This window comes from Nyctereutes procyonoides, unplaced genomic scaffold (assembly GCF_905146905.1).
Source record: "Nyctereutes procyonoides isolate TBG_1078 unplaced genomic scaffold, NYPRO_anot_genome, whole genome shotgun sequence".
In the NCBI taxonomy this organism is placed as follows: domain Eukaryota; kingdom Metazoa; phylum Chordata; class Mammalia; order Carnivora; family Canidae; genus Nyctereutes; species Nyctereutes procyonoides.
The window spans coordinates 2,798,979-3,859,060 of record NW_026575152.1 but is presented as its reverse complement, the minus strand read 5'-3'; the positions used below and the strand labels follow the sequence as shown (position 1 = coordinate 3,859,060).

Genomic DNA, 1,060,082 nt, shown 5'->3' with positions numbered 1-1,060,082 from the left:
GCTCAGAGCCCAACATGGGACTCAATTTCACAACCCTGAGATCTTGATGTGAGCTGAACTAAGAGTTGAAGGCTTAACTGACTGAGCCACCCAGGCACCTTATAGTATCTCAATTTTTATGTGCTGGTTTCATTATATCTTCTCTTTTGCTTTTTATTTTATTTTTTTCTGTTAATGCTGGTAAAATAAGAATAGCTCACCCAAATAATTTTTCTTTAACACAATTATCTGGATACAGGAGGATAAATGAGCCTTAAGTGCCAGATTAGCTCATCTTCCCTTGCTCAGCAGTCTGGCTGAGGTGAGGCACCGATAGCCTATAAACCATGCTACAATAGTACATTGAGTATCTACTCTGAGCCAGGAAATGGAACAGTCAAGCCAATACTTTATGATCTTTTATTACCATATAAATTCTAGGTTTTGCAGTTGAATATGGACAGACAACATGTTCATTTCATCCAACAGATGGAGGAAATGAAACACAAATAAGTGGCACCTTGCATATTAGCTATATGAGTAAAATATTAAGGCCATGCCTATTATAATGCATTTATTAAGCAGCTACTGAGTGTCCTTTTTTCCCCAGCAGGTGTTACAAGATATGAAGTGCATACAACTTTGTTTGTGAAATGGTTTCCTTGGATACATACAATCCTGACAATGGATTTGAATTTAAATTCCATTAACACAATCTAACCACATTTCCTTAACAAATTCTCTTTCCCAATCTTTATCTAGTTATTAGGTTTTTATATTCCAGTGCTTATGGAAACCTTAGCACAAATTTTTTTATGGCAACCTAATTATAGGAAACAGCATGGCCTTATAGTCAGAATGTGGTCTCAAATTTAGTTTCTCCATTTTCTAGCTCTGTGATGACCCCAAGTAAGTAACCCTCGTCTCAAAAATTTAGCTAATAATAGGTACCCCATCTCATTGTTATTAGCATTCATAAGAATGCACATGTAGTGAGCCCAGGAAGTATCAGTCCCTCCCCTACCTGAATATTTCAACATGGAATTCAAGATGTATTGATGGATATTTTATATATTCTGAAATACATATTTTCTTGGAGCAGCCACCCAAAAAATAAATGATGTGGGAAAAATCCAGAGGAAGATGCGGGACAGTCAGAGAGCAGCTTTTTGTTCTGGGATCAGTGAGAGATGGGCAGTAATAGTCTCTTTCGCATTGTGTTTTTGCTGAAGAAATACTTAGCATAAAAAATTGTCTGGATTAAGGCAGATACAGGGCTTCCCTTAGGTTGCTCTTGGGCAGAACTGTTTGAGTGGACTTGGAAGCCCCAAATTTTAAAGAGATTAAGCTGGTGGAAATAGACCTGATCAGACACTGGTTTATCTCCTAGTATCCAATAGGACAAGCCTTATTCACACTAATGCATTTCTGATGACGTTCATTTTTTCCAGTTTTACTTTAAATTGATTTAAGCAACAAAGTGATAATCATAAGCATGAGCCAAAAGATCTTAGTATACAGGAAAAAAAATGTAAAAGCTTAGCCACAGCTGATATTCAGCATGGGGATTTAGGGAAAATCTGTGACACACAACTTCTGAAGATGACATCCATCCCAAGGTAGCCAGCACCTGTGCATTGGAACACAAATACCTGTAACATTTGGGAGCGTCTTTAACACAGCTTCTCCTAGTATAGAAACTATTGATATCAAGAGAACTCATATTTTCCTTATCTTCCCAATTTAAATCTTCCTTTAAAGAGGGGAAAAAAGGAATTGTTTACTCCTTAGCATCTGTTAGTTATTTTTGCCCTAAGCCCTGACGGCCTCCCTACTCCCTAATAAACAAAGGGGATTTTATTGACCAGCTCATTGTCAAAGAAACTTTAAAAGGCATTCAGCAATCCTCACATAGCATACGCTTTGGATCTCTCATTCCCACTTCATCTGAGAAGAGCTTGAATGCAATATTTACATAAAACATATTCATTCAAGAAATAGTATTTTTTTATTTACTGATATATTTTTAAAGATTGTATTTATTTATGCATGAGAGACAGAGAGAGAGAGAGGCAGAGACATAGGCAGAGGGAGAAGCAGACTCCCTACAGGGAGCCTGATGCGGGACTCCATCCTGGGACCCTGGGATTATAACCTAAACTGAAGGCAAACACTCATCACTGAGCCACTCAGGCCCTCTATTTACTGATATTTACCAACTTAGTAGGATTCATGGATATTGTGTCCCATACTGAATGTTTTTTTCTTACTTTCCCCTTTTCCCTTTTTGTTTTTAATATTTTAATTTTTTTAATAGTTAAACTTTATTTACTTTTATATATGGGTTGTCTTAAATTCTTTGGAGAAAAAGCAATTCAAAAATCTCACAAAGAGGGATCCCTGGGTGGCGCAGCGGTTTAGCGCCTGCCTTTGGCCCAGGGCGTGATCCTGGAGACCCGGGATCGAATCCCATGTCGGGCTCCCGGTGCATGGAGCCTGCTTCTCCCTCTGCCTGTGTCTCTGCCTTGCCTCTCTCTATCTCTGTGTGTGACTATCATAAAATAAATAAAAATTAAAAAAAAAAATCTCACAAAGAAAAATAACGTGCTTACAGAGATCCTAACAGAGGGAAGGGAACAACTTGCTCAAATATTGTTCTTTTGACCGATGCCTTCCTTTCAATGATAATGACATTTTTGACAGTCAAGGTCTTTCATTATAAGCACCTGAAAGTAAAGGTTTATATTCTTAAATTTCATTTCTTTTTGATGTGAAATGCATTATGTGGGGAAAACAATGGCTTTATTTTCCATTACCTTTCTAGTTTAGTATATAAACCATTTACCTCAAGATATCTGTGTAATGAAATACACGTAATCATTTATTAAAGGCAGTTCAAATTCTATTTCCTATGTTTCTTTTTTTTTAAAAAGATTTATTTGACACAGAGAGAGCGCACCCACAAATAGGGGGAGTAGCAGGCAGAGGGAGAAGGAGAAGCTAGGTTCCCCCAGGAGCAGGAAGCCCAATGCAGGACTTGATCCCAGCCCTGAGATCATGACCTGAGCCAAAGGCAGACACTTAACCAACTGAGCCACCCAGGCACCCCTAATTCCTATGTTTCAACAAAAATACATCATAGCCTTGAATTTTCTCACCTGATGACATACTATAAAATCTTAATCAAGGAAGTGTTATACGTACAAGTTGTTTTATTAGCTCATTTTAAAATACAATAACCCAATCACATTATCATATGGTTTTACTCATTTGAGGAATATAGAAAACAGCACAGAGGATCATGGAGGAAGGGAGGGAAAAACTGAATGGGAAGAAATCAGAGAGGGAGACAAACCATAGACTCTTAACTCTGGGAAACAAACAGGGTTTCTTAGAGGGAGGTAGGTGGAGGGATAGGTAACTAGATGATGGGCATTGAGGGAGAAAAAAGTAAACACACACAAAATAAATATTTAAAAATACAATTTTATCTGGGAAGCTACTGATAATTAAAACAGAAAGTAACCTGATGTGCTTAGCTACCTATATCTCAGTTTTCTATACTTGTATATTTATAATCTGTATTTTATTTTACCAAAGTATGTTTTCCTCTAGATCCTCCCAAAAGCCAACAAATTGCATATTACAATCTTATCTGCAAAGAAAGAACTATACCCATAAAAGAATGAATAATTTTGCTATTACAACATACATGAAAAATGACTACTATATTACTGAAAGAACCAATTACATATCACTGGCTTGCTTAAGAGGTTACAATTTACCTCTTTCAAAAGATGATAATGTACCATCTTCTAGAAATAGAAAAGGAAATGCCAAAGACAGTGCTAGAGTAAATCATCTTTATTGACTTCACTTTTAATAATAATTAAATTGGATTCAAAAGTGATTTTCCAACATGGCATTACATGAGAACTTCTGATAATGTTGGAATAAATTAATCTTAAATACAATTAAAAAGATAAAGTAAAAGGAGAGAAATTGTTCCAAGTTAACACACCAAGGTTGAGGTTAGGTGGCCATGTAGGGGGTAAAACATACATTGGGAGAGGAAGAACTCAAGCTGGGATCTATGACACTGGCTCCATTTATAGGCATGTGCACCTTTGCAAAATTATTTAATCCCTCTCAGCCTATAGTGTCCCCATCTGTAAATCTGTATCAGAGTTGTTTTGGGATAAATATTTCTACATTTAAAAAAAAAAGCAAAAGGAAAATTAAAAGTCTTAAAAATTATATCTATAGAAATACAAATTACTAATTTATTTATTCATGATAATGTTCTCTTTTTACCTTTGTACTTTTTTAGAAGTAAAACTGAAGTTTTAGTACTGTAGTGAAGTTATTAGGTGCAATTTCCTTAGAACAATTGGCTAGGTCATATCATTATGTTGTTTTATCTGCTGTCTTTCTATAATTTTCCTTTACAAAGTTTAATTCCATTACTGCTCTCTAATATTACTACTCTATTATCATAGCCCTTATTAATGCATAATTGCCCTTACTCCTTCTCCATATTTCTTTTTTGCTGAAGACTAATGTAAAATTGCAGTTATAATTATACCATTATAAAAATCCTTGTTAATTTGATTACTTCTTGCATTTATCTATGAACCTCCCTTTCCTTGATTTTCTCCCCCTGATTTACTTAAGGTTATTCCTTACTGCCTTCATCTTTTTATCTTATAACTTTAATGCAACTAAAATCAATTAATTTTTAAAAGACCTGGGTATATCTGTACCTAAATATATCATAAGAATCTTGTATGCTGCAGTTATTTATATCAGGAGTAATCATATTAAATAGTATCCATAAAATTCCAAAGGGGATTTACAAGCTGAGGAGAGTAAAAAGGAAGATTTTAGAACACGACGTGTACCTAAAATTCAGATTGAAACTGAAATAATATGGACAATACAACAGAGAGAAAAATCATCAGAGAGGGAAAATACACAATAACCTGTCTATCCAGGGTCATGAAGACCTTCCAGCTGGAGTATTAGCCACGTATTTTACTTTCAACCAGACTTTGTTGTTGTTGTTGCTGTTGTTGTTGCATTGTCTTTCAGAACTTGGCACTACTTCCATGACATGCCAGAAATGATGAGAAAGCCCAATGAGAGAATTGATACATTTTGACCACCTACTCTAATTCTCTCTTGCCCCACACTCTGCCTCTGGTAACCACAAGTCTGATCTATTTTTCTAGAAGTTTGTTTTTTGTTTTTGTTTTTTGTCTTTGGCTTCCACATGTGAGAGTATACTGTATTTGTCTTTTTCTAACTTATTTATTGTAGCACAATGTTCTTGAGGTCCATCCATATTGTCACAAAATGGTAGGATTTCTTTGTATTTATATCTGAATAATATTCCATTGTGTGTGTACATCTATCTATCTATCTATCTATCTATCTATCATCTATCTATCATCTATCCATCTATCTAATGCTTTAGATAGATAGATTACGAACTTCTTTATCCATTCATTCATCCGTGGACACTTGTTTCCATATCTTGGCTATTTTAAATAAGGTTGCCATAAACATGGGAATGTAGGTCTCTTTGCAAGTTAGTTTTTCATTTCCTTTGAGTGTTTTCCTAGAAGTGGAATTTTCAGATCATAGTAGTTCTATTTTTAATTTATTGATGGTTTTCCATACTCTTTTCCATTGTAGTTATACCAATTTACAACCCTACCAAAAGTGCACAAAATTTCCCTTTTCTCCACACCCATACCAGCATTGGTTATCTCTTACCTTTTTGATGATGGCCATTCTAATAGGTTTGAAGTGATATCTCATTGTGATTTTAATTTATGTTTCCCTAACAACTAGTGATGTTGAGCAACCTTTTTGTAGTAAGGTATACCATTTTGTGTATCTCCTTTGGAGAAATGTCTATTCAGACTCTGCTCAGTTTTTTAAATTGAGCTTGTTTTTCACTATTGGGTTGTATGAGTTGTTTATATTTTGTATGATAACCCCTTATCAAATATATGGTTTGCAAATATTTTTTCCCATTCCATAGCTTGTCCTTTCACTTTGTTGATGGTTCCTTTTTCTATGTAGAAGCTTTTTAGTATAATGTATCCCATATATTTATTTTGTATTTTGTTGCTTGTGCTTTAGATGTCATATTCAAAAAATCAAAAACCAAGATCCATGCCAAGGAACTTATTCCTATGTTTCCTTACGAAACATTTGATTGTTTAAGAACATAAAAGATCATTGAGATCTGTCCTTAGGACTGTTTCACCATTCTTAGACCATTTACCTCAACTTTTGGAGATTCCAGGTAGATGGAAGATGATGACATGCATTGACAATTCTTCCTGACACTTCCATGAATTTCTTGACAAACTTCCACTCCAAACCTTCTATCTTTCCTATTACCCTACCAGATAGTTATCTCTAGGCTTGGGGGCAAATTTGAAGGCTTGGGAAATATATTTTCTCAGTTTCCACACTCACTTATTTTTCCCCTTCTTTATTTTGTTTTATGTTTTAAAATTAATTGATTAATTAATTTATTTATTTTAGCAAGAGACAGAACATGAGTGCAAGTGGGGGAGGGGCAGAGGGAGAAGGAGAGAATCTCAAGCAGACTCCACACTGAACTTGGAGTCCAATACTGGGCTCCATTTCATGATCCTGAGATTGTGACCTGAGCTGAAATCAAGAGTACAAGGCTTAACCAACTGAGCACTCAGGTGCCGCTTCCCTTTTAATTTTAGAGATAATATAGGGTTCTTTTATTACCTGAAAACATAATTAAAAATGTGTCTGCACTGTACATTCTGTGAAATAACTTGGTTTAAATGAATTATAGCAACTAGTTTTGAATATAAGCCTGAAGTAAATCTTCTCATTGTTGGAATAGCCATCTTATGATTTGTTTATGCTTCCATCTTTATATGAGTATCTTCCTACATCTAGAAAATCTTTTAAGTGACTATCATCCTTGCATGCCTTCTCTACTTCATTTTTCCAACAAAACTAGGTTTTCAGGAGGCTGTGCTCTGACTAGGCTCTAGTGAGTGAAGTCACAGTTCATGACATTTATGCTTTGTATTAGCTTCAGGAGGGTACAGTAATAGAGAAGAGAGAGTATTGCTGCTATTATTATTATTATAAATAATAACCAACATTTACATAACATTGCATAGTTTTGAATGTGTTGGCACATGAATTACCTCATTAAACGAGACAAATGAGAAAATTCACAGTTAATAATTTCAACTCATGAATGAGATAGTTTAATTTTTTTTCTCATTACCAGACTTGAATAACATGTCTATTAGGTTCATGTTCATTATCTGTGAGGACTCCAAATGCAGTTGGAATGCAGTATTGAAGTGAAAAAGAATGACATATCGTCACGCTGTGTGATTAGAAAATAGAGAATGATTTTGGCAACAACATTAAGTCATGAGAAATTGCAGGACAGCAATAGCTAACTGAAGCAAGAAGCTAGAAAAACAACTAAACTTTATAAAGCAAAAAAGCATTAGAGCATTAGAATAATAAATTAAGGTATTAATACCTTTAGAACTTGCTGAATATAAAAACATGTCTTGAAAACATTTATACAGATAGATATGAAGATTTTATTTGAGCGGCTTAAGGAAAGATATATGATGGATAAAGTCATTTTTTGTCAACCAATGTTAACTAAAATTAATTTGCTGCTTCCTGTAATATAAGCCTATAATTATATATTTTTCCCTTAATTCTCTAATTTGAAATATATACATGTCACCACACAATTATAATTTATTTATATTATTTCAATATCAGTAACTGGGAAATAAATAAACCTTTTTGTAACTGGAAGCAATGATATCCTTTTTGAATCCTTTTATACCATCCCCAGACACCAGACCCCATATCCCCAACCCCAATTATCAAGGAATATAAGGTGGAGAGCTTGGAATTCCTTAGGTAAGTTCTTAGAATATGTAAACAGGGGATCCCTGAGTGGCGCAGCGGTTTGGCGCCTGCCTTTGGCTCAGGGCGCGATCCTGGAGACCCGGGATCGAATCCCATATCGGGCTCCCGGTGCATGGAGCCTGCTTCTCCCTCTGCCTGTGTCTCTGCCTCTCTCTCTCTCTCTCTCTGTGTGACTATCATAAATAAATAAATTAAAAAAAAAAAAGAATATGTAAACAGTGTGCTGAATTGGAGTGTAGGAACCAAAGACCAATGAATTTGTAAGAAAATGGAGGATTTATTGTTAGTGGTTTTTTTTGGTTGTTTTTCTCGTTTCTTTGTGTGGGGGGAGGGGCTCTGGGTGAGGCAGACAAAAAGGGAAGGAATGCTGAAGAAAAGAGGAAGGAAAAATACATATGAATAAGACAAGGAAGAAATATGGAAGGAGAATCAGTATAGGAGCAAAAGAATACAGAAGGGTATCAACAGAATTGTGGAAGGCTAGAAGCATGAGTTTGGGATCCCTGGGTGGCGCAGTGGTTTGGCGCCTGCCTTTGGCCCAGGGCGCGATCCTGGAGACCCAGGATTGAATCCCACATCGGGCTCCCGGTGCATGGAGCCTGCTTCTCCCTCTGCCTGTGTCTCTGCCTCTCTGTGTGTGTGTGTCTCATGAATAAATAAATAAAATCTAAAAAAAAAAAAAAAGTCAAAAATTAAAAAAATAATAAAAATAAATAAAAAACAAACACATAAAATCCCATGGGTTTTCTCTCTACTGGTTGTAACTGTGTTCTATATTGAGAGGAGTTTCATTGCAGAAGCAGCCTCCTTGCTAGCTAGTTTGAGCATAGGGGATTCATTCCTGGCTCGTAAGTGGACCACAGAATTTGAGGAAATACTAAAGAAATGGACTCATGGCTGAACTTTGAGGAAAGAGTGTTAAAGTCATATAGTTTCCAGGATAGGATCCTAAGGCTATAGAGCAGAATTGAACCATTCAGGAGACTCTGACCTTGAAATGATGGGAACCTTTGAAAACAGGAAGTTGATGAGTAAATGAGGGAACTACTGCTACAGTTTCTGTCTCCAGAATACATTGCTATTACTATCTGTATGAATAAAACGGATGCCGACTGCTCAGTTCCCCTTCATAGACTTTCTTCCAATTCCACATCTTGAGGATAAGTCTATTGGTAGAAACTGAACATACCGAGAAACCTCAGGGAGGTGATAAGGGTTCCCTGAACTTTCCAGCCTCTGCACACTTAAAAGAGGATGGAATACTGCATGAGCTAATTCATGGTACCAGCCACATATTCCTGATTGTGGCCTCAGGGAGTTAGTAGGGTAATATATTCTATTAATTAAAATATTTAGAATAACCAGCACTTATGAATAAAACATGAGAATAAAATTTGAAAATCCTTACTAATATTAGGGAAGAATAGCATGTAAACTTGAATAACATGGATTTATAGTTTTCAATTAGTGTTGTACATTCTCTACAGGGACATTCGGAAATGTGTGGGAACACTGTTGGTTATCACAATGACTAGGGAATGCTATGGGCATTTGGTGAACAGGGGCTACAAGTAGTACATGGAACACTTCATAAAATTTGACACAATAAAGAATTACCCGACCTTCAGTGCCAGTAGCCTCCCTCTTCAGAAATGTTGGCATAAGTAGTCCCCAAATAATTTTAATAATGTACATTATCATCAGAAAAGTTTGCTGATTTGAATTCATCGATTTTTGTTTTTTTACTCTTATATAAAAGGACATGTATCCAGATGGATGATTTTTATTGTTTTTTTAAGACTTTTTCCCAGATGAATGTTATTGTGGAAATAGGTTCCCAAAAAAAGGAGCATGAATGAATGGGATTCATATTTTATGAAGGAAAGAATCATTTGATTTTTACCAAATAGTGTTCCTCAAAATATGTTACCCTTACCAGCAGCATAGCATCATGTGGGAACTTGATCAAAATGAAAATCTCTGGCTCCAACCTACTGATTCAGAAATTCTGGGGTTGAGACCAGGAGCAATGTGTGTAATCACAAACCTTCTAGGTCATTTTGATATACTCCAAATTTTGACAACTGCTAGAATAAAAACTACAAGGAGTGAATGTGGTAAAAGTTTGGCATATTTAGGGAATTTGAGTTTTCAACTGCAATGAGTGTGATCGAAGGAGAAAAACATTTTATATGAAATTGATCAGCATTGGGAAAGTCTTTGATCCCTCTAATAATGATTCTTCCTAGGCATGATGTCCAAGAAGATATAGAGGCAAACAGATTTAAGACATGACCCACACTAGGGAATTACACCAAAGAAAACCCAGAAATGGGATGTATTAGTTTTCTCTGGCTGCTATAAAAAATAACTACAAGCTTAAGGGCATGGCTTTACTACCCATAGTTTCTGTAAATCTGAGTTCTGATGAGGTATCTCCCCAGACTAAAATCAAGATGTCAGTAGGGCAGTGTTCCTTATGGAGGGATCTAGACAGGAATCTATTTCCAAGCTTATTTATGTTGTTGACCAAATTCATTTCCTTGAGGTTGTAGGACTGAGATCTTCACTTCCTTGCTAACTGTCAGCAGTAGGCCACCATCACTCCCAGATGCCTCCCTCTAGTCCATGCATACAGCCACTTACATCAAATCCTCCTTACTCTTGGACTCTCAGACTTCTCCTGTTGATGTTTCTATTCTGCCTTCCTCTTCCACTATATCCAACTGACTCTAGCCAGAGGATAGTCTCTGCTTTTAAGGGATCATATGACTAGATTGGTACCACCTGCATAATCTAAGTTAATATCTTTAAGTTCCATAACTTTAAATACATCTGCAAAGTACTTTTGCTACGTAACATAACATAGTCACAGGTTCCAGGAATTAGGGCCTGGATAACTTTGGAGAGCCACAATTCAGCCTATTACATAGAAGAATTAATTCATTCATACCTTCAGCTACACCATTAACAAGAATTTTAGGCAACAGAACTTTAATAGTAGGTATTTTCCATTTAGAAAATCTGGGACGCCTGGGTGGCTCAGTGGTTGAGTGTCTGCCTTTGGCTCAGTGGTTGAGTGTCTGCCTTTGGCTCAGGGTGTGATCCTGGGATACAGGATTGAGTCCCATATGGTGCTCCCTGCGTGGAGACTGCTTCCCCTCCCTCTGCCTCTCTCCCATGAATAAATAAATAAAACCTTTAAAAAAATCTGTCCACTTACAAGGCTCCAGGTAGGAGACTTAGTAGGAGCTAAGTCTCCAGACCTGGTGAAGAACATTTAGCAGTGGTTTCCAATAATTGAATCACAATAGAGTTCTAGTACCTCAGAAGGGACTGAAACATCATGAGTGAGACTTCTGAGAACCTAGAAAAAGAGACCAAGATGGAAAGAGTGGTAGAATTCAACTCTATGGTAGTAAGAAGAAGTACACTGGAATGTAGGGGAATCATGCACATACACAGGGTGGTTCTGGATGTTTGGTTTTACTGGCACCAAGGAGACTTGGGGAAACACCTGAGGAGAACAGTGGTCATCAGCATCACTAGAAACTCTGTGTGTTTAGGAGCAATATAAACTCATACCCAGACACCTGCCACAGGGTTCTAAAGCAAGAAAGGGCTGGAGATTGTGTCAGGAAGTCATGAACTCACAGAACTTGACAGTCCCTGGTTACATCCTCTGCAGATTTGGTAATTCTGTCAAACTGGAAGTTGTTCTCCATATTGTAGATAAAGGGTATAAAGCTTAGTAGAACAATATGTCAGGTGGTAATGGAAGCTGAAAGTTTAAGGTTTGGAACATAGAAGATATTTTTAGAAACAGATTCATGTCACATGGGCCAATAGCAATTAGCTGAACTTAGCGTTCTAAATTTAAGATGCTATGGGTTTAAATATATTAACTTATTTTCCTTCCTTCTTTTCCATTTTAATATGGATTATATTAATATTTTTTTAATAATCCATTGGAGAGAAAGTTATTAGGACAGTTAGGATTTTTAAATGCTTTTAATCTTTACCAAATTTGGGCAGCCTGGGTGGCTCAGTGGTTTAGCGCTGCCTTTAGCCCAGGGCATGATCCTGGAGATCCAGGATCGAGTCCCATGTCCAACTCCCTGCATGGAGCCTGCTTCTCCCTCTGCCTGTGTCTCTGCCTCTCTCTCTCTCTCTCTCGCTCTGTGTGTGTGTCTCATTAATAAATAAAATCTCTTAAAAAATCTTTTCTGAATTCAACAGAGGATGATATATGTCAAGCCCAGACTACTCAGCACATTTTGCTTCCTAAATAGAGGAAATACATTTCTACTTTCCCCCAAGAAATGGAGCATTTTGCATGAAAATAAAGAGAAACTAAGTGATTTTCAAAAGATGACTTTTTCACTGAAGAAATAACAGCTAAATGCCACTGTATAATTTCTTGCCTCTCAGTGTTCCTCTCTCATTAAAGTAAAAACACAGAGGAAAGAGATAAAAGATTTATCATATTTATATAGACAAATTTTTACTACTGCTATAAAGTGAGAGAAAGCAGACAAAGCAGATCTTTGGGGAGATCCTCTGATTCAGGAAACACTGAACATTTTGGCTGCTTCTGAAAAGTAAAAATAAAAGACATGAGTTGATAGAGGAGACCAAAAAGTTCTGAGTGTGGGAATGATTTGTCTTCAAGATTTTTTAAAGTTACATTTATCAGAGTTTTGAGACTTTTTTCTAATGAATGAGATTGACTTTTAAAGAGACATTGATATATATATGACATACATACATGTTGATTATTGCCTCTATTTTAATTTTTTATTAGGAATCCTACCAGAGAAACAGTGTGAAGCTTGTGACAATCTAACCTGATTCAGGTAACTGAAAGTCAGCCCTCAATAGGGTATTATCCAACCCTGAAGCTGAGGCTAAATTTTCCATGGCTTTGAGGATCAGATCTCACTTCCAGTTGTGTTCATGGTCGCCATGCATTATGCAAAACTAGTGGTATATGGCTGTTTCGATGCTGTTTAATTGTATATGTTCTCATTATGGTTTTATTGCCAATTAGCTCTCTGAATCATGATGATATTATTGGGGAGCACAAGACCATGGATAATGGGACAGAGGTTTATGCCTGGATCTTGGGCTCACTCCAGGTATAACCTTGCATAAATTATTCTTCCTTGGATTCAGCAAGAACCACAAAAGGTGTTAGTTTGTGCAAAGCTCACTGCAGGTGGCTTCAACATAAGATATAGGATCCATATAATTTATTGTATTTTTCTGTGAATCTAAGGTAGATTATCTAATAAGAACACAGAGAAGAGAAACGTCTAAAAACTGTTAGAAAGCACTTGTTCTAAAAAGTGTATCTTGCTACGGAAATAGTAACTAATGACAACTATTGGAATAGAGCTTAATTGAGAGGCTAGAGAAGCCTTACTCCAGGCAAAATCCAGCATGTTGTTTTAATTGTGCTAATATTATAGAGAAGAAGTAAGCAAAGATTTTAAGATGATATGTTTTATCAACAGCCTCACTGACATGATTCTCTTGGGTTTTCTCATTTGAGATTGCCTCTGCTAATTGCTTTAACACTTTCCAACAAGTATATTACTGAAAAAAGAATGCCCAATGTCCAACCCACTGATGCTTTGAGGCAGGTGAGCCACAGCTGCGTAAGACATAAAATCACAGCTGGAATATATTGCTTTTCTTTGTCAAACTCTAAATATTTTATCTTAAAATATAGTGCTCAATCATGAAAATATAACCATATTAGCTCTCTAGGAAAACTATCCAACATTTCCTATTTGTCTATGCTTTTATTTTATTTTTTAAAGATTTTATTTATTGGGGATCCCTGGGTGGCGCAGCGGTTTGGCGCCTGCCTTTGGCCCAGGGCGCGATCCTGGAGACCCAGGATCGAGTCCCACATCGGGCTCCTGGTGCATGGAGCCTGCTTCTCCCTCTGCCTGTGTGTCTGCGCCTCTCTCTCTCTCTGTGACTATCATAAATAAATAAAAATTAAAAAAAAATTAAAAAAAAATAAAACTTTAAAAAAAAAAGATTTTATTTATTTATTAATGAGAGACACAGAGAGAGAGAGAGAGAGAGAGAGAGAGAGAGGCGCAGAGACGCAGGCAGAGGGAGAAGCAGGCTCCATTCAGGGAGCCCGATGTGGGACTCAATCCCGGGTCTCCAGGATCACACCCCAGGCTGCAGGCAGCGCTAAACCGCTGCACCACCGGGGCTCCCCTACTTTTTGATTTATAGGAAAATTACACAAACACTAAAGTAAGCCTTTGCGTTAAATAATAATTTTTGCCAAATACACTTGATCAGAGACCTGTCCACAATTATTTTTTCTGAGAAATTATAACAAAGAATCCAGACAGAAAAGTTGATTTTATTTACCTTTCAGAAAAAGAAAAGTATTTAATTCATGGAAAAGTTATTTCTCTCGGTATTTGTCTGTTCCCTTCTTTATTTGCACTTGATCTCTTTACTTCCATGGCTAATCTTTCACCGTCCTTTTTCTACTTCTTAACAGGAAAAGGCTCCTGGAAATAATAACTAACATCTTCAAGTGGATATAAAAGTCTTAGCTTAGACAATAAAGGTATTCTTGTTACAAAATTCTATAAATAAATGTTCTTATGTTAATTTTCACTCAATTCGAAGGTTGGAATAGAAAGGTCTTAAGGAAAAAAAAAAGGCCTTAAGAGCTTGTTAAAAAAAAAAAAAAAAGCTTGTTAAAGACTGTTCTATGAGTAATGCATGGAGTAGATAGGTGATCCATTGAGAAATACTGTTTAGAAAAATTAAAAAGCAAGCTTAGATATCCAAAATATTAATGAGTACCCTTTACATGGTGCAGCTAATACAAATCTGTGAATCTCCTATTTACTAAATCATCTAACTTTTCTGCAAAATATAACATACATACACATGCCATACATGCATATGCCATCACCTGCCATTACACTGGTACTGATAAGTACCAATTATTTATAAATAGAATTATTCTCTATTATAAAATGCAAAGATCCATTTCCCAATCTCTCTCTTTCTCTTAAATTGACATGTGTCTTTAACTCAACCAATTTCCTTGGAATGTATCACTGTTACGGGCTGAATGTGCCTCCCAAAATTTATTTATTGAAACCTTAACCCCCTATGTGATGGTATTTGGAGATGGGGACTTTGGGAGGTAATTAGAGTTAGATTGAGGTCATGAGGGTGGAGCCCTCATGGTAGAATTAATGCCCTTTATGAGAAAAGACACAAGAAAGCTGTGTTCCCCCCCACCTCACTCCCCACCCCGGCCTGTATTGTCTGCCAAGTGAGGAGCAGTTTGTAAGCCAGGAAGAGTTCTCACCAGAAGCTGACCATACTGACACTCTGACTTCTAGATTCCAGAAATGGGAAAAATAAATGTTTTTTGTTCATGAGACACCCAGTCTATGGTATTTTGTTATGATGGTCCAAAAGGACTGAGACATAGCCCAAGCTAGCACAATAATAGTATTTATTTCCTTTGCAAATAGATGGGACAAGAACATATTCAATCCAAGCAGATTTTTTGACTATACTTCTGCAGCTAAGGTCATATTTACAGCCATAATTCAATGACTCAGTGCTTTCATTTTCCCATGTATTTACTCAGCATTAATGTTTTACCATGAGACAATGTGTCTTGCAAATATTGCAGATGTTTTAATACTATAATACTCAACAAGACGCAGATTCTTGCATAGGTATTTTGAAAGGTGGCAAAGAGGAGAATTCCTAAGGAGGCTACCAGCTATAAGAAATACTAGAACTGGAAATTTGTATATTTCTAGATGGCAAAAGATCTCATGCAAAACAATATTTTAAAAAAATTATAGCCATGTTTTTTCACTACTATTATAAGATTATTTATTACCTTGCAAATTGACCACAATATTCATTACTAAGTGGAATAATAAAAAGAAACAATGAAACAAACAAGTTGCCTAATAAGGATAATTTATTTGTATCTAGGCAATTTATTATACTTCCATGCATTGCCATTCTTGAGTTGAGCAGCATTTACCTCCCCAGAGCTGAGACAAGCTTGCAATTTTTTAATCAGAGGAAATAGAAATTTTACTATTTCAACTAGATTATAATATATAGTCCTGGGCTTTTTTTTTTTTTTTTCTTGCTGCAAAGCTCTAGCTCCTAAGCTGTGTTATCTGTCAAGGGCATGATCATGTGGTGGGGCAAAAATAACAATGCTTTCATATATGTGCAACTCTTTCTACATTTTTTAGCATATTGCAATGAATTTCGTGTTATTATCCATGAGAAATTTAACTAGGCTAATTGACTACAAAGAACAAATTAGTATGAACCTCATTTATTTTATACAGTCATGAAAAATTGAAAATGTCTTTTTTAATTATCTGACACAGAAAGGAGTAAAAGTATTACTAGGGAATTTTTAGCATGACATATAACCCATTGATATTTTAATTAATATTAAATATGTATATCATATATACATATATGTTAAAATAGAATGTTGGCTGATAAAAATGTTGTGAAAAATACTAATTTATTCATTATAATTCAATATAAATTATTTGACTCTAAAAGCTAAATATATCTGGTTTATTGAATTTTATGTTTCAAAGAAGTGTTTTCATAGAAAACCCTTTATCAAGCCTTTGTTTAAATGCAACAATTTCTTGATAATCTAATCATAAGAAATAATTTTCCTTTCTTAATATTATTATCTTTAATAATGCCATGATCTAATAAATACAGAAGTCAAATAATCATTATTATTTTTTCCTTAATTAATAGTAAAATTACAGTGAAAGAGGAAGGACAGTAATTTGATGGAATTCTGAATCACAAGACATTTTTTAAAGAATTTTTTTTTTCATGTTCACATAGATATCAAAGGTAGGTTAACAAAGTAATATCAAATAAATGTCCTGAGAAAAAACTCACTTAATAGATAAGAGAGAAAGATCTATACAATATCCAATTTATCACTGCTTAGTAGTTGTTAATACTATCTGAAGATTTTATTCTCTTAAACAAGTTAGATGTGCTTCTTACTAACACTATTATCAAGGTTTTGTTTTGTTTTGTTTTGTTTTGTTTCGTTTTTAAAGCTAGCTGTGTTGCCAGAGGTTAGAAATAAGTTCTAAGGGAAGAAAAATAGACCCTTAAATTCCACTCTCAAAACCAGATCCTTCTGACAGCATAAATGAGAACATATTATTCTTACTTCCCTAGGAATAAAAGAAATTTTCTAGTAACTGAAGTCAGGAGCTTAAAAGGTATATACTTGATATTGGTAAAAGCTATAATTTAGGTAATATGTGCAATTTCTAGTCAAATCCTAGGAAAGTTATTGTGGTTAATTTAAATATTGCCTAGAACATATAAATGACATCTAACTTAATATTTATGAGATCCATTGTTTTTATCTTTCTTTAGAATTTTGAGATTGACACAAGGAGGTTTATATAAGGCTTAATACTGCCTACCACATATTTTCTCCCTTAGAAAGGGAGAAAGATGTATTCATTCAGTTGTTGTTTTTTTTTAAGATTTATTTATTTATTTTACAAAGAGAGAAAGTGCATGAGTAGGAGTAGCAGAGGGAAAGGGAGAGAGAATTTCAAGGAGACTCAACTCTGAGTGTGGAGCCTGATCTCACCACCCTGAGATCATGACCTGAGCCCAAACCAAGAGTCAGTCACTTAACCAGGTTTGCATTCAGGTACCCCTCATTCACTATTTTAATAAAGATTTAATGAAAGCCTGCTTTATGTTAGGCGTGGAGCTAGGGGCTGAGTATATTATTCAAAACAGACACAGTCCTCATCCTCATGATACCTAGAGTTAAATGGAAGACCTGGATACTAAACAATTCATAATGCAAATAAATAACTACAATTGTTATAATGCTATGAAGGAAAAAAATAAAGCATGAGAAAAATGGCAGGGAGATGATTGGTAGTCAGTGGCATGGGTTTCAGGAATACTTTGCAATGGGACGCCTGGGTGGTCGGCAGTTGAGCATCTGCCTCCTGCTCAAGGCATGATCCTGGGATCCAGGATCGAGTCCCATATCAGGTTCCCTCCATGGAGCCTGCTTCTCCCTCTACCTGTGTTTCTGCCTCTCTCTTCGTGTGTCTCTGATGAATAAATGAATAAAGTCTTTAAAAAAAAAAAAACAGGAATCCTCTGCAATGATTTTGTCCCTTCTCTTAAACTTCTGGTCATATTTCATATCACCATTTACTGCTACCTCTTTTCTCTCTGTCCAGATTTCTCTCTCATACCCAAGTTTTACCCTAATTTTAGTTCTAATTTTAATCCTACATCTCTCTTATCTGGCTTACTGCCGTGGCTTTCCAACTGGTCTTCCATGTTCCACCTCTTATCCTTCTACCAGCTTTTCTTCACACAACAGCCAGGTCACCTCAAGTCCATTGATTAAAATCCCTCAGGGGCTTTTGGTTAAATATAGAATAAAATTCTAAATCCTGAGCATATGATTGCTTCTGATGCATTTTCAGTATTTTATTTTGTTTTGTTTACCTGGGGATGGGCTTATATACCATAAAATCAAAGTAGCTCAAATGTGGCTAAGATATGTGCCCTCATCTGAAAGCCATAGTCCTGCATGAAGACAGGTAGACACCTTGCCCTTTCTCCTTTCAGTTTACTGATCATCCAGCCAGACATTTAGCTAAAGATAGAAGAAAATTTATAGGCACTGACTGACTTTATTTGGTTTTCCAAGTAAATTGCTGCTATTTTCTAATTTTTCTTTAGGCCCCAAATTAATTTTGACTCACGAACACCTAGGCAAATATTTATTGTCCTGGGGGCATATATGTGTTCAACACAAGTTTCTATTTATCTATTTATCTACATACATATCTGTCTCTCATTCTGGCTGCCTATCCAGTTAGTATGCCCAGACATAGGTAGATACTTACACATACATATAGTATCTGTAGTTAAAGGAACAATGTGGTGCTTAATTTGGACATTCTAGTATTCTTATTAAAATACATTTTCAAAACTTGACATGAAAGAATCAATAAAAATAAAAAATAGAATTGAGTTTAGTACCACACCTGCCAACAAATTTCTAGATGCCCTCCATCAATTCATGTAAGTTCACTAGCTCAATTTGCTTTTTTATAAAGTAAAGGGATCTAAGTAACATCTCCTTCCATCCCTAAATTTCTATGGCTCCAGGAAGTGGTTTTCAAATTTATGAAATGTAATTACTTTAAGAGGAGGAGTGAATGCTGATGATGTATTTAAATTATTTTATTTTAACATTAACTAAATGTGTATAAATAAAAATATGGATTAAAACTCCTTTTTCATGTAGTTCTTACACATATTAAAAGTGAGAATCGTTAATTAATTAAACATAGATAAAACTAAAACTTTTCAAAATTAGATGTATGAACATTTTTTCGTGGAGCCCAAATGGAGCTTAAATTCATGATCCTGAGATCAAGACCTGAGTTGACATCAAGGGTCAGATGCTTAACTGACTGAGCCACCCAGGGGCCCCAAGAACATAAATGTAATAGGCTATATAACATTATTTTATTATATTTATACTGTTGGGTTTAATCATGGAAAGACATATTTACTTGCTTTATGTCTCACTTTTTATTTTGATTTTTATGATTCTTGATCATGATGCACTGTGATGTTGTAAACCTGGTTTTTATTTTTTAATTGAAATTATATAACTGCATATGGTAAAAATAACTTAATTAAGCACAATTAGGATCAATTGTATTACAATTTTTCTGAAAGAATGAATTAGAATTGAAATGGTTCACCGGGAACCTAGAAAGAAGAATCTACCAAGGTTTGGTCATGTTTTTTTCATCCAGCAATGTTCAGAATAAAGAAATCCTAAATCAAAAGGATAAGCCAGTCACTAGAGAGTACACTTATTCTAGAGTACAAATCATTTTCTAGGCTTTACCTGTGACTTAAATGAAATGAACCCTAATACCATCCATCTGTCTTTTTTTTTTTCTGATCATATTCACAAAACAATATTTTGATTACTCAGAATTCCTGGTACCTTTACACTGAGAAGGAAATGATCTAGAGTGTACACAGAAATATTTTAGTCAAAAAAAATAAAAAAAAAGAAATATTTTAGTCCCTGGAAAAATCTATTCCATGATAAGCTGTAATCTATGAGGGCAGGAAATTGTTCTTTTTTTCTCCAGCTTTATAGAGATATAATTGACATATAACATGTAGGTGTACAATGTGATGACTTGATACATAGACACTGCAGAATGAGTATTACAAGAAGGTTAGCTAATACAGCACTTCACAAGTTAATTGTGTGAGGTGGTGTGTGTGTGTGTGTGTGTGTGTGTGTGTGTGTGGTGATAACATTTAAGATTTATTCTTTTTTTTTAAGGTTTATTCTCTTAGCAACTTTCAAATATGTATTTTGGTGGTATTAACTATAATTGCTATGCTGAGGCATTAGATTCCCAGAATTCACTCATCTTATAACTGGAAGTTGGTGCCCTTTGATTAACATATCTCCACTCACTGGTAATCACCATCCTACTTTCTATTCCTATGAGTTTGGATTTTTAGATTCCACATATAGTGAGAACATATGGTACTTGTCTTTGTCTAAGTTATTTTACTTAGTATAATGCCCTCAGGGCCCATCCATATTGTCATGAAAGGCAGTATTTCTTTCCCCCGTATGGCTGAACAATATATATAAACCCCATGTTTTCTTTATCCGTTCATCTATCGATGGACATTCAAGTTGTTTCCATACCTTGACTATTGTGAAAAATGCTGCAATGAGCATGGAGGTACATATATGTCTTCAAGATAGTGATTTCACTTCCAATAGACAACCAGAAGTAGACCACCAGATCATATCACAGTCCTATTTTTAATTTTTTAAAAGATTTTATTTATTTATTCATGAAAGACACACACAGAGAGAGAAGCAGAGACATAGGCATAGGGAGAAGCAGACTCCATGCTGGAAGCCCAATGTGGGACTTGATCCCAGATCCCAAGATCACACCCTGAACCAAAGGCAGATGTTCAACTGCTGAGCCACCCAGGCATCCCCTATTTTTAATTTTTTTGAGGAAACTCCACACTCTTTTCCACAAAAGTCAGATTGGTACAGGAGTGGGCCAGCACTAGGGTCTGTGGTGAAGTTGGGTACCCATTTCACTCTCCCACCAGAATAATGTCTTTCTCTGCCCTGAGCTGCCTGCGCTTAAAAGAGGGGTGATAGGTGTAATGTGAGTCTCTTTCCTATCCTCATCAATGAATTCCTTTTTACTTTTGTGCTTTACCCAGGTGCTATATTCCCTCACTGGGAATCTTAATTTTTGTGAAAGTATTTTCACGTAGTAGGGAAGTTGCTCAAATTGATGTTTGTTTGTCTGTTTTTAACATTAAAACTAGGTGTGGTGGTGGTTGATGCATTTTCCATGTATCTGTTCTTTTTCCTTCTCTTTGTTCCTTTCATAAGGAAGGAACTACAGTGAGTGACTCTGGTAACCTTTCTCCACCATCACATTAACTCTTTGTCTGAGTAAGTAGTGATTTAATTTAGTTAGGAGTTTGTAATGAGAAATGGGACATGTTGTCCACTCACTTCCACTACTCTTTCTTTCCCAAGGAAGCATCCATTGATTTTACTTCTGCCTGCCTAATTATTCATAAAAAGTGAATAATTTCTATGTTAGTCAATAATTTAAATTTAAATTTTCTCAAGAAAATAAACATGAACTTTGTCATTAGGTGTCTTCTTATATGATGAAGATTATGTTTATATTAGCTTTTAGATTATCCACCAAAAAGCAAACAAAAGTACTTTTTTTTTAAATCTTCAGGTTGGTGTATAGTTCCCAGGGATCTATAAACTTGAGTTTGAGTATTGCAATACTTAACAGTGATAGAAATAAAATAATTAATGTATTATTAAGTTGAGGTTTTTTCTTTTTTTAATTTTTAAAAATTTTTTGAGTATAATTAACATACAGTGTTACATTAGTTTGGGGTGTACAATATAATGATTCAAGAATTCTATACATTACTCAGTGTTTATCAGCATAAGTGTACTCTTAATCACCTGTATCTATTTCACCCATCCTCCTAACCATTTCCCCTCTCACAACCAGCAGTTTGTTCTCTATATGTAAGAATCTGTTTTCTTGTTTGTCCCTTTTTTCTTTGTTCATTGGTTTTGTATCTTAAATTCTACATATGAGTTAAATCATATAGTATTTGTCTTTCTCTGACTTATTTCACTTAGCATTATATCCTCTAGTTCCACTTTTGTTATTGCAAATGGCAAGATTTCATTCTTGGCTGAGTAATATTCTGTTGTGTATTTATACCACACCTTCTTTATCCATTTATCCATCAATGGACACGTGGGTTGCTTCCATATCTTTGCTATTGCAAATAATGCCACAATAAACATAGGGGTGAATATATATTAGAATTAGTGTTTTCATCTTGTTTGGGTAAGTCCATGAGGGTTTTCATTTTTACAATCTTTTTGGTATTATGTTCATTTAGGAAGACAGTGAAGATATTTGGAATTTAAATATAAATAATTGAACACAGATGTATCTTGATTAGAAGGGTGATTTTATTAATTTTAAAGGACTTACTTCTCGGGATCCCTGGGTGGCGCAGCGGTTTAACGCCTGCCTTTGGCCCAGGGCGCGATCCTGGAGACCCAGGATCGAATCCCACGTCGGGCTCCCGGTGCATGGAGCCTGCTTCTCCCTCTGCCTGTGTCTCTGCCTCTCTCTCTCTCTCTGTGACTATCATAAATAAATAAAAATTAAAAAAAAAATTAAAAAAAAATAAATAAAGGACTTACTTCTCTTTTGTTTTTTTAGGTGCAAATATATGTAGTTTGGCCAAACCATTAGGTATGTGTAAAGCTAGACTTCAAAAAAGAGGCTAAAAACAGATACCTGTGGTACTTGTTTATTTTGCTATTCAGTAACAGGGAGGTATCTTTTTTAAATTTTCTATTATCTCTCATGTATTTTCATTCAGCCATAATATTTGTCTCTCACACACAAAATTTAACCATCCACATATCAAATATTGTTATATAATTTGTTAACTACTGTCTTCACTTATAGTAAGATCCTGTGGACCCTTAAATTATTATGTGATAGGCTATGAGAGGGCTTGAGACCACTGTCCTGGGTACTAATCACCCACCTTTGCTTTTATGCAAGTAGGAGACTTTGGTCATATTGTACATTCTTGGAGAGAAAAAAAAAGAGTCAGCCTTCATCTCAAACAACTTTCCACAAATATTTTTGTTTAGGTTGGTTTGTTTTATGTTGGTCTTTGAAAAATCACAGAAGTTTTAAAAGTATGAAAGAGGGTTATTATTATGGAGCAAAATGTTATATGCTTCTTGCCTTTTTGAAAATGACTGTCAAATGAACAATATTTTTAAAGAAAAGAGTGAAAGAAAAAAGAAAGCTTATCTTAAACCAGAAAAAAATACTTTATTGAACCATCTGGTTACATAATAGCTGGAACAGCAGTAGGGAAATAAAAACAATAACTTTGTTCTATTTTACATTCTCATTCTATTATGTTAAATCAGGATTTGAGTTGGTTCCCTGAAATATTAACCTCTGAGCTCTAAGTCTGAGAGATGGTATCCTCACCACTTCCCAAATCCCTGGAGGGGACTGTGCTTACTCTGCTAAATGATGAGGAGAATTAAGTACTTCTAGTCCAATTTTATATTTCATAAAAGAGGCCAAACTATCTGTTTGTTGTGACCTGAACTGTGAAGGGGAGACTCACTTGCTTAAAAATTTCTCTTTCAGGAATAGCAAATAAAATTCCAAAGTTCTGAGAAATAGAGAGCATGGATTCATTGATGGATTTCTGAAAATGTTGTTGTTGCTGTTTAAAAGCCACTGTTGGGATCTCTGGGTGGCGCAGCAGTTTAGCGCCTGCCTTTGGCCCAGGGCATGATCCTGGAGACCCGGGATCGAATCCCACGTCGGGCTCCCGGTACATGGGGCCTGCTTCTCCCTCTGCCTATGTTTCTGTCTCTGCCTCTCTCTCTGTGTGATTATCATAAATAAAAAAAAAAAAAAGCCACTGTTAAAATGGAGATGGAGATGACTTTTAGGAAATAAAGTATCTTAATCTTCTCTAATCCTGTATATGTAATACACATTATTACAATGCTGAATCCTATTAACAAATATTTAAGTTGGATGATATACAAGTTAAATAGCTGAAGGGTAGACTACAAAGAAGAAGGATGTGGGATTAGGTTCTGTAAATTGGGGATCCGAGATCGTCATTAGAAGTAAATATTTCCTGCTCTCCACCATATAGGATCCTTGAAGGATAGCATTTCCTATGGCCTTAATAGTTGAGTGAGTCGAGTGAACTATGTGCCTCATTTTAGTTAAGGAATATGAATGGAAATAATATGTGCCACTTTTATGTCACAGCATAAAAGGCCCTCTGTTGTCCACTTTCCTTTTGACATGGTAATATAATGCTCTAGAAGGTGGCTTCCCTGCTTTGGATCTCCCAGACAATTCTCAAAAGACATGTACTTTGAAAGGAAAATAAGTATTTTGTTTTCAGCCACTGTGATTTTGAGTTTATTACGCAGCATAGCATAGTCCAACTGATTAATGTATCTAACCACTTCAATAATTTCATAATTTTAAGCCCTAACTTTTCTATAAGATGTGAATGTTTAGTCTAACTATATAGTGATTTTGAGTTTATTATGCAGCATAGCATAGTCCAACTGATTAACGTATCTATTTCAATAACTTCATCATTTTAAGCCCTAACTTTTCTATAAGATGCGAATGTTTAGTCTAACTATATATACTTACAGAAATAATAGAATGAAGAAGCTACTTTATATTTATATATCCTTTAACAATTTAAACAATATTTTTACATATATTATCTTATTTATTTTATAAAATAGTCTTCTTAAAAAACATGACAATGTGTTGTTATTGCCACTGTTGTGAATTAAATAATTGAGGTTATGAATGGTTACAATAGTTTGTTATTTAATGGTAGAGCCAAGACTTAAATATTTGGATATGGTGCAATTTGTTCTTTCTTTCCCTCCGTCACTCTCCTACAAAATCATCATAAGCATTGTGAATACTCAAAAGGCCTAAGTCACATGCAGTCAGAAAGTTAATAGACCAGATTCTATAATAGGAAGTTGTGTTAACTGAAAGAAACATCTTCCATTAGGATGAAATCCATGATCACTGAGAACCTTAATTACAGAACTAGGATCCCTACATGTAGTAAAGATACATAGTCATTGATTTTGTGCAGGAAGGAACTAGTAGAAAATAATGCATATTTTGAATAACTTCTTTATTAAACAGTTATGGAAAAACCATTAAAAATGTTGGTGAAATGGTCCCCCCAAAATGAAACAACGTATTTTCTTGAAATTATAGAAATCAGTCTACTGTAGTAAAATTGAGGAAGCTAGTTTAAAAATTTTTATAGGAACAACTAATACTTACATAAACTCTGCATTTCTGTGAATCCTAACAGAATTCTTGAAAACTAGTAAATAATTACTGATTAGAAAGGAACAGTTAGGGGCAGCCCAGGTGGCTCAGGGGTTTAGCGTCGCCTTTGGCCCAGGGCCTGATCCTGGAGACCCGGGATCAAGTCCCATGTTGGGCTCCCTACATGGAGCCTGCTTCTCCCTCTGCCTGTGTCTCTGCCTCTCTTTCTCTCTCTCTCTCTCTCTTTCTGTGTCTCTCATGAATAAATAAATAAAATCTTTTGAAGAAAGAAGAAAGAAAGAAAGAAAGAAAGAAAGAAAGAAAGAAAGAAAGAAGAAAAATGTAATGTACTTATTACAAAAAAGCAAAGCCACAAATATAATGAATCTTGTGTATTCCTTTTTTTTTTCTTTTTTTTTTATCTTGTGTATTCCTTAACATTTATCATGCTCTCAATATCATATAAATTTTGCTGAAATACATGCGTTAAGACCTGATGTTCAAAGGAAATGCTTGTAGCCTTTTGTCTTCAGAGGAAATTTTTTAAATGTTTGTAGAAATATACTGACACTTCTGTAGGCAAATCTCTCATTTCTTCACATCTAGCCAGGTGTGAATCATAAAACCTGCATATGTGACTTTCATCACAATGGAAATGAAGAAGAAATGAGGTTATTAAATGTAAACTCTCTTAAGTGAACCACTTTAACATTCTTCTCTTCAAAGAATCTTAGTTTTTGCTATTGGTCAACCTTGGATTTTTTCTAAGTGGTATTTCTACAGAATATCTCAATTTGAATATAAATTTAAGACTCAAGATAAACTGGTATCTCACTCACCAGATTTTTGTAGTAATGAATTACACACACAGACTATTTAAATATCTATGTTTCCTCATAGAATTTAAAGTATAGCTTTGCACAATTAAAAAGCTACTCAAAAGCCTTCAATTTAATTGCTCTATGCCATCAATTATCTGTATATATATGTAGATAGAGTAAGAAGTTTTTCTATCTGAAGGGACTAAGAAAGTTTTTATTCATAGTAGAGCTGTATACTGTAGGAACTGAAGGAAAACCTGTCCCTATCTATACCTGTTTCTTAGGAATCAGAAAAGGAATAGATGATACTTTCAGATTTTGGGGGATAAAGAATCTGTTTTTTCCTAATTTCATCAGGGCCAAGCTGTAAGAATATGTAACTCTGATATTAGCTATATGTTCCATTTCACAGCTATTAAGATCTCCTCAGTACAGCTGATCGATTAGATTCTTTTTTTAAGTCAGACATTTAACACCTGTGATATCATAGATCCCTTGAGGCTGCTGGGTCCAAAATCCTCAGGATATTAGAGATCTTCTAGGGTATGTTCAGGAAAAAAAGGGAATCCATAATCTGGTGCCATAATAATAATGCTTATAGTTTATGTAAATCCTTTCTAAAATGCTTTTAAAATCCTTTTTAATAATGCTTATAGTTTATGTAAATGTTCCATTAAGGGCTAGAAGCTCATAGAATACAATTATAAAAGAAAAATTTCTGAAACCTTTGCTCTGGAGAAATCTTTAGCCAGCCTGCATAGAACTTATTGTGAAAACAATTGGTGGACACTAGTGAGAATAGAGTGTGCCTGCATACTAGCCTGCAGGCCATACAGATATGTTTAAAGAATTGAGTATAAGGATGAATGGATAAAGAAGATGTGGGATATATATACGATGGACTACTATTTGGCCATCAAAAAAAAAAAAAAGGAAGAAATCTTGCTATTTGCAACGATGTGGATAGAATTAGAGGATATTACGCTAAGCGAAATAAGTCAGAGAAAGGCAATGATACCATCTCACTCATATGTGAAATTTAAGAAACAACACAGAGGATAATAGGGGAAAGGAGGGAAAAATGAAATCAGAGAGGGAGACAAACCAAAAGAAACTCTTAATCATAGGAAACAAACTGAGTGTCACTGGAAGGGAAGGGTGTAAAGGGATGGGGTGTTATATAAGACCAATGAATCACTGACCTCTACTTCTGAAATCAATAAGACACTATATGTTAATTAACTGAATTAAATAAAAATTTAAAAAAAGAATCGTGTGTAAGTATATTAATGTCTCAATAAGAATTCTCATTTATTTCACCTAGTGTCAACCATTGAGGAGGAGATCCAGGAAGTGGTTTTGGCCTGCGACCCAATGGGAATGAGTAAGAACATTGAGGAAAGAGAAAATGTCTTTACAAGTCAAAAAAATAATCTGCTTGATTTAATTATTGCAAATATGCTTACTCATTTCATTGCAATGGCTCCAAGACATTTGTGTTCATTATTTACCAATGAGGTGGGGGAATGTGGAAGATAATGAAGAATTTTGAGCAAGTATTTCAAAAGTAGTTAGGTTTCATAGATACCCTAAGAATAAATTTGAAATGGTAACCAGTTTCTCAAACTTGTAATTTATCTTTCTTCCCAGGAGGTAATAATGCCTTTAGTATAGTAATGAAATCTATGAATTCTTAATTTTTCTTCTTCTCACAATAGATGTGGGTTTTGTCTTCCTTTGCTGACAGAACTATTAGAAGCAATAAAATACCATCAGCATCCAAAACTTCACCACAGTCTACATTGGCAAAGCCACCATAAACTTTCTCTTAATAAAAATCTATTGTTCAATTTTCCATATCAGTGAATAAGAACACTCACCCAGAAAATGAAATTTATGTATAATCTATCCATCTAGACGAGATGGCATCTCAGTCATAAGGAAAGCAAAGAGCTTTGGATAAGGAATATGAAGATTTGGGTTTTGGCTCTTCTGTGACAGTTACATTAAACCTGGGACTTTGGGGGGGTCTCCTTATCCATAACGTTAGAACTAAGGTCTTTTCTGGTCCCATGAACTATGAAGGTTTGTGAACTATGAGTGCTATAGGGTTATTCTCTGTAGAGTTAAGGTCATAAAAGTTCTAAAGCCTTTTATATGATTCATTTGGCATAATATCACTTAGACTGAGGGGGAAATAACTCTATCAGTTGGAAGTTTCAATAATGAGCTCAGAAGCCACATTTCCTGAGAAGGAAGTACTATGCAAGGTGTCAGGAGTACCGTTGATAATGTGTACATTCTCTGCTATTTTCCCCTTGCAATAATCCCAGTTGGTTCAGACAGTCAAGGAAATAATGCTATAATTTCGATCTAACAGTTTGGAGACTGCCAGATAATCGTCATCTTCTGGAACACTTGTTACTTCCAGATAAAACCTTTTTTATTATGAGAAAGGAATGAAATCATTTGGGATCCCAGCCTCTTTATTATATTACCACATCTTTAAAAACATCTTGAGGGCAGCCCTGGTGTCCTAGCGGTTTAGCACCACCTTTGGTCAGGGGTGTGATCCTGGAGACCCGGGATCAAGTCCCACGTCAGGCTCCCTGCATAGAGCCTGCTTCTCCCTCTGCCTGTGTCTCTGCCTCTCTCTCTCTTTCTCTGTGCCTGTCATGAATAAATAAATAAATAAAATATTTAAAAAAAATTAAAAACATCTTGAAATTGAGAAATGGAAATACGGCACTGGAGTTTATGGCTACAGACATAAAAATACATTTTCCTTTAAAAAAGCAAACTTTTGTTGATGCTTAGAGACACTGTTCAGTTAATATTTTGACCAGTGCATTTATAATTGGTAAGAAATACCATCTACCCACTACTTCGTCAGAAAACATTAGCTTTACTTAATCTTGATAACTCTATGGGGCCACTATCATTGCCACTAACCCCAATTTTGGAAATGAAGAGATGGAGAGAGTTTAAATAGCCTGCCTAAGATCACAGAGTTCATAAGTGCTGGTGGATGAATAAGAATTTCTATCAGATGACAAAGCCCACGCTACCACAGTACTAACCTACTTCCTGGAAAGGGAGTATGATTTTTAACACCATAATATATGATTATTTATTCCTATACTTTTATTGACATTTGCAAATTAAAATAACCTCTGCCCATTCATATTGCTGTTAGGATAATGGAGGTTATGGTGAGATGCTCCCCTCATTTATAAGTAAGATTGCCCTCAGGAAAGTTCACTTCATCAAATCTAAAAACAAAAAGAACTGTTATGATTGGCCATTTGCATTAGAAAATCAAGATACTGGCAGTAAATTGTGAGATAAGGTTAAGAACATAGGAGTTCTGAAAATCACTCTGGAGACAACACCTTGCAGACACTCTACCACAGAGAGATGGAACTGGTTGAAGCTATTTGGGGAATGACTATCTTATTTTTCACATTTTAAAAGACTTCTACAATTTTTACATGTTACACAGCTATGTTATGGGTACAAAAACTATTTAGTAGAAGTTGCCTGCTCATGTATCCTGGGTGATTCATCCTGGACTGAGTCATCTATCTCTTCACTCGTTCTCAGGGATTTTCTCTTATCCTCCAGTCTGACCCACCTGGGATGCGTCAACCCGGGATTTAACTGAATTTGTGATTCTCAAATTCACTTTAGAATTCTGTTAATATGAGTGATTACACCCCTTTAACAGGGTAGGTCAAGCAAGTACGTTTAGCCATCGCTCTCTCTGAATGACAGAAGAGCTCCAGGTATTGGGGAGAAGCGGGGCTCTGCTTACACTACTTGTGCTTCTCTGCACAGGCATTCACTCCTCTTCTCTACTAGGCTTCGCTGCGGAGGAAGCCAATCAAAGCTCCGCACACTGACACCTAAGGGACTGAACCGGGGAGCAGAGACTTCCTTTGAGGGCTGCCTGACACCTTGCATCTTTACCCTTTCGGTCGCCTGGTTGCCCCCTCCTCCGGCTCCACCCACCCTTCCCTTTCTCCCTCATTGTGCTTATAAGAACCACAGAGGTTAAAGGCATGGCTCGCTGATGCTCTGCAGTCATTAGTTCACGTAGCCACATTCAAAGGGACCCCCTGTTCTACCCTGCTGACAAGGTGCTTCATTTAAAAACTGCTGTGACTGGCGGTAGCCTACTGCTTCCTTTCCCAATCCCCACAACCTTATCCTTTGTTTGTTGCTCACTGTTCAGTCAAGCAATTCAAAAGAAGTGTCGGTGTGTTCTTACAGGTGCAGAATATGTTACTCTAGTCTGTATGTTAGCCCTCCTATCAACTGGTAGCTATTTACTTTTACTGAAGAGAAAAATGATATGGACCTGTATACACAGGCAAAGATACACCCTTCCTTGTGGAACCTCTGAGGGAAATAAAATAAAAAAGAGGAAGAGAAACGAGAGCAGTTCTAAAAGTGGCACTTGATAAAGATAGTGAAGTGTCAGCTCCACAAAGTAAAATACTAATAGGGAGGAAGATGGCTTATTTCAGAATCGTTGAAGCCATGGATTTCTCAGTTAGCTTGGTGGTTTGCTGATGAGTGAAGAAAATGACTAGAAATGCACTTGAGTTTGGCTAAAACAGATTTCCTGAGAGAATCGGGAAATCAAGAAGTTTCCTGCTGGCTAACACATCTTGATATCCCTTATACTTTCTTTGCCAGGTTTGAATCCATTGCGATCAGTAATCTATATTGAAAACAAACAATAGGCATATACAAAATATTCATTAAATTTTTTTTGTGTTGGGCAGCCCGGGTGGCTCAGTGGTTTGGCGCCGCCTGCACCCCGGGGCGTGATCCTGGAGATCCGGGATCAAGTCCCACGTCGGGCTCCCTACAGGGAGACTGCTTCTCCCTCTGCCTGTGTCTCTGCCTCTCTCTCTGTGTTGCTCATGAATAAATAAATAAAATCTTAAAAAAAAAATTTGTGTGTGTTTTCCTATTTGGTATCAATAACATGCAATCAGTAGAACACATTAAGCAACATTTTTATATCAAAACTTTTCTACCTTTTTTTAAAATATTACTTTGGAATATTTTTTCACATTTATGTCACAGTGTCTGACATCTCTTACATGTTGTCTCTTGCAAAAAGCCAAAAAACAAACAAACAAACAAACAAAAAAGCCAAAAAACAAATTCATAATAAATATGAGGGACTGTATCTATAATCTATATATTGAGTCTCGATGGCTCTGTACTAGCAAAAAACAAACAAAAAAGTCCCACCCTGCATTTGTAACATAGTTTAAAGATGTTCAGATTTATTATTTCATTTTAATTTCATACAGGTGGAAACTTTTATTAACTCATTATGCAAAATTTCACTGTGAAAAAACTAGGCAGGAAAATAAAGTGGCTTGGCCATTGCCATGGGGCTACTCAATGGATGAGTGTTCTCATACTCATAGAAAAAGCAAATTCCTTGCAATACACTAAGTCCTTTTTGTCTCCCCTTCTCTCCCTTGAATGTAGAAAACCTACCATTCTGGTAGCTGATCATAAAAGAGAAGGAGATAAATTAATATAAGATGTTTTCTCAGTAAATAGAACTGTGTGCTCATATCACTAAAAATGAAGCTTTTCATAAAGAATGAAAGGTCTAAGTCTCTTAATTCCATCTAGAGGTTCAGATTAATTACCCTTTCAGTCAAGGTCACCGACAGTGTAAAGAATTTCCAGGCCCCCTAGAGCCAAGTGTTATCTTTCTCATACAGCAACCATGGATGCTTAAATAAATCAATACATGGCAATTAACAGGTAATAGGCATGATTTTTAAGTAGAAATAAGATATGATGATCTGGCTGTAGTACACATCTGCTAGCAATGAGTGAACAACTGCTGCTGTCTTGTTTTTATAACAAAGGACTCATTTCAGTATATAGAGGAGAGGCATATCAAAACACAGAAAAGAATTAGAATATATAACTTTCAAATTATGCTACTTCAAAAAATATTTGGTGGGATTTTATATATTCTTGGAATGACATATTTCTAGATAAGAATGATGCCATAATATTGTACTTTTTCTTTTTTATAATAGATTTTACTTTTTGGAACAGTTTTAAGTTTACAGAAAAATCGAGCAAAAAGTATATAGAGAGTTTCCATATACCCTACCCCTTACACACCCATGTGCACACACATACACACAGTTTCCTCATTATTAACCTTTCCATTAGTGTGGTATATTTATTACAGTTGATAAACCAATATTGATAGAATTATTAACCAAGGTTCATAGTTTACATTAATGCTTTCTCTGTGTTATACAGTTTTATAGATTTTGACAAATGTCATATATCTGCCATTACTGTATCATACAGAATACTTCCACTGACTTAAAAATCCTCTGTGCTCTACCTGTACCTCTAGATAAGATTCTGTAATATTGTATTTATACGTATGAAATCCTAATGTGATTGTATTCCAACCATAAAATTCTATTTTATAGGTATTTCTAGATCAATTTAGTAGCTAAAATAGTGTGATTTTTCTTCTTAGGACATCTTTGACATTTTTTCACTGTATATCAATTCTATAAATTCTTTGTGGGTACTACTATATAAGAAAGTAAGAATTTAAGATCATGCTCTTAACTCAAAGAATTTGTAATTTAATTCAAATTAATAAATGAATAGATGAAAAATTAAATAATACAAGGCAATGGATGGCAGGCTAGACAGCAGTAGGGTTAAGTGCTGAATGAGTGACACAGATAAAACTGGAGTGTTCAATACAGCGATCATAGAAAAGGGCATAAGGTTAAGCTAAAGGTTTAGTGGGTTTTGAGGACTTGAAGAGGAGTAAGATACAGACAGTCAAATAGAGGGAAGAGCATTCAAGGAAGGTAAAAGAGCTTGGTCAAAGTTATGTGAAGGGCAAATTTGTATGTTGTGCCTCTAGGCTGATCTAGGAGTACAGGCAGTTTGTGAGGCTGTATTTGGTCCCATCTGCGAAATGCCTTTGCCCACATTTCTCATTGGGAACTTGACAATTTCCTGGTGGCATTTCAGGGCAGCAAGACCCATCTGCTCTGCTCTCAGAACTTACAGTCTTTGCCTTCTCAGTTCTCCTTATTTCAGCTCTCGAAAATATCTTCCTGGTTTAGACAAAGACTTTTCACTTCATATCACTATGCTCAGGAATTCTAACATGAGCTAAAGCTTTCAGCAGGGAAAAAATGCTAAAAGGAGAAGTAAATGTCTTTTATTTTCCCCCCCTAACCTGGCTCAAATCCACTCTAAGGCAAAGACATGCAGGGATCTCCATATTTGGGATAGGTGAAAGCAAAAGGAAGAAAGAGAGAATATAGGAAGAAAATTAAAATACAACATTGGTTAACGTTTCAAAATCCAAATAAACAACCTAATCTTATACCTGAAGGAGCTAGAAAAAGAGAAACAAACAAAACCTGAATCCTCCAAAATGGAAATAACAAAATATCTAGGAACAATTTTAACCAAATATGTAAAGGGCTGTACTCTGCAAATTATAAAACACTGATGAAAGAAATTCAAATAATGTAAAGAAATGTAAAGATATTCCACGTTCATTGGTTGGAAGAATAAATATTGTTAAAATGTCTATACTTTCAAAAGCAATTTGATACACATTTAATCTACACATTTAATGCAATCTCTATCAAAATCCCAAAAGGAGGGATGCCTGGGTGGCTCATTGGTTTGGTATCTGCCTTCAGCTCAGGGCGTCCAGGGATCAAGTCCCACATTGGGCTCCCTGCATGGAGCTTGCTTCTCCCTCTGCCTGTGTCTCTGCCTCTCTCTGTGTGTCTCTCATGAATAAATAAATATATAAAACCTTAAAAAAAAAATCCCAAAAGCACTTTTCACAAAACTAGAACAATCTTAAAAATTTCCATCAAACCACAAAAGACATTAAATAGCCAAAGCAATTCTGAAAAATAAAAGCATCACAACTCCAGACTTCATTATATTATATTACAGAGCAGAAGTAATTAAAACAGTGTGGTGCTGGCACATAGATCAATGGAATAGACTAAAAAACCCAGAAGCAAACCCATACTATCTAGTCAACTAATCTTTAACAAAGGAGGAATGTATATACAAAGGGGAAAAGACAGTTTCTCCAAAAATAGTGCTGGGAAAACCAGTTGGAACATCCAAACAAAATGAAATTGGACCCATTCTTCCACCATACACAAAAACAAACTCAAAAAGGATTAAAGACCTATGGTTTGTCTCCTTCTCTGATTTCATCTGTTTTATTTTATTCCTTCTCTTCCTCTATGATCTTCTATTTTGTTTCTTAAATTCCACATATGAGTGAGATCATATGATAATTATTTTTTCTGATGGACTTATTTTGTTTAGCATAATACCCTCTGGTTCCAAAAGAAACTTTTAATCATAGGAAACAAATTGAGGGTCGTTGGAAGGGAGGCAGATGGGTGGACAGGGTAACTGGGTGATGGACATTAAGGAGGGCATATATTGTAATGAGCATTGAGAATTATATAAGACTGATGAATCACTGACCTCTACCTCTAACACTAATAATGCATTTTATGTTAATTAATTGAATTTAAATTTAAAAAGGAAAAAATAAAATATTTATCCCATTAAAAAAAAAGAGTTAAAGACCTAAATGTGAGACTGGGAACCATAAAAATCCTAGAAAAGAACACAAGCAGTAACCTCTTTGACATCAGTCATAGCAATACTTTTCTAGACACATCTCTCGAGGCAAAGAAAATAAAAGCAAAATGAACTATTGGAACTACACCAAAATAAAAAGTTTCTGCACAGTGAAGGAAATAATAAAACTAAATGCAAAACTACTGAATGGGAGAAGATATTTGCAAATGACATCTAATAAGGGGTTAGTATACCCAAAATATATAAAAAACTGATAAAAATCCCAAAAGACAAATAATACAATTTAAAAATGGGCAGAACACATGAACAGACATTTCTCTGAAGAAGACATACAGATGGCCAACAGACACATTGAGAGATGCTGAACCTCACTCATCATCAGGAAAATGCAAATCAAAATCACAATAAGGTATCACCTCACACCTGTCAGAATAGTTGATATCAAAAACATAAGAAACAGCAAGTGTTGTGGAGGATGTGGAGAAAAAGGAACTCTCCTGCACTGTTCGTAGAAATACAAACTGGTACAGCCACTATAGAAGATAGTTCCTCAAAAAATTAAAAATGGAACTATCTTATGATCCTATAATCACACTACTGGGTATTTACCCAATATATACAAAAGAAAAAAACCCTAAAGGATTGGTGGGTGTGGGGGAGTGATGCTGAAAATTACAAATTTCTTTTTTTTTTAAATTTTATTTATTTATTCACGAGAGACACACACACACAGAGGTAGAGACACAGGCAGAGGGAGAAGCAGACTCCACGCAGGGAGCCCGACGTGGGACTCGATCCCAAGTCCCAGGTCTCCAGGATCACACCCTGGGCTGAAGGCCGCACTAAACTGCTGAGCCACCTCGGCTGCCCTGAAAATTACAAATTTCTTTTTTTTTTTTTTTTTTTGAAAATTACAAATTTCTAATCATGGTTTGGTCCTTCTAGTGACCAGCCCCCAGGCGGGAGCCCACCACAAGTCACCTCATTAGAACAAAAGATACTTCTTTCTTCCAGGAAATTCCAAGGGATTTAGGAGCTCTGTGTCAGGAAATGAATCAGGGCCAAAGACCAAATATTAGAACAAAAGAGGCTCCTAGCACCCCTATTGATTCGGGAACAGGGCTATCTGAGGACAAAGCAGAAGCCTGGGGCAACACATTGACAAGTGCTTGAAACACGCTTAGGGACATTGATCTAGGGACTCAACTGCCTCAATGTTAATACTTTGCTAAGAGCAAAAGGCAATCTTAGCCAGACCCCCAGGATCCTGTAAGTCTACTTTAACATAGAAGAATTCCTTTAGAAATTTCCTTTATGTCTACCCCCCAAGATACATGTTGGCAATCATTACCTAAGCACATGGCCCACTGATATACATCTGAAACATTTCATGACTAAGGTTTTATTAATAAGCGACTTTTTCTCAACAATAGCTAGCCCCCTCAAGGTCCTGGAAACCTTGCTTCCACAATTCCTTAGAGAGTACGCTATCCTCAAACCCCTCCCAACTGCCAGGTATATAATCAGTCACTCCTCACAAGCCCTGGGCAGCAGCTCTTCCTGCCCATGGGTCCTATCCCGGTACTTTAATAAAACCACTATTTTGCACCAAAGATATCTCAAGAATTCTTTCTTGGTCGTCGGCTCCAGACCTCACCTCACCAAACATCACCTATATTCCAAAACTTCATCACTATTGTACAGGAAATCACAAAACTGGGAGCAGGAATCAAATGTATTCTCTCTTATTATGTCACAATGCTATGCTTATTTCATATTTGTCTGAATCAGAAAGCAAATGCTCATTGTTTTTAATAGGTTCAGTTACACTCAGAAATGTGGTCTTCAATACCTACCATATCGCCTGAAACAGTGGCCACTTAGTAAATACCTGGTAAATCATTAAATCCAGGATTTTAATATGGGTATAACTAATGGAGGAGCCATGGTTCATTGATAGTTTTTTGCTGTTGTTTTGCTGTTTTTGGTTTTGGGAGTTTTTAGTAGATTAAAACAACATACATTTATTTTCTCGCAGTTTCTGTGGGTCAGAGTCCAGGCCTGACTTAGCTGGGTCCTTTCCTATAAGTGTCTTAAGGTGACAGACAAGGTGTGAGTGGACTGCATTCTTTCCGGGAGGTCAGAGTCTTCACCCACGCTCAAGCAGCTGTAGGAAGAATTCAGTTCCTTGCTGCAGTTGTAGGACTGAGATCCTTGTTTTCTTGTTCTTATCATTTGGGGATCCCTCTCACCTCCTGGAGTCTGCCTGCAGGCCCTTCCATAACATAGCAACTTATTTCCTCAAGGCCCTAGGATAATTTTTCTTTAACCCTGTTGTTTGATTAAGTCATGCTTGCCTAGGATAATTGCCCTTTTGATTAACTCAAAAATCAACTTATTTGGGACTTTAATTACATCTACAAAGTCTTTTCACCTTTGTCACATTTTCATTCTCATCATGGCATTTTAGAATTCCTGGACCAAGGAAAAATCAATTCTCCCAAGTTCCTCTCTGATGTCAACTTGTAGAAAATAATACAGTTTTATTATCATTTCTAATCTTTAATCTAAATTGAGATGTTACAAACATAAAACATTTGCAAATTTTAGTCCTGTGGCCAGGTATCAGAGAATCGTTGAAATATTAGAGAAGTAGAAAAATACATTAGCCCAATTCCTCCCATCTACAATTTGTTCTCCATTGTCAAATAATTTTTTCAGAAGCATAAACATTCAATATTAAATGGAAATATTTACAAATGCTAGAAACTAGAAATTGAGTCTTATTGACATTATCACGGAAACTCAAACAAAATCAGGTCAACTAAACAATTTTACTCATATCACAACCTCTTTTTTCAGATCTGAAGGGAACATGATAAATGTAGCATCATTCAGGTCACAGACACTCAGTTTTGTGTTTTGTTGTCGGGTTTTTTTTGTTTATTTGTTTTTTGTTTTTTTGTTTTTTTGCAAATACTACTTGAATGAACATTTTGATCTGTGAAAATTCAAGGTTAGCTCTTTTCTTGATTTTAGTTTTATTTTTTGAAGTGTTTATATATTAGATAGAATATATTTTCTAGAAATACTTCTAAACCATAGGTGGGGGTACTTTATTTTTCTAGGGGGAGGTATGATTTATATTGGTTTTAATACTGTCTTTAAATTTTTATATGCTCAACCTACAAAGAATGAACTTACACCAAATACAAGTATGTCAGTAGAGTAACGCACAGTGATTGTTCTCTGCTGAAAGGATTAAATAAATGTAAAGTTCCAAACAGGCTTAGGCAATGAACTGTAAAATACCAAGAGAATGTGAGAGTAAAATAATCTATCTTCCATCACCAACTGATTGTGTCGCCAGTACCATACTCTGGAAATAGCAATGAGGTTACCTTTTTTTCCCTTTGCTTTTCTAGCAGCTGAGAGTTGGAGCCCTCTATACCAACACCTACTGACAAATCAGGGCACTGCTCACTGTTAGTAACAAGATAAGGCGTGTAACCTAAGAGCCTGGCCACTGCTGGTTAGCTCTTTCAACATAAGGGTACCTTATGACTTGTAATACCTGCCTTACAGGTTTGTTACTGAGAATCTTCACAGAATTGTTTTGTAAACAATCATTTATTTAAATGTTAGTTATGTATAATTTTGTCTTAGGACAGAAACATATATGTGCATATGTGTATATATACTTATGTATATGTAAATATATACATATACTTACATATGCATACATACATAATAAAAATCTAAATCAATTCGTTTTCTTCATAGCAAAATCATTTAAAAGCTATTGCTTGATAATTTTGTGAACTTGTATAATGTCTTTCCTTTTATATACTCTGAAAATTCTTATGGAAAAATTAAATATGTAACACTCCAGAAATTGAACTATGATCTTTAATAGGTTAATGCTTCAATTATTTCTCAAAACAACCATGAGACACAGGTATCATTACCTTAATTAACAAATGAGAAAATTAAATGTCAGAAGCTTTTATTAAATTTTTAATAATCATAGTCTTGATTTAGACATGAGAGGGGAAACACCACATGATAGATATACAGCTTTGGATTTACGATAGTCAAAACCACAAGCTGATGGTTAAGTGTTAAGAATTTAATCAATACTTAGGTGTTATTATCCTCATCAGTAAATGAAAAAATTGAAAGTTAGGAGTTTTAATAATTTGTCCAAGTTGCAGATGAAAACCAAGATTTGAATCCAGATAGGCTTCAAATAAACGTGTAGTGTTTCCAATCATTTATTTACTCAAAATATTTCTAGAGGACCTTCTAAGATAAATTTCTGAGTAAAATTGCCAGTCACTGCTATTTTGTAGTTTACAACTGAGTAAGAGAAACAGAAATTTATCTAGTGGGATGCCTGGGTGGCTCAGTGGTTGAGTGCCTGCCTTCAGCCTGGGGTGTGATCCTGGAGTCCAGGGATCAAGTCCCACATCAGGCTCCCTGCATGGAACCTGCTTCTCTCTCTGCCTATGTCTCTTTGTGTGTCTCTCATGAATAAATTAATAAAATCTTTAAAAAAGAAAGAAATTTATCTAGCAATGGAGCAAAGAAATGTAACTGACATCACTCAAGTCTCTGCAAATATCTCCCTTGAGAAGGTTCCCCATCTCCACTAATGGTGTGGGCTCCTCCCCCTTGACAATCTCTAGCATACTATTTTGTTAGAATTTCCTCATAGCATTTATTTGTTTGTTGACTTGTGTTTTTGTTTATTTATTGCATATATCTCACTAGGATAGAAGCTCCTGGTAGCAGGGATCTTATCTGACTAATTGACTGTTGTTCCCCAGTGCCTGGAATTATGTCTGCCTCTTTTATAATTCGGTTATTCATTAAATGTTTGTTAAAAGAAGAGAAGAAGAAAGAAGGACTCCTGAGGAGAAGTATAGTACAAGGAGAATATATTTTATCTGACAGGAAAAATCAAAGATATTTGAGAAATTATACTTGGATTGTAAATCTGAAGAATGAATGAGGTTCTAGAGAAGTAGTGTGTGTGTGTGTGTGTGTGTGTGTGTGTGTGTGTGTGTGTGTGTGTTGTGGGGCAGGGGGCAGCAGGGAGTTTCAAGTAGAGGGCCTGTCGTAGGACAGCATGTGCCAAATATGAAGACAAGAAAGAAGGTCAAGGGGGTAATTTAAGTGCAGCAAGTGGCAGGAGAAGTAGACTGGGCCAAGAGCCTTGCAGCAGTTTTGACTTTGAAGAGCAATGAAGAGCCATTGAAGTATTTTAACCAAAAAGGAGGTATAATGATGTTTGCATGTGATGAGAAAAAGAGAAAAGGGAGAGTGGATGCAGAAACTCCCACTTTGGAGTCTCTGTAGTTGTCTAAGAAATTAGGTCAAAGGAGAGCTGGATGACCTTTTATCATGGTAATAAGATGAAAAGTTGTTGAAATCATGAGCTCCTTAGGAAAGAAAACTATTCATAGCCTGTGGTAGAGGGGAAATAAAGGCAGAGAAGATGAAGATGGAAGGGTTGAATGCAGTAGAATGGACAATGATGTCATCTCCGGCAGAGGAGCAGGGTGAGGATGTACCTCCAACTCCCCTTTACACCAGGTGTCTTCTCAGTCCTGAAATGTGTAATAGACGATAGATATTATTTATGTTTAAAAGCCAGAGGATTTTCAGAAACGAAGGGCAGGGCCCACAATAGAAACCAGGTGCTTTCATTTTATCCTCTCTGAACATGAACCATCATATTACTTATTTAAAATAACTATTGTGTTTTGATCTAGAAAAAAAGTTACATCTTATGACTACAAACCTTGAACTCATTTCTGAATATTTTTATGTTATTAAGTAAATTCCTACATAGATCTCAAGTTTCAGATTGCATTTTTAACTAAAGTAATCCTAAAGTAAAAAGATATACACTCTCATGAGACTTTTTTTCTTTCATTTTAGAATCAAGAATAATATCCCCCCCCCAATACACTTAGATATTTTCATTTTAGCACACCTATCTAAACATTCCCAAGAATTTCAAAGAATGAAGAAGGAAAACTGGAAATGGGTAAATATTGGAACAAGAACATCCAGTACCTAAAATGTGAAAGTACAATTGGATCTCATTATATAATGCGAAAAGGATTACAAAACCCACAGCACAAAGGAGATCTGTGTTTTTTCTTTTGATGTGGCTGTGTAGTCAGGCCGCAATTAGTGGTAATAGGAGTTGCATGGGTAGCTCAAAGGGATGTGATGCAAGTTTGCAGCAGGGTACAAAATGGTACAAGTAAAACCCAGTTCTCATTACCAACATTTAATTTTATTGTCTCCTTTAGATAGCATATCTTTTCTGTTATCAGAATTCCTGCAACCCATTACATCGCCAATGCAATTATCAATGTATTATACATTCATCCAAGCTGATAAAAAGAAATCAAATGCAGCAAACTGATTTGAAGTAGAAGGAAGGGGTTGGAAAGTAAATCGTGGTCAAGTTGTATATGAAATGTTACCTACACTCCTATTCTTATGGTTTCAAAGAATATATGCTTACCCTTAAAGACAAAATACTCTGTTCTGATACAGAAGCATATTTTTTTTAGGTTCTGATTTTAATATGTTAGATTTTTCTCAGGCAATAAGCAATCCCTTAAATTTTGTAAACTGGCATTCATTCATCCATGCTATAATAGTTTCTGCAGCGTATTCCGAGAATTAACTTGCTTTTTACAGGCTTGCTTAGCTTTGTGTAGAACTTGCATACATGCAAACGTGCATTGCACACATTTGAAGATTTGTAACCACCTAAATTGGTATGCATATCATATGTGTATATAATAGATGTATAAATATGTGACTAAACCAGATGGTTCTCCACACTGAGCATTTATTTATATACACACAATATTAGAGTACACAAATAAAGCTTTTCAGTTATAAGTAGATTTGTTAAGCATATAGCAGTATTTATGCTACTTCTCTCCCTCAAAAAGTATTTGATCATTTAACATTTTAAGTTCAATTTCCTTCATTGATTCCAATTCTATTCTCTTCTGCATCTTAGTGCCTATTTTTATGTCACAGAATAAAATAACAAATTTATTGTCATCATCTGTAAGATTTGTGTGTTCATTATTCAATGTGTAACAAACTTTAATTCATATTAATAATTTTCACCTCATGGTGAAAATGGGCATTAGCTTGAACATTGCATCCCCTCTCTTCCCTCTAGCTTATTAAAAAGTTACTTGCTTAAATATTCAAAGTAATGCCACAGATTTACTCACAGCATATTTTAAAGTCAAAGCAAATATGTAGTCCCTTTATTTTGTGTACTACCAGTCTGAACTTAAAAGCCCTGACTCTCTGGGTGGTAGGGGGAAGATTTGTCTGTTTTTTTTTTTTAATTTTTATTTATTTATGATAGAGAGAGAGAGGCAGAGACACAGGCAGAGGGAGAAGCAGGCTCCATGCACCGGGAGCCCGACGTGGGACTCGATCCCGGGTCTCCAGGATCGCGCCCTGGGCCAAAGGCAGGCGCCAAACCGCTGCGCCACCCAGGGATCCCTGTCTAACTGTTTTTAAATTTAATTTGAGAAAATATTCAATAGTCCCTTTACATAGTGCTTACTCTCTTTAGATAAAAATTCTCAGGTTTTCAGTTGCTCAACTGACCTCCTCCCACCTCTCTAATAACAGCACTTTGTTAAAAGAGAAAATGGTGCTCAGACCTGCTGTGGCTTCTGGGCTCTCCTCTGCTTCTGTGGTCTCTGATATCCGTGTAACCTGCTATTGAATGCTTTTGTCAGTGGTCATGAAGACAGGCTTCCATTCTCTTCTCAGGCTTTATTCCTGTAGCTGGCTAAAATCCTTACCTTTTTGGTAAGTAGGGGTATAGAAAGAGGAGATCCTAAAGGTAGAAGCTGCACGAAAATTGAGAGGATGGAAACTAAACTGTCCTCTATCAAATCTGCAGATCTGTCTTCATCAGCATCTGGTATTTCAATGCAGCATATATTACAATCACCTGGAAGGCTGGTTAAACCCTAGATTTCTGGGTCCTACCACAGAATGTCTAATTCACTTGGTGTTGAACAAGGCCTTATATAATTTTCATGGCTGAAATTCTCAAGCAGGGATCCCTGGGTGGCGGAGTGGTTTGGCGCCTGCTTTTGGCCTAGGGCGCGATCCTGGAGACCCGGGATCGAATCCCACGTCGGGCTCCCGGTGCATGGAGCCTGCTTCTCCCTCTGCCTGTGTCTCTGCCTCTCTCTCTCTCTCTCTCTCTCTCTCTCTCTGACTGTCATAAATAAATTTTAAAAAAAATTAAAAAAAAAAAAGAAATTCTCAAGCGATGCTGATGCTGCTGGTCTAGGGACCTCACTTTGAGAACCACAGCAACAAGGAAGTTTACCTTTGCATCAACTTTGTTTCTCATCCTTTTCTATCTTCTTAGAGCTCTTGCTTCCTCAGTTATTCCTTCTACTTCTTTATTCTTCCATCTCTTCCTCCCTAAGGAATCCTTTTGATCACTATACAGTGTGATCTACTCTTCCTGTCAAAAATAAAACAAAATGCACACATAGCTATAAATAGTTTTAACGGGTCTGAGATACATCTCTGGCTACCATATGATCTACTGAAAGCTAAACATCTTGGAGGGGTTTTCTACTTATGTTGTAGCCACTTCATTACTTTGTTGTTGTAGCTTTCTGCCATCTGGGTTCTGCTTTCACTACTTCTACTACTATACCGTTACTGATGCTCTGGTTAATCTAAGTAAGTGTTACACTTCTATGGCTCTATTTTACAGTTATTCTTAGCTAGGGAAAAACTTTATTTTAAAAGGCAATACAAATTTCAGGGAATTTTATAATTCAGGTTATATTTTCTGATTCAGGTTCCAACTTGTTCTGCCACTTACAGGTTGGGCAAGTGCTTAATCTCTCTGAGGCTCAATATTCACAAATGTTAAGTAGGATTAATAATGTCTATCTTATAAGATTACTTTGAAGTTAGGACTTTTGTACATACAATGCCTAGAATAGTTCTGGGAATTTAACTGGTAGCTAGTAATAACAACAGAAATAAAAATCTAACTTTGACACATAAAAATCAGATTGAATTTGTGCTTTGTCATCAACTATCAGAATGCAGGAGGGTGCTAGTATTGATTTCATAAGTGGAGTGCTTATGATATGTAAATTCTAATGAATCAAAAGAATACTTTCCTATGAACTAAGCAGATCACTTGTTGAAAATGGTACCTTATCAAAAAAAGAAAAGAATCCAGCATCATATAGACAGTCTGTGCTAGCTCTTGAGCTACTAGAACTGAGAAACTGTCTTATTAACCAAAAGTTGTCCAAAGGGATCTCCTGCATTCTCAACATATTCCTCCTTGTAACCTCATTTTAACCACAGTTCTAATGTCTTCTCACGATCAAAGTCAATTACCTTTGTGGAATTGGTGAGCCTGACAGATCCAGCTCATCTTGGACCACAAGTGACAACACAGTTCTAGACACACAATCCCTTAAACACACATGGTTAAGTACTCCATCTTTACCAGGACCCTGAAACACACCTAACTCTGTTTTCCAAAGATCAGCCATTTTCCTCTGAAGATGGTTCTAGAATGGTAGTGGGTTACATTGATTATTCTTTTGGGCTTTCCATAAACCCCACATATCATCTTTTTCCCACCCCAAATACTTCCGATATTGTATTGTTTACTGGATCATGTGTCCTAAGCAGCAAAGATCCTTGCATTCCAGACTGGATATGCTGCTAAACCCCTGTCCTGCTCTGCACTCTAATCATAGCTGGCAGGTTTTCAGCTCATCCACCATAGTGGCTGGTCTCGCAATCCCAAGTGAATCATGTACTGCCTCCAAAACCTCCAAAATCATGTACTGCCTCCAAAAGCAAAGAGACTCACAAGGTGTTGTGCTTCCTTCTTTGTACTGAGACATTGGAGGTGCAATTATTTATCAATTTCTTTGAAGGGCTTGGTCCAGCTTTCCTCAGAGGGCCAGACATCTAAAAATTTGAGGGATGCTGCAGATACCTGAAACTTTATTTGGTTTATCTCCCACCCTCTGGAGCACATCTATCTTACTAAAGCCTCCAACTACTTGTCTTTTCTTGTTTATTTGGTTCTATTAGCTTGCTGTCATCAGTATAGTGTACTAGCATGACGTTCTTCAGGTTTTGTAGCCAATTTAGATCTCTTGACAGAGAAAGAGAAAGCTCTAACATAACTGTGGGGCAAGACTGCAAGTGACTATTGGCACTTCCAAGTGAATGCTAATGGTTTCTGTGCCTCTTTTCTGAAAAGGGTGAAAAAGAACACATTTATTATAGTTGACTGTTATCATATAAGAAACGTCTTGCTTTTGTAGGGGCCAGATTTGTGATTTAAATGAAGTTAGGTTGGGATCATTAAGCCATGCCTCCGTTAGAAGCACTAATCTCTGCCATCTCTCATGCAATATGATGTTTTTTATTTAGTCTTCCCTGGGAAAGTAGTTCTAGAAGCTCCACTTGACTTTCCACACTAGGACAGGACCCCGGCAGGGGGAACAATACAGAAGCTACACTGATTACCAAATATGTTCATTTCAAGGGTACAGTTGGGGAATGGGGACATTATTAGGTGGATTCACGAAATGAATGGACTATGGTAAGCTAGACGTTGGTCAAGACTCCATTTAATACCTGGTTCTATATGCCCCTTCTTCAACAAAGGGCTCATCACAACACTTTAGTTCCCTGGGGTTCAATGTCACTAAGGATCTTATGTCCCATGACCTAGAAATATTTAGGTATTCTCTTTTCCTCAATGAATACTTACTCTGAGTTGGAAATTAGCATGTTAGAAGTTCAGTAGTGGGTGGTAGACTTAACATGTGTGGAAGGGCAGATAATGAAGTAAGATTGAGCAGAGGGAGAAGTTGGTCCTATGTGGGGTTCTTAAGGTAGTCTCTTCAAGTTGTTGCACATGGTGAAGAGACAGGGCTTTATATTCCTCCTTCAACCATTCATTGAATGGTGGCCCTCCTCAGGAAAGGGATTTGACCTGGGACAAGGCAGCTTTTCCACTGAAGGTAATTTCCTGAGACAGCTGAGAATTGAGAATGGTCAGTATCCAACACTTGCAGCAGCTGAAGAAAATTTTTATCTCTGGGGATGGATCTGTGTGCCACATCACAATATGCCCCGAATCTTCCATTATCCAATTGTGGAGAAAGGATGGTGCTAGAAACATACCAGGCACTCAAAATCATAAACAGAGAATATATAAGTATTGTCTCTGAACAGTCTGCTACCCATTGACTTTTGTTCTTCCAATAACTACAACTTTGATTTGTTTTTTACTTTTAAAATTGTGGTAAAATATATATAACTTACCCTTTTAACCATTTCTAAGTGTATAGTTCAGTGGGATTAAGTAACCCTCTACCACTCAGTATTTCCAGACCTTTTAATTGCCCCAAATAGAACTTTTGTGCCCGTTAAATAATAATTCCCCATTCCTTCTTCTCCAACCCCTGGTACCCACCATTCTATTTTCTGTCCCTATTAATTTGCCTACTCTAGTTTCCTCAGATAAGTGGAATCATACAATACTTTTTTTGTGTGTGTCTGGCTTATTTCAATGGGTTCACCCATATTATAGGCATGTGTCAGAATTTTACTCCTTTTTAAGGCTAAAATATTTATATATTGCAAATATATATATTTATATTTTTATATATTTATATATTACAAATATATTTATTTAACATATTTATATGTGACATATAAATATATAATATTTAATATTATAGTATATATATTTACCCATTCATCTGTTGGTAGACATTTGAGTTGTTTACACCTTTTGACTATTGTAATACTGCTATGAACATTAGTGTACAAATACTTGTTTGAATCCCTGTTTTTAATTCTTTTGGTTATATAGCCATAAGTAGAATTGCTAAACTAAGAGCTATATTTTAAATTATAGCAATATATAATAGTTTTATTCAAAATGCCTACTTCTGAGATATGTTTTTTGTACACAAAATCATATTCACTTAATTAATCTGTTTTTAGGACACCTGGGTGGCCCAGTTTGTTAAATGTCTGCCTTCAGCTCAGGTCATGATCTCAGGGTCCTTGGATGGAGCCCCACATCAGGCTCTCCACTGAGCAGGCAGTCTGCTTCTCCTTCTCCCTCTGTGTGTGCTCTCTCTCTCAAATAAATAAATTAAATCTTTAAAAAATTTTTAAAAATAAATTTGCTTTAATTTATTGAATATATGCCAATCTACTAAGTACTTTATATCTACTATATCTTAATTACTGATAGATAGTTATTATGAATTAATATTTGATTGATATTTACCATTATCTCATTGAATCCTTACAGTAACTCCCAAAGAAAAAGTGTATATATTTTTATGCTAAATTTATTAAATGAAAAAACTAGGGCTCAGACAGGTTAATAACTTCCCTAAGGTCACACAGCCCTACAGGAGTGCAACCAGGCTTGGCAAATAGAACTATTTGCCTCAAAGATCATGTTCTGAATAACTACCCTTATTTATATTAGATATACTAGATACTAGATATACTATTAGAACTCTGGCTTTATATTTAGGAACCTCATATTTACCTTTAAAAATGTATTTAATTACTTTAAAGTGCGAAATTCCCTAAGGGGAATTTTGTATTTTTCATCATAGCATATTCACATATCTGATAAAATATCAGTCAGGTAAGTCATTTTGGTATAGAAGCATTTTGGTAGTCCTAACAGCAGCTTTTTCCTATTTGTCTTCCAACTCCATGGGAAAACATGGAACATAGGGCTAGCCTAAGAGATAGATAGATAGATAGATAGATAGATAGATAGATAGATAGATATTTTTTTTTATTTTCATGTGTTTGGAACTGGAAGCAAGGCAATTTTCTACCTCAGATTTATTTACTTAATATATATTCTAATATTATAGAGTGTTTAGACCATTTCCCAGGAATACTATTTTATTTAGAGCAAATATAAAGTTATTTGAAAATACTTTATTATCTTCTTTTTCAGCAATAGAAAGCATATTTATCAAAAAATTAATACTGTTTACACAATGAAATTTTGTTTTAAATCAACATAAATGGAAAAATGGTATAATTTTGCTTTTACCACAATCACTTAAAACTCATGTGCCTGTAATTATTTCAAGAGAAAAAAACACATCATGTAGTAAAATGAATAGTTTTTGTTCTTTTGTTTTGGCATAGTCTGCTAACAGACTTATGGGCAAGTGACCATGCACAAAAGTCAGTTTAAAAAGACAAACTTTAAAAAAAGGATTTTTACATTAAAATCTATATTGAGAAAATTGTACAGAATATTCAAGTGGTGGTTACATGTCTTTCTATTGGTTTTTACATTTTTTGTAAGAGATATTGTATAAAGTGACATAGATATCTGTCTGAATAAATCAAGTTAAATCAAGGGAAAATGCATAGGTCAAACTGTTTTTTTTTAAACTGTTTTCAATATTTTGTTGAATTTCATATACAGTCTTTGGTCAGAATGCTACTTTTGGTTATCAGTTTCTTTAATGAAATTTTCTTATGTTATTTATCTTTTTTTTTTTTTTTTTTTTTTTTTAGCAATTGCATGTCTACCTGACTGTGGTCTGGCTGTTTGAAAACTGCAATAAAGATAGGTTAGATATAACTGAAATTCTCCAAGAATTCATCAAAATATTGAAACTATAAGTAACATATTTCATAATAATTTAATGGTATTATCAAGTGTATATATTTCAAATTGAAATACTTCTAATCACAACTTTACTTGAAATTGATAAACTTGGTTTAACTGACAATACTTGTCACTTTTTTATGGTTTGGAACAATATTTACTAAAAGAAGTTTTTTTAAAAAAACATCGTCTCTTCAGATGTTTGGTCAAAAAAGTTTGGAGACTTCTCCACAATTTCCTAGAGAATGACAACATACATTGGTCTGTAGATCGCTGTGAACAGTCATGCAGTGAATAAATTTGGTTAATGTATTCACTCAAAAATTCTAAAACCCTGATTTAGAAATTACATTTTATATTTGGAAAGCTCTTAAGTCTGTGGAGTCCAATCTGGCAATTGACAGTAAAACAGTGAAAAAATATGTTTGGATTTCATATCTGTATATATAAATATTTGCTTGAATAATTGGTGTATATAAAAATTTCCTTGAATATATTGCCACCTGCACTAAACTTCAATATGAAGAATATTAAGCCCCTCTTAAAATTTCATTCAGTTGACAGTGTCTCTAAATTTACTCCTTTGATTGTTCTATGTCAAGCATATTAAACAAATGAAGGACTTGGTGTTGAAAAATTAGTTGTAGATCATTTAGTTCAAGATTAAATACATTGAGTATTTTAAAAACAATGGAATTTTTGAACTAGGATAAAAATTTGAGAAATATGCTACATTATATAGATTGAAGTATCTGTGTTTTTATATTCTTGTCAGAAAACAGGTAAAATTCATATCAGTAATAGTTTATACTTAGATAATTGATTTAGTGCCTGAAATTTATTTTTATTACTTTATTACAAGTTGGAAAATATATTCAGCATAGGGGCTGAATGAGCTCCCTAACTAAACCCCAAATTTGAATAGACCTAAGCACCTAGTTCTGAATAAGACTTAGGAGCTGGAAGTGCTGAGGAAAATTTGTGCTATCTACAGACACCAAAGGAAAAAAAGGATGAACTGATTTAAGCAGAGGATGTTCAATTTGGTTTTCTCTGATTGACCAATCAGATAAATTTCATTTTTTTCTTTGGGACAGAATGAATTCAGTTTTCTCAACTTGGAAAGAGATGGGAAGCATAGGGATGAAGTATTCTCCCCTAACAAAGCTCTTTGAATGATACTCATGGAGGCTACTGTGATGTCACTGAATATACATCAACTCATGAATCAAGAGACCCTGGTGAGATTTTGATTCTAACCCTTGAGAGGCTGTTTTATCTTCAAGAAACTATCCAACCTCCAGTTTTCTGACTTGTAAATTAATAATAACATATCTAACTTTTAAGGTTATTTTAAAGGTTAAAACAAATAATGCATGTGAAAGTACAGAACTGGGAAAATACAAAATATTATTATTATATTATTAAATGTTGTAAGTTAATCAAGAGTTATTAAGCAGTATGGTAAGCATTGGAGATGTAAAGATTAATAATATACAGTCTCTGCCATTGAATCCATGGAATACAGAGCAGCTAAGTTTATGCCTTTGGCTTTCTTTCTATACTTACTTTGTTCCTCTGACATTTATATGAACATAAATTCTATGAAGCCAAACGCTATACTATCTAGATCATGTCATGTAGTAGTAACATTGGATTTATCAACATCAGTGTGTATATTGTGAAAAACTAGGGAGCATGTCACAAGATCAGCAGGCTTATAGAATAGAATTGTCATCTAAGATAAAAGCCAAAGCCAAGAGATTGTTCTTAGTACAATAAGAGTTTCAAAAATGCAAAATGAAAACTCTATGCAGTGGTCCAGGATCAAGATAACATTAAAAATCACACACATACAAAATGCAGGAACTATAGATTTACACAGAAGGTTAATATCTTGAACTGAGATAGTCCAATCCCTCTCACTTCCTAAACAGAGAGCTGTCTCAGGCAGGAAGTTGAAATACTATACCACCTACTTTTTCCCAAGATTCTTATTTTTAAAAAGTTTGATAAAATATACATAACATGGGATCCCTGGGTGGCGCAGCGGTTTAGTGCCTGCCTTTGGCCCAGGGCGCGATCCTGGAGACCCGGGATTGAATCCCACGTCGGGCTCCCGGTGCATGGAGCCTGCTTCTCCCTCTGCCTGTGTCTCTGCCCCTCTCTCTCTCTCTGTGTGACTATCATAAAATATATATATATATATATATATATATATATATATATATATATATAACATAAAGTTTGCCACTTTAACCATTTTTAAGTAGTACAATTTAGTGACATTAAGTACACTCATGCTGTTTTGCAACAATTGCCACTATCCATTTTTAGAAATTTTTCTTTATACCAAACAGGAAATCTGTACCCATTAAATAATAATTCCCTATTCTTCCCTTCCTTCAGCCCCTGGTTACTTCTATTCTACTTTGTCTTTGTGAATTTATCTATTCTAAATACCTATCACAGTGGAATCATAATTTTTGTGTTTGGCTTATTTCACTTGTATTTTTGATATTCATCCACCTTATAGCAGGGGTCTGGATTTCATTCTTTTTTAAGGTTGAATAATATTCCATTGTGTGTGTATACCACCTCTTTTTGAAACCACATTCATCTGTTGACAGACATTTTGGTTGTTCCCACCAATGACCAACTTTTGATTATTGTGAATAATGCTGCCATGAACATTGGTATATAAATATTTGTTGAGTCATTGACTTCATTCTTTTGGATATGTACTCAGAAGTGGAACAGCTGAATTATATGGCAACTCTATGTTTAATTTTGGGGGAAACCACCATACTGTTTTCCATCATAGCTGCACCACTCTGCATTCCCATCAGAAATGCCTGAGGGTTCCAATTTCTCCACATCTTCACTAACACTTGCTATTTTCTCTTTCTATTTGTTTGTTCGTTTGTTATAGCCAGACTAACGGATGAGAAGTGTTAGCTCATTATGGTTTTGATTTGCATTTCTCTAATGACTAACATTGCTTCAGAGCATTGTTTCTTGTGCTTACTGGCCATTTGTATATGTTCCTTGGAGAATTGTCTATTCAAATTCCTTGCCTATTTTTGAACTGGGTTGTTTGATTTTTTGTTGTTGTTGTTCAACTATAGGAGTCCTTTCTATATTTTGAATATTCGTCCCTTATCAGTCATATGATTTGCAAATATCTTCCCTCATTTTATAGATTGTCTTCTCACTGTCTTCATAGTGTTCTTTGATGCACAAATGTTTTAATTTTGCTGAAGTCCATTTGATCTATTCTTTGTTGTTGCCTATGCTTTTGGTGTCATATGCAAGAAATAAAGGTCAGCCTACTTTTTAAAAGCAAGAAAACAATAAACAGAAACTAGAACAATGCCCAATTAGCTTTTGCAATATCAGTTTCTATTTTTATCTTCTGCTTTACTAAGTAAAATAAGAAAAAATGAGATGGAGAAAAATAACCAAGACTTTGCTAAATATATTTTTGTTATTGAATATGCAGTTGTTATTAAGACTATAAAAATCACTAAAGGAGAATATGCCTAAAAAGTCACTGTACTATCCGAAGTAAAAAAGGCAGACTCTTTCTTCCTATTGAAAACTTACAAAATAATATTTTTATGATATTCGTGAAATGCTGTAGTGCCTGGTTTGTTTGTAGTGATACATGAAAAAGACTGATTTTATTACTGATGGGGAAAATTGGCAAATATCTTCTTTCTTCTCAAATCTCAGTGTAATTTACAGGTTAATTGTGCATCACAAACACAAAGTATTTAGATTGGAGAGTTGCTTTCTTTATATTGCTATTGATCTAAATCCACATGAAGAAAAAGGCATTAATTTGAGGGTAAAGAGGTGTCAGAAATGATTTAAAGATTTCGTGGAGTGTCAGGAAATAGACATCACTAGTAGCTTTTATGAATACTAAGAATAGAATTCTGAAAGAACTAGCTTGAAAAATAATCATTTCACAGAAGCAAATATTGACACAAAACCAATGTATCTTGTTCTTAAATGAATGGTAGAGATTATTCAGTATCACTGCTGAGTACAATGGTCTAGCCAAAGCTGTCTTCCAAGGGTATTAAAGCCTCCTTTTTGTGCTCTAAAAAAGAGCTCTAAATTCCTGAAGGAAGAACCTGCAATAAGCTGGACTCAGCCTCATAAACAGAATGCAAAAGTCACCCATCTGTTATAGATGAATGACCTTCGTATTTACATACCCAAAAGTACCTGCTTAGAAAGCCATCTGGATAGTGTTACGCTGTTCTTGTTTGCCAGAATTTGTATTAAGAGGGCTAGAAACCACCAATAAAAAGATACCTCAGTTCAAATAGAAAATGTAGGGAAAGAATATAGATTCATATATTCTTACCAACAAAATTAGAGCATTAACAAGAATTGATGTTTCAATATGAAAAAAAATTTTGTTTGTACTGTTAATTGTCATAATAGAGGTAAATAACTGATGCAACAATAGACACAGGCAATGATGTTAAATGTGGGATTTGGATAGCAGGAGAAGCAAAGGCATCTTTTATATATTTTTTAAAGACTATCAATTTCAGGGGTACCTGGCTGGTTCAGTTGGAAGAGCATGTGACTCTTGATCTTGGAGTGGTGAGTTCGAGTCTAGAGATTATTAAAAATAGTAATAATAAATAAACTTAAAAAAATCAGCTTCAGTTTATGTACATAGTTGGATTGCATAAAAAATATTTTGTGGGGATCCCTGGGTGGCGCAGCGGTTTAGTGCCTGCCTTTGGCCCAGGGCGCGATCCTGGAGACCCGGGATCGAGTCCCATGTCGGGCTCCCGGTTCATGGAGCCTGCTTCTCCCTCTGCCTGTGTCTCTGGCTCTCTCTCTCTCTGTGTGTGTGTGTGTGTGTGACTATCATAAATAAAAAATTAAAAAAAATATTTTGTGGAGTTCCCTTTCTGATTCTTGAATGTATGTGATCTCAGTAAATAAAATTAGATTAACTCTAAATATATAGGAATCTTTCTTATTTCTTTCTGCAATTTACTGAGAGTTGCTCCTTAGATGAAGAGAGCAAACTATTACCTTCAACAGTTTATTTCTCCAAAAACATCTCCCTTATTCTCTATCAACTCACAGGAGTGCAGGTCAACCCATTCTGGCCTATTGCCACCTTGTTCAGATATATTCAAGAATTTGCCAAGTAATATGTACATTTTTCTTGAAAGAACCAACTACCAGGCATTTACCTCTTATAGAATTTTTAATTGGGAGAACATTTTTCCAGGTACCTCAGCATGATAGTGGATTTTATTTTATCCAAAATGATATCTAGTCCCAGTCGTAATCTGAATTGCAGCAGGGCAGAGCAGGATATGGACGATATATGAGGATGGTGACTATTCATACTGCTGTATTAAGAAATACTTCTTCCACCACTCAAAAAATAACACTGTTAACAAACTGATTTTATATTTTGGAGTTGTTTCCTGTATATAAATATGATTTTCTGGTGGCTCATCAAATTGCAGTTTCTGTAATATTTCTGAAATTCAGGTAGATACCAGAGTACTAGCTTTAGGCTCTCAAAAACAAAACAAAGCAAAAAGTTAACACATAGATATAAAGGAAATAAAATAATACTTAAATAAAAATGATAGTTCTATATTTAAAGAAATCAAAATTCTCCATGAAATATCCTTATATTTGACACAAAAATATAAAAATCACTGTCATATACCACACACAAAAAAGTTCTGTATACTTAAGTAGAATATCTCACATGTTGTTCCATTTTTCTGACCTGTCTTATCCCTAGGCCTGGAAAATAGCACCAATATTAACTTTATCTGTGATCCAAGCAATATTCTGACTATCTAAAGTTAGATAGTTAATGAATCCAAGCAATATTCTGACTATCTAAAGTTAGTTAAATGTTAAAGTAGTTTGTTCCAACACTTTGATATTCAAAAAGAACCCCTTTATTCAAAGTGTTGGAACAAACTACTTTAACATTACCATTATCTAAAGGAGCAGAACAAGTATTAATCTACTGCACTGATGACTTAATACTCAGATGTGTGGGCATCAAATAACTGCACAATAATGTGGAAGGTCTTCCTGACTCAAAGACATATTTGTTCTGGAAGGGTTTGCATTTATTTGGTTGAGGGTAGACGGTTTGGTTGCTGACCATGTTGAGGTCACAGGGTAAGAATAGGTATTTGGAAGGAAGGCACATCTTGTTTCCATAATTGAAAAGGTATAAAAAAATAAGTTTTGAAAAGACATGAAGACCTGCAAACAGCTTGACTTCAACCCTTACTGTCTACATGTTTTCCTTTACTCATTCATTTTCAAAACAAAATTTTTGGACTATGTTAGGAAGTGTCATCATGCTTTATTCAATTACAATCTTTTTATCTTTGCCTTCTGGCCAGAGGGGTGGCTGAACCAGTGTGAGTTAAGAGTTTCTTTCTTGAGACTTTGGAAGTCATCCAAATTGGTTTGTCAGCTGCCAGTTTGTGGCCCTTTATCTAATGATGTGGTGGCCACAGCTGATTCTCATATCACACATTAAATCTATGATTAGCTGGAAAATCATTTAATGTCTTGGGAAACAGATTAAATTTACAAAGGCATTCATCATTGCTTGACATTGACTTACACTTTAGTGTTTAGCATGATATATTGTTTATCAGTTAAAAACAAAAATTGACGATGCTGGTGCTCTTTTGGTAAAGTTCTTTGATGCATATTACACTTTATGAAGTAGTTTTAAAGATAGTTATTAATGGTCTTGATCCTCTGGTGATCTACATTGGAAAAATGTGCTTTATAAGGAAAATGTCCATATGTATTAGACAGAGACACTTTTTAGAATTAGCACTACAAAAAAGAAAATTATATCTTTTAAAAGGCCAATTTGTCTGGGGTCTAAAAAAATGTTTTACTCCTCATTCACTGTTGAATATTTTATTCCTAACTGTCTTGAAAAAATAGCCTCTTGAAAGTTTTAGTTTTAGTATTTAGTGTTTGTATACAAAATAATAATCCTCTATGTACCAAATACAGATGTTATTATTTTGAAGACATGTTTTAATATCATAAAATATAGTATATCAAAACAAAATGTATTGGCTATCAAATGTTCATTTTTTCAACAGTTTAACATTTTTTCTATGCCTACCAATTTCCAGACACTGCTCTAGGTGTTGGGATTTATAAACAGTGAAAAATAAAAAGGAAAAAAAAAGCTCAAGTCCCTTCCCTCCTGATGAGACAATAATAAGAAAGATAAATAAAATAAATAGTATGTTAGATAGTGATAAATTATTGGAAAAAGCAGAGGCAAGAGGGTAGGGAAAGTGCATGTGTGTAGGTAAGGATCTCAGAGACTGATGGTGATTCAAACAAGAGGTATAGAAGTCCTCACTAAAAAGGTGGAATATCAGTAAAGACCTGGAGGAAGTGAGGGCACAAGGCTTGTGATTTCCAGAGGAGAAGCCTTCCAGACAGAGGGCATTCTAAGGACAAATGCCCTGAGGCAAGAATGCACCTGGCATCAGCGATGTGGAACAGAGTGAGCTAGAAAGACAGCCAGGGTGGACGAGGTCAGAGAAGTTAGAGGGGCCAGATAAGGCAAACCTCGTTCATCATCAGGATGTCATTGAAGGGTTTTGAGCAGAGTAGTAATATTACTTGACCTACATTTTTTCAAAACTTTTTAAAAAAGATTTTATATACTTATTTGATAGAGCACTAGCAGGGGGAGCAGCAGGCAGAGGGAGAAGCATACTCCCCATTGAGCAGGGAGCAAGACACTGGGCTTGATCCCAGAACCCTGGGATTGTGACCTGAGCCAAAGGTGGATGGTTAACCAACTGAGCCACTCAGGCATCCCTACTTGAGTTACATTTAACATAATTATTCTATATGCTTTGCTGTGAATAAACTGCCACAGAGCAGAGAAGCCAATTAGATTATTGCAATAATTAATATTTTTAGATAAGATTTATATACATAAATTTAATACAAAATAATGCAAAGAAGGATATAATCATGCTGCTACATAAGCATCCTTTTAGTCATCTTTTTTTTTAAAAGATTTTATTTATTTGTGAGAGACACACAGAGGCAGAGACATAGGCAGAGGGAGAAGCTGACTCCTCATGGGGAGCACAGTGGGATTCGATCCCAGGACCTGGGGATTGTGACCTGAGCCAAAGGCAGACGCTTAACCACTGAGCCACCCTAGGTTTACAACTTCTATTGTACTCCACTCTATAGCAAACAGGGAAAAAAAGCCTCCAACTTCACAAAAAATGTTTATCAATTTATTATTTTAACAAAAATACATAGACCATCAATATGTTCCAGGCATAAAGATAGTCACTCAAGATATGAAGAAGTGTAACAAGCAGCAAGTTTTTTTTTTAATTCTCACAGTCTCATGAGCAAAACAGAAATACAAAAAGATATATGTAATACATTTAGAAGCATACGCCAGAAACATGTCTAGAGCATTATTGAAGTATAGAGTAAGTATATAGAGTTAGAATATATATTTTAGTCTTGGAAATTAGGAAAAAGTTTCTGAGTATTGTTCCATGTAGACTTTACTCTCCTCAAACTCTGATCCTCACACTATTAGATATAAATAAAGCCATCCACCTTGGAAACAGGTTCCAGAGACTTGAGAAAATTGAATTTTCTCTTAGATACCCAATACAATGTTCTAAACATATGAACCACTTCAAAATGTCTAATAATGTACATTCAATTTCATTGTTTTCTTCTTGCTCTCATGTCATTAATACCACTTGTAAAATGGAAAGATTTTTCACTAAAGTCTGTATATCCATCCATCAATTTGTCTCTGGAAATCACCTAAATTTTTCTTTAAAATACCAGTTGGCTGCTTCCTCATGACAGCTGATTCTTATGTCACTTATAAAAATCTACGAGAGATTAAAATATCCTGCAATATATTAGAGGAAAAAATGACATTTGCAACTTCACTTATTAATAGAGGTATACTGGTTCACTAAAAAAGAAGAAACATGGGACTAACATAGTTTTTTTTTTTTTTGTCTCTATCAGTGAAATGCCAGAGACCTAATGAGTTTGATTTCAACATGGTGTTTTATAGATTCCCCAGGTGAATCTGTTTTGACAATTGATTCCAACTGTGTTAAAGAGATAACATCAATTTGGAGGGCAGTAGTCTTTTTTCAAAAAAAAGATTTTTATTTATTTATTCATAAGAGACACAGAGAGAGAGAGGCAGAGACATGGGCAGAAGCAGGCTCCCTGTGAAGAGCCCAATGGGACTTGATCCCAGAACTCGAAGATCATGCCCTGAGCTGAAGGCAGATGCTCAACCGCTGAGCCACCCAGGTGTCCCTGGAGAGTAGTAGTCTTAATTCCATGTCACAAAAATTTGATTTTAACTTTATTATTTTTTTTAGATTTTATTTATTTATTTATTTATTTATTTATTTATTTATTTATTTATTTATTTATTTATGAGAGATACAGAGAGAGAGGCAGAGACACAGGCAGAGGCAGAAGCAGGCTCCATGCAGGGAGCCCGATGGTGGGACTCGATCCCCGGATTCCAGGATCATGCCCTGTGCCAAAGGCAGGCACTAAACCGCTGAGCCACCCAGGCCGCCCTGAATTTAACTTTATCTGGCTTCTCCATTCTTATAAGAAATATTTAAAAGGACCTATTTCAAAATACCTGCCACATAATCAACTGTTCAGTAATGCAAAAAGATATGAGAAATTAAAAGGAACAAAATGTATTAAAAAGATGTTAAACAGGGCAGCCCGGGTGGCTCAGTGGTTTAGCACAGCCTTCAGCCCAGGGTCTGATCCTGGAGACGCAGGATTGAGTCCCATGTCAGGCTCCCTGCATGAAGCCTATGTCTGTGTCTCTGCCTCTCTCTCTCTCTCATGAATAAATAAATAAAATTTAAAAAAAGATACTAAACAGAAATGACAATATTCAAAGAAAATACATTAAAAAGAAAATAATTTTAAATGGTAAAGTATTATTTGTACTCACTGAGAAGGATGGCTGGAACTTGGAAGAAGCTGATGTCAAGTTCATAACATCAGTGAATAAAAGCAGATGACTAGAGGCTAGCTGACAATGTGACAAGGGATACAGGATTGCAAAGGTGGAGAGCAGGAATATCAGTGGCATAGTGGGCTTGGCATAAGGGAGAAGGCAAATTACCTGGAAACCATATTGTGAATGAAGAAGAGGATGGGATGACTTCCATTCCCAACACTGAGGTATGTAGAGCATGTAAGAATGATCATCAGTGAAGAAAATGCCTTCAGGAAAGAGCCAGATTTTAGTCAAGATAGGAGTAAAATAGTCAAGACAGGAGACTTAGCATGTAAAGGAACTTGCTTACTGCAGAAAAACACGCACAAAAATTTGTAGGGAGAAAAAGAAAAACAGTGAAAGGATGGGCTAGGGATAAGAACAGAGATGTGCAAGGGTGCCTGGCTGGCTCAGTTGGTAGAACATGCAATTCTTGATCTTGGTGTTGTGAGTTCAAGCACCATTTTGGGTGTAGAGTTTACTTAAGAAATAAATAAATAAAAATACTCAAAACTTCACTCTGTATATAGAACAGAGCTGTGATGGGTGAAACTAAGAGAAGGTGAGCATCTAGGGGAGCTGACCCAGGAAGAAAGTGGGCCAGCCTCTTAATAGTTACTCGTAGCATTTTCACCCAAGGAAGACAATGACAAAATGGGCAGTCACCTCTCCCTTCTTCAGATTATACTTTCTGAGATTCATAGACATTTTGCACCGTCTTAGGACCCCTCAGGTTGTAAGACTGGGATTGCTTCCCTTGTCCATTCACAGTCACAATCGGGCAAGAAGCTCCAAATGGATCACCTCAGAGTCACAGCTGCTTCTTTTGCAGAGCAATCCATCTTCTCCTGTCGGTCAACATCATTACTCTTGCCAGGATGGTGACCATTCACATTTTGGGCTGGCTAATTCTTTGTTGTGGTGGTGGGCAGTCTAGTGCAATGTATGATGTTTAGCAACTTCCCTTACCTCTACCAGAGCTGCTAGTAGCATGCTTTGGGTCTAATGACCAAAATAGTCTCCAGATATTGCCAAACATCCTCTGGGGAACAATATGGATCCAACTGAAAACCACTAGATCTTGAGCAAATCAGTCCTAGTCAACTGAGCGTTAAAGTCATGGCTTTTTCAATAGGCTTATTCAATCTTCATGTAAATGTCACTCTGGTCACTTGCTCTGGTGAATCAGAAGCTTAGAATCACTAAGAAATGGGGTATGCAGATTAGATGTTATCCTTCACACCCTCTAATATCCTGTTCCACCTGTATCATCACAAGGAAGCCAACTTTATTTAAGACATTGCTTCAATGAAAATTTGTCGGGTTGACTCAATTCAAATACTGCATCTGAATTCACAAGGCCTTTTAGATCTACAAACATTTAGGCTTTTCTTCAATCAATATATTGAGTATAATATCAGAAGCCTGTCTTCCACTGAATCATTTTATAAGATTTAATTCATTTTTACATTCCAGTTACCAGTAGGGGAAGTGAGACAAATTTAAGCATACAAAGGGCTTATAAAACATGCTTCTTTGGTCTCCTGCTTCTGACCTTATGCCAACCATTCCTGGAATAATCGCTGAGAAAGGTAGACTTCCAAAGCCATAAAGCCTCACTTACCTGGCAACAGGGAATTTTTGAGGCTTTCTTCTGTCTCCTGCTGATTTGCTCTACCCCTTATCAATCTGTTGATTGTACCTGATTCCCTGACAACTCTGTGCTAGAGCTCCATTGTGAGGATATAGGGAGAAAAATGCTTATCTCAAATGCTTAGAAATTCAAACCTCTATTATATGGTAAAATCATTTTCATGGAGACAAGTTAGTTTCCTAAAAGTTAACATTTTACCACTGCGCAAATTCTCTTAGTTATGAGTTGAACATTGATTTGTTTGTATGTCATTTAGAATAAATGCTTAGCTGATTCAGTTTTCAAATTTATCTCAAATTTCAAATATTCACATTAATTATAGGTAAACACAAAAAGATGGTCATTTTATTATCAACAGTTTCTCCTTTACATGTGTATCTTCTTAAATCAAATCAATTCTAAAAAATAAATCCTTGAATTTAAAAAGAAACGAAATGTAATGTTTTTCACAAATAAGACATACAGTGCAAGGATTTAAAGAATAAACTTTGAAATCAGATCTGTATTCAGTTTCATTTACTTGCTGTGGGTCTTGACCAAGTTATTTAAATTGTTTCTCAGCCATAAGATAGACATTTATATGTGCTTTCATAACTTTATGTTCTGATTAAATAAAACAAAGCATTTAAATTACTTTCCACAGTGTCAAATAGTAAGCACTCAGTACTAGCTATTTTTATTGTTATGTAAAATTAGTTATATAAGTCTATATATGGAACAGAAATAAAAACTGAGCACTGGATCTTTGAAAAATATGTATGATAAATATATTTTGCTTTTTTACTGACCTCAGTCTCCAAGTTGAGAATTTTTGATGGTGAAACAAAGGCTTGATGGGTCTAAAGGTAGCAGTGAGTTAACTTCATATTGAAGTCTCAGGAATTATTTGTACTTTGGTTGAGAAATAGCTTCTGCCTTATGTAGACCTGACCCTGTTTAAAGTTTGAAATGGGATATATTTTCCTCAGTTTTCTTAAATGTAATCTCTGCCTAAACTATTGAATAAATGAAAAAGTGGGGATGAAATTGTTTTATGTAAAAGCAAGTGTTTCATAGTTTTATGTACTGTACAGATAATTTATAGTTCAGAAATATAGAAACAAAACAATCATATTGACTTATATAATCTATAGTAGAAGGCAAACTTTGCTTAGAAAAGATGTGAGGAAGATATAATTAATGTAATGACCTTCTCATTAAGAACTTCAAATGAACCATAAATCAATGTTACATAGAAAATGGAAGGGTCTGGTATGAGTGATGTTTTTATCCCAAATAACAAATAATTCAATGGAAATAAAAAAATATATATAATATAAAAATTCATATTCCTTAATAGGACATATTCTATGTTTTAACATCTCCAAATTTAGGTTTTCAAATAGAATTCCTAATGTTTACTAAGTATCTTGTTTCATTTAATTATACCTGTTCAGGAGTTCTAAAAGCTAGAGTCAGACTAAAGTTTAAAGGAGGAAAGTATCATTGTTTTAGCTGATAAAAGATCATTAAAATGTAGAAATAAATCTTGTCTTTCATATTTTCATGGATGTTACCCTCTGCAATCCTCAATATTAATTGCTGATCTTGATATGTGTCCCAAACTTTTTACTAATGGAGAGACTTGGGAGTATTTTGGTTTAGGAACAAGGGCTGATTATATCTTCCTCATATTGGAATCCCTACAAAAGGAGTAGGCCCAATGTTTCAATTCCATTATAAAATCTGAAGTGAGGAAGTTAACATTCCTCTTTTTGGTGGAGAGGAGAGAAATACCAGGAATTATATCTTGAATAGAGCCATTGATGCCTAAATTGTGGCAAGAGACTGTTAAGTACTGAAATTTGACAGATAGCATGAGTCAAATGTAAGGGATCACAAGAATTGGAAAGCTCAGAGTATGTGAGTAGAAAGGACTATTGAAGTGGGATGGTTCACCTCCTGAAATGGAGTAAAGTCAAAGTGGCTTTCTATCCATTCACCACAAAGGCCTTAAGTATATCAGATTATAAGAAAGCCAGACTGAAAAGAGGTGAAATATTTCTCACTCAGGGAAAACCCAAACATTTTATGAAATATCATTTATTCAACTAGGTTTTCCCAAAGGTTTTAGAATTCCTTTAGTGCCAGCAAGGGAATTACATTTGCTTAAAATTTCCAGCATGTTCCTAAGGGAGTTTGACTTCTTAGTATGATTTCAGAGGGTATTGCTGTAGATTCTCTGATTTCCAGTATTCAACTAAAAAAGTTCAGGAGTACCTTTAGTATCTGTTAGGAGTACCTTAGTATCTGTTCAAGATAGGATTCTTCACAAATCTAGATCGCATTTTTTTCCAGAGGTGATAACTTGGAGTTCTCATTAGAAGAAAAATTAGGTTAGGGCTTAATGTAGGACCAATAAAGGACCCGAAAGAATGGGATTAATACCAAGACGTGTCCATGGGTTTTGCACCATGAAACACATCAGTGAATAATAGTATGGGAGGGATTATGTGTTCTAGGTTCTTGGTTATAAGACTTCTAGAAAATGACTAGCTTCAAATTCTCCTGTTCCTTTGACCAGGATGCCTAATTTGCAGCCTGTTCAGCTCAGGTGAATTGCTTTTGGTCTTATTTCAGGGTAGCTCTTATTGCTTTCCAAATTTAATTCTTCTTCAATATTTATGTTTATATACCATTTAGGAAAAAGCAAGAGGGAATAAAAAGGAAGTTAAAAGTGGGAAAGTATGAAAACTGATGTATTACAGGGCCTTATAAAATGAAATGTCTTGGTAGTAATGGAGAAAGAGAGGGAGATGGAGAGAGGATAGAGAGAAAGAAAGAGAGGGAAGGAGGCCAGGAGGCAGGAAGGGAGGGAGGGAGGAAGAGAAAGAGAAAGTGAGAGAGAAAGAATGTCAGAAAGACCAAGAAAATAAAGAAAGATCAGATGATAGTGAATGGCCTGTCAGGGAGGAAGGGAAACTGAGATCTGAAAAGCATCTTTATCTGCTCTGAATTCTCAAAATTTTCCATTCAATATGCACAGCCTTACAGTTTTGCAAAATTTGTCGAGTTTGACAAATCTTCCATAGAAGGATGGGCAGATACAGTATTCAAGGTCGCTTTTCCCATGCTCTCTATTCTAACTGCTAGACTGAGCTAGAATGCTGATAACAGAATAGAGCAGTTACCAGGATTGACTGAAGGTCTACAATTACCATTCTCTCTAACAAAGCCCTGGTTCTGATGTTCAGACCAGTGAAAAAGAGGTTATCTTTAAGTTTATCCATTTCTAATTTAAAGGAAGACTGCCATTGAATGGGAAAGCAGGTTTCTTAAAATGTATATTTAGATTACTTCCCCACTTAATATTCATGCGATGCATACATCTTTCATAAATGGAAACACTACAGAATCAAAAAGGCTTCATAAAAAGCATTCATAATACCATGAACACTCATTAAGCTAGGGGGAAAAAACCCATAGAAACACAGTATTTTTGGTCTAGGGTTAATAAATTCTTCATAATAAACTCTTAGCTGCTAACATTCATGTTACATATATAACCGGCCTAATGAATTAGGTAATTGGCCTTTGCATTTTTGTAAAACTTTGATAAATATTATCAACTGGCAATGCTAAGAACCAATCTGTCTCCTCTCGGATGTTTTCCTCCTTCATCTCTGCTTACCTTACATAACTCAACCTTACTTGAGCCCCATCCAGGTTTAGCAGGGGACTGCATCTCCTCAATTTGAATCTTGCTTATATGTAGATTTCTTAATTTATTTGAACTTCATGTTTCCATTTATGAAACACAGGCAAAAATGTCTCTTACACCTGGCTGCTGTGAAGACTTATGGAATAACATATGCCAGCTCCTTTTCCGTTTTAACTAAAACATACTCCATCTACTGCTTCTCAACTTTTACCTCTAGTACCTTCCATGAAGGCTGGGAAAAAAGAGGCAAAGACACTTCCAGGAAAAGTGATTATTTTCCTTTCAAATATTTGTGCCTGATTATAAATTCTGTACAGCTAATTCTAACTGACAGAAAACAGAAAAATACTATAAGTATACAATTTAGAAAGAAATACAAAAAGATATTTATGGAAATTGTTAATATTACTATCATTATTAATAGCTGTAATTATATTCTGCTTAAGGCAAGTAATGACTCAAATGCAAATAATCGGCTCTTCCTCCACACATACCCACATACATACATACCAAGTTGTCTTCACAGGGTGACCTCAACCTCAGCCTTTGCAGGGGTAGAAAACATTTATTTCTTCTACCTTCTTTGGCTGGTCTAATAATTAAAATTATGTAAGACAGATTAATAGAAGAACAAGAGACAAAGACCCAGTGGAACTGAGAAACTCCCAAAATTGCCAAAGCCATCATCTTATATTATCTTCATCTAAAGACAAAAGAAGATGTTAGGGGTGGGGAGTAGGTTATGTGAGGTTACCAGGAAAAGCACAGTAAATAAAGATTATGTTGTCACTCAGATATAAGCCCTTGCCTTCGTCACTGATAAGAGTTTCTAAAGATTTGGTCATTCCCCCTCTTCCTGGCACAGTATTAGGTACATGCTTATAAATGAAGATTTCCCTTATCAAAAGGGTAACTTCTACTCAGTTTTTAGAGCTTCACCAGTGTCTTCTGTTTCTTCAGTTTAAAATAATCAATATGCCAAAGAGGCTTATCTTGAGATGACAAAATCTTCTCCCTTTCAGTTCCTCTTTTGGAATTTCAAAAAAGAAATTTCACAATCCAGAAGCATAGTTGATAGATTGCTCCATACCTCAATGAAGTAGTCTTATTCTGGAGAATGGGTCAGGTCAGTTCAGTTAAACAGTCGTGTCTCATTTCAGGAGGCGGTCCCAAAGTCAGGCTATATTGTGAAAGCAAGCCATCCGGGATTTAACAAGAAGTATTTCTATGGAAACAAAAGAAAAACAGAAGTTAATGTTTAGAGCATATTATAAACCCAGTGTCTGAGTCATGAGAACTGCCAGTTGAGGAAACTTCTAGATGTCTGCTTCAAAGTATCTTCAAATGCAGTGAGAGGAGGCAATGGCAATCTGACAGAACTTCCTGCTTTGCCATTTGAATGGCTCTGATGAAAAAAAAAAATGAATGGCTCTGATGATATCAAGGGGCCTACCAGTCAACTTTCTGAGTGGCTCATACAGCAAAAGATGGTCTAACTATGAGCCCCTGTGGTGAGTTACCAAGTGTTCTAGCCAGTTTGCAGGGCTTCAGGAAAAGGCAGTTTAATTTCTCAGTGATTGCAAGGCAGAAGAGGAGGAGAAAATTGAAGTGCTAGTTTGGAGATTTGTAGGCATATGAGGAAACTAGAAGAATTTAGATTCCTATCCAGTTTATAAAGAACAAAACCAGGCAACCTGGGTGGCTCAGCAGTTTAGCGCCGCCTTCAGGCCCAGGGTGTGATCCTGGGGACCCAGGATCGAGTCCCACATCAGGCTCCCTGCATGGAGCTTGCTTCTCCTTCCACCTGTGTCTCTACCTCTCTCTCTCTCTCTCTGTTTCTCATGAATGAATAAATAAAATCTTAAAAAAAAAACCGAAACAAAACAAAACAAAAAAAACCTCAAAGATAAATTAGCATGAATAGAAAAACAGGACTAGAATCTGTATCCACATAAGCATTGTAGTTTTTTACTGAAGCAGGATTTTTCTATCATCCTCATTTTTACCAAAGGCAATTATAAGTAAAACTAATTTGTTTGCAAAATATATCTAGTCTCTGGACACCTGGTGGCTCAGTAGTTGAGCATCTACCTTTGCTCAGGTCATGATCTCAAGGTCCTGGGATCAAGTTCTGCATCAGGCTCCTGGGAGGGAGGCTGCTTCTCCCTCTGTCTATGTCTCTGCCTCTCTCTTTCTGTGTCTCTCATGAATAAATAAATAAAATGTTTAAAAAATGTCTAGTTTCAATAGATTTGTCCTAAAGGTAGGTAGGTAGGTAGATAGATAGATAGATAGATAGATAGATTTGGCCTGATTATTTACATAAGTGCAGCAAGAATAGTGATTGATCATATAGGCTCCTTTAAATCTGCTTTATTGAAACTTTTCATTAAAAACCTCAATAGGATTTTTAAAAGCCCCTAAGTCTAGGAAACCAAGCCAAAGACTTGCTATCAGACCAGCCTGAAATACTTAATAGATTGCAGTGACTTCCTTTCTTCTCAGGGTCCCCAAAATATCCTATAAGTTTCCTACACCTGCCAGGAAGCGACCTTAGTTACTTACCTGGTAAGGCTGTTGGGAACCCAGTAGGCAAGGTGCCTGGTTGTATGTCCAAGGGGCTTTATTGGCTCCATTAAGTCAATCTTAGTTCCTTAAAGCTGTCTGGGATATCTGATTTTTTATTTATTTATTTATTTATTTATTTATTTATTTATTTATTTATTTGAGAGAGAGAGAGAGAGAGAGAGAAAGACAGAGAGAGAAGCAGGCTCCATGCACCGGGAACCCGACGTGGGACCTGATCCCAGGTCTCCAGGATCGCGCCCTGGGCCAAAGGCAGGCACCAAACCGCTGCGCCACCCAGGGATCCCCCTGGGATATCTGATTTTATGCACATTCTCAAATCTGACACTCTAGTCAAAGCCTTGATAATATAATCAGTTTCTATCCTATTACAAGACCAGATTTTTATTAAATTTATGAAAATAAATATATTACCATGAAAATAAGAATGCTCATTGAGAGTTTCAGAATTCAGGTGGGATTAGGCAGGAAGAAAAAGATAAATATTTCATCTTTGTTCACAAAGCTAGATTTTACCAAATTGCTCTAAGTCATATAGGTAGCTTAAGAGAAAAGAGAAAAGAGAAAATTCCCTTCTAAACCTGGAAAAATAAAACATTAAAAAATTCAGCAGTGTTTCAAAAAAAAAGTCATAACAATTATAATCACCATTAGTTTATTCAGTCCCATGTAGTTAATTCTTGTTGATCTTGATCTCTTGTTAGCAGTTTTATAAATCCAGTTTTTCCATTATAGTCTTACTCAGTTTAATGGTCTAATCTTAAAAGTTATCAGAAACTTGTACTCAGTGTTCTTTCCTTGAGTCACACTAAAGATGAAGCATTTTTCCAATTGGTATAAACCAATAAATTGTTTAATGAACAAAAGACTTAAAACAACCATGGTAAAGATCTCATGAGAGTTCATTATAATGCAATTAACAATGAAAATTGCTTTTTTCTGTGACACTCTACTTCAAGACAATAGCTAGAATTATATGTAAAAATATTTTACCGGGACATATCAGATTTCTAGGAATTTCACAAGTCCTAGAACACATATTAATAACATTTCACCCATACAATATCATCTAAGGCTTATCATCACTTATTAGACAATGCTTCCCAAGTAATTTACCATTAATCTAATTGTGTAATAGCACTCTTTTCATGGGGAGACAGTACAAATATTTTCAGATGTTCCAATGACCCTCTGGGATATCCCAAAGTTAGTTTGAGGTCAAAAAGTCTTCATTTAGAATTTGATCTGTGGGGCAGCCCTGATGGCCCAGTGGTTTAGTGCTGCCTTTGGCTGGGGGTGTGATCCTGGAGACCTGGGATCAAGTCTGGTGTTGGGCTCCCTGCACAGAGCCTGCTTCTCCCTCTGCCTGTGTCTCTGCCTCTTTCTCTCTCTCTCTCTGTGTGTCTCTCATGAATAAATAAATAAAATCTTAAAAAAAAAAAAAGAATTTGATCTGGGGAAGTTTGTCAAAAGCATCAAAAGGTTTGAACATTTAACTAAATAAGATCAAAGATCATTATGAAGCATTACTTATTTATTTAAACAAAGTAACAGGAAAAGATTTCAAAGGCAAATACATAGGTCACATAATGGTGAGCAAAACATAACTTTTTTAATATTAAGAAGATTCAGTTTCCTTAAGTAAACAAAGACCTGATGAGAAAGAGCACAGGATATCATTTTGATAAATCACCAAACCTTTGCTTTCCAGGAAGATTATTTAAAAGATAAAGGAAAATGTTTCATAATCTCTTATCAGTTATAGACCAATAATCCAAGAAAACTGTCCTTTTCAGCAGATGAAAGAAAATCAAGGCTTAGTTTTCTGTAAGTACATGATTGCTTTTAAAGATTTATCTACGTATTTTAGCAAGAGAGAGAGAGAGAGAGCAGGGAAGGGGCAGAGGGAGAGGGAAAGATAATCAGAGAATCTCAAACAGACTCTCCACTGAGTGGAGAGCCAGAGTTGGGACCTCTCTTACAACCCTGAGATCATGACCTGAACCAAAATCAAGATTTGGATGCTTAACCCACTGAGCCACCCAGGCATCCCAGTATGTGATTACTTTTAAGGCTTAATTTTATAACTCATAACAAGCTCCTTCAATTTTAGTCAAATTGACTACACAAGGTAAGGTTCTCTCTCTTTCTTTTCTCAATTTTCTATTTAATTTTGTTCTCTATCTCTTCTTTTCCATTCTGCAACAAACAGTTTTACTTTAAGAAAAATGCAGGTGGGATCCCTGGGTGGCGCAGCGGTTTGGCGCCTGCCTTTGGCCCAGGGCGCGATCCTGGGGACCCGGGATCGGGTCCCACGTCGGGCTCCCGGTGCGTGGAGCCTGCTTCTCCCTCTGTGTCTCTGCCTCTCTCTCTCTCTCTGTGACTATCATAAATGAGGAAAAAAATAAAAATAAAAATAAAAAAATAAAAAAAAAGAAAAATGCAGGTAGCCCGGGTGGCTCAGTGGCCTTCAGCCCAGGGCCTGATCCTGGAGACCTGGGATCGAGTCCCATTTCAGGCTCCCTGCCTAGAGCCTGCTTCTCCCTCTGCCTGTGTCTCTGCCTCTCTTTCTCTCTCTCTCTCTCTCTCTGGGTCTCTCATAATAAATAAATAAAATCTTTAAAAAGAAAAAAAAAAAAAAGACAAATTCACTTTTCTTTTCTCCTTAACAAAAATGCATCTCCATACCTCATACCTTTCCTTAGCCAAAAACATATCCTTTCCCTACATATCTAGTTGTTTCCATTATTACTGCTAGTAGTTTTAAATACGTGTTAATTAGTACCTTAACCCTTAAAAACTTTAAATTTTAGTGAAACTAAGAAGTAAACAATTGTGGGGGCACCTGGATGGCTCAGTCAGTGGAACAGGAGTCTCTGATCTCAGAGTTGTGAGTTCAAGCCCCATGTTGAATATAGAGAACTTAAAAATAAAACCTTAAAAACAGAAAAGAAGAAGAAGTAAGCAATTGTGAATTGTCTGTTACACCAGCATTCTTTAGATTGGCAAATTTATTAATATATATTGTAATTTCTGGAAACATGTACTCTTTTTAATAGCATATTTCAATGTGGCACAAGTCATGTCTACTAACAGGCACAAATTTATCTTTAGTTCCTTTGCAATAGGAAGCCAAAAGTACATAAATCTATGTTCAGTAATTAATGTTTCACTATTTTATCTTATTTGGAAATAATTTTAGATATTCAATAAATTTCCAATATTTAACTTATTAGCAAAACTCCAAAGTTTCAAGTTACCAGAAAGATTTTGGAAGCAATTTGTAAGTACATATACTAATAAATATAATTATTGCTTAAAAATTAGTCTAAAAATTCTTATTCCAGTTACATCTATTGTAAGCATTTGCTCCCAACAATTATATTTAGATTACTCATGAAAATTTTGTGAAACTTTTGAAAGTCAGCCACCATCCCAAGCTATTTTTCTTGCTGACCAATTTTTTAAAGAGATTTAACATGGATTTATGTGATCTTTAGTAAGCCTAGGTAGAATAAAAGTTTATATTTAATTATGAGAGCTCTAAAGACATGTCTATTTTAATTAAACTTAACAAACTTAAACTAGTTTCAATACCAAATAATATCTGAGATCACACGAACCTGAAAAGAGTTTGGGTTAGTGTCTATTATATTTTTGAGAATTTTTATGAATACTAAGTTGATATAAGTGCTTGATTGTTTAAAGCAATTAAAAGGCTCTGTACAAATTAATTTTAGAGGGATCCCTGGGTGGCGCAGCGGTTTAGCGCCTGCCTTTGGCCCAGGGCGCGATCCTGGAGACCCGGGATCGAATCCCACGTCGGGCTCCCAGTGTATGGAGCCTGCTTCTCCCTCTGCCTGTGTCTCTGCCTCTCTCTCTCTGTGACTATCATAAATAAATAAAAAAAAAATTAAAAAAAAAAAACAAATTAATTTTAGAGGTAGAAAAATAACACACATTTGTAACATACATATATCGACACACATAAACATACAGATAAACATAGAGACCATATAGTTACTAATATATGTGGAGAAGATGTTTAAGATTTCTATTTGTACTTGACAAGTAATCTTAAGGAAGCCATGGTCTAGAGTTTTTGAAAGAGAACCTTTCCAGCACTTCTACTTTAAAAAGGCCCCTTTATTAGCCTAACTTTTGTTTTCCTTGTGATGAAAAACTTCTCCCTAAAGTTTGCATTTCAAAAAATGGTTCTTAGGTCCTAGAGCCAGAGGTTAAAAGAATCTATATCACAAAGACACAGACACATTATCCAAGTTTTCTCTAAGGAGTTTTGTGGTACATTTACAATCATACTTTCAATTTCCTGATTTTTCACAGTATCTACAAATGTCTAGAGGCAAATAGGAAACGGTGTGAAGGGACAGAGTTGCTTTCAGAGTTACACTTTTATTTTTCTAAAAAGTTGTAAATCAAGAGTTGTTACTTATTTTGTCAGCATTCCTATAAACTATCTTCAAAGAACTGGGCAGCTTTTTCCATTATAATACTTAGAGACTGATTTGTCAACTTAACCAACCTATTTTAAAGTTGCCTTTTTATATCAGGGAGAAATTTTCCAGCTAAGATAGAAACCAAGAGATTTCTGTATTCTACTGTCCAAGAGACATAAACTCTTTGGATGGGGGTCTAGGATATAACTGCAAAGGATATTGCATAGGAAGGTCTGAAAGTAACAGAGCCTGATACGGTATCCCACAAAATGAGCCTTATTGTTTATCCTGATATGTTTGCTAAATGTACTTCCTGGCTTTTAGCATTTACCTGAGTAATCTGTATATACTGAGCCTAGAGATTAGGCTGGAGTGCTCTCAGTAAATCCTGTAGGGAAAAAAGGAAGCTAAAACAGGCAGATGGAGCTAGATTTTGAGAAGGGGAATTTGTGTTGACTATGGACATTAATTTTTGTTCTAATTTCTATTTTTTCATTTTATTAAATCAGCCCCTAAGGCTAACCATTATAGTTCTTCATATCCACTTTTGAACTTGATCTTTCCATAGGTACTAATAAGACACTTGCTTAGGATCAGAATGGTCTAAACTTTTTTTTTTTCTTTTAAATATAGCCAATTCAAAGGATCTATCATCTGGCCATTGACAAGTAGGATTTTTTTTTTTAAGATTTTATTTATTTATTCATGAGACACACACACACACACACACAGAGAGAGAGAGAGAGAGAGAGAGAGAGAGAGAGAGAGGCACAGATGCCCAGAGGGAGAAGCAGGCTCCATGCAGGGAGCTCAATATGGGACTCCATCTTGGGTCTCCAGGATCATGCCCTGGGCTGAAGGTGGCTCTAAACCGCTGAGCCACTGGGGCTGCCCAACAAGCAGGATATTATATTACTCTCAATAGCAATTCAAACCACGAACATAAGAGTGGTTCCAAGAGAGGGTGCAAAAGATGCATCCCTCACAAGATCAGGAAAGTTCACACCCAGAGTTTGCCTAGTCACCAGCTAGACCCCAATACCAGGCCTTTACTGCTCACCTACTTGTACTCACAGACCTTTGTCCCACATTTTTCCTTAAGCTCTTCTTTCCAGTTTATCTCTCAATTTAGGCAAACGGAAAGTGAAACCACCCCTCAAGCAATAGCAATTGCCCTGACAAAAACTCCAGCTGGCCCAGACCACCCAGACCAGTTTGAATGTAACCAGCACCCTTCCTCCAACACACACCTGTGAAGATGGACCATGGAATGACCTCTAGAATGACCAAGAACTATCTTTACCTCATTATAATACTAAAAATCTCTACCCAAGGAGGAGCACAAGCCTCCTTGTGCATGGAGGTACGATGTATGCATAGGCATGTTTCTTTAAGGTGTAAGTGGGACCTTATGCCTGCTCCTGTGTAAATAGTCATCCTAACCCTAAATAAAAGGAATCTATTCATCCTTGTCAGGGACTCACAACTTTGGAAATTATTCCCTGTGATCTCCTCCTCATTTGCTGCAGATAAAGTTTCTTTTAGGCAAAAACTCACATGGTATAGTTTCTGTGATTCAACAAGGAGTGAAGTTATGTGGTTCAGTTATAGCCAGAGAAACCAAAGGCCTCTGGTAAGAGTGGTGTAATGCAAACGCTGTCTCTGATTTCCTGTAAGGACGTGAGACACCTCCAGTCACTGACCTGCTAATCTGTGATACTGAGCAGGGGCTACTGGGATGGGACTTTTCCAATTCTAACAAGACAACAAAAGTTGAGACAACAAAAGCCCTTTAAGGACCAAGACACCTTAAGACAAACTCCCCTGAGAGCTAGCACAGCAGGACAAAGAGAATGCTGCTCACTTTGTGTCTCAGAATCCCAAGTCTATTCAACTGGCCACTAGATTCATGCCATTATGTGCACCTTCTGGATGTCAGAGGCCAGAGAGAATATGCTTACTATTTTACAAAGCTGAGATCTCAAGGCATAGAACAAGATGAAAGAGACAGAAGAGAACAATGATCGTCTTTGGGAAGAAAGGGATCAATATAGAACAAATTCTTACCAAGGTCCCTATACATAAGAAACTAGTTCACACAAATAAATTTCTGCTAATCTAAATTTAGAAAAGGAAAAAAAAAAGAGGGAAGTCCAGGTGGCTCAGTGGTTTAGCACCGCCTTCAGCCCAGGGTGTGATCCTGGAGACCCAGGATCGAGTTCCACGTCGGGCTCCCTGCGTGGAGCCTGTTTCTTCCTCTGCTTGTGTTTCTGCCTCTCTCTCTCTGTGTCTCTCATGAATAAATAAAGAAAATCTTAAAAAAAAAAAAAAAGAAAAGGAAAAAAAGAGACTCTCACTTTCACTGGACTCTGCAGAGAGAAATCCACGGTAAGAATTCTTACCTTCTGCTAGCTTTTTGTCAGAGTTCCTAGGAGGAAAAGCTTTCCTTATCCCCTTCCAGGTTCTTTGGCTGTTCAAATAATTAAATTGATATTAGATATACAGAAGAAAGACAAAACTTTAATAACATATATACTTTCTACATCCAGAGGAAAGACCCAGGAAAACTGAGAAACTCTCCAAAATGGCCAAAACCATCACCTTCAATACTGATTTCATCTAAAGACAAAAGATGGCGCGGGGGGGGGGGGGGGGGGGAGTCAGATTTAAGTCTTTGCCTTCTCCCTTGATAAGAGTTTTTAGAAATTGAGTCAACCTCCTTTTCTAGTTACAGTTAGTGAGACACCCTTATAAACAGAGATTTTTCCTTATCAATGTAAACATCTCTTATAAAAGAGCTTATAAGATCAAGGGACACGTGGGTGGTTGAGTGTCTGCCTTTGGCTCAGGGGGTCCTGGGACTGAGTCCTGCATTGGGCTCCCTGTGGGGAGTCTGCTTCTCCCTCAGCCTGTGTCTCTGCCTCTCTCCCTCTCTCTCTCTCATGAATAAATAAATAAAATCTTAAAAAAAATGTAACATCAAAAAAAGAGAGGAACTTCTATTCGGTTGTCCGAGTTTCACCGTGTCTCTTGTTTCTTAAAAACAACCCATTTAGAATAAGCAATATGCCAAAGAAAATCTGCTCTCCTTTACCTTCTAGGAAACAAATTAGATGTTGATTGTTAAACAGGTCTAATTCAAGTTCAACCAAAACCATTAGCACTAATGGAAAAAGAGTTTAGGAATCTTTATTATTAAAGGAACTTTCTGCTTTTTTCAGAATGTGCACATATCTTTACCAGACTAGAAAAGGATGAACTGACATCATATATATATTGGGGGAAAAAAAAATGGAAACCACTTAATATTACACTTGTATTTTCAGTGATACATTTATTGTGGCATTTGTCATAGCCACAAATGTGATCTATGTTTTCATCATGAATGTCTTTTCCTTAAGCTTTTATATTTTAAAAATTATTTTAATATTTTAGCTTTAATTTTGATGAAATTTCAACTCAATACCATGATGGTATGTTAATTACAAATTCTTTTTGAAGGCAGCTGCTTACTTCTCTGCAATTTGTAGCCTTTTAAACCTACTCAGATCAGCTTTGAAATATATAGTTATGCAGCTTAAAAGTCATTTGTAATGATCATATTTCTAAGATAATCTTGTATTTTAGACATGAATGCAGTAAAATCAAACTACATCACTAATATTATTTGGGGTGAATTTCAAAAGGCTACATTACTCATTCAATGTTTTACTTTAATATAGTAATCATACAGATCACACAAAGAATTTTTTTCCTGGAGGCCAGTCTTAAGTTCAACAGCTAGGAATATTAAAAAGCTATTGGGGGTTGGAGGGAGGGCCAGATATATGGAGAGAATATTGGACTGAACAGAAGCTCAAGCAGAGAGAAAAACACCTCCTGTGTATAGCAAATAAACAGTGCATGATCTCATTTGTACCTCAAGACAAGCTACTAAGACCTCTATTGAATAGACAATGAAGGACTTTAACTGTAATGCTATGGAATTCACTGTGGCCATTTTACTATTTGGGGCAATTTGGAGTAAATATATATACATATATAAAAAAATAGAAGCATTTCTACATGTATTGTGTTAGTATGGGTGAAACAGCTGTCATTTAAGATAGGGAGCTTTAAGCAAAGTATAGTGATATGTGATAAAAGAATTATCTTTTTCTATTGGCTTCAAATAGAGTCAAAAGCCTTTATCTATGATAAGCAGATTTTTAAATAAAGAGTTATGAAAATGAAGGCATATGTAGGAAGCATTTTCTTTTAGATCCCTTTTCACTGTTTCAAATTGGCTTTTATTTTCCAGTCATTTCTATGATATTTACATTCAGGTAGCTGAATCAGCAAATGGGTTATTAGAACAGACTAGTAATGGAAATGATTTCTTCAGGGTCCCTGGCAGTAAAAGCTTCAGTAAAGTGGTACAATGCTAAATGATTTGCATGCTGGTGGGCTGAAGATACTACAGCCCTGTGTTCTTTTCCCCCACTTCCCACTTTGGTTACTGCAGATGGAAATAGGCTCTCTGAAACTTACAACTGAGATAGAGAATTATTGGTTTTCAAATAAACGCTTTAAGTTTTATGGAATAATATTTTCTTTAAAAAAACGAGAATATTTTCCTCTAACATATACATTATATTTAATTATATTTTTAATTTTGTTAATAATGTCAGAGCACACCATGGACATATCCTGGGATATTGTAAATATCTTGGAGTAAAAAAGAAATGTTTTTGTTCTAACATCAAGAATAAATACGTCAATTAAGTGGAAATTGGTTAATAATCCAGAAAAGGAAAAACAAATGGAAGCATAAGATAATTTGAGCATTATTTTCCTCCTAAACCACTAAGGTCCAAACACATTGGCCTAGTTTTTAATCCTCCTACCTAGGAATACAGCAAACTTGTTCTTACCTTAATATCTTTGAGCTGGCTGTAGCCGGCTCCTCCTAGTTAATTCATCCTAATTTAAATATACTTTCAAAGAGAGTCCTCTCTTGACACACCCAAACCAAAGAAGTCAGCCAATCACTACACAGAGTGTCATTTTGATTTCTTGTTCTCATAGCATTTAATCATTTCATGAAATTTTCTTCTGTATCTATTTACCCATTTGTTATCTTTTTGCTTTCCTGCCTTTTTACCTACTAGAAAATAAACTGCAGGAAAGCAAGAATCCCGCCTTCCTTGTCTACTGTTTTATATCTAGCCTGGTCTTAGGATAGTGATTGACAAATCTTGAGTGTTCCATGAATATTTGTTGACTACTTGGAAACATGTTACTTCTTAGTAAATATTATGCTTAGAAAATAAAGCTAGCAATATTCTGGCCAATTCCAAAAAATGTAATTCATGTTTTCAATGCTTATTTCAATTACAGATGGTAATTTGGAGTTATTTTTATATGCATTTAGTTGCACAGTAAGTTGGAAGAATTTATATATTCACTGATTTAGCAGTATGGCTTTGGTGCAAATTAATAGCAATAGATACCATATACTGAATACTTATGCAGGTTCTGTGATGAACATTTCTTATTAATTCCCTCAAACACCCAAAGATAGTAACTACTATTACTACCATAATTTCATATATGGGGGAATTAAGAACTAGAAAAATTAAGTAACTTACCCAAAGTTTCTCCACTAGTAAAATGTGGAGTAAGGGATGATGTCAGTTCTGTCCAACCTGCAAAGCCAGTGATCTTAATTGCTACATTTTATGTGCTCTTATTGCATAAGTTGTTATATCTATATGTTTTTCTTATTTGCACTATAGGACCATATTTTTCTTTTTTTTATAAGATGTATCTTCTATTTAAGCAACAATCAGTTGTATGATTCCCCCCCTACTTTTTAGTTTTTGTTACTGTTTTGTTGGTTTTTTTTTTTTTTTGAAGTAGAGATGTGCACTATCTCAGCATACTTTTTCTCTTTCAACCAAGCCTAGTCTATGAATATAGAAGATTGTGAAGGAAAAGAATTCAAATGGTGACCCTACTACTATGATGCCATTAGCACACTGCCTAACTACCATTATATATTCCCTGAAAAACTCTGCCAGATGTATTATACCATCCTATGGACACTGGTCTAAAGATTTAGAAGTAGGTTTCCAGATGTTGGAAATAATGTATTCGAATGGTAGCTTAATTCTGAAAAATGAAGTTACATTTTTAACTCAATCAAAGAATTAGTTAAGAGTACAGTCCCTTTCTGCTTGGTTTATTTCAAAGTGTGCACATTTTGATTAAGACATTTGAAGAAATAACACAGTATCTACCATGTTAATAAGGCCTCCCTGGGAGGTAGCCATTGTGATTATGGTAAAGAAGAAAAAGAATAGGATTAGCAAGAAGAAGGGAGAAAAAAGAGAAGAAACTATTGAAGGTATAGAAAACAAAGGAGAGAGATTTTATTTACCTTTAAAAACATTTGCTTTGGACACCTGGGTGGCTCAGCAGTTGAGTGTCTGCCTTTGGCTCAGGGCATGATCCTGGGGTCCTGGATTGGAGTCCTGCATCAGGCTCCCTTTTGGGAGCCTGCTTCTCCTTCTGCTTGTGTCTCTGTCTCTGTCTGTCTCTCATGAATAAATAAATCTTTTTAAAAATGTTTTTTTTTTTTAAAGCAACGAATCCTTTCTTCTGAAAAGCATTGTATAGAGGTATTTGTATAGTGCTATATTTTCTGCAAAAAATTTAAATACTTGCAGCTCCTTGAATTAAATAGCTATAAACACCTTAACAATTTTAGCGGTTAAGAAAAAAATATTAGGTAGCTCTGTCTCTCAAAAATGTAAAGGTACTAATACTAGTCTATGAGTTTTACAGAGTATTGAGTAGAAGAATGTTTAGGGACATATGGGATCCCTGAGTGGCTCAGTGGTTTAGTGCCTGCCTTTGGCCCAGGGCGTGATCCTGGAGTCCAGGGATTGAGTCCTATGTGCAGGGATCGAGTCCCATGTTGGGCTTCCTGCATGGAGCCTGCTTCTCCCTCTGCCTGTGTTTCTGCTCCTCTATCTCTGTGTCTCTCATGAGTAAATAAATAAAATCTTAAAAAAAAGTTTAGGGACATAAATTCATGTAGATTGTTGAGGCATAACTTGCTATTGCCCTGAAGATGTAAAACCACTCTCTTTTTAAATTTGTTTTTGTTAATGAACATATATTTAACATGGTAGCACATTCTATATGCTTCAGCACTTATGTTTCCTTAAATTTTTTTTTCAAGTAGTTAGTGATGCTTTAGGCATACTTTTTCTAGAACGTTGACTATTAACACAATGAATAACAGATGCACCTTTATTAGAAGGAAAATACCAAATCGAATAGATAACATTAAAATCACATTCTCATGCTTTGATTTGGAAAAGCAGGTGAGTCATGTTATTGCAAATAATACAGTATTAATCTGGATATTATAAATACAAGGAAAATATGACTTTTTATAGGTAATCTAATCCTATAGCTATATGATCTGATTTTATCAACATGCAATATTTCTAAAAGATCTAAATTAAGGTGTAATCTGGGCAGCCCAGGTGGCTCAGCGGTTTATCGCCGCCTACAGCCCAGGGCGTGATCCTGGAGACCCCCACGTCAGGCTCCCTGCATGGAGCCTGCTTCTCCCTCTGCCTGTGTCTGCGCCTCTCTCTCTCTCTCTCTCTCTCGATTAAATAAATAAAACCTTTTTAAAAAAATAAATTAAGATGTAATCCTTAAAAATTTAGCTATAAATCATTTTTTGGCAGATCCTTGTTGCTTACAGTTAATGCTTATATGTGTTTACATCTATAAGACGTAGACCTTTAGCTATTTTGTAACTTTGCATCTAAATTTCAAAAAGTCCAATCATTCATCTTTCATTAGCTTGATCTTTAGGAAAAGAAATTTCAAGTGTGTACTTTCTCTAAGCAGTTAGCAACACCTTGACCTATATTTTGAGGCTGTCATTTATGCAGGATATGGATAAAAATAGAAATAACTCAAAAAATTTATGACATAAAAAATATTGAGTAAGATATGCACATTAGCATAATCATTTGAGTTCAGGAAGACCTGTGATTTAATTTAAACTTGTGATTATTCTTCTAGGCTATTTCTAATTGGTGTCTTCCCTAAGTAGTAGCCACAGGGTATGCACCAAACACAGAACTTAAACAACTTTTCCAATTACAATGCTCTTGCAAAACAATACATTATATTCTTTATTAAGGTATTTTAGTTTGAATACAGGACTTCAAAACAAAAAAAAATAATGTTTTTATGTCAACTAAATAAAAATAATAAATAAATTAGAACCTGACTAGAAAATTGACTTTTTCATCTCTTGAATTTTCCATTATGTCCATGTGAATCTAGAAAAACATTTAAGACTTTTTTTTTAAAAGATTTTATTTATTTATTCATGAGAGACACAGAGAGAGAGAGAGAAAGGCAGAGACACAGGCAGAGGGAGAAGCAGGCTCCACACACGGAGCCCGATGTGGGACTCGATCACAGGACTCCAGGATCACGTCCGGGGGCCAAAGGCAGGGGCTTAAACTGCTGAGCCACCCAAGGATCCCCCATTTAAGACTTTTGAATTAGCAATCCCATATTATTTTACTTCTAAGGATAAAAAAATAACATGTGTAGATTAAAAAATTTCATATATAGAATTGTTAATCCCTATATTGAAATTAACATAATACCATGTTAATTATAAGTGAATAAAATAGTTTCATAAATTCAGTGTTTGGTAAGACTGCCAAGCCCAAGATTATTTGAATACTAAAAAATCAACAAATATTTATTAAACCCAGAAAACAGAATAATATTTTCTTGCCACTTGTCTAATGAAATTTATATAATCAAGCAAGATATATATTTTAGAACATAAGCCAGATAGGAATCCTTCCCTGACAACCTATCCCTTAAGTTTGGATTATTTATACCTGTATTACATAATATTTAAAAATGTTTTGCCTTTATTGTAGCCCTTATCACACAGTTTAGTAATTATCTGTTCATTTATTCATCTTTCCTGTTAGATTATCAGATGTCTGGACTGTATCTTTTACTTCTCTTTTGCCATAGTTTAATGTTCGGCCTAGTGTATTGTCAATGCTTGATTAAAATTTGTGAATATTTATTATTCACCTTTGTCTAGCTCCTGGCACATAGTAGACACTCAATAAATATTTGTGGACTGAATGAATAAATGAACGACTGCCATCTGCTTTTAGAATCACTGTGAGGACACATTTCTCAATTACCACATGCTTCATAAATACTGAAATTATAAAAGAATTATATAAAAACTTTTCAAAAAGCTTATGCAAAATGGCAAGAATTTGCTTTTGTTTTTCAGAAAAGTCAGTGAAGAAAGGGTTGAAGCCTTCTTATCCCCTTGTTGCACTTTTTGTATGTGCTTCCGTCATTGAATATATGGTCTTGTGCTATTATTCAGTGATTCATTATTCATTTAGCAGATATTACTGAGGATCACTATGTACAAGGCACTGCTCTAGGCACAGTGAGTACAGAAACATTCCTGGCCTCATTATCTTTTATGTTAGTGGGGAAAATGGACAATAAACAAGAATAAATGCATACAATACAGTATTTTAGAATGAGAGAAATGCTAAGAAAAATAAAAACAGGTAAGGGGGCTCAGAAGTGGATGTTAGCAAGTGGTGGAATTTCTATTTTAGATACAACAGCCAGTGATGGCTTCACTGAAATTATGTTTGAGCAAAGTCTGAAAGAAAGTGAAGTAAGAAGGGGACTCCTGCATGTATCCAGAAATTAAATTCACAGAAGGAAATGCAACAGCATATAGCGGTGGTGATGTGGGAGGGGAATTATGAAATGTAGGGCCTGTAGACTTTTCTCACAATTTTTACTCTCATTGAGGTAAAATGCCATTGGAGAATTTTGAGCAGAAGAGTGGCATGATCTGACTTAAATTTTACCATGATAATGCTGCCTACTGTGTTGAAAATATTACTGTGAGGGACAGAGGTGTATGTAGAGATCAGTTAGAATGCTATCACAATAACCCAGGTGAAAGATGATGGTGGCTTAAACTAGGTCATAGCAGTGGAAGTTTAGAGAAGTGATTGAATACTCTATATAATGTGAAGATAATGCAAACAGGATTTGCTGACACATTAGCTGTGTATTATAAAGGAAAAAGAGAAACTAAGAATGACCCAAAGGTCTTTAACACAAACAACCAGAAGAATAGAGCAGATATTGAGATAGGGAAGACCACCTCAACAGGTGTTGAGAAGAATCCAGAAGGCTTCTATATAGAGGTAGGAATGCTAAGGAGGTAGGTAGAAATGAATTAGTAGTTCAGGGCTGGAGATGGAAACTTGGATGTCATAAGCATTCAGAAGGCACCAAAATTCCTTGAGCACGCATTATTTTGCTTCAGCTGAGCACTGGGGATATAATGAGGAGTAAGTCAGTCATAAGCTGACCATTGGCTTATGTCTACTGGCAGAGTTTTCTCTGGTTGGGGGAGGAAGAGAAACTTGAAGATTGAAGCATGAGAAAGATTCAAAGCTACTGTTACTGGCTTGAAGAAGGAAGCAGCCATGTGTCGAGGAAACAGAGACCTTTGAACTAAACTCTAAGGTCTGAATTTTGCCAAAAACTAGAAAGAGTTTGGAAGCTCATTTGTACCCCAGAACCTTCAGATGAGAACTCAGTCTGGCTCACACCTTGATATCAGGCTTGTGATATCGAACAGAGAACTAGCCACATCTTTTAAGAATCTGATCCACAGAACTGTGATCTAATAAATTGACTTTTATTTTAAGCCACTATGTTTGTGGCAGATTCATTATGCAGCAGTGAAAAAATTATTACAGCTCAGCTTGTCTTTGGTCTACATGGATGGCTGGAGTGGTTAGATTTGGAGCTGGAAGGTCTACTTCCAAGATGGCTCACTTATGTGGCTTGCAAATTGGTACTGGGTACATGTGGAGTATGTGGAGTCTGTCTGATGTTGTTGAGGGGTGAAGGCATCAATTCTTCTCTATGTGGTCCCCTACATAGTTTCTATAGCAAGTGACTAGGTTCCAAGAGCAATTGTCCCAAGAGAACAAGCAAAAAGTGACTGACAAGTGATTGATTTTATGACTTAACCTAGGAAATTACATAACATTATTTTCACCATATTCTATTGGTGGAGGCAGTCACAAAAGTCTGCTCAGGTTTAAGAAGGGACATAATCCTTACCTCTCAGTCAGAATGGTTTCAACATCTCATTGTAAGAAGCACACATGGGATAGGATATTTTGTGACAGCTATACTTGAAACAACTACATGGTGATTTAATAACTCATTCCTACCTCAATACCCAACTTGTTGGTTAAAATGTTAACATTTGGAGGAAAAGTTGGAAGTGAAGAGAGTGCAAAATAAAGCATTTTTACACCCCAGTAGTAGGTTTAGAATGCAAATGGGTTTGGTTATATAATATACATGCACATAGTAAGTTCCATAATGATAAAGGTCAAGAATACTTGCTATCTTTGACATCAACTTAAATTTCTAGATAACATCCAAGAGGTTGAACATGGGAACTGAAAATTAATCTTATTTAGGTTTATTTTTTCCAGAAAGTGAATAAAATTCATTTATTCACATAATATAATGGCAAGTTAAATATTACAATAATAAAATTAGTCCTTAGCAGATCTAGACTGCATTAAAATATACAAATTATTTCTCTTCATATTCTACATTTTGATGATTAAAAATAATTGAATCTCATTACTGAGTGTACCAGACATAAGGGAAAAACACTTTAATTCATGGTAGCATGTGCAGTCATTACTGAAGTAAAAATTTTTAGTCAAACAATGTATAGATTTGGCAAAATAAAAATGACTTTCATTTTTGCATAATTTCATATGTCTAGAATTCCACAATATAAGAGTAGCTTTATACAAATGACAAAAACTAGGAAATGCATTTTTCACATTTTAATTACAATTCACATGTCTGTATCTCCTGCTGTGATGTTTTGTTAAAAAGAGATCTCATTTGTGAAACTGCCAGTGTAGAAACTGACAGATGGTAAGACCAGTTTCCAACCTGCTTAAGTACTGGTTTAATATGGTTTAGATTATTTTATTTGCATTGCCTATTTTTACTACATACCTAAGTAGTACAAAAGTACTATCACAGCTTTGTTTCGGTTCTTCTATTATTACTATTAGATCTATTTATAGAACTTATAGATTTATTGTTATAGATTCAGCTTTTTATCAACACACTATTTTAAGAGATGATTTAACTGATTATTTTTCTAAAAAATGTATCAGGTTCTATTTCTTTTAATGAAATCCCAACAAACACATAGATGCCTGGGGATAATCATAACAAAACAATTCCAAAGTTCAAGAAAAAAATCACTTTGATAGATGTAACCCATAGAGACATCAACAAATGAACCAATTAATTGGGTTAAATATTTTTTTGTAATATTGCAATCAGAAAAAAAAAAAGTATCTGAATGTGAAAATTACCTCATGCGAAGGTGAGAGATCCTGAGGTTGTTTTCCAAAAGGCCTCATTAATCACATCTGGATATAAAAATAAAAAGAAGGAAATTATATGAAAGGAAAAATTTCTACTGGTAAATTTTCTTATAAAAATACCCTTGGTTTTATGTTGATAAACATTATTTTTAATACAGTTTACTTCCCTTAGAAAATAGAGGCATAAATTCAGAGAACATTAATGTTGATATCAGTTCTTTCCTCCTGTGACTGCAATTTTTAAAAAAGATTTTATTTATTTAAGAGAGAGAGAGAGAGAGAGAGAGAGAGAGAGAGAGAGAGGCAGAGACACAGGCAGAGGGAGAAGCAGGCTCCATGCAGGGAGCCTGACTTGGGACTTGATCCCAGGTCTCTAGGAACACACCCTGGGCTGAAGGTGGTGCTGAACCGCTGCGCCACTGGGGCTGCCCCAACTTCAAATTTTTTCAGCTTTCTAAACTGGATAGTTTCCTGGAAACTCAGGATTACCTCAGCTGCTGGGCAAGTGACGCTTCTCTACACCCCCTGCTTACCATCTCTGACCATTAAATGGGTTTAGAATTGTAAACCTGGGACATGGTAGCCCATGTTACAAGGACACTGGCATACATTCACCTGAAGTCTTGCTATGACATTTGTCTGTGGGTTGGATCCTTGGTGCCTGCATAGTTCCTAGATCAAAAAGCTCATTGCAGTGAGTATTAAGACACAATCATTTGGACTTAGCTTTTGCCAAGGATTCTCTTCTGAAATCCTGGTCAGTTGACCTGGCTGGCCTTTAGTGTTCTTCACAGAGCAAGATCATGAACAGAACCCACTCTTCTGCTATCAGGCTGTATTTCCGCCACACACACAAAAAAAGACGATTTGCCAGGTATGTGTCGCACCATTACCAATTTCTGAAAGATAGTTCTATCGACATACTTTTCTACCATGCTCTACCTGGAGGCTGCCCCAATTAATGCCATATTAAAATCGAGTTTTCCCTGTGCTTTGTCAATCCTTCTGTCTTCTCTCTTACACTTTCTCATCAGCGTTTGATCTTGAACCAAATGCAGGTTTCAGCCTCAATCTCCATTAAAGTCTTCTTGCTCTATGGTACTCATAATGCCACTTCCATGTTGCAACAGTGTCACAAAAGGATAATTTACCTTTTAGTAATATGAAAGAAATTCATAATGTTAATAACGAATTTACAATTAATTTTTAAAAAATTTCTTTTATCCAGACGCCTGGGTGGCTCAGCGGTTGAGTGTCTGCCTTTGTCCCGGGATCTGGGATCCAGTCCCACATTGGGCTTCCAGCATGGAGCCTGCTTCTTCCTCTGTCTGTCTGTCTGTCTGTCTCTCTCTCTCTGTGTCTCTCATGAATAAATAAATACAATCTTAAAAAAAAAAGTTTCTTTTACTCTATTAGGCTAAAGCGAGGAAAAGTGGCCTTTACCTTTCTTTCTTTCTTTCTTTCTTTCTTTCTTTCTTTCTTTCTTTCTTTCTTTCTTTCTTTCTTTCTTTCTTTCTTTCTTTCTTTCTTTCTTTCTTTTTTGAAAGAGAACCTTTTATTACTTTTATGTACAGAAAATTCAACAGCGTCCACTCAGCCCAGCTTGGTGGCCAGTTCTTTAGCCTTTGCTTTTTCCAGCTTGGCAATGGGAGCCACTGACTTCGGACCCAGGACTTGCCTCCCCAGTGGCGGCTGATCTCATCATATCTGTCATTGTAATTGGTCCTGATTGCTTCTACCAGCTTAGCCAGAGCTCCTTTGTCTTCTGAGTTAACCTGTGTGAAGGCGACAGTGGTGCAGGTCTTCCTGTTGACCAGACGCCCCAGCCTGGCTTTCCCTTTGATAATGCAGTAGGGAACCCCTGTCTTACAACACAGGGCAGGCAGGAAGACAATCAGCTCAGTGGGATCCACATCATGGGCTATCACTACCAGCTGAGCCTTCTTGTTTTTCACCAAGGTGGTGACAGTGTTAACCCCAGCTCGAAGGACAGGCGGCCTCTTAATGGGGACATCCCCTTTGCCCGCAGCTTTCTTCTCGGCCCAGGCCAACAGCCTCTGCTTCTTCTCTTGCTTTGTCTCTAGTCTGTACGTATGGGCCAGCTTAAGCAGTTGCATGGCTGTTTGGCGGTCAAAGGCCTGGGTGAAGTGGCAGGAGGCACTTTGAGACCTTTATACAGAATGGCCCTCTGCCACTGCAGCTGGAGGTAGCGCAGCCACTTGACAAAGCAGGTGAGGTCCCTCTTGGGCTGGATGTCCTGTCCTGAGGAGAGGAGGGCAACACGGATTAGTGAGGCTCAACCTCCTTGTGGAGCTGCCGTTAGGGCCTCTCAAAGATGCCGGTGCATCAGCGATCTTGGTGTTTTCAAGCGTCATCACTATCTCTCTGATAGCAAATATTCCTTCACATCATCTGCATACCTAATTTATTTTCTTATAGTTCCTCTATATTGTTTGCAAATATATTTTTTAAAGATTTTATTTATTTATTCATAGAGACAGAGAGAGAGAGGCAGAGACACAGGCAGAGGGAGAAGCAGGCATCATATAGAGAGCCCGACGTGGGACTCGATCCAGGGTCTCCAGGATCACGCCCTGGGCTGCAGGCGGCGCTAAACCGCTGCGCCACCGGGGCTGCCCTGTTTGCAAATATTTTAAAGTTAATTCACTCTCTAAAACATCTTATACATTTCATTATATTAATAGCATTGTTAAAAAACGTTATCTCCTGGGGAGCCTACTTCTCTCTCTGTCTTTGCCTTTCTCTTTGTGTTTCTTATGAATAAATAAATAAGATCTTTTTTTTAAAGAAATAAAAATTATCTCCTTACCTTCCCTAGACACACTAATTTTACTTTTTAGGTACCACTACTGAAGAATTTCTAATTTGGCTCATCATTCATTGGGAATTCAGTGCACATAAGGGGCACATATGTAATTGGCAACCTAATTTTTCTGCTTTCATCAAATGGTGCAATGCCAAATCTTCATTGAACTTGCCAGTTAAAATGCACTTGGGAACCAAATAGCAGCAAGCATAAGAGATGAAAATGAACAAATTGGAAAGAGTCATTAACTTTCTGTTTTCCTATCAAAACAAAAATTGTATCATTCAAAGTGTAGCAAAGTGGGAAATTCTACTTGAAACATTAAATCGTCTTAAAAGAGAATAATTCATTTACTTCTGAAATGTTCATTAGATTTTATAAATGCAGTTTCTAGTACGGATTTTTTTCAACAAAAAATACAAAATAGTTAGAATGAATAAACTTTTCAGTAGTGTTTTAGTTTATATATTTTCATATCTTTTTAATGTGGTGTATATGAATTCTAGACTTTATATCGGAAGTAAAATTGTTAGAAAATTAAGTGAGAAATGTTGGCTTATTTAATACCTTAATGAGTAAAAGCAATTGACAGATTGTCATGGTTCTCACTAATTATGAATGCAATTGAGAGTGTGAAAATTACAATCAGTTGTGGTTACCAAAAATGCCCTTGAAATATCTGGTCTAATGTATAATTTTGAAGTATGCACTATAGGGTCATTATTAAATTATCATTATTTATGACAATTAAATAGAGACCTGGGACCAAAAGCACCAAAAACTTGCCTAATATGATTGAGCATTGTTCTTAAAGGGGGACACTACTTCTTCTTCTTTTTTAATGTCTATTTGCAGCTTTTATAAAATCCACATATTTTCTGGCTAAGTGCAAATTTTCAGATCAGGAATATCTCTTCTACAGAATTTTCTTTTGCAGTGATAGTGGGATTCCTTTAGTAAGGACTTTGGAAAAAAAGTGTCCTAGCATTTTTCATCTATAAGTCTAAGTATTTAAGATTTTTAAATCTTTGACTAATTCTAAGAAATAAATATTTTGTAATCCCTTCTTGCGCTGGAAAATGTAGGCAGGAGATAGAAGGAAAATGCTACAGGATTGTTGATCAGCTTATTTCATAATTATCTAAAGAAACCGTAAAGACTTTCAACTAAACCAGGCGTTCTGAATGGAAGTTGGTATGGACAGTAGAGTAGGTTGAGCTCCATTGCATGAATTAACCAGCATGTGACCTACCTACCCTCCCCAAGATGACTTTCCTGGTCTGTAAAATTGAAGACATTTTAATAGCTTTTTTTCACAGGGCATGAATACATTAAATCCCAACATCCTTTGTTAAATACATCTATTTTTCAATGCTTGATCAAAGGATAAAATGTACTGTATTTATATGTTATTGATGTACTGGTCCACTGGTCCCAACCTTGCTGCCTTTTCTTGATTACATGTTTAAGCCACTTTTAATGGACTTTGACAGTCTCTAAACTCTTTGTATGAGGCATGAAGGGACTAGGGGAAAGGAAAATCAGGGTGAAAATGGTAAAACGGAAAATATGTAATGGGCAAACATTTGACAACAAACCTGGGGATATAGTAATGGCCATGAACTACTAATAAGGAGAGACTGAGTTGTCAACCTTTCCACCACCCCTCTAGCCTCTGAAATATTTTTTAACTTTCTTTAGTCGCATTTAAGAAAAAAAAAAGAATTTTCCATAACTGGCACTCCAAATCAGAATTGTATCCATGCCACAATACACATCAACCACTAATCCTCACTAAAAAAATACACCTTGCTTTTACAGTCAATCTATTCATATTTCAGCAGTAAGATTGTGGCCAGTTAGATTCCTAGAAACTGTTTCTCAACATAGTAATCCATCAGATCACAAAGTGGGCAGCAGGCTAGCTAGAGAGATGATGTCAGGTGTACAAACAACACTGGAGATGAATTATCTATATAGAAATGGTCCTAGATGGGACACCTGGGTGGCTCAGCGGTTGAACACCTGCCTTCAGCCCAGAGTCTAATCCTGGAGTCCTGGGATCAAGTCCCACATTGGGCTCCCTGCATGGGGCCTGCTTCTCTGCCTATGTCTCTGCCTCTCTGTGTCTCTCATGAATAAACAAGCAAACAAGCAAACAAACAAACAAACAAAAATGATCCTAGATGGCACCAGAATGGATTAAAAAACGTTTCCTACACACACACACACACACACACACACACACACACACACACAGTTAAATGCACTCCATCTGCTGTATTGCCTGATAGACATAAATATACTAGAGTGGAGATAAAGAAGGGGATGGATGGGAAAGACTTCAGGACCCAGTGCAAACCTGAAAGGAAACGAGGCAATACAATGGCAGAGAGAACCAGGATAAATAAATCAGGGAAGCAACAGCACCATGCATCTGAAGTCTTCCCCATCTCTAAGTTGGAAAATTTTCTCCAGGGGCCATCAGTCAGATGGTATCAAAATGGTAGCTGGTTCTGTTTGTAATCACCACGTGGTCGAGGAATTTAGGTGTAGGAACAGAAGCTCCACTCCGGGTCACAGTTCTAATGCTCCCATTTTCCTACGGAAGAACCCACTGCCGCCAATGGTTCCTGCGAAGCGTGGCTTGCTCAGAAGGCAGGCTTCTTTCCTTGCTGCCATGGAGGGAGGAGACCCGTCCATATATGACTAGGTTGGGTGAGAAGGAGAAAGGGTGACAGAACCTCACAACGAGAGGTGGAAGAGACAGAAGGTCACATTGGTGGTTTGGAGAGAAAAAGACACCGACTGCATTTTCAGCATCCTTGAGGTCCCTTCGCATTGCTTTGGACTCCGCTTCTTGTGTTTTGGACTCTCAAAGCACCTGGACTCCACACACGCACAGGGCTGGGCTAGGGGGCAAGCCGAGTGAGCGCGGTCGGAAACGGCTTCCCTCAAAGCCAAAACTCAGCCACGGGCCAGCCGCGGGTGGGTGTGCGCGCGCCAGCGCCTGAGGCTGCGAGTGCTGGGCGCCGCCCTCGCAGCCCCCCTCCCCCGCCGCGCCCCGCCCCGCCCCGCCCCGCCGCGCCCCGCCCCGCCCCGCCCCGCGCGTAACCCGCCCCCCTCCCTATAAAGGCCGAGCTCGCCGCCGCCCCCTCCGCAGTCGGGGAGCGCTCCCCGCGCAGTCACACTCCGCGCACTCACACACTTGGAAGCGCCTCCCCGCGTCCCTCCCCTGCCCCCTCCTCCTCCTCCTCCTCCTCCTGCTCCGCTCTGCTCTCTCACCGCGCACAGTCGCCGACCGGCTGCCAATCCGTGTCTCTCTCTCTCTCTCTCTCTCTCCCTCAACATGACTGCCTGGGAAGCGGTGGCTCAGGCACGGCGGCGCTGCGGGCGCAGGCTGGAGGAGAAGGAGGATTATTAAAAAACGCAGCTCGACTCTGCAACTGGGAGTGGAGAGAAGGAGCCCAACAGCCGAGAAGGGGAGGGAGGGCAGAGGAGGGGACCAGGAAAGACACCCCCGAGCCCCGAAGACACACATTTCTGAGTGCCCGGGAGAAGCCTTAACAAGCGGCGCGGAGCCCTTCAAGGTAGTGACGCCCCCGGTGCCCCCGGTGCCCCGGGCCCCAGCCGCGCCCCGGGGTTCGCGCGTTGCGTCGCCGGCGCCAGACCCGGGCGGACGCGGGGCGACTGCCCGGCGGCAGGTGACCGCGCCGCGCCCGGGCCGCCCCGGAGCAGCCCCCGCCCAGGCCCGGGGCGCGGGCGGCGGGCCCGGCTGGCGCGGCGCGGGGACCTGGCCTTGCAGGCGGGGGGGGCGCCCGCTCGCCGCCGGCCCGCGACTCCCCGCGCGCTGCGTGGCCTCTTCCTCCGCGCGCCGGGGCGCTCTGCTCCGGGGCGCTCGGCTCCGGGGGGCCGCGGCCGCCGCTCCAGGGCGATGCCGGAGTTGGCGCAGGTTGCGGGCCGCTCCGCTCCGTCGCCGCCCGCGTCCCGCAGGTAGGGACCGCCGGCCGGCGCTGGCGCCCGGGGCTGCGGGCGACGCCACGGAGGGGGGAGGGGGAGGGGGCGGGGAGCCGCAGTGCCCGAGCCGGGACCGCCTCTCGCCTCCGCCTGCTTCTGCTCGGGCGCCCGCTTCCTGGATCGGAGGCGAGACCCTCCCCGGCGGCGGCAGGAGCAGCGGCGACTTAGTGTGAACCAATTGCTTTGTGGTGGCGCGTCAGGGGCTCCAGGGAGGGGTGTGTGTGTGTGTGTGTGTGTGTGTGTGTGTGTGTGTGTGTGTGTGTGTGCACGCTCAGTCGCGTGTGTTGGCGCTCATGACTAATCAGTGCTTTGGCTCACCTGGCAAGGTAATCAGCCTGGAGGTGAAACCCTGGGCCCCTCGGCTTTTGGCTCGCGTCCCAGGGACTCGTACAGGCGGTGCCATCAAGGCGCAGGGTTGCGCGAGGGGCGACGGAGGGATTTGTGAATGGTGCTTCTCTGCGCGTGGAGGCTGAGCTTGCTGATGTAAAGGAGGAGGTATCCAGAGTGAGAAGAAAGGCTATTTATGGCAAAGAGTTGTGAAATTTCTCGGGGTTTCCTTCAGTGTATTACCGAGCTTCTCTCCTTTTCGTCCTCCCTCTTTCGTTTCCCTCTTCCTCTCTTCCATTTCGCCTCATCTTTCTCAGCATTAGAAGCAATTCTGCACATCCCCCCCCCCACTCCGGCCCCCGCCCCCGTGGGACCTGGAATAGGCAACGAAGTCAGGAATCACTTGTCTTTTTACAGGTAGAAAAAAAAATGTTTCTTAGGAGGCACGGATCTTGCCTTTAATGTGTTTATGTATTTGGTCTCCACTTCTCTTACCTCTTAAGGCCATCAATAGGACCCACAAGACACAAATTACCTACTTGGTTTCAACAGCTTTCATTTTTCATATCTTTACAGTTGAATACCTTCCCACTGAAATGGAACACATATCCCTAACCCCAAGGAAGGCTATTAAAAATAATACACACACATTTTACTGTAAAGCTGGTTTTATTAAAAGCCTTGAGGAGGAAAGAGAAGCAGACATCTAGGTGAGTGTACATGATTAGTGCTGATTAGGAACTATGAAGAGAAGAGCTGAAGTACTATTTAATCTAGGCTGCAACACAATTTCTTTCGGTTTCTTTTTCTAGTTGCTTTATAACAGGTACAAATTCCAAAGATGTAACTTGAAGCTTAGGGATGACTTGGGACAGTGTCTACCAATTACGCTTTAGAAAATTTATGTTTGTTCTTAGAAGTAGTAACCTGTGCTTTTATAGAACCTAGGTATTGGGTTACCACTGAGAGAATAGGGCATTGTCTTTATTATTTTAAATTGGAACGTCTCTAAGCGCCTGCCAAGCACAGCATTGTTAAAACATTGAAATTCCAACTGTCCCTTCATTAATTTCACGAAGAAGAAAGAGAAGTGAAGTGGTCAACCTATTGCCGGTATTCATTTGATGTTAATTAAGAAGCTCTGTATTTTGACTGTAACATGCCAACTGTTGGTAGTTGGTGTTTTCAGTGTGAAAGTAGCTTTCCTTAACAGTCTTGTTCGTTTTGAAGACCGGTAGAGTTAAGGATTTGTTATTTTGATTTTAGTTAGGTTCATACTGGATTAAAATGCATTTTCCCCGGTGCCAGCTGTGTCAGTCAGTAGTGTGTGACTTTTGATATCAGGATTGTGAGTTCCAGCCCCATGTTGGGTGTAGAGATTGCTTAAGAAAATAAAATAAATAAGATACACTTTCAACATTGGATCACATGCAGTTTTATATTTTACGTTAGGACTTAGACTGAGAGTTTCCTGAATCATTGGAATGTAGGTATAATGGGCAATTTAAAAATGTACTTGATGAGTTGTATGACTGCAGTCATTAAGAAGTTGCATCTACGAATATTTTGTTTTTTGACACTGTCAGAGAGTCGGTAACTGTTTATTTAAAATGTATCATTTATACTATGGTATATTAATTTACATCAGACTCACAAAGTAGAAAATGAAAAACTTACTATATTCTATAGTTACTAAACTGTTTATTGCATTTTATTACTTGACATAGTAGTCATAAGAAAGGGCCTGTCATGTGCATCTAATCTACTACCTAGGTAGGCATAAGACTTCCTTGCTCCTGCTCTTCAGGAGCTTACCCTCCAGTTGGGATGAATCTGATGCACGGTGGTTGAACAGGGTTAACAACCCGTCACAATAAGAGATTGCATGCCTAACAAGGACTGTAGGAATTCAGAGCATAACAATAACATTTCATTCTGATTTTTGTCTGAAAGGCTTCAGGGGTAGATAAGACTTGCTTGGTCTTGATCTTGAAGAATAAATAGGATTAATCGCTTGTGGATGAAAATATGAGGTGTAAGATGCAAGTCTCCTGGAATTATAGAAAATAATGAAAGATATAAGGGGAAATAAGTTTGTTTGAAATAGATTTAGATATTGCAAAGCAGGTGAACTTGTGTAAAGGGCAGGTTGAGTTTTTTTTTTTTTTTTTTTGAGTTGGTTTTTAATGCACAACATTTTGTACACTCTTATTTTTGAAATTGAGTTTCTGTACCTAAGAAGTCAAATCTTTGATTTCATATTACCTTTTAGTGAACAAAATGCTCAACGTGTATTTGTAGAGAATACTTACTCTAAATATTTAAAATACCACATCACACAAAAGTGTTAAACTTGGTAACAAGATGGCAGATATAACCTGTTTATAGTGAGGGGTTTGAGGTAACATCCTAAAGCAACACTCCTTAGATTTGTTCTAAAGGAAAAAAGAACGAGATATGTAAGAGAATATCTATCTATATTAGTAGCCAGCACTCATTGAATGCTTAATATTTTATTCTGTGTATAAAATGTATAATCCATTAAATAACATTTTCTGTAATATTTTTATTTTAAAGTTATTAGAATGCATCGCATTATTTTTCATGAATATGGAGCTAGGATGCAGGGTTCATGAGAAATAACAGAAATGTAGCAATTTTATTTTTTTCATTTGTTAAAATGTAGCAATTTTAAAGATTTTTTTTACTATCTTCTGGGAAATAGATGGTATTAACAATAGGAGCATGTGCTGTCTCTAAGCATTCTGATCTCAGTTATTTTTTCTTTGTATGTATATATGTTTGTTTTTGTACAAACATAAAACTGTTTAAAATGAACTTCTTCATTTTAAGAACACAAGAGGAAACATCTGAATGTCTTTGAGCCCGTCTTTTCAGTGTGACATCCTAGAAGTATGTTATAGTGACAGTAAAGAAGTAATACAAATATTAGATATGACTTTCAATAGATAACGAATAGAATTACTTTCAGATTAGGTGGATTAAAATATTTTTATATATGTATATATTTGTTGACAGTGAATAGATAAGAATTATTACAAAAGCAAAAAGCCTATTAAATCACCAGTTTCATATTCATGTAGGAATGGGATGATTTCCAACATAATAACAGTACAAACCTGGCTATCTGTTAATTGGTCTCTTTTGAGTTTGGTTTTAGACTGTATGTCACAGGTGTATCACTTTGATAATGTAATCACTCCTGTATGACTGACAGTTTCTGCATTATTTCCCTATTGGATAGTGACAAAATCTGTTTGCTTTATATTGAGGACATATACTTCTTTTTTTTTTTTTTTAAAGAGGTTTCTTTTTTTTTTTTAATTTTATTTTATTTATTTATGATGGGCACACAGTGAGAGAGAGAGAGAGGCAGAGACACAGGCAGAGGGAGAAGCAGGCTCCATGCACGGGGAGCCCGACGTGGGACTCGATCCTGGGTCTCCAGGATCGCGCCCTGGGCCAAAGGCAGGCGCCAAACCGCTGCGCCACCCAGGGATCCCGAGGACATATACTTCTATCAGAAATATTATCTTCACTTTGCAAGAGTGTCAGTTAACAATAAAACATGAAGTCTGAGTGAGGGAAGCCGTTAGAAAAGATGGGGAAATTGATACAAAACACTCTAATGAGCATTCTTTAATATGTAGCTTAAACTAAATATAATATAAAAATATAAAGCTGACTAATCTAAACTGCAGTTGATACACTACTGAGATACTGTTACCAGTTCTTATTTTTAAGGGACTGTATTGCGTTTTAAGCTGTTTTCATGTGGTCTAAATAAAATGGCCAAAAAAAGAGGGAGGGAGGAAAGAAGGAAAGAAAGTTGATTGTGGTTGAGTGTTTACTAGTGTCTGTGGTATGATACTAATTTTTTTAAGAAAGATTTCGGCTTTGATCATTGACAGACACAGTTTGACCAAATGCCTAGCCCTCTACCTAGATTAGCTTAAAATATTATTTTTGGTTTTGCATATTTACAGTGCATTAAACACTTTCTTAAAATTTTACTTAAACTGATAATAATTTTTGAACACTGTAACTATGTTCTGATATCAATATAAAATTTAAAGTCCATTTATAGGGAAGCATTTTGTTAATAACTTATGGCAAATTCTTTTTTTTAAGGTTTTATTTAAATTCCTCTTAGTTAACATACAGTGTAATATTAGTTTCAAGTGTACAATATAGTGATACAGCACTTATTACACCCAGTGCTCATTATAGTAAGTGCACAGTGTATAATGGTTATTTTTAAAAAATTATGTGCATATCTCATTTCCCAAAACTTTTCACTGAATAATTTTGGGATCTATTGATTCTGACCTGAAATAGAACATTCAGAGTTGGAAAGCAGTGATTTTATAATTCTTTTTTACATTTACTAGCTGGCATTCTTCTCTGAAGGAAAGCTTTCCTTCTCAGACCAGTATGGAGTATGAATTTTTTATTTTTTTTAATTCAGCATATTAGTATAAGTTAGATTTAAAAAATTATTTAAATTCAATTTAGTTAACATATTATTAGTTTCGGGGGTAGTAAATTTAGTGATTGATCAGTTGCATATAACAGTGCTCATTACATCAAGTACCCTCCCTAATGCCCATCACCCAATTACTCCATGCCCCCATCCACCTCCCTTCCAGCAACCCTCAATTTGTTTCCTATAGTTAAGAGTCTCTTATGGTTTGCCTCCCTGTTTTTCTTATTTTTTGTTCCTGTTCCTATGGTCGTCTGTTTTCTTAAATTACACGTATAAGTAAAATCATATTTGCATGATTTGTATTTGTCTTTCTCTGACTTATTTTCCTTAGCATAATACCCTCTATTTCCACCCATGTCATTGCAGATGGCAAGATTTCATTCTTAATGGCTGAGTAATATTCTGTTGTGTATATATAAAACATCTTCTTTATCCATTTATCTGTTGATGGACATCTGGCTCTTTCCATATTTTGGCTGTTGTGGACATTGCAGCTATAAACATTGGGGTGCAGGTACCCCATTGGATGACTATTTTTTGTTTCCTATGGATAAGTACCTAGTAGTGCAATTGCTGGGTCATAGGGCAGCTCTATTTTTAACTTCTTGAGGAACTCCACACTGTTTTCCAGAGTGGCCTCACTGGTTTGCATTCCCACCAACAGTGTAAGAGGGTTCCCCTTTCTCCACATCCTTATCTAACGGCATATTCTTAACTCAGACCAGTAGGTCTCAAAATATGGTTCTCTGAACAGCAACATCAGTGAACTACTTAAAATGCTAATCCTACCACAGACTGAATAAGGAACTCCAGGTTGGGGTCCTCTATGTGACCCTTTTGCATTCTCAAGTTTGAGAACTACTGACCTAGAGTGTTTTATAGTGAAACTTGAAGGCTGTATCTTCCACCTGTTTGGAGCTAATACTTTCTTCAGTTGTTAGAGATAACTACAGTTTAACTATTTAGATCTGGAAAGTATTATACTCTCCACCTCAGAAGATTTTCATCTTAACTGTATGTATGTATGTATTTATGAGTGTATTTAAGAAAATAATTAAATGAGTTTCTAACTCCTGTACATATATTTGCTGTTGATTGGGGAAGCAATTTAAAAAGTGTAGAATTTAACTGGATCCTAAAGACCCCAGGCTAGGCCTTATTGGTAGTCATAAAAATATGCACAATGTACAAAGCTTGACCATTTTCTGTTTAGTCTTGTTGACTCTTTTTTTTTTTTAAGATTTTATTTATTCACAAGAGACACAGAGAGAGAGGCAGAGACATAGGCAGAGGGAGAAGCAGGCTCCATGCAGGGAGCCCGATGTGGGACTCGACCCCAGAACTCCAGGATCATGCCCTGAGTCAAAGGCAGACGCTCAACCGCTGAGCCACCCAGGCATCCCATAGTCTTGTTGACTCTTCTGTGATATTTTTGGACTGGGAATGTAATAATCATTTTTTTTCTGTAAGATGACAGCTGCACAACAATAGCATCACATGTATGGAATGTTCTCAAAGTCTTAGTACTAAAATAAATTTTAGACCACATCCCTACATCTTTCAGGATTCAAGATAATGTGTTTACATTCTGTAACTCTTTTAGTATCCCCTTTTCTTCTCTCTCCCTCCCTTCCTGCTTCTCTCTTTCTGTCATCCCATTTCTCTATTTCAGTTATGGGCTGAAATAAGGAAATGTTTCTTGGCCTCCTTTGCTACATCAGTTGGCCCATTATATATTGTTTTAGTTCTGTATTCCCCCCTACCTTCTGGTACTTACTGAAATGTTAATTTAATTTTTTTTTTTTTATTTATGATAGGCACACAGTGAGAGAGAGAGAGGCAGAGACACAGGCAGAGGGAGAAGCAGGCTCCATGCACCCACCGGGAGCCTGACGTGGGACTCAATCCCGGGTCTCCAGGATCGCGCCCTGGGCCAAAGGCAGGCGCCAAACCACTGCGCCACCCAGGGATCCCTGTTAATTTAATTTTATGTGTATTTATGTGATGGGTCCAATATTATATCATCAGGGATTAATGTACGATAGGTGCCCAATAAATATTAGTTGAGTAAACTGTATGTATCATCCTAAAAATGTTTTATGTTTTTCCAAAGAAAGATACTAAAAAAAATTTAAAACACAGGGAGTCCTAGGACATATGTAAATATAGATGCTACTTTCTTTTCTATTTTGCAAATGATGAGATAGATTTCATTAACAACAATGGCTCTAATGTGTCTTACATGATAGGCACTCTATGTATTATGTCATGTATTTCTTCTAACATTATAAAGTTGTTTTTATATGTTTTAGAGATGAGGAAACTGTGGTTATGTTCTTTGGTCTGCCAAACTAAACCAATTTTTTTAAATTACATTGATGCAGAAATGATGAAACCAGTAGACAGAGAATGCGAAGGAGTGTATCTCCTCATTATTCCTGATTTAACTTGGGGCTCAGTACTATCTGTGCGTTGCCTATGCTGTTGCTACCGTCTTCAGTGATGCCGTTGTTGCTTTTTGGGTGATTGAACCAGTGATGGAGCTCTTACAAGGCTGAAACTCCCTTCTTCTTATTGTACTTTTCAATACCATTATTATGCACCCCTATTGTCTTATAGGGACCACCCCTATCTGGTCAGAATCTCCCAATTAATAAAAATTTAAGATATAAACAAGTATAATGTGAAGACTGAGTGCCTTTATACAGAGAATGTCCAAACATTAGATATCCTCTATATTTGGAGATAACAGCTTATCTTTTGAAAAGGTTGACACAGCTTTGGGTAGTTTGCTCAAATGAGGAAATATGATTACATGGATGGTAGTAGCAACTCAATTTCTTTTGCCTTTTAATCTTCGTATTATTTAATTGTGAGTTTAATCAATTATCAAATGTTTGTAGCAAAGGAAATATTTAAAGGCTGATTCTGTAGAAGTCAATGGACAATTAAAGAGTTGAATTTAGTTATTCTGAAAGTTTCTTACTATACTGACTGTACAAACTTACACAAATCAGACAATAGCATGAATAAATATAGATGCCCACCAACCAGATGAAAAAAATCAGTAGTTTAACTGAGTTTTTTACTTACAGCCTATTTTGTAGCTTTTGACAAAACTTGTTTCTGTCACTGGAATAATTTAATCATTAACTGGCACTTCATTCATGCCCTTTATTCAAGACTTATCCTTCTATGTAGGAGGAAGATTGACTAGTTTCTCACTCAATCCTTTGGAATTTAGCATCAACCACCCTTGATGTAGAGCTCTAATATAATATTTAGAGTAATGTTTCTTTCTTGTAACTGAAACTGAGTTCTCACCTAATATTTTTCTGTGCATCTTGATAAATTGCCCACTTGTCACCATTTCACCTAACATTTGAGCAAGGACTTTTTTTTTTTTTTTTTTTTTTTTGCTAGAGCCTGCTTTATTTCTTTATAAATAGGGATCCTATGTCTAAAAACACTTCATTTCCTGAGTCCTTTTATGTACTAACAGACTATCCCCAAAATATGCTTTTCTGGGTCTTTAATTATCACCAGCTCTTAGAAATATGCTTCATTTCCAGTACTCACTCTTGGACCTCCATGATGCCAACTACTTATGGCATATTGCCATGTTCCCAGATACTCAGGCTGGTTGGACTTCTTGGAAGTATATACAGCTGGGTCTCTATAGCACTTCCCAGCATTTCTAGTACAAGTCTATTACCAAGTTCTGATCATCACCAGACTACCTTATTTTGCTACTTGTAATCTTCTTTACCGAGCTGTGTCGCATGATAGAGCTACCTCATTCATCATCATTGACAAAAAAAAAAACATTTTGTAAATGCTTATTATGTGTAAGTCAGTCTATTTCGAAAAGAATACATCTCCTGGGGTTCCTAAAGCTCCCGGATAGCTTGATCCATAAAAAAAGAAATACACATTCTTCCATGTTTTATTTGATATGTGTATACAAAGATGTGATATGTGTATACAAAGTGTAGAATGTGTAGAATGTGCATATGCATTCTTTAGAGTTTCTGTTTTTCCTTTTCTAGTCAGATGTTAATTTCAATATGATCTGACTCTTCTCCATTCTTCATAAACTTATTTGAATATGATATGTTTGGAATATAGAACAGCTGAAGAAGAAGCATACTGCGGATGGTGTGATACGTTCTCTGATTTTCCTTATTTGTTAATAAAACCTAGCAGTATCTCTGTGCTCAAGAAGTGTTAGCCCAGGTGTATTACTTCTATTTAACTCTCCTTGGAGTCTTAGTGATACACTTTCTCCATCAACCAAATTCAGACTAACATGTCATGTTTCGTTTCTTCCTTAAAATATTTTATTTATTTATTCATGAGAGACACAGAGAGAGAGGGAGAGACACAGGCAGAGGGAGAAGCAGGCTCCCAATGGGGAGCCTGATGCAGGACTTGATCTCAGGTCCCTGGGATCACAGCCTGAGCCAAAGGCAGACGTTCAACCTCTGAGCCACCCAGGTGTCCCAACATGTCATGTTGCTTATCATTCGCTGAGATTGACTCTTGCCTGGAAATGGTTAAATACTGTGATTCTATTAATGAATTGTTTTTGTCGTATGTATGGCTTTGTTTGCTTTAGGCAATAGCAGCAAACGATATATCACAAATCTATATTAGGCTTACAAATAACATCAAACAAGTAAACATGAATAAAGATATGGCAGAAGCAAAGCAAATGTAGGCTTTAACATTTTAGGCAATTCTTCCTTTAGAAGCTATTTTTGTGTTTGGTTAGTTGGTTGGTTTTGTTTATTCATAGATCTACAAATTACCAAAGCATTAAGTCTGAGTATATGAAATACGTTTAGTGAGTGATGCTTTCTAACACATAGTGTTTTCCAGGATATTCAAGAACACTTGGTAGGGGAAAAGCACACAAAGTGTACAAAACTGTCAGATGAGAAAATTAGGGAAAGGGAGAAAGTAGTTCAAATTCAATATTAGAAATGTAGATAAGAGTAATTTATTTTAGGTAAAGTTTCAGGATATTTTGTGGGTAACAAAACTGATGGGTCTGTCCTTCAGGATTCCTAAATTTTCAAAGGATGTTAACTACTGGGAAGATAGGTGAAGGATAGTTAATTTGATTTTGATTATCCTATCCATATGCACCAAGACCCAGGAACACTAAAAATACTCATTAATAAATGAGTTACAGTTAGAATGTACCTCCTAAAGGAGCATTATTACAAATATAGATCACTATCTATATCTATATATAGATATATATAACTAAGTTGGACCATTAAAAAATCATTAGAAATTTGTGCCTAACAAGCATATCAACTTATAGCGACATTATTGCTAAAATTAACTTTCAGAGGTATTTTCTACATTGTAACACAAGCGGTAAATGTGGTGTTATTGAGGAGATAGCTTCTTCATCAACGGGCGTGCAGCTTCTGAAAGGATAAAGGGCTCTACAGTGGTATAGTCTAAATTGATTACAGTAACAGTATAATGTGAAGCATCCCTAAGGGAATTGTGAGTGTCCCAGGTCCAAGAGCTGCTTGGAACACTGAAAGGATAAAGGGATAAAGACACTACGTTGCTAATTCTTTAGTAAGAAAAGGAAGGTATTGCTGTGTAGGATATTTCTGAGGAGCAGTGAACCCGAGTTCGTTGGATGATGATACATAAAGCACAAAGCCCCAGAGGTTTATTTAGGACATGAATGAATGAGGTATTTTAAAAGCCAAATAATTTTAATTTGAATATAGGACAGATTGGTAATTCTGAAGTTTTGGAGGTGCTCCAGCCCAGTTCCATCCAGTATGCTCTATGTGTGGTGTGTCTCCAGTCACCTCTTTGGCAGGGGAACTATCCAGGGTACTAGACTTCTGAAACCTTCTTGCAAAATTGTGCAAAACATTTTTTTTTGTTTTTGCTAATCCTACCTAGAGCCTGTCTTTGCAGACACTACATCATTCACTTGGAGTGACCTGTCATCATTTGATTTATTCTAGTTGGCCTTTCAAAGTCCAATTCAAGTGTAAGTTCAAGTGTACCTACTGCAATCATATGCAAGAAGCCTATTCTGGATGTCAAATCTCCATTTAAAATATCATAATTCACCACTTGCTTTACTTTGTGGTTGTTAAATCGTAAGCTCAATGAGGGCGAGGCTTTTGTATTTTACTCTGTTTTCAAGCAGCTGGTCTAAATCAGTGATATGAAGATCCTCAGCAATTGATACATGAATTAATACTGCTTAAGACTGATTTGAATTTTCATCTGTGTGAACTACTCCCTTTTCTAGCCCCTATCCTAAATCACATCCAGGCTTACTTTGACTATGGCCTTTCATGAAAAGCCAAAAGATTGAAATTTGTTCTTAACTTGAAACTGAGTAACTTAAAATGGCTAAAAGTCTTGAAAAAAAAAAAATGAAAGGTCTATGAGGTATGGGTATGCATGCCACAGGTGTTGTTAGGGGATTGGCAAGGTTTAAGTAAGCAAGAAGTAGCAGCATAGGCTGATACAGAGGATAGCATCAAAGGAAACTGGTTTGTCACTTCCTTAAAATAGAACCCAGAACATCCATGCCACACTCAGTTTCTAAGGCCTTTGGAATATGGGATCTCCTCTCAAATTCCACAGCTTAGATCTTCATTTTGCTACGTCTGAAAATCTGAGGCCACATGAGGCTGACAAAAGTCTTTTATATAGTAAACAAATGTTAAGGCCCTGTGTGTATATTAGCTAATGAGACATACATAGTTCTTCTCATCCTGAAGCTTACAATTTATTTTCCAGTAGTGGTACCCATAATATCCTTGGCCCTTGCTGAGAATGGACATCGGTAGACTTCTTTTCTCTTTCTTATAGCCACACTAGTGACCTCCTGGACTGCCATAAAGAATACGTGTGCTTGTTTCCATTACTCTACCTCTACACATAGCATCGCTCTGAATGTCCAGTGTGGTAGTAAGTGAGACTACATTGTCACAGAAAGATTTTTATTTACATTAGGACATTCTGTCACTGGTTTTGTAATGACTTACTGAGCCCTGTTACATGATGTTGGTAAATTATGTGCTTGTATATATCTTCCCTTATAGGAATATTTCAAAAATGGCTTAGCTACTATTTTTTCTTTTGATCAGAAATTCCCTGTATTTCAAGGGCATGAGCTATAGGAAATGGAAATAGTTGTGTGGTCTTTTCATGGACGATATTTTCACTTTATAGTTGTACCTTTTATGTTTTTGGAGTATATATACTATCTATCCTGTACATCATGTGTTTCTCTTTCCTATTTCTTTTCTACCAATTGTCAGCAGCAATGTTTCAATTATGAAGCAGAAAAAGAAAAGCTATAGTTCTTAGTAATTACCGCCTCCTTGGGAATCTAGTTATAGTTCTAGTTATAGAACTCACAGAAATATTGTAGATTCAAAATAACTTAGATTTAAAAGAAAGAATTTAAAAATGTTAAAAAATGAATAAAGCAGAAGCTTTTGTACCTGTCCTAAATAAATTCATAATTTGAAAAACTAGTAATTTTTTTGCTGAATATTTAGAATTATGCTAAATAATAGATTATTATTAATTTAATGAATTAAAAGCCACTACAGTCAATTTTTAAAGTAATACTAGAGATGAAATATTTTTATAAAAAAGTATTTCAATCTGTTGAAAGGAAAACTATTTGAGGAGTATGATGTGTGCTCACAGTTTCAGTGTTTTATAATGAAACTGTTAGGAGACAGGGATAAATTTTAGCAATCATGCAAATCATTTGTGTTGTGTAAGCGCAACTCCAGGAATCCTCAGCACGCAGTCAAGACTAAGCTCATTAGAGACCAAAAGTGATGATTGCTTCTGATTTAGAGTGTGGACAGGGAAAGGTGCTATGATTACACTCTTCTTCAATGAAAGAAGGTAATGCAGTTCACACCCCCATCAAGTGTGAGATTTATACAGACTCTTAAACTCTATTTTAAACTCTAAGAGTCTGTATAAATATTACTGAATTAAAAAATTTTTACTAGAATATTCTTTGACATTAAGTCAAAACACTTGAACCAATCTTTAAATGTGTGTACAAATGTACACATGTATAAAGTAATGCAAGTTCTTATAATGGTATATATCTTATATAAATTTCTTTTAATTATGTAGGTGGTTTTCATCTTCTTTTGTTTTTAGCTTTTTTTTTTAAATGAAGAGATTGATCAGTCAGTGCTTTCCAAAAAAAAAAAAGAAAAAACCAGAACCTATCTATCTATCTATATCTAATCTATCATTTATCTGTAAGAAGATTTATTTTAAGGGATTGGCTCATGTGATTGTGGAGGCTGACAAATCTGAAATCTGTAGGGCAGGCTAGGCAGTCTAGAAACTCAAGCAACATTTCTGTTACAGTCTGAGGTAGAAATTTTTTCTTCTCCAAGAAAGTTCATCTGTTGCTTTTAGGCCCTTCAACTGATTGAGGCCCATGCACATCATTTTTCTTCCTTACTTTTTTTTTAATTGAAGTTCAGTTTGCCAACATATAGTATAACACCCAGTGCTCAGCCTATCAAGTGCCCTCCTCAGTGCCCATCACCTAGTTACTCCATCCCCCCACCTGCATCCCCTTCTACTACCCATTTATTCATTTCCCAGAGTTTGGAATCTCTCATGTTTTGTCAGTCTCTCTAATTTTTTCCCACTCATTTTCCCTCATTTCCCTTATAATCCTTTTTACTATTTCTTATATTCCCCATATGAGTGAAACCATATGATGATTGTCCTTCTCCAGTTGACTTACTTTACTCAGCATGATACCCTCCAGTTCCACCCATATTGAAGCAAATGGTATTTGTCATTTCTAACGGGTGAGTAATATTCCATTGTGTGTGTGTGTGTGTGTGTGTGTATCTTTGTATATATACATCTTCTTTATCCATTCATCTATCAAAGGACATTGAGGCTCCTTCCACAGTTTAGCTATTGTGGACGTTGCTGCTGTAAACATTGGGGTGCAGGTATCCTGGCATTTCACTGCATCTGCATCCTTGGGGTAAATACCTAATAGTACAGTTGTTGGGTTGTAGGGTAGCTCTATTTTTAACTCTTTGAGGAACCTCCACACAGTTTTCCAGAGTGACTGTACCAGTACTCATTCCCACCAACAGTGCAAGAGGGTTCCCCTTTCTCCACATCCTCTCTTGTTAATTTTGTCTTGTTAATTTTCACCATTTTCACTGGTGTGAGGTGGTATCTTGTTGTTTCCTGTCTTGTTAATTTTCACCATTCTCACCAGGGTGAGGTGGTATCTCATTGTGGTTTTGATTTGTATTTCTCTGATGGCAAGTGATGTGGAGCATCTTATCATGTGCTTGTTGGCCATGTGTATGTCGTCTTTGGTGACATTTCTGTTCATGACTTCTCATTTCATGATTGGATTGTTTTTTGAGTGTTGAGTTTAATACGTTCTTTTTCTTTTTAAAAGATTTTATTTATTTATTCATGAGACACACACACACACAGAGGGGGGGGGCAGAGGGAGAAGCAGGCTCCATGCAGGGAGCCCGATGTGGGACTTGATCCCGGGACTCCAGGATCAGGCCCTGGGCTGAAGGCAGGCGTTAAACTGCTGAGCCACCCAGGGATCCCTGAGTTTAATGAGTTCTGTATAAATCTTGAATACTAGCCCTTTATTTGATATGTCATTTGCAAATATCTTCTCCCAGTCTGTAGGTTGTCTTTTAGTTTTGTTGACTGTTTCTTTTGCTGTGCAGAAGATTTTTATCCTGATGAAGTCCCAATAGTTCATTTTTGCTTTTGTTTCCTTTGCCTTCATAGATGTATCTTCCAAGAAGTTACTGGCCAAGCTCAAAAAGAGTGTTGCCTGTGTTCTTCTCTAGGATTTTGATGGATTCTTGTCTCACATTTAGATCTTTTATCCATTTTGAGTTTATCTTTGGGTATGGTGTAAGAGAATGGTCTAGTTTCATTCTTCTGCATGTGGCAGAAGAATGAATTTCCCAATTTTCCCAGCACCATTTATTGAAGAGACAGTCCTTTTTCCAGTGAATAGTCTTTCGTGCTTTGTTGAATATTAGTTGACCATAGAGTTGAGGATGGATTTCTGGGTTCTCTATTCTGTTTCATTGATCTATGTGTCCGTTTTTGTGTCAGTACTGTATAGTCTTGATGATCACAGCTTTGTAGTACAGCTTGAAATCTGGCATTGTGATGCCCCAGGCTTTGGTTTTCTTTTTCAATATTCCCCTGACTATTCAGAGTCTTTTCTGATTCCATACAAATTTTAAGATGATTTGTTCCAACTCTCTGAAGAAAGTCCATGTTATTTTGTTAGGGATTGCATTGAACATGTAAATTGCCCTGGGTGGCATAGACATTTTCACAATATTTATTCTCCCAATCCATGAGCATGGAATAATTTTCCATCTCTTTGTGTCTTCCTCAGTTTCTTTCAGAAGTGTTCTGTAGTTTTTAGGGTATAGATGCTTCACCTCTTTGGTTAGGTTTATTCCTAGGTATCTTATGCTTTTGAGTGCAATTGTAAATGGGATTGACTCCTTAATTTCTCTTTCTTCAGTCTCATTGTTAGTGTATAGAAATGCCACTGATTTCTGTGCATTGATTTTGTATCCTGCCACTTTACTGAATTGCTGTATGAGTTGTAGCAATCTTGGGGTGGAGTCTTTTGGGTTTTCTACATAGAGTATCATGTCATCTGTGAAGAGGGAGAGTTTGACTTCTTTGCCAATTCGAATACCTTTTATTTCTTTATGTTGTCTCATTGCTGAGGCTAGGACTTCCAGTACTATGTTGAATCATATGTTCACTATGTTCCTGATCATAAGGGACAGGCTCTCAGTTTTTCCCCATTGAGAATGATATTTCCTATGCACATTATTGAAAGTAATCTGCTTTACTTTAAATCATTTGACTTAAATTTATTAATCACATCTAAAAATACTTTCACAGCAACATCTAGATTAGTGTTTGATGAAACAACTGGGCGCCACAGCTAAGCCAAAATGACACATACAATTTAACCATTACAGTGGGTAAGGGATATTATGTTAAAAGCCCTTGTTGATTTACATGATAAGTTGATGTACATATGTTTTTCCTTTGGCCAGAGATACCTTATTATTGATCAGTTATTGGCATTTGTAGACAGAGGTCATCATTCATTTGTTCCTTATTAATTTTGTAATTATTTATTAAGGATGTCTTATGTGCAAGACATGATATTAGGCAGTTGAATAATTTAAAGAAAATGAAAGATTGAGGCTATATATTTTCAGTGTTTTAATTCTAGTGGAAGAGCCACGTGTATATTTGATGCTTGTGTGATAAGTTAACTTGAAGTATGAAATTGTTTGCTTTTCAACCTTGTGAATTAAATGCCATTTTCTCTGTGAGCAACCAAAAAAAAAATTGTCAAGGGTAATATGCCAAGTTACTATGCTTATTAATTTAAGGATGACTCATATGTAAAATTGATTATGAAATGTATGCTTGCCCACTAGCAGGCCAATTTCATTTAGACAGTGTTGGCTATATATACAATCATTTTAGCAGATTAAAAGATTTGTATTTGTATTTGTATTCAACCTATGTAAAGGTGATTCAATATATACTGAAACAGGTGTGACAGGTGGACTCATGTGATTTGATTTATTGATAATCTTGCTCTTCATATAGCATAGAGCAACAAACATTTTCTTTACTGGCTCTAAATGAGTGTTTCTCCTCGTACTTTGTCATTTCACAACTGCATTTTGTTGTATTTCCTTATTCAGTGAATATGAACATGTCTGCCTGGCTTTTGAAGCCCTCTGTAAACTCACCACACCTTGTTAATCCAAACATAGATCTTCCACTTTGTTAAGGTCATGTAGCTTAGAGCACCCTCACACACACAGTTTATGCATTTAATCCTTTCTGTTTATGCAAATCTCAGCTGTCATTACTGGCCTAACTCCATGAAACCTTCCATGACGACTTTCACCCGCCTGGGGAGTTTCCTTTGCTGCACTCTGAGGTGTGAGCAGTACCTAGTTGGCACCAGACAATTAAGTACAAACTGTTCTGTGCCAATGCATTTTTCTATAGTATGAATTAGCTCCTACACTGGCAAATCCGGGAATTATGTTAGTAAAATGTTGAAGTTGGTTCATGCGTAATTTTTTTTTCTCCATAACATATTTGTATTTAGCTTTACCAAGTAATTATAGCTTGAATTCAAAGTATACTAGTGCAGGCACATGCAAAATACAATAGAGGGATACCCTTTTCACAAATTTACTTTCATCTTTTTTTAAAAAGGAAAAATTTATGCATTTTCTGTATTTTTTAATTAGGAATTTTACATGTCCTTTGGCATATAAGACTTTTATAAAAAAATATTATGATTTTGTTTAGAACTTCGTGTTGTAAGCTGCATAGATTTTGAGTGTTTCTGCCAAGCCCTATTTTTGGTGGTATAATTTCTGTCCAGTTTTTCAGAATGAAAGAATACCTATATTGCAATAGCAGATTGCAAAATTGCACATATATTGCAAAATTGAACAATTTTGCTTCAAATCCCTTGGTATTTATTGAGCATCCACTGTGTGCCAGACACCAGTACTAATGTTGGATGTATGAACACTGAACAGGGTTACTTTTGAGTACAAAGGAGACTAAGCACAAATCCCGTATGATGCTGTTTCTACAAATTAGCTCAGTGCATGAGGAAGAGACAATAAAAAGTAACTGACCTTTGTGCATGTTCCTCACTCTGCCTGGGATGCTCTTCCATTCCTGCTTTGTTTCTGAATTTCTTCTCGAACTTCATGTCTCAAATCAAACATCAGTTCTTTATACTATTCTAAGCTCTTAGAGAGCCATACACTTTTCTTTCATAGCACTTAAGGTAGCTGTAACTTTACAATTCTTTGTGAGGTTATTTAGATAATATTTTCTTTTTCTTAGATCATAAGTTCCGTGAGAACAGAGATCACATTTGTTTTTTCCCCATCATTGTATTCCCATATTGTGGCAAGCATGTGTACACACACACACACGCACAGAGCAGGCATTAATATATATTATAAATTTAATTTCTGTTATATATATATATATATATTTTGCAGGTAGGTTTTTAGTTTTAGTTGTATAAGTGAATGAAAGTATACATTTTCCTTTATTTTTTAGAAAGAAAGTAAACTTTGACTATTCTCAGAATGAGTCAGGTTTTTTTTCCCTATCCATCTCATGTTTGTTAGCCTCACATTTTCTGGTAGTGTGTGAATTTGTTGAAGTTTGTGGCTTATATATTTGTTTTATAATTTTAAAATAAAAATATTGTAGAAAAAGTGTATTAGGTCCCAGAATTGTGTTTATGTCTTCCAGAAATTGCAAAATTAAAAAAAAATTACGTGAAACCTGGAAGTATAGAAAAGAAAGTACAGAACAGTATTTTTGTTACCTTACCTTTGTGTAGAGAAGGATAGCTTGAATAAGCCCATAAAGGCAAAAACTTAAGTTATTGATAATTTTGGAGGAAATTATTGTTTTTCCTTCCAAAACTTAGCAGTTGGAATTTGTTTCTTGAAATTTTACTTTAGTGTAGCTCACAGCTTCCCTGAACTTGCTCCCATGCTTTGCCTGGTCAAGTGATAGGTGATGTCCACATTCTTGTTAGGGCAGTCTTATTTTGGAAGGCTGCCTTATAGTCTTCATGGGATTAATGATAATTCTAAACCTTGTGGATGACATGTTTGTTGTTTCCCATTTACTGTGATTTGTAGGTGACTAGATTATTTTAAGTGAAACATCATATGTCAGGTACATGTGGATCACAATATACCTCTTAGTACGTTCATCTCACTACTGACTATTAATAATTGCTTCCCTGTGCCTGTCTTGGATGTAAGTTAGAAGTTTTTGTGAATGCATACTCTGATTTAGTCAATGCAGATAGTGAAGCATCTGAGTCAAATCTTAAGTAGTGAGGAGAAAGAAGTGATGAAGTAGTGGAACATGATTACAGTATGCATATCTAGTCCTCATTTTGGGCATGAAATGGCAACTGGATTCTTAGGTGACCTTGGCTGTTTAGAATGCTTAGAAAATACAGTATGGTCACATTGGATTTTTATACTTTCTGTACACCAGAATTATATGGAACCAATTTCAGAAATTCAGACTATTGTAATCACTTTTAGGTAATATGCCTGTGGAAAAAATTCATTTAAAGTATTTTATTCTACGGCTTTGTTTCCCTTTGTAAATTCAAATGTTCCACTTATTCATTTCGGTCAGTTGTATACTTTTTTGTATCTTCCAATAATTAAAGTCTTATTATCTAACATAATAAAAAGTAACCAAAGGGATCAGCTCATCCAAATGAATTACTGCTTGAGTAATATTTCTATGACGTTTTGGGACCATAATTATATTTCTTTTAGTAAGTAAAATCTGTTGTCTGGCTACATACAATTTTTAAAATAAAAGTCTGATGGCCAAGAAACATCCAAATACCAGGTAATGTGATAAAAATATTTAAAAATTAATTTTGTTTTCTAGATGACATTTGAAATGCTAATCCTATTCTTTTGTTATCTTCTACCTTTAAAATATTCTGATCTCGTAGGCCCCAATTAGATTTCAAATCAAAATCTGAGAGTCGAGCACCTTTCCAATTTAACAACAAAATGCATCATTTTTTATGCATAGGGTAACTCCAACTAAGTGAATGTAGAATGCCACATAATCAAAATAGCACTTAAATAATTAAAGACTTACATTATAAAATAAAATTAGAAGGCGAAAAGAAACAATAACTGTGGTTCGGCTTGCCTTTTATGGTATATATTCTTGCCTTTATTTTATTTTTTAAAAAATATTTTATGTATTTATTCATGAGACACCGAGAGAGAGGCACAGACACAGGCAGAGGGAGAGAAGCAGGCTCTGTGCAGGGAGCCTGACCTGGGACTCGATACCGGGTCTCCAGGATCACGCCCTGGGCTGAAAGCAGTGCTAAATCCCTGAGCCACTATTTTTTGGGCTGCCCTGTTTTTGCTTTTAAAATAAAAGTTCATTGCTGTACTGTCTCCTTAGTATAGCATTATAGTATACTATATATATATAATATATATATAGTATACTATAATAGCATTATAGTATAGCATTATATTTAAATTCTCATTGTCCATAGACTTTGGGCTGACTCTCTGTATTTAGCATTTCAATATCTGTTGAACTAAATGTAATTTCATTTTTTAAATTCACAGTCTCTGCATATAGGAACTGACTACAAATGTCAGAACCTTTAGAGAAATAGATCTTTATGGAATCATTGTTCTAAAGATGATATTATAGATGTTTTGTTACTGATCTATGTTAAAATATTTTCAATCTGTGAAGTGTCACATAATCAAAACCCTTTTCCCCCTTTACTATGTCATCATCCATTGGAATTTTTTATGTCTGGAGTTCAGACTTGGTTTTAGCATCCTTGGTTAATATTTGCAATAAAAATAAAAATAAAATAACAGTCTACAGATTACAAAAGTGAAAAATATGGCTGAAGTTTTCATATTAGGATGATACATGCAATCATAAGCATTTTCTTATGATGCGGTTTTTTCTTATAACATTGACAAATGATGAAAGTAGTAAAATATTTTTGAAATAATCTGTGAAACACTATTATATAGCTTTGTATTTGGCATTTGCTGAGAGCTAACTGCTATTAGGCATCTATGAAGTAACATTCTTACCTCCTCAAGACTTAAACAGAAAATAAACTTTGAATGGGAAACATGTTTCAAGTAAAATACCCAACTAAAGTAGTGACCAAAAAGAATAATGTAGTGAACAAGTGAGATAAGTGCTATTCTTTTGATGTGTGATTCTGTAACTTCCTCATTTTTTGTATTCTTATATTTCTAGTTTTTTGAAAAGTGGAACCAAATTTATAAAGCACAGATGTAGAATTTTAACCTACAGTGTAAGAATAGAAGATCAGACAAATATTTTAATATGTAAAGTATCTTTAAATTTTTATAGAGTGTAAAATAATATTTTATAAAATAATACTTTTCCTATTTTACGCTTTTTCTCATGTCCAGATTTAATGTAAAAGATATGTTTATAGATTTTTTTTTCTTAAAATCTTTGTCCTACAGCACTTACTACCTCTAATTTCTCCTGGAATAACAGTTACTATCATTCTGATTCCTGGCAAATTTGGTTTGGCAGCTTTACTTGGTTCAAAGAATAGATCACAAGAAGACATGAATTAAGTAATAAAAGAGGGAGGTAGGGTTGGAAAATTTAGTTTAGCATTGGTGATTTGTTTTAATTGTTCTTGAAATTGGTTAAATCAGTGTGACTTTATATTACCAATTTTGATGTGACTGGATAATGTTCATGAGATATCTTCATAGTTGATGATTATCCAAAGAATAAGACATCTATTAGAACAGCATGCTTTTGAAAATATTTCACTAGAAGATGATCAGTTTTCCTTAACTTGAAGATATGGCATTGCTTTGGACAGGCTCTTATGTATTTGATTTTCATCAAATCGGCATTAATGTTACTTACCTCTAAAAACACACACAAATTACTTTCTTTTAAGACACTAAGATATCCTTATAAAAGGATAAGATTAAATATTCATTTTCATGATCTCAGTAATTTATGAAGTTAAAACAGTGTTTCTCTTGATTATCTTTAGGTTACTACCTCTATTTTGGTCATTTTATATATTTATTAACTTATTTCTATTTATACAGTGATTTATTTATTTGCTACTTCATTTTTCAACACCGTTTAAAAACTTAAAAAACTTAATAGTTACTGAGTACTTTTCACATGCAAGGCACAGGACTGAGTGCTCAATTTTCATGGTCTTATATTATTCTCAGAACAGCCTTGGTTGTTTTTAATTCCCAGATCTGTAAAAATGGAGGCACAGAAAAATTAATCAATGTATCAACTACCGCTTAGCTTGTGAGCACTGGAATAAGTTGTGATTTCATCTTATTTAACTACTTATATCAAATAAAGTGTTGCACTTCACAAGCCAGAGATTATTTCTGGTCTATTAAAATAATAATATCAATGGCATATGATACCCATTGATATAAAAGTAACATTAGTGACCTGAAATTAGTGTAATATTGTGTGTCAATTATACTTCAATTAAAAAAATAAAAGAGGGCAGCCCGGGTGGCTCAGCGGTTTAGCACCGCCTTCAGCCCAGGGCTGATCCTGGGGTCCTGGGGTCCTGGGGTCGAGTCCTGCATCAGGCTCCCTGCATGGAGCCTGCTTCTCCCTCTGCCTGTGTCTCTGCCTCTGTCTCTCTCTCTCTCTCTCTGTGTCTCTCATGAATAAATAAATACAATCTTAAAAAAATAAAAGAAAATTATTTTTTACAATATTCAGGCACGTAAGGGGCTACTATAAATTATTCTGAAAAATGATTTTATTAAATCATACCTCAAACTATTAGTATTTGAAGAATTCAGTGTAGTGGAAGCAAGAGATTTAAAATCCTAGGAAATCTCCTTGACAAAATTATTTCAGGTTTGATAGTGAGAAGAATAGTCAATAAACACAAACTTTTAAAATAATTTTTACATTTATATTGGAAAACAGAAATGCCTTTCCATTGGCTATGCTAATGTTACTTTATTAAAACAAAAAAATGGTACTGTTTAGGGGATCCCTTGATGGCTCAGCGGTTTAGTGCCTGCCTTCGACCCAGGGCATGGTCCTGGAGTCCGGGGATCGAGTCCCACATTGGGCTCCCTGCATGGAGCCTGCTTCTCCCTCTGCCTATGTCTCTGCCTCTCTCTCTCTGTGTCTCTCATGAATAAATAAATCTTTAAAAAATGGTACTGTTTAAGATTGTGGACTTATAATATTTAAGTTAGAATGGGATTCATTTTGAGCAAGATAATTTATTAGAAGATTGTTTCAAAAGGGAGCTTCAGTAATTTAACCTTTTACCTTAACAAGCAACTTTTGGGAATTGAGAAAATTAATGGTCCTTCTTTTTTCCTCAAGTAAGCATGTGTGCATAAATAAAAAACCCATTGTTTATAAGTTCCAGTAGTCTGTAGATCTCCTGGAGTGTCCACGGATTTACTTTGAAAAAGCCCAGTAATATAGTCTCTTGAAAATATTCAGTCAGAATAAAACAAAATTATTGTTACAAATCTTTTGTATGGTTAGTATACCTGGGTTGACCAAATAGTAAGAACAATGCACAAAGGAATGCTTATTCTCTAGAAAAATGTATGTTTTATAGTGCAATGTTGACACAGATGTGCTCATCACCGTAGAGTAAAGGGCTTTTTAATCAGAGAGGTAAGCGATCTATCTACCTGTAGTCAACAACCACAACCACAACCTTCTTCAGAAGATTTAGACTATAAACCACTTTTTCAAACTCTATGTCATTTGAGCCTTACTGGACAGTTATTTTGGTTTTGATTTTGGTTTCACAGTGAATGCACTTGAGGTTGGAAATGAAATGTATTTCCTGTGATCTCATTGTTAATTAGTGCTTCTGACTTTAGCTAACCTGTTCTTTCCTCTCACATTCTTTTGTGCTATTAAGCAGAACCCTTAACACAAATTCCCCTATATGTCTGCTTTCCTCCATTAGAGCATAGTAATAGAAATACTATCTTTTGATTCTTGAGGCACTTTTCTAGATGTTTTGTTTTATGCATAGATCATATCCTTAATAAACTACATAAGTAATGAAATGTATTTTAGAAGGTGAAAGGGATTTTGATTTTGTAAGAACTTAATGCTCCCTAAAGCATCTATTTCAGAAATCAAATGATATTTATAAATGCAGGTAATAACCAGTACTGATACCACTTTTAGCAGTTTGAAGAATTTTACACATCTTGACTGAGTCCTCACAATAATCTGATGTAGCAGGTGATATTTTCTGTATACTACAGATGAAGACATTGAGGGTTAGAGACTTTAATAGCCTAAGTTCATACAGGAAGTAGTAGAGCAGCACCTAATCCATGAGGTAGGATGCAGAATCCATGATCTTAACCACTTCACTATGTAGATGTGGATGCCAACAATAGTTTTTCTTCAATATCGTTTGCATATTTTCTTGTTGTTGTAAAGCCATGCCATTTGGTGCCCCTTTCAAAATATAGTGGGAGTTTGATAGTAGGGAAATTGTATACTTCAATTTCATTGATAAATAAAGAACACATTTGACCTTCGTTTTGGAAGTAGTGCTATTAATCCAGTATCAACTGGGAAATAACTTAGAGCAGGTGGATTAGTAGATAGATGTCTGGTGTTCCTTTTAGTCAAGCCTAACATGTAGTGATTCCTAAAAAATGTGTTCATCTTTGGGAAGGAAAAGTAACTATGAAATTATCAATAAACACACAGATAACTTTGTCCTCTATATGACAATTTTGAAAATACTGTTTGTAATGAACTATGAAGCTTGTTTAAATAATTTTTAAAAATCAGAAATAGTCATGTTCTTAGCTGAAATTTTTATTATAACAAACTTTGTGATCTTGAAATTATTTAAAACTTAGCTAAAATATTTAGTGATACAGGAGAAATAGAAACATCTAATAAAGTGGAAAGCAGACCAACATTTCTTAGTTAAGTTTTATCATATTTAAAATCAATCACCTTATGTTTTACAGTGTAAAAGAGAAACTTTATGAGAGTTATTTATAAATAAAGATAAACTTTATTGATGAGACAGTGCAATAAAAAAGTTTGAAATCACCAGTGTTTATGCTGACTTCCTGAGCTGTATTCAATTTTCCAAAGAAATAAAAATCAATATTAGTCTCTAAAATTTATTTTTTCTGTTCTTTGAATAGGGACCCCACTTTTAAGGTCAGTTGTAGATATGGGAAAAATGTGGGATTTCACACATTTCTGGTAAGTTTTTGCCTAGTCATTAGTGGGGATGAATGTCATCAATCCTGCCTCTTGCCGCTTTAAATAAAAGAGATGCATGATTTGTGACCAGTGTGTATGTGTAGAAAGTCACTTTTTTTTTAAAGGTCATTACTAGCATGTGAAGCATTCTGAACATAAAAACATTTATTCGTACTTGTATCCCATTTATCTTCATCACCCCGTCAATGTCCTGAATGTAATAAGCAGTATGTTGTAAAGCCCAGGCTGACTACCATGATCTTTTCATGTATACGACGCTGTAATTATTAAGAAGAAAAACTAATTATCTTACTAAGTAATCCAGCTGTAGTAGATCTAAATATCTTTATAGAAAATATATTTGATGTAGTGCCTAGGTTTAGTATTTATGTATAGATGACTTTAATAACTGGTCTATTTAAAAATCTTAATAGTTCAATGAACAAATATATTTAGCCATTTTTTTCTTGTCATGTTGGTATCCTTTTATTGTGGTTGGAGTTTATTTAAAATATCATCATTAAAATCTTATTAAATGGATTATTATATATTTTTTCTTCCACACAAAAATAAAGCATTTGAGCCAATAAAAGATGTCACAACCACACTCTGGGTTGACAAAAGACTTGCTTGGCTGATAGCATGAATGAGAATATGAAAGATTTAAAGCAAAGCTGTCAAAGCAAGTAGAACTGAAGTCCTCCTTTTGCTGAGCAATGAAAATTCGTTTCTGAAAGACTTTCGAAAATACCTAAGAAAGTTGTACCTATGTAAAATGAAATAATGAATAAAATAAATGGAATAATAGAAACCAAGAGAGATAAAATTGTTTGGGTAGCTTTTTAATACATTATCATTATTATAGCTTGGATATATCAAGAAACTTGATACAGGGTTTCTGCAAAAAGTACATATAATGTTCAATTTAGGAATTACTTAAATACAATATATTCAATGTGTAATTACTTGAAGGTGTTTAAAGTGATTTTATAGGATTTATAAAATCTACAATCTGGTACTTTTCCTTTATGATTTAAATTTAAACTAGTCATTTAGAATGGAAAATCAATATTGAAACTACAAAAGATAAGATTAACAGGCATTTAATATTTAATATATACTTTTCTTTTAATGTTTTTAAATCTTAAAATGTTAGAATACATTGTTAAAGCTTCACAATATTTTGTGTGATTCAGAATTCTCATGTTGCAAAGAACACAACTGGAGAGAAAACTAAGATATAATTTTACATTTTTTATTAAAAACAGTTGATTCTAGGAGATAACTACATAAATTAATTGTTTATGTATTCAATATTAAAGTTATCTTATTTTTACAATGTACAAAGCACTGTGAAAGATACCAAGATGAGTTAGACTTGAATATGTTATTGATTTGTGTTCTAAGGGAGTAGTAGTTATGACAAATACACCGTATATCCTAATGCACTAAATTGATAGAATGTAAATGTCATTAAAAATTCATATAAAAAGCTGTATGACTTTAAAGGAGAGCTTAACTCCAGCTGTATGTTGTATATATATTTTTAAAGATTTTATTTATTTATTCATGAGAGAGACAGAGAGAGAGAGACAGAGACACACACAGTTCATTCAGTTTCTGCTGTATTTCTCCCTGATGTTATCAGCTCTGCTCTTTTCCTTGATTGGTAGGAAGGTGGCAGGAGTGAATTCTGAGACTCATAACTGTGCATAACAATCTCAGAAGCAGTAAGACTGCCCTAGTATTTTAAGGAAGTGTTTTGAGATCTATCTTGATTGAATTGCCTGGGATATGTGTTCACAGTTAAACTGTGGCCAGGATGGAGGAATGTGCAGTGTCCTAAGTGAACTAAGGCTTATTCCTGGAGTTAGAAGTGGGACTTCTAACTAGTGGGATTTTCCTTGAGTATTCAGATGCATGGGCAGAGTTTTGGGATATTGCACTGAGATGCATGTATTGTTGGAGATGGGAAAGGGAAGATGGATTCTGAGTAGGCAGTCTGCAATGTCTGCTGGAGTGTGACTTAGACATAAGACATCAGGAAGGATTCAGGCACAGTGGGTGTATGAACATAGGAAGGAAAGAAAATGCTATGTATGTATAGTTCAGAACACAGCTGTAGTTCATTTGGCTAGGTAGAGAGTTGTAAGAAATGTCAGCAGAAGGACACATTGGGATCAGATGGTGAAAGTTAGGCTGTGAAATTTGGAATTTTTTAATAGATGATGGGAAGGACTAAATATTTTGTGCAGTAGATTAATAAACTCAGAGTTGCTATTAGGATTTAAATTTGTTAGTACCAGATTTTTGAAAGCAGTAATTCAAGTGAATTATGGTTTTGGTTTTAGCTCCTGGTTTGAGTGGTGATGTCATATTCTGATATGGGGAGGACAGGAGGCATGTCTCTAAGCTAGACAGGTGTCTAAGAAGATGGTTGTTTCTTTACTAAAAAGAGAGAAACACAGTGGGAAAAAAATTAAGGGAGGACTTGTTGAAGAGTTAATATTTGGATATGCTGAGTTAACTTCTCATAGAACCATTGAATGTTAGGGCCCTGGGAATTCAACCTTTCAATAGTTTAATGTACACAGGATGTAGGCAGTTCACATTGCTTTACATTTTAGAGCTATTTTTTTAAAAGACTTTATTTATTTATTCATAGAGACACACACACACAGAGAGACATTGTATGAAGCCATTTTTATTCCTATTAATAAAACTTATTTGATAAGAGTGATAATTAAAATCTTAGTGTCTAATGTTACTGAATACTTAAAACATGACCATTCTCTGTGTCAAGCAATTTGTATGTATTATATACTTTGCTTTTAATAACCATCTTTTGGTAGGTATTCTCATTTTACAGATTGGAAAATTTATACTTGAGCTTATGTAACATGCCTAGATTCACACAATATGAAGGAGCACAACAGGATTTGAATCCATAAAATTGTTGCACTCAAACCCGTATACATTGTCACCTTAATAGTAAATCCTTAACATGATATTGTAGCTTGTTGGAGGAGTGGGGGTAAACTGGAGACAATTACATTTGGAAATTAGAAATGTGAGACTAAAAATTTATCTAGAGGTCAGACATAATGGGGTTGATATCACAGTAATGCACATTAAGATGGCAATTGTACCTATAATTGTGGGTTGTATGTACAAAAGAGAGACTGGAGAAAGAGAAAAGTCCTTGAGTCAGAATCTATAGCCAAGGAATAAGATTGAGTAACTAAAACATTAGGAGGACCATCAGGAGAGTTCAGTGAGGAATAATGCAGTAAAGGTGAGATTTTCAAAACAAAGATGACCAAATTCTCCAGTGCTATAAGAAAAGTCTATTAGGGTAGACTAATGAGTAGGAGGTCATTGGGAGCCCCTTGGGACACCAGTTTTTATCAAGTGGCAGTTACAAAGGCACTGGAAATAGGGTGAATGAGTAGGAGGTCATTGGGAGCCCCTTGGGACACCAGTTTTTATCAAGTGGCAGTTACAAAGGCACTGGAAATAGGGTGAATGAATGAGTGTAATGGCTGCTTATAGCTGGAGAGAGATTCCATTGGAGAGGGAAATTTTGAAAAATCACAAGGAAGGTAAAACAGATAATGAAGCTTGATATTGGAAGCTATGAGAAGAAATAGGATGGAAAGCACTGGTGGGAAAACATCTCTGCAAAGGAAGACCAGAGAGAAAGGAAATTGATGAAGATTTAGATTAAAAAAAATTCTGAAGTAAAGTGAAATTGGGAACAATCTACTGATGATCTTAGGGCTCTTAGTTAACCATGTGACTAAACCATTAGTAAGCTTTGGTGTGATGTTTTAGCCAAATGCCACATATACCACAATTAATAAATTGCCTAGAAAATAAGACTTTTAAAATTCAAATTCAGCTGCCAAAAAGATAAGCCACCAAAGATATAAATCATGCAAAAATAAAACTGCCTGCCCACGAACATGCTTGATAAAAAGGCATAACTTGTGATGTTGTATCTTAAGTGAATGCAAAGGCAAAAGTGAATTTGTTCTACATAAACCTGTGAAGTCTTAAAATTTTCCTTTCATCCATTTGGTCATCCTGTGTGCTTTTTTTTCCTCACTGATCTTTGTTTTACTCTAAGTATGCAGTATCTCCCTGCTCTTTATACCCTTCCTTTGTGTAGAATAAGAGCAGATTGTGTAGTCAATTTTTATTAATAGTTAACATTTTTTAGCACTTACTATGTTCCAAGCACTGTTTTAATAGCTTAGATGTAACAAGTCATTTATTACTCCCATCAACTCTTAGTTAGGTATTACTTTTATTCAGATGTTGTGAGATGGTAACAGAAATACAGAATTTGCATACTTGTTGGGTTTACTGCATTTTACTGTAAATAATTCAAACAAAATAACTATAGTAATCAACTTTTAACTATGTCAAATTAAAGAGCTCCTTTCTGTACAACACAGTTTTTTGAGCAATTAGAGAAATTTTGGACTGGATAAAAAGAATATCAATATGAGCTCTTTTCTTCTGATTTAGAAGGTGAAAACAAACAAACAAACAAACAAAAAAACATGTTATCGTGAAAGGTGGAGTGTGGAGAAGTGGGAATGGTATAAGTTGGTGAAATTTGTGGGTGTAGAAAGTTGTAGGTCCTCTCAGGCTGACCTTTTTGATATCATGCTCAATTTGATTGTTACCCTCTCATTGGAGTATCTGTTGACAAACTGCCTCACTTATTTCTTCCTCAGTGCAAAACAGAAGGCCTTTCCTTCATTAATGTGCATTTCCCTTGTTCTGTTCCCAGTTTGGAAGAGTGGTATTTTATGTATTTATATATTTTATGTGGTTTGGCATAATAAGTTTTCATGTGCCATTAATAATTAATGGTCATAATAGCATAAGTCATATATATTCTTCCTTTATCATTTCTGAATCTGATAATGACATTTTGGACAAATAAGTAATTAAAATTAGTTTTTTTTAAAAAAATTGTTCTTGGGTCACCTGGGTGGCTCAGAGGTTGAGCATTTATCTGCCTTTGGCTCAGGGCATGGTCCTGGAGACTAGGGATCGAGTCCCACATCAGGCTCCCTGCATGGAACCTGCTTCTCCCTCTGCCTATGTCTCTGCCTCCTTCTCTGTCTCTCATGAATAAATAAATAAAATCTTAAAATAGTTCTTAATCCTTGTATTTACCCTTCTGTATGTAAAAGTTAATGCCAGTGGATTGCACAGTGCATTTGGAAAAGAACTTAAAACTTATTCTTCATTTAAATGAGAGTGCCAGTATTGGAAACAATATTCTAGTAATATGAAAAGAAAAAGTTAAGACATAAAACCCTCACAGTGGTAGGAAGTGACTTAAGGAGTGACAAGAAGAGAGTCCAGTGAGTCATAAATATGCTAAAGCTAAATTAATTCAGAAGAGCAGAGTGCTGCAAAGATGTGTTGCTACCTTTTGATTTATGACAAAAAACACTTCCTTTTGTTCTTCTGTAGTTATAAGGATAGCCTTATGAGAATTTTACCCACTGAATTTACAATAAATCAGCATTTGAATATAAAAGTAAGAAGAACCTTGTTCTTAAAAAATGGTGGATTAGAGAGTGTCAGGAACAGTGGTTTAGATAAGTATGTTAATATTTCAGGTCACTAGAGAAACTGCTTAATTGAATAATCTAAAACTGTTCATATCTTTACCCAGGGAGTAGGAAACCAAGGAAATTATTCAGATGTGTCACAATTTGAGTGACAGTTTAGTGATGATTGTTTACTCACAATCAGAATCATCTTTAAATATATTTGTGCTTTCTCATATGTCAATATTGAAGTTTTTGTTATTTTTATGAAGCAAAATTTAATCATTGCATTGGCAAAGATAAGTAAATGTGATAAGTAGTTTTTAATGTAGTAAGTATAGATAATATAAAAATATTTCTTAATAATTATATTTAGCAGTGGATCAAATAGCTATGTAGAAAGAAACGAAAATTCTTAATTGACTTAGAACTTACACATTTTTTTGTTTCCCAGGCCTTGGATTTGGTTTACTTTCTTCATCTATCTGCTATAATTATTCTTTCGATACTGATGAAAATATTGGAGAAGTTATATTTTTACTTTAAGGAATTAGATAATTCCTTCTATTTGTGCAGAGAGGAATAAAGAGAACTTCAATTTTGAGTTTATAAATCCACATTTTTTTCTACATGTTATTTGCCTGTTTTTGCTTTTTGTTTCTTTTTTTAGAGAAAGAGAACATGTGTGCATGTGGGTGGGGTGGGGGAGAGAGAATCTTAGCAGGCTCCACACCTGGTGCAGAGCCCAATACGGGGCTTGATCTCTTGATCCTGAGATCATGATCTGAACCGAAATGAAGAGTCAGATACTCAACTAAGCCATCCAGGCAACCCTACATATTATTAATTCACATTGATTAAATATTTGCTTTTTGCCTAAAGCTTTTCTAGATACTTTACATGTATTATCTAATTCACAGCGTTAAAGAGGTATTTTCTAATATCATTCTTATTTAAAAATGAGAGATCTAAGATAAAGGAAGGTTAAGTAACTTTACAAAGGTCACCTAGATGGCAAAGGAAGTAGGCCTAGAATATTATACATTCTCTAACTGTTTTTCTAGATTTGTCCTCCAGAGAAGGTTAAGACCATTAAGTTAATGGATGTTTGAGAATCTCATCATACCACTTGACTTACTGGATTTGTCAGTAATAAAGTAGGAATGAAATGAAGGTGGGGAGTACGTTCACTAGTAATGCTTTGTTGGCCTTGACATACTGAAAAGAAGAGCATCTTTTGAAATTTTGAAATTTTCTAGCCATTGCCGCTAAACATCTCTTTTGGCAAAGTGTTGAATTTGGATGCACATTTTTTGAGTTATCCTAGCTAGCTGTCTGCTGCTGCCCTGGTTCATATTTGTCAGTGACTGACATGCACCTTTAAGATGTCACATCTTGAGGTCAAACAGCAGGCTTCCTGGCACTTGTGACTGCTTCCTGAATTACTACCTTCTATTAATCTAACAGTTCTGAAGCCTCTATGGATTAGTTATATTTCAGGAGCTATGTAAAGGTATTCCATAGCACAAATTGAAAAAGGACTTTTTCTTTTTCAAATCATGAAGGGAAATAATAACTGCAATTTATTACATTTTTAAGGTTTTAAAACTTTTTCTTCAAATTTTGACTTCTCCTATTGTTTGTCAATACCAGAATCTATTCTAGTGGTTAACATTTTTATTTTAACACAAAAATTTATAGTTATTTAAGATATGGGGATCCCTGGGTGGCTCAGCGGTTTAGCGCTTGCCTTTGGCCAAGGGCATGATCCTGGAGACCCGGGATCGAGTCCCACATTGGGCTCCCTGTATGGAGCCTGCTTCTCCCTCTGCCTGTGTCTCTGCCCCTCTCTGTGTCTCTCATGAATAAATAGATAAAATCTTAAAAAAAAAAGATATAATGACAATCCCAAAAAAGTTGAAGGAATAGTTGTAATTTCTTCTTCAATGGTTTTGGCTAAAGAAGAATTTGTGCTTGTATTGCTGGTTCTTGACCTCTTCTTTTGATAATCAAGATAACAGAAAGGCTGAAGTAGCAATGATGGTAGATTGAGTTGCATAAGGAAGAACATGCAGCTAACTGGATATTTTTAGAAGTGGACTTAAAAGAAAAATAATGTCGATTAATAGGTCTAGAAATAAAAAGAAGAAAATGAGAGGTAGTCTAGAATTCTCATAAAAATGGAGAAAGAGGAGAGGAGAGAAATGGAAGCAACTGCTGTGTGGAATGTGACTTTAAAGTTTTTTTTTTTTTTTGATATTTTACTCTTTGTTGTATAGAAATCCAAATTCTCTCACCCATCACCCCTATATCCCATTCCTCACAGTTACCCTTTGCTGCCTCTTGAAAATTGGGGCATGGTTTTGGATTATCTTTTTTGAGTCTTTTGGGCTTGTATGTATATAATAACATGCAGAAATAGACCATCAGTCAGAGTGATGATGAATGAAGTATTATTTGATGGTGTTTTTGTCAAAGCTACGGATACATATAGCTGTTTCACAATTTGAACATTTTGAAAATCCCCAATTACATCTCTCTCTCTCTCTCTTCTCCTAGTTCTAATCATCAGCTTCAAGGATGAATCCACTGTCTACTTGGCACTGTTTATAAGGATCTAGAATCCAGACCTTGATAACGCTTATGTCTTAAAATTGATAGAATCGTCTCTGATAGCAACTATGCCAGATATTAAGTTTCACTACACACATTTAGCCAGTGCTATATCGACACTTGGAAGTCACTGAAGACTATTTGTTTAAAATGTGCCTAAAACTGTTCTAAGCCCTGTAAGAATTAGGGGGTGGGGGGGGGACTCCTGTTCTTTTTTTTTAATATTTTATTTATTTATGCATGGGAGACACACACACAGAGGCAGAGACAACAGGCAGAGGGGGAAGCATGCTCCCTGCTAGGAGCCGGATGCGGGACTTGATCCTGGATCCTGGGATCATGCCCTGAGTCAAAGGCAGATGCTCAACCACTGAGCCACTCAGGTGTCCCAAGACTCCTGTTCTCAAAAAGAAGTTGATTAATTGTTTTATTTTTAAGATTTTATTTATTCATGAGAAACACAGAGAGGCTGAGACACAGGCAGAGAGAGAAGCAGGCTCCCTGTGGGGAGCCCTATGCGGAACTCGATCCCAGGACCCCGGGATCATGTCCTGAGCCAAAGGCAGACACTGAAGCCACCCAGGCACCCCTTAAAAAGGATTTTAATATGGGCAGCCTGGGTGACTCAGCAGTTTAGCGCTGCCTTTAGCCCAGGGTATGATCCTGGAGACTTGGGATCGAGTCCCACGGTGGGCTCCCTGCATGGGGGGGCTGCTTCTCCCTCTGCCCGTGTCTCTGCCTGTCTCTCTCTCTCTCTGTGTCTCTCATGAATAAATAAATAAAATCTTTAAAAAAAATGGATTTTAATCTAATTGTTGGTTTGGTTATGGTTTTGCCCAAAATGTTTAATTTGGGAAAGGTGCTTGAATTGGAATTCCTGAGATTGTGCTAGTAATACCGTATTCTCGACCCACTCCTTTGAGGGTGGCCTAGAACCAAACTATCTTGGAAAGGGGAGGAAACTGCCTGCTTTCATTTATTCATTCAATTAACAACAACCTGGTTGCCATAGGGGAGGGAATCTGAACAGTGAGTGTTGATTGTGTTGAAAATTTTGTAGTGAATGGTGATGCAAGGTGAGTTCAAGAAGTAAAGATGTAATTGAGATGGTGAACTAGGAATGAGTGAAACCAGAGAGTCATTAGTTCAATATTGAAATCTCTAGGGAAAATCAGAACTAATGCTAGAGATGTTGATTTCCACAATTTAAGAATGGAGTTACAAGATGTGAGTTTACAAGTATATTGCAAAGAACAGGAAAATTAAAATAGCAACATATCAGAAAATATAAATATACAATCCTAGATTACAAAGCAGTAAAACGAAAATTCTAAAAGTATTTAGAATTGTGCCCCAACGATGTTTAGCAATGACACCTTCAAGGAATTATTTTCTTTAGGTCATTAAAAGTTTATGACATTTTTTTAATCTAATTAAAGAGAGAATATTCTCAATTTTTAACTCTTGCTAATATCAGTATAAGTGAAATTTAGATATATGTTTAAAGAATATAATTCAATTAAGCTTTCCTACTGTGATTTTAAAAATAATTTTACAGTAATAATTAATTGCAATAAAAATAGGTCTAAAGAAAAAACACCTAATTGCATTAATATAGTCAAATTATAGGTATTTTTCTTGCACACATTAAAAGAGTTCTAAATATTAGCTTTTAAAATTTATTTTAAAGGTCTCCATATGCCAACCTGATTTAAATAGCTTATAATTAACCTATATTGATAGTGTAATTAATTTACTAGTGTTTAAGCAATTTAGGATGAGGATAGTTTTGGAGAGAGACCATATAATTTTCTTGGTTAAGTTTTTTTCTTTTTGGTTATGTTTTAAATTTCTGAGATAATTGCTTGTCAAAAATATCAATTTAGTAAAGTTCTTAGACTTAAGTAAAACATAACCTTATTTTATGTATATTATTTTAATGAATAGTCATATAAACTTTCATTTTAAAACCAAGCAAGATAAAATTTAGTATAATTTTGGAGTTTATTATTTCTATGTTAAAAATACTTAAAAACTCAAAGAATTGCAAAGCTGCTAAATATTAAAACATAACAGTTAATCATTGAAAGTTTTAAGTATGTAGTTACGTAATAAATATATTTCTCAATTACAACCATTAGAATTATGTGAATTTTGAGGATATTATTACAAAGGTAAGAATACATAGTGAATTTAATGTATTTTTAGGAATATTGTCAATGGGATTGCAAATTGTCATTTTATCAATGGGTATTCATACAATGAGTAGTCATTTATTAAAAAAGATAATAAAGTGTGGGACAAGTATAATTGAATGCAAGAAAATGAGGTTACTCAGAAGGAAATGGTTATCATTTGAAAAACTGTGGAATTGCTCTAAACTATCATGTTGCTAAATGCACTAATTTTAAAGGTCTCTCTACCCTGTAACAAAAGTTTTAACGAGCATGAGAATAGCTTCTTCCATTCTCAGTATATACTCAGCATTTCTTCCTTCCTCATTAGTTACCTTTGTGTTTCTTTACTTGTTTTCTGTGGGTGTGAATCACTGGATTACTGTATATCCTTACCTAGTGCCTCTTTCATAGTTTATTCTTAGTTCTGAGCATAAACCTTTAAAACTTTTCCAGGCTGAGTCTTCTATGACAATCCACTTATCCTGCACCCCATACCATTTTCTTTTTCTCTTCTACCCTTCCTTCCTCCTCTGTCCTTATGATGTTTTTATCTCCCCTAGAAAGGTAACCCTCTACCTCAATTCTGATTTCAGATTATTCAAGATTCTCTTTGATTCATTTGTTTCCTAGTTCTAAAAGCTCCAGATTTCCTTATATTCCCAGCATTTTGGCTCTTACCTGCACATTTCACTCTATTGGAATGTGTCCATTTCTAGTCAGAGGTGGCCAAACCTTCTCCTCTGGAGATAGGCTTCATGCTAGTGTTTCTATTTCAGAAATTAGATTTCTGTAGAAATTGTACTTGGGCATCTAAAAGATTCAATACCTACTGTTATATCATGTATGAGATTTATAATGCTTTACTGTTGTTTTTACCTTACAAACTAACTTAACTGATATGTGACCATGGCTATGTGAAAAGAATCTTGAAATACCTTTCTATTCTCCAACCCCATGCATACCTGACTTACTAAAAGCTAATATTCCTTAATTATCTTTTACCATCAGCCTAGCACAAAACTCAACAATTAAAAAATATCTTTAAAAAACATTTATTTATTTATTTATTTATTTATTTATTTATTTATTTATTTAATATTTAGATTAAGAAATTCCCTAGTTAAAAAAAAAAAGAAAAGAAATTCCCTAGTTTTCTTTGAGCATTTATTAAAATCTCAAAGCATTGTTATTAAAACTTTCCTACTAAAACCTCACCTCTCAATGTGCTAATCTGCCCTTATGAGAACAGAATATTCATAATGTAACTAACCATCTACTAGTATTAAATATTTAAATATTTAACTTTCTCTTGACTAAGATATATTTTTTTCTTAAAAGGTCTTTTAATCATACCTTTATTAATTTGGGGTGTTTTTGTAATCCACCAGTGTAACTTCCAAATAATAAAGATGTTTTAAGTTAAAAGCACTTCAGAAGTTTTTCTTCACTTAGAAGGAACTTCCACTGTGTATGTCCCGTGAAGTCATTATAATTATTATAGTCTGTGGGGATTAGTATATTGTAAGGAGATTACTAGACTTCTTTACTTAGCGCAGTGTGAGAAAGTACACCCTGAGAATACAGACCAGCAAATGTTGTAGTTGTACAATTAGAAGAATTCTGGATAAACATGTTATGTACCAACACCCTCTTTAAAATACAACCTTAAATCCACTAATTTTTATCGAGTACTACATATATAGTATTTTCTATTATGGATAGAAAGTATAGAAAAAAATAAGACATGATTTCCATTATCAAGAATTCTATAAACAATTTGAGGAAAGAATGAGTTCAAATTGGTATAGGTATTTTATAGAATTGTCAATAGCATTATCTTAATAATAAAGATGGAGAAACTGAAAATCAGAGAAGTCAAATAGTTGCCAAAAGTTATACCGGTGGACAGTGACTGAGTTGGAATTCATATTAGTCTGTCTGGGTTAAAAGGTCATTTTCTTCCTTTGTGTTAAATCAACTGGATAAGAAAAGAGATAATAGCATGTGAAATTAACATTGAATTCTTATGTGTTGATGACTTCAGTTGTAAGATTGACAGTTATTCTAGAAGAATTCAGAGATGGTTAAAGTGACTTAGAAAGGTTTCATGGAGGAGATCTCTGAGAATTGAGTTGTATTTTGAAAGAAAGTAGGATAATGATACACATAGAGAAAGTTGAAATATATGAGAATGAATTGGTACAAAGCATGCAATGAAAATAGGCTGACCCAGAAAGAGAGTGTTGTCTCAGATACTGAGGGCCCCCAAACTTATAAGTTCATCAGAGATAAGAACTTCGGGGGATGAAAGGCCTAGGTAAGAAAATGTTAATCCACTTTTATTGGAAGAAACCCTGCCCTGCAATTGCCTTAAATAATACATGCCATACCCCATCCCAGTGCCTGGTAAACTCAGACAATCCTCCTCAAAAAATACTACATATTAGCCTGAGAAGTTTCAGGAAGCATAGCAGTGGTTCAGGTATAATTTAAGAAAATAAGGCAGCCATTTTCATGTTGACATTGAGTCTCCGTCCTGCCAGATTATAATTCCATAGGTTTAATCAATGGTTTTAAAGAATCTAAAACTGACCGTAGCAACCTATAATATATGACCTATGAATGGCTAAAATAACCAACATTGGAAACCACAGATGTTGACGAGGATGTGAGAAAAGGAGAATCCTCTTACACTGTTGGGAAGTAAACTGGTGCAACCACTCTGGAAAACATATGGAGCTTCCTCAAAAAGTTAAAAATAGAACTACCCTATGGACCCACAATTGCACTACTAGGTATTTACCCAAAGGATACAAAAATACAAATTCAAGATGTTAAATTCAAAGGGCTACATGTACCCTGATGTTTATAGCAGCATTCCCAACAATAGCCAAACTATGGAAAGAACTCAAATGTCCATCAACTGCTGAATAGATAAATAAGATGTTACACACACACACACACACACACACACACACACACACAGTAGAATATTAGTCAGCCATCAAAAAGAATGAAGTTTTGCCATTTGCAATGACATGGATGGCACTAAAGTATATTGTGCCAAGCAAAATAAGTCAGTCAGAGAAAGAAATATACCATATGATTTCACTCATGTGGAATTTAAGAAACAAAACAGATGAACATATAGGAAGGAAAAAAAATAGGGAGGCAAACAAGAAGAGACTCTTAACTACATTAGGGAACAAACTGAGGGTTGATGGACAGCTGGTAGGTGGGGGATGGGCTAAATGGGTGATGGGTATTAGGAAGGGCACTTGTTATGATAAGACTGGGGGTGGGGATCCCTGGGTGGCTCAACGGTTTAGCACCTGCCTTGATCCTGGAGATGTGGGATCAAGTCCCGCATCGGGCTCCCTGCATGGAGCCTGCTTCTTCCTCTGCTTCTCTCTCTCTGTGTATCTCCCATGAATGAATAGATTAAATCTTTTAAACAAATGGGGGTTATATGTAAATGATGAGTCACTAAATTAAAAAAAATAAGTGACCTATGAAAATGACCTTGGCTATTTGGTCAAGCAAGAGAAAATGATTGCTTTCTTTCCTATTCTTCACTTTTTTTTTTAATCGTTAACCTTGTGCCTAGCCTTTTTGTACTATTTTTTTTTATTTATTTATGATAGTCACAGAGAGAGAGAGAGAGAGAGAGAGAGAGAGAGAGAGAGAGAGGCAGAAACATAGGCAGAGGGAGAAGCAGGCTCCATGCACCGGGAGCCTGACGTGGGATTCGATCCCAGGTCTCCAGGATCGCGCCCTGGGCCAAAGGCAGGCGTTAAACCACTGTGCCACCCAGGGTTCCCCCTTTTTGTATTGATGATACAGTGAGATGGTTTGGATTGATTCTGGTTCCATTACAGGATTATGCCTTTTGGATTGTTCACTTTAATCACATGTTACTGAAGAGTAGTGCTCTGCCCTGGTACTTGACTGAGACTCCTACGACATTGCACTCCAGGACAAGATTAGTGATCAAGGCTCCTACTTAATCAGGAAGAGGGCATTGGAATAGACAAAAGTAAAGTGAATTCAGTTGAGCTTGATCCTGAAATGTTGGAAATTGCCTCAATCTGTCTGTGTGACCTTGATATTGACCAGTATTACAGTTGAAGAAATATAACCATCCAAAGATATGCTTCTCAAAATATTTGTTGTAAAGAACCAGTTTTTTTAACCCCAGTTACAGATCCATACTTATGTAAAATCAAATAAACGTGAATTACTCTTAATTATGACCAGTAATAGTTTGTAAACAATATGTTGCCAGAGGGGCAGTGGGCACCAAACTGAGCCTTCAGAAGTGTTCAGGTTAAGAATTCAGGAAATAGAGTTATAAGGAGAAAAAGGGATGGATGTAGAGATGCATGCAGTCATCATAATATTAAAGGGAGCAATTGGTAAAAGAACTTCAGAAATAATACAGGTTTTGAAAGTTCAGAAGAGAAGTCCTGGAGAGGAGAAAAAATGAAAAGGCCATGGCTTCATCAGTGAGAAGATGCTACTTTCTTAAATAAATACAGTGTGTGAATCTCTACCAAAACTGTCAAACATACCCCATTTTCCAGAGGTCTTCTATCAGAGCACACGGAGAAAGGAATCCGCTGTTGAGGTTGGTGATTATTGAGAGATATTCCTGAAGGGCTAATTTTGCCTGATATATTTTTCCCATGAATTTGGCTTACTTTAGGACCTTTTATGGGTATCCAGAAATTGAAGACTCCTAGAACCAAAGAACCATCCCAAGTACAATTAATACTATGATAGGCCCAAATTTATTTTGATTGATTGATCTGTCTGTCTAGCTATTTGTTTTTATTTTGATAATCTTTAAACCTCAGAATGAAGAATATTTTGGAGATCTAAAATTAGAAGAGTCCTCCTTGGGAGGGCCACAATTTCTCTTTGGGGGTTGGATGGAAACCAGGCAATTCTAAAGAGTATAATAAATCAAATGTAGCTTAGGTACCTTACTGTACTATTCTCTGGATACAAATTTGTTAGGCTGCTGTAAGTCACATTCCCTTATTTCATAATAGAACAACCTGCTGTTGATAAATGAGTTAGCATTACATTCTGAGCAAAACAGGAGAAGGGTTGCAAAGTTGTGTTGGTACGTGAAGCAAAGATACAGAGCTGAAGTGACAGACTTTACCAACAGCATATAAAAAGTGCCCTCTGGTAAAATTTACCATGATATTCTCAGATAAACTGTGCATCCAGGACACATGGATAATGACATGATTGTAAACATCATCTCTGAATATGAAAGGCATGATAGATGTATGTTCAGCTATCAAAGAGCAGTTCATTTAAAATAAGCCATATTTTCCTGTAGTTGCAGGGTTAAAGAAAATAGTTTATAAAGGGAATGAAGATGTTGATCTCTGACAGTTGATGTTTTCAATCAAAGTGAAAACATAGACCACAGCAGCAGTAGCAACAAACTTACCAATTTCCCTTTTTATTTTAAAGGTTCCTTAGACATTTAAACTGATTCTATCATAGGATAAAAGTACTAGGTTGTTGATTTCATCTTTGAATCCCTTGTTGGGTGGGTAGCCCCTTTTTGAGGAGCCAGTAATCATCATTTCAAATGTAGAGAATAGTGTTGTTTTGGGTAGATTTAGAGACTGCTCTTCTGTGAATATGTTGTCTTACCAAAAGGGTCACTGAGACTCATCCACTCTTTTATTCCTCTATTACTTCCCTTTGAGAAGGTAAAACATCATGATCTAGTGTTGGAGGGTAAATTCATCATTACATTTGTAAGCCTAGAATCAAGTGAGCTATGGCTGTTTCTCTTTACAAGTCTAGGTCTTTTTGAGCATTTTCCGTTATAAACTGCACAGAAACCATAAGGTTTCTCATAGCATGTCATAAAATATGTTTTATTTCGGGGAAGATGCACAGTTCTGGTTATTCTGACCATGTTTTATTTACGTAGCAGGACAAGCATGGCAAGTAGCATTGATTTTCTAAATGTGAGTGTAGAGATATACTACATTTTTTGGAATGCATTATTTTATTTTGCAAGTAAAAATTGTAGTGTTTTTGAATCTAAAATGCAACAATTTACTATAACCAAATGAATTTAGAATGTAAATAGGAAAGTATTTCTAGAATTTTTGCAAAACTGGCATTTCTGAGGTATCTTATTTTAAAATAAAGCTTATTAATATTATAGTAAAAATATAGTAACTGGCAGGAAAACCAGATAGCTTTAATAAATGGAAACAATTTGTCTCTGACCGGAATTTTTTTTTTTTCTATTTCTGCTACCCTCCTCCTGTTTTTAGGGCAGTATTCTAATCAGACATTTTATATTGGCTTTTTTTGAAGATCAAATATTTGATGTTAATTTTTGTTTTAAGTAGTGAAGTCTTTGCTATAGAAAACTATGAGTTCAAAATGTGACATTTGTTAAAGTATTATGTCTCCTTACTGAGGAAAATTGAATATAAATAAGTGTTAATGAGTAACCTGGGTATCCTGTAAAGAATAACTCATTCCCACTCAATAGGTGAGAAAATGTGGGAGCAAAGTGTGATAAAATATACCAGATAAACATGCTGGACTTATGAAATGACAGTAGTATGGGCATAATAATGTATCCTTGAAAGACAATTGTAATATTTTCAAAACGTACAGAATGATTATTATTTTGCTCCTAAAGTGAGAAATTTGGGTGATAAAATTATGCATATAATTTTAAGAGTGCTTGTAGTTTTCAATGAAATTCTGTATGATACATTCCCCAAATGTGAAATTTTTTTTTGATACATAGATAAAAAGTGATCTTTGGAAATGCCTAAATAAGCATTGAATGCTCACGGTGGTTTTTCCTCACCATTTATCCTGACAGACCAACTTTGACACACAAGCACACGCAGGTACACACAAAACACACATATCTTCAGGGAAATTGTTTTTTCATTTCTGTAAATTATCAGACTTCTAGTGATGCTTGTGTAAGCAGTTATGCTTGTTAGATTACGCAGCTATTGCTTTGTGTTATCAAGAAAATAGTACACGGCAGGGACAATCAGAGCAAGTCATTAGTTCTCTCTTTAAGAAAATATCTGAGTGAAAACATGGTATGTTTAAGGAAAAGAAAAAGTTTAAAATAGAATATAGCCCAGAGAAAAGCTGAGAGTAGCATCTGTAGTAAATAGGTAATTTGACAAGAGTGGAAATTTGTCTACTTGCATGTCCCCAACATGTAGAAGATACTTTCTGAGGTGTAAGTTAAAGTATTTTAACAGTTTCATAGATGTCCAGTAACTTCCTTTGAATTGTCCTTACATATTCTTTTTTTTTGTCCTTACATATTCTTAATTGCTGTTTTTATTAGAAATTATTTCCTAATGTTTAATCCCATTTTTCTTTATCTAGTTAAACTCCATTATTTCTAGCTGGTATAATTACAAGCAGGCTAACAAATCTTTCATGGTTTTGTTTATCCACTGACCTAAAACTTTTATTGTTTGGTAAGTCTGGAATTTTTTTTAAAGATTTTTATTTATCCATTCATGAGAAACAAAGAGAGAGAGGCAGAGGGAGAAGCAGGCTCCCTGTGGGGAGCCTGTCGTGGGACTTGATTTGGGGACTCCAGGATCACGTCCTGGGCCAAAGATAGATACTCAACCGCTGAGCCACCCAGGCACCCTATTTTGGAATTTTTTGTTTGGCATTTGTAAAATAAATATACAATAATCCTATCCTATTAGAAGAGTTGAAACATAATGTATGTTATGGGAAAGAAAAGATAAAAAATTTAAAAAGTAGACTACATTTCTTTATGGCTCCTGAAAAAATTTTCATTAACATATTTGATTTTCTTAAATAGGAAAATTATTGGAGATATATTAGTATTATTATATCTTATTTTTGCTTTTGTTACATTTGGTGGATAAATGTAAAGATGGTTCTTTGTCAATATTTTTAATTGTATACATATTTTTTAAAGATGGAGCAAACTTTGCATAAAACAACTCAAAATTAAAGTCAGAGTTAAGGGATCCCTGGGTGAGGTGCAGCGGTTTGGCGCCTGCCTTTGGCCCAGGGCGCGATCCTGGAGATCCGGGATCGAATCCCACGTCGGGCTCCCGGTGCATGGAGCCTGCTTTTCCCTCTGCCTGTGTCTCTGCCTCTCTCTCTCCCTCTCTCTCTCTGTGACTATCATAAATAAATAAAAATTTAAAAAAAAAAGAGTTAAGAGTGAAGAGATAATTGTTTCTAAAACTTGTCCCTCTGTTCCCTTATTATTATGGATCAGCTACCTTCTTTTATTATATTTTATTTATTTTTATTTTTAAAATATTTTATTTATTTATTAGAGAGAGAGAGTGCAAGCACGCACACATGCTAGCAGGAGCAGGGGGAGGGGCAGAGAGAGAAGCAGATTCCCCACTGTTCAATGAGCTTTCCCCCACGGAGCTTGATCCCTGCTCCCAGGAGCGTCATGACCTGACCAAAGTCAGATGCTTAACTGACTGAGCCCCCAAGGCACTTCTCTTATTTTATTTTTAAAAAATTTTATTTTGATGTGGTAGGAACAATTAACATGAGATCTTTAAAGGTACCTTTTTAAAGATACATTTTTAAGAGCATAATACAGTATTATTGTATAGTATTATACAGCAGATCTCTAGAACTTACTTGTCTTGCTTAACTGAAGCTTTGTGCCCTTTGATTAATAACTCCCCATTCACCTTTCCACCCACCAGCCTATGGAAACCATCACTAAGACGATTCTGTGAAGTTGACTGTTTTAGATACCTCATTTAAGTGGAGTCATGTACTATTTGTTTTCCTGTTACTGTGTAATTTCACTAAGTGTACTGTTTTCAGGGTTCATCTATGTGGTCATATATTGCAGAATATTCTTTTTAAAGGCAGAATAATATTTCGTTGTATGTATTTGCCATAATTTCTTGATCCATTCATCCATCCATTGATGGACATAGGATGTTTCCATCTCTTGGCTATTGTGAATAGTACTGCAACGAACATGGGAGTGCTAATGATATGTTCATGATCCTGGTATCAATACTTTTGGATAAATACTCAGTAGTGGGATTGCTAGATGATATGAGAGTTGTGTTTTTAACTTTTTGCAAAACTTGCATACTGTTTTTTCTCCCTTCACACTGTTTTTAGTAGCAGCTGGGTCATTTTGCATTTCCACTAGTAGTGTAGAAAGGTTCTTATTTTCCCATATTCTTACCAACATTTGTTGTCCTTTTTTGATGTTAGCCAATCTGGCAGATGTGAGGTGATAGATTATTGTGCTTCTGATTTGCATTTCCTTATGATTAATGACACTGAGTATTAATCCCCTCTATGGTACTTAGAAAATTTCCTGGCACAGTTACTGGCTCAGTCAGAATATGTGACTCATGATCTTGGGGTTGTAAGTTTGAGCCCCATGTTGGGTGTAGAGATTATTTAAAAATAAAATCTTTAAAAAAAAAGAAAGAAAAGAAAATTCCTGGCACAAAGTAAACAGTTAATAATAATTAACTAGTGGTAGTAGTAATAGTAACTTATGAAAAAGGTGATTAATTTTTTCATCAAGAGAAAAGATATGGACAGTGTGACATACAAAAATGAATAGAATTTGATACATGCTACAGCATGGATGAAACTCAAAAAAATTATCCTAAGGGAAATAAGCCAGACACAAAAGACATCAATATTATCTTCTTCCATCTTTGCTTTCTATTCCCCATCTGCAGTCCATCTCAGGATAAAACAATTGGAAAGAAAAAGGCAGGGAGAATATTTAAGAAAGATGCAAGAGAAAGAAACAAGAATGAAATTGAAAGAGGTACAAGAGAAGGGTTTAATCTTTTTTTTTTCCCATTGCTCCAATGAACTCTGCAGTTTTACTTCTTTGATTGAAACTTCAAAGAGCAACTTTTATTTAATTAAAAAGTTAGATTCCCCAGTTTTTTCTGTACTCATCAATATATGAATTGTCAGACTCTGTGACAGCTTCTAGATTCACTGACTGAAATTCTCAATTGATACAGCAAACAGAGCTGGTGAGTCAGTCAGCTGACTCCTTTATCTGACTCTACCTCTCCCAGTCCTCTGAGAGTAAAAGAAAAGGAACATTCCATAAATTCCAAATTCCATTTGGTGAACATTTAAGGGTTGGATTGAGAAAGAACAAAGGTTTGAATCATGGTATCTGAGATAATACATCAAAGGTCCAATACATTAGATGTTTGTAATTAGAGTCTAGGGTACAGTATGCCTTATATCTGTTAATTTGCGTAGAGGAAAATGAAAGTTGATCATTTGATGCTTACATATTTTGGAGATTAAAAAGTTTTTTTATATTGTTAGAAAATAATTTTAAAGGTAACTTTAATTACGTATTTACCAATGCATTGTTTTCAGCTTCGTATTTTTTTCTTTAAATTTGGAATGGGATGGAATTACTTTTGTCTAATTATTATAAAATATGATTTCATGTACTTTAAAAAATAGGATTATGGTTTTTTTAAATAAATTAATTTTTTATTGGTGTTCAATTTAACAACATACAGAATAACACCCAGTGCTCATCCCATCAAGTGTCCCCCTCAGTGCCCGTCACCCATTCACCCCCACCCCCGCCCTCCCCCCCTTCCACCACCCCCAGTTCGTTTCCCAGAGTTAGGAGTCTCTATGTTCTGTCTCCCTTTCTGATATTTCCCACACACTTCTTCTCCCTTCCCTTATATTCCCTTTCACTATTATTCATATTCCCCAAATGAATGAGAACATACACTGTTTGTCCTTCTCCAATTGACTTACTTCACTCAGCATAATACCCTCCAGTTCCATCCACGTTGAAGCAAATGGTGGGTATTTGTCGTTTCTAATGGCTGAGTAATATTCCATTGTATACATAGACCACATCTTCTTTATCCATTCATCTTTCGATGGGCACCGAGGCTCCTTCCACAGTTTGGCTACTGTGGACATTGCTGCTAGAAACATCGGGGTGCAGGTGTCCCGGCATTTCATTGCATCTGAATCTTTGGGGTAAATCCCTAACAGTGCAATTGCTGGGTCGTAGGGCAGGTCTATTTTTAACTCTTTGAGGAACCTCCACACAGTTTTCCAGAGTGGCTGCACCATTTCACATTCCCACCAACAGTGTAAGAGGGTTCCCTTTCTCCGCATCCTCTCCAACATTTGTGGTTTCCTGCCTTGTTAATTTTCCCCATTCTCACTGGTGTGAGATGGTATCTCATTGTGGTTTTGATTTGATTTCCCTGATGGCAAGTGATGCGGAGCATTTTCTCATGTGCGTGTTGGCCATGTCTATGTCTTCCTCTGTGAGATTTCTCTTCATGTCTTTTGCCCATTTCATGATTGGATTGTTTGTTTCTTTGGTGTTGAGTTTAATAAGTTCTTTATAGATTTTGGAAACTAGCCCTTTATCTGATATGTTATTTGCAAATATCTTCTCCCATTCTGTAGGTTGTCTTTGAGTTTTGTTGACTGTATCCTTTGCTGTGCAAAAGCTTCTTATCTTGATGAAGTCCCAATAGTTCATTTTTGCTTTTGTTTCTTTTGCTTTCGTGGATGTATCTTGCAAGAAGTTACTGTGGCCAAGTTCAAAAAGGGTGTTGCCTGTGTTCTCCTCTAGGATTTGGATGGAATCTTGTCTCACATTTAGATCTTTCATCCATTTTGAGTTTATCTTTGTGTATGGTGCAAGAGAGTGGTCTAGTTTCATTCTTCTGCATGTGGATGTCCAATTTTCCCAGCACCATTTATTGAAGAGACTGTCTTTCTTCCAGTGGATAGTCTTTCCTCCTTTATCGAATATTAGTTGACCATAAAGTTCAGGGTCCACTTCTGGGTTCTCTATTCTGTTCCATTGATCTATGTGTCTGTTTTTGTGCCAGTACCACACTGTCTTGATGACCACAGCTTTGTAGTACAACCTGAAATCTGGCATTGTGATGCCCCCAGCTATGGTTTTCTTTTTTAAAATTCCCCTGGCTGTTCGGGGTCTTTTCTGATTCCACACAAATCTTAAAATAATTTGTTCTAACTCTCTGAGGAAAGTCCATGGTATTTTGATAGGGATTGCATTAAACGTGTAAATTGCCCTGGGTAACATTGACATTTTCACAATATTAATTCTGCCAATCCATGAGCATGGAATATTTTTCCATCTCTTTGTGTCTTCCTCCATTTCTTTCAGAAGTGTTCTATAGTTTTTAGGGTATAGATCCTTTACCTCTTTGGACAGGTTTATTCCTAGGTATCTTATGCTTTTGGGTGCAATTGTAAATGGGATTGACTGCTTAATTTCTCTTTCTTCAGTCTCATTGTTAGTGTATAGAAATGCCATTGATTTCTGGGCATTGATTTTGTATCCTGCCACGCTACCAAATTGCTGTATGAGTTCTAGCAATCTTGGGGTGGAGGCTTTTGGTTTTTCTATGTAGAGTATCATGTCATCGGCGAAGAGGGAGAGTTTGACTTCTTCTTTGCCAATTTGAATGCCTTTAATGTCTTTTTGTTGTCTGATTGCTGAGGCTGGGACTTCCAATACTATGTTGAATAGCAGTGGTGAGAGTGCCATCCCTGTCTTGTTCCTGATCTTAGGGGAAAGGCTCCCAGTGCTTCCCCATTGAGAAGATATTTCTGTGGGCTTTTTGTAGATGGCTTTTAAGATGTCAAGGAAAGTTCCCTCTATCCCTACACTCTGAATAGTTTTGATCAGGAATGGATGCTGTATTTTGTCAAATGCTTTCTCTGCATCTGATGAGAGGATCATATGGTTCTTGGGTTTCTCTTGCTGATATGATGAATCATATTGATTGTTTTACAAGTGTTGAACCAGCCTTGTGTCCGGGGATAAATCCTACTTGGTCATGGTGAATAATTTTCTTAATGTGTTGTTGGATCCTATTGGCTAGTATCTTGTTGAGAATTTTTGCGTCCATGTTCATCAGGGATATTGGTCTGTAATTCTCCTTTTTGGTGGGTCTTTGTCTGGTTTTGGAATTAAGGTGATGCTGGCCTCATAGAATGAATTTGGAAGTACTCCATCTCTTTCTCTCTTTCCAAACAGCTTTAGTAGAATAGGTATGATTTCTTCTTTAAACGTTTGATAGAATTCCCCGGGAAGCCATCTGGCCCTGGAGTCTTGTGTCTTGGGAGGTTTTTGATGACTGCTTCAATTTCCTCCCTGGTTATTGGCCTGTTCAGGTTGTCTGTTTCTTCCTGTTCCAGTTTTGGTAGTTTGTGGCTTTCCAGGAATGCGTCCATTTCTTCTAGATTGCCTAATTTATTGGCATAGAGCTGTTCATAATATGTTTTTAAAATCGTTTGTATTTCCTTGGTGTTGGTAGTGATCTCTCCTTTCTCATTCATGATTTTATTAATTTGAGTCTTCTCTCTCTTCTTTTTTAAATTTTTTTTATTTTTTAATTTTTATTTATTTATGATAGTCACACAGTGAGAGAGAGAGAGAGAGGCAGAGACACAGGCAGAGGGAGAAGCAGGTTCCATGCACCGGGAGCCTGACGTGGGATTCGATCCCGGGTCTCCAGGATCGCGCCCTGGGCCAAAGGCAGGCGCCAAACCGCTGCGCCACCCAGGGATCCCATCTCTCTTCTTTTTAATAAGGTTGGCTAATGGTCTATCTATCTTATTAATTCTTTCAAAGAACCAACTCCTGGTTCTATTGGTCTGTTCCACAGTTCTTCTGGTCTCAATTTCGTTGAGTTCTGCTAGAATTTTAATTAACTCTCTTCTTCTGCTGGATGTCAGGTCCATTTGCTGTTTTTTTCTCTAGCTCCTTTATGTATAAGGTTAGCTTTTGCATTTGAGTTCTTTCCAGTTTTTGAATGGATGCTTGTATTGCGATGTATTTCCCCCTCAGGACTGCTTTTGCTGCATCCCAAAGATTTTGAACAGTTGTATCTTCATTCTCATTAGTTTCCATGAATCTTTTTAATTCTTCCTTAATTTCCTGGTTGACCCTTTCATCTTTTAGCAGGATGGTCCTTAACCTCCACGTGTTTGATGTCCTTTCCAAACTTCTTGTTGTGATTTAGTTCTATTTTCAAGGCGTTATGGTCTGAGAATATGCAGGGGACGATCCCAATCTTTTGGTATCGGTTCAGACCCGATTTGTGACCCAGTATGTGGTCTATTCTGGAGAAAGTTCCATGTGCACTTGAGAAGAATGTGTATTCAGTTTAGTTTGGATGTAAAGTTCTGTAGATATCTGTGAAATCTGTCTGGTCCAGTGTATCATTTAAAGCTCTCGTTTCTTTGGAGATGTTGTGCTTAGAAGACCTATCGAGGGTAGAAAGCACTAGATTGAAGTCACCAAGTATAAGTGTATTATTATCTAAGTATTTCTTCACTTTGGTTAATAATTGGTTTAAGTATTTGGCAGCTCCCACATTCGGGGCATATATATTGAGGATTGCTAAGTCCTCTTGTTGGATAGATTCTTTAAGTATGATATAGTGTCCCTCTTCGTCTCTCACTACAGTCTTCGGGGTAAATTTTAGTTTATCTGATATAAGGATGGCTACCCCTGCTTTCTTTTGAGAACCATTTGAATGGCAAATGGTTCTCCAACCTTTTATTTTCAGGTTGTAGGTGTCCTTCTGTCTAAAATGAGTCTCTTGTAGACAGCAAATAGATGGGTCCTGCTTTTTTATCCAGTCTGAAACCCTGCGCCTTTTGATGGGGTCATTAAGGCCATTCACGTTCAGAGTTACTATTGAAAGATAGGAGTTTAGTGTCATCATGATATCTATTTAGTCCTTGTTTTTGTGGATTGTTCCACTGAACTTCTTCTTAAAGGGGAATTTTAAGAGTTCCCCTTAACATTTCTTGCAGAGCTGGTTTGGAGGTCACATATTCTTTCAGTTCCTGCCTGTCTCGGAAGCTCTTTATCTCTCCTTCCATTTTGAATGAGAGCCTTGCTGGATAAAGTATTCTTGGTTGCATGTTCTTCTCATTTAGGACCCTGAATATATCCTGCCAGCCCTTTCTGGCCTGCCAGGTCTCTGTGGAGAGGTCTGCTGTTACCCTAATACTCCTCCCCATAAAAGTCAGGGACTTCTTGTTTCTTGCTGCTTTAAGGATCTTCTCTTTATCTTTGGAATTTGCAAGCTTCACTATTAAATGTCGAGGTGTTGAACGGTTTTTATTGATTTTAGGGGGATCTCTCTATTTCCTGGATCTGAATGACTGTTTCCCTTCCCAGATTGGGAAAGTTTTCAGCTAGGATTTGTTCAAATACATATTCTGGCCCTCTGTCCCTTTCGGCGCCCTCGGGAATCCCAATTAAACGTAGGTTTTTCTTCCTCAGGCTGTCATTTATTTCCCTTAATCTGTCTTTCATGGTCTTTTAATTGTCTGTCTCTTTTTTCCTCAGTTACCCTCTTTGCCATCAACTTGTCTTCTATGTCACTCACTCGTTCTTACACCCCGTTAACCCTCGTCGTTAGGACTTCTAGTTTGGATTGCATCTCATTCAATTGATTTTTAATTTCTGCCTGATTGGATATAAATTCTGCAGTCATGAAGTCTCTTAAGTCATTTATGCTTTTTTCTAGAGCCACCAGTAGCTGTATAATAGTGCTTCTGAATTGGCTTTCTGACATTGAATTGTAATCCAGATTTTGTAACTCTGTGGGAGAGAGGACTGTTTCTGATTCTTTCTTTTGAGGTGAAGTTTTCCTTCTAGTCATTTTGCTCAGTGCAGAGTGGCCAAAAACAAGTTGTATTGGGAAAAGGAGAAAGAAGGAAAGAAAAGAGAAAAAGAAAAAAGAAAAAGAAGAAAAAAAAGGAAAAAAGAGAAGAAGAAGAGAAAGAAAAAGAAAGAAAGGTGAAAAAAGGGGTGGGGGAAGCAATCAGAAATCAAAAAGAAAAAAAAAGAAAAAACAAAAAACACGGGGGAGTATCTTCTGATTCTGTAGACTTTAAGTTCCTTGACTTCCCCTGGAACTGGTCCGTCTAGCTGGTCTTCTGGGGAGGGGCCTGTTGTGCTGATTTTCAGGTGTTAGCACTTGGGGGAGCTGCTCTGCCCCCTGCCTGGTGCAGGGCTCAGCGGGGGTTGTTTACCCCGTGAGGCCCCAGGAGGAACAACCGCAGTGGCGGGGCCAGCTCTGCAGCCCTGGAGTCAGCTCCCGCAGTAACTCCGGAGCTTCCATCTGCAGGGCCTGGAGGCTCCGGGGCGGGGCCGCTGATCTGCTCAGCTGGCGCAAGAGCGTCCTCGCTGTCCTGGGCCCTCCCGGCCTCTGCCTGTCCCGGGGGAGGCCGGATCCTGGGCTGTGTCCCGGCGCCCTGTGCCCCGGGGCCTGCGCTGTTGGATTCGCGCTCCCGCCCCGCAGCCCCCTCCGCGGAGCCGCCGCCCGAGCCCCTCCGAGCTGCTCCGGTCGGTCCCCGCCGTGCGCGCTGCAGCCCTTAGGGAGCTCGGCGCACTCTCCCGGGCGCAGGTGTCTGTTAGTGTCCCGGGAGCCCGAGGGCATCCCCGCCCTCCTGGGTCCTGCTCCAACTCCCTGCGGGCCCCTTTCCACCCGGGAAGGTTGGTGCAGCTCCTGCTCCTCCGGGACGGGGCTCTCCTGTCCTGGGGACACTCGCCCCGGCCTCAGCCCGGCTCCTCGCGGGGCCCCTCCCCCTCGGAGGCCTTTTGTTCCTTTATTTCTTTTTCCCCGTCTTCCTACCTTGATAGAAGCGCGAACTCTTCTCACTGTAGCATTCCAGCTGGTCTCTCTTTACATCTCAGGCCGAATTCGTAGATTTTCAGGATGATTTGAAGGTTATCTAGGTAATTTGGTGGGGACAGGTGATTTGGGGACCCTGCTCTTCCGCCGTCTTGCCCTTCCTCTCCCGGATTATGGTTTTAAAATACTAAGAACATATTTGCCTGTGATTTGATTCACTTCCCTTGACCTAAAAGAACTGGAAATCAGATTATGATTCTGATGAATGAAATTTTCTAGGTAGCATAATTGGTTCAATCAGAACAATTATTGTTTTTCATTGTTGTTAGCCCAGAAGAAGTAGAACCAGTCTTTCTGCTATTCTTTACTGACATGTCTCAGATATTATAGTCAATTTGCCCTACCGAGAGGTGAAGAAGGTGGTTCAGGATAAATTGGTATACTATCAGAGAATTACATGTGGATAATGATGAGAGTCTCCAGTACAAATTGCAATGTCTGAGGTTAATTTTTCAGGAAAACAATTGACTGAGCTTTTCTTATAAATAAGCTTTTGCATATGTTTGTCATTGAATAATTTTTTGAAGGTTTTATTTATTTATTTATTTATTTATTTATTTATTTATTTATTTATTTGAGACAGAGAGAGAGAGAGAGAGAGAGAGAGGCAGAGACATAGGCAGATTGAGAAGCAGGCTCCATACAAAAGGCCTGATGTGGGACTTGATCCTGGGACCCCAGGATCATGCCCTGAGCAGAAGGCAGGTGCCAAACCGCTGAGCCACCCAGGGATCCCCATGTCATTGAATAATTCTTATACAACTTGTTCATCTCTATTTTGGAGAGAGGGATTTGAGGAAACAATCTTGGAGGAAAGATTGATTCATTAAAATTTTTAAAAAGGCTTTGTTGTTTTTTGTGGGGAGGCAGATTTAGGTTTACAATAAAATTGAGAAGAAGGTATAGATATTTCTTATACACTCTTGGCCCCTACACATGCCTACCCTCCCCTTTTATCAACACAAAACCAGAATGGTACATGTTTTACTAAGATTGAACCTACATTGACACATCATAATCACCTAAGATCCACAGTTTACTTCAATGGTAACTCTTAGTATTGTATATTCAGTGGATTTAGACAAATGTATAATGACACATAACCATTGGCATCATGTCATAAAAATCCTGTGTTCTCCCTGTTTATCCTTCACTCCTTTCCTGAAACTACTGATCTCTTTATTGTCTCTATAATTTTGCCTTTTCCAGAGTGTCATTTAGTTGGAATCCTACAGTATGTAGCCTTCTCAGATTGTCTTCTTTCACTTAGTAGTAGAACGATTGACTTTTGAAAAAGTAAATATACATCCAACACTTTGTTGAAATATATATCTAATGCTTTTACCCTGAAATGAAAATTGCGTTCCTCACTGACATATGAATGGAAGGGCAAGTTCTAAAAAAAAAAAAAAAAGGGTTTAATAACAAAGTATTAGTTTTTTTTAACTGATATTTACTTTAATAATATTATATTTAATTAGGTTATACTTGTTTTTAAATAAGCTCTTGCTGAAATGAAGGAAGCCCACTTACAATTAAACAGAAAAATGATGTTTTCCAGTACTTCTCCCCTTTCTCCAAGTTTTGTATCTTTAATTTTTTTCGATTATTATAATAGTATAAGGAAAACATAAAATTTTATTTCTTTTTCTAATAGGAAGCTTATGAAAAATCATTGATGGAATCTTGAGGAAATGTTTAAATTATGATATCTGTATGATGCTGAATCAAATATTCAGTATTCTTTATAAGAAAAATTGCAAAGCACATAGGTAGTTTGTCTTAATTTTCCTTGTTAGATTTCCTCCCCAGTGGTATGATTCCTGTGTCTTCTATGACCTCCAGACGTGCACACATGCGCACGCGCACACACAATCTGCACTGCTTTAACTATCTAGTAAGGATAATAATCTTTTACTGCAGGTATAAACTGATAATCATTAGGTGCTGTCAATGAAAAACCAGAGCTGGACAGTAATTAAAAAAGTATTCAGAACTGTTGCAGCAGAGAAGAGACCTCAGTCTAGTACAGGGCTCAATTCCACATACAGTGTGGGCAAGTGGGAATTTTTAGCCAAGGAGCAGGGTGAGAGTCAGTGGAGGTAAACAACCAAAAGGAAAAATCAATGATAAAGGAGTTATACCTGGCTACACCAACCCAACAGGATTCTTGTTGAAGGCAGGCCAGAATGATTCAACATCACTGGTTTTGGGGGATGGTGGAGGATGAGGAACCCAATTAGATACTGAGAGTGATCAGATATTCAGGGTGGGCGTGCTGGTTAAACTGATTTAGCAGAGTTGTTGTTAAAACTGGATTTTACAAGGAAATGCACAGATGGGCCTAAGGATAAGGTTCAGGAGCCTAACTAAAATTTTGGTTAATAAAGTATCTTTGTTAGGAAAGTCCATAATAATATATTTGCATGTTATAAAAGGTAAAAGTTGGGGAGGTACAAAGACAAGATTGGTGGAAAGGTAATCTCATAGTGAAGTTAGCTCTGGGTGGAGACCTGTCAAAATTACCTTTTCTACCAAGATTTATCAGTGTTGTTTTCTTTCCTACAACGCACACACAGTCACAGGAGTACGTGATCGTGCACTGGATAATGAATAAAGAACTTATAATACCTCTGAAAAGGTACTAACTTAGCTATACAGCTATTTAGACTTGGGCTTTTCAAGTCACTAAATCTTTAAGCCTCAAAGGCAGTCTGCCAAATGTTAAATGTTTTGATAAGGACAATACCAGAAATTAATGTAAATTAAATTCTCTTCTATTGTCACAGTTGGGCAGTGTCAAGGACAATTTCATTTTACTGAGAATAATGTATTTGAAGGATGTTTTCACAAAGATTTGAATGAAAACTTCCTTTTCAAGGTAATTGTTTTATTCATTTGAGAATCTTCATCGAATTTCATTTATGTGGTATCAAGTTGCCATGTAAGGGTCAGAAAATCAATAAATAATACTGTAAAATTGTAGGCATATGTTGTCTGTGCCTCCCTTTTGAAAAAGAAAACTATTTCAAAGAGGATCATAAAACACATCTGAATAGAAATATCTCTTCAGTGGCTGCTGTGTTCCTGAAATATTCAGCACTAGTCTAGAAATAGCATAGCAGGGAAGAGATTCTGTTAAATTGTGAATATATTTCCTGAAACTAGTGAGACACTTAACCATGGCTATAATGTAACATGTTTGCACATATTTGATTATTACATTTGTTGATTGCCACTTTAGAAAGTAGGCAACGGAACACTGAAGAGAAAAGACATGTGGCATTAGACTGTTCTTTGTAACAAAATACAGTACTGGCCAAGCCAAGGGCATATTGATCTACGTCACGAACCCCTGTTGGGAGTTGACAAAAGGATTTAGCAGAAAGGAACAGATTTCCAAGTGGTACCAAAATGATCTGTGAGGATGGCTCAAGATCTGACTTTGACTTCTTAAAATTTTTCTTTGGTGAGTATTGTATACTCAGATGTCTTTTCTTTCTTTCTTTCTTTTTTTTTTTAAGGTAATATTGAAGTACAGGAAGTAGAGGAACTGGCAGTAGAACCCTGTGGCAAATAATATTCTGAGGATACAGTGTAATAGACTGAAGATATAGGACCATTTTATTGAAGATTTTTAAAAATTAAATAATAAAAAAGTGCAAAAGAGCAAAAGTGAAAGTTCTATGCCTTTAACACCCAGCTCTAATTAACTGCTGGAAAAGTCAAAGCTGTTAAAATTGTTCTGAGCTTAAGCAGGTAAAATTCTTGTTCAGCTTGTCAAGGGGTTGGCACATCTGATGTAGTTTCTGGACTCCTGGGATGAGAAGTGTAAACACTGAAGAGGAATCACAGCATGATGATTTCTCTTTTTAGTGCAGTTGGGTTAGGACAATGTGAGGGGAGGAAGCAGGCACAGGCAGTAGAAATGCAACTTTAGATGCCTAAGAGAATGATGTGTTTACCCTATCGGATGGAAATAATACTTTAGTTACTGTTGTAGTTCTGGATTTTCCACATTGTTTGGGATGTGAGAAAACATCAGTTCCTATATTTGTGCCACAAAATCTCTATTCCCTAGTGTTTAATGAGAATTTGAGATTACTTGACCTAGGGAGTGGGAGTGAGGATAGTCAGCATCAGTCTGTCTTTAAACTACCTGAAGACACTACTCACATGACTGTCATTCACTGTTGGATCTCCAACATCATTCAAGGTGTGGGGCACAGGAGGTTGGCAGCAATAGTGAGTGAAAGACTGATGGGAAGAGAGTGAGAGAACACCTTCACATTTTCAGTTTGTATTAGGAATCTCCAACCTTTTGTGGGGAGAAACTGCTTTTTATTTCTCTGAAACCTTGATATGAACATGTGTTCATTGAACAAGTGTTTTCTGTGGACCTATGCATTTTTTTAATTGAGATATAATTGACTTAGAACATTGTGGAAGTTTAAGATGTACAATGTGTTAGTCTGATATATTAATATATTGCAATATGGTTACCACTGTAGCATTAACTAACTCATGTATTACCTCGCATATTTATCATTTCTTTTTATGCTGAGGAAAATTGAGATCTAGTTTCTGGCAACTTTGAAATTTATAATACAGTATTGTATTAGATATACTATGTATTATACATATAGTATTGTATTTTACTATGCTCATTAGATCTTCAGAACGTATTTATCTACTAGTTGCAAGTTTGTAGCCTTAAACAACATCTCTCTAATTTCCCCATCCCTTAGCTCCTGGTAACCACCTTTCTACTCTCAGTTTTTATGAGTTTAGTTTTTAAGATTACATATACAGATGATATACATTATTTGTCTTTTTCTAATTTATCTCACTTAACTTAATGCCCTCAAGGTTATCCATTTTGTTGCAAATTGCTTCTTTCTCATGGCTGATATTTCACTGCGTATGTATAACACATCTTCTTTATCTGTTCATTGATGGACACTTAAATTGTTTACATATCTTGGCTGCTGTGAATACTGCAATTGAACATGGGTGTGGAGCTATTGGTTTCATATAATGATTTCAGTTCCTTTGGATATATACCCATGAGTGGGATTCTTGGGTTGGGTGAGAAATCAATTTAAATTTTTGTGAGGAACCTCCATACTGTTTTCCATAATGGCTGTATTATTTTATATTCCCACCATCAGTGTTTAAGGGCTGCCTCTTTTCCATATCCCTGACATTATTTTTATCTCTTGGCTTTTTTTTGTTTGTTTGTTTTTTGACAATAGCCATCTAGCAGATATGAAGTGTGGTTTTGATTTTGATTTGCATTTCCCTATTTAGTGGTACTGAGCAGCTTTTCTTACACCTTTTGGCCATTTATATGATGTCTTCTTTGGAAAAATATCTCATGTTCTTTGCCTATTTCTTAATTGGATTATTTGCCTTTTTTTTTTTTTTGCCATTGAGTTGTATGAGTTCTTTATATATTTTAAATATATAGTTTGTGAATGTTTTCTCCTATTCTGTAGGTTGTATTTTCAATTTATTAGTTGTTTCCTTTGCTGTACAGAAGGGTTTAATTTTGAGTTAAATTTTGTGAGTGGTGTAACGTAAGTGTTCAGTTTCATTCTTTTGCATGTGGCTATACAGTTTTCTCAACATCATTTACTGAAGAGACTGTCCTTTCCCCATTGTGTACTCTTGGCACCTTTTTCAACAATTAATTGACCACGTGTGTGTGTGTGTGTGTGTGGGGGGGTGTTCTCCATTCGATTACACTAGTTTATGTGCCTGTTTTTATGTCAGTACCATACTGGTTTTGATCACCACAGCTTTGTGATATAGCTTGAAATCAGTGTGATGCCTCTAGCTTTGTTCTTTCTCAGGACTGCTTTGTCCATTTAGGGTCTTTTGTGGCTCCAAACAAATTTTGGAATAGTTTTTTTCTTTTTCTTTGGAAATGTGAAAAATGCCTTTGGGATTTTGCTTGGGATTGCTTTGTATCTGTAGATCTTAGTGGGTAATATGGACATTTTCACAATATTAATTGTTCCAATATGGGATAGATTTCCATTTATTTGTGTCTTTAACCTCTTTCATCAGTGCCTTTAGTTTTCATAGTCCAGATCTTTTATTTCCTTGGTTAAATTTATTCCTAAATACCATATTGACTTAGAGACTGTTGTATATGAGATTTCTTCTTAATTTCTGTTTGAGGAGTTCATTTTTAGTGTATAAAAATGCAGCTGATTTCTATATGTTGATTTTGTGTCCTGCTACTTTAATGAATTTATTTATTCTTTTTTTTTAGTGGGTTCTTTAGGATTCTTTACATATGTAAGATCATGTTATCTGCAAATAGAGATTTTATTTTTTCTTTTCCAAAATATATGTCTTTTATTTTATTTTTTCTGGCCTAATCTCTCAGGATAGATTTGAAGATTTGAATAGAAATGATGAGAGTGGGATCTCTGTCTTGTTTCTGATCTAAAGGAAAGGATCTTAATGCCTCACCATTAAGTTTAGTGTTAGTTATAGGTTTGTTGTATATGTCCTTCATTATGCTGACAAACATTCTTTCTATACCTAATTTGGTGAGCACTTTCATCATGAAAGGATGTATTTTGTCAATTGCTTTTTCTGTATCTATTAAGATGATCATATGATTTTAAATCTTTCATTCTATTAATGTGGTATATCACATTTATTGATTTGATGTGTTGAATCATCCTTGCATCCCTGGGATAAATCCTAGCTTATCATGGTGAATGACTCTCCTATATAATAACAAAGACTTTTCTTTTTTTTTTTTTTTGGACAACTTGCTGTCATACATAATGTCTGTGATAGCTGCTTAAGATAAAACAGTGAACATGGTCTCATCATATTTCCCCTAGGTGAGCACTGGGAAGGCAGACATAAAAAACATGATTATATAAATCATTTTTTAATGTTGATTTTGATATACACCTGGAAAAATAAGTCAGATATACAGTGTGGGTACACAAACAAAGGAATAAGTTTGCCTTGTGATAAGGGAAAGCATCTCAGAGCGTAGACATTTGAGACCTAAATAAATTGGGAGTGCTGAATATAAGGTGCTAAGGTAGAAGTGCTGACAGAAACAGAGTCCACTCTTGTTTGTACTTCCTTCCGTTCTGATACTCAGTAAAGCTCAAGAGGGAAGATGTTAAATAATGTCTCTCAGTCATCAAGCAGAATTTTAGTTTTGTTCAGTAGACTGTACCTGCATATAATATATGTCTCCCTAAAAAATATCTAAAATAAAGTGTTTTTTTGGCAAATGAATATGTAATTAAATTTAAAATATTTACGATTATATAGTTTCAAGGAAGTGAGACTTTATTGATGGAAGAAATCTGTTTTCACAAAGGATTTCTGGCTCATCTTGTGCCCTATTAAGTTCCCCACTATTAGGCATTTCTACATTGAGCTGCAGAATTATCCATTTTCAGAGAATATATGCATTCAGTACCTCTCAACTTTCTTACCTGAGAGTAGAATAGACTAATGAATCTTGGATCTTGGTCTTCAAGAAATAATCTGCTTAGGACACTATCTTTAGGCCAGTATTATTATCTGTACTTTACAGATGAGGCAACTAAAAGGTTAAGGGCCTTACTCAGAGTCCTATAGCACATTTCATATTTTTATATTGCCTTTCTATCATGAAGTAAAAATGCTAATTGTCTTCCTCAAGGGATATACCTTGGTTAGTTATACTCCTGTGTGGGGAGGTTAAGTTGTTTCTACTTGTCTTGCAGGAAGTCAGTGGCATAGCTGTATATAAAACCTATGATGTTTGACCCTGGGTGACTTTGAACTCTGCTCTTAGTATCAAAAGCAAACACTGTAACTCATTTCAGTATAAATCAGTATCCTTTGGAAGCTTTAGAGAGAGAAAGTGTGTCACTGTCACAGATCATAAAATATGAAATGGAAACTACAAGTGAGTAAACTGCTTCCTAGTTGTGAGAACAGTGGAAGCTTTTATCATTTAATAACACAGAAATCATACATATACATAGGAAATCCATATTTTGAATGTTCTTAGAAGCCTTAATAGAAATATGGTTTCTTTAGAGGTGTCTCCTCTATTCCTAAGCAGCTCAAATTTGTCTTCATATTAGGTTATAGGCAAAACTATGAAGTTTGCTTTTTTTGTTTATTTCCTATTTTTGCTTCTCTTATGACCTCTGCTTTGTATCCCCATACCTCAACTTAGTGGCACAGTATTCCCTTATTTTCCTCCTCATCTGCACAGGAGCTACTTTTGTGTAGCAGGCTAAGTTCCACAAGCTGAGCACCTACTCTTCCTATCTCTTTCTGCATCCTTTTTTCCCTCTCTTCTTTGCTCTGATAATCTGATAAATTAATATTCCTTATGGTTTTAATGACTGCTAATAGATTAATGCATCTTAATGACTGTTAATGGCTTAATCTGCTACACATCCCGGGTAAAATATTTGCATTTTAAAGGGGCTTTTTAGAATTATAACCTTATTTAAAGAGATAGCACAGTGTGAGAATCTAAAACCTGTTGACAAATCACTAGGAACAAATACCATGTTAGATTTATTTCACATTTTAACATCTCTGAGAACAAGGATACATTCTTAAAATTGGTTATAATAGAACACTGTGCCGTAGTTTGACTGAATAGCATCCTTTTCCATTCTTAGTGATGAATAAAATAATACTGTCTTAAAATCAATGACAATCTCAGATTTAGTGAAATACAATATCTATACTTTGCCACCCCTGAAATCGTGCCTTGTGGTAGTTGATAACTATCTCCTTTGTCACATTTTATTCACACACACGAAAACTCACTCCTATACCTATACATAAACTCATATCCCTGCACCATTGAGCCATTGACATTCTCCAATTGGCTGCTGTTGAAACTTCAATTAAAAAATATATATATGTTTTGCATCATGCTAAAGGAGCTCCCAAACTTGGCTTAAGAACATTTGTAAGAAATCTCCACTTGAAATTATATTTTATTTATAGCATCTATTTGCTACTAAAAAAAGTCATGAATAATACTTTGATTCTTTTTATTCTGTCTCACTTTGCTTTGAGAGAGAAGTGATAAATATGAGTAAATACCACAGATGAATATTGTGTCTTGAAGGACTAGTTCTCCTTTTAAAAATGAAAAGGCTTTGTATCTGTAATTACTGATCATGTGATACACGATTTCAAATAAAGGAGTTAGTGTCATTCTTTCTTTTTAGAAGACATTAGAAACAATTGCAGAATAAAAAGCAAGCTCATCAACAACAAAAAAATCACTCAGAAAATTGGCTAAAATTCAGCTCTTTGTGCTCTTGAGACTGAAAGCTGTAGCTGAAAAAAAGCTCTCCAGTTTCCTACCATGCAAATCCATTGCATCCTTTTAGATTGGTTTACTCTTTTGAAGCAGTTAAGTAGTAGAATTTCTTGGCAAGAAGAACATTTATTTAAATAATTCTTTGCAAAATCTGTTTATTTATTCTTCCCCCTTCCCACTCCATTCCATTGCTCATCCTGCACCACCTTCACACACCAGTTTGGGTTGCGAGGATAGTAATGTATGTTCCTCTAGACTATCTTTTTACTTCCTTGTAAATTCAAAATTGGACTTCTTAAAAAAATGCAATTCCAGTCATATTTTACTACTGACAATGAGAGTGTGTGTGTGTGTGTGTGTGTGTATATATATGTATATATATTTCATTATTCCTTTGTAAATAAGCAGGATTTAATTTAACTTCTACCACTATAGTCTTATATTTAGAAGTTTTCCAAATATAAGTAGGTTGGGTTTTACAGGACCACTGTTAGGAGTATACTTGTAGGTTGCAGAGTAAGTGGTGAAATTGGAGAAAATCAAGACCTATTTTTTTTAAATTTTTATTTATTTATGATAGTCACAGAGAGAGAGAGAGAGAGAGAGAGAGAGAGAGAGGCAGAGACACAGGCAGAGGGAGAAGCAGGCTCCATGCACCGGGAGCCCGATGTGGGATTCGATCCCGGGTCTTCAGGATCGCGCCCTGGGCCAAAGACAGGCGCTAAACCGCTGCGCCACCCAGAGATCCCAAGACCTATTTTATTATATGTTTGGCACTTAGTAAAATTATAAACTCTAGTACTTATGAATTGTTAATATTAATCCATTAGGTCCTTTTTATTTTTTATTTATTTTTATTTATATATTCATGAGAGACAGAGAGAGAGAGAGAGAGAGAGAGGCAGAAATAAATACAGGCAGAGGGAGAAGCAGACTCCATGCAGGAAGCCCCATGTGGGACTCCATCCGGATCACATTCTGGGCTGAAGGTAGATGTTCAACTGCTGAGCCACCCAGGCATCCCAATCCATTAGGTCCTTAATACCTCAGCCTGGATTAGTGTTTTTAAGAGTAACGATTTCAAAGAGAAATGACCTGAGTAAGAAATAGGACAGGAGATTGTTACTATGAGTGTAGTCAAAACCTGATGAACCTGATGCAGTATTGAGAACTAATGGTGAGAGGATATTGCTGCAAGCAAATAAAGATTTGAGAGAGTGTGAATGCGGAAATCAGATTTCACTTTTTTAATATTTTTGCCCAGGGTTAGCCCAAGGGCTTTGCGAAATGAATGGCTGGCCCATGGCTGACAACAGTAGTGCAAAAATTAACATCATTTTTGCATATACATCTTACCTTTTGAACTCGGGGACTGCAATTTTCATATGAAACTAAATTCTTTACCTGCCATGCTGTCACAATTATGAAGGAGGTGGGTATTTATAAGGTGCCCATGAAAGCCTGTTGGACCGAGGATCTGTGAAATGTGGTTTTGTCAAGAAAGCACCTGTGAGTCTATTACAAGTAAAATACAATGTGGTCTATAATGAATCTCCATCCCTAGAGAGCTCTAAAAATAGAATAGATAGCTGAGTCTTTGGATGGTTTAAGCACTAAACTGCCTAAAGGAAAGGATATCCTCAAATGACCTCTCAAAGCTCCTTCTAGCTCTGTAATTTCAAGTCTGAGATAGTTGGCTTATGAAGTGCACTCAGCATATAAATGAGTGCAAATATGTTCAGTGTATATATAAGCATGTGTATATATGTTTCTGATAGAGGCATGAGACTGTGGAGAATTAAACATTTATGCATTGTTATTTGGCATTAATGCTTAATAACTATCGTGGGTCAAGAAGCTGAATTACAAAAATGTCATGTGACTTAGCAACCACATCTGGAGCAATGAATAAAACCACCCAGCTCTGGGTCAGACACTATCTATAGGAAGGACTCCTCCCCAAAAGTAAATATGAACATTTCTAACCATATTTGTAGTCATGATGAAAAGCAGGTTGTTCCTTTATAACTCCTGTGACAGTCATTTGGGGAGAAAATTCAAAGCCTTGTTCATTGTTGTGTCATGAACCACTTCAGTAGCTTTTTGTTGATAATTGCATTATCTACAAGGAGCTGGTCATGGTCAGAATACAGAGATTTCATCAGAATGCAGGGAATTACTTACAAGTCTTTGCTATTTTTGCCTAACATTAAAGGAAAAAAGCATTTTGTTTCTTAGATATCAAGTATTCCAACTAATATTTTAACACCACAGGAGCTATTCATAGATTTGTGTACATGTGTGCTTGATATGTATGTAAATGCTTGATAACAAACAAATTCACAAATTGTAAAGAAAGGCAATTCTTGGCCACTTGCTCCCAGACAATCGTAGTAGCATTTCACTTATCCCAAACCCTGTTTGGCCTTCATTGTTACTTTGGCCAAACTGCCATCTAGTTACTCTGTTATCCCTCATCAGCTGTCTTGTGATTAGGAGAGAACACTTTTCTTAGGCAAGATGGCAGGTGCAGCTTTAGTGGAACCAAGGCTTTCTTTGGTGCTTGGGACAAAATGATTATTATCAACAGCAACTTGAAAATAGAAAATTTGAAACTCTGCTAGTATGACATATAAAAATTAACTGGGAATAAAATTTTTATGTTTATATGACTAATACAAATTGAAAAAAAGGACCAAAGCGCTCTGTTCTTAAAAAAATCAGAATAATTAGAATTGAGTATCTTCTTTAAAAATATTTTAAAACCTTTGCCTCTAATATCTGGTTTCTTTTTGAACTATGTTTATTGGTCATTTTTTTATGTTCATAACTTAGTGATTATAGGATTTATAGGAAAAGTGCAGGGCATGGCTAGGCAAGCCCTCCCAACGCAGGGTTTTCTAAGAAAATATCGCCAGATACTGATTACATCGAAAATTAGATGTGGCCTCTTTCTCCCTGTATTTCTGCCTATTTCATAACTACTTTGTTACAGTCTGAGTGTGAGTAAATCTGAAATTGGTGTAAAGCCTACCTCCTGGAATGATATAGGTGATCGGAAAGTTACTTGCCTCTAGTGCCTAATGCCAAGATGGCCTAGTCCTTTATTGGCCTGGATCATTTAATCCATGAACAAGAGAGTTGTCAAGTCCAAGAGATAGTGGGAGGACTAGAAAGGGGCAGTCAGTTTACCACACTAGCAGCATGTGTGAAGGATGGTAGAAAGGATGAGAGGGTTTACCATGAGTGGAAGTGGACCTTTAACCAATGGTGGTGGCTCCAACCACTTATGAAAAGGGTCCCAGCAATGTGTCAGGTTGATTAATTATCTCCTCTCTGGGGAAGGAACTTGTAAGGAGCTAGGGAAAGGGGCTGATAGTGTTTCCTGCAACAGTATTCTCTACTGAGAAGCAGAAATTACATATTTCTTATAAAGTAGAAACTGCCTCTAAGAAAATTATTCCTTTCATGAGCCTAGACAAATCAAAACAAAGCAATAATAAATATGTCTCAATATGGACTAAGGAGCTAAACTATGACTTTTAGAATGTGGTTATATACTACTATATATTAAAGACATTGCATTGAGTTAAGTTCTATGTAATGCATTGCCCCTCAACCCTGTATTTACCAAAATCAACAGAAAGAAAAGATTCTATACTAAAATAATAATAAAAATAATAGAATGGAGAGAATGTACAATAGAAATGAACACCTCTTTATTGAATAAACATCTATTCAGTTTTTATTTTGAGAAGCTGTACTGCAATAGAAGTTTTGTCAGCTTTGGAGCTATGAAATCTTGAGTTTGAATTCTACAATTGCCACACAGTTGTTAAATGACCTTGGAGAAGATACCTAACCTCACTAAGCCTAGTCTCTTATATGACAAATGGGCATAATGATAATGGTTCTTGGCTCATAACAGTTAATAGTGAAGATAATTTATATTGCCAGTATTGTATCAGATGGAACATAATGGATAAAAATAGAATCCCTCTTTTGAATGGGAGGTGGTTTGCAAAAGAAGGAAGTTAGTAAACAAAACAAAACAAAAAAACCACAAAGAAAAAAACCTGTTTTATTTTTATTTCTAGAGTATTAGATCTGAATAGAAAGCAATAGGAAAAATTTAATAAAGTATACCACTCATATTTTCCCTGGTGTCATGCAAGTATATAGATATAGATAATTTATAAAATGAAAACAAAAAAACAATTTTTCTTTCTAGAGAGCAGTTGTGTACCACAAATAACTAAATCTTTAAATGAATTTTATTAGGATGCCTATTATCATTTTGGCATACAAATGATTCCCCATTGAGAATCTCGAGCAATTTCTACGTATTGAGGGCAGTGACCTATCACTGTTTTCTAATGTCCAGGATTAGCTTACTTCTGAAAAAAGTAAAATCTGACATTCTTAACCTGAGTGTGAAGGAACCATGGATGCATAAGTCTGAACAATAAAACTGATTTGAAGAGTTATATAAGGAAACTAATCTGTAGCCACATTGAAGACAGGACCAGGTCTGTCTTGTTTCAGACAAACCTGAAGTGTATACCATGTTTCTGGAACATAGTTGGAGACAGTTTTCTGCTTACAAAGTTGTTTTGTAGATTAAGTAAGATAATAGAGACAATCATTTGGGAAAATGTAAGGTATGTATTCTTGAAAGTTATTACTTCATTTGATCACCTAATTATATAGTTTTACCTCCCACCTAGTTCTTTAATCTCATCTGTACTTATATTCCCATGAATGCAACTGAGAAAGCACTTAATGTTATTTATTTTTGCTCAGTAACACTAATATTCCAGTTAGTTTTAAATATAGGTCATTAAAAGCTTGGAACACTTCTAACTGCAGAAAGACATTTGTGCATTTTTAATATTACACTTACCTACTAAGAAGAATAAAAAACAAGAGAAAAAATAGATGAGGAAGATGTCTATTGATGTATTCAATAAATTCTGTAGAGTTCTAGTGCTTACAATAGAGAAGCTAGGGATGCCTGGGTTGTTCAGTGGTTTAGTATCTGCCTTTGACTCAGGTGGTGATGTTGGGATCCTGGAATCGAGTCCTGCATTGGGCTCCCCGCAGGGAGCCTACTTCTCCCGCTGCCTATGTCTCTGCCTCTCTCTGTGTCCCTCATGTGTAAATAAATACAATCTTTCTTAAAAAAAGGGAAGCTAAAGTTAAAAATATGCACTAGAAAATTTGAAATTAGGGACTTTGATTTTTTTTAATATTTTTTTTATTGGAGTTCGATTTCCCAACATATAGAATAACACCCAGTGTTCATCCTGTCAAGTGCCCCCCTTAGTGCCCATCACCCAGTCACCCTATCCCCCTGCCTGCCTTCCCTTCCACTATCCTTTTTTCTTTCCCAGAGTTAGGAGTCTCTCATGTTTTGTCGCCCTCTCTGATATTTCCCACTCATTTTCTTCTCTGTATAACATATTAAATGGTCATGATAGGCATTTAAAATATTTATACATTTAAACAAATTGTATCAACTGTAGATTTAGTAAACATTCATTCTATTAAAATTAAATTCTTTTGGAATATGTTGGTGTATTTAATGTGTTGTAGGTCCAGTGGATCAATGGTCACAATAGGATGGATGCCTTAGGAAAACAGGAACTCCCTGGCTTTTGTTCTAGGGCAGTGATATTATGGTTAGAAGATTATAGTTTGGGGACACCTGGGTGGTTCAGCGATTGGGTGTCTGCCTCTGGCTCAGGGCATGATCCCAGAGTCCTGGGATCAAGTCCCACATAAGGCTTCCTGCATGGAGCCTGCTTCTCCCTCTGCCTAGGTCTCTGCCTCTCTCTCTGTGTCTCTCATGAATCAATAAATAAAATCTTTAAAAAAATAATAAAAAAAAAGATTATAGTTTGGGAGGCACCTGGCTAGCTCAGTGGGTAGAGCATGTGACTTGATCTTCAGGTTGTAAGTTTAAGCCCCATGTTGGGTGTAGAGGTTACTTAAAGGAAAAGAAAAAAAAAAAAGATTATAGTTCAGAACAAATAGCCTAGATCAGGATTCTAGCCTTCTGACCTATCAGTAATGTGATTTTGTGCAACTTACTTGAACTAAGCCTTATTTTTTCTCATCTATATAGTGGGCATACTATTCTCTATGCCATACTACTAATATGAAAATTAAGGAAAATAAAGATTGATGGTTAGTTGGTACAGTGTCCAGCATATAAGCCATGCTCAATGGCTGGCAGTTCTTGTTATTAATGTACTTGTTAGTCTGAACTTTACTGGTGGTAGTTATCTATGTAAATACATCAGTTATGTATACCACATCTTATTTATCATACTTTAAATAATGAGAGGTTTGGACTTCATGTTGTTTTGAATATTCCTCAGCTTTAAAACCTGTGATCCATTAAAGTCTGCATTCTGATAAGCACCTTGTACTATGCGTATACAGAGTTGACCATGTAAATATGGAATTTATTGAATTGTAGAATATTTGATCTCATTTTCATAGTCTTGATTGAGCTATTACTTTGTGACCTATCAATCCCTGTGGATAACCGGAAGCCAAAGTTTAATAGATTGTTTAAATAAAAGCATACTTTGTTTTTCATAAACTGAGAATAAAATAAAGCTTGGAAGCTCTGATCTTATTAGCTAATCCAATAATAGTTTTAAGAAAAACAAATATAGTATAAGAGGTGATAATTCTTATAGTCTTAGGAGAATCTTAGTAACCTGGTTACTCTTCTGAAAAAAAAATCTAGAAATAGTTTTTGGAAATGTACTAAGTTCTTCTGTGGGTTTTAAGAACATAGGAAATGTTTCCACATAAAATACAGGAAAGAGTAATGCTTATTTGATCAATCTGACAAAGGAGGCAAGAATATAACAATATGGAAAAGACAGCCTCTTCAATAAATGTTGATGGAAAACTGGATAGATACATGCAAAAGAATGAAACCGGATCATTTTCTTACAGCATATACAAATATAAACTTATAATGGATTAAAAACCTAAATGTAAGACCTGAAATCATAAAACTCTTAAAAGAAAAAGTAGACAGTAAACTCTTGGGTGTCATCAGCCTTAGCAGTATTTTTCTGTTTCACTAGGCAAGGAAAAGAAAAACAAAAATAAGTGCTTGGAAATATATCAAAACAAAAAGCTTCCGCACAGCAAAGTAAGCTATCAACAAAATGAAAGGCAACTTACTGAATGGGAGAAGATATTTTCAAATGGTATATCTTGTAAGGGATTAGTATTCAAAATATGTAAAAAACTCAGCATCAAAAACCTCCCCACAAATGGACTGACAAATTGAATAGATATTTTTCCAAAAAAGATATGCAGATGACCAACAGACACATGGAAAGTTAATCAACATTACTAATCATCAGGGAAATGCAGATCAAAACCATAATGAGTTATCACTTCATATCAATTAAAATGTCCAGTATCAAAAACATAAAAAATGACATGCATTGCTGAGGATGTGGAGAAAAGGGAACTCTTGTGCGTTGTTGGTGGGAATGTAATTGTGGTGCAGGTACTCTGAAAAACATTGGAGGTTCCTCAAAAAAATAAAATAGAAATACCATAATATCCAGTAATTCCACTATTTGATATTTGCTCAGAGAAAACAAAAACTAATTAGAAGAGATATATGCAGCCTTTGTTTGTTGCAGTAACAGCCAAGATATGGAAACAACCAAAGTGTCCATCAATAGATGGATGATGAAGAAGATGTGGTATATATACACAATGTAGTATTATTTAGCCATAAAAAATAAGTCTTGTTATTTGTGACAATATGGATTGTTTTAGAGGGTATTACACTTTGTGAAATAAGTCAGATAGAAAGACAAATATCATATGATTTTTGTGGAATCAAAAAAAAATGAACAAACAACAAAAACCCAGAAACACAATCATAAATTGTGTTTGAATGGGCTAGTGGTTGATAGGGTGGAGGAATGGAGGGATGGGAAAAATGGATGAAGGAGATTTAGAGGGACAAACTTAGAGTTATAAAATAGGTAAGTCACCAGGATGAAAAGCACAGCATAGGGAATTATTCAGTGATACTGGAATAACTATATGGTGACAGATAGTAACTACACTTATTGTATGTCAAATATACTTCAATTTAAAAAAACACTGAAAAAAAAGTTGAAATAAAGAACTCTGCATTGTCTATGTAATTTCCTTAAAATGATCAATAAACTCCAAATCAAGTAATTTTTAGTTAGACTTTAGGTATGTCTTTTAAAATAACTTATAGCCCTGTCTGCCACAATTGAATGAGGAAAGCTTTAAATAATTAAGTAATTTTAGCTATTGTATAATACATTCAATTGTTCAAGCAATAGTATATAAAGTATTTGAATATTTGAAGTAAACTTTTTTAAAAAAATATTTTATTTATTTATTCATGAGGGAGACAGAAAGAGGCAGAGACATAGGCAGAGGGAGAAGCAGGCTCCCCGCAGGGAGCCCAATGTGCGACCTGATCCCGGGACCTGATCCCAGACTCCAGGATCACATCCTGGGCTGAAGGCAGAAGCTTAACCACTGAGCCACCCAGGCGTCCCTGAAGTAAACTTTTTTAGATGAAACAGTGAGATATGAGTTATGTAACAGATAAGTTTGATGCTATGTCATAAGTAGAAACAGATTAAAAAAAACAACTCTATACCACGATGAAATGATTTTTGACCCTTGCTATTGCAAATCGAGACGTTGTATTGAGTCTAGCATGAAATTTCAGTGAACTTTATCTTGATGAATTTCAATTCTGGAAGGATTTAGCTTTTGCAGAAAACTTCAATTCACCATCTACAGTCGTGCTAAAAGAGATGCTTACTGACCTTTAAACTTCAAATAACTCTTTCAAATCAATCATGTAAGACACCTTTTGATGGTCATGTATAAACCCATCAGTCCAGAAAGAGCTTCTCTGGAAAACAATGGTGAAGAATCAATAGATTCTTTTCAGAAATATCTGTCCACAATGCTTTGCCTGAACAGGATAGTTTTACTAGCATAAATGCCTTGAATCTTTTAGATTATTCTGATTTTTCCATTTATTGTGACTATCTTTAGGTTATCTTTAGTATGGTTACAACTTTAAACCATTTTTTTCAACAGACTTTTCTTTTACTAGCGAAAGAACAAATTGTTAATCTTTTTACATTATAATCTCTTTATCTAGCTTTAAGTTTTTCTATGAGTGTCTAGTACACAGAAATTCAGATTAGCTTTTGTAAGAAACCCATTACTGTGTCTTCTGAAATCAGTAATCTTTATGTTTACAAATACTGGTTTTGAAATATGTTTGTAATTTTGATTTTCTCTCTTCCAAGATTTCTAAACTTAAAATATTTACAAAAGAGCATTATAACAAAATTTAATCAAAATATCATGACCCAAATCAATATGTTAATATTCTATTAATATTAGATCAGAGGAATTGAGAGACTGTACTAGACTTCTACTTGTTATTTTCCTTTTTTTTTTTTTTTAAGATTTTATCTATTTATTCATGAGGCACACACAGAGAGGCAGTTTCATAGGCAGAAGGAGAAGTAGGCTCCATTCAGGGAGCCCAATATGGGACTCCATCCCCGGGCCCCAGGATCACACCCTGAACTGAAGGCAGGCACTTAACTGCTGAGCCATCCAGGGATCCCTATTTTCCTTTTTTTCAAATAAAGAACACCTAAGGGGGCACCTGGGTGGCTCAATGGTTGAGCGTCTGCCTTCCACTCAGGTCGTGGTCCCAGGGTCCTGGGATTGAGTCCTGCATCGGGCTCCCCACGGGGAGCCTGCTTCTCCCTCTGCCTGTGTCTCTGCCTCTCTCTGTGTGTGTCTCATGAATAAACAAATGTATATATATATATAAAAAACATGTATAAGCTATGGTAATATTTGCTGAAAATCCTGTTTAATCACTCAGTTATTCCTTTTGTTTTCCCCTAAAGTATTATCTAACCTGATCTGGTAAAAGTCACTATAATTGTTACCATGATAATAATTTGCTGAAATGAAACAATTTTTTCTAACTATGTAATAGAATAGATTATTTTTTAAAAGATTTTATTTATTCATGAGAGATAGGAGAGACGTAGGCAGAGGGAGAATCAGGCTCCTCAAGGGGACCCCAATGTGGGGCTTGATCCCAGGACTCCAGGATCATACCCTGAGCCAAAGGCAGATGCTCAGCCACTGAGCCAACCAGGCGTCCCTGTTTTTTTTTTTTTCTCTTTTTGAGGTGGGGAGATGCAGAGTGAGAGAGAATGTTAAGCAGGCTCCATGCCCGCGTGACTTGATCTCATGACTGTGAGATCATGACTTGAGCTGAAATCAAATGTAGGATGATTGAGCCACTCAGGGGGGCCAAATAGAACAGATTATTTTATATTTAAAAATTTACACAAAACCAACTGTATGTAACTACCTTTTCCATCCCTTTCCTTTTCCTCTGTTTGGAAGGAAAGTAAAACTGACTGCACAACAACAAATAGTGTGTGAGGGACAGTTTGGGTAATCAATGCTAAGTTCTTTTGATAACAATACTTTCTCTTAAACACTGAAATAATTTCAAATATACTAATTGATAGTAGGCAAGGCTTTGGTTTCCAAGAATCTTCTACTAGTATTTATTCTTTGTCAGACATAAAAAGATTGAATTGGTATAAGACATATTTTCCTAGTTTGAAATATCCTCTGGCTTTTGTATAAATGAAAGCCCCTTTTATGTTTTTCCATGCCCAAGTAGCTTTGCTTTTACAAACTGTTAGAATTCTTCATTCTTTTTAAAAACAGAGATAGTTTTGGAGTACTGTACCTTTTGAATTAGTATGTTTATCAGTCACAAGTAGATCACTCATAATGTTGCTACAGTTTCCTCTTTCTCATTTAATGGGATATAATTGTTTGGAGTTTTATTTTTAAGAAATTAAGAGCAATAGAAAGGCAGAGTATTTTCAGAACCATAGGGTCATCAAGTCCTATCATTTATAAAATTTGTGAACTTGGGTTGCAGTTGATTTTTGTGTTTTTCACATTTGTTTATAGCAGTCATAATAATTACCATATGTTGAAAAAATTAATGTGATACATATTATTTCTAATGCTTACAAACCTTGATGTAGACATGCTTGTCACAGGAAAACAATCCTAGGTTCACCTAAGTAATTTGCCCAATATCACAGAATAAGTCAGTCTAAGAGTTAGGGTTCAAATTCATGATGTCTGATTCCAACACAGAATTTTTTGCATTATGTTATTAACTCTGGCCCGGCACCCCCACCTCCACACACACTTGCACACACACTTCCTGACTGCTGGTTTTCATTATTCCCAGCACACAAGTCTATGCCCAAGACCATCCCACACCTAAACTATATTCTCAAAGTAAACAGAACCTCCTTACCTCAGATTTAATTCCTTCTGACACTGCCCCCTAAATTTTGTTGAGGATTATAAAATTGATAATGGCTAACAATATTATTTTTTCTAGATATCATATCACTGTTTACAAATGAACTTGTAATACTTTAGCCCAGAATAACTAGGTATACTTGGTACTTATCTGAGGTCTTTTTAAATTTTGGGATTTTTTTCAGCAACTAGAAAATCATATGAACAGCAGGGAAAGCCCACATTACTTACAAACAAGGGTACTCCAGACCTTCAACATTTTTTGCTACAAAGTTATGGTAATTCTTTAGGAAACAAGTATGAGTGCACTTTATTAGTTTAAATATTGCTAAGTGTATTAATAAAAAGTAACTTGACTTGAGAAGTTTTTTTTTTTTAATGTGGTACTATGTTATCAACAGACAATATGAAATGAATTTACTTCTCTAACATCCTTAAATACAGTCAACTTTTCTTCTTTGAGGATTATTATTTCACTATTTATGTAGCTCCTACTGCCCGGCACACATGATTGTGCTTTCTACAAATATAGAGATAAATAAGGAGTACTTTCTGTCCTTAAGAATTTCAGTCTATGGAGAAAAATCAACAATTTTTTATTTAACACTTATAGTGAAATCTATTTACTTCAAATGAGTACTCTGTGAAAAGGTTTAGAAATAAGAGTCTGTAACTCCCTCCATACTCTGGGAGTGTAAAAAGGAGATTTCACAAAAATCCCTCAATTTGTCTCAGCATGTCAGTTCTTAGGGTACATGATATGTATGAGAGTTGCAGGAACAGCTTTGGCTATGCCATTCACTTACTATTCTTAAGTAATATACCAAGTAAATTCCTATTTCAGAACTAGCTTACTAATTAAAATAAATAATTCAATATATACTTGATACAATAAATCAAACATATTTATTTGTATTCATATTAAACTTTTCCAGGTTCTGTATAGATGGTAGGCACCTGCTCCAAAGAAGCATGCTGTAGAGATAAGGAAAATAAACTAGCTGAAGTTATTATATAATTAGCACAGAATATTATATAATTGAAAGACTGGGTGGTATAGATTGAGTTGTTCAATAGAAATATAATGCAAACTACCTATGTGATTTTAAGTTTTCTAGTAGGCATATTTAAAAAGGAAAGGGTTGTGGAAGGGGAGGTGGGCAGGGGGTTGGGGTAGGTAACTGCGTGACAAGCACTGAGGCACTTGATGGGATGAGCACTGGGTCTTATACTATATAGTGGCAAATCGAACTTCAATAAAAACAATGAAAAACAAAACAAAACAAAAGAACAAAAAAACCCAAGAACCTTATTCTAAGACACCAATGGCTCCCCATTACCCTTAAAAATAAAGCCAAGCTCTAGATCATGGAAAAAAAAAAAAAGGAAACAGGTGGAATTAATTTTAATGATAAATTTATTTTAATATATCTAAAGCATTATTTCTACATGTGATCAATATAAAGATTATTAATGAGATATATAGTTTTTTTAAAACCAAATCTTTGAAATCATTGTGTGTTGACACTTACACACATCTCAGTTTCAACTAGCCACATGTAAAGTGCCAGTAGCCATACGTGGCCATTGACTACTGCATTAGACATTGCTGGAAAAGATTAGCATTCCTGTTGTTCAAAGAAAGTTTAGATTAAACAAGAATAGATGTATATAGAATATGTAAAACTTATTTTGAGTCATGAAAGTTTAGCAAAATTTATGTGGATAGAAGGAAAGAATATTGTAAAATATTGTAAGATATTACAATATTGTAATATTGTAAGATATTCTTTACAAGAAGGAATGCTAAACTTTGTAATAAGTTTATTGAAAATTATCACAGTAATTTCAGCTGTTGAGTAGGTTACTGTTTTATAATCTACTTCGTATTTACTATTCAGGGAGATCAGTATATAATTTAAGGAGTACAGTGGTAAATTTATTATTTTTACTGTATTTTCTAAGGAACATTAAGCAAAATACTTCCCCAAACAACATTCAGTTGAATAGTGACTTTTTAAAGATATCATAGAATTTTGGTGATTCACCATGAACTTGTATATGAACCTTTTTAATTTTGCTTAATTCAGTCTTCCCAAACTTGCTGGACTACATGGCACCACTGTTAATATCTATGGATCTGGTGTCCCATGGAACATATGCTTGGGAGTATTTGCTGTAATATATTTTCTATTTTCACAAGTCACTGTAAGAAGTGTATGAAGGGTGTTTTATTACTACTTCTGGAACTTAGAAATATCATAATGATATCTTTCTAATTACATAGTCAATCTGTCACATTTGGTTAGATGATGACATTTATTCATTTATTCATTGAAATTACTATCTATCTTCTCATGTATGGAAATGCATTTTTCGTGAACCATAGTACTTTATGTAATTTCTAATGACTCATGTAAATTGATAAATGATAGGCACAATACTTTCTTTGTACCTTATTAAATATTCTGCAGTTAAAAGGCCCAGGAATATTTGCAATCTGTGTTTGATTATCCACTGATTTTTAACTGATTTTGAAAAAACAGGGACTCTAAATTTTTCATTATTCATTTTCTTAGAGTGCATAATTAAACTGTCCAAGTATTTGCCTGCAATTTGTCTCCCAAAAAGCTATGGTATATATAGATATTCTTTTATAGACACAGGATAAAATTATTTGCTACATGACTCTGCTTTAAATATTTAATCATTTAGGACAAAGTAGTAGATTTTTCTTTCATATATGTTCTTTTTGTTAGGCTTTGTATTGACAATAAATGAAAATATTTGCTTAAGAAATTTCATGTCTTATTTTTTTTTGTCCTTCCAAAAGATGCCCCAATAAGAAATGGGGCCTATTACACTGACCATTTGGAACAAGTTTTCTATTCCTTATTGCCTCCTTTCACTGTATAAAGTTGTAAAAGATGATCCACTGAAACAGGTAGCTGTGTGGATACAGAATGAATACACACTACTAGGTAGCTGAAGTGAGGAACACTCAGAGCCAAACCTAGCACAAGAGAGTGGATTTGCCCTTGGAGCACCCTCTTCTCAAAGTATTGGCACAAATAGGGATCTGGGCAAAAGAAGCCAAATTTCATCAATGAGCAGCAGAGTGGAGCAGGAATCCAATACCATCCAGCTCCGAGGTTAAGGAGGAGAGACAGCAGCCTGATCACATCATCTTCTCTTACATGAAGTGAGAATCTGGCCATGCTTCTCTTTGAACTGCATATGTCCTGAATACCTAAGGGGTGCATGATGCAAAACACCCCAATCTTTAAGCATATAATTAGCATAGTATAGTATAGTATAGTATAGTATAGTATAGTATAGTATAGTGATATAGTATAGTATAGTATAATACTGGCTTTTCCATTCGTCTAAACATTGAGACTCTAGACAGTTCTTATTTTATTTAAGAATAATGGAATGTACAGTAACATGTTTTCAGTGGGTGTGATATTCCACTTCGAAGGTCACTTTTCCTTTACTTTGGGGGCAGATTGAATCCTAGGACTTCCCCTCCAAAGTTTCTCTGAATGATTAACTTCATTGTGTTTGTTTACTGTTGTTAAAAAAAAAAAACAACAAAAAAAGAAACAAAACCCTTATTTTGGTATGGTCATTGAGAATTCATCTTTTTTTCCAAAAAGATTTATTTATTTGAGAGAGAGGAAGAGAGAAAGTATGAGCAGGGGGAGGGAGAAGGGAAGCAGACTCCTCGCTGAGAGTAGAGCCCAATGTGGGGCTTGATTTTAGGACCCTGAGATCATGACCTGAGCTGAAACCAACAGTTGGATGCTTAACTGATTGAGCCACCCAGGCACCCCGAGAATTAATCTTTGTCAGTTACTGTTGGAAGTCTGCAATATATTATTTTTTCCACTCAAAGAGTGAGTAAACCATCTCTTTCTACAGTATTTCTTTTTGTTTTGTTTGTTTGTGTAGCACTTTGCTCAATTTTAATTCCTCCTAATCAGTTTGTCTAATACTAAAATTGCTACAGGCTTTCTCTCCCAGGATCTTGCTAGAGGTTTTTGCCCTTAACATAGTAAAAAAAAAAAATAGACTTCCTTTTATTACTAACATGGGAATTGCTTTTTGCCCTTCTATGCTGTTTGCACTCTGTTTTCAATAGCCTAAGAAACAATTATGTAGGTGAAAGGTCTTTTGTTAAAAATAAGGAAATTAAGCAGCCATTTTCCATTTCCTTCTTGACCTACACCTTGCGAGCAAGTGGTCTATGCTTTAGTCTTTTCTGTACTTTGTTTTAAAAGAATCAATTATTTTTAGGAGAATTTACCTTTTTGAAAAATCTACATAAAATAATGAAAAATTAATGCTTTAAAATTGTGCTTATAGCATGTAGTTTCTTGAATTGTAAAGTTTGAACAGTTGCCTTCATCTGCATTGCTTACAGCTAATTTCCGTATGTAGTTTCAGGTATTCTGCTGTCATTGCTAATAAAATTAAATAGTATATATCATAAAACTCAAAGATTGTTTTTGTAAGGCAGTAGTTTCTTTTTTTTTTTTTTTAAGATTTTATTTATACATTCATAGAGACACAGAGAGAGAGAGGGGGGCAGAGGCACAGGCAGAGGGAGAAGCAGGCTCCACACAGGGTCCCCAGGATCAAACCCCAGGCTGCAGGCGGTGCCAAACCGCTGCGCCACCGGGGCTGTGTAAGGCAGTAGTTTCAATCAATATATAGTATTTTGAATTATTATTTAAAACATTTCATTACTAATCTTTAGTTCATGGTCAGAAGGTAAAGGATGTAAAATTACTAAAGTTGCTTTTGTGGATTTCAGAGGCATACTAAGAATTAAATTTAGCAGAGAAGTAATATTCAAATCCTGGTGACACTGTGAAAGTAAGTCGTTTGATTTCATATAAACAATATTTAAATAAGCCTTCCAGAACTTTCCATGATCTTCATAAATAATGAGAAATATACACATGCAATTGTTAACAATTGTATAGCTTTTTCTTACCAATTTTCTTTTTATAAATTCAGTGGCTAAATATTATTTATTTAAATAGTATGTTCTAGAACTGAAATATTTTATTTTGGTTTTTAATTGTCATTGACTGCTGTTAAAATAATTGTTTTTCACAATCATGCTATTATATGGTTTCATTAGCATAATGATAATTGTGTTGTGAGAGAGGTGTATTTTTTTAATTTAAATAGTTTTGTGTGTATTCTCATACACTCAACACTTTACACTTCCCTTAAATGGTGACTAATTGTTAAAAAAACGGTCAGTTTCATTGACATTTTCTTTTGTATAACAATACAATAATGGGTAGGAATTTAGTAGCTTTTCTATACATCAGTGGAATAAAATAAACTTCTTTAAGAATTCATTTAAACTGCTCCTAGAAAGAATAAGAGCCTTTGAAATCTCTGTATGCTGCAAGACGAACAGATCAATTTTTCTTTCAATCTTAAAAGCCTAGAAATTTGTGAGTTTCTCAAATCCCTCTTACGCTTTTAACCATTTATGAGTCATATTTTTATTGTTGACTCTTTTTGGTTGAGCCACACCAGGTTAATCCTGCACCATTCAAATATCATTGGTTTCACTGCAATTCAAGGGAGAGAGAATGATTGCATAAATGGTACACTTACATTTTAAATGAGTAAGAATGGAGATTCTTGATTGTTGCTGTAAGAGCTAGTGTTTTTACTGTGACATCCCCATATGAATATCTTGTATTCTGTTAGATACAAGAAAATCACTAAGGCCAGGCCAGATTAAAGAGGGCAGGTTGACTATGCCTCCAGATGGAGGGAGTGGCTAAATCACATTAGAAGCAATGATGAGATGGGAGTATTCTTACAACCATCGTTGGAAAATGTAATCCACCACAATATGCTACTATGAGAATCTTGAATTTCATTCTCTAGGTGATTGAGAGTTATTGAATAATATTAGGTGGATGGAAACACAGAGTACTACCTTTTTTTCTTAAGATTATTTATTTATTTATTTATGAGAGCGAGAGAGAAGCAGAGACACAGGCAGAAGGAAAAGCAAGCTCCCCACGGGGAGCCTGTTGTGGGACTCAATCCCAGGACCTTGGGATCACCACCTGAGCCAAAGGCAGACACTCAACCACTGAGCCACCCAGGTGCCTCCACAGAGTACTTCTTTAATGAGATAGACTCTTCCAGTAGTTTACCTAATTTATCTTGATGGAACGCCACATTTAAATTCAGATACCAACCAGATGTCAGTCCTTTGGCTATTTGAATACAATTCTCATCCAATATCTGCTTTTATTAGGTAAACAAATTTCAAGATTTGTTAGCAAATTGGGTATCTTCTTGTGATACTTTGATTTGTTTATAAAACCTTAAACAAAGGATCTTATATATAGTCAAGAGATTTAAAAATTACCACAAGAGGGACACCTGGGTGGCTCAGTGGTTAGCCTCTGCCTTTGGCTCATGTCATGACCCTGGGATTGAGGGGTCCTGGGATTGAATCCTGCATCAGGATCACTGCAAAGAGCCTGCTTCTCCTTCTGCCTATGTCTCTGTCTTTCTCTCAGTGTCTCTCATGAATAAATAAATAATTAATTTAAATAATTCTTCAGAAAAATTACTACAAGATATTGTCATTTTTTTAAAAAGTAGGCTCTATACCCTGTGTGGGGCTTAAGTTCCCAACTCCCTGAGACCAAGAGTTGCATGCTTACCCCACTGAGCCAGCCAGGCACCCTGTCATTTTTGATTGCTAAATATTCACTGCAAAGTGCCCAAGTATTGAAGGTTACTCAAAAAAGCAGCTGTATTTGAGTTGTCAGATATGTCAGTATACAAACTAGTTGTGTTTATTTTCTTTTAAATTAAAGCATAGTTAATACACGGTGTTATATTAGTTTCAGGTGTACAATACAGATATTGAACAAATCTATACATTAGTCAGTGCTTATCAAGATAAATGTATTCTTGATCCTCTTTATCTACACCCCACCCCTTCCCTCTGGCAACCACCAGTTTGTTCTTTCTGTTTAAGAGTCGGTTTTCTGGGCAGCCCCGGTGGCGCAGTGGTTTAGCACCACCTGCAGCCTGGGGTGTGATCCTAGAGACCCAGGATCGAGTCCCACATCGGGCTCCCTGCATGGAGCCTGCTTCTCCCTCTGCCTGTGTCTCTGTCTCTCTCTCTTTGTGTCTATGAATGAATAAATAAAATCTTAAAAAAATAGTTTTCTGTCTGTCTCTTCTTTTTTTGTGCATTTGTTTTGTTTCTTACATTGCACATATGAATAAAATCATATGGTATTTGTGTTTCTCTGATTGACTTATTTCATTTAGCATTAGGCCTATCCACATTGTTGCAAATGGCAAGAGCTCATTCTTTTTTATGACTAATATTCTATCATATATGTGTGCATGTGTGTGCGTGTATGTGTGTATGACATATATTTTTCATCTGTTCATTTATTGAGGGACACTTGGGTTGCTTCCATACTTTGGCTATTGTAAATAGTGCCTTAATAAACATAGGGATGCACGTATCTTTCCAAATTAGTGGGTTTTTTTTTGTTGTTGTTTTGTTTTCTTTGGGTAAATACCACTAGTGCAATTACTGAATCATATGGCAATTCTATTTTTATTTTTTTGAGGAATCTCCATACTGTTTTCCATGGTAGTTACACCAATTTATATTCCCACTAACAATACCTTTTTCTACACATCCTTGCCAAAAATTGTTACTTCTTGTGTTTTTGATACTAGCTATTGTGACTGGTGTGAAGTGATGTCTCATTATGGTTTTGATTTGCATTTCTCTGACAATTAGTGAAATTGAATATCGTTTCATGTGTATGTTGAGCATCTGTATATCTTCTTTGGAAAAATTTCTGTTCAGGTCCTCTGCCCATTTTTTAATTGGAGTGTTTGTTTTTTGGTGTTGTATAAATTTTTTAAAATATATTTTGGATATTAATCCCTTGTTAGATACATCATTTACAAATATCTTCTGTTCAGTAGGTTGCTTTTTTGTTTTGTTGATGTTTTCCTGTGCTGTTAAAGCCATTTTGTAAAGATTTAATTTATTTATTCATGAGAGACACATAAAGAGAGAGGTAGAGACATAGGCAGAGGGAGAAGCAGGCTCCTTGTAGGAAGCCTGATGTGGACTTGATCATGGATCTTGGAATCACACCCTAAACCAAAGACGGATGCCCAACTACTGAGCCACCCAGACATCCCTGCTGTTAAAACTTTCTATTTTGCTTCAGTTTTCCTTGTCTCAGGATATATGGATATATATATATATATATATATATATACACACACACACACACACACACACACACACACACACAAATGTTGCTTTCTAATGCCAAAGAAATTATTGCCTAGGTTTTCTTCTAAGAGTTTAATGGTTTCAGGTCTCACTGTTAGTTTTTAATCCATTTGGAGTTTATTTTTTTGCATAGTGTAAGAAAGTGGTCCAGTTTCATTCTTTTCTATATATCTATTTAGTTTTCCCAGCACCATTGAAAGAGGATGTCTTCTCCATTATACATTCTTGCCTCCTTTGCTGTAGAGTAGTTGTCCATATAAGCATGGATTTATTTCTGGGCTACCTCTTCTGTTCTATTGATCTATGTGTCTGTTTTTGTTCTAGTACCATACTGTTTTGATTATCATAGCTTTGTAGTATATCTTGAAACCTGAGACTATGATATCTACAGCTTTCTTCTTCTTTCTCAGGCTTGCTTTGGCTATCTGGGTTCTTCTCTAATTCAAATTTTAGGATTATTTGTTCTAGTTCTGTGAAAAATCTTGATGTTTTGATATGATTGCATTAAGTCTATAGATTTCTTTGGGTTGTCATGGACATTTTAACGTTATTGATTCTTCCAATCCATGACCCTAAAATATCTTTCCATTGTTTGTGTCAGTCTTCAATTTATTTCATCATTGTTTTATAGTTTTCAAAGTACAGGTCTTTTATATATCATTGGTTAAGTTTTATTCATAGGTATTTCATTCTTTTAGTACAGTTGTAAATGGGATGTTTTCTTAATTTCTCTGCTTATTTCATTAATGTAAAGAAATACAACAGGTTTCTGTATATTAATTTTATATCCTGTGACTTTATGAATTTATTTCATTTAGTTGTGTTTATTTAGCTTTGTGATGGAAATGAATGCATTTTAGTGTCTAATACAGTATTTTTATTTGGAAATATTTTTAATACTACTGAATATTTAAAAAGTTGATAATTCCATCTTAAGGGACTTAAGGGACACTTATGTCATTTATTGTCTTTATGTTGTATCACTAAAAAAAGGTGGAGACCTTTTATAGTTAAATGCATGTGGAGGATTGACTTCTTTTTTTTTAATTTTATTTATTTGTTTGTTTATTTATTTATTTATTTATTTATTTATTTATTTATTTATTTATGATAGTCACAGAGAGAGAGAGAGGCAGAGACACAGGCAGAGGGAGAAGCAGGCTCCATGCACCGGGAGCCCGATGTGGGATTCGATCCCGGATCTCCAGGATCGCGCCCTGGGCCAAAGGCAGGCGCCAAACCGCTGCGCCACCCAGGGATCCCGAGGATTGACTTCTTAATGTTTTATAGGAACAGAAAAACAAAGTGAAAAGTAGCTTTAATCCTGAATAAAGTGTATTAAATATTTAATCTTATTAGAAAGTACAGGTATTTATCACAGAAAGTACAATATTTATCACAAATATTCCACATCTGACCTAATTTCAAATTAATGATATTGGAGTATTTTGAATTCTTAACTCCAAAAGAGTGTGAATATTTAGTATGTCTGTCAGTGACAAATGCTAAGGAGAAAATTAGAGCAGAATGAGGAGAAATGGCAGTGCAGTAGTGGTTGCATTTTTATATGAGATGTTCAGGGAAGGTCTTTCTGAGAAGATGACAGATATTTGAGTGGAGATCTTTGGGCAGCAAATTTGCGGGAAGAATATTTCAGGCAAATAATAAAGTGAAAAATCCTCTTGACAGGCAGAGACTGTCTGTAGCAGAGTGGTCTCATGATAGATGAGGCCCAATATGTGTACAGGGTAAATTATATTATGAAGGCCTTTGTAAGGACTTTGGCTTTTATTCTGTGTGATATAGGAAAGGACTTCAATATTCTTAAAAATGAGTGGGAAGATCTAACTTAGTATTTAGCAGGTGCACCCTCGCTTCAGTGTTGGAAGTAACTTTGTAGCAGGGTGATCAGAAGAATGCAGATGGTGCCTTTGATGAGAAAGGTAGCAGTGGCAGTAGAATACTGAATTGCTGAAGGATTAATGTGAGGTAGGAGAGAAAGGGACTTCAGGGATAGCTGGTTTATAGACTGGGCTGCAAAGATAGAATTGACATTTACTGAGATAGAGAACTTTGTGAGATAATCAGGTATTTGGGAGAAACCAGATGTTTACTTAGGAAAATGTTTAGGTTGAGATGTCTATTAAACGTCCAAGGGAAATATTCAGTAAGATCCATGTGAATCTGGATTTTAGAGGCTAGGTCTAGACTTCAAAAATTGATTTTAGAGTCCATGGTATATAACTGGCATTTAAGGGGTGGAACGAGGTGAGATCACCTGGCAAGGGATATGCATTGAGAGAAGGTATGTGCACATGTGGAGATTGTGGAAGTGATGAGGAAGAACTAGCAAGTACACCAGGAAGGAGAAGCCAAGGAGGGAGCAGGAGAACCAATAGTGTATTGGGCCAGAAGTGAAGTAAAGAAAGAAATTAGGAAAGAGATTAGTCAGCTTGGACAAATATTGCTGATAGAACTGAATTTAACAGTCCTCTTAATAATATAGATATCATCCATTATGTTGACAAAAGCAGTTTTGAAATGGTGGTGATAAAAAAATAAAAAAACAACTGGAATATTTTTAAGAGAAAAATGGGAGAAACAGAATTAGAGACAGTAAGTATGAACAACTCTTTTGAGAAGTTTTGTTATAAAAAGGGGAAGACAATAGGGCAATAGCTAGATAGAGGCAGTGCTTAAGGATTTTTATTAATTTGTTTTTAAGACTGAAGACATTATGCATGCTGGTAATAATTTGATGGGATGATCCAGAAAGGAGGATAAAATTTAACCATGTAGTGGAGAAAGGGCACAGTTATTTCTGGAGTGAGGCCACTGAATAGCTGAGAGGGGAGGGAGCACAGTGCAAATGTGGAAGGACTAGCCTTGAAGAGACACATAAAGTTTATGCTAGTAATGGAAAGGAAGGAAAACTATGTGGGCACAAGGGCAAATGAGTTGCAAATATGGGGCTGGAAATCAGGGAAAGTTCTTTTCAAAATATTTCTGTTTTTACTGAAAGACAAATCTAAGAGTGAGGATGTAGGAGAAAGTGTTAGAGTTTTGAGGGGGGAGGAAAAGATATGAATATATCATCTAGATAAGTTGGAGAAGGTAGACTAATGGAATTATGTGAGAGCACCAGGAACACACTAGATGGTAAAGCTGCTGAGTTTAAGATATAGTCAGCATAGTGGTCAATAAATATTTGTTCACAAAAATGAATGACTTGTGGATTTCCCAGTTCTTCTAATAGCATCTCCCCTTAAAGTTGCTGGATCATTACAATGGAAAGTGGCTGTATTTCCTAAAGAACATTACATTGGAAGATCCAGCCAAGTCAGTGGATTTGATATGTAGCAAAGACACCATCAAAATTCTTGCTAATTCAGTCTTGGATGAAGTAAACTCTTATCTTTGAACTATCATATAGACTTTTGAGATAATGGACTTTAGAGATAACCTTTAGAACATTTTCCTAATTTTATAAATGAAGAAACTGAGGTCCAGAGAGATTAAAAGAATCCCTTATCTTCTGTGAATCTTACATTATCTTTTACAGAGTATTTTGAGTATTATAGTAAGCATGCTCTCCAGGAAAGTTACATTTTATTCTAATTTTACTCTTTCTAATAGGGAATTCCTGCTTGGTTTTTCAATTTGTGTTTGATTGCACAGCTATGTAAATTACTTCTGACAGATTTATTATTATGGGAAGAAAGATGAGTTAAGAATTCCAGTTTAAAAGGTCATTAATTTTAAAGAAATGTGTCATGAATTAATGTTTTGAGTGCTGTATTTTTCCTTTTACATTATTTCTTCTGGATGAATAGGATTCTATCAAAAGAGATAGGTTACTTAAAAATGATTAAATAGGAGTTATATAAAAAGTCTTTGAAGTGGGTATATTGTTCCCCAGAAATAGATCGAATATAATACTCAGCTAGAGAAGCATTATCATTAACAATACCCTATTACATGTAGCCTTTCTTTACAAAGCTAGCTATAAAAAAAATGTTTTCTTTTTAAGAAAACATTTAAGACATTTTCAGTGTCTTCCAAGGGGGTGAGCATTTAGTAAATGAAAGTTCTCTCATTGTATATATATTTCTTAACCATACTGCCTGGGAAAAAGATGTTCTTGGCTTATGCATTTATCCAAAGTAAAACTAGTTACATTCTACTTTTAATATAGTAGCAAGTTTAATGATGGGCAAGTAAAATAACTATACAGACTTCAACTTCAGCTGACTTTCCTGAAATTCAGGAAAAGCAGTTGATATCAGTTGAAAAATATGCAATGATAACTTATGCATGCCTACTTTAAAAAATCAATGTTCTGGACTCTTGGATAGCAAATACACATTTTGGAAGTATGTTTATAGAGTAGAACATGTCAGATTTTTCTAACTACTAAATCTAAACATAGGATGTACGTTAGTATATAGATGGTTAGGGAGGCCTTAAACTCTTCGCTCTTTTCTGCTCTATTTGACAGAGGGAAATAGACACGAGATACTGGTGGTCAAATGGGAATCAAGGTATCTACTTAAATAGTAGGCTAAGCACTTTCCAATTAATTCCTAAATATAGAACTTTCTGGCAAAAGTGCAATGGAAAACATGCCTTTTTAAAAAAGTGTGCTTTTTAAAAAGATGTTATTTATTTATTCATGAGAGAACAGAAAGAGAGGCAGAGACAGGCAGAGGGAGAAGCAAGCTCCCCGGGGGGAGCTTGATGGGGGACCTGATCCCAGGACCCTAGGATCACAACCTGAGCCAAAGGCAGACGTTCAACCACTGAGCCACCCAGGTACCCCCAAAGTGTGTCTTTTTTAATTAAACAAATCCAAAAGATCTACAGTCAGGCTCAAGTTGTGCAGTTCACAAGAATGGGGGTTAAGGTGAAAGTCTATATAACTCTTGCCTCAGATCTAATCTTTGAGATCCCCCCACTATGGGAGCCCTGTTCAAGTGCTTTTACTACACATGAAGAAAGTGAGAGGGTAGGGGCAGAGATGGGAGGGAGTCTGCCCAGGATTGGGTACTGAAGGTTCAGAAGCCAGAGACTTTGCAATGTGCTTGGATATGTGTGTGTTGTATATCTATGGATAATATTTAATTAATTATATCCACTCATTTGTGAAAATTCTGATGGATAAAATTTGTTACCTTAATTCCCTGAAGAGATATGAAGAAATTGGTAGAAAGGAGAATTTTTCCATACACAGACCCTTGGTACTCAAATGTGAGGTGGACATTGGATACATAGCAGCTGTAGTACTTGGAAACTTGTTAGAAATGCAGAATCTCAAGCTCTATTTCTGACCCACTAAATCAGAATGTGCTTTTTTTTTTTTTTAGCATACCCTTCTCCATTACCAGCTGACTTGTTTATCAATTAAATTTCAGAAGCAAAAAATAATAATAAATTTCAGAAGCATTTCTCTAGATACCACATGTGTTGCTATATATTCCTTCTATGAGCTAAGGCATAATAGATGGAAAGAGTAGAAGGATTTCTACTCATGGTTGGAGTTCATACTACTTTATTATCATGTGCTTAGTGTTTTTGAAATAACCCAAGATATACTAGATAAGGAGATGTTTTGAGATTTTCAGCCACAAAACTGCAGCAATCAGATCATCTCATTTTTCAGATGTGCATGTTCGAGTTCCATTTATCATTTATAAAAGAGATTTCTGCTGCTAAATTTAAAAAAATGGGTTTAAAGATAAAGGGAAATCATATTAAACTTCTAGTGAGGATCCTCTGGCATTAATTATCTAGCTAACTAGTTATACAGTAAGGGCAAGTGATAACCTCACAGAGTCTTGATTTCTTCAGGAGTGGTGTACTATGCATATTCAATATTTTTGAATAAATAAAAACTGAGTAGTGTGTTTGGAGTGTAGGGTGTCTATAATTGTGTTTATATACTGTTAGTGATGGGAAAGGGAGTTATATTGGTGAAATGTGAGATTGGTTATCAAGGGTTTTATGTCCAAGGAAAGGTTTGGAATTTACTGAGACCAACAGAGGTTATTGAAGGATTTAGGAAAATGCATGAAGTTGGCAGTTTAGAGGACTGATTCTGGCTTTAGTGCAAAGATTGTGAGTCAACAATACCAAAGACAGAGAGACAAGCTAGAAACTATCTTAATAAATGTAGGTGAGAATGATGGTAACATGAGCTAGAGATGCTGGCATAGAGATGGGGAGAAATGAACAATTTATAAAGGAGGGAAAATCTATAGGATGTACTGACTGATTGTTGGGGGTTGATGAGAAAGAAGATGTTGTGGCTAACTCCTGTATTTTGGGCCTTAAAAACATAGTTGGAAATTAGGAAGAGTAGGTTTGGCAGGACTTGATTGATTCTTTTTTTATGAAGTTACTTTTTATTTTTATTATTATTTTTAAAGATTTATTTATTTGTTAGAGAGAGACAGAGAGACAGTGTGCATGGAGGGGTAATGGAAGAGGGAGACAGAGAGGGAGAGAAGCAGTCTCTGCTAAGTATATAGCCCCATGCAGGGCTGGATCTCCATCCTGAGATCATGACCTGAGCCAGAATCAAGAATTAAACACTTAACTGACTGGGCCACCCAGGTGCTCCTCAAGTTACTTTTCTAGATTGAACATCAGTTGCAGATGTCGAAGTTAACAGTTAAACATTTAACTGCCTTGAGATAGTCACAGTTTCTGTGTCATTTTTCTCATTATTCAAGTTATTATAAATGTGTAGATGCCTTCAAATCTACATCCTTAGTCTAGATCACTCACACAAACTACAGTCACAAATACACTTATGAGTTTAAATTATTTTCAATAAAACTTAATGTCTTGCTATTCATTGGAAATACAAATGGGGATTTTTCAGGTCCTGTTACTTGTATATGACATGTGGAATGTTACTCAAATACTTTGGATACTGAGAAACAAAATTATTTTTGGGCAAGGATTTTGATGAAACCTGTGTTAAGTGTTACTTTTGTATCTAAAACAACACCTTCAAAATACCCCATGCTCAAAAACTTACTGAATTAAACTAAACATAATAAGTAAAATGAAACTTACTAAATCTTCATATTTCTTCTGTATATTAAGAGTGAGAAAATGGATCTATGGAAAATCAGCATAATAATGATGGATAAATAAGACAAATGTTGTTAAATATTTCTTTGATTCTATTATTTCCTAGTCTGGAGATTACTTAAACCAGGTAGCTCAAGACATTTGATTTTATCCCTTTAGCACTTACATATATATATAAAAATTAAAATTTAAGACCAAGCTTCTCAGATGCTTGTTCTCCTATGATCTCTTTTCCCCTTTTTGAATTTATCACCTCTTGTCATTTCCCCCTGCACATGAATATCTGTTTATATTTTTAATTGATTTACTTTTGACTTTGGTAGAAAATATAGATAACTATTAAGGATATTTAATGTACTGTGTCTTTTTCAGGGACTTCAGCTATCATTCTTAGAAGGATTTTAATAAAAAGGATTTCTAACAACATAACAAAACAGAAATCAGGTTTGATAGACTTCAGCATGTGTGAAGTGTATATCCTTGAATGAAAAAAAAATCAAGCATGCAACACAGCTGGCACCTTTTCTGTACTTTGTATCCATCTCCACTAGCTGATCTTGTGTATTTGTGGCAGCAATGACATTGATGAATCACTTTAATTTACCAGACGATGGACAGTTTGCAGAGACTATCTGTAAGAACCAGCTAGGGCTGGTCCTGATTATTATAGATATGTTTATTGTTTTTAAAAAATATAAGTGATTAGAAGCAATTTAGATGTTCCCTTGTACTACAAATATATAACAATATATTATTTTAGTGTCCTCTTGATTTTTATTTTTCTCTCATTTTGTCCTCTCCTTTTATGGAAAAATCAATACCTGTTTATATTAATATATGCGAACTTAGTTATTTGGTAAAATTAGTTGTGATATAATTTGGCTTTTTGAAGTATTGAGGATATTTTTGAAATTAAATTTATATAATATGGAATTGATTTTTAGAAAACAGTATTATCTTTATGCCATCTTATATGCTTTAAAGTAAGAAATCATTCTTACTAGCAAAATCATGCTATTTTGACAATAGTAAGTTATGGTGTCAGTTTTTTACTTAAATAGTTTAGATTCATGTTGAGGAACAGAAAATAGAATGCATGAGCTCTCAAAGAGTTACAGAATTTTAGTGAGGATATACCCAATAGTGATATAAGAAAAGATAATCTTGGGAACATTGTGGAGAGAGAAGTTAACTCCATATAAGATGCAGAAGTGATGTTTTCTTGATGCTTAGCATGGATGGAAGTTATGTACTTTTGAAATGCATTTGAAATGCATTCAGAACTAATTTATATTGAGGTGGACTAGGTATCTTGTCCATGATTATATGATACTCTCATAGAATTTTAAAAATTTAGTGTATTTATATAGTACTTACCTTATACCAATACCGGTACCAGAAAATTTCACATGTAAGCAGTGCAATAGACAGCATATTACAATACACAGAAGTGTCTGATGTCCACCAAATGTTTTCTGTTGTCACTTTTTGATCCTTGAAATTCTGATCAAAACTCAAAACTTTATCACTATTAAGATATATATATATATAAATTTCTGGGAGTTATTCCTTACGTTTTCTTAAATGTCTGTGTTGTGTTATGAACAATTATAACCTCTTCTATAAGTAGGCTTTGATAGAGGAAGCAGAAATTATTTTAAAGGCCTTGATTATTTGAACTGAGCTAATAAAGGACAAGACATAAAAGCCAAACGACGGTTATTTATTTGTTTCTCCTACATTGCATATCAAATAGGACTGATCCTGACTGCTTTTTTACTATGGTTAATTGAATAAAAAATAACTATATCAAATCCATATCAAAAACCCTGTTATTCTTTGTTCTTTTTATTTTCTGTGTAATACTCTAAGAATGATGCCTTGTGTTTACTCTTTAATAGCAATAATGCAAGCACATGAAAACATCAAAGAGTGACTTTCTCAGGCCTAGTGTAATAAACCAAGTAAGTCTATGGGAATGATTTCAGGGCTGGGTATGTTCATGTGAAATAATTCTGAGTTAATTGAAAAAGATGTGAGTGGTTTTGTGAAACCCCCTAGATCATAGAAGTCATTCTTGCCAGTATTTTGGTGTGTTTTCACATTTTCTGCCACATTTCTCTGTGCCATGGTCGAAACTGGTTTCATTTTTGGCCAAGGAAAGGTAGCACACCTGATTTTCCTACCTAGAAAAGGAGATTGTGTGCATTCAATAGGTTTTTGACACTTCTTAAAAAGTATTTACAAAGCACATTGTAAGCATTCTCTATGAAATTTCAATCGAGACTTTTCCTATAAAGTTAAGGAAACCTCTTTCCCTAGTTTTGTGGATAGTCTCTCCAAAGGTTCTCCAAGAAAGCTTGAACATTCATCACCTTCTTTAATTATTTAGGTCTGTAGGCTTGGGAATGGGATAGATGCTAGTGCTAAAAAGTATATAAAATTTTATTTAATAACATTTTAGTTTATTTTAATAAATGAATTGGTTTACCATGTTGTCACCTTAGTCTGACTTCTTTTTACTAAGTACTTTCCCACCAAATAGGTGAATGCCAGACTTAGGTGATAGAAGCAAGCCCGAAAAAGCAGGGCCACAGGCAGAATATAAACTATATCCATAATAGATAAGGTAATTTTACAAAGTTTTGCTCAAACAGGAATACTTTTGAGACTGAAAGGGGGCATTGTTTATATAATAGTGTTGAAACAACATGTATCAACTGGGAGTGTCTCAAGTGAACGGGTACATAGGGTTAACCTACTAACAGAATTAATGTAATTATTGAGACTAATGCTACCAGATGGAGGCCTCATAGTAGAGAGTTGATGGCCAGGTGGTTGAATAGGCAGCCCTGGTTTAAAGGTAAAGGGTTAGGCAGACATGTCCTGTATTTGGACAGGTACATATTTAAGTGAGATTTTCCTAGGACCGTCTTTGTCTTAGTCTTGATTAGCATATTCAAAGAAAGACCTCCATAAAAGATTTGGAATTTAAAATATACTTTGACCCATTCCAATATTTCTGCTCCTGTAATTAATTTTCCTTACTCCTCTCTCACCTCATAATTCATGCCACTACTTTTTAACATTCCTCATTGTTGTTAATAGGAGTTATGTATATAGTTCAGGGGATAAATTGTTTCAACAGCATTGCTTCTGTTCTTAAAGACAAGTTTAGGCTTGGCTGGATTTAGGAGTTGCTTTGAAAATCTGGCTTAGGGATCCCTGGGTGGCGCAGCGGTTTGGCGCCTGCCTTTGGCTCAGGGCGCGATCCTGGAGACCCGGGATCGAATCCCACGTCGGGCTCCCGGTGCATGGAGCCTGCTTCTCCCTCTGCCTGTGTCTCTGCCTCTCTCTCTCTCTCTCTCTGTGACTATCATAAATAAATAAAAGTTAAAAAAAATTAAAAAAAAAAAAAAAAAGAAAATCTGGCTTAGCATATTGTTTCCAAATGAAAATATAGGAATTGGAACAAGAGAACAGCTCAAAAACACTATTTATATTGCTATTTACTTTCAAAATGCTCTTTATTCCTTTGTTACTACAACATTTTAAAAATACTTAATTTGCTTTTCCTTATATATTTTTAATATCTTCCATATTTACATATTTTATATTTGTATGAATACCTTTTATACTTATTTCATGTTGGTACTCTTATGAAAACATACTCTATGGTTTTTTAATTGAAAGTTTTTATTTTTATTTTTTTTATTCATAAGAGACACAGAGAGGCAGAGACATAGGCAGAGGGAGAAGCAGACTCCCTGTGGGGGGCCCAATGTGGGATTCAATCCCAGGACCCCGGGATCACTGCCTGAGCCAAAGGCAGAAGCTCAACTACTGAGCCACCCAGGTGCCCTCAGTTGAAGTTTTTATTGAGCAAATAGTAGATTCATATGCAGCTGATACAGAAATTCCGTGAATCCTTTGCCCAGTTCCCCCTAATGCTAACATCTTGTAACATTTATTGCACACAGACTATTTTCTTTTATATAATCCACCAATCTTATTCAGATTTCACCAGTTTTGTACTTATTTATGTGTTTAGTTATACATAATTTCTTCATATGTGTAGGTTGGTCAAGATACTAAACAGTTCCATTATCACAAGATATGAAAGTTGCCCTTAGAGAGCCATATCTACCTCCCTCTGTCCACCTACTCCCCCTTAATCTGGGGAAGCCACTAATACAGTCTTCATTTTTAAACTCTTGTCATTTCAAAAATGTTATATTAATAGAGTAATAACAGTGGGCAGCCTTTTTGGATCGACTTTCTTTGTGTTTAAAACAATCGGTATTTATTTTTTCACTATTTTCCATCATAAGACTTTAAGAATGTGGTAAAAGACCATGTTTATTTCAAAGTGTTTAAAAGAAATGGATTAAGTAATATTTCTCTAAATTTTAGCGTTATGTGGAAACCACTAACTCTTCATTATTTGTGTTAATGGAGGGAACCAAGAGCCAGTTATGTGGTCAAGAATACTATAGGCTACGAACAAAAAGTATACAAATGTGGGTCACAAGAATACTGATTGCATTGATTTTTAACATGAGAGATTCATATGGACATTGATTGCTGGACTGCAATATGGACCAGGTAGCCTCAGGGATGTCACAAGTAGAGAGAAAAAGGTGGATTTAGAATCAGAACACCTGTTTTATGACCTTGAAGGACTCATAGTACAGGGAGTGTGTGAAATGTGAACACAATTAATCCAATGACTTTAGTGACATCATTTTGGATCTAGAAGAAACCATATAATTAAAAAAATCTCATGGGGATCCCTGGGTGGCTCAGCAGTTTAGCACCTGCCTTTGGCCCAGGGCGCGATCCTGGAGTCCCGGTATCGAGTCCCACGTCTGGCTCCCGGCGTGGAGCCTGCTTCTCCCTCCTCCTGTGTCTCTGCCTCTCTCTATGTCTATCATAAATAAATAAATAAATCTTAAAAAAAAATCTCTATATTGCATTGAATATGACAAGGTAGAAGAAGTTTGTGCGATTGTAGGCCTCAAATTGTAGACACCTTTTATATAGTTTCTCAGCTTATTTGTCTTATGAGAAAGGAGATCATCAAAATGAACATTCCTTGGCTATTATAAAAAAGATAAGAGATAACAAACGTTGGTGAGAATATAAAGAAAAGGGAACTCCTGTGCACTGTTAGAGGGAATGTAAATTGATATAGCCACTATAGAAAGCAGTATGGAGGTTCCTCAAAAAAATTAAAAATAGAATTACGATATGATTTGGTGATCTCACTGCTGAGTTATCTGAAGGAAATGGAATCATTATGTCAAAGGGAAATTGCATCCCTATATTTATTGCAACATTAATCACAATAGCAGAGATAAACAACTGAAGTGTCCATTGATAGATGTATAGATGAAGAAGATGTGGTATATGTACATATGCAATAGAACGTTATTCGGCTATGAAAAAGAAGAAAATCCTATTTTTAATAAGATGATGAACCTTGAGGACATTGTGCCAAGTGAAATAAGTCAGAAAAAGACAAATACTGTATGGTCTCTTACGGAGACATGTGGAGATGGTAGGTCAAAGCGTACAAACTTCCACTTGTAAGATGGATAGCTTCTGGGGATATAATGCACAGCATGGTGATTATAGTTAGCAATACTGTATGAACATTGCTACGAGAGTAAATCTTAAATGTTTTATAAAAAGTGTTAATTATATGAGGTAATGGAGGTCTTAACTAATCATATGGTAATCATATTCCAATGTATATGTCTTGAGTCATCACATAATACACTTTGAACTTATACAATACTGTCAATTTTATCATAAGAAAAGCTGGAAAAGGGAAAATAACAAAATTAACCCAAAATTAACCCAAAATTAGATTTTGATGACTTCATGAAGCTAAATAATGTTTTGCTCATCTTTGTATTCTCAGTGCTTAGTTAGATAAAACATGTTCAGTAAATATGTGTTGAATAATTAGGTTGCAAAGTTGCCCTTTGTGATATTATCCTAGAACTTTTTTTTTGTTTTTAAAGATTTTATTTATTTATTCATGAGATTCACACACACACAGAGAGAGAGGTAGAGACACAGGCAGAGGGAGAAGCAGGCTCCATGCAGGGAGCCCGATGGTGGGACTCGATCCCGGGACTCCAGGATCATGCCCTGGGCCAAAGGCAGGCGCTAAACCACTGAACCACCCAGGGATCCCATCTTGGAACTTTTAAAAATCATTATTCTTATTCTCTCTGTCAAACAAACAAACAAACAAACAAACAAATAAATAATCTATTTATAGATTATTTATAGATAGGTTGAAATTTCTGGGTAGGAGCATCATTAAAATTTTACTGATACTGTATTCAGCTGTGTACCCAACCCAGCTAATCAGATTGAGTTCCTAGTCAGAGCTCTAGCATTCACCAGAAGATAGAGCAAAAAGACTGACTGTTGTGGTTGATATATTACAACAGGATCATCAGGATTTGCATTTTTTTCACTTTTCTTTTTTAATGTTTGTTTTCAGTTTACATTGCTTTGTGGGATGTCAGCATCTCCTAACAGATATCAAGTGAAATGGTGGTTGTAGTGGATTGTTCAGGATGCTACATTGTTCAGTGAGAATAGGCCTCTGGCTCCAGTGAAACTGGTCTTTGTGGGAGGAAGTTTTTAATACAGTTTCATTATCATCTGTGTTTTTTCATTTGCAATTCTAGTCTACATAACATATTTTTTAAATTTTCTAAAAATTTAATTTGTAAAAAGATGATTATAATGTACGACATATACCATGATTAATGAGTAAAATGCGTAATGTGTTTATATTTTCACAAGGAGGGGCTTTTTGTCTTTTTCACAGCTGTGTGTAATGTTTGGCAAGTAATAGCCCCTCAACACAGAAATTTGTAAATAGACAAGTGATAGTATTTGTAATTTGTATGTTTGAAAATGATACAGAGGGTTGTTGCCAGTTTTAGTCGTCAGAAGGCTCAGGGGTACAAAAGCAGGTAAAGAAATCTTAATTAGCCCAGCTCTTATTAGTATACTTACAGATGACTGAATTTTCCAAGAATACCAGGGCTTCTAGTCTCTGATTTGTATATTTAAGAAGCCTTTAATGGTTGAATATGCAGGCCCTCAAATCTCCCCTTCACACATAAATTTCCAGTCATAAGACAAAAGCCCATGGTCTCTGCCAAATTTGGTTCAATTAACCCTACTCCTACCCTTTGAATAGCTAACCTTTCCTGAGTCCAAAGTGACCTTCGACACAAACAAAAGGAAAAGAAAACCCCAACTAGAAGTCCCCACTCATGAGGATGGCAGATTTCTATAGCTCCATTACCTTATTTGATACTCATATAAACCCAAAGAAGTAGATACTGTATTCTCCTTGACAGTTGAAAAAAAAAATGAGGCTCATGAAACTAGGCCAGTGTCATGCATCTAGTAATGCTGGAACTGGTTTTTGGTTTTATTTCAGTAAAACTCTAAAGCTGTACTTACAGGTTATTGCAGGAGTAGGTTGCAACTCTAAAATAAGTTTTTCTTTTGCTCCTGTCTTTGGTATAGAACCTACTTGCTCTATCAGGGCCATCCCCACTGTTTTCTGTTTTTTCCCCTTGATTTCTGTCTCGTCTCAGTCACTGAAGATCAATGCTTCAAATGTACTACTGGCTTAATAACAGCATGGCTCCAGTGGTGGATTAAAGTTGGCTACAAATACTTTGCTGCTCCTCTCATCAAGGGATGGAATCTGTGCCTCCTCCTCTTGAATCCAGGAGATAGCTGTGTGACTTAGAAATGTGTGGTTTAAAAATACTATGCCAATTAATGGCTTGAACTTTAAGATGTCTGGCAGTTACCACTTTTACTTTCTTGGACTCCTTTACCACCATGTAATGTGGTTGACTACACTGCAGTAGCCTGTGAGGAAAGAGGGAGAATGGGAGATACCCTAGCTAGAGGGAGATACACTAGCTAGGGTTAACTAGCTAGCATTTGTTTTGGCCGTCCCACATGGAGCACTAGGCATGGCAGTGAAGCCATTTTGGACTTATCCCCATGTGAGCCTCCATAGGACTACTTCTTCATAAATGACTTAAGTGAGACCAGCCAAACAAACAAAATAGCCACTTTGGTCTATTTCTGATTGTAGAATCATAAGCAAATAAATGCTTATTGTGTTAAGTTACTTAAGTTTTGGGGTGTTTTGTTAAATAAAAATAAGTATATGCAATATTTACTGACTTCCAAATTTGTCTCCATGTACTCAAGACTGAGTATTATTTTCTGTCATCTCTATGCTTATCCCAAGATACTGAGACCTTGGTGAAGGTAAGGTTGTATTCCTCCAGGAAAGGTAGTTTAGAAATATTTATGGAATTTGGAGTGTTAAAACTGGACAAGCAGAAATTCAAGTGGAATAAGAAAATTTTTGACTCTCTGAAGACTGCTTTGCTAAAAGGAATATAGCTGGTTTTGAAAATTCAAGGAATAGAAAGAAAACATGATTGGAAAGCTACATATGAATGAATGCATTTAACTTCAAAGTGATGAAGCTTTCCTCACATTGAAATTAATATGGAACTTTCATAATGCAGTGGCCTATCAGAAATGGCACAGGGCCAATAAAGGTAATATACTCTCCATTGCTGGATAGTCAGGGTACTTTGGCTTACTACCTTGTTGGATATGTATATATCCAGGCAGTCCTGGATGCAAGCAAGCTTCTTGGCCTCCCTTCAAGAAAGTACTATTTATTTATTTATTTATTTATTTATTTATTTATTTATTTATTTATTTATGATAGTCACAGAGAGAGAGAGAGAGAGGCAGAGACACAGGCAGAGGGAGAAGCAGGCTCCATGCACCGGGGGCCTGACATGGGATTCGATCCCGGGTCTCCAGGATCACGCCCTGGGCCAAAGGCAGGCGACAAACCGCTGCGCCACCCAGGGATCCCAGAAAGTACTTGTTCTTAACTGTGAGAAGTATTGTTAGCTAATAGGTTTAGCTGCAGAAACTTTAGAATAGTCTGCAGCATTCAAGTGAAGGCCATGCTCTTGTAGGTCGTCTCCCAGCCAGTGACTGAGCATGATGGGGGGTAGTAACAGCCTGGGCATTTCTGTCAGTGCAAGACTCTTCTGATAGGCTGTCTGTTTGGGATCTCCCCATTAGATTGGTCAAGACTTTATGAGATCTACTTTGCATTCCTAATGATGTTCTCTTTGTCCATTCTTTTCTTTCATAAGTATAGGATCTCTGTGGTCTGAAGGTTTCCCCTTCATACTCCTGTTTCTTCCCTTTTTACCTTTCATGGGTGTTACTCCCCAATGAAGCTCCTAATTCTGTTTCACCATATGCTTCTTTTAGGACCTATGCAAGATGCAGCTGGTGGAATTAAACTGACAGATTGATAAATTTAGAAGAATTTTAAGCTGTCTTCTAACTCTGCCATTCTATAGTGTTATGCCCTGTAGTCTAATTGCTCCTTGGAAGAGGTGGATAATGATTTTACAACAATTCTAAGAACTCAGACATGAGATACCTTTTGTGGGGATAAAGGAGACACCTGTCTAAATTATAAACTTTGTATTTTGGAAAATCTATATTTTCTTAAATATTGGAAAGGCACACTTATTTATATTATGATCCTTAAAATTTAATTCATTTGCTAATATCTGTAATTATCTGGAGTCATTTGAATCTGCTGAAATAACCACAGAAAGGATGGAAATACGTCAGTGTCTAGTATCAGTGTCTAATAAAATATATCTATTTAAATTAAGCTTTTTGCAACACACATATTTTGTGGGCAGATAGCACTGACATTGAAGATGATTTAAATTCTTTTTTTTTTTTAATTTTTATTTATTTATGACAGTCACACAGATAGAGAGAGAGAGGCAGAGACACAGGCAGAGGGAGAAGCAGGCTCCATGCACCGGGAGCCCGATGTGGGATTCGATCCCGGGTCTCCAGGATCGCGCCCTGGGCCAAAGGCAGGCGCTAAACCGCTGCGCCACCCAGGGATCCCTGAAGATGATTTAAGAAGAAGAGTAGAAAAACTACTAGTCCTGGTGCTCTTTATTATAATTTGGAAAATAATCCTCTATGTTGCTCTTCTTAATATGTATCTTATTAGGATACAGTGCACCCATATCTTGCATAATTAGCACATAACAAAGAAATAATAACCTGTTTTGAAATATGGACACTTAAATTCTATATCTCCGAAGATATATGTGTAAATCTAGGAATTCTAGAAGAAAGCGAAATGTACTGAAATTAATTTATTACTCTTGAGTTGGAATAAAGTTCTTTAAAGTTTTTTAATTTTTAATTTTTATTTTTTTAAGTTTTTCTTTTTTTTTAATGTGAATGCAGTGCTAATGTCATGCAACTTGAAAACAAATGACTTTGAAGGTTTGGAATTATAAAAACCAGAAAATATGGTTATTAGGCCAGTCTGTGATTCTGGACCTGGAATAACACAAATTACCAAGGTGGTAAAAAACAAAAAAATAAAAAAAACAAAACTAGGGCAAAAATAACAGCCAAAAAATAACATTTCTCTGGGGGTCATGCATACCACATGAATTCTTCTATGTTCTTTTGGATAATTTTGGGAATTTCTGGGCATATTTTTGCATGAAAACAGCCCTCGTGGCACATGGAGGTTTTGAGTTGTCTTTTATTTTTATTTTTAACTTTTATTTATTTAAGTAATTTTACACCCAACATGGGGCTTGAAATCACAACCCCAAGATCAAGAGTTGCACACTCTGCCAACTGAGCCAGCCAGGCGCCCCATTGTCTTTAATTTTTAAAGTCACCATTATTGAGCTTCTGTTATCTGCCAAATGCTATGCTAAGTTCTCTATGTAAATTATCTCATTAATTACCACAGTAGTCATTTTAGCTGGGACTATCATTATTTCCATTTTACACATAAGAAATCTGAGGATTAGAAAGGTTAAATAATTTGGCCAATGTCACTGAGCTCATAAATGGTAGTGCTTGGGTTTTAGCCCAGCTATGGCTGACTGCAAGGTCCATGCTGTCAGAAGCCCTATGTTATGTAGACTTCTCTGTTCTGGTGTTGCTTACTATCAGGCACTGGAAGCCAGAAGTGTCACTGATCAGCATAGGAAGGCGCTGCTGCTGCCGTCGTTGGCCACTTCTGCTGTCATCTGGACCAGGCTGTGGGGCTCAAGGAGCAGGGAGCTGATGTGCAGGGGGCTAAAGGAACTCTTGCTGCTGCCAAATGTGCTGTTATCACTAACCACACTGCTGCTGTCAGTAGTGCTTCTGCCAACACTGCCAACTCTGCTGTTGCCGGTGCCAGTGCTGTGGATGCTTTGGGCTCTCAGTGTCCCAAGGTGATTCTGAAGACTAGCAGCTGCTTTTTAGATTCACTTGCTCATTACCTGTAGATCCTTTGCCTTAGGACTCCAGCTTAAATCCTTGGAGCCTGGAATAGAGGATGATTGGAGGTGTGTTTTATCTTCTCTAGCATCTGGGAAAACTGGCCTTGAACCAAACACATGCACTGCAATTCTCTTTTTTCTTCTTTCCTAGAAATTTATTTCCCTCAGTCTCTTTCTTCTTTCTTGCAATACCCCACTAGCCCTGGAAACATGAGTATAAACACTTTAATCTTAGAATGAACATAATTTAATCTCAATATGAAAACCTCGTTACATTAGATATTTTAGTTTGAAAAATAAAAAGCACTTACATTTTGTAATCGTGGATACACAGTTATTTGTGCAAGAATTTAATCATGCTAATTTTTAAAGACTTACTAAGTAATTATAAATAATTTTTCTATTTAGCATGGGTAGTTTCAGTGTAATTTACATTATTTTTTTTTAATTACTAGAGCTCAAAAAGTCAAAAAAAAATTTGAAGCCCTATCAATAGTTCACATGCTTCATGTCGAAAGGCTTACAGGGACAAGGTGAGTTTTTTAGTGGGAGAGATTTCTCTCTCTCTCTCTCTCTCTCTCTCTCTCTCTCTCTTTCTTTCTTCTTCTTCTTCTTGTTCTTCTTCTTGTTCTTCTTGTTCTTCTTGTTCCTCTTGTTCCTCTTGTTCTTCCTCTTCCTCTTCTTCCTCTTCTTTTGCTTCCAACACTAACACAGAGGCAATATTGTCTCAAAATGGAAAATAAGGAAATAGCATGAAAATTTACAAACCTCTACTCATTAAGGACATGCAAAATAAGGAAGTTTAGCTAGAAAAAATAATGGCATGTTGCTGAATTCTTTACTAACTTAGCTGAAAGCAAAAGCCTGCTTGATTTTTTTTTTTAATTGAAAAAAGCATATAGGGGGAAAAGACTCTCAGTTCTAAGCCAGAAGCTTAGTTTTGCTGTGCTTTTCTCCTTTTTTCCTTTCTTTTCCTTTTCCTTTCTTTCTTTCCTTTTTTCTTTCTTTTTGTTCTTTTATTGTTTACAAGTACTCTAGCAAGGGAAAAAAAGTAGTTATATTAAGATCATGATCAAGATCTTCTTTGTCAAGGATTACTTTTTTTTTCCTTTAAGGATAAAACAATTTTCTTGAGTACAATGCAAGTTTATATTTCCATCCTACCTATAATAGTAATTGAGAGTTTTGTTTTGTGTTTTATTTCTCATTAAGAAAATGAGGATTGGTAAATAATATTTAAAGACATACATTTCAGGGTAAGCTTCTTGGTTTATCAAATGTATGGATTTATAGAATCAACTTGCATCCAGGACTCATTTTTTTTTTCAGTAAATTGCTTGAGGGATATAATTTTATTTAACAAATGTAAATATGTGAATTTTGGAATGTATTTATATACTTTATATTCTGACACATGCATGTTAGGATGCTGTTTTTATATGTAAGTGTAATGTTTCTTCCTTTTAATTGTTTTTTTCTTAATTTTAAAGTTGGAGTGAAAGCAAAATATGCTGGTATATGATAAAGAACAGCTTAATAATATTACTGTGTTTAAACATCATACATAGATATAGATATGCATATTGTTACTTTCTGAGCTACATGCCAGAGTATATTGTAAAGAACTTTACCTATGGATAGAATAAAGATCATAAAACAGTGCAGAGAAATAAAATATAGTTGGTTTGCATTTCTGATCTTCATTTCTTTAGTTTGTAGTGGGAATTCATACCTCTTGGATGAAGATGCTAATGTTCTCCTAGTATAAAAATTGTAGAGGAAGAGCTTTTAAAAGTTTGTCGGATGACAAATAGCATTTATAAGTATTAGTGTTTATGAAAATTTGATATAATATGAACTTAATGTTTTAATTTCATTTTAACAGAACATATAAGAAATGTTTGTGCAATGCTTGGAGATAATTTCCTAGATAGTAGTTTTATTGTTGTTGTTGTTTTGTTTCTTTTTCTTTTGCTCTGAATCTGTTTAGGCAGATGACATTTGAAAGGAGTTAAATTCAGAGTTTGCATTTGATCAGACTGATGGGAATATTTCTCATTAACTTTATTAAATAGGTTAAAATCTTTTTTTGTCTTTACACAGCCATAGAAAACTTCAGTTCATAAGGCCTTAGAAAATTAAAACAAAGCAAAACAGTGATCTGGAAAATAATCAGTGGAAACCATAAACTATATAGGTAGTCTTCAAAAATGAAAATGCTATGGAATGGTACCACAGAGCAGATTTTTTTATGTGTGAATTTATTAACCTGTGAAAGGAGAACTTTTAGATTGAAAATAATGACAGCACCTTAATTATGGTGATTTTATTGAAAGCCTACTACTGCAATAATAAGATGCATTCTAGGCTTCCAGAGCTGAGGCAGCTGTCAAACACCAACATTTTTCCCTGAGAATAGGTTTAGTGTACTGTTTTTCAAGGACAAGTTGCTCAGCTATTGTCTCAGTGAGCGCTGCTAGTTAATATTCAACAGTTTTCTTAATCAAAATTGTGTGTCCTGCTCCCTAGAGTGTTTGTTAAAGTGATTGTGTGTTTATCAGAGCCTTCAACGGCAGAAACAGAATATTCGTGGACGAGGTGCTGGTAATGGGAACCTATATTATCCTAGGGTGCTGATAAGAAAGTTAAATGCTGTCAAAATAAATTGTTTTAAAAAAATAATTACTATAGCTCAAAAAGTCCAACCTTTCTTTGAAGCCCTTGTACTTTGTATAACTTCAATTGTTTATCTAAGATAATGGGTGGCAGGAGTGTGGTGATATCCTACTATAAACTCCAGGAATCGCATGCCAGTGATCAAATAGTCTGGGGGTTTATTAATCATTTCTTCTGTTGGAGGGCTGATTAAGGTTCTTCACAACATGTTTCCTTTAGATTACAGAAAGTTAATGAAGTAAAGCTTGGGGGGCATTAGAGAGCTCAGTCTGGCATTCTACAAATGGTATTGAAAGGTCATGTGGGGGAACACAAGCTTTGCCAAAAGGAAACTAATGCAACAGCTAACATTTTCCATGAAATACTGTGCCTAAGAGGCAGTATTTGTTATTGCTTTTGTTTTTAACCTCAGATACTTCCTGGATGCAGAGCTATATTACTGGATATAACTTTTTTTTGCGAAGGATATTCTCTCCTACTTACACACACACATTCTCTCTCTGTCTCTCTCACTCTCTCTCTTTCTCTTTCTCTCTCTCTCCACATCTCTAAGAATTAATCAAGGATACATTGTTTGAAAAATGTGGTCCCTGTAATACTAAATATTTGTATCTTATTTGTTTTGTCTTTAATGGTACTCTATGAGGAATTAAGTCTTCTGCAAACAGTTCATTTTAATTATGTTGGTAGATTTTCTTCTAGAATCAGAATATTCAATAATAAAAATATTTTTAGGAATTTTTTCACATAATAAAAGGCACACTTTGGATATTAATTAGGAAACAGTGCAGTTCTATCCCATAGGAGTTAATCTTCCTAAATAGCGATCTTTTCAAAGGCTACAGCCAGGAATATTGATCATTTAAGTAGTATCGGGACTTACTGTACTCTATACATTGATCTTTGATGTAGAAAGATGGGTACAGAAATGTAAAAAATTGATTGCTGCTACATATTTGGAACTTAAGCTGTATTACTCTCTCATATTCAAAATCTCATTTACTTGGTATTATGTGTAGTCAGTTTTAACATTACTTTTTCAACAAATTGATCAGTTTTATATTTTTATTCTTAGATGTAGCTTATAATTGTGTCAAAATGCAAATCACAGGTTGATTTGATACTGGGTTTTGGGGGAATTGTGTATCAATCAGTCTGGTCTGGAGGTAGAAATCATAGTAGGTCAACCAAGTTTAATATAAAAATTTATTAAACTATGACAACAGAGTAACTATAATAGCTAGGGAGAACTGCAAGATATCCTACAGCTGAGGGAGTGTACCAAGAAAACACAAACTTGGAAGTGGTTAAGATCTTTTGAGAGGAGGTGTAATTCATCCCATTGGATAGCAGAGAAATTTATGGGTTTGACCATGCTTCCAGAAGTGGTCCATGGTCCCTGGACAATCTGGTGGCAGGGAGAGCAAGTGGAGCACCAGCAATCAAAGCTATGATTGAATATCACAGGGCTTGAGCCACCCCACTCCCAAGCTCTGTAGTGGGACTGGAGGAGGTTCAGGCAGGCAGTATCCAAGCATATGGAGGCAATTTCTTTTCAGTGCTCTTGTGGATTTCCCTTGGAGTGGGACTCTGAAAGATTATTCTAGGCTAAGGCTGCAAGATTGGTGAGGAATTATATGGTCTGGCCTCCATGCTTGACTGAATGTCTTCACAATGTCTTCACAACTGCACCCAAACTGCTGACCCCCTTGGAGACGGAAACCATGGAATGGGCCCTTTGTTCAGTATCCCTTCAGTGTTCTCTACCAGGAAAACTCAACATCATTCTCATCGGAAAGGAGAAATGCTTAAAGGAATACCACCTATGATCACAAGCACGTATTTATTGAAGGGAGGCATTTATTGCTGGGAGGCAATTAATTCCTAACTGGCATACATTGCCTCACATTTGAATGCTAGTTATAGCTAAAGTTACAGCAAAATTGACAATTCCTATTGCCTTGAGAATAACATGTTGTTTACAGGTGCCCCTGTAACTTTTAGCCCCTTGTACTTGTCTATCTTCATTAGTTGCATTGTCCTTGCTTACAGTAGCTGAGCTTAGGACTGTGCTTATGTTTCACTGTCTTTCATACACACCACCTCTAGCTCTCTGCTGTGGGATGGGAAGCTTTTCTTTGTAAACCACAATATGCATGCCCAGATTCTTTATTTTAAGTGATTGAACAATCTCAGTGCAAGGAATTCATGGAGTGCCAATAAACTCTTTTCTAATTAAAGCCATTTGGATCTCTTTTATAAGGAAGTGAGGAAACTGTTTACCCCTAGAGTCAGCACAAGAAATAGCACACAGTTCATTTGGCAAAGCTAAAGAGCAATATTGATTTTGAGGCACTGAGGAACATGCAAGTGCATAGATCAATTTGTTATTAGTCAGTCATTTTCTTTTTGTTTGCTATTAGTACAACCATTATTGTGGTTTACATGAAAAAAGTTATTCCTAGTGACTGCTTCCTGGTGTTCTATAGATGCTGTAATTTATATTCATATTCATAATATGTAATCATGTATCATGTATCAATGAGTTGTCAACTATTATATACTGTGTATATGCAGGAGATAGATATACAAGTATAAAGGTGTCAAATACAGTGTTTGAAAAGATACATACCAATTAATAATTCCTAGGAAAAACTGGTTTATTATGAACCATTTAAAAGCTATGTGCTAAGTCACTTACAATATTTATGTCTGTTGTTGCTTTAATGTGAGAATTACCATTGGCAAGCACATTTTTCTCTAGCACCTAGGCTATAGAACAGTTTTGTTATAAATGATTTATTCTTTCTTATGTTAAAGGGGAAAAAAATCTTTGATGGAAAGACTATAATTGCTTTGGCAATTTGCTTTGGATTTATAGTCTTTCCTCAGGGTACTCCCTTCCCCTCTTTAGCTAAAAGAAAGGAGGGAAGGGTGGGCATCTTATTATACATGTTAAAAATATTCCAACATGAATAAATCCAACAGATAAGTTGCTTCCCATTACATTTTTGAAAGAGTGTTGCAGGAACATGAGTATTGAGAAACTAATACTTAAGCACAAATAGTTTATTTGTAATATGGAAAATAGGTGATGTTATAAAAACCATTATGATCCACATTTATAAAATGAGTAATGGAATGATTATGGGACAAGAAATATACCTTGGTATGGAATGCTTTTCTAATGTCTTCTAATGTTGAGGTGAAATCCAAACCTGAATTTAATGCATGATAATAAGGTCTATGAATGAATTCATCTTCATCTACCAGGAACATAACAAAGCATTATACGTTGTAGTAAAATGTAGGATTATTTAAGATATTATTCTCAACTTTAATGAACTTCAAATCTGTAGCTTTTTAATTGTAGATATTTTGTTTGCTTTGGCTGCAGTAGCAAGAAATGTACAAAATAATTGAGTCAAAATGTATAACATACCTAGAACAAAAAGATGAAAGGTTGGACAAGACATGGGACTAATAAATGATATGGTAGGTTATCAATTAACAGACATTCACAAAATGCATTATTTCCATGGCTCTATGAAAATTATTTTTTTGAAAGCAGTAAGTTTATTTTTTTTTTCAATTGGTTATAAAGAGTATCAAGTAATTCTAGATAGCATTGATTGGACTAACTACATGACTGATATGTGCAGAATTGTTTGTCTTTATCCTTTTACTTGTCCTTTAAGATACACATTTTTAAGGATTTCTTAGTTTTAAATGGAAGTTCAGACACAACAGGGGGCTTGGACATGATCACACAGCCAAAAGTAATGAACAGAAATACAAATACCAGATTACACATCCAACATAGGTTCTTTCCACTATACAGTATGACTTCTAAAAGTTAAAAATAATAAAGCGTTCGGTTCTTTAGATGTTAACTGAATAATTTTACTAACTTCTATGTTAAATTTATTTTATTTTATTAAAATTTTATTTATTCATGAGAGAGAGAGAGAGAGAGAGAGAGAGAGAGAGAGAGAGGCAGAGACACAGGCAGAGGGAGAAGCAGGCTCCATGCAGGGAGCCCGATTGGGACTCGATCCCGGGTCTCCAGCATCACACCCCAGGCTGAGGGTGGCGCTAAACTGCTGGGCCAGTGGGGCTGCCCTCTATGTTAAATTTAAAGACTGAAGTCTTAGGGCATTTGGGTAGCTCAGTTAAGGATCTGACACTTCATTTCAGCTCATATCATGACCCTGAGATCGAGTCCCACATTGAGCCCCACATCAACCCCACGTGGAGCTCCGTGCTCAGTGGGGTATCTGCTTCTCTTCCTCTCCCTCTGCTCCTCCCTTGATCATGGTCTCTCTCTCTCTCTCAAGTAAATAAATAAATCTTAAAAAAAAAAGACTGAAGACTCAGCTGGTAATTCCTACTGAGATCATTCTAATCATTCAATTTATAATTCTCTTAGATTATAAACATAGATGAAATATGAGTGAGCAATGCAAATAATTTTAAAAATTCATTTATTTCCTACATTGGAGAATCTTCTTTCTGGTATTGAGACTTTCACCAGTATTTTCATGTTTCCCTCTTGGCTCAAAGATACATTAAGTGTTTCTTTCATCTTTGTGGCTTATTTATAGAATTTTATTTCTTTAACATTACTTTTTTTCTAACATTCTTAAATATTACAGTAATGAAAATAATTATCACAATAGTGAATTATTAAGTGTCCTTTTTGTTTTCTATAATACCATTATACTGGTAAAATATTTTCAGGTTTATTCTTCACCTTTCCTATTAGAAAGTAAGCTTCTTAAAAGATTGTATCACCATTTTCTCTTAATGAGTATATTGTGATAGTTTACATATTTTACAAATTTAGAATACGCCATATTACAATCTAATTAGTAAAAGTCCTGATAAATCATCCAGCATTAGAAAAATTAATCAATTTTTTTGCAGTGAGGTGTTGTGATACCATTGGGCAGAGATCAAGCGCTTTGCCGGAAAGATCCAGAAATAAATCTGAGTACTAAAAATTGCTTTCCTAAGCAATCCTGTGAGTAGATGTATCATGACCAAGTGAATAGAGAATGAGCTTTTGAGCCACCCAACCTGGGTTGAGTTTCAGTTCTATCAGAAGCTCTATGAATGTAGCCAAGTTGAGAAATCTCACTATGCCATGTTTCTTCACCTGCAGAATAAAAGCAATAACATCCCTTGTGTAAGATTTTGTGACAATTAACTAGAATAATAAATGAAAAAATATCTGTCACAAAGGAGATGCTCAACAAATGTTGTTACTTTTATTTTTAAATACCAAAGTCTATTTGATGCAGATTATTTGGTATATTGAAGATTTTTAATATTCTCATTATTGTGGGGAGAAAATCAAGGGGAATTTAAATATCCCAAAAGGATTACTTATTCCCTTGTGTGACTCTCTATGGATAGCCGTTTTAAACTTTGCTTTAGGGTAGATACGTATACAATGACTTTATTAATGAATAAATTTAGCCTGATATTGTTTTACCTCTTCTATGATGTAGTTAATCTGCTCATCTGGAAGAGTTAAGCTGGTGGCTGACCCTTTCTCTCAACTAGAGGGTGTGCTGGGATCCTTAGTGTTTCCTTTTAGCTTCCTTCTCAAAAGTCAGAGTTCAGGAAAAAGACATTCTTGGTGGGTTGTGTTTATTATATGCTCTTAGAACAGTCCACTGTTGGTTGAGAAATAACTGTAGAGTTTTATTTCTTTGTATTGTAAAAATCAGAGCAATTGTGCAAAAATCAGCATTTTACATTAAGGTAACGTTTGTGCTACATTTCCAAGTGATTATATCCATCTATATATGAAGAATTTTTAGTTGAAATAGTTGTTTAATTGAAATATTTGTTTAGAGATACTGATTTTGACCCTATTACTGAATTCCTGCAAGCCAGTTTTAAAATATACTCCTCTTCACCTTCTGGTATTTGTTCAATAGTCAATGGCAATGATGATGTTCAGCTTTGAAATGCTGGGTTTATCTACCTAATTAAGATATCCTAGAACACATTATAAGATATTGTAATCACAAGGACTCTAGTAGCCTAGGAGAATTGGACAGAATAAATAGCTTTCCTTTTTTTCTTCTTAGGGAATAAATAGAAATGATAGAGAAGATAATTAATACTGTTTCTTAAATATTTATTCTGAAATAGTTATCCTTCTCACAAGACAGAGCATTATTATTTACTGGGATTACAAACCAATTGATCAGCTGGCATCCTGTGGCTAATTGTAGATTGGTAAGGGAATGAAAAAGAAAAAAAAACAACCTTTATTAAGCATTGACAATTTTACAGTTGCATTTCATACATAACCATTTTGATTTTTAACACTTTTTGTACTTAAAAATAATGTATATGTATCTTCATTTTGTACATGAGGAGATTAAGACTCAGAGAAGTCAAACCTTTTTTCCAAGATCATACAGTTTAAAATTGGCAAGTGGGGGCAGCCCGGGTGGCTCAGCGGGTTAGCGCCACCTTCGGCCCAGGGCCTGATCCTGGAGACCTGGGATCGAGTCCCACGTCAGGCTCCCTTCATGGAGCCTGCTTCTCCCTCTGCCTGTGTCTCTGCCTCTCTCTCTCTCTCTCTCTCTCTCTCTCTCTCTCTGTGTGTGTATCTCATGAATAAATAAAGTCTTAAAAATAAATAAAATTGGCAAATGGATTTTCAGCAGTATAGTCTGATTTCAAGTCCTAATCTTTTTTGCCATGTACTTCATGGCATAGACCTCATTCTAATTTTAAGTGCCTCGCTGACTGATAGGTGAATATGTCTGTCTCTTGTTTTCAGCAAAAATTCATTAATTCCTGGAATATTTATTAAGTTTATGCGGGTGCTTAGTATTCTAGTCACTGGAGATACAGCACAAGATGATCACAATCCTTGCTTTCATGAAGGTTGTTTTCTGTTGAGAAATACATTAATAATCAATTGGAAAAACAATCAATAAAAATATCAGGTAGTGATAAGCATTATGCAGAAAGTTAAAATGAGAAAATATGTTGAGAGGGACAAAGCAGCCTTTTTGGATTGGACATTTGGTTAGTCCATAGTCCCTATGGAGTTTATATTTAATAAGTGTTTTTTTTTTAAGATTTATTTATTCATGAGAGACAGAGAGAGAGAGAGAGAGAGAGAGGCAGGCAGAGACACAGGCAGAGGGAGAAGCAGGCCCCATGCAGGGAGCCTGAGGTGTGACTGGATCCCGGGACTCCAGGATCACAACCTGGGCTGAAGGTGGTGCTAAACTGCTGAGCCACCCGGGCTGCCCTGGAGTTTATATTTTAAACTGCAGTTTTATTGGCCAGAAAGAGTCAGTCACATGACATCTGCAAGTTGGGGAAGAGATTGTTAAACCTAGGCAAAGGACCTTCATGTTTTTAACAGTGATAGCAGAGTGGTAGGTAATTAGGTTACAATGCAAACTGGGGTCAGATTATTTAAGACATATATAATTTATGTGCAACTGGAAGCCATTATATGAGAACAGTTAGAAGGTGAACATGAAGGTAACTCTTGTAGCTCTGTGGAGTATGTACGGTAGAGGCAAGGATGGAAACAGTGATCCCAGAGAGGAGAGGTGTGTTATTGCCAAGCCAGAGGTGAAACCATGTGCCTTTCTCTGCAATGGATAAGATGCGGATGGTGAATGAAAACAGGAATCCTGGATTGCTCCTTGACTTTTGTTGAGTGTGCTAGTGGATGATGGTGCAATTTTTTGAGAAGGAGGAACAGGAGGTAGAACAGATTTGATGGTGGGAGTGAGAAATTCAGGGTCTTGTTAGAGCCAAGTTAAGTTTAAATATTAGTTTGAACTATGTGAAATTGCTTACATTCAATTTTTGACCATTAAAATGGTAATTTCATATAGTACAATGTAGTATCTATTAGACATATTACGGAAATACCAGATAAGCCATTACATGTTTAAGTCTAAAGTACTGGAAACATTCTGGGATGAATACATAGATTTGAGCGTCATCACCATGGACCCTGATGGAATTAATAAAAGGAGTGCATAGATAAGCAAAGAAAAGAATCCAGAGTAATCCAAAGTGGAGGCAAGATGGATTGTATGGTTTGGCAAGATGTGGACAGTTACTAATGAGCTCATTTTCTTAGCCTCTTCGCTATTATCTGACCCTTATTACTGGAGTGTATTTCTGTTTGAATCTGAATTTGAAACCTAACCTCTTATCTGCTTACATATTTTGCAACCTATAGGTTAAGTGAGCCTGGGGCTAGTCTGAAGTTTAAATTTTTTTTTTCAAATTTTAAAATAAGACCCATATGTGGTAGAAAGAGGCTGAGAGATAGATGGTGTAGCTAATAAATAGAACTTTCACTGCCAGTGTGGTTCTCTGTTGCTCTTTTTTTTTTTTTTTTTTGCTAAGAGTATAGCTTTTCAACTTGTTTTCAACATGCATGTACATACACACACACACGTGCACATATCACCAAAAACATGCACTTGGGATTCAATAAAACTTCTGATTTTTCCCTACCAAATAGTGTATTTTGGGGAATTTTTAAAAGTATCTATGTTATTAATCAGGATTAGAACCTAAAAGAACATATTGGATATGTATAAAATGGAAAACACTTTTATGAGCTTATTGATTGGGTTTACAGATAAATGTTTGAACTGTATAATACCAGATTTAATTATCAAAATTAGTACATACCTTAACAAACATTGGGCAAGAAAGTGCTATCAAATCCTGACATTATATAGAGTTGAGGACATATAAAGGGGAATTTGTAGTTGTGGATATGTACTGATTGCTATCTGGTTAATGGGTTCACAATAATCTCAGGAAATTCTGGATGGAAAAATGTAACTTCGGAAAAGTATTGAAGGAAAATGTGCAGTGAGAATGGAGTGTTCTGAGTACTGAAGTGACCAATACTTCTCACAATATCAGATTTTATTTTAAAGATTTTATTTTTAAGTATATCTACATCCAACATGGATCTCAAATTTATAACTTCGAGATCAAGTCACATGCTCTACCAACTGAACAAGCCACGTACCCTCATTAGATTTTACTTTCAAGTGTGTGATTTTGCATATAGTTAAACTAACTCCATTGTAGAAATTGGATTTCAGTCTGAAAACTAACTGAAAAAATATATAGTCAATTTAAAATTGGAATTACTACCACTTCAGATTTGTGGTGAATTTTGAAAACATCTATATTTATACCAAGAAGAGAATAAAAGTGACCTTAACATAGTACAAATCTAGAATAGGTAACCATGTATAAATAGGAATATATATTAAGTGTATTACATGTTTATAGGAAGATATCTGGGATGCTAAATTGACTATTTTCATATATATTTTTAATTTTCATATATATTCCTATCTATATAGAATCTTTGCTCCTTTAATTTTGAAGTCATTTGGTTTTTATTTATGGTTTTTTTTACTTGCTTTAAAGGAAAGCATATTTGATTTGATTTTTAGAATAAAGCAGTTTCTCATCATGTATTGGAGGATGTAATTTACTTTAAAATTTTTAATATTGTCAACTTTTTAGGTTAAAATAACATAGAAAACAAACTTTTAATATTATTTTGGTTGTGTACATTTGCCAAATAAAATACGGACAGGAGTTGTATATTATAACTTAGTTTGGAAAAAAATTGGACAAATGTATTTAGTTGTTTCATTGATGATTTGGTTTATAGCTGTAGGTTTTGAAAGTGAAAAATCTGGTAAATTGATAATTGGACTTTAGAAGCAGACATGTATAAAACTGGCAGAAAGACCTTATCTCTTATATACTATTATGTTCCAAAGTCTGACACATAATAGATCATTAAATGTGTATCAAATTAATTAACATATTAAATTAGAAAGGTTAAAGATGAAAATCTGGGCTTAAACAATTCTTGTAGTAGCTTTACATGCAGATTCTTCATTTCACTTGATTTACTCCTTGCTTCCTGCTTTCTGAGTTTTGCCTAGCTGGTTCTGAACTACAGATTCCACCTTAGAATCATGACACATTTTGTAATTTACTAATCAGTAAGCAGAGACCCTAAAAATCTGAGGCACATAGTGTGAAATATATTTGTATGTGTATATATACATATATATATAATGAAGTACTTATTTATATATATTTATATGTAAATATATATAATTTATATACACATATATATATTTACACTGACACGATTACATATGCTTATATAATGGAGTATTATGCATCCATAAAAAAAAGATGAGATTTTGCCATTTGCAACAACATGGATAGACCTAGAGGGTGTTATGCTCAGTAAAATAAATCTGAGAAAAACAAAAACTATATGATTTCACTCATATGCAGAATCTAAAAAAAGAAATGAATAAACAAACAGCAGAATCAGACCTACAAATATGGAGAACAAACTGATGGTTGCCAAAGGGAGTGATGGGGGGTGGGCAAAATGGATGAAAGGGAGTGAGAAACACAGGCTTCCAATAATGGAATGAACTAGTCACCAGAATAAAAGAACACAAGTGATATAGTGAATGATACTATAACAGTCTTGTATGGTGATAGATGCTGTGAGCAGGGCACAATGCATAAACTTGTTGAATCACTAGTTGTACAACTGAAACTAATGTATCATTGTATATCAACTATGCTTAAATAAAAAAAAAAACTTAGGTACTTAACACTAGTCTTCTACTCAGGTTCTTACTTACTCTTGGGTATGTGTTTCCATTAAATACCCAGTGACTCTCAAGTCCCACTCTTCTCATGCATTTTATAATCTGCATGCATCTGGCTGAGAGTAGATTCATATTAACTTTGTTTACCATTGTCTGACTTGTAGAATTTTCAAAACTCTAGTTACTTTTCCTGAGCATGTGATAGCAAATGTCTAAATAATAACTATAGGAAAATAAAAGCATTATTCTATAGCCAAAGATAGTGTACTTTTAAAATTCCTCATTATAAGATATTCTGTATTTCCTAGCTAGTCACATAACCTATCAGAGTAATTTGAGAAAAGGAGGAAAGCATACAGGGAAAGTTGATCTTTGTAACAATTTACTCTTCTTACTTGTCATGCTCAGTAAGGAAAATACACTGGGAATTGGGAATAGGGGTGTGTGTGTGTGTATTAGGATTTTCTATATGGAAGATCATGTCATCTGCAAATAGAGATAGATTTACTTCCTTTACAGTTTGGATGCTTTTTGTTGTCTTTGTTGCTTAGTTTCTTATTTTTATTTTTGCCTCCTTGTTCTAGCTAGAATCTCCAGTATAATGATAAATAAATATGGTGAAAATGGACATCCCTATTTTTTTCCTAATTTTATAGGGAAAGCATTCAGGCTTTCACCACTAAGTACAATGATAACAGTGTTTTTTTTTTTTTTTTTGTATATGTCATTTATCAGATTGAGGAAATTTCCTTCTATTTTTAGTTTGAGAGTTTTATGAAAGTATGTTGGATTTTGTCACATTTTTGGGGGGCATCTATGAGATAATAGTGTGGTTTTCTAAATTCTGTTGATAAAAGCATATTATATTGATTTTTGGATTTTAAATCTGCCTTGTTTTCATTAAAAATTTTCATTTTGTTATATATGAATTTTTAAAATTATGGCCTGTCTTTTGGCAGGATTTTGTTGAGGATTTTGCATATAAATTCACAAGAGTTATTGGTCTTTAGTTTTCTTTTTCATGCCATTATCTAGTTTTGCTATCAGATATTCTGTTTTGGCATTGGTGTTCTATTCTGTTTATCTGGAATAGGACATTCTATGAAGAAAATATGCAGGCCTTATGAATTGATCTTATAAAATGAATTGAGGAGCGTTCCTTCAATTTTTTGGAATTTTATGAAGAATTAATACCTTTTATAAATATTTGGTAGAATTCAGCAGTAAAACCATCTGGTTATAGTCTTTTCTTTGTGGGAAGTTTTATAATTACTAGGTAATTATTGTACAATTTATTGTAGCTTTATTTGGTTTTCTGTTTATTTTTGAGTCAGTTTTGGTAGTTTGTGTCTTTTAAGAATCCGTACATTTCATCTGACTTATTTAATTTGTTGGCATACAGTTGTTCATGGTATTCTGTAAGATTCTTTTTATTTTAGTAAGGTTGGTAGTGATGTTTTCTCACTTTTTATCTTAATAATTTTTTGTATTTCCTCTTTTTTTTTGGTCAGTCTTGCTGAGGGTTTACCATTATTTTGTCTGTTTTGTTGATTTTCTGTATTGTTTTCCATTTTTTTTAATTTCAGTAATCTATACACTGATCTTCATCATCATTTCCTTCAATCTGCTTCCTTTAGATTTTGTTTTCCTTTCCTTTGCGACTGTCATCAGGTGAAACGTGATGCTATTGATTTGATGTATTGCTGCTTTTTCAACATAAGCATTTATAGATATAATCATTTCTTAATTACTTACACTCTAAGTTTTTTCTCTTCATCTCACAGCATTTTCTAATTTTCCTCTTCTTTCTTTTCTTTTCTTTTCTTTTCTTTTCTTTTCTTTTCTTTTCTTTTCTTTTCTTTCTTTCTTTTCTTTCAGAATTTACTTACATTCTATCTGTGAATTTTCCAAATTTCCTTTTGTTGTTAACTCTTGAATTCATTTCTTTGTAGTTGGAGAACCTGCTCTTTATGACTTCCGTTGGTCAATTGTTCAGTGACTCTCTTTACTTCTAGTAACATTTAAAAAAATTTCAGCAGTGTATTTTGTCTGATATTAATATAAATATTTCTCCTTTCCTGCATTGCTGTTTGTATGGCATACTTTTACTTCCATCCTGTTTGTATCTTTGAATCTAAATTGTGTCTCCCATTGATGGCATATTTTGGATATTATTACTGTTTTTATCCAGTCTAACAATCTCTTTTTTTTAAAAAAAAAAGATTTTATTTATTTATTCGTGAGAGACAGAGAGAGATAGAGATAGAGCGAGAGAGAAAGAGGCAGAGAGAGAGGCAGAGACACAGGCAGAGGGAGAAGCAGAAGCAGGCTGTGTGCAGGGCGCCTGACGTGGGACTGAATCCCGGGTCTCCAGGATCAGGCCCTGGGCTGAAGGTGGCACTAAACTGCTGAGGCACCGGGCTGCCCTAACAATCTCTTTTTGATTGCATTGTTTAATACATGCATATCTAATTTTATTGTTGACATGGTTGACTTTATGGCTGACACTTAACTTTTTGTTTTATAGGACATACACTAATATATATTAGTTATTTATTCTTAGTGGTTCTTCTCAGGCTTACAGTATACATAATTTATTAGAATCTTCCTCAGATTTATGCTAACTTAATTCCAATGAGTTGTAGAAATGTTACTTCTGTGTAGCTCCACTCTCAGTTTATAATTTTGTGTGTTTGAGAGAGAGACAGGGACAGAGACAGAGAGAGGAAGGCAGAGACACATAGCGAGAGAAACATTCTCTGTTACAAACCAAATAAGACATTGTTACGGTTATTAGTTTAGATAAATTTTGTCTTTTAAGGAAGCTGTAAGAAAAAAGGAGAGCAAGTGTATGTTTATAGAGTTTTGTTATAGGTTACGTTTTTATTACCATTCTACTTCTCTTCGTTTCTTCCTGTGGATTCACTTTACCATCTGGTGTCATTTTCTTACTCCAGCAAAGCATTGCTCCCACTCACTTTCTTTGTGCTATTATAAATATGTTACATTTCTGCATGTTACAGACCCAACAATATAATTATGCATACTGCTTTATATAATTACTTTAAAATCAGTTAAGAAAAGAGAAGATACAATTATATTGTCTTTTATAATTTAATAATAATTACCTTTGCTGACACACTTTGTTTTTTGGTATGGGTTCTATGGGTTCAAATTACTATTGGGTGTCATTTGATTTTGGTCTTAAGAACTTCCTTTAGTATTTCTTGGAAGGCAGATATGTTTGCAATGAATTCTTTCAGTTTTTTTCCTTAATTTTATTTGAATTCAATTTGCCAACATATATTATAGCACCCAGTGCTGAATTCTTTCAGTTTTTATGGATCTGAGAATATATTTATTGGTCTTCATTTTTGAAACATTATTTTGCTGAGTATGATCCTTGATTGACATTTTTTTCCTTTCAACACTTTGAATATATCATCACACTGCCTTATGTTTTTTATTGTTTTTAGTGAAAAATGTACCATAACAGGTGTTACCCTTATCAGGGTTCCCTCCCTTGTATACTGACAAATTATTTTCCCCTTGCTGCTTTCAGGTTATTCTTGTGCTCATTGTCTTTGTTTGCTTGTTTGTTTAATGATTTTGCTGGACTATTTTAATAAATTCCATTTCTTCCCCAGTGGGTAGCTTCTGATGTTGTTCCTCAGAAACACAGCCTTGGGCACATGCACTGTCACTCTGATCTGTTATCCCTCAACCTCTCAGGAGATAACAGTGGCTATAGTCATTCTCATTTTCACTGTCTCTTATTCTGATTTTTCTGCTAAATTTGTAGCTGTTCTGTCTGATATCATCCCCAGCCATTGGCTCTATTAATTACCAGCTGATTTGTCTTGTCAGCAACACTCAGGGACATAGATTCTTATATAGTCAGATCAATTAAATTTGACCTCTTTTGCAAAAGAATTTTTTTTTTTTTTTGGACATCAGGCTTTGAGACTTCTACCCTAGGAGTACTCTCATCCTTACTGTTGTGGAGCTATCAGTCTGCTTTTAATTTCTTACCATAAAATCTTTATTCTTTACAACATTATTCTTAGACTTGTAATACCCATGCTCTCCCAAATAAAGTCAGTCCCCTTAAGGAGACTTTTAGAGTCTTCTATTCTTATGGCTTGCCCTTCCCCTCTGGGAAGAGATGCTTGAATCAGTGCTCCAGAATTGGGCATGAAGCTGTGGCTCACTTCTCTAGGAGGGACACTCTTGCTCTAATGAGTAGGGAACTTGATAGGGATGGTAGCCCTTCTTATCTTGATCTTGAATCTGTACCTTAGGACTTGATTATCCAGGAGTGATAAGGGCCCAGTATCGCCATCCAGCTCTGCCTAGGATAATCTTCTACTCTTGTTCTTGCTTGGAATAGAGCTTTTGAAACGCAGAGCTGGGCAGGATGAGCAATGCTGGGGAACAGCTTCTCCTGGGGAAAAACTATAGCTCTAGACTGAGATCTAGGGAAGAGAGAGTCCTGTGTTCTTGACTACATGTGTAGTAAGTAGAGCTTCCCCTGAGAGGTCAGCAAGTGGGTCATGGCTCAATGCCATAGACTCTTACTGTTTTCATGATGAGATTTATTAGGTTTAGTTGAATGTATGTTTCTCATGTTGCATGTTCTTTGGACAATTTCCTGATATTTTAAGTGATTGCTTTAGGTAATTTTTACCTGTTATGATGGTTTCACTGGGAAAGAGTCCACAGAGGTCCTTACACCCCCATTTCAGAGGTATTCTAGTATCTTAAAAATAAGGAATCCCAAAATAGGTCTTTTAAGTGGATTCTCTCTGTACTGTTTTTAATATTTATTTTAATATACAAAAATGTGTATATGTTTATAAAAAAGTGTATATTGATATATATTCCTTTTCACAAACTTGTTTTTCTACCTATATTTATTCTGCCTCGAGAGATCTTCATAGGAAGCAACATCACAATCAGAAGGTTTACTTGGTAACCATGAAATCTGAACAAGAGTTCATCTTTGATAAATGGAATGATTTATAGTATCAGTATTGTGTTTTGCTTATCTTTTTGAATCTTTACCCTCTTTTCTCTCGAGTCAGTAAATATGAATCAATTAATAGGAATATAAACTACAAAAACTTAGAGCATCTCAAACACAAGAATAGTAATTCTAAAAATTTAATGTACAAATCAACAATGGCAAACGCAAAATGTTGACATTTATAGACATATTTTGCAACCTGAGCATTTAGACTTTCTAACAATTTCAGATCTCTATATCTAGGATAAGTTTTATAAACCTACTGATTACAGACTACATATTCGAACTTTAAATGCAATATATTTTGCTGAAATTATAACTGCTGTCAATCATATAAAGAAGAGTAAAAGAGCACAATTTAAGCAAGAGAAATTTTTAGAAAATAGATCACCAATAGCCAGAGTACAAGTATGATAATAATTTAACATTTGCTTTCTGTGTTTCAGATACTGTTCATTTAACTTGTGTAATGTTATCTAGTTGTGATAACAGGTAGGAATTTGTTGTTTATTTGTTGGTTATTAAAGCAGAACCTGAAACTCCAGATGTGTATGTAGCTTATCTAAGTTTGTGCACTTATCTAAGTTGATGAAGAATCTGTGGCATTCATCCTGACAGCCTAACTCCAGAGCTCTCACTCAACTCTGCCACATTGCATCCAAAAGTTTATAAAGATTTTTTTCTTCATCTTTTGTAGTTTTTTTCCTTAAGTTCCATAGGTGTGAAAAATCTGTTTATTGATACTGTTCCAGGTCCAACTGGAGTTCTCTCTGTTCTTTTAACTTAGGGTCTATCTAGAATGCTGGAGGAGACCATTCTTGTAGTTACAGGAATTTCCACCAGGCTTTGTGACCTGGTCCATTCTGTCTATTGCAAAAATACGTAATGTACAAGATAGTTAAGATGAAGAAGGATATAGGAGTCAGAGCCAAAGCCTAGTGTGCAAGACATTATTCTAATGCCTTATGCGTGTTACCACATTTAATACATGATAAAATTCTGTAGAGTGAGCATTGTTGCCTCCAGCTTTACAGATAAAGAATGTTAGAGTCAGAGAGGCTAACCAATGTGCTTTGGGCCACAGAGTATATAAGTATCAGCTCTGAATTGGGCCTATTTGTTCTGAAGGCATTGCTCTTTTCACCAGTCCCTGTCATATCCTAAATGATAGCATAATACTTGGCATTGTAGACTTTTTGAGTAAGCTGTCATCAGAATGTTCTCTGGAGGTAGTTATTATTAACCCTATATTAATGATGAGAAACCAAGAATTAAAAAAAAAAGTAGTCATAAGAAGTAAGTTTATATAGCTCACCTTGAGATTGCTTATTATGGATTAATAAATGGTATAACCAGCCAAAATGTTGATCAGTAATGTTTTATTTTATTCATTGTTATTGAAAATGTGGTAGTGTTAATAGTAGATGCAAAACTCACTTGAAAACTAATGATTTTTGCAAATGAGAAAAATTAACATAAAATATCTGTGTTCTATATCATATAATGTAATTTATCAATAATACAGCATTGCTATTCATTATTAAGTATTAGTTACCAAAATTAGTGCTTATGATTTTAGGACAGAGATCCTGTACATTTTTTTTTAATTGAAAATATGGGCATTCAATATATGGCACATAATGGGCATTCAATATGTATTTTAGTATATTTTAAACTCAAATGAACAAAGTAGAGATTTGTGTTGGTTATGGCGGTGGAAAAGATATAGAATCTGGACTAGGTAAACTATAGCTTCTAGCAGAGAAACAGAACCAAAGGATAAATAGATTGATAGATAAATCTAAAGAGACTGTAGTTGGATTATGGAGGCCCACACCCATAGTATACTTTAAGCAAATTAAATATATAAAAATCTAGGGTAGATACATTTATGAAAATTTTATTAATTTTAAAATATTGAATCCCAAAGAGTTCCTTTAAGTAGATCATACATTATTATATAGAACTGGGTCTTGGCATTATGGAGCTGCAAAATTCCAAGATCTACAGTTGGCAAGCTGGAGACAAAGGAGAGCCAGTGGTATAAGTTCAGTCTGAATCCATGTCTGAAGGCAGGAGAAGATTGATATTCATGCTTGAAGACAGAGCAAATTCTCCCTTACACAGCCTTTTATTCTCTTCAGATCTTTATTGGGTTTGTTGAGGGCCACCAAATATCTGGGCAACCTGTGGTTCAGTCAGGCTGGCACATAAAATTAGCTATTACATTGATCAATTTCTGTTAACATTAGTCATTTGCAAAGAAGTGATCTTGAAGTTAAGGTTCCCGGTTAATGGTAAGATGATACAGAGTTTGTAGCCAGTGAATATATTTTCTTATTTATAAAATAATGACTCCTACACTTTAGTGTGTATTTGACAGCTACTGTTACATCACAGAAAAATAATTAATAAATAATTTTTTCACTTAAAAATTGTATCTAGGTGAATACTTATGAAGAATTCAGAGAATTTTTGAAAAGTATATGATTTTATTTTTAATTTTTTTTGAAAAGTGTATGATTTTAAAGAATATACAAAGTTTCTTATATTCCTCAAAGGAAAACAGTCATAATGGTTTGATACATTTCTTTCTTGTCTTTTTGTGTATGAATAAAATTAATTACATGTACTGTGTTTGTTTGGGTCCCACAAGAAGAAGACAAAGAGATAGGACTTAATGGAGGGGATCCCTGGGTGGCGCAGTGGTTTGGCGCCTGCCTTTGGCCCAGGGCGCGATCCTGGAGACCCGGGATCGAATCCCACATCGGGCTTCCGGTGCATGGAGCCTGCTTCTCCCTCTGCATGTGTCTCTGCCTCTCTCTCTCTCTGTGTGACTATCATAAATAAATAAAAATAAAAAAATTAAAAAAAAAGAGGACTTAATGGAGGATAAAGTGGAGGGTGACAAGAGTAGTCTTGTAGTCTTCAGTCTATACCAGAAAGGAGGGAGAATTGGGTAGGTAAAACTTCAGATAGAATTATGAGTAAGTCTCAACCAGTCCAATGGGTAGTCCTCAAGTGAATGTTGCCCATAATAGGAATCCCAAGTTGGTAAGGATTGGTCAAATTCTTGGAGCTCCCTGGTTGCTCAGTCATTGGTTAAGAATAGACTAGGGGAAGTGTAGCTTCAAGTGAACGCTGTAATGGATCCAAAGGTGAGGCAGCTGAAGGCTAGCAGTCATGTTCCTCACAGCTGGTTCTCTTGAGGAAAAGATTTGAATGGAGTACCTATATGGCTGCCCTACATAGCATACCATGTTTACTCAATATAGCATATATATAATGTGTTTTTGGCATTAGAAAATGTATTATGAAATACTTCCATAATCTTTCTAGATGCCAAATAGTATTCACTTATGTGTTTCCAGTGAGATTTATTAGCCAATCCAATATCTGAATTATTTGAGAAATATTTTATATCCACTGCATAAACTGGTAGGGTATTATAATATCTGGTATTTGATTCACGAAGTGCTTCTTTTTTTTTAAGATTTTATTTATTTATTCATGAGAGACATAGAGAGAGAGAGGCAGAGACACAGGCAGAGAGAGAAACAGGCTACATGCAGGGACCCTGATGTGGGACTCGATCCCAGGACTCCAGGATCACACCCTGGCCTGAAGGCAGGCTCTCAACCTCTGATCCACTGATGTGTCCCACGAGGTGCTTCTTAAGTCATGGGAAAGTAGCTATATATTTTGTCATTAAACATTCTCAGACATACATATGCAGCATATTTCTCAAATTAACAAGATACAGTGAAATCCTGACATGCCCAGGCTAATCTGTAATGCTTTAACAGAATCTTATTCCCTGAAATAGGTATTAGTAGTTGTTTAAAGAAGAATCTACTTTCATATTCTTACTATGTGATTTATATATAGATTTAATTTAACAGGATAGAAATTATTGGAGGTGGTAACTTTTTGAGCTACATGGAGATTTTCATTTTATTCTCTGCACACCTTTAGCATATTAAAGATGTCTGAATAATTTTATCTCTCGATACACATATAAAAATAGAATTATACTTGAGTATTTTCATGGAAACTTCTGGTAATTATTGAGAACTCTGAACAGATATTCAGGTAAGAAGGCTTTGCTTAAAGAAATTTTTGTAAGTTTAGTATAATTTGAGTCCCTGGGTGTTTAGTTACATGGATGGGATAAGATGAACTCTTAGGAATTTCCAAACGACAGATTCATGATTTCTTTGTTTTTGTATAAATTTCTTGCTTGGAATAAGCAAGAGTAAATACAAAGACCTTCAGATGCTAATATCTTGGTATGCCAACAAAAAGAGAAGGGGGCTAATGTAGCTGAAACAGAGCAAGCAAAGGAGATAACCTACTGTTAGATCAAAGAGGTAGGACTTTGTTGAATGTATAAAATTTATTTGGATTTAAATCTAAGTAAAATGGTAAGTCATTCAAAGACTTTAAGTGAAGGGATGGTAAACATAATTAAAAACAACTGAAACCCAAAAAAACCCTGTCCTAAATATTCAGAAGAAATTGTGGAGGGATGGAAGTAGAGTCCAGTTTTAGACTTGAGTGGCTTGGCAAGAGGTGATGGTTAGAAAGAGTTTGGCCGTAAGCTGCAACATTGTTTCATAGGAAGATAAGGTATTCTAATGCTATTAGTGATTCTTGTAAATTCACAAAAATGTATCCCCTTTAAGGAAACATTTAATATTATAACTGGTTCCAGTATAGGTGGTTGATTCAGAAAAGAAAACAAAAACAGTATAAAGACATCCAAGATAGAGACCCAGTAATTCATAGTAATAACTAGGGAGGCAAAACAAAGGTTTACAATTTATTTGAAAAAGAGTAAAATAAAATAAGTTATTTTAGGTGATAATTGCAATGAAGGCTTCCATATTAGGAATGAGTGAAGAATGATCCAGTGTTGATTTGAGGGAGAAATTTTGCAGACATAAAGATATAATAGAATTGTGAAGCAGCTTTCAATTCACACGTGACTTTTAGAGCACCATCATAAAGAGGATTTCTTATAATGATAAATTATTTGAGGGCTTCATCAGTTTCTTCTGTACTACTCAATGTTTTTTTGTTGCATGAAGTCTGTTAACTATTCAATTTGCTCTTCTTCCATAAGTCTATGTCTTATAGTTCTGATTTGTCAATATCCGTGTGTGTTTTGAGCAGTTTTTTACCTCACCTGTATCAGTTTAGTGAAATTTTTGCATGCTCTGCAATCTCATTTTGGAATTTATTCCTTTTTTTGGCATTGCATTTTTGGTTATTTACAATAAAAATCTAACTCCTGAAAATGTTGACATTTCTGGAGAGTCACTAGTATTAACTGGGATGAGAAATTTTATTGACTATTAATATTATAAAAGATTAGTTTTTTCAAAGTATTTTCATGGTAAGTTCATTTTTTTCATGTTATATGCCCCATACAACATCAACTAAAAAGATTAGAACAAGAACATCCTTAATATTGTAATATTTTCCTATTTACTTTAATACTTATATACACATTTTTTATATACACATTTTGTAATATATATAATATGTTTATAAACTTTCTTTTTCTCCATTTGGTGTTAGCTAGCAAATCTGTTGCCCTATTCAATATATTTATGGCTGCCTATCACTCTTTATTATTATTACTTTTTTCTTTGCTTCCAAGTTTTGGTAGTGTTCTGGATGATTGGATTTGCTGGAGTATTTATAAGCAATTGAACATTTCTACCTATCTAAGCATTTAATATTCCTCTGTGGAATTCTAAGGTTATTTTGGTCGTTATTAATTAAAGGTTTTTAAAAAATTTCTTCATTGCCTTTGTTGGTATATGAATTTTGAATTTATTCCTTCACAAAAAGAAGTCCTCTTAACTGATTCCAAATTACATTTTCCCACTAAACATGACTCATTTTCTTTTTCTGATATCTGTTGTTTATCCACCTATTTTAAAGAAAGGATACAAGTTTTCTTGTATTTCCATAAATTACAGTACTTTAAAAATAATATCTAGTAAAGAATATTCTGTATTTCAGATAGTTTCTGTATTATGTTTAACTTTGTGAACAAATAGACTTTTATAGGGTTTATGTTGAGGATAAACATTTGTAATCTCTGATTTGACCATTTTTAAATTCTTTAAGTAATTATGCCAAAATTGATATATAAATTATACCTGCCAATATTGCCAGGGCAATATAATTAATTTTATTTTTCAAACTTTATCCTTTTGAATGGATTTCAAGATGTAAATTGACATAAAAAGACATTGGAGGGTGGTTATTTTAACACTTAGATATTTTTATATATACATGTGAATATACATATTCATGTATATGCATGTCAAAATTAGATGATAATCATGACTAATCAAGTATTTAAAAAAAATGACCTGGTCAATTTGTGGTAAGTGTTTAAATCTCACCTGTATAAAATTAGGGTCAGTTAATAATTTTTTCTTGAATATATAATGATACAGAATTTAAAATTTTTATTAGGTGATTATGTCAATGATTTTAAAGATATTTTGTTCATATTGCTATATTTTAAAGAATATAAGTGAAAGAAAGTATCAGAAATTAAAGTCAGGTATCCCATATTCTACTATGAGGTTGTGTCTAGGGTTAGTTTAAAATCAAATGTATCCTTCTGATTGTAGTGGGAAGAGGATATTTCATTCTTAGTGCTGAATCCAGCTGTTTTACTCTATGAAATATTAATTACATGATTTTAAGGATAAGAATCTCTTTCATAGAGAAATAATTTGGTCATCATTGTATTTCATTTTCTTGATTGAATAGAATAAAATGCACTGTCATATTCTGGCAATCACATCCTGAGGCTCTGATTAAACATTTGTATTGTAATCTTACAATATTTTTAGCTGTTCAAATACAGATCTAGTTCTGCTGTAACCTTTAGATATTTTGCAGCAATGTACTTAACTTCACTGGCTGTTCAGCAGGTCTAGATATGAGTACCTGAAATTTTCACATTCAGCTTTACATTATTTCACTTAAGACCCTATCTAGAAATGTTTAAAACTGTAAGCACCTCATAAAACACAACTCTAATAAATATAGTAATTATTATAATGCAACTGACAAACACCACCATCATTCATTTTGAAGTTCCAATACTTTAGGATATGATTCAGTATAAAAATATTAAAAAAATTCTAAAATCCTTCCTCCCTCCCTTCTTTCATAATTGTTGTTAGAAAGCTTAATATTAATGATTGTCATTATAGGACTGAAATTGACTGTCATATAGCTTAGAGAATCATGAAATCATTTCCTCTGCATTGTTTGTAGATCATTGTTAATTTCAAGTATGTATAGCATCTTCATCTTATGTAATCCTGAAATGGATTTTTTAATTGGGGCTCTTAATCTTTTTTTTTTTTTTAATGCAGCCTCATGTTTATTGCAACATTATTTACAAGAGCCAAGATATGGAAGCAACCCAGTGTCCATCCATGTATAAATGGATAAAGAAGATGAGATGTGTATATACACACACACACACACACACACAATTGTAATATTACTTAGACATAAAAAGAGTGAAATCTTGCCATTTTCAACATCATGAATGGATGTAGAGGGTATAATGCTAAGTGAAATATGTCAGAGAAAGACAAATAATATTTTAATATACTGAAGTGGTGAGCATTTTGTGATGTATATGATCGTTGTGGGGCTCTTAATCTGATCAAGCATTTTCCTCTAGACATTTTATTTTTATTTTTTTATTTTTTTGAGAGAGTGAGAGAAAGAAAGAGAGAATGTGAGTGGGAGGAGGAGGGGCAGAAGGAGACGGAGAGAGAGAATCTTAAGTAAGTCATGCACTGGGCTTTGGGCTTCATCTCAGGACCCGAGTTCATGATTTGAGCCAAAACTTAAGTTGAATGCTTGAGAACTGAGCCACCCATGTGTCCCTAGAAAATTTGTTTTATAGTAATGAGTTTTTATGCCAACTCAAAAAACAAATTTATGTGGTTAATATAACATAGCAACATTATTTATCATATTGTATTATCTCGCCTCTTTATTGAAAAACACATTCTGAAGTCAAGCTCAAACATGAGGAAAATTCTCCCTATTCCACAGTTCAACCTAACAAAAGTGGTGATTTCCTCTTCTGCACTAAGTTAGAGCAGCAAAACTTTTAGGTACAAGAAACATAAAGAAGAAGGAAGGGAAGGAGGCATCTTTGCATCCTGGCATTCTTTCAGATTGTTGAGTCTTATCAACTGTGTTGTGAGGGGAGCAGATAAAATAACCCAGGGGTAAGAAAGCCCTCTCTTCATTTTTAAGTATGTAAATTAAAAACATTCATAGGTTAATACCATTCATACATGTTTTTAAGACATTGAATCCAGTGAATTGAAGGCTTCAACATCATTTTGTGTCCTAATTCTCTATTCTCCTTATTTCTTACCCTATTTGACTTTGAATGAGAAGGTTTGTCTTGAAATGGAGCTTTATCAAAACTTCAAGGAATCATATTGAGGAAGACACATGAAACTTCTGTTTAGTTTGGTAGATTTTTGTCATCAGATATGGAAGTCATGGTGGGGGAAAAAAAAAGAGAAACCACTAAGGATTTGTAAGATACTGAGCTTTAAAACAATAGTTCATTGAAGACATATTGAAAAATCATTTACATACTGTGTATATCTTTTTGTATTACTTTGTCACTGTATTTACTTGAACACTTGCTATCACATTTGTTTTGCTATTGAGGAAACTGAGTAGTGGAAGAAGGGAGGGATGAATAGGCAAAAAGCACAGAGGATTTTTAGGACAGTGAAAATACATTGTGTGACACTATAAGGGTGGGTATGTGGGGGCAGCCCAAGTGGCTCAGTGGTTTAGCACCTGCCTTCGGCCCAGGACGTGATCCTGGAGACCCAGGATCGAAACCGACATCAGGCTTCCTGCATGGAGCTTGCTTCTCCCTCTGCCTGTGTCTCTGCCTCTCTTTCTCTGTCTCTCATGAATAAATAAAATCTTAAAAAAAAATGATGGGTATGTGTCATTATGCATCAGTTTGACCTCATAGAATTATAAAGAACATTAAGAGTTTAGGACAAAAATGCGATTTGAACATCTTAAACCTAAGACCATATCTTTAATAATCCAGTAACATCTAACCTACAATATAGGATAAACTGAAACTTTTATTGCTTGTTATTAATTGATTTTTTTTTCCTGTGTCTCTTCAGTCTTTGATGTGCTAGCAGGAATTACCTTTAGAAATATTTCTAATTAAAATTGCACCAAGGAATTCTCTCATAGGCAGAACTGATAAAAAGGACAAAGAAGAATTAGTAATGGCTGTTAGTGAAAAAGAGAGATGATAGGATGTAAGTCAAGGAAGTGAAAATCTGATGTTTTTGGTGATTGACAAATCATGTATTTAATCACTTTAATGACCTTAGAGTTTTTCCATAAGAGAAAGTTTATACTCAGGAGAGTTCAGATTAAGGTGGAAAATAGCACATAGGCTGCCAATTTTCCTACCATTGTCCACATCACACATTATATTCTACTAGGGCACTTTTTTTTTTTTTTTTCTGAGCTTGGATATACCTCATGACTATTTTCAGTACTTCACTCCAACTCCCAGTGTTTAAGTTGAACTTGAGATGAATCCTGTTTCCCACTGTGAGTGTAGGGTAGTGTGGTCATTATGTATAAAATGTATACATAAATATATATGTATAAAACTTAGTATAAAAATTTAAAGATACTTACATATTGCTGGACGCCTGTATTCTGAAATTTTCTGGAATAAAAAAATAGGCTATATGCAATTAGTTTTATCAGCATGGTGTTAGAATTAGAGAAGGATATAATGAAACGAGGGGGGATCATATACCAACCAATCCATTGTAGAAACTAAAGTGTGGGAACTAAAACTAAGGGTTTATAATACTCATTATATACTGGAAGAATTAGCCTCAAAGGAAAAATACACAGTGAAGAATAGAATATTTTCTAGAAAGATATTAGATTCTCCAAGGTAAGGTAAAGCAACGGAATAGAAATTGAATACAAGAATTAGCATACTATGTTGGCATTTCCATGATGAAGACAGATCTTGCGTTAGATGCCTTTTCTGCTTCTTGCTGTATTGTTAGTCCATTACTTTTTTTCTTCATTTATGGGTAGCTGGGGGAAAAAAAAAGTAAAAGTAGCAGGGACGTATCAAGACAAACCATCTAGGGGAAATGGTTCCTTATTGAACCATCTTACACAGATAGCCACCTATCTACTGTTTCTAATGATTACTGTAATCCATAGACTGTAATAGGATAAAATGTTTTAGGAACCCACCCTCTAGATGTGACTTGGTCTTTGAAGTTATGTGGCTTGTATTAGTGTGAGCTGCGAGAATAGATAATGTTTTAAAATTTGTGTATGTGGCTTGTGAATGCTAGTCAAGTATTAAGTAAGAGCTTATTATTAGTCTTTGACATTTTCTCTGCCAAGACCGTCTGAGTCTAAAAACCTCATTCTATTAAAAAAAAAAATGAGATTTGTCCTGGAGAGGGGGACAGATACTTTCCAAAAGCCCATATTAATAAAATATAAAAAAAGGGATTGGTAAACAACGTGAAGAAAAAATCAAATTCCAAAGATTTGCTAAGAGGAAGATTACAAATGCATCAATCTTACTAAAGTCTTTTCCTATTTGATTTCAAGAATCAGGGGACTGAAGGAGTAAAGCATATCCAAATATGCTAGACAAATTGTGATAATGAATCTTTTGGCCTGCAAAATCTTGCTCTGGACAAATAGATATCATACTCTATCTCCACTACTTTCTTTCTTTCCTCTCTCAACCCCTTACCTCCTTTTCTGTTTTGTTTTTTTAGATCACAGAGGTTGAACTTTTATATAACTGCTGGCCAAATATATGGGCTTCTGTTCTAGGGATTGAAGTCTATGGACTCATGCAATATAACCAAAAAACTAGAAATCTAGCATTTACAAATCAGACCTAACCTAGGCCCTCATTTATATGTGCATATGAATTACCTCTCCTCTCCTTCAGTGAGTTACCAGCCTGTCTCCTTGCCTTGTTAGAAAATTAGAATAAGAAAGCGACTGACATATGAGAATATCTTTAACCCATTAATCTAAATATTTTATCAGATTGGTTAAAGAACCATTGGAACCCTTCCAGTAGAGATAAAGCTCTGGACTCATGTTTCAGCATTGATCATTATCTTAGCGTTTCCATTCCCAGTGCTGTGTGAATCACATGGTCACATTATACTGCCCAGTATTTGCTCATATATAAAGTTATTTGAAATTAAATAGGCTGCAGACTTATGAAATCCTGCTAATATTTACATATATCTATACTATTTTCCAATAAAAAGCATTTTAAACACAATGATCTCATTTTGTTTACTCAACCATTACAGCAATGTTGTAGTATAGATGTTAAGAATATTTTGTTTATTACTGATTTTGATTACATAGCTTCCCTCCCCCCATTCCCCTGCATAGGTTATGCTATTTTTTTGTTGTTGTTTTGTTTTTTATTCACCTCTTAAAGAATAAAAAAAATCATGCCTAGTAAAGCATTTCATAGGAATGAATCACTGACATTCTCAAGACATCTTTATCTTTGTTAGCTTTTTCTCTTCATAGTGTGGTAAAGTCTGAAAACTGTGAATAGTAACCAACTCATTCAAAATACATGTATAGATAGATAAACGCGCACCATTTATAATTACTTCATAATTCTGAAATTTGCTTAAACTTGAACATAAGCCGAATTTTGTAACTGAGACAGCATTAGTTTATTCACTGAAAAAAATCCAACTTGAGTCACTATAGGGATACCCATGATTGACATGCCTGTTTGGCTGCATTTCATTCTCACAATTTTGATGAAATAGAAACACTATATTTTCTAAAATGAATTTTCAAAAGGCACTAAGGATTACTGGGCAAAGCATTCTGTTATCAGTAGTACTGTGCTCAGAAACCAGTGTATGAAATCCACATTTATGTCTGCAATTTTGGAGAACTAAGAACCATATGGTATCTTGGTTTTATACTTCCTGAATCAGCTTAATTGCATATGCATGCTAATTAAGCTTGAATAAATATATTTGAGTGCTTTTTAGTTGTTGATATTTTTTATAAAGCTTTTACTCCAGTTTCACTGAAAGCATTTTTAACTGTACTTGGTTTATAAATGGGTTATCACTTTATATTAATATTATATCATCTGCTATGTTACTTATTTGATGCCAATAAAAACACTATTTTGTGTGTCTGTTTTTCTGAGTGGTTATTAATGTCAAAATGATACTAAAAAGTGGCTCATAATTCTATGAATAAGGTTAAATTATATATAAATACATTTATACATACATTGCAAATACATTTTTATTGTTGCTAATAGTTATAGTCTAGAATATTGGATATTTGACTTGGCATTAGTATTTTTAAAGTATTTGAGTATTTTAAAGTATTTTGGTTTTAGTGTATGTTAATGTAAGCACAAATATAAAGAACTGAAATTTGAGATTTGTACATATTGAAATAATTAATGTTCCAGATGCTCATCTCAACTTATCCAAATTACTTACCAATAAAACTCTGTTACAAATCCCTAAATATTATTGTTCAAAAAACCTGCATGTAACCTATATACTGTGTCCCCTTTAGGTTACTTCAGAGACTGCTCTCTTTATGAGCTTTTGGAGAGGAATATGTAAACAAGTTGTAAAGTTCATGGAAAACATCTCTTGGGACACTGTATCTCACAAGAGTCAGATTAAAGTCTATTACTCTGTTCAGTTCGCTTATAGATCCTATTGATGCTAAGAGTTTTCTATACAGAAAAAAAAAGAGGTAGATGAGTTCTAAGTGATCAAAATTTCATCAAGGCATTTGGTATAAGGAAGTAAAATGATTGCCATACAACATAACTATAGAGTTGCTTTCTCTGGCTTTAAAAATAAACAGCTTTGCTTTACCTGGGTATATATTTCTCATATATTTTTTCCTGGCAGTCTACTATGTAACAGTGGGAGGCCGTTATCTAGTGGTCACTTGTCATTCTATTGACATTATCTTTTAAGTAAACTCCTTAGTGAATCATCTTTGTCATAGAAACCCTAATACTTTTGTGATTGAAATTTTGTGATTGAAAAGCATCCCATTATTGGTGTTACTTGAAGTCAGACTCCATAGCATTGTTTTGAGTGATTATATTGCATTATATACTACACTAAATACTCTCTATTAGAATTTATGATTTCAAGTTAAAATTTTACTTTTGATTTGTACTTTTCTTGTATTTTGCAATTTCATTGGAAAAGGAAATGAGGCAGACTTTATGATTTCAGTTAAGTTGATAATTAAATTTCAATAAAGGAAAAACTGATTAGTTTGGTTCATTAAAAATAATTTGTAAAATTCTTTGATAAATCGTGTCACACAAATTCCTTGATAGGTGCTTTCTTTATAAATATTTTTTCTCCCACTGGCGAAGGTTAACATAGCACAAATAAAGAGAAGTCATTTGCCTACAGTTAAGGTTCTGTACTATTTTTTTAAAGATTTTTTTTTTTTTAAGATTTTATTTACTTATTCATGGGAGACACACAGAAAGAGAGAGAGAGACAGAGACATAGGCAGAGGGAGAGAAACAGGCTCCATTCAGGGAGCCCAATGTGGGAATCAATTCCAGGGACTCCGGGATCACTCCCTGAGCTGAAGGCAGATGCTCAATCGCTGAGCCACCTAGGCACCCTTGTACTATTTTTTTTTAATTAGTTCTATTTTACATGAAATTACAAAATTTTAATAAAAATAATGAAAGAAATTCTCTACATTCTTAGTTTGCTTAATTCATCACCATGTGAAAAGGGAATACATATTTTTCACAAAGTACATACCATTACAAGCATCTTTTAAATTTTCCAAGGTTCATGTTTGGAAAGGGGAAAAACAAGTTGCTGGAACCAAGAGAAAATTTGCATTTATTTTATAGTGGACTTAAATAAAATGCTTTCTTGTGAATTGAAAATCATGTTTCTAGTTCTGCTGTTAACTGGCCTCATGATAGCCTCTAAATTCTTCCTTAGTTAGCTTAGATCAATGGTATTCAATCTCTGGCATGTACCAGAATCATCCAAAGGTTTTAGCAATAGAGAGACCACTTGGTGAGACAGCACAGGTTCTGATTGAGCATTTCTGGGACTGTGGCTCACTAATATAAATTTCTGATGATTTCTTAGGCAATGCTTATATTGCTGGGCTGAGAACTATACCTTGAGAACCTCTGGCTTCAGTAATCATCAGTTAGGTGCTTTGTAGTGCTTTTAATTCCATGGCCAAATGACAGTATATTTGGAGAGAAAAGAGAAGAGCACCCTCAGTCTCCTGCCTGAAACAAAATATACTTTACAATGAGTGTTTATTGAATATAAGTGAGCTCAATTTCTTAAATCTCAAAATATTATGAAAACTGTTTAGTCTCAAATGTTCATATCTTAGTTTGCTCCTTAAGAATTTCCTTTTCTAGTCTGTATCATTTTCTCTTCTCAGAACTATAATTGCATTTGTAGTCAGTACCACAGTATCATTCACATTTAGCCTCAGTTTCCTTTTGTATTAATTTAATTAATTAGAGTACAAACCTCTTGAGGGCAGGAGGAAACAAGTCTATATTTATTTTGCATTTTCTTTTATGCCTAACATGGCTCTCCCGCTTCATAGGAGATTTAATAAAACATTCTGAATCACTTACCTGTAAACAGATTTACATTCTTTGGAAATATCCTATCTCTATGTCAATATTCTTCACTTTATTGGCTGCTTTCTTGACTTGGTTTCTCAAAGTGCTATAGAGAGGTGCTCTTATTCTGTCTACATGGCCTCAAGTGAATTAATCATTGCAGAATGGGAGAGAGACATCTTGAGGACAAATAAACATAGTGTAATTAGACATTTTTGCCTCTGGTGGCTGGAGCCGTAGTGTGTTGCTCTGGTAATTTACTAAATGGTACCCCAGTGGCCTGAAAGAATTTGTAGGCTTCAAAACAGCTTCATTTATTACCACGTGGAGATTTACATGTAGGACTTTGGTCCAGTTACACTGATAGATGCAATACTGCTATTGGGCTGGAATCTAAAACATCACTTAGGGTTCTTTCATTAATAAAAACTCCCAACACTGGTCCACCTAAAAATGGAGACATTTCATGCCATAAAATGACTATTTAGGTGAAATGGATTAGTTGCTTTTAAAATAGTATAGTCTAAGATTGCTATTTTTAACAGAAATGATTGTAACTATCTATACACAGATTTTTTTACCTTAAGTAATTTATTGTAAATTCCTGTAAGAAATATCATGGAACTGTTAAAACTTAGGAAGAGTTGATAATAGGTGAGAAATTTCTTAGAAAGATACATTATATTTTTATTTTATCTCAGTGATATAAAAATTACCAAAAATGCCAAACACAGTCCTCATTGCTTTGCATGATTTACTGTGTTAGCTGGTGCTCTAACATGAGAGTTAAGTACCACAGAATTGTGCAGATCAAGGATGCAGTTCTCTATGCACATGCTTCAGTTAACATTGTGCCACAAAAAGTACACACTCCCTGCATTTAAAAAAATTCACTGAACTCACCATTGATGGGCTTTGATTCATCTTTTATATTTTCCTATATTTTCCATATTTTTCAAGTTTTCTAACTTTGAGGTCAGAAATGAAGTTATATTTAAAAGCTATGTTGAAGGAACACATTGCTTTCGATATGAAAAATATTTATTATTTATGTGAATATTTAACCATAATTTAAGATTTTGGATGTCTGTTTTTCATTCATCTATTCCATATTGACTTTACCATTATGATGGTCATTTTGAATAGCACTTCTTCCCCCAGTTAAAACAAACTACAAAAAAACAATAACCATATTAAACAAACAAAAAATACCTAGGCATTTTTTTTTGATACCTCTCATTCTGTCACCCCTCACATCCTGTCTCTTAGCAGTTCTTGGTGCTCCCCACACCTCAAAATAACCAAGTCTATTCCCTTGTTTGTCTGTACTATATCTATCCTAAGCCAGTCACCATCATCTCTTCCTTTGGACCATTGCAATAGTTTCCTAGCTAGCTGGTTACTCCTACTATCCATCCTTTACAAAGAAGAGATCTCTTTTAACTTAGCTCTGATGGCTAACTGATGGCTTTTTCTAGCAGGTGGAATAAAATCCAAGCATATACTATAGCCTATTGAAGCCCTACAAGATCTGGCCCTCGACCTTCTTGAAGACACACATTCCCTTTACTCATACCGTTTACTTGGATAGATTAAACTGCCCCAGAGAGTTTGTACTTGATGTTTCTTCTGTTAGAAATGCTCTTCCCACTGACACTTCATTCGCCTCAAATATCCCTACCTCCACACTTGCCCCCTTCACTTGTTTATCTTATTACCATGATTATTTTTTACATGACATATACACTGTCCGAGATTATCTGTCAGGTTCATTTGATATCTTGTTTATATTTTATATCCATCACTGGATTAGATTCTCCACCAGAAAAGGAACCGAGTGTCTCTTATTCTCTTTTGCATCCTCTGTGCCTAGAAGAAGGTGTTTCTCTTGCATTTTAATTATTAGAATAAGAGAATCCACTGAGCATTTTGTATGTGCTAGAGTGGTGATATTCAGACCCAGGGTCTCAAGGACTCGCTCTGGCCTACATAGGCATGGATACTGTTAAGAAGAATCAATTTTGGGGATGCCTGCGTGGCTCAGCAGTTAAGTCTTTGCCTTCAGCTTAAGGCATGATCCTGGGGTCCACTCCCACATCGGGTTCCCTGCAAGGAACCTCCTTCTCCCTCTGCCTTTGTCTCTGTCTCTCTCTGTGTCTCTTATGAATATAAATCAAATCTTTAAAAAAAAGAATCAATTTCTGAATCCTCAACTTCATACTTTTCCTTGCTTGAAAAGCTTCTGAGGTTTGTCAGGTCATCTTCCGCGCTTTGCCTTTTACAATCTGTCTCCCACTTTACAAAAAAGAAAAGGCAACCTTCTCACCTCTTTTGAATCTTTCTAAGATGCATTGTCCAGTCTCTAAAGATCTCCAAGGTATTAGTTAAACATTTTATTCCTCAGGAGGTACTTCTTAAAGAAATGTTGGAGGGGATGGTGCCTTAATTCATAGAAGCGATATTCCAAGTTGTTATCCCCTTTCTCCCCTTTCCTCCTCCTTTCCTATTAGATTCCAAACATGACTAAGTGAGAATGTTGACTTGGGGGTATTAACAGGTTTATTTGATGATTGAAATCTTTTCTTCTGAAGAAGAATATTCATTGGCTGGTTGATTTGACAACGGGGATTGCTTTTTACAATTAGATTATAATGACGTATTTACATATATTTTTCTTAAATCAAATAAGCAAAATATACTGCTAGACAATATTAATGAAAATATATTTAAAGCACATACAGAGGGATCCCTGGGTGGCTCAGCGGTTTAACACCTGCCTTCAGCCCAGGGTGTGATCCTGAAGTTCCAGGATTGAGTCCCACATTGGGCTCCTTGCATGGAGCCTGCTTCTCCCTCTGCCTCTGCCTCTATCTCTGCCTCTATCTCTGTCTCTCTCTCTCCCTCTCTCTCTCATGAATAAATAAATAATCTTTAAAAAAATAAAGCACGGGATCCCTGGGTGGCGCAGCGGTTTGGCGCCTGCCTGCCTTTGGCCCAGGGCGCGATCCTGGAGACCCGGGATCGAATCCCACATCAGGCTCCCGGTGCATGGAGCCTGCTTCTCCCTCTGCCTGTGTCTCTGCCTCTCTCTCTCTCTCTGTATGACTATCGTAAATAAATAAAAAAATAAAAATAAAATAAAAAAAAGCACATACGGAAAATAAAACATGCCAGAAAAATACATTCTTTGCCATATTTAAGCTAACAGAAGAATTCTTAGTGATCAATATTTATTTATTTGTTTGTTTGTTTTATTTATTTATAAGATTTTATTTGTTTATTCGTGAGAGACACAGAGAGGGAGAGACACAGACACAGGCAGAGGGAGAAGCAGGCTCCATTCAGGGAGCCCGATGTGGGACTCAATCCCGGGACTCCAGGATTGTGCCCTAGGCTGGAGGCGGGTGCTAAAACTGCTGAGCCACCCAGGTGTCCCAGTGGTCAACTTTTAAAGCATACTAGTATTTTTTTTAAGATTTTATTTATTTATTCATGAGAGACACAGAGAGAGAGAGAGGCAGAGACACAAGGCAGAGGGAGAAGCAGGCTCCATGGCTCCATGCAGGGAGCCTGACGTGGGACTCGTTCCCAGCTAAAACCGCTGAGCCACCCGGGCTGCCCAGCATACTAGGGTTATATAGCTTTTCAGTTATTTTAATAAAACATGTTTGAAAATATGCTAGACAATATGAACAACATAAAATTATCCAAGGAATCAGCATAGAATATACTTGAATCAAAGAAAACTAAAGAGAATCTCTTATCTCTACCTTTCATGATTTCCAGGCTACTGTATAAATCTTTAACTTAAGGGTTTGTGGTGAATATTATCCCACTCTATCCACATTTACACTGTCTTAACTTATAGTTCACATAGAAACAAGTCTTACTAAGAGAAAATTGTCCAAAAAGTGCTGCTTCAAAAGTTTTTCCCATCTGAGGCATCAAATTCTTGAGATAGATTTCTATTTCAAATTCTTAAAATAGAAAAGCTGGATACACTTTACATAATTTGTAATGATAAAAAAATAGCTAACACTTCCTGTCGGGCACAGGTCTAAGCACTTGACATACAGTAGTTCATTTAATCCTCATAATGGTAATGATGAGAGATGCTCTTCCTACATTTCACACATAGTGAAACTGAGGCTAAGAGTGACATTAAGCAGTTTATCCAATATTAATTCGTGCACAGCCAGAATTCAAGCCCAGAAAAATGTAGATCCAGAAGTCTAACCTTTAGGTTATATATAGGAGAAAACCAGAATTGGATATTAAGATGTTCAGAAGAAAGCTAAAAAAATATATTTTGAGATGACTATGACCCTTAATCTTTAATTATTCTGAAGTATTTATATATAGCTTATACTACATACTATAACTACTGTGTAGTTTTATACTACTATAACACACACACACACACACACACACATGTATAGTGTTTTGTCCATTATGTTTTTTTTTCCACAAAGCAAGAAGGATGCCCTGCAGGTTCTTCCAGTTTCTGTTCCAGTTTCCGGTAACCTTCTGTTTGTTGTATGATATATTCTTTCTTCATTCTTTTGACAGTTGGATGCATACTTCTTTCTTTAAAGATTTCATTATGAATCACAAAATGTTCTTCAATCCTACTAATGTCCTTATTTAATATTTAGTCCTGTACATGCAACTGTTAGCTTGGTTAAGTCTGTAGGATGGAACTACTCTCTTTCTTTCTCACTGTTGAACTCAACACTCTGCACATTCTTTGCTAGTGGGTCCATTTTTTCCCCTGCAGAATTAACATTCTCTGTGATTTGTGATTGGAGAGTCATTTAAAAGTCCTCTTGATTACTTTCTAATGGATCTGTCATTGGAATACTAAGTTGAAATACTAAACCATTCCCAATTACACATTCTTAGGGCAGCAACAGCCTTATGAATATTATTATTTATTATCATATATTATTGTCCCTTTATCTATTTTATGCATTTAGGAAGATGATCTAATTTCAAAGTTTATCTTTAGCCTCAGAAATACCTGAATTCAAAGCTTGACTTTACATCCTTGTCTCCATATTTTATATATTTGGTAGGACAAATTATAGTTATCTAATAAAGTTGTTAGGAAGATTAAAATGAGATAACTTATGTATTTATTAAATATGAGGGCACTTTCTCCAGTGAATCTGTGACTAAGTTAAAAAAGAAAAAAGCCACAGAAGGTGAAAAAAAACTAATTATGGTAATGTAGCTTCTTGAAAAGTAAATTATATTTTAAAGTTATACAAAAATGGGAGCAATATTTAATTATATAGATATATCAGATGTGTATAGAACAACTTTTGTTTCAAATAGGATATATTTCTGGCAATGACAGTCTCCTGTTTGATTGGATTAGAGGTGATTACATTATCAGGAACTCTAAGCTCTATAAATGTTAGTTTAGCTACCTATTCTATCTGTATATTTTTGTTTCTTTTTTTCTATCTGTATATCTTTGAATGAGGTATTTAACCAACTGGATTTTTATTTCTTTATTCACAAAAAGAAGTTCACCTTCCAGATGAACACCAAGGTGGAACTCCTTGAATGTTCCAAGATGCAAAATCTCCATCTAGTGGCAACCCAAGTCAGGCATGTTACTCTTGCTACCAAGTACAGCTAGCACAGCCCACTTGGCATAAACATAGGCCCTTCTCTCATGAGTTCATTCTTACTAATTTTTCTATAAATTACCGATATATGACTCCATATAAATTCAAGAGCAGTCAGTCATTCCTTATAGTGGCCTTTGATGCAGGACCATAGTCTCATTAGAAGCTGAGTTATTAGTGAATTTATAATTAATATCTAAGTTATTAGTGAATTTATTTACTAAATTTAAGGTGTGTGTGCATGTTTTAACAAAGAAATGAGCTGAATTTATTATATTCCCTTTATTGTAATATGTATTATGTAGTTCCTCTTAAAAACAAATAAACTTTAAGTAAAAGAACAACACAGGTAATAAAATGTACTTTAATGTATTTGGAAAAATTTACTTTTAATTATATTTTGTGGATCTAGAATAAATCTAATAATTGGCTTATTCTACCAATTTAAAATATATATCTGACAAAATCTGAAATAATTTCAATCTGATACCATATTGGAGAATTTTATCATTAGAATATGTTAAATATTAGCCATGCCTTCCTTCCTAGATTCTAAAAACTCTGTCCACCCCTGTTATAATTCATGTGTTACAAGCTACAATTTTAAATAATAAGAAAAGTAAGAAAATAAGTATATGATTTGGTCAAATTCAATAATTTATGTAAGCAAATACAGTATAAGGGGAAGAAAGAAACTTGTTATCACATTTCTGATTTTATCATGTAACAAATAGACTGCATTTCCAAATGTACTCTTGCTCTCTTTTTGTAAAATGTATTACGTTTGTTTCTGGCAATATTCTTTAGAGCTTTAATTTCACTTAAATATGAAGCAGTACTGAATCTTGTTCATTATTAACTTTGGACTGAAAAAAATATTCAGAATGTCATTATCAGATGCATGTGTGTATGTGTGTGTGCACATGTTAGTGTGTATCCTAAATTTCACAGATGGTATGCATGCATTTTAATAAATTAGAAACTCACAGAATTCATCTATCCAGTTTTCTAATTTCATGAATGGAGAAACAGAGTCCAAGAGAAATTATATCCACAGATAAATTGTGAAACAGTGTCATTGACAAATGTGATCATTACATGTTGAGTTCGAAGACAACACTTAAAAAAACACAATAAATCCAAGATTCTGGTTTTAAAATGATTCTGACAGAATTTGTGCACCATACCAACACATAACTGAATGGAGATGAGTATATTCTATAACATGCTGCCATTCGCATTATGCAGGATACAACTACAACGGTACTAATAAAAAAAAGAAATGCATTAATAATTTGTAGATATACTCATGTCTTTTTTTCCATCTCATCAGACCAATGCTGACTTTAAATTACATTGATCTAAGTTTACATTTATATTGATCCAGTTTATGTTTAAATTGGAGCATGTATTGAAACTGTTGAATTCCATATTACTATTTATGCTGATTTGTATTGTCAGGTATCTGAATTACTGATAATATACAGACGCAGATAAAACATATTTACAAGTGTTGAGTGTAGCCATCTTTGAATTTAATCTTCTAGTGTGTATTCTAATTTGTATTTAAAAAATTCCTTCCCTCTGGTTTTGTGTCATTTTGTAGTACTTTCTGATAGTATTTTCCTTGTTTATATTTGTGACCATGAGCTGTTCAATGAATTATTGTAAATAAAAATTTAAAAGTTAAGGAATATTTACAACATATAATAAGGATAAAATATGCTATTATATTTGTAAGCTTTTTTTTTAAGATTTTATTTTTTTATTCATGAGAGACAGAGAGAGAGAGAGAGAGAGAGAGAGAGAGAGGCAGAGACAGAGGGAGAAGCAGGCTCCATGCAGGAAACCCCATGCGGGACTTGGTCCCGGGTCTCCAAAACCGCTGAGCCACCCAGGGATCCCTATTTGTAAGTTTTTTATACTAATGTTTTTACGAAGCAGTACATATATTCTGTTCTTTAGAAAAAAAGAAAGATGTTAGGAAATAAATAATAAATTTGAATTTATATATTTGAATCTGGATTTTCTTTAAAATACAAATTCTATACATAGTTTTAAGTGGATAAGTAGGCAAAAACCTTTTTACTGTAACTTCCAAGTTGAGAATTAGTCTTCCTCCAATTCCAAAGGCAATTTATAAGCTACTATTTGTTAAAAAAAAAACATGAAGATATAATTTGCAAATGTATTTGGAGATTGTCATTTTTCATTTACATGAAGGACTTGATAATTAACTGCACAATAAATATTAAATTGGTTTTGAAAGTTGTAAGAAAAAAAAGACTATTGTTTAAAAGGAAGATCTCCTGCACCCTCTGCTGATATGTAGGCGCAACTGCAGGTTATTTATTATAAAGTTGCTCCTTTACTTTTTAGTAAAGAAAGTAAAGTGTAAGGCGCAAATCCAGTCATTTTAATATTTAGTAAACAAACCATTATAAGTGTCTAAAAGAAGCATGCCTTTTGAATCTAGCAAATAGAAACCAATCTCTGGTTAGTTTGCTAGCCTTGAAAAGAAATGGTAAAATGCCCTCAATTTATTTTTAATGAGAAAAAGTCATAATGCCATATGCTTGCAAGTCATTGTATAACTCAAGTTTATTAGCCATCTAGATAAAGTAATATGTGGTGGTTTAATGTTTGTGTTATGAAAATACCAAAACATTTAAAAGATTGTGAAAAACCTGGAATGAATCACTTGTGTCTGACCTATCCTTGACAACATTTAGATAAATTATCATATGGTAAAGAAATAATGAAGGCTTTTTTAAGAGGGAAAAATAGCTTTCAGTAACTAAAGTAAAAAGAATTTGACCTGATAGAAAAGTAAATATTTGTAAACAGATGCAGTTTGGACTGACAGTCACATAAAATATTAATTTTAATGTTAAAAGTGTAGGTTCAGGAAAAACACAAAGCCTTTATACCAGTGTAAGGATTCTTAGCACTTTCACAGGTTTTGTTTATTTATTTAAATATTTGGTGTTAAAATACGAAATGTTTGAAGAGGTTATTGGTACTTGTATTTTGTCGTATTGGGCCAAATTACTATTTACTTATTTATTTTCAAATTCTTAGAAAAACATTTTCCCAAGTGTTCATTCTCCTTCTTGCAGAGGCAACTTTTTTTTTTCTTGCAGAGGCAACTTCTATTACTAATTTTGAGATACCTTCCAAGTTACTTTTAACATATTTACATACCTGTATCCTTCAATATTACATAATCTTACATATAATAAAAGGCTGTATACTACTTTAGGCTATATATTGCTATTCTACCTTATATTTATATACAGATATAGATAGATAGATATAGATAGATATGTAGATACATAGATATAGGCTATATATAGGTATATATAGATGTATAGGCTTTATATTGTTATACTACCTTATTTTGAATTTTTAAAAGTTTACTTACAAAAATAATTCACTAATCCATTCTTATTGTTAAAACTTCATCATATTTTAAAAAATATTTTATGTATTTATTCATGAAAGAGACAGAGAGAGGCACAGACACAGGTAAAGGGAGAAGCAGGCTCCATGCAGGGAGCCTGATGTGGGACTCCATCACGGCTTCTCCAGGATCATACCCTGGGCTGGATGCTAAACCACTTAGTATCTTGGGCTCCCCAAAAACTTCATCATATTACTTAGAATACTAACATCTTCATTGATGACAGCCCTCAATACAAAGTCTCTGTCCAAAGATAACCCCTATTCACACTTTGAAGTATATCATTGTGGATTTTTTCTTATGCATACACATCTATGTAAATCTGTAGAATATTTATTATTTTTATATTTTCATAATAGATTTGTAAATTATTATATAACATATCTTTTAGCTATTTGATTTTATTTTTAAAAAAGATTTTATTTACTTTTTGAGAGAGAGGGCACGAATGGTTGGGAGGGGTAGAGGGAGGGGAAGAAGAGGACTTTCTGCCGATCAGGGAGCCCAATGCAGGGCTTAATCCCAGGACCCTGAGATCATGACCTGAGCCGAAGGTAAACACTTAACCGACTGAGCCACCCAGTGCCCCTGATTTTATTAAATACCATGAAAATTGTTTTCTATCTCAGTTTAAAACTTTTAACTTATATGTTTAGCTCTTATGCCTTATGCTGTAGAACAATAACATTTTATTTTTAAAATTCTATTATTGGGCTTTTATATTACTTTCAACTTAACTAATATAAACCAACCTTGAATATCCCTATGCATGTTTCTTTGTGCATTTATGTGAGCCTTATTCTAGGGTAAATGCTGAGAAGTGAAATCACTTAACTTGATATTTTGATATATAATTTTCTAAAATAACCTTAATAATTTGGACTCTTTTATGTGTCCATAAGTAACACTTCACTCACCCAAAGTTGATATTATTTAGTTTTAAACTATTTATGGTAAGAAATTGTATCTTGCAGTTTCCTGATTAATAGTAGAGTTGGAATATTTGTTCATATATTGATTAAAGATTTGTTTCCTCTTGTGAAATTCCTGTCTGTATTCCTTGCTACCTTTTTTCCTGTTTTTTTTTTTTTTCTGTTTCTAATTGGCTTATGGGAGTTCTATATTCCATAGTTACTAATAGGCTTGAATATCTTTTCATATATTCATTGGTGATGTTTATTTCTTCTGGAAATTGCTCATTCATATTTTTCCTTTTGGATTTTTAAAAAACTGATTCAAAGGAATTCTTTATATATTCCAGATAATCCATTTCCTGCCATATGTGCTTCAAATGTGTTTTTTTTCTCATTTCTCATTCTGTAGACAAGTCTGCAAATTGTTGATTGGCATGAGAATACAAAAGATCATCCATATTATCAAGGTATCAGTCTGAAGGTAGTCTCAGACCATTGGTGACCATGTATTTGATTAGCTTTTCCCTCTGTTCTATCGGACTTCCTTTCTTCACCTTCTCCTGAGAAATTCTCCAATAAGCAGCCTGAACAAGAATCCCGTGCTAAGGCCCTGCTTCTAAAAAACCTTACTTAGGATGCTGGGCAGAATTTTTTCCAAAATTATATAGTAAAGCCAACACAGATTTCTCCAATATAAGATATAATTATAAAAAATATAATTTTTATTGACAAATATATACATTTTTAGATGTGTGCTATCCTCTTTAAAGTTGTGTATTTTTTACACTGACATTGGCATTGCTTAAAAAATTTATCAGATTAATCTTTTGAGAATCATGTTTTGAGCAGAAGACACAGTCTTTGAATATTCATAATTTTAGTTATTTGCTCCTTGAATTCTGAATTATTTTGTTAAAGATAAATAAGATTGAGTAATTGAACTCATTTACTTAATGAAAAATTGAACTAAAATTATCAGGAACGTCAGCACAGTCAATAATATTTTGAGTCAAAAGCAAGACATAGTTGAATGGAATTATTTGTAGGAGACAAGTTAAAAAACGCAACAGTGGCCCCATCACTGTTTATTCATATATATCAGTACTAATTGTAAGCCCCATTGACATGTAGGTATTGCAGCTTCTAATAATCATTCTGTCTTGTTCAGGATCGACTCAGGAAATGACAGTATTAGTCCATGAGTAGACTGAATTAGAACTTCCAGGTGAGAGTGGTTTGGAAAGTTTTAAACTGAATTAAAAAAAAATTGCAGTGAAATAGTTTGAGTATGGTTAATTGTTCTTGATAAATAGTTAAAGCATTTATCATATGATAGATCCTATACTAAATGCTTTTTGTGTTTGCTAGATCCTGATAAAAATTCTTTGGTAGGTGTAACTGTTTATCCTCATGAAGAAATTTTAGGTGCAGGGAGTTTAAATAACTTTGTAAGCCACTCTCAAGTCAACTCATGTGTCAATGCGACCTTCAAGTCCAGATATTTTTGTGTAAGAGTCTGCATTCTTAACAGTTATACGTTCATTGTGTATAAATCCCAGAACATAAATTATAATGTTCTTTAAATATAAATGTAATCTCAAATACCTAAGACTGGTCACATGTAGATACAGCTTTTGACTTCTTTCACTATTAAATTCTCTCTAATCTGTGGCCAAAATCCATCATTTTTATATTTCTTTTTACCTTCTGTTGTCTTGTCTGGAACCAAGATTATATAGGGGGCTGGGTCGCATGATGACTTGTCTTTCTAAATATGTATCACAATCCCTTGTCTTCCACAGGTCAGACAAGAAACTCCTCTGCTTCTCTAAAACCTGCTGGAACAATCTCTTTGAAATGTATTCTCCTTTCCTATTGTGTTCCTATTATCATGCTAATTTGGCATCAGTCACTCTCTTTTTTTCCCTAGGCAATTGATATGTACAGATCTAATCTAGGGCATTATAACTCTGTTTACAGATCATCCTTAGGGTCAAAATCATTCTTAGTAATTACCTGCACTTAAAAGTAGATATTTCTGATATAAGCAATTATTTGTTTGGATTATTATCTTGTTTATTTGTTGAAAAGGACTTCATGTATTCAGTGTGGCTACATTATATGCAAATATAATGATTTGCAAATTAAACATATCCAATTGATTATATGATTTCTGACTCTACCTTCAGCTGACAATCTCATTTTCTTCCCTGTGATCGATCACTCACTTGGTCCTGATCATTTTTTGAATTTATCTCATGTTGCCCTCACTGACCTGATGGCTGAAGCGGCCCTGTTCATGTTGTGATAGTGATTTATCTGTTAAAAATACTTCCGTTAGTTCCTCATTCATTTAAGGGAAAACAGTAAAACGTTTTAGAAATTCATTTAAGGATAACTTACACCATAGAGTTGAAGAATGTTAAACAGAGGTCCTTCCAGCTGAGCCCTAAACAGGTGTGAGCCTCATTTAAATCTGTGGCTAAATGACACACTTAGATAAGATTGTTTTGGAAACTTCTTCAAGCATTTATTTTATTTTTTTAAAAATTTTTTTTATTTGTTTATGATAGAGAGAGAGAGGCAGAGACACAGGCAGAGGGAGAAGCAGGCTCCATGCACCGGGAGCCCGATGTGGGATTCCATCCTGGGTCTCCAGGATCGCGCCCTGGGCCAAAGGCAGGCGCCAAACCACTGCGCCACCCAGGGATCCCCAAGCATTTATTTTATTTAATTTTGGTAAAAGTTGATCAATGCCCTTTGATATGTTACATATAATTTATTTTCTGCCATCACTTTCTTAATGTTGAAAAATTGTAACCTGGAGAATATTTGGTTTCTGTGAATTTTCTTTTTTCCATTTCATCCTGTATTGGAGATTTTCTTTTCAGCATGATTATTTGCATTCTACAAAGTTATTTTCTGAAATCTTTTATGAAAAAGAATAGAGCTGGGACCAGATTTACTTCATGCAACATTCTTCACAAACCTTTCAAATATTGATCATTGTTTTTAAATTCCAATAAAAAATGTCTACTTTTGTGAGGTTCATTATAAGGGATTGGAATACTGATTTTGATTTATATATCTTTTACCCCAATATCTTTAGGTGATTTTTAAAATGGAGTGATTGGGACAGATTTTGTTAAGTAGTTCATTTTTATAATCACTTTATGCACCACTTGCTTGAATGCATTGCATCAGAAAAGGAAGAAACTGGAAATTTACTCAGTATCAGGCAAAGTGCTAAGTTTCTTTCTGATATTGCACCTTCTCATACTTAAGATAATTATTATCTATATTCTAGCTCATGCTACTAGTAAGTGTCAGAGCTTGGATTTGAAACTATTTTGTTTTCATAATGCATGTGTGTATATTTTTTGTAAGTTGTATAAACTAAACATCACAGGTTTTGGGAGAAAGACAAATGATACTGTGAGCTATCAGGTGACTCTTCATCTTTGGCTTACGTGAAAAAAGATGAGGGGTATTCAAATTCTAGGAAAATATTTGAAAAATGTCGGCAGTGAAAAAGGTGAAGGACCTTTTTTGCAACGGGTTTGCTGCCAGAACACAGGTGTCATGAAAACCACTGCTAAACCTAAACCAAAATGGGAAAGGAAAAGACTCACATCAACATGGTAATCATTGGACATGTAGATTCAGGCAAGTCTATCACTACTGGCTATCTGATCTACAAATGTGGTGGGATCGACAAAGGAACTATCGAAACATTTGAGAAGGAGGCTGCTGAGATGGGAAAAGGCTCCTTCAAGTAGCCTGGGTCTTGGATAAACTGAAAGCTGAACGTGAACGTGGTATCACCATTGATATCTCCCTGTGGAAATTCGAGACCAGCAAGTATTATGTGACCATCATTGATGCCCCAGGACACAGAGACTTTATCAAAAACATGATTACAGGCACATCTCAGGCTGACTGTGCTGTCCTGATTGTTGCTGCTGGTATTGGTGAATTTGAAGCAGGTATCTCCAAGAATGGACAGACCCATGAGCATGCCCTTCTGGCTTACATACTGGGAGTAAAACAACTAATTGTTGGTGTTAACAAAATGGATTCCGCTGAACCACTCTACAGCCAGATAAGATATGAGGAAATCGTTAAGGAAGTCAGCACCTACATTAAGAAAATTGGCTACAACCCCGACACAGTAGCATTTGTGCCAATTTCTGGTTGGAATGGTGACAACATGCTGGAGCCAAGTGCTAACATGCCTTGGTTCAAGGGATGGAAAATCACCCGTAAAGATGGGAACGCCAGTGGAACCACACTGCTTGGCGCTCTGGATTGCGGTATGCCACCAACTCGTCCAACTGAGAAGCCCTTGCGTCTGCCTCTCCAGGATGTCTACAAAATTGGTGGTATTGGTACTGTCTCAGTGGGCCGAGTGGAGACTGGTGTTCTTAAACCTGGCATGGTGGTCACCTCTGCTCCGGTCAATGTTAAAACTGAAGTAAAGTCTGTTGAAATGCACCATGAAGCTTTGAGTGAGGCTCTTCCTGGGGACAGTGTGGGCTTCAGTGTCTAGAAGTATCTGTCAAAGATGTTCGTCATGGCAATGTGGCTGGTGACAGCAAAAATGACCCACTAATGGAAGCAGCTGGCTTCATGGCTCAGGTGATTATCCTGAACCATCCAGGCCAAATCAGTGCTGGATATGCACCTGTGCTGGGTTGTCACACAGCTCACATTGCTTGCAAGTTTGCTGAGCTGAAGGAGAAGATAGATCGTCGTTCTGGAAAAAAACTGGAAGATGGTCCCAAGTTCTTGAAATCTGGGGATGCTGCCATTGTTGATATGGTTCCTGGCAAACCTATGTGTGTTGAGAGCTTCTCTGACTATCTTCCTCAGGGCTGTTTTGCTGTTCATGACATGAGACAGACGGTTGCTGTGGGTGTCATCAAAGCAGTGGACAAGAAGGCAGCTGGAGCTGGCAAAGTCACCAAGTCTGCCCAGAAAGCTCAGAAGGCTAAATGAATATTATCCCCAATACTTGCCACCCCAGTCTTAATCAGTGGTGGAAGGAGGGTCTCAGAACTGTTTGTATTTAATTGGCCATTTAAGCTTAATAGTAAAAGGCTGGTTAATTATAGCAACACATCTTAAGCATTGTAAAACCTTCAGAAGGAAAGGAGAATGTTTTGTGGACCATTTGTTTGTTTTGTGTTTTTTTTTTTTTGTGTTGTGTGTGTGTGTGTGTGCTAGTTTTAAGTTATTAGTTTTTAAGATCAGTACTTTTTCATGGAAACAACTTGACCAAAAATCTGTTACAAAATTTTGAGACCCATTAAAACAAAAGTTTAATGAGAAAAAAAAAAAAAGAAAAAGGTGAAGGAGGTTTTTTATTTGTTTCTTTTACTTGTACAGACAGACATACTTTTTTGTGTATGTAGTATTTAGTTTCCAAGATGATTGCTTTGAACTCCTGCAGGGTCTTTTTATGCCTTCAGATAATGCCTTTAGAATCATAAAATTAAGTAAATATATATATATATATATATATATATATATATATATATTCAATATTTCTTATTTTACACTTACTCTATTTTAAATAGGTAACATTAGCAATGTATATAGCCCTTTTAACTAGAATTTATATTTTTCTGAACCATGCCAGATAAGACTCACCTCTTATTTTATTCAGAATAGATCTCCTGTATGACATTGCGCTATTAAGGGTAATGATAGTGTTTGCTTAAGTTATAGAGATCACTGAATAAAGTACTTTCTGGGAACTTTTTGTTAAATCCTGGTGTTAAAAAACAAAGGATACTGTTTCTTCAGTTGAGATCAAACTGAATTTCACACCACTTCCAGTAGAGTCAAGCACATACATCTGTGTAGTCATATTATCTACATGTGTAATTTTTTGTTTGTTTATATAGCTTTAAGGGTTTAATTAGAAGACACCTCTCTTCTATAACAAATTTGTTTTCCCAAAGAAAATAATGTGCAGAGTAGGAAACGCCCCTGAAAGATTGGAAGGTCTAGTTCAACCTGTATATTTTTTAGGATCTGTCATGATTGAGGTCATATGACTTCTGAGCCAAGAAATGCTAGAAGAGAACTTAGAAAATATGTTTATTTTATCTGACTCAGAAATTTATAAAAATATATGAAAATATATACAAGGTTTATTAAGAAATTAAAAGGTGATTGCAAAATAAAATTATAAAAATAAAATTAACATTGTCTTTCATTAATAGTTTATGTGATGATACATTGTTTTATTCAAGTTGTTCAACATTGTGCTTCTAGAAGATTTTTAGGTGTTAGCAAATTTTAGATTATTGAATGATTTTACAGTTGGAAAGTCTTTCAATTAATGTATGAATCTAAAAGTTGTAATTTAATATGATTAACCTCAAAATTGCAGCATTTGTTTATGGTAGTGAGGCAGCAAATATGTTTATTTAGATTTAAAATACTGACATATTCAAATTAAAACTTTATTTCTTGAAATCCATTTACTCTATAGGTACTAATTGAAAGCAGAGATGGCCTTTGCCACTAAGAAACTTAAGGTAAAATAGATGTTAACTAGGTATGGTAATACTTGATACATAAAGGAGTATTATTACATCCCAAATGGAAGAGGATGGGAAAGGAGTCAGAGATGACATCCTCGAAGGGACAGTGTTACAGAAATAGAAATATTTCACATCAGAGTTACAGGAAGGGCATCTCAAGCAGGTGATCCCATATCTGCAAATGCCCAGCAGATGAATGTGAACAGAAAATAGCAAGAAGTAATCAGTCCAATTAGAGAATTAAACATAAGGAGAGGGATAATGAATCTGGAGATAAAAATAGCATCTGGACATTGAAGAGTCTTTCTAAAAAGTATGGATAATTTCCATGTGTCTGTCTCTCTATATATATTATATTCTCTCTATATAATATATATAAAATCTTTCTCTTTTTTAACTGGAAAGCTCTCAGTAGGAAACGAAGACCTTAATTTAAAAGACTCTCAGTAGACAAAGTGAAATCTAAAGGATTTTTATCTCTAATAGATTTTATATCTACTTCATGTCATCTCATTTAATATACAAATATCTCTTAGTGTCTATGATGTTTTTAGTTAAATTAGGTTAAATATATTAGTAGCCTGAATGAATTATTAGTACCCAATGGAAGTCTAGTTGTTTTCATTAAGCACTTAGGAAGGAATAGTTACTCTAATTTTTTTCCTGATTATTTAAATTCTTTAAATCCTTTGAATACTTGCTAAAGAGAAATTGAGTGAGTCCTATTTTTAAATGCTGACAGAGGGGCACCTGGGTGGCACAGTCAGTTAAGTGTCTGACTTTAGCTCAGGTCATGACTTTAAGGTCCTGGGATTGGGCCCCGTGACAGGTTCCCCACTTGGTTGGAAGTCTACTTGCCTTCCATTTGTGTTCACTCTCTCTCTCTTCTCTCTCAAATAAGTAAAATCTTTAAAAAAATAAAGTAAGTGCTGACACAAAAGCAAATGTTAAAAGAAGGCTAAGTTGGGATGCCTGGGTGGCTCAGCGTTTGAGCATCTGCCTCTGGCTCAGGGTGTGTGATCCTGTGGTCCGGGATTGAGTTCCGTGTCAGGCTCCTTGTGGGGAGCCTGCTTCTCCCTCTGCCTATGTCTCTGCCTCTCTCTCTTTGTCTCTCTTGAATGAATAAATAAAAAAAAATCTTTAAAAAATAAATAAATTTAAAAAGGCTAAGAAATATTTCAGAATACACAAATACTGAAAATATCTAGTAATAATGGTAAATATCTTGACATTAATGCATTTATAACCACAGATTTACCACCAGCTTAAAATCATAATGGTTGATAATGCTCCAATTATAACAAAATTCTTCACTAGGCATTGAATGGAAACTAATCTTGCACAACCGAGAATGATGTTAACTAAAGCATCAGTAAGAGTGAAATCATGAAAAAAATTGTATTACTTTTCTGTGTCTACTTTGGAAATTGGAAACTGGAAATTGGTTAAATTAGATTTAACCTGGGAGTAAAGTTAGATATTTTTAATTTGTGAGATTTTAAGAGCTAAATTGTCTTTATCTTCTAAGCTTTCTTCTCCCAAAGGCTTACAAGAATATGCAAATATTTTGGGAGTGTTTTATACATAGTTTGATTTAAATTCAAATTTAGTGAATGCAACTAGAAATTATTTAATAAAATCATCTAATGCTAATATGTTAGATTTTATATCATTTGGGGCAAAATATGAAAATTTTTGAATGTGTATCTGAAAGGGAAAATATTTTTCATTTTTGTTACATGCTTCTTCAGGGCCATAAAATATTTCACTTGACCAATCTCATAATGTATATGTAAGAATAATAAAATGGAGGGCTGGTCATTTTATGTAGTATTTGTTATTGTTCAGGTAGGGAGTTTTGGTTGCAAGAAACAACAAAATGAAAGAGTCTGATTTACGTTGACGGGGGGGGGGTATATACATTACAGTTAAGGAATTATGTGAAATATAGAAACAAACCAAAACAGGAACCAAGTCATGGCACATTGTGAAAATTAGTGAAAAATAGCAATCATCAGAATGACAAGATTGACCATACGGGTGGAATCTCGGAATCTCTGAAGTGGAAGCATAGCTGGACCTTCAGCAGCTGGCTCTTCACTCTATTGAAGGCCATATCATGCTGATTATGAACTGATCTTGTGGTTACATAAGGATTAGTTTCTTATTCCTGCTTTCCCACTTTCTAGCTGAATGATAGAAAGTTATCTTTCTGCTATAAAATGACCATGCCATTATTATTATCTACTTCTACAGTTTGAAGCATTACAAAAGATAATCTGTGTAAGAAAAGTACTTGGTACATCACAGTTAATGAACTGTAGAGCTGTCATCTTTACCTCCTCTTCCTTTTTTTTCTTCATCAGCATCCTGACATTAATATGGTTCATAAGTTTTCTGTGCTTTTGCTTCTGTCCATATATATTCTTACTTGTCTCACCATTACCAATTGAATTAATTTGCATTCAAGTCTTTTCTTCAATGATAGTCATGGTTTCCTCATAACATTGTTTATAACCCTGCACTGTATCCTTTGTGGTTTAGTTTACTCTGCCAATGGCCTGATTATCTCCAAATGCCTCAAAATAAAACTCCAAAGAGAAGAATACTTCCTAATTTGTTTTTCTTTGACTAAAGATTTTAGTGTCCGATCATCCCTTAGTCTGGTCTGTGATTCTGTTAGGTTCAGATCAATAACTTGTTGTGTTTTATGGTATATCTGCTGCTGGCCAGTAGAGGCAGTGGTGGGGGCATTTTACCCAGAAGGCAATAATTATGGCTATCACATGCCTATTACATCTAAAAAAGTAGACATAAAAAGGATCAAACCACAAATTATAGAACTAATGAGAGTAGTAAAGCTGAGTATTGAATAGTGATCTTGTGTTTTCCAACCCAATAATCTTTTCAGTAGACTAAATATTCTTTGTGATCTTGAAATGTTTGAGCCATTATAAAATTGTTGTGCAATTATGGGATAATTTTGCTACTAAAAAATTCAGCAAATCCTTATGTATCAGAATTTTATTGTTATTTTGTCATGAACTGGCTTCTATTCCATGCCCTGAAAAACAATGTTTTGTTTTAAAATACCTTTATTATAATTTATAAATGAATTCTATTGACTTGTTCTTTTTGTTTTAACTTTTTTTAGGCTGCTAAGTTGGCTATCACAGTGCAAGCCTTGGAGTCCCAATGGGGGACTCAGGATCAAGACGATCTACCCTGGTCTCCCGGTTGCCAATATTCAGAAGAAGTATTAGCAGAAGACATGATTCTCTTCCTTCTTCACCCTCCTCCAGTAATACAGTTGGTGTCCATAGTTCCTCTCCTTCCAGCACTAACTCAAGCTCAGGTAGTACAGGTAAACGCAGAAGCATCTTCCGTACTCCTTCCATTAGTTTCCACCATAAGAAAGGGAGTGAACCTAAGCAAGACACTACCAATCAGAACCTTAGTATTTCAAATGGTGCTCAATCTGGTCATAGCAGTATGCCAAAACTAAGTTTGGAAGAACATATTAAAACCAGGGGAAGACATTCTGTTGGTTTTAGTAGTTCACGAAATAAGAAGATAACAAGATCTTTGACAGAAGATTTTGAAAGGGTAAAGGAGCACTCAACTAATAAGAATGTTTTTATAAATTGCCTAAGTTCTGGCAAAAGTGAGGGGGATGATTCTGGATTTACAGAAGAACAAACTCGCCGTTCTGTTAAGCAGTCAACAAAGAAGCTACTTACTAAATCTTTTTCATCTCACTATAAGTTTTCTAAGCCGGTTCCACAGAGTCAATCCATTTCATTGGTACAACAATCTGGATTCTCATTGGAAATTACACAGTACCAAGAGAGAGAATCTGTATTAGTAAGAGCTTCTCCATCTTGTTCTGTGGATGTAACAGAACGGGCAGGAAGTTCTTTACAATCTCCATTGCTTTCTGCTGATCTTACAACAGCTCAGACACCTTCTGAATTCTTAGCCTTGACTGAAGATTCTGTGTCTGAAGCAGATGCATTTCCTAAAAGTGGGAGCATGGCATCCCACTGTGACAACTTTGGCCACAATGATTCTACCTCTCAGATCTCTTCCAATCCTGCTGCTGTTACAAAGACAACAATAGACCTTATGGGAACTGTTCCCTGTGCAATTATGTCTCCTGGAAAATACAGGTTAGAAGGCCAATGTAGCACTGAATCTAATTCCTTACCAGAAACCTCTGCTGCTAATCAGAAGGAAGTGTTATTGCAAATCACTGAACTACCTGTTATGAATGGGAACAACTCAGAGGCTCACCTATCAGGAGACATGCAAAGAGAAGAACATATGGTAGTACTAAATGGTGAAACAATGTTGACGACAAGCTCCCCAAGGAAACTTGGATTTTATGAGCAGCATAAAGCAATAGCTGACCGTGTTAAAGGGATTCATCCTATTTCAGAGTCAAGGATAATACCCTCTTCTGCTGATCATCATATTTTTAACAAAACATCATATGGATATGAATCAAATCCTGCCAAAGGTATGCTGATTTTCTTTGTATCATAAATAAGAATTATAATTTTCATTCTAATTTATTATTATCTAATTATTTTCTTATTCCATTTCATGGATAGAAACTACCTTTTCCTTATTTTTCACTCCCTAGTATTTTTTCTTATTTATAATTTGTTTTAAATTTTTTGTCTACTTGATTTTAAATTTACTTCACTTGTATTATGCTAGAAATGTATTTCAGCAATATTACTCATATTTTGTAGTTGTGTTGTCCAGGTTCTGACCTTCAGAAGAGTGGTAAGAAATTAATTTTAGGGGATCCCTGGGTGGTGCAGCGGTTTGGCGCCTGCCTTTGTTTGGCCCAGGGCGCGATCCTGGAGACCCGGGATCGAGTCCCACGTCGGGCTCCCGGTGTATGGAGCCTGCTTCTCCCTCTGCCTGTGTCTCTGCCTCTCTCTCTCTCTCACTGTGTGCCTATCATAAATAAATAAAACAAAAAAAATTAAAAAAAAATTTAAGAAATTAATTTTATTTCGAATGTAGCTTTATCTAAAATCAAGATTTGCTTTTTTAGAGTATATGGTAGAGTATTGGTATTTCTTAGTCAATGAAATGGATATTTCCAGTCAAAATCACTTTAAAGAAATTTGTATAATTTAAATTTTATTTCCTATTTTAACAAAACTTGAATTATTAAGTAGAATCTATGTTTCAGCACAAATAATCTCTATCTTTAAATACAGTAGACTTGCAACCTTTAAAAATATTGTCATTGGAGCCTGGATACCCTGGTTTAAATCTTTCCTCTGTCATTATTTTATTTTTCTTATTCTTTTAAATACTAAAGGTTTTTTATTTAGTTATTTGGTGGGGGGGGGAGTGCAGGAGAGCACAAGCAGGGGGAAGGGCAGAAGGAGAGGGGGAAGCAGGCTCCTCACAGAGCAGGGAGCCTGATGTAGGGATGGATCCCAGGACTCTGGGATCATGACCCAAGCCTGAGCTGAAGGTAGATGCTAAAACAAGTGAGCCACCCAGGCACCCTGCCTCTGTCATTGAATACCTGTGTAACCCTGGGTACCCTCTCTTTGGTTTAAAAAAAGGGGAGAAGGGTGGTTGAATTACTCCAGTATATTATTTAACAGAAAACTTTGTTATTTAATATAATTTTCAGTTAAGAAAACTGTTGAATATATATGCCACCTTCTGGGCTATATTTGACATTATTTTAATTTTTTTTCCTCTGCTATGATTCCTACTACAATGGCTGCTGCTGTTGCTACTCCTAAAATTCCTATTACTCTCTTACTACTGCTGCCATCTTGTTCTCCCAACACTGAATGCTTATTAAGTCCCATTTCCCATTCTGTGGACTTTGGATACATGAATTTATCAAATTTTCAGATGAGTGTAATCACTTCTATTATAGTAAACCATTTTATAGACAATCATGAAGCAATTTGCATGCATTTCATTTAATCTTTTTTTAAAAATTATTTTTTTAAAAAAATAAAAAAAATATACATTCATTTGCCAACAGTACCACATGTTTATCCATTCATCTGTCAGAGGACATTGTGGCTCCTTCCAAAGTTTGGCTATTGTGGATTGCTGCTATAAACATTGGGGTGCAGGTATCCTGTAGTTTCACTACATCTGTATCTTTGGGATAAATACCTAGTAGTGCAATTGCTAGGTCATAGGGTAGCTCTACTTTTAACTTCTTGAGGAACTCCACACTGTTTCCAAAATGGCTGCACCAGCTTGCATTCTTACCAGCAGTGGAAGAGGGTCCCCTTTCTCCATATCCTCTCCAACATTTCTTGTTTCCTGTCTTGTTAATTTTTGCCATTCTCACTGGTGTAAGGTGGTATCTTGTGGTTTTGATTTGTATTCCCTGATGGTTAGTGATGTGGTGCATTTTCCTATGTGCTTGTTGGCCATGGGTAAGTCTTTGGAGAAATGTCTGTTCATGTCTTCTGTCCATTTCTTGACTGGATTGTTTGTTTCTTGTGTGTTTAGTTTGATAAGTTCTTTTTTCTTTTCTTTTTTTTTAGATTTTATTTATTCATGAGAGAGGCAGAGAGACAGGCAGAGGGAGAAGCAGATTCCATGCAGGGAGCCTGATGTGGGACTTGATCCCGGGTCTCCAGGATCACGCCCTGGGCTGAAGGCGGCGCTAAACCGCTGAGCCACCTGGGCTGCCCTTGATAAGTTCTTTACCGATCTTGGATACTAGCCCTTTATCTGTCATGTCATTTGTAAATATCTTCTCCCATTCTATAGGTGGTCTTTTAGTATTGTTGACTATTTCCTTTGCTGGGCAGAAACTTCTGATCTTCACAAAGTCCCAATAGTTCATGTTAGCTTTTGTTTCCCTTGCCTTCGTAGATGTGTCTTGTAAGAAGTTGCTGTGGCCTAGTTCAAAAGAGTTGTTGGCAGTGTTCTCCTCTAAGATTTTGATGGATTCTTGTCTCACATTCACATCTTTCAACCATTTTGAATTTATCTTTGTGGTGTAAGAGAATGGTCCAGTTTCATTTTTCTGCATGTGGCTAGTTTTCCCAGCACCATTTATTGAAGAGACTGTCTTTTTTCCAGTGGATAGTCTTTCCTGCTTTGTAGAAGATGAGTTGGCCATAGAGTTGAGGGTCCATTTCTGGATTATCTGTTCTTTTCCATTGACCTATGTGTCTGTTTTAGTGCCAGTACCATACTGTCTTGATGATCACAGCTTGAAGTCAGGCATTGTGATGACCCCAGCTTTGGTTTTCTTTTTCAACATTTCTCTGGCTATTCCGGGTCTTTTCTGGTTCCAAACAGATCTTAAGATTATTTGTTCCAGCTCTGTGAAGGAAGAAGTCCATGGTATTTTGATAAGAATTGCATTGAACGTGTAAATTGCTCTGGGTAGCACAGGCATTTTTTCAATATTTATTCTTCCAATCCATGAGCATGGAATGTTTTTCCATCTCTTTGTGTCTTCCGCAATTTCTTTCAGAAGTGTTCTATATTTTTTAGAGTATAGATCCTTTACCTCTTTGGTTAGGTTTATTCCTGGGTATCTTATGGTTTTGGGTGCAATTGTAAATGGGATTGATTCCTGAATCTCTCTTTCTTCAGTCTCATTGTTAGTGTATAGAAATGCCACTGATTTCTGGGCATTGATTTTGTATCCTGCCACATTGCCAAATTGCTATATGAGTTCTAGTAATCTTGGGATAGAGTCTTTTGGGTTTTCTGTATAGAGTATCATGTCATCTGCAAAGAGGGAGAGTTTGTCTTCTTCTTTGCCAATTTGAGTGCCTTTTATTTTTGTTGCCTGATTGCTGAGGCTAGGACTTCTAGTCCTATGTTAAATAACAGTGATGAGAGTGGACATCCCTGTTGTGTTCCTGATTTTAGAGGAAAGGCTCTCAATTTTTCCCTTTGAGAATGATATTCACTGTGGGCTTTTAATATATGGCCTTTAAAATGTTGAAGAATGTTCCCTCTATCCGTACACTGAAGAGTTTTAATCAGGAGTGGATACTGCATTTTGTTAAATGCTTTCTCTGCATCTATTGAGAGAATCATATGGTCCTTGTCTTTTCTTTTATTGATGTGATCTATCATGTTTATTGTTCTATGAGTGTTGAACTACCCTTGCATCCAGGGGATAAATCCCATTGGGTCATGGTGAATAATCTTCTTAATGTATTGTTGGACCCTGTATCTTGGTGAGAATTTTTGTATCCATGTACATCAGGAATATTGGTCTATAATTCTTCTTTTTGGTGGAGTCTTTGTATGGTTTGGGGAACAAGGTAATGCTGGCCTCATAAATGAGTTTGGAAGTATTCCCTCAATTTTATTCTTTGAAACAGCTTTAGTGTAATAGGTATTATTTCTTCTTTAAATGTTTGGTAGAATTCCCCTGGGAAGTCATCTGGCCCTGGACTTTTGTGTCTTGGGAGGTTTTTGAGGACTGCTTCAATTTATTCACTGGTTATTAGCCTGTTCAGGTTTTCTATTCTTGTTTCAGTTTTGGTGATTGGTAGGTTTTGAGAAATGCATCCATTTCTACCAGATTGCCTAATTTGTTGGCATATAGTTGCTCATAATACATTTTAAAAATCATTAGTATTTCGTTGGTATTGGTTGTTATATCTATTTCCTTTCATTGATGATTTTATTAATTTGAGTCTTTTTTCTTTTTTAATAAGTCTTGCTAGGGGTTTATCTATCTTACTAATTCTTTTGAAGAACTAGCTCCTGGTTTCAGTGATCTACAGATCTTCAGGTCTCTATTTCATTGAGTTCTGCTTGAATCTTTATTTTCTCTCTTCTGCTGCTTGGTTTAGGCTTTATTTGCTCTTCTTCCTCTAGTTCCTTAGGTGCAAGGTTAGCTGGTGTATTTGAGATTTTTTCAATTTTTTGAGAGGCTTGTATTGAGATGGACTTCCTTCTTAGGACTGCTTTTGCTGTTTCCCGAAGATTTTGAACGGTTGTACTTTCATTTTCATTAGTTTTTATAAATCTTTTTAAATTCTTCTCTAATTTCCTGGTTGACCCATTCATATTCATCTTTTAATAGGATACTCTTTAACCTCTAAGTATTTGAATTTCTTCCAGATTTCTTCTTGTGATTGAGTTCTAGTTTCAAAGTGTTGTGGTTTGAAAATATGCAGAGGATAATCCCAATTTTTTGTTATCTTTTGAGACCTGATTTGTGACCCAGTAGGTGGTCTATTCTGTAGAAAGTTCCATGTGCACTTGAGAAGAATGTGTATTCAGTTACATTAGGATGGAATATTCTGTATATATCTCTGAAATCCATTTTGTCCAGTGTATCATTCAAGGCCCTTGTTTCTTTTGCTGAGAGGGCCATGTTGAAGTCTCCTACTATTAATGTATTATTATCTATGTATCTCTTTACTTTGGTTATTAATTGATATACTTGGCTGCTCCCACATTAGGGGCATAAATATTCATAATTGTTAGGCCTTCTTGTTGAACACATCCTTTAAATATGATATAGTGTCCCTCCTCATCTCATTGCAGTCTTTGGTTTAAAATCTTATTTATCTGATATGAGGATTGCTACCCCAACTTTATTTTGAGGCTCATTTGCATGGTAAATGGTTCTCCACTCTCTCATTTTCAGTCTGGAGGTGTCCTTAGGTCTAAAATGAATCTTCTGTAGACAGCATATAGATGGGTCTTGTTTTTTTATTTATTCATAAGAGATACAGAGAGAGGCAGAGACATAGTCAGAGGGAGAAGTAGGCTCCCTGTGGAGAACATGATGTGGTACTTGATCTCAGGACCCCAGGATCAGGACCAGAGCCAAAGGCAGATGCTCTACCACTGAGCCATCCAGGCATCCTTGTAGGGTCTTCCTTTTTTTTTTTTTATCTTATCTATTCCGATACTCTGTGTCTTTTGACTGGATCATTTAGTCCATTCACATTCAGAGTAGCAATTGAAAGATATGAGTTTAATGTCATAGTATTACCTATACAGTCCCTGTTTCTGTGGGTTATTTCTTTGGGCTCCTTCCTTTGCTCATAGGGTTCCTCTTAATATTCCTTGCAGAGCTGGTTTGGTGGTCACATATTCTTTCAGTATCTGTCTGTCCTGGAAACTCTTTATCTCCTATTCTAAATGACAGCCTTGCTGGATAAAGTATTCTTGGCTGCATGTTTTTCTTGTTTAGTACTCTAAATATATTATGCCAGCCCATTCTGGCCTGCCAGGTCTCTGTGGATAGGTGTGCTGTGAATCTGTTATTTCTCCTCATATAAGTTATTGTCTCAAGCTGCTTTTAGGATTTTCTATTTATCTCTGAAATTTGCAAACCTCACTATTGTATGTCGGGGTGTTGATCAGTCTTTGTTGATTTTTTGGGGGGCACCATCTATCTTTTGGATATGTATGCCTGTTTCCTTCACCAGATTAGGGAAGTTCTCAGCTATTACTTGTTCAAATATACTGTGTTCCTCTTTCTCTCTGGGATTCCATCCTGTGGAATCCCAATAAGATGAATATTATTTCTTTTCAAACTGTCATATATTTCCTGAAGTCTCTCCTCATGGGTTCTTAATTGTTTTTCTCTTTTTTCCTCAGTTTCATTCCTTTCCATCAACATGTCTTCTATGTCACTCACTCACTCTTCTACCTCATTAACCTTAGCAGTTAGAGCATCCGGTTTAGCCTGCATCTCAGTTAAAGTATTTTTAATTTCAGCCTGATTAGATCTCAATTCTACAGTAAGAAGAATCTCTAGAGACCTTTGTGCTTTTTTCACCAGAGCCACCAGTTATTTTATAATTGTACCTCTGAATTGTATCTCTGATGTGCTACTTAAATCCCTATCAGTTATGTCTGTGGCAGGGAGTATTTCTTCCAGTTCTTTCTTTTGTGGTGAATTCTTCCTTCTAGTCATTTTGTCCAGTGCAGAATGGCTGTATGAGTGAACAGAGTCAAAAATATCAACCACAACCCCAAGTAAAATACATCCTAGAAAATTCCGAAGAGGTAGGGACCAGAAAATAAAAGAAAAAGAAAACAAAACAAAAAGACCATGAAAGTGAAAAACAAAACCAAAAAAATAGTAAAAATTAAAAAAAAAAAAAAAGGTGGGGAGGAAGACTTGGGCAAAATTAAAAATAGTCTCACAGAATGGACCTAAAAGGTGATCCCCTTGGTTCTGAGTGTATTTTGTTCTGTATGTTATGAGATGCTAAATTCCAAATTTATATAAACCAGCAAAACTTATAGAGAGACACAACAGCAACCACAAAGACAGAAACAAGATAAAAGAGTGGGGCAGAGTGGGAAGGAGAAGAGAATATAGTTTCACATAATGGACCAATACTTTGCTCCATTGGTTATGAGTGTATTTGGTCTGTATGTTGGAAAGTACTAACTTCCACATTTATAAAACAAAACAAGTCAAAAAACCCCACTATCACTTATATATCTACAAAAATTAAATTGAATTCATTGAAAGGAAACCAAAAATGAAGAATATATCTAAGACATGTAATTATAAAAATATGAATGTCAAAAAGGAAAACACTTAAAAATGAGGAGTTGATAAAATATTGTAGTTAAGGCAGGAAAAGAGAAAAAATACTGGAAATTTTTAACCTGAAAGATAAATGAATCATAAGGAAAAAACCTTGAGTTCTATGTACTATTTTCCCTCAGTCCTGGAGCTTTCCAGTGCTGCTTGGTCAGTAAACTTGCTGTTCCCTTGTTCTTCCAGATGATCTTCTGGGGGAGGGGCTTATTGCGCTGATTCTCGGGTGTCTGTGCCTGGGCAGAGATGCCTTGCCCCTTGCCAGGTGGCAGGGCTCCATGTAAAGCTGTTTTTACTGTGAGGCCTTTGTTCCATAGAGGCTGGGCCTCTTCCAAGTGAAAGGAGAAAAAGGAAAAATGACAGGGGTCAGATCTGCTGCCCTGGAGCGCAGAGCTCCCTGTGTCTACGGCACTGCAGTCTCAGTGCACACTGGCTTAGATCCTCCTGCAGGCGGATGTGAGGGCACTGATTTGTACAGATTGAAGTGCACCTAGCAGTAGGAGAGGTTTCACCGGTTTGATCGCTCCCCATTCTGCCTGTCCGTGAAGGAAGGGAGGATTGCCTGCTTCTGTCCTCTTATGGGCTCTGGGGTACAGAGAACTCAGCTGCTAGCCTGCGTATCCCACCCGCCTCTCCCAGGTGCCCCAGGAGGGGTGCTGCTTTCCACCATCCAACCACAGTTGAAAAAGAAAGAAAGTTGTGAGCTTTCTCCCCGGCACCCCTATTCTGCGCCTCCAGGAATATTGAGACTTCACTGCCCCTCCTGTGATCCTGCTCAGTTTCCCCCCTAAGCACTTTTCAGTCAGGGAAGACAATTGCAGGCACAGATTTCTAAAGTTCTGGATTGCACGGCTGTGCTGCTTTCCTGCAGTGGCTTTTCAAGGCTCCATCCCCCAAAGTGTATCTTCCAATATATCCCCTCCCTTCCTCTTCTCTGCCTTCCTACCTTGTCAGAAGCAATCACTTTTCTCTTTGTAGCATTCTCAGCTATTCTCTCTTTACATCTCAGGTTGAATTCATAGATGTTCAGGATGGTTTGAAAGTTATCCAACTAAATTTGGGGGACCAGGTGAAATGAAAATCCCTACTCTTCTGTCATCTTACCTCTCAAATCTATTTTTAAAAATTTTAATTCCAGTGTACTTAACATGCAATGTTATATTAGTTTCAGCTATACAATATAATGATTCATCAATTCCTTACCTTACTTAGTGTTCATCAAGGTAAGTGTCATTTAATCTTAACCAAAATTTTATATACAGTTATTAATATTTGAGGATTAAGTTAAATAACTTTATGAAATCATACTCAGCAAATAGTGGATCTCAAGCTGGAATTTAGGCAGTTTTTAAAAGAAATAGCACCAATAAAAGGATAGAAATGTACTTACCCTGATTATATCTAGTTCTTATTTAGAAAAAAATCATTTGCCTCAATATCAAATTGAATACGGTATATATTTATATCTATGAGAATATCTTGCTGTTAATCTGTTGACTAAAATCCTATTTGTGAGCCATTTAACACATTAAAGTCATTTTGATGAATTTCATAAGGTGTTGCCTGTTATTAGGACAATAGCTCTTTATTCATGTTATCTACAACTTGTGAAATAGAGAGGGATAGGCAAATAAGCTGATAATGTCAACAAGGAAAAGACAGTAGTGTCCTTCATTATGTGGAGAGGTTCTTATACCATTCATAAGGATTTTATAATTTGGAAATTCAGTATTTTAAAACAAGTTAAGTAAAAGTATTTTATGTGAGAGTTGCTATGTACACTAAATTCCATAACACTGGAGGATGTGTAAGCTAGTATTTAATACATGTGTCAATGCCTGAGGTGTATAGTCATATCAAAAATAATAATATGAGAGAGGTGGGGCAAGAAGACAGAGCAATAGGGATCTTCAACTTACCTGGTCCCACCAACTTAACCTAGATAACTTTCAAATCATCCTGAACACCTACGAATTCGACCTGAGATTTAAAGAGAGAACAGCTGCAACACTACAGAGAGAAGGAATTTTTGCATCTAGGAAGGTAGGTAGGCAGAAAAAAATAAAGAATCCAGTGGGGAGGGGCCCCGCGAGGAGCCAGGCTAAGGCCAGGTGGTGAGAGCCTCCGGACAGGAAAGCCCAGCCCTGGAGAAGCAGGAACCTTAAAAATCTGCACCAGATTCTTCCCGGATGGAAAGGCGCTCAGCGGGGAACTCGGAACTCGAGCAGGATCGCAGGAGGGGCAGTGGGGCCTCCGGCTCCCGGGGTCACTAACAGAGGAGGTGCGCCCAGGGGAGAGCGCCCCACACCCTGTGGCCGATCTCGGTAAAGGGCTGGAGCCCCCTGCGGGGCCTTGGGGAGAAGCCGGGGGTCAGGCGGGGGCTCCGGGTGGAGCGGGGTGTGCCCTGCTGCCTTCGGGAGCCGCGGGCCGGGAGCGCGATTCCAGCGCTGCAGGCCCCAGACCCCAGGGCGCTGGGGGACACAGCCGGGATCCTGAGCTCCTCCAGGACAGGCGGAGGCGAGGAGGGCCCAGGACAGCGAGGACTCTCCTGCTGCTGGGCGCCCCCAAGGTGTGCAGTTTAGCGCCCCCTGCCCTGGGAGCATCTAGGACAGTGCGACTGGGAGCTGCGGGTGGTTACTGGGGGAGCTGACTCCAGGGCTGGAGTCCTGGCCGCCACCAGTGTTGTTCCTCCTTGTGTCACCCTGTGTCTGTGAGGGGCGGGGCCACCAGGGAACAGGAGCCTCATGGGGTCAACAGTTCCCACTGAGCCATCCACCTGGCAGGGGGCGGGGCAGCTCCCCCAGGTGCACACACCTGAGAATCAGCACAGCAGGCCCCTTCCCCAGAAGACCAACTGGAAGAACAGGGGAAGAGCAAGTTCTTGACCTAGCAGCGCTGGAAAGCTCCAGGGGAAGTCAAGAGATTCACAGTATATAGAACCAGAGGGTTCCCCGCCCCCCCCCCCTTTTTTTCCCTTTTTCCGGTACAACTTATTTTAAATCAGACTAAAAATTTCCAATATTTTTTCTTTTTCTCCACCTTTACAATATTTTACTACTGCTTCATTTTAAAATTTCCTCCTTTTTGACTTTCATATTTCATATTTTATATTTCTACAATTACATGTCTTATATTTTCCACTTCTAGATTCCCTCCAACATACTCAATTTAATTTTTGGGAGATACATGAGATATGGGTTTTTTTGTTTTGTTTTGTTTTTTGTTTTTTTGTTTTGTTTTGTGTTTCTTGTTTTCTCTGCCTCATTTTGTTCTACAATAGTGGAAGTTAATACCTTCTAAAATGACCAGCATGCACCCAGAACCAAGTGGTATTCCATACTGGTTCATTCCATGAGATTATATTCTCTCTTCATTCTCATTCTGCCCCTCTCTTTTATCTCATTTATGTTTTGGTGGTCAATGGTGGGGCTCTTTACAAGTATTTCTGGTTTATATAAATTTGGGACTGAGCATCTTCTAACATACAAAACTTAATAGACTCAGAAGCATGAGGATTGCCCTCTAGGACCCCTCAGGTAGACTACATTCTCCCTCCACTACAACTTTTTCACCACCACCATATCCCAGTTCCACCCCTTTATTTTCTTCTTTTATCTTTACTTTTTTTCTTTTTTTACTCTTTACTTTTGCGTTTTCTTCTTTTTTTTCATTTTCCTTTTCTTCTTCTTTGGGATTCCTGGCTTTTTATTTTCTACTACTTTGTTTTAAAATTTGTTTTTCATTTTAGTGATCCTGTTGTTTTATTTTGTTCTGATCTTTGTTTTAATTTTCTGGTCTCTGACCTCATCAGAATCATCTAGGGTGAAATTTACTTAGGTCATGGTTGATATTCTTGACTCAGCCCACTCATACAGCCACTCTGCACTGAGCAAAATTACTAGAAGGAAGAACTCACCACAAAAGAAAGAATCAGAAATAGTACTCTCTGCCACAGTTACAGAATATGGATTATAATTCAATGTTAGAAAGCCAATTCATAAGAACAATTATAAAGCTACTGGTAGCTCTGGAAAAAGCATAAAGGATTCAAGGGACTTCATGACTGCAGAATTTATATCTAATCAGGCCGAAATTAAAAATCAACTAAATGAGATGCAATCCAAACTGGATGTCCTGATGACGAGGGTTAATGAGGTGGAAGAGAGTGAGTGACATAGAAGACAAGTTGATGGCAAGGAAGGAAGCTGAGGAAAAAAGGAAAACAAAAGACCATGAGGAAAGGCTTCAGGAAATAAATGATAGCCTGAGAAGGAAAAATCTATGTATAATTGGCATTCCAGAGAGCACCGAGAGGGACAGAGGGTCAGAAAGCATATTTGAACAAATCATAGTTGAGAACTTCCCTAATTTGGGGAGGGAAACAGGTGTTCAGATCCAGGAGATAGAGAGGTCCCCCCTCAAAATCAATAAAAAAGTTCAATACCTCGATGTTTAATAGTGAAACCTGCAAATTCCTAAGACAAAGAGAAAATCCTTAAAACAGTGAGAGACAAGAGATTCTTAACTTACATGGGGAAGTATTAGATTCACAGCAGACTTCTCCACAGAGACCTGGCAGGCCAGAAAGGGCAGTCATGATATATTCAGGGTACTAAATGAGAAGAATATACAGCCAAGAATACTTTATCCAGCAACACTGTCATTCAGAACAGAAGGAGAGAGAAAGACCTTGCAGGATAGGCAGAAACTGAAAGAATATGTGACCACCAAACCAGTTCTGCAAGAAATATTATGGGGGACCCTGTAAAAGAAAGAGGGAGCCCAAAGAAACAATCCACAAAAGCAGAGACTGAATACGTATTACGATGACAATAAATTCATATCTTTCCATAGTTACTCTGAATGTGAATGGGCTAAATGATCTCATCAAATGATGCAGGGTTTCAGACTGGATAAAAAGCAAGACCCATCCATATGCTGTCTCCCAGACTCATTTGAGACCGAAGGACACCTCCAGCCTGAAAATGAAAGGTTGGTAGACCATTTACCATTCAAATGGTCTTCAAAAGAAAGCTGAGGTAGCAATCCTCATATCAGATAAAGTAAAATTTATCCCATTATCCCAAAGACTGTAGTAAGAGATGAAGAGGGACACTATAGCATACTTAAAGGGTCTATCCAACAAGAAGACCTAACAATCATGAATATTTATGCCCCTAATGTGGGAGCTGCCAAGTATATCAATCCATTAATAACCAAAGTAAAGACATATTTAAATAATAATACACTAATACTGGGAGACTTCAACACTGCACTTTCTGTAAATGACAGGTTTTCTAAGCTGAGCATCACCAAAGAAACAAGGACCCTAAATGATACTCTGGACCAGATGGATTTCACAGATGCATACAGAACTTTCCATCCAAACGCAACTGAATACACATTCTTCTAAGTGCACCTGGAACTTTCTCCAGAATAGAGCTTACTATTCACAATCAGGTCTCAACCGATACCAAAATATTGGGGTTGTCCCCTACATATTTTCAGACCACAATGTTTTGAAACTAGACCTCAATCACAAGAAGAAATTTGGAAGAAACTCAAACACGTGGAGGCTAATGACCATCCTACTAAAAGATGAATGGGTCAACCAGGAAATTAGAGAAGAATTTAGAAGATTCATGGAAACTAATGAAAATGAAGATATAACTTTTCAAAATCTTTGGGATAGAGCAAAAGCGGTCCTAGGAGAGAAATGCATTGCAATACAAGCTTCCCTCAAAAAATTGGAAAAACTCAAATACACAAGCTAACCTCACACCTAAAGAAATTGGAGAAAGAACAGCAAATAAAACCTACACCAAGCAGAAAAAGAGAGATAATAAAGATTCAAGCAGAACTCAATGAAATAGAGACCAGAAGAACTGTAGAACAGATCAACAAAACCAGGAGCTGGTTCTTTGAAAGAATTAATAAGATAGATAAACACCCAGTCAGCCTTATTAAAAAGAAAACAGAAAAGACTCAAATTACTAAAATCGTGAATGAAAGAGGAGAGATCACAACCAATACAAAGGGAATAAAACAATTTTAAAAACATGAGCAGCTATCTGCCAACAAATTAGGCAATCTAGAAGAAATGGATGCATTTATGGAAAACCACAAATTACCAAAACTGGAACAGGAAGAAATAGAAAAGCTGAACAGGCCAACAACCAGGGAGAAAATTTGAAGCAGTCATCAAAAACCTCCCAAGACACAAAAGTCCAGGGCCAGATGACTTCCCAGGGGAATTCTATCAAACGTTTAAGGAAGAAATAATAGGTATTATTTCAGTTCTGAAGGGTAGAAAGGGACGAAATACTTCCAAACTCGTTTTATGAGGCCAGAATTACCTTGATTCCAAAACCAGACAAAGACCTCCTCAAGGGGGAATTATAGACCAATATCCCTGATGAACACAGATGCAAAAATTCTCAACATGATATTAGCCAATAGGATCTAAGAGTACATTAAGATTATTCATCATGACTAAGTGGTATTTATCCCCGGGATGCAAGGGTGGTTCAACACTGGTAAAACAATCAATGTGATCACATCAACAAGAGAAAAAACAAGAATGATATGATCCTCTCAATAGATGCAGAGAAAGCATTTGACAAAATAGAGCATCCATTCCTGATTAAAACTCTTCAGAGTGTAGGGATAGAGAAAACATTCCTCAGCAACCTAAAAGTCATCTATAAAAAGTCTACAGCTAATATCATTCCCAGCGGGGAAAACTGAGAGCCTTTCCCCTAGTATCAGGAAAACGACAGGGATGTCCACTCTCACCACTGTTATTCAACATAGTACTAGAAGCCCTAGCCTCAGAAATCAGGCAACAAAAAGAAAGAAAAGAAGAAGAAGCCAAACTCTCCCTCTTTGCAGATGACATGATACTCTATACAGAAAACCCAAAGGACTCTATTCCAAGATAGAGAACTCATATAGCAATTCAGCAATGTCACAGGATACAAAATCAATGCCCAGAAATTAGAAGCATTTCTATACACTAACAGACTGAAGAAAGAGAGATTAAGGAATCCATCCCATTTACAATTGCACCCAAAACCATAAGATACCCAGGAATAAACCTAACCGAAGATGTAAAGGATCTATACTGTAAAAAATATAGAACACTTTTGAAAGAAATTGAGGGAGACACAAAGAGATTGAAAAATATTCCATGCTCATTGATTGGAAGAATTAATATCGTGAAAATGTCAATGCTACCCAAGGCAGTTTATACATTAATGGAATAACTATCAAAATACCATGGACTTTCTTCAGAGAGTTAGAACAATACATATAATATATGTATATATATACTTACATACATACGTACATATATACTGTGGAATATTACTCAGCCATTATAAAGGACAAATACCCATTATTTGCTTCAACGTGGTTGGAGCTGGAGGGTATTATGCTGAGTGAAGTAAGTCAATCGGAGAAGGACAATCATTATATTATATGTACAATCATTATTATATGGTTTCACTCATACAGGGAATATGAAAAATAGTGAAAGAGATTATAGGGGAAAGGAGAGAAAATGCGTGAGACAAATCAGAGAGTGTGACAAAACTTGAGAGACTCCTAACTCTGAGAAACAAACAAGGGGTAGTGGAAGGGGTGGTGGGCAGGGGGATGGGGTGCCTGGGTGACAAGCACTGATGGAGGCACTTGACAGGATGGGCATTGAGTGGTATAATGTATGTTGGCAAATGAAACTCCAAAAAAATATACATAATAAAAAACAAAAAAGTAGATAAATTAAAACAAAAACAATAGAAAAAATAATAATATGAAGTCGAGCTCTTTATCTATTCATTATTGATGGACACTTAGATACCTTAGCTATTACGGATAATTCTGTTGTAAACATTGGGGTACAGATATCTCTTTGAGATGATGTTTTCTTTTCCTTTGGATTTATTTCCAGAAATGGAATTCCTAGATCATATGGTAACTTTATTTTTGATTTCTTGAAGAAACTGCATACTTTTTCCCATAGTGTCTGTACCAGTTTACATTCCCACTATCAGTGTATAAAGGTTTCTTTTTCTTCACAGTCTTGACAACACTTGTTATCTTTTGACTTTTTACTAATAGCCATCCCAACTGTTGTGATGTGATATCTCTTGTGGTTTTGATTTACATTTCCCTGATGATTAGTGATGTTGAACACCTTTTCATGTACTGGTTGGCTATTTTTTATCTTTTGGGGGAAAAATGTCTATTTAGGCTTTTTGTGAATTTTATATCGGTTCATTATTATTTTCTATTGAGTTGTATGAGTTCCTTATATATTTTGGATATTAACCCCTTATAAGTTATGTTATTTTAAAATATTTTCTCCTATCCCATAGTTTGCCTTTTCATTGGTGATTGTTTACTTTTTTTTTTTTACAGAAGCTTTTCACTTAGAAATAGTCGCATTTGTTTATTTTTGCTTATGTTGGTTTTGCTTTTGTTACGTAATCCAAAAAGTCAATGCCAAGACTAATGTCAAGGAGCTTATTACCCCTATTCTTTTTTCTATGATTTTTCACTTTCAGTCCTTTGAGATGGTTTTTTGTACGCTATAAGATGGGCCTATCCTTTCTGCATTGTATATGCTTGGACTCTTTGTCAAAAATTAATTGCTCACATATGATAGTTTTATTTCTGGGCCCCTTATTCTGTACCATTGATCCATGTGTCTGTGTTTATGCCAATACCATACTATTTGATTACTATAGCTTTGTACTATAGTTTGAAATCAGGAAATGTGACACTTCCAGTTTTGTTCTTTGTCAAGATCGCTTTGGCTACTTGGGGTCTTTTGTGGTTCTTTTGTGGAATTGTTTGTTGTATTTCTGTGAAAAACGCCATATAATTTTGATAGGGATTATATTGTTAGTATGGACATTTTAACAATATTAATTCTTCCAATCTATCAACACATTTATTTATGCCTTCTTCAACTCCCTTAATCAGTGTCTTATAGTTTTCAGTGTAGTAATCTTTCACTTCCTTGGTTAAATTTATTTCTAAGTATTTTATCCTTTTTGATGATATTATAAGTGGGATTGTTTTCTTCATTTCACTTTTTGATAGTTCATTGTAGTTTGGCCTCGGGTCTCATAAAGACCTTTTAAGCATGATGACCAGAGTATTAATCAAGGTAACATAGTAGCAAAGAGTTGAAGGTGATTAGGGAGCAAGATATATGAATATTTAAGAGAAGTATAACTACAAAGACTGTGGGGTAAAGGCCCTGGGACTGCAGTGTGCCTGCACGTATATTAGCAATGGCAAGAGATCCATTGTAGAATCAGCCGAGTGAAGGAGAAGAATTCAGCACAAGGTGAAGTTAGGTGGACAGGTGAACATAGGGAGGCCCTTAATGAGGGAACAGAGTAAGGTCATATCATAAGGAAACTGATGAGCTATTGGGAAAATATCAACTTTATGACTAGAAGAATGATCATGACCAATGCCACTTATGTCTTCAGTGTATCATTATCATTCTGGTTACCATGTGGAAAGTAGCTGTGGGTTCTTGTTTATTTTGTTTTTGTTTGATTTTTTTTTTTTTTGAGAGAAGCAGGTAAGAATAGGCAAAAGCAGGAGACTGTTAAGTATTAGAGTAACTCAAGTTACGGTTGATGCAATTTGCAGTTTGTTCCAGGGTATTAGTAGGGAAGATAGTAGGAAGTGATCAGATTCTGTATACAATTTGAAGGTAATAAGGACAGAATTTGCTTATGTAATTTATGTGAGGTATGGAGAAGCTAAGGATGACTATCAAGGTTTTGAGCTTCAAAGTGATTACATGATTAAGTTACCTAAATTTAACACTATTAATTAAAATTTATTTTCTATGGTAGAGAATTTTTGAATGACATTAAGAGTTTCTCATTTTCTTTAAATGGAAAATTTATAAAAACTACATTTAAGCATTTGTATTAATTTTTATTTATCTATTTTAATAGTTCTTGCCAGTAGCTTCAGTCCATATCGTGAAGGAAGATTTATAGAAAGGCGACTGCGATCCTCATCTGAAGGAACTGCAGGGAGTAGCAGAATGGTTTTGAAACCAAAAGATGGAAATGTAGAAGAAGTAAATAGTCTAAGAAAGCAAAGAGCAGGTTCATCATCTTCAAAAATGAACAGCATGGTAAGTATACATAAATACTTGCATTAATAAAATAATTATGTACGTGAACTGAGATATTGATGCCTCTTGCAATATGAAAACAGATTGACAAAAAAAAAAACAGACTAAAGAATAGATATTTCATATTTGAAGGGAAAATCGGTCTCCTTAGTTGATGTCCCAAGTTAGGCTACGTTTTCACTTGAGACTCTTTTTTTTTTTTTTTTTTAAGATTTTATTTATTTATTCATGAGAGTCACAGAGAGAGAGGCACAGACACAGGCAGGGGGAGAAGCAGGCTCCATGCAGGGAGCCTGATGTGGGACTCGATCCCAGGTCTCCAGGATCACACACCCTGGGCTGAAGGTGGCGCTAAATCGCTGAGCCACTGGGGCTGCCCTCCCTTGAGACTCTTATGTGTCATGACAAATACTATCACACCATGACGGTTGCCCTTAATTCCTATTAGCCTTGCTTCCATAGAAAGTTTAATATTTTCTCTTTAGAAAAAGACCCTGAAATGCACAAGCTAAGAAAAAAAGCTGATCATGAGGATATCCTTCCATAACCATTATTTTACACCATCTCTCTCTATCCTCTAGCAACTCTAAAAAATGTTCATTTATAAACCACACTTAGGCTAGTGCCGTCCATTCATCCCTTGGTGGAACCTGCTCTGCCTGTCCTTTTATAGTTGCCTATCTACACAGGATGAGGAGCCTTTGGGGTCAAGAAAAAATACCCATCCAAAGCTTGACACATTCTAGGTAAACAAGATTCTGGATTCCTGGTCCAAACTGCAGGAGCCTTCAGATAAGGCTGAAGGTAGTGTGTGTATAGAGGAGTCAGGTCTGAGCTTGCACTTGGGGGCTTTGGTGTCTTAGAGGCATGTGCATGATGCTCTTTCACAGTGAGAGATAAAGCCAGGTTGGGAAGAGGTGAGGAGTGGACTGCAGCCCAGGAGGTCCAGAAAGCCTCAGGTCTCACAAATATTGGGGTGGGCTTGACTTTTGGAGTTCTCTTTGCTCACTTTCTCACAGATGTTTACTTTTTCAGCAATATTTTTGCTTCTTGGTACTTAAGTGTTTCCTAAAAATGATCTATCTACCTGTCTACCTGTCTACCTACCTACCTATCTACCTTCCTATTCATGGATGTGTGAAAAATGCTCAAAACTAAATTAACTTGTATATTTTATCTCTATATGTTTTAGATGATTTGATTTCAAATGAAAATAGGTCATCCAATTTTGACAATTGTATCGTGAAGAAGTATTAAATTACTGAGGCAGCACTGAGTAATAGCAGAACCATTGTGCTTGAAGTACTAGCAGTTAGGTCAGGTTTTGACAAATCTTAATCTTGGGCAAATCTGTAACTACAAAACAATAAATGATAGTGGGCTTTTTGTTTCCATTATACTAAAAACTGATTGTGTTTATATTTGTACCTAGAGAAAAGTCCTGTTGCGTTTTTGTTTTTTGTTTTGTTTTGTTTTGTTTGAGAGAGAAAGAGAGAGTACTGGTGCATGGGTGAGGTTAGGGGGGAGGTGGAGGGAGGGGCAGAGGGAGAGAAACTTCTGCAGGCCCCATGCCCTGTGTGGAGGGCTCAATCTCATGACCCTGAGATATGACTTGAGCCGAAATCAAGAGTCAGATGATCAACAAACTGAGCCACCCAGCTGCCCCATACTTGCTATTTTTAAGTGCAAGAATATGTTAAAAAAGATTTCCAGTTAGTGCAGCATTGAAAGTTATGGCTAATGACTTGTATGAAACATTTGTCTTCAAATTTTCATTTTTCCTTCATAGAGATGTATTTATATTAATTGTACACTAGGCATTAGGTTTCCCCAAAGTTGGGCCTTTAACATATTCTTAATCATGTTTTTTATAATATATTTAAATAATTCTCACTGTAAATTACAAATTACTCTTCTTCCCAGATCCACTTTCAAGATTTAAAATAAAAGTGTCAGAACAGAAAAAAGCAACTTTGTTCTTTTATTTGAGGCTTTTTGTACAATTTTCAGAGTCCCTGTACCTGTGGTGCTATAGATCTTCCACTAGATGGCAGGGATACATCATTGCCATGGTTGAAGAAGGGCTATCATTCTAAGAGCAGAAAGTTGGTTAAAATATTGTATGTGTTTATTGGATTTACAGGTCACACTTTTGAAATAAATACTGACACTTGCATTTCCATATGAAAACTACCAAACATTATTTTATGACTTCACTGTTTTCTTTTGGATTTCACAATGAATATCCTTTTAATTCACAGTGTAATCATGAATTCAACATGCATAAAATACATTCTTTAATTCATAGCAATATAAGGAACAAATGTTAGTACTCTTCAGTAATTTTAGTTACATGTGAAAAAATGACAAATACTTAAGAAATTATAGCTTTATGAGTGAACAGTGACACACATTTTCTATATTCTTCTAAAATAATTCAAGCAAATGTATTTAAAAAAATTCATGTTCAGTTATTCTTTCCTTTTAGTGCAATAATAATAGTAATATGTATTTTTAATACTTATTTGGACCAAGGGACTGCTCTTAATGCTTCATATGTATTATAATATGCAGTCCTAAACTATTATACTATGAACCAAGTGATGCTGTTATTAATCCCATTTGTAAAAGAGGACAATAAAGCATTGAGAGGATAAGCATCTTGCCTCAAAATACAGATAGTAGGTGGCAGAGATAGGATTTATTTTATTTTATTTTTAAAAAAGATTTTATTTATTCATGAGAGACACAGAGAGAGAAGGCAGAGACACACAGGCAGAGGGAGAAGCAGGCTCCATGCAGGGAGCCCGATGTGGGACTTGGTCCCTGGTCTCCAAGATCATGCCCTGGGCCAAAGGCAGGTGCTAAACTGCTGAGTCACCCAGGGATCCCCCAGAGAAAGGATTTAGATTTGGATTCTACATTTGTTGTTGTTGGTGGTTTTTTTTTCTGTCTAACTTTAAACCCTAGATGATTTGTGGGAAATGTAATAGATATAAAATTATTCTTATTTTCTTTGCATTATTTCTGTGTTATGAAGTTAACACAGTTAATGCAGCCAATACTTGCTGCAGGTGGAAGCTGCAACCTTCTGTAAGGGATACTTTTAAAAAAGAAACAAAATAAAAAAAAAAAGAAAATTTAGTGCTGGACTGAAAATGTGGTAGTATTTATTGATATGCTAATGAATGGTATCCACATCTTAACTGAAAGATATCTCATCTAGAAAGGAACTTTGATATGCAAAAAAAGATATTCATATTTAGAAGGAACCAGAGTATTTTGTCTAGTTCCTGGGGATTTAAGTTTACCTATAGAATATGGCTTTATTTATTAAGATGCTAAGGGTTTCTGAGTGACCAAAGGTATACTCTAATAAGTTAGATTCCAGTGTTTTCTGTATATTTGAATGGGGATATTTCAATTTGAAGGGAGAGGGGAGGATATATTAATAACTCTTGGCTTCAGTGGCTCAGAAGAAATTGGAGTTGGCTTAAATTATTACAGGAAACCAAAATATATCTGGAAAAAAATTGTTAAGCATTCACATTTATTATATATATTCAAGCTGCTTTAAAATGTTCCATCATTTTCCTCTATTGAGTTATTTTCTTGATAAAATAACACAGTCCAAATCCTTTAAAAAAGATTTTCTTGAAATAGGCTTTCTTTTTAGAAACTTTCCCTTCAGAATGTGGTATATAAATGAATAAATTTAGGATTTGTCATGATTTCTCCAGCTGTTTACACAATGACATTTAACTCCATATATATTTGTAAGATCACCCTGCTCTAAAAAAAATTATTAATGTGAGGATATATTCATATGTAATGGACATTCATATGTAATGGACAATAAAATGGCTCTGGCATTATTACAGAAAGGAAAGTGGCTTAGTGTATGAATAAAGATAAGCTAGGATATGTGATAACAAATAACCTGCAAATCTTAGTGACTTTTTTTTAAAGATTTTATTTATTTATTCACGAGAGACGCATTGAGAGAGAGAGAGGCAGACATAGGCAGAGGGAAAAGCAGGCTCCATGCAGGAAGCCCGATGTAGGACTCGATCCTGGGACTCCAGGATCACGCCCTGAGCCAAAGGCTCAACTGCTGAGCCACCCAGGCATCCCTTAGTGACTTTTATTTTTTATTTTATTTTATTTTATTTTATTTTATTTTATTTATTTATTTGTTTGTTTGTTTTTAAAGATTTATTTATTTATTTATGATAGAGAGAGAGAGAGAGAGAGAGAGAGAGAGAGAGAGAGAGAGAGAGAGGCAGAGACACAGGAGGAGGGAGAAGCAGGCTCCATGCCGGGAGCCCGACATGGGACTCGATCCCGGGACTCCAGGATCGCGCCCTGGGCCAAAGGCAGGCGCTAAACCGCTGAGCCACCCAGGGATCCCCCCCTTAGTGACTTTTATAATATGGATTTATTTCTCACTCAGGTTATATGTTTGTTGTGGAAGATTCTGGGAGTTCCCTTTAATGTCTCATTCTGTGTCCAGGCTGTTCAGCCAGCTAACATTGCAAATATTGCCCTTTATCATGGCAAGAAAGAGATCTCTGGAGGTTCTCATCGCAGTAGTAAATGCTTTGACTTGTGGGAGACACATTTCACTTTCTTTCATAATTTATTGACTAGATCTAATCACTTGGCCCAAATTTGGTACAAAAGGCTCTAGGAAGTACAGTCTCTACCTTGTGTCTGGAAGGTTTAGACTCAGACACTAATGACTATCATATTCTCAAAAAACTTAGTGTATCTCAGTTCTTTTAATTAACTGAGATTTCCTACTTGTCTTCTCCCTTCCTTTTAATGGACTGTTTTTTATGCCTCACATTGAGCTGGTTGTGGTGGTTGAGAAAGATTAAGACATTCTTGAAATTTCTCTTATTTTCAGTTTGGCATCCTGCTGCCTTTTTGTAGGAACTGTGAATGGGGTAGTAAAAACAAAAAACAAACAAAATAACCTCTAGTACTTCTTTGATGGAAGAATGGACCATATGTATTTTGAGGAAAAAAAAAAGTTACTTGCAGATTATTAGCTTCTCATGTCATATTTTAATTCTTGGCATGTTGAAATCCAGAATTTAGGTATTACTGACAATAGTTAAGTAGTCTAAGACTAATTAAGTCCTATGTTAAGTAGCCAAGCACTTTGCTATGTATTCACTTTCCTTTTGGGGCCTACTGTTCTCTCCTTTATTAGCTTATTCTTTATTGATTCACTTATTTATCTAATTATTCACGGTTTCTTTAAATAAATATTTCTTGAGAACCTACTCTGAAGATACAAAGATGAAAAACACAGGCCTGGAAGATATTAGAGTTCTAGGTTGGGAGACATTAACATGATCTTGTCAATGTAACAGATTTAACAATTCTGACTATTTTAAAATTCACAACGGGGGTGGTGTTTGATCCTGAATCATATTCAGGATGTGTGAATTCCTGTACACCTATTTTATTTTATTTTATTTTATTTTATTTTATTTTATTTTATTTTATTTTATTTTTTTGTATACCTGATTCATATGGAGTCTAGCTTGCATATTTAATTGACATTATTAAATGTATAAACAACTTAAATATTTTTCTAATTTCTACCACTGAGGCCTAGCTGAAGGAACTCTAAGAGGCAGTGGGAAAAAAAAGTACATTCATGTTCAAAGAATCCATTCAAAACACCCCACTTTTACCGTCTACCAGGCAAATGAACTCACTGGCCTGTTGGTATATGTACTTTCACACTTATATTCTGTGGCATGGAGGTTGTTGGAGCTCAAAATTAAGAGCAAAGGAAGGATCATAATTAGAAGATCTAGTTCAATGAATGTTTCCTCCCAATTCTGAAATCCTAAATGAAACTTTCAAGTATGTAAAAAATGTTACTGGCTTTTGAGGGTTAAAATAATGCTCTCAGCTTTTAGTTTAACTCATTGTCAATGGAATTAAAGATAATGGCAAACTACAAGGACATTTACTGAGAAAAGGGAGCCATTAATATTTGTAAGGAAATGGAGACACACAAATCATTCTTCTTAATCCTCATGCATTTTAAGAAGGAAAATCACAAGTATAACGCATTAAACATTGAATTACATTTGTTGATAACTAGTATATTAATTATAGATTAATACCCTAATCCATAATGCCTTTATTGATTTTTCTAGTTACTAATGATACCTATCAATGTCTATTTTGTATCGCATATATGGTACCCACTATTTAGTTAATTGAATGAATAGGTTTCATTTTGCCTATTAAACCTCATTCATTTAAATGGAAGAAGTTTTGTACATAATAGCATTTCTTAGAGCATTTACTATACTGCCTGGTATATAATAAATATGGGTGAATTAAAGATATAATTATTGGGATCCCTGGGTGGCGCAGCGGTTTGGCGCCTGCCTTTGGCCCAGGGCGTGGTCCTGGAGACCCGGGATCGAATCCCACATCGGGCTCCCGGTGCATGGAGCCTGCTTCTCCCTCTGCCTGTGTCTTTGCCTCTCTCTCTCTCTGTGTGACTATCATAAATAAATAAAAATTAAAAAAAAAGAAAAAAAAGATATAATTATTGATTAGGTTGTGACATATGCTCATATAGATATGAATTAAAGCCTTTAGTACAATCATTGTATGTGGTGTGTTCATACACGTTTTTGATATTTTAATTTATTTTACAAATGTTCACCTGTTTTTATGATCACTGTTTGATACAGCTCTGATTTTTGATGCTAAGTCCCTAATCAAGATCATACCAATTATGACATTTTCCCTGTAGAAACGTAATTCATTTTAGGATTGTCAGCCTATGGAATAGTTTAATAGTTTCCAGGATCATATCAGTACCATAGTTATGGACAGGCCATATAGGGAGGAAAATAAAGAGTCAATTATTAGAAATAGTTTTTGGAGAACCTATTAAAAATACAAGTTCTTGGTCAAATATGTCCAAAGTGATATTTTAAAAACTCCCTTGCATATTTTATCAAGCCTGATTCATTTCATTTTTTGTAAACTTGCAGATTCAGAATTGCCTTTAAGAAAGCATAATTGGATAAAATATTCCATTCATTTTTTTTTCTAGTTTTGAGGATGAGTCATTTTCATTTAGACGCTGTCACAGTTTGTATGTTTGGTGCGCAGAATTATGAATAGCTTATTCATTGAGTTAACTCACTTAGTGACTTGAAGACCACTTTGAGTAAATAAAGTTGCAGTACCGTAATTATTACCACTGGTCTTCATGCAGTACACATGAGATGTGCCTAGCACTTAAGTTTTCCTTTGTGATTTTTTTCCTGAATGTGTCTTGATCCATAAGGACCATTTTAACAAAATATCCCAAACTCAGTAGCTTATAAATGACAGAAGTTTATATCTCACAGGTCTGGAGGCTTGGAAATTCAAGATAAAGTTGCCAGTGTTATTTCTGGTTTATAACCAGCACCCTTTTAATGTGTCTCCCATGACAGAAGGGGCTAGGGAGCTGTCTGGAATCTCTTTTATACAGTCGATAATCCCATTTAGGAGGGCTCCACCCTTATTAAGCACCTCCCAGAGGCTCCCTGTCCTAATACATGTCCTAATACCATCATTTCAGTATTTCAACTTATGAGTTTTAGGAGAACCCAGACATTCAGAACACAACAATAAGCAATAATGTTGTTAGAAATATTGAATTATATATGTTTAAAACCTTTATTAAGAATAGTACATATTTCATTCTATTCCTATTTATCAAGAAAATGAGAAGAACAGTAGTAGAAGGCAATTAAAGATTTTTTTCAGGGCAGCCCTGGTGGTGTAGCGGTTTAGCGCCGCCTGCAGCCCAGGGTGTGATCCTGGAGACTGGGGATCGAGTCCCACATCAGGCTCCTTGCATGGAGCCTGCTTCTCCCTCTGCCTGTGTCTCTGCCTCTCTGTGTGTGTTTCTCATGAATAAATAAAAAAAATCTTTATGAAAAAAATAAAGATTTTTTTCATTAACCATATAACATCTAGGATAACCATAAGATGGTTTTTATCCCTTCTAAAAATAAAAAAAATTGGAAAATAAAGTTAGTTTACCTTTTTATTCTTGAGGTTAGAATGCAAAAATGACAATTTTTTTTAAATTTTTATTTATTTATGATAGTCACACAGAGAGAGAGAGAGAGAGAGGCAGAGACATTGGCAGAGGGAGAAGCAGGCTCCATGCACTGGGAGCCCGACGTGGGATTCGATCCCGGGTCTCCAGGATCGCACCCTGGGCCAAAGGCAGGCACTAAACCGCTGCGCCACCCAGGGATCCCAACAATTTTGTTTTTAATTGAATCAAATTATCTTAATTTTCTGTGAAATGAAAACTGTTTTATGCCTTAATTAGGTAACCCCCTGGGCTGGTATAGTTTTCATAGCCTGAGAGAGAATATTTATTGATTCGGAATCCATGACAAATCTGTGACCATCTGAACAGCTGCACAATCAATCTGTAACACAGAATTGACCTTGAGTAAAATAACTCCTTTTTTCTGAGGAGATAGTCATTGGAATTTGAAGCTTTTACATTATTCCAGTTAAACAATAAAGAAAAATTTATTTTTCCTAAGGTTATTATGTCATTTTGAAACATAACTTTAAACACATATTAATTTAAAAAAATAAATAAATTTTGACTTCCAAGTTCAAGAAATATACAATTATAGTAGACTTATGCCTAATATTAGGCTCTATGGCCAGTTTATATAAAAAATATAAATATTTTAACATTGATACTTTTTTAAAGATAATTTAAAAATTGAGACAAACTTGTATAATTATCTCAAGCCATTATATTTGCAATGTTAGGATTAAAAAGGTGTGAATTTCAAATGAGTTGTGCGTGCATACTTCACACTTTTGCTATGTGATGATGTCTTTGTTTAAATTTATCATTCCTAAATTAGAGTAGCTATCATTATTATCACTTTTATAATTTAATACAGTGATCATTTCACTTCATTGCTAAAAGTTTGCTCTAAAATGTCTTTTTTTGTTTGTCTTTTATTGTTCTTAGCTTGTTATATGCAACCTGAAACAATGTTTTTTTGGCTTTGTCTCTTAGGCTCTTTATTATATATATTTGTAATTACCTTATAAAGTTATGATTTTAATATCTAACTAGTTGTCTTTAGCACTACTCAGTGCTTTGTGTGTGTGTGCCAGTGAGAAACACAAAGAAATATTTGGTCAAGAGCGACTCACATGAATCAGAGCTTTAATTAGACATCAAGAGGCACAAATGTAGCAGGTAGAGATGTGAAATACCTTCCCAGCTCCCTATGTCCTTTCTTTACTTGATGCACCCTGACTCAGATTGTTGGATGAGATTTGAACTGGTTAATGTGTTCAATCACCTTATTTACATATTGGTACAAAACATCTCCATTTTTTTTCTGACTATAGTTACTAAGCTGTACATTATATCTCCAGAACTTTTTTCTTATAACCTGAACTTTTAACATTTGGCCACATGAAATACCTCCATTTCGTCTTCAGTAGTGTAGCATACATGAACATTTTCCCTGGGCCATATCCCAGAAGTTTCTGTATTACAGTTTTATTTTTCTTAAGCAACCCTAGATATTTAGATACATTATGTTAAAAGCAGTACATAGATGAGCTCTCTTACTAGTGAAAACCAATTAGTCTGCCAGTTGTTTGTTTTCTAGGAGGTATTTCGTTAGTATGTTTACAATGAGATTGCACCAGGTCACCTGCCTTCTTACTTTCCAGAAAGTATACTCCATTTCCATCATAACAGGGAAAGTAGATCACAGACCAGCTGCTTAACTCAGGCACGGACTATAAACTTTAAATGCTCTCCTCAAATTATCCATCCTGTCCTTGACAGTCACTCCCAAAACGTTTGTGTTTTTACTCATCAGTCCTTTCATTTCCTCTGGTCTTAGATAACTTTTTGTGTGTGCATTCTTTCAAAGCAATCTTTTCTACTAGTCCTCTTGATTTCTACCTCTGACCTGCTATGTAACAGCATTTGATCAGTATGGTTCTTTTGTTTTATCTCCGGTTTCCTCTCCATCTCTTCATTACCGTCAGCTTACAGTACCACCAAGCTTCCATCGTTGAGAAAAACAAATAAAAAATATTTTTTTTCTATGCCCTGCTTGATACTAAAGTTCTCCATCCTGTTCCTTTTTTTCCCTACAAGGCAACAAGTTCTGAAAGAATAGCCTTTTCTTGCCATACTAATTTTCTCACTGTTCATAAACTCCTCAATTTCATAATTTCAGCTCCTGTAATATACAAGATGTTTTTCAACATCGCCACTGTTGACAAATTGTCCTTTAGTTCTTTGGTGATGGTAGGTGTCTTGTGCATTGTATGTTTAATATTATCCTTGACCCTACCTATTACATGCCAGTAGAACCCTCAAGTTTTGACAACTGAAGATATCTCCAGGCATTGCCAAATATGCCATTGCAGGCAAAAATTGCCCTTGGTTGAGTACTGCTCTGAAGTCATCAGTGACTTTACCAATTTTCATATTCCTTTTTTTTTTTTTGATCTTCACCTTTTGTAACTTCTCTTCAGTTTCTAACACTGTTGATGACTTCATTTGTATACTTATCACTTCTCCTTTTCACAGGGTTAACTCTCCTCTCATTCTTATTCTCCTCCTTTTCTCCTTACAGAATCCTTAATGGGTATCTTCTTATATACATTGTAAACACAGCTATTTACTTGCATTTGGTCCATGTCACTCTTGCCTTTATTTTTCAACTGTCCTATCTGAAAACTTAAGAGATAGATGAAGTCATTTGTGGATTCCACATAAAAGGCTGGGAATCTCTATTATATCAGAAATATGACAAAATCAATAAACATTGAAGAACATAATATATTGGAGTTATGGAAATAGAGTGAGGGCTTATGAAAGATCTATTTGCATAAGGGGAATAGCAAAAACTTCAAGGACTGAAGCTTTAGAGTGGAAATAGGGAAATATGCAGTGACTTGATATTTGCCCTAACAGTTAATGGCTCCTCTTTCTTTGTTTTCTGCCATTTATATTGCTATCCTGTTTTTATGCACATATATTCAGCCTCCTTTTAATATTTTAATAATTCTCAATCTCCTTTTTTGGAGAAGCAGCAATTACATCACTTAAGATAGGACCTCCTCATTAGTCAGTGTAATATACTGCAATAATAAATTTTACCTTCATGGCTACTACCCAACATTATACTTTTTTGTTTTTCATATTTTTGAAAAGTTTTTATTTTAATTCCAGTTAGTTAACATACAATGTTATATTCTTTTCAGGTTTACAATATAGAAGTTCAGCAATTCCATACATCCAGTGCTCGTCTTGACAAGTGCAGTCCTTAATCTCTATCACCCCTTTAACCTAGTCTCCTACCTCCTTTCCCTCTGGTAACCATCAGTTCTATATAATTAAGGACCTGTTTCTTGATTTCTCTCCCTCTCTCTTTTTTTCCATTTGTTCATTTGTTTTGTTTCTTAAATTCCACATATGAGTGAAATCATATGATATTTGTGTTTGACTTATTTCGCTTAGCATTACTAAGCATTAGTCTCTAGCTCTATCCATGTTGTTGCAAATGGCAATATTTCATTCTTTTTAATGGCTGAATAATATTCCTCTGTGTGTATGTATGTGTATCTCACATCTTCTTTACCCATCCATTGATCAATGGACATTTGAGCTGTTTCCATATTTTGGCTATTAAATAATGTTGCTATAAATATTGAGATGCATTTATCTCTTTGAGTTAATGTTTTTGTATATTTGGGGTAAGGTATTTACTCCAGTAGTACAATTGCTGGATCATAGGGTAGTTCTATTTTAACTTTTTGAGGAACCTCAAAAAAGTGCACAAAGGTTCCTTTTTTCCCCACATCCTCATCAACACCTCTTGTATTCTGTGTTGTTGATTTTAGCCATTCTGACAAGTGTGAAGTGATATTTTATTGTAGTTTTGATTTACATTTCCTTGATAGTAAGTGATAATGTCACTGTTCATGTGTCTATTGGCCACATGCATGTTTTCATTGGACAAATGTCTGTTCGTGTCTACTGACCATTTTTTACTTGGATTACTTGTTGGGCATTGAGTTTTATATGTTCTTTGTATATATTGGATACTAATCCTTTGTTGGATATATAATTTGCAGATACCTTCTCTCATTCCATTGGTTGCCTTTTAGTTTTGTTGATTGTTTCCTTCACTGTACAGAATTTTTTTTTTATTTTGATGTGGTCCTAATAGTTTGCTTTTGCCTTTGTTTTCCTTGCCTCAAGAGACATACCTAGAAAAATGTTGCTACAACTGGTATCAAAGAGGTTTCTATCTGTGTTCTTTTCTAGGACATTTTTTTAAACAATAAATTTATTTTTTATTGGTGTTCAATTTGCCGACATACAGAATAACACCGAGTGCTCACCCCGTCAAGTGCCCCCCTCAGTGCCCGTCACCCATTCACCCCCACCCTCTGCCCTCCTCCCCTTCCACCACCCCTAGTTCGTTTCCCAAAGTTAGGAGTCTTCATGTTCTGTCTCCCTTTCTGATATTTCCTACTCATTTTGTCTCCCTTCCCTTCTATTCCCTTTCACTATTCTTTATATTCCCCCAAATGAATGAGACCATATGTTTGTCCTTCTCCGATTGACTTAGTCACTCAGCATAATACCCTCCAGTTCCACCCACGTTGAAGCAAATGGTGGGTATTTGTCGTTTCTAATGGCTGAGTAATATTCCATTGTATACATAAACCACATCTTCTTTATCCATTCATCTTTCGATGGACACCGAGGCTCCTTCCACAGTTTGGCTATTGTGGACATTGCTGCTAGAAACATCGGGGTGCAGGTGTCCCGGCGTTTCATTGCATCTGCATTTTTGGGGTAAATCCTCAGCAGTGCAATTGCTGGGTCGTAGGGCAGGTCTATTTTTACCTCTTTGAGGAACCTCCACACAGTTTTCCAGAGTGGCTGCACCAGTTCACATTCCCACCAACAGTGTAAGAGGGTTCCCTTTTCTCCGCATCCTCTCCAACATTTGTGGTTCCTGCCTTGTTAATTTTCCCCATTCTCACTGGTGTGAGGTGGGATCTCATTGTGGTTTTGATTTGTATTTCCCTGATGGCAAGTGATGCAGAGCATTTTCTCATGTGCATGTTGGCCATGTCTATGTCTTCCTCTGTGAGATTTCTGTTCATGTCTTTTGCCCATTTCATGATTGGATTGTATGTTTCTTTGATGTTGAGTTTAATAAGTTTTTTATAGATCTTGGAAACTAGCCCTTTATCTGATACATTTGCAAATATCTTCTCCCATTCTGTAGGTTGTCTTTTAGTTTTGTTGACTGTGTCCTTTGCTGTGCAAAAGCTTCTTATCTTGATGAAATCCCAATAGTTCATTTTTGCTTTTGTTTCTTTTGCCTTCGTGGATGTATATTGCAAGAAGTTACTGTGTCTGAGTTCAAAAAGGGTGTTGCCTGGGTTCTCCTCTAGGATTTTGATGGAATCTTGTCTCACATTTAGATCTTTCATCCATTTTGAGTTTATCTTTGTGTATGGTGCAAGAGAGTGGTCCAGTTTCATTCTTCTGCATGTGGATGTCCAATTTTCCCAGCACCATTTATTGAAGAGACTGTCTTTCTTCCAGTGGATCGTCTTTCCTCCTTTATCGTATATTAGTTGACCATAAAGTTCAGGGTCCACTTCTGGGTTCTCTATTCTGTTCCATTGATCTATGTGTCTGTTTTTGTGCCAGTACCACACTGTCTTGATGACCACAGCTTTGTAGTACAACCTGAAATCTGGTATTGTGATGCCCCCAGCTATGGTTTTCTTTTTTAAAATTCCCCTGGCTATTCGGGGTCTTTTCTGATTCCAAACAAATCTTAAAATAATTTGTTCTAACTCTCTGAAGAAAGTCCATGGTATTTTGATAGAGATCGCATTAAACGTGTAATTGCCCTGGGTAACATTGACATTTTCACAATATTAATTCTGCCAATCCATGAGCATGGAATATTTTTCCATCTCTTTGTGTCTTCCTCAATTTCTTTCAGAAGTGTTCTGTAGTTTTTTGGTATACATCCTTACCTCTTTGGTTAGTTTTTTTCCTAGGTATCTTATGCTTTTGGGTGCAATTGTAAGGGGAATTGACTCCTTAATTTCTCTTTCTTCAGTCTCATTGTTAGTGTATAGAAATGCCACTGACTTCTGGGCATTGATTTTGTATCCTGCCACGCTGCCAAATTGCTGTATGACTTCTACCAATCTTGGGGTGGAGGCTTTTGGGTTTTCTATGTAGAGTATCATGTCATCGACAAAGAGGGAGAGTTTGACTTCTTCTTTGCCAATTTGAATGCCTTTAATGTCTTTTTGTTGTCTGATTGCTGAGGTTAGGACTTCCAGTACTATGCTGAATAGCAGTGGTGAGAGTGGACATCCCTGTTTTGTTCCTGATCTTAGGGGAAAGGCTCCCAGTGCTTCCCCTTGAGAATGATATTTGCTGTGTGCTTTTCGTAGATGGCTTTTAAGATGTCGAGGAATGTTCCCTCTATCCCTACACTCTGAATAGTTTTGATCAGGAATGGATGCTGTATTTTGTCAAATGCTTTCTCTGCATCTAATGAGAGGATCATATGGTTCTTGGGTTTCTCTTGCTGATATGATGAATCACATTGATTGTTTTACGAGTGTTGAACCAGCCTTGTGTCCTTGGAATAAATCCTACTTGGTCATGGTGAATAATTTTCTTAATGTATTATTGTATCCTATTGGCTAATATCTTGTTAAGAATTTGCATCCAAAAAAAAAAAGAATTTTTGCATCCATGTTCATCAGGGATATTGGTCTATAATTCTCCTTTTTGGTGGGGTCTTTGTCTGGTTTTGGAATTAAGGTGATGCTGGCCCCATAGAATGAATTTGGAAGTACTACATCTCTTTCTGTCTTTCCAAACAGCTTTAGTAGAATAGGTATGGTTTCTTCTTTAAACGTTTTATAGAATTCCCCAGGGAAGCCATCTGGCCCTGGACTTTTGTGTCTTGGGAGGTTTTTGATGACTGCTTCAATTTCCTCCCTGGTTATTGGCCTGTTCAGGTTTTCTGTTTCTTCTTGATCCAGTTTTGGTAATTTGTGGCTTTCCAGAAATGCGTCTGTTTCTTCTAGATTGCCTGATTTATTGGCGTAGAGCTGTTCATAATATGTTTTTAAAATCATTTGTATTTCCTTGGTGTTGGTAGTGATCTCTCCTTTCTCATTCATAATTTTATTAATTTGAGTCTTCTCCCTCTTTTTAATAAGGCTGGCTAATGGTTTATCTATCTTATTAATTCTTTCAAAGAACCATCTCCTGGTTTTATTGATATGTTCCACAGTTCTTCTGGTCTTGATTTCGTTGATTTCTGCTCGAATCTTTATTAACTCTCTTCCTCTGCTGGGTGTAGGATCTATTTGCTGTTTTTTCTCTAGCTCCTTTAGGTGTAAGGTTAGCTTTTATATTTGAGTTCTTTCCAGTTTTTGGATGGATGCTTGTATTGCGATGTATTTCCCCCTTAGGACTGCTTTCGTTGTATCCCAAAGATTTTGAACGGTTATGTCTTCATTCTCATTAGTTTCCATGAATCTTTTTAATTCTTCCTTAATTTCCTGGTTGACCCTTTCATCTTTTATCAAGATGGTCCTTAACCTCCTCGTGTTTGAAGTCCTTCCAAACTTCTTGTTGTGATTTAGTTCTAATTTCAAGGCATTATGGTCTGAGAATATGCAAGGGACAATCCCAATTTAGATATCGGTTCAGACCTGATTTGTGACCCAGTATGTGGTCTATTCTGGAGAAGGTTCCATGTGTACTTAAGAAGATTGTGTATTCAGTTGAGTTTGGATGTAAATTTCTGTAGATATCTGTGAAATCCATCTGGTCCAGTGTATCATTTAAAGTTCTCGTTTCTTTGGAGATGTTGTGTTTAGAAGACCTATCGAGTGTAGAAAGTGCTAGATTGAAGTTACCAAGTATAAGTGTATTATTATCTAAGTATGTCTTAACTTTGGTTATTAATTGATTGATATATTTGGCAGCTCCCACATTTGGGGCATATATATTGATGATTGTTAAGTCCTCTTGTTGGATAAATCGTTTAAGTATGATATAGTGTTAGTGTCCCTCTTCATCTCTCACTACAGTCTTTGGGGTAAATTTTAGTTTATCTGATATAAGGATGGCTACCCCCTCCTTTCTTTTGAGGACCATATGAATGGTCATTGGTTCTCCATCCTTCTATTTTCAGGCTGTAGGTGTCCTTCTGTCTAAAATGAGTCTCTTGTAGACAGCAAATAGATGGGCCCGGCTTTTTTATTCATTCTGACACCTTGCGCCTTTTGATGGGGTCATTAATCCCGTTCACGTTCAGAGTGACTATTGAAAGATGTTGAGTTTAGTGTCATCATGATATCTATTTAGTCCTTGTTTTTGTGGATTGTTCCATTGGACTTCTTCTTAAAGGGGAATTTTGAGAGTCCCCCTTAAAATGTCTTGGAGAGCTGGTTTTGGAGGTCACATGTTCTTTCAGTTCCTGCCTGTCTTGGAAGCTCTTTATCTCTCCTTCCATTCTGAATGAGAGCCTTGCTGGATAAAGTATTCTTGGTTGCATGTTTTTCTCATTTAGGACCCTGAATATATCCTGCCAGCCCTTTCTGGCCTTCCAGGTCTCTGTGGAGAGGTCTGCTGTTAATCTGATATTCCTCCCCATATAAGTTAGGGATCTCTTGTCTTTCTGCTTTAAGGATCTTCTCTTTATCTTTGGAATTTGCAAGTTTCACTATTAAATGTCGAGGTGTTGAATGGTTTTTATTGATTTTGGGGCGGGGATCTCTCTATTTCCTGGATCTGAATGCCTGTTTCCCTTCCCAGATTAGGAAAGTTTTCAGCTATGATTTATTCAAATACATATTCTGGACCTCTGTCCCTTTCGGCGCCCTCAGGAACCCCAATTAAACGTAGGTTTTTCTTCCTTAGGCTGTCATTTATTTCCCTTAATCTATCCTAATGTTCTTTTAATTATTTGTCCATTTTTTCCTCAGTTTATCTCTTTGACATCAACTTGTCTTTTTTGTCACTCACTCGTTCCTCCACCTTGTTAACCTCATCGTTAGGACTTCTAGTTTGGATTGCATCTCATTCAATTGATTTTTAATTTCTGCCTGATTAGCTTTATAGTAGTGCTTCTGAATTGGCTTTCTGATATTGAATTGTAATCCAGATTTTGTAAGTCTGTGGGAGAGAGGACTGTTTCTGCTTCTTTCTTTTGAGGTGAGGTTTTCCTTCTAGTCATTTTGCTCAGTGCAGAGTGGCTAAAAGCAAGTTGTATTGGGCAAAGGAGAAAATGAGAGGAGAGAAAGAAGGAAAGAAAAGAGAAAAAGAAAAAAGGAACAGGGAAGAAAAAAAAGAAGAAAAAGAGAAAAAGAAAGGAAAAAAAGGGGTGGGGGAAGCAAACAGAAATCAAAAAGTAAAAAAAAAAAAAAAAAGACACGTGGGAGTATCCTCTGATTCTGTATATTGTAAGTCCCTTGACTTCTGCTGGAACTTTCCAGCTTCTTGGTCAATAATTTGTTTTTTCCCCTGTCTGTCTAGCTGGTCTTCTGCGGGAGGGGTCTGTTGTGCTGATTTTCAGGTGTTAGCACTTGGGGGAGCTGCTCTGCCCCTGCCTGGTGCAGGGCTCAGTGGGGGTTGTTTACCCCGTGAGGCCCCAGGAAACAACCACAGTGGCGGAGGCCAGCTCTGGAGCCCTGGAGTCAGCTCCCGCAGTAACTAGGGAGCTCTCAGTCTGCAGGGGCCTGGATGCTTCGGGGACAGGGCCGCCAATCTGCTCAGCTTGGGGCAAGAGTGTCCTTGCTGTCCTGTGCCCTCGGGTCTCTGCCTGTCCCCGGGGGGCGGGGGGGCGGTTTGGATCATGGGCTGTGTCCCTGGCGCCCTGTGCTCCGGGACCTGCGCTGTTGGATTTGCGCTCCCGGCCGCTCAGCCCCCTCTGCGGAGCTGCCGCCCGAGCCCCTACAAGCTGCTCCGGGTCCAGCCGTGCATGCTGCAGCACTTTAGGGAGCTCGGCGCACTCTCCCTGGGGCGCAGGTGTCTGTTAGTGTCCCAGGGAGCCCGAGGGCATCCCCGTTCTCCTGGGGTCCTGCTCCAACTCCCTGCGAGGCCTTTCCGCCCGGGAAGTTTGGTGCAGCTCCTGCTTCTCCGGGATGGGGCTCTCCTGTCCTGGGGACACTCGCCCCGTCCTTAGCCTGGCTCCTCGCGGGGCCCCTCCTCCTTGGAGGCCTTTTGTTTCTTTCTTTTTTCCCGTCTTCCTACCTTGATAGAAGCGTGAACTCTTCTCACTGTAGCATTCCAACTGATCTCTCTTTAAATCTCAGGCCGAATTCGTAGATTTTCAGGATGATTTGAAGGTTATCTTGGTAATTTCATGGGGACAGGTGACTTGGGGACCCTACTCTTCCACCATCTTGCCCCTTCTCTCCCCTCTTTTCTAGGATTGATGGTTTCCTGTCTCACACTTTGGTCTTTCATCCATTTTGAATTTATTTTTGTGTATGGTGTAAGACAATGGTCCAGTTTCATTCCTTTGTATCTTGCTGTCCAGTTTTCCTAACACCATTTGTTGAAGAGACTATCCTTTTCCTATTAGATACTCTTTCCTGCTTTGTCAAAGTTTAACTGACCATATATTTGTGGGTTTATATCTGTTTTTTTTTTCTTTTGTTCTTGTTTTTCCATTGAGTTACGTGCCCATTTTTGTGCCAGTATAATGCTGTTTTGATTACTACTAAGCACTTATTATTATTATTACTTATTATTATTACTAAGATAAAGTTATCTTTATAATATAACTTGAATCTGGGATTGAGATGCTTTCAACTTTGCTTTTCTTTTTCAAAGTTGCTTTGGCTATTTGGGGTCTTTTGTGGATCTATACAAATTTTAGGATTATTTGTCTTAGTTCTTTGATAAAAAATGCTGTTGGTTTTTTTTTTTTAAGGACTTTTTTTTAAAATTTCTATTTATTTATGATAGTCACACAGGGAGAGAGAGAGAGAGGCAGAGACAAAGGCAGAGGGAGAAGCAGGCTCCATTCACCGGGAGCCTGACGTGGGATTCGATCCCGGGTCTCCAGGATCACGCGATGGGCCAAAGGCAGGCGCCCAACCGCTGCGCCACCCAGGGATCCCTGCTGTTGGTATTTTGATATAGATTGCTTTAAATGTATAGATGGCTTTGGGTAGAAATTTTGACAATATTTGTTTTCCCAATCTATGAGCATGGAATGCGTTTCCATTTCTTTATGTTGTCTTCATTTTCTTTCACCAGTGTATTATCGTTTTCAGTACAGGTCTTTTACCTCTTTTGTTAGGTTTATTCCTAGGTATCTGATTATATTTGGTACAATTGTAAATGAGAATGTTTTCTAATTTCTTCTCTTTCATTATTGATGTTTAGAAATGCAAGAGGTTTCTAAACATTGATTTTGTATCTTGTCCCTTTACTGAGTTTATCAGTTCTAGCGGCTTTTTGGTGGATTCTTTTGGGTTTTCTACATAATAGTATCATGTTTTCCATATGACAGCAGCTTAAATTGAGCAAAAGACAGACAGTGACAAAAGTTGTGGGCATTATGCCAGCAGCATGAATTTGATCCTCAAGAAACTTGGCAACCATCAGAGAATCACACATTGCCCACCTCTGTCCTACTCTGTGGCCTCTGCAACTGCTCCTTCTGTTTTGTATCTTTCAGAGCTTCCTGTGGATTGTGCCTCAGGCTAGTTCTGGTCCAAGAGAAATTTATGGTGTCACAGTGTATGTGTGCCAGGGAGAGTGAGGAATATTAAGCACTTTAGAAGGGAAGAAAATCTATAAAATATCTTTATAGATTTACTAAAAATATAAAAAGGTAATAATTCTTAAATATGTAGTAAATTAATAAACAACTTTATATTTTCACACTTCTTTTTCCCCCAAACATGTTTAGTGCCTTCTAATCTTTAATACAAGAATATGCATTTTTTTGTTTGTGAACTTTGTCTAGAATAAAATACATTGCTTAAAAATCAAAGTCAAACTATTTCTCCTAACATACAAATATGATCAAAATAAACAAATTTACAAAATATGACTTCTTTTATGTCATACATGATTTTAACTTTTTAAGCAAATAGGATGTGATGAAAAGAATAGTGTGATTTGGAAAAAGATACCAAATTATAGTCATTTCCTTCTCTTGATAGTAATACTTTCTACCTCATAGAGTTAAAAGATCAGATAATATATGTGAATAGTTTCTGTAAATTTCAAAATGCTGTATCAGTGTGAATGATGCTGAATTTTTATTAATAACAAGGATCAAGCCAGAAACTAAGATAAAAATAATATTGCATTTTAAAGTGGTCATTTAGAAAGAAAATATATTTTATTTATTTTTTATTTATTTGTTTTTCTAGAAAAAAATATTTTAAAAGCCAAACTCACATTTAAAATATATCTTACCATGATAGTAGGTTGAGTTGGCTCTTGTAAGCCACAACAAAAACAGCCCTTAAGAAGTTTTTTATGTGTTAATGCTTTATTAGAATATTTTATTTACCTGGTTTCTCATTTGGTAGTTTATGAAATGAATACATTTTTCAAAATCAATTTATATTGCTTAGAAAAAATAATAGGGAAGTACATTTAAGATTTGCATATTTTACTATATTTATGTTACACTTTAATTAGAAAGTTTACTTGACCTAGTTATTTCTTGATTATGAAGTTAAGAAAAAAGCATCTGCCCCTAAGATGCTTTCTTGACTATTTACAAATAAATTTTATTTTGCATCCTTTGTTTTCATCAAAAAACAAGTTTAACTACTGTGGACATCGTATATAATTTAGGACGCTTATATAACTAATCATCATAATCTGATAAATTAGTACTTTAAAAGTATCTTCTGTGAAATTGCAAGATTTTATTCAAAATGGTAATAGGCAATGACATCAAAGACAAAATTATGTTAAAAAATATAGAGTACCTTTAAATAAGGTACTTTAAAACAAATTTTGAACTATAGTGTATTTAGTAATAGTACTTGCTGTCCTAATTTAAGATTTCTAAACTTTCGTGAGAGAAAACTTTGTAATGCACTGAAGTTTTTGCTCGTCTTTCTTATTTCTTTCTTCATTCTTTTGAAAGAATACACCCACCAGTAGGGTTTTTAGCTTGAATATTTAGACTATATGGATTTGAATGGTAGGCAAGCAGCTGTCAGATAATTCATATCATGCATGTATTAGGAACTAGTTGGGGTGAGACAGTATATCTCAGCATGCTGTTCCCTTCAGTAGATTTATGTTCCAAAGAAATGCAGATACATTAATATAAATAGTGATTTTCAATGAAAAGAAGATCAACCACCTAGCTATGGTTCATGAATCACAGTGATTCTCTTTCTTTTGTTTTTTAATAATAATAACAGCATATAGAAACTATCACTGAGCCAAGTGGGTACAAGAGTACACTGATCTTAAAGATTTAACTTGACCCAGCAGTCCACTGGAAGTTGCTATAGCTGAGAAAAAAGAACTGAAGCGAGATGCTGGGTTTACATTTAGAAAAAGAGAAAGGAACTACTAATGCATGCTTTTTTCCAATAGCATTCATCTCTCTAGGAAGTCCTGCATAACAAAAGGAAGTTGGGACACCATTAACTTTTATGAAGTGATACTATGATTTCTTGAAGGGAACTTACTGTTACACAGTTGGAAGCCTGTAAGGTCTGTTAACTTAAGAAGTTCAAAGATAAACCTCTGTTGTTCAGTATATAGTTTTGTTTTCTGTGTTTTGATTCAGTGCAGTGGGGTTGAACATAAAAGTGCTAAAATATCCAGCTTTTCATGATTTTCTCCCAATTGTTGGAAGTAGACCACTAGGTAATTTTAAAGAAATCAGAACACTTGATCCATACAAATGATTTTTAAAGAAATTGGTTTTTGTTCTTATAAAAGAACAACATAGAATAAAGTGACTTGCCAATTTTGACCCCGTGGCTTTTCTAAAAATTCCTATATTTATGTAAAATAATAATTTTTTCAAGATAAAATAGCAAATTATTCTGGTTCAATAAGCAAGTCTTGTTTCAGTAAAGCAGTTGGCAAAATCTGCATTAAGAATATTTTTTTTTTTTATAAAGATAATAATCTTTTTTTTTTTTTTTTTTATTTATGACAGGCACACAGTGAGAGAGAGAGAGGCAGAGACACAGGCAGACGGAGAAGCAGGCTCCATGCACCGGGAGCCCGACGTGGGATTCGATCCCGGGTCTCCAGGATCGCGCCCCGGGCCAAAGGCAGGCGCCAAACCGCTGCGCCACCCAGGGATCCCTGCATTAAGAATATTTAAAAAAAATACTTTAGCAAAAAAACCAAAGTAGGAATGCATAATAAAATCACAGAATTGCTTGGCATATAGCAGCCAAAACTGAAGAAAAAAATCAGAAGATAATTCTGTTAAATGGACTTAATTGTCCAGCAATATGAATTCTCACTTGAGCTCAGTGTTATCTAGGTGTCGAGGACAAGTGTTAGGTACTGTTTGAAAGGGATGAGGATGTCGTGATAAGCAGAAAGAGGAGGTCTCTTTATTTACGGTGGCTGAATTATATGATATTTTAAAAAAAGAAAGTATTGCTTTTAAAAAAATCTAGATTTTCTATAAGGGTCATGGAATTCTTACATTTTAAAAATATGGGTCCCTTTTTTGCAAGGACAGCTAACTAGAATAGAAAAGAAATTACTGATTGTGGAATCTATTACAGATCTAAGTAATGTATCAATGAACAGTCTACTAACAACTCTGAAAAATAGAAATGAAGTTGTATAATTGTCTTCTAATTATTGGTGAGATAGCACAAAGATTCAAGTAAAATGAAACCAAATTATTTTGCAATGAAGAAATAAATAAAATTCAGCTTTAAATATATTAATATATTCCTTCATTCATGTATTTAATAATTAATGTTTATGTAATTGATTTTGTAAACTCTGGAGATTCTGTTAAAATATCAGGGTCTAGGTCCCTAGAGCTCTTAGATAAAACAAAACGAAATAGACAAAAAAATAAATTAGTAGATTAGGATAGTGGCACAAATGAGACAGATAAGTTCTTGAGTGTTCAAAAAATGTTTCATAGGGTAGATAGTGGCTTTAAAAATTAGTTGGTATAAAAGTATAATTTTTAAAAAATTAAAAATATTACTTTAAACAGATGTCACAGATTTATTCAAATTAAATTGTGAAGTAACCAGTGAAAATTAGAGCTGTCCAAACAGTATTTGAGCAACAGGTTATTTATAGGAAGTTTAATAAAGAAATACTAGAATAAGATAGTGTGATTATAAATCTGATTAATATCTTGCAGTGTGATAGACTTATATTTGAGATTATCTTTTTTACAAAAACATATCTCTTTTGGGCACAAACTGTTCATATTAGATATAACTTCACAGAGTCTATGCCCATGATTAACAGCAAGTAACAAAAATCAAAAGCAGGATAGTCCCCTCGAGAATTATTTAATCCTCCAATATGACATTGACAAGACATGCAGTCATGTGCTTTGCCTTATTCCTAATATTTGGATATTTTTTTCTTTGTTCCCTTAAATCTCAAATATTTTCCAAAGAGTATTGTAACATTAATATTTTATGGTATCATATTACAAACATATTACTATATATATACTATATATCAGTATAGTATATGTATCAATATAGTATATATATACAGTACTGTAACATTACTATTGTATGCTATCATATTACAAACATATTACTATATGTTTATAATTACAGTATGTTTATGTATATAGGTTATTGACCTCAGAAAAAAGACTGTTCCTGTTTTTTATTATGGACTTATTATTTACATTTTTACAGTAGGAGATGTTAATTAGTTGTGTGTGCCTTCTTGAGCTTACAGTACAGAGTAACTGCTATCTAGAAATGTAGGACTAGATCTTTTAAAGCTGTAGTGCTTGCTCCAATCCTGCCTCTCCATTATTTTATTTTATTTTTAAATTTTTTTCTTTTTTTTTCTGCCTCTCCATTAGATTTCACTTGTGGTAACTATAAATTTGGTGAATTCCTTTCTTCTGAGGTTTCCACAATTTGTTAAGGTCCCTGTCTTTCCAGAAGGTAATTATATTTAAGAGTATAGTTCTTTCCATAAGACTGAGACTAAACAACTGAAGCAGAGATGGTGGGTTTACATTTAGAAATGTAAATGAGAGTATAGTTTTTGAGAACCTGACTTTTTGGCTTACCCATATATAGATCTCAAAGAGTTGCTCCCCTTCTCAGTGGGCACACAATTTTAATTAATTTGAGCTCCCAACTAGATATGCAACAATGATAAAACCCCTAATAAATCAGATTCTCTGTTGTCTTTTACCCAGCAGAGACTAGATCTCCATCATCAACCCAAAGGAGATAGTTAAATGATCAGACCATTAAATTAGATATCTCACAAATAAGGATTTATTGACCATATAAAACTATACTCACGTGCACACATGTGCTTCCTTGACCATGTGTTTGAAACTGGCTTAGGTCCATTGCTTAATAGTTCCTCATTAGTTACACTGGCTGTGGAAAGGAACAGAGCTGATGCCATGACATACATAGGTTGCTTTCTCAACTTAGAGGCTTAGTGGTTTGAGACCAGGCAGACTCAATACTTTTGAAGTTTGATTATGAAAAGGAACACAGACCTAACCAGGAGTTAGATAAGAAAGACAGAATAACAGAATTTGTTAGAAGCAAAAACAAGCAAAAGGAACCAAACCAACCAAAACAAAAATGAAACCAACCAAACAAAACAAATCCACAGGAAAGACAAAAACATAGAAAAACAGAGCCAGCAAAGGTGAAATACTGTTGTCATTTGTGAGTCACTTTGGTACCCAAGACGGAACATACTTGGCCTTCAATAGACTGTGAAAAGACTTCTCTGGCAATGCAGTATAATCGATTCTGGCATGTGAGTCATCTTGGATCTCAGTGGGCTGTCTAAAGGTATAATTTTCAAAAGCTTAAAACATGACTTTATACAAATATTGATTGGACAAGAATCAAAGATTTACTCAACTAGTTAACAAGAGCAACTGCACAATGATAAATTGGTTTAAAGAGCATTAGAAACTGGGTATTTAGAGAAATTTAATAAAATAATGTTAGAATAATTTTTAAAAATTGAATATAAAACCAGTTAAGGTTCTACAGGGTAAAATTATCCATTACCAGACAAAAGAATTTGTGTCTTTATTCAATGCTAGTTACTTGGTCACAGCCTTTTATTAATAGTAATAGTAAATAGCAAAATCAAATAATGGTATAATGTTCTACAGAATTCAGTAATTCTTGGGAGAGCATTTTTTTTTTTTTGGGAGAGCATTTTAAATAATGATTCAGTGTGTAGTCATCTTTTTGGCCTTATTTTTTGTTTTGGATAATGGTACTTAACACATCCATTAAGTGAGCTCAAAAGAACAACAGTTTAGACTTAGAGCTCTAATTCATAAGTAATTGCATCAATGCATAAAACTTACCTGTAAGGCTACGAGTTTTGGAATGAAGGTGGAATCTTACACTAGATGGGGGAGAGACGTAAAGGCAGAGGTAGGTCAGAGAGAGTTCTGCATTTTATAATAAGAATTTTGAAGGAAGTTTTAAGCAGCATAGTGCAGTGAAAATGTATGCTTTTTAATAGTATTATTCACCTAATTTTATTTTATTTTTTTATCCACCTAATTTTAAATGGATTAATTGAATTCAGTAAATGGCTGTAGGTTATAGTGATAAATACCTTTATGAAAAATGGCAGTTTTTGAAATTATTGTGTGAATTCAAAACAGAAAATTGCTTTGTATTGATATTTCAGATAAACTTTTTATATTCCAATTTGGTCAAGAGACTTTGATGCTAAATTAAACTATTCTCAGCAGTTTGTCAACATTTCATTTTATTCATTCAATTATGCATTTTTACTTCTGCTTCTTAAAATTGTGAAATTGGTAATTAAAATATTTCCAGTAGTGAATAATTATTGAATAATTACTAACTTACCAATTAAACCTTTTATGGAGAATAACAAGATATTCCCAGGAGAAAGAAAAGCACTGAGTTATGCCAATTTTAGCTATTTTTCTTTACTCGGCAATTTGCTTACCTTTCTCACATTATAGAGTAAATAATTATACTCAGTTATAAAGTACAACAATTTATTAGCTTGAAGTCACACAGCCTAATATATAAAAAATCTATTTCCTAAGCAAGCCAATTTCTTCATAATCACTATCCAAACTCTAAACTTGTAAAATGTCCTTATAACTTTATGTACAAGGTAGTATGAAAGGTGATACAAGATAATAGGAGCAGTTTATAGGAACAGAAAATCTTACTTGTAGGAAGTGGTGGTTGTGAATGTAGAGATTGATAGTCTTATTGCATTGAAATTAAGAGTGTTGTTTTCTCTGTGTGCTCATTCTGGAATTTGCTACCTTCTTCAGCGTGCATTTTTTATTTTAATAAATGTGGTGGACATGAAGGAACAAGGGACCAGAGATGCAATCCATTTGAGCTGATTGCATGATTCTTCTTTAATCAAAATGCTGTGCCATCATTAAGAAAGAAAAATTACTGTCACGTAAGCTTCTTAATTGATAAAAAAGGAAGTGCCACACTATTTCTAAATTATTTTCTAACTCAGTTCAGGGAGTGAACTTAAAGACACCAGACTAAGTAATTAATGATGGGTGGATTAGAAATGAGAAATACAAACAAACATGTCTGAAAATAATGAAGATGTAATGATTATATAATATAAGTTTGCAAGTCATTATTATTTTCAAATTTATTATTAGGGGATGTTCATATTTTTTCCTGGTGCCTAAAAACCTGCTTTTTATGACTATGTTACCTGTAATTTTCATAATTAAACATTTTATAACGTTTCCCCTCTCTCTTTTTTTAATGTAATCCTATCAAAGCAAATATTCCATAGATTATTTCATATTCAGGGTTAGGGAAACTGGGAAGTTTATATTTATTGGAAGTTTTGTTATGTATCATGGTTACATCATTACTTTTGGGAAATATTTTTTCATGTTTATAACTCTCTAAGAAGAAAACTCTTAAGAGCTCTCTGCACTTTTATTGAATGATGAATGGATTTTTTCTTCCAAGTTTTAAATTTAAATTCCAGTTAGTTAGCATATAGTGTAATGTTAGTTTCAAGTATAGGATTTAGTGATTCATCATTATATACATCCAATGCTCATCACAAGTGTCCTTCTTAATACCCATTTCCTATTTAACTCATGGTCCCACCCACCTCCCTCCAGCTCCCTTCCCCTTTGTTTGTTCTTTATAGCTAACAGTCTATTTATGGTTTGCCTCTCCTCTCTGTTTTAAATTCCACATATGAGTGAAATCATATGGTGTTTGTCTTTCTCTGACTTACTTCATTTAGCATAATACAATCTCAGCTCCATCCAAGTTGTTGCAAATGGCAAGATTTCATTCTTTTTTATGGTTGAGTGATATTCCATTGATAAATATTCACCATATAGTCTTTATCCATTCATCAGTCAGTTGACATTTGGGCTATTTCCATAATTTGGCTCTTATTGATAATGCTACTATAAACATCAGGGAGCATGTATCCCTTTGAATCAGTATTTTTGTGTAGGTAAATACCTAGTAGTGCAATTGCTAGATCATAGGGTAGTTTTATTTTTAAAATTTGAGGAACCTCTGTGTTGTTTTCCAGAATGCCTTTGCCCTTTATTAAATGATTGTTGTCTTTAAAATTCCCTTTTCCTTATTGAACTAAATTCTGCCTTCTTTTATCTTTTTTTTTTTTTTATTCATGAGAGACAGAGAGAGAGAGAGAGAAAGAGAGGTAGAGGTAGAGACATAGGCAGAGGGAGAAGCAGGCTCCATGCAGGGAGCCTGATGTGGGACTCGATCCTGGTACCCCAGGATCATGCCCCAGGCCAAAGGCAGGCGCTAAACCGCTGAGCCACCCAGGGATCCCCTGCCTTCTTTTATCTTGTATCTGGTTCTCTGTATTCTACACACAATTCTAGTCCTTCAGATATTTAAAGTATTTAGAAATATCTATGGTATTTAAAAAAATAATGACATATAAAATCTGTATATTCTTTTAGCATTCAGAAACCTCACTATTTTCTCTATCCTGCTTATAGTCTTTTTTAGGGAAAAAATCTTCAAGAAACATGTAATATCCACTGACAAATGGCATAAATCACATATAATCTGAGTGAAAATTAATATATTTTTTGGATATTAGACTCTGAAATTACTTTAAGTTGAAAATTACTTATTTCCTTCTAAGAGATTTTGGCTCTAACCATAGATGTTTCACTAACTGATTATTTTGTCTATTGGCTTGATTAATTTAAGTGACAATTAGGTGTTACTGAGTAAGAGGGCCAAAGAGCCAAAAGTAAATTATTTATTTTAGTTGTGTAGATTTGGTTAAAGACTTCTCCTTAGAATAACTGATATGTGGAATGATATTTCAGAATACAGACTTAGGATTCCATATGTGTCATAAGAAAATATAAAATGAGTTAAAAATCCTTGTGACTGGGGATCCCTGGGTGGCTCAGTGGTTTGGCGCCTGCCTTTGTCCCAGGGCATGATTCTGGGGTCCCAGGATCGAGTTCCGCGTTGGGCTCCTGGCATGGAGCGTGCTTCTGCCTCTGCCTGTGTCTCTGCCTCTCTGCCTCTCTGTCTCTCTGTCTCTCTGTCTCTCTCTCTCTCTCTCATGAATAAATAAATAAAACTTAAAAAAAAAAAAACCTTGTGACCAAACTGAACTAACAATTTTGCTTTCATTGATAGAATATGGCTTAATCTGAACCAGTTTTTATCTCTGTTATTAGAGTTAATTTGAAATGCTTGGTTTTAAGTAAGAATTGGAACAGCCTGTTACAGGGTTAAAAAAAAAAAACTGTAAATTTCGTATTGCCCTTATCATTATGCAAGAATGACATCATTCTGGTTCCTATCCTTGAGGATATGTGCCCTAGATTCGTGTCTTTGAGCAGAGATATTGAGTAAAGGAGTTTGCTTTTGCTCCTATTGTCAGGAAAGTAATGATTTCTGATCATATGTGTGAGTGCACTTTGCTAAGGTAAATCCAATGTGTAGGAATATACTTTGCTAAAGCAAGTGAATTTGGAGGTCATTTTTTCTGTATAAGATTTTTTGTAAATATCCTCAATAATTAATCCTACTTTTGCATTCATCATCAGCAGCTATAACTGATACTGTGTCTTCAAGTCTAAAATCAAAAGTAAATGCATAATAGATTGTTTATTGATATAATGTTGTAAAATGCTAGACATGTAATGCTTGGCCCAGAAAATGAGCTGATAAAGTAGAAAAGAAAATAGAACTTGGAATCAGAACATATGGATTTAGGAGCTACTCACTCTTTTATATTTTGGTATCTCTAAGCTGAAAACCTATGCTTTTGGTGCCTGTTTCACAGAGTGATTGTAAAAATTAAAATGGAGTTTAAATTAAGATTGGGGTATTTTTCAAGAAAAAGATTGCAGCCAAGTGAAGTTCCTGTTTGTGTGTGAGAGGAAGACCTTTACAGTGCAGGCTGCCTTTAAGATCTCAAAGCACCACTTCAAATCAGCACTGTTAGCAGCAAGATTCAGCCATGGTAGCCAGCAGCCTTGAGCAGCAGCAATGGGCCTCCTAGGGGCCAACCAAGCAGGCAAGGTTGTGAGCCAGGGTTTTCTAGTGTAGTAGTAAAATCACTCCCTCGGTTGTACAATTTTAAACTGAAAGATGTGAAGTTAAAATACTAAAGACAAGGAGGTCTTTGATTCTTGACCAGAAGACCCTCTACCTGGAAAATGTGGTGGTCTTTCAATTCCAACTGATGTTGAGATGATAATATTGTCTGGCTTTCGCAAGAAACCCAACTCTATGACTGATTTTTAAGGTATTGTTCTACCTATTCCGGTTACCATGGCCCTCTCATGGATTATGCCCATGAGGGGTGTTCTGAAGAAAAGGGTTATGGCAGCCATACTCTCAGTTTCGAAGGGGAAAAAAACCCACTTCATCGCTATTATACAAATGTAATAGAAACAGAAAGAAGAAAAGGGAAATATGTGCATGGATGAAGGGAATGATAAGCAGTGAAGGAGAAAAAGACAAAAGTCACATTGAATTGGGTGCTTACAATATCCAGCCTCATTAGCTGGAGAAGCCCCATAGAGACAGCAAGTTTGGAGTCCTTATTGATAGGGCTGGGTGGAGTGTCCTCCCATCAGGTGAGACTGTCAACTATTCATCTCTGTAAGGGCCATATTTATAGGGCAAATGATGGGGTCTGTCTGAAGTTAAACATCTGCCTATGTGCAGTTTGGAGTAAGCTGCATTATGTTAGCATGTCTTAACATATTCAAGGAGCCTGGACTAGATGTACTTGCTTCCCCTCCAAGATTGCATTCTGGGGGTGATCCCAGCCTGGAGCTGGAGGGCGGATATAGGGCAAGATTTATAGTTCTTGTTGTCCAGGCCAAAAGGGCCAGTTCTGATGTGGAGGCCAGCTAATATCAACTAAACAGGTTCCCAAGGTCACTTATGCAACACGAGTCTCACAAACAACATTCTTTAGCTTCTCTCTCTGTGTGTTGGTTGGGGTTGTCAGTTATGCAGGACAGATCACAGAAACTTCCATCCTAACCACAAGGGGTGCAGAATGAAGGAAGCAGGATTGGGTAGAAGGATAAGTTGCACTGTGATGCAGTACAGCACAGCCTCAACTGATCCCATAGTGAGCTCTCTGTCTGAGATGGTTCTTCATATTTGTCTGAAATTGTTGCATGTGGAAGCATTCTTTATACTATCACATTAACCAAGTGATGCAGGCTGCCCTAAGGAGTTACAACCCACTTTGGCAAAGCAGCAAGGCCTAAGAATTGAGGCCAATCCCTGAAGATGAATTCAGTTGAGAGCTGTCTGTTGCCCAAACACAGAAACTGGGGAAATTTTTAAAAATTATTAAGGATCTGAAAGAGTTTTTGTTTTTGTGCATTATATCAATTATCGTATTAGTAATTGAAATAGATATCTGAAAAAAAAACAAATAACAGTAATAAAGCTATTATGTGTTAAATAAGATAATTTTATGAAAAATAACTGTATTTTCCCAAATTAAAAAGAAATAGCAAGGACAGTGGCAAGTTCTTATATTTTTGCATATCTCCTCATTGTCTGGCTTAATAGAAGACCACTGGGCTCTTAGATCTATTTCTACATTCAATCTATTACAATATTCTGTTTTGTAAGAACAGTACATCTTCCACAGATATGTAGCTAGAAAAGGTATTTCCTTTAAGTTTACTTAGGTGTGGTATTTGAAATAATCTCAGTGAACTTTTCATATTCCAAATAAATGATGCTGCTGATATATATACTATACTTTTGTGAAGCTCTTCTCCTCTCATCATTCTTCAAACATGTCAAGTTCACTTCCGGTTCTGGAATTTGGCCCATCTTGTTATCTTTCCTTACAAGTATCTGACACCTTCCTCTTTACTTAACCCTTCTTACGTATTACTAAATGTCTAATTTAAGTCTTTTACCCTTTGTAAAGCTCTCTTTGAATATTCCAGCCTTTACTGATTTAAACTTCTGTCTTGATTTTCTATTACACTGGTAGTTTATAGTGTATCCCTCATTTATTCGTATCCAGTGAGATTTGGTAATAATACTGTTCACATTTTTACAGATATAGAAACTGAAGCAAAGAAGCATTAACAAGTCATAAAAATAGGAAGTGTAAAGATGAATGAGTCTGGAAAACCTGACTCCAGAGTCCATGCTATTTATCTCTCTTTCTTTCTTTAAAGATTTATTTATTTATTTATATTTTTTAAAGATTATTTTTAAAACTTATTTGACACAGCGAGGCAGAGAGCACTCACAAGCAGGGGGAGTGGCAGACAGAGGGAGAAGCAGGCACATTGCTGAGCAGGACCTGAGATCATGACCAGAGCCTAAGGCAGCTGCTTAGCTGACTGGGCCACCCAGGCACCCTTATTTATTTATTTTAGAAAGAGACAGAGTGCTCATGAGCAAGCATGGAGAGGGGGAAAGGGAGAGGGACAAGTGTTGCAGGATTTCTTTTCCTTTGGTGCCTGTGGTTCTTGGTCAAGCTGCTTTCTAAGAATTAAGAGGTAGATTAAAGAGTAATGGGCAGCAAAGCGAAGTTTACTGAGCGATAGTTCAAACCCCCAAAGAGGAAGGGGATGGGAAAGGGTTGGCACTGGAATTTCTAAGTCTAGGGGTTTTTATTGGCTTGTTGAACTGTTTTAATATGATAACCCTCCTTGCACTGTCACCCAATCAGGTTTTTGTCACCTATCATGTGGAAAATGGTGGAGAGTTTCTTTTGAGGGTGGTAGAGAATCCTTTTAAGTGTGCATTCCTCTTAGGGCAGCTTGTCCCTGCCTGCCTGTCTTCTGATATCCTTTATTAGAGGAAGAAAGAAAATCCCAAGCCTACTCCCCACTGAGCATGGAGCCTGGTGTAGGAACTCGATCTCACAACTCTGAGATCATGATCTGAGCCAAAATCAAGAGTCACCTGCTTATCTGAATGAGCCACCCAGGCACTTCCGGAGTCCAAGCTTTTACTCCTAACTTTAAAGGAAGAGGAAATGAATGCTCTTAATTTTAGAGCTTGAGTTTTTGGTAGTTGAATTATTTTTACCTGACACTGTGAGTTTTAGAAAGCACCGATTATCTATTGATACTATATATATATATACATTAGCTGATGAGCCATTATTTAGAATTCTTCAGGTATTTTAAGTATTAAAACTCTGAAGTTCACTATGAATAGGATACTCTTTTCATGATAATCAATTATACAAGAAAACTGTACATTAGGTTTTAGCTACAGGCTGTGTCATCTTATTATGTAATTACTATCTTATAGACTATTATAGAACTTTGTTCCTTTCCTTTAGTTCCCTTATCTCAGTTTGTGATTATACATTTATTAGTGTTATTATTTGATTGACAACATTCTCCAACACTGGACTGTAGACCTGGTGAAAACAATGATATCCTTTCATAATCACCACTATAAATCTCAGCAAGAACAGTGCACAGCAATTATGTTATACTCAATAAGTATGTAATAATTGAATAGCTTAGCCCAAATAGAACTCTTTTTCTTTATAATATCAAGAGATTAGATTATCTCAAAATAGGTGTATACTTTATTTTTAGATGAAATTTACTTATTTTTTATAAGATTTTATTTACTTGAGAGACTGAGATAAAGCATGAGCGGGGAGAAGAAGGAGAAGCAGACAGGCTCTCCTGTCTGCTTGACAGGGAGTTTGACGGGGGGGTGGCTCCCAGGACCCTGAGATAATGACCTGCATTGAAGGCAGATGCTTAACTGACTGAGCCAACCAGGCACTCCTAAATGCTATTTACTTCTTAATAGAGATGCTGCTGCACTCTATTTTTTAGAAAAGCTTTTGGCACTAACTCTTATTTATGATGCATTAAGTTTTCTCTTTTTACAATGTCATACAAGGTTCTTAACAATAATGAACATAGCAAAAGCTAAATATTGAAATTTGGTCTCATTATGCTTCTAGTTATCAGGAATGTAGCTAATCAATTTAAGAAAATTTTAACTATGCTTTTCAATTTATTTTCTGATTGCTTTCTCTTTTTTATTGCTTTTTATCTACCTTATATTTTTTTCTTTCTGCTTTTTAAAAAATGTCTGCAATTTTATTAGTGTTTTTTTAAATAGCACCTTTCTAGCTATTTTTATTCTGTTATACCTTAACACAGGAATAGCAAGCAAAACACAAAAATATGCCATCTTGTGTAAGGAAATAATAATACTTCATCCTGGTTACTTTTTGAGAGCTGAGGCTTGTTCGTTGTTTTATCTTTAAGCATAGTATTGCGGGGAATGTTTGCTGAATTTTTGTAGACAAATAATGTTTGTAGTCAACTTAATTGACTGCTCTCTGTTTCTGTACTCTCATTTACACAAGAAATATTGAGAGTATGTTATTTAAATCAGGCATATTATTTATACGGTTCAGTCAATTACTATTCTTTCTGTAGTGAACGGTGACAGTGACAAAGGCTATCTCCTGTTATATCTATGTTCTTTGGGCTAAACAGATATTCTACATGAGGTATAAATCTTGTTGTTGTATTCACATCATAACATAATTTAGGTCCAACCACATAAAATAAGTTAGTATAGTGATTTTCAATTTGTACACTATATATTCCTGGTAGGTAGCAAAGTTTCTGTGGGAGTCCTGAGTAAAAGCAGTGTCTGTTGAATAAATAACATGATGTGCGTACATATGCTTCTCTAGATTTAAAATGTTTGTTGGGGGGGATCCCTGGATAGCGCAGCGGTTTAGCGCCTGCCTTTGGCCCGGGGCACGATCCTGGAGACCCGGGATCGAATCCCACGTCGGGCTCCCGGTGCATGGAGCCTGTTTCTCCCTCTGCCTATGTCTCTGCCTCTCTCTCTCTCGGACTATCATAAATAAATAAAAAATTAAAAAAATGCTTTAAAAAAAATAAAATGTTTGTTGGGGCACCTGGGTGACACAGTCAGTTGAGCTCTTGGTTTCAGCTCAGGTCTTGATCTCAGATTTGTGGGATTAAGCCCTATGTCAGGCTCCATAGTCTGCATGGAGTCTGCTTGAAATTGTTTCTCTTCCATCTGCCCCTATCCCTAGCATGCTCTCTCTCTAAATAACTCTTTAAAAAATGTCTGTTATAATTTTTCATAATACATGATTTATACTTTTACATAGTTTATAATATAATCCTTTGGGAAGGAAGGATCTTTTTCCTTTTATAGAGCTCCAGACTAGTAAAGCCTACTGCCTATGTTCTCCTATTACTCATGACAAAAATTTTGAAATCATCCTTGTCCATATTCCACTTCTAAGAAATTTCATTCACAAATTCATTATTTCTTATAAGACATCCAGAATCTGGTCAATTTTCATCATTCACATGTTTGGAAACAGTACCATGTTTCTGGCTCACCTTCTTGCCTGGATTATTGGTGTCTCCCAACTGTTTTCCCCTCTGTTTTTGCTCACCTACAGTCCATTTTCTTCAGGTTGCTAGAATGATCCTATATAGCTAAATTAAATTGTGTTCTATGTATTCTTAACAATTTCCACTGATTTCCCACTTACTCAAAGAAAAAGGAAAGGGCTTACAATGGTCTAAATTACCCTAAATGACTTTGTTCCTTGCTTTTACTTTATAATTATTTTCTACTTCTATATCTTTTGCTTACTCCCCTAGCCACCCTAACCTCCCTGTTTTTTCTCTGGATTTTCAAGCAATTTCTCATTTCAGTGTTTTGTGCTTGTAATTACTGCTGCCTGGAACACTTTTACTCCAGATTTTTGCCTGCCTTTCTCCTTAATTTCTTCTGGATTTCTACTCAAATATCACCTTGTCTTGGGTCATCCCTGACTGTTCTCTGTAAAACACTTTTTCTTATTCCTCTGGATCCTCTTTACCTTGCTTTATGTTTTCCTCCCTATCACTTATCACCATTTTACATATTATGTATTTACTTATTTATTGTTGGCCTCGCTCCATACTTAAATAAAACGTCCTTGAGGGCATGGACTTTTTTTTTTTTTTTAATGAAACATCTTTAAGGGCTAGTGTAGGGTCTTACACCAAGAAGTCTTAGAATACATATTAAATGAATGGAAGAAAGAAGAAATGAATAATTGAGGAGATGAAGATTTGCCACTTTGCAGCAACTACCCTCCCTTTTTATTTTTTTATTTTTTTAATTAATTTTTAATGGTTGTATCAATTTACCAACATACAGAATAACCACCCAGTGCTCATCCCGTCAAGTGTCCCCCTCAGTGCCCGTCACCCATTCAACTCCCCGCCCCACCCCCCCGCCCTCCTCCCCCTCCACCACCCCTAGTTCATTTCCAGAGTTAGAATTCTTTATGATCTGACTAAACTCCCCTTTCTGATATTTTCTCACACATTTCTTCTCCCTTCCCTTAATTCCCTTTCACTATTATTCATATTCCCCAAATGAATGAGACATACACTGTTTTTGTCTTTCCTCCGTTACTGTGGCCAATTCAAAAAGGGTGTTGCCTGAGTTCTCCTCTGGGATTTTGAATGGTATCTTGTCCTCAATTTAGATCTTTCATCAATTTTGAGTTTATCTTGTGTATGTGCAAGAGAGTGTCCAGTTTCATTTCTTCCGCATGGGATGTCCAATTTTCTCCAGCACCATTTATTGAAGAGACTGTCTTTCATTCCAGTGGATCGCTTTCCTCCTTTAATCGAATATAGTTGACCAATAAAGTTCAGGGTCCACTTCTGGTTCTCTGTTCTGTCCATTGTTCTAGGTGTCTGTTTTTGTGCCAGTACCACACTGTCTTGATGACCACAGCTTTGTAGTACAACCTGAAATCTGCATTGTGATGCCCCCAGATATGGTTTTTCTTTTTTAAAATTCCCCTGTCTGTTCGGGTCTTTTCTGATTCCCACACAAATCTTAAAATAATTTGTTCTAAGACCTAAAGAAAGTCCATGATATTTTGATAGGGATTGCATTATACGTCTAAAATGCCTGGTAACATGACATTTCACAATATTAATACCTGCCAATCCCTGACATGGAATTTTTCCATCTCTTTGTGTCTTCCTCAATTTCTTCAGAAGTGTTCTTATAGTTTTTTAGGGTAAATTTTGAAACCCATTTGAAAGGCAAAGGTTCACCAACCTTTTAATTTTCAGGTTGTAGGTGTCCTTCTGTCTAAAACGAGTCCTCTGTGAGCAGCAAATAGATGTGGTCCTGCTTTTTTATCCAGTCTGAAACCCTGCGCATTTTTGATGGGGTCATTAAGCCCATTCACGTTCAGAGTTACTAATTACAGATATGAGTTTAGTTTCCTCAATGATCTCTATTAAGTCCCTTGTTTTTGTGGATTGTTACACTGAACTCTTCTTAAAGGGAGTTTTAGAATTCCCATGAAAATTTCTTGCATGAGCTGGTTTGGAGGTCACATATTCTTTTCCGTTTTCCTGCTGTCTTGGAAGCTCTTTATCTCTCCTTCCATTTGTATGAAGCCTTGCTGATAAAGTATTTCTTGTTTGGCATGTTCTCTCCATTTATGACCCGATATATCCGCCAGCCCTTTCTGGCCTGCAGGTCCTCTTGGAGGGTCTGCTGTTACCCTAATATCCTCCCCATAGAAAGTCAGGACTCCTTGTCTCTTCGCTTTAAGGATCTCTCTTATCTTTGATTTGCAGCTTCATATTAAATGTCGAGGTGTTTGACGGTTTTTTAAATTGATTTTAGGGGGGGATCTCTCTATTTCCACGGATCTGAATGCCTGTTTCCCTTCCAATTGGAAAGTTTTCAGCTAGATTTGTTCAAATACATATTCTGGCCTCTGTCCCTTCGGCGCCTCGGGAACCCCAATTAAGCTTTAGGTTTTTCTCCTTAGGCTGTCATTAATCTCCCTTAATCTGTCTTCCAGGTCCCTTAATTGATTTCTCTTTTTCCTCAGTTCCCTCTTTGCCATTAACTTGTCTTCTATGTCACTCACTCGTTCTTCCACCTCTTTAACCCTGGTCCGTTAGGACTCTAGTTTGGATTCCATCTCAATCAATTAGATTTTTAATTTCCTGCCTGATTGACTAAATTCTGCATTCATGAAGTCTCGTGAGGCCATAATGCTTTTTTCTAAGCCACCAGTAGCTGTAGATGGGTTGCTACAGAATTGGCTTTTCTGACATTGAAGTGTAATCCAGATTTGTAACTCGTGGGAGAGATGGGCTGTTTATGATCTTTCTTTGAGGTGAGTTTTCCCTTTCTAGTACATTTTGCTCAGTGCAGATGGCCAAAAACAAGATGTATGGAACACGGGGGGGAGTATCACCTGGTCCGTCCAGCGGTCTTCTGGGGGAGGGGCCTGCTGTGCTGTTCTCAGTGTCAGCACCTTGGGGGAGCTTGTCTGCCCCTGCCTGCTGCCCGGCTCAGCGGGTTGTTTACCCCGTGGGGGCCCCAGGAGGAAACAGCAGCAGCAGTTGCTATGGCAACTCTGAAGCTGGATTAGCCTCCGCAGGAACTACGGGGCTCGGGCTCTCGTTCTCCATCCAGCCAGGTCCTTGGAGGCTCCGGGAATCACATAGGGCCGCTGATCTGCTCAGCTCGGGCAGGAGCGTCCCGCTGTCCTGGCCCTCCCGGCCTCTGCCTTCCCTGGGAGGCCGGATCCTGGGCTGTGTCCCCGCGCCCTGTGCTCCGGTCCTGCGCTGGTGATTCGCGCTCCCGCCCGCAGCCCCACCCTCCGCGGAGGCCGCCGCCCGAGCCCCTCCGAGCTGCTCCGGCCCGCCGAGCGCTCTGCAGCCCTTAGGGAGCACGGCGCACTCTCCCGGGGCGCAGGTGTCTGTTAGTGTCCCTTAGCCCGAGGCATCCCCCCCTCCCTGTTCCTGCTCCACTCCCTGCGGGCCCCCATTCCCGCCCTGCCGGGAAGGTTGGTGCAGCTTCCTGCTCCTCCGTGACGGGGCTCTCACTGTCCTGGGGACACTCTCCCCGGCCTCATCCCGGCTCCTCGCGTGGGCCCCTCCCCCTCGGAGGCCTTTGTCTCTTTATTTCTCTTTCCCCGTCTTCCACCTTGAAAGAAGCGCGAACATCCTCTCACTGTAGCAGTTCCAGCCTGCGGTCTCTCTTTACATCTCAGGCCGAATTCCGTAGATTCAGATGGTTTTGAAGTTTCGTAAGTTGGTGGGGACAGTCGATTGGGGACCCTGCTCTTCGCCGTCTTGCCCTCCCCCTCACTCCTCCCTTATTTAAATTGTTTTATGCATCAGAATAAGAATTTGCTAAAATAGATTTTTTCTAAATCAGCAAATTATATATTAATTTCTCTGGTGGCCACACAGGAGGAGAATTACTGTAAGTGGTTCAAGGACTTTTTTATGTTAAAATATACATCCTAATACATGATTGTAAGGCTCCAACTGTATGTGTTTATTCTAAAACATTGATTTCGTCCTCAAGCACTCAAAGCAAGCACTCCTTATTCTTTCCTAGTAAATTTCCTATGTAACAAAGGAAGCTTTTGTTTTAAAAAACGGGAAATCCTCAGAGAAAGCTGTGCTATTACTCAAATTGTTTCTGTCAAATTGAATTTCATTCGTAAATTTGTGGTAGTTTAAAACATTTAGAAATCAGACATTTTGGCATAGTTTACAGATTCAGAGGAAATTATAATTACAGCAGTTATAAAGCAATGAAAAAATTTAAAAGCTGTCAAATCAGCTCTGGTGCATATTGCATAATTTGTAATTTTGGACTCTCAGTAATTCAACTAATTTAACATGCCAACTTTTTTGTACTTTACAACTTGGCAATTTCAAGCACTTTAATAGGTTTCTTCTTTTTTTATTTCTAACCATTCCCGTAAGATTCATGGATGTCTCTGAAATACTATCATTTAGAGTATACTTTCCATTAATTTGAAATTTCATTATGAACTTTAGTATTCATCCATTACAGCCCAATGACATTTCTCAAAATGAACATTCTATTTATCTTGGAACATTGAAAATGTAACCAAATGATTGGACATGTTTAATAATAATGAAGTTTTGAACAAATTTACAATATATGTTTAATATACATTTTAACATATGACTTAAAATGCTCAAGACTTGAATATCAGTAATGGGTTTTCATTGTAAAGAGAGTTATGATGTAACATATGAGAAATTGTATATGTTTCCTAATAGAATATAATTTTGAGAACTACTGCTGACATATAGGATTGACAATTTTATGCCTTTTTTGGGGGGGAGGAGGAGATCACTGATTTTAAAGATCATCTGAAATACCTATTTCTTCACATGTAAACTTTCAGCATTTAATGGCCTTGGTAAAAAAGTTTTTCTCTTTTATCATGACTGTCAGGATGTTTAGACACTGAATTGAGTTTCTTTTTTCCTAGGTTGAAACTGACTTATTACACTAAATAAGGTTAACAAATATTGTTTCATTTGAAAATAAATTTGACCCAAATCTGCTTTAATCATGGAGATTAAATAAGACTGAGAAATAATGGATATGAAAGAAACATAGAGTATCTTATAGTATATTTTGTTATAGAATACCTAACTTACATGCATAGATAAACCTTAAAGTGTTTTATAGCTTTAAACACTTCTACATCAATTATCTAGCTATAATTTTAAAACCTAAGTTTTTGGTAGGATTGTAATTAGCTGGCACTAATCTGTTCTTCTCACAATCACCACCCCTTGAAATACAAAAAAAAAGTCTGGTTCATCTTTAGTTCCAAGATGAATTATTGACTAGCAAAATAAGACAGCAAATTATTTTCTTTTAAATGCAGATAGAGTAAGATCTGAGTTAAAGATGACAGATGAGTGAAAGGGGAGGTTAGCCAAAAGGACATTTTGTTTTCTTTTTTTCTAGACTCAGAAAGGTTGACTTTGAACCGAGAACAGGTTACGACAATTTAATTGATTCAGGAATCTAGTACTTTTGTGAAAACAGAGTGACTTGATATTATGGCACATATGAGGCCTCCACACTTGTCCTGTTCTTGTTGCTATCTGGCTGCTTTTCACCTCTCCTACCACTGTGCTCTCCATACCTCACTGTAAATTTCCAACATCTACTGATGTCACCTTTACCCCATCCTCTCTTGCCACAGGGTAATCTTGCCTATCTGTCTTCCCACAAAAGAATGGGGACTCTGGGAGTACAGCTAACTCAATTTGCCACACTACTTCTCACATATAAATCTATATCTGATTACATTCAGCATCATTCCACTACTGAAGGAAAGTTCCTAAGTTAAGAATGTTGTTCACAACTGAAAGAAGAACAGCATTGAATATCCCTCTATCACGCTACGTCTCCTTTTCCCTTCATAGCCTATCACTTTGAAATCTTTCACTTTGTTGTCACCTAATAAGTTTTCAACAGACTCCAGCACTTTGTGGAAACTGCTATTGCTAAGGATGCCCAAAATTTCCACATTGTCATACTCTGTGGACTTCATCATCCTTCTCTTTTTATTATTTTATATTGTTATTTCCTTATTCTTAAAACATGCTTTTTGGGTTCCAGACCATTATATTCTTTCTTTTTTTTTCTTATTCTCTTGTTCATTTTTTCATAAATTTGTTAATGCCTTTTCCTAAGTATTGATGTTCTTGGGGTATTTATTCTGGGCATTTATCTTCTTTCAATGCATTTTCCTCTGAATGATGTAATCTATTTAACTCTTAGTTGATGACAATAAAATCTTCAGGTTAACCATGATATCTGGATGACTCCCAGACATGTCATTTTTAATATGTTCAAAATGGACCATCTTCCTTGTATTGCAAACTTTCTGTTCTCCCATATTCTTGAGGCCCTTATAAGCTCACTTATCCAAGTCATTTTCCATGCCCTATAAATATCAGGTTTTATTAATACAGCTTCTTAATTAGCACTTGAAACTGTCTTCTCTCCATTCTCACTATTACCTGGATTCAGATAATTGAATGAGTAGCTATTACCAATTATTTATCACCTAAGTAACTGTAGTAGCCTTTAAACTAGACTATTCTTTAGTTTTGATCTACCCTAATATATTCTCACATTGTTGTCATAACAAATTTTTATTTTTAACAAAAAGTGAGCCAATTACTTTTTCATAATTTAGAGGCATTCAAGATAAAATCCAAATTGTTTATTGGACCCTTTAGGGCCTAATGATTACCTTTATCTCTATCCTTACCTCTAAATATTTCCCCTTTACAACATGTATGAAAATCATACCGTGCCAAGTTATTTGAGGCCATTTTGCTGTGCATTTGTTTATCCTTTTGCCTAAAATATTCTTGACATAAAAGCAATTTGTCCATTTCATATCATATTTCAAGATTTAACTCATGGGCCTTCTCCCAAGGTACTATGTTTTGTACATGTTCCTTTCATGATTCTTTTGATGCTTATTTGCATTTCTTTGTATAATATTCTTTTTTTATGAGTTCCCTCTACAGCATATATGTGGACACTATTTTTTATTTTTCCATCTGCCCTCATACAAAACCCAGTAACTTGTGCTTCATAATACTCAAAACATGTAAATATATAAATGGATGTATAAACTTTCTAATGGATATAACCAAGTAAGAACAAAATAAAAGAGAACTTGTGTATATTAGATGTGATTTATTTTTGAAGAATTTATATTCAGTGAGACACTTTTTGTGTATATAAAATATTGAATACTTATAAATTTGGTCTCCTCATAATACTCATTTGACAAATTCCAGTCAGAGAATCCATGATTCCTACCTCCTATAGTCTGTATATTTGCCAAAAATGCAGAGATGGGGGAAAGAGAAGAAAGAACAAAACCATGTTGTCTGCATTTAAAATCTTTGGCACTAAAAAAAAAAGTCTTAGGCACTGTCAGTTTATTGTCAGAACCAAATTTGATTTTACTAATAATTACCAATGATAGATTTATTTATTTGTTTATTTATAGATTTTATTTATTTCTTCATGAAAGACACACAGAGAGAGGCAGAGACATAGGCAGAGGGAGAAGCATGCTCCATGCAAGGATCCTGATGTGGGACTGGATCCTGGGATTTTGGGATCACGTCCTAAGCCAAAGATAGACGCTCAACTGCTAAGCCTCCCAGGTGTTTCAAACCAGTGATAGATTTAAAACATTGAGTTTATATGTAAGCTGACTTTTAAAAATGGTTAATAGAAATATATGTTTAAAGATGTAATGGCAGGACCACAAAGGTTGGTCATTGATTGCCATGTTACTGACGAAGTATTTGTGGAGAAGAAACAAAAATAAATCAAGTTGTCTCTTAAACTGTATGGGTATTATATGTATTTTTTTAGTTTTAATATTTTGAGATTTAAAAAATTAAGAAAAAATCTATTTGTGGTAGCAAATGCTAAACAAAGATTAGATTGACTTTTTTTTTTTGTTTGGAATGCTGATGCTAATCCTTCCAAATGTAATGCTTTATAAAACAAGTTTTAGTTTCCTTTTTAGTTATTCTCAGGATGAGAAGGTGGTAATTTTTTGTTGACTGTTTGAAAATATGTAGTATGGGGGCACCTGGGTGGCCCAGTAGTTGAGCATCTGCCTTCAGCTCAGGTTGTGATCCTGGGGTCTGGGATCAAGTCTCTCATTGGGCTCCCCGCACAGGGCCTGCATCGCCCTCTGTCTATGTCTCTGCCTCCCTCTCTGTGTCTCTCATGAATAAAAATATGAAAATTTTAAAAAGATATTCTTCAATAAATTTTAGTACGAAAGATAAAATTAATTCTTGGTAGAGTAATTTTAATCATGTAATAAAAAAAGAAATAAAAACATTTACTGAACTTTGCTAAAGACACTAACAGTGCAACCAAGACATGGCCCTTTATCTTTCTAAACCAAACAGTGTCATTCCTTTCTTGGATTTCTTTAATAGTTTCCCATAGGATCTCTTTATTTTTTTCTTACCATCTTCCAAACCATATTTCAGACAACATACTCACTATAAAAATTTATCAAATCTTCGTGATTAAACTATGTCATAATCATTGTTCTTAGAATCAAGAGCTAAAAAACATATTTTTTTTCTTTGTAAGCTATTATTGTCTGAGCCCTATGGTTTCTTTCCATACTACTCTCCATCTTTCTTCCTGTTGTCTCACCACATTTTCCTTCCTTAATTTCTTTGAATACTCTGCTATCTTCTGCTATAAGACTTTGCACATGCTGCTCTTTCTGTATGGAATGCTCATAATGAGGTTGAAAAACAATCCAAAGAACAAACACAACTAAGACCAATCATGACAGAATTCTTTGTAAGATTTATCGAAATGTTATGCCTTAACAGAGGAATTTTATGCATAAATATAAATTAGCACAATGCAATCATAAAGTATGTTTAAAACTATATACATGTACCTAAAATTTAATCCAGATTTTATATAGTCAGTTATATCTTTCATATCACCATGCAGATGTCTCCTCTTTATCCACAATGATGAAATTATGAAAATTTATATTCATTTTGTTTTGATGCATTTTATATAATTATGTGGTATATAGCAATAGTAGTTAGGTTAAGTGTCAGTAAAAGCTTAGATTACACTCAACATAATTCCACTTAAAATCAAAATTTAATTTGAATACTAAACCTGAAAGCTTTTTAACATCAAATGCCTGCCATTATCAAGTAATGTTTCATTTTTAATTTGTCTAAATTTGAAAAGAGCTTTGAAGTGCTTGATGAAATATTGTTTGAAAGCATTGATATGGTCATGATTTAGTGTTACTCAAAAGTGTGTGTGAGTGTCTATGTGGCTTACTTCAAAAATAATGCATTATCATGCTTCTGTGTATCTAAATACAAGTTATGTTAGAAAACATACTGATCTTCTATCTTGACCTGGTAATGAAAATACAAAGAATTAGTGTAATTTTCATATTTATTATTTATAGCATTGCATCTTATTAGTAAAACACAATAATGTCAATGATTAGCAACCCTGAAACAAATTGCATAAATTCTTCCCAAGTAGTCTTTAATTCAGGCTATAGTATGCAATGTGATTACTTAAAAAAAAAAAAAAAAACCATAAAAGTTTTAACATTGATCAGATTTTATCGGAATGTTTGTACGCCTTATAAAAGTGAATATCATGCTGCTTTGTTCTCTAGGTAGTTGAAAAAAATATTTTCTTCCCAGAATACTATAGCTCTGATTGTTTTGAAAGATCCTGTTTTGGGGTGCCTGGGTAGCTTCGTCAGTTAAGCGTACAACTCCTGATTTCAGCTTAGGTCATGATCTCAGGGTCATGAGATCAAGTCCCACATCCAGCTCTGCTCTGGGTGTGGAGTCTGCTTAAGGTTCTCTCTCTCTCTCTCTCTCTCCTCCCACCCCAATCCGCTTCCTCTTAAAAAAAAAAAATCTTGTTTTAAGGTAAAGAAGATTTAGGGGTTTTTTGTGTGTTTATCACTTAATTTTGTATTTCTTCAGGTTTTTAAATTTAAGATTAAATATATTATAGAAACAGTAAAAAGATATTCAGAATAAGCAAAAGCATTAATAATAGAGCATATTTATCTAGAACTTTTTTTGTTTATCAGGCTACAAACATGATAATTTCTTTTTGTGAGACTGAATACTATATAGTTTTTAAAATAGTCAATGATAATTATTAATACCTTTTTCTAAATATATCTTCATGGCTAGAAGAGAGTGAGCTTTTTAATGTCCCTTATAGGGGCACTAAGATTATTGCATTAGTTTCCTAGCTTGTCACTTTGTCTTTTTCTCCACAAACTACTGTGCATATCACTGTCATACCAATCTTCCTAAACCACTGTGTACTCATCATAGTACTCAGCTACATTTTCACTACCTTGAATATGACTTTATATGTTTTTTTTTTAAATATCTTTTTTCCCCCTAATAATCTCTAAGCTTATAGAAAGTAGAAAACATTTTTTTTTCATTTTTTTTGGTATGGCCAGTACTCTATCTGAAGTTTAGTAAATGTGAAGTAATGGCTTTTAAAGGATACACTGCAGCTTGCATAAAATCATCAGGATTTCACTCTTATGTGCCTAAGAGTGAGAAAACTAGTCTGCGTGAATTAGGGGGAGGGAGTGGAAGGTGAAATTTAAATTATGAAAGTATATTGACTTTCTAGTTTTTATTTATTTATTTGTTTATTTAAAGATTGTAATTTACTTAGTCATGAGAGACACAGGTAGAGGGAGAAACAGGCTTCATGCAGGGAGCCCAATGCGGGACTCCATCCTGGGTCTCCAGGATCACTCCCTAGGCTGAAGGCACTGCTAAACCACTGAGCCACCCGGGTTTCCCAAGTTTCTAGTTTTAGATGATCACTTGTCTAGTAGGCATAAAATTATTCTTTTGGATACTATATGTTCATTTATTTACTCAATAAATATTAATATATACAAAGCATTAACGTAGATATTTGGCAAAGTAAATGTAGAATATAGAAAATCAACTTTTTAGATATCTAGTCCTATAATCTTAGCAACCAAAAGGTATTAGAAATAATGAAATACTTAAATAATTATACAAAAGCATATGTGATTGCTTAAGTAAAGAACAGAAACCATAGCATATTATTCCAGAATCTCTTTTCCCAGCATGTCTCCTGAATTTTACTGAAACACCTTTTGTTTCTCAGCATGCCATCTTCTTATTTATCCCTAATCACCTTGTATATACTTTTTCTTCCTCTATAATACTTCTTCCCTTAAAATTCTACCCTTCCTGTCAGATAATCTCATTTTCTTTTTAGACCATTTCTTTGTGCTTTCTAAAAGACTTCTTGTGTCCTGTGACACATTGTGTGAACCTCTAATAGCTTTTGAGTCTGTTAATTGCAACAGTAATTATAGTTATCACAATCACTAACATTCATTGAGCTCTGTGTTCTGGTCCTGTGCTCAGAACTGTTCAAGCATCATCATGTATAACCATAAAAACCTTTATGAGACATATTCAATTTTCACATGAGGTAAATGAGGCTTAGTGAGGTTAAATAATTTGTCAAGGTATTATAGATGGTAAGGACTAAAAGCTCTAAGCTATCTCAATGCAAAATCCACAGTCATAAACACTATTCCATATTGTATCTAAAGAATCACAAATAACAAGCAAGCAGTTCTGCTCTATCATTGTACTTTTAGCCCCTCAAAGATAGACACTGTGCTATTTTAAGTTTTAAAAGAAAGCTACCTCATTCAGGACCCTTCATATAGAAGATGATCAATCAGTATTGAATTAATGAATACATAGATAAGTAACACATCAAATAATACATGCTAGAGGGATCACTACAGGGTGAACTTGCAGGATGGAGGGACTGAAGAAAATGCTAGAGGGAATATGAGAAGAAACTGAGCGTTAAAATATGTGTATGGAAAAAGAAGGAGCAGCAGATTATCTGGGATGGTAATAATTGGTAATAATTGAATCAGGGGCAAATTCTTAGAACCCTGAGAAAGCTTCCCCATTACAATGAGGAGCAATGCAAATATAATCTTGATCATGATTATTATGTAACATTGTTCTAAAGATAGGTGCTAATGTAATTCAATAAGATAAATAAAATTTTAAAAGGAAGAGGTAAAATTATCATTATTTGCTAGTGATAAAATTGTTTACATAGAAAATTGAAGATAGTTGTTTGAAAAATTAACAAATAAAAAGCAAAAGAGAGGGACATTTGAGTGGCTCAGTTGGTTAATCATCTGACTCATGATTTTGGCTCAGGCTATGATATCAGGGTCCTGGGATTGAGCCTGGCGTGGGGCTCCACACTCAGTGGGGAGTCTGCTGGAGATTCTTTCCCTCTGGCCCTCTCCCCACTCACAGTTTCTCTAAAATCAATAAATCTTAAAAAAAGAGAATTTGCTAAATACAGTAATATAAAATATTAGTATACAGAAATAACTTAATTGCCTTCTTATAGTCCAATAAAAACTATTTGGAAGTTAACAATGGACATAAATATTCCATTTAAAATAGCATCAATAATAATAAAATCCTTAAACTCAACATGAAATATACAAGATGATTTTGGGGGCTACTGGGTGGCTCAGATGGTTAAGCATCCGCCTTTGGCTCAGGTCATGATCTCAGGATCCTGGGATCAAGTCCCACATTGGGCTCCCTGCTCAGCAGGGAGTCCGCTTCTCCCTCTACCTCTGCTCCTCCCTGCAGCTTGTGCTTTCTCTCTTTCTCTTGCTATCTCAAATAAATGAATAAAATCTTTTTTTAAAAAAAAGGTGATTTCAAAGACAAATTTGCAATATTTTGTGGTATGCAAAAAAAAATCTTGGAGAAATGGAATGGTTGTTGGTAGTCCTAGGTAAGAAGAATCAGTTTTATAAAACTGTTCTTTTCCCAAGTTAATCTATAAATTAATTAAATTTTAATAAATATCAGTGGATTTTTAAAATAATTAAATATCAGTGGATTTTTAAAATGATTATATATAGTACTTAAGAGAAAAATGAACAAATAAAATAAGTTAGATGATTTTTGTGAAAAGAAAGAACAATATGAGAGTACTAGTCCTACCAGATATTAATACAGTGATTAAAAGGGATCAATGCTACTCTGACTGATATTAATATATATTGTAAAGCTATAGAAGTAAAAGTTTGCTACTGGTGCAAATACAGACAGATCAATAGAACACAGTAAAAATCAAGTCATAGATCCAAACATATAGAAAAATGCAATATATAATAAAGGTTGACCCTGGAGGAAAAAAAAATTTGTTGTTTAGAGGCAAGAGTAGGAATGAAGCATACTCTTTTCTTTCTCTGTATCTATATCCTTTTGTACATTCTGAGTTGGGTGCTGTGTCTGTATTTTATCTTCACATAAGAAATAATGCGTAGAAACTACTTTTTAATACATGAAAATGTTAGTGTGTATCCTTGTGAGAGATCTAATTGGTGGACAGTTTTCATTTATACTTTGTGCTTTTATTTGGGTCTTTTTAGATAGAAAGAGTCCACTTACTTTGTTTTTTAAGAATAACTTCAATATATCCATCAAGATATCCATCTCCCCAATATTTTAGTTAGTAAGTGGTGACTTATATTTATAAATCTAGTTTTTAATTAAATAATATGGCCAAATAGTAGTCAATATGATTTAAGGGCTATTGAATCACTTTCTTCATCTGTAAAGTGAAGTGTAATATCATATACCTTGAGAATTAGGGAAAGCAATATTGGTAAGACACATAATAAAGTATACAATTTTGAACATCTATGCATTTCTTTAATAATATTTCTTTTCAACTTACCATTCCGGCAGAGTAATTTTTGATGCTTAACTAATGCCATCTATGATTGTTTAACAGTTACTGATAGTCTGCAGTATGCATACATATTCTAGGAACTGAAGCAATATTAACTGTCATCAGACATCCTTGTAGGTGATACCAGGAAGGATGTTGAGAAAGTAAAGAGCAGGGACATAGAATTGGGTGCCTGATTTAGTTATAGGAAGTCAGGAGGTACTTACTTCACTGAGGACTGGACTGCTGAAGCTATATCTTACGGCTGGAACATAACTTAAAGATAATGAGGAATGGGACTTGCACTAATAATTTCAAGTAGCACAGCACCTAGCTGGAGTGATACATGCATACAGAAATGTGGTGAGCATTGAGGATTAAAAATTATGGATCACACATACTGTTGTATCCCATGCTAAAGAGATCGAGTTTAATCTCTGAAGGCTTAAAAAAGAACTACATTGTTAGATTTGAACATTAAAAGTCATTCAGAGAGATGGTCATTTTGGACAAGATGACATGAACCTATTTCTCTCTGCTCCTCTCTGCTATACAATTATAAAACCTGGAAATCATGTAGGAGGCAACCAAAGAAAAATTCTGAAAGATAACAAGAGAAAGAAAATTGATTGGAGATGCCAGCACTGGAGGGGCAACAAGAAGAATGGCATCTTACTTCCCTTTACCCAATAGAAAGATGTGATCCAGACCTGAATTTCCCTTGACCTCAACCTAACAGCAGAAGGCAACCCTGTCAGGAGCATGCCTCCTCTGGATCAAGGAGGAGTCCCTCTGAAGACACCTGGCAAGCTCTGCATCACTGCAGGGGAAGCATTCTTCTCTGTAGCACTTGAGCCTCTCTTTCATAAATGGAGATGGGGCAGCCGGATGGCACCTATTAGAAGTATTGCACCCCATCAAGTAGCCCAAGTCTAGAAGGTTTTTTGCCCCCTCAGACTTAAGACTTCCTTCTTCCAGCAGCAGGTGTCACTTGCAAGAGACCCCACCATGGACCTGCTGAGACTTCCTGCCCCAACTCAAACACCTCATGGACACCTGAGGCATCTATATCAGGGATTCTGGGAAGTGCTTTCTGCCCTGAACAGTCAGGAAGATTCTGCTACAAGTGTTTGGCCAGATAAGCTTATTCATGCCTGCTGGCCTGAAACCTGTCAACCACCAAGATGTGCCTAATGACTGGGCCTAGGAAATTTTTTTTTTTTTTCCTTCTCAGGCACCATCAGCAAGGATTAGCAGCACCAAATAAACCAAGAAGACCAGATAACCCTGAAAAGGCTCAGAAAAGTAAACTGTCACTGGTGCTACAGCTCCAAAACACAGGCAAGGTCTGCATAGTCAACCTAGAGAGGACAAGTTCATGGTGAAGTAGAAGGTTTGTATCAATCACAAAGTCCTTTAGCATAGTATGGATATGTAATTTTTCTATTTTAAAAAAATGGGCAAAAACCCGAACAGATACCACCTCAAATAAAATATACAGTGGCAAGTAAACACATCATCTTCATCATCAGAGAGTGAAAATTTAAAACATTAGTGATATACAGTATGAATCCATTAGGTCAGCTAAAATCCACAACACTGACAGCATTAAATGCTGATGAGAATGTGGAGCAGCAGGAATTCTCATTCATTGCTGGTGGAATACAAAATGGGATGGCTCCTTTGGCAGGCTGTTTGACAATTTCTTAGAAAACCAAACATACTCTCACCTAAACATACTCTTACCATAAGATCCAGCCATCATGCTCCTTAGTATTTTTTCAAAGGAATTGATAACATGTCCACGTAAAAACCTGTGCATAGATGCTTGTAGCAGCTTTGTCCATAATTGCCAAAACTTGGAAGTGGACAAGAAATCTTTTAGTAGGTTAATAGATAAATATAGTGTGGTACATACAGACAATGGAATATTATTCAGCACACACACACACACACACACACACACACACACAAACACAAACACATACACCAAAGAAGTATCAAGCCATGAAAAGATGTTGGGGAAACTTAAGTGCATGCTACTAAGTGAAAGAGGCTAATTTGAAAGGGCTCCATATTGTGCTTCCAACTATATGATATTCTAGAAAAGGCAAAACTATGGAGACAGTAAAAAGATTAATGGTTGCCAGGAGTTTCACAGAAAGGGATGAGTAGACAAAGCACAAAGGATCTTTATAGCAGTAAAATTACTTTACATGATCTAATAGTGAGGGATACTTTATATATTTGTCCAAACCCATAAAATGCACAATACCAACAGTGAACCCTCATGTAAGCTATAGACTTTGAGTGATAATGATGTGTCCATGTGGGTTGTTCAGTTTCAGTAGGTGTACTGCTTTCCTGGGGCGGGGGGAATTAATAATTGAAGAGGCTGTGCATGTGCTATGGTTGATGGGAAAGGGAAAATATCTGTATCTTCCTCTTAGTTTTGCTGTGAACTTAAAACTGCTCTAAAAAATAAAGCCTAAAAATGTAATGCAATGGGAATAAAAATATCAATAGATTATTAAAGACTTAGTTTGCCAAAGTCTCAGCTCTTTGCCATTTGCTTTTTTAGGGCTTTGACATTTTTATTGTATAGTAAATATAATTCAACAAATGTGGAATTACTTACATAAAACAGGATAAAAGGATGACTGAGGGTAGGAATTTAACATAAATAAAATTATTTTATGAGGAAATCAGGGCAATAAGTCTCAAATTACAGATGTTAACTAAGAAATTTTCCCCATTGTTTGAATTCATAACAAAGTTATAATATAATACATATTTTGGATGTATCAATGAAATTAAATCAGAAATTTAGTACATTGTTAAATGTGACTTAATTATCATTCCTCTTCAATTATTCACTGAAAGATAATTCAAATATATCCTAGTATATTCTATTGATCATAATGACTACAAAGTAGTTTTATTAGATAAACTTTCTTTTTTTTTAAGATTTTATTTATTTATTCATGACAGATACACAGAGAGAGAGAGAGAGGCAGAGACACAGGCAGAGGGAGAAGCAGGCTCCATGCAGGGAGCCCGACGTGGGACTTGATCACAGGTCTCCAGGATCACACCCCGGGCCGAAGGCAGTGCTAAACCGCTGAGTCACTGGGGCTGCCCTATTAGATAAAGTTTCAAAGCTCTCTTTTTCTAGTAATTTTCTTGCCTTCTTGGTATTTCTGAATTACCTTAAGCATAGACCAACTTATCTTCTATATGTCTTCAGATTCATATCCAATTAAAAGCTTTAATGCCTTCTATTTGACAGTTCTTATGCTGTGCATTTTCATAGACTTTCCCTTACTTTTAAATACCATAATGACAAAGTAGTATCTGTTCCCAAAATTTTTCAAATAAAATGTAGATAACTTCTGGGGTGCCTGGGTGGCTCGGTTCGGTTAAGCATCTGCCTTTGGCTCAGGTCATGATCCCAGGAGGCTCAGGTCATGATTCCGAGGTTCTGGGATCAGCAGGGAGCCTCTCTCTCTCTCTCTCTCTCTCTCTCTCTCTCTCTCTCTCTCTTTCTCTGTCAAATAAATAAATAAAATAGTTTAAAAATGTAGATAGCTTCTGAACTTTTTCATAGTTCATTTTGTTGTTGCTGTTGCTTAATCTATTTCCATGAATTTCTCTCTAAATATACAAAGCATCTTCCCCCCTGAGCACCCTATATTACTCACTTTGGTTCCACCGTTTCATTCTATCTAGTCTATCTCAGTAACTGGTAAAAGAAGGAGAATAATGAGCCTCAAAAATTATTTTTCAAGACCACACACCTAGTTAAGGAACATATAGCCTGAATATTTTTGACAAGAGACAATTTTCTATTATATTAAGCTGTGTCTATTAAAAAAAACGTACTCTTTAAAAAGAATCCATATGCCTATAAAATTGGTTTTTTTTGAACAATGGAACACCTCATTCCCGTTTATTAAATAGATGCATTTCCCTGAAAGAGAAAGATGAATTATAGAGAAAGAAAGAGATCACTGGGTAATGGTCTAATTTAACTTACCTTATTTAATTTCTTACCATATAGCTGGCATAGATTTTTTATTTATTTTTTCAGGTCTCCTACTTTACATGCAATCCATTATAGTTTTTTAAATTTTTTTTCCATTATAGTTTTTAAATTTAATTTTCATTATCTTATAAATAAAGGATATTAATATCTACATGTAACCATTATATATAATAAAAAAGAGTTATATTTCCTGTTTTCAGATACAGAAAGCCAGATTTCAGAGAAGATAAATAATTTGTTGAATTTCTCATGCACATTAGTAACTGAGAAAGTTGATATAGGGAGGTATATGTTAGGGCTCTAATGTCTGTCTTTTTTTTACTACTTCATGGTAAAGTAGTAGATAATATGCACAGATATAATAGCCTTTGTAACCTGCAGTTATGTATTTTGCAACATTATTGAAAGAAAAAATCACCTTGGTTCTTAGCATCTCTGTTCAGATGCTGGTTTAATGGCACTTATGGAATTTAATTCTGCACTTGTTGAACTAATTGGTAAGAAAGGGAGTATGGTGAGTTATTTTATTTTTATTTTTTAATTCTTAATTATCCTAAATATAAAGTATACCCTTGCTTGTACAGAGATTATTTTCATGTTAGAGATAGTCAAATGTAAATTGGCTCATTTGGTAGGCCTTGGTGACAAGTCCATTGTTTTAGTTGGCCAACTCTAAATCATTGTTTTTTGAAGTTTCAGCTACATCATTTGATTCATATGACATCATCTGTCTTTATTAAAAGTACATAATTTATGAGAACACTTTCATAATTATACTGACAAATGTCCTAGTTTCTTTCATAAAATAAAGTTTGCATGACTTAACATGTACAAAAGACAGCATATACATCCATCTGTATTTGGACTTTTTAGTATTTTTGTAGCTATATTATTTCATAACTAATAGTATTTTCAGATTTACAATATTTTTTCCACCCCACAATTTATACATAGGAATGAATTTTCCTTTTAAGACCTATTTATTCATTTACCAATTTGGTATTAAGAACTAATGATCTTAATATAATTGCATTGTTTGCAGTTATTTTAAAATGCAAACACTGATTTGCATTTATAAAATTTGTATTTATAAAATTTTTATTTGTGCTTGTATTTATAAAATTTTCTGAAATGATAACTACATATGGTTTATGTAAAAAATTCATCTAAGCTCTATAGTTTACAGTGTAGTGATTAACAACTAGTGTTTTGGAATCAGATTGCTTTGCCATAAACATGTGTTAGGTATATGACTTTGGAATAAAATATCTGAGCTTCAGTTTCTGTATATCTTCAAAATGAAAAGGATAATACCAACATCATGGATCTGACTGAAGTGGGGATTGATTGATATAATCAATTTAATACCCAGGGAGAAAAAAAAAATAAAACCCATAGAGAGACAATAAATTTTAGCTATTATCTTTGTTTTTGTTGGATATAAGTATTATTAAGTCATCTATATTTATCAGTATTTCTGATTTTTAAATATAAATCCCCATGGATTTATATGGGTATACCACATAAACCCATGCATTTAATCTATGTTTTTCATTTGTTTAATATTTTCTGGTACTATTTTATTTATTTTATTTTTAAAAAAGATTGTATTTATTTATTCATGAGAGACACAGAGAGGCAGAGTCATAGGCAGAGGGAAAAACATGTTCTCTGCAGGGAGCCCGATGCGGGACTTGATCCCAGGATCCAGGATCATGACCTGAGCTGATGGCAGACGCTCAACCACTGAACCACTAGGTGCCCCTTCTGATATTATTTTATTTTATTATTTTTTAATTTCTTAGTATTATTTTAGAAGAGAAATTAAATAATATCTAATATGCCAGACAGAAAAATGAATCTATGATATTTTCACTATAACTGTCAGAACTTTTCTATATTTTATTGCTTTAAAAATTCAGGGAATTTAAGGCAGAAATAAAGTGGGCTTGTCTAATTAAGTTCATGCAGAAATAGGCCTACAGAATACATTCTGCTTATTTGTTATATTTGGAAGATTCAAGTAGGTTATGAAATTACTTCTTGAGAGTCTAGTAAAACTGGTGAGGTCTGCCCTTTTTAAGTCAATAGTGAATGACTGGAAGACTCATTTTTTTTTTTAATCATCCAAACTTCATTCATTTGCTGAATAAATTTATTCAGTTACAGAATTTTAATGCTATGTTGAAAAAATATGTAAAGTATAACTTTATAATCATCTCTGGGATGTTTAGTTTTTAGAGTTGTTTTATGTATTCTTATAGTTCTCAATGTCAGTTATAGGACACCAATTGAAGAAATTTGGCTTCAGTATTCTCTACAGTTAATCTTATTGTGATCCACTTGATGGCAGTATTACACTTGGTAAAGTCACAGTCTTGGTGATTTTTATATTTGGTTTCTTGTTAATAGTGTAAAGTAAGCCTTTCAATTAAAATATAAATTATGAGAGACTTATTTTCTGCTAATACCTGAGTGGTTACAATTCAGAAATGTTTTGTGGAGGAACTAAACTGGAACATAGCTAAACTGTTGTATGTCAGAAGAGAGATACTCCTGAGAAAAGAGGAAACTGAGTTTTTCCAGGATTCAAAATCAGTGGCTCTGAAAAATTGTTAGTGTTCATCACTCTTAATAGTATTTTCACTTATAGAAAAAGATAACCAGGGATGCACTTAAAACAAAGAACATCTATTTATTGGTTAAGAGGTCAGCCAGCAAGCTTAAAATTTGAGAAATTCATGGCATATTTCACCACTAATGGCAGGATAAAATGTTTCTGCTTTTGCCTTAGTGATGATATGATTTAGCAGGTCAATGAAAGCTATCCGGTCAGCTCCTTCATTAGTAATAAATAGTAAAAAGATATTTCCTACTTATCAACTTTTAAAATTTATTGAAAGTAAGTACTGCATAATGATGCTTAACAGATATAGAAGAAAAATAATCAGAAACAGAAAAAATTACCCCATCTTTACCATTAAAAATAAAATGCTACCCTAACAATTAATCAACCTTCTGTAAAGTGATTAAAAAAATGGAGCCTTTCAGAATCATCTGATTTTAAAACCTAATCTATAGAACTTTGTTATGATACCTCAATTCTTAGTTGAATCTTACTTATAAGACAAAACACTTTTTTGTAAAATGAGAACATTTTGACAACATGTTTGGAAATCAGCTAAAATAATACAATATGTCAAATAGTCACCTGAATATGGTGATGTTTTTCCCCCTGAACATTTTTTTTGAACATTTTATTTTTGTCTAGGACACATTTGTATTATCTCAACTTGATTTTAGTACTTCTGATTAGAAAAAAGTGAAGGTACATATTCTGTGTGCTCAAAGTATCTGTCTAGAGGCAGGCCACCCTCTACCACCACTAACCAGCTGTATGGCTTTAGCCAGATTATTCAATCTCATTTCAACTGCTGATGTTATTGGATACATGGAAAGTTCTTACATTCCAGTACCTGGTACCAAATAGTTTTCAATAAATGCTAGTTATCTTTTCTTTTCTAATAATAATTTGAATATAATGAACAGTGTCCAATACTTAATAATTATTTGTGGACTGGTGCATTTAAAATATATCTCAAATTCCTGTAGAAAAGAAATCAAATTGATATTTTATGTTGATTTTTATTGCCTATTTCATCATATTTATACTGTATGAATTATATTATTAAAATATAGAACCTTTTATGCAGAAAATTACTTTGGAAGAAAAATGAATTAAAGGTTTTTTTAAAGATTTTTTTTATTTATTCATGAGAGACACAGAGAGAGAAAAGTAGGGACATAGACAGAGGGAGAAGCAGGCTCCTTACAGAGAGCTTGATGTGGCACTGGATCCCGGATCATTCCCAGGGACCAAGGTAGACAGATGCTCAATCACTGAGCCACCGAGGCGTCCCGAATTAAAGATTTTATAACAGTAAAAATAAAACTTTAGGAAAGCATCTATAATTTCAGTTAATGAATTGCAAACTGGTAATAGAGGCATTATCATATTATTTGTTATTGGTTGGGATGCAGGTTATGAGTGCTTAATCAAAAATGATAACCAACAAATATTTATTGATTACTTCACAAGGCAGTTAGATCATCCTAGCACATGCCAGGAATTATAAATGATCACTTTATCCATAAGATACTCAAAAAAGAATTGGGAGGTATATTCTCTAAAATTCATGAAAAGAAAGTTAAATAAAATGTGATGACAGTAATTTGGTGTCGCATGGCATCATGTGTTCAGTTGTCAAATGAGCATCATAAAGCAAGATATATTATGAATTGAGAGGAGAAATAGCATGCCTGAATACTGCTGAAAATAATTAATAGAAGGTATTATATTTTAATTTAACCTTGAATAATGAGTAAGATTTGAATAGGAATAACAGAAAGAAAAGACCATCTTTGGTGAAGAAATGGCATATAGAATCATTAGTTTACAGTGCTCAAAGGAGGGAATAATGCTAGTAAAGCAATTATGAATAAAAATATAATGTCTGAAAATCTTTTAAAATTATAAACCACTATAAAAACTAGTTATCACTGTGTACTTTCAAAAAGCATCATTAAATTGTGCAGAAGGTGTTTATTTATTTATTTGCTAGAACCAGTAGTTTATTAAGCACATAACATGTAGAGAACTTGGGAATATGATGGTTTATAGGGTAAGATTAGCCTCCAGCTATAGTTTTGTGATAGATAAATTGTGTAATAAATAATCTGTACTTACATGAATCAAAAAGGACCCACACAGGCAGGATGTGTTTGTTCTATAAAGTGAGGATCTTAAAAATGTACAAAGTTCATCATTCTTTTTTGGTCTTTTGACTAGTGTAGTCCATGAATTCATTCAGCAAAAAGGAGCTCTTCCTGGCTGTGTTCTGTCAGTATCCCCTTACCTACCTGATAATGGTCAATGTAATGCATATGAATTGCTGTGCAAGGAAAATTGTATTCCTTCAGATACAAATTATGTGCATTTTCAATGCAGTACTCAACATTAAGACTTGATTAAGTTTGGTTACAGGGCTTTCCTTTCATCACAATTATTTTCATTTACTCTGAGATCATAATCAAGAGAAACAAAATAGAATATTTTTTACTATATTAATTTAAGTAACTTTTACATGTTGTTATATCCATACTTCATTTTGTGCAGGTAAGGTATTTGAAGAACATACAGATGACTATATCTCAACATATTTGGAATCTAAGTTTCTCAAAATGAGTCAAATGAAGTTTCCCTAAAACATGAAAATCTGTAGTTTTAATTTCCAAAGAAAGCACTCTACAAATATGTTCAATGTTTTCTATAATACTAGGGAACTATTTTATAAAAATAAAATGTAAAGTATTAAAAATACTGGTTTTAAATTCTGGTTTTGCCAGTGTGTGATATATCCCACAGTGTCAATTTCTTCATCTATAAAGCAGAAATAACATGTATGTGTATATGAAAAAAATGTGTATATACTTGTAAGGATTAAATAATAATTCTTAATACTTCTAATATTACTTCAGGTTTCAGTAGACAATATGTGTAATACTCTGTGATTATTAACAGCAATAGTGAGTGGTATGGGTTCTATTATTCTCCATGATTTCCTTCTGCTTCATCTTTCCCTCTCCTTCTCCATTTGCTCATGTCATATCTACCTTAAATAAACTTATACTTCTTTCTTCTATTTGTCTTCTTTGGTTGTTTCTCTGGGGACTTTCATTACCTCCAAATGGGAGAAGATAGCCTATACTTCATAATAAATTTAGAGTAAATTCTTTTTTTTTTTAAGATTTTATTTATTTATTCATGAGAGACAGAGAGAGGCAGAGACATAGGAAGAGGGAGAAGCAGACTCCTCGCAGGGAGCCCGACATGGAACTTGACCCCTGGGACCATGCCCTGACCTGAAGACAGATGCTTAACCACTGAGCCACCCAGGCATCCCTAGAGTAAATTCTTAATCAGTATCATTATAAGCCCAGAGGATGTTGGGGAGCATTTCTCCATGGCTCACTCATGTTTCTTGTGGGTAGAGGCTCTGACTCCCTTTGATTTCAGAGCCTTTTCAAGGATATTTGTATACCGAATAGTCTGTCTTGGAAGATTATAACATCTTTCTCTTGAACAAAACAGATTTCCTTACTGTCCACTATAATAATGTCTCCCTCTGGAGCAAGGCTTAGGCAAGCTGGCTTCTTTAAAAGATTCAGGTTCTCTAAATTCAGAGTTCCTTCCTGGTGCTATATACCCCATTGCATGCACAAGTATGATCTGGCTCTGTTTTGACATCCTATGAGAATTTATGTTCACATGCAAATGCTGAAACTATAGTTGCTACTATTGCCATAAGTAATAAAGTCTGATAAAGGCATTTTGTGTCTTATGTCAGCATTAATGAAACTAAATTTTGGCCAGATAATGCCAGCACATATAATAGTCTCAAATCTTTTACAGCTTTTGACAGGGATTGGGGGAATTGAGTGAGTTTTGATGAAAAATAATTCAGAATGCCAAAATGGCACACAAAAGATATTTAACGTAAACTTACCTGGTTAAAATTATGTGTACAGTTTAAGAAAACATTTAGTGTTTTTCAGATATCACCAAAAATATGAAAATGATGATAAAAATGGTTTACAAGCATCAATCAGTACATGAATTGCTTCATTTTTAAAAAAGATTTTATTTATTTATTCATGAGAGACACAGAGAGAGAGCGAGAGAGAGAGAGAGAGAGAGAAGCAGAGACACAGGCAGAGTGGAAAGCAGGCTCCATGAGTCTGCCTGATGTCCCTCCATGAGGGAGCCTGATGTGGGACTCGATCCTGGGACTCCAGGATCATGCCCTGGGCCAAAGACAGGCACTAAACCACTGAGCCACCCAGGGATCCTTGAATTGCTTGATTTGGAGAGACCAAAGGCTATCAGTTATTGAAAATGATCACATATTACTCTCTAGTTTTTAAATAAAATCTCTTTCTTCAGAGTGTTAGAATGAGACCAAGTCAGTTAGAAAAGAATCCCAGGTACAAGCTTTTCTGCCTTGACTCTGTAAGGAGGTCACCACAACCACAGGCATCCTTCTATGTATTGGTCCTCTATCAACTCATTTTTAACTTGCCAGGGGCTTTCATAAAGCAGAGAGTATCACTCTATGGGCTGTAGCCTGATTACAATGAACCAGTCTTTCTTCCTTTGCAGTAAACACAATGTGTCATCAATAGTTTTACACAGGGAATGCCTTCTGAGTTGTGTAAGTTAATTTTGTCAGTCTGTGGATTTGTAGATTTGGCCTAGCAAAATTGCAAATTTTTAAATAAAAACTATCATTTAAAGGGAATGTGACGGTGTCTGGGTGTCTCAGTAGGTTAAGTGTCTGCCTTCAGCTCAGGTCATGATTCCAGGGTCCTGGGATTGAGCCCCACATCAGGCTGTCTGCTCTGCAGGGAACCTGCATCTCCCTCTCCCTCTGCCTGCTGCTGCTCCCTCTGCTTGTACACACACTGTCTCTCTCTGTCAAATAAATAAATAAAATCTTTTTTTTAAAGGAATGTGGATTTCAAATATTTATTTATTTAACAATTAATATTACACCCAGTTTACAAGTATTGGTTCATTAATCCACCTGGTAATTCTGTTATCCCTGTTTTACATCTGAGACAACAGAGGCAGTAAGAGTCTACGTAACATGGTTCAAGTTGCACAACTAAATTATAGCAAAGCTGGGACTCAATATGAGTAAAGCAATATAAACTTGAAATGGGGATCCCTGGGTGGCGCAGCGGTTTGGCGCCTGCCTTTGGCCCAGGGCACGATCCTGGAGACCCGGGATCGAATCCCACGTCGGGCTCCCGGTGCATGGAGCCTGCTTCTCCCTCTGCCTGTGTCTCTGCCTCTCTCTCTCTCTCTCTCTGTGACTATCATAAATAAATAAAAGTTAAAAAAAATTAAAAAAAAAAAGAATTACTTTAAAAAAAAAAAACTTGAAATGGCCCCTGTCCTTGTTTTTGTTTAGATTGACAAATTTTAGATTACTTTTCTTCTTGCCAATTTCTGATCAAGCATTGCCACAATACTTTGTAATCATTTGATTTTATTATCTCTCTCACTAGACAGTAAGCATCCAGAGAGTGGGAATATCTTTTATTTGTATATTAAATTGTGTGTGTTTCATTTTTGTATTGCAAATCCTGAATGGGTATTGATCGAATTTTTGGCACATAATAGGTGCTCCAGAAGTTCTTGTTAGTCAGTATCACTTTGGTCCCTATAGCACACCAGATTTTTAGGGGATTTCTCCTTGCTTTATGTTTCCTGACTTGCAGTATATTCATGTATTTGAGAGTTTTATTTTAAAAAATAAAACAAAACAAGACAACTGCTTACTCAACTGCTTGGCTTGCCTATTGTGATTTGGCAAATGTAACTTTTTAAGTGAAGGAGAAAAAAGTCAAGATTATTCAATACAGAATGTGCCTTCCAAAGAAACCAAAGAAAATTGTCAAATAAAAAAATGAAATTATTATATTATTATAGAACCTCCAATTTCAAACTAAAATTATATTATAATTTGATTTTTTGGTAATTGGCTCTAGTCCATTTTACCAATCAGCGTTGTAGTATAGCTTTTTTATGGGGATCAAATGTTGCCAACTACCATGTGGAAGACTTCTCTTTTGAAAACATGTTTTCTACAATAAGATAGGATAAGTTGTATACATGTATACATTTCTAACTATTTTCCTTCCATTTACCTTTCACTTTCTACTTGAATTAGTCAAGAATGTACAGACTTCAAGATCATAGTTTAAAAAATTGTGACTATTTTTAATTGTTTAAATGCATATTTAAGTATTCCTCTTAGATAATTATAATTGATAAGTAAACACTTGCCTGCCATGTACAAGGGCCTTGATGTAATCTATTTTACCTGTGAGGTTATCTTATATTCGTTGTCTTTTAAGCATATTATTATGAAACTGATAGTATGTAGGTGAGAGTTTCTTGCATGCTACAGCATTATTATTTAGTTTATTTCTTAGTAGTCTTAGCTAAAAATTAAATTTCAAAGTGAAAAATCATAAAGCTCAATTTTTCTGTAACAGGCAAAAATCAAAGATGATTTAAACCTTGGTTACCAGTAAAGCTATTCTGTATTCATACTCATGGTAACAGATTTAAAATAATGGCAATAGTATATCTATCATGACATTATACTCACAGTATTATTGTTATATGTTATTGGCCATTTCTTTTATAAAATTTAATTCTATTTCCAAATTAAAAAAAAAAACTACTTTGTATTCAGTTTCCTTTATACAACTGAAAGTAAAGATGCCATCATTTTAATCACTTTGGAATCAATTATTGTGGAATTTAAACTGCATTTGAGATAAGGTCTTAATTAGTTAGGTTTTTAGTTTGCCTAGTGCAAAGTAAATTTAAGTGACATGATCCAGGCTATTTTGTACAGTGTATATGTAAAAATTTTACTGACTGAACAACAAAAACGGATATTCTTAGAAACACTTATAGATAATTAGGATTCTTCTGTGATGACTGAATCTAAGATGACTGAATGAAGAGAGATCACAGAATTCTTTTACTCGTAAGTTTGAAGAAGGTGTGTACTAGTCAGCAAGATCAAAACAAAACATTTTTTTTAACGTATAAGCCTACAAAACTGTGTCTTTAAAATGAAGCTCTTAAGGAAAAGTGAGCAATCATTAGGAAAAGCCAATGAAAACTCATGTACACTATATTGTAACAATCATATAATATTGATATAACTGTCAACATTAAAAAAAAAGAGTGTAATGAAAAGTAAATGAGAATAATGGTAATTACGACTGCCAAAGCAAAAAGAGGAAGGGAATGGACAAGAGTGGAATGAAATAAACATCCAAAAATGCATTCTGGAATAATGATAAGTATTTCATTCTGGAAAATAACAGCAACACTAACAAATGGAAGAAAGTTACAGGCAAGAAGTACTATGCATTTAAGTGTAGTGAATAAGTACCCAGGCTTCATAAGTCAGATTGATGGTGTTGGATGCCAAGTCTAGTGTGATCTTAGGCAAATAACCTAATATTTCTGTTTTGTAGTTTTCTCATATCTAATATGAGGGTGATAATTTTCCTCTAGAATTTTTATAGTAAAATGGAACATGATATAAATTGCCTGGAAGATTGTCAGTGCTTATTAAGTTTTAGTTAATCATATTTTGTCTTTAGACAAGCTTAGAAAAGAAAGAACTAAAAGAGAAATGCAGTAAATTAATTAAAAAATAAGGCATTGGGCAGCCTGGGTGGCTTAGTGGTTTAGCGCCGCCTTCGGCCCAGGGCCTGATCCTGGAGACCCGAGATCGAGTCCCACGTCCGGCTCCCTGCATGGAGCCTGTTTCTCCCTCTGCCTGTGTCTCTGCCTCTCTCTCTCCTATCCGTGTTTCTTATGAATAAATAAATCTTAAAAAAATAAGGCATCAAAGATATAATATCAACAGGAAAAAATAGATTTTGTGGAGCTAAGAATATGAAATGAGCAAAAAAAAAAAAAAAACCCTAAGCCAAAACAAAACAGCAATACCTCTGCAAGATTAATTGATTAAACATATAACAATGAATATGGAAGTTATGTGGTAAAAACTCAGTTGGTGACAGAGATGAAGCTTCCAGAAAATAATCCAGCTGAACACAGAGAAATATCAGACATTAAAATACCTGGAAAGGACAAGCTCAATCGATAACATTTAAGATGAACATCATGGGGTCTCTGAAGTAAAGAAGTTAACAAATAAATTAAAAAATTCCTCAAATACTAATAAAATTACTGAAATTAAAAAGAAAAGCAATATCATGAATTTAAAAGGATTACCTGGTATCTCAGAAAATTTGATTGGAACTGATTAACAGGGATTGTAAAATTTCTGAAGTTTAGGAATAAAAAAAGAATTCTGTAAGTTTTTTGACATTAAGCTCACGTCCCTTTCAAAGGAGAACCATTTCTCAGAATTCTACAGGAGAATATCTAATGCTGTAAGATAATGAATTAATAGATACAAAGTTCTGAGGGACAAAATGTATAATCTGAGAGTTTATATATCTAATTTTCACTCATCTAGAGGCAATGTGTTCAGAAAATTAGAAGCTCAGTCAAGATGACACCCACAGTCACTTGGAGAGAAACCAAAAACAAATGAAATCCTAACTGCCAGATATGAATGAATAAGATTCTGTAAAAAGGGGGGAATGAATTTTATATATATATAAAAGGGTGTGTGTGTGTGTGTGTTTATAGCTAATCTATTTTTTTTTTAGCAAAACCTTATCCCTTCATATTTGATTGACAGGACTTCATCAGAAGGTAAAACAGAGGGCAAATTTTATAAGCCTGGAGAATGTAACAATAACAGATAATAATAATATAATAATAATCACATATTCAAAATTATGACTTAGAGCAGAGAAACCAAAAGGGAGATAAATATACAACTTTTTCATCTTTTGTAGTTTGAAGTCATTACATACTACTTAAATTTGATAAAATTTCAAAAATAACTGATATGTAAATTTCTAAAAACCAGAAAAATTTAAAAAATACATTATCAAAATTTGATATATGTATGTGTTATTATGTCAGTGCCATACTGTTTTGATTACTATTGCTTTGTAACATAGCTTGAAATCAGGAAGTATGATGCCACCAACTATGTTCTTTCTCACGTTTGCTTTAGCTATTCAGAGTCCTTTGTTCTACAAATTTTAGGACTGATTATTTCTTTTTTTTTTTTTTGTAAGACACATTTATTTAGTGTCATGATCAGACTATTATATTTAGCAATCAACAGCATGGGTGCAAAAAAAAATCTACATTAAAACCCTTTGTTGGAATGCTTTACACTTTCCACAGAACAGAAACTAAAATAACCTGTTATACAATTAGTCACAAATACAGTCCTCGAGTTTTTTGCCCATACATATGAGTATTGTTTAAAACATGTCTTCTTTGTAGCAGCTAGGCCCTGCTACCACTGTGCTTGGCTGAGTTCACAAATCTGTTGTAACCTGTAGCTTCCCTGTCTCCCCATAAGATTCTCAAAGACCCGGTGCCCACTTAACTGTGAAAAAAGATTTTTGTTGAGGACTAATTATTTCTGTAAAAAATGCAATTGGGATTTTGATAGGAGTTGTATTGAATCTGTAGGTCACTTTGAGTAGTGTGGACATTTTAACAATATTATTTCTTCCAGTCCATAAACACATCTTTCCATTTATTTGTGTCTTCTTCGGTTTCTTTCATTATGACTTACAGTTTTCAGTGTAGAGATCTCTCACTTCCTTGGTTAAATTTATTCCTAAGTATTTTTGTTTTTGATGCTAATGTAAATGGAATTGTTGTCTCTCTTTTTCAGTTTGCTGTTAATGTATAGAAATCCAACTGATTTTTGTATGTTGATTTTGTATCTTGCAACTTTACTGAATTATTTGATTAGTTTTACCAGTTCTTTTTGGTATTGTTGCTGGAATTTTCTATGTATAAGATCATGTTTCAGCAAAAAGAACATTTTGGTTGTTTTCCAACTTTGATGCTTTTTATTTCTTTTTCTTATTTAGTTACTGTAACTAGGACTTCCTGTACTGTTAAGCAGAATGGTGAGAATGGGTACCTTTATTTTATTCCTGATCTTAGGTGAAAAGCTTTCAGCTTTTCATTGTTGTGTATAATATTAGTTGGGGGCTTGTTATATATGGACTTTATTATATTGAGATATATTTCTTAATTACATGATCATTTTAAGGAAGAAGACTGAGGATCTAGTGAGCTAACCTTATTGCTGTTTAATTTGAGTTTTTAACTTTGTTCTGTAATCCCTTCACCTAAATATTGAATTAAAAAATACCCTTTATAATTTTCTCTCCTAAGACAATGATTTAAAAGATTTGAAGGTGATTTTAGGTAACAATACTGTACTATAAATTTGAAATTTGCTACAAGAGTAGATTTCAAGTGTTCTTATCATGTACATACAAAAGGTAATGATGTGATATGTTACTTAGCTTGAGAATGATAGTATTTCACAATGTATACATATGTTAAAACATCATGTGCACCTTAAATGTGTACAAATCTTATTTTCAATTATACCTCAATAAACCCGGAAAATAATAAAAATTAAAAAAAAGGACTTGAGGAATTATATTTCAATGAACAAGAAACTACTAAAGTATTTTTCTACGTAGAAGAAATCATACTATTTTTATAGCCATAGGCCAAAAAAAATACCAGTTGTATTGTACTGTATTGTATTCTTAAATATTTATTTATTCATGAGAGGCACAGAAAGAGAGGCAGAGATATTAGCAGAGGGAGAAGCAGGCTCCCTGTGGTGAACCAGATGCGGCACTCGATCCCAGGACTGTGGGATCACAACCCAAGCCAAAAGCAGATGCTCAACCACTAAGCCACCCAGGTGCCCCCAAATACCAGTTTTTTTTTACGTTCTTTTTTTTAATTTTTTATTTATTTATGATTGTCACAGAGAAAGAGAGAGAGAGGCAGAGACACAGGCAGAGGGAGAAGCAGGCTCCATGCACCGAGAGCCCGACATGGGATTCGATCCCGGGTCTCCAGGATCAGGCCCTGGGCCAAAGGCAGGCGCTAAACCACTGTACCACCCAGGGATCCCCCAAATACCAGTTTTAAACAGAACTCTAAAGTTGGCAAAGTCCATCTCCATTCTTTAAGCCTTCCCTTTCTGAAAACAATAACTTTGAAAGTCTTAGCTTTCTTCTTGCATGTGACAGGGAAATAATTCTCTAATGCTGTAATTTCAGGCTCTTTGTGCTTATGGAAGGTTTATTTTTTGAGCAAAGGGGCAGATCTCATTGGCTATCACTTGCTTGGCCTTCAGATATTGTTCTGAAGCTGCCACTTTCCAACTATAAATATATGATAGATGAATTTAATCCATAATTTATTAGGATGAATTATTTTACTACATAACCATAAATTTTCCTCTTAATACACTGATGATAAATTTGAATAATTTGTGCATCATTATTATTCAGTTAAGAGAAAGAGTAGTTTTAGAATAAGGGAATTTCAATGAAGGCTAGACTCCTGAGTGTCTTTGAAAGGACTCAGTCTGGGATCATGGCGGGGCAGAGCCATTTAAAATGTTACAGAAGATAACAGAAAAGTAATGGTTGAACAACTAATATATTTTAGAATTCCACTCTGACTGTAGTTACTAACCCTTTATGTTGCAGAAAAAAATTTGTATATGTGAGGATGTGTAAATTCATTACTATTAAAAATATTTAGTTGTAAAAAAATATTTAGTTGTTATTTCTTTGAGATTTTGGGAAGAGAGAAATATATGTTTATTTTCTTAGCAGCCTGTTTAAATAAACATAATATGACCATAGTGTTTTAAAAACTGAAGGTAATCTGGTATCATAAGACCTTTTCTAGTTTATTTGATAGAAATAAAATACAACAGCATCATTTATTTTTTTATTTATTTTTAAAATTAGTTTTAGGAATTTTAACTCAGCATTATTTATAAAACCTTAATCAAAGAAACACAAATATTTGTGTTCTTGTTTAGTTTTTGTTTATTTTTCAAAAAAAGTAATTGAAACAGTATGCAAAGAAACATGTTGCTTATTAGAGTCACCTGGCAGAGACATCTGCTACCACATGGACCTCAGGATTGTCTTGGCACCTTTGCCTGGCATGGCAGGTGTCTTTCTTCACAACTTCAAGTTAATCTTTCCACATCTGCAGTTTCTGGGAAAGATGTCACTCTTCCCACATAGAGGGAGATGTTTCTAAATTAAGGTTATGGGAATAAGAAGGTAGATTTTTAGAGCTTCTGGAGCCAAATCTCAAAGCCCTCCCCCCCCAAAAAAAAGTATGTTGATTTTCATTTATTTCTAGAAAATTACCTGTCAGGGGTAGGTAGTTTTCACTTTGACAAAACATAACAAAAGCATCAAGAAGAGGGTATAATGATCTTGGATTAAAAATAAATGCATTCACATATTTCTTATGCTTTTGGCCATCCAAATGTCTCAATTTTCAGAGTAAACTTGGACATTATTCAAAATTAAATATGTTTTGTTTGTCTTCTGTTGGAAATTTGCTTATAAAAAGCCCATAGTTTACATTTTATTTTCTAACTTATTACACATTCCTTAAAAAAGCCCATTTTAAACAATCCTTTTTAAAGGATAAAAGCTTTTCAGATTTTTTTCTTGTATGAAAGATACTCAAAAGTTTTACCTTATGCACATAGCATTTTAATCATGGTTGCAAATGATTCTGCAAATTTAAAGCTCCTGCTGTTTTTTTTTAACTGTTATTTTTATTATATATTTTCTCTTCCCTTTGAAGCATGTGAAATTGCAGGAGGTGGAATATTTAATTTTGACCATGAATTATTCAGATTTGTTTTTTTAAATTAACGTTAGCTTAAATGGTTTAACATTTTCCGTTAGTGGTTCTTAGATTTTCTAATGTAACTCATAAAGCTACATTTCTCAGCTGGTACAAAGCTTGATGAATTAGCAGCTATAAGCTATTGCAGGAAATAAACCCAGACCTTGCCTATAAATAACTGTCTAATTTTAATCTGATTTTCTAGCATCATATAAGGTATGGCTGCATATAGTTTTATAGGGTATGTGATCATCTTGTCTATATTTTGGGGAGATGGTAGGAGCAAATGAATTCAATTGCTCTTCTTAAAACATCTCTGCTCTAAGAAATCCATTCTTCTCCCAGAAAATAATCACTATATATTTTTTTAAATGCAAAATTGAATTGTGAAGTATAGAGAGTATATGCCCTTCAGTAATTAACCCTTTTGGTTTTATATTTCTCCATTATATAAATCTATAATTGAACATGTAAATAAAGTTTGTTTATAAATAATTGCTGTGCCTTAGCACTACACATGATGTTTTACACATTTAACTTAACTTTAGTGAGGTAACTTCGTTATTCAAAATATGAATGGGAATCTATACATATTAAAAACAAATAATGAGTAGTAATCAATCAAAAGAGAAAACATTTTATGAAAGTGGTTCATGTAAAAGCACCGTAACAGCAAAAATACTGTTGTCTTTTTTCTCATTATTATGTTTGAGAATGATTTGGAGTTACAAGAGGTCTTAAAGATCATTGAGTTCAGTCTGTTTTTATTATGGATTAACAGACTGAGTTAATAGTATCATAAACTAAAACCAGTGTTAGGATCAGGGTTACATCACAGGTCAAATGATACCAAGAATTATTTGCTGGTAATAATTTGATGAGAACTATGTGAAAAACCATCCTTAGATGATTGCATGTGTTAACTAACTGCAAACTAATGTTGTTGACCCAGGAAAAAATGAACATGACTGGAATTAATTTAGAACACTAATGAATGAACTATTCACCTTAAAGCATATATCTGAAAAAAAAAAACCGCAAAACTAAACTACAAAAATCAATCTAAGAATACTTATACATATAAACTTGTCCATAGGGGTCTCTGAAACTTGACATCTCATTCAACTACTAGTCCATCATTTTTGAACTCTTTGAATATACCTGCCTTCTTTAATTGCCATTCATTTTCTTGGGGTACAAAGGACTAAAGGACCTAGTTTCTGCCATCAGGGAGTTAAAATCTTCCTGAAAAAAAAAAAAAGAATGTTTAAATCTAAAATAAAAACTCACAACCTAAGGCTTATATGACCACATAATTCTATATCCGAGTCCATTTAGTATGTTCAATAAAAATTTGAAAATGGTGTAACTTGCTTTGAATGGAGCAATAAGAAAAGGTTTAAAATTTGAGTAGCAGTGAAATACATAATGGGAGAAGAAAGCTATCATGTGAGACGGATGATATATAAGTGGGGATACAGAAGGGAAATGTCTAAGTGATATTAGAGCATGGTATAGTATGTTTAATAGGTCATTTTTAAAAAGCTATTTTAGATTACATTGTATAGCATTGTGAATAGTGTATCAATAGTGTTAGAATTCTCAATTAGAAGTTATTACAATTTTTTATTATTACAATTTTTTTGAATTGAGACATGATATGCATCTGATGTTTAAGATAGTAATCTACAAAAAGGACATTAATCTGATCTTTAAAAGGTATTAATCTGCTAATAGTTTGTGGAGCTCACTAAGGAAATAGAATACCTCCTGTCTCTGAATTTGACTACCCTAAGCACCTCATATTAGTGCAATCAGATAGTATTTGTCTTTTTGTGACTGGCTTATTTCATTTAGCATAATGTTTTCAACGTTTCTTTATGTGAATTGAATTAATATTTCATTGTGCACATATACCATTTTTTGTTTATCCGTTCATCTGTGGGTGGACCCTAAATTGCTTCTACCTTTGGGTTTTGACAATAATGCTACTATGAAGATAGGCTAGGGATAGGGGCAAATGAGGAGTTCTTTAATGCCAAGGGTTTTAGTTTTGCAAGATGAAAAGGCTTCTGGAAATGGATGATGGTGATTACTGTGCAACAGTGAGAATGTACTTAATACCACTGAAACTATATACCTAAAAATGGTGAAGATGGTAAATTTTATGACATGTGTACTACAATTAAGAGTAAATCAAACAAATGTATACATTTTTTAAAAAAATAAAAGTGAAAGAATAGAGAAAATATAAACTATGGCATTAGCCAAAACATGAGATAGTAAAGACCCAAGCTTTATTAAAACATATCACTATTTATGCATCTAATTGTCTATTTTTCCAATACATAATCTGTTGAGAATTGAGAATCTACTGATTTTTAAATAGTATGTCAGATCAAACAGTACTCATTGGTGTAGTGAAAGGAGGACAGACATTTAAGATGATGATTATCATATATTATTCAAAGTTACATAATAGTTACATGTTTAAGTATAAAGACCTGTAGCCCACTGTCATTAGGAATGATTTTCTAGAAATGATGCTTGATGGACAAAAAAAAAAATCACCCTGGTAGACAGAAGTATTGGAAGCCGCAGGATTAGTATGTACAAAATACAGTACTGGAGAGTACTGCACATTTGGAGAACTACATATGATATGATGTGGTTGGAATAAAGTCCACATTCAATAAAATAGTAATTCATAACATTGGAACTGTGTATTCCTTAAAAGTATAACCAACAAATATATTGCTCCACACACTGTTCTATCAGAAATATAACTCTTGTTACTTTTCTTTTTAATTAGATCATTTATTTTGTGACTGATGAGCTTAAGAAATGTAATCAGGTCTGTATTTTTTTAAATGTGAAATAATAGTATAAATAAAGCATATTTTATTAAGAACACTCATTCTAGAACTTTGATGGGAGATAGTTCTCCATGAGTTTCTAGTGTTTTTCCATGTCCTGTGAACAAAGTTACTGTCTTTGTTACAAGACTATCTTTTCAAGAATATTTGTATGGAGAGACAGTGTCTCAGAAGAGATAGTGTCTCCCTTTGGAACTAATAGAAGGTGTAGTTACTATCCATTGTGAAATATTAGAGTTTTTAAGTTATAGTTCCTTTCCTATAATGCAACCCATTATATGTACAGTCACCTGTCTCCCTTTTGCATCTTGCTGTGGGAATTTAGGATCAGAAATGGCATTAGGAAATGCTGATACTCTAGACATGGCAATGGCTATGATAAAGTCCTTTGTTTCTTACCCAGGGGTCTTATGGCTTCTTTGAGCATCCATGAAACTGGCTGGGAAGTAATGTAAAACCTTAGACTCTTCATAGTTCTTGAGAGTTTTGACTATGAGAGTGAGATGCTGACAGAGATTATATTTCTGGAAGAGGATGGATAGGGATAGATTGACAGGCTATGAGAAGAATCTACGGGATTTGGTAGGAAACATGTTGACCAAAATCTGTGGTCAGTCAGGCAGTCAGTAGTTCTTGACTTCACTGCCTTTTACTAAGGAGGTATTGGAATGGTAGTTGCAGATAGAGAACTAGGAAGTAGGTCCAAGAGATCTTGGCAGTCCACGGGTTATTGCAAACCCTCCTCTTCATAGGGGAGGGGAGGAAGATTTACTTACCATTCTGGTTGTCCAGTTAAACAACTAGAACCAAGATTTTTTTCTGGAAGGACAGAATTCCACCTCCTTTCCATAATACTTATTACAGAATAATGGCAAACTTGGTTGCTTTATGGCTCAATCCCACTTGTAGTCTACCAACTTTAGATATATTCAGATATGACAGTAAAGGGTCTCAGTAATTTTTTTAGTGGGTTCTAGGGGCAATAGGGTGCTTTGACTCAGTGAGATTTCTTTTTTTTTAATAATAAATTTATTTTTTTATTGGTGTTCAATTTACCAAAATACAGAATAACACCCAGTGCTCATCCTGTCAAGTGCCCCCCTCAGTGCCCGCCACCCAGTCACCCCCACCCCCCGCCCTCCTCCCCTTCCACCACCCCTAGTTCGTTTCCCAGAGTTAGGACTCCGTGAGATTTCTGAGAAAGATTCCCATTGTAAACTGTAGATGAGTATTGACTAGTATTAAGGCTCATACTGCCTTATTATTAAGGGATTCATTATTAATGTACACTCTATGTGCAGTTATCCCTATAATGGGAGTCACCAGCTCAAAAACGTAGTACAATATTTCTCCCTGCCTTTTACTGCAGTGATCAACGGTATATGACTTAGGCTCTGGAAAGCATTCAGGTTAGCCTCAACTCATTGACCAGGGTAATCACGGGTAATAGATTTGCCCTAGACTTTATCTTTGCCTGCTAATGCTGAGTCTGTGCAATGTCTAATGCTTCCTGTTTTAGCTGGGTTAATATCTTGGGTCAAGTGGAAAGGTCAACACAAAGCCACTCTTTTTTTTTTTTTTTAATAATCCCTGATGAATTATAGAATTCATTCAGCCATCTGGATCCAGGACCCGGGGAGACATGGTTGAATCCAAGTCAACTTCACATTGTCGTTCAGAGTCTTACTGTTAGTAGCCTTAATTAAATGTTCTAAACAGTGAATTGGATGGATTTAGTTCCAGCCTTTGCCACCCAAATTAATCAGAGCAGTCAAAAGTGTGCCTTAGTGATGAGAAAATTCTCAGAAGTTAAGATGCTTGAGAAAAGAGATATTGTTAAAAAACAATATTGTCTGTGTATCTCTCATACTTTGCTATCTCTTGTAAGCAGAAGCACTGACTACCTTTATGCCAGAATATTTTTCAAGAATGTTGAATGGTGGACAGACTTGGAAGATAGAGTGTCTTATTCTGAAACAAATGGCAGGTATGCTTACTGCCCATTATCAAAGATTTGCGTATTACTGGCACCCCTCAAACCAGCTTCATCTGTAATATAACCAAGTGCATGTACATATATGACATGGCTTTTTTTGTTGACTTGTGGGAATTGGTACTTAGGAATTTGTCACCCATGTACAAAATGCTGACACTAGCTATTGTTAATTGGTGTGAGTTATAAAGTTCTTTGTATCTGACCCAAAGGCTGTGTCTTCTTCTAGCAAACAAAACTGTGGTAGGCTAAAGGTTAGCTTGCAGATAGGGTAAAATAGACACATCATACACACTCCTTCATAGACATACTGTATGTGAAGCTGTAAGATAATATTAATGTGTTGTTGAAACTAATTTTTAGAGAGAGGATTATATCCCACCAACGTTTATGACTAGGTAATAAAATTTAACTTTTACTGAAATTAGCTCCATTAGGATGCTTATGCTATCCAAAATCTGAACATGTGCCAAACAATCAGTTAATACTGTACAGCACTGTTACTATTAGGTGAAAATGTGAGATAAATTATATGTAATCTGAGTAGCAGAATCTTAAATCATTCTAGTAAAAACTAGATTGTATCAGCAATGTATAAATAGTAAAGAGGCATGCTGTCCAAGGAAAGTATCAAGGACACATCAAAAGCTGTTAATTTGTTGAAAAAAGTAACATCTGAGAGATGGAAGTAAACCAAATAACTAGAAAATACATAAATAAGTATTGCTAAAAAATTAACAATAGGACTTTCATTAAACATTTTGTGAAAATTGTGTTCTATGTAGGTGTAGGAAACCCATGGAACTCAATGTAACATTCCTTTAGAAATGATAGCAACTGAAATGAGTGTTTTTATTGATTAAATGTGACTTGAAGTAAACAATAATTAAGGCAATTAACTATGGATGGAGAGTTTCATAGAAAATATTTGTAATTAAATGTTTTAAAACTCTAAATTTTAAAATGGAAGCAGGATAAATAATAGAAATAACATCATTATCTTTTTTCTTTGTCAGTTTTTTTGATTCATCTCACTATACTCTGTACTTTTGGAAGATGACAGAGTGGGTTAAAATAATTCTAATTGCAATATGAGATTATTCTTTACCTACGTAGTGGCTTTTGAAAATACAAGTTGAGACTGGACCCGATTAAATAAAGCATGATTGAGGATGTAAGCTCATTTAATTCTCAAGTCTGCCATATACCGATTATGCTTAAGATAATGTACCTTGACTCTACAGCTTAGAATTGCAAGGTGAATTAATATTTTAGTATGGTTTGGATACTGCTTTCAGGCAGTTGTCTAAGTTTTTGTTATTATCAAAATAGTACATCATAAACTTGTAGAACATGTTGGATTGCAATGTAATTGAGACATAAATTCTTGTGCCAATGAATTTATATTCTTAAAGTCTCTCTATGTGGAAGAGTAACATAGTACATAATTTAAACATATAGGAACTCATTTCTTGCCACATGTCACAGTGTTTATGGACATCATGTAAAATGTACAAATTTAAAAAAAGTTGAATCCATAAAATTTGAAATACATTATAAAATTCCCTTAGGGAAGTGGTACACAAAATATATTGCCAGTATGAGAGTCTGTAATGCCTATGATAAAAGGAAATAGAGACCTGCTAAAGGATAGGAACATAAGACTAATGTCTATGGTAGAGGGACAATTAGGAAATTACAGAGTTTAAAGACAAAATTAGAAGGATAAGGAGTATATGAAGTAAGAGTAAACACAGAATGAGAAATAGACTGGGCTAGGTGGTGCTAAAAAGTAAACCAAGAAAGCTCTTAATTGCTTAAATACAACACAAATTTGTTTCTTGCTCACATAAAATCCATTGTGGATCTGGCAATCTCCAGGACAGCTCTCCATATTGTGACTCAGAAGCTTTCTACATTTTGTATTGGCATCCTAATGGATGGATTTCTGGATCATGTGGACAGGGGGAAATAATGTTGAAGGTTTATGCAAGATGATTTTAAGGTCTAAAGCCAGTTACATGGCTCTAAAATAACTCCAAGGGACTTTTTAATATATAGATTAATGTCCATCTAAAAAAGAAAAAAAGTTAAAGATCTGGGATTAAGAAACAAGATTCTTTCCTCAATGTGAGATAACCTTGTGAAGAACACTGAGGAATTTTTCAAGTCTCTTGGGTGTCTTGTTTTCCCACTTGATTAGGGTCATGAAGTATATAAAATAAGAGGGAAATGGTTTATCAGAGGATCAGTATGCTTAATATGATGAGGACTGGTGATAATAGAGTTAAGATGGTGTGATGCAAACCTTTGAAATAAATGGCAATTTAACTTTCTATGGAAATTGGGATGTATATGGCATGGTTCACCAAGAATGAGAGATATTCTCAGAATTATATTACAGTACCAGTAATTGTAATAAGCATTCTGAATGTCTCAGAAAGTGGTTAACAAAAAAGAAATGATATTTCATAGTGTGGATGGATGATGAAGCTAAAGTGAGAAAATGATAAAAATGGATTCTTCTCTTATAAAAATAAGTATAGATTAAATATATCTTCTAGTACTAATTTTGATAAATTTTAGTAGTACTGTTGTATTACATACAATTGTATTGAGTTACTAATGATTTTTATATTCAAGACATTTGATATTACTTAATTCTTTGTGTCTTTACCTTAGATTTATATAAATTTTTGAATGTTTGCCTATTATATGTGGAAAGATGAGACATTTAACTTGAATTGAAATTGTGTATCTCAGAGTACATTTATATTCTTTGATTTTCATAGCTATTCAAATTCATTATTCCACTTTTATTTTTATAATTGCATTTTAAATGTGTTTCTATATTTTATGAAAATGTTTCAAAATTCCAAGTTTCTGTTTTCTGAATCAGTCACGTGAGAAGTTGTTAATGTCCCCATCTTTAAAGCTTTTAATTGAAAACCATTTTCAATCTCCATTTCATTTATATGTATATATATATATTATTGAATATATATATATATTATTGAAGTTAAATTTGCCAGCATATAGTATAACACTCAGTGCTCATCCCATAAAGTGCCCTCCTCAGTGCCCATCACACAGTCACCTATCCCCCCACCCCCCACTGCTTCCACTTAACCTTGATCATTTTCCAGAGTTAGGAGTCTCTCATGTTTTGTCAGCCTCTTTAATTTCTCCCACTAATTTTCCCTCCTTTCTCTTCTAATTCCTTTCACAATTTCTTTATATTCCCTATATGAGTGAAACCATATAATGATTGTCCTTCTTCAATTGATTTACAAAACTCAACATAATACCCTCCAGTTCCATCCACATTGAAGCAAATGGTGGGTATTTGTCCTTTCTAATGGATGAGTAATATTCGTATTTACATATATATACATATACATACACACCACATCTTTATCCATCCGTCAATGGAAATTGAGATGTGTGTGGCTTTCCAGTGTGGCTATTGTGGACATTACTGCTATAAACATTGGAGTGCAGGTGTCCCAGCATTTCATGCATCTGTATCTTTGGGGTAAATCCCCAGTAGTGCAATTGCTGGGTCATAGGGTAGCTCTATTTTTAACTTTTTAAGGAATCTCCACACAATTTTGCAGAGTGGCTGTACCAGTTCACATTCCCACCAACAGTGCAAGAGGGCTCCCCTTTCTCCACATCCTCTCCAACATTTGTGGTTTCCTGTCTTGTTAATTTTCACCATTCTGACTGGTGTGAGGTGGTAACTCATTGTGATTTTGATTTGTATTTCTCTGATGGCAAGTGATGCAGAGCATATTGTCTTGTGCTCGTTGGCCACGTGTATGTCTTTAGCAAAATTCCTGTTCATGTATTTTGCCCATTTCATGAGTAGATTGTTTGTTTCTTGGGTGTTGAGTTTAATAAGTTCTTTATAGATCTTGGATACTAGCCCTTTATCTGATCTGTCATTTGCAAATATCTGTAGGTTGTTTTTAGTTTTGTTGACTGTTTCTTTTGCTGTGCAGAAGATTTTTATCCCGATTAAGTCCCCAATAGTTCATTTTTGCTTTTATTTCCCTTGCCTTTATAGATGTATCTTGAAAGAAGTTGCTGTGGCCAAGTTCAGAACGGGTGTTGCCTATGTTCTCCTCTAGGATTTTGATGGGTTTCTGTCCCACATTTAGATCTTTCATGCATTTTGAGTTTATCTTTGTGTATGGTGTAAGAGAATGGTCTAGTTTCATTCTTCTGCATGTGGCTGTCCAATTTTCCCAGCACCATTTAATGAAGAGACTTTTTTCCAGGGGATAGTCTTTCCTGCTTTGTCAAATATTAGTTGAACCTTGAGTTTAGGGTCCACTTCTGGGTTCTCTATTCTGTTCCATTGACCTATGTGTCTGTTTTTGTGCCAGTACCACTCTGTCTTGATGATCACAGCTTTGTAGTACAATCTGAAATCTGGCATTGTGATCCCCCCGACTTTGATTTTCTTTTTTAATATCCACTTGGGTATTCAGGGTCTCTTCTGATTCCACACAAATTTTAAGATGATTTGTTCCAACTCTGTGAAGAAAGTCAATGGTATTTTGATAGGGATTGCATTAAATGTGTAAATTGCCCTGGGTAGCATTGAAATTTTCACAATATTAATTCTTCCAATCCATGAGCATGGAGTATTTTTCCATCTATTTGTGTCTTCCTCAATTTCTTTCAGAAGTGTTCTGTAGTTTTTCGGTATACATCCTTACCTCTTTGGTTAGGTTTTTTCCTAGGTATATTATGCTTTTGGGTGCAATTGTAAGTGGAATTGACTCCTTAATTTCTCTTTCTTCAGTCTCATTGTTAGTGTATAGAAATGCAACTGATTTCTGGGCGCTGATTTTGTATCCTGCCATGCTGCCGAATTGCCGTATGACTTCTAGCAATCTTGGGGTGGAGTCTTTTGGGTTTTCTATGTACAGTATCATGTCATCTGCGAAGAGGGAGAGTTTGACTTCTTCTTTGCCAATTTGAGTGCCTTTAATGTCTTTTTGTTGTCTGACTGCTGAGGCTAGGACTTCTAGTACTATGTTGAATAACAGTGGCAAGAGTGGACATCCCTGTCATGTGCCTGACCTTAGGGGAAAGGCTCTCAGTTTTTCCCCACTGAGAATGATATTGCTGTGGGCTTTTCATAGATGGCTTTTAAGATGCTGAGGAATGTTCTCTCTATCCCTACACTCTGAAGAGTTTTGATCAGGAATGGATGCTGTATTTTGTCAAATGCTTTCTCTGCATCTATTGGGAGGATCATTTGTTCTTGTTTTTTCTCTTGTCGATGTGATCTATCCCATTGATTGCTTTACAAGTGTTGAGCCAGCTTTGCATCCCAGGGAGAAATCCCACTTGGTCATGGTGAATAATCTTCTTAATGTACTGTTGGATCCTATTGGCTAGCATCTTGGAGAGAATTTTTGCATCTGTGTTCATCAGGGATATTGGTCTATAATTCTTCTTTTTGGTGGGTTCTGTGTCTGGTTTTGGAATTAATGTGATGGTGGCCTCATAGAATGATTTGGAAGCATTACATCTCTTTCTATCTTTCAGAACAGCTTTAGTAGAATAGGTATTGTTTCTTCTTTAAACATTTGTAGAATTCCCCTGGGAACCCATCTGGTTCTGGACTTTTGTGTCTTGGGATGTTTTTGATGACTTCTTCAATTTCTTCTCTGGTTATCAGCCTGTTCAGGTTTTCTATTTCTTCCTGTTTCAGTTTTGCTAGTTTGTGATTTTCTAGAAATGCATCTATTTCTTCTAGATTGCCTAATATATTGGCATATAGCTGCTCTTAATATGTTTTTAAAATCATTTGTATTTCCTTGGTATTGGTGGTGATCTCTCCTTTTTCATTAGTGATTTTATTAGAGCCTTTTCTGTTTTCTTTTTAATAAGGCTGGCTAATGGTTTATGTATCTTATTATTTCAAAGAACCAGCTCCTGGTTTTGTTGATCTGTTCTACAGTTCTTCTTGTCTCTATTTCATTGAGTTGTGCTCGAATCTTTATTAACTCTCTTCTTCTGCTGTGTGTAGGTTTTATTTGCTGTTCTTTGTCCAGTTCCTTTAGGTGCAAGGTTAACTTTTGTATTTGAGCTCTTTCTAATTTTTTGAGGGGTGCTTGTATTGTGATATATTTCCCTCTCAGGACTGCTCTTGATGTATCCCAAAGATTTTGAATGGTTGTATCTTCATTCTCATTAGCTTCCATGAATCATTTTAATTCTTCTCTAATTTCCTGGTTGACCTTTTCTTTCATCTTTTAGCTGGATGGTCTTTAACCTCTATGTGTTTGAATTTCTTCCAAATTTCTTCTTGTGATTTAGTTCTAGTTTCACAATATTATGGTCTGAAAATATGCAGGGGACAATCCCAGTGTTTTGGTATCAGTTAAGACTTGATTTGTGACCCAGTATGTGGTCTATTCTGGAGAAAGTCCATGTGCACTTTAGAAGAATGTGTATTCCGTTGCATTTGGATGTAAAGTTCTGTAAATATCTGTGAAATCCATCTGGTCCAGTATATCATTTAAATTTTGTTTCTTTGGAGATGTTGTGCTTATTAGAATATCTGCCATTTACAGAAAGCGCTGTGTTGAAGTCTCCCAGTATTAGTATATTATTATCTAAGTATTTCTTAACTTTGGTTATTAATTGATATACTGGACAGCTCCCATATTAGGGGCATAAATATTCATGATTGTTAGGTCCTCTTGTTGGACAGATCCTTTAAGTATGATATAGTGTCCCTCTTCATCTCTTACTACAGTCTTTGGGATAAACTTTAATTTATCTCATAGGAGGATTGCTACCCCTGCTTTCTTTTGAGGACGATTTGAATGGTAAATGGTTCCCCACCCTTTTATTTTCAGGCTGTAGGTGTCCTTAGGTCTAAAATGAGTCTCTTGTATACAGCAAATAGATGAGTCTAGCTTTTTTTCCAGACTGAAACCCTGCGCCTTTTGATGGGATTATTAAGCCCATTTATGTTCATAGTTACTATTGAAATATATGAATTTAGTGTCCTCTTAATACCTATTCAGTCCCTGTTTTTGTGGATTGTTTCTTTTGACTTCCTCTTTCTTTTACAGAGTCCCCTTAATATTTCTTGAAGAGCTGGTTTGGTGGTCACATATTCTTTCAGTTTCTGCCTATCTTGGAAGCTCTTTATCTCTCCTTCTATTCTGAATGAGAGCCTTGCTGGATAGAGTATTCTTGACTGCATGTTCTTCTCAATTAGAACCCTGAATATATCCTGCCAGCCGTTTCTGGCCTGCCGGGTCCCTGTGGGGAGGTCTGATGTTAACGTAATACTTCTCCCCATATAGGTTAGGAATCTCTTGTCTCTTGCTGCTTTAAGAATCTTCTCTTTATCTTTGGAATTTGCAAGTTTCACTATTAAATGTTGGGGTTTTAACGGTTTTTATTGATTTTAGGGGGGGAGTCTATCTCCTTGATCTGAATACCTGTTTCCCGCCCCAAGTTAGGGAAGTGTTCTCAGCTATGATTTGTTCAAATACACTTTCTGGTCCTCTGTCCCTTTTGGCGTCCTCTGGAACCCCGATTAAATGTAGATTTTTCCTTCTGAGGCTGTCATTTATTTCCCTTAACCTTTCCTCATGATCTTCTAATTGTATTTCTCTTTTTTCTTCAGCTTCCTTCCTTGCCATCAACTTGTCTTCTATTTCACTCACTCTTCTACCTCATTAATCCTTGTCGTTAGGACCTCCAGTTTGGATTGCATCTCATTTAATCGATTTTTAATTTCAGCCTGATTAGATCTAAATTTTGCAGTCATGAAGTCTCTTGAATCCTTTATGCTTTTCTCCAGAGCCACCAGTAGCTTTATAATTGTTCTTCTGAATTGGCTTTCTGACATCGATTGTAATCCAAATTCTGTAACTCTGTGGGAGAGAAGACTATTTCTCATTCTTTCTTTTGTGGTGTATTCTTTCTAATCATTTAACTCAGTGCAGAGTGGAAAAACAAGTTGTACTGTAAAAAGGAAGAAAAAAAAAGGAGAAAAAAGGGGAAAACAAAGAACAAAAACAAAGAGGGGTATCCTCTGATTCTATATACTGTAAGTCCCTAGACTTCCCCTGGAGCTTTTCAGCGCTGCTGGGTCAAGAACTTGCTCTTCCCCTGTCCTTCCAGCTGGTCTTCTGAGGGAAGGGTCTGCTGTGCTGATTCTCAGGTGTGTGCACCTGGCTAGCTGCCCCGCCCTCTGCCAGGTGCTCAGTGGGAGCTGTTTTTCCTGTGAGGCCCCTTTTCCCTGGCGGCCCTGCTCCATCCCAGGCGCAGGGTGACACAGGGAAGAACAAGAAGACTGGCAGCGGCCAGCTCTCTAGCCTGGAGTCAGCTCCCGCAGTAACCACCGCAGCTCCCAGTCTGCACTGGCCTGGATGCTCCGGGGTCGGGGGCTGCTGACCTGCACAGCTTGGGGCACCCGGCAGCATGAATGTCTTTGCTGTCCTGGCCCCTCCCCACCTCCGCCTGTCCCAGGGGCAGCGCAGGATCCTGGCTGTGTCCCCTGGCATCCTGGGCTCCGGGGCCTGCGCTGCTCGAATCGTGCTCCCGGGGCCGCGCAGCCCCCTCTGCGCGGAGCTGCTGCCTGAGTCACAGCCTGAGCTGCTCCCCAGGCCCCCCTGTGCGCTTCAGCCCTTCACCGAGATCAGCCGCGGGGTGTGGGGCGCACTTCCTCTGTTAGTGAACCCGGGGACCGGGGGCTCCACTGCCCCTCCTGGGATCCTGCCCGAGTTCCCTGCAGGCAGCTTTCCGCCCGGGAAGATTGGTAAAGTTCCTGCTTCTCCGGGACTGGGCTCTCCTGTCCTGGAGGCTCTCACCCCCGGCCTTAGCCCGGCTCCTCGCAGGGGCCCCTCCCCCATTGGATTCCTTTTTATTTATTTATTTATTTTTCAATCTTCCTACCTTGTTAGAAGCACGAACTCTTCTCACTGTAGCATTCCAGCTGTTCTCTCTTTAAATCTCAGGCCAAATTTGTAGGTTTTTAGGGTGATTTGAAAGTTATCTAGGTAAGTTGGTGGGACCAGGTGAGTAGGAGCAGGACCCTACTCCTCTGCTGCCCTGCCCCACCCACATTAGGACATTAGGACATTAGGTTTTCTGTGGCAAATTCTAATTCAGTATATATTGGAGTAGTAGAGTGATGAGAATCTCATACAGTTTTCAGAACAATATATACTAATAATGTTGAAAAATAAGTATTTCTTGTGAAACTAAAATGACAGCTTAAAAATAAAAGCACACCTTAGAGACTCTAAAACACTAACCTAATGTAGGCCTAGTAATTAAGAGTCCTTAAACATTCCTCTGTATTATACATGGATGCTTTTCCTGGGTAATCTATTTCCCTTAAAATACCTTTAAAAAGTGTTCTTAAAAGGACACTATTGTTCTACATCAAAATGGCAAAGACATACACCAAACTGGCAGTAAGACACCTCATTTTCAGTTAATTAAAACACTATTAGAATATAGTAAGTAAGATATTATTAAGTAAATGAGTCCTTATTTTCCATGCCCTCTAATGGTACAACACTAAAGATTCTGAGAGTACAAGCACTTTCTGTTCAGAGGTAAAACAAAGAATGAGGCAGTCACACATATTTTCCTCTAGGAAGATGTACAATGAGTAGTTCATTTTATTTCCTAGGCACATGCACTCTGCATAGTGTGGGTACAGTTGGTGGTCTTATGTTTCATTAGAACCAGTACATATTGGGGATCCCTGGGTGGTGCTGCGGTTTGGCGCCTGCCTTTGGCCCAGGGCGCGATTCTGGAGACCCGGGATCGAATCCCACGTCGGGCTCCCGGTGCATGGAGCCTGTTTCTGCCTATGTCTCTGCCTCTCTCTCTCTATCTGTGTGACTACCATAAGAAAAAAAAAAAAAAAAGAACCAGTACATATTGCACATAAAGGGAGTTTTTTAGAGAAAAGTTTTTAAGCTTTCCTATTATTAAATATTCCTATCAGGAATCATTTTTTTAGGGCAGCCCTGGGTGCTCAGCGGTTTAGCACCACCTTTGGCCCAGGGCATGATCCTGGAGACCTGGGATTGAGTCCCACGTCAGGCTCCCTGCATGGAGCCTGCTTCTCCCTCTGCCTGTGTCTCTGAGTCTGTCTCTCTCTGTGTCTCTTGTGAATAAATAAATAAAATCTTTAAAAAAATAGAATAATTTTTTAGCACTATTAGAAGTAGTGTTGTAAAAAATGCTTATGATTTGAGAAAGTATAAATATGCTATCTTGTATATGTTTTTTAGGTATTTGGGGCCAAGGGTTATACTCAATGCAATGAAAGAAATGCAGATGGCATTTTAGTCTGACAGATGTTTGGTTAATTAGTTTGCAGTAATCAATTTTGGAGAGGTAGATGGAGATCATATTATGTGATTTTGAATGACAGTAATTACTATTTATTTTGTAAACCCATACTATTGATATCTTTTTGTATGTTGGATAATGAGGGAATATATACAAATTAATACTTTCATGAGGATAATGCTGGAGAAGTGTGTAGTGAAAATTGAAGGATTGTTATGATTCTTGGCAAAAAGTTGAAAGGGACACCAATTAATAGATGATAGAATATATGTCATGACTTTGGAATGCTCAATTGTGTACCCTTGTACATAAATAAGAATGAAGACTAGAAATAATGATCTCTCTCTGTAAGCAGTATTTTTAAATATTAGGATTTCAAATACTCTAATTGTTCTATCATTCTTTTTCACATTGCCATGTTCATCACCAGCCAGTTACTCATTTTATAAACAGTCAGGTTTAGAATCAAGGAGATGGCATCTGTGACGTTTGGTTCTACTTTGTCATGAAAATAGATACCATTTTTTATATTAAATGATGCTAAGAAAAAATATGCTTTGTACATTTTTTAATTTTTAATTTTTCAATTGAGTGTAGCTGACACACAATATTATGTTAGTTTCAGGTGTAAAACATAGTGATTCAAATTCTCTATGCTTTATGCTGCTCTCACCACAAGCGTCACCACTATCCATCAGCATACAAAGCTATTACAATACCATTGACTATATTCCCTATGCTATGCCTTTTATTCCTGTGACTTATCCACTCTGTAACTGGAAATCTATCTCCCACTCCGCTTCACCCATTTTGCCCATCCTCCTACCCCTGTTCCTCGGACAACCATCAGCTTACTGTTTGTGAAAATATGCATTTTTAAACTAACAGCAATTGTTACATTTTAATTTTTACTTATTAAATTTGTTAATTATGCAATATTTCACACTTCCTAGTTTCCTATTTTCATTACTTAATAATAAAATTAACTATATTTCCTTGTGCAGATTAAAATTAAAATGTTCCGAGTTTAAATATTACGTGAATTCAGATATTGGTTTCAGATCCATAAAATTTGTGGTTAGTTGAATTCATATAAATGTTAACTTTCCTAAAAAATAATGAAATATGAAATATTATAGTGTGATATTTGTTTCCTTGTTTTAATACTTGCAGAATTTTTTACCTTTTATTAGTATCAAGGGATAAATTAGCATCTCTGGGCATGGCTGTAGGAATCTTATTTTGCTGAGTATTTCATATTTAAATATAAAGAGACACATGATAATTTTTTAAATTTAAATTCAATTAATTAACATATAGTGTATTATTAGCTTCAGAGTTAGAGTTTAGTGATTCATCAGTCTTATATAATATTCATTGCTCATTATATCACATGCCTTCCTTAACATCTATCACCCAGTTACCTCATCCCTCTGCCCTCTTCTCTTCCAACAACCCTTAGTTTGTTTCCTATGATTAAGAGTCTTTTAATTTGTCTCCTTCTCTGATTTCATCTTGTTTTATTTTTCTCTCCTTTCCACTATGATCCTGTTTTGTTTCTTAAATTCAACATATGAGTGAGATCATATGATAATTGTCTTTCTCTGACTGGCTTGTTTCACTTAGCATAATACCCTCTAGTTCCATCCACAATATTGCAAATGGCAAGATTTCATTTTTTTGGACAGCTGAGTAGTATTCCATTGTATGCATGTAGCACCTCATCTTTACCCATTCATCTGTTGATGGACATCTCAGTTCTTTCCACAGTTTGGCTATTTTGCACTTTACTTCTATGAACATTTGGGTCTAGGTCCTCCTTTGGATCACTACATTTGTATCTTTGGGGTAAATAATTAGGAGTGTAGTTGCCAGGTTGTAGGGTAGCTCTACTTCCAACTTTTAAAGGAACCTCCATACTGTTTTCGAAACTGGCTGCACCAGTTTGCAGTCCCACCATCAGGAGACACATGATAATTAAAACACAATATTCTCTTTTGTACATATTTATAATTATAATGTAATATTTTAGTGAATAACATAAGATCACCATTCATATTTGCAAAATGTGTGTTTTTGTACTTGTGGGAAGTCTTATCAATAAAGGGTAATAGAATTGAGAAATATTTTTGAAAATATTTATTAAAAGTATATTTTGAGCTACCTAAATCAGTACAGTAAATCAGTACCTAGCAAAGAGTAAGCGGTGTTTGGAAATATTTCATACCTGCCATGTGAAGGGTGAAGGTAATTCTATTACAATGATTATGCTTCTTTACAAATCAGAAAATCAAAATCAAATAACTATTCTCAGAGAAGTAGTTATAAAATATCATTGTGCTAATTTCTCTTTCTAAAAAATAACAGTAAAATCATATTAAAATATACTCATGTATTGGTGCATTTTCTTTTCACATTGAATATATAGGTGTGCATATACAGATGCTCTACTTTTTTTTAAAGATTTTATTTATTTATTCATGAGAGATGCAGAGAGGCAGAGATATAGGCAGAAGGAGAAGCAGGTTCCCTCCAAGGAGCCTGATGTGGGATGTGATCCCAGGACCCCTGGATCACAACCTGAGCTGAAGGCTGATGCACAACCACTGAGCCACCCAGGTGTCTCTAGATGCTCAACTCTTATTCAATTATATGTACCCAGCCTATTCTGATACCTGTTTTTGATGATATGTGTACCTTGCCACTTTCACACTTCTCATTTTTATAATTTGTGATTTATCTTTTTGGGATAATATGACTTTTTAAAAGACATTTGTCAAAGTAGTTGACCTAATCAGTTTTACTAATAAAGGCAAATATAATTAATTGTAAGGCAAATCTCAGAATACACTTTTGTGTTCACACAGGAAAGTTTGAGGGTCTTCTATAATAGCTACATCATACATTTTTGATAATAAAATAATATTTTCAAGAAATTATTTGGGGTTATTCTGTGGAAACTCCTATGGTTAGAATATTGGAGAATGATATGTGTATCCTAGCAGCTCCTGATTATAATGTAGAATGACTAAAAGAAGAATTCAGACTAGATTGACTACCCCTTATTAATTTGAATAGTTATCTCTTCACTTTTAGATCAAGTAATGATCAGAGGATTTCTAGTATGTCAATGACATATCTCATAAACAACTATGTAAGTCCATACCACGATGCCATATGTTGCCCTTTAGATAAGGATAATCCTTTGACTAAAATATAGCAGTATAAATATGCAATTAATAACATCTTTATGATGTTACATTTAAAAAATGTTTTATAATTTAATAATCTCCTTTGATGGAATTCTTTCTTTTTTCAGCAGTGCTTCTTTATATCGTGACATGTCTCAGCTTCCTTTATTTTTAGCAGGATCATAATTATTATCTTTAATGCTAAAGGGATATTTTAGAATGGGTTTTGTGGAATGGTTACATATTAAGGGAGTGATCAGACCTTGGTTTTTCAACTTAGTAGCTTCAGAAATTCAATTTTATTATTTCAGCTAGTAGCAAGAAGGCTTTGTAGAATTGCTTCCAGTAACCAGTTACAGGAGAATGATTTATTAAAAAACATAAAAAAATGGTACTTCTTTACTAGAATACAGTTATCTATAAGGTCTATGAAGAAAGAAAACATGGTCTGTTAGGTTCATTGTTAAATCCCTAGGGTTTAGAATATTAATTTTTTAATTACTACATTAATAACTTTTTAGTTTACTTTTAATGAATCCAAGTCATTTGGGAGATTACATGAGTAATCAGTGTTACTGTTAGTTTAAATGTCTATTTAGAGAATACTTAGTGGTAATTGTGTTTGATTTAATATCCAATTTATTAATACTATGAATTTGGTAAATAGTTCATTATAATTAAACAATCAGCTCTTTTCAATATCCACATAAATGTTACGTACCAATAAATTAGAATATGGATTAAATTAAATTTTCCATGACCCTTAAACATTGGTTCCAATTTTATATAATCAAATTCTTCCTAAAGTACTATTAAAATACCAAATCTAACATGACAACTTATCTTAAATGCTTTTAAAGAAAAATATACATATTACAATAATCCCAAAACCTATCATATGTTTATTGCTACTAGGAATTTACATTTCTTTTCATCTTTTTTATTCTTATACTTTGCTGACATGGAAATTTTCATATTTCCCTAGGATTTCAAAACAGACTATTTCAAAGATATCTGAGACTTTCCCAAGATTTAGTAACCATGCTAACATTAAAAGAAGAACTCATCTCTTAAACTTGCACAACCCAGGTTTTAATTAGAAATTTCTTTGTCGGGATCCCTGGGTGGCGCAGCGGTTTGGCGCCTGCCTTTGGCTCAGGGCGCGATCCTGGAGACCCGGGATCGAATCCCACGTCAGGCTCCCGGTGCATGGAGCCTGCTTCTCCCTCTGCCTGTGTCTCTGCCTCTCTCGCTCTCTCTCTCTGTGACTATCGTAAATAAATAATAATAAAAAAAAATAAAAAAATAAAAAAAAATAAAAGAAAAGAAATTTCTTTGTCTAGTTATTGGAATTTGCTATACATTCATAGATAATTCAAACTGGGGATACTGGCCATCAGGTTAGACTTTGTTTTTGCAATTAAAATCTACTTATTATATGCCCTTATGCCTATACTTATTTATTTAAGTTCAAGCCTAGCTTTTAATTTTGTGCAGTACTGGTGTTTCCTCACAAAATAATTATTTTTTTCTAAGTCCAAATTTCTTGTGTTACAAAACAGTTTCCCTGTTATTATGATATATAGGTCTGGTGTATGAATGTTATTAAAAACTCTTGAACTTTCATTATTATATCTTTATTATGTAGAGCTATCTAACTTTTTTATCTTCTAGGGGATGAGAGACTATTTCTGCTTAGTTACCACTTCTAGATATTCCACTAATTTATCAAATGTTTGAAACACACAGTTGTGCCCTGTTAGATATGGGATATGATCATTAGTGTTAATTAACTGCTGAACTCCTTTTCCTTTTTTTTTTTAATATGTTTTTTTTTTAATTTTATTTATTTATGATAGTCACAGAGAGGGAGAGAGAGGCAGAGACACAGGCAGAGGGAGAAGCAGGCTCCATGCACCGGGAGCCCGACGTGGGATTCGATCCCGGGTCTCCAGGATCGCGCCCTGGGCCAAAGGCAGGCGCCAAACCGCTGTGCCACCCAGGGATCCCCTGAACTCCTTTTCCACTTGGTTATTATGTGCAACCATCAGTGCTGATCAATATTTTCTGTTCATGGTACAGAATTACTTTCAGTGCTGCTACTTTGATATTTACAGCTATCTCCTTACACAGATGGAAATACATATCATCTTACTATAAACATACATATAATTAGAAAAACAAAATGCTCCTATAAACTATTTATTGAAAACAATAGAAATTAAAGAAATTTAACCCTATGTGTGTTTTTTTAAATATGAGTACCTTTTTTATTTCTTTGTTTCAAATTTTTATTTAAATTACAGTTAGTTAAAATATAGAGATATTAGTTTCAATAGAATTTAGTGATTCATCACTTACATATAACACCTAGTTATGAAAGCCTCTTTATATCCTTCATGTCACCATTTCTATTTGAGTATTATGAACTCTTAGCCTTCAACAGACTCAGGCTGTTTAATCTAGCCATACTTTTTCTTTTTCTTGTTCAAATGTCAGAGATTAGCCAGGAAAAGCCATTTAGGCTTCCTTAGTCTTCCAAAACTGCCTCTGATTTTTTTTTTTTTGATGAAACTTGTTTTCTGGCAACAAAAGAATGACACAAACTTTTTTTTTTTTTAAACCCTTTCCTTAATTACTGAGGAGCCCTGGGTTTCTTTGTTGGTGAATATTGGGCAGCAGGTATCTGAATTGCCCATCAGCGCTGGCTGAGGCCAAAAGTAGTTACTGCTGTTGGTCTCTTTTAAGGAGAGATGTGGAAAAGATATCATTTTTAGGTTTATGAGTTCACATTGATTTTTTTCTGTAACATATTATGTTGCTACATCTTCTCTCCCTTTATTATGAGGTTTTACTAGATTCAGAGATTACACTACACTAAGGGAAAATGCTTTGTGAGCAAGATATGGAAATAATTAGAATTAGTAGATATAAGAGCAGTTCATCTAGATTGGTGTTAAATGGACCCCTCCCCCCAATTCAAATGCCAAGGGTCACTTGCAAATGATAAGGAAACATCAGTAAGTTTTTTAAATTTAATTTAATTTTCCTTGTGTTACTTCCTTAAATTAAGTGTAGGAGTATTAGTGGCAATGTTTTTCAATATTTCCTTGTTAGAAAAATAAAATTTTTTTTTAAAAAAGTATTTTTCAAGCTTTTGTTGGATGTATTAGTGGAAAAATTCAAAATTCATCCTTGAAAGATCATGTATGCCTTTGGACCTCTGGAATTGTTAGAATTAGGAACTAGAAGACCTGCTACTATGACATTTTTTATTTTTCAAATAGACTTAGTCTTAACTATATAATGAAATCCAAGGCCTCTGTGATGATGTCATTTTGCATCTTGTAATATCTGTCACCAAGAAGAAATGTTTCTCATTTGGGTTGTGATCAGCAAATTTTGTAAAAATGCCCATCTTAGCTCATCTACCAAAGACAGGGGGTTTGGCTTATATAAGAACCTGGTACCTTCTTCTGGTACCATAGCTAGGTAGATTGCACAGAGTGGTTTCAAGTAGAAGAAGGAAATGCTGTGCGACAAACCATAGAATCCTACAATGAAAAATATGTCCTTAGTGGGCATAGCAAAAAAAAAAAAAAAAAGGTGACAGTCATCTTTCAGGCACTAATTTATTTGCTTTCTTCCTTTGTTCCAATCTTCATTGCTTTCTAAATGTTGTTGACTGTATTAGTTTGGTGGTTCTGCCATAACAAAATAACACAGAGTTGGTGGCTTAAGCAATAGAAATTTATTTTCTTATAGTTCTGGAAGCTGAGTGTCCAAAATCAGAGTTTAGACAGATTTGATTTTTCCTGAGTCCTCTCTCTTTGCCTTACAAATGGCTGCCTGCTTGCTGTGTCCTCATATCATTGTCTGTGTTGCCAGTGTCCTAGAATCCTCTTCTTATAACTCTAGTCTTACTGCAATATTCATGCAACTTCTTTTTAAAGATTGACATAGAGATGGAGAGCACAAGCAGGGGGAGCAGCAGGCAGAGGGAGAGGGAGAAGCATCCTCCCCACTGAGCAGGGAGCCTGATGTGGGGCTCAATCCCAGGACCCTGGGATCATGACCTGAGATGAAGGCAGCCACTTAACCGACTGAGCCACCCAGGCACTCCTACTCATGCAACTTTACATAAACATGATTTATTTCTTAAGGGACTTCTTTCCAGATGTGTCATATTCTAAGGGACTGGGGTTTGGGACTTCAACATATGAATCTTGGATGGAAAAAATATAATATTAGTCAATGAAATGTTAAATATAAGACTAAAATTGGTAGAGTAATTTTAAGTTGGATACAATGTTAACATTTTCACTGTAAAACATTCTTTTTTTAACCAACATATTCTTGACTTTCAGATTAAGGTTCTCTCATTTGAATAGCACTTAATAGACACTAATAATAGTGTCTTTACCAAATCTCCCTTTTCTAAATTCTGTCTTTTCCAGATTCATTCAATTATCCTTTTTTTTTCTTGCTTGATACTCTATTTTGCACTTTTGAGGAGGGCAGCTTCTCTTTTGTTGCCTATATTTTATAACATTTTTGATGCTATATAAGTACACAACTTGTTCTCAATAGGCAATTCCTGCCACAGTATATCATAAAACTGCCAGTAAACATTGATTTTTTTTTATAGTTTAAATTACTAGTTACCTTGTGATGAATACAGATACTACAATATAATACAATGAGATAATGATTACTTGTAACTTTCATTGGTAGAGAAAATCTCTTAGATTTGGTGATATTTTTTACCTTTGAAACTATTGTGCTCTATTCACAGATATCACATGATTCTAAAGTTTAATGACATTTGATTCTATTTTTTATATTTTATCTAAATTCAACTTGCCAACATATAGTATACCACTCAGTCCTCATCTCATCGTGTGCCCTCCTTAATGCCCGTCACCCAGTTACCCTATCCCCCCACATTCTCTCCTTCTGCAAACCTTTATTTCCCAGGGTTAGGAGTCTATCATGGTTTGTCTTCCTCTGTAATTTTTTCCCACTCAATTTTCCTCCTTTCCTTATAATCCCTTTCACTATTTCTTATATTCTCTACATATGAGTAAAACTATATGATAATTGTCCTTTGCCAATTGACTTATTTCACTTGGCAAAATACCATTCAGTTCCATCCACATCTAAGTAAATGGTAGGTATTTATCCTTTTTGATGGATAAGTAATATTCCATGGTATATGTGTATCAAATCTTCTTTATCCATTCATCTGTTGAAGGATATTGTGGTTCCTTTCACAGTTTGCCTATTGTGGACATTGCTGCTATAAACATTGGGCGGGGGGGCAGGCACCCTGTCGTTTCACTTCATCTGTTTCTTTGGGGTAAAGATGCAGATGTGCAATTGCTGGGTCATAGGGCAGCTCTATTTTTAACTCCTTGAGGAATTTTGGAACTGTTTTCCAGAGTGCCTGCCCCAGCTTGCAATCCCACCAACAGTGCAAGAGGGTCCTCTTTCTCCATATGTTTGCCAACATTTCTTGTTTCCTGTCTTGTTAATTTTCTCCATTCTCACTGGTGTGAGGTGGTATCTCATTGTGGTTTTGATTTGTATTTCTCTGATGGCAAGTGATGTGGAGCATTTTTTTCATGTGCTTGTTAGCTCTGGGTAAGTCTTCTTTGGTGAAGTTTCTGTTCATGTCCTCTGTCCATTCCTTGACTTGATTGTTTCTTGGGTGTTGAGTTTGATAAATTCTTTATAGGTCTTGGATACTAGCCCTTTATCTGATAAGTCAGTTGTAAATATCTTCTCCCATTCTGTAGATTGTCTTTTAGTATTGTTGATTATCTCCTCTGCTGGGCAGAAACTTCTTATCTTCACAAAGTTCCAATAGTTCATTTTTGCTTTTGTTTCCCTTGCCTTCATAGATGTGTCTTGTAAGAAGTTGCTGTGGCCTAGTTCAAAAGAGTTGTTGGCAGTGTTCTCCTCTAAGATTTTGATGGATTCTTGTCTCACATTCACACCTTTCAACCATTTTGAGTTTATCTTTGTGTGTGGTGTAAGAGAATGGTCCAGTTTCATTTTTCTGCATGTCCCAGCACCAGTTATTGAAGAGACTGTCATTTTTCCAGTGGATATTCTTTCCTGCTTTGTAGAAGATGAGTTGACCATATTGTTGAGGATCCATTTCTGGATTATCTGTTCTTTTCCATTGACCTATGTGTCTGTTTTAGTGCCAGTACCACACTGTCTTGATGATCACAACTTTGTAATACAGCTTGAATCCAGCATTGTGATGCCCGCAGCTTTGGTTTTCTTTTTCAGCATTCCTCTGGCTATTCGGGATCTTTGCTGGTTCCATACAAATCATAAGGATATTTGTTCCAGCTCTTTGAAGGAAGTCCACGGTATTTTGATCTGGATTGCACTGAAAGTGTAAATTGCCCTGAGTGGCAAAGACATTTTCACAATATTAATTCTTCCAATCCATGACCATGGAATATTTTTCCATCTCTTTGTGTCTTCCTCAATTTGTCATAATTGTTCTGTAGTTTTTAGAGTATAAATCCTTTACCTCTTGCTTAGGTTTATTCCTAGGTATCTTATGCTTTTGGGTGCAGTTATAAATGGGATTGATTCCTGAATCTCTCTTCAGTCTCATTGTTAGTGTATAGAAATGCCACTGGTTTCTGGGCATTGATTTTGTATCATGCCCCATTGCTGCATGATAGATAGAGGGGATAGAGTCTTTTGGGTTTTCTAAATACTACAGTATCATGTCATCTGCAAAGATGGAGAGTTTGACTTCTTCTTTGCCAATTTGAACGCCTTTTATTTCTTTTTTGTTGTCCAATTGCTGAGGCTAGGACTTCTGCTACTTTGTTGGCTAACAGGGTGAGAGTGGGCATTCTTGTCACGTTCCTGACCTTAGGGGAAAAGGTCTCAGTTTTTCCCCATTGAGAATGATATTTGCGAAAAAAAAAAAAAAAGAATGATATTTGCTGTAGGCTTTTCATAGGTGGCTTTTATGATACTGAGATATGTTTCCTCTATCCCTACACATTGAAGAGTTTTAATCAGGAGTGGATGCTACATATTCTCAGATACTCTCTCTCTATCAGTTGATTTGATCATATGGTTCCTGTCTTTTCTTTTGTTTATGTAATCTATGACATTGATTGTTTTATGAATGTTGAACCATCTTTTCATACCAGGGAACAATCCCACTTGGTTGTAGTAAATAATCCACTTAATGTACTGTTGAATCCTATTGGCTAGTATCTTAGTGAGAATTTTTGCATCCATGTTCATCAGGGATATTGGTATGTAATTTTCCTTTTTGGTTAGGTCTTTGGTTTGGAGATCAAGGTGATGCTGGCCTCATAGAATAAGTTTGGAAATATTCCTTCCATTTTTATTCTTTGAAACAGCTTAGTAGAAGAGGTATTATTTTTTCTTTAAATGTTTGGTAGAGGGATGCCTGGGTGGCTCAGCAGTTGAGCATCTGCCTTCAGCCCAGGGTGTGATCTTGGAGACCACAGATCGAGTCCCACATCAGGCTCCCTGCTGGAGCCTTCTTCTCCCTCTGCCTACATCTCTGCCTCTCTCTGTGTGTCTCATCAATCAATAAATAAAATCTTTTAAAAAAATAAATGTTTGGTAGAAGCCATCTAGTGCTAGACTTTTGTTTCTTGGGATGATTTTGGTAACTGCTTCAGTTACTTCACTGGTTATTGGTCTGTTCAGGTTTTCTATTTCTTCCTGTTTTAGTTTTGGTAATTTGTAGGTTTTGAGGAATGCATCTATTTTTTCCAGATTGCCTAATTTGTTGGCGTATAGTTGCTCATAATACATTTTTTTTCATAATACATTTTTAAAATAGTTGTATTTCCTTGGTATATGGATGTGATCTCTCCTCTTTCATTCATGATTTTATTATTTTAGTCCTTTTTTCTTTTTACTAATCTGGTTAGGGGCTTGTGCATCTTATTAATTCTTTCAAAGAAACAGCTGTTGGTTTCATTGATCTGTTATACAGTTTTTCTGGTCTTCACTGAGTTCTTCTCTAATCTTTATTATTTCTCTTATCCTGCTTGGTTTAGGCTTTATTTGCTGTTCTATCTCCAGTTCCTTTATGTGTAAGTTTAGCTTGTGCATCTGAGGTTTTTCCAATTTTTTGAGGGAGGCTTGTATTGTGATATATTTCCCTCTTAGTACTGCTTTACAGTATCTAAAAGATTTTGAGGAATTGTGCTTTGATTTCATTAGTTTGAATGAATCTTTTTAATACTTCTCTAATTTCCTGGTTGAACTATTTATCTTTTCGTAGGATGCTCTTTAACCGCCAAGTGTTTGAGTTCCTTCAAATTTCTTGTGATTGAGTTTTAGTTTCAAATATTGTTGTCTGAAAATATGCAAGGAATAATCCCAGTCTTTTGGTATCAGTAGAGACCTGATTTGTGACCCAGTATGTGATCTATTCTAGAGAAAGTTCCATGTACACTTGAGAAGAATGTGTATTCTGTTGCATTGGGATGGAATGTTCTGTATATATCTCTGAAATCCATTTGTTCCAGTGTATCATTCAAAGCCCTTGTTCCTTTGGTGATTTTCTTCCTTAAAGATCTGTCCTTGGGGTGCGGGGCAAGATGGTAGAGGAGTAGGGTCCCCAAGTCACCTGTCCCCTCCAACTTACCTAGGTAACTTTCAAATCATTCTGAAAACCTATGAATTTGACCTGAGATTTAAAGAGAGAACAGCTGGAATGCTCCAGAGAGAAGAGTTTGCGCTTCTAACAAGGTAGGAAGGCAGAATATCTGTCCTTTGCCAATAGTGGAGTGTTGAAGTCTCCTACTATCAGTGTATTATTATCTATGTGTCTCTTTGCTTTGGTTATTAATTGGTGGATATAACTGGCTGCTCCCACATTAGGGGCATAAATATTCATAATTGTTAGATCTTCTTTTTGGATAAACACTTTAAGTATGTTAGTGTCCCTCCTCATCTCTTGTAACAGTCTTTGGTTTAAAATCTAATTATCTGACATGAGGATTTCTACGCCAGATTTCTTTTGAGGACTGTTTGCATGGTACATGGTTCTCCATCCCCTCATTTTCAGTCTGAAGGTGTCCTTAGGTCTAAAATGAGTCTTTTGTACACATGATATCACATCAACCTGCGGCTCTTCCTGTTCCGGATACAGAATTAGGCGGTGCCGCTGGGCTGCCCTTGCCGGCCCGGCAGTGGCTTCACAGTGCTATCTGACTATTTTAGCCAAGGAGAACAAATGCGAACATTGGGAAAATCTGCATGCGTGTGCGAAGGTGTGAGCGCTCACACCTCGCCCTCCACCCCTCCACCCCTCCTCCCCTGTCCTGGGCACCGGAGGCTGGGCCACCTGCAGAGGAGACGGTGGCTCAGGGACACAGCAGGGATAAGCCCAGAGGCCGTGCCCTGGCCCCCACGCGCGGTGAGGCACACCGTCTGCTCTGGGCCATGCGCGGCCCCTGGGCCGGGCTCGGGGAGCACGCTGACTTCAGATGGCATATTTGATTGCAATTAAAAAGGCACCCTTGTTTCCTAAAAAAAATTCTTCCTTCTAGTCATTTTGTGCAGTGCCGAAAGGCTGTATGAGTGAATAGTAAAAAATATCCACCATGACCCAAGTAAAATACACCCTAGACAATTCTGAGTAGATCAGTGACCAGAAAATAAAAGTAAAAAGAGAAAGAGACCATGAATGTGAAAGTCAAATTAAAAAAAATAGTAAAAATTTTAAAAAGGTGGGAAGGGAGTGTTGTGGGTGCGGCGAGAATATAGTCTCATAGAATGAACCAAGACAGTGATCCTCTTGCTTCTGAGGGTATTTTGGTCTGTGTGTTGGAAGGTACTAAATTCTAAATTTATATAAAAAAGCAAAACATATAGGGAAGCAGCAACAACAACAAAATCAAGAAGACAGAAGAGGGGGTGGAATGGTAAGAAGAGATAATATAATCTCATGGAGTGGATCAACACTTTGTGCTACTTGGCTCTGAGTGTAGTTTGGTCTATATGTTAGAAGGTACTAAATTCAAAAATTATAAAACAAAACATACACACCAAACTTTTATATCTATAAAAATTAAAATGAATACATTGGAAGGAAGCCAAAAATGCCAAATATATCTATGACATATAATTGTAAAAATATGAAAGTCCAAAAGGAAAAAAAAAACTGAAAAATGAAGATATGATAAAATATTGTATATTAGTCAGGAAGAAAGAGAGGATATTGGAAATTTTTAACCTGAAAGATAAATGAATCATAAGGAAAAAGCCTCATGTTCTGTATACTATTTTCCCTTTATCCTGGAGCTTCCCAGTTTTGCTTGGTCAGTAAACTTGCTGTTCTTATGTTCTAACAGCTGATCTTCTGGGGGAGGGGCCTGCTGTGCTGATTCTCAAGTGTTTGTGCCTGAGTAGAGATGCCTCACCCCTTGCTAGTTTGCTGGGCTCAGTGTAAGCTCTTTCCCTTGAGGCCACACCTCTCCAGAGTGAAAGGAGAAAGAAAAAAAAAATGGCAATGGCCAGATTCCAGTGCAGGAGCCAAGACCTCCCAGTGTATACTAAACTGCAGTCTCTTAGCGCGCACTGGTTCCAATCCTCCTGATGGCAGGCAGGGGGACACTGATTCATTCAATTTGAAGGGCACTGGGTGGAGGGAGAGCTTTCATTTCTCTCTGATGCTGGATCTCCTGGCACTGGGTGGAGGGAGAGCTTTCATTTCTCTCTGATGCTGGATCTCCTGCATTCACCCGCTGGAGTGTGCACCCACTCTGCCTCTGCCAGATGCTTTGGGAGGGTTGCTGCATTCCTGTCATTTACCAGGACCTAGGATGGCATTGGTCTACTGATCTGAGGACATTTTATGGTATATGGAATAAGTTGAGTTTTCTCTTGGCACCCATGCTTTTTCAGTGTCTCTGGGAATATTGATATTACACTCTTCTCCTGCAATTTTGCTCTATTTCACCTCTGACCACTTTCCAGGCAGGGAAGACTCTGAGGAGCAGGTTTCCAAAGGATCCAATTGTATTGCCCCTAGTGCTGTAACTGCCCTGCTGCAGATGGCTTACTAAGGCTCCCTCTGCAGTTTATCTTCTGATATGTCCCCTCTATTTCTCTTCTCCACACTCCTACCTTGTAAGAAACAATCACAGCTGTTCTGTTTTACATCCCAAGTTGAATTCGTAGGTATTCAGGATGGTTTGAAAGTTACCTAGCTAAATTTGGGAGACCAGATGAAATGAGGACCCCTACTCTCCTGCCATCTTGCCTCAAGGGGTAATTCTTTTTTACAGTGAGAATAATGTATTTAAAAGTCATAGTGTCCTTACTTTCAATCTCTAGAACTAAGCTGTTCATTTTCTATTTGACAATATCATTGGGCTTCCCTTAATGAATAGTTAATTCTTTAAACATAAATTATGATAACATTCACATCAGTGGGAAAAATGGTCTACAGTATAGTGTCATTTACTACATGTAGCATTATGTACATGTAGCAATATGTACATCTGTACAAAATATGTACTTCTGTTATTTCAATCTAGTCTCTGTTAAGTTCATACTTTTTAAAAACATATAGTCCCCATTATCTATAAACACAAATACACAAATTAGGACCTTATTCCTCCCTCAATAATTCCTACCTCTGCATTTTATTGTTTTTCCTTAAGACTTCTCAATATATCCTTCTGGTTTATTTTCCTATTTGCTCTGTGAAAGAAAGGAAGAGAAGGGAAGGGAAGAGAATAATGTAATCTACCTCTGATGTGTATAGCATTATGAAAGTCAATAATTAATTTTTAATCTAATTAATATTCTTCTGTTCATCCTTCCTATTAAGCAGTCGATTGGGAAATGGTAACTGGATTTTCATTTTCAAGTATGGTCTAAATGAATATCTCACAGTTGGCACTGTATACAAAATTTATTTGGGAATTCTATAAATGTATCAGAAGAATGTTGTCCAGGTCTGAAAGGTAAATATAAAAAAAAATGAAGTTTTAGTTCACAGACTTCTGTACATTTGGAAAAAAAAAAAACTTTGTATCCTTTTTAGCCGTTTTAGTGAGAGTTAAGATTTTTATAATAATTCTTGGAATTTTTTATTGGGCAGATAATGTTAAAGCCCATGGGAGAGTCAAGTGATTCAAAACTTTTCATTTATAATTTTGAGTTCTTTTTTTGCTTCATGGTCTCTGTATGTGGATATTTCCTCAATTTCTCAGTGGTTTCTCACCTCTAACTATTGATTTTACTTTTTCTTCAGGATGTTTTGAATAATTTGGGATCTTGTGAACTGGATGAAGACGATCTAATGCTTGATCTAGAATTTTTAGAGGAACAGAATCTTCATCCTTCGGGTATGTGTTAAATGCATGCGCCAGGTCATAAAACTCTGATCCTGGTCACTAAGCTTTCATTGATAAACTTCATATTGTATAGGATACATTCAGTCTTTTCCATCTCTAGTTTGTGTATAACATGCTAGGTACCTTTGAAATATGATTCTGGTGATCTTAAAATCTATTATGGAAATATAAATCCATTTGCTAGAGAATTGTAAAATAGGAAAAAAAACTATAAAGAAACTTCAAGGAAGGAATTTGCAATTTAATACTTAATGGAAAAGTTAATATTTTCTCCTTTTGAGGGAGAAAACAATTACAATCCCATTTTTCATTTATGTTATTTAACTGAATGGAGTTTTTGTAGATCAAGGTTTACTCTTCAAAATCTTAGCTGCTTCAATGAAAACACATAGATTAATTTTATGCAATAAGGTTGTCCTCAAAATTAATAATTGCCAATAATAACCACAAATACAAACCCATAAACACATAGTTACAGCATGAGATAAATAAATTCTTGTTAAATGAATTATGAAGGGAGCCCATTATATTTGTAATAGCTTAATTATATTAAAGCATGAATCTGTCATATCTTTAAATGCCAAAATTACTCCTATTAAAGTAGATTATAGGGATTAATTATTTATTCTTATTTAGATATTTGGGTACAAAGAGAAGCTGTTACTTACCTTTTGTTTTTTCTTTTGCTTATAACACCTTTAGTATAGTCATTTTCAAATTAAACTGGAAACAATATTAGGGTGTCTGGGTGGCTCAGTTGGTTAAGTGTCTGACTCTTGATTTTGGCTCTGGTCATGATCTCAGGATTGTGGGTCAAGGCCTGCATCAGGCTCCACTGTAGGTGTCGTGTCTGGTTAAGATTCTCTTCTTCTCACTCTGCCTTCCCCCTTGCCACTCTCTTTCTCTGTTTTTCAAAAAAATATTAAACTGGAACTTTAAAATCTTGGTCGTAGAGCATATATTTGAGAAAATCAATCTGTTGGATTTTAGTGTCTATATTTTTAACTTTTAAGAATTAGACATAATCTCTAAAGTTATTTCCAGTTCTAATATTTTATAGTGATTTTTTGTTTAGGCAGCATTTTTATATTATAGATAATATCACATTACAAATTGTCAAAAGAAGATAATGTTTATGTTTTACATTTTACAACGTTTATATTTTATTACTTTGTATTGTGGGCTAATATCAAAAGAAGCTATGTTAAATTTTTTTCTGGTTGAAAACAAATTTAGGATAATCATTTCTTAAAGCATTCTTCATGCATTTGATTTGATAGTCTTTTAAAAATGGAAGATTTTTCTCACTTTTATACAGATGGATACATTATACCATTTTGTCGTTCATGTGTATTTATCTTAGAAGAATTTGATGTAGTAGAATGTACATCCTTGTGGAGGTAAATTTGTCAGTACTTAGCAAAACTATACATCCATTTACTTTTATATTCAACTATCCAGCTTCTAGAAGGTTAATCATAAAACACTGGAAATATACAAAATAAGGTGCACAAATAACTTCTTTGCAAAATATTTATAATAACAAAATATTGGAAACACCTGGAATCTTCTTCAATAGGATATTTATTAAATATGCAATGGTATATATACTAAGCAATCATTAAAAGGATAATGAAGATGTCTTTATATGCATGGCGTGGTTGTAAGGGTATGTTGTTGATGGAGAACTTTGTAATTTTGGATTAGAATGACAATACCTAAATCCACTGGTCACTAACATAACTAAAATTGTAACAACTAGACGTTTTTCTCTCTTAATACAATGCCTAGAGAAGTGCATAGCACCACCACTTCTGCCCACAAGTACTTAAATCTATTCAATTATATTTTTTTCTGTTCAATTATCTTGATTAGATTTTGATTTTATAGGAAATAATGGGTTGAGCAGAGAGGGAATCCAGCAACCAAATATAGAATGTGAAGAATTTTAGAGGATAATGGTTTGGTTTCTTAAACAAATAAATGGCATGATAAAAAGGGGGAAGGGCTGTTGTAGATTAAAAGAAGCAAATGTAGTGTGACATCTTTGTTGTCATACTTATTGAAAAACTTAGAACACTGTAAAAATATATTTCTGGTTCAAGCAGAAATTTGAGAAATGACTAAATTATTGCAGAATTATTTATTTTGTTGGGTATTGAATATTTTTTTTAAAGAATACTTTAGAGAGAGTCATGTGGTTGAAGCAATATGATATATGAGGTTTACTTTACCAGCAAGTATGGAAGAGGGAATAGTTGAAACAAAATTGGAAAATTATTGGAAATTATCAAAGCTGGGTAATAGGTATTTGGGGTGAAAGGTTCATGCATTAATTGTAATATTTTCTCTGTTTTTTTGCATTTTAAAATACTTTCACAATAAAAATAAAACCAAATATTAATTAAAAGAATGATAAGTAATGTAGCAATCTCAGTTAATGTTTGGTAGGAGATCATGATGAAAAGCAAAGAGTGACTTAAAAATTTAAAGACTTGGCTCAAATATGCCTGGGAACAAAAACAAATGTTTTTAAACATTAACTTCATTTTTTTATAAAATAACGGGTGCTGTGTACTTCATTAGTTTATTCTAAAGGAAAAGAAGATATACTAAAAACTGTTAATCTCCTGAGTCTACTTCAGGAAGTACATAGATTGGTTTGAAGCCAAAACTGGAATACTTTTTGAATCAACTGAGTTAACCAAATTCTTCATGATGTAAATGATATCACTTTGCATACTTGAAGTACAATTTTGATAAATGAAATAGTCCTTAGAGTGATTTAGGGTTTGTATAATGATACTTAATAAAATGTCTTTGAAAACCTGTTTCACTTTGGTTGACACATTATAGGGTTTGAAAAAAGCCACAACTATCTGTTTATGCATATTAGCTCAAAAAGAAAAATTTTTGGTTGAATAGGTTTTATGTAATTTATATTTTTATTAAGCAACATAATTAAAGGTCTTTTCAGAATATAAGAAGCTCATTATTAATAATTGATATTGATAAAAAGCTCATTAATGCTAATCATTTTAAAATGATGATTTAAATAAAAGTGATTTTCAAGAGTCTGAAAACTAAAATAATGATATTATTAAATTCTATTACTTACATTACCAAAAATCATTGGGGGTTTAAAAAAATTTGTTAGGGTAAAACATTTCGTTTTTTGGTTCTAGAGTCTTATTTTTTTTTTTTTTTGGTTCTAGAGTCTTATAAGGCAAAGATTTATAGCAATTTATACTAAGGCTTAATACAATGGCCAATGTGATTTTTGTAAAAGAGAAGTATTTTTACTTTGAAAATATTTAGTCAGGTATTTCTAGGAATTGTCATGTGTGACATGTATAAATTTTGTTCTGTTTAAGATATAATTATTAATGGTTAAATTTGCAAAGACTGGAAAAAAAACATGTAAAGGAAATGTAGAATTTCTGCTGTCCTTTTTACTGTGCTAATTTGCATAAAGTAGATACTCAGTTGCTCTATATTAATGTGATTTTATTTAAAGCATAGCTAGAAATGTTAAGCCATGTATAAATGGAATAAAATGGATTTAAAAGTAAAACAAGAAATAATAAAGTCTAATCATTTTGGTTTTTTTCTATAGGAAAATTAAAGAATTAGGAGATACATTTTACTATACAGAGTTTGAAACTATGAATTTAAATATATTTCCTCACATTTTTTGCAACATGTGTGCATTGAACAGTGTTCACATTGAGTGATTTAACATACAAAGAGACATTCTAATGGAAATAGAATGCATAGGAAGTGATAGAGTTAATATTTATATGATGCGAATCATAGTTAGTTGATATGCTACTTGCAGTATAAGGAATATGAGCTAAAGTATATCAACCAGGCAATTAAAATATCAGAATAGTGCAAACACAACAGAAAAAACAATTTGAATTCTGTGGCTCAAGGTCTTTGTTATAGAAATGCCCACATACTTGCACATTTGGATGTATGTCTAGGTATTTCATCATTTGTTGAAAATTTTGCGCTTATGACTATACCTAACTTGGTAAAGATGCAGTTCATTATCTTGGTTATAATTCTTTTGGACATCATTTAATTTTTTTTTTCATTCTTTGCTATCTGTATTTTCACTTAAAAACGATTTGTAAGTTTTCAGTTAGGTTTTAAAAAGTTTGTTTTTGACCAGTGCAGTGGACAATTTAAGTAAAGTTCCACAAATCCTTTTAATATATAAATTTATCCTGTGAAGTTCTAAATTAACACATTCTCTTTCTAGAGAGAGGTAGCACAAATAATAGTACAAATGAAATATTTGTTTTATAGTGCATTAAGTGGATATTAGTATTATCATTAATACTGAAAGAAAGGATAATTTCAATGAGGGGAAGGCATATGAACTGAGTTCTCAAAAGGAGATTTGTCTGGGGGAGAAAAAAATAAAAGCAACTATTCTGAATAATTTACTTTGATCTTAGAATTATATAATTTTATCTTTGCAAATTCTGTGTATCACAGAAATTTTATCTTTCCAAATCCTATGGATAAGCCTTCCAGATGTCTTTAATCATATTTTTCTTGAATTAATGCTTAAATTAGTTTTATGAATAATATTTTCATTATATAATTGAATGTATCATGTTTTAAATACAGGATTGGTATAGAAAAAGCTAGGAATTTTATGAGGATCTTGCTTAATCCAAAAATAAAATTCAGTTTCTTATATATATTAACATTCCTCAGGTAATTTTAACATTGAAAATATTTGAAGTAGATGTTGTCAATCATTTTCCTCACCTTCCTTTAAGGTAATTGCCATAAAGCCCAATAGAATGTCTAATGTTAAGCAATGTTACTTCCTGACGAGTCCTCCAAAATGAACTGTTTTGCAAACTGTTACCCTTATGTGACTAAATAAGATAAATCTACAAATAGTTGTTATCATAATGCCAGTTAAATATTGGACAGTGCGTAGTGTTTATTAAAAAAAAAGAAGAAGAGGGATCCCTGGGTGGTGCAGAGGTTTGGCGCCTGCCTTTGGCCCAGGGCGCGATCCTGGAGACCCGGGATCGAGTCCCACGTCGGGCTCCCGGTGCATGGAGCCTGCTTCTCCCTCTGCCTGTGTCTCTGCCTCTCTCTCTCTCTCTCTCACTGTGTGCCTATCATAAATAAATAAAAATTAAAAAAAAAAAGAAGAAGAATTTGAGTTTTGGTTTCAGAACATTTAATCTTTAGCTGTTCTTTTCCACAGTAGAGTAGAACCAAGTCACATTTCTATTTAGACTGTAGTATTCAAATAATGTTGGGAAATATGCACGTGACTAATTTGACAGTGAAGCATCATAAATAAATAAAATTAAAACACATTTTGGTGTTATCTGTTTGGAACATATTCATTAAAATGCCATTGTTCCAGTTCTTTTCTTGTCTACTAGGAGTTGGTGGTGCATCAGTTTTAGCAAGCAGTAGCTGGATATCTAAGTTGATGGAAAGGAAAACTAAATGCCTGTAATGAGCTACGCTTTTTTCCTAAGCTGTCTCAAGTTAATGCTCACAATAACTCTTGGAGAGGAAATTGCATCTTAAAAATCCATTCTAAGTAAAGAAATGGCAAATTAATAACAAAAGAGAATAGGCACTTTGGAGACAGACATATCCAAGTTAGCATTCCAGCTCTACCACAGTGACCTTGGGCAGGTGATCCAATTTTTTTATGTAATTTTTTTTCATTTGTAAAATGATAATAAAACTATCTCAGAATATCATCCTATCTAAATAGGTGACATATTTATGTATAAAGTGCCTTTCACAGTTGCCTAAAATAAAATAGGAGCCCAGGACAAGTTGACTATCTTGACATCTTAAATTCCTTGTCATAGAGTTTGTCCAACCATTGGTATTTTGTATAGTCCTTAATTTCTTACTGCTTCATCATGATTATATATTGTTTTAAAACATGCTTTATAATTTTACTTTTTATAATCTAAATTCTATGTATCAGTTTAGGTGATGTTTTGTTAGGGGGACCTGGGTGGGCTCAGTTGGTTAAGCATCGGACTCTTGATTTCTGCTCAGGTCATGATTTCAGGGTCTTGAGACTGAGCCCCCCCTTCAGCTTCAAACTTAGCAGGAGTCTGCTGAAGATCATCTTTCCCTCTCACTCTCCCTCTGCTCCTTCTCCACTTGCTCATGTTCTCTCTCTCTAAAATAAATCTTTAAAAAAAATAAGTGATGTTTTGTGAGTAGTAATTATTCAAAAATTAATTAAGACACTTTGCTTATAACAGGTGGTACATTTCTTTGTGTTAAAACCAATGCATTTAAATGCATGGAAACATTTTTTCCCAGATATTAGTCATGTGTCTAAAATACATTTTTAAAATAGTAATTCTAAGAGAAATAATAAATTTCCCATTTTAAATACTTTAAAACTTATTAATACAAATCATTAATGTTTAGAGAGAAAACCAGATTGTTACTTTGTATTAAATTTGACCTTTGTAATTTGCAGATGAGTTACTCAATTGAAAATATAATTTCCTTATTTATCACTGTTAAAAATAATGCAGTGGTCATTTTGATGATTGAGTGAAAAAATTTTATGTTGTTTTGTTAGTTATTTTGGATGTTACATATAAAAACACCTAGGGCAGTATCTCTTGGTATATGTCCAGATGCAAATGGAGAAGAAATGGCTCAATGATATCAATTAGGAATTAATTAGATAGTTGCTAAATTATTTTGAGTTTGATGAACAAGCAATATAAAATTCTGCAGTGAATTAGGAACTCCTCCTGTGCCTATTAATTAAGGAGGTAATTTTTGTTATTAATTTTTAATGGATAATAGCACAGCAGAGCTGAGATGAAACCCTAGTGGCTTTGTTAATATGAATGGTAATGTACAAATTGCAACAACATTCACACAGGCAAAATTATAAAAATTAACTATAAGTTTTTACAAGCTTTGATATGTCTGGGTCAGAAAAAATATGTGTAAGCTATCTTCAATGTGATTGTATATAGCTGTGTGACAATTTTGGAAGTATAACATAATAGCTACAAATCTGGACTCTGGAGTAGGACAAATCTCAGGTACCAACAAGCTGTGTAAACTTGAGCAAATTATTTAGTCTCAGTTTTCCTTTTTTCATCTGAAAACAGGAGCAATAAATGTATCTACTGCATAAGTTTGTTGTGAAGAATAATAACCTAAAGTGTAGTAGAATGTCTATATCATGTCTGGCATACAATATTTTTAATAACTGTAGCTAATACTATTTTTTTACAATATATATGAAAAATATGATGTTCCTGAGGATTAATAGGAACCCAATCTTGCTGATATGGGTGATTTTTTTTTCCCAGTCTCTATTAGTGGAAGATCTCAACCACATTTTCAAGTAAAGTATTTCTCAAATTTTAAGTGTAGAATACTACAAGACATGCAATTAATTTTGTGGTTATCATGAATTTCCAAACTTATACAATTATAGCATTAAATAAAATAATTAAATAATAATAAATAACATTTATTGAGTCTGTGTGCCAATTCAATGCGGTAAATAATTCTTCCACATTTGAGAAAATTGAAACTTTGAGTCATAAAAGACTACAAGCAGTAGATGTCTTATCTGGGCCCAGTGTTTTTCTAATTCTGAAGACTGTGTTAATAATTTTGATTCTTTGGCTAATAATTAATATATAGTTTTAAAAACACAAGTACACAGAAGCTTTTTTCTTTTTTACAAAAAAAAGTGGCTCTTTTTATCTGAACATTCCCCCAAAGTATTTAATTTGATTTGATATATTTTTTTCATTTCCTTTGTAGCTTCCTACTTTTTTTTTTGAAATAAAAATATTGAGAATATAAGTCATGTACCATATAATTCACATATTTAAGTTATACAACTCAGTGGTTATTAATATATTTGCAGGATTGTGTCTGTATCATCACAATATAAGGTTAGAACATTTTTGTCATGCCAAAAAGAAGCTGTACCCATTAGCAGGGACTCGTCATTCACCACACTGCCAACCTGAGGCAATCACAAAGCCACTTTCAATCTGTAAAGGTTTGCCTCTTCTGGCATTTTATATCAACAGAATCATACTATATTGGTCGTTTGTAGTGGGCTTCCTTTGCTCAGCATAATGATGTTTTCAAGACTTATTCATGTAGCATAAATAGAAGTACTTCATTCTTTCTTTATGATCTTATTAATATTCATCTTATGGATATATCACATTTTTCTATAATGTAAATATTAAGTACTTAACATGTAAATATTAATGCACTGCTACACAAGCAATGGGACAAATAAAAAAAATCAAAATATGTATCAAAACAAAAAAAGAAAACACAATATTCTAAAACCTATGAGATGCAGCAAAAGTAGATGTTAGAGTGAAATTTATGCTATAAGTGCTTGTATTAAGAAACAAAAGTTAAAATAAACATTACCCCACAGGAAATAGAAAAAGCAATTTTTCTATCTGAAATTCCTTATCTGAAATTTAGTAGAGAAAGGAAATTAAAAAAAAATAGAAATAAATAAAATAGAGACCAGAATAAATAATAACATAACACTGAAAGCTATGACCAGTTTAAAAAAAAAATAGCAATGCTTTAATTACATTAATTAAGAAAAGAAAGCAAGAAAACTCAAAAACCAAAATAATAGATGGAAAAGAATACAGTACAACAGATACCATAGAAAAACATAGTGTGATAACAGATTACTATGAACAATTATATATAACAAATCCGGTAACTTAGATTTAAAAAAAAAAAAACATAATTCAAAAAAATGCACAAGTTACCAAGATTCAATCATGTATCTTGATTTCAAGAAACAGGAAATCTTCTTAGGCCAATAACAAGAATGCAAGTTGAATTAGTAATTAAAATTCTCCCAGCACAGAAAAGCCCAAGACTGTATGGTTTTATTGGTGAATTTTACCAAACATTTAAAAAATAATGACAATCTGTTATCACAACTATACAAATAATGGAATAGAGGAAATGTATTAAAAATCATTCTATGAGGCCATTATTACCCTAGTACCAAAGTAGGATAAAAAACAATATAAGAACAAAAAAGTCTAGTTTGTCCAATATAAGTGTTGCCACTCTGGCTTTTTTTTTTTTTTTTTTTTTTGACATCCATTTGCTTCATGTTTCTCTACCCTCTCACTTTCAAACTGTAGAGGTCTTAGTTCTGAAATGAGTCTCTTGTAGATGGTATATAGAGTGGTCTTGTGTTTGTTTGTTTTTTTTTTTTAATCCATTCTGACCCCTGGTATCTTTTGATTGGAGCATTTAGTCCATTTACATTCAAAGTAAGAATTGATAGATGCATACTTATTGCCTTTCCTTACTTGTTTTGTTATTGTTTCTGAAGATTTTCTCTGATCCTTTCTTGTTTTTGTCACTTTTGGTCTCTCTTTTGCACTCAAAAAGTCTCCTTTAATACTTATTGCAGGGCTGGTTTAGTGGTCATATAAACTCCTTTAATTTTTGTTTGTCTGGAAACTATTTGTCCCTCTATTCTGATTGGTAACCTTTCTGGACACGATATTCTTGGATGTCGATTTTTACCATTTAGCACTTTGAATGTACCATGGCATTTCCTTCTTGTTTGCCAAGTTTCTGTTGAGAAATCTCCAGCTGACCTTGTGGGTTTTTCCTTGTAAGTTAAGGATTTCTTTTGTTATGTTGCTTTTAAGGTTTTTCTTTATCACTATAATTTGCAAATTAAATTACAGTGTGTCTTGGTCCTGGTTTTGTATATTTTGATGGAGGACAAAACAGGTGTTGGCCTGCTTTTGTTGATTTTGATGAAGGGTGCCGATATCTGCTTCCTTCCCCAGATTAGGGAGGCTTTCAGCCATTACTTCTCCAAATGATTTTTCTGGCATCTTTTCTCTTGCTTCTTTTTCTAGGACTTCTATAATATGAATGTTATTATATTTGATTAAGTCACTGAATTCCCTAAGTCTATTCTCATGTTGCATAGTTCTTTCTCTCTTTTCTTTAGCTTCAGTGTTTTCCATTTTTTTTGTCTGGTAACTAATTTGTTCCTCTGCTGCTTCTAGCCTTGTGTTCATTGAACTCAAGCCTGTTTCCAATCTCATATATTGCATTATTCATCTCTGATTTATTCTTTTTTTAACTCTTTTATTTCTGTGATAAGGGTCTCTATGATGTCTTCTTTTCTCAAGCCCAGTGAGTATCCCCCTTTTAAAAGATATTTATTATTTATTTATTTATTTATTTATTTATTTATTTATTTATTTATAAGACACATAGAGAGAGGCAGAGACATAGGCAAAGGGAGAAGCAGGCTCCTTGCAGGCAACCCAATGTGGGACTCAATACTTGGACTGGGATCATGTCCTGAGCCAGAGGCAGACGCTCAACCGCTGAGCCACCCAGATGTTCCTAGTGAGTATCATAATTGTTGCTTTAAAATTTCCATCAGGCATTCTACTTATATTTGTTTTTCTTACATCTCTGTCCATGAGCTTATCTTGTTCTTTCACTGAGGACAGATTCCTCCATCTTGGCATTTTGTCTAAGTCTCAGCCTTCTTTTTTTTTTTTTTTCCTCAGCCTTGTTTCTATATTAGAAAAGCAAGTTATGTCTCCTGCTCCTGAAAAAATGTGAAGAAGAGGTCATGTAGTGCCCAGTGCTTGGTGTTTCAAGGACTATCTCCAGTGCGTGCTGCCAGCCTTCTGCTGTTGTGTTTTGGCTCCTCTGTTCTTCAGAGGCTGTCGTTAGAGGCTCTCCTTGCCTACCATGGGCCGTGCTTGGTCCCTGGCCTGAATGTGATGAGTTTTAACTAGGTGTGTTCCAGTCTGCTTGTGAAATGAGAGCTGATACCAATTCCACCAGAACTGAGGTCTTGTAGAACTCTCCAGTCAGGGTGATGGTGTGGGCAGGGGTTTGTGCTGCTCTTCTGGAGAAGAAAACCACCATGCTGGGACTGAGGCAAGTTTGACTGAGAAGGGCCATCCCTTGGGACTACAGGGAGCTGAGGCTTGGTATAAGCAAGTTAGGCAGCCAGTGCTGGTGCTGCACTGCTTCCCTCAGGTGGTTCTGTTTATGCTGTGAAGGCTGGGGGAGGAAAATAGTGCTGGCCAGCTCCTTTGTTCCCAAAGAGGCATCTCTGTGAATGCTGCTTCTCATGGACACCCACTGCGAAGAGTGAATAATCTCCCACCTGTGTGTTCCAGGTATTCTTCACTGTCTGCCCTGGGTTTTTTGCCTGCCTTCTCTCCAGAAGCAGGGCGGTTCCCCCTGAGGCTCTCTTCCAGCCAAGCCTGCTGACCTTTAAAACTCCAGGCTTTAAGTCTTGCTGTTTGCAAGAACTCAAGAAATTTAGCCCCTCTCGTTTTCCAAACCAATGGCTTTTGGGAAATATTCTCCTTGTGCCTACACCCTGTGTGTTGCTTCTTATCTCACCCTTCTATATGGCCACAGCTCCCTCCTCTCTGCAGCACCCACAATCTGTTTCTCACCTAAACCACATCTCCATGCTTCCTACCTTCTTCCCTATGGCTTCTTTTCTCTCTTTAGTTGTGGAATTTGTTCTTTCAGTCTTCAGATTGATTTCTGGGGTATTTAGGATGATTTCATAGTTATCTAATTGTGGTCCTGGGACTAGATGAGTCTTGAGTCCTCCTACCCTGCCCCCATCTTATAAAAAAAACAAACAAACTGACTTTCTTTATTAACTTTTCTAGTTATAGGTATCACTTATATAGATTTGCCTTTCACTCCATGAAAGAAGCTGAAATGAACTTATATGCAGTTACTGAAGTAGCAGTGTTGTATCAAGCATTGGTTTAGGCACTTAGCTGTTTCTTGTTTTGCTCTGGTATTTTAAGCTATAATTTCTAAACACTTTGGATCATCACTTTCAATCATAACAATTCTAGAGAATATTATTTATTACTATTTTCACTTCATAGATGAAGGAATAGAGACCCAGAAGAGGATTGTTTTTGTAGTGAGGATGCAATTTTGACATTAGCCGTCCTTTCATGCATGAGTTTCATCTGCTAGTGCTATTCTTTTTTTTTTTTTCACATTTTCTTATTACTTTTGTTTTTATTCATGTAATTTAGAAAGATTTTACAGATTAATTTGGAGAACTGGTAGGAAGCAAGAATACCATTTATGCATTTTTAATGTTTTTTTTTTAATATTAAAATTGCTGGTGCTATTCTTTTCATTTCTGCTTTAGAGGTTAGAGGACCTGTTATCTGCTTGGTGTCCATAAGATGGCAATCTTGTTTTGATAATGATGATAGTAACCCTGTCATACATTTGTATTCAGCTTTAGAGTTTACAAGGGATTTCCAATATGTTATCTCATCAAATTATCACAATAACACTCTGAAATAGGTGTTAATATATCCCAAGTACAGTGAAAGAAGCAAATATTTTGGTGGCTAAAAACTTACTGAAGTTCACAAAGCCAATATTAATCCAGATCTTAATGTTAATTGACAGGTTCTTTTCACTGTCCTTCTAGACTTCTGCTAATTTTAATTAGACTGCTTCTAATTTTACATACAATTTTAGTATATTCAGTTACATATTTTCCAAAGCCGCCAAAAATCATAGTAGTGTCTTAAAAGAGGAGAAAAAGTGTTGCTTCAACCAAACATGCTGAATGTGGTGAAAAATAAGAACTATTAGCCAAAAAGCAAGAGGAAAGGCAAAGAGCTTCCAAAGTAGATAGGCATAAAACATAACAGTATGGGTTCATTTAATGTAGGAACAGACATCTCCATCTCTTTCAGTAGGTCATAAGGCATTACTGTATTGCAATCTATTACTTCATTGCATTTTTAAAAAGTAACATTATATCCCTGAATCATCAAGAAAATAATTTTGTATTCTTCATACTCTGGTAAGATGGACAACTATATAATCACTTTGGAACAATATCTATCTGAATTGTTTCTTTTTATCCTTTAAAATGTTAAAACGAAAAATTCCTCTGTTCTTCATAAACCATTTACTATCCCCAAAGTATCATTTCATAAGGATTCCATAGTCTAAAAATTTGAATATATTTTATAATATTTTTAATGTAATTTTTATATTTTTTCTGTATTCCTTCCCCAAGTTCTTGCAAATGACTAACTAGATATAAGGAGAGTTGTGTGAAAAGGTTTGCTAATCATCATCATCCAAAAAGTAATTATTTATTTATGGTCTATTGATAAGGTGTAGGGATCATGATATTACATAAATACAGCCTATACAATCAGCAATCCTTATTTTCAGGATAGATATTTCAATATTTTAGTAGCTTTTGTTTACTTGTTTTTGGTTGATCAGTTCATTAATCAACCAACTAATTAATTCATTAATTGGATAGTTTTAATTCCCATTTTTGATATATCAACTTATTGTTCAAAATATGACATCTACGTGGGTGTGTGATTTTCCATATTCAGTTCACTGTGTTAAATGGGGTACTTAAATAACAGAAGACTGGCCTCAACTGAAAGAACACATCAGATATTACGCAGTAGAGCCCCTCTTGCTTCTACTTTCTGTGAATATTCAGAGTTTTATAGGTCTTGTTCAAGGTCATTAAGTTAGAAACAGGCCTGTTGATAAGAAGTTGACTAGCTCTATAGGCATAATTGCAATTAATTATTTTATTTTTATTATAGCTGCCAACAGAGTAAATTATTTGTACTTGTGGATTTAAAAGTGCCTCTGGCTGTTTTGCCCGTCACACTTTCCTACACTTTGGAGAACTGCTTTGGCTACAAAGAGGCTTTTAGATGGAACAGTTTTCAAAATCTAATTAACTGTAGCTGAAAAATGTTTACACATTCTGACCTAATTTAATATTAAATGACAACAATTTTGATGAAGTCATAGAATTTACTTGTAGCCTGCTATTGTAGCATTTCATACTGTTATAAACTGTCTTCTCTGGTGCAAAAGGGCATTCAATGGTCCAAGTTCATTAGAGGATACAGTCAAAGGAAAATATTTCTTTCATCCAGCATGGTTTTCCTGTAGCAATTAGAAAGAAAATATGTGTCTCAATATAAAATTTCATGGCCTCTTACAATTATGTGGTGACATCTTCATACAATTGCTTGAATAATGCCAACAACATCAGTTGTCACTGTCAAAACCAACAAGTAATTAAGAAAGCAACTGCTGGTCTTTCTTCTGAAGAAGTAGAATATTTATGTATTTAAAATTGTATACCAACAAGAAAAATAACCACTGACATGAAACATAATTTTCTCCAATGCTTGAGGCAGAAAAGAGAGAAATAATAATGAACGTTCACACTCTTGCAACAAATTAAATTGTGATTGTACACACTAAAAATAATAACAGAGTTTCTATTTGTTGGCTACAAAATTTTAATAGCGTCATTTTATTAAGTATTCTATAGCATCATACCCCTTTTATTTATATACTGATTCCCATCTTATTAATCAAAATTTCCAAAAGTTTACAGTGGAATTGGAGATTTCTTATTCTTACGAAGACCACCTTTTCTACAACCAGACATCTTAGTATGCTTGGATAGGTTAAATAAGACCAAAATTTGTCTAAATAATTAGTGGATTTGAGTGATACTGTGAAATTAGTTTCATATTCTGCCTCTGCAATCATTTGACAAAACATTACTCAATTTATTCCTCACTGAGGTGAGGGAAACATTCCACCTCTACTGAACATTGATTGCTTTTATGGAAAGGGAAGAAAAAATTAGGATTTATTGAAGTTTTTTTTAATTTGGTTTAAGGCAAATTTTTCAATTTAGGGGTTTGATTGAGATTGGGTAAAAATCATGATACAGTAGTTTGGGAGTATAGCATGACGAGGATTTTAAGGTGAAAGGTTTAATGATTCTTTTTTTTTTTTTAAGATTTTATTTATTTATTCACGAGAGACAGAGAGAGAGAGAGGCAGAGACACAGGCAGAGGGAGAAGCAGGCTCCATGCAGGGAGCCTGATGCCAGACTCGATCCCAGGACTCCAGGATCACGCCCTGGGCGGAAGGCAGGTGCTAAGCCACTAAGCCACCCAGGGATCCCCAGGTTTAATGATTCTTAGGGCATGATCTGCCTGTTGATGCTCTCTATTGAAGAATGGATGTACCTTTTGGGAAATTTCTATAATGAACGGTAAAGCTATTTTGAATAGTTAAGTTATTCTAATAAAGACAATGAAATAGTATAGTGATGTTCACATAGGCAGTCATCTGTTTGGGGTCTCAATCTCTGCACTGAGAGAAATAAAAGGATAGAACATTTTTAACTGGAGGCATGATCAATCCAGATTTTCATGATTGTTTTGAGATGTCACAATCACATATCAAGTCATCATTGTCTCATCATCCATGGAAGTTAGATTTTCTTGTTCTTTTCCTCCTGGGTGACCTTTTATTGCTGGATCATTTAATGGAGCAGCAGTGTGTAACATCACTTAAGATTCTAGAGATGACACACCTGAACTCTGTGACACAAATACTAAAAGAAAGATTCTGGATTTGTTGTCCACACTGTTAGTAGTCAGGAGTGCCCAGATTAAACAAGAAAATAGATTCCATCCCCATTCCAAACAGCCCACCGAACCAGATATGGGATTGTTAACCAAACTACCTAAATTTCTGATATCTTTGTTTTCAGGCAGGATATTTTGGGTAAGAAGACACAAAGGCTGTCTTCAGCCTAAGGCTCAACTGAATAGAAAGGGGTACTCTTTCCCAAACTAAAATATTTTAAAACTATTTTACAAGTACAACTTGCTCTTAATATCCTTAAAACGGTAGGATATATAAGAACATTATCTGAGTGATGAATTACACCAGTTTATCACTATAATTTGTCCATATTTAAAGATGACTAAGAGACCTGTACAGACTGTTTTACTGTCTTCTTATGAAATTGTGCATGCTAATTAAACATTGCTCATAAAACCTGAGAGATCTGGCCTTTTTGAGGGGATATTTTGGCATTAATATTAACTTGGGTCTGCTCCCTCAATTACAGTATTCATAGATCATAAAATTATTCAAATACATATTATTGGGGGAAAATAATGGAAAAATGATCTAAGGAAAATGGAAATGGATGTTATCACCAATTTTATCAAGTGCTTCTTTTTAGTAACATATTTCATTGACTTGAAAATTCATATTATTACCATCTTATTATCTCTGATGATATGTTCATAATGAAGGTATTTTTACCATTACATCTTAGATTGATAGAAATTTTGCTTTTCTTTTAAAGGGTACATAAAATGTGTCTTGCCATCAATGATGTCTTAGATTCAAAAAATTAAAGAAGTAGATAAGAGAAATAGGAATCTAACAGACCCATGAAGTAAAATATTAACCTATGTATCTATGACTTCAGACAGATCTCCTCTATTTAAAGGACCCGGAATAACCCCCAATTCTGATTGGATTACTTAACAGAATCATGTTTGCTTTTATATTGTTGTCTTATTTGCAGAGAAGAAAAAAACATTTATTATCTTTATTATAGTGCTACCTATAGTACTTACACTTATCTACTTGTTTACATGAAATATATAGCATATTTTATTGCTTTGTGCTTATTCATGCATTTATATGTTCATATTTTTCCTTACTCCTACTTACTATGATCTCCATTATTCTTCTATATAAGGTATGCTACCTGTGAAAAAGAAATTTTTTACTACTAAGGATTACACTTTCATATCATATTCTACATTTTTACCACACTGTGAAACTGAGAGGTCAACTTCAACCATCACTTAAAAATACTGACTCCAAAGTCTATCTACAGCTTAAGCCTCTCTGATGATGTAGATATGTGTATTTAACAGCCTGCTAGCAATGTCATCTGATGTCACTTATTTGCTTTATATTTAATAGATTCAAGATTAACCTTATTCTTCCTGCCTCTTGATTTGTTCTTGTCTATTTTTTTTTTTTCTTGGTGGATGACACTAACCGTGCAGACTACAAAATTTGAAACCTGGTGTTGTCACTAACTTTAATTGATTGTTACTTTTCAGCTATTTTAAATTCTATACCTTTCTCTCCACAGTGCCTTGTTTTAGCCTTTATTCAGGCCAGCATTATTTATCCCCACCCTATGTGACACAGTTAATTTTTGAATTCCCCTTTTTTTTTTTTGAATTCCTTTCTCTATCTCCAGTGTACATTAGTGCCATGTTTGTTTTTTCTCCCAGTGCCAACTTTGATTCAGAACTCAGGGTCTCTTTCAGTTTTGCACTTATTCCATAAAAATATTCCATCAAATGAAAACTTTCATGATTAAGGCTGACTTCATATCAGATTTTGAAGTCACATGGAATAATCCTCTACTGCAGGTAAGAGCACAGCAGTTGAAAATGCACTGGTCAAGAGAGAATGTAGAGAATTCAAGAGTCTTTTGCTCTCTCTTCTGGACTATCTTCCATTTCTTTCCTACAGCCACATTCTTCTCCAAATTCTGGCCCATTTGTTTTCTTCCTTTCTTTAATTCATGCAAAGCAGATCATCAGGCTACTCTTAGGGCTAGGTATCATTTGGCTCACAGGCCTAAAGGCCCTCAAAAATGGTTTAGCAGAGCGTTTCCCTAAATAAAGCAGGATTCTCCCAACAAGATTCTCAGAACTGCTGCTAGAGGATTAATCTAGTCTGTCTCCTTGTAAATGCTTGCCTCCTATGTAATCTCTTAAATGTTACTTCTTCTAATCCATTCTTCATATTGCCCACAAGGTGTATTAGCACATCAACCTAATCTTGGTCACTGACAGATTTAAAAATCTTTTGATATTCTCCACCACCTTCATGGTAAATTCCAATTTCTTTAGTATGGTTTATAGCTTCCCAAGCTTCAACTCTCACTCCCTGCCTTTTTTTTTTTTTAAACATACTAAGATTGACTTCCAGCAAATATTTGTTGAAGGCATACTCTCTACTGTAGGATTATGTTAGCAAATAGGGGCCATGTAGCCTATGGTCTAATGGAAAATTCTTTTGAACTGTTGTTAAGATCGAGAAGGGCAGTGTGCATGGAAGGATATAACAATTTTAATGGTGAGTGGCAATTTCCTGAGTTGGTTACATTTAAGATTTCACGTGAAGGATAAGTAGGTGTTAGATGTAGTAAGTAGGGGGAAATGGTTTAGCAAATTACTGTTCCTAGAGGAAAACGTGGCACATTGGAGAACATCAGGGAAGCAGAGCATGCATTGACAGAAGAGGAAATAATGATGCTAGGAGAGTGATTTGAATGCACCACAGTCTTACTCACCCATGTAATGTTTCATTGCTGTTTTCTTATCTTGAAATATTCTTTCTTATTAACTATCAAAGTTCAACTGCTAAAAGAAAGTCTGAAAATCCCTGATTTATTTGAAGAGTCAATATGTGCTCATGATTAAAAAAAGGGGGAAATACTAGGCAATGATGATAGGACTAAATAAATATAAGATATTATATTCAAGAGGAAGGGATATTTATGCAGGCTGCAGTAGGTGGGATAAGCTTTAGGAGAGGTTGTACTTGAACTGTACTTAAATAAAATTTAATAAAGGCTGGGGTGGGGAGGCATTCCATAAGCAGGAATCAATATAAAGAGATTAACAAAATAAATATTTAAGTATACCTAAAAAAATAAGGTTAAACAAGTTTTTCAAAAGCAAAGATTACTTAGGTATTATATGTGGAATTTTAAAACCTGTTATTATTTTTTTCTCATGTGTTTTTAAGTGATCTAAAACAAAATAAGGCTTTGTTTTTGATTTGCTATAAAATACTAAGTGTATAAATATTTGAATAAAAAGATAACTTGTTATTTTTAAATATATGACTGGTGATATATATCAATAAAAATTGTCATAAAGCATTAACCAGCAATGATAGTTCTGTGAATTGGGAATTAGCAATATGGTTTTCTAAATACTGCTGTACTTCTATTTCTAGCAGAATTGCTTTCAAATTATTCTGAATAACCTTCTCCATGAAATGTCTTAAAAAACTTTTAAAATGTGTTTATGGGACATGGAAGTAATCTATTTACAGAGAACAAAAATAATCTTTAAGTGGAAATCTTTAAAAATGATTATCAAAGCAGCTTTCTTTTTAATCAGACAAGTATTTGGCTTGTTAATGTGAAAAACCATTTCGGGGGAGTAGTAGCCAAATCTGTATTCATATTTTTTCCCCTGGTAGGAACTAATAACATTTTCCGTAGTTCAGTCACTTAATTTACTGAGGATTCTTTCTCTAACACTGGAAATTAAGACAAAAATTGTTAAAGATTTTTTTAAAAGATCTTATTTTAAGAAAGGAAGAGAGCTTATATATGTTCTAACCCAGTAATCTTTGTAAATGAAATTCAAACCATGAATACCATGGCTTCATATTATCTAACTTGCAAAAAATAGGGATATAGGACAGAAGGATTTCAATTAATTTTTGGATAGGTATTTTAATAAAGTTAATGAATATATTGAGATAAGTGAAATCTTTGTTAAGTGATATGAGTCTAGATAATGTACTACGAGGCCCTTTTATGACACCTTTTAAAAATTGTGGTCGACTTTAGAGGTGTCTGGTGACTCAGTTGGTTAAACTGAGTCTGGTGACTCAGTTGGTTAAATGTCCAACTCTTGATTTCAGTTCAGGTTATGATCTAAGGGTCATGAGATTGAGCCCCACTCCATGCTGAGTGTTGAGGCTGCTTTTTTTTTTTTTTAAGAGATATTTTATTTATTTTTTCATGAGAGAGAGGCAGAGAGATAGGCAGAGAGAGAAGTAGGCTCTCCATAGGAAGCCTGATGCGGGGCTTGATCCCAGAGCTGTGGAATCACACCCTGAACCAAAGGCAGATGCTCAACCACTAAGCCACCCAGATGTCCCTGGAGCCTTCTTAAGAGTCTCTCTCTCTCTCTTTGCCCTTCCCCACCTCGTGCCCTCTCACATTTTCTCTCTTTCTTTCTCTCTATAAAAATAAATAAATCTTAAAAAATATTGTGGTTGACTTTATCTGACAGCTGTAGTTCAAAGCTATAGTGATTATTTTTATGAAACATCATCAAACACTCAGTGAAAAGAAGATTACAATTAAAACAAAAATTTAAGCAGGGGTATTTCTTTAGCAACTCTATAATCTTGAGTTCACACAACCAAATGTAGATCTAATTTTTTTTTTTATTTATTTATGATAGTCACACACAGAGAGAGAGAGGCAGAGACACAGGCAGAGGGAGAAGCAGGCTCCATGCACCGGAAGCCCGACGTGGGATTCGATCCCGGATCTCCAGGATCGCGCCCTGGGCCAAAGGCAGGCGCTAAACCACTGCGCCACCCATAGATCTAAAATTCCAAGTGTATTTTAAATTTGATTTTAATTATATTCAGTAATATATATTTATGTGTGCTAATTTTGAGCTTGGAGGCATGATGAGATTTTTGTTATTCTAGAATAAAGCAGGCTATACTCTTAATGATTAGATTGCAGTGTTAATCGGCCCCATTTTGCAATCTAGCTTTTATTATAGCCACCAGGAACAGAAACTCATTTCTGTAAGAGGCATACCTGTGGTTTTGTTTTATTAGCTAGATCTTTTACTACTGACTTGTCCTTCCTGACACAGTTTGCAGATTTGATGTCCATAGGTTCTAAATCAAACAAGTGTTATGGATGGATTTGCTAATCTAACTTTAATTTTTTTTCTTTTCTGTCTTTATATTTACAATGCTTCTCAGGAGATGAATATACTTTCCAAGAATACAAAAGCTTTGGCCTATAATGTGAAATGCAGTTGTTTTATTAGACAGAATTTTACAGTTGAATTTGTATTGTTGTTTTTTTTCTCCATCTACATTACCATTCTTTCTCCATCTACATTACGTATCTTTCTCTCTTTCCAACAACAACAGGATTCTTTAATACATTTAGTAACAGAATTTTGTAGAAAAAATATATTTATTCTTCATATAGTAAAAAATTAAGTGAAAAAAAATGTGAAAACCAGTATGGCAAAGTGATGTCTTAAATGAAGCACACTGGTAGTGGTGAACCAAGCTTGCAGCCAAGAATGCATTCTTCTAGAAGTATTTTATAACACATATCTTATATGTATTTACTTTAGGAGATGCTTCTTGTTTACCTTATTTATCCGTTACACACTTAGATGATCTTTCCTTAGACCATCAAAGGTCCTTCCTTTGAATTTATTCTCACATATTTGATTGCTTAATAATAAGTGTAGGCTTGGATGTCTGCATGAGAATGCTGCTTATAGAGGCTGTTTAGCTTAATATTTGCAAAATTAGCAGATGCTAAATATGACTTAAAGTGTTCTCCTAATACTAAAGCTGTCAGAAAACTGCTTATTTCATGAAAAATTGAGAATTAATAACAAAAATTATACATTAAAAATTCTGTGGTTATGGAGGATTTTAAAAAACTGGATAAATATCTTTTAGAAACATTTACAGAGAAGTTAATTTTTGGATAACTAAATCAAATCAAATTGAACTCTGATTTCTATTGTAAGTCAATATTTTATTTTGTACATTGAGTTCAATGAATAGTTTAAAAATCTACTTAAAGATTAAGAAAGAAAGTAGATTAAGAAAGAAATCTACTTGTAGTAAAGGAAAGAAAGGCATATACCCTATTCCCATAGACATGCTCTGTGCTTTTTTGTTTACAATAGAAAGAGTGGAGTAAGTGTGTGTGTGTGTGTGTGTGTGTGTGTGTGTGTGTGTGTGTATGTCCTGGAGAAGGAGAGAGAAGATTAAACAATGAATGTGTAAACTTATTATGAAAATATAATGCTAAAAAAGATTTATCCTTAAAAAATACTATCCTTATAAAAAGATGAAGATACAATTTAATGACCCATAAGAATGTTGATTGGAAGTCTCTGAGAATAGTGATAGATCCTGAGGCATTTCAAATATATTTTATGAGGAAAACACGTTTTATATGCTTCTCTTTAACCATACATGGTTTTTACAAAACAAATTTCATTTATCAGTGATTTCCTAAAGAATTATCACTTTGTCAAAGTGCTTTTAAATGAAGAAAAATAATGCACTTGTGTTCATTTGCCCAATTGCTTTAGAGAAATAAAAGTCACATTGAAAATATAGTAGGTAGTATAGAATAAATCAATGTTCAGGATTAAATTGATTGTAAATTCTTGTTTTCTTTTATTGAAAGTGTCTTTCTTAAAAATTACCATTTGCTCCAAATAAATTATATAGATACTCTTATGTATCTGTGTATATAAGGATGTATATAGATATATGTATGTACATACATACAAAGAAGGGGAGTATAACTTTCTTCCCCTTAAGTATAGACTATGATTAATGCCTTCCTTCCAAAAAGCACAGTATGCTAAGTGTGGGGAAAAAAAACAAACAACACTCTACAATTGATATGAGGTCATGAAAATGGTACTTTACCCCCATAATCTTCCCTGAAAAGCCATAATCTCAGAGTACTCCTGAGGAAAAATTTCAGAGAAATTCCAGTCTAGAATTCTACAATACACCTGATCAGTAATCTTCAAAGTCAGCAAAACCATCAAAACATGGAGTTCTGCAATATTGCCACAGCCCAGAAAAGCTAAGTGAAACATAACAACTAAATGTAATGTGATATATTGGAACAGAAAAAGGACGTTAGGTAAAAACTAAGGGACTCTGCATAAACTGTATTATTTAGTTGATAATGTAACCATATTATTTCATTAATTGTAACAAATGTACTATAATAGGATGTTAGAAATAAGGTAGATTTTTTTATGGGGGGATATAGGAACTCAGTACTATCTGCTTATTTTTCTGTAAGTTTAAAACTATTTTAAAAAATAAGATCTATTAACAAAAACAAATAATATTATTTTAACACTGTTTAGTGTTCACTTTCAGAGGATTTATGGGTAGAAATAAAGTCTTGATGAAGAAAGATGTAACCACATCGCCATTATGGAATACCTATGTTATTTTAAGGACCTAAGATCATTGGTTTACATGAAGAGCTGTTTTAGTGGCATAGGTCTGTGGACAGTTCATCAGAAAATAAGCATTTGAATTAGTAAACTCTCTGTAAGCATAAAATGTGAGTTTTCTCTTGTAATCTTTATATATTTATACTTAAATATATACTATATATAATATGTAATAGTATATAATATGAAATTTAAGGGAATAACAGTATGTATATTTACAATTCAGGAAAATATGATGCTATTACAGCTTATTTTATTCCCAAGAGTAGTAAAACACTGTTTATGAAGCAGAGTTTGAAATAACAACTGGGTTTTGGAAAATATGTCAGAAAACTGTGTAAATTGGGTCAAACTGTTCTTGGTAACTTGATGTTAGAGAAAGGAATTATGTCAGATTATATTTTGAATGACGTAAGCAGACGGCTTACAGTTCAAACAACTGTATGGTGAAAACTATTCCTACAATAAAAATGACATCAACACATCTATATTCATAGAGATTATGTGACTTGTCAAAATTTAAGTGACATGATTATGTGTGTGTTGGATCACTTGTAAATCAGTTTTCAATTTTTAATTCTTTAGTCAGAATGAAGGTAGTAGGAGTCAGAGAAAATAAACTTTATCATCTTAGAATTATTGCTTTATATTTCACATCATTTCAGCAGACAGTATATGTTTAGCAAGTATCTGTACTCTCATATATAATTCTTAAAATTATCCAACAGGTAAGACAGGAGAATGAATCATTCATTAAATGAACCAAACAGCATTCTCAGAAAGCATAAAGAAGGAATAATCAATTCTAATGTCCAGTGATAGGAAATACTAAGGAAATCTCCAGTCTTTATGGACCATGTTTTTTTAAGATAGATAGATAGATAGTTTGTTTGTTTGTTTATTTATTTATTTATTTATTTATTTATTTATTTATTTATGAAAGAGAGAGAGAGGCAGGCAGCGACACAGGCAGAGGAAGAAGTAGGCTCCATGCCGAAAGCCTGATGTGGGAGTTGATCCCAGGATCTAGGGATCATGCCCTGAGCCAAAGGCAGATGCTTAACCACTGAGCCACCCAGGCATCCCTGGACCATATCTTGAAAATCAAATAAGATATCCATGAGGCAAGAAGGTAGAGGCAATATTTGTGCCAAATGTCTTCCAAACAGTACCAGTCCTCAACAAATTTTAGGGAAAATATAAATACTCGTGGTAGTTATCATTTAATTAGACTTTCTACTTGGTATACTTCTAAAGAGGGTTTCAATTTATACTTTCTTATTTGTAAAAATTAATGAGATTGCAGTTATAGTGTGGACTCTTTTTATACTTTGAATGAATTTCTGATAAATTGTGAAAATGAGTATTTACACAGTAGATTATATCTAGCATTTGAATTTCTATTTCTGATGTATTTTCACTAGGGGAAAAATGATCCTAACCATACAAAAAAGATGAAAAGTATAAGAAGGAGCTAAAAAATCACTTGTGACAATGTCAGAAATCATTTTCAAGATTTCTTCCTTTGTGAGTGCAGTCTGTATGCATTCAAACCTCCAGTACAAACTCTGAGTGAAATTCATCAAAAAGGAAATCAATCCACATTATCTCACTACTCTTAAAAGCATATGTAAATTAAAATACATCACATAGCTAATTCCAATTTTATTGACAGTTCTTACTGCTTCATCGGGATTTGAATATTTAAATATTTTAGCAGCCTTACCACACTTTTGGAATGTCATTGCTTCAGAAGTAAAGCAAAATTCACTAGGTGTGAAAGCCATACAGCAAACTTTTTTTCAAGTTTTTTTTTTTTTTACAATAGATATGTGTTTCGTATGTTTCTGTATTCACACTCTATCTTTTTCCCTCAGAGGATTTAATTATCCTTATAATAAATGTGTGTGTATAATTACTGAATAATGAATAGCAAGGTGATCTTTTGTACCTGACACATTGGTTTTAGAGAAATTTATTATGAAAACATTTGCAGTATTGCCTGAACTAGTAAATTATTTGAAGATACTTTCTATACTTCTGTGATAATGAAAACAAGTTTCACCAGTAGCGGAAATCCAAGTGAACATTATAAGACATTAGAAATGGAAATAATATTTTTCATGTATTATTACATGCATAAATCTAAATTTATGTTAAATAAAATTGTTCAAGGAAATGATTATCTCCTGTAGAAGAAAAAGGAGAAGAAAAATTTGAAAGCAGATTATAAGTGGAAATAAAAAATAGAACTCATGGAATTTGTTTTAATTTTAAGGAATTACATTTATGGACTTTGAACTTTATCTCTGTAATGCTAGCTTAAGGAAAGGAGGATTTCCTAAGTGCTCACCTTTTAATAGCTTAAATTTTGTAGGAAAGAGTAATGGATGCAGGATTGGCATTAAAAAAGAGTGAAATTGAAAGAAAGTACCTTTGGAGCTGATTTTTCTCAGGTTAAACACTGAATTTTTTAAAAGATAAAGCTGATGGCTTGTTTTTAATTTCACAGGAGTTTCAGTTTACAGAGATGAATGATTTGTTTCTTTTTAGAACTTTTCATAGCCCAAAGGAAATAATGATTTCCTAGAATGTGCACACTTTGTTATCTGAATTCACTCAAATATCAAGTCTACTCTCCAGTGAAGTAAATATACAAACAGGAAGAAATGAAATGCAATCATAAGAATCTGATAGATGTCTGAGTAGATATAACTAGCTGGAGAGCATAAGAAAGTTACGAGCAAAGCATTATTGCCTAAGAAAGTAAGATAGCAAGTCTCTACACTGCAACTCTGAAGTAAATGTATAAATTGATGGTAGTGACTTATTTGATGAAGTTTATAAAAAACAACAACAAACTAAAACCCTCCCTTTAAGCAACCTTTCAAGTTAACTACCTATGCATTCACATGGAAAAATCTGATGACAGGACCCAAAACTCAGTGGTGATGAGTTCTGTCACTACAACATAAAAACAGATGTTTATATTAAAAACTTATGTTTTTCCGCTACTGGTTTCTACTAACAGCTCAGTTTGGGAAGAAAATTAGTCCTCCACTTGAAATTTCAGCTGTTATCTAAGTTAAAGTTATTGTACTGACTAATTCTGTAAAGGAATTAATAACGGTTAGAAAGGATTCATAAAACAAAGCCACAAGACTCACCTTTAGAATGCATTCTATCCATCTCTAGAAAAACTCCACAAGTGCCTGGCTTTTATAGGAATGGCTACATTGGAGAGTCTTAGTGTGAGAGAAAGTCTCCTGTTATGGATAGCTTAGGAAATAATAACGTAATTTGGGGTGCCTGAGTGGCTCGGTAAGTTAAGCATCCCAACTCTTGATTTTGGCTCAGGTCATGATCTCAGGGTTGTAAGCTCCAGTCCCCTGATGGTTTCTGTGTTGGGCATGGAGTCTCCTCAAGATTCTTTCTCTGCTCCTTCCTCCCCCACCCCCGTGAAAAAAGAGAAAAAGAAAGAAAGAAAGAAAGAAAGAAAGAAAGAAAGAAAGAAAGAAGGAAGAAAGGAGAAAGAAAGAAAGAGGTAATGAAATTGATGTCAGTTTCCTATTCACTCTCATGGTGTTTGAGGGTTTTATTTTTTTAAGATTTATTTATTTACTTACTTTAGAAAGAGAGTATGTGCGAACAGGGATGGGGGCAGGGGGAGAGAGAGCCAACTCAAGCCAACTCAAGCCAACTCCACACTGAGAATGGAGCTAGACCTGGGGCTTATCCTACCATTCTGAGCTCATAATGTGAGCGGAAACCAAGAGTCAGATAGATGCTTAACCCCTGAGCCATGCTGGTGCCCCTGTTGGAGGTTTTTAAATCCCCCAGCAGGTTAGTGGTGATTAGATGAAGATGCAAATGTAGAAATATTCTTTCTGTACCCAGAGAGTGTGCTGGAAATAAAATGGTAGTGGTTTGTTGCTTTTTGTTAGGCGAACACTCATGTTTGCTCAATATTTAACCATTTTCCATGTTAAAACTAACCTGACAGTGGGTGCCCTGTCTCAGGGGTTATGACCTAATTGAAATAGTGTTTGCCTTTACCTCAAGAAAAGCTTTCATAAATCCCTTCTTCTCCCCTCTAAAATCTGAATTTGTTGTGAATTCTTCAATTAACTTTGGGTAGCTGAGTATACGTGGTTTCCCATTTGACCCTCTGCAGCCCTGGAACATGCAGGTGGACACTAGTGCCGAAACCCCTGGCATCCTTGGGATGCATTACTGGCTGTTGATGATTCTTCTGCATGCCGGTTTACCTTTCCTATTCTGAAGAGCTCAGATCTCCCTGTGAGTCTAACAATTGTGGATATTACTAGAAAATAAATTTGTTCTGGCACATAAAATGGCATTTTAAGGAAATGAATGAATACTATGTGACTTATTACATGGTAGAGTAATTATATAATGTTTGGGGCATTAAACTTTTAAAAAAATGATGTAATATTTATGGTAGGGATCTTTTTAATTAAATATAACAATGTTTTAATCAGAGATTCTTATAAAGAAAATTTATGCTTTTGGTTTCAATAAATGAGAGAAGGCTTAACTTTTGTTTGACATAGTCTCCCATTGTGTTTTCTATTTAGGATTGATTGCTCAGATTCTGAAATCAGTCACCTCTTTTTGAAATCCACTTCTGACACAAACTCAGTGAACTTAACTACTTACTTGACCACAGTGCAATTTTCTATTATTAGTAAAATGAGTATAATATATGTCTAAATCATATTTCTAATGACAAATAATATTAATATTAACATATTAAGCATTCAGTAAATATGAGTTATTGCTTCTATTTTCTTGAATTTTTCATTTGATTTTCAGGGAAGTAGTTTCCTTTATCTGTTTTTCTGTCTACCTTGAAGTCTTCTCTGCTGGGTACTTCTCATTTCCATATTATTTAAATATTTGGCACGTCTTTAGGCTCCATTCCCAGCCTTGTAAAAAATTCTGCTTATACCTGTACCTTTGGTTAATTTCATCCAGTCACCTAGCTTTATACAGCCCCCAAATTTCTACCTCTAGCACATAAATCTGTTCTATACTTTAAACACGTATGTTAACTATTTACTTGAGATCTTCACTTGGATATTTATTAGGCTGCTGAAATATGTCCTAAACAAATCTGATTGTTTTACACCTTAGCCTCCCCAAATCTGCTCTTACTCTTATTCATCTCAGCAACTACTAAGTCCATTCTTTCAGTTGCCAAGGGTTAATAACTTGGGCGCCCTTTTCTCTTCTATCTGTAAATATGTGACCCTTGATAAATTCTATAGGGTCTGGCAGTAGGGATGAAATTGCTCATCACTGGCCCAAGGAGATGGCATGACCATTTTCTCCTTCTCCTCCTTCTCCTCCTCCTCTTCTTCTTTCTTCTTTCTTCTTTCTTTTCTTTTCTTTTTTCTTCTTCTTCTTTCTTCTTCTTCCTGATTTATTTATTTATGTTAGAGAGAGTGCAGGTGAAGGGGCAGGAGAGGGAGTCCTCATGCAGATTCTCTGTTGAATGCAGAGGCCAACCAACATAGTGCTTGATATCACGACCCTGAGATCATGACATGAGCTGAAACCAAGAGTCAGATACTTAACCGATTGAGGCCCGCAAGAGCACCCATTATTACCTTTTTAGACAAATAGTTCTTGAACTCAATAGACTCTGGAATATACCCCCTTAGTAATACCAAAACATTAAACATTTTAGCATTTTCTTATCTATGGAAAGATAAAAACAACCATAGTACCAAACCTTAGCATTGTGTCTCACACACAGAATACACAATTAATGTTGTTAAATGATTTATTAAAATATTACTGAATATGTTAAAGCTAATGAAGAAAATTAGTGGACTACATAGCAAGTTAGGTGCCCTGATATTCAAAACCAGGCTCATAGTCTCAAAAACAATTTTCTGGGACATTTTCTTAATGCTGGGCTTTTGACAGTTTTCTAGAATTCCTTTTTATAATATCTTCATTTGTACTGTTTTGCATAAAGTTGCACTCTAATTTCATGAGAAAAGGCAGATGATGGAATTTGGAAATGAAAGAGTATTCATAATTTTGATTCTTTTCATATATGATGGCAAATTGAATGTCAGGAGAATTAGTTAAAATTATAGGCCAACAGTCATGTATGAGAAACTATTTTACCTTTTCTTCTTTAGGATTGTAACTATTCCCAGTTTTTTGTACTTTGATAATTAAAAAAGATTTATATTATTTGAATTTACAACTTTCATTCACAACTATGCTTGAATCAGCTTCTTAGTTTCTATTTGTCGCATGTTTTCTCTTCTGAGTTTTGTTTATTTTTTATATCTATCAGATTATTTTTCCTAGAATCTTGTTCTCTAGTGATGTCAGATCATGTATGAGCTTTCCCATGCCTTTCTCTTCATTTATATTTTGCTTTTAGAAATTAAGCAAAAATAAGTTTGACATTTGATTTTTATATAAAAACAGTATTGTAGATGGTTAAACAAGACAATGGTAAAACTATTTACTACTAGCTTCTAGTAGTTAAATAATTCTATGCTTCTCTATGTTTACCTGCAAGCTGGATTTGTAAGCATTTCCTATATCTAGATATTCTTAGACTGGGAAATGGGGACACAATATTCACCAGGCCCATAGCCTCATTATAATATAAACTCTTCAAGTCTTTAAAATGTGCTGTGACTCCATTATGAACCATGGCAGCTACTAAAACCCACCAAAACAGAATAATTTAAATAAGGTAATATTTAACTTCAGTTTTAATGGATAAGGAGGAGTTTGTTGGGGTAAGAAGGAGAGGAAAAGAAGTACCACATTAAAGTCAAGAGAATAGTTTGGGAGAAGGAGCAGATACTTGAAAGAGAAGAAAGGTATTCGGGGTGCAGCAAGTGGTCTGCTGTGATGAGTAAGGAAGATGGGAGATGAACTAGTGGCACATGATTTGAGAAAGCTTGTATTCCAGACTAGGGAGTTTAGACTTTATTTTGTGTGTACTTAGGGATTTGGTAAAGATTTTTCTGGACAGGGGAACACTATGATCAAAGTTGTGGTTTAAAGGAGTCCATATAATTTTAGCAGCCCACTAGTTTATCTTTTTCACTGAATCTTCCCAACTCCTGCCTCTCTCTTTATTTATTTTTTTAATCTTTAATTTTCTTTTACCTACCCATGTGGTTAACATTGACCTCTGTGTGATTGTGACTAGTGCTCTAGTAGTCTCAGTCTGGATCATGAGTTTTCTCATTTCTTCTTCTTCTTTGATTTAATTTTGTTCTTTCAGTATAAGCAAAGGTAATTTTTGACATTTGAATCTAACATAAAGCAGCATTAAAAATGTCTAAGCAAGTAAATAGTACTGCAGCTTACTCAGCTTCACTAACTGAGGTTTATTATTGTAAAGAGGCAAGGAAAGTAGTGAATTCATATTTATGAAGAACAGGAAGAAATCCAAACTTACTAAAATTTTTGTCAGACAATTTTCTGCCAGCTTTTGTAGGCCTCTGTTCATTTAATGATAAGTGGAGACTTTAAAATGTAAATTAATATTAATATTAAGACACTGAGTTCTAAATTAGTTTACTTCTTAGAGAAATGAAAATATAAGAAGAAGGGACCATAAGTTGCATTTCTCCTAGAAAAGCTTTTGTGGAAGGATCTCATCTCTTAAAATTTATATTCTGTGACTATTATTCATTGAGGAAGAAATTAAACAAATTAATACCGATAGTGCTCCTTCTGTTGATAAATTGTGTGGAATATTTATCTCTTGAATAAAAGTGTAATGGAACAATAGGATTGCAGTATTTTTCTAACTTAGCACTAGGGTAGTAAAAACTATTCCTTTGGCTTGTAATTATGTCTGAATCTTTGTGAAAGGGTGGAGACATTGAATGACGGCAAATTAACTGTTTTATTTGTATTGATTTATGTATATTATTGATATAGCAATATTTTAACTTGTTAACTTTTTCACCTCAACTGTGTAATATATGGCTGCCTCAGGTAATGGCTACTTAAAATTTCATTCAACATTAAATATTACTCCTGGAGAGTAAATGATAGAGACTCATTTTATATATAAAATATTCCTGCTTTATAGCTTCTTTTAAAAAGCATAGATTTTAGAACGCCTAGGTTGCCCAATGGTTACCTCCTGCCTTCAGCCCAGGGTGTGATCCTAGAGTCCCAGGATCCAGTCCTACATTGGGCTCCCTGCATGGAGTCTGCTTCTCCCTCTGCCTATGTCTCTGCCTCTCTCTCTGCATCTCTCATGAATAAATAAAAATCTTAAAAAAGTTTAGATTTTTATTTTTAATCTATGCATACTGCATTAAGATATTAAGTTGTGTAGGAGCTATAAGACTAATCAAATACAAGAGCTATGTTATTTTTTGTAGGTCTATTTAATTTGAAATGTTTTGTTCAATTTCAAATGAAGTATAATGTTTCCAGCTTAAGTCAAAATACAAAACCAAACAGAAAACTTCAATATCTCTGATCTCATAGATTAATAGAAAATCATATTTTCACTTACATTTAAGATACTCTTGACAGAGATCAAGACTAACTCAGATGAAACTCATAACAAATATTTATAGCAGTCCTTATAAACAAGATTATGTTTTTACTTGTGTATACTAGCACTATCAGTTATATAAAAAGAGATGCCATGCCTTGATTAATGGCATTATTGATTGTAAATAAACAAAAATGTCCTTTTTTATAAAACTTAGTTTGGGTTTCCTTTTAAGAAAATTCTAATCTAACAACATTCCAAATAAAATACAGGTACTAATAAATGTGTTGGTGTGAATCTCTAGCAGGAAACTAAGTATGGTTCAAACTAGAAAATAAAATTACACTGAGCTTACTAATGATGTGACTATTGTGAATGCAAGGCACATTTTTAAATACCGGTCGTATTTTGAAACAAAACTAAGCCGAAATACAAGGTTACAGCTAGAAGTAAATTAGAAATCATCCAAGTTTTAGTCTTCAGTGCATTTCATGAAGAAATTGAGACCTAAGGTCATATAAACAATTAGAATCAGATCTATTTATAATAATCAGATTTTCTGACTCTAACCTAGTATGTTTATACCATAAAAATTTGATTCATTTGACACTTACAGTACCATACATATTTATAAAATTATGTAACAATAAATAGGTTTTATATATAATAATATATATAGCCATACCTTTTATATTAGCAATATATATACTAGCATATATAATATAATGGCCTTTATAATTAAAGAAAATGTTACTTTATATGATAAAAACACTCAAAATTAGAAACAGAGAAGTTCTCATTTTTATATTCTGTTAGATTTGGAAATATAGTTTATATTCAGCACACATACACATTTATGTGAAGATGTCTATATTTATATGTGTATTTGTGTTTATACACACATATATATATATATGTTCATTTCTTGAGTGGTAATTATTCATAATGGACAGAGATAATATGAGGAGACAGGAATACAGAGATGGGAAGCAGGACATTTAAATTAAAATTTCTCTTTTTACTTACTAGCTGGCTGTCCTTGGAAAATTGGTTTATATCCCTGAATCCATTTTGCTTTCTTTTCTGTAAAATGGGGATAATGAAACCAAATTTACTGGTTGTAGGGAAGGTTAGAGATAATGCGTGTAATGTGGTCACCAGTATCATTTCATGTTGTTCAATTTGTACCGTGACACACTTCAGAATTTTGAGGCCAGTGAACTCTTTGTTTATGTCTTAGTATAGTATTTCAAATATGCTAACATGATTTAAATCCAAAAAATATGATACTGCTGATCACTTGGGTACATAATTATCAGAAGTGGAATTATTATGTTAGCATGCATGAAATGATCCTTGAGAATCAAATAGCTAGTTGTGACTTAATGTCCATTAATCTTTATTCTACTTGCCTGATTGTGATTTGAATTTTTATCAACAAAAGATAAAAGCATGGACCTTGCAATCAGAGAGACTTGGGTAAAGCCCTGAATTAGCCTCTTAGTAACTGTATGAACAATCTATTTACATCTACACGTTTGTGTAAGAAAAATATAATAAAATTTTACCAGGAAAGTTATTGTGAGAGTTAAAGGAAATCGCACATTTAAAAAGTTTATTACAATATTTTATGCAGAAAATTCAATAAATGTTAGCTACTATATTATTATAGTCATTAATTTCCATTGTTATTACTTATGTAGTGGTTATCTTTATCTCTCGTTAGAAGCCAAACTTAATCTCTGCAGAATTTCAGAAGTGTAAAAGTTATGGTAACAGGATAGATAGCAATACTTTTGGGGAAAGCTATATAACCAGTGACGCATTTGTATTAAGATGGGGAGACAATACATGGAATCATTTATTTTAAGGGTCATCACATTTTAACTAGTTAGGATCCTTTTAAAGTCTAAGCCATCCATTATTTTATAGCTTCTTTTTTGTTCTTATGCTGCCAAACATTAATTCTAGGCACTGATATTGTTAAAGTAATTCACTGAAAAAACTGAGAAGTTGGGGATCCCTGGGTGGCTCAGCGGTTTAGCACCTGCCTTTGGCCCAGGGCACGATCCTGGAGTCCCAGAATTGAGTCCCGCGTCGGGCTCTCAGTGTGAAGCCTGCTTCTCCCTCTGCCTGTGTCTCTGCCTCTCTTTCTCTCTCTGTGTCTATCAGGAACAAATAAATAAATAAATCTTAAAAAAAGAAACTGATAAGTACTATAATAGAGCAATAATGAAAGCTGTGATCATTAGAAAAGAAAAGGAAGGGGCAGCCTGCAGGCTGGGGTGTGATCCTGGAGAACTGGGATCGAGTCCCACATCGGGCTCCCTGCATGGAGCCTGCTTCTCCCTCTCCCTCTGCCTGTGTCTCTGCCTCTCTCTCTGTGTCAATAAATAAATAAAATCTTAAAAAAATAAAAAGGAAGGACTAATTCATGCACCTGGATAATATACTTGTGAAACTAATTTATTTTACTGGCCAAGTCATAAAGTATAATGTAAAAAATTATGAAAATAGCTCAATAAATAGATGCACAAAGATTTATTGAAGGGAAACATGAAATCTCATGATAGATCAACATCCTTGACATTAATGAAGATTGCTATTATTAAAGAAGACAGTTACAGATTCCTAATATCCATTTATTATATATCTGTCTACTTATCTACCTTCTAACTATCATTTATCATCTATCTACTGTACTGTCAGAGAACTTGGTCATTGCCGTCTGGTCCTAAATCATTATGAAGGTAATATATTTTTATTTGACACAATATAGATAATGAAATAATTAATTGATCAATATAAGCATATTTGAAATAAGAAAAATATATTATTGCGATTTTTAACATGATAATAGTATGTTAAAACTTTTTTAAAAAGACCTGATGGTAAACATGTGGTTCTGATTTCATTTCCATATCATTTTGAGAATCATCATTATATTATAATTGAACTTGAAAGAAGAATATACTTGGAAATACCTTCTTAAATAATTAAATGTATTGTCACATTCTTTTAACTTATTTGCAAAAGATTGTGCTTCTCATATATCCCTCCCTGATACTTATTGATTGGTGTTGAATGAGACATCTGTTGATTTTGAGTCTTACACTGCTCTGTTTCAAGGCCCTTTGAAAATGTCCCTTTAGAGACTATTCTTCTGTATCTCCTAATGCTTTTAAGGCCATTTACTTAAAAAAGTGTAGGGTGACTTCAGCTTCAGGATCTCCTTATGAATACTCTATAAAATAATGTCCCTCCCTAAAGCCTCAAAGTTGTCCTTTCTTTGTTTACTGAGCTAGATTTGGATGAATCAATAGGAGAATAGTTTCCAAAATGTCTTGTTCCACAGTACAAATTTTCTAAATCTTCCTTCCTTCCTTCCTTCCTCCTTCCTTCCTTCCTTCCTTCCTTCCTTCCTTCCTTCCTTCCTCTTTCTCCTTTCTTCCTTTTCTTTTCTTTCTTCCTTTTCTTTCTTCCTTTTCTTTCTTTCTTTCTTTCTTTCTTTCTTTCTTTCTTTCTTTCTTTCTTTCCTCTTTCTTCTTTTTCTTTCTTTCTTTCTCTCTCTCTCTCTCTCTCTTCTTTCCTTTCTTTCAATTTGAGGTGACTTATGACAATTTCAATCTTTTCTATTGGTTATTCCCATTCTTCTTTATTTTCTTGAGATAATTGTTAACCTATGCACTAATTGATAGGGACCCAAGAGTACGGATTTATGTCCTTAGAACTATTTTAAATTTCTCTGTGAATATTTTTGTCTTCTGTCTAGGCTTTGAAATATTTACACATTTAAATATTTAAATATTTATAGACCTACCTCTGAGATATCGTGGTTTGGTTACATACCACCACAATGAAGCAAATATTGCAGTAAAACAAGTAAAATTATTTTTTTTTAGTTTCCCAGTACATATAAAAGTTTATACTATACTGTAGTCAATAGTATTATGTCCATGAGAATGTACATACCTTAATTTAAAAAATGCTTTATTGCTAAAAAATGCTAATCACCATCTGAACTTTCAGTGAGATGTAATCTTTTTGCCAGTGGACGGTCTTGCCTCAATGTTGCTGGCTGGCCAGGGTGGTGGTTGAGGTGACTGTGGCAATTCCTTAAAATAAGACAACAATGGAGTTTGTCATACTAAGTCTTCCTGTCATGAGTGACTTTTCTGTAGCATGTGATGCTGTTTAAGAGTTGAGCTTCACAAAACTTTTTTCAAGATTGGATTCTCTCAAATCTGATGCTACTTTATCAACCAAATTTATGCAGAATCCTAAATCCCTTGTTGTGATTTTAACAATCTTCACAGCATCTTCACAAGCAGCAAGTTCCATCTCAAACCCCCACCCCTTAATTATTTTTCTAATCCTTAAGAAGCGACTCCTTATCCATTCAAGTTTTATCATGAGGTCCCAGTAATCCAGTCCCATCTTCAGGCTCCACTCTGAATCTAGTTCTCTTGCTATTTCTGATTCTAGCTCTCTTGCTATCTGATGGTACTTCCTCCACTGAATTCTTGAACTTCTCAAAGTCATCCAGGAGTATTGAAATTACCTTCTTCTAAACTCCTATCCGTGTTAATATTTTCACCTTGTGCCATGAGCCATGAAAGCTCTTTTTTAATTTTTTTTTTTTTTTTTTACTGGAGTTCAATTTGCCAGCATTTAGCATAATACCCAGTGCTCATCCTGCTGTGAATGCTCTTAAAAGCACCTAGAGTGGTGAATCCTTTCCAGAGGTTTTCCATTTTCTTTGCCCAGAGCGATTAGAGAAATCACTATCTATGGCAGCTATAGCCTTGTTAAATGTATTTCTTAAATAATGACACTTGAAAGTTGAAATAACTGATACATAGGCTGGGGAATAGATGTTATGTTAGCAGGCATGAAAACAACATGATTCTCATTGTACATCTCTATCAGAGTTCTTGGGTAACTAGGTGCATTGTCAAGAAGCAGTCATATTTTGAAAGGAATCTTTTTTTCTGAGCATTAGTTTTCAATGGTGGACTTAAAATATTCAGGAAACCATGTTGTAACATGTGCTTTCATCTTTGTTGTTTCATTTACGGGGTATACGCAGAGTAGATTTAGCATAATTATTGAGGGCCCTAGGATTTTGAGAATAGTAAATGAGCATTGGTTTTACCTTAAGTCACATTAGCCCCTAACAAAAGAGTCCCCCTATCATTTGGAGCTTTGAAGCCAATCATTGACTTCTCTCTAGCTATGAAGGTAGTAGATGGCATCTTCTTCTAGTAGAAGGTCGTTTCATGTACATTGGAAATCTGTTGTTTAGGGGCACCTGGGAGGCTCAGCGGTTGAGCATCTGCCTTTGGCTCAGAGCATGATCCCGGAGTCCCGGGATGAAGTCCCACATCGGGCTCCCTACATGGAGCCTGCTTCTCCCTCTGCCTGTGTCTCTGCCTCTGGCTATGTCTCTCATGAATAAACAAATAAAATCTTTAAAAAAAGGAAATGTGTTGTTTAGTGCAGCCAGCTTCATTAATTATCTTAGCTAAATCTTCTGGATAACTTGCTACAGATTCTGTGTCAACACTTGCTGGTTCACCTTGCAATCTTCTATTATGGAGATGGCTTCTTCTCTTAAATCTCATGAACCAACCTCTGATAGCTTCCAACTTATCTTCCATAGCTTCTTGACCATTCTCAGTCTTCACAGGATTGATAGAATTAGGTTTTTGCTCCAGATTAGACATTGGCTTAAGGGAATGTTGTATCTGGTTTGATCTTCTATCCAGACCAATAAAAGTTTCTCTGTAACAGCAATAAAATTGTTTTGCTTGCTTATCTTTCATCTCTTCACTAGAGTAGAACTTTTCCTTTGCATTCAAAACTTGGCTAACTGTTTGGCACAATATGCCTACCTTTTAGCCTATCTTGGCTTTCAGCATGTCTTTCTCACTAAACTTAATCATTTGTAGCTTTTGATTTAAAGTGAGAGACACATGACTTTCTTTCATGGAATACTTAGAGGTCGATGTAGGATTATTAGTTGACCTAATTTCAATATTGATGTGTCTCGAGTAATAGGGAGGCCCAAGAAGAAGGACAGAGAGAGGGGAATAGCCAGTTGTTGGAACAGCCAGAGCACACACAACATTTATCGGTTAAATTTACTTTTTTATATTGGGTATGGTTTGTGGTGCCCCAACTGATTATAATAACATCAAAGATCACTGATCACAGATCTCCATGACAAATAAAGTAATAATGAAAAAGTTAAAAATACTTGAGACAATTTAATTTGGAGGGTTTTCTTCTGGCCAGAAGAAAAGAGAGGTAAATTAGGAAAAATAACAAAAGATAATAATGGAACATAGGAAGAAGGAAGAATAGGATAAAGGCAGTTATGTTTAGGTTACGTTTTGAAGGATCTAAAAGAGTTTGAAATTTTTCACTTTAGCCAGGGAATTCATTAAAAGGGTGATTTTGGAATCTGAGTTTCTTTTGGATGCTTCCTCAAACCAGAAAAAACAAAACACAAACAAACAATACCCCCAGCCAATTGAATATTTGGGATTTTACTCTTTTTTGCTTTAAGCCTGTTTTATATAAGCAATTTTATTTATAATGCAGATTCCCCAAATTCACCTTTATTATTGCCTTAGCTCTGGCAGCCATAGCAAACTACTGTAGATTGGGTGGTTTAAGCAACAGAAATTTATATTTTCAGTGGAGGCTAGAATTACAAGATCAGGGTGCCAGCATGGTCAGTTGTTCGTGAGAACCCTCTTCCTGACATATAGACAACTGTGTTCTGTGAGAGAGGAAGAAAGGGAGAAAGAGGAGGGAAGGAGAGAGAGAGAAGGACAGGAAGAGGGAGCTGGAGAGAGAGAGATCTGGTGTCTCTTCTTATAAGGGTACTGATTGCTTCTACGCGGGCATTAATCCCACACTCATGACCTCATCTGAACTTAATTACCTCTCCAAGATTCCATCTCCAAATGTAATCACATTGGTGATTAGAGCTTCAACTTACGAATTGGGGAGAGGTGGCACAATTATTCAATCCATAGCAATGATCTGTGTCAAAATTATTCCATTTAGAAAGATAACACTCAAATTAGACTTATTTCGAGAATGCATTTAAGAGATCTGTGAGGATCTGGCAATAGTTGGTCTAGGTATTTTTTTGTATCTTGTATCTATACTCTTGAACATAATATTTGGCTGTGTCTAATAGCAAACACAAGAAATATTTACTCTCTAAGGGATGAACATTTGGAGATTAGACATATCTGGAACTAAACTGTCATGCAGAAAACAAGACAAGTCAGGGAAAGTTCTCATATGTTTCTGAGAGGTGCCAAAGCAAATCCTATCCTATTCAGCTGTTGATTAAACAAGATATTTCATTTGTTAGTTCTCTGGGCTGGTTCAAATGTCAGTACTGTTGAACTTATGTCTGTTCTCTGCTTTATGTATTAACCTTTATATAGTCACAAAAGAAAAAGATGAGAGCAGTCAGGAGGACCAGCAATATTTTTAGTAACAAGACATATTTCCACCAAGTATAAATTTTTAAATCTGATCAGATAATCAAAAGATCCCTAAAAGCCAGAATCAATCTCTGACAAAATTTAGTACTATGGTCAGAGAGAGCATTCTTCATGCTTTAATAATGTCTAGCTGCCATTTGTTCTTTTTCAGCATGACAAAGAAAAGAGAAGATAAGTGAGGGTGAAGCTAAAGTGTAGCCATTTGAAACATTGACCCTGGGCTACCTCTGTAAGAATTCTACAAAGCTGGCATTTTTTTTCCTCATAGCTATTTTAGGTTTTTGCCAACTTATCAAAAAAGTCACATCTATCAAATTCCTTTAATATCTTTATCATCCATTATTTAATAAGGACACTAATTTTTGCTTCTGTTTGCTAATATTTGTACTCCCCATAGTAAATGACAAAGCTGCCCTTACTGTGATGTCATGATCCATAATAGCAGATTGAGTCAGTATTATTAATGGTATTTCCTGATACTGACATATTCATACTTTATGTTACCACAAATGTAGTGTTGATAATCTAAGAAAGAAATATATATTAAGAATATAAATTTGAATATTAAAAATTTTATTTAAACATAATATTTGAAAAATACCTTATCAAAAGGATGAAAAATTATTCATGCATCTGTACAAATTATTTCTCACTTCAAAATATTTGACTATTAACTAGTCATACTAAAGAGCTTCTCAAAGTGTGATACTTTCTCTAAGCAGAGATCAGCAGCCTTTCAGAAATGATATTTTAATGAATACATAAAGGAAAGTTTGTGATAGCAGTGGTTATCTGAAGATCTTGTGGACTGGGAATTTTTGTTTCACCCTGGAATCTGCTTGGTCTTATTTAGATGTGTACATAGTGATGTAAAATGTAGAAATGACTTCCATTCATCCAGTAAGGCTATTGGGCTTGAGGTTAATGTTGTAACAAAGAAAGTGATTCTTCAGAACTAAGAGATTTCATAGTGAACTAGGAAAAATTAGATCCTTTCACCTAACTAATCACTTAGGGAGAGACCCAGAGGAAATTAAGAGAACTTTCAAATTGCTGTTATTGTTTCCTTCCTTTTCCCTATTAGAATGCCTGGTGATCTTATGGGAATATTGGGCCATAACAGTAACTTGTCACATTTGGTTGAAAGCATAGAATGCTGCTATATATCTTGATTTATTTATGTGTTTCTAGAGCCTTTTGTTTTACTCATTGGACTAGCAGTATACAGTTGATCCTTGAACAACAGAGGGGTTAGTGCCACTGAAGTTGAAAAACTGAGTATGACTTTTAACTCCTCCAAAACTTAACTACTGATAGCATTCAGTTGACTGAGAGCCTTACTGATAACATAAACTGAAGTTGGACTATCTCTACCTCCTTTCCCTCAAACTAAATCATACTCAAACTAGTTGAAAAGGTCACTGTCTCTTCTAAGTGGAAATTTAGATATAGAATAAACAGATTCCTAAAATTAAACAATTACTTCATATGAAGAAGGCAAAGGGAAGACTTTTCTTTTTCTCTGGGCAATAATGATAGCAAGAGGTGAGCAGCCTAAAATCATTAACTGCAGTATATTCTTTGTGTTATTTAAATCATCCATTGAAATTATGTACCTTACACATTTTGATTTGTAATTCATATGTACAATTCTGAAGAGTGGGATTTTTTAAAGGGGATAATTGAATAATTTATTTAATTTCTTAAAAGTGAGGATGAACATTTTGTAGATTATATTACTCCTAATACTTTTGCAAAGTGAAGCCCATTAAGGAACCAGAGTACTACTTAACTAAAGACTAAATCAATTATGTCTCCTAACCTGGGAGAAAGTCTTCATATATCTAATGTAATTTTTTCAACAAAGATTAATAATTCATATAATACTTATTCTTTTATTCTGGTCACCCAAAAAGGTATTGCGAAAGAAGAGCAGAGAAATGGGAGAGGAGAGAGGAAGGGGAGTGGAGGAGGGGCTGGAGAAGGACATAGAAGGGTGTGAATGAGAGAAGGAGATTTATTTGTTATATGATAACATTGAATATATTATGCTTGAAGTAAAAAGAGACATTTAGAGAAAAGATAGAATGATATAGCTATTAGATGAAGAGCCTACTTATTCAATAACTAGTTGATATTATGTGTGTAATAATTGATGATATTCAACCTAGTTCAAAAATTAAGAACCAAAAGATGTGAGAGAGATTTACAGAGCTCTTTCTGGAAAGGGAATGGAAGGAAAGGGAAAGTAAAGGAGAAGGGAGGGGGAAAAAAGAAAAGAAAAAAAAAAGAAGACAAGAAGAAAAGAAAAAGAAATTACCTAGAATATTTCCTCTTACTAGAACCTAAGTAGTCCAACCATTACTCTTCTGACAGAGTTTAAATCAAATGGCAATAATCCCTTGAAGGGACAGGTTTTTTTCTGTTTTGCTCTCTATTACATCTTCAGAGCTTAGAATATGGCTGGCCCAAGTATGGAGTTAATAAGTTGTTTTTATTTTAATAAATTGCATTGTATATTTAGGTAAATTACATGGTATAAATATACAAAATGACTAGTTATTCAATAGCTATTTTAATTTGTATTAGATTATAATTCCATGCAGATTAAAATTAAAACTTGAACTATTGCTGTGGTTTGCATTGTGTTATATGCAATAATCACCGGTATTAAAAACAAACAACCAAACCCCTGACAAAGTACCGAAGGCAAAGCATCTCCTTTGATAGGATAAGAAATGTGAGATGATCATAAAAGCTGACACACATGTAAGTTATATATTTTTTTGTCTAATAAATGTCAACATCTATAAGAAAATTATATTCAAAATACATAATTAATGGAATAATTCTTATGCCACAAGTTTTAAAATGTTTCTTTTAAAAGATGTTGATGTTAATTTATCAGTGGTGTTTTTCTTGCTTCATTGACAAATCCAAGTGGAATTTGTTTCTTAACAGTGCATTAATGTTATCTAGAAAGAATAACAATAAAATGCATTTTAACTACCCTTACCCTAAGGACATTGCCTATTGCCCAGATGGAATGCTTTGTAAATTCTCTATATTCTACTGTATCATTTCTCCTCCCTTTAAGATTTCTTTTCCGGGTTTTAGGGTCTAAGATACCAGATTACATAAGTTTTAGGTTAGACTTTATTTAAATAATACAGGTCTTGTGCATATTTTCATAGAAAGGATAACAACTATGATTTCATCTTACTCTTGGAAATTTCATAAGGTGTTGTTTTGAGTGGCAGAGGAGTTACTTATTTGTCTGTTCTTGCTGTGGCAAACTTGCTCCAAGGATAGCTTCAGGGCTCTTTCCAAGCTTAAAATGTGAACCCTAAGTGGGAAAGTCAGCATATTTACCAGACTTTTTTTTCTCTAGTTGAGTTGAATACATAAGTGTATGTATATGTATATGTTTACACTTTGCTGTGTATATATTATTTTTTACGTCCATAGTATTGAGCTGAATGAGAATTTTAAATATCAGTTAACTGCAATTGTCACTCAAATTACTCACACATGTAAGATGTAAGCAAATTTTTGTGGCACTTAATGTCAAGAATTTTTTTTTTTGTATCATTTAGGTAACAATTTTAATGAAAACCTGCCCAAGAGGCATCAAAATCTATTTTTCTAATTAGTTACAAATGCTCTTTACGAGTGTTTTGTTTATTTATTTCTGTGTAACAAATTTTCCTAAAGCATAATGGCTTAAAATGGCAAATGTCATTCGTCTTGCATGATTTTTGTGGGTCAGAAGTTCAGCCAGGGTGTAGCAAACAAGTTTTCCTTTGTTTTGTGATGTTTATGCCTTCTCTAGAATACAAAATCCTTTTACTCATATTGAGTGGTTGTTAATGGCTGTCAAGTGAAGGACTTGATGGGATTGTCAGCCAGGATATTTGTGTAGACTTGGCTTCCTCACAACACAGTGGCTGGGTTCCAGCAGAAAGTGTCCCAAGAGAGCCAGACGAAAGGCATAGTGCCTCTATGACCTAGTCTTAAAAATTATATTGCATTGATTCTACCACATTCTTTTAGGCAAGGCAGTCACAAAAGTCATACAGTTTCAGAGGAAGAGAATTAAGATCTCACCACTCAACCAGAATATCAAAAACCAGCAGGATGAAATATATATTTATGTGACCATCTTTGGAAAATACAGTCTGCCACAATGGGTATTAACAATTCTGCAAATTTTAACATGGAAAGTTTAATGAACAAAATACGTACCTTCTACTTGAATTACTACTCACAAGCAGTAGGCCACAATGATTATGTCATTCTAATATTATGTCTGGAATATATGCCATTGATGATAGACTTTATAAACCTAGAGTGCTACTATTCTATGGAAGCCTTCTATGGAAGCCTAGAAAACATGTAACTAGGGTCCTATATGCTGAATGGTGGCTGTGCACATGAAAAAGTGCTGATCATGTTTTTATTACATAAGTTGGTAGAAAGGAATAGTAGTTATGACTCTATTCCTCCTGATGTTCTCTCTATATTCTTGTGTCTGTGTATAATATATATATATATATATATATGTAGTATATATATTACATATGTATGTAATATATAATATATGTATTATACATTCTAGACACAAGTGGAAGAAGGCAACCAGAATGACAAGGTATGATAAACTTCCCATAACTAGAATTATTGAAGTGTGAGCTGAATAGCCTAAGTGGACATCTGTCAGAGATTTTGAAATGGAAGAGTATATTAGTAGCAATATAGACTCATTGTTTAGGTTGAAGTTCAAACTGAAACTCTATGATCCTTTTGTTTAATTATCTATATTTTTATTTAATTATTAACATTGTGAAAGTAATTCTTTGGCCCTTTTCCTAAAGTAGCCATTGTATTACTTTGCTCAGGCTGCCATAACAAAGTGCCACAAACCGAATGGCTTAAACAACAAAAATTTATATTTCATAGTCTGGAGGCTAGAAGTTTAGGTTCAAGGTATCTGCAGGGTTGACTTCTTCTGAATTTGAAGACATTCCTCTATGTTTACACAAGATCTTCTCTCGGTTTGTGTCTGTCTTCCAATATTTTCTTCTTCTTCTTTTTTTTTAAGATTTATTTATTTATGATAGACATAGAGAGAGAGAGAGGCAGAGACACAGGAGGAGGGAGAAGCAGGCTCCATGCCAGGAGCCTGACGTGGGACTCGATCCCGGGACTCCAGGATCGCGCCCTGGGCCAAAGGCAGGCGCCAAACCTCTGAGCCACCCAGGGACCCCCCAATATTTTCTTCTTATAAGACACCAGTCATATTGGATTAGGGCTCACCATGATGACTTTATTTTTAAATTAGTTACTCCCTTAAAAAGTTTATCTACAAATGTAATCACATTTTAAAGTAGTAGGGTTAGGTGTTCAATATACGAATTGGGGGGTGGAGGCACACATTATCAGATAATATTTTTCTATTTATTAAAATAAAATAACACTTTGCCCATAAATTTCTTACTCTGTGGTCTGGAGGTATTTATAAATGCTTGTTTCCTGTTCAAATTTCAAGAAAACCATTGGCTATTTCAGCTTAAATTTGATGTACCACGGGTACATTGTTGCCTGCTGCAAACATTCCAGTGTTTGCATTATAATAAATAGGCAACCTTGAAAACTGAATTCACATAGTTTTATTTTTCCCTATGATAGGTCAAGTTTCAGTTTTGTTCTAGAAAATATTTGTGTAATATAAATACTTGTGAAAAGAACTGTTCAAAAACTGAGGCAAGAAATGGTATTAAATTGGCTAAAAACACAAATTCAAGGAACAGAATTTTATAATAAACTTAATAACTGTCCAAACATGTGTCAAAAGGTGAAAGGTTACTATTGGTACACAGAAGTACCAGAATTTGGATTATGTGAGACAAGCCTGCCTAAATTTAATATTGTTCTTTACATTATATAGTTTTGTCTGCCGTTTCCAGGATTATAATTATTGTCAGGTTTATTTCCTTCTTTTTTTTTAAAGATTTTATTTATTCGTAGAGATTCAGAGAGAGAGAGAGGCAGAGACACAGGCAGAGGGAGAAGCAGGCTCCATGCAGAGAGCCTGACGTGGGACTTGATCCAGGGTCTCCAGGATCACGCCCTGGGCTGCAGGCGGCGTTAAACCGCTGTGCTATCGGGGCTCCCCCTGTCAGGTTTATTTCTATATTTTTACTCTAATTAGCTTTAACTTAAGGGTATTAACTATTTCTATGCAATTCTTTCACATCTTTAAAAAAAGAGATACTGAAGGGGCACATGGGTGCCTCAGTCAGTTAAGCATCTGCCTTCAACTCAGGTCATGATCTCAGGGTCCTGGGATCTGGCCGCACATAGGGCTCCCTGCTCAGTGGGGAGCCTGCTTCTCCTATCTCTGTGCCCCTCTCTCTGCTCATGCTCTCCCTCTGTTTCTCTGTCTCCTTCTCAAGTAAATAAAGTCTTAACAAATAAAAATAAATTTAAAAAAGATACCGAAGATGATATTATGCTTATGTAATATGGTTGCATATCTTTTTTTAAAATTTAACTTATTATTTAAATTGCTTCTAATTAATTTAAGGTCTTTGCTTCATGCATTTGCCAGTTCTTTCTCATCTATAGATACTTTTACTCTATTTACTGTTACTGTAATCTACCAAGAATTGTGTTTCATTTTAATAAAGGAGGCAAGTAACTATAGACTGTATGTGTTTGAAATAGAAGTGTTCATATTTCTGAATGATCTGCACTCTTACTCTGTTCCTTCCTTTCCCTGTCCCGCTACTCACACTGACAGGAAGTCCTCGCCATTTCTCACTTCATGTATCTCAGCAGTATTGCCAGTGATCTTGCCGGATCTCGCTCCTGTACTTATATGTTGCCAGGCTATGTGCATAAAATATAAAGCTGATCATGTTGCTTCTTTATTAAATGACTGATAGCAGATCTTCATTAACTTCAAAATTAAATACTAGTGTTTTAGCATTGCTTAGAAGGTACTTAAGGTGTTAGTAAAACCTGTATCTCCTTTCTTCAACTCCTTGTGTTTCCTCTAGGCCCAGCCACACTGAATTATTTGCATTTCTCAAGATGTATGGCATTTTCTTATATCTCATTGCCTCTTAGCATACTGTTTCGCACGCTTGGCTAGTGTCTTTTCTTTTCCTTAGTGCCTCAATTCACTTTTCTTCAATCTCTCATTCATTAGGCAATGATTTATTGAGTTCCTCCCTTGTGCCCAGCACTGTGCTAAGAAACGGAGTGAACAAGAGAGTGATGGTTCTGCTCTTCCAGTTGTGTTGATTACTTTACCTTCCTGGCTTCTTCGATAGTACTTTTTATATGGTATTATTTCCTTACTGCACTAAGTTACATTCATGGCAAATACTTTGTCTTTTCTTTTCATCAGTCTAGTACATATCACAGTGCCTGGACATGGTATGGTTTAGTGAATGCTACTAATGGAATCCCTATGTGTGCCTCCTGTGCTCAATGTGTGTTTATTTGTAGTCATGATGCAATGACATGTATTTTATCTGCTTCCTTTCAGTTCCTTATTCAATTCTGGACTAATATTATTTCATCAGAAAAGCCTTTTATAAGCACTGGATTAAGGATGCTAGTTTAAAAAAAAAGTATTTAGAGATTCGCTAAAACTAGTATGTAATACCTAAATTTCATTGTTGACTTGTGTGTGTATGTATTATTTTCAAGTGTTTTTTTTTTTTTAAGATTTTGTTTATTAATAATGAGAGACACAGGGAGGCAGAGCCACAGGCAGAGGGAAAAGCAGGCTGCAGGGAGCCCGATGTGGGATTTGATGCCAGGACCCTGGGATCATGCCCTGAGCCAAAGGCAGAAACTCAACCGCTGAGCCACCCAGGCATCCCTACTTTCAAGTTTTTCTATGTAACTAACTTCCATTTAATTAATATGCAGCATATATTAGTTCCAGGAGTAGAATTATTGATTCATCACTTATGTACAACACTCAGCGCTCATCACAACAAGTGCACTCCTTAGTATCCATCACTTATTCAGCCCATCCCCCTGCTCACCTCTCCTCCAGCAACTCTCAGATTGTTCTCTACAATTAAGAGTCTGTTTTATGGTTTGTCTCTCTCTTTTTTTCCCCCTTATGTTCATCTGTTTTTTTTTTTCTTAAATTCCACATATGAGTGAAATTATATGGTATTTGGTATATGTTATCTGTCTTTCTTTGACTTATTTTGCTTAACATTATACCCTCTAGGTCCATCCATGTGGTTGCAAATGACAAGATTCCATTCTACACATTTAGGCTCTTTCCATAATTTGGCTACTGTTGATAATGCTACTATAAACATTGGGGTGCATATGTCCTTTCAAATCAGCAGTTTTGTATCCTTTGGGTAAATATCTAGCAGTGAAGTTACTGCTATTCTATTTTTAACGTTTTGAGGAACCTCTCTACTGTTCTCCACAGTGGCTGCACCAATTTGCATTCCCAACAGTGTAAGAGAGTTCCCCTTTCTCTCCATCCTCACCAACAGACTGGTATATTTATCAACCAGGGAGACTTTATGTTATTGTGAGGACTGACTAGGAAGGAAAGGCAGGCTGGGACTTTGACATGGGCAGCCTTTTGTCTTCATTAAGAAGCCTCAACTACTTTTAAGGCTTTCAACTGATTGAATCAGGCCCAACCAGATGATATACAACAGTCTCCCTTACTTAAAGTCAACTGTAATAGAATGTAATCATATCTACAAAGTATGTTCACAGCACATTCAGATTAGTGTTTGATTGAATAACTGGAATTGGATGTATCAAAAATATAAAAAATGGTTATAAATAATATTAGCTAACATTTTAAAACTTCTTACCTTTATTCCAGGGTTATCATTAACATTTTACATGCAATAATTCATTTAATCCTCATAACAGCCCAAGAAGATATTATTATTATTCATATTTTAGTGATGAGAAAAACTATGAAGAAAAGTAAAGTTGGTTTGAGAATCTATTCCGTTGGAATGTATACATTCCACAAAAATATGTATTTTTGTCATTTATATTCATTGATATATCTCAAGGACCTGTAACAGTGCTGGGCAAGAAATATCAACAGCAATTGATTCCAAATAAATTTGAAAAAATAATATTTTCCTAAATTATATATCTTCTTTTGCCAGAGATAAATGTGTGAATGTATGGGTTTCATTCTGACACTTGACACTCATTCTGAGGAGTCATCAGAAAGTAGTCTTAGTAAATTTTGAGGTACAGAGCGTGCAACTCCAAACATTGTATGAGTCAAAGCTGTGCTATGTTCTGAGGCAAATTGCCTAATGATTACACAGTTTTCTTAGGATAAAGAATTTTTATATTAGGAATATTATTGAAGAGAAGTATAATTGAAAAAGATAAACTCTTGCTCTTCAGAACACTTGATACATTATATTTAAGTAAGGGTCAACAAGATGTATTGTCAGTAGCGTGGGTACAGGCAAATTGATTAAATTCTAGCTTTGCTACTCCAAGCTGCCTGACCTTGAACCCTGTAAAATAGGGATAATAATAGTACTTACCCTATAGAATTTTTCTGAGAAGTAAGGATGATACTGTCACTATAAGTGCATAGTTAGGACAGAAAATTATGCCTACTACGTAATTATATTTAAACATTTGTTAAGTAAATATTACTCTTTTATGAGGTTAAGCTTTATCATTGAGTTGTTCTGTGGTAAATACATGGATGCTGGCTGTCCTGACAGGAAAGGGGAAAGTGAAAAACAAATTCTTTCTTTTACACTTACAATTTGCTCATTGGTAGTAAATTATTCTGGTGAATTGGAGCAGTGACTTCAAACATAGTTATGCGTGATGCTTACAAGTTAATTATGCTGTAGACATATTCAGTAATTTTTATGTTCTAATTTTGTTTTTTTTTTAATTTTTATTTATTTATGATAGTCACAGAGAGAGAGAGAGAGAGAGGCAGAGACACAGGCAGAGGGAGAAGCAGGCTCCATGCACCGGGAGCCCGACGTGGGATTCGATCCCGGGTCTCCAGGACCGCGCCCTGGGCCAAAGGCAGGCGCCAAACCGCTGCGCCATCCAGGGATCCCTATGTTCTAATTTTGAACAAAACTGTCTCTCTTAACAAATCTTTGGTGTTTTGGGAAACATTTAAAAATGTGTTGCTTTCCTAGTGTTTTAAAATTGATTTTTTAAAATTAAAAAAACCAAACAAAGATAGAAGTTCAGTAATTAAATGGAATAATTTTGATATATCAAACCAGGGAAAAAGTAACACAAATTCAATATTTAGGTCTTGCACCTCAGTTTATTAGAAGTCTGAAAGAAACATTTTGTAAAATACAGTTAATAATGGAGATCATTTCATATAATAGCTTATTTTCTGTGGTATAGTAAAAAGTTACATGACCAAGTGAGACTACCCAATTTTAAACCTAGAAATGATTTCCACTCTGCCACAAGATTTGCAGATGCCTGATGCAGAGGTCCCAGTAATTTTGATCCTTTTGGGTGTCCATGTACTTGTAACTACCTGGGAATAAATGAGAGTAGTGTTTAGAACCAAATCTAAGCTTAAGTAGTTCTTGTGACTTTCAAACACCTTCCCTTATTCTAAAACTACTTCTATGTGTATAACCCATAATCAAACGTCAGCTTCTTATGTCCGAGTCATTTATTATTTATTTATTTATTTATTTATTTATTTATTTATGTATGTATGTATGTATGTATTTATTTATTTAGATTTTACTTATTTATTCAGGAGACACACACACACACACACACACACACACACACGAGAGAGACACAGGCAGAGAGAGGGAGAAGCAGGCTCTATGCAGGGAGCCTGATGCAGGATTCGATCCCAGGTCTCCAGGATCACGCCCTGGGCTGAAGGCGGCGCTAAACCGCTGAGCCACTGGGGCTGCACCCGAGTCAATGTTTTTATTAACTGATGGTTGTGACAACTGACTGTTTCTACATGCAGTTCCAACAGTTTTCTGTGAAACCCTTTCAGAATGTCCCTATTAGTGACCCTAATCTTGACAAAAAGAGCCCATCTGTCTAGAAAGAAATGGGACTTAAATTTTCAGTCAGGCTGGCTGACAGTTCCAAGTAACAGAAGCTAATGATGGAATTCTCTGCGGTTCATGCAATACAATTAAACAAAGATTCTTTTCACAGAAGAACAAATTTTGCATATGAATTTATAGGTTGGTGGCTCAAATTATTATCTGCATCGTTGGTTGGAAGTTAGAGTGGCAAATACATGGATTTTTGAACTCATGGATGCTGGAAACTTACTTGAATATGTGATGCCTTGACATAGCTCATATTTTTAAAGTTGTATTATTATTAAATATTTTATACACAGAGAGAGAGGCAGAGACATAGGCAAAAGCAGGATCTATGTGGGGAGCCTGATGAGGAACTAGATCCCAGGTCCCCAGGATCACAAGCCAATGGCAGATGCTCAATCATTGAACCATCCAGGTGCCTCTTTTAAGTTGTATTATGAAATAATTATCTGTTCCATAAATTTAACTTTTTTTAAAATTTAGAAGTGAATAATTTTTCCATACATGATTAAAACTCTATGAGTACAGTTACATAATGTGAGCAATCAAAACTGGAGCTTTGTTTCACTCTCTGCTTTCTTGTAAAGCCAGTTATTCCTGTCATGAGAGTTCAGTCTGAATAGTGAACCATTTGCTTTTGATGCAATTTGGAAAGTACAGAAATCATTCTTACCTCAAACCAGGATTCCTACAATTTTATAGTATCTAAACTTGCCTTGGTAGTTTAATCACTTAGATTAAAAATTAAAAGCCCCTAGTAGTATGAAAATGCGTTAATTTGAAGGGAATCCATGAAATGAGAATGATCCGTTTAAAAATTTGAGAACAATTTACTGAATCAGTCACTTACAATACCTTCTGAAAAAGTGATTTTTGTTTTTCCTTTAGGGAAAAGAGAAGCATTCAGAAAATATAATTTAATTTAATCTGATTAAATCATAAATATTGTTTGCCTGAAGGAATTACAAAAAATCCCATTGTTTTGACCACACATCTGTTTATCTACTCTGTTTTTATGACTATGTTTTATTTTTTCTCTTTATAAAAGTAAGAAAAGTAACACTGTAGAAAGTTTAGTAAATACTTTATTGGATAAAGAAGAAGGTGGAATTGTCTGTTGTCATATAACCCAAATTTTAATTTTTTATATTCGCCTTTAGTATGGTGTAGTATATAAGCAATCTGCGTTGATAATGAGAAGAGGTTGCATTTTTATTTCACAAAGTTCAATATAATTACCAAACCATATTAAATGATCTAACTTTTTAAAAATTTTTCTAATTAATCTTTCAAATGTGAACAAACAAGAACGATACTGTCCTATGAAAAGTGTGCATTGTGTTTTTGTTTTTCTAACATGTTTAAAAAGGTATTTGTTGCCTTATTAATGAAGAAGTATGGTAAAAACTTACATTGGCAAACAATTATGATTCTCACTTTATTTCCATTAATCTTATAGTGTAATTTGCTTTCAAAATCTACCAATAATGTAACATTTGTGTCAGAAATATTTGAAGTTTTTGTGAACTAACTAGGAATTTGTAAAGTGTTTTGTCAGGGCTATTAAATAAATGTCATTTTAAAGTATAGATTTCCTCATTTCCCCTGACATCCATATTCTTTTGTAAAATGTTCTAGGGCAACAAAAAATTATAATTTTTCCTTGAAAGACAAATGTTTAAACCCCACTAACTTTGGAGAATTTTTTTTAAACTTGAAATTTCCTTTTAATCTATATCATTAGGTTTATTTTAATGGCAAATATAATGTTTTCTCCTTTGGTCAGTTATAATCATATCATTCTTCAAAATTAATTTATGCATTTGTGACATGGTAAAATATGGAAATAATATCCAACAACTTACATACTAACTCATTATACAGAGTAGTTCACCTCATGATCATGACCATTGTGATATGTTTCTGATTTACTTTTTAGTATGGACTTTAGTATGGAAGAATATATTTTGTTTTGTAATGATCACATAAATATCCATTACATATTGATTCCCAGAAATTCTCTTCTCAGTGACTTGTTGCTAAGGTTTATTTCTTTTCTTTCTACCTCAGAATGAAGGATAGCCAAGGTGTATTCATTGTTTTGAAAAATCTGTACTTCCCTTTTATTATTCCATTCACTTTTTTTAGACCTTAGCTGATTTTAAAAATATTGAAAAATAATTGACATACAATATTATATTAGTTTCAGGCATGTAACATAATGATTCTTCAATTCTATACATTACTCAGTGATCACCACACATTATCCATACGATGTATTTCACCATATAACTTTATCATATTATTAACCATATTCCCTCTGCTGTACTTTTCATCCCCACCACTTATTTATTTTATAATTGGAAGTTTGTACTTCTTCATCTTTTTTACCTATTTTGCCCATCTCCCACCCACTTACCCTTTGGCAACCACCAGTTCTCTGTATTTTTGAGTCTGTTTTACTTCTTGTTTGTTCTTTTTGTTTTTGCTTGTTTGTTTGGTTAGATTCCAGATATAAGTGAAATCATATGTTTTTTATCTTTAACTTATTTCGTTTAGCATAATAATCTGATTAAATCATAATTCCATCTATGTTGTCCCACATGGCAAAATCTCATCATTTTATAGCTGAGAAGCATACCACTGTATGTGCAAGTGTGTGTGTATGTGTGTATATGTGTGCATATTTCACATCTTTTTTTCTCCATTTATCTAATGATTGATACTTGTGTTGATTCAATATCTTGGCTACCATAAATAATGCTGCAGGGCAATTAGGTGGCTCAGTCAGTTAAGTGTCCAACTCTTCATTTTGACTCAGGTCATGATCTCTGGGTCATGAGGTCCAGTCCCATGTCAGGCTCCCTGCTCAGCTGGGAGTCTGCTTAGGATTCTTTTTGTCCTTCTCCTATTGCTGCCCCTACTTGTGCACTCTCTGTCTCTAAAATAAGTAAATGTTTAAAAATAAATTTTGCTGCAATAGGTGTGCATATATCTTTTTGGATTATTTCTTTTGCTTTGATTACCCAGTAGTAGAATTGTTGGATCATATAGTATTTTAGTTTTGATATTTTTTTTGGGAATCGCTATACTGTTTTCCACAGTGGTTGTACCAATTTATGTTTCCACCAACAGTGCATGAGGGTTCCCTTTTCTCCACATCCTCACTAACACTTGTTATTTCTTGTCTTTTTGATAGTAGTGATTCTGATTGGTTTGGGTGATATCCCTGATAATTAGTGATGTTGAACATCTTTTCATATGTCTTTTGGTCATCTGGTATGTCTTCTATGGAAAAATGTCTTTTCAGTTCCTCTGCTCATTTGCGAGTCCCGGGATAGAGTCCCACATCAGGCTCCCTGCATGGAACCTGCTTCTCACTCTGCCTGTGACTCTGCCTCTCTCTCTCTCTCTGTGTGTGTGTGTGTCTCTCTCATGAATAAATAAATAAACTGGATTGCTTTTTTGGCATTGAGTTGTATAAATTCTTTACATATTTTGGATACTAACCCCTTACTGGATATATCATTTACAAATATTTTCTCCATTCACTTCTTTTGAAGTTAAAATTTCTCTACTTATTTGCCTAACTTGCACTTATTACACTAATTATTGTATTTTGTGGTAAATAAAATTTAAAGTATTAAAACTTGAGTGTAATTTAATGGCAGCTAAATGTAAGAGTTCTGTCATTTACATGGAGCTCCTTACCATGTATCTTTAGATCGGTGTATTGATTATTACTTTCATTATGTAAAAATTAATGAAGCTTATTTTGTATTGAGTTAGTTATCCTTTGTTTTTTAACATTAGTATCTTTGAGAGCAATGCCACTTGTTCTATCCTTTAGATAATAAAAATTAAGCATTGATACTAATATTACCCTCAGTAAACAAATGCTCCCTATTTTTGAAATTGTTTTCTTGTTCACCTACAGCTTTTTTCCTGCTCACTTCTCTCTTTCCCTTTTTAAAAATAACCTTAGGGATCCCTGGGTGGCGCAGCGGTTTGGCGCCTGCCTTTGGCCCAGGGTGCAATCCTGGAGACCCGGGATCGAATCGCATGTTGGGCTCCCGGTGCATGGAGCCTGCTTCTCCCTCTGCCTATGTCTCTGCCTCTCTCTCTCTCTCTCTCTCTCTCTGACTATCATAAATAAATAAAAATTTAAAAAAATAAACCTATAAAAAATAAAGATAACCTTATTTCTCCTCATAGAGATCTAGATAAATGCTTTTACTTAATCTGGTAGGAAGCTTACAGCTCTATCACTTGAGAAATATTTCTAAAAGAAGAAATTGAAGCTTTACTAAAAACTGGAGAGGAGGGGGCTATTTCTTTCTTGCCCACAGTAGAATACTACTGTTAAACATATTTCTTGGAACATATCAGTTAGTTTACTAAATATTTGTTGAATATATGAGTGGTATCCCAGAGGAATGAAATAATAATATAATTCTTAGTCTGTTTCTTCACTAGCAGCACTTAAGGCAACAGTAGAAATTTAAAATATAATAGAGTTTTTTCCTCCCAACTATGATGGATTTGTTTGATAGAGACTCAAACAAAGTTCATGCCAAGAATAAGTAGATAAAATTAAATAAAACAAAAAGAAGAAGAAACAAAAATCTGTTTGATGGCATTGGAGAGACAAAGAAGAAACCAGATCCCTCCCTCCCTTTGACACATACTAGACACTAATGTTTGTCTCTTGAGTGCCACATGATTGCTTTAAATTCAGCTCTGCTTCTAGTGGTCATCTGTTTTATATCTCAGACTGCAGCCTTGAGCAGATTAGTAATTTAGCAAATATTTTTAGGGAAAACATGAAGAACCATGAGGTCTTTTCTTATGCTTCTTTCCCTTTGATATCACAGTCCCATGCTTCTTGGATGACTTGCATGACCTTAATTGTATTTTTGCCTTCTCTTTCATTAATATGGCTATCACCTTTAGTGTTTTCTTTTTCTGTATTGGGGAGGGGGTTAATTTATTGTTCACCTCCTAGTTCTTGAAATGAGCACTTAGGTAGCAATTACTGACCTTTCATTTATAATCAAACCAAATATCACTTACATTGCTAGCAGTGTTCATTTATTTGCTAATTTTCATTTTCACTGTCAAATTCCTTCCATAGAGATTCCATTTTTGTAAGTGTCATATGAGTTTATCACTGAGAAACAAGGGAGCAATGTAACTATATACTTTGAGGTCTTTGCTTAATCTGAGTAGCAGATGCATGGTGATCGGTCACTGATAGACTTTGAAAGAAGCAATGTGTGTGAGTCACTAATAATCATGATCCACATTTCTTATTTTGTGTAGTGATTTGTGGATTGAAGGGCTACTAGAGAAGTTTGTAATTTATACAGTTACACATGGTAGATGTGCTATGCAGACTGAAATATGAATCATATTTTGGGGAGTTCCTGGTGTTATTTAACTGAACCTTGTAACTAAAATCTGTGCTTATCAGAATCATGTAAATTAACAATTTACAATTATTTTATTAGTTATCAGTAAATCAAATTAAAGCTCCAGTGTGATGCCACTGTATGCTTATAGGAATAGCTGTGGTAGGCAGAATTCTAAGCTGACACATGAATCTAAACCTTGTATAATTTTTTCCACTGGGGAGATGGAACATCACTACTGTAATTATGTTATGTTTCATGGCAAAAGGGACTTTGTAGATGTAGTTAAGATTACTAATCAGTTGACTTTGAGCTGATCAAAAAGGAGATCATCTGTATGGGCCTAACCTAATTTCATGAATCCTTTAAAAGCAGAGATTTTTTGTTTCCCCCAGTTATTAGCAGCCAAAGATATCAGAGTGTGAGAAAAAAATTTGAAGCATGAGAGGGTTTCACTGTGAAGGATGTTCTTCATTGCTGGGATAAACAGGCCCTTGGCCACCAACCTGTGAGGAACTTCTAGTAGCTCAGAGTAGTCACTGACCAATAGCCAGCAAGGAAAAGGAGAAATGATTACTACTACTCCAAGAAAGTAAATTTTGCTAACAACCTCAATAAAATCAAAAGTGGATTCTTCCCCCAGATACTGTAGGTAAAAGCATGGCCTGGCTGCGAACCTGGCCTTGTGTGATCCTAATCAGAGAACTCAACTGAGCTCGTAGACTTATTACGTACAGAACTATGAAGTGACAAATGGGGTGCTGTTTAAACTGTTAAATTTGTGTTAAAATTTGTATACAGCAATAAAGAATTGGTGCAATATTAGAAATTTAAAACCAGCCAAACATGAGTGTTGATATAGATGTGCAGCACTGAAACTCTTGTTTTGGGGAATGAAAACTAATGCAATAAGTTGAGAAAACTGTTTAGCAGTATCTACTCCAGCTGAAGGTGAAACATTTGGACACATCTTAATAGCAATTCCTAGATATTTTTCAATGCAAATTTATTGGTGCACCAAAGGAAAAAAAGAAGTGCATGTATATTTATAGACACTTCAAAATAGCCTCAGACCAGAGCAGTCTAAATGTCCATTACCAATAAAACGTATAAATATATTGTAGCATATTCATTCAGTGGCCTGCCGCACAGCTCTGTGAGTGAACAAAGTGCTTTTGCACATGAGTGAGTCTTACAAATGTATATTGAATGAAATAAGCCATACATAAAAACAGTGCACATACATAAGAGTGTGATTTCCTTCATACAAAAGTCAGAGATAGGCCAACCTAATCTATGGTTATTCCAGTAATAGGCTACAGCAGTGATTGAGAAGAGGAACTGCAGGGAATTTTAGGGTGCTCGTAATGCTTATTGATGATGCTGCTGCTTAAACAGGTGTGTTCATTTTGCCAGGGTTCATTTAATTATATATGATTCATGCACTTATTCTTTAATGAAAAGCTTTTTTTAAATGATGGACTATTAGCATTGGCAATACCTTTTCCACTGTGCAGCTTGAAAAAAAAAAGAAAAATTGCCTAGGGTCATTCAGCTAGCTAGGGGAAAGACAAGAGTGGAAAATGATAATTCAGGATAATTTGGTGATAATTATGATAATTAATGTTTTAGTTGAATTATCTCTTTCATTTGACTGAAAATTTTTAAAAAAGAGGAAAAGGGAAAGTGAGAATAGTCAATAAATAATTTTGACATTTACAATTAATTTTTTTAATAAAACAGTTTGCCGGGAGGATTCATACCACTCTGTAGTATCGTGTGCTGCTGTGGTTCTCACTCCTATGGAACCAACAATAGAAAAGAAGAAAAGAGAAGAACTAAAATTTCCTGAATCTTCTAAACAGTAAGTTATTTGTTTATTTTTTCAGAGCTTTGTAAAACTAATTAGATAACTGATGAGACTTGGATTGCTCAGATATTATGATTTATAATACATATATTAATACTAGTATATTGAAAGGTCAGAAATAACTTTGTACAATATTTTAAAAATCAGTCTACCCTTTCCTGTCTCAATGAATAGCTTCTGCATCCTCTACCTTCATGTGTTTGAACTATAAACCCTTCAAGTTTCATTCTATTACCTTATCTTAGGGACATGAAGCACTTTATTTAACACTGTGATTGTGGGTACACTGTTCTTAGATGGCTTTTTTGTAGTCATTGGCTTTAATTGTCTAAAATATGACCAGTTTTTAATATAAGCTTCTTAACTTAAAGTTGGTTTGTATCTTATAAGAAATGAAAGTTGTTATTTTAACTATTTTAAGTAAATTACTTGAAATTAGAACTTTACATTAGTCACTGTTTCTATATATTTTGCTATTTAAACAGATCAAGTTTCACTTAAATTTAGATTTGATCTTATGTCGAATAAATGATATATATTTTTTTCTTACAAAGAATTAAATTCCTGGTAACAAATGTAAGCTACATGAACCTGAAATATCAGATGAATTAGGATATTTCTAGATATGCATTACATAAATGAAAAGGGAAAGTTTACTGTTATTTTCCAGTGAAACTCATGCCATTCTCACTCTGAAGTCTCAGATTGGAGACTATGTGATGTATGGTGTTGCCATGGATTTCTTGCTGACCACCGTATGAGACAGGTAGTACCTACCTTGAAGCACCTACTATTTTTTCCCCATTGGTTTACACTGTTTCATACTTGTTTGATCCTGAGGTATTTCTCCTGGATAAGCTCCTGAGGATAGTTTCCTGGAACTCTGGATAGTATCTGATACTCTTTGTGAAATCAATTAGAAAATCCCTTAATGTTACAATCAATAATGTTGAATTAAAATGAAGCCATATATGTATTTGATAGCATGAAGATTGCAAGTATTAATATTCTCATTATAGAGAAAAGAGATATTAACTAATTTAGAAAGTAATGATTGTAATTCAGTTTTAATACAATTTAAAAGTGAAAACAATTTAGCTGCTCTTAATATAGTCTAATTTTTAGGTTCCAAGTTTTTTGTCTAATAGGAAAATTACATCTTGTATATGTCAGTTGAATTACATTAGAAAACTCAGTGCATTTTCTGTAACCTATATGAGGTTACATAAGTTACCTATATATTTATAAATAGGATCTTAAATTCTTTTAATTATCTTTTAGTGTTTCTGCTTAAAACTGGGAATAGTATTATTTTCTTCCACAAAAATACCATTTTTCAGTCTTTAGCTACTTCATAAATATTCATTCTTCTGTATTCTGAGATGTATATTATTTATTTTTTTTTCTGAGATGTATATTAAAGCAAACTATTACCTGGCTCCCCCTCTTTTTTTTCTGTTACCCTACATCCACTCTGATATTCCTCTGTATTGAATCTACTTTCTTATCAAACATTCTCCCTTAACAATATCATTCATTTATTCATATAGGTTTTATTATTATTATTATTATTATTATTATTATTATTATTATTATATTTCAGTCAGAGAGATCTTGGTTAGAATCTTAATTCTGCTACTATATGTCTCTCTGTGTGTGTGTGTGTGTGTGTGTGTGTGTATGGAAATTGGAGACCTTTTACTTAAACACTTAGTGCTTTCTTTTTTTCATCTGCTAATTGAGGTGATATCACCATCCTTTTATAGTCATTGTATTAAGTGAAGTGATACTGGTAAAGGACCCAAAATCTAAAAATCCACAGAAGTATTAGTTATGTTGTGCCTCCCATAGCTTCAATTATCAATATTACCAATGACTTACAGATATATATATATATATATATATATATATATATATATATATATACTTATATATTAAAGAAAAAGAAGAATATATATTCTTTTTAATCTTTTTAAGGCTTTTCTGAGTGCAAGTCTAATATTTTAGAGTTGCTGACCTGACTTGTCTAAGTATCCTACTGGAATCTTAGGTTAAGTATGCCTAAAACCAAATTAATGATTCCTGTAGCCTCCTTAAACATTGATTCTTCTGACATCTATGTTTATGTAAAGCTACCATTGTTTTTCTCTTCTTTTAAAAAAAAATATTTATTTATTTGAGAGAGAGAGAGAGTGAGCAAGAGAGATAGCATGAGGAGGGAGACAGGCAGAAGGAGAGACAAAAGCAGGCTCACTACTGAACAGGGAGCCTGATGTGGGGGTTGATCCCTGGACTGCAGGATTATGACCTAAGCCAAAGGCAGACACTTAACTGACTGATCCACCCAGGTGCCCCTGTTTTTCTTTTCTTTAAAATCTCCTGAGAGGAGGGGCAAGATGGCAGAAGAGTAGGGACCCCAAGTCACCTGTCCCCACCAAATTACCTAGATAACCCTCAAATCATCCTGAAAATCTACGAATTCAGCCTGAGATTTAAAGAGAGAACAGCTGGAATGCTACAGTCAGAAGAGTTCACGCTTCTATCAAGGTAGGAAGGTGGGGGGTGAGAAATAAAGAAAAGGCCTCCAAGGGGGTGCCCCCAGGACAGGAGAGCCCCGTCCCGGAGAAGCAGGAGCTTCACCAATCTCCACGGGCGGAAAGGCCTCGCAGGGAGTTAGAGCAGGATCCCAGGAGGGCGGGGATGCCCTCGGGCTCCCTGGGACACTAACAGACACCTGCGCCCCGGGAGAGTGCGCCGAGCTCCCTAAGGGCTGCAGCGCACACGGCCAGGCCCAGAGCAGCTCGGAGGGGCTCGGGCTGCGGCTCCGCGGAGGGGGCTGCGGGGCGGGAGCACGAATCCAACAGCACAGGCCCTGGAGCACAGGGCGCCGGGACACAGCCCAGGATCCGGCCTCCCCCGGGACAGGCAGAGGCCGGGAGTGCCCAGGACAGCAAGGGCGCTCCTGCCCCGAGCTGAGCAGATTGGAGACCCTGTCCCCGGAGCATCCAGGCCCCTGCAGACTGAGAGCTCCCTAGTTACTGCGGGAGCTGACTCCAGGGCTCCAGAGCTGGCCGCCGCCACTGCAATTGTTCCTCCTGGGGCCTCACCGGGTAAACAACCCCCACTGAGCCCTGCACCAGGCAGGGGGCAGAGCAGCTCCCCCATGTGCTAACACCTGAAAATCAGCACAACAGGCCCCTCCCCCAGAAGACCAGCTAGACGGACCAGTTCCAGGGGAAGTCAAGGGACTTACAGTATACAGAATCAGAAGACGTTGTTGTTGTTGTTGTTGTTGTTTTTTCTTTTTGATTTCTGTTTGCTTCCCCCACCCTTTTTTCCCCTTTCTTTCTCTTTCTCTTTCTCTTTCTCTTTCTCTTTCTCTTTCTCTTTCTCTTTCTCTTTCTCTTTCTCTTTTTTTCTTTTCTTTTTTCTCCCTTTTTTCTTCCCTTTTTCTTTTCTCTTTTCTTTCCTTCTTTCTCTCCTCTCTTTTTCTCCTTTTCCCAATACAACTTATTTTTGGCCACTCTGCACTGAGCAAAATGACTAGAAGGAAATCCTCACCTCAAAAGAAAGAATCAGAAACAGTCCTCTCTCCCACAGACTTACAAAATCTGGATTACAATTCAATGTCAGAAAGCCAATTCAGAAGCACTATTATAAAGCTACTGTTGGCTCTAGAAAAAAGCATAAAGGACTCAAGAGACTTCATAACTGCAGAATTTAGATCTAACAAGGCAGAAATTAAAAATCAATTGAATGAGATGCAATCCAAACTAGAAGTCCTAACGATGAGGGTTAATGAGGTGGAAGAACGAGTGAGAGGCATAGAAGACAAGTTGATGGCAAAGAGGGATACTGAGTAAAAAACAGACAAACAATTAGAAGACCATGAGGATAGATTAAGGGAAATAAATGACAGCCTGAGGAAGAAAAATGTACGTTTAATTGCTGTTCCCGAGGGTGCCGAAAAGGCCAGAGGGCCACAATATGTATTTGAACAAATCATAGCTGAAAACTTTCCTAATCTGGGAAGGGAAAAAGGCATTCAGATCCAGGAGATAGAGAGATCCCCCCTAAAATCAATAAAAACCGTTCAACACCTCGACATTTAATAATCAAGCTTGGAAACTCCAAAGATAAAGAGAATATCCTGAAAGCAACAAGAGACAAGAAATCCCTGACTTTTATGGGGAGGAGTATTAGGGTAACAGCAGACCTCTCCACAGAGACCTGGCAGGCCAGAAAGGGCTGGCAGGATATATTCAGGGTCCTAAATGAGAAAAACATTCAACCAAGAATACTTTATCCAGCAAGGCTCTCATTCAGAATGGAAGGAGAGATAAAGAGCTTCCAAGACAGGCAGAAACTGAAAGAATATGTGACCTCCAAACCAGCTCTCCAAGACATTTTAAGGAGGACTCTTAAAAATTCTCCTTTAAGAAGGAGTCCAATGGATCAATCCACAAAAAACAAGGACTGAATAGATATCATGATGACACTAAACTCATATCTTTCAATAGTAACTCTGAACGTGAACAGACTTAATGACCCCATCAAAAGGCGCAGGGCCTCAGACTGGATAAAAAGGCAGGACCCATCTATTTGCTGTCTACAAGAGACTCATTTTAGACAGAAGGACACCTACAGCCTGAAAATAAAAGGTTGGAGAACCATTGACCATTCAAATGGTCCTCAAAAGAAAGCAGGGGTAGCCATCCTTATATCAGATAAACTAAAATTTACCCCGAAGACTGTAGTGAGAGATGAAGAGGGACACTATTTCATACTTAAAGGATCTATCCAACAGGAGGACTTGACAATCCTCAATATATATGCCCTGAATGTGGGAGCTGCCAAATATATCAATTAATAACCAAAGTTAAGGTATACTTAGATAATAATACACTTATACTTGGTGACTTCAATCTAGCGTTTTCTACACTCGATAGGTCTTTTAAGCACAACATCTCCAAAGAAACGAGAGCTTTAAATGATACACTGGACCAGATGGATTTCACAGGTATCTACAGAACTTTACATCCAAACTCAACTGAATACACATTCTTCTCAAGTGTACATGGAACTTTCTCCAGAATAGACCACATACTGGGTCACAAATCGGGTCTGAACCGATACCAAAAGATTGGGATCGTCCCCTGGATATTCTCAGACCATAATGCTTTGAAATTAGAACTAAATCACAACAAGATCTTTGGAAGGACGTCAAACACGTGGAGGTTAAGGACCATCCTGCTAAAAGATGAAAGAGTCAACTAGGAAATTAAGGAAGAATTAAAAAGATTCATGGAAACTAATGAGAATGAAGATACAACTGTTCAAATTCTTTGGAATGCAGCAAAAGCAGTCCTGAGGGGGAAATACTTCGCAATACCAGCATCCAACCAAAAACTGGAAAGAATTCAAATACAAAAGCTAACCTTACACATAAAGGAGCTAGAGATAAAACAGCAAATAGATCCTACACCCAGCAGAAGAAGAGAGTTAATAAAGATTCGAGCAGAACTCAATGAAATCGAGACCAGAAGAACTGTGGAACAGATCAACAAAACCAGGACTTGGTTCTTTGAAAGAATAATAAGATAGATAAACCATTAGCCAGCCTTATTAAAAAGAAGAGAGAGAAGACTCAAATTAATAAAATCATGAATGAGAAAGGAGAGATCACTACCAACACCAAAAAAATACAAACGATTTTAAAAACATATTATGAACAGCTCTATGCCAATAAATTAGGCAATCTAGAAGAAATGGACGCATTCCTGGAAAACCACAAACAACTAAACTGGAACAGGAAGAAATAAAAAACCTGAACAGGCCAATAACCAGGGAGGAAATTGAAGCAGTCATCAAAAACCTTCCAAGACACAAAAGTCCAGGGCCAGATGGCTTCCCAGGGGAATTCTATCAAACGTTTAAAGAAGAAACCATACCTATTCTACTAAAGCTGTTTGGAAAGATAGAAAGAGATGGAGTACTTCCAAATTCATTCTATGAGGCCAGCATCAGCTTAATTCCAAAACCAGACAAAGACCCCACCAAAAAGGAGAATTATAGACGAATATCCCTGATGAACATGGATGCAAAAATTCTCAACAAGATATTAGCCAATAGGATACAATAGTACATTAAGAAAATTATTCACCATGACCAAGTAGGATTTATTCCAAGGACACAAGGCTGGTTCAACACTCATAAAACAATCATTGTGATTCATCATATCAGCAAGAGAAAAACCAAGAACCATATGATCCTCTCATTAGATGCAGAGAAAGCATTTGACAAAATACAGCATCCATTCCTGATCAAAACTCTTCAGAGTGGAGGGATAGAGGGAACATTCCTCTATGTCTTAAAAGCCATCTATGAACAGCCCACAGCAAATATGCTTCTCAATGGGGAAGCACTGGGAGCCTTTCCCCTAAGATCAGGAACAAGACAGGGATGTCCACTCTCACCACTGCTATTCAACATAGTACTGGAAGTCCTAGCCTCAGCAATCAGACAACAAAAAGACATTAAAGGCATTTGAATTGGCAAAGAAGAAGTCAAACTCTCCCTCTTCACCGATGACATGATACTCTACATAGAAAACCCAAAAGCCTCCACCCCAAGATTGCTAGAACTCATACAGCAGTTTGGCAGCGTGGCAGGATACAAAATCAATGCCCAGTAGTCAGTGGCATTTCTATACACTAACAATGAGACCGAAGAAAGAGAAATTAAGGAGTCAATCCCATTTACAATTGCACCCAAAAGCATAAGATACCTAGGAATAAACCTAACCAAAGAGGTAAAGGATCTATACCCTAAAAACTATAGAACACTTCTGAAATAAATTGAGGAAGACACAAAGAGATGGAAAAATATTCCATGCTCATGGATTGGCAGAATTAATATTGTGAAAATGTCAATGTTACCCAGGGCAATTTACACGTTTAATGCAATCCCTATCAACATACCATGGACTTTCTTCACAGAGTTAGAACAAATTATTTTAAAATTTGTGTGGAATCAGGAAAGACCCCGAATAGCCAGGGGGAATTTTAAAAAAGAAAACCATATCTGGGGGCATCACAATGCCAGATTTCAGGTTGTACTACAAAGCTGTGGTCATCAAGACAGTGTGGTACTGGCACAAAAACAGACACATAGACCAATGGAACAGAATAGAGAATCCAGAAATGGACCCTGAACTTTATGGTCAACTAATATTCGACAAAGGAGGAAAGACGATCCACTGGAAGAAAGACAGTCTCTTCAATAAATGGTGCTGGGAAAATTGGACATCCACATGCAGAAGAATGAAACTAGACCACTCTCTTGCACCATACCCAAAGATAAACTCAAAATGGATGAAAGATCTAAATGTGAGACAAGATTCCATCAAAATCCTAGAGTAGAACCCAGGCAACACCCTTTTTGAACTCGGCTTCAGTAACTTCTTGCAAGATACATCCACGAAGGCAAAAGAAACCAAAGCAAAAATGAACTATTGGGACACCATCAAGATAAGAAGCTTTTGCACAGCCAAGGGTACAGTCAACAAAACTAAAAGACAACCTACAGAATGGGAGAAGATATTTGCAAATGACGTATCAGCTAAAGGGCTAGTTTCCAAGATCTATAAAGAAATTATTAAACTCAACAGCAAAGAAGCATACAATCCAATCATGAAATGGGCAAGGGACATGAAGAGAAATCTCACAGAGGAAGACATAGACATGGCCAACAAGCACATGAGAAAATGCTCTGCATCACTTGCCATCAGGGAAATCCAAATCAAAACCACAATGAGATACCACCTCTCACACCAGTGAGAATGGGGAAAATTAACAAGGCAGGAAACCACAAATGTTGGAGAGGATGCGGAGAAAAGGGAACCCTCTTACACTGTTGGTGGGAATGTGAACTGGTGCAGCCACTCTGGAAAACTGTGTGGAGGTTCCTCAAAGAGTTAAAAATAGACCTGCCCTACGACCCAGCAATTGCACTGCTGAGGATTTACCCCAAAGATTCAGATGCAATGAAATGCCGGGACACCTGCACCCCGATGTTTCTAGCAGCCATGTCCACAATAGCCAAACTGTGGAAGGAGCCTCGGTGCCCATCGAAAGATGAATGGATAAAGAAGATGTGGTCTATGTATACAATGGAATATTACTCAGCCATTAGAAATGACAAATACCCACTATTTGCTTCAACGTGGATGAAACTGGAGGGTATTATGCTGAGTGCAATGAGTCAATCGGAGAAGGACAAACATTATATGTTCGCATTCATTTGGGGAATATAAATAATAGTGAAAGGGAATAGAAGGGAAGGGAGAAGAAATGGCTAGGAAATGTCAGAAAGGGAGACAGAACATAAAGACTCCTAACTCTGGGAAATGAACTAGGGGTGGTGAAAGGGGAGGAGGGCGGGGGGATGTGTGAATCGGTGACGGGCACTGAAAGGGGCACTTGACAGGATGAGCACTGGGTGTTATTCTGTATGTTGGCAAATTGAACACCAATAAAAAATAAATTCATTATTTAAAAAAAAAGAAAAAAAATAAAATCTCCTATGTTTTCTCTTTCACATCTCACATTCAATAACTTATGGATTACTTAATTAATGTCTCTATTATATTATTACCATTTCAGTTGACTACGAAGGCAAATACATCGAATATTTTAGATTTTTTATAATGTTAATTGTGATGTTAATGAGCTATTCAAAGAGTGGCCATTGTATCAAATGGAAGCTACAATGCCCTTCATACCTCACACTGCTATTTTGATAATTAATTGGTAGATATCAATATATGGCAAGAGAACAAGATAAATGTAGAGGCATAGTGATTAATTCAAAACTCTTGTTTGCTAATGAGAGAAGCTACAAGGTAAATTGTTTTCAGAAAAATTAAGGGTAGTGGTTCTTATTGGTTCATGTAATTAAAAAGTATAGAGATAGAAGTTTCCTTGGGCATAGTTTGGTCTGGTATTCAAATGGTATTATAAGGGCTCATTCTTTCCATCTGTGTCTCTTTGCTCTTCTTTCCTCTCTGTAAGTTTTCGTTTTCAAGAAGGGTCCTCTAAAGGGAACATTACTTCCTTCTGCAGCTCTTGGGACAGATTTTTACTTTTTCAGTAAATTCAATGAAGTTAATCAAAATCAAAATAACAAAAAGTGATATCTTAATGTCACTGGCTTTGACTAGTGTAGCTCATTTGACATGTCTAATGCTGAAGCAATTGCTGTGTGTCCAGGAGTATTTGATGATAGGATCGACTAGAACCAGATTATAGGACAAACACTGGGGCAGAATGTGAAGGTGAGAGGGGAAGAGTGATTCTGTACTTAAAATATGGCTGACGGGGATCCCTGGGTGGCGCAGCGGTTTGGCGCCTGCCTTTGGCCCAGGGCGTGATCCTGGAGACCCGAGATCGAATCCCACGTCGGGCTCCCGGTGCGTGGAGCCTGCTTCTCCCTCTGCCTGTGTCTCTGCCTCTCTTTCTCTCTCTGTGTGTGACTATCATAAATAAATAAAAATTAAAAAAAAATATGGCTGACGTTGGTAAAAGAAGTTAGGGGTAGATGCTACGAAGTCAAAACAAGAGATGGTTAGCATACATAGTAATATCACCATTAATTTTAAAAGTCAGAATTCTTTATTATATTCAAACCATAGACATTGAAATACCATATTAAAGTACAATTATGCATATCTTTTTCTTCTTGTTTCAAATGTTTTTCACTTAATTTTATTTCATATTATCTGATTTAGCTATGCTGTTGAGAGGTCCTATAACTTGGTTGTTAGGAATTCAGGCCTTGGGCGGGTTTTGTTTTTGAAACTTTCTTAACCACTCTTTCTTTTCGATGCAGACGTTACCATATGTACCATATAGTGAAATGCCTGAAACACAATAAAAAGGAAATAATATTTAAAAATTATACTTTTTATAACCAATATATTAGGGAAATAACCATATAACATTTTTATAGATGAAATTACCAAAACTCACAAACCAAATGGTATTGGTTTTGTGTTTTTGGATTTCCCATTAGGAAATAGAATAATCTGCCAATATAATCCTGAGATATTAGAATGTTGTAAGTTGAGATAGTATCTTTACATACCTGGTATTTTATTTAAATTCACGATGGGATTGTTTCTCTAAGTAAAATTTGCCCTTTAATTATACATGCTTCACATGATAAATTCATAAACCAGTGTGTCTTTGAAACATAGGACTCGTTAGAGTCATGTAATTCAGGACTCAGCAATTCTCTTGCTAAGAACTGTAATAAATCATCAGTATATGGGCTTCAGAATACATAAGATTGTACAGGAGACAGAATATATATGACAATATTTTTGAGAATGTTATTATCCAGATGAAGAGGGAAAACACACACCTGAAAAAATAAAACTCAGTATAAAAGCAGCAGATGCTATTTATCAATATAAGATCTGGATTTTGGTTAGACATATGATTGTCTAAAGTTAGGTCAGCCTTATTTATATATCTGGCCCCTATGGTGGTAGAGGCCAATACTTTGCCAAACCACGAAACTCAGATGGCTGTGGTGGTTCCAGCAGCGGCAGCCGCTATGGCAATGGCAGAGGGTTTTAATTACTACCAGGAAACAGAGCTTAACAGGAGAGGAGAGCCAGAGAAGTGACAGGGAAGCTACAGGTTACAATAGATTTGTGAACTCAGTCAAACACAGTGGTGGCAGGGCCCAGCTGCTATAAAGAAATGTTTTATTTTTTATTTTTTAATGAATTTATTTTTTTATTGGTGTTCAATTTGTCAACATACAGAATAACACCCAGTGTTCATCCCCTCAAGTGCCCACCTCAGTACCCGCCACCCAGTCACCCCCATCCCCCACCCACCTCCCCTTCCACCACCCCTAGTTCGTTTCCCAGAGTTAGGAGTCTTTCATGTTCTGTCTCCCTTTCTGATATTTACCATTTATTTTTCTCCTTTCCCCTTTATTCCCTTTCACTATTTTTTATATTCCCCAAATGAACGAGACCATATAATGTTTGTCCTTCTCCGATTGACTTATTTCACTCAGCATAATATCCTCTAGTTCGTCCACGTCGAAGCAATGGTTGGTATTTTTCGTTTCTAATGGCTGAAGTAATATTCCATTGTATACATAAACCACATCTTTAATGAAATGTTTTAGACAATACTCATGTGTATGGGCAAAAAACTCTAGGACTGTATTTGTGACTAATTATATAACAGATAATTTTAGTTTCTGTTCTGTGGAAAATGTAAAGCATTCCAAAAAAGGGTTTCAACGTAGATTTTTTTTTGTACCCATGCTGTTGATTGCTCATGATGCTGAATAAATGTGTCTTTAAAAAAATTAAAAAAAAAACACTCAAGATCCCAGCTTACAAAAACTTATAAAATACAATCTTATGAAACTTATGAAAATATAAATTTATGAAAATAAAGCTAGTATACTGGCCATAATAATGCCATTGTATTGATATATCACTTTAGAATGTAGGAAACATTTTATGATTGAAATATTTGTATTTTAAAAATTGTCATGTATTCACCAGTTTTTATTTTATTTTTTTAAAGAAGGACTCTACTTCTCTTTTTTTAAAATTTTTTTTAAATTTTTATTTATTTATGATAGTCACACAGAGAGAGAGAGAGAGAGAGAGAGAGAGAGAGAGAGGCAGAGACACAGGCAGAGGGAGAAGCAGGCTCCATGCACCGGGAGCCCGACGTGGGATTCGATCCCGGGTCTCCAGGACCACGCCCTGGGCCAAAGGCAGGCGCCAAACCGCTGCGCCACCCAGGGATCCCTATTCACCAGTTTTTAGACACCATTCAACAAGGAAAAAAATAAGAATGAGGAATTCCTATTAGGGATAAAGTATAAATTTGTCAGAATAGCAAATAATAGGGAGAAAATAGCTAGTTTCTTAGGAAGAAAAGCTACATTCTGAGCTCTGCAGTGGAAAAAAATCAGAACTTTTCTCTTGTTGATATATATCAAGTTCATACTATCTTGGAAAATAAAGGCATGGGTTTTACTTTGTTTTTTAGCCTGATAGGTAGCTAACTACCATGGAAAGAATAACTCCTTGAAAAATAGAAAAATCTATATGATCCAAAAAGGGCCCATACAATTTTCAAATAATTTGATGATAAACATAGAATGTTGAGATCAAAGCTTTGAGTATGAAGCCTTATAAATAAAATGGCAATATTAAAAATACGTCTGTATATCTAGCCACTCAGCATGTTACTCAAACCTATACATTTCTCAAATCACAGTTATGAGAAAATGAGTGCTTCATGAGCTTTATATAAAATTCAAACTCTGAAGAGATTAAAAGAGTAGTGCTTCCTTAATAGGTTATGCATTTTATTTTGTTTTTTCATTAGAAATGTATTTGTTGAAATTCATGTACTTTGTGCATACTATGGCTTGGTATCTGAAGTAAAGGGATTTTATGGCCATTATCAACTTATAAATAAAGAGGTAAAAGGAAGAGAGATATAATTCTATTTTTTTGTTTCATTTCCATGTAATTATTTTATAGAGAGAACTAAACTTACGTAAACATGTTGTCATTCATGCAAAGTTTCAAGGCCTCCTTGTAACAATGCTTGTAATAATGTCATTGACCTGAAAAAGGTTCTTTGAGCTACTTCTCAAAGGGCACAGATGCTATCATTTAGTACCAAATGTCTTAATCTTTTAAGAATGGTAAAACCTATTTTATTTTTTGAGAATCCTTGACACAAATTTAAAGTTCTATTATCTCTTTTTATTTAGTTTTATCTGAATGAATAAATGTAAGTATATTAAATTTGGAAAAGTTGAAGTCCTCTCTAATATTACCTATAAAGTTGTTACAGAAGCTGTCTTAAAAAAAAAAAACTCAGAGTGTAGTCAGGGAGACACATGCTATTTGATTAATTACAAGAAGAAATGCAAGATTTTGGATGTGACAATGGCTATAGTGTTAGAGGTATGTCATGTCCTTTATAGTAAAGGAGCTTTAACTTAGCCAAGAATGTCAGGGAAAACTTCCCTGAGGAGGTGATACAAGGTAAGATCTGAAGGATATTTCATTGACTGAAAAAGCAAAGGGGAACTTTGCCAGCACAAAGAAAAGCTTGTTCAAATGCTCTGTGATGGCTAGGAGCAGGGAAAAATGGATAGAAGCCTGGTGGGAATAAAAGCAAGCCCAAAACATATTTTTTTTAAGCAGAGCGCAGGTGACACATGGGAGCAGTGGTGTGATAGAGCCAGCTTGGGAGAGCGAGTGTCTTACTCTTTCTTTCCATCTCCAGACTCCGTGATCTCACATTGGAAGGTTGCAATCAGCTGAAGTATTATTTACACCCTAGTAATTGGCAAAACCTACAGTTCAGGGCTTTTCTCTTCCCCAGACAACTGGCTAACTATTTACTAGCAGACCACTAATCAAGGACAGGTTGAGTGTCTGTTAGTGAGGCGATTTGCGATAGCTGACAGTAGCTTGGACTACAATGCTGGGATTGGGATGATGAAATGTGAAAAGAGAACTGAGTCAGTATAAACCTTGGAACCTCAGCAAATTCCATAAAGTTATTAAACTAAAACTTACAGTATACTATCAAGCATTCACAGTAAGGATAAAGAAGAAATACCTATATTGCTAATTGTGATTATGATATAGTAATGGAATATTGTGACAATTGTACCATGTTATTTTGAATTCATAATAGTTTAGTCAAGGAGTTTTGATATTCTTTTAAATTCTATTGAGTGTTATTAATAGCACTACATAAATGAGAAACATGTATATATAAATGTGCTTTGCAAAAAATTTTCTGAATCATTTTCACTGATTCTCACTGAAAATGCACATAAATATAAGTAAATGCTACTTAGGTCCTTATGTAAATATTATAATTCTTTAGTAATAATTTTCCTACCATACTTGGTCTCTATCTTTCATCTACCATCTTGGTTCCTTAAATCTCTCTCATTAAAAAAATCAGAACCTGAGGCATGTTATAAATAGAATCACATATTTTGTGATTTTTTGTGTAAGGCCTCTTATTCAGAATGTTTTTGAGATTCATTCACATCATTGTGTGTGCCATGATCATGCCCTTTTATTAGGGAGCTGTGTTGGCATGGGATGGGTGTATCACAGTTTGGATATTCATTTAGCTCTATTCTCTCTCTCTCTCTCTCTCTCTCTCTCTCTCTCTCCAGATTTATTTATTTATTTATTTATTTATTTATTTATTTATTTATTTATTTAAGAAAGAGGAGGAGAGGAGCAGAGGGAGAGAGAGACTTAAACAGGCTTCACCTGTTTAAGTACAGAGGTTGGGCAGCCCCGGTGGCTCAGCGGTTTGGTGCCGCCTTCAGCCCAGGGTGTGATCCTGGAGACCGAGGATCGAGTCCCACATCGGGCTCCCTGCATGGAGCCTGCTTCTCCCTCTGCTTGTGTCTCTGCTTCTCTCTCCTCTCTGTGTATTCTCATGAATAAATAAATAAAATCTTTAAAAAAAAAAAGTACAGAGGCCACATGGGGCTTGATCTCACCACCCTGAGATCATGACCTGAGCTGAAATCAAGAGTCCGATGCTTAACTGACTATACCACCCAAGCACTCACAGCTCTGTTCTCTTTTAACCATACTTTATAAATTCACTGAATCACAAAACCACAGAATCTCTAATTGTGTACAGGGCGATAATAATGGCGATCTGTATGCAGCTTCACCCTTATACTACTCATACCCAGTGCTTGATTTACTGCCCATGCAGAAGTTGCCCAACTCCTATTTGCACACCTTCAACGACAGGTATTTCATTCCCTTGGAGGGCAGTTTTTTTTCTGTCAGTCGCCAGCCTAGACTGGTAGAAAACTCTTCTCCATAAAATCTACCTCTCTGGATCATTCCCACAGAAGTCCTAGTTCTCATCCTGGGACCATTTAGAGTACGTGTCTCTTCTCCCCAACATGGGCCTTATGGAACCAGAAGGCAAAATCTCTACCCAGCAGTGTGGTGATAATGTTTAGCTTATAGGGCTAGTTTAGTTATTTTTGTTGGTGTATAATATTCCATTATAGAAATATATCAAAATGTATCCAGTCTTTTGTTAAAGAATGTATACATGACTTGCAATGTTTGCTTTATAAATAGTTTTGCTATGAACATTCACGGGCTCTTGGAGTGGGTATGAAGTTAGGATGGCAGAGCTGCAAGGCACATACATCTTTCACTTTAACAGACAGTGCTAAATCATCCTTTAAGAGGGTCCTCATTATGTACACTTTTGCCCACACTTAGGCAAAAGTATAATACAAGACTTATGAGTGTGAACTGGCATCTCATGTGGTTTTCATTTACATTGACTTATTTCTTATGATACTGAGCAACTTTTGCAAGTGTCTCTTGGGTATTTGTGTCTCCTGCTCCATAAATTGCCTGTCTTTTGTACTTTTTTTTTTTTTTTTTTTTTACTGGGGGATTTGTATTTCTCTTATATTTATTTAGCAAACTTTGTATAGTGTGATTTCCAAAGTTGAATTGTTTTATGCACTGCAAATTTTTGTTTCAGTTTGTGGGATCTCTTTTAATAAATTGTGACTTTTTAAAAAAAAATTATTTATTTATTTATGAGAGACACACAGAGAGAGGCAGAGACACAGGCAGAGGGAGAAGCAGGGTCCCTGCCAGGGCCTGATGTGGGACTTGATCCCAGATCTCAGGATCACACCCTGAGCCAAAGGCAGATGCTCAACCATTGAGCTACCCAGGCATCCCAATTGTGACTTTTAATAAATAACTTTTATTTATTAAAAAAGAACTGAAACTGAGGCTTGATAAATACCAAGATATTAATATGAATATAAAATACTCCTCTTCCTATGGAGTTTTCAAAAGAAATGGCACCAGTTTTGTGTTTTTGGCCAGCTCCAGGATGGAAACAGCTGTTAGAAGAGATAAATGAAGAGATTTCTGATGGAGAGACCTGTTGCCTGAATGTGAATCTCCTCCATAGATTTTAGGGGATTTGGAGTTGGGAGGAGTAACCGTCTAATCACAAGCCTAATGAAGGGTCTTCAGAAAAATTGTTCAGAGTTTCACCTATGTTCCCTACAATTGGGAACACAAAGGCTGATTTATGCCTGAGGAAAATGAAGCAGACCAGAATCTGGCATGTGACCAGAATCTGGAGGGTGAACATAGGCTGTCCCACTGGGAAAGCAACACCTTCCTGAAACCCTACAGTTGGTCAGGGAGCTCGAGTTTTTACGACTTATCTGGAGGGTCAGGAAATCTAGGAAGTGGAGACAGAGAGCACCCATCCATCCTTGAGAGTGGCCCAGAAGGAGACATCTGAAGAGACCACTTTTTGCCTACTGCTAGGTCCTGAAAACAAGCAAAATCTCCTTAAAACTCTTCGGGCCTACTGACTATACCCTTCTCCACCTTTTACTTGGTGACAGGGGCACACAGGCTGTGCAGCTAAGCAAGCATATGTTTTAGAGCCTTCCCTTGCACTAGGGCCCTTCACAAGGCTCTAGAAGGGATCCTGGGATTTTTTTTTTTCCCTTTTTCTTCTTACTTATGTATTACTTTTCAAATAGACTCCTGCAGATTTTGTAAACTCCAGGCCTCACAAAACTTGGATCTGTCTCTTAGTACTCTTCAATCTAGGCAGTCAAGATACTTGCCTTGGGCTCTGAACTTGCGAGAATTAAGTTAAGTCCTTTCTCTGGCTCTCCTCTTTCTGCAAGGCACACATTCCAAAGAACCAAGAGTTCTCATTCAATAGCACCTGTGCCTCCACTACCCACCATGCTTGGAATTCCTTCTCAAATAGCCCTGAGTTCTCCCCGCTAAGGTATAATACCTATGGCCTGCAAGGCTGCAGATGAGCAGTTGATCACTGGCAGAAATGGACAGAGCTTTGAGGGGTGACTGGGAGCATTCTCTCTCTGGCTGGTGAGACCCTGAATACACAGGAAGAAGCCCAGGGTGAGGGGCATCCGGATGGCTCAGTGATTGAGTATCTGCCTTTGGCTCAGATGATGATCCCTGGGATCCTGGGATTGAGTCTCACATCAGGATCCCCACAGGAGGTCTGCTTCTCCTTCTGCCTATGTCTCTGCCCCTCTCTCTCTGTCTCTCATGAATAAAATCTTAAAAAAAAAAAAAAAGCCCAGGGTGAGCAGGAAAGGGGGACTGGCTAGGTGTTTGATGAATTAAGCTATTATCGATTGATACTACTTGTGAAACGATCCTTCTGTGTTTCATAGTATCTGTTCACCTTATTGGAAGATGTGGTCACATCAGTAACCGTTTATTAAATAAATTTAAAAAAAAAGACTCAGGAAAGTTGATTGTTTTCAGACTTTATGTGTTAGTCCAGATCAGGTGGATTTTAATACCAAATAAAAAAATAAAAATCCCCAGAGAAACCACTCACTTTGAGTATTGTTATTTCAGTTTTTAGCTGTTTATTGCCCCTTAGTGAGTCATAATATCTGGTCTCTTGTGCAGACAATTTGTCAAATCAAGAAATCGTATTATAATATTTGCATCTGGTTTGACAATCCTTCTTTATACATTGAACACACGATTGCTATTATTCAGATAAATTGGGGCAGCCTGATGAGATGACTGAAGTGTTTCAGTTCACCAGTGCAGGACAGTACCATTGTACTCTTTACAGTGCATTGTAAATATAATTTATCAGATCACTGAGAAAGACTCTGGGCTCATCACCATTGTTGTGAAAGTAGCTCTTATGCACAGGTAAAAGGCATGGTGCCAATTTCCGACTGTACCTGCTAACATTATCCCATGGAAAAATTCTGTTTTCAGAAAAATGAAATACTTCATTTGAATTTATTACATAATGTAGATAATAAGAAAGATTACTTAACAACCTTTTAAGTAAATGCTAAAAGTTCAATATTAATTTACCATTTTTTACCTTCCAGGGGAGATTAGACTGGTGGAAAAATGAAAAGCTTTGAAATTTAACACATTTCTACTTAGTAGCCAGGTAACACAGTACAACTTACTAATTTTATTGAAGTCAAGTATTCTCACAGGAAACATAAGCACAGTAGCACCTGCTTTGTACGGTTTTCAGTATTCAGTATTCCAGTGTAATAATTGTGGGCACAAGGAAGAAAAACAATAATAAGCACTGAATTTAGTGTATCCTGTATGAAAAAGTTGGCGATGAGAATAGGGCAGGGGGACTATAAAATACATGATGTTGTATGGAATTTATGATTTTAGAGATTTCCTAAAGTTTACCTAATCTTAATGTGATTATCAGCTTATTTTTATTTTCATTTTTTAAATGATTTTATTTATTTGTGAGATACACAGAGAGAGCCAGAGACATAGGTAGAAGGAAAAAGTAGGCTCCCTGTGGGGGCCCAATGTGGGACTCAATCCCAGGACCCTGAGATCACGACCTAAGCCAAAGGCAGACACTCAACCACTGAGCCACCCAGGTGCCCCTTAGCACAAATTTTTATACGTGGTAGGCACTGGAATATTATTTGTTAAATTTATAAGTACACTGTTTAAAATAATGTATTTGTTAAATCAATAGCACTTGTATAATTCAAACTAAGAGTCATGTACTGTTCTTAGCTTTACAAAGATTAACTCATTTAATTATTCCCTTATGTGCTATTATGTCTATGTTACAACTGAGGAAATGAAGGCACAGAAAGTTTAATAAGTAACATATCCTAGATGATCCTTTAAAAAAGAAAAGTATAATTTCCTTTCAAGTGCTTTCATTACTAACATTGAACCTGACACAATAGGCAGTCATTCCTCTTTTTTTCCCATACTCAATTCTTTGTATAGACTATTACAACCTAAAAAAAAAAGAAAAAAAAGGAAAAAAAAAGGATGTCACTATATACCAATAATGCAAAAGATGATTAGCATTTGCAAATCTACAGAATAAGCAGAAGAACTCAAGTAATAAAACTTTTCACTGTTACCCAGGGCAATTTACACGTATAATGCAATCCTTATCAAAATACCATGGACTTTCTTCAGAGACTTAGAACAAATTATTTTAAGATTTGTGTGGAATCAGAAAAGACCCCAAACAGCCAGGGGAATTTTAAAAAAAGAAAACCATATCTGGGGGCATCACAATGCCAGATTTCAGGTTGTACTACAAAGCTGTGTTCATCAAGACAGTGTGGTACTGGCACAAAAACAGACATATAGATCAATGGAACAGAACAGAGAACCCAGAAGTGGACCCTGAACTTTATGGTCAACTAATATACGATAAAGGAGGAAAGACGATCCACTGGAAGAAAGACAGTCTCTTCAATAAATGGTGCTGGGAAAATTGGACATCCACATGCAGAAGAATGAAACTGGACCACTCTCTTGCACCATACACAAAGATAAACTCAAAATAGATGAAAGATCTAAATGTGAGACAAGATTCCATCAAAATCCCAGAGAAGAACTCAGGCAACACCCTTTTTTAACTTGGCCACAGTAACCGGAGAAGGACAAACAGTGTATGTTCTCATTCATTTGGGGAATATGAATAATAGCGAAAGGGAATATAAGGGAAGGGAGAAGAAATGTGTGAGAAATATCAGAAAGGGAGACAGAACATAAAGACTCCTAACTCTGGGAAATGAACTAGGGGTGGTGGAGGGGGAGGAGGGTGGGGGGTGGGGGTGAATGGGTGACGGGCACTGAGGGGTACACTTGACGGGATGAGCACTGGGTGTTATTCTGTATGTTGGTAAATTGAACACCAATAAAAATTAATTTATAAAAAAAAAAAACAAAAAAAAAAACTTTTCACTGCTGATTATCACAGTCAGTTCATCTTTCTTCATCCATGTATTTCTCCACAAATGAACCAAAAAGAAAAGAAAACTGTTCTTTAATGCTTCTGCCCTACTTAGTGTCATTAATTTTATTGGCTATTGGTTAACACTTTTTTTTTGTTAGCTGCTGCTTTATTTTAACATTTCTTTGGGAAATACCTTTTTAAAGTTCATATCAATCAGGTTAAATTACATGTTTTGTCAAAGAATGAAGAGTAACATGGATTTAGAAAGATAGTTTAAGGAGGAGAAACAAACAAACAAACAAACAAACAAAAAAAAAAAAAAACAAGGCGTTTTTCCCAACCAGTGTATCCGTTTAAAATATCACATGCTTTAAGAAATCTCATAATATAGCACATCAAAATATTATTAAAAGAATTTACATACTTCGATACTCTTAAATATTTAGTTATTGAGTGATTTTTACTTTTTTTTTTTTTATAGAAGTTGGCTTAGTATTTTCTTTGTAATTTGGACCAGAAGTAAAGTCATGTTAATGATTCTGCTTGGATCTAAAAGGCATAATAAAGACCCTATAAGGAAGATATATAAAGATAGATTATGATATAAGGATAGGTTCTATAACAGTCCATGAATGTTGCAGACTTATCACTGAAATTTTTCTATAACTAACTGGTAAGAATGATGTAGTAGATTTACATGTTATAATATAATGGGACCCAGTGATATTTAAAATTTCTTCCAGCCTAGAGAATCTCTTCCAAACAAGATCAACTGCATTTTGCTATTATTATTAATTATTAAAGTCAAAGTATTTTAAAGGTCTTTGATTTTAAAATGTTATGTTTAGCTTAAAAGAATTAAGACATGACATAACTTGGTCAATTACATGATTGTGATTTTTTTTTAAACAAAACTAAGGTGTAAGATTTTTAAAGGGTGCTGTGTTTATACATTTGCTCTTTTTATTTATATTTGCATGTGTTTCATTAGTCTGTAGCAGTTATAATTTCACTGTAGGGCTGTTTGCTTTGTTTGTCCCTACTTTAGTTGAAGGAGTTTTTGCATTTCATTCGTGTTTTTTGTTTTGTTTTGTTTTAAAGATTTTATTTATTTATTTATTCATGAGAGATACACACACACACACACAGAGAGAGAGAGAGAGAGAGAGAGAGAGAGAGCGAGAGCTGCAGAGAGATAGGTAGAGGGAGAAGCAGGTTCCTCACAGGGAGCCTGATGCATGGGATTCCATCCCTGGACTGGGGCCATGCTCTGAGCTGAAGGCAGAAGCTTTAACCACTGAGGCACCCAGGCATCTCCATTTGGTTTTGTTTTTAATTTGTTCTGAGATGGTTGAAAATTCATGTTGTACGTTTTGGATTTCTGCACAATTAGAATTGTGGCAAATTTTTAGATACATGCTCTGAAAAATGCCAAGTTGTACTTTTTGGTAGTAGTAGTTCATTACACTTTATCGAAATGAATGTAGTTGTAATCCCTTTTTATGTGGGTTCTTAGAAAAATTCTAAAGTGTCAAGGATTTGATATCTTAAAGTTTAAAGAAACAGCCACACAATAGAATAGAAAGAAAATAAGCTAAAATATACAAAGTGGGATTATGACCCTAGGTCTTTCATAACCTAAATGTCTTATCTTAAGTAAATAATGTGATTTCTGTATTCCTATCTCTTTTTGAAAATGATGCATTTAAACTAAATATTTTATAAAGTCCCGTAATCTTTTTTTTTGACATTCTAGGTTACCATTTTAGCATTTCTTTGTGCTATGTAATTTCAAAAATTTGATAAAATAAGCAGTAAGAACTAAATATTAGTGAATTTATAATTCTATATTTAAACATTTTTGTCATTTGGAAACTAGTCTATTATGTTAACATCAAGCTGTAAACTCTGGTGTCTTCTAACTTAAAACCTATAACTTTCCAGATGTAACGTAAACATCTTTCCTGTTTTAGTAAAGCATCAATGTGTATTCTAATATTCTTGTTTTATCCCATCATAAGCTGATTGACTGAATAATGTCAAGGAGTAAGTTAAGTGTGTAAGTGCCAAAAGTCAATATTAGACTAATGAAATTCACAGAATGATATGTTTATATACTTTTTATCCTAAGTGTATTATTTCTGTGTCATTATGAATAACTATGAAAATAATGACATGCTTAATCATTCACTCAGAACAGCGTAATAGGAAAGCTAGAGAAAAGATCTCTTTTTTCTTCCTATATATTTCCATTTGAAATTCTCATATTTCAAGAGAAATATACCTGTCAGTTAAAACAAAAATCCTGAACATTACTGCATTAAATTGAAGTGAGCACACATGCTTTATCATTTAATTGAAATAAGAAATTAGAAAGCATTTTTTAAACTGAATGAAAGTTTACTTTCAGAACATTGATAATATCAAAAAATATAATGGTAAGTAGCTGGCTATTAAAGAGAGCAATTTTATGATTTAAATTTAATGTACTTTCCATATCTTTCATATCAGTAATTACTGGGCAGTTTATTTATTTTTTTAATATATAGAGTTCACCCCATATATATATTAGAGGTGGCTACCATTTAAATTTGAAACTAAATACTTGGTTCAGTTTCATGGTTATAAGATGAATAGGGCCACAAAGAAATATTTCACTCCTTATTTCAGGAAGAAAAAATAACAACATAGACTGACATGCTAAATAGTATTATCCTAATTATTCACATTTTCTACTATACCAATAGGTAACCTGGAGGGGAAAGTAAATTATTAGAGGCTACATAGAGCCCAGAAAGATATGGGAAATGATTTTATTTCACCCATCACTTGGATGGGGAATATTATAACAGAATATTAGAACATCTTTTATAGATTTTATCTTCTTAACAAGGCTAACATGTCAAGCCTAATGTTGCCTTTGACAACCCACAGGCCTTGGAAGATAACCTGTAACTACTTTTTGGTGTACCATACAAACTGAACTGAGACAAAATGGAAGTTAAAAAAGCAAGCTAAATTAATGCCAGGGGATATTGAACACACTGCTCTCTTAACCATTTGTTTTCAGACGTTTTCTTGGGTTGCAGGACCAGTTCACTAAAGTTTGTTTGTACCAGTCAAGACAAAGTTTGGTGCTAGTTCTACTGATCCTCCATTCCACTATTTACACAGTAGATGATCTCTAATACCAGAAATTACTTATGTTTCAAGAGGGCAGAGGCGCTTAATGTGTGGATATATATATATATATATATATATATATATATATATATATAAAATCTTTCAGATTATAAATGAGAGTTACTCGACTTAAAAGATCTTAAAGACAAAAACAAAAAAAATTGCAGTCTCATAGACATTTGTAATATAAGTTTCTTCAGGGGATTTATTTCGTATTTTCCTCCTGTGTGTATTTTATGTCCGTGATCATTTTGTGCTCCTAGGAAGAATGCTGTTGTCAAAATAGCTGTTGTGTATATTTTGTAAATTTAATATTAATTTGGCTCAAAAGTAACTCATTGTTTCAATTTCAAGGTTCAGAGATATTACTGAGCTTGTTAAATGTGTAGATGTTAAGCACTGATCATTCTTCCTGTCCCCAAATAAAAATATCAATATCACTAAAATTTTCAATTAAAATTTCATGCTAAAGTCCCATAATTCTATGTCAATAATGATAAATTATAAAAATATTTCAGAATAATTTTACAGTAATATGCAAATATTTATAAAAATAAATTTATAAATGTTATTGTGTTTTATGTTACAAATAAATATTCCTATTTATGTGCAGCACTTGTACCTTACAGTAATAGCATGATTTTTCAAAATCAATATCAAGACCACCCCATGAAATAGATAAGTTAATCTGAAAACACAAATTTATTAAGTGAAAATATTACTTCTGTGCCATTAAATTGAAAGAATGGTAACAAATGTACACTAATTGTTCATGTGAAACTAAATAACCATTCCTATGTTTTATAGATAAAAATTTGTGGAATAGGTTAGGGTTTTGCTGTCTTTAAAAGAAAGGCTCATGAGAGCCATAAGGAAAAGTGGATCTGTTCTGTATGTTCTGTTTTCATGAGAGTCATAAGGAAAAGTGGATCTGTTCTGTATGTTCTGTTTTCTGCCCTGCTCATACCCTTACTTTATAGGGAGGCATGTTGATGAGCTGTGAAACTGCCCCACTTGATGCCAAAATCCATCAATGTTTTATTATGTGTGCAATGATATCTGAAACTCTTTTTAGTAAGTATGGGAAAGTAATGCAGCTGGTGTAGAAAACAGTATGTTTTCCTTCAAAAAATTAAACGTAGAATAAACCATATGATCTGACAATTCCACTTCTGTGTGTACACCCAAAATAATGGAAAAAAAGGAATTCTAATAAGTATTTGTATGCTGTGTTCATAGCAACAGTGCTCACAACAGCCAATAGGTTGAAGCAACCTAGATGTCTACTGATAGATGAGTGGATAAACAAAATGTGGTATATACTTACAATGGAATATTATTTATCCTTAAAAAGGAAGCAGACGCTGACACATAATATGGGTGAGCCTTGAAGATATTATGTTAAATGACATAAGCCAGTCACCAAAGGACAAATGCTATAAGCTTTTACTTACATGAGATGCTTTGAGTAGTCAAAATCACTGAGACAGAGAGTGGAAAGATGGGTTCCAGGGACTAAGGAAGACAGAATGGGGAATTACTGTTTTATGGGTATGCCACTTCAGCTTGGAGGATGAGAAAGTTCTGGAGATGGAAAGTGTGAGTCCAGTCAACATGGAGACAAAATTTTAAAGGAAATAGCAAGAAAAGATTTAAGTGGCTGTAAACTGAAACAACAAGAAAATAATGCGTTTAAAAAAAATAATGCGTTTACCTTATATTTTACAACATTTAGGTTATAATTACAACTTTGGAGAAGGTAATGTCTTTTGAACAAAACAGAATGATACCCCCCTCATGCTGTGACATCACTTACTTCAATTGTAAAAAGAATATGTTTTAAAGTCTCATTTTCATGAGAATACACCAGGATTTTATTGACCTTCCCAAAGCCTGTTAAAATTCTCAATTAATGCAAAAATCATCATTTAAGTACATTGTATTGAGAATGGGGTTAGGAATGGAAGAGAGTATTGAGAAAGGTTTAATTTTATAAGTAGTTCACTTGTGAATATTTTGTTGTATGGCAGATTTTACTTCACTATACAGAATCATAAATATGAAGACTTGGACAATAAATACTAGGATAATGAGAATGCCTTGTACTTTATGGATTCTGGGATTAATAATTAATGATGTGGCGAGATAATTTTCCAAATCCATGATTAAGTTTTCTCTGATTACTAAAACCATTTTTCAACTTTTATTTCTTTCAAAGAACGTACTTTCTTGATTCATGTTTCAGTATATCATACAGAGTCATTAACACCAGTGTACTGAGGAAAAATGGAGAGAAAATATTTCCACATGGAGAAATGGAATATGATCTCAAGTGTTAAAAATGAATTTCAGGATCTTATATTTCAATCTTATAAGCGAAAATCCTCTTATTTTGACCTGCAAGGTAGAGAGAACTGGTATGCTATTTTAAGATTTGTACTTTTTAAGAATTATTTAGAAAATACACAGGGCAGTGGTAAAGAGCTCTTAGAGGTCAACATCCTTGTAGTATCGATTGAGATTTCACTAATCTTGGGCAAAGTGAGAAATTGTGAATTTGGACTTTACTTCTAAATTCTTGTTTTGTGTCTTAAAAGTTAGGTGACCTTGAGCAAGATAGATACCTCTCTGAATCTTACCTGCTTTTCTCAAATAACAATTAAAATAAAATTCTGGCATTTAATCAACTCATCCCTATTCCTGAACCATTCCTGTTATAGACAAGAAATGGGTCTTCTGGGTTAGATAGTTACTTATTTAAAATAATATTATTTTCCAGCTTCTAGTACAGTGTTGTTGCTGCCTGTATACCTTACCTTGATTTCTGGCCCTGGTTCTCCTTGTCTGGGTACCTGATTTCTGTAGATTATCTTTGGTCTCATTTGTCACTTTTTTCAACTGCCACCATAATTTCTAGTTCCTGATATTAATCTGGTTTCAACATTACTCTGCCTACAGATTTTCTAAATTTTTAAATGACTTGGTTCTTGGTCCAATTGTAATTTGAAGTAACTATTTATAGGAACACTAATGTAGTATACCAGCCCCACTCAATTTTAGATAATTGGATTCTACATTGGAAAAGTCAGTTACAGTTTTGACACCTTGTCACCTCTTGTTGAAATGGTTAATACCCAGGAATCTAACCAAAGGGTGTATAATTAAATAACAGTGCTTTAAAAGTTATAAGGAATAATTCAAAGGCTTTATGAATTTGACTTAGACTGACAACACCACTGTTAACGCCAGCTTGATTCTGATCTCCCAAATTGGTTAGCTCATTAAGGCTTGCTACTTTTGCCTACTTACTTTAGAAATGGATATATATCAATCTACTGGGTAACTGCAGCTCAGCTGCATTGACACTTACCTTACTTCATTCTTATGGGCAGCGGAGGGCCTGAAATAGCAGATGACAATATTATTTCATGCCAGCAAAATATATAAATCATCTCTCCAAATAAATAATACTCTACTGTAGAATTTATTATATTTGAGCTAAAAGATGCCCAATAATTTTTATATGGGTACTTTAAAAAGTAAACAGAAATAGCATTAATTATAATAATAACACAAATGAACAACAATTTATAACTTATGCCATATTATCATTTATTTTTAATGATGGCACTAATTAAAAGGGAGAGATCATCATTTTACAGATATAGAGGTTGAGGATCCCAGACATGGTACTTCAAGGCTCACAGTTACTCAGTTTGTGGTTCTAGGTTATAAGTAGATATTTCTATAGTTATCAGGTCCCTGCAGTGGAATAGTGGAGAGAGGGGGAAATTCAAACCATTTTTCCTGACATTAAAATTAATTAAGATTTATGTTTTTATTTTCCTCAGGAAAAGAGTTCATTTAAGTAATATATTTTGTAAAAATGTCTTAATGTCGTTATCTGCTCAGATTTTAAGAATAAACAGAAACCTCTCAAAGATTAAGTGGGATCTATTTCATGATGTAACTTTAGCAATATTGCTGGAACATAATTTAGATAACATTGATCCAGAATGACTCAATGAAAGCATGATATATTCCACTTGAAGACACAACAATTAAAACAGCTTTATAAGAATGATCACAGTTTCTATGGTGATGGTTATAGGGCTATTGAGGGACAGTTTGAAAAGAATCAAAGAATCAATGTGTTCTGTTCAGAAAAGAACTTCTGACAGATTTATTAAAAAGTAGAAAATAGAAAATTTGGGACGCCTGGGTGGCTTAGCGGTTGAGCGCCTGCCTTTGGCTCAGGTGATCCTGGAGTCCCGGGATTGAGTCCCACATCGGGCTTCCTGCATGGAGCCTACTTCTCCCTCTGCCTGTGTCTCTGCCTCTCTCTTTCTGTGTCTCTCATGAATAAATAAATAAAATCTTTTTTTTTTTAAACGGAAAGTAGAAAATTCATTCTTAAATTATTTCATTCAATAATATTTGTATGGATGAGTTTGTAATACATTTAAGTCAAATGTATTACATATGGAGGACTGACCCACAGATTAAAATAGAATTGAAAGCAATACATTTATCAATGTGTTTCCTATATTTTTCTATTTATAAAAGGCAAGTAGATTCTATTTCTTGTAACTGATTTATACTCATAAACTGAGGTGTGACTAATTTCCATTCTTCCAAATTCTTATGAGATCCTCTGGTTAACTTTTGATTTGAATGTGTTGGTCATTTAATCAAACATTAGTAAGTTTAATCAACCATGATTAATTCAACCAATTTTTTTCCTTGAAGTAAATTGAAATTACAGAAATCCTGAAGAAAGTAAAAGTAATCAAATACACAGAATGGGAGAAAGAACAAGATGAATCTTTTATTATAATTTCTAAGGCAAAAATATTAAATGCTATAAATAAAAGTAATTTTGTAGTCATTTTTTAATAACTGAAAAATGTTCAACAATGCCAGCAGTCCTCATTTTGTGTGGTACCGTGTTACCTGAAACCTGTGCATATTGGAACCATGCCCTTGCTTTGAGCAAACTTCAGTTACCACAGAACCATGCAGAAGTGAGGCCATGGTTCTGATATGTAAGAATTTCAATTAACATGGTGCCATACAAAGACAGGACTGTTTTTATTTAACTGTGGCATAGTTCTTATATTACACTATAAACACAAAGCAAACAAGCATCATCTATCTATATATCTATATCTATAGGATACATGAAAAGTTGTTTATTACATTCTCCTCATAACTGAGAATAAAAACATACTACTAACCGACTCTAAAGACAGGCTTTTCTTCTAATGTTATCTTAAACAATTTTCTTTTGCAAACTATTTTGGAGAACTTTTTGTAGCATTTTTGTGACACTGGGTTGTTGAATCATGAAAATTACTCAATGCTTACTTAATTTAAAATTTTTTGAACTTTGTTGCACCCCACAACAAATTAAAAGCAGTACACCATAAACATGTGTAATGTTGTAATAACTTAGAAAGAGAATAAAGTCAGTATAAAGCTAGAGAAAAATAAAATGACTATGTTAGATTTGCTGCACTACTGTTGCAGAACAAACAACTGCACTGTGCATCTCAAAGCTCATTTGTTTTAGGATTGACTGTGGTTCTACTTTGTTTTCTGAAATCATCTAAAGCAACTTAACTTGCTTTGGCTAAGGGTTGAATTCAGGTATAGTGTACACATCTCTGCATTCTGGCATCAGCAGCTTCTTAGGGTGGAGTGTAGTCAGTTAAGAGGAGGAGTTGGAATCATGAAATGTCAGTTAAAGGATGAATTGAGAATTAGCATTCTGGCACTTCTGCCCTCATTCCCCTGGTTACTACATGTCTCATGGATAAGCACAAACTGTATGGTGTCAGAAAATATACTCTATTCATGGGAAAGCTATAGAGAGAGAAGGTGAGGAGGAAGAAAAAAAAAAGAGATAGTGTCTGTGAACAATAGATACTATCTAGCACATATACCAGCCAAGGGTTTTAACATACTTGCTATAATTTAGTCCTAATGTGTATTTTGATTATATTAAAAGCAAAAACAAAAGCGAGGGTGGAAATACCACCATTTACAAAGGTCTTATATTCAGAATATTAATATTTTTATGAAGTTTATTTTAAGAAGATACTCATAAAACCTGATACATAACATAGGCATGAAGTAAAAATTATGAAGCCTACTGCCTTCATTTCAAATCAGTGGCTTGATATGATTATTCCAAGAAAATGTTATATGATTTAATATTATTTCAATGTTGATAAGTTCAATAAATTTAAATGATAAAAATTCCTAGTCTTGTCTATTCTATGGACAATTCTATATTAAATAGACAATTCTATATTAAAAGATTAATGTTTTCCACAAAACAATGATGTCATACATCATATTCCTGAAATCTTCATATTCACATAACAAAAATAATTACATAGACAAAAATTGTTTATATGTATAGTTTTAAATATTTTACTAGTCTTATTTTGTTTTCCAGTCACATGTAATAGTGATGTCATTTCAGCTCATTAAAGGTACAAAGCAAGACAAGCATTGAAAATAGGCATCGTTTTTCTCCTAAAATTTATTTATTTATTTATTTATTTATTTATTTATTTATTTATTTATTTATCTATCTATTTATCTATTTATTTATTTATTTATTTTTAAGGATTTTATTTATTTATTCATGACAGACACACACACACAGAGAGAGAGAGAGAGAGAGGCAGAGACACAGGCAGAGGGAGAAGCAGGGAACCCGACGTGGGACTCGATCCTGGATCTTCAGGATCACACCCTGGGCTGAAGGCGGCACTAAACCGTTGAGCCATCGGGGCTGCCCTAAAATTTTATTTTTAAAATATTGTTTACATTTTACATTTTGTATGACTCTAAGTTTTCAAGAGGCTTTTAAAAAATGAGCCTTTCAGCAAGTGATGAATTAATGATTCTATAACTGAGAACTAATTTATTATTAGGAAATCCTTCATCAATACATAGGCCCTTGTTTCTAAAGATAAAGTTAGCTATGAAATACATGTGTTAGTGTCACATTTTAAGACCTTATTAAGTGTGAATGTGTGCTCTTGTTACAGGATATTAATTTGGCACTGTGTTTTTTTGTTCTTTTTTCTTTTTTTGGTACTGTATTTAAAGTGCCTACTATATTCAAAGTACACACACTAAATGTACACAAATAAAATCTTTAAAAACTAAAAAGTAAATAAAATCAGACTAATCATAGCAAATTAACGACAGTTCTGCATTATTTCAGAGCTTTTGAATTTATAAGTTTAATATGTATAATGGCAATAACGGGGAAACGGGTAAAGGATATCAACATCTTCCTAAGGGCAGACAAACAAAAAATAAAATCATGACAGTAGTGGAATATGGCAAATAGCAAGGGATATATATGTAACTATGTGTGGTGATACATGATGACTTATATTTATTATGGTGATCATTCCACAATATGTATAAATATCAAATCATTATGCAATATACTAATATATGTCAATTATAGCTCAGTTAAGAAAATAATATATGGAGCAAACAAGTATAGTGTGTAACTTATGAAGTGTTTTCAGTTTTAAAATTTTGATAACTAAAATAATTGTTTCCTCACAGACAGTAACATAAAAAAATAAATTGAGAAATTTATTTTTTTGTATCTTTTCTGATCCTCATTAAAAGTTCAATTCTAAAACATTTTATTCTTAATGATGATAGGTGCATTCGATATTCATGGAAATTTCACTTGGAAAGAGAAAAGATTCATAATAATATAAGGTTGGCTAAATAGCTATTTATTGAATATTTAAATTTTTGGTCTTTAAAATGACATAAAAATCCTAGATCTTGGTAATTAATAATATTAATATCTTTTGATATAAAATGAGATGTTAATTCAGGGGTACTGCCACATTTAGAGGATTGTTTCAGCAAGCAAATTGCATCCTTTGACTTAAGAATAACTGCCTGTCATTTGTCTTCACTCTTTCCTTTTTGCTTTAAACTATTCATAACTACCAGGTTGCCCTGTAGATAATTTTAATAGTTTTTATGACAGTTGAACTACTGTTCTCTATGTTTATAAAGGGTAAATGCCAACGGAAGATACTGCTCCAAATAGGACTTTGGAAGATGCAAATATTTCAGAAAATCAAGATATACACCTGCTTGGCATAAGTTTCTAAGCAGTAGTGTGTTCTTTGGGAAAGCTCCAAATATCTATCTATCTATCTATCTATCTATCTATCTATCTATCTAGCAAACAGAGGAAAGATAATTAAGAGTAATTTTTTCCAAATATATTATTGGTCCTTTTATTTTATTTTAATATTTTTTTTATTATTGGTCCTTTTAAATGAGATATGGGTGGCCCTCTGTTCTATATTTTTGTCTATGTTTACAAAATAATACTTAACTAATTTATCCAAACTTTAAAAATAGACTGATTTAAAATATTTTTATTTATATTTATTTACTTATTAATTTTAATTTTTTCCTATATAATCTTTATGTCCAACATGTGGCTCAGACTTATGACCCTGAGATCCAGAGTTGCACGCTCTACCTATTACACCAGCTAGGTGCCCTCCAAACTTAAAAAATAAAGTTAAATAGCTTTAAGAGAAGTAAACTTAAATATTTATCAAATGTTATCAACTTTCTATTGAATAATATAATTGCTACTAGAAGCCAATGAAAGGACATCATATTTATCATAAAAAAGTTCTTATTCTGAACAGTCTCAGACACAAGAGTCTAGCATATATTTTAAGCAGAATACTTCACAACATATAAAAATATAACATAACATAAAATAAACTATTTAAGAAACTAAAGATTAATAATTTTAGAGTTTTTAAAAGTCTGTATTCTCTAAGTAGCATAGCATTTTACACATAGGGAAAGCTGAATGAATATTCTGCTAAAGCTATTTGAATTATTTACTTCTCAGAAGAAGTATGCAACAATAGTTCTCATCAAATTTTATTCTTAAACCCTGCACAATATGATCTAATAGTTTATTAAAAATTATAATTTTCATCCCTCAAATTTCTTTTTGTAAAATAATTTTTAGATTAAAATGTAATTGCCTATAGGAAACAAAAGCTGTACATAGCTTTCCAAATTTTTTTTAAGTTTTTTTTTAATTTTTAATTTATTTATGATAGTCACAGAGAGAGAGAGAGAGAGAAAGAGAGAGAGAGAAAGAGAGAGAGGCAGAGACATAGAGGGAGAAGCAGGCTCCATGCACCAGGAGCCTGACGTGGGACTCGATCCCGGGTCTCCAGGATCACGCCCTGGGCCAAAGGCAGGCGCCAAACCGCTGCGCCACCCAGGGATTCCCTAGCTTTCCAAATTTAAGATTTTGTTGTTTTATACAATTATTCTCTTCCATTGTTGGGTCAGTACTCTAAAATTGTAGTATGAAGCCTAACATTTTTAGAAGAAATATTGACAAGAAATGTTACTTTGTGCTCACATAGAGCTATATTTTAATGTCTTTATTCAATATGAGATTAGTGTTTTGAAAATATCAGTCTATTCTTTTTTCCCCATGACTTCTATATCTTGGAGCTTCAATTATAAGGGAGAAAAAATTCTCACACACCTCTGGAAATTTGTATTTATATCTTCCAAGATTTCATAAATTTGTTTTCTAAATTGTATCAATTCTCAATTCAATAAATGGTAAAATTAAATAATTATATAGAATTTTTATACTTCACTATGAATTTTTTGTCATATTCAAATGATATTTGTCCCTGTTATTTTTTAATTTTTTTTAATTTTTTTTAATTTTTTATTTATTTATGATAGTCACAGAGAGAGAGAGAGAGAGAGAGAGGCAGAGACACAGGCAGAGGGAGAAGCAGGCTCCATGCACTGGGAGCCCGACGTGGGATTCGATCCTGGGTCTCCAGGATCGCGCCCTGGGCCAAAGGCAGGCGCCAAACTGCTGCGCCACCCAGGGATCCCTATTTGTCCCTGTTAATGTGAATATATTTCAGTTTATTTTGAAGGAGACCTCCCATAATCTCATATATTCTTATAATAGTCATGGAGCTCTGTGTAGATGACTAGAAAATATTTCAAGAATCTTTTTGAAATTTTTGAATTTGTACTAATGCCATAATTTAATAAGTCTTTGGTTTTCTATGCATTAAGTTTTGCAATTTTAATGAGCATTCTCCTATATGCCATGAGATTTTTCAGAGACTTTTCTAGTTTTAAAGAAGGCATCCTTAATTTGTAGTAATTTGTCCCTTCTTGTACTCATTATCCTTTAAAATTTGTATTCTTCTTTATCTATTGCAAAATTATGTCATTTATATCAGATAAAGTGTCCCTGACAACTATTATCCTTATCTATCTCACTTGCTTCAAGCTTTCACTTTGAAAATTTTTAATTGAATTGTGAATGGAGGAGCCCAGTGGTGATTTGGAATAGTTTATGTAGATTTATAGATAGAGGCTGTATATATGTGTGTGCGTGTGTGTGTGTGTGTGTGTATAACAATGATAGATATATATATGGGTGTATAGCTCTTAATTATGGAGGTGGAAAAAGGACAAAAATATAAGACGCATTCCATGGTTTTGATAGTCTAGTATCATCAATTTAAACTGAGCTGCAGGTGTCCAATGTTGAATATAATGAATAATTAAGATACAGAGATGGTAATTAATGTTTACTGAATGTCATTTTAATTAATTAATTAATGTTTGTTTGTTTGCATTAGGAGCAGTGATAGGCCTTTTAAAAATCCTCATGGTAAGGGCGCCTGGGTGGCTCAGTCAGTTAAGTGTCTGCCTGTGGCTCAGGTCATAATCCCAGGGTCCTGGGATCCAGCCCCATGTGTGGCTCCTTGTTCAGCTGGGAGCCTGCTCCTCCCTCTGCCTCTGCCCCTTTGCCCCTCTGCCCCTCTGCCCTGCTTGTGCTCTCTCTCTCTCTCTCTTTCTCTCCTCTCTCAAATAAATAAATAAAATCTTAAAAAAAATCCTTCCAGTAACAACTCCAAAGGTATATGCTGTTTTCATCACCATGAAATAATGAAGTAAAATTGAAATCTTCAAAAATTCTTTAATTTCTCTGAGTTTTAGTTCTCTAAAATGGTGACAGAGTTTCATGCAAGTTCTAGACTTTCAAAATTTTTTGTTGAGACTCTATAATTAGTGTTTTTTAGTCTTCCTTAACCCTCTGGGTAAGATTGCTTTACTTTTGTGTTTCCACAGCACTTTGATCTTATCTCCATAATAACACTTAAAACTTTGCTGTGTAATTTTCCTTGCATGTGTCTTTAGGAACAAAGGGCTGTTTTATTCAAGTTCTGCGTTCTGTACTTTGCTCAGACCTAGCACATGCAGTTGTTTAGTACATGTTTATTACATTAGTGTATGAATACATAAATCAAAGTCCTAAACTTTCTAGTGTTCTTTATGAATCTTCAGGTTATCCATATACAGAAAGTGATCATTCCTAAAAAGACAACATTGATCTAAAGGAAGCCAGTGAGCACTAGAAACATCATTTATTAGAGTATTATTCTAGTTAGTTGTTTTGTGGTTAGAGGAAAGAGAGTTTAGACAATATTCTTTTCATGTCATAAAATACCAGTGAAAGAACGTAAGTAAAATGAAAACTATTTATATTTTTCTTATTTGTGTTTTTAGAGCTTTATTAAGCACTCTTATGCTTGCCTTACATACATCTCATTTTTTTCTTTAATTCAGGTAAATTAAATATTTCTCAGTATTTAAATTAAAACATTGAAAAAAGTGGGGTGGGAGGATGGGGTAACTAGGTGATGGACATTAAGGGGGGCACGTGGTGTAATCAACATTGGGCACTATATAAGACTGATGAGTCATAGAACTCTACCTCTGAAACCAATAGTATTATATGTTAATTAATTGAATTTAAATAAAGTTTTAAAATAATTTTAAATATTGAAAAATAATGACCATTGTTTTATACCCTTTATATTCTGTATTGTGTATTTCACTCAAGTAGTCTCCTTTTGGACATTAGATACTCTTCTGTAGCTTGTATATTAACCATTTGAGTTTGTTCATAACAAATAGATGTATATGCTTAATTGATATGCACTCTTTTCAGGTTTTTTTTTTTTAATTTGGTCTCTTAAATAAAATCTCAGTAGTTTCATGATTGAATGCCTACATTTTATGTACAATTTTGACATTTAACAAGGAAAATTGAAGAATTAAATGGAGCATGAAGCGATGTGGATTTGTACATAGAAATAAGATCTAAAAAAAAAAAAAAAAGAAAAAGAAATACAACCTAGACATGAAAGGACAAACTAGCTTTGTTCTTTACACTGTTTGCTGTCGCTAAAACAGTAGTGATTATCTCTCTCCTATATCCCAGAGCAATAAAAACATAATGGCTTAGAACAAAGCTGAAAAAAAAAAAGACATAAATTGTACTGTTACTCCTTTAACTCCTTCGTTTGTCCCTTGAAAATAGAAAAGTAAAGAAAGAATAAAAGACATAAAAGAAAGACACGGGCAAATAAGAATGATAGAGGACTTTGCATTACACAAACATTGTTTGAAGAAAAATATTTATCTAATTTCCACCTGTGATTGTTGATCTCTGAAAGTTTTAGTTTATTTTTCCTGAATGAGAATCACAACATATTTCTGTTCCCCAAAAACAGAAAGGAAAAAGGGATAAAAAAGATCTATCTATTACCATCTTTCCATAATTAAGGTATGACTCCTCCTCCCCATTTGTCTTCAGGGTCTCTAACTGTGGAAGCCAGGAGCTAATGTAAAGACTAAGTTTAATGATTAATTAGGATTATCTTTAGTTATTCCCACTTTGCTTCCACAGAAAACCTACTTTTAAAATGTGCTTTCCCTTTAAAAAATATTGGACAACTTTTTGAGGAAAAGAAAAACAAGTGGTCAGTTTTATAAAGATAGAAAATAACTTTCATAGGCAAAAACAAAAGAACCTTCAAAATAAATAATAGGATAAATGGAATAGTCAATAGAATGTGACTGTATAGAAACAAATTAGGGTTTATATGTTAATTCATGTGTAAATTTAGTTGCATTTTGTATTGTTAGTGTTTAATATCATTAATAGATTTTTGGATTGGGTGGCTAAGAAAGTAGTGGATGAAAAGAAATTTTAAAATTTAAGGAAAATTTATTATAGGGGAAGACAGTGAAATTGCTTCTCAATAGAGCCGTCATACTGAGACATGGAAGGAACAAGCTGTGAGTAGAAGAATGTAGTTATACAAGAGTTGACTGATAATGTTTAATGTAGGAAGGACAAGATTTGGTCTGTGTATCTACCTCTATCTATCTATCTATCTATCTATCTATCTATCTATCTATCATCATCTATCTATCATTCTATCTGCCTTTTCTCATCTATGTCTTATAGGTCTATATAAATGTTATTCAGCAATCTTATTTATTAAAATTGAAGTTATTCTTTTTCTGAATTTCTTTTTCTTTAGATCTCACACAATTCTTTTTATAACAATTTTTTTCATCCTCGATGAAACTCACCATGATATCTTGCTCAGTTTAGCTTCCTTTCCCTTACATTCAGAATTATTTAGATCTTTTCTTTACATAGGAAACATCTCAACTTATTGTAATATATTCTTTGGGCCTGCCCTCCTTCAAGAAAGGAGCATATGCTAAATGTTTCCTTATATTTTCCTTTCGAAAATTATTTATTTTGAGCTTCAGCGTACTGAGGAGACATCTAGGGAATGGTGATTGGATACTGTTGTCAATTATTTCTTGATTGCTTCCCTCATGAATTAATTCACTATAGTATCTGAAGTAATGGAGATAATTTTGCACTTTTGTTACTGATAGCTGGATGATTTAGCTTGATTATAATTAATATTGTCATTTTTAAAATATAGAGTTGATTTTAACATACTTTAACACATATTTATTGACTGTAGAAATAACTTTTAACAGTTGATAGTCTTCTGTCAAATTCCATAACTAATTTAAAGTGTATGATTTCATGATATTTACTAAACAATGTTAATACAAGATTATTAGTATATATTTTAATGTATTGCATTTTAAAGAAAGTCTCATTTTAAAATATTTTGCTATGTATATGTGTGTATACATATGTGTGGGCATATACATATATACACAAATATGTGTGTGTGTGTGTATATGTGTTTAATAAAGTCAAAGGATTAAACTTCTGCTAGGAATCCCAATAGTAGGTGAATTTAGCAGTTACACAGCTTTGCCATTGCATGTTTGCATATATGTATGTGGAAGAGTGTATGGGTGTGCATGTGTTTATGAAAAGAGGTATAATAATGATATATCTTGTCAGCTAATTGTTTCCTCTAACTTCTATTTTTTTTTTGTTTGTTTCCTCTAACTTCTAAACAAAAAGTCAAATGTTAGTCCATATTATCTTTCTGGAGGATTTAGATATATGAAATGCAGAGATTCTTCTGTTAATTAATATTATTCCAGGAGAATTTAAGTCTCTATAGAGGCTTAGTGGAGGGATAAACATCAAATTATAATGAGAATACTGCATTATTATGTATAATAGCTTAAATTATATATAATAACTTAAAAATAACTGAAGTTTGCCAAGTCATTCAGCTACATAAGCCAGACGTGAGAGAACTCCACTGAGTAAAATGATGGGCTGAATTATTTTTTTCCCTAATTACAATTGTAAACTTTTAAAAATTTATTATTTTAATAACTATGTATAACTTGATTTGCCTCAAGTCAAGTACCATTGTTAAACATAGAGTTAAGCCTTTGATTAAGAAAAACTTTAGAGATTACCCTTTTTATTTTGCCTTCTTCCTGGCAACTGATTTCTTACCACAGTAATCTCTTGATTTTTTTTTCTCCTTCATTTATTCCTTCTACTTCTATCCTAAATTATAGCAAAATAGTGACTCGAGATGGAATGGGGGCAGTTATAATACCTGCATTACTGATAGCTGCTGGGAAAGCCTAACGTTGATTAACATACTTACATATTTAAAATGTATGTTTTGTAGAAGTAAGTATTAATTTTATGACTATTGATATGTACATTGAGTATAGAAACAATTTTGTCTTACCAATTGTCTTACCATCTCAAAAATCATAACTAAATTTTTATGAGACATAAAAATTAAATCTGTATCTAAAGGCAATTAGTGCCCTGCATCTGTAGTAACAAAAGATTTTCATGGTTTATTAATCTCACAGTATGCTAGAGTTTGAACATTTCTCCTTTAGATATGCACACTCACATTGGAACATAATATGTGATATTGAAGGATTCTTAAAGGACAAATGCAGGCAAAAATACATGAAATGTAATACATATATCCTAGGATATGCAGCAAAATATTCCATTACCAATAATGTCATACATTAAATATCTTATAGTTTCCCATTCTCTTAGGTATTTATTGCTATTTAGCCTTCCCTGAAATGAGATTGAGATCAGTAAAAATAATAAATGGTCTTTAAAGAGGCAAAATATATTAAAGTTCTAGGGTAAAATTATTTTAATCATTTATGTAATATAAAATACAAAGTTCATCCATGTCCCTGCATTCCCCACCTCTGACAACTATGAATCTATTCTATGAGCTTATTCATTGGTTTATTTATGTTTTAGATTCTACATGTAAGTGAGATAACATGTTGTTTGTCTATATCTGTATGGGTTATTTCACTTACCATACCACCCTCCATATAGTCTCAAATGTCAAGATTTCAATTCTTCTTATGGCTGAATTATATAAACATATATATATATATATATATATATATATATATATATATATAAGAATTTCTTTTTCCATTCATCCATTGATGGACACTTAGGTTGTTTGCATATCTTGGCTACTGAAAATAATGTTACAGTGACTATAGGGGTGCATATATCTTTTCAAGTTAGTGATTTTGTTTTCTTTGAATAAATACCCCGAAGTAGAATTCCTGGATTATATAGTGGTTCTATTTTAAAATTTTTAAAAGATTTTATTTATTTATTCATGAGAGACACAGAAAGAGAGAGGCAGAGACACAGGCAGAGGGAGAAGCAGGCTCCATGCCGGGAGACCAACGTGGGACTCGATCCCGGGACTTCAGGATCACACCCTGGGCCAAAGGCAGGCGCCAAACCGCTGAGGCACCCAGGGATCCCTGGTTCTATTTTAATTGTTTGAAGAACCTCCATACTGTTTTCTATCTATAGTGGCTGCACCAATTTGCATTCTCATCAGTCGTGCACAAAGGGCTCCCTTTTCTGGACATCCTTGCCAGCATTTGTTATTTCTTGTCTTTTGATAATAGCCATTCTAACAGTTGGGAGGTGATCCTCATTTTGGTTTGACTTGCATTTCCCTGATAAGTAGTAGTATTTAGCATCTTTTCACACACCTGTTGGTCATGGGTATGTCCTGATGGTGCTGGTGGAGAATAGACAATGAATCATGGCCCCCTCTGCAGCAGGATGCTCTCTCAGACCAGCAGTGACCTAACAGACAGGATGAGTTGATGCAGGGGAGGGAGGCTGGGAGTCAATGGAGTTGAAGACCAAATCCTAAAGCATTCAGCCATGAAGAGTTCAAAGAGATGAGGATTAGCCAGCAAAGAGACTGGGAAGGAGTAGCCAATGAAAAAGAAGAAAAATCAGGAGAGTGACACTCTGGGAGTGAAGCAGGAAGGTGTTTCTAGCAAAAGAGAGGAATCAGTTGTGTCAAATATTGCTGAGAAGTAGAGTAAGATGAACATGACGTCCTTATTCACTTGAAAAACAGCAGTTTTGGTGGTATGGTGATGATGAAAGTGGTATTAGAATGAGTTCTCAGAGAATGGGCCAGAGAAATGGGAGTTTCTGAGTATAGGAAACTTTATGAGTTTTCCTTTGTTCTTTGGTAAAGTAAAATAGAAAAATATGGCAGTAACTTGAGGGAGAATTGGGGTAAAAGAAGTAGTTTAGATGAGAAATACAGTAGCATGTTTGGTTGCTGCTTCAAATAATAAAATGAAAGGAGGAAAAGTGATGATATGGAAGAAGGAAAGGAAATACCTTGCGAGATAAGAATCCTTTGAATAGATGAGAGGGGAAGGAATCTGGTTTGCCATTAGAGGAGATGCTCTAACATGGAAGAGCCTACAATTTGTTATTAGGACAAAGACAAAACAGCTATCTGAGGGATGTCTGGGTGCTGAGTCGGTTAAGTGCTTGCTTTCAGTTCAAGTCGTGATCCCAAAATCCTGGAATTGAGCCCCATATCAGGCTCCCTGTTCAGTGGGGAGTCAGCTTCTCCTTCTCCCTCTGCCTCTCATCCTGCTTGTACTCGCTCTCTCTCTTTCAAATAAATAAATGAAATCCTTAAAGAACAAAACAAAATGAAAACTTACCAGCTATCTGGGAATGTATGCTTCGTAAGTGTAAATGTGTGGTTTGGGGGTTGGCAGAAGTGTTTTGATGTTGTTTGCTTGGTCTGCTTTTTCAGTGAAATGGGAACCAAGATTGTCGCTGAGGGTGAGGATGAGCAAGGAAGGAATGGAGAAGAAAGAAAAAAACAATGTAGTGATTTAGGACAGGGTTTGCAAACTGAGGCATATGTAAAGTTTCCAGTTATGTGGTTGCAGATCATTTTTATTTTTTATTATTGATTTTTATTTTTATTTTTTTGCAAATCATTTTTTATTTTTTATTTTTTAAATAATAAATTTATTTTTTATTGGTGTTCAATTTGCCAACATACAGAACAACACCTAGTGCTCATCCCGTCAAGTGCCCCCCTCAGTGCCCACAAATCATTTTTTAAAAATCACTTTCAAAATCCTTTTATGTCATTTTACTCCAAAATTGATCTGCCCAGAGGTGTTCCTTCTCACCTCTCCTTTCACTGCCTGTACCATGTACCTCTATCCCTTTTGGATCAACTATACTGCATGGTTTCCAGGTGAAGAAGCCTTGGATACAAACCAAAATAGTAAATTGAAAATATTATCATTTGAGTTAAGAAAGTGAAGAATTATGAGATCTAAGTAATAAGCCCTTTTGCAAATCAGGTAATTTCCAGATTTTTTTTTTTGCTTTTATCAAAATTGAAGAAAGAACTAATCAATTTAACAGCTGTTAATTAGTAATTGCATTTTGTGATATATCATTATGTGATTTTTTGGCATTACCAGGGATTCAACAAACTGATAGACATTCCTCTAACAAATCTCTTTTCATTCTTATTTACTTATTTATTCTTAAAACTTATAAGAAGGGGGTCCCTGGGTGGCGCAGCGGTTTGGCGCCTGCCTTTGGCCCAGGGCGCGATCCTGGAGACCCGGGATCGAGTCCCACGTCGGGCTTCCGGTGCATGGAGCCTGCTTCTCCCTCTGCCTGTGTCTCTGCCTCTCTCTCTCTCTGTGACTATCATAAATAAATAAAAATTAAAAAAAATTAAAAAAAACTTATAAGAAGGTAATGAAGAATAGGAATGATATTTAACTCCTGCTATTTTTAGCAATAATACCAATCTATTGATACACATACAAATCAGAAAACAAAATCAGAAAAAAACCTTAAAATTGCCTTTATATATTATTCTTTATAGAATTCAATAAAATTATATATTTCTATTTGATAATTACTAATTATATTTTTTATATTTTGATAAATGATAAAATACTAATGTCAAGTCAATGTAACAGAAAAAATAATACTTAAAGCTTAGTGGTCACAAAAACAATGTATATACATAAGCCATAATCTGCTTCAGACAAATAACATATATTTATTTTTACCAGAAATTATTTGATTTGTAGCTATTTTCAGTTACAAAATAGATTTTAAAATTCATCTTAGAAAAATGGTAGGGCTACAGAACTGTTTAGAAACTAATTTTAGAAAAGTTTAAAAGCAAAACAGCTTGTGGAGATTTGCAGAGAGTAGGTACTAGAGAAATAAAGTTGCCAGGCAGAACTAAAAACTTACTTGGGATCAGAGAGCATGAATTTTAAAAAGGTTTATTCAGCATGGTTTTGTGTGTGTGTGTGTTTTCCCATTATATTCAGCTGCATAAGAACCAAGATAGAGTAGAACTATCACTTTACCAGTGTTTGGCCAAGGAATTGAGGATGTGTGCAATAAAGTTATATAATAATGAACTATGGAATTTATGAAGAGAATAGAAGTGGGTGGGGAATACTGAAAAAAAAAAAGATTTTCTCAAAGGATGGTAGGGTCTCTTCAGGGTGGAAAAATTGTTGCAATTGGGGCTCATGCATAATGAGTGTTTGAAGATTGGAATGTCTGAAATTGCAGTACTGGGTGGATTGCAGTTATTATCCAAGATGAGGTTATGATTTTATATTATTTTTTTCACCACTAGAATTCAAGCTCCATTAGGGCATGGATTTTTCTTTTCTTTTCTTTCCTTGTTTTGGGGGAGTCCTCTCCCCACTTGCTATACTCCTAGTACCTATAACATTACCTGATGGATTTGGATAAGCTGAATAATAAATCTTGGTTGGATGGAGGAATGTAAAGTGCATAACCACAGAAATGTATGACTGAGATTGAGTGGATAAAAAGATCATTCAAGGCTACTGGGTTTAAGAACCAGAGAGGCATAGAAGAGCATTTGAATAAATCAGGAAACAGAATCTTCAAAATATACCCCAAAATCTTTAGAAAACACTTTCAAACTTATGTAATGTGTATGTGTATATATACTTATATATATACATTATATTAATATATAATTCATGGTTAATTTATCCAGTCATCAATACATCCATACAAGAAAATAGACAAAAAGTATAATGTTTTTAAAATTGAGGTTGATGCAATGATATTTATATATACAAGAAAAAGGCAGAGTGTAATTTTTTAAAATTGAGGTTTATGTAGTTATATTTAGAAATCCTTGTTGATTATATTATTTGATGATACCATAGTTAGATTTTCTATCTTCTAAATATTGCCTGGCCTGATTTGTGATGCCCCATTATTTTTATGTGTTGAATACAATGAGTCATTGTGATTTAAAGCATTGGAATATTTTTGGGAGTTCTCTATGCCTTTAATTTTTATGTGTTATCAGACCACGACTTGGCTAGTGGTGATCTAGTTATTAAAATTATTTTTACATATACCTTTCTTCTCTCACTCAACTGAGAACTCTTAGAGTTTTTATTGTGTCTCTTTTATCTTCTGTACTGTTTATACAAAATAGTAATAATAATTGCAATAATACTTATACCACAGTTTACAATTTTAGACCATAAACCTAAGCACTTTACAGATGCTAACTTATTCTAGTCTCACAAGTGTATGTTATAGGTTCTGTTTTGTTTTTGTTTTTTTTAATAAGGGGGGCAAGGCATAAAAGTGAATAACTTGGTTAAGGTAAAAAAAAAAATATATATATATATATATATATATATATATATATATATATATATGGCAGAATTAGAATTCTAACCAGAGGGTCAGGATTCAGAAACTATACTTTTATTTATTTTTATTTTTTTAAGATCTTATTTATGTATTCGTGAGACACACACACACACACACACACACACACACACACACACACACGGAGCAGGCTCCATGCAGGGAGCAAGATGTGGGACTTGATCCCCGGTCTCCAGGATCACACCCTGGCTTGAAGGGGGTGCTAAACCGCTGAGCCACCCAGGCTGCCCGAAACTATACTTTTAATAACATAACATACTGCCTCTATAAAGTGCAGACCTGATAAATAGTTTGTAATCAACAGTGGTAACAGAACAATTACTGAATTAATTTTTTTCTTTCAGTAAATATTTAATAGGTGCCTATAGTGCTAAGCACTCTGGTTTCCAGTTAATAAAACTTAAATAGTTCCTTCCTTCATAGAGCCTAGAATCCAGTGATAAAAATACAAATATAATTTTCTCATACAGTTGCAAAATTGTAAGTGCCAAAAATAAAAAGGAAGATGTTATGAGATACTATAATGGACTGTAGATAGGGTCAAGCTGAGACTTGAATCCCAATGAGGAGCCATCTAGGTGATTAGTGAGGAAAGAGTTCCAGGTAGATGAAACAGTGCATGAGAAAGCCAGGATTCCTGGAATTAAGAAAGAACGTACTTTTGTGTATCACTTAGTTCTAAACAGGAAAGAGCACACTAAACCTTAGGTTATTTCGATGGCAGATTATTTCTAAAGAGACTAACTGCAAAAGTGTAGGCTGGATATAGAGGTCACTTAAGGAATGATGCAATAACTTGAGGTAAGCATTAGTGGAGCTGTTACTACCCCATGATCAAAAAGGGAAACAGAGGTTGCTGGAATTGGGAAGGAGAGAATCATGTAGGGTGGACCTCCTTATGAAAGCAGTGAGCTTCAATCAAGGGATACAGCCAGACAAAGCAATCCCAAAGGGGGAAAAAAAAAAGAAAATAAATGTTAGATAACACTTTATCACCTGCTTTTCAAACTACTAATGGGGCTGGCTCTCCATTGCCTGAATACTTTCAAAGGAAAGGATATGGGAGTCCACGGATTATTCCTATTCAGTTAGGCCTCTGGGAGCAGAAAGCATAGTGAAAAAGCAGGAGAGAGTATGGATATCTACTACATTTATTAGGAACTACATGAACAAGCCATGTATTTAGTTCATGTCATGGAATTTGTCTCTTATTTCAGGAAAAATGGTGAGCCTTTGAAATGAGGACCTTTTGCTTTGAAATGGGAAACTGTTAAAGGTTCTGGCACCAGTTTCTAACATAGGGAGTGGGGGATTTCTATACACCAGTCAGCAAATCTGATGCCAGTTGGACTTCCTACAATTCAATTCTAACACTATTTACCTGTAGATTGCATCATATTCTACACGTTAAGGGCTCAATCCTACAAGACTGCCCCTGCCCCCATGTCAGATACCTGTTACAAGCCCAGGATGTCATCTGTGCTTCTTACCAACCAGCTATAAATCAAAGATTCCAGTAAACCTGTCTTTGGGTTCAATTAATTTGCTAAAGCTGCTCACAGAACTTAGAGAAACTTTTTACTTATTAGATCACCAGTTTATTATTAGAATATACATCAGGAAGAGCCAAATGGAAGAGTTGCTTAGGGAGAGGTATAGGGAAAGGGGATAGAGCCTCTGTGCCCTCTCTGAATGCAGCACTTTCCTGAAATCTCCATGTGTTCACTGATCTGGAAGCACTCAGCCCAATCCTTTTGGGTTTTTATGGAGGCATACTACATAGGCACAGTTGACTCAATTATTGGTCATTGGTCATTGAACTCAATCTTCAGCCTCTTTCCTCCCTGGGGGTCTGGTGGTAAGACCAAAGGTTCCAATCTTCTAATCACATACTTGGCTCCATTGGCAAATTTAGGTTACTAGTTCTCATCCTTAGGTTACCTACGGACTTTCCAAGGGTCACCTCAAAAGACGCCGTTGCCACTCTTGTCTCTTAAAAAATCCCTAGAGTTTTAGGAGCTCTGTTCTAGAAATGGGGGCAAAGACCAAATATATATATTTCTTCCTATAAATCACAATATTACAGTTGTGATCAGATCTGTATTTGAAAAAAGAATCATTCTGGCTGCTTAAGTGGATTGTTGGAGGACTGTGGATGGGAGAATACATACATAGGCAAGATGGGGGCTTTGGAGGGGCAAAAGCAGAAATAGGGGTAGGAGAAACAGAGTTATTTGGTAATACACATAGTAGTTCCAATTAGTGTGGTTGCAGATATTTTTTGAAGGTATAAGTAACAGGAGTTGATGATAGTTTGGGTGAATAGGTTGAATTAAATTGTCCCAGTGCCTGATGTATTGTGTATCTGAATTGCGTGACTGGGCAGATGCTGGTGTCATGAACTGCCATAAGAAAAATTATTTTATTAATAGAATGGGAAAATAATAAAATTATTTTATTAATAGGGAGATTAACCATTTAGTTTTAGACACGAAATATTCACGTAGAAGTGTCAAGTTGAAAATACAAGATTAAACCAATCTGGCCATTCCCGAAACTTTGGGGGTCCTCTGCAAATAGACTTAAAGCTATGTAATGATGATATAACTTAAAGGAAGAGTATATTAAGGGACAGAACTAAGTTGTAAAATCTGAACATTTAGAATAGGCATGCTAGAGAGGACATAAGCAAAGGAATCCATATTCTAGCACTAAGCTATTACATAAAGGTAATTATCTAAGTTGTCCCATTTAGATTACAATAATTTTATGAATAAGTATTATAATACTATGAATGGGGACCTGATGATCAGATTAGTCAACTTGGCTATATTTTTTCCTCCCTCCAAAACTGATGCAAAGGGTTGTTGATCATAAGTGTTAAATGTTTATTAAAATGAAATTAGCATCTTCATAGAAGTGATAGAAAAATGGGGGGAAATTGAATGAGGGAAGTAATTTTAAACCCCTCTTAATTCATACATCACCTCTGTTATAATTAACTGGCCTTGTTTTCCCTGATGGTATGGTTTTCCATCTTTTAAATGGGGTTAACCAATGCAACTAAAACATACTTTAAAATAGATTTTGTCATGCAGTTACCACAAATTTAGTTTTATTACCTAATGGGAAGAAAATTAATTTAATCCCCAAGCTACATTTATGAAGAGTTTCGGTGCTTATTTCCAACAACTCTAATAACTGAACATGTAATTTATTAACAGATACTAGAGAGTGGGTATTTGAAATGTACAGTTGAAAACAAGTCTTGACATTTGAATCTCATCATATAAAAATATGAAATCTGTTATTTTCTATTAGGATGTTAACAAAAGCACTTTAAACTTCTTTGGTAATGACTGTACTTCCATGATCAGTCCATTAACCACAAGATAACTGTTATGAACTCAAATATATGTCCATAATGATCTGTAAGTGCTTCCACTGAAGCATCCATCTATACTTGGGAGGAGGAAATAACTTTCAATTTGTAAGAACACAGTGACTGTAGTAAGTCCTGAAAAGAAAATATTAATGAACACATGATTTTGTCTTGATTTGAAGTGTTAGGATAGAAAACTTCTTCATAATCTCAATATTCCAAAATCTGCAGGAAGTTCTAGATACTGCACTCTTGTCATGTGAAAATCATTTATACCTTCTTAAATAGGATATCTTTCTATTTGCACATTTTATGATACTAGGCCAGACACGTTTACATAGACAATATTTGAACCATTTGTTACTATTAAATACCACATATTTGTATTAAGGCAGGGTAAGCAGCAGAATTATATTTTGAAATATTTGCCCAGAGGTAAGGTTAGAGTTTATATTTTTGATTTGTGGTTAAAGCATTTTTATCATTAAAAATCATTTATTATTTTTAAGTTTATGGTAGATTTTCATTTCTTTCTTCCTTTTTGTCTCTTTTTTGATTGAGGTTACTCTTTGAAATAACTTTTACATTTTCTATACATTCATTTTACTTTCTATGTGCCAGCCGCTCTTCTAGATGTTGATGATAATAGCTAAAAAAATAAAAAAAAGGTCTTCACTTTCATGATGCTTATTACAGCAAATCAAGGATGGAAAATGATACATGCACATTGATTTGTTTTAATGTATGTGTTGCAGTGGTTATGACATAAACTTTGAAATTATACTCTTTTTGGTATGAATTTCTGTGCACATTTGAGCATCTCAAAGATCCATTTTTCTCTTATGTCAGCTGAGATATTAATACTGATTATGTCATATGTTAAGCTAATATTATATGAGACAACCTATGTTTACCTGTGATAACAGTGCTAGGTACAAAATTAGCCTTTAATAAATGCTATTACTTTTAAATTGTTTTTTATTATCCAAGATAATTAATTAATTAATATTAATATTTAGTTGTTTCCTCTTACATATGAATAAATTAATAAGAAATTCCTCAAATTTATTTGAACATAAAAAGAAAGCCTTTCTCCTTAATGGTGGATCAGATTTGTCATATTTTTTTATGAGTGGTACTTATATACTATATATTAACACTTGGTAACAAAAGAAATAAGACACAACTGGTCTAAAGGCAATATTTATTAAAATAGATGAGTAAAAATGTATGATTTTTACTTTATGGGGAGGAGGGATATGAAACATTAAAGCTAGTTTTAGCACAGTAATTTATAATCATTGTCATCATTTAAAAATCTGAAAAGCAACCTAGAAATTGAATTCCTTTCACTTAATAGACTTAGGTGAAAAATAAAAGTTCAGTTTCTTCTCTGATTCTCTTTTAACAGAAAAAAAAATATGTTCTATAGTTGCCAATCTTTTGCTATCAATATCTAACATATAAATATATACCTATACCAATAACAGACTTAAGAAACATCTTTAATAAAAAAAATCAAGACCTAATATACTACTAATGAAAAGGGAAAGACTGACAAAAGGACAGGTGGGAAGAATATGGTTATGATAATGCTTGTCTTTGCTAGTAGGAGCACTCAGGAATATTAAGAGTTTATAAAATATGTCTAGTGAAAAGGGGAATTTAGCACAATTCGTGTGATGGAGAAATACCTATTTACCTTAATTTTTGCTCTTGTTTTCATGACCTATAAGGTTTCTGCCTTCAAGAAAAGGATGAGCTCTCTGAAACATAACTGTCTACTGGAGAGTACAATGTATGAATTGCTTATTGCAGCAAAGGAAATGAAATGGTAACTATAAAACTAAATTGTAGTCATGAAAAGCAAGTAAATAGAAACTCATTCCTCTCTGCAGGTTAGAGATAGAAGCACTGCAGGATTCATTTTTTAGACCAGACAGTCTTTTCTTTTTTTGAGTACATTGGAGGGGGGGGGAGGGGGACCAACATAGACTTATTTTTTTATGTTCTCTTTTGCAAGTATTATTTTTCTTTTCACATATGAGTTTTGGGCCTTTCTGAAATGGGAGTCATTAATTTAAGTCTAAGAGAATGTTGGCCAAGATAGCATTTGAAGAGAAATCATTTCCTATTTCTTGAAATTTTCTTCTATTCAGAACATCAGGCCAACCTGATTGGTTACTACTTTTCAGTCTTCTTCATTGACTCCCTTTCCCATTTCCTTCCTTAAATGTTAATTGTCTAAAATGGACTGCTTTGTGTGTGTGTGTGTGTGCGTGCGTGCGTGTGTATGGTTTTTGTTTTGTGTGTGTGTGTGTGTGTGTGTGTGTGTGTGTGTTTTGTCAGCTTTCTAAATATTCTTCCTTTTGCTTCATCAATTATTTTGGCTTAAATTCTCTAGTGAAAACTCCAAAATCTGGTTCCATTTTCAATCAATGAGGTACAGAATTTTAATTCCAGTTTCCTACATCTAAAAACCTGCACTGATTTTTGCTTACTTCCCTCCACTTCTTGCTTCTTTATTCCCAATTGTGGTAAATAACATCATCATCTAACCAATCTCCCAAACTAAAAAAGTCTTGTTATCATACAGGCCTCTTTCTTATTCCCACATCTTATTCCCACATCTTAAATTACCAACTCCTATAGATTCTAACACAGAATTTCTCTTCTAATCAGAGCTTTTATGTATCACAGCTTCAGATCATGCATTCATCATTTTCCTCCCATGTTATTTATCAGTCTCTTAATTGAGCTTCCTGCCACTTTCCTCAACCAGTACAGATAATGAAGGTATCATTTATCTACTGAAATCCAGTTTGGCTCTGCTATTCTTTGATATACTGTCTCCACATGGTTCTACTAACCATACTCTCAAGCCTAAAACCCACCATACTTCTAAATCTAGACTTGAACTTTCTCTCCAGCCTCAATTATGATTGTTCCCCTCCAAGTATGCCCTACTATATAGAAATATCTCCCCATTTTCTGAGCTTGCCATCTCAGAGTCTTTCCCTATACTTTTTCGTCTGTATGAAAGACTTCTTTCTTAAATGCCAGCTAAACTCCTATACATTCTTCAAGACCCCAAATAAATATCACCCCTTTGTGAAGACTTTCCTCACACCCATTTTATGCTCCATTATAGAATGTAATGCATATGTTATAATTTCTTTTTGTAATATTCGCTTATAAGAAAATAGCTTTTCTGATTATGGGAATTCTATTTTTTATGTTTTCTGTATGTGATATAACAGCATAATATAATTTAAAGTAGATATCACTTAAATATGAATTGAATGATTATGTTCTATTACTGCCTTAAATAAAGTCTATTAGTTGGAGTGGGTTTACAGTCTCTATGATATCATTGGCTGCCTGTTTTAACATATTCTAATTTTAAATCCTGTAATCAGCCCTCATCATTAGCTTTATCCCTGCTCCAAGATAGTAGCCAACCGGTCATTAGAATAAGGACATTATAAAGATCTCTAGGTCAAAATATATTGGTTTGGAGTTGAGAATGGCAGAATTTAATTATCATTACTGCCATCATAAGCCAGGTACTTTATTAAATATTTTAATTATTCAATAATTTATAATTACTCCTATAATTAATAATTTACTCAACAATAGTACTATGAAATAACTCGTAGTCATTTTATACTCATTTTATTAATTAAGAAAACGAGAATTGAATAAAGGATATAAGTTTATGTATTAGTAACTGACAGCTGAGAACCAGACTCAATTTGGTAACAAGGGTGCCAATATTGTAGACAATTCAGCACCAATACTGGTTCTATTGTGACTCAATACTTAAAATTAACTGGGTTCATGCTTTCTTTCTGTTGAACAGCTTTTAGTATACTTTTAGTCCCCTCTTATAGTTGGAATTAACTTGTTGACAAATACAGGATGGTATTTCAACATCTCTGACATATAATCAATGTTACAACATACATATGGATATTTATTACACAACTGTATTAATTTAACAGAAATAGCATAGGACTTGAGAGTGTTTTTATTGCTTTTATCTTTCTTGGTGGCATTTAGAGGTAAAATAGAAAGATTACCGAGTTCTGGGATTTAGGAACTTTAAGTTCCAGGTTTAGTTCTACTTCCAGTAGCAGTTTAACATTGGGCAACTCAGTTACATTATCTGGATGAAATGAGACAATTTTTATGATTCCCAAATCCTAAACTATAATGGATCTCGAAAGTCTAAAAAGCCTTTCCAAATGTTTGTAGGACAATTAGGAAAAAAGTAAGAACTGAAAAATCACTATAAAATGCCAGGAATAATCATTACATACCTATAATCACAAATACATAATGTATCCAGTGTTAAGCTAAAGATGCCAATATCCAAATATCAGGGTCCGTGTTCATGAAGTTGAAAATCTAGCTGGAGGTATGGGAAAGATTTTTAAGATATATTTAGCAATTTGAAACATATATAATGTTCCAAATGATAAGAGCTCAACAGGACTAGGTTAAAAAAACAAACAAACATTAATTTATGAAAATAGAGGAAGAACATTTTAGTCTGAGCCAAAACTAGGAAAAATTATGGGTATAAACCAATTTTTATCCTTTTGCCTGAAGTCTTTAGAAGTGGGACTCTTTCTTTATAAAGTAAAGATATTTTAAGAAATTGATTAGAATTAAGCTTCATTGAGGGAAACAACAAATCTTTCAACTGATAAGGAAAACTTCAGACCTGTTTTCCAGGGAGATAAGGCTTAATTCTCACCACAGCAAGCTGCTATATTAGTGTTCAGTGGTTAGCCAAGGGGAAGACAGCTGGAGCAGAGCTAGCTGATAAAGAGTGGGATGTAGCTTCCAGAATACAAACACTTTGTGTCTAATTCTTGTATTTTTTGGTGTGAAGCTTAAATTTTTTACTACTATGAAAATCACCCCAATGAAATTCAGCTTCCTTTTTTGTCCTCACATGCTCTTATTGTTCCCATAATTCTTTTAATTCTTTAATTTTGTTACTCTTCTTTTTAAAGATTTCATTTGTTTTTCTGTTTTTTATTATTATTATTATTATTTTATTTATTTATGATAGGCACACAGTGAGAGAGAGAGAGGCAGAGACACAGGCAGAGGGAGAAGCAGGCTCCATGCACCGGGAGTCCGACGTGGGATTCGATCCCGGGTCTCCAGGATCGCGCCCTGGACCAAAGGCAGGCGCCAAACCACTGCACCACCCAGGGATCCCCATGTTTTTCTGTTTTTTTTTTTTTTTTTTTTTTTTTGAGAGAGAAGCAAACAGAAATCAAAAAGAAAAAAAAGAAAAGAAAAGAAAAAACCACGGGGGAGTATCTTCTGATTCTCTATACTTTAATTCCCTTGACTTCCCCTGGAACTGGTCCGTCCAGCTGGTCTTCTGGGGGAGGGGCCTGCTGTGCTGATTTTCAGGTGTCAGCACTTGGGGGAGCTGCTCTCCCCCCTGCCTGGTGCAGGGCTCAGTGGGGGTTGTTTACCCGGTGAGGCCCCAGGAGGAACAACCGCAGTGGCGGGGCCAGCTCTGGAGCCCTGGAGTCAGCTCCCGCAGTAACTCCGGAGCTCTCCGTCTGCAGGGCCTGGAGGCTCCGGGGCGGGGCCACTGATCTGCTCAGCTCGGGGCAGGAGTGTCCTTGCGGTCCTGGGCCCTCAGCCTCTGCCTGTCCCGGGGGAGGCCGGATCCTGGGCTGTGTCCTGGCGCCCTGTGCTCCGGGGCCTGCGCTGTTGGATTCGCGCTCCCGCCCCGCAGCCCCCTCCGCGGAGCCGCCGCCCGAGCCCCTCCGAGCTGCTCCAGGTCCCGCCGTGCGCGCTGCAGCCCTTAGGGAGCTCGGCGCACTCTCCCGGGGCGCAGGTGTCTGTTAGTGTCCCCGGGAGCCCGAGGGCATCCCCGCCCTCCTGGGTCCTGCCCCAACTCCCTGCGAGGCCTTTCCGCCCGGGAAGGTTGGTGCAGCTCCTGCTTCTCTTGGACGGGGCTCTCCTGTCCTGGGGACACTCGCCCCGGCCTCAGTCCGGCTCCTCGCAGGGCCCCTCCCCCTCGGAGGCCTTTTGTTCCTTTATTTCTTTTTCCCCGTCTTCCTACCTTGATAGAAGCGCGAACTCTTCTCACTGTAGCATTCCAGCTGGTCTCTCTTTAAATCTCAGGCCGAATTCGTAGATTTTCAGGATGATTTGAAGGTTGTCTAGGTAATTTGGTGGGGACAGATGACTTGGGGACCTTACTCTTCCACCATCTCGCCCCTTCCTCGTTTATTTGTGAGAGAGAGACAGAATGCATGAGCAGGAAGAGGGGCAGGAGAGGAGGGGGAGGAGAGAGTCTCAAGTGGACTCTGCACCAAGTGAGGAGCCTGACAGGGGCCTGGATCTCATGCCCCTAAAATCATGACCTGAGCTGAAATCAGTAGTTGGATGCTTAAACGATTGAGCCACCCAGGTGCCCCTTGTTATTCATTTTTAAATCTACAAATCATAACTGCCAATATTAGAGTATCTGGTTGTAGTGACAGAAAGGAAAGTTTAAAGCAAAAAAAAAAAATAGATATGAAGTTGTGCAAATGACTGAACAGTTCTATGGTAATATTCCTATTTAAAATGCTAGAATGAGGGGCACCTGGTGACTCAGTTGGTTAAGCATCTGCTTTTGGCTCAGGTCATGATTCCATGGAGCCCCACATGGAGCTCAGCAGGGAACCTGCTTCTCTCTATCCCTCCACCTACTACTTCCCCTGCTTTGCTTGTGCTCTCTCTCTCTCTCTGTCAAATAAATAAATAAAATCTTTAAAAAAATTCTAGACAGTTAAAATAAAAAAAAACTTTTTTTAATGTTCTAATTTAATCAAAAGAATTAAAAATTTTAGTATGTTGACACATGGTTTCATTAGTTTCACGTGTACAACATAAAGATTCAACAGCTTTATATGTTATGCTGTGCTACTCACTACAAGTGTAGCTACCATCTGTTACTATACGGTGCTATTGCAGTTTCATTGACTATATTCCCTATGCTGTGTCTTTTATTCCTCTGACTTAGTTAAGCCAGACTGAGAAGGACAAATACCATATGATTTCACTCATATGTGGAATCTAAAAAACAAAACAAACAAAAAAAGAAAACAAAATGCAGAATCGGATATATAAATATAGAGAATAAACTGATGGTTGCTGGAGGGAAGGAAGGTAGGGGGATGGGCAAGATGAGTGAAGGAGAGTGGGAGATACAGGCCTCCAGTTATGGAATGAATAAGTTATGGGGATGAAAGGCACAGCATAAGAATGAAAGACACAGTTATGGGAATGAAAGGCACAGCATCAATAATATTGTAACAGCAATGTATGGGAAAGATGGTAGCTACACTTGTGGTGAACATAGCATAATGTATAAACTTGTTAAATCACTAAGTGGTACACCTGAAAGTAATGCAATGTTGTGTGTCAGCTATACAAAGCAAAACAAAAAAAAACCACACACACACACACCCAAAAAAATAAAAAACAAAACTGTAAAAATAAAAGGTAAAGCATGAATTTGGGAAGCAGCATACACATCATTTTCTCCTTGTTTTAATGGGGATTATATTATGTGCACTTTTTCTTTATATAAAGGGATATCATGCTTTTAATTAAAGACAGCTATCAGATAACTTTAAAGAAGTGAGAAAACTATAGCTATTTTCTTTAAACTGTCAAATGAATGTTTTCAAATATTAAGTAGACATCCTAACTGAAAGTGTTAAACTGTATCTAATTATATTTAGCTATGCAATAATATAGGTGCCATGAACATGAAAAGTAAATATCATTTAATGATGATTTGATCATTAAGAGACGGAATGAAAAATCTGAAAATGGTAGGCATGTAAAATTTGGAATGAATACACAATTTAGGTTGTTGTAAGAAGATTGTGCAGAAGACTTTAAAGACAGAAGTGCAGCAAGATTATATATACTTTTTCTTTATTGACAGACATTTAAGTTTCTTCTGTATCTTGCCTATTATAAATAATGCTACAATAAACATAGGAGTTACACATCTTTTTGAATTAGTGTTTTCATTTTCCTTGAAAATACTCAGTGGTGAAATTACTGGTACATATGGCATTAAAATTTTAACTTTTTAAGGAGCCTCCATACTGTTTTCCACAGTGGTTGTAACCATTTACCTTCTCACCAGCAATGCATAAGGGTTCCTTTTCCTCCTTATCCTCACCAACACATGTTATTTCTTGTCATTTTGATTTAGCCATTCTAACTGGTATAAGGTGATATCTTGTGCTTGTGATTTTCATTTCTCTGATGACTAATGATATCGAATGTTTTTTCATGTGTCTATAGGCCTTCTGCGTCTCTTCTTTGGAAAAATGTCAATTCACAGCCTCCTCCCATTTTTTACAAAATATTTTATTTATTTATTCATGAGAGATACAGAGAGAGAGAGAGAGACAGAGAGAGAGAGACAGAGACAGGCAGAGGGAGAAGCAGGCTCTATGCAGGGAGCTCAAGGTGGAACTCCATCCTGGGCCTTCAGGATCACGCCCTGGGCTTAAAGGAGGCGCTAAACCATTGAGCCACCCAGGCTGCCCTCTGCCCATTTTTTAATTGGATTTTTTTTTCCTGGTGTTGAGTTGTAGAAGTTCTTTATATACTTTTGATATTAACCCCTTATTGGCTATATTATTTATAAATATCTTCTCCCATTCAGTAGATTTCTTTCTGTTTTGTTGATGGTTTCCTTTGCTATGCAAAAGCTTTTTATTTGATGTAATTCCAGTAGTTTTTTGCATATGGTGTTAGAAAGTGGTCGAATTTCATACTTTTACACATAGGTGCCCAGTTTTCCCAATACCATTTATTTAAGAGATTGTCTTTTCCCCATTGTATGTTCTTGCCTCATTTATTATGGATTGGTTAATCATGTAATCTCCTTGGTGAATGTACATGCAAAAATCCTCAATAAAATATTATCAAACTGCATACAACAATACATTTCAAAGATTATTCACCATGATCAGGTGGCATTTACTCCAGGGATGCAAGGATGGTTCAATATTTGTAAATCAGTCAACACCATATGCCATATTGACAAAACGAAGGATAAAAATCATATGATTATCTCAACAGATGCAGAAAAAGCATTTGACAAGATTCAACATCCATTCATGGTAAAGATTCTCAGCATCTCATGGTAGAGTTAGAGGGAATATACCTCAACATAATAAGGGCCATCTGTGAAAAACCTCAAAGCTAACATTGTATCAGTGGTGAAAACTGAGAAAACTCCCTCTAAGGACAGGATAAGACAAGGATGTCCACTCTCGTCAATTTTATTCAACATAGTACTGAAAGCCCTAGTCACTGCCATCAGACAAGAAAAAGAAATAAGCCGTCCATATTGATAAAGAAGAAGTTAAATTGTCATTATTTGTAGACAACATGAAACTATACATACATAAAAAATTCTTTCTTTTAAGTTACTTTCTGATCTAATTGTTTTGGATTTGGTTAGCTAGGCAAAATAGTTGACTTAACTCATCTTGGTGTATCATTTAGGATAAAAACAACAGCAATAAAGAAACCACATGGGTTTTGAAGTCAACTGAGTTTGACTCACAACTCTCACATAATAGCTCGAGGCCTAAAGTAATTTTTCAACTGCCATATATATGCCTCAGTTACTCCAACCATAATTTGTAAGTAACATTTAAGGCTCTTTGTGAATTAAATTGGACAATTAATACAGAAATATTATACCAGGCCAGCCCTGGTGGCTCAGCGGTTTAGCGCCACCTTCAGCCCAGGGTGTGATCTTGGAGACCCAGGATCGAGTACCATGTCAGGTTCCCTGCATGGAGCCTGCTTCTCCCTCTGCCTGTGTCTCTCTGCCTCTCTCTCTCTCTCTCTCTCTCTCTCTCTCTCTCTCTCCCCCCCCCTCTGTCTCTCATGAATAAATAAATAACATCTTAAAAAAAGAAATATCATACCAGTATACTTTATATATATATAATTCTTATTAAATGTTAGTTGTTTTTAATTACAATAATATTTGCCAATTTTTTTTCATAAGTGGACAATTTCTTACCAGCAGTTTCTTCCCCCATAGAAATAAAGGCTGTTTGGACTTTTAGTATTAATGGAACTTATATTAACTAAAATTAAACCATAGCTAGACTGATAAAAATGGTTTCCAAAAAGTATATAATTTGTTACAAACATAAAATATTTGTTTGATAAAATTGGTTTCTATTTATATATCCTTGATATCTTATATATCCTAAATTCTAGTTTTCATAAAGTTCTGAATTTTAAATTTTGTTTGGTGATTACATATCTTCATAAATTGATGGTATTGTTTAAGTACAAATAGAGAAAGTCTATTACAGTTTTTAAAGCATTACATAAATTATACAAGTCTTGGAAGGAACGTGTACTATTCTCCATTTATATCTTTATCACCATATTAAATCTCTTTGCTGACAGCATGGGGAAAATTATAATGATTTAAAGAGTGAATCTTTATCAGTCTTTGGCAGAGAAGGAAAATAATGAAACTTATAAACAGTTAGTTATAACAAAACTTAACCTGAAAGTGACAGTTCTCAGGATTTGATTCATACATTCTTTCCAGGCAGTAGAGAAGAATTCCACAGTCCAATTGATATCCTTTTAAGCTGGCTTTTGATATGTGAAAATATACATTTTGGGTGTACAAGGACTATAGAAATGCTGATGAGGAAATACTTATATGACCTGTTTTTAATTCTCTCTTCCTTCTACCCTCACTTACTTAAAAGGTAGTTCATGATTTTTAGTATTAACTTATTAAATTATAATTTGACCTTTTTGTATTCAGTAATTGACACTAACCAGTTTCTCTTTGCTGCTCTATGGCCTACCAAAAGAAAAAAAAAAAGCCTACACTATCTAAAATCTAAATAAAACACAAACAAGTATGATCCAGTTACTCATGTGACAAAAAGAATTCTTCACTTTTTGTAGCCATGCTTTGATGGAGCCCATTTGTTTTACAACTTTGTCTTTAGCAGTAAAGTTTTAGAAATATTATTTTTTTCAGTTACTCATGGCTATTTCCAGGATTGGAATTAATTTTTTTCAATGAAACTTAAAACAACTCATAATTTTATTTATGTTGAATAAATTTACTTGAAGAGGTGCCATTAGTACTGCTACGTGCTATCCAATCTAAAAGTAAATATGTCTACTGAGCAAACCATTATATTCTGTTGTTTACTGATTTTTTTTTGTCAGTCACCTAAGAAAGTAAATTTGCTTGAAATTTCATCCATGCATCTAGATGTTGTGAGATGAAATTCATTAATTCTAAATATAGAGTAGAGGAATTTTAAAGGTATATTGGGTAACCTTGTCTCTGCAATTTTTGTTGTTGTATTTCTGATTGCTTTGTTAAATGACTGTTGAGATGGGATTTTAAACATATTGAGGAAGTACTTCAGGAAGTGCGAGGTATAGTGACTATTATTCTGTTTTTAAGAATAAAATCAAATGTCCATCTTTTGAAATTTAAACAATCACATCTAGTTATTCTCAGAGAGCTTACTACTGAAAAAAAATTTCATTTTGCATTTTCCTATCATCCAAATTTTTGAATGCATTTTAGCTACCTCTCCTTTTCTACATACTGAGGCAGTATTTTAAAATGTCAAATTTGCATTTCTTATACATATTTTTTCAATATTTAGGCAAGGTTTTACTTACATTACAGTCAGCAATGGAAACTGGTGTCTGTATCATGCCTGATCTCATATTAGCTAATGGTTGAGAAGGGATTTTTATAGTCTTGTACTTCTGTTCTCAACATAGTGATTTGTATACTGGGCAGCTAGACATTGTAGCAGACATCTGCTGTTTGATTCTAAAATTTGTGATAAATTATTCACGTAGATTAATATGTGGTAAATGCCTCATATAAGTCATTCTCAGGCATGATGAAAAACAGACATAATACATATAAACCTCTTTCTTTTAATTATTTTATAGCCTAGCAAGTGCCAGATCTTAGGCTGTCATATAGCTACAGTTTGTGTTTCTGGGGCAATTTGACTTTGTAATCACTATGTTTTAATGTATTAGTGACCCACTTTTGATGTTCTCTAGAAACAACTAGAACTCCCTTATTTCTCTAACAACTTGATGATTTAATTAAGAATACAAAATCCAGCAGTTTTCACAGACAAGAATATGAACACACTGCTTATTTTTGCTACAACATTTAGCAAAATATGGATGTTGTTAAAATATTTCCAATTTTGTAAGATGACATAGATCTCAGTTACTCTTCTGCTCTTCTATTGAGAGATATGGTCTCATAATATTCATGCTAGGTGTATTTTATGTTATCAAACTTCCCCAAAACTCGGTAGAAATAAGACAGCTCTTTAGATGTATGCAAAATATTAAAAAACTACCACCTGATAATCCACTTTTCTTTTAGGAAACATTGCTCTGTGAAGAACAGGGAGAAGGTATTTTTCCTTAAGCCATTCAAGAGTTTTTATCTGCAGGGAACATTCAGAGCCATACTTACAGTATGAAAAGTTAAAATCTCTTATATCTATATATTTGTAACAGTAGGGACATGCAGAAGGGGGTTTAATCAAGAAGCTATCTACTCATGGTCTTTTCTGTAATCCTGCTAAGATTAACAAATTTGTTAGTGTTCCTTGCTATCAGTGAAATGGCCCAATATGTGCTCCTACCCATAAGTAAAATTAAAATGCTTCAAAAGCAAACATTTTACTGAAATCAGATGATTACCCTTAAACACAGAGGTATATAATTTACCTTAATTAGTAATTGGCTGAAAATTGTCCCACTTTAGTTCATGGTTGTTTATTAGTCATGTGAATCTAATCATCTGTGAATTAGTTTTATATGAATTGTAATCTTACCAAAAATGTAGTCTTTTCTTTGTTTTATATTTTATTATTTTTATTTTTTCCAAAGAGTTGTAGTAGAAAAGTAGAAAAACACAGATCTATTAAGGAAGTGACAGTTTCTAAATATTCTTTTCTTCCCGCATAAACACATTCATTGTTAATTTGTTAAATTGCTTTGCTTTATAGAGACTTTTAAAAAATCTTAAAAAAAAATGTTTGTTTCCCTGGAGATTTCTTCGTTGAACTTAATAAAATCCTTTGTGAGTTTCATATGCTGCAAATTGCAGGTTTCCTTCTTCCTTTTTTTTTTTTTAAACTTTTGTAATTTTGAGATTAGAGACTCATATTGACCAGATTTCTTTTTTCATTTGTGTGGTTCTGAATAGAAATATTTATTTTATAAGTACATTCAACAAACTATTGAGCTTTTTTAATCAGTAAGAGAGGAGATACCTTCATTGTACCTTTGAATGTCAATTATTTAACGGATAATTAGATGCTTGATTTATTTAGTTAGTATAGTGCAGATGCACTTGCAGATATGGAGCCAAGAATGTTACTTAAAAATAGAGAGCTACTTTATACCCAGATGTATGATGTACTTGAATAGTATCAGTGAAAATTCTGAGAAAAACCAGTCTGAACTCTGTTCATATACAAACATACAAAGGTATGTATATTTTTCTAGTTGAGACTTTCACAAATCAGCTACCTTGTTTTTTTTTATATTATCAAATTTTACTCAAATAAGTAAAGACTCTGTCCGCATGCCCAGTATAAATACATGCTTTCGACAGTGTATATCATATGAATCAGAAAACATTACATTGAAATCATGGTTACAATAAGACTATAAAAATTTTTAATAAGACAATAAAAAACTGACTACTTAGAATCTGACTTTTAAAATCTGAATCAGGCAATAAAAAACTGACTACTTAGAATCTGATTCTTATAAGAAACATATATACATAGAGAGAACATATATATATGTGTGTATATATATATATATATATATATACGTTTCTTATAAGAATATGCAAGACATATTCCTGTGAGACTTTTTTGGGGGAAACCCTATAATTAAGAGTAATTATGCAGATTTTGTAGCTACCAGTGGTTTCACTAATTGAAATTAGTGTTTTGGAGTTCATAGAATGGTTTATAACTGGAATTTGTAGTAAATGTCCAGAGGTTTTTGGTTTTGCCATCCTGTTTTGTGGGAGGATTTGGGAAGGTTCAAAAACTGTTTCATTTCTGTGTTTCCCAATAATCTCATAGAAGTCATTTGATGTATTTATTTTTCAAATTAGGTTCTGGATTCTTGTATTTGAGGATATTGTTGTCTATCAGTTTTTACATTGATTATTTTATTTATTCAAAAATGACATTCATTTATTGAATACTATATTTCAGGAACTTAGCTAAATGTTTATAATTCAGGAAACAGAATGTTCTAGATATCTATTGGATGCTTTAAGAAAGAATAGTCCATTTACCCTTTAGAACAACCTAATTTTTATTTTCTGTATAAGAGGCTGGGAGCATTTATGTTGCTAAAAGGTCATAGATAGCTTCAGTACTGGATCTTTGAGTTTATTGTACAATTGGATGAAATATACAGTTTAAAAAATAATTTGCTGCTCACAATAGCCACTCCACTGGGCATTGAAGCTAGGGTAATGTGCCAGCTTTTATCACCATATTTGCTTATTCTTTAGATTAAAAAAAATCACTATTGAAGGGTCTCATTGTTACTTTTAATAAGAATTTAAGCAAGTAGAGGGAGGGTTAAAATGAAAAATGATTAACTTTTGTATACTCATATAGACAGACATACAAAAAAAAAGTGATATAATGCTGTTTTAACATTAGTCCTTACTTTTAAGCCAGTTAGGATAGGGATTCAAATCAGGTTTCACTGTAAGGAAAAAATGTTAACTGTTCTGTAATGCAGACATCATTATTGTAGAATTTTATGCTTAGCTGCTCATCTGAGATATAATTTTCTTTTGTGTCTAGGCCAGATTAACTAGATGGAAATATCATGGGCTCTTCTTTAGGCATCTCTACATGTGTGCTTATATAAAAAATATAAGTTTAAAAAATATGGCATTTATAAAATCAACTATCAATTTTTTGTAGAGTACTTTTATCATATTTGATACCTACTAAAATTGCCATTTAACATGCTTAGATTTCTTCTCATTGATATAGTGTCTGTATTAAGTGTTCCCTAATGCCTTGCTACTCAAATGTAGTCTTGGGGCCAGCAACATCCTCATCACTTGGAGGATGAAAATGGGGAAGGCTCTACTGTATCAAAATCTGCATTTTGGGGGGATCCCTGGTTGGCTCAGCGGATTAGTGCCTGCCTTTGGCCCAGGGTGCAATCCTGGAGTCCCAGGATCGAGTCCCATGACGGGCTCCCGGAGGACTTCTCCCTCCTCCTGTGTCTCTGCCTCTCTCTCTCTATGTCTATCATAAATAAATAAACAAACAAACAAATAAATAAGTAAATCTTTAAAAAAAGAATCTGCATTTTATCAAGATCTTCAAGTTATTCTTATGCATTTTAAATATTGAGAAGCACTTTTCTAATGTTCTTAGACTTACTAAGGATGTGAAGGAAATAAAGAATGTTAACTATTAAATTCTGAGTAACTTAGTAAGGGGTAATTTTAATATTATAAATAATATTTGTGTTTTTTTATGAATAATATTTGAACAGATGATATATATGGAATTTTTACTTAACAATCTAAAAAGCCTTTGTGATAATTTATGCCTAGTTCATTTTTTGGTAGGTGTGTGAACATTAGAGATCATTTTTAAAACTTTAATGGTAGCAAAGATCATTTGTTTTCATGAGAATTTTTAAAAATGATGTTGATTATGAATTAGCACAGAAATACAAAATAAGGTCATGTAGTGCTCAACCAAGGGTGCTATGTACAGCTTTGCCACACCTGTGTTTACAGTGGTTCATAGCTAGAACATAAGTAGCATAAGGGGGGACATCTCTTTTCTATTTATACATTGACATATGGAACATCCAAGCAAATGGCAGGACTTCAATAAATATTGAAAACTTAGCTTCAGTGAATGTGAAGAGTCACAGATAACAGTATAGGTTGATACAGGAAGACAGCACGCTTTTTCAAAAATTAATCAGTGGGAAAAATACTTCTGGTAAATTATATGGTTAATATTCAGACACTTTGCTTCACTTGAGAATTTAATTTCTTTTTCATAAGAGTCCTTTTAGGTGGCATCAATCACATTTTCACAGATGAAAAAATGAAGGCTCCAGTGAAATGCTTTGACTATATTTGCCTTGACTATAATATAATTCTAGCATAATATACCACAACATGTGAGCTATATGTTGACATTAATATTTCATTTTTTAAGAAATGCTTTAGAATTCCCATCTTATAGTAATGAGAGTTGATAATTATGAATCTGTGCCTATTTGCAACAGGAGTGGTAGGATTAAGTATATATCCTGTAACTTGGCCTTCATTATCATTGTTTCCTCTCTGATTACTACACTCTGGAGGCAACTGGGTATTTGTGTAGCAATTGCTGACTTCAATGTGTATCAAGAGTCTCTAGCTTGACCTTGATTAATCTAGAATGAGGAGAAAGCTGTGACTTAACTGAAAGCACACTGACCTGATAATTGAAGAAGTAGGTTAATTTCCAGTTCTGTTACTGATGCTTCTTTGAATTTAGTCTTCTCTTTTAATCTCTCTTACCACTGTTTCCCTTTGCATTAGAGTGAGGAAAATTCTAACTACCTTATATATGGTTACTATCATCAGATTTGTGTCAAATTCATTTGTAGTGGATCCTTTAAGGAGGACCAACGAGAGTAGAATTCCCCATTTCTATTGGTTGAAAACTATTTTTCTCTATCCTTAATATTCATTGAGTTTTTTGGTTGGTTTGTTGCCTTGCTTTATATAATGGTTTTGAAAAGTCTGGTGTTTGTCTAATTATTTTGCTTTTTAAATTATTTGCCGCTTTTGCCTTGGAGACATTGAGGATTTTGTCTTTATATTCAAATTATTCTGGGTCAATTTTTCCTGGTGAGTTTTTCCAATGCACTGATTCAGGTCTTTTTCTTTCTCTGGAAATCTTTCTTGGTTTATAGTTTTAATTATTCTGTTCCATTGATTTCTTTTGTTTTTTTTTTCCTATCAAATTTTTCTTTCATATTAGATTTAGTTCAAATAAATTAATATTGGTAATTCAAATATTAATTATTTTTTGCCTATGTTCAATTTTCACTACCTTTTTTCCGACCCTTTTTTATGGCCTTTTCATTCTTTTAGTTATTTTCCTGTCTGTTTTTATGAACCTTAGTGAATTTTCATTTGTTTGTTTTTCCCCCTCCTTTAGGCATCTTGTAATGTATTCTCTATTTCAGAGATAGATTAGTCTTTTACTTCTCTTTCTTTCTGGAGATGAATCAACTTTTTTCCCCATTTATCTATTTATTTTTCCACTTTGTTTTTAAATTCTGAGTTTCTGACTAAAGATGTATTTTTTTAATACACTTAATTAGACTCCTGTTTGAGTGTATTTAATACTTCATGAGGGAATGCTCTTCAGTCAATATGTGTGGAACTTTGCTAAATTTATGCAGTGGCTCTGTAAAGACTTCAGTTTCCTTTTATTCATCTTTGTGCTATACAGATTTTATACAATATCCCTCGTTTAATAGCTGTCTCCTCTTAGTACAGCAAATCCAGGTGCTTTATAGGATTTGTGTTTGTTTGTTTTGGTGGAGGTAGGTTTTGAATCCTCCTATTTTTTCACTTTTTCCTGCATGGCCCTAAATTTCTTTCCCTCTCTTTTTTTTGGAGATTTTATTTATTTATTTGACAGAGCTAACACAAGTGGGGCTACTGAGAGAGGGAGAAACAGGCTTTCCACTGAGCAGGGAGCTCAATGCAGGACTCGATTGATAGTAGGACCCTGGGATCATGACCTGAGCTGAAGGCAGATACTTAACCCACTGAGCCACCAAACACTCTTTTCCTTTTCTTTTTAATCATCAAATTACCAGAGTATTTTTTATCTTTTTTCTTTCCAATAGGTTTTGCTTTCCAAAGAGTTCCTATTTAAATTACATCTGTGTCTTTAAATCATGTCCATCTTTTAAATTACACCTGTCCTTTAAAAGGCATCTGACCTTTTGAATTGTACCTACTTTGATAACATTTCCTATTGTCCTGCTCTGATTTGCACAGACATTTTTAGATATAGGATGCAGTTTGTTGTTTAGGTAATTATTGAAAATCATGCTATATTTTGTCTTCCCCACAGTTTTTATCAGTCTACATTTGCTTGCTTATGAGCAGGAAGTGGGTTGTAGCATAAGAAATGTGCAGTTTTGCCATTCCCTATCTTCAAGTCATGCCTGAAAAATTTACATAGAACTTAATTCTCTTACTGATTTTTTGAACATAAAATTTAATTTTCCTCTTCCTTTTTCCTTCTTTGAGAGGAATACTGTGGAAGATGAGTGGCTACATTGCCATCATAGTCCTCAGCTACTCTGCAAGTCTTTTAAAATAGTTCATATTTATAAAACTAGAGTTATATGATTTTACTGCTTGAATGTTTTGATTTGCTTCTGCTCAAATTTGTTTCTTTCATAAATTTTAGCTGGAGAACATTGTCTACTTTAGCATTAAGATCATGTTTTGCAGCATGATATACTGTATTTTGAAACAGCTTAACTACTGGCTCATTTAAAATCATATTTTAACCTGCTTATGAAACAAATTCATTCATTGATGGATTATTCACTTGTTCTCCAATTGGAATATTTGAAATATTTATCTTACAAAGTCTCTAGAGTATCTCTGTAGAGTAGCTAAATTTTCATTAGAAATATTGAAATGATATAATAATTTTAATGTGAAATATAATGATGAGGACCTTGTGGAATGAATCACTCAGGTATAAAATATTTTTAGTTTCTAAACTTTTTCCATTTATATATTATATCAATTATTTGACTTCTGATATTTTTGTAAATATTAACAAAACAGAACAAATTGTTCTGTCCACAAAGTTGCCAAATATTTTATTTGTATGGATATTTCTATCACGGACAAAGACTGTAAGGAATACAAAGTGCAGCATAATTTCTCTAGTAGCTTTATTTTTTCACTTAATTTCATAAACTTAAATAATTTTAGAAAAGTATAGAGCTCCAATTGTCGTATTTGGATATTGATGCTTACGTTTTTACAATTTTTCTGAATTAAATATTGTAATTAGTAAGTCAGCTTGCTACATAATGCAGACTTTGATTTAATATCTCTTGCTACTACACCAGTAGATTAGAGGAAATTTGACATCTCAAAGACACAGAAATGAGATTACAAAAGAATAAGTTTAAAGATATCGTACATAATATTTATAAGGATGTGAGATTAAGTAACTGGAAGAAAAATACAGTGTTGTGATTTTTTTTTTTTCAGGGAAGGGTAAATGGGTAAAAGAATTACAATAAATTATTGACTGGCTTTTGAGATTTTATTTGAGTTAAAGACTCAGAAATATTAGATTATTTTTATATTCTGGAGCAGTGTTTTAATCAGTTTGCTTCCAGCTGTCATTGTTTCATTTTGGTTTAGTGTGAGTCACCCTTGGAACGTATTATCTCAGTAGAATACACTGTGGATTGGATACGTAAATTGGCTTAAAATGTCAAGTTCATCCTTCCATCCTAGAATTCACTTCTTCCTATTTTCATTTTCACCAGGCTTGTCTCATCATCTCTCCTAAGAGTCTCCTTTCTTGGATAGCAGCATCCACTCTTGCCTGCTGTCAGTTTTTTCCCTATACAACAACTATGGTGATCTTCATGGAATGAAATGCAAGATGCAATACAGTCATACCATCGTTTTCTCATTTACAACCTACTCCCTACCCATTGAAGACACATCGGTATCTTCCAATAGCTCACTGTTGTACAGAGATCAGAATCCTAAACTGTCTTGTCAGGCTCCCTATGATCTTTCCTCTACTTTGCACTGCAGCTAGACTTTGTAGGGTGCTCACACTCATAATGTGTGATACAGTCACATGGGTTTTGTTTCCTCAAATGTGCCATGCATTTTCTGGCCACAAAGTCTTTCCTCACCTTGCTTTTGCTGTCTGAAAGTTCCTCTTCCCACTTGGGATATATGTGGAGGGGAGTTTAATTTGTATTCCTTCAGATCTCTAACATGTTTATTGTCTACTCTCTGCCTCTTCAGGGTGCCAGAAGTGCCATACTTTTGGGGACTCACAGATCAAATCAGACCTTCTTTGAGCCCAGGGAAAAAAAGAAAATTCATTCACATTCTCATTAACTTGTAGCTAAAACTTATCATTCCTTAAATGTAGCCAACAAACTTTAGCAGTATCCATGATGCCTCTGGCTTTGTCATAAGTACCTATAACATATGTTTATATAACATATTAGACTTGTGAAAGATATTTCAAAATGTCATTTAAGCTCATCAATGGATTAAATTTTAGTAACTAGTAGATCTGCTACTAGATCTTGTAACTTAATTTGTTAATAAAGAAACATTATTATATCACAAATCAAAAACTATTTTAGATGATATATATTTAGATAATATAATGGCTACCTTTATAATCCTGGATATTTCATTTTGTATATTTAAAAACATAAATGTAAAAAGGGGCCCATGAACTTTACAAAATAAAAGGATGAGGGGCATGAAACTATGTAAGCAACCCTTTTCTACACTATAACCCTAAGGAAGCATAAATTTAGCTTAAGGACCTAGAACATTGTCTAGAACATAGTAGGCTCTCAATACATATGGCTTAATCAAGTAATAGCAATTCAACTCAGACTTCCAGAGCAACATCTTTTGTGACTTCATGACATGATATAATGCCCTATTTGGGACTCTCATAAAACCAGGTACTGCTCATCTATAGCTCTTGATACAACTTTTAGAATACCTTTATTTTTACTGTAACTCAATTGTCATCCTTACTAGAATACATACCCTAAGTGGGTAGAGACCATATCTCCATTGCACACATTTCCTGCACCCACACAGAACCTGACAAATAAGTGTTTGTTGAATGAACTAGGTATTATAGATACAAAATAAGTTATACTTCTTTCTTACCCAACGTTTTGTAGAAACTATGAGACTTGTAAAAGAGCACAAGGAAATACCCCTAACAATCATTCAACCAACTAAATAAATATATAAAACACGCAAGAAGGTACAAACACATCTTTTGGGAATCAAAGGTGATGGTATAGAGGTCCATATATGGTTTATGTAAGCAGTGGTAATTTACCTGAATTTTGGAATATAGGTAGACTATCCAAGGCATTTATAGATAGAGACTCTTGTATTCTAGGAAAAGGGAAAGACAGAAAAAAAGCATGGGAATGGTGAAAAACAGGGCAATTTCAGCTCTTGGTGATAGGTTATATATAGGGATGGGATGAATTAATCTATATAGATAGCTTTGGACAATGTTCAGAAAAAGGTTTTGGATTTAGTTGATTTGGGTAGGCAGGGTTACAACATTGACAGTTTTTGAAAAGTGAAATATTCAAAGGTAAGCAATGGAAAGATCCAACATAATGTAGAAAAATAATATCTTGAAGTAGTTTTCTTCATAAGTATAAAACACATTTTGCAGATTCATAAGATTGGTTGATCTTAACCCACAACAATTGGATTCATAAGATTTCCTCAATTTATCAATTATTTTTCATATTTATCAAAATACCTCAAATCTTGTAATGATGTAGGAACATGAAATAGATGAGACCAATTTTTCTTTTTTTCTTTCCTGTTTTTTTGTTTGTTTTTGTTTTTAACCTTCTAAAAGAACCTCATTGTTCTTCATACGGAGTGGATAATGAGATTAATGTTCAGTTTATCTCCAAAGAAAGGTCAGTGTACCCATTCAATAGCATTATTTCAAGGGGTATAATACACAACAGAAGCCATGCTTGCAAATTATTTCATTTTTATGTAGTTAAAATCATGATAACAGAAGCATGGTGAGAAAACCAAAGGAAGACATTTTCATAGGCTACAGTTATTCTATTCTAATAATATTCTATTATTTTTCATTCATTCTATGGGAATGCACCTACAATATTGTAAAACTAAGGAGATTAATATTTAAATATTCCTTAAAACTCTTTGAAAAGTAATGGTTTACATAAAAATGCAATACAATATAATTATATAAGCATCAATATTTTTTCATTCCAAATATGGCAATGTGGTTATAATCCCCTTTATGCCAACCCCAAATATTTTTAATTGCTATATTTGCATTAATTATTGCCTCTAGCTATAAATGTAGATGAGATAGCACAACATATACCAGAGAGTTTAGGAGCTTTCAGAGCTTATGGGCTTTTGGACAGTCCCAGATCCCAACACCTACTCTACTGCTTCCCAGTTCTTGAACCTCACACAAGTTACATAATTATCTGGAGCCATTGTTTCCATAATATAAAACAAAAACAACAATAATGGGATTGTTGTAAGAATTACTTGACATAATGTATGCATAACAATGAGGCTGACATTTTACTTAGCACTCAATAATTGTGTTGTATCATGATTAAGGTATTATGATTATGCATGATAGAGATTGCAGGTATGAAACACTCTCCCCCTGCACCCTCCACCACCACCCTGGACTTCAACTTTTCACCAAACCTATTACTTGAAATTCCACTACTTATTGATTCTTTGGGTCAGAAAAATCTCTGTCGCTATCACCATGGCAGGTTATAGATATTGGCCTTTCACTTCTCTTGTGAAAGTGTGGTTTAGGAAAGTGAGGAGGGAAATGGAAAGGGTGAAACAAAATTAACTTGAAAAAACGGGACTTTAGAATTGCTGAGTGTGAAAGAAGGAAGCTGGAGAACAGCATAAACAGAACAAGGAAATCAAGGACATCTGAGAATGAGAGTGGAAGTGAAGAGTGCCCTCTCTGCTGTGTACTAAAATATAACTTTGGTTGAGTCAGCTTTCTTGTCCTTAAAGTCAGCTTTTCTCTGTGTTTTTCATTGGATACTGAGACATTCTAGAGAACATTAGGTCAAAATTCAGATTGGTTAGTTTAAAATCCTATCTCAAATCCTATAAATTGATCTGGAGCAAATTACTGAAAAGCTACAAACATAAGTTTATCAACCTGTAACATGGTGATAGTTAGTAGTATCCCTAACTCCAAGGGATTTTATATATTTGGTTTATAAATGGTATCATGTTAAAAAATGAAAATTATTTTCAGAATTGGCCCTGCCTTTTTTTGGTTTAAGTGAATGTTTTAGTGCTTTCCTAGTACCATAAATGTTTTTCATAGGAATGGTTTATTATGTATTCAGTTAGTAACATTATTTATCTAATATGCATATTCTGAAACTTATAGTTAAGTTTTTCATCCAATACCATTTATTTAAAGCAAACATGGGTATCAGATATTTCTCAATGTACTTTTTGGTTTGTATGATTTTGTTAGGTTGCAAAATCTACAAGTAATAGTATGGGAATAGTACTTCATTATTGATATTCTTCTATGGCTCAGTATCTCACTAGCCATATTTTGCAAGCATTTACTTAAAATGCTGATTAATAATGAAAGAACTACCTGGACAGAAACCCAAATTAAAAAGCACAAAATTGAAGAAAGCCTTTTGATGGGGAGTTCTAGTTATTTGTTCAAATTGAAAGAAAAAGAAAACAGTCATCAAAATGACCAAGGGTTATACAGCTTCAGATTTCTCTTTGGTACCTAATGACACTATTTAAGATAGACTGTCAAATCCCATTAGGTTCACTGATATATTCTGTAGTTTAGATGAAAACAGAGTTTTCACTCAGCAGGAGTAGAGTGAGAAGTGCACTTATTCTACTTTGTCTCAGAGATGTTATTCTTTTTCTGTTGTTGCTATGGAATAACAATTGCATCAATAATGAGAAAGCCATCAAGCTAAACTGCATGTACCATAATAAAGTTGTTTTGATGCAAATAAGTCTTAGTCGCTTAGGGTTCTCAGTTGTTGCAAACTGTGGTAAAAACTCTATAAATCAGATCTGAATTGCAAGTGTATATGCTAGATATAAGAGGCTCAATGGTTATTCCTAAATCTAAAAAAGACTGTTAAAGTATTTACTGTAAAACAAAAGCATAGATGTTGTTGCCAATATTTTTTTAAAGTCAGTTTTAAATATCACAGAAGTATAAATGAAGTGTTTTTCTGAAGTATTTATTTATTTGAGAGAGAGAGCACAAGCAGGGGGTATGGAAGAGGGAGAAGCAGGCTCCCTGATAAGCAGGGAACCTGATGCAGGGCTTATCCCAGGACCCTGAGATCATGATCTGAGCTAAAGGCAGACACTTAACCTCCTGACATATCCAGGCGCCCCACAAATGAAATTTTTATTAAACTATATTATGAAGCCAGTAAACCTATCATATTTGGGATAATATGTTTTTCTAGCAAGTCTGAATCCCTGAAGATAGCCCCCCCTTTGTTTTTAGCATTGACATTGGTCCAAAGAGTAGAAAAACAAATTTACTAAAATCGTTTGCTATTGAAAAAAATAATATGCTCATACCTTGTACATATTCACATTTACCTCAAAAATGCTTATGTTTTAAAATTTCATGGATATATTTGCATTTGGGACCCTTATGTTTACCTGGTTGACATTTGCTGATAATACATCTCTGTCAACCTGAAGAATTAGGAACTGAATAGATTTCATACTAGGGGATCAAAAGCGATTGCTAGTGTTTCTTTTCTTTTTTTTTTTAAAGATTTTATTTATTTATTCATGAGAAACAGAGAGAGAGAAAGAGAGAGAGAGAGGCAGAGACACAGGCACAGGGAGAAGCAGGCTCCATACAGGGAGCCTGATGTGGGACCCGATTCCAGGATCACGCGCTGGGCTGAAGGCAGCACTAAATCGCTGTGCCACCCAAGCTGTCCTCAGTGTTTTGTATTTTGTTCGTTTCTTCACATTCCCCTCAGTGGTTGTTGAATAGAAATTGCAATGACTATATATAGAGCGATCTTCCAGGTACCTGTAAGAATAGAAACCAGCCTCAAACATACTGGGTTACTATAAAAATATTACCTATGTGTATCTAAGTTTTTACTCTTCACTGTTAGGTGCAATTTAAGAATGAATCTTTCCTGTACAGGAAGAGATTGTAAATATGTAGATGGGCACTAAAGCCTGAATTTATAAAGCAGTCCTACTGTGCTAGATTGTAGTCATAAGTGTTTCTAGATGGAAATTAGGTTTGGAAAATTTAGCAACCAATGGAAATAAACATTTCTAAACTTTGTGGTGATTGGTTTTTTTATTCTTTAATTAAGTCTGAAGAGAGTGCACATGATGTCACACAGCAACTAGGTGCTGTGACCTTAAATTACCAGAAACCCCATGACAGTCTGTGGCGAAAGTGCTCTAGAACTTCATACTACAAAATGAATTTCTTTATCAGCCATAGAATGAAATGATTCTGTGTCTCACAAGACTGTCTAATATACACTTCTTTAACCCCAGCTGTAGGATTACCCACTGCATTTTAAAGATAATATCTCCTATAACTGAAACTATTTCCAAACTGGCCAATACCACACTCAGAATGTTTTTGTTTGTTTGTTTGTTTGTCTGTCTGTTAATAAATCTTTCTGAAGGTGTGTGATGAATAATCAGACGTGGTTAGGACTAGTGCCCAACTATCAAGTCTGAAGCTGTGAAAATGTTTGAGATTTCATCCTGAGCTTAGGCTAACTCATTAGCCTGTCATGACTTAATAGATCTTGGCAGAAGGATATGAGACATCTGGGTCAGAGACAAAATAATGTATTATTTTGCATCCAGAGTAACGCTGTAGTGTTGTTCCCTAAGTGCCATTCTCACATGACAGCATAAGGGCCAGGCCATGCCTGTACATGTAGTAAGGATATATTTCATAGGATGAACCCTGTGTTTAGAAGATTCTGTCTCTTGTGGAAGCTTTTGGTAAAAGTGCCCATCCTCTGTCCTGAAGAAATCATTTTCTTAGTTATACTCTGCAAAGTTAGGGAGCAATCCACAAGACTATCCTTACTTCTAACATCAATTACAAGTCTGGGTACCACCAAAAGAGCCTTTGGTTTTGAAAACACACTACATGGACTCGTAGAATTCACTGAAAGCTGTTATATTCTAGGCTGTTGTTTATTGTGATGAAGAAATACAGAATAATATCAGCTAAGGGAAGGGATGCATATGGCAGAGTCCAAGAAAATTCCAAGCAGGGGGCTTTTAGTTGTCCTCTTGCATTGGAGTCATAGACATTGTTGTTTCCCAGCAACTCTGTATGACAATATGGGCAGAGGATTGCCAAACTAGGGAGACATGCAGGAGCCTTGGTGTTCATAGTTTTACTGAGGCTCAGTTACTTAAGCGTAATTGACTTACTTAAGGATAATTGATTGCCCAAGTGGCCAGGCTTTGTACCCAGCCTTTCTAGAGGGCAAGTTGATATTCTGTGACCCAGTACTTCTGCTCTAAATCACATCTGCTGTGGCCAGCTCCTACCCAGATTCCCATTGTTAGACTATCCAGTGTGACCAGAGAACCTTAGGCAAACAAAAACATTTCTATCACCTTGTGGAAACCAAAGGAAATTTAAACTTAGGCAATGTTGAATTCCATACTATGTACCTTGGAAATGAAGCACATCTCAATTAGGAGATGAGGAAGGTATCTCTATCTGCATCTTTCCAGAGCTGTCTGCTTATACACATATTTCTGACAAATTAGTCCTGGAGTAAATTGGCTGCATGGATGTGTGGACTAGTCTCCCAGACTCCAATGGTCATGGAGGACAATCTGCCAATGCCACATGTTGCTTTCTGTTTGCTAAAACTCACCTTTTCAGATTCCCATTCCCTGATTTCTTGCCCTTCAGATGCACTTACAGTCCTTTTCTCCTTGTTATATTCCTTACATCTGCAGAAAATGGCCAACTGACTACTTCTGTTAGAGTAACTTCTACTTTAGCTTTAACTTCTGTGGTTGTAATAAAGGAAGTCTTTCATTGGGAGGGCCTTTTACATCTCTTAGACATAGACATGGCTTGAGCAAATTTTTTGAGGCTTTCAGTGAGAAAATAAATCACAGATTAGCTAAAGGTTATAACTTTGGTCTCTTCAAGAGATGGTATTATTGAGATTTGTTTCTTTTTTTCTTCATAAAAACAATGCTATTCATCAATGGATATAGAATTAGCAAAACATAATTAGGATTTAAATTTAAGGAGCTAATTTCATGTGTTCCTTAAAATGCAATCCTGTCTTTGACAGTGACATTCTCCTCTGTGCTTCCAACGTCCAATATTTAGAAAGGAGAGGATAGGTCCTCCTCTGCCTTCAGATGTCTCTGTCACCCAGTACCTTCCATTTCTATGAATGCACATATATTTTCAGCTACATCTTCTCCCACAAAATTCATTTTCCCTTTGGATACTCCCAGTGATCCAAGAGGGAGAAGCATCTCATGCTCCTTTCTATGTATTTGGCTCAAGCATACGTACCTTTCTTTAATAGCCCATTAAAGAATAGCCCAGTAAAGACTGGAACATTTAAGGTTTTCTAAAAGCTATGGCAGCTTTTCTAAACAATTTTTTACTAAAACATGACTCCCTTAAAAAAAGAATTTCATTGTCAAATACATTTGGAAAGTGTTGTAAACAGTATTTTCCTCTAGGGAAATTCAAAATACACATTATGCATAAAAGGCTGTAACAAAATCCTGCAGCAAAATCTAGACAGGAGAATAACAATAGGTAAATAAATACAGAGTACAGCATGCAACCAACATGTTTTCTTATAAGATATGATTTGCACCCTGTGACATCGGTTCTGAGTTTCAAGGGCTGCCTTTCATGTGGAAGACTTCTATCTTAGTTTTAATGCCCATGGGCACTGGCTGAACTAGTTTGCCTTCTTAAGATCCAGATGTAAAAAAGTGAAGGCACAGAGATTATTTTCTCTCCTGCTTAATACTTCCCTTCTAAATTTGTGTTCCTTTCTATGGGGTATGATTGGGCTTATAAAGGAAGAGCAAAACTGGGGTTTTGCTCACTGACTCCAAAAGGATGCCAAATTCAATGTAACACAGTGCTTTTATAATTCTTATATAAAATGCAGTAACTAGAGCAGGGATGAGATGGGGAAGATGTCAACATTCTAATTTCATTATTATTTCTTCGATATGGCTTCTAATTATAACTCAAGGATCAGGGATCTACCCTGAATAATGTCTGGATCAATTGTTTCCTTTTTAGATATGCCTTAGTATTCCTAGATTGCCTTAGTATATTGTTGTATGTATATTAATGTTGTATATAAAAAACAACTAATGTTGAAACAAGAAAATTTAATGGAACATCATTTTAGTTCTTTATTTTTTACAAAATTTGTTACATATTTTTACTTAGTAAATAAATGACATTAAATATGTATATAAGTATATATTTTTCTATAAAGAATAAAGTTTGGTTTTAGTGGAAACAATACTTTTCAGTATTTTGTCCTTTCTCTGGCATCACCGAACTATGAGAATCATCTATTTGAGGCACTTGAAATTTCTGAGACTTATAGGGTGTTTGTAAATATACTACTTTATGTCAACTTAGTCATTCTTGTTCAGATTTACTTTGTTTTTTGATTAATTTTTGAAGCTACTTTTTATTTTTACCCTTTTAGCTGGAAGCACACTGGATTTAATTTTCAAAAGGCTTTATGAAGCCTAATTCATAAACCTCATTTTTATATGTATATTGCCTAATTAAGGCTCTCAGAAATGAGCATGAGCTTTAATAGATTTGTAGGAAGAATTATTAAAACATTTGATCTACATTTCATACTTGAAAGGTCAGAAATATAAAACATACATTTGCAAATAAATTCATATGAGATAAGTTTTAGAGAAATTAGTTTCATGATATTTATGGCTTATTTGGGTGACATTTGTCTGTTCCTATTGTTCAGCAATGCCAGTAGAGGTCTACATTATGACACCATTTTATTAACAAAAGATAGATGTTATGTATTTAATAATTTAATTGTTGGTATGCTATTTGAAATTGTTCCTAATAAGATAATGTATTCTGTATTTTAGGATAAAATGCCAATTTCTTCATGATTTATATCAAAGAAAACAGCACTCTCTTTTGCCATTGCCAAAGAATAATAATGTTGCTTGACCATGTTTCTGCCTTTTCTCTTTCATTTTCTTATGGATATTTTTTCTAGTCTCATAGTCCAATTTCTTCTACCTGAGTTATCCTATGAACTAATTAAACTCAAACATATATCCTTTATGAGAAATAGGACAACAATGAAAACAGGCTTGTGTTTATACCTTCAGAAACTTTGAAACTTGGATTCTGAATAGAAAAACCATCCAGAAAATAAACTCATTGCAAGGAAAATATCCTAGTTCTCTCCCTATGGTACATATCTGATAAACATTATCTTAACTTAGAGAATGATTCCAAATTAAAGGTGACTTTTTGGTAAAAAATGATTTGATTCTAAATTCCATGTGACTTTACAAATTGATATTAATTCAGAAGAAAAAGATTTGTGAAGGGTCCACTCTATGCCATTTGATTTATAAGCAGTGGCAAAGATGTACCTCACTAGCCTATTATTTTAAAAAAAAAATATGTTAAGTTCTTCTTTGTTAAATGAATCCTCAAATAAACAAGGCCATTTCCTAGAAAACTTATAATTGATGTTTTATCTAAAAAAATGACTTCAAATGAACTAATGAACAAGGCTCAATTTAGCATGTAATGGGCATTCCCATATTTCTGCAAATAAGGAAAAGAGAAGGACATTCACTCAAGGGTGTAATTTGCAGGATAGAAAGCATCTCAGAATGGATGTGAAGAGAACTTTGAAGAGGCCTAGATCTGGATCTCTTATAGGACAGACTCTGGTAGTGATTCTCATGCAGCTAAAGGCAAAGCAAGGTGCACTGTGCTATTAGCAGCCATGTGCTCCATTCCATGCTCTAAAGTCTATCTCCATCAACTATTTAAAGTACCTCTTATCTATGCACCACCCATTTTTCAGGGCCTACATGTCTGTCACTTGTGAACCTATACAACAACAGCACAAACACACAAGTCTCCCACCTGGTAAAAACACATAGAACTGCTATTTCCACTCATAATTTCAAAGTACGACAAAGAATGGAACTTGGCATCTGCTCGAAGGCCCTGGGACTGATAACTGCGAGTAGCTAGCAAGCAGAATGCCAAACACTGTAAATGGTTCTCAGAAGTTCTTAGACTCTAGGTTCTTGGATTTTAGGGTAACACCTTAATGTGACTTGACTTCTCATAATAGTGGCTACTGGGAAGTTCCCATTAGTATTTCGTCATGGTAAACAGAATAGATTTAGAAAAGACATATAGTCATAGTAATATTTTTCAACAACTTTTAAAATAATTTAAAGGTATATACTGGTATATTTTCCTTGAATAAGTGTTCCCTTTGTAGTGTTCAGGAGAATCCTTGGGAGAGGGAAGTAAGCCAGAATCTTTAATATGCAGTTTTCTGAGGCTACTGATTCAAATTTGAAGCCTTGGCAGTGTTCTTGGTTTTTGAATCAAAATGAATTTATCTGGTGTAAAACCCAAAATTTGTTTGTCAAATAAATACCCACACTGGATCCAAATCCAGCAGTCTTTGCAGCACACTTTATGAAACATAGCCCCTATCAACATCTATTGTATAGTGTGTATTATGTGTTTCATACTATGGGCATTGTTCACAGATCACACACTGTTGTTACCTTCACTGCATCTTTGCCTGTAATGATTCATTCAATAAGTATTAATTGGACGATGATTTAGCAAGACATGGTTTCTACTGACCAATTACCTGCATCTTAATATAACATTTCATTCTCTAAATGTTTACTAAATGTCTGTAATATCAGAAAATATAACTGGAAATTCTCCTTCCACTAACTTTGTCTGTTGGGAGAATTGTCACATACAGGAGGAATCATAATACAATACAGAAATAAGTGTCATAAAAGAAGTTGAAATAAAATAGTTTTCCAGGAAAGAGATTGCTTTCAGCTTGAGGTAGACATAAAACTGGGATGTTTCAGGAAAGTATTCATCGAACTGTTTGAATTTGAGTTAGGCCATGAAACACACGGAGATTTAATACACCGAGGCCATGAAAGAAAGTATTGGCAGATGATGGGAGTGTGTAGGGTATGCACATAGGATTCTGTACTGGATGTGTATATAGAGTAATTTTGGAAACCATATACCAATATGGCTGAAAGATAAGTAAGAGACTAGGTAGAGCAGCCTAGATAAAAGACCCTTTTGAATGATAATAATGAATATATTCATGGTAGTGGTAAAGAAATCCCACTAAGGGTTAGGGGTGGAGGCAATACTTCATGATGATGTTCCAGGTAAGCGTTTAAAGATTGAAAAGGAAATTGGTGTTTGGAGACCATTGAGACAAGGATTGACCATTGAGACAAAAGTACCTGAATTGAAATAAAGAATAAAAGAAAAATAGCATGAAGAGGCTTTACACAGGTAGAATCAATAAATCTTGGCAACTACTGGAAATGGGGGAGGGGGAGGACTAAAAGCTCTCCCCAGAATTTCAAAGCTACTGAGGAAGAATAGTAGTGACACTTAACAAAAACAAAAGTTGCTACATCATTCTCAAAACCATCCATTAGATTCCTTTGTGCATATTTATATTTTACTTTTTTTAAAGGCTTAATCATTCCATTTTTTTTAATCATTCCATTTTTTAATTTGAAAAATGTACATTGGATGCCAGGGGAGGGGTAGCCAGTGAGGGGTTGAAGAGAGGAAGGGGTATTTATTTATCTGGAAGAAATACTTGTTTTCTTGTGTGCTTTTTTTTTTTTTTTGAGGGGGGAGAAGCTATAAAGCATACTCAAAATTACTTAATCTTTATCCTTAAAGTATGTTATTTAATACTGATATACTTACTGAAGATTAAAATTTTCTAAGAGGAGAATAATGACTTAAGAGGTACTTGGTCCTTCTTAAAATTTTTTCTTTTTTGTTCTGTATTATTCTGTCTCAATCAAATATTTTGAAGTAACTTTTTAGCAAATAAGCTTTTCATTCATATTATTTTTTTCCAAAATTACATCTTCCAATTCCTTAAAGCTACCACAAATTGTCTAGAACACTATATTTTTCTGACAAAAAAGTTTTGTAAAACTAGTTTAAATTGAAAAGGATGAAGAATATCAAGTGACATTAAAGAGCAGTTATCGTTCAATGTATCTGTATCAAAATTGAAAAAGTAGCAAGGGAGAGAGAGAACTTACATCCAAACACTTGAAAAGAAGTATGTTTGTTTATATCTCATCATAAGGGTTTGGGGGACAGGGTGATGGTGGCTGTGGTAGTAGTTGAAAACCACTTCATAGTGATAACATCCTCCAAGTTGGAAATATTATTTGAATATTGTTTAAAACACATATGATGATCTTGTTTGTCAGTAAATTTTTCAGATTTATTCCTTAATGTGCTTTGTGCCTGTACTTTAATTTGGGGAAATGGCTAGTTAGGTACCGTCCTATAATATGCATTCAAGGAGTATATTCATTCACCCTTTGAGAATTTAGAAAAAGGGCAACTAAGAGTAAGCTGATATTTTAGAGTTGTAGTGACTTACTTTCCTCCCTCCCTCCCTTCCTTCCTTCCTTCCTTCCTTCCTTCCTTCCTTCCTTCCTTCCTTCCTTCCTTCCTATAGAGTTTTATTATAAGTACTTTTCCAAAGTACCACATAGCCGGTGGCTCAAAACAACAGAATTTAATTTTTGTACAGTTCTGCAGACTAGAGTCCAAAAGCAAGATGTCAACAGATTTGGTTCCTTCTGAGAGCCTGAGGTGGAATATGTTCCACACCTCTCTTAGCTTCTGCTGATGGCTAGCAATTCTTGGCATTCCTTAGGTTCTAGATGTATCACTGCAGTCTAGCCTCCATCTCCACATGGCATTTTCCTTGTTTCTCTGTGCCTTTTCATGGTCATCTTCTTATAAGGACAACAGTCATATTGGATTAGGAGCCCACTCTATCCAGTATGGCCTCATCTTGACTAAGTACAACTGCAACAACTGTTGTTTCTCACTAAGTTCCCATTCTTAGATTTCAGGACCTTGAACATCAACATTTCTGAGGGGTAGAAATACAAATCCACCCATAACAGTGTATCTCTGTCAGGCAGGGTTCTCTAGAGCAAAGGAACCAATAGGAAATATATCTATATCTATCTAACTATACTTAACTCTCTGCTTATTAAATTAAATACTATACATAATTTTGTTTATTTCTTTATTCATCTATTTTAAGGATTTGGCTCACATAGTGCTGGGGGCTGGCAAAATTCATAGGGCGTTGCTGGCAGGCTAACAACTCAAGCAGGGATCTCTGTGTTACAGTCTTGAAGCAGAATTCCTCCTTTCCTCGGAAACTTCTGTTTTGCCCTTACGGGTGTAGTACACATCTTTTATAGAGAGTGGTCAGACTATTACACTTTCCCATGTTCCATCTAGAATTATTTGTCTAGGAAGTATATGCAGTATTTTAGTAATTTTACATTATTTGGTTACTAAGTAAGTGAAATTTTTATCATAATCAAAATATAATATGTAATATATACAAATATATTTAATAAATATTTAATAGCATAGAACTTTAACTACCTGCTATATTTTTTTTCTGCAATTCTGGCAATGTAATTTCTCACAAAGAGGTGTGATGATAGAATGCATGGTATTTATCAGTGTCTTGCCATTATTCTTAATCCAAAGTCCAAATCAATTTACATGGCTGGCAAGAGCCAGGAAGATTTAGTCCTTGCTTTCCACTTAAGCATCATTTTTCACTTCTATTAATATTTTGTACTCCAGCATTACTGACCTGTTTGTTCCCTGAGGATGAGTTTTTCCTTCCTTCCACTTTTCCTTCAGCCACAATACTTTCTTCTCTAGCCAGCCTCTCTCCCCTACCCTTTTATTTGGTACCTAAGAATTTTTTTTTTTTTTTTTTTACATCTCAACAAGTCTCATATGCATCCTTTAGGTATCACTTCCTCTTGGAGAGCCTTCCTCACCTGTACACCCAAAGTATATTAGATATCCATCCTCACCTCTACGCAAGGAATACAAGGAGTATACTTCCTTCATATACTTCCTTTCATTGTCTACTTTCTGATATATAAATTGATATATAATTCCCTATATCTATCATCTCTAGACTTTAAGCGTTACACAGATAGAGACTATGTCTATCTTATTCACTTGCCTCCTCAGCATTAAGCACAGTGCAGGTACATGTGAATTGCTGAGTGTTAAATGAATTAATTGATGTGGGGACACCTGGGTGGCTCAGTGGTCGAGAATATGCCTTCAGCTCAGGATGTGATCCTGAGGTCTGGGATCAAGTCCCACATTGGGCTCCTTGTGGGGAGCCTGCTTCTCCCCCCTGTCTATGTCTCTGCTCTCTCTCTTGCTCTCTCTCTCTCTCTGTGTCTCTCATGAATAAAAAAAAATAAAATCTTAAATTAATTGGTGTGTTACTTTATTATAGTAAACTACTATAGCAAATAGGAGACTTGTATCCCAACACAAACATTTCATAAAAATTAAAATATAAAAGTAATAAGCATAAAATTAGGATACTAATTCAAATATTAACTTTTAAACATTTTTAGCAAGAAGTGTGCTTTATACTGTGCTATATGACTAGCCTTTTTATACTTTACATGCTAGCTATGTAGAAATTATTTGACACCTGATTTATTGATAATATTAAAATATACCATGAGCTTATACCTCACTTGTAATATTGAGATAATTGACATGAGCTCTTTGTATTTAATTTAAAGTGTAATAATCTCTGAGGCATAGTGTCAACTCTCAATGATACCTGAGTGGTCCTTATATTAACTTTTTTTTTTCAAATATAGCTTTGACCAAATATTGTAGTATTTGTGTGCTGACGTTCTTTTTCCGAGGGGCACCTGGGTGTCACAGTCAGTTAAGCACCCCACTCTTGGTTTCAGCTCAGGTTGTGATCTCAGTATCGTGAGATGAAACCCCACCTTAGGCTCTGCGCTCAGAGTAAAGTCTGCTTATGGCTCTCTCTGCCTCTCCAACCCCCATGCCCACACACTCTCTCTGTCTCTTTCTCTCAAACAAATTAATCTTTAAAAAAAAAGTTCTTTTTACGAAATATTGTGTTTCTAATCACAAAACTTTGTACCTTTCAAACATTCTTACAATACAAAAAGAAGCTAATAAGTACTAACTTTAAGAAGAAAAGCATACATGCAAAGATAACTGAAATACTTATGGTTTTCTGTTATGTATATTTTCTGGTTCTCCTTTTAATAGTTAAATATGTATTATGGCTATCTGGCATTAGAACTATTGACAAAGTACCATGAGGCGACAGAGACTGTGTCTTGCTAATCATCCAGTGCCCACAAGTGCTCAGTTACATTTGTTAGGAAGGAAGAGCAATTTAATTATAAATTTGGGAAATAGTTACCTCATTCATTCAAACAGGTTAAAATATAATCCTATATCACTGTGTGTTACTTCAATATCTTTACTTTATGCCTACTTGCATATCTGTTAATGGAGTATCTAATCAAGGAAAAGTTACTCTATAGTGCAAAGGATTGGGTTCCCAGATAGAAACTTAACTACTACTTAATTCATTTACTCTCTGAAGGGCATTTTCTCATTTGTAAGATAACAAAACTACTGCCTCAAAGAGATGTCCACACACCAACTCATCAAATAAAATAACATAATCTAAAACATTTTATTTTATGTTTTTAAAAGATTTTATTAATGAGAGACACAGACACACAGAGGCAGAGACATAGGCAGAGGGAGAAGCAGGCTCCCTACAAGGAACCTGATGTGGGATTCGATCCTCGAACCTGGGATCACACCCTGAGCTGGAAGCAGACACTGAACAACTAAGCCACTCAGGCATCCCAATTTAAAACATTTTAAAACCAAAGTGCTCAATGTGCGCTATATATTATTACCAAATGTGTTTCTTCTCTTCTGCATACATAGTAGTTCAACATAGCATTTTAGGTAAAAGCAGAAAATTGGAGAGAACAAATATCAATAATAAATAATTGTTCAAATAAATTATGACATATTTGTGTCAAAATGTGTGATAATGTGTTTCCATTAAAACAAATAAGGAAGATTTATATTTACTACCATAGAAAGATGTCCATGATATATTGTGAAATTAAAAGTAAACTTTTAAGCTTGGAAACAAAGATTAAAGATTAAGTCAAATTATACCACTTATCTCTTCTTGAGAGTTAGGGTGGAGTGTTCCAGGGGGAGTTTCAATTTTTTCCATGTATGCACTGTTTAAATTTTTAAAATAATAAAATTGGATTACTTTGTCAAAGTCTCACTTCACTCTTAAATAGTAAAAATATTTAAGGAATTTAAAAACACTATAATGATTTGGGGAATGTTAGTGATATATGGGCACATCCAGAACCTGCATTTTTTGCTGGTTTCTACATGGAAGCAGCTTACATACGGAATTATATAGCTATCACATTGCTATGTATCAGCCAGCTAAAAGCTCTCCTAAAAGTACAGGAGCCAAAATATTATGGAGAATTTCCAAATGGTAGTTCTTGAAAGCGTGCCAGTGTTTGGGGAGAACTTTTTTTTCTGTAACTGAATGCAGATTTAACTTTTCTTATCCCAAAGCTAAAGAATTTTACTTATCATCCTATCTAGTTACTAATGGAGGTATTTGGGAAGTAGAATATGATGTTATGTATGCTACTGAACTCTTCAGCACCCAGGAGGGTAAAAAGGACAGCACCTTTGAGTTGGTGAAGATGAGAAGAGAGCCAATTCCTAATTAAATATTTCCTTGGATCTGGCAAGAACAGGAGTGTTCTAAAAACTGATAAACACTTGGGTTACATCAAGGACTTTTACATTCCCGTCTTTATTATGCCAGATGTGTGCTGCCAACTTAAGTAATTACTGTTTTCCCAGTAGGAAGTTTGCTGAAATATATTTTTTGCTCAAAAATATGCTAACCAAAAAAATCCATTTTTACCTTCTTGAGTTTTTCACTTTTACAAACGTGAAAAATGTATGAAGTGTTTTTTAAAGCTTCACATACTATAATTTATATGGGAAGGCATTTTGACATAATACAGATATAGAACCCAGAGACTTGCCATGAGAAGATTTATTCTGATGGTTTTCATCTTAGATAATGCAGTAGGTGAAACATCAAAAATATGTACGCATATTATAGATTAATTTAAAATTATCCAGATACTTGCTTTTACAGCCAATGACTTCTATTTATCTGTTAAACTATTTAGTTACTTTTATTTGTATTTAATATTTCTAGAGTATTAAAATATACAGGGATCCACTTTCCTCATTGTCTACAAGTAAGTATTTAAAGCTCATTATTTTTACCAGCAATTTTGGTATTTGTGATTAACTTCCCATGAGAATGTGCTTGTTGTGAGATTGTAGTCTTCCTAGTTCCAAATAACAGTTCAGTTTTAATTTCATCTTTGTAAATGTCAGAATGATTTGAATACAAGAAAATATATAACAAGCATACTCAGAAAAAAATAAATATTTTTACAAATATAAATACTAACTATTGCCTAAAGAAATTTGTAGTCAAAATAAATAAATAAATAAAATAAATAAAAAAAAGAAATTTGTAGTCATTAAATTCACTAGTGTCCCATTTCACTTCAGTTGATAATAATAATCACTGCCTTAAGCAAGATACTGTTTTAAAAGTATACTGATATAGATCAATAAAAAGGAAATGATTTATGTTCAAGGCCATGAATATCACACATATTAGATTTCACAATGGAAACCATAGCTTACCAGCATTTAATTTAAGGCAACAAATTATAATAAAAATTAGACATCTAAACTTATTTTTTAGTATGCTACCAATCGACATTTATAATATGCACAGTAGCCAGTACTCAGGTTCTTTTCAGTATCACCTATGCAATTAAATGTAAACAGGAAAACTATAACAAACAGCATCTAATATGCCAGCATGTTAAGCAATTCCTAGGGATGAAATTTAAAACAAAACAAAACAAAACAATGGTACTTTGCTAAATTTAACAAAGTACTCATCTAAAGATCAGAGGAAAATACACATACTGTGAAAACTTCCCCAAATAACCTAGTTTAACTAAATGGTAGAAAACTAGCCTTTTCACCCTCCATGCCTATCATGCCATGCATTTTTAGGGAATAGTTTCCAGCTGCTCAGGTTCCTTTCTTTTGGTTCTCACAAAATGTAATTAACTGGGTGGAGCAGGTTGGTATTTCTGTTGATCCCAAGTACCTTTCTCTTGGCTTCCTTCTTTTTTTGATCAGTTTCCTTCACAGGCTTCAGGAAACTATCTCTGATCTTAGAGTGCTTAATTTGCTCAATATGTACATTAATTCTCTTGGCAAGAATCTTGCTCTTAACTCATTTGTTTACAACAATGCTAGTAGCATGCTGAGTAAAGTAAACTCTGCTGGTTTTGCCATGGTAACATTTGGGGGGGGGCATTTCTTGTTGTTTTTTTGTTTTTTTTTTGTTATTTTGGATTTCTTTTTGAATAGAGTCTATTCCCTGATGTCTACAGAATCATCTTTCTTGTATATTTGCATATATGTGACCAAAAGAATGACTCCATGTTTCCTAAAAGCCTAGAGAATATACAGCAGGTGCTTCTCTCCCTTTGTGGTAGTAATTCTGGCCAATTACTGGAAGATGGCAGTTCCAGCCAAAGGGCAGCTTTCACTTTTTAAGAAAAGTTGAAAGCATGATGAGAATTTATACTTTGACACATTTTTTTGGCCCATATATGATGGATAAAATATTTATTAAATATATACATAGAAGAACAAGAACAATGAAAATATAAATTGTAGAAATCAGATGTTATAAACTGAAGGTATATACTTAGAAAAAAAAACGAGTTTATCAAGTGGAAAGTTATACACCTGTGTGTGTGTGTGTGTGTATACATATATAAGTGTATATACATTTAAGAATTTCAATGAACTAGTTATAGGTCAAAACAAAAGACCATATTATTCAGGGCAAGGAAAACAAACCTGTCATCATGAGAGGAATTTGTGTAATGCCTACTGTGTGTTGTTTTAGGCTATGTGCTGGAGGTATAAATATGAATAGAATATAATGAACTGTGGTTGAGAAAAATATATATAAATAACATAGCACTCTGGTATACAATTTAAATTAGAAAATCACACATGTAAAAGCTACATTTTTTAAAACATGAGTTTACATAAATAAAACTTATTTCCTTTATTGTGAAATTCTTATTTTATACCAAGGAATTCTGGAGTTTACTGGAGGCATCAGACTGTCAGTTATACTTAATATTTTCAGTCTGCTAATGAAATATATTCCATTTTACAAAATTATTATTTATTATGATATTATTACTGTGATTTGAATTACAGTAGCAAATTGAAATTTGAATTGAAACAATTCTTTAAAAAATCTCAAGCTTTACCACTTTTACTTCAACTTCTGTATTATATGACTAATCAGATTTACCCCATATTTATCAGCCAATGTAAACAAAAGCATATACTGACATTCAATAACAACTTGTTTTAGACATATGGTGCATTTCCACTAACTTAGAAGTATGGGCTATATATGCTTTGTATTATTTTTCTTCTCGTTATACTTACGGCATCTTGCTCCCACACAATAATATAGATTTATCAATTTCAGGATTTCAAGGAGATATATAAAAAATTCTATGAGATTATTCTAGAGCCGTTGTCTATGATTTTTAAAAGAATAATTACTAAGCTAAAAGTACTCAGTAAATAAATACTTATTTTAGATTTGGTATTCATCCATTGCTGATAATTGCTTATTATTATCTAACAACCACAGTAACTGAGGAATATAGCAAAGATTTTGTAGTTATCAGGAAGTTTTAGAGAATGGAGAGTTAGAAAATTTTGATATTTTAAACATATTGTATTAACTGATGATTATGTTCCTACTAATAATCGTATTAGTAGAACAAATTGGTCATATTTACCTTTATTTTTCCTAGTTGTCTAAGAATATTAGACTGATAGATGCATTTTGACATCACTAGTACTCATTAGCCTCCCAAAAGAATGTTTTTAAGCATTTAATTTTAAATAAATATTATAGTTGAATGTAGGGTCAGACACAACTACTCCGTAGCAAATAGCACTATCTATTTTATAGACATTTTCTGAAGACATTGAACCTCAATTTCAACAATATAATTAGATTTAATATAAATTATAAGGTGCTGCTTAGCTATAGTGATTGTTTTTATGTATTCATGGGAGCTAGGCATTACTCAGTTTTTGGTTTTTAAAGAGAATCTGGATATGTGATTTTTTATCTGAAGTATTCCTATCTTGATGCTGGCAATTGAATTATGTGTTTAACTGTGATGTGGGTGAAACAAAACCAAATTTAGCCCAAGGATAGCCAGTTTGCAAGGTCTGCTCTGAGAGATTTTATAGACTACTTGAAACCTAGCTATTAAGTGGCAAAGCAGGATTTCAGCCCGGGTCTGCCTGGGCCCACTGCCTACCTTTCCTCTAATTCATACTGTCTTCTGGGCTCTGGGCTTGTGCAAATACCAGTGATTTCTACATTCCTATTTGTAGGCAGCTAAGCATTTCTAGATACCATTATTTCTAAATAAAATCAAATTGAATGCTATACAAAGTTAGCTGTCAGCCTTTGATTCATCACTTCTTACCTTAACAATATTTTCATGGGTTCTAATCCCTAAGATGGTGAATAACACAGAAGATATGTATTAGGGAGTGATTTGGGGATCACCATCTATGGAATGAGGGGAAAGAAGACAGGAGTAGGCAGAGGGAGAAGTTGAGTTACAATGCAGTGTCATTTAGCAAACGTTTAAGCTAACCCTTTGGGGTGCTTTGAAGCTAGGATGGCCCAAGTTGGGGTGGGGGCTTTGGGCCTTTATATACTTACCTTGACCAATGAGTGAGTGGATCTAGCTGCTCTGGGGATCTCCCATCAGCTGGTTCTGTAAAGGGCTGATGGCTGAAAGCTTTCTGCTGGTAGCAGCACTTTTGCTGCTAAAGGCACACTCTATACTCTAGCGTAAGGAGATTTTGGATACAGTATAATTGGTGATTTGTTTGACCTCCATTCTCAAACAGAGATTGGCTATGTTTTGCATATTCTGTGGGAAAGAGAGGGGGGAAGTGCAAAAGTGAAAACGGTGCAAGATCACAACAGCACAAAGTGATAATCTACCCTTGATCAAGAAGCCAGAAAACCAAGGGTGTATTCCTGAACCTAAATATTCTCTAGATTCAAAGCTCTAAACAGCCTCAATCAGGTTGGACATGGATAATGAAAAATCACAGATTTCTGGAATCACTGTACTGGAATTGCCATCCAGACACAGGACTGAGAATTACCCAATGAGTACTCAAGCTGGATGCTACGACTTGACCAAGTGGCTTTCAGTTGTCCAGTCTAGACGGGAATGAAACCTGATGGGTTAGGTGCACAATTTATTAACATTTAAATTCTCTGTTACAGGAATTGTTCTCCTTGTTATTGTTAACTCAGTGTCCATTATAAAGAAGATGTGCTGGATCTGTATGAATGGGCCGCTAAAGATACTTTATAGGGATTTTAAACTCTAAATGTATGATTTATTAGAAATTATCTATCATATATTCACCTTATTATGTGAACTGCTTTTCTTTTATAGTTTTAAATTATTTAATACCTTATCTTGAACAATAATATTGATACTATTTGAAATTTCCAGCTACTTTATAAAAATAGTTATATTACTGAGGCACCTGGGTGGCTTAGTCTGTTAAGCATCTGACTCTTGATTTTGGCCCAGGTCATGATCCCCAGGTCCTGGGATTCAAGCACCACATTTGACTCGGCGTTTAGGGGGGAGTCTGCTTGAGGATTTTCTCCCTCTAACCCCTCCCTCTGATCACTAGGGTGTGTAAACTCTCTCTCTCTCTCAAATAAATAAATAAATCTTTAAAAAATACATTGATATTCTTTTTATAGGGTGATTCTTTAATGGTATAGCTTATTTAATGACTGAAAATGTTGTGAATCTAATTTGTCTTTGGATGTTTAAAAATTTTTTCTGGTTGTTTAAAAAGCCTTAAGAAAAGTGAAATTAGGCCTATCTTAAATCATTGGTAGGTAACTTAGCATGTAATCAGGAATTGTTTGTTAATTTTATCATAACATCTTAATTGAGTTAGTGTTAATCTGTTCGAGTGTTCTCATTTATATTTTTATCAGACTGTTATAAAAATAGCAGAAAATCTATTTTAGAAATCCATGGCAATGGATTTTGACAAGATAATATACAACAAATATGTAATAACTCACCTTTTGTAGATCCGTTCAGAAGGAAGACAGGACAATTCTCATTATCTTCTGAACCATTCTGTCCCCTACCTCACCTCTGCCAGGTAATTTCTATGTCACACAACTCTAAGTCGCCTTCTGAAATTATTATTTTAAAAGACATTCACCAAGACAAAGTCCAAGAATGAAACAGCTTATTTACAGATGCTTCTGTTGGTTTATGGCTACATGTTGCCCTAGAGAGTATCACAAATCTTCATGATGTCTTAAGTGTTAACTTTAATGTTTGTGTCTTTAATTTAGCTGAAAGATGTGTAAAGTATTATAAAGTCAAATAGCTCCCTCTTGGCTGAACATATAACGTTGAGATTAAAGCATGTTATTCTAGTGGATATCAATCATAATTTATGCCCAGTAATTTAGTTTTGAATTATATTTCCAGATTATACAATATGAAAGAGCAATTGATTTTTCCCTCTAGGCTTTTTTGAGCCAAGTCCTGGTCTTACAAAGGTTCCCTTAGATATCTAGACTTCCTCTGAGTTATTTGGCTATTTTCAGTGGTGTAGCCATTAAAGTAAATTCATCAAGTAATCTTCTATGACCATAGGAGCGCAGTTATAAGTATACATGTCTGCCTTTATAAATAATATTTACCTATTTATCCAACTCATTACAGGATTTTATTTTTACTTTATTATTACAAGATTGGAACCTGGCATTAATAATAATGATCACCATGCATGTGGGTCGGGGATTGCTGTGAATAATTCAAAAATCACAATATGTTTCACAAGTGGTATACTCTTCCTTGGTTTTTCCTGAAGCTACTATTTTGCATTACTAATGAATGACATGTTCCATATTTGGCTGCCACTTATTAGATCGGTTTAATATTTGCCTACTTTAACAAAAGTCATTCTGAAATTCTTTATATTAAACAGAATTAAAAATCAAAAGGAAAACAAATGGTAAAACATTTTAATGTTATACATTCCATTAAAAATCATCTGCCTTCTCACTTTCAAAATAAAATGAAAGTTAAAATAAGACAAATACATTATTTAAAGAAATAAACATAAAGGTAATATTTAAAGTTGGAAAGAAAATTGATAAATTTACTACAAAATGCAAGGCTAAGAAAAATTTTTATAATATTTAAACTATAGTCATATTTGATTTAACACTATAAAAACAAATGTTAAATTTCATGCCCTTTCTTAACTTTCTCTGAAATGTTAACATTTGTAAAACATATTGATCTGCTTTGGTATATTGTAGTGTTAAAAGATATCCTGTTAATACTTATTTTGATATTACTTATATTGGTTAAAATTATTAATTTACCCATAATAAGCAAGCAACAAATAAAGCAGCTGCTTTTATTTTTTTAGGCACCAAAATACAGTTTATACCCCATCAATTCATAGTTCATAAAGACACCAAATTTTGTTCCATGTTTGCTTGTCTTCATGCATCTCTTGGAAATTACCCCCATTATAAAGCTTCTTAATAAGCATCTTCTTTTTGCTGACACATGTAAGACTATGGACTAAATGAAGTATAATTTTTTGTTTGTTTTAACAAGGCAAAAATGAAATATTACCTGAGCAGAGTTTGATAGAACCTGGTATTTTCACTCCTGTATCAGTACTGATATATCCTAAAGCAAAATGGCTAGTTATTTTGATAAATCAATATTTCTTGTTCATTCAAAATGAATGCTTCAGCTATTTAGCTTGTTGATGATGATTTCTTAATAGACTTAGTGTTAGATACTTAATATGAAATATTATCTCTATGAATTTCAATAATACTATAGTAAATCTACAAAATTACAAGCCAGGAAATAGATTAAATGTACTTTTAAACAGTAAACTATAAATATTGTTTAATATAATGTCATATAAACCAGAGAAATACATTAAAGTTTTCCTAAATTTGTAAGGAGTTATAAGCATTATGAGGATAGGAATAATGTCTATTTCTTACTATGTACTAGAATTTAGCAGAATTCCTGTTGCATAAAAGATTCTCAATAAATATATGAATTATAAACACCTAAATATATTAAAAATGGTATGATGGTAAAGCATCTTTGAACAAAATAGAATACAATATTGGGGCGCCTGAATGGCTCAGTTGCTTAAGCTCCCAACTCCTGATTTCTGCCTCAGTTATTATCTCAGGGTCTTGAAATCCAGCCATGCATAAGGCTCCAAGCTCAGTTTAGGACTCTCTCTCTCTCTCTCCCTCTGCCTCCTCCCCAGAGCACCCACCCCTCCCCACCCCAGCTTGTGCTTGCTTTCTTTCATTCTCTTAAAAAAACAAAAAATAATACCATCTTTAGTGTTTTCGAGGATATAATTTAAACAAATTATTTTGCCAAAACTGCAACTATAAAGTAAAATATGATATAGTAATTTCTCTCTCCCAATATCATAAACTTGCAATGTTTACAAATGTTTTGCTACTTTCTCAAGCAGGAATATGGAGAGAGAAGCTGAAAATATCCTATGTAACCTTTTGAGATATTTTTATATCGAAAATTTAAAATCCTTGATTGCACCATTTTCTCCCAAACTGTTACCTATCTTCCTTCTTTAACTTTTTCTCTGTCTATTGCTCCATGGTTCATCAATTTCTCCTTATTTCTTTTACTTTTTACCTGCTCTCTTATTAAATTCTGTGATTCAATTTAGCCACCAGTTGTCAGCAATAGCCCATTCTGTTAACATATGCAGTTACATCATTGCAATAAATAACCTGATCTGAACTTCAAATGTACCCTCAATGCTACATCAGACTTTTTTTTTAATCTAATTACTTTTCTCTCTTTCACCTTAAAGAATAATACAAGTATTTTCTCTTCTTGAATTCACTACTATATTCCTTCTCATTTTAACCCGTATATGTTTACAGATGTTTTCATCTACTGTGTCATTAATGAATAGCTTAGCACGATATGTAATTTTTATTTTTCTGGAGAGATTTGTCCAGTCTCTTTCCTGGAAGTAGGCAGGCTGATTTGGCTCCCTTCTTAATGTTAATTCTGTTCTGCATGACGTTAGATTTATAACTTCTCCACTATGCTATCAGTTCCCACTCCTGTATCAGCTTTTCCTTTTTCCTTTTTTTCTTATTTTGTTTCTTTCTTTTTATCCTTTTAGGCTAGCATCTTTTTAATTATTTTTTGCAATCACTTCAGCATTTTATCTATTCTCCATATTTAATAAAAAAAGCCTAGTTTTTTAAAATTATGCTTTATTATAGTAACTCTTTTCTATGTCACTTAAATATCATTAGATGGATTTGAGCAAAGTTTGGAGAAAATAATATCCTCTAGTCATTGATAATCTTATCTATGCCTTTTAATGTAAGAGAATCTTTTTTTTTTAAGGCTTTATTTATTTATTCATAAGAGGCACACAGAGAGAGGCAAAGACGTAGGCAGACGGAGAAGCAGGCTCCCTGTAGAACCCTGATGCAGGACTCGATCCCAGGACCCCAGGATCATAACCTGAGCCAAAGGCAGATGCTCAACCACTGAGCTACCCAGGTGCTCCTAAGAGAACTCTTTATATATAATATCATTTCATTGTCCCAATAAAACTTTAATTGATCATATTTTCATTGAGAAGACAACAAAACTGAAACTCTGAAAGATGTTACTTATCCATTTTCACAAAATGAAAACAAAAAGACAAATGTCCTATCTGCCAGGACTACTTGATTAAAAGTTGAAGAGTTTTGTTTTTCTAAAATATTCTACTTGTTTTAGGAAAATTTGATGGAGATTTCTTCATGCTATTATGAGAAATAGTAACTAACAAATAATTTATTTCATTTTACTATGTACATCTGAAATTTCATGACTTACACTTTCAATTAGCAATAATTGCGCCTCGGATAAACCTCATTGGCTACAATACTGCCACTGCGCAAAGCTACACTTTAATGTTATGTAATGAGCTATCAGTTTCTCTAATAATATTACTGCTGTCAATAACAATGTTACTATTTATTAACATTGAAGCTGTGTATTATCAAAACCCTTAATATTTACACAACAAGGAAGTACAGTGATATGTAGATGGAGAATTGACTTTGAGTTTGGCAAAATATAGGTTAGACTTGTTAGTTTTATAAATAACATAATATCTGAGACTAGATACTCTCTTTTACAACTTGTGAAAAAATATTTTGAAGACTTAAGAGGTAATATAGGTAGATTGTTGTGTTAGTTTTTTTTTTTTATTGCTTCTGTAATAAATTAGCACAAAGTTAGTGGTTTAACTAGGTTAAACCTAGTTAGGTTAGGTTAGGTTGACTAGGATTAAGATGTCGTCAGCAAGTTTGTTCTCTTTTCTGGAAGTTTTAGGAAAAAATCCATTCCTTGCCATTTCTGGCCTCTAGAGGCCACTTCCATTTTTTGGTTTATGGCCTTCTCCCTCTATCTTAAAAGCCATCAAAGGCAGATTGAGTCCTTGTCATGTTACATGACCCTGGCCCTTTCTTTGCCCTTCTCCACATTTGAGAACTCATGGGATTACATTGGATCCACATGGATAATCCAGGATTAATCTCCCATCTCAAGGTCAGGTGATTACAACTTTAACTGCATCCACAATCTTAACTTGATTTTGTCATGTTGCATAATATATTCACAAGTCCAAGTATTGGGATATGGACATCTTTGGGGAGGGGGGGGGCATTGTTTGCTGACTACAAGTATCAGAAAATTCCTGACATAGACTATCAATAAATGGAACCTATTACTATTTATTGAACAACAATTTATTAAATCCTAATTTCATATCTGCTATCTAGATTTCCATTAATTGTCTAATTCACAGGAACCCTGGAGGTAGGCAAGACAGGTATTACTCTAGCTTTACAACATTGGTTGTAAATTGATTTAAAACATTGTACTAGTGATATGGGAATGCAAGCCATCATCTCTTGTATTTACTTTAAGTGCTTATGAAAGTTATAAATATTATGTTGTCTATAGGTATTTGTTTAATAAATGGAAAGTTAATTGACTAAGGTCATCTTGACTACTAAAAATGATTTATATTCTTAAAATCTAAAACTAAAGAAAAATTCGGTAATTATTATTTTCAGTGTTAAGTAACAGAAAATTAAATTTTATGCATGTAAAGTTTTTCAGACTGTCATTTTTAATAATGAAATTTAGGTACTCAGTATTTTCAAAGGCTTAGTTTCCCTGTGTTTAATGCAGGCCCAACAGGTCTGCTAATATTCTCTCAATGAACATAGTCATTTTAAGCAATGCAGGGGTAACAACTCTACTGTTTTCTGATCTAACAATTTTACTTTTTCCTATGGGAGCAATTCTACAAATTGACAGAGTGGCAAGGACAAAAATCTACTTACCAATGGCATACGATCACTTCTTTGTTTCAGAGTTGGGTTTCTTGATCTCATTAATAGCCCAAAATTGCATGACGGGCTTTTCCATTTAGACAATTAACATATTAATATACTTCATGTGGTATCCATCTGCTCATATATAATTTTTCAGAAAGATTATCCATACCTCCTTGCATTCATGTCCCATAGCTATTTTTAAAAGCAACACATAATTACTAAATGTTATAAAATATTAATATATAGCACCTGGGGAAGTTATTGGCTTTCAGAAATGAAAAATTACACGCAGATCTTTTTGTAAATCTCTAAAACTTAGATATTAAAGGATAGTATTAGAGTAATTCATTTCCCAACTCACTTCCTCCCATACTTGAACTTTTTGTGCAATTTGGAAAATCAAGAGTTTTTGTGGGTACTGGAGGGTAACTTCATTCATAAGAATGGAGGATTTAAAAAGAAAAAGATGAGTTAAATCTTATGTTTCTGTAAATTGAATTATTATACAAGTCTTTTGTCTTCTTCCTCTTTTGTCAGTTCACAGCAAAAATGCACACTTAGTAATAAAAAATAAAAACAAAGAAAAAAGTCACAGCCATTTTTAAAAGATAATTTTATATAGAAATAAAATCAGGTTTCTTTGTGCTTCACATTTCTCGTTTATTAGAATGCAGAGGATGTGGAAGTATATGTTTTTCATAATATATAAGTAAATATAAATACACAAGCATAATTGTGCCACTGAATATTGTAAATGATACCACCTATGTAGTTAATGGACTCTATCTGGAGCTGACCTAGTTCATATCAATTTCAGTTTTTCTTGCTTACCATGTGACCAGAGGGACATTATTTAACCTTTCTGTACATTGATTTCCTGAAGTATAAAATTTGAAGTGTTGTCAACCAGAGAAATTCACCTAAGCCTCATGTCCAGAGTTTTTATTGCAGGTCAGTTACTTAGCTATGCAGGCCTGTGTGACTGACTTCATACACTCAGACTCCACCACCACCTCCCTGACCCCCCACCCCCACTTCAAGAGCACAAAACAAGTATTTGCTATGAATCATGTTAGTTTAAATATCTGACCAACCTGGTATTATGCAGCCCCAGGCTTCAGGCAGACAAAAATACTCTTATCAGACAGAATATTTTAAGGGCTCAGAATTCACTTCCCAGGATCTGGCCAGGTTCCAGTCTTAAAGATATGCCTTCTTGTGGGGAATGTGCAGGGTTTGAACAACACAGACCTGCTGAGTTAACACTTTCCTTCACAACCCCCCTGAGTAAACTTCTCAACTCTTTACGCTGAATTTTTTTTCAAAAATAGTCAAGAACAAAGGCACAGATCTTTTCTTTTCTTCTTTTTTTTCCTTTCCTTTCCTTTCCTTTCCTTTCCTTTCCTTTCCTTTCCTTTCCTTTCCTTTCCTTTCCTTTCCTTTTCTTTTCTTTCTTTTCTTTCTTTCTTTCTTTCTTTCTTTCTTTCTTTCTTTCTTTCTTTCTGAGTGATGAGATCGACACAGATATTTTCTAAAAAAACTAAATTGCTGTTACTGCATATAATACATTTTAGCCTCTATTAGTGAAAACTGTTCAAGTATGTTTCTTTCACTTAAAACATGCATTTGATTTTAAAAATAAGATTTAGAACAGGATGCTTTACTGAAGCTAATATTACACTGAATGTTAACTAACTGGAATTTAAATAAAAACTTGAAAATAAATACATACATACATTCATACTTGAAAAAAAACTAAAAAATGAATGAATAAAATGAAGGGCACACGTGGTTCAGTCAGTTAAGTGTTCAACTCTTGATTTTGGCTTAGGTTATGACCTCAGGGTCATGAGATTGAGCCCCACCTCAGGCTCCAAACTGGGTGTGGGGCCTGCCTACTGAAGATTCTCTCCTTCTCCTTCTATCCCTCCCTACCCACTCACACTTTCTCTCTCTCTCTCTCTCTCTCTCTCTCTCTCTCTCTCAAAACAACAAAATAAAACCCCCCAAAAAACAAAAACAAAACCCAAGATAATTTGCTTAACAAAATCCTTGAAATCCAGAATTCAAAAGTCAGTTCTTATTAATTATTTACTTCATTCACAAAGAGTTAACTAGAGAGTCCTTTTCATTTATGCCTTTTTACCAAAAAGATCTCTAAAATCTTTTAGAATTATTTTTACCTGCAAAAATCTGCTTTAATACCATATACAATAAATTACATTATATTTTCTATCCATAAAGATTATTCAAAGAGTTGAAAAATACGAAACAAAAATGGGTTAATGAATACATAGTAGTATATATAATTTAATCTAAAAATCTATATTATAGATTTGTAGCACCTCAAAATTACTATCTATTAATTCTATCATTAGAATATATGGATGAATTGGTACTAACCTACAAAGAAAATGTTTAAAGGAAACTCTTGAAACACTTTAGTATGAGCACATGTGGAAGATAAATTCTAATCTTTCATTCAAGGAAAAATTGAATTTTAGAAGTCCAGTTCGTGCTTCATTTTTGTTGGGGACATTCGTTGGGAAATTGAAAGATGGGTATCATTGTGAGACAGTAGTTGAAGATCTGGTTCAGATGTGTTTGGTATGGTTCCAGTTGATTCAAGTTCATTAAGGAAAGATATTGTTAAGAACAACAACAAATATTCAGTAGGTGTGTGTGAAGTACATATATTATGTGGTTCCATATAATTAGTACCTAAAGAATTGTCAAGAGGCAACAGGGTGGCTCAGTTGGATAAGCAACTGCCTTTAGCTAGATCGTGATCTGAATCCTGATGTTCTCACATTCTCTTTCTCTCTCTCTCAAGTAAATAAATAAAATCTTAAAAATTATCAAATTATTTTTGGGAAAGTTCCTTTAGGGAAAAAACTTAGGTTTTGATAACAGAAAATATGTGTCCCATGTCTGCCTCCTGCTCTCAGTGTGATATTGATCAAAGTATTTATTTACTCTTCTTGACCAAAGTTTTTTACACCTTAGTTTTCTCATCTGTTATTTGAGTTGAGTTTTGGTAAGGAAGCTTAAGGGTTTTTTTTTGTTGTTGTTGTTGTTATTGTTGTTGTTTGTTTAATTAGGCTCCACATCCATCAAAGCAGGACCCAAACTCAGGTCCTTGAGATGAAGACCTGAGCTGACATCACGAGTCAGACACCTGACCAACTGAGCCACCCAGGCACCCCTATGAGGCTTAGTTTAGGTAGAGAAAGTCATGCCTTGGTTTGGATCTAAACTATCAGTCCTGAAAAAAAATAAAATAATAAAATGAACAAACAAACAAACAGTCAGTCCTGGAACTTACAAATGCCTTGGCATGTTTGCCTTGCCTGACAATTGGTCAGGGCACGCCTGCATAAAGTACATTTGCATGGAGACTAATTGATCTTCTATGTGAGAACTCCTTGTTCATTAAAAAGGCAAAAAAGCTTCATCTTACTGTGAAGTCTTGGTGTTTGGGGGAATTAGTGATTCTTTGGGAAATTTTGGTAGAAGTGGCAGTGATTTTTCACGTGTATAGTCATGCTTTGGCAGCATCTGAAGGGTGGATATTACCATATAGAGGATGGTTGATAAATTGCCTGAGCCGAGCAGTTTTTCGCAGTTTTATGTTTTGTTTTGTTTTTCTGTATATAGGAATCCCAAAGATTATCTTAAAAATGTGGGAGAAGAGGAATTTGTTGAATATAGGTTTCTATATTAGTTGATGGCATAGTAGTTGGTAAAGTATGAGAATACAATTACTAGTCCTCATGATTAGTATAAAATTGAAATTACAATATGACTCTAAAAGCAATTTATAAACCATCAAATGCTAAATAATGTTGAAATTACCATTATTTACAAGTTGATTAATATGAACATACAATCGAACACAGGTTCTACAGAAGAGCCTTTCCATCAGATGTCAGGGAAACTCTCAATGACAGGATTTTTCCTCATTCTGTTCCCTTTGCTATGAACCACCTGATCTGATAACTGTAACTCAACTTTGGCAATAGTTCCTAGGAGACATACATATTTAAAGCTATTCTTTCAAGTATTATTATGTTGATGATAATGTTCACACTTTAAGACATCAAGAGCGAAGTGGAAAATTGATCCAATTATTTGGTTAATTCATGCTTGAGACAAAGTACAACTTTCTGCATAGTCTATGAAAAATTGACTGATATTACAAATTCACTACTTTTAACTCTTAAATTTCCTAGATTCATATGCTGATAAGTAATCTTCTAAACAATCCTCATTAATTCATTAATTGCCTTTTTTATTTCTTAAATAGATTATTTTGTCTGTAGTGAATTTATTTTTCACTGTGATTAGTAGATTTTATTTTTCTTTCTTGTACCTCACACTAATCTACTACTACACCTCCTCTACTTGATGTTTTTTATTCAGTTTGTTATATTCTTTCACATTTTTATGATTCACAAATATGTTATTTGGACAAAATACTTTTTTATAGATATATAAAGGAAAATATACTTTCTATCACATGTGGTAAAATGTTAACCCATGTTTTACTGATAGGTTGAACCATTAAATATTTTTTTTTATTTTTTATTTTTTATTTTTTTTTTAATTTTTATTTATTTACGATAGTCACAGAGAGAGAGAGAGAGAGGCAGAGACACAGGCAGAGGGAGAAGCAGGCTCCATGCCGGGAACCCGACGTGGGATTCGATCCCGGGTCTCCAGGATCGCGCCCTGGGCCAAAGGCAGGCGCCAAACCGCTGCGCCACCCAGGGATCCCAATATTTTTTTTTATTGTTGAGAAATATCCTGAGTATTGATTTTCAACTAAGCTTGTCTCTATCTCAAAGGTCACAATTATCTACTGAGAACACTTTGTTTTTTTTTGTTTTGTTTTGTTTTTTTTTTTAATTTTTTATTTATTTATGATAGTCACAGAGAGAGAAAGAGAGGCAGAGACACAGGCAGAGGGAGAAGCAGGCTCCATGCACCGGGAGCCCGACATGGGATTCGATCCCGGGTCTCCAGGATCGCGCCCTGGGCCAAAGGCAGGCGCCAAACCGCTGCGCCACCCAGGGATCCCTACTGAGAACACTTTGTGTGTGTGTATTTGCGTGTGCGTGCACCCACATGCACATGCATATGCTTTTCTAGCACATCTGTTTCTAGTTTCAGCTAAATATAAGAGGTTAAAAGCAAACCACGGACAAAAGTATTCAAGGTGAACATTTGAAAATTAATATCATAGCAGACTCTTATAAGTGTTAAATAAAAACATCTTAGGAATAAAATGTAACTCATGTTCTCTTAGAAATATGTAACCATTTACTTTTAATTAGAACATATTCTTTTCATCATCAGTGCCCAATAATATAAACATACAATTTGAGGAAAAAATGTTTCAATATTATATTTATTCCAATTAAGCCAATTTTTTTAAAGATTTTATTTATTTATTCATGAGAGACAGAGAGAAGGCAGAGACATAGGCAGAGGGAGAAGTAGACTCCCAATAGGGAGCCTGATGTGGGATTCAATCCCGATCCCAGAACTTGAGGATCAGGCCCTGAGCCAATGGCAGAAGCTCAACCGTTGAGCCACCCAGGTATCCCCAATTAAGCCAAATGTTACTGGTATGCAGAATTCTAAGATGGTCTCCAAGATTCCTACCTCCTGTCTATATACATTATAATCCCTAGGACTGTGTATGATTAGGCTAATTCATAAGGAAAAGGCATTTTGTAATTAATATTCTAAGTCATTGACTTTTTTAAGTTTTTATTTAAATTCCAGTTAGTTAACATAGAGTACAACATTAATTTCAGGTGTGCAATATAGTGATTCAGCATTTCCATACAGCATCCAGTGCTCATCACAATAAGTACACTCCTAATCCCCATCACCCATTTTACCCATCCTCCACACACCTCCCTTCTGGTAATCTTCAATTTGTTCTCTATAATTAAGAGACTATTTCTTGATTGTCTCTCATTTTTTCCCTTTGCTTGTTTCTTTTGTTTCTTAAATTTCACATATGAGTAAAATCATAAGATATTTGTCTTTCCTGACTTATTTTCTTAGCATAATACTCCCTAGCACTACCCCTGTCCTTGCAAATGGCAAGATTTATTCTTTTTATAGCTAATATTCCAGTATGTGTGTGTGTGTGTGTGTGTGCACATTTGTGTATACACAGTACATATTCCTCATCCATTCATTTATCATTTGATAGACACTTGGCTGTTTCCATAATTTGGCTATTGTAGATAACGCTGACATAAACATTAGGGTGCATGTATTCCTTTGAGTTAGTATTTTTGTATTCTTTGGGCAAATACCTAGTAGTGCAATTGCTAGATCATGGAGTAGTTCTATTTTTAACTTCTTGAGGGACCTTCATACTGCTTCCCACAGTGTCTGCTCCTGTTTGCATTTCCAACAGCAGTGTAAAAGCAGACTCCCCAGCAGAGCACAGAGTCTTAACTTGGGGCTTGATCTCACAACTCCAAAGTCATGACTTGAGTTGAAACCAAAAGTCAGACACTCAACTGACTGAGCCATCCAGGCTCCCCTTCTGCACATTTTTTAATTGGATTTTTTTGGTTTTGGGTGTTGAGTTTTAGAAGTTCTTTATGTATTTTGGATACGAACCCTTTATTATATGTGTACCTTGCAAATATTCTTTCCCATTCCATAGGTTGCTTTTTAGTTTTGTTGATTGTTTCTTCCACTGTGCTGGAGCATTTTACTTTGATGAAATCTCAATTGTTTATTTTTACTTTTGTTCCCCTTGCCTCAGGAGACATATCTAGAATGAAGTTCCTATAGCCAGTATCAAAGAAGTTACTGTCTGTGCTCTCTACTAAGATTTTAATGGTTTCAGGTCTCACATTTAGGTCTTTGATTCATTTCAAATTTATTTTTGTGTATGGTGTAAGAAAGTGGTCCAGTTTCATTCTTTTGCATGTTCCTGTCCTGTTTTCCCAACACCATTAGTTGTATAGACTGTTGTTTTTCCATAGGGTATTCTTTCCTGCTTTGTTGAAGATTGGCTATATAGTTATGGGTTTGTTTCTGGGTTTTCTATCCTTTTCCCTTGATCTCTGTGTCTGTTTTTGTGCCAGTATGACACAGTTTCCATTACTACAGCTTTGTAATATAACTTGAAGTCCAGAATTATGATGCCTCCAGCTTTGCTTTGCATTTCCATGATGGCTTTGGCTATTTGGGGTCTTTTGTCATTCCATACAAATTTTAGGGTTGTTCTAGTTTTGTGAAGAATAGTGTTGGTCTCTTGATAGAGATTGCATTAAATGTGTAGATTGTTTGGGGTATTATAGGCATTTTTAACAATATTTGGTCTTCCAAACCATGAACATGGAAAGTCTTTACACTTTTCTGTGTCATCTTTGGTTTCTTTCATCAGCATTTTATAGTTTTCAAAGTATAAGTCTTTAACCTTTTTTGATAGGTTTACTCCTAGGTATCTTTAAAAAAAAAAAGATTTTATTCACTTACTTATGCATGACACACAGGGTGGGGAGAGACATAGGCAGAGGGAGAAGCAGGCTCCCTGTGGGACGCCTGATGCAGGACTCAATCCCAGAATCTTGGGATCATGACCTCAGCGAAAGGCAGATGCTCAACCATTGAGCCACTCAGGCATCCTGTATGAGTACTATTTTGAACCACCCTTGCAACCCAGGAATACAATTCCACTTGATTGCAGTAAATGATTTTTTTTTATTGTGCTGATGAATTCAGTTTGTTGATATTCTATTGTTTGCATCTATATTCATCAGGATATTGACTTATACTTCTGTTATTAAGTGGTATCTTTATCTGGTTTGGTGTCAGGGTAATTAATGCTGGCCTCATAGAATGACTTTGGAAATTCTCCTTCCTCCTCTATGTTTTAGAATAGTTTGAGAAGATGGGATCCCTGGGTGGCGCAGCGGTTTGGCGCCTGCCTTTGGCCCAGGGCGCAATCCTGGAGACCTGGGATCGAATCCCATGTCAGGCTCCCGGTGCATGGAGCCTGCTTCTCCCTCTGCCTGTGTCTCTGCCTCTCTCTCTCTCTCTCTCTCTCTCTCTCTCTCTCTCTTTCTCTTTCTCTCTCTCTCTGTGACTATCATAAATAAATAAAAAAATTTAAAAAATAAAATAAAACAGGGCAGGTGGCCTGTTAAAAAAAAAAAGAATAGTTTGAGAAGAATATGTATTAACTCTTCTTTAAATATTTTGTAGAATTTGTCTATAAAGCCATCTAGTGTTGGACTTTTGTTGGTTTAGAGTTTTATGATTAGTGACTCAATTTCATATGGGTTATCAGTCTGTTCAAGTTTTCTGTTTTGTCTTGGCAGTTTATATTTTTCTAGGAATTTATCCGTTTCTTCCCAGCTGTCTGATTTGTTGGCATATATTTTTCCATAATATTCTCTTATATTTGTTTGTATTTCTGTGGTATTGGTCATTATTTCTCCTCTCCATTTGTGATTTAACTTATTTGTGTTCTCTCTCTCTTTCTCGATGGTACTAGCTAGAGACTAAAAAACTATCATTTTTTTTTAATTTATTCATTTGAGAGAGAGAGGGAGAGAGAGAATAAGCAGGGATAGGATTAGAGGGAGAAGGAGGAATTGACTTCCCACTGAGCAGGGTTGTCCAATGCGGAGCTCCATACCAGGACCCCAGGATCGTGATCTGAGCCAAAGGCAGACAGTTAACTGACTGAGCCCCCAAGACACCCTGAAGTTTATCAATTTTATTAATATTTTCAATGAACCAGCTCTTGTTCTCATTGATCTGTTCTATTATTTTGTTTGTTTCTTTAGTTTCTGTTCTAATCTTTGTGATTTCCTTCAGCTGCTGTTAGGCTTCATTTGTTGTAATGTTTCTGGGTCCTTGAGGTGTAACATTAGGTGATTTATTTGAGATTTTTCTTGCTTCTTGAGATAGGCCTCTATTGCTATATACTTCCCTCTTAGGACCACTTTTCCTGCATCCCAAAGGCTTTAGACTGCTGTGTTTTCATTTTTATTTGTTTCCATGTATTTTTTTTTTTTATTTCTTTTTTGGCTTCCTGGTTGCCCATTCACTGTTTAGTAGGATATTATTTAACCTCCATTATTTGTGGTCTTTTAGGATTTTTTTCTTGTGGCTGATTTCTAGTTTCATAGCACTGTATTCCAAAAAGATGCATGATATTACTTCAGTCTTTTTTTATTTGTTGATTCCTGTTTTTCTGACCTAATATGTGATCTATTCTGGAGAATGTCCCATGTGCATTTGAAAAGAATGTAGATTTTGCTGTTTTAGGGTGGAATATTCTGAATATATCTGTTAAGTCCATATGGTAATTCAAAACCATTGTTTCCTTGCTGATTTTATGTTTAGGTGATCTGTCTACTGATATAAGAGGGGTGTTAAAATCCCCTACTATTATTGTATTGTTATCAATGAGTTCCTTTATATTTGTTTTGAATTATTTTATGTATTTGGGTGCTCCCATGTTGGGTGCATATACATTTACAATCATTATAACTTTTTTGGTCCCCTTTATCAATAGTGTCTTTTTTGTCTCTTTCAATAGTCTTTATTTTTATTTATTTATTTATTTATTTATTTATTTATTTATTTATTTATTTATTTATTTATTTTTATAGTCTTTATTTTAAAATCTAGTATTGCTATCCTGGCTTTCTTTTGGCATTCATTTGCATGATAAATGTTTCTCCATCCTCTTATTTTCAATCTGCATGTGTTTTGTGATCTGAAATGAGTGTCTTCTAGGCAGCATGGATTTTATTTTTTTATTCATTCTAATACCCTATGTCTCTTTATTGGAGCATTAAGTCCATTTGCATTTGGAGTGACTATTGGGTTTCTTTTTTTTTAATTTTTATTTATTTATGATAGTCACACAGAGAAAGAGAGAGAGAGGCAGAGACACAGGCAGAGGGAGAAGCAGGCTCCATGCACCGGGAGCCCGACGTGGGATTCGATCCCGGGTCTCCGGGATCGCGCCCTGGGCCAAAGGCAGGCGCTAAACCGCTGTGCCACCCAGGGTTCCCTGGAGTGATTATTGATACATATGTATTTATTACCATTTTCTTACTGGTTTCATCATTGTTTCTAGAGATTTTCTCTCATCCTTTTTTGCTTTTGTCATTTCTGGTCTCTCATTTCCACTCAAAGAGCCTCCTTTAATATTTTGTGCAAAGCTGGTTTAGTGGTCTTGATCTTCTTTAGTTTTTGATTGTCTGGGAAACTCTGTCTCTGCTTCTCTTCTGAATGCTAGCCTTGCTGCATGGAGTATTCTTGGCTGCTGATTTTTCTCATTCAGCACTTTGAATTTATCATGCCACTCCTTTCTGGTTTGCCATATTTTAGTTACAAAATCTCTTGCTAGCCCTATGGGTTTTTCTCTGTAAGTTAAGGACCTTTTTGTTTTGTCACTTTATAAGATTTTTTCTTTATCACTATATTTTGCCAATTTAGTTATAGTATATCTTGGTAGGGATGTGTTTTTTATTTTGATGGTAGTTCTCTGTGCTTCCTGGGTCTGGATGTCTATTTCCTTCCTCCGATTGGAAAGTTTTCAGCTATTGTTTCTCCAAATAATTTTTCTGTCCCCTTTCTCTTATTCTTCTGGAACTCCTATAGTATGAATGTTAATGCATTTGATGGAGTTACTGAGTTCCCTAAATCTATTCTCATGTTTGGGCACCTGTGTGGGACAGTTGGTTAGCCATCTGCCTTCAGCTCAGGTTATGATTCCTGGTCTTGGGATTGAGCCCTGCGACAGGCTCCCTGCTCAGTGGGGAGTCTCCTTCTCCCTGTCCCTCTGCCTCCTGCTCCCCCTGCTTGCTCTCTCTCTCTCTCTCTCTCTCTCTCTCTGTCAAATTAAGTAAAAAAAAAAAATCTATTCTCATGTTGTGTAATTGTTTTTTCTCTCTTTTGTTCAGCTTCATTACCTTCCATTATTTTGTCTTCTAGGTGACTAACTCATTCCTCTGCTTCTGCCAGCCTACTATTCATTGCATCAAGTGTGTTTCTAATCTCATTTAATGCACTCATCATTTCTGATTCTTTTTAACTCTTTTATCTCTGTTATAAGGGTCTTCCTGATGTGTTCTATTCTTTTTTCAAGCCCATTGAGAATCTTTATGATTGTTGCTTTAAATTCTCCTTCAGGCATGTTGCCTATATATGTTTCACTCAGATCTCTGGCCATGGCCTTATCTTGTTCTTTCATTGAGGATAAATTCCTCCATATTGGCATTTTATCTACGTCTTGCCTTCTTTTCTGTGTTAGAAAAGCCAGTTTTGTCTCCTGCTCATGAGAGTAATGACCTTGTGAAGAAGAGGTCATGTAGTGCCTGGGGTTTGGTGCCTCAGAGTATCTCTGGTGTTTGCTGTGTGAGTTCTGCTGTTGTGTTTTGGTTGTTCTGTCAACCAAAAGGCTCTCCTTGCGTGCTGTGGGCAGTGTTTGGTCCCTGGCTGGCCTGAATGTGGTGAGTTTTAACTAGGAGTGTTCTGGTCTGCTTGCGAAATGAGTCAAAACCTCCTCCACCACAACTGAGGCCCTGCAGAACTCTCAGTCAGGAGATGTGTGGGCAGGGATTTGTGCTAGTCTTTTATGGGGAGGGTCCACTAAGCTGAGACTGAGACAAGCTTGACTGAGAAGGGCAGTTCCACTGGAACACATCAGGGTAGGAATTGCAAGGTAGCAAGCTAGGCAGGCATTGTAGACAGTACATCCCCCAGGTGGCTCTGTGTTTATGCTGAGGAGTGGAGAAGCGAAATGATGCTGGCTAGCTCCTTTGTTTCTGCAGAGGTGTCTCCATGAATGCTGCCTCTCAGGGACACACTCTGAGAAGAGCAAATAATCCCTCCATTGTGTGTCCCAGATGCTTTTCATATTGCTGTTTCCATGCTGTCTTATCTCAGGTTGAATACCTGTTTTCTCCCAGGAGCAAGGCAGTTACTTTCAGGTCTATCTCATCCAAGTCTACTGACCTTTAACCTCCAGGCTTTAAGCCCTATTGTTTGCAGGAACTCATGAAATTCAGCCATGCTCATTTTCCATGCCAGTGGATTTTGGGAAACATTCTGCTCATCCATCTGTGCTCCTCTATCTCTCTCACCCTTCCCTGCAACCATGATTCCCTCCTCTTCACAGCTCTCACAGTCTGTTTCTTCCCTAAACCATATCTCTGTACTTCCTGTCATCTTCCATGTGGCCTTATCTTTCCCTTTGGTTGTGGAGAGAACCACAGTCAATTAGTCTTCAAGTCAATTTCTGCTGTATTAAGGATGATATCATAGTTACCTAGTTGTGTTCCTGGGACAAAGTGAACCTAGGGTTTTCCTCCTGCACTGCCATCTTCCTCTCTCTTATGTTATTGACCTTTAAATAGTGCACTTATTCAGGTTTTCTTGATCCAATCATGGAAGACTTTCAACTTCTAGTCTAAAGGTTAGAGGAGGATGAACTCAGAGATACCAAGCATGGGAAGGATTTGGCCTTCCTTTTTGGCTTAAAGATGAGGGACATTATGAGGCAGAATGACAGTAGGCTCTAGTTGCCTGTTTCCAGTTGAGAATCAGTAAGGAAATGAAGACTTCGTTATTTCAGCTGCAAGGAACTTAACTCTCCCTACAGAATGAACATGTCAGTGCTTAGGAGTGGTTTTTTTTTTTCTTTTAATCAAGAAACTTCAGAAAAGAACTAGCTAATACTTTGATTTCATCTTTGTAATACTGCAAGCAGAACCCAAGTGCTATATGACAGACTTCTGACCAATGAAATTGTTACTAAAAAAAAAATGAGTGTTTAAGTTGCTATATTTGGGGTGACTTGTTTTGCAGCATTAAAAAGCTAATGTAGTTAATGTAAATTTATCCAAGGAAATATGCCATGTAACATAGTATTTAATAACAGATTTCAATATAAAATTAAAAATCATCCAGTCAATTACAATTAAATAATATATCAAACAATGAAGTATATATGTATTTAGTTACAATTAAATAATATATCAAACAATGAAGTATATATGTATTTAATTACAATTAAATAATATATCAGACAATGAAGTATATATGTATTTAGCCATATTTTAACTTGATTTTTATATAAACTATAAAATGGATTGTGAAAAGATTCTTTAAACTAATACAAAATCCTCTATGTAGTAAAACTCGCCCAAATTTGTTCAGCATTGTAATTGAAACTTGATTAATATATAAATTACTTTTGTAAAATGCAGAGCAGGATTGCCTTGATGTAAAAACCAAAATAACAAAAATGACAAGAAAAGCTTTTAAAATATGTTTGTTTCTTACTAAAACATGTTTCAACACATTCTAAAATGCTCTCTTATTCTTATAAATCTAAACAATTAATGTTATATTAAGAACTATAATTGGGATCCCTGGGTGGCTCAGTGGTTTAGTGCCTGACTTCAGCCTAGGGCGTGGTCCTGGGGTCCCCAGATTGAGTCCCATGTCGGGCTCCCTGCATGCTCCCTGCCTGCTTTCCCCTCTTCCTGTGTCTCTGCCTCTCTCTGTCTCTCATGAAGAAATAAACAAAATCCTTTAAAAAAGAACCATAATTAATAATTCTATTACTTGAATTTTAAAAAGTATATCTTATATTATCAATATAGAATTTTGTTGCTGTGTGGAATTACTTTTCTTCCATTTAGTACTGACTAATAAAGCTTAAACATGTTTCAGAAATAGTAGTCAAAGTAACAGTAAGGGTGTTTGACTAATAACATTAATGTCAAAGCAATGATTTTTCAGCCCTATTGCTATATTTACATACATCTCAGTAGCATATTAATTTCCAACTATAATTTTGAGTATTAGGGATCCCTGGGTGGCGCAGCGGTTTGGCGCCTGCCTTTGGCCCAGGGCGCGATCCTGGAGACCCGGGATCGAATCCCACGTCGGGCTCCTGGTGCATGGAGCCTGCTTCTCCCTCTGCCTGTGTCTCTGCCTCTCTCTCTCTCACTGTGTGCCTATCATAAATAAATAAAAATTAAAAAAAAATTATAATTTTGAGTATTAATATTAATGTTAAAAATAACTATTATTTCTAAGCTTAACTCTGTCAGATGCAGTACTAAATACATTATCTCATTTAAGCCTCATATTTGTACTCTGTGAGAATAAAGCTAATGATACTAATATGGACACTATTACCATCCTATCTATAATGCATCTATTTCCTGTATTTTCATAGATGTATTTTAATTATTCCATCAGAAAATTCTAGTTTGGGGATGTCTGGGTGGCTTAGTCAGTTAAGCGTCCAACTCTTGATTTAGGCCCAGGTAATGATCTCAGGGTCATGAGATTGAGTCCTGCCTTAGGCTCCACACTGCTTAAGATTCTTTCTCTCCTTCTCCGTCTCCCCTCCCCAGCCACTCACATTCTCTCCCTCTCTCTGGAAAGAAAAAAAAGAAAATTCTTTTAGACTTTGAAATAAAATTCTGCTGCTGAGAACTTAAGTGCCTTAGGTTTTAAGATTCATTCTCCAAGTAATTTTCTACTTTGAAAAAGGATTTTTGTTTTTTCAATTTCATAACCTTCAATCTGGAACAAAATAGTAAATATTTTAAATAAGTAAAATTTATACATGTTTTCTTACAATAAAACCATGCTCTAGAATTTTATACACAAATATGTTAGATATTCTAAAATATCACTTATTAATAGCACCTAAAATCAAACCTGTTTCTTTACCACATAATACTTTAAGATTTTAATTATTTTAGAGTATATTTGTTAATAATTTTCTAATTAATAATAAAACATGGGGTGATTAGCAATACCTAATTAGAATTTTTTGTTAAAAATGACAAATATTGAATTTTTTTCATTTATTGCTTGTGGACAGAAAATCACAAGAAATTTATAAAAGTTTAACTTAAGGTTATGATTTTGTGAGCTTGAACTGAATTAATTAAGAGCTAATTTATAATGCCAAATCACATTGCTTTTTTCTCTCTCTTCTTATAGGTTTAAGTTCCTTAAAAGAAAGATACATTCTTTATTCCTAATTCACTGGCTGTTGCATAGTAAATATTAAAAAAATGTTTGTGAAATTTATGAATAATATAGTACATGAAAAGGGAACTTTTTGAAATTTTTTAAGATAACTTTTCTGCTATTCATAGTTATTTTTTATTAATAGTTCTGAATACATTAAATCAAATAGATTTTTTTAAAAAATATTTATTTATTTATTCATGAGAGACACAGAGAGAAAGGCAGAGACATAGGCAGAGGGAGAAGCAGGCTCCCTGCAAGGAGCCCAATGCAGGACTTAATCCCAGGACTCTGGATCACAACCTGAGCTGAAGTCAGACGCTCAACCGCTGAGTGACCCAGGTGTCCCAAATCAAATAGATATTTAGACACTCATTTTTACATGTAGTCTACCTATTATAAAGGATTAACAAAGGATGAACATATGTGATAACAGAAAGTTTAATCTTAAGGACATTGTAAAATGTTTTGATACATAAACATACAAATGTAAAGAAAAATATCCAAAAAGAAATACGATGCTTTTCTGAGTTGCAATCAAACTCAGAATGAGGTATTGGAGTCAGTTGGGTATGACTCTTAGAAAGAAATGACTGGCCTACAAATGAGAAACTATATCATTGTATTCTAATACTATTGAACTAGAAAACAGTCTTTAGTCTTGATGTAGATTGTAATCTAGTAAGGATTGGTATGATCAGGCAAATATGCCAGTCACTAAGATATAAGAAGAGTGTGCAAAACAGTAGCAATGTACAGAGATATGAGAGTCAAGGGGAGAAAGTATTCAGTTGAGAAGACTAGGAAAGCATTTATTACAACTAAAATAGAAGTCAGAGTGGGAATTTAGTCTGAAGGATTTGTTGCAATTATTGAGTGAGGAAGAATAGATGATGAGATCAAGGAGAATACTCTTAGTATAGTACTAATCCTAGTATAGTACTACACCTCCAGAAAATGACTTAATTTTCTACTTTACTATAAATTTTGAGGTTATCCAATAGAAAGTAGTTCAAAATTTTCTTCTCATCACTTCAAATATGTTTCTTTATATTTTTCATGTTTCTTTTTCACATTTGCTTTGCTTTGCTTCTAACTCAGGGGATAAACCTTTCTTGTTGAGAATAATCTGTCCAATTCTAGGCTTGTCCTTTCCTACCTTCTTTTTTATCTTCCTTCCTGATTACTTTTTTTCCTATCTTTTTCACATTTGGTTTTTACTGGATTCTTTTATCTTTGACCCAGACTCAACACTTGGGAATCATTTTGCCAGGTTTTTCAGGTAAAATGACTGAATTGTGCCAATCCAAGTGATTTTGATTCACTTTCACAGTGGCTGTCATATTCATTCCTTTATATTCATTCATACTACCACTACTTAATATCAGGCCTTTTGTCTCACATCTGATCTCTAGCAATAACCTCGTAACTGGCGTCTTTTGCTTTACATATTTATTCCCTTTTCTTTCTTTCTTTTTTTTATTTTTATTTATTCCCTTTTCTGTAGCCAGGTTACTCATTTTAGAACACACCTTCATTTGTATTGCTTTGTTAAGCAAAAAATTTCAATAACTCCCTAATGAATGGAGTATTAACATTTAATTGGGTCAGGAGTTTTTTGTAATCTATTTTTCTCCAGGTGTCAATAATGAGTCTTCAAGGTTCAGAATAAAGTGCTGTGTTCTTTTTTAATTCTCCTTTTCAATCCATAGACAAAAACAAATGTGATTGCTCTCTTTCTAAATTTCTAAAGGTAATTGCTCTGAAACACCCTAATTACTCTTATCCCAAACTGCCACTAGCATTTATCATTTACCTCAATTTTTTTTTAATTTTTATTTATTTATGATAGTCACACAAAGAGGGAGAGAGAGAGAGAGGCAGAGACACAGGCAGAGGGAGAAGCAGGCTCCATGCACCGGGAGCCCGACGTGGGATTCGATCCCGGGTCTCGAGGATCGCGCCCTGGGCCAAAGGCAGGCGCCAAACCGCTGCGCCACCCAGGGATCCCTACCTCCTTAAGTTGTAATATCTAAAGGGCAAAGATTACAATGGGTGTATATATTCATACTACTATAATAACACCTTACACACTGTAGGTATTTAATAAACATTAATTCTAAGGTTTAGTTTAAGTCTTTACTTATCTTCAGGATTCCTGCATTTGCTTAAGAGTTTCTTTACTATGGGGCACCTGAGTGACTCCGTTGGTTACAGCTTCTGCCTTTATCCCAGGGTCCTAAGATGGAGCTCTGCTCAGGCTCCCTGCTCAGAGGGGATCCTGCTTCTCTCTCTGCCTCTCCCCCCTACTTGTGCTCTCTCTCTCTCTCAAATAAATAAATATAACCTTTTTTAAAAAGTTCCTTTACTATGTTTTCTATCATATGTTGAAAATTAAAAGATAGTATATGCATTACTGTCTCAGTGGCATGTGTGTGTTTGTATTTCTTCTTTTTTTAATCTATAGATGTGTTAAATTGAAAAGGAGTTCCATGTACCAAGAATAAGGTAATGATGGTAATTAAGACATTATTTAAAATATGACAGGTACTTTATTTGAAGACTTAGATTTTAATAGCTTTATAAAAAATCTAAAGAAAAACACAGCACTAATAATATAGCAGAAATTGACATATTTGTTAAATTCCAAAAACTTTCAGATATATCACATTATGAAAATTAAAATATTGATCTATTCTTACTTTAATTAAAATTACAATATTGCTATTCCTGAGTTCATCATGTAAAACCCTGTGTGTTTCTGCTATTATTCATCAAGTATCCAATAATGACAAGCTGTAAAGAAATATAGTCTAAGTTTTTTTTATCTTTATAACATATTGTGTAGCCTATTTCAGTGTTCTAAAAAATATTATTATACACTATTTAAACTAGAAAGTTCCTATAAAAAATCAGGAAATATAGTGGAAAGAGTAGATTTCTGGCTGTGTTTTAGACTTGTTCATATTATCCTTAGTTCGAAATATACCAGATTACTAGGATGGCTCCATTATGACTTAGCCAATTGTATTATGTTACCTATCATAATTGCATATATTATAGAGTATTTCTTACTCTATGAAGAAAATATTGAATTTAAACTCACACATTGTGTCCCTAGAAATGAAGCTACAAAATTTGATTATAATATAGACCTTAAAGAGTGGTATTCGAATTTGGGTCAATAGTATTTGTTCATTTATTTTCTGAGTATTTCTGTGTTCATTGAACAGCTTCAAAAATGTTTACAAGGATACCCAAAAACTTTACAGGTGCATGAGTGTGGCTTAGTGTTCAGCATAATAGTAAAGACTCAGGAAATATTTTGTCAAATACATAAATTTAGATTTATATGCTAATTAAATATAATTGTTATTATTTTTAAATGGCTTTGCTTTAGAGGAAGAAACATCTTTACAATCTAAATTTTTTTAAAGATTTTATTTATTTATTTATTTGTCAGAGAGATTGAACACAAACAGGAGGAGCAACAGGCCAAGGGAGAGGGAGAAGCAGACTCCCTGCTGAGCAAGGAATCTGATGTGGGGCTCCATCTCAGGACCCTGGATCCTGATATAAGCCAAAGGTGGATGTTTAACCAACTGAGCCACCCAGACACCCCTACAATACAAATTTAAATAAAACCTTTGGAACTTCTTCTTTGGGAATGTGTCTATTGACATCCAGTTGGCAGGTTTTCTAGGTTTCCATTTAAAAAATAAAAACAAAAACAAAACACCTCAAGCTAGCTTAAGAAAAAAAAAAGTGTTTTCATTGACTTTTTTAACTCACAAGTAAAGAATATGAGATGGCTTTAGTGATGTGATTCTGTCTCTAACTCTACTGTTTGTCTCCATATGTTGGCTCAGGTTCTCAGATAGGCTTTCTCCATGTAAGAGAAAACTATGGCTTTTCTTAGAGCCAAACTTTGCTTTTTTTCAGTCATGATTTAATTAGAAGCTTGGCCTTCTCTCCAAAGGTACTTATATAAATATTTATGAAAGGATTTAACTAGCCATTTAATTCTAGTGCCTATCCTTTGACCAATTACTACATGAAAGGAATGGATAGGGTGATGTTATTAAACATTCTGATCACCTTCTACCACTATGGCAGACAGTCTCAGAGGACTGAATAAATTGAGAAAGGAGTTATTTTTGTAAGAAAGGCATGGAAGAAAGGTAAAATGTGTTTCCCCATCTACACTGACTTTCTTTAGTTTTGCCTTTACATAACAGAAATTAAATTGAAATGTTCCACTGAAGTGTTCATGTTTTCACTTATACCTTGTGAGATAATATGTAGGGTTTTACCAGGAGAATATGAAATGACAAACTTTATTTTAGAAATCTGGGGAGCCCTGGTGGCTCAGCGGTTTAGCGCCACCTTCAGCCGGGGTGTGATCTTGGAGACCTGGGATCGAGTCCCACATCAGGCTCCCTGCATGGAGCCTGCTTCTCCCTCTGCCTGTGTCTCTGCCTCTCTCTCCTTCTGTGTCTCTCTTGAATAAATAAATAAAATCTTTAAAAAAAAAAAAAAGAAATATGCCTAAAAATAATGAAAATATCAAATAAAATATTAGTAGAGTCTGGAAAAATTTCACCATTGCTATTTATCTTTTCAAATATTGTTTTGATTATACAAAAATTTAACAAAATAATCTGCTTTTGTTTATGTTATAATATTTGGAAATAATATATAACATAATAAGTTGAATCAAAATAATGGTGCTCAGGGCACCTGGGTGACTCAGTCAGGTAAACATCTACCTTCAGCTAAGGTCATGATCTTGGAGTCCCAGGAGTAAGCCCTGAGTCAGGCTCCCTATTCAGCGAGGAGTCTACTTCTTCCTCCACCCCTTGCCCTATTCTCATGTACTCTCTCTCTCTCCCTCAAATAAATAAATAAAATTAAAAATAATAATAATGATGCTTAAGAACTAGAGCCTGTAGTTCCACAGAATGAGATGACTTTCATGTCTAAGGTTAAACATACAGGAGACAAATGACCTGTCAAAATTAAAACATTGTTTTAAGTATATTAGATATCCAGCCATAACAATTATGTTATTAGCTGTCTTGAAAATAAAATATTTTCTGAGGGGAGCATTTAGAATTTAAATAACCTCAATTTTATTGGTAATGTGCCAATCATATGTGCTCATATTTTAAAATCATAAGTCATGTATTTTTATTCCTTAAAGTGGTACACTGAAATTCTGATGATTAATTATTTAATTTCATCTATCTATGTCAAATTGTTTTTAGTTACTTATCAGAGAATTAATCACAAGACATTTGTATTAAACCTTTTATCCATAATGTTATTCTTCTGTTATAAATTCTTTAAATAAACTTGATCCCATCCACTTATTCTGATTATATAATTTTTAATATGATAGAATTCAGTTCAGAATGAAGTTTCAGAAGTATAGAATATCTTGTTTGGAATTTTTCAGTTGTAAATGAAATTAAAACCTATAGTGGTTTTTAAGGAAAAGCAAAAAAAAAAAATTGTCAGCTCAAGCAGTCATTTTAACAGCTGACTTTTTTATGCTGAAAGTAAATTGGGAATAAGGAACACAGTATTTGAAAATGATTATAGTCACTGGAAATACTTTTATATTAATAGTTATATTGACTCAAGTGAGATTGAATATATTTATAAAATACTTAATCTAAATACTAGAAGGAATTCTATGTTATTAGCTTTATGATATTTTTTATATCTTTGAAATTAATTGGTCTTAAAAAGTCAGTATTCCGGGCGGCCTGGGTGGCTCAGCGGTTTAGCGCCACCCTCAGCCCAGGGCCTGATCCTAGAGACCTGGGATCGAGTCCACTTCAGGCTCCCTGCATGGAGCCTGCTTCTCCCTCTGCCTGTGTCTCTGCCTCTCTCTCTCTCTCTCTCTCTCTGTCTCTCTGTCTCTCTGTCTCTCATGAATAAATGAATAAAATCTTAAAAAAAAAAAAGAAGTCAGTACCGTAGGGGTGCCTGAGTGGCTCAGTAGATTAAGCATCCAACTCTTGGTTTCCACACAACTCCCGATCTCAGGGTCGTGAGATAGAGCCCCATGTTGGACTCCATGCTGAGGGCAGAGTCTGCTTGAGATTTTTTTCCTCTCCCTCCTCCTCTGCTACTATCCCTGCTCTCTCTCTCTCAAATACATACATACATACGTACATAAAATCTTAAAAAAAAAAGTTAGCATTCCTGGTTTGGGCTTCTCAGAAATAATTGAAATAATTTCACCAAGGAATAAAGTAAGTGTAAACATATGTCAGCATTAAGAATGTAAATAAGAGGGTGCCTGGGTGACTTCATGGTTGAGCATCTGCCTTTGGCTCAGGTCGTGATCTTGGGGTCCTGGGATTGAGTCCTACATCAGGCTTCCTGCTCATTGGGGAGCTTGCTTCCCCCTCTGCCTATGTCTCTGCCTCTTTCTTTGTGTCTCTCAGGAATAAATGAATAAAATCTTAAAAAAAAAAAAAGAATGTGAACATGATTGTGAAATCAAGTCCCTTCTTTGTTTATGACCTTAATTTGTAGTAAAATACACCAAAATACCTCAGTTTTTAGGATTAATAAAATACATTTTCTTTGTGTCCTGTCCCTCACCCAGGCCTAGGTGTTTTCTCTTTGAAACGTTGATTTCATGAAAAATAATAAGGAACCTGACATTATTACTTATTCACGATATATTGGACAAAGCATATTTCCCATGTATTTGTGGATGGGTTATGTTTAAACTTTATATAAAAAGAGTGGAGGGTTGCCCTGGTGGCTCAGCGGTTTAGCGCCGCCTTCAGCCCAGGGCATGATACTGGAGACCCAGGATCAAGTCCCACGTCAGGCTCCCTGCATGGAGCCTGCTTTTCCCTCTGCCTGTGCCTCTGCCTCTGTCACTGTCTCTCTCTCTCTTTCTCTCTGTATGTCTCTCATGATTAAATAAATAAAATCTTAAAAAAAAGTGGAATATCTTCTAAACAGTCATATGTATATATTTACAAACTTTACTTTGCTCACAAATTGCCTATGACAGCCTGTTTACTAAATGGAAAACTACTTGTCTAAAATTTTTTTGTTTTTGTTTTGTTTTGTCTTCTTTTTTAACCAAGAAAATAAATAACATACACATTGCCTGGAGAGTTTGGGTAATCACTGATTATTGAACCCTATGACCAAGGGTTCTGATTCAGTATGAGGGTCTGAACATCTACATTCCTGATATACTTCCAGGAGGTGCTGATGGTCTGTGGAGCACCCTTTGAATAATATGCATGTAGACCTAAACGAGAAAACAAAAAGTATTTTCTTTTTTGAAATCAAATTCTAAGAATTAAAAGATCAAAATAAAATAGGTACATTAAAAATAAAAACAAATTTAGAAATTAAAATTTAAAAGTTTAAAGCATATGAAATATATGGATAGTCGTTTATGTTAATTATACGTAGTAGAGAATATTCTTCATTCAACTGAGATAGTAATTATATTTTTTAGTTTATTCATACATAATATGAGTAATAGCATGATTCTAATATTATGTGAAATATAAAGGATATAGATAATATATACTCTGACTTCAAGTATAGGATAAACACCAACAATATAATTTTAAGATTATTTCTATTCTGACAATATATAGATTTAATACACATCCTGATCATGAGTCTACTTGATTTTGAACAATTTAAAGTATCAGTTTAATAAACTAGCTTTTGTACAGTTTACTGCTTTTAAAGTTCCTAGTGACAGTCAAGTGCAATCAATATGAAGAAATAACAGGAGGGCTTCAATACTCTGATTACTGATAATTGCAAGAATATATCCCCATAAGAAATAATTACTAATTGCTAAACCAGATGTTTTTCTTTACAAAAAAAGACTTGAAAGCATGAAAAACACTTATATACTGTATTAAATGATTAAAATCTATCACCATATTATTCCAAAGAAAGTAACAGTTTTGGAAAAGACCATGGCTTTAAGGATATTGTCATTAAGGATATTGAAGTAAGGATATTTCAAGGTTATTGAAGTAAAGAATGTATAAGTGAAAAGCTCAAACAGTAAATAATGGACCTCAGATAATATTAACAAAAGACAATGAAAAGAATAAGTCATTTGTCATAGGCCATGTAAAAACTTGTATTTAAAAGTTTGCAGTGTTTATGACTTTTTTCAATCACCCCGTCATTCACATGACTAGTTAGTAACTGACTTAAAATTTCAATCTTTTATGTTACCAATTTCTCTTTTGATTTTTAAGATTTTATTTATTCATGAGAGACACAGAGAGAGAGAGAGAGGCAGAGACAGAGGCAGAGGGAGAAGCAGGCCCCATAGGGAGCCTGATGTGGGACTAGATCCCAGGACTGCGGGATCACGACACCAGCCTAAGGCAGGAGGCTCAACTGCTGAGCCACCCAGGTGTCCCTATATTACTAATTTCAAACACCGGAGTTTTCTAAAATAAAATGTATCTCTATAGAATGCATATTGTATCTTCTAAAGATAGAATAACTTTCATGCAACATAATTATTTTGACATTCATCCATGCTGCAGTATTTATCCATAGTCCATTCATTTTCAGTGTTGAGCAGTATTCCTTTGAAAGGATAAATACTTAAGACTAGGGTTATATGAGAGGAATATGTGTAAATATTTAAGAAACAGTCAAACTGTTTTTCAAAATGGCTGTATCATTCTACATTCCCGCCAGCATATATGAGATTACCTAGTTAACATTTGATACGCTCAGTCTTTTTAATTGAAGCTTTTCTAATCAGTGTGTAAGTATGTCTTTGTAGTTTTAATTAACATTTTATTATTGTTGAACATTTTGTTCTTTGTTTATTTGCCATCTCTATATCTTCTTTTTTATGAAAGATTTATTTATTTAGAGAAAGAAAGAGAGGTGGGGGTAGGTGGGCAGAGGGAGAGAAGCAGACTCCCAGCTGAGCAAGGAACCTGAGGTAGGGCTTAACCTCATGACCCTGAGAACAGTATCTGTTTAAATATTTTGCTATTTTTAATATATACTTTTTTAGTATAGTTGACACACAATGTTACATCAGTTTCACAAATACATCATAGTGATTCAACATCTCTATACATTATGCTGATGTCACCACAAGGTACCTACCATCAGTCACTACACAATGTTATTAAAATATCATGACTATATACCCTATGCTGTGCCTTTTATTCCTGTAGCTTATTCAGTCTATAACTGGAAGCTATTTTCCACTCCCCTTCGCTTATTTTGCCCATCCTTCTCCTCTGGCCATCATCAGTTTTTCCTTTTGTATTTAAAAGTATGATTCTTGGGATCCCTGGGTGGCGCAGCGGTTTAGCGCCTGCCTTTGGCCCAGGGCGCGATCCTGGAGACCCAGGATCGAATCCCACGTCGGGCTCCCGGTGCATGGAGCCTGCTTCTCCCTCTGCCTATGTTTCTGCCTCTCTCTCTCTCTCTGTGACTATCATAAATAAATAAAAATTTAAAAAAAAAGTATGATTCTGCTTTTTGTCTGTTTATTCATTTGTTTTGTTTTTCAGATACCATATATGAGTGAAATCATATGGTATTTGTCTTTCTCTGTCTTAATTTCACTTAACATAATACCCTCTAGATACATCCATGTTACCACAAATAGCAAGATCTTTCTTTTTTATTTCTTTTTTATTGAGTAATATTCCATTTCATTTGGTTATATTTACTTTCTCTAATTGTTCTCTGCAACTTGTTACATTTATTTTTAGTTTCCTCTACATTTTTTCTTTTACTTACATCAAGTATCATTTGCTTTTCTTTTTTCAGTAGTAAAAAATGGAAGCTGGATGTATTTATTTGTTTTTTTTTAACTCTCCAAAATAAATGTGTATTGCTCTAAATTTCCAACTAAGTGTTGCTTTTGCAAAGTCTGATAAATTTTAATATGGTCCATTTTTACTTCAATTCAATTCTTTCTAATTTCTCTTTTGATTTCTCATTTGACTCATGGGTTATTTTAAAGCGTGCTATTTATTTTCCCAATATTTTGGGATTTTTCTGTTACAGTTTCTATTTTAATTCCATTTTGGTCAGATATTTTCTATCACTTGAATTCCTTTAAACATATTAATGTTCGTTTTTTAGTCCTTAATATGGTCTGTCTTGATAAATTTTCTATGTGAATTTGAAAAGAATGTGTATTGTACTATTATTGGATGGAGTGGTCTATAAATTTCAAGTGGGTCAACTTGGTTGATTGTGTTGTTCCAATTTTCTACATTTTTACTAAATTTATGTCTACTTTTTCTGTCGGTATTGAGAGAGGGATATTGAAGTCTCTGACTTTAATTATGGATTTGCACTGTCAGTTTTTGCTTTATATATTGTGAAATTCTTTTATTAAATACAAAAATATTTAGAATTTTCTTTCCTTTTTAAATAATGCCTTCTTTATGAATATGAAATATCCTTATTTATATATGGTGATATTTCTTGCTCTGACATCTACTTTGGCTAGTATTAATATATCCTCTTTTTCTTTTCACTAGTATTTACATAGTGTCTATTTTATCATTGTTAAAATGTATTTATGTTTTTATATTTGAAGTTAGTTTTTATAGGTGGTATAGAGTTAAGTCTTCCCGCTTGATCTAATTTGATAATATCTGTATTTTATTTGAGCTACCTTAGCCTCCCAATTTCTTAGTATATCAATCCCATTAATTTTAATGCATGCATGATTATTATTTTGCCAAGTAGCCAAGCAGTTTTAAAGCAGCAAGCATGCTAGGCCAGTTTGCCATATCTAATGGATTTGGATCATAAGGAAATAATCATTAAATATGGATAATATTTTGTTTCAAGTATACAATATGATAATCAACAATTCTATACATTATCAGAGCTCATCATGATAACTTTAATCCCCATCATGACTATTTCACCCATCTCTCTACCCACCTCCCCTCTAGTAACCATCAGCTTGATCTCTATATTTTAAAGTTTGTTTCTTGATTTCTCTTTTACCTTTGCTTGGTTTGTTTCTTAATTCCACATATGAGTAATATCATATGGTTTTGTCTTTCTCTGACAGATGTTACCTAGGTAAGTAGGTAATCTCATATATGCTGCCGGGAATGTAGAATGGTACAGCCATTTTGAAAAACAGTTTGTTTCTTAAATATTTTATCCATTTATTTATTTATTTATTTATTTATTTATTTATTTATTTATTTATTTTTATTATTTTTTAAATTTTTATTTATTTATGATAGTCAGAGAGGGAGAGAGAGAGAGGGGCAGAGACACAGGCAGAGGGAGAAGCAGGCTCCATGCACCGGGAGCCCGACGTGGGATTCGATCCCGCGTCTCCAGGATCGCGCCCTGGGCTAAAGGCAGGCGCTAAACCGCTGTGCCACCCAGGGATCCCTATTTATTATTTATTTGTTTATTTATTTATTATTTATTTATTTATTTATTTATTTATTTATTTTTAGTTAGTTTCTTAAATATTTAATTATATTCCTCTCATATAATCCTAGTCTTAAGTATTTATCCTTACAATGGAATACCACTCAACACTGAAAATGAATTGACCATGGATAAATACTGCAGCATGGAATAATGTCAAAATAATTATGTTTAATGAAAGTTATTCTATTTTTAGAAGATATAATGCAAAATAGATTTAATTCTTTTTTAAGGATAACAAATTCCATACACATGCCACATCTTCTTTATCCATTCACCTATTGATGAACACCTGGGCTGCTTCCATAATTTACCTAGTTTTAAACAATGCTGCAATAAACATGTGGGTGCATGTATTTTTTTTTTTGAATTAGTGTTTTTGCATATTTTGGTTAAATGCCCAATCCTGTGATTGCTGGATCATAGGGTAATTCCATTTTTAACTCTTTCAGGAACTGCCATACTGTTTTCCACAGTGGCTGCACCAATTTATATTCCAATGAACAATGCACAAGGGTTCCTCTTTCTCCACACCCTCTTCAGCACCTCTTGTTTTTTGTGTTGTTGATTTTAGCCATTCTGACAGGTATGAAGTGCTATCTCACTGTAGTTTTGATTTGCATTTCCCTGATGGTGAGTGAAGATGAACATCTTTTCATGTGTCTGTTGGCCATCTGTATGTCTTCTTTGGAGAAATGTCTGTTCGTGTATTCTGTCCATTTTTAAAATTTAGATTATTTAGTTTTGGGGTGTTAAGTTTTATAAGTTCTTTATATATTTTGGATACTAACCTTTTATCAGAGATGTCATTTGCAAATATCTTCTACCATTTCATAGTCTGTCTTTTAGGTTTGTGGATTATTTCCTTCACTGTGCAGAAGCTTTTTATTTGATGTAATTCCAATAGTTTTTTGTTTGTTTATTTTTTCATCTTTTTTTTGGGGGGGGTTAAATTTATTTATTTATTTGGTTAGTTATTTAGTTAGTTATTTTATTGTTTCCCTTACCTCAGGAGACATATCTAGAAAAAAGTTGCTAAAGCTGGTGTCAGAGAAATTACCGCCTGGATACTCTTCTAGGACTTTTATAGTTCTAGGTTTCACATTTAGGTCCTTAATCCATTTTGAGTTTATCTCTGTATGGTCCAGTTTAATTGTTTTGCACGTAGCTCTGTAGATCCTCCATTATCATTTCTTGAACAGGCTGTCTTTCTTCTATCGCATGTTCTTTTCCTCCTTTGTCAAAGATTAATAGACCATATAATTGTGGGTTTTTTTCTGGACTTTTATTTTATTACATTGATCTATGTGCCCATTTTTATGCCAGTACCATATTGTTTTGATTACTATGTCTTTGTAATATAACTTGAAATATGGAATTGTGTTACCTCTAGCTTTGTCTCTCTTTTGCAGTTTTGCTTTGGCTATTACAGATCTTCTGGAAATGTTCAGATTATTTGTCATAGTTTTGTGAAAATGTTATTGGTATTTTGATGGGGATCACATCAAATCTGTAGATTGCTTTGGATAGCATGGGCATTTTAACAATATTTGTTCTTACAATCCATGAGCATGAAATGTTTTCCACTTGTTTGTGTTGTCTTCAGTATCTTCATCAATGTTTTATAGGTTACAGAGTATAGGTTTTTCATCTCCTTGGTTAAGTTTATCCCTAGGCATACTATTATCTTTATTGCAATTGTAAATGGGATTGCTTTCTTATTTTTCTATTGCTTCATTATTAGTATATAAAAATGCAACAGGATTCTGTACATTGATTTTGTATTCTGAAACCTTACTGAATTTATCAGTTCTAGTAGTCAATGGATTTTCTATAAATTGTATCACATGATCTGCAAATAGTGAAAGTTTTACTTCTTTTCTACCAATTTGGATGCCTTTTATTCCTTCCTCTTGTCTGATTGCTTGGTTAGGATTTCAGTACTATGTTAAATAGTAGCATGAGAATGGACACCCATGTCTTGACCTTAGGGGAAATGCTCTCAGTTTTTTACCATTCAGTAGGATGTTAACTGGGTTTTTTCATATATGCCCTTTATTATATTGAGGCATGTTCCTCTAATCATACTTTGTTGAGGGTTTTATCATGAATGAATGTTGTACTTTGTCAAATCCTTTTCCTGCATGTATTGAAATGATCATACTATTTCCTCCCTACATTTATTGATGTGGTGTGTCACATTCATTGATATGTAAATAATTGCATCATCCTTGCATCTCAGGGATGTATCTCACTTGATTGTGGTGCATACTGTTTAAATGTATTGTTGGATTTGGTTTGCTAATATTTTGTTGAGGATTTTTGCCAGAAATTTGGTCCCATATTTCCTTTGTGTGTGTGTGTGTGTGTGTGTGTGTGTGTGTGTGTGTGTTTGTCTTTTCTTTATCTTGTTTTGGTATCCAGGTGATGCTCTCTTCATAGGGTAAATTAGGAAGTTTTCCTCTCTTTTCCACTTTTTCGGGATTGTCTGAGAAGAATAGACATTAACTCTTCTTTAGATGTTTGGTAGAATTTACCTAAGCAGCTATCTGGCCCTGGAATTTTTTTGATGGAAGTTTTTTCATTACTGATTCAATTTTATGCTGGTATAGCAGTCTATATTAAGTTGATGGCGCTTAATTTTGAACCCATTCTTTTCTCCTCTCCCCTCCACTTTTCAGATATTTGGTATCAAATTTTGCTTCCTTTTATTTTGTGTTGCTCTTGCCTGATTTTTGCAGATAAAATTATTATTATTTTGCTTTTATGCTCCTATTTTTTCTTACTCATGGTTTTTGTTTTCCATTCACAGAGTCCCCCTTAACATTTCTTAAAGGGCTGGTTTATTGGTCATGTGTTCTTTTAATTCTTGTTTGTCTGGGAAACTGTCTTTCTTTTCTGAAATATACCCTTGCTGAATAGAGTATTCTTGAATATAGATTTTTCCCTTTCAACACTTTGAATATATCATGCCATTCTCTTCTGGCCTGCAAACTTTCTGTGAAAAATCTACTAACAGCCTTACAGGGTTTTCTATGTATATAACTGTTTTCTTTCCTGTTGTAACCTGTAACATTTTTTCTCAGTATTTTTTTCCATTTTTATTTATTTTATGTCTTGATATGAACCTCCTTGGGTTCAATTTATTGGGGGATCTCTGTGCTTCCTGCATCTGGATCTCTGTTTTCCTCCCTGGATTTAAGTTTTTAGCTATTATTTCTTCAAGTACATTCTCTGCTCCCTTTTCTCTTTTTCTTTCTGAGATCCCGATAATACAAATATATTTTGCTTGATGGTGTTGCTGAGTTCTAAGTCTGTTCTCATTGTGCAGTATTTGTGATCTGTTTAGCCTGATTGCTTCCCATCACTGTATTCCCCTACTTTATCCTACATTGCTGTATCCTGTCAGCGATAGATTCCTCTGCCTCCCATTGCCTACTCTGTATTCCATTTATTGTATTTTAAGTTTCATTCATTGAATTCTTCATATCCAATATGTAATTTTGTATGTCTTTGTTAAGGATATCACTGATGTGCTCCACTCTTTTCTCAAGTCCAGTGAGTATCTTTATGATCATTGCTTTAATTTCTCTGTAAGGCATATTACTTATTTCTGTTTTGCTCACATCTCCTGCTGTGATTTTGTCCTGTGTTCTTTCATTTGGGACATATTCCTCTGTCTCCTCATTTTGTGTATCTGTCTATGTCTGTTTCTGTTTGTTAGGAAAGTCAGCTATGTCTCATATTCTTAAAAGTCATGGCATTATGAAGAAGAGTCCTGTAGTGCCCTGGAATGCAGTGTCCCTGGTCACCAGAACCTGGCACTTCAGGGGAGTGTCCTGTGTGTTGCTTGCACCCTGCTGTTGTGTCTGATTTGCTTTTCTTTCAGTCCAGTCTTCTGCACTGACACTCCACCTGTTGTGGAATGTGCTTGTTCTCTGTGGTGTTTGTGGGACCCAGGCAGGCCATGTCCCAGGGTGTGTCATGTCTGAAGGGGAACTTGGAGTAGAGCGATGATGTTAGCAAAATTTATGCTGAGCCACTGGTCCTGGGCTGGATCTCCCTCAAAGCTCCCTGACTGGGTACAGTTCAAGGTGATAGCTGGGCAGAGCACATGATGTCATGATGGTGCTTAGTGGTTGTGCATGTGGCAGCTGGGCACGGTGCACACATGTGACATTAAATTTCTCCCTGAGGGGTACCTGGGTGTCTCAGTGGTTGAGCGTTTGCCTTTGGCTCAGGTGTTGATCATGGGGTCCCGGGATCGAGTCCCACATCAGGCTCCCTATAGGGACCCTGCTTCTCCCTCTGCCTATGTCTCTGCCTCTCTCTCTCTCAGTGCCTCTCATGAATAAATAAATAAAATCTTTATAAATAAATAAATAAATAAATTTTCTCTGAGCCCAGGGCTGAGGCCAGTAGGCTTGGAGTGGGTGAGTCCTTAAAAGAACTTGTGAACAAGGAGCACTACTAGCATATTAGGTAGCAAGGTCCTATACAGTACTGCTTTCCACAGGTGGACTTGTGTTTATGCTGGAGAGCAAGGGAGCAAAATGATGCCTGCCACCTCATTTGTTCCCAGAGAAGTACCCCCAGCAGGCTCCAAAATTCGAAATTCAAAATTCCGTGTAAACACATCTCTTTTCTTTTTACCCCCAGACATCATGCAAACTGCCACAGAAATTTTGCCACACTGAAAGCTGCTGTCTTCTTTAAGGGTGTGAACCCAAGCTGTCACTTGCGCTTCCAGTTTGCCTAGAGCTGAGTCAGCTGCCTTTTAAAGCTTTAGGCTCCAAATTCCACTGGTTATACAAACAGGAACTTCAGCCCTTCTGGTTTTCAAAGCCCAACATTATGGAGATTTGTTTTCTCAGTGTGATCTCCCTCATGCAAGGGAATCTTCTCCCGTCTTTGCACCCACAGCTATTTCCCTCCTGTGGGCAGCTCAGAACCACATCTCTGCCCTTCCTAACCCCTCAGATGCAGCTTCTCTACATTTACTTGTGGAGTTTGTTCTGCCAGCCTAGAGGTCACTCTCAGGTTTATTTACACCATGTGAGTGATATTGAGTTGTAAACATAGGACAGAAATAACTTAAGGTCCTCCTACTCCACCATCTTCCCAAACTTAGCACAGTACCTTCAGAAATATCTTTATTAACCTGGTCAGGAATCTAACCTGTCCTTTAGTCCAGAGGGAGACATTCACTCTGTTATTCTGGAATGCCTCCGGGTGGAAGATGAGACTCCAGGTTTATTACCCAGGAATGTATGCAAATCTATTTCCTGCCCTGGAGTAGCTTTGCAAACATTCTTGACCAAAGTTGTCAGTGCTCTTTGTTCAGAAGTTATGCAGCAATGGCAGACTCAGCGAATTATCTTCTCAAATATACATGTATCAGTCAGAGTTCTGTCAGATAAACGGAAACCACTAAGCATTTTAAGTAAGAAAGGATTTAGTATAAGAAATAAGAGGCTTATGCAATGATCAGAAGTGTGAGGATGACAAATGTTAGAGAGGCCCCAGATTTCACTATCAGGATATCTGGAAGTGCAGGCAGAGCAGGTGAGCTGATACTGCAGATAAATCTGTGCTGCCTATAGTATAGAAGCATTTAATTCTCAGAAGGATGCCTGAAAGCTGTTGGCAAAACTCCCAAGTCTTCAGCCTGCTGCCGCCAATGCCCTTGTGTCTGTCCTCAGCAGCAGCAGAGAATAATGGCTTATCTTACTCTTTCACATCCCAGATCTCATTCAAGTGATTTTCATTGGCACAACCTTCCTGCACTCTGGGAGTTGGGGAAGGTTAGCTCTTAGGCTGTTCCCCTGTATCATTGGAGGGAGTCTAGATGAAGGAATGTGATGCTGAATTGACAGCAAATAATCCATCAAAGTCTTTATTAATGTAATTTCTAATCATTTTCTCTAACAAACAATACTTCAGTAAATAACTTTGTACATCTCCCTTTTGGCACATGTAAAAGGATCTCCATTGGATTGATTCCTAGAAACGGAATGGCTCACAGTGTGTGCTTATCTTACATTTTGATGGATGGTACCAAATTACTCTCCAAAAGCAATTGCTTTCCAGGGAGTAACCACAGGACAATGGAGGACAGAAAAGCCTGTTTGCAGATGATTTAGGAGCAGAAGCTAGTACCCAGGTCTCTCCTTCCTGGGCATTGATTCAGTGCCTTTGGGTGTGACTGAGGCAATGAGAGGGAAGTATTGTGGCCCTTTGACACTTTATTAACAACCTAATATCTAACGTCAATCCCTTAACTTAATTGAAGAGGAAAAAGAAATAAATGATGGTCTTCTCTGATAAACATTATGCCAGCAGCTTTCACATGGCTTTTCAATTTAATTGTCATTCTAATTCTGTGAACAAGTATATTTTTCTCATCATCCTCCCTGATGAGCTATTGAGACTTAGCAGCCAAGTAACTTGTTGAAGATCATGCATTTAAAAATGGTAGGGATGAGATTCAAAAACAGCTGTGAAAGATTACAAATCTTATGTGGGTTTTTTTTGTTGTTGTTGTGTTTTGGTTTGGTTTGGTTTGTTTCTGTAATGCCACAGACATCTTCCTTCCTGATAAACATCGTTGAGCCTTATGTTTTTACTACCATTTTACTCTTCAAGGCTGCCTGTGTATATTGGAAAGAACTCAGATCCTGGAGGTACAAATACTTGAATTTAAATTAAACGTTTAGTTCCATCTCCACCATTCACTATCTGTTAGATTTCTGAGCAATTCAGTCAAGCTCTCTGAATTTTAGATCCACCATCTGTAAAATAGATCTAATCATTCAAAGTTGGCAAGGTAGTTGTGAAAATTAGAGATAGCATATGCAGTGTGTTTAGGAGCAATAATTCTCTGTGCCTGTGATCCTGGAGTGAGAGGGTCAAGAATATAGAGTTCAGGGCCAGCACATGTTGGACCCTGTGCAACAGATGCAGAAGTGTGAATGCTGCTATAAACCATATGTCCAATGGTGCAAGTAGGGGCTACTAAAGTTGATAATTCTAACTCTTCAGAGATGTGTATTAATCCAATATATCCATCTCTTCACAAACCAAAACAAGCTGAGAAGAAAATGGAAAACATTTGAAAATAAAAAAAAAATATAGACTGGAGTAGAATGTGTATACAAGGCTATAATATCTGTCTAAAATATAATTTATTTACTTGTTTTTTTTTTCCTTTTGTAATAAGGAAAATTGGCTGGTAGCAATTTACTGCATCTTTTTCTGTCTTACCCTAATACAGATGAGATAGGAAATCAAGAACACCTTGAAAATCTTGGTGATGTGCTAGTGGCATTGGTATTAGAATAAAATGTATAACCTTTTACCTCTTGCTGAAGATATAAGTACACTTTTAGAATTTTCTAAACTTGTTAGTGCCAGTATGTTTAAACTGGCCAAAAATTTTGGTGCAAGTTTTGTGGGGTGTTTTTTTTTTTTTCTCCAAACTTATTGAAATAAGAAAAATATTTAACTTGGTTACTACAATATAATCTTAGCAATATATTTCTAATAGCGTAACTGAATGCAACTATAATTAACATATTATGCTAAATTTAATGGTTAAATTACATTGAAACATTTTTCTTTAGATAATTTTCTTGACCCTAACGAGTCTTATAAAGGGGTACTATATTTTTGAGCTTTTAATATGTAGATGATTTGCTCATAATTTCTTTTTGCTTAGAAATTTGTTTCTGATAGTAAGTATAATTTCTGGATGAATATCTAATTCTTTAAAAATTTTAAATATAGAAGAAATAAATGTATATTCTTAGAGTCTATTATCAATAAGTTATACCTTTATCTCTGCTTTGCCAGAAGTAATATTTTATCAGTTATTATACTTCCATTGACTGGAGTTTGTATCTCACTTTTTCACTGTATGATTATGAAAAAACTATTTTTCTAATATGTCTATAAATAACTTATTACTTTTTTTTCTTAAACTATACATCATTTCATAAAAAATCAATGGCATGGATATGCAGCAAAAGTGGATAAAAAACCTCATTTAATGGTTCATTTCCTGAAATTATTATGTCTCTCAGAGGTAATAATGTTCAATGGTGTATGTACTGTCCTGCTCTAAAATAACATTGGGGCATCTCAAGCTATGAGGGTTAATGTGACACTCACAGAGATAAATCGGGTCATAATGCATAAATGTCAGCACTGGCATTCCGATTCAGGCTGAGTTTTTGCATTTATATACAGCAAATAGTCATCTTTCAGATAAATATTGTTATAGGTAAAATTTGACCTAAAGATATTTTCATGAGTTTTCTGTTTATATGTTGTTGGTGAAATGAAGGATTCCAGCAAATTATAGTAATTAATGTTAATGTAAGGGTACGGAGTAGAATTAATATCAATCTTGTAGGGAGAGGAGATGTTAAATAAAGTTTTAGTTGTACATTCAGTTATGGGTGCTTCTGATGTTCTGAAGGTCACTGCACTTTAACCAAAAACTTAGATTATTTTACACTACTTGTTGACTCAGTAACTAAAAATCAGTGTGAAAATAGTTGACTGTTTTGAACATTGGTGTGTATTTTGATATGTACCTAATATTTAATAGACTAAATCTTATCTGAGTGATAAGATTTGGTCACTCTTAAACACAATGAATATCATAAACTTTAAGGAAAGAGGATGCATTAGTTTGTTAGGGCTGCTGTAATAAAGTTCCACAAAGTGGATCATTTAAATAACATTATATTATCTCACAGTTCTGGATACTAAAAGTCTGAGGTTAAGGTGTCAACATGGTTAGTTTCTTCTGAGAGCTATGATGAAGATTCTGTCCCTACTTCTACAATAGCTCCTGGTGGTTTGCCGGCCATCTTTGGCCTTTCTTGACTTGTAGTAACTCTTTGTCTTCATCTTCACCTTGCATTCTCCTCATGTGCTATTTGTGTCCACATTTTCCTTTTTATAAAAATAGTAGTTATATTGGTGTAGGGACCCACCCTACTCCACTCTTCACTTCATCCTAACATCTGCAAAAACCCAATTCCTGAATAAGGCCATATTCTGAGATTCTGGGAAATAATATTTCAATATAAATTTTGAGGGAGGATAATTCAACATAATGAAGATTACATTAGGTACCAGTAATTAACCCCTTCTTAAAGACGGGTCTTGAAATTCAACATGTTCTCTTCCTCCTTCTGAACTAATTTTCAGTTCAAAACATAACAGAATTTGAAGAAAAAAACTGCACTTAAAACCTTCAAATTTCAAAGCAGAAAATGATACTGAAGCACACTGAAGTCAAGGTGGAGTCCATATCCAGTGCTTACTCCCAAGCTGTTTTTAGTAATATTGACTCCCCACTTTTCTTAAGTACTTTTAAATCTATTAAACATGTTTATTGTTCACATTACTTTGTTCAAATTTACATGTTATTTGGGAATCTTGGTAAATAAAAATAAATAAAGATAGGATTAGATAAAAGCAAAGAAAGACCCTGCACAGGGGCAGTAGAGGTTCATATACACCAATTGTTTTTTTTTTTTAATTTTTTTTTTAATTTATTTATGATAGTCACAGAGAGAGAGGCAGAGACACAGGCAGAGGGAGAAGCAGGCTCCATGCACCGGGAGCCCGATGTGGGATTCGATCTGGGGTCTCCAGGATCGCGCCCTGGGCCAAAGGCAGGCGCCAAACCGCTGCGCCACCCAGGGATCCCTACACCAATTGTTAATAACTATTTGAGAAATAAACAGAAAGTTAACCACAGTGGGGTTGCTTGATTTGTTTTAGTGAACATCAGAGGTCATAAACTAATGAACAGTTTTTATTTGTCAGAATTTTTTTTTTTTTTTTTTTTAGTGCTTACTATCTGGCAGGTGCTGTTCTAGGCAATTATGAAAAGAACAGACAAATGGCTCTCCTATCTTGGAGCTTACATTTAAGAGAAGGAGGGAGTCCATAAACACTAAACATGATAAATAAATCATTTCTATTTTACCTTGTATAAAGTGGAAATAATAATTGAATTTAGCTCATAGGTTTGTGGTAAGGATTAAATAAGATAATGTATTTAAAGCTCTCAGCAAAGTGTCACATAGTTAGCAGCTGATTAATGTTAAGAATGAAATAATGGAGCACCTGGGTGGCTCAGTCATTTAAGTATCCAACTCTTGATCTCAGCTCAGGTCTTGATCTCAGGGTTGTGAATTTAAGCCTTTGTGTTGGGCTCCACGCTGGGTGTGGAGCCTACTTAAAAAAATGATATAGATGACAATAATGGTGATTATGAAAATTACTGGACATAATCCTTGCTTATATCTTACTACATTTATGGTTGAGAAATAATGAGAGGGATCCCACTGGCATATGATGAGCACCATCCCTAGGTTATCAATTGTGACAATAACTAAATTCATAGGAAAAAAAAAAACAATGGGCAATTAAATGTACATTTAAAATAATAGATAGCTTTTATGTACACACATGTGCACAGGTACATATGCCCAAACCAAACCACATATTTTTGTTTAGTTTGAAAATATTTCTTATATAAAAAAAAAACATATCCCAGGAAATACCAGTGGAATTTCTTGCCAGTCTACATAGCCACTTATTTAATGTTTAATCTAGACTTAAAATTTTAATTGGTAAATTCATTTAAAAGCTATGATAATCTTCTGCTTTAGTATTCATATTTCATTGTTTGCAATTTGCTGACAAATTTTCAATGATTCTTTATCCTACCCTCTTTAGTGACTCACCATCACACCCTGTAAATTGCAAGATTTACAATATGAATGAAGTAAACCTAAAATATCTTATTTTCAATTATTTAGTAAATGATACTTTCTCTTTCTTCCTTGCCCTTCAGAAGTCTGAAGTGGAACATGACCTGATTTCTCCTATTCTTTGTTGATATTCAAGTTCAAAATGATGAATATGGTTAGATTCAATCTGATTGGATATCCAAACAGAATTATTAAGATATCGTATGCACATCTATCTGCCTTTGAATTGTAAATATATTATCCATAAAATAAGATTTTATTTATTTACTTATTTTATTTATTTACTCATGAGAGGTACAGAGAGAGAGAGGCAGAGACACACAGGCAGAGGGAGAAACAGGCTCCATGCAGGCAGCCCGACGTGGGATTCCATCCCGGGACTCCAGGATCGCGCCCTGGGCTGAAGGTGGTGCTAAAGCACTGAACCACCGGGCTGCCCTATTTCTTCCATTTTTAAAAATTAATTAATTAATTTTTTAAAATACTTGATTTATTTATTCATGAGAGACGCAGAGAGAGAGGCAGAGGCACAGGCAGAGGGAGAAGCAGGCTCCATGCAGGGAGCTGGATGTGGGACTCGACCCCAGGACTCCAGGATCATGCCCTTGGCTGAAGGCAGGCACTAAACTGCTGAGCCACCCAGGATGACCTATTTCTTCCATTTTTGTAATTCCAATTAGTATCATATTCCTTACAACTAACGTTTAAAATGTTGCTGTGATTGTCATGACTTTTCCTTTCGACACGCAATATCCCAATTAACTAATGCATATGGCATGAAAAAACATGAATCTCTCCTTGTGTTCCCCTGCAAGAAGAAGACAGTGTGTCTCTTTTGTACTTCTCAAGTCTCAGATACATTCAATGTCAAAGAATAAAGCAAGTGTTTTGGTGTTCTATATTCATTTCATAACATAAAAATATGGAGATTGAAGATAAGCTTTTACTGTAGATTCTATAATTATACTATTAAGGACATGGATAAAGTATTTTGTAAATAAAAGTGTCTTAGAGTTTTGTTTTGCTTTTTGGTTTTTGTTTTGTTTTTGTTTTTCATTTTAAGAGCAAATAAATCTGAGTGAAACATAGTTTAGTAAAATAAAACTGAGATTTGTTTATATAATTATGCTCTAAATTGCTCTCCTGGGTCTTACGTGTTTTAAATAATGAGGCTATGATTACATACTGAACTATTCCAGGTAAAAAACTTTGGTTTTTATTATTCATTTTTCTGTGAAATAGCTACATTATGTAAATACAAGGAATCTAAAAGTATTAAGATCCTCCCTAGGTATGTAGAAGTACATATAGATCATTCAATGAGGTATTTATTAAAGGTACAGAGTACAGGGTCTAGCACTTAGTAGGAATTAAAGAATGGTGGTTTTTACTATATTATTTTATTTATAAAATATTTTGCTCACATTGAATTATTTTTTAGTTCAAGGAAGTTCTGTACATTTTAGTAAGCAATACTAATATAACATTTTCCAACAGTATATGGTATCTCAGAAATAAGTTATATATTTGTATTTGTCATTCCCAATACCTTTGAACAATGTGGGTATTGGGGGAAACTAACCCCTACACCTGAATAGTCAGAAATCTGAGTTTCACTTGACTCCCCAAAAGCTTAACTACTAATAGCCTATTGTTGAATGGAAGCCTTTCCAATAGTAAAAATAACAATTAACATATTTTGGCATGTTATATGTATTATGTACTATATTTTTACAGTAAAATAATCTAGAGAAAAGAAAATGTTTTTAAGAAAATCATAAGGGAGAAAAAAAGCATTTACAGTACTGCACTGTATTTACTGAAAAAACTCCATCTATAAGTGGACCCCTGAGTTCAATTCCATGTTGTTCAAGAGTCAACTGTGTATTTACAAATATATATGTATAGTATACATATAGAAACTGTATATAAATATATATGAAACTGATACTGATGGGGATCCCTGGGTGGCACAGCGGTTTAGCGCCTGCCTTTGGCCCAGGGCACGATCCTGGAGACCCGGGATCGAATCCCACGTCAGGCTCCCGGTGCATGGAGCCTGCTTCTCCCTCTGCCTGTGTCTCTGCCTCTCTCTCTCTCACTGTGTGCCTATCATAAATAAATAAAAATTTATATAAAAAAAAGAGGGGTAGCCCTGGTGGCGCAGCGGTTTAGCGCCGCCTGCAGCCGGGGGTGTGATCCTGGAGACCAAGGATCGAGTCCCGCATCGGGCTCCCTGCATGGAGCCTGCTTCTCCCTCTGCCTGTGTCTCTGCCTCTCTCTCTCGCTCTCTCTGAATGAATGAATAAATAAATCTTAAAAAAAATGTTTAAAAAAAAAAGAAAGAAACTGATACTGATTTGAAAAGTTTTTGGAACATTTTGTGTATAAATGGAAACTACTTGAAATATGGCAAGTGTGTCTGAGGAACTAAATTTTTAATTTTATTTAATTTTAATTAATTGAAACTTAAATAGCCACATAGTTTTAGTGACAATGTTATTGGACAGCATAAATTTAAAGTCTTTTTTATTCTATGTATTTACATCAACATTCTAATCATTGGACTATATGTATTTCAATTGTATTGTGTCATGTACTTACAAAAACACACTTAAAAATGTTTACAGTACTAGAAAAAAAAAACAACAAAAGTCAGACCATGACTATTAAACTTAAAATTCGGAATCAGATATATCTTAAAACATTAGATTACAACTTGAACCAAGTTGTATGTAATTCTTTTCTATTATATGTCATTTTAATGAGACAAAATAATGTATATATGTATATGTTTATATTTTACATATATATGTTTTATATATCTATGTGTGTGTGTGTGTGTGTGTGTGTGTGTGTGTAATTCTGTCTCTATAGAAACTGGATACTTACTTAGAAAGCTAGCTATATTTGTTGTGATAATTTTCACACAGTTAACAGTGAATCCTAGGATGATTCTTTCAAACTAGACCCAGGTACTCAACACATACTTGGTAAATGAATAAATAGGCACAGATAGAGAAAACATTAGAAATGTTTTATTTGTTATAATATTTTTTCTAAGACAATATAGACCAGTAATGAAACTTCATTTTTAATCCAGGCAGGTGCTATTATAGATGGTGGTATGTTGTCTAAATATTACTCCTTAAAGTCATTATGACCCTTTGCTCACAGGTGTGGTAAGACTTTTTTTCTTTTAAGTAGTCTCCATGCCCAATGTGGAATCTACATGGGGCTTGAACTCATGACCTTGAAGATCAAGACCTGAGCTGAGATCAAGAGTTGGCCGCTTAACCCACTGAACCACCTAGGTGCCCCAAGACTTTCTGAATTTATTGGCAGAAAGACACATCTTTATTCTTGTAAAAAATACTTTTATTTTATGTGGACAATCAGTTTCCTTTAAAGGCTTCTCTCTTTTTTTTTTTTTATAATCACATGAGAGACATCTCATTATCAAATTAATCACACGATATTCCATCATATTAACAGGCTCCATTCACACTTTAAAGGGAAGAGAATATACAGAGCATATACACCAAGAGATGGAATCTTAGAGGCCATCTTAGAGTTCTGAGTTCTACCTAGTATGATAGAAAATAAATCTGTTATCAATAAAATATACATTATTAATAGTCAATATTAATAGAAATGAGATACATATATAATTTAAAACTTCACATTGTATTCCCATTAAACTCCTAATATGCATAGTGTTATATATAAAATGTATTCTCATGATATAGCCTTTCCAATTTTCCTTTTCCCTTTATTTTATTTTACTTGATCCCTGATTTTTCTACTTCTGTGGAAAGATTTTTAAGATGGGCCTTCTCTACTGTCTATTCTTTGGAAATACCTATTTTATTATAAAGTAGTTTATTTTTGTATAAAATCTTAAAAGTAATATTCACGCTTATGATTCTCCCAAATAACAAAAAAGAATACATAACCATAGTGTATGAAATAATTCTCACATGCCTATGAAGCAAATAAGAAAATTTATTATTTTTTCTGTCACTGATAATCTTCTTCATCATTAATTAATTGAAGGCATAGAATTTTAAAGGATCAAATTTCAATGATAATGAGGTTCAGTTGCTCAGAGATAGTACTTCTAAGCATCTTTAGTGACTTAACAGTTTTGATAACAACCACTTGTAAGTGTGGGAGAGAAGTAAATGAAACTGAACATACTGATTAATAGTTAATTTCTTAAGAATTTTATAAAGCTAAGACATTTGAGGAATTAATTTTTTAATAACATGAATAATTTTAACTGCTTTTGTAACTTTATTTTGAAAAAAAATATATACTTAGGGGTGCCTTGTTGGCTTAGTCAGTGAAGCATCCGACTCTATTTCAGCTCAGGTCATGATCTAATGGGTCATGAGATAGAGCCTCAGCTTACTGGGGAATCTGTGGGAGGATTTTCTCCTTCTGCCCTTACCCCCATGTGCACATGCTTTCTCTCTCTTTCTCTAAAATAAATAAATGAGTCTTTAAAAAATATATCAATAAAAATAAAAATATACATATAGAAGAATTGAAAGAAATAATATTTAAGTTCTCATATGTCCTTCACCCAGATTGCTTTAATATTCATATCTTACATACCATAGGAAAATGACCAAAATGAATACATTAATATTGATATAATATAAATTATACTGCACACTTTGCTCGCATTACCTCTGCTTGTTCCTTTTGCTGTTATATGATCCAAGCCAAGATCCCACATCACATTTAGTTTTGCTATTCTTCTCAGTTCCATTCTGTGCCAATTTCTCCGTCTTTCTTTGCCTTCATACTTTTAAGGAGGATAGGTCAGGTATTTCATGGATCATCCTTTAATTTGGAATTGTCTGATAACGTTTTTTCTCATTAAATGGAAGTTATTATTTTTTTGTCAAAAAACACAAAATTATGGGATCCCTGGGTGGCGCAGCGGTTTGGCGCCTGCCTTTGGCCCAGGGTGCAATCCTGGAGACCCGGGATCGAATCCCACGTCAGGCTCCCGGTGCATGGAGCCTGCTTCTCCCTCTGCCTGTGTCTCTGCCTCTCTCTCTCTCTCTCTCTCTCTCTCTCTCTCTCTCTCTCTGACTATCATAAAGAAATAAAAATAAAAAAAACACAAAATTAATGTTGTCTAACATGAACTATGATATTGCTATATCTAGAACTGATGATATTAACCTTGATCATTTGGCTAAGATGTTGCCTCTAAAGTTTCTCCATTTTAAAGTCACCGTTGTGCACTTTTTATATCCTGAGGAATTTATTTTAGGTTATGGACATACCCATTTCTCTTCACATTTCCCTCCACTATTTCAGCATCCATGGGTGGATCTTGCCTCCCACAATTATTTTTATTGTGTTTTGTTGGTGATTTTCTATTTTCCTCATTGGAAATTGGGGAAATTGGAATTTAAGGGAGCCCTGTCCCTTTCCACCTGTTTATATATTTACTCAATTATTTCTATTAGTATAGCTTCATGATAATTATTGTGTTTGTAGGCAGAATCCAAAAGTTATTACTTTCTTGCTCAAATTATTTCAGCTTTGGTTACTGGGAGCTTTTTTAGGTTAGCTTCGGTGACCTTTGGACACACTGCCATCCACTTTTGTACATTACTTTCTGGCACCACAAAACTCTTCAGGCTCATGCTGTATTTCCACTGTCCTATTCTGGAATCAACCACTTTTCCAAGGAGCCAGTCTCTTTAGTATGAAAATTATTTCAGAAACCAAGATCTAGGAGCTAGAAGTATTTGTGTTTTTTGTTTATCGTTCATTTAGGTGTTCTTATTGGACAGAGCTAGACTATATGTGTAATAGTAACTCATTTAAGCTCCTCATTTAGTCCCTAGCTACCCAAAGTGTGAGCTATGTGATCAGCAGCATTGATATCACCTGAGAGTTTGTTGGAAACCCAGAAGGCCCATGGCAAATTCTTATGCATCAGAATCTCCATTTAACAAGGTTGAGAAGGCATAATCTACACAGCATTATTTCTTTTATTCGCTTCAGTTAAAAATTATTTAAAATACTTGTTTAAAAATTCAACTTACCAGGTCCCTACCCAGAAGACTCTGCTTCGGTAGATTTTGATATTCATGTGTTTAACTAACACTTCAGGTGTTTCTTGCTGGAAGGTAAGTTTAGAAAGCACTGACCTTTAGGTTTACCAGTTGTAGATGAAATAATAGGAGTGTCTTTAATATTTGAAATGATGTTAACCTTGACATAAATCTGGTTATATGTTTCTCTGTTGACTTTTAATACCTTATATTTAGTAAGTGCTTCATCTGTTTCAAAGTGTTTTTAGCATCAGTTGTGTTTGAAATATTATCATCACAAATAACCATCATCACTCCAACTCTTTTTTTCTTATTACCTCCAGAGTTATCTTCCTAAAAGAAATGAAATCCCTGACTCCTCTTTTATAAAACTAAAAAGTGTTTCATTAGCTCTAAAACCAAGCAAATTTTGTCTGGGCATATATGGCCTGCCATGATTCATTCCAATCTTAACTTTCTAACCTCATCTCTCTATATATACATACCCTCACCCCATGATTTTGTTCATTTTGTTCTCGATTATATGGGATTTTTGTCCCACTTTACCTCATTCATTTTGATAATACTAACATCCAGTACATGCCTCAAATGCTACTGCTTCCAAGACATAATCCTGGGTGCCTGTAGTTATCTATAATAACTGCATCTTAGATGTGTACTGTACTTAGCCAAAATAGAGGTGTGATCAATTTTTCTTATTCTTTCGTATATTTATACATAGATATGTGTTCTAAGTACTTTGCTAGTTTAATGAGAATATTGAGGATGGAACTCAGGCTATAATGGGATTATGCACATTTCTCTAGGCATTAATAAAAATTGAATTGTTTCAATTTTCTCTTTACTATAACTGATACTGATTGGTTTATATATTTCCTTCATAAGTGAATTAAGATGATTTTGACATGCTGTTAAAAAGAATATATGCCAGTTATATTTAAATACTAACCTGAAATTTTCCAATCCGTCATATGATGACTAAACCAGAGCTCCTTTCTCAAAAAAAAAGGAAAACACACCAAAACAAACAAACAAACAAAAAAGTTCTATATGGTTATCCTGACAGAAAAAAGAACATGTTCCTGAAAAAGAAATAAAATATTCTATTTAAAGACAAATTGCAATAGGGACACTTAACAATAGGGACACTTAACACAACTATTTTATAACTATTGCACATTATATCAGTTTATGGTATCTCATGTCCTACAGCATTCATGTATTACCCAATTAGGATACCTTTTAGATACCAGATATCTTCATCTGTGTGTGCGTGCATGTGTGTGTGTGTGTGTATACACCTAGGTATCTAGCTATCTAGCTATGTTAGAGATACTTTATATAGGTGAACTCTCAGAAAACATTTACAAATAATAGTCGGTGAGACTACTAAATCCACATAAATACAATTCAATAGGATTTGTGCTGTAGTAACCACTGGCTTAGAGTCATTGGTCTTAAGATATGCAATTTGTGTTGTAAATTATTTTATTCCTCATTTGAATCACATAGGATTCATATTCACTGTGATTTTGGTTGGAAAAGATTATTTACAGAAGAAAAAGTCATATTTACTCTTATAGAATATCAATTTAAATATGTGATTTCAAGAAACACTAATCACAAGATTACAAGGAACCTGCCATTCTGTCAGTCAAAATTTCTGCCGTTCTTCTGATGTCATGCCTAATCTTTTCATCTTAAACATTTAGGAAGAACATTTCCAAACAACTATAAAGAAGTACTGTAGCCCATGCTTACACATATCATATATGTATAAATAAATTAATAAATTTAATAGGATATAAATTATTTTTGTTGTTTAGGACTGACATGCTGATAGTGAGGCTGTTGATCTACTTCAGTTGGTAAAAAAAGAGATATTTTTATCCTATTTATTGTACTACTTGGATAATTTGCTTCTAAAAGTGTAAGAATACCCGGAAGTCAAGCCAATAATGACTCCAAACAATACTTTGGAGTAATTAAACTTTGTGTATCAAAGTAACTGTGGGGGAACCAGGTGGCTTAGTCGGTTAAGTGTCTGACTCTTGATTTCACCTCAGGTCATGATCTCAGGGTCCTTTGATCAAGCCTCAAGAGAGTTTCCATACTTAGTAGGGAATCTGCTTGAGAATTTCTCTTTCTCCCTCTCCCTCAAAGTCTCCCCCCAATCTCTTAAATAAATAAATCTTTAAATAAATTATTTTGAACACTTTGGTTAATTTTAAGAAAGGGGTTGCCCCTTATGTGGGCAAATAATATCAAATTTATTAATATGACTTAAATAAAGGTAGCATGTATACTGGAGATGGTAGACTGAATTTTAATTCTGTGCAACTATAAGATAAAGAAAAATTTATCTCAAAAAATGTCATCCATTAGTATTTTTAACAAACAAAAACAGTCAATAATGATTAAATTACTTTTAAAAAATAAAGATATGTCATCTTTTTTTAATGATTGGCCAATTGACTAATGTCTTCTAGTTTTTTTCTTGTAATCTGAAGGAGCTGTGATATAAATCAGGAAATTTTTTTTTTTTGTACATGAACCAGAGGTTGAAGGCACAGTTCTTTATCCTTTTGATGCTTTAACATCCCTATAAGATCAGTGGGTTTTATTCAGATCTCAGTTGGTTGCAGAGAAAGAATAAAATGATCCCGAGAGTGAAAGATACTCATTCACCAATGCTTAGTCCGTCTGGTGTTTTTTTTTTTGTTTGTTTGTTTGTTTTGTTTTGTTTTGTTTTGTTTTTGGTCTGGTGTTTTAAAACCAAAGACAGACCTTTTCCAAAATATAAGTTCAGTTCTTATTTGATTGGCGTATTTCATTTATATGTATGTGGATAGGGATATTTTTATACTGCCAATCTACATATATATTAAATATGTATTAGATTAGATATATTCCTTTTTTATTTTCACTTTGTCAATTTTTCTTTTATTTTGTTTTAGATAACAGTTACAATTACATAGAAGCCAATGGCAAATATTTCTATTGCTGGCTTAATAATAGTGATTTAAATTTACTAATTTATTTACAAGTAAAATGCCTTAAGTTTTAAAACAATATTAACACAGAAAATACAGGACAGCCCGGGTGGCTCAGTGGTTTAGTGCCGTCTTCAGCCCAGAGCCTGATCCTGGAGACCCAGGATCAAGTCCCATGTCGGGCTCCTTGCATGAGCCTGCTTCTCCCTCTGCCTGTGTCTCTGCCTCTCTCTCTCTCTCTCTCTCTCTCTCTGTCTCTCTCTCTGTCTCTCATGAGTAAATAAAATCTTAAAAAAATAAAATATTTTAACCCACATGGAATTTTTGTTTATCACCAGATATGATTTTCGTTTATGGGGAAATTTTTAGAGGGGATATAGAAAAAAGGAAAAAGAGTACCTTATTTCAAAAAAATGGTAGGAAACATACTAAAGTTTCTGTCGATAATTAAGTAGGACAATATACATGGAAAATAGGAGATCATCTATCATTTGAAATACAAAGTAATCACAGAAAGCAACCATTCATTTTTACCTTTCTAACGAACAAAAAGAGAAGATTAGTTAAGGTCAATTTATTGAAGTTATCAGTGCAAAGAAATGTAGGTTTTGTAACATAAAATTTAAAATATTTATGATATGTGACTTCATTTTAGTGAAATTCCACATAAAAACAAAGCATATATAATTTTCTAGTGCTGTCTTCTAGCCACTTTATTTTCCTTGGTGAAAGGTGTCAGGAAATAATAGTCTTAGAATTACTTACGTATCTTTCCTTCTAAATGCAGGAGAAATGCTAACATAATATATGACTCCTTATTTACTGTGATTTGAAAAACTGAAAGCCACAAAATATCTGTGTTAAGCAGACAGAATGCGTTAATTTTTGTGTGTGGAGTTATTCCTTCTGATCAAGAAATAATATGGTAAAATAAAGATGTTGTACCAGTCCCTTATCAGCTACCAACACATTAGTTGGATTAATTACCTAAGAAGAGTCATGGTGATGAGGCCCAGGACACAACATCAGTGTGTTTTGACATAAGACTTAAGAAAAAGTAAATGGCCTCTGACTTCTAGCATCCCAGTAATGAATTCTAAATATCCAGAGAGCAGTAATGCTCTAAAGCAAACCTGGTGAAGATCACAAAAAGGGACATGACAGGAATGCACCAAAGGCTGTGAGGGCATTGGAAAAACTATATTACATTTTACAGTTTAGTCTTGGGCCTGATGAATGTAAAAACACAGGGGTCTTTGATACACACGCAAGATACCTTTCACTTTCATTTAAGGAAAAAATATTTAAGTATATGTATGTAATATGATATAAATTACATACGTATACCTTATATCTATAATTTATATATAACTATATATAGATTAGAATTATATATGTAGTAGCTCACAGAATTAAGGAAAAGCCAAACAGTCCCCAAAAAGAACAGAAACCTGGTAATCTCAGGGAACTGAGATAGTAGGGCCAGCTATATAATTTGCAGGGCCCAGTGAAAAATGAAAATGCAAGTTTCCTTCTTCAAAAATTATTGAGAATTTCAAGGTGGTGACAGCAGACCATTAAACCAAGGGTAGGACCATTCTCAGAGCCAGATGCTGTCACTGGACAGGATGCAAGACCATGAATCTGGTCCTAGGCTGTGGGAATGAATGGATTTGCTCTTTAGGTCTCCACCATAGAGTAAGTCAGTTACAATGGTTTTCTGTCCCTGTGCTGTGTTGCTCAAGATTCATATTTCTGGGAACCAGCGTGTGTAGGCTAAGTTCAAGTGACATCACCACATGGAACAAGAGAGAGAGGACCTTTTAAAGCGGTCCCATCAAAACTACATGCAATCATGGAGGAGAGGAAGGCCTTTCACAAAGGAAAATAAAGTCATTCTTATAAAAAAAAAAGGGGGGGGATTTCTTTGTGTTCAGAACACAACAGATGTTGACATTAGAAGAGAGAGAGAAAAAAAGGATCAATTCTGAGTCGACTATGGCCAGCTTCTAAGAAGTTGCCTCTTATAACATGAATAGTTTATTTATAACAGTTCTCCATTCACACCTCCCATGGATCATAGTCTGCTTTAAATATCCCAAAATCATTAACTTCAATGATCCTAAGAGACTTTTTTAACCAAATTATTTTAGGTAAAATTTCCCAATATAAATTACTGTAATTTCCTACTCTTCTATGAAACTATTGAAGAATAAGATTGAAAAAATATCTTAGATGAAAAAGGAAATTTAAAAAAAATCATAATTATTACTCTGAGGAAATATTTGCTTATGTTTTCCAATCAGAATGTATTTATGACTGAGAGTCTGGTGTAGTGAGTTCATTGAATTTTTCCCAAGGTGCTGTCTCTAGGGAGACAAAGGGTTAGGATATGGACTCTGGAAACAGAATTTTTGGATTTCTTTTCTTTTCCTTTTTTTTTTTAAAGATTTTTTTATTCATTCATTAGAGACACACAGAGAGAGGCAGAGACACAGGCACAGAGAAAAGCAGGCTCCCCACGGGGAGCCCAATGTGGGACTCCCTCCCAGGACTCCAGGACCAGGCATCCCAAGAATCTTTGGATTTCACAATTTTGCTACTTGCATTCTGTCCAGTCTCTGTACCTGATATTCCTCCTCTGTAAATTATTAATATAATAATTGACTATTAAAATAGCTTAAAAGGTGACATAATTTAGGGTATAATAGGACTGATAATTAAGGGAAACAAGTTTATTTATTTTAGGCATCAAAAAGTAACAAAAACAACCTAACATTGTCATTTTGGGAAGGCGTGTTTTAGAATAGAACTTCATTTTTTTCTGAGGAATCTTTTTTCCTGTTACTCTTTCTAAATGGATCATTTTCTCTGGGGAGGAAAGAGTAAAATGGAGGTGTTCTTTTATCAGTGCTTCTTCAGTTGCTTAAAGTAAAGGGCCGAGTATTTTCTTTTTCATCATCATCTCTGCTTCGAAAGCAATTGGACATTGATACCAATCTCTGTTTCTGCTGCTTGTGTAAAAGAGAAACCATCCTATGCCACCAGCAACCACTGTTATCTGGTTTTAAATGTCAAGTACACTTCAGCATAGAAAGAAAGAATCTGAGATAACATTCAAAGAGAAATATATTGGAGCCAAAGATAGAATCCAACAATCTAAGTGTCTGTGTCTTCAAGACGAGGGTTAGGAAAAGATTCATCGACAGAAACCTAAAAAATTTTACTGCTTCTAACTTATCTTACCTTGTGATTTATAGCCACATATCATGTTTATATGTATGATTGTAGTATTTGTCTGTGCTGATGCTGTGCCGATGAATAATGGAAAGGTAATTCAGCTACTTTAAACTGAATCATTTGAATCACTTCAGCTATGGCATCCTCACTTCATGTCATTCCTGTCAAGGTCTGGGCCCATATTCTTTTTCTAGCCTCAAGGATTTTTTGTTTGTTCCTTGCAACAGATATTTATACTTTGACAGTTCTGTGACGTATAATTATGTATAAACTATGTTATATATTTTTCACTTATACAAATAATCTGGCCTGTTATTGATATGAAGCCCAGTGCTTTCTCTATTTCAGAGGGAAAAAGGGTAGACAATCTTTATCTTTCTTGCCCATCCATGATTAAGTTTATTATTACTTACCAAAAACTACGTTTTTAGAATCAGTATCATTTGATGCTGCTTTATGTTGACAGTGTGTTTTTATTAATCATCATGTCCATTATTATACATTTAGCACTGAGATTTGAAATTAATTCACACCTTTTTTGAGACAATTTTAATAAGGTATTCAAACATCTTCCTAGGAAATTTTTATTATGATATTTTACATACCTAGTTTCTTAGGGCATTAACAGCTATTATGAGTGCTAAGTATGCATTGAAAGAATGTATGAATGTTTAAATGAGCTTAAATCATACAGGTTGAAGAAAAGTCAGAGGATTCTTTATCAGAATTTTTCATTTTTTTAAAGATTTTATTTATTTATTCATGAGAGTCACAGAGAGGCAGAGACACAACACAGGCAGAGGGAGAAGTAGGCTCCATGCAGGGAGCCCCATTAGGGACTCGATCTTGGGACTCCAGAATCATGCCCTGAGCTGAAGACAGACGCTTAACTGCTGAGCCACCCAGGCATCCCGGATTTTTCATTTATTGTCATGTTAATACTACACCAAGAATTTCTTTTTTTTTTTTAAAGATTTTATTTATTTATTAATGAGAGACACAGAGAGAAAGAGGCAGAGACACAGGCAGAGGGAGAAGCAGGCTCCATGCAGGGAGCCCAACGTGGGACTTGATTACAGGTCTCCAGGATCAGGCCCTGGGCCAAAGGCAGCGCTAAACCACTGAGGCACCCAGGCTGCCCTACACCAGGAATTTCTAAAGATTTGAACATATCTGAACATTAGTATGTTTTTAAGAATAAAAGTTTTGTATTTTTTAAACCCCCAAATCCATACTTGAGGGTTATATTACACAGGAACAATCTCTTAAAGTGTCGGATTTGCAGAGCAAGCTATTTCTAGAAACCATACACATGTTAACCTGAAGATAAAAGATGCAAACAAGTGTTTATTTAGGATCTGCTTTTATTTGGGATCAAAGAACTGTGATTTGGGGAGCACATATTCAAGTTGTAACTCACATAATGTCCTGCTTTTGGGTGAGCTTATAGGGTGAGCATACCTTTTATGAGGTAAAGGGAAAGGGGACAATTACACGATTTGAAGAAAAGAAACAGTTTTCTGTGGGCATTAACAATCTGAACCAATCCGGTTACACATCGATTGAGTACCAGTTCCATCTTCAGAAAATCTACAGTCTTGTGATCAGGATATTCATTCTTCCACTGACTTCTCAAGCAATTGCTTGAAACAATTGCCATTTTACCCAGTCGAAAGGTTTTGGACCACTGCAAACAAATATGGGTAAAAGCAGTTTCTCTGCAGTGGCTGCTCCAGTTCTTTTCAAATGCCCCCAGTCATGTCAGTTTTCACACACTGGAACTGTTTTTTGCACTAGCCATCAACAGCCTGGACTATAGACCTGTAATCCAAATGGAAAGGTATCTGTAGATTTGATTAATCTGTATTATAGCTCACAGTGTGTTAGTAATATCATAACTGACTATTAAAAGATCTTAAACATTGATAATTTAAGATTTAAGTAGGACTGATATTCAAAGAAAATAAATTTAAAGAAAATAAACCTATTTATTGATTTTTCAGGTGCTTTCTAATTTTTCTTAATCTTGCTTCAGGCAGAAGGTCATTACTCATCCCTAGTATACTCATGATTCCAAAAGACATTTAATTTTTAGAATTACAGTTCTGGGACAGCTTATTGGCTGGAGCATAATTATGTACTTTTCATTTAGTAAGAAGGACCTTCAAGGTAAGTGGGCAGCTGCATTGTTTTCTATACTATTAAAAATGAGATTATCCTCACTCAAAAAATTGTGTCCCCACTACAACTTTATTTGACATGAAAACATCTCACTGAGAACTCAGAAGGAGTTACATTTAAACCCAGAAACCATGACAGTTCCCACCTACACTTTCTCCTTGTGCAACTACTTGAGGTCTATACTCATATTACATCCTAGTTTTCCTTATTAATAGTATTTCTGTCACTGTTACTGTTTTCATACTACTTGATGTTAATCTCATCTGTCTCTGTTTAACCCCAATTCACTGGCCCACAAAATTTTTACAACCTTGACCGGTTTTGCCTTGGGAAGTTTCCAAAGATAAATCTGAAAAGTGCTCCATAGGAAACTGTGATATATAAATCTGTTACTTAGGACTAATAAGGTAGAACTCTTAGCAAATGTGTTTAATTTATGGAGGATTGCCAAATATTAAGTAATTCATTCACCAAATGCTTATTAATTCAACAAATACCTATGGAGAGATTGCTGAATGCAAGGCATTTGGAAATACAGTGATCACCCAAGAGGGTCCCCACCTTCTTTGGTGTTATGGGCAAAGAAAAGAGGCAGCTCTAGAGTCTGTGGTAGTAGGAAGGATTGAAGAGGATTTCCTAGGAGAGGGGTGGAGGTAATCCAGTCTTAAAGGAGAAATATAAATTAGCCATGCTATATCAAAAGTCACATAGGGCAGCCCGGGTGGTGCAGCGGTTTAGCGCCGCCTTCAGCCCAGAGCCTGATCATAGAGACCTGGGATCGAGTCCCACGTCAGGCTCCCTGCATGGAGTCTACTTCTCCCTCTGCCTGTGTCTCTGCCTCTCTCTTTCTGTGTGTCTCTCATGAATAAATAAATAAAATATTATTTAAAAAAGTCACATATATCCTGGGGAAAATTATGGCTGGTGAGCTTAAGAAGATAGGTTTAATCTATTCTGCTATTGTACAACATGGTTTGTCTTGCAAAGGCTAAATGGGTGATACAGCAAGATGAAATTATGACACAGGGACTGGAGTTCGAGCCCTGGAATTAACATATTTAAAAGTAAACCACATCATTTCTATGTATGTGTGAATGGGTCTGCCGAGATATTTGGGAATACTTGATTTTCTATCATATAGAAAATCTTACTTTTCTGGCTAAAATTGAGTATAGATCGTCACAATGCCTTTTGTAACTCATCTCAAGAACGGAACATGTAGAATTTGGTTGATAAGATTGTTGTAGCTTTTATTAATCTTTCTCAAATTGATAAAGGTCTATGGCTCTAAAATCTACTCAAAGTCGTTATCTCTTACTCTTTTAGCTTTGAAAGTATTGAAAGTTTTACAGTTTCTTAGCCACTTTGTATTATGCCAATAATTTTAGGTTATTGCCTTTATGCCACGCTATGGGGCAAGAATTGATTTTGTGTTTGGGAACACTATTTTCTAGATTATTCTTTCATGACTGTCACTTATCACACTGAGATTGCCAGATCTCGAATATTTTTAGAGATGAAGGACATAGAACAATCTTTGAAAACCAGATAGTTGCCTGTAAGTTGCATAATTTCTTAACATATCATTAATGTTATTAAATTATTAATATTAAATTTTACTTAGAGACATTATAGTCTATGTTAATGTGTTGTGACCAACCCCAGCTGTTTATATTTATAAAATACAGCATTTTTTAAAGATACTTAGATATCTAGAGACAGTGCCTTTTCTAGCATTGATTTAAATATTTATTGATATGAGTATTACATATAATTGTACAATGGAATTGGTGGATACATTAATGAATGTGAAAGATAAGTACTGTTCCTATTTCCTTGGAACATGCTAGCCCCAAATATAGCCATTTAACAAAAATTTACAAAGTGAAATGTGATCTCACTGTCATTTCTAGGTTTAATCTTCTTAGGAATATATTATTTACTAGTTACACTAGTTAGAATGATTTCAGCTTCAAGTAAGAGAAAAAAGCCTAACTCAAATTTCATTAAATAGTCAAAAATCTGTTGTCATGTCCTACAAAACCTAAATGTAGTTAGTATTCAATTTTGGTTAATTCAAAGAAAAAAAATGACATTATCAAGGAGCCAGGTCTACTCTAATTTTTTCTCCTCAGTATTTTTCACAGTTGTGTCTCTTCCTATGCAGAATCCACCAATTGTTTCAAGAAGTACATCAAGTCAAAACAATATCCAAAGGAAAGATGGCTTTCTTTTCCTGTGTCTCTTTTTACCAGAGAGGGAGTATTTCCTTGAGGAACCCCACCAGTCTTTCTGTCATTTCATGGAGCCATAATAGAGCCAGCACTTAAACAAACTGGGGAAGTTTTTTGTTTGTTTTTATTTTTTCTTGTTTCTACTTTGAAGAAGGAAGGAGGTGTGAATGAATAGTAGGTAGTCAACCAACAATGTCTGCCATGTGTATATATGAATATATAAACTATATATGTCATACACACACACACATTCCTTTCAGAAACTGCATCAATGGATTCTAGAATTTCCATTGTGGTTCCCTTTTTATAGTTTTCATTTCTCTGATGAGATCAACCATCTATTTATTCTTATCAACTTTTTCTTTTAAGGCTGGGAACATAGTTATAATAGCTGCTTAAAATCTTTGATAATTCCAACATATAATGGTCATCTCATAATGACTATGAATTGTTTTTGTCACACTTTTTAATTATTTGCATGTCTATTCATTTGAATATCTGCAAGACATTATGGATTACTTATTGTGGATTATGTATTTTATTATCTTCCTTAAAGAAGAATATTGTTCTAGTGAGCAATTATTTTAAAAGTAGATCAGATTGATATCTGGGCTTTTCTTTCTTTCTTTCTTTCTTTCTTTCTTTCTTTCTTTCTTTCTTTCTTTCTTTCTTTCTTTCTTTCTTTTTTTTTTTTAAGTTTGGAACTCTTTTGTATCCTAGTACTATAAGACTTCTTTGTTACTGGCAGATCCTCCCCTAAATATGCATAGGCACAAAAACTGCAGCTTCTGTTTTTGCAGATTGCATCCAAGTTCAGCATCCTAAATCACTACAGTGGTAACTCATATAATAATTGCTGTTTTAATTTTGCCCTTTTAGCATCTAGAAAATTTTCTGTGTTTCCCTCCTGCACTGTAATATATTTAAAAATAAGTGTGTTATAATTCATTCAATATTTCTTTATATTTGGAAGAGGAGGTGGAGTGTAGTTCAGCAGAGGTCTCTTCAAAATTAATGTTTTAACTGCATTGTGATAAGTGCTACAAAAGAAGGCTTAGCATAGTAAAAAGGAACCTGTGTATGTTTGTATAGATGCGAAGGTGGTTTCCTTAAGAAGTGTTGTATTTTAAAGGGATATCTGGGAATGCCTGGGTGGCTCAGTTGGTTAGGCATCTGCCTTCAGCTCAGGTCATGATCCCAGGATCCTGGGATTGCATCCTGCATTGGGCTTCCCCGCTCAGCAGGGAGTCTGCATCTCATCTGCCCTTCCTCATCCACTCATGCTTCTATGCTCACTCTCTCTCTGAAATAAATAAACTTTTTTTTTTTAAAGGAGGAGATCTGAAAGTGCAAGGGTAAGCAGCTGAATGAAAGCTACTGTAATTGGGGCTTAAAAAACAAGGAGGCAGTTGTTATAAAATAAGGTATTTTGAGGCAGACAGTTGCTACATTATGGAGGACTTTGTTGGTAATGTTAAGATATTTGTATTTTAGCTTGTGTTTCTCCATATCTTGCTTTTTTTTCTACCCATTACTTCAGGTAGTAGTGAAGTCTTTCTCAAATGTAAATTTATATTTAAATATAAAGTGCTACAAAGTTTTTATAACCACTACACTTGTACTACTGCAGAGGGATGAATGATGGTTCCATTCCTTCCAGGAATACAGTTAAATATCCAACCATAAAACACTTTGACATATAAGGTCCCCCCCCACACACACACACAAAATGACACTTTCAAATAAATAATATATTTTGAAAGGAAATGTGAGAAGAATAGCTTATTTATCAACAATAGCCTTTTTGTAGTTAGTTTCTTAAGCAGACAGTTTTTAGTTCTGGAATGCCAATCTGTTAATATAGATTTGTATCTTTGTGTCTCTCTCAGAATTAATTCAAGTTAAAATTTAATTTACCGTAAATAACCCAGTGCTTTTTGAAATACAGATAAAATAAAAATCAGTTTCTTCCAAACGTAAAGTTTTTAGAAACTAATATTTTCTGCATATCTACTTAATGAAGCTTTGGAAGGCAGTTGTATGCACATGTTTATTTATTGTGGTGGGCAAATAGAGATTACTTTTTCTTTCCGTTCCTTGGAAATCTGCTTCAGAAATCATAGCCACATTATAAATTGTAAATAATCGAGATAGCTTATGGCCATAGACATTCTCCGTAATGAAAGGTGTCAGTGCACTAAATAAGGAATAGCTTCTAAGAGAGCTAAGAGCATCAGTCCTTTGCAACTGACAGGATCTTGTATTTTTTTTAGCCATTTGGACAATTATATTGGGAAGTTTTCAAATGATGTGATGGAAAGAAAATTTTTCACTATCAAAATGATATAGTGCTTCTTATAACTAAATGAGAAAAAAAATCATGAAAATAATGTTTTATTTTTTTCTCCCTTGTAAGGAAAAATCCTTTAATCACTCTAAAGTTTATGTCAAGATATCTATTTTCTTATTTTAGTTGTTTGTCATATTGAAAATAGAATTGCAGCAGAACTTTTGAACTAGACTGGTAGAAAATTCGTTTCACACAAAGAATTCTACTGATAAAAGTACAAAGTGAATTCACTATAGTAGTTTTAGTTAAATGTTTAAAGTGGCAGTTGAAACTCAAGTTTTTTAAGTTGAAACTTTCAAGAATACATTTAATGTAACGTTTATGAGCTGCACTGTTAATCTTACTCGAAACCTTTGTTTTTGTGGTTCTTACAGACTGAGAAAGGACCATAAGTTTCAATTCAACTTTATATAAATGTTAGTAGTTTTTAAATTAAACTTTTTTATTCTAAGATAATTATAGATTCAGTGCAGTTGTAAGAAATAATAACAGAATGATTCCATATACTCTTTATCTGAATAGCTTAATTTTCATTCCTGTGCTCATCAAAATAATTTTATTACTCTCTCTTTTTGTCTGGAGCACAGGGTCCAGTACTTTCTTATTGAGGTGAAATTTTCTTTTTTAATAAATTATTTACCTGATCAATTATTGAAGCATATTTGGCACACAATACTATATTAGTTAATATCAGTATATCAATACTATATCAGCAGTGATTTGACAACTCTATTCATTATGCTAAGCTCACCACAGGTGTGGCTGCTGTCTGTCACCATACAACGCTATTATAATACTATTGACAGTATTCCCTAAGCTATACCATTTATCCTCATGTCTTACTATTCATTTCATAACTAAGCTTTTACCTTCCACTCCCATTCATACATTTTACCCATTCTGTGATCTTCCCCCCACTCAGGCAACCACTGGTTCTCTATATTTAAAGTGTCTATTTTTATGTTTTTTTTTGTTTGTTTTCTGTTTGGTATTTTTTTAAGATTCCACATGTAAGCAAAGTCATATGATATTTATCTTTCTCCATCTGACTTCTTTCAATTAGCATAATGCCTCCTAGATATATCCTTGTTGTCACAAATGTCAAGATCTTATTATTTTTAATTACTGAATAATATTCCATTATATACATATACCACATCTTCTTTATCCATTCATCTATTGATGGACACTTAGGTTGCTTCCATATCTTGGATATTATAAATAATGCTGTAATAAACATCAAAGTGCATATATATTTTTAAGTTAATGTTATTGTTTTATTTAGGTAAATACCCAGTAGTGGAAATATTGGATCTATGGCATTTCTATTTCTCAATATTATGAGGAACCACCATACTATTACCTACAGGGGCAGCACTAATTTACATCCTTTATGACAGTATACTAGCATTCCTTTATCTCTACATCTCGCCAACAGTTATTATTTCTTGTCCTTTTGATTTTAGCCATTCTAATAGGTGTAAGGTGACATCTCCTTGAGGTTTGATTTGCATTTCCCTGATGATGAGTGATATCAAGTATCTTTTCATGTGTCTGTCATCTATATGTCTTTTTGAAAAAGAAAAGTCTATTAAGGTCCTTTGCCCATTTTTTAATTGGATTATTTGTTTTTTTGGTGTTCAGTTGTATAAGTTCTTTACATATTTTTGATTTTAATTCCTTATTGGATATATCATTTGCAATATATTTCCCATCCACCAGGTTGCCTTTTCATTTTGCTGATGGCTTCCTTTGTTGTAGAAAAGCTAACTGTTAAATTTTAAATTATAAAGACATGGACAGCATTCATGAGCAACAGACAAGTGTAAAAATTACTGAAAAATTCTACTGAAGATCCATGGAGTTGACACAGGGGGGGGGGGACTATATATAAATGTGTTGGGTGGAATTACAGTGTCGTTGTTTGTTTATACTGGTTATGCTGATTCATGAACCACTGTATCAGGCCTCAATATCCCCCACAACCCCTGCATTTTTGGCCAAGTTAAGGGACTGTGTAACATCTTTGATAGAATGCATATTTGTTCACTTTTCTGAAACTATAATAATTCAAAGAGTTGACAGGCAGAGGGCTATATGTTCCAAAATGCACAGATTGTATTATCCAGTGATCCCTGCTAATGCAGGGACAGGAGAGTGCCTGAACCTAGCTTTATCCTCCTGGCCTTATAGGTGGTCTGTGTGAAAGGCAACTTTGACTTTACAGTAGAGATTTTTCTCTTTTTCTTATCAACTACAGAGATTGTTTTTTTTATTAGGTGAATTTGCCCAGAGACACTTGGGTATCTTTGGTCCAGTAAAAGTCTATTGTTAAAAAGATTGAGATTTAAAATATATAACAGTAGTAAGCCTTACGGACCTAGTGATCAGAAATATAATAGTCATAAACATACAGTAGGATGGCTGTGCTATCCTGTGCTACTGTGTAGTCACCCTGTTAATGGCCCGTTTCACCAACTATCTCAATCTAATTAAGAATGATTTTAATTATGGTGGTCTTGTAGCCAACTATTTTTCCCATAGAAGTAAAATGTTTTGAGGTAAAAATACTAATTTTTCATGGACAAAAGAAAATTACAGTTCACCCTTGAACAACCTAAGGGTTACACGCACTGACACCCTGAACAGTCAAAAATCTGTGTGTAACTTGATTCCCCCCTCAATTTTTTTTTAAAGATTTTATTTATTTATTCATGAAAGACAGGGAGAAAGAGAAGCAGAGGGAGAAGCAGGCTCCATGAAAGGAGCCTGATGTGAGATTCAATCCTGGGACTCCAGGATCACACCCTGGGCTGAAGGCAGGCACTAAACCACTGAGCCACTCAGGGATACCCTGCTGCCCCCAAAATTAACTACTAGTGGCCTAGGATTGAATGGGAGCATTACTGGTAACAGTCAACTGACACATACTTTGTATGTTATGTATATTACGTACTGTATTCTTATAATAAAGTAAGCTAGAGAAAATAAAATGTTATGAAGAAAGTCACAAAGGAGAAAAAACATACATTGTACTACAATTATCGAAAACAGTCCACATATAAGTGGATCCACACAGTTCAAATCCATGTTGTTCAAGGGTCAACTGTAACTGATATTTTTTTGGTATCACCTACTAAAAAGTTAATAACTGGTGAGCCTCTTGAGGTCAGTGACTGTATCCTATTAAGCTCTGCAACTTAAGCCACAGTTGCTCTGCTGGACACAATATGTATGTTTTCTGTAATTTTGAAAATATGCCATTATTTTCCCTTATTGGAATTAGAAATACATTCAGTTTTTTGAAGCATAAAACAAATGGCTAGTTTATCTTCTGAATGCATTTTTGTGTATATAGCCCATTCTTATCTGAAAATTACTGAGATGCTTAGATTTGTAAATGTCAAACTATACTCCACAGAACCTCAGTAAACTCCTGAAATTAGTCACAGATCTAACACCTGTGTGGTTTCTGAAAGGTTTTGTCAGTCTTCACTGATGTTTAGATCTGTGATTGGCAAACAGGTTCAAAGAAATAGAACTCTAACTAAAAGGAATTATAAAAACATTAGCTTAATTACTTTATTGTAAGAGTGCTGGGAAATTTTGAACTGTGGATGGCAGCCCTGCAATGCATAACAATTCTCCTTCCATAAAAATTTATGTATACGCGAGAGACATATTGCATAGGTTTTCACAAAAATATGTTTTATTCATCCACTCATTATTGTATTCATTTTTTCGACTTCAGTTGTACAATTATTTACCAAATCGGCCTACTATGTGCCAGAGTAGTTCACATAAGGTAGTTCACAACTAAAACCTGTTAAATCTTTGAAATTCTATCATAAGTAAAGTATTACACATACTGTGAAATCTAATTTTTATATTCCATTTTATTATCAGTCTTCGAGAAAATAGGATAGAAAACACTAAGATGAAATGGAAACCTTTAAGAATTATTGTATAGTTCACAAGTTGTGCATATTTAAGATAAATGTCATATTAGATAAAGTATATTTTAAAAGTGATAAAAATGATTTATTATATAATTGTAGGGTTTTTCATTTGTATCTTTTTGGTTTATTAGTTTTAGTTTTTGGCTTATTTGCTTGTTTTTCACATGAGATCCACTCATGTAGTGGTTTAGAGCTGAGTGCCCTGTCTGCATTCACTTTTTTTTTTAAGATTTTTATTTATTTATTTATTTATTCATGATAGACAGAGAGAGAGAGAGAGAGAGAGAGGCAGAGACACAGGCAGAGGGAGAAGCAGGCTCCATGCTGGGAGCCCGACATGGGACTCGATCCCTGGACTCCAGGGTCACGCCCTGGACCAAAGGCAGGCGCTAAACCGCTGAGTCACCCAGGGATTCCCCCCCGTCTGCATTGAATCTCAGCTCGGTCCCTTCTTTGCTGTGTGACCATAAGCATGTGACTTAACCTCTCTGATATTAAACTCACTTAACTGTGAAATGGGGATGATAATAGTACTATCTAAAAGAGTTTTATTAAGGGGTGTAACATGTAAAAGCCCTTATAAGATTACCTGGGATGCACTAATCATTGTTATATATAATTACATTATATGAGGGAAAAAAAATATAAAGTCATATCTCACAAGAGTGCCTAATTTGTTCATCTCAAGTTTACTTCTTACTAGCTTTTTTAACTCTGAGGTAAGTTATTTATCTGGGCCTGTTTCCTCATGTAAGATTAAGATGCTTATTACATTTACCTCTTGGATTTGTTCAAGGTTTGAATGAATGACACACATGAAATGGTTAGCATAGTAATTGGCCTATAAATGAACCCTCAAAAATTTTTAGCTATCACTATTTTTTCTTAAGATTATTTATTCACTTTAGAGGGAGAGAGTACATGAGTGGGGTGGGGGAGAGGAAGAGGGAGAGAGGAAGCAGACTCCCCTCTGAGTGCAGAGCCTGAGGGCTCAATCTCATGACCTGAGCCAAAACCAAGAGCTGGTGGTTTAGAAGGCTGAGCCACCCAAGCACTCCTATTACTATTTATTTATTATTTTATTATAGATACAAAATGAAAACGGTAATTACTATTTTGTTACTTCAAAGGACAATTATGATCAATCAATGTATCTGTGAAGATAAGCGAACAATTTAGTGTAATTCAAAAGTGTTTTTTATTTATTAATTATTCAATACTTTAAAAATTATACTATTGTGGGGGTAAGTCAGTGAATCAGTTGGTTAAGTGTTGGACTTGTGATTTTGTCTCAGGTCATGATTTCATGGGTCTGGAGATCGAGTCCAGACTAAAGCTCTGTCTAGAGTCTGCTTGGGATTCTCTGCTTCTCCCCTGTTCACGCATTCTCTCTCTCTCTCTGTCTCTCACTCACTCTCTCTTTCTCTCAAATAAATAAATATAATGTTTAAAAAATTAAGTATACTATTATGAATAATCAGAATTGAGTAAGATTAATTGAGGATGTATTTCTTATTGGCATCTTTTCCTAATCTTGATGGCAAGTTACAAGGCTACTCTGTTTTTTGTTTTTTCCATTTAGGTTGCTAAGTGACCTTGTCATATAATTCAGGAAATAATGTACATAAAATCCAGTAAAAGTGAGCACAAGTCCTAAACTATTTTTTTATAAATACCCTGAGCTCTGCTATCATGTTGTCATTATTGTATAGGCCCCTTGGTTTTGAGAAATGGAAACAAATTCAGAAAAACTCAATGAAAGGGACTATTTTCATAAGCACCTCTTTGGTATGATTTTTAAAAGATTGCTGATCTGCACATTTTGAAAATTGTCAACATTAGTATCTTTTCTTTTACATATACTGTCAATATGAGTCATGTTGGAGGATTTTGAAAGTGCAATATTTTCAAGTAATTGTTGATTATCAAGTAGAACAAGATAAATATGTGTGTTGTGTGTTTTTCCTCACATTACTATGTTAAAAATTTAATGATCATTTGATAAATGTACTAATTACATATGAAGTTATGTATCTTCCATTTATTTTACTATTTTCATATAAAATCTTATGTTTACAAATCTTTAACTCCTAAAATTGCCATTGATTGCTTTAGTACTTTAAAATAATAATTAAAATTATTTTCTTAATTTTTGCTTTCTTAATCTTTTTTAAAAATGAATTTTTAAACATATTTTCAGAAAAAAATTATGAAATTTCTTTTTTGGTGATTTTTGTTGATTTTTAACATTTTAAGAGTTAATTTAAGAAAGTATAAGCACATTGATATCACGTATAAGTCAAATTCTACAAAGGGGAAAAATCACATTCTAAAATAGTGATTATCATTGAATACTAAAAATACAATTGACCAATTTCATAATTTTGACAGAAGGGTCTCAGAATTTTCAGATTAATAAAAGGAAATTATGCCAGTCACAAGGAATTTTTTCTAGCTCACTCCTGACATTGATCAACAGCTTGGAAAATACTGCTGTGAATATGCTACATTGTAATTTTTTTTTTCTTGTTAGGAATCTGTCCCTGAAATTAACAAAAGACATTGATCAGGAAGTCAGGTGTTCCCATATCAGCAGAATGCCCAGCAGTCCATCTGCAGACTGGCCCCTGCAAGGTGTGGAAGAAAACGGAGGCCTTGATTCTCTGCCCTTCAGACTGATGTTACAGGACTGCACAGCCGTCAAGACGTTATTATTAAAGATGAAGAGAGTTCTTCAAGAGGTAATGGTTTACGTAAGATTAATGTCTTTCAGTGCTGGTAGACAAGGGAGTCTATTGACTGGTTAGTCCTGCTCTGTTGGTAATTAACTGCATGATACTTGGGCAGCGGTCAAGTACCCTCTTGCAGCTTAGCTTTTCTTATATGTCAAATGAAGGATGTGGAGCTCTGCTTTATAAGGTACTCTTCAGCTCTGAAATTCTAAGATGTTGTGAAGGAATTGAGAAAGAATAAATTGACACCAAACCTGGGCAAAGTTGGTTAAAGAGAAATGGGCATCAGCTGTTAATTTGTTGTTATAAAGCTCCTGAGAGACCTATTAAATGGACTTCATTTTTTTTTTTTTTTTTAAGAGAGGTCGGGGAGGGGCAGCAAGTGCAGGAAAGAGAATCCTAAACAGGCTACATGCCAGGCTCTGGGCTTATTCCTACTTACCCTGAGATCATGACCTGAGCCAAAATTAAGAGTCTGATATCCAATGGAGTAAGTCACCCAGGTGCCTTAAATGGATTTCATTTTAATAATACTGAGACTTATTTTATATACCATAAAAGTAATGTAGTCATTTGTCCTAGTAATAATCAGTCTAGAAAAATCTAATCTGAACGTCTGACTGATTTTTGCTCACTGAATACAGTTGCCTTCCTATAGTCTGTGCTCAGATGATGAATTAGTTAGGAAAATGCATAATGGATTATTTCCTCTTTATGCCCAGTAATCAGCCATTTTTTAGGATTTTAAGTATGTTATGGATTTATTTTTATAATGCCAATACTGTTTTCTTTGGGGATTTCTATAAACTATATACATATTAATATTGTTTCAAACATGTAAAATGAGAGGTCAGAAATTTTAAATGACTTTCCTTTACTAGGTGTGAATTCAAGACAACAGCCTGAGATTTCTGACTCCAAAGTTAGTGAGTTTTTACTGTATCCCATTACTGTTCAATTGATTTGTATTAATTGATAGGAGTCAATAATAAATAATGTGAGAATAGAAAAATATAACTATTTAGAATGAGTAGTAGTATGGTTACTTTACAAAGATGATCACTAATAATTAGCTTTTCAAACACTTACGTAATAATACTGCTAGCAGCTACCACTAGAGGCCAGAAATGGAATTAAGAAGAGAGAAGGGAATTTAAGAGAAATGATACCAGAGACTTTTGGGGGCCTTTGGTCTAGTGTTCTTCTCAGCTGTTAAAGTAAAAACTGGATAAGATATCTGCATTCCATACCACTTTATATTGCTGAGTGGTTTTGTGTCTAGAATCTATACAGAGACATCTGTGCAGGAGTAGTGCTTTTATATTTGATCACTGTTAGAATTTCAGGAATTTTATAAGGTGCCAGTTAAGGACAGGCATAAAAAATTAAATTATATGCATTTATAATGGAGCACATTATATTTTAGTAGGGTAAACCAATACTCAAAACCCATTATTTTCTATTTATTTTACTATATTCTATTAATTATTTATATCTATTGGATCTATATGTGGAAATACTCTGTAAGAGCTGTTGTGCATATTTTCCAATATTAGGTTCATTTATGTCATTTTGGTAGCTTGAAATCAGCCACATGGGAATATTATGCCACAGGAATTGACAAACCCTTTAAATTAGAGCTTTTAATTTTTGGTAAGCCTGTTAAATATTTAAGAGCACACTGTATGTATGACTGTGTGGTTTCCATACTGACAACATAAGTGTTTTGCTGCACTTGTCAAAGCTCCCTGACCTCTGACTTACCATGCAGCCTGAATCTCTTTGAACAACGCAAGCTTAATAACATATGTTGTTTTAAAAGATATTAATCTCAAAGTCTGTAATGTCCAACTACTCAGCTAGAGCTTTCTACCTCTCCCTTGGTCTGAGTTTTAATTAAAAAATCAACAAGTAAAAGGAAAGTAGGAAAAACTGACAGAAAATGTCAAAGGGTATTTAATTTTATAATTTAAAAACATTCAGTGATATTCACTATAGAGTCAGTGTTCTGAATATATTGAGCTTGTTTTTATACTTCCATTTGTTTATATTCATTAAAGAATATTTGAAGAAACTGAAGAAAATTGGTTTTTAAAGCTGTTGAATAATGAGCAATGATTACATGTTCGTTAAGCCAATTCAGAGAGCGGGGGTGTTATTCTTTATTGTCAACAAGAAAAGCAATATTATGATATGATTAGCATAGACAACGGTTCTAGTTGTCTTTTTAATAAATGCCTTTAAAGAAAATTGTTTATTTAAATATTCTCTAGGCCCCTGGCTCAGTCCGTAGAACATGCAACTCTTGATCTGTGTTGTTTTTTTTGTTTTAAAGATTTTATTATTTATTAATGAGAGACACAGAGAGAGAGAGGCAGAGACACAGGCAGAGGGAGAAGCAGGCTCCATGCAGGGAGCCTGACGTGGGACTCGATCCCAGGACTCCAGGATCACACCCTAGGCCAAAGGCAGGCACTAAACCGCTGAGTCACCCAGGGATCCCTTGATCTCAGTGTTGTGAATTTGAGTTAAATGTAGAGATTACTTAAATAAATAAATTTATAAAAAATGTTCTCTAAGCCAGGAGCTTTCAAAAGGCAATATATATTTCATTACTTAATTAGGGCTTAATACCAATTACTTGTCTTAGATTAATAATACCTGTTTTAATACAGAACAATTATTCCTATTTTAATTATTTTTATGATGCATAGTAGTCCTACTTTTATGCACAGATTAGTTTTTAACTGAAGAAGATTTCAATTATTTGAGTTTTAAATTAAAAAGGAGTTGATGAATTGAATTGAATATATCCCAGTAAAAAATGCTCCTATTTGAGATTTTTCCCAGTGGTGCTCTGTTGATGTCTTAAATTTTAATTTTGAGGCGGGTTAAATGTGGATAATTTGAATGGAATCTCACACTTTTAATTTTGTCCCCCTTTTGAAGATTAGTTTCTATTATTAAAATGCACATGCATGTTCCAAACAAATCCAAACATTAACTCCTTTATTTAAAAAAAAAAAAAAGACTGACTTGAACCCTTAGAAATTTTATTGTCATTTTATTCTTCAGCATAGTGACTAAAAATGTACCAAGGGGGAAAACTATGTCATTTTTACTTTCTCTTTTGTTAATTTATTCCACATAATTCTATCAACTGTATAAGAAGAGAATGTTTAATATTTACAGAGAAAGTTTCTGTTCTCTTCCCTTTTAGTTTGCTCTGTTCTCTTGTCACTCTCTTATGAAATTTGTTCATCCTGTAGTAACTAATCAAGAAGTCTACTGGGAAGAGATTTCAAGTGAGATGAGTAGTATAATTTCTAGAAAAATAACAGCTAATAAAAATATTTATCTAAGATTGCTTGTAATCTCCTACTATTACTTATACCTTTTTTACTATTACTTATGCCTTTTTTAGTTTATATTTAACAAATAAGAACTGATAATGTACCTAGCAAATTTCCTGAATCATGAGACATCAAAGGGAAAAAAAAAGAAAAAAAGAAAGGAGGAAAAGTTAGATAAATGTTAAATATATAAAAAAAGAAATTAATGTCCTGAGAGGAGTCTGTTCTCATAATAAAGCTAGATTAGTGAAAATCAGAGAAGAATTTATTTGAGAATCAATATAATTTACAAAGCCATAAATATTTAAGTTTGTAATTAACTAAAGTGTTCTTACCTATTTTCATTTTTCTTTTCTCAACAACCTAATAGCTCAAACTATTTAATTCTATTATCTCCAAAAATAATAATGGAACATTTCAAAGGTATTTTTCTTATTTTTAAATTTTAAATATGATTAACAAATATTAGGTGATTTGGAGTGCTTTTAACTTCACCATTCATCATTATTCAATGGGCATTTAAGAGTTTTGGGCTTTTTTTTGTTTTTGGGGGGAGGGTTAAACACATTTCAATAAAATGATTCCAACGAATTTATCACTGACATATTTGCTATCAACACATTTCAAGAGCAGATAAAAAGCCTATAGAATACTAACTCTAGTAATAGATAATTATAGACAGGAAAAGCAATAGTGGACAATCTTAAAGTAAGGAATTTTACCCAAAGCAAGTAATTACCCATGTGAATGTCGATAGCAGTCAAATAATTAAAATCCTTTCTGTATTTCTCTTTTAAAAATAATAAAATCACAAATTTCTTTTCTCTGCTTTATGTTTGTGCTTGCTTAAAAAATGTGTTTAAAGTAAAACTTGGGAAAAGACGTGCCATTAAAACTGCAAACACCAGAAAATGAATGGTTGTACTGTCAGATAGATACAAATATAAGACGTATTACCCCAATCAAAGTCCTATATTTCAAACTGATAAAAGAGTCAGTTCATCAGGAAACCATAATTATACATGTGGATGGCCTGTTTATGTAGCTTGTAAATATATGGTGCAAAATCTGGCAGGACTAAATGAAGAAATAGACAAATTCACATCATAGTTGGTTTTAACTCTATTAAGAATTGATAAAATCGGAAAAGTTTCAGGAAATTTGAAAATTACCAATTTCTTTAATCTCATTGATATTCATGGACTATTGCAATTAATAATAGAATTATACAGTCTTTTCAAATCCATATGGAACATCACCAAGACAGAGTATATGTTGGGTCATAAAAAAAAAATCTCAATAAATTTCAAGTTTAGACATTGTACATATATCTATATATTGAGAACGATGGAATTAAATTAGGAGTCAGGAATGATAAAATAGCTAGAGAAACAATATTGGAAATTGAACAACAAATATCTATATATCTAATGGATCAATGTAAAAACCTTGAGGGGAATTTTAGTGTTTCAAGTGAGATGATAATGATGATAACATAATATGATAATCCAAAACTTGTGGTATATAATTGAAATCATGTTTAGAAGAAAATTTATAGTTTTAAAAGTCTATACTTAAAGGAAAAAAAGTGTGATAATTGATGATCTAAGTTTCTTCTTTAAGAAACCAGAAAAAAGGACAAATTGAACATGAAGTAACAGAAACATGAAGAACAAAATTAATAACATTAAAAAGAGATAATAGGAATAGAAAATTTATGAAACCCAATTGTTTTTTTTTTTTTTTGAGAGGTTAAAAGAAATAGACTGTAGAAGAATAAAAGAAGAACAACAAAGAAAAAACAAGAAACACCAATCTCATCAATGAGTGAAGGCAGGAATAATCAGTACAAATCCTAAAGATACTGGAAGGAAAACGAGGGAATACTCTTAACAACAGTATGACAATAAATGTAACAATATAGATGAAAAGCACAAATCTCTTGAAAAAATCTAACTTCTCAAAGTGACACAGTAAGAAAATAAAAGTCTGCATATTCCAATTTATATTAAAGAAATAGATATTATTATTAAGAAAGAAAAATCTAAGCCCAGGAGCTTCAATGCTGAATTTTATCAAGTATTTAAGAAAACTTAAGACTAACATTATAGAAAAAATCAGGAAATACAGGAATACATATCTCAGCCTGTTAGATATGGCCGTATAAACCTATTATAAAAATCTGGGAAAATCTTTACAAGTAAAAGGAAATAACAGAAAAATTCCCTTTATAAATTTAGATGTGAAGGTCTTTTAAAAATTATTAAATAAAATTGAGCAACATACAAATATACAATGACTTAGTTGGTTTTATTACAAGAGTACAAGGTTTGTTTAACATTCTAAAACTAATCAATGTAATTCACCACATTAATGAGCTAAAAGAAAGAAAAAGCATGTGATTATATAAATACATGAAGAAAAGCACATTTGAAAAAATTGAACATCAGTTTATGGGTAAAAAATAAAACCTCTCAACACACTACTAGTAGAAAGGAACTTCTATTCCTACAGTTAGTATTCATATTTAATGATATGAAACTAAGCTTCTCCTTAATATTATTAGCAAGGTAAGGGTGTCCAGTCTCAACACTTTTAATGAACTTTGTTTTAAAGCCCTAGCTAGATATAAAGCAAGAAAAAGCATTAAAAACTTTAATATTAGAGAGAAAATATAAAACTACTTCTATCAGTAGATTATATAGTTGTTTATATTTACATCTCTAGGAAATCTATGAAAAAGTTAATAATGAACCTAGTAGGAATAATAAAACATGATTTTAGCCTGGTTCAAGGATACAAAATTAAAAGTGCAATAAAAGTATGTATTGCTCCCCAGAAAATTATGTAGTGCCTGAAAACAACAAATGTTCATTGTGGTTTCTGTGGTCAGGATTTTGCGAGCAGCTTATCTACTCATTCTGTCTGAAGGCTTCTCATGAGGTTGCACTCAAAATGTCAGCCATGGCTGCAGTCATATGGAAGTTCGACTGTTTTTGAAGATTCACTTCCTACCTCATTCATATGCTGTTTTTCGGAGAACTCAGTTCTACACTACTGATAGCCAGAGCTTCAGTTTCTCACCGTGTAGGCAACATAGCAAGTGGATTCCCAAGAGTGTACAATCCAAGAAAAAGAGAGTGATACAAAATTAGCAGTCTTTTTATAATTTAGTCTCGGGAGTAACATGTCATCACTTTTGTGAAATTTATTGGAAATAAAGGCCAGCTTGTTATTATTGTGTGAGGGCACTATACAAAGGTCTGGGTACCAGGAGGTGAAAAACTTTGTGGTCTCTGCTGTCCAAGCTGCTATACCTTTTGGCCCCCAGTGATGCTTCCCTCACAGTGCAAAGTACACTTACCCCTCCCAAGGCCACCCAAACTATCATTTTATTACAGCATCAGAATCTCATGATGTAAAACATGGGAGTTGTAGATAAGGCTTAAGTATAGCAACACAATTCAGTTCTCCACTTGAAGACTTATGAACTAATGCATAGGTTAGCAGTTTCTTGTTTCAGACTTACAGCCTGGAAATGATTCTTCATGGCTTTTAGTTCTGCCCTCTGTATTCTTGGTTTGTCCTCCAAGTCTGTTTGTCTGTTTCTTTCTTTCTTTCTTTCTTTCTTTCTTTCTTTCTTTCTTTCTTTCTTTTCTTTCTTTCTTCTTTCTTTTTTTCTTTCTTTCTTTCTTTTCTTTTTCTTTTCTTTTCTTTCTTTTCTTTTTTTCTTTCTTAATATATATATATATATATATATATATATATATATATATATATATATAAAATTAGCAAATGTTTGCTTCTGAATAGTTATCCCATTCTTATGTGTGCTTGGAGATGTTGATTTCCAGAGATCAATTTTCATTTTGCACTGTTTCTGTCCCTTTAAATCCAAATTGCAGAATGTTTCTATGAATAAAATTTTATTCAATTATTTTTAGATTTCTTGTGATTCTTATTAGAAATACATCCATTCCAGTAGACATTCCATTAGACAAAAGCCACATGTCTTCAAAATAAGTCCTTTAACTTGAAGTAGCTGACAACCCCTTTAAGATTTTAATTGTTTGGTTGAGTGGATCTGTGAGACATACCCTAAAACCTTCAACAGGACACCTTTTGTTTGGCTGAACTAGGTATTCTGCAGCATTACCTTTCTATATTTCAGAATAACTCTACATCAAAAAAAAAAGTAAAACTTAAAAACTAAAAATTAAAAAAAGAATAACTCTACATCTAATAAATAAACTTCTATGGTATAAAAAATGGTTACAATCTGGATTGGCATAGTTGTTACATAGGCTTATGTTTTTATCAAAGTTCGTCAAATTAAACTAAATGTGACAACACATGGAATATCATCACATAACTGATAGCTCCATTGTCAATGCTTCCATTTTATGGAGTTTCTGTCCTCCTTTTGTGAGACCTGTAAATAAAGTTTGACCATTTATCATGCAGATGGATTTAGGGCATTATTTTCAATTCTTACAAATTGTTATGAGAACTTAATTTTCTTCTCATTTTAAAGTAATGTAAGTTTAAAAAAGGCAATATAACACAGTATTCATACAAAGCAATGTATCTATTTCTATACTCCTTAGTGAAATCTCTGGCTTAGATAATGACATATCTTCGATTCACTGAGAATGTATAGGTTTCTGAATAAGAATGTTTTGCTTATATGAGGCCTGGCTCTATGAGGCTATAAAATTGATCCTGGAAAATACATAAGAAGGGATAGAAAGTATAATTCCATGGCTCTTCTGTTATTTAAGTAACCTAACTTTTAACAGCCGTCTATGACAGATTAGAAAAGGTAGAGAAAACTTATTCCTAATTTCCAGCCCCATTTCACTAACAAAGTCCCACTGGAGGAAGTATATTAGATTGGTAAAAAACACTGGTGTTTGAAATCATCAAGATCTGGGGTGGTTCTCACTTCTGCCATTTAATAGCTGCTATAAATTGATTAAGGTTTTTTAGTCTCTGTTTCATCATATGCAACTTTACTAATTATCCCATAGGATTATTTGGACAATAAACAAAATGTTTATAGCAGGTCGTTACAGTGAGAGTGTGGGGAAAGTATCCATGAACATGAACTACTGTAATTATCTTGTTTATGTGATTATTAATGACTATGTCAAGCCAGGTGATATATATAAGAAAATTCGTAAACACTTGGAAATATACTAGTAAATGATTTTTAGTAGGACAAAATTTGTATTCTTGAATAATAATTGAATATTAATCATTGTTAATAAAGGTTATACTATTTGAAACTAAAGGTAGAAGTATTATAGTCATTTATGGTTTTCTGGGCTTTCAGTTGAGGTGTAGTATCTTTGAACTGATATTCTTTGGCTAAAGAGCTATGACATGTCAATTGAATTTCTATTTTCTGTCAATTTTTAGAAAGGATTTTACAGGTAAGAAATAATGGTAATAGACCCTGGTGGTAGCAGTTGAGGCAGTCAGAAGGGAAAACATGTGTGATTTGATTTGAGAGCAATGCCAACAATAATTGTTGTGAATTGGAATTGGGTGATAATGGAAAGAGAAAAGCAAGGGTAACTGACAGTTGTAATTTGAGTAACCAGCCTGTTCTGGCCACTTTCCTGAGACTGGGAAGACCAGGAAAGGAGTAACCTGCATGAGACAGAAAGGAAAGAAGAACTCTGTTTTGGCCAGGTTAAGGTTGAGGTGTTTATTTAGACATGTAAGGACATGTGTCAAGTAGAAATTCAAATTACTATGTCTACAAACCCAGAAAGATTAGGGCTAGACATATATAGATTGAATATTCAAGATTATATAGATTCTGTTTAAGCTATGGAAGAGAGAACTTGTACCTAAAACCAGAGCAGGATGCTCCAATAGTTGATGATAAGAAAATAAAGAAAAAGAGTGTCCAATAAAATGGAAGAATACAAAAAGCATACTGTCAAGAAGCCAAGAGAAAATATGGCTTCAAGAATGCCAACCTGAGGGATAGTGCTGAGAAGTAAGTATGACAAGAAAATACAAGTAATGGTTCCTGGAAACCCATTAATTCCAAAAGTATATTACCTAAGCATTAGGAATTTCAGTGTATAAAATGGCCTATTCAAAGTGTTCATTTATAAAACAACAGCCTAGAATAGAAATAGTAACCATTTCCACCTGGTTCTCAGTTGTTAAATTACTGGTTCATTTATTTACGAAGCAGTGGTATTTGAATTTGAAGGATATGAAAATGAATAATACATGTCCTGAAATAATTTTAAAATGTATTTTAAGATGGAGCACCTGGGTGGCTCAGTCAGTTGAATGTCCAACTCTTGATTTCAACTCAGATAATGATCTCATAGTGGAGCCCCATGTTGGCTCCATGCTGGGCATGGAGCCTGCTTAAGATTTTCTCTCTTTCTCTCTCCCTCTACCCTACTAAAAGAGGTATATACAGATATATATAGATATATAATTATACATATAATAATATTAAATTATATATATTTTAAAGTATGGCATGTTTAGTTTTGGAAAAATATTATAAATTTTATTAGGCTAATTAAGAATGATCAAAAAAGTCCACTTTACGTGAGTACCCATCATATTGGAGTATTATTTCTCTTTTAAAAACTGTTACTTATATTACTTAAGGTTATTATACTGCACAGAAAACATAGCATAGGTATCACATATACTGGTCTGTATTGGAACAGACTTCTCAAATTTTAGTATCAGTTCTCTCATTTAACTTTGGGCAAGCTGCTAGTCTCTCCATGAAAATCTGGTCTCTTCCAGAAATGGAGTAACTGAACGTTCAAAATCACTCAATAATATTTTTTCCAAAGTACTTGTACCGCATTAATCTCCCTGATTATAATATGTTCGTGTAATAGAATGTTAATGTTCATGTATTAGTATGTCACACAAAGAGCATTTTGAGCACAAAAACCAAATCACAGATAAATTCATACAGTATATGGAGTTAAATTAAATATGCAAAGTGAAATACTATTAAATAATATATATATACTATATGTGTGTATATTCATATATCTATATAACATACACTAATATGCTAATACTAATATATAATAAAGTCACAAAAAGAAGTATGGAGATGTTAAACATAATATTCAAAGTAAGATTACATACCTCTGTAGAGTTAGTGAGTGGGAGAGAGGTAAAAGTGTAGAATTAAGGAGAAGATGAAGGAGGACTTGTAGGTATCAATCATTATACAAGCAGTACCTTTCCTTGTGTCTTTCTTTAAAATCATTACAAACAAAAAAAAAATAAAAATAAAAAAATAAAAAATAAAATCATTACAAACACATAATATTTTCTTGCATGTGTTTAATGTTGAATAAAAAGAAACTCAATTTTTCCAAAAGAAACTGTTTTTCCAAATTATTCATACCCTAAATGGCACCCTGTCCACCAATCCCATCCCCTACATTACTTAGCTGTGTATTTCTCTGCTTGTTAAAATTGCAGAAATATGTTGGCTACTGCTTTGTGATCAGTGTATCTTGTAATACTTATTTGATGTCAAAATAAAAAGGCAGTGAGATGAAGGTGAGAAAACTTATCAGGCAATGGATTCTTTCCTGGTATTTGTACTTATATTATCTGCTAGTCATGAGTACTCTTTTATTTCTTATTAAAAACAAACAAACAAAACCTAAAAGACTACAACCCAGAGTTTAAAAACAAATGCCACCTCATTATACCTGAACACTGTGGTTGTGTATAATCGTATTCAGTAATTAATTAAATATCCACTAATATGGTTTTGCTATGCATGTCTAACTTTCTGTTTTCTTCATGAATCCAGCATTAATGTCTCAGTTGTAATACAACTCACATACTATTGTAATTTGATGGACTAAATCTGGCATCAAGAATTTCAGGCTGCAACATAGAAGATACACAGCAGATGGCACCCTGCAGAATCTCCAGGGGATACTCTTGAGTGTTCAGCACTTCTGGTGGGGAAGGGGGAGAGGAGAGCAGAGAGCCACTTAAGCAAATGATGCTGTGGAAAGCCTGCAATTGTATTCCTCTGAGACACATTTTTTTTGAAATTGTATTTTGCTTTTGTTTGAAAATCAGAAACAAAGGCTATTTAATTACAGTGAAAATGCCTATTTTTAATCAGTGAGTATATAAAATATGGTGTTACACATTTATATAACATAATACAATTGCTTGGAAAAATATAAATCTTAAAGTTTTACAAATGAGCTAAGTATTTTAGCATCTAGTGACTTATTTAGATGGAAGGCAGTCATTCCCTTAATTATTTCATTTTAACTTTAATGAAAATAAAAACCTGAGAAAACTATTGCCTTTATTTTAGTGTAAATTTACTAATAGAAAAAAAAATTGCTAATAGAAATATAGATGTTTACTACTTCAAATACTATAAATAGGTTATTTTTTGTTATGCTTTACAGGAGTAGCCATTAAAACCAAAATGATTCAAATTATCTTTATGACAACTAGGTATGAAAACAAATACATTGTCATGTTCTCTTTGATTAGACAGCTTTGTAAATTAGAGAAGATGAGGAATTTAAAATGAATAATTATTAAGAAAGATTTGATTCACTTTCCTCAAAAACATATAAATGTTTTGTTATCCATGGTCTTAATTAGGGTTCAGCTAACTTTTTTCTATTTATACTCCTGGCCATAAAGTCTGCATTGCAATCCAACCTAGTGATAAGTAGTAAGAAAGAAGCCATATAATATAAACAAATGTGCACAGCTGGAGTCCTATAAAACCTTATTTACAAAAAATAGGCAGAAGGCCAGATTTGGATTTTGTCCTGAGCCTGTCATTCCATACTACTTCAGAAAGGCATGATTAAATTATCATGAAGAGGTATTGTGCAGTTAAGAGCATTGGTTTGAGGAACCAGAATATATAGTCTAAATTCCATCGCTTCACCTATTAGCTGAATGTTTCCAGGCCAGTTAAACTCTGGAGATAATAATATTAACATATCACTTAGATTTGTTGAGAATATTATGTGTATTAATTTGCTTAAAATGCATTGAGCAGTATAGGACCCATAGGAAATTCTCAATATGTCTTAGTTATCATTTTACTATCATTACAAGTTTGAGGCCCACCAGTGAAATAAATATCATGGATTTGTCATTGAGCAAACCTTGAAATCAAGTCTTAGATTTATAGAAATTTAACAATATTATTTTATTCCATTTCATTCAGCTGTTTTTATGAGCATTTGGTTTCCTCATATATAATGAGGGAATAAAAATTATTATAAATTTTATTATGAAAATTAGATTTAAATTGTGTCTGGCAATGGAGAGATCTAAATAAATGTTAGTTCCCTTCTCCCCCCTCTCCTTCCTTCCTTTAAAAAACAAACAGGGGGGATCCCTGGGTGGCGCAGCGGTTTGGCGCCTGCCTTTGGCTCAGGGCGCGATCCTGGAGACCCGGGATCGAATCCCATATCGGGCTTCCGGTGCATGGAGCCTGCTTCTCCCTCTGCCTATGTCTCTGCCTCTCTCTCTCTCTCTGTGACTATCATAAATAAATAAAATTAAAAAAAAAAAAAACAGGGATGCCTGGGTGGCTTAGTGGTTGAGCATCTGCCTCCCAGGGCATGATCCCAGGGTCCTGGGCCAAGATCCACATCAGGTTCCCTACAGGGATCTTGCTTCTCCCTCTGCGCATGTCTGTGCCTCTCTCTGTGTCTCTCATTAATTAATTAATTAATTAAAACATCTTAAAATAACTTATTCTAGTACTAATTCTAAACTCTAGCACTAAATTCTAAACAGATTGAAATTTGATTCCCATTTTGATAGCACATTTATGATTCTTATTTCTTCTAGAACTGGCCCTTGATTTTAGTATTTCTGTTTCTTGAATCCTTCAGAGGTGAAGTACAATCCTTAAGCCCCAGATTTGTGGCAGACATACTTTGGTGGCTCACAGATTTCTTAAATACTGCTTGTTCACCTTTCTAAATCTCTGATCAAATTGCACAATTTTATAGTAAATTTTGCACAGATATCAGTGAATAAATAATACGTCCAAATACAGTACCAAGTTTTCAATTTTAAAATCTTTCAAAAATTCTGAGTTTTTTTTTTTAAGATTTTATTTATTTATTCATGAGAGACAGGGAGAGAGAGAGAGAGCCAGAGACACAGGCAGAGGGAGAAGCAGGCTCCATGCAGGGAGCCTGATGTGGGATTCGATCCCGCGTCTCCAGGATCATGCCCTGGGCCGAAGGCAGGTGCTAAACTGCTGAGCAACCCAGGGATCCCCAAATTCTGAGTTTTTTAAAACAATTTGCTTTTAAAAATATTTATAAATGTGTGCTGAAATATAAGTCTGTTTTTAAATGATTTTCTTGCAAGAGCTTCTGTTACATAAATGATTTTCTTAGCTTCTGTTTCAACGAACACACAATTCCATCTTCATCTTCCCCAAACAATTTAGCTTTCCCTCAAGGTGGCATTGTGTCTAGATTTACTGCATATGATTTAAACCATTTAATAATGTAATGTAAGATGAAATTTAATTCTAATGCAGTTACCTGAATTATAATATTTATTTATTACTTACGGCTTTGCAGAAAGTTTACAGTCAGCATGTTGTTTTGTTTCATTTAACTCTTTGGATATGTAGCATGACTTGGACTCTTGGTTATAGATAAGGTATGGGCTAATTCAGTATCTGCTGAAAATTCTGCATCCCAGCATATGTTTGTTGTTTTACAACCCTAAGTCTGTTTTGGAACATAAGGTTGATTTTCTAATATTATGAAGCTTCCTCATTTACTACCTGTTCTTGGAAAACATTAAGAACTTTATAGATTTCCTTGGCCAGGGCTTTGTCAAATTTAACTGCCACTGGAGAAAAAATCGCAACCTGTAAGTATTCTTGAATTATTTCTTCTGGTCATTCCTCTGTAATAAGTTGACATCCAAGAGTATTCATCTTACTGGCAAATAGCTTAGTACCTAACAAAGCCCTACACATATTTTTTTCCTTCAAGAAACCTCCAGAAAAGGAAACTGTTTTATAAGGAATAGTGATCAAAAAACCACTTAATATTGCTGGAGATACATGTAACTGTGGAGACCACAGGCCAAGAAACTGCTGGCATTGATTTTGGGAGCACAAATCCTATAGATAACACCTACATCTTTGTGCATACAGCAAATGTAAGAATTTATTGCTGAAAGATAGCCCACAATTCAAGTGTGGATTTGAGAAAATTGGCAATATTGGGGAATGGAACAGTTACCAGGATGCCAGGGATGTGTGTGGGGGAGGGGAAGGGATACGTGGGCAATCATATTTGTGTGCATGTGCATAGTATCTCTCTGTTGGGAGTTGTTGAGTGAATGTATTTGAATGTGTTGGGGCTGAGAGGCAGGGTAGAAAGGCTCCTAAAAATAGGTCCAAAAAGCAAATATTCTAAATATATAGTCATCATCTATTTACTTCCTTCCTGTCATATTAGATTTGACTCTATTAGTCCTCCAACTTTACAAAAAAAAAAAAGGGAATGCACTGAAAAGTCACATCAGGGCACATGTCTACATTCACGTTCTTTTTTTTTAATTATTTATTTATTCATGAGAGACACAGAGAGAAGCAGAGACATAGGCAGAGGGAGAAGCAGGCTCCCTGCGAGGAGCCTGATGAGAGACTTGATCCCAGGACCCCAGGATTACAACCTGCACCAAAGGCAGATGCTCAACCATTGAGTCACCCAGGTGCCCCTACATTCACAGTCTTTACTTCTGACTCCTCTCTTGGTATCCTATTGTCATTCTTACCTGCTTTTCTTGACTAGGTTCTGTTAGTATACTATTCCTACCTGGTTTTTGGCTCTGACTTTCATTTTTGTTTCCTGTGCACTGATCTTTCCACCTTTGGTAGGGAAACCAGGAGTAGATTGCACACTTCTCTCTGTGTTTTGCTTTATCACTAGGACTTTTTTTTTTCTTTACTATTTTAAGGGAATTTTTGATTTGTATAGCCACACAGAGCAGAAGTAATCTGGGCTCCACTTTAAATCTCATAAAATAATTTCACAGAAGATTGATAATTTTGTACTCTCCACCTCCTCCCTCACCCCACCACAAACATCCTTTTCACTTTTATTATAGCCCAAGAGAAATGATATCTTTCCATGGCATTTTTCCATTGGTGTTTCTCATATCCATGGTATTGTAGCTCATCATGCTTCCCCCTCAAAATGAATTCCTAGTCATGGGATAATAAACTCATTAGCTTTAATTAAAAGAACTTACCATCTCTTATTATTATTATAATTATTTTTCTTAAAAAACACCATTTCTGTAGTTGTTTATTGTAGTTAGCTATTTTCCTGATTAAAAAATTCTGTGAGGCCTTTACTATGTACAGAGTGAGACAAGTTGTCTACCTTCCACAAGTACCATGGGACTTTTCTGTATAGTTACTGAGAGTGAAACATGGACACGAATACTGACTCTATTCCTATTTGTGTTTAAAAGTATTATTCTGGGATGCCTGGCTGGTTCAGCAGTTGAGCATCTGCCTTTGGCCCAGAGCATGATCCTGAAGTCCCGGGATCAAGTCCCACATTGGGTTCCCTGCGTGGAGCCTGCTTCTCCCTCTGCCTGTGTCTCTGCCTCTCTCTGTGTGTCTCTCATGAATAAATAAATAAAATATTTTTTTAAAAAAAGAGTATTGTTCTGTTATCTGCACTTTATTTAAAACCCCCTCAGGTAAATATTTATGACCAAGTTGATCATCTAAAAAAACTTTATTATTTAAAAAAATATTTTACTTATTTATTTGAGAAAGAGAGAGAGAGAACATGAGTTGTGGGGAGAGGCAGATGGAGAGAGAGAAGCAGACCCCCGCTGACCAGGGAGCCCAATGTGGAGCTCTATCCCGGAACCCTGGGACCATGACCAAGCCAAAGGAGATGCTTAACTGCCTGAGCCCCCCAGGGGACCTCTATTTATCTATTTTAGAGAGAGAGAGAGAGAGAGAGAGAGAGAGAGAGAGGAAGAGAGAGGTGGGGGTAGAAAGAAAGAGAGAGAAGGAGAGAGCAAGGGGAAGGGCAGAAGGAGAGAATCTCAGGCAGACTCCCCAGTGAGCATGGAACTCAGTGCAGGGCTTGATCTCATGACCATGAGATCATAGCCTGAACTGAAATCAAGAGTCAGATGTTCAACCAACTGAACCACCCAGCAACCCCACTTTTTTTCTAAGATTTATTTATTTATTTATTTATTTATTTATTTATTTATTTATTTATTTATGAGAGAGAGAGAGGCAGAGAGACAGGAGGAGGGAGAAGCAGGCTCCATGCCGGGAGCCTGATGTAGGACTTGATCTCGGGACTCCAGGATCGCGCCCTGGGCCAAAGGCAGGCGCTAAACCGCTGAGCCACCCAGGGATCCCCTTAAAGATTTTATCTTTAAGTAATTTTTACACCCAACACAGGGCTCAAACTCACAACTCTGAGATCAAGTGTTTCATGCTCTACTGAGTTAACCAGCCAGGTACTCCCAGGTTGATCATATTTAGCAGGATATTATAGACATCAAAGAGCTATATTGATAAATTTAGCAAGTGTTATTATTTCATAGTAATACTCTTTATACTCTGCCCTAAAAATTTAAAAATCTTGAAACACAAATTCCCATAGCTTTTTTCTCAGACAATATGGTGTGTAATGGTAAGTTATAAGAATGAAATGTAGTGCATATTCAGTAATGATAAATCATTGTGAAAAATGAGATATGTCTTTAATAATTTAAAAATAATATTGACAGGTCCCAAATATATATGCAAAACATTTCTTTAAAAGTAACTTTGATTGTATGCAGTATAGGAAGATATAAAGGAAGATCCAGATATAGTTTAGTTTATACTTGGTTAGGACAAGTTCAAAGAAACTGAAGTCATTTGTCATAAGATTTTAGGCAGTGGAGTATAGAAGTTGAAGGTAATAAACCGAGATTTTAAAATATCTTTATCAATCAATAAGTAATAACCATCGTTATTTGGCTTTTGATAGTTGTTATTTTGATATAAATGACTTTGTCATGCCAGTGTTCAAATCTAAATGCAGAGAGTTAGACACAATACAGCACTATATATATGTATGTGTGTATATATAGATAGATATGTATGATATGTATTTTAATTTTGCCTACATTTCTTGAGATGATTTGTTTTAATTGACTGAGCTTTGTGATTTATTTTTGGGTTAAATATTAGATTATTATATGACATTTTATTTTATACGTTCTTTACTATAACTTATATGATTCAGTTTATACAGTCAGTCTGTTGTTCAGTTTTTCCACAATTATTCATTGAATAACAGTCTCTGAGGCCACAAAATGAAAAAAAATAAAAGAAGAAGGAAGGAAAGATGAAAGGAAGGAGGGAAGACAGTGTTTGCTTTCAAGAAAGAGAAATACAGAGTTCTTATTTTCAGAAAATAAAGTCAAATTTAAAGCCTGAAGTTTTTATTTGTGTGAGGCATGGTACAAGAGATAGATCTCCCCAAATGTATCTGTGAAGTCCTAACCTCCAATGTGACTATATTTGGAGATAAGACCTTAAAGGAGTTATTAAGGTTGAATGAGGTCATAAGGATAAAGCCTTAATCCAATAAGATCAGTCCCTTATACTAAGAGATGATCCACATGGAGGAAATTGGGGCATAGACCAGGACACAGAGAAACCCATGTGAAAATACATAGGGAAAGTGGTCATTTGAAAGTGAAAGACAAAGGTCTCAGTAAAAACTCAACTTCTTGACAATTTAATGTTGGACTTCTGGCATCCAGACTATGAGAAAATAAATTTAAACCACCGTTTTGTTGTAGCAGCTCAAGAAGACAAATACAACAATATCGATACAGGAGGAACCGAGCCTCAAAAGCAGATTTTCTACAGGGAAACTGAGGACTTAGTGTATTGTACTAGTACATAGTGAACCATCCAAAGAGTGACTTAGACTCACAATATTGATCAAAAAGCAGAAACTAGTTGCTTGTTATTGTACATTTGTCTATGCATGTAGCAAGCAGCCTTGATAGGTTTCTACTGGTAATAAGAGAGGGGCAATGCTCTCCATGTGGTTTCACCATAAAAATGGCCAAGAGTTTAACTAAATTTTATGCTAATTTTTAATGCAGAAGCATTTGGTGAAAATCAGCAGTTCTGTTCAGAAATTAATCTAGTGCCAATCTGCAGGATTTACTGGAGTGAATTAAAGATTGCTAGGGGGAATGAAGCTCAGCTCAGCTTGACCCAGGTGTGAGCTAATAACAGTGTGGTGTGAAGCCGTGTCAGTATGCACTTATGAAAAGACAGGGAACTCAAAGCTGTATCAAAATTGAAATGAAAGGAATAATAGCTGATTTTGCATAGGGTTTTAGGAAGGAACACATGGAAGATTATTCTGATATTATAAACCTGAGTGTGTAAAAAATAGGGTAGCCCAACACTAAGGAGGAAGTTCAGAATCCTAGTTCTGGAGACAATATCATGAGCTTGATTTGGTTTATGTTGGATTTGAAGTAGTGGTAGCTTGTCCAAGTGACTCATTCATATGACTTAAGTCAGTACAGAAGAGGTTAAAATAAAAGGCCATGTTTAGTATTACATGTTTGTGAATTTCTTTGCTTAAGTATATACTTAAATGTTGATATTCATTATCACTCTGTGATTTGTGAAGTGGGCAAGATTAGGGAAGGTTACGAAAAAATAGTAAAATCAAGTGGGTCTGAAGAAGAGAACAAAAGTAAGATGCAAAGAAGCGATTATAAAAAAACACATTTTTATAGTGCTTATAGTGTGCCACATATTGTTGTAATCATTTCTAAATGCTATCCCATTTAGTGTTCCTAACAGCCCTATGATAACAGTATTCTTCTTATCATCTCTATTTCATAGGTAAGGAAACTGAGATACAGGGTCGCTAGGTATTTTGAAGCTAGGAGTTTAAATATCCAAGGCATTCTTAGCTTCAGAGTTCATGCTTTTAATAATTATCCTATACTGCATCTCCTCCCCATCCCTCAAAAAAGGTATAGATTTGGTGAAGATAGAGGGTCAAAAGAATGGGAAAAAAGAGGAGCATATTCCTTAACAAAAAAGGAAAAGGTTATCATAGTCAAATATTTTGCAGAAGTAAAGAGAATAAAGAGTTTATTGGGCTAAATTAAAAATTAAGTCTTTGAGGGGCACCTGGTAGTTCTCCGTTAAGTGTCTGACTCTTGATTACTGCTTAGGTTATGATCTCATGGTGGTGAGATGGAGCCACATGTCAGGCTCCATACTCTGCACAAAGTCTACTTGTTTCTAGCCCTGCTTTTGTGATCTCTCTTTCTCTCTCAAATACATTTATACATACATACATACATACATACATACATACATACATACAACCTTTTATTAAAAATGAAGTCTTTGATTTAAAAAAAAAGGATGAAAGAATACGTTAAGATAATGAAGGGGAAGTTGAATTCTAGACTTCTAGAAATTTTGGATGAAGATAAGGATGAGAAAAGGAAGGTTGTGATTAGAAACAAGTCATTCTCAAAACAAAACAAAATAAAACACCCTGATTTGAAGTAAACAGAGGGAGATAATTTGTGAATTGGAAGAAAGTTGGGCCAGTCTTTCACCTGCTGATTTCTCTTCTTACATATGTCACTCCCTCTTCACACTCAGCATGCTCATGAATGGTACTTCTTAATAGCATCCTCTTTCCCCAAATATCCATATGTGATTTCCACTGCCATTTTATTACATACGAAAGCTAAAATGGGGCCCCACTTTGACATAGCCTTTTCCTTAGCCATTGTTTTACTAAATCCTTTTCTTTCTCTAAAATCCTTTTTTTCTACCTCATCATTTACTCTTCATTTTTATAGCCAGTGCTTTAGTCCAAATTTGCATTGCCTTAAATATATGAAATGTTACAGCAGTCTCATAACCAAGAAGCAGTATTGCAAAGTGCTTAGAAGCATAAGCTATTAAGTCACACAGACTTTGGATAGAATCCCATCTCTGACATTTGCATACTAGTTGCCTTTGGGGAACTTCTTTAATGTCTCCAAATTTGTTTCCTCATCAGTAGAATGAAGAAGTAAGTAATAATATGTGAGAACAGTAATATTTAGTGGATAGTAAAAAAAAAAAAAAGAGAATATCTTCTTTCCTCTTTCTCTTCTCTAATAGTCTTTTCTATTTCACCATGCGATTTTTCTTCAAAAAATACCAGCAATCCCCTATTCATAAAGGATAAAGTCCAACTCATTATCCTTTATCTAGGCTCGTCATAATCTGACTATCCAGTCTTATTTCCAGTTAATGTCTCTGCTCAGCTCTAGTCAGTGTGCCCTTTCATTATTCTCAAGATATGCCATGCTGATTTCAGAGTGCAGACACTGGCACATTTTCTTCCCTAAGGCTTGGCATGCCCTTCTCTCCTTACTTTGCCTGTACAAATTCTTAACCTTAAATTCCACCTCTTTAGTAAACCTTCCATGATGTTCTTATTGCCTCTTACATGCATTTGATTACCCACACGCTGCACTATAATTTAGTTGTTGGTGAGATCAGGGCAGCTAAAGACCACATATTTGTTTCCTTTGTATTTCCCAGAGCACCTAGCACAGCTGGATAGAGGGGCACTGACTGAATATTCTTCAGGATATGAAGAGAGCATACATATATATCAAAGAGAAGGGAAATGACTTTATGGTTCAAATAATTGTCTTAAATCTTTTTTATTTTAATTTTTTAAAGATTTTGTTTATTTATTCATATGAGACACAAAGAAAGAGGCAGAGACATAGGCAGAGGGAGAAGCAGGCTCCCTGCGGGAAGCCTGATGTGGGACTCGATCCCAGAACCTTGGGATCACACCTTGAGCCAAAGGCAGATGCTCAACCACTGAGCTACCCCAGTGCTCCTTTTATTTTAAATTTTAACTGAGGAAATGCCACAGATATTTATTAAGTTCTTATTGATTTTTATAAAATTGTATCCTAATTTGTGGGTTTTATAAGATAAAGTATACCAGATTCATTTTCAGATTTTTGCCTTTAAGATTTTTATTAAAGATTTTTTAATTTATGTATATAAATGTACATAGATCGAATATTAAAATAATTTGTATAATTATTTTAAACATTATTAAACCAGCAGCAAAACCAACACTCAACACTCACACAAACCATTTTGCAAATTGACCTTAATATGCTCTACACAGTGAGAAATACACAGAGGAAAATAAAAGAATATTTCTCTCTCGGACAAAGTTTGGGCAGTTTGCTAACAGCACCTTTAAAAAAATCATAGTTTTCTAAACTTGTGAATCTTTAGCTAGGCACAGTGTGCGTGCCACATCCACCAGGATTGCTTCTCATAGTCTGGGTGGGAATTGGGGGACAGGGTGGATAAGAGAAACTGATAGAAACATTAAGATCAAGCTGCCTGCTGTATCCTGAGTAATAAAGTTCCTGTGTATCTGGCCCAGCAGTCTCTGTTAAGTACCTATGAAACTTTGGCATGCTAATTTATTTGTATTTATTGAATAAGACTTCACAGTTTAAGATTATATTTATTTATTTGAGAGAGAATGAGCACCAGTAGAGGGAGGGAGAGAACAAGCAGACTCCACACTGAGTGCAGAGCCCAAAGTAGGACTCCATTTCAGGACCCTGAGATCATGACCTGAACTGACAAAAGAGTCAGACGTTTAATCTACTGAGCCATCCACATGCTCCCACAGTTATTTTCAAAGTTCAGGTACAGAATGTTCTTCTTTTCAAAATAGTCTAAAATGAAATAAAAAATTACAAGTTTATAAGTAAATTCACTTTGTAACCAAACACATCCAATAAACCAAATTCAAGATAGTTAGAAATAAAGATTTCATGTTTCAGGATGACTTCTGTAGTAAAATAGTGTAGCTACATGTTAATACTAGTATCAGGACTCAGTGGTTTTGTAGTATCCTTTATAAGAATTTTTCATATGATTGTAGAAATAGTACTGAAAGAACGCATCTATGAATTTCATCAATACGGTTTCAATGGAAATGTGTGTTATTACTTCTAAGGTAGAGAATTAGTGATCTTTGCATGCATTCTAAGTCTTTCAGCTGCCCTATATACTTACTAAACAACCTACATGTTTTTATAAAATAGATTTCTTTGGAGATACGTTCATATTTCTAAAAAAAATTATCTTGCTTTAGATTTCCAATTATCAGAACTATGGCAAGCTTTTTTGTGTGCTTTAAAAAAATACTGAAAATAGATTATTTACTCTTAAAAGCAAGTTGCAAAGTCATGAATTTTTTTGTAAAACTTTTTTTAGATGTTTACATATCATTACATGGTCGTATATACTTTTTTGTTTGTAAAAGCGTGGGCATATGAGGAAGGCTGTGCACCAAACTGTTACTATAGGTTGCCTCAGAAGGAATAGGTGCGTAGAGGGAGATAGTGGACTTTTCCTTTGCCATATTTTTTTCTATATTGATGTTATTTTCACTTGCAATGGAAATTTATTGTTTTTATCCTGGAAAGGCAAACCAACAAAGTATTTTTAATGAAACAAACATAAGTGTTAAAGACATAAACAGAAATTAAATTGTGATAAGACACCTCTGTCAGTCAAATATTTATATTAATTTTTATCAGTTCATAAACCTGAATAATATTTTGGAATACTTAATTGTTTTACCTAAATTTTGAATTTCCAGTAAATATGGCCACTACAGTATTTTGTATTTTGTATAACTTGAAGAATCTTGATGCTCCATTTTTCACAAATAATTTTTCCTTATTTTAAAACATATAGAGTGGTAGAATTTTATATTTATTTGAAAATATGAATTTTTTTTAAAAAAATTAGTTTGAATCATGGAAAATTGTGGGGTCTCTTAAATTTGTGTTATCACATAAAATTGAAAGCAGATTATGTTAACTCCTTGAGATTCTTTATCTAACAATAATTATTTTGCTAATATTGAGAGTAGTTTATCCAGTGAAACAACTTGTGCTTATTTTTTCATAAGCTATAATATAACATGGGAATCCTTATTACTTGAATTGACTTGAAGTATTTAAAGACTTTTTTTATAGTTTAAAACTTACATGCTATATCCTAATTCCTACATTTTTGATGATTTTAGATTTTTCTTATATTTTTAGTATACTTTTGAATATATAAATATTAAACATTTTAAATTAACATATTTGTATTTCCCATTCTAAATGTGCATTGCTTGCTTCTAAATATGCATTGCTACATTCTAAAAATGCATGAATATGCATTTGCATAGCATCGTAAATTTTTTAAAATCTGCTTACATAGCTTCCCAGTTTTCCCATTCTTTTATTCAAAGACCATTTATCCATTATTACATGTCTCCGCTCCCTGAAATATGTAGACACATCTCTATAAGTGAAGAGGTCACATGAAATGGCAATTGCTTATGTTTTAAAATAAGAAATTTCATACAACCTGTTCTATGCCTGTAGATGGCGTTAATAATACAATGGAAAAAAAGTGATCTCTTGCGTGGTGATTTGTGAATAGCATAACTGTTTGAATTTTAGTTTTGTGTTTCTCATGTTAGATTTGGAGATTCAATAAAGAGTACAATGAATCTCTGCTTATCTTAGTTATGGATAGTTAATCATCGTAAAGTTTTATAACAGGATTCTCACATCAGCTGCTTTTTAACTAAAGAGTCATGGTTTGATGAGATGAAAGATGCATTTTATGAAGAAATTTCTATAGCACATTTTGTGGTGTGCTTTATGGCATGATAATAGCAGTCTAGTGTTTTCGTGGCTTTTGATACATAGTTAAAAAGAACTTTGGGAACTTTTTACTCTCTTTTCTTTCACCTTAAAACAAAAGCATTCTATTTTTTCCCACCTTTGTTTTTTTTCTTGTCCATCCAAAAAAGACAAAACATATGTCTCTTTTTCTAATATTTGTAGTGCATTTGTGAAACTCTAAGGATGAGTATGATCAAATCTAGAAAAATCTGATTTGATTTAGTATGACTTAGATTTTTCTGACAAAATCCACTGTGTTCTCAGATTGGTCCTAATGATGTGGGCTGTTACTTTACGGTTTTCAGTTTAGAGTTTTCTTGGGTCCTAGTTTGGGTAGTATTAACAATATCTGAAACTTGATAGTTGCCAAAATATAACTTAAATAAACATATATAGACATTTATAAAAAAAATAAATGACAAATACAAAGATAGGATTAAACACTGATCTACAGGCATTTTTAATTTTATAATATCTGACAACCTTAAACATTTTTTTAAAAAATGATATCTTAGATTCATGAAAATCAAAAATATGGAAAAGTAAACATCCTCAGAATACACAAGATATTCTAAGAAAGTATGCATGGATATGATATTCTTAGCCTTTTCCATTACTAACATTCTGTCTTCCCAGGTATAGAAGAACTTGCTTCAATTAATTTTATTCTCCATAACACTCAAATTGTTTTGACTACCCAAAAAGACATTCACTTGTTTGACATGTTGATACTCAGAGACTTAATTTCAAGAGTTTTAAAATTAATATTTTCAAACAGACTCTTTAAAGAACTACTTAGAATGTTTAAATGCATCCACATAAAATATTTTATGCCCTTGTCAATTATTTTCCTCTGCATATCCTATAAATTTTGGAGGGTGTTACGTTAAAAACTTTTCTGATTTCTTTTGTTGTTCTGTCAACTTTTGTTTTCTGTATATTGAAACCATATTATTGGGTAGATTCATCCTTTTGTAATTATAACATATTTATTTTTATCTCTATTAAAACTGTGTTAGAACTATGTAGTCTAATACTAGTATTGCTGTATGAGTTTTGGCTAGTTAGTATGTTCCTGGTATATATTTTCCATCCCTTTAATTTCATTATTTCTGTGTTCTTATACTTGTATCCCTAGTAAACAGAATATATAGTTGGCTATTTTTTCTTATACTCCAGGTTTAAAAATCCTAATCTTTTGAGTCTGTATTTTCTATCTTAATGTAACTACTTGAATATTTGAATTGAAATGTATGATCTTAATATTTGTTTTTCCATTTGTTCCAGTTGTTCAACGTTTCCTTTTATATCTCTGAATTTTCTTAACTGTTTCATTTCCTTTTTTGTTAGTGTCTTGTTATATAGTGATTTAAAATGCATCTTTTAATATTTATGGTAGTGATTACAACCTGTCTTTGACTTCAGGAAAACTTTATTTAAGTGAATACGTATATGCCTTATTTCATAGTTATTAGGATATTAATTGTTAGGATATTATATACTTATTTTTTCTTTTTTTAAAAATGTATTTTATTTATTCCTGAGAGAGAGAGAGAAAGAGGCAGAGACGCAGGCAGAGAGAGAAGCAGGCTCCATGCAGTGAGCCTGACGTGGGACTCGATCCCAGGTCTCCAGGATCAGGCCCTGGGCCGAAAGCGGCGCTAAACCGCTGAGCAGGGCTGCCCTATATACTTATTTTAAATAATAAAATTCTCATTCCAGTGTAATTACTATACAGTGTTATATTAGTTTGGGTACACAATATAATGATGCAACAATTCAATATATTTCTTAGTGCTCATCAAGATAAGTGTACTCTTATTTTTTAAAAAAGATTTATTTATTTATGAGAGATACACAGAGAGAGAGAGAGAGGCAGAGACACAAGCAGAAGGAGAAGCAGGCTCCATGCAGGGAACCTCACATGGGACTTGATCCTGGGTCTCCAGGATCACGCCCTGGGCTGCAGGCAGCGCTAAACCGCTGTGCCACCAGGGCTGCCCAAGATAAGTGTACTCTTAATCTCCATCACCTACTTTACCCATCCCCACCCATCCACCTCCCTTCTGGTAACCATCTGTTTATTCTCTATGGTTAAGAGTCTCTTTTTTTGGTTTGTCTCTCTCTCTCTCTTTTTCTTCTTTGTTCATTTGTTTTGTTTCTTAAATTCCACAGATGAGTGAAATCATATGATACTTGTCTTTCTCTGACTGACTTATTTCACTTATCATTATATTCTCTAGTTCCATCCATGTTGTTGCAAATGACAAGATTTCATTCTTATTTGTGGCTGAGTAATATTCCTTTGTGTGTGTGTGTGTGTGTGTGTGTGTGTGTGTGTGTACACCACATCATCTTTATCTGTTCATCAATCTTTGGTCCTTGGGTTGCTTCCATAATTTGGCTATTGCAAATAATGCTAGAAAAAATGTAACAGTGTATATATCCTTTTAAAGTATTGTTTTTGTACTCTTTGAGTAAATACCCAGTAGCACAATTACGGGTAAATGCCCAGTAGCACAATTAATAGAGTAGCCTATTTTTTTAAGATTTTATTTATTTATTTGAGAGAGAGAGATTGAGAGAAACAGCATGAGCATGGGTAGGGACAGAGGGATAAGCAGACTCCCCACTGAGCAGGGAGCCCAATGTGGGGCTCAGTCCCAGGACTCTGGGATCATGACCTAAGCCAAAGGCAGATGCTTAACTGACTGAGCTACCCAGGCACCCTTATTTTTAATTTTTTGAGGTACCTCCATACTGTCTTTATCAGTGGCTGTACCAGTTTGCATTCCCACCAACAGTTCAAGAGGGTTCCTTTTTCTTTACATCCTCACCAATACATATTGTTTCTTGTGTTTTTTATTTTAGCCATTCTGACAGGTGTGACGTGATGTCTCATTGTAGTTTTGATTTGCATTTCCCTGATGGTCAGTGATGTTGAGCATCTTTTCATTTGATTGTTGGGTATCTGTATGTCTTCTTTGAGGAATGTCTGCCCATGTCTTCTGCCCATTTTAAATTGGATTATTTGTTGTTTCGGTGTTGAGTTGTATAAGTTTATATATATATGTTTTGGATACTAACCCTTTATTGGATGTGTTATTTCCAAGTATCTTCTCCCATTCAATAGGTTGTCTTTTGTTTTGCTGATTATTTCCTTTGCTGCTAAGTTTTTTTTTTTTTTTTTTTTGATGGAGTTGTAATAGTTTAACTTTGCCAGGATAGCCATCCTGGTAATGAAAAAAAGTTACAAGGATGATATCAGAGAATTTACTGCCTGTGCTGCCTTCTAGCATTTTTATGGTTTCAAGTCTCACATTTAAGTCCCTAATCCATTTTGAGTCTATTTTTGGGCATAAGAAAGTGGTCGAGTTCCATTCTTTTCCATGTAGCTATCCATTTTTACCAACACCATTTGTTGAAGATACTTTTTTCCATTGCATATTCTTGCCTCTTTTGTCAAAAATTAATTGACCATACCATCCCGGGCTTATTTCTGGGCTTTCTATTCTAGTCCATTTATTTCTCTTCCTGCTGTGTCATTATTAGTGTATAAAAGTGAAATAGATTTTTTTGTGTATTGATTTTGTATCCTGCAACCTTACTGAATTTACTGATCAGTTCTAGTGGTTCTTTGGACTACTATATAGTTTGGACTACTTTGGTTTTCTATATATAGTATCACGTCATCTGTAAATATAAAGTTTTACTTCTTCCTTACCAGTTTGGATGACTTTTATTCCTTTTTCTTGTCTGATGGCTGTGGCTAGGACTTCCAGTAATGTGTTGCATAAAGCTAATGAGAGTAGACATCCCTGCTCTCAGTTTTTCCCTATTGAGTATGATGTTTGCTGTGGGTTTTTCATATATGGCCTTTATTATGTTGAGGTATATTCTTTCTAGAGCTACTTTGTTGAGGGTTTTTTATCATGAATGCATCTAGTACTTTATCACATGCTTTTTCTGCATCTTTTGAAATGATCATATGGTTTTTATTCTTTCTCTTATTGATGGGATGTATCATATTGATTGATTTGTTAATATTGAATCACCCTTGAATGTTGGGAATAAATTGCACTTGGTCATGCGGAATGATTTTTAAAAATATATTCTTGGATTCAGTTTGCAAATATTTTGTTGAGGATTTTTGTATCTATGTTCATCAGGGATATTGGCCTATAGTTCTCTTTTTTTGTGGTGTCTTTATCTGGTTTTGGTATGAGAGTAATGCTGGCCTCATAGGATAAAATTGGAAGTTTTCTTTTCTCTTCTGTTTTTTTTAGAATAGTTTGAGAAGAATAGGCATTGACTCTTCTTTAAACATTTGGTAGAATTTACATGTGAAGTAATCTGGTCCTGGACTTCTGTTTGATGAGACTGTTTTGATTACTGATGCAATTTCATTGCTTGCCATCACTCTGTTCAACTTCTCTATTTCTTCGTGCATCAGCTTTGGTAAGTTATAGGTCTAGAAATTCAATCTATTTTTTCATGGTTGTATAATTTGTTGGCATATACTTTTTCATAATGTTATATTGCAATCCTTTGTATTTATGTGGTGTCGGTTATTATTTCTCCCCTTTCATTTGAGCCTTCTCTCTCTCTTTCTCTCTCTTTCTGAAAACTCTAGCTAAAGTTTTATCAATTTTCTTGATCTTTTCAAAGAACCAGCTCCTAGTTTTATTGATCTGTTTTGTTTTGTTTTTATATTGTCTTAAACACTTATTTTAATTTCATTTATCTCTCAATTATATTTTAGTAATGTGTTTTAATTCCACAGATGTATTTATATAATATATTGTCATGACTTCAATATTTATTAAGATTTACCCAAAATTCTTTGTAATTTATACATTCCTATTTCTCTATTCTTCTGAGATTATTATCCTCATGCCTGAGGAACTTCCTCAGTATTGTTCTAGGATAACCATCCTGGTAATGAAATCTTTCTGTCTCTATCTCTTTTCATTTTTCCCCTAAAATGCCTATTTCAATTTAATTTTAACATTTATTTATTTATTTATTTATTTATTTATTTATTTATAAAATTCTTTTAACCATATTTTTAATGGACATAAAATTCTATGATTGCAGTTGTTTTTATTTTTACCAGTTTTATTTTCTGGCTTCCATTCTGGTGAGATTTTTAGTACTGGTTTTTGAAATCTTATGTGTCTTTTCTCTTGCTGCTATTAAACTTTCTTTTTCCTTTTTCTTTTTTGTTTTAATTGAAGTAGAGTTAACATGCAACATTACATAAGTTTCAGTTATACAGCATTGTGACTTGAAAACTCTATATGTTATGCTATGTTCACTGCAAGCATCTACCATCTATCACAAAAGAACGCTATTACAGTATCATTGATTATATTTCCAGTGTTGTATCTTTCATCTCTGTGACTTATTCTGTCCATTCCCACAATCTCTCTCCTCTGTCAACTGTTAATTTATCCTCTATTTGAATCTGTTTGTTTGTTTGTTTAGATTCTATATGGTATGGAATCATATGGTGAATCATATGATATTTTTTGTTCTCTAATTTATTTCACTTAGCAAAATATCTTCTAGGTTTATCCATGTTGTTGTATGCAAATAGCAAGATCACATTTTTTATGGCTGAGTAATATTCCTTTGTGATATATATATACCGATATTCTTTATCCAGTTATCTATCAATGGACATATCTTGGCTATTAAAAATAATCCTGCAATAAACAGGGGTCCATACATCATTTTCAATTAGTGTTTTCAATTTCTTTGTATAAATACCCAGTAGTAGAATTACTGGATCATCAGTTATTTCTATTTTTATTTATTTTCAGGAAATTCTATACTGTTACCTACATGGCTGCACCAATTTATATTCCCAAAATATTGCATGGGAGTTCCCTGAACATCCTCCAACAATTATTATTTCTTATGTTTTTGATACTAGCCATTCTGACTGGTGGAGGGTAATATTTCATTGTGGTTTTGATTTGCATTTTTCTTATAATTAATGATGTTGAAAATTTTTCCATGTGTCTGTTGGCTGTTTGAATTTCTTCTCTGGAAAAATGTTTATTCAGGTCCTCTGCCCATTTTTAATTGGATTATTGTCATTATTTTGTATTGAGTTCTATAAGTTCTTTATGTATTTTGATTATGAATACCTTGTCAGATATATCATTTGGGCAAAGAACTTTTCCCAGCAGTAAGTTGCCTTTTTATTTTCTAGGTAATTCCCTTTGTTGTGCAGAAGCTTTTTATTTTGTGTAGTACTAATAATTTGGTTTTGTTTTTGTTTTTTTTCCCTGAGGAGACATATGTAGAAAACTGTTTCTAAAGCCAATGTCAAATAGATTACTGTGTGTTTTCTTCTAGGAGTTTTACCATTTCAGGTTTCATATTTAGGTCTTGAATCCATTTTGAGTTTATTTTTGTGCATGGTCTAAGAAAGTGTTCCAGTTTCATTTTTTTGCAAGTAGCTATCCAGTTTCCCAGCACTATTTATTTAAGAGACTATACATTTCTCATTGTATACATTCTTGCCTCTTTTACTGTATTTTAATTTACCGTGTAAGTGTGGGTTTATTTCTGGGCTTTCTGTTCATTTCTACTCATCTGTGTGTCTGTTTTTGTGCCAGTATAATACTGTTTTGATTATTATAGCTTAGTGGTATTTCTTGAAATGTGGGATTGCAATACCTCCAGCTTTGTTCTTTCTCAAGATTGCTTTGACTCTGTTGTCTTTTGTGGTTCTATACAAATTTTAGGATTATTATTATTTTTTAGTTTTGTGAAGAATACTTCAGTATTTTTATGGGAATTGCATTGAATCTCTAGATTGCTTTAGGTAGTATGTACATTTTAGAAATAGTAGTTACTTAGATCTGTGAACATGGTATGTCTTTACATTTTTTTTCCCTGCCATCTTCATTTTTCTTTCAAAGCTTTCATACTGTGGGTCTTTTACCTCTTTAAGTTTATTCCTAGGTATTTCATTCTTTTTGGTGAAATTATTAATGTGATTTTTTCTTACTTCCTCTTTTTATTACTTTGTTATTTAATATAATCACAGCAAGTTGCTATATATTAATTTTGTATCCTGCAACTTTACCAAATTCATTAATCAGTTACAGTAGTGTTTTGGTGAAGTTTTTTTGAGTTTTCTACTTCTAGTATCATTTGCAAATAGGGAGTTTAACTTCTTCCTTACCAGTTTGGATGGTTTTATGCTTTTTTCTTGTCTGATTTCTGTGGCTGGGACTTCCAGTATTATGTTGAATAAAGGTAGTGGGAGTGGACATCTTTATCTTATACCTGATTTCAGAGAAAAATTTATTGCCTTTTCCCCATTGAATATGATGTTAGCTGTGAGTTTGTCATGTATTGGCTTCATTATATTGAGGTATATTCTTTATAAACCTATTTTATTTAGTGTTTTTATCTTGAATGGATGTTGGCTTTTTTCCAGTGCTTTTTCTGCATCTTGAGATGATCATATGATTTTTATCCTTCATGTTGTTATATGGTGTATTATATTGGTTGATTTGAGAATATTGCAGCATCCTTGGATCCTCAGAGTAAATCCCACTTAATTGTGGTGAATGATCCTTTTAATGCATTTTTAATGTGATTTGCACTATTTTGTTAGGATTTTTATATCTATATTCAACAAGGATATTGGTCTGTGACTTTCTTTCTTCTTTTGTCTTTCTACTTGCTCTTTTTTTTTTTTTAATGTTTTTAGTATCATGGTGATGCCGGCCTCATAGAATGTATTTGGAAGCTTCCCTTCCCCTTCTATTTTTTAGCATAATTGGAAGAGAATAACAATTAACTCTTTTAAGTGTGAGTTTTAAATGTGAATTGGAATTCACTTATGAATTCACTTATTACTGAACTTTGGAATGTTCACATTTTCTGTTTCTTTTTTTTTTTTAAGACTAATTTATTTATTCATGAGAGACACACAGAGAGGCAGAGACACAGGGAGAGGGAGAAGCAGGCTCCCCACAGGCAGCCTGATGTGGGACTGGATCCCGGGACTCCGGGATCATGCCCTGAGCAAAAGGCAGATGCTCAACCACTGAGCCACCCAGGCATCCCCAAATGTTCTGTTTCTTTTACTTAGGCTTTTAGTAGTTCACTGTACCTTTGTGTAGTATTTTTTTCTTTGTTCTTATGACTAGGTTAAATATTATTTCTGTGTCTCATGTCTCTCACTTTTTCTTTAATTTTAGGATTCCAATTATATAAATATTTATGTTTCTTCATATACTATGTCTCAAAATTTTATCTGTATTGCCATTGTTTATCCTCTCCATGTTTTATTCTAAATACTTTCTTTTGGTCCGTATTTCACTTCGCTAATCCTATCTTTTCTATTGAATCCAATGTTGACCTCATCTAGTGATATTAAATTTTAATTACTGTATCTTTCAGTTCATTTCATTTTGTCATAATCTTTAATTCTTTGATGAAAATTTCCATCTTGTCATGTAGTTTCTTGAACATAGTAACTACAATTACGTTAAAGTTCATGTGTTTTAAGTCTGGATCTCCTTTGGATCTGTTTATGTAACTTGGCTTTTTTCCTTATTATTTACTTATTTGGTTCTCTCTTCTGATAGACTTGTTAATGTTTAATTAAATGACAGGAGTAGTTTGAGGCTCTGGATTTTATTAACTTCTTGCAGAAAGATTTTACTTTTGCAGGCTATTAAGATCTAGGCACTTCATCTCAATTCAGTCAGACTGGAGTGATTCTAAGAAGGCTGTGAGTCATTGGGAACTTAGTGAGGTTACCAGTGGAAGGGAAGCCAAGAGTTTCAGGAACTCTTTTTGTGCAACCTGAATTCCAGTGTTGTTCTCTTAATGCAGTCTCACTGTAGATAACTCTACTTAGGATCTCTTATTCTCAGACACTGCTTCCTACTAAACTCCTCAGATTTTGGTTTCAAATTGACAAGTGATCCTTAAAGAACAAATTCTACTTCTTTCTCTACTCTCTAGTACCACCACACTCAATACTTATGACACTAGATGTATGGGGATCTTCCCAGACCTTCCAATTTTCCAATTCTCTGCAGACATGAACTGAGAGTTCAATTTGATTCTGACACTATCTACTTGGAGTTAGCATCAGATCTCACAAGTTAAGGACTCAGTCCCACAAGACACCCACAGTTCATATGTCAATCTCAAGTCCAGATAGGTCCTATGCTTCTGCCTGACTAGCAGTAAATTAGTGATCCCCATAGCCTCCTCTTTGTGTTTGGTAATTTGCTAGGATGGCTTATACAACTGAGTAAAACAGTTTACTTATAGTATTGCTGGTTTATTATAAAAGGATACAACTCCAGAACAGTTAGACCAAAGAGATGGATGCATAGGGCTAGGTATGGGAGAAGGAGTGTGGAACTCTCCAGGCATGCCATCTTCACAGCACTGTATTTGTTCATCAGCCTAGAAACTCTCCAAATCCCTTTAGCTTCTTTTTTTTTATAAAGGTCTTATTAAGTAGGAGTGACTAAATCATTGGCCATTTGTGATTAAGTCAATTTCCAACTACATTTCCTTCCCTCAAGATTGGAGTATGGGGCTGAAATTCCAATCACAGGATGGGTTCCATTGGCAGCTAACCTTCACCTCAAGGCTATCTAGAAGCCCTCAACCACCAGTCATCTCATTGGATACAAAAAGACACTTATCACTTGGGAGATTTCAAGAGTTTTAAGAGCTGAGTGCCATGAAACCAGGACAGAAACCAACTATCTATTAAATTGCCACAGACTCTAAGGATAAAAGTAGCACCAAAATTCAAACTTACTTCTGTTAAATAAAAAATTAAATCAAGTAAACTTGAATATCGAATCGACTTTATTAAAGTACTCATGAAAGGCACTCTGAGAAGTTGTATAAAATGAAAGGTTTTTATAGTGGTAGGTAGGGGCAAGAAAGTTATTAGCAGAAGAAAAGGATTGTTCCAGAGTGGCTGTTTGCTAAGGGAAAAAAAAAAAGTTGTCTTATCATAAAGATTACCTCATTTGTGGAAGTTGGTGAGGAACCAGATGACAAACTCATAGGTGCTGATGGAAAGAAAAAAACCATGACTGATTGGTTAAGGCCATGTTTCTGGGGGAGGTTGAAACTGAAATTGTGTGTGTGCGTGTGTGTGTGTGTGTGTATGTGTGTGTGTGTTAAGTTTTTATTTAAACTCAATTTATTTAACCTGTGGTGCAATATTAGTTTCAGGTGTACAATTTACAGATTCCACACTTACATTCAATACCTAGTGCTTATCACAAGTGCACTCCTTACTCTCTGTCATCTATTTAACCCACTTCCCCCCACTCCCTCCACTATCGTAACCATCAGTTTGTTCTTGTAGTTAAGTGTCTATGAAACTTCAGTTAGACTGCTTATCAAGCCCCAGTATGGAAACTCCATCTAAGTCCTTTTTTTTTTTTTTTAAAAAAAAAAAAAAAAGGGATCCCTGGGTGGCGCAGCAGTTTGGCGCCTGCCTTTGGCCCAGGGTGCGATCCTGGAGACCCAGGATCGAATCCCACGTCGGGCTCCCAGTGCATGGAGCCTGCTTCTCCCTCTGCCTGTGTCTCTGCCTCTCTCTCTCTGTATGACTATCATAAATAATAAAATAAAATAAAATAAAATAAAATAAAATAAAATAAAATAAAATAAAATAAAATAAAATAAAAAGATACATAAAGTCCTTTAAAAAAAAAAAAAGGAAACTCCATCTAAGTGACAGCATTTGGGGCCAAAAGTTTTTGTTTTTGTTTTTAATTGGTCAGGACTTAGTGTTTTTACTGGAATCTTGAGTTTTCAGATCGTTGAATTTTCAGGGCTACCTTAGTAGCCTTGAGAGGTCTCCACCTAGGTTCGTTATTTGATCAGACTTTTCTAGTTCTTCTTAACAGAAGCATTGGTGTAATCTAGGAGTTTGAGAAATATTACCTATGGGAAATATACCCTGTCATCTGTTTTGATAAATAAAGTTATATTGGAACACAGATATAGTGAATTGATTACATATTGTCTATGGCTACTTTCCTGCTACAAAGACAGACTTGAGACTGAGTTGGATAGTTGTGACAAAGACTTTATGTCCTATATAGTCTAACATGTTCACTGTCTGGCCCTTTCCGGAATATAACTTGCCAATTTTGCTCAAATCCAATACAGCTAGATAAAAAAGAACTAAAATTATTTGTTATATATCTATTTCTTCTGTTCCTATTGAGAGAATAGCTTTATTGTCTTGGATTTAAATTTTCCATAAAAAACAGTTAAAACAATTATTTTTCATGTGTATGAAACATTTAATGGTAGTTTATTTCAATGTCCAAATTCCATTATATTCATGTTTATTACAGACAAAAATCTATTCTCATATTTTCAGAAAATTATTTTATTTTATTTTTTATTTTTTAGAAAATTATTTTAAAACAAAAAATAGTTCAGTAATGAAAGAAATGCCAGGAGACAAATGTTACTTGTAAGTTGAAATTATACTGCTTATTTATATAACCCAAACAAAACAATATTTATTCACTGAACTTTTAACTAAGTCACAGAATTGTGAACAGAGTTAAGTAGCTGGTCTGCCATTATTTGAACCCTCAGTTGACTAGTGCATAGATTACTGTTAAGCCACTAGGGTTTCTCTTTCTGAAATTTGGAGTAATATTCTTGAATTAGCAGCAGGTTATTCCCACTGTCCACCATATTTATGTAAATAATTCCCTGTAACCCTCCCCAGGAATAACTGAAAAAAGATGTGCTAACTCAAATTAAAGTTGCACATTAAAAGAGGCAATGGATATTTAAATATACTGACAGTGAATATTTTCTTTATGAGGCATATAATTTAGTATGGTTCCACAAAATCTTGTTCTTCACAGCACTTCACAAATTAGAAATCTTGAATATATGGTACCATCTGTAATTATGTAGACTTAAGTAATTTGAGACTAAATAGCCATATTAAAGAGTTCTTAGTATATTATACAAACACCCATACAAATATAAATATGATATTTACCTCTTATGTTCTTGCCTCTATATAGAAGTGCAGTAATATAGAAAAAGGTAGTATGTACAATCCTTGTGTTGTGAGTTTGACTCTCATAATAATGAAAGATGTGATAGGCCTTTTTTCAGAGTTTCTGGTGACAACAAGACCAACTCCTGGATTAATGTTATGATTGGACTGGTTGAGTACACCAGGTTTCTAAACTGATTCCAATGTAAAGAATTTCTGGGAGAGCTTTCTCTTCTTATTTCTACCTTGTTAGCACAGCCCACCATAGAAGCCAACAATTAATCAAGCAAAGAAATACTCTTCCTAGTGCCCACTGAGTTTCAATTCTAGGTAAGACTCTAAATATGAACCTCAGTTCTACCACTTAAAAATGGTAACCCAGAACAAGTAACTTTTATTTCTTCTCCCTGTAGATTACAATGTATCTACTTCATAAAATTAAATGAGATACATGTGGGGCACCTGGGTGGCTCAGTTGGTTGAGCGTCTGCCTTCAGCTCAGGTCATGATCTCAGGGTCCTGGGACTGATCCAGAACCTGGCTTCCTGCTCAGCAGGGAGATGCATCTCCCTCTCCCTCTGCTGCTCAGCTTCCTTGTTCTCTGTCAGATAAATGAATCTTTTTAAAAAATAATAAAATAAATGAGATACACGCAAAGAACTTATTTGTTACTGAAAAAATTGTGATATTTTTCATTATAACCATCATTACCACCACCACCAGTACTAAAGTACTTCCAAAGTTTTTACTGTGAGCTCAAAAATGTATTATTATTATTATTATAACTTTTTCATTATTTTAACTATGAGTAGGATTCATATAGCTAGCTGATTTTTTTCTCACACTGTATAAATTTATTACTCAGCCAGCCTTTTTTCTATGGCTAGTACATTCCCATTATCCTTTTACATAGTTTTGAACTTTTAAAAAATTGCCCTTCTATTTCTTTTTTGCCCTTCTATTTTTAAGCCAATGATATTATTTTAACTGTTTATTTTTGCTGTCCTGATTTTTTTTCTGTCCTGATTTTTAATGAAAAACTAAAAAACTATTCACTTGATACAAGTTAAGATACATATATATCATTGTATGTAAATTTTACTTTAAAAACTGTAAGCAGATAATGAAGTCTAGTTAATGATATGCAGTCTGAAGTGCTTAATAGTTCAGTATACTGATATATAACATGTATTGATAAATATTATTTACTTTGAAATGTATCAGAGAACAAATGGATTAATAGCTGAATAGAATGAAAGAAATGAATATATACATATACATATTCATTTATATATCATGCAAAAGATATAACAGAATCTTAATTGTAGAATTAGGCATATATATGTATGTATTCACATATAATTCTTATACATTTTACTTAAATTTTATATCTTTCATAATAAACTGTTGGGGGAAATGTAGTGAACATATTTGAATCCAGATGGTTTTTAGTTAACATAATAAATTGTCTATTTTAGCAGATCACAATTTCATCCTTGGTGGAGAAATATTAAAACTTTTGAAGATATTAAGGAAAATATGCCAGAGGAACATACCCAATTGATATACATTATTCTTAAGATTATGTCTTATCTAATTACCATTGTACTCATATAAGTCATACAAGCCATATAAGACATAAAATGATACATGCCAATATTTTTGGCCCTGTTAAAATAGGAAAATATGAGTAGCATTTGCTAATATTTAACCTAAATTTATAGGAATTATGATAAAATAAATATTTGTTATTTCTAACTTCTTTCTAAAGTGGGCTTTAGATGAATTTTAAAGCAGAGTCACAAAATCTTGAGCCAAAGTAGAAATGATGGATGCAACCTGTTCCACTGTACAAATGGGCTGATGTCCAATCCTACCTTAAAGGGCTGCAATCTCACAGCCCTTTGTTCTTAAAAAAAAAAAAAGATTCACTGCAGCCAAACTCTCACTTTTGAAGGGGGAATAAAAAAACACTTTGTTAATTTTATAAAAATCTAATAGAAACAGGAAGAAGAAAAGGCAAATCTACACAAAGATGAGAGCAATGGAAAGGAGAGTAAGACAGAGTTGCATCCAGTCGAGTACTTATAACATCCAACCTCATTAGCTGGGGAGGCCCCTTGGAGACAGTCAGCCTCAGTCCCTATTGAGGGGACTGGGTGGAGTGTCGTACCCTCAGATGAGACTTCCAACTGACCATCCCCATAAAGACCAAGTTTATAGGGCAAATTATAGGGTCTGAAGTTAAACATTTGTTTGTTTGCATGCAGTTTGAAGCAAACTGCATTTCTATGTTTTCGTGTCTTTATATTTTCAAGTAGCCTGGGCCATATGTGTTTACCTCTCCTTCTGGATTCCATTCTGGGGGGCCAGCCCAACTTGGAACCAGAGGGGATGGATGCAAGACAAAATTTGTGCAGAAGGACCAGTTCTGACATGGAGGCCAGCTAATATAGAGTAATCAGTCTCCCAAGGTCACTTATGCAGCACAAGTCTCACAAACAACATTCTTCAGCTTGCCTGCATGTGTGCAGGTTGGGATGGGGTGGTCAGTAATGCAGGAAAAATCACAGAAACTTCCATCCATACAATACACCCTTCCAATCTTTGATATGCAAAATAATATATTAATAATTGCCTCAGGGACGTCTGGGTGGTTTAGCGGTTAAGCATCTGCCTTTGGCTCGGGGCGTGATCCCAGAGCCCTGGGATCCAGTTCCACATCAGGCTCCTTGAACGGAGCCTGCTTCTTCTTCTGCCTACGTCTCTGCCTCTTTCTCTGTGTCTCTCATGAATAAATAAATCTGTAAAAAAAAAAATAATAATCACCTTCAGTTTTAAGATGGGGAGTAAATAATAGAAATGTATATAAAAACTTGACAGTCAGTATTCAATAAGGATAAGTATTGCTGTTACTTTGTTGGAATAAATAAGTACACCACTTCTCATGGTGATTAAAATAAAGGAAGCAACATTTCACCTGATTCTGATATAGTATATCTCTTAAAATCATTCATATTATTTAGATTGATAAGCACTTTCATTCCTGTATCACTTCCTTCCCTTAAATCTAAACAGGAGGGGGGGAGGGGCAAGATGGCGGAAGAGCAGGGTCCCCAAATCGCCTGTCCCCACCAAATTACCTAGATAACCTTCAAACCATCCTGAAAATCTACGAATTCGGCCTGAGATGTAAAGAGAGACCAGCTGGAACGCTACAGTGAGAAGAGTCCGCGCTTCTATCAAGGCAGGAAGACGGGGAAAAAGAAATAAAGGAACAAAAGGCCTCCGAGGGGGAGGGGCCCCGCGAGGAGTCGGGCTGAGGCCGGGGCGAGTGTCCCCAGGACAGGAGAGCCCCGTCCCGGAGGAGCAGGAGCTGCACCAACCTTCCCGGGCGGAAAGGGGCCCGCAGGGAGTTGGAGCAGGACCCAGGAGGGCGGGGATGCCCTCGGGCTCCCGGGGACACTAACAGACACCTGCGCCCCGGGAGAGTGCGCCGAGCTCCCTAAGGGCTGCAGCGCGCACGGCGGGACCACCGGAGCAGCTCGGAGGGGCTCGGGCGGCGGCTCCGCGGAGGGGGCTGCGGGGCGGGAGCGCGAATCCACCAGCGCAGGCCCCGGGGCACAGGGCGCCGGGACACAGCCCAGGATCCGGCCTCCCCCGGGACAGGCAGAGGCCGGGAGGGCCCAGGACAGCGAGGACGCTCCTGCCCGGAGCTGAGCAGATCAGCGGCCCCGCCCCGGAGCCTCCAGGCCCTGCAGACGGAAGAGAGCCCCGCGAGTTCCTGCGGGGGCTGACTCCAGGGCTCCAGAGTTGCCATAGCCACTGGGATTGTTCCTCCAGGGGCCTCACCGGGTGAACAACCCCCACTGAGCCCTGCAGCAGGCAGGGGCAGAGCAGCTCCCCCAAGTGCTGACACCTGAGAATCAGCACAGCAGGCCCCTCCCCCAGAAGACCAGCTGGACGGACCAGTGATACTCCCCCGTGTTCCAATACAACTTGTTTTTGGCCACTCTGCACCGAGCAAAATGACTAGAAAGAAAACCTCACCTCAAAAGAAAGAATCAGAAACAGTCCTCTCTCCCACAGAGTTACAAAATCTGGATTACACTTTAATGTCAGAAAGCCAATTCAGAAGCACCATTATACAGCTACTGGTGGCTCTAGAAAAAAGCATTAAGGACTCACAAGACTTCATGACTGCAGAATTTAGATCCAATCAGGCAGAAATTAAAAATCAATTGAATGAGATGCAATCCAAACTAGAAGTCCTAACGACGAGGGTTAACGAGGTGGAAGAACGAGTGAGTGACATAGAAGACAAGTTAATGGCAAAGAGGGAAACTGAGGAAAAAAGAGACAATTAAGGGACCATGAAGACAGATTAAGGGAAATAAATGACAACCTAAGGAAGAAAAACCTACGCTTAATTGGGGTTCCCGAGGGCGCCGAAAGGGCCAGAGGGCCAGAATATGTATTTGAACAAATCCTAGCTGAAAACTTTCCCAATCTGGGAAGGGAAACAGGCATTCAGATCCAGGAAATAGAGAGATCCCCCCGCCAAAAATCAATAAAAACCGTTCAACACCTCGACATTTAATAGCGAAGCTTGCAAATTCCAAAGATAAAGAGAAGATCCTTAAAGCAGCAAGAGACAAGAAGTCCCTGACTTTCATGGGGAGGAATATTAGGGTAACAGCAGACCTCTCCACAGAGACCTGGCAGGCCAGAAAGGGCTGGCAGGATATATTCAGGGTCCTAAATGAGAAGAACATGCAACCAAGAATACTTTATCCAGCAAGGCTCTCATTCAAAATGGAAGGAGAGATAAAGAGCTTCCAAGACAGGCAGGAACTGAAAGAATATGTGACCTCCAAACCAGCTCTGCAAGAAATTTTAAGGGGGACTCTTAAAACTCCCCTTTAAGAAGAAGTTCAGTGGAACAATCCACAAAAACAAGGACTAAATAGATATCATGATGACACTAAACTCATATCTGTCAATAGTAACTCTGAACGTGAACGGGCTTAATGACCCCATCAAAAGGCGCAGGGTTTCAGACTGGATAAAAAAGCAGGACCCATCTATTTGCTGTCTACAAGAGACTCATTTTAGACAGAAGGACACCTACAACCTGAAAATAAAAGGTTGGAGAACCATTTACCATTCAAATGGGTCTCAAAATATACCCTAAAAACTATAGAACACTTCTGAAAGAAATTGAGGAAGACACAAAGAGATGGAAAAATATCCCATGCTCATGGATTGGCAGAATTAATATTGTGAAAATGTCAATGTTACCCAGGGCAATTTACACGTTTAATGCAATCCCTATCAAAATACCATGGACTTTCTTCAGAGACTTAGAACAAATTATTTTAAGATTTGTGTGGAATCAGAAAAGACCCCGAACAGCCAGGGGAATTTTAAAAAAGAAAACCATAGCTGGGGGCATCACAATGCCAGATTTCAGGTTGTACTACAAAGCTGTGTTCATCAAGACAGTGTGGTACTGGCACAAAAACAGACACATAGATCAATGGAACAGAACAGAGAACCTGAAGTGGACCCTGAACTTTATGGTCAACTAATATTTGATAAAGGAGGAAAGACGATCCACTGGAAGAAAGACAGTCTCTTCAATAAATGGTGCTGGGAAAATTGGACATCCACATGCGGAAGAATGAAACTGGACCACTCTCTTGCACCATACACAAAGATAAACTCAAAATAGATGAAAGATCTAAATGTGAGACAAGATTCCATCAAAATCCCAAAGGAGAACTCAGGCAACACCCTTTTTGAACTTGGCCACAGTAACCGGAGAAGGACAAACAGTGTATGTTCTCATTCATTTGGGGAATATGAATAATAGTGAAAGGGAATATAAGGGAAGGGAGAAGAAATGTGTGAGAAATATCAGAAAGGGAGACAGAACATAAAGACTTCTAACTCTGGGAAATGAACTAGGGGTGGTGGAGGGGGAGGAGGGTGGGGGGTGGGGGTGAATGGGTGACGGGCACTGAGGGGTACACTTGACGGGATGAGCACTGGGTGTTATTCTGTATGTTGGTAAATTGAACACCAATAAAATTAATTTATAAAATTAAAAAAAATAAAAAATAAATCTAAACAAATTGTAACTTACCTAGAGAATGCCCTTTGATGAGGTTTGTTTATCTTTTTTCCTTGTTCCTTTATTGTGTGATTTTTAAAGCTGCTTCAGCCTGTAGAATCATTGGCAGTTATATCTTTATACTATTAAACACAAGAATCCCAATTAGAACGAGTTTTGCAGATCTTTTTTTTTTTTTTTTCTCCTGTTTCAACACTATGCAGTTGCTTTTCTGCAGCTTCTGGGGGAGAATTAGCAAATATGTTTGTGAGTATTTAATAGAAAGGTAATTGAAGAATAAAATAGAAGACACAATGGAAATGCTAACTATGAGGAAAAATTAAACCGATAGGGATTATTTAACAAAAAAGAAAGAAAGTTAAAACACAATATGCAATGAAATGGACTTAACTATAGCATGTTATGATATATATTGGCTAGAAAGGAGAACTTCCCAATGATAAATGATAGTTTTTAAACACTGGCACAGATTAGATAAAGTTGTGGGTTACCTCCAAAATTCCCTAAAATGTCAGTGTGTCCCATGTGTGATCTTTGTGATTGATCTTAGTGAAAATTATGAAAACCCAGAAATTTTTGCATCTACCTTTTGTTCTTTATTAAATATAAATTTTGGGATGCCTGGGTGGGTCAGGTGGTTAAGCGTCCAACTCTTAGTTTCAGCTCAGGTCATGATTTCAGGGTCCTGAGATAGAACACTGCATCGGGCCCCACAGTCAGCAAAGATTCTGCTTGAGATCTCTCTCCCTCTCCCACTGCTGCTCCTCCTTCCTCAAATGCTCTCTTTCTCTTTCTAATCATGCTTTCTTTCTTTGTCAGTATTATAATTATTATTATTCCATAGAAATTCTCAGCCACCAAAATTATATTCTAATACCTTAAAGAATGGGATATTTATTTTAGAAATTGAGATTCTTGGTTCGCAGTAGCTTTGTGCTTTTGTTCTCCATGAAAGAGGGTATTAGTATAATCATTTTGCATTGATTTTCTGATTTTTACCAGGAAACAAATAGATATCCTGTGTCTTTACAGATGCAGTACTTTGTTAGTGTATTAGTGTGTTACTGTTTGAAACCTAAAGGAGAAAAAAGAAAGACAAAACTGGTAGATACTTGGGGACGTTCTATACTTTTTCTTCTTCTTTTTTAATCCTTAGTTTTTTGAAAAGGTAGGTCACATTATTTTTACTTTATACATGAGTAAATTGAAGTCCAATTGGATTCAATGTTTTCGTCAAATACCCAGGCAATAGACGATAAAACCTGGATTAGAACACATGTCTGCTTGATTCCAAAGCCAAAATATTTATACTATGCAGGTATTCTGGCTCACATAAAAATTGCCTGGTGAACCCTTAAAATATCAATGATTTGAATGTTCAGAATAAGTTGAAAAGTACTAAATTACACTATTTTTAATTTTTTTGAAATATGTATTTTAATGTATTTTAAAGATACATAAGCCAGATTTAAGATATAACTTACCAATTATTTTATTCCCCATTAGCAATACAGTGTTGATGATCAGATACTTAGCTATTAATTATATTTGTATGACTAAGATAAAACAATAATGCGTTATCATTATCACATATTCAGATGTCAAGAATGAGTACTTCTGATTTCAGGCACAAAATTTCTAATGTTATTTTCTAGTTTTTTGAAATCAAAACTAATGTGTAAGAATATGTTACTTGTACACTACTACCATTTTAAAGATAAGAATTGGTTTTCTGGTTTAGAGATTAAATATATACAAATAAAAATGAAAACGCAGTTTACAAGGGATTTGACACACAGAACTAATTTGTGACATTCATTTTTGAGATTAATTTTTAGGAGTCACAGGATTAACTTTAAAAATAGCAATGTTGTGAATATAATAGAAATATGTAATGAATACAGTGTTATCTATGTACTTTGTTACTTACTAATGAAATAATATGATGACGTCTAATTTAATTACAAATTTCCAGCTAGATGGCAAGCAATTCAGTATGGAATTAAGTGTAATGATGTAATTTTGTGATTAGTGTGTTTCTTTTGTTTTTTTAAAGATTTATTTATTTATTCATGAGAGACATAGGGAGAGAGGCAGAAGCAGGAAGGCTCTCTGCAGGAGCCTGATTGCAGGACTCAATCCCAGGACTCCAGGGTCATGCCCTGAGCCGAAGGCAGATGCTCAACCGCTGAGCCACCCAGGCATCCCAGTGTGTTTCCTTTAAACTTTCAATCATAAATTATATTTTAATTTGGGAATGTGTTGACACAATATAAACATTGCATAAATTCTTACTGTATACAGATGGAAAAGTAAAAATTTTTGTTATAAGCATTAAAGCAATTTTGTTGATAGAATTTATTAGCTCTGCATTTTGTATCTTTTTATATTACCATGTGGTTTATATAATTATAATAACAATAAAATAATCCCATGAATTTATGCAATTAGATTATTGATATGTGTCTATTTACAAACTTACCTCAGAAACTGAAACATAAATTACATTTCTGGCATAAAGTAACATGCTTTTACTGAATTTTAGGCTATGACAAAGTAGATTTTTGCTGAGATTATTACATTAAAAATAAATCTTGCAAAATTCATATCCACGTTCAGTGAATTTTTCCATTTCTCTTATCTTTTTATTAAATTATTATCCAATATCATTTTATTGAATGCCTATTAAATTTAAGTACTCTGTTAGGTGTTGGCATATATATAGTATGGCTACAATCAGTATGTGGCTAGTAACAAAATGACAGGGAAGAAAAACATTAAACAAATACTTGTAAATATTAGGTATGTTGTGTATTTTCTGAGCTTTGGGACACATAGCTGTAGTCCAGGGGGTAGGGGGGATTCTGAGGGCTGAAACATGCTGAGACTTAGGGGTGAGAGAAGAGTATTTCTGAAAGAGAGAATTACCATTGTAAAGGCATTGAGGTGAGCTGTTTAGAAAGCAGTGGTATATTAGTTTTCTACTGGTGCTGTAACAAATTACCACAAACTCAGCAGCTTAAAATAACACAAATTTATTCTGTTACAATTCTGTAGGTCAGAAGTTTGGGGTAGGTGTTTGTCTGGTTCCTCTGGTATAGGGTTCACAAGACAAAAATCAAGATGTCAGCAGCCAGGGCTCTTATCTGGAAGTTCTGAGGGTGAGGAGGATGGGAGGAGGAAATCCATTTCCAAGCTCCTTGAGGTTGATGGCAGGTTTCATTTCTTTGCATCCATAGGGCTGAGGTTCCCATTTCCTTGCTGGCTGTCAGCCAGAAACCGTTCTCAGCAACTTAAGGCTTCTCATATTCCTTGTCATATTGAAAGCTGCTGCTTCTGACAGTGCACAGTCTTTTTTACCTATTGCAGATCTCTGACTTCCCTTTCTGCCATATCTTTGTTTCTGCTTTTATCTGTGGAAAAAAACTCTGCTCCTCAGAGCCCTATAAGGCAGTGGGCCGACCAAGGTAATTCAGGAGAATCTTTCTATTGTAAGACCAACTGATTAGTAATTTTAACTGCATTGGCAAAATCCCTTTGCCATGTGATTCAGCATATTCATAGGCTTGGCACCATAGGCAGGGGCCAAAATTCTGCTTACCACAGGAGATAGGAATTTCATTGCAGATAAAGAGATCAAGGAGCTTCGTGGCTTGGTTGTTGTTTCAATATATTCGGACATTGAAGTCACTCACAGGATGACAAAGTTGTAGTGGAGAGAAGAACTGAAGTCAAATGGAAAGGTCTACAATAAATGAAGAGCAATAACCCAGAAGTTGCCCGTTAATAAACACAAGGATAAGTAGAGGGCTACACGAGCCTCAGAAATTGAAGAAATATTGCAGACTATGGAGGGGAAGTTAATCAGGAAGTTGCACTGGAGAGCCGTAGTAAGTGCTGAAAAAAGAGATACCTCCAAATGCTTGGAAGAGGGTCAGGTTTCAGGTCAGATGCTGAACTGGGTGTTCTCACAGTTTATGACATTGAGGAGTTCATTTGCAATGGACCAGTGTTTCTATGGATAAAGTAGAAAATTTGAGAGAGAAATACAGTTGGGAATGGATCAAGAGAGAACACAAATTTAATCATGGGGATGGAAGCATTGGAAAGAATTGGCAGAAAGTAGAAGTGAAAGGAAAGTGAATTGAGGGGACTACAGATTTGCCAATAAGATAAGAAATCTAATGACCCCTTGAAACTGGATATATTTCTTTCAGTAATTATTAAGGGATCAACAAATGAAGTCCAGTAGCTGAGAATTCATGGTCTCCAATAGTGGTAGTAGAGTTGGTACCAAGCAGATTTTAGGGACTGTGAAGTCTAAAGCATGTGTGATCCAAGCCAGTCATTTGTCTCTTTCATTATTTGTTATGTATCATGAGTGACGACACCTAAAGTTAAGAATAAATTATCTCAAACTGTGGTTCTGATGTGTATGGGTTTCAGTTTTGACCTTATAATTTTGCTCAAGTTACTTAACTTCTTCTGTGCCACAGATTCTTCAGCCACAAAGTGGAAATAATGACAGTAGTGACTGTTTCATTGGGTAGCTTTGAGTAAATGGCCCATTGTAAGCATTTGTAACTGTTAGCTGTAGCTATTTAATGGCCATTTCTACAGTTTTTTTTTTTCAGCTACTTATATACAATTTAAATATTATGGTGCATGCAAGATAAACAATTTTTCAGACTGGGGATCTGTGCTAAACTTAATAATTTTATGTTATTTTGGTTCAGTTGTGCAACCTAGTAAGCCGAATATTAACCTTAGAGAAGTTTATATTATTGCTTGTATGTTCCGGTGGAGCTGAATCAACAGTTGATAAGAAAATAGGTTACAGTTTTAAGTGATTTTGGTAGATTTAAAAATGCCAATCCAGGAAAAGTAAAGTTGCCTGAAGGATTATTTTTTCTTTAATAAAAAAGAGCCATGATCATCTAGACATAATACTCTTGAGAAATACATTTGTCAAGAAATGTATTTGTCATTAAAACCAAAGGAGGTCAAATGATTTTCTAGGTATAGTAGTCAATAAATATCTACTGTCACCTATATACAGGCAGAAAAAATATGCTGTCACTTCTATTATTGGAAAACTGTCCAACTCTTTTCTAGCTTTCTCCTCCAAGCACCCTTCCATGGAGAATTACCCCTGTACAACTCAATTTGTAGCATAGTAAAATGTTTTTAAGATAAGGAGCCATTTCCTAATGCTAGCCTATTGCCATTTAGGATTAGTTCAAATGGTACAATTGACGGTTTGAAACCTTATATGCTCATTTTTATGCTACGTGAGTTGGATATGTTTTAGAATTCATTCTATTATTTTATTTATATTATTTTATCTAATTTATTATTTTACAAAGAAAATATTTTAAGTGCATTAGAGTATTAGATGCTGAATCTGATGTTTTTTTAATGATTTCAAAAGGATGTAAAAATCCTTTACAGAGGATCTGAGAAGAAATGTGTTTTTAAATACATTATGATTAAAATAGTTAATGTCAATAAATTAAAACACTCCCCCCCCAGAAAAAAAAAAAAAAACACTTCCAAAGAGTATTGATGTCACATATTAAGTGATTGGTAATTGTGATTTTGGTCACTGTGTTTTTACACTGGCTTTTTCAATTCATAACTATAAGATTTTGATTGGATATTTTGATTGAACTGCTGGTTTTTTAAATTGGTATATACAAGGCACTTTATTAACCATTTTAAAGGATGTGAATGTATTCAATTTAGTTCCTGTCTTAGGGGTACTAATACAACTAAAGGGTGAATCATGTACATATATAAAAATTGTCAAAGGTATAGTATAGTAAGGACCATAGGGAAATGCAAAACAGAATAGAGGATAAGAAGAGAGGTACTAACAGAAATTTGCCAATCAAAACTGTCTCTTTATATTGCAGATAGACAATGGAAATACTAAGTAGAAAAATAGGATATAGAATGTATACTGTAATCATACTATAGTACACTCTAATAAGGAATATTTTACAAATATACAAGTAGAAAATATTAGAGGACAATATCTAAAAGTATAATTATTCATTTTTTATCTCCCGTATTTTGTTTCCTCAAGATAAGGGAGTGAAGGAGGTTAGAAAGGGTGGAGGAAGTCTCTAAACATGAATGTGGGCATCTGCTGGAGTCTATATTCAGCTTAATTCCATAGGGACAGGAGACCCTGTAGCATCACTTTGACCATATAGTTGGTTGCACCTTGAGGCACAGGGGCTAGTGTTTTGTACCTGTATGTACAAATTAAAAACACTGAGCTGGTAATCTCGTAAGTGAAGCAGCTTCCCATAGGCCAAAGGAAAGTCTCCAGTGAAGGAAGCAGCTATGAAACTTCTGCAGCTAACACTCATAGCAGCTGTACCTATTAAAAGGGTACAGACAGAGAGCAGCAAGTGTTCAGAGTACAGTATCGAGCAATTGACAGCATATCTATATTTAATCTCACATATGCACAGTGTTCAGTCTAAACACTTATCAAGTACTACTTGATTAGCTTACTGAAAATGAACAGTGAACTGGTATAGGTTTAAAAAGAAAACACAAAAACACTATAACATCCTTTCTAATCCAGAAAAATATCAATATATCTGGGAGCAGTCTCAAGTATATCCATATTTATGGATAGGTTAGGTATTAAAGTAATGTACTATATTCAGCTATTATAAAAGGGCAAAGAAGGACTCAACTCTTGCTATTTATATATTTTAAGGTGTACTCAGCAAAGTAATAATAATTATATTATTATTAATAATAATTATTATTATTATTATAGTGGATATTTCTTAACTTAAAACTTTAAGCCTTACTTCTCTGAAAAATTTAACTCTATCAAATATATTACTTCTGTGGAATGCTTTGTAAATTATATATGCCCACATAGTTGTACTGACGACATGACATGTATAATGACATCTCATTTATCCAGTTGCTATTTATCTCCAAACTTAAAGTAATTAAACCATGATCCAGATCATCAGAATTTGAAAACCATACTGAATTCCTGAGACTTCCAATAAAGAGCACAAAACACCTTGCTAGCTTCAGCGCATATACCCTGCTGTTGGGAAAATATGATTAAAGATAAAATATTTTCCTAACTCAGAAATCCTCTCTACAAAGGTAATAGAGAAAGAAAATGCTTTTATTATTGAGTAAGCATTAAATCAGGATGTGAAACATAACACAGACAATCCACAAAGAGAGCACAAAGACAGAAATCTAATTCTTTTATATAGTCAAGCAAATACAACCCATAATGTACATGTGTTTAAAATAAACCATATCTAGTCCTCCAGTAAAGAAAACTTTATAGTATCATATTTGTTAAACATAGTTCATCCTGAATTTACCTTGTAATTGGTGTGACCATCTGTGTTAACCAACTGGCTTTACCCAGGAGAGAAACAAACTTCTCATATCATCTATGGCATGGGGTAGTTTTGTAGCCTAGAGAAAGGTACCCAACAAGTTGGTCAACTATCTCCAATGGTAACTGGTGGATATGGTGCTATGTCCCTTGATCTTGACATTTCAAAGAGATGGCTTCTAGGTCTCTGACAAAGAAGTCCCTGGGTCTCAAAGTTGACAAAAGGCCTATCTAGTTTACAAAGAGATTTATATAGACTTCAGCAACAGGAAAAAGTACTTACAATTATATGTTTACAAATGTAAATTCTCTAAGAAAGCAGAAAGAAGAGAAATTTCTTCTATTATTTTCAATAGGGGAAATTAAACCTCTTACTTTTAATTTTTATTTGTCCTTACACTGCTCATGGTAGAGCTCCTTAGACACCAGGGGAGTCATTTACTCTGACTTCTGGTATGTCAGAAGTATATAGTTTTAAATCTCAATGTAGATTGTACATTATCTGGGTTTCAGGCTTCTTGTTGGAGATAAATATCCTGACTACAGAAGGATGAAGGGACAACTCTCAAGTCTGACACTGAGTGATGAGATTATACTTATAAAGACAGAGAAGTATGAAAGGAAGAAAAGAGGAAGGGAGAGAGTAGGAAAAAGGAAACAGTTAGGAACCTTCTAGTGGGAAGAAACCACCTAGGGAACTGCTGAGGGCCTGGCATGGTTTTATTACCACACAAAAATTATAATTGACTTTTAAAAATATATCGTTAGGATCATTTAATTGTTTAATATTTTTAACATACTGGTAACTGGAAGATATTTTAGGGTCACATTCTTTCTATCTTGAATGATGCTCTTTGACCATGTCTTCTTCAGGTTCCTCTTTTTCCTTAGAACTTGTAAGAAAAGTATGCAGTCTGTGAGTGAATAGTGGTTGGTTTTTATAAGGATTCAAGGTTGTATACAAACTACTGTGTATGTGCATAAGTCACCCCCAGGAAACATCAGGGAACACTGATTCAGATGAAAGCAAAGAACAATTTCTTCTTTGCAATTGCAAAAACAAAATGATTTTGTCTTACATTATCTTTTTAAAGATATTGTCTATTTATTTGAGAGAGAGCAGGAGCAGGATGGAGGGCTGAGGAAGAGGAAAAGTAGGCTCCCCAGTGAGCAGGGAGTCCAACACAGGGCTCAATCCCAGGACCCCAAGAACATGACCTGAGCTGAAGGCAGGCACTTACCTGACTGAGCCACCCAGGCACCCCAGCCTTATGTGATTATGGCCATTTTTCAGCGTTTAGTTTAGTAAGTGTAACAAATACTTAACAAATAAAGAAGTACAGTCTCTGAAACCAAACTACCTAGGTTCAAATCCCAGCTCTGCCATATACTGTCTGTGTGACCTTGAGCAAGCTATTTCAACTCCTGTTTTCTTATTTAAAAATGGTAATTATTAATAGTGCTTACCTTGTAGAATTGTAATGATAATTAAATGAGTTTCGAGAGAGAGAGATTGTCAAAACAAATCAACAAATATAAACTGTTACCTATAGTCCAAGTCTAACTTTAACCTGGAGACATTCTGTGCTTTAAATATTTAAGGAAGAAAAAAAAAAGGGAGGAGTGATATTTTTTAGAAGAATTTCTAACCAAAATACATGTTTATAAGTCACATTTTGAGAGTGTGCTTTCTAAATATAGAAGAAAAAAATAATGTTTTATAATATCATATATTGTCCATGTTTATTGTACAGCTAATTGTAGCCAAGTTTGTTTTATAGATTCACAGGATATGAGAAGTCATAGAATTTTTAAAATTATTAGGGGATCCCTGGGTGACTCAGCTGTTTGGCGCCTGCCTTTGATCCAGGGCGTGATCCTGGAGTCCCGGGATCGAGTCCCACGTCGGGCTCCCGGCATGAGGCCTGCTTCTCCCTCTCTGTGTCTCTGCCCCTCTCTGTCGCTCTGTGTCTATCATGAATAAATAAATAAAAAATCTTAAAAAAATAAAATTATTATGTTGCATACTTGAAACTAATAATAATGTATCAATTATACTTACATAAATAAATAAAATTAGGAAGACAAAAAAGGAAAAATAAATTGTATTAGTCCTTTTTTAGTTTAATTATCATGAACTCAATTTTATGATTTTGAATGTTAGTGTATATTATAGTTAGGCCAACTTTTCCTGCTTCTGATGACATATTTTGATATTAATGTGTTTAAAGACTTATTAGAATATAATGCAATACCTTATAATATGTATATTTTATTCTGTCTCACATGTTAGCACATACTTCACCTTGGAATGAATTAAGAAGTGAAAATTGCACAAACTTCACAGAACTCAGGAAAACAATGAATTCTTAGAAAATCTTTTCTGGCATTGCCATCTTGGAAAATAAGGGGAGGAGATCTCAAAATGTTCATGATTTTTAAGTATTGCCTTAAGAAAATGAAAGTAAGGGATCCCTGGGTGGCTCAGCAGTTTAGCGCCTGCCTTTGGTCCAGGGCAAGATCCTTTAGTCCCGGGATCAAGTCCCACATCGGGCTCCCTGCATGGAGCCTGCTTTTCCCTCTGCCTGTGTCTCTGCCTCTCTCTCTCTCTCTCTCTCTCTCTCTCTCTCTCTCTCGAATAAATAAGATCTTAAAAAAAAAAAAAAGAAAAAAAGAAAACGAAAGTAATTCTCTACCTGTCCACTAGGATTCATACTAGACTGAATAAAAATAAATTATTTAAGGTTTTATATTTAACGAAACTACCAGTGTTAAAAGCTGTTGAGCAAGTGTAAAGCAAGCTTCCTGTCTTTTTGATGTGCCAGTGTGGGTGTTAGGGGGCTTGCAACTATTCTATTCTTATTCTGATTCAGCAAACTTGGGGTAGGTAAATCATTTTGGAGATTACATATATATATATGAAATAATATACATATGCATATGTATAATTATTATGTATTAATATATATAATGCTTCCTAGAATAGCTTTAGAAACAAATCTAAATTTGCATTTTAAATGCTAATAATCCTATTTATATTAATTTCATCATAAATTGTGCCTATACTAAAAAAACAGTCACTAGACTTAAAATTTATCATCAGCTTAATTATATCCTCTCAGGTCTTAAAACAACAACAACATCTTTGTTTTGTGTGTAAAATGACAGCAGGTGCTTTTTTACCAGATATAGGATAACATGGATTGGTAAATATGCACTCCTTTTCCTGTATATAGCATTGTAGAAAATTGTTTCTCCAAAAGATTTATGTTAGTTAGGATCTGCTAATTATGTGTCAGTAGCAGATTATTACAAAATTCCAGTGGTTTAACCTAACAAAAGTTTACATCTTGCTTTTGTTAAATGACAGTTACGTAGCCAAGGCTCTGTTCCAGAAGTCATTCAGGATCCCAGACTATGGAAGGCACTAGATATCTGCATATATGCATGTATAGCTGCATCCTGTCGGTCACCATACCAACAGAAAGCAATATTTGGTGAACTCATGCCTGTTCTTCAGGACTTTGTCCTAGAAGAGGCATACTTATTTTCAGTTAATTGCCCTGCAGCCTGAACTTGTCCCAAAGCCTTCCCTAACCTAGGGGAATAAGACAAGTGGTGAGCCACTAGTGAGGTCTACTGATATCCAAGGGTTCATTTTGTCTTGAATATATTTAGCAGTTTTTGTAAATACTCAGAACCTGGTGAATACTGAGCGTTACTTTACAATCTTGTTTTATTAAGTACTAAATACTTCTAAATTCAGAATTAATTTTAATTATTAAATTTTATAAGTATTTTCATTTTTTAGTACTTTGACAGTAAATTATAAACCTTCTTATGTCATTTTTTAACATATAGTCACAATAAATGACTGCATTGCCTAATGGCCATCAAATATATTATTCTTGGTTAATCCATATTTTCTACACTTCTCTATACATCATAGTTTTTTAATACGTATCAAAAGTGTGGATTGATTTTCACTTACCTGAGTAATTTTAAATCATGATTTAAAAAAAATTTGACCAGTTCCTAAATAATCTCATTATTAAAAAAAATTGCAGGGAAAATTAACAATTTGTACAATGGAAATGGTTTTAAAATAGATAAGCTCTAATTAAATTTCTTTGGAATCATCACTTTTTATTTACCTAAATATGCACTTAGATATTTTTTAATGTAATGGTCATAATAGTCAATTATGATTGTATTTTTTAAACTATTAGAGGAAACTAAAATACATTTGAATTAAGAAAAAAATCCTTAAAGTAGAGAAGTTTTGCTAAATTTTTAAAAATATAATGCTAGGGATCCCTGGGTGGCGCAGCGGTTTGGCGCCTGCCTTTGGCCCGGGGCGCGATCCTGGAGACCCGGGATCGAATCCCGCATCAGGCTCCCGGTGCATGGAGCCTGCTTCTCCCTCTGCCTATGTCTCTGCCTCTCTCTCTCTCTCTCTCTGTGACTATCATAAATAAATAAATAAAAATTTAAAAAAAATATATAATGCTAATTTTTTAGGTTTTGTTAAAATTAATTTAAAATGTAATGTCTTAGGTAATAAATTAATGAACAATTATATGTTAAAGTATCTGAAATTGTCTTATAAGGCTTTTTTTTTTTTGACAGAAAGAGTGGATAGAACAAAATAATTGCTATCTTGTTTCAGTCTTTATCTCTAGCATATTTTTAAACCTTCAGTGGTTGATAGCAATTATACCAAAGATGCTTTCCCAAAACCTCAAACCTGTCATGTTTTGTTTTGTTTGGACTCAAAAGAATTCTCTGAGTTCAGTTGATTCGGTAATTATGTTTTGAATTAACGGCTTCACATTATCTTCTAAAATTTAAAATAAAGTCTTATAACATTGCCAAGTTAGAAAAATAGTGATCATAGTTACTACAATTTTGTGTAGCACAGGACTATATTTATGTTGCTTCATTTTATTTTGGGATATAATCGTTTTCTTCAAGAAAATGTATTGTGTCTAGAAAGAAGGTTTGAAAATGTTTTCCTTAACTTTACTGAGCTTTTATTTTCTTGTTTCCAAAATGAGATTATAAATCTCTTTTGAAGAACAAATTGTGATACCTCAAATATGTGTATAACTAACATGGTGCTTGCAATGGTTTACCACTTTAAAAAATAGCATTCTGTCCATTATTTTTGTTCTTATTGTTTAAGCCTATGATTAAGTTTATAAATTCTTAGAGCTAGAAAAAAATTGTGGTTGTGATTTCTTTACACTCTATATTTTAAATTATGTTTCTTTATTATTTTTTATAAATGTGTGCTTCCTGGTATAGAATTTGAGAGTCAAGGAAACATAGAACACAATAAAATGGGCTAGGATAGAGTTATTCATTTATATTATTACTTTTATAGATAATAATAGGTGCTTATAGTTGTATTTGAAATTTTTTTTAAAGATTTATGTATTTATTTATTCATGAGACACACACACAGAGAGAGAGAGAGTGAGAGAGAGAGAGAGGCAGAAGGAGAAGCAGACTCCCGCCAGAAAGCTCAATGCTAGACTCCATCCAAGATCCCGGAATCACGCCCTGAGCCAAAGGCAGAAGTCCAGCCACTGAGCCATCCAGGTGTCCCTGTATTTGAAGTTTGGACACAATTCTACCCACTTATAATCTACTGTAATGTGTAAAATTTTTTTTATCTTCAAGTCACAGAAACCTCATCTTGAGCCTGTTCAAGCAATGTCCACAAACAGTAGTCTGAGGTAGAATGACCTTTAGGCAGGGTGTCAGTAATGCCATCTAGCGCCCAAATGCTTTCCAACATTCTAACTTGTCACTGGTGATGGTATGAACTTCAGTCTAGTAACAGAATGGCAGCAGCATTTCCAAGCTACACTTCCAGACACAGCTGCATCCTAATAGGAAGAAAAATCTGTTATTCTCTGTGTTTCATTTTTGAGATTAAAGAAACTTTCTCCGAGACTCCGGTAGATTAATCAGAATTATCCCATTCCTACAAAAAATACTGAAAGGCAGAATAATATTATCACTCATTTAGGAATGTAATGGATATCAGGATGACAATCAATGACATCACTGAAGACCACAGGTTTAGCTATCCTGCATACAAATGCATCTTCTTCCTATACATAGGCACTTCCAGAAATGGCCATACCTATCTGAAATATGTTTATACCTTCCCCAAAACGAGATGATTCGAGGACTCATACAATTACTAAAGCAAATTCAAGTTCATGATTTCTGTTAAATATAGTCCTTTACAACAAGTTAGAGTCCATAGGACTCTATGGACTCTCTCATAACTTTTCTCTAAAAAGAAATGTTTCATTCTCTGCCTAAGTTTGAAAACTTCCCATAGTAGAAAATGAGAAAGACTACTAACATAAAAACTCTTCTTGAAAAAAAGCGGAGGGGATTCCTGCCTGGCTCAGCGGTTTAGCGCCGCCTTCGCCCCAGGGCATGATCTTGGAGTCCTGGGATTGAGTCCCCCGTCAGGCTCCCTGCATGGAGCCTGCTTCTCCCTCTGCCTGTATCTCTACCTCTCGCTGTGTGTGTGTCTCTCATGAATAAATAAATGAAATCTTTACAAAGAAAAAAAAGGGGGGGGGGAATAAAACAGTGGTACTGAGTCATAGCATGGTTCATGTTCTGTTAGAAGGTCAGAGTGAATACACAATTCTGGTCGTTGACTAAATCCCTCGTTCTACACATCTGACAGCTCCGTGTTTAGGAAAGGGGGTGATGGTGGCAACTTCCTTCTCCCTATCTACTGTGGGCATTTGGGGGATGGGCATATGGACTAATGCCTTACCTTTGAACTACAGAGCTTTAACAATCCACTTCCCGTTGAATGGGTTTGGTGAGCTGAATATTGGTTTAATTATGGAAATATACTCTCAATCAGGTTTACAGTCACTTTAGCAATGCATTTCCCCTTAAAAATTCAGTTGGCTTCTGAGTCTTTTGCATTCAGTTCCATGGCCTGCTAATCTAGCCAGTAAGCTGTCTCAGCAAGGAATTTTTCCTGGAAGTCTAGTCCCAGCCATAGACATCAGAGTCATATCCATCCATTCCCCTAAACCTGCAGTCATAATCATTTAATGGCCTCCAGCATCAGGAAAATTAAAAGAATAGCTTCAGGCAGGAAGTCATATATATAATTTATTCTTTTCATCTACATTTTGAAGATGAGTTTGTCTCCTTTGCTAGGTGAATAATATTAAACTGGAGGTGTTTGCTAGAAGTCTGAGGCTAGTGGCTTTCCTTTTGTCTTCATTCCCACTGTCTGCTTACCCCAGCTTGTAGTAGAAAGTTTGGCTTTTTAAACACTCAAAAGTTCCACATTATTAGACTCTAAGTCAACTGTGGTCCACAGATGTGAAGACTCTCTTTCAGCAGAATTGTGTTTTTTTCCTTCTGTGCTTTCCAAACATAAATGTTAGCCCAAGTGTAACTCTTTCTCGAAGGGCTTAACAAAAAGTTACAAGAAGTAGCCAGAACACCAGAATTCTGAATTTTTTTCTGTCAGTTCCCTAAATGAGCAAACATTCAGTTAAATGCTTCAATTTCACCCAAGAAGGATCATTTCATCACTAAACTTTGAAGACTGGAATGGGTCATCTTTTCCCTTGCTTTATCACCAATTGTTAGAGTAACAAGTTTACTTGTGACAACTCATTTCTGGTGAAAGATATGGTATCAGGATGTTTCCATATCATAGTTATTGTAAATAATGCCTTGATGAACATGAAGTGTGCAAATATCTTTTCAACTTAGTGTTCTTGTTTTCTTCAGATAAATAGCTTGAAGTGGAACTGCTGAATCATGTGGTAGCAATATTTTTAAATTTTTTGAGGAAACTTCACTCTTTTTGTATAGTGTCTGCGCCAATTTACACTCCCACTAATAGTCCACAAGGGTTCCCTTTTCTGCTTATCCTTGCCAACAATTATTATTTCTAGTCATTTTGATAATGGCCACTCTAACCCATAGGAAATGACATCTCCTTGTGGTTTTGATCTGCAGTATCATGATGATCAATGATCTAGAACATATTATCAAGAACCTATTAGTTATCTGTACATCTTTAGAAAAAATGCCTATTTGGATTTTCTGCCCAATTTAAATCAGATTTTGATTTGTTTTTGGTTTTGGCTATTGAGTTGTACGAGATTGTCATATATTTTGAGTATTAGCCCTTTGTCATATGTATTATTATTGAATATTTTCCCATTTACTAGGTTGCCTTTTCACTTTATTAATGGTTTCCTTTGCTGTTAAGAAGCTTTTTAGTTTGGTATAGTCCCATCTGGTTATCTTTTCTTTTATTTGTTTTGCTTTTGATTTCAGATGCAAAAAAATATTACCAAGACCTGTGTCAAGAAGTTACCTCCTCTGTCTTCTTTATATAGTTTTATGGTTTTAGGTCTTATGTTCAAATCTTTAATCCATTTTGAATTAATTTCTAATTAATTTTTGTGTATGCTATAAGATAATGGTCCCTTTTCATTCTTTTTCCTTTTGGTTGTCCACTTTCCCCAACATCATATTATTGAAGAAACTGTCCTTTCTCCATTTTATATTCTTGAATATAAGAATATATTCTTATATTCTTCTTTGTTATAAATTAACTGACCATTTTTGCAAGAGTTTAATTTGGGAGTTCCTATTTTGTTCCATTTGCCTATGAATCTGTTTTTATGTCAATACCATACTAATTACTGTAACTTTGTAATATAGTTCAAAATCAAAGGATATGAGGCCTCCAGCTTTATTTTTCTTTCTCAAGATTGCTTTAGCTATTCAAAGTCTTTTACAGATCTGTATGGGTTTAAGCATTCTTTTTTGTTGTTCTGTTTCTGTGGAAAATGCCTTTGGGATTTTGGTAGGGAGTCTGTAGAATCTGAAGATTGCTTTAGGTAGTGTAGATGTTTTAACAATTAAAATTTTCTAACCCATGAGCATAGAACAGTTTTCTATTTATTCGTGTCTTTTAAAATTTCTTTTATTAAGATCATATAGGGCAGCCTGGGTGGCTCAGCGGTTTAGCACTGCCTTTGGCCCAGAGCGTGATCCTGGAGACCTGGGATCGAGTCCCACGTCGGGCTCCCTGCATGAAGCCTGCTTCTCCCTCTGCCTGTGTCTCTGCCTCTCTCTTTGTGTCTCTCATGAATAAATAAATAAAATCTTTAAAAAAAAAAATATATATATATATATATATATTTTATAGTGTTTAATATATAGGTCTTTCATCTCCTTGGTTAAATTTATTTATAGGTATTTTATTCTTTTTGATAATAGTAATGGGATTTTTAAAAATTTCTCTTTCTGATAAATCATTATTAGTATAGAAACACAACAGATTTTTGGTATTGATTTTGAGCTGGTTCATTGCTATTTTACTAAGTTAATCTATTAGTTGTAGCAGGTTTTTGGTGGAGTCTTTAGGATTTTCTTTCTTTCTTTCTTTCTTTTTTTTTGGGGGGGGTTCTGTACGTAATATAATGTCATCCACAAATAATGGCAGTTTTACTTTTTTCTTTCTAGTTTGGATGCCTTTTTTTCCTTTTTCTTGCCTAACTGCTTTGGCTAGGACTCTTAATACTGTGTTGCATAAAAATGGTGAGAGTGGACATCGTTGTCCTATTTCTAATCTTAGAGGAATTATCATTCAAGATAATATTAACTGTGAGCTTGCCATATGTGGTCTTTACCATGTTGTGGTATGTTCCTTCTATACCCTCTCTGTTGGGTACAAATGACTTTGAACTTGGTCAGATTTTTTTTCTACATCTATTGAGATGATCATATTAATTTTTACCCTCCATTTTGTTAGTATGGTGTATATTATATTGAGTGATTTGCAGATTTTGAACCATTTTTGTATCCTCGAAATAAATTCTACTTGATTATGGTGTATGATCCTTTTGCTGTATGTTGAATTTGGTTTGCTAATATTTTGCTGAGGACTTTTGCATATATGCTCATCAGAAATATTGCTCTGCATTTTTCCTTTCTTGTGGCACCTTAGTCTGATTTTGGTATTAGGGTAATAATGCTGGCTTTATAAAATAAGTTTGGAAGAGTTTCCTCCTCTTTTTTTATTTTTATTTTTTATTTTTATTTTTTTATTTTATTTTTTTTAAATTTTTTATTGTTGTTCAATTTACCAACATACAGAATAACACCCAGTGCTCATCCCGTCAAGTGCCCCCCTCAGTGCCCGTTACCCATTCATCCCCACCCCCCGCCCTCCTCCCCTTCCACCACCCCTAGTTCATTTCCCAGAGTTAGGAGTCTTTATGTTCTGTCTCCCTTTCTGATATTTCCCACACATTTCTTCTCCCTTTCCTTATATTCCCTTTCACTATTATTTATATTCCCCAAATGAATGAGAACATATAATGTTTGTCCTTCTCCGATTGACTTACTTCACTCAGCATACTTTCCAGTTCCATCCACGTTGAAGCAAATGGTGGGTATTTGTCCTTTCTAATGGCTGAGGAATATTCCATTGTATACATAAACCACATCTTCTTTATCCATTCATCTTTCGATGGGCACCGAGGCTCCTTCCACAGTTTGGCTACTGTGGACATTGCTGCTAGAAACATCGGGGTGCAGGTGTCCTGGCGTTTCATTGCATCTGTATCTTTGGGGTAAATACCCAACAGTGCAATTGCTGGGTCGTAGGGCAGGTCTATTTTAACTCTTTGAGGAACCTCCACACAGTTTTCCAGAGTGGCTGCACCAGTTCACATTCCCACCAACAGTGTAAGAGGGTTCCCCTTTCTCCGCATCCTCTCCAACATTTGTGGTTTCCTGCCTTGTTAATTTTCCCCATTCTCACTGCTGTGAGGTGGTGTCTCATTGTGATTTTGATTTGTATTTCCCTGATGGCAAGTGATGCAGAGCATTTTCTCATGCGCATGTTGGCCATGTCTATGTCTTCCTCTGTGAGATTTCTCTTCATGTCTTTTGCCCATTTCATGATTGGATTGTTTGTTTCTTTGGTGTTGACTTTAATAAGTTCTTTATAGATTTTGGAAACAAGCCCTTTATCTGATATGTTATTTGCAAATATCTTCTCCCATTCTGTAGGTTGTCTTTTAGTTCTGTTGACTGTATCCTTTGCTGTGCAAAAGCTTCTTATCTTGATGAAGTCCCAATAGTTCATTTTTGCTTTTGCTTCTTTTGCTTTCGTGGATGTATCTTGCAAGAAGTTACTGTGGCCAAGTTCAAAAAGGGTGTTGCCTGTGTTCTCTAGGATTTTGATGGAATCTTGTCTCACATTTAGATCTTTCATCCATTTTGAGTTTATCTTTGTGTATGGTGAAAGAGAAGTCAAACTCTCCCTCTTCGCCGATGACATGATACTCTACATAGAAAACCCAAAAGCCTCCACCCCAAGATTGCTAGAAGTCATACAGCAATTTGGTAGCATGGCAGGATACAAAATCAATGCCCAGAAATCAGTGGCATTTCTATACACTAACAATGAGACTGAAAGAAGATAAATTAAGGAGTCAATCCCATTTACAATTGCACCCAAAAGCATAAGATACATAGGAATAAACCTAACCAATGAGGTAAAGGATCTATACCCTAAAAACTATAGAACACTTCTGAAAGAAATTGAGGAAGACACAAAGAGATGGAAAAATATTCCATGCTCATGGATTGGCAGAATTAATATTGTGAAAATGTCAATGTTACCCAGGGCAATTTACACATATAATGCAATCCCTATCAAAATACCATGGACTTTCTTCAGAGAGTTAGAACAAATTAGTTTAAGATTTGTGTGGAATCAGAAAAGACCCCGAACAGCCAGGGGAATTTTAAAAAAGAAAACCATATCTGGGGGCATCACAATGCCAGATTTCAGGTTGTACTACAAAGCTGTGGTCATCAAGACAGTGTGGTACTGGCACAAAAACAGACACATAGATCAATGGAACAGAACAGAGAACCTGAAGTGGACCCTGAACTTTATGGTCAACTAATATTTGATAAAGGAGGAAAGACGATCCATTGGAAGAAAGATAGTCTCTTCAATAAATGGTGCTGGGGAAATTGGACATCCACATGCAGAAGAGTTTCCTCCTCTTATATTTTTTTGGAAAAGTTTGGAGAAGCATTGGTATTTATTCTTTAAGGTTTGATAGAATTCCCTAGTGAAACTGGTCCTTGACTTTTGTTTATTGGGGGACTTTTGATTACTGATTCAATCTTCATAGTAGTAATAGGTCTGATAGAAATAAATTTTTTATTTCATCTTGAATGGTAAGTTGTATGCTTCTAGGTAGTTGTATGTTCCTAGTTGTAGTTATCCATTTCTTGTAGGTTATCTAATTTGTTAGCATATAATTGTTTATAGTAGTCTTTTACAATCCTTTGTGTTTCTGTGGCATTATTTATAATTTCTCCTCTTTCATTCTGATTTTATTTGAATTTTCACTGTTTATTCCTTCATGATTCTAGCTCAAGGTTTGGCCACTTTGTTTATCTCTTCAGAGAACCACCTCTTAGTTTTACTCATCTTTTCTACTATCGTTTTAGTTTCTATTTTATTTATTTTTGTTCCAATATTTCTTATTTCCTTCCTCCTACTAACTTTGGGCTTTGTTTAATGATTTTTCTAGTTCCTTGAAGTGTAAAGTTTGGTTTTTTGAGACTCTGTTGGTTCTTGAGGTTGGAATTTATTGCTGTGAACTTTCCTCTTAGAAGTGCTTTTGCTGCATCCCAAAAATTTTGATATGTTACCTTTCCATTTTCATTTATCTCAAGGTATTTTTTTACTTCTCTTTTTATTTCTTCTATTATCCATTGTATATTCATTTGTATGTTTAATCACTACATATTTGTGAAATTTCCAGTTTTATTTGTGGAATTAATTTCAGGTTTCATACCAATGTGGTAGGAAAAGATGCTGAAATAATTTCAATTCTCTTAAATTTATAAAGATTTATTTTGTCACCTAACATGCAATCTGTCTTGCAAGGTGCTCCATATGCTCTTGAGAAGACTGTGTATCCTCTTGCTTTGGGATGGAATGTTCTGTAAATATCCATTAAGTCCATCTGGCTTCATGTGTCATTTAAAGCCAATGTTTTCTTGCTGATTTTCTCTCTGGATGATCTACCACTTGATGTAAGTGGATGTTACATTCCCCCCTTCTATTATATTACTATATTGCTGTCTATTTTTCCCTTTAGGTCGCTTAATATTTGCTATATGTATAGGTACTCCTATGTTGGGTACACAAATATTTACAAATGTTCTGTATTCTGGTTAGACTGAGCTCTTAATCATTATATAATCTTTTCTTTTTCTCTTTTTACACCTTGATTTTGTCTAATATAAGTATAGCTACTTCAGCTTTCTTTTGATTTCTTTGATGGAACATCTTTTTTTCCATCCCTTCTTTAGTCTGTGTGTGTTCTTACATTGATAGTGAGTCTCTAGCAGGCAGCATATAGATGGGTCTTGGTTTGTTTTGTTTTGTTTTGTTTTTTGTTATGTTTGTTTTTATTTGGCCACTCTTTGTCTTTTGATTGGGAAATTAGTCTATTTCCATTTAAAGTAATTATTGATAGATATATGGTTGCCATTTTGTTCATTGTTTTCTGGCTATTTTTATAGTTCCTTTTTGTTCTTTTCTTATCTTGTTCTCTTCCTTTGTTGTTTGATGACTTTTGTGCATGTGTGGTATGCTTATATTCATTTCTCGTTATCTTTTGTGTATGTACTATAGTTTTTTGCTCAATGACAGGGACACGTTTTGGTGCTAGGATGTCAAAATAATTAGCCATGCTACTTAGATTCATGGAGTTCCATAGGTTGGATGTTCCAATAATTAGGCTCTGAGCCTAAGATTCCGGTATTAGTGTTGAATATAAGGGAAGTGCTCCCGGGAGAAAGCAGTAAGGAAGTTGGAGAAACAAGGTGGGAAGACAAAAAAACTAGGATATAGTGAAATTTCAGTGAAGCTCCAGACTCAGCCCGATCCTATGAGGGGAGACTCTAGAGGTTAAATTATGCTTCAGACTTTGCCCTGCCTTTAGGTAAAGGAGTAAGACTTTTTTTATGATTTTATTTATTTATTAGAGACACAGAGAGTGAGACAGAGACACAGGCAGAGGGAGAAGCGGTTCCATGCAGGGAGCCCGACATGGGACTCGATCCCGGGTATCCCGGATCACGCCCTGGGCTGAACGCGATGCCAAACCGCTAAGCCACCAGGGCTACCCAAGGAGTAAGACTTTTATACTCTTGTTAGCTAGCACAGGCGTCAGTGGGGGTATGGGAGTGTGGTAGTGCTTAAAACTTTCAGGTATGTTCAGCAACTCCTACAGGTGAGAATACTCTACTAAAACAGTTCTTTGAAGGTTACAGATCTAAGGGTCTGTAAGTTCAGTTTCACCTTCTGTTTCTCTTAACCTCATTTTATCTCTTCTTTTCCAGATTTTTTTTTCCACCCTGGTTAGTGAGACCATACTTTTTACTCATACATAATCTGTTATCTCTTCCCAATCCCATCCTCCTACTGCAGCCAGAAACCACTTTATCACTTCCTTAGTGTTGTTTTCCTCTCTCTTATTTTATTTAGGATTTATTTAGGACTATTTAGGATTGAAATTCCAACTTCCTGATAAAAGGATACTACATAGACCATGATCCCAGAACAAAGTTATGTACTTTCATCTGGAGCTTCTTGTTTTCTGTTTAAAGGAATTGTACTCAAACTCTGAAGACAGACATATGATTCCAGTTTTGTCAGTTAACTTGATGTGTAACTTTTAACAATGTATATAACCTGGGGTGCCTGGGTGGCTCAGTTTGTTAAGCATCCAGCTCTTGGTTTTGGCTCAGGTCATAATCTCAGGGTCATGAGATTGAGCCCCAGTTGGGTTCCATGCTTAGCGTGAGTCTGCTTGAGATTCCCTCCTTCCCTTTCCCTCTGTCCCTCTCCCCGCTCATGCTCTATCTCTCCCAAATACATAAAGAAATAAATAAATTCTTCTAAAAGATTATATACAAAGCCTAAGTCTCAATTCCTCCATCTAGAAAATAGAGGTAATGCTCATCCATATCTCATACAATTGCTATGAGTGTTAAATACATGCTCAGTACAGTGCTTGACACATGTTAGATCCTTAGTAGATGATAGCAACTATTAATAATAAATACAGAAACTATAATATAGAAATATTACTTGAAGATTGTCAATGAAGTAGAAACACTTCTTTTAATAAATTTACTATTAAATCTTTATTCTATGAAGATATGCATTTTTTCACCATTTATATATGGTATATATATATATATATTTATTATATATATTTTCACTATTTATATATGGTATATATATATATTTATATACACACATATATAACATATATAACACATCTCTTAGAGATACATTTGACTCCGTCAATTTAAATAGTATTAGTTATCTTATTCCTAAATCCATCGCAGATTAGACTAGTATTTCTCAAGCCATGTTCCAAAGAACTCTTACATTAAGTGAAATGTTAAATACAGCACAAAATAACTAAACAATTTTTTAATTTAGCATAATTATTACTTTACAATTTATTTTCAAGATACAAAAATACCACATTTAGAGCTCTTGTACTAATGAAAAAAATGACTTAAGAAGGCATTTTTCATTTCCAAATCCTATCATAGAGTTGAAAGCTAAGTTACATGAAGCATTAAACAATTATGTTTAACGTTTTTCTTTGAATCATAAACAGTTTTGCTAACTAACTGTCCAATAGCTGGTCTACATTAAATGCCTTAACTTACAATTTTATATGTTTTTGTTATATTGCTAAATATTTTGTTAAATGTGATAATCAAATGTGGATCATTTGAATGATCAAATAAAATTTTGGCATCTACTTTAATCCCAGAGCATATTTTATCTCACCTTCCTGATTATGTCTGCATTATTTTTTTTTTAAATTTTTATTTTTTTATGATAGTCATACAGAGAGAGAGAGAGAGAGAGGCAGAGACACAGGCAGAGGGAGAAGCAGGCTCTATGCACCGGGAGCCCAACGTGGGATTCGATCCCGGGTCTCCAGGATCGCGCCCTGGGCCAAAGGCAGGCGCCAAACTGCTGCGCCACCCAGGGATCCCATGTCTGCATTATAATATGAAAAATATCACAGGGTCAAATAGGTTCGGAAAACCCTGCATTAAAAGGAACAAATTAGGAGGGGGTTTTGCTAGAAACATAATGACAGCAGTAACATGAAGGGGCACTTGACAGAATGGCAGCAAGTCAAGCTGACATCCCAGCATAACAAAGCACAGGAGAGTAAGTGATATTTATAATGATATTTCTAAATTATACATTAAAATGGACTGTCATTCAATATACTCAAATTGATAAGGCAGGAGTATATATAATGAATTTTAGGATAATTTCTGTCTGTCACAGAAGTTTTGAAAGAAATTTTGACATTGAAATGGGAATCTCAGTTATCTTTTTTGTTGAAAAATGTGAAATGCCTTATTCAATAATGATGTTGGTTAAATAACTTGTTAATTGTAAAGTTTGAATGCTACTTTATAAATGACCATTACTTATTAACCATTTAAATAAGCTAATATTATTAGAATAATGCAGTGGCATGAACAATTAAAGTAAGTGTAGCAGGGCCTTCAATAGGTATGTCCCGTCTTTGACACTATCAGTAATAAATCACAATATTATTTTCTGTTCTGCTAGCCCCTTATCTCCAAACATCCAATGGTATCAAATACAATAATATCAAACTAAGCTCAAAATCAAAAGATATCATTTATTTTGCCAAGTTCCCATTCAAATATAGTAGGTGACCTCTTGACTCTCAACGATATTTCCATGTTTTTCTTATTTTATATTCATGCTCTTTATTCTTTCTTTTTTTTAATTTTTTTTTTATTTATGATAGTCACAGAGAGAGAGTGAGAGAGAGAGAGAGAGAGAGGCAGAGACACAGGCAGAGGGAGAAGCAGGCTCCATGCACTGGGAGCCTGACGTGGGATTCGATCCCGGGTCTCCAGGATCGTGCCCTGGACCAAAGGCAGGCGCCAAACTGCTGCGCCACCCAGGGGTCCCTCTTTATTCTTTCTAAAGATGCTTCTCTTTTTATTTGTAGAAAGAAATTAAAGAAACTAATACTACCCCAGAACAAAAGGCACAGTTTCATAACGTCAGAGTCAGGGTTAAAGGTCAGTAGAGCTGGAGTTCAAGAAAGGAGGTTAATGATGAGGTTGGGCTCATTGAATCTTATTCTACTTCACAGTGGCCTGAGTTTTCAAATCCTCTCATTAAAGACAATGAACATTTAATGAGTGCTTGCTAAGTGGCAGTTACAGATCTAAGATAAGAGCTTTATATGTGTAAAATATTTTATTTTCACAAAGATCTCATGAGATAAAAATTTTAACAATTTTAAAACTATAATTTCCATTTTCAAGATATGAAATGTCTTCTAGTAATGGTTTAACATAATTCTTACCACAAAATCATATGTTCTCATTTACTCTTTCCCAGCTGCAAATTAGAGTTGGATTTCCTAGATTGTGAGGAAAGGAAAATAATTGTAAAAAAAATGATTTTCATTTCATCCAGGGAAGAAATTTTGTTAACAAGATGGAATCAGGAAAGAGAAAATTTCATTGAATTGATAAGAGGAAGGCATGTGAAAAAATGTTAAAAACCCTGGGGCGCCTGGGTGGCTCAGCAGTTAAGCATCTACCTTCAGCTCAGGGCATGATCCCAGGATCCTGGATTGAGTCCCACATCAGGCTCCTTGCAGGAAGCCTGCTTCTCCCTCTGCTTGTGTCTCTGCCTCTCTCTGTGTGTCTCTCAGGAATAAATAAAATGTTTTTTAAAAATGTTAAAAACCCTGTTAACAATTCCTTCATGGCAATGAAAGTGTCATGGTGATTTCAGAATTTATATTTATTGTAATGATATGAAAGAGATTAATAGCTATGATGGTATGTAAAGAACTCTGGACCAGAGTCAGAAATTTTCAGACAGGTTCCAACTTTGCTATATTGTCCTTGTTGACTGGAAATAGTATTAATTATTGAGCATCTATCATAAACAGGCATTTTTGCTAACTTCTTTGCATATGTTAATTGCCCTTAACTTAATGTACCAAAATTGGAAACTTCAGATTTTACGGACTAAAGCACAACTTACTTTTTTTTAAGATTTTATTTATTTGAGAGAGAGAGAGAAAACATAAGTGGGAAGAGAGAGGGAGAAGCGATCCCAGGACCCCGAGATCATGACCCAATCTGAAGACAGATGCATAACCAACTGAGCCACGCAGGTGCCCCAAAAGCACAACTTGATTTCCTGTGTAGAAAAATTCTATTTATATCATTTATATCTATTTATATCATGAGCTTTCTCATGAGTTTTTACATTATAGAAATTGAGTTAGTAGTCATTTTATGTTGGCTGCTAATTTACTTAGTCTGCAGTATAATGGTTAGCTCTCCCTGCTTAATTGAGAGAAAAGGTCAATAGAAAGTAGGAAAGAAAGTTTTAGTATTGTTCATTTGTGTTCATACTAGCTTTCAGTGCCAGTGGAATGTTTTATGCCATACACAAACCTAATGGTTCAAAATGTTCTCTTCTTTGGGAGCAAGGAAAATGGCTTCATGTTTGGTTTTTATTTCCTCAAGAAAATTTCCAGATCTGGGATTAACTCTAAAAACCTTGTTTGAATCTAACAAAGAGTCAGAGTTGCCTTATTAAATGTGGCAACCTCTGCCAAATACTCCTTTCAGTATAAAAAAGCTCCATTAAGCCTGTACATTGAGCACTCTCTCACTGCATCATGTGTGCGTGCACGCATACGTTTTCATTTGTGAAACCAATTTAAACACTGCATTCTTAAAAAGCTGGCATTCTTAAAAAACCTCAAATTTATAGAGAAGAAAAAATGTTTGGAAGTAATTTAAATCATTTGCTATACTACCAAATCTGAATGTGGGTGAGCTACAGTTTGTCAAAACACACATTCTTTATTAATGTTACCTTCTCTTGCTTTCAGAGGGCAACGAAGAGAGAAGGCTAAAGCTGGAAAAACACTTTTTTTTTTTTTTTTGGCCAATCCAGAATTTCTGGTCTCTAAATACTTTGGCAACCATTAGGGAACTAAAAGAGGTATAATTGAAAAAGAAATTAAAATGTTAAATTCAAGGACACAGTGCTTTGAATAAAGCCCTGGTAACTTGAACTTGATAAATTCATCAATCATAAGTAAAAGGTCTAGCATAAATGAGGAATTTTGCAGCTTGTAACACTAATTTTTTTTGGCTTGTTTATATTTAATATTATGAATTTAATAATATTTAATATTACACCTTTTTACAAATTATTTTCTAACAGTTTATTTCTGGATTCAATTTGCTACTGCTTTAAGATACATGCATACATACTTATAAGTGAAATTGACCTGTCATATTCTCACAGTTTCCTTTTGGGGTTTTGGTATGACTGTTATGCATCTAGTACAACAAAATATTATAGGGAATTAATTTATAAATTAAATTATTAACCTTTACAAGTTGGTAACATCTCTTTTATTGCACACTTTCAATTTGTAGGACTCTTAGAACTTGAAGCTAAAATGGATTAGTTTACTGTTATTAGTTTATTATTTTACTCTCTTTAGTTTATTCTGTGTGTAGATATCATTTGAAGTAGTAAATCTAGAAAGCAGTTTAAGAATGGAACAAAATCTCTTATTTACATGGGAAGAAAATGTAAAGGCAAAATAAGTTGTGATTATCTAGGTCCATGTGAGGTTTGTCTGTATTTACTCATCATCAATAGCTCATTTAGGTGAATCTCAACAGCTTGTAAATTTGAGTAGAAAAAATAAAATAAATAAATATCTTCTTTACATTATTATATTTTGTTTTACTTCATTTTCTGGTATTATTAAATAAAATATTTATATTTTGATTTTAGTAGTGATATTTTTTCAATAATTTTCTTTATATTATTGTATAGAATTTTTATCATACTTTGTTAGATGCAAGCACTGTTGGTATTGCATAATATTGACTGATTATTTATGTACTATCCTAGGTTATCAAACAAAAGATGTTTATAACCTAGGATAGTACATAAATTCCTAAATATTACTTAAATTTATTCAACTATGAATTTTTTTAAAGATTTTATTTATTTATTCATGACAGAGAGAGAGAGAGAGAGAGAGAGAGAGAGAGAGAGTGAGAAGCAGGTTCAATGTCGGGAGTGAGATGTGGGACTCGATCCCAGGTCTCCAGGATCACACCCCAGGCCGAAGGCGGCACTAAACCGCTGGGCCACCGGGGCTGCCTCAACTATGATTTTTAAATTAATTTAAATGCTATGCTTTTTTGAAATAATTGCTCTTTTAAAAAACTCATTGGCTACTTTCCCCTAATATAAAGTTTATACCCAACTACCAATTTTAGCTTATAGAAATATTAAATTGTGAAACATTTAGAGTTGGATTAGCATTATATTGATTTCATCTTTTTATTTATTTTAATTGAAAATAAAGTGCACTGCCAGTCACAATATTCACAAATATATGTACCCATGTTTTGTTTATAATATCACAAATATAAAAATTTACAGAAATTATAAATAAGTAAATTCATAAAAATAAACTGTGTAACAAACTCTAATTGAATAGTGATGGTAGTTTCTGCAATATAAAGATGAAAAATGCATAAACCTGTCCTTTTAGTGGCTCACATTATAGCAGACAGACACAAGCAATGTCAATATAGCATGATAATAGCTAAAACCCTGCATTTATTGAGCACTTTATATGCGTCTGCCCTGCTTTTAGTAGTTTTACCTCATTTACTCCTCTCAACAACTCTTAAGAGTGGGTTCTATTACTATTTCTATTTTACAGAAGAGAAAACACTGCATAGAGAGAATATGTAACTCGCCTAAGGTCACATAATTAGTAACTTGCTAAGCTGACACTGAAACCAAGGAGCTTGAATCTCACCCAAGGAAAAGAGGCATACACAAGCTGTAACAGAGAGATGAGGCTGAGTTAAGCTTGATAAATAAATAAGAATGTGCAGTTAAGGGCTGCACAGTGATGGAAAAGGACGTTGTCTGCATGAGGGGAAGTTTTCTGGGGGGCACCTTGGTGTCTTAGTGGTTGAGCATCTGCTTTTGGCTCAGGGTGTGATCCCAAGTTCCTGGGACCAAGTCCCACATCACACTTCCAGGAGGGAGTCTGCTTCTCCCTCTGTCTATGTCTCTGCCCCTCTCTGTCTCTCATGAATAAATAAAATCTTTAAATAAATAAATAAACAAACAAACAAACAAACAAACAAGACTGTAAAATTCATGATGAAAAGTATGAGGAGACTAGGCCAATTTGACAGATAAGGGCCATATCATTGTAGTCCTCTTAAGTAGTCCTCTTTGTGATGATATATATATATATATATATATATATATATATATATATATATCACACCACATCTTCTTTATTCATTATTCATTCATCAGTATACTGTATACTGATGGACACTTTCCATAATTTGGCTATTGTTGATTATGCTGCTATAAACATTGGGATGCATTGTTCAATCAGTTCAATCCCTTCAAATCAGGGGCATATTTTTGTATCCTTTGGATAAATACCTAGTAATGTAATTGCTGGGTCATAGGGTAGTTCTATTTTTAACTTTTTGAGGAACCTGCACACTGTTTTCTTTTAATTTAAATTCAATTAATTAACGAATAGTATTTTATTAGTTTCAGAGGTAGAGTTCAGTGATTCATCAGTCTTATATAATACCCAGTGCTCATAAAATACTCTAGTTCCATCCACAAAACTGCAAATGGCAAGATTTCTTCCTATTTTTATTTTTATTTTTTTTTGGTGGCTGAGTAGTATTCCATTGTGTGTGTGTGTGTGTGTGTGCGTGTGTGTGTGTGTGCGTGCGCGCTGCATCTTTTTTATCCATTCATCTGTCAATGGACATCTGGGCTCTTTCCATAGTTTAGCTATTGTGGATGTTGCTTCTATAAGCATTGGGGTGCAGGTGCCCTTTTGGATCACTACATTTGTATCTTTAGGGTAGATACCTAGTAGTGTATTTGCTGTGTCATAAGGTAGCTCTACTTTCAACTTTTTTTTAGGAATGTCCATTCTGTTTTCCAGACTGGCTGCACCAGCTTGTATTCCCACCAACAGTGTATGAGGGTTCCCCATTCTCTGAACCCTTACCAACATTTGTTGTTTCCTGGCTTATTTTAGCCATTCTGACTGATATGAGGTGGTATCTCATTGTGTTTTTTTGATTTATATTTCCCCGATGCCAAGTGATATGGAGCATCTTTTCATGTGTCTCTTAGCTATCTGGATGGCTTGAAGCTCATGCCATTAGACTATCCTACTCTTTATTGCAATCTTCATTAAACTCTTATCATACCTCTTCCTCTATTCTTTGAAGTTTATAGATCCTTACTCATTTAGCCTATTTCCAATATTGCTCCTAAAATCGTTCTGATTTATATAAATTGTCGGTTTGCTTTAGCATGTCAGCTCCTTGAACCCATTTTTTTCCAGGATCTTGTTCTCTGTCCTATTTCAGCCATCCATGCATACCCAAGTGCTACCTGACGTCTCTACTCCACAGTGTCCAAGTGCTACCTGATATCTCTACTATGATGTTCAACTGAAATTTCAAATTTAACTTGAATAAACTGATTTGCCGATTGTTTTCTCCTCTCTAGGAGTGGAACACTTTTCCATACTTCCTTTCTAGGTTTTTGGCTGGTCTAATAATCAAATTGACATTAGATAGACTAACGGGAAAAACACAAATTGGATTTTATATGTACCAGAGCCCTAAAGAAGGAACCCAAGAACAAATAGGTCACTTGAGGCTTATATGTCATTCTGAGCTAAGGAATGTAGTAGGACTCTGACTTCAAAGGGGAGGAAGGTAATTCACAGGACAATAAGAAAAGCAGGCGTTTGGTAATTAAATGTTTGCCCTGCCACACAGATAGGTCCTTCAACAAAAAGTCATCTCTGGTAATAACTCTCTTTCTGGGCCACCCCCCCCCAAATATTTTGGGGAGTTAAGGGAGAGGTAAAAGTTTTTTCAAGTCCAGTGAGTCTTGGCTGCCTTTAGCTCACATAATCTACATGCCAAAATGGCATATTTTAGGGTCACCTGTCTGCTCCCCCCTCACTTCAAATGTTATTTATGCAGTTTTTTTCTATGCCCATAAATTTCTATGCAATTCTTTTGTTTGCTCAGGCAAAACCTTAGAAATAACCTCAGACTCCTCTATTTCTCTTGAAGCCCACATACAAAAAATTAGGGAATTTGATCATTCCACTTTAAAATATATACACTCTTCATCCAATTGTCCCCAGTCACACTGATAAAAACCTTATTTAAACCACCATCATCTCCCAACATATTATAGTCACCTTCTAAGGAGTCTTTTACTTTCCACACTTAACCTTTCTGCAGTCTCTATTAATCTAGTTTTTTGCCCTGTTTTATTCATTGTAAGTGAGTTACCATGTCCAGTCCATACTTAAGGGGAGGGGATTCATGCAAAAGTGTAAATACAAGAAAGCAGATATTTTTGGAGGCCACTCTAAAAGGTATCAACATCAGGCTACATATCCAGTTTCAGGGTTTTTCTTTAAGACTTTATTTATTTATGAATTTGAGAGAAAGCAAGAGAACACAGTGGGAGGGGAGGTAGGGGGACAAGCAGATTTCCCACTGAGTGCAGAGCCCATTGCAGTGCTCAATCTCAGGACCCCAAGATCATGACTTGACCCAAAGTCAGATGCTTAACTGACTAAGCGACCAGGCACTCCAACATATTCAACTTTAACTATTAAGCCTGACACTCAGAATTTAAAGCTAGAAGCTTACTAACCCTCTGTAGCAAAGAATTTAACTGCCTTTCAGTTTAAAAGCTGCCAACATGGTCATACCTACCAACACTGAAAAAGTCCAAGAATGGAAAGATTTTCTTTCCTTCCAGTTCAATACGAAGCCAGCCTAATCTGCGAATAGCAAGCTGTTCTGTATAGTTTAAGGTCAACCAGCGTAAGTGTGCAACAACTCCTGAAACCTTGGCATCTGTGTTTTGGCTGAGACTACACATGGCCTTGTCTTTCTGTGGTTCATGGGACCTGGAGGCTTTGCTGAGGCCCATCCACCCCCCACATCATCACCTAAGACTCACAAGGATATAAAAATAGCTCGTAACCTATGGCCTCCATAAGCTGTAGACAGCCTTTCAGGCTAAACTCTTATGATCTGAGACTTAAAGACCTTGCTAAAAACTTAGCAATACAAAATCTATTGCATAGTAGTCGAACAGAATACATATACCCTGCTAACAAAAGAAAGACGAAAGAACTGAGCAAAGCACGCTGAGTTCATCCATTCAAATTTATCAGCAGGAAAAGTGAACCTTTCTTTGCTATTCAGAGAAGCTGAAAATATAACACTGGGAGAGTTCCTTCTACATGAAAAGAAATGCCAGGAAGGAGAAACAAGTGTTTCTCTCAAACTTTAACTTTTTCAAATATTTTATTTGCTTTATAATTGTTTTTTATTATTAAGAAAAGTAAACATAATCACATATCAATCTTTGATTTTATGATTTAAATATGTTTATGTTTTAAAAAGTCCTAATCATTCTGTGATAATTGGTAAGTAATGTTTACTTATATTTTCTCCAAGTACTTTTTTTTTGTAATTTAGCACTTTAATCTATTTAGAGTTTATTCAAATGACATTTAAGAATATATTTTCCCCTAATACTAACCAATTGGTAAATCCCAGCCTATTGAATAACCTGATATATTTCTCTTTCCCTTTTGAAGTACAATAAATTTAGAACTCTGAGTCTTCTCAAGTAGAAGTAAATATCAATACATTAGCCTTGGAGGAAAATTCAATAATAAATGCAAAATATAGCCAAGAATACATGCATATCCTTTAACTGAGACTTTATGACTCTATAAATATTTTAAAAGATATAATCACAGAACTGTTTTGAGAATGTTATCACAGCATTAATTTTAAAGAAAAAATGGAAATAAAAAACATCTAAAAGTAGAAGCCTGCCTGGCAAGAAGAATAAAATTATGCTTATATGGTGGAATTTTGTGCATTCATCATAAAGCACATTGAAAGAAAACATTTGATGTGAAAAGAATCTTGAGAATATAATCTGGGTCCAAAATTTAGGATAATGTACAGTAATTTCAATCAATTACTTTGCACAGAAAAAGACTGGGAAAAGCACATAGATGATTTATCGGTGATTGTCTTTGGGTGATTGGATTATGTCTCGATCTGTCTATCTTTTTATCTATCTAATCTATCTGTATAGTTATTCCCTTTTCTAGTTTATTCTTTTAACACTTGCTTGTCTCCCTTAAAGAACTTAAAATAATTGGAATCAGACAGGGACTGTTTTCATTAAATATACATCACAAAATCTGGTTTGTGATAGGTTCTCAAAACTATTCATTATATATTGTTAATAGAATGGGATCATAATTTGAAGTTGGCAACAGCCAGAAATACCAAGAATGCTCAAGAAAATGAACAAAGTGAGGGATAATAGAGACTCAACTCATAGACCAAGGCATATGGAGATCCAGCAGTAATTGATTTGCATCTAGCTTCGGGGATTATGGGTCAGGAAGCAAACTTCTCTCCCCGGGAAAAAAATAGTGGGTTAAACTAGGGATTCAGTCTCACATTATCTGTACAATAACTTGGGAGAATTATATAGGAACTTTAAAGTTCAAATACCAAAAAAAAAATAAATAAATAAAAGTAAAAAAATAAAGTTCAAATACCATGCACTCCCAGAATTTAGATATGAGTAGACACTGCAATTTTCTAAAATTGAAGCAAATAAAAAGCAAAATAAAATTAATGCACTTAATCATTGTTGAGGTAATCTATACTACCATCAACAATAGTAAGCTGGTTTAAATATACTGGTAATAAGATTAGCTATTGCTCTCCTCAGTTATGTTGCAGCATGTCTGGCGTAAAGTAATTATATTTGGTATTTGATTTTAATTTTTTTAAATGATGAGCTGAGAAGAACTTTGTTTAGATGGTGAAGCTCTAATATGGCTCAAAGACAAAAAAAAGTGCTTGGATTCTAATTGATTTGTATTTCTTTATACATTTACCATAGCTTGACAAAAGTATGCTATCACTATACTGTGATAGACCCATAAACTGGAATAATATACAGTTATGTAAAAGAATTAGGGTACTCAATATATACAAATACATAGTAATTTCAAAAAAGCAAGTTGAAGAACAGTTTGTAAAACATATTATTCTATATGTTAAAAGAAGAAAAACTCAATGATTGATATCTGTGTGTGTGTGTGTTTGCATTTGACCCTTAAGCAGCATGGGTTTGAATGGCACCAGTCCACATGTATGCAGTTTTTTTACTGTACAGTACTGTAAATATATTTTTTCTTATAATTTTCTTAATATTCTTTTCTCTAGCTTACTTTATTATAAGAATACAGTACATAATAATGTAATATACAAAATATGTGTTAATCACTCTTTATTCCATAAGATTTCTAGTCAACAGTAGTCTATTAGTAATTAAGTTTTGATGGAGTCAAAATAATGTGCACATTTATGTGCAGATTTTTGACTGCACAGGTGTCAGCACCCTAACTCTGTGTTGTTCATGGGTCAACTGCAATGTATAAATGTTAATGTGTGTTTCTATTATCTATTTATTTATCTATATGTCTATCATATATGTATATATATATATATACACATATATATATATATATATATGATCTGTAGAAGGTTATACAATAAATCGGTAAAATTAGAGGCCTCTGGATGGCTGGGGACTAGGAGTATCATACAAACTTTTTCCTGGAAAAAGATGTTGCACCATTTGTAATTTGGGCTATGTAATGTGTCATCTAGTTAAAAGTAAATTGTATACATTGTATATGTACAATTATAATATATATAACCTCCCTATATATGTGTGTGTGTCCGAATATATATAAATATATATCCATACATATACACACACACACACAATTTTAAAAAAGAATAAGTAAACAGGCATTTTATATATAGGCAATTTTTTTTACTAAATCTTACAAAGCTCCAAATTTAAAAATATGTACACTGAGTCACCCCAAATTTAGAAAATAATAAATTACTTTACTATCACATAAATATTGCTAACTTCCCAGCTTTGAATAGAGTAGTATTGCCAGCCAGTTCCAAATTTTAGATTCTATAGCATGTAACTTCCCAACCATGGTGCTTATTCCTGATTTACAAAGGACGCTTAAGGGCAGCCCGGGTGGCTCAGCGGTTTAGTGCTGCCTTTGGCCCAGGGTGTGATCCTGGAGACCTGGGATTGAGTCCCACGTCAGGCTCTCTGCATGGAGCCTGCTTCTCCCTCTGCCTGTGTCTCTGCCTTTCTCTCTGTGTGTCTCATGAATAAATAAGTAAAATCTTAATATATATATATTAAATCTTTATATATATATATATATATATATATATATATATGAAGAAAGGATGCTTAAATGTGAGCCACATTGTTTCGTGAAAATTATTTAGCTATGTAGAGCTAGATTGTCAGTATGTCAGATATATACTTAGGACTCCATTGCTTTTTCTTCTTTGTCGGATTGGCTCTGTGTTAGATTTGTTCCTAGGAATATACCATCCACCTGATGGCCTCTGACAATTCAGATAGAAATTCATTCTATGACCTTAGCAACATTACCTGAGTGAGAGCATTTCTTTCTCAAAATTCCAACACAATTCCCATATCTGCGTTTCATTTAAATGAGTTGCCTCATGTGCCTTGCTTTTTTCTATCCAATAGAATAGTTTGGCTAGACCTTGGTTATATGCTCACACCTATTTCAAGGATATTGCATCAGTAATACTCAAAACAAATGCATTGAAAGTTTAGGAGAAATCACTCCCCAAAGGAAACTCAAATGCTGTTAACATAGTAAAATGGATTAGATGCTAACAACATTTAGGCAAAAACAGCAGATATCACCTACAAGGAGATATTACAAAAGGAAAAAAAGAAAAAACTTGCATTTTCATTTGGAGAAAATAGTACCAATAAAAGACCTGACTCAAATTGATAAGGTTGTTGAAGTTGGCCAAAGTATAAAGAGCTAGTCTTGATTTAGACCTTGAGTTCAATTTACTGTTGCTCTCATTTTGGTTTACTGCCAAAAAAATAAAAAGTAAATAAGGAATATATATGACTTAAGGAATGAAGTGAGTGGAATCAGCTTCCCCATGGCTAACTTGGTTCCTCACAGAAGTGTACCTGATATTCATTGGTCAGCTCCCTGGACTGGAGGAGCCCCGGGCTATCTGTTCATTGCCATTTGTAGGATATACTTGATGGACACAAATTAGCTCTCAAGAATATGCCCACTAATATATAATGACTGCCTTTTTGTGACACAATTAGATATTATCCATTCCTTTTCTTAGTCCTTCGGACAACAATATCTTAACAGTGAGATGAGTCATGGTAAAAATTAAAATCTAAGGCCAGGGAAGCCTAACGTGTCCTTAATACTTACTGGATCGCTGAACAAATAAATGACTGAATCTTCACAGAAAATTGGCACCTCTGAAAAAGGAAAATATTTTCAGTTAGAGTAGCCCATTTATACTACAGAAATCCAAATTCTCAGCAACAACACCATTGATTATTAAAACAACAGAATACTGTAATATGTGGTGCATTTTTTAAATATAATTTTATAACTATAAGAATGCATGCTCAAATTAGAGTTAACACATTTAGATAAACATTTAATTTTATTAGACCTACAGGATTACCTTATACAATTTACCCTAATGGCTTAAAGAATATTTCGCTTATACTCAAACCTGTTTATGTACTCAACAGATTTGAGCCCAATTGATCATGTTTCACTTCAAGAAATTCTTATAAATAAACTTTAATCCCATAGGACAGATCCATTAATTATTCTTTCAGGGGAGGTATAATTAATGGATCTGTTCTATAGAATTATGGCATTCAGTAAATATTAATAATGCAAACTCATTCTACCAAGCACCTTAAGAGTACCCAAACAAATAGATCATTTTGTATGGCTGAAGCTTTCCTTCAACATTCCTGTAGGGAACATAAAAGCATGCAAACAATTTAGCATCAGCTTTTCAGTGAGCTCTTCATAGAAGATTAAAGATTCTTTAGTGGAGCTGTTATGCATCCCAATAAAATAGTCTGTCAAAATTCATTTTTAATGAAGTTGTAAAAGCCCTAATGAAAGCTTAGAAGCTGAGTACAATGACAGTCTTGTGTTATAATCCTGAAAAAGCCTGGTTATATTGCTAATGAAGAATATTTTTTAAAAAACTTTTTATTTTAAACTTTCATATTTATTGAAAAGTTGCAGAAGTAGTACAGAGAATGTCCATATACCCTCATTTAGTTTCCCCTATTTTTTTAATCCTACCTCAGCAGAGTACATTTGTCACAACTAAGAACCAATATGAGTACATTATTATTAACTAAACTTAGCAATGAATTCAAATGTTACCAGTTTTCCCTAATATTCTTTTTGCTATTGCAGGATTTTATCCAGGATATCGCATTATATTTAGTCATTTTTTAAAGATTTTATTTATTTATTCGTGAGAGACAGAGAGAGAGAGAGAGAGAGAGAGAGAGAGAGAGAGGCAGAGACATAGAGGGAGACGCAGGCTCCATGCAGGGAGCCCGATCCTAGGTCTCCAGGATCAGGCCCTGGGCTGAAGGTGGTGCTAAACCACTGAGCCACCAGGGCTGCCCTAGTCATGTTTTTCTAATAACATGATCTGGTCCTCAGATTTCCCTTGTCCTTGATGACCTTGACTTTTACTTGTTAGATTTTCTGCAGTGTCCCTCAATTTGAGTTTGTCTGATATTTTTCTCATAATTAGACTGAGGTGGGAGAAAGACCACAGAGGTGAAGTATCCTCTTATTTTATGTCATACTATCTACATGGTGTTTACCTTGATCACTTGATGAGGTAATGTTTGATGACTGTAAAGTTACCATTCCCTATTTCATACTCTACTCTTTGGAATTAACTGACTAAAACACAGCCTAGGGATTGGGAGATGAGGTTTAAGTTTCACATGATGAGAAGGAGGGAGTATCTACATAAATTATATGAAATTCTTCTGTAAGATAGATTTGTCTCTTCTCTCCAAGTATTTATTCAGTTCCTTATTTATATATGAATTGATGATTTTTAAAATTTTGTTTTATCATTTGAATTATAACTCCAATACTGTTTATTTATTTTGTTGCTCAAATTGTTCCAATGATGGCAATTGGGAGCTCTTTCACATTGGCCTCTTTATCTCTTTGCATACCCATCTTTTTATCTTTTAAGCATTTTCTTAATGTCTGGAACAACAAGATAGTCTAGAATCACCTAATACATTATTTGCCCCACCCCTGGAATCAGTAATTTTTCCAAGGAGACAGGGTTCCTTTATTAGAAAAAATGCGTATCTAGGGATTGGGCATTAATAAGGAATATTTTATTTAATAAAATTAGCATATTTCCTCCAAAAATCATTGGGAAAATACATCTTCTGGGGCACCTGGCTGGTTCAGTCAGTAGAGCTGCCACTCTTGATCATAAATTTGAGCCCCACATTGGGTACAGATCACTTAAAAATAATAGTAAGATAAAATACATTTTTAGAAAGTAACTCCCTAATTTATGAATTTTATGAAGAATATTTCAAAACAATTTTAATTATAATATTATATAAATGACTAACTTGACAATTTTATATCCATCTATAGTATCAAGTATACATGATTTGTGAATCAGTTAGGAATTCATTTCTTCAAGTCAAAAGAAAACAGAGTAGTATGTCAAGGCTATTACAATGAGTACATATTTTATTTTTCAATAATAAAAGGAATAGAAGCTTAGAGAAGATTTGTCATTCAAAGTATCAACATTCTTGGGTCACCTGGCCAGCTCAGTCAGTTATGTCTCGGCCTCTGGCTGAGGTCATGGGTACAAAAGAGTTCATATTGTACATTTCCATTTATGTGAAATTCTAAGAAAGGCAAAACTGATCTATAGTGATACAGCATATCGGTGTTTCCTGGGACCAGAAAAGGGTGGCATGTGAATGCGAAGGAGCACGAGGGAACATTTTGATGAAAATGTTCTATGTCTTGATAGTAAGTTCATATTATTCAATCATCCTAATGTTAGAAAGAAGCAGGTATCTATTGGACTTAGAACCAGAAAATCCGGTTTTTAGACAATTGTTGGAATTAGGATAGACTTCTTATAACCTGTAAAGAACATCTTGTGCAGTCGCTACTGGGTTAGAAAGTCAAAGCATATTACATGAATTGAGATTCCTTTTCTTAGGATGATTTTATTTTACAGAATAATTCTATATTCCAAAGATAGTCACTTTTAAATTATTGAGAACTGGCCATACCTCAGAAATATATCAAAAGCAGATGAAGCCATGATTCTAACAAATATTTTATGAAGAAAATTGTGAAAGAACATACACTGTTAGCTTTTAAAAACTTCAAACGTAACTTATGAAGTACTTTGTTAATCTGTATTTAGATACATAATTACATTAAATTTGCTATCATTAAATGAAAGGATAAGTTAATTAAAGTATGAGATATGGATAAAATGTATATGTGAAGGATTTACTGTAGTATCAGATATCAAAAAGTGTAAGCAAATTGGATCACTGAAATGCAAATGTAAAAACAATAAGCTAAAAATTAAGATATGGTTTTTCTATTTTTGCTATGTATTTTCATTTTAATAACTAAGTGCAGTATATCGGATGTCATATAAGATTAATTTGTTTTTTTTTAAACATGTTTTCAAAATTCCCTAAGAGCAATAGAATTAAAGTGTCATACTATAAGATGGATTTGAAAGTTAAAGCTGGAACACAGTTTTCTTTAAGAATGACATTCGAAGAATCAAGGTTAGATGATGCAAATTTCAGAGTCTGCTTTTTAACAGTGCTTAGAATGACACATTTATTTCTGGGAAGTTGTGGGAGATCTCAACTTTAAAAGAAGTTAACCATGAAGTTTGATCTTGGTTCTGTTCTTACGGAAGTTCAAAAATCTTCATCTGCAAGAATATGATACAGGCTTTTAAATTTTCACAACTTAATGTCATTTGTCTCCTGAATATATGATTTTTAAGGGCATGATACTTTAATATGCTATGCAGAATATCAGTTCTCCATAAAAAGATGAGATAATTCAACTATACATGAACTGTGTTTTATTACCTTCTTAATTTCTCATAAGAAATCTCATGAAACAAATAGCTCAGGAAGCTTGTTTTTCTAGTGTGGGGAAAAAAAAGTTTCACTCATTTTTTTAAATTTTAGAATCCTGTGATAAATTTACTTCTAAGAAAACCTTTGTTTCTCCATTATGTCATATAATCAGATAGTGGAAGTCAGGGGAAGTTCAGAATATTTCCTGATTTTGATCAGATAATGGACAAGAAGTTCTGAATAAATTTAGAAATTAAGTCAGTAGCTAATTTACCTCAATTACCTAGTCTATGTGTTTTTCTGCTTCCTTCAATAGCTTATTGCGCAGTTTTTACCTAATTTCCTCCTTTAGATAATTTAAGTCAATGTGCACCCTTACATCAATTTCAGAAGTAGGTGCAGCACATGTTACATAAAAATTGTACTGGGTATGTTGGTTCCTCTGTTTATGGCTGTTATGCATTGTTGCTGAAATAATTCTGCTTTAAGGATATTTAAAATATGTCCAATTTATGGTACACCTGAATGAAATGAATTGAAAATAATCTCATGAATGGAAAGAGACTCTAAGAATTATAACAGTTGCAACATCTATTCTTTGAATGTGTTCTTTTTGGGCACTTAGATCAGCCAAACTGGTTTAATTATTCCCTTATTATAATCAAAATTAATCTATTCTTTTGCTTTAAGCTTCACTGCAAAATTTTCTGTATTTCAGTGCAGGCACAATTATTGACCAAGCTGGAAAATGTTGCTGTGCTTTCTTTTCAGTATTTTATTTGCTTATTTACTTAAAAGGGAGAATTATTCTGAGAGAGTGAGTTAAGGATATAGTAACATAACTTCTGTTGCCACCTATTATTAGTATTTTTTCTTGCTTTTAGAAAAAATAATGGTAACCGTCTTCTCATCCATTCTTCCTTTTTAAGGCTAATCATCTTATTTAAAGTGTTTTAATTAAAAAGATAAAATAAAATGTTTTAATTGATTACACTTTTACAGGACTAGAAGAACAGCATTAGCAACATTCCAGTAATTCTCTTTTTGTGTAAATCCTTTACTCTTACATTTCTTTTTGTTTTGTTTGGCAGAATGTAAGAAAGATTATAAAATATCAAAGGCTATGAATATGGGAATTTAAAAATTTAATATTTTGCAATTTTATATTAATGGCAGATACAGCTTTTGTAATGAATAAAAGCTGGATATAATTATTTAAATCTTCACTAATAAAAGTCAATAATACTTTAAAGATGTGCTTGAAAATCAGTCTGAAAGACATAGAAATAGCACAGTGAACCGTCACAGATACAGTATAACTTTAAAAAAAAAGCAAATATCTAAAGTAAACAAATAAAATTTTAAATACTGCCCTACTATTAAGGTGATCATGCTCTTTAATAAAATGCACTTGAATTGTACAGTAAGAAGTGATAATTAGACTAATTATTCAGATAACTCTTTCTTTCTAAATAAGGAATGATTCAGTATATGACATAATATGACTTTTTCTACATCCATATTTTATTTAATTGTTTTTATATTAAGAAGAAGTATTTGATTCTAAATTAGGAATAATAAAAATAACTACCAAAATGTATCTCTTTAATTCAATTGTGTTTTGGTTGCAGAGTGCAGACATGAGCCCGGCAAGTAGCACCACTTCACTTCCTGTTAGTCCTCTTACTGAAGAGCCATTGCCTTTCAAGGTAAAAAATAAACAAAAAAATAATTATTTAAGGTATTTTTAGGATAATTAAATACTCTAATACGTAAAATAATTCATGGTTTAGATGAGAAGGTGAGCTGCTTAATATGTAATTAACTTATTTCAAATGGTAAAATATTTGTTGTGGTTTTGTTGTCATTCTGGTTGGTAAATGAAAGTAAAGTTTGAAATAGAAGTTAATGCTTTAAAAGACTACCTCATTTGCCTTGCATGTAACAAATAGTAATTTCTTTGTAATAGTTTGATGTCACATGAAGTAGAGTTTTCGAATATCTTATGTATCTTAATTTAAGTAATAAATTTAAGAAGAATTATTTAGTCCTCATTGAGAGATTATATTTTCATTAGCTGGTTACATTTTCATTAGCTGGTTACATTTTCATTGATGACTCTAGCTCATAATTTGCTGTATTGTTAAAATGAGAATAATAGAAAGCTACAAATACCATTGTGTGTCTTTTGTCTAATTATAGATGCTTTGTTGCTTAATGATAAATAAGGGGCACCTGTGTGACTCAGTCAGTTAAGCATTCAACTTTTGATTTCAGTTCAGGTCATGATCTCAGGGTCCTGAGATCTAGCCCCAAATTGAGCTCCAGGCTCAGCAAGGAGTATGCTGGAAATTCCCCCTTTCTCTTTGCTCCTCCCTCTGCTCACGCTTACTCTCTAAAATAAATAAATTTTTAAAAAATGATAGACAATAATAATTGTTAAAAGGTTATTTTAGATCAGAGAATTATTAAATACTGAATAGTATTCTGATTATGTTATTTATTGAGAAGTCTATTATTCTACAATAAAGGAGAAAATACTAAAACTTTAAAGTTTAGTGTTACTGCATGTAACATCTTATGGTATATGGGACAAAATTTACAAAAGAATCACATCTTTAACAAGATTTTAATTGAATTCTCAAAGCATTACTAGAAATCATTTTCTCTTTTTAATATATTGAAAGTGGCTATACTCCTTCAAAATTAATGTATTTTTTAATGGAGGTAAAAGAAAAGGTCAGATATATTCCAAAATATGCTGACACAAAGTTATTATAAATATAATTGTTTTAGTTTCTGTGACTGCTTCTAAGAGATCAATATTATTCCCCTGTTAATGTGTGTAAGTGGTTTTATAAGAAATTAAAACTTCTAAGCACTTATATAATATTGGTGTTGGTAGCCACTGTAGTTATAGTGCCTCTTAATTTACTTCTTTTGTGAAAGGAATATCATGTATACTTTTATCATATATAGAAACATCTCAATAGTATTTAATAGTGTCAAAAATTAAAGTTTGAATTTCTGAAGTAAAACTGCTATACTTCATAAATATAAATGAGGAGCTTTTATGTAAATAAGGGGTAAGGGTCCTTATTCACCACTATTCTCATCATCACCTATTGCATTCATGCCTGGTCATGAAAGCATTTGAGTGTATCCCTTCATAGAAAAAGATGTATGAAGGACAATTTTATACACATACTACCATAAACTCACAGACTTCCCAGTCACATTCCTGGCGCTGAGAATTTTCCAGGATTCCAAGTTCATACAATTGGGCACACACACACACACAATTGTTATGGACACATATTTGCAAACAAAAGGCAAATGTATAATCTCTATTTTTTAATAAAGCATTCAGAGTGACTTACCCAAATGGTATGTTACTTACCACAACATCATTACAGAAGGGCCAAGGTATACTAATTTTGCATGCGTGGGAATAATACTTTATCAAATAATCATAATAGAATCATAACATTTCAGGATTAGTCATCTGTGAGTTTGAGAAGAAAAGAGAGAAAATAGACTGTTTGGTTGCTAATGACAGTGTTTATGTTTCTTTTTTATAGAATAACACTGAAACAAGTTGACATTGTTAACTTTGATGTGCCCATTCCACCCTATGCTACTCTTTTTTTCCCTCTGCCATTCTCCTTCATTTCTCTCAACCCTCTAATCACTTCCAATATAACCAGCCTCCATTCTCCCTATGTTAGGCTCAGTCAGGTAGATATTCCACACCTAATGCCTTGGAGTCACCAAATATTACTGTTCTTTCATAAGTAATCCTTTTATTTGTACATACACAGTTATTAGTAGCCTTAGTCCATTCCTGGAACTAACAATCTGGAAGCTGAAGCTGGCTTATTGTTTCCTGACCTCTCCATAATAATAAACTTTATCATGGGCATGTTCTTTTGGTCACCCATATTTATCCCCTATTTTAAAGTTTATTTGCACTTCATTGAAGCATGATCTCCAGATTTTAGTCTCTTTTTCCCAAAAAATTATCTTTTCTTTGATTAGATATATTAGCAAAAGATATTATCCTACCTCCCTATATCCTTATCTTGTGATAAATTCAACAGTAGGAAATGAATTCAATTCTATTTTTCTTTACACCCTACTTCAAGAGTATACAAAGGCATTAAAGAATACCCTCCATTCACCAATTTTCAAGATCTAAATATAAACAAATGTAGTTTTCTCATTGCCTTTCCTGGCCCACTGAATGCTGCTTTTCTGTGATACTAGGGCTCTTGGAGCGTCTAATGAGATTCGGCATCTAGTGCCTAGATCCAAAATGGAGCCACTCTGTTGGAGGCCCAGCCACCTTCCCTAGGAGCTGACTCAGAGTGGTTCTGGGATATTTCTGGAGTCCCCCCTCCCTGTGAAATCCAAAGTTCTTAGACTCCTTTTTCTCACCTTCAGAAATCACTATTTAGTCTAGACTAAAGAAGTCCCCCCCCCCTTTTTTTTAGTTTCCCTTGGAGATTATTCTTCTCTTCTTTAATCAACCAGAGCCTGGAAACAATCTTCTCGGTGTACATTTTAGAAATAGAATAGAGAAAAGGAATTGTCTGAACTGTGAAGATTTTTCTTACCTGATACAAACCTCACTTTAAGAAGCACGGAGCCACCTTATTGAAGCAAAGGACAGAGGTGGAAATAAATAAATTAATTTCTCAAAAAAAAATAATCTTGTCATGCAGTGCTGGGATATTAGGGAAAGGAATGATGCTAATTCTGCTTGATCATAGAGCCTAAACTCAAAACTTAGTGACAAACATAGTTTCCTCTCAGTTATATAAATAGTATATAGAAAAAAATAGTAATCCCAGAAAATACATGCGTATCAACCATTAACTATATGAATGCCTCATACTTTAAATTTGTTTGGTAGTTTCTGTAATGATTACTTACTTCTGCTTTAAAACAATATCAATTTTTAAGAAAGCAGAAGAGTTGAAAACATTAGAAGCAATCTTAGCCTAGTTGGGGACAAATCTCATTCTGAGAGTTTCTACCTGTAAGACCGTGACCCTATTACTTGGTGTAATAATTTTCCCATCCATAAAATGGGAACAGCAGCAAATTCTTCTTCATTCGGTTTTTATAACATTAAGCAAGTTAATAAATAGAAATTTCCTCAAATAATACATAGTACCAGTATATGTATTAACTATTATGTTTTGCAGAACAGATAACTCTAAGTTAAGGCAAGAGGTTCATGTTATAAATAACATAAAGCAGAATTATTTCCACTTAATCCTTTGTACTTTATTTCCCAATGTGAGAATAAACATATATCCTTTACTTCACAGAAGAATATTTAATATTCATTTCTAGAAGTCATGCTATTTATTTTCTGCCTTGAGTATTCAAATAAGGTCATATATCAGATTCCTTGTAGGAAATATAATTAATGGAACTGTTCATTAATTGTGAGGAAGAAGGAGTAAATACAATGAATCTGTCTTAAGGGAAAACTGGTGAATATAATAAAACATTATTGGAAAAAAAGAAATACATAATTAATAGATCTGATAAGGGCATATGGTATCTTTTTATCAGGAATACACTGTGGCATGTTTTCTTTAATTTCCCAGACCTTCCCTATGATTCAACCTGGTACCTCCTAAACTCAAGCTCCACTGAAAGAACATTGTTCAGTCACATTAGATACTGGAAAAAAAAAAACAAACTGTAAATGAAGCACTGTTGATATTTTGTTCTTTATATAACATCAGTATACTAATTCTGACATCAGTATACACTGTCAGTTCATTTTGTCTCACAATATAATAGAAAAGAGCCCATTTGGAGACTCCAGGAGAGAGAAGTCAGATAGTGGTATGATTTCTGCAACATCATCTATTGTAGACATTGCATAGAGTTGGAATTTTTTGTTTGTGAGTGTTTATTGCTATTGTTTCTCATTCAGTGAATTTAATTCTCTCTCTTATTACTGGAAATCACTTTTTTCATGTCTCAAAAATAACCCCAAGTGGTGTATTCTGCATTTTTGTTAATTTTTTTTACTGTGTCATCTACTCACTCATTCATTTGTTCATTCATTCATTCATAGTGAATCAATTTATTGGTTTGTACTTGATAATATTCTAGGCACTGGTGTTTCAATGTAAACAACCCATACTAAATCCTGCCTTCATGGTATTTGAACTTTAGAGAGGAGAGGTAGACAATAAACAAATATATATGTCAGAGATGATAGATGCTATTATGAAGAATAAATCAGGGTTTGGAAAATAGAAAGTGACCCTAAAGTATGATATTGTTTCAAACAGATGGCCAAAGAAAGCCATTCTCATTAAGGGAAATTTTAGCAGAGATCATAATGAATAAAGTGGAGTGGGTACATGAGTACATCTATGGGAAGAGGGTTGAGAAAAAGTGCAAAAGCAATAGGGTAAACATTTGGCCATTTCAGAATCAACAGAGTGCCCTGTGGCTGGAGCAGAGTGATTGAGGGGGCAAGTAATAAGAGATCAGGGGAGAGAGAAACCAGATCATGAAGAGCCTTGTAGGCCAAAGAAAGACTTGAGATCTTGCTTTACATGAGATGGGAGACCATTTGAGTGTTTAGGGAAAAAATGGCATAGATAGACTTTATTTTAAAAGTATTACTCTGAGTTTGGAGACAGAGTAGAAAAAGGCATAAGACTCCTACAGGTGAGAGATGATGGCAGCTTAAACTGGAAGGGTAAAAGTTAAGAGGGTAAACATTGGTGGGATTTTGGACACATTTTAAATATGAATCTGCAGGATTTTTTAATGGATTATATAGGGGATATCAAAAAAGATCAGTGTTGAAGATTATTCCTGATTTTAATGTTCTCTATGCCCCCCCCTTTTTTATTTCTTTTGCGATCTTTCTGATGTTGCAAATAAGTAGGTGTATCATAATATAGAGATTAATGAAGTATTTGTTGGTTTGGCTTAATTTTCTTAGTACTAATGAGAGACTAAAGGAGAGATGGCAAATAATGTCCCTTTTGCTACGGTTACTATTCAGTCTTACAGGGAATGGTAATTTCTGGTAATCTATTTTTCTTTCACATAACTGAAAACCATACAAGTGCAGCTAGACTTGATTAATAATTTGAGGTGGATTCTAATAGACCGATAACAATGGGACAGAAACAGGATTCCTTATGCTTAGTGGAAGAAATAAGCAGGAATTTTTCCCCCAAAGGACAACTGATGAATTTTTAGTATAAAATCACACTGATTATATATTTAAGGAATGTGTTTATGATATGATAATACGTTTAAATGCAAAATGGCACCAAATGTTTTCCTAATAGTACTAAATTTTAAGAGGGATTTATTATTAATAATATGTATATTTCAGCAATTATTTTTGAAGACAAAAATAAAATGATTGTTTCAGTTATCAGTTTCTTTGTAATAAAGCATTTTAAAACTTGGCAGCCTAAAACAATATATATATATATATATATATATTAGATTTACTTATTTATAAGAAAATGAGAGCACAGAAGCAGGGGGTGGAATGGGGAGGGGCAGAGGGAGACAGAGAGATAATCTTTTTTTTTTTAAACATAAGAACTCTTTTTTTTTATTTATTCATGAGACACACACACAGAGAGAGAGAGAGAGAGAGAGAGAGAGAGAGAGAGAAGCAGAGACAGAAGCAGTGTCCATGCAGGGAGCCTGACGTGGGACTCGATCCTGGGTCTCCAGGATCAGGCCCTGTGCTGAAGGCTGCGCTAAACTGCTGACCCACCCGGGCTGCCCAACAGAGAGAGAATCTTAAGCAGACTCCACACTGAACACAGAGCCCTATGAAGGGCTCAATCCCACAACTCTGAGATCACAATCTGAGTTGAGTGCTTAACCAACTGTGTCATCCAGGTGCCCCAAACAATAATTTCTTATTGCTGTTTATGGTTCTCTAGGTTGACTAAACTTATGTAGACAGTTCTCATTTGAGGTTTTACAAGTGGGTACAGTAAGAAATAGGTGGAGAATGGAGTTATCTGAAGGCTGAAGTAGAGTAGATACCCAAGATGACTCCTTTATGGACTAGCCTGAATTTCCTGGCAGCATTTTCTCACAGTATCTTGAAGTGATTAGGCTTGTTACAAGACATCTGGCTTCCACATCTTTCTGTTGGTTAAGCAGTCACATAGTGTTAGTGGTCCCTGAAATAACTTCAGCATTCAGATACTTGTTAGAAGGACTCACAGAATTCAGTATGTAGTAATAAGGAACACATGTACTCTTCTCCCAACAATGTATGTGATACTTCTACCCATTAAAGCCCATTAGCAATACCCAAAGATTCAGAGGAACGCTGCTGTAACTAGAGTAGACAGAAATTCCAAACTCCTAGAAAGAGGTCAAGTGTTCAGCATTAGCAATATTGTTTATACAAATTGCTTAGGCACAGTGAGCAACTCTTATTATAACCTTTTTTAATTATTTAACTATAATTGACATACAGTTATATTAGTTTCAGGTATACAACAGCCTCTCATTATTTATGGAAAGTTTGATATGAGTGTAAGGCACCAGCTACCAATCAGATTCTCAAAAGTCAATCAGTGGCCCACCTTGAAAGCAAATCATTCTACAGATAGCGTATTAGTTTGCCAGGGCTGCCATAATGAAATACCACGGGTAGGTGGCTAAAAAAATAAAATAAAAATAAAAGTATTTTCTCACAGTTCTGAAAGAAATTATTTTAATTCCTGTTAGGAAACATAGTGTTATGTTACAATGATTCAACGATTCCATATATCACCAGGTGTTCATCACAACAAGTGACGTCCTTAATCCGCATCACCTATTTAACCCAACCCATCACTCACCTCACCCCTAGTAATCATTAGTTTGTTCTCTATAATTAAGAATATGTTTCTCGGTTTCTCTCTCTCTCTCTCTTTTTCTCTCTCTCTCTTCTCCACTTTGCTCATTTGTTTTGTTTCTTTATTTCCACATATGAGTGAAATCTTACAGTCTCTCTCACTGGCTTATTTCACTTAGCATTATGCTCTTTAACTCCATCCATGTCATGGTAAATGGCAAGATTTCATTCTTTTCTTGTGGCTGAGTAATATTACATTGTGTATATGTACCACATCTTCTTTATACATTCATTAATTGATAGAGTCTTGGGCTATTTCCATATCTTGGCTATATAATGATAAATAATGCTGCTATAAACATAGGGATGCATGTATTCCTTTAAATTAGTGTTTTTGTATTCTTTGGGTAAATACCTAGTAGTGTTATTGCTGGATCATAGGATAGTTCTATTTTTAACTTCTTGAGGAAACTCAATACCGTTTTCCAGAGAGGAATGACAAAAGTTTGCAGCAATCTTTAATCAACTACACTGAATAAAAATGCTGTGTGATAGTCTTTTCTTAATCAGTGTTCAGCTCTACTAAATTCTCAGTCAGATATAAGGAGTTTGGGTTTGAGGGAGTGTAGAAGGAAATAGATTTCCTTGCATGTTTATGTATATTCATCAATGTACTTATTTGAATATATTTTCCACTGCTATTTTAATTTCCCTTAAATTCGGGAACTTCACTTAAATGTCACCATATTTGAATTAATTTTTAGTCCTTAAAATCTTAGGTTCAGAATATCAAAGAATTATGGCTTTAAAAAATTAGTTTGCTAAATCCCCAATTATAAATACCAACAGTAGAATTTGAATTGAAATAACAACTACCAAACAATACTTTCTATATTATGTAATACAAATATACTATACAAGTATATTTTTATGCAAACTTTCTTCCTTTAGGTCTGTCAAAATAAATTTTAAATGAATAGTATACCTATTATTTGACTTTTTAAAATTGCATTACTAATATATGATGAATGCTCTACTAGCAAGAAAAACCATAATTTTATATTCTGATAAATAAAATTATTTTTACATAAATTAAAGCCAAAACAAATTTTGTCTAATTTGTGTTAAAAGATATGCAGTATCTCCCAGACATATTAAGCCTCAGAGAAAAAAAATAATGGGAAAAATAAGCAAATACTTTGATGTGCATAGTAGCTTTGTGTTACTGTCCAGATCCTTCTCACACATTGTCCAGATGATTTCAGGAAGACATGTGCAAGATATAGAATTTGTCCACATTAATACATGTTAAAATTCATGGCATACCTCTCACCCTAGCTCCAACTCACACATCCATTTTATTCCTTAAATTTAAATCTCACTGAATTTTTTTATTGTTGCATAGGTTGGTGCCTTAGATTTTCTGAGTTCTACAAGTGGTACTATAGAAGACAGTCTTTGTTACAAAGCTTATTTCAGTCTTCTTTCAGAACATTGGGCCATATTCTGCTTTCTCTAGTCAGTCTCTTTGGCATGTTTAGTGGACAAGAATTACTGAGCATCTGTCAAAAGTTACCTTGGAAAATGGAGTTCTGGGATCCACTTCTTCTACAGCTGACTTAAACAGAACCCCAAAAACTGCAAGATACATAGATTTGGATTGGCTTTCATGACTTGCAAGAGTAGGGATTTTATAGGAACATCCTGAATTTAGAGTTACAGACACAGAACATGGCAGGATAGGTAAAATTCAGGTACAGAATATGGAAAGCTATTTCTGGGTTCATTTGCACATAAAGACAAAATGTTGAACTACTGTAGGAAAATCCTAAAGCCAATAAAATTTTTGAAAACTTGAAAAATAAAAGCAACTTTATATTTCTTGAAAAAAATAACTTTTAAGGAGCTGAGTCATTATGACTTCAGCGTTGGTTTGGGGATCTACCTCAGTGAAACATATGTTCTATCTGCCAGCAAGATGCCAGGACAATTTTATTTAAAAGCAGTTGGAAATCAATATGTAGTCTGTGCTGTGTTCTTCAACACCTATTCGTCCTCAGCGTGTAGAAAACTTTAATATGAAATAATAGAAGAGGCAGCAATCATTGCTGTGCACACCTATAAGAACAAGATCTCTTTTAACATCTACTGCAGATATCAGATTCAGAATGGGCTGAAGGTAAACACTTAAGATGATGACATCATTATCAATGATAATTTAAGCAACTAATCTCATGTATAGCACATACAATGTTTATTTCTTACTCTAAATGTTACCATTTCATATACATTCTGGATCATAAACACCCACTTTTGTTGTTTTTAAATATAATCTCTAGCATTGCTTCAGAGTTTACTTGTAACCATGAAGTGTACTGTAACATATTTTTCCTTAGTTAAGAAATTAGCAATCAGGGTACAATTCAAAGACTATGATTCATTATTAATATGTCCATTTGAGATGGACCGTGAATATGAGAAGCTATCAAAAGTTGACTCATCATGAATTTAGTTTATCTAGCAGTAACTTTCATCTCTTCTATTTTGGTATTGTCTACTTCTTTAACAAACAAATTTTAGAAGTTGAATGATATCATTGTGCAGCTGCATCTGTAAAATAAGTTGTCCCTGGATAAAGTGCAATGAATTCTATCATCTATCAAATAATTTAGAAATGGTTATATTTTCTCTAACTACATGAGATTAGAGAATATAAATAATAAAATGTTTTTTAAGACATTGGTCATCCATTGTTTTAATTATATGATACAGAGGTATTAAATAGCCATAATGACAGGTACAATTGAAAAAGTAAAATAAGCAAATACTCTGTTCTGAAGTTTTTTTTTTTATTTTTTTTTATTTTTTTTTGTTCTGAAGTTTTTGTGTCACAAATTGAGCATTTCTTCAGTGCAGTTTTCACACCGCACATAATTTTGATAAATTCTATTATGCCTAGTAATTGTGCAGGAAAAATATTGGCACAAATTTAAAGTTGGATAATTATGAAAAATCAGAAAATTCTATTTACTCTTGTTATAGTGAAGATAATGTAGAGGAATTTATTAACATCACTTTAAAATGCATTCCAAAGAGGTAAGGAAAAGTGTAATGTGTTTGCACAGAAACTTACTTTTATACTCTTGAATAGTGGCTGGTTCATAGCACAGAAAATTGGAAGGTAGACAATTGCAGATGGATGTATTAGACTCTAATTAACAGCCTAATACAAATAATTGTGAAGGTGGATAGAATTTGAATATTCTGAGTACTGTTGGTGTCAGATTCTTACCTAAGAAAATTGTCTGTGTTAAGTTCCTGCATTATATTATCAACAGTCAGCTTCTCTCTGTAGTAGACATGTCCTTTCCTGCAGGTAATCTGTTTTACTCTGGTAATTCTGATAGGAAGTCTTTATGTCAAGAGTTGTGACAAACAATTATGAAGTTGGCTAAACCTGTTATTTTAGAATTTTACTGCATATATTTCTTATTAAGAATAGAGATTAATTTAGAGTAGTTAGGCTCTGCCTAACAGGAAAGACTTTGGCAGCAGTATTTGATCCTGAAAGTTTTTAAAAATCTGAGCAGAGTTGTCAAAGCATAATTAAGGGTAGAGGAATTAAGCTCACTTTTCTCCCTTAAGTGTCTCTGTGAGGCAATAGAACCTTTGGCAACAGATCCAAGTAGAAAAATGGAGCAATGCCAGTTGCTGTAACATGATAAAGAGAGATTGATCATAATTTCCGGTAGTAATGCCCACAGGAATAAAGTTGACAGTGGTCTATCCTCTTATTAACATTAGCCATTTCTCTCCTTCTCTTTTCTTGCTCTTTCTTATGGGCCTTAGTCACTTGGCGATATTATGTGTCACTGGTTTTGTCATCTATCACTATTTGTGCTACATTGTTGAATGTGGTGAGTCATTCAGAGCAATTAATTAACATTTATTGAGTCCCTGCTATGTGTAAAGCTTATGTAAAGGTATTGGGAGAAATATTTTATTCTGATTATAGAAAGCTACAGTAAATCATAATGCTTGTTGTAGAGAGATACAGTCTGGAGAAGTGCAAAGTATTTCAAAAGTATAAAGATGGAATTGAGAAAAGGGAAGTGTCATGAGATCTGAGCCAAAGGAGAAGAGCTAAGGTCCCAAGCTAGGCCATGAGGGTCTAAATATTCAGTGGTGTGTTTCCTATGTGGTAAGGACAAAGTTGTTTGGTGTGAAGGCCATTGTGTGTTTTGTAAAGAACTTAGACTACTCCTATAGGCATTGAAGTACAAAAAGTAAGCAAGAGTTGTATCTTGCGCTGTTTGTGATGCTTTAACAAATTACCACAGATTAGGAAGCTTATAAACAACCGAAATTTATTTCTCACAGTTGTGGAGATTGAGAAGCCAGGATCAAATCACCAGCAGATTTAATGACTGATGAATACCCACTTCTTAGCCATCTTTTTGTCTTCTCTCTATAATCTTACATGTAGAAGGGGCAAATGAGCTCTCTGGGAACTCTTTAATCAGGTAATACTTTGCACTCATGAGGACTCTGGCCTTATGACCTAAACACCTCCCAAACATCCCGCCTCCTGATACTATCTGGTTAGTGTGTTAGGATTTCAACATATGAAATTTAGAGGGACACAAATATCAGACCATAGCAAGTTGAGTAAATAGTAAGATGCAAGAAAAAGAAATGTTCATAATGTTTCTTGAGTTGAATTTCCAAAGAATGAGTCCTGAACTTTATTTGAAATTTGTCAATCCCTAGACTATCAAAGGAAACTAATCAAATATAAATTATAAGAAATCATAATTTTCATATCATCCAGTATCACTGATTACCTGCGTCTATACATGCCCCAAATAGGATGAAAACTGCTTATATTCATATTGAAACAATAGAGTTTGCAGGTTATCTAGGCTATCAAAAATATAAGAGATCCATTCATGTATATTTATCTAATGATTATATCTTTAAAAGTTGTAGTTAGCGTATTGGTTTCATATTGCTGCTATAACAAGTTACCACAAATATGATGGCTTAAAATAACTCACATTTAGTATGTTATAGCTCTGGAAGTCAGAAATCAGAACTAGGTCTCCCAGGACTAAAGTCAGTGTTGGCGGAATTCTTTCTAGAAGCTCTAGGGGCTGGTGCATTTACTTGCTCTTTTGAGATTCTATAGTTTGTCTGCATTCCTTGGCTCATTACTTCCTTCCGTCTTAAAAACCATCAGTGGCCTGTCAAATCTTTCTCACACTGCATGATTCTAATTTATTTACTATCTTTTCCAATAAAAGATGTTTGTAAATGCAAATATCATTTTTATATTCTTTAAATTCCCTATTTCAGAGCTTAGTATAGAACTGGTGTATAATACACAAATAATAGATGAAATGATTGAATTATTAAATGAATGATGAAAAAAACATTTAATTAAGACCAAATTTCTTCTCAAGTCTTTCATCCTATTCAAATAAAGTTAATCATTTTATTAAAGTGACCATTGATAACCTGAAATCCCTAACAAAGCCTGTCAAGCTATACATGTAGTATCAGGCTATTAAATTTTCTGTAGCTTATCGTCTTTTTCTGTACAACTCTAAACATAGCTGGACCAATCCTATGTAAAGATTATTTATTATGAGACCAACTTGATGCTAGGGAATTCAGTATTCAATTCCCTTTGTTGGTCAAGATCTCATCTTATCTCCTGAAAAATGTGGCTTCGGCATTGCTGGTATTTCTCTGATAACCAGTGTCTAAAAGACAACTGCATTCCTGCCAACTGCCTATTTGGAATATTTTTAAAGGTGTTTATTTATTTGACAAAAAGAGAGCAAGCACAAGCAGGGGGAGCAGCAGAGGGAGAGGGAGAAACAGGCTCCTCACTGAGCAGGGAGTTTGATGTGGGGCTCAGTCCTGGGACCCTGGGTCATGACCTGAGCTGAAGACAGATAGTTAACAGACTGAGCCACCCAGGCACCCCATTTTTAAATAGTACCTTTCCTGACATTTTTCATTGCCAAATGCTAGAAATTTTAGGATATAGACTCATTTCTCCAAAGTGGAAATCTTGAATGCTGTCTACTTCTTTAGAGTATTAATCCTCAGTAAACATGGTTATTGTGTCATCTTACAAATAAAGAAATCGAAGCTTAGAGCAGTTAAGAACCTGAACTGAGGACATGGTGTTGGTAAATAGCTCAGCTGGAACTGTAACTCAGTTTTTTGTTGTTTTTTTTTTGTTTTAATTCTGAAAACGGGCTTTAACTACTATACTGCAAAAGGTCTATAGTGTTTTTATTTTAGACATGATTCTGACTGTTGGTTTTATATAACCTATAGGAATACAGGTAGAAATACAGAGAAAAGGAGAGAAAAGATGAAAAGTGAAGAGAGAAAGGAAACAGAAGGAAAGGCAAAGGAAGGGAGAAAAGATGTAAGAAAGCATCTGTCAGTTCTTTAGATTTGGCATTTATTGAAATCATAATCCTACTAAGATTATTAATTTCTTTTATTAAGAGACCTAATAATTTTGAATCATCTTTGGATCGAACGCCACATGGAATATTGGTCAGTTTTCATAGATTCAAGAATATAATTTGCCTTACTGGTTTAAACAGGAGGAATTTTAATTTGATAAATTACCAAATTTCTGGGAAGGTGAGCACCTAGTTCTTGGATACAGAGGGACAAAATTCCAGGAAAGATTCCCGGAAAGATTCCTTCCTGGAAAGGATATGATATGCTGCCAGACCAAGAACACAAATAGGAAAAGAGAGTGAGACATGGAGTTTTCAGGTTTCAAAATGTAGGTATTTTTTTTTTAAGAGAGAAAGAAAATGAGAATTTGAGAATTGGCATTGTGTGTCTGATTTGAGGTACTTTATGATTAGGGAGGTTAAGGTTGTCTGAGAAGGGTTAGGCAAGATCATTAATATAAAATTTATCTAATGTTCCTTTTTTAAAAAAATATTTGACATTGAATACATTATTTTCTTTTATTTTAAACTTTATACTCCCTTCACCCATTGCTCTCACCCATCACCCCCTGCCTCTGACAACCACTCATCTGTCCACTGTATCTATGAGCTTATTAGTTTTTTGGGATTTTTTGTTTTTATTTGGTTTTTTTTTTTTGAGATTCCATATATAAGAGAGACCATACAATATTTGCCTTTCTCTGTCTAACTTATTTCACTTAGCATAATTTAGCATAATACACTTGGTATCCATCCATGTTGTCACGAATGAAAGATTTCATTATTTTTTATGGCTGAATAATACTCTATTACATGTGTGTATACATACATACACATGTCTCTCCCCCATAAATACATATATGTATTTATACATATATATATAAAATATATATATAAAATATATATATATATATCTTTATCTTTATCTTTATCTTCTTTATCCATTCATCCATTGATGGACTTTGGTTGTTTCTGTATCTTGGATATTGTAAATAGTGCTGCAATGAACATGGAAGTTCACATATATTTTTGATTCAGTGTTTTCATCTGGGGTGAGGGGATAAATACCCAGCAGTGGACTTGCTGGATCATATGGTAGCTCTGTTTTTAATTTTGTTTAGGAAACTCCATACTCTTTTCCACAGTAGCTATACCAATTTACATACCCAGCAATAGTGTGCAAGAGTTCGTTACATCATCACCAACATTTGTTATGTTTTTATCTTTTTGATAATAGCCATTCTAACAGGTGTGATGTGATATCTCATTGTGGTTTTGAGCTGCAGTTCCCTGATGATTAATGATACTGAGCAGTTTTTCATGAACCTGTTGGTTATCTGTATGTCTTCTTTGGAAAAATGTCTATTCATTTTAATCTACTTGTTTTCAGTAGGGTGATGCCTTACAAAATTGTACCTGAAGTTACTTTAATCCATCAAATATTCTTTCTAAAGACAATAAACTTGTAGCTTTTGCTAGGGATGGAAGGACAGCCAGTCCTCTGGTTTCCATATCCATCTTCATTCCCACGTTCACAGGTATATAGCTGTACCCATGGTCCCATAATAATGGTAGAGTTGTTTAGGAATGGGGTTGTGCATGACTGGCTCAGGTTTCAGATTACTTGTCTCTTGTCTGCTTTCCAGTTTGTTTTTTTCTGTCTACTCTCAAAATGTTTATATTTTACAATGGATCTTAAAAATTTATTGTTTTCTATTTTCTGTTTAAAAATATATATAGTTATATACACATTTAGTTATATGTGTATATATATATATACATATATATATCTCCATATCGACAGTCTTCATATTCATTTTTTTAATATTTTATTTATTTATTTATTTATTTATTTATTTATTTATTTGAGACACACACACAGAGAGAGAGAGAGAGAGAGAGAGAGAGAGAGGCAGAGACACAGGTAGAGGGAGAAGCAGGCTCCATGCAGAGAGCCCGACGTGGAACTCGATCCCGGATCTCCAGGATCAGGCACTGGGCTGAAGGCGGCACTAAACCACTGAGCCAGCCAGGCTGCCCTTCATATTCATTTTGTAAAGGCACTTGAAGTCTATGTTAAAACTAAGCTGAATACTACACACGTGATTATAAAATGTAACAAATAATAAATATTTGACTTTGTGTGAATATTGGTAAAGGGTAAAAGCTTATGTTTACTTAGTTTGACAGAATCACATAGTGGTTAGCTTCATGAATTTTAAGTTTCTTCTTCTTTGTAACAGACTATATTCATTAATGCTTAAGGAGAGCTAGTTTTAAAAAATTGGAATTGTCTTTTCTTTGAAATATGTCTTAATAAAGCTATTAGGAAAGAATCAGAACTTCATGAATAATCATTTCTATATAATGGTAAATATCTGGAACTGACTTGTCTTAACATTATCCAATTTAGTGCTTGCAAAGATTTGATGAAAGCTTCAATGAAGTTCTAAAAAATGTGTACATAAACTCAGAAAAGTGTAGAGAAAAATTCACAGGTTCAAAATTCTCTCTGAGAGATGAGTACAAAGTACACATATAAAAAAGTGAGACACATTTCCATAAACCACATGGTTTAACATCATTACTTTCAGTCTTATAAGTTAGTTTTAGCTTTAGTGACAAATATAGAATGAGATTTATTAATATACACAAAATTCTGTTTTTCATTATATTCATGTTGTATAATTAGGTTATCAGCTACATAATTTAATACATTTTTATGTGGTAAAAACAGTTTAACTTTTAGCAGCTGCCTTTAATAAAGCTTTATACTTACTCAGATTTAAATTACCTGTTGACTTGAGTAAGTAATTATAATTTTGTCCTAACACTATGTAACATATGGTGTTTACATTCTTCTCAAGAGCTCCTTGAGGGGAAAAAAAATACAGAAACATTAATATAAATAGCAATTTAAGGAACCAATGAAAAATATATACAAAGATTAATGGTCGTTAGCAGGATATTAAGTAGTTGTTAAAGTATTTGAATTTGTCTTACTGGATTATTGACTTATGAGATTGTATTTTCAATTTTTTGCTAGATGTTGCCATTTTTAAATAATATATTCATTTTGAGTAATCTGTTTTCTAAATTGAGGTTATATATATTTTTTATTATTGTTGAATTCATTTTAAGCCATGTATGCCTCTTTCTGAATAACAAAGCATTATTTAATGTCTATATTTATATTTTAGACTTCAACATTTATGAGGCAGATAACCCAGTATTTTTTTAATTAAAAAGTATAAGACAAAATTTAAGACAGCATTACAAGTTAAAAACATAGTAAAAACTCTAGTATAATTTTAAAATGGGGCATGCTCAAATGTTTGCTCGAAGTTATGTTTAGAATGTTGCTCTGCTAAACCACAAAGTCTCTTTAAACTCATAGTTTATCTAAAAGGTAATTATAGTACAGGCTTTAATTTATTGAGTGCTTCTAATGGGCTAGACAGATTTTAAATGTTTACATATATTTTTCTCAGGGAAAATGCCACAAATTAGATGAGGTATTTTAAGTCCATTTTTCATAAAAAGAAACTGAGTCTAGAGTCTTTCATATTTCTAAAACATCTCTAATAAATGGCAGAGCCAGAGTGATTTCAAAACCCATGCTTGAAGCTACTATGCTATACTTAATATTACACCTTGAACTATATGCAATTGTCTGTCACCTGAATTAATGGGTTGAAGACGGGGACTAGATCAGAGTATCTTTAAGAACAACCACTCAAAGAGTTTTTTTAATTAGATAATCCAGTATCATAGAAGAGCTTATTATCAAAATTTCTATTAATGTAAACTATGAAAAATAATTTTAAATAAATCTAATAGTCTCTAGTTCTTTCTATAGTTGCAGTTGACTCCATTGTTTCTGTGGAGTAATTTATTCCTCATTTTACCTTGGGATTTAAGGAAATTATTATCTTCTGAATTCATAGGAGAGGAATCTGTTTCCTCTAACCTTATCTAGATCGCTTTTAGGGGTTTAGATAAACGTGAGCCTAAAGTAATGTATTAAGCTACATCTGAATCAGCATAAGTAATACATATATTTTTTTAAAAAAGAAGATACTCTGATTCGTAGTGAATCATTTTTCAGATATTAAGGGGCAGTTTTAACCTGAGGCAAGAAACTTTTGGAGATTGAGCTCAAATGATACTAATATGTGAAGATGGAATATTATATTGTCTTAGGTCATAGGCCCCTGCTCTGCTGACTTTCTTTGCTCTAGACACTCACTCCCTGGTTGATCTCATACCATCTCTGAACTGATGTCTCCAAACCATATTTGACCTATATCCCAGATCTGATTCCAGACTCATATACACAAATGCCTGCTCATTATCTCCACTTGGATATTTAACCAGGATCCCCAACTAGACAAAACGATTCAAAATTTTTTATTCTTAGCCCATTTATAAGTGTCACTGTCCTAAATCTATTCTCTGAGTGTCCGTATTTCCTTCACAATTTCAATAAAAAGTTTTCTTGACTCCTTCATTGCCCGGGCGAAAGGGGAAGAAAAAAGGAAAGAAAAGAAAAAGAGTAAAATTTCATCCTTGATTCTTCTTATTACTTCCCACACCCATTCCATCATTAGCAAGTCAGCTCTGTCTTGAAAATATATAGGTATATTCCAAATCTGTCCATTTCTTCCACTCATGCTGCTATGACCATCATCATCTCTCAATTAGGCAGTCACAATCACTTCCTACTGGTCTTCCTGTTTCCACTCTCATCTCTCCTATAATCCATTTTCCACATAAGCCGAAGTTTTCTTTATAAAAGATAGATTGTGTCATCTCCTGCTTACCATGCTCCAGTGGTGTCTTCTCAATCATACCTTGGGGAAACTACCTGCCAAGGCCTCTGAGCCTGATATGTTATAGGCCACAGTAGCTTTTCTGATCTCCTCTCTGATTTTTCTTGCATGTTTTTTCTTGATTTGGCCATGCTGACCTCAGGAGAGTTGTACTAACTTTTTCTTTTGTTTCCATCTTTTATTCTCTAGATTACCTTATGGCTCATTCTGTCTTTGAATTTAAGAATCTGTAACTCTTTTGGCTCATCAGAAGAGCCTTCCACAACCTTTCCTAAAACAGCTTTCATATTGCAGCCCCTTTTCTTGCTTTGTTTTTCTTTCTGGCATTTATTATTTTTCATAGCACAAAACTGTTATCACTTGGCATGGCATTTTATATAGGTGTTTAAAATCCGTTTTGTTCAGTAAAATAGAAGCTCTATTGTCCATGCTGAGCTTTTAATACATATATTTGGGATCCCTGGGTGGCGCAGCGGTTTGGTGCCTGCCTTTGGCCCAGGGCGCGATCCTGGAGACCCGGGATCGAATCCCACGTCGGGCTCCCGGTGCATGGAGCCTGCTTCTCCCTCTGCCTGTGTCTCTGCCTCTCTCTCTCTCTCTCTCTCTCTCTCTGTGACTATCATAAATAAATAAATAAATAAATAAATAAATAAATATTAAAAAATAAAAAAATAAAAAAATAATACATATATTTATATGGTACACTTATATACTTACATGTGTATGTGTGTATATTTGTATGATATGCAGAGGAGTGTTTATTATGTTTTATATGAACAGAAATCATTATAACATAATTTTCTATGATACTGAATTATCTAACCAACATCCTGTGAATGACCATAAATTTACTCATCTACTACTTGTCTTCATCCAATCAATATATCACCTAGAATTAAGCAGACAATTGTGTATAATTCAAGATGCAACCTATGGTCCAGAAAAAAAGGAAAAAAGAAAGAGATGAGTGTTTTAATCTGATGAGTGTTTTAACCCATCTGGTGAGGATATTTAACACTCTCGTGTGTCCTTTCTTTCCCTTGACTACATCCAAAATTTTTTCTGACTTGAAAATCCTGGTAACATTTTTGGTATTTGGTTTTAGTTAGAAATTGTGTTCTGCTGCAAAAACAAAACAAAAAAAGAGAAAATAGAATAATGGTGATTTAAATTCTATTGTATTTATTCTTAAACATAAAATAGGTATGGAGGTGACAGCACAAATGGGGTAAATAAGGCTACTCATAATAATTGTTTGGGATCCTGACTTCTAATATATCATTCTGTTCTTTCCTTATCTCTACATACTGTATCAAAGGTGACTTCATACTCTAGTGGCATTGTGTCTTCACAACAGTGTTTCAGGTCATAATAGGGAGGAAATGAGAAGGAAAAAGAGACATTCTGAATTGGCTTAATAATAAGGAGCCACTCTGGAAACATGATACAACCTTTCTGCTTATGTTATTGGCCAACTTCACTGAAAAGAAAGCTGGAAAAATATAATTTTTTAAAAATTTTTTATTTATTTATGATAGTCACACACAGAGAGAGAGAGAGAGAGAGAGAGAGAGAGAGAGAGGCAGAAACATAGGCAGAGGGAGAAGCAGGCTCCATGCCCCGGGAGTCCGACGTGGGACTCGATCCTGGGTCTCCCTGGGCCAAAGGCAGGTGCCAAACCTCTGCGCCACCCAGGGATCCCAAAATATAATTTTTTAATTAGAAATGTTACTGGTGGGAGAGCCTGCAATGTTTGAACGGTGGTCTTGTTCCTTGGATTTCCACCAGAGATTTACATGGGTATCCACAACCGAATAGAGATAACCAAAAGGAAGCTAGCGAGCACAGAACAGTTTATTAAAGCAAAAGTTTTAGTTAAATGATTCAAGGTGGAAGAGCACTTAGGGTCCCAGGTGGAACTAGCCACTCGGTTGTTTTGCAATTGGATATTTGTGGCCTGTCCGCTGACTGGTAGGAGCTGTGATCCATGGTGAGTTATCTCTCATGGCGGCTGCTTCCAATCATTTGGGAGACTCCTCCCACTGGGTGGGAAGGGGAGTTTTTGCTCCTCCAAGATTTGTACCTGAACCATAAGCAGCCTTTCTCCATGGATTGAGGAGGCTCTAACTCCAGTGCAAATGCATTATGAGTCTAAGGCTTAGCTGGGGCAAAGGTGGAAGAGGGGAAGGCATGTTCTGCACCTGTAGCTCTTGGTCTGTTAGCCCCAAGGTCTTGGAAGCCACAAGGTCAGGATATTGTGCCCCTGGCTTTTAATGTGAACCTATTTACCATCGTCCTTTCCTCCAGCTCTTGTCTCTATCATTTCCCCCTCAAGAATTTGGGAGTCTGCTTCTGGTCATTCCTTCCGTTGCTCCTACCTAGCTTTTACCTAACAGAAACACTGCTATCCCAAAAAACATCAGGGTTGTGTTCCTAGGTAAAAGAGGAAGTGGATATTGGTGAATGAGTAACAGTTTATTTCAAATGTATCTCTCCGTTTCCTGTAGAACATATTCCACTGTTAATATAGTTATTGGCAACGTTTGCTTTTCCATATCTTCAGTATACATCCCACCCCCATATAACACATTACTGTGTTCTTTGTGTAATTTGTATTCCCATTAGCAGTATATTTTACCCAATAGTTAGTCAGTAAATACTTGTTAAATGTAGATTCAAATGACTCAAACCTATTATCTTCATTTCATTAGCATCTTATTCTGGCAGATGCTGAAAAGCTGGAGAAGCCTTGTCTGTCTTCAATACTTCTACAGATATCTTAAAACCAAGAAAAATGAACACATTCTATTTAGTACTGGATTCTCACATAAATGACCAAATTGCCTACTTAAATTTGAAAGAAAACACAGCTGAAGTATCAGCAGACTTTGAAAGAGAAGTATTGGGATCCCTGGGTGGCACAGCGGTTTGGCGCCTGCCTTTGGCTCAGGGTGCGATCTTGGAGACCCGGGATCGAGTCCCATGTCGGGCTCCCGGTGCATGGAGCCTGCTTCTCCCTCTGCCTGTGTCTCTGCCTCTCTCTCTCTCTGTGACTATCATAAATAAATAAATTAAAAAAATAATAATAATAAAATAAAAAAAGAAAGAGAAGTATTAGCAATGCAAACACCATTAACCGATTTGTATGAAATAAAATAAACAATAATGTGAGCCTCCCAAAGTGATTTATAAATAAAAGGGCTATTAGTTACCTTACTGAAGGTAAACACAGCGGGGGGGGGGGCAACAATATTTGGTTTTTGGCTAAATTATATGCAATGTGAAATTTGCATTTCTGAAATATATCTCCTATTTTATTCAGAATATATTTTCATTTTACGTAAAATCAAGTTTTTAAAATACATTAAGATAGTATCTAATGGTATTTAATAGTATTTAATATGGTATTAAAATGGCTAATATCTAATGGTATTGACATAACATTTGTCTCTATAGTCAACTTCTCTACTCAGAAATACAACCAACTTATCAATTTATCCATGTTTTTTAGGGGTGATTCTTAAAGAATAGCATATATCACAATAATCAACTTAAGTTTTGTTTTGTTTAGCTTTTCAACTTAATTGAAGTTTTCTTAATTGAAGTTAGCTAATGATGGGAAATGTTGAGGTTTGGAGCAAAGGGTCAAAAATGAATTCTTGAGACATCTTCAGTGCAAAAAGGTGGCTTTATTAAAGCATGGGGACAGTACCCATGGACAGAAGAGCTGTACTAGAGTTATGAGGAACAATTGATCATATGCTTTCAAGTTGGGAGGGGTTTAGGGATAGCTTAAGTTTCCAAGGAATTTAGAGGCAAGATTTCCAGGACTTTGAGGGGACTAGGTGTTGTTAGGAAAAGATCATTTATTACTGTCTAATAAACATTAGTCATGAGACCCTTCGGATGTATATAGTGAGCGTTGTGCATGGAGGATGATTGCTACTATATATTTTGGGAGGTAGAGATAAAGGAAGTTTATGAAGGAATTTTTGTATGTTAAAGTAGACTTATAGGATCTTGGAGGTCAGGATAATGTTAAGCTAAAATTGCCTTTTGCCCTTAGCAAAGGATTAACATCAAGGCAGTTGAGTTCTTAGAGCAAGGTCATTCTCCCTGTCTCAGGGACTTGTCAATGGATTGTAAGTGTAAGAAAATTTAATTTTTTATTTTGCCTTTGTTACTTATATTAGCTATTATGATATCTTTAAGGGTCTAATTTTCTGGGCAATCTATAGATTTGTTTTATGACATTATGTAATATTATTATCCAGTTATAAATCATGACTTTATGTCATGTGCCAAATAGCCTCTATTTAAAATTTTGAGATTCTTCTGATACACACACATATGAATTTTCTTACCTTTTTAAAATAAAAATTGAAAAGATTGGGTGCTGGATGTCTCCATTGGTTAAATGTCTGTCTGCTCTCTGTTTAAGCTCAGGTCATGATCTCAGGGTCCTGGGATGTGGCTGCATCAGGCTTCACTCTCATTGAGGAGTGTGTTTGAGGAGTCAGTCTCTCCTCTCCCTCTTCCCTTCCCCCCACACTCATGCTCATTCTCTCTCTCTCTCTCAAATAAATAAATAGATCTTTAACAAAAAATTAAAAATATATGAAAATTATGTTCCCAGTTCTTATATCAAAATTTTAATTGGTAAAGGACAATTATATATATATATATATATAGTTATAGTTATAGTTATAGTTATAGTTACATTATATAAAATCCTCTGAAATATTTAGCAAAGTGCCTTGCATATTTTAGGTTTTCCTTAAGTACTTATTGAATAAAAGCATTTCTTAAATTTCATTAAGTACTTCTTGAAAGTATAGCAGAACATTAGGTTAAATGTTGAATTAAGGAACACAGGGAATGCTTGCATGTGTTTTTCCCACTGATTTGAATCTATTATTTAAACTAAAAATAAATTTACAGATTCAGATTTAAACTTAGATTAAAACAAGTGAGTTAAGGGTAACTTTTTTCCTCTACCATCATTTAAAAAATAATTACCATTAATGAAAAGATTTACTACAGTTTGTTATTATTTTTTCCTCACTCTTAAAAAGTCCCTTTCCTTCCTCTTAAAAAGTGGAATTGAAAAAGAAGTAATAAAGCCTAGGTAGTGCTCCAGAATCTTGGTCACTTGATCCATGGAACCAAGGGAGCAAAAAACTGCCAGATTAAAAATTGATAAAGAATCCACATGAAGTTGCTAATTAGGAAACTAATTGTAAAGGGTACTCTAGATACATAGGCCAAAGACTGTCAGCTGCATTGCTCACTGGGTTGTAACAGTGATTAGCTGAGCCAGAGAGAGCATTAAAAGGGCTATGGAATTTTTCCTTTGAAATCTTGATATTTCTCTCTACATTTAAATACAGCTTAAAATGTAAGTTAGGGAGCGTATATGGTCAATTGATGACAAAGGAGACAAGAATGGTAATGAGGAAAAAGCCATCTTTTCAATAAATGGTGTTGGGAAAACTGAGCAGTTGCTTGCAGAAGAATGAAACATTCTTACACATACACAAAAATAATCTCAAAATGGAGTAAAGACTTAACTGTATACCTAAAACCATAAAACTCCTAAAAGAAAATATAGACAATAATTTCTTAGACATCGGTCTTAGCAACCTTTATTAGTAAGTCTCTTGAGGCAAGGAAAACAAAAGCAAAAATAAGCTATTGGAACTAAGACTAAAATAAAAACAGTTTTTGCATAGCAAAGGAAACCATCAACAACAACAAAAAGACAGCTTATTGAATAGGACATATATTTGCAAATTATTTATCTGATAAGGAGTTAATATCCAAAGTATATAAAGAACTTACACAACTGAACACTTAAAAAAACAAGCAATATGATTTAAAAATGGGCAGATCTGAATAGATATGTTTCTAAAGAAGACATACAGAAGACCAACAGGCACATGAAAAGATGCTTAACATCACTAATCATCAGGGAAATGCAAATCAAGAACTCAGTAAGACATCAGCTCACACCAGTCAAAATGGCTAGAATCAGAAAGACAAGAAATGACAAGTGTTGGTAAGCATGTGGAGAAAAGGGAACCCTTATGCACTGTTGGTGGGAATGTATATTAGTACAACTACTTCGGAAAACAATATGGAGTTTCCTCAAAAAATTACAAATAGAAACATCATATGGATCTAATAATTCCACCACTGAGTATTTACACATAGAAAGCAAAAACATTAATTTTAAAACATATATGACTCTTATGTTTATTGCAGCATTGTTTATAATAGCCAAGGTATGGAAGCAACCCAGGTGTCTGTCAATAGAAGAATGGATAAAAATGTGATACACACACATACACACACACACACACACACACACACACACACTGGAATATAAATATATAATATATAACAAACATATATGTAAAATAAACATACACATGCACACATACACACACATATACACACATTGAATGTTATTCAGCCATAAGAAGAATGTGATTTTGCCCTTTCGACAACATGGGTAGATGTACAGGTATTATGCTAAATGAAGTATTTCAGACACAGACAAATATGATTCAATGTATATATGGGTCCTTAAGAAAACAAAAGAACAGATAAACAAGACAAGCATACTTAAATACAGGGAGCAAACTAGTGGTAACTAGAGAAGAGATGGGTGGGGGAATGGGCAAAATAGATAAAAGAGACTAAGAGGTACAAACTTTAATTATAAAATAAATCACAGAGATGAAAAGTACAATACGGAGAATATAGTCAATAAGATTGCAATAACATTGCATAGTGACAGATGTTGATCACGCTTATCTTGGTGAATATTGAGTTATGTATGGGATTGTTGAATCCATATGTTTCACACCTAACACTAATATTGTATGTTGAGTAATGTGAGTAAAAAAGAAAAATGTAGGCAAAGCCCCAAATGAGAAGAAAGGACTACTGAGGCTATATGATAGCCCTGTTTCTTACATCAAAATCCAGTGCCTTTTTCTCCCATCAAGAGAAAGAGATTTATATTTTTGTAGTCAAAGTAATAGAGATGTGAAGTTAAAAATATGTGTATATGTAGTGCTTTTAATCTTTGTAATGCTAATGGATAAATTGCTTGGTAATTTAAAACATGTTAATTACAGAATAAAAAACTTAAAACTTTTATGTTAGGGGAAAAAATAAGATGGTTACTATCCAATATACAAATATTCAAATACATCGATCAGTATTAATTTCTCAAAATTATCCAAATAGATTTAATTTCATAAATACAATTTAGAAAAAAAATAAATAAATACAATTTAGATAGTAATTATGAAATCTACTATGCACCCAAATTGATTTTATTATTCCTAAAATAAACAATATTAATTTTATTATGATGCTATAGATTTGATCACGAGTGGAAAGTTGTGAAAAAATATGATAGGAAAAAGAGTATGAATTAAGTGTAGTAAAAGGGAAAACAGCAAGGCCTGTTTGTTCATATTCCTCTCTGTCTCTTTTGTTTGGAAGTAAGTATACACCCCTCCTCCAGGTATGAAAAGTGCACCTCCCACAGCAGGATTTTATGACCTGCTTCAAGAGGTCAGAACGAACATTTTTCCTGTCTATTATGTCATTTCTAAAATTTTTTTGTAACTTGAAATATTTAAAACTGTATGGTGACATATTTTGTGGTAGTGTGTCCTGAACCCCCATTGATGCCAAACAAAATATGGTTTTTAGGTGTGTCTTCCAACATGCGTTCTGTGATCTTATATTGTAATGTTCAAGTCAACAGGTATATAGTTAACCCTTTTAACCATAGATTATTGCACAGGAGCCTATAAAGGATGTAAACTCAGGAAGCTATAGGCCTTGTTTTCCAAAAGGTTAATAATAATGTGTTGAATAATAAAATAACAAAATGTTATAATAACATAATAACAGTGAAGTGAGAGTGGTTCACATGTCTCATGGTGATGGTTAAGGGGGATAAACTGGAGGGAATGAGAACTTAATGATATTTCAGACTATGGTATCTGAATTTTCTCCTTTTTTTGTCATGATCACTTAGTACCATTCAATATCCTCCTTCCATTCTCTTTTTTCTTAAATCCTTTTTTGTATATATTCGAGCAACTTTTACCTTTTCCTAAGCTGTCTATATGACGAAAGCTTAGCCATTCTTAAAGTCCACGACTATCAAAATCTCTTAGTAATATTTTCAGACAGCAACACTTCCTCCCAAGGCATTGTCTATTTCTTTTTTGTCTTTATTCTTTCAAAAGGACTTTTCAAAATAAGCTTAATTATAGTACCTATGACAGTGCATTAAAATAACTTATGTATTTCTCCATTAGACTATAATTGATCTGATGGCAAGTATGTTGTCTTATTTATCTCAGAATCATTTGTGCATAATGTATTGTCTACAATGTCTAATCAATAACAGACTTTCAATAAATCTCACTGAATAGAAAGGATAACTAGAAAATTGCATCAAGTTGTTTCAGCATGTTGGAGAAAAAAAAAACTGAAAACCTCAAACTACCTTAGCAAAAGTGAGTTTATTTTATAAATAAAAGAGGCATTTAAGGAGGAAAATCAAGTTCAGGAAGCAATATAACTGGAATCCGTGGTGTGCTGATAAATGTGTAATGATCAGATCTTTAAAAAAACCCAACAAACTGATTTGTAGCATTTGCCAGTTTCTATGGTGTCATTGTTCTACCATGCGGATTTCAAGCTCCCAAATCAAGTCACTGAACTCTGAGTGGGAAAAGATGAACACAGCTCTTGCAAATTGTTACAAGACAACTCCAGCAGAGAACTCATAGTGAACTGGAAAATCAGCCTCCTTTTTAAGTATTCGCTGTGTTTCTTATGGTCACATATCTGAGCAGCCACCAGAGTAGTCTGCCCCATGTTCCTTACTCCTCTTCTGCACTGCTTTGCTTTATCTGTCTTTTCTCTTCTGCTATTTCTTAACTTCTCTCAATTTTCCTTTGTTTCTAGCCAGTAACTTCTACTTAGGATGGGCTTTTGTTGTCACAATAATTCCTACCACGTCATGTCTTCATTTCAGTATCCTTCTTTGCTATCTAATATCTATTATCTACTCTTCTCCAAATATTTAAGATGGTTGATATTTACATTCTTCAGAGAAATTTGTATTGATTTGGCAAGTTACTATCTAGTATAAAATGCCAGAGTTAGTGTCCCCATTAACAGATTCTCCTCGTGTTTCTGCTCGAGGGCAGCTTGGCTCGAAGCTGCTTCCACCCACCAACACTCAGCAATGGCTAGCATCACAGAATCACCTGATATGCTAAAACAAATCTTATAAATAAGAAATTTCTCAGAAACAACTATAGGACTGGCAAGTACTCCGATATATAGCCTTCTGTAAGAGAGGGCAATGGGTAGACCATAGATTTCTCAGGACAGAGGAGAGCATGTGCCACAATTTATAAATCCCTGTGATATGTTTTCATTCGCACAAAATACTGTTAATGTAATCTGATTTCACAGAAAAGAATGATAATTTTTCTGTAAACTTGATCTCATGATAATAAGTTATGATTGCTTTTTCCTATAATGTCCAGATACTATCTTTAAATTTAAGTCAAGCAGAAAACCTGAATTTATAGATACCTGAAACATCTTAGAGGAAAGTGCAGCTATGGATATAAGCATTTTAAAACATTAAATACTAAGATTTCGAGATGTGTATATATCTTATACAAAAGTGTGTATATATATATATATATCACATATATAAAAGAATTAAATGTGTATGAAGTTACACATATATCTATTCAGAAATAGAAAACCTCTACCTGTATATAGAAAAGTTTTAATTCTTTTCAACAGTCTCTCTACCACCATTACATATAACCACAAGTAAAGAAAACAACGAATAGATCAAGAGCAAAGATATTAATTTCACAAAATTTACATAATATAAGAAGTTTGGGGATCCCTGGGTGGCGCAGCGGTTTGGCGCCTGCCTTTGGCCCGGGGCGCGATCATGGAGACCCGGGATCGAATCCCACGTCGGGCTCCCGGTGCATGGAGCCTGCTTCTCCCTCTGCCTGTGTCTCTGCCTCTCTCTCTTTCTCTCTCTGTGACTATCATAAATAAATTAAAAAAATTAAAAAAAAAAGAAGTTTGACTTAAAGGTATATTCATATAGTTAAAATAGATTTAAAACTACCTAAATGCCACATGAATTTTCTTTAAAATTATAATTTTAATATTGTAAAAGGTTATAGAAGAAGTATAAATATTTCACTAAGAAACTTTATAAATGTGGATTTCTTTAGTTTTCTGATGAAGAAAATGTACCAAGTTTAAAATAGTCTTTTAAGCAATCATTATTGGCTACTTAGAATAAGACATGCAGGATGTATAATGAGCAAATGAGTAAAAGAGATAATATATGCCACTCTGGGTTGAAAAGTGACTATAATTTCAAACAATAAATTATTTTTAGAATACACTCAAGTTAAGATATTATGTTCACTTACAATATGAATGCTGACTGTACATAATTTTATTCCTTTTAACATGTGAATTAATGCTACTATTAACAAGATCTTAACATTGACATCTGGTTGGTGTAGATATGAGTTCATTTCTATTTTCCTATCATAAAAAAATGTTCACTCTTCATTAGTGATTTGATTTTGTATCCTCTCAGTTTGGGTCTTTTATGGCATTTACTATCATTTACTATCATAGTTATAAAATTAAAATATTACCTATTAATATTTGAAGAATGACAAAAAGTAAACCTGATAATACTATTTTGAATTCATTTAAGACATTGAGCATGATATTTTGTCTGATTTGCTGTTAACAAGTTATTGATAAGAGCCAACTCATAAAAAACAGGTACTTTCACCTTATGAAAAATATCTAACCTAAATAAATGGAAATGCTCAATCCCATTAAGGGATAAAATATTATAGTGATTAAAAATACAGGTTTTCTAAAAAGATCTAGGTTGAATCTTTGCTCTGTTTCTTGCTATGGACTGTTAAATTTGTTTACGTATTCACTCACTTATGAATAAGTTCTGCGTTTGAGGTTATAAAAATAAATAAGGCAGACAAGGTCTCTGTCCTCATGAAACATTCTGTTTTTCGGTGAATACAAACAGTAAACAAAGACTCATGGTGTGTGATAGCAGAGAAAAGAAAGAGAACCTTGGGAATAAAGGGTGGCGTGTGCTTAATCTAATTTCCAAATCAGAAAGGCCTAAAGACAGTGGTGCGTAAGCTGACACTTCAAGGAAAAAAGAAAATTACCTGGATGGATCTGAATGCATGAAATGACAAATAATAATGCATAATTTATAAGATTCTGTAAAATAGATTGAAGTGGCATATGTAAAGTCCCAAACACAATCCACTGAATAAGTGGTAATTGCTGCTGTTGTTATTGACTGAACATACTCAGACTCTCCATCTACACAGTTGTGTAGAACCTTATGACTTCACCTATGACAGCAATTATATAATTATATTTTAATTCTTTATTTTATATATCATTGTTTGTAAAATAATACTGTACAGTCAATGATACCAGCAATTTTATCTTTTTCATCTTTGTATCTTTATCTGATCACACTGCTTGGAATTTAATAGGTGCCTGATGTGTATTTTTTTAACAAGTAATTACATAAACAGATGAAGAATATACAGTCTTAGCCATCTAAAGTCAAATTTTATGACTAGAAATAGTATCAACTGATGAATACATAAAATTATGACCTACTACTTTCAGTCTTCTGGCCTCCTAGTTATCAGACGAGTATGTATAATTTCCAACTAACAATTGCACTATCCTAAATGTCAGTATCTTCAAGAAAGGTAATTTACAACAATAATGACAATAATGCACTGATTTTATCTGTTGCATCTGAAGAAGGGTATTTTTATGACTCAATATCTATAAACATTATCCCAAATTAGAATTGAATTGGAAAGGAATCTAATGCAGAGCTTCCTTAAAAGCAGTGCCTGACTTTGGGCATTATTAAATAGCAGAATTAGAATGGTGGGCTCACTGAGTTTTCCTTCTAGGTCTTGGTAAGAATATCAGATTAGTGAGGAAGTGAAATTTAAACTCTTGTAAACAATCAAAGTGAGAAGAGATGGCTCACACCAAAAGAAGATGCAAAAGCATCAGTCAGTTCAAAAGGAGGCTGACCGACATGACTGAGAATAATCAAGAAATGCACGAATACCATATGATTTCACTTATCTGTGGAATCTAAAACAGAACAAATGAACAAACCAACAGAAATACATTTGTAATTACAGAGAACAAACTATCAGTTGACAGAGAAATGGGAGAGTGGTGAAACAGATGAAGGGTATTAAAAAATACAAACTTCTGGGATGCCTGGGTGACTCAATGGTTGAGCATCTGCCTTTGGCTCAGGTCATGATCTCAGGGTCCTGGGATCGAGTTCCACATCGGGCTCCTCTAAGGGAGCCTGCTGCTCCCTCTGCCTACATCTCTGCCTCTCTCTGTATCTCTCATGAATAAATAAATAAATAAATAAATAAATAAATAAATAATAAATAAATAAATAGTTTATAAATAGTTTATAAATAGATAGATAGATAGATAGATAGATAGATAGATAGATAGTACAAGCTTCCAGTTATAAAATAAGTCCATAGGGATAAAAATTACAACATAGGGAATATAGCCAATAATACCATTTTTATTTGTTTGCTTTTTTTCTAGTCAATAATATTGTAATAATTTTGTATGATGACAGGTGGCAACTACACTTACCGAAATATGATACGTAATGAATGTGTGAGTAGTGTATATAATTCTTGAATCACTATGTTGTACATCTGAAACTAATATCATATTGTATGTCACCTATACTTCAATTTAAAAAAGAGGGAAAAAAGAATTAACCTGGCAAAGAATGCACAAGACCTCTATAGAAAAAATGTAAAATCTCTGTTGCATGATAAAAATATGAATAAAGAACACTGTATGTTCTTTATGAAGAGAAATAGTAAAAATTTCAATTTTCTGCAATAAACATATAAAGGCAATTCAAAGAAATAAAATTTAATTTAAAAGAATGGTCAAGTGATAGTCAAATAATTTTCTAGAAGACTGTGTTACTGATCTGGGCCTTTGGGCTCTCTAAGCAGTAGAAATTGACTAGAGGCCAAAGGGGAATCCCAGGCAAAGCTTTTATAGGGACAGATACTCAGGCATCAGAGAGACCAGGCAAAGGAAGAATCCGAAGGCTGACTCTACCAAGGAGAGGTCAGAGTGTGCTTCAAAGAGGCTTCAGGGGAAAAAAGGCTGATGTCTAAGCATGGAGAGGTGGGATTTACTGGCACTCGTGCACTTAAAGGTCATGCTTCCTCATGTCACATGTTTAATTAGCATGTTAAATCGCCACATTTAGGTATGATTTTAATATTAAAATGATGAAAAAGTCAATGAAAGGTCAGCACTGGGGTCCACCTTGGCACAGACTGGTTTGATCCAGTCTTCCACAGTCTTTGTAGTCAGTAAGCATCTTGTTTCCTACACGATTTGCTGCTCAAGAGGCATGGAGTTGCGGTTTTCCAAGAGCGCTGGATTTGACTGTTAGAGTTGAAGGAACTTGAGTCTAGTCCCTGCTTTCTTTCAGGTGGGGGATATAAAAATATAAAGAGAGTAATTTCAAAAACTACCTCCATATGTTTAGTGTTTTAAGGGATAATCTTTAATTACATGAGAAATTTAATTGTGGCTTTTCCCTCATCTGAATAATTTTCTTTTCTCTGTTCATCCAAGACTGTTGTAGCCTCCTACCTGTCCACCTAGTACCAGTCTTATATACCTACTTCTACCTGTCCACCTAGTACCAGTCTTGTACACCTACTTCCAACAAAAACAGTTCACTACAGTGTAGTGGTAGGTATAATTTAAAAATAAGAATTTGAATATCTCTCACCTCTGTAAACAATTTTAATGACTCTGATAATAATGCCTATGTAAAAACCCAAATCCTGTTATTTCACACTAAAAGTAAACTTATTATTTTTATACTATAAAAATACATATTGTAGTAAATGAAAAATGTCTCCCCAAAGGTGTATCATGATCCTGATTACAGCTTGTAAATGTTATCTTATTTGAAAAAAAAAAAAAAACTCTCTGCAGATGTGATGTAATTAATGATCTTGAGATGAGGAAATTATCCCAGTTTATCTGAGTGGATCTTAAGTGTAATTACAAATACAATTATGAGAAAATAAAAAAATAATCCATCAAGTTTATGGCTAATTTGTTACAGCAGCCATAAGAAATATTTTTTGTAAAACAAATAAAAAAACAATAGAATAATAAATAGCATATAGTAAGAGTAGTCAAATAATCTAAGATATTTCCATTCTGAGATAACCACATTTATTGACCCATTTGGTGATTAATGCTGCAAACCTCTTAATACATAATTCCATCAAACATGTGAATCCTTAGATATGCATCCCTTAGACGTGCACCCTGCCGAGAACTCGGCAAGCTCTTCCAGTCTGCAGATATAAGTCGTTCTTCAGCTCAGAGTTTTTTCTTCATCTTATTTTTTTAAGTGATTACATGATTACTTCTATCTCTTCTTCAGTCTGGAAATTCTACCATTTACTAGTTATATCTCCTTGATTTATTTTCCAAATCTCTTATCTTTTTTTTTTTTCTGGTGACTTTCATTTCTTTATTTTTTTTCTTTCCATACTTTATTTCCTTTACTTGATATTTTAGTCACTAAATCAGGTCGCAGAGAAAAAAAAATCTTCTTTTTCCATTGCCTTACACAAACTTTTCCATTAAAATATGTTTATTTAGTTCTAGAAAGACTATAGCTGAGCCTCAGCCTCCTTCAATTTTATTACTGTTACTCAAATTGTCATCTACTTCTCCAGCAGTTTTATTTTGACAAAAAGCTCCAAGTTATGGTTGTTTCTTTTCTAATTCCTTTCTCTGGCAATGAATTCCCTGGGTTGCGTTGTTACTTTCCTTGGGGCTTAGTTCCAACTATTGGGTACCTGAAGTTATGTCAGTCTGATGAGTAGTCAGGGATAAAGCAACAGCACCTTGGGAAAGATTAAAAACTTTTTTGCCTAGAGAACATAGCCCCTTAGGTTAAGACTGAACAAGATAGCCCTTCTTCACTGAGTCTTTGCCACCTTCAGAAGTGGTGCCAGAAAAAAAAAATAAAAATAAAAATAAAAAAAAAGAAGTGGTGCCAGAAACAAGAATTAAGTCTCCCCTGTTCATGAGACCAATATGACTCTCCTCTATCTATTGTCAGACTCTCCCCTCACTTCCTTTCTGTCCCTCAAGTTTTTTCTCACTTTCCTGTTACTCTCTAGTATCCTCAGCATTATCCTTTCAGGATATTTAGGATTTTATAAAGAGCCTCTATTTCCTTCTTCTTTAAATTAAGTCTAGTTCCTGGGGCAGCCCCAGTGGCCCAGTGGTTTAGCACTGCCTTCAGCCCAGGATGTGATCCTGGAGACCTGGGATCAAGTCCCATGTCAGGCTCCTTGCATGGAGCCTGCTTCTCCCTCTGCCTGCATCTCTGCCTCTCTCTCTGTATCTCTCATGAATAAATAAATAAAAAATTTTTTTAAAAAGTCCAGTTCCTTGCTTAAAATGAGAGTAAGAGGAAAAGTATATGAGGTGAAAACAGGCATTTCAATATTGTACTAAGTTACCATAGCTCACCAGATAACGTGTTCCTATAATATGCTGCTTCTACCACCTGATTCTTTTTCAGAGTACCCATCATACTTTTAGGATTTGTGTGAAGTCTTACATTACAGATAGATTGTAATAATCAATGAGGGCAGACTTGAACTTAATACACATTTATTTAATAGTCAAATGAGAAATATTTCAAGACATAATATCTCTAAACAAAGTATATATCTTTGTTTTTACTTTGGATTTACTTTGATTAATAGAATATAAGTAGAATTATAATCCAGAAAGCTATTCATCTGCTAATGGAGAAGAACCAGTATTCATCTTTGAATGTAAATATCATCATCACTAATAAAGCCGCATTTATGGAACACACTGAAAATACTAATTAATTTTTCTTAGGTGCCTTATGCCTATGGAAACATCAGTTTGTCACTTAATGATGGTAGTACCTACAGTAAGAGCTACATGGGGCATAATGGCAAGCCTTATTTAAACAGAGGGCAAAGCCGAATAGTAGACCACAATATTTTGTCTGTAAGAATTGAAGTGTTTATTAAAATGAAAGCATAAAATTTTAAATATTAATTCTGAGATTAACTGTATAACTTAAAATATTAAGTAATTTAAAAGAAGGATCTTAAATAAAATGTAATTTAATTTATACCATTTGTGAATTTTTTTCTCAACTAAAGAATTAGTTGAAAATCCCTAACCTGTTATTTCCTAAAAAATTCACTTATAACTTTCATATTAGTGTCAGTTTTTAGTCTCTTTTCTGCTAGACTGTGTCACTTCAAAATACTTTAATAAAGACATTGTACTGTTAACCAGTATATATTCCTTACTACCTAATAAACCATGCAATCATTTTGTAAATATAAAGTAATTTTTCTTTATTCTCTAAAGTATCTCACTGTTCTCATTCCCCTTTGGTGACCTATGAACTATTCTTTTCCCAAATGAAAAGTAGAGAAAAAAATATGGCAACTTAATGTGACTGCAACAGTCTCTGTAAAATGCCTCTGTTGGAGTTTTCTTCCTATCAGGAACATAATTCTTAGCAAACAGGTCACTAACTCACTTAATTAACTCTCTTCTATGTTCTCGGAGGCGTTGCCATATCAAACCTAAATTGGCTTAGTATTTAACAACCTGTACAAGCCCTTTGGGAACCCTGTTTTTAACAAAAATGGCTTCTTAAATAGCCTTTGGTCTCCTTAAAGGATTCTAATTACTGCATAAAATCCTAATACACCTATTAGCAATGCATACATATGCAAATTTTCAACAGAGAGAGAGATAAATTTCTTACTTGTTTCCCTAAAGGGCATTCTAATATTACTTTCCTTTAAACCTTACTTGACCTATGAACACCTGATACACAGATATTGTACCCAAGGAACACTCCAGCACTTTGGCAATTAAGAAACATATCTGAAGACTTGTTTGGGATTGCTCTGTACTCTTCTAGGATCTGAGATATAGAGATTGAAGGAGAGTCATCCCCTCTTTCAATTTTTCCTATTTATAAATTGTTTTTGTTTGTTTGCTTTGTTTCTAATATTTACTTTTTGCCAGTCATCCCGCTATGATCAGGGTTGCAAATTCAATTAAGCCATGATTTCTTTTCTCTAAGAAATTGCAGTCTAGTGAGGAATAGTGGAGGAAAAAACAAAACCAAATGACAATTTGAGGCTAGATTTTGTAAGGATTACAATATATTTTTAAGTAAGTACAAAATTGGGGCATCTTATTTAGACCAGGAGATTCCAGATTTCACAGAGAGGGTAATATTTGAGCTGGATTCTTAAGAATAAGTCAGACTGTGATGGAATAGGGAAGGACCATTCTGAGTAGAAAGAGGGTTGAAATATGGAGGTGAATATGATTTCTCTGAGGACAAAAAAAGTAGTTCAGAACTGTTGGTTGTATGACTTTCTATGGGAGGTGGTGGCTGAAGCCAAGGGGATAGCAGGACTGTTGAAGGCACTGGAAGAAAAGGGAACACATATATTAAATTTTAATAAACTAATCTAGATGAAACTGTTAGAATAAAAATTTTTGGAAAATTTGGGACTCATATAACAAAAATCCAAAGATGAAATCCATCAAATTCAATTAAACATTCAAGCCATATTTGAATATAGCAGATGAGTCTAATGCAGATGGATACCCATATATGAAAATAACTTGCTAAAAGTTTTGTTTAGTTTTCTTAGTTCATGTAAAATGTTCTTTATGCAAATTTATTATCTTTATGCAAATTTTTATTTATAACTCAGATTTTTAGGATCATGGGCATTAAGTAATACCAGGTACAACTAAGTAAAGAGCGGTAAAATATCAGAATGCTCAAGCAAAAATCAATCTATTTATTTGAATCCATTACCTATATGTAATAAGTTGTATACAAAGAAGATGAAGCAAATCATAATCAGAGTGACCTTATAATTATGTGATAAATGTCACCTACTATTAAAACAATTTTATACACACATATATTTTCATGGAGTTGATTTTTTTTTCTGATTTTCTTCTCTGTGTTCACAAATTCTGACAGTAACTCATATTTATTTTCTCTCCACTGATACACAAGTAGGGACAGTGTAAAGACAAAACATTTATAAGGTCTAAATACCCTTAAGTTTTGTGCACTGGAGCTCATATGAGATATGATCCAACCTGTGTAGTTTAGGAGAGCCAAAGCAATTTTTCACTGCCTTAGCACTCAGTTCAACTTAAGAAAAATTACCTATCGAATGTGAGTATACTACTGAACAAGTTGAAGCTGTTTATCTGACTAGAGAATGGTGTCCAGCTACCTAACAGATGCCTGCATCAGGCATCATGCAAATTGTTAAAAGTGCATATGATAGTCGTTATCTTAACTTTACTATATTTGCTCTATAGAGCTTTCTGGGCTGATTTCACAGGAGGACATTTAGAGGAAGGTATGCTGCAACAGATTCATTTTTCTGCTTTTCCATGTTCCTATTTATATATTTATAAATATGTATCATATATATATGTTTTTTTAAGGTACAGTATGGTAAACTAATCTGAAAATAATTTAGCCCTAGTGGAACCAAACCATGCACAATTCCAGAAAGAACAAAATGCAAATGTAGAACAAATCTTTTTGATTCTTTTCTTCTTCTTTTTTTTTTTTTAATGGAAGGCATCATATATGATTGTATGTGAATTTTAAATTTGCCATTTCTTTGGTGGCCTACGTAATGCCATAGGTTTAAATAGTTTTTCTGCTTTGAAAATTGTCTATGACCTCTTTTCTCCCTAGGGAACAGTTGATTTCCAATTTGCTGATGCTGAACTCAACCAATGATTGTCCTAACCTATTGAGCTCAAAAGGCTGCTGGTTTGCAAATGTCTTTGTGGATATCATTAATTAGATTGCTGTAAAAATATGCTTTTTAGAAAGCTATATGATAAATTAGATCATTGATACACAGGTTTCCTTTCTTGGACACTATTTCACTTTCTCTTGGACCACTTGCTCAGGGGGACACTTCCATGCCCTGAGGCACATCTATGAGGGCACCCACATGAGTGAGCTTGGTAAAGGGTCTTTTATCTTCAATCAGTCTGTACTGGAGAAGACTTCGGTCCTGGGTTACATCCTGATTACAACCTCAAGCGACCTAAGCCATAGCACTCAGCTGAGCAATAACCAGATTCCTAAAATGACAGACATTTTTTTTCCATTTAATTTGTTACATAGCTACAAACAATTAATATACAGCATTCAATAAATGTTTGCTACCAAATATGGGAGTGAAAAGTTAAAAACTGCGATTAAAAGAAGGAAAATCAGGGCATATGAGAATTACCATTTTTAGACTGGATCATGGGACATTTAGATCAATATTTCCACAATAATACATATTCAAAAAATGCTTTACCAAGCAGTATCTTCAGTATCTTATTACCATCAGACATTAGGGGAAAACTTCAATGCTCAAGTGATATTCCTTTTTTTTAAGTATTTATTTATTCATGAGAGACACAGAGGGAGGCAGAGACATAGGCAAAGGGAGAAGCAGGCTCCCTGGGGGAAACCGGATGTGGGACTCAATCCCAGGACCCCGGGATCATGCCCTGAGCCCAAGGCAGACGCTCAACCACTGAGCCACCCAGGCGTCCCTTCAAGTTATAGTCCTTACATTAACTATTACTTATGTGATATCCTTTAGTGAGCTTGGTGATTACCATCCACTGTAGCAGCCACTTCTTCCCTTTTCTTTCTCTCATTCTCTCCTCTAATGCTCCTCTCTTCCAAAGAGAGAGTTCACTGGTGCCCTCTCTTCTCTCCTACTCAACTGTTTCACTCCTTGCTCACAGGAGTTTTTTATACATGTACACACTCAAAAGGCATAACCACATGCAATGACAAAGAAATTGAGTTTTTGGCATAGTCGAATGAAATGTTTTGCTCAATAGTTTACTAATAGTCTGAATTAAGTAATCTGAATAATACAAACGAAATCTATCACTTAAGTCAGGGAGATAGCAGTTTTGATGTTTTTCATTTGTTTCAAAAGAAATAAAAAGCTAGAGTCAAGAGTTTGCTTTTTTAAAAATCTATTCAGAACTTTATGATTATCCTAAAACAAAGAAATTACTTTTGTGTGTGTGGGACTACTTTTGCTATCAGAAACATAGTTATGAAATTTTTAATGCATTATTGGTTATTCAACCTTTTATATAGCTATAATTTTAAAGTAGTTATATGCTGCCAATATTTACATAAATTATCCTAATTCATCCCTATTGTTTTTTATCTTAGCTCTAGCTGACTTAACTAAATACCACAGACTGTATGGCTTAAATAACAGATATTTATTTCTCACAGTTTTGGAGGCTAGAAGTCCACAAGCAAGTTACCAGCAAATTTGGTTCCTTGTGAGGGTCTTTTCCTGGTTTGCAGAGAATCTCCTTCTCATTGGGAAGGGATATCACAGGGCAGATAGAGAGGAAAGAAGGGAAGGTATAAGGGAGGGAGAGAGGGAGAGAGAGAGAGCCCACGCGTGCAAGGAACACTTGGGTGTGCACACACAGCATATGTTTGTGGGGTGTGTGTATATTGGTTTCTCTGCTTATTTTTTTTTAAGATTTTATTTACTTCTTTAGAGAGGGCACAAGCAGGGGGAGAGGCAAGGGAGAGGGAGAAGCAGGCTTCTCACTGAGCAGAGAGCCAGATGCAGGGCTTCATTCCAGGAACCTGAGGTCATGACCTGAACCACCCAGGTGTCCTTCTGCTTCTTAGAAGGACATTAATGTCATTATGAGGGCCTCACTCTCATGACCTCATCTATCACTAATTACCTCCAAATGGCTCCACCTCCAAATACCAACACATCAGTGGTTAGTGCTTCTATATATGAATTTGAAGGGAGTACAACCATTTGGACCATAACATTCTTATCTTTAAGAGAAGATCTCTTCATTATAATTAAGATATAAGCTATTCTTCATTTCTAATGATATTTGTTTATAAAATATGTTATTCTAAGGCTATTAGCTTGTTTTATTAATTTTTTAATCCAAATGTTTAAATTTTTAAAAATTATTTGTTATGCATAATTGTTTCTTTCTTACTAATGATTTTATAATCACTTATTTTCCTTTAAATAACATTGAGTGAACAAATTTTTATGCTGAAATGGGTGTTCTTAAATGATAATATTTTATTAGCTAATTTATTTTTTTATTATTAGCTCATTTATACCATCATACAAATTTATGGTTTATTTGACAGAAAAATACATTATTTGTTCATCCTATTATTTCTTTTCCTCTAACTAGAGAGAGAGTGTTAAGACCTTTTACCAAATAAAATGATTGTCTTTAGAAAATGTCAGGCAATAAGACACAAAGAAATAGAGAATAAGTATTAACTCTTCTTTAAATGTTTGGTAGAATTCACCTGTGAATCTATCTGGTTTTGGACCTTTGTTTTTTCATAGTTTTTTGAGGACCGGTTCATTTCATTACTAGTTATAGGTTTGTTTAGATTTTCTATTTCTTTTTAATTCAGTTTTGGAAAATTGTGTGTTTTTAGGAACTTGTGTATCCCTTCTAGTTCTATGTTGTCTAATTTGTTGGCATATAATTTTTAGTAGTATTCTCTTATAAATCTTTATATTTCTGTAGTATCAGTTGTTACTTCTCTTGCATTTCTGATTTTATTTCAGTGCTTTTCCCTTCTCTCTCTCTCTCTCTCTCTCTCTCTCTCTTTCTCTCTCTCTTTTTTTCCTGTTGAATCTGGCTAAGGATTTATCAATTTTGTTTATCTTTTCAAAGAACCAGCTCTCAGTATCATTGATTTTTTTGTATTGATTTTTAGTCTCTATGTCATTTATTTCAGCTCTGATCTTTATTATTTCCTTCCTTCTACTCACCTTGGGCTTTGTTTGTTCTTCTTTTTCTAGTTCCTTTAGGTTTAAGGTTAGATTGTTTATTTGAGCTTTTTCTCGTTTCTTGAGGTAGGTCTATATCACTATGTATTTCCCTCTTAGCACTGCTTTCTTTGTGTCCCAAAGATTTTAGACAGTTGTGTTTTCATTTTAATTTGTCTCCATGTTTGTTTGTTTGCTTTAATTTCTTCTTTGATTGCTTTGTTCACTTATTGATCGTTTAGCATCGTGTTGTTTAGCCTTCACATATTTGTGCCTTTTCCAGTTTTTTTTCTTGTAATTTTCTTCTAGTTTCATGCAGTTGTGATTATTATATCAATCTTGTTGGTTTGATCCCTTTATCATTATTTAATATCATCCTTTGTCTGCTATTATTTATCCAAAGAAACAAAAACACCAATTTGAAAAGATAGATGTACCCCTATGTTTATTGCAGCATCATCTACAATGGCCAAGATATGAAAGCAACCTAAGTATCCTATATCGTATACATATACATATATATCATATATATAACATATTATATTTATATAATGGAATGTTATGCAGTCAATGTCTTATACAGTCATAAGACCTTGCCATTTGTGACAACATGGATGGACCTAGAGTGTATTATGCTAATGACATAAGACAGACTGAGAAAGATAAATACCATATGATTTCACTCATATGTGGAATTAAAAAACAGACAAATAAACAATCAGACCTATAAATACAGAAAACAAACTAATGGTCTCCAGAGGGAAGGGACGTGGGGAGACAGGCAATATGGGTAAATGGTCATGGGACACACAGCTATCCAATTATGGAGTGAACAAGTCAGTGGAATAAAAGGCGTAAGTACTGTAGTAAATGACACTGATATTATAGATGACAGATGGTAGCTACACTAGTGATGAGTACAGCATAATGTATAAACTTGTGGAAGCACTATGTTTAAACCTGAAACTAATGAAATATTGTGTCAGTCATATTAAAAAAAAATAAAATCTAAGAAGGAAACAAAGAAATAGAACAAAGTTGGCATTTTCATAAAAGTTAGGTACTATTTTGAATGTAGAAAGTCCAAATCTTCTATGTTGAGCCACAATGGAAGTGGTAGTTTAGTAAATTTGAAGGTTTTCAATTTTGTGTCAATTTTACAGATCTTATATTGGCATAGATTTTGAGTTTCACTTGGAACTTCAGCAGATGCTACTAGTTTTTCTTTTTATACACAGCTCTGTGTGATGAATCCTCTGGTTTCTTATTTCTACAGTGTTGTAACTTAAAATACTATCATGGAGTGATTCTTAGGTGTCACTGCCATTGGCGGCTGGCAGGAACTAAAACATATAATCAGTTTAAATTTTCCCTATATGGACCCCCAAATTTTGATCTTTATCTAAATCCCAGGTGCAATCAGACTAAGAAAAGAAATTACATACTTCTACTCAAAAGGTAGTTCTACATTAACTTTTCACTCAGAACATTTTGTCTTAAAGCAAAAATACAACATTTTTGTAATTAAAAAAAAAGAAAATGATCTTCAAAAGATATAACAGATAAATAAAATACTAAATTATAGATACATTCCATTATTTCTTAGAGATTTTCATAGCATTATTTTTCAAGATCTTGTTTTAGGGAGACAATGAGGATTATTATTAGAGTTTTGTTTTAAATCAATATATTATTTTTTAGAGTTCGAGATGATTTCATAAAAATGTGAGAGAAAAGTGTGAGAGTAAACATATAGCAAACCTCATATTCATTACTATTCTTTTTTTTTTTTTAGATTTTATTTATTTATTCATGAGAGACACAGAAAGAGAAAGAGGCAGAGATACAGGCAGAGGGAGAAGCAGGGAACCTGATATGGGACTTGATCCGGGGACTGCGGGATCACGCCCTGAGCTGAAGGCAGGCGCTAAACCGCTGAGCCACCCAGGCATCCCAATTACTATTGATTATTAAAATTAAGATCAGGGGATCCCTGGGTGGCTCAGCGGTTTCGTGCCTGCCTTTGGCCCAGCGCGTGATCCTGGAGTCCCGGGATCGAGTCCCGCGTCGGGCTCCCGGCCTGGAGCCTGCTTCTCCCTCTCCTCTGCCTCTCTCTCTCTCTCTCTCTCTCTCTCTCTCTCTCTCATAAATAAATAAAAATAAATTAAAAAAAAATTAAGATCAATTTTTAATGGACAATGGGTGACTTGCCAGATATATGTTTACTATTTATTGATGACTTTTATGTATGTTAATAAGGAAAATTTCTTACAGAAAATGCCAGGTGTAACTCACACTCACTACTGGAACAAAATGAAAATATTTCACTGTCAGTAGAAAAATTGAGAAGGAAATATATATATATATGTATGTATGTATATATATATATATATATATAGAGAGAGAGAGAGAGAGAGAGAAGGAATATATATAAATATATATATAAAATTGAGAAGGAATATATATTTTTATATACATATATATATAATATTAGTGGCAGATCACTCAATCACCAGCTTGCCTTTTTACTTAAAAATGTTTCTATGCTTACGCTTAAATTATTGTAGTTTTCAAATATTTGAGTTGTGGTATAGCAGATAAAATGAAGCCTCAAATCATTCTCTAATCTTAAGAACATCCTGGCAGAATTACGGAGACTTGTCCGTTAAAATTGATTTCCTCTTAAAAAAAGTAGACTTTTCTTATTGTGTTAAAAAATGATTTTATCTATTAAGTGTCTTTTCTTGTGAAGATCATTTCCTTTTATGACCCAGAAAGAAAAATGTTCTTTTTCCATCAAAGTTTTTATATCCACTATACTTTCTCATCAGTAATATATATTGCAAACAAAATGGAATATAATCCAAAAACAGTAATCTTTTTTAAATGAATACAGAATAGCTATCATTTCTAATACTAGTGATCTTAATTTGCAGCATATGTGTTGTTTAATTTTATGATGCTTTTTGACTTTAATAAAAGCAATCGATGGCAGACTTGTATGCTGAATCAATATTATGGAATAAGAAATCAGGATCTTTACACTGTAATTTTGAAAACTACTGGTAAACCATAGGCAATGAGCTTTTTTTAGACACTAAAAATACTTGTGGAGATTTAGAACTGAGGTACATGTTGTGTCTGTTATTGTTAGTGATGATGGTTAGGTTTGTTGGTTGTTGTTTTAACAAGACTACTCAAGGACAGTAGGATACAGTTAAATACCTTTCCACCTATTCACAAGGCTTTTAAAGTTAGACTTTATCTGACATAGATACTATCTGTATTGAATGGAAAAGCAGATTCTGATATTTTCTGCATTTGTTGCTAATTGATAGCTCATTGAACTATAATGAAATTAGAATATTTCCAGAAAAAAACAAAATATGTTAAAAGAGAGGCCAGGAATTGCAATTCCCTGCCTGAAATTATCATAACATCTTTCCTGTAATAGCAGAACAGAAATTAGGATGTCTTGAGTAAAAAGCTCACATATTTGGAGGAATAATTCTAAATATTGAAAGAATGTACTCGTAAAAGTAAAGGTTAGATTGGGTAGTTAGAAAATTCAACATGGGAGGCGGGGCAAGTTGGTGGAGGAGTAGGGTCCTCACCTCACCTGGCCCCACCAACTTACCTGGATAACTTTCAAACCATCCTGAACCTACGAATCCTACCTGAGATTTAAAGAGAGAACAGCCAGAACGCTATAGAGAGAAGGGTTTTCGCTTCTAGGAAGGTGGGTAGGAAGAAAGAAATAAAAAAGAATCAAGGGGGGAGGGGCCCCGTGAGGAGCCAGGCTAAGGCGGGGGGGAGGGGAGGCGGGGAGAGCTTCGGGACAGGAGAGCCCAGCCCGGGAGAAGCGGGAGCTTTAAAAATCTGCACCGGATTCTTCCCCGACCCAAAGGCGCTCAGCGGGGAACTCGGGCAGGACCGCAGGAGGGGCGGTGGGGCCTCCGGTCTCCCGGGGTCACTAACAGAGGAGGTGCGCCTGGGGAGAGCGCCCCACACCCCGCGGCCGATCTCGGTAAAGGGCTGGAGCGCCCGGCGGGGCCTCGGGGAGAAGCCGGGGGTCAGGCGGGGACTCCGGGTAGAGGGGGCTGCGCCCTGCTGCCTTCGGGAGCCGCGGGCGGGAGCACAATTCCAGGAGTGCAGGCCCCGGACCCCAGGGCTCCCAAGGACACAGCCGGGATCCTGAGCTCCCCCGGGACAGGTGGAGGCGGGGAGGGCCCAGGACAGCGAGGACACTTCTGTCGCTAGGCGCCCCCAAGCTGTGCAGGTCAGCGCCCCCCGCCCCCAGAGCATCCAGGCCCCTGCGGACTGGGAGCTGAGGTAGTTACTGCAGGAGCTGACTCCAGGGCTGGAGACCTGCACCCGCCAGTGGTGGTGTTCCTCCTGGTATCACCCTGTACCGGGGGTCGGAGGGGTGCCGCCAGGGAACAGGGACCTCACGGGGTAAACAGCTCCCACTGAGCCCGACACCTGCCAAGGAGTGGGGGGGAGTGGGAGGGTGGGGGGCATCTCCCCAGATGCACACACCTGAGAATCAGCACAGCAGGTCCCTCCCCCAGAAGACCAGCTGGAAAGACAGGGGAAGAACAAGTTCTTGACCAAGCAGGGCTGCAAAGCTCCAGGACTGAGTGAAAATAGTATATAGAATTAGAGGGTCCTTTTTTTTCCTTTTCCCATTATAACTTGTTTTTCTATCAGGCTAAAAATTTCCAATATTTTTTCTCTTTCCCCACCTTAACTACAATATTTTACCAGCTCTTCATTTTTAAGTTTTTTCTTTGTCGAATTTCATATTTTTCAATTACATGTCTTAGATATATTTTTCACTTCTGGATTCCCCTCAATTAAATTTTGGTAGATATATGAGATTAGGGTTTTTGTTTTTTGTTTTTTTGTGCCTCGTTTTGTTTTATAGTGGTGGAAGTTACTACCCTCCAAAACCAACATATACCCAGAACCAAGTGGAATACCATGTTGGTTGATTCTGTGAGATTATACTCTCTCTTTTTTCCCATTCTGCTCCCTCTTTTATCTCATTTATGTTTTGGGTGGTCAGTCTTGGGGCTTACTACAAGTATTGCTGGTTTATATAAATTTGGGACTGAGCATCTTGTAACATACAGAACTTAATACACTTAGAACCAAGAGGATCACTCTCCAGGACCCCTCAGGTAGACTAAATTCTCTCTCCACTACCACTTCCTCACCAACACCATCACCCACCTTTTTTTTTTTCTTTTACTTATCCTCTTTACTTTTCTTTCTTTTCTCCTTTTTATTTTCTCTTCATTTTTTACGGTTTTTGGCTTTTTATTTTTACTACTTTGTTTTAAAATTTGTTTTTCTCTTTAGAGGTCCTTTTATTTTGTTCTGTTCTTCTTCTTGTTTTGTTTTCTGATCTCTGATCTCTTCAGAATCAACTAGGGTGTATTTTACCTAGGTCATGGTTGAAATTTTTGACTCAGCTCGCTCATACACCCATTCTGCACTGGACAAAATGACTAGAAGGAAGAATTCACCACAAAAGAAAGAAACAGAAACACTAGTCTCTGCCACAGAGTTACAGAATTAGGATTTCAATTCAATGTCAGAAATTCAACTCAAAAGTACAATTATAAAGCTACTGGTGGCTCTGGAAAAAAGCGTAAAGGATTCTAGAGACTTTGTTACTGCAGAATTGAGATCTAACCAGGCCGAAATTAAAAATAGGTTAAATGAGATGCAATACAAACTGGATGTCCTAACTGCTAGGGTTAATAAGGTGGGAGAGTGAGTGACATAGAATACAAATTGATATGGTAAGGAAGGAAGCTGAGAAAAAAAGAGAAAAACAATTAAGAGCCCATGAGGAAAGGCTAAGGGAAATAAATGATATCTTGACAAGAAAGAATCTATGTATAATTGGGGTTCCAGAAAAGGCTGATACAGAGAGAGGACCACAAAGTATATTTGAACAAATCATAACTGAGAACTTCCCAAATCTGGGGAAGGACACAGGAATTCAGATCTAGGAGGTAGAGAGGAACCCCCCAAAATCAATAAAAACCATTCAACATCTCAACACTTAATAGTGAAAGTTGCAAATTTCAAAGATAAAGAGAAAATTCTTAAAGCAGCACAAGACAAGAGATTCTTAACTCATATGGGGAGAAATATCAGATTCACAGCAGACCTCTCCCAGAGACCTGGCAGGCCAGAAAGGACTGGCATGATATACTCATGGTACTAAATGAGAAGAACTTGAGGCCAAGAATACTTTATCCAGCAAGGCTGTCATTCAGAATAGAAGGAGAAATAAAGAGCTTTCAGGATAGGCAGAAACTGAAAGAATATGTGACCACCAAACCAGATCTGCAAGAAATATTAAGGGGGACCCTGTAAAAGAAAGAAGGAACCCAAAGAAACAATCCACAAAAACAGGGACTGAATAGGTAATACGATGACAGTAAATTCATATCTTTCAATAGTTACTCTGAATGTGAATGGGATAAGTGATCTGATCAAAAGATGCAGGGTATCAGATTGGATAAAAAAGCAAGACCTATCTATATATTGTCTACCAGAGACTCATTTTAGACCTAAAGACACGTCCAACCTGAAAATGAAGGGTTGGAGAACCATTTACCATTCAAATGGTCCTCAAAAGAAAGCAGAGGTAGCAATCCTTATATCGGATAAATTAAAGTCTATACCAAAGACTGTAATAAGAGATAAAGAGGGACACTATATCATAGTTAATGGGTGTATCTCACAAGAATACCTAACAGTCATAAATATTTATACCCCTAATGTGGGAGCTGCCAAGTATATCAATCAATTAATAACCAAAATAAAGACATACTTAGATAATAATACACTAATAGTAGGAGATTTCAACACAGCACTTTCAGCAAATGACAGATATTCTAAGCAGAGCATCACCAAAGAAACAAGGGCCTTAAATGATACACTGGACCAAATAGATTTTACAGAGATATACAGAACTTTCCATTCGAACGTAACTGAATACACATTCTTCTCAAGTGCACATGGAACTTTCTCCAGAATAGACCACATACTGGGTCACAAATTGAGTCTCAACCGATACCAAAATTGGGATTGTCCCCTGCATATTTTCAGACCACAATGCTTTAAAACTAGGACTCAATGACAAGAAGAAATTTGGAAGAAACACAAACACATGGAGGTTAAAGAGCATCCTACTAAAAGATGAATGGGTAAACCAGGAAATTAGAGAAGAATTAAAAAGATTCATGGAAACTAATGAAAATGAAGGTACAACCATTCAAAATCTTTGGGACACAACAAAAGTGGTCCTAATAGGGAAATACTTTGCAATACAAGCCTCCCTCAAAAAACTGGAAAAAACTCAAATACACAAGCTAACTTCGCACCTAAAGGAATTGGAGAAAGAACAGTGAGTAAAACCTCAACCATGCAGAAGAAAGATAATAAAGATGCAGCAGAACTCAATGAAATAGAGACCAGAAGAACTGTAGAACAGATTAAAAAAAAAAAAAACAGGAATTCATTTTTTGAAAGAATTAGTAAGATAGATAAACCATTAGCCAGCCTTATCATAAAGAAAAAAGAAAATATTAAAGTAATAAAATCACGAATAAAAGAGGAGAGATCACAACCAATACCAAGGAAATACAAACGGTCTTAAAAATGTATTCTGAGCAGCTATATGCCAACAAATTAAGCAGCCGAGAAAAAAAGGATGCATTTCTGGGAAACCACAAATTACCAAAACTGGAACAGGAAGAAATAGAAAATCTGAACAGGCCAATAACCAGTGAGGAAATTAAAGCAGTCATCAAAAACCTCCCAAGACACAGAAGTCCAGGGCCAGATGGCTTCCCAGGGGAATTCTATCAAATGTTGAAAGAAGAAACAAAACCTATTCTACTAAAGGTGTTTCAAAGGGTAGAAAGGGACAGAATACCTCCAAATGCATTTTATGAGACCAGCATTACTTTAATTCCAAAACCAAAGACTCCATCAAAAAGAATAATTATAGACCAATCTCCCTGATGAACATGGATGCAAAAATTCTCACCAAGGTACTAGCCAATAGGATCCAATAGTACATTAAGAGGATTATTCACAATGACCAAATGGGATTTATCCCCGGGATGAAAGAGTGATTCAACAGTCATAAAACAGGCAACATCATAGATCACATCAACAAGAGAAAAAACAAGAACCAACCATATGATCCTCTCAATATATGCAGAGAACGCATTTGACAAAATAACAACATCCATTCCTGATTAAAACTCTTCAGAGTGTAGGGATAGAGGAAACATTTCTCAATATCTTAAAAGCCATCTACGAAAAGCCTACAGCAAATATCATTCTCAATGGGGAAAAACTGAGAGCCTTTCCCCTCAGATAAGGAACACGACAGGGATGTCCAGTCTCACCACTGCTATTCCACATAGTACTAGAAGTCCTAGCCTCAGCAATCAGACAACAAAAAGAAATAAAAGGCATTTGAATTGGTAAAGAAGAAGTCAAACTCTTCCTCTTTGCAGATGACATGATACTGTACATAGAAAACCCAAAAGACTCCACTCCAAGATTGCTAGAACTCATAGAGCAATTCAGCAATGTGGCAGGATACAAAATCAATGTACAGAAATCAGTGAATTTCTATATGCTAACATTGAGACTAAAGAAAGAGAAATTAAGGAATGAATCCCATTTACAATTGCACTCCAAACCATAAGATACCTAGGAATAAGCCTAACCAAAGAGGTAAAGGATCTATATCCTAAAAAGTATAGAACACTTCTGAAAAATTGAGGAAGACATAAAGAGATGGAAAAACGTTCCATGCTCATGGATTGGAAGAATAAAAATTTTGGAAATGTCTATGCTACTCAGGGCAATTTACACATTCAGTGCAATCCCTATCAAAATACCATGGGCTTTCAGGGCAGCCCCAGGTGCTCAGCAGTTTAGTGCCACCTTTGGCCCAGGGCCTGATCCTGGAGACCTGGGATCAAGACCCGGGATTGAGTCCCATGTCGGGCTCCCTGCATTGACCCTGCTTCTCCCTCTGCCTGTGTCTCTGCCTCTCTCTTTCTCTGTGTGTCTCTCATGAATAAATAAATAAAATCTTAAAAAAAAATACCATGGACTTTCTTCACAGAGTTGGAACAAAAATCTTAAGATTTGTATAGAATCAGAAAAGACCCTGAATAGCTTGAAGAATATTGAAAAAGAAAACCAGAGCCGGGGGCATCACAATGCCAGATTTCAAGCTGTATTAGAAAGCTGTGATCTTCAAGACAATATTGTACTGGCACAAAAACAAACACATAGGTCAGTGGAACAAAATAGACAACCCAGAAATGGGCCCTCAACTCTATGGTCAACTAATAATATTCGACAAAGCAGGAAAGAGTATCCACTGGAAAAAGGACGGTCTCTTCAATAAATGGTGCTGGGAAAATTGGACAGCCAGGTGCAGAAGACTGAAACTGGACCATTCTCTTACACCATACACAAAGATAAACTCAAAATGAATGAAAGATCTAACTGCGAGACAAGAATCCATCAAAATCCTCTAGGGGCAACACCCTTTTTGAACTTGGCCACAGTAACTTCTTACAAGATACACCTATGGAGGCAAGGGAAACAAAAGCAAAAATGAACTATTGGGACTTCATCAGGATAAAAAGCTTCTGCACAGAAAAAGAAACAGTTAACAAAACTAAAAGACAACCTGCAGAATGGGACAAGATATTTGCAATTGACATATCAGATAAAGGACTAGTATCCAACATGTATAAAGAACTTATTAAACTCAACACCGAAGAAACAAAAAATCCAGTCGTGAAATGGGCAGAAGACATGAATAGAAATTTCATCAAAGAAGACATACACATGGCCAACAAGCACATGAGAAAATGTTCCGCATCACTTGACATCAGGGAAATAAAAATCAAAACCACAATGAGATACCACCTCACACCAGTGAGAATGGGGAAAATTAACAAGACAGGAAACCACAAATGTTGGGGAGGATTTGGAGAAAGAGGAACCCTTTTGCACTGTTGGTGGGAATGCCGACTGGTGCAGCCACTCTGGAGAACTGTGTGAATATTCCTCAAAAAGTTAAAAATAGACCTGCCCTATGACCCAAGAATTACACTACTGGGTATTTACCCCAAAGATACAGATGTAGTGAAATGCCAGGACACCTGCACCCCAAAGTTCATAGCAGCAGTGTTCACAATAGCAAAATTGTGGAAGGAACCACAATGTCCTTCAACAGATGAATGGATAAAGATGTGAAATATATTAATGGAGTATTAGAGATGTGAGATATATAATGGAATATTAGCCATCAGAAAGGATGAATACCTACCATTTGCTTCAATGTGGATGGAACTGGAGGGTACTATGCTGAGCAAAATAAGTCAATCGAAGAAGGACAATCATCATATAGTTTCACTCATACGGGGAATATACGAAATATTGAAAGGGATTATAAGGGAAAGAAGGGGAACTGAGTGGGAAATATTAAAGAGAGACAAACCATGAGAGACTTCTAACTCTGGGAAATGAACAAAGGGTTGCAGAAGGGGAGGTGGGCAGGGGGTGGGATAACCAGGTGATGCGCACTGAGGAGGGCACTTGATGGGATGAGCATTGGGTGTTATACTATATGTTGGCAAATCGAACTTCAATAAAAACAAATGAAAAAAAAAAAGGAAATCTTAGGAGGCAGCCACACTGGAAATATTTAAAAAGTCACTGAATTATACACTTTACAGTGATAAAATGTAGTTTATATAAATGATAACCTCAATAAGGCTATTTAAAAAAAAGAAACTTCAACATGATCTCAATATATGCAAAAATATAATAATCTTCATTTCCTAATAAGTGAAATGAGAATTGTGCTTCCTAAACACTACTTAACAAGATATGGTAAAATAAAATTTGGTAAGTTATGAATGGCATGAGTGTCTTAGGAATGATATCTTATAGAGGTGCATAGTATTTCCTTTATTTTCTAGTTGGTTTCTTGAGATGTAACTTCTAATATTTATATAAGGCCAAAATCTTAAATATGAAATGTTTTTAATGTTTATTATGAATGTAGGTAAAAATTTACTAAGAACATTTTTAAAAGGAATATTTTTAGAAGTCTGAACTTATAAAATAACCCAGTTTCTATGGAATATATTTATAATTTTTCATTTACCTCTATTCTGAAATATGTTTTATATTTGGATTTTCATTTTTCAGATTGTGATTCGATTTTTTTTACTTAATCAAAATCAGAGATATATTATTCCTTTGGTGGTGATGGTTAAGAAATATTATATAAAGGTTTACTTTGTTAGAAGATCTGATTACTAACATTTTCTGTAATATATGAATCATAGAAAATTTGTATTGAGATTTATTAATGAGCCTAAGATATTTAAATCTTTTGCCATAATTATGCATCTTGCACTCTGTATGCCACAACGGTATTTTGAAGTACTATACTTTGCATTTTGCTTCACAAAAATAGTTGATCTGATAAATTCCTTTTTGCTAGATGCTGTCATGTCCGTCTTTTTAATACCCTCCTTGTTCATTATAAGTGCCATTAGCCATACTGCCTAATGAAAGGTACCTCATATCAAGTCTGATTACTGCTCTAATGTTTTCCAGGCGTGCTTGGTGATGAGCCTGGCATATGAAACAATTTCCTACAGTAATGAAACTAATTAAAGTAGGCAGTCATCCACATACCACTTTCTAATGAATTATAATAAGCTCATTAATCTCAACCACTCTTATTCCAAAAAGTCCATTGATGGGACCTGTATGTAAGAGTAAAATTCTCAGCCTTAACATGTACAACTTTTACAGAATCTAAGAAGACTTTGTGAACTTAGGTTTAAAAAATTATAAACTGCTGATCAATTCTCTAAATGAAATGTATGGCTTCTAAACTCTGCCCAGATTACTTATTGGCAAGATCCTTTTCTATTTGAGTTCTCCTATAATTAACAAAAGAAAAATGATTCATTGTATAATAGTAACTCTTCAGTACCTTGAAGACCAAAATTGAATGAACATACTCCATATAATTTTTCTAGAGATCATATGAAAATGATTGAGTGCTTGAGATCAAGTGATAAAAACACAGTCTGTTTCCTCTCCAGAGAGAGCTTAGTGTATCTGCTCAAAATGTCAAAACGTAATAATAATTTTTTGTTAACTCTTCTTCAAATTTGTGAGGTGCCCAATGAAACAACATAAGAATTATTATTCCATTCAGTTACAATAGTTTGATAATATAGACCAATCGTTCTGGAGATAACTTTACCGTCAAAGAGATAGGTTGTTAAACATAGCATATGGAGAAACAGTTTCAGAACTACCAATGTGATTAGTAAGAAAACATATTTTTCAGGAGGGTGGGGTTTATTCAATTTTCATTATATTTTGGTGTTTTAAAAATGTAGCAGTTCCCTTTGAAGCTCATCACTACTATGACACACATGTGAATTTCTTACTTACAAAGTTAATTATAAATATGTACATCTTAAAATTGATACAGAATGTTAGTAATGGGTTAACTGAAAATAGGCACATTTTAATTTATGGAATTAACATATTTAAAATTGTTCATTTATGAATTATTAGCTAATATTTCATAGTTTTTTAGAGAAAATGAGGTTGGGTATTCTGTGCAGAGTGTTTTCTTTTATAAAAAGAAATGTCTTAATGTTTGGCCTTTGTAAGTATAGATGTAGTGAAACTATCCCTGAATAAAACGTCTCCCAGTCTGGGATCAGATACAATTGTGGTGACCAGTTGCCACTGTATGTGATGATGATTTGGTTCTATGCTTGAGCAAAAATCAGTATCAGGGCTTTTGATACAGATTCCTCCATTATCTGGCTGTTTGGTCTTAAGAAAGTAATTTATGCAGCATCTAATTCAGTATATTCATATGTAAGGTATGGGGATTAGGCTAGAGAAGTGTATTCCAAATGTGTCAAAAATGTGTTTCAAATAATTTTTTAAAGATTTTATTTATTTATTTATTTATTTATTTATTTATTTATTTGAGAGAGAGAGAGAGAGAGAGCATGTGGGCACAAGCCTGCAAGCAGGTAGATGATGGACAGAGGGGGAGGGAGAGGAAGAGAACCCCAAGCTGACTCCACACTGGGCACAGAGATCCTGGGGCTGGATTTCACCACACTGATTTCAGGACCAAAATCAAAACCAAGAATGAGTCACTAAACTGACTAAGCCACCTAGGTGCTTCTCAAGTAATTTTTAATATAACAATTTAAATATTGTATGAAGTAGAACAATTTCCCTTTTAAATTTCAGTTCAATTCTCCTGAAATGAAGGAAATAGGTTTTTGGCTATCTGTCCTTAGTATTTTTCTAGCACTCATATTCTTGACAGAACTGATGGATCTCCTTGTAGTTTCTAAGACCCAAGGGTTATTCTACTGAACAGAAAAATGTAGCATGTCTTATTAAGAGAAGTGAATTTCTTAAAAGTTATCTCAAAGATAATAGGAAATTAAGAATTTTAGGAAAAATTTTATAGTTCTAGTTGACTTTCTTTTGAACAAAAAGGCCCTTTTGAAGAAGACTTGCTCTGGTTAGTAGGTCTAATTAGTCATATCTCTAAGAGCTAGCTCTACCTGGAATAAACTTTGCTAATATACTTTAATGTTGGTAGGAAATATGACTCATCATAGCATCCAACATTTATGAAATGCTTAATACTAATATTTATTGAGTGCTTAGAAGTCAGGCTGTCCTTCTAAATGATTTACATGTATTAACACATATTAGTCTTCATCACTCATTTAAATGTTTACAACATCTATATAAATTAAACAGCAATATTTTCTCATTTTTCATGTGAGGAAACTAAAGTACTTGGATATTAAGAAATTTCAGAAAGGTCAAAAACTGCCAGGTTGGTGAAAACATAGAGGTTTGGAGAGAAAGACCTCTATGCCTCTTCCCATGTACCTTTCCATCTGGCTGTTCCTGAGTTATAGCCTTTTATAATAAACTAGTAATCTAGTTTGCACAGTTTTTTCCTGTTCCCCTTGTTTGATGATAAGCGTTGCATTGATAGAGGGTGAATGCAGTTGATTCAGAACTTGAGAAGAATGTTATAAACAAAGCCTGAAGACTCTTTCAGTTGGAAAAGCTATAGGGAATCCCATATTCCCTTTAAGCAAATTTAGGACACATAACAAATATATTTTATAGAAGATTAAACCAAGAAGGCCTTGATATAAGGCCTACTTAAATTCTACTCTACTTATTATTCATCCAGCTTAATGGCTATTTGTGTGAATTTTTAAAAGACTTGATTAATCTGGTAGCAAGTTATTTTTTGAAGTTGAGAACAAAAATGTCCCATTGCCAGAATTTCCTGAACACCCTTTCCAAGAACATCTTAAACAACTTTACAAAATAACACCCATCAAGGATACTAGGAATCTGTGAGTGGCATTCCCCATACCTGACCTTCAGAAATAATACAAATCAAATTCTGATCATTATCTTAGTCATCTCAATGGGCATGAAGGTCTTGGAAGTCTGTTATCAATTAAATGTCTGGGTAAATACTTTTGTTAGTGGGCAGAAGGAAAGGGCCGGAGGTTTTATGTTTTGTTTTTTTTTTTTTTTTATCATTAGTGCGGACTTGACTGAGGGGAAGGATTATTACATCTTGAAGATATTATTTTGCACATATTTTAGTACATTCAGCAGTTACATGTGGAAGGACCTTAAGAATGAGTTTTCCAATAATGCAAGGATTTAAATGCTGTGCATTTAGGTTTAGAGATAAAGATAGGCCATGAGCTATACTTCTAAGAGTGCAAGAATATTGCATTATTATCACCTAGAAGTAGTGCTCACAGCTGAATATTTACTGGAAGAATTCAGACCTGACTTAATAGAGATGGTTTTGGATCAACTCAGACCAGAAAATGTGTGGGTTGCAATAGTTTCCAAGGGAAAACTGATCACACAGATCACACAGTTTTGTGTAGAACCCAGTACAAGCAAGAAGATGTATCAGATGAAAAGGCAAAATGCTGACCTGAAATGGGAAATTAAAACTTCCAATGAAAATGAATTTATTCCTACAAATTTTAAGATTTTTATTATTAGGAAAAGAAGCAGCACCATATTCTTCTTTTAATAAGGATACAGGGGGATCCCTGGGTGGCTCAGTGGTTTAGCACCTGCCTTTGGCCCAGGGAGTGACCCTGGAGTCCCAGGATCGAGTCCCACGTCGGGCTCCCGGCATGAAGCCTGCTTCTCCCTCCTCCTGTGTCTCTGCCTCTCTCTCTATGTCTATCATAAATAAATAAATAAATAAATAAATAAATAAATAAATAAATAAATAAATAAATAAATCTTTTTAAAAAATAAGGATACAGCTATGAGCAAACATTGGTTCAAACAAGGTGGTAAGTTTTTCTTGCAAGACGTTTGTCTCCACTTTGAATTTTTCAGCCCATTTGCTTATGTGGAACCCTTGTACCATAATGTAGCCTGTTTGTACCTTGAGCTCCTCAAAGATGTTGCAATGAATATGTATATGCAGCAGAGCCAGCAGGCTTGAGCTACCTCTAAGATACCATCTACAGGATGTATCTCTCAGTGAAAGGTTACAATGACAAGCAACTGATTTTGCTAAAGAAGATTATTGAGAAGGTGGCTGGCTACCTTTGAGATTGATGAAAGTACGTTTGAGATTATCAAAGAGGCAAATATATGCTCATACATTGGAAAATGTATGAATGGATTAATTAATCAGTAAATCTCTGGCAAAACAGACAACTTAAAAATTGCATCTACACATAATCTATTGGACTGTAAGACCTCGCTTCCAGCACTTCCTACCCTCTCCCTTATTGAGTTTTCTCCTGATTATTTGACATTATTTCTATTACTCATCTTGGATAATTTGGAACCAGGACAGTTGCTTTGATATCAGAATGTATAAGTTCAAATGAAAACTCCATTACTTATTTTTGTCCACTGCTTAAGTGTGTGACATTGAAAGATGTATTTAAGCCTCTCTGAGTTTCAGTTTTCTTATCTCTTCAACATAGAAATTAATATCTACTCATCAGAATTACTGTACTAGCTAAATTAAGTGTGTTTAAAACACCTAAGATTGGCATATTGTAGATATTACATAGCATTTTGAAATGTCAAGACATAGGAGCCAAACAGGCCAAATACTATTGCAGGGTAGTTCTAGAAGACTGAATATATTATTTACACATTTAAAGCATTAGTTTTTCAATGGTTAATCACAAAATACAAGTTCCTAACTTGGAGTTATTATAAGGGTCACATAAAGCAATGTATCCAGAATGCCTGACATACAATTAAAACAAAATAAATGTTAACTGCTTCTTCTAGTAATAATTTTCCTTTCCTTTAAATGTTTTCTTATTCCATTGGTTTAATATCTTGGGGGGAGAAAAGGAAGACAATCTACTGTCTCATGGTTGAATATGTTTATTAGACTGTTTTCATATAGTTTTCTATAAAATATAAGCATCATTTTTTGCCAAATAACAATATAACTCATATTATCTTGAACACTGTGCTGTTTAAAGTTACTACTGTAGGAAGTAGAAAATTTAGGTCTAACAAAAGTTAATTTGTTGAATCTGTATTTTACAGGCCACTGGCAATTGGAAGACTATGATAGGGAGAAGATGTATATTGTATCTCTGTATTCATAAGTTCCTGAATAGAAAGAAACACAATTCAAGCATTTGAAAAATACATTGGAGAAGATTAGTTTGAAAGTAGGATGTGCATGAGTGAATGGATATATGTATCAGATGTTGGATGATTGTAAGCCTTGCTGTAAAAATATCTAAGAAGCAAAGTTTATTGTAATCAAATTCTCCATTAAAGGCCAGTATATTATTAGAAATACACTATTGTAGAAAAATAAATGAAACCAACACTAAACAAATTAAAAAACAAACCTATCATTTTATTTCCAAAACCAACACCCCAGAGATTGTACTTTGTTTCTGATATTCTGTCTTACATTTGGGTAGGGAACACTCTTCCTGAAAGGAAACCAGTGAACTTCATGTGGGTTACCACATATAAGCTAGAGGGAGCTCTGCATTCCTCAAGATTCCTACTCTTCAGTATAAGATTAGAAGTTCTTCGTTGACTTTTGAAAACTCTTAAACCACAGTGCCTTAAATTTACAATTATGTATTTTTAAATCAGATGCATTATACCTGGTAAAAGCTATTTCAGACAGTAGTTGAGCATTTTCTTAGAAGACTTGGGACAAAATTTGTAATTCAGTTCTACTACCAGCAACTCAGAAATGCTATTATCTCTTTCCTCTAGCATTGTAGTAGCTTCCTAACGGTCATCCTCACTTCCTCTCTTACAATTTTATCCTCTCTTTATTTCCTCATTCTTCCAGATTTATGCAAATATTCCTACTAAATGTTATATCCCTACTAAAAACCCTTGCCCTTGAAATAAAGTCTGAAAACCTTCATTCCCCTTGTTCTTAATATAAAGTATAAGAAGCACACATGATTTGACTGATTGGACAGCATTATTGAGTGCCATTCTGTCCCTTTGTATTTCATACTCATCTATACTAGGTATCTTTTATGTCCTTGAACTTTCTGTGTTTCCTTTTATCCTAGTCAAGATATGTTTTATTTTTCTTTTCCCATAGCAAAATTATAATCATCCTTCAGATCTCATCTTAAACATTACTTAATCAGAAAAGACTGAAGTGGGTTTCTCTAGAACCTAGTAGTTCTTTTCCATAACATTATCATACTTTATAATTCTGTTCCTTGCACTAAAGGGCATGGACATTCTTTTTCCATCTTGTTGGCTGCTGTATTCTCAGATCCTTGTCAAATAGTTAGCATTTAATAGTCTCTTATTTCTAAATACCCTACTGAATAAAAGATATTTAGAGTAATGAGTTATGGGATCCCTGGGTGGTTCAGCGGTTTGGCTCTGCCTTCAGCCTGGGGCACGATCCTGGAGTCCCAGGATCGAGTCCCACACCAGGCTCCCTGCATGGAGCCTGCTTCTCCCTCTGCCTGTCTCTGTGCCCCCCCTCTCTAATGAATAGATAGATAAAATCTTTAAAAAATAAATTAATTAATGAGTTATAAGAATGCAAACTGATGCCAGACTCTTCCTATAGGTTAGGCATATAGCCTGACAATGTCAAATTCTTACCTCATTGATTTTCTCCCCATGCAGACAGTCTTCCTTAGTATAGAACTACCAGCTTAAAAAAAAAAAAAAAAAAAAAAGGCAGCCTGATACTCCCCTGAAGCCTTGGCTTGGTTGTGTGGCCAGAGGGAAAATTATGCCTTTGATTAAAATAATACTTGTGCGGGAAAAATATGCTTCCCACTATTAAATCCAGCTGACTGAGAGCACATTTTTTGGATTTGTATTGCCCTGCCTACAACTGCAAAGGGTCAAACCCAAGAACTAGTGCCTACCCTTTGAGAATGAGTGAAACTAACATAGAGAGTATCATGGTCTTTGATTATGTTACTATGCTGCTGAATTAACTGAGCCTGGAATCACCTGTCCCTGGTTATCTTGTTTATGAGATAATATATATCTTTTCTGTTTAAGCTACTTTTAAAAGGCTCTCTTTTATTACTCTTAAAAGCACCCTAATTGATAAAGATGCCCTCAGGACTTGACTTTCCCTGAGTCCCTCTTACGTAGTTAATCATTGTCTCCTGTTGGGATTGGGAAGTCTATGTTGTCTACTACTCAGGGAGGACAAGCCTCTCTAATCTTTGTTTTTTTTCCAAAAAGGTGCAGGTCAGGAATCCCAAAAAGGAAGGCCAAACCTCACTATCCTTTTGTGATTCCCATCTAAATGATCTCTGAGAATATTTCAGGTTCATTAATGATTCTCAAAATAAGAAAAATCCCGAGATAGTAGAAGTACAAATATAGTCATTTGTTTTTATTGTACTTGGAGGCTACATGCTCTAGGGAAATCTGAAAACTTTGCATGACTAATGCCAAATGGATACCAGGAGTTAAGGAGGCCCATCTTATCCGCCAGGACTTTATTTATTCAAAAGTTGAAAATGGGAGCCCATGGAGGAAGGACTTTTTCCATCCACTTAGCTGCCATCTGAAAGGACAAGTGTCAAAAGACAGTAGGCTTCTACAAGTTGATATTCATTCAAATGATTCTCCTAGAGTAGTATTGAACTTCTGGAGGCTCTGGAAGCAAGACTAATGATCAGGAAGTTTCCTTGCACAGAACTACTCACTTTTTACTTTGTTAACATACCTTAAAAAATAGCCTAAATCCACTGATTTCTAAATATGTGTGATCTTCAAGAAATCTTGAACTCTTGGAATCTAGAATAGAGTATTTTTTAAAAAATATTTTATTTGTTTATTCATGAGAGACACAGAGAGAGGCAGAGACACAGGCAGAGGGAGAAAGCAGGCTCCATGCAGGGAGCCCAATGTGGGACTTGTTCCCAGGCTGGGATCACACCCTGAGCCAAAGGGAGAGCTCTGCTCCTGAGCCACCCAGGCATCCTGAGAGAATATTTCTTATAATACTGTTTATTATCTGTAGAACCAGACATTGACCTCAACTCAGAAATTAGTCATTCAGCAAACATGCAGTCTCTAAACCTCCTTTGTAAATGTATGTGTGACTGTGGAATCTTGGCTACCAGGGTTTCTCTGAGCTACTCTGGTCTCCTTTAAAATCCTAGTAATACCACCTAATTCATAAGTCTTCTGTAAAATCACATCTAATGAAATGATGGAGATATTGCCCATGAAACTAAGTAGGCAGTCTTCCCTTACTTTAGCAGAAGTTAAATTTGGAAGATTTTTTTCTGTAAAATATGGAATATTAAAATTAGGGGAGGCTGGGTGGCTCAGTCAGTTATCATCTGCCTCCAGCTAAAGTCATGATCTCAGGATCCTGGGATCAAGCCCCACATCCAGCTCTCTGCTCAATGGGGAGTCTGCTTCTCTCTCTCACTCTCCCTCTGTCCTTTCTCTCTCGTCTCCAATAAATAAGTAAAATCTTTTTAAAAATAAAATAAAATTAGTTAAACTGTTAGATTTCCTTATGAGGCTAAAAACAAGAGGTTTTGCAGAATTTTTTCTGCTCTCATTAAAAAAATATCTTTACATGTATTGGGCAATCTTGGCTTTAGCCAAGACTAAAAATGACTGCACTTTTCTCAGTTTTCTTTTTTTTTTCTTTTCTCAGTTTTCTATACTATTGTCTGTAAGTATGAAATCATGAGTTTTGTTATTGAAATATTTGAGTGTTTTGTTTTAGCTCTTTTGATAACTTTTATGTTTGCCTTGAGCAAGCCACTTATTTTTTCTATTTCTATTTTCTATTTCAATTTACTTATGAAGCATAGAGTAATGATTGTGATGTACCTTACAAAAAACTTAAAATCATATTGAAGAGAATGGTGAAAACCAAAACAATGTGTTAAATGCTGGATATGGCAACAAAAATAAGAGAAAGAACATTTCTATTATAAAGCATTCTCCTTGATGGCTTTAACGCTGCGAACGGCAGTAAAATTATTTCCTGATAAATACTTTCTTGATCATATGGCATGAATTGTCCAGGAATATATATATATATATATATATATATATATATATATATATATCCAGAGTACTGATTATATAGCACATTTCCTGTCCTGCCTTCATTAAATTGGTAATTAGAGTACCACCAGGAGACAGCTACTTGCATCATTAATGGAATATATTTGTGGGCAAAATATCTTTTCTTAAAGAATTTCTGGACTAATCTAAGGAAAAAAATCAATTTTAACTTCAAGTTTCAGCCTATTCTTTTTTCTACTAAAGCATTAATGGTGCATAGGATAGTAGATAATTTGCCCATCTATCCATTCATTTCATTGATATTTACTGAACTCTTCCTCTGTGAAAGCTTCTGGACTAGATGATTTGTGATGTGCAAAGATAAAATATGGTTTCTAGCCTCAAAGAGATTATATGTAATAAAGAAATAAATATACATAAATGACTCAGTTAAGGTTCTCTCCTTTAGTGTTGAAACAAAGGCAAGGAGAGCAATTCTGAGACATATAAAGGATTCTAACCAGGTAGAAAGGTCTAAATTAGGCAGTGGTTATGGGAATTGAAGAAAGGAAATGAGTTAAAGGAATTTTCAAGTCAGAAAAGGGATCATTTGTTAGTTGGTTTTAGAAAGTAAGAAGATAAATCACTGATAGGGACTTGTGGTTTCAGTTACAACAGATAAGGAGCTTGGAAGGCATCACTTCTCTTTTTTGCAACAACAACACAAGCTGAACAAACTGAAAATCAACAACTTTTCTTGGACTTAGCAAAGAAATAAGGCCACAGAACAAATTAACACCACAAATATAGAGAATTACTACCAAAATCAATTTACATGGAACAGAGGCCACTAAAGCTCTACACAGGTAGGAACACTTAAATGGTAATTTTGATGAATTACTGGAAGCTATGTGTAGACTAGCTTGACAATATGAAACTCCTGGGGGCCACATTTTTAAGAGAGAGCACACCCCTGAATGTCTCTTACCTTTCAAATTCCCACTGGGTTCTCATGGTGAAGAACCAATATAAACTCCTGTTGTGTTTTGGCAGAGAGGCAGAGAAAGAACTCTTTGAAATATGCCCGGTGCATTTTCCATAACAAAGGCCTGCTCTCTAAACAAAAAACTTTATGCACCTAGGAGAGGGAAGGGCACTTAACCAATTCTAGCTCTCTCTATCCTTCTTCTTATCTTGCCTGAGAAGGGAGAATAAAGTTAAGAAAGCCTTGTGAAGGTCACAGTCATCCCAGAGACACAGGCCTGCTGAAAGACTGATATTTAATCATAAGATTATAGAATATCCTCCAACTCCTTACAATTACATCAACAATGTTCCAGGGTACACTGGATTATAGCTGAAAGAACACAAGACACAGACTCTATAAGGAGGTCTAAGAGTAGACAGCAGAGGAGACAAAAGAAAGGATAGTTAAGGAATCTGAGGCTTCTGGGACCTACAGCTAGATCAAACATTAAACGCAGCCCAACTTTTAGCAAAACTAACAAAAACTCACACTATTTATTTCAGTTATTATTACTCGATACATCACCTCCAGCTTTCTTTTCTTTTAACGATTTTATTTATTCATTCATTCATTCATTCATTCATTTATGTGAGAGACAGAGAGAGGCAGAGACACAGGCAGAGGGAGAAGCAGGCTCTGTTCAGAGAGCCTGACATGAGACTCGATCCCGGGACTCCAGGATCACAACCTGGGCTGAAGGTAGCACTAAACCACTAAGCCATCTGGGCTGCCCCACCTCCAGCTTTCTAACAAATTATGAGATATGCTGAAAGGCAAGAAAAAAAGATAAGAAAAAGTAAGCAACAGAACTAAATTCATATAAACACAGATTTTAAAATTATCACACAGGAAATTAAAAATAATTCTAGTTAGTATATTAAGGGCTTTAATGGGAAAAATAACCTGCAAGAACAAATGGGCAATGTAAGCAGAGAAATGGAAACTCTAAGAAAATGAAATGCTAGAAATTGACATAAATGAAAAACTCCTTTGACTGGCTCATTAGTAAATTAGACACTGCCAAGGAAGGAATTCTGGAGCTTGAAGATAGGTCAAATGAAACACAAATCAAGAAGGGAATAGAAACAAAATAGCAATATCTAAGAACTCTGTGCATAACTGGAGTACTAGAAGTTTAACATGTGCATAATTGAAGTACTAGAAGAGAGAATGGAGCAGAAGGGATGTTTAAATTGTGACCAAAACCTTTTTTTCAAAATGAATGAATCTATCAAAGCACAGATTGGTGGAACTCAAAGAATTCCAAGCAAGAAGTATAAAATCTCTGCACTTATACACAATTTTGAAGCTGCAGACAGCCAAAAACAGAGAGATCTTGAAAAACACCAGAGGAAGAAAATATCTTACCAAGAGAGAAAAAGAGAGAGAATTACAACGGACATCTCACCAGAAACCATGCCAGCAAGATATGGAGTGAAATACTTAAGTGATAAAAGAAGTCAAGAATGAATCAAGTTTCTTGATCAAGTTATAGGAGAAGTGATGTTATTAATTGAGACCAGGATTATAGGAGAAATTATATGTTGCCCTCTGGGATGAAGCTTTTAGATGTGAAAGTCTGAGTCAGACACACCTGGAACATACAAGGGGCAAATCTCCAGAAAGTAGTTAGAAATTTGGCACAAGATTTCAGAAGACTGGGGAGGAGAGAAAGGAGATTGATAATAAATCTGGAACCATTAGTTTGTAGGTAATTGCTAATACAGTAAGTTGTTGAGGTAAAACATTTAAGGGGAAATGGGTGAGGTCTTCAGATAGAAACCTGGAAAGTATGAACTTTTAAAGAACAAAGTGAAATGAAATCTATTAAGGAGTTCGAAAAGTAGCTGAGGAGAAAATGTGCAGAAGTCCAATAAGAGGAAGATATATTTTTAAAAAGGGATTTTTGTATTGCCAAATCTAAAGCTTAGATCAGGCTGAGGACTAAAAAAAATGTTTTTACTTAGCACTGATGAGAGCACTTTTAATTAAGTTACTGCAGTGGAAACCAGTTTTCAGAGGCAAGAAGCTTGGACTATTATTTATTTATGGCTAAGTTACAAATGAGGGTATGGATTCTATAGTGTAGTTGCTCTTCCAGAAATCTCTTAATCAAAAGAAGAGAAAGTCAGAAAGACAAAGTTTTTGTTTATTATGTTTGTCTTAGGAAAGTAGAAACTTAATCCAGTTTAAGGACTAAACCAGAACTAATAGAGAAAATATAAGCTAAAAGTTACTACACTTTAGAGGGCTTCTTTCTTCTACCAGTATTGTGAATATTAGTGAATAAATATGTAACCTTTCCCATACTACTCACAATTTTATATAAAACCAATTGAGTGATTCATGGAAAACTTATCCTTTCCTCCATCATCCTAGGTAATGGAAAGTTTTTGCTATGTAGGGCCAATGCATGGAACACTGATTATAAGAAGCAAAATTATACCTGTTGTCATAAATGTATATGTTTGTTTTACATATTCTAATAAGCATCCTTTTTCAACTGATTTTCAATAGCACTGTGTTCCAAAGAGTGAGATTAGAAAAATGAATAAAAGATGGAATTCCAACTCACACCTGCAGTTGAGTCTCATAAACCTCACAAGGTAAACTGGGGGAGGAAAAGACTGTAAATCTTTTAAATACTCCCTAGATGATTTAGGTAAAGTCTTCCTTCACCCATTGTTGAAAACTACCTATCTAGTTTGCTACCCCTGTACTTTGCTATTGGCTTCCTTTAAAACATAGCTTTTCTTTTCTTTCTGTTTCTTGCCTTTTTCTTTTCTTTTCCGTTCTTTTCTTTTCTTCTTATTATGTTATAATCCTGTGACTTGACTGCCTCTCTTCTTATGACATTAGGCATTGCCCAGCTGGATAAAATTAAAGTAGCAATAGAAGAACAGAAATCATTTAAATCCATAGTTAAAGTGAACAGAAAGGTCTATTATTTTCAAGATAATATAATACCATTAAAGTGCAAATCTCTCAATGTGACAGGTTCAGAATAAAGACTTCATGAATTACAACTACAATTTCTGTGTTCAAGCAAAATAACTTGACAATTATTGACAGAAATAAGGTACCATTCACCTTTAAATATATCGCTTTCTAAATAAATCCCAGTCCGATGCCATTTAAAACTGCATGTTCAAGTTGTATACTTCCGTAAGTTGCCATTTATTTTCTTTACAATCTTACCATTTTAACAGATTTACAATAACATCTTTTTGAATAGTTCTTGTATACTTTCTTAAGTTTAATTAACAAAACACTTACTGCTTTCTTCTGTATAAAGAGTACTTCATATCAAAAGGATTCAAAGACACCATTCTTTCCCTGCAGGTGCTTATAATTTATTCTTTTTACTCCATGTTTTTAGTGTCTAGTAAACATTCACAGAGCTTTACTTTTGTGGTGCTGGAGGAGGGTATTTATGTAATTTTTAAAGTTGCCTTTTCTCTATTCATTAAAAATAATTTGGGTGTGGGGGTCCTTTTATGGCTCAGAATAGCTGTCTGCCTTGGCTCAGGCTCAGGTCATGATCACAGAGTCTGGGATCCAGTCCCATGGTAGGACTCCCTGCTCAGCGGGGAGTCAGCTTCTTCCTCTCCCTCTGGCTCTCCCCTTTGCTCATGCATTCTCTCTCAAATAAATTTTTTTAAGTCTAAAAAAAATAATAATTTAGCTCTTTACTTAAGTTCTTTTCCTCTTTACCCTCTGATGGCGGAGTTCCTTATCAGACACATTCTCAAGAGTTCTTATGATTCAGAATCAGAAGGGAAGTTGGGCTGGAAGAAGGACACGTGGTACCTAAGTAAGTTCTGTAGGACGCTTAGGAGAACTGCTGAAGTGTCTTTGGGAAACTGATAGAAGAGAATAGTATAATAATAAAAGTTATTGTTGTGAACTATGTGTTCTAGTAATTATGTTCAAGATATGTGCCTGAAGATCTCTCATTGTTTTGGATTTATTTTTTTGGTCCTGGGATATTTTCACTTGAATAGACTTATTCTGAGGGTATACCATATGTGCCATAGATTCAGCAGGTTACATGATTGCTAAATACTTTCGAATAAATATTTAGATTTAATTTAAAACTAGGTTTAAGTTTAAAGGTGTATTTTTCATGTTACCATATAGACTCTGTAATTAGCCTTTCTCAAAGTGGCATATTTTGTTGGATAGATTTACCATCATTTAATAACAATTCTTTAATTACTGCATACTTGTGGTTGCTTTTGATATTTTGACCTTATAATAATGGATATCTATGGTATGGCCACTAATTGTCAATCATCAGAGGTTTTCTATTCTCCTTTCTTTTCTTTTCTCTTCTTTTTTTCTTTCCTTTTCTTTTTCTTTTCAACCAACAACACTCAGAATGAGGATGGGGTATGAGTATCAGGGCATTTATTTACACCCCCCATGCCTAAAGGTAACATTATTCTTACTACATTTTTATATTATATGAAAAGGAATTTGAACAGTGATATCTCTCTAATTTCACATACTGATTAGTGGCCAAAGTAAATTTGACTTTGATGAGACTAACTTGTCTAAAACATTTTGATCATTTTGATCTGTGTCAAGTTACGAAAATGTGGTGGTGCTCCCTAATTGTGTGGTGGTGGCTGCCCTCGAATTCTGGACAAAAGTCCACAACAGTGAGCCCCTGTGTTCACTTAAATGATTGGGTGTGACTGAAGGCAAAACTACTGCTACAGATACAGACTTCAGTAGATATCTACACCCCTTACTTGTTCAAGAATCAAGTAGTGACTAAATAGGCAGATAAGAGTGTTTTATGTTAAGAGCCTGAAGAAATAAATAAAACTATATATATATATATATATATATATATATATATATATATATATATAATTTTTTTAGATATGCTAATAACCCCTCATTTTATTTAATATTATCCCATGTTAGAAGTAAGAATCAGCATTTGGAGAACTTTGAAGGTAAGAGACATGGTAGAGAAAGATCAGGGTTTATGTACTCTCTTTTTTCTATCCTTTTCTACTTCTTTATATTTGCACATTTATTAATTATTGCAAAATTATATATAAACTCAATTACTTATATATAATCTGTAAGAAGCTGTAGCAATTGAAAACTACATCTACGTGTTGGTTTCCTAAGGGTACTATAATAAAGTACCACCAACCATGTAGCTTAAGCAACAGAAATGTATTGTCTCAGTTCTGAAAGCTCAATTCTGAGATTAAAGTGTCAGCAAGACTGTGCTCCCTTTTAAGATGCTAGGGAAGGATTTGCCCCAGGTCTCTCAGCTAGCTTCTGGTAGTCTCTTGGTTTGTGACAACACACACTCCAATCTTCACATGGTATTTTCCTCATGTACATTTCTCTGTGTCCAAATTTATCCTTTTTATAGGCATCAGTCATATTGAAATAAGGGCTTACTCTATTCTAATATACTCTCATTTTAACCAATTACATCTGCAATGACTCCATTTCCAAACAAGGTCATGTTCTGAGGTTCTAGGGGTTAGCACTTCAGCATATGAATTTTGAGGGAACATATTCAATCCTTAGTAGACTATTACATAGTTAAAGTTGTTTAGAAGGAGGATCCTTTATCATTGAAACACTATCAACAGAAGATTATTTCATTTCCTTGTGTTCATGGATACTTCTCTGCCTACTTGAAACTCATACCTCCTCCCATGTAGTGAATCTCATCTCTTAACACTTGAAGGATTTCCTTCCCTTAATTATTTGTTCTTTCCCTGTATTTCTAACTTCTCCCTCCTTGTTTGGAAATGGAGTCAACAAAAAATGAGTGGCACTTGCATTTACCCCATACATCTTCCAGACAACTTCATATCATCCTTGACCCTTTCCTCTCTCATCTTTGCCTCCCATGCTGCCCATATCTGGTAGAGCCCACCTTCTAAATAGCTTGCAAAACTATTCCCACAGCCCTGTCTTAGTTTAACTACTAGATCATTAAACCAGCCTCCTATGTCTTTGTCTTTTGGTCTTTGTCCCATCTAGCCTGTCCCATTTTTTTTTAATTTTGAACTTTTTTAATGCACGAAAAGATCATCTCAGAAACAGAACAGATACTGACTTTTTAACGATGAAGCATTATATAAAGAAGCCCCCTCCCCACTTAGTAAATAGGAATATAGTGTAAATCGATTGAAAGGAGGTGAAAACTTTAGAATTCAATGCAAATCCTAAAGTAGTATACAACATTCATATATGGCTTCTTATCTCATAGCAATAGTATTCTCATAATGATGCATATGACATTCATACTTACTGGTAAGATGCTTTTGACTCAAAAGTTAAACAAAAATGGTGGAGAGGTAGTTTTGCCAATGCAAGGTGAGAAAAAGGCTTTACCTTGCTTTTTTTCCCTTAAACATCTGTAACCATTTCACTTTGTTCTAATTTTCTTCTGAATTAGTCAAGACAACAACGATGCTTTTAGAAGCCAATTTCAAAACCCTCTAGGAATGGATTCCCCCAACTGCACAATGATGTTTTTGAAACAACTCCTCTGAAAGTCCCCTGGAAAGCTCCACAGTGTTCTTCTGTCTGGAAAGGTTACCAATTTTGGCTCCAAGAAGACCTGTTAAGATCTGACCAGCAGTTATAGGGATCCATTCCTATTTTCTCCTCAAATTCTATGCATGGTCTCATGATGGTAATTTCTACAGTAACCCAAGAATATTGTTATGTACCCTGTCATGGTAAGTCAGGGATGGCTTTAAATAAATGTGTGTGTGTGTGTGTGTGTATAATAAAGTTTGAAACAAAAGTTTGAAAAATTCTCTAGCTAGGCAGTGAGACAGCATGATGAGTACTAGAAGGGACTGCATGTCATTCCTCATGTTTTCAATTGTGTTTCATAAAGTCCTCACATCTCAGATGGAAAGGGAGTTTCCGCTTCTGCCTGTCACATGTTTTATCTGCATGAGGAGACAGAGTGGGGAAGGTCTACTGATATTCAGATTCTTTGACACTGGTCATTTGAGCCTATGTACAAACTAGCTTATCCAATTTTTACAAAGGAAAATAAGTCCTCAAAAGAAAAGTTAAATGTCAAGGGGCAACAAAACATTGGTCAATTCGCAAATCTAGACCTAGAATCTAGGATATGGAATATCCTACCTACAGTAAACTGTGTAAATTTAAATCTGATCATACTCTTCCATGGATTAAAATTCTTTATTGATACATCAAAGCCTTCTGAATAAAACAACTTATTATTGTGGCACAAATGATTTTCATGATTTGGTTCTGATTGTGTCTTCTTGCCAGTGTATACCTCCCCATACCATTACACTAAAATATTTGTTCACTGAGCCCTTACAATGGTTTCCTTTACTTCAGAAATTCTCATCATCCTATATTTGCTTGGAAAATGCTTCCCTTTCTTTATTTACTAATTCTTTTGACCATTGAGATTCTGGTTAGATACTTCTTTCTCAAAAAAACTTTCTCTAATTCTATGACCTTAGTCTCTTTATTTGTATATGTATTTGTATTTGTGTATGCAACTTGGTGACTTAAGAAAAAACACTTATAAGTCTTTTATCAGAGTCTCACAAAGCTGAAATTAAGGTACCATTCAGTTTTTCTCATCAGGAGCTTCAGAGAGTCTTTCCAGCCCATCCCTTATTTTGGAAGAATTCACTTCCTTGGCACTGAAGATTTGAGGTCCCATTTCCTTGTTCTTCTTATGATATCCCATCTCACACAGCCCTTTCAACCCTCAAAATATCAGTAGTAAGTCAAGTTCTTACCACCCTTGGAATATACCTGACTTCTGCCTCATGTGTCTAGATTAGGCCAACCCAGATCATCACCCTATTTTAAGGTCAGCTGTACTGTAGAACATAATATAACCACTGGAGTGATATCATGTTCATAGATTCTGGAGATGAGGGCAGGACAAATTTGGGATTGCTCTTTTAGACATTCTGCCTATCATACCTAATTGTGGTTGTTTCTTTTATATATATGTGAGTAAATCATTGTGGGAAAAATACATACCATGATCCCCATTTTATGAGGGAAATTGAGACTCTCCAAAAGTAGTGCAGACTATTAGTGAGATACACTGGTTTTGTGTTAATGCAGACTTGGGTTTATTTAGTCATTGTTTTTTTAGTTTTTTTTTTTTTTTTGGTGTAAGAGAGTTGTTAAAACATTAAAGAATGTAGTTAATACCACCCTCCCAGCAAAAATGTGAATATCCACTGACAATGCTTGAAAAACATTTATTATTTCAGAATTTCAATAAATTGTACTTGTATCATCAGTAATTGATTTGTGCAAGGTCACAACATTCAGATGCAATCTTGTCTCCTGAAGGAAAGATAGCAATAGGTAACAAGAAAAACATTGCTAGATTTGTAGGGTTTTCTCCTTTATTAGGTAATAGCTTTTAGGATAGTTTAGTGTTTTAATGATAATCTAAAACTTCTCAGCACTTTTCAATTTATAGAATCTTTAAGCCAAACATTTTGTTTTATATGGAAGTTAATTATATAGCTAGGCACAGTATTCAGGCATTTGCTACATAAGCAGCCATTCAAAAGTATATCTATTTCATAAGTTGAAAAGGCTACTTATTCCAAATTCATGTATATGCCATCTTAAAAGACTCCTGCTTTACAACATACATATAATGAGTATTTGAAGACACCACTATGTATGTCGTTGCTATCCATTAGTGCTCTAAAAAAGAACAAAGCATGACCTTTTTTCATTTCCTTACTGTCTAATACGGGTTTATGTTTTGTAGCTGTGATCTGTAGCATCAGATAATATTCATTGCTTTTTTGCAGCTTAATTTTGTGACCTCTCAGACTGCCTGAAACCAGTGCTTAAATTGAGTCACATTATCCACGATTCCTTTGTAGCGCAGTATTGAACTTTTTGCTTTTTTTTCCTCCCCAGAATTCTACAATTAGTCTGGAATCCCTGAAAAACCACCCTAAAGTATTATTTAATCTGTATTCTTCATTACTGTCACAATTCAACACCCTATAAAACAGGATGCTGCATATCTTTTTTTAGGATCAGCTAAATTAGGGATATCTTTCTTCTCTAGTTTTTACTCTATTAACATATAAAACTAGAATGCTTTTATTCTCCCTTTACTATGCAAAAGATGCATATGTATTGCCAACCAGTGCCCAATATTATTCATACTGCTCTCCTGTCTGTCTGAAGGCAGCATAAATGTCCAGGGCCCAAGAGCTGACCCAACTCCCTTGTCCCAGGGGAATGGCAGAAGGTGCCCACTACCTGTAGCCAGACCTTCCAGCACTATTTTTTTTATGTTATAAAAAATGTTTTGGATAGAGAGGCAACACGTTGACACTCAGATGAAACGTAGATCTCTCTTACTTAAATCTCCCAGTGAGACACAGCTGCCAAGTAGGGCCATGCGGGAAGTTGCTCTCAGGCTACAGAGTTTACAGCAAACTCCAGCTCTAGAGGTAATTTATGTATGGCAAACTGCATGAGATTAGCTAGATTTCCAAGGTTCCCTAGGGGTTGGTTAAATTGAATAATTTCAAGAGCTCTGGGGCATAGAGGAGCTGTCCCTAGTTGCCTGGTACTTTTTGATAGGACTGGTACATAATGGCCCTAAAATTTGAGGGCCCAGTAAGGGAAATATTTGGAATGTGGATTTTAATTAGTTGTTCAAGAAGGGGATCTAACTGGCTTCTAACCAAGGCCTCAAAACTAGGTCAGGATAGCATTTTAAACAAAATGAAAATAAAACGACTGTGTCACATACTTCTGGGTATGGAATGGGATGTGTTCATTGTCTTTGGTTACTTTTCCTTCTCAAAAACTAAACTTGTAGTTATGTTCAAACATAATTCTCTTACTTCATTCAGGATGTTAAAGGATAAAAGGCCCTCTATTTCTTATTTAAAGCATGAAAAGCAAGAGGTGCCTGGCTGGCTTATTTAGTGGAACATGCAACTCTTGATCTCAAGGTCATGAGTTTGAGCCCCAAACTGGGCATGAAGCCTACTTTAAAAATAATAATTATAGGGATCCCTGGGTGGCGCAGTGGTTTGGCGCCTGCCTTTGGCCCAGGGCGCGATCCTGGAGACCCGGGATCGAGTCCCACATTGGGCTCCCGGTGCATGGAGCCTGCTTCTCCCTCTGCCTGTGTCTCTGCCTCTCTCTCTCTCTCTGTGTGTGTGTGTGACTATCATAAATAAATAAATAAAATTAAAAAAAATAATAATAATTATAAAAGTGAAACGTGAGAAGCAAGCAAGCATGACTTCATAACAGAAAGGAATGTTTAAGAGGGTATTTCTAACTATTTCATTTTTCTTTCTTGTAAAATCTATGTTGTGGGAAGAGTCACAATCACTTACCTTATTTAAAAAATACAGGTATCATATGACAATTATGTCTGTCTTCTGTGAAGAAAAAAAAAGTGCTGGTATCAGAGAATTTTAAGATCTCTTAAGGATAATTTTTCCCCAAGAATTTTGTATCAAGCAAGTTTAATGGGACAATATAAATTAATACTTTATTACTTGTTAATTGTCTTTGCTCAGAAGCTCATTGTTGATTAGTTTATAAGACATTTATATCTTAAATGGAGTTCATAATTGATTTTGATGACCAAGGATTTAGGAGATCAGAGAACTAATTTGTCATGCTTAGGAACTCATTCTATGACCCTGGAAACTTATTTTTCATCCTTATGCCTACAGAATACAGTCATTTTAAGAAGGCTTTGGAAAATGAAATAAAAAAAATTAATTTTGGGGATCCCTGGGTGGCTCAGCGGTTTCGCGCCTGCCTTTGGCCCAGGGCGCGATCCTGCAGTCCCCGGATCGAGTCCCGCCCGTGTCGGGCTCCCGGCATGGAGCCTGCTTCTCCCTCTGCCTGTGTCTCTGCCTCTCTCTCTCTCTCTCTCTCTCTCTCTCTCTCTCTATCATAAATAAATAAAAAAATAAATCTTAAAAAAAATGTTACTTTTAACCAGCACCCTTCAAAAAATACTGGATGAAGCAAATAACAGAATAGTAATAACTTTGAGTAAATATTTTTATAAGGATTATGACTTAGATTAACATATTCTGTTCACTTACTGTATAGAAAAAAATAAGATAAAGTACATTAAAAGAGTTATGCAACACAAGTTTTTTATTAATGTAATTAATTTATTTACTTTAATAAATCTAAGAGCTTCTAACAACTTAGTAATGACAAACCCATAGTCTCATGGAACTGTTTTAAAATCCTAGCAGATTTCTCAGTGAAGTTAATGTCCTTAACAATTCCAAAAAATGTAGGAATACAACAAATTTTGTTGAGAGATTAATGAAAACAACCTAAAAGTCTTAGTATTATTATTTGTTTGACCTTTGCTACTCTTGCCTTTTCTGCTTCATTTTTATGCCTAAAGCCCTTACTTATCCAGCAATGTACCATTTTGCCCAGTAACTGGTCAGGAAATACTCTGATAGCAAAAAGAAATTCTGCACGTAACAATTTGTTTTACAAATTATAAAGCCCCCTATACAAATATTAGGTATTGTTATCATTATCTTTTGAGTGGTAAAATCAGTAAGAAGTCTTAATATTTCTTAAGAGTAACACTTGCAAATGAAAAGATTATGCTGATATCCAAAGTCTCTTCTTTGATTGCTTGAAAATACAGCCAATATACCACTGTGTCAAGTTTAATTCAATGTAGAAAGAAAACTTTTCATCATGTAGCATTATTAATGTCGAAACGATTTATAATTTTTCAATTATTTTAAACTAAATAATTAGAATGATGTTTTTATTGACTTCATTTTCAATATTAGAAAAGCAATTTCTCTTATGCTCCTGTTCAGATGACTATATGCCTATAGAGCTTTACTTCTCTAGCTACTCAGGTATTGCAGATAGCATACTACTCTGAAGCTCAGTTAACATAAGAATCATATGAGGTCAGTTATTTAGGGAGAGCTGCAAAACGCACTGTCAATACATTTCTGTGTTTTCTAATCTCTGCCCTGCTGTTCTCTCCTACCATATTCCTGTTTCTTTTCCTTTTCCACTTGTTCATAATATTATGTTCTTGTTTTGCCTGATAGAGTTGTTTCTTTCATTTTTTTTAAATCTTGTAAACTCTTGTTTACAAGAATGAGAAAATAACTTCTAAATCATAAAGTAAAGCCCTCCAGAGAGAAAACCTGAGGTTTATCAATAGAGTCATGGTGACTCAATACCAATTTTGATATATGTTTGTAACTAGTAGTCCAGAATTATGGTAATAATTTTACCTGCAGAATTATGTAGAAGTATGTGAGTTAGAAATTACATGATTTTTAACCTATGTTTCTGATTTTAGCATAAGATCATTTTAAAAATGATTTATAGATTCTACTTGCCTTTTTTGGCACTTGACTTCTGTTTATCTAAAAGTCTGAAACAATGAGTTGGTTCTAATTCTAGGCAAAAAATGAATTATAGAATATATGGGACTGAAGTCAGCTAACTGAATTTGGAACAAATTACCCAAGTATCTGGGTATCTGGCTCTAACTTTCCAAATTTATCAAATAACAGTACAAGAATAAGATAATTTGTAAGCTATTTTTATATCTGTTTGTCTGATTCTCTAGTAATTTATGCATAAGGACATAAATCTTCCTTTCTTGCATGAAATCAGCTATTTGAAAGTGCACTATTTAAACTCTAACTTAAATCACATATGTCAAAAATTAAATCACAAAATATTTTATTTCAAAACTAGCTGCATTTTATGTAACTATAATGAGTCATAATTTATACTAATTCTAATTCTAATAATTTGGAGTTTGTCCACATGTGCTACAGTGTCTAAAAAGTCATCCCCCAAATCAGTGGCTTAAAATAAGAATTTTATTTGTTCACAATTTTGCAGGTCAGGAATTTGGGAATAATTCAAGTTAGGCAGTTAAGGTGAGGTATCAGTGTAGGCTTCTATTACCTAAAAGTTCCACTGGGCTAGATGTGAGTCACTGTCATGGCTGGCAATTAAAGCCAGGTATCCTTTCACAGCTCTTAGGGGGCTGTCAAAAGAAGTGCGTGTGGTTTTACTTTTCAGCTTGCCTGTGGGGTTCCTTCTGCAAGGAATAACTTGAGAAAGGAGCATTCTTTATATATATATATATATATATATATATATATATATATATATATATATATATATATAAATTTATTTTTTATTGGTGTTCAATTTGCCAACATATAGAATAACACCCAGTGCTCATCCCGTCAAGTGCCCACCTCAGTGCCTGTCACCCAGTCACCCCCGCCCCCGCCCACCTCCCCTTCCACCACCCCTAGTTCGTTTCCCAGAGTTAGGAGTCTTTCATGTTCTGTCTCCCTTTCTGATATTTCCACTCATTTTTTCTACTTTCCGAAAGGAGCATTCTAAGAGACCAGTTGTGGAAGCTGAAAGGCCTTTTTCTTATCCAGTCCTGGAAGTCATGTAGAGTTAATTCCATGATATCCTATTGGTCAAACAATAAAACCGGACTAGATCCAAGGAGAGAGCATTGGCCTCCATCTTTCAGTAGAAATAGTAGCGAGAGATTTGTAGCCATCTTTAATGTACCCCATATGAGTTCCATATTTATAAAAAATTACTGAGTTTATAAATAATAGAATTTAATTTAAAAAATAGAATTGAATTTAAGTCCTAAAATTAATTGTGCTTGAATGAGAAAAAGAAGATGTAATTATTAAAGTATATCGTTTCCTATTAATGAACAATATACATGTAAATAAGCACAAGATTAGTCTGACTCTCGGTTTTAGTTTAGGTCATAATCTCAGGGTCACGAGATTGAGCCCGGCATCAGGCTCTGCAGTGAACAGAGAGTTTGCTTAAGACTCTCTCCCTCTGCTCCTCCCCACCTCACTCTCTCTCTCTAAAATAAATAAATAAATCTTTAAGCACAAGCTTAAATTGGTTACATTAGCCTACAGGTTAATAGAATAATCCTATTTGAAAAATCAAGACTATTAAAGTCCAGTTTATTCTACACATCAATATGATTTCTAATTCAAGAGGTCATCCTGCCAAATACATCCTAGAAATTTGCCCACATAGTAAAAATATTGAGAGAATATTGCTATTGGTTTTCAGCTAAGAATGTTGTTCAAGGGATCTTATTTTGTGTTAGACAAATATTTCTCTGAATATCGACACATGTATATATAACAACTAAAAATGAAACTCTAGATAACTAAAATTCATTTGCATAGTCATTCATAGAGGCTTTTATAAAAAATTGGCTTCTGATAATATACGATAAATATTTAATGGGTTAGTATATAAGTAAATGCAAATGATATATTATCACCTATCCGATTTAAAACTATGAGATTATGAACGTCTTGAAAAAGTTCCCCAGGAACAAAATCAGAGAAACGTATGAAGTGGGCATATTTTTTGGAAAACCAAATGTTTTTAATAGTTCCTATTAGTCATAATATGATGAATCTTCCATTTTAAATTAATCGACAATTTTTTTAAGATTTTATTTATTTATTCATGAGAGACATAGAGAGAGAGGCAAGAGACACAGGCAGAGGAAGAAGCAGGCTCCATGCAGGGAGCCTGATGTGGGACTGGATCCCAGGACTCCAGGATCACACCTTGGGCTAAAGGCAGAAGCTCAACTGCTGAGCCATCCAAGGCGTGATCCTGGATCATCATAATCCTAATCATCATAATCCTAATGATTATATTGCTTACCTGGTAATCTTGTGGATTTGAGCTCCTGCACATCAGTTACAGTGTTTGATGCTAATAAAATAGCCTATCTGCTGAAGTGGGGGGGGGGGAGAAGTCCACTGAGGCTGGAGAACAAACAACACTTGAAATATTAATACTGCATGAAATGATGTATGATTTAGGTGCTATGGAACATGCCCTTACTCTCAGGGATATCTTACTCAGCCAACAAGGGCACTGTGGGTAGAAGACCATAATCCAGGCCTGTATATGTGTAAAGCAAGGATACATAAAACATCTTGTGTTTCAGTTTTATAGGAATGAGCAAAGGTTGTAAAAAAGTTGAAAATGAAATATGTAGCAGATAATGAAAGGGGCTATATTCTATGCTGAAGAGTATTGCCATCTTTATTTTCCTGAAAGAGGTGATTAGCTGTTAAATAAGAAGAGATGCAATTTATTCCCAATAGGAAAATACCTCTGGCAGATAGGGAATATGACAGAGAGAAAACTAGTTTAGAAACTTAACTGCATTAAGCCAGGAAAGAAGCAATGAATACTTAGAGTTAAGTTAATGAGGATGGAGAGAGGGAGTCCAAGAAATATCAAGGAAATAGAAATGAGAGAGTTTGGTATCAGATTTGATTCAGAGCGAATTAAAAAACCTGAGAGTACAGGATGGCTTCCTACTTATTTTAGGAAAAAGGAAGATGTGAGAAGTAGAAGTGAATTTTTCAGGTAGAGGGCAAATGAATGAAATGAAGGTTGCCCTGGAGTGTCCATAGGACAATGTGAGTATACACTTAATAAGTAGCTTTATTTATGAGTTGCAGCTTGGAATACAGATGAGTCTAGATTAAGGATTTGTACCTGAGAGTTACCAGCATACAGTAATATAGGCCCTAGACATGAATGGTGTACACAGAGGCTGTGGCTGAGTGTACTTGCTGAGAAGATTAAATGGCCAAAGATAAAGCTATAGTGAAAGGAACAAGTATTAAAGAGACATAATTAAAGACAAAGACTGTATCATGGTAATTGGTTTGGGAATTAATATTTAATTATAGCAGGGGAACAAATGGTAGGTAAAACTATCTCTTTTAAACTATAAAAAAAAATAAACTATAGCCATTTGTCTACTCACTATGTATGCACAAGAACGGGAGGAAAGAATTTAGGATGATTCACTAGTTCTGTTGTGGACAACAAAATGGACAAACATATCAAAAGAAAATGATTGATTAAAAAAGCATATGGGCATTAAGGAGGGCACATGATATGATGAGCACTGGGTGTTATAGGTGTTATACTATATGTTCGCAAATTGAATTTAAATTAAAAAAATTAAAAATAAAAAATATATATGTGTATATTATATAAAATAACATCTTTGGATACATTAGCTTGTTTATTTTGAAACTTAGAATATATTATGAAAAATATCACACTGTAGAGAAAATTTCAGTTTCATTAATCCTATGCAATTATCTCCCACTGTGAGAAGCTGACTTTCCTTATCTGGAGCAAAGTGAAAGGACTAAGCCTATTATGCTGTCTCTTTGATGTTTTTATAGGATATAATGAAAGATGAATGCTCACTGCTGAAGCTGCAGCTGAAAGAACGGGATGAACTCATTTCCCAACTTCAGGAAGAGCTGGTAAGTGATAAAAATACTTTGCCCACAAGTATACTTTCCTTGCAAGGTTATTTGCTGTAAACCCTCCAACAACTTCTTTGTTGAATGTAATATTATTTGTAAATTGATAGTGCTTCAATTGGATTCATTATTAATTTTATAGTCCTATAGTAATGGTGATTTGAAAATCTGAAAAATAAAATGGTCTATAATCTATATTGAACTTTGTATAATTCTAGAAACAGATTATTAAACCAAGGTTACATGTTCTAGTTGTATCTATCAAAAATTGTAGGGCAAAAATAAATAAATACAATAAATTGATTAATTAAAAAAAATTGTAGGGCAGCCCGGGTGGCTCAGCGGCTCAGCACCGCCTTCAGTCCAGGGCCTGAACCTGGAGACCCAGGATCAAGTCCCACGTTGGGCTCCTTGTATGGAGCCTGCTTCTCCCCCTGTGTCTCTGCTTCTCTCTCTCTCTCTCATGAATAAATAAAAAAAAAAGTCTTTAAAAAGAATTGTAAAGATAAGGCCATATTTTATTTTGTAAAGTGTAATTTAACCTCAGACTGCCCTACCTAGAGATACAATCATGTATTATGAAGTTATCAAAAATCGTAAAAAAAAAAAAGATTTTACTTTTTTCACAAAGCTACCAAAAAATATTAACTTAATGAGATTTATTTATGTAATATCCATATTATATAAAAATTATACAAACTATTAAATGTTAATGTTTTCAGGGTGTTTTAAAATGTGATGTTATAAAAAAGTATTAAGTTAAAATTATAATCTTAAAACATTTTGGTAGGTAGCAAGAATAGCAGTGTGCATTACTTTTCTAAGTATGTGTTTTCAACTTATATATGTATATCAACAATAGTTTGCCATAAAATTTACTGAGTTTAATAAAAAATGATATGTAAAATAAAAATGAAAGAGACGAATGAAAGGAATTTTAATTTGAGAGTTCCTAATAATACCTATAAAATGAAAAAAAAAATTACAGAATAAGAGAACCTGACTCATTATTAAGATAAAAAAACAAATTCTAGTTAATAATGTTCTTTATGATGTCAGAGTTGACTATATTAACAATGATATATTACATAATTATTTGATACAATTAAATGACAAAACAGATTTTATAGACCATATCAAGCTCCTGAGAGTTCTTAACATATTAGTGAGATAGCAGACAAATTTAGAACATATTTTATTGATTATTGGCAATAGACAATGTTTTTAATGAAACTTGAACTTTATGAAGACTGTGTTATGATTGAGTTGATTCTAATTATTGGCTTCATGAGCATATTATTGGTGCTTTAGGAAACATATAAACCAGTGTTTAAGCAAGTAATAGTACTATAGACAAAAGGAACATGATTTACATTACTGGGAATAACTTTATGTAAAGAAGTAATTGATTTATTATAAATTTTCTTTATTATACTAGGAAAACATTTCTATATTTAATAAAACTATGTTACGTGATCAAGCTTTGTTAATGTGGCAGATAAAAAAATCACTGAGTTGAATAAAAATCATGTAGATATTAAAAGTTGCATAGAATCATCCGTTTTAACACAACAGAAAATCGACCACACTTTTCAGAGAATGCATATTTTTGGAGGATTAACTCAGAAGTATTCATATTCCTCCCTCAACATTAATTGTGATCAGATCTAAAACATAGCAGTATATAGACATCAGACCTTCATTTCTTAAATGAAATGAGAAAGAAAATGATTACTTCAAAAGCCAATATTACACAGTTATACTTAAAGCATTTTACTACCCCTTCCTCCAAAAAAAAGAAAGTCTTCTTGTTGACTTAGTAAAATGATATTCAAGAGTTTGTTTTGTTTTGTTTTTCTTTTTCTGTATAACTTGAATGACTCAAAATGACTATTAGCCTCTAAAATTTCCTGGGTAACAATCAAGGTATTATTTCCATTTTTGTGCTATGTAGTTTGCATAATCATTTTTGATATTTAAACAGGAAAATGTTAACTTTTGAAAACAAAGTTGGTCTTATTAAAGAGGACCAAAGCTAAAGAAGAAAGTGTGTAAGTAAAAAAAATAAAATAAGATAAAATAAAATAAAATAAAATAAAGTGTGTAAGTAATTTGGGGATTTAAGGAAGAAGAGGCATACAAAAAAGAAAAGGCATCATTAAAACTGGATTTGCAACATAGAGGAGGGATACAACCCCATAAAAACAACCTAACCTACTTGGAATCGATTAAAAATTAAGTCTTAGGACTTCTGATTCTGATAACAAATAACTTGTGACATTTTGACAAGGTGGATATTAAACTTCATCTTTATACATTACATACCTAAATTTGAAAATTTTGAAACATTTTAGAAACCAGTTTAGCGGGGATCCCTGGGTGGCGCAGCGGTTTAGCGCCTGCCTTTGCCCCAGGGCGTGATCCTGGAGACCCAGGATCGAATCCCACATCGGGCTCCTGGTGCATGGAGCCTGCTTCTCCCTCTGCCTGTGTCTCTGCCTCTCTCTCTCTCTCTGTCTCTCTCTGTGACTATCATAAATAAATAAATAAATTTAAAAAAAAAAGAAACCAGTTTAGCTGTTGTTTCCTATTATAATAGGTTATAATAGATGTATACGTTGGAGCTAGCTTAGTTCTCTATTGTTTATCATGGGTTTTTCATTTCTTGACCACTGCTATTATAAGAATTCTATGTACCTTATAAATCAAATTTAGACGTAATTATATCAAGAAAGGATTTATATCCAACTTAATAAACTTATTTTTTGTATGATTGGTTACTTATTCAGCCTCACTTTGACAGTTTCACGAGTATTAAGAAGTTAATTGGAAAAAGAAAAGGTAGTTGGGGCAGCATGGTGTTGGGGCAAAAGAGAGGTTTTTAAATGCAAGTTTTGTGTTATTTTTAGAGCAGGGTTTTCCAACAGCAGCTCTATTGACATTTGGTACCAGATTATTTTTGGAAGTTCCATGCTTTGTCGGATGTTTAGCAGTATCCTGCCCTCTACCCTCTATCCAGTAGTACCTTCCACACATTGCCAAATGTCCGCAGGGGCAAAATTTCCCCCATTTGAGAACCATTGCTTTAGGGTTATTAGAGTATAGTCCCCAATAAAACTGTTAAGTTCTAGGATGACTGTCTATCCCTTGGTACCTAGTGAATGAAGTAAAAAGAAGTAAATGAATGAAACTAATGAATGAAGTAAAAGAAATGAATGAAGTAAAAGAAAAGTGCTATAGAATGGATCAGCTGCTTCTTTGGCTATTACATAAATAAATCTTTGCCTGGTATTTTAGGCTGCTAGAGCTGCCATACAGAACACTATGTACCCTGAAATATGAAGGATACTGCTACGGATTGAATCGTGTCCTCCCAAAAGTTAATATGTTGAAGACCTAACCCCCATGGTGGAAGGGGGGTGCTCTTGTCTTTTACCCTTCTTATAAGGGCACTAATCCCATCATGCGGCCCTATCTTTAAGACCTGATCTAATTGTAATCACCTTTCCAAATCCCCACCCCCAAATACCATCACATCAGTGGGGGTTAGGACTTTAATGTGATTTGGGGGGACGTAATCCTTTAGTCTGTAAGGGAAGTAAGGGTATCAGAGGTCTTATGGAATTCTACTCCTTCAATACAACCACTTAATGATAGTGATTATAATTTTACTGTTTTCGTATATCCTAATTCTCTGTAAGATTCTAATTGACAAAAAACCTTATCTGAGAATAAAAATCAAACCAAAAACCTGGACAAGATTAATGCTAAAGACTGCTAGGAGTTACTGGTTCTGAGTAGGAAATGAGATGAAAAACAGTGACATGTACTTCACTGAGAATTATTCAACATCTTGTTAATAAGGATATTAGCTGAAAGCATGAAAAAGAGCCAACTTTCAGAGTCAGAAATGATAGGAAATATTTTCTTCTTAATAATTAAATATTTGGATATATATTTAAATATAAGTTTGCACTTGTGTAGAATATATTTTAACTTTTTTTTTAATTTAAACTTTTTGAATATTAGAAGTAGAACTCTCCCACCAGCACTGAGATTTAGGGATTTTATGAACTTGCTTCAGGATTTTAATGCATTGGTATAGATTTAGACCAAAAATCTAAACATAATGGCTTAAAGTAAGAATACTCTATCAGAATCAATATAAAAGTTACTTAAATTATTTTTAACTTTGTTTAACTTTGACTATTCATGACATAAAGCAGAGAAGTATTTTTTCCCCACTTATGAGAAAGTTTGATTCTTTCTCTGGCTGTTAAGTGAAGGTCGTGCTGAAGATTGCAATGTGATTTTATTGCTAGTATAAAACTGAGGGACATGGTAAATATTGCCGCCTTGTTCCTAAAATAAATCTGAGAGATTTATCATAAACATTGGTGGTGAAGTATGTAGCCTTGTGTTTTGGCGGGGTATGTGAGGGGTCTACAGATATTTTCTTGTAAATTATTTTTAATCTTGTAGATGACTTCAGAAATTTTATAAATGGTTTCACAGTATAGATGAAAAGTGTGCCCTATATGACTTCAGAAATTGAAGAAAGTGGGTTTGGTGTTTATTAATGGATTGATTCAAAATATTTTGAAGAAGTTGAAGCTAAGTAACTTAAAAATAAAAATAACTTTTGTTGGACCTACGACTGTCAATAGTAAAATTTAATTGCCCTAATTAGAATTAGCACACTATGCTATGTGTTTACTATTATGTTTTACCAGTAATTTAATTGCCTACTACTTTTTTTATTTTTTTTTATTTATGATAGTCACAGAGAGAGAGAGAGAGAGAGAGAGAGAGAGAGAGAGAGAGGCAGAGACACAGGCAGAGGGAGAAGCAGGCTCCACGCACCGGGAGCCCGATGTGGGATTCGATCCCGGGTCTCCAGGATCGCGCCCTAGGCTGAAGGCAGGCGCTAAACCACTGCGCCACCCAGGGATCCCTAATTGCCTACTACTTTATCAAAAATGAATGTGTGTGGATAGCCACACTAAAAAAGGTGAATTCTCAGTAATTAATGATTCTAAATGTTTATAATTTGTATCATTTTACTCTTCCCTTTGAAACTTTTGTTCATTTTGTAGCTGATCTGAGTAAAAAGCATCAGATACCACTTTTTACAGTATACTTATTTAAAAACATGTTTCTATTTAAAAGGCCAGTTTAACCCCAAAATAAGATTTCAGCCAAAAAGCATACAAATTGTGTGAAAATATACTTAAAACATCCTTCATTAAAACAAAGGTAAAGCCAAATAAAAATACTTCCTATGTTTACCTTCATAATCTTGTTTACCAGGTAACATTAATAGTTGTAACAAATAGTTTTCACTTCATTCTGACCTTAGTCATCACATGTTTCTAAGCTAAAGAGTAAGGGGATGCATTGACTGTGAAGCATTTAAACGGGTAAGAAAACTGACTAAAAGCCATCTGCATTTACCAGAGGCCAACAATTCTAAAAATGTCAGTTATAAAACTCCTCCCTGAAAGACATGCCGTTTTGTTTGTTTTCTTGTGGATCTGAATCCTAATTTAGTAACTTCAGGTTATAATGTTTACATTTTACATACCTTAAAATTTCAGCTAGCATATTATTACTCATCTCTTAATAAACATTGTATTTGGGGGGCACCTGGGTGGATCAGTGATGTTAAGTGTCTGTCTGCCTTTGGCTCAGGTTGTGATCCCAGGGTCCTGGGATTGAGATCCATGTTAGGCTCCCGAGAGGGAGCCTGCTTCTCCCTCTGCCTATGTCTCTTCCTCAGTGTGTCTCTCATGAGTAAATAAATAGGATTTTAAGAAAATAAATAAAATAAACATTGTATTTTTAAGTGAAGATTAATTGGGAGAAATTCCAGTTGAGAACTCTGTATAGAGATTAATAGTTCAGAATCATCTAGTAAGCTTTAAATTAGATTTGTATTTCCAACCTCAATAGTACCACATATTAACATTCAATAAATTCAAAATAATCAATGAAAGCAGTTATTATAAAGATGCAAGAATGAATCTCGAGTTACTTCAGTTCTGTCATTTGATGTAACCATTTGGAATATTTTTATTTAAGATGTAAACAAATAGAACAGCAAGATATATATATATTTTTAGGGGGAAATAAATCTGAATTCATACATTAAATATTTTAGTGAATTTTAATAGCCAATTCTGAACTTCTTAATTTTAAATTGTATGTTTCATTGCAATGTCTTAAAACTAATGTACTAACCAAAAAGTTGCATCAAGGCATGATTTAATAGTTGCCTAAAGTATACCTTTTGCAGAATCTTAATAAATAAATATTATGTTTATTAAAACTTACTTTTTGACATGATCACATTTGCAAAGATGAGTATGATAACCTTTTAACTAGCTGTGTTTCTTTCCTGGCCATCATTAAATTTCATTTTATGTCATGATTATTTAAAGTAAGCTTTTCTTTAAGAAATATGATTTTAAAAATGATCTCTGTTCTGGGTATCCATTATGGTAGGTACATAACTGAGTTTTGAACATTTCTTTCTCCTACAATTTAAGACTAACTTGAAAACCAGATCACATGAGAGAAGTTCATATATATCTTTGTGTATTATTAAACCTTTTTCACTGAAAGCAAATATTGAAAATCCCTACTTGAATGCAAGTAAACATATAAACAATCATTTTTTCTCCAGCCTCGTAAAATCCCATTTACTTTATTTAAATGTAAACCAAGCTCTCAGCTCATTTGTTAATATTTGAATAGCGAAGTATGGAGCTGAATGAAAGGCACCTGTAGAACTGATGAATTTTGAAAAATTGAAGGCAATTGAAGAACTAAAAGTAAAGCATTATGTATAATCAGGTTACTATGCATAATAAAGGGGGAGCTAAAAATAAAAGTCTAAGAAATACATATGGCTAAATAGCACTTTATCAAGAATCTGAAGAGAATAATTTTGATTTGGTTTAAAACATATTCAGAATTCAAATTGAATAAAATTGTATGTCCTTGAAGCTTTAATAACAGAATAATTCCTACTTGATAAGAGAAACATTCTTTTTGCATGAAAATCGTATCCTGAATCCATCTTAAAAGTAATTCCCCACTTGCTCTACATTCTATTATAACTAAGGGTATTATTTCATACCAGTCATTTTAAGATAGAATATTACAGGCCCATGGATGATTTACATAAGAACAGACAGCTGTAAGTACTTTCAAATCCTCTTTCTTTTTCATATTTAGGAAACATTAGGAACAGAAAAGAAATAGATTAGGTATACTTAAACATTATTAAAGTGTCAGGCTACTTTCCTCCCCCCCCCAGGTGAATTAATTGTTCATATCCAGACAAGGCTTATCACAGCAGTAATTACATTCATCCTCAGGTCTGTGAGATGGATGTACAGTGTGAATGAGTCAATATCCTATGATACATAATGGGGATTAGCCCCAGTTCCTCACACACTCCAGTACCCTGATGAAGAGCTGACAAAAAGATACAATCTAATATTCTATTGCACTTGCCTTGGCAATAGTACATATTTAAGTCTTTATCATGAAGTGTTGTCATATTGAGGTATGGCACTGATATAGGGAAATAATTGTGGTATAATTTAAATGCTAGTATGAAGTTGTTTTACCTTTAAGACATAAATATGTTTTAAAAGCAGCATGCAGGGATGCCTGGGTTACTCAGTGGTTAAGCATCTCCCTTTGGCTCAGGGCATGATCCTGGAGTCCCAGGATCAAGTCCCACATCGGGCTCCCTGCATGGAGCCTGCTTCTCCCTCTGCCTATGTCTCTGCCTCTCTCTTTGTGTCTCTCATGAATAAATAATATCTTTAAAAAATAAAAATAAAAAAAAATAAAAGCAGCATGCAGCCATACTGTGGCCAAATTAGGCATGTGGCAGAAATGAATTCATATATAAAAGTTGGATATTTTGTGTATTTTTCATTTATAAGGTATAAAGATATGTCCTCTAATAGAGTGGGTTTTCTCTGCATTATTTCTTTTATTATATCAATCACGATTTCAGTGCATAGAGTAACATGCCAATTAAAACTATTTAAGTGGTCAACAAGACATAAAGTCTGAGTCTTTGGCAAGACTCAGAATTAGGGAAACGACTTAGAATTTAGAAGGGTGGGGGGATACAAATCATGTTCTTGAATTACTGGGGAGTGAATATGCAAAAGAAATATATATGTTGTATGTATATTTACACGCACATTTATGTATATGCGTGTAGATCGGTGTATAAATATAAAACATTATAATGTTCTACTTAACAACAGATTAAACACTTGAAAGCCAGACTCAGCTAGGAACTTCGCAGCAAGGGTTAACAAGATGGAGTGGAGTAGTGTCTGTTAAGGAGCCAACATTCAAGTGAGGAGACAGGAATAAACAGTTCATTTTAATAGCAGCCATTATTTACTGAACTTTAATTCTTTGGCAAATGCTGGGGTGAATGCTTTTGTTTTATTATTGCTTGACTTTTTTTAAAATTTTTATTTATTTATGATAGACATGGAGAGAGAGAGAGAGAGGCAGAGACATAGACAGAGGGAGAAGGAGGCTCCATGCACCAGGAGCCAGACGTGGGATTCGATCCCGGGTCTCCAGGATCGCGCCCTGGGCCAAAGGCAGGTGCTAAACCGCTGCGCCACCCAGGGATCCCTGCTTGACTTTTTATAATCGAGAAGTATGTACTATTACTTCTGGTTCATCTATAATCAAGCAGATATTCAGAGGGATTAACTGATTTGTTCAAGTCTGCATAATAAGGACAGCCCGGGTGGCTCAGCGGTTTAGCGCCGCCTTCAGCCCAGGGTGTGATCCTGGAGAGCTGGGATTGAGTCCCACATCGGGCTCCCTCCATGGAGCCTGCTTCTTCCTCTGCCTATCCCTATGTCTCTCATGAATAAATAAATAAAATCTTTAGAAAAAAAAGTCTGCATAATACGTAATAGAGTTAGGATTTACAATAAAGCCAACTGTATATGTATATGACTACATGAACATATATTTTCCCCAATACATCAAAATTTATTAATTACAAAGCAGTGAGGTTAGTTTTACATAATAAGATACTACAATTCTCCTTTGCTATAGATAAATAGTATAATAAAAACAATAACTCTTGCTTATTGATTGATGAGCCTGCTTACCAGCCAGGCTTGGGTAGTCAGGGCAGCCAGGTGTATGATATAAAACAGGAAAACTTCTATTAGAGCAATCACCTGAAGCAACTCCTTACTGCCTTAGAAATGAGTGCAGAGGCTTTCCTCAGCGCGCTAGGCACATCACAGGCATATTTAATGTCTTTTCTGTTGGCATGTCCTTTTTCATAGATACTTCATGGAGCCGAATGAGGACACTATAGAAGTCAGTTTTTAAAAACCACTTGTAATATCATGACATAGCATTATCAGAATGATAAAGAGATTAAGAGAAAATTCTAAGTATTTAACCTAAATGCTAAGAAGACATGTTTTTTAATGATCTTAGGTTTATCTGTCTACCTTATGCATGTGAATACAGTGTCTACATATTCACATATGTGTATTTCATATTGCCAATGAATCTATCAAAGTCCATCAAATACAGACTGAGGGAATCCTCAAAAGTGAGGAAACCCACTAATCCAAACATCAGTAACTATCTGATATCCTCTGACAATTATTTTACTCATTTAATGAATAAAACATGAATGACTGGGCTAGAAATGTTTTTTTAATGATTTAGCACCATCTCAATTCCCAGCAATTTGAGCTATAACTAGGACTATTTTAATTTCTGTAAGGAATACAAAGGAGGATTCTATAGGAGAGAGAAACATTTCCCTTCTTCTAGTTTCTGTGGCTGGCCTAATAATTAAGTTGATATAAGACAGATTAATAAGAAGCAAATTTAATTTCCTGTATTCAGGATCCTTACATTGGCAGTAGAGGCTCAAAGGCCAGCAGTAGAGGCTTATATGCCATGATGAGCTAATGAAAAGGCAATAGGGCCTGGGGCTTCAAAGGGTTGGAAGACCATTCAGAGCTATGTAAGAGCACATGTTTGGTAAACAGATATTTGCTATGTCATGTGGAAGAGTTTTTCGTTGTCTATATAAAATTATATATAGAGATAAGCTATAATTATCTTTGGTACTGGCTCTCTTCCTGGTAGAGGCTCTCTATCTAAATTCTTTCAGATAGTTAAGAGATTAAAAAGCTCTTCATGACTGCTAGGTCATGATTTCCTTCACCTCAAACAACCCATATGCCAAAGTGGCACATTCTGGGTCAGCCTGACTTGAACCCCATCAATTCAAAATTTAAACAAGCATCGTTCCAACAGGAAGCTTGGGCTTACGTATACTTCCTGTGTGTTTCCCTATCACATTCAAATGTGGCTTTACCTTGATTTGATGCCTTTTCTCATCTCATTGGTGAATACCTTAATGATGGGCCCTTGGGACGCCTGGGTGGCCCAGTGGTTGAGCGTCTGCCTTGGGCTCAGGGCATAATTCCAGGGTCCTGGGATTGAGGTCCACATTAGGCTCCCTGCATGTAGCCTGCTTCTCCTCCCTCTGCTTATGTCCCTGCCTCCCTCTCTCTCTGCGTTTCTCATGAATAAATAAAATCTTAAAAAAAAAAAAAAGATGGGCCCTTGTCATCCTTCTGTGCTCAGCATTCAGCCAAGTGGGCATTCAGTGAGTGTTCAAAGAAATGAATGATATTGATATCTTAGTTCCTGCTACAACATTTGTTAAGGAAACCTTTAGAGGATAAAGCAAAATAATGTCACATTATTTAAATTATTTAATTTGGGAGATAAAAGGTTGAAATAAAAGAGGGAAGGAGTGGTGTTGGTTTTGTGTAGTTTAATGAAGGGAGCTCTGAAGACCAAATAAGCTAGTGGTAGAAACATGAAACAGGAACTTGAAATACAAGATGCCACAGCAAACAATGAAGATAAAACAGCAGAGGAAAATAGAACTATTGAAGTATCTGAAGATTAAAAACTGAAATAAATTATAGAAGCATAAAGAAAGGACAAAGTCAAAATTATAATCTAAAATATTCTAGAGACACCTGGGTAGTTCAGATAGTAGAGCTTGATTTTTGGCTTAGGTCATGGTGATGGGGTTATGGGACCAAGCCCTTTGTGGGGCTCCTCACTCAGTGTGGAATCTGCTTGTCCTAATGTTGAATAAATTGATCAAAGTTACAGAACTACAAGATGTCATTTAATAAATCTATGCATATGTGAATTAAATTTGAATATGTTTCCTATGAAGATGCAAAAAGTACTCCACTATAAATGTTCCTTAAGTCAAATGATTTCCCACTATAGCATGCACACACTGGTGGAATGGAATGTCAGGCTGAGAGGAGCAAAAAATATAGAGACCATGCCAAGCCAGGGGTTATAGGGTTTTCTGAGCTATTGAAGTTCAAGAAACTGGTTTGTTTTGGGGGTGGGAACCCCTTAAAGTTCTTAGAATTCCCAAACACAATAGTCATTATTAGATTCTCAGTTCCCAGTGTACTCTGCAGCTCTTTGTTTATTCAGCAGTTGGCCAAGAGTAACTTAATTCAGCGTTTAAAGGCTCCCAGGGTTTGAGGTCACTGTACCACCCCAACCTTCTTTTCTTTCAATTGCATAAGTTTTGTCAATTGTCCTTGATCTGCGAGAAAACTGGTCTGGTAGCAACCAACGCTAAATAACTATTAAAGTGATGTGAATTTTAATAAATGCAGCAGTGCAAAACACATCTAACTTCAACATCATTGATGTTTTAACCACATAAGCTCCTCCTCTCATTGTTCTTTATTTTAGTTTTTATTCACTTTTTCATCATATATTCCATTTACAAATTCTTAACTACTCTGTGAACTATGTGGGTTTTGTTGTCATTCTCAGTGAATTGCAAACAGGGAACTTTCTTGTCACCTAATGAGCAGCAGAAGAGAGACTTAGGGATGCTTTTAGGGTTCTGCCTTTGCTTAAGATTGACTTCTTCAAGCTGGATGTGGAAAGAGATGCCAAATTTTGGAAGAGGAGAGGTCAGATAGGATGAACCAAAAATATATTTGTTTATTGATTGTTACTTTCTAGCTAATCTGACTTTTTCAATTAAAATCACCACTCTTCATAGTTGTCACTTTGTACACTTGAGGTCTTGAACTGCATAGCCTATCTTGTTATATGCAATCCATCATTTAAAGAAACTGCATCATTACAAAATTTCCAAGGATGAGAGTCTATGTATTTTTTTCCTACCGTGAACTTTGTCACAATAGGCATATTTGTTTTAGCAAAACTAGTCAAGCTGCTTGAAAGATGACACTATGCCTGTTATACTGCTCAAGATTGGCTCCATAATTTGAGTTGTCTCTAATACATTGCAAAAGGCAGATACATGGCAAGTTTAATGTCATCCATCTGATGTAATTGAACTTAAAGTTGAATGAATAACACCTCAGTTCATCCTTGAAACTTTAGGAACTCAACTGCCATTATATCACAGCAGATTCTGCTTCTAAAAGAAGTCTTACTATTTGCATATGTAGTAGAGGTACTTTTTACATAAAATTATGATCTTGACTAAATACTAGGTAAACTTTATTTTAGACTAGATTTTTGAAATCTTTTTTAAAATAAATGTTATATAGTAGCAGAAGAGGAAAAAACTGTATTATGTATTATTCCACTACCTCAACTTAATTCTTTTGGATATATTCATGTGTTTCTCTAAATTTTTTATATAATTGAAATGATAATGACTGTGTATTTTACACTCTGATTTTTTCTTAATTATATGTCAAACACATTTTATCATTTAATTATTTTCTCAAAGTAAATTCCCAAAAGTTACATCATTGCAGTAAAGGGCAAGACCTCCTTTTTTAATTTTTTTTATTTTACTTAAAAATAATTTAATATAGTTGACATACAATGTGTATTAGTTTCAGTTGTACAACATAGGGATTCAACTTGTCTACAGTGTGCTATGTTAACTACAAGTTTATTTTTGCTTTTGTTTCCCTTGCCTTAAAAGATATCTCTAGATAAATGTTGCTACAGCTGATGTCAGAGAAATTGCTGCCTGTGTTCTTTTCTAGGATTTTTATGGTTTCAGGTCTCACATTTAGGTCTTTAATTCGTGGAGAGCTTATTTTTGTGCATGGTGTTTGAAAGTGGTCTAGTTTTATTCTTTTACATGTTGCTATTCAATTTTTCCAGCACCATTTATTGAAGAGAATGTCTTTTCCCAATTGTAAATTCTTTTCTCCTTTCTCATAGATTAATTGTTCATATAATTGTGGGTTTATCTCTGGGCTCTCTTTTCTGTTCCATTGACCTATGTGTCTTTTTTGTTCTAGTGCCATAGTGTTTTGATTACTACAGTTTTATAATGTATCTTGAAATCTGGAATTATCATACCTCCATTTTGTTGTTCTTTCTCAGGATTGCTTTGGCTATTCGAGGTCTTTTGTGGTTCTCCTCAAATTTAGTTTTATTCTAGTGCTGTGAAAAATGCTATTCGTAGTTTGATAGGGATTACATTGACTCTGTAGATTGCTATGGGTAGCATGGACGTTTTAACAGTGTTCTTCCAATCTATGAGTGTAGAATATCTTTCCATTTGTGTCATCTTTAATTTCTTTCATGAGTGTTTTATAGTTTTCAGAGTACAGATCATTCACCTTCTTCATTAAATATATTCTTAAGTATTCTATTCTTTTGGGGCAATTGTAAATGAAATTGTTTTCTTAATTTCTCTCTGCTACTCCATTATTAGCATATAGAAATGCAACAGATTTTTCTATATTAATTTTGTATCTGCAACCTAAGTGAATTTATTTATTCTAGTGGATATTTTGGTAGAGACTTCAGGATTTTCTATGTATAGTATCATAATACTTCCTTTTTCAACAAGCATTAGGTATTTCTGTTTAACTAGATAACTATATAACATTTTTTTCTAATTCTGTGATCTAAATACATTATACTTATATGAAGTATTTATATAAATATAAGTGGTTTTTATTGTTTATATATAAATAGTTAATATATATTTAACTAAATATTGTTTACTAGTAATATTCTTCAATTATATATTAAAATAAGCATGTTAAATGAATCCTCTTCTTGAAACAAAAATTTTAATAACTTTATTTTTTAACTTTTCTGTCCCTACTGCAAACAAGTACAAATAAGTTGAAAGCCCTTCATTTTAGTTGCGTGTAATCAGCTAAAGCTATATTAGATATAGATACACATTTGGTAATAAACACTGTGATAGTTTTTTTTCTGAGCCATAGTAAATGGGCAAAATATATTTTTTAAAAATTAAGCTTCAGTGTTTACTCATGTGTAATAATTTGATTCTTAGAAAAGAATATCACCTAAATGTTAATTGCTTTGAGTCAAATTCCTTTTTTTTTTTCACTGATTATTCTCTTAGTGCGTATACTAATATGGCTACCAAAGGGGACTATTTTAGAGATCTATAAGGAACAAAATTACTTTCTGGAAACATGTCATGTTTGTCATTTGGCAAATAAACATTATTCCTTTTGTCAGTTCCAGAATCTGCAAAAAAAAATTTTCTATTTTAATTGTACTCAAACATTTACTAAAAAATTACCTCAAAGGACTCTAATAAGGCCAGTCTTTCCCAACACTTTACAGATTTGTCCTTCGAGAACCAAATGCTGTGTACTTGAGCAAAATATTATGGAACAATGAAATTGTAACTTATTTATAGTCTTCTTCCATAAATAATATACTAAATTTATTTTCTGTAAATAAGAGATTTTCTTTGTATAAATGGGAAGGTCCATGCTTATAAAATGAAGTATATTGTATCCTATGTATATTACATCACTGTGGAAACAGGAAGACATTATATACTTACTGTAGCTTTAAAGACAAGAATTATTTATTTGGTGCTTTCCCAATAATATTTAATTTATCCCAATTAAATATTTTATTTAAATCCAGTTTCAAGAGATTTTCTTTTCTTTCTCCATACATCATTGATAATATTTAATGCTTTGTCAGCATGCCTGTCCCAATAACCTAAGGGTTTATTTAGTTCCTCTTTCTTTTTTTTTAAAGATTTTATTTATTTATTCATTCATGAGAGATACACAGAGAGAGAGAGAGAGGCAGAGACACAGCCAGAGGGAGAAGCAGGCTCCACGCAGGGAGCCTGACGTGAGACTCGATCCCGGGTCTCCAAGGATCACACCCTGGGCTGAAGGCGGCGCTAAACTGCTGAGCCACCTGGGCTGCCCAGTTCCCCTCTTTTTAACACAAGGATAATGTAAAGTAGTCTTTGAAGGTATGGAGACTACTAATAACCCGCTCATTATGCCTATTCCCTGGGACTTTTATCTTGCCAGTAAGAAAAGATGATAAGGGATTTGTGTATCCCTATAAAGACATTTCACCCAGTACCCAGTATTAAAAGCCAGGGCATAAAATAGTGTAAATGAGCTATAAGTGCTCAAATATTTTAAATGAATAAATGAATATATTATTCTAAGCAGACAAAATACATTCCTAATTCCTCAGTTGAAATAAACCTTTCAATAAGCTACATATGCAACTCTAAATGAATTTTTGCGTATTTTCACAATTTAATGGAGGTTCTCTATAGGTTCCATGTCAGTCGGCCCTCATGGAAGTCACATGCCTATTTCCCTTCCTGATATTTACAGGGTGAATATTAATGACCAGAGTAAACTCTAAAGTGAATAATTTATTTCTTGATAATGATAAGATGGTTAAGTCCTTAGAATTTTATGTAGGGTTCTCAAAGTATGTTAGTTCTCACTAAGCTTAATGAAATATTAATACTAAACACCATGTTGATGTTAGATGCTACTTGAATTAATAGTTTCAGAATAATCTTTATCTTACTGATATATTCCTAGGCTAAACAGTGCAGAGGAAAAAAATTAACTCCTTTCCAAAAGTGTCAGTGGATTGTTTACCTTCAATGCAAATTAAAAGCTAAAAGTATATATTAAACGTATGTCATTTTTTCCAACTGCTTCCGATATTTATTTTAAACTATCGTTTCCATTTGTACCTACCAACTTATTTTCTTAGTATTTTAATTTTACTTTTTTCCAAACTAATGCAAACAATTAAGCTTTATATATTTGAACTTTTTTTTAAAGATTTTATTTATTTATTCATGAGGGAGAGAGAGAGAGAGAGACAGAGGCAGAGACACAGGCAGAGGGAGAAGCAGGCTCCATGCAGGGAACCTGAAGCAGGACTTGATCAATCCCGGGACTTCAGGATCACACCCTGGGCCAAAAGCAGGCACTCAACCACCGAGCCACCCAGGATCCCCCTATATTTGAACTTCTAAATGCAATGACATAAGACATATTTGCCACTTCACATTTAAGGCCTCTTTTATGGTATGAAGTATTTATTACCTTGGAGTCATGAGACCACCTGCAAGACTATAATTCCGGCTCAGTGATATGCTTAGAATCCTTGTGTTGATACATGAGATTTGTCCCCTGAGCATATTTTATTTAAATCTAGTTGCAAGAGATTTTCTTTTCTTTCTCCATACATCATTGATAACATCTAATGCTTTGTCAGCACGCCTGGAACACTCATCAAAGATGACAGCTTAGGAAAACTGGATTTTCCCGGAGAGACATATCCAACTAGAATATTATTTTAATTTTGCCAAGTTGAAATAGATTATACTAGATTGTTTTAATTGTATGCAGAACATCTGGGAGAATTTTGCTGGAGTCTAGAGAATCATATGCCATTGTGAAATGTTTGCCTTATTACAGGCAACACAAGGTATGGGACATAATGGTGCATGTTTCCTAATTTTCTCACAACTTCACTTTACTGAATTAAGCCTAGAATGCAATAACAGAGATTTTGCCTTTTAAAACTGGTGCACTCTTACATGACCTAAGGATATTTCAAAATTCAGGAGAAACATTCATATTTTTATCATGTTTCCTACATTGGGAGATGGTTAGACATCTGTTCTGACCTGATGTGAGATTTCTGATATTGTTATATGTGGAAATTGCATGGTACCATGAGTAGAAGGTCAACATACAGTTGACAAAATTTCATCCATCCTCACCCATTGCCCCTCATTTCCTTATCTGCCTGATGAACAGAAACATGATCAGTAAGCACACAGAACAGAAATTTAGAACAAGCTAACCTTTGAGTCTGTCATCCTGATGGAGAATTATTAGTCAAATGCCAGAAACTGCAGAAAAGTTGTTTGTAATTCAGGTAAACAGACATTCCATTGGGCCTCTTCAACTAAAAAACCCTGCTATTTGGCTTCTCTATTACCTCCATGGCCCTCTCTGACCTACTCCTAGAATTCCTGGCAGACAATCTAATTTGTCTAAGGATTTCTAAATTTCAACACAGTAATGTTATATAGGGTATTCATATCTACATAGGGAAATAGTATCAGCTAATACATTATTAAAACTTAATATGAGTAATTTTATAGTTAATGAGGTCTCATGGAATATTTTCATTATTAGAACAGAACACTGTAAACTTTATTATATGATTACTTAAAATTTAAAGTCATTAGTCAATACTAATGAGTTAGTGGCTTGAATTGAAATTAATTATAATAAATTAATGATATAATACAATATAACAAATTGTAAAAATATAGCAATACTATATGTTGTGTAATATAGTTACATACTGTTATATAATACATATAAAATATGACCTATTCTGCAAAGTATCCTTTTGATTTCTGCTATTACAATGAGCATCACTTATTTAGTAGAGGAGATAATCCTTGATTTTATTGGAAAGAAAGAGTTTAAATCGGTTCCACAAACATCTAATATTAAAAATTCATGTGGCTGGAGAAGAATGAGGAAAAAGGTTGTATCTTAATTTAGAATTAAGAAACAAAATAACCATTTTCTATTACAAAAGAGGTTGACTCTGTAACATTAATTTCACCATGGGAAATCTGTAATCTTCATTTTAGAGAAATTAATTGGTAGCAGTACTGTTTATAAAATGCTGTGTGCTCAAATCTTTGAAGAACTTTTCTACATTATGATTAGCCTAACATGTCTAGCCTGGAGTGTTTCACATTTTTCTAGCTTTGTGATTATATCTTCCCACTAGGAATCTGATGAACTGAAGTAGGCAGCTATGAATTTCAGCTAACTCAGGTGTAAGGGTTTATGAGTATTAAAAGTAATAATTTAAAATGTCAATATTTTTAAAAAATGTCAATATTCAAAATGTTTCATAGTTCATATATTTTATATCTTCACTAACTACAGTGCCTATATGTACAACTTAAAGCAGATCAACAAAGTGCCATTATATTGCAGAAAGGGTCATCTTCATCTATGAAAGCTATAAAGCCACTCACAATTTTCTTTTTTTTTTTTTAATTGTTACAACCCTGTCCACAAGACACTGAATTTCCATGGCAGTTGTAGCATTTCTTATCAGAGAGTAAATTCTTTTTTCATTTGATGGAATGGTATCTGGGTCAATAAACAAAGTAACCAAAAAACCTTAAAAAGGCAAAACTGACAAATAATACCCATGCCCCCATGTAATTGGTATGTAAATTGGATTACCTGATTCCGTACAGCACAAAAACACCATGTCTCTGCTTTATCCATTTTGAGCATTTTAACTGTATTCCAGAGACAGATCACCAGCTAGAGTTAGTTGTCACTAGATGATGTGTTTCCTTCACTTTGGAAGAGAAGATCAGTGTCTAAAAACCTCTGTAGCTAATAACATATGCCTTCTCAAAAATAACCTTTATTATATGTTTGTGACTTAGTTAACTCCTTCCTAAGACCAGAAGTCAGAAATGTGGTTGGGGGAGGTGTGGGAACAAACCTAAAAAAATCAGTGCCTAAAGAAGAAAATATTTCTGACTGTATCTCCTGACATAGACTGAATCCGGATGCATTTTGTATTAGAACACTTATTTTCTAAATTTTATTCTTCACCCAGGTTTCTGACTACTCCACGGAATTTTAAAAGTTGGATTGACATTTATTATGAAACAAGTAATAGCTGTATTATCCCTGTTTTGAGGGCTGTCCCAGTACTCTAGAAGTGTGTCTGGCTTTCGTTTGTCTTCACAATAACCATGACTCCTAAGTAGAAAGAGTATGGTTTATCTTGGCAAGTCCTTCCTATGACTTGCCCACTGAGTGAAAATTTGGGCAGGACTAACAAATGGGAACTTCCCGTATTTAATCTACATGACTGCTGGTTTTTGTTTTTGTTTTGTATTTCCTTTCTTCTGAATGTTGGCTTATTTAGTAGTTTCTCTTTTCCCCCCTCATTAAAAAGTAAAGCTTGGCATTAGTGAGTACTCAGTAAATGGTAATTACCCCCCTAGCCTTCATTGAACTAATTTGTTAGTAAATATACTTTATTTCTTCTCCCCAGCGTCTTTTTAAAAACATCCTTAAACAAACTGAATTTTGAAAGCAAAATTACAAATTTTACCTTGTTTATAAAAAAGGACTCTGAGATTAATAGCATCATTAAAACTCTTGATATTTTTCTCTGCCAGGAACAAGTTAGACCAGAGATATGGGGTGCTTTGTTGTTGTCCTTATATGCACAACTCTACTTTCTTGATTCAGTTAGCTCTATGGCTAAGTGGAGCCATCTCTTTGCTTGTGGAATTAGATTGATCTTTGTGGGATAAATAAATAGAAAACTAACAGAAACATAGAACCAAAGTAGGCACAGAAATGATGGCCCCCGGGATGATGGCCCCCAAACCAGTATCTGGATTGTATAGGAAACCAGTATATTTTAGGTGAGCATTAGAGTCTGAAAGGGGAAGAAGAGGAGCAATGGGCTACTGAATACAGCGTGCTTTGAATGTACAGAAAAAAAGAGACTGCGGGAACTGGTCCAAGGTGTCTGAGTGTTAAAGAGAATCATCAGGAAATGAAGTAGGAAACAGCAAGGGGAAAATAGCCCCTACAGGAAAGAGAGAGACACAAGGGCCCCTGCCTGTTGATAGGGTAAGGATGGGGATTCTTACTAGATTAGTGCTAAAAGAATATGGGTCATTCAGAGAACCCCCATATTTAGTGTGACTCCATTCTGGGTTACCTAAAATATGCCTGATCTCAAGGTCATTATTCCATCTTTATTAATAGTGCCTTTTCCCATATTCAGAAGTTAATAGTTTTCATAATAAATTATATGATTAATTTTTATAATACCCAAGAGATGTAAATGAGTTGGCTTTTGCCTAATAGGCTATGAAATTGCTTAGATCTTCAAAAAGATATATCCTGAAGTAAGAATAAGATTTTAGGTTGGTTGAATATCTGAAGACTATTTCTAGACTTCCTAAATTCAAAGAGATGGCATCTCTTAACAAGTCAGCATAGATTTATATTTGTGAGTCCTTGGGAGCTGTAGTAGACAGTTTAAGGCCCAATTCCCCACCAATTATTATTTGTATGGGCATAACATCTTTGACATAACATCTTTTTTCTTCAGTTTTATCTGTAGTCTAGAGGTAATGATGGTATCTATTTCATACAGTTGTGGTGCAGATTATATAAATCAATGAAAAAAATGGGTGCTTATAACAGTGTGGCTATTTTCTGCACAGTGGTCCCCCATCTGATTCCAGGAAATCTGCTGCTTACAGATTCTCAGACATTCTTTGATCTGCTGGATTAAAGTTTCTCTGAGTTAAAGGAGAAATTGGTAAAATGCCTGACTCATTTATTAGCAATGTTGTCTAAGACTGTCTAAAGCATTCTTCAGATGGTGGAGTATTATTAATCTGCATTCATATTTTGAAGAGTTTTTATATCATTTTGCTTTTAATACTGTAGAAGGTGATTTATTTTTTCTTTTTTAAAAAAATTATATTATTTTTTAAACTTAAATTCAATTTGCCAACACCCAGTGCTCATCCCATCAAGTGCCCCCCTCAGTGCCCGTCACCCAGTTACACTATCCTCCCACCAACTTCCCCTTCCACAATCCTTTGTTTCCCAGGGTTAGAAGTCTCTCATGGTTTGTCTCCCTCTCTAATTTTTCCCACTCAGTTCCCCTCCTTTCCCTTATAATCCCTTTCACTATTTCTTATATTCCACGTATAAGCGAAACTGTATGATGATTGTCCTTCTCTGATTGACTTATTTCACTCAGCATAATATCCTCCAGTTCCATCCACATTGAAGCAAATGGTGGGTTTTTGTGTTTTCTGATGGCTGAGTAATATCCCATTGTATATGAACATGATTTAAAATTTAAGATTTGATCCATTCTTAATAATCTTTATTTTCTATCATGCCATCACAGTATTTTCTAGAGGACTATTTTTTTGTAATGTGGAACTTTTCTCACTATACACAATATAAAACTATATTTTCCATACTTATTTATATTTTTCTTCATCTTTGCTAGTTTTTCCATAAGCCCTTTGTATCTAGCCAAACTACTTGTATAATTTTTTTAAACAAGTCTTTTCAGTTTTCTTGACAATATGAATTTATTTCAGGAGGGCACACATTATATTCCTCTCAGTATAGAATCTATGTTTCACCATTTTTTTCATCTTATAATAATTATTTCAATACATCAGAAAAGCTTAACTACATGATGAGTCTAATAGCTTTGCTTAGTCTCTTAAAGCTAAAGATAATGATATAAAATCTATTATTTTATGTGTTTAGTACTGCTCAGCCTAGCCAAACCTTTCAAGATTTTGTGAATTTTTAAGCATTCTAGGACCTCGTATATTATTACATATTAGAAGTCCTCCAGGATATTGTTAATAAAGTATGTCACCATCCCAATAGCTTTTCAATATATTATGTATATGGAGAGAGAGATGTAGCAACTGGATTTTACTAAACTACCACTCTACTTCAGAGTTCTTAAATTATGCTTAGCCATGAATGTTAGAAAATAATTTCTAAACCTAGAACATTGATTCCTATTTTACAACAATCATTGGCAGTAGCAAGTGTTGGTATCAATGAGGACAATCCTCAATATTAGAACTATTTTCCTCTACTTATTCTTCTGTATCAGTCTCCTTATTAATCCTTAAACACACAAAGTATGTACTTTTTTTGGGTTATTTGCCTCAGCTGCCTTTTTAAAACCCAAACATTCTTCCGCCTAATTCATATGGTTACTACCTTCAGTCCAAAAATTTGTCAAATGTTACTTTCTCAAATTCCCCTACTCTATTAAAAATTGCAGCCTGGCCCCCACATCATAGGCTCTATTCCCATTATCTTGCTCTTATTTCCACAGCATCATTACATTCTAATATACAGTATATTTACCTATTTAGATGTTTGTTGTTACTACCACTTACCTCTGCCAATATGGAAGTGCCAGAAAACAGAGATATTTGTTTTATTCACCAATGTCTGTCTAGTTTCTAGGTAAGGGGTCAGCAAACTTTTTTGGGCAAGCAGTAAATATTTAGGGCCATGTAGTATGTTTCTTAACAGTGCCACTGTGACTTGTACATAGCTCTAGACAATATGTAAATGATGGCTGTGACTATGTTCCAGTACGATGTTATTTACCAAAATAGACTCTAGGCTGGGTTTGGTTATGGTTGGGTGATAATGTCTGGAAACATAGTAGGTGCTTAATAGATGTTTATTGAATAAATGAAGCAAATGCATTGAAGCAAAACATTTTTAAATGTGAGTATAAATAATCTAACAAGTTTACCTTTTTCACCCTAAAAGTGATAGTCATTGATTCTCAGTTAAAATGTTTACTTTGCCCATCTAAAAATAAAAGAATTCTTTCTTCATTAAAAGTAAAGTGTATTCTTTATTCTTAAATATAACAAAGTAATTGGAATGACAGCGACTAAAATCACCGTAAGCAGTAAACACTGTCCTGGGTCAGATGATAGCAAAACCCTGGGTTCAGTATTAGCATTAAGTACGTTGGTTGGTTTTTATTTGTTTAATTTCATTCCTAAGCAACAGAAGTATTTCTTCATTTTACAGGATTGTAATTTCTATAGTGTAATGTTCTTTCTTATATCAACTGTGAGAGTAAGAGATTTTCCTATTTCTTTTTTTTTTAAGATTTAATTATTAGAGAGAGAGGTGGGTTGGAACAGAGGGAGAGGGAGAGAATCTCAAGCAGACTCCCCGCTGAGCACCGAGCCCCACATGGGGCTCTCTCCCACAATCTTGAAATCACGACCTGAGCCAAAATCACCAGTCAGTGCTTAACTGACTGAGCCACCCTGGCATCCTGAGATTTTCCTATTTCTAGAGTTAGAGATAACCTTGAAATAGTGGCAGTAGACTTGCAGCTGTTATTTCCTCACCCTGGAGTTCTAAGCAGCAATACACAATTTAGAATAGTTAGTGTCAATGTAGTAGTTCTATAAGTCTATCTAAAGGTGTTATTTATGAGTGTTATCGATCATAAGCCTTCAATGTGAAAAAAATGAAGGGCAGGAGTTTTGTCTAATCATAGTAGAACACCATGAGTTTATTTTACAACAAACTGAAAGGTGACTCAATTATACAAAAACAGAATTAGTTCATCATCTTGTATATAAATGTCTTCTGAAATTCATTGGATCATTGTTTCTGATAACCTTCAGAGGACATTTTTATTGTCCAAGAGCTTTAAGGTGATGTGTGTTCATTCTGAATAGGGGTTTGTGCATTTGTGTATAAACCCTTCAGAAAGAGTGAATTTGTTCAACTTAAAGAAAGACATCGATTATACCCATGGAACGTGTGGAAAGTTTAGGTATATCACCCATCCTCACAGAATCTATTTGCTATCTTTGAAATAGAATTATTTTTTAAATGGAAATTGGTCTTAACATTGTTGAAACTTGTACATCACAAAAGTTAATTTTGGCATTTAGATTATGTCAAGATGCGGACTGACATTTGATCACTCAGTAGCCTTCAAAAGAACATCCAGAATAATTTACGAAGTGTGTTTATTTTTGATGTCCTAAGTTTTAGAAATAGTAATGTATAAAATGCAAAGTAAAATTTTCAGGAGCAATTCATTTTGATCAGACCTGAGATGAAGGAATTATTTTCTATCCCAACAACAAAAGAAGTGTTTATTAACTCTCTTTTCTCAGGTAGATGCAGAAGGGAGTCTTTTATCATGAATAATATTATATCAGATAATTTGTTTTGACAAAAATTTTGGCTCAATTTTATTATATTTACATTTAAATAATATTCTGATAAAATATGATTATTAGTTTTATTTTGGTTTACTCTTCTCTAACAAGGTGTCTTTATTTTGAAACATTTCCCCATGTTTGTATTATATAACTTAAATGATTACTAACATTTTCTTAACTGACTTTACAGATACTTAGTCATTTCTTAATCAGTAATTAATTATTCATCAGTACTTACTGAATGATTACTTTATGTCAGAACCTGGGAGTCAAAAGAATATATTATTTCTAGACCAAAACCATTACAGTCTTGTGGGGAAATGTGTGTGTGTGTGTGTGTATTTAAATTATTTCAATTCAGTGTGAGGAATGCTGGGAGAGCGTATGTGTAGACTGTATGGTCATGTCATTAGTGGAGCACCTGATTCAGTATGTGACATGTCCCTTTGCTCTTGAGAGGGAGACCTTGACCTTTGTCACTTAGTATCTCAGAAATCTACCTCTGAATCTTGCCCTTCCTACTTGCTACAAGTTTTTCCTTCATCACAAAATATTTGTCTGTACTACCCTTTCATTCCAGTGAGATTGTCTGTGTTAAATCCAAAATTTTAAGGACTTTATTATTTCCAGCTCTTATTTCTCAATTTTTTCTTACTGAATGCTGTCCATCTTTTATATTGGAAATTTTCTGTAGCCCAGAATAATACACATTTGCCAGATTCAGTCTTTATTGTCAGTGTTTCCTTTAGCTTTATTTTGACATATTGTAAATGTTAACTTATGTATGCTTTAAAAAATAAGGATGAAAGGGAAAAAGTAGAGAGAATTCCATAAAACAATATAAAAATGTTCAAACTAAACTGAGACTATGGGCATCCCGTGTTTCTTGGATCTTCTCACAGTTATTTTTCAGATTTTATATTTTGATCTGTTTGCTGTTCTTAGTTTCTGCCACAGATACACAGTTTTTATTTTGATTTTTTTTTATTTTCTGTCATTATTATTTTTGTTATTACTCAAAGATCTTCATTGATAAAGTGTATAATTAAACAAATCTCAATAGTCCATTTTCAAAATTAGTATATGATTGTCTTATCTACTTATGATGGGATTATCTTTTTATATATAATAAAATTATTTTTTATTGGTGTTCAATTTGCCAACACACAGAATAACACCCAGTGCTCATCCAGTCAAGTGCCTGTCACCCATTCACCCTATGATGGGATTATCATTTGCCATTCTGATTGTAAAAGATGCAGGTTTTTCTAATGCAGATTGTTATGAATTGTTCTCCATGCTTGCTGCATTTATTGTTTCTCTTATACAGTCATGAGAATCAATAACAACTGCATATTTCGTAAGTGTAAATACTGCGTTAGGTAGTAGGAAGTGACAACTCAAGAGCTGAGTGCATACCAACAATGAAGCAAACATATATCAATCCTATGTAATAATGACACACTAAATATTAAATCATTTTAATTGAAATTATAGCTGGAAGCTAAGGGCAGAAAATACAGATTTAGCAGTGGAGAACATATTTAAAAAGCTTAAAAAGGTAGTATAAACATATAAGTGAATTTCCTTCTTCCCCAGACATAAAGACACGATGGACTAAATCCCTTTTCTCTAAGTTTGATGATGTTTCAAAATTTCTAGAACAATTTATTCTATTTATATTCTATTCATATTAATGTGCAATATTATTTAGTTACTTTGATTTCCTCACGACTCATCTTTGCTACTGTGAACTAACAGCAGAAAACCTGATAATGGTTGATTAATGGATCATGATATTTTATGGTCCTATGCATGGCTTTTACTCCGTATACTTTTAGGAATTTGAAAATACTTTTAGAAACATCTCAGAGGAGCAAACTCTGGAGTAAGTAGCAATGGTGAAACACAAAGGAACTCTACAGGCATCTGTTTTAACCCTCAAGATGCTGCCCTTCCTTGGAAATACAGAATCAGAATTCTAGGTTCTTACAAGAATGAGCACCTTGACCTTTTTTTTTTCTTCCAATTGTTATGTTAATTATACTTATAAATCATTGCCTGAGATACACGGGAGTCTCTTCAGTCTTCTAAATGGTCAGAATTTTCCCTTTAATTCAGTTCAGCCCATAAAAATCTATGTACTTGTACTACATTGTTTGTACTAGTTTTGGAACTTTTATTTCTGATTTGACGTTTGTGATAATGCCTTTTACCAATTGAGCTAAATTTCTGATCACCTTTAGAGCACTGTGAATCTTGAAATTATTTCTTTTTAAATTTTGAATTCTAATTTAAATGTACAACCCATTTAGTACATAACCATGTGGCAACCTTCCTGTTCACTAATACCATTCCTCTCTCTTTGATTTAGTTATCAATTCCTTTCTCCAAAATGTTCAGCAATGTATTTTCCCTTAACATAAATAAAAATTCTCTCAAATCCTTTGTTGAAGAACAAATCAGTTATAGTCCTGTCAATAGGTAGAAATCATTCAGTGACTGAACAGAAGTGCATATAAAGAATTGTTAACTGTATTAGTATATTCTGATAATGCAGTATTAGCTAGTATATGGTAGAAAACTCTAAATTATAGAAATAGCAGATATAAAAAATAGCCCTACTCCTTTTTTTTTAAGATTTTATTTATTTATTCATGAGAGACATACAGAGTAGCAGAGACATAGGCAGAGGGAGAAGCAGGCTCCCTGCGGGGAGCCCAATGCAGGACTTGATCCTGGACCCCAGGATCACACCTCGAGCCACAGAAGGTAGATAACTCAACCACTGAGCCACCCAGGCATGCTGCCACTATTCCTAAGACTGAGACAAAGCAGCTACAGAAGAGTGTACCCGCCCCTGAGCTGAAATCTGGACATTGTGGGAGAGAACACAAATATAAGTCACTGAATGGCAGGGAAGTCGTTTTGATGCTGCCCTAGCACAATTGACTGGAAGTCTGCCTCTGGTCCTTGCTGGAATTTCACCTTATAGCGCGCTGGGTAGTACCATGGTGGAGTCACTGTTCTATGAGATTCCCTAAGTAGGCTGCTAGGAAAAGCTTCTTGCCCATTGGGTGCAGCTGACTGTGATGCACTCACTATGGGCACTGGGCAGTGGGGAGGCCATGGTGCTACAAATGCTAGATGCTTCATATCCACTTTCTGTAGATAATGCTTAACATCATGCTAGCTGGCCAAAGGATATTTTGTGTCCCAATCGATTTTGACACAACAGGCAATGAAAGGTAAGCTTGGAGCTGAGAGATCATTAATTAATGACTGGTAAAACATCCTTATGATGAACAAATAATTGTGTTTTGGTTTCAATTTGGTTTGGTACAATTTTCAGAATAATCCACGAAGACTTTATGTATAAACAAGAAACTGATAATCTTAATGTAGAGAAATTCATAAATGTGATGGTTTAAAGCTCTCTCCAGATTCTGGCAAATGTAGTTATTGGCCCAAAGCTAGCGATTTGAGAGAGAGACCCTAGCTGGTTTCAAGATCAAACACCTGCAGTTGTACCATGATTCTTGGATGGCTTTAGGCAGGAGCAAGAGATAATGCAATAGAAAATATGATATAAAGTCCAAGGTTTCATCATATACAGAATCAAATCAACAGCAACAACTACCAAAACCAAACCAAAACAAAACAAAGCAAAACTCCACCAAATCTGAGGTCCCTCTTCTGCCTGTGTTCATATTCTACCCTTAACTGGCTAACTTTTTTTTGTTGGATGTAACAAAAAATGAAAGCTCATACATAGAGTGGATTATTCTCCTATCACACCATACCTCTCATAGATGGTTATTTTTTTCTAATAATTTCCTGCATTGTTAAGACTGGAAAATGAAAATCTTAGGAAAAAGAAAAGAAACTCAATGAACCTAGGCAGTGCTGCTATAATGACTCAAAAAAAAAAATGACTCTTAAAAAAAATCAGAGAAGATATAAGTGTAAACAAATCATAAATAAAAATCCAATTTAACATTTAAGCTAAGAATGAATTATTTCTGATCAATAAGTTATTGATCTGTTTCAAAGGGCCACCTTGAGCTTTCTTTATGATTTACCTTTTATGTCTAAAAACACAGTTTTAGCTAAATAAGCTAATGCCTATAAAGATATTTCATTAAAGATCTTATGTATTAAAATAAAACCAACTGGGAATTGAACATAATGGTTTTAATTTAGTTTTTGAAAGAATATGCCTATATATACTTTGGATAGTTTTGAGATATAATACATAATATTTCTCCTTGTACTTTACATTTCACAAACATCATTTGCAATATTAGTAGGACTCTTATGGTTATCAAGGTAAAACAAATTCAAATTGACTTAGGAAAAATGTATTTACTCATGAAATCCAAGGAAAGATATAACCATAAACTGCGGCAAGGAAAGGACATAGTCCACTTATTCCACTTCTACAAATCAGTAAACCCATCCATCTATGAAGTAGTTTTTTTAGTATTCGCTATCTGCACTATCTTCCAAAAAGGAGACCAGAAAAGCATTTAGTATAGCTCCAGACTTCACTGAGTTTGAAGTATTTACTTCAATTTAACAAATGTGTCCTGAGCTCCTGAGTATATTCTAGTTGCTCTTCAAGAAGCTGGAGATACACAGATGAATAAGATATGATCCGAATTTCTACAGAAATAGTTTATGTCAAACTATGACTATGAAACACTTCTTTGAATATGTTGGGATTTAATTTGGACAGGATAGACTTTAGTTACATGGTTAGAAGATTCATATTGGGTTAGTAGTCTAAACTGACTTAACATGTTCAAAAGGGATGTTAGGGAATCTGAAATGCATGAGTTTGGAATGCAAAGCCTGAATAAAGGTAGTGAGCTAGAAGGAAAGTTTGTTTCACTCAAACTCTAAAAGGGAATATTTCAAGTGACCATTGCTTTTTTATCACTCAGATTATGTCTTATAAACAATTATCCACTGTATGTATAAAGTTATTGTTTACCTGGCTATTTTATTTTAGGAGTGCATGTACTACCTACTGCCAAGGAGCTAAAGTGATATTTTTTAAAGTACACTACACAATACTTCAGCCTAGAACAGTCCCCTGACTTCTCTTGGCTGACAGGAGGCTTAAGGACAGCTTGTTCTCCTGTTTTCGCTCCCGTTTTGTTTTTTTTGGCTTTTTTTTTTTTAGATTTATTTATTTATTCATGAGACAGAGAGAGAGAGGCAGAGACACAGGCAGAGGGAGAAACAGGCTCCTCGCAGGGAGCCTGATGCGAGATTCGATCCTGGATCCCAGGATCACGACCTGAGCCCAAAGCAGGAGCCCAGCCACTGAGCCCCCAGGTGTCCCAATGTTCTCCTGTTCTCTAAGCCCACTGTCTCTGAGGATGCTTCTTCTCCCACATTCTGTTATATAGGTGAATATAGCCCCCTTACCTTACCTCTTCTCTTGCTGGCCAAAAGGAGCATTCACAACTTTTTAAATCTAAAAAAATATTGATTTTCATTATGGGGCTGTTCCTATCATCTCTAGAATGCTTATTTTTGCTTTCATTCTCTTGATCTCACAGCACCACTTTGCCTCTTATCAAAACTACCACTCACCACATCCCCAGTGAAGACAACAGACAAAGGATAGTTTGGGAACTCCACTAGTATTGCCAAAACAACTTAATGCCTTTAATTTTAAAATTTGGGTATAAATCTAGCTTCTGCAATAAATGTAGAGCTATTAAACATAAATATCTTGTTTTTATCCATTACTTTAGCAAGAATTAAGGCCAAAGGAAAAGTCTGGAAAACAAGTTTGGGTATTAAGTCTTCTCATAATGGATTTCCATTGTCAACAATATTTTTTGCATTTGTATGTATTATAATGTATATGTATGTATTAATATGTATAATAATTATTAATAGCATTATTCAATACTTCTTACTTAAAATTATTTTTTGCCAGCTTTCTCCCCCAAAAATGTTACAAAAGTAATTATTTTTTTCTTAGAAATATATGCTGTTTATTAGCCGATTAATATCTTTATGCTGTGGCTTCACTTTCAATTAAATGTCCACTTACTAACTCTAGATCTTAAAATGATAACTAATTGGGAGCAGTTTGTATAAAGGAGAAGGCAATCTTTTTAGAGTCATGAAAGCTTCAACATTTATTAGCTGTGGTATTTAAATATCTATCTACATTTTGCTTCCATGTCTTTCTCTGTGACATGTGAATATTCACTCAACATTTTTGCAGCAAATGATTTAGTGGATGCAGAGAAAAAATAAAACATGATCACTACATTTAAGACTCTTATATAGCTACTTCTCCAATTAGAGTACATAACCTGTGCAAAATATTAACTCAGAATACATTCAACTAAATTTGATTATTTTCTCTCTCTTGCTTTTTTTTTTTTTTTTCTCCATTGCTAATTCTAAGATGCAGCTCCTTGCTGATTGACCTCAACACATTTGGTAGCTTCCTTACTATGTTTTGTTTGGATGTCTAATACTGAATTCAAATTTCTAATGCATTTGGTTTACTTAGAAATGTTTTTGCTTCAGTTAGTAGTTTGTGAGACTATTTTACAAGATAGTTTAACATCTGGAAAATAATATTTTTTTAATTTTTCAAAGTATGTTTAAATATTAAAATCTTTAGCTTATAGCTTATATCCAATGATGGGTTCACTTAAACAACATATAAAATGATTTTGAAATTTTAATAATGCATGTGGCATTTAAGATGAATTTTGTGGAGGATAAAATGTGTTTGATAAGTTTATCTATTCCTCTAGGGTAGCATGCCATGTTTTATAACATAATATAATTATGAAGAAAAAGAAACATCATAGATCTAAATGCAGTATAAGATAGAATTCTAGACAAAGAACAGAGTGTTGAGATCTATTTCTAACTCATAATAGTTTATTAACTTGTGACTCTAGGTAATTCAGTATATCTCTTTTCCTCGTTTTCCATTTGTGAAATGGAAATAATGGTATGTCAGCACACTTTATGGGGCTGTTGTCCCCTTGAACATAGCTACCCACAGATTTGAACAAAGCTGAAAAAAATACTTGGGGTTCCTGGGGGGACTCAATGGTTGGGCATCTATCTCCCTTTGGCTCAGGTCGTGATCCTGGGGTCCTAGGTTTGACCCCTGCATCGGACTTCCCTCAGGGAGTCTGCTTCTCCCTCTGCTTATGTCTCTGCCTCTCTCTGTGTCTCTCATGAATAAATAAATTTAAAAAAATCTTTTAAAAGTACTCACCTCGATAAGGGTCTTTCATAAATGCCTGAAATAAAGATGGATATCTAAAATAGCAGAAACATACCAGGGTTTCTCAGTTTTTCAGATACATAGACACAGACTCTAAAGACTATTTAAATTGAAAGACAATTTGTACATATGGACCCTTCAATTCACTATTAATATATAAAAGATAAGTAGTTTCAACTTGCATTTCCCACAAAGTAAAATTATTTATTTTAAGGAAGCTAATACTTTGTATTTAACAATATTGTTTTGTAGCATTTCAGTTATTAATATATACAATGGTTATTCATACAGTGAAGTGATTTCCAAAGTGGTATCTGTAAAGGAAAATAATGCACAAAAATTGCATTTCTTACTTTGAGCAATCTATAGTGATATCTAAAATTGGTATCACTGTAAGAAATGTTTTACTGCATTCGATCTGTGTAAGTACTCTATAGAATTTATACAGCTGATATATATATACAATTTATATGTATAATTTGTGTGTATATACGTGTGTGTGTGTGTATATATATATATATATATTTTTTTTAAGAAATATTTCTGCCCCTACATTTACTTATCCTTCTATCCTCCTATGGAATGAAGGAAGGGAGAAAGGGAGGGAGGGAGGAAGAGCTATGAAAAATAGTGAATGTATCAGATTGTGAGTAAAAGGCAATTGCATACAACTATTGAGAAATAGCTGAAAGATCAAAAGAAATTTCAGTGTGTGTCCATGATCTTAACAAAGTTGTGGCACCCACTTGACATTTATGTCTTAAATTAAAAGAAGAATAAAAAGTGAGTGTCTGATTTTGCTAGTCTAATGTTTGAAGTGGCTGAAGTGACCAGTAGCCAGGAAAAAATTGTATGATATAGCACAAAGAATATTGGATCAGATTGAGTATCATCCCTGACAGACTGTTTTTTTATTACAAAATATTACAGTATTGACCCTATTCCCTATGCTGTACCTTTAATCCTCATGAACTGGAAGTTCATGTTTATATCTCTTAATCTCATTCACCTATTTCACCCATTTCCCTACCCTTTCCCCTCTGGCAACCATCAGTTTGTTTCCTCTGTTTATGAGTCTATTTCTGTTTGGTGGTGGTGGTGGTGGTTGTTTTATTCATTTGTTATTTAGGCTCTACATACAAGTGCAATCATGAAATATCTGTATTTCTCTGATTTATTTCACTTAGCATAATACCATCTAGATCCATCTATGTTATTTTGACTGGCAAGATTTAATTCTTTTTTTTTTTTGGCTGAGTAATATTTCTATTCATCTATCCAAGAACATTAGGTTGCTTCCATATCTTGGCTATCGTAAATAATAAATTTAAGGGTGCATATATCTTTTCAAAATGGTGTTTTCGGGATCCCTGGGTGGCGCAGCGGTTTGGCACCTGCCTTTGGCCCAGGGAGCGATCCTGGAGACCCTGGATCAAATCCCACATCAGGCTCCCGGTGCATGGAGCCTGCTTCTCCCTCTGCCTATGTCTCTGCCTCCCTCTCTCTCTCTTTCTGTGACTATCATAAATAAATAAAAAATTAAAAAAAAACAGTCATAGGTTGACTTACTGTGACTGTATTAAAAAAAATGGTGTTTTCATTTTCTTTAGAGAAATACCCAGTGATGCAATTATTGGATAGCATGATATTTCTGTTTTTAATTTTTTGAGGAATATCCATACTCGCCTATAGTGGCTACACCAATTTAAGTTACCACCAACAGTGCTTGAGGGGTCCCTTTTCTCCATATCTTCACCAACACTTGATATTACTGACTGGTGTGAGCTGATAGCCCATTGTGGTTTTGATGTGTATTTCCCTGATGATTAGTAATGTTGAGCATCTTTTCATGTGTCTGTTTGCAATTATTGTATGTTTTCTTTGGAAAAAAAATATTCAGGTCCTCTGCCCATTTTTAATTGGATTATTTTTGGCGTTAGGTTGAAAGAGCTCTTTATATATTTTGGATATTAATCCCTTATTGGGTATAGCATTTGCAAATATCTTCTGTTGAACAAGAAAGAACTGAGGCTACACAGTAAACCAAAAGTGTATTTGGAGTTTTTAGGAATTTGAATTTGGGAGACACAGATTCAGGAGCAACTTGAAATGTGTTCCAACCTGTAGGGAGAAAGACAGAGCTTATAAAGGAAAACCACAGGCTTATGTAAGTTGTTTTGAAAGAATTATGATTGCCATGTGCAAAAATAATTAACATTGGTCTGCATAGGATAAGTTACTTGCTAGTTGCCAGGTTGGAGTTCAGTGAAGTAAGCCTCATTCTGAAAATTGTAACAGGGTGTGGCAATTTGTGGCATGATCTAGAGTTCATGTACCACTCACATGTAGTTGTTCATAAGACCAACCTTCCCAAAGGCCTCTCGGCTCCGTTTTTAGGGCCCTTTCATGTTCCTAACTTAATTTCAGATTTTCTGTTCATTCTTCTTCCTTCAGCAGGTTGCTTTTTCATTCTGTTGATGATTTCCTATACTTATAAAATGGATGGTCCTGTGCTATGCAAAAGCTTTTTAGTTTGATGTAGCCCAAATTTAGTTTATTTTGTTCCTGTTTTCCTTGCCTGAGGAGACATAACCAGAAAAATGTTGCTGAGGTGAATGTCCAAAAGATTATTGCTTATGGGTTTTTTTAAGGGGTTTTATAGTTTTAGAACTTACATTTAGGTCTTTAATCTGTTTTGAGTGCATTTTTGTGAATAGTGTAAGAAAGTAGTCCAGTTTCATTCTTTTGCATGTAGCTGTCCAGTTTTCCCAGTACCATTTATCGAAGAGACTGTCTTTTCCTCATTGTATATTCTTACCTCCTTTGTCATAGATTCATTAACCATATAAACATGGGTTTTTTTTTTGGGCTTTCAATTCCATTGATCTGTGTATCTGTTATTGTGTCAATACCATATTGTTTTGATTACCAAAGCATTGTAGTATAGCTTGAAATCTGGGATATTGATAGCTCCAACCTTGCGCACTACTTTTGTGACTCTACTGATTTTACTTACTCTTTTCCTTAATCTTCTCAGATGTAATTTCAGTCTCTTAGAAAAATGTGTGAAAGTATTATTTTAGTAATTTAAAAATATATGTATATATAGCTTTTTACTTTTCACATTGTGAAGAAAATGTTATAGAACACAGTGTAAGTACACATTTTAAAAATATTAATTGCTTATCTTTATCCTTTTCTTTATGGAGGAAAATGCTCTTTCCTCTAGTGAATCTTTATCATTCAGTATACACTAAGATAACCTTCATGGATTTCTAATTGATGTAATAATCAAAATTTGTATTTAATTATTTTCCTTGAAACACTTGTTTATATGATTGTTTCTCCTGCTATTCCAAAAAAAGTATTTCTCATAAAATTTGAATTTCAGTTATAAATTTATTCATGATACTATGATTCATATAACTATTCTTTGTAACACTTCTCAGATCATTTTTCTTTAGCATATTGTGTAATATAAATATTACTTAATCTAAAATGCAGCAGTACAAATCTTAAATTTGTATTAGTTCAATATGTTGCCTTTTTAGGTTCTGTACAAACTAGGGGGTTAGTACTCTGAATTATTTTTGGTTCTTTGTCCTTATTAAAATGAGTGAATATACCTTATTATTGCAGATCTATTTCATAAGTAGTTTAGGCCTTAAATAAGTAAGACTTCGCTAAGGTAGTTTGTATTTAAAAATGTAATATATTTGTAAAAAAGTAGTATTAAATTTGAATAATGTTACAGCAGATTTGAGGCAAGCAAATGTGAAACGTCACATCAAAGTAAAAGTTTAATGCTTAAAAGCGTATTGTTGAGAAAGTGGAAAAGACAACCTACAGAATGGGCGAAAATATTTGCAAATCATTTGATAAAGGACTTGTATACAGAATGCATTAAGAATTCTTACCTTCAGGATTGAAGACAACACAGTTTTTAAATGGACAAAGGATTTGAATATACATTTCTCAATGAAAGATCTACAGATGGTGAGTAGGTGCATGAAAACAATGGTCAACACCATTAATTACTAAGGACCTGCAAATCAAAACCACAGTGATACCATGTGGCACCCACTAGGGTGGCTATAATAAAAAAGAAGTCCAATAACCAATGTTGACAAGAATGTAGAGAAAGTTGATTCTTTATACATTGCTGGTAGAATCATAAAATGGTGCAACTCTTTGGAAAAACTTGAGCATTTCCTTAGAATGTTAAAGGATATAAAGTTAACATTTGAGCCAGTAATCTACTCTTAGGTATGTATTCAAGGTGTATAGGTATATATCTTAGGTATATAAATCACCAAAATGTTCATAGCAATATTATCCACAATAGCCAGAAAGGAAATAACCCAATTGTCAGTCGGCTGATGAATAGATAAACAAATGTGACATACTCATGAAGCAGGAAAACAAGGTTCTTGTCTCACTGAATTGAAGAATGAAACTTGCAGACAAGGAGAGTGAACAAAGTGATAGAGTTTCATTAAGCAAAGATATAGAAAAAGGTCTCAGGAGTGAGAGGGGTCTCAGCTGGGTTGTCAGTGAGGTCTCTTCATCTCTGGCTTTTTATTAGGACTTTATCAGGAAACTTACCAGTAGTGAGGTCAGTGGTCTGGAATTAGACAAGATGCTTATACATTGTGTGAGGGTCTTTGTTTCTTGTGACATCTGTAATCTATAGATATGTTTTCTAGATCTATAGAAGTTAGTTTTTAACTTCTTTTTGGAGGCCTGATCATTTTCTGTGGTTATTTTCTATTTTCAGTGGTTGCAGTGTAATTATAAAAACATTTTAACCCTAGCAGTTGGGACAGGGGTCTGGTTTTTCTTCTTTATCTCTGTTTTTGTTCTGTCTCAGTGTCTGTATACCTGAAATACCCTCAGAGCCTAGTCGGGGCTTGTATTGTTTCCCAACCTAAAGTCCCATCCTTTCCCTATTTATCTGTATAAGAGAAATGCCGTTCAGCCATAAAAAGGAATGAAGTACTGGTATATGCTGCAACATGGATGAACCTTGAAAACAGCTAAGTGAAAGAAGGCAGACAAAGAAGGCAGAAAGATGGTGTATATTATTTTATTCCACTTACATAAAATATGCAGGAAAGTCAAACCTCTACAGACAGACAGATGAGTGATTTTCAGAGAATGTGGGAATGGGCATGAGAATGATAGCTGGTGGGTTCAGTGATTCTTCAGGGTGGAGAAAACATTTTGAAATTACATAGTGGTGATGGTTGCACAACTCTATCCTAAAAACAACTGAATTATGCCCTTCGTAAAGGTGAATTTTGTAATTAATGAATTATAACTTAAAACACTGATAAAATTATAAGTGTTTTTAAAATTGGAATATGTGTCAGGATATTCAGGAAATAGGAACAAAGAATATAATTTTGGGGAGATATTTGGGAAAAATACTAGTTTAGATTTTTCAGAAGCAGAAAAACTGCAATCTTTTGAACTTTCAGACTTATTATTGATTACAGAATTGCCTACTAATTATATTAGAAATTACAAAATTTGAATTAAATCAAAAATCCAAATTCTAAGCACTGAGGGATAGTATGTATTTAAATCAATCGCTAAAGGTTTGTTGCTTAGGATTCTAATGCATAGGTTTCAAAAACGGTAACAATACTATCATGTATAATGATTAATGTTCCCATGCAGATTTGCACTGTAGACATGCAACTAAGAAATACTCATTTAAGTAACAAGGTTATATTTTAGGCTAAAAGATAATCTTATATGTGCACACGTAAGAGGCTTTGGAATTTTCATATTTCAAAAACACACCATTGTAGTAAAATAGGATGGTTAGTACTTTCAGTGAATTTTGTTTGAAGTCAGAAAGTAGAATAAATTATTTAGTCATCAGAGAGAAACATAAAACATAATAGTTTTTTTTAACATTCTAGCACATCTTTTGAATATTTTGTCTTATTTGACCCTCACAAAATGTGAGGTAGAATGTATAACTATCATTCCTCAATTTTTGTCAATGAGGAAACAGAGAAAATGATATTAAATATAATATTGCATTGTTTACTATAAAGCCATGATGGAAACTACAGATATCCTAATATGCTCCATCCCTTTTCTTATCCTGTTAGAATAGTATTGATAGAACAGTGGTATCGGTGGGATGAGAAAAGGCAGGGTGATGGGAGGTTATTGTCAACAATAACGATTTTATAAAGAATAGATTGGGAGTAGGTAGTGCAGAAGCTAACATGCAAAAAAAATAAAAATATAAATAATTGAACAATTAGACATAATTTATAAGTATATTACCATATAAAATGTTTTGTTAAGTAGGATTTAGATAGTATAAAAAATTCAAGAGGCTCTCAGCATAAAAATATGTTATCAATTAGACCATGTTACCATATGTATTTAAAAAGTCTCTGGGCTGCTGCTGTGTCCTCAAGACTAATAATTATGTAAGTTAGAAACAGCATACCATATGGTGCCTCTTCCCAAATGAAAGTCTGTTCCTTCCAATGAAGCATTTTAGTAAGGCATTTTGGCTGTTTCCCAAATAAATCTGAATTCATTTCTTTTTAGGAATGACAATTAATCTAATGATGGCCGCTGGTTTTGGTGCCCCCTCTGATGCCTTATGTGACTATAAATCTTTTAAACAACAGAATGTCACAGTTGCAGCATTCTTAGCCAGTCCTACAAGCATGAGGCATCCCTTACCGTCTCACGATGATATATGATGGCACTTCTACATTACTCCAACCATAGAGGCTTTCCCCAATCTATCTCCTACCTTTAAGATGGAAATTGGACAATTGTAATATGAGGAAACAAAAGCTGTTGTTGCAGGATAGAGATGAACCTCCTTCTGTGTTATGTAGTTGGGCTCCAGACAGACACAATTACTTCTCAACATATTGATCCTCAGCAGACAAGCCTGGTTTGGAATTGAGGCACATTAATGTGCCTTCTCTTCCTTTTACTTAATGTTAAACTGTAGATTTAGAAGATAGAAACTCGGCGGGATACTCCAGTAATAAGGGTATGTTTGCCTTGTAGGGAATACCTGGATGTAACATTGCCCTCATTTTATTGTTCTCTGAAATTACCAACTTTTTATTCTTGTGAAGTACAGTGAAATGTACCTAAAATGTTTAAATGTTTCATTTACAGAAATAATTATTTCCTTCTGCCTCACCAGTTCAATAATTATTTTCTTTCCTTTAATGTCAAAGATGATACATTCACATATTTTGCATCTTATTAAATGCCAATATAAGAATAAATGTGGCCATATATTTTCTTATCATACAGCCCTTTTTCTTCCCTTTTCCTCATTTTTTCCACAGCAAACCAAGTTTTTTTACTTATGCATTCTTAACAATTCAGTATAATTATAATTTCTGCTCGATGTTAGCTGCTGTGACTATCCACAATAGTGCTATTCATTTGAAGATTGTAACATACCAATCAGCAAAAAAGAAAGAAGGAATGAAAAAGAAAAAGGGGTGGGAGGAATGGAGGACTGAAACACTTTTTTCAGTCTTCATTTCCTGAAACTTAATACATACATTTTGCTTGATACATACATTTTATTCTGAGTATCAGAATTGTGGTTACACGGAATAATACTTTGTCATTAAAGCATCAGTGAATGCCCTTCAGCATTTAAATGACCAGGAGAATATCCTCTGGACCAGACTTCCTGTCTTGTCCCCTTCTGCATATTATCTTTTAATGAGTTTTTCTCTACCACAATGATCTGTGCTGGGTATCACGTTCTAGTATCAGGGGCCTGAGTTCCCATTCTCTCCTTGTGAATTTGCTTCTATTTCACCCCGCTAATGTTTTGACCAGCACGCTTGCTTCCTCCTGTATTTTTTCACAAACTGCTATTTTTTTTTGCCATATTTACTTCTTAGCTTTGATTTCAGTGTGCTTGCTTAGTGCTGCCCTTCTGTCTCCAGAACTTAGTGCTCAGTACTTTTTCTTTCTGCCTCTGTCATAAACAGATTGTTTTATTCAGCAGTACCTATGAGAAAAAGTTTGATTTGGGTTTGTTGACCGTCAGTCATTTTACCAGCGGAAGTGGGTTTATCTAGGAATAGCAGGGAATGGCAGTTTGGGACAAACAAGCTATAGCAAAAAACATAGGCTGGTGTAACAGAAAAGGAGAACAACATAATTTTATGGAGAACGAGGAAAAGGTTGGAAGGGATTGTTTTGAAGGGAAGTATATTGAAGAAAAGCAGGAGTTCAGGGTAATGGACAATCTGTCATCAGCTGAGTTGATGGGTAGTCAGTTTCTTGTAGGGATGCTGTGTACATCTTGTTGAGGCCTGTGACTGATGATTCTTTCCTGTTGATCATTCTTTCTGGTCTATAATTGACAGGTCTTCCTGTTGTTGACTTCAAGTGGTACAGTGTGAGAGCTCCCCCTTCTGGTCTTCCTAGTCCACTTTAGTGAGGTTTCCCTATATTAATTATTTTCACGAGTTCCAAGTTAATAATAGAGCTATAGATTTCCTGAAAATCTATGAGAACAGTGATCTTTCTTTCCTAATCATTGGTGTTCTCAAAACCAAGGCACAATATCTGGCCCGAAAGATGCTTGGCCCATTCTATAGCTTGTCAGATATTTATGGCATGTCCAACATTCTTATTGGGTACAGGTATCACCAGCATCTTATCATAGACTATGTTAAAGAAGACTTGTAATTAATGACACTTCTATGACCTGGGCTAGAAACCTAAATATTTTGGCTACTAAATATGAAGAGATACATTTTTCATATGCCTCAAAACATTTCAAAGTTGTAACCCTTGGGTTTTGTTTTTGTTTTTTTAATTTTAATTTAATCTTATTTATTTTTTTATTTTTTTTTAGATTTTTTAAATTTATTTATTCATGAGAGACAGAGAGAGAGAGAAGCAGAGACACAGGCAGAGGGAGAAACAGGCTCCATGCAGGGAGCCCGACCTAGAACCCATCCCAGGTTTCCAGGATCACACCCTGGGCTGAAGGTGATGCTAAACCGCTGAGCCACCTGGGCTGCCCTTTAATTTTTAATCTAAGCAATAATTTCTCATTTTGATGAATCCAATATATTCTTTGTGAAATCATGAAAAGGTAATGTTACTTTATAGATATACTACCTGTAATTCAGACAACTCAGTTGCTGAAGGACATAGAAGTATCCTGACAGGAATAAGCTAGACTTTGCCTTTTAATGCCCTCTGAAGGAACCAACTGCTTTTGCTGTAGTTATGATTAAGGATAGAAAATGAGAAGATTATATCAAAAAGTCTCTTTAGAATTTTCTTTAAGGTTATTTCAATTTGACGTAGTTTTATTTTATCAGAGCTGACCTTTTGAGCAGTGAAAAGACAATTTCACTTGAATTGACCATTAATTCATACTAATTAGATGGTAGGAAGTCATGTGACTACAACAGCTGAGCAAACATGACGTATCTGAGGAGATTTTTAAAGTGTGTCCCTTCAGGCTCTGATATATCTGATACCTTTGCTGGCAATTTGCTGTTGGTTATGGAAACAGCCTTGTGAAGACTTGGTATCTCTTACACTAATCTAGACAGCTAGTAGACATATGGTTCATCAGTAATAGAGTGATTTATGTTCTCTCTTTCTAGCACCATACCCTCCTCCTTGTTTTGTCTCTCTATACAGCTCTCATAATCATTTCAGTACAAAAGACACTGTAGGTCATATATTTAATTAAATTTCCAAGGGCTAATTAACAATAACAACAGCACAACTTGATCTTCTCATTCTTTATTTTCTAATCTCCCATCTGTACACATGACTTAAGTTATTACTTTCCCCTTCTTTCTCCTTTAGCCTTTCCCCTTCTCCTTGCCAATGGCTGGTGCTGCTATCCTTATAAAACTACAGATAATTAGAAATTACTTACTAATGTGACTAATTTGCTTTGAGAAAATATTTGAGCATGTTATAAATGAGTTAGAAGTTGAAGTAATGAAGCAAATAACAAAAGCAAAGAAGCATTAATCTTATATTACCAAAAGGTCCTTATAGTCACATCCCAAAACAAGGTATCTGCATATGAATGAAAATTAACATAGAAGAGCAGTGAGATTGTTTTTTAAAAGCATTTGTCAAAATTACCCAAAATTTGCAAGCTAATTAGCAATCCCCTACCACCTTTACAAATACCTTTTATTTTTCCTGTTTAAAAAAATAAAATTTAGGGATCCCTGGGTGGTGCAGCGGTTTAGCGCCTGCCTTTGTCCCAGGGCGCGATCCTGGAGACCCAGGATCAAATCCCAACGTCGGGCTCCTGGTGCATGGAGCCTGCTTCTCCCTCTGCCTATGTCTCTGCCTCTCTCTCTCTCTCTCTCTCTGTGCAACTATCATAAATAAATAAAAATTAAAAAAATAATATAACTTAAATCTTAAAAAAAAACCAATCAAATTTAGACTTGAATGTTGGGCTATAAGGTGAATCTAGAGCAAAAGAAATTTCCTAATAGATGAAAAGGCTGTGCGCATGCAATTTCTTAAGATGCCATAGAACTAATCACAGTTTACTCTCACTTCCACATTTTTGTCACTTAAAACATTTAATCAGCTGGGTTCATTACACCCATATGCCATTCCTCTTCCACTGTATTCTGTTCAGTATCCTATACCCCATCCAGAAGACTTTTGATGGCTTACTATTGCCAACATGTGAGACCTAACAGGCAATTCATAACCAAACCTCAGAATATCTTAGCAGTATTAACTCTGCCACACACATTTCTATGCACTCTTAAAACAACAGCTCAACAACAGAGAATAAAAAAAAGATGAATTAAGTATACAGTTAGTAATCTTTAAAGGCGGGATCCCTGGGTGTCACAGCGGTTTGGCGCCTGCCTTTGGCCCAGGGCGTGATCCTGGAGGCCCGGGATCGAATCCCACGTCGGGCTCCCGGTGCATGGAGCCTGCTTCTCCCTCTGCCTCTCTCTCTCTCTCTCCCTCTCTGTGACTATCATAAATAAAAAATAATAATCTTTAAAGGCTTATAAGTATTTAACTCTTAATTAACTTATTAAATATGGATTTTCTCACAATAACCCATAGGAATGCAAAAAGTTTTTCAAAATGACTAATTAAAATTAATTACCTTGGGATCCCTGGGTGGCGCAGTGGTTTAGGGCCTGCCTTTGGCCCAGGGCGCGATCCTGGAGACCCGGGATCGAATCCCACATCGGGCTCCCTGAATGGAGCCTGCTTCTCCCTCTGCCTATGTCTCTGTCTGTCTCTCTGTGTGTGACTATCATAAATAAATAAATAATAATTAATAATTAATTAATTAATTAAAAAATAAAAATAAAATCAATTACCTTAATTTTTGAAAACTAAAGAGATTTCCAAGTTTTATTCATATTTTATATTTTAGTCATATATTGCGATTCTTTAAATTTCCAAGATTAATCTTTATATTCAATTTCTAACAGATGTAACTATCAGATATTTTTAGGCAGTTTGTTCACATTTCAGTTAGTTAGCAAGGTGCTATTTTTCAGTTGCTCTTTTCTGGGAAAGTTTGGGTAGGATGTACAACAAAGATTACCATAGTGGTGCACAGCACTGCTTCCAGATAGCTGGATCCAAATAGATCTCAGTTTGAATCCTGGCCTGGGCATTACTAGTAGGGTAACTCTGGTATATTACTTAAATTCCCTGAATCACATGTGAAAAATGGTGGTAATAATATGCACCATGTCATTGAGTTGATGCATGTTGTTAATTCTCAATATGTGTCATTTATTATCAATGATAATTATTGTTTAAGCTTAAAAGTATATACCAATGAGTATTTTGTTTCCTTAGGCTGGGAAGGAACATGAAAATTAGAAATAGTTGATGTTATAATGCCAAAGCAGATATATTGCTATTGAAATAGTATTGAAAAAAATTAAAAGAAGTCAATTTGTTTTCTGTTTATTGAGTTTCTTTTGTAAGTGTGTATTTATATGATGCTTCAGAAATAGAATTAAACATTTGCCATCAGTAATTTAGGTAAGTATTTTGAAAAAATTTACTTGTACTTTTGTGCAGTTAAGAAATGAAGAGAGGTGAAAAATATAATGTTAACTCAAGTCCAAAATGTTTAAAATATAAAGTTTAAAATGACATAATTCTAGTTGATCTCATTTTTAGAATACAGATTATAATAAGGTCATTTATGCAATGACAAGTTTTGTGTATGTGTGCATATATGTGTGTGAAGTACACATATATAGATAGGTGTATGTACATATATTTTCTTAAAAAGTTATTTTGCAGGCATATGAAAAGCTTTTCCAAGTGTTTGAGTGAAATAATATTCTGCACTTTATAATATAACTCATAAGAAGGGAACTGACAGTTACTTTGGAGAATGGCAATCAAAGCAACTGTTGTATTTATAGTAGCTAATATTTATTGCAGTTTTATCATGTACCAACCATAATCCTAAAATTCTCTAATGTATGTAAAAATGTAATTTTTAAAACAGTTTTGTAAACTACTACTGGTACCATTTTATGGTTGAGGAAACTAAGACTAATCTGCTTTAGAAATGATATGAAAGTATAGTAACCCTTTAATTTTTCTTAAAAGTAGCCTTAAATTTATAAAAGTATGCATGATATCAATATTTCAACAAATAGGTTCCTCAAGTCTTCTAGATGAAAGGCTACAAGGCACATGTAAATTATTGTATCCTACAGCTTTTTCTAAACTCAAGGAAATATTTTGGCAGAACTAACACTAGACTACTTCTAGCAATGAAATACATGTTTGTCTTTATTGGAAAGTAAAGTGTATGTTTTGAGTGTTAATGAGCAAATAAAAATATGAAACTTCATATGATAGATTAATAGCAAACAATAGAAAGTTAGTCCTAGCAAATTTTTTAAATTTAGATTTTCATGATGATATTACAGGATGGGTAAAGATGCTTAACTGAGCATGTCACTCCATTTGGAAATGGCTGAAATCTTATATTAATGTAGAATATACATATACTTTCAGATGGACTCTGAGAATTATCTTCATTAAGAAAAATAATCAAATTACAGTTTATCAATGTCTGAGGTTTTATGTTGTATCAATAGGTGAAAAATTTGATCAGTATGATCCTGTGTCTATAAAACCAAAAGTGATATTATAACTTCCATTAATATTTTTCTGTTGTACTTAATCAACCATTTCATGATTCTATAGTTATAATTATTGTATCATGTCTTATTTTTACCTTTTACTTTTTGCCACTAGAGTACAAAGACTATATATGCTTTTCTTTTTCCCATAGGACTTAAATAAATCCTCTGTATAGTAAATGTTCAGTAATTTATTAATTCAAATTATAAACAACAGTACTTGAGTGTTAAATGCTTTGTAGCTAGACCCTTATTGTGGTTCTTCAATGTAATATAATTAGTAATGTCTAAAATTTTGACAAGAATTAAAACAAGATAGCTATTGTTAAAATATTTGCTGTGATTTCCTAGTTCCTCAACTAGAAATCAAATTTCCTTAAAGGCTTGTATCCAGTCGATGTTTCTGGTTTTCATTTCTTGTTAATACCCAACAAAAGCCTTTAAATTATTTGCCTTTAACATCCAGGCAGACCTCTAATAGTAAATGATTGATACTCTGGTGCTTGGATCATTATCTTTAAAAATTTTATTAGACCCTGCATGACACTATGCCCTTTGAAAAATAATGATGTTGAATATGCCCACATGACTTGAAGTGCTAAAAATATCTAAGCCAAATGAACATACCTACTGAAATGTATGCTTATAAGTAAGTAAATTTTTAAAGAAAAAAAATGACAATGGAATTGTTAAAGCAAACATCCAGGAACAAACAGCGAATACTAAACTAACAACTGAAGTGTCTTCACCTTCTTATACCAGTTCTCTTATTTTCTGTGCCTTTCGATAATAACAGATGGCATGGGTCAGAGTCTCAGTGGGCTATTCCCATGTTTCAAACTTATCAAGGTACATTATTTAATAATGGGTTTTATTCTATTTTCAAAAATGCAAACAAACAATTATGTACAGCACTGTGCTACTAACTGTGTAAATAATTTAGTTTTCAAACTTTTCTTCTTTAATCTGTTTTCAAGGTGAAAAAGAATGCTGGTATAGTGAAAAATGAATGATTACTTCACGTTTGGCTTTCCTTCCATTTTCGACTAAAAATTAACTGTGTACCTCGTCAGAGGTATTGAATAATGTTTCCTTCTACCTAAAATTGCTATTGAAGCTTTTTTTTCTTTTTTCTTTTTTTTTTTTTTTTTTTTTTTTTGCTTCATACACTTCCAGTTATCTCTAGGCACAGCTTTGGGTAATATTTTAAGTTACAAAAATATTTTTTATGATATGATTACATAAATCTCTTATCTACAAACACAAATCATTCAGGGGTTTGTATTTAAATTTATTTAATAAGCATATAAAGCTAGTGGCTGTGTAGCAAACCTCTGAATTTATTTAAAATGTTTCTCTTTTTCCTTATTCTTTAAAATATTTTGTCTTTCAACCCTAGAAGAAGTGTTTCTTTCTATAAAGAAATTCCACCACAGGGTTTCTATTTTGATACTAGTCTTGTATATGGGGCATTTAGCCAGGTCATCAAATGATCTAGATCTTATCAGCTGCACCCGTTTCCCAACTATATCACCCTCCTTCCCACCCCCAGACCTTGAGAAAGTCACTGAACTATATTAAGTACCTATTCCTATCTTTATCTAAAAATACCATAAAAATAAATTCAATAAATGCTTATAGATGACTTTAGGTAGTATTCACAGTTGTTTTCGTTGTTGTTTTTTAAGGAAATAACTTATCATGTCTTTGTTTTTTCTTCTTCGCTCATCCTGTTTAGTCACTTAGAAAACCCAATGCCCAACTGAAAAAGAAAATCTGTATCAATAGATCTGGATATCTAGGCCTATTGCTATAGATATATAAACTGCTTTTTCAACATCTTGAGTTCTTTAATGATGTATGGCATGGAACAGCCTGTATCAACTGGGCCACTTGTACAATTGTGTTGTGCATCATGTCAAACAAAGAAAAGTGGGGGGATGATAAATGAATACTGTTTTGTTTTGGTGGTTATTAAATGCCTTCACTTTCATACAATGAGAAATTTGATAAACAGAGTTGATCTTCATGGTTAATGACATTTCCAAATTCTAGAATGTCTGTAAATAATGGAGTAACTTCATTATAAACAATGGAAGATAAAACAAAGAACCTCTCTCTTGACACATGAGAATAAATTATTTCATATCTCATCTATATTTAGAGAATGATGTTGAAGTCTCTTCATTTATCCTCTGATATACATTTTTGGATAAATGATGGTGCTCTTTTTAAACCTGAAGTCCAAATGGCTTAATACAATAAAATATGTGGCATTTTATAGGCATTTTGTAACATGTCTTGCATGTCACTATAGTGCGGTTACATACAATATCAATTATTCCCTAAGATATTATGTAGTTGTAGATCATAAACTTTTTGCTTAAATTAAACATCACAGCTGGTTGCTTTAATTTGATGCATTATGCCACAAATGTTTCAACAGCTTGACTAAAATGAGCCATACTGCAGATTCAAAAGAAGAGCAAAGGTCAATGAACATGAAGCCTAGTCATTTGTAAATTTTCTTTGGGCATATTAAAAAGCATTCTGCAAAATATAGTTTAATGGAATGTAACCAAACAAAAGAAAACAGAGTAACTATTGCAGTGGTGTTTTACTTAAGGAAAGCAATATTATAAAATCTTAGTCTCATTACAGTATTCACAATAGCATTTTTTAAAATCATGAATATTGTGCTTTGAGAGTGGTGTTTACTTATTCCATTGTGAGGCCTTGCTGCTTCTTTCAAACTTAAAACATCACTAAATCTGCAAAGGAAGGCAGTTAGCAGAAAAAAAAGACCAGAATGATTGTCCTCCCTCTCATCCTCTACCTAGGTAACCCTCTCTTCCCCATTAAAAGACTAGAAAAGCTGTCCTTTCACTCATTCTACTTGCACTCCAAAAGTCTTTAGCTAAGAGGATTGATAATAATACCATTAAGATTATCAGTCATTACAACATAAACCCAATTTTAAAGTTGTTGTTACTCTAAGTACATTCTTGTAGCCCATAGTAATTGACTCTAAATATTATTGTTCTTTTTGTTTTTTAAAGATTTATTTATTTATTTATCCATGAGAGGCAGAAACATAGGCAGAGGGAGAAACAGGCTCTTCATTGGGAGCCCGATGGGCTCCCAGAACTCATCCCAGGACCCTGGGATCATGCTGAGCCAATGACAGATGCTCAACCACTGAGCCACCCAGGCACCCCTAAATATTATTGTTAAAACAGTTTATAAGATAAAATGACTTCAAAAAAAATAAAATGACTTCATTACTTATGATCAGAAAATAGTCTCCCAAATTATGTATCAGTAACACAACAGACATGAAAGTAATTAGTAGGTTAATACTATGGTATTTCAACATACGATAAAAAAATAAGTTACTTTCTTATTAGTCATAAAATTAAAGGATTTTAAAGCTGAGTGAGGACCAAAAGATCTCTGAGTTCTCAGCATCTATCTAATCATCATCTCTGTTCAGAAACATTAGTTGTCCCTAATGTGCAACTCCCGTGTTATGACATTTGGAGCCCAATCCAATCCCATCCGTATGTCACTAAACTATACTATTAGGTACTCTGATATAGCCATTATGTGTGTCTTAGCCATTACTTAAAATAATCCTCTTCCTTTTAACATACCTCAATTATCATCTCCTCCTAGAGTTATCCTAAGTCCTTTCAACCAAAAAGCTTTCTTTATTGGTGGATCTGCAAAATGTTATTAAGGAATTTAAGTTATGGGATGCTTTAGTCTTCTAAATTATTTTAACAGCAAGAGTAAAACTCTTTTGATTCATGTGTCATTCCTCCCTTCAGTTCTGCGTTCGTCTGTGCATCCAGTTAATGTATACTGAGGTGAATTACCTCATTCTAACCTAAACTTACACACACACACACACACACATATAAGTTTACATATATATTATATATATACATACATATATAGTGAGATAATTGTATATGTTTATGTGTGTCTATATATATGTACATATATGTATGCATATAATGGAAGAAATTGAGTTTCAGAGATTGTGTTTTCTAAACAAAATAGTGTTATTTCCAAGATCAAAAATTCATTTCTGGTTCACCCTGCATAGGTGCCTCATGACATAGAGGTGAAAAGTGTGCTCTGCTTGAAGTTATTGACACAAATTGGAGTTTTGAACTGCAAGCTTTGGGTTTTTTTATAGTTAAGTCATCTTAGTATGTTCAAGTATGATTTCTTCATCTCTAAAATTCTTAAACAGGGAAAGCCCTTTAAAGTTCTTCGAAACAATAAGAAAAGATGTTTCTAAACATTTAAATTTTAAAAACTTAAGATTTATAAATCAGTATAATATTTTACTCATTTCACTTTCAACCTCAATTTTATCTCTATAATGCAGTGTTTATCAAAAGATGTTTTCAAAGTTTAGATTCACACATGGTTGAAGGTTAAAACTGAACTAGAAAAAAAAGAACTTGTTATTTAAACTTGGGAGAAAAGAAAGACACCCCTCCCCCCCCCCCGCCCAGTGTAGATGACACTTTTTGTCCATTTCATTATCCTCAAATTAAAGAGAGGGAAAAAATGGCACTTCAAGTTAAGAACAACTCTGTCTTCCCACACTTCCCCTATCTGTATCAGCCTCAAAATTCAACTCCACTGCTGGAGAAACAGTAATCTAAATGTCTAAATGTATTTTTTTTAAGTAATCTCTACACCCATCTGGGAACTGAAACTCACAACCCCAAGATCCAGAGTTGCACATTCTACCAACTGAGCCAGCTAGGCTCCCCTAAATGTATTTTATACTCATATTTTTGCAATGAAAAATTCCCAAATTCTATGCAATTGTTCTTGGCATAGAAAATAAGTACTGAATTAAACTGACAGGAACAGATTAATTTTGAAGAATAGAAATTCAGAAATCTAATTACCAGTGTTACAATAAAGTTGATGAATTCCAATATTTAAAGTTTTTTTCCACATATGATTGCATTTATTTGTATCTGCATATACTCACAATTTTCTCTTTCTCAGTCCTTTATTTTATATAACAGCCAAACAAAATGTGAGTGAAAGTATGTCATGTATAATCCCTAGTCATAATAATGAGCTAAAGTCACTGATACAAATTTACCAAGAACATGGACAAATCCATCTGCCTGTATAAACCTGCTCATACATCAACACATACATAGAGCCATTCAGAAACCATAGGCAAAGCATAACTTTCTGATAAAAATTGATATTTTTATTTATACAAATATACAAATATTTATATTTATAATGGTAATACAGTGTATATACATATATACAAATATACAAATATACAAATATTTATATTTATAATGGTAATACAGTGATTGAACTTGCTGTGTCACAGGGCTGATGTGACAATCACTTGGGCTAGTATGTGTAAAATGCTTTTACAAACTAGGAATTGAGAAGAAATTGAAAAAATTAAAGAATTAAAGGGACCAATAATAACTAAGCTCTATCTAGTCATTAAAAAAAATGAATGATTCTTATTTTATTCATTTATTCCATACCAAGGAAAGCCCTGAATGGATTTTTCTAGTTCATTCTGAAATCCCACCCTGACTGTATGAAGTCAGCCACCAGCATATCTGGAACAGTTTTACTTAAGAATAGGATACATAATTTCTCAAGGAAGTATGTGAAAATAAAGCCTCGCCATGAATTAAAGAGAATCACACAAATAGGCAATATTTATCAAGTGCTGATTACATAATCTCACTTCTTGATACAACTCTATAATGTAGTTTCTATTATCATCCCAAATTGATGAGAAAACTGGAGCCATGAGGTAAAGTAACTTTCCCATCACAATTACTCTTTAATAAAAGTTATCAGGAATTATTTCATGCATATATAAATGGTTGATAGGTAAAGTAACCTTCCTATTACACAAATATAGTAAGTAATGAAGTTTGAATTAGAAACCTTGCAATCTGACCCCTAAACTCATGGTCTTAGGAAATACTATTTTGTTTTCATACCATGTTAGATTCAAGGACAGTGATGTGTGTGTGTATTTAACTAGATCTATCAATATAATCAATGACAGCAGTAAGGTAAAAGAAACAACTATAAATTATTTCCATATGTCAGTAGAGATGATGTGATTTATCAGAAGTGACAAACAACAAGCTTTGTATTAGAAAAAGAAACTCACAAAACTTAGTTTTATTTCCAAATTATGTATGTTCACTAAAGACAGTGCATTTAAAAATAGTTCAGTTCCCACTAATATTGATTTGAACACCTACCATATGCCAGGAATAGTGTACTTGGGATGCATAAAGATGATAAGATGAGGGAAGGAATTTGCCTACCCTACGGATAAAGGATCACTAAAGAAAGAATAAGAGATAGACAAGTGAAGGGAGTCTGAGAGACTTTTTAGGCAGAATGAACAGCAAATGTATATAGTTCTAAAATAGATATATATGGGGAACTAAAAATAACTCACTGTTAATGGAGAGAAGTGTGAGGTGGAGAGTGGCAGATATGAAACTGGGAAAGAGGCAGGTGCCAGTTACAGAAAGCCTTCTGTCATCCTGTCATGGTGAAGTGCTTTGGCTTCATGCTATGGAAGCTATTTGAAGCCATTTCTTCTTTTGGGTGCATTATACCTGAAGGCTATAGGGTGAAGTTAAATATAAAGAGATTCAAATAGTACAGAAAGTTGGCAATGACCTTCAAAGGACAATTGGAGAGAAAGAGATGAATTTAGGAATTATTTGGAGTTCAAATCATCAGATTGGTGACTAATTAGAAAATAATATAAGGGATCCCTGGGTGGCGCAGCGGTTTAGCGCCTGCCTTTGGCCCAGGGCGCGATCCCGGAGCCCCGGGATCGAATCCCACGTCGGGCTCCCGGTGCATGGAGCCTGCTTCTCCCTCTGCCTGTGTCTCTGCCTCTCTCTCTCTCTCTCTGTGTGACTATCATAAACAAATAAAAATTAAAAAAAAACTTAAAAAAAAGAAAATAATATAAAAGGTGACCTCTGTAATATAGAAAGTGAATGGGTGACATATGGAACCATTCCTGATAATCAGATATTAGAAGGCAGAGCCAGTAAGGGAAAGGAGGAAGCTGATGTGCTCATCATGTTTTAAGTGTCTAAGAGATCTCCACTAGTTATATCCAAATACAGATAGACATAGATGTCTGAAGCTTAGGGTAGAGATTGCTATAATGGTCTTAGAGGTTGTAAAATCATAGGTAGTACTGAAACTATGCAAAGGACATCAAAAAGGATTTGACATATAGTAAGTCCTTCAGAGTTATTTATTGAAAAATGAAAGCAAGGTAAAATGAGTCAGGAAAAGAATGGTGAAGAGTAACACCATTTAGGGGCAAGAGGAAGCACTCATGGGGCAGACGTGATACATACAATTTATATAAATTTTGTCTATGGCTATAAATATATGTACTAAAATTATAAAATAATCCAGGGAAAGTCAGCAGCAGATTACGTTAGTGTTCAATTCTAGATAGGAGGCAAATTGGCTGTACAGAGGACTTCACTACCTCAATTTAATTTTATTAGTAAAAATAAGCATAAAGGGCAGTCCCGGTGGCTCAGTGGTTTTGTGCCGCCTTTGGCCCAGGGCATGATCCTGGAGACCCAGGATCAAGTCCCACATCGGGCTGCCTGAGAGGAGCCTGCTTCTCCCTCTGCCTGTGCCTGTGCCTCTCTCTCCCTCTCTCTCTCTGTGTGTCTCTCGTGATTAAATAAATAAAATCTTAAAAAAAAAAGAAAGAAGCAGTAACATATTTTAAAATTTAACAAAACTGCTTAATAAATCTATAATATATACTTTTAATACACTTATATATACTTAAAATATTTCCTGATAACTTTTATTAAAGAGTAACTAGAAAGTGTGGAACAGAATCAATAAGAAGAAACACTTTATAAAACTTGAGCTTGAAGGTAAAAAGATGAAAAGGAGTTAGAGTGGCCTCAAGACAGGGGAGGTTTTTTTTTTTTTTTTGGATTGAGAGACTTACAGCATTTCATAGATTGAAGAAAAGGACAGACAGAGAAGGACAGTTTTTGAAATATAGAGGATGTCTCAACAATACAGTTGTGAAATCAAAACTGAAAAAATTCATATCGTCCTGTATGATGTTTGTCCTTTAAATTCCATTACAATAGAGCTAGAACTTTGAAATTTTTAATATATGCCTTAGCATACTAAAAGCATAAACTCATTTTGTATAGTTCTGCATTATAATAAAGAGCTAAACGATAATGTTGCACTTCTTAAATGACATCATTCAAACAATTATAGTTAGACAGTCACATAATATCTTTGTTTTTCCTCAGAGGAAATTAGTGACCATGAGTCTCTTTCACAAATTGCAGCACATTTATATTTTAAAGCATCGTGACATGGTTGCAGTACTCTTGCTAATATAATATCATCACCAAAACAACCTGGAAAAGAACACCTGCTGAAAGGGGAGAAAAATGTGTTAGACAACATATAATTTTATATTTGTTAACATTGAGAGCTATTGAAAAGATAATAATATTGAAGTTACAGAAATACCGCAAGATGGAAACAGAAAATGTATTACTTATAATATAGAATTTCTTAATGACTTCAAGAATTAATATTCCAGGTAAAATATATTGCCTTCAATCTGCTCTGTATAACAAGTACTGTGATTCTGTGTCAGAAGTTCTTTTAGGATTTGTGGCATTTTAGTTGGCAGTACCTTTTAATTTTGCCAAATTCATCCCGCATTTGGAGGTGTTTTTCTATTTGTTCTGTAGAGAGATATGGAATATCTTCCTAAGAAGTACTTTTAGCTATAAGGGCACTATTTAATGGGTTAGAACAATAATGGAGTTGAGGAAAGGAGGACCATGATAGTAGATAGTATTTAAGAAAAATCATGGCCAGCGGTAAAGATGGCATTACGACCATAAATCCTCCCATGTGACAGAAAGTCTCTTAACGAAATGACTTCAATGCATTTTTCCCCAAATTCATGAGAGACACAGGCAGAGGGAGAAGTAGGCTCCCTGTGGGGAGCTCAATGCGGGACCTGATCTAGGACCCCAGGGATCACGACCTGAGTGAAAGGCAGATGCTCGGGAACCCCGGGTGGCGCAGTGGTTTAGCACCTGCCTTTGGCCCAGGGCGCGATCCTGGAGACCAGGGATCGAATCCAATGTCGGGCTCCTAGTGCATGGAGCCTGCTTCTCCCTCTGCCTATGTCTCTGCCTCTCTCTCTCTCTCTCTCTCTCTCTCTCTCTCTGACTATCATAAATAAATAATTTTTTTTAAAAAGCAATTAAAGGGCAGATGCTCATCCCATGAGCCACTCAGGCGATTCTCAATGCTTTCTTCTTACTGGGTAAATTGAATATTAACTTCTTGGGCATTTTGTTGCAGAGATCAAGCCAGCTTAAAGTCCATTTTTGTACCATTTCCCTCTATTCTGAAAAACATTATGAATTCATACATTCAGGAACCTCTTAAAACTTTCCGAATTTTCACAATATCCAGAAAAGACATCCAGTCTAATCTGGAAGGAAAAAATAAAAAAAGGCATGCCAGTTAGGACTTAACAATGACAAGAGACTAACACAACCTTTAAAGGGACATTTGGATTTTATTTTTTTTTTATTTTTTTAATTTTTTTATTTTATTTATTTATGACAGTCACACACACACACAGAGAGAGAGAGAGAGAGAGAGAGAGAGAGAGGCAGAGACACAGGCAGAGGGAGAAGCAGGCTCCATGCACCGGGAGCCCGACGTGGGAGTCGATTCCAGGTCTCCAGGATCGCGCCCTGGGCCAAAGGCAGGCGCCAAACTGCAGCGTCACCCAGGGATCCCCACATTTGGATTTTATAATGATAAGAAAAATAGAAATATAGTGTGGGCAATGGAGAACAAATTGGAAAGAACTTAATTTGTCTCCTCATTTGGTTTTTACATTGGCTAAGAGTGAATTGGGGTTATAGTCACAGACCCTGGAGGAAACATAATTATATTGATGACAGTAAATATACAGCCTACCTTATTTACAATTTTCTTTATTTTTCTTTTGAAAAGAATTTATCCAACTGTGTATTAAGTAATACTTGTATTAGAGTTACCTTGAAAAACTTCAATTGTAATGGCAATGAAAAACCACTATCTATACATTACTTGTGTAATATTTAAAAATTAAAGAGGAAAACAGTTTTTTCCCTAATTCACCACATTATTTTGTTACTGATTTATTATACCCTTTAAACTTTAATACCAAGTGCGCTTTCTGATTTAAATATACTTCAAAAGGGCAAGAATAGAAAGAGTAATAAGACAATAAAAACAAATTCAGAACAAAAATCCTATCTTTCTATTTTCTGAAAATACAATGGAGACTTAGTTCTGACTTAGAGTTTTGTTTTATATATTACCATTAATCTCTATTGCTTGCCACAAGTATTAATATCTGATACTATTTTAAATTAATGAAATAAAACTTCTAATGTTTATATTTTAACAGCTTAAATTGGAAAAAAACCATTTGTAATCTTAATCATTTGTAATCTTAATGCTTTAGTGTGCCTGCATATCTTTTCATTCAAAATTGAATTAAGTTCTTTGAAAAGGAACTTGAGAATTCCAAGTGAAAAAAGTGTGGTTTTGAAACGAATGGTTTTTAAAGAGAGAGAACAGATGTTCTCAATTTTTTATTCAAGCAGTCTTTTGATATTACTATAGCAGTAGTAAATATTTATAACTCCATATTGAGAAATTCTATAGTCCCCCTTTTCAGGGTCACCATTTGTAATTATTTTTATTTTCATTTGATTAGCAATTTTACACATAAAATATTAGAAATATTTAATATTATAATTATCATTTATATTACATAGTGTCATAAATTTCAATGGGCTATACAAGTATATATATTTGTGCAAATACAATTTAAATTTTCTTTAAAAATCCTCAAAATTAGCTCTTCCTTATTTACAATGAGTAACTCAAAGTTGAGATAGCATAAATAGAATAGAAAATACATTAGCTCAAAAAGGACATGTAAACAAATTCATTAATAATGGTCAAGAGTATATATCGCAACATGAAGAAAGATTAGAATATTTTCGTTTTGGCTCAATAGCAAACTTCTGATCTCTTTAGAATAAAAAAAAAGTCAAAATTGACTTTAAGTACTCTCTAGGGAAATACTGCTAAGTAAGCCACAAAAGTAGAACTTCTAAAAAATTAGATTAAATTATTAGTATAGAGCATGGTCATTGAAAATGACCTGACATAAAGGAGTGAAGATCTGGATTCTGATCTTTTGTTTGCCACTTACTAGGTTTGTGATTCTGGGAAATGTATTTTACCTCTCTGAGCTTCAGACACCAACCTTGCTTCAAGAATGAGTTTCTAAAGTCTTTTCAAGATAAACTATAACAAGTGCTGCCACTACTCTGCCCATATCCCCTTAGATTCCTTTATCATTTGAATGCATGTAAGTGCATGCATGCACGCATGCACAGGAGACCCAGATGAATGTTTACCCTCTGCAGTCACCACCTGGTCATCTTGTCAATGAGCCATCCTTAGCTTTGGGAACCTAAGGCCACTTTGCTTGTAGAACAAACCTGCCTTAATTATTGACTGATCTGCGTGGCAGGATTGAAACCCCAGCTCCATATCACTAACTCTCTTGCCTTTGGAAAGGAACAATTTTGAGATGAGACTTCCTTCCCAAGGGTTTTCCTTTAGGATGAAGCCAGTCACTGACTGAGATCTTGAAGTTGGACTTCTGGATGGACTTCCCTGAACAGTATCCTCACTCTATTATTTTCCTGGGAGCACTTCATTTTCAACTCAGAGTACATTTGTGGATACCTGAAACAATAATACTCTTTTTTTAATTGAGGTATAATAGATATGTAACATTGCAAGCAACAGTATTCTGATTTTGTTTTTTTAGGTTTGACATGGATTTATGTGAATACTATCTCATGTCTGGCATTAGATAATGCACATTATCTCAAAAAAATATTGCAAGAACTACTGTACCACAATTTGTGCCTCAAACAAGTCAGAGTAAATGTTGTTATAAATGTTACTATAAGGTAATTACTTCATATAATCTAATAATATCATTGATATTAATAATAATATAGAGATTAGGGATGGTCCTTGCCATCTTTGAATCACTAACACATTTCTATAAATCAGATATTTCTCAAGTAGATTTAAAATCTTACCAAAATTTGGAGTCTGATTTGAAGTGAAATGGAAAAAAAAAAAAAACTGAAAAAAGGGTAACTATAAAAAAAAAATTCAAACAAAAATGAAAATAAAAAAAAAGTGAATTGGGTAATCTTACACATCGGAGAAGGACAAACAGTGTATGTTCTCACTCATTTGGGGAATATGAATAATAGTGAAGGGGAATATAAGGGAAGGGAGAAGAAATGTGTGGGAGATATCAGAAAGGGAGACAGAACATAAAGACTTCTAACTCTGGGAAATGAACTAGGGGTGGTGGAGGGGGAGGAGGGCGGGGGGTGGGGGTGAATGGGTGACGGGCACGGAGGGGGACACTTGACGGGATGAGCACTGGGTGTTATCCTGTATGTTGGTAAATTGAACACCAATAAAAATTAATTTATAAAAAATAAAAAAAATAGAAAGAAAAAAAAAGAAAAATAGAAAGTTAAAAAATAGAAAGTTAATGTAGTATGTGAGATTAAGATTTATTTTAGAGAAAGATATTAGTAAATGACTAATCAAACATACATGATTTCAAGGTCAAATGAATTGAAAGACAGATTCTGTTTTATGTTTTCATTTACTTTGCAAATCAAAAAATATTTTAAAAATACTATCTTTGTAGTATTTTTAATACATAATATATACATACATAATCTCTGAATTTATTTACAAAGTTTCAAAAAAAACTGATGTGTGGAAATACTTGCATTAAGGAAAAAAATATCACCTCTGATACAGACTAATTGTGATTTTATTTATTTTTTTCTAATTGTGATTTTAATTAGATGAATTGAATAATATATTCTTTTGAAGACTAAAATATTTATGAGGGAAAGGGCCTCTTTAATATATGTTGCTACCTCAAAATACTGTTTTTTTCTCCTAATAAGTAAAATAAGAAAAATACTACATAGCCTAACATTTTCTATATTTCACAATTATGTGCCTTGAATTCAACCTGAGAGTGGGGACTTACTTGTTGGGAAAAAAATAGTTTAAAATTAGCAGCATATTCGCTCTTACTTTGCTTATCAATAATTTCAAATATTGTTCTCAACTTTCAGTTTGGCATTTGGCAAGTTTCATTTTGACAGATCCTTGAAGAACTTAAATGCTACCTAGACATGTAATATTACAAGATCTATACTACACTGCTACATGGACTTCATTCTTGTTATGACAAACTGTTTTCTCTTCTTCACTTGATTCCATGTGACCTGTTTTATTAATGTGTATCACCAACAAAGTGAAATGAAAAGTATGTGGGGGTTTTTCCTATTAAACACAGTCTTAGATTTTTAAGTAAAATTATCTAAAATTATCATTATTGGCCTCATGTAATCTGAAGTTGAGAACTAATACACAGGGTGGAGTTTCTTTTATAATGAAGTTAAGAAAGCATGATTGTCCTACTATTATTGCTAGCAGAAGAATTTTAATTATGAATTATCATCTTTATTTACTAGCTACCTCTTGTTCTACTACTTCTTTGACTATATCATTTCAGGACTATGTGTACAAAGCACAGTGAAGTCACATAAAGTTTTAAAACATGCAAAGAAGAAATTTGTTTATATGTTTGCTTTGCTCAACAGAAATTAAGATTGCTGCTCCATTCTCTGGATTTATATTTATCAGTTATATGTTTTTAATCTTTCAATCTTTATGTGTCTTTTTATTTTTGCTTACAAAAATTTTTGTATCCTATTTTCATTTCCTCTTTGTCTTTTATTTGCTAAGTTTATTATATTATTTTGTTTCAGTTTTTATCCAGGGTTTAATTCTGCCATCTTATTTAATGCTTTTCATCCTATAATGTATGTGCTCTTTTAATGAAATTATATAAAATTGTCTTCTGGTGTTTTGAAAGTTACATAGACTAATTTTATTGTTTTTCTTTACTTTAAGAAACATATCAGATAATTTCTCTATCTTGAATGTATCAGTGACTATACTTCCATCTTACAAAAGAAACACATCAGTATACCTCATGGCTTCTGTTCCCTCTACCTCATCTTGTATTACTAATATCTGGAATATTACTTCCAGTCACATATTTAAAGTTTCTCTTCTGTCTCATTATTCATTTGTGTAGTAATTTAAAATAATATAATGTAAATTTAATTATGTATATAGACTTTAGAAACATTTATCTTATCCAGTTCATTGTCTATCTTTGAGGTACGGCACTCCTCAGAAGTCCTAGTAATTCATTTACCCTGTGAGCTTTTGTATTACCTGTGGAATATTGGCTCTTTGGTCTTGGAGAAGCTCCATAAGCCAGACTATAATCTTTGTCAGTCTAGGCTAGTTCAAGATTTGTATATATGAAGGGTAGGCATGAGGCATTAAGGCACTAGCAACCAAAGTTATCATTCTATTTTACAGCTCCAAGCAAGAAACAACTCCAACAGGATTTCACCCCTAAATCCAACTTCTGAAGGCAGTTTTCAAGATTGTATTTTACAAACTCTAGGGGTTGGATCCAGGAAAGTAAAGAACCGAAGGCTCCCAGACTGTCAGCCCCCACCACTTTTACCTCATGCAGAAAGAACCTTGCCCGCATAGATAATAACCACAGTAGTGGTTTGAGAAAAAGGTATAGGTAATGATTGTCCAAAGGGAAGGAAGTGGGAGGATGGAGTGAAGAGAGACAAAGAGAATTTAAATTGTTCTTTTTTCCAGCTTCTGTCTACCCTAATCTGTGGGCTTCCCATTCTTCATACAGAGTAATTTAAAATCCTGCTTTTTATTACTGCTGCTGCTCTTAGATTTTGTATTCTGTATCTCCCTATTATGTCTTCAGCATTATTTTTAGAAGTGCTAACCAGCATCTCCTGAAACTTGGACATCTTGTTGAACACATTATTTTTTGTATGTGTGGATGGTAGTGTTGTATCTGTATTCAGAATGCGTTATTTATATAAAGATTTTTGATTTAGTGGTTTACAATTTTTTTTCTATAACTCTTTTTGCCCTTTTAAATTTTGCACATGTTTCTTCATTTGCTTTTATGAATTTACATCTAGAGACTTCACAGCTAGACAATACTATTGTTGAGTTGAAAATCTATTTTTACAATGAGAAAATCTCTACTTACGATGAAAATAAGTATTCTAAATACTGACTTTATAAATATTCCTTTGAAAGGATACTTAAATGGAGTGTGAAAATGCCAAGCATCAGCTAATAAATCTTTGTAAGAATTTCTGTCCATATGCAATTTTTATTTATTTTATTTTTTAAAGATTTTATTTATTTATTCATAAAAGACATACAGAGAGAGAGAGAGAGGCAGAGACGCAGGTAGAGGGAGAAGTAGGCTCCATGCAGAAGCCTGATGTGGGACTCGATCCCGGGTCTCCAGGATCACTCTCTAGGCCTAAGGCAGTGCTAAACCGCTGAGCCACCCGGGCTGCCCATATGCAATATTTAAATGCTTTGATAACTCATAAATATAAAACCTAGAGTAAATAGATAACATGTGATGAGACTCCTTAAATCCCATCTAAAATCTTGTTCTTTTGTGAATAAAATTGAATACTGTAAGTAAGACCTCTTTTGTAGCCTAAATAATCTCTACACCTTATTTGAATGAATTAAACCACCTTGTAATTTTCAAACTATAATAGCAACCCAATCAAAAGGAAAAAAAAAAAAAGTCATATGTTTGCCAGTAGGAGTACCTGGCCTTGTATTGGAAGTGCCAAGGCAGCAAATAATGTAAGACAAGTATTACTCGTTTAAACTCTAGTTCATTTTATCGATTCCCCTCACTGCTCTAAAAAAGCAACTTGCTTTATTCGCGGAAACTGACTGTACTGTCCCCTTTGGCTCCATCTCTCCCTCTCCCTTTTTTCCACCCCACCTCCTTTTTTTTTTTCTTCCTCCTCAACCTACTTCTCTTGTTACTGCCATTTCTTTCACCATTTATTTCCTTCCCCTTCCTGATATTTTCCCCTTTTTTCTTCCTATGCTTCATTCATTATTAAGTAGTAGTGGGTCATTTCTCTACTTACAAGTACCAATGATGGTTATGTTTATTTTTTATCGAATGCTTTCTAGGTGCTAGACATGGTGCTTAGCTTTTTAGAGTTGTTAGTCTTTGGCATCCTGTTATGTCTAAATATTTGTGCCCCCCTCACTCCACTAATTTATATATTGAATTCTAACCCTCCAAGGTGATAGTATTAAGAGGTAGAGCCTTTGGGAAATTATTAGGTCAAGAGGGCAGAGCCCTTATGAGTAGGATTAGTGCCTTTATAAAAGAGACCTCCGAGAGGTCTCTTGACCCATCCACCATCTGAGGATACAGCAAGCGGGTGCTGTCAGGCCTTCATCAGATGCCACATCTGCTGATACCTTGACCTTAGACTCCCCAGCCTCCAGAGCTATAAGAAATAAATTGCCACTATTGATAAGCTACCCAGTCAATGGTTTTTGTTTTGTTATAGCAGCCCACACAGAGTAAAATAGATGTGATAGAATTTGTGTGTGTTTCTGTTAAAATTGTACTCTACCAATTTTTAAATTAGGTTCAAATTAATGGACTAATGAATTTAGATTAATATAGATTTTAAAGCTCTAGAGCTATGTGTATAAACTTGGAATAAATAGTCTGTACATACTTTATTCCCATGTTGATTTAGATATTTTACTAAAAATAGGGCCAATATGCAATACTGCAGGAATAAGTATTTAAAAGAAAGTTGAAAATGGAATAATCCTAAAATTTTTCATAAATTTGTTTAATCTATTGTTATTCTTTAAATATCCTGGCTTTACTCTTTCCTTCGCATTGGAACACCAACCAAAAAGTAGACGGTCCTTCATAACAAACTCAGTAGGTGTTACCATATACAACAATGACATTTAGGGGTGAAAACTGTCTTTTTTAATCATTAAATTCTGTATTAAATTATTTTACAACAGATTGGTAACATTGCACTGAACCTAAACTTGCTCAATCTCTCTAAGAATAAAGTAAGTTGCAAGGTTTGCTTTGCTCAGCTCTTTCAAAAGGATAAAAAAATGTGAAAACATTTGTATTGTAATTGCAGGAATCGAATTAGTTTCACTTTATAGAGCCAAAAAGATGCAAAATGTGTAACATCATTTACATTTTAAATCCCAAGAATTTTGAGCCAAGCAAAGAAGGTGAAGTAAACATACTCAGGCTTTGAGTGAAATTTAAAAAACAAAAACAAAACACACACACACACACACACACACACACACACAAAAGGTACTTTAGAGGACTTATCAGATTCCTTGAACAGAAAGTTGTGTTTCTGTTTTGTTTTGGTTAATGTGTTTTTTTTTTTTCCTGGAGTTTATAGTGTCCTGCAGATTGGTAGACCAAACATCCAGAGACCAGATTTTGAAGAACCAGAAAAGTCATGCTAAAGAGTTTTAAATTTACCTTGGATTTGTAGAAAACCAATGAAGCATGATCTGATTTTATTTTAGAAAGATTAGTTTCACTGCAATGTCAGACATTTAATAAGTGAAACAAAGCTGGGGGTAGAGAGTACTGTTAAAGGTTATGCAGTGGTTCTGGAGAAAAATTATGAGAGCCTGGATTAAACACTGACAGTTAAAATAGAAATGGTTATCTGTGAAGTTGATTGAGGAAGATAATTTCTTGGACTTGTGATGAATGAAATTGGGATGCTAAGCATCCAGAGTGACTCGTAGAGTCTTTATTGGGAGATTCTTTGATAATTATACCTTTTACTGGTACAGAGAATCCAAAAAGAAAAAGAAAAACTGTTAGAAGATGACAAGTTTTGTTTAGAATGTGCTGAAATTGTAGTACATGAGAGTTATTCAAGTAGACATGTCTAGCAGGCAGTTTGACATGAGATAGATGTTCACATAAGTTGCATAGATTTTATTAATAAAAGGAATAATAAAGGTTAATATGATATCTTTGATAAATTTGATAGGCTGTGTCATAGCTTTTATTAATAGTTTTATTAATTCAACTCAACTTCAGTTCTTAAGTTCTGGAATCATTAGGACTTTTGGAATATCCTCAAAACTAAATATATTTTATTAACCAATATGAAGGGAAATAAATATAATAGACAAAGCAGAAAATGGATTTAGTTCATACGTCTCTTGTATTATTCTCCTTTGTTACAAGGCAAATATGAACTAAAATAACATTATGTTCAATAATCTAGCTAATACATTTTTCAAAATAGAAATTCAGTGCTGGGAGCATTGCTGAAAAATTGGTGCATATATTTCTAGTGTCTTTTTTAATTTATTTATTTTGCTTATTATGATCTTTGGAATACACATTAGAGTATGTATCGTGATCCATAAGTGTGTCCAAACTATTTGATTAATTTTATTCTCTGGATGCCTGGGTGGCTCAGTCGGTTAAGTGCTTGCCTCTTGATTTTGGCTCAGGTCATGATTTCAGGATCGTGAGATCCAGCCTCGCATCAGCTGGGAATCTATTGGAGATTCTCTCTCCCTCTCTCTCTGCCCCTGTCTCCCTTTCTCTCTTTCTCTCTCAAAGAAATAAATCTTCAAAGAAAAATTTAGAGTCACCTGGGTGGCTCAGTCAGTAAGTGCCTGCCTTTTGATTTTGGCTCAGGACATGATCTCAGGGTTGTGAAATCTAGTCCCACACTGAGCTCTGTAATGGGCGTGGAGCCTTCCTGGGATTCTCCCTATCCCTCTGCTTCTCATCACCTCCCACTTGAGCTCTCTTTCTCTCTCTCTCTCTCTCTCTCTCTCTCTCTCTCTCTCATTGTTTCTCAAAAAATAATTTTAGGGATGTCTGGATGGCTCAGGTTGGGAAAGGGATCCACTCCCTGTAAAGCAGTGAACTGTGATAGATTGATCATATTGCATTACCTGGAAGCTCTTGCTATAATGTGCTAAAGTGGAGGAAAGTGATGTTCCCAGGAAATAATGGATATGTCAGGGGAGGAATGAGGAGTTCTTGTTAGAAAAGACTGACGTCTGCTACCATCTGAAAGATAATGCATTCATGTAAAGATTCTTGGTGTTTGTAGCCTAGTTATTAGCATTTTTTGTAGCATTCAGCAACCTACTTCATATGACTCCTCTTGCCACATATGTTCTTAGATGCCTGTCAGTTATCTCCTTTCTAGTATATTCAGTATGTCTGATTCACCCTTATTCTAAAATCATTTTGCTTTTTCTCCCATTCACTCCCATTGCCAGTCAAACCTGCTTCTCCTGCAGTCTTCCCATATCAGAAATGCCACCACTTTCCTCCCAGTTTGCTCAGAACAGAAAGTTGGAGTCATTCTTGACTTTTCCCTTTTCCTTTACTTATAAAGTAAATTACTCACTTTCATATCTAGCTCTTACTTGAGTCTGAAAAATATATAGGACTCTATCCCTCCTGCCAAAAGTATTTCTTCTAGATTACTTCATTACCTTCCAAATTACCATCTTCCCATATCTTCTTTACCTCTGTTTTCTTCTCCATGTAGCAGCCAGAATGATATTGGCTAAATACAATTGAATCATACTTAAATGTCTATGGTTTACACTGAACTCAATATAAAAGTCAATGCTTAGGTGACCTACAATCATCGGATGCCAATATTAGATGTCACTTGCCCACAAGTTCTGGTTACACTGTACTTTTTTCAGTTTCTTGAACAAATGCCTGCATTTACCCATCATCCCCAACTCCCTGAGCTTTATCCAATCCCTTTCTGAAATAATTCTTTTCGTACTGCATGGCTGTGTCTTTGTCCCATAGATTTAAGCTGTTAAATTTCCTTACTAAGGCACATTCTACCATCAGATATAATTAAAGGGTATCTTTCATGTTATTCTCTCTTAAGAGCTCCTTGTTTCCCTTTATATCATTTAGCAATATTTGTAACTTTATGCCCATTGGTATGTTTCTTTATTGGAAACCTGTCTTTTCGATGAACTATAGGTAGTGAAACAGCGAGGAAACAATGTTTTACTGAGACACCTGGGTGGCTCAGTGGTTGAGCATCTGCCTTCGGCTCAGGACGTGATCCCAGGTCTAGGGATCGATTCCTGCATCGGGCTTCCCTGTAAGGAGCCTGCTTCTCCCTCTGTCTATGTCTCTGCCTGTGTCTCATGAATGAATAAAAATCTTTAAAAACAAAGTGTTTTGTTTACCGCTTCCTGTGTAAAAAGAGGATGATGTTTAGCACTCCATACACACCTCTCAAGAGAGAGCCTGTACCGCTTCTGCTACTGCACCATTTGCACAGTTGTGTCTTATTCAGGGGTTGGATTCTGAAATGGCTCTTAGTGAAAAATTGGCAAAAAATTTCATAGAAATAGTTGTATTGGTAAATATAAAATATACAAAATAATGAATATCTATTAAAATAAAATTGTATTGGATTTGTAATTACAGAGAAAAAGAGTGAGTTCATAGTTTAATTTGTATAGTTAAATGTACTATAATTACTGGTGGGTGAATTAATAGTTATAGATACTCATTAAATATATGGAATCAATAAATTATAAATACTCATTAAATATCTGGAGTCCACTATGCCCAGCTTTAAATGCCTTTGCCTATAATTTCTTTGTAAAAGATGAATAGACATCCAAAGCCACTAAGTCCTTTCATACATAATACCTTCAGATTCTGTTTTACTAGATTTTGCAGTTTAGATATACATTTATGGGGTTATATTTTATTTATTTATGTATTTATTTACTTGTTTATTTATCTCTTTTTATGAGTGTGTTGAAGGAAATTTGAAGGATAATGCATTTTCCAATGCTAAGAATTTCTTGAGTTTGCCAGTAAAGTTTGATCTGTGTCTACAATTTGTCTGGCCAAGTTTGATTCATGACCACCATTGTTTTCTAGCTGATTGTCGACCTGTAATGCTGTGCTGATTCTGCAAGTCTGTAGTGATTTTAATCTTGTCTCCCTTATGCTTATGTTTCCCGGATACTGTCATCAGCATATTGTTGTTAATGAACGACTGCCTTGAAGACTTTTATGTCACTTCTCAGTTTAAAAAACTTTATAATACATTAAAATTAAATCAATAGCATAAAACAAAATGCTCACAGTCCCCTGAAGTGAATCTTTTCTTCAAAACAGGAGTCTTTTTTTTAAACCACAATGACAGAGTGGTTTAATGGGCAGAGTGTTCTATCCGGACTTTCCTGAGTAAAAATACCAAGCAAGAAAAAGCTAGAACAGTCTTTTCTATACTTTCAGGATGTCAATTTTAATATTGTTGGTAAGTTCCTGTTTCTGTGATACAGGGCTTGCTTCTTTTGTTTTTTTGATTGTTTTTAGTAGTAACAATTTTTAAGGTTGAATTAAGGTCCTATGGTTCTAGGATCAATACTACTATGACTCTGCTAGAACTCCCTAATAACTATATTGAAACTCCATTTTTCCAAATTGATTTTGTGTATGTCTCTGTGTGTTAGAGACTGAAAGTGGCAATAAGCAACATCCTTATTTATCCTCCTAAATTCAGAACTAATTGCAAAATAGAAGATTAAGATTCAGGGAAATTGACTTATAGTGTCATCTAACCTGGATTGAAATGCAGCCATGTAAGCTTTTAGTACATTCTTATCTGAACTGAAGTCTGTAAACTTATGTCTGGGAAAGCTGAGATTTCATCTTATGGATAGGCCATGTTACTAAGAAATAGAACAGGTTTATTTATTCCAAGATCACCTACTAGTTAATAAATGAAGAGGAGTGAGTGAGAGGTAGGACTTCTGCTAGAAATCCCCTTCTGCGAATATGGGCCAAGGGAATGGAGGGTCCCCTGACAAGTAGAAGGTGTATGTTATAGACCAGGATGTTATTAAGGGAATGTTTGAGACTTGATGTATCAGAAAATTCTCCTGAGCCCTATTTCCTATAGAAGACACTTCTACATTCGTTATTTTTTTCCCTAATTATCTTCACTGGAAGAATCACCTTATTAATTTCTCACTCAAAATATACAATTCAGGCAAGAATGAGGATGGAGTACGTAAGCTTTTTCTTGGAAAAAAAAATTCTGTAACACTTGGATGGCTCAGTCAGTTAAGTGTCCAACTCATGATTTTGACTCAGGTCATGATCTGATAGATCATGGGATAGAGCCCTGCATTGGACTCCAAGCTAAGCAGGGTCTACTTGAGATTCTCTCTCTACCTCTCTCCCTGGCCTCCCCCCCATTTGCACTCTCTTGCTCTCTCTCTCTCTCTCTCTCTCTCAAGTCAATCAATCTTTTAAAAAAAATCTTAATCAATTCATGAAAATATTTCTCACTTGATGTTATAGCACCAAATCCTCAGACACATGTTGGATTTGTACCATTTCTTTAATTCTCACTTCGGTGTCTCTGCTTCTCTTCTTCCTCTTCTTCCCTTTTTCCTCTGTCTCCCCTTCCTCCGCTCCCTCCTTCCCCCCTTCTTCTCTCCTTCCTCTTCCCTCCTTCTCCTCCTCTCTTGTCCTCCTGCTCCTTCTCCTCCTCCGCACAGCCTAGAATTACTAGAATAACCTCTTAGTTCATATATCACTTGCAAGCTGTCCCTACTTAAATTTATATACCATAACAAATTCCAGAAGTTTTACTAGACTTGTCATGTCACTAATATTAAATTCCCTATAGCAAATGCTTTTGCAGTATATCAGCTTCTCCAGCTGGTCTCTGATGAATCCTCTCAAACCTCATGCATCATCTCTCATTCTCCTACTTCATTTATTCAAAGAAGTATCAAACACCTAGATCGTACCAAAAACTACATTAGGTTGTGTGGAGTTGATATGGCTCTAACTAGGCATGATCCTTGCCATGAGGAACTTACATGCTAATGCAGAAGACAAACAAAATATAGGCAAACAGTCAAAAGAAATAACTGGAAGTTGAAATGAGACATTTAGTAAAAATATTAAAAGAGAATCACCTGGAGATAGAAATCTACTTCAAAGATTGTGTCTCTAAGGCAGTAACACTTAATATGAAGAATATTTCAGATGGAAAAAATAGCATGTTGAAAGTTCAAGTGTAAAAAATCTTGCCCCACTCAAGCAACTGCAAGAAAATGAGTATGAGTCATTTCTGCAAGGGGAAGATTGGTATGAGATAAAATTAGCATAATGAATAAGACCCAGGAAGGGCAGGAGCAGTATATCACTATAAAAGTTTGCTTTCTTTATCATATAGACTAGAACTTTTTGATAGAAATACAAAACAAATGGGGCACTTGGGTGGCTCAGTGGTTGGGCATCTGCCTTTGGCTCAGGTTGTGATCCTGGGGTCCTGGGATCAAGTTCCTCATCGGGCTCCTCTCAGGGAGCCTGCTTCTCCCTCTGCTTATGTCTCTACCTCTCTTTCTGTGTCTCTCATGAATAAATAAAATATTAAAAAAATAAAAAACAAGCAATAAATTGTAGTTATTTATATAATTTAATATTTCAATACATTTTCTTTAACTTAATGCATCCAAAATAGTATCATTTAAGATATAATAAACATAAAGTTGCTTATGAGATATTAGGGTTTTTTTTATACTTAGGTCTTCAAAATCTTGTGTGTTTACATTTACCACACATTTCAGCTTGAACTACCCACATTTCAAGTGGTCATTTGCCACATGTGGCAAGTGGCTACCATATTGGAATGGGACATTAATAGGTTTTAAGCAAGAGAAGGATGTGATCTGAATTACATTAGAAAATCACTTTGGAATGGAGAAAGTATAGGTTAAGTCAGGAATACCAGTTAAAAGGCTTTATTAGGGGATCCCTGGGTGGTGCAGCGGTTTGGCGCCTGCCTTTGGCCCAGGGCGTGATCCTGGAGACCCGGGATCAAATCCCATGTCGGGCTCCCGGTGCGTGGAACCTGCTTCTCCCTCTGCTATGTCTCTGCCTCTCTGTGTGTGTGTGTGTGACTATCATTAAAAAAAAAAAGGCTTTATTAGTTTCCTCTGGGTGCTGTAACAAAATACCATAGATTGACTAACTTTAAACAACAGAAATTTATCTTCTCTCTGTTTTAGAGACAGGAAGTCTGGGGTCAAGGTGTCAGTCAGCAGGACCATGTTCCCTCTGAAAGCTCTAGGGAAGGGTCCTTCATTGCCTCTTCTAGCTCCTGGTGTTGCTGGCTGTCCTTATAGCTTGACTTATGGATGATGCATCACTCTAATCTCTGCTTCTATCTTCTTATGCCCTTCTATAAATGTGTTACTGTGTCCAGATATCCTTCTTCTTATAAGAACACCAGTCATATTGTATTTTTTTTAAGATTTGTTTAATTAGGGCAGCCCCGGTGGTGCAGCAGTTTAGTGCTGCCTGCAGCCCAGGGCGTGATCCTGGAGACCCTGGATCAAGTCCCACGTCAGGCTCTTTGTATGATGCCTGCTTCTCCCTCTGCCTGTGTCTCTGCCTCTCTTTCTCTGTGTCTATCATGAATAAATAAATAAAATCTTAAAAAAAAAAGATTTGTTTAATTATTTGAGAGAGAGAAAAGAGAGCATGATGGGGGAGCGGGGAGAAGGAGAAGCAAACTTCCCACCAAGCAGGGAGCCCAATTAGGACTCCATCCCAGATGCTTAACCAACTGAGCCACCCAGGTGCCCAGTCATATTGTATTTATGATTCATCTAGATCCAGTATAGCCTCATTTTAACTGGATTGCAGCTACAGAGAACCTATTTCCAAATAAGGTCACATTCACAAGTTTCAGGTAAACGCGAATTTTTGAGGACCCTAGTGAACCCAATACAGAGGCTAATGGAATAAAAGAGAATGGTAGCTTTTGTCACTGTGCACAGATCCATGCTCCATTTCCTTGCATGTCTCTAGGTAGTGGATCCGGAGTAGTGATACTAGATATGAAAGAAAGGATTGTAAAATATATTTCAGAAATGTAATTAGCATATGTCTTGGATGTGAAGAGCCCATGCCCAAACAATCTGGGTCGTAGTTCTCAGTCACAACTTCTCGCGTAACTTTTCTGATACGTCACTGAATGCCTATTATTTTTAACCCAGGAAGTTTGTGTTCCTAGCTTCTAAAGTCATCTAACTCAAAGACATCTCCTTCAAGCCCCTTTTCATGAGGACTTTGTAATTAGCTCCACCTTAGTGAGAAGGGTATTAAACTAGAAGAAATGAATTAGCCTGTAACATGCATAAAATAAATTAAATATATATTTGTTTAAACTACCATTACTGAAACTACACTGGAATTTATATATAGTACAACATGCTCTTTGAAAAAAAAATCTGAAAACGAGAAGAATATTGTTAGGACTGAAGCAAAACATCATTTGGTTCTTGTTGGAAAAAAATTCATATGCGTTACATCTAGAATATTAAATATAATTATCTGGGTACAACTATCTCCAATAATTTTAATCTCCAGAGATATGAATTCCCAATTTACATTTTTGATGTATCCCCTTCTTAAATGAAGTAACCTAAACTCTCTTAAATCTGGGTATATTTTCAGTTTGCATAATTTCTCATGGGTAATGAACTCCATAAATTTAAAATACACTATGTAATGATATGTAATCTTTTTGAAAAAAAAATTGCTTCCAATGCAGTCTTAAAGTGGTGGGTTGTGGAGGATGTCAGTTTCCTAGTTTAGGTATCATAAAAATAAATTTGTTATTTAGACATTTGTTTTAATGATTTAGTGGACATATCCTCCTTCTGTTTGGCTTTTTATTTTTGGCCCATTTAAAAAATATATATAAACATAAACATAAAATAAGCCCCCTATCCTTTTACCCTTTTCTGCAACTTTTTCAGACTTTAGTTGTTTTTCCTGAGGTGTGGTGATCAAAAAAAACCCAGAGAATATAATAACAAGAAAGCTGCTAACATTTGTGAGATTCAGGGCAAGAACATAAATGTGGGGACGCAGAGAATGTTAAGTCTAAATATTAAAATTCTAAATCAGAATTTAAAAACTGTTGAATATAATATGTTCTGTCCTCCTCTCTTGACAAATATGCTTTTCTAATGACTTGGAAAGTCATATTCCAATTATAATTTTGTGGACTCCATAGCATCCTGGGTAGCACCATGGCCCTGACTCCTGCCTAACCTAGCACCCAATTATCCTACATTCTGTCCCTCATGGCTTTATGAGTATACCTGTGATTGACCCAGTGAACACCCAAGCTCTGCACCAAATATCTGCCCCATGACCACACTTTGGGCAACCCTCAGGAGAACCTGGTCATGTCCTAAACTGGAGGGTGAATTCCAGGGTTCTAGAATATGGTCAGACAGGAAACCTGACCTTTGTGGCACTTATCCCCACAGAATACCCTCCTCATAGGCAGAAAATGCTGAGAGAACAGCAAGAGCAGGGTACTGTAATGCAAACATCCCTTACCTAATCTCAAGGACAATATTGACCAATAGAGCTATTTAAATATATAGCTAATACTCTTCTTTTTTTTTAATCCCAATATCTGTTGGTGAAATTGGGTAATGAGTACATAGGGACCCTTTGTGTTATTCTCCCTTTTTGTTATATGTTAGCAATTTCCCATAATGGAAAGTAAAAAAAATGATATTAATATATTTTAATGTTGGCTTGATAGTTCCAAGAAATTGTATGTTCTGTGTAAGCAGTTATGAATTGCTTGATCTCTGTTGTGCTTGTTTCTAATTCTACTGATGCCTTCAGTAATATGCTCTTAGTACAGGTGGGTGAAGATAATCAATGTGATCTCTATAATACAGCCTTTGCACTTCTGAGCTCATCTTTGGACTTGGTATTATTAAACAATCCTAATGATTTTCCCTTTAATTTTTTACTTTTGTTGTACTTAAATTGAATTTATTTTATTCAAATTTATTTTATTTTATTTTATTTATTTTATTATTTTTATTCATGAGAGACAGAGAGAGGCAGAGACAGGCAGAGGGAGAAGAAGGCTTCATGCAGGGAGCCTGATGTGGGACTCTATCCTGGGACTCCTGAGCCGAAGGCAGGTGCTCAACCACTGAGCCACCCAGGTGTTCCTACTTTTTTTTTTTTAATAATAAATTTATTTTTTATTGTTCAATTTGCCAGCATACAGAATAACACCCAGTGCTCATCCCATCAAGTGCCCCCCCAAGTGCCCGTCACCCAGTCACCCCCAACCCCCGCCCTTCTCCCCTTCCACCACCCCTAGTTCGTTTCCCAGAGTTAGGAGTCTTTATGTTCTGTCTCCCTTTCTATTTCCTACCCATTTCTTCTCCCTTCCCTTCTATTCCCTTTCACTATTATTTATATTCCCCAAATGAATGAGAACATATAATGTTTGTCCTTCTCGGATTGACTTATTTCACTCAGCATAATACCCTCCAGTTCCATCCACGTTGAAACAAATGGTGGGTATTTGTCATTTATAATGGCTGAGTAATATTCCATTGTATACATAAACCACATCTTCTTTATCCATTCATCTTTCGATGGACACCGAGGCTCCTTCCACAGTTTGGCCTACTTTTCAGTTTTAAAAAATAGTTTTCCTCCAGGTACCTGTCGGACTCAAGTCAGTACTGTCTGTGACGCTTGATCTTGCTTGCAGTCATGAGTTCGAGACCCACGTTGAGTGAAGCTTTGCTCCTCATTTCAGTACTATGGAAACACTTTAATTAAATCTGTAGATCCATGATCCAAGATCTAAATTCAGGATTATACTATTTTAGGCAGTCTTTGTATTCTTTTATTTATTTATTTTTAAGATATTCATTTTTTTCTGATTCATACCTATTTTTTATATTGCTTTGTATGTATGTGTGCAAAATTTGCAAAAAACATGGATGCTTTCATGTGTTTTACTTTATTTATTTTTTATTTTTTTAATTTTTTTTGTGTTTTTTTTTTTGTTTTTCACTTTAACCTCAAGGTATACGTTCATATACTAGCACTGTAATCACTATTACATATATTTTGCATTTCAGCCTCTTAATTTTATTAATAAGAGTACATTTTTTATTATAGATTCTAAAGTTGCATGTAGGCCCTCATGTTCTTTCTTTTTTTTTAAATTCATTTGCCTTTTCATCTTGAATTCACAATATTCTGTGTAAGTAATTAAACTTATAATTTAAAATAAATTGGAGTAATTTCTTGGGATTATTGAATATTTTCTTTTCACCTTCACTGCAGTTAGTTTTACATGCATAAATTTTTAACAGCTATAGTAGATGAAATAGTTATTAATATTTAAGGTATAAGTAAATTATGTCAGATAAACTGCTAGATGTTAAAATATTCATAATTATTTTATTAATCAAGAGAATAATAATGTAATTAAATACAAACATATTCTAAAATAAGGATAAATAACTGCCAATATTTAACTCTCTTAGTCATTTAAGATTTCCTTTTCAAAGCCAGTTAGCTTTTTATGGTTTTATATCCCTGCCCCCCCCCCACTTATTTTTTGCCACATTTCCTCTTCTCCAGTGCATCTTAAAATGACGGGTACTTTACCTGTGCACACATGAGAGTGCAAAAATTTACATATATCAGTGATACCTGTTATATTTTTTATGCTCAGGCATTTGATATGTTTTTGATTATTAAAAATTAAATTTAAGAATTTTTAATGAAATTAGGAACTTAACCATTTTCTATGGACAACATATATTGTAGAGACAGAGTCTATGACTACCCAGTGCATAAAACACAAATACACACACATCAGCAAATTTTTACCAACTTAAATTGAGTTATTGTAAGATTACTCTACTTGAACTGATTGATAATATCATTGCTATCATTAGGATTTCATGCCTTTCAACATTTAGTTTTTATTTCAGTTTGCTTTTGCACATTTTGCTTCTAATTTTGTATTATAACTCTGTATTAATTTATCATGTTATTCCTAACTCATACTCCAAAATGCATTGCTGGCATTGCTTATTTACAGTATGAACATTCTATGGAATTACAGATTTTACAGGAAATAAAGATCCATAAGCAATCTCAAATTGTTTTTGCAGCAAAGAAAAATGACTTAATAGAGTCTGCAGAAGGATATACACAGGATGAACTAAAGAACAGTTGTATTACCATACATTTGGTATATAATATGCATCTTTATAGAAAGTAAAGAAAGAATATCAGGGTTTGGAGATAAGGAAGGCTTTCATCTTGGCTGTTCCACTGACTAGCTTGTGTGACCTTCAGCAACTGATATCAGTTTACTAAGTATCAATTTCCTGCTTTAAAAAGGGACAATGATACAGACATTGTATGATCCTCAGAGGATCCACATATATTATGCTATATGGTGCTTGGCATGTAACTACATTCTATTAAGTGTCATCTATTATTGTTAGTTGTTGTAGTAAAGATTACAGAATGAGAGGGAATGTGAATATAAGTATTCTTGTTAAGTTTGTAAAGTATATATAATTCTTTGGTTTATATGCATTTTTATATAGTAGCTAACTTTTATTATACAGATGTTATTAAATTACTCTTAACATCAGATAAAATTATTTGGAAACTTGAGAAAAACTATCACATATATTATTTTGTTTTTCATATAGTGATGTTATGTAATATTAAAACCTCCACATATTCAGGACCAAGATTAGGCAGAAATGTAAAATAATATCAAATATAAATAATGAAATGTCTGTTTTTCATCCCATAATTTGGTCATATATATGCATATATATATAGTTGTTTTTTACAGAATCTGCTAGTCTTCTTTCTTTGTGTTTATTCTAAGCATACGTAGGTTTTATTAATCTTAAATGAGAAAAAATGCACAAGGGTTTGGTTTTTTAAGAAATATGGGTACTGTCATTGCTTGGAATGGAAAATGTAAAAATAAATAGATATTTGTCAGAGGTATAGATTTATTTATAAAATTTATCTACCAGAAGCTGTTTCAGTACTCCTCTATCCCTCTGGGAGAGGTTAGAAGAAATTACAATGTTTGTTTACATAGGAAAATACCAAAAAAAAAAAAAACCACATTAAATCACATGTGTACAGGAATTCTATACTTTTCTGGCACAGACTTGTTTTAACACTATAGTGTTATTCCTTGCCCTATCATAGTCTCCACTTAGGCAAGTTTGAACTAGTAGATGTTTATATATATCTTTGTCAGGATCTCTGACTTCTAAATATTTGCAAGTGTTCTTGCCTAAGAAAGAATCCTCATCCCTTCTACTCCAGCTTGGCTAATAATAATAATAATTCATTTTTCTAGTCTTAGCTAGGATGTCAGAAGCTTCTACATTTCAATTATTTAACTCTCTTATATGTTTCTTCTGCAACTCAAGAGCGCACCCCCCCACACACACACACACATCCCTCCAGTCATCTCTGTACTCCCTTTACTTTTATATATTGGATAATAATTGTTTTTAATATCTCTGTCTTTCACAGTGGAAGTTTTTCATAAAAGGGGCTATCCTTTTTTTTTTTTTAATTGAGATGGATCTTTTTTAGTATAGTTGACACACAATATTACATTAGTCTCAGGTTTACAACTCAGTAATTTGACAAGTTTATATATTAGGAGGGCTATACCTTTTTTTTCCCCTTTTATGTCTCTTGTACCCTGAGCAAAATCCATAATATGCATTTAATAAAAATTATGGCTGAGTTAAGGAATATGAAACATTTGTATCATGAAGGTGAAATGTCTTTTTCTCTATAGTGAAATCAACAATTTAAGTAAATACTTTTATTATATTAAATCAGTGTGAAAAAAAATAATAAATAAATCAGTGTGAAATTAAAAGTATATGATGATGTTTTATTTCTATTTTTCTGATATATTTGCTTGCATAATTAAGATATATTCATTTTATATAAATAAAAATTATTAGCAAGCTCACCATCTAATAATAGCTATTTTATGATGTATTTTCTATTTGATTACAATACTCTTTTTATCTCATGTAAAATTTATCCATTCATAAATAGCCATTAGTCTTGCAGAAATGCCCCATGGGCAATTATCTTCCAACAGGTATGGAGACTTTTTTAATCTTCTAATTGTATGTTACAGAAATTTATCATAAACTTTCATATATTATCCTCCTACTGTTACACCAAACAAAATATTTAATCTTTATATACACCTAAGTCTATTAGAAACTTATAATTTACTCTCCACATTTGAATATAGCATAGGTATATGCATAGGTATACCTATGAGTGCATAGGTAACAAATAATTTAAATATGACATATTTGTTGTTGTGAAAATGCCTCCAAAAGAAAGTAGCAATGAATTCCTTTAGAAACGCCTTTTTTTTTTAATTTCTGAAAGTATTCTTGATGTAGAACTTGTTTGTTTTGCCTTGATTAGGCTATTGGTTATTGAAGCTGTTTGAATTTTTTGGTTTATCATGACTTGAATTTTCTAAGTCTTATAATTCAGACTGATGAACCAGAGTTTACCAATCCTTCTCACTCTTATCTTCAGGATTCGAGGCCTTGAAAACAGAACTGGGAGCAAAGCATAATGGAAGAAGCATTTGTTGTCTATTCCTCCTTGCCTCTTGCTTTAGTGCATAGATTCTAATTCATGTGCCAATATTTGTACATCTGGAGATTTATAACAAAACCTGCTTTTCCAATACTTATTATTCCAACCTATTTCAGATACAAATATTTTTTTCTAAAGATCCTTTCAATGATAACAAACTTTATCACTTCCTTTGCTAATTACTACTTCTTGCTCCTCTTCCTCAGCCTAAGTCTAAATAAACACAGCTTGTTACTTCTCATTTTAAACTGAGTTTGCAAAATGTGGCCACATTGTCACTTATCCTTTTCAAACAGTTAAGATCGTACCTCACTTGCATGACATCTTTCTGAATTACCTAATCTCCATTTCGTCTGAATAGAAGCATTAGTAGTTTTATGGTAAGGAAGCTAGAAGGTCTGAGACATTAATAGTCCATAAAGGGTTTTTTTCTGTATTTCAATAAACCATATAAATATGTTTACCTAAATTATGTGTGTAATTTGTTAACTGTGATTACTTGCAAATTTCAGGCAGAATTAAGGAAAAGAAAGAGGGGAATGGGAAGGGATAGGAAATAGGAAGGAAGGTAGAAGAGGGGAAGGTAGGAAAGTTTTCTTCTTAGGTTTGTGATGACCACCATCTCTTTCTGGAAAAAAAAAAAAGATGAATTAAATCAGTTTTTTTCTTTAACAGATTATGTGATTATTTCATTGAGCGGTCAAAAGAAAAGAAAACAAATTATCCTTTAAAGCAAATTAAAGTAAAAACAGAATCTAGTAGAATCACATGAGCTTATTTAGAAAATTTGTCAAGATATTATACTTTCTAAATTATATTATTCTCATTAAAAATGGGTGATAATAGTAGTAAAAATCCCAAGGTGAGATATGATCATATTAGTACTTTCAGATGTACCACGCACGCAGTAAACACATCTCATGATAACTAAGCTCAGGATCCTCTTTTAAGTGATATATCTAGGAGTCAGAATAGAAGTCCCCAACCAGAAGCTCAGTCAAATTAGTAGACCAGAATGGGTGTGTTTGTATTTGAGATAGGAAATCCCAAACTTTCTTCATGTATTACTTCCCTACCTAGTTATAACAGAATTAGTTACAGTGTCAAATCTCATGTAGATTCCTAAATGTGTAGATTTGAGGAGAGGATTAAGAAGAAAAAAACAAATTAAAAAGAAACTAAATGGAATCCACTGAATAGTATTATTTTTTGGATTTAAAGGTAAATGCTCTGAAACTAGATCAATAAAATCCTATCAATTCAATTTACAAATAAAAACAAAACAGTGAACAAAACAAATAAAAAACAGTGAACAAGAAACATAGTATAAGCATTTGGTCCTGGGTTTAAGCAATCCTGGCTCTCTAGTGTTCTGTGGTTCTATCACAGTAGTTTCTGTACTAAAAGATGCCAAAGGTGCAGTACTTATGGCTAGAAAATTAGAGTTATGAATATTTAAGCTTATATGCAAAACACAGAGCAAAGTATACATGCAGATAATCATGAATTGTACACAAATTTTAATAAGTGGAGAATATTAGTGTAGAAGCACATGACTTACCAATGTCGTTTCTTTTTTTTTGATTTTGTAGGAAAAAGTCCAGCATTTACAGAAGGCTTTTGCTTCAAGAGTAGATAAATCCACACAGACTGAACTTCTAGGCTATGATGTAAGTAGCTATATAAAACCATTTTTATCTTCTTTATTGGTATTCAGACATCCACAGCTTATTTACCTCTGTTACTGCTGTGTCCATGCATTGATTTAATAGGATTTAGTGGCTCACCATTCATCTTTTGCTCTTAAATAATCCCCAAATACCTTCTGGAAGTGAAAAAGATAATTACAGGCACTGACTAGCATACCAATGTCTTATTTTTTTTTTTAAACTAGCATTCCTCATATAGTCTTTTGAATTGGTGAATTTGTAGACATGTAGATGATACATATTAAAATACCAGAACAATTTATTTTTAAGTACTAATTTATTTATTAACAGTTTAATAAAGTTATGTTCACAATCACCAAGGGCCAGGCACATCATTTTTACATTCTGTTACATAAAAGGAAACAACTTTGCAGAGAAATTTACAATACTATTTTAGCTTTTGGGCTTCAGTGCAGGCTGCAGAAAGTAATTTAATTGAAAGTTAGCATTTTTTTCTTAGTGTGAAATACTTGTTGAATTGTCAAAATAGGATTGTAAAACATGTGTTGATACAAGATTGCTTCTAGTAACACTGAATGATTTTGGGTAACTTTGATATAAATTCCTTATCTTTTCTTAAATGAAGCTATGAGATTTTCAGTTTGCCTAAGTTCATGACTTTAAACTTACTTTTAATAAAAATATGAAGGAATTTTTTTATCCTGCATCTAACATTTGTCAGAGTTCTCTCTTCTATTTAAAAATGATAATATTATTTTTAGCAGTTTATTGACAAATAAGATTAGAAAAGATGATTTTAAGTTGTTTCACAAAGGTGTATAATGATAAAATGTAAACTTATCTGCATGTCCTTATTATATTAAATGACATAAATATGATTGTTACTTTTGTATCGTCTTGCAAATTATAGTGTTATATTTAACATAAATCTACTTGTCTCTATTAGGAAGTAAACTAAGGTTTGAATTTTAGCACAACTTGTTTTCAGCTATTTATATATATTCTTTTTTATTTAAAAAAAACATTAAAAGCTATACTTCCGAGGTTTTGTTACATTCATTTTAAGATGTTTATTATAGATATCTAAACATTCTAGATATCAGTATGGTGACTTCAGTACTTCTTTTTTTTTTTTTTGACTTCAGTACTTCTTGCCTGAAAACCAGTGTTATATATGATCTAAGTAGTGCTAATGTTTCATATTTTAAAGTAGAAATGACTTCTAAGTTCAAAGAGGATTTACCGCAAGTATTTTAATGTTTCTCTCTTTTGAAGGAGTATTTTTTTGTTTAAATTTTTTTTTGGGGCAGCCCGGGTGGCTCAGCGGTTTAGCGCAGCCTTTGGCTCAGGGCATGATCCTGGAGACCCGGGATCGAGTCCCACGTCCAGCTCCCTGCATGGAGCCTGCTTCTCCCTCTGCCTGTGTTTCTGCCTCTCTCTCTCTCTCTCTCCCCGTCTCTCATGAATAAATAAATAAAGTCTTAAAAAATGTTATATATATATTATTTATCAGTACCTAGGTTATAAGCTCAGTATGTATTTTACAAATAATTACCTATGTCTTTTTAAATCTGCAAGCCAGTTATCCAATAAGACTGATAAATTAATAGTTTCCATTAAATCGTATTCCAACATAAGAAAATTAAAAGTTAAATAAGTTCCAGAAAAGTGAAGTTATTTGTTCAGTACCGCATGCTCTTTGTGGAAGCCTAGTTATTAAAAAGTAATATATTCTTAAATAAGGAAAGAGGAAAACACATATTGGGACTCAAATATCCCAATTTACTCAATAAGGAAATGATGTTTGGGAGACTCAGCTCCAAATTTCTTTCTTTTTTTTTTTTTTTAAGATTTTATTTATTTATTTGAGAGAGAGTGAGAGAAAGAAAGCATGATCAGGGCAAGAGGCAGAGAGAGAAGCAGGCTCCCTGCTGAGCATGGAGCCTGATATGGGACTCCATCTCAGGACCCTGAGTTCATGACCTGAGCCGAAGGCAGATGCTTACCTGACTGAGCACCCAAGCACCCCAACACCAAATTTCTAAAGGACTGAATAAAAGGATAGAATGTGAGATCTCTAGCAATATTATTGACTGCAAGTGAGAAATAGTTACTAAGAGACAAATGGTACCTGTGGGGAAATAACTAAATAGTATCGTGTATTTGCCTCTCTATGACCCATGATGTTCTTATTTCTATGAGATTTGTTATATCAAATCTAGATAGTTCTTTACGTAAATAAAAATTTAAAGTAGAGCCATGAACATAGTTAATTCTTATTAAAACTTTTTTGTTCCTATCTTCTCTTCATATCTGACAATGAGAGTTTAATGTATTTTACTCAGTTGAATTAAGGCTAAGAATAACAATTTCTTGGTAACGAGTCCTTTCAGGATCCCTTTGTATAAGTGTCTGGTATGATTTAGGTAGCTGTTAACAAAGAATAATAATCTGTTCTAAAGTTTTCATATTTTAATTTCCTGGTGATAGATTCTAGGATATAATTATCAGAATCAGAAAGGAATTATCAAAGATATGCATATAGAATATCACGCCACTAACTGGACATAATTGTCCTAATAGACTTTGGGACATTTTATATGGAAAACACTGGGTAGGGAAATATTTTTAAAAAGCAAATGAGAAATAAGAAAAGCATTTGAAATGTGATAAACTGTGTGACTATTTGGGAATATGTGGCTCATCAACAACGTATTTTTCTATGATTGGGATGTATTTTCTATACTTTTCATTATCTATTCGTAAATTTTTTACTTTTTCTTAGGCAATAAGAATAATCAATTATCCTTTGACTTATAATATTTGTTCACAATTTTCTCAGGAAATAGTCTGACATTTTGTTTTTTCATAAATATATATTCACATATATGCTATATCTACCTAACAATTTGCAATAGTGTTTGCCAGAGAAAATTTGAAAAATCTTGTACATTATCAATGATTCTTATACTCTCTTGCTTATTTTCTAAAGCTGTCAGTATTAGTCACAAATTGTTTTTTATAGATCAGTATGGATCATGTTTCTATATAAATGTCAGAATAAAAGAGACTACCAGTATCTTTTAGTATAATTTTCTTGGAAAGATAGTTGTTACTAAACATTTCGCCTAAAATGGGAAGTAGAATTCTTGAAAGACTTTAATTATAATGAAAACTATTAAAATAAATTTCTGAAAATCCACTACAGTGAATAAGTTCAAAGATTCATACAATAAACTTCTATATAACAGATTTATCAGGAAACTTGAAACTAATGTTACTGTACAGAGTGCTTTGATTTCTAATGCAAAAGACAAAAAATTTTAAAAGTAAAAACAGTATCTCAGCAAGGACCTATAAACAAAATAGCTCTTGTGATAATGAGAGAGATTGTTAAATAAATGATGAATGTGTCTTCAATAATCAATGCTAATTTAACCGCTTTCACCTTCTTCTGTCTACATTGATTACAAGATTAAAGAATAATTTCTTAGGTGTCATTGTGTTGTTAAAACTAGATACAGTCAAGTAGCAATGTTGCCAATTGCAGGATTACACTAAGAGGTAGAGATTTTTCTGATTACATCAACTGTATAAATAAATGCTTCAGCATAGAATTTATATCTATCTATAAATATCAGTATAGTTGGAGCCTCTGGAAATAAAATTTTTGGTTTAAATAATTGGAAATGAATAAGCAAATGCAATGAAGATCTTATGTACTGACAGGGCAAAAATTCAGGTACTTTTTAAAATTTGGCATCTATATGGAGAGGTTTTTGGGTTGTTTTTTTTGTTTTGTTTTGTTTTTACTTCTTTTTGATGTTCAACAGAAGCTTAAAAAAAAAACAGAAGCTTATCATTTTAAATGTAGCTGATTTACTTTAAGTATAAATTTTCTTTTCAATTAGGCCTGAACTTGACTAAGAACAATCACAGGACTCTAGAGGAATCTTCCCTTAATTAGCATATATTTTATACACATATTTAATAAGAAGTGTTTATTAGCTTTGAACTTGCAAATTTTTTGTTCATATTTCTTTAAGAGTTTTGATGTTACCAGGTATTTCATCAAATATTATTAACCACTGTTACTCTTAATATTATTAATGGTTTTCATTTGGCTATTTAAAACTGACTGAATTGGGCATCAAACATATATTTTGTCTGAATCATGTGTCAGTGAAGCATAACTCAGTTTAGAGAAGTATGATCATACCAGTATATATTTTGAAACATTTTAACACAGGTTAAATGTGTGGGATTTGCTTTATAAATGAAGTTTTCTACTAACATGCTAGAAAAATAATATTAGCTGCATTATGAATACACATTTGGAAGGAAAACTCAATGCAGTTGTCTGTGTAGTCTCAGTCTATGCTACTTTTCTTAGATTTAATTTTGGAGACCCTCCTGATACAGTTAATAGTGTCCAGGGAATTCTAACAATATGAGATTAGTTCATCAGTAAGGAGTAAGAATGATTAGTTTTACCATAATTGTTTTATTAGCTATTAGAGCAAGAGAGTATTTTGTGTTATGTGACTATATTATGTCAGCCTATGGATTAAACCTAATTGTAAGAATTGAATAATTATCAATTAGGCTTTTTCATCCAGTTGCTAATAAGCCATAGTTTGTTAAAGCTATCTATTTTGGATCTATTCATTGCAGTTATTTTTTCATAAATTCAGCACTTCTGATCATGTCAGTGTGCCCCAGCATTTAGCGGATGAGTGCTTTCTCCTCACATACTTCATTTATTTATATTTACTTATATCAAGTATTTCTGTTTGTTCTCATAAACTTGAAAAATCAAGTTTAAAAACTGATATATTCCAGGTTTTCTTTTAAGCTACAGTTTTTCATGTTACATTAAGGATAACTTTCAGACAAAAACATCAATTAAAAACACAAGAAATATGATCATCTGCCATAGGTACTTGTTAATACTTAGTGGAAGAATCACAGCTTATTCAGTGGTAAAGTTTTAAGGGTATCATTTTTGAAAATCTATACATGCATTTCTTCAACAAATATTATTAAGTGCCCCATGAAAGCCAGACTCTGTTCTAGGTACTTGGGATACATCTTTTAATGAAACCACAAATATTCCCTCATGAAGCCTGCATTTTTTGACAGCATACTTATAATAAATAATAAATATAAGTAAAGTATAATATGTTAGAAGGTGCTAAGTACAATATAGACAGGAAGAATAACACAGTGAAAGGATAATTGTGAGTGTAGGGCTAAGGGTCAAGAAAGACTGTGATAGGGCAGCCTGGGTGGCTCAGCAGTTTAGCGCTGCCTTCAGCCCAGGGCCTGATCCTGGAGACCCGGGATTGAGTCCCACGTCAGGTTCCCTGCATGGAGCCTGCTTCTCCCTCTGCCTGTGTCTCTGCCTCTCACTCTCTGTGTTTCTCATGATTAAATAAATAAAATCTTAAAAAAAAAAAAGACTGTGATAGGAAATTTTAAACGGTGATCTAGAGCAATCTCAGGGTGAGATGTAAGACTTGAAGGTGGTGAGTTAAAAATCACATTTAGTGAGAAATCCTTTTGTGATATGCTCCTTGAACACCCCTCAAAGACCTTCAGTCAATAAGAACAAATTGCTTTGTCTTAGCAGCAACCCTGGGTAAGAAAGGTGGGTTTCATTTATAGGCCATGTGGCATGAAAAAAAAATGCATTCTGTACCATAATACCCTAGAATCAGAACCCCTGCATCAAGAGACTCACACTAGAGGAACACAGACAGCCTGAGGGAACAGCCTGCTCAGGCTCCTCCTATCACTTCCACTTAGCAGAAGCACTGAGAAGAAAGTGAGGTCTGATCAGCCACACCATGTAAATTGCATTCACTTTCCTCTCTCTTTATTTTGCATACACTTCGTCATCCTCCTCTCTCCTGTACCACTCTTCTCCCAGCAGGCAGAGTGAATTTAGATACTTTAAATGTATAATTAGACTTCATTGGATATCAGAGGTATGCCACTAAAGCCAACAAATATGGAAAGCACTCAGTAGTTACTTGGTGAAAAAATAAATGAATAGGTTAACTAAAAGACTATTACATTACATTAATCCTGAAGATCTATAGCAAATAAGTATGCATTGTTTTATTTCACTCACATAAAAAAAAAGTGCATTTGTTATTCTATGTTATCCTGTGTTGTTTTGTTATACATAACAAATATTTCAAAATGGCTACCTTGTGCCTTTTAGAACAAAGCATTAAATGCAAATCAACTCAGATAACCAGTGATTTTAAAACATGAGTACCATCATGCATTTTCCTTCATAATATTGCATTGAATGCTTCCTCCTAAAATCCTGAATTTTTATCTAGGAGCCAGATCATTCCTGGAATGCCTCCAGGTTTTTATTTCAGCTCTGACTGTGCAGAATCAGTATTACTTAACTGATAGTCCTTTTGTTAAGAGAATTTATAGTAGAAATCCTTTGGGGAAAAATAGCAAGGATGGGTATTAAAAAAAGCTCTTGTAATTGTAAAAATATTCATCAAAATAAGAGAAGGAAAATAACTTTCCCTCTACTCTTCTAGGTTCTTGGCTGAGTCTTACCTGTAATAAACAGGAGAAGAACAAATTTTGTGACATGTATACCTCCTCTATAGATGGGAGATACCCAGAAAAACTGAGTAACTCCCTGAAATGGTCCAAGTCACCATCTTAAATACAACCTCCAGCTAAAGACAAAAGATGATGGTGTGAGGTTAGGGGCATAGGAGAGGCTAGTTATGGGAGGTTGCCAGGAAAAGAATAGTAAACAAGGGTAAAGCTGTTATGCAGATTTAAGACTGTGACTTCTCCATTGATAAGAGTTTCTAGAGATTGAGAGTTGTCCTCTTCCTGGTAGAGAGAGACACCTTTACAAATGAGGATTTCCCTTATACGTGTAGCCTCTTCTTTTATAGAACAGTAATTTGTATTCCATTTTCAGAGCTTCACCTATGTCTGTTTCTTAAAAATACTCAGCTCAAGATAATTATGCTAACAAGGCATATTCTGGGTGGTAAATTTTTGTTTCCCCTTCAATTAGTAATAATGATTATCACATTTGCTGAAAAATATGTTGATTTAGTGATAGTGTTGATAAAAGAGAAAAGTTGATACTTGTTGAAAAGAAAATTTCTTTCAACCCACATCGACTTCTGCCTATTTCACCACCTCTGTAGGAAATGTAGATTTAATTACAAAATTTCTAAGGGTTTTCTTTTTTTATATATAAGATTTTATTTATTTATTCATGAGAGACAAGAGAGAGAGAGGCAGAGACGCAGACAGAGAACCAGGCTCCTCCCAGGGAGCCCAATGCGGGACTGGATCCTGGAACTCCAGGATCATACCCTGAGCTGAAAGGAGACATACAACTGCTGAGGCACCCAGGCATCCCTCAGAGTTTTCTTAGACAAATTTAGAAGTTTTTTTAGGACTTTCCAGTGTGCTAAGTGGATATTACATGACAGGGAGTCTTGTCTGAAGTTAGAAGTTTTAGAAATTTTAGAAGTTTTTTTAGAACTTTCTGTCTGAAGTTAGAAGTTTTAGAAGTTTTTTTTTAGGACTTTCCAGTGTGCTAAGTGGATATTACATGACAGGGAGTCTTGTCTGAAGGAATTTTTACTACCCTATGGAAGAAAATACGACGTATACTCTAAGGGCATATGTCAATGACTATTTGTGATACATTATATAATTGCAGTTATTCACCATAATTGTCAGTGAGCCCTCTTGCTTAACTATAGAACCCAACAGGCATTTTCTTGAGACACTGATAGTGAATGGAACATTCTGATCTTCAGACCAGAAAAACCCTAGTAGCAATGGAATACTTAGAATACCCCTTTTTCTGCCCATGATCATGTACTGAACAAAAGATGATCCCTTACCCATGATCACATGCACTTTGCCTGATCTCTTGTACTACCCTTTAACCTCTCTTTATAAAACTCCAGGTGTTGCATTTGTGGGCTGAGAGGCTGATTGTTAAGGCTTGACCCTACCACCTCCCTTAGCTGCAGACACCCAAAATAAATCTTTCCCTTTCTCTGTTCCAAACCCTTATCTCTTGAGTTATAGGCTTCTCTTAAGATGAGTTTGTTCAGCAGCTGTGTTGGGAAGCCCAGCCAAGAGCTAAGCTTTTGATTTATCCAGCTTCCTTGCTATTCTCTGGAATGGAGCTGTTGCCAGGACAGTGCACCAGGGCATACCATTCATTTCCTAAGTGAGAAATTGTAATAGATCATTTGGTAACATAATTTATTTAAGTTCTAAGACTTTGCTCAGGTACTTGGTCAACATATATCTTTGTAGATTTATATTAATTCACATCTAAGGAAGGTATTGCTTTCCTTTAATGTGGTCTATCATCAAGAAAAATCTGGAAAAGCAAATTTACTATTCAAATATATACAAATGTATTGAAACTACAAACGCACACACATACATCAAAACACAGTCTCTGAACACACACAACTGCATGATACAAGTACAAAACAATCTACTTTTGTTTACTATTTGTACTTATAGAAGTTAGGATAAGATGGAAATGTATTTTAAAAAGATGGAAATGTATTAACTTTCGTGTGTAGTGTTTGCTTCAGCAGCATATAAATTTTTGTGTGTATATATTAAGAATTTATAGAAATCCTACTGTATACTAATACAATGTTTAATATGGTTATTTGTATTTTAACGTTAAATCATTTATATACAACTACTTGTTACCCAACTTTGTTAGCATAGCATAAGTTAATATTAATATATTTTCTTTTAAAGTTAAAAATCACTTTGAATCTCGAGAAACATTACTTTTTCAATATGCAGAAATCATGAAACTATATATATACTAAATTGAAACAGTAATGACAAATTTTGCCATACCACAGGTATGGCTATGTTGTTTTTTTGTTTTTTTGTTTTTTTTTTCCCCACTATACCACCTGATGGCTAGTCTGTCTTGTCATATTTGAGCTTTTATTTCATTGGGCTATCAGATTTAATTGGTTTATTTTCTCCTTTGGTTTTCTTGTGAGATCTACTATTCTGTGACAACCCTCCTACTTGTACTTGATTTAGCAACACAAAAGGATAATATCCATAAAGATCATTAGCCCTCATAATGATCTTGCTCCATCAAAAAGTTTCTTAAGCACTTGACTCATTCTTTGGAACTTAAGAATACCTAGTGTGTGTATTGGGGACCTGGAGATGAGGTGAGGGAGTAATTTTTCCTCTATCCTTCTAATTTCTTGGCTGAAAACCTCTGTAATAAAAGAAAGATTAACCAAAGGAAAACAAAAGTTTAGTAATATGTATACCTCCTATATACACAGGAGATACCTAGGAAAACTAAGTTGACTCCTGAAATGGCCCAAGTCATCACCTTAAATACCATCTGCAGATAAAGACAAAAGAAAGATGTTGGGGGTCAGAGAGGCCAGTTGAGAAAGATTACCAAGAAGAACACAGTGAAGTAGAGTGAGGTTGTTAAGGCAGATTTGAGTCTGTGCCTTCTCTCTTGATTAGAGTTTCTAGAGATGTGGTTATCCCCTTTTCTTGGTACAGAAAGGGAGATACCCTTTCAAATGGAGATTTCTCTTATAAATATAAATGACCTTTACAAAAGGGTGGCTTCTATTTGGTTTTCAGAGCTTTCCATATGTCTGCAGCTCCTTAAAACTTACCAGCTCAAGATGTGCCAAAGAAGCATATTTTGGGGTGGCAAATTGTGCTTCCTTTCAATTTCACCTTGAAACTTCCCCAGAAGTTTCACAATCCAGAACCTGAGTTGATAGATTGCTCCATTATTCCATTAAACCCATGTCTGAGTCCTGAAAATAGGTCAGTTCAATTAAACTACTGTTTCCTTTTAAGAGGTGGTCTTATAGATGGGCTTCCAAAATGAGTCTTTTATTGTGCTAGCAATCAGGTATTTAATAAGAAGTATTTCTATGGAAAAAGATAAACAAGGTTTAACAATTACCACAAACTATAATCCAGTTTGTGAGACAAGGGGGCAGCCAATTGAGATTTCTGTATGTCAGGTTCAAATCATCTTCAAAGTTTGACTATCTGTGATGATGTCAGGTGTTAATTGAACTTTCTGAGCAGCTGACATATCAGCAGGGACAGAGGGTTGTCTGTATGAGCTGTTGTGATTATTTTTCTTAAGTTTATATCAAGTTGTTCACATTCAGTTTGGAGAGCTTTGGGAAAAAGGCAGTTTTTTTTTTTTCTTGGTCATTTCAAATTAGAAGGATGGGGGGACTGGAAAGTAGTTTGGAGAGTTGTAGTTAGGTATTTGAGGAAATTGTTAGAATTCAGGATCTGGTCCAATTTATAGGTAGAAGACAAAATTTCTAAGATAATAAACTGGACTAGAATCTATTATACACAGGGATACGTTACTAAAACATAATTTTCTCTATAACACCCTAATTTTTACCAAAAATAATCACAGTGGGACTAATTTGTTTGCAAAATAAGTTTAGTCTTACTAAACCTGACTTGATTATTTATGTAAATGCTGGAAGAATAGTGATTGAACATACAGGTTCTTTTTAGGTCTGCTTCACTAGAACTTTCATACTGAATTTTAGATTGAACTTTTAAAAGCCTTGAGGCTGAGAATCCAAGCCAAGAACTCACCATCAGACTTTGCCTGCAATGCCTAGAGATTTGGGTTAATTTCTCTCTTCTTGAGGTCCCAAAAATATCCTAAGGATTCTGAACCTTCCAGAAAGTGACCTTTCTTATTTATCTGGTAAGGCTGCTGGAATTCCTGTAAGCAAGGCACCATGCTGCTTTTCCAAGGAGTTTTATTGGCTCCATAAAATGAAACTTAGTTCCTTGAAGCTGTCTGGTAATGTTTAATTCTATGTATATTCTCAAAAATGACATTCCAGTTGAAGCATTAATAATATAGTATGTCCAGTTTGTGGAAGCACATTCTAAGAACAGATTCTGCTTAAACTTATGCATATAAATATATCACCTTAAAAATAAGAATAATCACTAAAAGGTTTTAATACTAGAGGGAACAGATAGGGAGAAAATTAATTATTTCATCTTTGTTCACAAAGATATACCAAATTGCTGTAATTCATACTTAGCTTAATGGAAAAGAGAAAAAAATTCCTTAAATCTAGAAAAAACAAAACATTAAAGAATCACAATGTTTCAAACAAAGTCATAAGTATTTTCTGTTTCATGAGTTTATTCAGCCCCATGGTTTTCTATTGGTTCTGGAAATTCTTATCCAGTAGAGTTTTCTGGTCTTGAAATGATTGGAAAGCTGTTTTCCAAAGTACCTGTCAGAGTCCTTCTTTTTTCTTTTTTTTTTTTTTATTAAGATTTTATTTATTAGAGAAAGAGAGAACATGAGCAGGGGGAGTGGTAGGAGGAGAAGCAGACTGAACAGGGAGCCCTCTGAATATGGAGCCTGGTGTGGAATTTGATCCCAGAACCCCAGGGTCATGACCTGAGCCAAAGGCAGACACTTAACTAACTGAGCCACCCAGGTACCCCTGTCAGAGTCCTTTTCTTGAATATCCTTGAGGATTAAGCACTTTTTCAAAAGCATCAGAATAAAACAAAAATTGTCAATAAATGACAAACACTTAAAAATAGCTCTGGCTCAGGTTCTGATGAGAGCTCATTGCAAATAATTGACAAAGAAATTTGATAATTTCCATGACATGCTTTTTAAGGCAATAACTATAATTACAGATGAAAACTTTACACCAGAATATACCAATTTCTAGAAATTTCATACAATTTCTGGAACTCTAATATTAATAACATATATCCATTCAAATAGAATCTAAGAAAGTTTAGCATCATCTATTTGGCAGTGCTTCCCATGTAATTTAACATAGTAAATAAGTCTAACTAGCTTAAAATCTCTTTTTCCAAGGAGAGAGAATGATTCTTTTAACATGTTCCAAAGACCCTCTGGAACATCTCAAAGTTAGTTCTAGGTCAAATGACTTCATTTAGAATTTGATTTGGGGAAACTTGTCAAAAATATTAAAAAGCTTGGGAGGACCTGAGTGGCATAGCGGTTGAGTGTCTATCTTTGGCTCAGGTCATGATTTTGGGGTCCTGGAGTGGAATCCCGCATCAGGCTCCCTGCATGGATCCTGCTTCTCCCTCTCCCTCTCTCTCTGTATCTCTCATGAATAAACAAATAAGTGAATCTTCTAAAAAATATTAAGTTTGGGCACATGACTAAATAGAATTACAGATCATTTAGAAACAATACTTTATTTAGCAGAGTGACAAACATATTTTTTTATTTTTTTAAAGATTTTATTTATTCATGAGAGACAGAGACAGAGAGAGAGAGGGAGGGAGAGAGAGAGGCAGAGACGCAGGCAGAGGGAGAAGCAGGCTCCATGCAGGGAGCCCCACGAGGGACTCGATCCCGGGTCTCCAGGATCACGCCCTGGGCTGAAGGCAGCGCTAAACCGCGGAGCCACCCGGGCTACCCCCGACAAACATTTTTAAAGGCAATACAGATACATAAGACACATAGTTGGGAACAAAGCTTAGCTCTTTTTAATACTGAGAAGATTCAGTTTTCTTAAGCAATCAAAGATGTGATAAAGACAAACGAAGTACAGGAAATTATTTTGAGAAAACACAAACTCTTTGCTTTCTAGTATGATTGTTGTGGGAAGCAAAGGCAAAAGAAAAATTAAATTTCCTTACTACTTACAGCCCATTGACAAATCCTTGAAACCATCAGAGTGACTTTCCTCTAGGAACTCAATTGCCTCAATGTTGATACTTTGCTAAGGGCAAAAGGCAGTCTTAACCGGACTCCCAGGATCGGTTAAGTCTACTTTAACATAAAAATTCCTTTGGGAACTTCCTTTATCTCTACCCCCAGGATACTTGTTGGCAGTCATCGCCCAAGCATATGACCCACAGATACATGACGTCTGGAGGGTCTCATGACTAAGGTTTTATTAGCCAGTAATAAATGACCTTTTCCTAACAATAGGTAGTCCCCTGAAGGTCCTAGAAACCTTGCTTCCAAAATTCCTTACAGACTTATGTTATCCCTAACCCCCTCCCAACTTGAAAGTATATAATTGGATACTCCTCATGACCCTACTGCAGCTATTTCTGCCCACAGGTCCTGTCCCTGTGTTTTAAAAAAATCGCCTTTTTGCACCAAAGACGTCTCAAGAATTCTTTCTTGGCCTTTGGCTGCAGAACCCAGCCAACATCTTTCCAAATCAAGATTAGCTAAGAAACTGAAAGTCTTCCCTTTATATTTTATCAAGATCAGACCAATAGCCCATAAAAACAGATGTCCTGCTAGGGGAGATAAAATTTAATTGTACTTTTACCTAGGTACACTATTAATGTTAAAGCCCATTAAAACAAACCAAAACAAAATATTATAATAAATTTATTCAGTTATCACTAGCTTAATGGTCCAAGATTAAATTCTCTCTCCTACTCTCTTCCCAACTTTCTGTATCCATTTACTTTGACTTTTATTCTCCCCTTTCCTATTCTGGAACAAACTTTAGGACAAAATTACTTCCATTTCCTTCAACAAATTGCATGCCATACCTCATACCTTTCTTTAGTGAAAAAAAAAACATATTTTCTTGCATATAAAATTATTTCCCTTCTTATTTCTAGTAGTTTTAATTACATTTATTAGGATTCTTAACCCACATAAATTGTAATTTATAGCAAAAGCTAAGAAAGAAGAAGCTGTAAACTGCATATTACACCAGTATTCTTTAGAATGGTAAATTTGTTAATGCATTTCATGATTTCTAGAAACATGTACCCCCTTTAAAAGTACGGTTTTTCAATGTGGCAGAAGATATATATACTAACAGACTTGAATATAATTAGTTTCTCTGTAACAGGGAGCCAAAAGTAGATTAAACCTATATTTAGTAACTAATGGTCAGTATTTTATCTTATTTGGAAATGATCTAGATATTCAATAAATTTATACCATTTAACTTAGCTCAGCAAAATTCTTAGGGTAGAAGTTACCAAAGAGATATGGAAAGCTATTTAAGCAGGTATATCATAAACATATAACTGTTGCTGAAAAGTTCACCTAAGAGCCCTTATTCTACTAATACCTAAATCACTTGCACCCTACAATTATGTTTAGTTTACCCACAAAAACTATGTGAGACTTTAGACAAAGTCTACCATCATCCTGTTGTTTTCTTACAAACTCTGTAACAGAGATAACATGAACTTATTGACTAATAAAATCAGGGAAAATAAAAGTTGTATGTCTGCATTATATTTGTTGACAACCCTGAGTATATGTCTATTTTTATTAAACCAACAAACTTCACTTTGCTTTTATTCACTGCAAAACATCCCATATCACATGAATTTGAAGCAAATATTTGGATTGGTTTTTATATTTTTGAGTTTTAGAAATACTTTATATAGCACATATTTTAAGCAATTTAAATTGAGCTCTTTTACAAATCAATTTTAGTGATATCATCCAGAGATTAAAAGATAAAGTCATGCATTTACATCACATATAGACACGTGTAAGCATATAGGCAGACTCAAGAAGAGATCTTACAACTTTCAGTCTAAAATTTTAGCTATGAGTCATGTACGATACTAAACTCATTAGTTTATAAGAGAACAGCTGGGTCCAAATTGTGTTTCTTGCTCAGATGGCTAAGGCTTTTTATTCTAATACTTGTGAGGAAGACATCAGGATATTTCATTTACTCTTTTCCAAATAATTCCTTTTTTCTCCTTCTGATGAGAAACATCTTCCTAAAGTTTGCATTTCAAAGAATGACTCTTAGGTTATAGAGAAGATGGGTAGGAAATTTACATCTCAAAAATCTACCAAGAGGTATCCAGATTTTCTCCAGAATGGAATTTGAGGGTATATTTGCCTATTATCAGTGTTCTGAAGTAATTGCTGTTTAAGTTTTTCCTATTTCTCTTAGGCAAAGAACAGTTCTGTCCAGTGTACTGGTCTTCTGCAAGCATTTTGAGATGAATTTTGAGAAGAGGTTTAGGGAGTTAATAAAAAAGGAGAGATGGATTATGCATCGCTTCTGGAACTGTGCCTCTGGTTTTACAAAGATTTGCAAGACAAAGAAGTTACTTCTAATTTCTCAAAAAACTGGGGTTGAGGGACACCTGGGTGGCTCAGTGGTTTAGTGCCTGCCTTCTACCCAGTATGTGATCCTGAGACCCACATGGGCTCTCTGCATGGAGCCTGCTTCTCCTCTGCCAGTGTCTCTGCCTCATTTTCTGTGCTTCTCATGAATAAATAAATGAAATCTTAAAAAAAAAAACTGAGGTTGAGCTGAATGATATCAGGGGACTAACCTAACCACCCAACTACATTTTCAATTTGCTTTATAGCAGAAGAAGATTTCTCATTAAGAACTCAAAAGATTCTGTGTTATGGAGCTTCAGGGCTTAATGCAGTAGGCCGCTGTATAATATGCATAAAGCATTTAGCAGAGGCCTTCAAATGGTCTCCTTTTTTTCTGAGTGTACAATTCAACCGAAGACCAACTTAAACTTAAGGGGGAGAAAGCTTTTGCTCCTATTAACCTCTGAACTTTGGCCTCTAGCTAATCCATTTCCTGATCATTTGTAGGAAGCTGGAAGAAATCCCCATCTGTTTGTGAAAGGGAGAGGGGCTCCCCCAGGGGACCAGTCAGCTTGTCTGATAATTACAGTATAATCATAGAAAGGAAGAACCTTAGCCACCTGTCAAAGTTCCTGTGAATGGGGCTGTGAATGTCCACTATTTTTTTCTAACTGTTCTCTAAATTTGGTAGTAGCTTATGAAAGTACAGGTTAAAAAACAAACAACTTCATATTTTCATCTTGTTAAGGGCATCCATAATGCAAGCCATTATACTTCTTTTGTCTTCTTTGTTTTTTGTCTTCTTTTCAATTTGGTTTTTCCATAGGTACCAGTAAGACAATTCTGTAGAAAAAGAACTCTAATTTTTTTTTTCAAATATAGGATTTTTTTAATTCAAAGTAACCATCATTTAATCATTGACAAATAGTATCTTATATTAATCTCAGTAGCATTCTTATATTAATCTCAGTAGCAGCTCAAATCAATAAAGGGTTTTTATGGTTGAACATTGGATTCAAGAGGCATCCCAAAAGAAGGTGCAAAGATGCAGCCCTCAAGAGATCCAGAGAGTTTACCTTCAAAGTTAGCCTAGGAAAGCAAAGACCTGTGTTGTCACAGCTGATGAGAATGAGAATGTGCCTCTAGTCACAGACTCTCTAATCTGTGACACCAAGCATATGCTACTGGCATGGGACTTTTCCAGCACTAATGAGACAATGAAAATTGAGACTACAAAGGCCCCTATGGAGTAGGATCTTTTATAACAAACTCCCCTGAGAGATGGCATAGTTGGACAAAGAGATACTGCTTCTGGGATCCATAGTCTATTGGCTTGTATGCCAGATGCATATGGACACATTCATTTTCCAGCTGACAGAGAACAGAGAATGTTCTCACTAGTCACAAAGCCAAACTCTTATGACCTAGAATAAGTCAAAAGAAAGCCTCATCTTAGACTATGGTTCTTTTATGACAAATGACACAAAAGACATCAAAAACAAGCAAAAACAATGGCCCATCTCTCGGTGAAAAGAGGATCAATAAAAAACAAGATTACTCATAAAAATCTTTACCAAAGTCACTATACCCAAGGAACCTAGCTCACACGAATATTTTCTCCTGTTAATCTAAATTTGGAAAAGAAGTGATAAGAATTTTTTATCTTCTCCCTTGACCAGACACTATAGAGATACCTAGGATTGCTGACCATCCTTTGCCAGCTTCTGCCATTTTTCCAGGATTCCATCTGCAGGCTCCAGAGCAAGTTACTTCAACAGATCCCTACTGAGGTTACCAAACTGTAGCATAGGAAAAATAATTTCTCCTCTAACCTCCTAGGTTCCTGGCTGCAACCACCCCTATAGTAAAACAGGAGGAAAACAAGTTTAATCACGTACACCTCCTATATACATGCAAAATACCCTGGAATACTGAGTACTTTCCCAAATGGCCAGGCCAGCACCTTACATCCCCAGCTAAAGACAGAAGAAGGATGTTGGGGCTCCTCATGTTATGAAAGATTACAGGAAGAACACAGTAAATGAGGATAAGGTTGTTATGCAAGTTTAGGTCTGTGTCTTCTCCACTGATGAGTTTCCAGAGATTTGGTCATCTTCCTTTTCCTTGTGTAGAGAGGGGCACACACCCTTACACATGGAGATTTTCCCTTATAAACATAAATGTCTCTTAGAAAAGGGTAACTTGTACCTGGGTGTCAGAACTTTTCCTGTGTTTGTAGTTTCTTAAAAATAACCAGCTTAAGGTAATCCTTAAACCAAAGAGGCATTTTGGGGGTGGCAAATTCTGCTTTTCACTAACTTTTTTTTTTCCAGTAAAAGAATTGGGTAATGATTTCAAAGAGAAAAGGCATTAAAATGTGAGATTATTAGTGTTTCCAAATAAATACATAAACTTTTTATAGCTTACAGTGTAGAGAGCTAAAGAAAACATTTCCATAAATGTTTGACTTTGTACGACTTTTCAGAACACTGCATTACAGAAAGTTTCCTAAAAGAGAGCCACATATAACATTAACCTCATGCTCTGTGAAGTCAGAGTACCAGGAAATTATACTCATGTGATGCTACATTGTTAAAATGGTAATTAGAATCTTAAATTTATAAAGCTGAATTACTGTGGAGACAATTTATACCAAAGGGTGTAATTGTGGAGACAATTTATACCGAAGAGTGTAATTTACAATTTGGAGTACTTAAGTTACAGTTTTTTACATATCAGAATTACTTCAGATTTGTCACTATTTTTATGAATTTTGTGCTTATAAATTGATTATGGATTTAGATTTAATCCATCAAAAATAAAATTTACTTAAGGTACAGTCTAATATAGAATAGTTTTCAGAAAAAAAACTAAACAAGTTCACTATTTTATCGCATTGAAAAGTATAACCTGGAAACTGATAAATTATTTATTTTTTAAACTTAAGAAAAGACTAATATAGAATTGGAAATACTTTTAAAAGTACTTTTACTTTTAAAAAAGTAAAATACTTTTACTTTTTAAAGTACAAAAAATACTCAATATTGTTCCAAAAATGTCCCATTAAAGTATTTTTTAATTTGTGGGAAAGTTGCTACAAACTCTAATTGAGTCTGAAAAGATTAAATTTTCTTCTTGGAGGGAGCATCAGTAATGATTCATCCTTTAACCATAAGAAATATGAAGCTAAAAAAATAAAGAAAATAAAAAAAAGAAATATGAAGCTAAAAGGAACTTAATGCGAATTATAAAAATATACAATAATTAACTTGGTGTGAGTATATGTATTTTCTTCTCTTTAAAAAGCTTTCCTCCATTTTGATTTTCTAGTATGTTAAAATGAACATAAAAACATGAACCATTATCTATAAATATATCACATATACATAAACATATATATTTTGGCATTTCAAATATAATGGACAGTAGCCTATTCTAATTATTACTGAAATCCAAGCTTAGCTGCCTGTCATTGCTGGAAAAGCCAAAACTCAAGATAGGAAAGAAATATGAACTTTATTCAGGAGGCCGGCCAGCTGCTTAGAAGGTGATCTCTGGCCGAAAGATGCCTGGCCTAGGGATTTTTTAAAAGGAGTTTAGGGCAGTTAATCAGTAAAGGGGGTGCAGTGGTCCATAACATTTCTTGATTATGTGCAGACTCATGGTGCCAGTTATACACATTATCTCAGCACTCAGGGGTTATACAAAGGGGTCTGGTTCCTTAGTGCCTGAGGCATGTGCAAGGTGGTCTGGTTTCTGTTCTGTGATGTGCAGAAGTGCTCTGTTCTTTCTATGAAAAAAATGCATGATCTATAAACATGCAAAGAAAAGTTAATCACATAGACTAAGGGTGTTTGTTAGATTTTAAAGATTAGTAGGGGGTCAAGATGGCTTCTATTCCTCACTGTTGGTTTTATCATTCCATATCTATGGGATTAGGAGCAAAGGTCCTTCTTCTGTAGCTACTTTCTGTTGATTGGGGATGATGTAGAGATTTTGGAGTGGAAGATTTTTACAGTGTGGGAAAATCTTGTTTCTGGCATTTCCACTGTAGGGAATAGGAAGGGCTTCTCTAAGCCAGTGTGAATAGTGCAGGTTCCTCCTTGACAGACGCAAAAAGTCAACAACCAAAGGGAAAGAAAACAAGAAATACAGTAATGCTTAATAGGACATATTTCCATTAGGAAGGAATTGAAGTTAACCAACTGCTAAAAGGGTCTAGAACTAGGGCATCTGTAGCAGTGATTTGATTATTTAAATCTTTCAGGACTTCAGTTACATTCTTTGAGTAATGTGAATATGCAACATTCTGTCTTAATGAAGACACATGTCCCTCTTTGGGCTGCAGTCAAGATATCTAGGGCTATTTGGTTTTGGCAGACCACTTTCCAAATCTGTGGGTGACTGCAAATCAGATTTGGTTAAAGGTAACTGTTGAATGCTTGTCTAAGACTGCCACTCATAATTTTACATTGATAGAGGTGGCTCCTAGAACAAATTGGCCAAGGGAAAAACAATATCAAGAAGCCCTCTTTACCTCATATCTAGCTTTATCTATATCCTAATTATGAGAAATCACTGGCAAGTGGGAGAAGACTTGTTTGGGAATATGGACAGCTCCAAGTGCATCCTCTATCGAATCATAAGGAAAATGGGACCACCTACTATTTCCACAAGTCCGTAACTAACGCCATGGAGAGAGTATGCTCCAGGTTGGCTCCGTAAAAGTCAACCTTTGTTCCCTAAAGCTGTCTGATCTTATCTGAGTCCATGTTTGTCTCTCTCAAATATGACATTCCATTCAAAGCCTTGGTAATATAACCAATGTTCTTCCAAAGGTGTCCAATGTGTCCCCTTGTAACAAGGGGAACAGATTCTTACTGAATTGTAATTATTCTTACAAATATTGTAAGAATATTAAAATATTCTTACATGAAAGAAAATACTCAAATAATTATAATTGCCATGAAAGAAAGAGTGCTCATGGAGAGTTTCTGATTTCTGGAGAGTTCAGATAGGGAGAAAATTTATTCACAAAGGAATATTTGATTATATTCTGTAAGTCATAGATATCTTAAGAGAAAGTTTCCTTAATCTAGAAAAACAAGTGTTAAAAAGCCAACAATATTTCCAGCAAGTCATAAAAACTGTAATCATCTTCCTCAATTCATTTAGTCCATGTTTCTAATTTTGTTCTGTTTGAATGCAGCTTTTCCATTGGTTCTAGAAATTCTTACTCAGTTTAGTTTTATGATCTTGAAGATATCAGAAATGTGTATTTTATAAAAGTCCTTTTCATGAATTTCCTTGAAGATGAAACACATTGTGCAAAAGCAGGACAATAACTATAAATGGCAAAAGATTAAAAAATGGACATGGTTAAAGATCTGCTGAGAGTTCATCATAATGCAGTTGACAAATCCAGTTATTTCTGTGACATGCAACATTTCAGTAATTAGAAGTTGATGACCTTATACAAGGACATAATAAAACTTTAGGAATTTCATGTATTCTCTGGAACGGTTATGTCATTTACCCATACAACTGAAGACTTTTCATCATTTGTTTGACAGTGATACCAAATAACATACCAAATTAATAAGCTTAATTCATTAGAAGATTTAATTATTTAGAATTCAAATCTTTGGGAAGTTTGTTAAAAACCTCAAAAAGTTATAAAGTACATGCCTAAATAGGAATTATAGATCATTATAAAATTCAATACTTAATTATCTATTTAACCAAAGTGGTGATAAAAGATTCTGCAGAAGTTTATATAGTTGCTAGCAAAAATTAGCTCCTTTAATATTGAGAAGTTCCAGTTGTCTTACATAATCAAAGACACGATAAAGACGAAACTTTGAAATTTTGGTTTTCTGGGCAGGTAAAAGAAAAGAAACTTTGTGTGCAATTTCTTATAAAGAGCAGACCAACAGTCCAAGAAAACGTTATCTTTTTAACAGAAAGAAAAGCAGAATTTCAATCTTATACTAGTGTACTTTTTAAACTCATTAATTCCGATCTTAGTCCTGACCATACTTAATTTTTTTTTTCCCGAGGATTTCCCTTCGCAAACCTTCTACAACTTTCTTTTTACATTCAGATTGTGTCTTAAGACTACGATCTCTAAATAACCAGTCTCATTTTAGGATGAAATTACTTTCTTTTCTTTTCCCTGAACAAAAACGTATTCCAATTCTTTATATCTTTATCAAAACACATCATACTTTCCCTGCCTACAATGTTACTTACCTTATCATTTCTAGCAATCTCAATTACATTTATCAGAATTTTTACTCTTAGAAGCCTAGTCTTTAGTGAAAACTAAGTACTAACCATTTCTGTTAAACCAGAATTCTTTAGACTGACAATTTGAGTATATTTTCAGACTTTCAGATTTTTAGAAACATGGTTGTTGTTTTTCCCATAGTACAATCTGCAATAATAAAGCATGTTTAGCAGCAGACCCAAGTATCCTGTTTCTCTGCAATAGGAAGCCAAAAACAGACAAACCTATGTTGAGTAATCAATGCTTTAGTATTCTTATTTGGAAAATACTTAGTTTTCTAACTGAATTTAACCCGATTTATCATTTAATGTAGGAAAACTTTGAAGTTTCAGATTACAAACTGAAAACTATAAGCTTTGTCCAACCTACTTGTTCTTAACAATTACCCATGAAAACTGTATGAGACAGGGAAAATTAACCATTTTAAGTCATTTTTTTTTGTTGACAAACTTCAACAGATACAACATGAATTAAATAAATACAGGTAGAGCAAAGCTGATTATCTATATTATATTCAGTATTGATAACTCCAATAATATGTCTGTTTTAACTAAACCAATAACCTTGCATTAACCTTAATATTGAGTGTTGCACCGTGTCCACTAAAAAGTCAATCAATTTATTTCCCACTGGGAATTTTTACCTGTGGGGAAATCTGAAATGGGTGGTTTAAGTCCAGTGGAGCCCCTGAATCCTTTCATGTTGATTTGGGAGCTGCTTCAGTTTGAACCTTATAAGGAGGTGGTTTAGCAGCTTGGGACGGGGGAAGCTCTTTGTTCCTCAATAGTGAGGGTAAACCAAGCAGGAGTCAATGGCACCAAAGGCCCAGTGGAGGGTATAGGAGCCAGCCATGTGAATCATTCCCATTGTGCTGCAGAAGGCAGAAAAGGTGGAGGCAGAGGCCAAGGGTGCTGCCAGAAAGGCTGGAGGCAGATTCACAATTAGGATTAATATTTCCTTCTATCTCCTACTTCTCCTTCCTGCAAAACAGTTTTTTGTTTTTGTTTTTGTTTTCTTTCTGATTACTTTTTAATTCTCTGCACCATTTATTTAAAATGTCTTTTTTTTAAAGATTTTATTTATTTATTCATGAGAGACACACAGAGAGAGGCAGAGACTTAAGCAAAGGGAGAAGGAGAAGCAGGTTCCCCTAGGAAGCCAGATGTGGGACTCGATCCCTGAACTCCAGGATCACGCCCTGAGCTGAAAGCAGATTAATGGCTGAGTCATCCAGGGGTCCCTAAAATAGGTTTTAATGGCTTTTCTTTGGGAAGACAAAGAGTATCTCTCCCCTCTACCTAGACAAAAGTTCAGAAAGAACATAAGAGAAACAAAACTATGTTTAAATACTACTACTAATGTTACTACTCAACTGCACAACCCAAGATTTAGTCCTGGACCATGCATCACAACCGAATGTAATGTCATTTTAAATCTTGACTCTAAGTTTTATTTTATTTTTATCTATTTTTTTAAGTAGACTCCATGCCTAGTGTGGAGCCCAATGTAGGGCTTGAACTCACAATCCTGAGATCAAGACCTGAACTGACATCATGAGTTGGATACTTAATGGACTGAGCCACCCAGGCACCCCAAATCTTAATTCTGATTTTTAAAATTGGATTAGCCTCTTCCATTTCTGGAAAACTTCTAAGCATACAGAAAAATAGAAAAACTAGTACCATTAACATCTGCATAGCATAGCTACCACATGGATTCAGTTAATTAAGAGTCTGTTATTATGTCTCTTTAGTCTCTTTAATTAAAACAATCCCCAATTTTTAATGGCACTTATTTTTTTAAGTGTCAGTTGTGTCAGAATACCACACATTTGGAATTTTTCTGATAGTTGACTTGTAGTATTGTTTTACATATCCATCCTCTCCTGTGTTTCCTGTATATTGAAACTTAGCCCCTTAAGCTTGAATTGCTTCAGGTTAGATGTTTCTAACTTGCTTTAGACTCTCAGTAGGCAGAGCTAGGAAATATTCTATAGTAAATTATGAAATGATGTTGATAGTTTCCATTTAAATATTACATTACAGGTTCTTTAACTTTTATTTTCATAATTATATTTCTTTTCTCTAGTCTTGCAATACCTTGGGTAACTAGTAACATTTGATTTAAATAGGTGAATCTTATGATATCTATAAATAGCTTCAAAGTTATTACAATCGTATTAATATAATTTTACTACTGAATCAAGTCTATATTTTTTGTAGTCCTTCTTCTGGGTCCGTATGCTATAGTCAACTAAGGAAGTGCAACCAGAGAATGGGACCAAATCACATTAAAATATTTTTTTTCTTGGGGCATCTCAGTGGCTCAGCATTATGGAAATGCTATGTGGTATATGTGAATGTGTATAATCAGGGCAGAGTTCTAGAAATAGCATTGTTGAGTAGAGGATAAAACCATATATAATTTTGATTTTTTAAAATCCCTTTGATAGGGAATTATTGCATATGAAAATGCCGTTTTTTAAAAGGAAAAAAATTAAAAGAAAGGTAAAAAATGTTTACAATGTTCGTATGATAGAAAGACATCTATCTTTAAGTAAGTAAAATATATTAGTATTATGAAACTGCCTCAGGTCCTTGAGACAACTTAGTCATCTTTAAACTTTAGCAAATACCCTTAGCCCATATGATTAGCTAACCTTTCTTTGTGTATCTCTAGATCATGCATTCTTTCCTAGAAAGAACAGAGCACTCTGAACATCGCAAAACAGAAACCAGACCCCCTTGCACAACCTCTGAGCATTGAGATAATGTCAGTAGCTGGCACCATGGAGTCTGTGCATAATCAAAAAATGTTACTGACCACTGCCCTGCACCCCTTTACTGATTAACTGCCCTAACCCTCTTTAAAAATCCCTAGGCCATGGGCAGCCCCGATGGCCCAGCAGTTTGGCCTTTGGCCTGGGGTATGATCCTGGAGACCCAGGATCGAATCCCACATCGGGCTCCCTGCATGGAGCCTGCTTCTCCCTCTGCCTGCGTCTCTGCCTCTCTCTCTCTCTCTCTCTCTCTCTCTCTGTGTGTGTGTGTGTGTGTGTGTGTGTCTGTCATGAATAAATAAATGAAATCTAAAAAAAAAAAAAAATCCCTAGGCCAGGCAGAAGCCTTGAAGATGGCCTTTGGACAAAAGTGCTCCCCAGTTGCCCAACCTCCTGAACAAAGCCCATATTTCTCTCCAATTAACACTCTTGAGTTTTGGCCTTTCCAGAGATGAAGCTGAACTTGGGTTTGGTAACAAATTTTGGTGAGCCAGCACCACTGTGGCACCCAGTTCCCCTGGGAATCCTGAGGCAGTGTCTGTGGCACTGCCAGGGGTCATCTGTAGTTGAGCAGATGAAGTAGTTGGCCATAGCAGCATGCAAAAGCTTACTCATTTGTTTGCAGAGTTAACAATGGTCATATGCTAGATGACCAGGGGAGAAGATTAGTTGTTCAGGGCTAGTTGGCCTTGAGAAGAAGCCAGAGGGAACTGGCCCTGTAACTGCTCAGACTGTTTCTGTCTTGGGGAAACTCCCTACTGATTCCCAACTGCTGCTGTTGGTTTCATTTTTTGGCTTGAGTGAAAAGGAAGGAGCATTTGGGGCAAGCTGATGAGCTTCTGGAGCAGGTAAGTATATTGGAGTGCCCACTGACACAAGTTTCTCGTTTGTGAAGCACCTCGTGCTTTCGTCTCATTGTCCATGCTTTTCCCATTAGGAAGGTGCAGCTTTGAAAAGAAACTAAAAGGGACTTAATAACCACTGATTTACTTGGAATTTGGAACAGATTTGTTTTGGTGTATATGTGTGAGTTGTATTGTGCTAAATTTGTCTATAATGGGAAGTTCCATCTCTGTCCTGCCAAAGAGCCCATTAGGCCGAATTCTCAGTAAGTGGAGGAGATACAACCTGAAACTTGAAAGGGCCAGTGCTTGAAACCAGTGCTTGAAAGGGCTCTGATGATATTTGATTAATGAAAACTATTACAATGAAACCTATTGACATAGACAATAAGAAGCCATTAACTAGGAAAAATAGCAGAAAGTTTAATAACTTACAAAAACAGAATGTATGGATGGTTTCATTTTGGTTAAAAAAATGAAAATGAATATTCAAAAATTGATGTGATCATCTCCATTTGATAGGAATATGAATTCATATTCCTACCAAATACAATAGGATATTGTATTTCCTTATTTCTACTTACCTCTTTTTGTCATATTTTGCAGTGAACATATGTGCCTTCATAATAATTTGTAATTGTAATGTAGAAATACATTTTATTTAATAACTTAATTTAATAATAATGTAAATAATTATTTTAAAAAAGCAATTCTGCAACACTGCTATAATGAATACAAAATTATGTTTGTACAGTGTATTTGACTTCAAAATAAAAGTAAAATACATACAAAATAAAATAACTCGGAAATTTTTGAGGAACCAAAGTATTAAGATATTTTTGTTCTTAAATATAATTATTAAAATATTAAATATTGGGTTTTTTCAAATTTGACAGTATTGAATTCATCATATTTTAATGTCCAAGATGATTAATCTATTTTGTAACCGATTTGCTTAATTTACAATTCATCCAGAGTGGTTAATCGTAAAAAAGAATTGTATCTTTCGAGTTTTTGTTATTCTTACAGTGTAGTCACGGGGAAACATTTATCCTCATTAGTTTAGCTTTTGTATTTCCTTGCAGTCCTCTCCATGTTCTACTCACTAAAAATGAGGGAGAAGTACTGGGGCTTTTTGTCCTCACCACAGAATGAGGGCAACAATATTGTAAACTCTCTGACAAGAGAAATGTTGCTATGACATATTTTCGCAACATTTGTGTCTCTGAATATATTCAACCTATTAAAATCTTTTTTCCTTCATTTTCCTAACTTTTTTTAGAATATTGAAAGGTAAATATGTGTTAGAATTTTATTGAAAATATGAATATAAGGAGGATTAAAATATGCTGGAAAACAGGACTCCAGGTTTATAAAATACAAAAATATAACAGTATATTTCCTCTGTCTTTTCACATTCATTCAGCTGGCATTTGGGGAGCAAGTACTGAAATGTTTATTTGCTAGTCTTCATGATTCTGCAGACTTCTTAATTTATTTAAACATGTTTGGTTGGCAAATACATAACTGACTCAATGTTTGACACATACTTATAGTTCAGTTTCCTTTTGTCTCAAGGCATTTCACCCTTTTTCATTTATACTGTCATTTAAAAAATAAAAATAAAAAGCAGTATCCCTGGCACTGAGACTGTAGCAATGAACAGGAGATAGACAAATATTAAAAAACAAAATTCAATAGAGTAAATTTGCAGATCTAATTGGCTTTATTCAATGATTCATTAATCAAGCAATATCCTATCTACCAAAGAGAATGGAATTCTGGAGAATTCTATTCTGTACAAATAGAAGACTTTTATAGGCTGAATGGGAAGTGATGGGAAAGGGAATTTTAGATAAAGAAAAGAAAGACTGTGTTGGGCAAGGTCACCTTCCCTTGGGAGAATGGCTGGAGTTTTGTCTTGAAACAAGCATCTTGATGAGGGAAATCAGAATTTTGAAAATAGTACTTTCCAGTATTGCTTGCTGCTTTGAAACTTCCTCAGTTTGGTTTTCGTCTTCCTACTTACAGGCTCCACACATTGAGACTATATCGCATCACAGATAAATTTACAAAACAAACAAAAACAACACTCACACCCTTTACACTGTGTTGTATTTTTACTTTTAAAACTCTCCCTCGTAATGATTCACTAAGACTTAAAAGATAAAATTTCCATTACTCAAGCCAGCACCATAGCTGCTGAAATTACATTCCTTATTTCTGTTGCAAGCACAAACATTTTTTTACACTTAAACTGTGCCAATGCAAATTGCTATTTCTTGTTTCTTTTGTTTAGAGTTTTGTTTTCTTTTAAGCATTTAATCTGGAATGTCCCTTCCCTGTAATGTATCTCTTTTCCCACCTTGCTTCAATTTCATATCTTTATTTGACTACCCAAACTGGGGGTGATTTCTCTTTTTGTAGAATTATGTCAGCAGTTATCAATCCTATATAACTTATTATAGTTGTCAGTTACTGTGAATTCTCATCAGTTATATATATTGCTGTATGTCATATGTCAGTCTTGTAGTATGCTTATCTTTTTAATATTCATTTAAATCCAACTAAATTCTACATTCCTTAGGGGCAGGTGCCCATATTCTATACTTTTTGGATTATGTATTTCTTTTTATACATACTGTCTGCACAATAGAATTTCTTTTTTTTTCTTTGAAGGTGAAAGATCATGAAATGTTTCGATTTCTGTCACTTAAAACTATAATGAAGTACAGAGGTTAAAATAATTATAATTGCTGCAGGTAAAATTCTGTTGGATTTTGTGTTTAGGACCTTGAGTGGTGATTATGGTTTAAAAATATATCAGGAGAGCCATGTAAGATCTACCTAGTACTTAATTACCTAAATTTCTTTAAGCCATTTTCTTGAGAAAAACATAAAAGAGAGTTAGGTAAAACATTTATTTTCCAGTCATGAAACCAAAGGAAATAATAAAATTTTGCCAATTAATCTTCCTTGTTTCACTTTGCATAAAATGTATTTAATTGGATCTTGGAAACTTTTAAGCATTACTAATAAATATCAATAAATTTTAATAGGAATTTTGACTTAGAAAATCATAAAAGTTTTTGTTGATCTGTGTTTTTAGGTGTTTATATGTTATAAATCTTCATATGAAATAAAATTTCATTTCATTTCATTACTTTGATGTCATTCATTTATTTACTTTTGTTTTCTTCTTTTCAAGGCCCTGTGGAATCCTACATGCACTGAAGGTTTATTTAAACCAGTACATATTTCAACCTAGCTTAAATCATTTGACCATAAGCAATGTATCACCAATCTGTGACATTTTAAATATTGAATAAAATCAACTTTCCATAATTTCATATTTTAGCTCTTTCTCAGAGTATGTAATACAGAAATGTTTCCATTCCAAATATTTCACACTTTCTGCATTTGTAAAAATTGCACAAAAAAACTGAAGATTGAACTATCATATTCCTACCTTATTCTTACTGTATTGTGACAACAAAAAGATTTATTTAAAATTTATCTCTATATGCAAGCTATTTCTAAATGTAACATTCCACTTGGCAGTGCACATTTTTTGTTCAACCTTGTCCACCATATCCTTTGTCTCTCTGGTAATACTCTTCACTTAATTTTACCATGTATTCTGTGCACATTACGTAAGTTTGAAAACAGTGCTAATTTCTCCCATCCGAGGGGTACATTTCCTACTGAAGAACCAAATTCTCTGTTTCTCTTGTATTGAGACCAAAAGATGAAAGCAGTATGTCTTTAAATTAAATAAATAAAATTCTTATTCTAACTATAGAAAGTAAAAAACCTGTATTTATATCTCTAAACATGTAAAGAAAGTTTATTGGATACTGACTGACCTCATATTGAGGGAAGTTTCTTGAATGTGTCATGAAAGAATGCTTGTCTTCTGGACTTGGCATCACTGCCTGATTTCTTTGTATCCCTGTTTATTGCCTTTTTATAATAGCACACTTTAATTATTAAATGGCCAGGCAGCAGCAAGGCACTCCTGAATGTTGTAGTTTATTGTTGTAGTTTATTGTAAGGGACACAGCCCAGAAATAATTCAGTATTGTGGGCAGGGTGCAAGGGCAACAGAAGAGTCACAGAGCTGAGAAGAAGGCAGGTTTTACAGAGTTCTCCATATTTTGCAACTAGGCAATGAAATAATTGTAATTAATGGTAGTAACATTCAAATGTATGTTATAAAATTTCTTAAATTATTAGAGTCATTATGTAATATAATATGAATTATCAAATGCTGGGTTTAAACCATGGTGTTAAAATAAAATTATAAATATATTTATTTACATGAAAACATTGTATGTGTCCTTGTTGACTTTGCCCCTTAATGCATCCTTTTATAACCTAAGATACAAAACTTTTTTGTTTCTCTAAGTTTTCTATAGTTTATTTTGTAATCTTATTCTTATCTCTTCCTTTTTATGTCTAATTTTATATTTGAAATCTTTAAATGTAAATAAGGTAAGAAACTCCATCACCTACAATAAAGCACTCACCTGGTGAAGATTTTTATCAATGTGAATGGCCAGTATCCTTTTAAAGAAGAAAAAAGAATTCAACTAACGATATTTTCACTAAGATGCAAAGACAAAAAAACAAAACAAAACAAAACTTGTATTATCAACTAGATTAAGTCAATAAAGAAAGGTACTTTTTTTTTTCCTTAAGAGCAATGTAGCAGAAATTTGTCAATACAGACCAAATAAATAAAAAATAAAAAAAAAACCCACTTACCTCAAATGGTACAATTTCAAGATTGTTTTTTAACATCAGTGAAACATTTCAGACATACTATTCTCACAGTATTTCTTTTCTTTCTTTCTTTCTTTCTTTCTTTCTTTCTTTCTTTCTTTCTTTCTTTCTTTTAGTGGTACTTGGGCAAAACATATATCAATGAACATGTTTACATGTTAATTATTTTACTTTCATGAGGAAATATATTTGGACTTTCTCACATATTTATTATGTAACTTTATCATTTAACTATTAAAAAATGTATTTATTTGATTACATTGAAAGTGAATTTTAAAAAAATAATGGAGGTATTTTTAATGTTTTTAGAAAAATGTGCAAGAACCATTGTAATTATTATACTGCATTCCAGCGTATTCCAAAGCAAGGTTAGTATTTGACAATAGGCATCAGAGTATATCTGACAGTTGCAAATAATGCAACTTCAGTGTTTATTGATGACAGGAAACATTATGTTTTACTGTGATTCCTATGTGTTCGTCTGAAATATTCTAACAGCACTAATTCAAAATAAGAGAATATTTATTTTCCTAATAAAGACAGTGGAATTTAAAGAGATTAAGTGTCTTTCTCAAGTTCATGTAACTTTTTTTTTTAAATTTTTATTTATTTATTTATGATAGTCACAGAGAGAGAGAGAGGCAGAGACACAGGCAGAGGGAGAAGCAGGCTCCATGCATCGGGAGCCCGATGTGGGATTCGATCCCGGGTCTCCAGGATCGTGCCCTGGGCCAAAGGCAGGCGCCAAACCGCTGCGCCACCCAGGGATCCCCTCATGTAACTTTTATAACAATATCAAAGTCCTAGACTGTGCTCAGGGGTTCCACATCAAAGTCAAGCTTTTGTTACATTTTTCTGATTTCAGAACACTGGTGGATTGCATAGTGGCAAAACTCCATACAAATTATAATCTGGATTTCATATACACATATATAAATAATTGTATCTTGTGTATACATTACATATTACTAAAGATTGAATTTCTTTGAAATCTGCATGATGGCCTAGGGATAATTGTGATGATAAAGCTTTCCTGTGTGAATGTCTAATTCTTCTCTAACATGTGTAACATGTGAGCCAAGGAAATAATTTTTAATGGAATTATGTATTCAAATATAGAGAAGTGCATGGAAGGGAAACTATGGCCACTTTTTGCTAGATATTTTAATGATTTTTAACACATGTTATCTACTGTTTAAACCAAGAAAATTTAATTTGTCATGCTCTGTAATATATGCATGTTAAATATTTTATTTATTCACATTGAAAAATATAGGCAACTTATTCCCAATTGGATTTTTGTCATACAGATATGTTTTTGTTTTTTTAATGAAGAAGCTAAAGTAAGTATGTTATTACACACATAAGATTTTGTTATAACATACCTAACTTCCTTGTTAAAGTTTTTGAAATGGTATCATTTTTCATAATTTCCTAAATTTGATATTGTTTTAAATGGCTGTTTGGAAAACAAAATATACTTTATTTCCCATATTTAATTTATTACTAGAGATGGGAATATCCAAATTTAACAAAAAGATGCTTGTAATGTTGTATTTTGTGCCTATTTATCCTCACAGGAAATCCAAATGTAGTTCTGTACTACCTTAACATATTTTTGTTGTTGTTGAAGTATAGTTGATAACACAATGTTACATTAGTTTCAGATGTAAGACTTTGTGATTCAGCAACTTTCTATGTTATTCTGTGCTTACCACAGTTGTAGCTACCATCCGTCACTATACAATACTATTACAATACTATTATTTCCTTATGTTATACCTTTTACTGGTGACCTATTCATTCCATAACTGAAAGACTGTGTCTTCCACTTCCCTTCACCCATTTTGTCCTCCCCACCTCTCTGGTAAACATTATTTCTCTGTATTTATGGGTCTATTTCTGCTTTTTGTTTATTCATTTGTTTTGATTTTTAGATTCCACATATGAGTGAAATTATATGGTATTTGACTGTTTTTGTCTGACCTAATTCATTTGCCATAATACACTCCAAATCTATCCATGTTGTCACAAATAGCAAGGGCCCACTCTTGTTTATGACTGAGTAATATTCGTGTGTGTGTGTGTGTGTGTGTGTGTGTGTGTGTGTAGCACATCTTCTTTCTCCATGTATCTGTTGATGGACACCAGGTTACTAATGAATCTTGGCTATTATAAACAATACTGTGGTCAACAGAGGGATGCCTATATCTTTTTGAATTAATATTTTTCAATTCTTTGATTAAATATCCAGTAGTGGAATTACTGGATCATAAGATATTTCTGTTTTTAATTTAATTTAATTTAATGTAATGTAATTAATTTCAGCATGGTTAACATATTGTTATAGTAGTTTCAGGTATAAACTTCAGTTTTTAATTTTTTAAGGAACCTCTGTGTTCCATAGAGGCTGCATCAAGTTACATTCCCACTAACAGTGCATAAGAGTTCCTCTTCCTCCACATCCTCACCAACACTTGCTATTTCTTATCTTTTTTATTCTAGCCAATCTGACAGATATGAGAAAATATCTCACCATGGTTTTGATTTGCATTTCCTTGATGATTAATGATGATGGGTATTTTTTCATGTGTCTGTTGACCAACTGTATGTTTTCTTCGGAAAATGTCAGGTCCTCTGCCTATTTTTTAATCAGATTATTTGTGGGTTTTGGTGTTGAGTTGTTTAAGTTCTTTATATAGTGTGGATTTTAACCTCTTATTGGATATATCATTTATGAAAATCTTCTACCATTAAGTACATTACTTTCCATTTTGTTGATGGTTTCTTTTGCTGTGCAAAAGCTTTTTACTTTGATGTAGTCCCAATAGTTCATTTTTGCTTTTGTTTCTCTTGCTTGAGGAAACATATCCAAAAATTATTTGAATGACTAATGTCCAGGAAATTATTACCTATGTTTCTTCTAGGAGTTTTCTGTTTTCACATCTCACATTTAGGTCTTTAATCCATTTTGAGTTTATTTTATTTATTTTAGGATTTTATTTTTAAATAATATCCACACCCAATGTGGGGCTCTAATTCACATCCCCGAGATCAAGAGTTGCATATTCTACAGACTGAACCAGCCATTAACTCCATTTTGAGTTTATTTTTGGTATGATATAAAAGTAGTCCAGTTTCTTCATTTTTATGTATGATGCATTCATTTGCATGTAGCTGCCCAGTTTTTTCAGCATCATTTATTGAAGAGACTGTATTTTTTCTGTCGTATGTTCTTGCCTCCTTTGTTGTAGACTAATTGACCATATAAGCATGGTTTTATTTCTGGGCTCTCTATTCTGTTGCTTAATATGTCTGTTTTAGTGCCAGTATCATAATGTTTTTATTATTACAGCTGTATGATGCCTGGAAATCAGGAATTGTAATACCTCCAGCTGTGTTCTTCTTTTTCAAGGTTGGCTTGTCTATTTAACGTCTTTTGTGGTTTCATATAAATATTAGGGTTATTCTACTTCTGTGAAAAATGCTGTTGGTATTAGATTACATTGAACTGTAAGACAGCTTTCGTTAATGTGGGCATCATAACAATATTAAGTTTTTCCAATCCATGAAAATGGTATATATTTTTATTTTTTTAATGTGCTCTTCAGTTGCTTTCATCAGTATTTTATAATTTTCAGAGTATAGGACTTTCACCTCCTTGGTTAAGTTTATTCTAGGCATTTTATTCTCTGGTGCAATTCTAAATGGAATTGTTTTCTTAAATTATCTTTCTTTTACTTTGTTGTTAGTGTATAGAAATACAGCTGATCTCAGTATATTTATTTTGTGTCCTGCAACTTTACTGGTTTCATTTATTATTTTTAGGAATTTATTGGCATAGTTTTTTATAGTTTTGTATATATAGTATCATATCATCTGCAACTAGTGACAATTCAACCTTTCCTTACCAGTGTGGATGCCTTTTAGTTCTTTTTGTTGTTTACTTGCTGTGGCTAGGACTTCCTATACTATGTGAATAAAAATGGTAAGAATAGACACCCTTGTCTTGTTTCTGATCATAGAGAAAAATTTCTCAGCTTCTCACCATTGAGTATGAGATTGGCTGTGTGATTTTTACATAAGGCTTTCATTATTTTGACTAGTGTTTCCTCTAAGTCCATTTTATTGAAAGATTTTTATTATGAATGGATGTTGAATTATGTCTAATGCTTTTTCTTCATCTACTGAGATCATATGATTTTTATCCCTCATGTTGGTGATATGATGAATCTTGTTAATTGAATTGCAAATATTGAATCATCTGTTCATTCCTGAAATAAATCCTATTTAATCATGGTGAATGAATTTTTTAATGTGTTGTTGAATATGAATTGCCAATATTTTGTTGAGGATTTTTGTATCTGTGGTCATTATGGATATTGGCCATTATAAATAGGTTTTTTAATTTATTTTTTGTAGTGTCTTTGTCTGGTTTTAGTATGAGGGTATGCTGATTCCATAAAATGTATTTGGAAAGCTTTCCTTCTTCTAATTTTTTGGAATAGTTTGAGGAGAAATAGTCATTGACTCTTTAAGTGCTTGGTAGAATTTACCAGTGAATCCATCTGGTCTTAGACTCTTATTGGTTGGTAGTTTTTTGATGACCAGTTCCATTCCTAGTAATAGTTCCGTTCAGAGTTTCTATTTATTTAGTTTTAGAAGATTATGCATTTCTAGTGATTTTTCCATTTCTTCTAATTTGCTCAATTTTGTGGTATATAACTTTTCACTGTATTCTCTTAAAATCCTTTGTATTTCTAACGGTGTCCATTGTTACTTCTTTTTTATTTCTGATATTGAGTTCTTTCTCTTTTTTTCTTGATGATTATCTCTTTTGTTTATCCAAAGAACCAGCTGTTAGTATTATCAATCTTTCTTTCCTTTCTTTTCTTTTTCTTTCTTTCTTTCATCTCTATTTCATTCATTTCTACCCTGCTCTTTATTATTCCCTTCCTTCCACTTCTATTGGGCTTTTTTTTTCTTCTTCTAGTCCCTTGAGATCACATTATTTATTTGAATTTTGTCTTATTTTTTTCGATGGGCCTGAAGTACCAAAAATGTACCTCTTAGAACTGCCTTTATTGCATTCCAAAAACTTTGGACCATTGTGGGTTTTTTGTTTGTTTTGATTTTTCCTTTGTAGATTTTTTTTTCTTTTTTTCTTTTATTTTTTTTACACTTCTACATTTTATTTTTTTATTATTTTTTTAATAAATTAATTTTTATTGGTGTTCAATTTACCAACATACAGAATAACACCCAGTGCTCATCCCGTCAAGTGTACCCCTCAGTGCCCGTCACCCATTCACCCCCACCCCCCACCCTCCTCCCCCTCCACCACCCCTAGTTCATTTCCCAGAGTTAGAAGTCTTTATGTTCTGTCTCCCTTTCTGATATTTCTCACACATTTCTTCTCCCTTCCCTTATATTCCCTTTCGCTATTATTCATATTCCCCAAATGAATGAGAACATACACTGTTTGTCCTTCTCCGGTTACTGTGGCCAAGTTCAAAAAGGGTGTTGCCTGAGTTCTTCTCTGGGATTTTGATGGAATCTTGTCTCACATTTAGATCTTTCATCTATTTTGAGTTTATCTTTGTGTATGGTGCAAGAGAGTGGTCCAGTTTCATTCTTCTGCATGTGAATGTCCAATTTTCCCAGCACCATTTATTGAAGAGAGTGTCTTTCTTCTAGTGGATCGTCTTTCCTCCTTTATCGTATATTAGTTGAGCATGAAGTTCAGGGTCCACTTCTGGGTTCTCTGTTCTGTTCCATTGATCTATGTGTCTGTTTTTGTGCCAGTACCACACTGTCTTGATGAACACAGCTTTGTAGTACAACCTGAAATCTGGCATTGTCATGCCCCCAGATATGGTTTTCTTTTTTTAAAATTCCCCTGGCTGTTTGGGGTCTTTTCTGATTCCACACAAATCTTAAAATAATTTGTTCTAAGTCTCTGAAGAAAGTCCATGGTATTTTGATAGGGATTGCATTATACGTGTAAATTGCCCTGGGTAACATTGACATTTTCACAATATTAATTCTGCCAATCCATGAGCATGGAATATTTTTCCATCTCTTTGTGTCTTCCTCAATTTCTTTCAGAAGTGTTCTGTAGTTTTTAGGGTATATTTTGAGAACCATTTGAATGGTAAATGGTTCTCCAACCTTTTATTTTCAGGTTGTAGGTGTCCTTCTGTCTAAAATGAGTCTCTTGTAGACAGCAAATAGATGGGTCCTGTTTTTTTTATCCAGTCTGAAACTCTGCGCCTTTTGATGGGGTCATTAAGCCCATTCACGTTCAGAGTTACTATTGACAGATATGAGTTTAGTGTCATCTGATATCTATTTAGTCCTTGTTTTTGTGGATTGTTCCACTGAACTCTTCTTAAAGGGGAGTTTTAAGAGTCCCCCTTAAAATTTCTTGCAGAGCTGGTTTGGAGGTCAAATATTCTTTCAATTCCTGCCTGTCTTGGAAGCTCTTTATCTCTCCTTCCATTTTGAATGAGAGCCTTGCTGGATAAAGTATTCTTGGTTGCATGTTCTTCTCATTTAGGACCCTGAATATATCCTGCCAGCCCTTTCTGGCCTGCCAGGTCTCTGTGGAGAGGTCTGCTGTTACCCTAATACTCCTCCCCATGAAAGTCAGGGACTTCTTGTCTCTTGCTGCTTTAAGGATCTTCTCTTTATCTTTGGAATTTGCAAGCTTCACTATTAGATGTCGAGGTGTTGAACGGTTTTTATTGATTTTAGGGGGGGATCTCTCTATTTCCTGGATCTGAATGCCTGTTTCCCTTCCCAGATTGGGAAAGTTTTCAGCTAGGATTTGTTCAAATACATATTCTGGCCCTCTGTCCCTTTCGGCGCCCTCGGGAACCCCAATTAAACGTAGGTTTTTCTTCCTTAGACTGTCATTTATTTCCCTTAATCTGTCTTCATGGTCCCTTAATTGATTGTCTCTTTTTTCCTCAGTTTCCCTCTTTGCCATTAACTTGTCTTCTATGTCACTCACTCGTTCTTCCACCTCGTTAACCCTCGTCGTTAGGACTTCTAGTTTGGATTGCATCTCATTCAATTGATTTTTAATTTCTGCCTGATTGGATCTAAATTCTGCAGTCATGAAGTCTCGTGAGTCCTTAATGCTTTTTTCTAGAGCCACCAGTAGCTGTAGAATAGTGCTTCTGAATTGGCTTTCTGACATTGAAGTGTAATCCAGATTTTGTAACTCTGTGGGAGAGAGGGCTGTTTCTGATTCTTTCTTTTGAGGTGAGGTTTTCCTTCTAGTCATTTTGCTCAGTGCAGAGTGGCCAAAAACAAGTTGTATTGGAACACGGGGGAGTATCACTGGTCCGTCTAGCTGGTCTTCTGGGGGAGGGGCCTGCTGTGCTGATTCTCAGGTGTTAGCACTTGGGGGAGCTGCTCTGCCCCTGCCTGCTGCAGGGCTCAGCGGGGGTTGTTTACCCCGTTGGGCCCCAGGAGGAACAGCCGCAGTTGCTATGGCAACTCTGGAAGCCTGGATTCAGCCTCCGCAGGAACTACGGGGCTCGGGGCTCTCGGCTCTCCGTCCGCAGGGCCTGGAGGCTCCGGGGCGGGGCCGCTGATCTGCTCAGCTCGGGGCAGGAGCGTCCTCGCTGTCCTGGGCCCTCCCGGCCTCTGCCTGTCCCGGGGGAGGCCGGATCCTGGGCTGTGTCCCGGCGCCCTGTGCTCCGGGGCCTGCGCTGGTGGATTCGCGCTCCCGCCCCGCAGCCCCCTCCGCGGAGCCGCCGCCCGAGCCCCTCCGAGCTGCTCCGGTCGGTCCCGCCGTGCGCGCTGCAGCCCTTAGGGAGCTCGGCGCACTCTCCCGGGGCGCAGGTGTCTGTTAGTGTCCCCGGGAGCCCGAGGGCATCCCCGCCCTCCTGGGTCCTGCTCCACCTCCCTGCGAGCCCCTTTCCGCCCGGGAAGGTTGGTGCAGCTCCTGCTCCTCCGGGACGGGGCTCTCCTGTCCTGGGGACACTCGCCCCGGCCTCAGCCCGGCTCCTCGCGGGGCCCCTCCCCCTCGGAGGCCTTTTGTTCCTTTATTTCTTTTTCCCCGTCTTCCTACCTGGATAGAAGCGCGAACTCTCCTCACTGTAGCCTTCCAGCTGGTCTCTCTTTACATCTCAGGCCGAATTCGTAGATTTTCAGGATTGTTTGAAGGTTATCTAGGTAATTTGGTGGGGACAGGCGATTTGGGGACCCTGCTCTTCCGCCATCTTGCCCCTCCCCCCTTGGTGCTTTTTTTATAACAGTAATTATCGTTATGATATGCTGGAACTTGGAACTGTAGCAAACTAACTCATATTTTCAAATATATGAAAATTTCATTGGCTATGGTTGAAACAATGATTGATGTATATATGCTCCATTGAGAAGAACTGTTATTTTTTTCTATTAATAAGAATTAAGGGGACACCTGGATGGCTCAGTGATTGAGTGTCTGCCTTTGGCTCAGGATGTGATTCTGGGGTCCTGGGAGGGAGTCCTGTATTGGACTCCCCGCAGGGAGCCTGCTTCTCCATCTGCCTATGTCTCTATGTCTCTCTCTGTGTCTCTCATTAATAAAAAAGAATAAAATCTTCTTTAAAAATAAGCATTAAGGACTGTTAGAATGTTCTGTGCCTTCCAAGTGATGTCTGTTAGATAATCTGAATTTGTATGATATGTTGATAACATTAATTGTATTGGAGAAGAGTAGGCTCGGCTGTAAAATAAGAGGGAAAGACCAAGATGTAAGCATCTTCCTTATTTTATACCTCAAATCAAACATCCTGAGTATATGGCATATTCTCTTCTATTTTGTGAACTCTTTCCTCTGTTTGTCTGTTTTCCTCTATGGATGCTATCTATATGTATTGTTACACATATAGGCAGTTGAACAGGAGGCTCAAATGATAAAGTATTTATTTCTTGGCGACTGTTTCTACTGTCAGAAAGATATTCATTGGATATTTAATTTATAAATATCATGGTTCAATTATACGTACATGCATATATGAAATGAGGAACCCCTTATTTTAAAGTTATCTTTGTAAAAAAAAAAAAAGGAACTTGATACGATGAAGGCAATTCATAGGTTGCATAAGCATTTCTTAGGAAGAAGGGAAGAGCTGCTTGGGTCCTGGGAACATCAATGATGAATGAATGCTGAGTGGATTCCAATGGAAGAAAGCAATTATTGCAGCAATGGTAAAATCATTGTAATATCTTTTCTTTAAGATTTATTTCTTTTAGTTTTCATTTTGTTTGTTTATTTTAGATAAGACTCCAGAGATGAAAGAAATATTCTCTCCCCCCCATAAGGAAAAACAGCCAATAACTTAAACTTTGATAAGCAATCTGGAAGGTTTGTATACTAATAAATTTTGTGTATAATGATCATGGAGACTGAATAAATGTGTGAAATTCTGCTGAAGTTCTTCATGGAAGTTTCTTCTTCATAGGACTTGCCAGTCCTATTTCTGACCTGGGAAGAGATTTATTTCTACCCTTTTCCACTAAAGATAGCAGAGTAAACTTGAAAGAACAAGTAATTTCAGTTAGCAATACATTTTCTACATGAATTTTAATTTTCTTTACCTCATGGTTTGTGTATTTTTTTTTTTGGTTTGTGTATGTTTTAAGAAGTTATTGTGTCATTGTAGATTTAGGGTTTAATTTACATGTTAGTACAGGTTTTATATATTTTATGATATCTTTTGTTTGAAACCTCTGCCATCTGACTGCCATTTGTAGCCACATGAATTTTAAGGATAAGACAATTAATGACAAGTTTCTTGAAAACTACCTTATCCATTTCAGTAATGCAAATATAATACAAGTGAACATTTATATATGTAAACAAATACTAAATACTGATTTTCTAATGCTTTGTTTCCAGAATGTAAGCTTTAGAAACCCAAAAAACTTTTTAAAATTAATTTGATATAAGGAATAAAAAGCATCTAGTAGAGTGTCATGCAGATTTTATACATTAGAAATTTATTGTTGGTTTTCAATGAAAAAGAATATTTGATATCTGATAAGCTTAACATAAAGGATCATATTCTCCAATTAGAATTATACAAATCATAGATCTTACCCAGTTTCAAGCTTTATTAATCATTTCAAAGGCTTTGGCAATCCAGTGCAGACGAAAGATGGACAGATCTTAGGTATTGAGGGCAGCTTTCCAGACTCTTTCATCTTGCTACTGAACAGCACTCTCTGGTCCAGAGTAGTAGATCAGATATCCAAGTGAGGTTTTGTGTGGTTACTTACACAGCAGAAAGAATGTTTCATCCATGAAACATCTCCATTTTATATTCCACTGATGACATTTTTCAAAGGGAGGCATGTTTATAAATCCAAAGATTTTTAAGTTTATTTTTCAAATCCATCCTTAATCAAGGACAGCTATTAAAATTTCTATACTTAAGGGCCCTCCTTCTAGCAAGTATTATTTCCTTGAGATCTAGTTTTTATGTCCATAAGACCAGACAAGTGACCTCCCTTCTCTTTCCCTGAAGAAAAGTTAGTTGCTTTGATTCCTCCTTCCAACCTATTCCATTTCCACCATTTCCTGAGGACACTCTATTGGAACGTTAAACCCAGTCTCCTGGATTTTTCATTTCTCTTTGTTAAAAAAAAATGCTTGGTAAGAAGTTTATTGGACTGAAGTTGCAGTTATTTTTGGTTTCTCTTCTGTGTTTTGAATGTTGCAAAACAGTTTGAGGCAAGAAGTAGAAGATTACTTTGCTTTTCTTGGAGGTTATCTTTTTGTTTCCTTTTATTTTATCACTTAAGGCAAACATAGGAATTGTTGATTTTTGAAAGTCAAGAATGTTCATGATTGGATAAAAAAACAAAATTCTTTTAAAAAGATAACATTGTGTATCAGCTATATTAAAAAATAAAAATAAAAATAAACCCAAAAATAACTTTGAAAAAAGTTTTCTGGATGTATGCTGTAATATATTATATAAGAGAAGAGCCAGTTATTTAGCTTCATATATCACGTTTAAAATTATAAAAAATTGCTTAGTTTTATTCTTTGGTTCCGTTTACTATTTATACAAAATTACTCCTATTGGAGCAATGATTAGAATAGGGTATATGCTTTCTTCGTTTTCTTCTTCTAGTTATACTATATATACCTTATTATATATTTTACTGAATATAAAATACCTAGTTAAGATATTATAGATGTAGGCTTATTTCTGTAAAACGTCTATTCTTCTTATACTTTGTTTCCCCCACTTAGTGTGTAGCAAAAGTACAGTAGAAAAATTCCCATAAGAGAAAATACATATAAGAAAAACTGAATCCAGCATTTGCAGCATGATTTGTATGTTCTCCTGCTATTTCACAAACAGACTGTGTAATTTCTACCCTCACGTCTCAGTGCCTTTACTCACATCAGTCCTTTAACCAATGGAACTATTTCTTCTCTCTGGCTCATTCATATGAAGAGGAAAACAAGTTCCATATTCCCCATTCTGCCCCAACATATTACCTGGCCTCTCTAGGCATAATTGAACTCCACTTTTTTTAAAGCACTCTGTAGTTCAATAATGGCTAATATTTTTAGCTCTTACTGTAAGTCAAATGCTGTTCTAAAGGCTTTACAGATTTTAATATTTTAATCCTTACAGAAGTCTATGAGCTAGCTACTCATACCCTTTTGGAAGCAAGAAAACTGAGATAAAGGGAAATTAAGTAACTTGCCCATATCACACTACTAGAAAGTTACTAGGTTGCATTTAAGCATGGGTCCTCTGGACCTAGAGCCTGTACTTTAAAGCACACCTCTCTGTAGCCTTGTAGGTGATTCATGGAATACTTGAATTTATCTGTGGTTATTGCATGTGTGCTACTCTTATCACCTCAATTGAGGTATTAACTCTTTAAAATTAAGAACATGTCTTATAGGATTTATCAACCCTCTTTAAAGATGGTGGAGGGGTAGGAGGTGTTTAGAAGTAATTTAATTCAACCTCCTTGCTTTACAGATTTACCTAGGTAACAAGAGAAAATGGATTCAAAAAATTTACTTACTTGTCCAAAGTCATGACAGATAATTTATCGGGCATAGACTGAAGTGCTATTTGGGTTTTTGTTTTGTTCTTTTTTTGGTTTTTGTTTTGTGTTATTTTGTTTTACTGAGTAAAGACAAGCCAGCCTACTTTCATAACTGAAATATAAATCCTCATGGGCCTAAGACAGGATACTAAAGAGAAGTTGCATTCACATTCTTTGTTATGTAAGGTTGAGCAAGTGTATAAACTTTAGAGAGCTGGATATGAGTAGGCTTTAACACCGTGGTTTTCAGGGGAGCACAAGTGTTGGAAAACCATTTCATGGATTGGAAAGCTGAAGGGGGCAAAGATGCCTCCCAACTGCAGTATTAGTCTTTAGAATCTTAGTCCATAGTAATTTCTATTACTCATGCCAAATCTACTTATGCTTCTCTCACTGGGAATACACTGTATACTAATAGCAGAGTAAAATAAATATGTTTCAAATGATGAGAGTTAATAGTACTGGTATCATTGTCCTCATTTTACACTCTTCTTTATCAAAACTAGAAGGAATAGGGGTACCTGGGTGGCTCAGTTGGTTAAGCATCTGCTTTAGGCTCAGGTCATGATCCCAGGGTCCTGAGATCAAGCGTGGCTTTGGGCTCCCTGTTAAGCTAAAAGTCCGCTTTTCCCTCTCCCTCTGCCCCTCCCCCTGCTCATGCACTTTCTCTGTCAAATAAATAAATAAAATATTTTTTAAAAGTTAGAAGAAATAGAGCAGCCCGGGTGGCTCAGCAGTTTAGCACCGCCTTCAGCCCAGGGCCTGATCCTGGAGACCTGGGATCGAGTCCCGCATTGGGCTCCCTGCATGGAGCCTGCTTCGCCCTCTGCCTATGTCTCAGCCTCTTTCTCGCTCTCTCTCTGTCTGTCTCCATGAATAAATAAATTTTTAAAATCTTAAATTAGAAGAAATAATATCATAAATCAAATATTATGTTTAATGGGGAGATAGCATATACTCCTCATTCTGGGCTATGATGCTTCTAAAAACAACAACTACCAAAATTCTAATAAGAGAGATTTTGCATTTGATTTTTGGAGTTATAATTATGTATAATCATAGTATTACAATCATAAGCAAATGTAAAATACTATAGTTCTTCTAGGTGGAAAGAATAATGACTAATATTAGGGGCTACTTCATGCTAAGTAAACTTTTCAATGCTATGTGTGGATATCTTACGCACATATACGTATATCTTAAAAACAAAAAAGGTTCTATCACTAGTCTCATTTAGCAGAGTAGGAAATTAAGGCACAGCAAATTGACATAAAATTCCCACATTGATATCAAATACATGGTGACAAATCTGGGATATGAACCCATGCAGTCTTGATTCCAGAATTTACACCCTAATCACTACACTGTATTGGTCCCCCAAATGGAGTGACATAGACTGAATCCATGGTTATGCTGCAGAAAAAACAGTTCCCAAATTTTAGTGACTTTAACATCATTTATTAATGGATTGCTTGCTTGCTTATGCTATACATATATTGCTGGCCAGCAGGTACCTGTCTGCCCTCCCTATAACATTCACATTGGTGAAACAATGTTTTTTTTTTAGGTTAGTCACAACCCTTCAGGGAAAGAAAGTAAGTCACAAATTGCACATTAGATCTTAAATTTCCATTCAGAAGTGGCACATAACACTTCTCATTTTATTGGTCAAAACAAAATGAGTCATATGGTTATAGGCAAGGGGGTAGTGAGGGCCCAACAACCTTATGTCCAGAAGTGAAAAAAAAAAAAACATGAAAAATGGGCAAACAGCACTAATGCCTATTATCATATTTTTTTCTGAATTAATCTGCTTTTAATTAAAATGTGAAAGTTGTCATTTGATAAATATGCTGACATAAAAATCCTTTGATTCTGTCGATTTTGAGAAAAACCTAATTCAAATGTTTGTAAGCCTATGAGTGAATACCTTCTCTTTAAAATGTCACGTTTGGGACCCCGGGTGGCTCAGCAGTTTAGCTTCGCTTTCAGCCCAGGGCCTGATCCTGGAGACCCGAGATCGAGTCCTGTGTCAGGCTCCTTACATGGAGCCTGCTTCTCCCTCGGCCTTTGTCTTTGTTCTCTCTCTCTCTCTCTCTCTCTCTCTCTCTCTCTCTCTCATGAATAAATAAAATATTTTTTTAAAATAAAAAAGTAAAATGTCATATATACATAATGTTATCTCAATCTTTTTTTTTAAAGATTTTTAAGGGGATCCCTGGGTGTCTCAGCGGTTTGGCGCCTGAATAAATAAATAAAATCTTAAGAAAAATAAAGATTTTTTTAAAATTGATTTATTCATGAGAGACATAGTGACAGAGAGGCAGAGACACAGGCAGAGAGAGAAGCAGGCTCCATGCAGGGAGCCCGACGTGGGACTCGATTCCCGGGACTCCAGGATCACACCCTGGGCACAGAAGGCAGGCACTTAACTGCTGAGCCACCCAGGCGTTCCTATTTAAATCTTTAACATACAATGTAAACATATTACACCATATTCTTCAGATATATTTCGGTCACTCTACTAGTTTTTCAAATATTTCTATTTTTATAAAAATATTTTACTTAAAATCAACAATCTACTGTGTTGCCCAGGATTTGCTGATGTTATCTCAGTCTTATTTTAAAAATAAATGACCATACCCATACTAGAGAATACTCTCTAGAATACTAGAGAATTTTTTCAAGACTACTTTACAATGTATTTCTAAGTATTATTATTGTACTTGTCAGGATAATTCATGGTGACAATGTTGTTCTAACATTTTTTAGCCATTTACCTCCTTACAACCTTATCATCAGGCATGTTTTTCTTCTGTAAATATCTCTAGAGATTTTAAGTGACAAATATAACATTTTAAATGTGTGAACAAAAACGACTTTCTTGTTCCGAAACAATATGTTATGCTCGATCCAAAAATAATTTGTACCAATCAAAACAAATAGATTTCATGTAAGTTTTTCTCCCTTCTAATTTAATTTTAAAGCCTTCTCATATTATCTTCTAAATCATGTATTATGTTTTCAACCTTTATGATATAAAAATATGGTCACATTCAATTCCCACAGTACACAATTTACATTTTTTATTTAATAAGAAAATTATCTGTTGGAATTTTAATTTGTAAGCAAATCAAGCTTTATCTTTCTAAATGTATTTTTTATACTGTTGGGTATAAAGTGTATCCTTGGCATTATTTACTTCCAGCCTATTATTAGTTTGCTGATTCTGAGTATACTAATTGATTCAAACTATTTGCCTTATAGTAGAACAAATAGGTCAACATTCATGAAGTCATTATGGTAGTTAGCACTACCAAAGTTATCACTTACTTTCACTTTAGTCTAAATATAATTATAATATATATGTGTATATATATATTAAGTTAGAGTTCTTGTGTTTTTAGGCTGATCTTTTTAAAATTCATTATCAAAATATAGAAAATAATTATGTAAGTTGGAAGAACACATTAATCAAAATATTAGAAAAATATTTTGTGTTCTCAACATGTTATTCACATTTATATTTTTTAAATATTTATACAGAATGAAAAGAAAATTTGTGAACACTAGAAGTATTTTCAGAATATGTTTTGCTGTCACAATTTCAAATCTTGTAATAGGATTTTAACCACACAAATTATAAAAATATATTAATTCCCATTGTTGGTCAATAATTAATTTTCCAAGTTTTAAAATAGATTTTTACATTCTTAAGCAATTTTTATGCATTAGAAATGTCATTAAAAAGCAAAATGAAACCACCAAAACAATAAACAATATTTAACAAGAGTTTATTGTGCATATAACAGCAGTTTATATACACCAGAAGCCTCCAAATTCAAAAACTGCTGTAGCATGAAGTTACAGGATGGCTTAAAAGTGAAAAGGAAGTTGTTTACCTTTTACAAGGACTGGTTATTACAGTAGGAGTTTCCAGATGGCAGGGGATTGATTATTTCATACCATTTTTAGGAAGGTGACTTAAGTTTCTTTTATAATTGTGAGAGGCATTTACAAGAAATAACTTGGATTAAATTTCACTCATGTTTATGAAATATGATAGATTTTAGTTCTGCTTATGTGGCTTAAATGGTTTTGTCTGCTCTGAGAATTCTCAAGTATCCATTTTATTTGATATTAACTTTTTAAAAAGTAGAATTAGGTGAAATTCTTAGAATATTAGGTTGAGTATGAGTTGGATTTGTCACCCAAACTTTTCTAAGAAATCACGATTTTCATGAATTGACATTATTTTTATTTTTATAGTATTAGGAAATGTTTACTAACTTCAGTGTATTGATCCGTGGGGCATAAAACCATATGACACCACATACCAGCCAATCACAAATGAGTAGAAACTGTCAGAATACATAGGTATAGTCAAAACCTTTTAGTGTTACTATAATTACCATAATAAAAATGTTCAATGTGAGATGTGGTAATTTCAGGTAATTTGAGACCTTCTATCAGCTAATTGATTTTTAGGATTGTATTACAGATTTTTATAGTGGAAGAGAAGAAATGCTAACTTATGAAGTACCTTTGAGTATCGGACACAGGTACATTTGTGCTTTTCAATATGCTCTGTTACTTTTCTATATTCTTTATTTCCATATGCAAAGAGCACATTTTATGTCTGTTCATATGAGCAACTATGCTGCATAGGAACCCGTTTTAACCCTTTTAGTCCCATCAAATATTTAAAACTGACTTCAAGTTTAATAAGAATAAAGCAATCATAAAATAGGACTGAATGAGATAAGGGCACAAATAAGTAAATTTTAACTTGAAAGAATATCATATTCTCAGACTGGAAAAATATGGTAACTACAAAAAAATCAGAAAAAAAATTGATAAATAGAAAAAAATGATGTGGTCATAATTATTGTTCCAGGGGATCAGAGGCAATACAGTTAGTACCCAGATGATAGTTAAATGTCTTCCTGAAGTTGTAGGTTTAGTTCTCATGTGATGTATTCAGGAAAACAAATCAATACAATGCAGTAAAGTAAATGCCATGCATTTCATATGTTCATTTATTTGACAAAATAGTATGTTCTACGCCAAGTTACCTGTGTAGGTGTTGGGTACACACAGTAAATAAAGCAGCTGTAATTTCCACTCTATGCATTTTCATCTCATTCAGTACTCATAACAACTAAGTAGCAGGCCCTGTCATTATTCCTACTCTACAGACAAAAACATGAAGGTTTAGAGAAGATAAATAACTGGCCTGATTTCACAAGAAGTACTAAGTGGTCCCCATATTCATCTGATAAAGAGGACTAAGCCCATTATCATCACACCACCCCTCTCCAACAGGTACAGTGTTGGAAGAGTGATTATCTGAAAACTGCAAAAAGGCAGAGATGATGCTTTTGTTTCACTGAAAGACCATTTGCTAGGATCCCCATTAATACTATATTTTATTTTATTTCTAAAGATTTTATTTGAGGGATCCCTGGGTGGCGCAGCGGTTTGGCGCCTGCCTTTGGCCCAGGGCGCGATCCTGGAGACCCGGGATCGAATCCCATGTCGGACTCCCGGTGCATGGAGCCTGCTTCTCCCTCTGCCTGTGTCTCTGCCTCTCTCTCTCTCATTCTATGTGACTATCATAAATAAATAAAAAAATTAAAAAAAAAGAGTTTATTTGAGTGAGCTTGAGTATGACCAGGTGGAGGGTCAAGGAGGAAGGGAGAAGCAGGCTCCCCACTGAGCAGGTAGCCTGATGCAGGGCTCAATCCCAGACCCTGAGACCATGACCTGAGCCAAAGGCAGACACTAAACTGACTGAGCCACCCAGGAAAGAGCCCCGACACTATATTTTAATAAAAAGAGAAAGTAAGATGAAAAGGACAAAAGACAATAGACACTTTTGATTACATTTTGTTGTAGTGTGCCCTGGATTAATGACTCAGAGACTGAGTTAATCTGAATTTTCTTTTATCATAGTGCATCTACATTTTTGAGTGATCACGCTAATGTCTCCCCCCCCCCAAGATTAACTTAACTTGATGGAGACTAACATGTATTTTTATTATCAACTGCATCTGCTGGTAAAGACCTTAATGAACAAAACTGAATTACAGTGCTACATTCTAATATCATAACCTAGTAATCAAATCTAGAAACTTAAAAAAGTTATCACAGCCCTAGCCATCCGATTCAGAAAGGGAAAGTAGAAGTCATCTCTGTTCTTTGTATAAGCTTGTGTAGACCCATAGAGCAAGGAGCATATTTATAGCCCTTTAACAAGCATGTGTGGTAATTAAAAACAGTGAGGTTTCTGCCTGCATAGTCTGGTTCTTGGGGATGGAGATAACCACTTTTAGCTGACTCCAGGGTCCTCTTGAAAGCAATAGGATTGCGCCGTGGAGTCTCTTATTTGTTTATCCTACGTGTGATTGAAACAGAGCTGACATGTTACTCCAGCGCTCTCTTCTGCCCTACTCGCTTAGGGAACCATATGTTACATCTCCAAGTTTCATAAGTATGGGTAGCATTGTTCGTCACAAACGAGTATGAGATCTCTCATTATCACTGACTTACATTTAATAACCATTGATTGTGTATCTCCTCTGCACCGAGGATAGGCACTGTAAGAGTTAGAAGGAATATAAAACCAGAAATTTCACTCAGGATTGATACACATTAATGAGATAAATTATAAATGTCATCTTACTAATAAATCTCTGAGTGTGATTTCTTAAGAACAATGACATCATGAATCATAATGGCTCATCACCTTCAAAGGATTAGTGAACTAATGTCTCATTTCTCAATAGTTCTAGATTTGTTTACTTAGTAAAGTATAAAAGGAAATCACAGTGTGACCTTAACACTTAGCTTCTGGTCTGGCATTCTTTTTTTTTTTTTTTAAGATTTTATTTATTTATTCATGAGAGATACAGAGAGAGAGAGGCAGAGACACAGGCAGAGGGAGAAGCAGGGTCCATGCAGGGAGCTGGATGTGGGACTCAATCCTGGGACTCCAGGATCATACCCTGAGTCAAAGGCAGATGCTTAACTGCTGAGCCACCCAGGTGTCCCTGGTCTGGCACTCTTGTTCAAGAAGAGATAAATTTGTTTGTTTATTTATTTTTGAGATTGTCTTTATTTATTTGAGAGAGAGAGAGCGCATAAGAGGAGCAGAGGGACAAGCAAACTTCCCACTGAGCATGGAGCCCAACTCAGTGCCAGATCCTAGGAAGCTGAGATCATGACCTGAATGGAAATCAAGAGTTGGACTCTTAACCAACTGAGCCACGCAGGCAGCCCTAAAATTTACTTTTGTAAAAAGTACTTGGTAACTAAAAGGTTTGTCAAGGAATTCTGTTGAGAAGAGAGATCTTTGGGCCAAAGTGGGGGAAATGCTATGAAGGGCATACCCTTTTTTTCAGTAGAGGTTTTAGAAAGTAAAGGACATTTTTTTAGGTATTTTTATTCCTTTCTATAAAATAAGAAAGAAAAGAAATGAAAGTTGAGGTAAAGTGTTCTTCTCTGTAACTTTTCATAAAACCTACTGGCAATATTCTATAGAAAGTTCACAAGGTTTGTTAGAAATTAAATACAATTTTTAAAAGTAAGAAATACATTGTGTAAATATTAATGAAGAGATGTTATAGAAAGCCACGTTTTATTAACTCTTGGCATATCCTGCAAAGAGAAATAGAATTTGATATCTGGCTTCCTATAGGCACATTTGGAGGCATTTAGTGAGCATGGGTAATTGTAATTTTTATTCTGAATGCTTCTAATTCGTTATTTTGGTTTTTAATATTGCAAGTAGAAGTTAGATTTTCTATTCTAAGGAGGAAATATTGAAGTTATTACTACACATGAACTCTAATGTTTAAACTAACTTTTCCAGTCATAGTAGAATAACTCTAGTGCACACACACACACACAAACACACATCCCTTTCTTTTCTCATTTTACTATTATGAGTAGGGATAAAATATAACTGTTCCTTTTTCATGGAATATTAAGAAAATCTACAACTTAAGTTACATTTCAGAAAAATTCACTGGTAAAAGAGATTTTCATGGGAGCGTAGATCAATCAGAGATGATTAAAGGCATTTCAATTTTGTTGAATCAGGGTGAAAGCATTTATTAAGCGTTTATAAAAGTGGCAGAGCAAATGAATGAAAAGAAAATATTAAGTCAAACTAAGGGAGGAGAGCCAGAAAAAGAAATCTCTATATAACCCATATTAATTTTTTATTACCCAATTTAGAGCAGTGATACTCAATTAGAAGCAATTCCCCACCCACCACATTCCCCACCCTTCCTTCCCAGAGACACTGGGTGATGTCTGGAGATATTTCTGATCGCCACAACGGGAGATACTACTATAATCTACTGGGTAGAGCTGAAGGGTACTGCTTAATACCCCACAATGCACAAGAGAGCTTCCCACAGCAAAGAAATATCCAGCCCTACTTGTCAATAGAGCCAAGGCCAAGAAACCCTGCTCTAGATGATAGTTATTAATACTGAAATCTCCTGGCAACTAAGAAGTTTTATAGCACTTTTCAGGAAAATAACAAAAGGACTTGTTTACTTCTCTCATAGTGTTACTTTCCACCCGGGGAAGCACCATAATGTCATACTTCTAGACACTTCATTTCTCTATTTTCCCTTCTTACAATTGACTCAGAATTGAGTGTTTCTTAGTTCAAAGTAGCCTGTATTCTCCAGGGTTACCTCTGAACACTCCTCTTTTCAGGCCATCACTTTCTCAGGACAGTGTTTGAGTTAAGGTATCTAGGGAAATAAATTTTGATTACAGACTGTTCTTATATATGCTTTTACCTTCCCCTTTTAGGCTTCAGAGTATCCTATACACACTGCATTCTAGAAACAACCTTGAGACCCTCACAGACAGATACCTAATAAGAATTCTGTTTTAAGTATTTTTCAAAAGTCTAAATTTAGGGGATCCCTGGGTGGCTCAGCGGTTTAGTGCCTGCCTTTGGGCCAGGGTGTGATGCTGGAGACCCGGGATCGAGTCCCACATCAGGCTCCTGCATGGAGCCTGCTTCTCCCTCTGCCTGTGTCTCTGCCTCTCTCTCTCTCTCTCTGTGTGTCTGTCATGATAAATAAATAAAATCTTAAAAAAAAAAGTCCCAATTTAGGGACCATAGGATTAGAAAATATTTAAATTATGTTATTTTAATATTTTCCTTCTTAGATCTATCCCTTAGTATATTGTTTTATATGTGCTTTTATTCTGTATAAAGGGTTTTCATGGTAACTCCATATTGCATATTGACAGTCACATGTGATATATTCATATATTATTTTTATCATTTAGTTAACTTTTGTTGTTATAGTTACAAAACAAAAAAATGGCTTTAGTATTTTAGTGATAAACTTTATATAAAAATCAGAAAATTAAAATACTTGAAATAAAATCAATCATATGAATATCAGGAAAATATTTTTCCTGTTTAATTTTAGGAATGTGATTCTCACTTAAGACAGTGTTCCAGGGATGCCTGGGTGGCTCAGCAGTTGAGCGTCTGCCTTTGGCTCAGGGCATAATCCTGGGTCTGAGGATGGAGTCCATGTGGGACTCCTGCAAGGAGCCTGCTTCTCCCTCTGCCTCTGTCTCTGCCTCTCTCTGTCTCTCATGGCATTATATAAACTATCCACCCTAGAAATAATTCAGATTATTTGTAAATAAATATATTTATTTATTTTATTGTAAATAAAATAACTCATATTTAAATAATTATTGATAATAAATAGATATAAAGGTAAGGAAAGGAACATATTGCATTTCAACTGCATCCATTTTGAGATATAAATACACACACACATTCATACACATGTATTTAATACTACTATTTTTCTTTCATGGATCTATTTTGAGATATACATACGTACACATTCATATATATGTTTAATACTGTTAGAAGTAAATATATATATAATCTTTCTTTTATGGATAGATATGTGTATTTACATTTAAGTATGCCTTTTTTGTAGGTAAATGCATATATAGAGAGAGATTTGTATTGACTCACTTTTTTTGATCCTTCACTGAGATATTTATTTACTTACTTAAGATTTTATTTATTTATTCATGAGAGATACAGAGAGAGAGAGAGGCAGAGACACAGGCACAGGGAGAAGCAGGCTCCATTCAGGGGAGCCTGACGTGGGACTCGATCCCGGGACTCCAGGATCACACTCTGAGTCAAAGGCAAATGCTCAACTGCTGAGCCACCCAGGCATCTCTGAAAAATTTAATCCATAGTACAGGTTGCAGTGAATTATTTGGACCTACAAATCTTCAAATAAAAAGCAGCAACATCCCTAGAAAAAATAATAATTTCTCTTATCTTCTTATAAGTCCATAGTACTTTTCTAGTAATCTCCTTAGCAATATGAGAAAATGATAGAGTTCTGTAGAATTTTCATAACAGAGAAGGTTCTTAGTTTTTTCTTCAATTGCATTTTATTGTTGCTTCTCAGAAAATTCATGAATACCCCCTATAAAGTTAGCCAATTAGTGAAAAGTTTGTTGATTTTTATTGATGAATACTTAAACTAGTCATGAATTTAACGTTTCCCTTTAGTGATGCATTTTATAGACTCCATTTGAAAGCATATACTTCCTATAATATCTTACTTATTATTTAGTTATTTCACATATGACTGCCTGAAACAAATGTTATCTTGTATATGTAGTGTAAAATGTACTTTGCATGCTTCAAAATGAAAAGATTTTAGAGAACTGATAATAACACTTCTATATTTGTTCTTTCTCTCAAAACCACATTTTATCATAATTAGGACATTTTAGTAAACATTTTAATTTTATTGAATTTCAATAGTAAGTTAACCCATTTTATAATTTATGCAAATTTTAATTTATACTTACAGTTTACATTCACTGGGTATTTATCTTATGAAAGATGATTGTATTTGTATAACACAAGAAATTGAAAGAATTCTTAACATAGTTCTCTTTCTAAGTATCTCATAAACTTGGTAATGTTAGTGTAATATTATTTCATGTTAGCTCAAACACAGTGTATCCAGTTTCTATTCAGTGAGGGGACTGAATGGAAATATGTACTGAATGAAAAACAGAAAATGCATAGCAAATCTCAATCTCTATGTGAATATTTGTAAATACTAGCAAAGCAAGTTTCACCTAATGAAACGTGAAAACATTTGTAATCCATTATGATTAGTTATTGCACATAAATGGTAATAGTCCACTGATTTAAAAATAAAGAAGAATGATTCCTAAGTTATAAAATGGTTGATTTTTGTTGAAACTACTATTTTGTAGAGTTGACCAGTGATTAAATAACAGTCAGTCAGAAAAAACATTTCTCCAAAGGAATTTTTAGTACGGAGTGAAGAGTAAAGAGAGACACACACACAAATGGGGTAGGATGAGGCACAGAGAAAGGCCTGGAAAGAAATATACGAATATTTCACTGTTGTGGTGTTAGGACTACATGATTTATCTGTTAATTTTTGGCTACAAATTTTTTCCCAGGGAACCCTGGGTGGCGCAGCGGTTTGGCGCCTGCCTTTGGCCCAGGGCGCGATCCTGGAGACCCGGGATCGAATCCCGCATCGGGCTCCCGGTGCATGGAGCCTGCTTCTCCCTCTGTCTGTGTCTCTGCCTCTCTCTCTCTCTCTCTGTGACTATCATAAATAAATAAAAAAGTTAAAAAAAAATTTTCCCATAAGGAACACTTACGTTTTATGATAATGGAATGAAATTTATTTTAAAAATAATATGTGAAGATGAACAAGTTTGATACAATAAAAAAATAAATGTGTTGTGTCCATGACAATCATACTGTAGCTAGTGCTCCTTCCTGCCAACTTTAAAGTCACCTTTATTCTCAATAGATCAGCTAGAGGTCTGCTACATAGGGCCCCTCCAATGAGTTCTAGTATCACAATTAGTGAATGTAATGTTCTAATACAGTTTGACTTATTTACCACCCCCACCACATTCACTTCTCTAACCTCTTTGATTTCTCCACATATACCCATTTTATGATATTACATTGGCTTTATCTCTTTTTTGTGTACCTGTCTGCAGCCCCTGCTTCTCTTATCCTTCTACTGGGAATTATCTACCACCAGATACCTTCATGCTCAATACTTCACCTATTAGTGTTTTTCATGGACTAAATAATACTGTAAATATCCAGCTCATATTCTGTGTCTCCTTTCCTTGCTTAATTTTTCTCATGAGCACTTGTCACCATCCAACATGTTAGTATTTTATGTATTTTATTCCCTTTCTCCCCCATTTGGATGTAGACTCAAAGAAGATAAGAATTTTAATGTTTATTTCTTTTTTTCATTGCTATACCCTTGAATTTAGAAAGTAGCTGATCACAAACTGACATACCTATGTATAAGGGATGCCAGGGCTTACAAGCACAAAACTGATGTCATCTTTCAGGAGTATCACATTTGTGTGTTTTGTTTTGTTTTTTAAGATTTTATTTATTTGAAAAAAAAAGATCTTATTTATTTGTGAGAGAGAGTGAGTGGAGAAGGAGCAGGAGAAGGATAAGCAAACTCTGCACTAAGCACAGAGACTGACTGGGCTCGATTCCATGACCCTGAGATCATGACCTGAACTGAAACCAATAGTCTAATGCTTAACCAATTGAGCTACCCAGGTGCCCTACACTTGTGTTGATTTTGATCCATGGTTCAAGATCTGTAAAATCACTCCTAAGAAATTGCAGTAAGCAAGCATTACCTCATAGAATAAGGCAAATTGACAGGAGGAAATTAAACCAACAAATGCAGACATCCTGCTATTCCAAATCACATTGAATCAAAGTCTCAACAGTAAACACTCTCTCACAATGCTTCCTAATTTTTTATATTGTTGTACCATAAAAAATAAAATTTTTTAGTAGCAAATTGAGGTTAATGGATGAAGCTGTTTGTGGCTGGAAGATATTGCCCCAAGACATAACACTCTATCAGTATCTCATCACTGTATAAAATATAAAATCCTCTATTACCTAGCCTCAGCAACCAGACAACAAAAAGACATTAAAGGCATTCAAATAGGCAAAGAAGAAGTCAAACTCTCCCTCTTCGCTGATGACATGATACTCTACATAGAAAACCCAAAAGACTCTACCCCAAGATTGCTAGAACTCATACAGCAATTTGGCAGTGTGGCAGGATACAAAATCAATGCCCAGAAGTCAGTGGCATTTCTATACACTAACAATGAGACTGAAGAAAGAGAAATTAAGGAGTCAATCCCATTTACAATTGCACCCAAAAGCATAAGATACCTAGGAATAAACCTAACCAAAGAGGTGAAGGATCTATACCCTAAAAACTATAGAACACTTCTGAAAGACATTGAGGAAGACACAAAGAGATGGAAAAATGCTCCATATTCATGGATTGGCAGAATTAATATTGTGAAAATGTCAGTGTTACCCAGGGCAATTTACACGTTTAATGCAATCCCTATCAAAATACCATGGACTTTCTTCAGAGAGTTACAACAAATTATTTTAAGATTTGTGTGGAATCAGAAAAGACCCCGAATAGCCAGGGGAATTTTAAAAAAATTCCCAGATTGAATTGCCAGATTTCAGGTTGTACTACAAAGCTGTGGTCATCAAGACAGTGTGGTACTAGCACAAAAACAGACACTTAGATCAATGGAACAGAATAGAGAACCCAGAAGTGGACCCTGAACTTTATGGTCAACTAATATTCGATAAAGGAGGAAAGACGATCCACTGGAAGAAAGACAGTCTCTTCAATAAATGGTGCTGGGAAAATTGGACATCCACATGCAGAAGAATGAAACTAGACCACTGCCTTGCACCATACACAAAGATAAACTCAAAATAAATGAAAGATCTAAATGTGGACAAGATTCCATCCAAATCCTAGAGGAGAACACAGGCAACACCCTTTTTGAACTTGGCCACAGTAACTTCTTGCAAGATACATCCACGAAGGCAAAAGAAACAAAAGCAAAAATGAACTATTGGGACTTCATCAAGATAAGAAGCTTTTGCACAGCAAAGGACACAGTCAACAAAACTAAAAGACAACCTACAGAATGGGAGAAGATATTTGCAAATGACGTATCAGATAAAGAGCTAGTTTCCAAGATCTATAAAGAACTTATTAAACTCAACACCAAAGAAACAAGCAACCCAATCATGAAATGGGCAAGAGACATGAAGAGAAATCTCACAGAGGAAGACATAGACATGGCCAACAAGCACATGAGAAAATGCTCTGCATTACTTGCATCAGGGAAATACTAATCAAAACCACAATGAGATACCACCTCACACCAGTCAGAATGGGGAAAATTAACAAGGCAGGAAACCACAAATGTTGGAGAGGATGCGGAGAAAAGGGTACCCTCTTACACTGTTGGTGGGAATGTGAACTGGTGCAGCCACTCTGGAAAACTGTGTGGAGGTTCCTCAAAGAGTTAAAAATAGACCTGCCCTACAACCCAGCAATTGCACTGCTGGGGATTTACCCCAAAGATACAGATGTAATGAAATGCCAGGACACCTGCACCCCGATGTTTCTAGCAGCAATGTCCACAATAGCCAAACTGTGGAGGAGCCTCGGTGTCCATCGAAAGATGAATGGATAAAGAAGATGTGGTTTATGTATACAATGGAATATTACTCAGCCATTAGAAACGACAAATACCCACCATTTGTTTTAATGTGGATGGAACTGGAGGGTATTATGCTGAGTGAAGTAAGTCAATCGGAGAAGGACAAACATTATATGGTCTCATTCATTTGGGGAATATAGATAATAGTGAAAGGGAATAGAGGGGAAGAGAGAAGAAATGGGTAGGAAATATCAGAAAGGGAGACAGAACATAAAGACTCCTAACTCTGGGAAATGAACTAGGCCTAGGTGGTGGAAGGGGAGGAGGGCCAGGGGTGGGGGTGACTCAGTGGCAGGCACTGAGGGGGGCACTTGATGGGATGAGCACTGGGTGTTATTCTGTATGTTGGCAAATTGAACACCAATAAAAAATAAATTTATTATTAACAACAAAAAAAAATCCTCTATTAACAATAGCCAAGGGATCCCTGGGTGGCGCAGCGGTTTGGTGCCTGGCTTGGCCCAGGGCTCGATCCTGGAGACCCCGGATCGAATCCCACGTCGGGCTCCCGGTGCATGGAGCCTGCTTCTCCCTCTACCTATGTCTCTGCCTCTCTCTCTCTCTCTCAATCTCTGTGACTATCGTAAATAAATTTTAAAAAAAAAAAACAATAGCCAAATTGTGGAAAGAGCCCAAATGTCTATCAACTGATGAATAAAGAAGATGAGGTACATATATATTATGTATATGTATATATATTATAAATATATATACATATACATAATACAGTAATATGTATATGTATCTATATTATAAATATAGATATACATACACATAGTACAGTATTAGTCATCAAAAAGAATGGAATCCTGCCATTTACAACAATGTGGATGGGACTAGAGTGTATTGTGCATTATGCTAAGCAAAATAAGTCAGAGAAAGATAAATACTATATGATTTCACTTATATGTGGAATTTAAGAAACAAAACGGATGAATGAATATAGGGAAAGGGAAGGAAAAATGAAATAAGATCAAATAAGGAGGCAACCCATAAAAAACACTTAAGTTTAGAAAACAAATTGAGGGTTGCTGGAGGGGAGGTGGGCAGGGGATGGGCCAAATGGATGATAGGATTAAAGAGGGCACTTGTTGGGATGAGCACTAGGTGTTATATGTAAGTTATGAATCACTAAATTTTACTCCTGAAATCAGTACTACACCATGTTAACTAACTTGAATGAATTAATAAATGAATGAATGAATGATAAAATCGTTCTTAAGTTGTCATTCTAACTTAAAAAGCAGACCTTATTCTTCTTGTCCTCATGATGGCCTCACTTTTTTTTTTAAATTAAAGTATAGCTGACATACAATATTACTATATTACAATATTACATTGATTTCGGGCATACAACATAGTGATTTAACAATGATACACACTATGAGATGCTCACCACAGTCAATATAGTTATCATCAGATAATCAAATTTATTATGTTTTTATTGATTATATCCCCTATGGTGTATTTTTTTTTCCCTGTGAATCATTTATTTTAAAACTGAATATTTGGACATCTTAATCCCTTTCACTTATTTTGCCCATCCTCCAACTCTACTTCCTTCTGGCAATCACCAGTTTGTTCTCTATTTCAGTTTGTTTCTTTTGTTTTGTTTTCTTTCTGTATTTTTTTTTTTTAGATTCTATATGTAAGTGAAATCATATGGTATTTTCTTTCTTCTTTCTCTGAGTTAGTTTTTTTTTTTTTTTTTTTTTTTTTGCATCTGCCTTCAACTCAAGTAATGATCCCAGGGTGCTAGGGTCAAGCCCCACAAAGTGCTCCCTGCTCAATAGGAGATCTGTTACTCCCTCTGCCTCTGCCCCTACCCCCACTCATGATATCTCTCTCTCTCTTTCCCTCAAATAAATAAATAAAATCTTTTTAAAAAGGAAAAGGCAGAAGTGTAAATAAAGTATTAATTCAACAAATATGGCTTGAACACTGGATTTCTTCTCTCTTCCTCTGCCTGCTGCTCCCCCTGCTGGTGCTCTCATTCTCTCAAATAAATAAATAAATAAATAAATAAATAAATAAATAAACAAACAAACAAAACAAAAGAAGAAAAGAAAAAGAAAACTGCTGGTATTTTGAGAGAGAATGCATTGAATCTGTAGATTTCTTTGGGCAGTATGCACACTTTAATAATATTCTTCCAATTCATGAGCACAGTATACCTTCACTTATTTGTGACATCTTTGATTTATTTCATCACTGTCTTATAGTTGACAATGTACAAGTCTGTCACTTCTGTGGTTAAATTTATTCCTAGGTATTTTATTATTTTAATGCCATTGTAAGTGGTATTGTGTTCTTAATTTCTCTTTCTCCTGATTCTCTATTAATGTATAAAAATGTGATAAATTTCTGTATATTCATTTTATATTCTACAACTTTACTGAATTCACTTATTCTAATAGTTTTTTGTGGAATACACACACAAGCACAAACACAAACATATATATGACGTCATCTGCGAGTAATTACAGCTTAACTTCTTTACCAATTTGCATGTTTTATATTCATTTGTTTTCTTGTATGATGGCTGTGGATAGGACTTCCAGTATGATGTTGAATGAAAGTGGCAAAAGTGTCCTGTTCTGATCTTAGAGAAAATGCTTTCAGCTCTTCATCATTGACTAGGATGTTAGCTGTGGGATTGTCATATGTAGCCTTTATTTTGTTGAGGCATGTTCCTACTTAACTTACTTCATTGAATGTTTTTATCATAAATAAATATTGGATTTTATTAAATGCTTTTTCTGCATTTCTTGAGATGAACATATGATTTTTATCCTTCATTTTGTTAATGTCATGTATCACATTGTTTGATGTATGGATTTTGAGCATATATCCTTGCATCTCTAGAATAAATCTCACTTGATCATGGTAAATTATCTTTTTAATGTATTGTTGAATTTGATTTGCTATTATTTTGCTATTGTGTTATATCTATGTTTATCAGGGATACTGGTCTGTAAATTTTTTTTTGGAGTCTTTGCTTTTGATGTTGGTAATTCTGGCTTCATAAAATGAATTTGGCAGCATTTCTTTCTCTTTTATTTTTTGGGGGGAGGAATAGTTTGAGAATAGGTATTAATTCTCATTTGAATATTTGTTAGAATTCACCTGTGAAGCCATCTGGTCCTGCATTTTTTCATGTTATTAGTTTCGATTATCAATTCAATATTGTTACTGGTAATAAATCTGTTCAGATTTCCTATTTCTTCCTTATTCAGTTTTAGAAAAGTTTATATTTCTAAAAATATATCCAGTTCTTACAATTTGTCCTGTTTGTTGGCATATAACTTTTAGTAGTAGTCTCTTGTGATCCTTTGTATTCCCATAACATCAGTTGTAACTTCTCTTTCATTTCTGGTTTTACTTATTTGTGTCCTTTCTGTTATTTTCTTGATGAATCTAGGTGAAGGTTTATCATTTCTTTTTACATATTTTCAAAGGAACAACTCTTATTTTCATTGATATTTTCTATTATTTTCCTACTTTCTATTTTATTTATTTTTCTTTTATTTTTTTCCCTTTCATTGATGTTGAGCTTTGTCAATTCTTTTTATAGTTTCTTTAGGTGTAAGTTCAAATTATTTGAGATTTTCTTTTGTCTTGAAGTAGGTCTTTTGCTATAAATTTCTCTTTTAGAACTGCTTTTGCTGTGTTTCAGAGATTTTGTTTCCATTTTCATTTGTCTCTATGCATTTTTAAAATTTGTTTCTTGATTTCTTCATCAACTCCATTAGCTAGTAAGTAACATGTTGGTTAGTCTCCATGTGCTTTTATTTTTCTAGTTTTTTTTTTAACTGTAATTTCTAGTTTCGTATCATTGTGATTAGAAAAGCTGCTTAATGATTTTGAATCTTAAATTTACTGAGACTTGTTTTGGGATATAACATGTGATCTATCCTAGAGAAGGTTCCATGTGCATTTGAAAAGGATGTGTGTTGGGGCACCTGGATGGTTAAATCAGTTAAACATTCAACCTGAGTTTCTGCTCAGGTCATGATCTCAGAGCTGTGGGATCAAGCCCTGCATCCAGCTCTGTGCTGTGTGCAGAGCCTACTTAGGATTCTTTCTCTCCCTCTCACTCTGCCTGACCCCCCCCCACAAAAAAAGAAGGGTATTCTGCTGTTTTGAGAAAGGAATTATCTGTATATATCTGTGAAACCCATATAGTCTAATTTGTCATTCAAAGCCACTGTTTCTTTATTGATTTTCAGTCTGGATTATTCTACTGAGGTAAATAGGGTATTAAAATTCTCTATTATTACTGTAATATTATTGTCAACTACTTCCCTTTATGTCTGTTATTATTTGCTTTATATATTTAGAAACTTGTGTGTTGAATGCATAGATATTTAAAATTGTTACATACAGGGGGACACTTGACGGGATGAGCACTGGGTGTTATTCTGTATGTTGGTAAATTGAACACCAATAAAAATTAATTTATATAAAAAAATTGTTACATACTTTTGTTAGATTGATCCCTTTATCATTATGTAATGCCTTTTTTAGTCTCTTTTTATAGTCCGTGTTTTAAAGTCTATTTTGTCTGATATAAGTATTGGTACCCCAGCTTTTTTCTTTTTCCATTTCCATGGAATATCTTGTCCATCCCTTTACTTTCAGTCTCTATGTGTCTTTAGGTTTGAAGTGAGTCTCTGATAGGCAGTGTATAGCAGGTCTTATTTTTTATCCATCCAATTACTCTGTATTTTGATTGAAGCATTTAGTCCTTTTATACTTAATTATTTCTAGGGATGTACTGTTGACCTTTGAACAGCACTGTGGTTAGGGGCACCAAAGCCCTATGCAGTAGAAAATCTGCATATAACTTTGGACTCTCCAAAAACTTAACTACTAATACCCTACTATTGACTGGAAGCCTTGCTTATAACCTAAATAATTGATTTACTCATATTTGCATGTTATGTGTATTAAATACCATATTCTTACAATAATAAGCTTGAGAAAATAAGATATTAGGAAAATTATAAGGAAGAGAAAATATATTTATAGTCCTGTACTGTATTTATTGAAAAAATTTGCATATAAGTGGAACTGTGCAGTTCAAATTTGTGTTATTCATGGACCAGCTCATACTTATTAGCATTCTGTCAATTGTTTTCTGGTTGTTTTTGTAGTTCTTGCTGTTATTTTCTTCTATGCTGTCTTCTCTTGTGATTTGATGATATTTTTTTGTGTTATTTTTGGATTCCTTTGTCTATTCCTTTGTGTAACTATTTCAGGTTTTTGGTTGTGGTTACTAAAGGGTTCATATATAATGTATTGTGTATATAGTACTCTATCAAATTGATGTTTGCATAAGTTCAAATACATTCTTAAGTACACTACATTTTTTTACTCTTTCACCAATACTTTATGTATATAATGTTATATTTTACATCTTTTCATTTTATGTACTCCTTAATTTTTGTAGATATAACTTATTTTTCTAGTTTTGTCTTTTAACCCTCATACTAGCTTTATAAGTTATAGATCTATCTTTGTTATGTTTAACACTATTTTTTTTTTATAATTCTAGTTATTACCTTTCTTTTTCCAGTTGAAGAAACATTTCTTGTAAGGTCGGTTTAGGGGTGGTAAATTCCTTTAACTTTTCTTTGGAAAACTTTTTATGTCTCCTTCAACTCTGAATAATAACTTTGCCAGGTAGACTATTTTTGGTTATACGTTTTTTTCTGTTCAGCACTCTCTTCTGGCCTTTAAAGTTTCTGGTGAGATATTAGCTGATAACCTTATGGGATTTCCCTTATAGGTAACATTTTGCTTTTCTCTTGTTATTTTTAAGTTTCTCTTTCATTTTTGACATTTTAGAAGAATATATTTAATTAATTATTTGAGAGAGAGAGAGAGAGAGCACTGGTGTGGGGGGAGAGGCGGAGGAAGGGAATCTCAAGCAGACCCTCCATTGAAGTGGAGCTCGATAGAGGCTCAATCTCACTGCACATGATATCCTGACCTGAGCTGAAACCAAGAGTTGGATGACTAACAACTGACTGAGCCACCCACGTGTATATTTCATTTCAGTGGTTGTATTCTTCAGCTCTCATTAGTTCTTTTTTATATTTTTTTCTCTTTGTTAAAATTTTCACTAAGTTTATCTACTCTTTTCTCAAGTCTGGGTAGCATCTTTATGGCCATTTCTTTGAACTCTTTATAAGGTGACTTGCTTATCTTTGTTTTATTTCATTCTTTTTCTGAGTTTTTTTTTAATTATTGTTTTGTTTGGAATATATTTTCTGTCTTCTCATTTTATCTGACTCTTTGTGTTTGGTTTTATGTATTAGGTAGGTTAGCTATGTTTCCTGATCTTGAAAGTAGTGATGTAGGAGGTATGGAGCCCATTCACACAATCACTTGTGGTCACTGCAACCTGGCACTACAGGGGTACCCTCTGTGTGGGCTACATGCTTCCTCCTGTTGTGACTGGCCAGCGACTGCTGTTGGTATACTGTTGGGAGGCTCTGGCCCACATCCCAGGTATCTAGAGTGACTAGCTCAGAGTACTACGGACACATGGGCAGACAGGGCTTACCCTCAGCATGGTGGGCTGAGAGGCCTGGCCATAGTTGATGCAGGAGTATTTGTGGATAGGGTTAGCTTCCAGTACAGCTGGCTGAAAGGCCATACAGATACTAATTTGTAGCAATCTTCATTATGTTTCTTGTGGAGAGAAACATGTAAATAACATACATTATAAGAAGTGCTATGCTGTTGGTTTATGCATGCATTTCCTGGGAAGCATGAATTTAGAACTCCATCTGATGAAGCTCTAATTGAGGGCAAATCTAAAAAAAGAATAGCAGTTTGCCTGAAGAACAAAAGAGAGAAAGTTAATTGCAGGCACATGAAATAGCAAAGACAGAGAGATGAGAGAACATGGGGAATGACAAAACTTTTTGGAACAATGAGAGGAATTACTGGTATAGATAACCAGAAAGTTAGGGTTTAGATTTTTTGACTAACAATGAATGTTCCCTAGTGAAGAAGCCTCCTTTGTGTCCCTTTTTAGGTAACATCCAACCTAACAGTACATTACATATTGATGGGCAACTTGATCAAAGGCTAGGACCTCTGCCTTGGGTCTGAAGATAATAAATTAATTTAAACTTGCCTCTTCAGGGAGCTTGAAACTTCATATTAGCTCAGTTGGGAAAAATAGAGAATAATGCACTGGTGTTCTGGGAAGGGTATGTGTTGTGTGGGAGGGGATTCCACAGTCAGGTGGCTATGGCATGCTTGCCAACCTCAGAGGCAGGCCTCTAGAGGTCCTTTGGTCTCAATTTGTGTTTAAATTACTAAAGTATATTTTCAAAGAGCTAAAAACATTATTCTCACACAAAGACAAAATACATATCTATCAAACTTTTTATTCAACATGGTAATTAACATAGTCAATGAGATGGTAAAAATGTCATAAATTGGGGCACCTGGGTGGCTCTGTCAGTTCAGTGACCAATTCTTGATTTTGGTTCAGGTCATGATCTTAGGGTTGTGGGATCCAGCCCCTTTCAGGCTTCATGCTGAGGGTGGAGCCTCCTTAAATTTCCCTCTCCCGGGGATCCCTGGGTGGCTCAGCGGTTTAGCGCCTGCCTTTGGCCCAGGGCGCGATCCTGGAGTCCCGGGATCGAGTCCTACGTCGGGCTCCCGGCATGGAGCCTGCTTCTCCCTCCCCCTGTGTCTCTGCCTCTCTCTCTCTCTCTCTGTATATAATAAATAAATAAATAAATAAATAAATAAATAAATAAATAAATAAATATTAAAAAAAAGATTCCCTCTCCCTGCCCGTCCTCTCTCTCTCTCTCTCTCAAAAACAAATTAATTAATTAATTAATTAATTAATTAGAATAAAATAAAAAATAAAAAGCTTCTGGGCACCGGGGTGGCACAGTGATTGAGTGTCTGCCTTTGGCTCAGGTTGTGATTCTGGGGTCCTGGGGTCAAGTCCCACATCAGGCTCCCTGCAGGGATACTGCTTCTCCCTCTGCCTATGTCTCTGCCTCTCTCTGTGTGTCTCTCATGAATAAATAAATAAAATCTTTTAAAAAAACAAAGACGCTTGAAATATGAAAAAAAAAAGTTTCAACAAAGATGTTAGAATAAGATTTCTGGGGTTGTCTGTTCATCAGCAGAAATTTGCATCTCTACTGTAAATTCTATAAGCTAACATCTCTTTCTACTGAATTATAAAATAGCTTCAGCAATAGGAAGTGAGTGTATCATGCTTTATTATAGCACTACAATGAAAGAATGCCCAGTAATCTCATTGCTTATTTCCAGTATTTATTTTTTTTTATTTCCAGTATTTATATTGTATTTCTAAAGCCATGTCTGCAAACAGTTCCCTAAAATCTTTTTTATGTTTTTTTAATTTTTTAATTTTTAAAAAATATTTTATTTATTTAATCATAAGAGATACAGAGAGAGAGAGGCAGAGACACAGGCAGAGGAAGAAGCAGGCTCCATGCCAGGAGCCCGAAGTTGGACTCAATCCCGGGACTCCAGGATCACGCCCTGGGCTGAAGGCAGGCGCCAAACTGCTGAGCCACCCAGGGATCCCCCCTAAAATCTTTTTTAAGGAATATGAATTGCTAGCTTTTTAGCTCTTTGTTTAGAGTTATGCTTAACAGTCAAAAAAATCTGCTTTGTCTGTTATTGTTATGTTGCTTATTTTCTGATAGTGTTCCCTAAGTTCATCTTCTTTTCTTTTAACTATCCTTGCTGCTAATCCTGACCTTAACAAACACATACCTCAGACCCAAATGACCAACCCTGATGGCCTCTATCAGATACGCAGTAGGTTCTCAAAGAGATTCTGAGAAATACACTACGCCATATCTGCCCGTAATTGAACATTTTATTAGTCTATTTGCTAGGCATTTTATTCATCTCTGTGCCATAATAATGCTGCATAATAAACTTTCCCAAAACCCAAAGTCCAAAAGCATTTATTTCTTTGCTCATGGGACTGTGGCTTGGCTTTGGCTGTGTTGGGTTCTATTGGGATTTACTGGATTTGATTCCAGCCTGAGGCTGTTTATATTTCCTCATTTTCCTTGGATTAGGAGCCATCCAGGGTATAGTCTTCTTGTACTAGATTATTAGTGGGCATACCTATGTCAAAGTGCATAGTCACTGCATCATGTTTGATAATATCCTTTTAACCAAAGCAAGTTGCAGAGCAAGCCCCAATACCCAAGGAACAGGAAGTATATTTTGCCCCCCCAATGGGAAGCAGAGGGAAATTAATATTTGATTAACAAAAATCCAAACTATCACACATGTGGATTTTATAAAACATATATTCCCAATATACCAGTTCATAAGTACTGTGTCTTAACTAAGATAAGCATCCCCTAGGGTGATCATTGCACACACATACATACACACAAATCTTTTAAGATTCTAGGTGGTTACACAGAGGTTAACAGTGATAATTGTTCTATTTCTTCAGCACTTATTCCATGACAAGCACTTGGTCAAATGTTGGGATCCATTTTCCCTGATACTTAAAATACCCCACCAAGTAAATTCTTATAAAGAAACTGAGATTCAGGGAAGGTAAGCTGTCCATAGTTCACACCATTAGTAAGTGGCAAACATGACTTTTCCTTTTTACTTATAACATACTTATGCCAGGCACTGTACTAAATGACTTCTAGGTTTTATACCTTTTAATTATTTAAAACAGTAAGTACCCCCACTTGTTATGAGCAAACTGGGCTTAATAGGATTGGATAACATGTCAAAGATAAATTAGACAACATTACCTAGGACTTCAATATATAGTCCATGATTAGATGAAAGAATAGACCTTACTTCCATGTCTCAGGCTTTTCTGTTTCTGATAGCAATCAGTTTTGATTCCCTCATCCAATCCACATCATAACCTTAAATCTTAGTAACTCTCTTCTTGCCTGTGACATTTGAGCTCTTTACCTTAACTTTGACATTTGATATAGACCCTTTATACTCTGGACCTCATTTCCACTGTGTTATGTCTACTTCACAATAATAACCTAGCTCAGGCTGTTGGTCATACCTTTTGCTCCAGCATTAGATTTGCCTATGCTTGTCCCTGAATTGTGTTCTAGTATGACAGCTCAGCAAAAATGGCCTAAATCACATTCCTTGAAGATAAGGAAAGAGCTTTCCTTTGTAATAATTTAATGGTGTGAATTAAAACAGAAAAATACCTGAAATTATATTTCACAGGGCATGTCTATTCACATTATTTCATTAATAATTCATTCTTTTTTAAAAAGATTCATTTAATGCTTTTATATGCAGAACACAGAGAAGCATAGTTCAGGAATTCAGAGATGATAAGTAAATATTACTCTGAAATGAATTTACCTATTAAGAAAATTATACTCCTAGCAAAACTATAGTAAAATAAAACAGCTCGTTTCTAACCTTTGCATCTCTCCTTTTCCCATAGTATAAACATTTGATCCCTCATTTCCCTTCTGATACCTTGTCAGTCATTATTTGTTGCTTCATTTCTGTTCTACCCAGATTCCAACATTAGGTTCAGTGATTCCCTCTGCTGAATCTAAAATTATACCTTAACTCTTAAACCACTTTAGACTAAAGTAGATAGTAGATTTGTGTGATCTGAACCCCGCTACTTCGAGTCTAGGTGAACTAATATTGTCTTTCTCCTTTGCCATCTTTCTGTGAACTAATTCCTCATTGCTAACCCTTGGGCTTTCATTTTGATTCAGTGTCAAAGCTACACTTGATCTTTGGTAATAGAGCCACTATATTTAGAATCCTGCCATTTTGTTTTGTTTTGTTTTGTTTTTTAAGTAGACTCCATGCCCAACATGGGGCTTGTATTCAAGATCCTGAGATCAAGACTCACAGGCTCTATGACTGAGCCAGCTAGGCACACCTAGAATTCTGACTCTTGAGTCCTTGATACCAGAACCAGACTATGTTTCTATTATTTAATATTAGACAAGCCTGGACCTAGAGGTTTCCACAAAGTTGTAAAATAGTTATTTAGAACTTTAACATAATTAAGACACTGCTGTAAAGCTTTACTGATACTGTGAGGGAGATAGTAGTGCTATCCTTATTTATTTATTTATTTATTTATTTATTTATTTATTTATTTATTATTTATCTTTTTTAAAGATTTTATTTATTCATGAGACACACACACACACACACACAGAGAGAGACACAGGCAGAGAGAGAAGCAGGCTCCAAGCAGAGAGCTCAATGTGGGACTCGATTCCGGAACTCCAGGATCATGCCCTGGGCCAAAGGCAGGCGCCAAACCGCTGAGCCACCCAGAGATCCCCCTATCCCCATTTTATAGATGAAGTAACTAAGGGATAGACATAAAGAAATCCAGGCAGTCTAGGTCTGAGCTCATGCATCTAAGTACCGTTACCTGCTTCCTAAATTATACCTTCTACTTATTGCTACGCCTTCATTGCCAGCCACTAAGGATCTAACATTGTCCCTAGTACCTGTGACCTCATAGGAAAATGGAGTCATTGTTGACTTTCAGCCCTCCATGCTATCAGCTCTGTTTATACGTTAAGAAACTCAGATTTCTCAACAAATACTTGTCTCTGGGTCTAGTTTGTCTCATTTCTGTTGTTGTATTCCTGGAACTCTGAGGTTCAGATTGCTTCCTAGCATCATTATCTCCCTATTTAGAGTTTACTTTCTCAGTAGCTACATTCTGATTCTCCTTTACCTAACTAGTACTAGTCAAATGATGCTGCTTAATTCCAGTGTAGACCTTCTACCTGGCTCCTTTCTTCTACTTATATATACATTCTTAAACATATATAGCATGAGATAAACAACAGTGGCTCAATTCAATGTCCAAGAGAGATCAAGCATTATGACATCTGATCCATCTTCCAGCTTTTTCCCTTACATATGGAGGATATAGGTACATGTATATACTTATATTAAATGTGTTAATAAATATATATGAAACTACAGAAAATGGAACAATGTGTCCAAAGCAAAACTATGTTTCAACTGAATATTTTAATATTAATAAAAAATGCTTATACCTTAAATACTGGTAACTTAAGAGTGAATTAGAGATCATTGATAGATGATACAAATTTGACTTCGAAATCACATTAAATTTTTTAATTTAAATTGTAAGGTAAATGTTCACATTCATAAATATAAAAATCAAACATGTACATTCATTGAATTATTGCTCAACAGTGTAGAAAAAATGTCGCAATTACAGAAGATTAATATATGTATAAAAGGCTTTAGTATCAATATAATATAGAATTACGTTAAATAGTTAATTTGTCTGAATTGAAAGCAGACAACTGAGTCCTGGAATTAATTAATTTGATTCGATCTTTTTTCTCCATTAACATGATGGCACTAACAGGAAAAATAAATAAAATAATAAAAGACTCAATAATCATGATGATTATATAATCCCATTTCTGGAAAAAACATTGTTTAAAGTCCTTGTTCATTCAGTACTTTTCCTGTGCTAATGCAATTTTTCATTCACTTCCCACAATCCTATGAGAAAGGCTTTGTCCCCATTTGAGAAGAAGCTGAGATTTAGAGTAGTTCAGTGATTTGTCCATGGTAACATAGCCACTAAGTAGTGGAGAGTGGAATAAGCCCCTAGTCCTTTTAAATCACTGAGTGTTCTGCACCATTAACATTCCTTCCACCTCTTATTTATGATGCCAATGTAAAAAAAATTTTTACCATGATAAAAGATTTAAAAAAAACAGTAGTAAGATATAAGTAAGTAAGAGACATAGGAAATGGCAAAATTATTGATTTCTCTTTGTTATAAAGCTGAAAAATAGCTTTTGCCAAATCATAGGCAAAACCCTGAATAAGAACTTATTATTACTTCTGTGTTTAATGTGCTATTTAAATAAAGCAATGAAAGAATACTATTTTGACTTCATTGCCTTACTATTTAAATAGGGATATTTTTCATCTAAATTTAATTTGACAGTAAAATAAAGGAGATGTTAAAATTATGAATATTTATATGCCCTTAAACTTACTTCTCAGAATGTACCTTAGTGGGCCATGTAGCTAATACTTTCAACTAAATATACCCATATTATATCTGGGATAAATGTAGGGCTTTGTAATAGGCATTTGAAATATGTAATGTTAAACCAAGCAATATATAGTAATGCCACATTATGGATGACAAAATATTAAGTAATGGCAAAAGGCAAGATATCTTGGGGTCTTCAATTTCTAGTTGGTATTATGGGTCTAACAGGATTGTTTTTCCTTATTCACTGTAGACAGAGTTTGCATGTTTTTAATATAGGCTATTTTAAAATTCATTTATTTGCTTTTGGATAATGAAAAATTCCAGTAGTCACTGAAGGCAGTTTATTAGCATTAATGATAATTCAACCAGAGTAGCATGAGAGGAACAAATTATGACATGATTTAGGTAATTATATAGTATTCTATTTTATAGGAAGAAAAATCATCTTTTAAATCAGAATACTTTTCTTATAAAATGACAAATCATACTAGATTTTAACATATTGCTAATCAGATGTTTTCATTTAAAATATGTATTTTTGTATTTTTGTAAGTAATTGTTATAGGATATATATAATTTTGTTGAAAAGTTCTTATCAACATATTTCCATAAATTGGTCTCTTTGAAGGCATTTGTAGAAACTAACATTGATTTTAAAGTTATAAAATAAATTTGACCTAAAGATCTGTTGAATAGCATCTTGAATCTCTGAGGATGTGATCAAACAGAACACTGAAACTAGGTTTCCTAAATATCAGGATTTCCAGTCTGTGATTATGGAAATTGATACATAGATGATCGATGGGTAGCTATAGACAGATATATAAAACTTTTTGTATCTTTTATGGACTGAATTGTACCCTCCTCCCCATTAATATGTTGGAGTCCTAATTCTCAGTAACTTAGAACATGATGCTATTTGGAGGCTGGACCTTTAAAAGGGTAATCAAGGTTAAACAAAGTTGCTTAAATGAGGGTGGGCCCTAATTCAGTGTGACTACTGTCCTCATAAGAAGGGGAAGAAACACTAAAGATATAGGTGAATAGAGAAAAGGTTATGTGAAGGCATAGCAAGAAGGTGGCCATCTGCAAGCCAAGGAGAAGAGGTCTCAGGGGAAACGAAACCAACCAACACCTTGATCTTAGACTTCTAGCCTCCAGAACTGTTAGAAAATAAGTTTGTGTCATTTAAGCCACCACTCTGTGGTACTTTGTTGTGGCAGTCCTGGCAAACTAATATAGGATCTTACCATCTATAGGAGGATTCAAATAAAATATCTATTTCAGAGGCATTAAAAAAGTTAGAAAGTACTGTTAAATATTTTTTCTCCTTTTCCTCCTCCTTTTTTGAATAAAGATCTTATGTAGGCCATTTATTAATTTTATGACCTTAAATTTCTATTTAACTCACCATGTATTGATAATTTTATTTTTAAAAGTCAGAAGTTTATCTCTGAAATGGGTTTATTTTGCTCTAAAATTTTCAGTTTTTAGTATTACATGCATAAGTATATAAAAGGCAGTTAACCTCAGGAAAATATTTGCCATTGTTTTGGGCAGGTAGAGTTAATATCTTAGTTTACATTAAAATATAACACACATTATTAAGAAAAGTATTGATAATAAAATTAATAAATTGGAAAAGAGAATGTTTAAGCAAAATAAATATAAAAACAACGATGAGGGGCGACTGGGTGGCTCAGTTGGTTAAGCATCCAACACTTGATTTTTGGCTCAGGTCATGATCTCAGGGTTGTGAGATCAAGCCCAGAGGGCTCTGTGCTTAGTGGGGAGTCTGCTTGAAATTCTTTCTCTCTGCTCTTGCTTCTCAATGGGAAAATAATAAATAATTCCTTAGATTGAAGAAAAATTAGAATGTGTAATTTTGATCTCCAAGTTAGCTTGGTGATAAGGATCTATAAACTGTAATTCATTTTTTTTCTTTTTGTTTCTGTTAAGCTAGATTCTCTGGGGAAATGTGAAGTTTACATATTTTATATGCATGATTTGTATAGAAGCTGCTGACAGGAGTTATGTGATAAGCTTTAGAAAGCTTGAATGATAAACTTCAGTTCTTAAAAGATTTCACTTCAAAAACAGTTCTCTGAATCCTGTTTCCTATTTTATAAGGACACTTTTGCTGTCACAAAATATGATTTAAATATTATAGAGTCACCTCGCTGGCTGGTTAAACGTCTGAGCTGATGTTGATCAGCTTGATCAGCTTGATCTCAGGGTTGTGGGTTTGAGCCCCATGTAGGGCTCCCTACTCAGTGGGGAGCCTGCTTCTCCCTTTTCCTCTGCCATGCCCCCTGCTTGTGCTCTATTTCTCTCTGTCTTAAATAAATAAATAAATTCTTTAAAAAATAAATATATATATCATAAACATCAAAGACAAGGTTGTTTCCATGATTATATGAAATGTTAAATAGAATGATGAATGTATTCTGGAAGAAAATAAAACAGCACACTACTTTTAAGGGTACTAAAGCAAATATCATTCTTGCTATATTCCTAAGCAAGTTATACTTCCTAATGTGAAATGAATAATTGTAAATTGTTTTATTTAAATATGTGTATATATTAGTGTGTATACACATAAATATTTAAAATTTGTGTCTTTGAAAACACAGCCAAATTGGACACCTGTACATTTACCAAATTATGCTATGTTTTATTCATTCACCAAAGGTTTACTGAGGGCTTATCATATATTGAGCATGCTAGGTGCTAGGTATAAATAGAACAAATAAGGTCTTGTTCTCATGAAGTTTATATATCTACTAACATATTTTATATATTTTCTCTTATGTAGCATCCTTTTTGAAATTCCTTTTAAAAATTGTAATTGCAGTATTGTTTACATACAATGTTATATTAGTTTAAGGTGTACAATTAGTATCAGGTGTGCATGACTCCATACATTACTCAGTGCTCATTGTGGTAAGCATAGATTAGTGTACTATGTAATCCCCATCACCTGTCTCACCCTTTTCCCTCTGTTAACTGCCAGTTTGTTCTCTACAATTAAGAATCTTTTTCTTGGTTTCTGTAGCCCTCTTTTTCACATTTTATATTTTAAATGCAATCTATTTTTCTATATTCCTTAATAGATGTTGAGGAAAATGTTTCCAAATTTGTTCATTTGATGTGTGGCTTATTCACCTTGCTTATTTATTTGTTCATTCTGCAAATATTTATTATCAAATGGGAGCTAAGTATTTGTGGTAATTACTAAGGCTATTCAGATAGACACTTGAGATTACACCCTTCTGCCCTCTGTTACTTATTTGGCTACCAAATTCTGACTGAGAGTTGTGACTTCTATCACTTCTTCATAGATTTGAAAGTCAAAATGATCCTGGAGGACCTGGCAAATGGGACCTCCATTTAGTTCATGTGACTGAGTGGCCATATTGAATGGAGCTGCACTCCAGATTCACATTGCCTATTGAATAAAATGAAAGGTATTTTTACTGTGTTAAGCCATGAAATATTGGAAGTTTCTTTGTAAATAAGGCATAACATATGCTGACTGATACAGCATCATTCTAGGTGCTGAGGATATAATGATGAGCAAAGCAGATAAAAACTCTGCCTACGTGGAGATTATGTTCAAGCAGTAAAATTAAATATTGAAAATAATAAAGATAAATTGATACATAATATGAAAAGTATAATAAAAATAAAATTTAGTAAGGAGATAAAGAATGGCGATAAATGCTCTAATTTTAGAGAAAATGGTCATAAAAGTCCTTTCTGCAGAAGTGATACTTGATCAGAGCCCTGACTTGAAGGAGGTCAAGAGGCTTTGATGAGTGTGTGGTAACTGTATTGTGAAAGGCCGAGCACCTGGGTTCTAAAACTAAACTGTACCGATAAAGGCCTGAGCCCACCAGTTGCTAGCTCTGGTAAATATCTGGAGAAACAGGAGATGTGGAGGTTCTGAGGCAGAAGAGTGCTCCATGTGCATTCTTGATAATAACAGAAGAAAATCTTTAACAAAAGAATATGATTTGACTTACGATTTATAAGATCCCTTTGAATTTTTGGCAAAAAGTAAATGAGAGGAGCAAAAGTGGGAGCAGGGAAACTAGTTAGGATGCTTTTGCAGTGCTGGATAGTTGTGATAAAGGTAACAAAGGGTCAAAATATGAATATTTAGAGGTAAAGCTATCATGGTTTCACTGACATTGTGGTTATGAGCTGAAGAGTATATGGCAGGGCAAAAACAGGAAAGGGAAGAGGGAATGTAAAGAGCAATTAGGGAGACTCCTGGAGACATGCATTAGAGGAAGGTATGCCAGGTAAATGCCTGGAAGAAATAGAATGAGAAGTCAAATCTCATTCTGAATTCCAGAGCAGATGTGACTGTGATCTGTATTACAGGGCTAATACTCTATCAGTTTTCCTTCCTTTACAATGAGCATTATCTAAGATTCACGTAGTGCAGACTACTAATACACTGTCCATATTCCCTTGGTAAGTTACCATTCCTGTGCTTGTAGATCCAACTCCAAATCAGTCAGCACCTTTGCCTGAGAGAATTACAGGTAATGCGAAGTGCCAGGGAACTGATTCCCTCTAGGGGAAGCTCTTAAACAATTACTTACAGAAGCTGGTGAGTGAATAACCCAGTTCCCTAACCCCTTAAGCAGAATAACTCCAAGGTACACAGGTCAGCACTGGCACCTAGAGTTTCCTGGTGGAATTAAGCTTCAACTGTCCAGATTGGTAACAGGTTTGATCCTGTACCCTTTATATGTTTCTTTGTGGTCCCTGACTCACTTCTCCATTCTCTGATATTTCCCATTATCAGCTTCCCAAATCCCCCAGGTAGTGGATTTTTGGAAATTTAGGGTTAGGGTTAGGGTTAAGGTTATAGTTAAAGTTCCCAAATAACTTACCAAATAAACAATTCTACTCAAATCCTTTTCTTAGGATCTACCTGTAGAAGAGTTCAAATTAAGACAGTTCATACATAGATATGAATATACTGAATATTTTCTAAAATAAAACCTGTGGTTGTTACATAGAGTCCAACACTGATGGTTTATAGGTGCAATATTGCAAAGATATTAGACTTAATCCTCAAAATAGCCACATAATATTGTAGTTGGTAGCTGCTAGAAGAGGAAATAACTATTTAATATGATTTAAATATGATGAGGGCAACAGTTCTTTTTTTTTTTTTCCTATTTATTGATGAATCCCCAAGACCCAAAAGAGTCCTGGTCACATACAAGTACTCAATGAGTATTTTCAAGGAACACTTAAATTAATAATAGCTTACCTCCATCTGGTAAGGATGTTACTTTTGATGGGGAACTCAGATTCAAAAGGGTATTTACCTGAGCTATAAAGGAAAAAGGAGCTTTTAAGAAAGCTCAACAGAAATAATCCCAGAAGTCAGTGGGATAGCACAGTCCCCTCGATTTTGTGGATATTATAAACGTATCTTAACGATACATTAACCAAGGCTCAGAGAAGTAAAACAATTTATTCACAGTCCTCAAACTAATAAGTAAGAGACTAGATTTGAGCTCACACTTGTCTCTATTTCTCTTCACCTTAGCATAATCTTGAATATCTCTTGAGAATGGGCCAAGGTTAGGCACTTATGCGCTAGAGAGACTTTATGTAAATCCATGTTTTTTAAAACAGAGACTTTTCTTTTTAAAAATGCTTGCCTTAGCTGAGGTTGCTATAATATGGTATCATAAACTTGATAGCTTAAACAATAAACATTTATTTCTCATGATTCTGGAACTGGGAAGAGCCTTCTTCCTGGTTCATAGGTGGTGCTTTCTTACTGTATCCTTACATGATGAAAAGAGAAAGAGCTCTTGTCTCTTCCTCCTCTTCTAATGACACTTATTCTATCATGGAGCCTCATGACTTCGTCTAAATCTAAGTACCTCCAAAAGGCCCCACCTCCAAATACCACACTGGGGAATAGGACTTCAATGTATAAATTTTGGGGTGGACATTTATTGAAGAGACTGTCTTTACCATTACATATTCTTGCCTCATTTGGCACAGATTGACTGGTCACATAATTGTGGGTTTACTTCTGGACTCTCTATTCTGTCCTATTGATCTATGTGTCTGTTTCTGTGCCAGTACCATACTATCTTGATTACTGCAACTTCACAGTATATTTTGAAATTTGGGATTATGATACCTCCAGTTTTGTTCTTCCTCAAGGTTACTTTTGTTATTTGGGGTCTTTTGTGGTTCCATACAAATTTTAGTATTATTTGCTCTAGTTCTGCGAAAAATGATGTTGGTATTTTGATAGGGATTACATTAATTTGTAGATGGTTTTGCTTTGGGTAATATGGACATTTTAACAGTATTTGTTCTCCTAATTCTTGAGCATGATTTAATTTCTTACATCAGTGTTTCATAGTTTTCAGAATATAGGTCTTTCACTTCCTTGGTTAAGTTTACTCCTGGTGTTTTGTTTGTTTTGTTTTATTTATTTATTTATTTATTTATTTATTTATTTATTTATTTATTTATTTATATTTTTGTTTCAGTTATAATAGGATTGTTTTCTTAATTTCTCTTTCTATTACTTCATTATTAATGTATAGAAATGCAACAGAATTCTATATATTGATTTTGTATCCTGCAACATTACTGAATTCATATATCAGTTTTAGTAATTTTTTGATGGAGTCTTTAGGGATTTTGTACATAGTATCATGTCATCTGCAAATAATGAAAGTTTTAGTTCTCCCTTGCCAGTTTGGCTGCCTTTTATTTCTTTTTCTTGTGTGATTTGTGTGCCTAGGACTTCCAGTACTATATTGAATAAAAGTGGTAAAAGGAGACATTCTTGTCTTGTTTCTAGTCTTAAGCTCTGTTTTTTGCCATTGAGTAAGATGTTCACTGTTTTACATATATGGTTCTTCTTATATGGGCTTTATTATGTTGAGGTATATTTCTTTTATCCCTACTTTGTTGAGGGTTATTTTTTTATCATGAATGGATAATGTACTTAGATGCATTTTCTGCATCAAGTGAAATGATTGAATGGTTTTTTTCCTTTTTCTTATTGATATATCACATTGATTAATTTGTGATACTGAACCTCTCTTGAACTTGAGGAATAAATCCCACTTGATGGTGGTAAATCATTTTTTAAAGTATTGTTGGATTCAGTTTCCTAATATTTTTTGAGGATTTCTTTATTTATCTCTCTATGTTTATCATTGATATTGACCTTAGTTCTCTTTTTTTTGTGTGTGTCTTTATCAGATATTTTGGGATCAGGATAATGCTGCCTCATAAAATGAATTTGGTAGCTTTCCTTTCTCTTCTATTTTTCTGGAATAGTTTGAGAATAAAGGTATTAGCTCTTCTTTAAATGTTTGGTAGAATTGCCCTGTGATGCCATCTGGTCCCGGACTTTTATTTGTTGGGAGGTTTTTTGCTTTGTTTTCTGTTTTTTATTATGTTTCAATTTCATTGCTGGTAATTGGTCTGTTCAAATTTTCTATTTCTTACTGATTCAGTTTTAGGAGATTCTGTGTTTCTAGGAATTTACCCATTTATTCTAGGTGGTTCAATTTGTTGGCATATACCTTTTCATAATATTTTCTTACAGTTCTTTGTATTTCTGTGGTGTCAGTTATTTCTCCTCTTTCATTTTTTATTTCGTTTGAGTTCTCTTTTCTCTCTCTTAATGAGTCTGGCTGAAGGTTTATCAGTTTTGTTGATCTTTTCAAAGAACCAGCTCCTGGTTTCATTGATCTGTTCTATTGGTTTTTGTGTATTTGTTTTTTGTTGTTGTTTGTATTTTACTTATTTCTGCTCTAACTTCCTTCTTTCTAGTGGTATGGGGTTTGTTGGTTCTTCTTTTCCTAGCTCTTTTAGGTGTAAAGTTAAGTTGTTTATTAGAGAATTTCTTTGTGTGTGTGTGTGTGTGTGTGTGTGTGTGTGTTTTCATGAAATTTATTCTCGAAATTCCGTTTTCATTTTTTTATAAATTTATTTTTTATTGGTGTTCAATTTGTCAACATATAGAATAACACCCAGTGCTCATCCCATCAAGTGCCCACCTCAGTGCCCGTCACCCAGTCACCCCCACCCTCTCCCACCTCCCCTTCCACCACCCCTAGTTCGTTTCCCAGAGTTAGGAGTCTTTCATGTTCTGTCTCCCTTTCTGATATTTCCCACTTATTTTTTCTCCTTTCCCCTTTATTCTCTTTCACTATTTTTTATATTCCCCAAATGAATGAGACCGTATAATGTTTGTCCTCCTCCGATTGACTTATTTCACTCAGCATAATACCCTCCAGTTCCATCCACATTGAAGCAAATGGTGGGTATTTGTTGTTTCTAATGGCTGAGTGATATTCCATTGTATACATAGACCACATCTTCTTTATCCATTATTAGAGAATTTCTTGCTTTTTACTTCTTGTGATAGGTCTGTATTGCTATAAATTCCCTCTTAGAGCAGCTTTTGCTGCATCCCAAAGATGCTGAACTGTTTTTTATTTTTTATTTTTTAAATTTCTCTCTACATAATTTTAAGTTAATCTTTGGTTTCTTTGTGACACATTTATTGTTTAGTGCCATACTATTTAACCTCTATGCATTTGTGTTCTATACAGATTTTTTTCTTGTGGTCTATTTCTAGTTTTATAGTGTTTTGGTCTGAAAAGATGAGTGGAATAACTCTGATCTCTGAATTTTTTGAGACTTGTTTTGTGGCCTGTTATGTGGAGAATGTTCCATATGCACTTGAATATGTATTCTTCTATTTTAGGATGGAAGGTTCTGAATATATGTATTAAATGCATCTGGTCCAATATGGCACTGAAAACCATTGTTTTCTTGTTGATTTTCTGTTTAAACGATCTATTCATTGATGTAATTGGGACATTACAGTCTCCTAGTATTATTGTATTACTACCAATTACTTCCTTTTATGTTTGTTATTAGCTGCTTTATGTACTTGGATGCTCCCTTGTTGGGTGCATAAATATTTACAACTGTTATATATTCTTGTTGGAGTGTCCTCTTCATGGTTATATAGGGTCCTTCTTAGTCTTTTGTTATATTTGATTTTGTCTGATGTAAGTATTGCTACCTTGGCTTTCTTTTTGCATCCATTTGCATGATGAGTGTTTCTCTATCCCTTCACTTTCAATTTGCACGTGTCTTTAGGTGTGAAGTAAGTCTCTTACCGATAGTATATTAGATGGATATTGTTTTCATATCCATTTTTTCACTCTATGTGTTTTGATTGGATTGCTTAGTCAATTTATATTCAAAGTAATTATTAATTGGTATATATTTATTGCCAATTTGTTTCTTGTTTTATGGTTGTTTTTTTGCAGTTCTTTGCTATAGATCCTTCCCCTCTTCTCTCTTGATTAGTTGGTTCTCTTTAGTGATGTATTTGAATTCCTTTCTGTTTATTTTTTGCATATTTGTAGTTACCATTAGGTTTGTATATAACAATTTCTGCATATAGCAGTCTATATTAACTTGATGGTCACTTAAGTTTGAACCCATTCTTTACTGCTCTTCTCCTGTGTTTTAACTATATGGTTTTATACTTTACATATTTTAATTTTGTGAGTCCCTTGACTGATTTTTATAGATATGTTTTTACTATTTTTGTGCTTTCTACTGTTCTTAATCTTACATATGTTCTTTTCTTTCCACTCAATGAGTCCCTTTTGCCATTTTATGTATGGCTAGTTTTGTGCTGAATTCATTTAACTTTTTTGTCAAGTAAACTATATCTCCTTCTGTTTTGAATGATAGCCTTGCTGGGTACAGTATTCTTGGCTGCAGATTTTTGTTTGTTTGTTTCAGCATTTTGACTCTATCATGGCACTCCCTTCTGCCCTGCAAGGTTTTGTTGAAAAATCAGCTGATCGCCTTATGATGTTTCCCCTATAACTAACCATATATTTTTCTCTTGCTGCTTTATAAAATTATCTTTTTATCTCTACTTTGTGCCATTTTAGTCACCAAGTGTCTTTGTGTGGGCCATTTTGGATTGATTTTGTTGGGGTCTATCTGTGACTCTGTGACTAATTCTGTTTCCTCCCCCAGATTCAGGAAATTTTCAACTATTATATCTTCAGATAAATTCTCTGTCCCTATTCGTTTTTCTCGTTTTGGGATACCTATAATGCAAATGTTACTATATGTGATAGTGTCATTGAGTTACCTTAATTGATTCTTTTTTTTTTCCTTAATTGATTCTTATTTTTTATTATTTTTTTCCTCTCACCTGCTCAGCCTGATGGTTTCCCATTACTCTGTCCTCCAAGTCACTGTTCCGTTCTTCTCCCTCTTATCTATTTATCACCCCTAGTGAGTTTTTTTGAGTATCAGCCATTGAGTTCTTTCTTAGTTTTTATGTTTTCTATTCCTTTGTTGAGGGACCCACTGAGATTTTCCACTCTTTTTTCAAGTTCAGTATCTTTCTGACCATTATTTTAATTTTCTCTCAGGCATATTGCTTAGCTACATTTTGTTTAGCTCTCTTGCTGTGATCTTGTCATGTCTTTCATTGAGGACATATTCATCTGTCTCCTAATTTTGCCTAGCTCTCTGTGTCTGTTTTTTTTTTTTTATAAATTAATTTTTTATTGTGTTCAATTTACCAACATACTGAATAACCACCCAGTTGCTCATCCCGTAAGTTGTACCCCTCAGTGCCCGTAACCCATTCACCCCAACCCCCCAACTCTCCCCCTCCACCACCCTAGTTCATTCCCAGAGTTAGAAGTCTTTATGTTCTGTCTCCCTTTCTGATATTTCTCACACATTTCTTCTCCCTTACCTTATATTCATTTCACTATTATTATTTTCCCCAACATGATTGAGAAATACCACTGTTTGTCCTTCTGCGGTTAATTGGCCAAGTTCATAAAGGGTGTTGCCTGAGTTCTTCTCTGGGATTTTGATGGTATCTAGTCTCACATTTAGATCTTTCATCCATCTTTGTGGTTTAATCTTTGTGTTTGTGAAGAGAGTGTCGTTTCATTCTTCAGCATGGGATGTCCAATTTTCCAGCACCATTTATGAAGTGATGTCATTTCTTCTTGTGGATGGTCTTCCTCCTTTATTGTATATTAGTTGGAGCATAAAGTTCTGGGTCCATTTCTGGGTTCTCTGTTCTGTTCCAATGATCTATATGTCTGTTTTGTGCCAGTACCACACTGTCTTGATGAACACAGCTTTGTAGTACAACCTGGAAATCTGGCATTGTGATGCCCAGATATGGATTTCTTTTTTAAATTCCCCTGGCTGTTTGGGGTCTTTTCTGATTCCACACAAATCTTAAAATAATTTGTTCTAAGGTCTTGTAGAATGTCCATGGTATTTTTTTAGGGATTGCCTTATTTACGTGTTAAATGCCCTGGGTAACATTGAAATTTTCAAATATTAATTCTGCCAAATCCATGAGCATGGAATATTTTTCATTCTCTTTGTGTCTTCCTCAATTTCTTTCAGAAGTGTTTCTGTAGTTTTTTGGGCTATATTTTGTGAACATTTTGATTGGTAAATGGTTCTCCAACCTTTTATTTTCAGTTGTAGGTGTCCTTCTGTCTAAAATGAGTATCTTGTTATAGACAGCCAATTAGATGGGTCTGTTTTTTTATCAGATGAAAACTCTGCGCACTTTTGATGGGGTCATTAAGCCCATTCATGTTCAGAGTTACGTTGAAACTTCTTCTTAAAGGGGAGTTTTAAGAGTCCCCCTAAAATTTCTTGCTGAGCTGGTTTGGAGGTCACATATTCCTTTAGTTCCTGCATGTATTGGAAAGCTATTTATCTATCCTTCCATTTTGATTGAGAGGCCTTGCTGGATAAGTATTTATTGGTTGCAGTTCTTCTCATTTAGGACCTGAATATATCCTCCAGCCATTTCTGGCCTGCCAGGTCTCTGTGGAGAGTTCTGCTGGTACACTATATTCCTCCCCATGAAAGTCAGGGACTTCTTTGTCACTTGCTGCTTTAAAGGATCTTCTCTTTATCTTTGCAATTTGCAAGCTTCCACTTTTGATGACGAGGTGTTGAACGGTTTTTATTGATTTTAGGGGGGGATCATCTCTACTTCCTGGATCTGAATGCCTGTTTCACCTTCCAGGATTGGAAAAGTTTTCAGCTTGTGATTTGTTCAAAACATATTCGGGCCTCTGTCCCTTTCGGCGCCTCGGGACCCTATTAAACCGTAGGTTTTTCTTCCTCAGGAGTGTCGTTCCATTGCCTTAATCTGTCTTCATGGTCCCCTTAATTGATTGTCTCTTTTTTTCTCAGATTTCCCTCTTTGCATTTAACTTGTCTCTATGTCACTCACTCGTTCTATCCACCTCGATTAACCCTCGTCGTTAGGACTTCTAGTTGGATTGCATCTCATTCAATTGATTTTTAATTTCTGCCTGATTGGATCTAAATTCTGCAGTCATGAGTCTCGTGAGGCCTTAATGCTTTTTTCTAAGAGCACCAGTAGCTGTTAATGGTGCTTCTGGAATTGGCTTTGACCATTGAAGTGTATCCAGGATTTTGTAACTCTGTGGGAAAGAGGGCTGTTTATGATTCTTTCTTTTGAGGTGAGGTTTTCCGTCATAGTCATTTTGCCAGTGCAGAGTGGCCAAAACAAGTTGTTTGGAACACGGGGGAGTATCACTGGTCCGTCCAGCTGGTCTCTGGGGGAGAGGCCTGCTGTGTGATTTCTCAGGTGTTAGCACTTGGGGAGATGCTCTGCCTGCCTGCTGCTGGGCTCAGCGGGGGTTGTTTACCCCGTTGGGGCCCAGGGAGGAACAGCAGCCAGTTGCTATGGCAACTCTGGAAGCTGGATTTAGCATCGCAGGACTGCCTGTCCCTGGGGAGGCCGGATCCTGGGCTGTGTCCCGGCGGCCTTGCTCGGGGACTGCGCTGTGGGTTCGCGCTCCCGCCCCGCTGCCCCTCGCGGAGCCGCTGCCGAGCCCCTCCGAGCTGCTCCGGTCGGTCCCGCAGTGCGCGCTGCAGCCATTAGGGAGCTCGGCGCACTCTCCCGGGGAGCAGGTGCCTGTTAGTGTCCCGGGAGCCAGAGGGCATCCTCCGCCCTCCTGGGTCCTGCTCCACCTCCCGCGTGCCCTTTTCCGCAGCCGGGGAAGGTTTGGTGTTTACAGCCTCCATGCTCCTCCGGAGACGGGATCTCTGTCTGGGGACACTAGCCCGGCCTCAGCCCGGCTCATCGCGGGGCCCCTCACCTGGAGGCCTTTTGTTTTTCCATTTATTTTCTTTATCCCAGTCTTCCTACCTTGATAGAAGCGCGAACTCTTCTCACTGTAGCTTTCCAGTGGTTTCTCTTTCTATCTCAGGCGAATTTTCATAGATTTCAGGATGGTTTGAACGGTTATCTAGGTAACTTGGTGGGGACAGGTGATTTGGGGACCCTGCTCTTCGCCATCTTGCCCTCCCCTCTCTCTGTGTCTGTTTTTTTGTGTTAGGGTAAGTACACTGCCCCTACTCTTGAAAGTAGTGACCTTATGAAGAATGCAATGTAGTGTCCCTGATCATTGGAACCTAGTATTTCAGCACTGTCCTACATGTGTTGCATGTGCCCTACTATTTTGGTTGACTTGTGTTGCTCAATTTGGTCATCTACAAAGGTTCTGTTTGTCTGTTGTGAGCAGGGCTGGGTCCTTTTGTTGTTAGTTGGCCAGTCTGGGGCTGCTTTGAGCTTGAGTTGGGTCAAGCCTGGCATTTTCCAGAACTGTGGTAGCACTGAACCGCAGGGTGCTCTGTGTTTTACCCTGAGCAGTTTTTATGAATTAATGGCCTTGCAGTCAGACCAGATATCTGCCCCTTTGATACTTCTGGAGCTACAGTGGAGCTGATGTGTGTGGTTATTGCCCCTTCTTCCCAGGGCAGGAGTCATTTTAGAGTGGTGCTGGGACCTGTCAGGTCTACTTGTATAATGCCATGCTTGTGGTGTGCTTTGGACAGATTCCTGCTGAAGGTGGGTGGTTAAGGCAGGTCTTCAGCAGAATATGGGTCTGGGTCCACTGTGTTTGCAAGGTTTTCCCAATCTGCTGTGGACAGGGACCTGTAACCACTTTGGAAAACTACTAAAGCAGGATTGGAAGGTGTAGGCTGCAGGAAAATGCAGGGGCAAGGTATGCTGTTAGCAAGATGGGTGGAGAGTGTTGGCACTGTTTCCTGCATGTGTCCCTTTATCTAGGCTGGGGCTAGAGGAGGGAAATGTCATCTGACAGCTCTTTTGTTTTGGTGAAGTCTCCTAAAGATCCTTGCCCATCCTATGCATGTTCTGAGATAGTAAACAAATCTTCCTGTATACTCCAAGACTCTTTCTTTTCTTTCTACTTTTTAAAAAGATTTTATTTATTTTAGAGAGAATGAGCATCTCAAGCAGACCCTGCACTAAGTGCAGAGCTCACCTCGGGGCTTGATCCCACTACCCTGAGATCATGACCTGAGCCAAAACCAAGAGTCAGATGTTCAACTGACTGAGCCACCCAGGCACCCCTACCCCAGGCCTTTTTCAAACTGTTGCTTCTATGCTGTACCTCAGTGGGATTGTTTTTTATGCTATCTTTTTAAGGGTGAGAGCTTAGTTTCCAATTGCCCACCAGCTTCCCAGAGCTGAGCCCACTAATTTTTAAAATTCCAGATGGTGAGCCCCGTGTATTGTAAGAACTCACAAAGATAAGCCCCTCTGGTTTTAAACCCAAATGTTAGAGAGATTTATCTTCCCAGTGAAGGCTCCTCATGCCTGTGGTGCCTGGCATAGGGTCTGCCCTTCTTTCTCCATGCTTGTTTGGTGTCTGCCTCCCATGCATAGTCTTGCAGATAAGTTTGGCTCCCAATCATTTTCTCTGCCCTTTCTACCATTTTCACTGTGGCCTCTTCTTTATGTACTTGGGATGTTTTCTGGGTTGTTTACACTGACGTGGGTGTGATCTAGGTATATCTGTGGGACAAGGTAAGCTTAGGATCTTCCTATTCTGCCATCTTGCCTGGAAGTCCCCCATTTCCTCTTATTTTAACAAATAAATCGTAACACATGAAAAGTCCTGCAAAATATGAAAAATAACAGCATACTTAAATGAAAGCGCCTGAAGTAAACAAACTGTTATCAAGAAAGAAGGTAAAATTCAACTAACAGATGTTTCCACAAAGGAAAAAGAGGGTTATTCCTTTGAACCTAAGATGCTGAAAAGAGCAAGAAGTGATCTTCTCTAATAAGACTTTTATGAAAGTTCCTGAGTCTTGAGACCCTAGAGCCAAAACAAAACAAAGCAGAATAGAAAAACAAGAAATGGACAGAGTCCTTAGAAGCAGACCAATGAACTCACACTTACTTGCATCCTCAGGCTGAGAACACGATTCATACTCACAGAAGTGCATCTAAGTGCATCTCCTCTGGTGTTCCATGACCTCAAACAACCACTCTCTCCTCAGTCTTTCATTTCCTAGTCAGCAGCATGACTTACATTGTGCATATTCATTCTACAGCTGCCTCCAGCACAGGGACCCAAGCACATTCTATCATGAATCACTACCATAACCTTTTAATAGTTGGGAGTATTTTGAAATAAAAGCAAGGAAGAAGTAGAGATTTTTTGAATTCCATTTTGGCCCTTAGATAATATCAGTTAGGGTATCAGATTTTTATGGAGGACATCTCATGTCTTTTAAAAAATTCACATATCATTTTCTTTGTCTAAAAAACATGTTTCTGTAACTCTAGTTTCTATAGTCTAATCTTAGGTTTTCCTCTTTACATACTACAAAAATCGTTTTTATAATGCTGCTAATTTTGTGAACTTCATTGTAAGTAACTTGAATAGAAAACTCAATATATGACCTCAAATGTCTCTTCTGCCACTGAAATTCTCTGATCTTCTGCCTAATTCTTTCTTGAACTCTCTTCAGAATTGCTCATTATTAGAAATACTGTAAATGTCTTGTTTTAACACTGTTTACTGATAGTACTGAGCCCCAGGGACCCTAGTATCACAAGGCTTCAGTGTATTCAAGCAAGACTAACAATACAAAAGAATTTACGAAAAGAAATAACCAAAAGAATTTAAAGCAAGAGATAACTTAGAAATATCACAAAACAGAATAAGCACTAAAGGCAAGGGAACAGAGATTGTGTATTTGAGCTACTAGACATTCTTTTATCATATACGTAGTCTTTAATATGTTAGTTAAATAAAATTAAACACCCAGGTATTTTTCTCCAATGTATATTTCATCTTACAATTTACTGTTCTTTTTTCCTTAGTGGATCATCTATGGTACTTATTTGCCTGGGTATCACACAGTTTGGCACATAATCACATGCTGTTTATATGATTCTCTAAATGCTTGTCTCCTTGGGAGATTACAGCTAATTAAATTTGCTAGTCTTCTTTTCTTTCTTTCTTTCTTTCTTTCTTTCTTTCTTTCTTTCTTTCTTCTTTATTTTTCTTCTTTCTTTCTTCTTTTTCAGCTACAGTACTAAATAAACCATTATTATACCTCTCATTTTAACCAATAGTTCTGGGCACAATACCTGTTCATAATAAATTCCCTAATATTGGTTGAGTTAATAAATAAATGCATAAGTACTGATTGGTTTGAATTAAAATTAAATGCATGCTGGACAAGAATTACTGTTCATAGAAATCAATTAAAATCTTGTTGCTGTCTGAGCCATTTACATGCCATTCATCCTTAGATGTGTATCCTTGAGAAAGTGCTAGGTGGCAGGTATTATTAACTGCTCTTCTTATATCATCTCACTTAATCCTCGCAATAACCCTAAGGGAATAATTAGTCATAAATCCTTTATTGCAATTAATAGAAAAGTCAAATAAAATTGGCTTACACAATAAAGAGGTTATGGCATAACTTCATCCAAGGCACACATGGTCAAGGATAAATCTCCCATCTCTCTATTACTTAGATAGGTTCCTTGTAGTGGCTTTGAGTAGCTTTAGATTCTCCCCTCTGGTTGCAAGGTGATTATACTTAAAACAACTTCATACCTTCAAAACATTGGAAATGTATGAAGCCTTCATTCTAAGAACTGTCAGCAAATGTTCTTCCAGATGAGTACTATGTACCCATCCTGAACCAATTGCTGTAAATAATAGGGTGGGGTATATTACTGATTTAAGCTAATCAGTATCTCCTGGAATGGAGGGATGTCCGATCACTTGGAATCATGTAGATTTAGTGTGTATATCGGGGTATGGGGGTGGGATTGACAGGAATATAAAAGTATACTCATTAAGGAAACAGAAATGGATACTAGAATGCAAAATAAAAGAAAACCACTATATTCAGTACCTCTGTTTTAAAGATAAGGAAACAAGGATTCAAAGGGCTTATGTCATTTTCCCAAGACCACATAGCTAATACTGGCAGAAGTGCAATTCAAAATCAAGTCTATCTCTAACTCCAGTATATTACATGACCTCCCTTAAATATTTATTACTGCCCTTAGCTCTGTATTCGGCCATCACAAAAGTGCTTCTAAAGTATCTTCTGCCAATGAAAGACCATCCTGTGGACTATTAGTACTAGTAATAAATATCCTTTCTTTTTATAATACAACTTTATTCTGAATGATGTGTCTCTACCCTGCTATTCATTCATATTTAAATGAGAAAAGTATCACTCACTAATTTTTCCTCCAGGAGCTAATTCCTACCCATTTATATTTTAGGAAGATGCTGATAGGAAAAAAAAATGTACAGAAAAGAAAAAAGAATTATGTGTCCAAGCAGCAGTGACAGAAATTTGGTAGGGGCCATGGGACACCTGAGTGGCTCAGTCAGTTGAGCATCTGATTCTTGATTTCGGCTCAGGTCATGATCTCAGGGTCGGGGGATAGAGCCCCATATCAGGCTCCACGCTGTGCATGGAGTCTGCTTAGTATTCTCTTTCTGCCCCTCTGCCCACTTGCTGGCATGGTGACTCACTCTCTCTCTAAATAAATTAACTTAAATTAAAAAAAAAAGAAAATTAGTAGGTGCCATATTTATCATAGCAAATATATTAGAGCATTAACCAATGTAATCAGTGTAGGATTTATTTTTTATTTGATAATTTTTATGAGTCCACAGGAGTAGCTTAAGGTAAAGAAAATTGTCCCATTCTGGGGAATATTATTTTTCACTCTGATATTCCATAGCTGCAAAACTTCACTGTTGAGCTGAATACATCAATCTAATTGATTAGAATACTTGTAAAACAAAACAAAACAAAACCTCATAAAACTAGACCAGTTTAATTTTAGACATGTTAAATATATCTAAATACTTATAATTTGAAGAGCATGTATTCAGACCATTTTCTCTAAAGTAATATTTATTAAATCATGAAGGTATTTCCTTTGTCTAATGCTTTCCACTAATGGCAAAGAGAATTTTTAGGTCAGGTTTTGATACATTTTTAGGATACTGCTTTCTTTGTCATTTTCTCTCACCTTTTATGAGGAATATTGCTTCACTGATGTGTTTCTTTTGTTTTATTGTTTTTAGAGAGGGAGAGGGGCAGAGAGAGAAGGAAATAGAATCCAAAGCAGACTCTATGCCCAACACAAACCCCATTGTGGGGCATGATCTCAGGGCCCTGAGATCATGACTTGAGCCAAAACCAAGTGTTGAAAGTTTAACCAACTGAGCCACCCAGGCATCCTGCTTCACTGGTGTTTCTTATCCAGGATTATATTGACCAGTTTTAATCTCAATATTTTTTAATATACTTTTAAAGCTAATGTTTCTAAGAATTTCAATTTTAGAAGAAGACTAAATTCAGACAAGTTAGTCTAAAAATCTCTATGTCTTCAATTTTATAATTTAATTTAAAACAATTATTTCTAAAACAAGAACATTAAAGAAAACATAGAAAGAGTGCATATATAAACATATGTTAAAATATTTTATGCACCTGGATCTGTTAGAGAATCCCTAAACCAAGGAAGCCTGCAGAGCCAAGGAGAGCATAGAGGAAGAGGTGGAGGTTATCAGACCTAGAGAGAGGAGTCCCCAGTTAGACAACAAATCACAAGGACTAAAACACATCCTAAAATCTTAGAAACAGAGTCACCCATCAAATCTGGCCATAGAGGGACTAGCATTGTGTGACATGAAAAACGTTACAGACTGAATGTTGTATTAGTTCAAGCAGAATGCTGTTAACAAGTACCTAAAAATATGGGAGTAACTTAAGAACTGGGTAATGGATAGAGGCTAGAAGAGTCTTGAGGTGCATGCTAAGGATAGCCTAGATTGCTGTGAAGGGAGTGTTGGTAGAAATATGGAGGCTAAAGGCCATTCTGGTGATGTCTCAGAAATGACAAAAGTATCATTGCCAGTAGAGAAAAGACAATCCATGCATGTTATAAAGAGTCAAAGAATTTGGCTGAACTGTTCTTGTATTTTGTAGGAAATAAGATGATGAAACTGGATAGTTAACTCAAAAGATTTCTAAGCATAATGTTGAAGTGTTTACCACAAAATGCAAAAGAAGAGAGACAAAATGAAAGAAACTTACACCAAAAAGGAACCAGAACTTAAAGATTTGGAGAATTCTCAGCTTCTTCATATTGCAATATATTAGAGAGCAAGTTCTAAGAACACCAAAAGTGTGCTGGACTACCACTTGATAAAGAGATTATGAGATCATATGAGCAGAAACTGCCAGTTTGTATTGAAGGAGTAGGAGATGAACAAAATGAAGGAAGGCTATCAGACTTAGATTCTACAGGATTAGACAACAGAGCTATCTGGCTGTGAACATCTCACCCTTCAAGAAAAATGAAGAATGACAGCAAGGCAATTCATAGATCTGAAGAGCTGCCCAAGGGACAGGGCTGATTCCTGCTAGTTTCAAAGAGTAGGGCCTCTGTTTTTGGTGTGGCAGTATACTATCACCCAGTTACTGTGGGTCAAGGGCAAAGGCCGTTGCTCGAGGGGTAACCTGCCCCACGCTAAATGTGCAAGGTCTCCATATGGAGCCATAGGGGTAAGGCTGCCATCCAAGGGAGACTGAAGGGCATTGTAAAGATGGGTTGGTTTTTTTTTTTTTTTTTTTTGCCTTAGGATTAATGGAGTTTGCCCTAAGTTTAGACTTACTTGAGACCTGTCACCCCTTTCTTCTTTCCAGGTTCTTTTATTTGGAATGGGAATGTCTGTCCTATGCCTGTCCTATTGTTGTATTTTGGAAGCACATGTTTTGTCTGGTTTCACAGGTTCACAGCTGGAGAGGAACTTTGCCTCAGGATAAACCATACCTCAAGTCTCATTGGTAACTGATTTAGATAATAGATGAGACTTTAGGCTTTTGCTTTGATGTTAGATTAAACTAAAACTTTTGGGGAAGAACGCCTGGGTGGCTCAGCAGTTGAGTGTCTGCCTTTGACTCAAGATGTGATCCTGGGGTCTGGGATGGAGTCCCACATCAGGCTTCTTGCAGGGAGCTTGTTTCTCCTTCTGCCTGTGTCTGCTTCTCTCTGTGTGTCTCTAATGAATGGATAAATAAAATCTTAAAAAAACAAACAAACACAAACTTTTGGGGCTGTTGGGATAGGATGAATACATTTTACACAACAGAAGGTAATGGATTTGGGGGCCAGGGGTAGAATGTTATGGACTGAATGTATTATCATATATTGAAGCCCTAATTTGAAGTGTGGCTATATTTGGAGTAAGAAAGGAAAGTTAAATGAGGTCCTATAGGTGGGGCCCTGATTTGATAATATTAGTATTCTCAGAAGAAGAGATACCAGAGATCTCTCCATTAGCACCTTGTAAAGACACTAAGAGCCAGGAAGAGAGTTCTCACTAGAATCCTACCATGCTAGCACCCTAATCTTAGACTTTTAGCCTCTAGAACTATAAGAAAATAAATACCTGTTGTTTAAGCCCCCCCAATCTGTGACTTTTTCTTATAACAGCCTGAGCAGATTAATGCAGGAAGGTGACTAAATTCAAATTGCAAGGGAAAAATCACAAATCATTGGCATAATTTTATTTATAATTTTGATATCACTACAAAACATCTGTCAAAGCCACCATACCAAGACCCCCATGAAAACTTGTGGACCATATACATCTGGATTTATTAAACTTGGTGAGTAAGGGTTAGTTCCCATCTTTGCAGAAGGAAATTTAAAAGAATCATACAGAGTTTGTGGGGTTGGGGTAAGTAACAGACATGATGGTTTCAGGACAGATGCTTGTTAATGAGGTCTGGGCAAGGACTGATCAGAATTTGTAAGCTGAGTGAGTTGGTAAAACTGTCCATGGTCTTATATTTAGAGCACATGAACCTATGCTGTCTATAGAGTTAACCATTAAATCAGTTTGTGTTTATATCCAGTAAAATATATATGTGAATAAGCTGGTGTTAAAATAATTTAAACTTTGGATAGTTTTTCTGTCAAGACATGGTTTGTACAGTTTATCCACATTGCAAATCATAGTAGAATTTTGTGATTTGTCTTTTATTTCTTATCTGATGCTCAGAATAGTATCATCCCTTTTCAATTTACTCTTTATCCACATCCCTTTCATAGATTTAGGCTAGATCTTTTAATCTCTTGATTTAAATATTTTATAGTTCACTTAAAAGTCAAGATAAACTCATATTCTTTTCCCTCCAGTTTTAGTGAGATATAACTGACATTAAACATTGTGTAAACGTAAATTAAATGAGATGTTGATTTGATACAAATATATTGCAAAATGTTTACCGTCGTAGGATTAGCTAACATTTCTATCAAGTCAAATAATTACCATTTCTGTTTTGTGGTGGAAATGGTTAAGATCTACTCTCTTAGTATCTTGTAAGTGAATAATACAGTATTAGTAAGTATAATCATGTACATGAGATCTACAGGACTTATTCATCTTATGACTAGAAGTTTGTATCCTCTGACCAATATCTTCCCATTTCTCCCATACCCTAACCTCTGGTAGCCATCATTCTACCCTTTGTTTCTATGAGTTAGGCTTCTATAGATTCCATGTGATAAGTCAAATAATACAGTATTTGTCTTTCTCTAACTTATTTCACTTAGTATAATACCCTTAAAGTCCATTGATGTTGCAAATGGCAAGATGTTGTTCTTTCTTGTGATTGAATAATATACCATTGTGTGTGTATACACACACACACACACACACACACACATATCACATCTGCTTTATCCATTCACCCTGTGACACTTAGCTGATTTCCATTTCCATATCTTGCTAATTTGATAGCTTCAATAAACATGGGAGTGCAGATATCTCTTCAAGATCTTATTTTCATTTCTTTTGAGTATATATTCCAGAAGTAGGATTGTGGGATCATAAGGTAGTTTTTTTAAGGAACCTCCATACTAAAAAAAAAGGAACCTCCATACTCTTTCCCATAGTGGTGGTACAAGTTTACATTCCCACCAACAATACAAAAGTTTGCCTGTTCTCCACATCCTTGCCAACATATATTATTTCTTTTGATGATAACCATTCCAACAGGTGATTGCTCATTATGGTCTTGATTTGCATCTCCCTAATGGATAGTGATGTCAAATGCCTTTTCACATACCTGATGGCTATTTGTAGATCTTCTTTGGAAAAATGTTTATAGACTATTATACTCTTCATCACATTTGTTTAGTGACTCTTGTCTGTTCTAGACTTCCTTTTCCTATAAACTTTGACTCTAAGCCCTCTTTTCATTTGGTTAAAAAATTTTCAAATTTATAAATTCTGATTAAATTCTCTGAAATGTAACTTCCCTCAATATTTTGAGATTTTCAAATACTGGGCAGCTTACTAAATATGTGTTTCTTATATCAAAGTATTAGATTCAAGATTATTAAATAGATAATTTAGGATAAAATAGCTAGAAATTTAGGATAAAAATAATTCCTATTATTTTTAAATTAAATATGTATTTATTATTACATAAAATTATGATTTTTAGAGTATTTACAATTAGACTTAAAATTATATTTGCTTGGATCACAGTAGTGGTAGTAGTCCCATAGATCTTTGGGGATGCAATTTCATTTTCTTTTGCTATTTTTTAAAAATGTTATTTATTTATTTGAGAGAAAGAGAGAGCATAAGCTGAGTGAGGGGCAGAGGGAGAAGCAGGCTCCCCGCTGAGCAGGGAAGCCAATGTGGGGCTCTATCCCAGGACTCCAGGACTCAGAATCATAACCTGAGCTGAAGGCAGATGCCCAACTGATGGAGCCACCCAGGAACCCCTCATTTGCTATTAATTAGACTCTGGAGGGAAAATTTGATAAGTATTGCTACAGCAGAATCATCATTATTAAATAGAGTCTAACTTATTTACAAGATTTTTGTAAGGTTTAATATTTTTTAATGTTTGAAATTTTCATACTTTTATAGTTTTGACAGACCAAGTCAATATTTTATTTGAAATATTAGGAAAAGGGGTATCTGGCATAAAATCATAGCTAAAATGCACACCTTAGGGGCACCTGCATGGCTCAGTGGTTGAGCATCTGCTTTCGGCTGGAGGCGTGGTCCCGGGGTCCTGGGATCCAGCCCCCCATCAGGCTCCCTGCAGGAATCCTGCTTTTCCCTCTGCCTGTGTCTCTGCCCCTCTCTGTGTCTCTCATGAATAAATAAATAAATATCTTAAAAAATAAAATAAAATGCACACTTTTGTACATTGGAATAAATAGGAACAGACTTAGAAATCTTTGTCTTGACATTTTCTTAGCTAATATGACAGATCAATGACATTTTTGCCTTTTTTTCTGCCAGTTTACCTTGCTCAGGAGTCCTATCTTTCTGCAATGCCAACAGAGAATTTTGATTATAAGAAACCAATTATTCCTGATATTAGTCATCGTATTTTTATCTGATTGAAGAAAATAAAAAAGTGATTTTTCTAAAATTATGTCACTGTAGTATAGGAGGAGTACTAGTGACATTTATATTTAATATTTGTTTTTAAGAAATGTAAACTATAAGCATTTGTAACATTATGTGATAGATTTGATTTGTTTCTTTTCCATTATTGCGACTCTCACATATTTCCATTTGAGGCTGATAGTTTAGCTACAAATTTTAAGCTTTGAAAAGAATGGGAAATGAGAAGCCATAATAACACATAAGGAACTTAATGAGATTCAACTCCTAGATTTGGCATAAGTCAACAGGATGGTTTTGTTTTTGTTTTCTTGAAAGCAAACAAAGCAACAGCTGTGGCTAGACACAGCATATCTAAGTTGGAAAATGAGATATTGAACACTGGGATGAAGTACGAAATTCATATTTTATAAATTTGCTAAGGCTTTCATTTACCAATCCATGAGGTCAGAACTTAAAGGTTACTACACTTTGGTAAGGTTTTAAAAAAAAAATTAGGTTCACCGTTTTCAGGCAGATCCTGAAATTCTGAGAATATGAAATCATCTAACTAGTGTGTGTGTGTAGGGTGTTTGTGTGTGTGTGTGTGTGTGCATGTACACACAATCTCTTAACAGTTGTCTTCCAGTTTCCTCTTAAATATTTCAGCAAAAGTAAACCTAGGACTCCTCAGTATGGGACAGCTTGAATTGCTTGGAAATGTAGTCAATATGGATATTTGTCAATGTTTGCCATTTATGTGTCCTTCATCTAAATGTGAAATGCTCTGGGGTATAATGTTTTAAAGGAAAATTAAAGAAAAAGAAAAAGATCTGTTTATCTCCACTCAAAATGCACTCTATCTCTGACAGAACATTTGAAAAAATGGAGAAACTAAGCCATCTGGAAGTTTGTAAGAATTTAGAATTGTGAACTATTGAGTAGATTTCTGATCTAAAAGTAAAAGACTAACTTTAATGAAGAAATAATGTCTTAAAGTTAGATGAGTGAGATTACTTTTGAGATGAAGTAGTAAGACACACTAGCAGTTCCAGATGCATAAGACTAAAATTGGAGATGTTACCCTGTTCTAAATTTATGGCAATTGTTTTTAATCTCTATGTTGGAGTCTCGGATGTTTGAAGTGTTAGAAGCTCCCCAAGTGATTCTAATCTCTATCTAGTTTATTGAAAACACTAAACTGGAAAAGTAGATAATTCCATTTGCCAGGAAAGAGAGAGAGAGCTGAGATTGGGAGGTAGGGAAAGCAAAGAAAGGGATAGTGAAAGATTGGTGAGGAGGGAGATAATTTGGGAATATATAAAACATTAATATCATCAATCTTATTGTTCTAGCAGTTTATTGATTCCTCAGAACCTTAAGTGGCTTGGAATGCCCAGAAAATGTCTTGTTCCTATATTTGTAGACCCAAGTGAGATCTTGAAGTATAAATGGGCTTTAAGATTGTGGGACATATGAAACCATCATCTCAAAGCATCTCTTTGCTCCCATGCTCATTGCAGCAGTATTCAGTTATTCACAATAACCAAGGTATGGAAACAACCTAAGTGTCAATGAATGGATCAAGAAAATATGGTATCTATATAGAGTGGGATATTATTCAGCATAAAAAGAAGGAAATCCTGACATTTCTGATAACATGGAGAAAGGTGGAGGGCATTATGCTAGGTGAAATAAGCCAAATAGAGAAAGACAAATACTGTGTAGTTTACTTACATGTGGAAAAATAAATAAATAAATAAATAAATAGATAGATAAATAAATAAATAAATCTGAACTCACAGAAACAGAGAGAAGAAAAGTGTTTTCCAGGACAAACGGTGAAGGGAAATAGGGAGAGGGTGATAAAAAGTGCAAACTTTCAGTTATAAGATGAATAATGTCTGAGGATCCACTGTATAACATGATGATGTAGTTAACACTGCATTGTGTAGTTGAAAATTATTAGAAGAGTAGAATTTAAATGTTCCCACCAAAAAAAAAAAAGGATAAATATGTTAGGTGATTGATGTATTAATTATCTAGATGGATAGAATCCTTTTATTGTATATACATATATAAAATAATCACATTGTACACTGTAATTATTTTATAATTTTGTATGTCAGTTCTACCTTAATAATAAAAAAAAAGATTGCAGGACATAATGAAATGGATCCTTAGTTGTCACACTATTCCTATGGCAGATTGAATGTATTAATTAGTCCTTTTAAAAATTAAGCAGCTCTACAATGTAGACCAGAGTGCTTGCAGATGGAGAGGATAGTGTAATATTTCCTAAGTTTCTGGGAAACAACTGCAACTATAAGATATAGGAACACCACCCTGACAAGGACCTGAACTATTTACCCCAAGGGCATCAATGATATGAATTGCACTCACTGGGTCAAAATGAACTACACAGTAACACATATTCTTATTAAAATACGATGTGTGTAACCAAACACAATATTTCAAGCTCATATTGGCCATTACAGGAAATAAAAACATGTCTATCTTGATCTGGATATTATATAGCTCTTAATGCTACCAAAGATTACATTAACATTTCTGGCTCCTTTGTCAGGCTCTGTAGTTATTTTGAGCTTGCTGTCAATACTCCTCACGCATTGGGGAGTTTTCTGAAAGCATGTCCAGGTTGCTCCTACTTCAGCATCAGGTGAAGTACTTTCTGCAGGTTCAGATTCTTGGACTCAGATACTAAATTAGAATCTTGGATGGTAGGGCTCAAAGTATATACAAAGTATATACAGGAACAAAATTTTTTACATTCTTTATAAACAGTCACTCAGGTGGTTTTGTGAGGAAGTTATTATACATCGAACAGTCCTCTTGATCCTGTCCTCTTGCTTCTTCCAGGACAGTCCTCCTTTCAAGTTTTCCCTTTCTACTTGAATCTAACTTCTCTGTTGCCTTAGATTCTTCTTAGTATGAATATATTTAAGAAACTTGTATCATAAGATTATTTCCTTTTAAACTTGTGTTAGGGGGTGCCTGGGTGGCTCAACTGGTTATGTGTCTGCTTCAGCTTGGGTCATGATCCCGGGGTCCTGAGATTGAGCCTCTCATGAGGCTCCCTGCTCAGCAGAAGAGTCTGCTTTTCCCTTTCTCTTTCCCTCTGCCTCTTCCCTTGCTTGTGCTCCCACTCTCATGCTCTCTCTCTCAAATAAAAAAAGAAATAAAATCTTAAACTTGTATTTGTTTCCTAGAGTTGTCATAACAAATTACCCACAAATTGGCTGGCTTAAAACCACAGAAATTTACCTTCTCACAGTTATGGAGCCTAGAAGTCTGAAACTGAGACACTGGAAGGCTATGCTTCTTCTAAAGCCTCTAGGGAAGGATTTTTCCTTCTCTCTTCCAGCTTGCGGTGGCCTCAGGCATCCCTTGGCTTTTCAGCAGAACTCCAATCTCTGCCTCAGTCTTCAGATGACTGTTTTGTCTTCCTTTTTTGTCTTCATGTATCTGTCTTCACATGGTGTTCTCTTCTCTGTTTCCATTTTTTCCCGTGTTCCATTTTCCTGTGCTTCTGTGTTTCTGGTCATTTTGGACTAGCGCCCACCCTAATATAATATGACCTCATCCTAACCCGATTACATCTGCAAGGTCTTATTCCCAAATAAAGTCACATGCATCTCTACCAGGAGTTAGGACTTGAACATATCTTTTGGGGGACATAATTCAACCTATAACGGAACCATATGTCACAATCTAGTTTTTTTTTTTCTCCAACTCTCTCTGTTCTGCAGCTAAGATTCTGGAACAAGTGGTCTACACTCATTGGTATTTTTTTTCTCCACCTGTAATCTGGCTTTGAAGCCCACTGGCCCATTGAAACTGTGTTTGTGGAGTACCTTTTGAACTCTTCACTGACAAATCCGAAGGGTACTTGTTCTTGTCTTGATATCTTTGCTGTACTCCAGAGTATAGCGCATTCTCTTCTTAAAGCTCCTGCTATTTGAATAAATCTAAAACAACCCGATTACATACAACTTTTAGTTTCACTTCAGTAGTTAGATATCACCATGAAGGAAGCTATAATAAAAGTAAATCTTAGGTAAAATTATGCCACATATGCAAGCAGTTTTAATTGAACTCTACAAACGTGAATACAAAAGCAGTTCCTGAAATTTGTGCCACTCACTAGGGGAACTTATTACTCTTTGTCCTTTCAGCGCGTCAACAACCACTTTGCATGTTAGATTTACATAAAATAGATGCACCAAAAGGCAGAATTGCATTACTTTGCATGATTCCATGTATCATATTACACTGCCTATACAATACAATTTAAAATTAAATTATAGATACTTTTTTTTGTATTTTTTATTGGAGTTCAATTTGCCAACATATAGCGTAACACCCAGTGCTCATCCCATCAAGTGCCTCCCTCAGTGCCTGTAACCCAGTCACCCCATCTCCCCACCCACCTCCCCTTCCACTACCCCTTGTTCGTTTCCCAGAGTTAGGAGTCTCTCATGTTCTGTCACCCTCACTGATATTTCCCGCTCATTTTCTCTCCTTTCCCCCTTAATCCCTTTCACTATTTTTCTCCATATGGAGAATATGGTTTCACTCATATGATGATTGTCCTTTTCCGATTGACTTACTTCACTCAGCATAATACCCTCCAGTTCCATCCATGTTGAAGCAAATGGTGGGTATTTGTAGTTTCTAATGGCTGAGTAATATTCCATTGTATACATGGACAACATCTTTATCCATTCATCTTTCGAGGGACACCGAGGCTCCTTCCACAGTTTGGCTATTGTGGACATTGCTGCTATAAACATTGGGGTGCAGGTATCCTGCTGTTTCACTGCATCTGTATCTTTGGGGTAAATCTCCAGCAGTGCAATTGCTGGGTCATAGGGTAGCTCCATTTTTAACTCTTTGAGGAATCTCCACACGGTTTTCCAGAGTGGCTGCACCAGTTCACATTCCCACCAACAGTGCAAGAGGGTTCCCCTTTCTCCACATCCTCTCCAACATTTCTTGTTTCCTGTCTATTAATTTTCACTGTTCTCACAGGTGTGCAGTGGTATCTCATTGTGGTTTTGATTTGTATTTCCCTGATTGCAAGTGATGTGGAGCATTTTCTCATGTGTTTGTTGGCCATGTGTATGTCTTCTTCGGTGACATTTCTGTTCATGACTTTTGCCCATTTCATGAGTGGATTGTTTGTATCTTTGCCGTTGAGTTTACTAAGTTCTTTATAGATGTTGGATAGTGGCCCTTTATCTGATATGTCATTTGCAAATATCTTCTCCCATTCTGTATGTAGGTTGTCTTTTAGTTTTGTTGACTGTTTCTTTTGCTGTTCAGAAGATTTTTATCTTGATTAAGTCCCAATAGTTCATTTAAATTATAGATACATTATAATATAACTGTTACCTTGTATTCTTTCCACATCTAGGAATACTGCCCTTTTCCTTCAATGATCCTCTTACTCATTGTATTAATTATGTGTTGCTGAGTAATGATGTTACAACTATCTTAGTAGCTTAAAACAATAAGCTTATTATCTCATAGTTTTTGTGGATCACAAGTCCATGTATGACTTAGCTAGGTCTTCTTCTTAGAGATTTTCAAGGCTATGAATAAGATGATAATCAAAACTGGTCATATATGAGGCTCAACTGAGAAAGGATCCACTTACAAATTCAGATTGTTGGCAGAATTCAATTCCTTGACGTTTCATGGCTGAAGTTCTCAGTTCCTTGCTGTTAGCTGAAAGTCACCTTCAGCAACTAGAGATCGTGTGTGTGTGTGTGTGTGTGTGTGTGTGTGTGTGTGTGTGGTAATATTTTAAGTTCATTTAGTTAGGTAATCTCTACACCCAACATGAGGCTCTAATTCAAGACCCTGGGATCAGGAGTCGCATGCTCCTTTGATAGAGCCAGCCAGAAACCCCTAGAGATCAGTTGTAATTGCTCATGCATGAAGTTCCCCAACATGATTACTTGCTTCTTCAAAGCCAGTAGGAGAAAAAAACCCAACTAGATGAGTGGTATATTCTTATATAGTGACATAATCATATGTAGACAACTATGTCAATTCCATTCATTGTTTAGAAGCAAGTCATGGATTCCTTTCACTCTAATGGAGTGGGACTCTACACAGGCATGAACACTAGGAGGTGACCATCATGTGAGCCACCTTGTATGTCTTCTGTCTCTTCACATTCAGTCTTCCCACTGTAAATATTCTGCTTAGGTAATCTCACCTTAATATATGACTTCAACTGCTAGCTATATGCTGTTTGTTCCAAAATCTATATCCCCACCTAAGTATCTCTTCTAACATCTCAAACCATATAGTCATCTCCCTTCCCTTATTTTTTATGTGAATGTAGAAATTTCTGTGTAGAAAATACCAAAGTTTTTCCTTTCTCTCCAAATTGTTCTTCCCTTTTTTTGCCATCATAGATGACACATCCTACATCAAGTGCATGTGGATCACAAACTTGAGACTGATTTATTTGTTCTAAAGAGAAACCCGAATATCAGTATTTTAAAGAAGCTTCCCAAATAATTCCAATTTGCATATCTAATTGATAACTAATGATCTATAGCATTACTGTTTCATCTGCTTCATAACATGTATCACCATCAGAATTTATTATGCTTTTCACCTTATTCTTTTTCTCAGAATGTAAACTCCTTGAAAGTTTGTTCATTACTATATCTCCTATGTATGTATATATATCTACTGTATCTCATGTATGTATAATATATATGTATAATATGTATATGTAGGCATGTATGTATACATATTATATGTATAATATATGTATATTATACATAGATATGAGACATGTAAGTATATAAAATAATTTTGGTATATAATAGGTATCCATTAAATTACTTATAAACACCACTTATTTTAGGTCAGCATTATGATAAGTGATTAATTAATTAATTAATTAATTTAAAGACTTTATTTATTCATTCACAGGAGACATAGAAAGAGAGAGGTGGAGACATAGGCAGAGGGAGAAGCAGGCTCCTCACAGGGAGCTGGATATGGGATTTGATCCCAGGACCTGGGATCACGCCCTGAGCTGAAGGCAATTGCTCAACCACAGAGCCACTCAGGCATCCCTGATAAGTGCTTTATATACATTATTTCATGAATCCTCACAAATCTCTTATGAGTTTATTTTCAATTCTGTTCTTTTGTCAGCTAGTGTGGCAAAGTTATTTACTCAAGGTCTAAAGTAGAACTGAGGTTAAAATCAGATCTGTAAAAAATCTGTGTAACTGTAAAGCTCACGGTCTTGACCAATAGGTTATACACATGCCTTCCAGCTATACATGTTTACTGCTCAAACTGTTATTACTTTGAGTGTGTCATTTGTGGTGATTTATTAATCCACCATGGTAAGATTAGATCATCTACTGCCACCAGAATATGTTGTGTTTTTTTTTTTTCATTTTGTTCAGTATCCTTACATATTCCATTTTCTGACTGTGCTGGTTATTCTAAATACAATTATTATCAAGCAATGCTGCTTACCACAATATTCTAGACACAGAAGAGAAGCATACCACCTGACATGCTCCCCATTCTGCACTTTGATCCATAGCTTTTAACCACAACTCTCTTTGCATTTTACAATCATGAATTCCCCAAACATCCCATGAGGTGAATGAATATTTATTATCTCCATTTTACAGGAGCATAAAGTTATACATAGACTAATTAAGTAAGTTCTTCAAGGGCAGAGTGTGAGCTGATTAGAAAATCAAGGTTAGCATTGAACATTCCAGATTCTTCCTTCTAACATGAATGGATGGTGTCTTAACATTGGTTTCACTGTACATTGTTGGAAATATTTATTTTAAGCTTCATGATATATCTTCCATTAATTTTTGGACATTGCCCAGAAGAATTCACATTAAGTTGATATTCAGTCCTTAGATATGTATGCAGTTTGTGTCTATTGGCTTCTGTGAGAATTGCGAAAATGAAGCTGAAAAAAGAATTTAGCCCACAGTAATTATATCTTCCTGTAGAGATTCTGGTAATTATGTTTGGAGATTTCTTCACTATGTAATTTAAAGGTTTTTATTTTGTAATATAGCTCTAATTTAGCATATAGAAGTAACTAGCTAATTAAGCTGAGATTACTTTATACTCACAGCCAACATTTAGAAGATAATCAGAGTTATTATTACAAAATTGTTTAAAGTTATATTACTATTTATGAATATGAACCCAAACCAAAATGCATAGCATAATACCACAATTAAGAAAAACTGTATTATTTTCGTGTGTTGCCATTCAAATAACCAAATTAAAACTATGTGTCCTCCATTTCACCAGTAGTAGATTTTCTGACTCATAAAAGAGTCTTAATTGATTTGTAACCTCTTATATCTGGCTTTTTAAAAATTTCATTTTTCTGATTCTTTTTTTATTCTTAATTCTTTTAAATGTGAAAATGACTTTAGAACAATATACATGTATAATGCATTATTTCTGCATATAATTTGTTCAGATTTTGAGATTTTATTGAGTCTAAATATGAATTTAGATGCATGATCAAGATCATTGTGATTGAAATGATCTTTTAGGAAGTCCAACAATGCTATAAGTAAGAAAAAATAAATTAACATATGAAAGGGAATTTGTTTAAGGTTAAATAGCATTTTATTTTCATCTGCATGTGCACTAATAGAAGATTTCTTGGTAATATGAAAAAAATCTATTTTCAATCACTGAGAATATGCACTAATAGAAGATTTCTTGGTAATATGAAAAAAATCTATTTTGCAGATGTGTATCTTAGAAAGGTAGGCATTAAATATAAATCTTTGTAATGAATACTGTTTTTAATCAGGGGCTCTTCAGCTTTCTATTTCACAAGCTCCTACAGAGAATTGGTTATAACCATTTCAGAATATCTAACAAATTTGCTGGGTTATACAATTTAAATGTTAACTTCCTAAGACAGCTGCTCCATTAATGTTTAGGTGAGTAGATGATACTTCAATTTACTTCTTATTTCTGAAGGCTTTCCACTTATTTGCATGTACCAGAGGACCTTGTCTCCAGGAAGAAAATAAAAACAGATTTAATCAGTACAACTGGCAGTGTGACTATTTTGGATTCTAATTAAATAGCCAAAGGAGAATTACATGACTTTCATCAATTAGACTACAACTTCAATCATTCTACCAATAGAAATCATGTTGCTGATTTACCAAAGTTCTCAATACCAGATTTAATGCCAACCTCCCTCTCTTCCTTTACTGTCCCAAACCATCAGTAAAAACACAAACATATTTTTCATGCTAAAATTTTGTCATTTCAAAATATTATATACATGGGATTATGCATTATATAATCTTTTGAAATTGGCTTTTTTCCCCTTCAGTATATTCCACCGAAGAATAATTCAAATTGTCTGTATTAATAGTTTGTTCTTTTTTTACAGAGTAGTATTCCATGGTACTTCTGTGCCAGTTTGTTTAACCATTCACTCATGGAAAGACATTTGGGCTGTCTCTAGTTTTTAAATATAAATCAAATTTCTGTGAAATTTATGTACAAATTTTTGTGTCCACTGGTTTCCTTTCTCTAGAATAAATCCCCAAGAGTACAATCATTGTGTTGTATGGAATATTAGTTTCTTTCTGCTACTCTAACAAACTACCATAGGCTTTGGTGGCTTAAACAGTGAAAAATCTGTTATCTTTCAGTTGTGAACATTAGAAATCTCACTGGCCTAAAATCAACGTGACTCTAGAGCTGTGTTCCTTTTGGAGGCTTTACAGAACAATCTACTTCATAGCTTTTCCAGATTCAAGGCTGTCCACTTTCCTTGATCAAGGCCCCTTCCTCCATCTTCAAAGACAGCAGCATAACGTGTTCAAATTTCTTTCTCCCAGGCACTCACCCCCTCTATTCTGAGTTGTCCTGGTTTTTTGTTTGTTTGTTTTTGTTTTGTTTTTCCCTTTCTTTTCCTTGTGAGGACACAGTGGATCCACCTGTATAATCCAGTGTACTCTTTATCTCAGAATCCTTAATTTATTCACACCTTCAAAGTGCTTTCTGCCAAGGATAATAACATGTTCACAGGTTCTGAGGATTAGGATATAGCTATCTCCTATTGCTGGGGAGTACAGGTTGTCATTATTTCACCTACCATATATGGTAAGTGCATATTTGGTTTTATGAAAACTGATATGTGTGTGGTGATGGTTTCAGGTGGACTGGGGAGACCTCCTAGCTATGAAGCCTCTGCCCAGCCCAACCCCAGGGATATAACCAGAGGATCTTAGTCTCTTCCCAAGGAAAGAATTCAAGGACAGACTAGACAGTGATTTAGTGGTACAAATTAAGTATTTGTTGGAGAGAAAGAGAGAGAGAGAGAGAGAGAGAGAGAATGAGAGAGAGCACCCTCAACATGTGAGAGCAGGCCAAATCAAGGGAAAGATGTGCCCTCAGTTTGGGTCTTTCTTTTATCAAGAATTGTTAACAAAAAGGTGGGATATTTATTATTTCGGAAGCAGATTTTTTGGGAGAAAGGTTTCATCTTTTTTTTTTTTTTTCCCTTATTTGGTCAGGGTCTCCAGCCTTCTTTGTTTGGGCCCATCTGGTTTGATCTGGATTCTTGTGGCCTAGTTTCTGGAATGCTGCCAGGTCAGTTTGCTAACTTTCCTCCTGATAGGTCTTCTCCCATTGTTGGTCTCCAGACCTAACTAACTGCTTGCTCTAATAGGGATATCTCATTGTAGTTTTAATTTACATTTCCCTTATGGTTACTATTGAGCATCTTATCACATGTTTCTTTGTCATTAGCAAATCTTTGGTAAAATGTCTATTCACTCCTTTGCCAGTGTCTACTGGATTATCTGGGTTTTTGCTGTTGAGTTTTAAGTTTTCTTTATATATTCTAGATAGAAGTCCTTAGGGAGCTATGTGGTTTGCAAGTTTTTTTTATTCCAGTTTGTAGCTTGTTTTCTTACCTCTTCACATGGACTCTTACAGATCAAAAGTTATTTTTTTTTTTTGATGAGCCATAAAGCTTATGTGACTTACTAAATTATTCTTTATACTTTTCAGGAAAACTATTCTATTCTATTCTTTCTATTCTATTCTATTCTATTTATTTTAATTCCAGTTAATCAGAAAGACTGATTTAAGGATAGGATAATTGACAAATCATATTCATAAATAGCTGCATTAAAATAAGTAAGATCCCACATATTAATCACTTTACTCTTGGGTACTGTTACATGCATTTTAACTACTAGATTTTTCTGTACCTTTCTTGCCACATATTAGAGTTACCATATAATTTCTCTTATTAAATAAAAAACAGGACACTTTGATTTAGTGTCAGAATTAATCAGTTACCAAAAAATATGGGCTATGTATACATTTTCTTTAAATTTATTTTTCCTTGCCAATCAAAGAATTATAGTTAACTTTAGAAAACAAGAGAATTCTGAGGTAAGAGCCTCTGAAAAATACTACTTTGTATTAAAAGAACATCATAGGACTTATATTTCATTTTCTGTGGCAATATAATTGTGTATTCACTCCTTTCCAAGTACAAACCAATAGTTTGCAATAAAGAAAACATATGCAATTAAGTGAATAAAATGGAAATAAAGGATAAAACTTTTGGAAGGACAACGAGGTTGGTTAAGTTATTTATCTTTTGTGAATTTTAACTTCCTGAAATTCATCTTACACACACACAAGCACATTCAAACACTAATAAATGTATGTGAGGAGTATAAATATAACTTGCATAATTCCTACCCAAATGAGGGAAGTATTTGTGTTCCTGAAGAGAAGCAAAGATTTCCCTCTTGTTAAACTGTTTAAGGAAATTTCTCCCTCAGGAAACTTTATAAAGGGTATAGTTTTATAATAAGGGATAATTTTATAATGAACACATAAATGATTTTTCATTTGAATATTTCTTACAATAGTGCTTGATGAAAGCTGAGTATATAATATTAAAATACAGCTCTGAAGAGGCATTTCTGTTGATGTGTTCTTGTATTCAGCTGAAAATAATATCCTCATTATAATTTCCCAATTAAATATTTGTTTATTAAGGGTAAAAATATTCTTTAGTTTTCTGTTTAAACACTCCATTAAAAAAAATCTTCTACTTAAATACTCTTTTTTTTTTTTTTTAAGATCTTCTATCTAAACACTCCTTGGAAATCACTCTTAATGCATATTGAAGATAAACGTTATAAGATTTAGTTGTCTTGGTCTAAACATAATTACTTCAAGTGTTTTTTGAAGATCAGAATGATCTTCTGGAAGTAATATTTTAAATAAATAACATTTATTTAATATTTAATATTTTAAATAAATAACATCTTCAGAAAAGAATGACATTGAGGATGAGATAATAAACTAGGTATAATTTTTAATAATTCCATTGAAGTAAAGAGTTATATAGATGCATCCTAATATAGGTGATTTCATTTTTGTCCTGACATTATTAAAGTCCTGACACTAAAAAAATATATGTTTTAGAATGTTTTCTTTGATACAAATTAGGAGATTTAGGAGATTCCTGTATAATTTCTTACAGTTCATATGATAAGGGAAATTTTGATCACTTAGTTTGCTGTCTAACCCAATTGGCTTTGACCTAATTCTGTCAGTCTTGTAAAATATAAAGGCCTTCTTGAAGTATGAATTTGATCTCTATTATTAATCTAGAAAATTCTACAAATATAAATCTTTTGAGCGGTTAATGTTATAAAAGGATCAAATCTATGAAAAACTCAAATTTGATTCAGAAGAGAAACTAGTCTATTTTTCTTATTTCTAATGATAGAGGAAAAATTCAGTGTAACCTAGATTAGTGCATTTGAGTCTCACATTAACTTTTACCATTTCTGATGAATTAAAAAGAATTGTATTCTTTTTTGATAACAATAATTTAATTTACTCAGATTATTCACCTATTGCAGAATCAGAATCTTGGATACTGAATAACAAAAGCATAAAGTGATATTTTGATGAACAATTATTTGGTTTTTGGTGAAATTTTGTCTTTTAAACAAAAGCATTTTACATGAACTTATTTCCCAAATTTACTTTAAATCATAAGCAAAAAGTGTGAAACTATATTTACTTATTTGTTATATACTTTACTTTACTTTTTTTTTTTTAGAGAGAACACGTGCACATGCACATGCACATGCACATGAATTTGGGTGAGGAGGGGCAGAGGGAGAGAATCTTTTTTTTTGGGGGGGTAGAATCTTAAGCAAGCTCCACTCTCAGTGGAGAGCTGAGTAGATGGCTCCATCTCATGACCCCAGAATTATGACATGAGCTAAATCTAGAGTCTGGTGCTTCGCTGACTGAGCCACCCAGGCACCCCTATAAATAGTTTTCTAAAAGGATTTATGTTTTGTTTTAAACCAATTAATCTAATTTATAAAAATATAAATGATTAGTATATAATCCATAAAAATATATTCTTAGGTCTTTGAAAATAAACTAAGTTTTTGTGAACAATGTTATTACTTATACATTGTATTTTGAAAGCTTAAGGCAACTTGTCATGAATTTGCTTCCACAGATAATTTAGTATTGCATAATATATTCTTCCCATCTCCCTTCCTTTCCTTTTTTTTTTTTAATTCTTTTCTACATTTCAACCTTTAAATAAATACTTCAGGGACTCCTTCCTACTGTAGAATATGCTATATGTTCTGATAGCATTCTGTACTACCAATATCATAGAACTTAAAATATGTTACTTCACTGAGATGTTTCATATCTGTTCTGCATGTGTGATTTAAACTCTGTGGTGGCAAATATTCAATATATCTTCTTCTACTCTCTACCTCACGTCTTAAATCCAGAGACTTGCTCATAGAAATATGAAATACATAGCTATTGGAATCATATGTGGATAAAATTATCACTGGTAAGAATGCTTAGGATCACTTTCATTGGTAGTAATTGAAAAATAAAAGAAACTTATAAAGTCCTTTAAAAGCTCAGCTATAGTTTATGTCTTATTAATTCTCCAGATATTTATTTTATTCCTAGATTTTCTTAAAGGAGTATAGCTAGTGGGCATATTAGGATGAATAAAAGACCATCTGTGACCTAAAAGAATTTGCATTCCATTCATGGAAATAGACATCTGTCCAAATAAGTATAACATGGAGTTGTAAATCCTGTATCAGTCATATAAGCTTTGTCAAGAGAGCAAGACTTCACAGAGGACATGGTGTGGACTTGAACAACAACCTGAACTATTTGACGTGCTTTAATTATTTTTTTTGTCTAAATATAAAATAGAGAGTGAAGTATTATTTGGCTCATTGTTACCATGTGGCATTGTGGAGCAGATTTTTCAATTCTTTAAAGGATGCTTCCATCATTATTAGTAAATTTGAAGATGTTTATATAGCCTCAGTTACTATTCCATCTGGTTGTCTCATGGCAGTACAAACCATGACTAAAGGAAGATAAGTGAATAATATTTTCCTGGAACTCTGTTTTCTCTACTTTTAATCTCTTTCCATGGGCTTTAGCTACTTATGCCTCTCCAAATCAAATGCCATCCACATTACTTGTAATACTGGTTACAGATACAATTATGAAAGCACTTACAAAGTAGATAAATATATTATAGTATCTTTAGAATTACCCACAGTTATTGCATTTGATGACACTGGTGTGCTACACAGCTCCAGGGAGATTTGCTTCAGAGACATGCAAAATGCAACCACCTTAATGGTAGGCAATTGTTCCTGGCACAGTGGAATAATCCTAAAAAATAATGTAACCAGAATAGTAAGCCCTGGTCCTTGCAATTTTGTCCTAAAAATTAATCTCAGGAATCAGAATTCTTAATCTATTTTTTCTATTGATTTTAATTAACTAAAACAAATTATTCTTATGAAATGTTTGCATTTGACATTACTGAATTGTCTGATAGCCAATGCTAGTGATCTCCATGATAATGCAGGAAACAGAGATTATGAGCCCTGCTAAAAATTGCATTGAATAATAAATGTAGCTTGAACCATTGCAAATTTTAAAATTTGCTGCAAATTTGAAAACTGCTGGTACTGAGATTAAGATCCTGAGTTGGAGGAAGTCTGATCAGTTTTCATGTTTAGAGAACTGTACTCCTAACCTCAGAAAATTATCTCAAAAATATATCAGTTACTGTGATGACAATGGTGTAGTGTAGGTGTTATTTAATGGAGAATAGTATTGTTGACACTATCAAGTGAAACACTGTTAGGTCACATTTTGGGAACATTCAGAATGATTTTGATGATGTAATCCATTTTTGAAATCCATTTAAACTACATGGTGGTAATATTTTATTAGTAGAAATTCCAGAGTATACTAATAGATTATTTCCTTTTTATAGGAAAGATGAAAACATCTAATCTAAAGCTGGGTCATCCTTTTATTCTGTTTTATTTTTTATTTTGTTCTGTTTAATTTAATTCCCAGCTGAAAGAGAGTTACATTTTTTTAGTTTTTAAAAATTTCCAATGGGGGGCAGCCTGGGTGGCTCAGCAGTTTAGCGCTGCCTTAGGCCCAGGGCCTGATCCTGGAGACCCGGGATCAAGTCCCACATCAGGCTCCCTGCATGGAGCCTACTACTTCTACCTCTGCCTGTGTCTCTGTCTCTCTCTCTCTCTCTCTCATGAATAAATGAAGTCTTTTTAAAAATAAATAAATAAATAAATAAATAAAAATAAATAAATAAATAAATAAAATCTCAAATGAAAATAATGATGAACTTTGTTTAATAATCCTTTCCCCCTTCTTTCCATAAAAATAGAAGCTCAAGAGTATTTGCACATGTGAAACTCAAGTTAATTATAAATGCCAGACCAGAAGTCTCTTCTGATAGTATGAAAAATACTAATTTCTGAATATGGTGGTTTTTTTTAAATCAATCTAATTATATAACTATCTATAAAAATACCCCTATTCACTTATCTATGATTTTTATAAAGCTTACATAATATTTTTATGGACACAATTCTTCCATTTACAAAGTAGGAATCATTTTGCAGCTTTAACTTGATAATGTTGCAACTCTGACTTTATACTACTGTTTAAAAACAACCTTTTTAGCAAAAATAATAATAAATCACGAGTATATACATATATTATACTTAATGAAAATAGCTTAAATGGGAGTTTTGAAATCCTCAAAACGTCTACTTATAAGAGCTTTTCTAGTCTTCCTAGATTTAATGTTCAAACACTGCCTGATTTGTTCTTGATTAAAAAGTCTTTGTCTTTGATATTAACATTTCATGTATTTCTGAGTAATGTATTTATCCAGTAATGGGTATTATTTCTAAGTTCTTACAGCTTTATTCTGGTTGATGAAACAAGGTCACAAAGATATTATTTTAGGTCTTGGCCTCCAAGACCTCAGCCTCTTGTTCTGAATTAGCATAGATGAGAGTGAATGGGAGCACATTTATATTGTTCTTCACTAAGTAGAAGGACTTCATGAGAGAAGTGATTACTGAACAGGGAGAGCGTTGTCCTTCCTGGGTGCCTCTTTATATAGCCTGTCTGAACATACTACATCTAACGTCTTGGTATGTTTAAACTCTGGAATTGTTGTAGGAAATAATTTCTTGTCCACCTGTATCCACCTTTCAAGTAAATAGCTCTGAAAGCCACTCTGCCTCAACTTGTGGCAGCACAGTTAAGTTTTCTTTCTACGAAATAATTGCCTTGACACTTCTAAGGACAGGAAAAATGTCTACTCAGATCCTCTGCCCATTTTTTGTTAGATTTTTGGGGGCATTTTGCTATTGAGCTGTATGAGCTTTATATATTTTGGATATTAACCCATTATCAGATATATAATTTAAAATATTTTCTCCCATTCAATAGGTTTTTATTTGATGTAGTCCCACTTGTTTCATTTTGCTTTTGCTTTTAGTGTCTGATTCAAAAAATCATTGCCAAGACCTATGCCAAGGAACATAACCACCTACGTTTTCTTCTAGGTCTTACATGGTTTCAGGTCTTACATTCAAGTCTTAAATTCATTTCAAGTAATTTCTGTATGTGGTGTAATATAGTGGTGCAATTTCATTCTTTCACATGTGGCCAGTTTTCCCAGCACCATTTATTGAAGAAACTGCCAATTTTCCCTTGTATATTCCTGGCTCCTTTGTTACAAATTAATTGACCACATATGCACTGGTTTATTTCTGGGCTCTATATTCTGTTCTGTTGATTTATGTGTCTGTTTTTATGCCAATACCATAATGATTTGATTTTAATAGGTCTGTATTATAGTTTGAAATCAAGGAATGCAATGTTTCTAGCTTTCTTCTTTCTTAAGATTGCATTGGGTATGTAATTCCATAGAAATTTTAAGATTGTTTCTTTTATATCTGTGAAAAATGCCATTGCTATTTTGGTAGGTATTTCATGGAATCTGTAAATTGTTTTAGGTACTATGAACAAGAATATTAGTTATTCCAATTCATGAGTACAAAATATCTTTTCATTTATTTGTGTTTTATTTAATTTCTTTTATTAATGTCTTATAATTTTCAGTGTGCAGGTCTTTTACTTTCTTGGTTAAATTTATTCCGACGTATTTTATTCTAAATGATGCGATTGTAAATGAGACTGTTTTCTTAATTTCTCTTTCTGCTACTTTGTTATTAATGTATAAAAATGTAACAGATTTTTGTATATTTACTTTGTATGCTGCAACTTTACTGAGTTTATTACTTTTAAAGTTGTTTTTATGATAGTGTCTTCAGGGTTTTCTATATAAAATATAATGTCATCTGCAAGTAGTGAGTTTTACTTTTTTCTTTCCATTATGGATGACTTTTTTTTCTCCTGCCTAATTTCTCTGTCTAAAACTCACAATATTATGTTAAATAAAGATGTCAAGAGTAAGCATCTATGTTATTCTTGATGTTAGAGGAAAAGCTGAAAGCTTTTCAATCATACCATTGAGTATGATGCTAACTATGGCTTGTCATATATGGCCTTTATTATGTTGAAGTGTGTTGCCTCTATATCTACTTGTTAAGAGGGTTTTTTTTTTTAAATCACAAATGGATGTTGAATTTTGAAAAATGCTTTTTCTACATCTACTGAAATGATCACGATTTGTATCCTTCATTTTGTTAATATGTTATGTCACATTGATTATTTTGCAGATGTTAAATTATCCTTGTATCCCTGGAATAAATCTTATTTATTTATTTGTTTATTTACTTATTAATTTATTGTGAATGATCCTTTTAATGTATTGTGAATTTGTTTTACTAATATTTTATTGAGGATTTTTGTATTTATGGTCACCAGAGGTACTGGCCTGTAATTTTATTTTCTTGTTGCATTTTTTTAAAAAAGATTTTATGTATTTATTTGAGAGAGAGAGAGAGAATGAGAGAGAGAGAGTGCATGAGCACAGGGTGAGGGGCAGAAGGAGAAACAGACTCCCCACTCAGCAGGGAACCCAATGAAGGGCTTAATCCTAGGACCACTAGGACCACTTCTCGTCCCTCATCATGACCTGTGCCAAAGGCAGCTGCTTAACTGACTGAATTATCCAGGTGCCTCATTCTTCTGTTGCATTCTTTCCTGGTTTGGGGATCAGGGTAATGCTGGCCTTGTAAAATGAGTTTTGAAGCATTTTCTCTTCTATTTTCTGGAAGAGTTTGAGAAGGATTGTTATTAATTCTTTGAATGTTTGGTAGAATTCACCATTGAGGATGTCTGGTCCTGGGCTTTTGTGTATTGGGAGGTTTTTTAGTACTGATTCAATCCTCTTGCTAGTAACTAGTCTGTTTAGATTTTCTATTTCATCATGATTCAATTCTTGGTAGACTGTATATTTCTAAGAATTTACCCATTTCTTCTACGTTGTCAAATTTGTTGGCATATAATTGTTCATAAGTCTTATGATCTTTTGTATTTCTGTAGTATCAGCTGTAATGTCTTCTCTTTCATTTCTGATTTTATTTATTTGAGTCTTCTTTCTTTATAGCTTAAGGCTTGTCAATTTTGTTTATCTTTTCAAAGAATCATCTCTTTATTTCATTGATCTTTTCTGTTTTCCGTTTTTAGTCTCTATTTCATTTATTTCTGGTCTGATCTTTGTTTTTTCCAAGTATTTTGTTTCACCAAAACTTCTTATGTATCCTGTAACATACCTTATTTTCCTTCTTTATTTTTTCCAACTCTTTTCTGACAATTCTGTGAATAAGAGGTCATGACCCCAATCTGAAATCTATGCTGCCAGTTTAAAATCCAAGCCCATAACAGTCCATCATGTTATAGCTTTCATGAATATATAAACCAGGGTGTCATTTATTACTTAGGAGAATGAGATCCTAAGACAAAGTCTTTGGCGGGCTTTTAATTTTCTAGAGACTTTTCTTCACCTCTTATACCCGCTGGGCGCACAGATGGATTTTGGTGCCCATTATTTAGTATTGCTCATCTATTTCAAGCCTCAGAAATCTACAGCTGTGTTTTATGTAGATTAAAATTGCCAAGTATTGCCATATAAAAATAATTTTAAAAAAACTAGCAGGACTAATTCTGTTAGTTTAATAAAAACATAAGTGATATCAGCTCTTTTTCCCCCCCATAACTGACTTATTATTGCTTCTATCCTAAGACTACCCTTAGTCCTTTTGCTGCCTCTACTTTTCCACACTAGCTCTCTCATCATGACATGTGGTATAAAAGCTGCTATATTCTTTAAACCTTAAATTCTATAAAAGTTATATTCTTAAACCTTACATTTTCTTATGTAATTAGTTCTTCTAAGTACGAATAAGTGAGGTTCTTCCAATGCTTTTACCTGAAGTAGTTTACTCCCTCACTCCACTATGCAAATTCTTGTTATTGTTTTTTTAACAAAGCCAGAGTGTTATGTCTTGACAAATTCAAAACAAATATAAACATAGACTTAAAAATACTTTTATGTATCCACGTGATACATAATTCTAAATGAGAGATTAGAAGTTAAATATTTAGCTTGATTTATGCTAAAAATACCAAATACTGTAAAGACATATTTTTGCTGATGATCACTTACTTTGTTTTTGTTTGTTTGCTTTTTGTTTGTTCTTTTTTCTTCTGCAAAATATGGATTACCATACCAGAGATAGTCTAGTCATGTAGTACTGCAGAGTGACAACATTTGACAGAGAAAATTTCAAGTTTAGAGAAAATTGAACCCATGGTTTATCTCAGTGGTTAGTGTGAAGATAAATTACTTTTCAAAGCTTTGTGTTCCTTTTACAGAAAAGTACAATATAAATGCAAGCAGACTGAGCTCAAAATAAAGGTTTTTTTTTATTATTGTTTTTAGGAGAATTAATAATCTGTATTTATTTCCATCCTATATTTATTAAATGATGCTAGTCTATACATCTATTTTATTATTTAAGAGCTCAACTTAGGGCAGCCCAGGTGGCACAGCGGTTTAGCACCGCCTTCAGCCCAGGGAGTGATCCTGGAGACGCAGGATTGAGTCCCGTGTGGGGTTCCCTGCATGGAGCCTGCTTCTCCTTCTGCCTGTGACTCTACCTCTCTCTCTCTCTCTCTCTCTCTCTCTCTCTCTCTCTCTGTCTCTCATGAATAAATAAAATATTTAAAAAAATAGCTCAACTTACCTATATGTAAGTTGAATAGAATAATATTACAGGAAAGTTATATTTTCATTATAAAACTATTTTATAAGTCTATTTCATAAGTTTATAATTAAAAAAATACTATTACCCTCAAATGAATTGGGCTGTATACCAGCAAAAGTTCTATCTGTGCTGTTATATTATTAAAAGTAGATAATATCAGAAAAGTAAATAATGCCTATTCAAATTTTTAATTGGATTTACTGCTTTGCAAATATTTCTTTTTCACCAATTTGTTTTAACTAATCTGCAACATGATTAACTGCTGTCTTTGTTCATCAAATCGAATGAATATGAGAGTCCTAATTATTTACATGGAAGGAAAGAAGGGAGAGAGGAAAAGAGGAGGAAGGGAGGAAAATAATTTTAACAAAAGACCTAAATAATCCATAAACCAGATGCTTGGAAAGTATAAATTTATAATAGTTTTATCAATCTTTAATATAAATGAAGCTTTTATTTTGTAGGGGTTAATTTTTCTCAGGTATTATTTTAATAGAGTGGCTTTATTATTACCTAAATTGACTTTTATGTTCGAGAGAATACAATATTTAAATCTCTATTAATATGTGCCTATTATAAAGTCCATGCAAATATTAGTAGTTAATTTGCTATGTAAAAGATTGCTTTCACTAATGCAAAAACATAATAATCTTTTAGTTTAGACCAAATGTATTAAAGGCTATTCAGTAATAACTAGAGAATAAACTTCTATTTCAGTGTCTGAAAAGATTCCTGTTCAGTTCATGTATTTGCTCTCTATACTATTAAAATATTTTGAATTCCACATCTGTAAAAACCTTAGATCTAGTCAAATATAAAATGTGAAGGACTAAGTTTAATAGCATTTTTGTAAACATGAAAAAAATATGTATAGGGTTGGTACTTGGTAATATATATTATGATTTCATTTAAAACTGCTGATGTTCATTTTTCTAAGAATATTTATTGCTGAACATGTTTCAAGACTCCTCTTTCTATATTCATGCAATTTACATGCTCTGTTGGCTTTAAGTCATAGGAAGTATTTATTAAAATATATTAACAATAAACATATTTTTTATTTTAAAGATTTTTATTTATTTATTCATAGAGACACACACAAAGAGAGAGAGGCAGAGAGACAGGCAGAGGGAGAAGCAGGCACCATGCAGAGAGCCTGACGTGGACTCGATCCAGGGTCTCCAGGATCACGCCCTAGGCTGCAGGCGGCGCTAAACCGCTGCACCACCGGGGCTGCCTAATAAGCATAGTTTTAATGTGTTTCCATTTTCATTTGATGTTGAATGATATTAAATAGCTCTTGGTTTTAAACATGTACATTTAATTTTTTTCAAAACTTAACGAAACATTTCAGTGAAATGACTTGTATGTAGTTTTATAATGTTTTATGTCTTTAAAGTGCTGAAATTCATTCTTAATATGTCTGCAGAATTAATACAATTATATGTGATGATTTTTTCTGACTTGAAAAACAACAGAAAAGTTATTCCTTGAATATTTTAAACATATTACACATTTTAGACATACTTTAAATAATCATCAATATTATCATCATCAATTCCATCATCATCCTTATCATTTTTACTATGATCTCTGCCATGATTATGGCCATGATAGGTACTGCACATTCTAGGCTTAGGAAAATTAATAAAATTAATCTCTGCTTATTTTAATTACCTACCATTGTCAATAGTTCTCATGATGTTGATATTCTGAAAAAAGAAATTATGTAAGTAATGTATAGTATATAATATATATTCTATTTAAAAATGAAAGGTAAATTTTTGCTTGGTTATATAAAATGTAGTGTCCTAAATGCTGAATATGCAGATAGAAATGGTCCCAAATGATGTAACTCCCTGCTAGTGTAGAGTGGGAGGATATGGTTTTAGAAAGATATGTTTTTGCCATTTTTGTTGTTATGCGCTTTAAGTTAGGTAATTAGTTGGTTTTGTTTTTAAAGTGCAAGTAGTTCAAGCATTTTTATGTGGTAAGAGTAAGGTAGGAGTAAGGAGGGGTTTGGCTACAGGAGAAGTGATAAGGAAAGGCTATAAGAGACAGGAAGGAACAAAGCTCAGAGCGGAGTAGTTGGTCTAAGTCTGAAAGTACCTGCCTCCCAGGGACACCTCAGGTAGGGGTAATAAGAATAAATAGAATGATAAGATTATTGAGGCTGAGAGTAGTCAGTAGTAGAGAGGGAGCTTATGCCTAAGGGCCCTGGTTTTCTTAGTGAAAGCAGATGTAAGTTCAGCTCTTAAGACATCTGACTCCTTCCTTCCACCTCCTAATGAGGAAGAAATAGAAGCCTGAAGAATATGAACAAGTTTTGTAACAATACTAATGGAAGATGAAAGAAAAGATAATAAAATGGAAAAATGTTAAGGGATTAGAAAACATCACTAAAGACATTTTACATTACCCTCCAATCTTGCAATAATACTGCTTTCATTTGCTTTTATTTTTTGTTTCAAATTTTTATTTAATTTCTAGTTAGTTAATATATAGTGTAGTATTAGTTTCAGGAGTCAAATTTAGTGATTCATCATTTATATACACCACCTAGTGCTCATCACAACAAATGCCCTCCTAAATACCCATCATCCATCTAGCCAATCCCCCTGCCCACCTCCCTTTATCAATTCTCCGTTCACTATCATTAAGAGTGTTTCTTGGTTTGCCTCTCTCTCTCTCTCTCTCTCACCTTCCTCTATGTTCATCTGTTTTATTTCTTAAATTTCACACATGAGTGAAATCATATGGTATATACCTGTGTGTGTGTGTGTGTGTGTGTGTGTGTGTCTTTATCCATTAATCAGTTGATGGATATTTGGGCTCTTGCCATAGTTTGGCTATTGTTGATAATGCAGCTATAAACAGCAGGACTCATGTGCCCTTTCAAATCTGTATTTTTGTATCCTTTGGATAAATACCTTGTAGTGCAATTGCTAGATCATAAGGTAGTTCTATTTTTAACTTTTTGAGGAATCTCCAAACTGTTCTCCAGAGAGGCTATACCAGTTTGCATGAACACCAACAGTGTAGGAAGGCTCCCATTTCTCAGTATCTTGATCAACATCTGTTATTTCTTGCCTTAATTTTAGGCAGTCTGACAGGTATAAGGTGATATCTCATTGTGGTTTTCATTTGTATTTCCCTGATGCTGAGTGATGTTGAACATCTTGCCATGTGTCTGTTAGTCATCTGGATGTCTTCTTTGGAAAAATATCTATTGATGTCTTCTGCCCATTTCTTAACTGAATTATTTGTTTTTTTGAGTGTTGAGATTGATATAAGTTCTTTTGGATACTAACCTTTATTAGAAATGTCATGTGCAATTTTTTTTTCCATTCCATAGGTTGCCTTTTAGTTTTGTTGATTATTTTCTTCCCTGTGCAGAAGCTTTTTATCTTGATCAAGTCCCAATAGTTCATTTTTGTTTTTGTTTCCCTTGCCTCCAGAGTTATGTCTAGTAAGAAGTTTCCATGGCCGATATACAAAATTAACGTAAAGAAATCTGTTGCATTTCTATACACCAATAATGAAGCAGCAGGAAGAGAATTCAAGGAATTGATCTCATTTGCAATTGCACCAAAACCTATAAGATACCTAGGAATAAACCTAACCAGAGAGGTAAAGATTTATAATCTGAAAACTATAGAAAACTTATGAAAGAACTTGAAGGTAGCACGAAGAAATGAAAAAACATTCTATGCTCATGGATTGCAAAAACAGATATTCTTAAGATGTCTATGCTACCCAAAGCAATATGCACATTTAATGCAATCCCTATCAAAATACCACCAGCATTTTTCACAGAACTAGAACAAACACTCCTAAAATTTATGTGGAAGCACAAAAGAACCCAAATAGCCAAAGAAATCTTGAAAAAGGAAAGCAAAGCTGGAGGCATCTCAAGCTATATTACAAAGTTGTAGTGATCAAGAGAGTAGGTATTGGCACAAAACAGACACATAGATCAATAGAAGAAGAGAAAACCAGAAATGGACCCACAAGTATATGGTCAACTAATCTTTGACAAAGCAGGAAAAAATATCCAATGGAAAAAAGACATTCTCCTCAGGTCAGCCTCAAGTGATTAACTTTTCTTTTCTCACTTTTGCTCCCTCCCTCCCTCCCTCCTACCTCCTCCCTTCTTCCCTCTCTCCTCCTTCCTTACTTCCTTCCCTTCTTTCTTCTCTGCCCTCCTTTCCTTCCTTTATTTATTTATTTATTTATTTATTTATTTATTTATTTATTTAAATATTTTATTTATTTACTCATGAGAGACACAGAGGGGGGGTGGAGACAGAGACACAGGCAGAGGAAGAAGCAGGCTCCATGCAGTGAGCCCGACGTGGGACTCGATCCGGAGTCTACAGGATCACGCCCTGGGCTGAAGACGGTGCTAAACCGCTGAGCCACCCGGGGATCCCTACTAATTTTTTTTCAAAATACATACCCTGCTGGAATGTAAGCTCCTTGTGAGTACAGCCATTGTTGTCTGAGTCACCATGATTCTTTTTTTTTTTAATAATAAATTTATTTTTTATTGGTGTTCAATTTACCAACATACAGAATAACACCCAGTGCTCATCCCATCAAGTGCCCGCCTCAGTGCCCGTCACCCAGTCACCCCCACCCCCCGCCCTCCTCCCCTTCCATCACCCCTACTTCGTTTCCCAGAGTTAGGAGTCTTTATGTTCTGTCTCCCTTTCTGATATTTCCCACACATTTCTTCTCCCTTCCCTTATATTCCCTTTCACTATTCTTTATATTCCCCAAATGAATGAGATCATATAATGTCTGTCCTTCTCCAATTGACTTACTTCACTCAGCATAATACCTTCCAGGTCCATCCACGTTGAAGCAAATGGTGGGTCTTTGTCGTTTCTAATGGCTGAGGAATATTCCATTGTGTACATAAACCACATCTTCTTTATCCATTCATCTTTCGATGGACACCGAGGCTCCTCCACAGTTTGGCTATTGTGGACATGGCTGCTAGAAACATCGGGGTGCAGGTGTCCCGGCGTTTCATTGCATCTGAATCTTTGGGGTAAATCCCTAACAGTGCAATTGCTGGGTCGTAGGGCAGGTCTATTTTTAACTCTTTGAGGAACCTCCACACAGTTTTCCAGAGTGACTGCACCAGTTCACATTCCCACCAACAGTGTAAGAGGGTTCCCTTTTTTCCGCATCCTCGCCAACATTTGTGGTTTCCTGCCTTGTTAATGTTCCCCATTCTCACTGGTGTGAGGTGGTATCTCATTGTGGTTTGGATTTGTATTTCCCTGATGGCCAGTGATGCAGAGCATTTTCTCATGTGCATGTTGGCCATGGCTATGTCTTCCTCTGTGAGATTTCTCTTCATGTCTTTTGCCCATTTCATGATTGGGTTGTTTGTTTCTTTGCTGTTGAGTTTAATAAGTTCTTTATAGATCTTGGAAACTAGCCCTTTATCTGATACGTGATTTGCAAATATCTTCTCCCATTCTGTAGGTTGTCTTTTAGTTTTGGTGCCTGTATCCTTTGCTGAGTCACCATGATTCTAAGTGCATACTAGATCATGAGTAAATATTGGTTGAATGACTGAAACCAATGGTGCAAACCAGTCAAAGCCTAGGCCTTAGCCCTACTGAAAAAAATCAATAGTAGCAGAGTTCTTTATACTACAAATAATAGAAGTAACAAAATGTAAAAATATTACGGCATTCAAATTTCATACCACTATTCTTGCTAGAGCCACCATTGGAAAAATGCAAATCCTTATAAAATAAGTTTGATTCAGGGGCTTTAACAAAGTAAATTCTGAGAGAGAGGGAAAATAGCTCTGGAGGCTGAGTAGGAAGAAGCGAGAAAGATCCACATTTTAGGTGTTCAATATTGTAGATCTTATTTGATCTAGCATTACTAGGTCATTATTAAAGTAAAATGAATACAATTTTTTTCATTTAAATGAAAATATTTTTTAAAAAAGAGAAGAAAAAAGGAAGGAAAGGAATTGTGTCTGAAGGTCTCCTATAAAGCTATTTTATTAAGCTATTTCTAATTTCTTGCAGATTCTTCATTGTAAAATTAAAACTATGTTCCTCTGGACAATAACCTATGCCCTGGATGCTTATTTCAAAAAACCAATGCACATGATAAGAGAAGCAATTACCTCCCAGTTAAAAATTAGGATGAATTTTCAGTACACAAACATACTGCTGCAAATAGTCAAAAAATAAAAACAAAAGCCTCACTGTCTCCTCCTCATACACTTAATGTCCTTCATACACTAATAGCAGAATAATCTTACTAAAAGCACAGCTCTGGTCATGACTCACCCTCACTCTAAGTCTTTAAATGGTTACTCACTGCCTCCAGGATAAAAAAGCAGAATCCTAAGCATCCCACCCCCACCAATTATGGCCTTTATTTTTTTAATTTTGATGCACACATTCCTTATTTTTTTAAGATTATAAAATAAACATGCTTATTATAGATGATTTGGAACATGTAAAATGTAAAATGGGGAAAATAAAAATCTTCCTATGTAGAAAGAATCTTTAACATTTTCTTTCTTTTTTTTCCCACTTTACCCATCCCTCCATCCCCCCTGCCTCTGGCAACCACCAATCTGTTCTTTGTATCTATGAGCTTGTTTGTTGTTGTTGTTGTTGTTGTTGTTTTGAGGGGGGAGTTGTTTTTGTTTTTAGATTTCACATAAAAGAAAGATTGTATGGCATGTATCCTTCTCTGCCTTCACGTTGCATAATTCACTCAGCAATCCATTTATGTTGTCCCAAATGGCAAGATTTCATTCTTTTTTATGGCTGAATAATATTCCACTTGTGCATGTATTTGTATGTGTATACATCACAATTTCCTAATGCATTCATCCATTGGTTGTATCCTTATTTTTTATGTTTTTACTTCTTGGCTATTATACATAATGCTTCAATGAACATTGGGGTGCATATATCTTTTTGAGTTAGTGTTTTCACTTTCTTTGGATAAATACCCACTTAGTGGAATTGGTATATCATATTGTAGTCCTTTTTTTTTTTTAACTTTTTGAAGAAGTGCCATACTGTTTTCTATAGTGGCTGCACAAATTTACAATCCTGTAAACAGTGCATAAATATTTCCTTTTTGCCACATCCTTGCTTTATTAATTTTTAAACTTATTAACTTCTCTATCTTTTAAAAATATATTATGATCATGGGTAGATTCACGTAGCCATGAAATTTTGTTCTATGGTCTCCTAAGGTTCGGGGTCACTAAGAATTGAGGAATTTGATAGTATTTTATTTTTTTAATAAATTAATTTTTATTGGTGTTCAATTTACCAACATACAGAATAACACCCAGTGCTCATCCCGTCAAGTGTCCCCCTCAGTGCCCGTCACCCATTCACCCCCACCCCCCGCTCTCCTCCCCCTCCACCACCCCCAGTTCGTTTCCCAGAGTTAGGAGTCTTTATGTTCTGTCTCCCTTTCTGATATTTCCCACACATTTCTTCTCCCTTCCCTTATATTCCCTTTCACTATTATTCATATTCCCCAAATGAATGAGAACATACACTGTTTGTCCTTCTCCGATTGACTTACTTCACTCAGCATAATACCCTCCAGTTCCATCCACGTTGAAGCAAATGGTGGGTATTTGTCGTTTCTAGTGGCTGATTTTGGAAACAAGCCCTTTATCTGATATGTTATTTGCAAATATCTTCTCCCATTCTGTAGGTTGTCTTTGAGTTTTGTTGACTGTATCCTTTGCTGTGCAAAAGCTTCTTATCTTGATGAAGTCCCAATAGTTCATTTTTGCTTTTGTTTCTTTTGCTTTCGTGGATGTATCTTGCAAGAAGTTACTGTGGCCAAGTTCAAAAAGGGTGTTGCCTGTGTTCTCCTCTAGGATTTTGATGGAATCTTGTCTCACATTTAGATCTTTCATCCATTTTGAGTTTATCTTTGTGTATGGTGCAAGAGAGTGGTCTAGTTTCATTCTTCTGCATGTGGATGTCCAATTTTCCCAGCACCATTTATTGAAGAGACTGTCTTTCTTCCAGTGGATAGTCTTTCCTCCTTTATCGAATATTAGTTGATCATAAAGTTCAGGGTCCACTTCTGGGTTCTCTATTCTGTTCCATTGATCTATGTGTGATAGTATTTTACCAGAACATTTTAACCATTATTCATAGCCATTAGCCATTACTGTACTGATCAGATTCTCAGTTTAGATGGGAAGGAGATAAAATAACTAGTGTTATTTAGAAAATCTTAATGCCTAAAAGATATAGAGCTATCACATAATTGTGTTTTTTTTTTCTTGGACAATACCATTGACAACTATGATTTTAGTTACAAGTGAATATTTCTCACCATTCTCTCATGTATTTCTTTAACTTGGCACCCTACCATACACTTCAGACTTGGTTTTTCACGCTTGGCATGTCTTAAACTACACTCATCCTTCTCAAAGGAAAACGAGACTCTCTCTAGTATTTCCTTTCTTAATAAATGATACCAGTAGAGCCAGAAACCTATTGTTCTCATTCCCTGTTTCAAATAAATTATCAAATATTATTGAATTTATATCTAAACACACAGATCATCTTTATCTCTCATTTGGAGGAGCAGTCTCTTAAATTATCTCTTTATCTTCAATCTTGATGCCATTCTCCAACCTCCCTGATAGATCGAGTCATCTTACTAAAACATACATTTGGAAAGATTATTTCCCAATTTAAAATCCTTAATGACTTTCCATTATCCTTAGGATACGAAACTTTCTCTTTAATAATGTTATCAAACCCTTTATAATCTGGCATTTGCCCACTTCTTTGGCTTCATTTCTTGCCATATCTGTATAGTATGGTAAAGTGTTGCTCTATCATTTTTGTTTTTTCCTATAAGTTTAATACCATAGTGCTTCAGGCCTCTGATCTTTTCTAATGCTCCCCCTACCTTTGCCCAGTACATTACCTCTAGGCTTTAATGCTGTGTGGGCCAATCCTTACCCTACATTTGTCAATTTAAATGTTGCTTCAGGAGATCTTGATTCTGAGACTTTGCTGTATGCCATACCGTGTGTTCATATAGCATACTATACTTACCCTAAGATTATTTTCACCCCATATCATTGTGATGGCTTATTTGACTGTTTAATTAACTCTTTCTCTTCTCTACTACTCTGTGTTAGAAGAGCACACCTAACTCTCTCATCTCCCTTAGAAAGTACACTGTCTGGTAGACCCTCTCAGTAAATTTTTGTTAGTAAATTAATAGTATGGTGTAAGTTCATAAATGATATGATAATGGATATGTTTACTATTCAACATTTCAGTTTATGAAATATGACATTTTATGAAGCTTCATTTTAATATTCATTTCCATTTTTAGGATAAGATTCTTTTGCCTCTATAAATAAATTGATTTGTAAATTGATTTATAAAATATGTATTTCAGTCTGAGTCTCTTATGTAAGATGCTCTACATTGGTTACTTCTAGATTCCAAACTTAACACTCAGGGGATTTATGTAAAACTATTTAGAATTTATTTTTGTTACCACTTAAATTTCCACTACAAAAGACATGATCATGCCTTATTGAGTTTAAAAACACAAATGATTTAAGCTTACTAAAATGAGAATTCCTCATTGGAGTTTGCCTTAGTGGCTGCAAAATTTGATAATGTCAAGAGAATGGAAAGGCAATATTATCAGGTTTGTACTGGTTTTTGAAAGTCCACATGATGGTTGAAGGACAAATAAGGCAAACCTGTGCCTCTAGTTATATGTAATCATGTACACACCTAGCCTTTCTTCTTTTTCATAAGCAGATTTGCATCTGTTGCTTACAGCCAGAGAGAGTAATCAATAATGATGTATAGTAACTTAGGTAACTCACTCAGAAGAGGCATATTATGTGGACTTTAGAAGTGATTTACATGAAAATCCCTCCTGAAATGCCACTGAAGTCATTGATAGATGGGATCCTTAGAGCATAATACATGGCAGAGTACTTAGACAGCATAATGGTTTTGCCCATAAGTAAATAAGTAAATCTTTGTCATTACACACTGCTATTTCTTTAAGCTTGCTCTCCAATTATGGAATATGGTACATTTACCTAATTGTTTTCAAAGAATAAAGAATATCATATATATATATATATATATATATATATATATATATAATTTCAAACTGGTGATAGCTTTCAAAAGTAGAATTTGGCATCAATTTTAATTGAAGAGAAGTTTACAGAGCTAGTATTTATCAAGGATGAAAAATATAATGTGCCTACAATCTCTTTGAGGCAAAAAAAAAAAAAAAGGAATAAGAAAGTCAAGATTAAAACTTACCAGAAAAAAGATCACTTTGAAAGTTGATGCTTACTTAAGATACAGTTTTATCTGTGCTTGGAATTCAAATTCAAAATTTCATATAAAACTAGAAGTAATATAACCTTAATAGCATGGGTATTGGTATAGACCCACAAACCTTGCAAAGTTGTATGTACTTATTTCTTGAAGGATATATAGGCTTTGATAACTGTTTCCTAAGTAATTTCAATAAACATGTCACTCATTGAAAGTATATACCTTGGCAGTGTTACAAGAGCAAGAAAATACTAGGAAATTTGGAGTTTGTATATATAACCAAATATATCTGGTTTTAGATCAGGTCTATTTCCAAATTTGTCATTAGAAAAAAAAGTACTTAAAGTGATTATATTTTGTTTCTGTTTTGTCTATTTTTTTTTTATTTCATTCCACTTGGAAACTGAAATTCAAATACCTTGAGGTTTATAGAAATGTGATCTAGTGGTGCCTGGGTGGCTCAGCCAGTTAAGGATCTGACTTGATTTTGGCTCAGGTTATGATGTTAGGGTCATGAAATCGAGCCCCAGGTCAGGTTTCCTAGTCAGTGGGGAATCTGCTGAGACTCTCTCCTTCTTCTCCCCTTCCCTCTCCTCCCACTCTCACATTCTCTCTCAAATGAATAAATATTTTAAAAATGTGATCTCTTATATACTATATCATATAGAAAGATTAAACCACTCCTGTTGATGAATAAAATAAACTTTTTGCTACATTCTTTTACATGGTTTTAAAAAATCAAATACTTTGAAGTTAATGTCTTAAATGTTCCTACAGGTAATATCTCTCCATTAAGATTTGTAAGAAATAACTGACTTTTGAAATTAAATAAACATATGAATAAGAAAGAATTTGGCAAGATTTGCTTTTAAGCTCATTAAGCAGGGCAGCCCAGGTGGCTCAGTGGTTTAGCACAGCCCAGGGCATAATCCTGGAGACCTGGGATCGAGTCCCACATTGGGCTCCCTGAATGGAGCCTGCTTCTCCCTCTGCCTGTGTCTCTGCCTCTCTCTCTCTCTGTCTCTGTGTCTCTCATGAATAAATAAGATCTTAAAAAAATAAATTCATTAAGCAATTTTTAATTTTCTTGTCATATTTTTATGGAAATCTCTCTTTGCTTTTTTTCTTTTCCTTTCTTCCCTTCTTCCTCAGTGACTTATAAGTCAGTGTTAGAAGAGAATTCACAGCACATACTGTACAAGGCATGAAAATCTATTTTCAACAAGATAGTACATATGATTAAAAGCAAAAAATATTCCTACAGATTATTTTTATGCAGACACTATTAGAAATGACAGAAAATACAATTACCAGTCTTAGACTAATTATATAAATAATAAACACTTCAAACTGATCTTTAGACAGTAACTAAATAAAAAATAACTACTAGTTTACAATGCAACATGTATATTTGCAATCTAATTGTTCATTGGACATATTTTTGTGACAAATAAAATGGGTCTTCCCTTTTTATTCAAAAAAATTTTGTCTCTTTTTCAATAGAGACAATTTATAATTTCCTCTTTTCTTAATGAATTTTATTTGGATTGTTTGTTACTCAACCCTTATGTGTTGACCATCAAGCATGTCCCACATAGTGTAAAAGATGTAGGAACAAATGATGTACAATGAGTCTCTTCTATTTGTTTTTTTTTCTTAATATTTCATTTATTTATTAGAGACACAGAGAGAGAGGTAGAGACATAGGCAGAGGGAGAAGCAGACTCCTTACAGGGAACACGATGCAGGACTCGATCCCAAGACCCCAGGATCACATCCTGAGCTGAAGACAGATGCTCAACCATTGAGCCACTCTGGCATCCCACAATAAGTCTCTTCTAAACTGCACCCACAAAGTTAATATAATGAAATGTCTCAAGTGGTAGGAGCAGTGGCAGTACTCTGTAAGGCACTTCAAAGTTGACTGGATTTTTAAAGATCTTACATGAATGATTCTTTTGTTTTCAGTTAATATGTGTGAACATACACACAGATACAAAGAGAAACACAACATATAGAATTAAGAGTTATTTCAAATGGTTACATTTTTCTATATCTTGTAATTGTGAGAATTCTCAAAGTCCATATATATTGCTTCATTTAATCCAATGCTTCTCAAAGTGTGATCCACAAAATGTATATTGCTAGTATGAAGTAAATATAGAAGTTAAAAAGTAGAGTGTTTACAAACATTTATAGATATTTGATGGAGTAATTTTATGTCAAATCTAACAAAAAAAGAGAGGCTTCTATTTTGTATGTTTTTGCTTTCAATTTTATTTCTAGAATTGATTTATATTGTGTTTTCCTAAACATTGGCATTTGACAGATTGAAGTTTTTAATAAATTATTCTTCACTATAGACCATCTGAGAATCATAGATTTATTTAAGTTGTAAATAAGAAGTCGAGTGAGAAATTAAAGGAAAATTTGCACAAAGGAGGTTTCTTAAGTGTTGTTCAGTGATGATCAACCTTAATCAACCCTCAAGGTAAAAATAAGAAATTATATACTTGACATATTTCAATTCTGTTATCCAAAATAAGGGTAATATATCCAAATTATATGAGTTGTACTTATTTCTATTTACAGTTGGAGACATAATGCAAACTTGTTGAAAATAGAATTTATTATTTTATTATTATTATTATTATTATTTTTAGTAGTTCTCTTTTATCTAACTTACCACACAGTCTTATAAGGAAGCTCACATAGAAGAGCACAATTGTATTTTTGTCAGTGCAATATTTTATGAGGAAATATTTTATATTAATATATAAGTACATTAAATATTATATATTTATGAATTTAAGAGTAAATAAAAATTTTAAGATGAAATGTTGCTATCCAGCCGTTACAGTTTTATAAAATGCCTTTGCAGGAACATGTATATTTGGAAATCTTATAGCCGTCTTCTGACAGACACAAATATTTTTTTTTAATTTTTATTTATGATAGTCACACAGAGAGAGAGAGAGAGAGGCAGAGACATAGGCAGAGGGAGAAGCAGGCTTCATGCACCGGGAGCCTGACGTGGGATTCGATCCCGGGTCTCCAGGATCGGGCCCTGGGCCAAAGGCAGGCGCCAAACCACTGTGCCACCCAGGGTTCCCGACACAAATATTTTTTTAAAACTAGTTTGTCTCATATCATTTGTGTTTCCTATGGTGTCCAGCCTGGAAGTTAAAAAATATATAAAGATAGAATAATAGTTAAAGAAACAGTATTCCTTTATCTGTCCCTTAGTATCTCTTAGGGAATCTTCAGCTTTTTAAAGTCATATTCTTATTTCTATTTTTAAAAGATTTTATTTATTTATTCATGAGAGACACAGAGAGAGAGATTGAGAGAGAGAGAGAGAGAGAGAGAGAGAGAGGCAGAGACGTAGGCAGAGGGAGAAGTCGGCTCCCTGTGGGTAGCCCTGTGTAGGACTCGATCCGAGGACCCTGGGATCATGACCTGAGCTGAAGGCAGACGCTCAATCACTGAGCCACCCAGGCATCCCTCATCTTCTTGTTTCTGAAAGAATGTCATATATGCTTAGAAATACGTGTGATATTTTTCATTTCCACTTCATTCATCTTTGGGTTTCTGCTCTGACACTCTGAGATGACATTAGATGCCAAGGCCTCAGAAACCCTGGAAAGACGGGAATTGCTATGAAAGTGTTTATCTATTCCGTTAATGCTGCTGCCCCTGGGACTGATGCCAGTCAGATGTCCTGTCAATCCTGGCTGGTACTTTTGTGGCAAAGCTGAACCTCTCTGAAACTTCTCTCCTCTCCAAGAGCTAGCAGACTGTGCCAAAACAGCAGGCACATAATTCAGATGTAATTATTAATAACAGTAACACCCAGTACTCTTACGTAAAAATGAGAACTCTTCTCCAACTGTCCTGTCTTACTGTTGCTGCAATGGACCCCAAACTCTATATTTTCTGCTGCTGGCAGCTTACTGTATTAGTTCAGTTCCTTCAAGTTTTTAGTTTTACTGCATGTGTGCATGTCTGTATGGACACACACACGTGCATGCGTGTTTGGTTTTGATTTGGATTGTTTGCCTGCTTCTGTCTTTCTAGGAACGCAGGATGGTTTCATTGAGGATAAAGCTAGGGGAAGAGATAGGAACAATCAGAATAACAACTGTGACAGCATCCTTTGCTGGGGCAATTTCAATCCAAGTCTGTGCTTCGACTTTTAATGATATACTTTTTTACACTTGTGTTAACTGGTTTTGGAAAACCAAACACATTCTGCTTTTTAGGGCCTTTACAGATTAGATAGTTTATGGAATTGTTGAATAAGCAAGCATCTCTTACAGATTGTTTAAGCATATATACAAATTAATATATGAGATTCATTTTAGAATGTTTACAGATTAGGGACTTGTTACATAAGCATGCATTTCTTAGGGAATCATTTGGTAAATGGGATGTACGTGACATCTTAAATTTACTTGATACTTTACAATACATACATATAAAATTATAGGTCATCATAAATTTTGCCATTACTCCTTTTTCTATCTATTTCCCTGTAGTCTCCCCTCACTTCTAACTCTGACCCAGCACCATGTCCATTGTTCAGTCTCCTGCTGTGGTTTCTCCTTACTGAAGAAAGAGAAAGTAAGCTCAAGTATTTGACCTTAATCAACTAAAGCTTTAAAAGAGCTTAAATTGAAAATCATGTTTTATGTCATTAAAAAAAATACCTTTACTGTGCTTTTTCACTGTGCCAGTGAATTTGGAACATTCCTTGAAACTATTTTCTTGTTATCCTAGTGATATTCATGGTCTCATGGATCATCATTGTAGCAAACTAACTTTGAAATATGTGATTAGAAATGCAGTTTAAATCCTGGGCTGTTCCAAATCTTTAAAGACTTTTTTTTCCCCTCTATGACAGGAAAATAAAATCTTAGGCTGTACACACAAAGAATACTAGATTGAACCGATTTGATTATTCTTCAATTAAACCTCACTATGTACCATTTTAGCACTTGCTCTGTAAGTACTTCCTGAGTTAATAGCTTAGTGTAAAGTTTAAAAAGCTATTAAGCAGATTTAAACAATCTTGTTTAAGGGAAGAAGCCATGTTTTTGCACATCATTAGCTGAAATGTATTAATAAAAGATATGGCTTATTAGGCATTAAGGATGAAAACTAGAGGCCTTCACTGTGCCAGGAAAAGTCCAGGGTTGTCATGAAGCTGGTGGGCTAATTATAGTTTTAAATTAAATTTAAAATACTTTATACTCGGTCAATCTCTAAAATAAAATTATAACTGAGAGATCATTTTCTCTTAGTTTATTTCTAGAAGAGAAATATCTAAACAAATTCTAGTAGTAATTATTCCTGTAAATTGTGCTAAGATTAGATAAAATAGACAATGCTTCATTAAATTGATATTTCTGATTGACAAAAAATAATTTTTAGTGCAAGTATATCCCAAGTATTGCATGAAATTTATTTATACTAAAAAAAAAACATTTATCTTAAATTCAGCCTTAACTGGGTGTCCTCAATTTTTATTTGCTAAATCTATAACCCTAAATGAGGAACCAAGGAAGATAATCCAAAAAGTAATGACTTCGTGAGCCTAGTTAATTAGCTTAGTTAATTCTCAACTTTATTCATTAAGAAAATAGAAATTGTCTCCAAGATACCATCATAGGTCATGGAGATAGATAGATAGATGATAGATAGATAGATAGATAGATAGATAGATAGATAGATAGATAGGGGTTTAAATGTTTTTTTGCTCTAATTACTAGTAGATTGGTAAAGACAGTACAGACATATCTTGGAGATATCATGAATTCAGTTCCAGACCACTGCAATAAAGCAAATATCACAATTAAGTGAACTAAATGATTTTTTCAGTTTTGCAGTCCATGTATAAGTTATATTCACATCATACTGTAGTCTATTTAGTGTGCAATAGCATTATGTCTAAAAAAATAGTGCACATAACTTAATTAAAAATATTTAATTCTTAGAAAATGCTAACTATCATCCGAGCTTATAATGAGCTAGTTATCTAGCTAGCCAGCTAGCTTGATTTTTTTTTTTCTGGTGGAGAGTTTTGCCTTAATATTGATGGCTACTGACTGATTGCTGAAGGTAGGCATGGCGATAGCAATTTTTTAAAAAAAGACATCAATGAATGTTGGAGTATTGATAGACTCTTCCTTTCACAAATGACTGCTTTGGAGCATGGCATGCTGTTTGATAACACTTTACCCATAGTGGAACTTCTTTCAAAATTCGAGTCAATCCTCTCAAGCCCTGCTGCTGCTTTATCAACTAAGTGTATGTAATATGCCAAATCCTTTTTTGTCATTTTGGCAATCTTCACAAAATCTTCACCTGGAGCAAATCCCATCTTAAGAAACTGCTTTATTTGCTCATCCATAAGAAGAAACCCCTTAACCATTAAAATTTTGTCATGACATTGCAGCAATTCAGTTACATTTTCAGGCACCACTCCACTTCTAACTCTTGTTCTCATGCTATTTCCACATTTTCAGTTGCTTCCTCTTCTGAAGTCTTGGAGCCCTCAATCTGTAAGGGTTGAAATCTACTTCTTCCAAATGCCTGTTAATGTTGATATTTTTACACCTCTCTATAAAAGATTAATGTCTCTAATGGCATAAAGAGTGAGGAATACTTTCCAGAAGGTTTTCAGTGGATTTGTCCATATCCATCATAGATAGATATAGCTATCTATGGTAGCTATAGCCTTATGAAATAATTTTTTTTAAATAACAAGACTTGAAAGTGGAAATTACTCTTTGATTCATGGTCTGCAGAATGAATGTTGTATTAGCAGGCATGAAAACAACATTATTCTTCATGTACATCTCCATCAGAATTCCTAGGTGATCAGGCCATTGTCAATGAGCAGTCATATTTTGAAAGGGATCTTTTTCCCTGCCAAGCATTAGTTCTCAACAGTGGGCTTGAAATATTCAGTAAACCATGTTGTTAATAGATGTGCCGTCATTGAGGCTTTGTTGTTCCATTTATGGAGCACAAGAAAAGTTGATTTAGCCAATATTTAAAAGCCATTTGGTTTTTGGAATGAGCATTGGCTTCAACTTAAAGTCATCAGCTGTATTAGCCGCTAATAAGAAAGTCAGACTGTCCTCTGAAGCTTTGAAGGCAGGCAGTGACCTCTCTTCTCTAGCTATTAAAGTCCAAGATGGCTTCTTCTTCCGAGATAAAGCTGGATCATCTACATTGAAAATCTATTGTTTAGTGTAACCACTTTCATTAATTATTTTAGCTAGATCTTCAGATAAGTTGCTGCAGCACTTGATACTTCACCTTCCACTTTGATGTTATGGAGGTGGCTTCTTTGCTTAAACCTCATAACCAACTTCTGTTAGCTTCAAACATTTTTTCTATAGCTTCCTCACCTCTTTAGGTTCATAGAATTGAAGAGAACTAGGGCCTTGCTCTGGATCAGGATTTAGCTTAAGGGAATGTTGTGGCTGGTTTGATCTTCTATCCCAACTACTTAAAGTTTCTCCATACTAGCAACAAGACTTTCACTTTCTTATCACACATGTGTTCTCTGATGGGGTACTTTTAATTTCCTTCAAAAATTTTACTTTTGTGTTCATAACATGGTTCTTTGGTGCAAGAGGCGTAGCTTTTTGCCTATGTCAGCTTTCCACGTGTGTTTTTCAGCCAGGTCAACCATTTTGCTTTTGATTTAAAGTGAAAGACTGCAAGACCACGTCAAGGCCACTGTAGGGCTATTAATTGACCTAATTCCAATTGTGTTGTGACTCAAAGAATAGGGAGGTTTGAGGGGAAGAAGAGAGATAGGAACAGTCGCTGCAGTGGTTAGCATACAGCACTTATCAGCTAAGTTCATCGTTTTATATGGGTGCAGTTTGTAGGATCCCAAATAATTACAACGGCAACATGAAAGATCACTGATCACAGATGACCACAACAGATATAGTAATAACAAAAAATTTGAAACTGCAAGAAATCCTGAAATGTGACACAGAGACATGAAGTGAGCAAATGCTTTTGGAAAAATAGAACTGATAGCCTTGCTTGATACAGGGTTGCCAGAGACTTTCCATTTGTAAAAAATGCGATACCTGTGAGGTGAAGTGAAGAACAATATAACGAGGTATGTTTGTATATCTGTTTGAAAGGATTCATTTCTGCAAACCTGTTGAAGTGAAATAGCTTTTATGGGTATGATATATATAGTTTGAGGTGCCTGTCCTGTGCATAGCCCCCTTCTTTACCTTGAAGGTGAGATGAGCTTACATGGTAATGTTATAGCTTTTATACCTCTTCTGCTTCTCCTCTCCAAACACACCATTCTCATTTAGCCACTGCTAGTGGATTAAGGTGCACATCCAGTTAAATGGGACACATTGCCCTATGAATTCTGGATTGGAATAATATAAGCTACAGTCACTTTTCTCTGAGGAGCTAAGCTGAGATTATTGCGCCCCAGCAAGAATAGTTAACAGATATGTCACAACTGCATACAAACCAAAATTGTGGAGAAGCTGAAACAAATGCATCATCAGGTGTAGCTTGAACAACTAAGTTATCTTGCTGAATATATTCCAGTCTTTATAATTCTATTCATTCTAGTTAGAACATGAAGACAGAAAAGAGAAGGGCGAGTAAAAGAAACTATACATGTAAAAATTCAGATGCATAAACTATTGATTTTTTAGAGTAAACACTGTAATGGTAATTGGACATATTTTATATTCGTAATAACTAACAAAAACATTCAACTTCCATTTTTATATATCTACAATTTAATAATAGTCTTATACTTTTGATATTAAAGCATGAGGTACTTTTCTTAAAGTTGCAGGGAGGAAGGTATTGCTAGATTAGCACACTTTGCTACTGGGGTAAAAATAACTCAAAGGATGTGTCCTAATGACATTACACCACACATTATTTACTAACAAAAATAGAATAGTTTTGCCATCTGAACACAGTAATATGTAATACTTTCCAAGCTCAGTAAGCAACAATTTGAACAAAAAGGAGCATGAATATTAGCAATACAGTCTTATTGGGTCACATAATCTTCCACTAATACGCAAAAGTAATCTACTTGTTTCTTTGGTGCTTGTTAACAGTTTGCTGATTATTCATGTGTCCAGAAAAAAATTAATGCTTGAAGCCCTAAACCTGGTGAATATAATGAGCATGGTTCCCCATGGATCTGAAAAAATTAGATTGTTGGTTTGAGACAGATGCAGCTATAACCAGAGGGAATGCTTTTGCATTCTCATCACAGTGTAGCAGAAACATTACTTAGAAACTTTAATACATATTAATACTACATTCAAGACAATTATAGGCACAAAAAAACCCACAAAAAATAAAAATTCAGGAGAAGAATTAAGCCAGTACTAGAAGCTCTGCTAAAGAAGTTATAGTCGCATGGTTAATTCCATAATTAACTTTAGTATATGAACTGGAGTAAAATCTTATGTAAATGCACTGGAAAAACATTCAAAGCAAGGTCAGGAAAAGGAATATACAGTCATCCTCTTCACAGCATAAAGCAAATGACAGGGCCATGAATCTGTTAGTCCTAGTTTTCCTATTATTAGATTCATATTTGTACTCTCAAAAAGTAATTATTAGCTTAGAATTTTATTGATCCATCTCACTAATTTTAGTAAATTATTTATCATATAGGGCTTTTTTACATAAAAAATTTAAAAAGTGCCAAAGATACTTAGGAAAATCATATACCAAAGGCAAAACTACACTCCAAGAGACTAAAACATTATTTTGAAACAAGTAAAATATTAGATATTAAAGATAAGCCGCTCACATACTTTGAGAAGCAAGAGGAAAGGGATCTCTATTTCTTATTTGTTACATGCTAGTGGTATGTTCTAAGGCTCTTAATCATCTAAGTTACTATCTACATTTTAAAAATGTGTGTGTAGCTTTAAGGGAATGCATGGCTTGTCCAAAGTAACAAACTATTGATCAAAAAAGGCAGAGTTAGAACATTTCAGCCTGCTATTTAATAGTTGTATAACCTTAGGTAAATTAATTTAATCTATTTGCTTCAGTTTCCTATTTTATAAAATAAAATAATAATTGTACCTATTATAATTAATAAATCAGTTAATATAAAGTACTTAGAACAATAATTATACACAGTAAGTTCTATTTAAGGCTATAGGTCTGTGGCTCCAAGTTTGTTTCACCACACCACAGAAAAACTAGACATTCAATTCACATCGCTAACAATGTGCAAACATTTGTATCACTAAAATACTGTTTTATATAGATTTACTTACTGTCTTCTATAAGAATGACTATATTCCTGCACTTAATATTTCTTGGCCATTAAATCCATCAAGTAAAAAATAATATGAAAGTCATAAGTAGTATAATAATAATTATTATTCCTACCTGATTTTTGAACACTAAATATATAAGCCAATAAGTATGCAAAGCCATGTGCTGGCAACAGACAGAAAATGATAGAACAGGGAATTGAAGTCTGTGAATTAAAAAACAAACAAACATTAAAGGCACATTACCAATATATTAAAAGAATATAAAGAAGTTATAATTAGTTGAAGAACTGAGATACCAATACCATCCAATTGAATATTTGGCAATGGTGGAAATGTTCTTGACCTCCACCATCCAGTAGTAGAGCCACAACCACATATAGCTACCGAGCACTAGAAATGTTGGTATTATGACCCATATTTTGTATCTTGTTGTATTGTAATTAATTTAAATTTAAATAACTTCATGTGGCTGTTGGAGAGCACAGTGCTAGAGAGGTAGCAAGGGAGAGTGAATGCCACTCTGGGGGCTTAGAGAGTTGTGGTGGAGGAACTCATGAAAGATATCCTTGGTTATTCACTTCTGTGGAAGGAAGTGACCTACTGAACCTAAAAAAGAAAGGGGATTAGCAGACTTAGTAAATGAGAACCAAAGTAGGAAGGATTTGCAAAAGTCCTGTTGTCCAAACTAATAGTCTTTGGTCTATGTTGGGTATCTTAAAAAGTGGAAAATTTACAAAAACCTCACTTCCAGCTTCCCTGGGGGGAAAATAAAAGAATAGGAATATTTGGAGCACATTTACCCCTCTGAGGCATTTCTTCTTCTGTAAAGTGTGAGAGCTGTATGATAAGACACCATTCCATCCTGAAAGTCTACTCTATGATTACTCATTATTCTGCTAGACATATTTCTGTTTTCTTGGTGTCTGTTTAGGACAGTTGTTTATAAGAATTGTTTAATCAAGGTCCTACCTTCTTTTCTCAGAAAGTTTAGTTAGTTTCTGAGTGTCCACTAGTCAACCATCTCATAAATATGTGTCTTTGTTTTTGGACAAAGATGAGGAGGACAAGATGAGAAATATATGTTTCTATGAAAAAAGAAGGTGCAGATCTCTTTGATTTGGTTTATTATTGTAATCTTTTATAGACAGTATACAAAATAAGTTGGATATTGCAGATGTCACTGCCTGGATGAGCTTGACTTTGTCATAAAATGTTTGTTTAATTTTATGTAAAAACTTAAGTACAGGAGGGAGGGGCGAGATGGTGGAAGAGTGGGGTCCCCAAGTCACCTGTCCCCAACAAATTACCTAGATAACCTTCAAATCATCCTGAAACTCTACGAATTCGGCCTGAGATTTAAAGAGAGAACAGCTGGAATGCTACAGTGAGAAGAGTTCGCGCTTCTATCAAGGTAGGAAGACGGGGAAAAAGAAATAAAGAAACAAAAGGCCTCCGAGGGGGAGGGGCCCCGCGAGGAGCCGGCCTGAGGCCGGAGGGCCCAGGACAGCAAGGACGCTCCTGCCCCGAGCTGAGCAGATCAGCGGCCCCGCCCCGGAGCCTCCAGGCCCTGCGGACGGAGAACCGAGAGCCCCGAGCCCCGTAGTTCCTGCGGAGGCTGAATCCAGGCTTCCAGAGCTGCCATAGCAACTGCGGCTGTTCCTCCTGGGGCCCCACGGAGTAAACAACCCCCGCTGAGCCCTGCAGCAGGCAGGGGCAGAGCAGCTCCCCAAGTGCTAACACCTGAAAATCAGCACAGCAGGCCCCTCCCCCAGAAGACCAGCTGGACGGACCAGTTCCAGGGGAAGTCAAGGGACTTAAAGTCTACAGATTCAGAAGATACTCCCCGTGTTTGTTTTTTTTTTCTTTTTGATTTCTGTTTGCCTCCCCCACCCTTTTTTCCCTTTCTTTCTTTTCTTTCTTTTCTTCTCTCTTTTTTTCTTTTTTTCTTCCTTTTTTCTTTTTTCTTTTTCTCTTTTCTTTCCTTCTTTCTCTCCTCTCTTTTTCTCCTTTTCCCAATACAACTTGCTTTTGGCCACTCTGCACTGAGCAAAATGACTAGAAGGAAAACTTCACCTCAAAAGAAAGAATCAGAAACAGCCCTCTCTCCCACAGAGTTACAAAATCTGGATTACAATTCAATGTGAGAAAGCCAATTCAGAAGCACTATTCTACAGCTACTGGTGGCTCTAGAAAAAAAGCATAAAGGACTCAAGAGACTTCATGACTGCAGAATTTAGACTTAATCAGGCAGAAATTAAAAATCAATCGAATGAGATGCAATCCAAACTAGAAGTCCTAACGACGAGGGTTAACGAGGTGGAAGAACGAGTGAGTGACATAGAAGAAAAGTTGATGGCAAAGAGGGAAACTGAGGAAAAAAAGAGACAGACAATTAAAAGACCATGAAGACAGATTAAGGGAAATAAATGACAGCCCGAGGAAGAAAACCCTACGTTTAATTGGGGTTCCCGAGGGCGCCGAAAGGGACAGAGGGTCAGAATATGTATTTGAACAGATCCTAGCTGAAAACTTTCCCAATCTGGGAAGGGAAACAGGCATTCAGATCTAGGAAATAGAGAGATCCCCCCCCTAAAATCAATAAAAACCTTTCAACACCTCGACATTTAATAGTGAAGCTTGCAAATTCCAAAGATAAAGAGAAGATCCTTAAAGCAGCAAGAGACAAGAGGTCCCTGACTTTTATGGGGAGGAGTATTAGGGTAACAGCAGACCTCTCCACAGAGACCTGGCAGGCCAGAAAGGGCTGGCAGGATATATTCAGGGTCCTAAATGAGAAGAACATGCAACCAAGAATACTTTATCCAGCAAGGCTCTCATTCAAAATGGAAGGAGAGATAAAGAGCTTCCAAGACAGGCAGGAACTGAAAGAATATGTGACCTCCAAACCAGCTCTGCAAGAAATTTTAAGGGGGACTCTTAAAATTCCCCTTTAAGAAGTTCAGTGGAACAATCCACAAAAACAAGGACTAAATAGATATGATGACGCTAAACTCATATCTGTCAATAGTAACTCTGAACGTGAATGGGCTTAATGACCCCATCAAAAGGCGCAGGGCTTCAGATTGGATAAAAAAGCAGGACCCATCTATTTGCTGTCTACAAGAGACTCATTTTAGACAGAAGGACACCTACAGCCTGAAAATAAAAGGTTGGAGAACCATTTACCATTCAAATGGTCCTCAAAAGAAAGCAGGGGTAGCCATCCTTATATCAGATAAACTAAAATTTACCCCGAAGACTGTAGTGAGAGACGAAGAGGGACACTATATCATACTTAAAGGTTCTATCCAACAAGAGGACTTAACAATCCTCGATATATATGCCCCGAATGTGGGAGCTGCCAAATACTTAAACCAATTATTAACCAAAGTGAAGAAATACTTAGATAATAATATACTTATACTTGGTGACTTCAATCTAGCTCTTTCTACCCTCGATAGGTCTTCTAAGCACAACATCTCCAAAGAAACGAGAGCTTTAAATGATACACTGGACCAGATGGATTTCACAGATATCTACAGAACTTTACATCCAAACTCAACTGAATACATATTCTTCTCAAGTGCACATGGAACTTTCTCCAGAATAGACCACATACTGGGTCACAAATTGGGTCTGAACCGATACCAAGAGATTGGGATCGTCCCCTGCATATTCTCAGACCATAACGCCTTGAAATTAGAACTAATCACAAGAAGAAGTTTGGAAGGACCTCAAACACGTGGAGGTTAAGGACCATCCTGCTTAAAGATGAAAGGGTCAACCAGGAAATTAAGGAAGAATTAAAAAGATTCATGGAAACTAATGAGAATGAAGATACAACTGCTCAAAATCTTTGGGATGCAGCAAAAGCAGTCCTGAGGGGGAAATACATCGCAATACAAGCATCCCTCCAAAAACTGGAAAGAACTCAAATACAAAAGCTAACCTTACACATAAAGGAGCTAGAGAAAAAACAGCAAATGGACCCGACACCCAGCAGAAGAAGAGAGTTAATTAAAATTCGAGCAGAACTCAACGAAATTGAGACCAGAAGAACTGTGGAACAGATCAATAGAACCAGGAGTTGGTTCTTTGAAAGAATTAATAAGATAGATAAACCATTAGCCAGCCTTATTAAAAAGAAGAGAGAGAAGACTCAAATTAATAAAATCATGAATGAGAAAGGAGAGATCACTACCAACACCAAGGAAATACAAACGATTTTAAAAACATATTATGAACAGCTCTACGCCAGTAAATTAGGCAATCTAGAAGAAATGGATGCATTCCTGGAAAGCCACAAACTACCAAAACTGGAACAGGAAGAAACAGAAAACCTGAACAGGCCAATAACCAGGGAGGAAATTGAAGCAGTCATCAAAAACCTCCCAAGACACAAAAGTCCAGGGCCAGATGGCTTCCCAGGGGAATTCTATCAAATGTTTAAAGAAGAAATCATAACTATTCTACTAAAGCTGTTTGGAAAGATAGAAAGAGATGCAGGACTTCCAAATTCATTCTATGAGGCCAGCATCACCTTAATTCCAAAACCAGACAAAGACCCCACCAAAAAGGAGAATTACAGACCAATATCCCCAAAGAACACAGATGCAAAAATTCTCAACAAGATACTAGCCAATAGGATCCAACAATACATTCAGAAAATTATTCACCATGACCAAGTAGGATTTATCCCCGGGACACAAGGCTGGTTCAACACTCATAAAACAATCAATGTGATTCATCATATCAGCAAGAGAAAAACCAAGAACCATATGATCCTTTCAATAGATGTAGAGAAAGCATTTGACAAAATACAGCATCCATCCTGATCAAAACTCTTCAGAGTGTAGGGATAGAGGGAACATTCCTCGACATCTTAAAAGCCATCTACAAAAAGCCCACAGCAAATATCCTTCTCAATGGGGAAGCACTGGGAGCCTTTCCCCTAAGATCAGGAACCAGAAAGGGATGTCCACTCTCACCACTGCTATTCAACATAGTATTGGAAGTCCTAGCCTCAGCAATCAGACAACAAAAAGACATTAAAGGCATTCAAATTGGCAAAGAAGAAGTCAAACTCTCCCTCTTCGCCGATGACATGATACTCTACATAGAAAACCTAAAAGCCTCCACCCCAAGATTGCTAGAACTCATACAACAATTTAGTAGTGTGGCAGGATACAATATCAATGCCCAGAAGTCAGTGGCATTTCTATACACTAACAATGAGACCGAAGAAAGAGAAATTAAGGAGTCAATCCCATTTACAATTGCACCCAAAAGCATAAGATACCTAGGAATAAACCTAACCAAAGAGGTAAAGGATCTATACCCTAAAAACTATAGAACACTTCTGAAAGAAATTGAGGAAGACGCAAAGAGATGGAAAAATATTCCATGCTCATGGATTGGCAGAATTAATATTGTGAAAATGTCAATGTTACCCAGGGCAATTTACACATTTAATGCAATCCCTATCAAAATACCATGGACTTTCTTCAGAGAGTTAGAACAAATTATTTTAAGATTTGTGTGGAATCAGAAAAGACCCCGAATAGCCAGGGGAATTTTAAAAAAGAAAACCATAGCTGGGGGCATCACAATGCCAGATTTCAGGTTGTACTACAAAGCTGTGGTCAACAAGACAGTGTGGTACTGGCACAAAAACAGACACATAGATCAATGGAACAGAATAGAGAACCCAGAAGTGGACCCTGAACTTTATGGTCAACTAATATTCGATAAAGGAGGAAAGACTATCCACTGGAAGAAAGACAGTCTCTTCAATAAATGGTGCTGGGAAAATTGGACATCCACATGCAGAAGAATGAAACTAGACCACTCTCTTTGACCATACACGAAGATAAACTCAAAATGGATGAAAGATCTAAATGTGAGACAAGAGTCCATCAAAATCCTAGAGGAGGACACAGGCAACACCCTTTTTGAACTCGGCCACAGTAACTTCTTGCAAGATACATCCACAAAGGCAAAAGAAACAAAAGCAAAAATGAACTATTGGGACTTCATCAAGATAAGAAGCTTTTGCACAGCAAAGGATACAGTCAACAAAACTAAAAGACAACCTACGGAATGGGAGAAGATATTTGCAAATAACATATCAGATAAAGGGCTAGTTTCCAAGATCTATAAAGAACTTATTAAACTCAACACCAAAGAAACAAACAATCCAATCATGAAATGGGCAAGAGACATGAAGAGAAATCTCACAGAGGAAGACATAGGCATGGCCAACATGCACATGAGAAAATGCTCTGCATCACTTGCCATCAGGGAAATACAAATCAAAACCACAATGAGATACCACCTCACACCAGTGAGAATGGGGAAAATTAACAAGGTAGGAAACCACAAATGTTGGAGAGGATGCAGAGAAAAGGGAACCCTCTTACACTGTTGGTGGGAATGTGAACTGGTGCAGCCACTCTGGAAAACTGTGTGGAGGTTCCTCAAAGAGTTAAAAATAGACCTGCCCTAGACCCAGCAATTGCACTGCTGGGGATTTACCCCAAAGATTCAGATGCAATTAGACATCGGGACACCTGCACCCCGATGTTTCTAGCAGCCATGTCCACAATAGCCAAACTGTGGAAGGAGCCTCGGTGTCCATCAAAAGATGAATGGATAAAGAAGATGTGGTCTATGTATACAATGGAATATTACTCAGCCATTAGAAACGACAAATACCCACCATTTGCTTCAACGTGGATGGACCTGGAAGGTATTTTGCTGAGTGAAGTAAGTCAATCGGAGAAGGACAAACATTGTATGTTCTCATTCATTTGGGGAATATAAATAATAGTGAAAGGGAATATAAGGGAAGGGAGAAGAAATGTGTGGGAAATATCAGAAAGGGAGACAGAACATAGACTCCTAACTCTGGGAAACAATGTAGGGGTGTTGGAAGGGGAGGAGGGCGGGGGGTGGGGGTGACTGGGTGACGGGCACTGAGGCGGGCACTTGATGGGATGAGCACTGGGTGTTATTCTGTAAGTTGTCAAATTGAACACCAATAAAAAATGAATTTATTATTAAAAAAAACAAGTACAAATAAATTATCATGGAGTAAATTCCCCCTCTAATCCAGTGCCCTAAAATACTCTATTTGTCCTACATGGCTTGCATTTTACTCCTAAACAGTGGTTTATGCACTGAGTCCACTGTAACACCAGAAAAGACATGTGTTTGACAACAAATATTTAGCTAATAAATGCATTTTTTTCAAAATGTTTATTCTTTTTATCACTGATTTATAATAAGGTTTTGCAAATGTTTATTCAATAATCGCTCCCTGGAATTTAGTGATAATCCCTATGAAATGTATATAGCAAATGGCAAGCATCTCATATTTAAAAAAAAAAAAAAAACCTCTACGTTTCATGGTGTTTGGTTTAACTAGATGTTTCTCAGAGGTTTTTAAAAATCTAGAGCTCTCAAAGTATTTTTGACCACTTCCTGTTTTGGATAATGTTAGCCGTATATGTTTTAAGATTATTCAGTTTTCTGGGAATTAAATCTTCCTTTTGAGTTACAGAAATTCTGCAAGGATTTAAAATACCACAGATTGTTTACAGTATTATTTTTAAATGATTACATTACAGCAAAGATACATTTTGATACTGTATAGTATCAAGTAAATGAAATGAATCATTAAAACATACAAATCTATCCTTTAAAAATCTATCTCTTATCACAAATTCATTCCTGTGTCACATAGTTCTTTTTTCCTAATATTATTTAATTTTGATAAATGTTGTAGCCTAAGTAAGACTGGTTATTTCTTTTTTTTTAAGATTTTATTTATTTATTCATGAGAGACAGAGAGAGAAAGAGAGAGAGACAGAGACACAGGCAGAGGGAGAAGCAGGCTCCATGCAGGGAAACCCACGTGGGACTCAATCCCGGGTCTCCAGGGTCAGGCCCTGGGCTGAAGGTGGTGCTAAACCACTGAGCCACCAGGACTGCCCAACACTGGTTATTTCTGAATCATAAATATTGTCTATGTTATTTTGTCTTCTCAATTAGTTTTGACATTATTCTCCTACATGTATACATTATATTCTAGAATAGTATTTGTTTTAAAGCAATTGTCTAATGATAGAAAAAAGAAAATGTGTGCTATTTTTGCACAACTCATTATCTCATTTTAATACTATAATTAATCCCCTACCCTTTATTTATATTATTTACATATCATAAGTTTCTTCAAAGAACTTTACCTTATAAATAAATTTTAAATGTACATTTTCAATTATTGACAATATTTTTGATAGGTCAGGCTATGCTAATAATATCTAACCCACCTATATTCTATAAGGCTAGAAAAAAAGCACTCAAGGAACATTGGGGCATCATTTGTACTCTCAGTAACTGTCTGGTGAAGACTAAGAAAATAAAATAAAAATAAGAAAAGGAGAGAAATAAAAACTAAACATATTGCAGTGGCTAAAGGAACATAAGCATCTCACAAAAATACCAGAAAAAAAGGAAAGATTCATCTTGCTTTTGAAGTCTAGGAAGGTTTTGAAGGGAAGACCCATTGGTATCAAATTTTGAGTAACAGATAGGAATTTGATAGAAGAGGCTTGTAGGGATCCCTGGGTGGTGCAGCGGTTTAGTTCCTACCTTTGGCCCAGGGCGCGATCCTGGAGACCCGGGATCGAATCCCACGTTGGGCTCCCGGTGCATGGAGCCTGCTTCTCCCTCTGCCTATGTCTCTGCCTCTCTCTCTCTCTCTATCATAAATAAATAAAAAAAAATTTTTTTTAAATTGTTAAAAAAAAAAAAAGAAAAGGCTTGTAGACCAAGAAGATAGATTAGAATTAACCTCTTATGTTTTAAATAATGGCTGGATATTATTGCACAAAATAGGGACATACTGAAGATTTTTAGTTTCCAGGATCAAGGAAAGAACATAGATTATTAATTGTTAAAATCTAGTAGTGGAACTTTAGCATAAAGATACCTAGAAGGCATTTTGAAACACAGATTGTCTTGACTTCAGTGTTTCTTCTTGGTTTGCAACCTCCTGGGGAGCTTCCCAGGTGTAATCAGAAAAAACCAGCCCCCAGATGCAGAGGGCAGGAGGAGACTGAAGAAAGAGGAAGGCTACTTCATACTGGTAGAGGGCAGGTTTCATAAACAAAGAGCCCGGGGTGCCTGGTTGGCTCAGTTGGTTCAGCATCTACCTTCAGCTCAGGTTTCATCCTTTCTGATGGCTGAGTAATATTCCATTGTATATATACCACATCTTCTTTATCCATTCATCTGTCAAAGGGCATCGTGGCTCCTTCCACAGTTTGGCTATTGTGGATATAGCTGAATGCAGGTGTCCCTTCGTTTCCCTACATCTGTATCTTTGGGGCAAAAATCCAGTCATGCAATTGCTGGGTCATAGGGTAGCTCTATTTTTAACCTCTTGAGGAAACTCCACACTGTTTTCCAGAGTGGCTGCACCAACTTGCATTCCCACCAACAGTACGAAAGGGTTCCCCTGGGCAGCCCGGGTGGCTCAGCGGTTTAGCGCCACCTTCAGCACAGGCCGGGATCCTGGAGACCCGGGATTGAGTCCCACCTCGGGCTCCCTGCAATGGAGCCTGCTTCTCCCTCTGCCTATGTCTCTGCCTCTGTCTCTGTCTCTGTCTCTGTGTGTGTGTGTGTGTCTCTCATGAATAAACAAATAAAAATTTAAAAAAGGGTTCCCCTTTCTCCACATCCTTGCCAACACTTGTTGTTTCATGTCTTGTTAATTTTAGCCATTCTCACCAGTGTAAAGTGGTATCTCATTGTGGTTTTGATTTGTATTTCCCTGATGGCAAGTATGTGGAGCATTTTTTCATATGCTTGTTGGCCATGTGTAGGTCTTCTTTGGAGAAATGTCTTTTCATGTCTTCTGCCCATTTCTTGACTGAATTGTTTGTTTCTTGGGTGTTGAGTTTGATAAGTTCTTTATAGATCTCGGAGACTAGCCCTTTATCTGATCTGTCATTTGCAAATATCTTCTCCCATTCTGTAGGTTGTCTTTTAGTTTTGTTGACTGTTTCCTTTGTTGTGCAAAAGCTTTTTATCTTGATTAAGTCCCAATAATTTATTTTTGCTTCTGTTTCTCTTGAGTTTATAGGTGTTTCTTGCAAGAAGTCTCTGTTGCCAAATTCAAAAAGTTCATTGCTAATTCAATAAGTCTTGAGTAAGGCCTGAGAATTTGATTTTTTAACTAATTCTTGGATGATGTTGATGCAGGTGGCTTGGGACCATACTTGGTGAACCAATTGTCTAGGTAAAATTTTCCTATAGTAGTTCCTCCTGTCTCCCAGGAAAGAGGGTCAAATAATAGTATTATTTTTTTAGCAGCTAACTTGCAAATATACATTCAAACAATTTCTGAGAGATAAACCCTAGAAGAAAATACACACAAATACATAAAATTAAACTTTTAATTAAATAAATGATAGAGAGTAAGTTATGATCAAAACTCTACTACTCTACCTGTATCAGTTAGAGCCCTCACTAGAAACAGAACTCATGCAGATGGTTTAAATAAGGAGTTTTAAATGAAGAGGTAGCTTACAGAAATATGGACACAGTTGAGTCAGCTGGAAACTAATGGCACCTCTGGATACCAAAGAGAAAGTAAATAGTGTGACCAGAGTAGATAGAAAGCTGGAGCCATTATCAAGGATTGGCTGCTGGAATGGAGTTGGAGTTTTGTTGCAGGGATAGCCACTGTCAGAGAAGTATTGAAGCAGGGAAGAAGGATAGAAAGATATACTCCAACATCTCCTTCCCTTTGTATCCTAATCTCTTGTTGGTGCCTCCTTCTGACTAAAACCAACCTATGGCCAATATATGAGAGTATACCCCAGGGAGGCAGCCAGCTTGATCACGGCAGGGGCGGGGCGGGGCGGGGGGGGGGGCGGCACAGATCAATTCTCAAAAGGCTGGAGATTGTGAGGGACCTGATTCTACCTTTCCTTTTGTTAAATTTAAGCTCCGCTTCCAGTTCTCATTTATGCCTTTGTTTGGGGAGCAGCATGGAGATGAGATGAGCAGTCTAATTGCTTACTTACTAGAAACTCAAAAGTGTTTTTAGAACCTCTTTATCAATTGAGGAAAAGTTCAAATACTCCTACAGGAGAGCCTTAGTGTAAGTACTCATAACTCAAAAATGCAATGAAAAGTCTATTGTTTGCTGTGAATACAAGGAAATAAATGATTGTCCAATTCAAGCTGCACTGGGACTTTCTTTCTGAGTTGACTTCTAAGGTCCTGAGACTATTAAATACCAACAAGACAGTGAGAGCTTAGTTGTCCCACCACCCAAGAGGAATCACCTTTTAGAATTGGTTTCAATACCTGAAGGTGGTTCAGTATAACAAATACTAGCATTATTTTATAATTCTCAGTCACAAACAGGAGATTGCCTTTGTTGTCTTAGTTATTTTTAGGATCCCTTCCTATAGTGTCTCCAGAATTTCTGAAGCAAACACAGAGGCAGAATTCATTGCCTGGTAACAGCAGTAAGATAGTGCTTGACATTCATGATAATAGAAGGATCCCAATTGTCTTCTTAGCCTTGAGTCATATGACTTTTGTATATGTGTCCTACTTATAAGGCGAAGTAGGTAAATCATTTTATGTTAAAAATGTCACATGTTTAACTCTGCATTTTTGATCATGCAATTGTTTTGCTGTGACCACCTTTCCTTATTCTGTCTGCTTGTTAAAATATGTAGTTTAATATCAAATACTTGTTTTTCTATGAATTTTTCCTTCTTTCTTCTAACATGAAGCTTGAATACCCAAAACACAATGTATTATGTTTAAGCTACTTTTATCCCACCTTGTATTAAAAATAACTAAGCATTTTACGTCTTTAATTTGAAGAACTTTTTACCCTTTTCTGCAGTATAGAGAAATATTTGTATGGGCCTTAAACACAGGCCTTAAACATCTGAATAGCTGCATGAATTTCTATTTAAATCACTTAATTTAGAGTCATTTTATCTCTCCAGTCTCAACTATAAAATAATTATCTAACTTATTTCAGTGTAATAAGGTGAGATTCAAATGAATAAGTGATGATGAAAATCAGCAAATGGAAGAGTAGACTATAAATAGTTCAATTACTTATTATTACTTTTTGTACCTTTTACATAGCAGAAAGCTTGTACTAAGCTGAACAAAATTGAAAGTTCACAGAAAACTATACTGGAATTAAAAATCCTTAATTATCCTGAGATCATAAAGAGAAAGAGACAAGGGAGAAATATCTCAACATTTTCTTCATGATTACAAAGCCCAGACAAAACACACGTGCATGTATGTATACAAATATATGTGAAGGTTGTTTCAAGAAGGTTTTAAAATGTATGGTGTTTTTAAAGATAAATAAGAAATACCAAAGTGTATCAACAGAATAGCAAGACAAAAGAGGTGAGGCAGCAAGGCCATGATAAAATCAGGAATGGAAAGTGAGATAAAATCAACATTCCAATTAGTATACTGCAAATATGCCACAACAGCCTCATCATTTTGGAATTAGATCAGTAGATACATTCTAAGCATTCCAGAACCTGAAACAAAATTTTGTTTTACGTGTAGGAGTCCCCCATAGAACATATCATGAGAGTCATAGATAAAGGGAAAAAAAGATGAATTGGTTAAGTAAGAGAAGCACAACTATTTCTGGAGTCCAGAAAGAATTAATCCTTTAGTCTATTAAGAAAATGATATATCTTAATGTGGATAACCATGACATTCTTCAAGGAAAAGTACAATGCTATTGGATATTTCTCTCTATCATAGTGGGGGCACCATGTTATGCAAAAGCATAGCTCTGTAAGCCTAGACCACAGGGATCATTATCATTGAATTAAGTGATTTTCTCAGGGTGACAATGAAAAGACACAATTTAATATCCCCAAGAAAAAGAGACTGTATTTTTCAGAAAATCCACCATAAATTTTCTTGCTTTAAACTGAGCTTTTGGTTACTATTGTCAAGGGGTTAACGATGGCAAATACCCTTTTTCTGAACTAAGGCCATTTGATTTAACAGTCAGTCAAGCAGGCCTACAGTTGATAGATTCTGACAGATGTGTAAGCTAAAGGCTATCATATCTCTTAAAATCAAGTGGAGGGTATTATGCTGAGTGAAGTAAGTCAATCGGAGAAGGACAAACAGTGTATGTTCTCATTCATTTGGGGAATATAAATAATAGTGAAAGGGAATATAAGGGAAGGGAGAAGAAATGTGTGGGAAATATCAGAAAGGGAGACAGAACAGAAAGACTCCTAACTCTGGGAAACGAACTAGGGGTGGTGGAAGGGGAGGAGGGCGGGGGGGGGTGGGGGTGAGTGGGTGACGGGCACTGAGGGGGACACTTGACGGGATGAGCACTGGGTGTTATTCTGTATGTTGGTAAATTGAACACCAATAAAAAATTAATTTATTAAAATAAAAGAAAACAATTAAAAATAAATAAATAAATAAAATCAAATGGAAAGGTTGATCTCAATACAGGTTAAGAAGGAATTCTGCAAATATTTGAAAAAATTAACCTCAAACTGTTCATAGAATTACCTCTGTGGTGTGAAATGATTGATGGGATGGAGGGGAGTATAGGATATTTTTCTTTTTTACTTACATAGTTCATACTAATTTTTTTTTACAGTTTAATATATTATTTTGTGATTTTAAAAAGTATTCTAGGATCTCACAGAAACTTAAAACTAAGAATAAAGCAGTATGACATTCTGGGTCCTTTACACAACCAACTTAATCTCTGATTGAGGGATTCATGTTCTCAGCCATAAATCAATGGTTCCTATACTATTGATTACAACTCACTAGAAGTCTATCACAAAATAGGTATTCAATGATAAACATATTTTGGAAATGTAATCTACGTATCATCCTCTTGGTAATTCACAATACACATGACTATATTAAACCTTTGAAATCTTGTATTGAAGAATCATTTTGGACTTTGTTTAATCCACAATGATTAGAAGTGGGCAGGGTGCCCCTTCTAAGGAGCACTTGAACATAAGTGTAGGTAAAAGTGATGTTTGGTTATCACAAGACTGGATGGTCATGATGAATATTTAGTCAGCTGGGACCAGATATGCTAAAATGCCACAATATATAAAACAACTTTCCTAAAACAAAGATATCAAAGTGTTTAAAACACCAAATTTCCCTCAGAAATGTCATTTCTAACAAGGTGATTTGACATGAAACAGTATTTTGTAGCATTCCTATCACATAATGTGGAATGATGATTCTTCTGAAATTTATATTTTAGTCTAAAGCTATAGATTTCATCAGGTATCTATCTTCTTGATATTTCACTTGGTTGTCTTAAAAATGTCTCAAAAGTTAATATGTCTAAAAATACACATGACAGATTTCCACTCCCTACCAACATTTCCATTTCCCCAAATCAGAATATTTTTCATCATGGTAATGGAATTACAAGTCATTCATTTCTTCAAGACAAAAACCATAAGCCTAAGTTTTTGTTAAGCCTCTTTAACCCAGGGATGCCTGCGTGGCTCAGTGGTTGAGCATCTGTCTTTGGCTCAGGGTTTGATCCCAGGTTCCTGGGATTGAGTTCCGCATCTGGCTACCGCGGGGAGCCTGCTTCTCCCTCTATATCTCTGCGTCTCTCAGTGTGTCTCTGATGAATAAATAAATAAATAAATCTTAAAAAAAATAAAGGAGAAGAAGAAAATAGGAGTGAAAAATTAGAAAAATGGAGCCGCCAATTTAAAGAAATGGAGAACAAACTAGAGATGGAAAATAAAGAGTTGACCATACTACAAGAACAGCCACCCAAGTTGGTATTACCTCTGCAACCTAATTCCAACCCCATCTCCAGCCCCCAAAGCATATGCACATGTACAAGTGCACACTCCTTTGCTCAGATTCAGGCTACTGGCCTCTCCTGTGATCAGTTTAGGATTGTCTCTGGTGAAAGAGTATCACCAAAGAACCTTCATCCTGCCCTGCCTTGCTCTGCTTAGAAATTTCAAATGTAGATAGCAGAAACTAACCTTTGGGGACTAGAAGTAAAAGTCACCTACCGGCTGAACATTTTTATTTTATCTATTTTTAATTGTGTTCTAATTTCACCATTGTTTTGACACCTATCTTAATCAACTACCTTATCTTTCTTTCTTTTTTTTTTTTTTCTTCTTTCAGGCTGCTTACCAATTTCCCTCTTTAAAAAAAATCTATTTTAACACTTCTGTGATTCTTGGCTGTTTTTCCTATGAAAATGAAATGAAAAGGTCTCATGGAGAAAGATTTGTGTACACAATTTAAAATGTGCATATTTAAGTACTTCAATCTTTATTTTTAAAATGTATTTAGCAGAAATAAATGTTACCATTTTCTCCAACTTCATTGAAATATAATTGGCATAACATTATGTAAATATAAGGTATACAGTGTGTTGATTTGATACATTGAAAAATGATCACCACCATAGCATTAGCTAACACCTCCATTGCACCATTTCTTTTTTATGGTGAGAATCATAAAGATCTAATCTCCTAGAAACTTCAAGTATAGAATACAGTATTATTAGCTATAATCACCACATTGCACATTAGATCCCCAGAACTTGTTAAACTTTTAACTGGAAGATTGTATCCCCTTTGACTAATATCTTCCAATTTTCCCCATACCCAGCCCCTGGTAACTACCACTCTCCTGTATTTCTTTGTGTTTGGCCTTTAAAAGATACTTTATATAAGTAATATCACGTAGTATTTAAGTTATTTTAATAAATAAATGAATATATTTACATTTTTAAAGATTATATTTATTTATTCATGAGAGACACACAGAGAGAGGCACATAGAGGGAAAAACAGGTTCCCTATGTACTTGATGTGGGACTTGATGCCAGGACACCAGGATCACGATGTGAGCCAAAGGCAGATACTCAACCACTGAGCCCCCCAGGTGCCCCTGAATATATTTAAACAGAAAGTTTAGAATGTTATTTTTACAATGAAACAATTTTTTTGAAATATGTATGCATACACAGTAGCCATATCTCTGATGAGTGAAGATATAAAAAACAATTTTTCTTAAGCCACTTGTATACTTATTTACAATTAACACATATTATTTTTGTAATTAAAAAAATGAATGTATTTCAGTGTCTTAGTTTATTTGCTATCTGACAATTCTATCATAGAGATGACATCATATGAAAGGTACTCCATTCATAAGATGTTTTCCAGCCAGGCCAAGAGGGCCAGTTGCAAGTGTTGCCATGAGGAGAATTCATTTCCGCTATGTGCACAAGCAGTACAGATTGTCCTTGTTAAATGCCTGAAGTTTATTACTGGTGTAATAAATTTCCATTACCTTTACAGTAAAGAAATATTTAGTAAAGAAATGAAACATTGCTCATTTGAATCCTCTATAAATGAAAGATGACATGTTGTTTCCTGAGGCACTTGTAAAGAATATACAATGAAAGATTGTTTTAAGTGAGAGGTTCAAAACAGTAGCTAATGGTCCTTAGCCAAGATTACAAATGTTCAATTAGCAGAAGGTTAAAAAAAAAACAAACACAAAACCTCAAGTGAATAGAGAAAAATTCTTAAAAATATCCCTTTGATTCCAGAGGTATTTGAAATAACTTATCTTCATTAAGTGCAATAAACAAAGACCAAAATATAAACAATTAATTATAATGGAATAAAGATGATCATGTATTCTTGACTTGATTTTCCAACATTGTTAGATTAGCAAACATAAGACAAAATTTATTCTTCCTTGTTTTTCCTTATTTTTTTCTAAGTTCATTGTTTAGATGCTATCTGATATCTTGTGTTGAAATAACAGTGTAAAATGAAAATGTAGACACTGTTGGAGTAAAGCTTCATTAAGGAAATATAGGGAAAGATGGGGTATATATATAATATATATATATATTATATAATATATATATACATATATATATGTATGTATTTGTGGTCAGAAAGAGGACAGTGAGGCCGAAACCAGTGCTGGTCAGAAGTCAAATTGAAATATTAGGTCAAGCAGTGAATTCTAAGCAATCTAATTTTAGGAACACCCATAACTTTAAAAAGTGAGAATTTATTAGTTCCACATTATAATCCTTTCTGTATCTTTTAAGTACAAAATACAATCCTGCTTTATGCAAAAGTTATACTAGTATATGGCCTTCTGTTTTTCTTTACTGTGTGTTCTGGCCATTTCTCCAGGATCAGCACATTGTCTACCTTGTCCTTTTTTATAGCTGTATGTTGTATGGAAATAGTAAAATTGTGTTTTACTGTTCCCTTATTCTTGGGAATTTAGGCTATTTTCACTTGGTTACTGTTTCTTTTTAAAATGATTCACTAAGCCTGCCTGGCTTAGTAAAAAGAACATGTGATGGGGCACCAAGGTGGCTCAGTGGTTGGGCATCTGCCTTTGGCTAAGGTCAAGATCCCAGGGTCTTAGGATTGAGCACAGCTCCTGTAAGGGAGCCTGCTTCTCCCACTGCCTGTCTCTGCCACTCTCTGTATGTCTCTCATGAATAAATAGGTAAAATTAAAAAAAAAGAGTTGTGACTCTTGATCTTGGATTGTGAATTCGAGCCCCATGTTGGGTGTAGAGATTACTAAAAAAATAAATAAATAAAACTTTAAAATGTGTATTTATGTATACATACATATGAATGTACACACACTTGTATCTATACATGTGTATATAATGTTTATATATACACATGAGTAATTGTATCTGTAGAGAAATTCTTAAACAGAATTATAAATGTGACATATAATATACATATATATATAATTTATGTCAATACACACATTCATATATGTGCATTTGAGCAATTATCTCTATAAGGACAATTATTAAAGTAGAATTACCGTGCTGAAGCTTATACATACTTTAAATTTTGTAAACTATTTACATAGTTGAATTACTATATCTTCGACATTTGTTGTCATGCATACAAAGACCTGCTTCACTCCGAGATTAAATAAAACAAAACACTCCAGTGTTCATGGCTTCAACCTTTATGTTTGATTCTTTGATGCAGGTTGAATTTATTGTGGAGAAAGGAGTGAGAGAGGAGTACAAATTTACAGTTAGAAAATCAAGCTTAAATAATTAAATATTAACTGCTCGTGGTCATGAGTCTGTGGTTATCTTAGGACAATAGTAGACATAAAGACTCTGTGTGAGAAAATCTTAAGAAAAAATACTTAAAAATAGTAGCATTAATACTTTCTATGTCCTAGACATTTTAGTTGGCCATTGATTTGAATATTTTAATCAAATGAAAGTTTATCTTTTTATAATTATTAATTTTCAGGCATAGTTAATATACCAATACTCGATAATGTTCAAGGAAGGGCCAAATGAACTGATGATTTGACACACCCTAAGTAGCTGATGTCCTGCATTGCACACTATATTCAAAATTCTGGGGAAGGATGTAACCCAAAATCAAATCTAAAATATTAAAATTTAGAATCCAAAGAAGGAAAAGGCATCCTAAGGGACCAGGAAGATAATAGTGTTGGAAACAAACAAACAAAAAAAAAGTGTGATACAATCTGGTTGGGGTTCATTGGTAAAGCATTTAGAGGGCAAGACCTGATAGCTTAGTCAAATAGAGTGAAAAAGCCCTGTTTTTTAAACAGGAAGCAAAACATATGTTCAGAAAAAAACTGATGTATCATGTTAGAAGAAACAGAATTCACAAAAGGATATGACATTAGGAACCCAAGATGGAACCAGGTTCCTGAGAGCTCTTCATTGCTTCTTATGTGCTCCAAGTGGGGAGTTCCTAAAGATACTTGAATAGGTGAGAGACATACTTTAAAAATATTATTTGAAGAAATTTCATCTGGCATCAGGGTATCAAATGGACAAGGGGTGAGGAGACGGATCAGGAAAGCAATGGGATTTGTTATAAAATTTTACTTTTCCATGATATGATTAATCCATGCTGTGAGTCTGAGGTGCTCCTCTCTACCTTAGAAGATTTTCAGACTTATTATTTGAATTTCATTTAGAGAGTTTAATCCTTTGCGTCCCACGTATTCTGGTCAGTGATAACATAGGAATCTCAGAAATGACAAATTATGTGAGAAGTTCTTGTTCTATATTTCTCCATATGACTTTCTCTCTCTCTCTCTCTCTCTCTCTCTCTCTCTCTCTCTCTCTCTCTCTTTTGACTAACATTGCCTTGTGGGTTATATTGCAGAAAGAAACTCTGGAAAACTTTTTCTTCATTTGTAATATTTAGTGCTAACTCTGGAAAGACATGCATCACTTGGAGATAATTAGAAGCGAAGAATCCCCATGACTTTGTGCAACAGATCCCCAGATATGGACAATGCCATCACTTGCAGTACTTGAGTTTGACATGACAGCTACCAGGTGTTGCAGGCTCACTTGTTTTTAAAGAAGAATAAAGAAAAGAAGAATAAACACCTTCACAAATGACAGAACAGGTTCTGCCAACATAAAATGCCTGGCATACATTTCAACAAAGTCAATTACAGCTGTTTTAACTAAGGACCAAACAACCTGTTTCTGTACGCATAGATTATAATGTTTCCAAACCGTTAGTTCTCAAAAATTGCTCACGTGCACCTCATCTGAGAAGCAGTGTAGATTCCTGTCAAGCTTCTGAGGATGAGCAGGTACTGTTTGAAATTTTTACATCAGAGGTCCATTTCTTAGTTCTTTTATGAGAAAATATGATTCCGAAACTATTAGTAAGCTTCTTTCTCCTGCGTTGACCTTTTTCATTCAGTTATAAAGCATAAACTGAAAGAAAGAAAAAGATATATTACCTTAATTTTCATGATTTTTATTTTTCTTTTAGCAAACATGCTTATTGGTAAAGGTAAAAATAGATGTCTGCTTATTTGATTTATCAGTGTATCCTTTGTGCGTGCATTAATGATGATAGAAAAATAACCTTAATCTTTCTCTAATACTCAGTATGTCACCTTTCATCTAAAATCTGTCCCTGGATCCTTTTTTCCCACAGTAGTTAATGTTACCATTACTCAACCAATTGTTTTTTTTTTATTTTTATTTATTTATGATAGTCACACACACACAGAGAGAGAGAGAGAGAGAGAGGCAGAGACATAGGCAGAGGGAGAAGCAGGCTCCATGCACCGAGAGCCTGATGTGGGATTCGATCCCGGGTCTCCAGGATCGCGCCCTGGGCCAAAGGCAGGCGCTAAACCGCTGCGCCACCCAGGGATCCCTCAACCAATTGTTTTTGCAAGAGATTTCCATAAAAGGGAAAATTTAGTCACCTGAAAGGAACAAAGACAATTCTACCATGAAGTTTCTCATGAGAAAGCTAAATTCTAGAAGACAATGGACAAGATATTTAAAGCTCTGAGGAAATATTCAAATTAAACTAGAATTCTACACCCAGATAAACTGTCAGTGTAAGAGTAAAATAAAGATACTTTTATACATGCAAAATACTTTTACTAAGGAAAGTACTAGTAAGGAACACTGGAACCAAAAAATAGGAGGGTAAGTGGTCTAGGAAACGATGAACCTACTATTGACCTAGTAGTCACAAGAGTGACTATAGAGCAGGAAACATAATCCTAGCAAATTTTTGCCTTTACAGTGATCAAAATTTTTATAATCACATTTTTCTATAACTGTTATAATTAATTTATAAACAAATGAATAAGGACTTAACTATGGTTTATCTTGGCCTACATGATCCTGCAGTTCTGGCCTTCTCTTCATCCCATCCTCATCTTATACAATGCTTTCCATCAGCCCAATAAACTTCAGTTGAAGTTGGTTTATCAGTCTCTTATGCATACCAAGATCTTTTCTACCTCAGGGTCTTTATACAACCTTTTCTGTCTGTCTAGAATTATCATACCTCTTCTCCCAAACTACTTCTAATCACTTTCAGATTTCTAGGATAAACCTGCCCTAATTCCTTTCAGCAAGTTATATCCACTTGTGCCTTTCTTTCATTAGCACCTAGCATATAAGTGCTCAAGAAGTCTTTGTTCATAATATAAATAAGTGCTATTTTTCTTGCATAAAATTCTCCGTTTGAAATGCTATTTTCCATCTCTTCATTAAAGACGATCATTTATAATTTGCTTAGATGACATATCTGTTTTGCAATCTTCAGTGTCTTGCTCAGAAAAGAACTCGTTAGCTCTACTTTTGATTTGTAGCATGTACTACCTTGTGTTATTCTTTATTGGACATATCTAAATTGTGAGCAGGGGAGACAGCTGGTTCAGTAAAATATCTGATTTAAAATTTAAAAAAATAAACATAGTTGTTAAAATAGTTCTTCTTATTATTAATAATTCTTATTTTGAGAATATACCCTTAATTAAATTTACCTAATTTATAAGATAAATAAAAATTGCTTTTTGTTTGATATAACCCCAAGTGTTTAGAAAAGATTTGACAACATCTTGTAGATATCATATATTTTAACAATTGAGTTTCTCTTTTCAAAATAGGGAGATTTTCAGAATCTCTTAAAAATATCAAGTCTAGGGCAGCCTGGGTGGCTCAGTGGTTTAGCACCGCCTTCAGCCCAGGGCGTGATCCTGGAGACCCGGGATCGAGTACCACTCTGGGCTCCCTGCATGGAGCCTGCTTCTCCTTCTGCCTGTGTCTGTCTGTCTGTCTGTCTCTCTCTCTCTCTCTCTCTCTCTCCTCTTTCTCTCTGTGTCTCTCATGAATAAATAAATTTTAAAAATCTTTAAAAATACCAAGTCTATTTCATTTTTATTTATACAAAAGGTGAAATAAAATGCCATTTTTTAGGGCAATATCTGGTGCCTCTCTATTGTGGAATCCTCCATAGTATCCAAAATTATAATGGAATTATTTGATATATATATTTTCTTTAAAAAATTTGTTTCAGTGTATGTTCTCACTCATTTGGGGAATATGAATAATAGTGAAGGGGAATATAAGGGAAGGGAGAAGAAATGTGTGGGAGATATCAGAAAGGGACACAGAACATAAAGACTTCTAAGTCTGGGAAACGAACTAGGGGTGGTGGAAGGGGAGGAGGGCGGGGGGTGGGGGTGAATGGGTGACGGGCACGGAGGGGGACACTTGACGGGATGAGCACTGGGTGTTATTCTGTATGTTGGTAAATTGAACACCAATAAAAATTAATTTATAAAAAAAAATAAAATAAAAAATCACATCAATCAAAAAAAAAATTTGTTTCCATTATCAGTTAGGTAAGAAAATAACTTACAAGTTTGGAGTATAAACAAATAGTTGTGGGGAGATGACTAGCCTACTCACATATATTTTTGTTTTTTTTTTAAACAACTTTTTATTACTTTTATAGTCAAAAGTTGATTCTGTCACCCTCCAGTATTTACTCATAGGCCATAACTTAAATATAGTCTCTCATATGTATAAAACTTAATGTTCTATCTATGTATGTTTTCCTATTTTTATAAAAGCTATTTTCAGTAATTATCAGAAATTAAATTAAAATTTAAGCTGTATTTAATCAGAATTCTTCTTTTTTCCACTTATTGTTGATAATGCTAAAATTGTATATATCACTTCCATCCTGACACTGTTGACCAGAACTCAGTCACATGACCTCAATAAACTACAAAGGATGCTGGAAATGTAGGAAAGCCAAAGCCTTAAAGATCTTCCAGACCATTGAACAATAAAGTGAGAGCTACATAAAATGATCTTTTGTTTTTAGTTTAAGTTTCAGTTTGATATTAAACAAATATATACTTATATGTTCACCTCAAAATTATTTCTCCCTATCATCTATTTATTTAAATATATATGTAAGAAGAAAAAAAACATGGAACCCTGAAAAATAATGTTCTAGTCCTCTAATCCAGAATAATCAATCTATATAACTTGAGTCAGTTTGTTTACAAAGACAATTAAAAGAACAAATTGTGTCAAGTGTCCTATTTCTCTTCCTACATATTTCTGACTTCCCACAGTTTTTTTTTTTTTAAATTTTTATTTATTTATGATAGTCACAGAGAGAGAGAGAGAGAGAGAGGCCGAGACACAGGCAGAGGGAGAAGCAGGCTCCATGCACCGGGAGCCCGACGTGGGATTCGATCCCAGGTCTCCAGGATCGCGCCCTGGGCCAAAGGCAGGCGCCAAACCGCTGCGCCACCCAGGGATCCCTGACTTCCCACAGTTTAAACCCATCTCTGACTGCATCTAGTTCTTAGCATGACCCACTCCTGCTCTGCCATAATTAGTGTGAACATTTAGACTTCCCTTCTGTGAAGCTGAGTTTGTTTTACTACTGAGACTGTCGGCAGAGTCTTCAGCTTTAGACAGAATACTGCCATCCAATTCTAATCCCCCAGAGGCCATTTTTAAACATATGATGGTGTCCAGTGAAAGAGGTAGTTAGGCATGTATTGTTTAGGCAGACAAAATTTAAGCCATGCATAATTTTTTTTTAGATAATGAGCTCAAATCCTTAGGAATATTAAAGTGTCTAAGAAGGTAATGCACATCAAATGTTCTCATTTCAATTTATCTAAATAAAACTATACTTTAATTGCTATTATTATATTTAAGTCCTCTTTTTTGAAACACCCTCTATAAACAAAAAAAAAAACAGCTTTTGATAGTTGAATATATTTTTCCTAAATGAGAAACTTTTTGTTATTGCAGGTTATAGCAAGTTGAGGAACAAAAAGGAAAGAAGACAAATATATTTTTAAATATCTGAGGAAAAGGAATAGAGGGAAGGAAATTTGAATGTTTAGTTGTTGGAATTCTATGTTTTTAATCTAACATAATGCCTATTTAATATACATAACATGGTTTTATCACTGCCATCCACTTTTCTGGCAAAGTCATTCTGGCAGTTACCTCAATTAATTAAAAGGAAATTAATATTCATGTAGATATAAATTATTTTTAATAAGTATGCAGCCAATATTTGTCATTATACCATTAATAAAGTTTTATATGAGTGATTTTTCAGTTAAGAGTCAATGAACCTTTCTTTATAAGGAATTTTTCGAGATAAGAGATTGTAAAATAATAAATTCATCCTAAAAGAGCAAAAATTAGTGCTCACTGTTCATAAGTGGAAGTTAACACTGATATAAAACTAAGGTTTTGTTCCTCAATTTGCTATAACTTTCAGAAACAAAAAAACTTCTAATTTAGGAAAAATATATGGTATTTAGTTATCAAAAGCTGTTTTTTGTTTATAGGAGTGTTTCAAAAATGAGGACTTAAATATAATGGGGCAGCCCGGGTGGCTCAGCAGTTTAGCTCCACCTTGGGCCCAGGCCATGCTCCTGGAGTCCCGGGATCGAGTCCCACGTTGGGCTCCCTGCATGGAGCCTGCTTCTCCCTCTGCCTGTGTCTGCCTCTCTCTCTCTCTGTGTCTCATGAATAAATAAATAAAATCTTAATATATATATATATATATATATATATAATAATTGCAATGAAAATATAGTTTGCATTGCAAGTGAAGAGAATCTCTATTCTCATAGATAGGCTACTGTGATAGAGGGATTATAATGAATTTCATGTATATATTTGTACATAATATTCTAATGTCCCTCAGAAGAGCATGATTATATGCTCTTTTTCACTTTTATGATGGGCAAATGACTCTGAGAATTCCTAATCATGATGAAATCCTTCTGCACTTCCAGAATTTACTGGCAGTCCAAAATAGACTCATCAGTGAAGTGAGCTTAGACTGGTGGAAGATCATTTCTTCATGGTAATTAGACATTCCAAAAATCTCTAAAATGAGTTTCAAGTACAAACACTGCACCCATGGTTATAGGAAGATCCAATTATTGATTCCTTATAAATTTCCATGAGTTCATCCTGTGCTTAATGATCCATTACTGGCAGAATAAGGGTTTAAACAAAAGCTATTGATAATAAAACTCTAATAACATGCTAAAGACTGGGATATTTAAGTCTCTTAACATATTAAAGGATAATTTTTAAAGGTTCACAATTGACCTTAGAGGCACACAAGAATAAAAGCATGGCCATCTTAATAGCTTTTTTAAATATTAGCTAGAAGCAACTCTCATTAATATTGATCCATTTAATAAACAGATTTTTAAATGAGGTCAAAACAATATATTTATTCATCATAAGACATTAACCAGAATTCAACGAAGAGAAAAGCACCATCAACTGTAGAAGCAATAATGGTAGACACAGTAAGTGCATCTGGGAATAATACAGCTAATTGGGTATGTTTAGTGCACCAATTTGAGACCTTTATATGGCATGTCCCATGAATTTTTATGAATGACAAAATAAAAACTTAAAGTGGTTAAATAACTTATCCAGTGTCACATAACAAATAAATATGAAATCAAGAATTGAGTCCTGGCTGTCTGATGCCAGAGCCTGAATTTCATAGAAGCTAGAGGAGATAGAGGAAAACAAATGAAAAGAAAAAAGGCTTTTCTAATTTTAAAGACATTAAAACTTTCTTGGTGGTATTTTTCCTTTTTTTAGCTATGTTAGTTTTTTATTTGCTGTATTGGTGTATTTTGATGTAGTCCCAACAGCTTATTTATTTTTATTTATTTATTTTTAGTCCCAACAGTTTAGGTTTGCTTTGTTTTCCTTCCTTACATCATATCCAGAAAAAGGTTGCTATAGCTGATGTCAGAGAAACTACTGCCTGTGGATTTCTAGGATTTTTATGGTTTGAGGTCTCACAATTAGGTCTTTAATCCATTTTGAGTTTATTTTTGTGTGCAGTGTAAGAAAGTGGTGTTGGGAAAACTGGACAGCTACCTGCAAAAGTATGAAAGTTGTCCAGTTTTCCCAACACCATTTGTTGAAGAGACTATCTTTCTCTTGTGTATTCTTGCCTCCTTTGTTGAAGATTAATTGACTCTATAAATGTGGGTTTATTTCTGGGCTATTTCTATTCTATGGATCTATGGGTCTATTTCTGTGCCAGTCCCATACTGTTTTGACTACTACAGCTTTGTAGTATATCTTGAAATCTGGGAGTGTGATTCCTACAGTTTTATTCTTTCTCAAGATTACTCTTGAGGGGTCTTTTGTGGTTCTATACAAATTGGCTCTTGGGGGTCTTTTGTGGTTCTATATAAATTTTAGGATTATTTGTTCTAGTTCTGTGAAAACATAATTCGTTTAATTTATTCAACATTTTAGTGATAATTTTTTAAATGTTCTGAAAATATAAGTTTTAATTAAAATATATTTACTCTTTGACCCAGCAATCTGCTTCTCACAGACCATCAAACAGATAAAACCACCAGTCCTTAATGATATATGTACAGTCCTGCATTGGAATCATTATTGATAGTAGCAAAACACCAAACATGGATTGATGGGTAATAGCTGGGTAAACTGTAGTGCATTCACACGATGGCATACAATGCAGCCTTGGAAGGAAGAGGATAGGAAAAAAGGTGGTTTTCTGAAGAATAAACATTTTTGAATATGAGATTGAATACATTTCCAAGGTAATATTGCTTGACTTGTTCAATCTGATGACTTTCAAGTGAATATTTTGATTTGTGCATTGTATCCTACATGTTTCTTCATTCTGTGCAAATATTGAAAGATTAGTTTTTATGTTTGAGACATAGTAAAATAATTTTTCATAGTAGTAATACAGTGATTCTGTCATCCAAGTTAATATTACAGTTGGATAATCACATATAAAAATCTACCTTTCTAAGAGCATTAGTTCATAGGAAAAGACCTGAAATTCTATTTTCTTCATACTTCATCTGAAACTATAAAACCAGTTTTAAAAAGTTATTTTCTGTGAAGCAAATACAAAGATAATTATTTCATATAACTTTTTGGTATAATTGTCATAGAAGATTGGTTTTAGGGGTTTTTTGGAAAGACAAAATACTCTTGATATTATTGCATTTGTGAGAAATCTATTTTTTGGATAGAACAGGAATATCCTCTCTAACTTTAACAATTTATATATTATCATTTTTATGAAATAAACATCTAGAAAGATGAACATGGCAGAATTGACTAAAATAATATATATAAATTAAAATATATATAAATAGATTATAAATTTATAAATAAATTATAAATATATAATATATAAATATTATATTTTTTTACCACTCTCCACCCATGTTTTGGGGTTATCTTTAAAGATTGAGTACTGGGGATTCAAAGAAACTAATACTGATAAAATGAGAACTTTAGTTATTCACATTTTCAAATGAAAACCCTTTATTTTGGTCATATGGTTCTTTATAATGTAAAAATACCTAAAGAATAAAAAATAAGGATATGTACTCTAAAATCCAAAGAATATTTTTCATATTCATAGTTCATAATATACCATGTGTATTTAATGCTGCAGTTAAGATTTCAATACAATTCTGACCCTTGTTAATTATAAACTTTTTGTAAGTTATCATAAAGCATGCTTTTTCATGCTCCCAGAGCAAATTTTAAAATGTTGTATATATTCTATATGTACTTAAATTTTTTGATTAAGCATCCTCACTTAAATATCAGTATTTCATTTATAATATATATTTTTCTATTTCCAAAAAGCATGTAAAATAGCATAAACATATTTGTGGAGATATATGTTAAAGCTTGTTAGAAATCTAGAAAGAGCAGCAAGCATAATAAACACACTAGTCCTTGGTGTCCAGGAGAGCAGGCTAGCTATTCAAAAGAAATAAATGTTTTCAGGTGATTTAATTTGAAGCCATGAAATGATATAGATGATAAAGATAAAAGCAATGAATAAATGCAAGCATTCATTTGTTATGCCCCTGACAATGCACCCGTTTTTCAAAATAATTGACAATCTTCACCATCATGTAAACAACCTCCAGAACTTTATGTAGGAATTACTTATAAAAACTTTCAATTAAAAATACTACAAATAGTAAGCTTAAACTTGATAAAAATATTTCTGAAGGGTATGAGCTTACTGAGTTCTAGATATGTAATGCTTGATTCAAATAGAGAGATTATAATAGCCTAAGGAATAGATGTAGAGTATGTCCTTGGGATATTCTCCTTTATATAGTTTCTTTCAGTTGGACTTTTAAATGAGCTAGAGAGAAAATGAGTCAATGTGAAGATCTTGAGTTACAGCCTCATACACATATCTATATTGACTTAGATGCTACACAAGTGGGTATTAGGCAAGTAGGTAGGTATTCTAACCTTGATAGAGAGGCACAGAAACCACTTCTTCATTAGGGTAATTCAAAGTTCAGCTCTGAACAGTAACAAACCATCTTTTTACCCTAATATTAGAATGCTTATATTTTTGAAATGTTACTATTATCTCTACATGACAAATATATTTAAGCTCCTTCACTATTTGGGAAGAGGGAAAAAATGGATAAAAGGTACAGACCTGGTTTTCTCATTGGATAAACCTGGAAAACATCTTCTGCTCATGGTAATTACTAGGTAATCTATGCTCACTCTCTAATGGTAACTTTTATACATCTTTATTTAATCCTTGTATATAAACTAGAAGCTGAAACAAGGTAGCTTCCACTGCATATTTTGCTTCCTGCTATTCACCATTTGAGGATCTTAAATCATTTTCCTAGACATTTGGGTATAGCATGGATGTAGAAGACATTAGGGATAACTTTTTTTTCCTGCTTTCAATTTTATTTATTTATTTTTAAAGTTTTTGTTTAAATTCCAGTTAGTTAGGGGTAACTGAGTGGCACAGTCAGTTAAACATCCGACTCTGTTTTGGCTCAGGTCTTAATCTCAGTGTCATGAGATCAAGCCCCACGTGTAGGAATTCTCTCTTCCTCCCTCTGCCTCCTGACTTGTGCTCTCTCTATATATAAAATAAATAAATAAATCTTTTTTAAAATACCAGTTAGTTAACATACAGTGTTATATTAGTTTAGTTTCAGGTGTATAATACAGTGATTCAGCACTTCCATACAATAGCCAGTGTTCACACAAGTACACTCCTTAATCTCTATTACCTATTTAATCCATCCCCTCACCCTCTTCCCCTCTGATAACCTTCTGTTTAGAGATAACATTTGAAATAAAGTAACTCTTGTGACATTTCACACAAATCTTTATCTCTTTCTCTATCCATCATTTTTCCATCTGTGTATAGATCAAGATAGAGCTAGAAAGATAGCTAGCTAATAAGATATTGCAAGAATAGCTGTTAATAGTTTCTTCTTCCCATATAAATAAATGATAAAAATATTTAATATACTCTGTTCAAGGCAGTATTAGAAAATATATTTTTGATAGTCAGGCCTCTGATATTCCTTTAAACGCCTGAGAACACATATTTACTATGTGAACACATCTTTACTTTAAAATCTATGAAACTGAATAAGATGGGAATAGCTTGGTTGCACATAAAGCTTAAAGTATTTAAAGTATATTAAATTGGTGGTTGAGCTCTGTAGGTGTTCTCCTCTGGCAAGGTTGTTTAGCACATATAAATCATTAAAATAATGGAAAATAACCCAAGCTCAAGTGGAATTGGAATGACTATTTAACAAGATAGTCTTAAAAGTAGTTTGAGAATAAAATTAGAAAAACAAAAATTTCCTTGAATAAACCATACTCTTTTGGAAAAAGTTCTTTCCCAAATATGCATATGACTAGAATTGTGAAGTCCTATAAGTTATGATGGACAAAATTTCTCCACATGTCTGCTGTCACTACCAGCAATAGGGCAATTCTCTCTAATTTAGCTTTGTTAGATTTAGACATATAGAAAAGGAGTGAAAAGCAAGTATCAAAGGGGGCTTCTTTCATATATATGCTGCCTGAAATAGACTCATTATAAACCCAAAGACATATGCAGATTGAAAGTAAGGAGATGATGAACCATCTCTCATGCTAATGGAGGGCAAAAGAAAGCTGGTCTAGCAATACTTACATTAGACAAACTAGGTTTTAAAGATTATAACAAGAGATGAAATTAAGGGGTCTATCCATTAAGAAGACCTAACAATCATGAATAATTCTGCTCCCAATTTGGGGACACCCAAATATATAAGTCAATTAATAATAAACATAAATGAACTCATTGATAGTAATACAATCATAGGAGGGGACTTGAACACCCCGTTTACATCAATGGACAAATCATCTAAGCAGAAAATCAACAAGGAAACAATGGCTTTGAATGACACACTGGGCTGGATAGACTTAATAGATATATTCAGAACATTTTATCCTAAAGCAAGAGAATACACATCTTTTCAAGTGCACATGGAACATTGTCCAGAACAGATCACATATTGGGTCACAAATCAACCTTCCAGAAGTACAAAAAGATTGTTGAATATTTTCAGATCACAAGGCTATGAAACTTAAAGTCAATCATAGGAAATCATTTGGAAAGACCTCAAATACTTGGTGGTTAACATCCTACTAAGGAATGAATGGATTAACTAGGAAATTTAAAGAAGAAAATAAAACATATGTGGAAGCAAATGAAAATGAAAATATGACAATCCAAAACCTTTGAGATGCAGGAAAGGCGGTTCTAAGAGGGAATGAGCTAGCAATACAGGCCTACTTCAAGAAGCAAGAAAAGTCTCAATATACAACCTAACCTTATACCTAAAGGAGCTAGAAAAGGAACAGCAAATAAAGCTTAAGGACAACAGAAGAAGGAAAATAATAAAGATGAGAGCAGACATAAATGATATAGAAACAACAACAAAAACCCCAATAGAATAAATTAATAAAACTAAGACCAGTTCTTCAAAGAATTAATAAAATTGATAAACTCCTAGCCAGGCTTATCAAAAGGAAAAGAGAAAGGGACCAAACAGATAAATCATGAATGAAAGAGGAGAGATCACAACCAACACCACAGAAATACAAACAAATATAAGAGAATACTAATAAAAATTTATATGCAACAAACTGGTCAATTTGGAAGAAATGGACAAATTCCTAGAAACTTACAAAACTACCAAATCTGAAATAGAAAGAAAGAGAAAATTTGAACAAACCTATAATCAGCAAAGAAATTGAATTAGTAACCAAAAATCTCCCAACAAACAGAAGTCCAGAGCCAGATGGCTTCCCAGGGGAAGTCTACTAGATGTTTAAAGCAGAGTTAATGCCTCTTCTCAAACTGTTCCAAAAATCAAAGAGGAAGGAAACCTTACAAACTCATTCTATGAAACCAGTATTAATTACCCTGATACCAAAACCAGAAAAATACCCCGCTAATAAAGGAGAATTACAGGCCAGTATCCCTGAGGAACACAGGCAAAAATCCTCTGTAAAATACCAGCAAGTCAAAGTCAACAGTATATGAAAAAAATTATTCACCACAATCAATTGGGACTTATTCTGGGCTGCAGGGGTGGTTCAATATTCACAAATCATTCAACATGATGCACCACATTAATAAAATAAAAGAAAGGGTAAAAAATGCATGTTTCTTTCAATAGATGCAGAAAAAGCATTTGACAAAATATGACATCCATTCTTGATAAAAATCCTCAACAAACTAGGTAGGGGTAGATGGAACATATCTCAACATCATAAAGTTCATATATGATAGAGTTATAGCTAATTCATCCTCAGTAGGGAAAAACTGAGAGCCTTTCTTTCCTCTATGGTCAGAATCAAGACAAGGATGTCCACTCTCATCATTACTATTTAACATAGTACTGGAAGTCTTAGCCTCAGCAACCAGACAACAAAAAGAAATAAAAGGCATCCAAATTGGCAAGGAAGAAATCAAGACTGCACCACTGGCAGACATGATACTCTAAATAGAAAACCTAAAAGAACCTACCAAAAAATTGCTAGAACTAATACATGAATTCACCAAAGTTGTAGGATGTAAAATCAAAGTGAAGAAATCTGTTGCATTTCTATACAAAAACAATGAAACATCAGAAAAAGAATCAAGGAATTGATCCCATTTGCAATTGCACCAAAAAAAAAAAAAAAGGTATCTAGGAATAAGCCTAACCAAAGAGGTAAAAGAGCTGTGCTCTGAAAACTAATGAAAGAAATTACAAGCAAAAAAAAAAAAAAAAAAAAAAGAAATTACAAGGACACAAAGAAATGGAAAAGCCATCCATGCTCATGGTTGGTAGGAACATTGTTAAAATGTCTATACTACCCAAAGCAATCTACATGTTTAATGCAATCCCTATCAAACTACCACCATCATTTTTCACAGAGCTAGAAAAAAAAATCCTAAAATTTGTATGGCACCACAAAAGACCTCAAATAGCCAAAGCAATCATGAAAAAGAAAAAGAAAAGGCATCATGATTCCAAATTTCAAGCTATATGACAAAGCTGTAGTTGTCAAGACAGTATGGTACTGGCATAAAAACAAACACATAGATTAATATAACAGAATAGAAAACCCAGAAATGAACCCTCAACCATATGGTCAACTAATCTTTGACAAAGCAGAAAAGAATATCCAATGGAAAAAAAGACAGTCTCTTCAACAAATGGTGTTGGGAAAACTGGAAGAATGAAACTGGACCCCTTTCTTACACCATACACAAAAATAAACTCAAAATGGATGGAAGATCTAAATGTGAGATAGGAAACTATTAAAATCCTAGAGGAGAACACAGGCAAAAACCTCTTTGACCTCATCCATAGCAACTGCTTACTAGACATGTCAATCGAGGCACAGGAAATAAAAGCAAAATTTAACTATTGGGATTTCGTCAAGATAAAAAGCTTCTGCACAACAAAGGAAACGATCAACAAAACTAAAGGGCAGCCTACCGAATGGGAGAAGATATTTATAATGACATATTTGGTAAAGGATTAGTATCCCAAATCTATAAAGAACTTACTAAACTCAATGCCTAAAAGACAAATAATCCAGTTAAGAATTGGGCAGAAGACATGAATAGACATTTTTTCCAAAGAAGACATACGGATAGCTAACAGATATATGAAAAGAACAGTCTGGAGATGCCTCAAAAGCTAAAAATAGAACCACTCTATGATCCAGCAATTGCACTACCAGGTATTTACCCAAAGAATACAAAAATACAGATTTGAAGGGGTACATGCACCCTGATGTTTATAGCAACATTATCAACAACAACCAAACAATGGGGAGAGCTCAAATGTACATCAATTGATGAATGGATAAAGAAGAAGTGATATACATAAAGGAATATTGCCCAGCCATCAAAAAGAATGAAATCTTGCCATTTGCAATGACATGGATGGAACCAGAGGGTATTATGCTAACTGAAACAAGTCAGTCAGAGAGAGACAAATGCCATATGGTTTCACTCAAATGTGGAATTTAAGAAAGAAGTCAGATAAACATGTAGAAAGAGGGGTAAGGAGAGAGGGAAACAAACCATAAGAGTCTCTTAACAATAGAGAACAAATTGGGAGTTGATGGGGAGGTGGGTAGCAGATGGGCTAGATGCGTGGTGGGTATTAAAGAGGGCACTTGTTAGATTAGCACTGGATGTTGTATCTAAGTGATGAATCACTGAATTCTACTCCAGAAACCAATATTGTACTGGATGTCAACCAACTAAAATTGCAATTTAGAAAAAGAGGGAGTCTTCCTAAACCTTGCTATCCCACTTTGAAATTAGAATTTCATGCAGTCATCACATAGTTATGATAAATGCTGACCAGAAATGACATCACAAATACAGATATTCCCCAAATGAGGGATTCCAGGCAAGTCCTAGGCTGACGTCAGGTTAGTTTCTGCCTTTCCTTTTCTATGTTAAAGTCCCAGAGAGTTGGTCTAGCTGCCTTTCTATTCATGGCAACCACCAGATACTTTTTTAAGATGCCATCCTGCACTAACATATCTCCAGAGGGTACAATATTCCTAACTTTTTCTGTTCTTTTTAAATTGAGTTTTTATTGCTAGTGACATCAAGAGAATGGAAAGGAGGTGAACATAATTGGAAAATAATTGGGAAGTTACAAAGTTATAACAGCAAACATTTGTAGCAATAGTTTTTTGTGGTCTTTATTGAAAGGTAAATGGAGGCTAAAAGCCTCCATTTGAAGGCTAAAAGCTGTTCCTTCTACGGGCCTTTATTTATGTTTGTGTTAGTTGTGTAAGTATGTTCTTTTTTTTTTTTTAAATGAAAGCAACATAGCAGGAATTGTTTTAGCCAAGTAGATGTGGAGTGAAGTCAAAAGTCAATGACTAAAACAAACAAAAAACACCAAAAGACCTAAGTAAGAATTTATGAATTTATAGTTTAATTAGAGGTCCATCAGTTATTATTTCATTTTTCATGACTGCTTTTTAGCTTTTAGAAAAACTAATTCTACCCAATATGAATGTATATTTGGTAAGTTTTTCTTTTAGACATTTATGTACAATATGGCTGGTACTAAATTAAAGCATGTTTGTGAGATTTAGAACAATCATGATTTTTGAAAAAGCCTGTATTGCAGATCTCTTAAAACCTGCTCATTAGTCTTAGGAGTGACAGGCTCACACAGACCTCTCTATCACTGTTAAAATTCCAACAAAAATAGTAATTGCTTTTTTCTCTAGGATCAATTTTCTTGCCATACTTCAGACTGCTGAATAATCATTCAATTAGTCTTTGGATTGTGATTCTTTAACAAACTCCTTTTTTATCCCCTGTCTGGAATCAGTACTTGATTTTGGAGAATTTACTAACATGTTGGTAGTTCTGAAACTTTTCTTCTTTTATTCAGTATCTCTAAAATTTTTCATAAACTATATATAATAGTAATAGAAAATATTCAATCAGCCATTATTCTGTTAAAACCAACATCATTTCATGCAATTTCATTGAGGAGCATTATCAAGTGTAAATAAGTAAAAGACAAACAGTATTTATTGGGAAATACTGAGAATTGTTATCCCTAATAAAATCCACATGGCTAGTGATTTTATAAAACATATATTTTTTTATTCTTTGCTCATGGCCAAATTGGAATAATTTAATAAGCAATATAAATAGGATGCTCCTTAAAACTAGAACACATTTTCAAAGCTACAAAGATAAAATGCAAACTTGACATTAGGATTTATGTTTCTGCTGGGAAGTTCCCTGAAGCAAGTTCTTTTAAAATGTCATTGAATAAGTTCTTAACCTCTCTGGCTTTTTCCACTGCCGAGTAGTTCTACTTGATTTCTTCTTGCCTCTCTTATCACTTTCAAGCCTGCAGTTCTTCTTCGGGCCTGGTTAGTTCTCTGTTCTCATCTGGTTTTCTGTAACCAAACTCAATACTGTAGCCTACATCCTCCTCCAAATACCTGATGTATTTCCTAATTAAACAAGTTAAAGTTAGATGGGATTGGTGATGGTGTCAGTATTTATAGATGCTAGCAACTTATGCACTTACAAAAAAATGTTCAACTTTATTTACAGACCATAATTTTTCATAATAACTTTTTTCACATGTTATCCCTTAGAGACTTTGTCTTTCTCTTGTAAATGTGAAAATGTTTTGAAATACTTAATTTTCATAAAATGTCCAGTAGTTTCCATAACAAATGGTTCTTTCCTGAATTCTTCTATGTGTAAAACAGTACTCACTACACATTTTAATTTGCAGAGGCATGATGCTTGTGAGACTGAATTTACATCAGATTACTGGTTTTTGTGCATATTCCTAAATGAAGATTTTAAAATGTATTTTATTTTATAGATTGCAATGCAGGGTGACAAAATATTCTGTCATTGATATTCATAATAGGCCTTTACTATCTTCAGATCATAGCAAATGAAAAAAAAAATATTGTGAGGTTAAATGTCCTGTGCATGGCTGTATCAGTTCAGATACTTTCAACTGCAAAGAATAAAAACCTAAATCAAACTCGCATAAATAATAAAGAAATGTATTATTCACATGAAAGAGAAGGCAAGTTGCAAGGGCAACTTAATCCAATGGCTCCAGCTCTAGATCCACTTCCTTAGGATTTTTTTGCATAATTTATCTTTGTGTGCGTTCGTTAGTCTGGGAATGAAATAACTAGAGGAAATACTGGTTTCATGTTTTTCTAAGGAAATGTCCAGCCAGGAAAGAGACTGTATCTTTCTGTGGCTGATTTAAGATTAAATACAAAATTTTCAGAAGCTAAATATTTGGGTGTGCAATTAACTCTTTAATTTCTCAAACCAGTGGTAGAATGTGAGTGGGAGTTGTATGTCTGTTGTTTCTTGCTGTAGCATAGCATCGCCAAGTCCCTTGAACATAGTAGATATTTGATAAATATTTGATTATTAAGCTAACAAAGGCCAAGGGAAGTCCTTCTAATTACTTGTGTGTGGCACTTAGTATTTTATTTAGGTGGAATGGGGATGGGAGGCCATCAACTTCCTGGAGGCAAAATTGACTATAGGAAATATTCAAGGTATTATCGTTGTCATTGCAAGGATCCTAGTACACTTCTCCACTCTTTCTCTCCAGTAGTTTACTGTTAGTGTAACAGACATAAATACACCATATTAACTCATTAGCAAGACAAGGTTGCAAAAATGATCTCACATCTGTTTTTCAAATTAACCACAGTTAGCAGAAGTTTAGTAATTCTTGGTTAAACTTTGCCTTTCTTTTCATTATTCAGGCTACTTCAGAGTTTATAGGCCCAGGAGGCATCAAATTTGATTTCTTTACCTAAGCAGAAGACCCATTAAAAACCTCCTTGCATTCCTGTCATTGATTCCTGCTGTTTTGTGGTGCCAATTTTTGATGTCCAGGTACATACAGTCTAAGAGATCCATAATGTTGCCTTGCTAACTTGGCTCACTTTGTCCCTCCAGGATGAGTGTACACAGCTTCAAGGATTATCTCTGAGAAATGTTTCTCAGACTTTGTCTTCTAATATTGCAACTCTTGAGGCTAATCTACTCCAGTGGCTACATGCCCATCTCTCTGGCACCAAGTGGACCCTGGGTGTGATTTGGAAGGCACATGAGTATACTACATCAAAAACACTTAGCCCCTTCTCTTGAGCTACTTGATCTAAAAATCAAACAGATTCTTACTGTTATTTTAGTCATTACATGAAGAATCTATATATAGGTGTTTATCCTAAATTTGTTCATACAAGAGCAAATTGGACTCACCATTTAGAGATATTCTATCTTCAATAATATCAAGAGGGTTTTTTACTTTTACCACCTTTCTAAAGAAGAGAAACAAATTACAATTACAATCTAGTAAATTTTCCACAGTATTAAGTACTTCTCATTTTGTTTTGTTTTTTTTTTTTGAATACACACTCACTGATGTAGAGTGGCAAGAGTATCTTGAAAAGCAAAATCCCAGGAGTAACCAATGATTTAATTAGGCCTGGTTTAGTGCTGTATTAGACTAAATTGAAATATCAAATAATATTCACATTTATATTATGAAAAATGTTATTTTGAAATGAAAAACTAGTATCTAGCCATGACATGAAAGTTACATTAAAACAAAATAGAAAATTATGACGTTTTATATTCTAAACAAAAGCAGAGGAATAGGAAATGTTGTCTTACAAGGGGAATTGTGTTACATGTACTCGGATGTATTCTCAGTAACCATATGGACACATCACAACATCTCAGTCTTGATTGCTTCATCAGCAAATTTGAGATAATAGTAATACTGACTCTATAAGGTGTAACACAGGATTAAATAAGACAAGGCATGCAATTCACTTATCCACTTAGTACATATCTCACAGTATTTAATAAAGGTTATTACTATTATCATTATAATTCTCTAACACATGTATCCAAATAAAGAGATACTTATATACACCTCCTGTATATCCTTATGTTGTCAAACTATTTTTACCTGAATTAGATACTTTCTGGAGGCCTGCTGGTACAATTAAAATATAATCATTATTTAGAATTTATTTTCTTACTCTTCAGTAGCTGCTATTTATCTTGACTCTTTTTCATTTCTCTGATCCTTCCTTGTTTTCCCCAAACTGAAGTTACAGACCAGTATAATTCTAAACTTGCTTGGAGAGATCAGAATTGAATGGTACTAAAACATTTTCCTGATTCTTTTTCCAAGTTTAGTCCTTAAGCCTAGAACTAGAGAGGAAAGAAATTGCAATTAAATATAGTAATATTGAACTATATTATATACAATTTAACTTATTATATCTTCTCAGCATCTGTACAACAATGGCAGGAAAGCTTTATTATCTCATGTTTACATAGAATTAGTTCCTAATTAGGTTAAATAATTTCCCTAAGGTTTCATGTCTGAGAAACGGCTGGATGGTAACTTGATCATAAAATCCAGTAATGTTTTCTTTCTACTGCATTATCTCCCCATTATCTTTCAAAATACAACTTAATATTTTAAAATTTATTTTACTTTTTTTTTTCTTTCACTCTTCCATCTCTTAACTAGGCGAAGCTATGCTTAAACTATGCCATTTGTGAGGAAATAGAAATTGCTAATAGGTGCTAGGTGATGTAAGGGGACAATTAGTTTTTCTGTGTAACACTTGATTATTCATCTGCTGTAATGAGTATCTCAGCAATTGGAAGAAGTTTGCAAAAGAAGTAACAAGATGGTATAAAAGTAGTTCCTTTCTGCATCATGAGTCCCAAGAATATCTGCTGTTTGGAAGTTCACTAAAAGGATCTTACTTAGACACAGTTGTACTCATGGCTATGGTTTATATTACAGTAAAAGTATTACCAAGGGAAGACACATTGGACTGAGTCTGGGGAAATCCATGCACAGGATTTAGAAAGTCCTACTTCAGGAGGTGCTACACAGAATGCATTCCTTCTTCCAGTAGTTAAATGAGGAAAACATCTGTAGTGTTTCTGCCCAGGAATGGCTGCAATAGACTCAACCCACGGTCTTTGGTGGAACCTGGTTTTACAGGCTCTCTGTGCCTGTGTGATTAGCCACAATTATAGAAATTGCAGATTCCTACAAGGAAAGTGGATGTTCACCATAAATCAGGCTGATATGTGAATTCAGTGCCCCAGGCAAAAACAAAACAGCCTTAACAGTATAAGAACTTCAAAACCCAAGTTCCTTGATGCCAGCTCTGCAAGTGGGTCCTTCTCAAGAGTAATATTTTGACCTGCTATGTTGACTCTCTCTGTACACTTTACAGGGCCAGTATGTGGGGGACACTGCGGCACAGCAAAATTTTGAATCAAAATGAATAATTATAATACAAGAAAAATATTGAATAACACCAGTGGTCTTCTATTGTAGTAGAAGAATCCTAATAGTCTAAGCTCCATTTCAAAGTTTTCTTCAGGATTTCACCTATATTATGAAGACAGTACAGATCAAGTAGGTTGAGTGTGACTTCAGAACACATATTTATAAGGTCTATTTGCCTGTCCTATGCAGCACACCAAAAAAAAAAAAAAAAGTACACTGCTTTTATAAATTCAAGGGCATAGAGGCTGAGGGAGATGTAAATAGATATTTAATATATGGAATAGACCATGGCAAATGCTGTAATAAGTTTTCAAAAGATTAAGGAAATATAAGGAAAGGAAATATAATTTTCCTTTAAGAAGATTTAAGAAAACTCCAGGAGATAGTACATTTGATTTCTGTTATCCTTACGGATTTATATAGCAAAGATAATACCATGACATTTTTGTTATAGGGAACAAACTTGAGCTGTGAATGTACAAGGGATTGGTAAATATTGATGAGTACCTTGATGTACTATAGTATGACACAATAATAAACATCATTATATAATAAAAGTTATTATATTAATATTATATTAATATTATTATAATATTAATTATAAATGAGGTCAGAAGTGTGAGCTTTTCAAAGATTGCAAGTGTTTTGAATTCCATGCCTAAGGGATTGGTTTACTTATTTTTTATCATAAAATGAGAGTCATCTTATTGGCTGTGAAGCAGCAAATTATTTCCCACAATATTGGAAAATAATGATAGCTCTTATGTTCATGTTTGTCATTTAGGAAACTCTAATGGTTTTAGGAGCTGTGTGCCAGGAAATCTGGATGAAGACAAAAATGTATTTCTTATTATAAATCACAATCTTAACAAGTTATTTATTTTTAGTATTCCATATAGATTTTATTTTCATCATTACCTATACAATAAAGAAGAAAATTTAGCAAAACCTGATCTGATTGTTTATCGGTATGTTTAAACAAATTTCTTGGAGAATTGTATTACATTTATTAATAAATATTTCAATTTTGTTGGACTTAGTTTTATTATCTTAGATATACATATAGTGTAGAAGTTATAAAGATTTGCATCCAATCATACAGAAAATTTTATATTAATATTTTTAATACTCATATTGGAACATGGCTTCCTACATTAATATGACTGAGTTAAAATGTTAAGAAAATACTAAGAGATTCAGTATGTATAATTTATTCTAAATTCTGGGTGCTAAGTTTATGTGCAAAAATAAAATTAAAGTGTCTTATTAGTATATTAAACTTTATTCTTCTACTTTAATTAAAATTATCTCTTGATTTTATACCTTATTTGTAGCATTTTATGTTTACCCATCAAGTTTTTTTTTCTATGTCTCTGAGACGAGATGTGCTTAAGAACATATTAGATATAATTCAGAAATAAGCCATAAGGAGACCACCTTATGGAGGACATTATTTATATAAACCATTTTCAGAAATATCATAAAGCCACCAAAATGGGTCACATTCTACAACTGATAGATTTGGGTTTTGAAACAAATGCTGCATATTTTCCTCCTTAAAAATTATGCCATTCTGAGAAAGAACTAATTATCTTAAGGCTCTGAGTCAACAGTTGCCAAATGGTCTCACAGTTAGCAACAGAAGAGAAATGAAGCACAGAGCTGCAAACCTTGGGGATTCACCTGGCCTCCTTTGCAGCCAAGATTGTTCCTATGGTTTCAGACAACAATTAAAGAACCTGAAATTGAAGGTGACTCAGAAAAGGGCAAACTGAAAAGTCTAACTCTCTCAACCAGGTCATCCACATCACAGTAAAATAATAACCAGAACACAGAGAATAAGACAAGGCATTTTAAATACAGAGGTGACTTGGTAATTATCCTTCATGGATATGTGGACAAGTAGAGCAAATACTGGTATTACGTATAGTGTGGACTTTCACTAATTCACTGTATAATGTTGAGGAGTCAGATTCCCTATCTCTAGGACTCAGTTTCCTCACAAAGAAAATTTAAGAAGAGGAGCTAAGTTATTTCTTAAGCCGTTTTTTAGTGCTATCACTGTAAATCTTTACATAGAATTATACATTTATAAAACATTTTAATGTAAGTACTGTAAGAAATATATCTTGTCTTATATTGACCCAGCACATAAAATAGGCCCTGGCACATAGTAAGCACTCAAAAAAATATTGATTGAATGGATGAATGAATAAATGAATGAAGGAGCCAGAGAAGAAAAGTAAGGAGTCAGTAGATTGGATAAATGACTACTAGCAGAAGGATAGCATATACCAATACAAAAGTTGGTCAATAAAGACTCTTTCCTTTCTTCTTCAAAGTAAACTGCACTCTTGGTGATGGTGGGGTCAGGGTTGATAAAAGGGATTCCTAGAGAGTCTCAGAGTTTCTCCCAGGTTTTCAGGCCCTTCTTTGGAAAAGCTACAAAGTAGTTTGAAGTCTGTAAGACTAACAAAGACCATTTCTGGCCACTTCTCTGACATACTGATAACCCTTGACCTTGAAGCTGTGGTCAGATTGCCTAACATTCCCATGGCTACACTTAAGTTGAGCAAATCAAAGAATAGTATTATTGGAGTTAATACACTGTATTTAATTTCAAAATATATCATCCCAACTGGTACATCCTGGCTAAACCTTGCCATATGTAGCCATAGAATTTATTTAACTAGCCTTTTTCTTATTCTTACAAATCACTGCACCAATTTCAATGGAAATCTGATGATTGCAAATTGTGTATTTAAAGCTTCACTTGACTTTTGAAAGATGTTATTATCAGATCAGGAAGATAAAAATATGCCCCAAATAGTTGTAACATTCTCTTCTTAATGTTCATAGACTTCCAAGAGTGATACAATTTCTGGAAATTCATGATGCAAATGCAGTTAAATTAGAATATAGGGAAATGGAAATTGTCATTCTATTTTCAGGTAGGTCTTTCTGTTTGAGAGGACATTAAATTACATTATGCAGCATTGATCTGTCATTTATATAACATTGATCTGTCAGATGAAAATTTAATCCATGGTGCAATTCTGACTTACAGTCTGAGACGACACATTCTTCTGTTCTGTTTTGCTATTCCTAGAAATTAATAGCGACAGAAATAAACATGCTTAATAAAGTAAGAAACTTTAAATGGATATGCTGAAAGCTATGCCTATTTACAGGGTAATAATTATAAAAAATATAAAGTATGTGAAGCAAAGTTTAAATAATGCACTCACACTAGCACTGCTGGTTACTTGTATAGTATTTTGGGGTGCTCTAAGATGAGTTAAAAGAGATTTTTCAAGAAAAGCACTGAGACACTAATATAGGCAAAGGCCACAACTATTGATACAGCTATTGAAATTAATTAGGTGACAAATTTCAAATGTTAAAATGGAGAGGTTTTTTGTTTTGTTTTGTTTTAAAGATTTTACTCATTTGAGAGAAAGAGGACAATTTGGGGGAGGGGCAGAGAGAGAGGGAGAGGGGAAGCTGACTTCCAGCTGAGCAGGAAACCCCACATAGGACTTGATCTGGGCCCAAGTCAGATGCTTGGCTTGGTGGCCAAGAGTCACCAAGGTGCCCCTAAAATGGAGAGGTTTAAAGCTTAATTTTCTAAAGGAAAAGAACATCTCAGTATTTTTGAGGTTAAAGAGACTAGTCCAATTTTCTAATTTTCTTGAAAAAGAAATGGTATCTCAGAGGCTTAGATAATTTGCCTAAGGTCAGTAAAAGAAAGGAACCAATTTATTCAATTCATTTTTATTCGGAATGAATTTAAATTGCAAATATTAGAGGCTATATGTTAATACCATGTTTGTAAAAAAGAGTTAACAAATATCAATTTTATAAGCGTAGTAGAGGCTTATTCATTCTGTTCACTCAATAAATATTTGTTCAGCACCTACTAAGTGCCAGATCCTCTTCTAAGTACTGAGAATGTAAAGTTTTATAAGATAGACACATTGCTTACTCTCATGAACCTCACACTCTGGTGAGAGGAAATAGCCAGTCTACAAATTAATAAAAGTATTTTTTAGTGGTAAGTTTCAAGCAGAAAATTAAAATTGAGTGACATGACAGCAAGCAACTTGATATGTTATTTTAGGTTCAGTATTCAAGGAAGGCCTCTGACACAGTAAATTTAAATTTAAATTTGAATGCCAAGGAGATAACCCTATGAAGATTGTAGGGGGAGATCATTACAAGAAAAGAATAGTTGGTATAAAATATCTAAAGTAAGAGAAATTCAGATTTCAAGAAAATGTTGAGTGGTATACTCTGTTTTTCTCCAACATACAGTTAGAGGGTATAGTTAAAATTTACATAGATGATTTTCAGAGTTTCATCTTTGCTAGGGAAGTACAACAGTGGAATAAAGGATCCAAAAAGCTGGAAGGTTTTTAAGTCAAATTTGCTGACAATCAGAGGTCTGGGACTAAACTGAATAAGAAGGCAATTAGAGGGAAACTGAATGAGAACGTGGTAGGCTCAAATGATTGAAGATCTACAAGAGTCTGGAGAATTTTAGATTAGTTAGTTGTTAAAAATAGCAATGCTAGATGTCATCTGCAAGGCATTATTAGCAATACAAATTCAAAGAATGCTTTATGAAAGATAACGATCTTTAAAACATACAGGTTAGGCCTTGTAGGGCCCTTTAGGCCCTTCTTGTGGAAAGGTGGCACTTAAAGTGGAAGACCAGTGGTTGAAATATTTCCTTATGTATCTTTGGGAAGGTTCTTTGACCTATAGAGACTAATGGTTCCTCTTGGGAATGATGGTCCTTTCAGTCCTTCAAATCCAGTGTTTTCAAAGTTCACTAGCTAAAATGACTGAAGTTACCTAAATCTCTGTGTACAAGTATGGGTGAATACATGTGTTAGCACTACATTTGGGAGGAGAGAGATGTCCCTGTCTTCTAGAAGTTTCCTTCTAGAAATGACACATCTAAAGAGAGTAGAAGGCAGAGAAGAATGACAAAAACTTTCTGTTGAAAAGATCACAACTTCAGAATATGTAGCATATAGACGTCTTTGTACCTGAAATCTCAAACTTCCTAAAAGATTGAGTTTGGAGAAAGCTGCTTTCTATGACTTTTATCAATGATGAAGAAATAATTTTTGTTTGATAACAGGAGAATAAAACCATGATGAATTATTTAGTTTGAAATTATTTTAATAGCTAAAATAGTTCTCAGCCCCATATGATCAGGGCATGCACACAAATTTTCCTGTACCTATAAACCTTGGGAATTAGGAGTCTTAAGGTGTGCTTTCTAGAACATTGATTTGCTTAGCTAAAACAAACAAATATATAATAAAAGTTGGGGTGCCTGAGTGACACAGTCGGCTGAGCATCTGACTCTTGGTTTCGGCTTAGGTCGTAATTTCAGAGTCATAAGATGAGCCCTGCATAGGTGTCTGTGCTCAGCGTGGAGTCTGCTTCAGATTCTCTCTCCTTCTGCCCCTACCTCTGCCACTCTGTCTCTCTCTCTCAAAGAAATAAATCTTAAAAAAAATAATAATGAAAGACATAACTTAGTTCACTTAAAATGTACATAAGCCACAGTATTCAATACAAGATATGAAAGGCAAGTCATTAATCGAAGAAACACTTCACACATTTCATGGTTTTTGCAAACCAAATAAATGCATTGGGTATCCTATTATTAATTGCTGCTTGACATTTTTATTTTTTTATTTTATTTTATTTTATTTTATTTTATTTATGAGAGACACAGAGAGAGAGGCAGAGACACAGGCAGAGAGAGAAGCAGACTCCATGCAGGGAGCCCGATGTGGGACTCAATCCCAGGACTCCAGGATCACGCCCTGGGCTGAAGGCAGACACTTAACCGCTGAGCCACCCAGGCATCCCTTGACATTTTTTAAAGTGCCTAAAAATATGCCCATGTAAAAATTTGATCAAAAGGAGCAGTTAAAAAATATCTCCACACAGATATTACTCTGGTAGCAATCAGTTGAACCCTGTCTTTGCTTTCTGCACTCCAAATCTGATACTGGCGGAAAATTTCTTTAAATATATTTTTGTGTAATATAGATGGAAGCAGGAACCCAATGCCCTATTTTTAGGGAAATAACAGAAAGTGACATTATGTCTGTGCATGCACACTCACGTGTAAATATATTAACACAAAATAATATAATCACTAATTGTTAGACTTTACAAGGGTAAGAATTCTTGTCTGTTCTTTTCATGCCTGTTTCCTCAGAACCTAGAAGAGAGTCTGGCATATAGTTAATGCTCATGTACATGTAGCCGACATGGTCATTGGGTCATTGTGAAATGCATAAAGAGTTAAAGCCCTTAAGCTGTAGCTGTCCTTAAAGATGTCTATCAGAGGCAAACATCAAATGTAATACATACTGAGTACCAAGATGGTTTCCTTTTTACTTTCTTTTTTACTTTTTCCCAAAGAGTAAACTTTTTTTCCAAGAATCAAAAAGCATGTCAATTTCTCCTATCACTTCAGTGAGGCAGAGAACACAGTAGTAGTGTACAGAGAGTTGGCCAGATACTTGCAGATACTGCAAAAAGAGGGCAGCAATGAGAGGTCCACGTAACGAGTAGAATGAGACACTTTTTCTGGGTAGCAAGTAAGTGGCAGTGAGAATTTTGCAGAGCCATTTTTAGGAACATAATTCATTACTTAAGGAGTACTGCGAAGAATTAAGATGTTGAGATTTCTGCAAATAATAGTGACCCTGAAAATGAAAATACATCTTAATGCAGACTGCCATGAATGGAGAAGTAACACAGGAAAAAAGGATGAACAGAATGCGGAGCAGTCAAGAAACTGGAAGAAAAAGTTAAAAGCATTTCTCAGCTTCTCTTGGATTTTCATCAAGAGATTCTACATAAGGAATTGACAGTGACAATGTCATTATCAGAAATCCTTTGAATGTCATTTAGAACTTATTACATATAATCATATGTAACTTTACCATTTCATAAACTGATATTCTCAATTCATAATACAGACTTAGTCTTTCTGAACTAAACTTTTAAAATGTTTAAAATTCAGGGCAGCCCCGGTGGCTTAGCGGTTTAGTGCTGCCTTCAGCCCAGACCCTAATCCTGGAGACCTGGGATCGAGTCCCACGTTGGGCTCCCTGCATGGAGCCTCTTCTCCTTCTGCCCGTGTCTCTCTCTCTCTCTCTCTCTCTCTCTCTTTCTCTCTCTCTCTCTAATAAATAAATATAATCTTAAAAATAAATAAAATGTTTAAAATTCTAATAAAACAGAATAATTAGGTATTTTGATAGATTCCTATAATTTATGGTATATACTTTAATTTAATTCAGTTTCTATTTCTAAATTTAGATATGGTAGTTTAGTTTTCAACTTGAAACAATCATTTTCATCTTGGTAGAAAAGGGACACTTTTCAGTTAAGAACTGTGCTCTAAGAGATATTTTGAAATCAACATTTTTTATTCATATAAAGTGTTTGTCATTGATTATAGCTTAGGCATTTAAGAGAAAAACATGATGTCATGCTTTGGTGTGATAAGAAAATGCTGAAACTCTTAAAACTATAAATAAAATTTTAAATTGTTGTTGATTTAACTTTAATAGGAATAAATGAATTTATTTTATCTTATCACTAAAGCCAGTACCACTTATACAATTTATAAATATAAACTAATATAGTACAGATTGAGAGACCTTTTGGATACATGAATTAATAGGAAAGTAAATATTCCATTCATTCAACAAACATTTAGCATTTCCCATGCTCCAGGCACTTTTGGGCAATTGGGATAAATTAGAAAACATAATGACAAAAATCCCTGTCTTTGTGTCACTTAAATTCCAATGAAAGATAAATAATACACAATAATAATAAATTTATACAGTATGTTAACAGATTTTAAGTGTCTATGGAGGTGAAGAAGAAAGTAAACTGTAATATTAAATAAAATTATAAAAGTAGACCTATTTAGACCTCATTGAGAAGGTAAAATGTAAACAAAGACAAGATGCTGTGGGAGTTGGTCCTGCAGACACCTAGGTCGGACATTCCAGCTGGGATGAGCCTCTAGTTCAAAAACCAAGGTAGAAGGATGTCTGCTGCTGTCCAAGGACTATCAAGAGATCTGGATTCTGTAATGGGGTGATGTGAATGGGGTTTAGGAAGAGATAGGGTCAGAAGTGATAGACAGATAATCATATTTTAGCTATTACTCCTCTCTTTTGAACTACTTCAGGACATTCCCTTTTTAAGTTGCATGGTAAGAATATAAAAGGCAGTTTAGTAGACAGATTAATGATTCAATTAGCTTACTATAACCAGAGAATAAATTTTCAGATGTTTAACCATGCCACATCCCACACATTAAGTACTAATCCTGCCATATCTGTTTAAATTCACAGTTAGACTGATGTTTACTACCATGAGAGAATTCTAAAGCAATCCGCCTTTCATTAATTGACAGTATTTAGGGTTACTTGTTTTCTGAAACTGTGTCTTTAACTTCCTATTTAAGAATTCAATTAACAAATGGAGGTTTTCAGAAATAATACTGTATAAAGTTTTAGCAGAGGTTATATGTTGTTGATTTGTCTCATATCTGAAATGGAAGGCTATCATTTCCATAAATGACCACCAATCTACGAACACCAGAAACACTGGGGATACCCCATTTTTAGGGCAAACTTCATTGTATCTAAGTTTATAAAATATGAGGACCGGAGTCCCTGGAGCAGAAGAAATTTAACTCATGTGCTATACCAAGATGAGCACCGCTAGGAAACTGGAGGCATGGCACAGTGCTCTACTTGTTTAATATTTTAGTTAGCCCAGAGCAACGATAATCACAGACAAACTCTATGAAATGTTATTTGTGCCCATATAGTTACATTAATTTTCTTTTAATCTTTGTCTGCCCCAGGAAATATTTCAATTGAATTTTACATTTCTTTCCAAGAAATCAGGAACCCTGGAAACCAATCTCATTTATTTTAATTTTTTTTTCACAGTTATTGCTAAAACCTAAATGAATTCAGAACCAAAAATTTATCTTGGATATACTTCTTCAATATGTAAAAATGACACGGTTCAAGTGAACTTTAATACAATTCCAGACTTAGGTTGATTCATCTAATGGGTTACTCAGTCATTCATTTTTTAAACGTATATTTATTTAATTCGTAATTTAATTCATTTCAATACACATAAAACATAAAGTGATAGTTGTGGAGGTAGTATGTGTCATGGTTGCAAAAAAACCTCTATAATCACATATTCTGGGTTCAGTACTAAATTCTACCTCCTTCTAGCTGTGTATTCTTAGACAAGTTAATTAACCTCTCTGCCTGAATTGTTCTCGGACAAAAGTGGGAATTAATAACGGCAGTTACAACATAGTATTATTGTGAAGAATAAATTATTGCGAAGAATAGAAAAGGTCATGTGAAGTGCTTAGCACTAAAGTGCCTGTTTTCTAGTAAGAATTCAATACATGTTTACTATTTTTCTTAAATGCATATGTGTACATTTAAAAATGTCCTGTGGTATAGTTACATTATTACTTAGGAAGAAATATGGAATGATTTTCCATTTCTAAAATGTCAGAACTTTAGCAATGAAGAATGGTAAAGTCCCTGAAAATAATGACATATCTTGGTTTTTGAAAAGGGAGATGAGAAGCAATTCAAAACTGCCAGTGAAGGGATTACAGATATCATGGTATAAAGTTTCAAAGAGGACTAGAATGACTAACTTTGAAAGGAAAACAAAGTTTAACACATTTTGACACTTGCTTATTTTTAGTCTTTGGATAGATTTTAGCCCATTTATCAGATAACTCTGCAAAATTTCAAAAAGGTGCACTACAAATCTCTGACTTAAAATTTCAATGCAGGATACAAAAAAAAAATGTTTCCAATATAAGGGTTAAAGAAAGGATAAGGGAATTACAAAGTATTTCTAAACTTCGTTCATTAACTTTAGAGGATGACTGGACATTATATGCAAGAGTGGATTCTCACAGTTTTTAAGTAGGTTCAGCAGCTACTGAAAGTTTCTGAATTTCTAAGTCTATTCTGCAAACCTATAACTAACAAGTCACAAATCTCAATACTATCCCTTACAAAGTGAATCCAAAATAAGGCTAAGGTTAGAAATCTATTATACAATGTAAGTTTTTTATTAGCAATGAAATTGAAACTTGACACTGAATTTCAAATCCGTGCAGTGAGCTGATAGATGAAAAAGCAGATATCCAAATTAAGAAAACCAGAATTTAGGAACTAGATATGGTTGACAACAGGTGTATCAAGTTGTGTTCACATTCACTAGAGTTTCTTCCTGAGTAGATTCATCAGTCTCACTGAGAAACCCTACAAGATGGAAAGATGCATAGAGCAAGAACCTATAAGAGAACCAATCTGCCTGATTTAAAACAGCGCGTATAGTAGATTTTAAAGTTCAGCAGAGATCATCCAGTACACTCTTATATCTTCCACCCACACATCATTTTTGGTGGGTAAACCGAAATCTACAATCAGCATTGTCCTCATCTTCCAAAGTGTGATTTTCTCCTTAAAATGATGTCCCTGTTTAAGTAGAGATTTAATGGTAGAAGCCCGAGAGGCCAGAAGTGTTTTATTCCCACTCCTGTCCTTCTTTGCAGCCCTATACCACAGCTGCAAAATGAAGCTAACAATAGCAAGAACTAAGGTGGCACATCTTATTTTGTCTAAAGAAACCTCTCCAGGGGCACCTGGGTGGCTTAGTGGTTGAACGTCTGCCTTTGGCTCAAGTTGTGATTCCAGGGTCCTGGGATCAAGTCCCAAATCAGGATCCCCACATGGAGCCCCAAATCAGGATCCCCACATGGAGCCTGCTTCTCCCTCTGCCCATGTCTCTGACTCTCTCTCTGTGTCTCTCATGAATAAAATAAAATCTTTAAAAAAAAAGAAAAGAAAAAAGAAATCAATCCAAAAACAGAACAGAACAACTAAAAGATCATTTTAGCTCAAGGTGGGAAAAACGATTTGGCTATAATATATAATTAGATTAGTGTAAGAATTGAATTACTCAGGTAAAACACTTAGAGCAGTGCTTGGCACATAGAGAACACCCCTCAAATACTAATTATTTTTATAACTGTACTAATGGTCTTTTGTTTAGATGATATCAAAAAGCAATAACATCTTAAGTTGCTGATAAAAATTAGTATTTATTAGGGTTAACTATGGACTAGGCACAGAGCTGTGTTTTATTCCTATTTCTATTCCTACAATTTCTAATCCTATTTCTATATTCCTACAAATTTTCTCAGTTGTATGGCTATTGAACCTGAGACATAAAATGGTTAAGAAATGCTCCAGAAGTTATATAGCTTTTAAGACAATGATTTATAATAGAGCTACTGAAACAATTTGGTAAAAGAAAGATAGTCCTGGATTCAGGACCTGCTGACCTGCTCAGAGCCCTGAATCTGCCATTTATCAGTTAAGTTCCCTGCTGCAAACTCCTTCATTTGTCAAATGAAGATGTTGAACTACAAGTTATTTGAAGTTCTTTATAGCTATTTTTTGTGCCTTCATACCTGAGGCTAGATGTTAAAACTTAGTTATTTGTAACATTTTATAAATTAATTTTTTTATCTAGTTAAATCATAACTGCTTTTTTCTACATTTAAGAAAAATTATCACAATGAAATCTTTACAATACTAGAAAGGAAATATTCATTCCATCTCTTTATTCCATATTGGAAAAACAAATCAACTAAATTGAAGGATGTTGGATACTTTATTTCTGACTTTTTGCTTATAAGAAGCAGGGAAAATCTTTATGACATGAAAAATTTGGGACGAGTTTGTAATCACTATAAAGGAGAATATCTCCCCACTATATATACTTTAGACAGAGATGAACTCATAGCACAGTTACTGGGATATTCATGCAGACATCTGAATGCTGTTCTGCAGGAAAAAAATTGGCAGGAAATTCTATTTTATTTTATTTTTTAGTTAATAGATTTTCCAGCTTGATGCCTTATTAAACTATCTTATTTTAGAACACTGTAGAACATTTGCTTTTGTTCTTTTTCTACATACAATGTATAACATTTTGGTTTGATCTCATGTGCTTAATTTTATTTATTTATTTATTTATTTATTTATTTATTTATTTATTTATTTATATTGAAGTTCGATTTGCCAACATATAGAATAACACCCAGTGCTCATCCCATCAAGTGCCCCCCTCAGTGTCCGTCACCCAGTCACCCCATCCCCTTCCCACCTCCCCTTCCACTACCCTTTGCTCATTTCCCAGAGTTAGGAGTCTCTCATGTTTTGTCACCCTCACTAATTTGTGCTTAATTTTTATCAACGCAAAGAATTTATAGTCTCTAGTGAGAAAATATGTATAGTGAGAGAAATACATTTTGCTCATCCATATTGGCCAGAGTATTTTTAAATATGATTTTCTCGTGATGTGTTGAATAAATGTTATACCTGAACTGTTTAAGAATAATGAAGTGGGTTTTTGTATCAATGAAAATTTTGTAAATCTTGATTTTAAAAGTCAACCAGTATATATTTGTATATATATATATAAGTACTTTTACTGTTCTTATCACTTCAGGTCTTCCTGAGAGCAAGGTTATCTCAGTGAATAGAATTAAAACATTCATTTTTTATGAATTATTTCAATATATATTTTAGTGGAGATTACACAAAATATGAAAATGCCGAGTATTTTTTCATTTAAAAATGTGAAAATTGTGTGGTATATAGCCAAATGAACACAAAGGAGGAGTTTGAGTTCCTTGAGATTAATATTTCTTTTGAATGTAATTCCTCTTAAATGTTATTGCCTAACTAGTTAGGAGAATGTTATGGTCTGATCTTCCAAAGCATTGACCAAGGGATCCCTGGGTGGCGCAGCGGTTTGGCGCCTGCCTTTGGCCCAGGGCGCGATCCTGGAGACCCGGGATCGAATCCCACATCGGGCTCCCAGTGCATGGAGCCTGCTTCTCCCTCTGCCTGTGTCTCTGCCTCTCTCTCTTTCTCTCTCTGTGACTATCATAAATAAATAAAAAATAAATAAATAAATAAAAACAAAGCATTGACCAAGTTACTAACAGTAAGAGTCAGCAAAAATCAAGATTGATGTAATTTTCCTAGTAAAAGCTAGAAGTTACAGTTTGTACTTCCCCTACCTGACTTTCTGAGCTAAAGGCTTACTTAGTCTTACTTTGGTACTCAGACTAATTTCTATCATCCCTTAGAGCTTCACATCCCCCAGATCATACCTCAAGACTTCTTAGCAAATCTCATTATGACCCAGATCATTTGACATCTCCAATGAAACACAATCTTGCCTGAGGCCCTGTTCATATGAGGAGAATTCTTTTAGATCATTATTCCTTGCCCATATGGCTGCCAAATTCTTGGCATCAAATACTCTCAGTTCTTCAATCTTAAGACTGATCTTTCAATAATTCAGCGCTTAAATTATGACCAGCTTTTTACAGAGTTTATACAGTATACTATACCTATGTTGGCAAACTTCCCCTCCAGCCCCTATTCCATCCAAACTGGTATGCTTTTTCTTAAAGTTCTGACCTGACACAGGCTCCTCTCAGTCACTACATTGCCTTGAAGACTCCCCATGACTCCTGTAGGAGTTCTATGTTATGATAAATTTATGTTCTTTTTAATATATATATTTTTTAAATTTTTATTTATTTATGATAGGCACACAGTGAGAGAGAGAGAGAGAGGCAGAGACACAGGCAGAGGGAGAAGCAGGCTCCATGCACCGGGAGCCCGACGTGGGATTCGATCCCGGGTCTCCAGGATCGTGCCCTGGGCCAAAGGCAGGCACCAAACCGCTGTGCCACCCAGGGATCCCTAAATTTATGTTCTTTTTAAAAAGATTTTGTTTATTTGATAGAGAATGAGTACAACTAGGGGGAGGGGCAGAGAGAGAAGGAGAAGCAGGCTCCTTGCTGTTCAAGGAGTCAGATACAGGGCTTGATGCCAGGATCCTGGGATCATGACCTGACCCAAAGACAGATGCCCAACCAAATGAGCCACCTAAGCACCCCTAAATTCGTGTTCTTAAGTATGGAACACATTAAACATTTTGACTGCTATGAATTTAAAGAAACGTGATTAAGGATGGATGGATGAACTTGTTATCTAGGCTCTTAAAATACTGGATTAAGTTTGCTTTTTTTGTACACACTAGCTCTATATTCAGATCATATTATTTAAATTTTATAAGCTTTGATTTTCTCCTTAAAAAAAAAAGTAAGTTTACAATGCATACCTTGACTTCTGCTTCTATTAATGAAAGAGTAATGACTATATGACTTGCCTTCTTGCCGTAATGGTTAGAAAATTAGACAAAATATATAATACAGTTCTCAAAATTAAAAACATAGAGATACACTGTAATACCTGAGAGAAGGGAAACCAAACAAGACCACCTACAATATCTGGATTTCTGCCTGGAGGCAATGTTGGATGATGGTGCATGGACAGACAGCCTGGAGAGAACTCAGGGTCTTTACCTTTGTAGTTGAGGCAAATATCTGAGTTTGGAGAGACAAAGACAACTAGAATTTGTGGGGCAGATTACTACAAAGGAGGAAAATACACAGAGAAAGAACTCTAGAAATCTGTATCAGTGTAACCCTAAGAATTTTGTTTGAGTAGTGATCTTTACAAGCGTAGAATGACACTTTACAAGGCCAAGTGTTGAACAATGGCCAAAAGGAATAATTGAAGAACTTCAAGTAAATGAATTCCTAGAGCTTTCACAGTTCTGGAAATCTTCATGGGATATTCAGTAGAGAGCACAAAGTGTTAAGCTCTATTTAGTAATAGAGATGAATCACTCCAACCACTTCTTGAGACCCATACTAAAATCTTTTTAAAAACAAACATCAGAAGGTCAATTAGACTCACAAGTAATTAGCCATCGTCCAGAATCAATTTTAACTCCTTCTAAAGTAATAAAACCTACCACTAAACAAATTAAAGATCATAATGTCTGGCAACCAATAAAAAAAGTCACCGGACATGAGAAGAAATAGGAAAATATGACTCATAATCAGCAGAAAGTTGGATCAACAGAAGCCTACTTGGAAATGATAGATGGAATTAGCGACAAGAAGTTCAAAGTACTAGTAAAAATATAAATATGAGGCTATCTGGGTGGCTCAGTCAGTTAAGCCTCCAACTGTTCAGTTGGAGCTCAGCTTAGGTCCAGGGCTCAAGTGGCTCAGGGCCAGCATAGAGTCTGCTTGAGGTTCTTTTTATTCCTCTGCCCCCCCCTTCCCCTCATTGGTGTGTATGTTCTTGCTCTGTCTCACAAAATAAATAAAATATTTAAAAATATGTATAAGTATGTTGACGACTTAGATATGAATATAATGAGACAAAAATATATTCAAATTGAACCTCCAGAGATGAAAATCAATATACCTGAAATAAAAATTCACTAAATGAAATAAATAGGAAACCAGACAGAAGATGATATTAATGAACTTAAAGGTGAGTGACAGAAAATACACAAAATGAGGCTGTCAGAGTCTCAAGAGGAGAGAAAGACTTTACAATAGTAAAGTGTGGGCGGCTTATGAAACAGTAACAAGCCATTCAACACTGAGAGTACCAGAACTGGATGGCAGGAAGTGAAAAATCCTGAACGCAATAGTTACCTCAAAAGGTTGTCATGAATACCAAGGGAGAACAGGTGTGCAGAGAACGTTTTTTTACTTGCTCTTAGGCAGTATGAACATTCTCATTTTTTATTGTTCATAAATACGTTCCAGATATTTTGCATTCTTCAAATAAAAGGTACAAGACAGGGACAGTTTGTTCAAATTGGTCTTGTATTTAGACACATTATATATATAATAATGATAATAAAAATTAGAATAAAAAGGAGACGCCTGGGTGGCTAGGGGTTGGGCATCTGCCTTCCGCTTGGGGTGTGATTCCACGTCCAGGATCAAGTCCCACATCAGGCTTCCTGAATGGAGCCTGCTTCTCCCTCTGCCTGCGTCTCTGCCTCTCTGTGTCTCTTGTGAATAAATAAATAAAATCTTTAAAAACATATTAGAATAAGAAGACGAAGATGCAGAAAAAGATAATGATTATTTTAGGATATACTATACTTGGTCCTATCTTTAAGTGCTGTACGGTATTACTCATTCAATCTTCATAGAAACCATATGGTATGGCCACTATATTATTATTTTCAAGTATAAAAAATGAAGTTGAGAGATATTATGTAATTTGTTAGCATACAGGAAAAGGTGGTAAACCAGATATTTAAACCCATATCAGTCTGAATTCAAACATTAAACTGTTTCCTATATTCTAAAAGTTATGAGCATGAATGCCTCTTTAGAATTTATTTTTAACCTACACTACCAGGTTTAAGAGTGTTATGATATTTTGTTTTATATCATTTTCTATATGAACTTTAGGCTTTTCAAAATGTATTCTGTAAATGTTAGGTGATTTTCTATACTCAAACATCAGGCTGTCATTTATTTACAAGAATAACTGGTTTGCCAAATTGAGTCTTGGGCTTTTTCTAGAATCAACAGAATAATAGCCTGTTTTTATATTTTACAAATAATAGTCTGGTTTTACAAATAGTCTATTTTACACAAATATTTAACATTTGTGTTAATATGTGCCTGTCTGAACAATTCAAGAAATGAGGTTTATAGATGAAGAGATAAAATTTGAAAACTTCTTATAAACTTTGTAAACATAAATGCTGTCACCAAATGAAAAGATACCCTTAATGAGTCAGGTAAATGTGCTGTTTAACAAAATCACAAAACAGCAGTGTTTCTTTAATTCCAAAATATAAAACTAGAAATGCAATATTTAAGTATAGCATACCTTTCTTGTAGGCCCATTTTCTCACCAATTGGTTTAGTGATAATGTAGAATATACAGTTGGGCTTATGTGCTCTTCAGTTTTTATCAGAAATAGAGAAATATCTTGACCTAATCAAATTCTTAATGATAATTATAAAATTGTTAAAACCATGTTTTCTAAAGCTGTGTCAAATTATTTAGAGGAATGCGGAAAATAAGTATGATAAAGATAAATCCCAATGTTTATTTGAACTTTTTTCAGTTTTCCCCTGATAGTGTTTCTAAAAGAAAGGGAAAAAAATGAAATGTAGATATAGACTTAATTATGTGAGTCTTCATTTATGTCTGTCTTTGGTATTTTAAATTTTTACTCTCAATTTTCAAAAACTCTATCCAAAATCCTCTTCTTTGAACACTTTACTAAGTATTCCAGTTAATCCACCCATCTTTCTTAGACCTCCCAAGGAGATACTTTTCAAACTATTACATTCATATGGATTACCTGGAAAGTATGTTAAAATGTGTATTCTTACTCAGTGTGTCCTGGGTAGAGTCTGACAGTCTGCATTTTTAAAAATAATAAGTGATTTTTTTGTATTAAGGTAAAATTGACATGTAACATTAATTTCAAATGTACAACATAATGATTCCAATATTTGTGTATATCATAAAACAATCACAGTAAGTCTAATTGACACTCGACACCACAATTGTTTTTCCTGTGATGAGGACTTTTAAGATTTACTTTCTTACCAACTTTAAATATGCTATACAGTATTAACTATAGTCTCCATGATGTATGATAAATCTTCATGGATAGTCTGCATTTCTAATGAGTTCCCAAGGTGATATGATATATCAGGCACCGCACTATGAGTAGCCAGATTTTTAGAGTATTATATGCAGCAGGTACTGCTTTCTCAGCCTTGGAGACTGTTAGATGTGATCTTCTCTGTGGCCTCTATGTGAATGCCTATTCCCAGACTAATGAGACTCTCTCATGTTCACACAAAATGCTACTCAATGTGCTACTTCAATGTGGACAGCACCTTTTAGATTGTGATTTCACCAAGGGGCGGACAATCACTGCTAAAACAAATGCTTTACACTTTATTTTTATGTGCGATCTTAGGATTTAGCAAGAAATACATTGGCACCACATTTGAAGTCTTACTCAGAAGTAGATTTTGGCACATGTGTGAGTAGTCATCTAGATAAAAATCTTTTTTAAGCAAATTATTTTACTTCAAAATGTTTGCACTAATACTAATTATTAGTTACTTCTTTGCCAACAATGAAATATTTTGCTTTTTCTTCTTTCAGGGTTTGAACCTGAAAAGACTGGAGTCAGTACAAGGAGGGAGAGAGGTAAGAAAGTCTAAAGGAGAAGGAAGAAGAGAAAGTGCCTTACCATGTTGCAGTGATGTGGTTGGTGAGTGGTGGTGGATGATAATGATGATGATGATGATGATGGCGATGGAGATAAGAATGTGTGGAGAGGAATTTTGCGGACATAAATACCATTCATTCTGGTCAAAGCACATTTTGCACATTTATGTAAATGTATTATTTGTGCTTGTTTTTCTGAAACTAAAGAAATATTGTTTCTCTGGCTAGGTAAGGACTGTTTCTGTTAAAATGGATTTTTGCAGTAGCAGACCCTCTAAATGGTGTAACAAAGACCTTTTAAACAAATATTACAGGGCAATATTTAAAATGCTTTACTGAGAAATTAGCAAAGTTCTAACAATACAAACCATTCATGACATTTGGGATTCTTCACTCTCCTACCCAAGGTCACTGAAATATGCTAGGAAGTTGGCATGCATTACTAGATAGTGTAAAGTTGCTTTGGTAAGACTAGCAATTTTAAAAGTTTCTTTAATTATTGTTCATCCCAGATGCTTCATAAAGAGAACTTTAAATAGTATCAGACATAATACCATATCATGCACATTATATATATATAATATATAATATATATATAATGATTTTTTTAATTCTAACTGAACGAGCAGACTTAACTTCAATTAAAATCTTTTCATGTAAAATGTATAAATGTTGTGCTTTGTGATTTGGGTTGTTGGGGTGGGGGAGAGTGTAGTAATTAATTCTGTAAATCAGTATTTTCTTGTTGCCCAAAAGGTAAGTTTATTTTTAAGTGATATTTATTTAATAATTTTTTAAAGATTTTTTAAATTTACTTATTCATGAGAGACACACACAGAGAGAGACAGAGGCACAGGCAGAGGGAGAAGCAGGCTCCATGCAGGGAGCCTGACGTGGGACTCGATCCCGGGTCTCCAGGATCACACCCTAGGCTGAAGACAGGCGCTAAACTGCTGAGCCACCCGGGCTGCCCTATTTAATAATTTTTTGGCAAAAAAAAAGTGAAGCTATTTTGTCTTACAAAATGAGACTATAAATATTACTCTCTCCCCATCTGTGACCTCTCTTTCTATAAAAAGAGATTTCTTCTGTATTGTGTTACAAAGTATTTTTCCCCTTCTTTCTTTGCTGTTTTAATTTCCACTTGTGTGTTCTTAGTATTTGACATTTTAGATCCTGGTAAACTTGTTATTTAGGGCCTCTTTCCTATTTATCTGCTATTTCCACTCAGGATAATCTATTTCTTTTGAGGGGCATATAATAATTGGTTTACATTGGAAGAAGAGCTGGAGAAAGTGAAATATAGTCCGTCTTTAGATATTTTTTTATGTTGTGGGAAGCAAGGTAATAAGGATATGGTCATTTGTAAAGAGAGAGTTGTGGGGTGGGGTGGGGTGGGGTGGGGGGAGTATGTACTGTGTAAGGAAGACCTCAGAACCATTTAGTTTTGGAAGGGTAACTACTTTCATCCAGACATGATCAAAATGAAATTACTTAAAGAACTTAACTCATCACCTCCTAAGTGGAAAATTCACACCCAAGCAGTACTGCCAGAATTTCTCTCTGCTGATTCTGTGCCTCTAAGGAAATAGAATTTGGAGTCACCCAGTTTCTCCCTGTTGTCTCCTAGTCCAATAGTAACAATGTGTCCAAAGAAGGCAAACTTAAATCCATACACCCATATAATGGCCTTGCTAAATGGTAGCCAAATTCTTCATTTCTTTTATGAAGCTTTTGTGATTTTTTATGTTATTTTAAAAAGCCAAATGACTGCTTTTTATTGGAAAGAGTTACTGTTAAATTTTATTGCTTTTTCTTTTCATTTTCTCTGATTTTATTTTTATTAGAAATACACTTGTGGGAGGGGAACATGCTGATAATGTGTTTTAAATTATTATTTTTTTCTTAAAATGATTTTATGATTTGCGTGAAGGTCAGATTTTTAATGACCTACAGTTTAAAATATACATCTGCATAGAGGGGGCAACATGATTTGGATCTCTCCCTGAGGTCAGTGGAGTGATTGTGAAGAAGGTAAGTTCATTAGATCAGTGGTAGCTCAGTATTCTCTTTGGCACTTGACACTACCAATCCAGAATATAAACTAAATGGTGACTATTAAAATTCAAAACAACCACTTCACTTGATCTCTGTGCAACACTGGATTACCTGGGCATACTTCTATTTAACCTAACACTCACCTTAGTTTTCCCCATGTTTATAAAGCCTAATGTATTCTATGGTAAGAGATTTTGGAAGAGTATCAGACAATTAGGTGAAATATGTTGTGAAAACTCCTCTGGCAAGTCTCAGTGGTAGATGATCTATAAACAAAGAGTGCAATGACTCCTATAAGCCTCCTGATCTCTCTTGCTTACAATATGTCACATATCTTTCTGATTCCTATTTACTGTGTTCTATTATGTGTGCTTTACAACAATGTATAGTATACTTCAGATTATGTTAATTTGATATGTGTGGATTTAGAAAATTCTTACTCAAAGCCTGCTCTTAGAATTCCTTATCCTAACGCTACTGTGATTGATGAAGATTTAATAGCAATGATTACTTCTTTTTTTTAATTTTTTTTTAGCAATGATTACTTCTTAAAATGAATTAATTTGTCTTAGTTTAAATGATAGATATTCCCACTAGGTGTTGATGGATATAATACTGAGGACCTATTACCGAATATTTGTAAGAAGGTTTAAGATGGGTTGTTTAAATTGTTCTATTTACTTTTTTGAGATAATGACAACGGTTAGAGCATGCATGGGAAATTAAAGCAGGCGGTAATATCCTATTTAGCTAAGTGGTAAATACTATTAAAAAGCTAATCGCTAGACAGAAAGGCCACATTTAAACATTACATGCTGTTTAAAAATATAAATTAAGAAGTGATTAAGATATAAACCACTTTTCTGAAGGAAATAGAGATGGGCAGCACCTAAATAACTTGTATTATTGTGAAATATTTGAAAATAGATGTTAGTTGAATTAAAAATTTACATGGATATTTTTGCACAGTTACACATGCACACTGTATATAAATTGAGGGCACCAATCATAATAGATGTTTAGAAAGGGTGATTAGTAGGATGTACAAAATGTGATTATTAACGGATATTTCTACCTGATAATAAATGAATTTCCTGCCTCTAATGAGATCTTGTAACTCAGAAAAACCTCAGTGAAAAGTCATTGGGTGTCACACACAGATAAATCAATGTATCTCTTTTATCAAAGAACTTTTGTTCTCCCACACAATGCTTTTGTTGTTAAATTTAGATAGAACCAAGTTACTATCAGTTTTCTTAAAAGACTGTATACCTTTGTTATTTCAAACAGTATCACATATTCCAAAGTACAGTTTATGTTAACTTATTAAAGATTTATCCGTGTGTGTGCACACATGACTGCATGCATACAAATTTTAATGGCAAATTGTCTCTACTTCTACCCTACCTCAAAAATACTCATCATCCATATTCTGTTTATCTTATATCACAAATCTAAATACACATAAGGTGACTTTATAACATGGATGAAGATAAATGATTATTATGGTTGGAAATCTAATCAGGGTAAACATGTGATTTCAGAAATTTTACTGAATGTGGTAAGCTAATATGAGAGACAATTGAACTTTTGAATTGCAACCATGTTGTTGAAAGTTACAGAGATTCCAGAACCACAGAAGGATGAAAATTAAAGCACACGTGTGAAATCTTCAAGGATCATTTTTATATAATTTACAGAGCTCATATCTCCCTAAGTGATGAACAGAATAGGCAGAGATCATGTTGCCCTTATTTATCTGGAGTTCTGAAGACGAGATTAACAATATTGATGCGCTCAAAAATTTTGAATAAACAGTTTTATATTCTTATAAGACAGATTATGAACATGCTTCTCAAACATCTGAAAGAAAATTAACACTTTAGCAGATTTCTAGAAACATTCCTTAGAAATATGACCAAAACACATTATATGGCTATTTATCCCATTTCCAGAAAAACTGCCTGTTGTGGTTTGGAAATTTTTCAGTGGATGATATTTGGCCATGATATTAAAAAATCCCACATGAGGGATTGCAATTACAAGCAGATAGATTCTATAGAAACAATGTTAGGATAAAGTAGACATTACAAATTACTATAATAGCTGATCTATGAATGTGTCATTCTCAAAAAAATCACAAGCATGTCTTGAAACCCATATGTTTTACAGTCCAAAATATTTCACTTTCTCTATTGAACTACAGTATCCCCAATTCTCTGTTTATTTGTTTTTGTTTTTGCCCAAAACCATAAGTAGAAAATTATAGATGATAGGAACTTCTAGTACTTAAGAAAACATAATTAGAGACATTAGAAAAGGTAGATTGAAAATCAAATGTTGAGTAAATGCTATTTGCCAAACCCTACTTTATATTTAAATGCATTATTTATTTAAAATAATAATTTAAGATTTTCTATTTACATAAGGTACACTTAAGCATAGGCTGTTTCTAAATAGAGTAATTATTTTATTCTTGTAAATAGTTGATTTTATGCCTTTGCTAATATAGTTGGATAGGCTTTGCGCTGTTTATCTCTTGACAAATTACATATTTCTACCAAGCTATAGGCCATTTTTAAATTTAAGACTTAAAAGGGAGAAAATTCAGAGTGAGATAAATAATACTCTAAATTTCTTTTTTTTCCCCAAAGATTTATTTGTTTATTTATTCAGAGAGAGAGGCAGAGACACAGACAGAGGGAGAAGCAGGCTCCATGCAGGAAGCCTGACATGGGACTCGATCCCGGGTCTACCAAGATCACACCCCCTGCTGCAGGCAGCGCTAAACCGCTGCGCCACCGGGGCTGCCAGATACTCTAGATTTCAAACTGATTTGTCTGCCTGAAATATTAGCACAAGCATTATTTCAAGTGTAACAAAATAAAAATCACCTTTAGTTTTTCTTTCCGTGTATAATTTAATTAGAATCATTAAGTAGATTATCTTAGGTATAGGTTATTGCTTAAGTTAGGGAAACTCAACATTACTTCTAGGTCCAACAGACCACTGGAGAGAATTGGTTTTTAGTGGAATAAAGAAGGTAAATGTGTGAGCTCTAAGGCCAGAACTAAATTTGAAGACAGTGTATTGTTCTTGGAAATAACTGCAAAGAATAGCAAAAAGTGTTGAAATGCCATTATTCTCTTAAAATCTAATATTTTATATAATATTGAAATTATAGAAGATAACTATATTTCTTCTGTAGATTTATGCACCAAAAAGCAAACCTTTACCAAGAAGCAGATCTTGATTACCAGTTATTTTAAATATTTTTTTTCTGCAAAACTCTCTTCCATTTGCATGTATTCAGAATAGACCAAATGTTTCTTTTGTTCAACTTCAGCTGTCCCATTTTGGTTGCTGTAGAGTGTGGTAGAATAAGAAATTCTTCTATATCCTCAGTGATAACACAATTTTAGGAGAGAAATATATATTGGCTAATATTGTATTATTTTGGAGGGGTATAAAAGCTGAGATGAAGATAACTCTTCTTTTTATAGCAAGAGTTATTCAATGGTTCAGTGCCAATAGTTCGTTGCTGAGATGTAACTGATTTACAATTTGATTTTGAGATGAAGAGACCTTTAGGAACTCAGTAAAAAATAAGATATTCATTTTTCCCCTTCTCAGAATTGACAGGCAATAAGGGAGGTGAAAGATCTTTGTGCTTATAAATCAATATTTAACTGAAAGAATTACATGGGACCATAATAATTATTCCTTTTTCAAAAGGTAGTTGAGAAAATAAAATGAATTAATATGTACACGGTGCCTGCCACATAGGAAGCACCCAATATATGGCAAATATTACTATTATTATCTTTCATATTATCTAATCTTCCCTCCATTTTTTCTTGTCAGAGGCAGTGTCATATTGTTGAAAGATTTTACTCTCTACGTGAACTAGCCTAGTCTACAGGAAGCAAAGATATTCAAGGCTTAGCCTGACATTTACAGGATTTCACATTCTAAATTGGTTCTGAGATGACAAATTCCAAATAGGACAACAGTTTGGATTCCAAATTCCAATTGGAATCAATTGTTTAATCTCAGAAATTCTTTTTTTTTGAACCACAAAAATTCTTAATTTCATATTTTATATCATAGATTAGAGAAAAATGGATTTACCTTTTCATTTAGCATTGCTTGTAGGGAGCAATACATAAGGCCTGTAAGTTTTATAAGCTATTTTTCATACCTTCTCTATTTTCTGAGTAACCTTCAAATTAGATTTTGAAGATCTTTTCTATGCTTATAGACTGTTGACATTACAAGAGATTATCCAAAAGAAACCCACTGATTAAGCATAACTATTAGATCCACTTCAGTAAGAAAGAAAATATCCTTCATAGTATCTCAGATGAGGAGAAAAATCCAAAAGAGGTATACAACATTTATTATTATCACTTTCCTTTGGAAATATTTGAGTATCTAGATTAGATATTCCTCAAGTATGTACATAGTGACTAAAAACATTTCCCAAAAGAAGCAGGAAAAAAAAGGGGGGGGGAGGGAGAGCAGTGAGAGGAAGGAGTGCTTCAGCAGGCATGAAATCGTCACCATGGAAGGATAAAGGAGACTTTACATATAGGAAACCCATTGCACATGTACACAGAAAGCCATGATAAAGAATAGTTACGACAAGTTTGAACAATAATTTGAATCCTAGTGAATTCCATGAAGCAAAAATCCATCATGTTCTTGACAAAGTTTCCCAAAATTGACCCTGTTAATTTCAGATTGTGCTGGATGGAATTATGCCAATTAGAGACATATACATGAGTTAAAATATCAAGTAATCAGGAATTTGTCCTAAGCCCAGGTAGGGAACCTAATAAACCTTCTAACTAAGCAAATTTAAACTAATTAGAACCAACAAAGACAAAGCTGAAGAAGGTCCTTATAAAATTTGGAAAGGATACTCAAGAGTTTTGTGTAAAGGAAAGCAGTGTGTCAAAACCTTCTAAACTCCTGAGTTCTTTTTTTTTTTTTCCTTTTTTTTTTTTTTTTTAGCTAGGCCTCTTTTTATTGGCTCACAATGGAAAGTCATGAAAACAAACCACAGGCAGTGTTGTAAATACAAGAGCTAGTGCTTTTATCTAGGCTAGAACTTTTCAAATTTGATTAGCTGACCAAGAGGTTACTAAAAAAGCATTTTCATTTAAAGGAGGCAGAAACTCTGTGTTTGGGAGGTTGACAAAAAGAACCTAAAGGTTACAACCAAGGCAAGGCTTACCTCACTGTTGCTCTCAGACTTCAATGGTGTCAGAGGATCATGTTTCAAGTAGAGGCGCTCAAGTCAGGTTGCACTGGAATTTCAAAGAGACCTTTATTGTATCTCTATAATTTCTGACTATTGACCTACCAAACCACCACAAAGTAATGAATCTATTTTTTTTTTAATTTTTATTTATGATAGTCACAGAGAGAGAGAGGCAGAGACACAGGCAGAGGGAGAAGCAGGCTCCATGCGCCGGGAGCCCGATGTGGGATTCGATCCCGGGTCTCCAGGATCGCGCCCTGGGCCAAAGGCAGGCGCCAAACTGCTGCGCCACCCAGGGACCCCCTGAATCTATTGATCAAGAAAAACTGTTAGATCTCCTGCAATTAAAAAGAATACTACAGGGGTGCCGGGGTGGCTCAGTCAAATGGCTGCCTTCAGCTCAGGTCATGGTCTCAGGGTCCTGGGATTGAGCCCTGAGACAGGCTCCCTGCTCAGTGAGGAGTCTGCTTCTCCCTCTCCCCCTGCTTATGCTCTCTCTCTCTCTCTCTTTGTCAAATAAATAAAATCTTTAAAAAAAAAAAGAACACTACATTGACAAAGTTTTAGTAGGTCTCTAAATAAGGAAATTAGGAGGTTATGGAAGATGGGGAATGTGGAGGATATTTAATCAAGTGATAAGGTCCAGGCAGGATGATTTAAAGACAAGTCTTATAGAGTAGTGTAATAGATAGAAACCAGGCAGAGTTTATGACATGATATCTTTGTATCCGTGTGCACAAAAGGTAAAATAAATGAAGGTTCTGACTTCAGGATTCATAAATACAACATATTGTCTTTGTTAAATGCAGCATATTTTCTTTGTTTATAAATTTGTTTTCAAAAATATTTGCCTATTTGTAAAGATTTATAATTTTAAAGTGGTTTTTACAAAGCGATGAGGACTAAGAAAGTTATAGCACAAGGAATTTGACTTTCTAATTAATATAAATTTATATATCTTTTTGTAAGAAACATACTGTTTTTAGAATCAGTAAAGCCCTGGGGATGTCTTGAGTTGAAAAAATAAAAACAAACTATAGTTTGTTTGTTTTTTTTTCCATGCCTTATATATTTTTTGAAAGTATATTCTTAAGCTCCGGGATTTGTTGTTGTTTTTTTTTTTTTTTTTTTTTTTTTTTTTTTGCATTGTTGGTTTTATTTTGTATGCAAGTGAATGTGCAGTTATTTCTTGACCTTTACTTATGTCAATTGATACAAAAGAAATATTCTGTTACAAATGGTCCAATTAAATCAATCTGCTTTCATCAGGGAAGTATTTATTCATATATAAATGAAGAGATCTCTTTTGATTCCTTTCTTAATTTCAAATAGAAGGCAATTGCCACCTCAAAAATACACAGAAGAAAATAAATGTTTTTATTTTTATAATTAATCATAACTTCATAAAAGAATATATTTTCTGTTTTGATTTATATTTTCATGTAAAGCAAATAATCCTCATATAAATGTTTAATTGTTTTTGCTAATGTATTAAGATCCTGTAAACCTATAAAAACCCACTGCTTCTCTTTTCTGGGGAACTTCATGGCTGTCCTTTTCTCTACTTGGAAGTAGATCCCTAAATCTCTTTCCATCTTTTGGTCATCCCTTCAGTGAAGACAGTTATTTGACATTATATCTACTTTCTGATTATATTGTGTGCTGAAATCAGTCACTTTAACACAGTTCTCTGGACATTGATACTCAGCTTAATGGAATGGAGCACTCCTGATCAGTTCTTTTGCTATTCTTTAATTATATCTCAGGACCTCCTTCAGTCCCTAATCAGTGATCATCACATTGTTATTTACTATGTAATCTAAAATTTTTAAGTAAGATTAAGTAATAACAGAATAATATATTTAGGATTCTTTAGCTTCTAAGAAATATTGTACTGTCAAATATTATATGAACAATTGTCTTAATTATATTAAAAACGTAAAGATTAGAGAATTTCAGACTCATGCAAATAACAGTTGTGTTCAAAATAATACTTTTAAGTACAAGTGCTATGACATACTCTATTAGTTTGCTAAAGCACCATAGGAAAGTAGCATAGGCTGGGTAACTTAGACAATAGAAAACTTCTCACAGATACAGATCTAGAAGTGCAAGATCAAGGTGCTGCAGATTTGGCTTCTTCTGTCTTCTCTCCTTGGTTTGCAAAAGGCATGTCTTTACATGGTCCTTATATGGTTTCTCCTTACTATTTTTTTTTTGTGTGTGTGTGTGTGTGTGTGTCCAAATTTCCTCTTATAAGGACACTAATCATACTGGTTTGGGCCAACCTGAATGGCCTCGTTTTACCTTAATTACCTCTTTAATGGCCCTATCTTCAAACAGTCACATTCTAAGGTACAAGGGGGTTAAGGCTTCAACAGATGAATTTTTTTTGGGGGGGGGGTGTGCAATTCAGCTCATTACACATACTAAAAGTAATAGAACTGTACCATCCATGTTCCTCAAAAGAGAAGCTTCATTTCTGCCTTTCACTTATTTACTCAGAAGTATCCTGATCCTGTTCTTTTCAATAACCTTGAAATTTGATTACAAATTCCAACCATCAACAATAAATAAAAAGATAGAATATCACATGTAAATAATTCCTTATCTGCAATTCTAATATTAACCCCAAATGTTTTAAAAATGGATACCGCCCAAAAAGAAGCTACAGCTCATTTCATGGCCCAAATCTGACCTTAACTAATATGAATCTACTTATAAGGTGCTTTGCCCCCCCACTTAGCATGGACATTTATATTTTGCTACAAAAATATCAGTATGTTTGTACAGTTAGTGCTCCAAACCCTATTGCTGCCTTGAAAAAGATATTACTAATCTTAATAAACAGCTTTTGATTAAATGAAAGAGGTGACAGCCATGTTGAAAAAGGTCAAGTTGGCAACAAGAAAAGGAATGTGTAAACCATTTAAAAGAACAATGAGTTGCTGCCTGGAGAACATAGTAACTTTAGTATTCATTCCTGAAGAATGGAGTAATTCATAGATGCTTTAGAATAGAACTCAGACAATTTGACATCAAAGAAAACAGCAAACAACTTAGATATTAATGGAGCTTCAGTAGAATCACAAAATAATTTTTAAGAATTTTACATATGTTTTGTAGATAAAGACATCTATGGCACAGACATAAATTTTCCCTAAACAAGAAATGACTAGGGGCATCTGGGTGACTCAGTGGTTGAGCATCTGCCTTTGGCTCAGGTCATGATCTCAGGGTCCTGGGATTTAGTCCCACATCGGTTCCCCGAGGGGAGCCTGCTTCTCCCTCTGCCTGTGTCTCTGCCTCTCTCTCTGTGTGTGTTTCTCATGAATAAATAAATAAAATCTTTTTTTAAAAAAAGAAATAACTATATAATAAAGAGGCAGTGTAGGAAAGTAGGCTTTTTAGAGAACATATATTTTAGTCCTTCCATTATCAGTTCTGCGCTTTGCTCAGCAATGTGATATTGAGCAACTTGCATAACCTTTCTGTACCTCAGTTTCTTCATTTTAAAATTAAAATTTATAGCTGTAACTTACCTCAAAGAATGCTCATGCATAAAGAAAATGAGGCTGCAATATGAAAAATAATGAACTCATTCTCTGGTGCCAATAAAAATAACCAATATGGAAGTTTTTCTAATACTGTTACTGTTGGTTATTATCACTATACTTTGAATTAGCAAAGACAGTAGACATTCCACTCTCTGAGTATAAAGCCACTTACTCAACACCACATCTTAGATGGAATGTTACCTACTCAAGGAAAAACTTCTCAGGGATTCCTACTTGTAAAAGTCGTACTTGATGCATAGTTCTATTATGTTATTATGTTTATCATATTATATTGTGACTCTTTTTATATGTCTCTCCACCAGGCTCTTGGGTAGACAGAATATTTTTCAGCTTGCACTCATAAAACTTTGTATCATTCCTTAACAAATATTTGTAAAGTTGAATATTATTCTTTTTTAGAATCACTGAGTTGGGATTAGAAATTTCCTTTCTATATTGATCACTCATTTATTACTTTTGATTTTCATGTATTTAGTTTATATAGTTTGGCTTCATTTATAAATATTAAAGTAAAATTAATAGGTACATTTAATTTTATTTATTCGCATTATATTCTATTTAAAGAAATTGATGCTGTTAATGGTTGATCACAGTTTAGGTGAACTGGAGGTATAAAACATTGAAATTGTGAGAAAAATAAATATTTATAAGCTTCAATTGTGAGAAAAATGTTTAATATAGTTGAATTTTTTTTTAATTTGCCAAGTTCCATAATTTCAAAACTATTGATCCACGTGAGTTTTAAAGTATGTTAATGCTCTTGTATGGTTTTGGCTGATTCAGGTGTTTAAATTATCCCTTATTCTTTGTCACGATTACATTATACAAGGTCTTCAGGCACTCATCATTTTCATCTAATATGATCATCCTGAACTGTAATTCCCTTTTGTACAAATAAGGCTGATTTAGGTGCAGAGAGGATTAATGGATTGCCAAAATCAAATAATACATAAAAATTCAAACATAGATTTTGAAATGACATAGTGAAATGATATTTAAACTAATATGTAATAATTAAGGAAGGATACTTTGTAAAATAACACATGAAGTGATATATGAATGTGAAGACCAAGAGATGGAGATTACCATATAGAAAACATTAATCTTGGGGCAATAACATTAATTGACAGAATATATATTTAAAAATAATTTTTACTAACATGATAAGAGACTAAAAAGTAAGGGAAGAATTTGAACTTTAAAAATAAAATAGTTTATATATATATTTAGGGAGCCATAAGTTTGTAGGTATTTAACTGACAAACTAGCATGAATAATTCTTTTTCAGTCTGACAATCCTGCAAGGATAGAGTTAATACCCTAAATTCGTGAGGTAGTCTGTAATAGAAAAAATATTAAATCTGCTGAGCTCTTTTCCCAGAAAATCATTGAAGCAGGAACCACATGTATCAGGATAGAGGAAAAAAATAGAGAAAAAAGATGACAATTAAAAATAAAAACAAAAAATGGAAAGAGCACTAGATGGCCAGATTTAATGGGATAAGTAGAGAAGCTGTACATTTTCTATGCAGTCAAATAAAATTTCCCCTCAACCTAGGAAGGACTACACTCACAGCATGAACCAGAGTTCTCAGTTATGAAAGGAAATTTCAAATACAACTTATGTCATAAAACTGTGGGGAAAGAACTTTATAACTGTGCTTTTAAGCCTTAAGGTGAGCTTAAATGTATTTTGAAAAATTATGTTCTGATATAACTTAAATACTCCTATCACCAACCTACTTCCAAATCCATTCAGCAATCTAAACATCTGTCTATAACTTACTAAGGGATTGTTCTGAAAAAATTAAGGGTGAATCCAGTTCCTGTTTGGGGCCTATTTATTAAACTATGATGTTCCCTAAAATACTGATCCTGTCTCTTAGCCCTTCCTCTTGACACATTTTTCCTAAGTAACCACATTTATTCTGGTGGCTGTAATGTGGACTCTTTGCTGATGGTTCCTACATCTCTATCTCCAGCCCAGGTCTCTCTCCAGACCTATGTATCTATCCACTTATCGGACCTAAATATTCTTTAAGTTGTATAGATATATACAAAGACAATGAATTCATCATTATTCTTCCCTCCCCTATAATCTGGTTCTTGCTCTGTTTTCTATATCATTTAATTACATGATTTCTTGACAGTCTTCCATCCCAGGCAATATAGAACCAATCTCATTTCTTCTTCCTCTCTAATGCCCCACACCCTCAAGGTCATCATGCAGTCTCCCCTCTACTTCAGACATTTCTTTATATTTTTTTCATATCTATCCCATTTCCACTGACAGAATTTGGATCTTCATCACCTCTCAAGGGAAATACTTTAATAACCTATCAACTGGTTTTCTAGCTTCTGTGTTTTCCCATCTCCAATCTATGCTCTACACTGTTATCTGAATATAATTATGAGACTTCCTTGCTAAAGAATGTTACTGTCTTCCTGTTACACAATTTTAGGGGCTAACCTCCATGGCACATCAACCAAGATTTTAGCCTTAACTTACCATTTTGGAAATCTCTGAATCTCCAGCATTTCTTCTTCAATACAATACCATATGCAATATTAATGGTATCTCCTTTGGCAAACTGAATTGGCATCTCCTTTGGCAAACAAATTTTATGGTATATTTGCACTTTTTCTTAATGGGATGGTAGAAATAATTACTTTTTATGTAGTATAGAGAGCATGTGCCTAATCTTCTAATGCCAGAACTTCTATAAAGCAGGTGCTATGTCCCTTTCTTCTTTATAATCCCCAAAACTTAAGAGCCTAGAACACAGGAAAAATTTAATAAACATTCGCTGATGGAACTAACACCTAATATGTTGGGAGGCTCTGACTTACAAGGGTGGCCTTCTTGAGTTTTGCAAAAATTACCACTAGATGTCACTAGCACATTTCCAATAGCAATTTCTGAGGCAGGGAGACCTAACATTTACTAAGCACCTACTATGTGGCAGCCCCTTTCTAATAATTTTGTGAAGTAGATGCTTTCATCACAAATCTACAGAAACAGAAGCTTAGGAGGATGAAAAGACTATATAGCTTGTATTAGATAGAGGTGGAACTAAAAATCTACAATTGTCTAGCCATCAAAACCCATGGTTTTCTCACAGTGGCAGCCACATTGTTTCCTTTCTGATTGAGCCTGGCCTCCAAATGACAAATACCATACCCCATTTTTTCTAACAAATTAAATCTTTATTGAAAAATTAAGGTATTATTGGTCTGGACACTTTTTAAACCCTTCAAGTTAAAAGGCAGTGACTTTGCTTCTCTAAATAAGCTTTTCCTGAATATAAATCATTCAGAAAATATTTTTTTCAGAAAAATATTTTTAATCAAATATAAAAATACATGTTTTGTACAGATTTCTAATATATTACTACTTTTTCCATTTGCATTTGACAGTTGATATCTACTGTATAAAACCTAATTTCTTAGTTTTATAGAAATAACAGAAAAATATTTTCTGTAATTTGTATCATCCTTATTTAGTTTCCAGCAAAATTCAGTGTCCCCTTCTCTATTATCTATATACTAAAGTCTTGCCAACCACACTTGGTATTTCAAAATGTCGGCCAAAAATCTGTTACAAATTATTTTATAGTAATAAGGTTCTAAATTTTATTAGGTATTAGATAGCAAAACACTAGCGTTATAAATGCCCAATAAGTATTTGATTTTCTAGTTGACAGTCCAGTACTCAATATTTTCTTCTTATCATTAATACTAGATGCCTGTAACTGTGAGTCTGGGTATGTATGCATTTGAAAGGTACAAATTAGGGGGTGTCTGGGTGGCTCAGTCAGTTAAACATATGCCTTTGGCTCAGGTCATGATCCTTGTGTCCTGGGATGGAGCAAGTATTGGGCTCCCTGCTCAGTGGAGATCTGCTTCTCCCTTCCCTCTGCCTCTCCCCCGCTTTCTTGTATTCTCTCAATCACTCTTTCCCTCTCTTAAATAAATAAATAAATAAAACCTTTTAAAAAATAAAAAATAAAAGTACAAATTAGAAAATGTTAATTAATATATATGTTTCTCTTCTCATTTGTAGCAATCTGTTTATGACAGAAATAATAATTGCAGAGGGTAATCTTAAAGTTTCTTTGAAACTAGATAACTTCATAGGAAACTATAGCACTGAATGGAAAATAAACTTTTATAGATAAATACCTTTTTATATATCTCCAAAGAATGCTTTCTGTTTCTATGAACAAATACTTCATTCATAATTATATTCCAGTGCTCTATTTTGCATAATATCCCACTTGCAGCTTTCTCATTGATATAAGTGTTAGACTATGTCATTTTGAAAATGAGAGTTGAAATGATCAACTCTTTCCAGCGGTTTTTTGTGGAAGATATTTTCTGTAGTGAAATTCAGGTAAATTGTTCAAATTTAGAAACTTTGATAGCATAGCCTCATTTCCTCCACAGGCAGTCTAAGTAAGGAAAATATGCTTTAGGATTCTCAGTAAATGCACCAGTCAGTGTTTAAAAGATACCTTAAATTTCCTTCTTCAAAAAAGATGGAAAGAAGTGAATTATTGAAGTTGCAATCTGCAGTTTTGATAGTCATGTATAAAAGGGGGCAGATGTTCTTTTCTGCTAAATCATTCCCATAATACACTTACCCTGTATTCAGAAATGAGTATGCTTACTGCCAAGGCTTAGAGGAAGGTTTCAGGGAAACATTGATTAAACTCCATTGGAGAACAAAGTAATAGTCATTCAGAAGGTAGTGTTGTATATCCCACCTTTTCTTATTCTTCCCCTCCTATAAACTTTCTCTGATTCATGGTAATAAGCTTTAAATGAATCATTATTTTAAACATATTTTCAGATAATCAAAATTTATCTCTATAATGGCCAGTATCAAATCCATGAGAACATTAAATTTTCACTCATATTTATGGAATTTGCATTGCCTCTATGTTTTTTGAGATGTTAAAAAGAAAATTAAATAATAGTTAATAAATGAATTGAAAATACAGTTTGTATAACCAAAATAAACGGTTGGTTAGGTCAGTTTTTCAAACTAGAAGTAACTCTAGATTGCTGGCTAATAGGTCATGTGAACTTCTTATGTATAAATGGAATAAAACAACAAGTTTATGAATATTTACTATTACACAGGCAATTACTGGGTCTGTCTTCAAAGTTTACAGAGATACATAAATTAATGAGCTAATTGGTATATGGTAGATAGGTGGATAAATAGATTTGTTTATACATGGGGTATATTTATGTTTACATTTATAAATATGTGTGTATAGCATGTTCTTAAAAGTAATCTCTAGTAAGCATATGGTGAAACAAATTAGTTAAGAGGTTGTATTAGGGACTGGAACGTTTTAAAAAGTAGAGAATTTCTGAATTTACTAGTGTTTTAAATTGGTTTCACCTCCATAATTTCAAAGATTTTTAAATAGAACTGGCTTGTACAAATGAACTTACATGAACACTAAAGCAGTTTAAATTTGGCCTAATATAAGGGATATAAATTCTAAGAAATGTAGGAAGGTATTTACATGATTTGATAACAATTTACATCATAATGACTTGCATGTAATATTCAGGGTTCAATGGCAATACCAGTTTTCATCCATTAATTCAGTATTTACTAAATTCTTATCAGAGAACTCTATTTGAGTTAAGTAAGGTTTTGAACAAAATACTTGACCACAGTGAAGTACAGTTGAAGGAAAATTTGGCTTTGGTTTTTGAGGTAATTGCATGAGGCATAGATTTCAGAAGAGATAAGAGTCCCACTGTGTAATTTATCTTACTCTCTCTCTCTCTCTTTTTTTAAGATTTTATTTATTTATTCATGAGAGACACACAGAGAGGCAGAGACATAGGTAGAGGGAGAGGCAGGCTCCCTGTGAGGAGCCTGATGAGGGACTCGATCCCAGGTCTCCAGGATCATGACCGAGCCAAAGGCAGATGCTCAACCACTAAGCCACTCAGACATCCCTATCTACTTATTCTTATATTGAAATCTGGTGGTAATGAAAATTGACAGACAGTGAGAGTCTCAAAAGATGATTTGAGACTTCTTAGAAAAAAACTCAGCATTACTTGTAGGGAAGAAATAAAGGCGATTTCATGGTTTTAGGTCAAGTAGGCCCAGTCGACAATCTGGCAAATGTAAGGAAGCTCAGAAGAAAGCTAAACTGTGGGATGACAGTTTAGTTTTAAACATTTATTTATTTACTCACTTATTTTTTTTTAAATGTTTATTTATTTATGATAGTCACACAAAGAGAGAGGCAGAGACACAGGCAGAGGGAGAAGCAGGCTCCACGCACCGGGAGCCCGACGTGGGATTCGATCCGGGGTCTCCAGGATCGCGCCCTGGGGCAAAGGCAGGCGCCAAACCGCTGCGCCACCCAGGGATCCCTACTCACTTATTTTTAAGATAAAGTGAGCACTTATGAAAATACTGCTGAGTTCATGAGAGGAATCTGTCAGGAGACAGAATAATTTGGGCAACAATGCTAGAAATCATCTTCAGGCAGAAGGTAGTTCAATGAAGGAGGGAAATTGAGATCTTCGAGGTGTAGGGAAAAATAAGCAGATCATCCAAGATGATTAGAGAGAAAAACGTGAGATGGAGATAGAAAAATAATAGTCTTAAACAAAATAAAACCAGGATGGTGTGGTAATCAGGGGTGACATTTGAAAAAGAAAGAATGAGTACCTCAGAAACAGCTGTTTGCTTTTTTTTGTATTCTAAACAGGTAAATCTCTCTTTCTGTACCTGTTTTTCTCTCTTCCTCTCTCCCTTCCTTCCCATATGTTCTGACTTGGGCTATTCAGAAATGAGTGTTTAATAAAAGTGTTGCTGATATTATAATTTGAAAATTTGGGCTCTCTTAACTAAATTCTACATGTTAGTGTATAGTGTTTCCTAACATCTTTTTTCCTCCTGTGGAGACTTTATTTATTTATTTTAAAAGATTTTATTTATTCATTCATGAAAGACACAGAGAGGCAGAGACACAGGCAGAGGGAAAGCAGGCTCCACGCAGGGAGCCTCATGTGGGACTCGATCCCGACTCTCCAGGATCACACCCTGGGCTGAAGACAGCGCTAAACCGCTGAGCCTACCTGGGCTGCCCTGTGGAGACTTTAAACATCCCTCCTCACCTCTACCTCCCACCCCCACTCGAGATTTATATTTATCATTAAGCTCAGTAATGCACATCATTGCTTGAACTTTTTCCTGTTCTTACCAATTTCATGATTGGTTTCATGACGGCAAAATTATAATGAAAAAAAAAATGACTTATTTTTGTTTATGGTCCACATTCCTAAATATATTTTTTAAGACTTTATTTATTTATTCATGAGAGCCGCAGAGAGACAGAGAGAGGCAGAGGCACAGGCAGAGGAAGAAGTAGGCTCCCTATGGGGAGCCTGTTGTGGAACTTCATCCCAGAACTCTGGGATCATGTCCTCAGCCAAAGGCAGATGCTCAACCACTGAGCCACCCAGGCGCACCCGCATTCCTAAATATTAATAACAATACTAATATACATCAGAAGATTTGTCAATGTTCTGACATTTCCGACAGAGTCTACCATTAAGAATCTATCTGCTGTGTCAGCTGAAGAAGTTGTTAGCTAAGAGAAAAGTGTTCCATAATTTCAGCTTTTAATAGTAGAAGGGAATGGCTATTAATAAATTTTATCGTTTAATGACAGGTGACTCAGCATATGAATAAACTGAGGATATTCTATGTGGGTTATGTACTAAATCTCCATTAACTAAATGAAATTTTCCTTCCCTGGTTTTCAGAATAGGCATTATTAATTTTAGTATCTAATCATAAATAATGGATTTTAAGCCAAAGTATATACTCATTTATTTAACTTTTAGGTGAATTTATACCAAGATTCTCTTTAATACAATATTTATTGTAAAAAGGAAAGTTTTTTTTAAGTAGTTAATTTATGCTAGCTATGTAATTGCTTTTAATTATTGAGAAAATTTTAGTTATAGTCCCTATTTACTTTTTCATAGCTTCTTCTCCAAAGCTATCACTTGCATTAGATATTTTCAAAAACTTTGCCTTAACTTCCTGGGCAAAAATAAATTCTCTCAAAAAAAGAAACTATGTGCAGTTCACTTTTATGGTCACACAACTAATGTCTAGAAGAGATCAAAGTAACTGAATGAATAACCAAATTCTTTTTACCCCATTTTGCACTCTCGAGGGTAACATAATCCAGGGGTGTTTTATTTCTCTTACTCTTTTAGGGTTGAATGTAGATCTGCTGTATACATTGTATTTATATTGCATTTGGTAGAAGCAGGTGTATTTGAAATATGAAATGTTTCTAAACTTAGTTTTAGTTAAAACTAAAATACATGTATAATTGTTACTGCTTGGTGTTTATTTAAAGCTATAATAAAAAGAAAAGTCCTCTTTACTTTTATTCTTAGCTTTTTTTAAAAAAATTATTTATGTATTCATGAGATACAGAGAGATAGGCAGAGACATGGGCAGAGGGAGAAGCAGGCTTCATGCAGGGAGCTGGATGTGGGACTTGATCCTGGGACTCTGAGATCACTCCCTAAGCCAAAGGCAGATGCCCAAGGCTGAGCCACCCAGGTGTCCCTTATTCTTAGCTTTTTTATAATCTCTTGTATTCCTGGCTTTTTTGGTCACTCATTTAAGTATGGAGTATTCTTTCTTCTCAAAACTATCAAAGAGACTTCTCTGAGAAATAAGATTACCCCACCTAAAAAAAGTAGTATTCGATTCGTTTTGATATCCACAAATAAATCATTTCTTACTTCATCATGATTCACTATATATAATACTATTACTCCAATCCATTTTACAAGTAAAAGGTCTTTTTAGGCAGAAGATCCTCACTTACTTCAGAAAGATTGAAAAAGAAATTACTTTTATGGTTTGTTTTTCCCCAAAAATTACTTAAAATTTTTGAAGTTATTTTGTAACATTTTAAAACATCCTATTTTGGCATTTGGAATGGAATTTGGATTCTGAAGGTCTGATCCTGGTTTAGGAATATATGCATATTTTCAAAACTTATAACAAATGGGTCCTGATTGGTTAAAATTTGGATTATCAGAAGTCAAAAGTAAATAGTAATGCATCCCTGGAAACTAACACTGAGTCTCAACCTGACTTGAATCAACTTTACAGATGTATAGTTTGAGAAAATCACTGACCAAACTTAAGATAATTTAATATGGATACTCATTTGTTAAACTTATTAGTGAAATTTCTTTGAAGGTAGATAATTCATTACTAGTGTATATTTCAGTAATTTGATGGTTTTTTTTCAGACCCTTCCACATATTTTGCTGCCTCAGTAACGTACAACTTGAAAAACTATGCAAATGTCAAACATTGTTCTCTTATTTAAACATGATTCTCAAAAGATTCCTATTTTTAAAGTGACACAACCAGAACTAGAAGAAGGAACTCTATCAAATATAATCTGGAACAAGTGATAACCACAGCCCATCACTGTGTAAATATGAATCATATAACTTTAGGAGAGTTTGTTGCTTTTAATTCCAAAGAGATAACCATACATGTAACCATTACCAGGAAGGTCAAAGACAAAATTTTTTTCTCTGTGTCAGATCTTGAATCAGCATATATGTTAGGAAAAAGAGCATATATAAAAGAATGAAAATCTAACCACATTATCCTTTTCCCCCAGTGACACACAGCCATGCACTAAATATAGGCCTGATCTGGACATGTGAGAAATTTTTAACTTGGAGGAAGACTCTGGTATTGATTACTGTCTCAGAATGGACAATTTTAATTTTTAAATAAAGTCTATTTTATTATTTCAAAAGATTTATCTAAATGTGAGCAGAAAAATTAATAAGCTGGCTAAACTCTTATACAGGGCAGGCAACTTATCCATTGAGTAATTAGAGAAAGAGTGGGATCCTGGGATCCAATTATAGTTGGGCCTTTACTATGATATAATTAAGCTTGTTAAATGCTATCTTTTTAGTAAAAACAAGTATATTTTACTTTAGCTATTTTACTATATCTATGCTAATGAATAGATCCATGAATTATGTGAACAAATTGATTTTCTTTCCAAAAACATAGTTTTCTTTAAAAAAAAAAATTATTCATGAGAGGCACAGAGAGAGAAAGGCAGAGACATAGGCAGAGGGAGAAGCAGGCTCCATATAAGGAACCTGATGGGAGACTCGATCCTGGAACTCTGGGATCATGCCCTGAGCCAAAGGCAAATGCTCAACAACTGAACCACCCAGGCATCCCTCATAGTTTTCATTAAATATTTAATTTTGTCTCATTACTCACTTTGCAGTTTGATTAGATCCATTACAGCACTGCTTAAAAATATTTTTCATTCAAAGAATTGTTCATGACAAAAAATACAAAAGAATCAGCAAAATATTTACCAAAATACTTAATTCTTTGTTGTAATCTAAATGCTTTTCTAGGAATCAGAAATTTGACAGAAATGAGTGTAATCTTACTAATAAATGTAGGAAGTTACTTAATATAAAATGAGATATTCATCTTTGTATTGCAGCGACTAAAACATTTAAATGGCTCATGTCTAGGAAGCCTGGAGTCTGACACAATGTCTGGCACAGACTAGGCACCCACAAAATACTTTGAATTTTTTTAGAAAATATTTTTTAGGAAGACCCACTCTGACTCCTGCTCAATCCCAGGACCTTGGGATCATGACTTGAGCTGAAGGCAGATGGTTAACTCACTGAGCAACCCAGGTGCCCCAATACTTCTTAATTTTGTAAATCTTGACTATGACTCTGGGCAACGTGCTTAATCTTTCAGTGACTCATTTTTCTTATTACTAAATGCATTTGTGTGGTGTTCTTTCTTCAGAATAACTATATAGTATCCCTAGTTCTATTCCTTTGCAGTTGCTTTTATATTAGTTGAAGGGAGTTAAAATTCAGGTGTTTAATTTTATCACTCTACAGTTTACAAAAGGAGAATACCTTAGCATTTGTTGTATATAACAGAAAGATTTATATATTTATGAAATTAAAGTCAGTGTTTTGGAACTAACATCGATATAGTGTCAACCTAATTTAATTAAACTCATAACTAGTGTGCTGGCTTTTGTTTATCTAATTATGTGCCATTATAAAGAGTTCATATTCACTGTGAGCAGAACACACGGACTAGCAGATTAGGTGCAACAATAGAACTGCTTTGTATGATGATGTCCATGTGTTTCATGACTTCTGTGAATTTCATTCCTGGAATATTTTACTAAAATATAATATTTATACTATTTTAAAGGGAATACATTTTTTTCTGATGCACACATTGTATACTAATTGTTGATTCATTTTCTTTTCTAAATGTTATTAAGCTGTAATAGAATATTACTGCCTTCAAAAAATTCAGATATTGTCATTAACCTCTGCAGAGGGAGCTACGTATATGCAACTGAAAATACAATTTAAATATAACAGTATAAGAAAACCTATAGTGTTTATTTTAAAAACTGTCTGGCTTAAAAATGCATATTTTTCCTGCGAGATTCATACTACTAAACTGAATATATCATTTCTCATACCTACATGTCTTTATACACGCAGCTATTATTCTGTCCAAAATGCAGTCCATTTGTCCTTTTCATTTCATCAGCATCTCCCATCTGGCTAACTCTGAGGAATGCTTTAAAGTTGATGCAAGCATCACCATCTTCCTCATCTCATTCAGATTGACCTAGCTCCTGTTCATCTGTTCTCTCACTCTACTGTTGCCTCCATCATGTCACATGCAACAATAAAAAATATTTGTCTTTTCATAATTTGACAAACTCTTTCAGTTGAGGATTTATGTCTTACTCATTTTTATATCCTAGCATGTAGAACAATCTTTGTCATAGAAGTAGACACTTATTTTAATGTAAATGAAAGGATGAACAAATACATCAACAAAGATTTTCATGGTTGGTTTATTGAGTCTTAGTAGCCAGATTTGGGAAATGTCTCATGAACTTTAGCATCATAAGCTGAGAGTTACAGTCTTTCCTAGATGGATTTAAAGTTTATGATATCAAAATTTGACCTACCTTAAACTTTTTCACTGACAACTTGAACAAAAGAACAGCCTTCTTTTATGATTTAACCTAATTCTGTTATCCTCCTTTGAACTATCTTTCTCTACATGCTACTTGTTTTAGGGGAAAGCAAGGTTAATATATTTTTAAAACTTCATGGAAAGTAAGTCCTATGTGAATTAAAAATGCAAATAGAAATATTCAATTTGAGCTAAATTTTCTCTAAAATAAACTTATAATTTTATTTCTTCTATACTTTCAAACTATTACATGGATTTAAAATTTACTTCTATTTCAATTAATATATTGAAGAAGTACATATTTTTGAAGTGTTTAATTTTATTGTACATTTAAATTAGTATAATTTTTTAAAAATGCATTGCATTGGGAGTTTTGAAATAATTATTACTTATTTTATATAAGTAATATATGCTATATTTTAATTTTTATATTATTTGCATAAAACATCATGTATAATAATGTATATCTGGGGAAAAAAATCTCATTAAAACTAGTTTATATATGGAGGCTGGCTTTCCAACAAAATCTAACATATTCCTGCTTAAAAAAAAAACACATCTTGGCAATTTTATTGTTATTAGAGTTATAAATATTACATATCAGGGGTTCCTCTAGTAAAAAGTATTACTTATGCAGCATTACCAATCCATAAACACCCTGCATTGAAAATATGTAGTATGTAAAACTCATATTTATATAGCAAATTAAGAAGTATCTGCTTAACAAGAGAATTTTTTGCTTTAAAACTATTTCTTACCTAACTAGCTTCTCTAATGCCTGTAAATTTAAGAAAATTTTCAGAAATTCATCTGTTACATCATACAGATGTATGATTAAACATAGCCTAGAGGATTCATACAGAATGAATCTATTTTATAGCTTACAAATAAATATAAGTTAGAAAAAGGGAACGTATATTAGGTTATAACCTAGAGAAATGAGAACTTCTGTACATAATTATAAAATTAAACTGCATACGTAGATTTAAAAAAAAATCTACCTAACCAGACATGAGAATTAGCTCTTTTTATTTTATTAATTTTTTTAATTTAAATTCAATTTAGTTAACATATAGCATATTATTAGTTTCAGGAGGAAAATTAGCTCTTTTTAAAATATATTTTAATTTCAAGGTTTCCAATAAATCACAAGAGACCTAATGAAAGTCTGAACATAAGCCTAGAAAATACCAAATGTATCTTCTCCTTTCAAAAAAAAAAAACTTGCTTTCATGTAAATTTTAGATAGTAAATAGACTGTGAAGGTATATTCCAATATAAGGCATTTGATATATACCTATTTATTTTGATCATGGAGGAAAAAAATTTATGGATAAATTAGAGTGAGATCTCTGCCTATTCTTCTATCTGAAAATCAAATTTCCATATATTATGTTTTAAACTACTTTTTTCTAATGATAAGAGCAATGCAAGTTTATTTTCATGGGTTTAGGAAATACACATAAACAAAATAAATAAAATAAATATATCCGTAAAATTCAGCATCCAAAAATGCCTCTGTTAATCCTCCCATAAGTAGAAGACTACTTTTATTTTCCTTTTTTATTTACCCAAGAAAATTTAGTGGATGAAATATACCAAAATCTTCAACACATACCAATGACTTAATCACTGCCTATGTTTGTGTTTTTTCTTCTAAATATTTTCCTATTTCTCTTAGTATGTTTGTATTATAGCCTCCAAATATTTGTATTTTTATATTTTTCAATGATAATAATTCCTAAACGTACAGTTTCCCTATTAGCAAAAATATTTTAATTATTACCAAAAATATCTTATATAATCACAGAAGAAATATAGAAAAAGTTTGCAAGCATGAGACTATATGGCTCGACGGTAAGATGGAATATATGCCACTTTATTTATTAGGAGATAGTCATACTGTAGAATGATACAGCACTTTTAAAGTTCTTTCACATATTGAGTTATAGACTAGAGAAAATGAGAATGGACATTTTCATATGAATTTTATTGCAGAATGACTGAAACAATTGAGATTAGAACAACTCTTCTGTCACAAGTTTGGGATTAATCAGATATGCTATATCTATTTACAAACTATGTGACACTATGTACGTCATAGCAAAGTATGTGACACCAATATGGATGCTTGTAAAGTAAAAAATAAATCTGATATTGAAGATATAGTGCCTGTATACAAAAACTTGAAGTGGACAAAATAGGTTTTTCAGGATATATTTTTGTTGTCACTCAGGAGGAAAATAGTCAGGAAAGCAAGAATGTCTAGGAAGATGCCTTATGACAAAGACCATTTATCCTCAATTTGGAAAGAGATCTTTGTAATTGACTCAGTCCTTGCTCTGCCATCATCCCCTGGATAGCAACAAGTCAAACCATGTGTCGTCTTGTATAGAGTACAATCAAAAGGATGTGAATGTCCAGCAAGCTAACAGAGGTTTCAAATCAGCATCTGTAAATAATCCACAAATCCCTATGATTTCACTCTGAAATTACCCAGGGCACTGCATGGATAAAATAAGTCTGGGCAATATATGAGATAGAATTGAGAAATCCTGAAAAATACGAATTTAATCATTTCTATTCAGGAGACTCTGCTTTTCCTATTTCAAAACAGGTTCCTGTAACTGTCCTGACCATGTGCCGAATAATCGGCCTCTCCTCGTTTGTCATTCTGCTGCAGGTGCATTTCCTCAGAAAGGCCATGAGCTTAAGTATTATCATTCACACAGAGATCAATTTCTTTTGACAGCAAAGTGTTGCAGACACAAATTTGCATTTGCAGTGTGATAATTTTTAAAAATTCTACAAATTGTAGATTTTGAGTGCTCTTGCTACTTCTTTTGCTACCTTTTATATGTTTTGCTCCTAAAAACATACAAACAAAACCTTTGCTCAAGTCTTTTATTATGTGTTATGGTTGTATTTATTTTGTAAAATTATTTCAAAGTTACTAAAATATTTCCCAACTCAAGGTACTTCTGCCTTATGAGTGATGACAAAGGATGTACTTGACTCATCATGCTTAATAAAAGAATTACACAAATTTATATTGTTCATTCAAGCAAATAGTTATTGCATATCTACTAGCTATAAGGTATTGTTCTAGTTGCAATAGAATATAGATGTGCCTCAGATGTCAACCATCATATTGCTTTTGGGCACATATAAGGTCACATTAACATAAATGCTCACATTTTCCAATAGGAATTACAACACTCCCAGACACTTAGCCCTTCTAAAAAGTGCCCCAATAAAATATTTCTGGCAAGCCCAAGAGAGTCTAAAGTGTCCAATCATGAATCCAATCCTGCTATTCCTGTTACTGTTCTCTCACATGAAGCCATGGGGCTCTGCTATGTCTGTCATCTGGGCTCTGCTACAAGACTGGTATTCAGTGTCATCTTCCACTTAAATCTGCTTTGACCCAGTCCCACATATTTCCTCCTGAATCACTTCCTTCAGTTTCTGCCTTTCTAACCTTTCCCTGCTGGGTCAACAAAAACAAAAACAAACACAAACCAACCAAATTCATTTCATCTTTTTATAATCCTTGATGGTCCCTTTATCTTGTTAGGCTATTATATTCAATTCTAATCTCTCCTTCAAGATAAAAAAAATAATATGCAGGTCTTACAAAGATAAATAGATGTTAACTTCAATACTACATTAGTCACTGCTTGAATTTTCGTTAGGTGTAAACTGAAGCCCCTTCCACTAAACAAAAAGAATTTATACTCTACTGGTCTGAGGGAGTTAGCAGACACAAGCTTGATGTGATTCTTAAGGAAAAACATACATAACTTGCTTTGGAGATTAAAAACAAAAGTAAGCAGGAAATGTTTAGTTCTAATCCTAAGGGTTAAATAAGATTTGGCATTGGAGATAGTATGGAAATTGAGGATGGAAATTCAGGTTAATTTGGAGAGGGAAAAGTGGAGTGGCAAGCATTGATCACTCAGGGTACAGTACATAGGACACAGAGAAGTAAAAGTGCCTGTAGCTCCAAATTTCTAAATGTTCCCTGGATGGCAGGCTAAGGGGAAAACAGTCGCGAAAAGATAGAGTTATAGTAGAGCCAAACTGTGATGCTTTGAGTTCTATACCTAACATTGTGAATTTTCTCAGGTGGGTAATTAGAGACATCAGCAGGAATTCTGAGTAGAATAATGTATTTATATTTCAAATAATAAAAGAAGGCCCAACTAACAGAAAAGTTAGGACATTTATTAACTTACATAACAAGAAGATGTAGAGACAAAGTGGATCCAGAGACAATGAATTCAATCATTCAATGAAAACATAACTTCAACTCCACTTCTTTATAATTCTTTCCTCTTATTATTTCTGTGTGGCTGAATTAATTTCAAGTATCACATTCTCTAGTCAGCAGGGTCCACAGGTAAATGTTGAAGCTTTTATTTAGTTTCAGGGGGGTTTTTTTGGTAAAGACTTTGCCTAGAAAATTTACCCAGTAGATTTCTTCTGTATCAATGGCCAAAATTCTTCCATAAGCCTATTTAGAAAGTGATCACTGATTATGGGAATGGAATTACCAATTCCTAGGTGAAATATGATTCCCAGATTCCCCAAAATATGAGATACTCAATACTGGAACAAAATCAGGGTTGTATTGGCAAAAAAATAAATTAGGAAAAGGACAGATAACAAGTATGACAAGGAAATATGAACATGTAATTCTGCATTTTAGACACCTAACTATGGAAGTAGAGTTTGAGATAAGTTAGAGACTGTAAAGGGAAGAAGCAAAGAAATCACAAGAGTTTAATGCAATGATGATGTAAAAGATAATGGAAAATTAAACTAAGGCATGAACCAAAATAAAAGTGAGCAGAGGGATTGGTTAAAGGATTTAATTAAGATAAAAAGCTTTTGCACAGCAAAGGAAACAATAGACAAAACTAAAGACAACTGGTAAAATGAGAGAAGATGCTTGGGAATGTCTTATCAGATAAAGGGTCAGTATCCAAAATCTATAAAGAACTTATCAAATTCATCACAATAACCAAATAATGCAGTCAAGAAATGGGTAGAAGATATGAACGGGCATTTCTCCAAAGAAGACATACAGATGGCCAACAGATACATGAAAAAATGCTCAACATCACTTGGCATCAGGGAAATAAAAATCAAAACCACAATGAGATACCACCTCACACCAGCCAGAATGGCTAAAATTAACAAGTCAGGAAGTGACAGGTGTTGGTGAAGATGCAGAGAAAGAGGAACCTTCTTATACTGTCGGTAGGAATGCAAGCTGGTACAGCCACTCTGGAAAACAGTATGGAGGTTCCTCAAGAAGTTAAAAATAGAGCTACCCTATGACCCAGCAATTGCAGTACTAGGTATTTACTGCAAAGATACAAATGTAGTGGTCCAAAAGGGGCTCTTGTGCCTAAATGTTATAGCAGCAATGTCCACAATAGCCAAACTATGGAAAGAGCCCAGAAGTCCATCGACAGAGGAATGCATAAAAAAGATACGGTATTTAGGTACAATGGAATATTACTTAGCCATCAAAAAATGAAGTCTTGGGATCCCTGGGTGGCGCAGCAGTTTGGCGCCTGCCTTTGGCCCAGGGCGCGATCCTGGAGACCCGGGATCGAATCCCACGTCGGGCTCCCGGTGCATGGAGCCTGCTTCTCCCTCTGCCTGTGTCTCTGCCTCTCTCTCTCTCTCTCTCTCTGTGACTATCATAAATAAATAAAAATTTAAAGAAAATCCCAAATCTAAGTCCTTAGACTTAGATTTAAAAAAAAAAATGAAGTCTTGCTATTTGCAACATTGTGGATGGAACTAGAGGGTATTATGCTAAGTGAAACAAGTCAATCAGAGAAAGAAAATTATAGCATTTCACTCATAAGTGAATTTATGAAACAGAACAGATGAACATAGGGGAAAGGAGGGAAAAATAAAACAAGACAAAATCAGAGAGGGAGACAAACCATAAAAGACTCTTAACTACGGAAACAAATTAAGGGTTTCTGGGGGGGAGGTGGGTGGGGGCATGGGATAACGGTGATGAACATTAAGGAGGACACTTGAAGTCATGGGCACTGGTGTTATATGCAACTAAACTCACTATTACTAAACTCTACCTCTGAAACTAATTAAAAGAAAAAAAAAGAATTTCAAATGAAGTACAGACATCACTAATGGTCTCTTCTATTATGAAGAGTGAGGGAATGACAAAAGAGAATTCCAGGGTTGAAAATGGAACTTTAGTGATAACTAAGCTGATAAAGACAACTAGAGCAGAATAGGGAGAAATGGTTATTCACATAGTAATGTGCTGATATTGTTTGAAAAAATAAATGCTGAGTTCATTCTGTTCTATTATGTGGAGAAATACAGAGTATGTATTAAGAATTTTTAAGATTAAGAATTTTTAAGTTCTGAACATGAAGTTTTCCCTTAGAAGTTAATCTACTCCTTATTAATATGTTGTCTTTTTATAATACCTCTTCAAATTCAAGAAACATTTTATGAATAATATTTTAATAAATGTCAGTGACCATATAAACAGAACTCTGACTTTTCTCAGGTACATAGTTTTACGTTTACTTTTGAATACACTATTTACAAAAAAAAAGCTAATATGCTAGCAGTACAAAAAAAAGAATATAGTTACATCTGTGATATTTAAATTCAGTTTCGTTGATTAAAAAATTATCAGCAGGTTTGGAGAAAAAAATTTTTATAAAGAACACATGCCAAGTGGCTTCTTTCTACTTATTGTTTTAAATACATATGTTATAATTAATGAACATTCATGGTATTGTCCAACTTGAACTTAGAACGCTCCAACCTACAGCCAGATTTCATTATATTCCACACTGATGAGATAACAAAGAAAATTATTTTATACTTGAGAAGGTCTTTGTCAGTTTTAAAGATTTATTACAGTGATTTGCTTTTCTCACTTCTGTTCTTTGCAATTTCTCCCTCTCTTGATCTTTATGGTCATATCTCTTTCTCTCTGATAAGAGCTTTCATTTTTAGATTCAATTAAATTTTATTTAAGATGCACTTTTAACATAAGTAATGCTATTAACAAAATATATTTTATATGTTTAATAATTTCAATCCATACATATCTGATCTTTGAAAGGTTTGCCTTGTGTATAACTGAATAGCTGATCAAAAAAATCTTGCTTATTTTAAGAAAAGCAATTATTTATTGCCTCACTATTGGGAAGAAAATAACCAATTGTGTATATAAATTGCTAATGCTAATAATAACTAGATAAATGTCTGAAGATATTTAATCTTAATCTTATCTGAACATAAAACAAAGCTTGAGAAATTAAATTGCTCTTTTTAAAAAGATTTTATTTATTTATTAATGACGCACAGAGAGAAAGAGAGAGAGAGAGAGAGAGAGAGAGAGAGAGAGAGGCAGAGACACAGGCAGAGGGAGAAGCAGGCTCTATGCAGGGAGCCTGATGTGGGACTCAATCCCGGGTCTTCAGGATCATGCCCTGGGCCGAAGGCAGGCACTAAACCGCTGAGCCAACCAGGGATCCCCACTCTTTTTTTTTTTTTAAGGCAACCATTTAGGTTAAAACTTTTTATGTACTTAATTTTTTCTCCATTGCTCTAAGACTTTGAAGTATCATAAAAAGAGTCATAGACGTTCACATCCTATATTTATAAAAAGAATAAAAACAAACAAAAATTAATAAAAGCATTCTTTTTGGTCTGTTTATGTATGCATGTATATTAGAAAAAAACAGAAACAGTTCTTATGAGTCTGAATATGTACACATATAGTTTTAGAGAAAACAGGATTATAGGCACATTTATTATTTTGGTTCTAAAAAACAGTGGTATGAATAATTGAATATTATCTAATATGCCACCCATATTCACATTTTCTCAACTGTCCTCAAAATGTCATTCATAGCTGTTTTTATTTTTTTAATTTTTTCAATAGAGGATCCAATTAAACTCATGTATTATGTTAAGTTTCTTTTTTTTTTAATGTTAAGTTTCTCTGGTACTTTAGTCTCCATCTAGATTGTTCTCCATCCTTTTTTGGTGTCTTCTAATGTTAATATTTTTATAGATTCCAACTCTATTATTGTATAGGACACTTCTCAATCTGCCTTTGTCTAGTAGTTTCTTCATTGTTTGATTCAGGTTCAATATTTTTGGCAAGAACACTATGAATACTATCAGAATATAATTTCCTTGTCCTTAGGAGACACATGCTGAATTACTTAAGTGTGAAGTATTATGATATATGCAACTACTTTCAGATGATTTAGCAAAAGAAAAAATTCCTTTGTGTATATATACCTATATCTATATATATTTAGAAATAATGTGAGAAAAAGAATCAGATACAGAACAAGAGGCAAATCAAGTAGGACAATTGGTGAATCTAGGTGAAGAGTATACCAATAACGTTTGAACTAACCTTTCAACTTTTCAGTAGGTTTGAAACATCAAAATAAAAAGCGAGGGAAATAATTGGGGTGAGATAGTGAAAGGTATATGATAAGGAATTGATACACAAAGGTTGAGTAGTCATTCAGTCACTTGCTGGCTCTGTGATTTTGGATAAATCATTAAAAGTATCTCAGTTCATAAATCTCTCAACTTTAAAATGGATATGAAAATACTGAGTTTATATGTTGTTTTAAAAATTAAAGGAGATAACCAATACCAGAGCTTTACACACACACAATAGCTAAAGAATACCAAGACAACCCAGATTCTTTTCAGACTGCAAGCCCCATATACTCTAATATTTTACTGAAAGACCTGAGAAATGAATAACAGGATAATAATCACTTTTGGAAAATAAGTTTAAATTTGTTTATTGTTCTAGTAGAGAAATGAATTTTGCATAGTTCAAATGACCTTGGTGACTATTAATAAAATGAAGTTCAAGGGTGAGTAGTGTAGAGTTAATTTAGGAAATCAGTTAAAAAAAACACACAAATATAAGATGGATAAGGATTCTTACAGTACAAAAAGGTCACAAGGGCATTAATGTAAACGTGAATAATGTAGTACTGAATCTGATGCTGATATATATATATATATATACTATATATAAATGCTAATATTATCACAATAGAGAACTCCCTCTAACTTAGATTGACTTCACAATTGCCCTGAAACTAGAATGAGATCTGAGAGTTGATTAATTCATTCTGTGGGTAGATATATTACAGCACTTTTTTTTTTCTTTCCAAGCCCTCTGTTAAAGATGACCATTCCTGCCTTCAAAGACCTCATAGTCAGGTGGAGTGGACATACAGGCAATTACAATAGGTCTTCCCTTAGAGTAACTGCTAGATTTGGATGCTCATTTTGGGGAAGCATCTACCATTTCTTAGAGTACTGGAACAGTTTTGTGAAAGTAGTAATATTTAAATCTTCTATTTTAAATGAGCTTACTTGGCTGAGCTATTAGCAGCCTGTGAAATTCTTTAGTCTTTTGTCTCAGTTTTTTTTATTCTTATTTTATTTATTTATTCATGAGAGGAAGAGAGAGAGAGAGAGAGAGAGAGAGAGAGAGAGAGGCAGAGACGCAGAGACACAGGCAGAGGGAGAAGCGGCTCCATGCAGCTTAGCTGAAGGCAGCAGAGGCTTAACTGCTAAGTCACTCAGGTGCCCCTTGTCTCAGTTTCTGTATCAGCCTCCATCTCCTCCCTCTAACCACCGCCTCCAATCTAGAATAGATGCTCCAATAATGTTTCTTTCGGTACATTATTTAATTTATAAGTATGTATAAATAATAAGCTCCTTGCCGTAAGAAGAATTCTTTTTTGTCTGTATTTTCTGAACATAATGAATGTATTATTTTTAAACTATGAGGTAGTATTACTTGCATCTAAAAAAATGAAATGTATCTATTTAAGCATGTTCCTAGATGAGATACCAAAGATAATTAATAAAGACAGATTTTATTTACTCAAAACTATTTCTTCACTGAATTATGGGTTAATTTTGATTTTTATTTGTTGTCACTGTCCATGTCAAATTATATAGTGTGACAAAAACAGAGGTTTCCTTTTTCCATTTTTACTGGCTGTTATCCATAAATTTGTGTTGAAATATTTTGATTTTATAACTAAAAAAGTAGTTTTCTCTAAAACTAAAAACTCAGACTAAATAGAACATTCCAAAATTCATTTTAAATGGTTATGATGCAAGTGCTGAAAGAAATTCTTCATCATGCATATTATTTCCCTCTTGTAAAGAAGTGATAATTAACTTTCATTTTAGATATTTTATGTGACATAATTGTCATTGGAATGAATTTAGAAAGAGTTTCAATTCAATACCCATGTTCTTAGAGGATTAGGGGTGTTTCATTGCTAGGCAACATTGTTGAATATATTCTGCTAGAGATTTTTAAGTTATATACAATCTTTGCAATTTGGGAAATTGATTTTTATTTTATTCCAGTGTATATTATGGATGATTATTTTCCCATTTTCTAACCCACACTATTATAGGTTTAAAGTCCATTAAAACAGAGCATTTTCCTCTATAACTGTCTTTAATATATTGATTTCCTTTCATTACTAACCAAATCTAAATATCCTCTACATTTGCTCATAAAACTTCTCTTAGCATCTTCATGGAGTTTTAATATGTTCCAAATATTAAATTAGTAAAATTCATAAAATTTTAGAAACAAAAAAGGAAGAAGACAAGGGGAACTTCCCCTTCCCTTCTCACTTCCTTTCATTTTTCTTTTCATCTTCCTTCTTAATTCCTAAAATTTTACTGTTACTATTTTAGGTTTTTCATGCTATTCTGTCTTCTGTTTGGCATGAACAGTATTAATCAAGATACACTTAAAAACATCAATAAAATACAAAACTGTTTTCATTGCTAGTTCTTCCTTAAACATGGATCAGTACACGTGTTTGTGTGTGTTCTAATATGATTACTGTCTTGGTATTCAAGGAAATTGAGATTGAGTTTAAATTCTAATTAATTGCCTAAACATTATTTGTTTTCTTTATATTTTAGTTTCTAAAATTTCAGAATATAACTAATAAAATCTGATTTATTTTTCTCACAAAATGACCTTATTACACTGATGACTGCAAACCTATTATAAAATATAATCAGTTTTGATTGTGCACAGCAGTCATCACTTCATTGTAAATGAATAATATTAGAAAAGCAAAATATTGGGAATAACAAGTCCCAAATATTTGATAATCCTCATAGTAGTCATGAGGCCAAATTTCATTTCAAAGAGACTTCCAAAATTTCAGAGCCAAACTCATTTGAATTCTATCTGTTTAGTAAGCTTTTCTACATTAAATTGCAAAATAATAGAAGTGGTACATAGGCAAACTCATCAAGTCCAAGATTTAGTAGCAGATATCTGATTAGGTGTCTCTTCCTTTTTTCTATCCAATTTGCAAGGATCTATTTCAAGAAAAAATGTTTTACTCTCTTATTAAATGTTAAATTCAGATAACTAAATATGTCATGGTTTGGCGGTAGGTATTTCTACCTTATACTATGAATCTATTCAAATATATTTTCCTGTGAGTTTATTTCAATTAATTGTAAGATTGATACAAATATGTTTTATTTATGCCAAATTTTGTAAGTTAAATCTCAAATAATGCTGCTCTTTCTTTTTGCATTAAAAAAAACATAAAGCAAGATTTTATAAAGCAATAGTTTTCAAAAAGAAAGTGGTTTGGAGAGGTCGTGATAGGTAAAAAATGCTCTTAAATATGTGTCTGTATAAGCTTCATGTAAATCTACCCATTATGTGGGTGGAGAAGACCTTTGGGAAAATGGCCAGAAATACACACACAAAAAGCTGCTAGACTTTGGGATTAAATACAAACACATAGGAAAAATGATCCAAGTACTATTTATTGTCTATTTGTGCTAAGCATTGCGATACATGCTTTCCTCAGAACAACCATTTGAGAACAATTTATTTTTCTCAATTTGCGAAAGAAGGGAGTTAGAATGAGAAACTTATAGTCATATTTCTCAGTGTTCTATCTGAGATTTGCATTTTTTTTAACATAGATCGAACACTAAGAAAAAAGACAAGAGAAAGCAGAATCTAGAGAAGGGTGTAATGCATTCACTGTAGTAAGACTGAAGTATTGGAGTCCTAAAGTATTCTGATTAATAAAAGGTGTCTTTCAAAATGTCCAGCAAAATTCCTAGAAAATATCACAAACATCTGAGGTAACATTTAAAGCAGAGTTGATAGTGCAACCTAGAAAATTGTATTTAGGAAATGATGCTAAACTAGACACATACCTAATGTCTAAAATAGATTTGTAGTAGGAGAAAAAACAGTGATTAAAACTAAGGGCATCACAATTGATTCTCTGAAACTCTTTTGTATAAATTTGCCAGCTACTGTTTTTCAGCTGGTCTACTGAGACTTTACAGCTTCTTGTTTTGAAAAAGGAGAAAGTTCTTGTTCATGAAAAAAGTTAGTTGAGGAGAAATTACTTATACCCTGGGAATAAGTAAAATCGTTCTTATTGAAGTTTGTAAAATGAAATCTCTTATTAAGTAGTCCCTCCATAGATGCACAAAAATAATGAAAAAGTGTGCTTCATTTCTAATAAATAAATGATTAGGTAGTGTGTATGTATATATGAATTTTTTTTAAATTTATACATTGGGCTCTTTTACATATTAGACAAAATATTTGCCTACTCTTTTTTTTTTGTATTTTGAGAACCAATTTGAATGTAGGGGAGCTGGAGTTTCACACACAACCCTCAGACATTAAGAAGGGTGTATGAGAATTCAAATGAATTCTGACACTATCTATGTGGAGAGAGAATCAGATTCTGCAGGTAAAAGGCTCAGTCCCACAAAACTACCTTCCACTTCAGATATCAGTTGCAAGCTCATGTTGTTACCTATGCTTCTGACCAAATGGCTACAAACTGGAGGTTCCAACAACCTCTTCCAAATCAAGAAGCCAATTGCAAGTTCAGGTTGTGGCCTATATATCTGATTGGCTGTAAATCAGAGGTTCCCATGACTCCTTCCTCAGGTTTGATTAATTTGCTAGAACAGCTCACAGAAGAGAAAACCTGTTTACTCATTAGGTTACTAATTTATTACAAACGATATGAAAGGATCTGAGTCAATAGCCAGATGAAAAGGTATGTAAGATGAGGTCCTGATCAAAGGAGCTCTATCTTCATGGAGCTTGGGGCCCAGCCTGGTAACAATGGACACATTCTGGTTCCCCTATGTAGAGGCTCCTCAACCTCTCTCCTTCGGGAGTTTTATGGAGGATTTATTATGTAGGCAAAACTGATTAACTCATTGGTCACTGGTGGTTGATTCAACCTCCCCTTTCCTCTCTCTTCTCCAGAAATCAGGGGGTGGGACTAAAAGTTCCAACTCTCTCTTCCTGGTTGGTTCCCTTGGTAACCAGCCCCTATCCTTAGGTACTTTGCAAAAGTGACCTCACTAACATAAACCTATTTGAGGTATAAAGGGCTTATTATGAATAATAAGACATCCATTTCACCTTGATGGCTCTGAAGCATTTTTCCAGGACCTCTGGATAAGAGCCCAAATATTATAACAAAAGTTTCTCCAATAGCTCTTATCACTCAGGAAACTCCAAGGTTTTGAGAGCTTGAGCCAGGAACAATGAATGAAGGCCAAGTATTCAGGAGAAATCTATTTTTTTTTATCTGAATGACCATATATGTATTTCTTATAAATTACAATATCATAGTACCTACATACCTACATCATTTGGTATTTGAAAAAAATAGTATAATAATTAAGAAAAGATAATAGGGAAATAGAAAATTAAAGAATATTTTATTTTTATTTATTTAAAAAAACTTTTAGGATTTTATTTGACAGAGTGTGAAGAGAGTAAATGGTGTAGGGGCAGTTAGGTTAGGGGAGAGGGAGCCCAACGTGGGGCTCCATCCCAGAACCCTGGGATCATGACCTGAACTGAAGGTAGATGCTTAACTGACTAAGCCACCCAGGTGCCCCAAGAATCATTTATTTTAGAGTAGCTTTATAAACACTATTAAAATATCGAATATATTTGATTAAAACTATTAGCTTAGTGACATTATTTAAAATACTCTTTTAGAACTCTAATAACAAAAATATTTTTGAAGCTTTTATTTAGTTTTTCAGATTTAGGATGACAATTTTTTTAAAAGCTATACCTTGTGAATTATACTATATTTTTGGTATCAGTATATATTTAATTTGTATTATCTTTGAGTCAATCTAAAAACAATTTACCTTTTGGAATTCAAAAAGTATTAATCTAGGTGTTAAGGAGAGAATTTGAACATTGCATACAATCTTCATCTTTCTTTAATTAAAATTATTCAGTTGGAGTGACAACATTTGTGGCAATAAAAATTAGGGACTACAGACCTCATTTTTAATTAATTGCCTCCGATGACTACACTCCATTCTCACATGATCTAAAATGCTTGTTATTGAGGAAGCCATCTAATTAAGTCCTATTTTAATCTTTCACAAAAAATACAAATTAGAAAATGTATCATAAAATAGTTAAATTATATTCATAGCAAAATGTGATATATGCTAAGCAAGACAAAATGCTACATATAAAATACTAAAATGGTTAATTGAGGAGATATTATAATGTTTAACAGCTACAGTAAATTCCTAGGCAGAACACTTTCATATACAACCATTCTATTCCTTAAAACATAAAATTTTCTAATACTCACCATATATTTTCTTTAGTAGAAGTAGAATTTATTTGAGGATGTAAACAAAAGTATATCTACCTAGAATTCAGGATTGTTTTAATTGCTTGCTTTACTCTCAGGGTAACATGAGTAATATCATAGAATTCAGAATTGAAAAGGCTATTATAATGTTTTTTTTAATAATTTAAATTTATGATAGCACAATATATAGTACAAAAATCTTTATCATAGTAACGCTTAAAGATAATTCTTACATCAGTGATGGAACACTACATCTTTTGAGGCAGTCTAATCCATTTTATATGCCTTTAATTGCTCTTGTTAACCACAACAATTCAACTGAGTAAATTGAAAGATCAAATTGGCTTTATTCATCAGTTCATGAATTGGACAGCATTATATCTAGCAAATAAAAAGGGGTTCTAAATAGCTACAGAAAAGGGAAGATTTTTAAAGGCAAAAGGGAGGCTGAAAAAGGAAGTTCATTAGCAAAGAGTAGATTGTTTCAGATTTAGGTAACATCTATAGGGAATAGAAAGGTCTTATTATTAGTGAATATCTCACTAGTGCTGACCAGGTAATTTTAGGTTGACTGTTTAAAGAATATATTTCTAGTATTACTACATTCCTGGTTGAGTATTAAGTCTTGGTTTGCTTATGTGGGGCTTAGCACAAGTAACTCCATTTTTGTCCAGTTTCTTTTCAATAATTACCCCCTTTGGATCAGACTTTCAGCTTAACTGAGAATTATCAATCTTAACTATGATAACCAAATTTAAGGTATAAGTGCCATTTTCAGCTACCACTCTATAGTTCTTGCAGCTTTTAAAAAATGCTTTGTATGGTATTCATAGGTCAGGACATTTTTGCTTGATCTTTGTGATATTAGCAAGCTATGATTTCAGGTTCACAATTTTTAAATCATTCTCTTTGTTCCTTTTCTAACATTCCAGTTTTAGGGAGATCATCTGCATGGTGGTTAGCAGCTATGAGCATGGACTTAAAGGTCATGAAAGAATACAATACACCAGATAGATTACTCTGATTATTATAAGCAGGATAATTTCTGATATTTGGAGTACACTTTAGAGCCATGGTCCCCAAGACCCAAAACAATCAAAATCAAATAAAGACTCCATTGAAGTAGCTACCTATTTAAGCCAAGTGGCTTACTCAGTGATTTTATGTGACTGAATTTTTACTTTCACAGAAACATCAATCCAGGTGTAACAGATGGTATTGGCTACAGCATAGGCACCATCTTGCTCAGCTAAAAAAAATAAGAGCTATCCTATTACCAAGAACAATTTTGGCCAGCGAGTCTAAGGATTTTGTTGGATAGCAATTGTCTTAGCAGTGGATTCTATAATACTTTCAAGAGTCAAGAAGAGATTCCTTATTATAGCCTCATTTGCACCTAGACATAGGAGCAGTCATTTACCAAAGGAAGCTAATTTTGAATTATGAGTGCCTCCTTGTAGATCCTTTCTAACTCAACAATATAAATTCAGGGGAATTAACCACTAAGGTGTAACAGAGACACAGTTAGACAACCTAAGAGTCATTGCCTGGCTATACACCAGCCATCTAGACATTCATTGGCCGAAGGAGAATGATAACGACCGCAGACAAAGACAAACCGTGTTGGGCACAAGCCACTTCCACTGAGATGGCACTGTTAATGAGTTTATTTGCAAGGATTGTTGCATTTGTTCATTCAAAACAGGAGTCAGTTAGGTTTTCTGCTAGCTGAAACAAAAGTTGTTCTAAATTCCAGGGGTTACCTCTCATTGCCAATGGCCTAGGAGGTAAAGATAATGGTGTTATCTTTCCAGGCCAGTGCCAGGGTAAAGGGAGGAAGGGTTTCATGTTCAGGTAAAGTAAGAAGTTGTCATTGGGCATCTTGGGAGGAAGGGGTCTACTTTGAAGTCAGCCACTTCTTTTCCTAATCAATCTGATTTGGAGGCCACTCGTGTTTGTTTAGGACCAGACGTCAGGTGAAGCCTTCTTCAACCATAATATATGTACTAATAATACAAGTCCCCAAAGTTTGGCAGTGATCAGGGTAGTGTTGAAAAGCTGGTATAGCCCCTTTCAAAGAGAGTGAAGAGAAGTTCTTGTTCTTAGTGTTTCAAAATCAGAAAACTGGCAGAAACTAGAAGAACTCAGGATCCAGTCCAACTTATAGTTCCTTAAGAAAATCTCAGTTAGCAGGACTGAGAATCTAATATCTACAAATGCACAAACCTAATTTTTCTCCCTACAATTGAAGTAGGAGACTGAGGTTCTTTTCTCACAAACAGGAGAGTGAGTAAAGTGATAGAGTTTTTTTTTAAGCAGGGATACAGAAAAAGCACTTAGGAGTGAGAGGGGTCCCAACAGGGTTGCCAACATAGGCCTCCACTGACTGTCTTATTTAGAACAGACCATGGAGCCTGTGGCTTTACGTTCTTGTGATGTCTTGGTCTGAGTAAGGACTGGTGATACATTTTTAATGGCTTACTTCTTCTTTGGGGTCTGGTTATTCTTTGTTAGTCACAAGATGACTGTCATAAAAAGATACCACCCACCCACATCTAGGGCAAGGTAGTCTGATTTGCTCTGTTATCTCTAGTTTCATTAAACCTCAGGTTTTCTGGGATTTCTGTGAGCCTGATACAAAGCCCGCTACATATCTATCTCCCCCCCCCCAGCTCTGCCTGTCCCTTAATCAATGAGACCCTTTGGATGTATATTGGTGGATCAAATACTTGGGGGATGATTGCCAACATGTATCTGGGGGGTGGGGTGGGGTAGAAATAAAGGAAGTCTCCAAAGGAATTTTTATATGTTAAAGTAGCCTTAACAGGATCCTGGGGGTCAGGCTAAGACTCCCTTTTGCCCTTAGCAAAGTGTCAACATCCAGGCAGTTAAGTCCTTAAAGGAATGTCACTCTACCTGTTTCAAGGACTTGTCAAGGGGCTGTAAGTAGTAAGGAAATTTAATAATTTTTCTTCTGGCTTTGTTTCCCACATCACAGTTACCTCTACAGTAAAGCAAATTTGTTTGCATTAAACTTGGCTTGATTATTTACATAAGTGCACTTGTCTGCATAAGCACAGCAAGACAAGTGATTGACTGCGTAAATGCAGCAAGACAAGTGATTGACCATGCAGGCTCTTTTAAAGACTGCTTTACTGGAATCTTATAAGCAAGGTACCAGGCTTATTCTTCCAAGGGGCTTTATTAGCTCTGTAAAGTCCTTAAACTTATCTGGTCATAAGTAAGTCTGTGCACATCTCTCTCAAATATAGCATTCCAATCAAAGCCTTGGTAATATAACCAATGTTTTGGATTCCTATTATAGAGAAAACAGATTCTTACTGAACTATGTAAATAACTATTTTGCCATGAAAAGAATATTCTAGAGTTTCTGAATTCTAGAACTATTAGGGAAGAAAGAAAAATAAATGTTTCATCTCTATTTACAAAGGTATGCTTTTACCAAATTGTATGTCATAACTAGCTTACAAGAAAAAGCTTACTTAAATATAGGAAAACAAAACATTAAGGAACAGCAGTGTTTCAAACAAAAAGTCATAAAAAATTATAATCATTCAAAAAAATTATAACCATTCTCCTCAGTTCATGTAGTTCTGTGTAATTAATACTTGATCTACTTAAATCCAGTTTTCCATTAGATCTGGAAACTCTTACTTCGGTTTTGTGATCTCAAAGTTATCAGAGACTTGAGTTCTAGAGTACCTATCAGAGTCTTTTCCATGAGTCTCCTCGAAGATGAATCACTTTGCAGGAATACGTTTGTGAAAGCATCAGAGTAAAATGTAACTTTTTGTAAATAATAAAGACTTAGAAATAGCCATGGTTAAAAAATCTGATGAGTTTATTACAATATAGTTGACAAATGTAATTTTTTATCTGACAAACATTTTAAGATAACATGCCGGGATATATCAGTTTTATCACTTGTTTGACAATGTTTCCCATGTAATTTAACATGTGAAATAAGTCTAATTAGTGTAACATCTCTCTTTTTATAAAAGAGAGAACAAATCTTTTGAGATGTTCCAGAGACCCTCTAAAGTATTCCAAAGTTAGTTCAAGGTAAAAAAAATACTTTATTTAGAATTTGATTTTGGGAAGTTTGTCAAAAATATCAAAAGGTTTTAAAATACTTTTTAAAATATGGTCATAGGTTACTATGAAAGAGTTCTTGGGAGACACCTGGGTGGTTCATCGGTTAAGCATCTGCCTTCAGCTCAGGACATGATCCTGGAGTCTCAGGATCGAGTCCCACATTGGGCTTCCTGCATGGAGCCTGCTTCTCCCCCTGCCTGTGTCTGCCTCGCTCTCTGTGTGTCTCTCGTGAATAAACAAATAAAATTAAAAAAAAAAAAGAAGAAAGAAAGAAAAGAAAGAAAGAAAGAAAGAAAGAAAGAAAGAAAGAAAGAAAGAAAAGAAAGAAAGAAAGAGAAAGAAAGAAAGAAAAGAAAGAAAGAAGAAAAAGAAAGAAAGAAAGAAAGGAAGGAAGGAAGGAAGGAAGGAAGGAAGGAAGGAAGGAAGGAAGGAAGGAAAGAAAGAAGAAAGAAAGAAAGAAAGAAAGAAAGAAAGAAAGAAAGAAAGAAAGAAAGAAAGAGTTCTTGGTTATCCATTTAGCCATAGGGGTAATTAAAGACATTGCGAGTAAATACAGAAAGTTAAATAGGTATAAAAAAAAACCTTTAGTTATTTAAATAAAGAAAACTCAGCTTTATTAAGTAATCAAAGACCTGATGGTTAAAATAAAGCACAGAAAATTATTTTGATAAAACACAAAATCTTTGCTTTCTAGGCCGATTACTTAAAAGGGTAAAATCTTTTACAATTTTTCATCAAGAGCAGACCATAGTTTGAGAAAACTTTGTTTTTTTTAACAGAGAGCAAACCAAATTTTAATGTTGCACCAGCTTACTTTTGATATTAAAATTCATTTACTTAATTAAATTCATTCTAATCTTAGGCAGTCCTGACCATGCATAAAATCATTTTACAATGATCCCTTTTCTACAACTTTCTTTTTCTTCAAAAAAATATGTCTCCATTCCTCATACCTTATATTACTGAACACACATCTTACTTCTCTTACATATGGAGATGTTTATCTCATTATTTCTAGTATCTTTAATTACATATTATAATTTTAACACTAAAAACCTTAGTTTTTAGTGAGAATAAAAAAACAAACAATTATTAACTGTCTTTATTTTACCATTCTGTGGCTTGAAAAATATAAAAATATTCATAATTTCAGAAACTTTCTCATAGTAAATGTCTCAGTATGGCATAAAACACTTCTAATAGATCCAAATATCATTAGTTCCTCTGTAAAAGGAAGCCAAAAGTGGATATAATTGTGTTCAGTAATTAATATAACAGTATCTTATCTTATTTGGAAATGACCTGGGTATTCAATCAGTTTAGCTTATTTAACTTAGCTAAACTTTAAGATTTTAGATTACCAAAAAAGATTTGGGAATTTAGGTAAATTTAAGATAAATTTTTGGGTAAATTTAAAAGTTTTACCTACAAACTTTTCTATTTTATTTTTATCTATATAGTTTATGTGTTCTTAAAAATTATGTTTCAACCACCTTCAAAAAGTTTATGAGACATGAGATAAAGTGAGCCATCATTCCAAGCTATTTTTCTTGCTGACAGATTTTGTGAGCGATAACAGGAACGTATTTAAGGTTTATTTTGGGTTTTTTGGACTCCTCATTTTTATTTTTCAGAGTTAATGATCTTGTGCATATAGTGAGAGGACTATAGTGAGAAGGTCTATCCTCTTAGCGAATATCAATTATACAATGCTTAGCTGCAGTCACCATACTGTACATTAGATCCCTAGAACTTACTCATCTTCTCACTGGAAGTTTGTACTCTGTGACCAACACATTCCCATTTCTCATGCCCTCATAGCTGTTGGCAACTGCCCTACTACCCTCTGCCTCTGCAAGATTGACTTTTTAAAATTCCACATACATGATCCTCTGCAGTATTTGTGTTTCTGTGTCTGGCTTATGTCACGTAGCATAATGTTCTCCAGCTTCGTGTTGTTGCAAATGGCAGGATTTCCTTCTTTGTTATGGTTGAATAACATTTTATTATGTGTATATGCCACATCTTCTCTGCCCATTCATCTGTCAGTGGACACTTAAGTTGTTTCCAGGTCTTGGCTGGAAGCTTTATAGTGAATAAAGCTTCAGTGATCATGGAGGTGTAGGTATCTCTTCAACATAGTGATTTCATTTCCTTTGGATATATACCCAGAAGTGGGACTGCTACATCATATGGTAGTTGTATTTTTAAGTTTTCTGAGGAAGGAGGTGGCCCCATATGCTTGCACCTTGTCTTGTTTCCATCTGAGGCTAAGCCTAGACCAGCTCTGTATTCTCCTCTTGGGGCCAGTGGCATGTGAAGGGCATGAGAGTATCATCTGGAGATGGGATCCAGAAGGGAGGCTCAGGATTCCTGGACAACAGCTGTTGGGACCTGCAGCGCCTTTTCTGTAAAATGGAGACAGTGACAGCCTGTGGTCATGGTTGTGGGGATTGGGTAAGTGAGAAAGTGATTTTCCAGACTCAAGTAAGCCATCTTCCAATTTAACATGAACTTATTTGACTAGTGAATCCAGATAGAGTAGTGTATGTCTGCATTGTATTTAATGCTGGTAACTCTGAAGACATGCCTAATTTAATTAAACTAAACTTAAACTAGCTTTTATTTGCCAAAGATTATCCCAGATCAAGTGAACCTGAAAAGTAGTTGGATTAGTTTCTATAATATTTTGAGAATTTTTATAAATACTTAATTTTTTTAAGCACTTGATTTTCTTTAAGCCGATTGAATAGAATTATTTAAAATTTTATTTTGGCAATACTATCTGGTAGTAGAAAATACCACATACCTACAACTCATACATATCAGATATACATAAATGTTTATCTGTACAGACAAACATAAACAGTAACTTTATAGCTTTCTTTTTTAAAATTTTATTTTATTTTATTTAAATTTAATTAACATATATATAATTGGTTTCAGTGGTAGAGGTCAGTGATTCAATAGTCTTATGTAATGCCTAGAGCTCATTACATACATTATATGCTTTCCTTAATGTCCATCACCCAGTTACCCAATTCCCTCCAGCAACCTCAGTTTGTTTCCTATGATTAAGAGCCTCTTGTGGTTTGTCTCCCCCTCTGATTTGTCTTGTTTTATTTTTTCCTCTCTTCCCATTAGACTGGCTGGGGTGCCTGGGTGGCCTGATCAGTTAACTCGCAGACTCTTCATTTCAGCTGCAGTCTTGATCCCAGGGTCCTGGGATGGAACCCTATGTGTGCTCTGCTCAAGAAGGAGTTTGATCTATGATCCTCTCTTTCTTTCTGCCTCTCTCCCAAGCTTCAAGCTATTTCTCTCACTTTCTCTAAAGTAAATAATTAAATCTTGGGGAAAAAAAAAAAGATTTCCCATTAGCCCAAATCCTAAATAATATTTCCCCTTCCTTTCCTATTTTTTTAAAGATTTTATTTATTTATTCATGAGAGACAGAGACAGAGACAGAGAGAGAGAGAGAGAGAGAGAGAGAGAGATGCAGAGACACAAGCAGAGGGAGAAGTAGGCTCCATGCAGGGAGCCTAACCTGGGACTCATCCCTGGTCTCCAGGACCACGCCCTGGGCTGAAGGTGGCGCTAAACCACTGAGCCATCCGGCTGCCCCCTATTTTTTCTTTTGGTAAGAATTACCACCTTAGTGTTTGTACTTTAACTTTTACATATCAAAGTAGCAGGAAGAAGCAAGTTATAAGCTTTTTAAGATAAATAGGGGACTCATAAAAATAAATAGGTTTGGGGGCTGATAAAAAGGAATAAGTGAACTTTGAATTGCCTGCACAGCTGCATTTCTACTTTTATGTAAATACATAAAAAGAAAAGAACAATTGCTCTTAATTACTCAATTGGATTGCAAATTAGGTTACATCATAGGCTTATCTACCCATCAATCCTTTTATAAGAGCTTTAGAAGCATTTTCCCTTTCCTTTTGGGTATATAGTTTTATTTTAGCTTAGGGAAGAACGACTTAAACAAATTTCTATCAAGTTCTGCAATTTTGGCCAATTTCTGACCACAGAGCTATTTTGTAATTTTTAGCCGAGACAGACCGTAAATATCTCTGGCAATATTGAACAACCTCTTGGATTTAAGAGATTTTTTTTTCTTTTTACTTAAGAGATATCTTAAAGGGTACAAAAGACATTTTATTTATCCTTTTCTACTGGGTAATACAGACAAATCCAGGAGAGCAGACTCTGGGAAGAATTATTACTCTGAGCTAGTTTCTGCCAGTTTTTCTAAGATCCCGTCCATGTTGTGGTATTTACCAGAATTTGGCAAGAGTTTTCATTATTTTAAATTTTAGTTTCCCCTTCACTGTTTAAGGGAATAATGTAGCAGTTTACCAGAAAATCCCTCAAGAGCCTTATCAATTCTGAGAGGGGCCCATTTGTCCCCTTTGAGGGTGGATATAGGAGTATTTAGAAGGCCACTAACTTGGCAGACATTTGTTTACAGTGCAAAGGCAATCAAGACAGGATGAGTGCTCAAATAAGGAGAGTAAAGGGGAGCAGTAGGAATTGGGTCTTATCAGTAATCTTTTGTTTTGGGTACACTTGGTGTCTTTAATTCTTCATTATAATTTTGCTACATATCTTTCAATGAAGCCATTTCGGAACTTTGAAGTCTTTTGGAGGCTCCTGAATACCTATTAAAATAGATTTCCATTATGTGTGTTTGGAAGCCTTGCTTTTAAATGGACTTCCTAAGTAATCTTATCTAATTGAAACATTTCTTGCAATAACCAGTGTAATTCTAGGTCATAATTCTCCTGAGGGCTACCAATAGGTTGGTAGGACCCAAGCCACAAATGGAATTTAATCCACATTTTAAATTTGGTTATGTTCAGACATGCCATATCTATCCATAAATGAAGTATAACCTACATCTTTGGCTGGCCTTATTTTGGTATCCCCTCCCTGAGGGCTCCCAAGTCAAATTCTCAGGACACAAAATAACCTTAGTAAGATTTTGCCTTTTTTTTATTTCTTTCTTTTCTATATTTACTAGTTCTGGAACCACAGTTCTTAGTATAAAATGAGCAGAAATACCAAAAGTTAGCGTTCTTAACTCTTTCAATTTTTAAGGATCCCATTTTCATTATTCACTTGCTTTAGTTTATTTTATTAGTTTCATTTTGTTTTCTATTTTATTTTAGTCACCAAGAGCCAAACTAATACCTAAAAGGGATGTGCTGCTGGGTTGAGAATTATGTGATGTTTTACAATATATCTCATTACAGAGAAATTTTTTTGAGGTTGGTAGGAGACCCAGTGCCCATCTAACCTGTTCCATGATCAACTTATCCTAACAAGGGAGTCTTTGGGCTAGGCAGTTAGTGCTCTAGCAGTGATGAAGTTCTCAACCCATACCTACTAACTTTTGTGGCTTTTTGACTTCTGAGATTTTCATTTACCAATAACTTTAATCTATAAAAAACAAGACATGAAAACATGTGCACCTTAACATACCAGGATTAACCAATTACAGTGGAGTGGCCAAGAGAATGCCCTGTATACACCACCACCAATTTCCATGGAATCTGGAACTGGGGAAAGGATTGAACTAGTAGACTTCAATAAATGGAGACTGTAGATGGGAGGGTGGAGTCTCCATATAAATAAAGAACTGCAAATTCCTGTTAATATTTCCCACGTGGATCCTGAGACAGAATCAAGGGGTGGGATTTCCAATCAAAATGAGAACTGTGGACTGAACCACAGGCTGGGGACTCAGGTTCCAGATGAAACTGTCAGTGCAAGCTGAGCTGCTAAACCCTGGCTGGACAGGAAGTAGACTGGGAGCTCAACGCAAAGAAAGCTGGGCTCAAAACAAAGTGGAATTTATCCACAGCCCCTAGAAATGGTGAGAAAGAGAGTAACTCAAAGGGTTTGTGGTATACCATGCCTATGTTTCTTCTTCCAAATGCCATTAGAAGTTTGCTTCAGATCGCATAACCACCACCATTCTGCTAAACAACAAAAATTCAACTGAGTAAATTTAAATATCAAATTGTTTTTATTCAATGATTGACGAATTGAGCATCATCCCATCTAGCAAATAGAAAGGCACTCCAGAGGAGGGGCAAGACGGCGGAAGAGCAGGGTCCCCAAGTCACCTGTCCCCACCAAATTACCTAGATAACCTTCAAATCATCCTGAAAATCTACGAATTCGGCCTGAGATGTAAAGAGAGACCAGCTGGAACGCTACAGTGAGAAGAGTTCGCGCTTCTATCAAGGTAGGAAGACGGGGAAAAAGAAATAAAGACACAAAAGGCCTCCGAGGGGGAGGGGCCCCGCGAGGAGCCGGGCTGAGGCCGGGGCGAGTGTCCCCAGGACAGGAGAGCCCCGTCCCGGAGGAGCAGGAGCTGCACCAACCTTCCCGGCGGAAAGGGGCCCGCAGGGAGTTGGAGCAGGACCCAGGAGGGCGGGGATGCCCTCGGGCTCCCGGGGACACTAACAGACACCTGCGCCCCGGGAGAGTGCGCCGAGCTCCCTAAGGGCTGCAGCGCGCACGGCGGGACCGACCGGAGCAGCTCGGAGGGGCTCGGGCGGCGGCTCCGCGGAGGGGGCTGCGGGGCGGGAGCGCGAATCCACCAGCGCAGGCCCCGGGGCACAGGGCGCCGGGACACAGCCCAGGATCCGGCCTCCCCCGGGACAGGCAGAGGCCGGGAAGGCCCAGGACAGCGAGGACGCTCCTGCCCCGAGCTGAGCAGATCAGCGGCCCCGCCCCGGAGCTTCCAGGCCCTGCAGACGGAGAACCGAGAGCCCCGAGCCCCGTAGTTCCTGCGGAGGCTGAATCCAGGCTTCCAGAGTTGCCATAGCAACTGCGGCTGTTCCTCCTGGGGCCCCACGGGGTAAACAACCCCCGCTGAGCCCTGCAGCAGGCAGGGGCAGAGCAGCTCCCCCAAGTGCTAACACCTGAGAATCAGCACAGCAGGCCCCTCCCCCAGAAGACCAGCTGGACGGACCAGTGATACTCCCCCGTGTTCCAATACAACTTGTTTTTGGCCACTCTGCACTGAGCAAAATGACTAGAAGGAAAACCTCACCTCAAAAGAAAGAATCAGAAACAGCCCTCTCTCCCACAGAGTTACAAAATCTGGATTACACTTCAATGTCAGAAAGCCAATTCAGAAGCACTATTCTACAGCTACTGGTGGCTCTAGAAAAAAGCATTAAGGCCTCACGGGACTTCATGACTGCAGAATTTAGATCCAATCAGGCAAAAATTAAAAATCAATTGAATGAGATGCAATCCAAACTAGAAGTCCTCATGATGAGGGTTAACGAGGTGGAAGAACGAGTGAGTGACATAGAAGACAAGTTAATGGCAAAGAGGGAAACTGAGGAAAAAAGAGACAGACAATTAAAGGACCATGAAGACAGATTAAGGGAAATAAATGACAGCCTAAGGAAGAAAACCCTACGTTTAATTGGGGTTCCCGAGGGCGCCGAAAGGGACAGAGGGCCAGAATATGTATTTGAACAAATCCTAACTGAAAACTTTCCCAATCTGGGAAGGGAAACAGGCATTCAGATCCAGGAAATAGAGAGATCCCCCCTAAAATCAATAAAAACCGTTCAACACCTCGATATCTAATAGTGAAGCTTCCAAATTCCAAAGATAAAGAGAAGATCCTTAAAGCAGCAAGAGACAAGAAGTCCCTGACTTCCATGGGGAGGAATATTAGGGTAACAGCAGACCTCTCCACAGAGACGTGGCAGGTCAGAAAGGGCTGGCAGGATATATTCAGGGTCCTAAATGAGAAGAACATGCAACCAAGAATACTTTATCCAGCAAGGCTCTCATTCAAAATGGAAGGAGAGATAAAGAGATTCCAAGACAGGCAGGAACTGAAAGAATATGTGACCTCCAAACCAGCTCTGCAAGAAATTTTAAGGGGGACTCTTAAAATTCCCCTTTAAGAAGAAGTTCAGTGGAACAATCCACAAAAACAAGGACTAAATAGATATCATGATGACACTAAACTCATATCTGTCAATAGTAACTCTGAACGTGAATGGGCTTAATGACCCCATCAAAAGGCGCAGGGTTTCAGACTGGATAAAAAAGCAGGACCCATCTATTTGCTGTCTACAAGAGACTCATTTTAGACAGAAGGACACCTAAAACCTGAAAATAAAAGGTTGGAGAACCATTTACCATTCAAATGGTTCTCAAAAGAAAGCAGGGGTAGCCATCCTTATATCAGATAAACTAAAATTTACCCGGAAGACTGTAGTGAGAGATGAAGAGGGATACTATCTCATACTTAAAGGATCTATCCAACAAGAGGACATAACAATCCTCAATATATATGCCCCGAATGTGGGAGCTGCCAAATACTTAAACCAATTATTAACCAAAGTGAAGAAATACTTAGATAATAATACACTTATACTTGACGACTTCAATCTAGCTCTTTCTACCCTCGATAGGTCTTCTAAGCACAACATCTCCAAAGAAACGAGAGCTTTAAATGATACACTGGACCTGATAGATTTCACAGGTATCTACAGAACGTTACATCCAAACTCAACTGAATACACATTCTTCTCAAGTGCACATGGAACTTT

The 1,060,082-nt window shown here is 34.7% G+C and overlaps 2 protein-coding genes, 1 long non-coding RNA gene, 2 other non-coding genes and 1 pseudogene across 7 annotated transcripts; 2 read left to right on the top strand and 4 right to left on the bottom strand.

The window, feature by feature from the left end:
* Positions 1-64,695: 64,695 nt before the first annotated feature.
* Positions 64,696-83,877, bottom strand: LOC129501930 (uncharacterized). The gene is made up of 3 exons (XR_008662855.1): positions 83,800-83,877; positions 73,678-73,745; positions 64,696-65,457 (listed from the first exon to the last, which is right to left on the bottom strand). It is a non-coding gene; the product is annotated as an uncharacterized LOC129501930 (long non-coding RNA).
* A 1,468-nt stretch (positions 83,878-85,345) lies between these two features.
* Positions 85,346-86,186, bottom strand: LOC129501928 (60S ribosomal protein L7a-like). The gene is given in 4 exon segments (XM_055313236.1): positions 85,346-85,487; positions 85,490-85,960; positions 85,963-86,073; positions 86,138-86,186. Coding segments are annotated over 4 exon segments (714 nt in total). The 3' UTR covers positions 85,346-85,404.
* Positions 86,154-86,228, bottom strand: LOC129501938 (small nucleolar RNA SNORD24). Its single transcript, XR_008662858.1, has one exon. It is a non-coding gene; the product is annotated as a small nucleolar RNA SNORD24 (small nucleolar RNA).
* Positions 86,229-89,917: 3,689 nt separating this feature from the next.
* CCSER1 (coiled-coil serine rich protein 1) lies at positions 89,918-846,514 on the top strand. 3 transcript variants are annotated; one of them, XM_055313237.1, is made up of 10 exons: positions 89,918-90,228; positions 243,094-244,458; positions 261,483-261,667; positions 360,961-361,054; positions 418,398-418,518; positions 576,245-576,452; positions 660,296-660,373; positions 739,024-739,107; positions 817,124-817,201; positions 845,474-846,514. In XM_055313237.1, exons 2-10 carry the CDS (start codon positions 243,135-243,137, stop codon positions 845,531-845,533), a joined length of 2,232 nt encoding a protein of 743 aa, XP_055169212.1. In that variant the 5' UTR covers positions 89,918-90,228; positions 243,094-243,134; the 3' UTR covers positions 845,534-846,514. The 3 variants fall into 3 exon arrangements, with proteins under 3 accessions (XP_055169212.1, XP_055169213.1, XP_055169214.1); XM_055313238.1 differs by lacking the exon at positions 845,474-846,514 and adding an exon at positions 832,198-832,414; XM_055313239.1 differs by lacking the exons at positions 660,296-660,373; positions 739,024-739,107; positions 817,124-817,201; positions 845,474-846,514 and adding an exon at positions 582,690-582,774.
* On the bottom strand, positions 511,762-511,904 carry LOC129501936 (U4 spliceosomal RNA). Its single transcript, XR_008662856.1, has one exon. It is a non-coding gene; the product is annotated as a U4 spliceosomal RNA (small nuclear RNA).
* On the top strand, positions 665,674-716,842 carry LOC129501926 (insulin-degrading enzyme-like; annotated as a pseudogene).
* Positions 846,515-1,060,082: the final 213,568 nt, after the last annotated feature.

What these genes read in the sequence shown, in the direction of transcription:
- CCSER1 (XM_055313237.1), top strand. Translation starts at nt 243,135, where the DNA reads ATGGGGGACTCAGGATCAAGACGATCTACCCTGGTCTCCCGGTTGCCA. An exon ending in TGAATCAAATCCTGCCAAAG is followed by an intron (nt 244,459 to 261,482) that starts GTATGCTGATTT and finishes CTATTTTAATAG; the next exon opens with TTCTTGCCAGTAGCTTCAGT. An exon ending in CTTCAAAAATGAACAGCATG is followed by an intron (nt 261,668 to 360,960) that starts GTAAGTATACAT and finishes CTTTTTCTTCAG; the next exon opens with GATGTTTTGAATAATTTGGG.